Genomic DNA, 957970 nt, shown 5'->3' with positions numbered 1-957970 from the left:
CATTCGTCTGTTAGACATATTGACAGGACATTTCAAAGACGATAGACAATACCAGCACAGACAGTGATGTGCACAGGTTGCAAAATGCATTTGCTGAAAAGTATTCTTCTTACAGTCATCCATTATCTTTCATTTCCATTCCTCATTAGAGAGCTATGGATGCAGTCCTCAGCTATGTACTTGCAGGTAGTACACCTACTAAAATTCTCCCTGCTTGTCACCACCATCTCCTCAATTGCACACATTCTGAACAAGATGACTACATCGAGCAGATGACCGTCCCACCTCTTGCACTTTGGAAGATTGAATGGAATTTTCATGAAAGATCTATAGTTCCAGCACAAACTTCTGTCAACACAAGTTGCGAAATGTAGCTTCAACCCAGCCCACTGCATCTTCTTTATTTGATGAAACATATTCTAATTACACTAATCCAATACCTGTATGGAGACTGATCGTTTCCTGGCGTTTCCAGGGGCACGATGGTGATGGGGGTGGGTAACGTCATAGGAGTGGGGGCAAGATGGGGGAGTTATGTTAGTGGAGGTAGCCCAATTGTCCTATTTCCCACCAAAATTTCCCACCATTTCCAATGGGTGGAAGGGTGTGTGACGCCATACAGGGAGGAGTCAGCCGCCATTTTGAATAAATAATCTCTGCCATAAACTGCCTAGCCCCACTATTGCTCTGCTCACTCATGTACTCACTCCATGTCTATGTCCATACTCTGGGCATACGAATAACCCAGCATGACCAGTCTTGGCACACTCCTATTTTCTTTCTTCATCTCTCTCTCTTTTTCTTTCTTTCTTTGTTTCTTTTATGTCTCTTTTTCTATCTCTTTCTTTCTCTTCCTTTTTTTCTTCTCACTATTTTTCTTTCTTTTTCATTCTCTCTTTTTAACACAAAAGTAAAGTTTCCAAGAATGCTTGCTTTACAAGTTAACTTCATTCAGAGCTTTGAAAATAATTTGATGTTCAGCACAAGATAGAAAAAGACTCACTTCCAAACATTAGATTTATCCTGCTTGTCAATAATAGGAAACTACATACACATTACATAAATAATATCCTTTAAATCTAAGAGATGACTGTCTTTAGAAAGAAAATATATGACGAACATCATATACTCACAACTGTGAGTAGTGGGACAAAGACAGTGCTGCCCAGTCTTCATTGTTGCCAAATTTATTCAAGACTGAAGCCATAGGTATGGCAACATCACAGTGACATCATTGTGGGAAGTTCAAAGTTTGGGGGAAAAATAGGTCAATTAGGCTACCTCCACTGACCTAACCCCAGGCCCCTTTGCCTCCCCACTCCCCTCCCCTTCCCCATCTGGAAATTGGTGCGGAAAGGATTCAGTCTGTGCTGTGCTGCTGGATGGGATGTGTGGCATCGATAGCTACGATGCCACAACGTAGGTCCGCTCTGCTAGGTTGGCACTACAAGAGACACCGATAACAGCGCCCTCTAGCCGGTGCTGTCGAGGTCTACGAGCTCCGCGACTACTTCAGCCCACTTGGTCAGGTGCAGCCAGCCAGGACACTTCGCTTCAGCATCGCACCTATGTACAAAGTTAAGTAATCGTTTATCACCTTGTTTTTGCACCAGTAAACCATTTTCTAGCAGTACCGACTTGTTTTACCTTTTCCCTTTCCTACCCACGTGACGAGGATGGGACTAAAAAATTTTTTTGCCTTTCCTATCATTTCTTTTTTGCTCGGTACTGCTTTAGCTTTTTTGTGATACTCCCGTGTGTATGAGTGTTTCCACCATTCGCTATAAGACTTTCACTTGTGTAAACCGTGGCTTCGCCACATGAACAGGCTTCGCTGTCCGATCGTGTCCATCTTTCAGGCTCAGCAAATGACGCAGCTGCTTGCTGCCATAAATGGACGGGTCACACTACAAACTGCAGCTACTTCGGCGCCGCCGTCGCCGACGGCGCCTCCATTTCGTGCCTTCAATCCTGACTGTGAACGCTGGCCACAATACGTCGCCCAGCTCGAGGCACACTTCGCAGCTTACAACATACCAGGTACAGAGCGGCTTGCTTTTTTCATTGCCAACGCGGCTGTTGTGTTGTACCGTGTGCTCGTGAAATTGTTCCCCACCAACCGCCCAGAAACTAAAACGAAGTGATTGATGCTTTGAACTCCAACTTCCGTGACAGTGTAAATGTGGTAGCTGCACGCTACAAATTCTTTCGCCTCCTGCGTGGCCCTACTCAGTCTAATAAATCTTGGTTAGCGGACCTTCGGGGACTAACTTCTGATTGTGATTTTAATTGCTCATGTGGACGCTCATATGCGGTAATAATGATTAAAGACGCTATTGCGCAGAATGTGGCGGATCACCGCATCCGCGAACAAATCCTCCGATTTAAAAACCCGTCTTTGCAGGAAGTAGTGGAGTTGCTAGACGGACAAGATACATTAGACACGGCTACTTCCGCGTTCGAGGTGACCCGGGTGTGTGTACTGTTAGCGCGGCACAACACGTGCCCTCCAAGCAGGCCACGCCGCGCCGCGCCGCTCGCGCGCACGTAAACATGGTTCAAACCAGGCCCCATCTAAGAAACTGAAATCATGTCCGAACCGCTTTAGTGCCCACCCACGGGACAGTTGCCCATCCCGTCTAGCACAGTGTTATTTTTGTAATAAGAAATGACACGTGCAAGCTGCGTGTAGTAAGAGAAACACTGATTCACAACTTGTCTCCCTTTCGCGTGCCTCGCGGGGGCGTCACCGCAACGGAAATCGCCGTAATGATGATTCACATCAGCCTATGGACGTTAATGCCATTTATTCAAAGCCTTCTGCTTCGCATGCTTCATCAGCTCGTCGTGTGCATCAAGTTTTGGCAGACACTTCCTCTCGCATTCAGCGCGATGCGAGGAAACTTCTTGTGACTTTGAACATTTGTGGACGTTCTGTTCGCCTGCAGCTGGACACTGGTGCTTCAGTTTCCTTACTGAACAAATCAACGTATGACTTCCTCGGTTCGCTCCCGCTTCGCCGTTCGCATTCCACGCTGACTGCATTTACTGGACAGGAGATATCAGTCCTCGGCGTGTGTAGTTTGTAAGCCACAAATGGTGCAACGACCCGTATAGTGTCTTTCCATCAACGCTAGTGACCGTGCAGACAGTGTTGCCACACTACGCGATGATTTTGCTGAACTCTTTTCTGATGGCCTCTGTTGTGCCACAGACTTTGCAGCGCACGTTGTAGTTAAAGGCAGTGCCGTGCCTATTTTTTCGGCGCTCACACTCGGTACCGCACGCACTGCACGACGCCGTAGCCGCTGAACTTACACATTTGCAAGACAGTCGCGTCATTGAACCTGTTTCTGCTTCGCCATGGGCTTCGCCTATAGTCTGTGTGAAGAAACCAAACGGTCGTCTCCGTATTTGTGCTGACTTTTAAGTCCACAGTAAATCCCCAGACAGTGGTAGTTACGTTTCCCTTCCGCGTCCTGAAGACATTTTTGATAAGCTCGGTGCGGGAAAATTCTTTTCCACGACTGACTCGCGGCATACCTACTTTCAGATTCCGCTCGACGAACGGCCGCAGTGCCATTTTGTGGTCGACACCCACCTGGGCTGTTCAAGTTTCGCCGCCTTCCGTTCGGTTGTGCTTCGGCTCCTGGTATTTTTCAGTCTTATTTGCAGCAGTTGTGTGCCACTGTACCTGGTTGTGCCAATTATCTGGACGATATAGTTGTATCAGGTCGCATCCCTGACGAACATTTGCAGAATTTGCGTGCCTTGTTTACTGTACTTTTGCAGGCAGGACTAAAGTGTATCAGGGACAAGTGCAAATTTTTTCAAACTGAGATTCTGTATTTAGGACATGTGATTAACGGACAAGGTATCCACCCCTCACCGTCACATCTCAGTGCAATTACAGACTTGCCAGCACCCAGGAACTTGAAGAACTTCAGTCTGTGTTGGGCAAAATCACTTACTGTATTAGGTTTATACCAAATGCAGCGCAGATTGCAGCGCCTTTGCATCGCCTTCGTCGTAAGAACGTTCCTTTTGTTTGGTCCTCGGGATTTCCACTAGCTCAAATCTGTTTTGTTGAGTGATCGCTGTTTGATTCCTTTCAATCCATACAAACCAGTTGTTTTGGCTGTCGATGCATCTTCTCTCGGCATCGGAGCGGTTCTCTCGCATCGGATTAATTCTGTCGATCGCCCGATCGCTTTTGCGTCTAAGTTGCTCAATTCTGCCCAACAAAACTACTCTCAAATCGAGAAGGAAGCTTTAGCTATTGTATATGGAGTGACTAAGTTTCATGATTTTTTTGTACGGTCGTAAGCTCTATTTGGTCACCGACCATAAGCCTTTGACGTCGTTGTTCCACCCATCAAAGCCAGTTCCGGCCCGTAGTGCACAAAAGTTGCAACGTTGGTCTTTTTTTTTTTTGTCCAACTACAATTACGAAATTTTGTTTCGGCCTACAGCCCAGCATGGCAATGCTGATGCTCCGTCTCGTCTGCCTATCGGTCCTGACAAAGTGTTTTATTCTTCCGAAGTGTCACGCATGTTTATCGATTCGCAAGATAAGGACTTGGCTGACGGTTTTCCGGTGGATTTTCGTCGCATTGCTGCCGCGACTGCCGCCGATGCTTCTTTGCAGATTCTTTTGCAGTATATTCGTCCTCAATGGCGTCCATCTGCTACGCAGATTCGAGATCCACTCGTTCGACGCTACTTTGCGCAGCGTCACAACTTTTCTGTACACCACGGTGTTGTCTCGTTACGACCCGACAATGATCAGTCTCGTGTGGTTGCACCTCGTTCGTTGCAGCCGGAAATGCTCCGTTAGCTGCACGCCGGTCATCGGGGTACAGTGCGGACGAAGCAATTAGCGCGTGGTCACTGCCCTCGGGTCGGCATTGACAGACAAATTGAGAATTTGCTCGCTAACTGTCGCTCTCGCGCAGAGCATCAATCTGCTCTCCACCAGCGCTTCTTTGCGTGGCCCACTCCTACTGTACCTCGGCAGCGAGTTCGTATTGATTTTGCGGGTCCGTTCTGGGACACCCACTGGTCGATAGTTATTGATGCGTACAGCAAGTTTCCTTTTGTTGTACTTATGTCCTCTACTACATCTGCCAGTACCATTCCGGCTTCGACATCTATTAACCGCATTGAGGGCCTTCCTGAAGTTATCGTCTCCGACAATGGCCCCCACTTTGTGTCTTCTGAGTTTGAAGCGTTGTGTGCTGCTAATGGCATTCGCCACCTGACCTCGGCCCCCTTCCACCCCTAGTCGAGCGGCGAGGCTGAACGCTTTGTGCGTACGTCTAAGTCGCAGGTGAGCGAGCTGCGCGCCCTCTGGACTTTCCTCGCTTCCTATCGCTCTCAGCCGCGCGGCACGCGTTCCCCAGCGGAGCCGCTGCACGGCCGCGCCCATCGGCCGCTCCTGTAGCTGCCGCACCCGCCGTTGCGCGCTCCAGGTTCTTTGCCTCGTTCTGGCTCGGCGCTGCACGATCTGGTGTTCTATCGCGTTTTCTCTGGCAGGCAGCACTGGGAGCAGAGGCGCATTCTTCGCCAGCTCGGCCGCGCCTTATTTCTCATTTCTGGTCCCTCCGGCACTGTCGAGCGACACCGGAACCAGATTCGTTTGTGCCGTCCTCGGTTTTCTGCCGCTGCTCGTTTTCCGGCCCACGGCCCACGACTCCACCGCCGGCTCCTCCGCCGCGGGCGCGCCTCCTGTCGTCGCCTGCTCCGGATGCGACAGCAACAACCTCCAGCATGTCTGAGCCTGTAGCGACCATGTGGGATCCTTTAGCGCACATAACCCACTTGCTGGAGCACGACACAGAGCTGTTATTGTCTGTTCCACTCATCGATTTGGGCAATGAGGATGCCCAGTCCGTTCCTAACGTTTACAGTGCTGATGGAGATCCTAAACAACAGCAAGATGGAGGTCAGTACCGGTCACCAACACACGATCCATCCCATCCCTGTGGTAGTGCAGGAACAGAGTGCGGATGCTGTGGATAGGATAGTTCCACGCAAAGTCCACTGGCTGGAGCATGATACGGAGCTGTTATTGTCTGTCCCACTCATCGATTTGCGTGGCGAGGATGCACAGTCTGCTGCAAACATCTTGAATGCTCCTGGTGGTCCTAAACAATAGCAAGATGGAGGGCAGTATTGGTCACCAAGATAGGACCCATCCCAGCAGAACATCCCTGTGCTATCCCAGGCACAGATTGCAGATGCTGTGGATACGAAGGTATCACGCGTGCCCTTTCTTTTCAGTTGTACATACAATTTAACTCCTTGTTGAACGGAACATCTAAATGTGGACATGGAAGCACATCACAACTGGGGCTTGCGTGTGAGAACAGAAACTGAAAATGCATCGAAGGGTATTAAAGTGATTATTTCTGAGTTCGACTGGGACATAATATGTCATGCAGAGCACTAAATCAATCAGCAGATCACCGTAGAGTATTATCCAGTTCGTACACCTCCAGACATTCACCTTCTGGTATGACACTATCGATTACAACGGTGTATGATGACTCAGCACTATGTGCGAAATCAGACGACAGGAGCGTTTATCTATGGCACGCCTCAGTTATGAACTTATACAATGTGGATACTGTGCTATGCCTTACATTGAAGACACTGAGCCGTTGGTTGCCGAGCATAGGCTCGGCATGCAACGATGTTGTAAACTTTCTGCTTGTGCATAGTGAACAAGTTGATGATTTTTAGCAGCACCTTTGTTTGCACATGAATACGTGACCAAACGAGAAACAGGTTGGATGTCCGTCTGAAAAATCAGAGTATTGTGGGTTACTCATCAGTTTCAAGGAGATACACACAGATTTTTTTGCACATCAAAAAGCTTTATTTGGGGAATACTATACAGGTACAAAGAAGAAGATAAAGAAAGAGACTAATGACTTTTTTAAATACCGGTACTGCATGCGATGTACTAGATTTAAATAAAAAATGTGTATATATAATCTCAGACCGTGTTTGTGTTTTATTTTATACCTCTCTCGTTATGGTCCAAGTATCGGATTTATTAGTATCTTTATTTTCAATACTGCACCTATAATAAAGCAGCAGCAGACAATTGCCTCAAACACCTCCTCACCAATCATTGTCAACATGAATGATGAAGTTATTCTTTATGGGTAAATATTCTCTGTGTAGCCAATATAGCTCAGTTGGTTAAGTGATGGGGCTGTAGTGGATACACATACTGTATATCTATACTTTTTATTTATGCCCACTACTTGTCAGTACCTGACGTAGTCGGTATCATGTTGGTGTGGGTGAAACATCCCCGTCACAAATACTTTGTTGTTGGTGACTGGTCCTGTGAAGATCCAAAAGAAGACGTGAAGAAGAAGAAGAAGAAGAAGAATGGAATACTCCTTCCTGATAATATACGAGCAATTATTGTGGGTCCTTCCAATTGTGACAAGACTAATGTCTTCATGACACAAATAACACACGTAGATGGAGTCCAATTTGAACATATTTGTGTACTTTCAAAAACACTCTTTCAGAATAAGTATCACCTATTACAGGAGATATTGTGCAGTGTAAAAGGTGTTACATACACGACGTCCAGTGAAAGCGGTGATATCCCCTCATCTGAAAAAGTAAAGCTGAACACTGTCTTCATATTTGATGATGTTGCTGTGGAAAACCAAGACCAAATTCGAAAATATTTCTGTTTCGGTCGTCATATGGGTGCTGATGCGTTTTATCTAAGCCAAACATATTCCAGGATTCCGAAACGGATGTTATGGATAATGCAAACCTCATTATGTCTTTCAAGCAAGACAATCTGAATTTGAAACACAGTTACCAAGCACATGCAGGAACTGACATGTCGACCAATGATTTTGCAGAGATATGTTCCGATTGCTGGAATCATTCACAGTATGGTTTTCTCGCTATTGGTAAAACAAGCAAACTGAATGATAATATGTACAGGAGAAACTTCCAAGAGTTTCTGTGTCAGATAAGACAGGTGAGTACGTCAGTATGCACTGTACCATGGACAAATTCGTGCTCACGTCTAGCTTCCAGCCGAAGAAAATGGGTATACACAGACAGAACATTCGCTTGTATTTATACATGGAAATTTCAGACTATCGTGCATAAAGTTGGAGGTATGTACAGGGGGATAGATACATATCATCAGACTCTTCTGAGAATGATCAACGCATTAAATGAGTTCGTTAATGAAATTGGTACGACAGTAACGGACTTAACTGAAAAGGTTGAGGCTATTGAGGAGGGAATAGATGTAGAGCCTCTTTTTGTTGACAAGGGGAAACAGGCACATAATAAGAGAGAGAAGAGAGGATATATAAAGCCTCGCGCTGCAGTGACGTCTGGTTAGGATACACTGAGATGTCAATGAAGCAGAATGTCATTCAGGCACAGAAAGCCCTTCGAGAGAAACTATGGTTGCTAACATTAAGATATAGGGATCGAAAGGAAACCCTAAGAGAGATATTTCAGCCAGTTACTGAATCTCTCTGGCAGTTCTCAGCAAAAACAAAACCACACTATAAAGACGGTGTTGCCACTGACGAATTCATTATCCATCATGTCACCTGGCGATACAGATAGGATATTTGGCGTCAGCAGGGGAAGACTGTACATGCTGGGTACACAGCCTGAAAATGTAGCTGATGACACAGTACAGATTGGTGATAGGCGCTTTGAGAGAACACCTGGCTTAACGAATCTTATTTTCCTAACACCCACGAAAAAACCCATAAAGTAGTCAGTTAATTATAGGGAAACATATCATGAAATACTGCGTTTGACTGATGTAAGATCACAAAAACCCAGAGGAACAAGAAATATAAAACCATTATAAAACCAATACTTGATGGTGAAAACTACAACAGCAGCAGCAGCAGCAGCGGCGGCAGTATTCACAGTGAGCATAAAGCAGTGAAAAACGGAATCCTGCAGTATATATATACACTACTGGCCATTAAAATTGCTACACCAAGAAGAAATGCAGATGATAAACGGGTATTCATTGGACAAATATACTATACTAGAACTGACGTGTGATTACATTTTCACGCAATTTGGGTGCATAGATACTGAGAAATCAGTACCCAGAACAACCACCTCTGGCCGTAATAACGGCCTTGATACGCCTGGGCATTTTGTCAAACAGAGCTTGGATGGCGTGTACAGGTACAGCTGCCCATGCAGCTTCAAAACGATACAACAGTTCATCAAGAGTAGTGACTGGCGTATTGTGACAAGCCAGTTGCTCGGCCACCATTGACCAGACGTTTTCAGTTGGTGAGATATCTGAAGAATGTGCTGGCCAGGGCAACAGTCGAACATTTTCTGTATCCAGAAAGGCCTGTACAGGACCTGCAACATGCGGTCGTGCATTATCCTGCTGAAATCTAGGGTTTCGCAGGGTAGAGCCACGCGTCGTAGCACATATGAAATATAACGTCCACTGCTCAAAGTGCGGTCAATGCGAACAAGAGGTGACCGAGTCGTGTAACCAATGGCACCCTATTCCATCACGCCGGGTGATACGCCAGTATGACGAATACACGCTTCCAATGTGCGTTCACCGCGATGTCGCCAAACACGGATGCGACCATCATGTTGCTGTAAACAGAACCTGGATTCATCCGAAAAAATGACGTTTTGCCATTCGTGCACCCAGGTTCGTCGTTTAGTACACCATCGCAGGCGCTCCTGTCAGTGGTGCAGAGGCAAGGGTAACCGCAGCCATGGTCTCCAAGCTGATAGTCCATGCTGCTGCAAACGTCGTCGAACTGTTCGTGCAGATGGTTGTTGTCTTGCATACGTCCCCATCTGTTGACTCAGGGATCGAGACGTGGCTGCACGATCCACTACAGCCATGCGGATAAGATGCCTGTCATCTCGACTGCTAGTGATACGAGGCCGTTGGGATCCAGCACGGCGTTTCGTATTACCCTCCTGAACCCACCGATTCCATATTCTGCTAATAGTCATTGGATCTCGACCAACGCGAGCAGCAATGTCGCGGTACGATAAACCGCAATCGCTTTAGGCTACAATCCGACCTTTATCAAAGTCGGAAACGCGATAGTACGCATTTCTCCTCCTTACACGAGGCATCACAACAACGTTTCACGAGGCAACGCCGGTCAACTGCTGTTTGTGTATGAGAAGCAGTTGGAAACTTTCCTCATGTCAGCACGTTGTAGGTGTTGCCACCGGCGCCAACCTTGTGTGAATGCTCTGAAAAGCTAATCAGTTGCACATCACAGCATCTTCTTCCCGTCGGTTACATTTCGTGCCTGTAGCACGTTATCTTCGTGATGTAGCAATTTTAATGGCCAGTAGTGTATTATGACCACCCAAACGAGCTAATAGATCGACTACGGCTGCTCATGGAATCAGCTTCTGCAGGTAATACAGCTCACTCGAATGAGGCTCTTTCAGTAATCTCTATGCTTAGAGAGAGAGGTATCATCGAATAAGTATGGAGATAGTAGTTCGAGAACTGGACAAACCATTACGCAAAACTTACCCTCGTAGGGATGTTATGATTAAAGGTTTGGATGACTTATGGTGGCCTGATCTTGGGATATGAGGGAATATTCACGTGACAATAATGGCTATTGATATATACTCCAAATCTGCCTGGGCATTATCTGTTAAAACAAAAATGGGGAGGAATGTTGCAGATGTGTTTGAGCGCTTGCTGCAGACAGGGACGAATCGATGTCCAGACAACCTCCAAACCAATAAAGGTGGAGAGTTTTACAATAGATATTTCAAGACAGTGATGCAGCGGTATGGAATACATCACTACTGAACATTCACCCGTCTGAAGGTGAGTATTGTGGAGTGTCTGAACAGAACAGTAAAAGGTCACATGTGGGTGCATGTTATCTTTGCGCAGTATAATCGAACCAAACATAGCACAATAAAAATTAAATCAATCGATGTTAGTGATAAAGACTCATGGATAAGCTATACTACCGCATTAAAATCCACGCAAACATAAATTTAATGTAGGTGATTTGGTATGTATCTCATAACACAAGACAGAATCTGAGAAACCATACCTACCAAACTGGTCAACAGAGATATTTACAGTCTCAAAGGTGCAAAGAACGTATATCTTGAAGGATAGTAAAGGTGAAGAAATTGCAGGTTGCTTTTGAAAGGGGGAGTTGCAGAAAAGCTCAGAACCGGATGTGTTTCTTGTGGAGAGAGTCATAAGATATGGGGAAATAGAACGCTAGTCAAACGTCTCGGTTTTCCTGCAGCACAGAACAGTTGGTTTGATGCTTTTTTTATTAATTAGAGATGGGGTCCCTCCACGCCCGCACCAACGTGGTGACCAGACCAATAGTTCTACTGTCACCTCCGTAAACATGTTAGTTGTCTAGTAGGTGGATCACAGGATGCTGGGCTGTGATGTTGTCCGTGCGTCTGGGTAAGGCTACGCATTAACACGGTCCATCAGGTGATAGATAGTGGACGAAACGCGAGTGAGGGTAGCAATTTGAAGAGCAGAGAGAAAAAAGTGCCAAGGCTCGTTCCGCGGGAAAAAAAACCTCTGCGACACTGGTATGGGTAGTAAGAGCAGTAGTGGCTTACTAGCTGCGATAGCTCATGCAAGGTTGGATTTGTTAGTGTGGGTATCATGCATCATTACCGTGGCAAGCGATGGCGATGTATCCCAGTTGCTGCAGCCGCTACATTCCTGGAACAATCGAGATCGTTATATAGTAGTGGGAGATTGGCCACAGATCATCTCACTGTGTGGGGTGTGTGTGGAGCTTGTCTGCATGCAGTGTACGGTACGGCTTCCCTGCGTGGTGCCAGTTATTCGGCAGTGTGTTCCAGCTGGATATCCCGTAATGGCGTCTGATTAACAGGGGCTCACCTGTACCGTTGTGTTTGCATGTGCTTGGCCATAGATGTTAGGTCCTTACAAGTATGCCTTTTGGTCTTTTATGTTTCTATCTATGGTTGTGGTCGTAGTTCCCCAGATTCAGAATAAACAGGTTCTGCGAATGTCTGGAGTTTCTGTATAGTATTGTGGTGAGTTTGTGGATTACCTCAAGTCGGTATTCCCGGTGAAGGTCCGCGATGCGTGTGTATCGTGGAGCATTGCTTATGATTTTGAGTACTTTGTTTTGTATGAGCTGCAGACGGCGCAGGCGTGTAGGCGCAGCGTATCCCCAGACAGGAGCTGCGTACGTCTTTGCTGGATAATGGGGCGCGCAGTCCACAACCGCCGCAGCTGCATAAGATGCGTGCTACGAGATGCATTAGGAGAGGTGGTGGTATTCTAGACAAACTGTCACTGGAATTACACATTCCAGGATATAACTACTGTGGAGCTGGAACAAAGCTTCAAAAACGCTTGGCATGAGGTAATAAGGCGTTTAATCTGCTCGACGAAGCTTGTATGGAACACGTCATTGCATATGCTGCAAAAAAAGATCTCCCAAGTTGTCACATTTCAGATAGTATTATAGCTGATAAGGCTAAGGCAATATGCAGAAGAAAGGATATTGGTATAAGTTAACACACTGCATCATTTGCAGCTGATAAAACCATGGGTGAAAAAATTAAATTTGGTTAGGAGTGATGAATTTCAAATGACTTTGCTGCACTTTGTGCACCAAAGAAGAACCATAAGAAGGGTGGGAAGCGGAGCTGTTTGAAGAACTGTATCCCGACAGCAATGTATGCAGCTAAAAACGCTCCAAAGCAGAAGGGAGTGGGAAGAAGAAGAGGATTGGTTTTACCAATACCCAAGACGTCTGGTGGTTTTCTTCCATCCCTCATTCCAGCCCTCTCCACTCTTGTGTTTGCGTATGCTGTCGGCAGCACACCGGACGGCAAAGAGATGTAAGAAGATCGATAATAGGAGCTGGATCGAGCGCGCCTATTAGGAGAGAGGCCAAAGACAGACTCGGGAGCAATGCACCTCCATCGCCCTCTCGACCGCCATTATTTCGATCGCCGCCTCATACCATAGGGCACAGTCACCGACAGTCAGTCACAAAGTCAGCTCAGATGAAGACAGAATCAGATATAGTCGCAGCCTAAATCTCAGTCAGTATTCTATTTGGCGTCTGTCAGTCCACGACACTGGATATGAGAGTGTGGTGTTTAAAGCGGGACTTGTACTTCAACAGCAGTGAGGCTAACGTGGACCGTTACAGAGGAGCTTGTACTACACACATCGACTAGCGTAAAGATAAGTAGCTTTTTGTTCTGGTAAATAAAGAACCCTGTTAAAACATGTGTACAGTTGTGTTGCAGGAGGATGATACTGGCCAGCAAACAACATCCTCTCCTTGCTTCCCACGGTACAAGACCCTACAGTGGCAACGACGACACAAAAGTGGCAATGAGGGTAATTCAGTGCAGATCCTCTGATGTTTTAGCTTGCAGGGGTGCCATTTTGCTTATTTGTTGTTGTGTTCTTCCCTGTGTTCCGGGAGGGGAGCCACAGAACTAATCAAATTTCCCTTTCCAGAGGCTTTGCTTGCTTTTTGCTGTAACGTATTTGTGTAAACCATGGCTACTACGCACCCTCCAGCCCCTGCCGCCGCGCCGTAGCCGCAGATGGCCAATGTGATGGATCTGACACTAGTTTTCAGTTTCACAACCAACAAATTGCTGCCTTACTGATGACTGTACAACAACTTTAGGCTGCACAAGGTTTATCGACTGCACAACCGCAACCGATCGACGAACCAGACAAGCATACGAACATTCCGGCAATTTAACGACACTGAAGAGTAATGCCTCGAATACCTGAAACAGTTCCAAACACATTCTCAAGTCATCGAGTTCAAGGCACTTTAAAGCTAAAATACTTTCTCCCGATTGCAGGGTCCCCAGTGTTCAGATTAATACAAACACTATTCCCGACTGCGTGTCCCGACAGACTCAGTTACGAGCAAGTAATCGCTGCATTAACTCAATATTATGACCAGCAAGTCCAGGTAGCTGCAGCCAGATATCAGTGTTTCGCTTGCTGAAAAAGCTAGAACAGGCTACCGCACGTGGTACACAGAAGTAATGGGCATGACTAGGAAGTGTAAATTTAAGCGTAGTTGTGGCACCTTTTACAGTGAATTAATGATTAGGGATACAATAGATCAGTGACCCAGATAGTAGAATACAAGAACAGATCTTAAAGTACTCTGATCCATCACTTCCCCAGGTATTGCAGATCTCAGAGCGATATCGTTCGGGTGCCACAGCGGCTCACAAGTTTGACCGGGCCCCGATTTGTCGGTTCGAGTCGCCCCTCGCTCGCGACCGCTCCAGGCAGCCACGACAACGAGCGCGCACACAGCCGCGCGGACAGCCACTTACACTTGTAAACAAACCTGTAAATTTAGTGAAGTCTTGTCCTAGATCAGGGCCGGCCAGAAATTCTGCACGCGTGCGGTGCTCGCGCACATGTGCAACTTCCGGATCACAGCGTGCACACCGCAGCCGTCAGCGTTCGTGTAGTGCATGTTTCTACGCACAGATGTCGCTTTATCCACTTGCTGGGATACTCTGTACCGGTCTATTCTAGTGCTCCTTCCACAGCTTGCAAGCCAACCGTGGGAAGGTATTTCGCGTATTAAACATTTAAAATTCTGTCACAGTCTACTCACTGAGACGTCTACTTTTATGTTAACAGTTTAAGCCAGTGAGACAAGTAATACGGTTAACAACCGTGGGTTTTTATTAAGGCACCTAGACTGACGGCACGTAAATACGCGTAATGTTTTTGATGTTGTATTTAAGACAAGAGAGCACTTAGCGACTTTCAACGAACCTTATTCATTACTTCAAATAACATTAAACTAATGCAAGGTTTCCTATAACTAATTCTCTGTGCCCTCAATTGTTGTTGTTGTTGTTGTGGTCTTCAGTCCTGAGACTGGTTTGATGCAGCTCTCCATGCTACTCTATCCTGTGCAAGCTTCTTCATCTCCCAGTACCTACTGCAACCTACATCCTTCTGAATCTGCTTAGTGTATTGATCTCTTGGTCTCCCTCTACGATTTTTACCCTCCACGCTGCCCTCCAATGCTAAATTTGTGATCCCTCGATGCCTCAGAACATGTCCTACCAACCGATCCCTTCTTCTAGTCAAGTTGTGCCACAAACTTCTCTTCTCCCCAATCCTATTCAATACCTCCTCATTAGTTACGTGATCTACCCTCAGTTACACCCACATAATTTCTGTCTCACTGACCTCTGAACAGAATGATAACCGCAGACCTCTCGATGATCACCTGTTATTTCAATACAATTATTGCTATATCTTTCATCAGTTCTGTCTGAAATCTGCTTAATAACCGACAATTAGATGAATGTTATGTTTTACCGACTTCAGCTGAGCGTAGCCCTTCACACATTTAAAAAAAAAAAAAAAAAAAAAAAAAAACCCTAAATGTAAGTATACATTGGAACAATCGGTTTAATGACCAATATTCCTGATAATAATGTAACATGGAGCAGAATGAGGCAATAATGCACAGTTAGTATACAATAATTTTTAGTTATGAAAGGAATAAATCCAAACACGTTTATCACTGGTCGTGAGAAATATAGTTAATATCGGGCACAAAAGCACGGCTCATTGACAAACGCAAGCAGTTGCGAAGATTTTCATCACTTATGCTTGATCGAAATCTTGATTTATTCATTGTCATCACCGAGAAAAATCTTTCACAAACATATGCCGACCCGAACATGGACATAACTCTCGCGGCTTCTCGCTGCAGGCGTGGAAATTCTTGTTGTGAAAAATTTTCGTAGAATTCTTTTGTACTTCTCACTGCAAAGAGCTTGTCCTTCTGTCTTGTATTGCACTGTAGGTCGATCAGTTACATCTGTAGAGGATTCGGAGCATCTTCAACTGACGACGAGAACGGTCGAGCAAAGAGGCGAATGACAGGAGACAAACTCGTAACATCTGCAAATCGTGCACGAAATTGTTCCTTAATTTTTACAATTATTGACACGTATTCTTGAAATCTGGCACTTTCATGGACCAGTCCAAGAGTCGGGAAATGTGCAGTGTTTTCTGTCAATATCTGGCTCTCTCAAAGCGCAAGCTTCCGTTCAAAGTCATTTACTTTTTCCAACATGTCAGAAATTAAATTATTTTCACCTTGCAAACTGACGTTCAGGCTGTTCATGTGAGACGTAATGTCCACGATAAATGCAAGGTCTGATATGCAACAAGGGTCTTCCAACGTAGGTTTACTTTTTCCCTTCTCATGTAAGAATGTTACTATGACCAAACGTAAATCAAAAAATATTTTCAGCATTTTAACCCGACTGAGCCAGCGTACTTCGGTATAGTATGGTAAGCCGTACTCCGCTCCTAATTCCTCAAAGAACCGCCGAAACTGGCGATGCGTAAGCCCAGGTGTCTTCAGATAGTTTACAGTACGCACAACAATGTGCATGACGTTTGCTAACGTTACTGATTTTGCACAGAGCGCCTCTGGATGCAGAATGCAGTGAATTCCATACAACGTCTCGTCCGTGCGCCCTAGCTTTTTGCGCACCCGTGCTATGAGTCCTCTCTGATGGCCTTGCATTGATGGTCATCCGTCTGTGGTCACTGAGACTAACCGATTCCAGTCCATGCCGACACCATAAATCGCTTGCTCGACAGCTCGGAGTAAGTCCGCACCTGTAGTAGTCCCTTTCAAAGGTACTAAGTCCAAAACGTGCTCTGTTACACAAAGTTCGTTATCGATACCTCGTATGTATATCACAACCTGGGCTATATCTGTAAGATCTGTTTCTTCACCGAGCGCAACAGAGAAAGCAACAAAGTATTTAGCCTTAATTATTAGCTGCCTGTGCAGATTGCCGGCCGTAGCACTGATACGTCTTGTCACTGTTTGTTTGGACAGACTGATTTCTTGAAACCTGCTAACGTTTGCGGGACACACAAGTTCTGCAGCATGAATCAGACACCCTTTCAGAAACTCCCTTTCGGAAAAGGGTTTCCCAGATTGTGCAATTCTTAATGCGATTTTAAAACTTGCTCGCAGTGAAGATTCAGTGTGGTTGTCATTCTGGAAAATTGAAAACAGTACATTGTACAGCATACAGTAAAATAGACATAAATGTAACACAAGAAACTAAGAGTTCAAAAAGCATCAGTTACTTTGACGTACAGTAAAATCGAGTTGATGTGTCTCATCCATTTCCTTAAGGACATTTAATTTTGCTTGCCGTTCTTCACTGTCGAGCACACTACACTCGTCTTTGTGATATATACTCTAGTGTCTTTCAATTGAAAACTTACGCTGTCCGCCTGTTATTCGGCGGCACAGAAAACACTGTGAGTTTTCACCAACGGCTACAAAAAAGAACTGCAGTACCCAGTCATTTTTAAACGACTGAGAACATAGATCTCCCGTCCTTTGCTTTTACACAATACCTGCAATTTCTCAGTACTTCTCTTTTAAGGTTACGGACATCAGGGATAAACGAGACTGGGTATGTTGCGCTCTTGCTTGTACCACATAAACAGGGAGGTAGAGCCGCCGCCGTTCATTTAGGACACATGTCTAATGACAGATGTCGCTGTCGCACACGTGCGCACATGTGTAGCACTTCCGCACGTCTGCACACTGTGCAGCGTTTGGCCGGCCCTGCCCTAGATGTTTTGCTCGCCATAAAGGACAGGATCTCCCATCACGTAACGCAACGTGTTCCATGTGTGGGAAAAAAATCCGTGCCCAAGCAGTTTGTTTGCAACTGCACAAAAACGCCAATTTTTTCCGCTTCCAGAAAAAAAAGAGGGTCGTGCACATGCAGCGAACGCTGTGGTTTCGAAACGTACAAAAGAAAGGTTAGGGCTGTGCCCCCTCCTCGCCCTGGTGCTGTGCAGCGACGTTCTGGCAAACTGTTCCTCTCATTACGAACTGCTGGCCGTCGTGTGAACTTTCAGTCGGACACAGGTGCCTCAGTAACGTTGCTCAATCGTGCCACGTACGGACAGTTAGGATCACCGCGCCTTTCTAAACCTAGCAAGCACCTCACTGCTTACAACGGACAAGAAATTCCAGCACTCGGACTGTGTAGTTTGCCTGCCACTTACAAATCTCACACTAGGACAGTGGATTTTACTGTGTGGAAATAAAGAGACAGTGAGAACATATTCGGTCTAGATGCATTTGATTTCTTTGGACTTGGCATCCACGAGAACGTACTTTCCGTATCAGCTTTTGCACCAAAAGACAGGATCGGTAGCTTGCTTAACGAATTTCCTGAACTATTTTCATAAGGAATGGGAGAAGCAAATAACTTTGTAGCGCATGTTACATTGAAAGACAATGCAAAGCCTAATTTTTTGCGGGCCCGCCCCGTTCCAGATTGCTTTCAGAGGCAAAGTAGACAGTGAATTGAAAGCATTGCAAGATAATGGAGTAAGTGCGCCGATGCAAGCTAGTCACTGGGTAAGTTCACTGGTTTTGTTGCCTAATCATTCTGGTCGTATTCGCATTTGTGTGTTGACTTGTCTTCAGGTCTACACACAGACAGTAGGAGACACTTATCCGTTATCTCGCCCTGGGGAACTCATGGACAGGCTTGGTGCAGGACATTACTTTTCTAAGATAGATTTACGTGATGCCTACTTGCAAATTCCATTGGATGAAGAATCACAGAAAGTGTTTGTTGTAAATACACACTTTGGACTATCGTTGAGATAGGAGTTCGTTGCAATGTTACACCCGACTCGGATTGTGCTGACAGGAAGTCTGTCCACAGTCTGATCTGACTTGCAAAATTTACTTGGATCCTTCTTCAAAACCTGCTCTTTTGTGAAACCCAGCAGGCACTCTATTGAACCTCTCTGGTTAAAGTCAATCGTTGCATTCGTAGTCCTTATTTGAGATTTAAATGTATTGATGTTAGCACGTAGCTCAATACCTTTTCCTGACTATTTTAAGACTTCGTTTAAATCGTCGATATTGTACGCCCCTGATTCGATTTCCCCAATGTCTTTTTCACCATTAATATCCAGATGCAGTTTGTTGTTAGCCGTACGTCTCCAGTCCGATCAGTGTAATACTCCATTCACTAATGGTTCAAATGGCTCTGAGCACTATGGGACTCAACATCTTAGGTCATAAGTCTCCTAGAACTTAGAACTACTTAAACCTAACTAACCTAAGGACATCACACACATCCATGCCCGAGGCAGGATTCGAACCTGCGACCGTAGCAGTCCTGCGGTTCCGGACTGCAGCGCCAGAACCGCTAGACCACCGCCATTCACTAATGTTCAAATCAATTGGATCGAAGTAATTTGCACGTAATACAGATGATCGTTCTTTTAAAGTCAAAGAGTACATTGGATCTAAACCTCAACTGATGAAGGAATGTTTAAAGCTATTCCTTATATAGTCTTCCTTTTCTTTTTAAACATTAAGAGAAACGTCATGCGTGGACGTGCGCAGAGATGTGTATTAAAGACCTGATATCGTCGAAAATTGTCTAACACACTTCTTCTGCGAGTGGAGTATCGTTGTAATTCTTCTGGCGGTTGCATGTCACCATATAAGTCGAAATAGTAGACGGTATTTGCATTTTTCGTAACATATGATATACAGTGGGCGCCAGAGCCCCCAGCAACATCTAAATTGACAATATCACATTCACCAGTTTTCCACATTGTCTTCGGTCACGTATCCCACATAAGCGCACCATGGAATCTTGGAATGTCGAATTTTTTTCTAACAATCTTAAGAAGATCAGTATTCGTGAGTGGTCGATCTGCTAATGGACATTTCGTTTATTTATGAATAGACCAAGCCCTTTCCTGTACGGTTTCAAGTATGCGCCTTTTCCGATGGCTGTGTCTTCCTTCGTGCTGTTATGTCCTCCTGCTTCTTGTAACTGCGCTTGGGAGTTTCGCGCGTTCTCGACTGTCCGAGCAATAGTTGCAACTCCACCATCGAGGAACCCTACCACTGAGACAGCTTTTGTGCCGTCGTTGCAACTGTAGAACCTTGTACCGTGGGAATCGAGGAGAAGATGTTTGGTGACCAGTATCCTCTTTCTACAACACAACTGCACACATGTAAAAACAGGGTTCTTTATTTACAGAACAGAAAGCTACTTATCTTTAAGCTAGTCCATGTGTTGTGGTACAAGCTCCTCTGTAATAGCCCACGTCGGCCTCACTGCTGGCGATGTAAAAGTCCCACTATAAACAGTACACTGTGGTATCCGATGACGTGAACTGACCGGCGCCGACCAGGACAGTGACTGAGACTTAGACATCGGCTGTAACTGGGCTCACTGTCTGCGACCGGCTGGCTGGTCTGCAGCGGCGACCTAAATACTGGCGGTCGAGGGGGCGTCGGTGGCGCGTTGCTTCTCAGTCTGTCTCTGGCCTCTCTCCGGATAGGCTCCATTGATTCAGCGCCCATCATCGATCTTCTTACAACCTCTTTGCAATGCGGTGTTCTGGCGACAGCTTACACCAGACATTCCTCCCCCCGAAATGCTGCACCGTCGTCACGTAGGGAGTATGCGAACGACAATGGGGGAGGAGGCAGGACACTGGATGTAGAGATGAGCCAGGAGGCGTGACTGTGGAAGACTGCGTACTCGTGACGTAGCCTACCGTCTGGCTTGCGGGGCAACAGGAGCGTCCTCCGGAAAACTGGTGCCGGAGCTCAGGTCCAGGCCTGAGGGCGTGTCCTGGGGTGACGACGGCGACGGCGGTGGCGCGTCAGGGCCCAAAGGGTCGGCGAGCGGGCACAGTGCGGCCAGGGCATGTCGTCCACCACCTCCTCCTGGGGAGCCCCGGTGGCAACAGCGGGCGGCTGCGAAGCCGTGAATCTGGGGCAAGAACAGCAGCAGAATCGCGAGGAAAACGATATGCGCGAATTTGGTTCTGGTGGCTGCGCTGCAAACCGTCGGGACCTGCAATGAAATACACTGAAGAGCCAATGCGTTCCTGGATCACGCCGCTTTTCCAGCACTCACAGTTGCCATAAACCCCGGTAAGAACGACATCGCTCTGCAGCCCCTGATGCTGCGGTGGGTGCAGCAAGCGTAGCAGCGTTCGATGGCGGCAGCCGTGCAGAAGTTCTGCCGGTGATGGTCCGTCTCGTAGGTGATAGCGATAGGAGGCGAGAAAGAGCTGCAAGCGCCTGGTCCCGTGTGTGGATAGTGCGAAGCTTAGCCGTCTGTCGCTGCCATAGCGTTCACAAAACTGTTCAAAATCCTCTGAAGTGAATTGCGTCCATTGTCCATCACAAGTACTTCTGGTAAACCTTCTATGAAAAATATGTAGGACAGCGCCTGAAAGGTTCATAGGCACCGCAAATGGGAACTTGCTAAAAAGAGTCCTGCCACTAAGGGGCAACGAGTCTTCCAGAATGGTCCTGCAAAGCCAACGTGCACTCGTTGCCATCGAGATTGAGACTGAGGCCAAACGGAGGATGTCTGTGGCGGATCGCATGGGCGGCAGTGGGACATCACCTGCTCAATGTAGGCGTCCATGCCCTGAAAAGTAATGTGCTGTCGCGCTAATTGTTTATTGCGAATAAATTCCCCAATATCCTTGGTGGAGCAATCGCAGCACATCCTTTGGCAATACTTTGGGAATAAGCGTATGAGATTGTCCATTGTCATTTTGAACTAGAATCACACCCTGTCGAATTGTAAGGTTATGCAGACGTGCAAAATATCGGCACACGACTGAGTTCTGGATAATGTTCAATGAGCGAGGCCGAGACGTGCGAATGTAATGCAACAAAATCTCGAGATCTGAGTCCGCTTCCGTGGCCTGTGCAGTTTTTCTGTAGTTCGAGGGAAACGTTTCCAACAATTTAGTCCTGCCCATCGATTTGGCGACAAAATGCGGCAGATACATCAAAATCAGAGTCTGACCCAATCCGATTGGAAGGCGAGAGAGGGCGCCTACGAGACCGTGACTCTGCCGTGGGTCGGTACACAGTCTCACACTGATACCGCGAAAGCAACAAAGCCCAACGTTGCAATTTTTGAGCAGTGCGTGTAAGAATCGGTTTTGACGGATGGAACAAGGACTGCAAGGGCTTGTGATCTGTCACCCGACCAAACAAATAGTGATGGAATTTGGTCGTATCATACACAATAGCGAGAGCTTGTTTTCTATTTGTGAATAATTGCACTGAGTTTGAGTTAACAACTTTGAGGCAAAAGGAAATCTGTCTTGCACCAATTATGTGCGAAAGCATAGCGCCGATCCCGTAGGAAGAAACGTCGAGTTGCAAAACTACTGGCTTAGCAGGATCAAAATGTGCTAAACATCTGTCACTATATAAAGCATTTTTGAGTTTTTGAAATGCGTCTTGACAGTCTTTAGTCCACATAAAAGGTACATTTTTGCGGCGCAAGCGATGCAATTGGGCGGCGATTTTTTTTGTTTTTTTTTTAACAATTTGAAGAGCAAAAATAAGAGAACACATTAACATAGCACTGAAAATAATATCTAGTTAATTGCAGCTGCGAAATACTTGGTGCAAATCCACATGCATGCCACAACTGTTTTACTGTACAACAATGAAAGACAGCAACTACAAAGGAGATTTTCTCTACAATTACGCGCTAGCAATAAACAAAAGCTACACTAATTACACAAACTACAAGAAAAAATCAGAAGATTCCAGTGAGGTATCCTCGGCTAAGGGTCGACATATGAAACGTCCCCTTTTGAAAAATTATACATGACTGTGTTTAAACTGACACACAATATTTTTAGCGCAACGCAATCTGACTTTCAGAAATCCCTACAAAAGAATGGCCCTGACTAACATTAACCTATACCTTTCACAAATCACTTACTCACCAAAAATCTTCGTTACTCGAACTACTGCAATACAGCGAGCGCCACTACTGCCACCTAAATAAAAGATTCAAACTACTGAAGGCACTAACTACTGATAGGCATAGTTAGCAAATGAAAGATTTTAATAGAGAACAAACAATGTATTTACCTTAATAATCATAATATATATAGCAGTTCATGCCATCCAGTCTTACAAATTTCAAATCTCCGCCATTTCTCTCCCCACATCCACCACTGCTGGCGGCTCACCTCCAACTGTGCAACGCTACGCGCTGTTCACATCCAGCTGCCCAACACTACAATGGCAGACAACAATGCAAACTAGCCACAGACTGCACACAGCACAGCCAGTGATTTTCATACAGAGCGCTACGTAACGTTGCCAATAAGAAAACCTAAACAGCCTACTTACAATACAAAGACAGCACATGAGACGCTGGAATTGCTCCTCAAAACTCACTTTCCTCAATATGCTCTGCCAGATAACACAGACCAATATGTGACCCCAGAGGAACAACGGTTCTCAGACACTCGAAGAGAGGACTGGGAATCGGCCAAGGAGTGTGTGAACGTCAACAAAATCCAGTGGGCGGTGGGAACATTCCAGCCGTTCACGTCACCTGGCCCAGATGGAATTTTTCCAGCTCTTCTGCAACAGGTAGGAGGAAAGCTTATAAGAATCCTATGTAGGCTATTTAGGGTTAGCTTAGCAGTAGGAATCATTCCCAATGTTTGGAGGGCAGTGAAGATTGTCTTCATTTCAAAACCAGGGAGAATTGATCATACCAAGGCCAAGGATATGAGACCAATCAGTCTGTCCTTCATTCTCAAAACATTGGAAAAATTGGTTAATGTATACGTTGGGGAGAGGAGGCTAAGTAGGGTCCCTCTACACCTGAACCAACACGCATACCAACCAGGCAAATCATGTGAGACAGCTCTCCACCAACTCGTCGGGAAGGTGGAAAAAGCACTTCACTTCCAAGAAATAGCCCTCTGCATCTTGCTGGATATCGAGGGGGCCTTTAGTAACACGACCTTCGATTCCATGGTAAGGGCAGCACACGTGCACGACCTGGGGACCCCTATGTGCAGGTGTACCAGAGCCATGCTTAGTGGAAGGAAGGTAGAGGCTACCATGATGAATGAAAAGATGGTAATTAAGACCACTACAGGCTGCTCACAAGGAGGACTTTTGTCTCCTCTATTGTGGAATCTAGTGGTGAACGAACTCATTGAGGAACTAAATTCCAGACAATGCTTCTGCCAAGGATACGCAGATGACCTTGTCATAGTAATACTTGGCAAATATGGCCATCAGGAATATGGCACAAGGAGGGTTGGACATTGTGCAAAAATGGTGCATTGAACAGGATCTGAGAGTTAATCCTAAGAAGACTGTTGTGGTGCCATTTATGAAGAGACATATTCAGCATGCAAGTTGGCATCTAAAGCTCTTCTATGAAACTCTATCTGTGAAGGGGACAGTGAAATATCTAGGGGTAACCAAGGAAGAGAAGCTAACTTGGACCCCTCATATTAAAGAGTATCTGCTCCAAGGCAAAAAGCACTTTAGTGAGTACTAGGAGGGCTTGTGGCAAAAACTGGGGCCTAAGCCCCAGGGGTATGCACTGGATATACACCACAGTGGTTAGACCTAGGATTTCCTAAGGGGCCGTAGTGTGGTGGAAGAAGGTAGAACAGCGGGTTCCTGCTAAAGAGCTTGCTGTGTAGAGATTGGGCTGCTTAGCCATAACGGGCAGAATTAGCAGCACACCAACCGCTGAAATGGAAGCCATGCTAGATATGCCTCCACTTCACCTTTGGGTTAAGATGGAGGCAGCAGCTGGGGCACACAGACTTAAAACTGACCAAAACTGGGTCTCATTCGGATATCCAGACTCACACACTAACATAATGAGTGAGGTAAATATAGGTATGGCTGGGGAAATGCCCGCCGACTATAATAACTCCCAACTGCTTTGAAAAGCCTTACAACATAATAATTGGAAGTAGGGAGCAGTGGGAGAAAACAATTTGGCACCGTACAGGGGACATCGTTTGGTTCACCGATGGGTCAAAAACAGATCAAGGCGTTGGGGCAGGGTCGTATTGGGTTCAGCCAAGACTGGAGGGCAGCATCTCTCTAGGGAAACTGGCCTCAGTATTCCAAGCCAAAATTACTGCAATCAGGCCATGTGTGGAGGAGAATAGGAGTAGGTGCTACAATGACCATAGCATCTACATCTATTCAGACAGCCAGGCAGCCCTGAAATAATTGGCAGCTCCTGCAACAAGATCTAAGATTGTCGCAGATTGCCACAGAAGTCTAGTGTAGCTAGGGGGAAGCAATAGGGTGTACCTAGTGTGGGTCCCTGGCCACTCAGGGATCTGTGGCAATCGGCTAGGATGGGGGCAACAACTCCATTCATTGGACCGGAACCTGTCTTGACAGTCACCAAGGCTATGATCAAATTAGACTATGGAACTGGCTTAGAAAACAGGACGTAGGATATTGGACCAAGGTCCATCAACAAAAACATGGTAAGGTAATGATACCCAAGCCATGTTTTAAAAGAAGCTCTGTAATCCTGGGATTGAACAGGAAAGAGATCAAACTCATGACTGGACTGATGACCAGCCGTGGGAACTTCAAATATCACCTACACGCAATGGATATAATGAAAGATGACCCTAAATGTAGGATCTATGATGAGGGTGAAGAAACTGCATCACACCTAATCTTTGAATGCATGGCAATGGAGAGTAAAAGATACAGAATCTTCGGGACAACTAGACCTGAAGAAATTGTGTCCAACAAAAAAAATTGGACTCCTTGCACTATTTAAGGGCACTGGTTGGCTTTAATAGATATACAGGGAGCGATACCGCACAATAAACCTAGTTTCGGTGCGGGCAGTGGCGGGTTAGACCTAAGCTGTTTTAGCTCTCCTGTTAAAATCAATCAAAATCAATCAATCATATATTCAAGCATCTCAACAATCGGAAAGATAATATGGAAAACGCCTCACCTCAGTGTGTCAGCCGAGGAGCGCTTGAAGCTTTTAAAAGTTCTCAATTCCGGTGCATATCTATCCCTGACATTCCGCTCGTGGGAGGTTTTTCAGTACGCAGTGCTACCGACTGCAAACAGACAAACATGGGCTATTAAAACCTCTTTGCATCTACAGACGCCTATATTCATCATAGTTGCGTTTCAGACAGATAGAAGAGAGAATATAGTAAATGGTTCCACTGTATTCGACAAGTGCAGATTAACTAATGCCAGAGTCTACCTCAGTTCAGAATTCTACCCATATAACAAATTACACTTGCAGTGGGATAAAATGTATACAGTCTAGGATATGACACGTGTGCGAGGTTTCGTGCTTCTTACTGTGGAAGTGCTGAAGGAGGAGGAGGAGGAGGAGGAGGAGGAGGAGGGGAGGGTGTCTGGTCAGTCCAAGGAAATTTAAGGAGCTGTCGCCAATCGTCGTAATAGACTGCTCAAAACAGAACGAGATAATTAAGTCTGGACCAACAGATGTACGAATATAATTTGAATCTTCAGCAAGTTTCCTGGAACACGCTTCGGTATATGCTCTAGTTCTACATGACCCTGTGACTAACTACTGTCCGCTCACCGGTGTTGTGCAACAAGCCGTATAAATGAGCAGGAGCTGCGCCATGCCCAGAGAATTCCACAGTGGCATCTCAAGGCGTGAACATCATTCCAGACGCTCAGTGTTTCTATGATGATGGGTGTAGGCAGTTCATGTTTAAAGATGTTGCATTCGTAGCATACACAGAAGATGCTGAAATAATAGGGACATTCTCAGCAAACATTGCATCACTGAAATCGTTCGAGGATGTGAAGTGCACAAAACGCGGAAGGGTGCAAAGTGGTTAACACATTTCTACCCTTGGTAGCTGAGTGGTCCCTACGACGGAATGTCATGCCTAACGGCTCGGGTTCGATTCCCGGCTGGGTCCGAGATTTTCTCCGTTCAGGGACTGGGTGTTGTGTTGTCCTTATCATCATCATTACATCCCCTTCAACACACAAGTCGCCGAAGTGGCGTCAATTCGAAAGACTTGCACCAGGCGAACGGTCTACCCGACGGGAGGGCCTAGTCACAGGGCATTTCCATTCCACCATGGAATTCACTGGGATGATCCTGACATAGCCTATAAAGATGTGATGACGTCGCTTCAATTATTTGACCTCACAGATAAGTGAAGGGGAAGAAGAAGATGTCATGGATGCATCGAATCTTCAAGTTTGCTGCTATTCAAGACGTGCCCGCAGGGACAACCTGCTCTCAATCGACTCAAGAAGAAGACGATGTGTCAAAACAGTGTTGCTGTGTCTGCTTAGGAAAATCTAAAATTACTTTTAAGTTGGATGAGAAACAAATGAATTTTTACCTCATAATATGTGTATGATTTCTCTTCGTCCTGGTTCCACTTTGACAGTATACATTTTCGTCTAGATACTACAAGGGATGTTCAATAAAGAATGATCATAATTTTCTTTTTGACAACATGCCTTTACTCATGCTCCTAATTCTGATGGTCCTTCTCAAATTAGTCTGCCACGAATGCGCTGCACTTGTCCCAGCGTTTCTGCCAGTCTTCAAATACATGCTGAAAACCGTTTTTTGAGAGGTCCTTCAAATTCGTCTCCGCAGCCTTCACCATTGCTTCTGATGATTGACAATGTCTCCCACGAAGGCGTTTCTTCAAGTTGGGGAATAGAAAAAAGTCACGTGGGGCTAAATCTGGACTGCACCAAATTGGATGGAGTGATCACTATTGGCGCAGAGGATGTTCCGAGACAGTGTAAGGGAATTCTGGAATCAGCAGTGAATGTGGACTCGTAGCTTGCCGGGGGTAGTGGGCAGTTGAGTAACCGTGGCTTCGCTCTCGCGTTGCGTGGGCGCGTGGCATTCGGGATCTGATCTCCGTCTGAATCGGAAGGTCTTGCGGCTTAGTCGCCCTTTTCCGGAATCGTTGAGGAGCATACTCCAGTTTCATTCTGCAACTTAAGACCCAGATTCTTACTCTAAGTTTTCGAACCTGTGCCGACAGGGCGAGTTTAGGCTTTTTTCCTGTGTCTATTTCTAGAGATATCCTCACGGATACAGGAGTTCCCCTGCTTTGAGTGTGTAAGCAGAAGTTGGAATTCTCGGACAGCACTCGAGGCCGCGGCTTGACGCAGAGTCGCTGCACAGCAGGAGTCGGCGCCTGCGTCATCAGACGGCGTGCTGCAGGCTTCAGGACTGGTACAGCATTTTGCGCCTCTGACACTGTACGGCAAATTATTTTTATACTCAAGTCCTCAGCACACACACGCTCGCTTTGCTACCAGTCCATCGTGTTTGTTTCTCCATTTGAGCTCTCACTAGTAATCACAAAACTACATCATAGTCGGAGGAGTAATATTTGATTCGTTAGGACCTCTGGTCATTATCGCCAATCTATTGCTTCACAGGAAGTAGGAGCCTCTTGTTCTCGAGCCATCTCTTAGTCTCCCATATTGCACATAATCGATTTGGTGGTAGGTAAGGAGGGGATCGAGTGCATGTCTAGTTCTCACGCAAAATTCCCAGAATTAGAGGAACGAACTCTTCTCAACCCCAACACCTCGCATACTTACGTGGCAATTCATATTCTTCTTCTTCTTCAAGCCTACGACGTTTCCTGCTAACGTTGATGCTGCTCGATGTCATTCGACGCTTCATCTTCAACAACAAACGGACGCTCCAGCAACAAAAGGAAGGCCACACTGGAAAGCTAACACTAGCAGAAGCAGGCCAGGAGTGGAGGGGGTAGGGTTTATGTAGATGCACTGATTTGGTGGGAACCAATCAGGAAGGGCGCTTCACGGAAAGTCCTGGAGGTTTTTTCTAGGAGCCAATAGGAGTGCAGCATCCAGTCCCCACCCACAGAAGAATGCTTGTCTGAGCATACGGGACAAGTTGTTACTGGTGTGCCCAGTCACAGTTTTCATCTTCTTCATACATTCACCAGACATCATTGCTTCTCAGACATAGTCCGTGTGGCTAGAAACACAGTCGTCAGCTGTACGGTTACAGCTAAAACACCCATTGAACTCCTTCTCCAACAGACATCTCATCCATTGGACACATAATACACGCAGTAAACAATTACATCCGTCCTCCCAATCCAGCAGCTAGACACTGACTCAGCCCTTTTCCCACCATTTTTCCCCATACCGCCATCTTGGGTTACGTCATGGGAGGGAGTGGGGAGGGCTGACAGTGCCTCCTGGTGGCAGTGTTGTGAACTTGGTCAGTTGGACTCCAGATCTCATGGTTAACACACTGGATGGAGCCACTGTTTGTGACACCTCAAATTGTATAAAGAAACAATGCATAGAAAATAAAGACTTACGTCCATCCTATCCAGCAGGGGAGCACAGACTGAGTCCTTTTCCCTCCAATTGTCAGATGGGGGGGGGGGGCAGGAGGCGTGGGGTTAGGATAGTGCAGGTAGACCAATTGACGTATTTTCCTGCCAAAATATGAACTTCCCACCATGATGTCACTGCAACATTGCTACATCTATGGCCGCCATCTTGGATTCACCATCTTGAATAAATTTGGCAGAGTGGGATAGTACTATTTTTGTCTCACTACTGCTGTGACTCATCACACTTTTCATTTGCAGAAAATTTGTAGTTAATGTTGAAAGGTGGCTACACTGAGCCACAGCGCCAAAAATCGCGCCAGAGAGAGTATTGTTCCGCCGCCTCCACTGGCAGTGCTCTTTGAGAAGTAGCAGCAGGCAGTTCTTGCCGAGAAGTTGTGGTGGACACTGCTTGTAGCTGAAGTTGGGATGAGATGTGGTAGTGCAGAGTGTTGTTCCATGTTTTATGCAGTGGTTTGATGGGAGAGATAGCAGATGTTGATCCAATGGAGATATTGTAATGATCTGAGTGCTTTTCGTCAATATAAATTAAGGTAACTAACTACTGTTCTTTATTTCTTATTATTTGTGTGTCGTGAATAATGTGTCATTACAGGTTCAGTCAACAAAGCATCTGGCTTGTGTTCTTGTATTAGAGTGTAATTCTGGGTTTCTTGCACAATTATAGTATTTGTAATTTTCTTTTATCACGTCAGTATAAATGGTATTTAAAATTTCTTGTCTTGTTGAAGAAGAACCGTGCCAGATGTGCGTTGAGTCATACTACCACATACAGAACAGCTACACTTGTGCTTTGTTGGTTTCGTAGGTTTTATAGTTGCTGGGGACTTAATTAATTGTATTAACTGAAATTTTCATTTGATTTTTTTTGTTGTCATTCTATGCAGTCAGATAGCGTAACAATTAGTTGTCAGGGCCAGCCGTTTACGAAACTTGCGTAATCGGACCTACAGCGACAGAAAATTAAAAGGTATTTGCATTTCATTTTATTAAGCCCCCATGCACGTGGCGACCGCTGCTTCGGATCGTCCCTTGGAAATCTTCTGATTGTAAAAATAGTAGACAGTAGTATTGTTGTAGTAATTTGTAGTTTAGTAATTGTAGTGTAGATTGCATGTGTGGATTTTGTAATTGTCATTCTTCTAATGGTATTTTTCAAAATTTATTTTTTGTTGTTGTCTGGTATACGCGTTTGACAATTTAGTGCAATTATTTCAATTGTTCGTCAATCGTGTTTGAGGGAAACATTTCGAGTGAATGGTAGTGTTGGACATAAGGAGGCATTGTGTGTAATTTTCGTACAGTGACGAGTTTTGTATGTTTTGTAAATGATTATGCGATCGATGAAAAAGGCGAAAATGATGAATAGTGAGAATAACGAAATTGTTGACATGGCGAACTCGCCAACACAGGAGAACAGTATGATGAATAATGGAGTGGAAAACAATTTAATCAGTCGGGAAAATAGTCCGGAAACAGTTCAAAATTTTTCACAATCGAAAAATTCTCAGAATACGAGATTAACGACAGAAGATATGCAGCGGTTGATGAGTGCAATATTAGAAATGCGAGCTGAATTCAGAGCAGTGATAAGAGGGTTTGGCTCACAAATAGGAACAAGTAAAACCGAGATGGAAACAATGGAAACACAGTTAGGCTCACGAACAGTGACATGTTTTAAAAACATGAAAGACGAATCAAAGAAAGAAATTAGAGAAGTACAACCGATTTTGAAGGCTCACAGTAATAGTTTAATTTCAACAGAAGTCGGACAAGAGGAACAGGGCAGGGAACAGGAAGAAGAAGATCGCGTGATAGTACAAAAATTTTCAGAGTTAAATTCAAAATGTGCAATCGATAAGGAAGAAATACTTGAAAGAATCGAGGAATCCGTACCAAATGACAGAATAAATAACTTAACGCAACAGTGTGAACAGTTAACTACTAAATGTGACAACACCGAAACCCGAGTCGCGACACTTACGGAAAACGGAAACTTATCGGAAAGAGTGGAGGAGATTTCAGATAAACTGACAAATCTTAGTTCACATGGGGACAGAGATTCGGATGATACAGCTCTATTACCATTTGCAGAAACCGAAGAGTACCAGAACATAAATAAGCGTGTTGAAAATCAGGGAAAATTTAATGAACACGTTAAAAGGGAAGTTGAGGCATTACGAAAGCAAGTGAAACAAATTGAAGGCGAAATTGTAGGTAAAGACCGTAGAAGAAATTCAGAATCACGGATAGCAGAGGGGTTTGAAGAAAATAATTTGTTTCATTTACGGGATGCAACAAGAGATCGCCAGGCGCGCGAACTTGACAATAATCGACCTTGGGACTGGGACAGACGCGGTAGGTCTTTGTCGCCACGAGGCGAAAACTTTGACTATAAACACTTTTTGACTGTTCGGAAATTTAAGATCTTCCGCAATTCTAAGAATGACATACATCCATGTTCATGGTTAGATCAATTTATGTACGCACTTCCGCCAAATTTGCCATTAAGTCACAAACTAAAATTAATGTGCAGCTATTAAAGTCCTCAGGGGATTCACTACTCTAAGTGAATATGTGCCGTAGCGTGCACAGGGCCTCGAGCTGTAGTGGTGCTATTTCTCTTTTAGTTTTCTGTACCGCTGCCTACTCTTTTACTATTCTTTGCATCTATCGAAACAACTCTTCGACTATCAATCTATCTAGTGAGTAAGTAAACAATAACCGGATATGACTATTTACCTAAATGTGATTTCGTAAATTACCGTTTGGACTTTACCTTCAGCAGCATTCATTTGTAGCTTAAATGAAATTTTACCAATTCATCTTCGTAACAATATTACTTCATATGTTGACGACATTCTTATTGCTAAACGCTCTTGGAGTGAGCACAACGAAATTTTGGATTCATTGTTACGTATCTTTGCAAGAGTTGGCATTACAGTGAACTTGGAAAAATCTGAATTTGATCGTTCTCAGGTGAAATTTCTCGGTCGCATTATTTCTACAGATGGTATTCTTCCTGATCCAGAGAAACTAGACGCTTTGCGTAATTATGCTGTTCCTACTACAAAACGTGACGTTCGTAGTTTCCTTGGTGTCTGTAATTTTCTTAGACGCTTTGTTAAATTGGACAATTTGGTCACACCTCATTTTTGCGATCTATCTGGAAAGTTCTTTTCAAACGAAAATCGGTCGACAACTCTGTTTGGTTAGTTTGTATTCCTGATGAGTGGGTTAATAAGCTGATTTGGTATACGCATTTCAGTTATGCACACTTTGGTCCCAGAAAATGCTTTCATAAATTACGAGAAAATTGCTACTTCAATAATACGGAAAAACGTATTCGATCAGTTCTTGCCAAATGCAAATTATGTCAAAAGGCTAAGCCGCCGACAGTTTCTCACAGAGCACCGTTGTTCCTATCATTCCAGCGAAATTAAAGGACATGGCTGCAGTTGATTTGTTCGGTCCAGTGGTTCGATCTACTAATGGTTTTGCGTATATTTTCGTAGCAGTGGAGTTGACATCAAAATATGTGTGTTTTACACCGTTACGCAAAGCAACAGCTCGTTCAGTATCTAACGCTTTCATTAAACATTTTCTTAAAGAAGTGGGTCATGTTGATAAGGTTATATCAGATAATGGATCACAGTTTCGTTCTAAAATTTGGCTTCGTACTCTACGGCGTCGTAAAATTAAACCAATTTTCATTTCACTTTTTCACCCTCAATCTAACGCTTCAGAGAGATGGATGAAGGAAATCAATAAATTGTGTCGTCTTTATTGTCATCAGAATCACAGAACTTGGGATCAGTATCTTCATATTTTTCAAAACATTCTGAATGAACTTCCCAACGACTCAACTTCTTTACCGCCTATACTGATATTAAAAAACAAAGCACCAACAAATCGCATTTCTGAAATCGTTCCTTTTCCGCCTACACGGAAACTGCGGCATTCTGAAGTTGTCAACCTGGCTCTGCAAAATATTGCATCTGCGGCTGCTAGAAGAGAGAAATCAGCTAAGCGTCCTGGTCGTTCAAAAATCTTGTCAGTTGGTCAGAAGGTGTTAATTAAGGCTCATCGTTTGTCTCACAAAGGAAAAGGCTTGTATCGGAAATTTTTTCTGCTTTATAACGGTCCATATAGAATTCGCAAAATTATTCATGATAACACTGTCGAAGTAGAAACTCTTAAATCACGACGCTCTAAAGGAATACATCATATATCTAACGTTAAAATTTTTTTGGAATGATATACTTTTGAAAAATTTTTTGTAGAATGACATACTTTTGAGAAACTAACAGCTACATGTAAACATGCGTGGTGAGAAACTAACAGCTACATGTAAACATGCGGAGAGTACAAGGACACCGCGCTGTGTTTTGGCGGCGGCACATACTCAAAGCAACAGTCAAGTCTGCGCGCCGCTAAAGGCAGTCGTTGACCGCAAACAATCACTTCCTACGTCACGCGCCTACAGCTGATCGAGCGCTCAGTGCGAATGCACTGACAGCAGTAAATAAATACACAGTCTAATTTCTCCGAATAAAATCAGTATAAAGCTATAGTGACTTGATAAATTCTGTTATTAACATTCAGTATTTTTCAGGATACGGTTCTATAAGGTATTTAAGAACTTCAGGTAAATTCTGTGCGTGTCCGACGTTGAGACGACTTGCTATCGAGAAAATTTCAGGAAAAATGTCATTTCGAAGAAGAAAGTAATAAACTAAAAAAGGTAACTATTAATTGAGTTTATTTTTCAGGTAACATATTTCCACTTAGGTACGTACTTTAGACGTAATTTGCTGCTCGCGATTACGTGATTCATACTTTGTGCTAATTACATGTTCTATGAAATTACTTGTGAAGCGACGTGCTTGCGTACGTTAACTGATTTTGACAATTTTTATTAATGTACTGGATTGTAACTTGTGTATACTATGCATCGCTTGGCTGCACTGCTTTTTCACTGATGTTATATTTTTTTTAAATTATGTGCCTGCTGTGCCTATTTATTTAAATTATAATTGTCACCTGATTAATTGTGCTGATGTGGTTAGGTATGTAAGTCATACTTTGTGATTTATCTGCTTGCGCCTTCATGTTTACTTATTAAGATACGATGCTAATGACCTGTTTAGTACGTAAGATATATGTTTACTGCTATGCGTATGGATTGCACATTTACACATTTCTGTTTGTTGTCACAACTACTCTTTAATTTTGTATATAGAAATGCTATTATACTGTGTATGAACATAGAGTTTAGGTTACACTATGGTACTATTTACAGATTGTTCACTTGGCAGAGCCTCGTTGTAAGATTTGTGCTGCATCCACTTGTTGACATTCTGTCTCTACTGGTATATTTACTCGCTGTTGCTTGTTTTGCTTACGCTCGGTGCTTCATATTTTAACATAAGAAAATGAACTGCAGTAATTCGACGAACGACATTAGTACAAGAAACTTCATAGAAGTCACATGAGCTGGAGGTTTTATGAAAGCTGTATAAATGTATGCCAATAGGAAGGAAGCTATCGACATGACATACCAACACAGTTATTACACTGCATTTTTCGTGAGCAATTGAAATAGGAAGTGACACTTGACACAAGAAATACTCCACATGTTTGCTTCTGTTTGCCATAATTCTTGAAGTGGTGTACACACTGTGAAATATTATGATCATTCACACTCCGTAATCGTACTTAATTACTGAGGGTTATTTGAACTAAGTCTGTTAGAGGTCATGTATGCATTCTTTGTTTATAATTCATAATGAGTAGAAGAATTTGGTCAGATGGATTACACAGAGGTTGTGTGTTGACAGTGTGTCTTCGGATTGTATGGGATGATGAGGTTTGCATTAGGATTTTATCTGTACTTATTCGAGGAGACTGACTTGAGGAAAGAGTTGTTATGGAAGTGAAATGATATTGGTGATAAGGTTTATATGTCGACGTATTGAAGAGGTATTATTGAGGTATTGAGATTATATGAAGTTGATTGGAGCTTTGGTGGATAAGAAGTAAGTAAGTGAGGTGCATATTTTTTTTTGTTGTTGGTCTATATGGAACAAGGAGGATGAAGATAGCAGACTAGAATACTAAAATGGAAGGAAGATTGTCTACACACACTTTGTTAAATCACTAAGCAGTATGTACTTTTTTTTTTTTGGAGAGAGGAAGCATTGCATATCTTGGCACACTGACAGTTGCTCAGCAACCATACATTTTGATCTGGCTTGGCAAACATTGGTCTTGACATGATGACTATGACGTTGACTTAACAATTATTGACTGTTATACATTGCTGCCACTACTACTTGATACACATGATGAACATGAAATTTGACAGAAGTGGATTCAGACAGTTAACACTATACAATTACACAGCAGTACTTAATGTGGATGAAAGATGAGTGAGTGTGTTTTGTGTGTTTTCCTTTCCTAATCCTACCCACCTATCTCCTAAATATTATTTTATTTGTTTGTAGTGGCTTGCACTGACACCCATAAATATTATAGGTTTACTAATGTTTGTGTATTTGTAATAGTAATATGACAATTATCCGATATCATTTGTGTGTTTGTTATGATTTGTATGTTTAGTGTAAGAGCATTGTAAAAGCATTTGTATGTGCATTCAAACTATTGTTCATGCTTGTACTGTCTAAATAGTGACTGATTATGGACTGTTACTTGTACTTTTTCTACATGATTGGTGCCACTAGGACATGTTTAATTTGTGCTGAGGAACAGTGTGATCAGTGATAGTTGTTTAATGTCATTTGTCGGTGTCTGCACCTACTCAACATTGCTGGGTGCCACTGATGGACTGCTTCTACTGCAATGATGTTACTTCTTGCTGTCTGCACCTACTCAACTTTGCTGGGTGCCACTGATGGACTGCATCTATTGAAATAATGTCACTTGTTGGTGTCTGCACCTGTTCAACATTGCTGGGTGCCACTGATGGACTGCTTCTACTGAAATGAAGTCACTTCTTGGTGTCTGCACCTGCTCAACATTGCTGGGTGCCACTGATGGACTGATTCTACTGAGATGATGTCACCTGTTGCTGTTTGCACCTACTCAACATTGCTGGGTGCCATTGATGGACTGCTTCTACTAAAATGATGTCACCTGTTGGATTCTGCACCTGTTCCACAATGCTGGGTGCCACTGATGGACTGATTCTACTGAGATGATGTCACCTCTTGCTGTCTGCACCTACTTAACATTGCTGGGTGCCACTGATGAACTGATTCTACTGAGATGATGTCACCTGTTGCTGTTTGCACCTGTTCCACAATGCTGGGTGCCACTGATGGACTGATTCTACTGAGATGATGTCACCTGTTGCTGTTTGCACCTACTCAACATTGCTGGGTGCCACTGATGAACTGCTTCTACTGAAATGATGTTACTTCTTGCTGTCTGCACCTACTCAACATTGCTGGGTGCCACTGATGGACTGCTTCTACTGAAATGAAGTCACTTCTTGGTGTCTGCACCTACTCAACATTGCTGGGTGCCATTGATGGACTGCTTCTACTGAAATGATGTCACCTGTTGCTGTTTGTACCTGTTCCACAATGCTGGGTGCAACTGATGGACTGATTCTACTGAAATGATGTCACCTGTTGGAGTCTGCACCTGTTCCACAATGCTGGGTGCCATTGATGGACTGCTTCTACTGAAATGATGTCACCTGTTGCTGTTTGTACCTGTTCCACAATGCTGGGTGCAACTGATGGACTGATTCTACTGAAATGATGTCACCTGTTGGAGTCTGCACCTGTTCCACAATGCTGGGTGCCACTGATGGACTGATTCTACTGAGATGATGTCACCTGTTGCTGTTTGTACCTGTTCCACAATGCTGGGTGCCACTGATGGACTGATTTTACTGAGATGATGTCACCTGTTGGAGTCTGCACCTGTTCCACAATGCTGGGTGCCACTGATGGACTGCTTCTACTGAGATGATGTCACTTGTTGCTGTCAGCACCTATTCAACAGTGCTGGGTTCTATTGCTGGAACTGTGAACTACGTGTTGTGAATATTTGTATTAACTGATTTTTTGTGTATTACTGTTTGTGAAAAGTTATAAGACTCTTACCTGCTCATATTCGTCATTGCTGACGTTATCGATTGAATTGTTTAACCACATGATATTTCTGTAAACTATTATGTAAAGTCACATGTATGAAAGAATTTGTATTGCTTAGTGTATTTTATATATTAGGCTATTGAAAGGTCAGTGCAAAGCCAAAATTTTATCTAGTTATATGATATTTACGTATTAATATTGTCTTTTATTTTGTCTGTATTTTTTTGACGAATTTGGTGGTATTTTCACCACCAATGCTGGCAAAAATACCATCAAATTCTAGCCCGTGGAGGAAGGGCATATGAAAGGTGGCTACACTGAGCCACAGCGCCAAAAATCGCGCCAGAGAGAGTATTGTTCCGCCGCCTCCACTGGCAGTGCTCTTTGAGAAGTAGCAGCAGGCAGTTCTTGCCGAGAAGTTGTGGTGGACACTGCTTGTAGCTGAAGTTGGGATGAGATGTGGTAGTGCAGAGTGTTGTTCCATGTTTTATGCAGTGGTTTGATGGGAGAGATAGCAGATGTTGATCCAATGGAGATATTGTAATGATCTGAGTGCTTTTCGTCAATATAAATTAAGGTAACTAACTACTGTTCTTTATTTCTTATTATTTGTGTGTCGTGAATAATGTGTCATTACAGGTTCAGTCAACAAAGCATCTGGCTTGTGTTCTTGTATTAGAGTGTAATTCTGGGTTTCTTGCACAATTATAGTATTTGTAATTTTCTTTTATCACGTCAGTATAAATGGTATTTAAAATTTCTTGTCTTGTTGAAGAAGAACCGTGCCAGATGTGCGTTGAGTCATACTACCACATACAGAACAGCTACACTTGTGCTTTGTTGGTTTCGTAGGTTTTATAGTTGCTGGGGACTTAATTAATTGTATTAACTGAAATTTTCATTTCATTTTTGTTGTTGTCATTCTATGCAGTCAGATAGCGTAACAATTAGTTGTCAGGGCCAGCCGTTTACGAAACTTGCGTGATCGGACATACAGCTACCAAAAATATTTGCATTTCATCTTATTAAGCCCCCATGCAATGTTGATCAGCAGTAGACAACTGGCTGTACCGATTTGTTAATAAGACGCAAATTTTACGAAAGCATCATTCAGTAGGTGCGCTTGTTGCTGGGATACACTTGCACAAAACACATATGTCTGCTCTCCGTTTTTAACAACCTCCAACACACCTTAAAATATGATCTACTTCATCTGCAGCAGAGAATGTGTTCTTATCCCAGTTATCGAAGCGATCTCTCTGTCTGGATGGTCATGACGTTGTACTTCACGGCTCTGTATTAATAAATAACAGAGAGATAAGTTACACAGAACTGCACGAAGGTTTAGCAGGAAAAAAATTATTTTACATTATTTAAATATTATGTAAATTATAATACTATAGCTATACGACAGTATGCACTAACTATTCAAGAACGATTAAGTCAATGAGTGCATGTAGTATCTGTAAAACTAGCACAATTTCGTCGCACACTGCTAAGAATTTTCTACTTCCATTTATATCAAGCATATTAACATCACGGGAAGACGAACAGACAGGAACGTAGCAATTTTACGGTGGTAATTACGAAAAACATCAGGGTTCGATTTGTAAACCCTTGTACCGCTTATTAAAATGTACATGTATGTTAGTATACATCACTTACGCTAATTGATTGCAAATATATCCTTTCTTCGTATCATAATGAAACAGAACTAGTAACTGCAGCAATGTATCTCACCTCACACTATTTGATAGCCATTTTCATTGACGTGGCAGATTTGATGTCAAACCAAAGAAGAACTAACTTTATTCTAGATTCTTTTTCGCCTTCTAATTCATCAGTCCATTCTTCAAAAGGTTTCAGGAAATCAACAATTCTTCCTGTAAGCTCATTGCCATATAATAACATATTTGCAACTGACGACTGAATTTTATTCTGAAATATCCCTGTAACCTGTAAGTGGGATTCTTTTCTGTCAATAACGTGGCAACTTAGTTATATTGAGTGTAGTGTACAACCTGTTTTAGTGTGTACTGTCCTCTTGTTTCAAAGATGATTTCAAAGATAAGCAGAGACCATTTTTCTTCGTGTACCGCACAATGCATTTTGGAGTATGTATTGTTGCTGCAATCGTTGGGGCATCATTTAGCAAGAAGCTGTCTTCATCGAAAGTGTGGATAAGTGCTGTGTTTATCCAATGAGCAGCACAAAAAATGGTTCAAATGGCTCTGAGCACTATGGGACTTAACTTCTAAGGTCATCAGTCCCCTAGATCTTAGAACTACTTAAACCTAACTAACCTAACGACATCACACACATCCATGCCCGAGGCAGGATTCGAACCTGCGACCGTAGCGGCCGCGCGGTTCCAGACTGTAGCGCCTTTAACCGCTTGGCCACCACGGCCGGCAAAAAATCCTTTCGTCATTTTTCAGTGCTTTCATTCGGGTACAACTAGAACAGTCACCAAAACGCTAATTATGAAATTCATTTGGTATATTATATTGGCACCCTGGTCGCAGACAAAAACCAAATTGGGCAACATTTCTGGCGAAATTTTTCAGTCAGCGGGATTTTCTTATAGTTCTTTTTTGATATTTACTCCCATCTTACTGACGTCTGGGAATTAAGTTGTAAATAAAACATTATTCACACGCGAAAAGTCGGTGTTTGTGTAATGTGCTATAAGCGTCAAATACTGCACTTGCTTGCGTGAATCAATCCACATATCAATTTTTGTATCAAATGTTTTATTGATAACTTCCTGAATAACAGTAGGTTTAACGCTGTTTCAGATTATGTCAACCTTTTCTTTGATATCTCAGCTTATTGCGGAGGAATCTGAAACGCTGACTTCTTCACAATGTGTATCTAGATCGTCTTGGCCTAGTTCTTTGAAATATTCACCAGAAACAGCATCAAAATGGTTCAAATGGCTCTGAGCACTATGGGACTTAACATCTATGGTCATCAGTCCCCTAGAACTTAGAACTACTTAAACCTAACTAACCTAAGGACATCACACAACACCCAGTCATCACGAGGCAGAGAAAAAACAGCATCAAAAGGTCACTGGCACACGTTGCAACTATTTTGCTGTTATACTTTTTTTTTACTATTGCCGTTATTCCTCAAGAGCTGTGTAGTGTAAGATTTTTTACAATTGCGTTTCTTTGAATGAGTTGTTCCCGACTGGATATAACGGCAGAGAGCAGTTTATGCACGATACGTACCCAGTGGCTTGCTGTAACGGAATTTTATTCCAGAGGTCGCTTTTTAGATCCTCCCCCTTCTTCAATGTCGAAGCATTGGTTTCAGTCTCAGTACACTGCCTTCCTCATGCTGCACGATTACAGATAGACAGCCTGTGCTGGCAAGAGTCGCGCGAGGCTAGAAACACGTATTTTTAATGTAGGTGTAATGAGAGATTGAATTGTAGCATTGCCCGAAATCTTTAGGCTATGCTGGGAGATGACAGTCTGTCTGAGTTGGCAAAGCCAACAAATGTTTCATGACGATCTTTTTTATATACAGCGTTTTTCCTGTTTCTTTTGCGTCCCTGATCAAAACACATATTTTCAGATTTATATGTTTTTGAAGCTGTCAGTATAAGAACCTTCTCGGCCCAAAGACCCCTATTTTCGAAGAGGTTGTGTTAGTCTGCCAGATTCTGTTTATTGTGACACAGAATGCTCTTTAGTAACTTACAAATCGGAAGATATAAAACATTGCCAATTCGTATTTTATGCGACTTCTTATAACCCTACCACTACTATTGTAATTTAGTATGCTTTTATCTAAATAAAAGAATCCTGTCTCTACGTTGCCACGCATAACCCTCTTACTAAAATTTAGTTTAGTTTCCAAATAAAGTATACTATGGGACGATAGTCCTGTTATAGAAAAAGCCAATCTATTGAGCTACATTTTCACAGGATTTGACCGTGTGTTGTGTCTAGTCGATAAGTAAATCAGGCTATTCAATTCTTTTCCTAAGATCTTACCCAGCTGTTAGAAAGAAACGCAGTATGAATAGCATTATATTGAAGCATTTAGTGGTTTAAAACGTATACTAATCGTCGCCAATCTATCCGGGCAATGAAACAGTGGAGTATTGGAAAGACAGAAGTATGAATTTTGCCTGCTTTCTTGCTACTTTTTAAGTTGCTTCTTCAAATAAATATTACTCCACGTAAACAATGTTGGACTACACCCTTATACATTACGTTTTTAAAAGAGAAAAAGGCTTGTGGATAACTTAAAGGAAGCTAAAAAAGATTTGGCCAGGGGGGGGGCATTAGAAAAGCATTTTCTATAGTCAACAAACTTAAATACTAAAATACTTAGATACTAAAGCACACGCTTTTTATACTGAACATTTCACTTCAAGAAAACCTCTTTCTTGCTGTAATTTACTTTCAAAAGCTATTACTCTTTGAACTAACTCTGTATAGTCATTTAACAGATTCCAGTAACTTGGCTACACTCTGACTGAATTTTGTGTAAGCAAACTTTGATATAACACTTTGCAATAGTTAAGAAAACACAAAAAACGATTTAAATGGTGCCTCTTTATATTAACTTTGCACTTCATAAGTCTGTAAAACAGGAGACTCGGATTAATCAAACACCAGGAAAGGACCCTATATAGGTGTATGATTAGGATGAAATAACGGGTTGAACCAATTTCTTTAAAGTTCAAGAATGATTGTCAAAGCACTGTTTAAATTAATGGTTCACGCTGTACAAAAGAAAAAAATATATCTTATCTGGTGGCTGTAGACTTGGGTGTGGCGAACAATTATGACGGCTACACTACCCATAGTACGGCCTGCAAGTAACTTCCTGTACAGGCTCAATTTCTCTTCTCTTCTTCAATTTTACATACAGTAGCCCAACAACTGGCAGGAATGCCGTAAGACGTTTGCTGTCTCCATCCGACGCATTTTTGTGCAAATTTGCAGGCAAAGCTTCTCCTGCTCCACAAACGTGTGCCGCAATCTCTGCTGCCTACAGACTGTGTGACTCACTTCCTGCGCTTGCTCTAGGTAGCGCGCCAATTCGCCCTTGCCACCTTTTCCAATCCCCAGAGCCACTTTCGTTTCAAACAAAAGCACAGTGGCTTATACATAATTGTTCCTAAGCACGACCATTTCTTAAATTGTCAAATTTACATCAACGTGAACAATTTATAAATACAAATATTATTAAGCACAAAATGTCATCCGAAAATTATTTAACGTAATAAACAATTTACATAGTATTTTACATGCATACGTTACTCACATGTAATGCGAATAACTTCAAACTCCAGTATAGCACACTGTACTTTGCATCTACAGAAAATATACTACCAATATGCGAAAATTTTAAAGCAAAAAATTATAAAAATTTAAATGAACCATAAACAAATAATGTTATATTCTCATTTGATTGTTGAGTTAACAGTATTCTTGAGGAGAAGCTCAGATATTATAATATCAGAAACCCTGCTGGTAATTGGTTTCCATCCTATCCAATTAAAAGGATGAAGAATGTTGTATTAAAAAAAGTCAGACAGCATACACAGTGAAACAGCATCTTCAGAATGGGGAACTATCACAGGTGTACCACTGACGTGTTCAACTCCAGTCTTCCTTCCCTTTAATAATTCGTTCTCTGCAGGCCATAACTTTTCTCTGTCCATACCTGACAAGTGGGCCTCAATGCAAACACCGAATTTTGGAGCGGAACTATTGTGCAAAGTCTGTCGGATTTCTGGTGTGACCGGCTGAAGTAGTGCTAGTACAAAGTGTTCACCTGGAACACGCAATTGCTCGCCATAGACCAACTGGGCTAGCAGATCCTGCCGTTAATGATAGATCTCCACAGTTAACAGTTTTGAAATATGTTAGAGTCGCAGTCCTTCCCATACGCTCCAACATTAGCGTAAACAAATCGGTATTCTGCATCAGCTACTGCCATCTGAACTATACACGAATGTCCTTTATAGTTGATAAGCATCGAGTTGAGAGGGTGGACGACCCTTATGTCTCCCACCAACGGCGGCCAAGCAGTTCGGGGAATTAGCGATAGTTTCAAATTTCTGGGCAATTGATTCCCATTTCTTCTTATCTGGAGCAGGAATGCATTCCAATCGTAATACCGTCCACATTGCACAACAAACCTCTCTGACCACTTGCCAAATACCTAAAACCACTAGATTAAAATTATTTAAAATATTGTAACGCAAGGTGATATATAAAACCACGAACGGGAGACTGACAGGTCTTGTGATTAATGAAATATATTTTTTTTCAGGTACACACGTTCTGAAGAAGTGGACGCAAGTGAGAGATTCGTACCGAAATCAATTAGCAAAACTAAGGAGAAATCGGGAGCAGGGGCGTCAAAAGCAAAAGCCTACACTTATGCATCTCAGTTGCAGTTCCTGAACAAAATATTTAAAGAAAGAGAAACAGAGGACACTCTCTCACAAAATATTGATGATAATGATGTTGGTATTGTGGATATAACCGTTGAAAATTATGAGAATCCTATACAGTCAGTTCCAAGCGTACCACGTTATGCTGCAGCAGCTGAAAAACCTGAATCGTCTTTCAAAAAACCTGCATAAAAACAAACGGAAAATGGATTCTGTTGAATTGGAAATGATTGCAGCCCTGAAGGAAACATCAAATCGGCACCTTTCCTTTTTTAAAGGATTACTCCCTTCTCTTGATGATTTCGATGAATTTGACACTATAGATTTTCAAATGGAGGTGCTGCAAATAGTAAAGAAAATCAGGCAGGTACACCATTTGCCTCTCCATTTAGTACTCCACCGATGGCCTCTTCATCTGCTACCCCAACGATTGTCCCTAATCAGTATATAAAGAGCCAGCCAAATCCGCAGCATGTTACGTCAGCCTGCCTAAAGACAATTCAATCACAAGTGTCCGCTGTTCAGTTCTACGAGGACTCACATAACTTTGGCCCGAACTGTCATCACAGTTCTTCTTCCGATGACAGCTCAGAATATGCGTTTCATAATTTGTAAAACATCATTTAAATTCGCTTTTACTTGTATTTACTCTGATGTATTATTTGTAAACGTATGTTATTTCAGTTTTATATTGAAACCTAAAGAAAAAAAGAGACTCTTTCAAAACATTGTGTTAACTGTAGTGTCTTACCTCAAAGTTACGGCTAGTATCTGAATCGGTGGAATACATTCCCTCACAAATGTATTTTGGTGTTGAAGACAGTCCTTTAGTTTCACGTGTAATTCATGAAATGATTTCACTGACATCCTGAATTAGTTCAAAAATTTGTCTTCGTGCGCTCTCGCAGCTTTGCGAAAATGGTGTCGAATGCTCCAAATTCTTGTCGTAAAGTAATGAAAGGGTGCTCCCAATGAATTCTACCATTCCGGCTTCGTTTTTTATTCTTTTATAGAGATACAACATGGCAACAACTTGGCTTCTCATCATTATCACTACTATGTGTGAAAGAATTTCGTTCGTTTTCCGTTGCAACTGAAAACGAATCGAATCGAACTGAACCGAATGAAACCGCATACGTGTGAAACAGGTCAAACGCACAGCATAAAACGTATCCTCATTATCGTACTTGACTGTACTCGAAACAAATTCGCTTCTGCTCCATGTGGAACGAAATCCAATGAGGTTCCAGCAAACGCGAAAGATTACATAGTGTAATGTTTAGATGAGGTTTATTCTTACGATGAACGGTGTATAGGCCTTGTTTGAGTGGCGGTCCAAGTCTGCTGTGACGCCAGTTGAGGAGCAGCTTGACTGAGAAGAAGCACCGCACTCACTAAAGCTTGTAACGGCTGGGAGAGCGGTGCGTATCCGCATCCAGTGACGTCCCTCTGCTGAGGATGACGCGGCGGTCAGTCGGGACCGTTGGGCCTTCTGTGGTTTGTCCTGGCTAGGAAGAGTTTGTCTGTTTATACTGCATGCCCTTGTCATATGTCAGATAGAATACATCCCACGCTTATGTGTAACAGAAAATTTAAACTGAGAGAGGCAACATCAGCAATTTCATTACAAAATATTTAACTGTATCCCCGCAAGGCGAATGACTAGTCGACGTCGGAAGCCAGCCGCGGCTGTCGCCGTACTGACTGCGACCTCAGGGCCTGCCGCGCAACCGAGGCCGCCCGAGAGAAGCCGACGGACGCCGAAGCCGCAGCGCTGCGAGGCACGAGCAGAGCGCCGCCAGTGGCCAGGCGGGCGTCGACGGACGAACTGCGCTCCATGTGAGTCTTGCCTAGTCATTTTATGATTGTTGTTATTTGCGACGTGTTAGTTATATACCGTAGTTTATATTTTCTACGGAAGAAAAATTCCTTCCTAATTAGAAACAACGACGATTCGAGTGGCGTTTATACCGCGAGCAGAATGGCTACAAAACTATCGTGAGTCTGCGCAGGGCCATCACTCGAGGCGTGTTAGTGAAAACCAGGGTAGTCGGTTCTTGTTTCCTTGTGCCCGTTATATTGTTGGTCATTTCAATTACAATTTTTAAAAAAGGCGCTGCTAGTTGATGGTTTTTCGTAAAATACTCCTCTGCGGCTATTTTTCGAGTTATTATTCTAATGAAACAGTTGACTAATTAAATCAGGTGTCATCCGTAAATAGAATCAGATTCTACACTCGTGAATTTTAATTTTCCCAAATTCTTACCGACTTGAGGGACTGTTGCCCACAAAGTGTTTGTAAAAACATGTTCCAGTTCGAGAATGTATAATCAGGTACTAGCAGGTTAGGTTTACTCCCAGTTTGGTTTCATATCATACAGGACATACTACATTTAACAATTCTGGTCATTGGTTAAAGCTGAGTCGGAACTTAGTCGTTTGAACAGGATTCAAGACGGACGTTCTTGCATGTATGCCTGTGTCATTTTGTAGATATCAATCTTAAAACTATTTAATTAGTTGTAAAACCTGATACACTAATTAAAATAGGGGAATGAGTGATGTACATACCGCCCCTATGGAAAAGCGTGTTGTAATAGACAGAGAGCACATGTTTAGGAGAGGACTTTTTTTTAAAAATCAGACAACTAGTTTGTAACGCGTTCTTAGAATAGATGCGTAAGTTAATGCACAGTTCAGTATTTAATAAATGATTCCAGCAACTGTGCTTTCACGATACTGCCAACTATTCTTAGGGTGCTTCATGTAAACATAATAAAATTAATATTTCCAAAGCGCTCTCAAAATCAGCAACACGGCCAGTAGCTGTATCTCCTGGTTTTTAGCGCAAATGATTAATGAAAACCATAAAATGATAGCAAATAGCTGCAGTTGCCATGATAAGCGTATTGTGACACGTTTATGTATTTCTTTCAACACTTAGTGAAGAGCGGTGGAGAATGACTGGGTGTTGTGTGATGTCCTTAGGTTAGTTAGGTTTAAGTAGTTCTAAGTTCTAGGGGACTGATGAGCATAGCTGTTAAGTTCCACAGTGCTCAGGGCCATTTGAACCATTTTGAAGCGGCGGAGAGTTTCTGAACGCATCCGCCATAGACGTTGCACCGCGTCTGTGTTACGAGGCACCGGGTAGTGACACACGACCGATATTTATGCATTAATACGTCTGCAATTGGTATTTTATCACTCGCCTGTAACTGGGAGTATGATTATTTACAGAAAACTATACATTTCTCTGGTTTCCGTTTTTGGCGCCACAAATGTGGACTGTTGGTACCGCCTCGACTAGGAGGCGCAGTGAAGGTTGTCAGGAGGAGCTGTTGGGGGCGCGGTGGTCCGCCCGAGTCCTCGCCCTGCTCTCGTCCCCCCTCCTCGCGTGTTCCCTTTGACTTGGTGCACTTCGTCTTTCTCCTGTGCTTCTCTCAGCCTGCCCGTGTCGCTAGTCTTCTCTGGGTATTGTTGGGTGGCGTATCTCTGCTGAACGGCGGGGGTATGCCTCCCATCGCACTTCGGTTGGTTTTGTTCATTTGGGGGAGGGGACCAAACAGCGAGGTCATCGGTCCCACGGATTAGGAAAGGATGGGGAGGTCGGCCGTGCCCTTTCAGAGGAACCACCCCCATTTTTGCCTGAAGCGATTGAGGAAAATCACGGAAAACCTAAATCAGGATGGTCGGACGCGGGTTTGAACCACCGTCCTCCCGAATGCGAGTCCAGTGTGCTAACTACTGCGCCGCCACGTTCGGTCATCGCACCTTCTGCCTCCGGTTGCTCGGTGGCCGGGGCACGTGGCCCGCCTTCCTGCCTTCTGCCCCCCCCCCCCCCCCACCCCTCCACCTTCGGCAGACCTTTGCTTGGGTTTCGCACACTGCGTCCTTCTCCGGTGTATCGCTTTGTTGACTTTCCTGTTCCAGGTAGGAGGGACTGCTAATGACCTCGTCGTTTGGTCCGTTTAATCACTAAACCAACCAACCTTCCTGAGTAGCTGCGTCACGGTTTCTAGTCAAAACTATATTTTTCTTTTTTTTGTTAGAGGAAGAAGTGTTATAGAGTATTCTTTCCTGCGAAATCGCATTGTTCGTCAATGACTCGTCAGGCGTTAGATCGCCGTTTTCAGATATTCTGAAAAACTAAGTGTCGAACCCAGCTTAGTCGTCAGAATTGTGGGGTCTATGAGGTCTGCCTTCTCGGTTCGCTAGACAATATTCGAACAAATCGTATTAATGAGTTTTATTACGAAATAAACTATTACAATACTTAACTCTGACAATAACACAGAAATGTCGCAAGCAAAGGGCGACAGAAAATCAAATAGCTCTGACCACTGTGGGACTTAACATCTCAGGTCATCAGTCCCCCAGAACTTAGAACTACTTAAACCCAACTAACCTAAGGACATCACACACGTCCATGCCCGAGGCAGGATTCGAACCGGTGACCGTAGCGGTCGCGCGGTTCCAGACTGTAGCGCCTAGAACTGCTCGGCCACACCGGCTGGCAAAGAGCGACAGACAAAATACTCGTCGACAATGTTCCTCAGTATATAGAATTGCTAAGTCGCTGGTGTTAATCTTGACGTCGGTGTAGACGTGGGCCGCGGCAGGTCGTGTCCTCTTCGCACAGGGAGAGCGGTCGGTCAGCGAGCGACTGGCTGGCGCCTCGGCGCAGCCCCCTCTGCTCTGTAGTTTCCGAGCGCCGTGCCGGCGATTGCCTTCACGCCGTAACAGGAAGCTGTGGCAAATGTTTAGTATTCTTGCCCCACATTTAGATCATTTTATACGAATCAGGCAGGGAGTGTCTACGAAACAGGACACGAGCGATGGCTGAAATGAACTTTGTTGTATGAAGATGGTAACTTTTATCGAAAGAACAGATATCATTGATGACCGTGCATCTTCTCTAAAATGAAATAATTAAATCGAAACCCTTACGTACCGAAGCTGTTGATATACATCAATAGGGACATGTTGAAAATGTGTGCCCCGACGGGGAGTCGAATCCGGGATCTCCTGGTTACACGGCAGACGCTCTATCCATCTGAGCCACCGAGGGCAGAGAGGATAGTGCGACTGCAGGGACTTATCCCTTGCACGCTTCCCGTGAGACCCACATTCCCAAAAGGCCACAACCTACATTCGTAGTGCTCCTAATAGATATTTGCCCATTCACTCATTAATCGCGGCAGACTAAGCTGCCGAGTTCTTTCGGGAACAGATACTATCTTCATATAGTTAAAGGCTACCCAGCCATTGACCTTCTTCGGTGCGAATGCACACGCCTTGCCGGAACTTTTACGGGACTCGGCAGCTTAGTCCGCCGCGAGTAACGAGTGAATGGGCAAATATCTATTAGGAGCACTACGAATGTAGATTGTGGCCTGTTGGGAATGTGGGTCTCACGGGAAGCGTGCAAGGGATAAGTCCCTGCAGTCGCACTATCCTCTCTGCTCTCGGTGGCTCAGATGGATAGAGCGTCTGCCGTGTAACCAGGAGATCACGGATTCGACTCCCCGTCGGGGCACACATTTTCAACATGTCCCCATTGATTTATATCAGCACCTGTCGGCAGCTGCTGTAATTATCATTTCGAACTTTGTTGTGTCCGCAGCTCTTCCGCTCATTGCCGCTGTCGCCAGTTTGTTCTCATTGCCCGTCATCAAGCGGGTCGTACTATACTGAAGCCAGTGAGAATAGATCAGTCTCATAGTGTTTGTTGTCACAAATATTTGGCCGTTTTTTTCGGATACGTAAAGATTTCCGACATTGTGTTTAGGTTGGGACCTGGCGGCACAGCAAGTGAAACGGGGAACCGTGAAATTTATGATCTTGGCTCTCACAGACACTCGCCTGTTTTCTCCACCTTTGGCAATTATTCAGGATTATGAAACCCAAAAGGGCTTCACTAAGGTGCGGGGCGACCAGAATGATGAACAGTTTGCAGAGCCTGGAAACTGTGGTTATGAAGGCGTTCTGGTCAGCGATATTGACGAGATTTAATGGCGCAAATAAATTGTTGCGAAGTGTTGATACCGTTATTGGGACGGTAATAACGTCCTAAGATTCTGCATTTGGCTAACGGCCTTGCCACAGTGGTAACACCAGTTCCCACCAGAGCACCAAATTTAAGTGGTGTCGGGTCTGGCTAGCACTCGGGTGGGTGACCGCCTGAGCCTCCACAGTGTGCCGCACTCAGCCCCTGTGGCGCCAGCCTGAGGAGCCACGTGGCCATCCAGCCACACCTATCGCCTGAGGATGACACGGCGGTCAGTCGGAAGCGTCGAGTCTTCCGAGGCCAGTTTTTCACTCGGATACACACAGGAGAATCGTTCTACATACGAGACATGTGATAACGTTGGCTTCGAAAAGAGTAAGATAAATATGTACAAAATAGGCGCAAGAAGACTGGAAGTGGATGGGAGGTGAGCTTGTACTACATTCCAGGGGAAAAAAAGGAAAAAGACTTAGCATGACGGAATTGTGCGAATGGGACGGCAAGAGATAGATGTGGTGTACATGTGCAGACAAACAAATCATTACAGTTTCAGAAAAAGTGGATGATTTCTTCGAGGGAAAGAGCTTCACAAATCGGACTCAATAACGCGTTAGTCTACCTCTGGCCCTTATGCAAGTAGTTATTTGGTTTTCCATTGATTGGTAGAGATATTGGAGGTCCTCCTGAGTGATGTCACGCCGAATTCTGCCCGAGGAGGAGCAGCAGGAACTGTCGCTGTGTGCGGGCGGGAATTATCTTCCTGAAGTGTAAGCCCAGGATGGCTTGCTACGAAAGGCGACAAAACGGCCTGCACTCAGGAATCCAGTGGACACTACACTGCACGAAAACGCTTCTCTCCTGCGGAAACAACGATGAGAATATGAAAACGCGTACACGAATACGGAGAGTATGGAGTAGTAGCACAAGTCCGCCAGCCCCGGACCCGGACCCGGGGCAAAAACTTGATAGTGGCGGCCCTCCCCCTCGACCGTTTGAGATAGGACATCAGAAATTTAAAAAAATCGATTTCCAAAAATATGTTCATTTTGTAACGGACATCTTTCGTAGCGTTTGATGTATAAAGCATATATGTTGGAAGAAATGTGAGACATGTTATTTGGTCTTAAGTGTACCAAAGTGCAGTGCCACGCCTCTTCACTCAGCATTATTCTATCGCACGTCACTGTATTTCGCTCTGTGGAATTTGAAATACTTTGTAATGGAAGCCATCAAACCTACATTCACTGCAGTGGAAATTGAAATGCCCTGTGGTCGCTCTCCTGCTCCCAGTCGGCCCGGTCTGACGCCCTACTCCCGTGAAACAAAACTCACAGCTAATACCGGGCGGGACTGTGTGTAACCAGGAGAATAAGAAGTCTTTAGAAAACTTGCACTTTTTGTTGCCTATTAGCTGACAACTTTCTCTTTTGTGCGACATAAAAATTAAATACAGGAACCAAAACCAATAAAGACAAGAGACAAGCAAGACGGTACACATCTCTTAATCCTTAGGTCTCAACATTTTTTCTCTCTAATCGTGCTACAGCTTTAGACGGCGTGCTTTCCTTTCTGCGAAAGAATCCATTACCTCATGAAATTTCGTCAAACGTTTTGCTACATCAAAAATCAAAAGTCGTTGTCTAATATTGAAAGAAGCTGTTAATACGAAAAGTACCCAAGACTGATGTGGTTTCTCGATTTGATTACGTCTATTTTGTCACTGCCCATTATATGAAACGAAATAGGTCTTCTAAATAGTCCTTCCTAATGTTACAGCACTTGTAACACGCCAAATAAGCGAGTTTCTTTTCATGTATCTCACTTACATAAGTAACAAGGCATAATATAATTCACAAAGTACCAATATCAAATACCTATTAAGGCTACTACAAACAAAATGTTTTATATTAGGAAAAAGTTTCGTTTTTCATTCATATTCTCCAGTTTCTCAAACATGAGATCGAAAACTAATAGTACGAAATTTCTCTATAAATTTGGTATCGTCATATTCTTCAAATGGTTCGAATGGCTCTGATCACTATAGGACTTAATTTCTGAGATCATCAGTCCCCTAGAACTTAGAACTACTTAAACCTAACTAACCTAAGGACATCACACACATCCATACCCGGGGCAGGATTGGAACCTGCGACTATAGGGGTCGCGCGGTTCCAGACTGTAGCGCCTAGAACCTCTCGGCCACTCCGGCCGGCTCATATTCTTCCATATAATTTGTGTGATGTCCCCGTTTCTTCTCTTTCCTCGCTCTAACAAGCAATCTTGCCATCAATAATTCTGTAAGTATTTCTGCCATTGTCAAAACTTATTCTTCCGTTAAATTCACTAACCCTGCCAGAATCAGCAGTTTATCTATCTCGCGTTTATGCTCCGTTTAGGCGTTATTAAGTGTTCGTACAACGCGTTTTCCGCCCTATTCAGAGAACTGAACTTTAGCGGCTGCTAACTGCAGACTGTACAAACGGCCCTTAGTTGCGTAGCGTCAGTCTTTCTGCATTTCCCTGCGAGTATCCGTCTTCGATAGTTCCTTGCGGACAACAGCATCACCGGCGAGCAGTCTGATACTGTTCTTTACCGTGTCTAGTAAATAGTTTGTGTACATTAAGAACAGTAATTTACGGAACCAATCGCGCTTCATTTGGGCTCATCTGAATTTCCCGCTTCTGTGAAACCTCGGCCGTCCAGTGCAACATGCTGCACTCGGCGAGTGAAAGGTTCATTGCGTCAGCCTGCCACAAACCTGTGAAGGTACTCCGCGTGTAGTCCACGGTGCGCTGGAGTCTCCAGCACTTCAACCTGTTGTTTGCAAGATGTCGCGTTTAATACTGCAAACTGGCTTTCACACGAATGGTTTCCGTTTTTTCCGTATGCGTTCTGGTTATATGAGACAAACTTTATTTTCATCCAGGAATGTCATAATGTCTGAGCCGAGAATATGCAAGGCCGTCAGCGACTTCGGTATGTAGTTCGTTACACCCGCTCTGTTAGTCTTCGGACTACGCTCACGGCGAAAGATTCTAGATTAAAGTGAGCTAATTCTGCAGCGCATGCATAGTAAAACTTAATAGGAACTGAGAAATGGCGTGGGGCCTCTTAACACTGAAAGCAGTCTTAACTGTTTTCCAGCACCGATGTTTCTTCTCCCAGTGTGTCTCATTTGTGAGCGGGTGGTACCATCACGTGCAAACAAACTATTAATGCGGAATTTAGTGTTTAAGTATCTGAGAAGAGACTTAACGGGCGAGAGATTGGATGGAAGGTCTGGGTCTGTTCACTAATACCGCGTGAATGCGGCCTCTGTTCACCTGGATCACACCAGCGTCTGCGTTTTCTCCACGAAGGTCTAGAACTTCTGTACGTTTTCAGTGGTTGTGCTGAGAGAGCTCTGTCATGATGATAAACACCAGTATTGCGTCGTCTTTTCCATAATGATTAACGTCTGACGACACGGCTCTTGCAATAAGTTTAGAATAAAATTTAAAAAAAGGTAATAATCATTCTAATTCTGATTAAAATTCGCAGCAGCTAAGTAAGTGTCGTCGTCGCAGCCTAGTGCGCCCTCGCGGTCTTCGCAATACCGGGGCAGTACCTGTTGTAAGAGGAGGGCACCGTCCAAACTTTAGTACGAGGGTGAGTCAAATGAAAGCCCTAAATTTGTAATAACAAGTCGACATTTCGCGCCTTTATCCTGTAAGTTGGTAAGTGTGCTACAAACAGCGTGCACAATGGCCTGTAGGTGGCAGCATAGTGCAGATGCACACACACCGTCGCAGTATCAGTATAAAGATGGCCGCACCACTTGCGACTTGTACCAGGGAAGAACAGCGTTCTGTTATTCAGTTTTTGCGTAGTGAAGGTGTGAAACCTATTGAAATTCATCGACGAATGAAGGTTCTGTACAGTGATGCATGTTTGTCACAGCAGCAAGTCAACGAATTGAGTAGGAAGTTCACAAATGGTGTGACTTGGATGGAAGATGCTCCCTGTCCAGGTCAGGCACAACGAGTTGTGACTCCACAGAACATTGCAGAAGTTGAGGCCACAGTGAAGGAAAACCGCCGAGTGACACTGAATGACATTGCAGCATGTTTACAGATTACTCACGGGTCCGTTCTGGTGAAGAGGTACGACACGCGGTGCGCGAGTAGTTGCGCGGACAACCAAACGAATTTTTTCTAAAGGAAATTATGCACTTTGTAGGCGCTGGAGGAGTTGCATTGTGCGTGAGGGAGATAATGTTGAAAGGTGATACAGCTTTGTACCACTTCTCCACAATAAATATTATTTAAAAAATGTTTCAGATTTTCATTTGACTCGCCCTCGTATGTTGTTGGGCTAGTATCGTTTTCAACTGTAACTATTTTCACTGTGCACCTCAATTTGCAACGAGTTTGCTGTAAAAAAAAAAAAAAAAACCTAGGGAACCTATTGAAAATCACAGTGATATGACAGATACTGTTTTGGTGTGATTTTATGCCTCTGACAATTAGTCGTACAAACAGTCTCTTAGCAGAGGCAGACCGTGCAGAATATGTTGTCACCGGGTGAGGAGCGCCGCATCTGTCACACCCACGTGTGAATTCCCCGTAGACTGAGGCAAACAGCTGCGAGTGCTCCTCGCTTAGGTGTGAAGGCGGGGGCGGCCCGAGAGGTACGGCAAATAAGCGACGACTGCGGGACGCTCGGGGCGGTGCCTTGCCTTGCAGGGGAGCCAGCGGCGCAGCTGCCGTTCAGCTCGGCGTTGATTTCGCGTCAACAAATCACCAGAGGTGGACACAAGCGGCCAACAACGGAAACGGTTAGTGAATAGAGCGAGGCGCGGTGGTCTGTCACTCGCCTGTTAGGGACGGCGCTTCCGTTATCACACTTCGCCGAGAATGGTAATACAATGAGCAGAAGAGAGGGAGGACGTCGGTCCGCCCACGGCATTGAGGTATACCAGTATGTTTCACAAAGCCGCTCGACGAAGCGTTTTTTCAAGTGGATCGTATCCTGATTTCTATTGATCACAGAGATAAGCGTAAACTGTTTTAGATAGCCCTTGGCCTAGCCACCATTTGCACTCGTGTACCTGTCGGAAGAAAGGGCATATTATATCTATCCTATCTTACAATTTTCGTCGTTGTTGTTGTGGGTGGTGGTGGTTGTGGTGGTCTTCAGTCCACAGACTGGTTTATTACAGCTCTCCATGCTACTCTATCCTGTGCAAGCTTCTTCATCTCCGAGTAACTTCTGCAACCTACGTCCTTCTGAATCTCCTCAATGTATTCATCCCTTGGTCGCCCTCTACGATTTTTACCCTCCACGCTGCCCTCCAATACTAAATTGGCGATCCCTTGATACCTCAGAACATGTCCTACCAACCGATCCCTTCTTCTGGTCAAGTTGTACCACAAACTTCTCCCCAATCCTATTCAATACTTCCTCATTAGTTATGTGATCTACCCATCTAATCTTCAGCGTCCTTCTATAGCACCACATTTCGAAAGCTTCTATTCTCTTCTTGTCCAAACTATTTACCGTCCATGTTTCACTTCCATACATGGCTACACTCCATACAAATACTTTCAGAAATGACTTCCTTACACTTAAATCTATACTCGATGTTAACAAATTTCTCTTCTTCAGAAACGCTTTCCTTGCCGTTGCCAGTCTACATTTACTATCCTCTCTACTTCGACCATCATCAGTTATTTTGCTCCCCAAATAGCAAAACTCCTTTACTACTTTAAGTGTCTCATTTCCTAATCTAATTCCCTCAGCATCACCCGACTTAATTCGACTACATTCCATTATCCTTGTTTTGCTCTTGTTGATGTTCATCTTATATCCTCCCTTCAAGATACCATCCATTCCATTCAACTGCTCTTCCAAGTCCTTTGCTGTCTCTGACAGAATTACAATGTCATCGGCGAACCTCAAAGTTTTTATTTCTGCTCCATGGATTTTAATACCTACTCCGAATTTTTCTTTTGTTTCCTTTACTGCTTGCTCAGTATACAGATTGAATAACATCGGGGAGAGGCTACAACCCTGTCTTACTCCTTTCCCAACCGCTGCTTCCCTTTCATGTCCCTCGACTCTTATAACTGCCATCTGCTTTCTGTACAAATCGTAAATAGCCTTTCACTCCCTGTAATTTACCCCTGCCACCTTTAGAATTTGAAAGAGAGTATTCCAGTCACCATTGTCAAAAGCTTTCTCTAAGTGTACAAATGCTAGAAACGTAGGTTTGCCTTTCCTTAATCTTTCTTCTAAGATAAGTCGTAAGGTCAGTATTGCCTCACGTGTTCCAACATTTCTACGGAATCCAAACTGATCTTCCCCGAGGTCGGCTTCTACTAGTTTTTCCATTCGTCTGTAAAGAATTCGTGTTAGTACTTTGCAGCTGTGACTTATTAAACTGATTGTTCGGTAATTTTCACATCTGTCAGCACCTGCTTTCTTTGGGATTGGAATTATTATATTCTTCTTGAAGTCTGAGGGTATTTCACCTGTTTCATACATCTTGCTCACCAGATGGTGGAGTTTTGTCAGGACTGGCTCTCCCAAGGCCGTCAGTAGTTCCAATGGAATGTTGTCTACTCCGGGGGCCTTGTTTCGACTCAGGTCTTTCAGTGTTCTGTCAAACTCTTCACGCAGTATCGTATCTCCCATTTCATCTTCATCTACATCCTCTTCCATTTCCATAATATTGTCCTCAAGTACATCGCCCTTGTATAGACCCTCTATATACTCCTTCCACCTTTCTGCTTTCCCCTCTTTGCTTAGAACTGGGTTTCCATCTGAGCTCTTGATGTTCATACAAGTGGTTCTCTTTTCTCCAAAGGTCTCTTTAATTTTCCTGTAGGCAGTATCTATCTTACGCCTAGTGAGACAAGCTTCTACATCGTTACATTTGTCCTCTAGCCATCCCTGCTTAGCCATTTTGCACTTCCTGTCGATATCATTTTTGAGACGTTTGTATTCCTTTTTGCCCGCTTCATTTACTGCATTTTTATATTTTCTCCTTTCATCAATCTGTACAAATTGTAAGTAGCCTTTAGCTCTCAGTATTTTACTCCTGCCATGCCTGCCAGCTGCAATACAGGGTCAAAATTTAAAGATTACACGCTTCGTCCAGCCCAAGCAGATTGAGCAAATCGGTGTGTTCTACTGCAGTAGGGGAGGTCTAGGGCGGGACTTAACCCGCTTGTAAAAGCACCATTTGTTCCTGGGCGGTACCTGAGAAAACCTCGAAAAACTGTGGTTTTTGGGGAACTGAATGCACAAATTGTGGGGATAGCCATATTGTAAATTGTATTCGTGGCAGATCGTCGAAATTTATACCGTAAATCATCATCTTGGGGAGCCATGAAACTTTTGTCGGTGCCGTTACCCGTTACCGATATCCAGAGATTTAGTTGCCGTACTTATGCACGTAATATCCGGTCTCAGGCGTAAATGTAGTTTTAGCTGGCGTAATGAACAAATGACAAAGGTTCTGGGATCATCGGAAGAGTTCTGAAGTCACCAAAGTATGTTTTCAGTCGCCAGTGTTTGTTTTGTTTTTACCGGTAATACTTGGTGACGCGCTGTCTCTGTTTGGTGAGCGCTTCACGCCTGTGCAAGGTGTCTCGACCAGGACGTTGTTAGATGACGCCGCGGGCACCATGCGGAATTCATTCTGCTTGCAAGTCCAACACCACATTTTGTGGTATCTCTAGGCATAGCCTAAAAATTGTGCGCATTCACGTACAGTAAAGTGAACTGGCGTTGGATGGAAAAAGACTTTGTGTTAGCGTTACGCATTTATGTGTCCTTATTTATTGTTTATACGTGTCGAAGTATATACACTAAAGCGTCAAAGAAACTGGTATAGGCATGCGTATTCAAATACAGAGATACGTAAACAGGCAGAATACGGCGCTGCGGTGGGCAGCGCCTATATAAAGACAACAAGTGTCTGGCGCAGACCGGTTACTGCTGCTACGGTGGCAGGTTGTCAAGATTCATGTGAGTTTGAACGTGATGCTATAGTTGGCGCACGAGCCATGGGACACAGCATCTCCGAGGTAGCGATGAAGTGGGGATTTTCGCGAACGACCATCTCACAAGTATACCGTGAATATCAGAAATCCGGTAAAACATCAGATCGACGACATCGCTGCGGCCGGAAAAGAACGGAAGCAAGGACAGAAGTGCAACCCTTCCAAATTGCTGCAGATTTAAATGCTGGGCCACCAACAAGTGTCAGCGTGCCAAGCATTCGACGAAACATTATCGGGCTGGGCTTTCGGAGCCGAAGGCCCACTCTTGTGCCCTTGTTAACTGCACGGCACAAAGCTTGGGCCCGTCAACGCCAACATTGGACTAGAAACATGTTGCCTGTCGGACCAATCTCGTTTCAAATTGTATCGAGCGGATGGGCATGTACAGTTACGGAGACAACCTCACGAATTCGTGGACGTTGCATGTCAGCAGGGGACTATTCAAGTTAGTGGAGGTTCTGTAATGGTAAGGGGCGTGTGCAGTTGGGACCCCTGGTACGTGTAGATTCCACTCCGACAGATGACACGTAAGTAAGCAACCTGTGTGATCACCGGCATCCATTCGTGTCCACTGCGCATTCCGACGGACTCGGGCAATTCTAGCAGGGTAATGCGGCACCCACCCCACACGTCCAGAATTGCTACACAGTGCTCCACGAACACTATTCTGAGTTTAAACACTGACGCTGGCCACCAAACTCTCCAGACATCAACGTTATTGAGCATATCTGGGATGCCTTGCAACGTGCTATTCAGAAGAGATCTCCACCCTGTCGTACTCTTACGGATTGATGGACAGACCTGCAGAATTCATGACGTCAGTTCCCTCCAGCACCACTTCAGACATTCGACGCCGTGTTTCGGCATTTCTGATTGCTCCTGGGGGCCCTACACCATATTAGGCAGGTATACCAGTTTCTTTGGCTCTTCAGTGTAGTAGTTACGTTAATGCGATGGACGTAACGAACTGTAGAATTCACTCGATAACACTCGGCGAACAAACGATTCGCTGTCAGTCAGCACTTACCTATCATTCGCACACGAACGTGCGTATTGCTCCGAAGCTTCCACTGCTAGCTGGCTCCCTGAGGAATCGGAAGTGGCGACCGCAAGCCACACTTCCCTCGTTGCGGAAGGAGCAGCCCTCTGCCAGAGACAGGCTGCGTCCCGGTCTGCTCGCGAAACATCCGGCACGGGTGTTACAACTGCACACAGCGCCGCCGCCGATCGCGTCGCCGTCTATCGTCTCTGCCACGTTGGAACACGGCGACGTTTGTCTTTCCACGTATACACGCGGTTAAGATAATAGACGAGACAGCTACGAAAAATTATTAATTAAAAATACAGTGTTCGTAAATTTCGTGAAATAGAGGGGAAAATCAGGAAGGTGCAGATTCTAACGATGTCTCTCAAACTGTTTGAGCAAATCTTTGTCTCTCTGCGCCAACAGGGCGGTCGCTCGTTTACTTATTATGGTCGGCTTTAATGCGGTATAGCTGGAGCCTATTGGTAGCGACCATCTCCCTGTCCTCCTCACCGTTTCAGACGGTCGTCGCCCCTGCCCCGACCCTCGTAATCACCCTCCCCCTAAGTACGTCCATGACTATTCCCGTGCCAACTGGAATGCCTACCGGGATACCCTCTCCACCCAGGTCGATAGCCACCCTTTCACCTACCACCACCCCGATGATGTCACCCGTGCCGCCTCCTTTCTCCAGCAGACCTTGTCTGAGGCCGTGGAGGCCCACGTCCCTACTGTCGCCATCCACCCCCACCGTCCTACCTTACCCCCGCAGGCCGTCCTCCTCCTCCGTGAATCCCACCGTCTCTACCGTGCCTTCCTCCGCACGCGTGACCCGGACACCCTACGACGCCACCGGCAACTCCGGCGACACATTCGTAATTTGCTCGCGGCTAAGAAACGCCGGGACTGGCGACAGACATGCACCCGTTTAAATGCTACCCTACCTATCAACTCGTCCAAGTTCTGGTCAGCCTTCCGTCGCCTTACCGGAACTAAACCCTCCCCCTACTATCCTCTTCTCCATGATGATCACCCCTTCCCTGACACCCTTACTAAGGCCAATCACTTCGCCTCCTACCTCTCCGATTTATTTTCCATCCCCGATGATCCCCAGTTCGATTACTCCCTCTTCCCGGATATCTGCGATCGAACTGACACCTCTGTCCCTCCCCTCGCCCCTGGTTTCCAGTACTTGGACAACACTGCACACACGGAACTCAATGCCCCTATCACTACACAGGATCTCATTGCTACACTCTGCACAAAACGCACCACCGCTCCTGATCACTATCGTGTCACCTACCGTCATCTTCGTGAAGCTCCTGTCTCTTTCCTCTCCACCCTGGCCAGGCCCTACAATGTAGTCCTGTCCACTGGTTACTACCCCGACCTGTGGAAAACCTCCCGTATCCTCATGTTCCTTAAACCTGGCAAACCGCCGTCCGCCGTCTCCTCCTCCCGTTCCATCAGCCTTACCACGGTCTTCAGCAAGGTCCTGGAATCTATCCTCACCCGACGCATCCACCGGCATCTCCGCCAGCACCGCCTCCTTCCCGTTACCCAGTGTGCCTTTCGGCCGTCCTTCTCCTTCACCTCACTCATCTCTTTTTCGACCAGCTTAATTCCCGTCGCTCCGCAATCTTCCTCTCCCTGGACCTCGAACGTGCTTATGACCGCGTATGGCATTCCGGTCTCCTATTCAAGCTCCAAACCTTCGCCCTTCCCATTAACTATGTCCGTCTGATCGGCTCCTTTCTCTCCCGCCGTCCTTCCTATGTCACCATCCATAACACAGATTCCTACACCTTTTTCCCCTCCGCCGGTGTGCCCCAAGGCTCCGTCCTCTCCCCCCTTCTGTACCTTTTGTACACGGCGGACATGCCGCCGCCGTCACCCCCCGTCCACCTTCTCCAGTTTGCCGATGACACCGCCTTCCTTGCCCTTGCCCCCACCCTGCAGCGCTCTCAACACCTTCTCCAATCCCATCTTGACCGGTTCACCGCTTAGTGCCACCAGTGGTTGCTCAAGGTCAATCCCTCCAAAACCCAGGCGATCATTGTAGGCAAAACCACCCCTTCCTTCCGCCTCCTTGCTTTCTATCTCACCATCTATGGCCGTCCTATCGCCCTCACTCCCACCCTTAAGTACCTTGGCGTCACCCTCGACCGTCGCCTCTCCTGGACTCCCCACCTCCGGACCATCCAAGCCAAGGCACGGTCCCGACTCAGTCTCCTCAAGCTCCTCTCCGGCCGTACGTGGGGTCTGGACCCCTCCACCATCCTCCACACCTATGAATCCCTCATCCGCCCTATCCTTTGTTATGCCCATCCAGCTTGGATCTCCGCTCCCCCTACCTTTTACAAATCCCTCCAAATCCTTGAACGCCATGCTCTCCGCCTCGCCTATCGCATCCGTCTCCCCTCCCCCACGCGGATCCTGTACGATCTCATCCCCTTCCCCCACCTCCTCCTTTTCCTTGAAAGGATACGGATCCTGTACACCTCCCGTAAACTGGATCCTCCTCACCCGCTAGTCTCCCCGATCCTCTCCCACCCCCGCCCGCTGCCGCGCCTGTATTCCCACATCCCACCCGGTCTCCATCTCTCCACCCTCCTTACCCAATCCCAAGGTGGCTTCCGCCAGCTCCCCCTCCCTGATGATGTCCTCCTCCCATTCATCTACCCCTCCTATCAACTTTGATCCTCCCCCCCCTTCCTGTGTCCTTTCCTTTAGGCACCCTCCCTCACTCCCTCCCTCCCCTCCCTTCCCTTCTCTTTCCTTTCCCCCCTTCCTCCACCACTCTTCCCACGGGCTTCCCCTCCCCCTTCCTCCCTCCCCCTCTCTCCTCTGCCCATGGCATCTCTGCTCTCCCCTCTCCCATTCCCCTCCTCCTCCTCCTCCTCCTCCTCCACTCTTGGCAGGTCCCCGGACTCGTACACGCTCAGTGAACATTCGCGCGCCAGAGATCGTCGCCGTCAGTGTTTCGTGTGTATGCCTTCGTTTGTGTGTAGTGTTGTTCGCCGTCACGCCACCACCGTTCACATGCCGTCGCCATCATCCATGTTATGTGCACCGTGTCGCCTAGTGTTCGTGCTGTTTCTCGTCCAGCGTGAACGGCTCCATATTTTTTCGATTTTTAGTGTCTACATTTTTTGCCCACCGTTTTGACTGTCTTCTCTGTGCCACCTTTATGTACTACTTGTTGTCAAACTCGAGGCTGAAGAGCGGCGTATTGTGCTGCTGACAGCCCGCCTTTGTATAAGGTGTTTAAAATCACAATAAAGAAAAAAAAAATGCGGTATCCAAACTGAAATTTTCATAGCGTGAGGAGGGAGAAGTAATGAAATGATACCTCACGAGTTGACGTAATGTTATTTCACACATTTAAAAATAGTCAGATTTACAAAACTTGACGATATGAGTCCACTTACCAGTATGAGAATGCACCTCTCTGGCCTGGTTGGGTGCACTCCTCGGTTTGGAAGTGGTGTCATAAAGTGGTTGTGCCCCCTCCTGAGGCAAGCTAACCCACCACTGCCGTAACTTGCCCTTCACATTGTGGAGACTGCCACTGAGACCGTGCGTCTTCTACGTGCCCGGAAGTCTCCCACTTTGGTATATCTACTCTGATATTTCGTTATACACTGAAGCGCCAGACAAACTGGCATTGGCATGCGTGTTCAAATTCAGAGATATGTGAACAGGCAGAATACTGCGCTGCGGGTGGCGACGCCTATATAAGACGACAAGTGTCTGGCACAGCTGTTACATCCGTTACTGCTGCTACAATGGCACGTTATAAAGATTTAAGTGAGTTTGAACGTGGTGTTATAGTCGGCGCATGAGCGATGGCGCACAGCATCTCCGAGGTACCGATGAAATTGGTATTTTCCCGTACGACCATTTCACTAGTGTACCGTGAATATCAGGAATCCGGAAAAATTGAAATTTCCTACATCACTGCGGCCGGAAAAAGATCCTGCAAGAATGGGTCCAACGAAGACTGAAGAGAAGAGAATCGTTCAGTGTGACAGAAGTGCAACCATTCCGCAAAATGCTGCAGATTTCAGTGCTGGGCCTTCAACGAGTATCAGCGTGCGAATCACTCAACGTAACGTCATCGATATGGGCTTTCAGAGCCGAAGGCCCACTCGTGTACCCTTGATGACTGCACGATACAAAGGTTTACACCTCGCATGGGTCCGTCAACACCACCATTGAACTGTTGATGGCTGGAGGCATGTTGCCTAGTCGGACGAATCTCGTTTCAAATCTGTACGGGTATGCAAGGCAACCTCACGAATCCATGTCTGGGGACTTCTCAAGTTGGTGGAGGCTTGTAATGGCGTGGCGCGTATGCAGTTGGAGTGATATGGGGTCCCTGATACGTCTAGGTACGACTCTGACAGGTGACACGTACGTAAGCATCCTGCCTGATCACCTGCATCCATTCGTGTCCATTGTGCGTTCCGACGGACTTGGGAAATTTTAACGGGGTAATGCGACACCCCACACGTCCACAATTGCTAGAGAGTGGCTCGAGGAACACTATTCTGAGTTTAAACACTTCCGCTGTCCACCAAACTCTTGAACATTATTGAGCAGATCTTGGATGCATTGCAACAACGTGCTGTTCAGAAGATATCCCCGCCGTGTCGTACTCTTAAGTATTGATCGACAGCCCTGCAGGATTCGTGGTGTCAGTTCCCTCCAGCAGTACTGCAGACATTAGTCGAGTCCGTGGCACGTCGCGTTGTCGAACTTCTGCGTGCTCGCGGGGGCCCTACAAAATATTAGGCAGGTGTACCAGTCTCTTTGCCTCTTCAGTGTAGTTACACAGATATAGGTCTCGGCTTCAAAATGGTTCAAATGGCTCTGAGCGCTACTTAAACCTAACTAACCTAAGGACATCACACACATCCAAGCCCGAGGCAGGATTCGAACCTGCGACCGTAGCGGTCGCGCGGTTCCAGACTGAAGCGTCTAGAGCCGCTCGGCTACCGCGGCCGGCAGATCTCGGCTTCATTCATTCAAGTGTTTCTACAGTAACGTCTCGTACCAGTGTCATAATACTAAGAGGTCAATTCAGCGGCATTTCACTCTCCAAAATTAGATTAATAACTTCGGAGACTAAATATTTAGAACTTCAGACTCATCTTGTTTTAACATGAAATCGATTCCTATCTCACGCGGGAGTTAGTGATATCGTAGTCAAATAAGGAAATACGCAACGTCACGTGTAGATGAAATAGTGTTGCACCGCCCTGAAATCGGTATGAAAGGATCACATAGAAACTGTAGCTCTCGTTCTGTGTTTGTGATTTACATTTGTCGAGTGATGATTGGTTCGTGAGGATTTTGTCGCTATTCATCTAGGTAAAAGCAGAATTAGGATATCTTGAATGGTTCCGGAAATATTTGATGTGAACCGCTTAGCTCAATCACCTGTAAATAACAAGAGTATTAATATTCCACCGTAAGAGATGCAATTCTTTTTCCTGTGTTTACGAAATATCTTGGATTGGAAAGTCCCAGCGCTCAGTGATCCAGCTCTCCCTCGTATCTTTAATTATCCTGCCTGTTGCAGTTATTTGTTATTCCACAATTTGAAAAAGCTCCTTCGACTCTTAGTGTTATGTCAGTAATTCATCCGGTAATCTTCGGTTTTCTGGTTATTCAATTTATGCTCTTTCGCGTTCTAGAAATTGCTCACATCAGAGGTTAAGCTTTGGACTTACAGTTCCAGCCAAACTTTCCATTTGGTCTCCTAATCGATTTTGTGACGCGCTTTGATTAACGTACCCACAGTTCTTCTGTTACTGTAACTGCCGTAATGTAGGCGAGCCGGTTCATTTCGTAGATTGTTGTTATTGGACGACTGAGGGGGCAGCCCTTCGTCAGTGGCGCAATTTTTCTGCGGAAAGTTGGTAGCAACTTCCTTCCTGTCAGTGTGCCAGGCATTTCGTCACTGGCTTCATCTCCTCCTCCTCCTTGTGTTATTCCTTAGTCAGGTTAAAGTTGTTCAGTGACTCCAAGTATTGCTATTGCCAAAGCAGGTTGTTTCACTTCTGTTGCATTGCATTCAATACTTTGCTCTCTGGGTAAATCGTCTCTGATGAGATAGTTCTATACTGTATTAATCATAAGAATAAAGCAGATGTAAACATTACACCATGTAATCTTCCACTTTTTCTTGAATCTCATTGGAGCGGAAGCCTAACTGTGTCCAGTACAGTCAGGTACCCCGCCCGGGGGCTGAACCACACAACAACCCTGGGTTCGTTTTATGCTGTGTTACACGCACATAGACTGAGCGATAGTTTGGGACAACAGCTTTAACGGCGTATTTAACTTGGACAGCACTGGCCAGCCAGCCGGTTCCAGCTAACCTGCAACGATGTGAGCAGTTGCAGTTCAGACGTAAAAAGAGACGAGCAGAGAAACAATATAGTTTCGAATGTCTCTTAATTTTTCAGGAGTATGAATAATAATCGGTAAAACTCCAGCACTACCGCACGCTTCTTTGGTGACGAGACGGAAAGAATAAAATGCTCTCGTTCTCACCTAACACATTATTCTAATTACAGACAAGAGTGATGAAAATTCGTATCTTAAACACAGAGTAATTTTTACGAGCGAGCTATGTGTGATCCAAAAGCATACTGCAGGGACTTTACCGTGTTGTTGAATACTGACGCCAGTGAAGATGTTAATTACGTCAGTCGTCTGGTAATCTCTCAGTTCCTTCCTTATACGGATCCGAGAAATAAATTTCAGTTCTGGAACTGTCATCTGCTACGTTGATAACGAGTCGATCAACAACAGAATCCACGAAGCCACCCAGGCGCCGCATTTTCTCCTCTTCTTTTATGACGTACCGTTGTATATCCCGACAGCTTTCGGCAATGACGTGTGAAAAAGTTGCGTGTGTTAGTTTCAGTACGTCTGGAAGCTTGAAAACTCCCTTAACTTGGCTCCAGATCAGTTCTGATGGGTTCATATTCTAATTGTACAGTGATAAATGTAAAAATGCAGCATTCGTATGGTGTACTCGATGTTATGTAAAAGATTTGTTTTTCATGTTTCTACGACGCTTACCACTCTCGTTCGTGTGAGATTACACCTGTGGCTTAAAGCAATGGACACAATCCAGATAAAGAGTATTCGGTTATTCATTTTTATCCTAAAAAACAAATTGTTTACTTAATTTAAGCAACCTTTGTTAACAATCTTTCATAAAATATCGATAGTTAAGAATTTATATTTGAAAAGCAAACAGGAATTTCGCGTGCCATATATAATTAGTATCAAGAAGGGGTGCACTATACATCAAAAATGATGATGGATTTTACAATTACGAGATGCAGGTATTTCAAAGTGAACGGAAAAAAGATGACCAAGTTGAGACTTGAACAAGCTATCCACGAATTGCAGATGATTTTCAAGCTACTGCACTATCAATTCAGCTACAGATCCATGTGGATGCGTAGCTCAGCGATGTCAAATTCAGTGTCTCCGAGAACTTCAAAGCCGAATTCTTCTGTAAATTTATGAAAAACATTAACAAAAATCTATTTCTCGGCACTTTTTAACCATGTCCCGTGTTTCACTACGGAGTACACTCATGCTCATAAATTAAGGATAATTGCCGAATGTGGTGCCACACAACGTGGCACTACACAAAACTGGCGCTAATAGCATAGGCACATAGGGAACACACGACACAGATCTGTAAGTGCACGGTATTGGTGATAAGTTGAGGAAACCGTACCGAAACACATGTGCTACAAAACGCCATGTACCCCGACATCAAATGGGATATGATCACCGTGCACACGTACACAGGCCGCACAACGGGTCGGCATACTCTGGATCAGGTGGTCGAGCACCTGCTGGGGTACAGCCTCCCATTCTTGCACCAGTGCCTGTCGGAACTCCTGAAGTGTCCTAGGGGTGTGAAGACGTGCAGCGATACGTCGACCGAGAGCATCCCAAACGTGCCCCGATGGTGTATAGGTCTGGAGAACGGGCAGGGCACTCCATTCCCCTGATATCTTCTGTTTCAAGGTGCTCCTCGACGATGGCCGTGCATTATCATCCATCAGGAGGAAGGTGTGAGCCACTGCACCCCAGAAAAGGCGGACACACCTGACCTGTAGCAGTTCCTCTGTGAAACACATGCGGGGGTGTACCTACACCAATCGTAATCCCACCCCACACCATCAAACCATAACCTCCATTCAGGTCCCTTTCAAGGACATTAAGCGGTCGGTATCTGGTTCCTGGTTCACGCCAGATGAAAACCCGTCCGTGAACATAACCTGGGACCACTGTTCCAATGACCGTGTATTGTGTTCTTGACACCAGGCTTGACGGGCTCTCCTGTGACCAGGGGACAGTGGAATGCACCTTGAGGGTCTCCAGGCGAATAAATGACGGCTGTTTGTGCGTTTGTGAATATTCTCCGTAGTTTCTTTATCTGTAGTGCGAAATTCGATGACGGCACGTTGCTTGTAACGTACATCACATTTTCAAATTGTCCCGCAGCTACGCTATCCGTCGAAGTGGCGGAAACTTGGCGTGATCACTCGGCAGACTTCAAATAATACATACGCAACGTTTCGCATTCGTTGTATTGTTTTCGGCTGAGAAAAAAGTGCTGTACATTACTTTCTGGGCAACCCTCGTAAAACAGTAAATACAGCAAACTAGATAAGAATGGTAAAATTCATATTTTGTCACTAGTCGAACAATGCTCAAGTGACTAGAATGTCTCGGTGTATCTGACCCCATCAAAGTGTTGTTTATAATTGGCAGATACGTGTTTTATCGGTGCCAGGATTGCGGCCTGTGCGCCGAGGACCACTGCTCTCTCCTTTACAAAACTGTGCCAGAATTACTCAAATTCGATTTTTGATACTCATCTTTAATCGTATTCCGGCTGTTGTCCTTCAGTGTGCTGTCGGCTGGCGCAGCAATTCGTACGATGGCGACTTTCTTTTTCTCCACTACCGCCACGTCCGGCCTGCCGCGAGCCAGTCGTCGATTAGTCTGAAGTAATCATTTTGGTTTTCTCGCCGTGACTGATTAACGGCATTCTCGTCTCCAGGCGAGTTGTTAACGCCCTCTGGTGGACTATAAAATCAAATTCGTCAAGACACCCAAAAAAGAGTCATCGATCAGTCTCACTTGCTCACTGTCGGCTACATTTTCCTGTCTATAACTCCGCCACTGGCTGATGATGTTTCTCAGAAGTTCAAAAGTATCGTTTGCACCACAAAATTCTCTTCTTTTAATCCGCGTGTGCGACCTCCTCGCAACAGGTCAGAATGTGGTCGACTGTTTCATCAGCTCCTTTACAAAGTCTGCAGATCTGGTTTCTGCTGGTTTCTCAGTGCCGTCTTTGATGACGTTCCTTCTGAGGGCAGGCAGACTCGGTGTTTCCCTTTTTAATGGTTCCACTGGTGAGCCACAACCAGACACACCAGATCGCAGCTGCCTAATGAGTCGGCAGATGCGAAACGTCGCCTTTCGGAATGACACACAGCGGATTACGACCGCACTAAGGTTCTGACGCCTGGGACTGTGTTATTAAAGAATCTGTCGAGATTCGAGTAAGGGAGCCACCGGTACAGCCCTGGGCCGCAGTAAGACGGCCGGCAGGAGGGCGCAGCAGGCGAGGGCCGCGCCGGCAGTCAGTCCTCCAGGGCACTGAAGTCCGCCCCGTCAGCCCGACCCAGAGCTACGCTGGAAGAGCTGGAAGAATCACAGGCTCTCTTGCTTGCGTATACTGTATGTTTCAGTTATTCTGCAAAAATTGTTCGTGCAGTTAGTTTATTCGACTTTTTGTTTTCGGATTGTCCTACTAGGATCACGTAACAACTTCAATTTCTCTTCTTTCCTTTTTGTTATCTGTTTTACCAGTTCTCAAACATCTTCTCCCCCTGTTTTCCTTTCTTCTGTCCGTGTTGTTCCCTTTTCTTATTTTTTATGCCTTGAAAGCCTTAAAATTCAATATTCTATTCTTGAAATCAAATGATTTCTTTCTGATCTTTCCGATTCTTTGATGTTATTTCATTCTACATCTTTCCTTATTTCTGTAATCAGTGCTATTGTCCTTCCCTTGTTCGAGAAATACAGGAATATTTGTTTCGTGAACCAGTTCTCATTCATTTGGTAGAGGTGTCCAAAAAAACCTTAATCTTCTTCTAGCCATCACTTACGACATTTTCTCTACATCTTCGTAGATCTCCTGATTACTTCACATATTCCAGCCATCTGTAGTTTGTATTGAACCTATTATTTTTCAAGCTATCCGTCTTTTAAATACCTCTGTTCTGTCCAACTTATACACACATCAAAAAAAGTTTTGCATCACCTCAGTTCCGAGAGGTCCGGAACCTGTACAGAAAACTGGAATAGAGATCAACATAAACATCATTTCCGCCCTGTTTATTGCTCGTGAAAACCACACATTGCATGCTGTACCACCATACGGCGAGACCTTCAGAGGTGGTAATCCAGATTGCTGTATACGCCGGTACGTCTAATACCCAACAGCACGTCCTCTTGTACTGATGCATGCCTGTATTCGTCGTGGCATACTATCCACAAGTCCATGAAGGCACTATTGGTTCAGACTGTCCCACTTCTCAATGGCGATTCGGCGTAGATCCCTCAGAGTGGTTGGTGGGTGACGTCGCCCATAAACAGCCCTTCTCAATCTACACCAGGCATGTTCCATAGGTTTCATGTCTGGAGAACATGCTAGCCACTCTAGTCCAGCGATGTTATCCTGCAGGAAGTCATTCACAATATGTGCACGATGGGGGCGCGAATTGTCGTCCACGAAGACGAATGCCTCGCCAAGATGCTGTCGATGTGGTCGGAGGATGGCATTCACGTATCGTACAGCCGTTACGGCACCTCCGTGACCACGTCGGCCCCACATAATACCAAGGAACCTCCATCTTGCTGCAGTCACTGGACAGTGCGTCTAAGGCGTTCGGCCTGACTGGGTTGCCTGCAAACACGTCTCAGACGATTGCCTGGTTGAAGGCGTATGCGACACCCCTCGGTGAAGAGAACGTGATGCCAGTCCCGAGCGGTTGTTGGGCCCATCTGTACCGCGCTGCACGGTGTCGTGGTTGCAAAGATGGACCTCGCCATGGACGTCGGGAGTGAAGTTGCACATCATGCAGACTATTGCACACAGTTAGAGTCATAAACCGACGTCCTGTGGATGCACGAAAAGCATTATTCAACATGGTGGCCTTATTGTCAGGGTTCCTCGTAGGTAGCGCTCATCCACTGCAGTAACCGCTCGACCCCTGCGGTCGCAGGTTCGAATCCTGCCTCGGGCATACATGAGTGTGATGTCCTTAGGTTAGTTAGGTTTAAGTAGTTCTCAGTTCTAGGGGACTGATGAGCTTAGAAGTTAAGTCCCGTAGTGCTCAGAGCCATTTGAACCCCTGCAGTAGTAGCCCATGGGCGGCCTGAGCGAGCCATGTCATCGACAGTTCCTGTCTCTCTGTAACTCGTCCACGTCCGAACAACATCGCTTTGGTTCACTCACACACCTGGACACTTCTCTTGTTGAGAGCCCTTCCTGGCAAAAAGTAACACTGCGGACGCGATTGAACCGCGGTATTGACCGTCTAGGCATGGTAGAACTACAGACAAGAGCCGTATACCTCCTTCCTGGTGGAATGACTGGAACTGATCGGCTGTCGGACCCCCTCCGTCTAATAGGCGCTGATCGTGCATGGTTGTTTACATCTTTGGGCGAGTTTAGTGACATATCTGAACAGTCAAAGGGACTGTGCCTGTGATACAATATCCACAGTCAACGTCTGTCTTCAGGAGTTCTGGGAATCGGGGTGATGCAAAACTTTTTTTGATGTGTGTAGTTCACTATAGACATTCTCATCTATGTAAACATTCTGATCGTACCACTGTGGTACAGTGTTTGTTTTGTTTTTTTAGATACACATTTCTTGTCAAACCGTGCTCTCTCCATTTTGTTAAGTCTTGTACCTATTACAAATATTTCTACTGTATACTGTTGTATAAGATTTATTAATTTACTTACTCGCATTATTTTACCTATTTGTGTTTCTATGAACTGTAGTTCATTTTTTTATGTTTGTCATGAATTTTGTTTTTTCAGCTGAAATTTTGAGACCGATTCTATTTGCTATTTCTTCCAGAATAATTACGTGAATAACTGCATCTGTCAGATCTTCTGAAAGTATTGCAAAAGAGTGTGAATTAATTCTATTTTCCACTCTTCTGGAATCTTTTCAATCTTCTAAATGTACTCAAACAGCAGTTTCAGATCCTTTATAATCTTAGGTTCTGGCCATTTCAAAAATTTTGCTGTAATGTAATGTTCACACTTTTTTTTTGGCTTCATGAATTTGTATGGTCTATTGGCGAGAAATCTTTCTCCAGATTTTGCAGTATTGCTGGAAATTCCAGTTTAACTGTTGGAACTTGGCAGTTTACGAACCTGTTAAAAAATTTTGCTAGCATTTCGCAATTTTTGTTATTTAATCCTGTTTTGCCAATTTCATCTTTCAAACAAATTGGTGCTTGATAGTATGTAAGTACATGTTTAAAAGTTTGGTAAAAATCTCAGGTATTATTTTTGCTAAAATTATGTTATATTTCAAAACGCCGAGTTTTTTTGAAAGTTCTTTTGATTTTTGGGATTATTTTTTACTTTTTTTCTTTGTTGTCTTGAGTTTTGTAAATGTTCTTTTTTTAACATCACCGGTTTCTACATTTTTGACCTCTCTGTTCTCAAGTTCTTCATGCGCTTGGTCCCACAATCCGTCCTTTTTATTCTTGGCCCCTCCTAAACTCTTCTCTGCTGCTGTAGTAATTTGTACCTGGAGTTCATGACAATCACCTTGTTTTCCTGTTTCAGTTTCTTTAATTTTTTCTATATTTTCAATTGTAATATTAGCAGTAGTGGAGTTGTACTTTCTTAGCGATATTTTTTGTTTTATGTGGGAGAACTCGTATTTTAATCTTAGATAATGAACTAAATCAAATTCCCCATTTCCGAGTACTTGACATTCATAATTTCCATTATATGCCTTTTAGATATGGCTATGTGTTCCAGTTGAAATTCTCCTTCGTTTGGATTTGGAGATATCAAAGTTTTATCTTTACTTGGTAGTTTGCGAAAATGTGTGGACATACAGACACAGGGCGAGTTCGACCTAGGCAGACTTGATCCCGAGGCCCCTTCCACTGCCCCCAACACCTGCAGGTGGCCCGCTTGTTAGATTACGCCGCCGACTTGGGATGCGGTGTGCTAGCCGTGGACTTTCCTTTTTTTCTGTTAGACTATATTAGATTGTAGCAACTGGCGACACTGAAGGTCGACAGGTCATCGACGTAACCGCAAGGCGTTTCTCTGCTGCAATCAGATAATGCGTTTTGCACAACATACGATTCCACTCTAATAACAGCAACGAAAAATAGTTCTAAATGAGCTTCTTTGGTGCTCACTAATGGGACTCGTGACTGAGGAAGCGATTTTCATTTTCTCCGTGACGCCTTTTTTTCGCCTCTCACTCTTCCCATCTGAGTGTCTTCTCCCTGTGCCACTAGTAGCGTTAGCATAGAAACAGAAGACACCGATCTTAAGTGACTCTTGCTGTGTCTGCGTTGAAAACTGAAATGTCAGATGTGATGCCGAGGTCATCGAATGTCACCTCCGTCCTTGACGAAACGCCAGCGGGCTTCGTTGCGAATCTGCTCCAGCAGGAATGCAGCTAGGTGTTCGACACCGTACTGCAAGTTATTTCATGAAGCATTGGTTACCGCTGCCAAACGAAATAATTTCGCTTTTCTCGGTGCAGGAGGGTCTAAGCCCAGGAAAAAGAAAAAGTAAGACGGTACGAATGAGTAACAGGTAACAGCAACACTTCGTTTTGTCGAAAGCGTACAGTCTTATTTTCAATACTTGGACCAGTAAATTTTCGTTCGCATGTGGGGTTAACGTGCACAAATATAACCTGAAGGCAGAAGCTTACGATGGACGGTCAAAGTTTCAAGAATCATCTCGAAAAAATGAAATTACGCTCTTAGTTTTTGTCTTCAAATACACGAGTGTATTGGTGGCACGAACTGGAACGGCGACGCAACAGCACTTCGGCAAGTCGCTAGGGCTAGGTGCGCTGCGCTGGCTCAGCAGCGGCCGGGAAACTGGACTTCCCCGGCGGGCGGCTGCGGCCTGGCTGCGCTACTGTTACTTAAACATCGATAAACTATCGACTATCGATAGTGTTTGCATCCATAGCGACTGCACTGTCGGTAGTCTGGTTCAACTGTCGATGGTCATTTGGTTTACAATGTCATTCTTTTTTAACTGACTCGCGAAAAATTGTCGGATCCTGTTGCCTCCATGGCGTGTGGAGTGTAGAGGGAAAGTAATTGCATGGTGGTATTTAGTCAATATGGTGGAGCCTTAGCCAGGCTATGCTGTTTATTAACGTATGTTGTTCATAGATTGGCTGCTGTCGGGGAGGGGACGTGTGAGAAGGAATTTTCCTGTTTGTCTTCCAGTGATGACAACCCACGGTCGTGCGTATCTCTTACCGATTAGATGCTTATGGTAAAAATTGCCCATGTAAATAACATGGAATCATGAATGCGCATTATACCGATTGCCACTTCAAATTTGTGAGCATAGGCATAGAAAGGAATAAAAATGTATATAAGGCTGTTGTAATATAATACAGTTAGCAGAGGAAAAAATGACGTTTCAAGGATTCGTTAAGCGTTTCTGATTGTACTCCATAATGCATATTAAAATAAATATGATTATTATCATCCGCTATTGTCAACTTCTCTGTCTGAGTCCACATTCTACTTACAAGTGTTTTCATTTGAACGCGTTAATGTATAAGCCGATTTGGAAACACAAAACATCGATGCAACCCTAACGCCCCTGCGTGACTCCAGCTTCCGTAGAAGCACAAGTATCTTTCACACGTTGGCTCCCTGTGTTGTGTTGGATTAGCGCAACTTGTTCCTTCACGGTCGCATCAGTTCACGCAAAACTGAATATAGTAAAAGCACTACCTGTCGAGTGTCAAATTTTTTTATTTGTATGGTGGCTGGACATAATCATTAAATGTATATCTGTATTTACTTGCTATCTGCTTTCACAGTACTACAATCCATGTTCATAAGTCATTCGGGCGAAATGTGAATGTTTCAATGGATGGGAAACAAAACTAACCCCCTCTTGCGAAAAGTTGACGGTGAATGTCCGGGGATGTTTTTTGTAAAATCTCCTAAATCTGTCGACAGCTCTTGCCTGTCAATAATGATACCCCTTGTTTGAAATTCTGAAGCGCGCGGATTAGCTCACCATTATTTTTATTTTTCAATTTTTCGAGTATACACCATTCTGAGATGTGATTAATTATTTTTCGAGGGTCACGAGGAAGAATGCCGCCCCCAAAGTTTCAAGCTGTTCGGGTATCGCAGCAGGTGACTTCAATGTGCCAGCAACGGTTTCTGCGTCACTCATTTCGTTATTTAAACGTCACACAACCGCAGGAGTATTCTTCGTCATGAAACTATAGTGCCACAACTGCTGAATCGCTGTCGTTGGCAGCAGTGATACGAAGAGCATAGCCGCCACGAGGTGTTCCGAGTCGTGCCGAAGTGAAACTGTCGCTACTTCTCACGCGCCGCCGAAAGTTAGCCGATGAAATCCTGCGCTTCCGAGATTTGTTTGTTTCTGAGAGAAGTAAATAGTTTTTTTTTTGTTGTTGTGTTGAAAAGAATCGTAAAAATCAATCATCTGTGTGGAAATTTTTCAAAAAGTAGAGGATAATAGTTCGTGAAGTGTACCATCTGCAGTAAAGAATGTAGATGTTCAGGGAATACTACTAATTTAAGAGATCACTTAAAAAAAAAAAAAAAAAAAAAAGAGCCGGCCGAAGTGGCCGTGCGGTTAAAGGCGCTGCAGCCTGGAACCGCAAGACCGCTACGGTCGCAGGTTCGAATCCTGCCTCGGGCATGGATGTTTGTGATGTCCTTAGGTTAGTTAGGTTTAACTAGTTCTAAGTTCTAGGGGACTAATGACCTCAGCAGTTGAGTCCCATAGTGCTCAGAACCATTTGAACCATTTTTGAACTTAAAAAGAAACCACGGTAAGAAACTAGAGAACAATGGGTTTTAGCAATAAAACTGAAAGGTGAGGGAGGAATCACCTAGTGAGCTAGATCAAGTGCAAGAGGTGCAACCAAAAGATGGAGAAGCTCCCTAAAAAATTATGTTAACATCAGTCATTTGTACGATGCCAGTTCAAAAGTAAAGAAAGAACTTGATTCTCTTTATGCACAAATGATGGCTGTCGATATGCTGCCGTACAGAACTTCCGACCATCAAAGTCTGAAGAAAAAAAAAATTGTTCGTGCTTTGCACAACAGATAAGACTTGCCAGATAAAACCACACTTAAATGTTCGCTGATCTCAAAACTATATGAGGAGATGGAAAATAAATTAGAAAAGGCCCTTAAAAATGCAATTTTTTGAGTTTTACAACGGACATGTGGACAAGCAGTGCAAATGAAGGCATACTGGCACTGACTTGGCATTTTATAGTGGCTGAAAAATTAGTTTCATCTATATTAAAAGTGACAAAAATTGCAGGTCATCACAATGCAGAATCTGTGACACGTGTAAGTAACATTTTTTAAAAAATGTTTCCTACTTCAACTTGTCAATGCCATGCTGAGTTTCGGTTCATTCTTGTGATCGGTGCATGTTGGTAAAAGTCAAATCGGCACGCATAGCGTGTAAAGTTTTTCTTGGGAGCTTCACCTCCCACTTTTATTTATTTTCTTATTCATTCCTACAAATAAGTAACGTTTGAACGTTGATGTCTCTGCAATGCGCTTTCTCAAACCATTGTTATTGCCTCGCGCCATTTATAGCGGTCCGCCCAAGGTTTACACATGAGAGGTGCATTTCACGTTTGTACGATAACAGAGTAACAAGTGGAAATGAACACGAACCCCAACACCGTTTGAACCAAAATTAATACAGCATCGCAGAACCAGATGGTCGTTGCATTACTGTATTACTGTCTTGTAAGTGTTTAAACAACGTTCTTTAGTGTGCGATTTATACGGAAGTGCTTCCATTGCGTTAGCGAATCGCAACAGAATTAAAACTTCTGGTGCCTATAAAGTGGTGTCAGTATAAATGCATATCTTTTGCAAAAAAAGGCTAATAATAGAGAGTTGTAAATATAGGCCATGTTAACAGAAGTGGACTTTTTCAATGGTAATGGAAAGCTCACAGCGATTGTGTAATTTAAGCTGTTATTTACGAACTTGCAGCGTGCTGCGGATGAAAAGTAGGCCCGCAACTTGACTTTATCATGAAATAGACAGGTCTCAATGCAACTTATGACGCAGCTGGCTACAAGCATTTATTTCTACTTTAAGCTGATGTATCGCAACTACAGTGAAGTCGATGAAATACCGTCTATCAGGATGTGTCAAGTGCGAACCTTGAGCAGCCCGGGTGTATTATAGGAATACATCGGTATGATGCACTGCTGTCCCTCCCCGCACCTTCACAACACTATTGTACTTTTTATACCGCTTCGTGCGCTTCCCTCGGCGAGCGGCGAAACTCCCAGGAAAACTTCTGCAAGCTGCACCTCTCTGTCGACTGTATTAAGATCACAAGTGCTGCCGACTTCAGCTATGTAGCAAGTGTAGCACTACAGTAGAGTGATGGCCCTATCTTGTATTCAGTGTCGACTCAACTGAGAAACACCCCTGGTCTCTTCAGTGGGCTTTCACTACTCCTGTGTGCTGTTTATACAACACCTGCTGCAGCTCATCAGCAAGCATGCACACCTGAAGTAGCAACTTTGTACGGCAGACTAGTAAACATTATCCTTGTCGCATACCTGTTCCTCGTGTGATCTTCTTCTTCTTCTTCGTCGTCGTCGTCCTTGTTGTTGTCGTCTTCCTCTTCCTTCTAAGATGCTCAATTTCAACTTCGCATCGATAAGTAATATATCGGACTGGGTTTTATGAGAATTATTTGTTTGTATATGAAAGCAATTTTTCACAAAACAAGACGTTGAAAAAATAATTTTTTGAGAATATTACACAAAATTTTGGACATATTGGCAGTTAATTTCAACATTACTTTTTTCAGGTCATCGATAAAATCTTAGTAGATTACAATATTCGTGATAAGACAGTGGTAATAGTTACAGGCAACGCGGCAGTTATGAAAAAAAAACTGCCGAAATCATAAGTATTCGACATTCACCTTGTTTTGTCCACTACATCAACTTAACAGTACAACACTGTTTCAGAGCGGAATCATTTTCCGAAATTTTATTGAAAACAAAGGCTATTCTGGCTTTCTTATATAACTCTACAGTGGCCAGTGACAAGCTGCGCCATACTAAAAAAAACAACAAACAATAAAGAACTGGAACTGATACAAGAGGTGCCGACTCGATGCAACACCTCACACTATGTGCTCAAAAAGAATGTTGGAAGTATGAAGTGAGCTTGGATTGCGATCAAAGTTCAAAAGCACCGCTTCCCTCACAGCAGAAAATTACTTAGCTATATGAGAGATAATACGTCTTCTTGAAAGTTTTTAAGTAGCAACAACAATAATCTCAGGGGTGTCATACGTCACTGCTTCCTTAATTATACCCCTTAAATGAGATATTTCTGCAAAGCTGTCAGACTTGGAAAGTACCTTAACAGCTAATGAAACACGAAGTGTTGTGGATTCCTTGATTAAATCAGTCAATGAAATACTGAAACTACACTCCTGGAAATTGAAATAAGAACACCGTGAATTCATTGTCCCAGGAAGGGGAAACTTTATTGACACATTCCTGGGGTCAGATACATCACATGATCACACTGACAGAACCACAGGCACATAGACAGACTCGTCCGCCGCTCGTGGTCTCGCGGTAGCGTTCTCGCTTCCCGAGCACGGGGTCCCGGGTTCGATTACCGGCGGGGTCAGGGATTTTCACCTGCCTCGAGATGACTGGGTGTTTGTGTTGTCCTCATCATTTCATCATCATCTGGCGAAATTGGACTGAGCAAAGGATGGGAAATTGTACGGGCGCTGATAACCACGCAGTTGAGCGCCCCACAAACCAAACATCATCATCATCAGGCACATAGACACAAGCAACAGAGCATGCACAATGTCGGCACTAGTACAGTGTATATCCACCTTTCGCAGCAATGCAGGCTGCTATTCTCCCATGGAGACGATCGTAGAGATGCTGGATGTAGTCCTGTGGAACGGCTTGCCATGCCATTTCCACCTGGCGCCTCAGTTGGACCAGCGTTCGTGCTGGACGTGCAGACCGCGTGAGACGACGCTTCATCCAGTCCCAAACATGCTCAATGGGGGACAGATCCGGAGATCTTGCTGGCCAGGGTAGTTGACTTACACCTTCTAGAGCACGTTGGGTGGCACGGGATACATGCGGACGTGCATTGTCCTGTTGGAACAGCAAGTTCCCTTGCCGGTCTAGGAATGGTAGAACGATGGGTTCGATGACGGTTTGGATGTACCGTGCACTATTCAGTGTCCCCTCGACGATCACCAGTGGTGTACGGCCATTGTAGGAGATGGCTCCCCACACCATGATGCCGGGTGTTGGCCCTGTGTGCCTCGGTCGTATGCAGTCCTGATTGTGGCGCTCACCTGCACGGCGCCAAACACACATACGGCCATCATTGGCACCAAGGCAGAAGCGACTCTCATCGCTGAAGACGACACGTCTCCATTCGTCCCTCCATTCACGCCTGTCGCGACACCACTGGAGGCGGGCTGCACGATGTTGGGGCGTGAGCGGAAGACGGCCTAACGGTGTGCGGGACCGTAGCCCAGCTTCTTGGAGACGGTTGCGAATGATCCTCGCCGATACCCCAGGAGCAACAGTGTCCCTAATTTGCTGGGAAGTGGCGGTGCGGTCCCCTACGGCACTGCGTAGGATCCTACGGTCTTGGCGTGCATCCGTACGTCGCTGCGGTCCGGTCCCAGGTCGACGGGCACGTGCACCTTCCGCCGACCACTGGCGACAACATCGATGTACTGTGGAGACCTCACGCCCCACGTGTTGAGCAATTCGGCGGTACGTCCACCCGGCCTCCCGCATGCTCACTATACGCCCTCGCTCAAAGTCCGTCAACTGCACATACGGTTCACGTCCACGCTGTCGCGGTATGCTACCAGTGTTAAAGACTGCGATGGAGCTCCGTATGCCACGGCAAACTGGCTGACACTGGCGGCGGCGGTGCACAAATGCTGCGCAGCTAGCGCCATTCGACGGCCAACACCGCGGTTCCTGGTGTGTCCGCTGTGCCGTGCGTGTGATCATTGCTTGTACAGCCCTCCCGCAGTGTCCGGAGCAAGTATGGTGGGTCTGACACACCGGTGTCAATGTGTTCTTTTTTCCATTTCCAGGAGTGTATTTGGCACGCGCACTGTTAATATGCTAGCGACATTATTAGATCCTAGGTTTGAAAAACTTGGTTTCAGGATATTTCAAGAGGCAGACAACACTCCACAATTACTTCAGAAAGAGTATGCTGCGATCACTGCATCAACACCAAGATAATAGCAGAAACAGAAGTATCCATGAGCTGTGATAATACGTCTACTGATACGTCTGCCAGTTTGAAATCGGATGATCTGCTTCTTTTTTGCCCAAAGAGCAACGGCGTAACGTTGACGTCGTTACACCATTCAGTGATTCCATAGCTCACCTACGTCAATATTTTGAGAAACATGTAGTAGACGAGCATGCTTGTGTATTAGAATATTGTGTAATATCTAAAAGTTGTTGCGTGTAATGGCCACTAAATATTTGTGCTGTCCAGCGCCTTCAGTTCCTGCAAAGAGGGTTTTCTTTAAGGCACGAGAACTAATTAATGAAAATCGCAACAGACTAAAGGTGAAAAGTGTAAATGCCCTACTTTTTATAAAACAAAATTTATATATCTTGTAATTTTGTATTTTAAACAGCAGACTAAAGAGCAAGAACGTAAATTCCTTAATTTTATGAAACAAAGTTTGCATATCTATTATTGTTGCTTAAATCAATAAAAAATTCTTAGAAAGCTATTTTTTCATTTGAACTGCTGGCACAAAACAACACACAATTAATCTACATATCGACAATCTTAAAAAATACTATCGATAACGACGTACGAGTTAGCTATTAATGTTTAAGTAACACAAGGCTGCACGTAGTCGGGGTATGCGACCCACTAGCAGAACGGCTGCGGTTTCTGAACTACCACTGTCAAAAGAATATCGATATTTCGTGCAAGAAGCGTATCGATTTATGATGGCGTTTCTTTCTCATATACGTATCGATATCGATACATCAATACCGACTAAAGATTTAGTATTATACTGTTTTGTTCTTTCGAAATTGTAGTAGATCGCAACTAGTGTGCTATTTCTTCACATCGGCATTTTCTAAAACCATTACTGAAACTGATGAACAAAAATCTAAATGACAAGATTGGCCTGTGCGGTGGACTGAGACGCGTGAGGGGAAATGTTGACGTAATCGGCGCTTGACGCTACCAGCAGAAACTGCAACGTTTAGCTTCAGCACGCAATTTCGGTGGTGCAGCTGCTAAGTCACTGGCGTTTGCAGAAACGAAAAAACAGGCAGGTCGACATGAAGTGTTGCAGACAAACGCGATGTGTGACGAAACTGAACGACGCACCCACCGGACGCCTGCTGTGCCACTCGCCTGCACCAAGCGTGAACGTGCATCGTACACTACTGGCCATTAGAATTGCTACACCACGAAGATGACGAGCTACAGACGCGAAATTTAACCGACAGGAAGAAGATGCTGTGATTTGCAAATGATTAGCTTTTCAGAGCATTCACACAAGGTTGGCGCCGGTGGCGACACCTGCAACGTGCTGACATGAGGAAAGTTTCCAACTGATTTCTCACACACAAACAGCAGTTGACGGGCGTTGCCTGGTGAAACGTTGTCGTGATGCCTCGTGTAAGGAGGAGAAATGCATACCATCACGTTTCCGACTTTGATAAAGGTCGGATTGTAGCCTATCACCATTGTTGTTTGTCGTATCGCGACATTGCTGCTCGCGTTGGTCGAGATCCAATGACTGTTAGCAGAATATGGAATCGGTGGGTTCAGGAGGGTAATACGGAACGCCGTGCTGGATCCCAACGGCCTCGTATCACTAGCAGTCGAGATGACAGACATCTTATCCGCATGGGTGTAACGGATCGTGCAGCCACGTCTCGATCCCTGAGTCACCAGATGGGGACGTTTGCAACACAACAACCATCTGCACGAACAGTTCGACGACGTTTGCAGCAGCATGGACTATCAGCTCGTAGACCGTGGCTGCGGTTACCCTTGACGCTGTATCACAAACTGGAGCGCCTGCAATGGTGTACTCAACAACGAACCTGGGTGCACGAATGGCAAAACGTCATTTTTTCGGATGAATCCAGGTTCTGTTTGCAGCATCATGATGGTCGCATCCGTGTCGGCGGCATCGCGGTGAACGCACATTGGAAGCGTGTATTCGTAATCGCTATACTGGCGTATCACCCGGCGTGATAGTATGGGTTGCCATTGGTTACACTTCTCGGTAACCTCTTGTTCGCATTGATGACACTTTGAGCAATGGACGTTACATTTCACATGTGGTACGACCCGTGGCTCTACCCTTCATTCGATCCCAGCGAAACCCTAGATTTCAGCAGGATAATGCACGACCACATGTTGCAGGTCCTGTACGGGCCTTTCTGGATACAGAAAATGTTCGACTGCTGCCCTGGCCAGCACATTCTCCAGATCTCGCACCAATTGAAAACGTCTGGTCAATGGTGACCGAGCAACTGGCTCGTCACAATATGCCAGTCACTACTCATGAACTGTAGTATCGTATTGAAGCTGCATGGGCAGCTGTACCTGTACACGCCATCCAATCTCTGTTTGACTCAATGCCCAGGCGTATCAAGGCCGTTACTGCGGCCAGAGGTTGTTGTTCTGGGTACTGATTTCTCAGGATCTATGCACCCAAACTGCGTCAAAATGTAATCACATGGCAGTTCTAGTATAATATATTTGTCCAATGAATACCCGTTTATCATCTGCATTTCTTCTTGGTGTAGCAATTTTAATGGCCAGTAATAATTCGTTATGAGGAGAAAGAAAACTGGCGTTCTACGGATCGGAGCGTGGAATGTCAGATCCCTTAATCGGGCAGGTAGGTTAGAAAATTTAAAAAGGGAAATGGATAGGTTAAAGTTGGATATAGTGGGAATTAGTGAAGTTCGGTGGCAGGAGGAACAAGACTTTTGGTCAGGCGTATACAGGGTTATAAATACAAAATCAAATAGGGGTAATGCAGGAGTAGGTTTTATAATGAATAAAACAATAGGAATACGGTAAACTACTACAAACAGCACAGCGAACGCATTGTTGTGGCCAAGATAGACACGAAGCCCACGCCTACGACAGTAGTACAAGTCTATAGGCCAACTAGCTCTGCAGATGACGAAGAAATTGGAGAAATGTATGATGAAATAAAAGAAATTATTCAGATAGTGAAGGGAGACGAAAATTTAATAGTCATGGGTGACTGGAATTCGGTAGTAGGAAAAGGGAGAGAAGGAAACGTAGTAGGTGAATATGGATTGGGGGTAAGAAATGAAAGAGGAAGCCGCCTGGTAGAATTTTGCACAGAGCATAACTTAATCATAGCTAACACTTGGTTCAAGAATCATCAAAGAAGGTTGTATACATGGAAGAACCCTGGAGATACTAAAAGCTATCAGATAGATTATATAATGGTAAGACAGAGATTTAGGAACCAGGTTTTAAATTGTAAGACATTTCCAGGGGCAGATGTGGACTCTCACCACAACCTATTGGTTATGAACTGTAGATTAAAACGCAAGAAACTGCAAAAAGGTGGGAATTTAAGGAGATGGGACCTGGATAAACTGACTAAACCAGAGGTTGTACAGAGTTTCAGGGAGAGCATAAGGGAACAATTGACAAGAATGGGGGAAAGAAATACAGTAGAAGAAGAATGGGTAGCTTTGAGGGATGAAGTAGTTAAGGCAGCAGAGGATCAAGTAGGTAAAAAGACGAGGGCTAATAGAAATCCTTGGGTGACAGAGGAAATATTGAATTTAATTGACAAAAGGAGAAAATATAAAAATGCGGTAAATGAAGCAGGCAAAAAGGAATACAAACGTCTCAAAAATGAGATCGACAGGAAGTGCAAAATGGCTAAGCAGGCATGGCTAGAGGACAAATGTAAGGATATAGAGGCTTATCTCACTAAAGGTAAACCGAGCGAGGTGGCGCAGTGGTTAGACACTGGACTCGCATTCGGGAGGACGACGGTTCAATCCCGCGTCCGGCCATCCTGATTTAGGTTTTCCGTGATTTCTCTAAATCGCTCCAGGCAAATGCCGGGATGGTTCCTTTCAAAGGGCACGGCCGACTTCCTTCTCCGTCCTTCCCTAATCCGATAAGACCGATGACCTCGCTGCCTGGTCTCCTTCCCCGAAACAACCAACCAACCACTAAAGGTAAGATAGATACTGCCTACAGGAAAATTGAAGAGACCTTTGGAGAAAAGAGAACGACTTGTATGAATATCAAGAACTCAGATGGAAACCCAGTTCTAACCAAAGAAGGGAAAGCAGAAAGGTGGAAAGAGTATATAGAGGGTCTATACAAGGGCAATGTACTTGAGGACAATATTATGGAAATGGAAGAGGATGTAGATGAAGATGAAATGGGAGATACGATACTGCGTGAAGAGTTTGACAGAGCACTGAAAGACCTGAGTCGAAACAAGGCCCCGGGAGTAGACAACATTGAATTAGAACTACTGACAGCCTTGGGAGAGCCAGTCCTGACAAAACTCTACCATCTGGTGAGCAAAATGTATGAGACAGGCGAAATACCCTCAGACTTCAAGAAGAATATAATAATTCCAATCCCAAAGGAAGCAGGCATTGACAGATGTGAAAATTACCGAACTATCAGTTTAATAAGTCATGGCTGCAAAATACTAACGCGATTTCTTTACAGACGAATGGAAAAACTGGTAGAAGCCGACCTTGGAGAAGGTCAGTTTGGATTCCGTAGAAATATGGGGACACCTGAGGCAATACTGACCCTACGACTTATTTTAGAAACTAGATTAAGAAAAGCCAAACCTACATTTCTAGCATTTGTAGACTTAGAGAAAGCCTTTGACAATGTTGACTGGAATACTCTCTTACAAATTCTGAAGGTGGCTGGAGTAAAATACAGGGAGCGAAAGGCTATTTACAATTTGTACAGAAACCAGATGGCAGTTATAAGAGTTGAGGGACATGAAAGGGAAGCAGTGGTTGGGAAGGGAGTGAGACAGGGTTGTAGCCTCTCCCTGATGTTATTCAATCTGTATATTGAGCAAGCAGTAAAGGAAAGAAAAGAAAAATTCGGAGTAGGTATTAAAATCCATGGAGAAGAAATAAAAACTTTGAGGTTCGCCGATGACATTGTAATTCTGTCAGAGACAGCAAAGGACTTGGAAGAGCAGTTGAACAGAATGGAAGGTGTCTTGAAGGGAGGATATAAGATGAACATCAACAAAAGCAAAACGACGATAATGGAATGTAGTCGAATTAAGTCGGGTGATGCTGTGGGAATTAGATTAGGAAATGAGATGCTTAAAGTAGTAAAGAAGTTTTGCTATTTGGGGAGCAAAGTAACTGATGATGGCCGAAGTGCAGAGGATATAAAATGTAGACTGGCAATGGCAAGGAAAGCGTTTCTGAAGAAGAGAAATTCGTTAACATCGAGTATAGATTTAAGTATCAGGAAGTCGTTTCTGAAAGTATATGTATGGAGTGTACCCATGCATGGAAGTGAAACATGGTCGATAACTAGTTTGGACAAGAAGAGAATAGAAGCTTTCGAAATGTGGTGCTACAGAAGAATGCTGAAGATTAGACGGGCAGATCACATAACTAATGACGAGGTACTGAATAGGATTGTGCAGAAGAGAAGTTTGTGGCACAACTTGACTAGAAGAAGGGATAGGTTGGTAGGACATGTTCTGAGGCATGAAGGGATCACAAATTTAGTATTGGAGGGCAGTGTGGAGGGTAAAAATCGTAGAGGGAGACCAAGAGATGAATACACTAAGCATATTCAGAAGGATGTAGGTTGCAGTAGGTACTGTGAGTTGAAGAAGCTTGCACAGGATAGAGTAGCGTGGGGAGCTGCGTCAAACCAGTCTCAGGACTGAAGACCACAACAACAACAACAATTTCTTTCAGTTCTTGCTCTACAGGGGATAAGCAGGCTGCTAGCTAGTTGATGAACAGAATATGTAATAATAAATCAATACTTAAATATACAGCTCTAATACTGCCAGTGTATTTGCAATGTGCAGCCGATATTTTGTTTGTCCGAAACATGGAGAATTTTTCCATCTTTATATCGAAATATCGATAATTTTCTTCGAAATATCGAGGACAGATAACGAGATCTCTGTAAATATCGATATATCGGTTTTCTGATATTTTTAAAAATATCAACCGTCCTAAAAGTGAAGGATGCTCGCATAAGACACGGCTGGAGTCGGACCTTAACTGCCTCGTTCACTACACGGCTAGCCTCAGCAGCCTCACCGAGCAACCGCACGGTAGCCATTGCCAAATGCTTTGTGTACTTGGTTTTGCCTTCGCTTATGTGTCGCTTGTTTGTTTGTTTCCTCATTTTAAAAGCAGTAAAAAGACTAATCCTGGTCATCGCAGGGTTTGAAGTCTACTGTCACAAAAGAAGGGACTGACAGTGTTTGACGTGTGCTTTTGTAGAACTTGCCAGCCCTGCAAGACGGAGGAGCACCCTGTAACCCTGCACCGGTCTTGACGCTCCGGCGGTTAGACTTATTTGCGCTGGTAACCAGCTGCCACGTAAGTGCCCTCACCGTAGTAGTAGTAGTAGTAGTAATAATAATAATAGTACTAGTTCTAGTTGATGTTGTTTCAGTTTTTAGTCAGGGAGCTGGTTTGCTTGCCCCAATTCGAGTCACTACCCCATCGCAACTTACCCGATCTCCCAAACTAACCTTTATCATTCTGCTGTAAGTATGCAAATCGCCAATGTAGTGTCGACTGAATGTACTGCTACCAAGCGACCAGTCGTGGGGCAAAGTGATAATGAGGACAGTTCGTTAGCACGGGTTGCATCCATTCAGAGGCAAACTTGATTTATGACCTTAACTTATTGTTCCACTAAGTCGTTTATGACCTGCTGAGGCTTCATATATGACAACCTGGAAATAATACGCCCTTCCGAGAAACCCCCCCACCCCTACCACTTCCTCCTCCTCCTCCTCCACTCCCCCTCCTCCACCCCTCTTGGAACTCCACACACAAATACAAGCACATATTTGATATCAAATCAAAAGACTAATTAATTAAATTTATAAATTAGTTACCCCTCCCCCTCCTGAGAGATCCCTCAGCCTTACCTTCCCATCTGTACTTTCCACCCTCCACTCCCCCACCTGGAAATAGGCGGGAAAAAAATCTGTGCTGGAGAGGAACGATCTCATGATGCAGAATTGAAGTCAATGTCAATTATATAAATGAGGATATACTGTTTATTTATGAAATTCAATTTGCAGGAGTTGACACTCTTTAATTGGCGGCAAAGGCTCACATCCAGCGACTACATGTCCTAATTAACGTAATTACTCTTCGGCAGACTGGAGGTGTTGTCTTGTTGGAAAATTTTCGCTTGTGCACTCACCTTGACATGCAGGCATCGACCGAGCCCATGCTCGATGCCACCGCCAGACGTCTCACCCCCCCAGTCCTCGCCCTCCTCCTTCCCCACCCATCCCACAAGAAATTAGCGGCAAAGAGACTCACTCTGCGCTGCAGAAGAAGGATCGCACAACACGCAATTCAAATCAATGTCAATAATGTAATGATGATATATTTTATTGAATCAGTTTGCGGGAGACATGGTTCTCCCACTTCGGTAGAGCTCACATCTGCAACCCCCACACCACCTCCCATGATGTAATAACTGTAAGCAACGTGAAATGGAATGAAGTGTGGTAAAGTATCCAACTTTCGGATCTCCCGCGCTTGTCTGTCGTCGGGGCGCCGCCAGATAGGTCAAAAACGCTCAAACTCACAATTACGGATCACTGTACTAAACGTTCATCTTGTATCCGCAGACAACACATCAGGTGGCGCAGTCTGCTGTTCGGGAAATCCCAGACTCGTTTCCTCTCTCCCTCTCCCTGTCTCTCTGCACCTTACTTCACGGTTGCGAGCACGCGCGCGCGCGCGTGCGCGTGTGTGTGTGTGTGTGTGTGTGTGTCTGTGTGTATGTGTGTGTACACACAAATGTCTCGCAGCAGGCCGACAGAGGTTTTCATCTCTCCTCAGAATACTGTGTTTATATTGGCTAATGCTTCGGGCAAAGGGAGAGATGACAAAATTTTGATAAAAAATAGAGCAAACTACTCCATTTGCGCTACCCTATCAAATTAATTGATTAATAATTTACAGGATTCAAATAGATAGCGTAAAACACTCATCTCCACCTTACGAAGACCCTTCTTGCTAATAAAACATGTTTTCAGTGTCTGAGTATCGCATGCAAACTTAATGCAAATCAAGTACTGAAATTTCCGCCACAAATACACTGAAGCAACAAAGAAACTGGTATAGGCATGTGTATTCAAATACAGAGAAACGTGAACGGGCAGAATACGACGCTGCGGTCGGCAAGACCTATGTAATACAAGTGTCTGGCGCAGTTGTTAGATCCTTATCGAGATTTAAGTGAGTTTGAACGTGGTGTTACAGTCGGCGCACGAGCGATGGGACACAGCATCTCCGACATAGCGATGAAGTGGGGATTTTCTCGTACGCGCATGTTACGAGTGTACCGTGAATTTCAGGAATCCGGTACCACATCAAATCTCAGATATCGCTGCGGCCGGATAAAGATGCTTCAAGAACGGAACCAACGACGACTGAAGAGAATCGTCCAGCGTGACAGAAGTGCAACCCTTCCAGAAATTGCTGCAGATGTCAGTGCTGGGCCATTAACAAGTGACGGCGTGCGAACCATGCAACGAAACATCATCGATACGGGCTTTCGGAGGCTCGATGACTGCACGACACAAAGCATTACGCCTCGCTCGGGCCCGTCAGCGCCGACATCGGACTGTCGATGAGTGGAAACACGTTGCCCGGTCGCACGAGTCTAGTTTCAAATTGTATCGAGCGGACGGACTTGTATGGAGAGAACGTCAGGAATCCACGAACCCTGCATGTCAGCAGGGGACTGTTGAAGCTGGTGGAGGCTCTGTAACGGTGTGGGGCGTGTGTAGGTGCAGTGATTCGGAACCTCTGATACGTCTAGACACGACTCCGACAGGTGACACGTACATAACCACCCTGTCTGATTACCAGCTTCCATTCGTGTCCATCGTGCATTCCGACAGACTTGGGCAGTTCCAGTAAGACAATGAGAGACCCCACACGTCCAGAATTGTTACACAGTGACTCCAAGTACACTCTTCTGAGTTTAAACACTTCCGCGCTGGCCACCAAACCCCCCAGAGATGAACATTGTCGAGCATATCTGGGACGCCTTGCAACGTGCGATTCAGAAGAGATCTCGACCCACTTGTAGTCTTACGGATTTACGGACAGCCGTGCAGGATTTGCCGCCGGGCAGTGCATCAGTCGAGTCCGTGCCACCCCGTGCTGCTGCACTTGCGAGTGCGCGCTGTGGCTCTGCACGGTATTAGGCAGGTGTGCCAGTTTCTTTGGCTCTCCAGTGTAGATCGCAGCGCTAAATGCACCCGAGGTGTCGTATGCACTTGCGACACAGCGTAACCCTGCCGACTACACAAATTGGCGGTCGCGGCGCGCGCCACCCGCCGACTGCCGCGCCTGCCACGCCGCGCCGCGCCGGCAGCTGCGCGCCCGTCCCCGGCACCCACGCGCGGGCCGTACAGTGCTCCGAGAAGGACTGTCACCGAGCTGCCACCCGATCAAATTACACCACAAACACCTGTCATAAGGAATCTTCTCAGCTTCTGTCGTCACTCACCCAGCGCACCGGTCACTTCGCCAGCCCCTGCTGCTGCAGGCGAGACCAGACAGGTTTCTGTCTAACAGCACGTCACGGGACAAGCTTATGCCGCCGGCTGCTGTGCACTGCGAGACAAACAGCTGTGTCTCGGACCTGTACAGTAGTTGTAATCAGCTTAATATGTGTTATGTCTCGAGTCGCAGGACTACCGTATTAAACACGTAGTTGGCTCACGACTCAGTGCTAAGACCTACCCCTGTCACAGGATGCCTCCTCACATCAGACTCCCTCAAAGTAAGCAAATACCTTGCCGTACGTGAAATCTCTCAAGGTATCAGCGCAGATAAGTTGTAAGTATCAGACTATTACTGTACGTCACTTTATAAATTCGGTAATACGTCTGATTTTATTACGATGGTCATCCCTCCCTGTGTAAGTGGAAGATTGAAATTTCGTTAAAAGATTTCTCCACGACGAGAAAACGCCCGATTACCGCTCCAAGTCCCGAATCGTATCCCTGATACCCTATCCATCACTTCCAGCCCCCAGGCGGCACATACATGATAGGATAATTTATCATATTGATCGTGAGTCACTTTGCATGACGAATAATTTTTGTTTTCTGCAGTCGGATTACAATGACCTCCCATGGAGGGAAGATTGATGTTCCTTTCGAGTAATGCTATTGATAACCGACGTTTGGACCACAGAAAGATTCTACCGCTGGCAACATAAATTTCACGTAAGGACCGCAAACACAAGGTAACAGAAACTGACATTCGTGAGGAGGCCTAGAGGCAGTCTCTTTCCCCTCACTCTATTTGTGAATGGAATAGGAAGGGAAACAACTAGTAGTGGTGCAGGTTGCCCTCCGCCATACTCCGTACAGTCGCTTGCAAAGTAAACATATAGATTTAAATGTGATTGCAGTCTACCTATTTAGTCTTCTCACGGGAAAATGTTGTCTCTTACCTTGCACACCAAAGGAAAAATAGATTCTCTGTAACACAAACACTACATAGTTTTCCAGAGGTGTACAAAGTTCAGCCCGATTACTGTTCGAAAATCATGGTATGTTCACAACAGTCCTACAAAAGGATCCTCGGAAACCGAAAATGCATACGAAGAAACGGCGATATCTTACGAGGAAATGAACACAATGATCTGTAGCCAGAGGAGATGTAGCAGTCTACCACCGCCCTTGGTACCCCTCCACTTGCACACAGAAGTCATCGTCTGATGTTAGGTTGTATCGCTCATGTGCAGGATAATATGTCAAATTCTTGTCGGGTTTCCAGCCGGATCAAACTGTCATCTGAACACAATATTTCAACGGTCCACCTGGCCACCATGACCAAGTGAGAAAAGCTCAGCTGCTGTCACCGATAACTCATTCCACTCGCAGTTGACTGCACCTTTATATGCATCGGAAGTACAGCAGCGCATGCGCTAGATACAGTCCAGACGGGCTCAGTCATTCCTGCTGCCCCCTGGCGCAAAAAGAGTTGCAGCGCCTGCGGCGGTGAATGCTGTTGGAAACGATACATCGTTACAAATTATTATTCATAGCCGGCTGATTCTGATACCGTTGTTTCTTCATGTCTGATAAAACAGGATTCCACGTTTTACTTAGAGGTTATCCATTATCACGATTAATGATATTATCTGCTAGTCTGATTTCGACAAATTCTTTTAAAACACAATCCCAGTACCGAGAAGCATTTGCGACTACTCATTGTGTAGCATCCTGTGTCCTTCTGAAAGGCAATGCTCAGCCTTCGCAGATTTATCTGGTTGTAATAATCGCGTACGGCGATGACGTTCAATACACCTGTCATTGAAGGTACGAATAGTTAGGCCAACGTAAATTTTCCCTCACTCGCACGGTATTTTGTAAACTACCAGTTGCCATCCACCTTCTCAACGTTGGAGTACGACGCGACACGTGTGCTTACAAAGAGAGCTGTTGCTCGATGTTGCACGTGACAAACCCTTCAGGGCGGTGAGGGACTCCTAGCTGACTTAAAACTAACTCACAAAGGAACCTTCTGAGGCCAACACGTGTCTGGTCATTGGCGGTGGGATGGGGAAAGTCTGGTCCACGTGCGGGATTCGCGATGCAACATGAACTTCAGCGTACCAGGTGCGTTGCAGCACGTCCAGGGTTTGGAGTCGAAGCTCAAGGAGTTCCGCCCAGATGCGGTGTAATAAGCGCCCACTGTCGAGAGCCGCAGACCGCCGCGTGTCGGCCGTAAGATCACTGCCCCCAGACACCTCACCACTTGGTAGACCGGCAGGGGAGCGACGCGTTCCCAGGGCAGCCCACGTCCTGTAGGCAGCACGCCAGATCTGCCTGCAGCAGCGCCGTAGCGTTCCAGCCACTCCAGTTCTGCTCGAACGATGACCGTGTCGTCCGCATGGGGCCTGGAAAAGGAAGTGTGGCCGGTGAGGCGTTGGCAGGGGCTGCAAATTAACGGTTCCGTGGCGAGAGAGCCAAGCGTCGCGGAAAGAGCGCATCCGAGCGCGGCCATTGCAGAGGGTCCTAGATGTTTCATCACTACTGCCAGATAGGAGTGGTCAGCCCTATCAAAAGCCTGGCTGAAATCAAGCGAGTCTTAAGACCGTCGTCCCGCACCGTGTACACGCAAGCAGGATCGTGTCAGTCCAGATGTTCCGATTGCCTCCAAAAATCGCCTGATCATGGGAGATCACGAAGTAGGCGTCTCTTCGTAGGCGTGCTCCCAAAATGTGGGTCAGAGTTTAGAAGCGAGGGGGGCGGGGGTGACAGTCAATCGCGCTGGTTCCACCATTTGGTTTATGGACAGGGAGGAGCAACCCTTTGAGGAAGAAACCAGGAAGTTGTACCATAGGGAACACCAGGTCAGCCGGTCGGGGTGGCCGAGCGGTTGTAGGCGCTACAGTCTGCAACCGCACGACCGCTACGGTTGCAAGTTCGAATCCTGCCTCGGGCATGGATGTGTTCAAATGGCTCTGAGCACTATTGGACTTAACTGCTGAGGTCATCAGTCCCATAGAACTTAGAACTACTTAAACCTAACTAACCTACGGACATCACACGCATCCGTGGCCGAGGCATGTCGCGCGGTTCCAGACTGTAGCGCCTAGAACCGCTCGGCCACCGCGGCCGGCCATGGATGTGTGTGATGTCCTTAGGTTAGTTAGATTTAAGTAGTTCTATGTTCTAGGGGACTGATGACCTCGGATGTTAAGTCCAATAGTGCTCACAGCCATTTGAACCATTTGAACCGACTCCAGGTCACGGCTTATGTCTATGCAAGCCGGGCATCACTGGCTGGTGGTAGGTCCTGTAGAGCTTCAACAGGATACTGTCGGGTACTGCTGACTTGAGGCACGCCAGCTAGTATATCTGCAATGGCCTCCTCCTCTGTTACGTCCTCGAATAATTCCATTCGCACGTCCTGCAGTAGAGTACCATATGTAAGGCGGGCGATGATCGTGGTCCACAGACATTTGACTGTAGTGAGCGTGGAGAGCATGTGCGATCTCATGTTGTGTAGTGACACAGCGACCATCAGCCAAAGTTTAATTGCGGATCTGTGAGCACCGCCGACAGTGGCATGTGATGCACCGATGGCCCTTCATGGTCCGTGTTGTCCGCGGTGCACGCGCGAACAATTCTTCGTCCAAGGTGCTGCCTGGTGAGTGCCAGGAAGCGCACTTTTACGTGGTTCATTGCTTGCTCTAGGTGAGTGCAGCATTGCGGCACAACCACGCAAAGTGCGGTCATGAAAATGTAGCGAATACCACCACCAGGCGGCGACCTCCCTGCTAAGAACAGTCAGCGCCTTCCTAAGAGCCGACTCGGACACGTAGCAGCCAGCAAGATAGCGTGGTTGAGTAACCCCTCACCCACTCATGCACGATTCAGGCGACTGCAGGAGTGACACGTTTAGTTTCCAGGGGCATCACCCTTGCCATACCATCTGGCAGTGCAAAGCGACACTGCATATATAGGTTGCATGCTCGAAAAAGCCAGTATGCAATATTTGAGCAGCCCATGTACCCAAAAAATGCAGAGTGAGAGGTAGACCTTTCCTCTGCAGCAGGAGGACTGGCCGGTATAGTGTATGAAACCCTCCCTATCGCCATGTACATACTCTCACGTGTCCGTGGCTCAAGGATTGATTATGATGGTGGAAAGCGTTGCACATGGAGCGTAGTGTGGCAATTGGTCCTCGAGTGACCGGGTGGCGTTAAAATCTCCACCGAAAATTAAGGTGACTAGACAAGCGATAGAAAGGGGTGTGGCCACTTCTGCGAAGAAAGTGGACTGTCGTGGCGCTGGCCCAGTGTGGAGGCAGCGTAGATGTTTACGATTCTGACATCGTGGAGAGTGAATGCCATGCCTGTGGCGTCAGGGAGGGAAACGACACCTTCGGCCATCACACCTGTATGGAAGGGAATTGCCACATCTCTGCCTGTGCCAGACGTGTGGGAGACGTGAGTGGTTTATCCGAAATGGCCGACGAAATCGACGACATAGAGCTTCTGGAGGAGGGCTGCGTCCACATCTGCCCCGTTGAGCGTAACTTGAAACGTTGCCAGTTTATGGCGCGCGTGGATGTTGGGGGTAGCCAGTGAGTGTTGTTGGGTATCCACGTCAGTTGGGAAAGTGACGTCCGCTCTAGAGTGGGCTGTCCCGCTGGACCAGGCACAGCATCTCTCGCATTATGAGCCACTGCCGTTGCTGTGTCCATCCGTGGCAACAGGTGGTTGCACGATGTCAGCCGCCCAGGATTTGGGCATTACCGAGGTCGCGTCCCTCGACAAGCCATCTGCTGTGCACGGAGGAGTCGGCACCACAGGAGGGAACGCACCGTGTCGCGCGAAGTAGGGACTGGCACCACTGCGTCACTACAACGCGAATCGTTCGTCAGGCTAGGTCTGACAGCTGAATGTCTGAGGACTTGGCGTCACCAGATATTTGGTCATCGTGTCGTCGCCCCATTCATTGAAGATAATCATCCGGGGGCATACAGTGCTACTTGCGAGGATTTTTCCTTACTGACATGCTGTTCAGAGTCGGAACTGTAGCGACTGTCCGTCGCTTCCTTGCCAGGTGGGAGGAAGGCAGAAGTCGGTGGACCACCAGGTGCCCCTTCTATCTCCGTGTCACGGGCATCGGTGCTAGGCAGGCGAGTGTCTCCTCTGGACAGTGCCTCTAGATGTGGTGGTCTTACAAGCGTCAGACCAGTCTCTGCGACGGCAGTCGTCGTCGGTGGCGATTGGCACGTGTCGTGTTGAAGACAGGCAGTCGGTGCGGTGACCGCGGTATGCGGTATGACAGGAAAGACTGCGGACGGCGCAGTGGGGCCGGCATCGGAGACAGTTTTGGTAGGCACGTCCTTCCTGGCTGCAGCCGGTACAGCTGCCTGTCACTCGCGAGGACCCTGTATCCTCCTATAACCAGGTATGACGGCACATGCTTCACCAATTCAGTTTTCGGTTAATGGACGCGGTCGAGAACAGAATAAGTGTCAAAGGTTTTCTCCATTTTTCGGACTGGTGACTGAGTACATCGCCATACGGCTCAAAAGCCTACATGACGTTCGGTGGGATCTCGAACGGGAGCTGGAAGACCCCAATCGTGCGCCGGCCGAAACCGGCGTGGGCAATCACGACAGCACCCACGTGTTCTGTCGGAGTGCTTAAACTTAGGTACCGAGCGGTCTGGGGCGCCTTGCCGCGGCTCCCCCCGTCGGAGGTTCAAGTCCTCCCTCCGGCTTGTGTGTGTGTGTGTGTGTGTGTGTGTGTGTGTGTGTTGGTCCTTAGTGGAAGTTAGTGTGTAAGCCTAGGGACCGATGACCTCAGCAGTTTGGTCCCATAGGGGCTTACCACAAATTTCCAAAAAAACTTGGTCTCGCCCGTGGCGCCTCACATTTTCCGTACATAGTTGTTCGGTGCCGATCTTTATATCTCCAGTGATGGAAAAAGTGAATAATAGTTACATCCTGTGGACCCAGGTGAAGATAATTCCGTGTGAAGTTATCAGTTTCTAAAGATGGGGTCTTGCATATCCTGCGTAGAATGCGCTCTTGATCGTTGCCAGGCGGTAGGCGTGTGCCATGGCTCGCTCGCATGAGGGACGCAGTGCGCGAAACCGCGGCGGGAAGTAAACAAGGAAACCGCGAGCGCTCCGCAACAGGTGGGACGCAAGCAGATGTCCCCGGCTCTTATCTGCGCCAGCCGAACTGATATTCGGATCACACGCAACGTGTATCACCATCATGTTCGAACACAGTATATGTTCGAAACTCCTGCTGCATATCGACGTTAGTGATAGGGGCCTGTAATTTAATGGATTACTTCTACTAGCTTTCTCGAATGTCGGTGTAACCTGTGCAACTTTCCAGTCTTTGGGCACGGATCTTTCTACATCTACATCTACATCTATACTCCGCGAGCCACCTTACGGTGTGTGGCGGAGGGTACTTATTGTACCACTATCTGATCCCCCCTTCCCTGTTCCATTCACGAATTGTGCGTGGGAAGAACGACTGCTTGTAAGTCTCCGTATTTGCTCTAATTTCTCGGATCTTTTCGTTGTGATCATTACGCGAGATATATGTGGGCGGTAGTAATATGTTGCCCATCTCTTCCCGGAATGTGCTCTCTCGTAATTTCGATAATAAACCTCTCCGTATTGCGTAACGCCTTTCTTGAAGTGTCCGCCACTGGAGCTTGTTCAGCATCTCCGTAACGCTCTCGCGCTGACTAAATGTCCCCATGACGAATCGCGCTGCTTTTCGCTGGATCATGTCTATCTCTTCTATTAATCCAACCTGGTAAGGGTCCCATACTGATGAGTAATACTCAAGAATCGGACGAACAAGTGTTTTGTAAGCTACTTATTTCGTCGATGAGTCACATTTTCTTAGAATTCTTCCTATGAATCTCAACCTGGCGCCTGCTTTTCCCACTATTTGTTTTATGTGATCATTCCACTTCAGATCGCTCCGGATAGTAACTCCTCAGTATTTTACGGTCGTTACCGCTTCCAATGATTTACCACCTATGGCATAATCGTACTGGAATGGATTTCTGCCCCTATGTATGCGCATTATATTACATTTATCTACGTTTAGGGAAAGCTGCCAGCTGTCGCACCATGCATTAATCCTCTGCAGGTCTTCCTGGAGTACGTACGAGTCTTCTGATGTTGCTACTTTCTTGTAGACAACCGTGTCATCTGCAAATAGCCTCACGGAGCTACCGATGTTGTCAACTAAGTCATTTATGTATATTGTAAACAATAAAGGTCCTATCACGCTTCCTTGCGGTACTCCCGAAATTACCTCTACATCTGCAGATTTTGAACCGTTAAGAATGACATGTTGTGTTCTTTCTTCTAGGAAATCCTGAATCCAATCACAAACCTGGTCCGATATTCCGTAAGCTCGTATTTTTTTCACTAATCGTAAGTGCGGAACCGTATCAAATGCCTTCCTGAAGTCCAGGAATACGGCATCAATCTGCTCGCCAGTGTGTACGGCACTGTGAATTTCTTGGGCAAATAGGGCGAGCTGAGTTTCACATGATCTCTGTTTGCGGAATCCATGTTGGTTATGATGAAGGAGATTTGTATTATCTAAGAACGTCATAATACGAGAACACAAAACATGTTCCATTATTCTACAACAGATTGACGTAAGCGAAATAGGCCTATAATTATTCGCATCTGATTTATGACCCTTCTTGAAAATGGGAACGACCTGCGCTTTCTTCCAGTCGCTAGGTACTTTACGTTCTTCCAGCGATCTACGATAAATTGCTGATAGAAAGGGGGCAAGTTCTTTAGCATAATCACTGTAGAATCTTAAGGGTATCTCGTCTGGTCCGGATGCTTTTCCGCTACTAAGTGATAGCAGTCGTTTTTCAATTCCGATATCGTTTATTTCAATGTTTTCCATTTTGGCGTCCGTGCGACGGCTGAAGTCAGGGACCGTGTTACGATTTTCCGCAGTGAAACAGTTTCGGAACACTGAATTCAGTATTTCTGCCTTTCTTCGGTCGTCCTCTGTTTCGGTGCCATCGTGGTCAACGAGTGACTGAATAGGGGATTTAGATCCGCTTACCGATTTTACATATGACCAAAACTTTTTAGGGTTCTTGTTTAGATTGTTTGCCAATGTTTTATGTTCGAATTCGTTGAATGCTTCTCTCATTGCTCTCTTTACGCTCTTTTTCGCTTCGTTCAGCTTTTCCTTATCAGCTATGATTCGACTACTCTTAAACCTATGATGAAGCTTTCTTTGTTTCCGTAGTACCTTTCGTCGAGCGAGCGGTTGTATATGATTGTTAAGTATGGAGTTATTGGGTCAGCATACTCTGAAAGGAACCTAATTGGTGTACAGTCTGGACCAGTAGACTTGCTTTTATTAAGTGATTTAAGTTGCCTCACTTTTCCGAGGATATTTACTTTTACGTTACTCATGGCGACAGCTGTTCTCGATTCGAATTCTGGAATATTTACTTCGTGTCCTTTTGTGGAGGAATTTCGGAGGGCTGTGTTTTATAACACCAATTTGGCAGCACTGTAGTCGATAGTATCCCCATTGCTATCGCGTAGAGAAGACACTGTGTCTTGCTACTAGCATACTTCACATATGACCAGAATCTCTTTGGATTTTCTGCCAGGTTTCGAGACAAAGTTTGGTCGTGGAAACTATTATAAGCATCTCGCATTGAAACCAGTGCAGAGAAGTAATGTGGGTGCCGTAATAAGGGTCTCCAGTTTCTACCGCGCGCCCCACACCGCCTCAGGAGTACGCGGCCGGCTCGGGTTCCGCACGCTCTGGCGACAGCGCGCCGTCCAGCGCACGCTAACCGAACGTGGGCCCCTGCTGCAGACACCTGCTGACCCAGTGACGTCAGCGTGCACTGGACCGTGGGTCGGAGGCGACCTGCTGCCTCGTCGGGCCTGCAGATGCGGTGCGCGGTGTCCACAAATAGAGTATCACTTTCTTAAAATATGTGTAACGCTGTCGTTATTTACAGTGCCATTCCTTTGTTACATGTTAGGTTCCAGCCCTGCTGGCTGTGGCACGAAAGATACTCCAAAGCATTTGTGACGCCACACCTGCAGCAGCTTGTTTAACCCGGTGTGGGAGGTCCGCCACTGGGTGGATACAGTGTCGGCGAAATGCCGCGTCCTTCGATAAATCCCCAGAGGGTGGGAGGGAGAATGCGCCCCCCCCCCCCCCAGTTCGTGGGTGTTGCGCGCCCAATCCGTCTTCGGGAAACGCCTAATTCCAAAAGTTACGCACAGCTGTGGAACTATGGCACGGTTCTCCGTCCTGTTCGAAGTAAACATTATGAACACGTTCATCCAGCACAAGCTGTGCTAATAGAAGCTGTTGTAGCAAATCCACGTATATTGCCTCATTCCTGGAGTTTCGACGAAGAAAAAGGGGCCATAAATTTTGTCAACCGACATTCCCGTCCCACACGCTTGACCTCTTGGCAACAAATAATCCTGAGTTGATAGCGAGCATCAAAAATGGATACAGGGATTACTGAACACAGGGTGGTCGTAGCGAGATTGAGTATTGTAACCCCCAAATCCTCCAAAAATAAACGAAAAATATACCAATTCGGAAAAGCCTTCCTGAGAGACAATCTCCACTCCTTCCAAATTAATAATATAAGTGTAGACCAGATGTGGCTTGAATTCATAGCAATAGTATCGGTAGCAATTGAGAGATTTATACCAAATAAATTAACAAACGACATAGCTGATCCCCCTTGGTACACAAAATGGGTTGGAACACTGTTGCAGAAACAACGAAACAACCATGCCAAATTTAAACGAACGCAAAATCTCCAAGACTGGCAATCTTTTACAGAAACTCTAAATTTAGCGCGGACTTCAGTGCGAAATCCTTCTAATAGTTTCCACAGCGAAATAAATATTCCAGTACCTGAAGCAAGAGCAGCTGCCAACGTGAATAACGTAGTAGTGGTCGGAGTAGTGAAGCAACTTAAATCACTTAATAGAAGCAAGTCTTTTTGACAGGACTGTATACCAACTAGGTCTCTGTCACAGTATGCTGACATAATAGCACCATACTTAACAATCATATACAACCGTTCGCTCGACGGAAGATCCGTACCCAAAGACTGGAAAGTTGAACAGGTCACACAAATATTCAACAAAGGTGGTAGGAATAATCCACTAAATTACAGGCCCATATCATTAACGTCGATATGCAGCAGGAGATTGGAACATATATTGTGTTCGAACATTATGAATTACCTCGAAGAAAACGGTCTATTGACATACAGTCAACACGGGTTTAGAAAACATCGTTCTTGTGAAAAACAACTAGCTCTTCATTCGCATGAAGTGTTGAGTACTCTTGAGGAGGGATTTCAGATCGATTCCGTCTTTCTGGATTTCCGGAAGGCTTTTGACACCATACCACACAAGCGGCTTATAGTGAAATTGCGTGCTTATGCAATATCGGCTCATTTATGTGACTGAATTCGTGATCTCCTCTCACAGAGATAGTAATTCACGGAAAGTCATCGAGTAAAACAGAAGTGATTTCCGGGATTCCACAAGGTAGTTTTGTAGGCCCTTTGCTGTTCCTTATCCATTTAAACGATTTCGGAGACAATTTGAGCAGCCGTCTTAGGTTGTTTGCAGATGACGCTGTCATTTATCGACCTGTAAAGTCATCAGAAGATCAAAAGAAATTGCAAAACGATTAGAAAATATATCTGAATGGTGCGAAAATTGGCAGATTACTCTAAATAACGAAAAGTGTGACATCATCCACATGAGTGCTAAAAGGAATTCGTTAAACTTCTGTTACTTGATAAATCAGTCAAATTTAAAGGCCGTAAATTCAACTAAATACCTAGGAATTACAATTACGAACAGCTTAAATTGGAAGGAACACACTGAAAGTGTTGTGGGGAAGGCTAACCAAAGACTGCGTTTTATTGGCAGGACACTTAGAAAAAGTAACAGACCTACTAAGGAGACTGCCTACACTACGCTCGTCAGTCCTCTTAGAATACTGGTGCGCGGTGTGGGATCCTTACCAGATAGGGTTGACGGAGTACATCGAAAAAATTCAAAGAATGGCAGCTCACTTTGTATTATCGCGAAATAGCGGAGACTGTGTCTCCGAAATGACACAGGATTTGGAATGGACATCATTAAAAGAAAGGCTTTTTTCATTGCGGAGGCATCTTCTCACGAAATATCAATCACCAATTTCTCCTCCGAATGCGATAATATTTTGTTGACGCCGACCTATATCGGGAGAAACAATCACCACGATAAATTAAGGGAAATCAGAATTCGTACGGAACGATATAGGTGTTCGTTCTTTCAACGCCCTATACGAGATTGGAATAATAGAGAATTGTGAAAGTGGTTCGATAAACCCTCTGCCAGGCACTTAAATGTGATTTGGAGAGTATCCATGTAGATGTAGACTAGCTTTAGCGGAGTCTCGCTGGAATTCCACTGGTGGTGCGTCACCCACCCGATGCAGTTATGTCGGTTACCCTACCACAAGTGTGCAAGTTGTCTCGCCGCTGAATACGATCTGGTTGAGAATGCTGTGACTTGCATCTGCTTGACGCACATCCTGGCACATGACCATAGGCTCTGCAGCTCGTCAGGTAACTTGTGGAGAACCCGCAGACGGAACGGCGTCGTTTTATCCCCCTCTCCAGTGTGTGTCGCAACACTTCCTGTGTTGGCGCGGAATGTCCATATCTACCGACAATTGCTGCACCGATTTTGGATTGTGTTCAACCGATGTTCTATTGTGTTCGATTCGGTCAGCAGAGGTTGCTGGACGGCCTTGTCCGGGGCCGTAACGGTACCAGTGGACTTAAACTTGTTCAATAAATGTTGAATTGCTTCATCTGTAGATCCAGGTTTATACAATCTCGTCCGAATTTCACCATACGAAAACCTCTACAACCTCCATGTCAGAATGACTATCTTCTGTGCTGCACAGTTAACATCACGCTTGTTCAATTATCTGTAACAACAGAAGCTAATTCTTTCACAAGCTGCAACGTGTTCGCGAATAAAAAAGTGACCCGAATATAGATTAATTGTCCTTTACTTTACATCTTCGGTCACAATTTTTTTGTCATCAGATTACCTGTTTCGATGTATGATGACCAACTTCAGATCTGTTTCATAAAAACATCTCCTAAGATACTGCAGCCATAGTGACATCGTCAGATGTTAAACACACAATCAGCACCAGCATCGTATGTAACAGCATGTGCAAGAGTCATCTTGTCAGAACGATGACTCTTGCATATGCTGTTATATATATATATATATATATATATATATATATATATATATATATATATATATATATATATATATATATATTTGACGATACTGGTGCTGATTTTGCGTTTAACATTTGACGATGCCACTATGGCTGCAGGACATTAGGACATGTTTTTATGAAACAGATCTGAAGATGGTCATTATAGACCGAAACCAGTAGTCTGATGACAAAAAAAATTGTGAGCATAGAGCTGAAGTAAAGGACATTTATTAGAAACTAATTCATCGTTTTCAGCAGGCATAACTACTTTAACATCTACGAATGTAAAAGTTTTGAGCATGACTGCGTTTGCAAAGTAAAAATAAGCAGTAACAACCCGCGGTCCCATAAAAGAAGTCTTTTGACCTAGATTTCGGCCTTCACCAGAAGTAAAACCGTCAAACTGGCCTGTAACATAATTACAAAATTATAGGAAAAAATTTTAAGTGTAAATACTGACTAGGAGTGCAAAAAAGAAACAGTATTTACATGTCACTTATATAACGAAATATCAAGCGATAAAGCTTTAGTTGCAAAATTTTTGAAATAGACACACAGAAGGCAAGCCACTTTGCACTGCTCACACGTGTAGCGTCGGACTGAGGCGCCCGCCTTAGCTGTTGCGGCAGGTGAACATTGTACCAAGAGCGCCGTCTAGTAGCCGCACGTACAAACAGGTTAGTAAACATCAAACTTCCTGGCTGATTAAAACCGTGTGCCGGACCGAGACTCGAACTCGGGACCTTTGCCTTTCGCGGGCAAGTGCTCTACCATCTGAGCTACCCGTCCTCACAGCTTCAATTCTACCAGTACTTCGTCTCCTACCTTCCAAACTTCACAGAAGCTCTCCTGCAAACCTTGCAGAACTAGCACTCCTGGAGGAAAGGATTTTGCGAAGACAAGGCTTAGACACAGCCTGGGGTATGTTTCCAGAATGAGATTTCCACTCTGCAGCGGAGTGTGCGCTGATATGAAACTTCCTGGCAGATTAAAACTGTGTGCCAGACCTAGACTCGAACTCGGGACTTGCCCGCGAAAGGCAAAGGGTCTCGAGTTCGAGTCTCGGTCCGGCAAACAGTTTTAATCTACCAAGAAGTTTCATATCAGCGCACACTTCGCTGCAAACTGGTTATCTCATTCTGGAGGTTCGTTAACATTCAAAATATAGACAGACGAATGTTATGATGAACATTGTTTATTACATGAAGTAAAAGGCAATAATTTTATCTGACAGCAGCAGACGTGGTAATGACTTGTCTACATAAGGGCTTATAAGTACAGTTTAAAGGCCCAAAACGCCATTTTAGAAGTACAGAGGCTGCTAAGTAACTCAGCGAGCAGAAAAATGGTACAAACCATTTAATAAACAAAAAAAAAAAATTGAGTCGACTTAGATAGAAAAAATATTAGGTAATTGCACGAGGGAACACTAAATCAGATATCAGGTAACGTCTTTATACCATTGAAGAAGCTTTTATCACGTAATTGTAGCTGCTCATTAAGAATGAGACCATTATTTCGAGAAAGATGTCTGTAAATTTCTAATTCTTCGAGAACATCTAATCTACGGTCTTTCTTCTCAGTGTGCAAAATATTGATATCGTGAACAACTTTGGGAGTGTGACCTGTAATCAGAAGGTGGTCGGCAAAAGACAAGGACAAACAGAACGTGCCTTTACAGTCTGACACAAAGAACATCTTTTAAGAAAAAATGGCACTAGCACTCAAAATTAGTCTTTCGCCGACCACCTTCTGAGTCTTTTTTATTACATCTATTCAGTACTCACACTTTTTAAAAAATTCTTTTTCCTATAATTTTATAATTATGTTATAGGCCTGTTTGAGCGTTTGGCACTCATAGCAGCCCCGAAACCTATGTTAAAAGACTTTTTTTTTACGACCGAGGGCTGCTATTGCTTCAGTTTTATCTATAATGCACCTGAAGTGCACTGTTGTATACACCTTACCTCTACACAACCGTTTCCTACAAAATGGATAATTTGTGGACACCCGGTATTCCGTTACCGTGGGTTATTCACCTGGGCTTCCGTGGGACCTGTGATGGCACTCGGAGGCAACGTGACAGCTGTGGACTACGACAGAGATTTGAGGAACGTGCTGGTAAACTGATGTTGACGCCTTCGCCACCAAACTAGCCTGATCGGAACCCAGTGGAACAGATCTGAGACGGTATGGGGGCCAGAAAGCAGCTGTTCGTAGCTGCGTGACCTGCGCATCGACTCCTGCTGCTGTGTGCTGCTGTACTCCATCCCAAAGATAAGCCGGCTCGCGATTCAGTACGTGGGCTGCGTCTCGTGCCTCATCAGTTAAGCTCCTGTACTTAAGGCAGCAGTTTGCGAGCCACATACCCAGGTATTCAATATGGGTAGACGCTAAGATAATACAGAAGCTAATTATAAGTGTAATTGCTTGTGTGTCTGCTCTATGTCCAATAAAGACATCCAAACTGCATTTGTCGGGCACTGAATCCATTCCTTTCTCAGTTAACTTGGCTACCACATAGCTGAAACCTAGTTGCAGGAAGTTAAACGCACTGTTATGGCCCTGTATTTGGCACTTGTCACAAAGTCGTCTATGAAATAATGAAGTCCGTACCCAGTCTCCGTCGTAAGAGTGTTAAAAATTAGCGGATCTAAGGAATACGCTCGCGGCAAACCATCATAAACGGTTCTGCAAATCAGTTGTTCATCCCCCACCAGTGGTCTACACATGAACCGAGTTACGCTGCCATCCGACCATGTGTTGTAGGCGATTAATTTCTTTGTCAGGCAGTGTAAATCGTTGAGCTCGAGACGAATGGTGGTCATTTCGTACGGGAGATTTAAAAACTTGCGACACGGCATTTCTTCTGAGCCTGGCGCCGCGTCTTCCTTCCTCCGACAGCGATGCACTCATTTGTACCAGAAACGTGTATCCAGTCGCGATGTGTAATTAGGCGCACATTTCTGCTTCACGTTCGACAGCTCACAGTACTTCGTGCCACACAGACTAGCTACTGCTAACAAATCTACGAATGACTGCGTATACATCTTATTTGCCCAGATTATGTCGTAGAGAGTTGGTTTTTTGAAAGATTTTACTCTTTTGAGTGTTACTGCTGAAATATCCGGTCCAAGTTCGGACATAAATTTAATTATCCCTTCCTTTGTGCATTACGTGTGACATTTTTGCAAGCTGTCTTTTCGCTATAGCACCAGAACACTCCGCGGTACTGCAAGAGGCGAATGTTGGCAGGGATGCTTCTGTGTCGGGAGGCAGACCCCCAGTTGGCTCTCTACTAGTTTGTCCGCAGCTCGTGGTCTATACTCCGTTCATCCTAAGAATACACTTGATGTAAACAAACACAAACGCGATAACTGGTCAGAAGCCGTAGCACACGTACACTGGTGGTGTTACGCTCTTGGCAGTGGGTCCTACTTATGTATCACATATCTTATTCCTAAGTTACGTTAAATGAAACTTTAAGATATGCAAATCTATTAACAGCTATCAACGATTTTCTTAATCAAGTTTTAGCTACGTGGTTTTTATTTCAAAAATCGTGTACAGTCCCAACCTCTGCAGAGTTGTGTTCAGATTGTCACGCTGTTACTGCGCAGTGTAAAAATGGCTGTGACTGCTTTTGTTCCGTTGTGTAACACGCGCGTGGAACACGGTTAAAAAGTGCCGAGAAGTAGGCTGTCCTTAATGTTTTTCATAAAGTTATGGTGATAATCGGCTTTGAAATTTTCCCAGTGGTGTATATAATGCAGTAGAAAAACCGGTCTTCGTCGAACGTGTAGTGCAATCGGTAGCATAAAGGAAATTGAACGAAATGCGGTTATATGTGCGTATCATTTCATAATCCCCAGTACCAGTTTTTTTTTCTCGTTCAATTTGAGATACCTACATCTCGTAATAATAAAACTCATCAACATTTTTATGAATAATGCACGTCTTCTTGTTTCTAATTAAATATTGGACGTGAAATTCCTGTTTCCATTTCAAATACAAATTCTTAATCATCGATGTTTTATGAAAGACTTCATAAAAGTTGTTTAAATTAAGAAAACATAACAGCGTAATTTCTTAAGGCAAAAATCCATCGTTTTATACCACAGAGGTAGATGAGTATCGTACAAACGTGAAAAACAATCGCCGCGCGGGATTAGCCGAGCGGGCTCGGCACGGTAGGTCAGCGTCTTCTGCCAGACAGACCCCCGTGGCTGTGTCAGTGTGTGTGTCTGTCCTCAGGATAGTTTAGGTTAAGTAGTGTGTAGGCTTAGGGACTGATGACCTTAGCAGTCAAGTCCCATAAGATTTCACACACATTGGAACATTTTTTTTTTTTTAAAAAACAATCATTTTCACACCATCCAGCACATCATACAAATGCTGCGTTTTTACATTTGCTACTACACCATTACAATATGAACCCAGTAGAACATATCTGGAGCCACGCTGCGGGATTTGGCCCGGGAAGTAATAAGACTGTTACGCTGCCAGACGTACTGGAGGTAACGCACGCAGATTCTTCACACGTCACTGCCAAACACTCAGGGGATATAGAACGGCTCGTTGTTGTTAGGCTCATTATCAACATAGCAGGTGACACTTCCAGAACGCAAACGTATTTCTCGGATTCTGGTAAGGAAGGACCTAAGAGATTACCAAACGACTGACTGCAGTACCTTCAGTGGCTTCAATATTTAACTATACGGTGAAATCCTTCAATACTCTCTTACGTTACACACAGCTTATGCAGAAAAATTATCCTGTGGTTAAGTCAGGAATGTTCATCATTCTTGTTTTCAATTAGAATAGTGCGTTAGGTCAAAACGACAACGCGTTGTGGTTTTTGTCTAGTCGTCTTAAGGACCGTATTGTGGAAGATTTGCAGTGTATTGTTTCATTCTACTTAAAAATTAAACGACGTTCGTCTGCTCGTTCTCTGTTTACGTGTGAACTGCAGCTGGCCACGTCACAGCCGACCGCCCAGTGCTGTGCAAGTTTAAGATGTGCCGGTAAGGCTGTCGTCCCGTATTATCGCTAAGGTGACGTGCGCGTAACGCACAGCACAAGACGCACCCATATTACCGTACTTGACAGTACTCGAGACAGCTCGGTTGCAGTCCCAAGTGGAACGGAAATCGAATGAGGTTCCAGCAAATGCGGAAGAATACATACTGCAATGTTTACATCAGGTTTATTCTTCTGATGAAAGGATTATAGTAGCTAGTGTTTCCCGGGATCGGGGATTTTATCTGCCCGGTGACTGGGTATTCGTGTTGTCCTCATCATTTCATAATCATCGTCATTCGTGACAGTGGCTAGAATGTGCAAAAAATTGAAGTGTTCGGGCGCTGATGGCGGCGCTGTCGAGCGCCCCACAAACCAATCGTTGTCATCGTCCTTACTAGTTTTCCTCGGAAGGACGGTGGTGATCTCTGGCCGCCGGTTGGCGCAGTGGAAGAAACGCCTGGACTGGCTGCTGACATCGGCCGTCGGTGTCCGCCGGCGAGTCACGTCGTCAGCGGCCTTCACTCGGCTCAAGGCAGCTACAGTAGGTGTTGCGGCACTGCCGGCTACTGCTGCTGCTGCGGCTGCGGCGGCCGTGCCGAGTCCCGCTGTCTGGCTCACCAGAAGTGCCGATATTGGGTTTTTTGCCTGACACACTCTCGGTGGTGAAATACACGGCGCATCAAAAAGAACCATCCGATTTGGCACGTCTATATCTCCGAAACTAATAAACATGTACAATGAATTTTGTTTTTTGGTGAACGCAAACTCAAAGTTTATTTCATACTCCTTCATAGGTGTTCAATATGCCCCCCCCCCCCTGGAGATGCACGACATACACTCCTGGAAATGGAAAAAAGAACACATTGACACCGGTGTGTCAGACCCACCATACTTGCTCCGGACACTGCGAGAGGGCTGTACAAGCAATGATCACACGCACGGCACAGCGGACACACCAGGAACCGCGGTGTTGGCCGTCGAGTGGCGCTAGCTGCGCAGCATTTGTGCACCGCCGCCGTCAGTGTCAGCCAGTTTGCCGTGGCATACGGAGCTCCATCGCAGTCTTTAACACTGGTAGCATGCCGCGACAGCGTGGACGTGAACCGTATGTGCAGTTGACGGACTTTGAGCGACGGCGTATAGTGGGCATGCGGGAGGCCGGGTGGACGTACCGCCGAATTGCTCAACACGTGGGGCGTGAGGTCTCCACAGTACATCGATGTTGTCGCCAGTGGTCGGCGGAAGGTGCACGTGCCCGTCGACCTGGGACCGGACCGCAGCGACGCACGGATGCACGCCAAGACCGTAGGATCCTACGCAGTGCCGTAGGGGACCGCACCGCCACTTCCCAGCAAATTAGGGACACTGTTGCTCCTGGGGTATCGGCGAGGACCATTCGCATCCGTCTCCATGAAGCTGGGCTACGGTCCCGCACACCGTTGGGCCGTCTTCCGCTCACGCCCCAACATCGTGCAGCCCGCCTCCAGTGGTGTCGCGACAGGCGTGAATGGAGGGACGAATGGAGACGTGTCGTCTTCAGCGATGAGAGTCGCTTCTGCCTTGGTGCCAATGATGGTCGTATGCGTGTTTGGCGCCGTGCAGGTGAGCGCCACAATCAGGACTGCATACGACCGAGGCACACAGGGCCAACACCCGGCATCACGGTGTGGGGAGCGATCTCCTACACTGGCCGTACACCACTGGTGATCGTCGAGGGGACACTGAATAGTGCACGGTACATCCAAACCGTCATCGAACCCATCGTTCTACCATTCCTAGACCGGCAAGGGAACTTGCTGTTCCAACAGGACAATGCACGTCCGCATGTACCCCGTGCCGCCCAACGTGCTCTAGAAGGTGTAAGTCAACTACCCTGGCCACCAAGATCTCCGGATCTGTCCCCCATTGAGCATGTTTGGGACTGGATGAAGCGTCGTCTCACGCGGTCTGCACGTCCAGCACGAACGCTGGTCCAACTGAGGCGCCAGGTGGAAATGGCATGGCAAGCCGTTCCATAGGGCTACATCCAGCATCTCTACGATCGTCTCCATGGGAGAATAGCAGCCTGCATTGCTGCGAAAGGTGGATATACACTGTACTAGTGCCGACATTGTGCATGCTCTGTTGCCTGTGTCTATGTGCCTGTGGTTCTGTCAGTGTGATCATGTGATGTATCTGACCCCAGGAATGTGTCAATAAAGTTTCCCCTTCCTGGGACAATGAATTCACGGTGTTCTTATTTCAATTTCCAGGAGTGTATGTCGAGGCAGTATTCAAATTGTTCCCACACTGCAGGGACCATGTCTTGAGTTACAGCTTCATTGTTGTTGGTAACGGAGGCACATAGTCTTTTACAAACCCCCACAAGTAATAATCACTTACAGTCCGGTCCATCGTTCGGTAATCCTTTGATTTAAAAATTCTCGCACTTCCAGAAGCCAGTGTGGTGGTGACGTATCCTGTTGGCAGATGAAGTCGTTCGAATCCGTCTACAACTGTGGGAAAAGAAAGTTCTCAAGCATATCGAGATATGAGCCTCCTCCAGAAAATGGACCATCCACCTTTTTCTGTGAAACTGCACTCACGCACATTGGAGAGCCCCTCTCTTGGTGTAAAACTTCATGTCGTCGTTCTGTACCCCACATTATAACAGTTCACCTTTCCTTTTCAATGGAATGATGCCTCATCACTAAACACTGAGCGTGGAAGAAAACTGTCGTCCTCCATCTTGCGAAGAATGAAATCACAGAACTCCACACTTTGTTGTTTGTCACCTTCACGCAGAGCTTGCAGTACGTGAATTCTGTACGGTTTGATGTGTATACGTCGATGCAACGCACGCCAGACAGGCATCGGAGGGCATGTTCAGCTGTCGAGCTACACGACGAACGGATTTCTGCAGACTCCTTGTGAAACTGTGGTGGATGCATTCACGTCTGTGTCAGAGGCTAGGGGACGGCCCGGCGATCTGCCTGTTTCTCAGAATTGTTCACGCCGTCGCCTAATTCTCCGTCTAATTCTCTGTGCTATAGGAGCATCGACACCATAACTTGTACGAAAGTGACGCTGAAGAGTTGTTACTGACCCGCACTACGTAAAACGTCTAACACAAAACGCTTACTGTTGTCCAGACATCATTTTCCCTAAAACTGAAGTGGACGCATACAGCTGCTACCTAGCGGGAACCATGTAAAACTCGAGAGTTTCCTCTTTCCAACAGTACGTTGTTCTCGCACATATCTCAAATAATAAATAAAAAGCACCAATTTGCTTTTGTTCTACAATATTACTTTTATTGTTAACCGGTTTTCGGCTTACAAGGCCATCTTCAGACATTTACTGAGTATTATCACCAAAGAAGTTACAATGTTTGCAAAAAAACATTGGAAGAGAAGTAACACTTCTAGACTGAAGTAGAAACATACAGTAAGTAACATCTTTGACAGTGTGGTGGTAATGCAATGAAAAAGTAAAAAATTGAACAGTGCACAACCAACAACGGAGTAGACAGGAAAACATTTAACGCAAAATAGGAACAGCATGCCTACACAACAGTTTCTATTAATAAACAAAACTAATAAAATAAAATTAGTACTAGACGAGGCTACATCAGGAGGTATGAAACATGGAGAGTGGTACACAAACCAATTAAGATAAGAGACAATTATCAATGTAACTACAGAATACATAAGGAACTTAAGCACTATCAATAAGATAAACAGAAATAAATAAATGCAGGAAAATGGAGGCGTTTGAGGGAACCTACAGTAAATGCAATCTTTGAGAGTGTGGTGGTACTGCATTTTAACATTAACATTATAATCAAAACAGTGGCTGTGTAACGCTTTGCATTAAATAATTGAAAGTAAAATATGAACAGTATTTGATGAGACAACTACAAGGGGTGGTAAACATAGACAGTAATACAAGTACCAGTTAAAAGAAAGCCGTAACTATTGAAACTACAATCCATTTGGAATGCAAAGACAACTTTAACAAAACAAAATAACTTAATGAATACAGGAAAATGGGGATATGTAGGAGGAAACAGTGTGGAAGTAATGAACAACAGAGATGATTATATGAAGTTTAGAAGATGGGAAGTGTTGAGCTGTGTCTGGTCATTTAGGATGAGATCTGTTAGATCTGGACTGTGAGCAAGATGTTTGTTAATCTCCATGGCTTCCAACAGGTTGAGTTTATGACCTTTGTTTGCTTGGTGAAGTACGCGGGACACTGGCTGGTAGTTGTGACCCTCACTCAGTACATGCTCAGCAAATGCAGAGTCTGAATTCTGCAGCTTCCAGCTGCGTTCATGTTCAGCCAGCCTAGTTGCTATGTCTCTTGCCCGACTGACCAATGTAAAATCTGTCACAATCAGAACAGGTGATTTTGTATACACCACTGTTGGCTAATAACTTGATCTTATCTTTGTTATTAAAAACACACTGGACTGTCGTGTTCCTGACATAACATAGGAAAGCCTATACTTGCAGGATTTCAGTGTTTTGGCTACAATCTGTGATACCTCACCTAGAAATGGCAGTGTACACCAATTCTTGCAGACAGTGGATGGGGAAGCAGGTTGGGCATAGAGGAGGGGTATAATTTTCCTTTTTGTTTCCTGTGCAAGATAACATAATAACATAATAGATGTAATTTTTTTTTTAAAATCGGATGATTGTTTTTGTTACACCCGGTAACATTCTTCGTATCGACACTGCTGTAACTTAAGCAAGACTGACTCGCTCTAGGACTTAACTGTTTGGTGCCTCGTACAAGGTTGGCGTCCAACAGTCCACTGTGGGTTGTGGCTGTGATATGTTATCGGGATTTTCAAAGGCAGCTGAATGTCTAGATTGTATCCTTAAAGCACACGTATCGAGATTTGATCTCATCGTTGGGTACATAAACGTTAAATATCTCATATAATGTTGATTGATATCCCTGCCATTTGATACGCTTATAGTTGATGTCATCATCCCTTGTTTATCCGCAACAGTGTGTACGTTCCACCACGGAGATTTCAATAAGATGGTGATCGCCGCGTAGTGGGTCACTGAGTGGTTCCCAGCCGGATTTCAATGATGATGATGATGATGATGATGATGATGATACAATAGCATATAGTACCTGGAGAGGATGGGCGTTGTGACAGGGCGACTAATCTCACTGGGTATTTCGTGTCAAGTAAAACTAGATGCGGCTGAGTGGCAAAGATCACTATGCACTGTTCACCTGCAAAGACATATGGTCACACCGTTGCCGTCGTGGGCTGATGGTGGCCGGGGCGTGCGCTCAAGGTGTGAGCTAGATTGTCTGATTTGTTATACACAGGTGGTTTTGAAATCTCACTGGAAAGTTCATCTTAAAAGACTTTCGAAAGACCAGGTGTTGATTACAAGCGTAAGTCTATCAACGTTTGTAATAACATTCAGCTGTCACTGTTTCTCTACCCATCTAGTAGCATCGCATTCTTTTTTTTATTATTTAATTATTAGTTTCACGTACGAGTAAACTCATTAGATCATCCTCCACACTTTTTGCAGTCTCCCGAGGAAAAAAAATCACGGCAGAAGCTTTCAAAAGTGTTGAAAACTTCCGTACAAAAGCGATACGAAGAGACGCACACGATTCTTTCTTTGTCTCGTAGCGAATTGTCGATAAGTTACAAAGCGCTTGCTGCTGTGAAGGGAGACCTAGACCTGGGCAATTTTCGGACTAATTTTATAAATTATTAAAAGAAATGAATTTTAAATATGGTCGGCGTACACGCTACAACGTGCTGATAGACGGGGATGATATCACTTTATGGAGGCGGCTTGATCTGGGCGCCATCAAATTGTTGAGAGATGAAGGAAGGCCCATTTTCTATTTGGACGAGACATGGCTGAACTCCAGACATAACCGAAGTAACGTCTGGATAGATAACGCCGTAAAATCCTCAAAATAGCGTTACTGTCCGGATTACCCACTGGAAAAGTCTGATTATCACACAGATTGCGAGAAAAGCTGGTTTCCTCGAAGGCTATCTGTGGGCTTTGGAATCCACGAAAGGCGAAGATTATCGTGAGATGTGCGCCGATTCGTTGGAGAACGGTCGCAGGATCCGAGCCTCTTGCGCTCAGAAAAATAAGGTCCATGCCTGCTGATAACTCGAGGAGCGGTCTGGAGCGCAGCACCCAAGTCCCGTGGGCTCAGAGAAGGAACCCAGCGCTCCCGCTCAAAAGCAGGCGGCTACCGACATACGTATTTCTAGTCGAAGCTGCAAAACATTATTCTGCCAAAAGTAATAAGAGGAAACGACTCTGATTATCCTGCAATTGCTTAAATATAAATTAGTGGTTTTTGTGCCTGTTCATTAGCGTTACCCAGGGTGCACTAATTTCACATATTGCATTCTTGTAATTTTTCCATTTTTGAAGTTTGCCACTTTGTGTTTCATGAATACTAAATCTGGAAAAACTCGAACTTTCTTCAGAACCTCAAGAAATCTGTATATATGTGGGCTAAAGGATTAGAAATGTCTACTGTACTTGCTGCGGAAACTTTGTCGGGCACTGATGGTTTTTTTTTTTTTTCTTTTTTACAACTGACTCCTGTCCACGTGGATGGAGGAAAAAGTGCGTTTCCGATCTGTACAGCGTGAACATTAATAAAACCGACAACCTGTAGGGACGGATTCCTGACAGTTAATGGAGGGAGAAAGGTCCCTATGATATGTGTCTGGAAATGCCTCGTTGCCACCGTAGATGGCCTTGAGTGTTGCAGGCTGTGTGATTGACGGAAAGTACTGTAAGCAGCAGAATGGTCCTGTATTCATGTCGGGAACGAGTCGAGATGGTATTTATGTACGGCCAAGGAGATGGAATCGGTCGGCAGGCAGCACGGCTATACCAAAACAAGTACCTTCACAGACACCAACGTCATCGCAAAACATTTGAAGCCTCCTTTTGGGCAGTCCTGTGACCATGGTTACTCTCAGACACAAGAACCAGCATGGTCGCGGCGGACCAGGTTCAACAGGGTACTGAGACGAACCCTAGTACAAGCTGCAGGCAAAGTGTGTGTAAGCCAAAGTGTGATTACGTGTGTCCCGCATGACCACCTCTACTAACCTATCACCTGCACCGAGTGCAAGGATTATCACCAGCGGATTTTCTTTTACAGGAAGGATTTTGTCGATCGTTTTTGCACCAGACCATCACAATTATGGGATTTCTATCATCGGTCCTGTTTACCGACGAATCGACCTTTACCAGAACTGGCGTCATCGGTCTCCATGATCATGACTTGTGGGCTGCTGACACGGCACGCGGTCACAGGAACTTCCACTCGTCAGCGCCATCTACCGTGGCCATTATGCATTTCCGGACACATGTTCGTAAGACCTCATTTCCAGTCAGAAATCCATCGTTCCAATTTCTCGGTTTTATTACTGTTCACCCTGAATAAGCCTCTACTAAGTAGTCGCCGAACGTTTGTAGTTTTCAAACAGAGGCATCGCTGACATTAAGCCCCCAACAAAAAACATCAACCATCGATCCAACATTGGCAGACCAAATATAATTATAAAATAGAACTGCTGGCGCTTACACTTGTCCGGGAGGCACCGCAGCTTGCTCGCGGGAGACTTGGGTCCTGCGCCCTCGAAAAGTGGTTTCAAGGGAACCCCTCTGCCGGTGCCGGTGTGACGCGTATCCCGGAAGTGGGTGACGCCAAACGTCAGTGCAAGGATTCGCCATTGGCACACGTTTTCTGCGGGATTTTGAACTCGAACTGTTAAAAGCAACGCCTCGGTAGCTGCTACGTCCCAATTAGTATCCGTGTCGGTGTTGCGTATCGTTCAGTGTTTGTGTAATGTGTGTAGATACAGAACAATCCTGCTTTTTCTCTCACAGTAATGACGACACAAGTGAAATAGGTGATCCGGCGAATATGAATTGCAGTCTTTACTTATTCATTCGCACTATGCTGATATCAGCTAATTTCAATTTATTTAGTCGGCGCTGCCCGGAGCCATAGGACGGATTTGGACGACGTTCTTAGATATACTCCGGATGTGGACAACATACATACGCAGCCTCGTCGGAGAGACCGTGACGTGTTTCTTGAGCTACGTTCGCTGCGGTCCTGTCGTGTAACGGGCCGTGTGGCACAGTTAGAGGTACTCCGGTACTGTTACATCTGGTGGAATTGCTGCCACAGTTGTCTTCGTGTCTATGTTAGAGTGAAACACCGAAATCTGGAGAATGTCGACTTTCACCGGTGAATGTCAACATTCACATAGTCGCTTAGAGTATGTCCGAAATATTTGCTCAATACCCTTATTCCTGACTTACACCGGTAAATGTTGACATTCACCATGCACTACTGGTGAATGTCGAACATGTTGGAGATTTATATTTTCCTCTCCGTAATTCAGTCGCTATAAAACGTCACAAGGGTGACGTAACTTTTTCGCCTCTCTTTCTGAAAGTAATGACCAAGAATTTAAAATACACAGTACATTCTACATGAGAAAAGAAAATAATAGTTATAAAAAAATTACTTACTTATGTGATTCAAATCTTATTTATTGCAAAAACTTAAACTGTTATGACACTTTGAATTGCACAAGAGTCCCTTGCTTTTACAACTGCATTTATTTGTGGAACACTTCCTTTTGCGATGACAGCGTGTAGATTAGATTAGATTAGATTAGATTAGATTAATACTAGTTCCATGGATCATGAATACGATATTTCGTAATAATCTGGAACGAGTCAAATTTTCCAATACATGACATAATTAAGTTAATTTAACAACATAATTAAGTTAATATAACAACTTTTTTATTTTATTTTATTTTTTAAATTTTTTTGTTAGGTTTTTTTCCTTTTTTCTTAATTTGTATCTAAAAATTCCTCTATGGAGTAGAAGGAGTTGTCATTCTGAAATTCTTTTAATTTCTTCTTAAATACTTGTTGGTTATCTGTCAGACTTTTGATACTATTTGGTAAATCGCGCCCGGGTTCCCGGGTTCGATTCCCGGCGGGGTCAGGGATTTTCTCTGCCTCGTGATGACTGGCTGTTGTGCGATGTCCTTAGGTTAGTTAGGTTTAAGTAGTTCTAAGTTCTAGGGGCTGATGACCATAGATGTTAAGTCCCATAGGGCTCAGAGCCATTTGAACCATTTTTTTGGTAAGTGACCAAAGACTTTAGTGGCAGTATAATTCACCCCTTTCTGTGCCAAAGTTAGATTTTATCTTGAATAGTGAAGATCATCCTTTCTCCTAGTATTGTAGTTATGCATACTGCTATTACTTTTGAATTGGGTTTGGTTGTTAATAACAAATTTCATAAGAGAGTGTATATACTGAGAAGCTACTGTGAATATCCCTAGATCCTTAAATAAATGTCTGCAGGATGACCTTGGGTGGACTCCAGCTATTATTCTGATTACACGCTTTTGTGCAATAAATGCTTCATTCCTCAGTGATGAATTACCCCAAAATATGATGCCATATGCAAGCAATGAGTGAAAATAGGCGTAGTAAGCTAATTTACTAAGATGTTTATCACCAAAATTTGCAATTACCCTTATTGCATAAGTAGCTGAACTCAAACGTTTCAGCAGATCATCAATGTGTTTCTTCCAATTTAATCTCTCATCAATGGACACACCTAAAAATTTGTAATATTCTACCTTAGCTATATGCTACTGATTAAGGTCTATATTTATTAATGGCATCATACCATTTACTTTACGGAACTGTATGTACTGTGTCTTATCAAAATTCAGCGAGAGTCCGTTTACAAGGAACCACTTAGTAATTTTCTGAAAGACATCGTTGACAATTTCATGATTTAATTCTTGTTTGTCAGGTGTGATTACTATACTTGTATCATCAGCAAAGAGAACTAACTTTGCCTCTTCATGAATATAGAATGGCAAGTCATTAATATATATTAAGAACAACAAAGGACCCAAGACCGACCCTTGTGGAACCCCATTCTTGATAGTTCCCCAGTTTGAGGAATGTGCTGATCTTTGCATATTATGAGAACTGCTTATTTCAACTTTCTGCACTCTTCCAGTTAGGTACGAATTAAACCATTTGTGCACTGTCCCACTCATGCCACAATACTTGAGCTTGTCTAGCAGAATTTCATGATTTACACAATCAAAAGCCTTTGAGAGATCACAAAAAATCCCAATGGGTGGTGTTCGGTTATTCAGATCATTCAAAATTTGATTGGTCAAAGCATATATGGCATTTTCTGTTGAAAAACCTTTCTGGAAACCAAACTGACATTTTGTTAGTACTTCATTTTTACAGATATGTGAAGCTACTCTTGAATACATTACTTTCTCAAAAATTTTGGATGAAGCTGTTAGAAGGGAGATTGGACGGTAATTGTTGACATCAGATCTATCCCCTTTTTTATGCAAAGGTATAACAGTAGCATAATTCAGTCTATCAGGGAAAATGCCCTGTTCCAGAGAGCTATTACACAGGTGGCTGTGAGAATCTTACTTATCTGTTGAGAACAAGCTATTAGTATTTTGCTGGAAATGCCATCAATTCCATGTGAGTTTTTGCTTTTAAGCAATTTTATTATTTTCCTAATTTCAGAGGGAGAAGTGGGTGAGATTTCAATTGTATCAAATTGCATAGGTATGCCCTCTTCCATTAACTGCCTAGCATCTTCTAATGAACATCTGGATCCTACTATTTCCACAACATTTAGAAAATGATTATTAAAAATATTTTCAACTTCTGACTTTTTGTTCGTAAAGTTTTCATTCAATTTGATGGTAATACTGTCTTCCTGTGCTCTTGGTTGACCTGTTTCTCTTTTAATAATATTCCAAATTGTTTTAATTTTATTATCAGAGTTGCTGATTTCAGACATGATACACATACTTCTGGATTTTTTAATAACTTTTCTTAATATAACACAGTAGTTTTTATAATGTTTGATAGTTTCTGGGTCACTACTCTTTCTTGCTGTCAGATACATTTCCCTTTTCCGCTTACAAGATATTTTTATACCATTAGTAAGCCATGGTTTGTTACAAGGTTTCTTACGAGTATATTTAACTATTTTCTTGGGGAAGCAGTTTTCAAATGCATTTACAAAAATGTCATGAAATAAATTATATTTTAAATTGGCATCAGGTTCACGGTACACCTCATCCCAGTCTAACTGCTCTAGGCTTTCCCTGAAATTTGCAATTGTTAAATCGTTGATTGAACGTACTACTTTGGAGGACTGTTTAGTATTGCTGAATGGAGCTATGTCATATATTGTAACTAGCTGTGCACCATGATCAGAAAGACCATTCTCAACAGGCTGAGCATTTATCTGGTTAAACTTATCTTGGTCTATAAATAAGTTATCTATCAGTGAGCTGCTATCCTTTACCACCCGAGTAGGAAAATCAATAACGGGTGTCAAATTGAAGGAACCGAGTAATACTTCAAGGTCATTTTTCCTATTACCCTCTTTCAGAGAATCTACATTGAAGTCCCCACAAATAATAATTTGCTTCCCCCTGTCTGACAGATAGCACAACAAGGAGTCCAAATTTTTCAGAAATAGATGAAAATTTCCCGGTGGGGACCTATATACAGTTACAATTATAAATGTGCCTTTATTTAATTTAAGCTCACAGGCACATGCTTCTATATGTTTCTCTACATAAAACTATTTTGTTTCTATACTTTTTGCACCATGGTAGCTTTTGCCATATATGGCAATTCCTCCTTTCTCCATATTTTCTCTAATTACATGTGCAGAGAGCTTATATCCACTTACATTTACCTTATCCATATCAGTAACAATGTGATGCTCAGACAGGCATAGTATATCTATTTCATCCTCAGCTTCTAAATCTTCTAAACAAACCAGAAGCTCATCTATTTTATTCTTTAAGCTCCCAATATTTTGATGAAATATACTTACATTATTTTTAATTATACTTTTACGAGAACCGTTCCTTATTCTAACATTTGCAGTACTCCCCTGTCTAAGTTTCTCATTGTGCTTAGGCCTAGTTCCTATACCAGTGGTCACATGGTGTTCAGAGAGGCAGATTATGTCAACTGGGTTGGGTGACTTTAATTCATCAATGCAATTACCTAGGACTGATATACAACTTGGTGGAGATAAAATTTCTGGTGATTGGTGAAAATTTATAATTGACAGCTGTGATTGGTGATCCAATGTGCTAGAATTGTGCTGTTTAATTTCATTCCTAAACTGCAGATTTGTTTCAATCCTGACCTCTCGTAGAACTTGACATCTTTCTGTCTTACCTATCCTAAAAAAGGTGCTGCTCCAACACCTGTAACCACTGGTATTTTACCATTCATGGCAGTGCCTCCCCCCCTTAAATTTCCTGCTATTACTCCAGCCAGTTTACCCTTCCCTTTCCTGTTGAGATGTAGGCCGTGCCTAGTATAGTCCCATCTACTGAGATAATCCTTGTCCCCCGCTTCTCAAATTAGCTGCAGCTGCTTCTCTCAGCGACATTTCTTGAAAAGAAATCTCGTCTATGGAAAGTAACTTTTCTTTACAAATTACGAACTGATTACGTGTGTAAAACTGCTTGAGGGTATCGTTTTTATTTGCCAGTTTATACAAGTCGGAGTCTTCTATTCCACCAACAACCGCTAACACATTTCAGCTATCTGAACGACCACGGTCGACATCAGGGACTTGTATTCGTACATTATCGCCAATTTAAGCAGGAGGAAATTGTTTTTGTGAGGTTCGTAACATCTTTGTTGCTCGCAGTAGAAGATTTTCTTTCACGCCCGCTCTTTTTTGGGGAAATCAACTCGTGTTTTTGAGACAGAATTTGATGTGAAGACGTTGTAGGTCCTCTTTAATATTTTTCTTTGGAATATGGTTTTCGGTAAGACCACCGCTCAAATTTTTTTATAAGCATTAACAGTTTCTTCAACCTCTTCTTTGGTTTCAGAAGTACTGGCAGTTTCTTCGACTTGTTCTTCAGTTTCAGTTCGCCAGGCAAAAAAGACGATGCTATGCCTCTTTTTGCTTTAACGCCAAACATCGCTTCATAAGGACTTTGGCGTATTCCTTCATGGTATGTAGTGTTCTTGGCAAACTGAACAGAGGATAAACCATCTGACCATTTATTTGTATCGTTATGGTTCATCCATGCAGTTAGCATATTCTGTATATCCTGATTGGCCCTTTCAACTGAGCCTTGTGTTTGACTGTGACTAGACTTTCCATGAACTATTTTTACATCTTTCCACTAAGCGCATACTTCGGATATGACTTGATTACTAAATTCTCTACCATTATCTGACTGCAATATTGCTGGTGCACCAAATGTTGAAAATATTGAAAGAACGTGATGCGCTACTTCTTCAGCTCTTTTAGTTTTCAAAGGTCGTAGCTGGACAAACTTAGTTAAATGTTGTTGATACACTATTATGAACTTACATTCACCATCTCTGTTTGACTGCAGATCTATCAGATTAACTTGACATCTTGAGTTTAATTCAGAACTAACCGTTGGCTTCACAACAATACCTTTCTTAGGTGCACTGTGTTTCATTTCACATTTTGCATAAATTTAAATACAACATTACAGCCGGCAGGAGTGGCCGAACGGTTCTAGGCGCTACAGTCTGGAACCGCGCGACCGCTGCGGTCGCAGGCCCGAATCCTGCCTCGGGCATGGATGTGTGTGATGTCCTTAGGTTAGTTCGGTTTAAGTAGTTCTAAGTTCTAAGTTCTAAGTCCCATAGTGCTCAGAGCCATTTGAACCCAACATTACAACTTCATATGTAATATTTTTGTATTTAAATTGCAACTCTTTAATCATACATGTTCTTTCTCCGTGGCCTATTCTGATGTGAGTTTCATGTAGTATACTGTACAATTCTTGATTGGTAACATAATACTCTATGTCCGTTTCACCTGGTTTCAATGGTACAATTAACTTCTCTTCATCATTAATTTTTAAAACATCAAAACGTTTTAATCGTCTGCAATGCAAAGGTGTGTTGCATTTAATTTTAGCAGAAACCACTCCAGAAAGTATTTTAGAATACTTTTCTTGAGAAAAACAAAAACGATTGTCTTCTCGTTTACCCGCAATTAATGCATTTAACTTTTCATGAAAAATATCACGATTTACTGCAGTATCCATTTAGTATAAATTAGGGTATCGGAAAAAAATTAGGAAAAAGTTGCTCGCCTTATCAAAGTTTACGTAAGACTGACAGAGCTGATTGACTCCGAGCAGAACAAAGGATTTGGCGGGAGAGAGCCAGTCGCTTGTTTTTTTGACTCTTCTGTTTTGGACCTCCACCAGAGCATATCTGTGATTGTCGACACACACCGGAGAGGGTCCGAATGTACAACAATGGAATGAAATATTCGATCTTTCACCGACATATTTGGTATCTGTTGACATTCACCGGTGAAAGTCGACATTCTCCAATTTCGGTCATTCACGGTAACATGTACTTGCCTACGCCTAGTTTCTCCTATTTTCGAGGCGTACGGCACGAGCAACTGGAGTTGGCGTGGTAGTGCTGTAGACAGTACACGTCGACGTTCGTATTGCAGTCTTCCATCTGTTACGGTGGTTCAAAAGGAGTCGGCGATTCAGGTTCATTCACTATTAGTATTACAAGCCGGTCCGTCGCAAAGGGTGCTGGTCTAGCGTGACAGCCATCTAGCGGTAGAACAGATGAAACTACGAAAATTAGCAGATACAGTATCCGCGCGCTAGAATAGAGAGCAGTTCTAAACTGCCGTCAATCCGCGCATGCGCAAAGAGGGTTCCGCAACGTTTTTTTTTTTTTTTTTTTTCTTCATATATTTGCTTGTTGCTAGGTGGCTAGCGGCTAATTTCAGACTTTCGTGTTCGGGATTTTTTGTATTTTTTCAGTAAGTAGATTTTCGTAAATGCAGTACGAAACGCAGTATTTTTTGCCAGTACTTCCGAAAATCTTGCGTATCTTCGGGTTCGGTTCTCTCACCAGCAGACAGTCATTTCCCTGTCTTCATCCTTTCTTTTCAGCCAGGGTTTGGCATTTCGTTTTCGTCGTCGTTATGCCCTAATCTGAAGATTTACCGTCGCTGCCAGGGCACTAGCGTAAGAAACAAGTGGGTCTTGCATGTGTAAAATGCTATATATATGTAAATTTACATATACCTGTGCAACTAAGTGTCGTAATATGAAACTAACTGTTGAGTCTGTAATGCAGACCGGTAGTAATCTACATAAGAGAATAACAATTAGTTAATAAATAATGATTACAAAACAACTTCTTATGAAACAGGAACCAAGCTCACAGAAATAATTTGAGCGAATCACTCTACATCACACGCTTCCCCGTGTGTTTCCCGTTATAGAACGCTAACCACTTTACAAGAGATCAGACAGTTCCATTTACGTTTCGTGCGTTACTATCGTCTACTGTGCATGTGCGCCAGTTATATCCTGCGTGGATAGCGGGATGTGAAGTGGGAAAAGTGTTCCGTACGACTTAATGTAAGGTACAGGGAACATCTGTACTTACTTGGGAATTGTTTATGAATATGGAGCTGTACCCCCATTTGCCCGTTAAACAGCTGTGATTCTTCTTGGAATACTGGCATATAGCCGGCCTCTGTGGGCGAGCGATTCTAGGCGCTTCAGTCTGGAACCGCGCTGCTGCTACGGTAGCAGTTTCGAATCCTGCCTCGGGCATGGATGTGTGTTATTTCCTTAGGTTAGTTAGGTTTAAGTCGTTCTACGTTCTAGGGGAGTGATGACCTCAGATGTTGAGTCCCATAGTGCTTAGAGCCATTTGAACTGGTATATAATGATTGTATACTCTCCAGTGGAATGTTACGCCACTCTTCGATCAGAACCCTTTCTACCTCCTGTAGGGACGAGGGAGGCGGAATCTGCTCCGGAGTCTGCTCCAATGCCGCCCATAAGGGTTCGATGATGTTCAAGGCCGGGGACTGTGCTGGCCGGGGAATATGCCGCAGTTCACTTACATGCTCCTCATATCACGATTGTACTGTCCTGGCTGTGTGAATGGGTGCACTATCATCCTGAAATATGTCATCATTCTTGGAGAACAACATTTGAAGCACGGGGAGCACCAAATCACCTAAAACGTTCACATAATCATTGGCTGTAACACTACCTTCGAGAGTACTGATGGGACCAGCAGAATACCATGATATGGCTGCCCACACCATCACACATCCACCTCCATGCTTTATCGTTGGACTCAAGCAACCCGGATTGTAGGCTTCTTTTGGCGTTCGCCAGACGTAAACCCGGCCCGATGTTGGAAATAACGAAAACGTTGACTCGCTGGACCATATGACGTATTTCCACTGACCAACCATCCAGGATTTATGCCCCTGACACCAAGTTTCTTTGCGTTGGTTGTCGTCGCTAATGGTTTCGCTATAGGAGCTCGTCCACGAATATTCGCTTTATGTTCTCGGCGGACAGTGTCGATAGACACGTGGCCTCGAATGTGGCTATCGAGCTCTGCAGTCACTTTAGCCGCCGTAGTTCTGTGTTGTTTTGACACAATTCGTGTTAGCGTACGACGATCTCTGTCATTTAATTTTGATTGGCGCCCACTATTACGTTTACACGATGATGTCTTTCCATCTTTCGTGTAGGCTGTCGTGACTGTTGGAACAGTTGCTCTTGAAACGTTTAATAAGTTGGCCGTCTTAGCTACTGATGCAGCAGCTAATCGGCCCTCACAATCTTCTGTCTTTGGAAATCTGTTCAGTCTTTCATTACACGTCGACGTCGGCCTCTGAACGAAGTGCGCACTATTAGTAAGCAACCTGCACTGATGCCTGGTCCGTACTGAACACGCACAGTCCTGCACGACAACTTAACTTGCTTAAAATTAAATGTACGTCAAGAAAGAAGATGTAAAAAAGGCAAAATTATATCGATACTATTCTTATGAGTACTAGCAGCGTTTGTCTTTCTATAAAATAACGCTGTCAAGTGGAAACGAACAGTGGAAAAATCACAAATCTGCGATATGTGTAAATACACCGGATGTTCACACACAAATAATTTAACGAGCACACGCCACCGTCACCACATTTCGGTATATACGAACCTCAAGACACTTAGTTTTTTAAAATGAAGGTCACGATCTGCAAGGATAGAACTGTGCACTGTTTAGTCGCACAAAAAGCTATGCATTTGGAATCCGTCTGTTACAGCTCCTTGGCTGCTGTATGCAGTCTGCAGTTTATGTTTCTTTGCATGTACGGACGCATCCAGAATTTTCTTTATTTTCTTATTATATACGAGGGAGTCGGGCCGTTCCTAGCCTAACAAATAAAGAATGACAGAAATTCCATAACACCAATTTACTTTTCAATACAGTACCCGTGTACACTAATACACTTGCGGGTACACTCAGATAACTTCAGCAAACCATTCAAACAAAAGATCTTCGATTTCGAGTCCAACTAAGTGTTCACAGTATTAATCACTGCACCATCATTGTCAAATCGTCGTCCTTCGAGGTCTTTTTTTAGGTTTGGGAAAATAAAAAAGTCTGATGGAGCCAAATCTGGAGAATAAGGCGGATGACGTAATAATTGGAAACCGGAGTCACGCAGAGTTGCTTTCACCTTACCGACTTATTTTTGCACACGCAAATGTTTTTGGCATAGGGGCTGAAGGATGTTTTCATTGTTGTGACTGTCGTTTTGCCTCAGGATCAAAGGGATGAACTCACGTTTCGTCCACTGTCACATACCTCGGAAGAAAGCCGTCTTCGTGCGCTTCAAATTGACGGACGATTTCTTCACAATACTGCACACGCTGCCGCCTCTGATCTGCACTCGAGTCTCTCGGGTCACAGAAAACTTTTCGCATTCCCAAAATATCCGCAACAATGTCACGAGCATGCCAATTGAAGATTCCAGATGTGGTTTGAATGTGTTGTAACGTTGTTCGACGGTCCTGCAAAATGGTATCGTGAGCTGCAGTCGCAGGCCTTCCGCTCCTCGGTGCGTCTTCCACACTCGTTCTTCCGCGTTTGAAGTCGGACACCCGGTTTTTCACTGTTCCGTAAGGCGGAGCACTGTCCTCACGTGTATTCCGCATGTCCTTCGCAATTTCCTCGGGCGTCATTCCCTTCAAATGAAGATACTCAGCCGCGTGGTTTGAGGGGCCATGTCACGGATTGCTCGGCCCCTTCCGCCGCTGGTTCTAGGCGCGCAGTCCGGAACCGCGGGACTGCTACGGTCGCAGGTTCGAATCTTGCCTCGGGCATGGATGTGTGTGATGTCCTTAGGTTAGTTAGGTTTAAGTAGTTCTAAGTTCTAGGGGACTGATGACCACAGAAGTTGAGTCCCATAGTGCTCAGAGCCATTTTTTTGAACCTTCCGCCGCAGGTGAGGTTCGAGTCCTCCCTCGGGCGTGTGTGTGTGTGTGTGTGTGCGTGTGTGTGTGTTTTGTTCTTAGCATAAATTAGTTTACGTAGTGTGTAAGTCTAGGGACCGATGACCTCATCAGTTTGGTCCCATAGGAATTCACACACATTTGAACATTTTGAAGATATTCAGTCACAGCACGGTTCTCGATTCTCTCGACATTCGCCGTTTTACTTACACTGAGCTATGCAATGCGTCTTAGCGTGAAAATTAACGAAGCTGGAGCCGCGAAATTTGGCTGGCATACCCGCAAAGTGGGTGGTGGTCTTTATGCGAGACATCACGGTAACTATCTCGGGCTAGAAGCTTTTCGACCGCCCATCGTAGAGAAGCGCATCGTCCTCTGAGCTCGAACGTGTGCTCGACATGCCGAGTCTCTCCCCTCGCACACGGGAACTGCAGGTGAGGAACTGCGTGGCCAGCTACTCGGCAAGCAGCGGCGTTCGCTACGGCCCGAGTGTTGCCTGTCGCGGCACGCCTGCCTGCTCCGCCATTGCTGCGAGGCCCGACCGGGTTCTCCTCGACGGTGTGGAGGAAGTTCCGAAGGACGAGGCTGCAGCCGCAGTGAGTGTCGTGGCCAGTTTCCGGCTTCCGGGAGGTCGATGTGCTGCGCTCGGCTGCTGTGGTTGCGTGTGCTGCAATGCTTGTCGGGGTGCTGGTGCAGTAGACGCTCTACAGTTTTTAAGGTACGGTCAGCCCGGCAAACACTCTGCTGCCAGCCGCTGCCGCTGTTGGGAGGCGGGTCGGCGAGCACCCCCGCCACTCCGGCTGATCGCCGCCCGCGCAACGCCGACTGCGCTCCTCTTCCGCTTCTCCTCATTAAAGCTCCCGTAAACGAGCAGACGTGTCATATTTGCCCTCGTCTAGCCACGGATTTGTCAAACGAGCCCGCAGACGTACAGACTGAGTTTGCAGCTCGACATGACTACGAAGCAGACGCTGTTCGTCTGAGTGTTTTGACTCTAATGGGAATAACCACAAATGAGGATAAAGCAGTTCCTGTGTTTAAAAAAGCAGCAAGACTCTGGTCCAGGAAATGGTTTAAAATGAGAAAGACATATACGCACGAAAGCTTGCGAAACGAAATGTTACCGGCGAACGTAATGAATACGAGAGGGTACCCAAAAAAGAAAAAGTAAAACTCGAATTCTTTTTTTAAAGCTATATATTTTAAAAGTGTTTACAGAACAACCTCATTCCCTTCAAAATACTCTCCATTACAACTAATAGTTTCTCCCACCGTTGCTTCCACTGTTCTAAACCTATTTTGCAGTCATCTTTAGAAATGGCTCACAGCCCCTACTCGATTTTTCCTTGTTTTCCTCAATGGTACCAAATCGCTGCTCTTCCGTGCCCCTTTCCATGTGTGGAAATAACAGAAAGTCGCTCGCAGCCAGGTCAGGCGAGTAAGGTGCGTGGGGCAGCGGAACCGTGCCATTTTCAGCTAAACAGTGCCCAACAGAGATGGCTGTGTGTGCAGGGGCGTTGTCGTGGTGGAAGAACCAGTCTCCTATGAAACTTCCTGCCAGATTAAAACTGTGTTCTGGACCGATACTCGAACTCGGGACCGTTGCCTTTTGCGGGCAAGTGCTCGATCGACTGAGCTACACAAGCACGACTGACGACCCTTCCTCACAGCTCCAATTTTGAGAGTACCTCGTCTGGAAGATAGGAGACGAGGTACTGGCAGAATTGAAGCTGTGAGGAAGGGTCGTCAGTCGTGCTTGTGTAGCTCAGTTGGTTGCCGTCACGGTATCTCAGTGTGTTCGATCTGAGGGTTAGCTGCCCTCTGTAATAATAATAATAATAATAATAATAATAATAATAAAAGACTGACTTAAGGGATCAGCGATGAACTTGAACAAGCGTCATGGGACGTCCGCTCCGAACAAATTCGACGACTCATAACGAACAAAACGAGATAAAAAAAAGTTGGTAGAGCACTTGCCTGCAAAAGGCAGAGGTCCTGAGTTCGAGTATCGGTCTGGCACACAGTTTCAATCTGCCAGGAAGTTTCATATCAGCGCACACTCCGCTGCAGAGTGAAAATATTCTGGAACCAGTCTCCTGCCTACCAAAAATCGGGTCTTTTTTGACGAACGCTGTTCTGCAATCTTTTTAAAAGTTCGAAATGAAAGGTTTGTTTGACGGTCTGACCTGAGGTAACAAACTCTTGTAGCAATGCTATGTAGTACGTCTTAACATGTCGGTGACCAAAAGTACAAGGGTTAATGAAGTCTCAAGAATATTTCTTAACAAAAGATAGATTGTTCTTTCTTCTGTTCCGCAGCCTCTTGCTATCAAGCGCTGCGGCAATGATTTTAAATATCTGCGCCCAACGGGTCATAGCGTTTATTTAGAGAATTTAAACGCTGGACGCGCGTTTTCGTATAGGCGCACGTTAAAAAAAATATTTCGTCTCTTTACCCTCGCGCTGCGATGCTTAGCATCTTTACGAACTACCTCTCGTTGGCTGTCCTTTTCTTTTAAGACAAATATCTCATGTGCAAAGTATGTGAAATCCAATGGTATTACACCGTCAACCAAAATTTCTCGAAAAACACGTCAGACATGGTCGGTACTTGACAAGTATGTCAAACAGCACCGTACGTGGTGAAATGTTTGACAAACATAGTTAAGTTTGACAAAATGTTTGATCGTATATGGGGACCCATTTCTGCTGCCACCGGCCGGGCATACTAAATTACGTTCCTAAGCATAATGTCAACCACTTCTCACACCCGCAACCCTTCCCGCATTTAATTCTAGCAACAGTCTGTGAGCAATATTTATCAAGACAAGAAACCGTCCTCGCTGGTCACTTACTCTGCCTTGGACGTATATTCTTTTCAGTCAGTGTGCCTAATGCACAATGTGAAAAAAAGATTTAAAGTGAACAAGTTTTGTACCAATCCTTTAAATCGTTCTAGGTCTCTACGTATAATAAAAAAGACAGTAGATTTTTGAATAGTTTCACCCCTCATTTAGCTGTACAAGAATTAAACTAGCCTACTGTACATTTGAAGCTGCATAGTGTCGTGGTTGCGAAGTTGGACCTCGCCATGGACGTCGGGAGCGAAGTTTCGCATCATTCAGCCAAATGCGCACAGTTTGAGTCGTAACAAGACGTTCTGTGGCTGCACGAAAAGCATTATTCAAAATGGTGGCATTGCTGCCAGGGTTCAAAAATGGTTCAGATGGCTCTGAGCACTATGGGGCTTAACATCTGAGATCATCTGTTCCCTAGAACTTAGAAGTACTTAAACCTAACTAACCTGAGGACATCACACACATCCATGCCCGAGGCAGGATTCGAACCTGCGACCGTAGCGGTCGCGCGGTTCCAGACTGAAGCGCCTAGAACCGCTCGGACACACCGGCCTGCGCTGTCAGGGTTCCTCGGAGCCATAATCCGTAGGTAGCGCCCTTGAGCGGCCTGAGCGAAGCGTGTCATCGACAGTTCCTGTCTTTCTGTATCTCCTCCATGTCCGAACAACATCACTTTGGTTCACTCCGAGACACCTCGACACTTCCCTTGTTGAGAGTCTTTGCTGGCATGGCAAAAAGTAACAATGCGGACGCCATCGAATCACGGTATTGTCCGTCCAGGCACGGTTGAACTACAGACAACACGATCCGTGTACCTCCTTCCTGGTGGAATGCTGGAACTGATCGGCTGTCGGACCCCGTCCGTATAATAAGGGCTGCTCATGCACGGTTGTTTACATCTTTGGACTGATTTAGTGACATCTCTGAACAAAGAGACAGTGTCTGTGACACAATATCCACAGTCAACGTCTATCTTCAGGAGTTCTGGGAAGTGATGCAAAACTTTTTTTGATGTCTCGAAAGGATTATCCTACGCCTAATGCGCCTCTTAAAAATCCGGGCTATCATAGACTGATGTTAATTACAAACAAATTAACTGTAACTGAAGCCAAGGTGGCTGCTGAGATCCTTACAGATCCCCGTACGGATCAGAGCAAAACTTGTTTTGTTTTTTTGTCCTCAATCGACGCCGAAGAGGTTACGGACTGGCGGTTTCCTCTTTCTCTCCCGGCTGACGGCAGCACGCTGCTATTGACTGGCTACGAGGTTCACCGATCGTTTTACCAGCAACGACGGCCCGTAACTTGTACTGTGGTTTCTGCAGCATCCGTCAGTTCCTTTTAACACATGGAAAATCCCCCGCGTCCAGTCGATTACCCTGTTAGCTGTGAATGTAACTTCCCATTATGACGTCCTGTGAAGCGTGACCTCCGGGTAAGGCAATTTAAGACGGCCGATATTAGCTGTCCGTCACAGAAGTGGTCGAGACGATAAGGAAACGCGGCCTCTGACCTTCGGCCGATAACTCGTGTGTGTCTCGTTGCGGTGACGGTGCCTACTGGACAGAACACAGCACACAAACTCCAGTTTCTCCAAAGCATCATTACCGAATGTGCCTAATAGTTCATTTAAGGACCAAGATAATGTTCTGTCATCTTGAAATGAGTGCCACAGTGCAGTCGTTGCTATACCGTCTACTGATGTTTCTTCCTGGGGGGGGGGGGGGGGGGGGGGGGGAGCGTGACTCTTGACACAGTCTTGCTGTTTACCTCATCTCACGTGCTCGCTCTTTGTCAGATTCCCAGGGCACTCATAACTTCTTCACATAAAGGAGCTGCTAGACGTCCTACAAACAGGTTCTCACGAACTGTACGGCATGTTTATCATTGTGTCTGCCAGATGCTATTCTTCACGTCCCAAACAAAACTAAGGAACCATCGTGTTGTGTTGAGTTAAACTACGCATTTGGTGCGTTTTATCATACAGTACGTGGAATGAATGTCAGCTGTTTCGAAGCATCAGGAAAATGAGGACATCACGAAACCACTTCTCTTAGCTATGATTTTTTAATAATAAAACAGTAAAATACGTATCTGTAGATAAATGCTTCCTGTACTTCATGTTGTTAGTGTTATTACTTGTGTACTGTGAAAGTATGGAGTTCAAATTCAACAGCATAACAGCAGCGTGTCGTTTTGATGCAATTTGTCACAGTTAACCATCAGATAATGACATTTGTAGGAACACTCTTCAGACAGTGTAAACCGTATCGAAGTCCCAGCCAGGCAAGTTGGTAACGATGTGAGCTGTGAACAGGAAGGTAGCAGAATGAGATTTTCACTCTGCAGCGGAGTGTGCGCTAATATGAAACTTCCTGGCAGATTAAAACCGTGCGCCCGCGAAAGGCAAAGGTCCCGAGTTCGAGTCTCGGTTCGACACACAGTTTCAATCTGCCAGGAAGTTTCATATCAGCGCACACTCCGCTGCAGAGTGAATATCTCATTCTGGAAACATCACCCAGGTTGTGGCTAAGCCATGTCTCCGCAATATCCTTTCTTCCAGGAGTGTTAGTTCTGCAAGGTTCGCAGAAGAGCTTCTGCGTAGTTTGGGAAGTAGGAGACGAGGTAATGGCAGAATTGAAGCTGTGAGAACGGGTAGTGAGTCGTACTTGGGTAGTTCAGATGGCAGAGCACTTGCCCACAAAAGGCGAAGGTCCCGAGTTCGAGTCTCGGTCCGGCACACAGTTTTAATCTGCCAGGAAGTTTCAGAAAGGTAGCAGTCTCGCGTGCACCTCGTTCCAAATATTTTTGTCAACTTTTTTGCTAAAATTATTGGGACCTTCTTATTCATTTAATAAAGAATTACCTGCAGTAGTCCCTGTAATTTATTGCAAATAACGTATTTGCAGCAATTCTTCTTGCAAGTGCCATATTTCCTCAATGACCAGAAATTTTAACGTAGACGTCAGTCGGTCAGAAAGTAAATTGAAGTTGCACACTGGAAGTTTTTGTTACTACGAAACTTTGCGTAAAATATATGTATCTCTCTTTGTTTCATGGACTGCCATATGTTTGTATCTCGCCGCTAAGTATCTCTTTCCCAATGTTGAGCAGTGTCGAAAAATCTCCTCAGCCATTCAAATGAAATTACGAAACGAATCTCGATCTTGATATATGCGATGAAGTATATTACTTCAGAGTGATGGTAGTCAAGTCGTCGAGAGTTGGGTATTATGCATGCGGATACGTTAGACGCTATACTTTAACTAAACATACGCTATGTGATCAAAAGTATCCGAACATCCCAAAAAACATACGGTTTTCATATTACTTGCATTGTGCTGCCACCTATTGCCAGGTACTCCGTATCAGCGACATAAAGTAATCACTAAACGTCGTGAAAGAGCAGAATGGGGCTGGCCGCTGTGGACGAGCGGTTCTAGGCGCTTCAGTGTGGAACCGCACACTGCTATGGTCGCAGGTTCGAATCCTGCCTCGGGCATGGATGTGTGTGCTGTCCTTAGGTTAGTTTACGTAGTTCTAAGTTCTAGGGGACTGATGACCTCCGATGTTAAGTCCCATAGTACTCAGAGCCATTTGAACCATTTTAGGGCAGAATGGGACGCTCCGCAGAACTCACGGACTTCCAACGTGATCAGCTGATTGGGTGTCACTTGTGTCATACGTCTGTACCTGAGATTTCCACTTCCCAAAACATCCCTAGGTCCACTGCTTCCGATTTGATAGTGAAGTGGAAACGTTAAGGGACACGTACAGCACAAAAGCCTACAGGCCGACCTCGTCTGTTGACTGACAGAGACCGCCGATATTTGAAGAGGGTCGTATTGTGTAATAGGCAGACATCGATGCAGACCATCACACAGGAATTCCAAACTGCATCAGGATCCAATGCAATTATTATGACAGTTAGGCGGGAGGTGAGGAAACCTAGATTTCATGGTCGAGTGGCAGCTCATAAGCCACACATCACGCCTGTAAATGTCAAACGACGCCTCGCTTGGTGTAACGAGCGTAAGCATTGGGCGATTGAACAGTGGAAAAACGTTACGTGGAATGACGAATCACGGTACACAATGTGGGGATCCGATGGCAGGGTGTGGGCATGGTGAATGCCCGGTGAACGTCATCTGCCAGCGTGTGTAGAGTCAGCAGTAAATTCGGAGGTGGTGGTGTTTTGGTGAGGCTGTGTTTCTCAAGGAGGGGGCTTGCACCCCTCGTTTTGCGTGATACTATCACGACACAGACCTACATTGATGTTTTAAACACCTTCTTACTTCCCACTGTTGAAGAGCAATTGGGGGATGGCGATTGCATCTTTCAACAGGATCGAGCACCTGTTCATAATGCACGGCCTCTCCTCAGTGCAGCACTCCGTGAAGAATGGGCTTCCAGCGCCTGATTGAACATATACCTGCGAGAGTGGAAGCTGTCATCGAGGCTAAGGGCGGGTCAAGACCATTTTGAATTCCAGCTTTACCGATGGAGGGCGCTACAAACTTGTGATTTTCAGCCAGGTGTCCGTATACTTTTGATCACTTTATATATCGAATGCGCTGCATCTTTAGTTTGCATCCATTTCCTGACTCAAATCGCTCCGTTTTTTATTTCCAATACCTCCAGCTGAAGTATTTAAGCGCAAAGTTTTTCTGTAACTGCTTTTATTACACTGTGATCTGTGATCAGTAGTGTATTTTGCGACAGCATTGCCACTGAGAAGACGCAGGTACACACGCACAGTAGCCGTCTACTTTCACGCCAGCCCCTCGGCGAGCTGCTGTAACACAGTGCAGCGGTACACAGGTGCCGTACCTGCCCACTGCCCGCTGCCGGGTCAGCGACTAGTGTTGTGTAACCGGGCCCTGACGGGTCGTAGGTGGCAGGTGCGGCCGGAGGCGAGCGCCTTGACCCAGCGGCCAGCGACTGCTGCTGCGATGTGAGCAAGAAAAAAAGACTGCCAACTCCCGGCTACACGACAACACGCACTTCAAGGTCGCTTACTTCACTGCAAGGTCGAAGGATTCCGAATAATTTCTTATGCGACAGTAGAGAATGGGCTTCCCAATACCCGCATATAATGTGTGACGTCACGAGTCCATAGAAATCCGATCTAGCAGGCCAGTGTCCTGTGCACACGTCAGAGATGACGCAGAAATAATTTACAGGCAGAACGATGTCAGTCTCCGTAACTCGAACGCTTCTGCGCCAGGCGTCAAGACTAAAGAAAACGTGTGGGCGGAAATGAAACGGACGATGCGAGGAGACCGTGCCGAGAACCAGAGATGCCGCCTCAGATAGTACCTTAAAAAAATGCTGAGCGCTTTTCGTGGACCAAAAGATCTCTTACTAAGAGCTGTAATCTCGTAGTCCTATTAATTTTGTATTCTCGACAATACAACGCTTTAAAAAATTAACAAAATAGATCGAACACGGGGATTCGAGCCACACAGCGACACATAGCAACAAAGAGCCATGTCCCAGCCTCCTGAGAATCTCACTGAGCTGTTTATACATCGTGCTCTTTTCAACAGTACGTAGGTATCTTAGTACCACTGAATCGGTTTGGACTCCGCCTCGCCACAGTATTTGTCTGCTACAGGTCTGTAATACTAGAGTCAAAAGACGCACGTTTTGGTTGGTTGGTTTTGGGGAAGGAGACCAGACAGCGTGGTCATCGGTCTCATCGGATTAGGGAAGGATGGGGAAGGAAGTCGGCCGTGCCCTTTCAGAGGAACCATCCCGGCATTTGCCTGGAGTGATTTAGCGAAATCACGGAAAACCTAAATCAGGATGGCCGGACGCGGGATTGAACCGTCGTCCTCCCGAATGCGAGTCCAGTGTCTAACCACTGCGCCACCTCGCTCGGTTACGCACGTTTCCTTGCGTGTTTGCAGAGGGGCTCCTTACGCCGAATGTCCGGGCTTTCGATCAAACTCACGACCGCTCTGTACTTTCGACTCGCGCGTAACGGGAGGTTGAGCTCAGATTTCGGGTGTGGCCATTTTCGGAGTTGTACAGAGGATTCCAGCCCACGCCACGGGGCAGAGCAGAGTGCGGCGGTGTGCTGCACGGCGGCGCAGGGCAGAGTGTTTGCCGCGGCTGAAGGTCGCTGTGCGCCGGCCCCGTGCGCTGGCCAATTACGACCCGGGTTTTCCCAGCTGAGCGGCCCGCGTGGCGAGACCGCACCGGCTGTGGGTCGCTCTTCGTCGTGTCTGGAAGCGTGCGTCAGCCTACATTGACACCTACATAATTACGTTATTTCTTGTCGTGGTCTTTAGTCCGGAGACTGATCTGACGCCGTTTTCCGCGCTGCTGTAACCTGTGCGAGCCTCGTCGTCTCCGAATTACTTCTGGAACCTACATCCGTTTGAACCTGCTTATTGTATTCGTATGCTGGTCTCCAGCTACAGTTGCTACCGCCGCACCTCCCCTTCCAATACTTGATGTCTCCAGATGTGTCCCATCAATCAATCCCTTATTTTACTCGAGCAGTGACATAAATTTATGTTTTCCACAGTTCGTTTCAGAAGTTCCACATAACTTATTCAGACTATCCGTGTGATCTTAAGCGTTCTTCTGTAGAACCCCGTTTCGAAGACTTTCCATTTTCTTCTTGTCTGACCTCCTTACCGACGACGCTAGGGTACACTACATACAAGTACCTTCAGAAAAGACTCCCTAACACTTAAGTTTACGCTATGTGATCAAAAGTATCCGGACACCTGGCTGAAAATGACTTAAAAGTTCGTGACCCCCTCCGTCGGTAATGCTGGAATTCAGTATGGTGCTGGCTCACCCTTAGCGTTGATGACAGCTTCCACTATCGCATGCATACGTTCAATCAGGGGCTGGAAGGTTTCTCGGGGAATGGCAGCCCATTCTTCACGGAATGCTACACTGAGGAGAGGTTGCGATGTCAGTCGGTGAGGCCTGGCACGAAGTCGGCGTTCCAAAACAAGGTGTCCCATAGGATTCACGTCAGGACTCTGTGCAGTCCATTCCATTACAGGGATGTTATTGTCGTGTAACCACTCCGCCACAGGCTGTGTATTGTGAACAGGTGCTCGATCATGTTAAAAGATGCAATCGCCATCCCCGAATTGCTCTTCAGCAGTGGGAAGCAAGAAGGTGCTTAAAACATCAATGTAGGCCTGTGCTGTGATAGTGCCACGCAAAACAACAAGGAGTGCAAGCCCCTCCATGAAAAACACGACCATACCATAACACGACCACCTCCGAATTTACTGTTGGCACTACACAAGCTCGCAGATGACGTTCACCGGGGCCCGCATCTCATCGTCGTGCGGTAGCGTTCTCGCTTCCCACGCCCGGGTTCCCGGGTTCGATTCCCGGCGGGGTCAGGGATTTTCTCTGCCTCGTGATGGCTGGGTGTTGTGTGCTGTCCTTAGGTTAGTTAGGTTTAAGTAGTTCTAAGTTCTAGGGGACTGATGACCATAGATGTTAAGTCCCATAGTGCTCAGAGCCATTTGAACCATTTTCTCGTTCACCGGGCATTCGCCATACACACACCCTGCCATCGGATTGCCACATTATGTAGCGTGATTCGTCACTGTACACAACGTTTTGCACTTTTTACTCGTCCAATGTTCAAGACTCTTACACCAAGCGAGGTGTCGTTTGTGGTATTTACTGGAGTAATGTGTCATTTATGAACAGCCGCTCGACCATGAAATCCAAGTTTTCTCACCTCCAGCACAACTCTCATAGTACTTGCAGCGGATCCTGATGCAGTTTGGAATTCCTGAGTGATGGTCTGCATACATGTGTCTGCCTATTACACATTACGAGTCTCTTCAATTGTCGGCGGTCTCTGTCAGTCAACAGACGAGGTCGGTCTGTGTACTTTTGTGCTGTACGTGTCCCTTCACGTTTCCACTTCACTATCACATAGGAAATAGTGGACCTAGGGATGTTTAGGAGTATGGAAATCCCGCGCACGAACTTATGACACAAGTGATACCCAATCACCTTGCCACGTTCGAAGTCCGTGAGTTCTGCGGAGCGCCCCATTCTGCTCTCTCACTATGTCTAGTGACTACTGAGGTCGCTGATATGGAGTACCTGGCAGTAGGTGGCAGCACAATGCACTTAATATGGAAAACGTATTTTTTGGTGGTGTCCGGATTCATTTGTTCACACAGTGTATATCAGTTGTTGACAAATTCCAGTTTCTCAGAAAAGCTATTCGTGTTCTGAATAGTATGCATTTTATATCCTCTCTATTTCGGCTAACATCAGTTATTTTACTGCCCAAACAGCAACGTGTCGATCATCTTTAGAGTCTCATTTCCTAATCTAATTCCTTCTGCATCAGCTGATTTAATTCGGCTATATTCTATGAACTTGTTTTACTTTCGTTGATATTCATCTTACAACTTCTTTTCAAGACACTGGCCAAACCCCCCCCCCCCCCCCCCCCCTGCGGGTCCAGAGGTTAGAATAGGCCTGATGTAATCCTGCCTGTCGTACGAGGCGACTAAAAGGACTTTCACACCTTTCGGTCTTTATGCCGTGGTCCCCTGTAGAGTTTGACCTACATTCTTCAAAATTTTCCCGAAGAGCGAGCCAATTGGGGAAGGGCGCCTTACAAGGTGCATCGTGTCCATCGTGCATTGAGATCTTTAGCCCACTTCCTCATCGTCACATTGCAGTCCTGCCCATTCTCCATATCTTGGGTGGGGACACCTTCCTCGGTGCGTTTTCCACCATGCACTATGCAGTGTCGATTTCTGCGTCGACGACGACCGTGGACTTCTTTGCAACTGATATCCAGCACGGTAGCCAGTCCATTGTGGTGAGGGTGCCATGTACCCTGTTTCTTGTAGCCCCCTGACCTCACAGGGATCGCTCTACTGATGCCTGCGCCGTTAACTCCCTACGTATGCCAAGGGGTAGATGCCCATCCCCCTGGGGCATCGGGACTCCCAGCAATGGCCATCCTGCCTTTGCTGCGGCTGGTTGGCGCCCATGGGGAGGGCTCCTGGTCGGAGTGGGAGGCATCAGGGCGGATGACACGCGATGAAGCGTAGTCCATCATCTCTTGCTGGTGGTGAAACACCAGCAGTCTCTAAGCGATCACGAGCTCAATTCAACGCATAGAAATACAACCCCATATCGATCCCCTTCCTGGTCACACCATGGGAGGAACGTCAGGCTAAGGATGGAAGCGGACCTTATCCGCCCCGGTACCTTGTGTGTTTGAGAGCTGGTGGGGAATCTTCCATGACGATGAAGCCTCGGTTTTTTGTCGATCATTTAGAGGACAAGTTCGGGGAGGTGGAGGTCTCGTACAAAATGAGATCTGGGTCAGTCTTGATCAAAACAGCATCCTCTGCCCAGTCCCAGGAGTTACTCGCTTGTGACAAGCTCGGTAATGTTTCTGTAACCATCACGCCCCATAAGAGCTTAAATATGGTGCAGGGTATCATATTACACAGAGACCTTCTTTTGCAGTCCGACAATGAGCTGCACACCAGTTTAGAGCGGCGAGGTGTACATTTCGTCCGGTATGTCCACTGGGGTCCGAAGGAAAATCGTGTTGCCACCGGTGCCTGCATCTTGGCCTTTGAGAGTGATTCATTGCCCAAGAACGTCAAGGTTATGATCTACCAGTGTGTGATGTAAAGCCCTATATCCCTCCCCCGATGTGGTGCTTTAAGTGCTGCCTCCCATCTGTGTCAACTACAGAAAGCACCATTCGCATTGCTCCCCTGACTGCAGGATTCTCCAGAAAGAAAGGAAAATCGTGGAGTAAAAAACCCTGGACAGACTGACCTACACTGAGGCTAACAGAAAATTTAAACACCTGCACCCTCTGCTTATGACATCGTCTTACACCGCCGCTACAACAATTCTGGCACCATCAGCTCCTCCAACCCAGGTCACCTCTCAGAGCCGGTAGACTGCACCTGTCCCCTTGATGGTGGGGGGCATTTCCCTCCCTGTTGCTCCTGCACCACCTCCTTTGGGAGCACGCCCCCCCCCCCCCCCCCCCGCAACCATTGAGGACATCCGTCTACTCTTCTAAGCTGGAGAAGCCTAAGTCTTCTTCGTCTTCTGTCACTAGGGAGGAGTCCCTTGGTCACTCTCTTCCCAGGTTTCTCCATATGGGAAAGACGACACCCGCCAGTGGCTGAAGAGCCCAAAAGCAGCTGGTCGTAGGACTTCATGCTCATCCTCAGTCTCGGAGACTAAGCCAGTGAAGTCCTCCCAGCCAGGGAAACCCAAGGAGCAGTGAGAGAAATCCAAAAAAGAAAACCCCTAAAAGCAAGGAAATTGCGGTGGCACCCACACCACCGCAACCTACAAGCACTGCCTCTGAGGATGGTGTGGAGATTTTGGCGTCTGCAGAGGGCCTAGATCTCGCCAGACTCTCAGACACAATGGATATACACTGCTCAGGCAATAAATCGGTGGCAGCAGGTGACTCTGAGGCGTTAACTGCCTCACTGAATGTTCCATGCCTTCCCAGTCTCACGATGTCATCCTCCAGTGGAACTGCGGTGGTTTTTTCCACCACCTGGCCGAGCTACGGAAACTGTTAAGCTCTACGTCTGCTATCTGCATTGCCCTCCAAGAAACATGGTTCCCAGCAATGCAGACCCCTGCCCTCCGCGGCTGTAAGGGATATTACAGGAACTTTAGCGACTATAATCGAGTGTCAGGTGGAGTCTCCGTTTATGTCCTAAACTCACTCTGTAGTGAACATGTGCCCCTTCAAACCCCTCTTGAAACTGTGGCTGTCAGAATAAGGATGACGCAGGAAATAACTGTCTGCAATGTGTATCTTCCTCTGATGGTGCAGTACCCCGGAATGTATTAGCTGCACTGATTGATCAACTTCCTAAACCTTTCCTATTTATGAGAGATTTTAATGCCCATAACCCCTTGTAGGGTGGTACCGTGCTTACTGGCCGAGGCAGATATATCGAAACTTTACTGTCGCAATGCGACCTCTGCCTCTTAAATACTGGGGCCGCCACACATTTCAGTGTGGCTCATGGTAGTTACCCGGCCATTGATTTATCAATTTACAGCCCAGGACTTCTCTCGTCTATCCACTGGAGAGCACATGATGACATGTGTGGTAGTGACCACTTACCCATCTTCCTGTCACTGCCCCAGCGTCAAGCACGCGAACACCTGTCGCCCAGATGTGCTTTGAACAAGGCGGACTGGGGAACTTTCAGCTCTGCTGTCACCGCTGAATCTCCCCCACACGGTAACATCGATGTGATGTTTGAGCAGGTGACTAGTAAAATTGTTTCTGCGGCAGAAAACGCGATCCCTCGCTCTTCAGGGTGCCCGAGGCGTAAGGCAGTCCCTTGGTGGTCGCCGGAAGTCGCTGAAGCAATTAAGGAGCGTCAGCAAGCTCTACAGTGGCACCTTTTTCTGGAGCACCGCATAACCTTTAAACGACACTGTGCCTGTGTTCACTACCCTATCAAACAATGGAAGAACGAGCATTGGGAAAGATACGTCTCCACCATTGGGTGCCACATGTCACCTTTCCAAGTCTGGGTAAAGATCAAAAGTCTTCTGCTTATCAGGCACCAACAGCCCAACAGCTGTCCCCAGTGTTACCATAAATGATGAGTTATGTACCAATGCAAATGCGATTGCTGAGCACTTTGCTCGAGCCTCTGCGTCGGAGAATTAACCCCCCAGCCTTTTGCACATTCAAACGGTGGCTGGAACGGAACGTCCTCTCATTCACTACACGCTGCAGTGAATCCTATAACGCCTCATTTACAGAGTAGGAGCTCCTCAGTGCCCCTGCACATTGCCCAGACACAGCTCCTGGGCCTGATCGCATCCACAGCCAGGTGATTAAACATCTCTCATCTGACTACAAGCGACATCTCGTGAACTTCAACTGGCTTTGGTGCAATGGCGTCTTTCCCGCAGTGGCGGGAGAGCACCATCATTCCAGTACTCAAACCCAGTAAAAACCCGCTTGATGTGGATAGCTATAGGTCCATCAGCCTCACCAACGTTCTTTGTAAGCTTGTGGAACGTGTGGTATGTCGGCGGTTGGGTTGGGTCCTGGAGTCACGTGTGTTGGCCTCTTGTCAGGGCGGCTTCCGCCAAAGTCGCTCTACCACTGATAATCCTGTGTCCATCGAGTCTGCCATCTGAACGGCCTTTTCCAGAGGGCAACACCCGATTGCCGTCTTTTTTGACCTAAGTAAAGAATATGACACCCCGACTTGGCGACATCATGTCCTTGCCACATTGTATGAGTGGGGTCTGCGGGGACCACTGTCAATTTTTATCCAAAACTTCCTGTCACTCCGTACTTTCCGTGTCCAAGTTGGTGACTCCCATAGTTCCATCAATATCCAGGAGAATGGAGTTCCGCAGGGCTCTGTATTGAGTGTCTCTCTATTTTTAGTGGACATTAACAGTCTAACAGCAGCTGTCGGGCCCTCTGTCTCACCTTCTCTGTATGCAGACGACCTCTGCATTTCGTACTGCTGCTCCAGTACTGTTGTTGCTGAGCGGCGCCTCCAGGGAGCCATCCACAAGGCGCAGTCGTGGGCTCTAGCCCACGACTTCCAGTTTTCAGCCACAAAGTCGTGTGTCGTGCATTTCTGTCGGCATCGTACCGTTCATCCGGAACCCGCACTTCACCTTAATGACGATCCACTCACTGTAGTGGATACATATCAATGCCTAGGACTGGTTTTCGACGCTGGATTGACTTGGCTCCCTCATCTTCGTCAGCTAAAGCAGAAGTCACCGGCTGTACCTGAATGCCCTCCGTTGCCTGAGCAACACCAATTAGGGTGCAGATCACTCTACGCTGCTGCAGCTCTACAGAGCCCTTGTCCAATCCCGAACTGACTATGGGAGTGTGCTTTATGGTTCGGCAGCGCCCTCAGCGTTGCATTTACTCGATCCTGTACAAGACTGTAGGGTTCGATTAGCGACAGGAGCTTTTAGGACGAGTCCGGCGCACTGGTGGAGGCTGGTGTCCTTCCACTGCAGATCAGACGTGCGCGACTGCTCGCCAGTTAGTCAGGACACATTCATAGATCCCCTGAGCATCCGAATTACCGTCTCCTTTTCCCGCCCGCGGCATTCCATCTCCCGCATCGGCGGCGCAGATCGGGGCTAACGATTGCGGTTCACGTGTGACCCCTTCTCTCCAAAGTGGAGTCCTTCCCTTTACCACCTCTACTTCCTGTCTGTTCACGTACGCCTCCTTGGTGTACGCCTCCTTGGTGTACGCCTGGCCGCAGCTTCGTCTGGACCTTTTGCATCGCCCTAAGGACTCTGTTAACCCCGCCACTCTCCGCTGTCACTTTCTCTCGATTCTTGACGTGTTCCGGGGCTCTGAAGCGGTTTCCACCGACGGCTCAATGGCTGATGGTCACGCAGGCTTCGCATGTGTTCGTGGAGGACGTATTGAGCAGCACTCCTTGCCAGTTGGCTGCAGTGTTTCCACTGCGGAGCTGGCGGCCACACCTCGTGCTCTTCAGTACATCCGCTCGTGCCCTAGCGAGTCATTTGTGTTTGTGTGGACGCCAGGACACGTCGGAATCCCCGGCAACGAACTTGCCGACAGGCTGGCCAAACAGGCGACGCGGAAACCGCTTCTGGGGATGGGCATCTCCGAAGCTGACCTGCATTCTGCCTTACACCGCAGGGTTTTGCGGCCTTGGGAGACGGAATGGCGTAACAGCAGGCACAACAAAGTGCGTGTCATTGAGGAGACTATGAATGTGTGGAAGTGTTCCATGCAGGCCTCTCATCTGCCGGCTCCTCACTGGCTACACGTGGCTGACGCGTGGCCGCCTACTCCGTCGTGAGGACCCTCCTCAGTGTGGCTGTGGCCCCCACATGACAGTCGTCCACCTCTCGCTGGACTGCCCAATTTTAGCCGTTCTGCGCAGACTTTTAACTTTCCCAGCACACTGGCTTCTGTGTTGGGCGTCAATCCCTCCACAGCAGCTTTAGTTTTACGTTTTATCAGTGAGAATGGGTTTTATACTTCTGTGTACGTTTTACCGCACCGTAGCACTTAACATCTGAGGTCATCAGTCCCCTAGAACTTAGAAGTACTTAAACCTAACTAACCTAAGGACATCACACACATCCATGCCCTAGGCAGGATTCGAACCTGCGACCGTAGCGGCCGCGCGGATCCAGACTGAACCGCCTAGAACCGCTCGTCCACTGCGGCCGGCAGGAAGTCCTTTCTGAACGTGTTTGTATGGAGTGTAGCCATATATGGAAATGAAACTTGGATGAAAAACAATTTAGACGAGAATAGAAGCTTTCGAAATGTGGCGCTACAGAAGAATACAGAAGATTCGGTGGGTAGATCACGTAACTAATGAGAAGGTACTGAATAGAATTGGGGAGAACAGAAATTTGTGGTACAACCTGATCAAAAGATGGGATCGGTTTGTAGGACACATTCTGAGGCATCAAGGGGTCACCAGTATGGCATTGGAGGGAAGCGTGCGGTGTAAAAATCGTACAGGGTGACGAAGAGAGGAATACAGTAAGCATATTCAGAGGCATGTAAGTTGCAATAGTTACTCGGAGGTGAAGAGGCTTCATCAAACCATCCTCTGGACTGACGGCGACGGCAACAACAACAAAACAACTCGTAAGTTGAAACTTTCATTAAAAGGGTTACAGTCGTGATACTTGGCAGCAGTAATGTGGTATAATGAATAACGCACTCTGGTACATTTCGCTCATAAGACGTTGATTTCTCTAATCATTTGCTGCTGCCTGCTTGGATTTAGCGCGACTCGCTCTGTAACAGTAGGCCGGCGCAGCACGGAAGTCCTTACGTTACGGTGCCGGGTCAACTCTCCGACTTTTTATCGCTTCGGACACGTAAATTATAGGATAAGAGTATGGCTGATCGCTGATTCCAACAGTAATTGTGTCGCTTTTGGAGGCCTGCCCACAGCGACGAGTATGAAATGTTCTCATTCTAGTGCCGTCGCCGAGTGCTATTGAAACCTGTGCGGCACATTACAGTAGCAACAGCACTATTTCGAATAAAAGCACACTGTTAGTCCGCTAATACCTTCTTTTCTGTCTCTGTATTGGAAGTGACTCAAAGACTTCGGTCGCAGTCGTTCTGAAAAGTAGTAAAAACAACGTTGTAAGGTTTCGCTAAAATATGATTCTCAATCTCATTAGAGAACAAAACATGCAAATTAATTTAATTTTCATATCGCCTTTAGTTATAACCGTGCCTACCTAGAAGTGGCTGGGCTAACGAGCGCTTTGAAAGCTAGTGTGCCCGTAGTCACGGACCAACGACTGGTTGTAACAACCGACTGGTCCCAGTCGATTGTTTTTTCGTTTGGTTGGTTATACCTCGATGTTTTTTCAGTCAAGTGAAACTGATATCTGCGGCTAGATCACCTGTATGAGGGTTTGATTCCAAGCAATGTTGAATTTTTCTCTTTGTCCAAGTCATACAGCTTTACAACACGCTCAGTGGGAGACAGCTGGGTGTGGCAAATTATTGTCTTGAACGACTCGTTTTGGAAGCGAAGAGTCTTGTATCGCAAGCAAGTGGATGCTGGGTGTTATGGGTGGCCGGTATCACTCGTTCAGTGGTTAGGATTGCCAGTTTTTAGATACAAATATATCTTATTTCACGGAGAGGTAAGAAAGCTTATTTGTAAAAATTATGTTGTTGTTGTGGTCTTCAGTCCTGAGACTGGTTTGATGCAGCTCTCCATGCTACTCTATCCTGTGCAAGCTTCTTCATCTCCCAGTACCTACTGCAACCTACATCCTTCAGAATCTGCTTAGTGTATTCATCTCTTGGTCTCCCTCTACGATTTTTACCCTCCACACTGCCCTCCAATGCTAAATTTGTGATCCCTTGATGCCTCAGAACATGTCCTACCAACCAATCCCTTCTTCTAGTCAAGTTGTGCCACAAACTTCTCTTCTGCACAATCCTATTCAATACTTCCTCATTAGTTATGTGATCTACCCATCTAATCTTCAGCATTCTTCTGTAGCACCACATTTCAAAAGCTTCTATTCTCTTCTTGTCCAAACTATTTATCGTCCACGTTTCACTTCCATACATGGCTACACTCCATACAAATACTTTCAGAAACGACTTCCTGACAGTTAGATCAATACTCGATGTTAACAAATTTCTCTTCTTCAGAACGCTTTCCTTGCCATTGCCAGTCTACATTTTATATCCTCTCTACTTCGACCATCATCAGTTATTTTGCTCCCCAAATAGCAAAACTCCTTTACTACTTTAAGTGTCTCATTTCCTAATCTAATTCCCTCAGCATCACCCGACTTAATTCGACGACATCCCATTATCCTCGTTTTGCTTTTGTTGATGTTCATCTTATATCCTCCTTTCAGGACACTATCCATTCCGTCCAACTGCTCTTCCAAGTCCTTTGCTGTCTCTGACAGAATTACAATGTCATCGGCGAACCTCAAAGTTTTTATTTCTTCTCCATGGATTTTAATACCTACTCCGAATTTTTCTTTTGTTTCCTTCACTGTTTGCTCAATATACAGATTGAATAACATCGGGGAGAGACTACAACCCTGTCTCACTCCCTTCCCAACCACTGCTTCTCTTTCATGTCCCTCGACTCTTATAACTGCCATCTGCTTTCTGTACAAATTGTAAATAGCCTTTCGCTCCCTGTATTTTACCCCTGCCACCTTCAGAATTTGAAAGAGAGTATTCCAGTCAACATTTTCAAAAAGCTTTCTCTAAATCTACAAATGCTAGAAGCGTAGGTTTGTCCTTCCTTAATCTAGCTTCTAAGATAAGTCGAAGGGTTAGTATTGCCTCCGTGTCCAACATTTCTACGGAATCCAAACTGATCTTCCCCGAGGTCGGCTTCTACTAGTTTTTCCACTCGTTTGTAAGGAATTCGCGTTAGTATTTTGCAGCTGTGACTTATTAAACTGATAGTTCTGTAATTTTCACGTGTCTCAACACCTGCTTTCTTTGGGATTGGAATTATTATATTCTTCTTGAAGTCTGAGAGTATTTCGCCTGTCTCATACATCTTGCTCACCAGATGGTAGAGTTTTGTCAGGACTGGCTCTCCCAGGGCATTCAGTAGTTCCAATGGAATGTTGTCTACTCCTGGGGCCTTGTTTCGGCTCAGGTCTTTCAGTGCTCTATCAAACTCTTCACGCAGTATCGTATCTCCCATTTCATATTCATCTACATTCTCTTCCATTTCTACAATATTGTCCTCAAGTACATCGCCCTTGTATAGACCCTCTATATACTCCTTCCATCTTTCTGCTTTCCCTTCTTTGGTTAGAACTGGGTTTCCATCTGAGCTCTTGATATTCATACAAGTGGTTCTCTTTTCTCCAAAGGTCTCTTTAATTTTCCTGTAGGCAGTATCTGTCTTACACCTAGTGAGATAAGCCTCTACATCCTTGCATTTGTCCTCTAGCCATCCCTGCTTAGCCATTTTGCACTTCCTGTCGATCTCATTTTTGAGACGTTTGTATTCCTTTATGCCTGCTTCATTTACTGCATTTTTATATTTTCTCCTTTCATCAATTAAGTTCAATATATCTACTGTTACCCAATTATTTCTACTATCCCTCCTTTGTTTACCCTACTTGATCCTCTGCTGCCTTCACTACTACATCCCTCAGAACTACCCATTCGTCTTCTACTGTATTTCTTTCCCCCATTCCTGTCAATTGTTCCCTTATGCTCTCCCTGAAACTCTGTACAACCTCTGGTTCTTTCAGTTTATCCAGGTCTCACCTCCTTAAATTCCCGTCTTTTTGCAGTTTCTTGCGTTTTAATCTACATATCATAACCAATAGATTGTGGTCAGAGTGCACATCTGCCCCTGGAAATGTCTTACAATTTAAAACCTGGTTCCTAAATCTCTGTCTTATCATTATATAATCTATCTGAAACCTGTCAGTATCTCCAGGCTTCTTCCATGTATACAGCCTTCTTTTATGATTCTTGAACCAAGTGTTAGCTATGATTAAGTTGTGCTCTGTGCAAAATTCTACCAGGCGGCTTCCTTTTTCATTTCTTAGCCCCAATCCATATTCACCTACTACGTTTCCTTCTCTCCCTTTTCCTACACTCGAATTCCAGTCTCCCATGACTATTAAATTTTCGTTACCCTTCACTATCTGAATAATTTCTTTTACTTCATCATACATTTCTTCAATTTCTTCGTCATCTGGAGAGCTAGTTGGCATATAAACTTGTACTATTGTAAATTCATATTTAATCACTTTTTTATTTAAATTTATTTAACTCACTCTCTCTCTCTCTCTCTCTCTCTCTGGTTTTCACCCATACGCCATCACCGATCATTCTCTTTCGGTAAATCGACAAGCGTATAGGAATCAGCATTTTTAGTTGTTTTGTGAAATCATTTACTTTTTTAGATTCCGTACATCAGTCGTATTCAGGAACAAGGACGTAAAACTGAACTAGAAGCTACTTATTGGCAGTAAATAAAAAGCAAATATCGGAGCGATAATAACTCCGACAGTGAACAATAATAGGGTATTTTCCTACATTAAAAGTATGGTTCAGAGCGTTGTTCTGAATGGTGAGAAACACTCAAATAGCATATTCGGTCAATATTCTCACAAAATGGTATTTTTACGTAGGTAAAGATTAAAAATTAATAAATTTCAAGATCTGCTCAGGTGATCGAAAACGCTCTGTCATTGGCAGAAGCTCTGGTGACGTCACAGACTACGGGTAAGACGAGGCTATATGTGTGCTACAGGGGTGTTAGCTGAAAGAAAGGCTACGCGTTTGTGGTCTCTTCGTTGTTCAAAAACAACCCAGATTTTTATGTGAAAACTGGGTTGCGTGGCGGCTGAGGCGGAAGTACTGTGACAGAGCAATAAATAGCAGAACTGTCTTAGAAGTGAGGAATCGGGAACTGGTTTATTTGATCAGACCATGCTAATAAGGTTTCTCAGGGCAAATTGTGAAAGCCTGCTCAATAAAACACAGTGGAAACTTTGTGAGTTACAAGATAATTCTGATTTTAATTGTTTTATAGTTGCCATGGCTGCGCGGTATGTGGTTGTTGTGGTCTTCAGTCCTGAGACTGGTTTGATGCAGCTCTCCATGCTACTCTATCCTGTGCAAGCTTCTTCATCTCCCAGTACCTACTGCAACCTGCATCCTTCTGAATCTGCTTAGTGTATCCATCCCTTGGTCTCCTCCTACGATTTTTACTCTTCACGCTGCCCTCCAATACTAAATTGGTGATCCCTTGATGCCTCAGAACATGTCCTACCAACCAATCCCTTCTTCTGGTCAAGTTGTGCCACAAACTTCTCTTCTCCCCAATCCTATTCAATACTTTCTCATTAGTTATGTGATCTACCCATCTAATCTTCAGCATTCTTCTGTAGCACCACATTTCAAAAGCTTCTATTCTCTTCTTGTCCAAACTATTTATCGTCCATGTTTCACTTCCATACATGGCTACACTCCATACAAATACTTTCAGAAATGACTTCCTGACACTTAAATCTATACTCGATGTTAACAAATTTCTCTTCTTCAGAAACGCTTTCCTTGCCATTGCCAGTCTACATTTTATATCCTCTCTACTTCGACCATCATCAGTTATTTTGCTCCCCAAATACCAAAACTGCTTTACTACTTTAAGTGTCTCATTTCCTAATCTAATTCCCTCAGCATCACCCGACTTAATTCGACTACATTCCATTATCCTCGTTTTGCTTTTGTTGATGTTCATCTTATATCCTCCTTTCAAGACGCTATCCATTCCATTCAACTGCTCTTCCAAGTCCTTTGCTGTCTCTGACAGAATTACAATGTCATCGGCGAACCTCAAAGTTTTTATTTCTTCTCCATGGATTTTAATACCTACTCCGAATTTTTCTTTTGTTTCATTTACTGTTTGCTCAATATAAAGATTGAATAATAGTTGTGGTGAACTGCAGAGGATCATCGTGTCTGCCTTGAACAGCGTACACATTACAGTTTTTCTGTTCCTCCAGGTCATTAATTTAAACGATTGGAAACTTGCGTCTGTGCAACTGACACAGCAGAACCTCTCAATCTGTTGTTCTTCTGTGTACTTAGCTGCTGCGGAAACACTGCGATTCGAGTGCTTAAGCGGGACCAACTTTCATTTTATCGTAATGGTCTGGTCTTATTACTATTCCTCGTAGGTTCCAAGCAATGTTGAATTGTTCTTTTTGTCAGTTGGAGACAGCTGGCTGTACTAAATTATTGTCTTGAACGACTCGTTTTGGAAGTATTTTCTCGCACCGCAAGGGAGAGGACGTTGTTACGGATGGACGGTATCCTCGTTCTACAACATAAATGCACACGTGGATTAATATGGTTCTTTATTTACACGAACTGGAACAAAGTCCACGTTTTGTCGTAAAAACTCATTGGAACCTGTGACGAACTAGAACCAGACAGCGAGTGAACTGACAGACACCGGCCGGCCGCAGTGGCCGAGCGGTTCTAGGCGCTACAGTCTGGAACCGCGCGACCGCTACGATCGCTGGTTCGAATCCTGCCTCGGGCATGGATGTGTGTGATGTCCTTAGGTTAGTTAGGTTTAAGTAGTTGTAAGTTCTAGGGGACTGATGACCTGAGAAGTTAAGTCCCATAGTGCTCCGAGCCATTTGAACCATTTTTGAACTGACAGACACCAAACTGGATGACTGAGTGAGACCTTCGGTTTTTTTTCTCTTTATTGTGATTTTAATAGCCGTAGAACAACAGGTAGGCTGGCAGCAGCACATTACGCCGCTCTTCAGCCCAAGAGTGAACAATGATAAAACATAGAAGACACGTGAGGTTGAACAATCGGCGGGTAAAAAACAGTAGACACAGTAACATAAAAAACATGAAGCCATTCACACTCGATGACAATATACACTACAAACTGTTGACACGATGCACAACCACTGATGATTTCGATGATACACGTGAACGATGGAGCGTGACGGTGAACACTGAACACAAAACAAGACGGCACACACGAGAAACGGATGGCGATGATCTCCGGCGCGCGAATGTCCACGTAACGTGTGCGAGACTGGGGACCTGCCAAGAGGGGAAGAGGGGGAGGGGGGGAGAGGGGAGAGCAAGGATGCCGATGGCAGAGGAGATGGGAGGAGGAGTAGAGGGCCGGGGGTAGGGGAAACCTGGGGGAGGAGTGGGGAGAAGGGGAGGAGGGAAGGAAGGGGGAGAGAAGGGAGAGAGGGTGCCCAAAGGAGCAAACACATGAAGAGGGAGGGAGGATCAAAGTTGGTAGGAGGGGTAGATGGAGGGGGGGAGGGCACCATCAGGGTGGGGGAGCTGGCAGAAGCCACCCTGGGAGAGGGTAAGGAGGGCGGAGAGACGGAGAGCAGGTGCGACGTGGGAATACAGGCGTGGCAGCGGGCGTGGGTGGGAGAGGACGGGTGAGACGAGCGGGTGAGGAGGATCGAGTTTACGGGAAGTGTAGAGGATCCGTATCCGTTCGAGGAAGAGGAGGAGGTGGGGGAAGGGGATGAGGTCGTGCAGGGTGTCGAGGCCGTGCCTCGGCTCGGCTCGGATCGAGACGGGGGGGTCCAGGAGAGGCGACGGTCGACGGTGACACTGTGGTGAGGGCGACAGGACGGCCATAGACGGTTAGATAAAAATCGAGGAGGGGGAAGGAAGGGGTGGTTTTGCCTACAATGATCACCTGGGTTTTGGAGGGTCTGACCTCAAGCAACCACTGGTTGCACCAAGTGGTGAACCGGTCGAGACCTTCGGTCAGCCGCGGCGGTCTAAATACGTTCTGTCGAGAGGGCGTTGGGGGCGTGTTGCTCGTGGGTGTGTCTCTGGCCTCTCTGGTGATATGCGCGCTCGATCCAGCCCCTACTAATCGATCTTCGCCCTTCACCTTTGCCGACCGGTGTGCTGGGGCGACAGCTTACGCCAGCGCCCTCCTCCTCCCCTGAAGGAGGGGGAGATGCGAACACGACCGGGGGCGGGGGGGGCGGGGGTAAGGTGGGCATCGGGAGCTGTGACAGTGGAGGACGACGTTCTCCCGACCGTACCCCGCCGTCGGGCTTTCGAGGCAACGGGAACATCCTCTGGAGAACTTGTGCACGGGCACACGTGCTGGCCTGAGGGCGCGTCCTGGGACGACGGCGGGTCGGCGAGGGGGCCGGAGGTGGCGAGGGCGCCCTGAGGCCGTGAGCCTGGGGGCACAAATACAGCAGAATGAAAGGCAAGAATTTGATTCTGTTGGCGGCGCTGCAAAGCCGAGTACATAAAAGAGCCGACACGTTCCTGGATCTCGCCTCTTTCCCAGCGCCCACGAGAGCCGTAAACCCTGAAAAGAACGAGGTCGTGCAGCACAAAGCCGTACTTGCGGACCCTGCGGTGGGTGTAGCAGTGAAACGGCGACTGGTGGCGGCTGCTATGCAGGAGATCCGCTGTCGATGGTCCGTCTCGTGGGTGGGAGCGGTAGGAGGCGAGAAAGAGTTGCAGTGGGTGGTGCGAAGCGTGGCCGCCTGTTTAAAAGTGGGTACGAAGCGCTCTGCTTCTCCGTTCGACTAGGGCTGAAACGAACCGCTTGTTAGATGACGAATGACAATTCGTTAACAAAACTGTTCAAAGTCACGTGAAGTGAACTACGGTCCGTTGTCCTGCACAAGTACTTCTGGCAAACCTCTGCAGAATATGGAGAAAGACGGTGGATTGGTGCCACGGGATGTGGTAGAAGGAGTAGGCACCGCAAATGGGAACTCGATAAGAGTCTACCACGATGAGCCAACGAGTGTTCCAAACTGGTCGTGCAAAGTGTATGTGCGCCCGTTGCCGTGGGGACGCCTGTGGCGGAGCGGATTGGTTTTCCGCGCATGCGCTACACTGTGATGTCATCTGTTCAATATGGGCGTCCGTGCCCTGCGAAGTGTAGTGACGTCGCGGTAACTGCTTAGTGCGAACAATTCCCCGATGTCCTCGGTGGAGCAACCGCAACACATCCTTTTACAACACTTTGGGAATAGCACACGCGATTGTCCAGTCATTTTGAACTAGAATCACAACCTGTTGTACTGAAAGGTTATGCTGACGTGCAAAATGTCGGCGCACAGCCGAGTTCTACATACTGTCCGATGAACTAAGCCGAGACGTGCGAATGTAATGCAACAAAATCTTCAGATCTGGGACAGCTTTCGTGGCCTGTGCAATTTTTCTGTAGTGCAAGGGAAAAGATTCCAGCAATTCAGAGCCCTGTGCATCGATTTGGCAATACGATGCGGCCGATGCATCAAAGTCAGAGTCCAGATAGCCGTCTGCATTGCCATTCTTTGCCGTAGGTCTGTATACAATTTCGTGCTAATACTGCGAAAGCAACAGAGGCCAACGTTGCGATTCTTGAGCGGTGACCTTTGGAACCGGTTTTGATGGACGAAACAAGGAGTGGAAAGGCTTATGATCTGTCACTAAAACGAGTTTCGATCATACAAATCTAAGTATTGTAGTTCTGTTTGAAAAAAATCACACTTTTCGAGACGACATTTGAGTCCTGCTTCTGACAATACTCGATGAAGAGTAAGCCAGTTGGCAATGTGTTCCTCTGGTATACGACCTGAGACAACAATATCGTCAAGGTAGTTTGAACAAAATCGCAATTTTGCAGTCAGCTGTTCCAAGTAACGTAGGAAAATGGCGGGTGAGGATGATGTTTGGTTTGTGGGGCGCTCAACTGCGTGGTTATCAGCGCCCGTACAATCACCTAATCTTTGGTCAGTCCAATTTCGCCACTTTCCTGGATGATGATGAAATGATGAGGACAACACAAACACCCAGTCGTCTCGAGGCAGGTGAAAATCCCTGACCCCGCCGGAATCGAACCCGGGACCCCGTGCTCGGGAAGCGAGAACGCTACCGCGAGACCACGAGCGGCGGACTGAAAAAAGAAAATGGCGGGTGCGGGAGCACTGCCGAAGGGCAAATGCCAATACTTGAACAGTCCTAAGTGTGTATTTACAAGAGATTCTTCATCCAATGGAATTTGCAAGTAGGCATCACGCAAATCTATCTTAGAAAAGTAATGTCCTGCACCAAGCCTGTCCATGAGTTCCCCAGGGCGAGATAACGGATAAGTGTCTACTACTGTCTGTGTGTAGACCTGAAGACAAGTCAACACACAAATGCGAATACGACCAGAATGATCAGGCAACAAAACCAGTGAACTTACCCAGTGACTAGCTTGCATCGGCGCACTTACTCCATTATCTTGCAATGCTTTCAATTCACTGTCTACTTTGCCTCTTAAAGCAATCTGGAACGGGGCGGGCCCGCAAAAAATTAGGCTTTGCATTGTCTTTCAATGTAACATGCGCTACAAAGTTATTTGCTTCTCCCATTCCTTATGAAAATAGTTCAGGAAATTCGTTAAGCAAGCTACCGATCCTGTCTTTTGGTGCAAAAGCTGATACGGAAAGTACGTTCTCGTGGATGCCAAGTCCAAAGAAATCAAATGCATCTAGACCGAATATGTTCTCACTGTCTCTTTATTTCCACACAGTAAAATCCACTGTCCTAGTGTGAGATTTGTAAGTGGCAGGCAAACTACACAGTCCGAGTGCTGGAATTTCTTGTCCGTTGTAAGCAGTGAGGTGCTTGCTAGGTTTAGAAAGGCGCGGTGATCCTAACTGTCCGTACGTGGCACGATTGAGCAACGTTACTGAGGCACCTGTGTCTAACTGAAAGTTCACACGACGGCCAGCAGTTCGTAACGAGAGGAACAGTTTGCCAGAACGTCGCTGCACAGCACCAGGGCGAGGAGGGGGCACAGCCCTAGCCTTTCATTTGTACGTTTCGAAACCACAGCGTTCCCTGCATGTGCACGACCCTCTTTTTTTTCTGGAAGCGGAAAAAATTGGCGTTTTTGTGCAGTTGCAAACAAACTGCTTGGGCACGGACTTTTTTCCCACACATGGAACACGTTGCGTTACGTGATGGGAGATCCTATCTTTTATGGCGATCAGAACATGATGACTTTAATTTACCCTCGATACGCTGGCGACAATACGTTTAATTCCGGAGGTACGCATAAAACACCATTCTAAATTGTGCTAAACACATTCTGCGAAAATTATCTGGAGCAGTTAGTTAATGAGCCCACGCGAATAGTAAACGGTTGTGAAAAGACGCTTGACCTCTTAGCAACAAATAATCCTGAGTTAATAACGAGCATCAAAATGGATACAGGTATAAGTGAACACAGGGTTGTCGTAGAGAGATTTTATATTGTAACCCCCAAATCCTCCAAAAACAAAGGAAAAATATACCTATTCAAAAAAATCAGACCAAAATTCACCAGACGCCTTCCTAAGAGACAATCTTCACTCCTTCCAAATTAATAATACAAGTGTAGACAAGATGTGGCTTGAATTCAAAGCAATATTATCGGCAGCAATTGAGAGATTTATACCAAATAAATTAACAAACGACATAGCTGATCCCCCTTGGTACACAAAACGGGTTAGAACACTGTTGCAGAAACAACGAAACAAACATGCCAAATTTAAACAGACGCAAAATCCCCAAGATTGGCGATCTTTTACAGAAGCTCGAAATTTAACACGGACTTCAATACGAGATGCCTATAACAGTTTCCAAAACGAAACTTTGTCTCGAAACCTAGCAGAAAATCCAGAGAGATTCCGGTCGTGTGTGCAGTATGTTAGCGGCAAGAAACAATCAATGCCTTTTCTGCGCGATAGCAATGGGAATACTATCGAAGACAATGCTGCCAAAGCAGAGTTACTCAACACAGCCTTCCGAAATGCCTTCACAAAAGAAGACAAAGTCAATATTCCAGAATTCGAATCAAGAGCAGCTGCCAACATGAGTAACGTGGAAGTAAATATCCTCGTAGTAGTGAAGCAACTTAAATCAATAAAAGCAAGTCTTCTGGTCCAGACTGTATACCAATTAGGTTCCTTTCAGAGTATGCTGATGCAGTAGCTCCATACTTAACAATCGTATACAAACGTTCGCTCGACGAAAGGTCCGTACCAAAAAGACTGGAAAGCTGCACAGGTTACACCAATATTCAAAAAAGGTGGTAGGAGTAATCCATTTAATTACAGGCCCCTATCATTAACGTCGATATGGAGCAGGAGTTTCGAACATATACTGTGTTCGAACATTATGAATTACCTCGAAGAAAACGGTCTATTGACACACAGTCAACATGGGTTTAAAAAAATCGTTCTTGTGAAACACAACTAGCTCTTTATTCGCATGAAGTGTTGAGTACTCTTGAGGAGGGATTTCATATCAATTCAGTATTTCAGGATTTCCGGAAGGCTTTTGACACTGTACCACACTAGCGACTTGTAGTGAAATTGCGTGCATATGGAATTTCGACTTATTTGTGTGATTGGAGTTGTGATTTCCTGTCAGAGGGATCACAGTTCGTAGTAATTGACAGAAAATCATCGAGTAAAACAGAAGTGATTTCCGGCGTTCCACAAGGTAGTGTTGTAGGCCCTTTGCTGTTCCTTATCTATATAAACGATTTGGGAGACAATCTGAGCAGTCGTCTTCGGTTGTTTGCGGATGACGCTGTCGTTTATCGACTAATAATGTCATCAGAAGATCAAAACAAATTGCATAAGATTTAGAAAAAATATCTGAATAGTGCGAAAATTGGCAGTTGACCCTAAATAAGTAAAAGTGTGAGGTCATCCACATGAGTGCTAAAAGGAACTCATTACACGATAAATCCGTCAAATATAAAGGCTGCAATTCAACCAAATACCTGGGAATCACAATTACGGACAACTTAAACTGGAATACGTAGAAAATGTTGCGGGAAATGCTGACCAAAGACTGCGTTTTATTGGCAGGACACTTAGAAAATGTAACAGATCTACTAAGGAGACTGCCTACATTACGCTTGTCCGTCCTCTTTTAGAATACTGCTGCGCGGTGTGGGACCCTTACCAGATAGGACTGACGGAGTACATCGAAAAGTTCAAAGAAGGGAGCACGTTTTGTATTATCGCGAAATATGGGAGAGAGTGTCACAGAAATGATACAGGATTTTGGCTCGACATCATTGAAAAAAGGCGTTTTTCGTTGCGACGGAATCTTCTCTCGAAATTCCAATCACCAACTTTCTCCTCCGAATGCCAAAATATTTTGTTGACACCGACCTACATAGGGAGAAACGAACACCGCTATAAAATAAGGGAAATCAGAGCTCGTACGGAAAGATATAGGAGTTCGTTCTTTCCGCGCGCTATACGAGATTGGAAAAGTAGAGAATTGTGAATGTGGTTCGATGAACCCTCTGCCAGGCACTTGAATGTGATTTGCAGAGTATCCCTCTAGATGTGGATGTAGAACATCCAGGATAAGGCTTCACTAAATGTACAGGCCTGTTTAAATGTCTACGTGGCTGTCTGCACGGCTGGGGGCTGACGCCAGCAAGGGCGACTCGAACCGACAAATCAGGGCTTGATCAAACTTATGGGCCGCTCTAAGGTTTGCAATACTTGGCGAAGTGTTGGATCAGAGTACTTTAAGATCTGTTCCCGTATTCTACTATCTGGGACATTGAATGTTATTGCATCACGTATCATTGGCTCAAATGGCTCTGAGCACTATGGGAATTAACTTCTGAGGTCATCAGTCCCCTAGAACTTAGAACTACTTAAACCTAACTAACCTAAGGACATCGCACACATCCATGCCCGAGGCAGGTTTCGAACCTGCGACCGTAGCGGTCGCGCGGTTCCAGACTGTAGCGCCTAGAACCTCTCGGCCGGGTCACGTATCATCAAATCACTGTAAAAGTTGACACAACTACACTTAAATTTACACTTTCTAGTCGTACCCGTTAATTCTGTGTACCACTGGCGGTACGTCTGTTCCGACTTTTTCTGGAAGCGAAGGAACTGAAATCTAGCCGCAGCTACTTGGACTTGCTGGTCATAGTATTTAGGTAATGCAGCGATTAGTTGTTCATAGAAGAGTTCGTCGGGGACGCAGTTGGGAAGAGTTTCTGTATTAACCTGAACGCTGGGGACCCCACAATCGAAACGAAGTGTTGTAACTTTAACAGTGCCTTGAATACGACGCACTTGACAGTGTGCTTGGAACTGAGTCAGGTATTCAATCCATTCATCCTCGGTTTCCTTAAAATGCCGGAACGTTGGCATACTGGTAGGTGGCACTCTTTGGGTTGCTTGGTTGGTCGGTTATGGTTGTGCGGCCGACGCAGCTCGTGCAGCCTGAAGTTGATGTACCGTCGTCAGTAACGTTTGTTGGTTCTGAAACTTGAAAACTTTTGTTAGATCCGTTACGTTGGCCGCCTGCAAGCATAGCCTCTAAAAAGAGAAATTTGATTAGTTCTGCGGCTCCCCTCCTGGAATACATGCAAGAACACACCAAACAATTAGCAATTCGAAACACTTGAACACGATCAGTTGTGCAATCTTCAGCCAAGTTCAGTATCTTCGATCGCCATTGAATTATCCTCGTCCGCCACTGCAGAATCTTGTACCGCAAGCAAGTAAGGGAGAGGATGTTATAGGTGGCCTGTATCCTCCTCCTAGCCCGCCCGGTTAGCCGTGCGGTTTATCGCACGACTATCCGGATTGGGAAGGAGCACCTGGTCCCCGGCACGAATCCGCCCGGCGGACTTGTGTCGAGGTCCGGTGAGCTGGTCAGTCTGTGGATGGTTTTTAGGTGGTTTTCCATCTGCCTCAGCGAATGCGGGGTGGTTCCCCTTATTCCGCCTCAGTTACACTATGTCGCCGATTGCTGCACAAACAAGTTGTCCACGTACGTTTACACCACCATTACTCTACCACATAAACATAGGGGTTACATTCGTCTGGTGCGAAACCTTCCCCGGGAGCTGAACTGCACAATAACCCTGAAAGAGTGGTTCAGTGTGGGGCGGCGGAGGGGTGAAGTGGACCGCGGTAGTCGTCGTGGAATTGTGGACAACTGCGACTGCGGCGGGGACGGAGCCTCTCCGTTGTTTCTAGGCGCCCGGTTAACATACAGTATGTTACAATATAATCCTCCTCCTACAACACAAATGCACACATGGATTAAAACGGTTCTTTATTACATGAACTGGAACATTTACTTAACCTGAACAAAGTTCATGTTTTGTGGTAAAAACTCATTAGTAATAGTTCTCTTGAAGAGTGATTAATGTCAGTATTTACTGCTAGTAAAGTACAATTATGGTTGAGGTAAACTAGTCCCTACTGTGGACACTAACTGGTCGCTATGTACTGTCGTAACCTGTGTCGAACTAGTCCCGCACGGCGAGTAAACTGACGGGCGCCAAACTGGATGACTGAGTGAGACCTTCCGGTCAGCCGCGGCGGCCTAAAGACGTGCTGTCGAGAGGGCGTTGCCTGTGGGTGTGTCTCTGCCTCTGTCGTGATACGTGCGCTTGACCCAGCTCCTACTAATCGATCTTCGCACTTCATCTCTGCCGACCGGTGTGCTGGCGACAGCTTATGCCGGCACAGGAAGAATAATGTTGTCAGAAATAGTTAATTGGTTTCTCAGACTGTTCATAATAAGAGCTACATCAAGCATTAAATACAGTTTCTTAACACCATCCTCGAGTTTCACCAAAAATTGGTCAAATTTACCATGAAGCTAATAAATGAAAATAGATATTAAAATGTATTATTACTTGACTGTAGTAGGAATAAAGTAAATCTAAGGAGAGAACAGGAAGGAGAAAAAATTCTCCAAATAAAGCTCGAACACCACACTAGATGTCCAGCAGGCCACCTATTATGGCCGGCCAGGGTCGCCGAGCGGTTCTAGGCGCTACAGTCTGGAACCGTGCGACCGCTACGGTCGCAGGTTCGAATCCTGCCTCGGCCATGGATGTGTGTGATGTCCTTAGGTTGGTTAGGTTAGTTAGGTTTAAATAGTTCTAAGTTGTAGGGGACTGATGATTTTAGAAGTTAAGTCCCATAGTGCTCAGAGCCATTTTGAACCACGTATTATGCTACAAGCGATGACGTTTTCATATGGAGTGTAATACGCACATTTACGTCTCTACGAGCGAGTTGTAACCACGTTTTGCACATCTTCTCTTTCAGTGGAACAATGAAAAATAATTTCTCAGAAGTTTTTATAGATGTGTTTGTTCAGTCATTTATAAACATCATTTGTAAACCAATTTCCGAAACGTAAATTCCAAAATAAAGTATCCCTGTGAACGGAATTTACGACAAATTATTTGTATTTCCTCACAGTGAGCATTAGGGGAAAAAAGAGATGTTACGAGCATAAACTGATGTAATTAACAATTTACGGTTTCCAGAAAACAGTCGAATAAGCTACACAAAAAGAATCGATTGATTCAGCACAGAACTGAATGTGGCGGCGGTCAAGCGAATTCAATTGTCGCTCCCAGCAATTAGAGGTGGTGTGAAATTGGTGACGTTCTGTGCACACTGCGTTTCCTCAGCGCAGTAACTGATCCATCCGCATAAAGTCTTTCTTCACTCTCGGAATGAGCCACGAACTGAAGCTGCGATATTTTGTTCCGTCGTTTAAAACGACAAATGCGCATGCGCCACAGACGACGACCGGCATCGAAGAGTATGCGTAATTTGAATCCATGACTACGCTCTCGAGTATCTTTATGAGCTGTTTCTTGTTTAAAGAAAAAGAGCCCCGAATTTAATGATTTGTCCATGTCGAAATCACTATCTACTTTAAATTTCATCGCCAAACGATTTCAACTCCTGCTTTCAACACAGAGCCGCAAATGGATGAAGCACATGTTAGAATTTCGACCTTCTCATACCGCATAGAGTGACCTGTGTAGATGGAATAATTTGCCACAGCCGATCTAATGGGCTGTAAGAGCTACGGTGTGAGTGCATCTGTCAGGGATTGTGTGAGTCGTTTGCCCAATGAAATGCACTCGCAGGTATCTTGTAAACAACAGCCTCGCGGAACCCAAAAGTGCTGCTGTCTTAACTTTGTGTTCGGTGAAGATCCGACCTAATTTTAACGACAGGTTTCTCACATGCTTCAGGAAAGCAACGGATTTAAATCTTTCTACGTGTTCTTCCTTGTTCCCTATGTCCACCTTAAGGGGAGGTTTACTATCTTTGGCCCGAAAAGAGCATGTTCTTCGAGAATTTTTTTCTCGGGATGTGATATAAATCTCAATGTCAAATTTGGTCAAAATGTTTATCGATATTTCCTCTACAAACTGGAATTTTTTCGAGCGAAAATGTCGAAGAGCAAAGGCGGAAGGAACAAAACCAAATTTCGATGCGGACCTCCACGCGCGGTATGTCACAGGTCAGCCGGCTCGTCTGAAATCAAAATTGAGTTGACGTTAGCGAGGTGTGTAAGATTCTTTAGGAGTTGCACCTCGCTTAAGTTATTTGGACCATAGGAAACAAAATGGCGGCAATTTGAAAAAAATAGTTTTTCATCGATTTTTCGACTTCGTCGGCCAAGTGAAAATATTTATAGTCCATGGATCGGAATAAAAGTGGTACAACTCCTAGACAATTTAGTTAGCTTCGTCGGAAACAAACAATCATGCGAATCGGTTCAGTAAATTTGAAGTTACCATACCGCGTGATAAAAAAAAAAAGTCGTTTCGAGAAAAACGCGGTTGAAGTTTTGACTACATATAAATGCAATATTATGCAACTTACGTTCAATCTGCTGTTCCTGGTCCATAAACTAGTCCTATCCTCTTCCTCATAGAGGGCGTTCTGCTCGACCTGGCCCACCCTGCGCTGCTCCAGAGCCGGTCGCACGGCCGGTGGCAAGCCGCTTGCATTCGGTGGTCGTCCGGATGCTCGGCGAACTGCGTCGAATGGTCCCAGGGTGACGTCCATCGTTGTCACGGTCTTCACAATTGCTGAGTACCCTTTCTTGAAGCTGCTCACTGACAGGAGAATCGCTATCTCACAGTCTTCGCACCAGAATGTAAATGCTTGGGGGCTAACTTCCAATCACACGCGTTCAAACTTTCGTTTGAATTTTGTGAGTTTCCTCCCAAGCACCGGTACAATAAGTCGTCCTCTGAAAGGGCCTCGTGGATCGGATGAATCACTTTTTGAACTTCTTTGGAGAGCGGCTGGCCGTGTCGATATTCGTCCAGATGTCCGGTAGCCTCTGCAGTGCGCCACTTGCACCAACTAGTTTCCCCAGCCGGACAGTTTTGGTGTTGTGGGTGGTCAACCGTCGAACACTTGTGGAAATACGTTGCCCAAATTGTCTACTTCATCTGTTCCACCGAATTGGAATGCCGTCGGATTGCCAATTCATCAGTGTTAGTCATGGACAAGGACATGGAATAATTTTTAGCGGCTACAAAGTCGAAATTCCCGAAACAAAAACTGGTGCGTGAAAAAGAACGATTTCAGGCAGGTACATTTTTTTGTTCAACCGCGAATAACAAATATTTCCGTTCCGTATTCGGAAAAACCGTTTCAGGGGTGGATTCTAAACACTTTTATGGATCCAAAAATTCAATTTTTAAAAAATCGATTTTTTGAACCAAAATAGAAAACCTCCCGTTAATTTTTGTGTGTAGAAGCAGTTTCGTTTCCCGCCAAGGATGACGTGATCCTCTTCTCCTCGTAACAAGGCCGTACGAGGTCGCCGCCAGTGTGGCCTTCCTGCGTCGGCAGACGGCTCCTGCAGTACGTGGGACGTTGAAGAGTACAACGGTTGTACAGAGAGTCCAAGCACTAAAAAGAAACTTGAAGACAGTATTATGGGAGATAAGATATGCGAGAAGAATTTGACAAATCACTGAAAAATCTAGTCGACACGAGGCCCCCGAGTCGACGTTTCCTCAATATTCGACAGCCTTGGAAGAGTCAGCTGTAACAAAAGTATTCCACTTGGTACACAACACACGTGGTACAGCGGAAGTAGCCTCGGGCGTCAAGAAGACAGGTATTGGCTGTTGTGAATATTACCGAACGATCAGTTTAGTGCGTTATAGCTGAAAAATACAGGCGCGAATCTTTTACGGAATAATGGAAAAACTGTACAAGCGAAACTCGGAGATCAAATGGAAACTTACATTTATAGCATGTGTAGATCCGGAGAAACGTGTTCGCAACGTTCATTGAAATACACACTCTCAAGTTGTAAAGGCAGCGGATATTAAATAGAAGGAGCTTTTGCGGAAAACAACACTGCAGTCGCAATAGCCGAAGGGCACAAAAGGGAAGCAGTCGTCGAGAAAGGAGTGAGGCGGGGCACCAGCCTGTCCCGACGTCGTCCAGTCCTTACATGTAGCAAGCAGTGAAGCAGGCGAAAGAGAAATGTGGAAAGAGAATTAAAACAAAGGTAATGGAATGTATTCGAATTTGATCAGGTGATGCTGAAGGAATTAGGAAATGAGGCACTTGAAGTAATCGACGAGTTTTGCTGTTGCCGAAGTAAGACGACATAAAATCCAGACTGGCTGTGGGAAGAAAAGCTTTTCTGACGAAGAGAATTTTATAACGTCTGACGTAATTTTAAGTGTCGGAGAGTATTTTCTTAAGGTATTAGTCTGGGTGCAGCCCTGTACGGAAGTGAAACGTCGACGATAAGCAGTTAGAACAAGAAGGAAATAGAAGCTCCTCGATACTGGCGATACAGAACAACGGTGAAGAGATTGACTAACTGAGGAGGTGGAGATGAAATAACTATATGGCACAATTTGACTGAAAGAAGGCCTCGGTTGACAGGCTCCTGAGGCATCAAGGAATCGACCGTTTGGGAATGGAATGACGTGTGTTTAGGTGTGTGTGTGTGTGGGGGGGGGGGGGGGAGTTAACCACGCAGAGATGAACCAGTTTACTCAGGACAGACCAGCGTGAAGAGTACGTTAAATCGGCGTTCAGACTGATCGCTACCACAAACTAGTGCTTTTTCGTTAATAAGCGTTGGTGTGGTACAGAGTCTTATTGTTTTTTGAACCTAAAAAATAATTTACCCAGTTGCTACGGTGCATACATTTTCGTATATCGTGTGTGAGAAAACCGCAGCTGAGGTACGACCGAAGGAAACAGGAGAAGCGTGGCTCCACCCAGTTGGAGGTTGGTGGCGACAGACCGACGTTGATGCGGGCTGCGTTGCGCCGGCTCGGCTGCCAGCTGCCAGCCGCCTACTGACCAGTACTCACTCATGAACGGCGACCACCACAGGCTCCTACAGTGGCGTAACTCTGCCACCCCAAGGTCGGCGGGGAACGTGGCCGCCACCGCCGTTGCATAACCCGAGTACGCACACCGCGACCGCAGTCTGCTTTGGCGCTTGCTAGACCTTCGCCTATTCCCCCCACCCCCCTCTTCCTGATAGTTCCAGGCGAGCGAGACGATACCAGGCCTTCGACAACTTTTGCATCAGACAGGTAATTAAAAACCCATTCGATGCCTGAAGACAAATATGTCTGTTCTGGAATGGCAGAAACTGTCACTTGCGCCAAAAGGTTGTTACAGACTCTGGCCGACCATCGAGTTCCTCTCTGATGGAACAACCACTGGACTCCAATTCAGGAAGAATCGCAGTTCGAATCCCCAGACTGAATTTTACCGCTGGCTATGCTTAAAAACCATTTCCGGGAACAAATTGTGACTTAAAATTGCCTTTCGAATTCTCTGAATGTAACCTTTCGACAGAGCTGTCGTTCAAAAAAGCTACACTGTGCAATTACTTCCTTAACGACAAAAAAAAAAAAAAAAAAAAAAAAAAAAAAACGTTTCGACTGTGTCATGTTGATTTAAGCCATATTTATGCAAGTCTAGAAGCGTAAATCAGACTCAGTGAGAGAAAGACAGAACTAAAAAAACTGGCACGAGGCACAGGAAGATTAAACGTCACGTTGGAGAAGTAAAATCTTAAGCTCCGAAAACTACAACCGAAAACCTCTATTAAACTGATGAAGACACAGCGACAAATTTCTGCAGTCTAGGAAGTAAGATAACAAAGAGATGAAGATGTAAGTAGAGTCGCAGAGGCGAAGGTAGGTTTCCTCGAGCCCCCGATCGATAGTCGAACACGTTGGCCAGCAAGCACCTGACACACAACGCAACGGCGGACCCAGCATGACGGCTGCGCTCCATACGTTGACGACCTTCACACCGAGTTAGTTGGTAAAATGTCATTTTTGCAATGGATTTTGCATCGGCTATAGCTGTGTTGTGGCGATGTTTTTTGCTTAAGTAAAAGGGAAAAAAAGAAAAGTGGCAATTAGAGAGAAATAAACGTGGTCATTTGTGTTTATTGTCACAACTAGCCGCCAACGAGCCACAAGATAATAAGAACTTCTTACGAATGAACGAAGAGTCTTTCAAAGACATACTTGCACTGCACTAGTTTCCAATTTTATTCAAAAGTAAGATAGAAGGATGAGGGAATCCATTTCTTCTGAAGAGCAGCTTGTTGCCACGCTTGTTTTTAATCAGTGGAAGAAGCTATGAGAACCTGAAGTTCAGTTGTGCAATTGGCTCTCAAATGCTCGGAAGGATTGTGCCACAAATATGCGCAGCAATTTTTCATCTTCTCAAGGAAGGTTTCTTAAGCATAAGTACACAATGATTGAAATACTTTCGTATTAACCTGGACCTGTTATCACCCAAATTTTTACTTACGTATCATAGTGCAGAAAGTGTTGTTCATACTGATTGTTACAAATGGAAATCAGAAAAAGTGATTTAAGTTTTGGCGGAAACAGAGATTTCGTAGTGAGATGACTCTTTATCGGACAGGGACCCTTGCATTCCGTGGGCTGACATTCTAACAATTTCCTATTTTAGTTTTTACATTTCTTTTAACTCATACCTCGATGGCGCCCTCTTGCGAAGACGTCCAGGAATGGCACCTCAAAGTTAAATCGTGATTGGGAAAAGGCTGTCACCCAGCTTGAAGTTAAAATGCTAAAATTGTGCTACAAAATTCACAAAACAGCGAATACTCCGCTAACGAATCTAAGTCTGACAGCACAAATTTTGCTGCACGTTGAGACTAATGCAATGATCCTCTGTGTTTTAAACGTTAATATTTTGAAACTTCCTGGCAGATTAAAACTGTGTGCCCGACCGAGACTCGAACTTGGGACCTTTGCCTTTCGCGGGCAAGTGCTCTACCAACTGAGCTTTCAGGAGTGCTAGTTCTGCAAGGTTCGCAGGAGAGCTTCTGTAAAGTTTGGAAGGTAGGAGACGAGGTACTGGCAGAAGTAAAGCTGTGAGTACCGGGCGTGAGTCGTGCTTCGGTAGCTCAGTTGGTAGAGCACTTGCCCGCGAAAGGCAAAGGTCCCGAGTTCAAGTCTCGGTCGGGCACACAGTTTTAATCTGCCAGGAAGTTTCATATCAGCGCACACTCCGCTGCAGAATGAAAATCTCATTCTGTTAACATTTTGCATTGTAATCTAATGAAATCTAATGCAAATCAGTATGTGACAATATTATGAAAAGGACAGATAGCTGCTCATCAAATAGTGGGGATGGCGAGTTGCTGACAGGCACAACAGAAAGACTGCTAACCTTTCAGTCAAAAAGGCCTTCTTCTGCGTTAGACAATCTACACACATGTTAGCAAAAGGGAAAGTTCGTATGGACCCACTCTGCATTGTTGCGAGATTTATTCAATGCAAGATGGCGGCCATAGATATGGCAATGTCATGGTAGGAAGTTCAAATTTTTGCGGGAAAATAGGTCGATTGGGCCACCACCATTAACCTAACCACTCTCCGCTCACCCCCTACCCCTCCCCTGTCCTCCCCCATCTCGAAATTGGCGGAAAAGGACTGAGTCAGTGCTGGGCTGCCAGATAGGATTTTGTATGCATTGCTCCCCTCCCCTCACCCCTCTAGAAACTGGCTTTTTGAGAACTTAAGTTCATAGTTGTTCTACGATACCCAAAAAAACTTCTGACAGTATTCCACAAAAATTCTCCGTAATTATTTTAGCGCGAGATATCTGATAGTTAAACATTCTTTCGTGGCTGCCTTTCTCTTGCCATCCTGCATAAGGTTTCATAACGTACTCTGAAAGAGCAAACGCGTCATCTCCCGCCATGAAAAGTGGGACACGCTCACTTCTTCCAGGAAGTGGTCTCGGTGTGCGTTGACCAATCTTTTCTTTAGCAAATCGTACATCCATCTTGGAGCTCTTAAAAATATCACCGTCTGAAATACTTCCCTGCATACCTACCTCGTAACTGCTTACATTGTATTTTGCGTTTACAGATGCTAGCAGCACGATAGTAAATGTTCCAGCGTAATAACGGCAAAATGAGCCCGTTCCTGCGGGTTCCACTATTTCATTGTGTCGGCCATGTATTGCACCAATACAATGTGGGATGTTCCTTTTGGCCTCATATCCATTTGAAACGTCTTTCCATTCTTCCTTCGTAGATGAGTCCGATGAAAATAAGAAAAAATATTGTTAACTTTTAAATTTCTTATCTTAATAAGAAGCGTTAGAGAGGGAGAGGGGCAGTGTTTTAAAGGTAACATCTCGTGAATTTCAAAATTCATCAGAAACATTTAATATACGCCATGTAGCCGCCACTGAAGTGGACGATGATGGTGATGAGCTAGGTGACTTTTTAAGCAACACCACCGAGCTCCGGCTCCAGTCTACAAACCATAGTGAAGGCATCTCACCTGATGCACCAAACATCTTTGGGCCCGGAATCTCATCTCCATCATCACACTCAACATTCAACATCTATCATAGACCCAAAATTTTGCAAAGCAGAAGCAGCTGCTGCAATACAGAATTATAATATTCATGGGTTTCTCTTTGTAACAAAAATATTCTCGACCACATGTGTCTTTTTTGTATTCTTTTTCGTGACAATTACATCAAAGAATTATATTTAAAAAAAAAAAAAGAATGGAAACGAATTCTGACTGTGAAGGTGCATTATTACTTGGTACTATAGTTCTTGGTGTAACTGTCACGAGTATCAACACAAAAAAGACGCATGTGGTCCAGAAAGTTTTTGTTGTAAAGAGAAAACCATGGAGCTTGTAATTCTGTGTTGAAGGAGCGCTATACTGAAGACAGGTAAGTTTACAAGATTTTTGCCAGAGCGACCTGTGGGCAATTCGAAGAAATCTTGAGACTAGCAACACGACATATTCGACGGGAAGAGGCAGATTTTAGAGCAGCAGCACCACCAGCGGAACAACCTCTTGCAGCCCTTCGATTTTTGGCAACAATTGACAGCTACGTTAGTTTAATGTACTCTCATCGAATCTCATGCCAACGTGACTAACTTAGAAGTAGATATCGCCGGAGTAGTGAAGCAATTTAAGACGCTTAATAAAAGCAAGTCTTACAGTCCACATTGTGTACGAGTTACGTTCCTCTCAGAGTATGCTGATCCAGTAGCTCCATACTTAACAACCACATACAACCGCTCCCTCGAGGTAAGATCCGTACCCAAAGACTGGAAAGCAGCACAGGTGACATCAACAGTCAAGAAAGGCATTAGGAGTAATCTACTAAGTTACAGGCCCATGTCATTAACGTTGATTTGCTGCAGGATTTTGGAACATATATAGTGTTCGGACGTTATGAATTACCTCGAAGAGAACGGTCTGTTAACGCTTAGTCGACACGCATTTAGAAAACATCGTTCTTATAAAACACAACTAGGCCTTACTCGCGCGAAGTTGAGTGCTACCGACCAAGGATTTCAAATTGATTCCTTATTTCTAGATTTCCAGAGGGCTAGTGACACCGTACCTCACAAGCGGCTTGTCTCAAATTGCGTTCTGATGGAATAGCGTCTCAGTTATGTGAATGAATTTTTGATTTCCTGTCAGAGTAATTGCCAGAAAGTCATCGAGTAAAACATAAGAGATTTCTAGCGTCCCCCAGGCTGGTGTTATAGGACCTCTGTTGTTGCTTATCTGTATAAACGATTTAGGAGACTATCTGAGCAACCGTCTTAGGTTGTTTCCAGACGATCTTGTCGTTTATGTTCTAGTGACGTCATCAGAAGACCAAAACCAATTGCAAAACAATTTATATAAGATATCTGGTGGAGTGAAAATTGACAATTAAACCTAAATAACGAAAAGTGTGAGGTCATCCACACGAGCGCTAAAAGAATCCGTTAAACTTCGGTCTTACGACAAATCAATCAAATTTAAAGGCTGTAAATTCAACTATACACCTAGGAATTACAATTACGAACAACTTAAATTAGAAAGAACACACAGAAAATGTTGTGCGGAAGACGAGCCGGGGACTGCGTTTTATTGGCAGAACACGCAAAAGATGCAACAGATGTGCTAAAGAGACTGCCTACACTACGCTTGTCCGCCCTCTTTTGGAATACTGCTGTGCATTGTGGGATCCTTACCAGCAAGGATTAAGCAAGTTCAAAGAAGAGCAACACGTTTTGTATTACCGAGAAACAGGGCATAGGGGTGTTGCAGACGTGATATTGGATTTGGCGTGACCATCATTAAAACAAAGGCGTTTCTCGTTACGGTGGGATCTTCTCACGAAATTTCAGTCTGCAACTTTCTCCTCAGAATGCGAAAATATTTTGTTGACGCTGACCTAGATAGGGTGAAACGATTATCATAATAAAATAAGGAAAGTCAGAGCTCGCACGGAAATATATAAGTCTTCGAGAGTCAAATAAAAGAATTATTGTGAAGGTGGTTCGATGAACTGTCTGCCAGGCACTTAAGTATGGTTTGCAGAGTAGCCACGTAGATGTACATGTATTAGTGAAACTGTGCATAGAATGTGCTTGGTTACCGTGAATGTTCAAGGATTTTGTGAAAGTAAGCTCTGTTATTTTACGTTGTATACATTCTTAACGCATTACTAGTGTACTTATTCGCACATCTGTACTATATATTCAGTTCCTTCTCAATAGCGCATTATCTGAAGGAAAGGAAGTGAAAGTTCTTGTTGAGGTCTGATTGCCATAGTAACTGGCAGATTCTTCAATCTATGACTAAAAAAATATGAATTGCCAGAACTACTTTAAATACATGTTCTTACACTCGTATACACTATATGTTGCCAGAATTTCCCTCTGAAAGGAAGCAATGAAAATATATTTTAAGACGAAAATAGAACATAATACATATCATTGCCTTAAACTTACGAGTAAAATAGAACGATTGTTCAATTGAAATAAGTTATTCATAAAATTACAGATTGACGTTGGTTCTACACATTTTTTTTTTTTTTAGAAGATAACCCTGAGTTTCCTCATTACCTAGTTACAGTCTCGTCGTGCATTTGCAGCCTCATTATCAGTTGAAAAGAATATCACTGTTCCAGCCGCCGCTGCTGCCCTAAGCTCTGATGGGACTCAGTCTGCAAATGCACAGCATTTGTCTGATGTTTTTGATGGTTTTTTATTTTATATTGATGACGTGACAGAATGCATGCACGTTAAAGCTTTATTTGTGACAGTGGTCCTCTGCCTCTTCTTTGCAAAATTTGTGCCTATGACAGGCGTTGATGGTGATGTTGAGTGTGATGTTGGTGATCCAGATGCAAAGATGTTTGGTGCCGCAGGTGGGTGCCTTCACTATGGTTTGTGGACTGGAGTTGGGGCTCAGTGATGTTGCTTAACAAGTCACCTAACTCATCACCTCCGTCATCATTAACCTCTTCAGTGGCGGCTACGTGGTGTACATTAAATGTTTCTGATGAATTCTGAAAAACACGAAATGTTGCCTTTAAAACACTGCCCCTATGCCTTCTCTAAAGCGTCTTATTAAGATAAGAGATTTAAATGTTAACAATATTTTTATCGGAATCATCTACGAAGGAAGAATGGGAAGAAGTTTCAAATGGCAATGAGACTAAAAGAAACATCCCACATTGTATTGGTGGCAATAGATGGCCGACGCATTGAAATAGTGCAACCTGCAGGAACGGGATCATTTTACCGTTATTACGCTGGAACATTTAGTACCGTGCTGCTAGCATTTGTTAACCCACCAGGTATGCAGCGAAGTATTTCAGATTGGTGATGTTTTTAACCGCTCCAAGATGGGTGTACGATTTGCTAAAGGAAAGATTGCTCAACCCGCACCGAGACCACTTCCAGGAAGAAATGAGGATGTCGTACTTTTCATGGTGGGAGTGATGCGTTTGCTCTTTCAGTGTACATTATGAAACCGTATGCTGAGTGGCAAGAGAAAGGCAGCCGCGCAAGAATGTTTAACTATCGGATATCTCGCGCTAGAATAATTGTGGAGAGTTTTTTGTAATACTGTGGTATACACCACTTCTAACAAACACCGAACAACGCGCTCCAGTACGCGGCCGCCAAATACATCGCTGGCCGCACTTCTCTGGGCGGCCCGCTGCTTCCATCGCTGGCCGTCTTCACACGCACGCTCCCTTACGCGGCCGCCAAATACATCGCTGGCCGCACTTCTCCGGGCGGCTCGCGGCTACCATCGCTGGCCGCCTTCGCGCTCGCGCGTTTGTCAGCACACAGCAATTGGCTGCGCCAGGAAACATTGCGATTGGTTTTCCCTGGAAAACAGCGACCCCAGTCGACGGCTCCATTAACTAGCAAGCCTTATATAAACCCGGCCGCCGCCGCAAACGACAGTTGTCATCGGGAAGTGCAGTACGCCGTGTTCCAGCTGCCTGTGGATGACTCGCCGCACCACTCGAGGTTACCTGGCTGCTCGGCGGAAAATCTTGCGACTTCACTCGGAGAGACTGAACTTCACTGGACTTGGGAATAATTACGGGGCGTGCACCCCACCATGCACATTCGGACATTGGTATAACCAAACTTTAATTCTGCATTACCTCTGAGTGTGAGCCTAGGTAGACGCTTGGCTAACATAATTGTTGAAAAGTGATTTGTGATTTAATAAACCAGACTGAAGAGGTGATTGTGTCATTCCTGGTTGTAACAAATACTGTCATAAGTTTTTCGATTTCTTAGAACAACTACGTATTTAAATCCTGAAAAAGCGACTTTAGTGATTACTGCAGCTGTGCCTTTGCAAGATTGTTTTGGAAGAAATAAAGGAAGTGCCGCAGTTTACTCACCACCTGGCAGCTTTGATGTGCCGGATCCAGAAACAGGCAGGGTTTCAGATGGTAGCTGGAGGGCGTATCCACAAAATAAGTCTTCAGAGGAAGGTAGGGAACGCAGGAATAACCGTAAAGACATTGGATGTTGGAGAAGTGATATAACAAGAGAAATATGCATGAATGAAAAATGTATGAAAAGACAAATGTGATTAAAAACTTCCGAACAAAACCCTTACATCTTTTATTATGAACAATATAAGCCACGAGTTACGGAACTAATTTGTATAAGATATTGGTAAAGTGATAAGGCAAGAGAGATAAATAAATATCCAGTAAAAAGACAGGTGTGATTACAAACGTCTGACCTCAAAACCGGACAGATTCAGTTTCTAATGAGTGACATTTTACTTAAAACTGTAAATCTTTATCCCCCTGGCCCGTTCACACCCTCCTAAAAATTGTATGTACAAAAAATATCCAATTCTGAACGTAAATATCAGCTGTCCTGGATGCACCTTGTTCTCAGTATTTTAGAATAATAGCGATTGAATTGAATTTTTCATATTGTTCCATTTTCTTTCACATTCCACAAGTAGTGACTCAGTTTATTCTGAAACTTCCTTCAACAAATCTTTTCGCTGGTATCGGACTTCATAGTCCGAAACGGATGGATCCCACAGAGGTTTCCTGATTTCAGTGTTCAACAAAAACTGAATAGTTGGTTCTGTTGACCACTCGTGAGTTGCCATTGTACCCTTGATTCTTGATATAAACAGAAAAAAGAAACACAACAGGCGACACGACAGTACGCATGCGCAAGTCACCCAAATTTGCGCCGTGTCGTGCACACTGACCGTAAACTACTAAGGCGAGACACAACTTCCCTCAACCAGATTTTCAAACTAAAAATTTCAAACAACTGTTGACAATACTTGAAAACTAAGTCAATATTAGAGTTGAAAACAGCTGTCAACCGAATTTATTGGAGTTGGTTTTGAGTGTGAATGTACCTTAAGATGCAGTCTGTCTCCTCAAACCCACACTATGTATTGTGACGTTACGGCAGTATTGAAAATGTTGTTTCAGTGTTGTAGGAAGGAAAATTATCTACATTCAACCCCTTTGAAAAAAGTTCAGTATCGAAACCGACTCATTTTAAAGCTGTATGTGATCTACACTTAGGTGAAAAGTTCTGTTGAACATTGGTTTTTTTATCAGTCTCACTTGCGTCGAACTGAAGAACTTCAAACTTTGGCGCTTAGACATTTTAGGATACTCAACAGATATGAAACAGTTTCCTTTCAGTGATAATATCCCAAAAGTTTTGGATGCACTTGGCGTAATTTGCGTTAGAGATAAGAAGAGAATTCCGTCTATAGCCAGTCTTGCATCAAAGTTTCCAAGTTAAATTAAGAGACATTCAAAACGTTGACACTGTATGGAGGCTACTGAGAAATAGAGGTAGGAACGATGAGTACAGATCCGGTTGAAGTGTGGACTGCTGTTTGTAAGCTGAAACAGATAGATGGAACACACATGTTCCCCAAGTTACCAGACATGATGTCGCTATTGTGCGTACGCCATTCGTCTTCTAGTGTGGAAAGAGTATTTTCGGCAATAAACAGAATGAAAACCAAAGTATGGAACAGACTGAGCACTAGAACGATAACCGGGCTGTCACGTTCCAAAAGGATTGGCGAGATTTACCGTGTTAAGTCGGGCACGGAATTTGTACGTCTGATAACTAATGATATTTACAAGGATTGTGTGGAGGATGAAGATTGGTGACTGAAAATTGCAAATTATAATTTTCTCACAACGTAGATGTTTGTCATATTTTTTAGTATAGCTTCCGAAATTTTTAAGCTCCATCCTCTGGGGGGGGGGGGGGGGGGGGGAATTAGAGACTTGGCGCGCGCTGTTGCGTAGAGTCACTCGGATTTGTCCGTTGTCTACGGGAATGTTGAAGCGAAGAGAAGAGGAGACAACCATGAATTCCGTAAATGTGATAGCTACATCTACGAGCAATGGAATGGAGAAAGATCTGCAGTTGTGAGCTAAAATTTTATTCTACGTATATCAGCTACGTATGTTAGTAAGACGTCTAAACTACTTCGAAGTTCCGTGTGTACGCATTAAAGGCCCCTGTAAACGATCGAACAATTTGTCAAATTTTACTATGTTTGCCACATATTTGATCGTGTACGGTGCAGTTTGACGTGTTTATCAGAAATTTTGTTTGACAGAAAATGTGAGAAGATGGCGAACGTTCCCGGAATGAGATCACTCTACAGCGGAGTGCGCACTGATATGAAACTTCCGGGGAAAAAATCTGCCAGGAAGTTTTGGCAAACGTTGTTTGTGCCGATGTTTCGCCACATATGCCTCGTGAAAGGTTGTGATAAAGTGTATCTCACTGTATCGTGAGTTCCCACAAGTACGGATATTAGGATCACAGGTAAAATGAAAACAGCACTGGCAATTACCGAGACGGTAGAGGTGTCATCTTCCCCAGCCATAAATACACAGAAAGAGGTTAAGACAAAAATCAAAACCTGAATTCAGCTCACAACATACAAGCAGGAGCACAATAAAATAAAAAAATCTTAAGTCCTCCGGTTCTTCCACGGACAGTGTAGAGTACATGTTATCACATTGTGGTGTTTTAATGAACTATCAATTTTCGACTACTTGTGTCTTTTTAAGTGTGAGGGCTGAGCAACTCTAAACACGTTATTAAAAGTTGGATATTTGTGGTAAGGTCTTGTGGGACCAAACTGCTGAGGTCATCGGTCCCTCAGCTTACACACTATTTAATCTAACTTAAACTAACTTACACTAAGGACAACACACACACACACACACACACACACACACACACACACAGAGAGAGAGAGAGAGAGAGAGAGAGAGAGAGAGAGAGAGAGAGAGAGACACCCATGCCCGAGGGAGGACTCGAACCTCCGACGGGGGGAGCCACGCGAACCGTTATAAGGCGCCTAGACCGCTCGGCTACCCCGCGCGGCTCCTTATTAAAAGCTTAACTGCCAATTTCCGGGAAGTTGATGTAATCATGTTTCTAATATAACTTTTCTTTTAACAGGCCTTCATATGTATGTTTCTCTGTCATTTTAAACCATTCCCTGGACCAACGTCTTGTTTTCGCCTTCTTCGTCTAATTTTACACGCAGTTCCAGAGTCAGTGTTCTAGATGCTTCATCAGCTTTATCAGCATTTGTAGCCATTCCTTCTAGTGTCCAAATACTGCACGCATCGAACAGAGTCTGCGTCAAGAGTAAGGTTAAACTGACAAACTTTGCTGGAGTGTTTGACACATCCGTGGCTAGATATGGGAAAATTTGACACGAAAGTTTGATCATTTACGAGGAACTGTATGAAACTGATCGTTCTCTAATGGCTCTGAGCACCATGGGACTTGACTGCTGAGGTCATCAGTCCCCTAGAACTTAGAACTACTTAAACCTAACTAACCTAAGGACATCACACACATCCATGCCCGAGGCAGGATTCGAACCTGCGACCGTAGCGGTCGCGCGGTTCCAGACTGTAGCGCCTAGAACCGCTCGGCCACTCCGGCCGGCTAGGCACGACAAAAAGGCTGTTTGTTACACATGTGAGTTTTCGGCCAAAAGGCCTTCTTCAGAATTACACACACAAACACACACACACACACACACACACACACACACACTCGTGCGTGCGGCAGATGCCTTGTGTACCAAGAAACAATTAGGTGAAAAGTGCACTTCAAAGGTAGACGATGGTGGTTAGATAAGTCTGATTAAAAAATCAAGAAAATATTTGCCTCGTACACAACTCACCTTACTTCTCTACATAGCCTCCTTTGAGGTATACACACGTGATCCAGCGGTCCTCTAGCTTTTTCATCCCATCGGAAAAATAGATTGTTCGACTCTGAAAAATGCTCGCTGACTGCAGTTTCTCGTTTATGAAAATTTCTTCCCAGCAAGTCACAGTTTCAAGTTACGAAAGAGGAAGAATTCACTTGGGCTAAGTCTGATGGAATATGTTGGATGAGGAACCAACCAGTGACCTTCACCTTACCAGCCGACAAATGGGCTTTGCCTTCTTCGGTGCACTTTCTGCAGGCTTTGTCCATTGTTTTGACTGCCAATTTGATCTGGTGTGTAATGATGGATCCAGGTCTCTCGAACAGTCACAAATCGGCGGAAAAAGTCTTGAGAATTGAAATTAAACATTGCCAGACATTGTACTGAAATGTACCAGATGCGTGTTTCGTAGTGTTTGAGCAGTCGCAGCACCCACCCCGCACCCAGCTTCTTCGTAGACAATTCTCTGCGCACGATATTATGCACTCTCTCAGATGAGGTGCCTGCAGTCTCAAAAATCTCACGAATTTTTATTCGGAGGCCTTGCAGTATCGTATCAAGGGTTTTGTGTACGGTTTCCTTCGTGATGACCTCAGTTGGACGGCCGGAACCCTCTTCGTCTTTGGTGCTTGTCCGACGAGATTTAAATCCATTAATCCAAAAGTAAACGGTCTTCAATGTTGATGATGCAGAGTCCGTGTGGATGGCATCCAGTTCTACTTTCATTTGTGCGGCAGTCCAACCCTTCAAATAAAAATTTTCAATAACGGTACGAAACTCTGTTTCCTGCATTTTCAGCCACGGTCGACACATTGACCAATTCCGACGGCTGAAGGCGCACCAAAAACTTTCCATTCCTTCGTACAAATTTACGAGACTTATCAAACCACCGTTATACATTCAGGCTTTTGTATGAATCACTACTAGCCAGTAACTGGAAGGTGATAACCAAATTTATTGTAATGATGTACAGTTATGGGTATTGGTGTTATACTCTGTTCATCATAAACATGATGTGTTACACTCTGTTCATCATAAACCTGATGTAAACAAACTCAAACGCGTGATTGGTCAGAAGCAATAGCACGCGTACACTGGTGGTGTTACACTCTTGGAAGTAGGGTCTACTTATGTATTAGATATCTTGTTGCTCAGTTACGTCACATGAAACTTTAAGATATTCTAATGTATTAACAGCCATCAACATTTTTCGTAATCACGCTTTAGCTACGTATTTTTTGTTTAAGTAATTGTTATCAGTCACAGTCTCTGTACTGTTGTGCTCTGATCGTCCCGCTGTTAATACGCAGTATGAAAATGGCTGAGGCTGTTCCCTGTTTCGTAGTGAAACACTGTTAAAAAGTGCCGAGAAATGGGTTGTCCTTAATCTTTTTCATAAATTTGTAGAAAAAAAATCAGCTTGATTTTCCAAGGGACATACTGAATATGATACAGGTGAGTTACAAATACATAGCAGAGTGTGTAATATACTAACTAGATAACCTGGTCGTGGATCGTTGGTTCAAGTCTCACAATGCTTATATATTTCCTTTCGTTCAATTGAAATACCTACATCTCGTAATTGTAAAATTCATCATCATTTTTTATGATTTTATCGCATTTGTAGGCTTAGCGAAAGCTTTTCACACTGTTGACTGGAGTACTCTTTCAAATTCTAAATGTGGCTGGGGTGAAATACAGGGAGCGAAAGGCTATTTACAACTTGTACAGAAACCAAATGGCAGTTACAAGAGTCGAGGGGGGAAGTACAGAAACCAGCCAGATGGCAATTATAACAGTTGAAGGGCACGAAAGGGAAGCAGTGGTTGAGAAGGGAGTGATGCAGGGTTGTAGTCTATCTCCGATGTTATTCAATCTGTATATTGAGCAAGCAGTATAAGAAACAAAAGAAAAATTTGGAGTAGGAATTAAAATCCAGAGAGAAGAAATAAAAACCTTCAGGTTTGCCGATGACATTGTAATGCTGTCGGAGGCAGCAAAGGATTTGGAAGAGCAGTTGAACGGAACGGACAATGTCTTGAAACGAGGATATAAGATCAACATCAACAAAACGAATTAAATCAGGTGATGCTGAGCGAATTAGACTCTTAAAGTAGTAAATGTGTTTTTCTCTTTGGGAAGCAAAATAACTGATGATGGTGGAACCAGATAGAATATAAAATGCAGACTGGCAATGACAAGGAAAGCGTTTCTGAAGAAGAGATATTTGTTAACATCGAGTATAGATTTAAGTGTCAGGAAGTCATTTCTGAAAGTATTTGTATGGAGTGTAACCTTGTATGGAAGTAAAACATGGACGATAAAAGGTTTAGATGAGAAGAGACTAGAAGCTTTTGAGATGTGGTGCTACAAAAGCATGCTAAAGATTAGATAGGTAGATCACGTAAGTAATGAGAACGTACTAAACACATTTGTGGTACAACCTGACTAAGAACAGATCGGTTGGTAGGACATATTCTGAGGCATTAAGGGATCACTAATTTACTCCTGGAGGGAAGCTTGGTGGGGGGGGGGGGGGGGTGTAAGTAAAAATCGTAGAGGGAGACCGATATATGAATACAGTGAGCAGATTCAGAGGGATGTAGGCTGCAGTAGTTACACTCAGAGTTGAAGAGACTTGCACAGGACAGAGTAGCATTGAGAGCTGCATCAAATCAGTCTTCGGACTGAAGAGCGCAACAACAACATTCGTAGAGGAGATAAGTATGTGTCTTAATAGGCTGTACAGGTAACTTAGATGTTGTAATATTTAATTGGAATCCCCATTGTGCTTCCGGAACATTTCAAAAGCCACGTACAGAAAATAATTTGTGCGCGGGTGGTAAGACGGAAGCCTCCTGTTAATGGGGTGTGACGCTCGGACTTGACCTGGCGCTTTGAAATCCTAGACAAAGTTTCCGATCCTTCGGGAGATGGGCGATTGTAAATGCCTGTAGAAAGCAATCACTTGGATTGATCTAATAGTGCTAGAACTTTCGACTAACGGGTAGTTCACATTGTGGAAAGATTCCAAATCAGTCACAAGGGAAAACACAGTAAATCTTCTTTCACGTAATCACAGGTTGACTAGCAGATTAGTATTGAATACGATGGACAGTAAATTGGTTAATAACATTGCCCGAAAATTCCACTTGACTCCAGTAAACTGTTGTTCATCAGGTGCCTAACTAGCTTCAGAGCTCTTATCAAATCGGTTATACGATACACTTCACTCTTCGCCAAAACTCACGAAGTCAAAGATTTACCTTGGTTGCTTTTTTTTCCTTTTGCTTACAGAAAAACAAACGTCGTTTACCGAATAGATGCTACTGCTACACAGTTACAGATGTACGGAGGTAGACTGCGCTCCTACCAGAGCAAATTGTTCACTGCCTGCAGAAGGCTGTTTCATGAATTATTGCTTCCAACATCGAAAAGTCTGGATTATGTGTCAACTGCTGCTTTTACAAATATCGTAAAACTATAGCGAATGGGTAATGTGCCTGACATCCGCCTGTTGTACGATGATCTTGTCATGCTTTATTAGATTGTGTATATAACTAAACAATTCGTACCTATAACGTTACGTATAGTAGAACCTGTATTATAAACTTTGTGCTATTTGCAGGAGCTACTACATGACAACGTAGCATCTTTTCGCAACCGTGATTTCATTTCTCTCTTTAAAGTGGGTAATAACTGTCCACAGTGAAACGTCAATGAGAACCGAAATTCAAATAGTGCAGAGTAAAATCTGTAAATGAGCACGAAAAGAACTGGTCGGTGGAATTTGCGTCAAGGTGTAACTAGCGTCAGTAATATGTTACTCCATTTTTTAAACTTAGTTTAACTTCTGTGGCATCAGGAGCACTTCCACAGCTTCTGTAACCCACTCACTAATATGTGTCATCAAGCAATGTACTAATGATTAGGGGACTGATGACCTCAGATGTTAAGTCCCATAGTACTCAGAGCCAATGATTAGTATGAAGAGTGCAGCTACTGCGTTCTCAGTTGACTGTCACATCTTGAAACAGTAGAATCCAGAGGCGAGTCACTTCCCATGTCGCTTTGCGAAGTCGTATAGATACAGCTTAACTCAGAATACAACGTGAACTAAACTCAGTGATAATCCCAACCCTAAAAGACCAGCACTCTCGTACTACTCCCTCTGAAAATCTGTCACTACAGCTTTGATCCGGCGTAAGGAAAGCGCCGGCACGAGGATCGAGCAGGTAACCGCAGAGAAGGCTGTAAGGCGACGCCAACCAGTAGCCAGCTGACGGGCACTCGCAGAAAAGTTATCAGTGATCCGTGTCCGTGGCGCGTGCGGACATTGTCTATAGCGAGAACAGTACGTGTTTGCATGTCGCCCATCGCTTGCGACACCGTTTGTCAATTCAGAGTTAAGTATCGTCAATCTTCTTATTTGGAATAAAAACTATTAATGTTATTTGCTGGAATTGTGGAATAGCTATCCGAGAAGTCAGCATCCTTTAGGCATCCTATAAGCGAAGAGTGGGCAGAATCCACACCTTTACGATACAACAATACAACGAAACTAACAACCACAGAAAATTCGTCCACAATAAAACAGCCTGCATACTGAATATCACGCTGCTTGGGTGGTAGGCCTAAGTGCCAGAAGCAGTGCACCGTAAATTTTAAAGCCGAAAACAAAATTAATTTTCACATAAAAAACACAGCATTTCATTGTTCAAAAAGGCTTTATTTTAACATACTTAAGCATCACAGTCTACCATATTCGAACGACAATCACACCACGATTGTTCTAACAGTTTCACGTTTAACTCGGCAGTCACTGCTTCATTTCTGTCAACAAACATTTTCCGTTGGAGCGCAGGCAATACGGACAACCCTCGTCGTGAGTATTACAGACATCATATTCCGGGTAACATGTTCGTTAACTTTCTCGAAGCCTTTCACGAAGATACACGACTCGGCTTGAATAATGGAGCGTATAAAACTCAACGTTATCTCCAAAGGCATGCCAGCTGAGCTGGCTGTTTGTGTGTGTGTGTGTGTGTGTGTGTGTGTGTGTGTGTGTGTACGGTATTTCGCAAACAACCATCCTCTACAGGGTGTTCAAAAATTCCCATTACGTATTTCTAGTACTTGTAGAGAGGAGTGAGTACATAATATTTTGAATAGAAAGCCATGTCCGCGAACACAGTACGGTGCAGCGAGTAAGAGTGCAGACGTTTTCAGACGTGCTAATGATTATTGTATGCTGAAAATGGCTCAAAGAACACATATTGATGTTATGAGGGTTAGAATACTAGGGCGACTGGAGGCTGGTCAAACACAGCAGGTCGTAGCACGGGCCCTCCGTGTGCTACAAAGTATGATCTCAAGATTATGGCAACGATTCCAGCGGACAGGAAACGAGTCCAGGCGCTACAGTACGGGACGTCCACAGTGTACAACACCAAAAGAAGACCGATATCTCTCCATCGGTGCCCGCAGACGGCCACGAAGTACTCCAGGTAGCGTTACTCGGGACCTTACCGCAGCCACTGGAACAGTTGTCTCCAGACACACAGTCTACAGATGACTAAACAGACGTGGTTTATTCGCCTGGAGACCTGCAAGGTGCATTCCACTGACCCCTGGTCACAGGAGAGCCCGTAAAGCCTGGTGTCAAGAACACAGTACATGGTCATTGGAACAGTGGTCCCAGGTTATGTTCACGGGCGAGTCCAGGTATAGTCTGAACAGTGATTCTCGCCGGGTTTTCATCTGGCGTGAACCAGGAACCAGATATCAACCCTTAATGTCCTTGAAAGGGACCTTTATGGAGGTCGTGGTTTGATGGTGTGGGGTGGGATTATGATTGGTGCACGTACACCCCTGCATGTCTTTGACAGAGGAACTGTAACAGGTCAGGTGTATCGGGACGTCATTTTGCACCAGTATGTCCACCTTTTCAGGGGTGCAGTGGGTCCCACCTTCCTCCTGATGGATGGTAATGCACGGCCCCACCGAGCTGCCATCGTGGAGGAGTACCTTGAAACAGAAGATATCAGGCAAATGGAGTGGCCTGCCTGTTCTCCAGACCTAAACCCCATCGAGCACGTCTGGGATGCTCTCGGTCGACGTATCGCTGCACGTCTTCACACCCCTGGGACACTTCAGGAGCTCCGACGGGCACTGGTGCAAGAATGGGAGGCTGTACCCCAGCAGGTGCTCGACCACCTGATCCGGAGTATGCCAACCCGTTGTGCGGCCTGTGTACGTGTGGATGGTGACCATATACCATTTGAAGTCGGGGTGCATGGCGTTCTGTAGCACAAGTGTTTCGGGACGGTTTCCTCAACTTATCGCCGATACCGTGGACTTGCAGATCACTGTCGAGTGTTCCCTACGTGCCTATCCTATTAGCGCCAGTTTTGTGTAGTGCCACGTTGTGCGGCACCACATTCGGCAATTATCCTTAATTTATGAGCACGAGTTTAGATTGAAGAAGCGATGTTCACGTGAAGATGTGGCTCTTAGCGCGACGAAACCGGTAGTGACACAGTACGAATTAAGGACGAACTACAGCTGAAGTGGTTATTACTACCCAATACGAATACTCATGGGTGTGGTTCCCCACCAACAAGGTTGTCTGCACAGTTATAAAGCTGTCCGCATCGAAATTAGACCTCGGGCCACGCCGTTAGTGCAACTTTTCTTTCTTAGCAGCCAGATTTTCACCGCCCCGCGTACCAAAGGTCTCCGGCTGCGCTGGATCTGTCTGTTACTACGACCGAGACTTCGAGGTGTGCCCCCGTATTTCGCTCGCTCAGTACGAAAACGGGACAGTAATAGTGTTGTTACGAGACGCCCCCTGGCTACTACTATACGTCGGCTTGCAACAGACGCGTTGCCTGCCTGCCTGAAGCTGTCGCGCGGCTTCAGGAACCTTCGGCCGCATCCGCTTGCGCCACGAGCTCACTGGCGCGCTAATGGCAGCCGAGTACCGTTCCCCAGCTCCCAGCTCGCAGCTCGCAGCTCGCTGTTTTCTGGACGTGGCTGCGCCCCCTCTCCGAGCGTTGCCCGTACTGCCGGCCGTGTAGTCCGGCAACATCGCGGCCACACGAATTGCAGCCACTTATACGGCAACACCGCCTCGATGTGTCCGCAGTAACACACATTTCCGGGCCGGAGGTGTTTAAACGAGCCCCGAATCGAAGGAAAACGAGATTAGTGGAAGTGGGTACATTTGCATTGCACGAAGAACAGAGGAAGAAACTAGCAATCAGACTTCGTGGGTGCGTTCTTTTTTAAGTACGCGAACTGCTTCTGGAATTTGTTGAACTGCTACTGGGTCACTTACATACAATACATTTTTCAAAATGGTAGAACAATTTGGATCGTATCATTTAAAAGCAAATCTTCCGACAACTGTGTAGACTATACTCTCATCATCATAAGAATAAACCTGATGTAAACATTACGCCATGTATTCTTCCGCGTTTCCATAAATCTCATTGGATTTTGTTTCGCGTGGAGCGGAAGCCAAACTGTGTCCAGTACAATGAAGTACAATCATAAGGATACGTTTTGTGCTGTGTTACACGCACATAGATTGAGCGATAATGCGCGACAACAGCTTTACCGGCGCATTTAACTTGGACAGCACAGGCCAACGAGCTGGTCCAGCTAACCTTCAATGACGTGAGCAGTTGCTGTTCAGACATAAAAAGAGACGAGCATAGAAACAATATAGCTTCGAATATCATTTGATTTTTAAAGAGAATGGCCGGCCGGTGTGGCCGTGCGGTTCTAGGCGCTTCAGTCTGGAACCGCGTGACCGCTACGGTCGCAGGTTCGAATCCTGCCTCGGGCATAGATGTGTGTGATGTCCTTAGGTTAGTTAGGTTTAAGTAGTTCTAAGTTTTAGGGGACTGATGACCACAGATGTTAAGTCCCATAGTGCTCAGAGCCATTTGAACCAATTTAAAGAGAATGAAACATTATAACATTTGCCAAAACTCCAGCACTAACGCACGCTTCTTAGGTGACTAGACGAAAAGCATAAAATGCTCTTGCCCTCGCCTAACACAGTATTCTAGTTACAAACAAGAGTTCTGAAGATTTCTAACTTAAACACAGGGTAATTTTTCTCAGCGAACTTTGTGTAATGCAAAAGCATGCTGCAAGGATTTCGACGTACTGTTGGATACTGAAGCCATTTAAGGTATGAATAAGAGACAGTCATCTGGTAATCTCTTAACCCATCCTCATCCGAATCCGAGAAACACATTTCAGTTCTGCAACTGTCATGAGCTACGTTGATAACGAGTCGATAGACAACAGAATCCTCCAAGTCACCCCAGGCGCCGAATTTTCTCCTCTTCTTTTATGACGTTCCGTTCTTTATCCCGCTAGCGTTCAGCAGTGACATGTGAAAAAGCTGCGTGCGTTAATTCCAGTACGTCTGGCAGTTTAACAGTCTTGTTATTTCTCGGGCCAAATCCCTTAACTTGGTTCCATATCAGTGCTGTTGGCTTCACGTTGCCGGCCGATGTGGCCGAGCGGTTCTAGGCGCTTAAGTCTAGAACCGCGCGACCGCTACCGTCGCAGGTTCGAATCCTGCCTCGGGTATGGATGTGTGTGATGTCCTTAGGTTAGTTTGGTTTAAGTAGTTCTAAGTGTGGGGAACTGATGACCTCAGATGTTAACTCCCATAGTGCTCAGAGGCATTTGAACCATTTTTGTGTTCATATGGTAATGGTACAGTGGCACATGTAAAAATGCAGCATTTGTATGGTGTGCTCGATGCTGTGAAAATGATAGTTTTCTTGTTTCTTCGATACTTATCATTGTGGTTCATGTGAGACTAGGTTTATACCAAAAATTACACTCCTGGAAATTGAAATAAGAACACCGTGAATTCATTGTCCCAGGAAGGGGAAACTTTATTGACACATTCCTGGTGTCAGATACATCACATGATCACACTGACAGAACCACAGGCACATAGACACAGGCAACAGAGCATGCGCAATGTCGGCACTAGTACAGTGTATATCCACCTTGCGCAGCAATGCAGGCTGCTATTCTCCCATGGAGACGATCGTGGAGATGCTGGATGTAGTCCTGTGGAACGGCTTGCCATGCCATTTCCACCTGGCGCCTCAGTTGGACCAGCGTTCGTGCTGGACGTGCAGACCGCGTGAGACGACGCTTCATCCAGTCCCAAACATGCTCAATGGGGGACAGATCCGGAGATCTTGCTGGCCAGGGTAGTTGACGTACACCTGCTAGAGCACGTTGGGTGGCACGGGATACATGCGGACGTGCATTGTCCTGTTGGAACAGCAAGTTCCCTTGCCGGTCTAGGAATGGTAGAACGATGGGTTCGATGACGGTTTGGATGTACCGTGCACTATTCAGTGTCCCCTCGACGATCACCAGTGGTGTACGGCCAGTGTAGGAGATCGCTCCCCACACCATGATGCCGGGTGTTGGCCCTGTGTGCCTCGGTCGTATGCAGTCCTGATTGTGGCGCTCACCTGCACGGCGCCAAACACGCATACGACCATCATTGGCACCAAGGCAGAAGCGACTCTCATCGCTAAAGACGACACGTCTCCATTCGTCCCTCCATTCACGCCTGTCGCGACACCACTGGAGGCGGGCTGCACGATGTTGGGGCGTGAGCGGAAGACGGCCTAACGGTGTGCGGGACCGTAGCCCAGCTTCATGGAGACGGTTGCGAATGGTCCTCGCCGATACCCCAGGAGCAACAGTGTCCCTCATTTGCTAGGAAGTGGCGGTGCGGTCCCCTACGGCACTGCGTAGGATCCTACAGTCTTGGCGTGCATCCGTGCGTCGCTGCGGTCCGGTGTCCCAGGTCGACGGGCACGTGCACCTTCCGCCGACCACTGGCGACAACATCGATGTACTGTGGAGAGCTCACGCCCCACGTGTTGAGCAATTCGGCGGTACGTCCACCCGGCCTCCCGCATGCCCACTATACGCCCTCGCTCAAAGTCCGTCAACTGCACATACGGTTCACGTCCACGCTGTCGCGGCATGCTACCAGTGTTAAATACTGCGATGGAGGTCCGTATGCCACGGCAAACTGGCTGACACTGACGGCGGCGGTGCACAAATGCTGCGCAGCTAGCGCCATTCGACGGCCAACACCGCGATTCCTGGTGTGTCCGCTGTGCCGTGCGTGTGATCATTGCTTGTACAGCCCTCTCGCAGTGTCCGGAGCAAGTATGGTGGGTCTGACACACCGGTGTCAATGTGTTCTTTTTTCCATTTCCAGGAGTGTAGATTGTTATGTCTGCTTAATTTAAGCAACATTCGTTAACAATCTTTTATCTTCTTTAGCTTTCGTTAACGTATCTTCTATGTAGTCGTAGGGCCAGTATTGTCTCCTGTGTTCCTACATTTCTCCGGAATCCAAACTGATCTTCCCCGAGGTCGGCTTCTACCAGTTTTCCCATTCGTATGCAACCGTGGCATACTAAACTGACAAAACCTTCGTAATCGTAGTTCAAAAATGGCACTGAGCAGCACTATGGGACTTAACTTCGCCTCGTGATGACTGGGTGTTGTGTGCTGCCCTTAGGTTAGTAGGTTTAAGTAGTTCTAAGTTCTAGGGGACTGATGACCATAGATGTTAAGTCCCATAGTGCTCAGAGCCATGTTTGAACTTAACTTCTGAGGTCATTAGTCCCCTAGAACTCAGAACTACTTAAACCTAACTAACCTAAGGACATCACACACACCCATGCCCGAGGCAGGATTCGAACCTGCGACCGTAGCGGTCGCGCGGTTCCAGACTGTAGCGCCTAGAACCGATCGACCACCCCGGCCGGCTAGTCGTAGTTACGTCGGGCTATGTAGAAAAGTTTTTGCAGAGAAAGCTGTGCTATAGGGCTCGCATAAAATGTGTCGTTTTCACAGAGATGGTTGTGCGTGCACCTAGACGCACACGAAGTAATATATTTTTGCACCATAGATTCTTAATTATATAATGCTTCAGATACACCAGGTCAAAAATAGCGGGATGTCTAGTGCGAGATGTGTATCCTTAAAATGATCACAGCAGGGGGGGAAAAAAGTTAGATGCTGGAGCAGTGGGCGTAGTCTGGAAACCGCGTATGGGGATCACACTTGAAATACAAATTTCCCCTGGTCTCAGTACCACCACTAAGCACTGAGAGCCACACAGGGTCGGATTGAAGGAAGGGATCCAAGTGGCTCACCAGTGGACGCGTGGTTGTGTGGGGTGCGCGCGGACGGCGAAACCTTATCGGCGGTGCAGCCTGAGTCCGCAAGGTTCTTCCAGGTATCGACGACTCGGCCACGTGCTCTGGTTACCGCCTTCAGCTGCTTCGCGTCGCACACAGGAGGCCTAGTGCACAAGCCGATACCACGTGCAGACCCTGTTTTCGCGAGCAGTCTTCAGCGCTCGCGCTAAGCACATCGCGTAAGGTCGCCATTATAATAGGTTGCACAACAGTATCTCACCCAAAAAAAATATATTGCTTGACGACACTATGACGGAAAGTAGGAGTTTGCGTAGACAAAATGGAACAGCGAAGTAAAATGCGATTCTCCTAATAGAGATATAGGCCTATTGATCAAAGTACGTGATTACTAACGCATATTTACGACAGCGAATGACTACCACAATATTCATTTCTTATCGCACATGTCAAGTGCTATTCTTCTCACTACAGCTATTGGCCATGCGTGTTGTCAGAGATTGCAAAAAAAACCTTAGGGACCACAGATGACTTGTCGGTTTCCGCTGACGACTTAACCTCAACGCACGGCAGCTGTTCCGTAATACTCTTATTAGTCTTTGGCAGTCCCTTCTACTTCCAGCAGACAGATATTCGCCTGCTACACTTATGTACGTGGAGATATTGGGAGAATAATAACACTTTTACTTACGTACGTGGGGATATTTGGAGAATAACAACACGCTATGTCTTCATACATGGAGTTCCGTTACTATTCCCAATACACATGCGAGGCGCCTGAATGAAATACCGCTCAACTATTCTGCACTTCGCGTAATGACGTACGCACATGTTAAACCTGCATCAAGCACAAATAACGAAACAGCTGTTTTCTGCGTATACGTGCCGAAATATATGACTGATAATCGCCCGGAAGGGTCAGATATTCACACGGACGCCATTGTGCGTGCTCTCATAAATTTTGTTAATATTGCTGAGATGTTAGTAAAGTAGCCGTTAGGTGTGTTTGCTGTCCATTTAGGAGCCGAGTGCCATTTCTAGAAATTTATAAACATTACGGTAGTTTTACACATGTCTAGCGATAACAATCAATTGGGCACGTGAACAATATACGAGGGTTGCCCAAAAAGTAAAGCACCGCATTTTTTTTCTCAGCCTCAAAAATACGGATGTTACGTATGTATTATTTGAAGTCTCGTGAGTGAGCGCGCCAGGTTTCCGTCACTTCCGACAGATGGCGTAGCCGCAGGACAGCTTCGAAATGGTGTCTGCGGGTGATGTACGTTACAGGCAGCGTGCCGTCATTGAATTTCTCGCTGCAGAGAAAATCTATGGAGCATCTGCTGTTGCCAGAAGTAGAGTTAGTAGGAGGGTGAGGTCGTCAGAAGGCGGTTCGGCGGAGCTCCACGATTTGCAGCGGTCGGGGAGACCGCCCACGGCTGTCGCGCCTGACACGCTGCAGCGAGCAGTTCACTCACGAGAGGCCATTAAACGATGCCATTCGTGGAAGACATTTTGAGGAGGGTGGGGAGGTGATTCACACAGTGAAGCACTGGCTCCGCCACCAGGAAAAGGGTTGCTACCGACGGGGCATACACGCTCTTGTTTCGCGCTGGAGGAAGGCCACAGCGCAGGATGGAGATTATTTGGAAGAACAGGGTATGTAGATAAAACAACATTTTTACGTGTGTGCAGTTCTCGTTATGTTCAATAAAGAATTGTTGAAGAAAAAGAATTACTTTCTGGGCAACCTTCGTATAGTTGTTTTAGAACAAAAGCAGATTGCTCTGTTATTGCTCCTACAGTAAGTTCGTAAAGAATTATTGCCAGTTGTAAGCAAGAACTGGCACCAGTATTTGATTCACAAGACACCAGCAATTAGGGAAAGGAACATTTACTCGCTGCATAGATCGATTTGGTATTTTTTTAAAATACTATTCTGATAAAAAATGCAATGGCTACTACACTTTTATTAGGTAACATATCTGTGGACAGGCAACGAAGGTAAGACCTCATTTGCGACGGGAACTCGAAACATAACGTAACCCCTTCACATCAGCGTGTGCCATCCGAAGACGAGTGACGGCTGGCCTGCGACGTTCTGGGTCACCCGCGTCGCTCGTCGGACAGCTTGAAAACAGTGCTGCCACGTGCCTCCTCGGCATTACGTACCCTCTCCTCTCAGTTCGTCAAGTTTCGTTTCGTTTGCAGCTCCCCCTGTAGGCGCTTCACTTTTGTCAGACAGCCTCCAGCAGAAGGTTCGTGAGGTGAGGTGAGGTGAGGTGCACAGGAGTGCAGGCAGGGGCCGCCCGCTCACCTCCTATAACAAGCCCAGGGGCACGCGCTTCCAACTCTACGCGAATTGCGGCGAGTCCTGCGTCGCGAACAGGTCCACTGCGGTCAGCCTCTTACGGGTCGGCGCTTCAGCGAGTCTGGATTCCGTTTTTTTTTCTTTTCCTTTTTACACGTCTTAAATAACGAAGAAATTGTTATTATTCAAGTTTTAAGAAATTGTATACGGATTTCGAGTAAAAGCACGTTTTTTTTCGTTTTATACGTACTGTAATAATTCTTCTCCGACTACTGTATCATATCAAATGTACTTTAGCGGCGCAAAAGACTTGTTAAAGTCTCTGCCTAATTATATTTGATAAAACTTTGGAAAACATACTCTGACTTCCTCCCTTTGTGTAGAATGTCACGAATATGAGGCAGATAACTTTTGGTGAAACATTGCTAAACGTAATATTTTTCGTACTATGTGGAACTGACTGTAACCCAATCTTTGCGAGTTCTATTCGTGTTAACTATTTTTTTTTGAAGTACTACCACGTATTTACGGACACGACTGTTGTTGGTATAGTGCTCGCATAAAAAAATGCTGATTTCTTGTATCTTGCGTTTGTAATAACTTTGTTCAATCTGCACGCAACCCGCTGTCAAGCACACACGTGTGACAGCCCAGTGCGCACGCCCTCTGCGGTGACGCCGCTCAGCTGCTGGCAGCCGTCGCTTTGGCCGCGTCGCGAGGCCCACGCGGATCCGCCGGCGGGCGCGCAGCGGATGACGCCGCTCTGTCAAACACACAGACACGTGGCGACTCGGCCACTGAGCAGTCCCTGTGTACTCGTATTATTGACAACGTACAAGATTCACTAAAAAACAAAGTGAGGGCTACATTCTAAAGATCAGACGTCTGTCACTACTTGTGTGGCATTTGATGCTAATATACTGAAGCGCCAAAGAAAACTGGTATAGGTACGCGTTTTCAAATACAGAGGTACGTAAACACGCACAATACGGCGCTCCTGTCGGCAACGCCTATACAAGGCGAGTGTCTGACGCAGTTGTTAGATCGATTACGCGGCTACAATGGAAGGTAATCGAGATTTAAGTCAGGTTTAAAGTGGTTTTATAGTCGGCGCACGAGCGATGGGACACAGCATCTCTGAGGTACCGATGAAGTGGGGAATCTCCCGTACGACCATGTCACGAGTGTACCGTGAATACCAGGAATCCGGTAAAACATCAAATCTCCAACATCGCTGCGGCCGGAAAAAGATTCTGCAAGAACGGGACCAACGACGAATGAAGAGAATCTTTCAGCGTGACGCAAATGCGCCCTTCCGCAAATTGCTGCAGATTTCAATGCTGGGCCATCAAACGACGTGCAAACAATTCAACGAAACATCATCTGTACGGGCTTTCGGAACAGAAGGCCCACTCGAGTACCCTTGAGGACTGCACACACTGTTTTGCGCCTCCCTTGTGCCCGTCAACACCTACATTGGACTGTTGGTGACTGGAAACATGTTGCCTGGTCGGACGAGTCTCGTTTCAAATTGTCTCGAGCGGATTGACGTGTACGGGTGTGGAGACAACCCCCTCGAATCCATCGACCCTGCATGTCAAGCTGGTGGGGGCTCTATAATGGTGTGGGGCGTGTGCAGTTTGGGTGATATGGGACCCCTGATACGTAAAGATACGACTCTGACAGGTGACACATACGTAAGCATTCTGTCTGATCGCCTGCATCCATTGATTTTCGTTCTGCATTCCGGATGACTTGGGAAACTCCAGCAGGACAATGCCACAGCCCACACGTCCAGAATTGCTACAGAGTTGCTCTAGGAACACTCATCTCAGTTTAAACACTTCTGCTGAACAACAAACTGCACAGACGTGACTATTATTGAGCACATATGGGATGCCTTGCAACGTGCTGTTCAGAAGAGATCTCCACCCCCTCGTGCTCTTAGCCTGCGGGATTCGTGGTGTCACCGCAGCACAACAGCAGGACTTGAGACATTAGTTGAGTCCATGCCACGTCGTGTTGCAGCACTTCTACGTGCTGACAGGGGCCCTACGCGATGTCAGACATGCGTACCAGTTTCTGTGACTACTGTGTGTAATTAATTGAATAGACAATCACCTTTCTTGCTCATTTTATTGGACTGTTCAGTACTGACTGCGACCACTAACTCTCGTACGTAAGATTTATCACTAAGTTTGAAACACCAATAACCATACGTCTTCTTGTGAAATTCACGGCAACATCAGTATCCATACGTCTTCTCGTTCACGACTTTGCAATTGCTAATCTGTCTGTTTCTATTGATTACTGATTTTTAGAGTCTTTTTTTATGCGCAGTTGTGCTTGCGGATTTTTTGACAAATGATCCCTACTTGTGAATACGAGCGACTGCGGTTTCCAATAATCGTGATGGAGTCTTGCCTCCTCCTACTTTTCCTCTCGGTTAACTCGCGAACTATGTAGCGAGCGAGGACACGCAGCTGGCGAGCGCTAGCATTTCTCCGAGCACCTTGTGCTCCGCCTCTGTACCTACGCTGCTACACGGACGCTGTCCACATAATTCAGGAGTTTACGTTGTGTTATAACCCTCCTGCACAGCATAGCGGTCAGTTGCCGTTGTATCTATTATTTATACAGCCGCACCTATGCACTGTGTACTACTATTCTTATGGTTTCTGTCGGAAAAAACCTGCGATTTCGTATTTCATATGTCACCAAATGCTAGCGGCAGTACCTCGTATGACTGTCAAAACAATTACACGATATACGTGAAATGTATTCGCAGTTGCGAATGTGAACAACCATCGACTGTATGTACAATGGAAGAACGACAGTGATAATTTGTGCCGGACCGGCAGTCGAACCCGGACTTCGCGCTCGTCGCGAGCCGCCTCACCACTGGGGCACCCGTGCAGCTTGACTCCAGCCGTGTGTGTACTTATCAGCCGGCAGCTGCCAAGTGGCTTTCAGTTCAAATTTCTCCCCTGTACGGGAGGATACGTAATGAACGTAAGGTCGTACATACGGGCTTGACGATGTTTGGAAGTTTGGGTCTGCCCGCCAGTCGTGCTCGGATAGCCTAATTGTAAGGCGACAGCTCGCGGTAAGTGGGAAATTCGAGTTCGAATCCCGGCATGGCACAATTTTTCGTTGTCGTCATTTCATTGTACGCATGATGGTTTCCCATATTCGCAGTTGCGATTACATTTCGTGTACTTCATAACGGCTGCCGTCGTCACGGTGTTTGTTTCTTCGGACATTCGTGCATATGCGAAGGAACCTTGCGTGGTAACGGGTGTATGGGAAGTAAACACGAATTTGAACTTTGCGCCATTTTGTTCTATGACGGATGGCAGCCGTGATTTTTTCGTGTTTATCTGCAATCCTCCCCATTAGTTGCCTGATAGCTTTTGTGTGCTGAGAATTGTTGTTTGATGTTTATTTTCGTCATGGAGTAGTTGACAACTGAGCAACGTGTCCAAGTGATAAAAAGTTATTACAAAAACAGTGTAAGTCCCACGACAACTGGTCGTGAATTCGTGTGACATTCGGACGTAATGCTGCTCCGGCCGAATGCTCAATTCGAAGTTGATCCGAAAGTTTGAGAGGACGCGTTATGTTTGAAACGTTAAGAAAACACGACTACCGCCTTCTGTTCGGACATAAGAAAACATTGCTGTGTGGGAGTGCGACAGTCACCTCAGTAAATCGGTTCGACGACTAGCTCACTAACTGAATTTATCACAAAATTCAATGTATGAAATGCGTTCGAAAATTCTGAAAATGCGTGAGAAGAAAATTCAACTCACAGAAGAGTTGAAGCCTGAAGATCGTGGAATGGGATATCGATTCGCTCAGTGGGTTTTGGCTCGACAAGCGGTGAGACGGAACTACACGAAAAGAATAAATTCCTCAGACGGGAAGCACTTGATCAGGTGCATCCACAACGCACTGCTTTCTGGTTGGTTTTTCGCTCTTATTGATGTAACTCATCATTTTTGCTTTCAACAAGATGGTGCGACATGTCACACACATCCCGTGAAATGATTACTCTTCCGAATGAAAAGTTTCCTCAAAAAATACCAAATCATGCGAGCTTACGCCTTGTAACTCTTTTTTTTTTTTAAGGTGAGGGGGGGGGGGGTTATGAAATCAAAAGTGTTTGTGAAAAAAAAACACATACAGCAATTGTAGGATGAGATTAAAAGAGTTATGAACGGCGTCCCACCAGATATTTGTAAACACGTCATCGAGAACCTCAGCGAAATAGTTCCTCCTTGCCGCGCGGCCAAAGTGGTCGTAAGGAGGATATACACTCCTGGAAATTGAAATAAGAACACCGTGAATTCATTGTCCCAGGAAGGGGAAACTTTATTGACACATTCCTGGGGTCAGATACATCACATGATCACACTGACAGAACCACAGGCACATAGACACAGGCAACAGAGCATGCACAATGTTGGCACTAGTACAGTGTATATCCACCTTGCGCAGCAATGCAGGCTGCTATTCTCCCATGGAGACGATCGTAGAGATGCTGGATGTAGTCCTGTGGAACGGCTTGCCATGCCATTTCCACCTGGCGCCTCAGTTGGACCAGCGTTCGTGCTGGACGTGCAGACGTGCATCCAGTCCCAAACATGCTCAATGGGGGACAGATCCGGAGATCTTGCTGGCCAGGGTAGTTGACGCACACCTGCTAGAGCACGTTGGGTGGCACGGGATACATGCGGACGTGCATTGTCCTGTTGGAACAGCAAGTTCCCTTGCCGGTCTAGGAATGGTAGAACGATGGGTTCGATGACGGTTTGGATGTACCGTGCACTATTCAGTGTCCCCTCGACGATCACCAGTGGTGTACGGCCAGTGTAGGAGATCGCTCCCCACACCATGATGCCGGGTGTTGGCCCTGTGTGCCTCGGTCGTATGCAGTCCTGATTGTGGCGCTCACCTGCACGGCGCCAAACACGCATACGACCATCATTGGCACCAAGGCAGAAGCGACTCTCATCGCTGAAGACGACACGTCTCCATTCGTCCCTCCATTCACGCCTGTCGCGACACCACTGGAGGCGGGCTGCACGATGTTGGGGCGTGAGCGGAAGACGGCCTAACGGTGTGCGGGACCGTAGCCCAGCTTCATGGAGACGGTTGCGAATGGTCCTCGGCGATACCCCAGGAGCAACAGTGTCCCTAATTTGCTGGGAAGTGGCGGTGCGGTCCCCTACGGCACTGCGTAGGATCCTACGGTCTTGGCGTGCATCCGTGCGTCGCTGCGGTCCGGTCCCAGGTCGACGGGCACGTGCACCTTCCGCCGACCACTGGCGACAACATCGATGTACTGTGGAGACCTCACGCCCCACGTGTTGAGCAATTCGGCGGTACGTCCACCCGGCCTCCCGCATGCCCACTATACGCCCTCGCTCAAAGTCCGTCAACTGCACATACGGTTCACGTCCACGCTGTCGCGGCATGCTACCAGTGTTAAAGACTGCGATGGAGCTCCGTATGCCACGGCAAACTGGCTGACACTGACGGCGGCGGTGCACAAATGCTGCGCAGCTAGCGCCATTCGACGGCCAACACCGCGGTTCCTGGTGTGTCCGCTGTGCCGTGCGTGTGATCATTGCTTGTACAGCCCTCTCGCAGTGTCCGGAGCAAGTATGGTGGGTTTGACACACCGGTGTCAATGCGTTCTTTTTTCCATTTCCAGGAGTGTAATTTTTCATACATAAATGGGACAAGTTCCTCGTGTTCTTGTAAAAAAAATACATTTTCAGTAAATTTTGTACGTTCTGTAGCATCCTAATATTCGTCCCTACATCCCGGACAGCCTGTCTTTCTTAATATAACAGGCACTGCAATATCGTAGTAAATAATTTAGAGAAGCAATTTGTTGAACGTTGACACACTAACCAGTAATGGGGATCGTGTAGTGGAGCTAGTAGGAGCGGTCACTACTGTTGTCTCTCGTTACAAATTCGACAGCCCCTCCTGATGGCATAGTTAACAACTTGGTTGTTCGTTCTGTCTGAAGGACATGTGCGGGGCCGGTCGGAGTGGCCGTGCGGTTCTGGGCGCTACAGTCTGGAGCCGAGCGACCGCTACGGTCGCGGTTCGAATCCTGCCTCGGGCATGGATGTGTGTGATGTCCTTAGGTTAGTGAGGTTTAATTAGTTCTAAGTTCTAGGCGACTGATGACCTCCGAAGTTAAGTCGCATAGTGCTGAGAGGCATTTGAACCATTTGAACATATTTGGGTTGTCGAAACTAGGAGACTATCGTGTAAAGCAGTGGATACAAGAAAATAGCTGGGTGACTTGAGGGGATGCGCCGAATGTCTGACGCATCTGAAAACGGATAATGGTTAAAGGCTAATGCATAACACATAAGGGAACGGTCCGGGAGAAACCGACACAAGCGTACACATAATAGTGCAGTTGGGCTAGGTAACTGGTCTCTGTTGACCAAAAGAGTTCTGGGGATCCTTGTTGTTCGTACTGGACATTTATGACGTGACAGATAAAATTACCAATAACCTTAGGCTTTTTGCAGATTTCAAACTCGTTCAAAGAGTGGCAACTTGCTTTAAATGCACAGAAACGCATAATTGTAAATTTCACAAGGAGGGGGAAAGTACGTGACTTTTTGAGAATTTCGACATTATTTGTTTTCTATACTATTAAATTTTTTTCAGCCACTGGAGGCTCATTGTCAGACGTAGGTGTTACGACACCCCCCCCCCCAAAAAAAAAAAAAAAACCAGAAACACACACACACACACACAGGAGCCGGTCCAGTCCATTCCATCCAAGCGCTGCCCACTCCATTACGAAACCACCAGCTGCTTACACAGTGCCTTATTGACAACTTCGTGAGGTCTTCGGCCCATTCGAACACAACCGTCAGCTCTTGCCAAGTGGAATCGGGACTCGTGTGACGAGGTCACTGTTTCCCCAGGAGAGCCACTGCAGGCGGCGCCGCGCTGTTAGCGAAGGCAGTCGCGCCGGTCGCCTGCTGCCACAGCCTGCTGACTCCACATTTTGCCGCACTGCCCTGACGGGTATTTTCTTCGTACATCCCACATTGATTTTTACGATTATTTATCGCAGCGTTTCTTGTCTGTAAGCACTGACAACACTACGCAAACTCCGGTGCACTCGGTGCCTAAGTAAAGGCCATTGGGTACTGCTTCTTGCCCACGGTGAGAGGTAGGGCCAGAAATTTGGTGTCTTTGGCACATTCTTGACTGTGGATTGTGAAATATTGAATTCCCTAACGATTTCGAAATGGTATGTCCCATACATCTAGCTCCAACTGCCATTCCGCATTCAGTCTCTTAATTTCCGACGTGCCGCCATAATTACGTCGGACACATGTTCACATAAAGCACCTGACTACAAATGACTAATTCGCCACTGCACTGTCCTAATACCGTGTCTACGAAATACCACCGCGACCTGTATGTGTGCATATTTGCTATCCCCTGGCTTGTCACCTCGGTGTATAAAAAATGGCTATCCACTAATGAAATGATAATTCAGTCGACACCCTAGCTGCAAACAGGCGTCGATAAACATCATTGGGGACACGTTGAAAATGTGTGCCGCGACCGAGACTCGAACCCGGGATCTCCTGCTTACATGGCAGACGCTCTATCCATCTGAGCCACCGAGGGCAAAGAGGATAGTGTGCCTGCAGGGACACACACCCCGCGAGACCCACATTCCCAGCATATCCACACCACTACATTCGTAGTGCGCCTACTAGATGTCTGCCCATCACACTCAGGAGTTTGATAGCTACTTTACAAAATATAAATCTATCTTAAATAAAATAACAAAGGAGGCAAAGAAACGAGACAATGACAAACACATAGAAGATGCTTCAAACAGAACCAAAGCAATCTGGAAAGTTACAAAAAAAAAAAAAAGAAACCAAATCTTACAAAAGTAGAGTTAATAATATAGTATTAAAGGCTGGCTTGGAAAACATTAATAACCCACAGGAAGTAGCTAATATGTTTAATAACTATTTTATAAATGTAACAGAGAAACTATTACAACAGACTTCTAATAGAAAACAGCATACAGAAACAGGGAAAAAAGTCTCAAGCACATCAATGTTTCTGTACCCAACAAATGTAGAAGAAGTTCAGGTTACAATAAAAAGTCTCAAACACTCTGCAGGTATAGATGATATACCTGATTTCATTATAAAGAAGTGTGGGGACTTGATTACTGAGCCCTTAACCCACCTATGTAACCTATCTTCTGCTACAGGAACTTTCCCTTCATGTTTGAAAGTAGCAAAAGTAAAGCCATTATACAAGAAAGGAAACAAAGATGATGTTTCCAACTACAGACCCCTGGCACTTCTTTCTGTTTTCTCAAAAATATTAGAAAGACTTTTCAATAAGAGGCTAACAGACTTCTTAGAGGTAAATAGCATTCTGTCAGAATCTCAACATGGATTTAGGGCAAACCACTCAACCGAATCTGCAGTTCACTCCTTTCTATTAGAGACACTGATAGCTGTAGACAACAAAAAACTTACCATGGGCATATTTTTAGATTTGTCAAAGGCATTTGACACCATAAATCATGACAAATTGCTACACAAGCTAGAAAATCTTGGCATTAGGGGAACAGCTAACAACTGGCTCAGCTCTTATCTTAAAAACAGGGAACAATATGTGGAAATAGATCAAGAAAGGGACAATGTCATAAGGGAATATAATTCCAAGCTACTGACTGTTAAATATGGAGTGCCACAAGGATCAGTAATGGGTCCTGTTCTGTTCTTACTCTATGTAAATGATCTAAACATAAGCAATGACAGCAGTAAAATATTTCAATTTGCTGATGATACGAGTGTTCTAATTACAGGAAACTCAGAAGAAACTCTTGTAAAAAAACATAAAAGAAACCACTGACAGGCTAACATGTTACTTTGATGACAATGACTTAATAATAATCACTCAAAAAACTGTAGCTATGGATATACACACAGCACAAACAAAAAATCTGATATCACTCAATCTAGAGCTATACGGGCAGAAAATTGCCAAAACAGCGTGTACCAAATTTCTTGGACTTCATCTACAAGACAACTTGAAATGGAAAGCACACATTGAGCAAATGAACAAAAAATTAAGTACTTCTTGTTTTGTGCTGCGTACATTAAAAAATTGTACCAGCTACAACACCCTTCAGTGTGTATATTATGCAGTTGTACACTCTCACCTCCGGTATGGGATTATGTTCTGGGGAAGTTCTGGAGATGCCATCAAAACATTCAAAATTAAAAAAAAATAAAAAAATAAGAATAATGGAAGGGGTAGATAATCGCAAATCATGTAGACCATTGTTTCAAAAAAGGATGATCCTGCCACTTCCTTGCATATATATACTTGAAAATATAATGTATTTCAAGCAAAACTTACATACAAAAAGACCACTCATCACTCAAAATCACACAATACACAGCTATGATACGAGACAAAAATTGGATGTACATGTTCAAAGCGCCAACACAAAGTTATTTCAAAACAGCCTTATCCATCCTAGTATCAAACTATACAATGCCTTACCGGATACCATTAAACACATACAAAACATTGGTCACTTCAAATCTAAACTGAAGCTGTACTTGGTTGATCACTGCTTTTACACAGTAAATGAATACCTACAAAACTAAATTTTTGTGTGTTTACCCAATGTAGTCTCATTCAGAAGAACATTTGTATTTTATCTCTCTGCATATAGCGTAGCAACATTTATTTAAGTATTCATCATTCATTGATATATTAATGTGTGTTATTTTGTAAAAAGGTATATTATATGTAAAACTGTTAATATTAACAAAAAATCCAAATATCTCTTGCACATTGTGCAGCTGTAGATGAAATGGATCAATAAATCAATCAATCAATCAAACTCATTACTGCACTACGAATGTAGTGGTGTGGACATTTTGGGAATGTGGGTCTCGCAGGGGGTGTGTAAGGGATAAGTCCCTGCAGGCACACTATCCTCTCTCCATCCAATTCAGATAACGATAACTGTAGAATATCCAGAAGTACCACTCTCAAGGTTGGGGGTATTAAAAAACTAATGGTTAACTGCTGAAGCATTCACAACAAAGTGGCAGAGTTTGAAGCGCTCCTGAAAAGCAGTGAAGCTCACATAATACTGGGTACAGAAAGCTGGTTGAAACCTGAAATTGATTGCAGTGAGATTTTGGGGGAAAATTAAGTGTATATCGAAAGGATAGGAAAACTGGAAGCGGAGGTGGTGTATTTGCCGCAGAAGACACTCAGATCCACCGAGATGGAAACTGAAGCTCCATGTGATATTGTTTGGGCGAGAGTCAATATCAGGGGTGCACATAAATTGATAACTGGATCCTTCTCTCGCCCGCCGGACTCATCTCCTGATGTAACTTTACAGGAAACCTCAGTTCCTCAATCATATTGTAATCATCGGTGGAGGCTTTAATCATGCAACAATTAATTGGGATAATTACAGTTTTATTAGTGGAGGGCGTACAATACGTCCTCTTTGGGATATAAATGACCACAACGCAGTTGTGGCAACAATGATTACCAAAGTACAAAAGACAACTAAAACAAGGAGAAAAATGTTCAGTAAACTAGATAAAAAATCAGTAGTGTCATATCTCAACAAGGTACTTGAAACTTTCAGCAAATGCCAGAAGCATGTTGAGGAAGTATGGTTCAAGTTTAAAAGAATAGTTGCCCATGCATCGGTTAGATATGTACCCAGTAGGGTACCTCCATCGTATACAGTCACTGTAAAGAAACTTCTGAAGAAACAGAGATTACTGCATAATAGGTGTAAAACAAAGCCTAACGCTGCAGGTGGAGAGATGATGAATGTAACGCATTTGGTTGTCAAGAAAGCAATGCATTATGTTTTCTGTGACTACCATAGCAGAATATTGCCAAATAATATTTTACAAAACCTAAAGAAATTTGGTGGTATGTAAAGACTGTTAGTGGCACTAAAGCGAGTGTCCAGTCCCTAGCGAATGAGACGGGAACTGAAATTGAGAATAGCAAATCAAAAGCTGAAATGATTAACTCCATTTTCAAATGTTCCTTGACAAAGGAAAGCCAGGAGAATTGCTCCAATTTAATCCTTGTACCACTGTAAAGATGAATGAATTAAGTATTAGTCTCAGCAGTGTTGAGAAATAGCTGAAATCGTTTAAATGTAACAAAGCTCCAGGCTCAATTCAGTCTGTCCGCTACAATACTGAATTTGCGGCTGATTTAGCCCCTCTTCTAACTATAATCTGTAGTAGATAATCGAACAAAAACCATGTATAGTTCTTGGAAAAAAACACAGGTCACACCCATCTACAAGGAGAGTAGTAGAAGTTATTCTGAGCTCAAACATAATGAGGTATCTCAAACAGGATGACATCAATGCGGCCAACATGGATTCCGAAAACGTCGATCATGTGAATCCCAACTCGCTCTTGTCTCAGATGACACAGTGAAAGCTTTGGATCTAGTCTGTGAGGTAGATACAGTATTTCTTGACTTTCTAAAAACATCTGGCTCGGTATCACATCTACGCTTATTGTCAAAAGTACGATCGTGTGGGGTATCAAGTAAAATTTGTGTCTACATTGAGGATTTCTTGATAGAGAGGACGCAGCGTGTTGTCTCGGATGGAGAGTCATCGTCAAATGTAGAAATAACTTCAGGTGTGCCCCAGAGAAGTGTGTTGCGACCCTTGCTGTTCATGTTCTGTATTAATGACCTTGCAGGTATTATTAATGGTAAAATCAGACTTTAGCAGATGAAGCAGTTATCTATAACGAAGTACTGTCTGAAAGAAGCTGCCTAAATATTCAGTTGATCTTGATAAGATTTCAAAGTGATGCAAAGAGCGGCAATTTGATTTAAATGTTCAGAAATGTAAAATTGTGCACTACTCAAAACAGAAAACCGTTGTATCCTATGACCATCACAACAGTGAGCCACTGCTGGAACGGGCAAACTCGTACAAATATCTGGGTGTAACACTTTGTAGGAATGTGAAATGGAATGATCTCGTAGGCTTAGTGGTAGTTAAAGCTGGTGGTAGACTTAGGTTTATTGGTAGAATAATGGGGAAGTGCAGTCAGTCTACAAAGGAAATTGCCTGGAAATCACCCGCGTGACCTGTTCTAGAACATGCTCAGGTGTGTGGGACCCTGAACCAAATAGCACTGACGGGGGATATTTAACGTATACAGAGAAGGGCTGCACGAATGGTCAGAGGTTTGTTTGATCCGTGGGAGAGTGTGCAGAGATGCTGAAGTAACTGAACTGGCAGACTCTTGACAATAGACACGGTAAAACGAGACAGATAAAAACTTGGTGTCCCGAACTGTCATTCAGTCAGTCGGTCGTTATCACCATCGCACACATACTAGCCACTCCTTCAACTGTCGGTTGCAGACCAACACTTTTGCTTCATCAGTATTCAAACTACCTCACGAAACATGTTTTGACAAGTTATTGCGTACATCGTTCTGAATTGTGGAAACGTTCGAATTGCAACACTAGAGCACACTTCGTAACAACTGTACACCCACTGCAAGGGGATGTGACAGTTATCCACATTAGTGTTACATGACTGCACTGCTTAGTTAGATATATACACTCAAAAAAGAAAGAAAGAAGTACCATGATGGAATTATCCAAATGGGACGGAAATGGATAATATGATGTACATGTACATGTACAGGCAAACATGTGATTACGATTTCAGAAAAAAAATGGATGGAGAGAACGATCTTCGCAAACTGAGCAAGTCAGTGACGGACAGGTCCACATCTGGCCCTTATACAAGCAGTTATTCGGCTTGGCATTGATTGACAGAGTTGTTAGATGCTCTCCTGAGGGGCATCATGCTAAATTCTGTCCCGTTGGTGTGTTACATCGTCAAAATCCCTAGCTGGTTGGAGGGGCTTGCTCGTAATGCTCCAGATGTTCTCAATTGGCAAAAGATTTGGCGTCTTTGCTGGCCGAGGTACGGTTTGACGAGCACGAAGACGAGGAGGAGAAAATCCCGTCGTGTACGGGTAGGCACAGTCTTGCTGAAATGTAAGTCCAGGATGGCTTGCCACGAAAGGCAACAAAAGGGGATGTGGAATATCGTCGACGCACGGCTGTGCTGTAAGGGTGCCGCACAGGTAGTTCACGGTGAATAAATACGAGTTTGCTGCAAAGTGTGTTAATCTTACTACTATTTCTGTTTCACGAACTGATGTAGATTGGCGAGCAAAGGACTAAGATTCGAGCTGCCTTCAACTGTAAATGATAACGTAATCAAAAGAACATTAGCTGACGTCGGGGACACTTATGAGCAAAGCAAAAATCACCAATCACAAGCAGCCATTGCAGTGAAGACTTATAGGGTCTTCCAAAAAGACAGGTGTAAATCGCATATTCAAAATGTAAATGATGCAAACTTGATCATTCTTAATGTCAAGTTACATGAGAATAAAATAGATGTTAACAAAGCCGATAAAGGCAAGTCTGTTGTGTTGATATGACACTGACTATATCAGTAAAACAACAAATTTCTTTGAATCTGTGAAGTGAAAAGAATTCATTGTATAACTGTAATAATGACCATAAGAAATGTATAAAAAGCCTTAATTTTTTTGTTCCAATCGGAGTCCAGTAAGAAGAGACTTCGTGCGATGAATCCAAATATGAGACTTCACTCCTAAATGAAATTATGTGAAGTTGACAGCCCAATTAGGTATATTATATGGGGTGCTGACAACGCTAATTATAAAACCTATAACCTCTGTAATGCCAAATTGAAAGAGGCTTTTGCCTTATCTCTGCCTCCATCTTTGAGTGACACGATACAAATACAAATGTTTTATTCCACTCTTGAACATATTTGCATGCAGTCGGTGTCATCAGTGTTAACAAAGTAATACTAACAATCATAATAATTTAAACATCGACATGAGAAATGTTGTTAACTACAATACAATAATCCAAGATCGATACAATACATATTTGTGCAAATGTCAGTAACAAATAGTAGCTTCCTAAAAGATCAGTTACAAGATAAATGAACTACATAGTTCAGTGAATGACAAATAAATAATCAAATAGATAATTAACAATAAGTACATGAAACAGTAATAAAATAGTTGCACAGCGTGGCATATGTATAGTTTACAGTTAATGTATAGTTCATTCTCATAAGGAAAATGGTTCATTTGTCGCATACTTAAAGGAACTCTTGAGCAGAGTAAATTACTTTACTTTTGATCCAGCTCGAAAGACTGATTTTAAATTTATTTACTGGCACAGCGTAGGCATTTTCAGGTAATGGGTTGAATTAGACAGGACCAAGATATTTGTAGCTGTTATGTGTCATTGCAAGCCAAGCATATGGCATATTAATTGTATGTCCACTTCTTATGTTATGGCCATAAACTATTCACCTAAGTCAAATTTACTCAGATTCTCTTTAACGAAGACAAGGCAGTTGTAAATATACAGGCCAGGCACTGTCATTATACACTCCTGGAAATGGAAAAAAGAACACATTGACACCGGTGTGTCAGACCCACCATACCTGCTCCGGACACTGCGAGAGGGCTGTACAAGCAATGATCACACGCACGGCACAGCGGACACAAAAGGAACCGCGGTGTTGGCCGTCGAATGGCGCTAGCTGCGCAGCATTTGTGCACCGCCGCCGTCAGTGTCAGCCAGTTTGCCGTGGCATACGGAGCTCCATCGCAGTCTTTAACACTGGTAGCATGCCGCGACAGCGTGGACGTGAACCGTATGTGCAGTTGACGGACTTTGAGCGAGGGCGTATAGTGGGCATGCGGGAGGCCGGGTGGACGTACCGCCGAATTGCTCAACACGTGGGGCGTGAGGTCTCCACAGTACATCGATGTTGTCGCCAGTGGTCGGCGGAAGGTGCACGTGCCCGTCGACCTGGGACCGGACCGCAGCGACGCACGGATGCACGCCAAGACCGTAGGATCCTACGCAGTGCCGTAGGGGACCGCACCGCCACTTCCCAGCAAATTAGGGACACTGTTGCTCCTGGGGTATCGGCGAGGACCATTCGCAACCGTCTCCATGAAGCTGGGCTACGGTCCCGCACACCGTTAGGCCGTCTTCCGCTCACGCCCCAACATCGTGCAGCCCGCCTCCAGTGGTGTCGCGACAGGCGTGAATGGAGGGACGAATGGAGACGTGTCGTCTTCAGCGATGAGAGTCGCTTCTGCCTTGGTGCCAATGATGGTCGTATGCGTGTTTGGCGCCGTGCAGGTGAGCGCCACAATCAGGACTGCATACGACCGAGGCACACAGGGCCAACACCTGGCATCATGGTGTGGGGAGCGATCTCCTACACTGGCCGTACACCACTGGTGATCGTCGAGGGGACACTGAATAGTGCACGGTACATCCAAACCGTCATCGAACCCATCGTTCTACCATTCCTAGACCGGCAAGGGAACTTGCTGTTCCAACAGGACAATGCACGTCCGCATGTATCCCGTGCCACCCAACGTGCTCTAGCAGGTGTACGTCAACTACCCTGGCCAGCAAGATCTCCGGATCTGTCCCCCATTGAGCATGTTTGGGACTGCATGAAGCGTCGTCTCACGCGGTCTGCACGTCCAGCACGAACGCTGGTCCAACTGAGGCGCCAGGTGGAAATGGCATGGCAAGCCGTTCCACAGGACTACATCCAGCATCTCTACGATCGTCTCCATGGGAGAATAGCAGCCTGCATTGCTGTGAAAGGTGGATATACACTGTACTAGTGCCGACATTGTGCATGCTCTGTTGCCTGTGTCTATGTGCCTGTGGTTCTGTCAGTGTGATCATGTGATGTATCTGACCCCAGGAATGTGTCAATAAAGTTTCCCCTTCCTGGGACAATGAATTCACGGTGTTCTTATTTCAATTTCCAGGAGTGTATTTAGTTTCTTAAAATAATCTCGACATGATTCATATGGGCTAAGTTCTGCTACTCACCTTATGCTTTCTTTGCCATTTAAACACTAATTTTGAGCCTACGGGATTGTCCCATAATAGTATTCCATAACTAAGATATGCTCTATTAAGTGAAATTTTGTGAATACCACAACAGTGTCTCATAGAAAATATTTGTTTATTCGATTACTGGCTTCAGTCATAATGATCTTCTTCAGATTGATCTAAAAAGAGGAAATAGGCAGATTTATGAAAAACTATATTTACTAGTAGGGTATTAGCTATTACAAGCTATAACGTAATATACGTCGTCTGGTAGGTTAGCAAACATTAAGTTAACTCCATGAAGTAAAAAGAGTGAGCTAATAAAATGTATAGCTATAAGTAGCATCGTCACTAAGTACAGTCGTTCTAAAATGGTAACACCCACGACTCGTAATGTCGAGTCGTCGCTGGCGTACTGTGCTTGCAACAGTGCGAACGGCTAAGCGGACATAGCCGTTAGATTTCGCTAACCAAAGACTGAAGGCAGCCTGCAATAGCATGATACAAAAGTTTAAAATACGATCTTAGAGATTCTGCAAAAGACTAAAACAGGTACATACATTTGCACTTCAAGAACGAGCGCGAGTTTTAACATGGGTCCAAAGAGAAACATTGCCTGAAGTTATAAAATATAGCTTTCTCTTTGGACCTGTGTTAAAAACTGAGTTCCTTCTTGAAGTGTATTTTAATGTACATATCTGATTTAGTCTTTTGCAGAATCTCGAAAATAATATTTCGGATTTTTGTATCACACCACTGCGAACTGCCTTCGGTTAGCGACATCTAGCGGCTGTGCCCCCTCAGCTGTGTGCGCTGTAGTTGTAAGCATACTATGCCAGAGACGACCCGGCATTGCTAGTCAAGGGTGTTTACAATTTTATCGTGATTGTACTCAGCGACGATGATACTTAAGGCTATATAATTTATTATATGTTAACTTCATAAAGACAGGTGTGTTTCCTAACCTTCCAGACAATGCATATTAGGATACTGCTTGAAATAGTTGACAATCTACTATTACGCACATTTTCTGGTAAACAGGCACATTTTCTCTTATTAGATCAAGCTGAAGATAATTGTAATGACCGAAACCGGCAATTGAGTAAATGCACTGTGGTGCATACAAACTTTCGTAACAATTGATTGCTGTTAGCAGCGTATTGACTGTCACTCGTCATCTCTGTTAAGGTCTTTTATCTGATATTATGATGATTGGCTATGCCCGAAATGGGTAAATAAATAAAGTTTCAACAACAAGGAGACTTTTGTTATTGTTAGCCAAAGCACGACGGATAAGACACGTTCAGCATTCAAATAATTCCTGTGTGACTTTGTACTGCAGCGTAAACTCAGCCACTAACGTAAAGTATCGTGTATCTCTACTTAAGGTAGCAACCTATCACTACTAATTGTATCTCTGACCTCCTGCCATAATCGTTACTGAAGACTCAAATTACATATTGCTTCTAGTGTCCAGTGTTGTTGTTGTTCTTGTTGTTGTTGTTGTTGTTGTGGTCTTCAGTCCTGCGACTGGCCTCATGCAGCTCTCCATGCTACTTCATCCTGCGCAAGCTTCTTCATCTCCCAGTACCTACCACAACCTACATCCTTATGAATCTGCTTAGTGTATTCATCTCTTGGTCTCCCTCTACAATTTTTACCCTCCATGCTGCCCTCCAATACTAAATTGATGATCCCTTGATGCCTCAGAACATGTCCTACCAACTGATCCCTTCTTCTAGTCAAGTTGTGCCACAAACTTCTCTTCTCCCCAATCCTATTCAGTACTTCCTCATTAGTTATGTGATCTACCCATCTAATCTTCAGCATTCTTCTGTAGCACCACATTTCGAAATCTTCTATTCTCTTCTTGTCCAAACTATTTATCGTCCATGTTTCACCTCCATACATGGCTACACTCCATACAAATACTTTCAGAAACGATTTCCTGGCATTTAAGTCTATACTCGATGTTAACAATTTTTTCTTCTTCAGAAACGCTTTTCTTGCTATTGACAGTCTACCTTTTATATCCTCTCTACTTCGACCATCATCAGTTATTTTGCTCCCTAAATAGCAAAGCTCCTTTACTACTTTAAGTGTCTCATTTCCTTATCTAATTCCCTCAGCATCACCCGACTTAATTCGACTACATTCCGTTATCCTCGTTTTGCTTTTGTTGATGTTCATCTTATATCCTCCTTTAAAGACGCTATCCATTCCATTCAACTGCTCTTCCAAGTCCTTACTGTCTCTGACAGAATTACTATGTCATCGGCGAACCTCAAAGTTTTTATTTCTTCTCCATGGATTTTAATACCTACTCCAAATTTTTCTTTATGTATAACAAAAACACACCTGTTCCCATTTCGACACTAACATGCCACCAAAGTGGCATGAAATCTGCACTGGTAGAAACCAAAGTTGGATTGTATCCATCTAAACAAATTAGAAAGTATCCCACATAAAACCAGTACATATGGAAGTCTATTACAGAACTCCCAAGACTGACTATATCTCTCATAATCTGAAACTATGGTAGGCCTAATTATAACTTAAACAGCAGGAAGTACCTACCCTAACAGCACACATAACATCGAATGTAATAATTAGAGAGGAATGGAAAGGAACCATCACAATACACACATAAGTAATGTCGGTTTTCAATACACAGGAAACACATTTGATAAATGTGCACATGACACTCCACAAATATAAGTTCTTATACATGGATGTGCTTGGAATCTTGGTAGCTATATAAATCTTTGAGTCATCCACAATCACAAAAACAAAACAGACATTTTCCCGGGTTTGGGCTTCTAGCAGTAACAAAAGGTCCTAATGTTATAATTCCTATTTCCTCATTCATTCTGATGCAAACAAAGATTTTGTATGTGTGCAAATGAGCACATAACATCCCTCTCCTCCCCCCCCCCCCCCCTCTCTCTCTCTCTCTCTCTCTCTCTCTCTCTCTCTCTCTCTCTCTCTCTCTCTCACTCACTTCGTTATCAGCCTCACCCCAACCACAGTGGTGATTTTTACCCCACAATATTTCTTTCCAGATGATAAGTAATGTGTGTACAAAGTCTGGTTGAAAGTAATCGAGGGGGTTAGGAGATGTTGAACATACGCATATGTGACATATATTGTACATAAATATGTCCAGTGCTCTGATGTTTTACACTGTGCAAGTCCTGAGAGGATATTAAAGTTATCTGTGATATTTAGCCATCTGGCTTGATGTTAGGGCCCAAGACAGGGTGACAGAATTATTGGCTCGCTGCAGCGCTCTTTCTCGTGACCTTGTTGACAGTGAACAGTACAAATAAGAGATAAAGTGCACTTCATACTGTTAAAATTATTCAAAGTCAGCTAATTACAGGAAACAAACACCAACAAGTCGTTTTCAAACGTGTTCGTGTCGCCTCTACTCATCCACGCTCCCACCCCTTGTGGTAGTGGGAATATTACCCCCAAACTATTTTTATACAGATAATAATCCGTATACCTAACAAGTCTGGTTGAAATTGCTCCAGGTGTTACTGAGGTATCCTATGACACTACTCATGTTGTATTCCTGCCTCCCCCCTCTCCCTACCAATGGGATCTAAGTACTCCACAAGACCATAGTGCTTCTTTCCAGATTGAAGCAGTAGGATGACAATGGGCAAACGAGCCAGGAATTTGCTGACATCAGCATCAGTGCTTTCTCAACTTTATTGTCGGCTGAGACAATTGTGCGTGTCATATTTCGCCGACAGCAACATCAGCACCAACTTATCGAGGCCTTTCGGCCCCCACTCCTGTGCTCCTGCAAAATTTTGCACTAAGTACCCTGTCCTAGCATGCCTACGATCAGAGTGTGTGGGTAAATTGAGAATTTGGTTCTGATGGGAGGTGTGCTAGGGTAGTCAGTGCAGTTGGATTTGCTCAGTGGTCAGAGCATCCGCTTAGTAAGCAGGAGACAGGGTTCGAAGCCTGCTCTAGTACAAATTTTAAACCTTCTCCACTGATTTCAATTAATGGCTGCTCACAGCCAATGTCTGTAAATCCTTTGTGTCTTAGTACACCGTGCTGCTGAATCAAAATGGTCTCTCTTCTTTCAGACTACATTATGTAGTGGTCTCCAGGCTGATAATTCCGTGTTCCTCAACAAAGGAAGATGAAAAAGTTTTCCGTGGTCACATATGTTCATATTTTATAAAATCTGTAAGGTGGTTGCCAATAACTTTGCTCACGTCTGGGCTTGTGATTTGACACACACACACAATACAGTGTACAAGTTTGATTCTACAGTTGGATGTCATCCACATTAAACAGTTAACCATAACTGCTTATTGTGTAGTATAACCCTAGGTGTCACTATATATGCGAGATGTCACCTCCGAGCAAACATCGTGCAGCAGATAATAATGTAACGGAATAATTTAATGGTAAATTCCATGGTTTGTGTGACTGAGTACCAAATAGCAATGGACAGCCTATAGTGCTGGCAGTGTTGTGGAAAACAATGCTTCCCCTGTTTTAATATTGCACTTCTGTCAGAGCCAGAGTATCTTTTTATAGCTGTATGCAGATGGTATATAGTTAATGGTCCTCCTGTATGCCAGGGGATAAACAGCAGAGCAGCTTCCAACCCAATGCTAGCAGAACTGACAGTCACAATACAGAAGTGTAGGAGGAATGGCTTGTACAGTTTTTGACGGGGCGAAGCACAAAAAATATTTACCTCTAGGGAATCGTGCTCAAATTCAATGCATTCGTGTGGATGCTTTGTTCCCCATATTTGACAATTATGCCTGTTCACTTTCCCATTAGTGTAAAAGGAGGCTTTGTTGCTAAAAGTTAAGTGATCAACAATGCCATCCCCATCCTCATTCAAGTGTTGCAACTGTGACAAAACTCAAAACACTTGTCTGGACTTTCAACACTGTCGTTGGAGCCACTTTGAGTTCACGGGATGCACAACACACCGGTTTCTATGGGTACCTTATGAATGTCTCTCGTACGTGCGCCACATTCACTTCATTCACACTGAGACATCTGCTTCTCTTTCCCGGGTACAAGTAACCTGTTGTAACAAATTTGTTGTGTCAGTGGTAAATGACCCTCCTTGTTGGTGGCTTCTTACCCTACTTGGTTCTAAACATCTGTTGAACAGCTGTAGCACACTTGTTTTTATCGAACTTCAACACACAGGAAGCTCGCTCTGTACCTGAACTCATCATGTTTGCGTCTAGCACTGACTATTGGCAAATTACCAAACTACACTGTGATGTATACATAAAAAAAACCCAACTTTCAGGATTTCTTTTCAAAATGAAATATGTATGATATCTATACAATGTTTGGTTCTTGTGCAATAAATAATTGAAAGTGGTCTGCAAGCACTGAGGGCTATCTGGGGCAGCTATGGTGTGAAAATTCACGTGGTCAGCTGTGATGTGAGCTTGTGGACTTGACTGGTTGCTTCCCAAGATACCATCACATAGTCCACCAATAAGTAATTTTTTCATAAACAGAACTTTGTATTTATTTATTTATTTTTTTTTACTTCCTATTTTCCATCTCCTCACTTACAGGCTTCACGTAAGAATTCAACATACTTGTCAGTGCTGCTTCTGACGAATAGGAGAAATAACCATAGACAGCGCACTCTCTGTAGTTCTCCAAATGCCTGTTTCTGGTTTGTGTAAAAGTCACTGACTGTGGATACTACCTGTTGTTGTTGTAGTCTTCAGTCCTTGAGACTGGTTTGATGCAGCTCTCCATGCTACCCTATCCTGTGCAAGCTTCTTCATCTCCCTGTACCTACTGCAACCTACATCCTTCTGAATCTGCTTAATGTATTCATCTCTTGGTCTCCCTCTACGATTTTTACCCTCCATGCTGCCCTCAAATACTAAACTGGTGATCCCTTGATGCCTCAGAACATGTCCTACCAACCGGTCCCTTCTTCTTGTCAAGTTGTGCCACAAGCTCCTCTTCTCCCCAATTCTATTTAGTACCTCCACATTAGTTATGTTATCTACCCATCGAATTTTCAGCATTCTTCTGTAGCACCACATTTCGAAAGCTTCTATTCTCTTCTTCTCCAAACTATTTATCGTCCATGTTTCACCTCCATACATGGCTACACTCATACAAATACTTTCAGAAATGACTTCCTGACACTTAAATCTATACTCGATGTTAACAAATTTCTCTTCTTCAGAAACGCTTTCCTTGTCATTGCCAGTCTACATTTTATATCCTCTCTACTTCGACCATCATCAGTTATTTTGCTCCCCAAATAGCAAAACTCATTTACTACTTTAAGTGTCTCATTTCCTAATCTAATTCCCTCAGCATCACCTGACTTAATTCGACTACATTCCATAATCCTCGTTTGCTTTTGTTGATGTTCATCTTATATCCTCCTTTCAAGACACTGTCCATTCCATTCAACTGCTCTTCCAAGTCCTTTGCTGTCTCTGACAGAATTACAATATCATCGGCGGACCTCAAAGTTTTTATTTCTTCTCCATGGATTTTAATACCTAATCCAAATTTTTCTTTTGTTTCCTACTACCTATTGAATGAAAAATGTGATAATTACAGCAAATGAAGTACTAAATATTAAACTTGAGGCAGATTTTCTGAACAAAGCAGTGGCATCTGGACAGCATACGGTTGACAGTACTCGGCTGTGTAAAATTTGCTTCCAGGACGATGTGGGTGCAGCATTCAATCCATTTGGTCACATTACTACCTGTGCTAAATGTGCACACTCCATTTCCTCATGTGTTGCATAATGGGAGCCTATAGCATCTACAGTTAGAGTAGTCATTCAACGTAAAAAACTACAGTTCACAAATTAATGTGTATTTGTTGTAAAGCACAACAAATATCTCTTTTTGTAAGCAAGTTCATGTATGTCACTATGTGAAATTCATAGCCCTACCCATGAATAAAATGATATGTCCATTTAGTCAAGTTATGCCACAAACTTCGTGTCTCCCAGTTCTATTCAGTACCACCTCATTAGTTATGTGATCTACTCACCATAAGCATTCTTCTGTAGCATTACATTTTAAAACCTTTACTCTCTTTTTGTCTGAACTGCTTATCATCCACATTTCATTTTCATGTGAGCCTACTTTCCAGACAAATGCCCTCAGAAAACTCTTCCCGACACTTATATTCATATTCAATGGTAACAAATTTCTCTTGTTCAGAAACTCTTCTTACCACTGCCAGTCTCAGTTAATAAAATATTCTGGGCCAAAATTTTGTTCACATCTGCAGAACACATTTTCAAGGGGGATCGTAGCTTTGTCGAATGTTCGATCCACACCCTGGCTTGCTAATGACAACAGCAAAATTCTGCTTCTGAGAAGTGGCACGACATCACGTTTCGAATATGCGAGCACAGTTGACTGTTGTCGACTGATGTTTGCTGTTGCTACGATCCAATGGTGGCATGGTGAATGACTAGTACACATCATCTTCAGCACTGGAATCCAAATTTCATTTAATTTCATGCCCTTCTCTTTCCCATTGAAATTCCTGGGGTGTTTCACAATCTCTATGACCCCTCTTTATAGCCTTTCATGGTACTTGCTTCTGGCTGCCAGTACTTGAGTTCTATCAAAATGAATGTGGTGGTCTCCTGGCTGTAAAGCATGTTCTGCAACAACTGATCTGTCAATCTCCCATCTTCTGCTATTGCCATGGTGCTCTTCGAGATTTTTTTGACAGTTCTTGTTAGGGAATAGAGAAAAGTCACATTGGGCTAAATCCGCACTATAGGGACGATGGGGCATGCACTTCACGTTGATTTTTGCAAGATATTCAGCAACAACATTGGCAATATGCGGCCGCGCACTGTTGTTACACCATCCGTAAATATGGTCTTTTGCACCTGATATGGACCTGCAATGTTTTCAGGTCATCCTTGTAGTATTGTCCAATTACTGATGTGTGTGCAGGTATAACATGCAGATAAACCATTCCATGAATATCAAAGAATGAGATGACCATAACTTTCCCAGCAGAAGCAACAACTTTTGCTTTTTGGGGGGATGGTGATGAAGGAGATTTCCACACTGAGATTTGCTGTTTGCTGATGAAACTTGGCTACATCATTTTGATCCTGAGAGCAGTGATCACATGTGAAAGAAACTCCAGATCTTCCTCTAACATCAACTTTAACTGCATGCAGACCTGCACGCAAATGTCATTTTGTTCGGGAATCAACAGTCTCGGAACCCATCGCGCACAAACACATGTCGTGTGTAATTTTTCTGTCACCAACATGTGGGTGACACCCAATGAAATGTTCATTATTTCAGAAAGTTATCTTAAGGTTTTGTCAATCCTCTCTCACAGTGACAGCAACAGTGTTGATGTTTTCTTCTGTAAGAGCAGTAACTGGAGCACCAAGTCATCCTTCCTTTGAAATTGTCTCCCCTCTTTAATCATTTTAAACCATCTTCGAGTTGTGCTGTAGGGAAGGACAGACTCTCATTGGCCTCCTGTAACATTGTTTAGACCTCAGCTGAAGATTTGTTGAGATGAAAGCAGAATTTCAAAGCCACATATTGTTCCTCATGTGTTACCTCCATTGCAGCAGTAGGCAATACTGAATGTGTCTGACCTTACCTGCCTCTCACATGTGGGAACCAGGAGACCCAACAATGAAACTACTGTGGTGTGTTTGTTGCACATTAAGCTAACAGAATATCATAAGATTAAATTTTAGTGCGAGAAATTATGAACATAAATAATTTATGATCATTCTGTATTCAACAGCCCTCATAGAAGGCTGAGCAGTGTTTACACAATAACTGGTATATGACGTGTTGTTTTGCAGGTGGCTCTCCCTTTAATAGTACGTGTTTCGCTAGTTACAGGGCTATTATAGGTGGTGGTAGGAGGGTGCATAGGGCAAGTCTTGCAGCGGGGACAGTCACAGGGGTAGGAGCCATAGGATAAGGAGATGGGTGCAGAAGGAGCATAGGGTCTGACAAGAATATTGCAGAGATTGGCAGGGCAACGGAAAACTATTCTAGGTGTGGTGGGCAAAATTTCAGACAGAATGGATCTCATTTCAGGGCATGATTTTAGGATGTCGTGGCCCTGTTGAAGTAGCTGATTAACATATTCCAGATCAAGATAACACTGAGTCACTAGTGGTGTTCTCAGAAGTTGGTTTTTTTTTTTTTGAGCAGTCAGCAGCACCAGGATTGGATGCGATGGCCTGGGAAATCTGCTTTTTAACTAGTTTGGTGGTGTAATTATGTGCAGTGAAGGCTGAGGTGAGAATGGTGGTGTCTTGCTGTAAAGAGCCTGCATCCGAACAAATATGTTTTCCTCGGATGCCAAGGCTGTATGGGAGGGAACATTTGACATGGAAAGGATGGCAACTGTCAAAAAGTAAGTACCGTCGTTTGTCGGTAGGTTTAATATGGATGGAAGTGTGTAGTTTGCCTTTGGTGAGGACGAGATCAACGTCAAGGAAAGTGGCATGGGATTTGGAATGGGACCATGTGAAATTTAATTGGGAGAAGGTATTCAGAAATTCTAGGAATTTTAGCAGGTCAGCCTCACCCTGAGTCCATATGGTAAATATGTCATCAACATATCTAAACCAAACCAGGGGCCAAGTGACCCATGAAAAGGTAGGCATAGGAAGGAGCCATACCCCTGATCTGTTTGTATGTCCGCCCCTCAAAGGCGAAGTAGTTGTTGGTAAGTATAAAGTTGATTAAGATGAGTAGGAAGGCTGTCATAGGTTTGGAAATATTCAACAGCAGACACACCATGTACATGGGGGATATTGGTATAGAGGGAGGTGGCATCAATGGTGACAAGCAAGGTGTGGGGAGTGGGAGTGGGACGGGCATGGATTTTAGATGATCTTTTAAATGGTTGGTATCTTTGATGCAGGAGGGGAGTTTTTGTACTATGGGTTGCAGGTGTTGATCAACTAAGGCAGATACATGTTCGGTGGTTGCTTTGAAGCCAGCTACTATGGGACTGTCAGGATGATTGGGTTCGTGGATCTTAGGCAGGAGGTAAAAGGTGGGAGTGTGTGGTTTGGTTGGGGTGAGAAGTTCTGTGGATTGAGGCATTAGTCCTTGTGAGGGGCCTGAGGTTTTAAGGAGGGACTGCAGGTCAGTTTGAATCACAGGGATGGGATCCTGATGGCAGACGCTGTATGTAGAGGTGTCAGTCAGGTGGCGTAGAGCTTCACTAACATACTCCTTTCGGTCAAGTACTACAGTGGTAGATCCTTTGTCTGCTGGAAGGATAATAATGGAGTCGTCAGCTTTTAGGGAACATAGAGACTGGAATTCTACAGAGAATAGGTTAGGCTCATGTAGGGAACTGAGGAAGGGTTGTGAGACAATGCTGGATGTGAGGAATTCTTGGAAGGCTTGTAAGGGTTGATTTTGAGATAGTGGTGGTGGATCAAGTTGGGATCATGGTCTGAACTGTTCAAGGCAGGGTTCAATGTCATGTTTGCTGTTGGAAAGGTTTTGGGGTTGGGTTGCAAAGTGATATTTCCAATGGGTATTATGTATGAAGGAAGTGAGGTCCTTCACCAGAGCAGCATGATCTAATGCAGGTTTAAAGCTGAAAGTGAGACCCTTAGATAATATAGATAATTCAGGCGGGGAGACTGCTTTATATGAGAGGTTAAGGATACTGTACTGTTGTGACTGGTTCTTGGGATTATGGGTTATTCTTGGCTTGGGAGGCAGTGGTGCAGGCTGTGGGATGTTAAGAAGGTTGGCCAAGCTCAGTTTGTAGGAGAGGAATGGTAGTTGATGGTGTGGCTGTTTAGGGAGCTGCAGAGGGACAGGAAGGGAAATACCACTGTTCCAGTAATTTAGGAGAAGTGTACCGACAAAATTAGTGGCTGGTATATGGTATCGGTGGGGAGAAGCAGCAACTGAACCATCAGGTTTCAGGTCACTCACTACTACTTAAATATTGCAACAATAAAACTTTCAGAAGACAAAAGATACATCATTAAGTTTTATTTCATTGAACACTTACTTCTAATGACTAATGATTGATAAACACATCTGCTCTTCTCCTTCTCAAAGACTGAGCAATCTTTCTGCTTTCCTCACTTCAGTTAATTACACATTACTCCACACACAATAGCTTCAGCTCAACTAAACACAATCCAAAGAACTCTAGAGACACAGTAATCTTACTATTATATCCTTACAACGGATTGAGGATTCTGTGGTAGGGGGAATTCAAAGTCCTATATAGATGTAGAACTAAATTCAGGTGTGACCACAGGAAGTGTCCTGTAGGACCATTGCTCTTCATTCAGTATATTAATGCCCTAACAGAAAATACTAATAATAATCTCATAATTTTCCAAAGATGCATTTTTCTTCAGAGAAGTAGGCTTATTAGATGACAGAATGTCCACAAATAGGCAGGCATATATTGATAAGCTTTCAGAATGGTGTGAATGTCGGTAACTTGTTTTAAATGTACAGAAAAGCAAAATTGTACATTTCACAAAATGCAAGTATGTAATATCCAATGGCTACAATACAAATTGGTCACAGTTGAAATAAGTCAACTTGTAAGAATACTTTGATGCAACAATTTGTAGGTGTATGAAGTGGATTTATCGTGTAGTCCCAATTGTAAGTAAAGTGGGTGACAGACCTTGCTACATTGAAATGCTGACTGGGAAAATGCAGTCAGTCTGCAAAGGAAGCTGCCTACAAAACACTCATACCTACAGCATGGGTCCCATACACCATTGTAGTGTAACAGAAATATTAAATGTATGCACAGGACGGTATTATCAGAAATATCAGAGGTTTGTTTGACTTGTGGGGCAGCATTGTGGAATTAAAAACTAAATTAGTAGATGTCTGAGGTAGGTGCCAACTACCCCACAAAAGAAAAAGCTTCAGCAACCAAGTTGACATACTTCCCTGACAGATACACACACATTCATTGTGTTGGTTTGAGGAAACCTGTAATGGTACTGACTGGTATAAAGTTTACATAGATTCATTTGTCTTGAAATTGCAAAACTATTTCATTGTTCACCACAGAACTAATGTAATTTGCTTGCTAACTGTCCTCCTTTCCCTCACCCCTGTCACCCCAGCTCCTAGATACTGGGAACGTCCTTGGAATTCCCCTCCCCCCACCTGCATATTGATCACTTATGGACCAGGAAGGTTAGATTAGACCAATTATATGGCACACAGAAGCATTAAAACAAACATTTTTCCCATGCTACCAGAACAGGAAGAATCTCTAATACATATCCTTCAGTAGTTTTCAATGTGTAAATGTGAATTTAAATCAAGGTGGAATCATATCCTGTCTAACAAAATGCAATTGCCAAGCTCTTCCCTTCTGCAGTTACAGCTAACATGAACCATGTGTTAAGGTGACAGGCTCAAGAATGACAGTAATTTTGTGCAGATGTATCTTTAAACGCACAGTAGTGTGTGGGCAATGCCAACAGAGAGATCGTGTTGGGTATAAAGGTGCCATAAGACTTCTTGGGACAAAGGGTATACATCTTCTACATCTTTCTAGAGCTACCACTTCAGATTGACCACTTTTGGATGCATATTGCCCATTTCCTGTTTTCTGGCAACTGTGCATCCTTAGCATAATTTTCTGTAAAGGCAATTTCAGTCTCAACATACAGGCTCGTGTGACTTATTCTATGCCAGTGAATGCTCTCTGCTGTAATTTGTTACCAATTTCTTGCTCAATTAAATCATATCATAACTGAAACAGAAAACGATCACTCTTTCATAAGGTGGCATCATTTGTGAACATTCTGTGTTACCTTTGAAATGACAAGTGACAAATCGTTTACTTGATGAGCTCGTATGTTCAGGAAGTGGTGTGAGCAGTATGTTGCTTTTTGCAGAGCAGAATGACCATCTCACAGCAGACGGTGGTCGTGTCGGTGTTGGTGGCGATGACCGCCGTGTGCGGGGCACTGGCCCAAGGTGGCGGCCAGAGCTTGTCCGAGCTGATCAAGGGAGCCACGACGCGCCGCCCAGGTGGACCTGCACCTGCGCCCCCCTCGGCACAGACACAGTCTCCGGCAGCAGCTGGAGCTCCGCACCAGGAGGGGCCAGTCGTGTCGACGGCACAGGGTGACTGCGAGTGCGTGCCCTACTACCTGTGTCAGAACGACTCGATCATCACTGACGGGGTCGGCCTCATCGACATCAGGTCGGGCCTCGACTCTCTTTCCGTACGCCTTTCACGTTCTGCTGAGCACCCGGGGTGAGTCTGTGATGCCCGCATCACACTGGGTGGCTTGCAGATCGGTGGTTGGTTGTGTATTGTGCATGCCCTCTTCAAAAATTGCTTTGCGATTGTCAGTCAATGTTGACAACATCAGAGAGCAAAAATAAAATGTGTGGGATGTTTTTAACTTGTGCCACTAACTGTGTACATAATTCAGCTCCTTCTAGAGCCACAAATTTTGCTCTCGTAGGCAAATACTTTCAATTATGGTGATGCTACAGTGGTGTTTGATTGACTAGAAAATACAGGATAATTTAAAAATTATTGGACAACCATATGTGCACATTTCCTTGTCTTGTAGTATGAGGAAATTGTATCTTTAGATAAATTAACAGTGTTGTGTCACTATGTAACAAGATTGCAGTTTTTAGGTTGTTCTCCATACTTCAAACTACTCCCCTATTTGTACCTCAGAAACAAAACATAAATACAAACAAAACGTTTTTGACATGATTCACTCACTCGATGCATACAAATTCTCTCCCTGAAAGTAACAATTTTAACAACATGAAAGGCACTGGATACAGAATCAAACTATATTAATTGCCTTATAGTAGATGAGGACATCTCTGTCATTACCAGACCCTTTCAAAGGTACGGTAGGTGCTAAAGAGAAAAGGGAAAAATTATAAATCATAGTACAATCTGATAATTTCATATTATCAGCATTCCTTTATAATCTTACTGCCACGTCTGAGATGGAAGCTTGAATTTTGAACATCAACATTTGGCTACATATGTCATTTTATGGGAAACGTGCAGTAACGATGAGGATGACTATGCTCACATTGTTCTTGATGATAACTGCATTACCAGTCATTCATAGCAGATGTTTATTACACTGATACATAATTGTTATTGTTTACTGGCTATTTTGACAACTGTTTGGACACCATACTTTTCTTATGAGGTCAGACTGTAGACGACAACAACAGTCTCACAAAACAGAGTGCATAATATAAAGGTAAAGAATGCACAGTTAAGTTAAATTTGCAGATAGTTTCTTATGGTGCCTACAGAAATTAATGTAAAGCTTTAGCGAATAATTACAGTTAACCACAACATTTAGTTAGTATGTTTCTATGAAACTCATTGCAGTGTGTGACTAATAATTTTATAAATAGGCAGACAATCTGTGGGAATTTTACAGTTGTTACTTAAAAGGATAAGGATTGGGGGAAAATGAATAGTTGCAGAAGATGTCAAATTTTATTTGTGGGGAAAGTAAATATGTACAGTATCGAGATAAGAAGACTTGAGAAGTATTGAGCTATCATTTAATGTAAGAACACACAAGTGTTCTTCCTTGTATTTCTGAACAATCTGCCTTCTGACAATTTTTTCTTCTCAGAACTAATATACAATATATCTATTCAGGCAGTTTGGAACATTGATTAATGTCACAAATCATACTATAGGAGAAGAGGAAAGAACCAATTTTCAACAGTACCTAACTTGTGTCGCTCAAAAGTTCCTGCAGACAGCACCTGCATGTGGCCACGTCACTTACTGGATCTCTCAGTACACAGTTTAGCCCTGAAAGTACAAATCCTTAACTTGCATAAGCATTACTGGCCGAAGTGCCAAAGAGAACGTGACACCACACTGCTTCTTTGTAGGATTTGCTGAGAATAGTGCTATCACTTGAATGTGCATTGTATTACGGAGTAAGTACAGAGCCTTCCAACTTACTCATTGAGATTATATGAAAATTATATATATAGCAAAAGGAGAACTGACATGAGAAGACTGCAAAATTAAAAGGATATAAATTTATAAGTGGAAAAGTCTATTTCTAGGCTTAAGGACTGTTAGTTCCTTCATAAGGGAGCAAATCCCTGAGCCTCCAGAGGAGAGAGAACAGTCTATTGTGAGGAGAGGGAGAGAGAGATCCTACCTTAGTGAATAAAGCTGTTTCTTGCACCATTTTGTACAGGCAACATGGTACATGAGCAAACATGCCACAGTAATAGTGGTGGTAGTATTTGACTATGCTAATGACATAAATGATGTCATAATCAGTAAAACACTACAGAGGCTCAGTGCCTTTGCATTCTCATAGATTTAACTTTGCTCATGCATCTAAAATGACAAATTGTCTAGAGAGAACTTATACTCTCCCACATTTCTGAAAACTACAGATGAGTTGTAGCTAATATGTGTGCTAGTTCTGCTGCACCAATTTGGTCTGAAGAGTTTAATGGAAAATTTCCTCTGAAGGATCTAATGGAAAATTTCCTTCAGTACATGGCCACAGCCTTTTTTCATATTATTTCCTTGCAGCACACATGGGAGACAATGCAAGGATTTGATGTTGTTAAAGATGTTTATAACACTGCTGTAATATGCCTGAAAGTTATTCATTTACATGCTGTTTTTCTAGAGTGGTGTGTTGCAAACATAGGGCCAGTACTGCATAGTTAACTTAGCTCAGTCAGGGGAAGATTCTTGGTTGTGGAAACTTGCTGCATGACTAAAGACTCAAATAAAACATATCTGCTTCATGTGACTTTAAACTTCTATTGTGACAGCTCATAATAGCAATGACAACTGAACAATATGGAGAGTTTTGCACTGATACCAACAAAGTACTCTGCCTGACAAATACACACTGAATCAATCAAAAATACTCAGCCACTGGTTGCAAGTAAGTGAGTTATTCATAAATTTTTAAGTAACAAAAACTTAAATCATTGTTAACATGTTAGGATACAATTTTGTTAACATGTTAGGATATAATTACAGCCATCACTATAGGAAGTGTTATAATTTTTTTTAGTGTTTTTGGGTTGTTTAGTTTCAGTCATGATGTTCAAAAGTACAGATGTTTGACATGTTCATAAATTACTAATAAATATTCTAAATTAAATATAATTTGACACAAAATGACAGTTTGGAGAGTGATCATATGATGTACATAACTTTCTGGATAATAGTCATGATCCCAAATTTGATCCCAAAGCTTTTGAACAGAATTGCTGGTTTTGGGGTTTTACAGTAGGAATCTTCAGAATCTAAAATCTAAAACTGAAGTAACAGAAAAAACCCTTACTATCTATTGTAAGAGATTAAAACAAAGGACAGAAATTGTAATACAGTATGATGTACCTCAAATTCTGATGCACTGTAACAAGTGGTTACCACATAAAAATAATGAACTGCCGTAAATGCTTCAACTGGAGATATATATACAGACACACAGGGTTAGTCACGTAAGATGTAACACCTCTTTTATCTCGTGAGTGGTTACACATATCAGTGGGGATATTGATACCAGTACGTTTCTTAAAATGGAAGTGTATGCTTTTTATATCTGTGTTTGATAGCTCTTGAGATGACAATTGCAGTGCTGTAGCATTTGTTAATGTTGATGTTGAAACCTGTCATAAAAAATTTGAGAGCACGGTGGCCAGAATCGGCATTAGTGGTGCAAACACTGCCAAGCAGAGCTCTTGTTCTATGCTGTGTCAGAATGTCAACACATTTGCCTGTTTACTTGTCTGCTCTGCAGGTGACTCACTTCTGCTTCAAAATTTGTTGAGTGCAGACGAGTACACCAATGAGGAGAAGTTGGATATACTACTTTTATATGGTGAATGCAAAAGAAATGCCATAAAAACAGGAAAGTGATATAGGGCTATCTGTCGGGATCACCAATGTCCAATTCGCCAGGCAATAGCACAAATTATTAAGATGATAGTGTGGACAGGCTCCTTGAATGTCAAAAAGAGGACAAGAAAGAAGACTGAAAATGATAGAGAACATGAAGAAGCTATTCTGGTTAAGATGCTAATGAATCCATACAGTGGTATGAGACATGTTACCAAGGAATGTGGAATCAGTCAGATGAGTGTCATTTGCATCTTGCATCGACAGAATTTCCATCCCTATTATGATTTCAGATGTCATATAGAACTTTTTCAGTTTTCCCTTGAATGTTGATCCATTCATAATGTGCATGTAGCTACACAAAGTAATTACAGGAGAGTTCATTTAAAAGCATAGTAATTTAAAGTAGTCTCAGTTGTATTTACCTAAGAAAGGAATTTGTCCTCTGACTGTTTAAAGCTGGTCACAACTAAATAAAACATTCAAAAATACAAACTTGATTACAGAAATCATTCTAAAATTGAACCCATCATGATGGCTCTAGAATCCAGACATACAATTAAATTTGTGTGTGTGTGTGTGTGTGTGTGTGTGTGTGTGTGTAGGAATCAATAATATTAGCTCTGACTTTTCATGTAATGGCATTCCTGGAACTTTGTTAACTATATTAACTATATCTACCTTCTTAAATTTCATATCACAGTTGCATACAAAATTGTCTGTACCATTGCACAGAACTGTTTCAGCAATCGGTGATCATTTATCATTATGCAGAGCAACTGGATTAAAATATTATGTCATCTTTGTCTTACTTGTTCCCTGTGGAAATGTTGGTAAATCCTTGATCGAATCCAATGTAATGTTATGTTCTAATAGTTGATCAATTCCAATAATTATTGGTACATTTAACCCTGGTACTAAAAACACTGGTTATTCAGAGACGTTTTTATGTAGACTAAATTTCCCTAATAATTCAGTATACAGTTGCTTGCCTAACGTCCCTGTAATTCCTACTATTTTCACCCCATTTAAAAGTAGTCTAGGGAACACATACACCATGTTGCATTATTCTAAGAACACAGGTTTCATTACCAGAACTCACAATAATGGTCACCAGAATGGTGCCCACCCTGCAGTTACATTCAATTTCAGTTGTATGTCTCTTAGGACATTGTTCCCTTTCTTGTAATGAATCATCCGATATGCTTCTCTCCTTATCACACCTCATTAAATTAGAATGCAGTTGTCACAACCTGTTTTCAACTGCTTCTGGGGCCAAGCCCCTCCCCGGAAGTGCTCTAGTTTTCCCCTTTCTGTGTTATTAGAGTTAGTAGTGGTGGGTGCTGTAGGTTGCTAGTCCCTATGATTATGTGTTATAGCTTGTGATTTACCTCTCCACTGCTGTCTATTCCATTTATTCCTCTGTTCGGTATTTTCAGCTCTAACAGTTCTTTGACTATTGTTATTATTCTGATTATCATTATTAAATTGAGGTACATTAGCCTTAGAATGGCTCTGCATTGATCGAGTTTGCCCAAGAGTTTATCCCTTATTTGCCAACGTGGTCTTCTTTTAATTACTTAGTAAGTGCTAGACTGCAAACCCTAAGGTCCTGGTCTTGATCATCTGTTGGCACTGAGATTTTCTCTCACTGACTGTGTACTTCCTTTCTGTCTGGCAATGACTTGTGTAGGGGAAAAAGTGCCAAGTCACACATCGGTTCGGATTCCACAGTAAGCAGTAAGATCTCTATCGCTGCCTGAATAAATCACTTCAGCAGTCACGTTAAGGCGAGAACGTACCACCACTGACAACACCATTCCTAATGGAGCACTGTGAAGTTCAAACAGACCTGCAGGTCGAGGATTGTTCACCTTTGCTTTTGATGGTCGATGGAGTTACCCCTCTGTGTGGCAAATAAAAACAAAACTACAGTGGAAAATATAAATGATATGTATATCACACACACATTTTACTCTATTTATAATATAAGCTAGTAGTGAATGTATAATTCAGTTTCTTCAGTTCGTAATACAGTGATAAAGACAACAGTTCACAGTTCCACAAACCTGACACATACAATGATAACTGCAAACTAATAGTTTATGCTCCTATTTTGTCTTTCTTTTTTGTTTTTACTGTTACTTTTATGATTAGTAAAAGACCTTGATGCTCACATTTTTCTTCTTTTTGTTCCTCGGTCAGTAATTTAATAGAAGCTGCCTGACAAAACAAATTAACTACCCAGAAGGGGATGAGAAAACAAAATGAAACTTCATGGGTTAAGGGGTATGTGATGTAATTTCAGTGATTAAAGTATAGAGTCCAATTAACAAAGAACTTTGCAGTATGTGCCTGCTTGCCAGCATATTTTGACACATTCTGGCTCGGATGTGTACGGTGGCTATTTTTGGAAGCATATTGTAAAGCTGTTGTGTTCTCTCCTGGAGCTGCCTGTAACAGTTGTAACTGGTCCTCAATATCCCGGATATCGGCACAGGGACGGAGTCGACATCTGAGCTAGTCCCACACTTCGAGCGCAGACGTGGTGATCTCACTGTGGTACTCCAGTCCCCCACCACTGGTAATATCCAATGCAGAACAACTTGCAAAAAGTGATTGTTGTTCACCAGCTAACTTGTGTTCACTGTACAGACTTCTATATAAGTAGACTGCCTGTTTAGCTGAGTGGTAACACATTTGTCTATCATGCAGTGAGCCCGGGTTCAATTCCCAGCTCGGTCGGGGATTTTCTCCGCTCGTGGACTGGGTGTTGTGCTGTCCTCATCATCCTTTCATCAATACCACTGACATGAAAGTCATCCAGTGTGGCATCACCTGAAATAAGACTTGCACCCAGCGGCCAAACTTTCCCAGATGGAGCCTCTCGGCCATCAATGCCACACGATCATTTCATTTTTTCTGTGTAAGTGTGAACACCATTAATCTGGCTGAGTGCATGACTGGGCATAGAATAACAATCCACCTCAGGGCATTCAGTACCCAGTTGCTTGAACATGGTGTACAGCATAACTCAAAGATGCTCACTATATCACATCAGCTGTTCAGCTATTTGGAGCCACCCACTTAATACCAGTTTTCCTGAACTATGAAGAGGGGAACTTGGCCTCCAACACATCTTTGTGTCCTGATATCCTCCAATTCTGAATCTCCATTGACACTACCACCCCCCACTCCACTTTGTTTTTCCATAATACTTTTCATTTCATCTCTTAATTTCACTATTCATCTCTCTTTCCCCTTATCTGTGTTTACTTCTCACTCTGTCCTTATCTCTGGAATGATGCTGGCATGATGCTTATCAGTGCCTAATAAAAATGTTCTCATTTGAAGACTCTCTTCTACTTTTGTATATATGTGACAGAAGTAATGCACATTTCACCTCCTGGCTGGCAAATCTGTCTCTCAATTTATTAGTTTCATGAGTTGCATTTTCCTGTGATACAATAAACAAACACATGCAGTTACACAAAGTATGATAATATTATGTAAATGTAAAAATGTTTATTGCTTTTACCCTTGTGCCCTTTGCCAGCTTTTTTTAAAGAAAAGAAAAAATAGTAAAATTTTTTTCTTATGTCTGAATTTTAGGATTCAAGATGGACCTTGTGAAAATTATTTGGATGTGTGCTGCAAGAAACCACAGACTGTGGACAGGCCTATCACACCTACTCCACATATAAGAAGTGGCTGTGGCCGCCGTAACCCGGAAGGCGTGGGCTTCCGCATAACGGGCAACAATGACAATGAGGCACAGTTTGGGGAATTCCCTTGGATGGTGGCAATCCTCAGAGAAGAGAGTGTCAATGGAAACCCAGAGAAATTGAATGTTTATCAATGTGGTGGTTCACTGATACACCGTGAAGTTGTTCTGACTGCCGCTCATTGTGTAGCTGGGTAAGTATTCCGAGAGTTTGACCTAAATTACGACTGTAGAGAGAGAGAGAGAGAGAGAGAGAGAGAGAGAGAGAGAGAGAGAGAGAGAGAGAGAGAGAGTGTGTGTGTGTGTGTGTGTGTGTGTGTGTGTGTGTGTGTGTGTGTGTTCACTGTACAGACTTCTTAGTCTAATTTGTGTTTGTAAAGAATGAATTTCATTGTCTACTGCTATTTACTGTTTAGTACCATTAAAAAGAAGAAGAATGAAACCAGAGGCTCTCAGTGAATTTAAGGCTATTATTATGCACGTTGCATTCCCTTCATCATTTGATCCGAAAGAAATCGTTATCACTATGAGATATAAATCAAAGTGACTCTCTTTTAGCACAGATTTGAATGTCGGAAACATACAGTTTTATTAGCTAAAATGTTTCATTGATAAAGAGTTACAGGTCGATACAGTGTTCTGATGCAAGAGCTATTCATTCCTCTTCATTTGAGGTTACTTCTTTCTCACAATTTCATGCAATTTTTTGAAAACTTCTTCGTAATACATTTAGTTAATTATTTCTGGGAACACATTCTGTCAAAATGATGCCCTAGATATCAAAGAAAGCATTGCCTTGGACTTAGTGACTCGTACGTGATATCTTTTCATATGGAGAAGTTGTCTGTCGTAAGGAAGGGTTGCCCCCATGATTTCTGTATCGTATGTGAAACTAAACATGTCATTAACAATAATTTGTTTTATAAAAATGTGCTCTTTTCTTCGTTCATGCAACTTTTTTCCTGCATTTTTGCACACACTTTCCTCACATTCAGCTTGTCTGCTGAAAGGCATCAAACCTAGATCATTGGGCATCATTTCAACAACACCAAAAACCCCCATTCTTTGGTCTTTTATGCATTCCTACTCAGACTTTGGCAATGTTTGCCTGGAGGCTCAATCTGCATGGATGACCTGGTCAGTTATCATTTTTCACAGAGTTGCTGCCTTTAAAAGAGAATATCTTATGTCATTCCTAGGCATGCAAACATGATAAGCACTTATTTACATAAGTTTCAGACAGCAACTGGAATGTGTCCCTTGCTGTCCTTTTATGTTTCATGAGGAACTTCATGTTTACAGATTACAAAGTGCTACACAAATAGGTCCTTAGTAATGGAGTAGGCTTGTTTCTTTTATGTTAGGATTCATATTGTTGAAATCTCATATTTCTTGACTTTAACTGGGAGTAGCTTAGAAACCCATTACATGGCATTGTTCCACTAATTCTTTTATTTAATATTTATTTATTTATTAAACCATCTGTAGACAATGTAAATTGTATGTATGTTGTGAATACACAAATACGTAAAATATAGACGCAAAGATGCATAAATGTACACAACTACACCAATAAATAGATAAGGCTTACTGAGTTACCCATTTGGACACTGTATTTTACTGTTCTTGTTAACATATAGCAAAGTGCCTCTTAACTGCAGTAACTAATCATTAGTATGATTGTTAACAAAATTTAGACATTATTTTAGGTAATACTTTATGGTATAAAAACACTTTTGTAACATATAATTTTTTAGGGTATTCCTGAAGACATGTTTTTCACTTTTGCCTTTGATATCTTTTGGTTGATTATTGTATAGTTAATTCCATCATACAGCACAATATTTTGGTTTTTTAAATTTGAGATTTAAGTGGTGGCTGGATCTGGTTAAATGTTCATGTAGAGACCTGTTTACTGGCTACTGATCAGTGTCTTTTTTTTTAACGTGGATCACCGTTTGCAATAGGTACTCACATGGAGCAGTCAAGAGTTCCATAGATTTAAACAACTCAGTGCAATGAGTTCTCTTGCTACTTGATGCCATAATTCATACAGCATTTTTTTATCTTTAAGACTGTTTGTTCTGTTGTGTTCATTTGTTCCCCAGAACATTATCCCATTATCTGCAGTGAAATATTTATATTGTGCTTCAAACAGTGGAAAATCCAGGGTGGAATGCAGCAATATAGCAGAGATGCTGAGTCACAGATAGGTGCAAGAAAAAGACTGTCGGAAAGTGAGCTTTCGGCCAACAAAGCCCTTGTCAAACACACACACACACACACACACACACACACACACACACACACACACATGATGGGAGAGACAACTAGGTGGGGGTGAGGAGGAGGCTGGGATTGGGATAGCAGGACACGGGTGGGGGACGGTAAAGTTCTGCTGGTGGGAGCTTACAGGGACAAAGTGGAGAGTAGGGCAGCTAGGTACATTTGAGAGGTTAGACGGGGGGTGGGGGTGGGGGTGGGGGTGGGGGTGGGGGTGGGGGGGGGGGGTGGAGGGCGGATAGCTGGAAATGAGAGAAGTGTAAAGACTTGAGTGCATTGGTGGAATAGAGGGCTGTGTAGTGCTGGAACTGGAACAGGGAAGGGGCTGGATGGGTAAGGTCAATGACTAACGAAGATTGAGGTCAGGAGGGTTCTGGGAATGCAGGATATATTGTACGGAGACCTCCCTGTACTGTTCAGAAAAGCTGTTGTTGGTGGAAGGAACCAGATGGTACAAGCTGTGAAGCAATCACTGAAGTGAAGAATTTTATGTTGGGTGGCATGCTAAGCAACAGGGTGCCCCAGTTGTTTCTTGGCCACAGTTTATCGGTGGCCATTCATGCGGACAGACAGCTTGTCGGTTGTCATCCCCACATGGAATGCAACACTGTTTGTGACTAGATTGGAGTAGGGCTACCTGTGAAACCATTCGTGTGTGTGTGTGTGTGTGTGTGTGTGTGTGTGTGTGTGTGTGTGTGTGTGTGTGTGGAGGGCGGGGGGGCAAAAGCTCACTTTCCAACAGTCTTTTCACTGTGCCTTCTGCGACTAAACATCTCCACTATATGGTGAATAGCAAGTATCCTTTTCACTATATTGTGCTTCAGATTATCAAGTGCGCCTGCATGTGTAGTCCTTTCCTTTGTGTCATTATGTGAAGTGAAACCAGTAAGCAAGATACTAGACACTTTCTTTAACAGAGTACCATTTTGAAATAAAAATAAAACCAGCAGACTCTTCTTCGCAATTTTATTTTACATGGAAGCCTGTACTTTAATGTACTTTTTAACATAATTCCCATCAATATTAAGGCACTTGTCATATTGTGCAGCCAGATTTTGAATATCATCCTTGTAGAAACCTGTTGCAGGATTCAACAATAGCTTCAACATTCTGTAACAGTTGTATAAAGTATCTGTTCTCTGTCCCTTTCTCATCAACTTTCTGCACCAAACCATCAACAATGACTGAAGGTCATCCGTTTCATTCGTTATCATGACCATTCGTATGGCCACCTTTGAATGCTCTGACCCATTTCTGTAACAGCCCATCATTCACGAAGTTTTCTCCACAGACCTTCAAAATGATACTTCCTTTAAAAACACACCATACACCTTACCTGTCAGTTTACAACTGATCCATTTCTCATCCCTAATGCTGTTGTTTCTCACTCATCTTACGAGTAAATGTTAGCTTTACCTTTTTCCTACAAGGGGCATCCAATAAGTAAGTTTGAAACTTCCTGGCAGATTAAAACTGTGTGCCCGACCGAGACTCGAACTCGGGACCTTTGCCTTTCGCGGGCAAGTGCTCTACCAACTGAGCTACCGAAGCACGACTCACGCCCGGTCTCACAGCTTTACTTCTGCCAGTATCTCGTCTCCTACCTTCCAAACTTTACAGAAGCTCTCCTGCGAACCTTGCAGAACTAGCACTCCTGAAAGAAAGGATATTGCGGAGACATGGCTTAGCCACAGCCTGGGGGATGTTTCCAGAATGAGATTTTCACTCTGCAGTGGAGTGTGCGCTGATATGAAACTTCCTGGCAGATTAAAACTGTGTGCCCGACCGAGACTTGAACTCGGGACCTTTGCCTTTTGCGGGCAAGTGCTCTACCAACTGAGCTACTGAAGCACGACTCACGCCCGGTCTCACAGCTTTCTTTCAGGAGTGCTAGTTCTGCAAGGTTCGCAGGAGAGCTTCTGTAAAGTTTGGAAGGTAGGAGACGAGATACTGGCAGAAGTAAAGCTGTGAGACCGGGCACGAGTCGTGCTTCGGTAGCTCAGTTGGTAGAGCACTTGCCCGCGAAAGGCAAAGGTCCCGAGTTCGAGTCTCGGTCGGGCACACAATTTTAATCTGCCAGGAAGTTTCATATCAGCGCACACTCCGCTGCAGAGTGAAAATCTCATTCTGGAAATAAGTAAGTTTCCCTATTTTATAAAAAGACATTACACACAACTTATCCTGTTGAAATAATTTTATTCACACTGCACACTGCTCCTGTTACTCTTCTACATAGTTGCCATGTTTTTCTACACACTTTCTGTAACATGACAAGAGTTTTTTACATTCCTGTGTTGTACCAGGTCTGATTCTGTCCTTGTCACCAACAGTTCACTGCTGATGTGACTCCATTATTTGTTGAAGTGCTTCCCTCCAGAATGACTGTTGAGTTGGGGGAATATGTGAAAATACCTCTGGGCAAGATCTGGTGAATATGGAGGATGATGACACATTTTCCAGTTGAATCTTACCAGCTCTTGCTAGGTCATTCAAAGTGAACTAGAAAGACCATTATTATGAGGGAAGGGAACTTTGCAAGACAAAGGTCCAGAATGATGATGAAATCACATAAGCAGTGAACAGCTGGTTAGGAGCACAGGATCTGACCTGACCTGACCTGGTACAACACTGGTTTGGAAAACTTTTGCCATGTTACCAAAAGTCTTCAGAAAAACATAGCGACTATGTAGAAAAGTAACAGAAGTCTTGTACAATGTCAATAAAATTAGTTTCACATGATAAATTGGGTGTATTTTTTTTTTTTAATATGAAAACTTACTTATTGGACACTCCTTGTAGAACAGAAAGTACTTCTTTCAGTATTTCAGTGAGGATGTAACCATTTCTGTTAAGTCAATTAGAAGCAGGTTACAAATAATAAGCACTGGTTGAGAACTTCCACATTAAACTATATTCTTAATGTCATGAATAAGAAACAAAGTAAGAGTGAAGGTCAAAGTCTGATATGTAGCAAATGTTACTTTTAATTTTGTCAAATGTTCGGTACTCAATTTGAGTGTGCTCCTTCCTGCCTTTTCCATGTGCATCCTCCATGTCAGAGCTAATGTGTAGCATGCTTCTGTAATTGTTCATCATTCTCTTACAGTTGAAATATGTGGGAGCAGAGCACAAAACAACAGATCTGTCTTTCTCTACGTAAGAAACTGATTCTTCTTGAAGTCCTTGAAATATTTACATACTGCAACACAAAACCCTACATATTCACAGTGGGCTGAGTGCAACCTTCTATAAATTTAATATAATATATGCTCTTGCGCTTCTGGCCGTAAGATAGCAGCAACTGGTTTGATAGCACGTAATACTCAATTTAGTAGGAGGAATACATGAGTAAATCTGTAGGTGATCTGGGAATGTATGTGGTGTGACATTTAGTACACAGAGCTATCACCACTGGAAGGAGTAATGGCTCTGACTCAGCTGAGACACTCTTTGAACTGAGGTCTGATGACTATCTCAGGTACAGCATTCTGTGCTGCTTTAACTGTATACTAGACTTTGTCAATCGTAGCGCCTGGTGAGTGGTTCTGTGCCAGTGTCTCAGTAATCTTTTACCACATGTTTTTAATCAGTGAAAGATCTGGAGATAGTGTCGACTAAGGTAGTAATATAATACCTTCTGTAACCAGATAGGATAGGAAGGTGCAATCTCATGTTGTCTTCTCGAAAAGTGACTTCCTACAGACCAGCAACATAGGGCACAATCATCAGCATTAATGGAGTAATGCGACTGAGTACTCGAGCTGGAGGTGATTGTCGTGGCACCCTATATTGTCACATCAATTGCTTTGCCTGAATGAAGATGACAAACGCAATCTCACAATGTTTGTTCTCATTTGTTGAAGTGCTTCCCTCCAGGATGACTGTTGAGTTGGGGGAATATGTGAAAATACCTTTGGGCAAGATCTGGTGAATATGGAGGATGATGACACATTTTCCAGTTGAATCTTACCAGCTCTTGCTGGGGGTCATTCAAAGTGAACTAGAAAGAGCATTATTATGAGGGAAGGGAACTTTGCAAGACAGAGGTCCAGGATGATGATGAAGTCACATAAGCAGTGAACAGCTGGTTAGGAGCACAGGACCTGACTCTTGCAGATACAACCCTCTCAAAGTTGTGTGAAGAGCCAGGAATCGCACGGAGAGGCTACGTGGTGCCACTCCTGTGCCTATTACTGCTGTCGAGTGCACCACTGTCTGTGCACTGTTGCTGTTTTGCCTCTCTGCTGCTTCATCGAGGGATCACACTGAAGTATCTGCACTAGCAGAATAGAAATGTGGGAACTGCAAGTCCGAAAACAATTTATTGGACTCAGCAAAACGAAACAATAATACAATCTCCAAAAAGAACAACAGACTCAATCCCAACTGTGGATAATACAAACATAAAATAACAAATAGTAATAGAAAAGACTTGTCTCTTCATGGGGAGAGATCACAATAAAACAATTCTACAATGTCTAGATGTTTATCGATTATACCGAGTCCGTCTGCAAGAGATTGGCCAGCTAGAAGAGGCGTCTGGCCACGGCTGCCCGGGAGGCAGCTCTGTATGCTTCCAAGCTGTGTGCCGAACTGACCTTTGCCCGCAGTGTGCCGCCCTATCGAGCCCGTTTGGCGGACGTATCTGCCGGAACTGTTTGCGATCACGTGCCTGGCGTATCAGATCAGTTCCTGGGGTACCTGTGACCTCTGGTGAAATTGTTCTGCAGGCTCCGTGAATGGGTAGCGGTCCCTGGCAGCCATTAGTGGAGAGATGGTGTCGTGTTGTAGTCGCCGGTAAATATTTGTGTCGCCCTGTGATGTAGACATCCCGTGTCGGTTGGACGTGGAGTGGGATGCCGATGCAGTAGGCGCTGTGATGTATGAAGAGGACAGCCACAGCACACACAACCGTGGTTGCTGTGCTGTCAGTCTGCAGTGATCCAGACAGTACTGTCCATGTGGATATTTGTCGTGCTGCACACGAGTCCATTTCGTGACTGAAGGATTGTACAATTCTACACAGCCTATTAACAAGTATCTGTTGACGAGGGTGAAATCCTATACTACGTGGAGTATGGCTGTCCTGAACACATTTATTCTATACTTACATGCAAACTAGATTTCCTGACCAATGTGAGGAGCAGTATTGCAGAATGATAAAGCAGGCTCGGTAAACCACGATCCTGCCACTGTCAAATGTTGACACATTTTAGTAGGTATTTCTCGTTCTTACCATACGTGAGACACTACATGATTTACTCACAAACAGCCACCTCCAATTGTAGTTTCTGAATGAGAAACCTTCTGCATAATCTTTTATTGTGTACAGATAGTGGATGATGTCACTTCTACTTGTTTAATGTGGCTGCACTGAAATGGTAATCATTTCTATACCCAAGTGTTCAGTATGGTGGACATGTACATAAACCTCTACTATTCTGAGGCATTCAGGAAACTCACCAATGATGTGAGAAATGTGTGCTGGAGAGAAAATTCACTAGGAATTTTGCAAGTATTTCTATCATGTTACTAAGCAGAATATTGTTGACAGATCTCCCACAAAACCAGAAGAAATTCTGGCAATTTGTAAAAGTCATTAGTAGTATCAAAGTCAGTGTACAGACATTCATGAGGGAAGATAACAAACGGACTGCCAAAAGGATTGGTACTGGGCCCTCTTGTTTCCAACCCCCCCCCCCCCCGCCCCCCCCCCCCCCCCCCCCCCCCCCCCCCCCCCTCCCCAGGGGCTCAGCATTCATTTGCTGAGTACGGGCTTGGCGACCCCGGGGTTCTGAGCTGGGGACTGGTCGGCGCCGCCAGTTTCCTGTCACCGTAACCCCTGGACATGCTTCAGCGACCACTGTATGGCGCGGCGGTGGAATGTTGTGTGCTGCGGGGAATGGTAATCTTGGCTTGACCGCCTGGATTGTGAGGAAGGACAACCTCTATAAAAACCCCTCAATCTTCCGGTGTGCTCCGCGCCTATGAGATGCGTGGCTGTTGGGGTGGAACAGTCGCAAGCGGGCACCCTCTGGGGCACCTGCCGCACCCCAGTTGTATCAGGCTTACTCAGGCACACAGGGCTCTGTCTGAGCGGACCTTTAGTTCCCTAGCTGCTCGTGGGACCGCAATGGACCCTTCGACCTCTACATTTCCCCCTACCAGTGGCTTGGGTGGGCCACTGGTAGGAAAACACACCCCATTGAAGAAGCGACTTCGTGCTGTGAGTCCTCCAGCGCCTGGTGTTGATCGAGATTTATCAGACTGTCGTAACAGAGCACATGCTGATAATCAGAATGTGTTTTTTATTATTAAACGGAAGGAGGGTAGCTTTGAGAGGGTTTCTCCCTTTTACATCCACAAGGGCCTTGAGGGGATTGCAGGAACACTTAAATCTGTGAAGCGACTTCGCAATGGGACTCTGTTAGTTGAGACTTCTAGTTCCCATCAAGTCGCTTCTCTTAGGAAAGCAACCTGTCTCGGAGAGTACGCTATTGAGGCCGAGCTCCACTCCACTCTGAACTATAGTAAGGGTGTTGTGACATGTAGGGACTTGGTGGATATCCCCACAGATGAGTTAAAATCTGAATGGGCTGATGACGGTATTGTTGACGTGCAGCATATTATGAAACGAGTCGATGGGAACCTAGTCAAATCCGACTCATTTATTCTCACGTTCAGTTGCCCGAGACCCCAGAGCATGTTAAAGCGGGGTACTTACGTTTGCCAGTAAGGCCATATTTCCCCAACGCAATGCGCTGTTTTAAATGTCAGCGCTTTGGGCATACTACGTTGGGGTGCAATGGGATAGCCACTTGTGGTAAATGTGGTTAGCCTGCCCATGAAGGAGCCGATTGTTCATCGCCTGTGAAGTGCGTGAATTGCTCTGGGAGTCACCCTGTCTGGAGCCGGGTCTGCCCCATCTATCTCGAAGAACGGAAGATACAGGAGATTAAAACATCTAAGCGGATCCCCTATGGTGAGGCCAAGAAGCTCTTTAAGGCCATGCAACCTCCTGTGTTTACAACATCTTTCGCTTCCGCTCTGAAAAAACCAGTCCAAATGGCCACTGTTGCTACGCAAACGGAGATTGCTAGTGTTAGCACTAATACCTGCGTTTGCCAGTGCACTTGTGCTGCTGCGGTTGTTTTGCAACCTGCGGCTCTCCCTGCAACGTCAGACAAGGCTGTGGTTGCTGACATTGGGGTACTTCCTGCCTCTCCCCTTATGGCGCCTTCTGCCCCGGCGAGTAAAGCTCCTCCTGTAGACAAGGCTCTGCATTCTAAGCCCTCCAAGACAAAGACGCCGAAGGTGAAGGTTTTGCCACCTGAGGAGACTAGTCAGGGTCGGTCCGATGACGAGGCCATCGTACTGTCTGACATCTCCCGTGGGTCATCGTCGGAGCTGATGGACATTGATGTCGACCGGGGGCGATCTTCTCGCCCCAGGAATAAATCTCCGGCGGGTACGGGCTCTCCTCCGAAGCACAGAGGAAGGGTGAAAGTTCAGCCACCCTAATCACTGGCTCCCATATTACAGTGGAACCTGAATGGGTTCAGGACGCATGTGGCCAAATTACAACTCCTTGTACGAGAGTGCCCTTTGTGCTTATGTCTCCAAGAGACACATTTTTGGGCCACTGATGCTCCTTCTTTACGGGGCTGTACCATATATCGGAAAGATGATCTGACGGGGCAAAGGGCAAAGGGTGGTGTTGCGGTTTTTGTCCGTGACATGCGCCCCTCATCTGAGCTCCCTCTCGTTACAGACTTGCAAGCAGTTGCAGTTGACCTTCTTGTGGGTCGGAGGCTCACAGTCTGTTCAGTCTACTTACCACCTCAGGATGTGATAGACTCTAAGGCTCTCACAGACCTTATTAGCCAACTCCCCCGCCCATTTCTTCTGCTGGGGGACTTCAATGCTCAAAATGTCTTATGGGGCTCTCCGACTACTTGCCCCAGGGGTCGCATTCTGGAAAGCCTCATGATGTCTGAAGAACTGTGCATCCTCAACTCTGGTGCTCCCACTCATTTCTGTACTGCTTCCGGGTCGTCATCGGCTATTGACCTTTCCTTTTGCTCTCCAGCACTCACGGATTCTGCTCTGTGGGAGGTTGTTGCTGACCTCCATTCTAGTGACCACTTCCCCCTTTGGATTTGCCTCCTGGATGAGGCTGTGGCATTATCAGTGCCGCCTCGGTGGCACCTCTGCAGAGCTGACTGGACACTTTTCAGCCAACTGGCTGTTTTGGAACACCGTGCCAGCGTCCACGAATGGGTAGACCATGTTACAGCCGTGATCTCCCATGCTGCTGAATTGTCCATTCCACGGTCATCCGGTAATCCCAAGAGGCGTCCTGTCCCCTGGTGGACCACTGAGTGCCGCTCCGCCATCCGAGCCCGCCGTGCAGCTCTGCGCTGCTTCAAGTGCCGTCCCTCAGCTGACAATCTTGCGGCCTTTGGGGTGGCAAGGGCCAAAGTGCGGCGAGTGATTAAAGAGAGCAAACAACGGTCATGGCAATTGTTCTTGAACTCCATCTCCCGCTCCACTAATTCTACGAAAGTATGGGAAGCCATCAGGAGGATTTCTGGGAAACGCAGCCAACTACCTGTCATGGCATTGCTGCATCAGGGATGTCTCCTCACGGCGCTGAGAGACATTGCCCAGACACTGGCCATGCATTTTGCGGAATCTACCGCCACTATTAACTGTGATCCAGTTTTCTGCCGCTACCGAACTGCCATCGAGAGGGGTCACTTGGACTTCCGGTCTCCAAATTCTGAACCCTACAACTGCCCCTTCACAATGTGGGAACTGGATTCGGCGCTGTCTGTGGCTCATGATACTGCGCCTGGTCATGATCAAATCCGGTACAGCATGCTGCAGCACTTGTTGCTGCCATCCAAGGAAGTTCTCCTGCATTGTTTTAATATGATATGGTTATCCGGTACATACCCTGACTCGTGGAGGGAGGCGATTTTGATTCCTCTCCTCAAACCGGGGAAGGACCGCACACATCCCAGCAGTTATCGAAGTATTGCTTTAACGAGCTGTGTCGGGAAGACGTTGGAATGCATGGTCAACCGTCGCCTGGTTTGGCTGCTCGAGACCAGGCAGCTCCTTAGCCCCTCTCAGTGTGGCTTTCGGAGATGTCGTTCGACTGTAGACAACTTGACCCTGCTGGAGGCGGCCATCCAGCAGGCCTTCCTACGTAACCAGCATTGTCTTGGTGTCTTCTTTGACATTCATAAGGCGTATGACACTACTTGGCGCCGCCATATCCTCAATCAACTCCATGAGTGGGGCTTTCGTGGCCGTCTCCCCATCTTCATTCGGTCCTTTCTTTCCCACCGCCTCTTTCGTTATAGGATTGGTAATGTGCTATCTGATTTGTATGTGCAGGAGAATGGTGTTCCTCAGGGAAGCGTTTTAAGTGTCACCCTCTTTGCCGTCGCCATTAACAGTATCACGTCCACTATCCGGAGTCCTGTCCAATGCTCCTTGTTTGTGGACGATTTTGCTGTTTTCTGTTCTTCCTCCAGTCTTGTCACTGCTAGTCAGCAGTTGCAGCTTACGATACAGCGATTAGAGGCATGGACTGCGCAGACGGGTTTTACCTTTTCTGCAGACAAATGTGTGTGTGTTCATTTTAATCGTTCTCGACGTCTTTTTACCTCCCCTGAATTGCATCTGAGGGACACCATTCTTCCTTTTAGCGACACTGTGCGGTTCCTGGGCCTCACTTTTGATTCCAAGTTGTCATGGTTTTCTCATCTTAAAGACCTCACGGTGCGGGCCCTGAAGGCACTGAATATTTTGAAGTGTCTGAGCCATCGGTCCTGGGGAGCAGATCGGGCGCGTCTGCTGCAGTTCTATAGGGCTTTCGTCCGATCGCGTCTTGGCTATGGTTGCACCGTGTATGGGTCAGCGAGGCCTTCGTATCTGAAGATTCTTGATGCAGTACACCATGAGGGTATCAGGCTGGCCACTGGTGCCTTCCGTACCAGTCTCGTCCCCAGCCTGTCTGCTGAGGCAGGGGAACCGCCGCTCGCCATCCGGCGGAAACTCCTCATGGTGCGACGGGTGTGTCAATTCCTTGCCTGTCCTACCTCCCCTGCGTACCCTACCGTTGCCCGACCGCCTATGGAACGTCTTTTTTCCAGTCGTCCCAGGGCAACGAGACCGTTTGGGATTCGTGCCAAGCATTTGCTTGAGTCCCTTGGTGTGGATCGTGTGGCACCCCAAACAACAAGGTTTTACTCGTCTGCCTCCCTGGTTGCTCCAGAGGCCCAGCGTCCTTTTAGACTTGTCGGAGTACCGGAGGAGCTGCACTCCTGCGTTTGTTTTTACCTCCTTATTTTATGATATTTTAAACCAGCATCCCGACCGTGTACCAGTATTTATGGATGGCTCTAAACTGGGGGACTCTGTTGGTTGTGCTGTTGTTTTCCCTGATCGAGTCGTCAAGTTACGGCTTCCTGCGGTGTTTACCATCTTTGATGCCGAATTGTTTGCGATCTTGCGGGCATTGGAGCAGATGAGGTGTGTTCCCAGTCTTAAGTTCCTCGTCTGTTCTGACTCCCTGAGTGCCCTTCAGACCATGCAACACTTGTACCCAGCGGATACGGTCGTCCAGAACATCCATGATGCCCTCCTCCACCTGCAACGGCAAGGGAAGGAGGTTTCCTTCTGCTGGGTGCCGGGGCACGTGGGTATTAGGGGAAATGAACTGGCGGATGTGGCTGCCAAAGATGCATGTTCCCTCCCTCACGTTGTTGAATGTGCCGTCCCCCTCCATGCTGTTACCTCCCTCCTGCGTTTTTGCATTATGCGTCAGTGGGAAGAGGAGTGGCTGGCAGTCGGTGAAAATAAGCTGCGTCTGGTCAAGGCTACCACGCGGCCATGGCGTATGTCCTACCAGTCATGCAGGCGGGATGAGGTTCTCCTCACTCGCCTCCGCATCGGGCACAGTCCCTTAACGCATGGTTTTTTACTCCGGCGGGAGGACCCCCCAATCTGCAGTTCTTGTGGCGTCCAGATTACTGTCTGCCACATTTTACTTGAATGTCTTTTATTCTCTGACCAGAGGGCGGTGGTTTCTTTGCCACCAGATTTGCCCTGTATTTTACAAGATGACGCAACGACTGTAGTTAAGGTCTTACGGTTTTGTGTCCTGTCCAATTTGTTGCCTCAGATTTTAGGGAGAGGGTTATAATGTGCTGCTGGGTGACTGGCTCACCCAGGTTTTAGGTAAGAGGTCAGCCAGTCACGATTACCTCCTTGTTTCCCTTCGGTTTCTGTTATCTTTTCCTTGTGTTTCCTTTCCATTTTAGTGTGTTCCTTGTCCTCTTGTTTTGCCTCTGTATGTGAGGATTTGGAACTGCGTCGGGTCTGTGTCTTTTAGCCGTTCTCCTTGTTCGCTGTTTGTCTTAGTCCCTTCACTGCCTGTGTTCCTGTTTTTATGCGTTTGGGCACTGATGACCACGCTGTTTAGCGCCCGTAAACTTCAAACACGCATAAATGGTAGTCCAATGGCTTTAAATCTTGATTAAATCTTCGCTGACAACACAAACTTACTAATCAAGCTTCCAAACTCAACAGTGGCAGATTCATCTCACGTAGGCCTACTAATCTAACACTTCATATTAATCTGCATCTACAGCTATACCCTGCAAACCACTGTGAGTTGCCTGCTAGAGGATACTTTTCAATAATATAATAATAATAATACAAATTAATTTTTATGTGAAATATAAAAATATAAAAAATATATTTTATATAAAATATTTTTATATAGAAGTTGAACAATAATAACAAAAATAATAACAACAACAATTATTATTATTATTTCTTTTCTTTCTCAGACGTTATGTCTGGTTAAAAATGGAAAGTGATGCGGATCTTGATCAAGCGTGACTTCCTTTTAACTGTATGGTATATGTTACATTGCAGTTAGGAACTTTCGGGTAATTGAACAAGTATAAATAATTACAGATTTCTGTAGTTGTATATATACATTTGGATGTAGCTGTATTGCGTTGATGTACTGGTGGATATTGTGTGGTATGACACCTGTAGTTGATAGTATAATCGGTATAATGTCAACTTTATCCTGATGCCACATGTCCTTGACTTCCTCAGTCAGTTGCATGTATTTTTCAATTTTTTCTCCTGTTTTCTTCTGTGTATTTGTTGTATTGGGTATGGATATTTCGATTAGTTGTGTTAATTTCATCTTTTTATTGGTGAGTATGATGTCAGGTTTGTTATGTAGTGTTGTTTTATCTGTTATAATGGTTCTGTTCCAGTATAATTTGTATTCATCATTCTCCAGTACATTTTGTGGTGCATACTTGTATGTGGGAACGTGGTGTTTTATTAGTTTATGTTTTATGGCAAGTTGTTGATGTTTTATTTTTGCTACATTATCATGTCTTCTGGGGTATTCTGTGTTTGCTAGTATTGTACATCCGCTTGTGATGTGATCTACTGTTTCTATTTGTTGTTTGCAATGTCTGCATTTATCCGTTGTGGTTTTGGGATCTTTAATAATATGCTTCCTGTAATATCTGGTGTTTATTGTTTGATCTTGTATTGCAATCATGAATCCTTCCATCTCACTGTATATATTGCCTTTTCTTAGCCATGTGTTGGATGCGTCTTGATCGATGTGTGGCTGTGTTAGATGATACGGGTGCTAGCCATGTAGTGTTTTCTTTTTCCAATTTACTTTCTTCATATCTGTTGATGTTATGTGATCTAAAGTGTTGTAGAGGTGGTTATGAAATTGTAGTGGTGTAGCCGATGTATTTATGTGAGTGATTGCTTTGTGTATTTTGCTAGTTTCTGCTCGTTCTAGAAAGAATTTCCTTAAATTGTCTACCTGTCCATAATGTAGGTTTTTTATGTCGATAAATCCCCTTCCTCCTTCCTTTCTGCTTAATGTGAATCTTTCTGTTGCTGAATGTATGTGATGTATTCTATATTTGTGGCATTGTGATCGTGTAAGTGTATTGAGTGCTTCTAGGTCTGTGTTACTCCATTTCACTACTCCAAATGAGTAGGTCAATATTGGTATAGCATAAGTATTTACAGCTTTTGTCTTGTTTCTTGCTGTCAATTCTGTTTTCAGTATTTTTGTTAGTCTTTGTCTATATTTTTCTTTTAGTTCTTCTTTAATGTTTGTATTATCTATTCCTATTTTTAGTCTGTGTCCTAGATATTTATAGGCATCTGTTTTTTCCATCGCTTCTATGCAGTCGCTGTGGTTATCCAATATGTAATCTTCTTGTTTAGTGTGTTTTCCCTTGACTATGCTATTTTTCTTACATTTGTCTGTTATAAAAGCCATATTTATATCATTGCTGAATACTTCTGTTATCTTTAGTAATTGGTTGAGTTGTTGATTTGTTGCTGCCAGTAGTTTTAGGTCATTCATGTATAGCAAATGTGTGATTTTGTGTTGGTAGGTTCCAGTAATATTGTATCCATAATTTATATTATTTAGCATGTTGGATAGTCGGTTCAGAGCAAGGCAGAACCAGAAAGGACTTAATGAGTCTCCTTGGTATATTCCACACTTAATCTGTATTGGCTGTGATGTGATAGTATTTGAATTTGTTTGGATATTAAGCGTGGTTTTCCAATTTTTCATTACTGTGTTTAGGAACTGTATCAATTTAGGATCAACTTTGTATATTTTCAATATTTGTAGTAACCATGAGTGGGGTACACTATCAAAAGCTTTTTGGTAATCAATGTATGCGTAGTGTAGCGACCTTTGTTTAGTTTTAGCTTGGTATGTCACCTCTGCATCTATTATCAGTTGCTCTTTACATCCTCATACTCCTTTGCAGCAGCCTTTTTGTTCTTCATTTATAATTTTGTTCTGTGTTGTATGTGTCATTAATTTCTGTGTAATGACTGAAGTTAATATTTTGTATATTGTTGGTAGGCATGTTATGGGGTGATATTTAGCTGGGTTTGCTGTGTCTGCTTGATCTTTAGGTTTCAGATAAGTTATTCCATGTGTAAGTGTATCAGGGAATGTGTATGGGTCTGCAATGTAACCATTAAATAATTTAGTTAGATGTGAATGTGTTGAGGTGAACTTCTTTAGCCAGAAATTTGCTGTTTTATCTTTTCCTGGGGATTTCCAAATGTGAGTAGAATTAATTGCTTGTGTGACTTCATGTTGCAAAATTATCACTTCAGGCATTTGTGGTATCATCTTGTATGTGTCTGTTTCTGCTTGTATCCACCGTGCATGCCTGTTATGTTGTACCGGGTTTGACCATATGTTGCTCCAGAAGTGTTCCATGTCTGTTATGTTTGGTGGATTGTCTATTTTAATGTGTGTGTTATCTATTGTCTGGTAAAATTTCTTTTGGTTTGTGTTGAATGTTTGGTTTTGTTTCCTTCTATTTTCTCTTTTTTTGTATCTTCTAAGTCGTTTGGCCAATGCTTGTAATTTCTGCTTCTTTTCATCTAACTACTCTATCGCTTCTTGTTGTGAGATTTTACATAACCTTTTTCGTTTTTTGTCTGATAATTCATTTCTTGTAAATTGTGTTAACTGTCCGATGTCTTTTCTCAGTTTTTCTATTCTGATCTGTAGCTTGTGTTGCCATCTGTCCGATGTCTTTTCTCAGTTTTTCTATTCTGGTCTGTAGCCTGTGTTGCCATGCTAGTTTTGTGGGTTTCTTCTGTGGGTTGGTTGGTTCTGATCTCTGCCTAGTGTGTATATTTAGTGTAGTGAGTGCTCCTATATAAATCAGTAGTTGTAACTCTTCCATAGTTGTATTTTCATTTATTTTGTTGTGTATGATTGTGTTGATAGTTGTTATTGTTGTTTTGACTTGTGGGTTATTTGGTGGTCAATGAAAGAATGGTCTAATGTCTGTATTTGTGTCTTTGTATTCTATATATGACAGCTGAAATTTTTCTTCTATATCTAACCTGTGTGTCACTTTGTGTTCTATTTGTGCTTGTTCTGGTGGCTGTCTTAAGAGTTCGTTTTCCTCTGATTGTTTAATTGATGCGTGTTGTTCTTTGCTTGTTTGCTCTGGGATGTTTGATTCCATTACTGTATTTTCTTCTTCTTCTGATTGCACATTATTTTGTTCTAGTATTTGTTGTACTTGTTGTTTGATGTTTTCTAATTCTGACTGGGGCATCCTGTTATTTTTTATTATTACACGGATCTGATCAGCTAGTCGTTCTGTTAAAAATTGTAATTCTGGGTATCTGGTAATAAATGTTGTGTATACTTGTGATCTGTATCCAGTTGTGTTTGTTCCTAAGTTTGTTGCTTGGTAATAACAGAACATGAGGTGTCGGTTAACTTCATCTGACTATCTCATCCTCTGTCTTTGTTTTACTCTCTATTTGGACTTAAATGATTTTCTGTGTGGCTAGCAGTGTCGTTACCATTGTGGACGGGCATAGGGTTCAAGCGTCGTCCCCGACCATGACAGCACTTGTCCGAGGCTTCATTAGTTCTGTCCTGAACCAACTAATCATACTAAAAGGGGGGTTAGCCCTATTAGTGGTGTTTGTTCTTTTTGTCGCCTTTTATGACTGGCAGAACATACCGGAGGCCTATTCTTCTTCTTCTTCTTCTTCTTATTATTATTATTATTATTGGTGTTTTGCCCTTAAAGAGCGCAGTTGGACTAAACTACATGGCCAATTCCTTTTGCTGCCTTCCTTGTTACTCAAACTTCCCTCATTCGCACGCTGTGTTTCTGTTTCCGGTCCCCTGTCGGTGCTTCTTGTCGGCTTCGTGTCTTCGGCTTCATCTTGATTTCCTTTTTGGTTGCCCATATTTCTTTCATCTACCAGCTGTGATCTTGCTTGCGTTCTTCAGTCCATTTTACGCCTGTTCATTTGTCACAGTGTATCTCATGTAGTTTGCTTTTCTTAATTATGTTTCTGAATTTTATGCTGTCGTTTATTGTGTCTGCTGTTATGTTGAGTTGGTTCAGGTCGTTTTTTTTTCCTCTGCCACCCATTTGTTGTTTCTAGTGGTTACCCAGTCAAAGATCTGTTTGGTCAGTCTGCATGATGGCATTCTGTATAGGTGTCCACAGAATTGTAGTCTGCATTTTCTAATCTTTTCTGTGATTGTCTCCGTATGTTTGTATAGTTCCTCTGTAGTTTCTTGATCCATATTCCATTGTTGTTAGCTGCGCCAAATATTTTCCTAAGTATTTTCCATTCTACTTTTTCTAGTTGTCTGATACGTGTATGCCCTAGGATTAGTGTGGTCTCTGCTGCATACAGTGCCTCGGGGAGCACCAGCGTGTCGTAGTGGTGTAATTTGGCTTTTTGTGAGATAGACTTCTTGTAATGATTCCACACTACTTTGTATGCCTTGTCCAGTTTAGTTTTTCTTTCTTCGTTTGAGTCTCTGTTATGTCCACTCATTTGTAGTGTTTCACCGAGGTATTTGAAGTTTTCCATTTTGTAAATCATGCTATACTTTGTGTTCAGAGATGACAGTTTCTTTGTGCTCATAAACTGTGTCTTTTCATAAGGGATCTGTAGTCCAGTTCTGGAAGCGATTTCATGTAGTTTTTCAATAGCGCCTTTTGTTTCGTTTATATCTTTCGTGACAATCGCCATATCGTCTGGAAAAGCCAGGCATTTAATCTGTAGGTTTCCTAGGGTTATCCCCTGTTGTGATGTTTCCCATTCTTTTATTACCTTATCTAACACTAGATTGAAGAGGAGAGGTGAGAGGCCATCACCATGTTGGACACCTGTGCGAATTTCAAAGGGCTCTGATAGTTCTCCACGGAACTTTACTTTGCAGGTTGTGTTTTTTATGGCGGTGGTGCCGCGACAAACACTTCGCTGTAGAAACGGCTTACGAAGTCACCGCCACACTTTTAATAGTGGGCCGACCGGTCCACTGGAACAGTGAACAGAAAGATGAAAACCCAAACACTCTGATTAAATAACAGTCGGTACTTATCTTTATTAACGAAGATACAGAAACACAGTAGTGAACTCCGTGTCTACAGAAATCTGTCTAGATCGAGTCGGAGCGGCTAGGTCAGCGTCGGCTGACGACAAACATCAACTCTGCTGCGATGAACACACAACAGACTAGTAAGTACACAAAACGGTGGCGAGCATACCACTGAGCGGCGAATACAGAACTGTCCTGGTGCTCGCGACTCCAGCGCTTAAGAAGCCAGAAGCCAGCGGTGGCGCGCGCAGACTTGCGGCGATTTCCTGTATCGCTGGCGCTGCATATGCGGACGGCGTCCGGACTTTGATGCTACCAACCTTTTGGCAGCGGGCTCGGCTGGCACCACTGGCCAGGATATAACACTCCTCTCCCCCAAATCGCCGCACCATTGTTGAATAATGACGTGGCGAGCGTCGATGGCGGGGGAGGGGTCTGGCCGCAGGCGTAGCAGAAGAGACCGGGGTGGAGACTGTTGTCGGTGGCAGTCCCCGGTCCGCACCCCAGCATTGGCTGCACGGAGCCTCGGGAAACACCGACTCAAAACCGAGGTCAGGGTGCACGCCTGTGACCACGGGCGCAGCTTCTGGTACTGGACGCGACGGGGCGTCGGGACCCACGAAGAGAGGCAGCGTCTCCTGACGCTGCGTCGACGGCTGCTGAGTGGGCGCCGGATAAGGCGCTGCGGTGTCATACTCCTTGGGGGTGCCCAAGGAAAGCGGCTGCAGGACAGGCTGCACAGCCACCGCTTGGGATGGCGGCCCGGCTGAGGGGTCGACGTCCATCTGCTCCGAAGGCGGTGGCGACTGAAGAGGGACCGCAGGCGCCGGAGCGACCACCTGGGGCACTCCCGGATGAAGCTGCGCGGGAGGCATCAACGGGACGGGCTGTCTGCGTGATAGCGGCGACGGCTGCTGCCGCTGCCCTGGAGGCGGCAGCGAAGTCCGAAGGCGCAGCTGGAACCCGCCACGGACCAAATCTGTGGACAAAGAACGAGCGGCAGAATCCGGGCGGCCAGCGCGGTGCAACTGGTTCTGATGCCTCCTGTGCACCCCAGTAGCACCTTGAACAGTATAAAACCCGCGACCCTGGACACTTATCGTTCCCAACGATGGCGACCGTGATAAACTCTGAAAAAAACGGCGTCGTTGCGCTGAAAACGCGTGCGATGCTCAGAAGCGGCGGGTCGATCCGGGGGGTGCAACAACCGTAGTAGGGTGCGATGACGACGGCCGTGGAGAAGCTCCACAGGCGAAGGGCCGTCGCGTGGCGTGGTCCGGTACGACGACAGGAACATGATGAGGGCCTGCTGACGAGAGTGCGTAGCACGAAGGCAGTCCATATGATCCTTGAATGTGCGTACAAAACGTTCCGCTGCACCATTCGATTGAGGGTGGAACGGCGGAGTAAGAACATGGCGAATGCCATTGGCAGAACAAAAACTTTCAAATTCAGCAGAGGTAAATTGTGGACCATTGTCAGACACTAAAACTTCTGGAAGACCCTTAATACAAAAAATTGAAGTCAACGCCTGTATAGTTTGTGCAGACGTTGTAGACTGCATGGGCACAACAAACGGAAAATTACTAAATGCATCTATCACGATGAGCCAACGAGAATTCCAATATGGACCAGCGAAATCAATATGGACTCGCTGCCATGGACCGGCAGGGCATGCCCACTCAGAATAGCGTTGAGGCGGAGCAGCTTGGTGTGCGGCACACGTCGAACAATCTGTAGACATCTGCGTAATCTGCTTATCAATGCCGATCCATGTACAATGACGACGGGCAAGCTGCTTGGTGCGGACCACTCCCCAATGACCTTGATGCAACAAGGCAAGGACCTTGGATTGGAGCACTTGGGGAACCACTACACGAAGCTGGTCATTCTCGGTGCGTAACAGCAAAACTCCTTGTGAAACAGACAACAGATGACGTTGCGGATAATAGCGACGAACCACAGGATCCGATATGTCCTTTGCCTTGGACGGCCAACCACGTTGAACAAAACGTAATAGTAAACTCAGATGAGGATCCGTAGCTGTCTCACATGCCACCTGACGATAATCAACCGGAAAATCCCGGAGGGATTGATGCTCATCGGCGTCAGTCTGATGGCAAGAGTCTTCAGAGGAATCGAAGACATCATCCGCAGCAATCGGCAATCTAGAAAGCGCGTCAGCATTTGCATGCTGAGCTGTAGGGCAATACAGTATCTCATACTGGTATTGTGATAACAAAAGAGCCCAACGTTGTAGTCTCTGAGCCGTCCGCTGAGGAACTGGGTTAGATGGATGAAACAGGGACGTCAGAGGCTTGTGATCTGTTACTAAATAGAATGGTCTACCATAGAGGTAGTGATGGAATTTTGTGACACCGAACACAATAGCCAACGCTTCCTTGTCCAATTGGCTATAATTACACTGAGCTTTGTTTAGCAATTTAGATGCGAACGCAATAGGACGTTCGGTGTTACCGACTCGGTGAGACAACACAGCACCGAGGCCGAAAGAAGAGGCATCACAAGCTAACACTAGAGGCTTGTTTGGGTCGTAATGAACCAGACAACGATCATTCAATAAAGCCTCTTTAAGCTGCTGAAAGGCTGATTGGCAATCAGCTGACCACACAAACGGAACATGCTTATGGCGGAGACGATGCAACGGTGCAGCAATCTGTGATGCATTAGGTATAAACCTAATATAATATGTCAATTTGCCAAGAACTGCTTGCAATTCATGCAGATTGCGAGGGGCGGGCAAATCACGAATAGCTGCTAAATGTGACTGGGAGGGAGGAATGCCTTGAGCATTAATAACATGTCCCAGATACTCCATCTCCGTAAGGAAAAATGAACATTTATCGAAGTTGCAACGTAGGCCTGCCTGAGACAACACTGTAAACAAACACTCCAAATTACGGAGATGTTCAGCAGGCGTCCGACCGGACACAACAATATCGTCTAAATAGTTGCAACACGATGGCACATTAGCCAAAAGTTGTGACAAAAAACGCTGAAAAACAGCTGGAGCTGACGCACAACCAAAAGGCGAACGCAGAAAACGGAACAACCCCAACGACGTGTTTATGACAAAATACTGTTGTGATTGCTCGTCGAAGGGCAATTCCAAATATGCTTCACGGAGATCAATTTTGGAAAAGAAACGAGCTTCCCCTAACTTATCCATCAGCTCGTCCGGTCTAGGCAAAGGAAAAGAATCAATGACAGTCTGAGGATTAACTGTCGACTTAAAATCAGCACACAAACGTAACTTGCCAGACGGTTTCTTTATAATAACTAAGGGAGAAGCCCACTGGCTCACTGATACGGGTTGAATAACACCGTTGTTTTGCCAACGACGAAGTTCATCTTCTACAGGTGCCCGGAGGGCGTGAGGCACTGGACGAGCACGAACAAATCGAGGCTGAGCATTATCTTTTAACGTAATATGAGCGGCAAAGTTCGCAGCACAACCTAGTTCGTCTTTAAATATGTCACTGTATCGTTTACACAAATCGGTTATGCTGTCTTGAGGAACAACGACAGAATTAATTTGCAACACATTGTCTTGGATAGACAGGCCAAACAAGTCAAAACAGTCTAATCCGAAAATGTTTACACTGTCTGTAGTGCGGAGCACTGTGAATGAAACTGTTTTTGTATTGCCACGGAATGTGGCTGGCACGCTACATACACCTAACACAGGAATTTGTTCTCCACTATAAGTAGCCAAAGAATGTTTTGCCGCTGAAAGTTTAGGGTGGCTGATAGCCGCATACGTAGCACTATTTATGAGAGTCACAGACGCACCAGTGTCTAATTGAAAATTGAAGGTCTTATTCTGGATGCGTAGCTTCACAAATAGTTTATTACACTGTCTCTGGATCAGTGCAGTGGAGGCGGAAGACACAAAATCAGCGCGTTTAGCGCGTGTTCACTGCTTACGACAACTCGTGGGTTGGGCGGGTGGAACAACAACTCCCGCTTCACTCGCCGTCTGTACATTACTTTTTACAGCGTTTGAATTACGCTTGGGTCGCATAGCAGAGGGCTGGGTGGGTGGCTTATTGCGAAAAAGTTTATTACCCACACGAACCGTGGAAGAGTCTTTAAACGCTACCTTCTGGCCGGGCTGGCTTTGAATAACATGAATATCCATGGGCTGGGCAGCACTAGAATTGTTCTTGCATTTATGCAAACAAACAGTCTGGATGTGTCCTTTCCTTTGACAAAAGTGACAAACCGCGTTTCTTAACGGGCAACGTTCACGAGGATGAGCAAGAACACACTTAGGGCAAGACGTAACTCTATCATTTTGCACACGCGGCTGACGAATGTTTTTAACATGACGCGGCCGGCTAGTGTTTACAGTCTGACTCTGCCGGTGGGGCCGCGGGCGTGACATAACTTGCTTAGCACAGCCAATTTGAGAAATACATGGCTGATCTAACTCACACTCAGCATAGTCAAAAGTATCTTGGGCTTCAATGATGTTCATCACAGTCTCTAATGACGGGTCAGGCAACTTTAAGATAGCAGCACGAATACGAGAATCTGCAATGTTTTGAGTAATAGCGTCTCGTAACATGACATCACTGTAGGAAGCTCCACACACACAATTAAATCGGCACTGACGGGTGAGGCCCCGTAAATCTGTTAACCACTGTTTATTAGATTGATGTGGCAGTTTCTTTAATCTGAAGAACTTGAATCTGGCTGCTGCCACATGAACTCGCGACTCGAAATACTCAGCAAGCTTGTTAACAACAACGTCATAGTCTAAAGCTTCTGGCTGGGATTCCGGGAACAACTTACAAAGTAGTCTATAGACTTCCACGCCTGCAGTGGAAATTAAATAAAGCTGCCGCTCAGTACCTGTGATTTTGTAGACTGTCATGTGCGCTTGCAACTGCGCGAAATATTCTCGCCATTCTTCTCTTGATGGATCAAAAGCACGGAAAGGTGGTGCTGCCTGTGCTTGTTCCTTTTGTGTTGGAGGATTAGCCGCTTGTTTGGCGATTGCTTCCACCAGACTTTGTATTTGCTGGCTCTGTAACAAGATCAACTGCTGTAATTCGGCAGACATAGTGAACACAAATTAAACCAGCCCCCAAAATTTTATCTCTATAATTAGTAGAACAAGAAACAAGTTGAACCAGCCCTGCACACGAGTTCGGAAGTCCTCGTCACCAGTTTTATGGCGGTGGTGCCGCGACAAACACTTCGCTGTAGAAACGGCTTACGAAGTCACCGCCACACTTTTAATAGCGGGCCGACCGGTCCGCTGGAACAGTGAACAGAAAGATGAAAACCCAAACACTCTGATTAAATAACAGTCGGTACTTATCTTTATTAACGAAGATACAGAAACACAGTAGTGAACTCCGTGTCTACAGAAATCTGTCTAGATCGAGTCGGAGCGGCTAGGTCAGCGTCGGCTGACGACAAACATCAACTCTGCTGCGATGAACACACAACGGACTAGTAAGTACACAAAATGGTGGCGAGCATACCACTGAGCAGTGAATACAGAACTGTCCTGGCACTCGCGACTCCAGCGCTTAAGAAGCCAGAAGCCAGCGGTGGCGCGCGCAGACTTGCGGCGATTTCCTGTATCGCTGGCGCTGCTTATGCGGATGGCGTCCGGACTTTGATGCTGCCAACCTTTTGGCAGCGGGCTCGGCTGGCACCACTGGCCAGGATATAACAGTGTTGGTCAAGGTTTGCTCTATGATAGTCCGTGTTTTGTTGTCTACTTTGTATTCTGCTAGAATTTTGAAGAGATTTTTCCGGTCGATAGAGTCGTACGCCTTTTTGAAGTTGACACAGGTAATGATTAGGTTCTGTTTGTGTTGTAAAATCATTTTCAGGTTCCAAATTTGTTCCACACAAGACCACCCTTTACGGAAGCCTGCTCGGTATTCCCCAATCAAGTGGTCGGTCTGGCATTCTAGTCTGTTTAGTAAAGCTTTAGAGAGGATCTTGTGTATGACCGGTAGTAGGGATATTCCTCTGTAGTTGTTCGGGTCAGTCTTGTCACCTTTTTTGTGTAGTGGGTGTATCAGGGCAGTTTTCCAGTCATCAGGAATTTTCATGGTCTTCCAGATATCTTCCAAGATCCTGTGGATGTCTTTGGTGAGTTCTGCTTCTTGTAACATCCAGATTTGCGCAATGGTACAGTCTTCTCCTGGTGCTGTACAATTCTTGAGTGGCTTGATTATTTCTTTAACTTCTTCTAGAGTTGGAGGTTCACTATCTGGATTGTACGTGCTCGTTTCTGTCATCATTTCTTCCGTAGGGGTGTCCATGTTGAGGAGTTTTTCAAAGTACTTTGCCAGAATGTCACAATTGTTTTTGGTATTGGTTTCTAGGATTCCATCTGGTCTTCTGAAGCACAATTTGGATGGTTGATATCCAGTCATATTTTCTCTGAATGTTGTGCAGGTTTCTTGTATTGTTCTTTGTGAAGTCCGATTCGATCTCCGTCAGTCACCGTTTATCATACTGTCGTTTTTCACTGCAAATGATTTCGCGTGATTGTTTCTGTGTTTTCAGGAAGTTCATCCAATTCTCTTGGGGTTTATGGCTACTAAATTTTTTCCATGGACTGATTCGTTGGTCAATAGCTTGGTCACATGTGTGGTTCCACAAACGGTGTTTCCTCGTGCGTGGTGCTTGTGCTAGTTTCATGGCCTCTTGGATTCTTCCTGAAAGTTGTGTCAATTCTGTCATTTTCTCCATTTAAATTTTTTCTAATATTTGTGTCTGGTTTAAAGTAAGGTATTCTGGACCTGGTCTAACAATTTTATTCTCCTGGAGCTTTTTCTTGGGCAAAAGACGAATCTTGATCTGTAGTAGGTGGTGGTCTGAGTCGAAGTAGCCTTTACGTGTGTCTATGTTCAAAATTTCTTTTTGTGATTCTTTCTGGACTATTACGTGGTCGACTTGTAGTTCTTGCTTTCCGCTGGGGAATTTCCATGTGGTAAGTTTCCGTGTTGGTTTCTTGAATTTTGTTGACATAATGGCGAGGTCGTGGCTTTTGCAAAAGTCTATCGGGTGTTTTCCATTTTTGTTTGTGTCCTTGTGTGCAGTATGCTTTCCTGTGGTATGTCTGTATATCTTCTCTTTTCAGAGTTTAGCGTTGAAGTTATTATTATTATTATTATTATTCCTATGGGTCAACAGCCTGGTCCGAGTCTTTCAATTGGATGCCTCTTCAGCAGCTTGTGTGTCCCTAACCTGCCTCAGTTGTCCAATTGGGCACAGGGAAACTACAGTTTAACATGGAATCCAAACCATGTGCCATTTATGATGAGTCTTCAAACCAGTAAGAGGAAAATACTAGGTTAAAGGCAGACTAAAAAAGTCTGTGGCCCAACAAGAATTTGATCCTTGGATCTTTCAGTTTTGAGGCACACACTTTACAGCTAGACCATCTGATTCCCCTCTCCACTCTTTAGAACCATTAAAACTACCAAAGTTTAATTGAAAAGTTGTTAATTTTATGTAATAACTGTGTGTTTATTGTAAGTTAGAAATCTTCAGCTATTTAAAGTGCAAAGTAGAAAGTGAGAGTATCAGCAAGAAGTTTCTGCACTCAGCTTATTTCTCAGTGTTTATTGTTGGTTGTTCTCTTCTTATGGCAGTTATAGATTGATGATTACTTCATGCAAAAAGCTGCAAAGAGGTGTCTGGGTTTGGTTTATCTGTATATCATATCAGTAAAACTATGAAGAAGGAAAATTTATTTCAGATTTTCTGCAGTTTCCGCAATTTAACACACCTCTTGTCAAGTACTGCCAACTTCCAACTTTCTCATGCCAAAATGTATCACACACTGCCTGTGTGGACAAGAACAGTGATACAATAATTGGAGTACAGAGAGATGTTTACTTGATTGATGTGATCAATGTCCTTGACCAGAGGGTTAAAATTCATTAATACTTTATTAAACCAAAAAAGAAATACAATGTTTTATTGATTTTATCTTTTAACAATTATGGAAAACAATACATATGATTATAATATTAAATCTGAATATTCATGGATTCACAACTGAGCAAAACTGTGAAGTGCATTGAAAATACAAAAACAATTATGTCTCTTATAAAATAATTATCTTATACCACCTCCATGCTCGTCAGCGTACATCTGCATCAAAATTATAGAAAATATACAATTTGCAATTTTGATCTGTTTGGATTACAGTGAATCAGGTTCTTTGATACTGTACTTGTCGAAGAAAGAGGTGAATTGACCACTTCCATTGCAACCACAAGGACTTTGTTCCAGTTATTAGGGTTTTGTTCTGTTCCATTCAGGGTAACAGGGAGAATGATTGCTTAAACATCACAGTGCAAGCTATAATTACTCTAATTTCGTTTTCACAATCACTGTGATAGCGATACGTAAGAGGTTTTAGTATGTTCCTAGAATCCTCACTTAAAGCTGATTCTTCAAACTTCGTAAGTAGGCTTTCTTGGGGTAGTTTAGGTCTATCTTGAAACTGTTATAACGTCAAGTTTAACACATATATTTCAGAACGACACAACACATATAAGTCACAGAGTAAGTTGACAAGCAAGACATGTGTACACGTTAGCATTCGAATGAGCACTGAGTCCCAGTCTAGCGCTGCTCGGCTGGCCGCTTAGGTGGCGCAGCTGCTGCATGGCTGGCAGACAGCGTCGCACGTAGAGGACGCGCGTAATTGCGCGGCGGCACTTTGAATGATCGGCGAGTCACAACACTTTTCCCCCCTTTGAAATTGTAGCACTGGTCTTGATGGAGGTGTCTTGGAGATGGCTAACTTCCATAGACGTTGTTTGACTCACCGTAAAGTCTCGAGGAGGAGGCTTCCCGTACGGACGGAAGTGTCCCCGATGATATCGGGTGGAGATGATAGGAGACGTAGGAGTCGAATCTGCTGGGGTCCCATGCACCAATCTGCCCGTTGCGGCAAGTCCAGTTGATATGACAGGAGACATGGGCGATGTGTCGGCGTCCGTTGGAGGAGGAGGCGAGTAAATTTGCTCTGACAGAGGATGGTCATCCGGTTCCTGCATGGGCACGTCTCCTGGTGGCGTCCGTTCTTGTGCTGGCATCGTGATGATGGTGAGAGGGCTGCATTGTGAGTATTGAGAGATCCTGAGCATCAGGTAGAGCCAGAGGTGGTGTAGCGGCATTCGGAACAGGCATTGCTGGCACACGAGGACGAAGCTGGTCCGAATGACGCACTGCAACACTCGTGTCCGTCTGGATTTCATACAGGCATCTGCCACGGTGTCTTAAGATGCAGCCCGGGCTCCATTTTGGCCACCTGCCATATCTCCGTACCCAGACGAGGTTGTCGGCGGTGAACCGGCCAACTGAAGGCACCCGCGGCTGTGAGGTGGCAGGCCGCAGAAGATGGAGTAGCGTGCGGGGCTGTCGGCCATGTAAGAGCTCAGCCGGGCTGTGGTCGCACATGGGGGTGAAACGGTAAGACGCCAGAAACTGGAGAAGCACATCATCAGCAGCAGAAGAAGTCAGAAGTTTCCGCATCTGAACCTTAAATGTGCGGACCAATCGTTCATCCTCACCGTTGGATTGTGGATGGAACGGCAGGCCGTGACATGCATAATGCTGTGACGAGCACAAAAATCCGCAAATTCAGAAGAGGAAAATTGCGGACCATTATCAGTAACAAGAGTAGAGGAGAGGCCTTCCAAAGAAAAAATGCGGGCGAGAGCACTGGTGGTTGCCGCGGTGATAGGCGACGTGCAACGGACAATGAAAGGAAAGTTAGAGTAGGCGTCAATTATGAGGAGCCAATAAGTACCTAAAAAGGGGCCCACAAAGTCAGCATGAATGCGCTCCCAGGGCTTCTCAGGCGAAGGCCACGGTAACAAAGATGACTTCGGGGCAGCGGCCTGTGACGCACAAGGGCCGCAGGCAGCGACCATGTGTGCTATTTCAGAGTCGATGCCAGGCCAGTACACATGATGGCGCACCAGAGATTTCGTGCGAGACACACCCCAGTGCCCTTGGTGAAGGAGGTGCAAGACCGAAGCACGCAAAGACACAGGTACCACAACACACGGCGAAGCATTGTCAGTGGAGAGGAGGATAACAGCGATCTGGCCGACCCTTCTGAATACAGCGTAAAACCCGGGAGAGGGTAGGGTCAGAACCCGTAGCAGCTGCCAGCCTGTCCCCAGTGATGGGGAACCCATTCACAACCCGCTGCTCGGCAACATCCAGGTGGAAACACAGAAGTTCATCCCTATCGAATGCCTGATCAGGACCCATGGCAAGGTGAGACAGAGCATCAGCATTTGCATGTTGAGCCGTTGGACGGAAATGAATCTCATAATTGAAACGAGACAAGTAAAGAGCCCAATGCTGAATTCGGTGTGCAGCCTTGTCGGGAAGTGACGTTGATGGATGAAACAAGGAAACAAGTGGTTTGCGATCCGTAACAAGATGAAATTTTGAGCCATAGAGAAAAACACCAAACTTATGAAGAGCATAAATGATGGCCAAAGCTTCTTTCTCAATTTGAGAATACTTTTGTTGGGCATCCATGAGTGTTTTGGAGGCATAAGCAATGGGTTGTTCCGAACCGTCAGAAAAACGGTGCGCAAGGACTGCACCGACCCCATATTGAGAGGCGTCTGTGGCAAGAACAAGATGTTGGCCAGGTCGATAAGTAGCCAGGCATGGTGCCCGTTTTAGCATAGTTTTCAATTTCTGGAAAGCTGCTTCGCATGACGCGGACCAGTGAAAAGGCACATTTTTATGCAACAGGCGATGCAACGGCTGAGCCACCGAAGCTGCAAACGGTAAAAACTTGTGATAGTATGCTATTTTCCCCAAGAAGGCCTGCAGTTCCTTAACAGATGTAGGACGAGGAAGGGCACTGATCGCAGCGACAGTTTGCTGGAGCAGACGAATACCATCCCGAGAGAGAGTTGAAACCCCAAGTACGTGATAGATGCCTGAAAAAATTGTGATTTCTGAAGATTACACTTAAGACCAGCAGTCTTTAAGACAGTAAAAAGTTGTCGAAGATTTTGAATATGTTCTTCAGTGGTGGAGCCAGTGACAACAATGTCGTCCACGTAATTGATACACCCAGGGACAGGGAGCAATAATGGTTCCAAGAATCGTTGAAAGAGAGCAGGGGCGCTAGCAACCCCGAATGGCAAGCGTTGGTATTGATAGAGGCTGAAAGGCGTGTTAAGGACCAGAAACCACCAGGAAGCAGTGTCAAGAGGAAGTTGATGATAAGCTTCTGACAGGTCAATTTTAGAAAAATACTAGCCTCCAGCAAGTTTAGTGAACAGTTCTTCAGGATGGGGCATAGGGTAAGTGTCGATGAGGCATTGAGCATTTACAGTGGCTTTGAAATCGCCACATAGACGAATATCACCATTTGGCTTAGCAACTACGACAGGAGAGGACCACTCACTGGAAGTGACAGGAAGCAAGACCCCTGAAGTAGTGAGACGATCCAACTCCCGTTTTACCCGATCACAAAGGAACACAGGAATGGGCCGAGCCCGAAAAAACTTAGGCCGAGCAGTGGGTTTGAGCATGATATGAGCTTCAAAGTCGTTTGCATGGGATAACCCAGGAGAAAAAAGGGATGAAAATGTCATCGACAAGGAATCCAGTTGAGCATAAGGAATAGCATCAGAGACAATATTGACAGAGTCATCTATGGAGAACCCAAAACCATGAAAGGCATCGAAACCAAAAAGATTTTCTGCGTTGCTCTGGTCAACCACAAATATGGGAACAGTGCGAACGACGGATTTGTAAGATACCTCAGCATCAAACTGTTCCAAGAGAGAAATCTTATGTTTATTGTACTTCCGTAATTGCCGAGTGACTGGTGATAGGAGTGGAGAACCCAACTGAAGATACGTCTGAGAATTAATTATGGTGGCAGCAGAACCGGTATCCACCTGCATGTGAACATCCCGACCAAGGATTTGGACAGTGAGGAATAACTTCCCGGAAAGGAAAGAAGTGCAATTGACAGACAACACAGAATCAGAATCAGCGTCATGCTCATGAACATCATGTATGCGGTTGGATTTGCAAACGGAAGTCACATGACCGTTCTTATTGCAATTGTGACACACAGCCCAACGTTGGGGACAATCCTCGCGTGAATGTTTTGTAAAACACCGCGGACATGAAGGAATTTGCCGGGGGTTTTGCTGCAGTTTCTTAGCAGGTTGTTTATGGCTAGGCCGAGGCTGCGCGTCGGAGCGCACTGCGGCCACGTCGGCTGGCGGGGACGCACCGCACGCGTCGTCAACAGCGCACAGAGGTTGTATTTCCCCGACGTCACCCCACGCCTCTATTTGAGCCCCAGCAGCACGAGAAATTTCAAATGACTGCGCAATGGAGAGAACTTCATCTAGAGTCGGATTCGCCAACTGAAGGGCATGTTGCCGAACTTCTTTGTCGGGCGCCGACCAGATAATAGCATCCCGTACCATGGAATCGGCAAAGGATTCTTTGTGAACTTAAGTAACAAATTGACACTTTCGACTGAGGCCATGAAGTTCAGCAGCCCAAGCGCGATAGGATTGATGTGGCTGTTTTTGACAACGATAAAAGGCAGCACGAGAGGCTACCACATGCGTTTGCTTTTGAAATTAGACAGACAGAAGTGAGCACATTTCAGCTAAGGACAAAGATTCAGGATCTTTCAAAGGAGCCAACTGCAATAACAACCGATACATTTGAGGTGAAATCCAGGAAAGGAACAGAGACTTACATGGTTGTTTGTCTGTGACATGAAATGACAAGAAGTGCTGTCGAAGACGTTTTTCATAATCAGACCAGTCTTCCGCTGTCTCGTCGTAAGGAGGAAAAGGAGGTATAGCCAACAACGAGAAATGCCCCGCATTTGACGCTGCAACGAAATCGCGAATCGCCGCTGTTAGAAGCGTTTGCTGTTCGAGGAGATTTTGCAATAGTTGCTCGACAGTAGCCATGGAACCCTGTGGGTCAACAGTGAAAAGGAAAAATCCCATCCTCGTTGCCAATTGTTATAACGTCAAGTTTAACACATATATTTCAGAACGACACAACACATATAAGTCACTGAGTAAGTTGACAAGCAAGACATGTGTACACGTTAGCATTCGAAAGAGCACTGAGTCCCAGTCTAGCGGCCACTGCTCGGCTGGCCACTTAGGTGGCACAGCTGCTGCATGGCTGGCAGACAGCGTCGCACGTAGAGGACGCGCGTAATTGCACGGCGGCGCTTTGAATGATCGGCGAGTCACAACAGAAACATCTGACATTTCAGTTTTTTCAGCATCTCCATGATACTCTTCCATGGGTTAGACAAATCTGTGATCATTCATGCTGATTTTCTAGGTATTTGTTTAATGTGACATTTGTATATGTTTAATATAGCCGTTTGGTCCTATTTGATATGTGCCCCACACACTTGAGCTATTTTATAGTGTGGATCGTGCAAGTGTTTTGTAAGCAGTCTCCTTTGCAGACTGACTGCATTTCCCGAGTTTTCTACCAATGAAACAAAGTCTGCCACCTGCCTTTACTATCCTTACAAATTATTACACCATATTTGTATGAGTTGCCAGATAAAAATTGTAACTCATTGATATTGTAGTCATACAACAGCATATGTTTTCTTTTTGAACATTAAAAGCAAGTCACCACTTTGAAATCATATTGAGATCTAACTGAATACTTGTGCAGCTGTAATCAGAAAATAATTTATAATAGATAACTTGTCAGTGTCTGAGGTTACTATTAATATTGTCTGCAAGATCATTAATATAAAAGATGAACAGCAAGAATCACAACAAACTTCCCTGGGGCACATCTGAAGTTACTTCATCTGTCAATGATTCTCCATCCGAGGTAACATGCTGTCTTTGCTGCCAAGAAATCTTCAGTCCAATCACAAATTTCACATGATACCCCACATTATTGTATTTGAGATAGTAAGTACATGTGTGGTGCTTTTGAAAAACAAAGAAATACTGGATCTACCCTACTGCTTTGATCCGTGATTTTCAGCACGTCATGTCTGAGAAGTGTGAGTTAGGTTTTGCATGAGTAATTTTTTCCAAAATCCATAGTTGCTAGTATGGAGGAAATCATTCTGTTAAAATTTCCTCATCCCATTTGAGCTCAAAGTACAATCTCAGATTTTACAACAAACGTCAAGGATACTGGCTCGAGTTCTACGATCACTTCCGCTGGCCTTCTTATAGACGGATGTGACTTGTGTTTTCTTCCAATTATTAGACATGATTATTGTTAAAAGAAGGGCTAACTTGGCGTGAAATTCAGTATAGAATGTGATAAAGGTTCTGCTGGGCCTGAAACTTTATTCAGTTTTAAAGATTTCAGCTGCTGCTCAATGACACTGTCACTAACACATTTATCACTCATTTTTGCAGTGATGGAGAACCAAAATGGAGCTGTACTCCTGGATTCTCCATTGTTCAAGAACATTTGAAAGTGAAGTTCAACATTTCTGCTTTTGTCTTGATATCTTCAATTTCAGTTTGTTTCATCCACAATTGTCTAGTGTAACATTCCTGTTCTTGCGCAAGATGTAGAAGGAATTAACCCCAAAAATCCTGGTTTTATGAGTGTGTGCTGAAATGTAATACCTCCAAATTTTTCATGTGAAAGATCTTAGTTCTGTAAATAAATAAATGTTACCAGCATTCTAAATCGTCATTCTTTTTAGCTCATATTTATTTCTCAACATAGTCACGCTGGTGAAAAAACACATTTCTCTCGAGGATAGACCACTTTGTTGATACCGTCACTGCAGAATGTTTGACTTTGTTGACAGGATCACAACCTCACTTCTGGTTGCACAACCTCATCGCTATCAGAGAGAAGTCCTTGAAGGTATTCTTGTTTTGGAAACAGGTGAAAATTGGGTGGGGCCAAGTCTGGGCTGTATGCAGGATATTGATGACTGTGAACTAAAGGCATCAGATTGTTGCAGCATTTGTATGCCATCTGACATTGTCATGCAGGAGGAGAGGGTGCTCCATGTGGGGACCAGTGTTTTCTGTGGTTACAAACTCAGATACGGCACTCTGTTTTTCACACAACACCCCTACGATCAAGGAAATTGATGTGGCACCCACACCACTGCTACCTACTAGCTCTGCGGCTGAGGATGGGGTGATTTTGGCGTCTGCTGAGGACCTAGATTTTGCCATACCCTCATACACAATGGACAAAGCCAGCTCAGGCAATAAATCGGTGGCAGCAGGTGACTCTGAGATGTAAACTGCCTCACTGAATGTTCCATGCCTTCCCAGTATCACGATGTCATCCTCCAGTGGAATTGTGGTGGTTTTTTCCACCACCTGGTTGAGCTACGGAAACTGTTAAGCTTTACATCTGCTATCTGCATTGCCCTCCAAGGAACATGGTTCCCAGCAATGCGGACCCCTGCCCTCCGCAACTATAAGTGATATTACAGGAACCGTAGCAACTATAATCGAGTGTCAGATGGAGTTTGCGTTTATGTCCTAAACTCAGTCTGTAGTGAACAAGTGCCCCTTCGAACCCCTCTTGAAGCTGTGGCTGTCAGAATAAGGATGACGCAGGAAATAACTGTCTGCAATGTGTATCTTCCTCCAGATGGTGCAGTACCCCAGAATGTATTAGCTACACTGATTGATCAGCTCCCTAAACCTTTCCTACTTCTGGGAGATTTTAATGCCCATAACCCCTTGTGGGGTGGTACCATGCTTACTGGTCGAGGCAGATATGTCGAAACTATACTGTCGCAATTTGACCTCTGCCTCTTAAATACTGGGGCCGCCACACATTTCAGTGTGGCTCATGGTAGGTACTCGGCCATTGATTTATCAGTTTGCAGCCCAGGACTTCTCTCGTCTATCCACTGGAGAGCACATGATGACATGTGTGGTAGTGACCACTTCCCCATCTTCCTGTTAGGCACACGGACGCCTGCCCAGATGGACTTTGAACAAGGCGGACTGGGGAACTTTCACCGCTGCTATCACCGCTGAATCTCCCCCACACGGTAACATCGATGTGATGGTTGAGCAGGTGACTAGCACAATTGATTCTGCGGCAGAAGACACAATCCCTCTCTCTTTAGGCTGCTCGAGGCGTAAGGCAGTCCCTTGGTGGTTGCCGGAAGTCACCAAAGCAATTAAGGAGTGTCAGCGAGCTCTACAACGGCATAAGCGGCACCCTTCTCTGGTTCACCTCATAGCTTTTTAACAGCTCCGTGCCCGTGTTTGCTAACGTATTAAACTATGGAAGAAGGAGTGTTGGTAGAGATGCGTCTCTACCATTGGGTGCCACATGTTGCCTTCCCAAGTCTGGACAAAGATCAACCGTCTTTTCGGGTACCCGTCCCCAACAGCTGTCCCTGGTGTTACCATAAATGACGAGTTATGTACCAACAGAAATGCGATTGCTGAGCACTCTGTTTGAGCCTCTGTGTCGGAGAATTACCCCCCGGCCTTTTGCACACTCAAACGGTGGCTGGAAGGGAACATCCTCTCATTCACTAAATGCTGCAATGAATTCTATAGCTCCCCATTTACAGAGTGGAAGCTCCTCAGTTCCCTCGCACATTGCCCCAACGCAGCTCCTGTGCTCGGTCACATCCACAGCCAGATGATTAAACATCTCTCATGTGACTACAAGCGACATCTTCTCATCATCTTCAACTGGCTCTGGTGTGATGGCGTCTTTCCGTCACAATGGCGGGAGAGCACCATCATTCCGGTGCTCAAACCTTGTAAAAATCCACTCGATGTGGATAACTGTCATCCCGTCAGCCTCACCAACCTTCTTTGTAAGCTGCTGGAATGTGTGGTATGTCGGCAGTTGGGTCGGGTCCCGGAGTCACGTGGCGTGTTGGCTTCTCGTCAGTGTGGCTTCCGCTAGGGTCGCTCTACCACAGATAATCTTGTGTCCATCGAGTCTGCCATCTGAACAGCCTTTTCCAGATGGCAACACCTGATTGCCATCTCATACAACACGACTTGGTGACATCATATCCTTGCCACATTGTACGAGTGGGGTCTCCAGGGACCACTCCCGATTTTTATCCAAAACTTCCTGTCGCTCCGTACGTCGGTGACTCCCATAGTTCCGTGCATATCCAGGAGAATGCAGTCCCGCAGGGCTCTGTATTGAGTGTGTCTCTATTTTTAGTGGCCATTAACTGCCTAACAGCAGCTGTCGGGCCCTCCATATTACCTTCTCTGTATGCAGACGACCTCTGCATTTCGCGCTGCTGCTACAGTACTGTTGATGCTGAGCAGTGCCTCCAGGGAGCTGTCCACAAGGTGCAGTCATGGGCTCTAGCCCACGGCTTCCAGTTTTCAGTTACAAAGTCATGTGTCGTGCACTTCTGTCGGCGTCATACCGTTCATCCGGAACTTGCACTTTACGTTAATGACGATCCACTCACTGTAGTGGAGACATATCAGTGCCTAGGACTGGTTTTTGATGCTCGATTGACTCGGCTCCCTCATCTTCGTCAGCTAAAGCAGAAGTCACTGGCTGTACCTCGATGCCCTCCGTTGCCTGAGCAACACCAATTGGGGTGCAGATCGCTCTACACTGCTGCAGCTCTACAGAGCCCTTGTCCGATCCCGAATTGACTATGGAAGTGAGGTTTATGGTTCGGCAGGACTTTCGGCATTGCATTTACTCGACTCTGTGTACCACTGTGGGGTTCAATTAGTGACAGGACCTTTTAGGACAAGTCCGGTGACCGGCATCCTGGTCGAGGCTGGCGTCCCTCCACTGCGGATCAGACATGCATAACTGCTCGCCAGCTATGCAGCACACATTCGTAGTTCCCCTGAGCATCCGAATTACCGTCTCCTTTTCCCATCTCCCGCATCGGCAATCCAGATCGAGGCTAACGATTGCAGTTCACGCGCGGTCCCTTCTCTGAACTGGAGTCCTTCCCTTTACCACCTCTACCTGCGGTCCAGTCCGTTCACGTATGCCTCCGTGGTGTACACCTCAGCCGCAGCTTTGTCTGGACCTTTTGCACGGCCCTAAGGACTCTGTTAACCCTGCCACTCTCCGCTGTCAGTTCCTCTCGATTCTTGTCGTGTTCCGGGGCTCTGTAGCGGTTTACACCGACAGCGTAGGCTTCGCATGTGTTCGTGGAGGACTTATTGAGCAGCACTCTTTGCCAGTTGGCTGCAGTGTTTTTACTGCAGAGCTGGCAGCCATATCTCGTGCTCTTGAGTACATCTGCTCATGCCCTGGTGAGTCATTTCTCCTGTGTACTGACTCATTGAGCAGTCCCCATTCGGATCTCCGGGCGGGGACTACTCAAGAGGACGTCATTATGAGGAGAAAGAAAACTGGTGTTCTACGGATCAGAGCGGGGAATGTGAGATCCCTTAATTGGGCAGGTAGGCTAGAAAATTTAAAAAGGGAAATGGATAGGTTAAAGTTAGATATAGTGGGAATTAGTGAAGTTCGGTGGCAGGAGGAACAAGACTTTTGATCAGGTGAATACAGGGTTATAAATACAAAGTCAAATTGGGGTAATGCAGGAGTAGGTTTAATAATGAACAGGAAAATAGGAATGCGGGTAAGCTACTACAAACAGCATAGTGAATGCATTATTGTGGCAAAGATAGACATGAAGCCCATGCCTACTACAGTAGTACAAGTTTATATGCCAACTAGCTCTGCAGATGACAAAGAAATTGATGAAATGTATGATGAGATAAAAGAAATTATTCAGGTAGTGAGGGGAGACGAAAATTTAATAGTCATGGGTGACTGGAATTCGATAGTAGGAAAAGGAAGAGAAGGAAACGTAGTAGGTGAATATGGATTGGGGATAAGAAATGAAAGAGAAAGCCACCTGGTAGAATTCTGCACACAGCATAACTTAATCATAGCTAATACTTGGTTCAAGAATCATAAAAGAAGGTTGTATACATTGAAGAACCCTGGAGATACTAGAAGGAATCAGATAGATTATACAGGGTGTTAACAAAAAGGTATGGCCAAACTTTTTCCATGTTAGAGCTCATTTTATTACTTCTCTTCAAATCACATTAATCATGGAATGGAAACACACAGCAACAGAATGTACCAGTATGACTTCAAACCCTTTGTTACAGGAAATGTTCAAAATGTCCTCCGTTAGCGAGGATACATGCATCCACCCTCCATCGCACGGAATCCCTGATGCGCTGATGCAGCGCTGGAGAATGGCGTATTGTATCACAGCCGTCCCAATACGAGCACGAAGAGTCTCTACATTTGGTCCCGGGGTTGCGTAGACAAGAGCTTTCAAATGCCCCCATAAATGAAAGTCAAGAGGGTTGAGGTCAGGAGAGCGTGGAGTCCATGGAATTGGTCCGCCTCTACCAATCCATCGGTCACTGAATCTGTTGTTGAGAAGCGTACGAACACTTCGACTGAAATGTGCAGGAGCTCCATCGAACATGAACCACATGTTGTGTCGTACTTGTAAAGGCACATGTTCTAGTAGCACAGGTAGAGTATCCCGCATGAAATCAAGGCAGTGAATCGAGGAAGTACAGTACATACTGACGAAACTAAAATGAGCTCTAACATGGAAATTAAATGTTTCCGGACACATGTCCACATAACATCTTTTCTTTATTTGTGTGTGAGGAATGTTTCCTGAAAGTTTGGCCGTACCTTTTTGTAACACCCTGTATAATGGTACGACAGAGATTTCGGAATCAGGTTTTTAAATTGTAAGATATTTCCAGGGGAAGATGTGGACTCTGACCACAATCTATTGGTTATGAACTGTAGATTAAAACTGAAGAAACAGCAAAAATGTGGGAATTTAAGGAGATGGGACCTGGATAAACTGAAAGAACCAGAGATTGTAGGGAGATTCAGGGAGAGCATAAGGAAACAATTGACAGGAATGGGGGAAAGAAATAAAGCAGAAGAAGAATGGGTGGCTTTGAGGGATTAAGTAGTGAAGGCAGCAGAAGATCAAGTAGGTAAAAAGACGAGGGCTAGTAGAAATCCTTGGGTAACAGAAGAAATATTGAATTTAATTGATGAAAGGAGAAAATATAAAAATGCAGTAAATGAAGCAGGCAAAAAGGAATACAAACGTCTCAAAAATGAGATCGACAGGTAGTGCAAAATGGCTAAGCAGGGACGGCTAGAGGACAAATGTAAGGATGTAGAGGCTTATCTCACGAGGGGTAAGATAGATACTGGCTATAGGAAAATTAAAGAGACCTTTAGAGAAAAGAGAACCACTTGTATGAATATCAAGAGCTCAGATGGAAGCCCAGTTCTAAGCAAAGAAGGGAAAGCAGAAAGGTGGAAGGAGTACATAGAGGGTCTATACAAAGGCGATGTACTTGAGGACAATATTATGGAAATGGAAGAGGATGTAGATGAAGATGAAATGGGAGATATGATACTGCGTGAAGAGTTTGACAGAGCACTGAAAGACCTTAATCGCAACAAGGCCCCAGGAATAGACAACATTCCATTAGAACTACTGACAGCCTTGGGAGAGCCAGTCCTGACAAAACTCTACCATCTGGTGAGCAAGATGAATGAGACAGGTGAAATACCCTCAGACTTCAAGAAGAATATAATAATTCCAATTCCAAAGAAAGCAGGTGTTGACAGATGTGAAAGTTACCAAACTATCAGTTTAATAAGTCACAGCTGCAAAATACTAACACGAATTCTTTACAGACAAATGGAAAAACTGGTAGAAGCTGACCTGGGGGAAGATCAGTTTGGTTTCCGTATAAATATTGGAACATGTGAGGCAATACTGACCCTACGACTTACCTTAGAAGAAAGATTAAGGAAAGGCAAACCTACATTTCTAGCATTTGTAGACTTAGAGAAAGCTTTTGACAATGTTGACTGGAATACTCTCTTTCAAATTCTGAAGATGGCAGGGGTAAAATACAGGGAGTGAAAGGCTATTTACAATTTGTACAGAAACCAGATGGCAGTTATAAGAGTCGAGGGACATGAAAGGGAAGCAGTGGTTGGGAAGGGAATGAGACAGGGTTGTAGCCTCTCCCCAATGTTATTCAATCTGTATATTAAGCAAGCAGTAAAGGAAACAAAAGAAAAATTCGGAGTAAGTATTAAAATCCATGGAGAAGAAGTAAAAACTTTGAGGTTCGGCGATGACATAGTAATTCTGTCAGAGACAGCAAAGGACTTGGAAGAGCAGTTGAATGGAATGGAAAGTCTCTTGAAAGGAGGATATAAGATGAACATCAACAAAAGCAAAACGAGGATAATGGAATGTAGTCAAATTAGATTAGGAATCGAGACACTTAAAGTAGTAAAGGAGTTTTGCTATTTGGGGAGCAAAATAACTGATAATGGTCAAAGTACAGAGGATATAAAATGTAGACTGGCAATTGCAAGGAAAGCGTTTCTGAAGAAGAGAAATTCGTTAACATCGAGTTTAGATTTAAGTGTCAGGAAGTCGTTTCTGAAAGTATTTGTATGGAATGTAGCCATGTATGGAAGTGAAACGTGGATGATAAATAGTTTGGACAAGAAGAGAATAGAAGCTTTCGAAATGTGGTGCTACAGAAGGATGCTGAAGATTAGCTGGGTAGATCACATAACTAATGATGAAGTATTGAATAGAATTGGGGAGAAGAGGAGTTTGTGGCACTACTTGACTAGAAGAAGGGATCGGTTGGTAGGACATGTTCTGAGACATTAAGGGATCACCAATTTAGTATTGGAGGGCTGAGTGGAGGGTAAAAATCGTAGAGGGAGGCCAAGAGATGAATACACTAAGCAGATTCAGGAGGATGTAGGTTGCAGTAGGTACTGGGAGATGAAGAAGCTTGCACAGGGTAGAGTAGCATGGAGAGCTGCATGAAACCAGTCTCAGGACTGAAAACAACAACAAGCTATCAACCAGTGCTACCCTTGCCACCCTCTGGTAGCGTCCATTTAGGAGTCCATCTATGCCCTGGAAGAGTCCCGCCATTCCGTGGTGTTTGTGTGGACCCAAGGACATGTCGGAACCCTGACAATGAACTTGCCGAAAGGCTGGCCAAACAGGCAACGTGGAAACCGCTTCTGGAGATAGGCATCTCCGAAGCTGACTCGCGTTTTGTCTTACATCGCAGGGTTTTCCGGCTTTGGGAGATGGAATGGCATAACAGCACACACAAAAAACTGCATGCCATTAAGGAGACTATGAATGTGTGGAAGGCCTCTTGCAGGGAATCAGTTGTCCTCTGCTGGCTCCGCATTGGCCATAGGTGCCTAATGTGTGGTTACCTACTCCGTTGCGAGGACCCACCTCAGTGTGGCTGTGGCTCCCAAATGACAGTCGTCCACCTCTTGCTGGACTGCCCACTTTTAGCCACTCTGCGGCAGACTTTTAACTTTCCCAGCACCCTGCCTTCGGTGCTGGGCAACAATGCCTCCACAGCAGCTTTAGTTTTACATTTTATCCGTGAGAGTGGGGTTTATACTTCTATGTAGGTTTTAGTGCATGTCCTTTGTCCCTCCGTGTCCTCCAACCTAGTGCTTTTAGGGTGGAGGTTTAAATGTGTTGCAGAGTAGCTGGCTTTCTCTTTTTATTCTCGTAGTTGTCCAGCCACTGTAGTCTGCTTTCATGTGTTACTCTCTTCTGTTTCTAGTGTCTCTGTTGTTTTCTTGTCCTCTTTTGTTCCTTTTAGTGTTAGTTGCCTTCCCTTCGTTCTTGTGGCTTTTCCTTTCTTTCCGTTTTGTGTTATATATTTCGTCCGTTTTATTCTCAGACTTGTGGCATGATTTTATTAGGAACAAGGGACAGATGACCTCGTAGTTTGGTCCCTTCTCCCGCCTTTAAACAAACCAACCAAACAACCAAAATAGTTACTTTGGACACCGCCATGTCATGCGCTAAGATTCACAACCTGCTAGTGGTAGACAATTGCAACTTGTCAGTAAAGTGGGGAAATTGGCAAAGTAATATGTGTGACATATTAAGAACACCATAAAAAAATTGGAAGCATTACTTTTCATAAAGCTGTCTTAGATTCCATTGCTTTAGTTACCAACTGAGGCAGATTGTTATTCATATCATTCTTCGAACAATAAAATGTTACTCTTAATGCTTTACTTAGCTTGTAGAATTGTCCTTCATTGTAATTCACAGAGGGTAACTTCTTTGAAATGAAAAATATGACATCACTATCTGATAACTTCATTTATTCAATCCTGCTTGCTGCCATTAACAAGTTTTTTCAACTGGTACTGTATCCACCTGCTTTCTTCGTGTGACATAAACGACTACCAACTCCCTTATTCTCTCTCTCTCTCTCTCTCTCTCTCTCTCTCTCTCTCTCTCTCTCTTTCTCTCTCTCTCTCTTTCTCTCATACGTCCTACCCTGTGACCTCTTTCATTTTGTTATGCATCTGCTGACTCGTCCAGTGAAAGGCCTACCTCAAACTACCCTGCTACTCCCTCCTTGCCCTGTGCATCCTTTCCTACCCACTTCCCACCTCCATGTATTCAGGCAACTGCTTACAACAACAGAAATTCAATAATTTTTCTGTCATATGTTTATGTGCCATGCACCAGTCCTCTGTAAGTAAATGGTTCCCTTTCCGTTATTTTATGTAGTTCTTCACTTTGGAATTTCCATTATTGTTATATTCAAATGCAAATTTTGGAAATACTGTTGTTACACAAAACTAATAATTGCACAAATTACAAGTATTTTCAAAAAATGAAATATTATAACTTGCAATAAAGTTGCAATGTGTTTTCTCACTATAACAAATTTGCTTTTAGATACAGGTATGCTAATATTGCTATACACATCGAAGCACTAAAATAAAAACTTCTTTAAATACTAAACTGCAAATAGTATCATCCAAACTATTGATGTAGATAACCTGGACACCAGTTCAATAGAGACACATTTCTCTTGTGCAACAATCACTCTCACATATACACCCCTTCTCCCCTCCCCCCATTTTGATCTCTGTGTGTGCACTATTTTCCCTCTGGAATATTTTATTCAAGAGGATGCCATCAAATTAAAGCCATACACTGCAGGTTTCCAAGAAATGTTATGACTATAACTGTCCTTGCTTTCCAGCACTCACGGTACCATAATAGCGAGCACGTATGTTAAAATCCTGTTGCCCCTACATCTATTGAAAAGGCTTCTGACCCTCTTCATAGGCAATATGTTAGTTTGATGTCCCTATAGATACTGTCCCTATAGACAACCCTTTGATGTTGTTGCACCTTCAAAAAGTTGTGTGTATAATTGAGCTATACAAGCCACTCTACCATGAAGTACCATGATGTAACATTAAATAATGTTTTGTTGATTGGATATTGCAATTACTTCTAATTATTTAATTTCTGCATTATATTTGTATTGTTTTTATCAAGGTGTTGTAAAAAGTGCTTGCCTAATTTCCATATTTATCTCATGACTAATACTTCACTTGTATTTTATATAGGAAGGATGTAAATCAAATGAAAATCAGAGCTGGTGAATGGGATACACAAACGAAAAATGAAATTTATCCCCATCAGGATAGAAGAGTAAAGGAGATCATTGTTCATGAAAATTACCATGCAGGAGCTCTTTACAATGATGTAGCTCTTCTGTTGCTTCAAGAACCTGTAGATTTGGCAGAGAATGTAGATGTGGTGTGTCTGCCTGACAGAAACACTGTTGTCAACAGTTCACATTGTTTTGCAAGTGGTTGGGGAAAAGATGTGTTTGGTAAGAGAATACAATAAAAGATAACATACATGTTACATGATTTTTTTGCTATTGGACATTCTAGAATTGGCACAAACAACAGAAAACTACTACTTCTAACACTTGGAAGCACAGCATGTAATGTTTTCCATTGTGCTTTACACTGATGATAACCCAAGTTAATTGTGACAGTAACATATATTAAAGTTGTGAGTCTAAATTTCTAACTGTACATTTCCTCTTTGTGTTCTTCTACTTTGGCAATAATGCTCAAATCTTTTTCACCTCCCTGACACATGATTAACTGTACCACCTTCAGTTCGCCTTTACTTACTTTTAATGACTTGCCCTTTACTCATTATCCATTTTTCTCTTTCTAGAGAAAAGTTGCCACAAGAACAATTTTATAAAGATTTTTCTTCACTGTGATTTTTTACAGGAAAGGAAGGAAAATACCAAGTAATATTGAAAAAAGTTGAGCTGCCCATTGTGCAACACCACACTTGTCAAGAAGCACTTCGGCGAACTAGATTGGGCCCTTACTACAAGTTAGACAAGTCATTCATTTGTGCTGGTGGACTGGCAGGCCGTGATACGTGCAAGGTGAGGCATTGCTCTCTTGCTACAAATATGGGAAGGCGATGCCACTTTATAATATTTAAAAACAAGTAACAGTTCTGACAGAGAACAGTAATAGTGATAAAAATCTCTACATGGTACTAAATCAATTATAAATCCCCTTCATTGAGCAATAAGCATAATCTGTTTTGAAATGTGATATATTCATTGTTTTTAAGTACCTTTTCTCGCAATATACACTGCAATGCCATTATAATAATTTGAAGCATCCACACTGTAGCTATTACTGGTATAGAGGGTTTTTTAGATATATATTTTCTACATCTATTTTCTGTAAACCACTATGAGGTATACGGCAGAGGGTATGTCCCATTGTACCAGTTATTAAGGTTTCTTCCTGTTCCATTCACATGAGGAGTGCAGGAAGAATGGTTGTTTGCATGCCACTGTGTGTGTGTGTGTAGTAATCTTATTTTCACGATCCCTATGTGAGTGACATGTAGGGAGTTCTAATATATTCCTAGAGTCATCATTTGAAGACGGTTCTTGAAACTTTGTTAGTAGACTTTCTTGGGGTAGTTTACGTCAATTGTAACAAGTCTTCCAGTTCAATTCCTTCAGTATCTCTGCAACTCACTCCCATGCATCAAACCAACTTTTGACCAATATTACTGCCCTTCTCTGTATACATTCAATATCCCCTATTAGTCCTGTTTGGTATGGGTCCCACACACTCGACCAATGTTCTGGAGCTGGGCACATGAGTGATTTGTAAGTAATCTCCTTTGTAGACTGATTGCAGTTCCCCAGTATTCTACCAATAAACCAAAGTCTTCCACCAGCTTTACCCATGACTGGAGCTATAGGTCATTCCATTCCATTTCATATCCCTACAAAGTGTATTTGTATGAGTTGGCCAATTCCAGAAGTGACTTGTTGATATTATAGTCATAGGATGCTACGTTTTCAAATTTTGTGAAGTGCAAAGTTTTACATGTCTGAACATTTAGAGCAAGTTGCCAGTATCTGCACCATTTTGAAATCATATCAAAATCTGACTGAATATTTATGCAGCTTCTTTCAGATTGTACTTTGTTATAGTTAACTGCATCATCTTCAAAAAGCCTGATTTTACTATTAATATTATCTGTAAGGTCAATAACATACAACACGAACAGCAAGTGTCCCAACACACTTCCTTGGGCACACTTCAAGTTACTTCTACATCTGACGATGGCTCTTCATCCCAGATAACATGATGTGTCCTCCCTAGCAAAAAGTTCAGTCAAGTCACAAATTTCACTTGGTACACCATATGGTCATACTTTTGACAATAAGTATAGATGTGATACTGAGTCAAAAGCTGTTTGGAAGTCAAGAAACACTGCATCTACGTGATTGCCTTTATCTAAAGCTTTCAGTATGTCATATGAGAAAAATGCAAGTTGTGTTTCACATGATCAGTGTTTTCGAAATCCATGCTGGTTGGCATGGAAGATGTCATTGTGCTCAAGATACCTCATTATGCTTGAACTCAGAATGTGTTCTAAGTTTCTACAACAAATCGATGTCAAGAATATTGGACAGTAGTTTCGTGGACCACTTATACTACCTTTCTTGTAGATGGGTGTGACCTGTGCTTTTTGCAAGAACTGGTCACAATTTTTTGTTTGATTATCTACTATAGGTTATAGTTAGAGGAGAGGCTAACTAAGCTGCCAGTTCAATATAGAATCCGACAGGGATTCCATCTGGCCCTGGAGGTTTGTTGAGTTTTAATGATCTGCAGCTTTGTTCAGTGTTAATGATTTCAGCTGTTTCTCAATACCACTGATACTAATACTCATTTCATTCATCTTTTCAATGGTACGGAAATTAAATTGGGTCACTTTTCCTTTATTTTCCTTTGTAAAGGAACATTTGAAAATGGAATTAAGCATTTCAACTTTTGCTGTGCTATCCTCAATTTCAGTTCCTGTGTCATTTGCTAGGGGTTGGACGCTAACTTTGGTAACACTAACAGCCTTTAAACATGATCAGAATTTCCTTGGGTTCTGTGAAAGATCACTTGACAATATTCTGCTGTGGCAGTCATCTTGACAGACACATGCATTTCATTCATAGCCCCACACTTTGTTTTACACCTACTGTGCAGTAATCTGTGTTTCTGTAGAGGTTTCTTTACAGTGACTGTATGCCATAGAGGTTTCCTCCCATTATGACCTGTTCTGCTGGGTACATATGTATCCAGTGCATGGTCAGCTGTTCTTTTAAACTTGAGCCTGAGTTCCTCTACATGCTCCTGGCCTGTGCTGAAAGTTTCTAGTTCCTCATTGAGATATGACACTACTTATCTTTTATATAGTTTACTGAACATATATATCTTTCTGCTTATTTTAGCTGTCCTTTGTACTTCGGTAACCATTTTTGCCACAACTGTGCCATGACCACTGATACGTTGTGAACATCCTCAAAGATGGGAGGTCTCTTTGCTGCCATTAGATCCAGTATATTTCCATCATGAGTGAGTTTCCTAACTATCTGAGTCTTCACAGAAGTCAATGAGTATAGTTCAACAGGATGTCTTACGATGCCCACCGATGATTACAGTGTGATTGGGGAACTTATGTTCAAGTGAACAAAAGTTTTCTCTAAAGTTTTTGGTTACATCACAAGATGAGTCTGTTGAATGATAGAAGGATCCAATTATCATTCTATGCCCACCACTAATACTGAGTATTGCCCAAACAGTCTCAGATGCAGCTTCAATTTCTACCTCAGTGGATATGAGTTTCTTGCCTACTGGAACAAATACACCGCCTCCATTTCCCATTTGCCTATCTTTTTGATTTACATTGTAATTATTTTAATTTTTCTGATAAAATCTCACTGCTATCAATTTCAGGTTTCAACCAGCTTTCTGTACCTAGTATTTTGAGAGCTTCACTGCTTTTCATGAGCACATTAAACTCTGGCACTTTATTGTGCAAATGCTTCAGCAGTCTACCATTAATATTTTATTACTCTCATCTGTGGGAGGAATTTCTTTCGATCTTACATCGATACTTCCGGGTTTCCTACAGCTGTCGTTATACGGATCGGACGGAAAGTCCCTCGATGTAAACGACCCTTGTGTGCAGAGCACATCTGACCCATTAATTAGCTTGTCACAGAACTTTTGAAGGCTCTGGTTCAGTCCTTTCACTCAACTCAGAACAAAAGGGACACGATCAGTTCTGGGAACAGTGCTGTAAATTAGTTGAAACTCCACGCAAAAGGTCGGTCTTTTCAACCTTCTCTGCAAGTCGCCGGAATGACCCGAGAATGACTTCGGAGCCCAGATGACGGGCATCATTCGTTCTGACGTGTGCCGCAATCTGCATTTGGTTGCACCCTGTTCCCTCAGTGGCTGCTGGAATAGCCTCTTCAACATGTTGATGAGGCTTCCAGGCATACACACTGAGTGCACCTGGTGGTTTTTCCTGTCTCTTGCTGCCATTTCCCTAAGGGGTACCATCATTTGACATATCTTTCAACTGATGATGATTAATAGACCCCTACCCTTTAGTGTTTGCCTCCTCCTGACTCTGGACAAAACAGATTTCTCCAAAACAGATGAAGTGAGACCTACAATTTCAGTTTCAGCAAAAGGCAGCACTTCAGGCATGTTGGTTAAGGGACAGGCAAAACACCGCGTGTCATTTTTGGTCCAGGTCCACCCTTTGCAGGAAGCCTAGATCTACCATTGAAACACCATTTACAGTCAAGTGGATGAGTAATGACAGATCCTGTACTTTCTGCAGAGGAGACGGGATCCACAGGACAGACAGTACTTGGGGTATCTCTGGTACAGGTATCACAGGTACACAAATCCCGGGAGCTCTTCCGACACACCAGTTTGCAGCATCTGCCAATCGTTTGACAATAGTCAGAAAACAGCATTCACAGTGGGACTGCATTTTGGGTGGTGCAATGTATTACAGGGCAGTGAACAAATAACTTTAAATTAAACCTCCCGATTGTCTTTTAATCTGTCGAGCTAAAAAGTGGGTAATTTCCTAGAAGATATGAAGCACACACAAAATGAGATGTTATTAAGGCACACAAAAACCTGTGGTGAAAACTGCTAGTTTCCTAAAACATTTTGAGGGTAATTGTAGTTGTCAGCAAACTCAAAAACAGAGTTAATTTACAGATAATGCAGAGAATATATGGATCTGCTACTTTTTAAGAGAAGACTAGTTGTAACACTATATGTTAGTTTTGCTACAAATTGGTAGATTATACAAAGAACAATGGAAGCTCCTGTAAATTTTCAAAAATGCAAGTCCACTTGCGTTGATATACAATAAAGTTCAGGGGTGATGCATTCTTTGGTAGAACTGGGAACCACAAATTCTGATTTGCTATGAAATAAATTAAGTATCCAATTTTGTTACATATTATCTTGACTAATGAAGATTCTTAAAAAGAAAGCTGAGGTTGATTACAAAATGTTCTCAACAAATAGTCCAGTTGTCTCTTACAAGGGAATGGCCTGACTGTCGAAATCGTGCATAATGTCATTTAAAATCCTTATGCTAAATTTCAGTTGTCGAAACACACTGAAAATTACCTAAAACTGAAGCAAACGTATTTCCTGTCTTGGCACTTCAGATTAAGAAATGACACTAGCTGCTGTTAGGGTGAATGAGGTATGCATGATGGTGAAGTGAACCAGAGTTTCATTTCTTGCAATTATTTATTTTAATTTCTAATATTTATATAGTGCAGACATGTGGCTAGAATCACTTAAACACTTGCAGATGATGAATCAAGCAATATCATGGGAACTGGAGATGGTTATAATCATACTGAATCATAACAGGAGGGAGACTATTTATTCCAATTGACAAAAATATTGTCTATTGAGGTAAAAACTGAGTCTAACTGCAAAGGTATCTGGGCATAAGTAACTGACCTTGACAACTTAGTAATTGGATGTTTTTACTAGCCACCCAATTTTGCGGCAACATTCAAAGAAAGTGCATGCTCAGTAGCATGGAAATACGCTGAGCATGCAATGTTAATTGGACGGATGCCACTTTAACCTACAAGGTATAGCCTGAAACAGCTCGGTTTCATTGAAAAGTTATATGGAGCACTTTCTACAATACCCGTCTTGAGCCACTAGTTCGACAACCCACATGCAGTGGGAATAATTCTAAACTCTATAGCTACATAAAGGCCTGGTCTTGACAGTGTCAGTATTGAGGTGAGGGTTGGAGAACACAATGGCATTGTTGCCATGATGCTTACTAAAGTTAATAAATCCATCAAGAAGACTAGGAAAGTTTTCATGGTAGAGAAGGGAGATCATTTAGTTTCAGTATGATGGATGTAGAGGGATTATGCACAGAGTTCAAAGTGACTGTAAATAGCATTCTGAAGAAGTATGTGTCAAATAACTGAATAAAAGATAGATGGAAGAGAATCACAATGGTTTAATAACAGAAAGTCAGAAAATACTGAGAAAATAGAGGTTGTTGCACTTTGAGTCAATAAAAGAAAACAATACAGAAATGCTGACAGGCCAAATCTAGTAGAAACTTGAGTATGCGTAAAATAATTAATGTGTAAAGCGCACAGCCATTACTTCTTTCTCATATATATGTGTATAGAGGAAAAACAAATAGCTTATTTGAAGTTTCTATGGAAAAAAACATCAGAGAATTGGGAAACATACAAAATAAAAAGAGATATTGTGAAACAAATCGTGTGCATGGCATGACAAGATTCCTGGGACTTGTTCATAAGTGTCTTAGAACATGACATACACAGTAGACAGTAATTGGCATAAAAGGTCATGAAAGTGCTGAACAAGGAAGAAAAAGACACTGCCTCACTGAACATTGTAACCAATGCACAATGTGAAGTACACAGAAGGCCAAAGATGACACTGGAGAAAGTATGTATAATGAAACAGTAGATCAGTTACCATGGTGGAACTAAAAGAGGCTTTGAAAGGCATGAACAACAGAAAAGCTACTGGAACAGATGGAATAAATGCAGAACTAATTAAATATGGAGGGTTACCAGTAGATAAGACCTTTACAATTAATTAATAAATAAATGTTGGATGAACCGCAAGATCCCATACCCAAGTAATACATCAGAAGTAATCTCCCTTTTCAAGAAAGGGAAACTTAATGACTGTAGAAACTATAATGGTGCCAGTCTTGTAAATACTGGCTACAAACTGTACTCAAAGATAACCACAACCACATGAAGAATATCACAGAAGCTATTATTCCTGAAGAACAAAGTAGAATTAGATCAGGTTGTTCATGCATAGACAATGCATTTTTAATTACAAACATTATAGAAAAACACAGAGAATTTAATATGAAAACTGATCAGCCTTTATTGACCTAGAAGACTTTGGACCATGTGAGCCGTGATAGCCTATGGAAGATTATTTCTGAATGTTGATATCCTTGCCACCTAATAGATGAGGTTTCTTTACAAAACTAAATGCATTGTAATAAATACAAGTAGGAATTTATTAGAAGAAATAATTATTAACCAGGGAATTAGACAAGTGTGTAGACTATCATCTAGCCTTTTTAATATTTTTACAAATGTCTGCTTGTGCCTGTATATGTGCGGATGGATGTGTGTGTGTGTGTGTGTGTGTGTGTGTGTGTGTGTGTGTGTGTGTGTGTGCGTGTGCGTGTGCGCACATGCTCGCGAGTGTATACCTGTCCTTTTTTCCCCCTAAGGTAAGTCTTTCTGCTCCCGGAATTGGAATGACTCCTTACCCTCTCCCTTAAAACCCACATCCTTTCATCTTTCCCTCTCCTTCCCTCTTTCCTGACGAAGCAACCGTTGGTTGCGAAAGCTTGAATTTTGTGTGTATGTTTGTGTTTGTTTGTGTGTCTATCGACCTGCCAGCACTTTCGTTTGGTAAGTCACATCATCTTTGTTTTTAGATATATTTTTCCCACGTGGAATGTTTCCCTCTATTATATTCTTTTTAATATTTACATTGACTTCATCCTTTGCAAATGGAAATGTGTAAAGTAAACAAAGGAATTAAGATAATGAATGAGGAATGCCTCCAAAGAGCAATATACCAGCTGAACAAAATTCACAAGAAGTACAACTTCAAAATTTGTAGTAATAAAATTAAAAAATGACATTCCAAGAAAAATATCTAGTCAGATCAAAATTGTTGTGGATAATGCAGTTTTTTAGATAAAGTGTCTCAAATCTCTTATTTAGGCTGGAATTTTTGACTCTGATAATTAAATTAAAATACACTAATTCCAAGCTCTCTGTTAAAAAAAAAAAACTATGAAAGAAAAATTCAAAAATATTATGAAGACTGGAGATGATACCTCATGAGAATGCCTGAACTAAAAGCTGAAAGGAAAAAGAGATACTGGTATACCACAAAAAAGATGGGGATGACTTTGTTTGTGAGTTCAGAATGGGCAACAGCTTAATCCTTTAAAGGAAGTGGTGGTGGTGGTGGTGGTGGTGGTGGTGGTGGCAATACTATTTCTTTCTGAGTTACATGCAACCAAATTATAATGTCTAATTCCAGATGAACAACTGCAATTATAACTATTCTCCCCAGATTAGCTGCATGAGTCGTCATATTTCATACCAGACAACACCTACATCTAGTCATGTATCCAAATAATAGTAACCATAACACTAAGCATGAATCATTGTAAGTGGATTTCTATTGCAATTGCCATCCAGTGCAGCACTGTACACTTACAGTGGGAAGAAATAATTATAAATACTAAGTGAAATGTACATACCTCTCCTTGCCATCTTGTAGATGATTTGTATTAACCTCTGGCTCTATGGTCAAGAGTAGAGGTTTCATTATTGCTCTGACTGAAACACTGTTTACCAGTTGGATTCTTGATATTTATTGTTATCCAGAGTACTTCTTTGAAAACAGTATAGTGAAATACACAAGAGAAAAAACATTTATATGAAGCTCAGCTTCAAAAAGAGAGGGACTGAATGACATAACATCTAAAACAACTGAACTGCTAATAATTTGAATAATGACTGAAGTACTGAACACCAACTGAGTCTGAATAACAACAGAACTGCAGATGAACACTTTTTGCCTGTTTATGGACTGTCTGTGCATGCCAGAAAGTGCTAAAAAATATACTTTTAAACTACAATAATTTTCTAATTTAATCATAATTTTCACAAAAATATACATTTTTGAATACGCTATATTACTGTCACAAAAGAATATTATTTATATTAATTTCAAATTTTGATTTGGAAGATCTAGAATCTGCAATTTTGCTTATTTAATATTTTTTCAATAAAAAGATTTTAAAGTAAACTTAATATTATTTCATTATTAAATTATCAGATGTTTCCATTACGTGACAGTTAATTGAAATAACTTCTGTCTATGTAAAAATATTATGTATTAACAAGTTTGTTGGCGCCATAACTTTTTGTTACATTTCTTTAAATAACATGTATCCATTGAAATTAAATTCATTTTCTCATACATGTAACAGATCCTTATATCTGGAATGATAAACCTTAATTCAAATTAACTTAATTAAAAATTCTTAAAATTTATCAGTCGGTCATTATGAATACAATGAATGATACGATAGTAAGGTGTAGTGTTAAACAAATAGTTATCTCCAAGTTTTTCTTTCTAACTACCTTTCTCTATTTCCAAAGAAATGATGAGATGTTGAGTCTTTATTGGTATATCGGTATAGACATTTTGCTCATGAGAATAGCCCAAGAGAAACGTATCTGTTTATTACAACCGATATTGTCTGCTTATTACAACTGATATTGAATGAAATGATGAGTTTCATGTGGCAAATGTATCACCTTTTACACATATAAGTTTCCATTGTAAAGTATACTTGAGACAAGTAATCAACTACTTTGTTAATGAAATTTTCATTAATGACGTTTTACTACTCCCACATACAGTTCAAACTTACACCATCATATGTTAGCGAAAGATTCTGCCAGAATCCTAGAAAATTCTGCTCCTGCATAATGAGCTATCGTGAACAGAATTACCTCCTCCATGTTAGCAAGGATGGATTCTGAAAACATTGATCATGTGAAACCCAACTCATACATTTCTCGCATGACAAACTGAAAGCTTGATAGCCTTAGCTGTTACCTTCCCATCTGCCCATAGGTTCCTCTGTTTGGAGTTTGGGAGATGTGACCTGAGGTGTGAAAAATCACCTAAGGTGGGGAGGGGAGGGTGGGGAGGGGGGGTGAGCAGTCAGAATGAGCATATTCAAAGTACTGAAAGGGTTTCCTGATGCAAGAAGATGCATGTTCTGTGAGTGCTATCAGAGACACTGGCAATCATCTTCATTTCAGTCTATGTGTAGTAAGTGTAAATGGAATGAGGCTAAAAGTTCAATGACTCTCCTCGTGGTGTCATGTACTGAAGTTGGTCAGTCTTTCACTACAGTTAATCCATTTGTCGTTCAGAAATATATTGTCGCAATTGCAGGCCCTGCGAAGTTCTGTTCTCGCTCACGTAACAGCACTCCGCTTCCGGAGACCGATTGGGATTTTCAAACTCGACAACTGCTTACAGTTTTGCTCCTCCCCAGATATCCCGTGCATATCGAGGCCAATCGTACAGTGAATTCTTCATATGGCGGTATTTACACTCGGCTGCTCGACGGTCTGACCGAGGGGGGAATCCGACATTCAGAGTGTCGCTGCGGTCCGTCAGGTAATGAAAAAGATTGATGCAATGTTAGTGCCTACATGCCCTCTTTTTCTCACATTTGACTGTGTAGTGCTTCCACCGGTGATAGAGGCAGGCCACGAAGTCATCAGGATTCTGAATCTGGCATGTTGCTGCCAGTGTCACACTTTTGTGTCCTGTCAAAACACGGCCAGAAGTGTTACTTGTGGTAGAAATGGTCATAAGGGTGATTGCGTGCCTTCTTCTCCCTGGTTTATCAGTTGTCCTGTGAGTGTCCCGTGAATCTCAATGAGAGTGCTGTCCGGGAGCTGTGGGTGAAGGAAAAGGTGCCTTACCCTGTCTCTTGCAAGTTGTTAGCTACTTAAAAGCCCTGCATTTTATTATCATACAGTACTTGTAGCACCATTCTTGCTACACCTTGCTCCACAAAGAACATGGCCTTGCAAAGTTCTGACTTGCCCCCAGTGCCCTGTGTATCTGAATGAGCAGGCCATCTAGGAGATCCAGGTGAAGGACAAAATACGTTACCCTGCCACTTGCAAATTGTTCACCAGTTAAAAGCCCTGCTGTTTACCATCTAGCACTTATAGTACTGTTCTTGCTAACCTCACTCCACGTAGGACACAGTCATGCAGACTTGCAGTCTCCAATTCGGTACTGCAGTTGTGAAATCGGCCAGTATCACGGTAGCATCCCCGTCTTCTTACCTTACAGATGTACTACGAGTCACCAAATCCTACCCTCCCAGTAGCAAAATCGCCAGCTACACAACCGGCAGGCCAGAAAGAACAAAAGGAACACTCCTGCAAAGAATTTTTATGTCCCTCCAGCCGACAAATGTCTGAATCTTCATCTGCAGATTGTAAAGGCTCTAATAAATCAAACAAAAGCAAACGGTCTTTCCTCCCCCAACTCGGAGAACCTCTTCGACAGTGTTGCCACGTGATACCTTCACCCAGCTGACCTCTGTTTTGCTGGTGCACACCACCCACCGTTTTTCTACAGTGGAGTTCACAGGCTGACCCTTGGAGAATGCCAACATCTCTGTAGATTTCACGGTAAAGGATCCTCCGGCCTCTCTGCCACGTAACAGTAAGTCTTCAAAGGCTGGCACTTGGCAGCTGGCAAGCTTGTTGCCCTTAATTTGTTTCCTCCTCCCCATTTACCATTACAACTCATCTCCAATGAAATGTTCGTAGCAGTAGATCCGACAAGGAGGAATTGTGGCTGCTCTCGGAATTGCAGTTTCTAGTTTTTTTCTGCCTCCAAGGAACGAAGAGGCATCCTTGCAACCACTTTGACCTCTCTCGTTTCCTTCCAGTACGCTCTGACCTTCCCCCCGAGGATGACATTCCGTCTCGTGGTGGAGTCGTGCTGCTCGTTTGGGATGAACACCCAGCTAAGAGACGTTGCAGTTCACATTTTCCTTCATTGTTTCTCATTTTCTCTTTGTAATGTCTACATCTCTTCATCATTCGCTGTCACCAGAGCAGATTTACTACAGCTTATGGGTCAGCCCTCTCAACCCTTTTTGCTGCTCAGTGACTTTAATGCCTACCATCCCCTTTGGGGTCTTCGAAACTATGTCAGAGAGGTTCCCTCTCGGCTGATTTTCTCAGCCAGCTCAGCCTCATCTGTCTTAACACTGGCGCACCCGTGTTCTTTTCAGACTTTGTGCACACCTGTTCCCATTTGGACATCTCGTTCTGCCCTGCCCTGGTTGCCCAACATCTTGAATGATGTGTTCTCTCTGACACCTTCTGGAGCAACCATTTCCCGTGTGCTATCTGTTTGCTGACTCCTGCCCCATCTGTGTGTAAACCCAATTGGCAGCTTTCTGAGGCTGGCTGGTGACCTTTGATGGACAACATTTCCCCACTTGTGATAACCAGGTAGAGTACCTTACTAATGTTATCCTTACCACCTTACAATGTTCCATATCTTACACTTCTTCTGTGCCGCACCATGTTTCGCTCCCCTTTGGGCCGAGGCAAGCTGCGATGAGGTCATCCTGTGATGGCAAACTGTATTCCTTAAACCGATGCACGTGCAGTGTCGTCACATTCTTCGGAACAACGAACGAGCTTGCTGGGTTTCCATTACTAGTTCTTTTAATAGTTTCTGTCCCTCTTTTGTTGTGGGGCAACCTTCTTTGGCTCTCTGGGACCGAGGTTCATTTCCCCACTATCACCCTGCCTTCCTTCCTCAGAAATGAGTGGAGGCGGCTCGGGTGATATCCTTCTCCTCTCAGAATTGTGCTACGATGCCGCCTTTACTGGAGGGAACTCGACCGTGCCCTCATCTCGTTCCGATCTTCTGCCCCAGGGCTGGATGAAGTTCATATTCAGATGTTTCAGCACCTCTCTTACAGGTAAGCACTTTCACCTTTGTACATACTGTTGTGTCAGCTAGTGTGGGAGTCAGCACGGACACAAACAAGGAAGGAGAGAAGTTGGAATCGCCAGTGGCAGGAATCCAGAATGATCTGTATATATCACATGCTGATTAATACAACACTTTAATTTTACAAAGAAGAGAACCATAACTTGATTCCTATGCTTCCTGCATCACCTACATACAAGAACTCTCTCTCTATTACTACTCACAGAACGCAGGCCAATAAACATCTTCCTATTGCTCAGCACTGGTGCTCTCAAAGTCTGTGACCAAACTGGACTGACCAGCAATTGGTGGCTGGTTAAATCAGCATTGCCAGGGGGTGCTGAACTCTCTCTTCCTGGAGGAGTGGCACTGCTCACCCTTTCCATCGGTGCGTGGGTCGGTGCCTTCTGGATGCTGTTACGCAGCACTGCACTAGTCGGTGTGCAGTCGATGATGTAGGTCTGCACACTCCCCCTCCCCCAAATGCCACACCATTGTTGTGTGGAAGAATCATGACAATGGGGGGTGAGGAGGGGGGGGGGGCAGAAATTAGGGTGACGTGACGAGCCAGGAGCCGCAACTGGGACTGACGTCGAGTCCCTGGCTGTGCCTCGACATCCTTCCAGTGCTTGGAGGGGAATGTCGGTCGGAAAAACCCCGAAAGTTGACCTGCAATGGTGGCGAAGGTAACGGTTCCGTCTCTTATCAGTTCCGCAGGCAGTCCGGAGGAGTCACCTGGGGGCAACTGCACTGGCTGTGCCATCCACAAGATCCTAGTAGGACGTGAATCTGGGGACAGAAAATCTGCAGAAGAATCTCACAACTGATAAGCACAAATCTGGTTCTGATGGTGGCACAGTAATCCGGCAGGACCTTGAATTAAGTAAATGCAAGTGCCCACATTTTAAAGAATAAGAATTGTATCTCTCTCGCTGTGCCCGGTGCGACCAGAAACTCTGAAAAATTTAGAATCGTTAGGCACAAAGCGTGGGAGGTGCCCCGTACTATGGTGGCTGCACCAACTGCAGCAGCATGCTGTGGCACCAGGTATGTAGATGATGCGTTGGCGACAGACTGTCACGGAGCTGGGAGTGGATACATTATGAGGAAGAGCAGCAGTGCTTACTCCAATGTGTGGGAGCCACACGGTTTATTCATCTGTCGTTTGGCAGTACGCACAAATCACTCAGAGCTGCTCCGTTCGACTGTACAAAACTGTAAAACTTCTGACTAAATAGATAATGGTGAAACTTCATCGTGCCGTAGATAATAGTGAGCGTTTCCTTCTCGATTCAGGAATAGTTACATTGAGTCTCGGTCAGTAACTTCGAAGTAAAAGCAATTCGCCTGTCCTGTGAACCAAATCTGTGTGAGGGCACAGCTCTGATTCCGTGCAAAGAAGCGGCCACTGTCAAAATGACAGACCTAGGGGAATTGACGTGAACAAGGTGTCTGTCACTCAACAAGGTGTTTTTTAATTTCCAGAATGGATACTGAAACTCTTCGGTCCAAACACAAGGCGCATTCTTCTGATGCAAATGATGCAATGAAGCCGCGATGTGGATTATGTGGGGTATAAACTGGATATAATATATCAATTTCCTGAGAACTGACTGCAATTCTGTCACATTCTCTGGGGCAAGGAGGTCCCCTACGGCCAACAAATGTGACTGAAGGGGATGAACAACTTGGCTATTAAGAACATGGGCGAAGTATTGAATTTCAGACTGAAAGAAGGCACATTTGTCCAGGAGACACTTCAAACCTACAGCTTAAAGTACATGAAAAAGTGTTTGAAGGTTACCATTTTGTTCCTCTGGTGCATGTTGTAACACCATAATATCGTCCAAGTAATTTGAATTGAATTGAACTTTTGCAGTAAGCTTTCCTAAGTAGTGTTGGAATATGGCAGGTGCAGAAGCACTACCAAAGCGTAAGGTCAAAAATTTGAACAACCCTAAATGAGTGTTGATCCCAAACCCATTCTGAGACTCCTCAGCTAGCGGAATTTTCAAATACGCATTACATAAGTCAAGTTTTGAAAAATAGTGGCCTGCACCTAGCCTATCCATTAATTCCTCAGGGTGAGGCAACGGATTAGTATCAGTTATTGTCTGTGGATTCTCAGTAGAATTAAAGTCAACACAAAGACAAAGTCTTCGAGAAGGCTTTGGCAAGATGACTAATGAAGAAGCCGGTTGAGTGACACCATCTTTTGGGTTGAAAGCAGAAACAGAAAGTACATTGTTCTGATTGTGAAGACCAATGAATCAAATAATCTAACCCAAAAATATTTTCACAGTCTTGTGAATGCAAAACTGTAAATTTCACTGTTCTGGTGTGAGACTTGAATGTGCAGGCAAACTACATATATCAAGCACTGGAGTGTCACGACTGTTATACGCAACAAGTTGTGTACAAGATTTTGTCAACTGTGGCAAGCCCAACTGTTCTTAAATGGCACTATTAAGCAATGTAACGGAAGCACCAGTGTCTAGCTGAAGTTGCATAGAACATCTGGAAATGACTAAATTCAAAAATATTTTGCCTGACTGTCATTGTACAGCACTCGGGCAGAGTGAAGAAGGCACAACCTTAATCTTGACATTACTAGTAACAGTAACTGGTTTAGGAAAAACCTAACATTCACTGAAGAAGAAGGTGCTCCACACTTACGAGAATGAATGTGGTTAGAGTTCTTTTTCTGTTCCGAGCACTCACTGTGCGTGACCTGGTTTCCCACAAGCAAAGCAAGTTGTGTTCCACAAAGAGCAATTTTGTCTTGTTATGTGTGGAAAAGCAGCAGGGACACAATTTCATTGTAGATACAAATGTTGACAATTGTTTACTTTGTTCACAGTGTGGTGGCCTGTTTGCATGCATTAGTCTGTTGCAGAGCCATACCTGTTTGTCACTTTGTGTTACACTACAGACAGGAGCTATCTCAAAGTTTTCCACAGCACTATCACACAAGTGCAGACGTTTGATAATTTGTAACTCTTGGTTCAAAGTAGGATCAGGATGGTTGAGAATTTGTTCACAAAATCTGCTGTCTGGTACATTGTACATAACTGTGTAATGAATCATTGTGTCACTATAGTACCGTTCACAGCTACACTGAAAACAACGCTGTTGTGTCAAACTGTGAAGTTCAGTGGCCCAGTGACGGTATGTCTGTTCTGGCTTCTTTCACAGTTGAAAGAACTTGTAATGAATTGCAGCAACCTGTACCTGTCTTTACTTATTGGTGTTCTAAGGTTATGATATGAATGCTTATGACCTCAGTTGTTTTTGCATCCTAAAGAAAAAAATGAGATTTAAAATGGATAAGGATGTTGGGGGCTTAACTTGAAATGATTGTTTGGAATCACGAAACTTCATCACAAGTTTCCCAAATAGTTGGAAGAAAGCACAGATCATGCTTGTTTACAAAAAGGGTAGTAGAAGAGGTCCACAAAACTACTGCCAAATATCCCTGACATCTATTTGTTGTAGAAACTTCAAAAATATTCTGAGCTCAAACATAAGAACACATCTCGAACAGAATGACCTCCTCCATGCTAACTGGCATGGATTCTGGAAACATCGATAATGTGAAACCCAAATCACACTTTTTTCGCGTGACATACTGAAAGGTTTGGGTCAATGCAGTCAGGTAGATGTAGTATTTCTTGATTTATGAAATGCATTCAACTCAAGAACCATATCTATGTTTATTGTCAAAAGTAAGATCATATGGGGTATCGTGAAATTTGTGACTTGACAGATTGGTTGTGGGGATGCTGCATTTATCTTAGATGAAAGTTATTGTTGGATATAGAAGAAACTACGGGTGTGCCCCACGGAAGTGTGTAGGGATGCTTGCTGTTCACATTGTACGCACATCGAAAAAGTTTTGCATCACATCGGTTCTGAGGGTTCTGGCACCTGTACAGAAAACTGGAATAGAGATAAACATAAACATCATTTCTGCCCTTTTTATTGCTCATGAGAACCACACATTGCATGTTGTACCACCATACAGCGAGATCTTCATAAGTGGTGGTACCTGTAATACCCAGTAGCATGTCCTCTTGCATTAATGCACATCTGCATTCATCGTGGCATACTATCCACAAGTCGATCAAGGCATTGTTGGTCCAGATTGTCCCACTCCTCAGTGGCGGTTCAGCGTATATCCCCCAGAGTGGTCGGTCAGTCATGTTGTCCATAAACAGCCATTTTCAATCTATCCCAGGCACGTTCGATAGGGTTCATGTCCAGAGAACATGCTGGCCACTCTAGTCGAGCAATGCCGTTATCCTGAAGGAAGTCATTCACAAGATGTCCACAATGGGGGCCCAAATTGTCATCCATGAAGACGTATTGCCTCGCCAATATGCTGCTGATACGGTTGCACTATCGGTCGGAGGATGACATTCACATATCGTACAGCCATTATGGCACCTTCCATAACCACCAGAGGCATATGTTGGCCCTACATAATGCCACTGCAAAACAGCAGGGAACCTCCATCTTGCTGCACTCGCTGGACAGTGTGTCTAAGGCGTTCAGCCTGGCCGGGTTGCCTCCAAACATGTCTCCGACGATTGTCTGCTTGAAGGCATACGGGACGCACGTCGATGAAGAGAATGTGATGCCAATCCTGAGCGATCCATTCGACATGTTGTTAGGCCCATCTGTACTGAGCTGCATGGTATCGTGGTTGCAAAGATGGACCTCACCATGGCTGTTGGGAGTAAAGTTGCGCATCATGCAACCTTATTGTGCACAGTTTGAGTCCTGTGGCCCGAGCATTATTCAACATGGTGGTATTGCTGTTAGGATTCCTCTGAGTCATAATCCTTAGGTAGCGGTCATCCACTGCAGTAGTAGCCCTTGGGTGGCCTGAGCGGGGCATGTCATTGACAGTTCCTGTCTCTCTGTATCTCCTCCATGTCTGAACAACATCAATTTGGTTCGCTCCAAGATGCCTGGAAACTTCCCTTGTTGAGAGCCCTTCCTGGCACAAAGTAACAATGCGGACATGATCATACCACAGTATTGACCGTATAGGCATGGTTGAACTACAGACAGCACGAGCCATGTACCTCCTTCCTGGTGGAATGACTGGAAGTGATCGGCTGTCGGACCCCCTCCATCTAATAGGTGCTGTTCGTGCACGATTGTTTACATCTTTGGGTGGGTTTAGTGACATTTCTGAACAGTTAAAGGGACTGTGTCTGTGATACAATATCCACAGCCAACATCTGTCTTCAGGAGTTCTGAGAACCGAGGTGATGCAAGACTTTTTGGTGTGTGTATTAATGACCTTGCAGGCAATATTAATAACAAAATCAGGCTTTCTGCAGATGGCACAGTTATCTACAGTGACATACTGTTTGAAAGGAGCTACAGAAGTATTCAGTCTGAGCTTGATAAGATTTCAAAGTTGAGCACAGATTGGCAGCTTGCTTTGAATGTTCAGAAATGGAAAATTGTGCACTTTTCAAAATGAAAAAACTTAGTAATCCTGTGTATCAATAAGACACTGTAGGAATAGGCCAACTCCTACAAATACCTGGGTATAACATGTTGAAGGAATGTGAAATGGAACTATTACTAAGGCTCAGTTGTGGGTAAAGCAGGTGGTAGACTTCAGTTCATTGGTAGAATGCTGGGGAAATACAATCTGTCTATAAATGAGATTGTTTATAAATCACTCATGTGACCCATTCTAGAATATTACCCAAGTGTGTGCGACTCATATGAAATAGTACTAACAGGAGATATTGAATGTATACAGAGGAAAGCAGCAGGAATGGTCAAAGGTTTGATTGACAAGTGGGAGAGTGTTGCAGAGATGCTGAAGAAACTAAACTGGTTGACTCTTGAAGACAGCCTACTTACAGCATTTCAAGAGCCATCTTTAAACGATTATTCTAGGGATACACAACCTACAGCTTACATAGGGATCATAATTATGGCACACACAGAACCATTTAAACAGTCATTCTTCTCGCACTCAGTGATTGAAACCACAATAGCTGGTATAGTGGGATGTATCCTGTGCCGTGCATGTTGCAGTGGTTTGTGGGATGTAGGTGTAGATGTAGAACAGTGAAGAATACCCAGAACATGGCTGATGTCAGTGTAACGTCATACACATACACATTATTGGTGGTTATGCAGATGATTAGACTTGCAATTCTGTGTGACAGGTAGGACATCCAACAGATTCCGCAAGTGTTTTTTCGTATTAAGAGTTGTTACCAGGCCTAGTAGTGTATCTATGAGCATGAACAGTATCAGATGTTGAGTGATCACTGTGAAGGACATGGAAGTGCTGTATACTTATCAGCACTTGACAGAGTTGTAAAGGGACCTCTTTGCGGGTCTACATTTGATCACCTGCTCAAAATGTGTGGAATATCTAAATTTGTGAGCCAGTGTTGGGCCTCATGGGAAGGTGAGGCAAGGCATACTCATTGTCAGGGTTCCATCTGACCATAGCAAGGGATGATTCCCATATTGCGCACTGAGTACATCTTAACCCCTTCACATCTGTGCCTGCTATATGAGACCAAGTAATGGACATCTTGCAACCTTCTGTGTGGCCCTGCACTATTGGCCAGTGACAAACAGCAGCCAATATGAGGGAACTGCTGTCCCATATGTAGGCTACCATTAACAGCATAACACACACAGCTCGTCTCTGGAATTCCGCCATGACCAGGAAGCGTGGATTGCTGGCAAACGGTCTTGCAGTGTGTTCAGTGGTGATTTGTGGTTCTGTGCTACCCGAGCTGAACATCGTGAAGAGTGAAGAGCATGTGGTGACCTGTGGAGATGTCCCACTCTTCTGTTGTGTGTGTGTGTGTGGGGGGGGGGGGGGGGGGGGGCTAGCTTACAATGATAAAGACAACTGCCAGATATTAGCAAATTACTTTACAGCTCTTCTGAATTGTGAACCTCCAGTCTCCACATTTCCCTTTACTGACTACGTTGAAGTACACCCAAATTCATCACCACCCATGCAAGAGGAAATTGAGCTAATTATTCACTTTCTTAAAAACAACAAGGCACCAGGGGAAGATTCTACAACTTCTGAGCTTTGAAAGTATGAAGGGATAAAGCAGTAGATAAACTAACAGAAATTATCAGCCAGATTTGGGAAACTGAAAGACTCCCACATGGCTGGAATTCCACTCTAATTCTTCCTCTTCATAAGAAAGGTGACAGAACAGATGTAAATAACTATTGTGGTATCTCTCTCATATCAACAACCTATAAGATTCTGTCAAAAGCTGTGCAAACTAGGACAGAGGACAGAAAACAGCTAGACCCACAGCTGGGAGAGTATCAAGGTGGTTTCAGGAAGGGGCGACCGTGTGTTGAACACATAATGAACCTCAATTCAGAATTCTAGAACAACTTGGCCTAGACAAGAAGACCAAAGCAATAATCCAACAAACACTAACCAACACGACCTCAAAAGTGATATTTAGAGGAGAAACATTAGTAGCTTTTGAAATAAAGACTAGACTGAGGCAAGGAAATGGGCTCTCAGCTCTGCTCTTCAACTGTGCCCTCGAGAAGGTGATCCGTGAGTGGTGCAAAGAAATGGAAAACCAAGGAATTAAAAATGGTGTCAGGAAGGGTTACAAGAAATAAAATCTTGAACTCAACTGTCTTGCTTTTGCAGATGATCTTGCAATTTTTTTCAGATTCCATGGAAACAGCTGAGAGACAGATTAATGAGCTTAACATACAAGCACAGAAGACTGGCCTCCAAATTTCATTTGATAAAACCGAGTTTATAATGAACGTAAATTCACCACCAAGGGAGCTTGTAGTGGGTCAAGACAAAATTGAGTGAGTTGAAAAGTTTAAATATCTCAGAGAATGGGTAACAGCCACTTTATCAGAGAAAGAAGCCTTCATATCAGGCATGAACAAAATGGAAATGGCATTATATTTAACCAAAAACATCTACAACAGAAGATCGGTATTATTAAATGCAAAGTTAAGGCATTGCTGCAGTGTTATCCATCCGGACATCTTGTACGCTTCTGAATGCCTAGTAATGAACAAAAAAGGCCTAATTGAAAAACTGGAGGCCAAGGAAAGGAACATTTTGAGAAAGATCTTAGGTCCCATCAAGGAGAATGGGGAATATAGAAGACGTCATAATCATGAACTGTATAGAGAAGATAATCGATACCATCTGGAAAAGGAGGATTATGTTTTATGGTCATATGACCCAAATGAGTCCTGGAACAATCACCAATCATAAGATCACCTACTTTCAGGAGAAGGAAACAAAATGGGTCTGGTTCACAGAGGTGGAGAAAAGCCTTAAAGTAGTGGGGATCACCCATGATGACATATTGGAGCATGTCCCACTCAAGGAGAAACTTATGGCATGGCAGGGTTTCCAAGAAAAGCCAGGACCAAAAACAGGAAAGGCTTTGACCTAGGAGAGGAAGCAGCAACACCGAGAATGAATGTGAGAGCACTGGGCAAACATCAGAACACGTAAAGCAAAGCAGTTGAAATAATGTGGTCCAAAGATGGCCTATACAAAATAAATGAATGAATTCATAAATAATAATAATAATTACACAGAAATTAATGACACATACAGCACAGAACAAAATTATAAATGAAGAACAAAAAGGCTGCTGCAAAGGAGCACGAGGATGTAAAGAGCAACTGATAATAGATACAGAGGTGACATACCAAGCTAAAACTAAACAAAGGTCGCTGCACTATGCATGCATTGATTACCATAAAGCTTTTGATAGTGTACCCCACTCATGGTTGCTACAGATATTGGAAATATACAAAGTAGATCCTAAATTGATACAGTTCCTAAACATAGTAATGAAAAATTGGAAAACCACACTTAATATCCAAACAAATTCAAATAATATCACATCACAGCCAATACAGATTAAGCATGGAATATACCAAGGAGACTCATTAAGTCCTTTCTGGTTCTGTCTTGCTCTGAACCCACTATCCAACATGCTAAATAATACAAATTATGGATATAATATTACTGGAACATATCCACACAAAATCACACATTTGCTATACATGGACGATCTAAAACTATTGGCAGCAACAAATCAACAACTCAACCAATTACTAAAGATAACAGAAGTATTCAGCAATGATATAAATATGGCTTTTATGACAGACAAATGTAAGAAAAATAGCATAGTCAAGGGGAAATACACTAAACAAGAAGATTACATATTGGATAACCACAGCGACTGCATAGAAGCGATGGAAAAAACAGATGCCTATAAATATCTAGGACACAGACTAAAAATAGGAATAGATAATACAAACATTAAAGAAGAACTAAAAGAAAAATATAGACAAAGACTAACAAAAATACTGAAAACAGAATTGATAGCAAGAAACAAGACAAAAGCTATAAATCCTTATGCTATACCAATATTGACCTACTCATTTGGAGTAGTGAAATGGAGTAACACAGACCTAGAAGCACTCAATACACTTACATGATCACAATGCCACAAATATAGAATACATCACATACATTCAGCAACAGAAAGATTCACATTAAGCAGAAAGGAAGGAGGAAGGGGATTTATCGACATAAAAAACCTACATTATGGACAGGTAGACAATTTAAGGAAATTCTTTCTAGAACGAGCAGAAACTAGCAAAATACACAAAGCTATCACTCATATAAATACATCGGCTACACCATTGCAATTTCATAACCAGTTCTACAACCCTTTAGATCACATAACATCAACAGATACGAAGAAAGTAAATTGGAAAAAGAAAACACTACATAGCAAGCACCCGTATCATCTAATACAGCCACACATCGATCAAGACGCATCCAACACATGGCTAAGAAAAGGCAATATATACAGTGAGATGGAAGGATTCATGATTGCTATACAGGATCAAACAATAAACACCAGATATTACAGGAAGCATATTATTAAAGATCCCAAAACCACAACAGATAAATGCAGACTTTGCAAACAACAAATAGAAACAGTAGATCACATCACAAGCGGATGTACAATACTAGCAAACACAGAATACCCCAGAAGGCATGATAATGTAGCAAAAATAATACATCAACAACTTGTCATACAATATAAACTAATAAAACAACACATTCCCACATACAAGTATGCACCACAAAATGTACTGGAGAATGATGAATACAAATTATACTGGAACAGAACCATTATAACAGATAAAACAACACCACATAACAAACCTGACATCATACTCACCAATAAAAAGATGAAATTAACACAACTAATCGAAATATCCATACCCAATACAACAAATATACAGAATAAAACAGGAGAAAAAATTGAAAAATACATGCAACTGGCTGAGGAAGTCAAGGACATGTGGCATCAGGATAAAGTTGACATTATACCGATTATACTATCAACTACAGGAGTCATACCACACAATATCCACCAGTACATCAACGCAATACAGCTACATCCAAATGTATATATACAACTACAGAAATCTGTAATTATTGATACGTGTTCAATTACCCGAAAGTTCCTAAATGCAATGTAACATATTCCATACAGTTAAAAGGAAGTCACACTTGATAGAGGTCCGCGTCACTTTCCATTTTTAACCAGACCTTAGGTCTGAGAAAGGTAAGAAGATAATAATAATGATGCCATGTGGCTAGGGCCTCCCTTCGGGTAGACCAGTTGCCTGGTGCAAGTCTTTTTAGTTGACGCCACTTCGTCGACTTGCCTGTCGATGGCAATGATATGATGATGAAGATAATACAACACCCAGTTCTTGAGCAGAGAAAATCTCTGACCCAGCCAGTAATCAAACCCTGGCCCTTTTGCATGGCATTCTGTCATGGTGACTATTCAGCTATCGAGGCGGACAATGAAGATGCAGTGAAATGAGATGATATAATTGTAAACCAGTGAGATGTGGTAAATCTACAGTCTAATGAATATATTGTGTCAATTGAATATTTTTACTAGATTGGGTCACAAACCAGAATTCCTACTTCTCAAGGGCAGTCATCTCAAACAGTATAATACGAGGGTGAGTCAAATGAAAACCTTAAATTAGTAATAACAAATAGAAATTTCGCGCCGTTATCCTGTAAGTTGGTAAGCGTGCTACAAACAGCGTGCAGAATGGCCTGTAGGTGGCAGCGTAGTGCAGATGCACACATACCGTCACAGTATGAGTATAAAGATGGCCGCCCCACTTGCGACTTGCACCAAGGAAGAACAGCGTTCTGTTATTCGGTTTTTGTGTAGTGAAGGTGTGAAACCTATTGAAATTCATCGATGAATGAAGGTTCAGTATGGTGATGCATGTTTGCCACAGCAGCAAGTCTACAAATGGAGTAGGAAGTTCGCAAGTGGTGTGACTTCAGTGGAAGATGCTCCTCGTGCAGGTCAGGCACAACAAGTTGTGACTCCACAGAACATTGCAGCAGTTGAAGCCATAGTGAAGGAAAACTGCCAAGTGACACTTGCATTGCAGCACGTTTACAGATTAGTCACGGGTAAGCACACCACATTGTGCACGATGTGCTCCAGTTTCACAACATGTCTGCAAGACGGGTGCCACGGCAGCCGACTCCTGAAATGAGAGGACGACGTGTCAAAGCTTGTGAAGAACTTCTTTGGCACTTTGAATGAGAAGGAGATTGCTTCCTTGCAAGAATCTTTATTGGGGACGAAACCTGGGTTCACTTCCACCAACCGGAAATGAAGAGTGTGAGCAAGGAACGGCACCATTCCTCATCACCAAAACCAAAGAAGTTTCGAACAGAACCATCAGCAGGGAAGGTTGTGCTGACACTCTTTTGGGATGAAAAAGATGTCATTTTGGAGCATTACATGCCTAGAGGGACCAATATCACATGTGCATCATACACAGATCTCCTAAAAATTCATCTGCGGCCTAAAATTAAATCGAGGCTGTCAGCAGGTGTCCTTTTGCAACATGACAATGCAAGGCCCCACACTGCCCGTACAACAGTTGCAACAATCACAGACCTGCATTTTGAGTGTCTTCCTCACCCACCATACTCACCAGACCTTGCTCCAAGTCATTTCCATATGTTTAGACCACTCAAAGACGCAATGGGAGGAAAGAAGTTCCGTTCTGATGAAGAGGTACGCCACGCGGTGCACGAGTGGTTGTGCGGACTACAGAAAGAATTTTTTTCTAAAGGAATTTATGCACTTTGTAAGTGCTGAAGGACTTGCATTAAGCGTGGGGGAGATTATGTTGAAAAGTGATACAGCTTTGTATCACTTCATATCTTGGCACCTTCCCATGCCTCCTACAAATTTAAATTGTCACAGATGTTTCCACATATCATTTCCATATACTATAGCCAGAGGATAAGCATTTCCAGGTTAAACGTTTCTTACTGGCTCTCACTGATGTAATTGTAGGTCACTGGACCTTAACTGATTTCAGCTCGTTGATCCATACACTTCATTTCAGTGCATTTAATTTTTCGTATACATGGGGTCTCTCCTATGAGCATTTTCTCTAGTATTTTGGCAGATATTAGCAGATCTTTTTTTGCAATGTGTAGCTGGAGTCAGGCCAAACAAATACTGCTCATCACATCTTTCATCTGATGCCCAGAGTCAATGGAAAGTGTCAGTTTGTTTCCCATTACGACCACAATGATTTTTAAAGTGGTGTTTTACATCCCCTTTCAGTAGAGTGGTCCCATATTAATCTAGTGCTTTAGTTATATTTGTCACATCCATAAGTATTAAAAGATACAGTAAAACACACAGTATAGCCAGCACTCCGACAGTGACTCGGCAGCACTGCTACACGGTAGCAGTTGGTGCAATCGGAGGCTATGCTGTCGCTACCGGAGTACTAGTTATTTGTCGTGCTTTGCTGTCTCTTTTAATACTTGTCGATAAAACATATATTGCACTAGTTTAATTTGGGATCACTCTATCGAGTGGACACACGACATTCCACCTTTAAAGTTCGTTTTGTTGCTAAAGAGAAACAAACTGATGCTTTCTGTTGACAATAGGCATCAGATAAAACATGTGATGAGCAGTATTTGTTTGTACTGACTCCAGATACACACTGCAAAAATAAAATTGTAAATATTTGCCAAAACATGAGAGGAAATGCATCTGACAACTCTTAGGAGGGACACTTGGTATATCTCTTGTGGGTGGGTAAACTATAATCCTCCACTGACCACAGCGGTTCTAGTCTCACATAATATGCAGGAGACCATTTTCAGTAGTGTCTGCAAATCATAAAAGGAAACATCAGTGATACAAAAAATTGATTTAACTCTGGATGTATTCACCGATAGCCTCACAGTTAAAAATGAATGATAAGCAGGAAATGTCCAGATTTGAGTCCTGACTTGGCACCAGTTTTCAGTTGTCACTGTGTATTCATTACTCAAATATCTCCCTTCATCTAGTTGAGCATTTAGGATTTGCGTTTCTCATTTTTTCCTGCCTACCGTCCTTACCTGTTGTACTTTATTATCGACGCAAATTACATTTTTTTAAAAATATGTCTATCATTTAATTTGTTTGTACCATGTTTCCATGCAATTCACACTTGTAGAATTGCCATTTGTTTCACATTTAGTGGATCCTCTCCACCCTTACTACCTAAAGTACATGAGTACCCGTCATAATTCTTCCACTTGTTTTGCAGTATGTAGTTTATTTTATGTCTTGCATATCTTAGTAGCTTTTTCTCCTCATCATCTGGTGATTCAACTTAAGTCCTAAATAAAGATGTTAACTCTGAAGCATTAAAGATTGTTGAAAATGAATAAAGTTGTAGATTTCTGACCATTCTTCCTGTAAGTTTTATTACATTAAGAGTTAAAAACGGCATGTCCATTTTTTCAGGGTGATGGAGGCAGTCCTCTTGTTTGTCCGCGACCTAATGACCCGGCCACATATGAGCAGGCTGGAATTGTGGCTTGGGGTATAGGGTGTGGTGAGGATGGTACACCTGGAATTTATGCAAATGTCGCTGGATTAAGAAACTGGATTGATGAACAGATGGTTTACAATGGTCTTGATGTTAATGCATATGTACCTTGAAATTAAATAATATTTTGCTGTGTAATGAACCTTACTTTATATTTATTCATTATTATTGGCAATGCGTATATCAGTTTATCTCTTTATCTAAATTATTAAGAACAGGTACAAAATACAAAGTAAAAAAGTGTATGAAAGTCATTATGTTTTAGGACTGTTACGCACATCAGAAATCACTTTAAGTGTACTAGGTGTTATCATTTTTTATTTTTAGGGTAATGTGATTGTATGTAACCTTTTTTTAATGAAGATATTTGATTGATACCCAGTGGGAAAAATTGTTAGGAAGCCTATATCTCAGTGTTTCCAGTTGTAAATATCTAGCAAAATATTTTTACAGTGTCTGTACGTTGACTTTTATCTTATTTTATAATATTGTTTTTTTCTGAAAATTAGACAAATGATTAAACTACAGCAATGAATAAATGTTGATGTTCACCTGAGATTAGAAGAGCAGTTTAGATAACCTGTTATTTATATGAGGGTTGTGAGTTGGTTCACATCTCTGCTCACTAATAAATTGATGAAGCTGTTAGTGAATATCTGATGTAATTGCTCTAAATTTGTGATGGTAGCAGTTCAATTAAAGATGAAGACCAATGGAACTCTGAAATGTAATTACATATTGTGACCTGGCTCTATGCCATATAATTAAAGTTCTCATACTTCTTTTCCAAATGACTGCAGACTCAGGTTGTTCAATAAGCAAAAAATAGACACAGAAAGTTTTGTAACAAAGTTACACGAGTGGTGGATTAGTGCCATGTCGATATGTTGCACCTCTCCCACAAAAGGTTGAAAAATGAAAATGATAAGACGTTTATAGTTAGCATAAATATATGAACTGATATGGCAAGAAAGTATTTGAATACATTTTGACTGAAATTTAGTTTAATATATTATGAACCATACAGAGCTACAGAAGAGATGAAAGTGAGAAGGCAAAAGAGAAAAGCAAACAGCAAACAGCTAGGCATCTTCTTGCTGCCCTAAAAAAATGAATTCCACACCTTTGTTTATTCATACAAATATTAACACATTGACTCTTTGGTCACAAAAACTGTATACAAAAAATAATTTTTTAGAAAGGGATATTGCAGTGTCCTCTCAATGACCATAACACAATTTGTTGCTTTATTGGGAGTACTGATTCAGCTCACAGAAAGCAAAAATTAATAGTTACATTTTTACATGTTTGACAAGAACAATCCAGAATGAGATTTTCACTCTGCAGCGGAGTGTGCGCTGATATGAAACTTCCTGACAGATTAAAACTGTGTGCCCGACTGAGACTCGAACTCGGGACCTTTGCCTTTCGCGGGCAAGTGCTCTACCATCTGAGCTACCGAAGCATGACTCACGCCCGGTACTCACAGCCCTACTTCTGCCAGTATCTCGTCTCCTACCTTCCAAACATTACAGAAGCTCTCCTGCGAACCTTGCAGAACTAACACTCCTGAAAGAAAGGATATAGCGGAGACACGGCTTAGCCACAGCCTGGGGGATGTTTCCAGAATGAGATTTTCACTCTGCAGCGGAGTGTGCGCTGATATGAAACTTCCTGACAGATTAAAACTGTGTGCCCGACCGAGACTCGAACTCGGGACCTTTGCCTTTCGTGGGCAAGTGCTCTACCATCTGAGCTACCGAAGCACGACTCACGCCCGGTACTCACAGCCCTACTTCTGCCAGTATCTCGTAAAGTCTGCAGAGTGAAAATCTCATTCTGGAAACATCCTTGAGTCGCCCCCATTGGCGCCAGTTTACCGGCGTCTACGCGGGTATGGTAAACAGTTCATTCCCCTACTGGGTCACCTGTATCATACGTCTGTACGCGAGATTTCCACACTCCTAAACATCCCTAGGCCCACTGTTTCCGATGTGATAGTGAATTAGAAACATCCCCCAGGCTGTGGCTAAGCCGTGTCTCCGCTATATCCTTTCTTTCAGGAGTGTTAGTTCTGCAAGGTTCGCAGGAGAGCTTCTGTAAAGTTTGGAAGGTAGGAGACGAGATACTGGCAGAAGTAGGTATTGTTTTAGAATAATGGTCAGAAACAAAGGAATGCAAGAGAGAAAAACTGTACTTCACATATATAAGGGCCAGTAGTATTTTCAAATTACTGATATCGCGTGTTTGTATCTTAATATTTCTCCGCAAAATACAATGGAAAGAAATGAATGAAATATATTACTAGCAAAGAATACATCACGTTACATGCATGCCAGTTGTATCTCGAAACTCTTTCGAACTGTACTGCTTAAGTGCAGTACGGGATACAAGTTCAGCGTACGTCAATTTCTTAGTTTCAACTAGCACTGCTGTCCTGTTGTTCACTTGAACTATGTATCCCCTGTTTCACTAAACCGTAAATGAAACACTGGATACAAATTAAAAGCAAATTCGAAGTGTGTTGCTTAAGTATAGTACGGAATACGAGTTTGCCATAAGTCGATTTCTTTGTTTTCACTAACATTACTGTCCTGTTCTTCACTTGAACGATGTATTCTCTGCTTCAGTAAACCCTAAGTTGAACACGGGGTACAAATTGTAGATGTGTTGTTTATTTCGCATCCGCTATTACTAACAGTCTTTTCTTACGTACATATCAGTACTACTGATGACAGGAGGACCAACGTATGTAATATATGTATACCAGACTTCCGTTGACCTCTATATATTTACACTGGTAACGAAAATTTGGAAATAGACATAAGTTTCATTTGCAACCTGTACCTCAATTGAACTATACAGAGATGAGAAGACGACACATGCACAATTTGAACCCCGTATTTCACTAAGGGGTAGAGTTTTTTTCTTGCCTTGGACGCTAATAGTATCCCATTCGTTACTTGAGCTATATAGCTATACGCAACATTTGTATCTTGCTCGCCAATTGACATATATAGTGTCAGTGTAAAGGCGAAGTGAAGGACAGGATACAAATTTTAGTTGTGTCAGGGGTTTCGCCTGTAATATAGCAAGTACACATTCGAAAATGTCGTACTGATACTAGTGCTGGGAAACGAAAGAAGATAGACAGCTGAGAAATTTGTATTATGTACTTCACAACACAAAAATACACATAATGGTGGAATAAAACAGTGAAATATGTCAAAATAGCGAAATACAGTGAAAGAAGCAAATGGAAAAGTGAACTTACCACACGGAAATATCGAGGAATAACCAAAGCTTGCCTAGACAGACAGTAACGAAAATTACATACCCACAAACAGACAAATCTATTCCTATAAACGAAAATAAGACACTAAAAATTGTTCTACAATAACAAATTAATACTCCAAATTACCTCAATATCATTACGAATAATTATTTTAATGTACAATGATAGTGCTTATCTGGAACACAGAACTGTTTTATTATCTATGCCTTGAAATGAAGACATTACTATCTATGACTAATGTATGACGTCATTGGTCAAAGCCAACGGGTTGTATCCCCTGCTTCACTAGACCCGTTTTTCTGATAGACAGAGCAGATAATCAGTTATTAGCATCTCACTTAGACAGTGAATTGGCATCACTTAGCTCCAGTCAGATGGATGTAGAGGAATTATGGGCAAAGTTTAAGCAGATTGTAAATCATGGTCTGGACAGTTATGTGCCTAGCAAATGCATAAAGGATGGGAAAGAGCCACCATGGTTTAATAACAAAATTTTTGTGATGCTCAGGAAGCTGTTCAAAAGAGCAAGCACACATTATGACAAGCAAAGGTTAGTAGAGATTCGCATGTCTGTGAAAAAAATCTGTGTGTGAAGCATACAACTACTACCACTGTCACTCCTTAGCGAAAGATCTGGAAGAGAACCAGAGAAAATTCAGGTTCTATATAAATTCGCTAAGGGGGTCTAAGGTACCCATCAATCCCTTATTCACTAATTGTGTGGCAGTTGAAGATAGCAAAATGAAGGCCGAAGATTTGAATTTTGCATTTAAGAAACCATTCACGCAGGAGAATCATACAAACATACCGCCATTTGTCCATTGGACACACTCCTGTATAGACAACATAGTAATAAGCATTCCTGACATAGAGAAAAAACTGAAAGATTTGAAAGCAGATAAGTCACTAGGACTGGATGGAATCCCAATTTGGTTTTACAAAGAGTACTCAAAGGCATTGACACCTTACCTAGCTTGGATTAATTGTAACTCTTTCACCCAGCATGAAGTCCGAAGTGAATGGTGAATAGCACAGGTGACTTCTGTATGTAAGAAGCCTAAAAGAACGGATCTGTAAAATTACAGACTAATATCCCTAACTTTAGTTTCCTGGAGAATGATTGAACATATTCTTAGTTTGAATATAATAAATTTTCTTGAGACTGAGAAGGTTATGCCCACAAATCATCACAGTTTTAGAAAGCATCACACTTGCAAAATGATGTACTGTGAATTATGGATGTAAGGCAACAAGCAAATTTCATATTTCTACATTTCCAGAAAGCATTTGACCTGGTGCCGCATTGCAGGTGATTAATGAAGGTATGAGCATATGGAATAAGTTAACAGACATTTTATATGTAATAGAATCCGGTATGTTCTCCTTGACAAAAAGAGAATAGAAGCTTTCGAAATGTGGTGCTACAGAACAATGCCGAAGATTAGATGGGTAGATCACATAACTAATGAGGAGGTATTGAATAGAATTGGGGAGAAGAGGAGTTTGTGGCACAACTTGACAAGAAGAAGGAACCGGTTGGTAGGACATGTTCTGAGGCATCAGGGGATCACAAATTTAGCATTGGAGGGCAGTGTGGAGGGTAAAAATCGTAGAGGGAGACCAAGAGATGAATACACTAAGCAGATTCAGAAGGATGTAGGCTGCAGTAGGTACTGGGAGATGAAGAAGCTTGCACAGGATAGAGTAGCATGGAGAGTTGCATCAAACCAGTCTCAGGACTGAATACCACAACAACAACATGTTCTCCTTCACAGTAGACAGTTTATCAGAGACAAGGATGATGTCAGGAGCATTCCAGGGAACTGTGATAGCTATGCTGTTGATCTCTATATACATAAATGATTTGGCAGACACAGTGGTCAGCAAATACAGTTGTTTGCTGATGATACTGTGGTGTACTGTAAGTTTTTAAAGTTGAGACTGTAGCAAGATACAAGATAACGTATATGAAATTTCTATCTTGCGTGATGAATGGAAACTAGTTCTAAATGTGGGACAATGTAAGTTAATGTGGATGAGTAGGAAAAACAAAGCCATAATATTCGGATACAGCATTAGTAGTGTACTGCTTGACACACTCATGTCATTTAAATATCTGGGCATAATTTTTGAAATCAATAGGAAATGGAACAAGCATTTGAGGACTGTGGTAGGGAAAGCAAACGGTTGACTTCAGTTTATTGGGAGAATTTTATGAAAGTGTGGTCCATCAGATGTTGGTGAGACCTATTCTTGGATATGCTCAAAGTGTTTGGGATCTGTATCTGGTCAGATCAAAGGAGGACGTTGAACCAAGTCAGAGGCAGGCTGCTAGATTTGTTAACAGTAGTTTCAAATATCACACTAGTGTTACAGAGATGCTTCCGTAACTCAAATCGGAATACCTGGAGGAAAGGTGATTTTCTTTTCAAGGAACACCATTGGGGAACTTTAGAGAACCGTCATTTGAAGCTGACTGGTGAATGATTCCACTGCCACCAACACACATTGTGCGTAAGGACAACGAAGATAAGATACAAGAGATTAGGGCCCATATGGAGGCATATAGATAGTCACTTTTCCCCTCCATCTATTTGCAAATGGAACAGAGTACCTATTTCCCTAGTTGCACGTGGTATCAAGGTGGAGCCCTCAACATTCTCTCCTCCTCCTCCCAGTGGAAAGGGTGGGGCGCTAATAGGTACTAATACCCAATCAAACAAGCGGGGCTCATATAGCCAGTCCTCCTGATTCAGGAATTATTCAGTGTGGCCATTTATATTAACAGAACACATGCTGCTGGCCAGAATGTGTTTTTAATAGTCAAATGTAAAGAGAGCAGTTTTGAGAAAGTTTTTCCTTTATATATCCAAAAGGATTTAGAGGGAATCTGTGGCTCTTTAAAATCAGTCAAGCGCTTGTGTAATACGACACTGTTAAGAGAAAACTTCCCCCACCAAGCAACTAACCTCCAAAAAGCTAGATGCATACGGGAATATGCTATACAAACTGAACTGCACACCAAACTGAACTACAGCTAAGGTGCTGCAATTTGCAGGGATTTGGTTGACATTACCAGAGAACTAAAAGGTGAGTGAACACAAGAAGGCATTGTTGAAGTACAAAACATAATGAAAAGTGTTGATGATGATGAGTGAAATCAGACTCGTTTATACTGACTTTCAACAGCATGAAACTTCCAGAGCACATCAAGGCAGGTTCTCTTACCCTAATAATGCAGCCTTATTTTCCCAGTCAATGCACTGTTTTGGGTGTAAGAGAAAAGCCACTTGTGACAAATGTGGTTAGGCCACTCTGTTGTTTATCTCCTCCAACGTGTGTTAATTGCTCTGAGGAACACCCTTTCTGGAGTAGGAACTGCAGTGTCCTCCTTGAAGAAAGGAAAATTAAAACAATGAAGCGCATGCTTTATGGTGAGGGTCATGCAGCCCTCCAAATTCCCTACCTTTTGTGATACTGTTGTTAAAGAGCCACTCCAGAATGCCAATGCTGCTTTGCAATTGGAGGTTGCAAATGCCACCACTTGTACCTACATTTGTTAACACTTTAGTGCTGTTGCAGTTACTTTGAAACCTATACCTTCTCCAAGAACATCAGAAAATGACATGGTAGCCAATGTTGCAGAGCTACCTGATCCTCCAAAAGTGCTGCAACTACCATATCTGTGGTTGTAGCTCCACAGCCTCCACAGCCAAAAAGATCAATATCAAAGGCAGAGAATCAGCTGCTGATGGAGACCGGATGTCAGCAATCTGATGAAATCAACGTCACTCTCTCTGACATCTTTGTGACTAGTCCTCAGAGCCGATCGACCTTGATGTCAGCTTAGGTCACTCGTCTCACCTCTAGATAGAGCCTCCACCCACTGCAGGCTCCCGTCCCCAGTGGAAAGACAGAGTGAATGTGCAGCCCCTTGATAATGGCTCCCATACTACAGTGGAACATTAATGGTTTCAAAAACATGTGGAGGAGCCGAAAGGCTTAGCACAGGATCACCCCTTATACTTGTGTTAGCAGGAAACACATTTTAAAGTGTCTGATGAACCTGTACTACGTGGATACATGCTCTATCACAAGCACTGGGGAAAGGAACAGGGGATGAACCACTGTGTTTGTCAATAATGCACACCACTCTTCTGCTCTTCCCCTAGCTATTGACCTGCAAGCAGTTGGGGTTGAAGTTAATGTGTGTTGGAGGACCACTGTTTGCTCACTATATTTACCTCTGCAAGATGCAGTAGACTCTGAGCTTTAACAGATCTTATAGAACAACTCCCCTGACAATTTCTCGTACTGGGAGACTTCAACGTGCATCATGCATTGTGGGCTTGATACTGACTTGCCCTTGGGGTTGAGTTTTGGAGAGCCTCATGACATCTCACGAACAGTACATCCACAATACACGCACTGATATTCATTTCTGTGTTGCAACTGGGTCATTCTCAGCTATCGATTTCTCTTTCTGCTCTCCAGTCCTTGCGGACTTCAGTGGGAAGTCACTGATGACCTTCTTCCCAGCGACCACTTCCCACTCCGCATTCATCTACAGGATGGAGCTCTCCCTGAAAGGATGCGTCCATGATGGATAATTTCTGGAGCAAACTGGATGTTGTTCCACCAGCTGAGTGTATTTGAATGCTGCAACAGAGCCCAGGAGTGGGTGTACCACGTCACACGGCTGATCCACAATGCTGCTGACTTCTCCATGCCAAAGTACTCAGGTCATCTTAGGAGGCAACCTGTCCCTTGGTGGTTTGCTGAGTGCCCTTCAGTAATCTGGATCAGGTGTGCAGCTCTGCAGCCACCAAACGACAGAAAATCTTGCAGACTTCAGATCGGCAAGGGCCGTGGCTTGAAGTATTATCGTGGAGATCATGAGGAGGTCGTGGCAAGTATTCCTGGACTTCATCAGCCATTCCACTTGTTCTGCAATACTATGGGAAGCCATTAGAAGGATTTCCAGTAAAGGCAGTTGGTTACCTATAGCAGCACTGTTGAAACAGGGGTGTCTCCAAACAATGCCCAGAGACATTGCTCAGGCGATGCCAGAGCAATGCAATGACTACTGCCAATGGTAGCCATTATCTAGGGTGGTGCTGCTGCCATACGATTGTTGAGGGTGGAAAGTTGGTCTTCAGATCCAACAATTCTGAGTGCTACAACAGCCCATTCTCCATGTGGAAGACAGATTTGGTGCTGTCTAACACTCATGAAATGGTGCCCAATCACAATCAAATCTGGTACAGCATGCTGCAATATTTGCAAACAGTGTCCAAGGAGATCCTCTTTATGGTGTTTTAATTTGGTACGGTTGACATGCCAGTTCCTTGACTCACGGTGGGAGGCAACTTTGACCCTCCTCTTCAAACCAGAAAAGGACCTCGTGTGTCCCAATAGTTATTGGAGCATTGTCTTAACGAGCTGTGTCAGAATAACCCTCGAGTGCACGGTCAACCATCATCTGGTTCAGATAGTAGAGATGAGGCAGCCCTTTGGCCAATCTCAGTGTGGATTCAGGAGTTTTTTGCAGAACTCTCACTACATTCATCTGAAATAGGGTGGCAGAGCTGTCAGAAAATCTCTTGCTGCCTGCTGGATGGAAAATAAAACGATATAATACGAGTAAAACGCGGCGCACAGTGCTCTGTATACCACTAGCACCACACATCAGAGGGTCCTCTCACTGTAGTAAGAAGCCACGTGTCGTAGGGCTGTGTCTAATGCACAGATGAGTAAGGAGAACTTCGTATCATCAGCATGGCTGGAAGGAGGAACATTCTGGATGCATTATGGGCTTTACTAAATGGAGCTTATTGTCTGTGACTTCCAGCCACTCATCTTCCTCTGTACATCAACAGCAACATGATAGCATGCTGGAGGACGGCACACAGAACTAACTGAGGATCACAACATATGTCCTCAACTGCTTCATCTACCCTTTTGCTACCCACAATACCCATGTTCCCTGCCACCCAGCAAAAAGACACATCCTTCCTCAGCCTTTATAAGTGGAGAAGGGTGTCCTGGATATCCTGGACTAGTTTCTTGGCTCGATACAAACATTGCAGAGACTGAAGGGCACTCGGGAGTCGAAACAGATGAGGGATTTAGCAGGCATGGCACATCTCATTACTCCAGCGTGCTCAGGATCAGGAATAATTCAAAATCAAATACAGTGAAATCTGAAGGCAACCAGATCATGTGGACACAAACTGAGAAGACAGCGGAGCAACCAATGGAGTCCCCCCGTTTAGATCTATCAGTGAATAAAGCTATATAGTTTTGGTGCTCATTTAGAATGGTGGAAAAATTGTTTGAAAAACAGTAGAAGGAGTCCAAGCTCTCCTGCACTGCACTAAATCTAAAATTATGCTAGGTCTCTACAGTAACCAGGGTCCTGCGTACGTCCCACACCGAGGTCTCCGACACGCACTTCACACAGACGCCAAATGGCCTTGTTGCCCATGGAAAATTGGTAAAGAAGTATTCCGTAGCTGAACAAACAATGGTACGGTTTCCTGGTGAATTTGGAGTAGGAGGAATGCACACGCCTGATGTGTCACGAACAGTTGGCATCCGATGTTAAGTGGCAGTTTACTTCCCACAGCACAGACACTGGGTAAGCGGCTGGTCCCGTAAGCACATGTGGCCAGCCTGATGCCTTCATTGTGTATAGCATCAATTCTTTTCAGGTAAGAAGGCTTTGCTAACCCTACATCGTGTGCCCATAATCCAGTTGAGATCACACAAAGGCCCTATAAAACTGTGACGTAAACATCCTATCTGCTCCCTTGGACATGTGGCTAACACACTTCAAGATACTAGGGGGTCTTCATCTTCAGGTCCTCGAGGTGTGCTACCCGTGACAGTGTGGAGTGAAAAATTTTGTCCAGCAGCATCACAGAGTCTTTAAAAGGATGAATTGTATCCAATAGACACAGGTCAGGTGAATTGAAAATACAATGAGAATAATTAAAATGAACCCACAAAATTCCCTGCAGAAAATGGAAAACCAGTCTTTGCAACCTACTCTTCCAAACTCTTCACTGTAAGTTCCAACACTATTAGAGGAAGAGCCCCACCGACCGCAAAATAATTGACAAATAAGGAGCTTTGGACAGGAGTCTGTGCTGTGGGCTTGATACTGACAGTCTCCAGCACACAACGGGAGATTTTCTGACAGATCTGCCCCCTATTTTAAGTAATGTTCAAATGAATGTGGTGAGAGTTTCAATGTCCCATGATTTGTCCAATTTGTTTCCTAAAATATTAGGGAGCTTCTCTTAATGTGTTAACAAGGTAACTGGCTTACCCATGTTTTTTTTGTAAGTGGTCAGCCAGTCACATTTCCCTGTGTCTACCTTTTATCTCCTCTGTCATTTTATTTCTGTTATAATCCCAGGTATAGCACCTTTCACCCTTTCTCCATTGTATTAAGGTGTGTGTGATAGAGTGAGGTGTGAGTGAGTAAGCAAGTGTCATTTTATAGATTTACTCATCACTGTGTGACAACAATTTTCGCCATTTTATCCATATTCATTTCTTTTAATTTGTGTAAGGGTACTGATAACCTCATCAATGAGCATCCGTAAACTAACAAAAAAACAGCCCAGCAGTTCCACCAGGGGGTGATAGCTACAGCAGAGGAGGGGACAACACAGAACAGCCAGCAGCAGTCACAAGTTCAGATCTCTCCCACGGTACCAGCTTCTCGAACTAAGTCCAGCTACCAGGCTTTGTGAAACGTGCAGCAGAACGTCCGGGTTCGTTCCAGCAGCAAGTCGAGACTCGTGTCCAGAGGGCAGTGAGTTATAACCCGAGCACTGCAGCTGTCTTCCACTGACACAACACGTGTGCCCCCACACCGAAGGCCTCTACGATGTAGTCATTTATCACGGGGCTGACTTCCACAGCAACGTATCCGACTGCCTTTGTGTGCCCCTAATTCCAGGTGTTCGAGGCACGACTTATCCGACGGGGTCACTTGCCACACACTGAGCACCGGCATTGGCCGAGTCGGGTACGTACGCATTGCAGCGTGCCGGCTGGATGCGGACGGTGTCTCACCGGTCACCGGTTGTTTCCATGCAAAATTGGGCATTTATTATTAATTTTGACAGCCGATTGCTTCTTTGGCCTTCGAAAGCATGCTATCCCATCTTGCCCTCTGCTGCCTTCCATTGTGACATCGTAGCAGACCCTCCACCCCACATTTGGCTATAATAGTAAGAGCCCACCCGTTTAGTTATTTCTACTATATTTAAATGTGCAGTGGTCTTATTCGAATAAAATACAGTTTGTAAGTATTGATAAATGATATTTTATTGTGCTCGACAGCATGCTTATCGAGCTATCTAGCCAAATAAAGTGTGACTTTACAATTAACACTTAGGCATGAAGGCTGTTCTTTTTTTTCACAATTTTCTCAGTGATTGAGTGTAGTGGTAACCCTTCATTACAATAATTGTCTTAGTATTATTTCAGCATCGCCAGGTGTCTTGTAACAGGGCCAGAGTAACTCACAGACTGGAAGATATTTGGCAGAGCAGTGAGCAGCAACTTGACTTTTTCTGTTCATGATTTTGCTTCTTTTCCACATCTTCTACTATTCTATCCTCTACTTCACAAAAAAATTTATATTCTTGAACATGTCTTAAGTTTTTCTTCATTCATCATTTTTCTCCTCACATTTGTATTACTTTTATATTGATAATTATTAGTTTAAAATAATTAAACAAAAAATTTTTTTCTTGCCATATGTGTTTTGCCTTTGTTATTTGCAAGGTATTTTCAGTGGCTTGGGATATACAGGATGATTAAAAAAAAACACATTTACAAACTGGCACGGCACATCAGTCATACAACAAGGATCGATAATCACATAGGAACCGGGGGTCGCAAAACCACAAGAGGGCACTACGATCACAAGTGGGCATTGCTATCCAAAAACGGGCAGAGCACTTGGAGACCAACACCATTCACACCGTGGAAGCTTTGGGAGTAACATGGCTAGCTACATGTACCACAAAATGGCTGAGATTCATTTGACTTAAGGTGTAACCAGCTACAACAGATGAGCAGGCATGCCATTGTATTGTGTGAAATATCCCAATAGAAAGGTGATGTGCCACATATTATTTGCCACCCTGCAACACCTACTGTATGAAACCAGCTTATTTCGTGTCCACAAGCTGGATGCTGGTCAGCAATTGAACAGCATGGACAGTTTTGACGGAAGAAAGCAAGGGTGCAGCATATTGCATGAACAAGTACATGAGCTGTATCCTGCATCTCTGACACCCCCCACCCCTTTGTCTGTCACATTATACATGACCAGAGAATGTTTCGTTTCTAATGTGTGCAGGCATTTCAACCGGGGTTCTACAATAAGTGCACGGGATTTCTGCAGTGGTCTTTGCAGGAATCCACGGCAGACTGAAACTTCACAGTGAGTATCCTCTTCATTAATAAGGCTGCATTCTCACTCGAGGATGTGATGAATGTACACAAACCTTCATATGCAGGCAGATGTGAACACACATGTTACACATATCCATGTCTCCTAATGCAAATTTAACCTTAACGTGTGGGCTTGCATCGTCAGAGACTGTTTAATTGGGCCATGCACTCTCCTGGGTTAACTTGATGGTTGCAGGTATCTCGTATTCCTGCAAGAGGCTCAGCCAGACGTGCTGAATGTAGTCCCCGTACTTGTTCACCACTACATTCAGTTTCAGCACTGCAGAAACGTAAGGGCACGTTTGCAGGCAACCTTTCCCAGCCACTGTATTGGTCATAGTGGGATCATCCAGTCTGTTCCCAATTGATTTTTGTATGTAGGGTTATCTGAAGGGCCTTGTGTATGAAACACCTGTTACATTGCTGGAGGACATAGTGTACAGAATTGTTGTGGCAGCAGGATGTCTTCAAGATACACCTACTGCTGAATGCAGTCTTGATGTCAGGTGCGTCTCGATGCATCTGGACAAAACCTTTAACATCACCTGCAGTGGGTATCCATTTGTAGCAAGTGACTGAATAACCACACCATTTGGTAGCCCCAGATGGCCTTTGCAATCCTAGATTCCTATGTGATTATTGATCCTTGTTGTATGCCCAATGTGCTATGTCAGTTTGTAAGTGTTTTTTTGAATCACTCTATATACACATTTGGGTTTCACTTTACATTTTCAATATACTGAGGTTATTAACAGTTCTGGAACTTTATGCTTATCAGTGATGTAATGATAGTATAGATTTCTACTTACAATTTTTACAATTTTGTAGAAATTTATAAGGAGAAATTTATACTATCGCTATGTCACAGATAAGCAGAAAGTATCAGAACTGTTCATTACCTCAGTAAATGATGTCCAAAACATAAAGCAAAATAGATTAAACACAAATACGTATATATTCCAGGTGGCTGAAGATGCCTTGCAAATAATAAAGGCGAACCATCAATGGCAAGGAAAATTGTTTTATTTGTTTGCGATTAGACAGTTCCGAAGAAATTATTATCAACATGGAATTAAACACAACTGAGGATGACAAGACATGAAATACTTAATGGTGTATTACTTTTGTTTGTGATACATTGTTTTTTATTCCATAAGTATTTCCAGGAGACCACACTGTTGCCACCATTTCCTGAAAGTATTTTTCATTATTTGTTAGAACATCAGTTTCATTTGTGTACAGCATACATAACCATTCAGCAAGACAGAGACAATACGATCCAATATCTAGAACCTTCATGACTTTCACTGGGTAGGTTCATTAGTACACCTTATCTTTGGAGCAGCAATAAAATTTAAGGCAAAAACTGAACAACATTTTATTAAAAATAATATTTAGTCAGTAAAAATATTAACAGGGTACCAGGAAAAAGGAATGTTTTCTGCACATCAGTTTAAAATCTGAAATGTATCACATGATGAAAAGATGATACAAGTGAGACTAAATATTTCATTTGCATTTAAGTACAAAAATTCTATTTCATATCACATCTATGCACAAATTATAATTTTGAAAAAAATAAACAATAAATAAATAAAATTTGTTACATTAACATCAACATGTAAGTTTTCTGTATATTTACAATGCTTACTCCTTATACAAATATTTTCTTGAAAAAATATATAATTATTTGCATGAAAATCTCATATGTCAAATGATTTCTTTCACAACGGCACACTTCACTTCAAAAGTCACATCTGTCCTCTTATTACACACACGCACATACTTCTCACAAAATATTTCAAGGTACACAGGTGGTGGTAACCACAGTGATCCCTTCACACATTTCTTTCTAACGGTTCACATACAGCTTTCATTTCCATAAATTAACAACCATGAAAACAATGGATAATGAGCAATGATTCAGATCTATAATACAAGTAACTTATTTTGCAAAGCTTGGAAGACTTATGAGCCGTTTCTCACCTATACATTTATAATTATATACACAACACTGCCAATGACAGCAAATAACATTTATATAGCAAACACTGTACATATATTTGTATAAGACTCAGTACAAAACAGTTGGCACACTCATCAGAAAAAAATGCTGCAACTATGATTTTATAAAATTTCAGCAATACAAAGATGCTCAATTTTTACTATTTCAGCACTCTACAAAGTGAAAACACAAATAAAATTTACACATTGGTGGTTCCTTTCTTGCATAAAATCTTTGATGTGCTTGCCAGATAAAAAGTGTATGCAATATTAAGTACATCTGCCACTGCAGCACTGGCAACAAAAATTGGTAGCTGCTTGCAAGATTTTTCCTTTTAATATATCCAAGCATACAGTTGTTTGAAGCATAAAGAGTTCAACACTCTTCATAATATTTCACACATTAAAGTAATGTAACATTCTGCTAGAGTGTATTCATTAACTTTCATTGTATACCTTCTAAATAAAAAAATTTTCTCTCTGTACCAAGAATGTTTTGTTTTATGGGGGCATCTTGGTATTAAACTGTCTGATGTTGATTTGTTATTGTTGCTTATATTTTACAGCTGCAGCATTCACACAGTCAAATCTCTGAGTATTTGAGCATTGATCATTGTCAAACAGACCACAGCACACATCCAACATTAAAAATGTTACAATCAGTCTTTTGCACAGATTTTGCGCAAAAATGTGTACGAGGTATCGACAGTAAACTGAAAATGAATATCATTTTCTCCTAAGATGCAGTGTCATTCTTCCCTATGGCCTGAAAGGCAGTAGTTAATGAACAACAAAGAGAAATGGCAATATTTTTGAGCTATCAGCTGGGAACAAAACAGTATTCTTTTTCAGTAATTTTGCAAATCACAATTCTGTTGTTGTTTCTACTGGAGACCTATCCCCTAAATATGTAAAGCCTAGATGAGAATAATCTTTCTTCTCTCTGAATGTCACATTCTCATTCGTAGCACTGGCATTCATATGGCTGGAATTGTCATCAGACCTAGAAAGGTGAAAAAGAGATTTAGTGTTGAGACAGCACAGCTAGCACCACATATTACAAACTATAAAAGTTATCACAAGGAAACCCATTTTATTCTATATTAGAGCTCCTCTGTTATATTGTAGGTATATCGTTACCACAACCGTCTCCTATGAACCACAAACTATTGGAAAAACTAACATGGAACATTTCACAAACAATCCTTATGAAAAAACAAGTTATCAGTACAAAATAAAATATAGTAATCTGATATTGAACTCTAATCTCTAAACTGCACAATAGTTTTGTCATTTCACACTGGTGAAGAGACACAGAAATCCAACTCATAGTGTCGTTGTTCTAGGAAGGACAGCCTCCTAATGCACGACTATTTCATAGACTGGAGGATCGTGCATTTATATAAGAAAAGGAACACAGTTTACAGCATTGGTATAGTAAGTAGAGACAAAGACTGTGCAGTAGCAACTATTGAATTAACAGGGCTTAATACAAACAAGAAATCAATCATTCTGGAGTGTTTCAATAAACACAATAATTTTGTGTCAAATACAACACAAATGAAACTAGAAGTGCACCTCATTAACATCCTTCACAGTTTCTTGATGTCCCCATTGGTCAATAGTGTAACCAGGGTAACTGCAATGACTATATCAATAATTGACCATGTGGCCACATGGGAAAGGTGTGATGTAGCTGTAAAACATTTTGGGCTCTCAGATCATTTCTGCCAAACGATAACAGTAAAATCAGGTGTGGAAAAATCCCTAAACTGCAGGCAGATTCATCAGAAATCATAATGCAACCTTTCTCAAGAGAAAATTTGGATGGAATGTATAGAGAAACTAATGTAATTGCAAAATTCTCTAAGTTCAACATAATTTAACTTGGACTTTTAAAAGACATTTCCCTAAGTACCTATGTCAGTGCCAATCTTTCACAAACACAAATGGATAACAGTAGGTACTGAAAAATCCTCCCAAGTAATTATAAACCTCACTTCCAGGGAAAAGAATCATAATGAGAAAGAGTTCTTAAATTTTTATCAAAGGTACAAATTGATTTATGAGAGGAAGTCATTTAACAACAAAATCATGTACAAAGCAGAGAACAAAAACAAAGCAGTTTAGGATTTCATTCAAAAAAGAAGCAGGGGTAGACAAGTAAAAGCATAACAACATACTGATAAAGTAGGAGGATAACGTAATAAATGACCCATGCTATGTAGCAAACTATGTGAATGAAACTTTTTCAAGTATTGTACAGAAATTACAATAAAGACTCCCAAAAACAAATGTAATGCTTATCAAATAACAATGCAGTAATACAATGATGTTATTCCCAACCATGGAGCATGGAACTAGTAAAACCTGTTCAAGACCTAAAAACTAAAAAGCCAGTAGGCTTACATGAGGTATAGATGTGTGTGCCAAAACAGAACATACAGAGTATACACGCTCCATTAACAAACATAATCAATGCATATTTTCCACAGTAAACTTTCTATGGTATTTAAAAGAAGTAAGAGTTATGTTTCTGTTAAAGAAAGAAAATGCTGAAGATGTAAAAAACTAATGGCCCATCTTCCTGCTGTCATCATTTTCAGAATGAACAGAATCAATTACAAATGACAGATTAATGAATTACTTAATAAATACAATCCTCTAGGTGAATCATAGTTTGGGTTCCAAAGTGGTAGAAGTAGAGAATCAGCTAAAGTAAAATTTTAAAAATTGGTACTTGATGCTCTTGTCAAGTATGAGGGTGTCACAGGCACATTTTTGCATCTTTCTAAGGCTTATGATACTGTTGCCCATCAGATTCTATTACACAATTAGAAACATTAGGAATAAGAGGCACAGCTAGCGACTGGTTCCGAAAACACCTAGCAGACTGAGTACAAAGAATAGAACAAAAACCTCAAATAAGGTTAAACTTCAAGTGAAAGACTTATCAGAACCAAAATCTATTTAATATTCAAGTTTCACATGCTGGCATATTGGGACCAATATTATGCCTGGTATATATCAATTAGTTCCCCAACAGTATAACATGGAATGGATAGACTGCTAATCATCCCATACCAGATCAGGAGTTGAATGGCAGACAAACACATTGAAAGAAGACCACTTTATGTTATCAGCTATCACACTGCATATTTTGTCAGATTTAAACAACACGCACACACATTCAAACACGCGTAACTCACAAATGCGTGGCATTGTTATCTCTGGGTGCTAAGGCCCAACTCGTACCTTAAAATTGAGAAACGAGAATAGCCACGTGTGTGTAAGTTATGCTTGCAAGAATGCATGTGTGTTTTGTTTGCACACGATAAAGGACTTGGTGCAATAGCTGATAATATCAAGCATTCGTCTTTCAATGCACCTGTCTGCCACTCAACACCTCCTCTATGTTGTAAGTAGGAATCTACAAGCTTATATTTCATCCTGGATTACACATTGTTAAGCTTAAAAAAATCTGGTTGGCCTGATACTTCATGAAAATCATTGACTCTGCAAAACTACCAAAAATACAAAAGGGGGCAAAGGTGTTGCCAATACTTAAACTAGGGAAAAGAACATAAGACCTATCTCTCTACTGCGTATAGCCTACCAACTGCCTGTCAACGTACTGACCTTGAGATTAAAGCCACTTATCAAAAAGGTGCTGCAGGTAGAGCAAGTTGTTTCTGGAAAAGTAAGGACCACTGTGACCACATACGTAGGAGGAGGTTGCCGAGATGCAAAGAAGATTAGAGTAATGCTGCCGGTTCTATCGACAGCATACGACACAGTCTGTATCGCAGGGCTTTTAGGTAAACTCACAGAAGTCACCAAATGCAAGCAAAAACTGAATATAGTGAAATCTCTGCTATTGGTGAGAACTTTCAGAGTCTACCTGGGAGATAACATACGCAGTGTCAGAACACTTCACAATGGCCTGCTTCAAAGGTCAGTGCACAGTCACATACGTTTGCCTTCGCTGATGATTTAGCAGCTGTCACACGATCACAGTCATTTTAACAGCTCGAAGTTACTCTGAATAGTGATCTCTATACTCTTCAGGAGTATTATACCAAATGGCACTTCAAACCAAATCCTTCCAAATCTGTAAGTATTATTATGTATCTCAACAATGAACAGGATAACAGGAAGTTCTGCCTTAAACTCAAAGGAGAGGCAATTAAATGTGAAAACACCTCTAAATACTAAGCAGTTAAACTTAACCTAGAAGAAGTGAATCAAGAACTTAAATACAGAAACTCTATACTGGCCAAACTAAGATGCAACTCACAGAGAAGCAATGCAAGTACACTGTGTACATCAGCATTGGCACTGCTACATAGTACTACAGAATACTACCCCCCACTGTGGGCAGTGTGTACCGACACAAAAAAAGCTGTTGTGGAGCTCAAGTCATTGGTGAATATCATAACTGGCTCAATGGCACCGACCCCCACAACTTTCCTACCAGTGCTGGCCAATGTCCAACCACCAAACATCACACACAAAACTGCAATGAAAAACCAGTGGAAGGAAATGTCAAACCAGAGTGATTACAATTTTGCACACGACAGATCAGCCGAAGTTGTGGACGTGTGTCTGGAAAACCATTCACAGACTAAAAGTTTTTGAAGAAGAATGTGACTACCAGTACTGGCAAAGTAATACCCCATAAAATGGATCCCTTATTGCTGACAAGACCAAATGAGATCCTGGTCCTGACCTTCTGAGATGATTCTCAACCAGATTAAACAGAATATGGTCACAGTAAAAGCTTATTGGCAAAATGGGATCTTGCAAATGATCTTTTCTCTGAGTGTGGTGAACTTCAAACTATGGACCATATTTTAATTGTGTAATTTATGATACATTATTTGGTTCATTATTATTGATTTTTTGTTTTGTTTTGTTTTGTGGTGTATTATTGCTCATTAAGCAAAATTATACACTTCTTTTTAATTGTGTTCATCATTTTAAATGAATGTATTTCACTGAGAATTTTACCTACATCATGTAAGTACATTTACCAATCAATTATGCTCATCAAAAATAACATTGATAATTAATGCACAAACTTCTCTTTCCATAATCATGGAACAAAATCTAGACTTAACTTACATTTACCATGAAAGAATAAACATACAACTCAAGACAACATTTGCTTCCATGGAATAAGATTGCACAATCAATTGCCAAAGAGATAATTAAAACAAATTTATTTACAAAGGTAGTTAAAAATACCAGTTGAGCAGTAAATTCTACATGTGAAGGATTACTTAGCTAAAACAGAGTAGGTGTTTGGCAAAATTTAACTGAAGCAAATAATAATAATAATAACCTTACTCACAAAGCTCAGCATACTAATAACTTATCTCTTTGATCTCAACATCTCACTCATTATAGAGGGATACTAGATCAGTTTTACAGGCTAGCAGAGGGGTAGATGCAGACACATATGGAAACCAAACACCACCAGTATGCTCCTGATATCAGTTTACAGTGAATAATAATATGTGTGCAGTGTCTACAGTGAAAATAACTTCTTTGCAAAATAGTAGTGTACACCAAGGATAAAAGCAAAGAAGCTGGTGGCACCATTTTAAACAGACTGCCCTTGTGTTCAGAAGGATGAAGGCTCCAACCTTCATCCAGCTATCCTGACTTTATCTTATCTGGCAGGGATGTACAAAGACCCTAATCTCAGTTTTCTGTGGAATCCCCATATTACTTCAGGAAATGCCAGGATGTTTCCTACTATAGTACCTGTCTCATCCTTTTCAAACTGGACGCTCGTGTAAGTAAATGCCTGTAAATACAAATTAGATGTTTTCAATTGCTCTTAAACTGTAATACCATGACACATCCAGTGTTCTTGTAAAGTTGATCCTGAGATGAATAAACTCACTGCAATGACACCTAACTGTCATCTGAGATGTAACTGTCAAGTTAGGAGAGCTACATAATGAATGGTTACTCTGCAATTCACACTTAAGTGCCTGGTACAGGGTTCATTGAACCATTTTCATATTACTTCTCTACCATTCCACTCTTGAATGGCGCGTGGGAAAAAGGAACACCTAAATCTTTCCGTTTGAGCTCTTATTTCTCTTATTTTATTATGCTGATCATTTCTCCCTAAGTAGGTGGGTGTCAACAAAATATTTTCACATTTGGAAGAGAAAGTTGGTGATTGAAATTTCATAAATAAGTCACGCCGCAAGGAAAAACACCTTTGTTTCAGTGACTGTCTCCCCAACTCACGTATCATAACAGTGACACTCTCACCTCTATTGCACGATAACACGAAACGAGCTGCCCTTCATTGCACTTTTTTGATGTCCTTCGTCAATCCCACCTGGCAAGGATCCCACACCGCACAACAATATTCCAGCTGAGGATGGACAAGTGTAATGTAGGCTGTCTGTTTAGTGGGTTTGTCACATCTTCTAAGTGCGTACCGAGCGAGGTGGTGCAGTGGTTAATCACTGGACTCGCATTCGGGAGGACGACCGTTCAATCCCACATCCGGCCATCCTGATTTAGGTTTTCCGTAATTTCCCTAAATCGCTCCAGGCAAATGCCAGGACGGTTCCTTTCAAAGGGCACGGCCGACTTCCTTCCCCGTCCTTCCTTAATCTGATGAGACCGATGACCTCGCTGTCTGGTCTCCTTCCCCAAAACAACCCAACCCTCTTCTAAGTGTTCTGCCAACACATAATGGATGATCACTGATTTGATTTTCAAAGTACGTACATTCCTCCCGATTTAAATTTCAGAACCCTTCCGCAGGGTAACAATTTACTGGAACAGGTTTTATTTTTTCATTTACTGTTTGTGTTTTAGCACATGGCACCTCCCAAGCTATCAATTTATCAGTTTGTAGCTCCATCTTTCTCATATCTATTTATTGGAAAGCACATGATGCTGTATGTGGCAGTGACCACTTTTGAATTGTTCCTTCTCCACCTCAGGGTGGTCTCCATTATGGAATTTAAAAATTGCCATTTGGTGTTACTTCATCATTTCTTTAAATCCTGGTATCATATCTCATAAGATAAGTGAAGTTATCCTCCATTGGAACACTACTGTGATATTACAAGTAGCAGAAGTAAGTAGCACCTCAGTCCCCACCACTAGAAATCTGTACTTTGGTGGAAACACGAAGTAGCCACGGCCATTAAAAATTACAGACAGGAATTCTAGCAATGTAAACAACATCCATCGAGGGATAGACTTATCACCTTCAAAAGATTCTCTGCCCAGGTCTGCTGTGTTGTTGGGAACAATTTGTAACTGTCACTATTCAGACCTATACACCCTTTTCTCAAGTATGGGATAAAATGCACCATATTTATGGGCATCAGTAATCCTTTAGTGTCCTGGCTGTCTATCATTGCTGAACAACCAGCCATGTAATATTCCCATGTCTTGGGATTTTAAAATTATGCTCTGCCTTCTACTTTCATAAAATATTACCAAAAAGTATTTACCTATTTTTTGGTTCTTATCCCTCAGAAGGATACAATGACATCACAGGAAATGGGAACTCTTGGAGCTCTTAACTGTATTGGCGCAATTTCTACTTTCACTAGGATGGACACAATCATCATGAAAATGCCTTTGGGCTGTTGTGCTGATAGACCACTTACACTTCATCTTCTCTGTACTACAGGTGATCCTTCTGAACTCTTTATACACTTCAGCCCCTTGGAGGGGAGCGAGAGGTACTCATGTTGTCACAGGTATTGCTGAGTAAGTGTATTACCTACTCCTATATGGATCTTACCTTTCATTATGTAGACCATGTAGATGTAGATTCCCCTTTGCATGCAGATAAACATTCGTATATGTATGACTAACACTTTCAGTGAAGTATCAAATGGTATCTGTTCACAAAAATTTGTCTTGTGAACCAAAGTAAAAATCCCACCCAATGTCCTTCCAAGATCAATTCAAATTTTATAACAGACTGTGTAATGACTGAGACTAAGACAGTAGTTTGTTGAGAATTGTATTCCTCAGAGAGCTATCCAGCTGCAAGGCAAAGTGTCATTAGTTGTCTAAGTATAGTGACCATGCAAAAATAACCGTTGCAGTTCCACGCATTGCGTGAATTTTCAGGAGCAAGTGACAGTGGTGAAAATGTGTATTACATTTCAATGTGAACAAATATTACCTGTCTGAAGGATTCTTGTCAGTCCCCACAATTTATTTTAGCTGCTCACATGCAAGGATCTTGTGCCATTAGGTTTAACAGATATGTCTGTTCCTTTCTTTTTTTATTCCTTATTTTTCACTGTATTATGAGGTTTTAGTTCTAATAGGATACCAATGGGTTTCTAATACTGAAGATAAATGGGCTATCCAATGGCCAACTATTGTGCCTTCTCGATCCACTGAGCGTAGTTGGGATGTGGGCAGTTGGTAGTTTGTGCGATGTGTGAGGGTGCGTAGTGGTATGAAAAAGGGGAAAGGGGGCAGGGGGGACAACCTTCCCCAAGAGAGATCACCTTGTATAAAAATGTTCAGCATTGTACTAGTGAATATCGTTACATGTATGCTTCCCCAACCAGTAGATAATTAAACAATTACAGGACTAACAACGAATAAACAGATACATTTGATCTAGACACCTGGTCATTACATATTCTGATTCACATGCTTGTATGTGTAGCCATGTGTCACTCGGTGTTTTGATATGACACAAAAATATCTTTTGTATCCCTCTAGCCTTGTATGTCAACATGACACTCGGGATACATAATTTTTGGTGAATTATTAATTACCAACAGTGAACAATAAACTGAATGTTATGTGATGTCAGAGTGACTTTGTGAAGAATGATGGAAAGACTCTTCATGTGCAGATATTTGTTGTGACTCGCCGATCATTCAAAGTGCTGCCGCGCAATTACGTGTGTCCTCTACATGCGGCGCTATCTGCCAGCCATGCAGCAGCCGCGCCACCTAAGCGGCCATCCAGCCAGTGGTCGCTAGACTTGGACTCAGTGCTCATTCGAATGTTTCAGTGTTCACATAACTTGCTTTGACAACTTGCTCAGTGACTTACATGTATTGTGTCGTTTTGAAATATATGTGTTCAATTTGACATTATAACAATTGGCAACGAGGATGGGATTTTTTCTTTTCATCGTTGACCCACAGGTTTCCATGGCTACTGTTGAGCAACTATTGCAAGGTCTCATTGAACAGCAAACACTTCCATTTCGTCGCGGCGTCAAATGCGGGGCATTTCTCATCGTTGTCTATACCTCCTTTTCCTCCTTACGACGAGACGGCAGAAGACTGGTCTGATTATGAAAAAAGTCTTCGACAGCACTTATGGCATTTCATGTCACGGACAAACAAACATGTAAGTCTCTGTTCATTTCCTGGATTTCACCTCAAATGTATCGGTTGTTGTCACAATTTGCTCCTTTGAAAGATCCTGTGTCTTTCTCCTTTGCTGAAGTGTGCTCACTTCTGTCTGTCTATTTTCAAAAGCAAACGCATGTGGTATCCTCTCGTGCTGCCTTTTATCATTGTCAAAAACAACCGCATCAATCCTATCACGCTTGGGCTGCTGAACTTCATGGCCTCAGTCGAAAGTGTCAATTTGTTACTTAAGTTCACAAAGAATCCTTTGCCGATTCCATGGTACGGGATGCTATTATCCAGTCGGCACCCGACAAAGAAGTTCAGCAACGTGCCCTTCAGTTGGCAAATCTGACTCTAGATGAAGTCCTATCCATCACAGTCTTTTGAAATTTCTCGCGCCGCTGGGGTGCAAATAGAGGCGTGGGGTGACGTTGGGCAAATACAACCTCTGTCCACTGTTGACAATGCGTGAGGTGCGTCCCCGCCGGCCAACGTGGCCACAGTACGCTCCCACATGCAGCCTCGGCCTAACCGTAAACAACCCTCTAAGAAACTGCAGCAAAACCCCCTGCAACTTCTTTCATGTCCGTGGTGTTTTACGAAACATTCACACGAGGATTGTCCCCAACATTGGGCTGTGTGTCACACTTGCAAAAAGTAAGGTCATGTGTCTTCCGTTTGCAAATGCGACCGCATACATGATGTTCATGAGCATGATGCTGAGTCTGATTCTGTGTTGTCTGTCAATTGCACTTCTTTCCTTTCCGGGAAGTTATTCCTCACTGTCCAAATCCTAGGTCGGGATGTTCACATGCAAGTGGATACCGGTTCTGCTGCCACTATAATTAATTCTCAGACGTATCTTCGGTTGGGTTCTCCACTCCTGTAACCTGTCACTCGGCAATTACGGACATACATAAACAGAAGATTTCTCTCTTGGGACAGTTTAATGCTGAGGTATCTTACAAATCCGTCGTTCGCACTGTTCCCATATTTGTGGTTGACCAGAGCAATGCAGAAAATCTTTTTGGTTTTTATGCCTTTCGTGTTTTTGGGTTCTCCATAGATGACTCTGTCAATATTGTCTCTGATGCTATTCCTTATGCTCAACTGGATTCCTTGTCGATGACAGTTTCGTCCCTTTTTTCTCCTGGGTTACCCCATGCAAACGATTTTGAAGCTCATATCATGCTCAAACCCACTGCTCGGCCTAAGTTTTTTCGGGCTCGGCCCATTCCTGTGTTCCTTTGTGATCGGGTAAAACGGGAGTTGGATCGTCTCACTACTTCAGGGGTCTTGCTTCCTGTCACTTCCAGTGAGTGGTCCTCTCCTGTCGTTGTCGTTGCTAAGCCAAATGGTGATATTCATCTCTGTGGCGATTTCAAAGCCACTGTAAATGCTCAATGCCTCATCGACACTTACCCTATGCTCCGTCCTGAAGAACTGTTCACTAAACTTGCTGGAGGCCAGTATTTTTCTAAAATTGACCTGTCAGAAGCTTATCATCAAATTCCTCTCGATGCTGCTTCCCGGCAGTTTCTGGTCCTTAACACGACTTTCGGCCTCTATCAATACTAATGCTTGCCATTCGGGGCTGTTAGCGCCCCTGCTCTCTTTCAGCGATTCTTGGAACAATTATTGCTCCCTGTCCCTGGGTGTATCAATTACATGGACGAAATTGTTGTCACTGGCTCCACCACTGAAGAACATATTCAAAATCTCCGCACACTTTTTACTGTCTTAAAGACTGCCGGTCTTAAGTGTAATCTTCAGAAATCACAATTTTTTCAGGCATCTATCACGTACTTGGGGTTTCAACTCTCTCTCGGGATGGTACTCGTCCGCTTCAGCAAACTGTCGCTGCGATCGATGCCCTTCCTCGCCCTACATCTGTTGAGGAACTGCAGGCCTTCTTGGGGAAAATAGCATACTATCACAAGTTCTTACCGTCTGCTGCTTCGGTGGCTCAGCCATTGCATCGCCTGTTGCATAAAAACGTGCCTTTTCACTGGCCCACGTCACGTGATGCGGCTTTTCAGAAATTGAAGACTATGCTGAAACAGGCCCCGTGCCTGGCTACTTATCGACCTGGTCGACATCTTGTTCTTGCCACGGACGCCTCTCAATATGGGGTCAGTGCAGTCCTTGCGCACCGTTTTCGGACGGCTCTGAACAACCCATTGCTTATGGCTCCAAAATGCTCATGGACGCCCAACAAAAGTATTCTCAAATTGAAAAAGAAGCTTTGGCCATTATTTATGCTCTTCATAAGTTTGGTGTTTTTCTCTATGGAGCCAAATTTCATCTTGTTACGGATCACAAGCCACTTGTTTCCTTGTTTCATCCATCATCATCACAAGTCTGCACACCACCTCCAGCGTTGGGCTCTTTACTTGTCTTGTTTCAATTATGAGATTCATTTCCGGCCAACGGCCCAACATGCAAATGCTGATGCTCTGTCTCGCTTTCCCATGGGTCCTGATCTGGCATTTGATAGGGACGAACTTTTGTGTTTCCACCTGGATGTTGCCGAGCAGCAGGTTATAGACGGATTCCCCATCACAGGGGACCGGCTGGCAGTGGTGACGGGTTCTGATCCTACCCTCTCCCAGGTTTTATGCTGTATTCAGAAGGGTTGGCCAGATCGTCCATCTACTAAGACTTCTGACCCGTTGCGGAACTACTATGCTTTGCGCTACCGCCTCACAGCTAGGGATGGTGTTATCCTCCTTTCCAAAGACAATGCTTTGCCGCGTGTTGTGGTAGCTGCGTCTTTGCGTGCTTCGGTCTTGCGCCTCCAGCACCAAGGGCACTGGGGTGTGTCTCGCACAAAATCTCTGGAATGCCGTCATGTGTACTGGCCTGGCATCAACTCTGAAATAGCACACACGGTCGCTGCCTGTGGCCCTTGTGCGTCACAGGCCGCTGTCCCAAAGTCATCTTTGTCACCGTGGCCTTCGTCTGAGACGCCCTGGGAGCGCATTCGTGCTGACTTCGCGGGACCTTTTTTAGGTACTTATTGGCTCCTCGTAATTGATGCCTACTCTAACTTTCCTCTCATTGTCCGTTGCACGTCGCCTACCGACGCGGCAACCACAAGTGCTCTCGCCTGCATTTTTTCTTTGGAAGGCCTTCCCTCTACTCCTGTTACTGATAATGGTCCGCAATTTGCCTCCTCCGAATTTGCGGATTTTTGTGCTCGTCACAGCATTATGCATGTCACGGCCCCTCCATTCCATCCACAATCAAATGGTGAGGCTAAACAACTGGTCCGCACATTCAAGGCTCAGATGCGGAAACTCCTGTCTTCTTCTGCTGCTGATGATGTGCTTCTCCAGTTTCTGGCTTCTTACCGTTTCACCCCTATGGGCGACCACAGCCCGGCTGAGCTCTTACATGGCCGACAGCTCCGCACGCTACTTCATCTTCTGTATGAAATCCAGACGGACACAGGTGTTGCAGTGCGTCATTTGGACCAGCTTCAGCCTCGTGTGCCGGCAACGCCTATTCCGAATGCCGCTACACCACCTTCAGCTCTACCGGATGCTTGGGATCTTGGCGTTTCTCACTGCTCACAACGCAGCCCTCTCACCATCATATCGGTGCCAGTACAAGAACGGACACCACCAGGAGACGTGCCCACGCAGGAACCGGATTACCGTCATCTGTCGGAGCCAATCTCCTTGCCTCCTTCTCCTACGGACGCCGACACATCGCCCGTGTCTCCTGTTATATCAACTGGACTTGCCACAACAGGCAGATTCGACCCCAACGTCTCCTGTCATCTCGACCCGTTATCATCGGGGACACTTCTGTCCTCGAGACTTTACAGCCAGTCACACAATGCCTATGGACGTTAGCAATCTACAAGCCACCTCCATCAAGACCAGTGAAAAAATTTCAAAGGGGGGAAAAGTGTTGTGACTTGCCGATCAATCAAAGTGCCGCCGCGCAATTACGCGCGTCCTCTACATGCGGCGCTGTCTGCCAGCCGTGCAGCAGCCGCGCCACCTAAGCGGCCAGCCAGCCAGCAGCCACTAGACTTGGACTCGGTGCTCATTTGAATGTTTCAGTGTTCACATGTCTTGCTTTGACAACTTGCTCAGTGACTTAAATGGATCTATGTTGGGCAGTGATTTCCCAACAAGAAGTGGCAACATAACCTCACGCCATGTCAACCGCAACACGAGCAACACCTGGGATCTAAGCAAATGACCACAGGAGTCCATTTCCAGTAGCTCACCAAGCTGGACATCACTGCTTCATATCAAGAGAGTATGAGATGTGATGACACAACAACAAAGACAGAAACCTGTGTTTCCCCAGTCTTTTAGTAGGAGTCCATGCCAACTTGTTAGTGCACTGCAAAATTTCAACTGAAGCTTCTGTATTATTATTACATAAGTTTACATTTGTCACTGTGATAAACATTCAGTATGTTTCTTAGCAGCCGGTAATGGTGTTGAACTGACAATGATGCAGTTGTCTTTAGTATTTTAGCCTTAGCCAGGTGACAGATAACATAGGGAATTTGTGCAAAGATTTTGACACAGAGGATTGGGTTGTTGTAGTAGGTGGAATGGGGAACAGCCTAGCTAACGGCAGAAATTACGGCACTACCAGAGACAAGGATGAAATAGGAGTACCGACTACATGCAAATGTGAGTTTTGAGGTGGTCTTGCAGCGCCGTGACCAGTCCTGGGTAAACACTGCTGTGAGCTGTGTGAACACTGTGTTGAATATGCTGCTGCAGACTGAAGTGAAGTCTCATACAAGTGCAGTGCCTATTGTAACACGAGCGAGATGAGGATATATTAGACATAGCATAACCTGAAAAGGAGAAATATAGGTTGGCTGATGTTCCTGCAGAATATGAACGAGGGCCGCCATCACACGAAGCGAGGTCTCTGTGGTTACCGGTGTCAGAGGGGCACTTTTTTTAGGCTAGAATAAGGATTCAGGCAGCCTGTTTTGAAACAAGTCAGAATTACAGAAGAGCCTCACAACACACTTAACAATGTACAAATATGTAAGGTTAATTTCATCAGAATTTTAAAGGATTGAGTAATACAGTAGAAGAACTTGTCTCTTTGGAAAATTTAGAGAGCTCTGAAAAGATAAGACATCCCGTGCCTACCCGAGCATCACATAACCGTACGATTGCGTATGTTACATATAAAAGATTACACTCTAGCGTATCGCTCGTGTAGAACTAATACAGGAAAAGGAGGAGTTGTTACATACTGTATATTAAGATGGAAAACAAGTTCAAAAACATTTATACAAGTAGATCTTGTAGTGATCAGCACAAAGAAGTGTGTGCTTGTGAATTAATACCAAAAAATTGTTCACACTTAATTGTAACTGTACATAGGTCCCCACTGCAAAATTTTGAACTGTTTATGAGGCATTTTGATTGCTTGCTATGGAATCTGTCAGACGACAGCAAGCAGTTAAAAGTCTGTAGTGGCTCATGTAGATCTTCTAAAGGATTCTGATATGAACAATGATCTGTAAACCTTTCTGGATCCTGCTGTTTGATCTCAGTAATTAACTTTCCAACATTGATGGATAAAGACAGCATGAACGTAAGTGATAATGTTTTCTTTGTTGCAGCTCAAAGCAAGAAAATAACTGTTTACCCAGTAACAAATGCTCCCTCTGACCATGATGCACAGTTATGCTAAAAAAGATAGTGCCATTTTTTAAATGACGATATACAAGAGATGGCGTGGGAACAAAATTCGTAATGAACCAAATGCTAACATTAAATTTAATCTATCCCATGGTAAATTCATATCATTATTTTAAAACAGCTTTCTGCATAACCTAATCAGAAATGATGTTAAACAGCCATGGATCATTGGAGGAAAGAAAAAGGGAAATGTATCTGTTGGCAAGAACAAATAGTGATGCTGCAGCAGTTGCACACTACAAAACCTACTCAAAATTACAAAGAAAATTATTAAAAACTCAAACAACATGTATGTAATACAAGAAATCAGTAATTCCAACAACAGACTTAAGGCTACATGGAATGTAGTGAAATGAGATCCAGGACAATCAGCCACAGAATAGGGTAGCATCAGTATTCAACTTATGGGGGGCTATAAGTGATGAGTAACAGGTAGCAATAGTTTAATAATCATTTCTTAAATATGGTAGAAAGTATGTGGATGAACAGTTAAAGAGAAAAATCACAACAGTGTGTTGAGGAAGCAACTCTCATAAAATTCGGTCATATTCTTCATAACTTCTGCTTCTGAAGTTAAGAAAATGATATATTCTCTCAAAAATAGAAGCACATCTGGATTTGATAGTGTTTCCAATAGAGTACTAAATATTTATTTACATATAGTAAGTCTATCTTATCTGAAATATATAATGCATGACTAACTCACGGCATTTTTCCAAAGAGACTGAAATATGCTGTTCTTAAACCCCTCTATAAGATAAGTGATAGGAGAGAAGTTAATAAGTACCAACCTGTTTCACTACTGATATCATTTTACAAAATTTTTGAGAATGTGATGTATTCTAAAACAATACCTCACCTGAGCAACAATAATATCTTCCGAAAATCACAGTCTGGATTTCAGAATTGTTCTACTGAGAATGCCATTTATATGAAGTTTTACATGCATTAAATTACAAAACTGCACCAGCTGGTGTTTTCTGTCACCTCTCTAAGGCATTTGACTGTGTGAGTCACAATATTCTCCCACTTAAATTAAAGTTTTATGGGATTGATGTTATAGCCAAACAATGAATAATATCATAACTAACTAAAAGAATTCAGAAAGTTGTTCTTAATAGTTTAAGCAATGTAGTCTGAGGACATTATTCTGACTGGGCAGACATAATATGTGGGATTCCCAAAGCATCAATCTTAGCTCCACTATTGTTCCTCAGATATATAAATGATATTCTACGTAATACACAACAACCAGGATTAGTTCTTTTTGCAGATTAAACTAATATTATAATCAATCTGAGCATGCATACAGCAAAAGATGAAATGGTAAACGATGTTCTTAAATGCATCATTGACAAGGACACAACACATTCAGTTCTGTAAATCTAGAGGTACGAAACCAATTTTAAGTACAACACATGTTGACAAAATAACAAATGATAGTTTTTGGTGCCCATATTGATGAGAATTTTGACTGTAAAAAGCACATTTTAGAGCTCCAAAAAGAACTTAGTTCACCTACATTTGCACTTAGAATCATTGCAAATCTTCGTGAAATACACGTTAGTAAGCTGAAATATTTTGCATATTTTCTTTCAGTATCATAAGGAGTAAAGTTCTATGGTAACTCATCTTTAAGAAGAAAGTGTTCATCGCTTCAAAAGGTGCTGTAAGAATATTATGGCAGACATCTGTTTAAGGAGTTCGGCAATCTGACTACTGCTTCACGGTATATTTATTCCCTCACAAAGTTTGTTGTTTCTATTGCCATTAAAAAAGGAATTGTTCTGAGAAATAGTGAGCTGGTAGTCTTTTGTGGAGTATACAGTGTGTTGACGATATTTGACAAGTTACATGACAATATTTGACATGTAACGAGTGTGTGGCACTGCCCAGATATGCCTTAGGGAGGAATTCAAAGTGTCAGTGTGCAACAGCATGCTCACAATTCCTTTGGTGTTGAAGGATTGAGTTGCTCTGTGAGACATACTGAGTCAACATATCTGAAGTATAGTTAATTTTGAAATACATAATTACAGTGAAGAATAAAGGAGATATTTAGTGATAATGCCTCCATTTGAGAGCCATCACCTTCCATTTGCCTTGTAGTTTATGTTGGGGATGTCCAATTTTTCTTTTTTCTTACAAAAACTGATTTTAAACTGTAGAATGCAACTTCCTTTACATCCACTGTCTCACTGAGATGACCAGTTCAATTCTTTATGTTACAATCTATAGTATTTATTTTTGTCCTTTGTTAACCAGAACACATTTATATTAGGAAGAACACTGGAAAATTTTCTACTTCATACCTTTGATAAACAGGATTTGATATGTGAGGAGAATCCTGACCCACGATATTGTGCTCACTTTCATTCCTGTGATGCCCACCTCCCGCTATACTGGAGGCACGCGCTGTTGTGGCAGCGTCAGAACTTACAGGACTCTGCTGGCCTGTAAGTGTTATAAACATGAGTCATTTCTTTACCATTCTTTCTCTGAAACTGAATAACATTACAACATATGCAATGGATACACATAAATAACTTGGAATCAGAGTTAGTGGCCAACCAGCATTTACTTCCAGTAGAGCCAATAGACACATTTAAAAGTGACAAACTAATTCTACCTTTAGGAACTATCAGTTTCAATGGTTAGAAAAGAGAGGAAGGTCTGTCAGACCCCAGCATGGGAGGAGCCTGCCTGCAGTGACAATAAGCAGGAACTGCATCACACCCTCACAATGTGCTGGGGCCTGACTGACCTGCCATTCCTTTCTAACCCGTGAAACTGATAGTTCTGAAAGCTAGGACTAGTTTTTCTCTTTTAAATGCATTTGTAACCACTGGCCAGCAATTCTGTATGTTTACAGTTTTCTATTTCTTAAGTGAATTTCCCATTTGATACAAACAATAAATAATTGGTAGGACATACCTATGCTGTCACCATTTTCTTTTGTTATGTAGCTCACATTGTCTAAACTGAAAGCATGATTTTTACTGCTAAAGTCCAGTTGTAGATCATTGTAACTGTCGCTGTCATCCAGTGGGACACTCATCTGCAGAACCTGAAATGTGAAAAGTGTGTGTTGTACAATGCTGATGTGAGACCTGCATTTTGTTTTCTAGTGAAAGGTCCAGAATCATCAGAATACACAAAATTGAAGCTTTCATCTGTGATGTATACAGCTGTGGCACATCAACTTAATTGTTAGTGGTTAAGGCCCTACCTATCATTAACCATTAAGTTGATGAGCCACAGCTGTGTACATTATTATTGTTATATGTGAATAACTGTGTAACAGAGATTAAAAAAAACATAAAACTGACATTATGTCAACAGTGAATTTATTGCAACAAACATTGGAGAACTACCACACTGCTTATAAAATACCATTTGTTCGAAATCTACACAATCTTACATTACTAGCATCAGTTTGTCTCAAACAGCAATAATTCTGATTTGGTAAAAAGATCAATTGAGAAATAATTCAACCTTAATATAGACTAACAGAGCCTGAAGAACTTATTATTTACCACCTGCTTCTAGTCTGTCACCAAGTTTCTTAGCGAAAATGAACATTGTAAACATATTTAAGAATATCGTTTAATGGAATGGAACATCTGACTTTTAAGCAAGGTAATACAATCAATGTATGTTTTTATATTCCTCTTTAAACTTATCATTTTTACTATAATGGCATATGAATTACTTTACGTAGTACACAGTAATGAGCAGCTGAGTCAGCGGTGCCTGCTTTGTTGGAGCGGAGCATTTCTACCGCAATAGAAAATGGAATAGTTCGATTTGTTATTTTATTCACACTTTGCCAGTTCTTGTACTGGCTCTCAGTATGAGATTCAAATACATGATGAGAGAGACACACACAACACCAGCATACCTGACGGAACCAAATTATGGAACTCCCATGTCAAGGATGTATTGAAACTACCTCAATGGGGAAAAAATCTCTGCAGCCAGAATCAACTGCCCCAATGATAAGCATCACCATTAACTATAGAAGATTCTTACTGTTGACAGACAGAGCAGAGTATACAAAATAATTTTTTTGATTCAATAGAAGACAACAACAACCATCTAGACCCTCTTCCTTGTTACTGATTACAGAAGATACAACCTCAAATGTGTATGTTTAATCCATGTGAACCTTTGTCAGCTGCATATCACAGGATACAGATGTCAGTATGGGCAAAGAAGCATTGTTGGGGGATTCTCTATGCTTGCAAGTAGGTCACCTGTTCCAATGGGTACCTAGGACACCCTATGCAAAGGAATAGGTAGCCCCTGTCTATTTGTTCAGTAAATGGCTGCATGCTTTAGACACAGGTGATGACATGTTTATAACAATGTTCCACTGTACCAAACAATGGAAAATCCAGGATGGAATGTAACAATACGAGAGAAGGAAAGTTGCTACTCACCATATAGCGGAGATGCTGAGCCGCAATAGGCACAATAAAAAGAGTCACACAATTCCCTGCAATACATCCTACCTACGTTCCCATAACCCTCCTGGCCTCAACCTTCGTTAGTCACTGTCCTCACCCATCCAGCCCCCCCCCCCCCCCCCCCCCCCCGTTCCCATTCCAACACTACACAGCCATCATTTCACTACCACACCCAGTCTTTTAATTTATTTTTATTTTTATTTCTCTCTTTTCCACTACTTACCCCCTCCTCCCTTCACACCTTGTCTCCTGCCCACCATCTAAACTGCAACACTTCACTGTCCGCCACTCCCACCATACTATCCCTCCCCCTCCCTGCCCCAGCCTCCCCCTCTTACCGCCACCCAGTCGCCACTCCCATCATGCACTGGTGCTGCTGCTCGCAGTGTAGTTTCAGCTCTCTGAGACTGCAGACGTGTGTGCAAGTTGCGCTTGCATGAGTGTATGTGTGCGTGTGTGTATGTGTGTCTACTACTGACAAAGGCCTTAATGGCCGAGAGCTATGATTGTGTGAGTCTTTTTATTGTGCCTACCACGACTCAGCATCTCCGCTATATGGTGAGTAGCAACTTTCCTTCTCTCTATTGTTACATTACACTGTACCAAGGGTTTCAAATTCAGCTGTGCAGTACACCAGTGTTTTGCATCTGGTATGTCTGGCACCTAGTAATGACATCACATTCACCATTCCACTGCTGGGCTCACACCTTATCCTGTTTTCTTCTGTCTGATCTTTCGTGCTGCATTACACTACAGTTGCAACACACTATATACAGGCTCCTATTTAACAAAACAAAAGAAAAATCCACATGCCCTTCAGCCTTTCTTCACAGTTTGACACACACAACACAAACACACACGCACACACACACACACACACACACACAAACACACACACAGCCGAAGTTGAATTTGCTATAATTTAATAAGTCTGATCATTTACAACTCATTAGCTATATTTAGTTTTCTATATATTTAGTGACTATTTCTATATATTGATTGAAAAACTTAAGTATTACACAAACCTGAGTTTCATATTCCTTAAGATTTGGTTCAACAAACACTGGATCATATCTCGGCACAACATACATTCTTTGCATTCTTTCTTTATAAGCTTTGTACCTGTAGAGCAGAAAAAAGTATTGTTTACAGGAACCATTATAGTGAATTTGTTGGTATCATACATTACTAGCACTACACTTATGAAATATATCATTTCACAAAGCTTTCAGAGTACATTAATTTATAGCCCATATTGTTGACTCATGTCTCCTTGTGCCATCCTTTGGCGATTTTTTCTTTATCCTTATAAAAAAAAATAACAAATTGCTCTGAGTTGGTACATACCCCAACCATGAGATGCATATGTATATTGTTCCAGTTCTGCTTCATATTTCTATTTGCTATTCTTGAATGATTGTTTCCTTTACTCTTATAAAAAAAATAACGAACTGTTTTGCATTGGTACATACCTTGACCATGAGATACATATGTATATTATTCCAGCTGAGCCAAGTATGAAAATTATACAAGCGATTATTATGAGAGCATATGGGAAAACATCCCATGAAACAGCTGAACCCTTCTGAAGTTTCATGACCATTAATGGACCATGTATCCCACTGGTTGTGGCTTGAAGAGTACTACCAATATCTCTTGTAATACTTGATTTCACAGCAGCATCCATTATTGACCTAAAAAATTTCAAAAACTGTCACTTACATCAAGGATGAAAACCAAACAAAAATTATTTTGTAATTCAAACAACTATAGCAAGAAAAAGAGTCCTGGAAAATGCCATGTTTGGTAGGAAAGCTAGATACAAGTAGTCAGCAGTTATACTGAGATCGTCTATGGCTTTTACGGCACACTCAAGGAGTCTCCTTGAATTGGAATAGGCTTTTTCAATGGTTGTGACATGGATCACAAAGTGATTGGGCAAATCACATGACACATTCTGAATAATCTTAATACCAATGTTATCAAATTGGCAGATTCTTCTGCTGACACTAACTGGACAGTGAAATAATGTGATGAAGTCGGGAACAAAGAAGTGAAGATGGTTATCCACCACATTACCACAACGAGCCTATTCACCCTTCCACAGAATGTTTCAGCAAGCATTGTGCTGAAAGAGAATGTACCTCACTACAACCTTCACCCTCCTGAATGGTTGGGTTCATCTTTGGTGAACCTGTTTTCTGGGAGTTAGACACTTTGTGGTATATATCTAGCAGCATGTGGGTATAATACTTTCTTACAAAAATTTCAAAGTAAGATTTTGGTAACAAAGCTTCAGGCAACAAAGCATTTTAAAAATGATCGAACTTCGAATGCAATGAAGATTATTGGGAACAGTGATCAATCGGCATCACAGGTATCTGATGCTGCCAGACAATAAGAGTCTACTGAAACAACTTACCCCAACATTTTGTAACTTAGTTAGGGTGCTATACAAATTTTTATCATATAATTTTTTTATCATATTCAATGCAGCCAGGTGATGTCACTGACAACTACTGATATTGTTATAGGAGCCCAATTGCCATTTTCAAGGCATAACTGCAGCAAGTAAGTGCTGTGCAAGGGAATTTAAGTCCTTGATTTGCACATAAACTCTGGAAAGGTAAAACACACACACACACACACACACACACACACACACACACACACACAGAGAGAGAGAGAGAGAGAGAGAGAGAGAGAGAGAGGGAGGGAGAGAGAGAGAGAGAAACACACACACACACACACACACACACACACACACACACACACACACCACCAAAGATGATGTCTCTGCAAACTAAAGTTTTAAATTTGTTTGCACAGGGCTTTTTTGCTGCAGTTATGCCTCGAAAATGGCAGGAAGTGCTCCTGTCGAAATATCGGCAGTTGTTGATGATATTATTCGGCTGCAGTCCTGTAAGTTATTTGAATGTTCTACACAAGCAGAAACTTGTGTCTCATCTTTTAACACTGGCTCAGGGAAGTGGGGGGTGGGGAGGTGGGGGGGGGGGGGGGGGTTGACATATGAGAAAATACACAGGCATATATAAGCTAATGTACCTGTTACTGTTTGAGAGATAACAGAACCAAATTTTATACATGTTGTCATTATGTTATTGGCTATAATCTGGATTATTTGTTTTTAAATCTTTTGTCAAATAAGTTGATCTGGACATTGCTGGATACTTTTAGGCACACACTATCATATGAGAAATATTTTCTCATATGTTACTTTAATTATAACTTTCAAAATGTGGTAGGTTTTTCTTAGTAATTACATAAACAATTCTGTGCACTAGTTTTTTAATGTCAGTCATAGTATTCGTACAACAATTTTTTAAATTTATTTCTATGATACATAACTATTTTGTATCAAAGGAAGTAACAATGTACTATTTTCAAAGTCTGTAGCAAATTTCACCTTTTTATCTGCAATGGTTATGCAGAAAATGAAGGTTGGAGGAAATGCAGAAAAAAAAATTTATTAGCATTTATGCCAGAAATAAGCACCGTAATGTTGGCCATTATCAAACATTTGGTCTCTTTGGCCTTGTGTAGCTCTTTTCTTCTAGTCTGATCCATGTGGCATGCCCTTTTTGCAATATCCCTCACTGACATTTCAGAACTATCAATATGCACCTCATTAGTCTTCTTCTGTAGGTTTTCAGTTAAGCAACCTGCATAAAATCCTAGCCTCATACAGGTCTGGATTCTTCAAATGTTACCACCACAGAACACCAGACGAGCATCATAAGAACGAAATTTACCATCAGTAGTTTAGCAAACTGTTATCTTTGGGTGTCTCTTCCAAATGTTATCATTAAAGCTTTCATTTGGGTTTTGTATTCCATCATGGGTGCATTTCTTTAATAAAATGTAATTAACCACACCATAAATGGGCTCAAAGTCTTCTGTACTCTATTGATGCCTTCTCTGATGGTAGGAAATGATAAAATTTCACAAACAAGGACAGAGTTGTGTAGAAAAGGAGGCAAGTCACTGCACAATCATTGAAACTACAGGGCTTTTACATCATTTGTAGCATGAATTAAATTGTGAAAGTTGAAGTCAGTATTTCCACGATGCTACAGAACTACCTGGTTGATAAAATATTCAACATTTTTTATCTATATTACATACATCCTCCCTCAAAGGGATCAAAACTTTGGTTATTGCTGGTTATGGCCATGGTACTGAAGACAAACTATTTAGACAGCTGAAAAGTATTTGCACTTATTCTGACACGAATAGTGTTAACACTCAATGATATTTCGGTAGGTCAGCCAGTTGTCATTTTCTACTGTGCATAGATGAAATATTGTATGTGGTGGGAAATGATGACTGGCTAAACAGCTGACAACATCACTGAGTATCCTGTATGCAAGGATAATTTCAAGATTCACAATATTGTTAAGCGTTATTTTGATTATGCATAATGTTTACATGTCACTTTCTAACCCTCTCATGTCAAGTACCAGTAGTTGTATATATTTTCAGTCAGTTTTAAAAAAATAAATATATTTTTTTTAAAAATAAGCAGAATAGCCGACCAACCAAATCAACAGGAAATGGGAAATTGGTCTTTCATTCGCACTAAGTAATTAAGAAATACAAGGATGATATTACTTGAAAATACTGGAGATAAAACAAAATGGACGTCAGCTAAAATACCCAGTTACTGACAAAAGATAGAAGAACAGCTTCTGAGACTTTTAAAAGCTTTTGAACTTCAAGTATTGATTGTTACAAGTTTCTTCTTCAACCAAACATAGAAAGGGAAAAGTATGGAGATATTTTCCAAATTTGGTGAAAGCATAATGGTGGACTTGCAGGAACCAGCAACATCAAACATGTGGTTACTGATTTTGAGAAGAACTACTTTGATTCATGATATTACAATCTATGGACAGAGTGGTATGAACACTCATTGTGTGTGCTCACTTGTATAAATGTATCTTGTTAACAGAAATAAAGTGCTTCATTTCTATGTTTGGTTGTGTGCTGATGATCTCTAGCCAATGATTCACCATAGGACTAGAAATTGCCACACTGGTGACCCCTGACACCTTCCATTCGATTGTGTTTTTGTGTGATTCTTTTACCCCTTTGCGACTAAACTTACACAATGTATCAGCTACAGTTTTGTGATTCAGACTCTGACATGGGAGCACAGATAGTCCTTTCTGATAGTGACACTCCTACCACACAGCCTGACTCACGTGCCCCTACCAGCTCGCACCGACCACTAATGTGAACTCCACCCTCTCCAGCTCACAGCCACCTTGGCAGGAACTGCGTACAGGACAACCTGCCCATTTCCACGCCGTGCCACAATACCCTAATTTCATCCCATACCGAATCAAACAAAAGACATCTTTGCCTTTCCCAGTGCTGCTACAGCAGACGTAGATACATAATGTGGACTACTTGCTCACTTCTCCCACTACACATAGACATCCTGTTGCACATTCCTCGCACTAACAACATTCCAATTTTTCAAGACCAAGTTCACATCATCCATGACAACCACCTTGTGTGCCACCTGTGGACAGAGTATTGCCGCCCCCCCCCCCCCCCCCACGCGCACACACACAAATCTCAGGCAACACACCAGTTCCTGCATCCACCCAGCCATCGCTATCTGCCCACTGTCACTCGCCTCTCCCTCTGACATCGCAACAGGTGCCTGTCAGATGTTTTCCTAAACCATTTCACCTGCAGAAGGAGAATTCCAAAATGTGGTTCACCTCAGTCGATAACCTGCCGGACATTCGTGCAATTCTGGGCGACGATGCGTGTTTCATATTTGTTAGCCACTCAGATGACGAATCGGACCTCGTCAGTGACCTGCTGCTGAATCCGCCAGCTCAACATAAGTATGGTACCACTCAGTCCCACAGTATTGAACACCTGTCACAACCGTATGCCAAAGCAATTTGTAACAGCACTCGTTACGTACAGCTGCAGGATCGACCCCCCGTCTCAACTGTAACACCACCTCCACCCCAAGTCAACCTGGGCAGCTCCCTGACGTCACACTGTGGACCCTGCAGCTGGTTAAATTGCTGTTTGACCTTCAAGTATATCTCTTGTCTCACAAGTCTATTAAGAAACTCTGTCTCGCTGACTGTGCAGACAGCATTATCTGACATCAGCAGCTCCTTCCCTCTCGCAGCTCCCCCACAGATACAAATGGTTGGCAACACTTCTCCTCGCTCCTGCTTCAATCCAGATGCTTCGTCACCCTGCCGGTAGCAGCTGCACGCGTGGCACGTGCTCCCGGCAGCTACGTGCAGTGCCACCTGGTGGTCAAGTTCCAGGACTACCTGCACCACGAGCACCTGCCTCCCACTCTCCTCCGATAGCTAAGTGAGCACACAGTGCTCCGAGCAGCTCGAGTGACACGAAGCAGACACGGCACCCCGTGTACCCGTTATGTCGGTACCACGAAACTTTTGGTGACTTTGCACGGTGTCGTCATCCTCTGTGTGCTTACTCGAACCCGGGCAATGAGTCCGTCTAGGTGCCACGACTGGCAGTGACACTGTAGGGCGCCACCCCCCTACTCAGTTATCGTACGTGCTGCATCCTCCCACGGGCAGGCTCTACATTTTTGATCCCACTGGCACCCTCTACTACCACAAATCCTCCACAGTTTTTCTGCATTTCCAGGGAAGTGGGAAGGGAGGCCTGTGTGGCCACCACCAACATTGAACACATGGTGATTGACTTTGAGAACAACTACTTTTATTCGTGACATTTTGATCTTTGACCCAGTCGGGTATGAACACCAATAGCCTGCATTCGCTTGTATTGCTGTATGTTTTTAATAGTAATAAAGCACTTCATTTCTGCTTAGTTACATGTTGGTGATCTCCTCTGCCCAACGATGCACTGTGGGAATAGAAATTGCCACACATTCTTCATCAAGTGAGATGGGATGGAACTCTACAGTGAAATGCTACTCAAACTTATAAAAAGATTAAAATTTTAAATTCCTGATATAAGCCTGTTTTCCAGCAATTGTAGTGTTTTTCTTACTTCATCTGAATATCTGTAAAGTACAGGAACAATAAAGTAGAAATAATAAGTTTTAATCTAACCTCAGTACTCTGCTACTGTTTCTTTCCAGAATTGTTTCAGTTTCAGGATCTACTGCATAGAACCAAACATCAGTCCCATCTTTGTCTATTTCAATTGTGCTATTACTGCCAAGAAACTGCCTGGAGTCTACTTTCTCAATTCCAATAATCAAGTTTGTGTGGTCCTCCAGGACACTAGCAATTTTATTCTCCTCATTCTGTATAGTTTCCGGCTTGGCATCATCGATCACTAGTATCAGTCGATTCCGATCGGTAATGAGGTTTATCTGAAAATAAGATGAGTTATAAATTGGTATCTCACTACTACAGTCAAAAGAAATCATTTTAACACTAAGCTCATTAGGAAAATTATCAAATTTTTTATCTTCTAGAATTGTTACAAACAGCCACGGCATGTCTGGAACACTTACCACAACAGGAACTGTTTCAGTATTGCTGTCTTGCTCTGATGTGGGGTTGTCACGAGCTTCTACAGTGAACCGGAAGGGCAGCCCCACATCGTTATCAAATAATTTCTTGCTTTTGATTATACTTGAATCCATAGCAAAATACTCTGATCCTTTATCACTTGCCAAAATTCTGTATTCAACTTTTCCATACTTCCCACTATCTTTGTCTTCAGCCTGCAATGTTAACAGAAAAATGAATAAGTAAAATAACATTTTAACAAATATTGGAACATGTGTAAACATCAAAGACCAATCTATGCTCTCAGTATAACACTGTAGCTACTTGTCTGGTGCCCAAGAAAGCAATGTTCCTTCCTTCCTTCCTTCCTCTTTCAAGATTGTTGACCTCCAATGGCTCTAAATGAAGGAATGATGTGAGAACTACACCAAAGTTAACTTTTGGTTAACAATCAAGCAAGCAAATTACAATGAAGCTTTTTCTAATTGAAACAGTAATGATCTTGCTACCATATCTCCTCACTCTGTATGATACTGTTCTATTGGTGTTTACATGTAATAGAATGCTCATGAATTTTAAATACCACAAAGAGCTCAGTGACACAGAGAGAAATAACTGTTACGAGCACAGTACATGTGATGCACTAACTATTAGGCGTACTCCACATCAATCCAGTCAGAGCACTTTCCTTTAACTGCGCTTGGAACATACGTTTGAAAGCCTGAGCCAGACTCCACTGAGTGCTAGCAGTCAATGCATGTACGTGTATTGGTTAATGAAGAGTGTAGAAGCAATCACTATGTTAACAAATATGCTCCAAGGTGGATGAATGGAGAGTCAAATAGTCAGAATGTTTTGTTATTCATGATAGAAAGATATGTTAACATTGTGTGGATCTACAAGCATTCTGTGATAGTGTTTTGCCATTCTTAACTGTTGCTCATTGAGCTGGTCTCCAAACATGGACGGACAGCAACAATTAGTTGCATAGTGGACGGTAATCGTTCTGCCCATAAGTATATGCAGCCCTTGTTTTGCACATGGACTGAGCAACAATTATTCTAATGTATGACCATTTTTGTTTCTAATTTTTTTTACAGTGTTAGAGTATTTGTGGAAGACATGGGCCACATCTAGTAATGGAGGTGCAGAAATGTTCCAACCAGTAGGCTTATATAATGTTATATCAATTTCAGAGTTACATAATACCATATATAAACAACTGTATGAAAGATGGAGTTCTACATCTTTAAAAACAATGATATGTTGTAGATATTTCAAAGTAAAAATAAAGACAGCTGGTTGGAACATGTTAAACATTTATTGTTAATAAATACAACTGAAGTCTTGACAGTTTCATTTATCAAAATGGATCACACAAATGTGGATGAGCTTTAATTTAGTCTTACATTTCTGTGAATTTGCAGTCTCATTAAGTATGTCTATAGACTACTTAAGGAATTGTTCGCTATATCACAGTACTGTCTTCTAAATTCTAAGCATAGCCTAAAGCTAATGAAGATGTTATTTTTGTTTCTTTTGAAATGATGAAATTATCAGCTAAACTAAAGAAGAACAAAATAACGTAGTGATAACGATTGAATTCAAATACTGGAATGACTCTATTTCTGTCATAGCCCCCCCAGGAGTTTTAAGAACAAATGGCTACCCTACACTAGAGGATACAGCTATCACTGAGAACTCAAAATGAAAGATTTAGAAGAGCTCGAACTGCATGAGAAAGGGAATAGCACCAGTAAAGGCAAACACGGGTGAGAAGGCCTTACTGAAGAATATGAAAACAGATGTGATTGTGATGTATATTGGAATATGGAACATCTCCTGATCTCTCATAACTGTTCTAACAAATGTACTCTCAATGAATTGTAGCACTGAAGCATGAGAGCACTGCATAGAGCCCAATTTTGGGCTGAAAATTTTTGAGCTCCACAAACAAAAAAGTGCAGTAAAGAGCAAAAATGTGGGGAAAATAGTGCAATAGAGGAATGACACTTTAGGCAATAAAGATGTGGTGTTTTCAGCAGAAAAGGTGGGACCCATTACAGGTGCATTTTTTTTTTTTTTCTGGAATGCATATATAAGTTATTTAATGACAAAATTCTCAAGCATTGAAAAAAATCTATAAAGTTCATCTTTCAACACACAGAACTACTTCAGTCACTCACCCACAAAACTGTTAAAATAAATAACATTCAACATTTCAGTGTTCTGTGATGTTTCACCCATGTACGATCAGCAAATATACTTGTGCCCAAAATTAAAGCAACAAATGGAAATTTTGCAAGGTAGCATTTATTTTGCCACAAAACAGTATAAACAGGTGATAGTAAAGTAGAAACAATGTAAAGAATACAGAACATAAACAACTGCAACATGTATAACAGTAGACAAAAATGTTCTTAATTTTTTCCAACTTAACGGATTTGCACACACATTCTGACAACTGTTTAATGTGTCCAGTATGGGGTGTGACCACTTCTGCCAGCAATACAGGCCTGACAACAATGATGCACACTGTGAAAGATGTCATCAATCTCATGTCGAGGCAATAATGCCCTTTCTTCCAACAAAGCTGCTCGCAAGTTTTGGAGAGTGGTTAGTGGGCGCCGACGTGTCCCTAGTGCATCCCAGACATGCTCTGTGGGACTGAAAGTAGAAGAGTCATCAGGCCATGCCATGCAAGCAACATCTTCTGTTTACAAGAAAACATTAACAGCACGTGCTGCATGAGGTCGAGCATTATTGTCCATCAATATGAAGTCTGGGCCCACAGCACCTTACAACAACTGCACATGAGGTCCCAAGATCTCATCACAATACCTACACCAGTTAAACCTTACCATTTCACCCACACAATTTCATGAAGAGGCATCTGTGTGGTCAACATAATCCCTGCCCACACCATTAGGGATCCTCCTCAATATCGCTCTCTTTCCACAATGTTTGGGACCCAAAATCATGTTCCGTGTTCCCTCCAGATGTGAATCTGTTGAGAATTGCTCTCCAGACCAAATTGGGCTCATCTGTGACAAGAACACTGGTCCACTGCTCGTCCGTCCAGGTGGCATATGAATGACTCGACTCTAGACATTCCCTTCTGTGAAGACGCATCACAGGTACGTGTAAAGTAGGTCTCCAACAATAAAGGCCACTCTGTGGAAGCCTTCTGCACACGTTTTGCTTTAATACAACACACTGAGTAGATCCTGCGAGGTCAGATGCCACCTGCTGTGCAGTTCTAAGGTGGTACCATCGTGCCCTTACAGCCATAAATGGTTCTCTCTTTCTGAAGTCACACATGGTTGGCTCTGTTCTGGTCTTTGGTATACAGTTTTGGTCTCTGTAAACTGTCACCACATCTGAGAAACAACAGATGATTTAGGTTAAGCCATCAGGCCATATCATATTGTGACTGTTCTGCTTCCATTCTTCCTATGGCCTTCCACTGCACAGAGTATGGTAGGCATCTTCCCTGTGCCATATTGCAGAGTCTGTGGCTGTGTACACAGCAATAGTAGATTTGGGACTACTCAGCAAACACTAGCACCTTTGACAGGTGCCCTAACATTGTCGTTGGCCTGGTTTTCCACTGTCCAGAATGCCATCTTCTGTGCAGAACACGACTGTATGGACATCTGTTGACAATTTGTATCATGAATTAGACACGGGAGGTGGAAATAGTGGTTTGTTGCTTTAATTTTGGACACAAGTGTATTTACAATCAGATAATGTGTTCTACATCACAGACACAGAGGTGTGTACCTTGTTTCCAAACAGTAATCAGCATTCTTGCTCATTGGCACATCTTCCACATCAGGGTTTCTGGATCGCAATTGTCTGAGCTTCTGTTTTCAAATGCCTTCCAGTGCATCCTTCACATCTGTCAGAATGATCCACTATGCTTCCTTCCCTAGCTACTCTTGCTCTAATTTGCTCATGGATGCTGACAGAATGAACAGTCTCTGTATAACATCACATTTGTATTGCAGTTCTTCTTTAACTGATAATGCTTTGGGCTCTCTGACAGCTGAAGAGTCATCTGACAAAGCATCTAAAAACTTGCACACAGCCCAAACATTATTGACAATAGAAATTAAGCTTTCAATCAAGTATCCCATCAAGTAATGTTGGGGGGAAGGATGGATACCCTGCAAATCACACTCAAGTCGAACCAGCTTCACAATAATTCTCTGTTATTCTCATCTCGAACAGCACACAGAAAAAACAAACATCTACATCTTTCTGTATGAGCTCTGCTTTCCCTTATTTTATTATGATGACCATTTCTCCCAATGTAGGTCAGCATCAATTGAAATTTCATGAGAAATTCTGCCACAATGAAAACGCCTTTGTTTTAAGGATTTCCATCCCGAATCCGTTATCATGCCAGTGACACTCTCTCCCCTATTTCGTGATAACACAAAATGTGCTGCTCTGCTTTGAGCTTTCTCGATGTACTCCATTAATCCTATCTGGTAAAGATCCCAGACAACACACAGCAGAACTCCGAAAGAGGTCGGACAAGCATAGTGTTGGCAGTGTCTTTAGTACACCTGTTGGGGTTTGGGTTGTTTTGGGGAAGGAGACCAGACAGCAAGGTCATCGGTCTCATCAGATTAGGGAAGGACGGGGAAGGAAGTTGGCCGTGCCCTTTGAAAGGAAACATCCCGGCATTTGCCTGGAGCGATTTAGGGAAATCACGGAAAACCTAAATCAGGATGGCCGGACGCGGGATTGAACTGTTGTCCTCCCGAATGCAAGTCCACTGTTTAACCACTGCGCCACCTCACTCGGTAGTACACCTCTTACAGTTTCTAAGTGTTCTGCCAATAAAACACAGTCTTTGGTTTGCTTTCCCCACAATATTTTCTGTGTGTTCCTTCCAATTTCAGTTGGTCATAATTGTAATTCCTAGGTGTTTAGCTGCAGCTGGATCATGCCACAATATTTCAGCTGGGGCCATCCATCCATCTTCAGGTGAGCGTCCGCCACTGGAAACTGCAAGTTTCCGGCATCAGCTTTATAGCAAAAATTGGCACGGAAATGTACGCACATTGGTGCCCGTCACAGGAGTGTCCTCTATTGAAACCTGCACCCTCTGCAAATACTGTTCTATCTGCGGCACACAGGTGCATGCGTAAATGTGAAACTACATGCCCAACCTTTATCGGAATGCGCACTTGCATTGCTAAAACCAGACATCAGATGTCACCAGATGTGTCATTATGAATAAACTGTTTTCTCTCAGAAGAAATTAGAGAGACCACTGGGTCCCAAGCCTTGTCCAGTTGAAAGCCACCATCATAAGATTTTGTGTAGACGTATTTCCACAGATTCTTTAATTATTGAATCCCAAAAAGTTCTCCCCGGGGCCAAGATTTTTGTGATCCATCGAATGTCCCATGGTAATACAATGCTCAGCTCCAGCCAACTTACTGGGCTGTGAAAGGCAAGTACGGTGCTAATGTTCAGTGCACCTTTCGTGTACTGTGCGTATTCGTCTTACCTATGTCATCTTTGCTGCACTGGCAAGGAACTTTGTATATTCTCACCTTACACAGACCCAGATAGTATTTTACCGAACCTAGAAGGGCGCTAATATTCACTGGTGGCTGGAAGATTACTTTAACTTGGATGTTTTCTTAGGGCCCTGACTACTTCAGATGAAAGGAACACCCTGGACTTGAACAGCTCCTTATTTATGTTGTGGGCGGTCACGTTTCATCCTCCTTAGCACTGTGCTAATCTGATGTGGAGAGTAACCATTACCTTTGAACACTGACTGTACATGTTCTAGCTCCTTTGTAAGGCTGTCTCCGTGCCTGGTGCACCGACATTCTAAGATGCCATTAGTTTGTGAAAGGTGATGGCAGCTCAATGCTTGGAGATAAAGGTTTATATGTGTGGGCTTATGGTAGTCACAATGCCCTAATGATCCATCCAGTTTCCTAATAACCAAGAAGTCCAAAAAAAGGTAACAAACCATCCTTCTCTACTTCCATTCTAAACTGGATGTTTTTGTGAATTGAGTTCAGATGTTGCAAGAAGTGTGACAGTTCTTCACTGTGGGGCCACACTACAAAAGTGTCCTGTCACCTACTTATCACTCTTAGTTTAAGTTCTATTGAATCAACTGTTCTTTCCTCAAAGTCTTCCATAAAAAAGTTTGCTACCAAAGAGTCTGCTCAAAATATTCACTGTTAAATAAAAAGTAGATTGAGGAAAGGACACGATGAAAATGTGCTATTATATCGGCCATGACATTACTGCTGATGAGTGACAAAGAGTCCGTAAGAGAAACCTCAGCGAAAAGTGAGATGCTCACTACTAAGTCAGTTTCACAGAGTTGAAGTGACTTCAGTTTATTGATAGTCAGCCAAGTTGCGAACACGACATGCGCACTTCCCCACAAAAGGTCTCAGTAGGTACGTGGAGGTGTCAGTATTACTGACGATCGGCCATAATGGAAGCTCTTTTTTACGAATCTTCGGGAGACCGTATAACCTGGGTGGCACAGGACTATGAGTCTTAGTCTTTTGGGCACTTCTTGTGGAACAGAAGAAGAATTCAGCAGTGTTGATGTTTCCCTTTCCACTTTCCTGTGGGGTCTCTGTCAATCTTCCAGAACATTGGTTCACTCAAAAAGTTATAAATCTTCTATTCATAAAGCCCAACTGGCAACAACATGGTGACATTTTCCTTTCTGCTGGTAAGACCACAGTGTGAGAATCTTCTCATACATTTTGTAGTGCGGCCCTTTCCATGGCAGACACGTTACTCTTCTGAGGTGGAGCTTTCATGAGTGCACAACATGTTTCATGTCTTATTTCTTCTGCAGCATCATTAGGAAGAGGTGTAACAGCTTCCTCAACAGCACTAATAAAATCAGTCAGTGCAGGGTTCTCAGCATAGGGGTGAAGTTCGGGCCTTTCCCGTGCACAGACAGTGTTATTTTGTCCAAAACCTTATCCGTTAAATTGCCACGAAGTGTCGAAAAGTGTCTTCTCGTGGTAACGGTGCCGACTGTCAGCAGAATTTCAGAAACTGTCTCGACGTATTCCTTACGGACACAGTCCGATTTTGCCCAGGTCACTTAGTCGGCCCACGCCCAGGAAAGTGACGGGCAGGCTCGATGCAGTATCCGTATGCGTACGAAACAGCTGTTTCGATATGGTATCCAGTTCACAGCAAGTAAAATGGATCCTTTCCTTCACTAGTGCTAGACTCACCTTTTGTGTAATGAATTTCACAGAAGTGATCTGGATAAAATGTCTCACTCTGGCAAACTTTGGAATAATGCCACTGTCCTGACACTTCAGTAAAAAACCACAGGGAACTTAACAATCTCTCTTATTGTGTAGTTTGTCCGACTTTTGGATTTGAAGTGAAATCGCCACCTCAAAGAGGTATCTGATGGGAGAATTACATGCCAGCAGTATTCTCACAGAAAGGCACTTACACGAAAACTCCAACCGTGTTGTCGAGACACTCGCAGTAGGCCAGCAGCCGTCTTATGGAGAGGCAATAACTGAACGCCAGTAGGAGTGCCCTACTAGCATGTCTGCAGTATGACTTGTAAAGCAAATTGGATGTAATTACTGTTTCCAGGAGCAAGGCGATTGGGAAAGAGTTGCAGAAAGCCCTCAGCTTAGTCTCACAAAAAGACTACCGGACATCCAGAAGAAGTTCCATGGTGATGCTCTTGCTACCGTATTTACTCGAATCTAAGCCGCACTTTTTTTCTGGTTTTTGTAATCCAAAAAACCGCCTGCGGCTTAGAATCGAGTGCAAAGTAAGCGGAAGTTCTGAAAAATGTTGGTAGGTGCCGCCACAACTAACTTCTGTCGTCGAATATATGTAGCGCTACGCAGGCATGCTTCGCAGGCACAAAGACAAATACTGGCACCAAAACCTCTGCATCAGTAAATAAATAAAAGGTGGAAGACGAGCTTTTTTTTCTCCACCCCGAGTTTCGACCACTGCATTTTCATACATTATCCAACGAAGTAAATACAAATTCTGTATTGTTCCTCTTGGAACGTAGCAGCATTTCAATGTACTACAAAAATCTGACTGGCAAGACTGTTTGGGATATTTGTCAATATTGCCAACTCTGCTTTCTGAATTTTTTCCTAACTTTGAGAAGAAACGGTTGCTAATAGGAACTTTTATGAATTGTGAATCACATACAGTATTCTCTTCACCATAAGAATAATACGAATATAAACATTTTGCCATGTATTCTTTCGTGTTTGCTGCTATCTCATTTAAATCCTGTCCGCCTAATAAACTACGAAACTAGAGTGAGACAACAGCAGACGCGGAAGAATATACATACCATGTCATGTTTATATTCGTATTATTCTTATGCCTAATAGTGACACAGTCAGAAATGAAGCATGGCAATTGACTAGATTTTTAAATCTAAGATAACTCTAATTTCTGTGCATAATGTAATGTACTACAGAGGCGTCTGCAAAGATTTTCAAACGGAAAAAATTTTCGCTAAATTCTCGTTCAGAACATCTTCTATCATATGCAATCTATTATTTGGTTCTTGTTGATCATTATCCAAGAAAGCAGCAGTGTAAGTAGCAATGAATAGCAGTCTCTTGCCATTGTTTCACTAATTAGACGATTCCTCTCTTTGTTTTTTTTAATTGTAAGCGGCGGTAGCGTGCACAAAAGCAAGCCATGCCGCGAGCGGCAACAGGCCGTAAACCCTCATTTTCAGAATGTGACAAACAATGCATGACACAGTACAGTAATGCATTTTCAGCTTTGAGTGACGGAAACACCTTTAACAAAGAGAACTGCACTTGTCAGATCAAAGAAAAATAAGCAATCAATTCAAACCAGACGAAGCACGTGAAAAAGGAAGGGTACCCGTATAAATACAGACGGAGTGCCTGACGCATAACAACGGCTACCTGGTAAAGCTTAACTGCTAAGCTTACGACTCGAACCAAACTACTACAGCTGTATCGTCATTCATTCAACCTAAATTGTGTCTCATATTACAATGGACCAACTTAGTTTCGATTTGGAAGTGCGGCCTAAAACTTTTCTCTCCCCTTGAATTTTGAATCTCAGATTTCAGGTGCGGCTTAGATTCGGGAAAATTTTTTTTCCTCGATTTCCAGTCTCATTTTTCAGGTGCAGCTTAGATTCGAGTGCGGCTTAAATTCGAGTAAATACGGTAAATGTCAGCAGCACTGCCATAGAAAGGCACTTGCAGAAATACTCCAACAGTGTCATGTAGATGGTTGTCGTAGGATAGTAACTGTCTTAAGGGAGACAATAACTCAATGCCAGATGGCAGTATCATATTGAGATGTCTGCAGAATGCATATTGTGTTGCAGTGGCAAAGCGATTTCTAATCCCAGAAGCAATGTGATGGAGAGTCCGCTGCAGTAAGCTACGTGCCATGTCTCAGAGACAGATAACTGGATGCCCAGAAGAGGTTCCACGGTGAGACCCTGGCACCATTATCATAGCAAAGCACTTGCAGAAATACTCCAACAGTGTCACAGACACACTTGCTGTCAGCCAGCAGCCGTGGGACGGAGAGGCAATTCGTGAAGGGCAGCCGTAATGCTACGGTGGGGCATCTGCAGAATGTCTGTAGTGGGCTGACGGCGAAGCATCCTCCGCATCCCGGCACCGGTGTGAGGGATTGAGGGTTACAGTAAGCCAGCAGTTGTGCTGCGGTTATGAACTACTGGACACCCAGAAGAGGTTCGCGATGAGACCGTAGCCGAATGCCGGCAGAAGTGTCACAGAAATACGCTATCACCGTGTCTCCAGCAGTGTCGTAGAGACATACGCGATAGGCCAGCACCCGTGTGATGGAATGGCAATTCTGGAGGGGCAGCATTAGTGTGATGGTGAGACATCTGCAGAATGCTTATAGTAGTGCAGTGGTGAGGCAATTTCTGTGTACCAGCAGCAATATGATGGAAAGAGTTTTACAGTAAGCTAGCAGCTTTGTCTCACAGACAGATTATTCCACACCCAGAAGAGGTTCCGTGGCGAGACCCTTTCTAAATACCGTCAGCATTAGCATAGAAGGGCACTTGCAGAAATACTCTGACAGCGTTGTGAAGACACTTGTAATAGGCCAGCAGTCGTGTCACGGAGAGGAAGTGACATAACGCTAGCAGGAGTCTCATATTGAGGCATCCCAGAATGACTATTCTATTGCAATGAAAAAGCAGTTACTTTGTACGAGTATCAATGTGACGGGAAGAGAGTTACAGCAAGCCATCAGCTTTGTATCGCAGAAAGACTGCTGCACACGCAGAAGACATTCCGTGGTGACACTCTAGCAGAATGTCAGCGGCAGTCTCAGAGAAACACACTTGCAGAATGACTACGACAGTGTCATAGAGACACTTCCTACAGACCAGTACCAGTGAGATGGAGAGGTGATTCCTGAAGGGCAGCACAGTGTCACGGTGAGGTGTCTGCAGAATGACTGTAGTAATCTGACAGTGAAGCTACTTCTGTGTCCCATCGTCAATGTGATGGAGCGAGGGTCACAGTAAGCCAGCAGCTGTGCCTCAGTTACAAACTACGGGACACCCAGATACGGTTCCACGGTGAGAATGTTGCAGAGAGACAGGAGCCACGCAGACTTCGGCAGTGTGACGGATTGACATTTCCAGTTGCCCGGAAATGGTGAGATGGAGAAACACATCTTGGTCAGCAACAGGTATGTCACTGAGAGGCATCTGTAGAATGCATATAGTAGTGCAAACTAAACTAAACTCTGCCCAAACAGGCTGTGAAGGCCCAGTGGTACCAACCGCCTGGTTTGTCATCCTCAGCCCTCGAGCATCACTGGATACGGATGTGGAGAAGATGTGGTCAGCACACTGCCTACCGGCCATAGGTCGGTTAACAAGACTGGAACTAGTACTTCTCAATCAAGTAGCTCCTAGTTTGCCTCACAAGGGCTAAGTGATAGTAGTGCAAAGGCAAAGCAATTTTCGTGTCCCACAAACAGTGAGATGGTACACAGGTTGCAGTAAGTTAGAAATTGTGCTTTGGAGACAGGCGATTGGACACCCAGAAAAGGTTCCCTTGGTGAAACCTTTGCTAAATGCCAGCAGCATTCACACAGAAGGGCACTTGCAGATCTACTCCAACAATGTTGTCGAGATACTAGCACTGGGCTAGCAGGAGTGTTGTAGAGAGGCAATAACTGAACACCACCAGGTGTGTCATACTAAGACATCTGCAGAATGCCTGTAGTATTGCCCTGGTGAAGCAATTTCTATGTCCCAGACTCAACATGTTTTATCGAGTGTTATAGTAAGCTGGCAGATGTGACTCGGTTACAGACTACTGGACACGCAGATGTGGTTCGATGATGAGATCGTTGCAGAATAGTAGGAGCCGTTGCACGCTTCAGCAGTGTGATGGATTGAGATTTTCTGTTGCCCAGGAATGGTAAGATGGAGAAGCATTTCTAGAACAGCAACAACAGTGTCATTGAGAGTCATCTGCAGAATCCCTATATTAGTGTAAAGGTGAAGCAATATTAGTGTCCCAGCAACAATGAGATGGCACAAGAGTTACAGTAAGCAAGCAACTGTGTCTCAGAGGCACATTGTTGGACACACAGACGAGGTTCCATTATGAGACCCTTGCTAAATGCCAGCAGCAATCTCATAGATATGAACATGCAGATATACTGGAACAATGTCGTTCAGACACTTGTAGTAGGCCAACAGTCACGTTATGGAGAGGTATAACTGAGCGCCAGCAGATTTGTCATATTAAGGTGTTTGCAGAATGCCTATGCTACTGCATGGCGAAGTGATTACTGCTTCCCAGGAGCAATGCAAGGGGGAGAGATTTACAGAAGGCCTTTGCCTTATTCTCCCAAAAAGACTACTGGACATGCAGAAGAGGTTCTATTTTGATACCCTTGCTAAATGTCAGCAGCATTGTCGTAGAAAGGCACTTACTGAAATACTCCTATAGTCTCATGGAGATGCTTGTAGTAGGAGACTAGCCAGATTGTGGGAGGTAATAACTGAACACCAATGGGCTGCAATATTGATCCATCTGGCTGCTGGCATACTAATCCATCACTGATGGAGAGGCATTTCCTGAGGGGCAGAATGACTATTCTATTGCAATGGTGAAGCAGTTACTGTGTACGAGTATCAAGGTGACGGGGAGAGAGTTACAGAAGAAATCAGTTTCGTATCACAGAAAGACTGCTGGACATGAGACCCTAGCAGAATTCCAGAAGCAGTGTCAGAGAAATGCATTTGCAGATTGACTCCAGCAGTGCCATAGAGACAGTTGTTGTAGGCCAGCACCCATCAGATAGAGAAGTGATTCCTGAAAAGCAGCATTGTTTCATCCTGAGGTGTCTGCAGATTGACTGTATTAATCTGATAGCAATGCAAATTCTGTGTCCCATAGTCAATGTGAGGAAGCGAGGTTACAGTAAGCCGGCAGCTGTGCCTCAGTTACAAATGGGCACCCAGATGTGATTTCACAGTGAGAATATTGCAGAATGATAGAAGCTGTTGCAGACTCCAGCAGTGTGTTGGAGAGACACTGTAGTAACCCATAAAATGTTGAGATGGAAAAGAATTTCTAGAACAGCAACTACAGTGTCATTGAGAGACCTCTGCAGAATGTCTATGGTAGTGCAATGTCAAAGCAATTATGGCATCCCAGCAGCAATGAGATGACACGAGATTTAAAGTTGGCTAGCAGCTGTGCGTCAGACAGCTTATTTGATACCCAGAATATGTTCTGTTGTGAGACCATTGCTAAATGTGAGCAGCACACACATAGAAAGGCACTCACTGAAAGACTCCAACGACATCGTCGAGATGCCTGCAATAGGCCAGCAGCCGTCTGATGCAGAGGAACTACTGAACACTAGTGGGATTATCTTATTAATGGGTCTGCAGAATACATGTTGCAAAGCAAATCCGATGCCGTTACTGCTTCCCAGGAGCAATGCGATGGGGAGGGAGTTACAGATAGACCACAGCTTAGTTTTGCTAGAAGACTACTGGTCATCCAGAAGAAGTTTCACAGTGACATCCTTGTCAAATGTCAGCAGTATTGTCATAGAAAGGCACTTGTAGAAATACCCTAATAGTGTCGTGGAGTCACGTTAAGGGAGGTAATAACTGAACCCCCGTGGGAGTGTCATATTGAGCCGTCTGCAGAATGTCTATTGTATTGTAATGGCAAAATGATTTCCATGTCTCAGGAGCAATGTGATGGAGGGAGTGTTACAGAAAGCTACACGATGTGCCTTGAAACCGGAATATTGAACACCCAGAATAGGTTCCATTGTGAGACCCTTGCTTAATGCCGACAGCATTATCATAGTAAAACACTGGCAGAAATACTACAGCAGTCTTAGAGACACTTACCAACACTCATGAGATGGAGAGATGATTCCTGAAGAGCAGGCATAATGTTGTGGTGAGGTGGCTGCAGAATACCCACAGTTGTCTGATGGCGAAGCTACTTCTATGTCCCAGCACCAATGTGAGGATAGGAGGGCTACGGTAAGCTGGGTGCTGTGCCTGTGTTATGAACTACTGGACATCTAGATGTGGTTTCATGGTGAGAAAATGGCAGAATGATAGGAGCTGTCAAAGACTTCAGCAGTGTGTTTGACTGGGATTTGCAGTTGTCGAGAAACGGTGAGGTAGAGAAGAATTTCTAGAACGGCAACAAGAGTATCATCAAGAGTCCTCCACAGAATGTCTATGGTTGTGCAATGGTGAAGCTATTGTGGTATACCAGCAGCAATGAGATGGTGTGAGTTTGACAGTAAGCTAGCAGCTGTGTCTCGGAGACAGTTTATTGGACACCCAGAACAGGTTCCACAGTGATGTCCTCGCTATATGCAGGAAGCATCCTCACAGAAAGCACACGCAGAAATACTCCAACAATGTTGTCGAGACACTTGCAGTAGTCTGACAGCTGTGTTATGGAGAGGCAATAACAACGCAACCGGGAGAGTCGTATTAAGGCTTCTGCAGAGTGCCAATTGTAAAGCATATCCAATGTGATTATTGTTCCCCAGGAGCAATGCAATGGAGAGAGAGTTACAGAAAGCCTTCAGCCTAGCCTAACATGAAGACTACTGGATATCCAAAAGAGATTCCATTGTGAGACCCTTGCAAAATGTCAGCAGCACTGTCACAGAAAGACAATTGCAGAAATACTTCAGTAGTGTCGTACCGACACTTGCCGTAGGCCAGCACCCGTGAGATGGAGAGGGAATTCCTGAGATCGTATTAAAGCGTCTGCAGAATGCCGAGTGTAATGCAAAACTGGTGCGATTACTGTTTCCCGGGAGCAGTGCGAAGGGGACAGATGTACAGAAAGAAAGCCTTCAGTTTAGTCTCACAAAAAGATTACTCGACATCCGGAAGAGGTTCCACGGAGAGACCTCACTAATTTCTCCCCAGCATTTTCATAGAAAAGCATGTGCAGAAATACTCCAACTGTGTCACAAAGATACTTATAGTACACCATTAGCCGTATCATGGGAGGCAATATCTGAATGCCAATGGGAGTTTTATATTGAGCCCTCTGCAGAATGCCTACTGTATTGCAACGGTGAAGCGATTTCTATGTCCAGGCAGCAATGTGACGGAGAGAGTGTTACAGTAAGCTACACGCAGTGACTCGGAGACAGATTATTAAAACTCAGAAGAGGTTCCATGGTGAGATCCTAGCCTAATGTAAGCAGCAGTATAAAAGGAATACACGTGTAGACCCCCCCATGAACCATGGACCTTGCCGTTGGTGGGGAGGCTTGCGTGCCTCAGTGATACAGATGGTCGTACCGTAGGTACAACCACAACGGAGGGGTATCTGTTGACAGGCCAGACAAACATGTGGTTCCTGAAGAGGGGCAGCAGCCTTTTCAGTAGTTGCAGGGGCAATTGTCTGGATGATTGACTGATCTGGCCTTGTAACAATAACCAAAATGGCCTTGCTGTGCTGGTACTGTGAAACTACAAGGGGAAACTACAGCCGTAATTTTTCCTGAGGGCATGCAGCTTTACTGTATGGTTAAATGATGATGGCATCCTCTTGGGTAAAATATTCCGGAGGTAAAATAGTCCCCCATTCGGATCCCCGGGCGGGGACTACTCGAGAGGACGTTGTTATCAGGAGAAAGAAAACTGGCGTTCTATGGATCGGAGAGTGGAATGTCAGATCCCTTAATCGAGCAGGTAGGTTAGAAAATTTAAAAAGGGAAATGGATAGGTTAAAGTTAGATATAGTGGGAATTAGTGAAGTTCGGTGGCAGGAGGAACAAGACTTTTGGTTAGGTGAATATAGGGTTATAAATACAAAATCAAATAGGGGTAATGCAGGAGTAGGTATAATAATGAATAAAAAAATAGGAGTGTGGGTGAGCTACTACAAACAACATAGTGAACGCATTATTGTGGCCAAGATAGACATGAAGCCCATGCCTACTATAGTAGTACAAGTTTATATGCCAACTAGCTCTGCAGATGACGAAGAAATTGATGAAATGTATGATGAGATAAAAGAAATTATTCAGATAGTGAAGGGAGACGAAAATTTAATAGTCATGGGTGACTGGAATTCGAGTGTAGGAAAAGGGAGAGAAGGAAACTTAGTAGGTGAATATGGATTGGGGGTAAGAAATGAAAGAGGAAGCCGTCTGGTAGAATTTTGCACAGAGCATAACTTGATCATAGCTAAAATTTGGTTCAAGAATCATAAAAGAAGGTTGTATACATGGAAGAAGCCTGGAGATACTAGAAGGTATCAGATAGATTATATAATGGTAAGACAGAGATTTAGGAACCAGGTTTTAAATTGTAAGACATATCCAGGGGCAGATGTGGACTCTGACCACAATCTATTGGTTATGAACTGCAGATTAAAATTGAAGAAACTGCAAAAAGGTGGGAATTTAAGGAGATGGGACCTGGATAAGCTGACTAAACCAGAGGTTGTACAGAGTTTCAGGGAGAGCATAAGGGAACAATTGACAGGAATGGGGGAAAGAAATACAGTAGAATAAGAATGGGTAGCTTTGAGGGATGAAGTAGTGAAGGCAGCAGAGGATCAAGTAGGTAAAAAGACGAGGGCTAGTAGAAATTCTTGGGTAACAGAAGAAATATTGAATTTAATTGATGAAAGGAGAAAATATAAAAATGCAGTAAATGAAGCAGGCAAAAAGGAATACAAATGTCTCAAAAATGAGATCAACAGGAAGTGCAAAATGGCTAAGCAGGGATGGCTAGAGGACAAATGTAAGGATGTAGAGGCTTATCTCTCTAGGGGTAAGATACATACTGCCTACAGGAAAATTAAAGAGACCTTTGGAGAAAAGAGAACCACTTGTATGAATATCAATAGCTCAGATGGAAACCCAGTTCTAACCAAAGAGGGAAAGCAGAAAGATGGAAGGAGTATATAGAGGGTCTATACAAGGGCTATGTACTTGAGGACAATATTATAGAAAAGGAAGAGAATGTAGATGAAGATGAAATGGGAGATGTGGTTGAAAGACCTGAGCCAAAACAAGGCCCCGGGAGTAGAAAACATTCCATTAGAACTACTGACGGCCTTGGGAGAGCCAGTCCTGACAAAACTCTACCATCTGGTGAGCAAGATGTATGAGACAGGCGAAATACCCTCAGATTTCAAGAATATAATAATTCCAATCCCAAAGAAAGCAGGTGTTGACATATGTGAAAATTACCAAACTATCAGTTTAATAAGTCACAGCTGCAAAATACTAATGCGAATTCTGTACAGACGAATGGAAAAACTGGTAGAAGCGGACTTCGGGGAAGATCAGTTTGGATTCCTTATAAATATTGGAACACGTGAGGCAATACTGACCTTACGACTTATCTTAGAAAAAAGATTAAGGAAAGGCAAACCTACGTTTCTAGCATTTGTAGACTTAGAGAAAGCTTTTGACAATATTGACTGGAATACCCTCTTCCAAATTCTAAAGGTGGTAGGGGTAAAATACAGGGAGCGAAAGGCTATTTTCAATTTGTACAGAAACCAGATGGCAGTTATAAGAGTCGAGGGACATGAAAGGGAAGCAGTGGTTGGGAAGGGAGTGAGACAGGGTTGTAGCCTCTCCCCAATGTTATTCAATCTGTATATTGAGCAAGCTGTAAAGGAAACAAAAGGAAAATTCGGAGTAGGTATTAAAATCCAGGGAGAAGAAATGAAAACCTTGAGGTTTGCTGATGACATTGTAATTCTGTCAGAGACAGCAAAGGACTTGGAAGAGCAGTTGAACGGAATGGACATTGTCTTGAAAGGAGGATATAAGATGAACATCAACAAAAGCAAAATGAGGATAATGGAATGTAGTCGAATTAAGTAGGGTGATGCTGAGGGGATTAGATTAGGAAATGAGACATTTAAAGTAGTAAAGGAGTTTTGCTATTTGGGGAGCAAAATAACTGATGATGGTCGAAATCGAGAGGATATAAAATGTAGACTGGCAATGGCAAGGAAAGCGTTTCTTAAGAAGAGGAATTTGTTAACATCGAGTATAGATTTAAGTGTCAGGAAGTCGTTTCTGAAAGTATTTGTATGGAGTGTAGCCATGTATGGAAGTGAAACATGGATGATAAATAGTTTGGACAAGAAGAGAATAGAAGCTTTCGAAATGTGGTGCTACAGAAGAATGCTGAAGATTAGATGGGTAGATCACATAACTAATGAGGAGGTATTGAATAGAATTGGGGAGAAGAGGAGTTTGTGGCACAACTTGACGAGAAGAAGGGACCAGTTGGTAGGACATGTTCTGAGGCATCAAGGGATCACAAATTTAGCATTGAAGGGCAGTGTGGAGGGTAAAAATCGTAGAGGGAGACCAAGAGATGAATACACTAAGCAGATTCAGAAGGATGTAGGTTGCAGTAGGTACTGGGAGATGAAGAAACTTGCACAGGATAGGGTAGCATGGAGAGCTGCATCAAACCAGTCTCAGGACTGAAGACCACAACAACAACAACATGTGTAGAATGATCCCCGCAGTGTGATAGAGACTCTTTCAGTAGCCCAGAGCTATGAGACGGAGAGAAATTCCAGAGGGCAGCATTACTGTCACGACAAGGCATCTGCAGAGAGCCATCAGTAGTGTGATGCTGAAGCAATTTCTGCATCCTGGCGTCAATCTGAGGGTGCGAGGGTCACAGTAAGTGGCAACTGTGTCTCGGTTGCAAATTACTGGACACCCTGAGAAGGTTCTGTGGTGAGATAGTAGCTGAATGCCGCCAGCAGAATCGTAGAAATACACTAGCAGAGTGACTCCGACAGTGTCATACAGACATACGCAATAGGGCCCTCATGGTACGGAGAGGCATTTCATGAGGGCGGCATCACTGTCACGATGAGGTGTCTGTGGAATGCTTACAGTGGTGCAACGGCAACGAAATTTATACGTCCCGGCAGCAATGTGATGGAGAGAGTGTTACAGTAAGATAGCAGCTTTGCCTCGGAGACAGATTACTGGATACCCGATAGCAGGTTCCACGGTGAGACTCTTCCTAGTTGCCATCAGCATTAGTACAGAAGGGCACTCACAGAAATACTCCGACAGTGTAGAAGCGACACTCGTAGTAGCCCAGCAGCCGTGGCAAGGAGAGGCAACAACGTAATGGTAGCGTCCATGTCGTACTGAGGTGTCTGCAGAAATACTATTATATTGCAGTGGCGAAGCAATTACTGTGTCCCGGAAGTGAAGTGGTGCAGAGAGAGTTACGGCAAGCCGTCGGCCTCATCTCGCACGAGGACTGCCGGACGTCCGGAAGGTGTTCCACGTTGAGACCCTAGCGGGATGGCAGCAGCAATCTCAGAAAACCACACTCGCTACAAGATTCCGACAATTGCGTAGGGACACTTGCTGTAGGCCAGCATCCCTGAGATGGAGAGGTGATTCCTGAAGGGCAGCCACAGTATCACGGTGAGGCACCTGCAGCACGGATGTAGTAGTCTAATGGTGAAGCAATTTCTGTGTCCCAATCTCGATGTATCGGTGCGATATAGTACACCGACAGCCGTTCCTCGGTTACGGACTACTGGACACCCGCGTGTGACTCGATGGAGAGATTGTTGCAGAATGGTCGGAGACGTCACACACTTCGACAGTGTGATGGAGAGACATTTGCAGTAGCCCAGAAACTGTGAGATGGAGAAGCATATCTAGAACGGCAGAAGGAATGTGATTGAGAGGCATCTGCAGAATGCCTACAGTAGTGTAACGACAAGGCAATTTTACTGTCCCGGCAGCAATAAGATGGTGCAGAATTGTAGTAAGCTAGCAGGTGTGCTTTGGCGAAAGATTATCGGATGCCCACAAGGGGTTTCATGGTGAGACCTTTGTCAAATGCCAGCAGCACAGCGTCTGTGTGAGAGAGCGAGGGATCACCCTGTAACTGCTCCAGACGTGTTAACGCACGCCCCTATGTACCTGTCCCCGTGTGCTCCGAACGTGTTTACGCACGCCACCAGTTCTTCTACCTGGTACTCTGGACGTGTCTACACGTACAGAGTACCGGGTAGAAGGACTGGTGGCGTGCGTAAAAACGTTCAAAGCACACGGGGACAGGTACGGAGGTGTGCACATTAACACGTGCAGAGCAGTTAAAGGGTTAAAGGAAGCCGACAGGTGTGTCAGATATGGTTGCGTGGCAGAAATGTTGCAGAATGATAGGAGCCATCAAAGACTTCAGCAGCGTGATTGACATTCGCAGTTGTCGAGAAACGACAAGACTGAGAAGAATTTCTAGAACTGTGACAGGATGTCATTGACAAGTGTGTGCAGAATTCCTACAGCAGTGCAAAGGCAAAGCAATTTTAGTATCCCAGCAACAATGAGATGGCACGAGTGTTAGAGTAAGTTAGCAACTGTGCCTCGAGGACAGATTACTGGGCACCTACATGAGGTTCCATCGTGAGACCGCTGCTAAATACCAGCAGCACTGACACAGAAAGGCACTTGCAGAAATATTTTGACAATGTTGTCGAGATACTTGCAGCAGGCCAGCAGCTGTGTTAAGGAGAGGCAATAACTGAAAGTCTCCAGGAGTGTCATATTAAGGCTTCTGCAGAATGCCATCTGTAAAGAAAATCCAGTGCAATTAATGTTTGGCAGGGGCAATGCAATGGGGAGAGAGCTACAGAAAGCCACACATATTTAACAGAACACACGAATACAATATTTCCAGAGATGTGAAAAGCTTTGTCTAATAATTTTAAACAGATGTCAGAAGAATCTAATCACAAATTTGTGGAAGAAAATATTGTTGATGGAAGGTGCAAAAGATAATGTGCACTGCAGTTCTGCACACAAAATGAGTGATGCAAAGGATGAGTAACAATCAGAAATAGTGAGGTCAGATGCAGATGAGCAAATAATATGTGACATCTGTGAAGTAATCACTGGAACTACCAGTGTAATTGACGAGGCCTCAAATTACATCAATGTTGTGTTACATGAGGAGGCTGATCTGCCACCACAAGAAGCTGTTGTGCCACAATGTGAAGTTGTAGATGGGGATAGCAGCAGCACTGCAACAGAATGTGTCAATCCCGGCTTGTCAGTAATTGATATAAATGAGATACCTGATGTGGGACAGTGCAGGGTCAAAATGTCACATGTTGCAACACAATTACAGAATGCATCATTTGATACAGTACTGGTGAATTCATTGCTCACAAATGTTAGACTGTTATGTGATGCAGACAATACAAGAAACATAAGGTCACATAAAAGACAAAAATGGCAGGGTTGCACTCACACCAGAAAACACACTTGTAAATTTAAATTGGTTCATGTCAGAGGGCACGAAATGTTTGGATACAAGAAAGAGTGATCTGACATCAAGTATAAAGTCAGGCAAAGAAAATTTGTCAGTGATCAAATGGAAAACAGAATCAGACATAGATGTGATGTCAGAGAGTTTGTATTAGTTTTATGTTAACCCAAAGTTTTGACAAGTGTGGAAAAATGTGAGGGAAAAGTGATAAGCTGTACAGTTGGATTTCATACTGAGGATGAATTCAAGTAAGAAACTGAGATATTTATTCAGACAGATCAGCAGTGGATATAAATGAGTTGAGCTACAGTTGTGGTAAGTATTTTGAGATATGTATAATGAATGGTAGTGTCAATGTTTGATAAGTACAGGCCATGATAATTTAGTAAGATAATAACACTGACAGCATGTTTCCATAAGTGGGAAATGATGTAAAACTGCACAGGTAGCATTAGAATACATGCGATAAATTCCAGGAATGAGAGATAAGAACATACTATAAGATTTTTATAGTAGTAACCCATCTGGACCATGGGAGTGAAATATTATTATAAGTTATTATTTTGTTGATGAAGTGTTGGTTGTGATGAAATAAGTAATGTAAGAGGAACACACCTTTGGAAAAGAAGCATCATCATTGATATTTAATGAAGGTTCATGAAAAATTGATGTACTGAAGTAAGTTGATGAGGTAAATGAGCTTTTGTGAGAGAGAAGTTATGGTTTATTGACAGAAGTTATTAAGATTCCATCATGTACAGGGCTATTACAAATGATTGAAGCGATTTCATAAATTCACTGTAGCTCCATTCATTGACATATGGTCACGACACACTACAGATACGTAGAAAAACTCATAGTTTTTTTCAGCTGAAGCCGCAGTTCAGGTTTCTGCCACCAGAGCGCTCGAGAGCGCAGTGAGACAAAATGGTGACAGGAGCCGAGAAAGCGTATGTCGTGCTTGAAATGCACTCACATCAGTCAGTCATAACAGTTCAACGACACTTCAGGATGAAGTTCAACAAAGATCCACCAACTACTAACTCCATTCGGTGATGTTATGCACAGTTTAAAGCTTCTGCATGCCTCTGTAAGGGGAAATCAACGGGTCGGCCTGCAGTGAGCGAAGAAACGGTTGAACGCGTGCGGGCAAGTTTCACGCGTAGCCCGCAGAAGTCGACGAATAAAGCAAGCAGGGAGCTAAACGTACCACAGCCGACGGTTTGGAAAATCTTACGGAAAAGGCTAAAGCAGAAGCCTTACCATTTACAATTGCTACAAGCCCTGACACCCGATGACAAAGTCAAACGCTTTGAATTTTCAGCGCATGGAAGAGGATGCGTTCAGTGCGAAACTTGTTTTCAGTGATGAAGCAACTTTTTCCTTAATGGTGAAGTGAACAGACACAATGTGCGAATCTGGGCGGTAGAGAATCCTCACGCATTCGTGCAGCAAATTCGCAATTCACCAAAAGTTAACGTGTTTTGTGCAATCTCACGGTTTAAAGTTTACGGCCCCTTTTTCTTCTGCGAAGAAAACGTTACAGGACACGTGTATCTGGACATGCTGGAAAATTGGCTCGTGCCACAACTGGAGACCGACAGCGCCGACTTCATCTTTCAACAGGATGGTGCTCCACCGCACTTCCATCATGATGTTCAGCATTTCTTAAACAGGAGATTGGAAAACCGATGGATCGGTTGTGGTGGAGATTATGATCAGCAATTCATGTCATGGCCTCCATGCTCTCCCGACTTAACCCCATGCGATTTCTTTCTGTGGGGTTATGCGAAAGATTCAGTGTTTAAACCTCCTCTACCAAGAAACGTGCCAGAACTGCGAGCTCGCATCAACGATGCTTTCGAACTCATCATGCTGCGCCGAGTGTGGGAGGAACTTGATTATCGGCTTGATGTCTGCCGAATCACTAAAGGGGCACATATCGAACATTTGTGAATGCCTAAAAAAACTTTTTGAGTTTTTGTATGTGTGTGCAAAGCATTGTGAAAATGTCTCAAATAATAAAGTTATTGTAGAGCTGTGAAATCGCTTCAATCATTTGTAATAACCCTGTATTAAGATTATGCACTCGTGGAGAATGAAGTAAGAAATGACATTGTAGTAATTGAGCACTCAAAGATATGCCAAGGAAAAAATGAGGGACATAATGAGGACATAACGAGTACACACGATGCACAGCTTGAATATAGCTCAAAGTTTGCACCATCAGGCTCCACCCATACCCGACACTGATGGAGTATTGACTGCCAGACATTCTTGAGCACATCGGGAGTTTCTCTGAGTGCACAGTTGCTCAGAGGATTCTTGCAAAAGATTCATTTCAGACTCCACAGGATTGTGATACATGAGAGATTTGTTCATTCTGGACAAGATGTTCATAGGTATTTGAACTGGTAATTCCCACATTGATGGACTGGGCATGATAGACCAGTTCCCTAGCCCCCACCTATACTGAATTTAGATGAGGAGCCATGAAATCTCTCAGATATTGTGATCCTGTGGAATGTGAAATGAATCTCATCACAAGAATCATCTGCACAACTGCTACAATCAAAGAAACACCTAGTTTGTTTAAGCCTGTCCAGCAGTTAATGTTCCATTGGTGACAGGCATGCACGGCATCTGATGGCGCAAACTTTGATCATCTGTTGGAGCATTGAATGCTGTCTGTATTCATGTTGTATGTCATGGGTGCTCATTAGATCCAATAACTGTTTCAAATAAATTACTCTCTTGTTTCCTTTTGGACCCTCATCCTCTGCTAAACTTTACCATAGATGTTTGTGGCCATGTATAGGTTTGATAGATGACAATATTGGAAAATGTATTGTTTTGTTTTTTCTTCTCAGAATGTCACTGTAATCATTGTATGGGTAAAGGTACAAATCATTTACAATGGTACATATATTAAGACAAGCCCAAATTTAAGGACTTATATTACAGTGGCTATATAAATTGCAGATGAACACTGACACAAACATGGAGTAAAACTACTTGAATATAAAGACAATTTATGAGTTTATCTCCAGACCACTGTGACTAAAATGCAAAAAATTAGACTATGTAAATAATTTTCTGGACCTAAGATGAACCTTGTGTAATGGGCCTTCGGACAGACACCTGGCTGCCCTCTCTCCCAGGCCCTGACCACCCCTAAAGGAGGTGCGCAGTTGCCTACGAGCTGAAAAGGAATCATCCCTTTCCAGGACATCCACACTGTCATCCACCAGATTGTTTTTCTGTGATCTTCAGAAGGATTGCAAACACATTTTGAAACTGGAGATAAGATATTTGCAGTGCACCAGACAGGGCTATAATTGGACTCTTATACCGGACACAATACACTAATGTGAAATGATGATAAGCAGTTTGCTAAGGGGAAGAATGCCTGCTGTGAATGCCTTTTCGCATCTCTCTTGCTGAGAGGAGTGTGGGAAAAAAATGCACTGAAGTGGACTGGTGACATGGAGCTTGCCCAGTGAAGGAATACTAGCCAATGTAAGGTCTCCATACGATCCTACCTTCTTACCATGATAATTAGGAAATTTTGGGCAGGAAAAAATGTTTAATAATGGTAGTGAACAATAAAGAGCAAGAAGAAGAATATCGAGCCAATGTTTAATAATGGTAGTGAACAATAAGAGCAAGAAGAAGAATATCAAGCCAATGTTTAATAATGGTAGTGAACAGTAAGAGCAAGAAGAAGAATATCAAGCCAATCAAATGTACAGACACACCCTTCCACATAAGTCTGGAGGATGTAAAGGCATTGCCCTGGAAGGACTTGCGTAGAGCCAAGGAAGAAAACACATGTTGTCCACGGGGAAAAGAAAAAAATTCCTGCTGACTGGCTAGAGATGACGTTTGTCTCCTGAGCACCTTCTGGCACACTGCCAAAGTGGGTACCCAGCTCCAGCCACTGTCAGACTTGCCTCAGCCACTGACTATGTGTCGCTACCGAAATGTTGCCGGTTCTCTGCAGCACACCTCCCTCGTGTTGATATCAGACAGCTCACCACCCATTAAAAATGCACTACAACTCAATCATAATCTAAACACTAAGTAACAGCCCTGAGAATTTTGTAACTGACAAAGGGCAAGTTATTATTTCGTTCTCTTATGTAACTTGTATATTTATTTGAATAACTGTAGTCCAAAGGCATTTTGCTTCTACCAATAAGTATTTATGACTTATCTCTTTAAATTCTTCCTGTTGGCACTCCAAATAATTTTCACTGAATGTACTAATGTTGCACTCAAGTGCTATTTTATATATGTTGTGATGGCCTTAAAAATTTTGACCACTACGAGATCCAGCTTAGTCTCAACGCATTGTGATTGGTTACAAGAATATAGTGGTGAGCAGATAGTAATATTCTACTGTTCATATGCAGTGATCTAATAAGATCTGAAACTGACTAAGGAAGCATGTTATTCTGCAGAGGCAACAGGAATTCAATTTTGGAACTGAGAAAACTCTAATTTAGCTGCATCAGGACATGCCTAGGAGCTACATGTTCATTCCACGGCAACAAATGCACCGTTAGTGGTAACCACAGAAATGCCTGATGCCTTATAATGGAAATTAATGATATTGCTCCCAAAACTACTTTCAGTAATTGAGTACCCATTGAGACAGAAATTTGACAGATTGTTTCCAGATGACATGAGTAGACAGAGAATAAACACTACTCTAAAAACATAATTGTGTACAAGATTCATAAATTTAAAGAACATTTTACTAAATCATCAAGGAATGCCACCATATCCTAATACATATTACAAACATAACAAAATTATTTCAGTTGCTGATGTCTTCTACTTCCCAACAAAAACAAATGCCAGCACAGAATAATTAGTAACACCTGCACTGCTGATAATTACCCAGAATACTTCCACAGTAATGCTGATGGCTCCAAAACCCCAGGGAGTGGCAGAGTGGACTCCACATTTCTATAGGCAAGCACAGGTTACAAGACACTGTTTTCACTTCCCAGTGAAACTTATAGTTTTTTGGCAGAGAAGTCCCAAAATTCACATGAGATTTAAGTACAGATCATTTTCTAACCATCTTCACTGAATACACATTCAAGACAATCTTCATTGAAAAAGTGACTGAATATATGTATGGGATATCAAACATATTTTTTTTCTAATATAAACTGTATGCAAACCAGCAAGCCAGTTTCATGCAATGACTAATCAGATCTCATCAACCTTTACCACCTACTATAGCAACTCTACTTCATCAAAATAATGTATTTGTTTTAAAAGTAATTATGAAATTTGTAGATATTTATAATCTTACTAACTAAAACTCCAGAACACAGAGATGGCCTACAGGCCAAAAGTCTCAAAAACAATAATAATATTAACACTAGAGCAGCTGAGTGGTACAGGAAGCGGAGGACCTGTTTTTCTCCAGACACAAATACATGTAGACTGCTACTCACTGTAAAGATGACATGTTGAGCTGCATTTAGACACAATGAAAAGACACTTACACATTAGCTTCCAGCCAAAGCCTTCTTCTGAAAGGGAAACACATACACACATTCATTCATAAAAGCAAGCACATCTCATGCACACATGATCGCCATCTCTGGCTGCTCAACCCAGCATGAATGAATGAATGAATGAATGAGTTACACACAAAGAGGTTTATTAGTTATATGGAATATTTCACTTACTTTAACCTGCAAAACAGATGTCCCAATAGGTGAATCTGCTGCAATTGCCCCAAAGTATTTTCCCTTTGAAAATTTTTGGTCTGGTTCTGGGAATATAAATTCAGGTTTGTTGTCATTCACATCAACAACCTGAATCTTAACCTGGAATGTAAGAACCATAGACCAGAAGATTAGACTTATCAATTACCTCAATAAGCAGACAGTACAAAGATATAAAATTCTCACGTTTACTTACAGTAGTGCTGTTTCTCATCTGATTCACCAAACCAGAAAGAGTGTCTAACTTTATAGCCACCTGATACTGTTGCACTTTTTCATGGTCCAGACCAGCAGTTCTTAACCTTAATTCACAGTTCCGATCCTTTGTCACATTTGTGTAGAAGAGACCTTATAAATGAAATGAGAATAAGTCTATTAATTTTGCTGTGATAATAATGACAGTTAATGAAAACTACCTTTTTGAGGAATATGTTGTTTGTAGTTGATTTAAGGTGCACTGAAGACTAACCTTGAATGTCACCATCTGTTATTGTGCACCGAAGAGGAGCTATGTCTTGAGCTCTGATGTTCAAAATTGTAAGTGTCTTTATAAGGGTGCCTGCAGTTGCATTCTCAGGAATCTCTACGGTATAAGAAGTGTCAGCAAAGCCCAGCCCTTCATCTGGTGGAACAGTTGCCACGTGGCGAACATAAACAGGTACTGATGTCACAGATGACAACTGTGGTTCACCGAGATCATAGGCTTTAATATCGACCTAGAAAAAATAAAAGTGGTAATGTACAAAGCACTGCAGAGCTTTACACTACTGAAAATTTGCATTTACCAAAATATTACTTACTTGGTATTCATTGAGTGTTTCTTTCCGTAGGTCATCTCGAACATGTATAACACCTGTATCAGAATCAATCTGGAAGTATTTGTTTGCTTTTCCTCTTCCAATAAGTTCATACCGAACCTATGACAAAGAAGTGCAAATTCAGCTCCAATTATTCGTCTGTTATTGTGCATTGCACATGCTATAACTTTGTCGTAATTTCAACAGAGTTTGATGTAAGAGGGTGTGTCAAGGCGTTAAGGTGATCAAGAATTTGCAGGACTAAGAAAAATAATAGAAGCTAGTAAACAATAACACACAGCAGTAATGTGGTAAACCAGTAAAAACACACAGATTAAAGACAATAAGAGTCAAAATGTAAAATATTCCTTAGTACAATCCATTAATTTCTCAATTGTGCAGAACACCTTTTTTGGACAATTTTGTACCACAGACTTAAAAACTCCTAAGTGAGACAATGTGTGTTTGTGAAGGTAGTGCATTTAAAAGTTAAATTCCCAGGTTTATTTGATTTAATCTAGTAGTAGACTGATTGATCATTTTTTTGTGATGAGCTAACTGTCTTGATTTGTAATTCCATTGACTTCCTTTTGTACAAAAGGCAATCAAGTACAAATAATGTGTACCTGTCATAATACTGAGTTTAGTAATCCTGCCAGATGTGTAAATGGAAGATATGCTTGTACTTATATGCCAAGGTCCAGTGAGAGTGCCTTTGGCAGAAATGTGAACTTCAGTAACAAGCAAAGTTAGGTCACCTGGTGGAGGACACATTTTCTGTTAATATTATCAGACTTTTGTCTCTTCCAGTGAACTATGTCTTATGCTGTTTACCTGAGCTGACTTGTGTGCTATAGTGCTTCAACTAATGTGTGTGTTTGTGTGTGTGTGTGTGTAGTGCGAGCGTGCGTTTGTGCGTGTGTGTATGTTTTTTCTGCCACTGCCAAGCTTAGAAGAAACTTTGCTTAATCTCATGCTTACAACAAACTTGCAAGGCAAAGTCATAGTGCTTGAACTTACATTAATTTCAATCAGGCACTACTGTATTGCATTATATCTCTATTGATCCACCCAATCATTTAATATACAGAAGTGTATATGATATGGGACAACCCAAACAGACAACATGAGAACATATATATATACCTAACATTGTTTCTTGTAGTGAACATCACACTGATGATATATTATGTATATATTCATAATAACGTAAGTTCAAATAATAATGCTGGTCATAATCAAACAGCAAAAGTTCATTAGTGGACAGCAGATTATTTCTAATAAAGCAGTATAGTTTAGAAGGGTAATCAAAATATATAATTTAGTTGTATCAGTAATTACGGCTTATATCAATTTCCATCAAGAAATAATATAGTTTGTGTTTATTAATAGACAATTTCAATCTGTTGCTATAAAGTCGCGTTCAATAAATTTTGTTACTCTAAAGTGTGAGTTACAATAAAAAACCAAGATTCTGCTTTTGAAGACACTTACAATACACAAAACTGTCTTCTACTGCCAGATACATTTTTTGCACTCAGAGAGCTGCCCCACAGTAATATACAGTATGTTCTGTGGCTATGAAAAATATGCATAGTGGTGCTAAGAAAAATATTTTTGTTATACATACTAGAAGTTTATTTAATAAGCATATGAGTCATTTTAATTTAATACATACATAATCTCTGTGATATACAATTACAACATGGAGCATTATCAAATGACAACTGTCCAGCAACAATAATGATTGGAGTACTCACCCCTCCCCGTCACTATCAATCAAAAAGAGTGAAAAATCAAAGTTACACAAAGATTTCTGTATAATTCATTTTGGATTTGTTACTCTTCATCACATTTCCTACTAACACTTCATCTCTGATTTGTAATGTTAGTATATTCATGATGATCTTACATATACAGAACTTTAAACACACTTCCCGTTTATTTCCAAGTTGTTGTTGTGGTCTTCAGTCCTGAGACTGGTTTGATGCAGCTCTCCATGCTACTCTATCCTGTGCAAGCTTCTTCATCTCCCAGTACCTACTGCAACCTACATCCTTCTGAATCTGCTTAGTGTATTCATCTCTTGGTCTCCCCCTATGATTTTTACCCTCCATGCTGCCCTCCAATACTAAATTGGTGATCCCTTGATGCCTCAGAACATGTCCTACCAACCGATCCCTTCTTCTGGTCAAGTTGTGCCACAAACTTCTCTTCTCCCCAATCCTATTCAATACTTCCTCATTAGTTATGTGATCTACCCATCTAATCTTCAGCATTCTTCTGTAGCACCACATTTCGAAAGCTTCTATTCTCTTCTTGTCCAAACTATTTACCGTCCATGTTTCACTTCCATACATGGCTACACTCCATACAAATACTTTCAGAAATGACTTCCTGGCACTTAAATCTATACTCGATGTTAACAAATTTCTCTTCTTCAGAAACGCTTTCCTTGCCATTGCCAGTCTACATCTTATATCCTCTCTACTTCGACCATCATCAGTTATTTTGCTCCCTAAATAGCAAAACTCCTTTACTACTTGAAGTGTCTCATTTCCTAATCTAATACCCTCAACATCACCCGACTTAATTCGACTACATTCCATTATCCTCGTTTTGCTTTTGTTGATGTTCATCTTATATCCTCCCTTCAAAACACCATCCATTCCGTTCAACTGCTCTTCCAAGTCCTTTGCTGTCTCTGACAGAATTACAATGTCATCGGCGAACCTCAAAGTTTTTATTTCTTCTCCATGGATTTTAATACCTACTCCGAATTTTTCTTTTGTTTCCTTTACTGCTTGCTCAATATACAGATTGAATAACATTGGGGAGAGGCTACAACCCTGTCTCACTCCCTTCCCAACCACGGCTTCCCTTTCATGTCCCTCGACTCTTATAACTGCTATCTGGTTTCCGTACAAATTGAAAATAGCCTTTCGCTCCCTGTATTTTACCCCTGCCACCTTTAGAATTTGAAAGAGAGTATTCCAGTCAACATTGTCAAAAGCTTTCTCTAAGTCTACAAATGCTAGAAACGTAGGTTTGCCTTTCCTTAATCTTTCTTCTAAGATAAGTCGTAAGGTCAGTATTGCCTCACGTGTTCCAATATTTATAAGGAATACAAACTGATATTCCCCAAGGTCAGCTTCTACTAGTTTTTCCATTTGTCTGTAAAGAATTCGTGTTAGAATTTTGCAGCTGTGGCTTATTAAACTGATTGTTCGGTAATTTTCACATCTGTCAACACCTGCTTTCTTTGGGATTGGAATTATTATATTCTTCTTGAAATCTGAGGGTATTTCCCCTGTTTCATACATCTTGCTCACCAGATGGTAGAGTTTTGCCAGGACTGGCTCTCCCAAGGCCGTCAGTAGTTCTAATGGAATGTTGTCTACTCCGGGGGCCTTGTTTCGACTCAGGTCCTTCAGTGCTCTGTCAAACTCTTCACGCAGTATTGTATCTCCCATTTCATCTTCATCTACATCCTCTTCCATTTCCATAATATTGTCCTCAAGTACATCGCCCTTGTATAGACCCTCTATATACTCCTTCCACCTTTCTGCTTTCCCTTCTTCGCTTAGAACTGGGTTTCCATCTGAGCTCTTGATATTCATACAAGTGGTTCTCTTTTCTCCAAAGGTCTCTTTAATTTTCCTGTAGGCAGTATGTATCTTACCCCTAGAGAGATAAGCCTCTACATCCTTACATTTGTCCTCTAGCCATCCCTGCTTAGCCATTTTGCACTTCCTGTCGATCTCATTTTTGAGACATTTGTATTCCTTTTTGCCTGCTTCATTTACTGCATTTTTATATTTTCTCCTTTCATCAATTAAATTCAATATTTCTTCTGTTACCCAAGAATTTCTACTAGCCCTCGTCTTTTTACCTACTTGATCCTCTGCTGCCTTCACTACTTCATCCCTCAAAGCTACCCATTCTTATTCTACTGTATTTCTTTCCCCCATTCCTGTGAATTGTTCCGTTATGCTCTCCCTGAAACTCTGTACAACCTCTGGTTCTTTCAGTTTATCCAGGTCCCATCTCCTTAAATTCCCACCTTTTTGCACTTTCTTCAGTTTTAATCTACAGGTCATAACGAATAGATTGTGGTCAGAGTCCACATCTGCCCCTGGAAATGTCTTACAATTTAAAACCTGGTTCCTAAATCTCTGTCTTACCATTATATAATCTATCTGATACCTTTTAGTATCCAAGTTAGTGCTACCATATTTCAGTCACTGAGCTGAAAAGGAAGCATAATTTTTTTCCTTGTATTCTCAGGCAAAGATGGCAACTTTTGTAGATGGGCTACTGGCGCCACTTTTCACAATTGCATTTTACATGTTCCAAATTCATAATACCTAAATTAGGAGTCAGATATGATAACTATAGCATTTACTATGCTATTACTCCTTCCTTCATGAAATATGTTTTGCTGTGTTGCAGTAGTACAACTTACAGCCATTCTTCTGTTCTACAATGGCAGCACAAATGACAACATTTTAACAATGTGTAAAATAAGGGAAAGCAAGCAGCATCCAATAGCAGATCGATGCATCGAGCACAGAAGCACATAACGGAAAACACTATTCACACTAGCTTTTGAGTGCTATCTCCTTTTCTAGCAACAGTACACTGATTCACACATACAACCATTCAGACCCTCTAAAGCACACTCCTATGTTCATGACAAGACTACTCATACTCTATTATTAACAGCTGTTGCCTTTGTTGGTGCAATTGGGCATGGAGCAGGGTAGGACACATGGAGGAGGCAGCAGGAAAGAGGCAGGTCCTTGGACAGATGACTCTGTAGCCTCACAACAAAGTGAAAAAGAGTACAGAGGGTACAACAAAAAGAGATGTAGGAAGAGGTGGAGGGGGCAGAGGGGGGAGTGGGATAAAGGAGAGAAAGGTGAAGATGAAGAGAGAGAAAGGGAGGGGTGAGAGATCTCTCTTCATCTTCATCTTCACTTTCACTTTTATATTTGTTGATGGGAGCAAAATAAATGGGATGCCATGTTTTAGTAGAAGTCTAGCAGTATTTCTTAAATTAGGCCAGCATAAGGTAGGTAAGTGATTCTTGGTTCCTCTTACTCTAAATCGGTCTCAAACTCTTTCTCAGGCAGTCTTGAATTTGTCTGCAATGCCCACTCAATTTAAGTGTCTGAGTACCCATTCCTTCAGAAAACTATTTGTAGGTGCTGTAATTCTTCTGCAAGGCCCTCCTTGTCCCAAAGTGTTCAAGTGTTCAAGTGTTCAAGCTGAGACTTTAGCAGCACATGTGACAGAAGGTGGGGGGCTCAGGGCATGAAGTTAGAGGTCATTGTTCATGGGTTTTCTGTATATATTGTGACACATGGATGACTAGTCTTTTCTCAACTAATAAGCCAAGGGAAAGGATCCTGGCCCTCTTTCGGAAGTTCCACCATGAATTTTTTATTACAATGGACAGAGTTTAAATTTTCCAGGAACTCATCAAATTTCTTGTTCCATGTGGCCACACCACAAATGTGTTGTGTTGCTTGAGGCTTTACAGGTGGACTAGTGGTAAATATGGTTCTCGGGCGAGACACGGGACGTAGTCACGAAATTTTCACAATATTTTGTCGACATCTTCAGGTGCAGCAAAAACTTTGCTGAGGCTCTGACTGAAGCCTCCTATTTATGCCAGACTGAGTAGAAACTGTGCAGGTGTATTAACCCACCAAATTCAGTGACCAGTAGCGCAAATATCCTGACCAGTAGTGGGGAGACAGCTACGCCACTAGCCAGATGGAGAATGGACAGCTTTGACGTAAGTGCTGAGGCTGTCAGTCATACTGTACCGTGCCATCAGCCAACCCAGCACCCTCTGTCAGGAGCTGCCTGCCAACCTGTGCGTCCACACTGGCATGTGCCTATTGTCACCATTGTCAATCGTGTATCTATGTCACCAAAGCAGTCATCCCTTGTATGTCCAACAGTTCTTCTTTCCAGTCACTGTGACTTTAACATGGCCAGCACTAGATGCCAAGCTGTACTAAGTTATTATCTTGTGTCCCTTTATAGCTGGTTAGCTGAGCTGCAAATTTCCACTCTACCCCAGTATGAAGAGGTCAATGAGATAACTCTGGGGTTTTTGTATTCCATACTGTGCCCTGTACTGAACTCAGGCACTGTAGATTTCTCTGGCAGTTCAGACACGTGTGTTGTTGATGTTCAGTGCTTCTGTTCTAACAGGTTTTTTCAATGTATGACACCTTGCAGTTACAGGAAATCTTATAGAAACCAGGTCTTCTTAAACCAAGATCATCTTTTACAGATCCTAAAAGAGCTCAGGGTTCACTTGCGGGTGAAAGATGTATTAAACTTTATGTTTCTTGAATAATCCTCCTATTTTTGAAGAAACACTGCCAACATATGGCAAGATGACCATTCCTCTCTGCTCCTCGTTTTCTTCCATCTCCTCACTTTGCCTAGCACACGCTAGGCATAAGCCACAGTGAATCTCTCATTCAGAATATCCATTCTCTAAACATACGATGTGGAGATGGTGTAGTTCATCAGATAGCCATCTGAATTCGATATGGCTCATGCTCTGTGGACCAACATCATAAGCATGCCACTTTGTTGTGCAGGAAGGTGACAGCTGGTGTATAAGTCCACATGTGTAGGTTTAAGGTATGCGGTGTGGCGCGAGGTGCCATCCTCTTTTCTCCCCACCAACTAATCCAGGAATGGTAGTTCACCATTTTTCTCCATCCCCATCATAAACTCAATGTTCTAATGAAGTGAATTTAGCTATTGCAAAAATGAATGCCATGGTGCCAGATAACAAAAAAGGATGTTGTAGGTTTCAACTCCACTGATTGGAGTGCTCTCTTCTTGGAATGTTTCTAAAATGATTGGGCTCAATAGGTGACAAAGGATTACTCACTGTGACAGCGTCAGTCTGTTCAAAGTACTGGTCATTGAATAAAAAGTACGTCAAGACAAACACGTGCTTAAACAAATGAACAAGTTCTCCTTTCAGCTTCTCGCCAATCAGCGACACTGAACCTTTCATTGGCACTCCAGTGAAAAGTGAGACCACATTGAACTTAATGAGAATATCTGATGGTGCAAGTTTGTTCTTGAGCCAATGGATGAAGTCATCTGAGTTATGAAATTGGTACTCACATTTTCCCACTAAAGGACTCAACTGTGCTGCTAGATGTTTAGTCAGGTTGTATGTTGGTGTTCCAGTGCTACCAACCATTACTTGAAGTGGCACAGTACCCTTATGAATCTTGAGCAATCTGTATAGTCTGAAAGGAACAGATGCCTGTGTATGAAGGTTGTTGGCCACAACATCAAAGACTGTTCTGAAGTTCTTTGTTGTATTTTGGTTGTTGAGTGCTAGTTCAGAAGGCAATAGGCAAGTTGTCCAATAACTGGTTCACCTTGCTTAAGTACATCAGTCTGGAGAGGATGAAAGTTGCACTGCCTTTATCCACTGGTAATATCACAATACCAGGATCCTTACACTGAGATTGAAGTGCTGACCTGTCTGCAGCCGAGACATTATTTTTGGGCACTGGTGTCCGTGTCAGAGGAAGCAAGTCTCCCATTTCATTTCCTTGATAACATCCCTGTGCAGTTTCAAGATTCCCTGTTCAATGGAACTAATAATATCCAAAATGGGTGGTGTCCTCAGAGTGGGTGTTAAGTTCAGCCCCTTCTGCAAGATCAAAACTTATGACCTTACCACAAAAATACAACAGAGAACTTTAGAGCTTCTCAAAAATAGCACAATCTCTGATAATGTGGCCAGACTTTGCACACAGGCACTTGTTCCTCCTAGAGTATATGAACTGAACAAGATTCATAAGGATACTGTACCACTTTGACCAACTGTTAAGTCACAATGGTGCACCAGCATACAACTTGGCTAAAAGTCTAGCAGTGCGATTAAGCCCTTTGGTGGAAAAATGTGAACACTACATTCGCAACTCAGATCTTGTGACTTGCACCATCAAATATTCTTGTTAGTTTCAATGTATTCTCACTTTCCACTCAAGTGCAAATGAAGGAATCAGTGTTACTGATTGGTGAGAAGCTGCAAGGGATCTTCTTGACTTGTTTAAGCACATGCTCACCTTAACTTACTTCTTATTCAGTGACCAATACTTTGAACAGGCTGACAGTGTCACAGTTACCCAATGGGGTTAATCTTTTTCTAGAAGATTTTGAGGAGTGAGCACTCAAGTCTGGGAAGTTGGAGCCTAAGTGCTTTTAGCAATTTGTGGATGTCACCTTTGTCATGTCACCCTATGGTATTGTATCACTGAACATCAGGTTTGCAATGGAGATGAAGAAAAATAGTGAACTACCATTTCTGCATGTATTGGTGTGGACAAAACTGGACAGCATCTTGTGTCACACTGTGTACCATAAACCTAGATGCACAGACTTACGCTTACAGTCCATGAGCTGTCACCATCCTGCACAATGAAGTGGCATGCTCAGGGTGTAGATCCACAGATCATGAGCCATGTCAGATTCAGAAAACATCTTTGATGAGCTATGCCACCTCTGTACTGTATTATTAGAGAATGAATATTCTGGGTGAGAGATGCACTGTGCATTACACGCAGCATGTGCTAGACAAAGTGAGGAGACAGGAGAAAGTGAGGATCAAAGAGGAATGGTAGTGTTGCCATGCATCAGCAATATTTCTTCAAAAATAGGAAGATTATTTAAGAAACGTTAAGTTAAATGCATCTTTCAGCTGCAAATGAAACTCAGAGCTCTTTTAGGGTCAGTGAAAGATTGTCTCACTTTAAGAAGCTTGTAGCTACAGAACATTGTAAATTGGACAAACTTGTTGCACTGTGGAGGACAGATGCATTTAATGCCGAAGACGCACACATCTGGACCAGTAAAAGAAATCTGCAATGACTGTTGCTGTCTCACTCTCCCACTGCGGATCATAATACCTAGATTAACGGTCACCAAATTCGGTACATTCATGCCTGTGCAGTTTCTTCTGCGACTGTCATAAACAGGAGGCTTCGGTCACAGCCTCAGCAGTGTGTCTGCCACACCGGACAATGTCAGTCAGTTGCGCCGATGAAATATTGTGGAAATTTCACAATGACACCTGACGCCTCACCCGAGAACCGTATCTAACATAAATGTGTTTTCTACTTATCAACAGTGTGATGTTAGTGTGGAAATAGTAGATTCTACTGCCTCTGCTGCAAAGTGTTCCACATATAGGTTCAACATGACAATCAATAACAGACTACAGATCACCATTCCAAGGGTTTGCTCATAATATTTCCTTTGAGGAAGATATAAGCTGATGTCAGAACATGAATAAAAGTCCAATACAACAATCTTCAAGCTTTTTCACAATTGGTTCCAAGGATTCAGTATGTGTCTCTTTTGTAAACAAGGCTTGGTGTCCAGTGCTCAGTTTATTAAGCTCTTGCTGATCATAACATCCACCAGAGCTGGTAAATGCTGAGAGAATGCATGATTCACGGAATATCAGTATAGGCTCTGATGAAAGAGCATCAAAAGCCATATAGTGCATGTTTGGAGTGAAACTCAGCTGTAAAAAATGGCTTGAGGCCAACAACTGTTCACTGTCTTGCTGGAGTCTGGAGAGCAAGCACACACGACAGCACAACTTGCAGCATCTGAAGAGGTCAGCTCGGTTGTTGTCACAATACTGTGCATCAAATGCGGGACAACAATCAGCCAAACACTTGGGAAACACACCATTAATCAATCATGTCAAGAAAACCTGAGAGATCACATTACAGTATATTATTTTTGTTTTCTATTTGTAGACATCCATTTCTTGTTTTAGATGTTTAAACTAATGCTCCTTTCAATACGAATTATGACATATTGCTACTCACTACACAGAGGAGGCACTGAGCAGTGGACAGGCAAATATAAAAGTAGTCTATCGGATAAGCTATTAGACATAGTCCTTCAAGAAGTGGAAAGTCTAGCCTGGAATATCAACAATTATAGAGAGGATAGATCGCTACTCACTAAAGACGATGCTTCGAGTTGCAGACGGGCATGACGAAAAAGCAGTTACACATTAAGCTTTTGGCCAAAGTCTTCGTCAGAACTGAAAGGAAAACACACACACACACAAGCGGGCACACCTCACACACACAACCACAATTTCCGGTCAATGTGGGCAGATTGCAACTGTTGCATTGAATGAAAGCAGCAATCTACATCTACATCTACAACTACATTTATACTCCGCAAGCCACCCAAGGGTGTGTGGCGGAGGGCACTTTACGTGCCACTGTCATTACCTCCCTTTCCTGTTCCAGTCGTGTATGGTTCGCAGGAAGAACGACTGTCTGAAAGCCTCTGTGCGCGCTCTAATCTCTCTAATTTTACATTCGTGATCTCCTCGGGAGGTATAAGTAGGGAGAAGCAATATATTCGATACCTCATCCAGAAACGCACCCTCTCGAAACCTGGCGAGCAAGCTACACCGCGATGCAGAGCGCCTCTCTTGCAGAGTCTGCCACTTGAGTTTGTTAAATATCTCCGTAACGCTATCACAGTTACCAAATAACCCTGTGACGAAACGCGCCGCTCTTCTTTGGATCTTCTCTATCTCCTCCGTCAACCCGATCTGGTACGGATCCCACACTGATGAGCAATACTCAAGTATAGGTCGAACGAGTGTTTTGTAAGCCACCTCCTTTGTTGATGGACTACATTTTCTAAGGACTCTCCCAATGAATCTCAACCTGGTACCCACCTTACCAACAATTAATTTTATATGATCATTCCACTTCAAATCGTTCCGCACGCATACTCCCAGATATTTTACAGAAGTAACTGCTACCAGTGTTTGTTCCGCTATCATATAATCATACAATAAAGGATCCTTCTTTCTATGTATTCTCAATACATTACATTTGTCTATGTTAAGGGTCAGTTGCCACTCCCTGCACCAAGTGCCTATCCGCTGCAGATCTTCCTGCATTTCGCTACAATTTTCTAATGCTGCAACTTCTCTGTATACTACAGCATCATCCGCGAAAAGCCGCATGGAACTTCCGACACTATCTACTAGGTCATTTATATATATTGTGAAAAGCAATGGTCCCATAACACTCCCCTGTGGCACGCCAGAGTTCTGGGTTATGGTGTGGAAACAAAGTTGAGGTGGGGATAATTTCAGGAGCGCAGAATGTGTTGTACAGATAATTCCCACTGTGCAGTTCAAAAAAGCTGGTGGTGGAGAGGAGGTTCCGTATGGCCCAGGCTGTGAAACAAAAAGCTGCTTTTCCAAGCTGCACAGATAGGAGTTATCATTACAACACATTCTCTGTTCCCAAAACTGTCCTAACTTTAGCCTACAATAACCTACTGTCTCCATATTCTACAGCCAATAGTTTTCACCCACTTTGTCGTATCCTCTCCTCCACATACATGTACCCTCAACCTGATTGTGCACTGCTCTCTGCCAATAAACCCCTCTCTGCTCCTCTCCTTTTCCGTCCCCTGTTTACACTCCACCACCCCCCTCCCCTCTCTCCTCCAGTCAACCTGCCTTATCCTGCCACCTGCTAGTCCTTGCACACTTCACAACACAGTGCTCTTTTCCTACCCCTCCCGTACCCTGCTATCCAACTGCTTTCCCTGCCCTACTCCAGATTGCTGCAACTCAACATACCATCTTTACGGTGAATGGTTTTCTTTTCATTATTGTACTTCACCAGATGTAAAAACACACACACACACACAAACACAAAAAAACCACAACTCTCAAACATCTAAGGCCTGTCTGAGGTGAGCAGCTATCTAGGCTGGGGTAAGCAGTGTAGGTAAGGAAGAAGTTTGAGGAGAGGGGGGGGGGGGGGGGAGGGATAGCAAGATTATGGTGGGGAAAGGTGCTGTACTCTGACTGTGGGAGTGTGCAGGACAGGATGGTGGGGTTCTAGATGTAGCAGGGGGATGGGGCGGGAGGAGAGAATGAAAAGGACTATAAAGGTGCACTGGGAGGAGGGGGGCAATAGATATGTGTTGAGGCAGAAATGGGAGCAGGGAAGGGAACAAAGGCAGGTGGAGACAGGACCTAGTGAAGGTTGTGCAATTCAGAAAAGTTGGCAAGGATCTAGATGGTATGGCCAGTGAAGCAGCTAATGAAGTGAAGTGCACTGTATTGTGTTTGTGCTCAGCAACTAACTCTTGGTCACAGCTTGGTGGTGGCCAACATGTGAACAGACAACCTGTTAGTTGTTGCACCCACAAGCTCAATGATTGCAGCTAATATGGTAGATATTATTGCTGCTTTTGCAGGTCGACCCACCTCTGTTGTCATAAGGAATGCCTCTGACAGGACTAGACTATATGGTAGTGGGAGTATTTATGGAACAATTCTTGTGTCTAGGTCTTTTACAGGGATACAAGCTATGTGTCAAGGTGTCAGGAGCAGGAGTGGAATAAGGATGGACTAAAATACTGCACAGCTTGGGTGAGTGGCAGAATACCATCATGGAAGGGGTAGGGAGAATATTTTTCACCTCTACATATGGCAAGAGTTACGCAGAAGCCTGGTAGAGAATGTAATTCAGTTTTTCCAGTCCTGGGTGGTACTGAGAGGGTATCTGGATGATGGCAGGTGACTGGGGAGACAGAGCACTTCCCTGCAATTTTTGCAAACCAAACATTTAATTCAGGACATCCCAAATCCTGCAGACTATCTGGATGACACAATTATAGCAGTGGCTGTGCTGGAGCAATACTTACAACATTTAAAGGTATTATTTTAGCGGCTCCAAATCCGTGTTGCAGGCTTGACAAGTGTCGCATTTTTAACTGTGTGATAAGCATCTCAGTGATATTTTGAGCAAAATGAGCCTAATGCCCAGACTTTATCTCACCTTCTGTGTGGACTGGATGCAATCTTTGACAGGCATGAAGCAGTGTGAGTTTTGATTTAAATATAAATCAGTGAGACATTCTCGACAAATTTCTGGTTATGGCTCCCAATGTTGTGTCCTCCTGATACCCAGCACAGGCTTCAAATGTCAAGTTGTCATTCCATCTTTCTTGTACCCATGATGTCTTAAGCTACTGCAAACTACTTGTTGGGGTACATGCAGGATGACATCTTTACCACGGCATCCTGTTTATTTGCTCGGCACTGAACATATGGTCCAGAAGGGCCACACGTTTGCCCACTATCAAAAAGCTCCAGCACATCTGCACAGAGTTTACATCAATTTCGTTGGACTGTCCCAGGCAGAAAAAGGTTGCACATTGTCAATGCCCTTTATAACTTCCCGTATGTTACACATATGTATATCATAACACAGTCAACTACAGTGTGTGCCTCGTCTACTAACTTTGCTGCAGAGAGGGTGCCAACCACCACCATCTCCAAAAACAGCCCTTAGTTTATGGAATCTGTATTTCAGTTGTTGTTGAGCAGCAGATCACTGCTCCATTCTGGCAATCATCAAATTCAGAGGTGGAGGGGCTGATCAGATTATTCAATATGCAGATGCACAAAATTATGGCAATAGTCACTTCCGCAGGAAGCATTCATCAGCTTCCTCTTTTATTTGGATATAAACTATATAGGCTTGGGTATCATGTAGCTGAAATGCTTCCTAATTACCTTGTTTCCAGGTGGTGTCCCATCTGAATCAGTTGCAATTAGAGTTGTTACAGTAGTGCCAATAGGTACACTGTCTTCCAGAGTAACTGGTCGTGGTACTGTTGTGAACACTGGCGGTATATCATTTCGATCCTGAAATCAGGTATTCTCATGTTAGAGTAAAATAAAATATCAACAGGTAAAAACACTGTGTGTGTGTGTGTGTGTGTGTGTGTGTGTGTGTGTGTATGCGCGCGCGCGCGCGCGCATGTGCAGGTGTGAACTCATGTGCGTTGCTGTAAATAGAAAATAGTCAAGTGCATAAATTAGAAAGAGCATATCCAAATGTGAATTTTACTCAATAATGGTCTCTTATAAGCCAATATGCTACCTTTTACACAATAACTATTCTAGTTTGAAGTGTGGTTGGACTGGTCAGATTTCAGCTTAACCATACACATTATGTTCAGATTTCAGCTTAACCATATGTATTATGCCAAGATTAGTCACATAAAATGATTTGAGCATTTTACAATGTTAATTAGATGGAAGGTCAACATATTGTCCTTCAAAGGAAGACATCAGTTAGAGAAGGCTAGTGAACAAATCACACATGTCCATGTTGAAAGAAACCACCTTGTATTTTCTTAGAGTGATTATGAGAAATTACTGGAGGAACAGCAACACTTTGATCTGCAGGTGCAGACCTTAAGACATGTAGAAAGATATTTCTGCTTAACACATATGACAGAAAAGGTTTAAAAATTACCTGAGCAATTAATAGCAAATATTCACCCCTTGGGGGCGGGGGGGAGGGGGAGGGGGGAGGGGCGAATGTAGAGGGATTTCTTACACAGATCTGAAAATACTGTTTGCCACTGCAAGATAAATTGGTGCCATGAAGACCTTAGTTGAAAAATAATATGAAATTATTATGAAAGAATAATAATTTGGTCTTATACAGTTTCTGGAACAAAATCATCTATCCAAATATTCATTAATCGCTGCAGCACTCAAATAAAAGAAGATTAATAAAGGCTGAAATACTAAATTCTGTCTTTCAAAACTGTTTCACCAAAGATATTCACAACTGTATTCCTACATTTAAGCATCTCACAGGGACAAAAATCAAAGATGAAGAAATAAATCAATGAAAACAATTAATTTTTGAAAATTTAATGTAACTGGATATATCAGGTATGTGGCCATCGTTTATTGCTATGTAACCCCCTTGTCAGCCTTTGCTGTCATCTATCTTGCTCAAATTGTTGTCTGTTTTCTACCTTATGTGCTAGCTCACACATTTATCTATCTGTGCCATCTATACTGAATAACATCTTGCCCCTACATCTCTTTTGTCCGCCGCTCGTGGTCTCGCGGTAGCGTTCTCGCTTCCCGAGCACGGGGTCCCGGGTTCGATTCCCGGCGGGGGTCAGGGATTTTCACCTGCCTCGAGATGACTGGGTGTTTGTGTTGTCCTCATCATTTCATCATCATCCAGGAAAGTGGCGAAATTGGACTGAGCAAAGACTGGGTAACTATATGGGCGCTGATAACCACGCAGTTGAGCGCCCCACAAACCAAACATCATCATCATCATCATCATCCTACATCTCTTCTAGTAGTGATTTCTATGGACATAGATGGGTCCATTGTTATTTACCATATTTTACAGACTGTAAGGCACATTTTTTTCTTCAAAAAATTGCCTCCATAGTTCAGGTGCATCTTATACCCAAAATTAATCTAAAAGTGGCCATTGTTTGATTTAAAATTCCTGCAAGCCTTAAAAATGACCATACATTCAATGGCATGGGAAACGTATCTCTGTCTGGCAACACTGAATTCAATTAGCAGCAGCAGTGCACCGATGCGATGAACATGAGTTCCAGGGATTCACAAGCTATCTCCCTCTTGCTCTGCCATCACAAACCCAGAACACTGTCTAGCTTATGGTTCACAATTGCAGTCCACGGTGCCACTGAACTTTATTTAACAGTGATTTGTGTTATTGGTAACAACACAACAATATTTTTGTTAGTAGCTAGTTTCACAATACAAAAAAATAAATAATAAAAGGTATTCATAAGATGAAAGCTATAACTTGAAAGTAACAGCATATGCAGAAGAACATTAAAACAAAGCAGTTGAGTGGCATTTTACCAACAGAAAAAACCATTTGTGACTGACAAGCTAGTAAAGAAGAACTGAAAAAAATGAGGAAGATTAAACGTGCAAATAGAGGACTGACTGCACAATGGTCAAAACTAGAAGATGACATATGGAAATGGATTCAAGGACACCATCAAAATGGCACTGGAACCAATTCAACAATGATTCAAATACATGCTTGTAATCTAGCACTACAGACTTTACGGACTTAGCATGCAAACCAAAACCAAAATATCTCAAAAATGTCACTGCAGTAAATAGAGAAAATATTATCTTTCCATCACTTTATTATTCAAAATTGAAAGAAAACCAATGTGGAACTAAGCCAAATAGTGAATACAGATGAAACTTCTCTGACATTTGACGTGCCAAGTAACAGAACTATTGCAATGAAAGGTGCTAAAACTGTAACTATAAAAATAAGCGAACATGAAAAAATGCACTACACTGTTGTCCTTTCATGTTGTGCTGATGGTACTAAACTTGAAACTTCCTGGCATTTGGGTACTAAACTTAATTCAATTATCATTTGCAAGCTCAAAACAATGCCAAAACCTTTTGAAATGCTGCCAGGTGGTGTTGTTCATGTACATGACAAGTGTTAGATGGACGAGTCTGGTAAGAAATTATAGATTAACACACTGTGGGAGAGATGAAAAGGTGCTTTATTGAAGAAGAGTTCTCTTCTTGTGCTAGGTCAGTTAAGTAGTCATCTGAAAAATTCTGTGAAAGAGAAATTGAGACAGGGAAATATAGTGCTTGTTGTTATTGCAGGAGGACTTACTTCACAATTGCAACCTCTTGATGTCTTGATAAATAAACCATTTAAAGTGTATATGTGAGAGGAATGGAACAAATGGGTGGTAGATGAAACCCAACATGAATTTAAGCCGAAGGGAGCTTTAAGATGACCTACAATCAAACAAGTGTGTCAGTGGATAAAAAAGCCATTGTCTACAGTGAGAGAAGACAATATTGTTAAATCTTTCAACGAGTGAGGCATAAGTAACACTCTTAATGACAGTGATGATCATCTTATATATGAAGAGGACAATAATGATGATGAAGAGGAAGGAGAAGAAGAAAGTTCAGGTGACAATTTTTGAGGATTTTAAATGTCAGTTCGGTTAGATAAACTAAGAATTTTTTAAAGTCTGGATTTGTAATTTAATAATAAAAATGGTAAAAATGCTTAAACTGCTTAAAAATGAAGGTGTGGCTTATAGTCCATAGTGTCTTATAGTGCATAAAATACAGTACAAATTTGCATATAATACTTTTTTTATGGTTCGCTACACTGCAGGGCCTTCTCTGCAGTGTCTTTCACTGATCTACTTGCAAATATGACAGCATTTTTTCCCACCTTCCACTTACCTTGCTTATACATGATTCTTTCACGTACTGGTGCATTTGTTTTTCACCAAACTGTTCTGATCAACTTTACTGCCATTTCCTGCATTACTTTGTTTTCCAAATACATTAAATTAAATGTTGTACAATGTCTTCCTCTTTCTGTTTTCCCTGTTTTCAAAATATTGTCTGTTTTCATGACTTTCCCAACTGGAATTTTTTCCCCCATCATAATTATTTTACATCATAGAGGATACTTTCCTGTCCCTCTGCAGCTTCCTAAGTGGCCACACCACCAATCACCATTCCTCTCCTACAAACCAAGCTATGCTAACCTTCTTAAGCATCCCCAGCCTTCACCACTGCCTCCCAGAGCAATGATAAAACCCAATCACATGGATCACTCACAATAGTACAGTGTTCTCAATCTCTCATCTACGGCACTCTCCCGTCCTGAATTATCTGTATTTTTCAAGAGTCTCACTTTCACCCCTACACTTGCATTTAATTATGCTTCTTTGATGAAGAATCTACTTTCCTTCAGACACAATGTCAGCTGGAAATATCACTTTGCAACTTAATCCAAAAATCTTTCCAACAGCAAAACCTGACATTGAGCCCAGCCTCAAACAGTTCCAAACAAGATCCCAACTTGATCCACCACCATTACTTCAAAATCATCCCTTACAAGCCTTCCAAGAGTTCCTCATATTACTTCACAACCCTTCTTCAAGTCCCTATAACATGATCCTAACTTGTCCTCTGCTGAACTCCAAGCTCTTCATTCCCAGAAATTAATGAATCCATCATTAGCCTTCCAGCAGGCATGGGATCTACCACTGTGGTGCTAGACTGAAAGGAATATGTAAGTGAAAGTCTACACTAGCTGTGTACATCTCTGTGTACAGCATCTGCCATCAAGATTCCATCCCTGTGATACAAACAGACCTCCAGTCCCTCCTTAAAAGCTCAAGCCTCTCACAAGGATGAACACCTCAATCTATAGAACTTCTTACCCCACCCAAACCACACACCCCACCTTTTACTTGCTTCCTACAAGCCACAAACCCAATCTTCCTGGTTGCCTCATAGTTGCTGGCTTCAAAGCACCCACCAAACATACACTCAGGAACATTAAAAATAGTTCAGCAAGAGGGGAACATTGAATCGAAGTGAAATGTATTAGACATAATCATACAGATGAGAGATTCACTTCATCCGAAAATAATTCAAGTTAACAGTTACTACGAGTACAAGCAGACAAATACAGAGCAACTTCAATAATGTGACGGACCACCTTTTGCCGCAATACACCTCGCAACACTGTTCGGCATCGAGCGGATTAGAAGTCCGATGTCATGAGGCAATTTGTCCACAAATCTTGAACAGCCATTTCCAAATAAAGTATAGTGACGTGGCAGCATACAGCATTTCCCCACTGCCGTGTATCTGCCATTCACTTAAAAGGGATTGGCAACCCCTCAGACACTGAAGCATCATCAAGGGTTTGCATATGTACACAGCATTGACTCCCCAGTCTGCACAGATTGCAACAAGCATGACAGATAGCAAGTGCCACCAGAGGTCCTCTGTGCCAGGGACTTATTTCCTCTGCCACGTCATACGTGTGGAATTGCATCGGCACTAATTCCCTTGCACCCTGGCTACAGCACAGCACAAGCCGACACCTCGAGGACAGTTCGCTCTACTGGACCTCTGGACCAATTCGTGCACCAGCTCTTAGCAGCCCATCGGTCAGAGCCCAATGAGAAGCCACTGCAGCAGGATTTATGACTTTCCAGTGATATCTCGAGACATACCTGTCAGCCAACTGCACCAAACACTCGACCTCCATAGTTAGGGATTGTCAGCAGCATAGTCTTCACGCTGCACTGCATGTATTCACTGTGTGTTCCAGGTGTATGCCTGTTAGTGTCTGAAAAGTTGTATTATTTTTTGTTGAAGAAAGTTGTCATTTCTTATTAAAGCTCTCTACTGTGGTCACAATAAACCCTTGATCTTGTTTATCAGTGTCTTATTATTTGTTATCAAGCATCTCCGCTTGGGAGATGTAGCACCCTGGTCCCGCACACAGTCTATAGGGGACAAGTCCAGGGAGCAGGCCAGTAGTGGGAGAGTCAGAACATGATTTAGGAAGTCCTGAGTAACTCGAGCTGTATGTGGATGAGCATTATCTTGTTGGAAAACTGGTCCCAGTAGACCATGTAGGCCCCACATGGGATCGAGAATGTCATCAATGTCATACTGGCCCACTAAGATCAGCTGTGCAGGCATTGTAGCACATGACACCGTGGGTGGAACTGCACCACTCACCGTGCTGTCTCCACATCCACATGCAGTTATCTGTTCCCAAAAGTAATCGGTATTCATCACTAAACACCACGTTTTGCCAATCTGTGACAATGCAAAATGAAATGGCTCCACAAAACTGTAGATGGAGTCACCAGTGCCTCAGTGTTACATGACAAAGGCACCTGGATTGCAAAGTTGCATCTTCAATGTGTCTGGAAATGGCTTGTGGAACGACTGACACCTGTACATCTGCTTGTCACTGTAGGATCCCTGATCACTTGCTTCACAATCCTCCAACCCTCTTGCCTCGTCACCTTTCCGATCACTCCAGACCCAATATGTCCACTGTTCCCGATGGAAGACTCCGAAAGATCAACCTGGCAACCACACAGCATGTCGACCACATCACAGTTTTCATGCCAACGATTAGGCCCTCCCAAACTGACTTAACTGTGAGAAATGTCATCTCACGCATCTATCTGACAGTCTGCACCCCTAACATCCTCCTCTCAATTCCAGATGTGATCATCATGTATACGATTCATCAACAGTGCACCATTTAATCAGAGGCCCTTGTCCAATTGCAGTGCCACTGTAGGGTCTGTGGCATCTCGAATCATTTTCCTATCAAATCTCACTGTACTTATTTGCAAAGTTTTGCATTTGTTCCTTTCTTCCCCATGGGTGTGCTGTTTCAATGTTACTGAGTATCTATCTGAATTAGCTGATCAACACCTGCAGCCTATAGTAGAAAGACTTCCCTCCTATGTTAAAGTCACCAACCATTTCCTAGATTGTTGCAAATCTGGGCCTGTCTCATTCCCACCACACACCTCGGTTATCCTCAGTTAGCAACACCTGATTCAAAACCTATGACCTCCTTTCTGCATACCTTAATCATCTTTATACTTACTAACAACTACTTTACTTTTAGGGGCAGACATACAAACAGATCAGGGGCACAGGACGGTCCCATCCTAGGTCAACCTTTTCACGGGTCATTTGGAGGGGGCTTTCCTGGAACCCGTAAGCCTCCGGCCCCTGGCTCAGTTTAGATATATTGGTGACATCTTTGCTGTAATGACTCGAGGTGAGGTTGACTTGTTAAAGTTCTTGGAATCTCTAAATAGATTCTCCCAATTGCATTTCACATGGTCCTATTCTGGATCCCATGCCACTTTCCTTGATGTTGACTTCATCCTCGTCAAAGTTTGGCTACACATCTTCTGTTCATATTAAACCATATTAAACCTACTGACAAACAACAGTACTTACATTTTGACTGTTTGCCATCTTTTCCGTGTTAAACATTCCCTCTCATACAGCCTTGGTATTTGAGGCAAACATATTTGTTCAGATACAGACTCTTTACAGCAATACACCAACATTCTCATCTCAGCCTTCACTGAGAGTAATTGTGCCACCGGCCTATTTCAAAAGCAGACTTCTTGGGCTGTCGTGTCCAGTCCTGATACTGCTCATCCCTCTTGTCACTCAGTATTATCCTGGTACTGAATGTATTAATCAGCTTCTTCGACAAGCCAGTTACTTCCTAAAATCGTACCCTGACATGAGATCCATTCTGTCCAACATTTTGCCAACCACACCTAGAATAGCTTTTTGCCTCTCTCACAATCTGGCTCCTCTGCTGTGGTCATTCCCACTGTAAGACTTGCCCTATGCATTCTCCTACCACCACCTATACCAGTACTGTAACTGGAAAAACATACGAGGGTAGTGTGAAAATTTCTCGGTATCACCACAAGAGGTCAGTGCTAGCGCAACGAGTTGTTCACACGATATTCATTGGACTGTTGCCTGTAAACGTGTGCCACGTTAGTGCTCTCGGAAGAGAGCTGTGGCGATGATGTGGCTCTATTGACGTTCCGGCGTAGTGTTTTGCGAAGATGGAAATAAAATTAGATTTGAGCAGCGACTAAGTACTGTGTACAGAAAAGTATGACAGCGAATGACATTCGTGCTGATTTCCAGAATACACAGGGGTGGGGGGCTCTGCTCCTTCATATTCAACTGTTGCAAAGCGGACAAATGAATTTAATTTTGGTCAGGAGAGCTTAGATGATGATCTGCGTTGTGGTCAGCCAATATGTGTTACTACTCCAGAAATCATTGTGAAAGTGCACAAAATGATCACGAAGGATTGCCAATTGAAAGTGCATGAAATTGCTCGTGCTTACTGGACATCATTTGAAAGGGTATATCATATTTTAACTGAAGAATTAGAAATGAAAAACTTATCTCCAGGATGGATGCCACGACTCTTGATGCTGGATCAAAAATGTGTGTCGCCACCGTGGCAATATTACATGAACTGAGGTATGAATTGTAGCCACACCTGCCCTTTTCACCTGATATAGCTCTGTCAGACTTCCATCTCTTCCCAAAACTGAAATTTTTTCTTGGTGGATGAAGATTCACTTCAAACAAAGAATTGATAGCCAGAGTTGACAACTATTTTGCAGGTCTGGAGGAAACTCATTTTCGAGATGGGATCAAGGCACTGGAACATCATTGGACCGAGTGCATTAATCTACAAGGAGACTACATTGAAAAATAAAAGAAGTTCCATTACTGTAAGTACTTTTTTTCTATTCTGTTGCAAGAACTTTTCAAACCGCCCCTGTACTATCAAAGGGAGAGCCACCTGTGAAATGACATGTCATATACCAGCTCTTATGTAAACACTGTTCAGCCTTTTACATCATTTAGGTTGAATGAGCAAAGTCACAGGGTGTATAATGGTGACACACAATATCTTGTTGCAGAGCATGCTCTACAACGTGACAATTGTGGCCTCAGTGCCTGTTTCCCCATGTGTTTCATCTGGATTCTTCCTCTAGACCCCAATTTCTTGGAACTTCACAAGTGAGAACTAGTTTACAACATGTCCTTGTTTTTTGCTATCCACCTGGCCTTAATTTACATTCATTTCTTTGGTCTCAGTATTTCTTCACAGTAACTATTCCTTTCTTCACTCCCTTCTAGTTTTCTACCCATCTCTACCAAATACAATGCACTTAGCATTCCGCTCTAATTAACACGTGCACAATGATTTGGCAGCAATCTGTGTCTTGCATATTACCCTGTCTTCCACATTTAAACTCTCAGGTTTTCAAATTTCATCATCTGGTTCAGTACCCAGCAATCAGTCTTTCCTTCTCATCCCATCCAGTAAGTCTCCCCTCACAAGGGTTCTGGGGAACTTTTCCAAAATTTTCCTACTTCCTAAACCTCACCAGTCCTTTTCCTTTGCCCCTTTTCCTTCTCCTTCAATCCTATTGTCGGAAGAAGGACCCAACTGCTTCAAAAGATTGCAAATTTAAATACTTTCATAAGTCTGTTCTCCAGCCACCACCTGGAGAGTAGATGTATAAATAAGAGTGACACTGCAAAAGAGCTCATATCACTCTACAGGGAGAAGTTCATAGGTCTTGATGGATTGCCTATTCAATTCTATATTGACTTTGTGGAGAAATTGACTCCTCTTTTAGGATAAGTTTACCCTACAACACTGGAACAACGGAACATATCATGTGACCAGAAAAGGGCACGTCATTCCAGACCATAAAAAGGGTTGCAATACTAATGTACAGAACTTTAGACCTACGTAATGGACATCAACTTCTGCTAGAATTATGTGATCAAGTGTGATGTTTTTGGAGGCAAAACCACTCCTACGTAAAAACCAATACTGTTTTCACAAGGACTGATTCTGTGACACATCTTTTTCTGTTCTGTTCATTCATAAGTTTCAGAAGACAGTAGAGAGTATACACCAGGTTCATGCCAAGTTTCTTCATTTACAGAAAACATTAGTTCTGCACAGCTGTCTCAAAATAAAATACATGCATACTGGATATTCGAATAGATATGCAAACAGAACTACACACATTAATCTTAACTGAAGGAATGGAGAGGGGGGGGGGGGGGGGCATGGGGTAGTGTCATCAGAGGTGAAGGCTGTCATGACACAACAGCTACACCATTCCGATGACACCTCGAAAACCAGTGCACTCTGTGTGGCTGTGGCCACACTGCAGCATCTCAGTGGACCAGCCCTGCAACAAAGCCAACAGAGTCCAGCAACTCTGGGCCATCCAAGACATTTGTCAGCACACGCATCCTAGAATATGCACACATGTGGTACTATCTTTTTCCACTGAAGTTGCAAGGGTAGCCAATTGAAAACTTGTAGCTCTACACCACAGCCTGTTTCACAGCCTACAACCAAGTATCACCACCGACATCACTCGGGACTTGGCCACTCCAGTAATGGTCTAACTTTGTGGATAAACAACTGCATTCTGATCAGCTCCCTGAAGAGTGGTAGTTGGTGATGTTCCATACTTTATCCAGGCTGTAGAAAATCTATTCAGACTTAGAAATATTTCGTTGCTTATTCAACAGAACTTTAACTTTGTACTAGACTTTGAAATATTTTTCTTCTTGTTCAATAGGACTTAACATCATATTGCAAAGGGACTAACACCACCAAGTTGTGGAATGAAATTTACAAGTTTCTTTTCGGAAGAGTATTTTTGCAGTTAAGTTTACATCAAGAAGAGAAACCTTATGTTGTGTAATTCGTATCCACAATCTTCCATTGAATTTAACCCATGTCTCTGTTGCTATAAAGTTACTTTATGTTCATGACACTGTGTCAGTTGCCGTAGTGTGAATAAATGAGTTACGTTCTATCTGACTTTCCACGGTGGTTATCTCCATGGTATCAGATATAGCACTGGCAATGATAAGTTAAAATTGTGCCCACACACTGTTACAGGTAGTCACTTTTCAAATTTCAGCTTGTCAACATGGCAATAGCAGCCAACCCTGTGAACCTCACACTTCTGGTGATCATTCTGTTATGGGGGATGCAGCAGACAAACAAGGTGTTGGTGGTATGGCTGGCAGCAATTACACACTCAACACCAGCAATGGCAGGACATCTGGCCCAAATCGATTCATTAGTGTGGAACATCAGAGCAAAGCCACCCCCTTTCCAAAGCTTCAACCACAAGCTGGGACTTCGGTTGTGCCACATTGCATGCATGAAACAACGCTTCCTGGTTCATGGCATAACAGATGATTTTTGACTCCCAGGTTCATGTGGCAGCTGCCTGCCACAAGTTCTTCAGCTGTAATAAACAGAAAGAATTATATCACGAATGGGTCATGAGGCTCCAGAGACTGTCACGGGAATGCGAATTCCAGTGCTCCCACCCCCAGTGCAAACAATCATACACTTCCACACTATTTCAGGACACAGTGTCACTGCACTCATCCGATGAAGCCTTGAGACAGTTGTTGAAGTTAAAAGATCCCATATTGGATGTTTGTTTACCATTTATAAGGGCATCTGCACAGTCTCTGCAATCATCAGCCTCCTTCCAGGATTCAGCATTAGCGTATGCTACTCGCCTCATCAAGAACAACCCATATATTAGGCATCGGGAACAGAAAATGAACTGACACCCACAGAAACTCCACCATCCTCAATAGTTACCAGTGTGTGTGCAGTGTTTAATCAGTCACCAATGCCAGCAGTGCTGTTTTCATTAAATTAATTGTGCTCTTGTGGCAAAGCAAGTCACAAGGTGGAGATTTACTGGTCAGCCCCACCAATGGATGTGGATCGGATATTCTACGATCCAGTTGAATCACCCACTGATGACAACATGTGGCCAGAGGTCTCCTACATGCAAACAGTAATCCCCCATTCACAATGAAGAGTGTCAATTACAGTGTCTCAAGAGGGAGTCCCAGTTGTCTTCCAAATTGACACGGGCTCCTCAGCCACCATCACTGATTGGAAAACATATCAGAATGTTGAGTCACCGCAGTTATATCCTTTTGACACCCCACTCCACAGATTTACTAATTACCTCATATCTGTGTCAGAATTTGCTATGCGCAACTTCAATAAAGTGCCGCCACTCTCACAGCACGATATTGGTGGTCACATACCACAGTGCTTGCAACTCTTTTGGTTTGGATCTATTTAATATATTAGGACTGGGAATTCATGACACTTCAGAGACTGTGAGGGCAGTTGGACAAACTGTGGATCGCATGGGCCTGTTAGACAAATTTCTGACTGTAATTTCGTGACAGGTGTTGAGAGTTTCAAACTTCGAGGCACGTATTAACTTGCTACCGACAGTGACAACCAAATTCTTCAAAGCATGTAACATGCCATTTGCATTTAGAGAGAAGCTACACAGTGAATTACAATGTCTCCAGGACCAGGACATGCTCAGCCCAGTTACAAACAGTGGATGGGTAATGCGAATTGTGATAATGAAGCACTTAGTATTTCTCAGGACTTTAAGATTAAATTCACAGACAATGGAGAACTAACATCTCATTCTCAGGTTAGAAGAAATGGGCTGGAGGCTGCCTATTTTCTAAGGTAGACCTTAAGATGCATATTTACAATTAACCTAGGACAAAGACCACACTCAGTGCTAGTCATCAACACTTTGTTTGGACTGTATCGATATAACTGCCTACAATTTGGAATAGCTAGTGCACTATTCATATTCCAAAGATACTGAAACGACTTAATCAAGGGCATACTGAGAACAGTGAAATATTAGGATGGCGTCTTTGTTGTACCTACGTATGCTGCAGACCTTACGAAAAATTTTGAAAAACTTTTTTCAGTGTTTTTGCAAGTGAATCTCCACTGTAAAAGAGACGAGAGTGAATTTTTTGAGTGACACATATTCAATGCCTCAGGAATCTGCCAAACTCCACAGTATGTGGGTGCCATTCAAAAGTTGTCAGCACCTAAGGACAGGTATCTGGCCATTTGAACTGTTACTGTCAGTCTAGTCCATGGGCGACAGTGCTCTCTAAATCCCTCCATCAGCTGCTTTACAAAACCTTCCCCTATAAATGATCGCCTGTGCATTCTGGGACCTGAAATTGGCACTGTTCCAACTGACCTGCTTCACACCATAGAACCCCAAACATCACCTCATACTGGTGACTGATGTCTCCAGTTTTGGCATGACACAGTTCTCTCCCATATAATGAATGGAGCAGAACAGCCCATCACATTTGCATGAAAGACATTAAATTTGGCACAGAGCAACTACAGTGAAATTGAAAAGGAGGCCATTTCCATCATTTTTGGAATAAAAAGTTTCATTACTATATGTACTGGCAGGAATTCAGCCTTCTTACAGACTGTAAATCACTCGCTGCTACCCTTACTGAGGATTTCAGTGGCCCTACTGACCAAAATGACAAGGCACCTACAAAGATGGGCCCTGTTTCTCTCTGCCTATACATATGATAGCCAGTTCTGATCCACAACACAACATGCCAACACCAATTTGACATCTCAGTTGCTAGTCAGGACCCTTGAGTTTGATGCTGATCTGGAGGAATGCTTCCCGTCAGTCACTAAAAGTACAACTTGTCAAAGGCTATTTCAATTAGCCAATGACCTCCACTGCATGGTGCCACATCTAACTCAATTTTGTGGGCCCATTCCTAGGGGCTACCTGGTTCATAGCAGTAGATGCTGGCATGGGGTTTCCATTCATAACACAAATTACCTCCATGTTATTCACATGAAACTGAGTATGCCCCTCTCGTAGTCCAGCTCCATCCCTGGACACACTAACACAGGTCTCTCTTACAGACCCGCAACCAACGGGGGTCCACCAATGACGCCACGATCTGCGCCTTTACTGGAGGACATCACACCTGGGGTTACAGTTCACAGACCATCCCAGTCAGTCAGCCCCATGAAAGAGGAACCCAGCCCAGCCAGACCTTCCCCCCAGGGCAGAGGACATGGACTTCACAAAAGATTCCAAGTCTTGTCTCCACCCTGCCACTTCTGTTCTGGGGGTAGGAATGTCATGATGCAACAGCTGTGCTTCACCTCCGACACCACACCATGACAGCTCAGAGGACCAGCCTCATAGCAAAGTCAACAGAGGGCAGCAGCACTGGGCCATCCAAGACATTCGGCAGCACATGCATCCTAGAAGATGCACTCATGTGAAACTATATTCTGCTGAAGTTGCTACGACAGTCAATCGAAAACTTGCAGCTCTATGCCGTCGGCTATTTACTTTGGCACAGTGACCCTCGAGAGCAGAACAATCACAGCCTATGACTGAGGATCACCACAGACATATCTCAGGACATCAACAGCTCTGGTAATGGCCTCACTGCAAGGATCCACAACAGCATCTGATAGGCTCCCTGAGGAGTGGGAACTGGTGATTGTTTCATATTTCATCCAGGCTGCAGAAACTCTCTTTCAGATTCAAAAATATTTCACTGCTTGTTCAGCAGAACTTTAACTTTGTGTTAAGCAGAGCTTTAACTTTGTGACAGACTTTGAAATATGTTGATGCTTGCTTGTAACAAAGCAGGTGGATTTCCCCCTTCTTGTGTTTTTCTTCTCCCCAGTTTATTTTTATTTTTATTCTTTTGCAAATATCTTCGAGATTATCACTTACGTGGCATGTGCACAGTATACCAGAAATGTTGGATATTAACTTATGGCTTAGCCAATTTTATTATTAATTGCATTCTTTTGATTAATTGGAATTCATAAATGTAATCAGATTATCTAAAAATACCAATAATATACAACTTTGTTATCATTGTTCCTATGTAAACATGTACGCAATTGTTAATTTTCAGATAAAGTAGGTCAGAAGTATACTTAGATAACTGAAACATATATTCAGCTAATGCTTGAAACATGTTCATAACTTTTGCCTTCATTTAGTTTCAAGGTAATTAGCATTCTTAGTTAAAATATATTGTTATTGGAATAGAATACCATACTTTGACAAACTAGACAGAGTAATTTACCTTAAAGTCTTCAGTCAAACCAATCTTACTCCACTATTCAGGTATTCAAAAATAGAAATCTTTAATCATAATTTGTAAAAATTGTGCAAACAAGGGTAGCTGAATGTATTGCTAATTATTGTAATCTTGTAAAGGATAGGCTGCTAGAAGCCATTGTAATAAGTCTGGGAGGTTACGAAATGAGCAACATCTATGTCTAAATATGTACTGCAGGTGAGTTAGTAAAAATTACAAATCATACATTATGCCAAGTTTTATCTGAATTTTTCATCCAGGAAATCATTTGGTAGTTCAGTGACTGTTGTTTGTGATTTGCTGTGAACGGGTAATTAATTTCAAGAACTGTGCCTGACTTCAGTATGAATCCTGCAAACTGTGAAAACAGTACTGAACTGTGAACTGTATTATTTCCAAATGATATTTACTGTGTACATAGTTTCTGTTTTAATATGACTATATACTTGCAATGACAGTGTCACTAGTTGCAGAATGAAATTTGCAAGTTACTTTTCAGAAGAGTGTTTCTTCAGTGAACTTTAAGTCAAGAAGAAACCTTTTGTTGTGTAATTCATTTCTACAGTCCCCCATTGAACTTAAGTCATGTTTCTGTTATTATAGTGTCACTTTATGTTCATGAGACTGTGTCAGTTGTCAGACTGTGAATAAATGTGTTAATGCCACCTGACTTTCCATGTCGGTTATCTCTGGGGCACTGGATATAGCAATGGCAACGTCAGATGTGATCCAAGATAGCACGACTGCAGTTCGAGATATGCAGGTGTTTGAGGAAGGAGGTAGCAGTATAGAATAAAACATTTGATATCATATGCTTCCAAAGTGCCAAAGTGTTATTGGTTATAGAGATGCAACTGTTTACAGAAATAATAACTGTTTATTTCATGTCTCTGTATTCCAGCTTTTATCATCTGTCACTTTTGTGCTGATGTCCAAGCTGTGCTTCAGTTTACATTTTTCACCTCTAACCACAGAGTACCCGATTCTTGAGTGATTACTCACGTTTTCACTAAACTGTCTGAGAGTGGCGCAGTGCTCGGCAGTGATATTTCAGTTGAATGTGCAAAGGACCAGAGTATGGCTAAAGTAGAAGATATTCCTCAGTTGGTAAAATGTGGTCCTTCAGCAAGCACACACTGAATTTCTTCACATGCTGGTATTCCACAAACAAGAATGTGGAAGACATTAATGTGAGCAAACCTCTGTCCTTGTCATTCACAGTGAATTTGACACCTTAGAGAATGGATAAAAGTAGATGTTTTGCTGCCAGCTAATTGCAAATTGACAAAAAAAACATTAAAAATAATGAAGGGTCTTTCATTTGTGGCTGTGTAAATAGCACTCATAACTCACATTGATGGTCCGACAAAAACACATGTGCCTATGTGGAGAAACATTTTCGAGAATGCTTCTCTGTAAATATGTGGTATTCTACGATAGATGACTGATCGAGTGTGTCGTGTTACTGTATTGTGTTATAGGGACCCATTATTGAGACTCTCCCACAAATGAGCTTCTGGCATTACTGGAAGAGGCACCTTTGGCTCTGAGGATGGACACATTTTTCCTGCAAGATGGAGGCCCTGAGCATTCTAGTCACGAGGTGAGGTGAGATGCCATCCAAATGTAACATTTCTGGAAGATGGATAGACATTTCTCAGCCACCAAGGTCTGCAGAACTTACCCATTTACATTTTTGCCTGTGGAGATGGTCAAAAGGTGAAACCTACAAAGAAACGTTAAATGCAAGAGGCAAACTAATCACTCTTATTATGAATGCTGATTCCTCCAAAAAAGAATGCCAAGATGACTACAGGAGCACTACAAGTGTTGTTGTTGAGAGAATGAACTCAGAGGTAAAATTTATGAAAACCAACTTTGAATTGAATCATTTACCCTTGTTTAACACCTTCTGTGTTTATTGGTTTGGGTTACATTCTAACAGCTACATCCCTGCAATCAATAGCTACATCTCTGTAGCCAATAAAAGTCAGATACATGTTACATGAAATTCTTTATTCGAATAGGTCTATACTAGCACCTTCTATGATATTTTTTGTTCCTCTTGAAATGCCCTGTATATTAGTAAGCCAGTGGATAACACCCACAGTCATCCTAAGAGGCCGTCCACTTATATGCAGGGACATGACATCATTAGAGATATACTAGGTGAGGTGCTGCAGCAGACAGAGACACTGGATTCACATTCAGGAGGATTGCAGTTCAAATCCTCATTTTTGTTTTCTGAGGACTCCTTAAACTGCTTAAGTCAAACTGTGGGAATGTTTCCTTTCAAAACAACACAGCTAATTTTCTTACCCAACTTTTGATTTTAAACTAATCATCAATCAGACATCAAACATTAATCTTCCTTTTCATTAGAAACTAGTTACAAAATGTAAAGACACTTTCAGATGATCAGCAGCTGGTGCAAAGACTGGTAGCTACTGTAGCTCTAAACATAAACATGTAACGTATTTACTCGAATCTAAGCCGCACTTTTTTTACGGTTTTTGTAATCCAAAAAACTGCCTGCGGCTTAGAATCGAGTGCAATTGCAGGCACAAAGATAAATACTAGTACCAAAACCTCTGCATCAGTAAATAAATTAAAAGAAAAGGTAGAAGAATGTAAACATTATGCCATGTATTCTGTCATGTTTGCTGCTATCTCATTTAAATCCTGTCTGCCTAATAAACTACGAAACTAGAGGGAGACTACAGCAAACGCGGAAGAATATACATATTATGTCATGTTTATATTCATATTATTCTTATGCTGAATAGTGATACAGTCAGAAATGAAGCACAGCAACAGACTAGATTTTTAAATCTAAGATGACTCTAATTTCTGTGGAAAATGTAATATACTAAAGAGGCATCTGCAAAGGTTTTCAAATGGAAATTTTTTTTCGCTAAACTCTCATTCAGAACATCATCTATCATACACAGTCTATTATTTGGTTCTTGTTGATCATTATCAAAGAAAGCAGCAGTGTAAATAACAACAAATAAAAGTCTCATGCCACTGTTTCGCTTATGAGACAATTTCTCTCTTTTTTTATTGTAAGCAGTGGTAGCGCACACAAAAGCAAGCCATGCTGCGAGTGGCGACAGGTCGTAAACACTCATTATCAGAATGTGACAAACAATGCATGACACAGTACAATAATGCATTTTCAGCTTAGACTGATGTAAACACCTATAACAAAGAGAACGGCACTTATCAGATCAAAGCAAAATAAGCAATCGATTCTAATCAGACGAAGCATCTGAAAAAGGAAGGGTACCCGTATAAATATGGACGGAGCGCCTGACACATAGCAATGGCTACTCGGTAAAGCTCGAATGTTAAGATTACGACTCAAACCAAACTACTGTAGCTGTATCTTCATCCATTCGACCTAAATTGTGTCTCATGTTACAATGGACCAACTTTGTTTCGATTTGGAGGTGCGGTCTAAACCTTTTCTCTCCGAATGTAAGGATAGACTAAGGCTCGAATACAGTCATTAGCTTCAAATGATGGATGCAGGTGGTGGTAGTTATGCAGATAGTAAAAGACTTGCCCTGGATAGAACAGCATTGAGAGCTGCATCAAACCAGTCTTCAGGCTGAAAATAACAACAAAAACAACACAGAGGGAAAATGATGGTGGTACACTATGTACCCACTGCCAAAGACTAAGGAGGAATCTGCAAAGCACAGACTTGTAAGTACCAATCCATTTGTTTGACCCTGTTTCTCTCTGCTGCACAATATTAGGCTGTCATTATTTTTACTGATGAGAGTCTTCTACTGTTATATTGCCCGACAAAAATTTTCTTTTTTCATTACTGGATTTATTATCTTGGTGAAGACTGTTCTTTTACATATTAATGTACTGCCAGGCAGGATGATCAATTAACAAATGCTAAATTTCATCACTGATAAGTTGCATTTTACTCCATACATTTGGTTACTGTTACTGACTGTTCACATTTACAGCATTACATGTGTGTGTGCAGAGGGGCAATGATAGAAAGTAGACTTTCATTTAAGCACAACCATTAAAATACATATAGTCAATTTAAACACTACTGAAGTCTAAAAAGTGACCCACAGTACAAAAATAGCTGCATAGTGACTTTCTTGTAGTATGTGAAAACTAAATTAAAGATTGTTAATGTGTAATTTATATGGGCAATGCCCTCATTTTTATATTAGAACATTTTTTTTTTTTAAGTGTAAGAAGCAATTCACATTGGTTTTTTGTAAAATGAATAGGTAATATTTACCTCAACATTGACAATCACTCTGGTTGTGTCACCTGGCCGATTTCCCGGATTTTCCAATGTTCCAACGACAAGGATATATTGACTTTCTCTCTCATAATCCAATCCACGTAAAGTTCTAATGACACCAGTTTTCTGATCAATTGAAAATAATTCAGCTGGTCCTTGCCTGATAATGTAAGTTATTTTTTGATTCGTATCTGGATCATCAGCCTGGAAATACCATATCATTAGAATAGGTGCAAGGATTTTTAGCCTCTTTTGCCAACTAAGGAAGTTATGTATTTACCTTGACTTGGGTAACCATGTAATCTGGAACATTTTCAGGTACCCTTGCCTCATAGCTCAGTAAATGGAATATTGGCAATTCATCATCAATATCCACCACCTGGACTGTGACAGTTGCTGTTGCCAAGCGAGGATCTGGTGCCCCATCTTTTGCAGTCACGACAAACTTATAGTCCTGAAAATAAAAGTAAGCTCAAGGAATCACACACCTGTTGAAGTACAATTCTGTAAGATATTTTGTAAGCACTCCAAACAGTCACAGCATTTGTGACTCAGTTCATTACTAACTAATTTAAGGTGCTTCAAAAATAATATGCCTCTGACTCAATAATTGGTGAAACCACAAAAATGCAGAAAATATCACTGAAATATATAATGCAGTTGTTAGAGCTTGGTAGTTCGAAAACTTGAGATACCCACTTCTCTTCCCCAATCACCAGCTCATATGTGCACACTAAAAGCAGCACAAATAATTTCAGCCCCCCCCCCCCCCCCAATTCCTTGGAACTTAAGTTTTCAATTATTACACATAACCACTGTTAAGGGTAAGTTGTTGAATATCAGTTCATTTCTTGTTATATGTTATTATGAATAAGGTTTGTAACTAATCTAGTCTAAAACCTTCTTGAAGAATCAGAGCCTGCGACAGACCACTGCCAGGAACTATTTGTTAATAATGAAAGCACATCATGTTACATACAAATTTAATACTGTACATGACTTGTTTCTCCATACTACATCATCTTTTATCAACACATGGACTGCAAAAGTGAACCTTCTTTTCTGTCGTGTACACTGTGAGTCCTGTTCATCCTTTTTAAGCAATTACTGGCTTCACTTATAAATACTAAGATGGTCAGCTAAAACTGACAAATCAATCTGAATACTTTACCTGGCCTACTACATTACCTCAATGTGATGATAATAGAGTTGGACAAGTACAATGAGTAAATTAGTTTGTATGGAGAAGATGAGACAGTTACAAATATGATCTATTCTGTGTGAAAGGCAGCAATACATACAAATGATACTTAACATAATTGTACCAATGGCTTACCCTCTGTTTTTCATAATCAAGTGCAGTTTTTGTCCGAATTTCACCTGTCATAGCATCAATTGCAAATGGTATCTCATCTGGAACAGAATAGTACACAACTGCATTCTGGCCCTCATCTGCATCAGTGGCAAGCACACTGCCAACTTTGGCATTATTTTCTCCTTCCCGCACTCTAAACAGATACGGCAGATTCTGAAACTCTGGATTTTTGTCATTTATGTCAGTCACTTTTATGCTGATCAGTGCTGTACTTGATAGTCCTCCAGTATCCTCTGCCTTAACTACCTGAAATTGAAAATAACTCTCTGTCAGTTCAAATGTGTGATGTAAACAAATAATTTGTCTAGTAAGCATTGTGACATTACATTTTAAAAATCTGAAATATTAATCTTGAATTTTGGGTAGGGTGTTGATTTTTTTACTGTAGGCATCATTTAAGAAGGGATTTTTTGAAACTCCACCCTTAAGGGGGTGAAATAGGTGTTGAAAGCTTTTTTGAAAAAAAAAAAAAAGTCACTATTAAGGGAATTTTCAATTTAAAACTATGAAAAATGAATAAAAAAAATGAATAAAAGAAATAACTGTTTCAGCAGTTTTGGAAACTCATTCCATAAGGGCATGTAATAGGGGTTTAAAAGTTTCAGAAAAAATTTCTCCTATTTAAAAAAACAGTTGTAGGTTGCGCACTGTTCTTCATTATCTCTACAAGGATTGTTTAACCTGGACAGGGTATCATCAGGTTACCTTAAAATATAAGGTGAGGATGAAATTATAATTAATTCAGTCTGGTGCTATCCTGGATTACTATAAAGGCAAAATAAGCTTCAAACATCAAATGAATAAAATTACATAGAAAGAAGTCACATAACTCATGTTAAAGATTCAAAAATTTTCTGATAAAAAGCAACTGTCAAAGAAGATATGACACCAAATAAAACATACAAAAATACAACCTACACGGAAAACATATTAAAAAGTAATAGATAAAAGCACCAGGATCAGGCATGAGTAGAGAATGAAGAAGAAACCTCAAAATGCATATTACCTTGTGTGGAGGTGGGGACAGGCAGTGCAGAACTAGATCTCATGCACAAACTGTAAACACAGCTGTACACTAGAAAGGTGACATAGGGCCATTCGTATTCACATAGTGCATACATATGAATGATAGGAGCCCATGCAAAATATTGTGCTAGTAGTAATGACAGTGTACAGTGTGATAATGGTGTAACATTCAATTAGTAGTGGATAAACTGAGAAATTACTAAAAACATAATAGGGAATTTGGAAATATACATAATGCAGGATATGCTAGATCAAAAACTATGTACAGAGACATAGAAAATCCTTATGCTCAAATACAGTTAAAAGAATAATGAAATGAGCTTTTGGCATGATTGGCCAGGAGGCCCCTTGCGGGCCAGGTCCGGCCGCCTCGGTGCAGCTCTCACTACATCCGACGCCACATTGGGCGACCTGTGCACCAGATGGGGACAAAATGATGATGAAGACAACACGACACCCAGTCCCTGAGTGGAGAAAATCCCCGACCCATCCGGGAATCGAACCCGGGCCCGTAGGATGGCAATCCGTCACGCGGACCACTCAGCTATCGGGGCGGACTAAAAGAATAATGAAGTAAAATATGTAGAGCAATAAAATAAAGATTAGACTACAAATATAAGGCAAAAAGGTAACAATGCTAAAACCAGTTCCCTGGTAATAAAAGATTAAAAACTAATATATTATTAAAAAATTTAAAAAAAAACTTACAATCATATAAAACCTGATTTGTGCCAGCTAACTGATCATTGAGTAACATATCCTTCTTAGCATAATCCTCAAGAAAACTAGGTCTCCTTCCTTGGGGAGCATGATGTAAATCTAAGTGCAGGTGGTTAGTGGCCACTGGATTTAAGGTGCTCAGTGAAGGAGGAATTATGCTTAGTGGTAATCTGCTCCTTCTTAGTGAGTAAATGCTCCTGAAACCTGATTTTAAAGGCCCTTCCCACTCGGACAATGTCCAAAAGAATGAAAATCACATGGAATCTGCAACTGTAAAACATATTATGTTAAGTGAAGTGGATGGAGGAGAAAGGAAAATGACAGGGAAGTAACTGACTAATGTGAATAAATTGAGGAGCATGCCGAGATATCCTTGCATTTGTGATTAACACTGTGTCTGAGTGGTGCAGCAGTTAACACCTGTGCCTTGTAAGCAGAAGATCCCATGTTTCAGTCCCAGTCCAGCACACATTATCATTTGTCACTGCTGATTCTGCATAAAGTCTCGATAGAGCTTGTATCGTTGGTCCCTTTCCTTCTCTTTCCTTTCTCCCCCCCTCCATCTTCAATTTATGCAATGTTATGGATGTATTGATACTGAATTTTGTTAGAGGTGGTATACACTATTCTTATATTTTGACCACCAAAGAGTTTAACTGCAGCATAGAACACATTACCTAAAAATGAAAGCTTTGAAAACCTGTAATTTTAAGGTGCGGGACTGAGAGTGAATTCTTGGTCACCTGGTGATTTTTTTGCATGTATAATTTCTCAATGATGGAGGGGCTGCAGCTGTTGCAAAAAAGCAACATATTTCAGGTCTTCCAGTTCCTTTGTAATAGATTCTACATTGTGCAATTTCTGTGATACAGTGTTTCATAGATCTGAAGTAACTCATCTTGTACTTATACAGATGACACGATGTAGCATGTATAACAGAGTCCCTTGTAGGAGGCTTAAGATAAATGTCAAATTTGATGAAATGATTAGTGAGACAAGGCTACAAATCAAAGGAGTTGAGAATACCATTGCTATTGATGACTTCATGTGTAAAGATCATTCCTTCACCATCAAAAACAATTATTATCTTACCTATTTTTTGTATCAAACTACAGTAATGTGCAACCGTGAGGGAAAGATTTTCTATGTAAGAGTTGTAAAAGTTCCTTTCTATCAGATATGGCAAAATCATCATGAAATGTAAAGTCATTGTGAATCAGCTGAAGAAAATATTTAGAATTGGCCTGCCTGTGTTCCCAATCCCATCAATAACAGGATCTGTAGGGATATCAATCTTGTGAGTCTTTATTTGTGCACATATGTTTGGGGGCTTAGGATTTATCAATCTAAAACTGAGTAAGAGGTCAGGGGGGATGATATGTGCACATCCATCAAAGCAAGCCTTAAGCTCTTCAGCACAGGGAATCAGTAGGATCATAATCTATTCTGCAAATATCATTGCCCCAGAAAAACCATTAGGTTTTATCAATGTAGTCAATTTTATAAACAACAACAGTGGTATTTCTCTGGCCTCGGCAGTGAGAGAGAGTGGTCATGCATGTGATAGTTGTGCTAGAGTGAATATGTGTATATGTGTGTGTGTGTGTGTGTGTGTGTGTGTGTGTGTGGGTGGGTGTGTGGGTGGGTGTGTTTGTATGTCATCATCTAAGGCCCCTTGGAAGACTGTTAAATTGTTTAGCAGCCTTTTTGCTGTGCATGTCTGTGACTCAACATCTCCACTATATGGTGAGAAGCAATCTATCTTTTTGACAATACTGTCATTATTCCATACCAGAGTTTCCATTGTTTGACAGTGGTATTCTCGTTGTCAGACAGGACTATGATGGTATTATCTGAGTGAAGCCTTTTTTTTTAATACATGCCAGAATCATACAGTCTTTATTATCATATTTATCACATGTGGCCTTCCCAGTAAGTTCACTGGCTTTACAAGCGATACTCAGTTTATCAGATTCGTTACGAGTTGAATCATCAAGGGCGATTATAGTGTTTGTTACTGAGGAAATGGCAGCATCATCTAGCCTTGGCTGGATGCTATACTTAAGACCTTTGTTGAGAATGTTTATTCGTTTCTAACTGAAAACACCATCCATTTGGTTGACAATATGCTCCACAAAGGGGATGTTGGCCCAGTTCCCTTATCCCACTGATATGCAGGATGACAATAAATTTTCCGAAGAATTCCTGTTAATAATTTTAGCATTCACAGTTGTTGCTCTGTGAACATTTGGAAGTATCATAAATTCTGACTCATCCCACAACACTGAAGGCTCTGCTATGTGATGAGATCTATGAGACATAATGAATGAATACATGAATAAAAGTAAGAACCATACCAGCTGGTATCTTGTGAGTTCCTCTCTGTCTAACTTTCGTATGACAGTGATTACTCCAGTCCGATCTCCAATGGCAAACTGCCGTAGATCATTGCCTGATATGATAGAATATGTGACTGGGTCCTTTTCAGGGTCATTTGCCTGAAAATATGTACAATATTATTACAAAAAATAATTCACTAATTTTAACTGCATTACACACTTGTATTGCAGTGGAGTTTGTCAGATATTTCGTAAACTTTCTGAATTCATATTCTCTAACTCACAGAAAATTATGTATTTCAATGAAAACGTTCACTTACAATGATAGTTGCAACTGTAGAATTTATAGGAGCGCCTTCACTGACTTGCACTTCATATGTCTGTTGCTCAAATACTGGACTTCGAGTGTTTGGACCAGGAACCACATTAACTTCTACTATTGTCTGAGAATATTTTCCACCTTTATCTGTTGCCTGCAAGTAATTAAAAATTAGATGAGCATTCAGAAAAAAATGAAAGATGACTTACAGATAACTTAGCATTGAGATGTAACTATCTGGGTACGAGAGTTGTATAATGAAATAGCCAATACCCGATTTATATAGGAGTAGGTGAAACACTTTTCATGAGAAGTATGCAATACATTATATTGTTATTATATTGAACTATGTTTGCATTATGTTTTTTATTGCCACACATATACATCATTGTTCAATATCACTTAAATTAATTTAATGACTTGCAGAAGGCAAAGTTTAACATCTAATTTCATATGTTAAATTATGAGATTATACAGATTGAAACTTCATGTACACATTTTTCAGTTCAGTACATTTTGTAGTTTCAAATCAAGGCAAACAGCAATACCTTTATGTGCCACAATTTAATAATAAAACACACAAACTTACGATACAGATACATATATAGAATATGCACCACAATAGCAGTGTCAATTAATTAAAAGTCAGTGCTTTGGTACAAAATTTTATAAATTTTTTAATTGCATGAATCAAAATTGAACAAAATTTTTCAAATGTTCCTTTTTATCGATGCTGGATTTGCTGGCACATATAAAATTTTGTGAATATTCAATTCCTCATCATAATGCTGTAATTACAGTTATGACAATAATCCAGAATGAGATTTTCACTCTGCAGCGGAGTGTGCGCTGATATGAAACTTCCTGGCAGATTAAAACTGTGTGCCCGACCGAGACTCGAACTCGGGACCTTTGCCTTTCGCGGGCAAGTGCTCTACCAACTGAGCTACCGAAGCACGACTCACGTCCGGTACTCACAGCTTTACTTCTGCCAGTACCTCGTCTCCTACCTTCCAAACTTTACAGAAGCTCTCCTGCGAACCTTGCAGAACTAGCACTCCTGAAAGAAAGGATATTGCGGAGACATGGCTTAGCCACAGCCTGGGGGATGTTTCCAGAATGAGATTTTCACTCTGCAGCGGAGTGTGCGCTGATATGAAACTTCCTGGCAGATTAAAACTGTGTGCCCGACCGAGACTCGAACTCGGGACCTTTGCCTTTCGCGGGCAAGTGCTCTACCAACTGAGCTACCGAAGCACGACTCACGTCCGGTACTCACAGCTTTACTTCTGCCAGTACCTCGTCTCCTACCTTCCAAACTTTACAGAAGCTCTCCTGCGAACCTTGCAGAACTAGCACTCCTGAAAGAAAGGATATTGCGGAGACATGGCTTAGCCACAGCCTGGGGGATGTTTCCAGAATGAGATTTTCACTCTGCAGCGGAGTGTGCGCTGATATGAAACTTCCTGGCAGATTAAAACTGTGTGCCCGACCGAGACTCGAACTCGGGACCTTTGCCTTTCGCGGGCAAGTGCTCTACCAACTGAGCTACCGAAGCACGACTCACGTCCGGTACTCACAGCTTTACTTCTGCCAGTACCTCGTCTCCTACCTTCCAAACTTTACAGAAGCTCTCCTGCGAACCTTGCAGAACTAGCACTCCTGAAAGAAAGGATATTGCGGAGACATGGCTTAGCCACAGCCTGGGGGATGTTTCCAGAATGAGATTTTCACTCTGCAGCGGAGTGTGCGCTGATATGAAACTTCCTGGCAGATTAAAACTGTGTGCCCGACCGAGACTCGAACTCGGGACCTTTGCCTTTCGCGGGCAAGTGCTCTACCAACTGAGCTACCGAAGCACGACTCACGTCCGGTACTCACAGCTTTACTTCTGCCAGTACCTCGTCTCCTACCTTCCAAACTTTACAGAAGCTCTCCTGCGAACCTTGCAGAACTAGCACTCCTGAAAGAAAGGATATTGCGGAGACATGGCTTAGCCACAGCCTGGGGGATGTTTCCAGAATGAGATTTTCACTCTGCAGCGGAGTGTGCGCTGATATGAAACTTCCTGGCAGATTAAAACTGTGTGCCCGACCGAGACTCGAACTCGGGACCTTTGCCTTTCGCGGGCAAGTGCTCTACCAACTGAGCTACCGAAGCACGACTCACGTCCGGTACTCACAGCTTTACTTCTGCCAGTACCTCGTCTCCTACCTTCCAAACTTTACAGAAGCTCTCCTGCGAACCTTGCAGAACTAGCACTCCTGAAAGAAAGGATATTGCGGAGACATGGCTTAGCCACAGCCTGGGGGATGTTTCCAGAATGAGATTTTCACTCTGCAGCAGAGTGTGCGCTGATATGAAACTTCCTGGCAGATTAAAACTGTGTGCCCGACCGAGACTCGAACTCGGGACCTTTGCCTTTCGCGGGCAAGTGCTCTACCAACTGAGCTACCGAAGCACGACTCACGTCCGGTACTCACAGCTTTACTTCTGCCAGTACCTCGTCTCCTACCTTCCAAACTTTACAGAAGCTCTCCTGCGAACCTTGCAGAACTAGCACTCCTGAAAGAAAGGATATTGCGGAGACATGGCTTAGCCACAGCCTGGGGGATGTTTCCAGAATGAGATTTTCACTCTGCAGCGGAGTGTGCGCTGATATGAAACTTCCTGGCAGATTAAAACTGTGTGCCCGACCGAGACTCGAACTCGGGACCTTTGCCTTTCGCGGGCAAGTGCTCTACCAACTGAGCTACCGAAGCACGACTCACGTCCGGTACTCACAGCTTTACTTCTGCCAGTACCTCGTCTCCTACCTTCCAAACTTTACAGAAGCTCTCCTGCGAACCTTGCAGAACTAGCACTCCTGAAAGAAAGGATATTGCGGAGACATGGCTTAGCCACAGCCTGGGGGATGTTTCCAGAATGAGATTTTCACTCTGCAGCGGAGTGTGCGCTGATATGAAACTTCCTGGCAGATTAAAACTGTGTGCCCGACCGAGACTCGAACTCGGGACCTTTGCCTTTCGCGGGCAAGTGCTCTACCAACTGAGCTACCGAAGCACGACTCACGTCCGGTACTCACAGCTTTACTTCTGCCAGTACCTCGTCTCCTACCTTCCAAACTTTACAGAAGCTCTCCTGCGAACCTTGCAGAACTAGCACTCCTGAAAGAAAGGATATTGCGGAGACATGGCTTAGCCACAGCCTGGGGGATGTTTCCAGAATGAGATTTTCACTCTGCAGCGGAGTGTGCGCTGATATGAAACTTCCTGGCAGATTAAAACTGTGTGCCCGACCGAGACTCGAACTCGGGACCTTTGCCTTTCGCGGGCAAGTGCTCTACCAACTGAGGTTCGCAGGAGAGCTTCTGTAAAGTTTGGAAGGTAGGAGACGAGGTACTGGCAGAAGTAAAGCTGTGAGTACCGGACGTGAGTCGTGCTTCGGTAGCTCAGTTGGTAGAGCACTTGCCCGCGAAAGGCAAAGGTCCCGAGTTCGAGTCTCGGTCGGGCACACAGTTTTAATCTGCCAGGAAGTTTCATATCAGCGCACACTCCGCTGCAGAGTGAAAATCTCATTCTGGAAACATCCCCCAGGCTGTGGCTAAGCCATGTCTCCGCAATATCCTTTCTTTCAGGAGTGCTAGTTCTGCAAGGTTCGCAGGAGAGCTTCTGTAAAGTTTGGAAGGTAGGAGACGAGGTACTGGCAGAAGTAAAGCTGTGAGTACCGGACGTGAGTCGTGCTTCGGTAGCTCAGTTGGTAGAGCACTTGCCCGCGAAAGGCAAAGGTCCCGAGTTCGAGTCTCGGTCGGGCACACAGTTTTAATCTGCCAGGAAGTTTCATATCAGCGCACACTCCGCTGCAGAGTGAAAATCTCATTCTGGAAACATCCCCCAGGCTGTGGCTAAGCCATGTCTCCGCAATATCCTTTCTTTCAGGAGTGCTAGTTCTGCAAGGTTCGCAGGAGAGCTTCTGTAAAGTTTGGAAGGTAGGAGACGAGGTACTGGCAGAAGTAAAGCTGTGAGTACCGGACGTGAGTCGTGCTTCGGTAGCTCAGTTGGTAGAGCACTTGCCCGCGAAAGGCAAAGGTCCCGAGTTCGAGTCTCGGTCGGGCACACAGTTTTAATCTGCCAGGAAGTTTCATATCAGCGCACACTCCGCTGCAGAGTGAAAATCTCATTCTGGAAACATCCCCCAGGCTGTGGCTAAGCCATGTCTCCGCAATATCCTTTCTTTCAGGAGTGCTAGTTCTGCAAGGTTCGCAGGAGAGCTTCTGTAAAGTTTGGAAGGTAGGAGACGAGGTACTGGCAGAAGTAAAGCTGTGAGTACCGGACGTGAGTCGTGCTTCGGTAGCTCAGTTGGTAGAGCACTTGCCCGCGAAAGGCAAAGGTCCCGAGTTCGAGTCTCGGTCGGGCACACAGTTTTAATCTGCCAGGAAGTTTCATATGACAATAATGTCTAAAAGGTTTCAACTTGTTTTTTGTTTGTTTAAGGTTCACTGCCAGACCAGTTTTCAATCAGTTTTTGTAGCAGTTATGATTCAGTCAAGTCACAGTTTTGAAAAAGATTTCGAGGAAATTATGTACGTGTTTCTGACATCTTATTTGAAAATGTTATAGTATAGGTTTATGTGACAAGAATTTCTTACTTGCTAAATATTCCTGACCTCTATCTGCATGAGAATCAAAAAACAAGACCATGAGTCGGAATGAACAAGATATGTATTCTGAAGTTCTACAAACTCCCTCTATTGTGAAATTAATAACTAGACTCATCTAGTCTTCACTATCCTCGTGGAAGCAACAAGTAGAGAGTTGTATATTTCTAGATTCCTTATACTATAACCCCGTATGTAATACTTGGGTAAGTATGGCAGCACCACACTGCCAGTGCACTACACTTAGAATATTTCACCAATGGCATCTGTGTGGACCTGTGACCAGAGGCCGCATGCGACTGTCTACATGACAAGGCACAGCACCTGTCATGCTATCCGTACAAGGACAGTGCAGCATGTGTTCATACTTATTGTCAGCAACTGCTTGTACATGGAAGAAGAAGAATAAACTTTGCTTCATTGTGGCTGCACTGTTGTTGTATCTTACTGTATTATACAAATAGCAGCTTGTGTGGTTTTCACTTCCACACAAGTATACAACACACATACAAAAAGGTATGTGAATTTTTGCTGCTGCATCTTATGCCCCAAATTCTTTGCACTGATAATTATGTGTTAAATTATTCCTATTGATCACATTTCCTACCTCATCCTCTTGTATTGACACGTTATTTTCCACACCTATCTGTGTCAAACAAACTTTTGAACCTAACTAATCCCCTCAACATCTCTTCCCTTATGGTAACACATGCATTCTGCTGTACCTCACCCATTCGATCCCTTTTTTCCCACACTATACATCAACAACGCCCAACAACCTTAATAACAATATCCTAACACTACTCCTCCTTAGTTATGTAAACAAATCTGCTGCACAGCCGTGTACAACTGCATTGCACCATCCTATGCCAACCTATTTTATTTGTGGGCCTTCTAGAGGAAATCTTCCTAGCCTTCACAGACAGAAATTATCCCCCAGACCTAGCTTGACAACAGATTTCCCATGCCATGTTCCCACACACCCCCAATCCTCCCAACACTCATAAGAAACAGCTATAAAGGAGTGACCCCTCTGCCACTCTGGAACAACTGACCCACATCCTTTGCAGGGCCCTTGATTATATATCATCAGCCCTGAAATGAGGGACTTCCTACCCGAGATCCTTCCCACCCCTTCTAAAGTGGTGTTCCATTACTCACCCAATCTCCAGCACACCACAGTCCATCCTTATGCCACTCCCAATCCCAACCTCTTGCCACAGGGATCATATCTCTCTGAGAGACCCAAGTGGAAGACCTGCCCAATCCAACCACCCAGTACTTCCTATTCTAGTTGTGTCATAGGCTTATCCTATTGCATCACAGGGCAGGCCACCTGTGAAAGTATGCATGTTATATACCAGCTCTGCTATAAACAATGTTCAGCATTTTATATTGGTATGACTAGCAATTAGCTGTCAACAAGGATGAATAGCCACAGCCAAACTGTGGCCAAGAGTAAAGTGGTATAACATGCAGGCTGTAAATAACGTACTGGATTTCAATGGCTGCTTCAAAACCTGGGCCAGCTAGATCGTCCCCTCCACCGCCAGGTTTTTTGAACTGTGCAGATGGGAGTAATCTTTACAACACATTCTCCACTCCTCAACCTACAGTACTCTACTGTCTCCATACCCCCCAGCCAATAGTTTCTGCCCCCATCTGCCCTGTCACCTCCCCACAATTCACCTCCCTTCACCCTCACTGAGCTGTGCTCGCTGCCAGCACATCCACCAGTTTTTTCCCTTCTCAGCTCATCTTCTTTCCACTTCTCAATTTTTCCCCCTCCTATCCCTCTACCAGTCTCCTGACACTGTGCCTGTTGGCCCTGTCCTATCACCTCCAGACCTTGCATGTTCTGCCAGGCAGCACCAGTCTCTCTTCCTCCTCTTCTCTATGCTGCTCTGGATTACTGCTCCCATTCAATACTTCTCTGTTACAGTCTGGGCAGTGTGGCAGTGGTCATGTGTGTGCAAGGTGCACTTGTTTTTGTGAAAATATGTGTGTGTTTCTCTTTTATGGAGAAGGCTTTGGCCAAAAGCTTATATGTTACAGTCTTTTCATCATGCCTGTCTACAATTCAACAAGTCATTTTAATGGTGAATAGAAATCTATCCTTTTCATAATCTAGTTTTTATCTTTGGGTTTTCTGAGAGATAATATTCTGCTACAGTATTTGTTGTATGCTTCACATTTTGCTCTCTTGACATCAAAGCAAATTTCATTCACTATTTGTCTCTCTATACCCCAACACTTTGACTAGGTATCATGGAGAGTGCCGCCCATCATGAACTGTTCTACTAGGTACATTTCTATTCCACTCATGGTCAACAATTCTTCTACTTTAGCACAGTTGAGTAATAACACATTGAATTTTATTAGAGTCATTCTACAGAAAATCAAAAGAATGATGGTTGGCTTTAGTAAATTGTCTATATGTCATTGCATCACACTCTGTAATACTATCAGCTAGCTACCAATAATCATGCAGAAGTTTAGGGTGTACCTGGACTGTTATGCTGTACTGTTCTCCAGCTATCAGTTTTCCAATGGTAAATATTTCACCTGTTTTTGGTTCTATTTTGAATTTCTGCCTTCCATTGTTGGAGACATGATATATGCTGTAAGAAATTTCAGCATTCTCACCAAGGTCATCATCTGTTGCAACAACCTGAAATTCACAAAATAATGTAGCCTGGAAGGAATTATTGACAAATATTACTAATTTTTGTGATTTTTTCTTCTGAGTACAAATATAATTGTCTGTGACTAGAATTAACATATGTGTGAGTGGATATTAGATTTTTTTATAATGGGATTGACAGATAATATGTCATCCTTAAGTTACACATTTATTATAAGCTACCAGCAATAAAGGACTCTGCTATCATTTGAAAAGTATATATAGCAAATAGTGAACAGAACACATTAGCTATATTGCTCTGATTTTCGTTTCCAATAAGACTGGTGACTGAGGAAACTATTGCAGTGCACCACTAAGCATTTGTGTTCTGTGAGATTTTGGAAGTCCCTCAGTGAAAAGGTGAAGTGTGATTGTGAGTTGCTTATAGGGTTCTTACCAATTATAAAAAAGTCTCTTTTAAATATTGAGACATAGCTTGCTGGAATTACTTCATCTGTTGTGTTTTCAACTCCTGATAATATTACTTTCTTCTCTTACATAGTTTACATGTGCCATGTACATAAATATTTCAGAATGATATCTAGACTGAATTTCACTTAGGTTCATTGTTCAGGCTATTGATGTTAATGTGCTGATTCTTCCATTGTATCAGTTTTCATGAAAGTATTGCTAATCAAGCTGAATTTTTTACTGCAGTGAATTAGCAAATGGTGTGTGAGCTAATACATATTTATGGATTTAGTGATACCACTCAATCATGAAAACTGGCATTCTGACTTTCCAGTAACATAATTCAAACTCTGTGACATTAATTAACTTACAAGATAATTAACAGTAGAGTTCAGAAGTTGCTATATTTTCCATCACAGATATTGCCTCTGTGCCTGTCAAATTCTGATATTTTCTGTTATACTTTCATTCACCTAATTTTTATCCACAAGATGGCAGAATTCATTAATTCATCAGGCTATTAATTAAAATTTTGGAATAATTTACAATTATCATCAATATAGCACCTGCACTTGTAAATAGAACATTCCGAATGTGGATGCATAAAATGATTTTGTAAACTTTTCTAAATTCCTAGACCACCACATATTTCATAAATACTTATAGTATGTCTTGAGTAGCAAAATTTAATGTAGCAGTTTTTCAAATGATTGTGAGGTTTCCAAAATAACAATTTGTTCATACACCAGTCTTTAAATAGTCGATATCACACAAAATAGTCAGTCTGCTACTGGCAAGTAACTGTGTAACATCTATGTACATCAGCACTCAAATGCGAACATGTTAACACCTTTGTGAGATTCCATGGTCTGAAAGCTCATAGACACCACATATGACAAAAGAGTACCCACTTGAATGTGAATACGCTAACATCTAAAAGAAAGTATGCATATTGGCATCCAGAAGAAAATGTGGTACTGTCATTGCCTAATAACTTACGAGTGATAGTGCTAATGCAAGTTTGTGAATATTTTGACAGAACTGTGTTGTAAATAATGGGAAGGTTGGATCACCATTGTCACTGAAATAATTGGTTGTTGTAATTCACCGCAGAGCTACTGTTGATTTATGGGTAGTGTATCTAAAAACTGTACTTGCATTCTGCCACTGAACTCTCATTTGTTTCTGAGAGACAACTTGAGTCAAGTGCTGTTTATCTTACATATTTAAGAAACTGATCATTGTTCTAACAATACGGCATTAAGAATAATAAATATGTCAAAAAGTGAAATCAAAATTCTGGTGTTGTATACATTATTAATACATTATTAAGCAAACACCATCTAGCATTCATTAAGTTTTTCAGTTTCATGGCTACAGACTGGTATGCTGCCGAAGAGGCAGTGTGGAGTAGAACACAGAAATCAGGTTTGTAACCATACAATAGGAGAGCCTCAGTGAGATATTTGCACTTGCATATCTCACAGATCTAGTAGGACATCTTGTGTAACCAATAAATTCTCAAATAAATGATACTGATGCATGATTCTGACTATTTACGTCACCCTGTATCATGTAGCAGTCTTGCATGTCAAGTCCACTTTTGTTACGGCAGAGCAACATAGTCTCTCAAATCCTTAAAAAATTCAATTCTCATCTCTTCTGGCCTTCAATTTTGTGGAGCCATATATGGTGAATTCGGCACAGCTGATCCATAACAGTAATCCACAACTTCACAAATGAATATTCCATAATCAAATCTGCTTCATCTATGAGTATTTTTTGCTACCCATAATACCAATCTTGATCACAAACTGAGCATTGTGCCTTTCTTCATGATCCCTGCAATATTTAAGGTGACTGTATATAATAAATTGAATGAGTGATGAGCTTGTGATGCTATTTACCAAAGACATAATGCATACTGATCAGTATTCTTTTGTCTATCAAACAGTTCTTTGATGTATGAGTGCAAATAGGTGGTACCTCTTTCCACAAACTCTATAGAACTGAATACAATAATTCAGAACCATTGAGTACTTCCTCAACATGACCCAATGTACTACTTAAACTACTTGAGGAAACTAGATGAAATAAAACAACAAGCCTATGCAGTCTCTCTAGTAGATTTGTTGCATCTTCTATGTGTTCTTCCATTAAAAAGCCATCTTTGGTTTGCTTTGGCCATGACTTTTTATATATGATTGTTCCAGTTTAAGTTGTTCGTAGTTGTAATTCCTAAGTATTCAATTGAACTGATACCCTTTTGAACCAAAATTTAATGGCTACCTTTTGCTACTCATGTGAATGACCTCACACATTTTTTATTTAGACTCAACAGCTACTTTTTGTTCCACACAGATATCTCGTCTAAATCATTTTGCAATTGATTTTGTTCTGATGAATTTACTAGAGAATAAATAACAGCATCACCTGCAAACAATCTAAGAGGGATACTCAGATAGTCTCCTAAACTGTTTACACACAGGGTGTCACAAAAATTCAGTATCCAAACCAACATGGATGATACACGAGAAAAAACAAACATATTTCGTAAAGCAATCATATGCTGGAAGCCCATATTGTGTGAGCACTGAGCATGCTTAGATAGCATATGAGTGAGCAGATAAAAGTCACTGTGTTTAGCATTGTTATATCAAATGCTATTTTGAGGTATGCAGTCCATTGTGCTGTCATGCTCTTTGAGGCTGAGTCAGTAAATGGCGGGTAGTACTAGTGCCTGCATGGCAGCTGAGGAGAACTGTGAGACAAGCACTTTGTTTACAGTGTGGCTGAAGGCGTTTGTCAAAGAGCCCAGTGATGTATCGCAAACATTTCCCAGCACACAGATGTCCACAATAGAGCACATATATTGTAAACTGCACTCGACTGGGAATTACCAGCTCATTGATGGTAAGCAGGGCTAATGCAGGCAGACCTTGGATGATGTGTACACCTAACACTGGGAAAGAAGTGCTGTTACATTTTGAGAACAATCCAGAGACAAGCATGCAAGCAATTGTTGCTGTGCTCAGTATTCATAATAGTTTAATATGAATGTGGTGCATGAACAGCTGCTTCATTCATATCATCCTATGACAGGGTGCCTACTGATTTTCAGTGGATCTAATTCATCACCTTTTCATGACTTTTTCATTATCTCTTTAGTTACATTCATGACCTCTCAAAACTAAGTGTGGTACAATGACAAAAACACTTTTTTATGAGTGTGAAAGCTGGTTGAAATGAAAGCTGAATGTAATAATAACAATTTTGAAGGTACAAAATTTATGTCAAACGTTAAATTTCACAGTAAAAGATTCAGTGTTTAACTTTCCTAAGTAAACTTGGAATTTCAACATCTAAAACTTCAGCTTCTTCTTTTGTCTTTCCTATAATCATTCTTTTTTTATTTTTGAAATCTTTTATTTCTTGAACTGTTTTTCTTTTAAGGTTGGTCACTTCATTTTCATAAGATTTCTTCTTTTTCACAGCTTCTACTCTTTTTGATGAAGCATTCTTCACAGCTAGTATCACTGATTTTGTGATGCCCCCATTTAGTTGCTTCTCACTATTAAGAGAACCACCTAACAATTGTACTGCGTTGTGAACACTTCTTTCTGCAACATCTGTATCTTCTTCTAAGTTTTCATCTAAAACTTCTTTGTTAACAGAAAAGCTGCTTTCAACTCCACCATTTCCATAATATATGAGTAACAGCTTCCCCATGAACTTGATGAAGTCATGGTTCATACTTTGCAGTAAATTCACCAAATATTCATGAAGTTTGTTGTTCTTAGCATGAATTGTTTCAATTGTTTTTCAGAATATTCACAGAATTTAAAGTATTCTCTCTTCACTACATGAGCTGTTGATGGAGTTATATGTTTTTTTATACAAATTCCTACATTGCAATTATCACTCAAGAATTTCTCCAAATGGAGCTCTGTATAACTTTGAGTGATAAACATGAGTCACCTCTGACTATCTTTAATTTCAAAGGACTCTTCTCAGCAATTTTTAGAGACAGACTTTGCAAAATACATGTGCACTCATTTCTGAAAATAAGGCTATTGTTTTCCATGTACAGTGAAATCCTATTTTATGTTTTCGTGTGGTCTACACTTAAAAAATGCAAAATTGACGAAAATGCAGAATGGAGTAAAATATTAAAATGCCTCAAAATGTGTGCAAAAACACATGAAATTGGCTTACAAGATCAAAAATCGCAATCCTCTCCAATGCCTTGTATAAAATATGAAGGAAATTAAATGTACAATACAATGTTTATACAATAATTCATGGTAATAAAATCAATGGATGTGTACCAGATCACCCAAGAAATTCATGAACACTCAGTCATTTTTATTATGATCAGTTTTCAATGCTCCATGCACTACATGATGTCAGCAAATGCCACAACAAAACATTTGTGGTTGATTATCTTCTTCACTGATTATAAATGCTTGCAAATCATGCAAAATCTTAAAATTCACATTTGGTCCTTTCATTGAAATTTGAATTCTACTCTTACGTGACATATTCAAACCATTCAGAACTACCAGGAAACATGACTGTAAATGGAAGATATGGCAGAATTCAAAAATACAGATGTTGAATATCTTCTAGACACAGACAGATTTTGTTCACCTTAGAGGCAAACAACCAAATCCATGTATTCCTTTTGCACAATTTTGTTTAAACTCTTATCTTATGACACAAAAGAATCCACTTTCCCTGAGTTTGTCACCCAGGAGATTCTGTAAATAAGGGCCACATCCATAAGTAATTATATATGACAAGTTATTGTTGTGTAACTGGATTTTTTTGACAATCATGCTGTCAGGAAACACAATTTGGAATATTCAGAATTAGATTTTCACTCTGCAGCGGAGTGTGCGCTGATATGAAACTTCATGGCCGATTAAAACTGTGTGCCGGACCAAAACTCGAACTCAAGACCTTTGCCTTTCACGGGCAAGTGCTCTGTCATCTGAGCTACCCAAGCACGACTCACACCCTGTCCTCACAGTTTTACTTCTGCCAGTACTTTGTCTCCTACCTTCCAAACTTTACAAAAGCTCTCTTGCGAACCTTGCAGAACTAGCACTCCTGAAAGAAAGGATATTGCAGAGACGTGGCTTAGCCACAGCCTGGGGGATATTTCCAGAATGAGATTTTCACTCTGCAGTGGAGTGTGCACTGATATGAAACTTCCTGGCACATTAAAACTGTGTGCCGGACCGAAACTCAAACTAGAGACCTTTGCCTTTTGCGGGCAAGTGCTCTACCATCTCACCGTATTCAACTTCATTCTCTGGGGCTACATGTAAGCTGAGTTGACTCAGAGGCGGAATCGGTTGCAAGAATTCTTGCTGTACCTACACGAATATAGAACATGCCGTGCATTTTCCAGCACAGAGGTTAATGGTGCTTATTTTGAATATTTATTGTAATGTAATAGTTATCAGAACAAGAACAGAATAAGAAACATTTAACTCCATTTTATCCTCAATCACACAGAATAACCTCCTGGATAATCTTTACTCTAACAATATGTGTTTCCAAGACATGGTTACTTTATGAATTACATTCGTTTTTGTCTGGATCATCATCTCTGTTAATCTGGGCACTGCATTTTTGAACACCCTGCAGATTAAGGACAGCAGAGAGCATATAACACTTCCATTGGGAAATCTAGATATCACTTCTTTTTTACTCAATCACTCTGCATCAGGTACTATGAAGAGTGACCTTTCTGACAGGAAATCATGAACCCAGTTGCACAACTGATACTCCATAAACAAGCAGTTTGATTGGAAACTGCTTGTGAGGACTGAATCGAAAGCATTCTGAAAATCCAGAAATATAGAATCCAAATGATATCCCCTGTCAATAGTACTCATTATTTTCTGCAAATAAATAGCATAAAATTCCATAAAATTTCAGGTGTGCAGCCGCATAAATTCAGCTTCTTCTTCTAACATTTTGGCTGAATACCATCCATCCATCTTCAGAGTGAGCTAAGGTGACTAACACTACAGCACTTGCTCTGTCCTTTTAAACTCGAGGACCGAACCACTGCGTATGCGGCCAAAGATACACGAGGCACCAGAGACATCGATAGGTGGCAAAGAGGTGTAACGTATGCTCCTAAATTAAATCTATGGCTGCGCAGTTGATCTACACGGTGATATCGACATGTTACGGAGAGCTGCACCATTGCGACATCTTTGTGATTTAATTACAGAAATTCCTAGATTCCATGATTTGTCCAAGCTCTCTATTAATTAAACTCATCACCAACTGAATTTCAATTGCTTCTTTCACTACTGAGTCCCAGAAAGATGAAGTCGAGGCTAAAATTTTGACATTATCGTACACCATAGAGTGCCCAGTGCCAATACAGTGCTCCGCCACCACAGATTTATTAGGTTGTACGAGACGGGTGTACCTGGAGTGCATCTATCCTCGACCGTATGTCTCATCTGTCTGATGTAGGAATGGCCACACTCACAGGGGATCTTATAAAGCCCAGACTTCTGAAGCACCAAATCATCTTTAACGGTACCCAGGAGTGCTGCAATCTTCGGTGAAGGGCGAAAAATCACTTTCACTTTGTGTTTACTGAGGATCTATTTTTGATGAAAGGTTTCCCACATGTGGCAGGAAAGCTGGAGTGTTAGTTACCTCGGCTGACTCTGAAGACAGCCAGACGGTATTCAGCCGAAATATTAGAAGAAGCTGAATTTATGCAGCTGCGTGCCCAAACTTTTACGGAGCAGTCCTTACGCCGCAAAAACGTGAAGATGCACAAAAAGTATTTTGCAAACCCTCATCACCAGTTGTGTAGAGGCCTCATCACCACTGCTGTGGAGTCAGAGTTGGTGAGTTCATGAAATGGCTTCTGGTGCAGTGCACTGCTAAAACAATTTCCCCTTGCCACTATTACACAGCTAGATCCCAATGTCAGGTAATAGGATAGGAGAATAAAGGTTCTACAACATTCCAACACATTAGTAACAAAGTCATACAAATGAGTTAAAAGGTTTACTTATCTTTGTGACTGCAACAAGGCTTGCAATACAACACAAAAAAGGTCCTCAATGACTAAGTGCAAATAATCATAGGTAAACTTCACAGGACATAGTAAATGCAATTACAATTGTCTGTTCACTTCTAAGAGTTCACTAAATGACATTCCCTGTCTAGGTCGGCTGATGACGATCTAGAGCTGCTCTTCTATTTTCCGAGTAGGCTTCTGTCTTTTGTCGTCCGGTCATTGGCAGACTGTACTCAGCTGCCCGTCGGCTGGGGCGAAGTTGGTAACTCCATTCTCAGTGACACCCGTAGCGTTGGTGGAACTTGCACGAGTGGCGAGTCTCTTTGGCAGTGACACCAGTTCACATCTTTGCACCTGTCGTGCTTTTGCCCTGGCTTTGTCCTGTCAGATGACACAGCAGTTTTGTTTCACGAGAACAATATTTTCTGAATATGTGCTGATTATGTGACAACAGATCATTTTCTTTGAGGTAATTCATAATGTTCAAACACAGTATATGTTCCAAAATCCTCCTACAAATCAACATCAGTGATATGGGTCTGTAATTCAACGGGTAACTGCAATTTCCTATCTTGAGTATTGGTGTGAACTGTGCAACTTTCAGTCTTTAGGTACAGATCTACCATCAAGTAAGCAGTTGTATACGGTTGCTAATTATGGAGCTGTTATATCTGCAAATTCTGAAAGACACCTAACTGGTGTAAAGCCTGTCCTGGAAGAGTTGCCTTTATTAAATGATTTAAGTTACTTCACTACACTGAGGGTATCAACTTCTAAGTTTCTCATGTTTGCAGCTGTTCTTGATTTGAATTCTGTATTATTTACTTCAATTTCTTTGGTGAAGGAATTTCAGAAAACTGTAACCACAGAACTTTAGTGGCACTTTCATTGGTAACATTACCATTGTTACTGCACAGTAAGAATATTGATTGCATTTTGTAACTGGTCTCTTGGGATTTTCTACCAGATTTCCAGATGGAGTTTCACAGTAAAAGCTATTGAAAGCATCTCACACTCCCAATTCCATTTCAGATTTGAAGCTCCTGTGAAACATTACCAGTCTTGGAGATTTTGCTTGCTTTGTAAGATTTTTTTTTTTCATTGCTTCTGCAACAGTTTTCTGACCTCTTTTGTGTACCATGGAAGATCAGTTTTATCGCTTATTAATTTATTCAGTATAAATCTCTCAATTGCCACTGATACTATTTCTTTGAGTTTTAACAAATATATCATTTCATTATCTAAGATACTAAGTAGTCTTGGATGGTAGACAAACATTGTGTTAAATTGTCATTTAGAGCCTACACGTCACTGTATAATTCATAATTATGATTATAAAATCTGAGAAGAATGGATACTGATAAAAACCCTTTGCAACCTACAGTATACACAAGGCGCTTCCCTTCTCCGGCCTGTATGGTGATGGGAGCTATCGCTGGCAGCCGTGGCGCATTGTCATTCACATCGTTCAAGGTGACGGTGAGGGTGAGTGGGGGACTAGCGGCACCATTACCTCCGGTCATCTCCCGAGCAACAACCTGTAACACAGTTCCACTTTAAGTTATGTGTATGCTCTAAATGTATCAATAACATTCAATATCAAACAATAGAAAATCCAGGATGAAATGTGACAATATTATGAAAAGGATAGTTCCACTCACTAATAGCAGAGATGCTGCATCCCAGATAGGCACAACAAAAAAAGGCCAACAAGGCCTTTGCTGAAAATAGACAACACGCACACGCACACACACACACACACACACACACACACATGCACACAAATGCCAGTCACACAGACATGACCAGAGTCTCTGGCAGCTGGTCTGGCTTCAGCTGCCAGAGACTCTGGTCACATATGTGTCTGTGTGTGTGTGTGTGTGTGTGTGCATTGTCTATTTTTGACAAAGGTCTTGTTGGCTGAATGCTCACTTCCTGATAGTCTTTTTGTTATGCATCTCTCCTATATCATGAGCAGCAACTATACTTTTCAAGACACTCAAGATCATTATTTACTTACTTAAACACACAAAGTGCAAATATCAGAATTGCTGAAGAAGTCCAGCACAAAAGTTTTCTGGGTGCAGAACTGTGTCATACTGTAAAGTAACTAACTCGGCAACAGTTATTTTACAACTTGACAGAGTTTTACACTTAGAAAACTTACATGTTAACTGACTATCAGCAGGAGCCTATACATCTACAATTCTAGTTTTCACTTATTGAAATTTCCACTGAAGTCCTAGCTTTCTAATTACACTGATCAACAACATATTTGCTAAAAAGAATTGAATGGTGTTCTTTGCTAAGTCATGGGTGCTGAATTTGAAAATGAGATCAGTTTTTGGCTATTGGGCTCAGTTTTCTTGTGACATGTGTAACGAAACTTGTCAGTACTAAACTCTCATTTCTCACGGAAAAACATGATACACTGTGTTACTAAATAACACACTCCAGTAAAACTTCACATATAATAACATTTCTTTATATGTATATCTTAAATAATATTTACACGATATACGCATATGTAGTAACATAAAAACATATGTAAAAATTGTATTTTTTCTCAAATGATTTTCATTCGAGGTTATTGTGGATATTTTAGATGAATCTGTGTAGATGGTTACAACTGCAATTATTATTATTATTGTTATTATTATTGTTGAAAATTACCACACATCGCTTCTCACAAGGTCATACCACATGTGGTGTGGTCTACATCTGAACGTTAACATTTCTGTAAAATGTTACTTGAACAATTAATTTTCAGAACCATCCAGTTTAACAAGAACAGTACCCATTCAATCCCTGTGGTTCCCAATATTTTCACTACGTCTTTTTTATGGTAAATGTTTCTAAAATACAGAGCTGCCAGATCACCATAAGCACAGTTGAAACAATAAACAGAATTACAAATAATGTTAATTTGGACAGTACAAAATTCAACAGCCATAATACATTTGGACTTTTTCATCAAAACATAAAAAGCTTGTAGAATGCAAAAACAGAGCTTCTTTTTTTTAACACAAGGTATGACAGACTTAAAGGTACTTCTACAGATGTGCTACACATTACTGTAGGCATAAAGTAAAGGAAAATGAGAGTAACAATACACACAAAAAGTGGACTACCAAGTCCAAGGCCAAAGACCTTAGTGTATACTGCAGAGCCCATCTGCTTCAGTGTCATACTTCACTAACAGACTTTGAAATATACAAGGTAGCACTTCTGACAGTCTATATGCCACCAACAGGAAAAGTTCTAAACCTCATTAATCAAGTAAAAGGGAGTACTAATATGACTTATTCCCACTAAGTGGGAAAATGCTGCATGTGGAGATTCCAGTATATGTTTCGACTCTGAAAGTTCTGATTGAGGGCATCTAGAGCTACTAATGACCAGCTTCAGTTTGATTCCCACAGTAACATTCCCAATAAGAATAGGAGGGCATAGCACGACAACTGCTGATTGTTTCCTAACTCTATCTGTCTTTAATGAAATAATTGGTTTAGCTAAGAAGAGAAAAACAAAATATGTCAGGTATACTAGTTTCTGTGAGAATTTACAGGATGAAAAAATGTAAAGAAGTTAACCAAGAACATACAGTAGATGAGTAATTTAACTATTTCCTACAAATATTAAACCACTTTATGAATCCAGTTCTCCTTTACAATGATCCAGGGACATTTACAGTGGAAGTTGAGACAGAGGGTGGCTAACATCTGAGATCAAAATATCTTGTGCTACAAAGAGAGAATGTTATTTAATGGAGAAGATTAGCTCTAATCATGCCTTAAAAATGCACTACGAGCAATGTAGTCCTCAAAAAGACAGAAACCAAGTGCTATGCAGAAACTGAAAATTCCAAGAGCAAGGCAAGGACGATTTGTACCATTATTAGGCACAAAAAGAATGAACTCAGTAATGTTAATTATATCAATCTTTCTGAGGGCACTAGCAGCAACAGAGAATGTGAAATTAAAATCATTGGCTGCATAATTCAATGAATTGTTCCTAACAGTAGCTGAAAGCACAGGAACTAAATATTGTCCATCAAAAGCAGATATAATAAATTGACTTTGACATGTAATGCAAATTCCACTATCAGATGTTAGTACTCTTCTGGCTATGATGCTATCTCAGCCATAGTACTAAAATCTCCTGCTGACTTGGGAGCACTACCTGCGAGTTACTTTTTGAATCAGTTGATGAGTCAAGAAAGACTGAAGTATGCAGAAGGAACATCAACATACAAAAGTGGAAATAAGAAACTGACCTCTAATTATGGAGTAATCTTACTCCTTCCTGTGTTCACACAAATTTTTGAGAAAGTACCTAAGAACACAATACTGAACCAACTTTCTGAGAATAAAGACACAAAAGAATTACAGAATAACTTTATGACTTTTTAACTATAGCTCAGTTTAGCTTCCGTAAAGGCATCTCTACTGTGAAAACTGCATGTGATCTCACAAACTCTCCTCTAGTGGAATTAAACAATAAAAATCACCCTGTAGGCATTTCATGTGATCTTGCCAAGGCCTTCGGTGGCATAGATAAAAAATTCTGCTATGGAAACTAAAATGGTAATGCATTAAATGTCTTCGCCTTGCATTGATGGAATCATATCTTAACAACAGGATGCACAGCCATCACCTTAACAATTAATCTTCCAAAAACTCAAAATGCTATTGGATGGGTAACATATCTACTCACCGAGTGGCATCAGGAATAGAAATTTACAAGCTTTCAGAGGCACTGCCCCCTCCTTCTATCAGAAGGGTTGAAGGGAAAGGAAGAGGCTGAAGGAAGCAGACTGATGAGGTTTAAAAAATGGGGAGAGTTTGGAAAAGATTCCCAGAACCCTATACTGGATGGCTCAAGAAGGAAAGACTGTCCTGCCCGATAAATCTCTGCTGATCTGGGATTCTAGGTGACTTCCACACTCTCCCCATTTCCAAATCCAGCTTACATTCACTCAGTTCTGTCCCATGGCACAATTATCTGGAGCACTTGTACTAAGGTGAAAAAATTTGAACAATTTGCTGAAGCTTCTGCAGGCACCTAGGTATCCTTACACTTACATGCCACTATATGTACTCCCTGATGGTATTTGTGGTTAATGAGAAGAGTGGTTTTAGGATGAACTCAACTATTCACAGCCACAATACTAGAAGTAGAAATAATTTCCATATAGACAACACATCCTCCTCTAGGGCTCAGAGTGAAGTTTATATTCAGGGGCAAATGTTGCCAGTGAACATCAATCAGGAAATTGAACTATCCAGATATAAAAAATGAAGTACAGGAATAGCTCATTAGCAACTCCTAAAATTTATCTGTATACTTGGCCTTAGGAACATAAATGCTGCCCTATTTTAATACTTCTATCAGACATATCCTGATGTTTCCAGTGTGTAGACAGCTAATATGGGTCTCAATGAAGTTAAAATGCTTCATTTGAAGTATTAGATAGTAACAGGAGCTGAGTAGTATGGCAAGAGAAGGAGTCACTTCTACCAACACAGCTATGCTTCTCCTAAAACACACACCTGAAGTAATCTGGAAGTGATGGGAATTACTTATCGGTTTTTGTACATCAGCACTTGTCATAATTTGTTGTTAGCACACTTTACAAAAGTAGCCACCAGTGGTCAGTTCTGTCTGTTAATATCTAATTTGACCCATTCCATGATGGAGTTGGCAGAACATGATGTTTGAACAAATGAAAAATTCAGAAATTTAACTCCAGGAAATAAAGGTGGTTTGGCAGCACTGTGAATGACTCATCTTCAAACACACAGAATCAAACTGCATTTCAGCATTGTGACAACTGTCTTACATGATTTTGTTTTTCCAAATGTGTGAAAGTTTATGGTTTGTGCTAAATCAGAAGAAAACATGCTAACATTAATCTGCATAAATATCACAATTTTTTGTTGTATTTGTGGAGTGTCAAAACAGAAATTTAAATCTCTTGTAGAGTAAGCTTGGCAACCAGGACAAGAGTTGTCCTCCCCCCCCCCCTTCCCCCTTCTCATGCCCTATGTATGCTGTTTGTCATTGGCTACACTCCTAACTGGGTAATTAAAAACAGTGTATCACATGTCCATTCCAGTTGGCAGATTTTGAAGGAGCCAATTGACCACAACCAACTGTTATTTTACTTTGGCAAAGATAGATTGAATGATGTCAAGAACAAGGAAAACTGAGCAACATCCTAACTAACCATTTGTTCTTAGGGCTGTTCGTCACAGTGGAGAATTTTCAATATCATTACCTCCTGAGAATGTGACAGTGAGTGGTGACAAATATAGCGATGAACTCACAGAACACAGCAAAGGAGATATGCAGGCCGATCCAACATTCTGAGGCCACTGTGAATCAAATGAGCCACACTTTCTGTCTCAAGGGGCCCTAATGACATAATTCATAATTTAAATTTGTCAAATCAATAGGCTGTCACAATTAAAAGGCTAGAATTTTCTCTTCTGCAATGTTTATCATGACCACCATGCTGTTTTTACTCAGTATTTCTCCAAGGAAGATGACACTTTTTTTTTTGTTAACATACTGTGACCATAGTGGAGGCACTCACCCATGACTTTGGTGTACATAAGGTGGTATTTCTTTTGTAGATTCCAGCAAAGTTAGATTGAAAGCAGGGTTTCTCATAATGGGTACAAATTTTCTTCTGTTCTGATTGCTTGTAGTGGTAATCTGAAGGAGATATACTTATCCAGTATGAGAAATACATATGGTATACATTTGGAGGTTTCAGAGTAATTGCAGCACCTCCTCATGTGTTGCTTGTATATATGAAGCACTGCTACCTTCTATGCAAGTGTGACAGCAGAGACAGAAAAAAAAAACACATTATGGGAGACAATGGCCTACTCAGAATGAATTGCTATCCATGCATAAGATCATAATGAACATTCTTATTGACCCCAAAAATGTGTAACTACCTCCTCTTCACATTAAACTGCATCTTGTCAAAAATTTTGTGAAGGCCTTGGAGAAAACTTCACAAGGATTCTGTGCTTGCAAAGAAGTTTCTAAGAATCAAAAAAGGAAAAATAAAGATAGGAACATTTGTAGGTTTTAACATTAGGGAATCAATGTTTGATGAAGATATTCTTGATTTGTCGAGTGATCTTGAAAGAGTGGAATGGTTGCCTTTCATAAGTGTCTGCAAGAACTTTTAGGCAACCATAGGGCAGAGAATTATGGTAACTTATTGCCTGTTGTTTTTCATCTCAAAGTCTTGGGTGGGCATTTGTTTAATGATTTTTCTGACATTTGGCTAGCACAAGTGGCTGGTGTTGTCAAAGATCCACCCTCCATTTCTGGAAGTAAGATTACCACTATGGTTCTTCCCATGTTATATGCAATAGTTGACTGCTGCAGTACAGAATTCCAGTAATTATTTATCTTGAGGCTGCTTCTTATTTGTCAAAACTATTGACGTGTTTCTGAATTTCAATGGCTTCCTTGCAAAAAGGGATGGGTGAATCTGCATGTCAGTGAATTTTATTATATGGTCACTCTCACACAGCATGTGCTGTGCCATGGTTTATTTCTCCACCTGTCTCCACCATCAACACTGTTTATGTTCAAATAGTATTGTACTGATGGATCATCCGCGCATTCCAACAGACTTTTTCACATGTATATGATATTTGGTATATTTCCAATATTGTGAGTGGGCCCTTTTTCTCCTTTATTGATCTGAGACACTCTGATCAGTTTGTATACTGTCACTAACTACTGCCACCAAGAATAACTCCAAAAGAATGATAGGAGCTGAAAAGTCGGTGGGACAAAAGTTGCATGGGACAACAGGGCCATAAAATGACGTTGGTTTTTTGTTGCTAGGTGAGGTCACTTCAGAGGTATGAAGGTCAACTTTGTTTTTATACATGGGATGCTATAGTTTGGTACTTATTTTCTGATAGCGGCTATCAAGACAAATCCAATGATATGTAACAGTAAGGTCTTTGAAGGTCAACGAAGGTCACAATGGTGGAGTGAACGTCCATTTACAGAAGGTGTTCAAAGTGAGACCATTGGTATCAGTGCAGTGCTGCAATAAGTCTCTAGCTCTCACTGAATTTCATGGCATTCTCTGTAAATGAGAAGCATATCAACTTGTTCTTCAAAGGAACACATCATTCACATTCACTTGATTCGACGATATCAGTTTTACCGTTCATAGTAGTGTTGTATTGTGAAACCATCGAATGATGTTTACATGTCAGTGACATGTTACATGGATATGCCGTATTCAGTGAATATTCACTATTTGCATGATATACAAGAGAAAATTGTCAGCGCATGTGCTTTGATAAGTGCCGATGTGAAAAGGAATAACACTCAATCTATAATAAGCACTGAGTAAGACGATGTCACTGAACAAAATTTTATGGTTGGGCCACAAATAGTACTCAAAGAAATGATAAAGTGAAGATGGTAACTGTGGTATTCAGTGTAGTGATGAGTTACTGCAAGATGTCACTGGAATGGAATGATTCAGTTAGTACTGAAGTACTAATGACTGAGACTGATGATGCACTAGAGCAGAAGAAATTTTGTCGGTGAACAATGAAGCTGAAAGTGATGACGTTGTTAATGATGATGAGACTGAAGATATGTTGCTTTGTGGAGATTAATTAATATTCATAAGAACAGTTCTGTGATGCAGGATTATGACGATTCTATTGAGTTCTTGGAACAACTAAGGAGATATATTGCTGCCTATTGCTACTAATGGTTTACTGGTCACTTGTGGAGGGTTGTAAAAAGGGAAGACAATTTAATAATAATTTAGATTTGGAGAAATTTCCTGAGAGGAGAGATCTTTATGGTGTATACGGAATACTAACAACCACGATAATGATAACCTGCAATTTTGGGCAAACTTATTGCAAGAAATTATCCTGTTTGGTGGGATGAAAATGACACTGTTTGCAATAAGCATGCTAATGAAGAATACATTTGAGTTTAGATTTATAGGTTAACTGTTTGCATTCAAACCTTTCTCCAGGCTGTTTTGCATACTTTTTGAACCTTGGAGGTGCTACTTCTGAATCGACTGGCTCATCAGTTAACATCATCTACAGCTGAGTGTGCCCTGCACCACTCCACCCACCAAGGAAAAATCCTTGGCAGTACCAGGAACTCAACTCGAATACTTTGCATGGCAGCCATCACATGACCATTCATCTACAGAAACTGATTAACTAATAAGCGGGTGGGTGGGGGGGGGGGGGGGGGGGTTCAATATCTTTCTTAGCAACAAATCAATTCAGTGCACATTACCACTGTACTAGTCATTATTAAATATCATTTCTGAGTTTAGTCTGCTGTGTTCTAGCTGAGTAAATAGTTCCTGGGTTGTTGTAGGCACTACCTACAACTCCTTGGGAAAAATATTACACTATCCACAGAGAGGACATATGCTCACTGCATTGCATTGAGCATACATGCAATGAATGCACAAGGGAGGCAAGACCTACTCGTACACACTATTCCTCACTGTGCTGCAGCTGATGTGCTGGTCGAAGGTTGCTTCCTCAGATCTCTGTGCCCATCAGTCAGTGCATGAGAACAGCTTTACAGGTTCATTCACATACCTGAAATCTGAACTTCCCTGGGCTCGGCGGATCCCTGTCAAGTGTTTCTTCATTGACTACCAGTATGCCACTGTTGTCAACTTTAAAGAAGTTTGTTGTCAGTTCAAATGCATATGTTGGTTTTGGATCATCAGGGCCCTGCAACAATCATTAATCTTGAAAATGGGTAGCATATGTACATATAAACTTAAGCATTTCAAAATTAACTTCCAAGATTCCACAGCAACTAGGAGGAAAACCACTTTCACATAAAGCATTAACATTTCTGTCCTTTCAGTTTTGTGAGCACTGTATTACAGCATTACCAAACAGCAGGAGCATTGAGTCATCAACAGATGCACAAAAAGGGAAAAAAGAAAAAGAAATAGAAAAAGGCTTGACAGGTTTTGGAGGAAATAATGAGCTCGAGTACACATACACCAGCAAGTGTGCCCACCCACACACACACACACACACACACACACACACACACACATGTCCAGCTACATTGAGATGGCTGAACACACTGTCAGACAGCACAATGTGTGTGTGTGTGTGTGTGTGTGTGTGTGTGTGTGTGTGTGTGTGTGGAGGAGGGGAGGGGGGCATATGTGCTCGGTAGTGCATGCTCATTAATGAATTTATCCAAAATCTAAGAAGTTTTCATTTTCTTTTTCAAGTGCTTGTCAACGACTCAACACTTCTACTATTCAGTGAGTGGTCTCCATTACTACTAAGTATTTAAATTTTGAAACTTCCTGGCAGATTAAAACTGTGTGCCGGACAAAGACTCGAACTCGGGACCTTTGCCTCGAGCCTTTGATCGAGTCTTGGTCTGGCACACAGTTTTAATCTGCCAGGAAGTTTCATATCAGCACACACTCCGCTGCAGAGTGAAAATCTCATTCTGGAATTTATTTACATTTTACCAGAACTTTCCTTAACATATTGCTACATTTTACCAGAACTTTCCTTACCATATTGCTACAAATTCTGTGACAAAAGTACGTACAAGATCAGCATCAGTTACTGTAAGCTTAATTGGGTTCCCACTGGCATCAATAACTTTAGTTCCAATTGGTGCATTTTCATCCACAAATCCATCAGCTGCAGAGACCTGGATTTTTGGTGGGTTGCTGTCGACTGGCTTGACTGTGATGAACAGTTTTGCAGTTGCAAATCTGCGTTGTTCAGATTCTTCTTCTGCCTAATGGAACAAGGCAACAACACTTTCAATAACTTACTAGGAAGTATATATCTTTTATTTTAATTGTAATTTTCTAAATTATACCTTACCTTTATAATTATCTCAAATTTTTTAGCAACAGATGTATCAACAGGCTGTATTTGCCTTACAGCTCCTGTCTGAGGGTTTATTTCAAAATAATCCTTGTAGGACGATGGCATTCCACTCAGAAAACTATAATGAATAGGAGAATTTATGGAATCCATGTCAACAGCTTGAATCTTTTCTGGGGATATGTTGAGAATGCCAGCCAAGATTCCACTTGAAACCTAGAAAAGAACAAAAGTTTCTGGGATACCAACAAGGGACACAGATAGCTGTTTTGAGACATAAAACATCTCTAACAGTGCAAATAAATGTAAATGAACTGTCAAATAAGAGAGAGAGGAAGAATGAATTTCAGAAGTATGAATGAGGGTAATGAAGACATAAGAAGTTTAAAAATTAATTTTATATTATTACTAAAATTAATAATAATGAATTCTTTCATAGACGAAATAGTGCAGTTTAAACAAAACTTCTGATAAATATTAATACCAAGTTGGCACATTATGTATATCTATTACATTCTGAATAATACAGGTACTAACTTAAATGACTGAGCATTTCTTGGTTGCTCCGTAATACCTGTAGCAAAACTAAAATGAACATTTACATTCAGTTTAAAGTAACTACTTTAATTTCACACTTTTCACTTAAAACAATTGTGAGTACCATAGTGAGTTCCCCTCTTCGATAAGCCCTCTGTAACCTTGTGTTCAGAAGAAAAGAGTTCTACTTAATGTGGAGAACATACTGCTGTCTAGAGTTTGAGGTCCATTAACACCATTTTCGTGAGCATAAAATCCTCCAGTCCATTCATAAAAAAAATGAAGCACAAAAATATGGAACAACAAAGAAAATACCCCAAGAATAAAGCAAAAACAACCTTGATTATTATTAAACAAAGAATACAAAAATGTTCATATACTAAATGAAAACCTGATTTTTGAAGTATTACAGTAGTCCTTAAAGGCAATTGTTGTGGATTAAGCTCAGTTGTGACCATTATGAATATCACTTGAAATTACAAATCACTGAAATCAGTCACATTTATTACAATGTAGTTTGGACAACGTTTTTTTGAAATATTAGATCTTCATCATCAGATGCCCCCCATGAACCATGGACCTTGCCGTTGGTGGGGAGGCTTGCGTGCCTCAGCGATACAGATGGCCGTACCGTAGGTGCAACCACAACGGAGGGGTATCTGTTGAGAGGCCAGACAAACATGTGGTTTTTGAAGAGGGGCAGCAGCCTTTTCAGTAGTTGCAGGGGCAACAGTCTGGATGATTGACTGATCTGTCCTTGTAACATTAACCAAAACAGCCTTGCTGTGCTGGTACTGCGAACTGCTGAAAGCAAGGGGAAACTACAGCCGTAATTTTTCCGAGGACATGCAGCTCTACTGTACGATTAAATGATGATGGCGTCCTCTTGGGTAAAATATTCCGGAGGTAAAATAGTCCCCCATTTGGATCTCCGGGCGGGGACTACTCAGGAGGACGTCATTATCAGTAGAAAGAAAACTGGCGTTCTACGGATCGGAGCGTGGAATGTCAGATCCCTTAATCGGGCAGGTAGGTTAGAAAATTTAAAAAGGGAAATGGATAGGTTAAAGTTAGATATTGTGGGAATTAGTGAAGTTCGGTGGCAGGAGGAACAAGACTTTTGGTCAGGTGACTACAGGGTTATAAATACAAAATCAAATAGGGGTAATGCAGGAGTAGGTTTAATAATGAATAAAAAAATAGGAGTGTGGGTAAGCTACTACAAACAGCATAGTGAACGCATTATTGTGGCCAAGATAGACACAAAGCCCATGTCTACTACAGTAGTACAAGTTTATATGCCAACTACCTCTGCAGATGATGAAGAAATAGATGAAATGTATGACGAGATAAAAGAAATTATTCAGGTAGTGAAGGGAGACGAAAATTTAATGGTCATAGGTGACTGGAATTCATCAGTAGGAAAAGGGAGAGAAGGAAACATAGTAGGTGAATATGGATTGGGGGGAAGGAATGAAAGAGGAAGCCGCCTTGTAGAATTTTGCACAGAGCATAACTTAATCATAGCCAACACTTGGTTCAAGAATCATAAAAGAAGGTTGTATACCTGGAAGAATCCTGGAGATACTAAAAGGTATCAGATAGATTATATAATGGTAAGACAGAGATTTAGGAACCAGGTTTTAAATTGTAAGACATTTCCTGGGGCAGATGTGGATTCTGACCACAATCTATTGGTTATGAACTGCAGATTGAAACTGAAGAAACTGCAAAAAGGTGGGAATTTAAGGAGATGGGACCTGGATAAACTGAAAGACCCAGAGGTTGTAGAGAGATTCAGGGAGAGCATAACGGAACAATTGACAGGAATGGGGGAAAGAAATACTGTAGAAGAAGAATGGGTAGCTCTGAGGGATGAAGTAGTGAAGGCAGCAGAGGATCAAGTAGGTAAAAAGACGAGGGCTAATAGAAATCCTTGGGTAACAGAAGATATATTGAATTTAATTGATGAAAGGAGAAAATATAAAAATGCAGTAAATGAAGCAGGCAAAAGGGAATACAAATGTCTCAAAAATGAGATCGACAGGAAGTGCAAAATGGCTAAGCAGGGATGGCTAGAGGACAAATGTAAGGATGTAGAGGCTTGTCTCACTAGGGGTAAGATAGATACTGCCTACAGGAAAATTAAAGAGACCTTTGGAGAAAAGAGAGCCACTTGTATGAATATCAAGAGCTCAGATGGCAACCCAGTTCTAAGCAAAGAAGGGAAAGCAGAAAGGTCGAAGGAGTATATAGAGGGTTTATACAAGGGCGATGTACTTGAGGACAATATTATGGAAATGGAAGAGGATGTAGATGAAGACGAAATGGGAGATAAGATACTGCGTGAAGAGTTTGACAGAGCACTGAAAGACCTGAGTCGAAACAAGGCCCCGGGAGTAGACAACATTCCATTTGAACTACTGATGGCCTCGGGAGAGCCAGTCATGACAAAACTCTACCATCTGGTGAGCACGATGTATGAGACAGGCGAAATACCCTCAGACTTCAAGAAGAATATAATAATTCCAATCCCAAAGAAAGCAGGTGTTGACAGATGTGAAAATTACCGAACTATCAGTTTAATAAGTCACAGCTGCAAAATACTAACGCAAATTCTTTACAGACGAATGGAAAAACTGGTAGAAGCCGACCTTGGGGAAGATCAGTTTGGATTCCGTAGAAATGTTGGAACACGTGAGGCAATACTGACCTTACGACTTATCTTAGAAGGAAGATTAAGAAAAGGCAAACCTACGTTTCTAGCATTTGTAGACTTAGAGAAAGCTTTTGACAATGTTAACTGGAATACTCTCTTTCAAATTCTGAAGGTGGCAGGGGTAAAATACAGGGAGCGAAAGGCTATTTACAGTTTGTACAGAAACCAGATGGCAGTTATAAGAGCCGAGGGGCATGAAAGGGAAGCAGTGGTTGGGAAAGGAGTAAGACAGGGTTGTAGCCTCTCCCCGATGTTATTCAATCTGTATATTGAGCAAGCAGTAAAGGAAACAAAAGAAAAATTTGGAGTAGGTATTAAAATTCATGGAGAAGAAGTAAAAACTTTGAGGTTTGTCGCTGACATTGTAATTCTGTCAGAGACAGCAAAGGACTTGGAAGAGCAGTTGAACGGAATGGACAGTGTCTTGAAAAAAGAGTATAAGATGAACATCAACAAAAGCAAAACGAGGATAATGGAATGTAGTCAAATTAAGTCGGGTGATGCTGAGGGAATTAGATTAGGAAATGAGACACTTAAAGTAGTAAAGGAGTTTTGCTATTTAGGGAGTAAAATAACCGATGATGGTCGAAGTAGAGAGGGCATAAAATGTAGACTGGCAATGGCAAGGAAAGCGTTTCTCAAGAAGAGGAATTTGTTAACATCGAGTATAGATTTAAGTGTCAGGAAGTCGTTTCTGAAAGTATTTGTATGGAGTGTAGCCATGTATGGAAGTGAAACATGGATGATAACTAGTTTGGACAAGAAGAGAATAGAAGCTTTCGAAATGTGGTGCTACAGAAGAATGCTGAAGATAAGGTGGGTAGATCACGTAACTAATGAGGAGGTATTGAATAGGATTGGGGAGAAGAGGAGTTTGTGGCACAACTTGACCAGAAGATGGGATCGGTTGGTAGGACATGTTTTGAGGCATCAAGGGATCACAAATTTAGCATTGGAGGGCAGTGTGGAGGGTAAAAATCGTAGAGGGAGATCAAGAGATGAATACACTAAGCAGATTCAGAAGGATGTAGGTTGCAGTAGATACTGGGAGATGAAGAAGCTTGCACAGGATAGAGTAGCATGGAGAGCTGCATCAAACCAGTCTCAGGACTGAAGACCACAACAACAACAACATCATCAGATGGACTTACATTAATTGATATGGCACAGACATTATATGTAAGATTGTGTTTATTGGGAGGGCTTTGGGAAAGTCTAGCTCTTCTACAAGGAGTTCACATATACAGTCTAGTCAATGGATGTATTATACAGTGCATGGAATATGAGAGAATTTTTGACTCTAGGACTTTATTTGAAATAATTAGGAGGTCTGCACCCCTTGAAGGTGAACCAAAGGTTGAAGGGGGGAGCAAAGGTCCCATTTTTAATTTTTTGGTTCTTGTCTTACAACTCAGAAATGTTGCACTGTAGAAAAAAAATGTTCCAAACAAAAATGGTAACTAATTAAATTTCCTATAAAATATCTGTATACGTATTTGTCAAATTTCCAACACTTTTCGAGATACGTTTTATTGAAAATCAATGACTTTCAAAAAATCATTTTACCTCACTCTTTTTGTCAAACATTTGTTTCTAGTGCCTCCTACGAACATTTCTCAGAAAAATTGTCTGAAATGAACTTGTAGAGCATTTCATTTCCTTTAACTTGATGCAGACTTTTGCCACTTCATCAACATACTTACTTATAGAGGAACTTTGGAACTGAGTGTACTTTTCCAACCCTCTCCCACCTTCAGCTCTCGTCCCATGGGAAAGGACTAAGTAGTTTTACATTGCAACTATTCCTAATAAAGTCATAAAGTCAGAAATCTCATACATTCCATGCTCTCTATACCCCTCATTTGAGCACTCATTCACTGAACTAACAGGAAACTTGTGCAACCCATTTCTGAGTCTTGTTCAAATGTTTGGGATCCTCACCAGTTTGATTTACAGGTAGACATCTAAGCAATTCAGAAGCGTGATGCTAGAATTGTTACTAGTCTATTCAGTCAACACCTGAGTGGTACGAGATGGTTTGTGAATGCAAACGGGGAATCCCTGGTGGGAAGGTGTTCTTTTCACAAAACACTGCTGAGAAAATTTAGAGAACAGGTATTTGCAGCTAACTTCAGAATGATTTACTGCTACCGACACACATTTTGCATGAGGACCATGAAGACAAGGTGAAAGAAATTTGGGCCTGTACAGAGGCATATAGACAATCTTATTTTCTTCCTCCATTTGTGAGCAGAGCTGGAAAGGACTAGTAGCGGTACATGGTACCCTCTGCCATATCTCATACAGTGGCTTGAAGAGTACGTATCTAGATGTAGATATAAATGTGGCTGTAGACTATTGGGTAACCTGTGGCCCTGCATAGACACATTAAGAGGGAGGTAAAAGCCTTGTTTAGTACAACACTGACACGGGGATAGTTTGATTACACAGATGAACAACAATACACTAGGTTTTCAGAAATTTCCATTATAAGCTTCTAGGACTTGTAGAGGGGAATGAGTAAATAAAATTTTAAATAAGAACCCATGTCCAGAAACATACTGTTTCTGTTCTATGATGGCTTCAATTCAGATGTTTAACTCATCGACTCCAGCTTCAGGACCTGAATTAGTGTTGACACAGTACCATTATAAGCTAACGATTCAAAAGGAAACATAATGAAACATCCATTTGTCACTTAAGCACATTTGTTTGTATTAACACTTAAATATTACATGGTTATATTATTCCAAAACAAAAAAGAACCCTGCATACTGTACATGCAGAACACTACTGATGCATTACAACAGTGACTCGATGTGGTGACCACCGATGTTGTTACAAACATTGTACCTATGAAGCATGTTCTGGTACATGCTCTCCATCCTACCCAGTGTCTCTTCAATTTCTAGTGAAGTGGCCAGAACTCGTGCCAGCAGATCTTCGTCCATCTCTATGGGAGTCTCATAAATCAAACTTTGCATATGACATTAAATGACATCAACTGAGCATCTAATGTAGTACATGTCATCCTGTCTACCCTTTTGCATACCAGGACAAGCAACTCAAGACCTTTCTTATTCTCTCAGCAAATGTGGGACATACACACCTGAAATGAAATCATCATAAAATGGAAAGGTACATGTCGGAACATGGGTTCCTATTCAAAATATTATGTACTCACTCCCCTCTACAAGTCCTAGAAGTTTGTAACAGGAATTTCCTAACACTCTGTGAACCTTATCTTTGGGTTAAAATAGTTTTTTGTCCTCTGGTATCAGAGAGCACCATATGTTACCCAATAGTCATAGGTATAAGACATATGTGCCATAATAATTGATATAAATCAATCTGATGAACAAGGTGCAACAACAATGTTCCAGGGGTAAATGTACGGATGGGCAGGGCTGAGCAGAGGGGGCAAGGAGGAAATGGACAAAGAAAGGAGGAGATGAAAAGACACATGGGCAGGAGGAGATGAAAAGTGAGAGTGGTGAGGAGTAGATAGGCAGATGGGTGAGGAGAAGGAGAGAGACAGAAGGAGGGGAGGAGGAGGAGTTGGGCAGACGTGGGAGAGGAAGAGGTGGAGATGGACAGATAGAGGTGGAGCAGGAGAGAGACAGAGAGAGAGGGAAGTGGAGATGGCAGAAGAAGGGGGAGGAGAGATGGAAGGAGGCAGAGGGGAGAGCAGGGGATGGACAAAGAGAGGTAAGAGGGGGGGAAAGACAGAGAAATGGGGAAGCAGGAGATGGAAACAATGAGGAAGATGGAGGAGATCAAGAGAGAGAGAGAGACAGCTGTGGGTAAATGGCTAGTATACAATATGTAAAAGAACAAAATGGAACAATAGGAATTGAGGACCAAAAATGAAGCGCTCACACTGAAAAGGGTCTAAGCACAGATATAACTCTTTCACTCCTATTGTCCAATCTATACATCAAAGAAGCAATGACCAAAATTAAAAAAAAAAATATTCAAGAGCAGGATAAAATTCAGGGTGGAAAGATATCAATGATAAACTTTGCTGATGCCATTGATATCCTCAATGAAGATGAAGACCTGTTGCAGGGAATGAACAATCTAATGAGCACACACCTTGAATCAAAAGTAAACCAAATAAAGTCATGTGTATGAGGAGTTGCAGAAATAAGAGTAGTGATAAACTTGACATTAAAATTGTGTCCATTTAGGAAGCCTGCTAACCTGGAAGCAAAACAACAAATAACTGATGGAACAAGGATGAGATAAAAAGCAGACTAGCACAGGCAAAGAGGGTATTCCTGGTCAAAAGAAGTATATTAATATCAAACATCAACTTTAATTTGAGGAAGACATTTCTGAGAATAAATGTACGAAGCACAGCATTATACGGTAGTGATTCACGGACTAAGGGAAGACAGGAAAATAAGACAATAAATGCATTTGGGACACGGTTGTAAAGAAGGATGTAGAAAATTAGGAAAACTGATAAGATAAGGCACGAGGAGGTTCTCCGTAGAATCGACGAAGAAAGAACATACAGAAAACACTGACAAGAAAAAGAGACAGGATAGCAGGATGCATGTTAAAGAGAGAGGACGTAACTTCCACAGTACTAGAGCATAATTATTGTAGGGGAAGACAGAGAGTGAACTATACCAATAAATAATTGAGGACGTACGATGCAAGTGCTACTCAGAGATGGAGAGGTTGGCACAAGAGAGTATCAAACAAGCCAGAAAACATTGGCCAGGAAACATGATTATAAAACAACAACAAATTTTTAAAAAACTGATCAGAAGAACTTCTTGAGTAACACGAAAAGGTTAAAACAAAATACATATACCTCTCACGTTTATGTCTAATTGTATGCCAAAATCCCTACCCCCTTGAACCATGGACCTCGCTGTTGGTGGGGAGGCTTGCGTGCCTCAGCGATACAGATGGCCGTACCGTAGGTGCAACCACAACGGAGGGGTATCTGTTGAGAGGCCAGGCAAACGTGTGGTTCCTGAAGAGGGGCAGCAGCCTTTTCAGTAGTTGCAGGGGCAACAGTCTGGATGATTGACTGATCTGGCCTTGCAACGCTAACCAAAACGGCCTTGCTGTGCTGGTACTGTGAACGGCTGAAAGCAAGGGGAAACTACAGCCGTAATTTTTCCTGAGGGCATGGAGCTTTACTGTATGGCTAAATGATGATGGCGTCCTATTGGGTAAAATATTCTGGAGGTAAAATAGTCCCCATTCGGATCTCCGGGCAGGGACTACTCAAGAAGATGTCGTTATCAGCAGAAAGAAAACTGGCGTTCTACGGATTGGAGCGTGGAATGTCAGATCCCTTAATCGGACAGGTAGGTTAGAAAATTTAAAAAGGGAAATGGATAGGTTGAAGTTAGATATAGTGGGAATTAGTGAAGTTTGGTGGCAGGGGGAACAAGAGTTTTGGTCAGGTGATTACAGGGATATAAATACAAAATCAAATAGGGGTAATGCAGGAGTAGGTTTAATAATGAATTAAAAAGATAGGAGTGCGGGTAAGCTACTACCAACAGCATAGCGAATGCATTATTGTGGCCAAGGTAGACAGAAGCCCATGCCTACTACAGTAATACAAGTTTATATGCCAACTAGCTCTGCAGACGATGAAGAAATTGATTAAATGTATGACCAGGTAAAAGAAATTATTCAGGTAGTGAAGGGAGACGAAAATTTAATAGTCATGGGTGACTGGAATTTGAGAGTAGGAAACGGGAGGGAAGGAAACATAGTGGGTGAATATGAATTGGGGGAGAGAAATGAAAGAGGAAACCGTCTGGTAGAATTTTGCACAGAGCATAACGTAATCATAGCTAACACTTCGTTCAAGAATCATAAAAGAAGGTTGCATACATGGAAGAATTCTGGAGATACTAGAAGGTATCAGATAGATTTAGGAACCATGTTTTAAATTGTAAGACAGATGTGGACTCTGACCACAATCTATTGGTTATGAACTGTAGATTAAACCTGAAGAAACTGCAAAAAGGTAGGAATATAAGGAGATGGGACCTAGATAAGCTGACTAAACCGGAGGTTGTACAGAGTTTCAGGGAGAGCATAAGGGAACAATTGACAGGAATGGGGGAAAGAAATACAGTAGAAGAAGAATGGGTAGCTCTGAGGGATGAAGTGGTGAGGGTAGCAGAGGATCAAGTAGGTAAAAAGACAATGGGCTAGTAGAAATCCTTGGGTAACAGAAGAAATATTGAATTTAATTGATGAAAGGAGAAAATATGAAAACGCAGTAAATGAAGCAGGCAAAATGGAATACAGACATTGGCTAGAGGACAAATGTAAGGACATAGAGGCTTATCTCACTAGGGGTATGATAGATAATGCCTACAGGAAAATTAAAGAGACCTTTGGAGAAAAGAGAGCCACTTGTATGAATATCAAGAGCTCAGATGGAAATCCAGTTCTAAGCAAAGAAGGAAAAGCAGAAAGGTGGAAGGAGTATATAGAGGGTCTATACAAGGGCGATGTACTTGAGGACAGTATTATGGAAATGGAAGAGTATGTAGATGAAATTAAATGGGAGATATGATACTGTGTGAAGAGTTTGACAGAGCACTGAAAGACCTGAGTTGAAACAAGGCCCCGGGAGTAGACAACATTCCATTGCAACTACTGATGGCCTTGGGAGAGCCAGTCCTGACAAAACTCTACCATCTGGTGAGCAAGATGTATGAGACAGGTGAAATACCCTCAGACTTCAAGAAGAATATAATAATTCCAATCCCAAAGAAAGCAGGTGTTGACAGATGTGAAAATTACCGAACTATCAGTTTAATAAGTCACAGCTGCAAAATACTAACGTGAATTCTTTACAGATGAATGGAAAAACTGGTAGAAGCCAACCTCGGCGAAGATCAGTTTGGATTCTGCAGAAATGTTGGAACACGTGAGGCAATAGTAACCGTACGAGTTATCTTAGAAAATAGATTAAGGAAAGGCAAACCTACATTTCCAGCATTTGTGGACTTAGAGAAAGGTTTTGATGAAGTTGACTGGAATACTCTCTTTCAAATTCTAATGGTGGCAGGGGTAAAATACAGGGAGTGAAAGGCTATGTACAATTTGTACAAAAACCAGATGGCAGTTATAAGAGTTGAGGGGCATGAAAGGGAAGCAGCGGTTGGGAAGGGAGTGAGACAGGGTTGTAGCCTGTCCCTGATGTTATTCAATCTGTATATTGAGCAAGCAGTAAAGGAAACAAAAGAAAAATTCGGAGTAGGTATTAAAATCCATGGAGAAGAAATAAAAACTTTAAGGTTCGCCGATGACATTGTAATTCTGTCAGAGACAGCAAATGACTTGGAAGAGCAGTTGAACGGAATGGACAGTGTCTTGAAAAAAGAGTATAAGATGAACATCAACAAAAGCAAAACGAGGATAATGGAATGTAGTCGAATTAGGTCGGGTGATGCTGAGGGAATTAGATTAGGAAATGAGATACTTAAAGTAGTAAAGGAGTTTTGCTATTTGGGGAGCAAAATAACTGATGATGGTCGAAGTAGAGAGGATATAAAATGTAGACTGGCAATGGCAAAGGAAAGCGTTTCTGAAGAAGAGAAATTTGTTAAAATTGAGCATAGATTTAAGTGTCAGGAAGTCGTTTCTGAAAGTATTTGTATGGAGTGTAGCCATGTATGGAAGTGAAACGTGGACAATAAATAGTTAGACAAAAAGAGAATGGAAGCTTTCGAAATGTGGTGCTACAGAAGAATGCTGAAGATTAGATGGGTAGATCACATAACTAATGAGGAGGTATTGAATAGGATTGGCGAGAAGAGAAGTTTGTGGCACAACTTGACTAGAAGAAGGGATCGGTTGGTAGGACATGTTCTGAGACATGGAGGGATCACCAATTTATTATTGGAGGGCAGCGTGGAGGGTAAAAATCGTAGAGGGAGACCAAGAGAGGAATACACTAAGTAGATTCAGAAGGATGTAGGTTGCAGTAGGTACTGTGAGATGAAGGAGCTTGCACAGATTAGCATGGAGAACTGCATTAAACCAGTCTCAGGACTGAAGACCACAACAACAACAACAACAACAACATGCCCAAATGCTTTATTAATGAAGTGTATTACCAGTGACATGTTACGTCTTAATGGGTTATCACCAAATTGTCATTCGTTTGTCCTCAGCGTGTCTCAACTTCGCAGACTCACCGAGGCGGAGTACTCCGGGTTGATGCAGACGCCATTGAGCGGCGTGCAGCCCTGGTAGATGAAGGACGGCTCCTGGTCGTCGTCATCCTGGACCGTCACCGTCAGTGTCGTCGTCGCCGACAGCCGCTCCGACGCGTTACGCGCGCGGTCCTGCGACACAAAGAGTCCCTCATTGAAACAGTGAAGCCATCTCGACTCCTCTCACAACGCCGGAACCGCTCCTCTACAGATCTAATGAGCCCTTCCTGCCGAAGAGTGTCGAGTATACACATTCGCTGTTACAATATCATCACGTGTCACGTTCACTGTAGGCAACATAGACAGAGACAGCACTAGAGTCTGCGATAATGTTCACACCCGCACTGGGGACGACACGATATCTATTGCTGTTACCGTAAGCCCAGCATTCACTCGATACTGAGACAAAGTCCAGGACAAGAATCTAAATCGAACACTCGAAAACGGCATCTTTCACCAACCAATGTGCTGAGTGCAGGGTAGGAGCAGAATCCACACTACACACATTTCCCATCCTTTTCGTTCCTGATGTACGAAACGCTCGACGGAGATTTCTTATTGTGTAATACAATATTCCTGATTGTAGCTCTATTGTTACTTTTAAAGAATTGTGCGTTAAATGAGAAGTGACCGTTGGCAACGACGAATTTTTCCGAACTACAACTGGCCGAATCACCCAGAAAGAGTGGCTCATATATCATAATCACGACGTGTATTAACGCGCTCACACCCATAACAGCAAGCCTGACAAGCGAAAACGGTCTCGAGGCTTCGTCGATTTTAAGTTACGTAAGTTTGTGCAGCCATATCTGTGTCGCACGCTCGAGCATACGCACCGACAATGTGCACGCTTGTGCAAGCGAATGCGGGTTACGAGGCGATTTTCGTAGCAACAAAGCGTCGAGCGATGTGAAGCAAATGTGAACGCTCAATGTAAATTTTCAATATCCTCTGATAGTTCTCTTCGGTACAGGTTCCACGAGTACAGGTTGTGCCTAAGGACGCAGTAAAGGCCCTCAACGTTGTCGGTGTGTACGAGATAGAGCGGAGCGCTATGCCGCCTGCACTGGGGAAACCCGATGGCCTTTTATCTCCCGCATAGCTGAGGACCAGCGGGACTTTCGGTTGAGACAAAATGACGAATCGGCACCAGCGGAGCTCTCAAGTAGGGCGAGTACTGGCGGGACAGCCGTGGATGCGCACACGAAAAATCGGATACTCAGTCGAAATCCCGAAGCAGACTGACAACGCGGAGAGGGAGAGCCTTACCGACACAGCACGCCCGCCGCCTGCCTTCTGTGTCCGAGGGGACGTCTCCTGCTACATTAATAGTTCTCGCCGCACTCAGCCGCCTCGTAATACTGGATTATGTTCTTCTGTGACACGTTTGTATCAGGTTACTTTACTGTCTGACTCTCTATCTCTTCGGTACTGATTTTGAACTAATGTCCCAATGATCCAGATACTTGGCATTTTAAACGTAGCTCAGAACTGGATGGCAGTGCAGTACGTGGGGGTAAGAACCACCCATCTGCAATAGAGGAGGGGATGCGGGTGAAACGGGGTGACAAAGAAGAGCAGCGCGGAGCACCCGAGTCGCAGCGGTCGGACGTTCTCGCTAGTGCGCTCCGCGTGATCGAAACTTGTTTACTTTTCGCGACGAGTGTCGTGCTGTTCGCGTTCTCACTAGTATTTCCCTACTCATTTCATTGTTTTTCGAGAAGAATCGTTTACGCGCAGTGTAGCGTACGCCGGATTGTGTGTGTTTTCTTCGACACACGTTCGCGGCGGTAGTACTGTATAGTTCACCGTAAAACGGCCGATCTCCTGACACGGGTCTGGTCACACAGTCGGCGCTAGAAATCTGCCATCAACACGCACCGACAGACGTTCCGTTACCATCGACGTCCGATAACCGTGGTGAGATCCAGCAGGGTGAGTCACCACTCTCGGATACACAGTTTCTCCGACACCAACAACATCAACACGAGCTTCAACATCAACCCGCATAGCAGCTTCTGTACCACCATCATCAACAACTGCCGTTTCAGCAGCAACAACTGGCTCAACAGTACTAGTTTCAGCTGTTGCAGCTACAACAACAGCAATTCCAGCACTATCACCACCAACAACAACAGTTGCGTCAGGTTAGGCATCAACTTAGCCATCCCAGTGATCCTTCCGGCTGCGCCATTGAAGCCAATGCACCTGCAAGTCAGCAGCAGGTAAGGGGTTCGCTTAGTAAATGGCTGTGTGTCGACTCTCCGCCGTCCCAGCCTGTGATATGTGTCAGTTACTGGGTTCAGTTAGCCCTTCTAGTAATGGTACAGTCCAGACAAACTCAGATTGCTCCCAGAGTCAACAGTTGACTTCCACTGCTGCGGTCGTACGGCCGAGTGTCAGCAACCGGTACAGCCGATCAGATGCAGGCACGTTTATTGCCTTTGTGGACAGCTCGGACAAGAACGTCGGCAAACTCCACCCTATGTCAGGGCAAGTTATTATTTTCCTATAACTCTCATCTCAAGCATGACATTGTTGAAATCAGTCCGTTAGGTAGAAACAGAGATAAGATATAACTGAAAACTGCTGCGGCTGCTGGTCCTTTGACACAAGTCCCTGTTTCAAAAGATCGTAAGTCTGATGTCTATATTCCCAACTTCCTATTGCATACCTATCGCATTATTTGTGATGTTGACATCAGCCTAACAGACAAGGAGACGGCTGACGCAATGGAGAACATATATTCTGTCGCAAGTATCTAACGACGCACTAAGAAACATCATTCACATTATGTAGAAACTGTGCCGATTCCAGTCTGATTATGTTCCGCTCCCAAACTCTGTCCTCATATGTTGCTAGTCTGGAGACACGTTTCCCAGTAGAACCAGTAGAACGTCGCACCACTCATTCGATGTAGGAATTGTTAGCGTTTTCATCATCGGGCAAGCCAATGTAGAAGTCATACTGGTTGCTGCAAGTGTGGTGGTCCACACGCAGCACATTCATGTACGGCGGCGTTTCCGACGTGCTTAAATGACACTTTACCGCACCCAGTGACAGACCGTTCGTGCGCAACCTTTATCCATCAGCAAGGGCTCCATCGTGCAGAAGCCTACGCCACGTCGGGGATGGTAATTGGTTGCCCTCAGCTCTCCCACACTGCTATTCTCTGCCATTCCCCAAAATCCCCCGGATTTCCCACCTCTACCTGCAAGGCATTTCCCACAACCGACAGTCGCTTTATGAGATTCTCCTGCGGGACCAGCGCCGCCGCCATCGCCGCCGTCGCCCCAGTTTTTAGGCTCTCTCCCTCTGGATGCCGCGCATCCTCAACCCGACTTCTTCCAGTCGGCAGACAGATCTGGCACGAGAGGTCATTGAGATGGCGTGCTCCTAGGGCAGTACGGTGACAGGGCTTCTCACAGACATTATTCGTCACGAATATTCTGTCTCTCCTCATCTCCATAGCCGGACGTTGTGGCCGAGCGGTTCTACGCGCTTCAGCCTGGAAACGCGCGACCGCAACGGTCGCAGGTTCGAATCCTGCCTCGGGCATGGATGTGTGTGATGTCCTTACGTTAGTTAGGTCCAAGTAGTTCCACGTCTAGGGGACTGATGACCTCAGATGTCAAGTCCCATAGTGCTCAGAGCCATTTGAACCATCCTCATCTCCCCCAAGCCCCGCTACCACCCAACCCATATCCTCCTCAGTACAGTCAACAACCGTCACCATTTTGTAATAACAACGAATATGTCATCAAAAAGATTATGCCGTTTATCGTGCACCTCTTTGAAGACGCGAAGACACAGCCACCAGGAGCTTTACAGCCTCGACGACAACTATTAACGACCCTACTTACGTCTAGCAGCTGTGGCAGGCTTATGGATCCTCCAATGGAATGCACGATCTGCAATTGCCGAAAAGGGAGTCCTTAAACATTAACTCTGGACGCGGAAGATAGCAGTGGCTGTCTGCTCAGAGATGTGGTTTCAACCAGGTTCTGTTGCCCACTTTCGAGGATAACAGGTTATAGCCAAGACAGGGAAGATGGTCGAGGTGGTGTCGCCCTCTTCATTATAAATGGACTGTATCATACCCAAGTACAGAAGATATCCCACGAGGTTATCGACAGCTCTCAAGCGATACCTGCCAGGCTCTCTACCACAATTGGTCGCCTAATTATCGTGGCTATTTATAGCCAGCAGAGGTCGTATATTCCCTTTGGAGAATGGTACGCACTGGTTCGGCAGTTGGAACCTCCATTCTTATGTCGTGGGGATTTTAACGCGCACAACAGACTGTGGGGCTATGCATATTGTGATAGGTTGCTCCCTGATAGGGATCCTTGAGGTTCTCGACGAGTTCAATCTTATCCTCCACAATGATGGATCCCCTGCGTTATTTCCAAAGTCGTCGGTTTGACTCAGTGTTTCGCGTCACTTTCTTCGACTTTTACGTGAAGTACTCTTCCCTATGCTATGAGGTTTAACCACACACAACTTTCACTGCAGCGCCTACCACGGCCTATAGGCCAGCTCATCAATGGAACGTTACGCAGGCAGATTGGTCACGGTATGGCGCACTAATGGATGCCCAACTATAGTCATTCATCACCGTGGCGTCCCTGAAAGCAAAGTACGTTGTGTTTAGGAATTACATCAAAGTAGCGGAATCGCGTTCTATTCCACGGCGTTTGCCCTTTCTTGTTTTGTTCAAATGGCTCTGACCAGTATGGGACTTAATTTCTACATCTACATTTATACTCCGCAAGCCACCCAACGGTGTGTGGCGGAGGGCACTTCACGTGCCACTGTCATTACCTCCCTTTCCTGTTCCACTCGCGTATAGTTCGCGGGAAGAACGACTGCCGGAAAGCCTCCGCGCGCGCTCGAATCTCTCTAATTTTACATTCGTGATCTCCTCGGGAGGTATAAGTAGGGCGAAGCAATATATTCGACACCTCATCCAGAAACGCACCCTCTCGAAACCTGGACAGCAAGCTACACCGCGATGCAGAGCGCCTCTCTTGCAGGGTCTGCCACTTGAGTTTGCTAGACATCTCCGTAACGCTATCACGCTTACCAAATAACCCTGTGACGAAACGCGCCGCTCTTCTTTGGATCTTCTCTATCTGCTCTGTCAACCCCACCTGGTACGGATCCCACACTGATGAGCAATACTCAAGTATAGGTCGAAAGGGTGTTTTGTAAGCCACCTCCAATGTTGATGGACTACATTTTCTAAGGACTCTCCCAATGAATCTCAACCTGGCACCCGCGTTAACAACAATTAATTTTATATGATCATTCCAGTTCAAATCGTTCCGTACGCATACTCCCAGATATTTTACAGAAGTAACTGCTACCAGTGGTCATCAGTCCCCTAGAACTTAGAACTACTTAAACCTAACTAACGTAAGGACATCACACACATCCATTCCCGAGGCAGGATTCGAACCTGCGACCGTAGCGGTCGCGCGGTTCCAGACTGTAGCGCCTAGAACACCTCGGTCACCCCGGCCGGCTCTTGTTATGTCTTTTACTTTAAGAGCATACACATGTTTGTCATAACACTGTTGTAATTCTGCTCTAATGTTACTGTCTGAAATTACGTTTCTTTGGCACTTTATAACGGTTGTTGGCTGTATGTTCCTTGTAGAAAAAAAAAGAGGAACAGGGCACCGCCTGTGGAGTTGGAATTCCTGCACGATGGATGTGCTCAGCAGATTGCGTCACAGCCCCTACAGGAGCAATGTGCGTAGAATTATCTCCTGCAGGAAGAGTCTGCTAGATTTGATTCGATTTATTGTATAGGTGCACCTACGCAACGCCTGAAGTATTTTCTACCGAACTGTATCAAACATGTATCACTTGCAACCACGAGAAAACATTTCTGTGACCTGTACGGTTGAGTGTAGGATGAAAGTGGTGATATAACGGCCTAACTCAGTGATGCCTGGAGCAATTTAAACCAAATCTGGCGTATACACGATTCATTTTACTGAGGTGACGAAAGTCACGGCATAGCGATTGCACATACACAGATGGCGGTAGTATCGCCTGCAAAAGGTATGAAAGGTCCCTGTACTGGCGGACCTACCGGGTAGGGGTAGGCACTCAGACGTTTCACGGGTCCGGCGTGATTACGGCCGTACGACGGGGTTCGACAGATTTCGAACGCGGTACGATGGTTTGGGCTCGACGCAAGGGACATTACATTTCGGAAATCGTCAGATAATTCAACATACCGAGATCCTCAGTGCCAAGAGTATGCTGGGAGTTTTCGGGAATTACCTCTCACCACAGTCCACGCAGTGGCCGACGGCCTTCGCTTAACGACCGAGAGCGCGCTTGCGTAGAGTTGTCAGTGCTAACAGACAAGCACCACTGCGTGGAACAACCGCAGAAATCAGTGTGGGGCGTACGAGGAACGTGGCCGTTAGGACCGTAGCGCGAAATTTGGCGTTAATGGGCTGTGGCAGCGGATGAGCCGCGAGAGTGCCTTTGCCAACAGCACGACGTCGCCTCCAGTGCCTGTCCTGGGCCTGGACCGTACTGGTTGGACCCCAGAGTAATGGAAAACTACGGCCTGGTCAGGTGAGTCCCGATTTCAGTTGGTAAGAGCTGATGGCAGAGTTCGAATGTGGCGCAATCCCGTTAAACCGTGGACACAAGTTGTCAAAAAGGCGTTGTGCAAGCTAGTGGTGGCTGTGTTTACACGGAACGGACTGGGTCCTCTGGTCCAAATGAACCTATCACTGACTGGACACGGTTACGTCCCGTTACTTTCGACCATTTACAGCCATTCATAGACTTCATGTTCCCAAACAACGATGGAATTTTTACGGATAACACCACATCGTGTCACTGGGCCACAATTGTTCGCGATTGGCTTGAACAACATTCTGGAAAATTCGAGCGAGTGATTTGGCTATCCAGATCACCCGACATGCATTCCATCGAAAATTTGTGGGACATAAACGAGATGTCAGTTCGTGTTCAAAATCCTCCTGCGCCAGTAACACTTTCGCACTTAGACGAATAGCGTTAGGGACTGCACGGCTCGGTATTTCCGCAGGGCACTTGTAACGACTTCTCGAGTCCGCGCCGCGTCAAGCTGCTGCGCTACGCAGGATAAAAGAGGGTCCGATTCGATATCAGGAGGTAGCCCACGACTTTTTTCACCTCGGTGTACTATGTTTTTATTAACTAGCTCTCTTGTCTTTCGGTTTGTCTCTTCAGCACAAATTTTGCAATTTATTGTACACAAACTTTCCAAATAAACTACAGGATTAAAGTTTCCTCACAGCTCAAATCTGGATGACACTGCAGTGTTAATTCGTTTCCTTGTCCGGCGTGTGCTGGAGGGTACTTTGTGCACCACTGCTGTCTCCCCCTTTCCAGTTCCAGGCGTGCACGGTGCGCACGTGGGCAGGCTGCTGCTGGAGGCTGCGTGCCAACTCGACTCTGTCTCCACTGTTTACCTCCGCGGTCCTTTGGTCACGTATACTTAGGGGTAGGTAATACTGGTTGATGCAGGTGAATAGGCATTGAAATCAACCTGAACATTAGCACGTTTCTCTGATGTAATGTGATCGCGGCATAAGAAATCGAATGAAAAACTTCACACACACAAGGCTAAAAAAGCGGAAAATAATTATTTAAAGAAAAATAAATTTTAATGTGTCACTTTTTATATCTAAATAAGAAGTATAAAATTATTTCTCCTACCACATACAGAAGCCGACCAGATTTTCAAAATCAAAATATTGGACCCAATTTAGAAGATGAAATAAATCAACATTATGTGGACACTGTCGTTAATTCTGTATCTATATAGTAGAGTTGCGTTAAACTACTTGGTTTATGCTACAAGTACATAGATTATCGTACCTTTCAGTTAAAATTCACACTAAAAGAAACATCAAAATAACTTGCATTACTAATCGAGTAAATATTTTATTGTTGTCAAACACAAATACAATCCATCACTTTAATGTAACACACACACACACACATGTATGTAATTCAGGAGTTTATTTTCAAAAACAATTTTATAAAAAAAAATACACGTAGTTCCTGAAAATGAGTCTTGGTTACAATTATTTCCTTAACAAAAAATGGTTCAAATGGTTCTGAGCACTATGGGACTTAACATCTGAGGTCGTAAGTCCCCTAGAACTTAGAACTTCTTAAACCTAACTAACCTAAGGGCATCACACACATCCATGGCCGAGGCAGGATTCGAACCTGCGACCGTAGCGGTCGCGCGGTTCCAGATTGAAGCGCCTAGAACCGCTCGGCCTCAACTGTCGACTTTCCTTAACAGTTTCCACACTGAACCTATTCTTTTCGTAAATCCATGAAGCATTTGTGACAGGCAATGCGCTTTCATCAGCACCATTAGTGCCAGGTAGAGTTAGCACAAACGCTGTAATGAACTTCAAATTATTGCCTCAGGTATCTTGAGATGTAGAGAAGTTGAAAATGATAAACCCCGTTCAGTTTGGTTTCCTCAGAAAGGTATTTTCTTTATCCTTTTGATGTGTTTGTTCTCAATTACGTAACGCTACAAGCCACCTAAAAACACGCTGATTCAGAATATCTGGGATAGTTAATGGAAAACGGGACAGTATACACACCGTACGTATTTTACCGGAACAACGGGACACTTAAGTTAAATAAGGGGCCATCCCTTGAAATACGAAATGTCTAGTTACGCTGTTCGAACCCCAAACACATAGTACTGAAAATTTGTGATAGTGAAGTTTTAATAGCTATAAAAATACATAATTGGTGCATGAATAGTTCAGCTTCAAACTGTCATCCATTGCATGCGCCCCGCGCTTTTCGTTGTAAGTCTTACAAGTATTTTCATTTGTATTAGAAATTCACAATACTATCCGGGGATTGGGAATCTTAATGTGCTACGAGAAATTATATTCATTTGTGTTAGAAATTCACAATCACAAAGTTTCAGGACTATCAGTATGGGGTTGGGAATCTTAATGAGCACCGAGAAATTATTTTACACTTTTTAGTCGAAACTAGGCACGTGGTAAATTAGAAAAATTTATATTACTTTATATTAAAAACTTATTTCCCTAAAATATTTATTTTCTTAGTTCGCATTTCATTTCTGGCTTTGTTTTATTGCGAAAGTTGCAAAAGGCCTCGATATTTTTTCTTCGAGTGATTTTCCACAAGGCAGATCCTGTATCTGAAATTTTTGCAGTGCCTAAATAAAGGAAAACGCTAAAAACCCTTCATAAATAAGAACACATAAATAGATAAAATTGCGGCTTTTTAATTCAAAAATGCTTAAACCGTGAAAGGGTCAGCGCCATCGAGTGGGAAAAGCACGGAATGTGCTATCACGTAGCATCAGCTCTTTAGTGTTCACTATGGACCTGGTTTGTGGTTCAGAGCAATGGAAGAGTACTCAAACACATATTTTCTTTACGGACTAGCAGATGATAATGGCCGTGACGCTCAACGTTTATATTGGGGGAAACGTGCGCTGACAGGAGGACATTTGAGGCAACTGATTCCTCATCTTACAGAGCTCTCCGAACCTAAACCCACCACACTTTTATTTGTGGAAGCCTTTGGAAGCTGTCGTGTACGGAAACACGGTACAAGATGTACAGAGTCTTCGTGCCCGTGTTCTGGAAGGCCGTGAAACAATACGCATTTCTGCAGGGATACACCAGCGCACCAGGGATTCTATGCGGCGGCGAGTTGATGCGTGTATCCTTGCTAACGGAGGGCATTTTGAACATTTCATTTGGAAAGTGTTTTATACTGTGCTGATAGGTTCTTTTCCTGTTTGATTCCCATGATTACCGCGATCATAAAGTCAAGCAGACACTAAGCTCTAACAGGCAAATAAAGCATTTCCAGACTCATGTCCACATAACATATTTCCTTCCTCTACGTGTGAGGAATGTTTCCTGGGAGTTCGGCCATACGTTTTTGCTACACACTGTATCCTAACAACAAAACTGTAAAATCTCGTGTCTGTGTACTGACAATATTTATCGAAAACTGATTGTGGTGATGTAGGAATACAGTAACACTATTTTTAAAAACTCTGCCTGTCTATTTGAACACGTTAATTTCCAAAACTACTAGACGAATTTTCATGGGCTTCCCACAGGTAACTTTAGAGTAGCTTGGGTCAATATACAGGCTTTATTTCACTAAAATCGGATGACGGTAGAAGTTATCTTAATTTATTATCATATCTTATGAGGCAAACTGTTATCTGATGGATATGTCAGTAAACCAAATACTATTCGGACACAGACACGCAGCTTATTAATGAAGGGGTCCATGTTAGCACGAAGGTTGTCATTTGGTGTGCTACTGGGCAGTCCAGTGGGATCCTCGGGCCATATTCTTTTTGAAGACAACAACGGCCTACCAATGCGTATCGGCTTAGAGCGGTAAGCGGCCATTATGAACAATATCTTCGTTCCACATAACCTTCTCAACGCGATACGGTTTCGGCAAGATGGGGCTGTGACAAGACTGAGGCATCACTTTTCCACCTTGGTTACTCTCACGATTCGGCGATATCTTATGGTCGATCGCCCGATTTTTCAGCCTCTGCTTTTTTTCTATGCCGTCATCTCAAGAAAACATTTTTCACGGTGATGAGCTGAAAGCCGCAATCGAGGAAGACGGAGAATCCAGTCCACAAGAAATGACAGGGAAAGTAATGAGGATCTCCATAACGTTTCGCTAATGATGGAAGTCATTTGTGTAACGTACTTTTCAAGAAATAAACTTGTGTTTGACTTTTCAGTAATAGTAATGTGGGTAGAACAGTTATGCTGTTTTAAATAGGGGCTAAACATCATGATAACCAAATGAAAGTATAGTGCTTCTCGTTGCCGACCCTTTCTACAGGGTGTTACCAGGTACGTCCAAACTTTCAGGAAACATTCCTCACACACAAAGAAAGAAAATATGTTATGTGGACATGTGTCCGGAAACGCTTACTTTCCATGTTAGAGCTCATTTTATTACTTCTCTTCAAATCACATTAATCATCGAATGGAAACACACAGCAACAGAACGTACCAACGTGACTTCAAACACTTTGTTACAGGAAATGTTCAAAATGTCCTCCGTTAGCGAGGATACATGCATCCACCCTCCGTCGCATGGAATCCCTGATGCGCTCATGCAGCCCTGGAGAATGGCGTATTGTATCACAGCTGTCCACAATACGAGCACGAAGAGTCTCTACATTTGGTACCGGGGTTGCGTAGACAAGAGCTTTCAAATGCCCCCATAAATGAAAGTCAAGAGGGTTGAGGTCAGGAGAGCGTGGAGGCCATGAAATTGGTCCGCCTCTACCAATCCATCGGTCACCGAATCTGTTGTTGAGAAGCGTACGAACACTTCGACTGAAATGTGCAGGAGCTCCATCGTTCATGAACCACATGTTGTGTCGTACTTGTAAAGGCACATGTTCTAGCAGCACAGGCAGAGTATCCCGTATGAAATCATGATAACGTGCTCCATTGAGCGTAGGTGGAAGAACATGGGGCCCAATCAGGACATCATCAACAATGCCTGCCCAAACGTTCACAGAAAATCTGTGTTGATAACGTCATTGCACAATTGCGTGCGGATTCTCGTCAGCCCACACATGTTGATTGTGAAAATTTACAATTTGATCACGTTGGAATGAAGCCTCATCCGTAAAGAGAACATTTCCACTGAAATGAGGATTGAAACATTGGTGGATGTACCATTCGCAGAAGTGTACCCGTGGAGGCCAATCAGCTGCTGATAGTGCCTGCACACGCTGTACATGGTACGGAAACAACTAGTTCTCCCGTAGCTTTCTCCATACAGTGACGTGGTCAACGTTACCATGTACAGCAGCAACTTCTCTGACGCTGGCATTAGGGTTATCGTCAACTGCACGAAGAATTACCTCGTCCATTGCAGGTGTCCTCGTCGTTTAGGTCTTCCCCAGTCGCGAGTCATAGGCTGGAATGTTCCGTGCTCCCTAAGACGCCGATCAATTGCTTCGAACGTCGATCAATTGCTTCGAACGTCTTCCTGTCGGGACACCTTCGTTCTGGAAATCTGTCTCGATACAAACGTACCGCGCCACGGCTGTTGCCCCGTGCTAATCCATACATCAAATGGGCATCTACCAACTCCGCATTTGTAAACATTGCAATGACTGCAAAACCACGTTCGTGATGAACACTAACCTGTTGATGCTACGTACTGATGTTCTTGATGCTAGTACTGTAGAGCAATGAGTCGCATGTTAACACAAGCACCGAAGTCAACATTACCTTCCTTCAATTGGGCCAACTGGCGGTGAATCGAGGAAGTACAGTACATACTGACGAAACTAAAATGAGCTCTAACATGGAAATTAAGCGTTTCCGGACACATGTCCACATAACATATTTTCTTTCTTTGTGTGTGAGGAATGTTTCCTGAAAGTTTGGCCGTACCTTTTTGTAACACCCTGTATATGGAAGATAAACTGCATCAGATTTGCTAACGACGAGGTACTGCTTGCAGGTAAAACAGTATCTTTTCAAAATACACTGCCCCGACTTGAAGATATCTTGAAAGGGTATGGAATGAAAAATAACGTGATCAGAGTAAATAACAAAGTAGATATGAAACTGGAAACAACGAAAGATCAACGTGAATAGGTTGCGCAATATAGATATTTGGGTACCACGCTAAATGATTACTGGATGATTAAGAAGAAAAAGGTCCAATAATTTAAATGGCAAACCAAGCTTTCCAGAAAACTAAACGCGTATTATGCAGAGAATCGCGGTTGGAGTTATCAAGAATGTTGGTTAAATACTTCGCGTGGTGTGCTTTTCTCTGCGGTTGTGAAACCTGGGCCTTAAAGAGGAGAGAAAGAGACCAAATTGATGCGTCTGGGATGTGGAACCGGAAGAGAATGGAGGAAATAAAGTGGATGCATAAGGTAATGAAAAGTTCAGTACTAGAAAGGGTAAAGGAACCAAAAAATCTCAAACCATACTGGATGTCACATATACAGCGAGGATAACAAAAATTAAAAAAAAACCATTGGTCAGATGTTTTGTGAAATGATTGTCTAAAAGCAGAAACAAATGAAACAGACTGGGGAAACATTTGAGGCGCTTTTGTTTGGTACTCGAAATCGTATACAGCATACGAGGCATTTAACCTTTTTCCCCTTGCTTTAAATTTTAAGTTCATTCTTCGGAAAGCACGGACACTTCTTCTTAAACTAGCTGTTACCTGCAGCTGCGCTCACGTATCTGCAGTTTTGTTATGACGAGTGATGGTGAGTACGTAAGCTGTTGTGCGTGCAATAATGTCAGCTGCATTCACATACTGGCTGTTCCGGCAAGCGTAGGTTGCGTGCAGAGGAATGTGGCCTCGAGTGCGCACTAGGCATCGTGATACTGAAATAACTAACGTCATACAACGTGGACATTACCCAACAAATTTAATAACTTTTTAACATAGTTCATGTCCACTGGTGTAAAAAAAATGTTCTATCCGAAACCTCATCCTCTTAGGGGTCGATTTTTTCCTTTCTGTCTTTTTTTCTACTTTAGAAAGTAGCTTATGTTATTCCTCAGGGTTCAAGCTATCCCCATACCAGATGTAATCGGAATCGGTTCAGGAGTTGAGCGGTGAAAACGTAAAAGACAGAGCTACTTTCGCATTTAATAATACTTGTGTAGAAGTATAGATTAAACAGGTTGAGGATTGTACAAGCATTGCATCAGCAAGTTGAATCGTGTTACGCAGAAGATGTCAATCATTTTTACAAATATGATAAAGTTCAAACGTCAAAAACTAAACAGCTTTTTCAGAAAGCAAATACCGTGGTCCAGTCACATTAACGTGACCACCGCCTACGCTGCAACACTAGTAGTTGAGGGTATGTACGAGGTGCATTCAAGTTCTAAGGCCTCCGATTTTTTTTCTAATTAACTACTCACCCGAAATCTATGAAACTGGCGTTACTTCTCGACGTAATCGCCCTGCACACTTACACATTTTTCACAACGCTGACGCCATGATTCCATGGCAGCGGCGAAGGCTTCTTTAGGAGCCTCTTTTGACCACTGGAAAATCGCTGAGGCAATAGCAGCACGGCTGGTGAATGTGCGGCCACGGAGAGTGTCTTTCATTGTTGGAAAAAGCCAAAAGTCACTAGGAGCCAGGTCAGGTGAGTAGGGAGCATGAGGAATCACTTCAAAGTCGTTATCACGAAGAAACTGTTGCGTAACGTTAGCTCGATGTGCGGGTGCGTTGTCTTGATGAAACAGCACACACGCAGCCCTTCCCGGACGTTTTTGTTGCAGTGCAGGAAGGAATTTGTTCTTCAAAACATTTTCGTAGGATGCACCTGTTACCGTAGTGCCCTTTGGAACGCAATGGGTAAGGATTACGCCCTCGATGTCCCAGAACATGGACACCATCATTTTTTCAGCACTCGCGGTTACCCGAAATTTTTTTGGTGGCGGTGAATCTGTGTGCTTCCATTGAGCTGACTGGCGCTTTGTTTCTGGATTGAAAAATGGCATCCACGTCTCATCCATTGTCACAACCGACGAAAAGAAAATCCCATTCATGCTGTCGTTGCGCGTCAACATTGCTTGGCAACATGCCACACGGGCAACCCTGTGGTCGTCCGTCAGCATTCGTGGCACCCACCTGGATGACACTTTTCGCATTTTCAGGTCGTCATGCAGGATTGTGTGCACAGAACCCACAGAAATGCCAACTCTGGAGGCGATCTGTTCAACAGTCATTCGGCGATCCCCCGAAACAATTCTCTCCACTTTCTCGATCATGTCGTCAGACCGGCTTGTGCGAGCCCGAGGTTGTTTCGGTTTGTTGTCACACAATGTTCTGCCTTCATTAAACTGTCGCACCCACGAACGCACTTTCGACACATCCATAACTCCATCACCACATGTCTCCTTCAACTGTCGATGAATTTCAATTGGTTTCACACCGCGCAAATTCAGAAAACGAATGATTGCACGCTGTTCAAGTAAGGAAAACGTCGCAATTTTAAGTATTTAAAACAGTTCTCATTCTCGCCGCTGGCGGTAAAATTCCATCTGCCGTACGGTGCTGCCATCTCTGGGACATATTGACAATGAACGCGGCCTCATTTTAAAACTATGCGCATGTTTCTATCTCTTTCCAGTCCGGAGAAAAAACATCGGAGGCCTTAGAACTTGAATGCACCTCGCAGAGGTGGAAATCAGTATAAAGGCACGTGGTTATTTGTGAAAAAGAACACGTTTATTTACGTGTTTGGTACTGCATGCATTTTCCCGTATGGTTTACAACAAAGTAAAACATAATACATCCTTTTTTTACCATTAGCATCAGTACTTAAGAACGGAACAACATTAGGGGGTGGAAATTGATATAAAGACATTTATGAATTTTTATCAGAATAATCTAATGTATACAGTAAACAATCACAACTACGAACTATTATTTAGTCGAGCCCCCATTATTCTTAATAACTGCGGAAATTATCTTAGGAATTGACTGTATAAGGTCAGTGATATCGTCTTCCGCGACTGATATCAATTCCATCTGAAATGAGGTTTTCAGCTCGTCTAAGCACGCCATGCTTGGATCTCACAGGCTTCTCGATGGCCACCTCATAAATGAAATTCCTTTATCTTGAAAACAACACTTTGTCTTGGCACACGTGTCAATCCCAGCGTTACCATGTTGGATTGATAAATTATCATCGTCAAATTCCTCAAACGTACGAACAAATCCAATTTCCAGCATTCTTGTGTAATCATCGGACTTCATTTTGGGGTATAGCCGTGCTGTCCTGGACCTGCCATTAGCACAAAATGCTGCCCAGATTCGAACGCTGCCACCGCCAAACTTTCTGCTCATCCGAACGTGTTCTTCTATATGGGGATCATGTTAGTAATACTGAAAACCATCTGGCGCATCCAACGTAAACTTCTTCTCATCACTGAAAATCACTCTGTTTCATTCTGCTGTCCACGACAGATGTTCTTCCCCAAACTTCAATCAAGCCTAAATGAGATTTTCACTCTGCAGCGGAGTGTGCGCAGATATGAAACTTCCTGGCAGATTAAAACTGTGCCGGACCGATACTCGAACTCGGAACCTTGCCTTCCGCGGGCAAGTGCTCTACCATCTGAGCTACCCAAGCACGATTCGCGCCCCGTCCTCAGAGCTTTACTTCGGCCAGTAACTTGTCTGCTACTTTCCTAACTTCACAGAAGCTCTCCTGCGAATCTTGCAGAAGTAGCACTCCTGGAGTAAAGGATATTGCGGAGACATGTCTTGGATCTGCCAGGAAGTTTCATATCAGCGCACACTCCGCTGCAGAGTGAAAATGTCATTCTGCAAACATCACCCAGGCTCTGGCTAAACCATGTCTCCGCAATATCCTTTCTTTCAGGAGTGCTAGTTCTGCAAGGTTCGCAGGAGAGCTTTTGTAAAGTTTGGAAGGTAGGAGACGAGGTACTGGAGGAAGTAAAGCTGTGAGGACGGGGCGTGAGTCGTGATTGGGTAACTCAGATGGTGGAGCACTTGCCCGCGAAAGGCAAAGGTCTCGAGTTCGAGTCTCGGTCCGGCACACAATTTTAATCTGCCAGGGGTTTCATTTCAGTCAAGCCTCCTTAAGCGCATTGTTTAAAAGTGGCTTATGGGTCTGCAAATCTGCCACGATTTGAGAGGAAAACAAGCCATCGACTTTTACTTTGCGCAGAATCAAACGCCTATCTGATGCCGACAATTTTCGTGTCCGGCCATATTTATCAGTTTTGCCATACAGTATGGCCAGTCTGACAGAATTATCAGTAACACCAACTTGAACGTCCGAATTTCTTAGCAATCTGGCGATTAGACAGGCCCATTCTTTTGCACGCCTTAATAATTGCTTGCTCTTCACCCGAGAGAAGCTTTCCATGCGACGTAATCACAATAACTGCCGTACGACGTTAGCAGACACACCTCCAAACTGTAACTGCAGCGAACTGTTCACGTTCACCATTGGGCGCGACATCTAGCGGCCCTGCCTTTATATCCACATCCGCCCCTTACTACCCGAAACATTGCCTTTTTTTCTATTTTTAAGTACTCGGCTTAATTCTAATAGTGAAATGAGAATGTATATTGTTTTGATTCGTTGTAAATTGCACAGGGATAATGCGTCCAATACGAAATAAGTAAATAAATACGTTTTTCCCACAAATAACCACGTGCCTTAATACTAATTTCCACCACCGCATAAAGCGTCTGAGGGTGACGGAAAACAGTGTAGTCGTTGTCGTAATGCGGAAACGGAGCGATTTATTTGATGTGCAAACGGACATAGTCATTGGCTTTCGGGCAATGTGTGGAAGCATTTCCGAAACGGCTAAGTTTGTAGACTGTTCGCACGTCGCCGTAAGTAAAGTACACCGCGCGTGGCAAAATGGCGCTATCCTGTGAGGCACCGAGGGTTACAGATAACAGGAGTGAATGACGTACAGGCGAACAGGCGTGCAACTGTTGAGCAACTACCAGCCCAAATGATAGAGGGGCTACCAACAGTGTTTCCTAAACGTTCATTCGGCGAAAGTTGCTGCGGTTCAAGCACGCATCTTGACGCCTGAGCATCGCCAATAAAGGCTCGAATTTGCTGGCCAGTAAAGCGCCTGAACGTTCACTGAGCGGCAACAGGTGGCCTCGTGTTCCACCGGGGGGTGGGGGGTGGGGGAAGAGAGAGACAGAGAGAGAGAGAGAGAGAGAGAGAGAGAGAGAGAGAGAGAGCTTACGGAGTATCGGAGCAGACTTAGGAGACTTGCGATTGGATTCAAGACTTTCTTGCAGATAGACCTCAACACGTCGCTCTTAACGGAACTAAATCGACAGATGTAAAGGAAATATCCGGAGTGCCACAGGGAAGTGTGATAGGACCGTTGCTGTTCACAATATACACTCCTGGAAATGGAAAAAAGAACACATTGACACCGGTGTGTCAGACGCACCATACTTGCTCCGGACACTGCGAGAGGGCTGTACAAGCAATGATCACACGCACGGCACAGCGGACACACCAGGAACCGCGGTGTTCGCCGTCGAATGGCGCTAGCTGCGCAGCATTTGTGCACCGCCGCCGTCAGTGTCAGCCAGTTTGCCGTGGCATACAGAGCTCCATCGCAGTCTTTAACACTGGTAGCATGCCGCGACAGCGTGGACGTGAACCGTATGTGCAGTTGACGGACTTTGAGCGAGGGCGTATAGTGGGCATGCGGGAGGCCGGGTGGACGTACCGCCGAATTGCTCAACACGTGGGGCGTGAGGTCTCCACAGTACATCGATGTTGTCGCCAGTGGTCGGCGGAAGGTGCACGTGCCCGTCGACCTGGGACCGGACCGCAGCGACGCACGGATGCACGCCAAGACCGTAGGATCCTACGCAGTGCCGTAGGGGACCGCACCGCCACTTCCCAGCAAATTAGGGACACTGTTGCTCCTGGGGTATCGGCGAGGACCATTCGCAACCGTCTCCATGAAGCTGGGCTACGGTCCCGCACACCGTTAGGCCGTCTTCCGCTCACGCCCCAACATCGTGCAGCCCGCCTCCAGTGGTGTCGCGACAGGCGTGAATGGAGGGATGAATGGAGACGTGTCGTCTTCAGCGATGAGAGTCGCTTCTGCCTTGGTGCCAATGATGGTCGTATGCGTGTTTGGCGCCGTGCAGGTGAGCGCCACAATCAGGACTGCATACGACCGAGGCACACAGGGCCAACACCCGGCATCATGGTGTGGGGAGCGATCTCCTACACTGGCCGTACACCACTGGTGATCGTCGAGGGGACACTGAAGAGTGCACGGTACATCCAAACCGTCATCGAACCCATCGTTCTACCATTCCTAGACCGGCAAGGGAACTTGCTGTTCCAACAGGACAATGCACGTCCGCATGTATCCCGTGCCACCCAACGTGCTCTAGAAGGTGTAAGTCAACTACCCTGGCCAGCAAGATCTCCGGATCTGTTCTCCATTGAGCATGTTTGGGACTGGATGAAGCGTCGTCTCACGCGGTCTGCACGTCCAGCACGAACGCTGGTGCAACTGAGGCGCCAGGTGGAAATGGCATGGCAAGCCGTTCCACAGGACTACATCCAGCATCTCTACGATCGTCTCCATGGGAGAATAGCAGCCTGCATTGCTGCGAAAGGTGGATATACACTGTACTAGTGCCGACATTGTGCATGGTCTGTTGCCTGTGTCTATGTGCCTGTGGTTCTGTCAGTGTGATCAAGTGATGTATCTGACCCCAGGAATGTGTCAATAAAGTTTCCCCATGCTGGGACAATGAATTCACGGTGTTCTTATTTCAATTTCCAGGAGTGTATATAAATGATCTAGCAGAAAGCGTCGGATGCTCTTTAAGGCTATTCGCAAATGATGCAGTTGTCTATACCAAAGTAGCAACGCCAAAGATGGTAAGAATTTACAGAACGAGCTGCACAGAACTGTTGAATGGTGGAAGGTCTGGCAGTTGGCTCTGAACGTAAATAAATGTAACATATTGCGCATACATAGGAAAAGAAATACACTACTGTACAGCTACATTATTTATGACAAAGAGCTGTAGACAGCGTTTGCCATAAAATATCTGGGCGTAACTATCCAGAGCGACCTGAAGTGGGACGACCATATAAAAGAGATAGTGGGAAAGGCAGACACCAGACTCAGATTCATCGGAAGAATCTTAAGGAAATGTAACTCATCCACGAAAAAAGTGGCTTATAAGGCGCTTGTTCGCCCGATTCTTGAGTATTGTTTATCTACCTGGGATCCCTATCAGGTAGGACTGACAGAGGAAATAGAGAAGATCCAATGAAGAGCGCCGCGTTTCGTCACGGGATCGTTTAACAGGCGAGAGAGCGTTACGGAGATGCCTAACAAACTCCACTGCCAGAGGTTACAAGAGAGGAGTTGTGCATCGCGGAGAGATTTACTATTGAAATATCGGGACAACACTTTTCAGGAGGAGTCGGACAACATATTACTTCCCCCTACATACATCTCGCGTATTGGCGACGAGGAAAAAACTCGAGGAATTAGAGCCAATACAGAGGCTTACCGACAATCATTCTTCCCAAGCATTATTCGCGAGTGGAACAGGGTTGGAAGGATCAGATAATGGTACCGAAGTACCCTCCGCCACGCAACGTTAGGTGGCTTGCGGAGTACGATGTAGATAGATGGCATCTGGTGCGTATGGAGCTGCAAAAATCGTCGGAAGAGACCAGGCCGGCGTGGGGAATGTTTTCGAGGCACTCCCCGGGTGATCTCGTCATTCTGGATAACACAAGTATGCGTCTATCCTTGTGGACCATGTCCTACCCTACATGGAGCTCGTTTTTGCTCGGCCCGACGTCATCTACCAGCAGGACAATGCAACGTGTCAAACAGCTCGCAGTGCACGTGCGAGTTTCGAAGAGCAGCAGGACGAGTTTACTGTACTCCCGCAGCCAACAAACTGCACGGACTTAAACCCAGTCGAGGTTCTGCGGGACCCACTCGATTTTTTTTTTTTTCTTTCTCCATTTTGTTCGGCATTGTTCGTTGCGTTTGGTCTGGGCGGACGTCACAAGACATCCGTTCAAGTTGATCGTCGATTCCTTTACTGAGTTTTTTTTATTACAGAGGGCGAGCAGCCAGCCCTCTGACCGAACACGCCGAGCCACCGTGCCGGCCTCGGGCTGTCTCGCCGCGGACGCTGAACCGTGAAAGCCGGCACAGCTGGCCGGGCAGTGAGTCGGCTCGGCTCGGCTCGGCTCCACAGCGCTGCCGGCACCTTCCAAAACGTCGCTGACCCTCTTAGCGCTGCAAACGGCGGTTATTCAGGCTTCTGACAGGCGAACAGGATAATGTGACTGGACAGATTATGTTTCCCTGTATGCGTTATATGCTTCAAACGAGATAAAATTTTAAATTAGGGTATCTTTTTTCTCCACGATCCGGTTTCGATGAAATAAAACGTATACGTTCCCTTTAGTTACACTCAAGTTTCCTGCGAAAACCCTACTACTTATGGAGATTAGCATGTCCAAACAGGCAAAAGACAGACACGACGGTTTTACAGTTTTATGATTGATATAGATACAGGAGATATTGATCGGTAGTCTAGATAGATCTGTAGAACGCGTTTCGTGATTGCGTAGCAGATAAATGAGATATTGTGTAGGTTTTACTCGGTATGCAACTAAACTTAAATCTTTTACTTTGTGAAAAATTTTGTATACTTCTAGGGCTGCGTTCAAGGTCACACATTCAGGCATTCTCGGTAAATATTTGATCTCTCTGGATTCTTTTCTTAGTCATTAAAAAATAGTACCGCCACGTTTCCATTTTCCATTGTCGTGAGGCTTCTTACAGCCAGTACATTTGTTGTTCTACGCACCTTGACATTTCGCCAAAGCGCTTTTCTTGGCAGATAGTACCTTGTGTCCTGTTCGAAAAAAATGGTTCAAATGGCTCTGAGCACTATGGGACTTAACTTCTATGGTCATCAGTCCCCTAGAACTTAGAACTACTTAAACCTAATTAACCTAAGGACATCACACACATCCATGCCCGAGGCAGGATTCGAACCTGCGACCGCAGCGGTCACGCGGTTCCAGACTGTAGCGCCTTTAACCGCTTGGCCACCCCGGCCGGCTGTGTCCTGTTCGGCATTTTATAAGGAATCAGCATAATTTCAGTCACGATATAGCATTTCACTTCTTGTTGAAAGCTACAATGAGTAATCTATAAAGTACGACTATTTTATATGTGAAAGTAGCTCTGTCTGTCTGTCACAAAAATGTGGAAATGTGTGGTAAGTTCCTATGCGACCAAACTGCTAAGGTCGTCGGTCCCTAGGCTTACACACTACTTAATCTAACTTAAACTAGCTTAGGTACGCTAAGGACAACACGCACACACACAAATGCCCGAGGGAGAACTCGGACCGCCCCGGCAGGAGCCGCGCGAACCGTTGCAAAGCGCACGAGACCGCGCGGCTGTTTGTCACATATCCCCGGCAGAACCACTGAATCGAATTTGATGAAGTTTGGTATCGAGACAGCTTGAACCTTGAGAAGGAACAAGTCGACTTAAAAAAAAGTTAAATCGATAGCGATGGTTATAGTCGATAAAAAGTATCGAGGCAGCAAAATCTTTGTCGGCAATGCATTCTTTTACAATACGTTGCGCAGACGATATGAACCATATCAAATTGGAAAGAACGAAACTGTAGATCTCAAAAAGGATCAACACGGAAGTCCACGAGTGCATATGCTTAGCATTTACGGTTCACCATAATATTTTTTGTCTTTTGATTGCACCTGGCGCAGTGAATCCGAAAGACGTCACAAAAATGGTTATTGTGGGTGAACCATAAAGATTAACATATGTTCTCGCGAAATTTCTTTAGAGATTTTTGGGATCTATATTGTAGTATGACATCAAGTTATGTAGTACATATTGATTAGGCAGTGTGAGGCAGCCGGCAAACTATTTACTTTATATAGCAGAGTACCTTTAAACGGGTAAACAGACTTTCATCAAACATTTCTCACGACAATTCTGATTAAACTGGCCTTCAAATAAATAAAAAAAATCTGCGCTGAAGTGTGCCGTGGTGCGATACACGCATGACTGTAACACGCGACTTGGTGCGATGGGGCAGCGGAGAGCACGGCACACATCGCGAGCTGTGCTTCTCCGATACTTACTCACGTAACAACAGTAGCGATACGCGAACAAAGCCGCAGGTAAAAGCTAACTGAATGTATAAATAAATAGAAAGTATTACTAATCGATAGAGAACTTTCGGAAATGCTTAAGGCGCCACTCCGTCTATTTAGCAACGTACGGCTGTTCTTTGAACAGACCGACAGGCCCAATTTTAAGAAACAGTCCGTAGGAGAGTATTACTGTCTGTCAGCGTTCGTACCTTTTCTCGATCATTTCTTAAACAAAGTGTCATTAAAACTCCCAAAAAATTTAGCTACAAAGAATCGGATATGTTCAAAAATTGCTGTCGCCAAACTAGTGTGATGACAGTACAGAGCATGTTTTGCAAAGTGCTGGACCATACAAAGAGGATCTCCCTTGTTTTGTAGCTTTGAGGGGGGAGCTACAAATTTGACAGCAAATCTGTAACAACTATTACTTGCAGTGAGATCTTTCTCGACCTTACTCCGTCTCAAGAAGTATCTTCGCAGTAAGATCACGGAAGGTCGTTTAAATTCACTGGCACTGGTGCATATCCATCAAGGTATTGCATCAACGATGATCGCGAGGAAGAGTTAGATATCTTCTTGTAGGAAACACAAGAGGAAAGTTTCATTCCGGCTTATGTAATAATGACTGTCATAAAAGTGTGACTGTAATAAAATCATATTTCTAATATGTGTATCATATGTGATAACGACTGTAATTAGCTTAATCTCTTATTGTACGTGTCTCTCTATCTTAATGTCAGACCCACACAACCTGTAAGGACATGTTCACGCTTCCAATCTTTTTGTGCCCTACCCCCTCCGGACCTGCAAACGTGGAACTGGTCGCCGGGCGCCTGCTGTAGAACAGACAGCAGAGCAGCGCCACGACACGACAGCTGTACCCTCCTAGGCTGGAGAAACGATGCTACTGGCTGGAGGAGGGGCCCTGGCCAGGCGGCAGAGCATGTGTTCGTCGGGGCTGTTTCCAGTTTTGAATGCCCGCATCCGCGCAAAAACATCACTGCCGGAACAAACATACAGAATAGCCGAACAGCGGTACTTGCCTATATCGTCTCTCTACTGAACACTTTCCGCAGCAGAACCCTCGCAAAAGTTTTCGCAGTCTAGAAACCTCGTCGTGGTAGTCCTCGCGAGACGTGTCCCACGTTTCAGTGCATTTCTGCGCGTCTTCGACGGACGACACCGCCCCCGAATCGCCTGCACGGGCGGCAGGTTGGCGGCAGCCAGCCGCCTCCAGCGCACGCCGCCCACTCCGCTGCTGGACGGGCACAACGGCGTGGCTGCATCACTGCCCACTTGCACGCTGTTGGCAGCACTGCTGTCTCCATTTGGTCCTGTCCCATCCCAACTGCTCCGTACTCTGCTGTCTCCCTTTCTTCGCTTCATCCACCATTTTTCTTCTGCTCCTTCTATTTTATTCTGTCCTCTAGCTCTGCCTTAGATGGCTGATGTCAAAATACCTTTTTGCTAAAATGTTTGAGCAGAGCGAAAACGAGAGGCCCTAGAAATTACACAATAGACTTTGCTCCAAATTTCGTTAGCAACATGAAGAATGGGAAATTAACAAATGAGGCATGAGACTGACCAACGTGAGCTTTGTTTTTGCAAAACAAAGATTTAATTGTTTCAAAAGAATCAGAGTCATTGAGCCGTCCGTGGCTCGTGTTCCTGCCATATCTCACTTGACATCCTGTTTTTACTGCACTGCCACCTCGTTGTGTTAATTTCAATTACTGGTGTCACTGAGTTGCCGCCTTGCCTGACCGTGAGCGGCAGCAGCGGCGGTTATCGATATAGGCCCTGGCGTATTATCTTTGCCGACTGCTTGTGTGTTCGGGGAGTCCGGATGTGCCAGTGAGTTGGGAGGTGCTAGCAGTGCAGTTCGGACCTGGCTGGCAGTCTTTGGCTGAGGACGCTGCCCCGGTTGAGTCGGGGCGCGGCTGCAGTGGGGTCCGGACAGCCGCCACTCCCCCGACGGCTGCCGACGCACACCTCACCACTCGAGTGCGGACCACCTCGGTCGGTCGTCTTGTCGGACGACGTGTATGTCGGCCGGCCGTCGCTTATGGGTTGCCTGCGAGTGGCGACTCGTGGTTTGTCCTTGTTAATGCACAGTCGCTGCCGTTAGTATTGTCTAGTCCTTCGTGCAAGTGTTCGTGAAATTGTGTGTAACTTGTGATGTCGACTGCTCAGTTATTTCAGTGCTGTCCCCGTGCTGATGTGTGGCAGTCGGTCGGTTGGTATGGATCGACCAGGAAATCTCCGCGCGGCGCAGTGGCCCGGTGTCGGAGTGTGTGGGAGCTGTTGCGATTGCTACGAGGTTCGTGGCTCACCGACCCAGGACATCGAAGCTCAGTGGTGATTTAACTATCGAAGCCAGTCTGTTCACATTGTGCCGTTGGTTTACACGGTTGGCTGTTGGGGGTATTCCCGTGAGCAACACCGAGGGTTCGCGCTGGCGAAAGTTTGGCCACCATCCAGTGGAGTTTAACTGTATTTCGGTTACTTGAAGTCCCAGTGCACCAGCGGAATTTTCTGCCTTGTGCCGTTAGCGTTCCGGTTACCTTCCCTGGCCGCTGACGTAAAATTCAGGCAGTATCCTTTCCTCACCGTGTTGTCGCTATCCAACTCGTGTGTGTAGTTTGGACAACTTATGCATACGTGGTTGTGGGTTTACGTTTTGGCTTTGGAGTTCCTTGTGTACTGGTCGGGTAGAAAGCAATTAGTCTTGTCGGTGGGTCCGTTGACTGTCTCTCGGTTGGGTTGCCGGCGGATCGCATATGGTTGGGCCTATTACCAATCTCCCCCAAGCGAACATTAATATTTCAAGTGAAGATATTTCAAGTGAAGACCGAACCTCCGGAAACTTCTGAGCGCCGCTGGCTGTACTGACTCTTCTTGTTGGTGTTTGATTGTGTATTTTAATGTCTCATAGCCGATGGTTTGAATTTGTATGCTTTTAGTTGGGTTTTAAATAATGGGCCTTCAGCCGCTTTAAAATTGAAAGTTCCTTACTTGTCAAGTCTTGCATTGTTTGGGCCTTCAGCCTCATTTAAAATATTTTTTGGATAAAGCTTTGGGCCTTCTGCCTTTTGAAAATTTATTGCAGTTGTTTTTTTTTCAATAATGGGCTTTCAACCGCTTCAAAATTTAAATTCCTTACTTTGTTAAATCTTGGATTGGTTGGCCTTCAGCCTATGTAAAATATTGTTTAAAGATAAAGCTTTGGGCCTTCTGCCTACTAAAAATTACACTCCTGGAAATGGAAAAAAGAACACATTGACACCGGTGTGTCAGACCCACCATACTTGCTCCGGACACTGCGAGAGGGCTGTACAAGCAATGATCACACGCACGGCACAGCGGACACACCAGGAACCGCGGTGTTGGCCGTCGAATGGCGCTAGCTGCGCAGCATTTGTGCACCGCCGCCGTCAGTGTCAGCCAGTTTGCCGTGGCATACGGAGCTCCATCGCAGTCTTTAACACTGGTAGCATGCCGCGACAGCGTGGACGTGAACCGTATGTGCAGTTGACGGACTTTGAGCGAGGGCGTATAGTGGGCATGCGGGAGGCCGGGTGGACGTACCGCCGAATTGCTCAACACGTGGGGCGTGAGGTCTCCACAGTACATCGATGTTGTCGCCAGTGGTCGGCGGAAGGTGCACGTGCCCGTCGACCTGGGACCGGACCGCAGCGACGCACGGATGCACGCCAAGACCGTAGGATCCTACGCAGTGCCGTAGGGGACCGCACCGCCACTTCCCAGCAAATTAAGGACACTGTTGCTCCTGGGGTATCGGCGAGGACCATTCGCAACCGTCTCCATGAAGCTGGGCTACGGTCCCGCACACCGTTAGGCCGTCTTCCGCTCACGCCCCAACATCGTGCAGCCCGCCTCCAGTGGTGTCGCGACAGGCGTGAATGGAGGGACGAATGGAGACGTGTCGTCTTCAGCGATGAGAGTCGCTTCTGCCTTGGTGCCAATGATGGTCGTATGCGTGTTTGGCGCCGTGCAGGTGAGCGCCACAATCAGGACTGCATACGACCGAGGCACACAGGGCCAACACCCGGCATCATGGTGTGGGGAGCGATCTCCTACACTGGCCGTACACCACTGGTGATCGTCGAGGGGACACTGAATAGTGCACGGTACATCCAAACCGTCATCGAACCCATCGTTCTACCATTCCTAGACCGGCAAGGGAACTTGCTGTTCCAACAGGACAATGCACGTCCGCATGTATCCCGTGCCACCCAACGTGCTCTAGAAGGTGTAAGTCAACTACCCTGGCCAGCAAGATCTCCGGATCTGTCCCCCATTGAGCATGTTTGGGACTGGATGCACGTCTGCACGTCCAGCACGAACGCTGGTCCAACTGAGGCGCCAGGTGGAAATGGCATGGCAAGCCGTTCCACAGGACTACATCCAGCATCTCTACGATCGTCTCCATGGGAGAATAGCAGCCTGCATTGCTGCGAAAGGTGGATATACACTGTACTAGTGCCGACATTGTGCATGCTCTGTTGCCTGTGTCTATGTGCCTGTGGTTCTGTCAGTGTGATCATGTGATGTATCTGACCCCAGGAATGTGTCAATAAAGTTTCCCCTTCTGGGACAATGAATTCAAGATGTTCTTATTTCAATTTCCAGGAGTGTATTTTACTTGTTTTAAGTCATCGGCCTTTTTGAAGATAAGGCCTTCTGCCTTGTGTGTTTTTTCAATTTAATTTGGCTGCAGTCTTACATCATGGGCCTTGAGCCGTCTTTAAATTAAACTTGTTTGCTTTACTAGTGTTAGATTTGTTGTGCCTTCAGCTAAGTTATAGAAGTTACTTCTGTGACGCCTCCTGCCTTCTAAATATTCTGTTTTGAGTCTGAATTTTAATGGAATGGCTTTCAGCTGTTTTTAAATTTAAGTGATTGTGCCCTTAAGGCATTAGACAGTGTGACCTATTCAGCTGATAACTAAGTCAAAAATTTTTGCTGTATTTTCTGGACAACTAAATAAAGTTACCTGTGTGTGAGTGTAAGTGACAGCCCGCCTTTGGCCCCTTTCCACAATTTCGACTACCTGTTCTGTCCTGCGGATTTAAGCAGGGCGTTTCAGTAATGAAGAAAAACTTAATTACTGATCTGAGGGCTGTTCTAAATAAGTTACACTGGTGCAGCAATTGTGGAATTTTTTCTTTCTTGTTAAAAAATCACAGCATAAACTGAAACTACTCTGCGTTCTACAGATCTATACACGCTTAATAAAAACAGACTGTCACTTTTTATTGTACTTTTATCGTAAAATATGACAAAAAAGAAACAAGGAGGCATAACACAACAAGTCACACTAATGTTCCGTTACTTCCAGGCTTTCTGTATATTCTAAACTCACAATTACATGCTGTCAGTAAGTAAAAATCCTGATTATGCCGATATTCACTCTCTCTCTCTCTCTCTCTCTCTCTCCGTCTCTGTTTGGGGAGGGGAGTACTTGCCCCCCCCCCCCCCAATCACCCCCTTGAATCCGCCCTTGCACGTATGATGGGCGCGGCTTACTACAGTTTAATATTTGCTTTAATTGGCGGGTACAGAGAGGACAGCAACAGGCCGATGTGCAGTACTGAGCCGATGTGCAGTGTTGTGAGGAGCACAGCGCCGCCGTGCAGCTCTTGAGGGCAGGGCAGGGCAGGGGAGCCGAGGCCAGCAGCTCTGCGGCGCGTCCTGCCGGCACAGTGTGCTGCTGGCGAAACTCGTCGCCACCACCAGGTGGCACTGATGCTGCTGACTGTGAGACGTCGTCAAGTCTGCAAGGTTTCCTAGCCGTTGTTGTGGCAGGTAAAATGTTCTGCGTAATCAGGCCTCGTCATATTTCTCAGACTCTACATACTCGGTGACTCGACTTCTGCACCGCAATTTTCCTCTGGAGTCTCCTGGTGTTCCGAGCTGCCTTAACACTTGTGAAGACCAGAGCTGGGTCCACTAATAAAAAGGGGTTTTCCCGCGCTTTTCCGGACGGGTGTAGTTGTTAGGGTGGACTGTCAAATATGTCTGCGTACCATTCATTGGTGAAGTGTCATATCAGACTGCAAACTTATTCTATGCCAAAAATAACACTATTAGTTTTTATACAAACAGTAAAATGAAAAACAAAATTGTTCACACTGAAATACAGGACAGGTCTCACATTTATAAACTAAGTTGTTCCGTCCGCCACAAACTTCACACTGGCCAAAGCCGTAGGAGTTTCAACGTATGATACCACAAACACGTGGATGCTCTTAGGCTCAGCAACCTAATTACGTCAACTTTTGCTACTCACTTGGCCTAGCACGTAAACACAGAGAGAAGCAAGGAAAAAAACTTACAGATATTACATTTTGCCAAAAGAGGACTACAGATGAATCTGTTAGAGGAATTATAAATATACAGCTACATTCTCAAAAAACTTGACTACATACTGTGTGATCAACTAGAATTAAAAAACCAAATGTACCTCCAAAATTTCATACAACTTCTATAATCTGGAATGATAGAAATGATAATGAATTCAGAGAAAGAGAATTCTTCACTGGCCGTTACCATATCTTTCAAACCCAAATTACTTAATGTCTGATTGTACAAAATTATCTGTACTGTGAAAAAGTATCTCTGAAGTAACTCGGGAGGTGTGCCCTATCTGTACACACACACACACACATCACGTTCTTTGGCACATCAAATCAGCAGCCGATGTAAACACACGTATTCGCCATTTTGTATTAACTTCAGTGCACTGATCAGTATGGATTTTAAAAGAAAATCAAACCTCTGTCTTATGTAAAGGAGGGTTTCCATGAGGGTTTGTATGTCGCATATATAAAACTATGTAATCACAAGAAGTTTGTTTTGTTTTAGGACGCATATGTAAAAGCTTTTGTAAACTATGTATCACAAAAAAATTGCTATATTTTAGAGCACAAACGTAAAACTTGCAAAGACGTCAGTGCTAGCATCTGATGGAGGCCTCAGGCTGGAAACTGGTAAAGGTACAATAAAATCATCTCAAAAAAAAAAAAAGCAAACTTGTGACTGGTTGCAGTATTTCCTTCACCGTATTTCAATAACAAGTTACAGGAATGAACGTTGGGAACAGACACACACACAAAAGAGGAGACCCAAAGCTTTGGAAATTTGCCACTTGTGAATAGCATGTACAATTTGCCGACTTGACCGCTCAGTAAATGAGGAAATAAGAGGAAGGACGCATAAGCTTTATAGTATTGCGAAATAAAGACAGGTAGGGTCGTTGGGGCATGTCAAAAGAATGGAACAAGAGAGGTGACCGGCCACACATAGCACTTTTATGGCAATCACATAGAAGGATGCCACGAAAGGTTGCCTAAGGGGCATCCAAGAAGTGATTAAATGATGATAAATAGGATGACGAAAACTAACGAGATCGACCAGTTTGGCGACAGAGATGCGGGATGCGACGACGGCTGTACCCCGCATCAAGAAGCGTAGGAACGCGGATTCGTGAATGCGCGTATGGACAGCGTTATCTTCAGATGCGGTATATATTTTTTGCAATAAATATGAAATTGAAATAAGGCTGTTGTAACACACTGAAGAGGCACAGAAACTGGCACACCTGCCTGATATCCTGTCGGCCCCCGTGAGCACGCAGGCGTGCCACAACTGGACTAATGTCTAAAGTGGTGGTGGAGGGAATTGACACCATCAATCCTGTAGGACTGTTCATAAATCTGTGAGTGGACATCACTTATGGATAGCACGTTGCAAGGCTACTCGGATATGCTCAATAATGTTCGTGTCTGGAGAGTTTAGTGGCCAGCGGAATTGTTTCAATTCAGACGAGTGTTCCTGGAGCCACTCTGTAGCCATTCTGGACGTGTGGGGTGTCGCATTGTCCAGCTGGAATTGCCCAAGTCCGTCGGAATGCACAATGGACATGAATGGATGGAGGTGATCGGACAGGATGCTTACGTACGTGCCACCTGTCTGAATCGTATACAGACGTATCAGGGATCCCATCAGGGATCCCATATCACTCCAAGTGCACCCCCCCTCCCCAACCATTATAGAGCTTGAACAGTCCCCTGCTGATATGCAGGATCCACGGATACATGAGGTTGTCTCTATACCCGTACACGTCCATCCCCTCGATACAATTTGAAACGAGGCAACACGTTTCCAGTCATCAACAGTCCAATGTCGGCCCAGGAGGGGTGTGATGCTCTGTGTCGTGCACTCATCAAGGGTACACGAGTGGGCTTTCGGCTCCTAAAGCCCATATCGATGATATTTCGTTGAATGATTCTTACGCTGACACTTGTTGATGGCCCAGGATTGAAATCTTCAGCAATGTGCGGAAGGGTTGCACTTATTTCACGTTGAACGACTCTCTTTAGTTGTCGTTGGTCCAGTTTTTACTGGATCTTTTTCCGCCCGCAACGACGTCGGGGATTTGACGTTTTACCGGATTTTTTATATTTACGGCACACTCGTGAAATGGTCGTTAGGGAAAATCCCCGCTTTATCGCTACCTCGGAGATGCTGTGCCCCGTCGCTCGTGCGCGTTCAAACTAACTTAAACCTGATAACTTGCCATTGTAGCAGCAGTAACCGATCTAAAAACTGCGCCAGGCACTTGTCTTATAGAGGTGTTGCCGACCGCAGCGCCGTATTCTGCCTGTTAACCTCTGTATTTTAATACGCATGCCTATAACAGTTTCTTCGGCACTTCAGTGTGATAATACGGTCGCCAGCCGTGGCCCGAGCGGTGGAGAGCGGGACGCGCCGCCCCCGCCTGCCCTGATCGTGTCCTGCCTTCAGAGCGGCGGCCACACCGGAAGCGGAAGCGGCCGCGGTGGCGGCACGCCCTGCCCTTCCTCGCTCGCTGGCGCCTGCAAGGCGGGGCTGCGCAGCTCGCTCGCACAGGCCGTTAAGCAGCGACGCTCTGCCGTGTGGGCGCGTGCCGCCGCATACGTCACGTTCGACTACGGCCACAATAAAGTTCGACGGCTTTCCCCGTCATCGTCAGCTGTACAACAGACCAGTGGTCATCCAACTGCGGCCCGTAACAAATATTGGTGCGGCCCGCGGTCCTCACTCGTATTTTATAACAATATTCTTCTAGAAACCGACAACCGAATCCAGAAACATCAGCTGACATTAAAAACTTCTTAAGATTCTTTTTTTCCTCCTCACAAGGGAAACTCCCCAACGCACCCCCTTCGGATCTAGCGGCATGTCGCCCATTGCATACCCCGTCAAAAAATTGAGCACAGATCGAGCATGAAAATAGGAAGGTCTACTAAACTGAGAAAAAAAAGAAGAAAAATGTGAGGGTCGTCGAATAAGTAATACTACACATTTTTTTTCTCGCCACATATTCTTGTTAAGAGTCAGAATTTGGTGACAATATACATCAACATGTCCTATGGCCGTACGCCAACGTTGTGGAAGAGCACGTATTCCCTGCTGGTAAAAGCTCTTGTCCTGTAGGCGCAGCCATGTTTTCACTGCATGACTGACACTCCCGTCATTTTCAAACTGTGTTCCCCGTAGAGAGTCTTTAAGCAGCTAAAATAGATGACAGTCCGAGGTTGCCAGGTCTGGGCTCTAGGGCGGATGAGGCAATGATGTCCAACCCAATTTAGCTTTGCATTTCCGGGTTCTCAAGACTCGTGTGTGGGCGTGCAATATCGTGTTGGAGCAACATTTCTGCTGGGTTCTTGTCCGATCGAAGACGTTGGAAACTGTCCTTGACCGACAACTGTAGAGCTAATTGTCGAGTTGTGATGCGCCAGTCGGCACGAATAACGGCATCCGCAGGATTCGGCACGTCCAGAGCGCGGCTGACCGTGGAGCTCTTATTTCTGCATTTCCTGAGGCTGTAACTTTCTTTACCCACCGCCCCACTGTACTCCTATCAATTGCTGCATCGCCATACACTGCACACAAACGTTTATGGATGTTCACCACGGTTTTTTTTTCTGCACACAAGAATTCAATAACAGCACGCTGCTTGTAACGTAAGTCGTACGTAGACGCCATTTTGACGCAGTACTACTGCTCTGCCATATGCCAGAACGCTTCGAAACTTCACCGGCGCACAGAACAAACATCAAATGTGAAGTACCAACAAGGACGTTTGTCTATGCATATTACTGACTTTTTTTAAAAAAAATGTGGGACATTACGTTGTAGAAACAGTGAACGTTCCATCCTTAATATGTGCAATACATGGTGATCCATTGATAGCGACCGGGCCAAATATCTCACGAAATAAGCATCAAACGAAAAAACTACAAAGAACGAAACTCGTCTAGTTTGAAGGGGGAAACCAGATGGCGCTATGGCTGGTCCGCTAGATGGCGCTGTCATAGGTCAAACGGATATCAACTGCGTTTTTTTAAAAATAGGAACCCCCACTTTTTATTACATATTCGTGTAGTACCTAAAGAAATATGAATGTTTTACTTGAACCACTTTTTTCGCTTTGTGATAGATGGCGCTGTAATAGTCACAAACGTATAAGTACGTGGCATTACGTAACATTCTGCCAGTGCGGACGGTATTTGCTTCGTGATACATTACCCGTGTTAAAATGGACCGCTTACCAATTGCGGAAAAGGTCGATATCGTGTTGATGTATGGCTATTGTCATGAAAATGCCCAACGGGCGTGTGCTATGTATGCTGCTCGGTATCCTGGACGACATCATCCAAGTGTCCGGACCGTTCGCCGAATAGTTACGTTATTTAAGGAAACAGGGAGAGTTCAGTCACATGTGAAACGTCAACCACGACCTGCAACAAATGATGATGCCCAAGTAGGTGTTTTAGCTGCTGTCGCGGCTAATCCGCACATCACTAACACACAAATTGAGCGAGAATCTGGAATCTCAAAAACATAGGTGTTGCGAATACTACATCAACATCGATTGCACCCGTACCGTATTTCTATGCACCGGGAATTGCATGGCGACGACTTTCAACGTCGTGTACAGTTCTGCCACTGGACACAAGAGAAATTAGGGGATGATGACAGATTTTTTGCACGCGTTCTATTTAGCGACGAAGCGTCATTCACCAACAGTGGTAACGTAAACCGGCATAATATGCACTATTGGGCAACGGAAAATCCACGATGGCTGCGACAAGTTGAACATCAGCGACCTTGGCGGGTTAATGTATGGTGCGGCATTATGGGAGGAAGGATAATGGGCCCCCATTTTATCGATGGCAATCTAAATGGTGCAATGTATGTTGATTTCCTACGTACTGTTCTACCGATGTTACTACAAGATGTTTCACTGCATGACAGAATGGTCATGTACTTCCAACTTGATGGATGTCCGGCACACAGCTCGCGTGCGGTTGAAGCGGCACTGAATAGCATATTTCATGACAGGTGGATTGGTCGTCGAAGCACCATACCATGGCACGCACGTTCGCCAGATCTGACGTGCCCGCATTTCTTTCTGTGGGGAAAGTTGAAGAATGTTTGCTATCGTGATCCACCGACAACGCCTGACAACGTGCGTCAGCGCATTGTCAATGCATGTGCGAACACTACGGAAGGCGAGCTACTCTCTGTTGAGAGGAATGTCGTTACACGTATTTCCAAATGCATTGGAGTTGACGGACATCATTTTGAGTATTTATTGCATTAATGTGGTATTTACAGGTAATCACGCTGTAACAGCATGCGTTCTCAGAAATGATAAGTTCACAAAGGTCTGTGCGGTATCTCGCCTGCTTTCACTATACATCACAGAATATGAGTCATGTGCTAACAATATATTACCGTCGCAAGTGAATGTGATTCATCACAGAATATTAGTAATGTGGAAACAATATATTATAGTCGCAAGTAAATGTGATGAATAGTGAAAGCAGAAAAGAAAACAACAAATTAACGGGTGTGAACTATGTTGTAACGAAGGAATACAAGAATCAAAATTTCTAAAACGGAACGCAAGAGGCGTAACATGTGCTATCTGTACAGAACAAATAGGACGTACGTACGTCTGGAGGTCACTTCGTCACACGTAGCTGTGGCAAACTGACATTGCGTCACGATACATATACAAATTTGAATACAGCTAACACATACGTCAATGACCGGACAGGAAGTTCGTAATTTTGTGAAAAGAAAGGACCCAGTAAGATTTGAACCCGGATCTCCCCCGTCGCAATCCAACACCACGACCACACAACCACCACACGATGACAGGTAACGCTCCTACATACTGCACATATTAAGTTTGGACCATTCACTGCTTCTATTTTTCTTCTTTTTTCCGCAGTCCAGTACACCTTCTTCCTGTTTTCATGCTTGATCCGTGCACAGTTTTTGACGGGCTATCCTATAAATCTGAGGGGAGTAAGATGGGGAGTTTCCCTTCTCAGAAACAAACACAAATACCTAAAGAAACAGTAATATTTTTGAGAGGTGTTTGATTTTAATTCACGCTGATGAATTCGACCGTGATCCACGTATAGTTCAGCGCTTACGTTATGCTCACAGTTGTATGGGGCGCAGCGCAGTGCAACGACTTCGGTGTTGTCAGAAGTGAGAGAGAGGCGTTTTATTATGCTGGCAACTCACGAGTGCGAGAAACTAACACAAACCAGCTGCTGTGGTATAAATGTCAAACGGAAGTAACACGGATTCGTGAATACGCTTTATCTTCAAATGAGGTACATGTTTGTAGCAAGGAATATGAAATCAAATTGAGGCAGTTATAATACAACGCAATGAGTAAAAGAGAAATGACTTTCAAAACATTTAGTGAACGACTGTGGTCGTGTCTCTTGTTGCTGTTCCTATTACTCTTTAATATAACATACTAATTTATGTAGATTGCCAGTTAATAGTTGGATCCGTTGGGGAAGGTTTGCTAAAGTGGCCAGGACGGCAAAAGTCGCCATTCGGTATTTTTTGCCCTGAGCAGCGCTACTGCCTGCCGAGAGGAGTAATAATTTTTTTGCCCACAAAATGTTCCTTTTTTTCTATTTTCATTTAATACTTCATTCTTCGAACGGCCAATTCCTGCTCCCCCCCCTCTTCTATGCGCCCTCAGCTTTCGCCCCACAATGTCAACACTGGCTCTTAATCAAAAAAGTCCAGCGGTCACTGCTATACAGGGTAAAAATGTAAATGTCGTGTGACTAGGGCCTCCCGTCGGGTAGACCGTTCGCCGGCAAATCTTTCGATTTGACGCCACAACACAACACCCAGTCCCTGAGCGGAAAAAATCTCCGACCCAGCCGGGAATCGAACCCGTGCCCTTAGGATTGATATACTGTCGCACTGACCACTTTTTTCTCCTTTTTGTTCGTTGTATTTGGTCGTAGCGGACGTCACATGACATCAAGTGAATTTCGTTGTTGATCCTTTCATTCAGTTTTTTTTATTTAATTTATTTAATTACAGAGAACAGCCAGGTCTCTGAGCGAACACACTGAGCTACCGTGCCGGGGACCACTCAGCTACCGGGATCGGACGCTATAGAGGCTGCCCCACGAGGAATGATCAACAGTCGGTGGCATGAAAGGAACGACCATTTGAAGCAAAAAACTTCGTACGGACATATGCCCTATTCCGAGTAATTTCCTACGAACATTTAAGGCATATTTGTTTTTGGACTAGCGGCGCGCACATATGTGTCTTGCCCATACGATATCTTTGAAGTTTTATTCTAGCTTAACCTGCCTCGTTGCTTTCAACTTCTTTGCTCGGGATGTCTTTCTGCAATTGCACTGGCCCGTTGAATACGCTGTTGACCACGGTGTGTTGCTAGCGAGGTAGTACGGGAAACTGAAACTTATCAGCAAGAAGCGTTTCTTCCCTGTTCCACTCCCAAATAGACAGAGGGGATAAAAGACTGTCCATATGCCTCCGCAAGAGCTCTAATTTCTCTTACCTTATCTTCGTGGTCCTCAAGCGAAAAGTACGTTGGCGGCAGTATAATCATTCTCCAATCAGCTTTAAATTCTGATTCCCTAAACTTTCTCAATAGTGTTCTCAAACATAACACCCACATCCCTCCAGGGATTCACATTTGTGTTCCTGAAGCATCTCTGAAATACTTGCCTCTTGTTCGAACCTACCGACAGCAAATCTAGCAGCTCGCCTCTCAACATCTTCCTGTAATCCGACGTGGTGCAGATCCCAAACACTCGAGCACTACTCAAGAATAGGTGACACCACAGTCCTGAATGCTGTCTGCTTTACGAGTGAACCACACTTTCCCAAAATTCTCCCAATAAACCAAAGTCGATCATTCTCTCCCCACACTGGACGATAAAAAATTTCTTGTACTCCATTTAGAGAGTTTGTCTGTACACTCAAGTACAGTGGACCACAGCGAGAGCCTGAACACCTGTGCCACCCTTTGCACGCATTCCTTAGCGAGGTGTGAAATTTCTTCTAATCCTAGCCGAAGTTTTCTAGTTTTGACAATGAACTGTTTCAGCACCTTTCTGGTATGACGTCAGAGGTCAGTGTGAAAGGCACGTTTCTGTGAGCAACAGATGGAAAAAAACAAGGGTGACTCGCCTAAACTGTTTTCCCCAGATTCGTTTAAGATATCGTACTATCGTAATATCCTGGTGACTTGTGTAAAGTATTCAGTAACCGACGTAGCCTGTCCGCATAGCTAATTTAACTACCGAGATATCAGTATGAACTTCTCTTTTTCGAACTGAACTATAATAATTTATTTATCTTGGTAGTATCGTAATTCAACGGTGTTTCATTTTCAAACCACGGTTACTGTTTTCGGAGTACTTGCAGTATTTAGAACCTAGAATTTACCTATTTTGAACATGAATTAATCCGACTGCTGTCGTGGGGAAATTGGTGATCAAACCTTACTCTTCCCCCTTGTGGATTCGCTGCATCCTGTTGGTGGATACTGGCACAGATAGATCGATTGACAGGAAGTACATTAAGTTGGAGGTAGCTCAAAGTTTCAAATTTCAGCTCAATTGCACTACGTCCTTAAACATTTTGCAGGAGACAGGGGTCAGGGGTCTGACTGGAGTGTGTGCCCGCATTCCACTATCAGAAACAATAAATTGATCAGTCGGGCATTTGACATTACTATTGGCTTTCAAAGCACTATATAATCCCTAAGTCAGTTCTCTCAGCTACACCAGGACGAAGAATGAGGAGGAGGAGGAGGAGGAGGAAGAATCTACCACGTTGTAACGGGGAATCCTCCTCTAGCATTATCTTTCCTCAACAGTAGTTGTCACCAATATTATTTTTAGAATTTTCGACAGGTCAATATTATCTCAGTTGCTTTTCTGAAAACTTTCATATAATTGCACACACAGTACGTTATATTTCAAGCTAAAATTTATGAAAAGGAATTACTTTATTAAATATTTCAATTTCGATTTATAATCGATAAGTAATAGTTGTGAATGTACAGTTAAAATTATTGTTTTAGAAACATTTGAAATAACGAATTATTTGCACACTTCAAATTTCTATTATTAATTACGCAAACCTGCAATGTTTATTGCGGTTATTTCTGGATTCATTTATGAAATAATAATGGAAAGTAATACTGTAACGAAAACCAGTAGAAATTCAATTGTTAAGAAAAATTGTAAACCCTTTCGAATATTGTTATTTCCGCAGAGTGGAGGAGTCGTAATTTCGCCTCTGATGTGATCGGACGTATTTTTGTATAATGTGCGAACAATGTAATTTCGGCTTTGTTAAGGTGAAAAATCGAAATACTGTATGATATACTAAAACCTGAGAAATCCAGTGGAAAATATTTTTACGTAAAAAACTCTGCAACGACAATCTTTAAATTTATTTAGTTCAAACTAACCGTGAGGACATTATGTTAGGTTTTGAGCTTCAAGAATCGGACCCCGAGACAAGAAGAACGGGGGCAATCTTAACTTGACAAGCTAAGTAAACTTGAAAGTTTATTGTAATCTTCGTTCCTCTCAAATCTTCATAAAAGACTTTGCTTATTAATTACTTGGACTGGGCATTGTTTAATGTGGGCAACAGATGGAAGAAGGAAGGAGGGGGGGGGGGGGAGATTCACAGTATACAGGATTTGGAATCCGGGTGGTCGCAAGATTGAATCTCGCCGAATAAACAAGTCCTAGTATCCAGCAATAGGACGCAAGCAAATACTGCGGCTGCAAGACAGAGACCACTTGACTGTATTGAGAAACGGTAAACATTGCACACTTAAGTCAGTAGTATTTGTCACGGATGTCGGAGTCCGCTGGAAGACTCGTACACCCCGCGGGCTCACTTCTCGACGCCCACACGCAGCACCCCGGGCGAGGCGTCGCGCGAGGCTAGTCGGCGCCGTGGATGCACGTCTCTGCGATCACGCCAGGTGTGGGGCGCGTCCTGGGTGACCGCAGTGGTAGGAATTCGGATGTTATCAACACTTGTCAATGACTGACACCGAATCTTCCCAAATATTCACGCAAAAAGCGGAGAATACTCGCAACACACGCGATCACGAAGGCTGCCCAACACACACTGAGTATTAGTTCGCTACACACCCGCCTAGAGGGCGACACGGTTCGTCAACTGCATCGCCGTTCAACACTAGTCTGGTTCGAGGGGTCAGCGACGGCGGCGGCGGCGGCGGCGGCGGCGGCATGTGCCTTAAGCCAGAAATGCCCATTCGTTCTGGCCACTGACTACCTCCGCCATGCGTCCCGCTTGCTAAACGGTATCGTCCTAGGCAACCAGCCACATAGTTATCAGTTCAATTACAATTAAATATTACGATTACAGCACCAACCTGGTCCCTTACAAATGGATATTGTTATTTTCTTTGCACAGGGCAAAACATTGACCACAGCAACTTTACACCCTGACGCATACCTTATATGCCTGCTGACGACAACCAATCTATCACCATTCCCTTGCCAAGTATAATACTTCGCCAATAACTGAATGCTGGTGGCACCAAACAATATTTAGTGAAAATTCCAGAATGGATGAACGTGCTCAATTTGTTTTTCTTGTGAGTGGTACCACTGTGTCTTCGGAGGAGAGATGTGATCGTCCTACAAGCAATCGGCTGTTAAACACACAATGCCAATGATTATGTTACTGTCGCTGTGTATAAAAAGTGGTCTTGGTTCTATAGGCACACACAGGCATCGCTAACCGTATACATGTTAAAAACTATATATGATTTATAAATCGAGGTACGGTATTGCTTCCAAATGAAGTCATCTTCCACAGAAATACCGCAACACTGAATGCACCCGGTAATCGCTGTGGTGCGTATTGACGCACCAAAGTGCGGCTGCAGGTCGCCAGAGGTGGCAGACATGAATGCACCCTTAGAGACACACATCTCCTTCAGACTGCAGTACGTGTATACACTTTGTAAGTGCAAAATCCTCGTCCTTCTTCCAGTTCCCGTATGATGTGAAGTCTTCCTTATTTTACCGATAAGAAACACCACCATAACTGCTCATAGTGTCTTTTCTATCATCTCGAGTTTCAGGAGGAAGCTTGGTTTGGCGCTCACGTTTCACGCTGTACACCGTTGACAGAGCTACGAGAACATGTTCCCATATCCACCGGGTGGTCAAAACATGGTCGTGTCGCATTATCTCAGCTCACCCTATTCCTCCATGGGATGTAGAAGGCGATATAGTCCTCTCGGACTTCCACTTAGTTCCCACTTAAATTGGAACGATCACACGGACAAAGCTGCAGGGAGGGTGGCGCAGAGAATGAGGAACAATTACAAGATGCATAGAGACTGTCCAAAACCACACTGGAGTTTTGCTATATGGGGTCCTTAGCAGATACACTGTCATCAAAAGTATCCGGACACCTCGCTCAAAATTATTTAAAAGTTAGTGGCGCCCTCCACCAGTAATGCTGGAATTCAATATGGTTTTGGCTCACCCTTAGCCTTGATGACTGCTTCCACACTCGCAGGCATACGTTATATCAGGTGCTGGAAGGTTTCTTGGGGAATGGCAGCCCATTCTCCACGGAGTGCTGCACTGAGGAGAGGTATCGATGTCGGTCGGTGAGGACCAGCACGAAAGTGGCGTTCCAAAACATCCCAAAGGTGTTCTATAGGATTCAGGTCAGGACTCTGTGCAGGCGAGTCCTTTACAGGGATGTTACTGTCGTGTAACCACTCCGCCACAGACCGTGCTCGATCGTGTTGAAAGATGTAATTGCCATCCCCGAATTGCTCTTCAAGAGTGGGAAGCAAGAAAGTGCTTAAAACATCAATGTAGACCTGTTCTGTGATGGTGCCACGCAAAACAACAACACGACCACACCATAACACCATCACCTCTGAACTTTACTGTTGGCGGTACACTCGCTGGTAAAAGACATTCACCGGACATTCGCCATACCCACACTCTGCCATCGGTTCGCCACATTGTATACCGTGATTCGTCACTTCACACAACGTTTTCCCACTGTTCAATCGTCCAGTGTTTACGCTCCTTACACTAAGCGACGCGTCGTTTGGCATTTACTGGCGTGATGTGTGGCTTATGAGCAGCCGTTCGATCATGAAATCCAAGTTTTCTCACCTCCTGCCTAACCGTCATAGTACCTGCAGTGGATCCTGATGCAGTTTGGAATTCATGTGCGATGGTCTGGATAGTTGTCTTCTTATTACACATTACGACCCTCTTCAACTGAGGGCGGCCTGTGACTGTCAACAGACGAGGTCGGCCTGTACGCTTTTGTGCTGTAAGTACCCCTTCACGTTTCCACTTCACTATCACTTCGGAAACAGTGGACTTAGGGGTGTTCAGGAGTGTGTAAATCTCGCGTGCAGACGTATGACACAAGTGACACCCAATCACCTGACCACGTTCGTAGTCCGTGAGTTCCACGGAGCGCCCCATTCTGCTCTCTCACGATTAATGACTACTGAGGTCACTAATATGGAGTAAATAGGAGTAGGTGGCACCACAATGCATCTAATACGAAAAACTTTTGCTTTTGGGGGATGTCCGGATACTTTTAATCACCTAGTGTAGGTTCGAAAAAGCTGACTCGTTTTCAGATATGAGAGTGTCACGAATATGATTCACCAATGGCAGTAATAATTAATAGACATCTCCACAGGATCCAATGCAAGTGTGTGGTTGAATGGAGAGACCAGAAAGCGTAACACTATAGAAGTGAAAAACCAGTGTATTTGCATTTTTATGTGATTCCTCAAATATCAACCATGATCCTCCCTTACCTGTAACACCCTGGATATATCGCAGAACCTCTGTTACACTGTCTACCTGGCATCGAGATAGAATGCGTTACAAATACTGTTAGCATGTGAAATATCTAGCAATGGCATGAGGGAGATGCAAACATCGCCTTAATAACTTGTTACTTAGCCGAAACACTTTCTAAACTCGGTGAGAAGCGTGTTGTATTACGAGCTTACGCCACTGGTGACGTGGCCCCACTCTTCCGGTGTGTTAATACACATCCCAAAGATCACCGTCTATATTCAACGTCGCTGTGTTTATGTGGAAGACTAATTCATTCGGAAGCAATACCATACCTTGATGTATAGTTTCTAACATCGATATCGTTAACTATAGTTGTGTGCGCCCGTAGAACCAAGATCGCTTTTTATGCAGGGTGACAGTAACACAGCCATTGCAATCATGTTCCCAATAGACGGTTGCTTATAAGACGTTACGTCTCTCTTCCTAAGATACAATGGTACTACTCGCAAGAAAAACAAATGGAGTATCTTCATCCATCCCAGAATTTTCGCTCAGTATTGTTTGGTGCCACCAGCATTCAGTTATTGGCGAAGTATTATACTTAGTAAGGTATGTGTGATAGATTCACTGTGATCAGCAGGCTTATAAAGTATGTGTTGGGTGTAAAGTTACTGCGGTCAGTGTTCCGCCATCTCCAAAGAAAATGACTTATGTTCAGTGGTAAGGGAGGAACAGATTAGACATCGAACACTGTGAATTTCAATGCACAGGTAACCGTGTGATTTTATGTGGAAAATTATGACCAGCCATAAGGAGGTTACAGATACTGATGTTTCCAGAGCCACAGTCATGAGGAGGAGGAGGAGGAGGAGGAGCTATTTCAGATACTTCACTCATTATCGAATGTCACCACACTGGTGTTGCAATCTGAATATTAATTGTAATTAAATTGATAACTACGTGGCTGGTTTCCTAGGACAACACCATTTGGTGTGTGGAGCACGTAGTGGAGGCAGCCGGTGGCTGCAATTGATGGATGTTTCCGGCCTGTAAGGCGCAAGCCACCGCCACTGAGCCTTCTCTACCGGTCAGGTGGGGAACTGGGACGCATGCTGCCTAACCGTGTCGCCCTCTAGATGGGTGAATAGTGAACTAATACTCAGTATGTTTTGGGCAGCCTTTGTGATCGTGTGTATTGCGAGTACTCTCCAATGTTTACGTGGTCATTTGAAAATATTCAATATCGATCACTGGCAGGTTGGTGCTGGACGTATTGATGACATCCGAATTCCTACCATTCCGCCATCGTGGACACCCTCCGTCACCGGGCGGTTCTCTCTGGCGAGTCTGTCGTACTCCTGGTGTGATCGCAGAGACACGCATGCAGGCGGTGACTCGGGTTGTGCGTGCACATGATGTACGAGTGTTCCAACGATCTTCGACATCTAACCCTGACAACTGCTGCTACGGAATGGGATGTGGTTTGAGTGTGCTGTGTTTACTGCTTGTCAATGGAGTCCACTGCATTCTGACTTGTAGCGGAAAGGTGGGAGTGGTATTCATTATTGTTACTATCGTATCGTGTGGTAGATTCTTCCTCTTCCTCCCCCTCCTCCTTCTCATTCTTCGTCCTTGTGTAGCCCAGTGCTTTAAAAGCCAAAAGTAACGTCAAATTCCCGATTGATCACTTTATTGTTTCCGATAATGGAAGTGGAAGCATACTCTCCTGTCAAACCACCTGCCCTCTGTCTACAGTAAATAAGGACACAGCGCAACTGAGCTGAGATCTGAAACTTTCAACTACTACAACAGCATGCAAGTAAAAAATTGAGAAGTGGAAAGAGTAGGGTTTGGAAACTAGTTGCAGGGTCGAAAGCCACAAATAGGATGCAAGGAAAAACTGCTTGTTCAGTCTGATGGAATGAGGGATCTATGTCCAAGATGTCTACAGCTACAGATTTATCAGCTATCCACTACTTCGTTCAGGACAAAAGAGGGGTTACTATGGTATACAAAATATGCTCGCTGGGGAGTAAGTAGCCACCGGAGAGAGAGAGAGAGAGAGAGAGAGAGAGAGAGAGAGAGAGAGAGAGAGCATGTGTATGAATGTGTGGGAGTTGCTTTGTCTGACAGGAGGTAACTGGAGGGGCGGGGCAGAAGGTAGGAGGGGAGTGGAGGGAGGAGGGCTGGGGAGGTTGCTCCTGCCAGCGTCCTCTGCCAGCCAGTGTCTGCACAGCGGGGCGAGCACATCGAGCAGCTGCTTCCACTCACCTGGTACAGAAAGTGTGTGTTTGGCAGCAAAACCAGAAGTGAGTCTGCTACCAAACGGATACCGGCACCTGACACTTTGTTCGGGGATCGAGTAATGCGCGACCAGGGTCTGCTACCTATGGTGAGCCAGCACTCCTACAGTAGCTTCTGCCCACTGTTCGACGAACATGCGCCCGCAACCCCCTCGTCGCCCAGTAGCCTGTGGACGGTGTGGGTGAAGAAGCGAGAATGAGCAATCGGAAATTTGTTTTTTCACCAGATACATTTAGCGCAATCTGTAACAGTGCAATTACATGTGATGAGCTGTGTTGAGGTCGATTTCGAGACAGCATTCCTTGCACAATCAGAATAAAAAAGCAATCTATTTTATTACTTCTTTTCTTACCGCTTCCAAAGCAGAAGAGAATGATGTGCTTCTCCCACCAAACAGAAGAGAGATCCAACCTCTGGCAATTGAATTTTATAAATAAACAGTACATCATTTGCCATGTAATTCATGTTGATTTGAATTTCCTGTCACGAGATCCTTCCTTTCTAGCACACACTTAGTCTTTTTGCTTCTAATTTCCAGATGTGGGAGTGGAGGGGCTAATTAATTTAACGATTTAATTAATTAGTCAATTAATTTTTGTATCAAATGTGCACTTGTATTTGCGAGTGGGTTTCCCAGAGGAGTGGTGGTGGGTTTCCTAGAAGTAAGGATTATCCCCAGGAGGTCATAAATAAATTAACAGAACAATAGATTAATGGGTAGGAGATGTGGTGATAAATCAATCAAGTTTTCCCCTGAATGTATGCAACCAACACTAACAATCTGTCTCAGAACCCACTTTGCCCTGCTACTTACGATGCCCTGTTGTGTCCCAAATCTCTTCAACAGGCGTCAGATCAGAGTGACTGGTAGCCTAGAAATCAATGTAACTCAACTAGTGTGCTCATCAAACCACTGTAACGCGATACTGGTTATCCCACTGGAAGATGCCTCCACTGTCAGGGAGAACATCGAGCACAGGGAGATGTAGCTGATCCGCAATAATCACATAGTACACAGCTCTCGAGTAGTACCACAGGTCCCACAGTTGAACGTCCCCCACAGCACAGTACTGCACTGCCCTCGTTGGTCTGCAGCCGTGGCAAAGTGCATGTTTCTGACAGCCACTGGCCTGGATAACAGCGTATCTGGACACGACCAGTGAACTAGTGTAACAACAAATGTCATTCATCCGACAGGCGATCCATTTCCATCGATCCAATCATTTCGTCAACAATGAACATGACGGGGTCCTCTGCTGCGGAACGTCATTTACGACAAAGTGCTCCGAAACACTTTCCTGCACAAGCACTGCACTCTGTCCTGCTTTCCTGCCAAAATTTCGAACTCCATTCACTGTGATAATGCGTGGATTCATTTCCGTAGATGCTCACAACAACAGCACGACAGCAGCCGACCCGCTCTGCTGTTTCCTAGATGCTCCCTCTCGAACATCAGAATCTACTGACTGCCAGAGTCGCTTACGGCAGTGGCCCGTATCGTCGTTAGTACAGTCCCCCACTCGTCTCTGCACCACTTATATACTGTCCTCACTGCGTAAGGTGCTTGCGAGGCCGCCACACGACAATCAGCTTCGCGACTGGCAATGGCCACAGTGTTTTGGGTGATCAGTGCAAATCTCGCGGAGTGACTGTGACGACAAAATAAGTGAAATCGGATCTCATATGGAGAGTTTTCACAATCGGTATTCCAACACAGAAATCACTAGTGGAGGATCGGTATTCCAGCACAGAAATCACGAGTGGAGTAGGAAAGGGAGAAATTGATATCGGACTGAAAAGAAGCCTTGAGCACATATTATAAGTTGGCATAGGGACTGTAGATGTACACGTACATTGCTGCGTAAAACTCGAGGACGCATGATGTGTGACTAACAAGTAACGTAAAACTCCAGGACGCATGATGTGTGACCAACAAATAACGTAACTCGAGAAAAACTGGACCGAAAGTAGGAAGAAGTGCTACAACCTAGTACAGAATGTAACTGGAAAAATATGCAATGAGGTCAAAGAAAAAGATACTTTTATTCACTTTTATTACCCTGAAGTCACTGTCATTCATGATTGTCCCACGAATATTACAAAGAGCAGGACACGGTTTTTAATTGGTTGTATGATCACCACAGATGGCAGCGCAAGCTTTGCCTCCACCAGCACAGACAACTGTTGGACGGTCGCCAGCCCGTGTGAACATGCTATATACGTCTCCCCAGCACATCCCACGTGTGCTCAATGGGATTTCAGTCGACGGAACATGCAGGAGAGTACATTCGCTGAATATCCACTTGTTCCGAGAGCTCGTCCACTTGTGCCATTCAATGCTATCACGTATTGCCATCCACAAAAATGAGGGCAGGTCCGAATGCACATCTAAAAGGACGCATATGGGGACTGAGTATAGTGTCACAACAACATTGATTGGTGAGAGTACCACACTGAATGATTTATGATGATGCCAAGAGCATAATGAGTGTACCAACGAGGAGAGGAGTTGTGTACTGTTCACTGCAGGTTAACTCAGCATACTGATTCTCGACTTATCGTCGTATGGCAAGAGGTGGGAACACGTAATGCACTCAGGGATATCGTCGAAAATCCTCATTTTGGTGGTAAAGGCATTATGATGTGGAAGACATCATGTTAACTAGGACTACTGACCACGAAATCTTTGAACACGGTGCATTCACAGCTAAATGTTATAGTGTCACTGTGCACCTTCCCCAAGTACGATTTTCCAGGGGTGCATTCGGCACTGATTTCATTTTTATGGGTGCCAAAGTGTGACCACACCGAAGAGTGCAGGTGAAGGGAGCTCTTGAGAATGAGAGGATATGTGACAAATGTACTGTCCCTTCTGTTCTTCGACTTAAAATGACTTCAGGGTGATTATTCTGTTGGAATAAAGGTGTGATTTCTGTTCATCTCATTGTGCACTTATTTCACTTCCCTTATGTCATATTATGTAATGTACTATATTGCAGCAATTCTTTCTATGTATCATCCAAGATTCATAGAGCTATGTTTTCTTGACAGTCACACATCATGCCAAAGATATTTGTGTCCTTAAGTTTTGCACACAAGTATAGGTACACATCGAGGAGTGTAAAGTAAAAGTGTGAATTACAGAGGGTTGGGAAGGGATGCAGTCCTTCTACCGCAAGTAGTTGCACACTGGAGGAGCCGCAACCTCACTCCGGCACAGCTACTTGAGGATTGCGCTGAGTACTCGCATCTAACTCACACAACTAAACAAGTACCACATGAACACCCCCCCCCACCCTCTCTCTCTCTCTCTCTCTCTCAGTGTGTGTGTGTGTGTGTGTGTGTGTGTGTGTGTGTGTGTCCTTCAAAAGAGAACTGGCAGAAGAAGTAGAGCAGTAAGGATGGATCGTACCTGATTAGCTCAACCAGTAGACCATTTCCTGAGAGAAGAAATAGTCCCACGTTCGAGTCCTGGTGTGGTACACAATTTTAATCCACCAGGAAGTTTGATATCAGTGCACACTGTGCTAGAATTCATTCTCGGAACAAAACACATTGCTCCCAAATCTTTCTGATGGTACATGTAGAGTATGTACTAGTTGGCAATGTGCTGATGTAAGCTGGCGCCAGCACACGATACGGCATAGAGGTCACAAGAAGATTGATTGACGCCAACGACCGCGCTGGAACCGCGCCGCCGCCAGTAGTTAGACAGCCGCTGCAGACCGGAGGGCCAGTTAGTTGGGGTCTGAGTCTGTAACAACGGGTGACTTCCAGTGTGTCACCGAGTCGGAGCTGCAGTCACAGTCTCTAGCTCAGAATCAGACAGCACACAGCGAACAGAATAGTGTTCATAGTTGACTTTGTACTTGACAAGCAGCTAGGCTAAAGTGGACTAGAAATGAGAACTTGTACCACAGTACAAGGAAGCTTAGGTTCAGTAGGTCTTTGTTTATGTTAATAAAAAAAAACAGTTAATACATGTGTGAAGTTGGAGTTACAGAAAGAGGACACTGGCCACCAAACAACCTCCTCTCCTTGCTTCCCATGCTACAGTTCTACAGAGAGAACGACACGGCGTAAAAGACAGTGACGAGGATTTAAAGCATTGGCGACATGAAACCTTCACTGCAGTAGAATCTACTTACTTCTCTTGTGTTTCAGATAGCAAGGGTGCTTTTGGCTCAAATGACTCTAAGCACTATGGGACCTAAAATCTGAGGTCATAAGTCCCCTAGACTTAGAACCAGTTAAACCTAACTAACGTAAGGACGTCACACACATCCATGCCGAAGCAGGATTCGAACCTGCGACCGTAGCAGCAGCGTGGTTCCGGAATGAAGCGCCTAGAAACGCTCGGCCACAGCTCTTGTTCAAGTGTTTGATAGTTCATTGTTGTGTTCTTGCATGTATTCCAGGAGCAGTGCCGCAGAGCTAATCAGATTTCTCTTTTTGGAGGCTTTGCTTTTTCTTCCCCATGGCTACCCCGCTCCTTCTACCCGCTGCCCCTGCGCCTCAGCTGCAGACGGCCAATTTAATGACTCTAACACAAGCCTTTCAGTTTCAGAACCAACAAATTGCTGCCTTGTTGACGACGGTACAGCAACTCCTGGCTGCACAAGCTGCGTGGACCGCCCTGCAGACCGAACGACAAGCCCAACAAGTGTCGTCGACCAGCGTACCACCGTTCCAGAAATTTAACGACACAGAAGAGGAATGGCACGAATATCTGACACAGTTCCAAGCACATTGTGCAATTCGTCCCGTGCAAGGTACTGTGAAACTACAATACTTTCTTTCAATCGCGGGATCCACAGTGTTTAGGTTCATACAAAAACTATTCCCATTGCGTCTCCCAACGAACTCAGTTATGACGAAGTAATCGCTGCATTAACTCAGTATTATTATCAGCAAGTTCAAGTAGTTGCAGCCAGATATCAGTTTTTTCGTTTGCAGAAAAAGCTGGAACATAGGTGATGTACAGAATTAACGGCCACAACTAGGAAATTGTAGTTGTGACAACTTTTACAGTAACTTAATGATTATAGATGCTATAGCATTCAATGTCCCAGGTTGTAGAATAGGGGAACAGTATTCTGGTCCTTCACTTCCTCAAGTGTTGCAAATCTTAGAGCAATATTATTCGGGTGCCATTGTGGCCGATAAGTTTGACTAGGATCCAGTTTGTCGGGTCGAGTCGGCCCTTGGTCACGACCGCCCCAAGAAGCCAAAACTAGAAGCGCATACACAGTCGCGCGGAAGGCCACGTAGACAGGTGAAAAGGCCTGTGAACTTAGTGAAGTCTTGCCCTAGATGTTTTGCTCGCCATAAAAGACAGGACTGCCCATCACGTAACGCAACGTGTTATACGTGTGGAAAAAAAGGCCATGTCCAAGCAGCTTGTTTGTAACTGCACAAAAACGCCAATTTTGCCCGCTCCCAGAAAAAAACAGACTCGTGCGCATGCAGTGAACGTTGTGTTTTCCTAACCTACAACAGGTTCTGACAAAAATAAGATTAAGGCTGTGTCTCCTTCTCGCCCTAGTGCTGTGCAACGACGTTCTAACAAACTGTTTGTCTCATTACGAAATGGTTCAAATGGCTCTGAGCACTATGGGACTTAACATCTGAGGTCATCAGTCCCATAGACTTATAACTACTTTAACCTAACTAACCTAAGGACATCACACACATCCATGCCTGAGGCACGATTCGAACCTGCGACCGTAGCAGTCGCGCGGTTCCGGACTGAAGCGCCTAGAACCGCTCTGTCACAGAGGGCGGCAGTCTCATTACGAATTGCTGGCTTTCAGTTAGACGCAGGTGCATCAGTTACTTCGCTTAACTGTGCCACATACGAACAGGCTCACCACGCCTTTCTAAATCTAGCGAGCACCTCACTGCTTACAACGGACAGCAAAATCCAGTGCTTGAACACTATAGTTGCCGGCCACTTACAAATCTCACATTAGGACAGTGAATTTTACTGTGTTGAACTCAAGAGACAGTGAGAACATATTCGGTTTACATGCCTTCGATTTGTTTGTTCTTACCATCCACGACAATGTACTGTCAGTTATTTGTACAAGAAGACTGTAGATAGCTTGTTTAAAGAATTTCCTGAACTATTTTCAGCAGGAATGGGAAAAGCTAATAACTTCGTAGAACATGTTACATTGAAAGACAATGCACAGCCAAAATTTTTCCAGGCTCGCTTCGTTCCAATTTCTTTATGAGGCAACGTCACCAGTGAACTGAAAGAATTGCAAGATAATGGTGTAATTGCTCCCATTCAAACTAGTCAATGGCCTCTGGTCGTATCCGCATTTGTGTGTTGACTTCAAGTCTACAATCAACCCACAGACAGTAGTTGACACTTATCCATTACCTCATCCTGAGTAACCCATGGGCAGGCTTGCAGGACGTTACTTTTCTTAGATAGATTTGTGTGATGCCTATTTGCAAATTCCATTGGATAAACAACGACAGAAAGTGTTTGGTGTAAATACACACTTAAGATTGGTCAAGTACTTGGGTTTTCCCTTCAGCAGTGCTTCCTCACCCGCCATTTTTCAACGTTACTTGGAACAGCTGACTGCAGATGTACCATTTTGTTCAAACAGACCTTGACGATACTGCTGTCTCAGGTCGTGCACCAGAGGAACACATTGCCAGTTTTTTAGAGTGTTGTCGGAAGTAGGAGTCAGGTATCGTTTCGAAAAGTTTGACTTTTTTCGAACTGAACTGCAGCACTTAGGCCATGTGATAAACAGACAGGGTGTGCACCCTCTCCAATCTCATTTGCTTGCAATCCGTGACCTACCTGTTCCTAGCAATGAAAAATACACCTTTTTTGTGGACTAAAGATTGTCAAGACGCATTTCATAAAATCAGAAATGGTTTGCTTAGTAACAGATGTTCGTTTAGTGCATTTTGACCCTGCCAAGTCAGTGGTTTTGCGAGTCGTCGCTTTTTCCTACGGAATTGGTGCACAAGACAGACCTAATACTTTTACCTCAGTGCAGCTATTCTCAAATAGAAAAAGAGGCTCTCGCTATTGTGTATTGTGTGACTAAATTCCATCACTATTCATATGCTCGCAGGTTGTATTTAGTGACAGATCACAAACCTTTGTAGTCCTCGTTTCATCAAAGGCGGTTCCTACACGCACTGCTCAAAAATTCCAACGCTGGGCTTCGTTGCTTTTGCAGTATGAAATTGTATGCAGCGCTACGGCAAAGCACGGCAATGCAGTCGCCTGTCTCGCTTTCCGATTGTCCCAGACTCTGATCCATCTGCCGCATTTTGTTGCCAAATCGATGCGCAGGACCCTGAATTGCTGGAATCTTTTCCCTCGCACTACAGAAAAATAGCACAGGCCACGGAAGCAGACTCAGATTTTGTTGCATTACATTCGCATGTCTTGGACTCTTTCATCGAACAGTATCCAGAACTCAGTTGTGAGCCGATATTTTGCGTATGGGAATAGTCTTTCAGTTCAACAAGGTGTGATTCTAGATCGAAATGACTGGAAAATGGCGTATGTTTATTCCCAAAGTGTTGCAAAAGGAAGTGTTGCTGTTTCTGCACCGAGGACATCGGGGAATTGTTCGCACTAAACAGATAGCGCGACGCTACAATACTTGGCAGGGCACGGAATCCCGGATTGAACAGTGTCGCGCATGCCCGGAAAACCAAACATATTAAAATATTTACATATATTCGTGAATCGCCCTGTGTAATTTTCTATTGTGCCACTGACATGACGTCATTATTTCGACAATCTGTTCATTTCTAATGGACGCCATCACACATAAGCTGCGATGTAACTTTGTGATTGGCTGAGAGCACCGTAACATCGACACAACACTGTGACAGCAATGTTAAGATTGACAAGTAACTCAGTTATTTGGGTAATACGTGGAAAATTGTGGAAAATATGGAAAAATGAGGGTAAATACGTATCTTCCTGGCTGTGCCTCTAATGACGAAGTATTAATTTGTTATTCGCAATCAGACGCGCGTGACATAATTTGATAGTGACAAAAAGAGACGCCTTACAACTTCTCCCTACGGTGCCCCACTGAAGTGTCCGAGTTTTAAAAGATCAAGGTCTGGACGAGGAGTGGGGAGGGGACAGGGGTTGCTGCACGTGTGACAACCATAGAGTTACGTCACGACCCCGAATACGAGTCGGTCAACTGGCTGCGTGATGTCGATCAGTTCGTGGTGGTTCCCTGGAAGAGAGGGAGTGGCGAAACTGACGGGCTCGAGTGGGTAACCTGACACCGGACGTGTAACCCGATACCGGATGTAACGAGATCGTCGTCTCAGCCAGAACAGGCAGATATAGCTAACAGACCGACGTTTTAATACTTCTGGATAGTGTGGTACAGAAAATGGATAAAATTTGAAGGGTTTGAGTAATAAGGACGCACGCTTTGTGGAGATATTCGAGGCCAGTCCAGTGGCAGATACTACTGCGGTCGTGGGTGACGGAGAAGTTTGTCGAAATTCCGAGAGCGTATATTCCAGGTACAGACTGGAAACACAGTATACTACTTCCTCTTCCTTACTCTCGCACGGTGAAAATACGAGAAACTCAGAAGCTGAAAAGAATACCCGGCTTCGCTGTTAGTCCTTCTCGACACACACTGCTCACGAATCGAACAGCGAAAGTGGGGGGAGGCGTGGAAGGGTAACAGTGGTGCCAGAAGTACCGTCCAGGGGCAGCGCAGCCAGAGGGGCGGGGCGGCGGCAGCCAGCAGCGGGCGCTCACCGAGGCGACGACGGTGACGAGGTAGCGCTGCGTGCGCTCGTAGTCGAGGGCGCGCGCCACCGTCACCTGGCCCTGGTGCGGCAGCCGGATGGCGAAGAAGGCCGCGCCGTCGGCGGCGCCGCTGCCCTCCGGCGGCTGCCCCGCCACCACCGAGTACTCGACCAGCGCGTTCACGCCCGCGTCCGCGTCCACCGCCTTCAGGCCGCGGAACACCGTGCTGCCCACCGGCGTCAGCTGTGGACAGACAAACCGCCGAGCACCGGGCACCGTATTACACATTCGGCCAGTGTACAGTTCTGTTGTTGTGTAAAAGTAGGGTTGCCACAATCCGAGGACGAAGATCGAGGACAAAATTCGGTGAGTATAAAGAAGTGAATGTTAAAAAATATATCGGCTCAACCACTTGTTTATAGTGTAAAACACTAAGATCGACGCGTTTCGGAAGTCAAGCTTCCATCATCGGAATAATAAGAAGTAAAAGAACCTGTTAAAACTCGCTAAAATGGAACATGCACCAGGCACAATAAAATTGATAATAGAATTAAAACATCTCTGCTACTTCCCTTGTTGCAGCCGTGTCTTCCAAGGTGCATCTCCACATAGTCGTCAAAATATAAAAAAACTCTAAAATGGTGTCGCCTATGGTGTTCAACATCTAACCACATGGCTCTCTCCTCTATCGTCGTAAACCGCCCGTGCGTCTTCGTTGACACCACACACCACGTAGCCAAACACGACACTGAAACGCGAGTGAGCTCACGCGCAAGTAATAAAGGAAGTCACACAGATCTCTGTACAAACAGATAACGTATACATGTTCCAAGGACCTCATGAAATGATGCTATCCTACCAATTGCTAAAATGTAGTTACTAAAAGAAACCAGTGAAATGTTAGAAAAAGTTATTTCTATCACCAGTTAGCTGTTCGTTCAGTGTGTTCTGATTATCCACGCTATGTATCGTAATTTCCAGCTGTTCTAGTAGATCCAGCTTTTTTCCTTTGTCCTGTGTATGTAAACTAACAAGATCCTGATCTATTCCCAACATGGGGTGTCCCGTTTCCCAAATATAAAGATGTAGTTGAAACACGGACCGATATGCTGCGCAAGCGACCATTGCTTTGCATTTCAGTTGAAATCTCCGTCATTACTTTACAGTGATAATTATGAAGATGTGGTTGAAACCTGGAATCACACAATGTCCATCACCTTTCTGCACGTCAGCCAAATCTTCATACTTACCATAATTCAAAGAGTAATTCTGTCAGCAAAGAAGTTGTAATTAACGAGGAAAATTAATCCGAGCATTAACGCCGTCTATATAGAAGTGGTCAATGATGAAGAACATTAATTGCAATTGACATTATATAACTTTTTAATTAAAGAACCGAACACAAATTATTAACATGTACACAATCGTGCTGCTACAACTGATATATATCTTTCACTTTATGCTTTAAACCAGTCATATTTCTCTGAACCCTGGACAGAAGAAAGAAACTCGCTCCGATTCTGAATTAGTCTATGAAAATATGTTCAATTTGTTTTTTTCATGTTACATTGCATTTGGAGGGTTGCACTGACTGATCTTAAAGCTAGCCTGTGCAATAACAACACCAGCTGAATGTTAACTTTACACGAGCAAAGAATATCAGATACCGACAGCAGAGACGTTGTAAACCGACAGCGGAAAACTGAAACAATCGCAAAGATTCGATTATTGCACTCCTTCCACAGTCTGATCTGAAAATAGCCGAGCGATTCTGAAGTGACACCGAATATCGGCACAGGTTTCAACGGCTATCGTCAAGTTTGCAGGAGTTATCAAACACTTGATCGCTGGCCAGTGGCAAAACCTGCGTAATTTTTTTTTTTTTTTACATACTAGCTTAAGTGCTTTAGACACTAATTTTGGAACCAAATTAAATCGGAATTAAGTTCTCTAATGGACAATTGGAGTCAATGAAACAAGAAATTATGACCGAATTAGATAACAGATTAAAGAAAATAGGAGAGAACTGGCATTCCAAGGTTGAAGAGTTTGAGGCTGAGCTGAGGGGTGAAATTGTTTCGGGAAGGCAGATGTGTGATGATAGGGAAGAGGGGACAAGGCAATCTTTCGCTGAAGTGAATGCAAAAATAGTGGCTAGCAATGATGAGACAAAAGCTGTGCTGATAAATAAATCAGACAGCACTTTTTAGTTGATGATCTGAGAAAGGAAATGGCAACTTTCGCCTCAAAAGTAAATGACAAAATTACCGAGATAGAATTGTATAATGTTCCGGGTCATGCTAGGTGCCCTGGAATGCAGGCACCTAGTGGAAAGCCATTTTCAGGCGAAAACGGATATCATGCCGTGGATTTTTTGGCCAATTGCAAGGACTATTTTCTGCCTGGGATGTCAGATGCAAAAGTAAAATTTGTAAAGAGAATGCTGGGACGTTCAGCTCAGACATGAGTTAACAAATTTAAGGATCAGTTCATTTCATTTGAAATATTCGAACGAATGTTTCTAGACTTATACTGAAGTAAAAATAAGCAGTGTAGGTTGCAAAATGAGTTTTTGAATGGACCTGTGTACAGGGGAGGCAGACAAACCATGAGGGAATTTTACCAGGAAGAGTTGAATAAATTAGTACATCTGGATCAGCGTTTAGGTGTGTTAACAGAAATATCTACTTTAAGGAGGAGACTACCTGAGGAGTTACAATGGGAACTCATACATTGCCCCACTGATTCTGTGGAGAAGTTTTTAGACTTTGTTGAGAGGATGGAGCAGGCTATGTGCTATAGGCCTGGCTCAAAGGGAAACAATCCTGGGAATAACCATAGGGATCTGGGGGAGAGAAGAAATATGAATTGGGGTAACAATCATCAAAACGGTCACAGAAATTGGAATTGGGGAAATAATCAGAGACATCATGGGGACAGAAGTATAAATGACGATTGGAGAGGAAATGGGGGAAGATATAATGAAGAGAGCCACAGTCTACATCTACATCTACATCCATACTCCGCAAGCCATCTGACGGTGTGTGGCGGAGGGTACCTTGAATACCTCAAAGGGATTTTAGGGGCAGTGATGTGAGAAATGAACCAAGGCCAATGCTGGGAAATGGACCTGGAAGAGGGGGACAGAACAACAGCACACAACAGGGACAGCATCCTTTAAACTATGAGTTCTCTCAAATGGGGTCCACTTTGGGACAAGACAAGTTGCAAACAATAGGGCCAAGAGATGGAACAATAATAATTTTAATCAGACTGGGGGTGGTTACTCTAAAAGGGGGTATGACAATAACGACAGAAGTAGGGGACAGGAATAAATTTGTGGTATGGAGGCCATTTTAAATGATGAAAATGTATTGGGGAGCTGGTGCATGGAGCATGGCAAAAGGAGAGCTTTTAAGAGGAAGAATGTTTGGGGTTTAAAGGCCCAAATGGAAGAAATCAATGCTGAGAATGTTTTTGTGAAGAGTTTGGGGATGTGGATTCTGAGAAAGATAGTATTGGTTTGGTGAGCATTATTAACAGGTCAGGGACTAAGGCACTGTCTGAAGGTATAGATGGATGTTGTGATGAGCAAAGTGTGTGTGAAAGAATAGTAAGAAATTTGTTGAGTTGTGTGTCATGGAAGGGGATAGAGTGGATTATAATGTTAATTCTGAGAGGGCCAAGGTGCGTGAAACTAATAGTTTTGTAGATGATGGTAATGATTTTGGGACCATAGCGCCTATTGTTGATGTAGTGGTAAATGAATCGCTTTCTTTTAACCTAGGGAACAGGTGATACTCAGTGGGCGGCAAGTCAGGACTATAGGGTGGGTGGGTGATTGTGTTCCACTGAAACTGTTGCAGGAGAGCACCGGTTTGCCGAGCGATGTGTGTCTCAAAGTACCTGTCAGCGTTAAGTGTGGTCCGAGTGATTGAGCTCTGACGACGAGCTGAAAGAAGAGGTTCATAACTTTCTGAACAGCATGGCGGCGAGCTGGTATGACATGGGCATACAAAAACTGCCACAGCGTCTACAAAAATGCATCGACAGAAATGGTGATTATGTCGAAAAATAGCCAAATGTTCAAGCTGTAAACTGATGGAAATCATTGTAGAAATAAACAGGTGTATGTACTTGTAACAAACAGGAGACCTTACTTTTGGGATTACCCTCGTATTACATAAAGAGATAATGAGAGGTAAAAATTCATTACCATTAAAATACATACACGCCGTGTATATTTACTAAGCAGTGCCCTCTGGTAGGAATTTAAACCGACGCCGTCGCCTAGACAACGTGAATGTCGAGATGGCCGCCACGATATCATAGAGGTGTGCACTGATAAAGGACGCCGTTGTCACGGTAACGTAACGGCCGAAGTGCCAGTCGAGAAACCAAAGTACACCTGGGGACGCCGACTACGATCAAGGTACGGATTGAGATCGATATCATCAAAGACGTCAGAACGGAGTGACCTGTTGCTAACAGAACGAGAGTAGCTGTTCGACTCTGCAGAGACGCTCCCCCTCGTCATTCATCGCGTCCCTCCGGCTTATTTTGTCCTCGACGACGTCCAGTACTATATCTAATCCAGAATGAGATTTTCACTCTGCAGTGGAGTGTGCGCTGATATGAAACTTCCTGGCAGATTAAAACTGTGTGCCCGACCGAGACTCGAACTCGGAACCTTTGCCTTTCGCGGGCAAGTGCTCTACCATCTGAGCTACCGAAGCACGACTCACGCCCGGTACTCACAGCTTCAATTCTGCCAGTATCCGTCTCCTACCTACTTACCCAGGCTGTGGCTAAGCCATGTCTCCGCAGTATCCTTTCTTTCAGGAGTGCTAGTTCTGCAAGGTTCGCAGGAGAGCTTCTGTAAAGTTTGGAAGGTAGGAGACGGATACTGGCAGAATTGAAGCTGTGAGTACCGGGCGTGAGTCGTGCTTCGGTAGCTCAGATGGTAGAGCACTTGCCCGCGAAAGGCAAAGGTTCCGAGTTCGAGTCTCGGTCGGGCACACAGTTTTAATCTGCCAGGAAGTTTCACTATATAATTAATGTTTCACTGTCCATTGTTACCTGTACTCTTTAACCCAAGTACCACTTTTTCTTTCACTTTTGTCATTACTACAGTGTAATCTGAACTAGAAGAAGGGATCGGTTGGTAGGACACATTCTTAGGAATCGAAGAATCACCAATTTAGTACTGGAGGGAAGTGTGGGGGGCAAAAATCGTAGAGGGAGAACAAGAAATGAAAACAGTAAGCACGTTCAGAAGGATGTAGGTTGTTATAGTTACATGGGAGATGAAGAGGCTTGCACAGGATAGAGCGAACCAGTCCTCGGACTGAGGAGCACAACAACAACATGTTCATTACCGTAGCTGCAGTACCTAATGCTGTGGCAGTGACGATAACATGTGTTTGATTGATTTTGGTACGAAACACTGCTGCAGGCAACGTAGACGCCGCGAACAGGGCACACGAGATTTTAGAACTCCCCAGACTGCTTGCGCGCGGCCTTCTCCACTCACACGCAGGCAGGTGGGCGTGGCGCCCCTGGACGCCACCCCAGCAGCGCGCCGCCAACGCGGCTGAGCGGCCACCGCGCGCGCAGGTCGCCACCGGACGCCCCCGCTGTCGCGCCTGGCTGCCACCCTGCACGCCTCACTGTCCGGGTTTTGCGTCCGCACAAGCGGGGCGCACCACGCGCCGCACAGTGCACCGTGCTGTGCCGGGCACTAGAGATGGGGGATCCGCTCTTGAACTGATTCATAGAGTTGAATCTTTCAAAGGAGTGAACAATCAGTGATTCAGAAAAAAAGAACGGTAGCTCCAAACGTTTCCCACGGCAGAGAGAGAGAGAGAGAGAGAGAGAGAGAGACAGAGCATATCAGCAGCGCCTCTGCTGGTCACAGCACAGTGCACGCCACACAACACAGCCAGCGCCGGCCTCTGCCCTGCTTCTACCTTGGCTGCCTGCATTGTGCAGTGCCCCATTGGATTTTGTGTTTCACATATGCCGTGCCGTCTCTGTGCGTCGTCTGCCGCGTGCAGTGTCTGGCGCAGCCTAACTTCGCATCACACTCTGTCGGCGATCGTTTCAGTCGCACGTGCTGCCCTCTGGGCAGTTGATGCGAGCAACAGGACAGAGAGCCACCTAGCGGACAACATAGGAACTACTTGCAACAACCTGCTCGCAAGGGAACGGACGATTTGTCTTGGAGCGGGTGAGTGGTGGCCGTTCACCGCTCCCCCCACCCTCGGAACTCGCCCGCTCCCCCCACCCTCGGAACTCGCCCGCTCAATGCTCACCCCACCGTTCTCGACTCTAGCCAGAGCGTTGAGCAAAGCAACTCAGGTGTCACTCTGGTCTCTGCGGTAACTCAGGTGTCACTCTGGTCTCTGCGGTCTCAGCTCACGCAGTAATACAGCTCGCGGCTCGACCTGCTCGACTCAGTGCTTCTGCATCGGAGTTCGTCTCTACTGGATATTGTTCTTCGTAGTAATACCGCTATGTATATTACATTATTATGTTATGTATACATCACTTGTTTTTATTTTATTTTTATTTGTTTAAACTGATCAGATTAGGTTCCTGACGACTCCTCTTACTATAGGATTTTTATTATGGACACTCGAATTTACGCTTTAATTACGAGCGAACCGATAAACGTATCGCAAAATGTGATACACCAATATTTTCCTTGTTTTATTCTGCGTAAGGCTATATGCAGCACTTTCGTTTTACAGTCAAATTTTTTTTTTTCTTATTCTGGTACGGATTTTGCGGTTTTAGGCGTCTTCGGAAGGAAACGTTCACTTTAAAAATATATGGCTTGCGATGCATTTGTATGAGGTTAATGAAATTTTAATACATTATAGCTAAATATATTGTTAATGTAAATCTCAAGTTACAACATTTTCCGATCACCCAAAAAACCACGATAGTGCAAAATAAATCAATAATCAAAAACTTTGTCATATCGTGGAAATTTCAATAAACAATACAAAATTCTTACTCATTATCTGTGTTACTTCAAAATAGGATCAAATAAGATCAAAATACAGGTATAGTACTGGAATAAACCAAGTTTAAAGGGCAATGTGCCTTCCATTTATTTTCTATTGTAAATGAGTGGTGAGTCATGAAAAAGAGCTAATTCATTTCAGGGAGTGAACAGTTCTGATCCGATCTCTGAAAAGAACAGTTTTGCCCATCTCTACTGGGCACTGCGTCCGTCTACAGCTCCGCCTCGCACCCGGCTTCGTACCCCGTCCGTAAGGGCAGCACTTGCGAGTACGGTGGTTTCCCTCCCTCCCTCCCACAGACATCTCGCACAGTTCGTCAGTACACGCTCACTTTCATTTGTCAGCAACTGCATTCCAGACACATTCTGCCTGTTCCAATAATAAACTTCTCAGTTTCCCTTTAACATAATGTCAACAACTGGAAATGACGAACTGTTAAGCATCTCTCTTACACTGCAATAAGTTCAACAGTTAAGTTTAATCTCATATACGAGGGTCGTTCAACAAGTCATGCTCCACATTTTTTAAAAAGCCTTTAATACACATAGACAATCGTCCTTATTGGTGCTTCACTGTTGATGTTTGGTCGGTGCGCCGGTGAAGTTGCGAACCGTTCTGGCAGATGGTAGAGCCGTAGTACAGCGTCAAAATGGCGTCTACATACGACTCACGTTACAAGCAGCATGCTGTTATTGAGTTCAGGGAAAGAAGAAGGGTGTGCAGGGAAAGAAAACGTGGTGAACATGAATAACGTTTGTGTGCAGTGTATGGCGATGCAGCAATTGATAGGAGTGCAGTCGGGCGGTGGGTAAAGAAAGTTACGGCCTCAGGAAATGCAGAAACAAGGGCTCCGTGGTCAGCCGCGCCCGGGACGCCCTGCCGCAGCCACCCGGGACCCGGACGCCGTTACTCGTGCCGACCGGCGCATCACAACTCGACACTCGGCTCTACAGTTGTCGGTCAGCACTGGAAGTGCGTCTGCAATGATCGAGACTCTCGGATACTCAAAGAGGTGCTCCCGATGGGTTCCACAAACGTTCACAGTGGGCCGCGAGATTCAAAGAAACGTGATTTCACCTGAATTGTTGGAGCGTTTTGAGCCCGACGGACACGCCACTTTGAAGATGACGGGCGTGTCAGTCATGCAGTGAAAACATGGCTACGCCTACAGGACAAGAGCTTTTACCAGCAGGGAATAAACGCTCTTCCACAATTTTGCCATATGGCCATAGAACGCGATGGAGACTACGTAGAAAAACAGGAACTGCATAAGACATGTTCGTGTATATTGTCACCAAATTCTGACTCTTAGCAATAAATATGTTCTCAGAAAAAAATGTGGGACATTACTTATTGAACGACCCTCATAAAATCTCATAACTCTCTTCGATATAGCAATAACTGGACTGATAATTATGCACCACCTTCTCCTCCCCCTTCACATCGATAAATACTGTATACTGCTACAGGGTGTTTCAAAAATGACCGGTATATTTGAAACGGCAATAAAAACTAAACGAGCAGCGATAGAAATACACCTTTTGTTGCAATATGCTTGGGACAACAGTACATTTTCAGGCGGACAAACTTTCGAAATTACACTAGTTACAATTTTCAACAACAGATGGCGCTGCAAGTGATGTGAAAGATATAGAAGACAACGCAGTCTGTGGGTGCGCCATTCTGTACGTCGTCTTTCTGCTGTAAGCGTGTGCTGTTCACAACGTGCAAGTGTGCTGTGGGCAACATGGTTTATTCCTTAGAACAGAGGATTTTTCTGGTGTTGGAATTCCACCGCCTAGAACACAGTGTTGTTGCAACAAGACAAAGTTTTCAACGGAGATTTAATGTAACTAAAGGACCGAAAAGCGATACAATAAAGGATCTGTTTGAAAAATTTCAACGGACTGGGAACGTGACGGATGAACGTGCTGGAAAGGTAGGGCGACCGCGTACGGCAACCACAGAGGGCAACGCGCAGCTAGTGCAGCAGGTGATCCGACAGCGGCCTCGGGTTTCCGTTCGCTGTGTTGCAGCTGCGGTCCAAATGACGCCAACGTCCACGTATCGTCTCGTGCGCCAGAGTTTACACCTCTATCCGTACAAAATTCAAACGCGGCAACCCCTCAGCGCTGCTACCATTGCTGCACGAGAGACATTCGCTAACGATATAGTGCACAGGATTGATGACGGCGATATGCATGTGGGCAGCATTTGGTTTACTGACGAAGCTTATTTTTACCTGGACGGCTTCGTCAATAAACAGAACTGGCGCATATGGGGAACCGAAAAGCCCCATGTTGCAGTCCCATCGTCCCTGTATCCTCAAAAAGTACTGGTCTGGGCCGCCATTTCTTGCAAAGGAATCATTGGCCCATTTTTCAGAACCGAAACGATTACTGCATCACGCTATCTGGACATTCTTCGCGAATTTGTGGCGGTACAAACTGCCTTAGACGACACTGCGAACACCTCGTGGTTTATGCAAGATGGTGCCCGGCCACATCGCACGGCCGACGTCTTTAATTTCCTGAATGAATATTTCGATGATCGTGTGATTGCTTTGGGCTATCCGAGACATACAGGAGGCGGCGTGGATTGGCCTCCCTATTCGCCAGACATGAACCCCTGTGACTTCTTTCTGTGGGGACACTTGAAAGACCAGGTGTACCGCCAGAATCCAGAAACAATTGAACAGCTGAAGCAGTACATCTCATCTGCATGTGAAGCCATTCCGCCAGACACGTTGTCAAAGGTTTCGGGTAATTTCATTCAGAGACTACGCCATATTATTGCTACGCATGGTGGATATGTGGAAAATATCGTACTATAGAGTTTCCCAGACCGCAGCGCCATCTGTTGTTGAAAATTGTAACTACTGTAATTTCGAAAGTTTGTCTGCCTGAAAATGTACTGTTGTCCCAAGCATATTGCAACAAACGGTGTATTTCTATCGCTGCTCGTTTAGTTTTTATTGCCGTTTCAAATATACCGGTCATTTTTGAAACACCCTGTAGATACGTATGTATTCTGTACATGGACAACGACCCACTTAGAGCTAAAGTTCTTCTGCATGCTTCTGTCCATAAGATGCGACATATGTCTTGACTGTCTCTTTATGCAGATTTCTAAGATGTAAAGATTCTGTTGCCATTTGTACTTTAATAATATTAACTATACATTTTCTTCGACATATTTCAGCTTTCTGATGAAATGAAACACGGTCTACAGAGATAAATACTCATTTATTTCCACTTTTTTTAATTTGGTGTAACGTAGTAGGATACAGAAATAAATATAAATATGTACGTAATTCCTGGCAACCTCGGCGAGGTGAGGGTGCAGATGCACCGTACACGCTGCATACTGAAGCAGAACACGCATCGCAGTCCGTAGCAAACGCTTCCTCTCAAGTCTTCTGACGTTGCTCTGTAGCAACATGCCACACGTTTCCACAAAATCTCTGCACATATGGGCACCATTCACCAAGCTCGTACTCAGCACTCTGGATGGCTACACTACCACACACCAGTGTGGTATTCTCGTTGGTGTAAATTTTCGCTGTTCTTTGATAGCCCCCAAACATACTGTATGTCCATCTAGTAACACTGTAGGCGTTCGAGAGTTGAACGTAGCAGTTACTTGCGTTGAATTCTGGTGTAATTCATGCCATTCGTAGTCTGATAGCACTATTTTCATGTCACTAAGTCGTGGAGTTTCCAAAAATTACCATTACCTTTAACTCGTGACTGAGGAGATGCCTACAAAAATGCCTTTACTGTCACTGACATTCAACTTGTACGTTCAGCAAATAATATCACTAAGACAGACGCAGGAAACAGTGGTAGCGGCTTGACGAGTGGCTCAGACGGTGGTAATGGTGGAAAATCGCAGTCCGGAAGCAATTCCGCACGCTGAACTGATTTCGGCTCTGACGTATCAGGTGCCTAAGGCCCTGCAGACCCGTGCCTTATCCGCTGCGCTGTGCGAGACAGAAGGCCCACATCGCGAACGTTGGCGGAAGTTACAGAAGATAGCGTCGCGGAGTGGCCGCGCGGTTTGAGGCGTCATGTCACGGACTGCGCGGCCATTCCCGCCAGAGGTTCGAGTCCTCCCTCGGGCATGGGTGTTTATGTTGTTCTTAGCATAAGTTAGTTTAATTAGTGTGTAAGTCTAGGGACCGATGACCTAAGCAGTTTGGTCGCTTAGGAATTTACTCACATTTGAATATTTGCAGAAGGTAACCGTTGTATCTCGCCCGGTAACGCATCCACGTGAGCGCTTCTTGACAGCCACGCGAAAGTTACGCGCTATGTGTCACTACGCACATGTTAACGCGCTCGTGAATTTGCAGTGCGCGCCTGCGCGATGGGCTACGCTTACCACTACACCTTACCACAGAATACAGGCGATGCAACAGTAAGACAAACAAAATGTACCGGAAAATGTATTATCATATGACTAGGTGGTGCGGCCTAAAACAGGCAGGCACATAACCAATCCAGGCTGGGAAAAATTTGGAGAGATATTCGAAAGCAGCACAAATAGGTTCACAGGGTCGATACGATGATTCTGGTGTTCCAACACGAAAATTTCCAAAACAAGCGTGAATCTCTCCCAGCTGTAAAAACATCAGATTTGTGTTATCACGCATGATGGTACACATGCAACGCAAGTTACTTCCGAAATGAGGATCAGGTTTAGGGATGCTTGTGCTAAAATGAGTGCAGGTTGCATACGGCCATTCACAAACCAAAGCAACTTTTGGGTTGATATCATAAAAAAAATCATTATTTGAGTCTTACTGTTCATTGCATTGGCTGGGATTCGAATCATATCAATACGGCTCTCTTCACCAGAAAGTTCTCTCATAAATCTGAGACAGAAGAAAATATTATTAAAAAAAAAGACGATAGGAAAATGGAAAAATGGGGCTAACATCTGAAATGTTGAGAACCGAAACATTTATGGCAGATGTTATTGCCAACATCGTAAAAGCTTTTTGTATGTCCATCCTTTTGGCTGGAGGCCTGGAAGACTACAGCCGTTCACTACTGTAACAAAACGAAACACCTACATCCGTCCTTGTGATGTCATTTATTGTGTAGCTACCAGTTTCGGCGCTTCAGCGCATCGTCTTCAGGCCTCAGTTGATGTCGAAGGGCTTATCACGATCCATATATACGATGCATCAATGGCCGACATACCTGCTTTACACTGTTACATTCGCAAACATCCGTGTTGCGCTCGTGGTGTTTGTTTCACAGTTGGAATGGCACTGGTCGAAGAGGCGCTGACAGCGAGACACGGGGCCCACCTGGCCGGCCTGCACAGCTCCTGTGGCCGACAGACACAGCCCCACCAGGTAAACGGGCCGCCTCGTACTACCCCGTCACTGTTGCACCCATACTCTCCGTCGTCAATAAAAGGATGTAACGAATAGCGTATTTGAGAACATCTGTTGACTGATGTTAATTAAGTCAAGTGCACAATGCAATCGTGGCGGCTTGACTATCGGTGTGTATGTTGGATATATTGGAAACTCGAAGTCTGGAACCAGTTCTGTGCCTTGCTCCGATGTACCAGGAACTCCACCGTGAAGTCGGTCTGCATGACGACTTATTGACGCACGTGATGGATACAGTTCGGCATGCAGACCTGACTTCCACTCCGCACTGTGCAACGTGTCGCTGGCTTGATGTACAACCAGGTGACAAAAGTCACGGAACAGCGATATGCGCATGTACACAGGGCAGTGGTGTCACGTGCACGCGGCACAAAAGGGCAGTGCTGCATTGGCGCGGCTGTCATTCGTACTCAGGTGATTCGTGTCAAAAGTTTTCCGAAGCGATTAAGGCCACACGGCGGCACTTAACAAATTTGAATGCGGAATGGTAGTTGGAGCCAGATGTGTGGAACAGTCCATTTAGGAAATCGTTGGGGAATTCAATATTCGAAGATCCACAGTGACACGAGTGTGCAGAGAATATATTTCAGGCTCACCACAGACAACGCAGTGGCCGACAGCTTTCACTCAACGACAGAGAGCAGCGGCGTTTGTGTGGTACTGCCAGTGCTAAAAGACAGGCGACACTGCGTCAAGTACCAGGGAAGACCGACGTGGGACGTACAACGAACGCATCCGTTAGGGCAGTGTGGCGAGATCTGGCGTTAATGGGCTGTGGCAGCAGACGACCGACGTGAGGACCTTTCTGACAGCACGACATCATCTGCAGCACCTCTCCTCGCGTGGACCCTAGATGGCTGGAAAACCGTCGCCTGGTCAAATAAGCCCCGATTTCAGTTGGTAAAATGTGATGGTAGGTTTCGAGTGTGGCGCAGACCCCACAGAGCCACGGACCCAAGTTGACAACAAGGCGCCGTGCAAGCTGGTGGCAGCTCCGTAATGGTGTGGGCTGTGTTTACAAGGCGTGTCCAAGTGAACTGTTCAGTGACTGGAAATAGTTATGTTCAGTTACTGGAAACCCATTTCAGCTATTCGTGCTTCCAAACCATGATAGAATTTTTATGAATGACAATGCGCCATGTCCTTGGGCCACAACTGTTTCCAATCAGTTTGAAGAACATTCAGGAATTCAGAACAACTTGCGTGAGTGATTTGGCAAGCCTCCCGAAGTTTATGGGACATAATTGAGAAGGCAGTTCGTGCACAAACACTGCACTGGCAGCACTTTTGCAACACTTTACTGCACAGGCAGTAAGGCTCTGTGTCTCCGCGTGGGACTTGCAATGACTTGTAAGTTCGTGCCACATCGACTTGCTGCACCACACTGGGGAAAAGGGGGTCCGGCACGATGTCAGCAGAGAGATTTACTGTGGCTTTTGCGACCTCCGTGGTGCTGTTGCTGCTCAAATGTGTCACGGAGCCGTGAAATGAAGGAGGAGTAAAAAAAGAAAAAAATGGTTAGGAAGCCTGTACGACGAAGATGAGTGGTGGGGTAGGTGACCACAGTGCCATAAGAACTGGAACAATTATTTCAGACTGCACCCATATCCACAGGTCATACATCTTGCATTCTAGCGTCACTGAGGATGTCATGCACTTATAGACTATACAGGTTAATACCTGCAGCAGGGAGATGTCACAGAAATACCGTTACCGTGCTCAGTGGTTTACAATGTTGAAACGTCATATGTAAATAACATGCTAGTACTTCATAGCAGAGACATGTGTTCTGATAAACCAGAAATATTTCAGACGAAGTTTGGCCTTTGAGGTTCCCATGTGAAGCAGGAAATTGATCACTGGAGACTACATAATACTTCACCCCACAAATTCTACGAACTCTGCCAAAACATCCAACGAAATGCACCCCAAATGCATCAAAATGCTTCCCAAATTACAGTTTCCATCATTATCGCCGACCCTCTTGAGCCTTGGTAAAATTTGCTGTTTTGAAGACCGCGTGGCAGAGCGTAGTGCAAAGCAGTCGCCTTCCGTTTCTGGCGGTGGTGCCGCTGTGGCAGTCGCAGCTTTGGTGTCTCCCTCTGGTGGGAAAGGGGAAAGGTTGCCTGTTCACGTGCATTTAAGGCTCGCTATGAGTTCGGCAATGGGTTAGTCTGGGTGAGTCTGGAGTCAGTTGGTCAGCCGGCTCAGTATGGGGCAGTCAGTGTCTGTCTGTCGTCCGGAGTGCTAGTATGTGTTAGGCCGCCAGTCTGCTCGAGATTGCTCAGGCAATGGGCATTGGCGGCTGGATCGATCTGTTGGTCCGTCGCGCACTGGGACACGACATGACTCGTCCGTCTTGAGCGTCGGCGCGTGTGAGGTCGCCACGTCAGTCCAGCGGGCCGCGCCGCATAGCGAGGGGTGGTGGCTTCGCAACAGGAGTCAACCCACGACATCGGTCTGGCCGGCGCGAGCTGCGACGCCGTGAGACGTTGAAGCGGCTGGCAGCGGGCGGTTTGGGAGAGCGTTTTGGGGGATGCTGCGCCAGGTCTTCGCCAGACATCGCAGTTATTAGAAGTTAAGTGATTGGTGATATGTTGTTTCAGTCACTTGTTAAAGTCTACTTGTTTTCTTGGTCAGTCTCTCGTCCCCAACTTGCTCGTTTGTCTCTCGTCCGCATTTGTTAGACAGTTAGTGTCTGTCTGTCTGTCTGCCGTACGTTAATAATTGCCTCTGTCATGTTTGTCGGATTCGGTGTTAACGAATTCATTACTTAAGGTGCAAAGGCCGAATCCCTGAAATATGTTTTTATCTTGCCTATCATCTTGACAGGTGGTATATGTGTAATGTAGAGCATGTTTGTACATTACATGTAAGACTGCATTTCATGGGTTTTTATTTAAATGGTCATTTTAGTATATAAAGTTGCCACCCTTCCACCGTAAGAGTTCTTTTAAAAACAAGTTGCACTTTCGGTGACAAATAATTTTTAATGTGACTGTTTGTACTATTTCCATCCCTCTTACGGGGTGCATAGTTTATGTGTTTGTGTGAGTTGTTAAAATTTTTAGTTTAAAGTAATCTGGTGTGTTGCAGATTTGCAACACACCAGAGGTTGTTGTGAGCGGTCGTGACTACGGCCGTGTTAAAAGGGAGCGGCAAGGTTCTCAGCCCGAAAGCTCATACTATTAAAAAAACTTAAAAAAAATTGTTATTTCTGTCTCTGAATAAATTGTAACTTGATATTTACAGGGTGCTTTCTGATTATAGTTTTAAATCTGTTTAAAAAAAAAGAAAAGGTTTTTAGAAATAAAATGTCGATTTTTTGAAAGAAATTTGATTTGTTTCCATCAGTTACCCACTGGTAGCTACTTCCATGCTCACATAGCGTGATTAAATGTGTTAATGTTCCTGATGAATCGTTAGTAAATAAAGTAAATTCTTTAAGAAAAGATTTTGAAAGTAAATTCACGGTTCACCTCTTACCACCCCTCAAGCGTTCCATACTTTACAGTGCTACTGACAGTCTGTGAGTTCCACCACTGCAATGAAGGCTTGTATCAGGGTGGTCTAGTTGCCCAATATGTTCTTGGCGGCTAGTAAGACTGGACACTGCTGATGAGGTAAAACGCTTTGCCTGAGGAACCACTTACCCGTTAAAATGTAGCTGTTTCTGTTTTTAGGATGGATGGTTGGAATTTAACATTTCTTCTATATCGAGATCAAATTTCCATCACACCAAGATGCACCTACAGCGTAAATATATGGTAATTAAAAAAAATAGTACTGTCATACAGCAAAAGAGAGTGCGGATGCCTGCAGCACAGCTGGCTGGGAATCACCTCGAACTCAAATAAAACGAAAAGATATAATAGCAAGCTTAATAAAAATTATAAAAGAACAAAAATCACCTCCTAAAAAAATTAAAGGTAAGAATATTCTTATAAAAACAATTCTAGTATACTCAGCTAAAAAAATTAAAGTAAAACCGTTATTTGGGAACTAATTTCAATTTGAATTCGCCATGAGACCTACTGTTTAAAGCTAGTGAATCTACTACTACTACTACACTGGCTAGTACTATACCAACTGAGCCAATGCAACCCACACGTGTGTATGAGCTATTACAGCACATTTTTTCTGTGCAAATACCCTTAAAATTCATCAGAAATGATGAGAACAATATATGCCTTTGTCGAGTAAGTTTAAGAGCTCAAATGCGGTGAACGTGGGCGACTTGTACCCCGTAAGATCGATCTCTATGGAGAGACTCAATCTAGAGTCGACATACATTAAAATGCTTTCCGGTTATGCTGTCGTGTGTGCGCTGGGCGACGCCTGGCCTGTGTTGAATGCATGGGGTGCAGTGGCCAGCCGCCCGACGCTGCTTGCTGTGTCTCATGTCGAACTGTCTCGGATAAGAAGAGACTGGACTATTACACCCGTTAAAATGTCGCTGTTTTGTTCGTACACCGTAGATGCTGTTAGTCAGATATGCACTGCTGGAAATATCTCCCGCAACATTTATCTCTTATTCTTTACAGTACAGAGGACCGCTATGCAGTGCGACGACTGTGTTGTTTATCGTGACTAAAATAACATGTTATTAAGCCGCTGTCTGCAACTCCACAGTGCACACTAAGATCCCATATCTGTAATGCATCCTGTCATATGCTTCTGTTTTTTATAGCCTTTGTAACAGTGCTCTGTGATGTGTCCACTGGCTTATAAGAAGACCACGTTGTACACCTAGAAGTTGGGAAGCAGTTGGCTGAATTTGTAAAACTAGTGAAATAACTGCTTCTAACAACAGTTCGTTTGTTATAGTGATTAACCTACATGTAGACAACATGGAACTCGAGTACTTAGGTTTCAACACTATTTTGATACTATAGTCAGCTTACTGAATTTATAAATGCTCTGATTAAAGAAGGAGATGGAATTAGGATACTATTTATAGCTACAGTGTTTTCCTCTACACAAACAAACATTAACAAGTCGTAAGAAATGGTAAGTGACACACACAGATCCTACGGCTGACGGATGAGAGAACAGATACCTAGATCTTCCGATCCATAAAGTGGTTAGACTTAAGTCGTCCTTTGGCTTTGTAAAGTACAGGAGAAGCAGATGAAAGAGATTTCTCGGAAACATTAAGAAGTCATTATACCACTATTCGTTAAAAATTTGTGTGGAATTCTCAGTTCTCTAGTTGTCGTGGTTTTGGATCTTCAGTTCAGAGGATAGTACTGCCACATATTATTTGACACACATTCAAATACCTTGTCTCTATTTACAAATCCTTTGCAAACGTCTGATGTCATGTGTGCAGTGTGCAAGATATGGTAAGGTTGGAACCATCAGATGTGAAATTCAGTTACACGGTTGCTATCACGTGTCGTGCTGGCTGACACAGGCTCTATTCTGTTCCCCTATCTTCTACCCTAACTTTGTAGGGCTGTTATGCAGTCTGCCTGAATGAACGAAAAAAATCTTGGTACGCCTTGAATGATAACGAATATTCCCAGTTTTCAACGCAAAGGTACAATATTCGTTTTACAAGCATCAGAATGCAGCTGGAAGGGGGGCAAACGCTTATTTAGGTGGAAAGTTCGTTGATTTCGACGCTACTCGTTGATTTCACCAAAATATTTAAGTGACAATTCAATGTTTTTTTTTTTAATTTGTGGTAAGGTCTTATGGGACCAAACTGCTGAGGTCACCGGTCCCTAAGCTTACGCACTAATTAATCTAACTGAAAGTAAGTTACGCTAAGGACAACACAGACATCCTTGCCGATGCCCGAGGGAGGACTCCAACCGCCGACGGGGTGACTGAGCCGCGCAGAATTCAGTGACTCGGTGTACGTAGTACGTCACCTGCCGCCATTCAAAAATCCTGCAGTTGGCAGAGTGCAACCGTCAACAGTAACATTTCAAGAACAAAAACTTAATTTTGTCTGTCTCAGAAACGTTTTACTTCGATCAAATGCCTTCATCGATTGACTAACACTAGAGTAAACGAAACAATTCCTGTACCTAGAGTGAGAGGACAAAGGTATACTCGATAACACCTACAACAGGTATGTGGTGGTGTAAAAGCTCTGAAAGGGAATGCAAATACGAACATCCAATCGTAATTCCACATGGTGGCGCAGTCTCTACGTTACATTGCGGCTGGGTGTCGATTCTCGACGCAGAAAGATCTTACGCAGACAGAAACATTTGAAACGAGGTTCTCAGATACGTGCAAAACTGCAACAGAGTAAATAAAGAAACGAATGTCTGCATGAACAGTGAAAAAATAAGTAGAAGGGACGTGTGCCAGAGGCTAGCGGGGCAGATCCTGCATTGGAAACCAGCAAGAAGTTCTGTGCGAACAGAAAGGCCAAGGTCGTGAAAACGGGATAAACGAGGCAAATCAGAAGAACGTGACGCCATGCTACTGACGCATGCAAATCGGAAGCCTAGACTGACAACGTAGCGACTTGCTTTACACTTCTCCAATTATTCTGACAAGCAAATACAGAAAATCGTGTGTATTCGCCTTACGTACGTCGAGGGCTTCCGGGCACTTAAGGTTCCACCTGGACAGCAGTAAAATCTCTTCTCTCATTTAGCGAAAGTGTGGCTCAAATACTATGCGTCCAAGAAACTTACTCGTTACAGATAAAGATAACTGCCACCAGTCACTCTGTTTTCTTATTTATGAGCAATCTCAGTCCTCTTCAGAGCCTCCTGAATAGACTCGAAAACCAGCTCGAGGAAATAAACATTTTGTGTGAGGCTGATAGCGATTACCTGAATCTATATGGAATAAGTGTACAGTCGCAGCGCTAACCTTAAACTTAGAGCGTTCACTTACTCTGTCTGAAGTGCAGTTCTGGAGAGTTCCTCACATCAGCACACACATACTGTAGCGGCGCAGTTATAACTGCTTCTTTTATTCCCCCCTTAATATACTAATTCCACATGCCCTGTTGGGCATACGTAAAGGGTGTCACAAAGTCCTTGCATCAAACGCCTAGGGGGTAATGCGTCACCGGAAACAACTTGTGTCTTTTAAAGTATGACGCAACAGGGCGTAGGCACTCTGCGACATTTGTATGCTACGTATGTTGGCTTTCGGCCACTCATCTGGCCCACACAAGAGTGTGTCAGTCGTCCTTCCGTAATATCTTCACTCAGTCTTAAGGTTTCCTGGTTGGAAATCTCTATCAGTTTACTGGCGTAAATAGTACGAAGATGCTGCACACCTAGCTAGTTCCGTGACATCTCGTCGCCCCAAGGCCGACGAATTCAATTACGTTTAGTGTCACTGGTAAGCATCAGCAAACATTGTGTCTCTAACAAAAATTGTTGCCAATGGAGTGATCTGTCAGCGCTACACGTTTGAGCCAAAAGCAACAAGTCTGTTCACAATGTTCTGAACGAATTTTCAGCAGATGAGCAGAGGGGGGCGGTTGGGTGTGGGCAGTGGGTAGAGGAAGTAGATCTGTCCACTGATTATCACAACACATGTGAGGCAATACTGACCCTACGACTTATCTTAGAAGAAATATTAAGGAAAGGCAAACCTACGTTTCTAGCATTTGTAGACTTAGAGAAAGCTTTTGACAATGTTGATTGGAATACTGTCTTTCAAATTCTGAAGGTGGCAGGGGTAAAATACAGAGAGCGAAAGGCTATTTACAATTTGTACAGAAAGCAGATGGCAGTTATAAGAGTCGAGGGACATGAAAGGGAAGCAGTGATTGGGAAGGGAGTGAGACAGGGTTGTAGCCTATCCCCGATGTTATTCAATCTGTATATTGAGCAAGCAATAAAGGAAACAAAAGAAAAATTCGGAGTAGGTATTAAAATCCATGGAGAAGAAATAAAAACTTTGAGGTTCACCGATGACATTGTAATTCTGTCAGAGACAGTAAAGGACTTGGAAGAGCAGTTGAATGGAATGGACAGGTGAAAGGAGGGTATAAGATGAACATCAACAAAAGCAAAACGAGGATAATGGAATGTAGTCGAATTAAGTCGGGTGATGCTGAGGGAATTAGATTAGGAAATGAGACAATTAAAGTAGTAAGGAGTTTTGCTATTTGGGGAGCAAAATAACTAATGATGGTCGTAGTAGGGAGGATATCAAATGTAGACTGGCAATGGCAAGGAAAGCATTTCTGAAGAAGAAAAATTTGTTAACATCAAATATAGATATAAGGAAGTCGTTTCTGAAAGTATTTGTATCGAGTGTAGCTATGTATGGAAGTGAGACGTGGACGATAAATAGCTTAAGAAGAGAATAGAAGCTTTCGAAATGTGGTGCTACAGAAGAATGCTGAAGATTAGATGGGTAGATCACATAACTAATGAGGAGGTGTTGAATAGAATTGGGGAGAAGAGGAGCTTGCGGCACAATTTGACAAGAAGAAGGGATCGGTTGGTAGGACATGTTCTGAGACATCGAGGGATCACCAATTTAGTATTGGAGGGCAGCGTAGAGGATAAAAATCGTAGAGGGAGACCAAGAGATGAATACACTAAGCAGATTCAGAAGGATCTAGGCAGCAGTAAGTTACTGGGAGATGAAGAAGCTTGCACAGGATAGAGTAGCATGGAGAGCTGCATCAAACCAGTCTCAGGACTGAAGACCACAACAACAACATGTGTTGCTGTGGGGGAGGGGGGGTAGATGTCATGTGTGGAGGGGGGGGTTAGGGGTGGGGACGAGTCGCAATTGTGTCGCACAGTAACGGCACTACACATGTGCTGCCTGGTTTGGCATGGCAGGGCATTCATAATGTCTACAGTAAACACATATACTGTGTTTTAAATGACCAATGTCGGCAGCAGCCAGAGACAAAGCACGACCGGGCGGAAGTCGATCAGCTTTTATGGACTTCTGCCAATCTAAAACTTGGGAACTCTCTCCAGGACTGTGAATAAATAATAGGATCCGTTACCGAGTAACAGAAAAAGCAGAACAAATGGGAAATTCTTTTTATCAATCTGAGTGTTAATATGCGGTTCATATACATATTATCATCATGATTCATCAACATTATTTTCTTGTGCCTTTGTTCGGCGTCGGTGCAGAATCGACATAGTTATTAACGGACTTGGCGTGGTTTGTTGCCCGTAAGCCTCCTCCACTCCCCCTCCCCCTCCCCCCTCCCCCGGGACGGCGTACGTGTACCCAACTGTGTGCGTGTAATGTTATCCGTGTGAAACAGAGTAAAAATTTTGCAAATGTTTGCGAATCGTGTAACTGAAACGAGAATCGGGTATCAGCCCTTGATCCTGTTACTGGGATGTGGGGCATATGTTTGGGTTTTCAGACACTAGTCATCATATGTTCCATATAATGGTATGACGTTTTAAAAGGAAGACACATGATTGGCGCTTACGAGTTTTATTAGTCTGTGAGTTTAAGTGTGTTTCACATAGCTACATATCGACATTCGCATCATGTGGCGATATAATGCTTTAAAAGGAAGACATTCAAGTGAAAGAAAAAATAATGTGACAACTTTTTTATTCATCCATACTGTTATAATAAAATGTGCACCCAGAGATGCATGTGATAAGGGAATAATAATAATAAGTTTTGAATAAGTGCAAATGTTCAAATGTGTGTGAATTCCTAAGGGACTAAATTGCTGAGGTCATCGGTCCCTAGACTTACACACTACCTAAACTAACTTAACGCTAAGGACGACACTCCACGCGGCTTCAATAAGTGCAAAAAAAGGCCAGGGCTATTTACATACGTGAACTAAATTGAGATAAAGGTATCAGTATATGAGAAAATTGTCAGTTGTTAAATACTAGGAGTTTGCTAAGACAAGAAGCCCCTTCCCGTTAATCACCCGTGTTTGCCCGGTCTCGCAACGCACACACATAGGTACGAGTAACTGGCGAATCTCGTACGCTGCCCTGAATAATAACTCGGCACATTTATCAAAAGTGTGTAATTAGAGACGGTTTGTCAGAAAGAGTAACGCACACTGTTGGAAGACAGTAACGCCGATCGCGTCTTGCTGCTTGAGCTTTGTATTCCGAATAGAGCCAGCATCTTTAAATTCCAAGTCCGATCCAGTTAGGCTACCACTAATGACGGTGATTGCAGTGAGTAGATGTTTGGAGGTGAGCCTCCTCACTGAACAACGGTACGTTCGTCAGCACTCGGGGCCCGCCGCTCGGTCTGGGGCGCCTTGTCGCGGTCCGCGCGGCTCCCCACGTCGGAGGTTCGAGTCCTCCCTCGGGCATGGGTGTGTGTGTGTTCTCTAGCCGTCTACTCTCTTCTCTTCCAACTGTCCGAGATTCACATTCGTATAGGGCCACAGTCCAAACGAAAGTTTTCATGATACGTTTCCTTATTTTCAGACTGATGTTGTTGCTGGTGAGTAAGTTCCTCCTCCGATTAAATGCAATTTTGGCCTTTTGTATTCTGCTCGCAATTTCTTTCCGGCTTCTACCATCCCTTGTGATTTTGCTTCCTCTATCACTTCCAGCTGCTGTCTTCCAATTCTCGTTCTCAGAGGTCCATATTTGCTCCTGTACTGCATACCATCACTTCAGTCTTTTTCTTGTTCATTCTCATTCCATACTGATTGCATATTTTTTCCATTGTTCTGAGGATTTCCTCCAGATCTTCTTTTGTCTCCGTGACTACAGCAATATCATCTGTACAACGTAGCATGTCTATCTTCTGCCGATTAATTTTGATCCCCACTTCAGTAGTTTGTCGAACTTGGTCTATAGCTTCCTGGATGTAAGCGTTGGATATAAAAGGAGAGAGGGCACACCCTTGCCTTACCCCTTTTCTAATATTTGCTTCTTGTTCCTGATGACAGTTCGTAATCACTGCCGCCTCATTCTTATACACTCCTGAAAATTGAAATAAGAACATCGTGAATTCATTGTCCCAGGAAGGGGAAACTTTATTGACACATTCCTGGGGTCAGATACATCACATGATCACACTGACAGGACCACAGGCACATAGACACAGGCAACAGAGCATGCACAATGTCGGCACTAGTACAGTGTATATCCACCTTTCGCAGCAATGCAGGCTGCTATTCTCCCATGGAGACGATCGTAGAGATGCTGAATGTAGTCCTGTGGAACGGCTTGCCATGCCATTTCCACCTGGCGCCTCAGTTGGACCAGCGTTCGTGCTGCACGTGCAGACCGCGTGAGACGACGCTTCATCCAGTCCCAAACATGCTCAATGGGGGACAGATCCGGAGATCTTGCTGGCCAGGGTAGTTGCCTTACACCTTCTAGAGCACGTTGAGTGGCACGGGATACATGCGGACGTGCATTGTCCTGTTGGAACAGCAAGTTCCCTTGCCGGTCTAGGAATGGTAGAACGATGGGTTCGATGACGGTTTGGATGTACCGTGCACTATTCAGTGTCCCCTCGACGATCACCAGTGGTGTACGGCCAGTGTAGGAGATCGCTCCCCACACCATGATGCCGGGTGTTGGCCCTGTGTGCCTCGGTCGTATGCAGTCCTGATTGTGGCGCTCACCTGCACGGCGCCAAACACGCATACGACCATCATTGGCACCAAGGCAGAAGCGACTCTCATCGCTGAAGACGACACGTCTCCATTCGTCCCTCCATTCACGCCTGTCGCGACACCACTGGAGGCGGGCTGCACGATGTTGGGGCGTGAGCGGAAGACGGCCCAACGGTGTGCGGGACCGTAGCCCAGCTTCATGGAGACGGATGCGAATGGTCCTCGCCGATACCCCAGGAGCAACAGTGTCCCTAATTTGCTGGGAAGTGGCGGTGCGGTCCCCTACGGCACTGCGTAGGATCCTACGGTCTTGGCGTGCATCCGTGCGTCGCTGCGGTCCGGTCCCAGGTCGACGGGCACGTGCACCTTCCGCCGACCACTGGCGACAACATCGATGTACTGTGGAGACCTCACGCCCCACGTGTTGAGCAATTCGGCGGTACGTCCACCCGGCCTCCCGCATGCCCACTATACGCCGTCGCTCAAAGTCCGTCAACTGCACATACGGTTCACGTCCACGCTGTCGCGGCATGCTACCAGTGTTAAAGACTGCGATGGAGCTCCGTATGCCACGGCAAACTGGCTGACACTGACGGCGGCGGTGCACAAATGCTGCGCAGCTAGCGCCATTCGACGGCCAACACCGCGGTTCCTGGTGTGTCCGCTGTGCCGTGCGTGTGATCATTGCTTGTACAGCCCTCTCGCAGTGTCCGGAGCAAGTATGGTGGATCTGACACACCGGTGTCAATGTGTTCTTTTTTCCATTTCCAGGAGTGTAGAAACTGAGTATCACACGGATGTCTTTATTCCACTTTTCCTCAGCACTCTGAACATCTCTTGCCAGATAACGTTATGAAACGCCTTTTCCATGTCTACAAAGGCAATATAAATCCATAGCTTAACTTAGTTTAAATTAGATTAAGTAGTGTGTAGGCTTAGGGACCGATGACCTCAGCAGTTTGATCCCATAGGAACTTACCACAAATTAAACTTACGGCCTGATACACTCACCAACCAGGAAGCGATTGCGATTTCATTTTTCTTACAGGAATTCACATTACTACTAAATGATATAATTGATATTTTCAGATGTCTGGACGTAAATTCAATACGCCGTGCTATCGCTTCTGCGATGTGTCATTACGACAGTAAAGCGTCACTTCATCTCCAGCATACTATCGAACAGATTCATTTATCATTTTCTTACCCGCTAACTGCTGCCCGACGAAGGATACAGCAGTTGTTTGATAATGTACTCCACGCAGCAGTGGAACGTTAATACGACGTTGGTGTACAAGTTCGTAGCGTTTTTCCATAAGTTTCATAAACACAATAGATACATACAACAGAACCTCTAGTCATCGATAATATATCTCATTCACTATTTACAACAGTCAGCCAACGCTGGGGTAATTTCTCGGTTCCACGACTGTAGGAACTACGTGGTTTTGAGGGGAAGAACTGATCAAGCCATGTTCGGAGCGCATTTTCATCCGGAAACGAATTACCTTTAAGGTTGTTCGACGGAGAGCGGAAAAGGTGAAAATTTGACGGAGCAAGATCACGTAAATAAGGTGACTGTGGAATGGCTTCGCAACGCAAACCCTGTATAGTGCTTTGTTTTCAGTCTAGTAGAATGTGGGCAGGCGCTATTGTGCAGTAGCACCAGGTCACGCAGTATTGCTGGATTAATGGGTTTAAACGTTCCTCAACAGACCCCGAAGGTCTTCCTGAACACGGGGCAACGGTTCTCGTTAAGACGAGAAAAACATCATCCTGCCGTGCTCCGCCCCACGCCATTATCCTCACACACGGTGTGAACGTTTCTGGCTGCCTCCGCCGCCTCTACTGAAAGCAGACACAAGAATAAGTCGGAAATGTTCCGATTTCTGCACTTTGCACTCCATAGCGTCTACTGCTCCACTCACTACCTCCTAACGACAAAATAACAGTATGTAAACTCAGATACCGGCAGTGACCTACAAATAAAAAATGGCAGTCCATTATGTCCATAGCAACCGGAATACCAACATGCAAAACACAAACGCTGCGAACTTAAGCACCAACCTCATATTACAGTAAGATGCTTCTACTGCGGCCTAGTAACGTGTTTTGCACGGGTAAAAGCAGTTTTCCCGAGAAATTTTTAGTCGGTGCCCTTAAAGCACAATTGTGTAGGCAGCATTTATTATATTAGATTAAGGGAATCGTCAACCAGGAGACTATGTCAAGCTTTTTGTTCCCATCGCCATAGGCAAATTTAGCTGAGCACACTTCAAGGGATTATAAAGTTTTGTATGTTCTGTTACGCCACCAGACACTCTGGCATCAACAAATTCCCAATGGCAAGTTATACAATACGGTTTTTATAACGTTGCGCTCCAGTGTTCTCGGCTGAAGAACGCGAATATACTGTCTGTTGCCGGGTCCTCCACAATTTATAACGTTTAATTTTTCTTCAACTGTTTCTGCTACGTTTAGCTAAATTACTTTCGGTGGGAGAAACCGAAAAACAAGCGAAGCAGATTTCTGAAGGGTCTGCAACGTCCACAATGGACATATTTAAATCATTTACAAGAAGGAAAAGGGAGTTAAGTGCACAGAAAGTAACAACGGAATGTGTGCAAAGCTATCAGCGTGCTTTACAGTTTGTATAGCTCTGAAACGTCCTAATATGAAGTCATTGGCGTTAACGTGGGCAGTACGTCAGAGCAAGGGCGTAGCCGAAGGGGGTGGGGGGGGGGATTCCGGGGGATTTGGACTCCCCACCTGTACCACCTAAAAAAATTACACACGACCGAGTTGGAGTATAGTGAAACTGAAAGATATTTTGATTTTGAATCATACGACGTAAAAGGCATACGCACTACCGATATTCAGTAAGGGTATAGACCGATTTAAACCATGAATATACCGATATCACTATCGACTATCGCCCCATCCCTAGTTTAGCCAAGACCGACTACTGTAACTACATTGTTGACCTTACTAGAACTCAGTTGTTGTTTTGTTTATCAGTCCGGTTCTTACTTGCATTTGAATTTATTGTGAGCGCTGCAGTTTATTTTATTCCGCTGTGTGCTGTAGTGATATCTAAACTAAGGATACGTTTGTCATCAAGAAAGAAAAGAAAATCGATTTTGAATCGTCCACTAGTATTATGGTACGTTAATAATATGTGCACACTACTATAATAGGCTTCTTACGTATGTATCTACAGCAGTTTAATGTTAGCACTGCAGTCGTTATTTGGAGACTGGTAGGACTTTGGGGTTGCAATATTTCGGTATTTCATAAGGCTGCGGAGCGGTAAGCGCCGTCACAAATAACATTAAATTAAAATCAGTGCATCAAAATACACTTGTATTTTTCTGTGTCGGCCAATAATCGCGTTGATCAACAAAAATATCACCCAAACGATAATGGTTTCACTTCTTTAAAAAAAGGCAAAGTGAGTCACGTCAGAGACAGAGACAGAACCGAGGAATAAGCGGTTTGTCGCAAGTGGGTCAGACCTCGGCTCGTTACAACACCACGCCATGAGAGAGAGAAGGAGAGGACGAGCTCAGCAAAAAATACCACGGGACAGAACACCGACGGAAATGTGACACGCATACTCGTTAGCTCGTAAGAGATATCGAAAGAAACTGTAGCTACTCGAGAAGATCCAGTATGGGAGAACCTACACAGCAGTTAAGAGCCTGTTAAGCGAATTCGGCAGAGTAAGAAGCAAGCAGGCGGTCATTACCAACAGAGCATCACGTCGCAGCCTCACGTTAGCTCCCTTCAGACAGTCGAGCTCTCCAGCTCTCGCGGAATTGATAATTGGGATCGATAGCGTGTTCAGTGATAGCACTGGATTTTGTGACTACGATACTACAGCGAATGTCATACGCTATGTGATCAAAAATATCCGGACACCTGCCTGAAAATGACTTACAAATTCGTGGCGCCCTCCATCGGTAATGCCGGAATTCAATATGGTGTTGGCCCACCCTTAGCCATCATGACAGTTTCCACTCTCGCAGACATAAGTTCAATCAGGTGCTGGAAGGTTTCTTCAGGAATGGCAGCCCATTCTTCACTGAGGAGAGGTATCGATGTCGGTCGGTGAGGCTTGGCACGAAGTCGGCGTTCCAAAACATCCCAATGGCGTACTATAGGATTCGGATTCAGGTCACGACTCTGTGCAGTCCACTCCATTACAGGAATGTTATTGTTGTGTAACCACTCCGCCACAAGCCGTGCATTATGAAGAGCTGCTCCACCGTGTTGAAAGATGCAATCACCATCCCCGAATTGCTCTTCAACAGTGGGAAGCAAGAAGGTTCTTAAAGTATCAATGTAGGCGTGTTCTGTGACAGTGCCACGCAAAACTACAAAGTGTGGAAGCCCCCTCCTTGAAAAACACGACCATCCCATAACATCACCGGCTCCGAATTGTACTGTTGGCACTACACACACTGGCCACATGACGTTCACCGACCATTAGCCATATCCACACCCTGCAATCGGATCGCCACATTGTGTACCCGGAATCGTCACTCCACACAACGTCTTTCCATTGTTCAATCGTCCAATGTTTACGCTCCTTACACAAAGCGAGGCGTCGTTTGGCACTTACCGGCGTGATCTGTGGATTATGAGCAGCCGCTCGACCACGAAATGCAAGTTTTCTCACCTCCCGCCTAACTGTCGTAGTACTTGCAGTGGATCCTGATGCAGTATGGAATTCCTGTGTGATGGACTGGACAGATGTCAGTCAGATGAAGTCGACCTGTACGCTTTTGTGCTGTACGTGTCCCTTCACGTTTCCACCTCACTATCACATCGGAAATAGTGGATCTAGGGATGCTTAGGAATGTGGAAATCTCGCTTACAGGCATTTAAGTGACGCCCAATCACCTGACTACGAGAGTTCCGCGGAGCTCCCCATTCTGCTCTCTCACCGTGTCTAATGACTACTGAGGTCGCTGATATGGAGTACCTGGCAGTAGTTGGCAGCACAGTGCACGAAATATGAAAAAGGTATGTTTTTGGGGGTGTCCGGATACTTTTGATCACATAGTGTATATACGAAAGAACAGTCTGGAAACCACCCGAAGGTGTAGCTGAGATGACAGTCTTCGCCTGATGAACTTCATACTGTTTGACGCCTACCACTGTTGTTGGAGAAGTTGACTGCCTTCCGACAACACCACATCACGGAGTTCTGACGGCACCGAACTTCACCGCGGAAGCCGGCAGCAAGGTCTCGTGCAGTTCACATTCCTGTTCGACACGTACGTGTCCACGGGTGCCGAAATCTACCTGGCCGGTAGGAAGTAGAGAGACCGACTACACGACTTCCGACAACACTACATCACGGGTGGGTCATCAAGGATCAGCACAGAATTCGGAGTGGGATCGAGCACACTCCAGCAGCTAGTACGAGACCATTCGTGCCGCGCCGACAACACGCCTGGGACTGCACACGACGAGCTGACTCGGCAGTCGTCAGCGCGAATCCAACACGCAGCTGAGTGAGACATCGGCTGCAGCGCCGGCGTGAAACGAGACGACTGCAAACGTGCTTGATAAATAATTGAACTTTGGCAATGTTTTCCAGAGTCAGAGACTTTACACAGGAACCCAACTGCTATCATTTCGTAAAGGCCGGCAGTCGCGAGTTTGTTTACATACTTAGGCGTAAATTTCGTACGAGCGTAGATATTTTGTTTTTTACTAGACTTGGCGGTTCAAAGTTAAATTAATTCGTGTCTCTCATCCAGAATTTGTGTGGTTGATTAAAAGTTTCTAAAGTAAGTTTATAAGTTTGTTTACATTAGTGTTTAGTTACGTATTAGTACAGGTTACGAAACTATTGTGTTGTTGAAGTTATTTTCTGCTTTTGTGTTACGTATTACTATCAATCCATGTGTGAAAAGTGTGGTGGTTGGCGTAGAAATTGGAGGAGGGGGTGTTCTGTATAGGCTGTATGTTGTGGTTTCATTGGGGCGAGTGCAGCGGAGAGGAAACGAGGGTAGATAATGAGGCTCTTCCATGGCAGTGTAGGTTATGTAGAAATGGCAGAAAAGTCGCGGAACAGGAGGCAAACATTTGTGCCCTTAAGGCTGAATTAGAAATCACGAATTTGGAATTATGTAAGCTAAGGGAGGAAATGACTCTGGGCGCTGGGAAAATGTAGCAAGCAAAGGGCGAAAAAGGGAAACAATTGATACAACTTCTGAAATTCAGTTAGCAAATAAGTTGGGCTTGCTATCTGAAGTGGTGGAGGAAGAGCCTCATCCGGATGTAGTTGAATGTAGGTTGAAGAAGAATACTAGCTTAAAGAAAAAAGACAGGTCGCGATCAAACCAGAACAGGAAAAGAAAAATTCTGCTTATAGGTAGCAGATATGGGAGGGGTGTCGGCCAACAGCTTCAGGAGAAATTAGGGACAGGGTACCACGTCACAAGTTTCGTGAGACCGAGTGCTAGCCTTAGCCAGGTGACAGAAAACTTGCCGCGCGGGATTAGCCGAGCGGTCTGGGCGCTGCAGTCATGGACTGTGTGGCTGGTTCCGGCGGAGGTTCGAGTCCTCCCTCGGGCATGGGTGTGTGTGTGTTTGTCCTTAGGATAATTTAGGTTAAGTAGTGTGTAAGCTTAGGGACTGATGACCTTAGCAGTTAAGTCCCATAATATTTCACACATTTGCACATTTGACAGAAAACTTCGTCAGCTATGCAAGGACTTTGAGGAGGAAGATCAGATAATTATAGTTAGTGGCAGGAAACAGCCTGGCTATGAATCCAAGATATAGTATTACGTGTGACCTGGATAAAATAGGAGCAGAAACTAGGCACATGAATGTGGGGTTTGTGGACGTCTTTTCGCGCCATGATCAACCCTGAGTAAACACTGCTGTAAGGCGTGTTAACACTGAGGTGAACGGGATGCTCCAGACAATGGCATAGTCTCACATGAGTGTCGTTCCAGTTGATGCTATTGGTAGGTGGGGTTACAATACACATGGCCTGCACCTTTATAGGAAGGGGAAAGATAGCTTCTCTATTAGCAGATACTGTAAGGGGGGGGGGGGGGGGGCACAGTCACACAAGGGCTGATCCCTGTGGTTGTTGGGACCAGGCAGACAGGTTTCTTAGCTCAAAGCCAAATTCCAGACAGACAACAACCAAGGAAAATAGAAGAAAAGAAACTTCATGCACAGCAAATAGGGATAAAGCTAAGGGTGGTATCAACTTACTTCACCAAAATATCAGAGGAATAAAAAATAAAGTAGATGAGCTGATAATGTGTTTAGATGATCTCAAAAATAAGAATGAGATCGATATACTTTGTCTGTCTGAGCACCACGTAACTGCGGGGATGGAAAATGTCGGTATAATCTAGCATCTTACACTTCTAGATCTACTATGGATACAAGGAGGAGTTGCATTTTCATAAAAGAAGGGTATAAACACAGAACTGTTGAAGTAAGCAAATTTTGTGTTGATCAGCACTTTGAGGTTTGTGCATGTGAACTTCAGGTAGATAATTTTGTGTTGATATTACCAACAGTGTACAGGTCTGCACTAGCAGATTGGGAGCTATTCATAAAAAAGTTTGACTCCCCATTATGCTGTCTGTCAGACAAAAAGAAGACGTGATGATTTCAATGTTAACTTTCTAAGCAATTCTGATAGGAAAAGTGAACTAGAAGTGTTGTTAACAACATACAACTTAGTATCAGTGGTCAGTTTCCCTACACGTATAGCTCAGCACAGCAGTACTCTAACAGATAATGTATTTGTACAGCAAGAGGGTGTGGAACAAACACATGCTTTCCCTGTGGTAAATGGATTATCTGACCATGGTGCACAACTGATTAACTTACAAAGCCTAACAGGGCACATACACCTCAGAAACCACTAAGTAAAAGTGTGAGGGTGCTCAACCTGGTATCTGTAGATCACTTCAGAGAAAGTTTAGGAAATGTAAACTGGGAAGATGTATATAATGAGTGAAATGCCAGTGATAAATGCAGCATATTTCTTGCTAAATTTATATCCCTTTTTGAACACTGTTTTCCAAAGAAAATTACTAAATGTAACACCACAAATTTTTCAAAGAAACCTTAGATTACTACAGATATTAAAGTGTCTTCAGAAAGAAAAGGAAAATTGAATGAGACAGCAAGAACTAGTAAAGATCCAGAAGTAGTTTTACATTATAAAAATTATTGTAACATACTGAGAAAAGTTGTAAGGAAATCAAGAAATATGTATGTTAGAGAAGAAATTAACAACTCTAGCAAGAAAATCAAATCAACGTGGAATGTTGTTAGAAGGGAGACAGGAAAAGTAACCACTGGGGTAGGTAGTATTACTGTTGAAGAGAATGAGACCATCTTAACCAACAGTACACAGGTAGCCAATGTATTTGACAATCACTTCTTAAGTGTAGAAGAAAAAATTGGTGAGAATAGTTTAAATGGTTCAAATGGCTCTGAGCACCATGGGACTTAGCTTCTGAGGTCATCAGTCCCGTAGAACTGAGAACTATTTAAACCTAACTAACCTAAGGACATCACACACATCCATGCCCGAGGCAGGATTCGAACCTGCGACCGTAGCGGTCGTGCGGTTCCAGACTGTAGCACCTAGAACCGCTCGGCCACACAGGCCGGCGAGAATAGTTCAAAAGAAAAGGGCAGGCAGTACATGGAAGAGTCAGTTCTGAAAAATTTTAGTCAGATCAAGTTTGATCTAACAACCTCTTGTGAAATAAGAAAATTATTAAATCTTTGAAAAATAAATGTTCTGTTGGAGTAGATGACATCTCTAACAAGTTAGTAAGACAATGTGGAGCAATTACAGCTGATGTTTTGAGTCACATATGTAATGCATCAGTGACTCAGAGTATTTTTCCAGACAGGTTAAAATATGCCACTGTCAGGCCTCTCTACAAAATGGGGGGAAACCACAGATGTCAATAATTACCGGCCAGTATCCTTGCTTACAGCATTTTCAAAAATCTTTGAGAAAGTAATGTACTCGAGAGTGGTTAGCCATCTCAACAGTAGTGGCATACTTAGTAAATCACTGTTCGGATTTCAGAAATACTGTTCCACTGAGACAGCGATATACAATTTCACTGTCCACATAATAGAGTCTTTAAACAGTAAAATGTCACCAGTAGTAATATTCTGTGACTTATCCAAAGCATTTGATTGTGTGAACCATGACATTATGTTAGAGAAATTACAATTCTATGGTATAAATGGAACAGCATATGAGTGGTTTATGTCATATCTACAGAACAGGAAGCAAAAAGTCTCTTTATATGCTTCAAGTGATTCAAAGGAGTTTGCCACTTCATCTAACTGGGGTGAAATTACATTAGGTGTTCCACAAGGTTCGATCATGAGTCCCCTCCTGTTCTTGATATATGTGGATGACCTTCCTTCTTATGTGAAACAAGATGCTGAACTGACACAGTTTGCTGATGATACAAGCATAATTAATAATCCAGTAAAGGAAAGTCCGATAGAAAATGATGCAAATAAGGTCTTTGGAAAAGTTATTAATTGGTTTTCGGCGAATGGGTTTGCTCTGAACTTTGAAAAAACACAGTACATCCAATTTTCTGCTGAAAAAAGTATAATACCTTCAATAAACATAACATATCAAAAGAAGTCAGTAGCCAGGGCAGAGCATATTAAGCTTTTGGGTGTACATATAGATGAGTATCTTAATTGGAAATTTCATATTTTGGATCTCCTAAACCGACTAGGTTCAGCAACGTTTGCAATCAGAATAATTGCCAATTTTGAGGATGTAGAAATTAGTAAGCTAACATATTTTGCATACTTCCACTCTCTGATGGCATACGGAATAATATTCTGGGGCAACTCAACACTTAGGCAAAAGGCATTCACTACTCAAAAGAAAGAAGTTAGAATAATGTGTGGGGTTCATAGTCGCACACCTTGTAGGCATCTGTTTAAAAGGTTAGGAATTCTTACAACTGCTTCACAGTACATTTACTCAGTAATGAAATTTTTTTCAACAAAATGGACGAGTTTAAAATCAACAGCGACATTCATGATTACAATACCAAAACAAAAAAAGACATACACTATCCTTTACTTAACCTATCTTTGGCACAGAAAAGGGTAAAATATGCTGCTATAAAACTTTTCGATAAATTACCAGATGAAATAAAATGTCTGACAGACAGCAGTAACAGTTTCAAAAACAAATTGAAATCATACCTCCTCGACAACTCCTTATATACCATAGATGAATTCTTGAATATGATTAAATACATCTGGAGATATTATATATGCATTTTGTGCCATTTAAGGGAATTGGATAGAAAATAGAAATATTTTGGTATAACACTATAATGTAAACCAAAAAAAAAAAGAAAAAAGAAAAAAAAAACTTGTTTCCTGTGCACATTTCTTGTGCATTTGACACGTTCCACATCATAACGGGTTTTCCGTGTTATTGATCAATGGAACACGTAACTAACTAACTGTCCTGAATTCATGCAGAGGTGTCTCCCCTCGGGCTATCTGTACTGTATACACGGGAAACGGAAAGATATCGTCCGATAAGCCACAACGCGGACGAAAGTGAGTGTCGATTGATGGTGACAACCGGTCACCAAAGACAAATGTGACGAAAGGTAAGAGGACGACAGCTGCGAGAGTCAACGCAGAACTCAATATCGCACTCGCGAATACTGTCAGTACGCCGGCCAGGGTGGCCAAGCGGTTACAGTCTGGAACCGCGCGACCGCTACGGTCGCAGGTTCGAATCCTGCCTCGGGCATGGATGTGTGTGATGTCCTTAGGTTAGTTAGGTTTAAGTAGTTCTAAGTTCTAGGGGACTGATGACCTCAGGTGTTAAGTCCCATAGTGCTCAGAGCCATTTGAACCAATACTGTCAGTACGAAAACAGCATGAAGGGAGTTCCGGAAAAAGGGAACTGCAGGGGCAGCTGGATTTTCGAAACGACTCATCAGTGGTGCAAATGCCGGTAACAGAAAAAACTGGACTGTGGATCAATGGAAGAAAATTATTTGGTCGGATGACTCTCGTTTGACACAGTTTCCAACTCCTGGCCAAATTAACTCACAAGAATGAAACATTGAAGGGTTCGGTAACAGTCTGAGGAACCACACTGTGTAATACCAAGACCCCACGGTTACTCTGCAAGGCCGCAATACTGCCAAGGGTTAGGTGCCCATTTTGGCTGATCAGATCCAGCCAACGGTACGTTTGTTCCCCAATGGTGACGCTCTGTTCCAAAACGAAAGTGCCCCCGTTCATACGACTTGCGGCGTCCACGACTTCTTTTGCGACAACGGGGATGAATTGCCGCGATTGTCATGAAAACCTCCAAAGCAAACCTGCAATTTTATGTCGTGCAATAATGTTTTTAGCTAATAAAAGAAAAGTAACGAAAAATTTATTCGTGTTTTGTCATTATTATTTCGTATGTCCTGAAGATCAGTGCTACTCCAAACACTGTGTAAACTAATAGGGATGGAAGTCTTAAATATACGTAGACTTCGATCAGCATGTAACTACTTATTGCTGCAGTTGGTTCTCCAGATTCTTTAATCGGCTTTGATAATTTCGTGAAACTGACGTACATCTGGCAGATTACCAGTTATTGCACACATACGATGCACTGTTCGAAGTGGAAGCTGTTTTCTGCAGCCGCACTTTGGTAGGCCGTTATACTGCGATTTAATTCGACAACATAATCTTGTGTTTTAACCCTTGAAATGGAAGGTATGTCCCGGAGAATCATTTATTAGCTACGTTAAGAAGTGTTAAATGTAATTGTTACTGTACAGACTTACGGTACCTAAGAATTTTGCATTAAAATACTATTCGAAAAATTGAATGTGAGGAACTAGGTTTTTGTTTTGTTTTAAATATATGGTACAAACACATGCATGGATGCATACACCGCTACTTCAGACATATTCTGAGGCCAATGAAAGCTTTCTGGCTGTTTATTAACTACAAAACATGAACTGATTTTTGAAGAATTTGCCTTCTTCAATGTTAAACACCACCATGTCATTTTTGACAGCAATGTCGTGGTGTTGACGATTCTCTCGATTTACACTAACGTGGTAAATAAGACCGCAGTTTGAGAGAACTTCCCACGAGTATATTTCAAAATAAACAGACCAAAAATTGTACACAATAATATAAAAAATTACTATGGATATCGAAAAATATGAAAAGTAATCCTTTAAAAATGGTTGAAAGATAGAACACTTCAAGTATATATTTAAGGTAAATACGAAACAAACACTATTTTTGTAAACTGTATCACCCTTTACTCGCTCTGGGAAATTACTGGTATCAGGGCGAAACATTCTCATTCTTTTGATAAAATTCCTTTCCTCCTCTGGCGATGATCATTTCTACAGCAATTAAGAACTGGGGGCTTTATTCCTCGTTTCACTTTGTGGTGGCGTAAGCTGTTGCCAGCACACCGGTCGGCTAAGGTGAAGCGTGAAGATCGCTTAGTCGGCACAGGACGAGCGCACCTGTCGCGAGAGAGGCCACAGACACACTAGCAAGCGACGCGCCGCCAACGCCCTGCCGACAGCACGGATTTGTGCCGCCGCCGCCGCTAACCGGAGGGCCTCATTCGACCGTTCAGTCTGGCGTCTGTCAGTTTACTCCCAGAGCAGGTTTAGTTCATCACATGCTACGACAGTACACAGCAACCAGAGTAGTGGTTATAGCGAGACTAGTTTACCGCAACCACAATTGTACTTTACATCAGTCTCCAAGAGAACTATTACGGATAGAGCTTGTACTACCACATGTGGACTCTGTTAAAGTTAAGTCAACTTTCCAGTTGCGCCGGCCGAAGTGGCCGAGCAGTTAAAGGCGCTACAGTCTGGAACCGCACAACCGCGACGGTCGCAGGTTCGGATCCTGCCTCGGGCATGGATGTGTGTGATGTCCTTAGGTTAGTTAGGTTTAAGTAGTTCCAAGTTCTAGGGGACTTATGACCACAGCAGTTGAGTCCCATAGTGCTCAGAGCCATTTGAACCATTTGAAAGTTTCCAGTTCACGTAAATAAAGAAACGTGTTAGTCCACGTGTCCAATTTGTGTCGTACAAAGAGGATATCGGCCACCCGTAACAACATTCTCCCCCTCGCTTCCCTGCGGTAAAAGACTCTACACATTTTACCAAAAGGCACGTAAACTGCACGCTCGATCACACTCCGGAGAGTTAGAAGCAGCGCTGCCTCGGGACCAGGTAAGTCCTTCCCGCCAAGTGTTGTTGTTCAGCGAGCGAGTCTCGGGGAAGGGAGGAGCTGGCCGCCGGCTGCACTCGTCAATGCACCTTGGGCCCAGACACCGGGACCTGCACCAGGAAACACCGCCCCCACACTGGACCCGCGCCACGCCTGCCGTATCCGCGTGTCGGCCAGTTCGAGCCTCCGCCTGCATCGGCACTCTGCAAGCGGCGGACACTGCTGGCACCTCTGACTGACCGCCCTTTCCTTGCTCCATTCGCGAATGGCGCGTGGGAAGGTGGAGCGCCGGGAAACCCCTCTGCTACCTCTAATTTCTCGTATTTTCTCGCTGTGGTCATTTAGCGAGACGTGCGTGAGTTCGACTGATGTGTTATCCGCTTCTCCCCTGACTGTGCTCTCTGGGAATTCCGGCAGTGGACCTCGCCGTGGCGCCCGACGCCTCTCTCGTAGCGTCCGCCAGTGGAGTTTGTTGAGAGTCCCTGCGACGCCGTCGCGCCGACCTAACGACCCAGAGACGAAACGCGCCGCTCTTTGTCGCACCTTCTCTACCTCTTCTGTCATTCCTGCCTGCTGAGGATGCCAGACTGATGAACAGTAGTCAAGCATCAATCGAACAAACGCATTATAAGCCACTTCCTTCGTGGATGAGTCACATTTCCTTAAGAACCTTTCTATTAATATCTAGTCTGCCATCTGTTTCTCCTACTATTTGATTCGTGTGTTCATCCAGTTACGGTCGCTCTGGATATTTACTCCTAACCAAACTTATGCAGGTTCTGGACATCGCTGGCGTTGCTACTTCCTTGCAGACAACAGCATCTTCTGCAAGCAGTCTTAAAGAGCTCTCGATGTTTTCTGCAAGATCTTTTATATGTACGGTACACTTCCTTGCGCTTCTGAAATTACCTTTACGCTGGTTGATTTTGTTCCGGTCCGAGCCTCTCTCTGTAAACTCGTATTTTGTCACTAACTGGAAGTGCAGGACTGTGTCAAATGCGTACCTCAAAAAAAAGTCATGGACCACGGCATCAAGATCAGCACCGATGTCTACAGCGCTGTGAATCTCTCGGACAAACAGAGCGAGCGCAGTTTCGCAAGATCTCCTTCCGCGGAATCCATTTTGATTTTTATAAAGACGCAAATATGACAGAAACTGTGCAGTCAGAACAATTACGACTCATACCACATTCCAAATAATAAGGACAAAACTTACAGACAGTGAACAATGTTTCGGTCCTATTTCTAACAAGGCGGTAACGTCCGTTGTAGTCACCAAACCATCCAGAATGCAATGGCAGGAGCTCACTGCCTATGGAAAAATGCGATCAACCACAAAGCGACAGTATTCCAATTGCTCTGCATGGCGGCGAGTGCTGAAGATATGTACCTTCGGTGGTAATTCGTGTGGTTCGTTACGTTGTGACTGTTTGTCTACTTGACCTCAACAAAAACGATTGTACCCAGATGCGTCGAAAAGGAAATCGAGAACGGAAGGCAAGCTTTGATGGAAGTGACAAGTCGTGAGGCAAGAAGCTCTCAGTGCCGACAGTGGGAAGACTCGCAGCACAGAGAGCAGGGGTGGCAGGAATTCAGTAGCATGGCTTTGACGAAGACGCACCAGACGGAGAAACTAGTCACTAGAAGACTCTAAAGGCGGACCCACCTGAAGTGGGAAACGGTAGGATCACGATCTAAGTCTACTGTACATCTGTACCTGTGGTCGGTAAGTAACGAACAGTATGGTGTGTGGCGGAGGGTACATCCTACTGTAGCAGTCTCAATGTAAGTCCTTCCTGTTCCATCCACGGAAGAAGGACTGTCCGTCGGCGCCCTTCTCAATGAGTCCGAGTTTCTCTGAGTTCACACCAGTGCTTTTAATGACTCGTTTTACCGAGCTACGTGGCACAGTAGTTAGCACACTGGACTCGCATTCGGGAGGACGACGGTTCAAACCCGCGTCCGGCAACCCTGATTTACATTTTCTGGGATTTACCTAAATCAATTCAGGCACATGCCAGGATGGTTCCTCTGAAAGGGCACGGCCGACCGCCTTCCTCATCCCTAAATTGCTTCAGGCACATGCTGGGATGGTTCCTTTGAAAGGGCACGGCCAACCACCTTCCTCATCCCTAAACCGCTACAGGCAAATGCCGGGATGGTTCCTTTGAAAGGGCACGGCCGACCACCTTCCTCATCCCTAAACCGCTTCAGGCACATGCCGGGATGGTTCCTTTGAAGGGCACGGTTGACTGCCTTCCTCATCCCTAAACCGCTTCAGGCACATGACGGGAAGGTTCCTTTGAAAGGGCACGGCCGACTGCCTTCCTCATCCCTAAATCGCTTCAGGCAAATGCTGGGATAGTTTCTTTGAAAGAGCACGGCCGACCGCCTTCCTCATCCCTAAACTGCTTCAGGCACATGCCAGAATGGTTCCTTTGAAAGGGCACAGCCGACCGCCTTCCTCATCCCTAAACCGCTTCAGCCACATCCCGGGATGGTTCCTTTGAAAGGGCACGGCCGACCGCCTTCCTCATCCCGAAATCACTTCAGGCACATGTCGGGATGGTTCCTTCGAAAGGGCACGGCCGACCGCCTTCCTCATCCCTAAACCGCTTCAGGCAAATGCCGGGATGGTTCCTTTGAAAGGGCACGGCCGCCCGCCTTCCTCATCCCTAAATCGCTTCAGGCAAATGCCGGGATGGTTCCTTTGAAAGAGCACGGCCGACCGCCTTCCTCATCCCTAAACCGCTTCAGGCACATGCCGGGATGGTTCCTTTGAAAGGGCACGGCCGACCGCCTTCCTCATCCCTAAATCGCTTCAGGCAAATGCCAGGATGGTTCCTTTGAAAGGGCACGGCCGACCGCCTTCCTCATCCCTAAACCGCTTCAAGCACATGCCGGGATGGTTCCTTTGAAAGGGCACGGCCGACCGCCTTCCTCATCCCTAAACCGCTTCAGGCAAATGCCGGGATGGTTCCTATGAAAGGGCACACCGACCTCCTTCCTCATCCCTAAATCGCTTAAGGCAAATGCCGGGATGGTTCCTTTGAAAGGGCACGGCCGACCGCCTTCCTCATCCCTAAACCGCTTCAGGCACATGCCGGGATGGTTCCTTTGAAAGGGCACGGCCGACCGCCTTCCTCATCCCTAAACCGCTTCAAGCACATGCCGGGATGGTTCCTTTGAAAGGGCACGGCCGACCGCCTTCCTCATCCCTAAACCGCTTCAGGCACATGCTGGGATGGTTCCTTTGAAAGGGCACGGCCGACCGCCTTCCTCATCCCTAAACCGCTTCAGGCAAATGCCGGGATGGTTCCTTTGAAAGGGCACGACCGACCACCTTCCTCATCCCTAAACCGCTTCAGGCACATGCCGGGATGGTTCCTTTGAAAGGGCACAGCCGACCACCTTCCTCATCCCTAAACCGCTTCAGGCACATGCCGGGATGGTTCCTTTGAAGGGCACGGTTGACTGCCTTCCTCATCCCTAAACCGCTTCAGGCACATGACGGGAAGGTTCCTTTGAAAGGGCACGGCCGACTGCCTTCCTCATCCCTAAATCGCTTCAGGCAAATGCTGGGATAGTTTCTTTGAAAGAGCACGGCCGACCGCCTTCCTCATCCCTAAACCGCTTCAGGCACATGCCAGAATGGTTCCTTTGAAAGGGCACAGCCGACCGCCTTCCTCATCCCTAAACCGCTTCAGCCACATCCCGGGATGGTTCCTTTGAAAGGGCACGGCCGACCGCCTTCCTCATCCCTAAACCGCTTCAGGCACATGCCGGGATGGTTCCTTTGAAAGGGCACGGCCGACCGCCTTCCTCATCCCTAAACCGCTTCAGGCACATGCCGGGATGGTTCCTTTGAAAGGGCACGGCCGACCGCCTTCCTCATCCCTAAACCGCTTCAAGCACATGCCGGGATGGTTCCTTTGAAAGGGCACGGCCGACCGCCTTCCTCATCCCTAAACCGCTTCAGGCACATGCTGGGATGGTTCCTTTGAAAGGGCACGGCCGACCGCCTTCCTCATCCCTAAACCGCTTCAGCCACATCCCGGGATGGTTCCTTTGAAAGGGCACGACCGACCACCTTCCTCATCCCTAAATCGCTTAAGGCAAATGCCGGGATGGTTCCTTTGAAAGGGCACGGCCGACCGCCTTCCTCATCCCTAAACCGCTTCAGGCACATGCTGGGATGGTTCCTTTGAAAGGGCACGACCGACCACCTTCCTCATCCCTAAATCGCTTCAGGCACATGCCGGGATGGTTCCTTTGAAAGGGCACGGCCGACCGCCTTCCTCATCCCTAAACCGCTTCAGGCACATGCCGGGATGGTTCCTTTGAAAGGGCACGGCCGACCGCCTTCCTCATCCCTAAACCGCTTCAAGCACATGCCGGGATGGTTCCTTTGAAAGGGCACGGCCGACCGCCTTCCTCATCCCTAAACCGCTTCAGGCACATGCTGGGATGGTTCCTTTGAAAGGGCACGGCCGACCGCCTTCCTCATCCCTAAACCGCTTCAGGCACATGCCGGGATGGTTCCTTTGAAAGGGCACGGCCGACCGCCTTCCTCATCCCTAAACCGCTTCAGGCACATGCCAGAATGGTTCCTTTGAAAGGGCACAGCCGACCGCCTTCCTCATCCCTAAACCGCTTCAGCCACATCCCGGGATGGTTCCTTTGAAAGGGCACGACCGACCACCTTCCTCATCCCTAAATCGCTTAAGGCAAATGCCGGGATGGTTCCTTTGAAAGGGCACGGCCGACCGCCTTCCTCATCCCTAAACCGCTTCAGGCACATGCCGGGATGGTTCCTTTGAAAGGGCACGGCCGACCGCCTTCCTCATCCCTAAACCGCTTCAAGCACATGCCGGGATGGTTCCTTTGAAAGGGCACGGCCGACCGCCTTCCTCATCCCTAAACCGCTTCAGGCACATGCTGGGATGGTTCCTTTGAAAGGGCACGGCCGACCGCCTTCCTCATCCCTAAACCGCTTCAGGCAAATGCCGGGATGGTTCCTTTGAAAGGGCACGACCGACCACCTTCCTCATCCCTAAACCGCTTCAGGCACATGCCGGGATGGTTCCTTTGAAAGGGCACAGCCGACCACCTTCCTCATCCCTAAACCGCTTCAGGCACATGCCGGGATGGTTCCTTTGAAGGGCACGGTTGACTGCCTTCCTCATCCCTAAACCGCTTCAGGCACATGACGGGAAGGTTCCTTTGAAAGGGCACGGCCGACTGCCTTCCTCATCCCTAAATCGCTTCAGGCAAATGCTGGGATAGTTTCTTTGAAAGAGCACGGCCGACCGCCTTCCTCATCCCTAAACCGCTTCAGGCACATGCCAGAATGGTTCCTTTGAAAGGGCACAGCCGACCGCCTTCCTCATCCCTAAACCGCTTCAGCCACATCCCGGGATGGTTCCTTTGAAAGGGCACGGCCGACCGCCTTCCTCATCCCGAAATCACTTCAGGCACATGTCGGGATGGTTCCTTTGAAAGGGCACGGCCGACCGCCTTCCTCATCCCTAAACCGCTTCAGGCAAATGCCGGGATGGTTCCTTTGAAAGGGCACGGCCGACCTTGACCACTTTCCTATCCTTCATAAGAGGCCCAGACGGCCGGAAAATACTCGAGAAGTTGCGGATCGAATGCTGTGTATCCGACTTGCTTCGTGCGTGACTTCAGCGTCCTCGGGATTCTTTCGATGTGAGTCTGGCCTCTTCGAGTGGTCTTTCATCTTTTTACTCCTCCGGAGAGGAACTCCTGGATTACGGTACATTGTTAGTGATTCCGGTAAGTGATCGTCGACCGTGGAGTAGAAGCTCGTAGAACATTTGGTCTGATTATACAGTTTACATAAAATTTGTTTGTGATTCGGCTGAGCTATCACTGTTTGCCGCAGCCGCCTTTCCGTGCATTCGTGCCAAGTTTCTGACGGTGCCATGTCTCTGACTCAACTGTAACCGTGCTTCTGACGGTGGCACCCCATTAAGAACGACAGGCTCTTCTGTATTTGTTAGCAAGTCTTCAGGATAATCTCATCACGATCTAGATTGTAGAGGTCAAAGTGTTCGGTTGCGTGAATTTTTTTTCTTGTCTTGTGTGTGAAGTTCGTCTCACGGGAGCGTGGAAAACAACGAGGCGATGCAGGTAGTGTTTCGAGATTCTGAAGTAACAGTCACACTAAATGCGTATTTTTTCAGGGATTCTACAGCGGCGCTTCAGTGCACAAACGGGGTACGTTGTGGAAAGCTGGTGCGTCTCGGCTTGCAAGGAGGCGCTACGTGACGGCCAGCCAGACCTCGGAGCGGCGCCCACCTGTCCGCCCACGCCCGGGTGACGTCACAGGCACCTGCTCCGTGCCGGAGAAAGCCCGAGACTACACTCACTGCTGACGCGTCTGTAAATCACTATCAAGCACACGGCAGAACGTACATCCGTGACACACGTAGGGGGTTTTTTTCTCGAGTCATCAGTCTTTTGACTGGTTTAATAGGACCCGCCACGAATTCCCCTGCTGCGTCAACCTCTTCATCTCAGAGTAGCACTTACAACATACTTCCTCAATTATTTGCTCGATGTAGTCGGATCTCTGTCTTCCTCTACAGTTTTTGCCCTCTACAACTCCTTCTAGTACAATGGAAGCGAGTCCCTGATGTCTTAACAGATGTACTGTCATCCTGTCCCTTCTCTTTGTCAGTGTTTTCCACATATTCCTGTCCTCTCCGATTCTCTGCAGGGACTCCTCATTCCTTACTTTACCACTTCACTTAATTTTCAACATTCGTCCGTAGCACCACATCTCAAACGTTTGAGTTGTCCTATGTTTCAGTTTTCCCACAGTCCATGCTTCACTACCGTACAATACCGTGTTCCGAATATACAGTCTCAGAAAATTCTCAAATAAGGCTTATGATACTAGTAGACTTCCCTTGGCCAGGAATGCCCTTTCTGCCATTGCTAGTCGGCTTTTGATGTCCTCCTAACCCCGTCCATCATTGGGTTTTTTACTGTATTCCTTCACTTCATCTACTTTGTGACAATCAATCTTGATGTTAAGTTTCTCACTATTCTCTTTTCTGCTACTTCTCATCACTTTTGTCTCAATCCATATTCTCTACACATTAGACTGCTCCTTCCATTCAGCAGATTATGTAACTCTTCTTCACTTTCACTCAGGATAGCAATGTCATCAGCGAATCGTATCATTGATATCCTTTCACCTCGAATTTCATCCTACTCCTGAACCTTCCTTTTTTTTCATGATTGATTCTTCGATGTACAGATTGAACAGAAGGGGAAAGGACTACATCCCTCTCTTATATCCTTTTTAATTCGAGCGCTTCGTCCTTGATTCTCCACTCTTATTATTCCCTCTAGGCCCTTGTACATATTGTATATTACCTGTCTCTTCCTATAGCATACCCCTATTTTTCTAAGAATTTCCAACATTTTGCAGCACTTTACATTATCGACCGCTTTTTCCATGTCGACAAATCCTATTAACATGTCTTGATTCTTCTTTAGTCTTCCTTCCTTTATCAACCGCAAAGTGAGAATTGCAATATACAGCTACGCAAAGGGAAGACACTCACCACGAGATTGTCCTACTGCGAGGGTACGAGATTTGCCAGATATTTTTTAGCCAAAATTTGGAAGTAAATAATATCGTTGAGTGGGAGTGAAATCTAGTACTGATATTGAATACAAATGAACAAGCCTTATTAGTAAAATCACATAATTTTTTTTTAAATCCGGAATATTCGTTCAAAATGATGATGAACTCCCATACTCCGAGGAGCGTTGGGGACAATGCGGGAGACCCGCACCGCCGTACTAGGCAAAGTCCCAGCAGAGGTGGTTTGCCATTGCCTTCCTCCGACCGTAATGGGGATGAATGATGATGATGAGGAAAATGACACAACAACACCCAGTCATCTTGAAGCAGGAAAAATCCCTGACCCCTCCGGGAACCGAACCCGGAACCCCAGGAAGCGAGAACGCTACCGCAAGACCACGAGCTGCGGACTTTGTTCAAATTATGAAGTTTTAATTACTATGCAAGAACATTTATTTAGGAGAGAAGTTCTGTTTTGTGTGTATTATTATTTGCATGAGATATTCCGCCTGGTCTCCATGCCGTTGCAAGAGAGTTGTAGACGTACTTGGAGCCTTGACGGGCAAAGCAGTCAAATGCGGCAATGCCAGCCACGCTGTCAAAGAATACAAATAAGTTTTTGACCGAGTAAGTTCTTGACCCGCTCAGTCTTCGAATGTAGAAGTATCGCATACGCATTCGCACTGAAAACTACTACTCAGAACGTGATTTTCGACATTAAAGGGTAATCGGGAATTCTTGGAGCCATGAAATCAACTGCCACCAACGCATTGTTAGTGGCAGCTTGCGAAATAGCACTAAACACAAAAGACAGATGTTGTCAGATAGTTCTACCTTGAGACGTTTTTCGATATCTGATCATAACTCCATAACGGCAGTGGTTAAATCACACATCACTCATAAACCACAAACCGAACTTCTCTGCAGTAAACACTTATGAAAAATGGCGAAACCTCTTGCCACTAATCCATTAAGACACGAAATTACCTTACTTTCGGTGTCCGTTTGACATCTGTCTCTGCACCTCTCTCATATTTGCCACACGATTACGAACTAAAGCAGTTTACTGGCCACAGTAGATAGTGACTTATGCTCACACTGATAGTCACAGACTCGCAAAGCGCTTTGCAGGAACTATAAAAAACAAAAATCGATAAGCAGGCTAAGATAATGTACACTTTAAAAAAAATAAAAAAAGATGTACCACGAAGGAATTATCCGAATGCGACGGAAATCGGTAGGTGCGATACACATGTACAGACAAAGAAATGATCACAATTTCAGAAAAACTGGATGATTTATTCAAGAGAAGGGGTTTCACAAATTGAGCAAGTCAATAAGGCGTTGGTCTATCTCTGGCCCTTATGCAAGTAGTTATTCGGCTTGGCATTGATTGTTAGAACTCTTGGATGCCCTCTCGAGGGATATCATGCCGAATTCTGTCCAGCTGGCACGTTACATCGTCAAAATCCCGAGTTGGTTGCAGGGTCTGGCCCGTAATGCTCCAAACGTTCTCAGTTGGGCAGCTGTCTGGCGACTTTGGTGTCCAAGGCAGGGTTTGAGAAGCAAGAAGACAAGCAGCAGAAACTTTCGCCGTGTGTGAGCGGGCAATATCGTGCTCCGGATGGCTGGTCACGAAGGCCAACCAGATATGGTGTAGAATATGGTCGACGCACTGCTGTACTGTAAGGTCGCCGCAGGTGGCAACCGTAGGGGTCGCCCTATGAAATGAAACGGCATCCCAGACAATCAGTCCTGGTTGTTGGGCGACCACGGTCCGAGGCATCCACAGACACCTCGTCGCCGGTCATCGGGGCCCAGTTCGAAGCGGGTCTCATCACAGAAGACAGTGGGAGTCCAGGTGGAACACGTGTCTGGAGACACGTCGGGCAGCGGTGGGACGCCACCCGGACTGCCGCCCGCCACACGAGCCATGGTCTGGGATGCAACTTCATCTCATAACAGGAGCATTTCGGTTGTCATCTGCGGCACAGTGGTACGTCGACGACATTCTACAGCCAGTTCAGGTCATCGGATCTCTCCCATTTTGAGAAAGTTTTGAGAATTTTGGGCAGGTCACTCCAACGAGCTCGGGATTTCAACGATGTAATGCGCTAATTGGACAAAATCTGGCATGGCATCCCTGTGAAGGACATCAAACAACTGTATCAAACAATGTCAACCCGAAGAGCTGCTTGCACAAAGGCTAGAGGTAGACCAACGTGTTATTGATTGCTCAATGTGCGGATCTCTTTCTCTTGATCAAATCAACCAATTTTTCTGACATTGTAATGATTTGTTTGTCTGTTGATCATGTGTACCAATTTTCCTCCCATTCGGATAATTCATTCGTGGTGCATCGGTGTTTTCGTTTTTTTCCTCCTTGGAGTATTTTTTTATGTATTGGCGACCATCACAGAGGCCATGGAAAATTACATAAACGTCAATTTGTTACGGATTAAAGGAGCGCATGAAATTTTGCCTGGCAAAAGTATCGTCCAGCTAGCGCAGTTGTGTCTAAAATTGATCGTTCATAGTGGTTTCAAACCTACGATCAAGAACACTGCTTATCGTGACTGGAACCGAGAAAGGTGAGGTTCTCAGACGTATAAGGGCAGACGGTTAGCGGCCGCAAGACAGAACACCTCTGCCCAATCGTCGTTCGACTATTTGAAGCTAAGCAAACGTCATTCGTATGAAGCTGGGACATTCACACCGTATAAAAATTTTAGTTTCGAGCATTGTGATGAGGACGAAACTGACGTGGCAGACCTTGTATTGCATTGTATATATATATATATATATATTGTGTGTGTGTGTGTGTGTGTATGTGTGTATGGCTGGTACACTTTCGTGGTCGCTGGCGGTGCTGGCGTTTCGCCAGTGTACGCATACATTCTACATACTGGAGCAGCCAGCCGTTGCCCTGCCTTCAGGACTTCTTTGCCAACAGTCACCGTTATGTTTTACCGTAGGCCACCGGCCGAGGTCGGCTACGGGTGCCAGAGGCTTGTTACGTTGCACAAAAGCACAAAAAACATTCGGGCGAGAGACGACTCGACTTATAGTACTGGCTGACGGGTAGTGGAAACGCAACAGTATATATGGAAAGCTCGTAGTGTGCGAATTTTTCTTTTGCCCTATTCCAGCCCTACACCAGAGACTCGGTAATAATCTTCTTAGTCCGCTTGTACAGAGGGACACAAGCAAGCGACTTACAGAAGAGATAAAGGCAAGTACCTAACAAATTTGGTTAAATTTGAAAGTGTTCTCGGTGTTCTCGAATTTTGCTGCAATGTCACCCTCATTTGTTTCCCAGCCCTATGGGGTGCTTTCTTGCAGACAGTAAGTACCGAGTAGGCCAGCGATTCTCTAAAGAACTTAACTACACTGTATAAAACAGCTTCAGATTTCTTAACACTTTTAAATGAGTTAATGTGTTAAATCCTCCACCGGAAAAAAATTAGTGCACCTGGAAAGACGACGTCTATTTTGATGCGATGACGTCATATTTCACCTGCGGAACAGTAGATGTACTACAGATGATGGTTTCAACCTCGTCCGCCAACAGGTGGCGAAGTGTCAACAGCTACCAGAGCGCCACCTGTGTCTACCCTTTAATACGGAAAGCTGACAGCCAGAAATCTCAGCGAAGCAAACGGGCTACTCTGTACAGACTATCAGTAACACAGCTCAGGTACTGGCCTGTCTGACCACAGAAAAGAAAATTGCACGGTTCGCAAAAGGTCATTAAAATGTTGCGCATACACTTTTTACTTTCTCTCAGCTCTCAGAGGCATCAGCAGTGAACAGTGTCATCGTGTGGAACTGTAATGATAGCAGACCATGTGAACAATTATCTTTGTACCTTGTCTCGCAAGGCAGCTTTCACTCGGACAAAAATTTCGGATAATTAAATCTTACTGACACTATATCACTGCATATTCATTACTTTTTATAGATAGCACCCACTTTCCTTAGAAAATGTGTCCCTAAGTTTATTGCATCTCGAATGAAGTGAGACATGTATGTCCAACAGAAATTATTGTTGAACTAACAGTCTAACAATTACTCTCAACAATATGGACATGTAAATACTTAGGTCTGGGGACTGTTACCTTAGAGCGGATTTACATCGGGGACATATAAATTAGTTGCGTCTGGGGAGAGTTGCGTGAAACTGGGCTTATCTCGAGGACACGGAAGTTAGTTGGGTTTGGGGAGTGTTACCTGACAGCGGGCATACCTCACGGACTCAAAAATTAGTTGCCTCTATGGAGGGTTACCTGAGAGTGGGGTTACCTCGGTAATACAGAAATCAGTTTGGTCTAGGTAAGGTTGTCTGAGATTGGTCTTACCTAAGGGACACACAAATTTGTTGGGTCTGGGTGAGTTACCTGAGAGTGGGCATACCTAGGGGACATGGAAATTATTTGGCTCTGGGGACAGTTGTCTGAGAGCTGACTTACGCCAGGCACACAGAAGTCAGTTGGGTCTGGGTAGAGTCACCTGACAGGAAGGGACTACCGTGGAGACACACAAATTACTTGCATCTGGGGAGAGTTGCATGTAGCAGCTCACCTCAGGGATACAGAATTTAGTTGGGTTTATGGAGATTTACCTGAGAGAGTGCTTACTGCATTGACTCAGATACTATTTGGGTCTAGGAAGGGTTAACTCAGAGCGCGCTTACCTCAAGTACGAAGAAATTAGTAGGGTCTGTGGAGGGTCACCTGACAGTGGGTTACTTTGGGACGACAGAAATTAGGTGGGTCTGGGGAGACTTACCTGAGAATAGGGTTATCTTGGGGAAACAGAAATTAGTTGCCTCCTGGTTAGAGTTGCCCGGAGCAGCACGCCTGCCTCACGGACTCAGAAATTAGTTGGTTGTAGGTAGGTTTACCTGAAAGTGGGCTTACCTCGGGGCCACGGAAATTAGTTGGCTCTCGGGACAGTTACGTGAGAGCTGGCTTACATCAGTTACACAGAAATTAGTTGGATCCAGGTAGAGTTAGCTTACCTCAGGGACGGTGACCTCGTACGGCGTGTCGAGAAAGACGGGGGCGTTGTCGTTGACGTCAGACACTCTGGCGATCACTGGGATGGTGCGCTTACGACCCGTGGCTCGCACCGTGCACGTCAGCTGCAACGTAACACAGAGAGCGTGCAGATGATGATATCGTTTAAGATAAATCTGAATAATACAGTGCGATGGGAAATATTGCAAATTGGTTCGAGCTGTACATCTCTGACAGGAAACAAAGGGTGTCAGAAGGAGAGGGATCTAGACTGATCTATCAGGCATTGTCCAACTGGCTACTAATTACATGTGTTTTCCCACAACCTACAAACTTAGGCCCATCACCTTTTGTTGTGTATATCAAATACATGTCATCAGTAACATTACCCAAGTTCAATTTTCTCTTGTTTGCAGATGTTACAAACATTGCAATAAATACAAAATCAAATATCGTCTTAGAAAGACTGACTAACAAAATTTTAATCAACATTAATTAATGGTTCCTAGACAATTCTTTGTCACTAAGGTTTGACAGTATTTAACTTTGCTAATTATAGCTTGATAATAAATTCAACTTGAAAGAGCATGCCAGAGAATTGCCGAAGTGCCTAGACAAATTTTTCTTTGCACTGCAAATATTCTCAGAAATTAATCACATAAAAATGAAAATGTTAGCATACTTCTCTTACTTCCATTCCATATGAAATACGGGTTCAGTTTTTAGGAAAACTAATCCAGCCGAGGTAAGCTTTTTGTGAGCTTCCAAAAATCCTGCAGAGACCTCTTTTAAGTGTGTGGAGCTACTAACTATTCCTTCCCAATATATTTATTCCATAATGAAACTTCTAATTAAAAGTATATCCCCCATTCAAAGCAACAGCTCAGTTCATGGAATCAATACAAGAAATAATAATAATTTTCACAGAGATTTAGTGTCCAGAAAGGTGTCCATTAATCAGACATTTTCAACGACTTGCCAGCAGCCATAAAAATTTAATTACTTATAAAGTTTAGTTTAAGAGGAACCTAAAACGATTTATTGGTAGACGTCTCGTATTCCATGATAAATGTTTAGCGGAACTGTCTGACATGTGTATATATGGTATTAATAATGATAAACAACGCAAGTAGTACACGCAGCATGAGTTCTGCACAAATTCGGTACAGTAAAGTGATCGATGTAAATAAGCGTTGTAAAACGATGTCTCTGTTTGATGGTGTGTGGTTACAGTACGCTACGAATGATTATTCCACCTCTATTGAGTATTTACATATTTTGTGACAAATCTGTTATTACCTTTTAAATGAAAATGCATTTAAGATTTCTGGAATTGCTTCACATCCACGAGGATCACTTTACTTCTGGTCTGCAGAACAGACTGGGAGCAGCACAATTCAATCCCTTTGATATTTTTGTACCAGCCTCTCCATTAACTTTTATTATCTAGAAGGAAGCATTACAAGATTGTATATACTTCCTTTATTTTCTTTTTTTACAGTGTTTTATTTAGTTCGTGCTTTTATATTTGTAAACATATAAGGAGAAAATTGTACAAGATGCACAACTTTCCTCCGGCCATTTGCCGATAGGTGGCGGCAACGGTAAGCAGCGGTCGAAAGAAACAGACCGCAGACGTCAGGCAGTTAGCTTGCACCTCGGTCAACATAAGCTCATTCAAACATTAGACGATCTGTGACTGCATCATAAAGTTGTTCTTGATTGAAAGTGTCAGTTTACGAGCCTAATTCTCGTCGTTTGCGGGAGCTGTTACTGTTTTTTTTTCAGTATGAATAAAACAGCGGCTGAGTCTCATCGAATGCTCTCACTACGTACGGTAAAGACGCTATTAGTGAAAGAACGTGTCGTGAGTGGTTTAACGTTTCAAGAACGGTGATTTTAACGTCGTAGACCGGCATAGTGGTGGAAGAGAGGATGATTTCGAAGATGCAGAATTGGAGACACGCGTCAAACTCAAGAGGAATTGGCACGATTAGTGGGAGTGACACAGAAAGCCATTTCAAAACATATCAAGGCTATGGGCATGATTCAGAAAGAAGGAACTTGGGTCCCGTGTGACCTGAAACTAAGAGACGTTGAACGGCGTTTCTATGTTTGTGAACAGTTGCTTCAGAGGCAAAAACGAAAGCGATTTCTGCATCGCATTGTGACCGGGGACGAAAAATGGGTTCATTACGCAAACCCTAAACGCAAAAAATCGTGGGGATATCTCGGCCATGCTTCCACGTCGACGGCCAAACCGAATAGTCACGGCTCCAAGATCATGCTCTGCATTTGGTGGGATCAGCTCAGCGTCGTGTACTATGAGGTGTTAAAAACCAATCACAGGTGCTCGTTATCGAACGCAATCAATGCGTCTGAGCAGAGCACTAAAAGACAAACGGGCGCAATACAGCGAGAGGCGTGATAAAAGTGAGTTTTCAGCACGACAACGCTCGACCACACGTTGCAAAAGAGATCAAAACGTACTTGGAAACGTTAAAATGGGAAGTCCTACCCCACCCGCCGGATTCTCGAGACATTTCTCCCTCTGACTGTCACCTGTTTAGATCAATGGCGCCTGGCCTGGCTGGCCAACACTTCAGATTTCACGACGAAGTCACAAATTGGATTGATTCGTGGATCGCTTCAAAAGATGAACAATTTTTTCGACGCGGGATTCGTACACTGCCCGAAAGATGGGGGAAATTAGTGACCAGCGATGGAAAACACTTTGAATGATACATGTGTAACCAATTTGTTTCATTAAAGCCTCAAATGTTGGGGAAAAAACGGCGGAAGCAAAGTTGTACACCTTGTTTGTAGATTAATACTGTTATTTCATCTGCAATATTATACCGGTGTACATGTGTATATTGCTTTCGTATTTCGGGAAGCTCTGGCCCGGTAGCGAAAAAAGATCTGGTAAAATTTTCGAGAACACTGCAATAGGCAGTTGGCTTGCGGAGTAGTTCGGGCAGGACGGAGCAGCACAAGGGCGACAGAGTGTGGTATGTCGAACAGTCGGTGAAATACGCAGTACGTTCTGTAGAGAGATGGTCACCTGTAGAAGCAGCAGTCTGAAACAAGTGGATGTGCAGCTTTGAACGTTCAAGTAGTTCAAGGTGAATCTCGAAAGTTTTTAAACGGATGAGTTGCAAGTGTGGATTGGTTTAACTAATTTTTGTGGAAAAGACGACACTTTTGGCAGTACTGAAAGGAGGAGACTTTGGAGGAAATCAGAAACACTGACTTTTAGGCAGTAAACGTTGTTATCTGTGAGAAAAAGACTAACTGAACGCGTAACATGTGATGCACTGCTGTGCCTTTATTTTGTTAGATTTTCAGAAGCACAATTAACTCTGATGCGCAAGTGCAGAAGACAGCAGGAAAAGAAAAGAAATTACAAGCAAAAATATTTAGAAGAACAATGTAGAAGACTCCAAAAAAACTAAAGGGGCATTGTACTTTCTATAATTAGCAGCAATTCTATTATGAGAGCACTCTTATAGTGTAGTTCATTCAAGCAGCAAACCGAACGATTATAAGTGACATTTTTTAAAGGCTGAAACGTAAACAGTAAATTTTATTCTAAACAACAATGACGAGACCAAGAAGTTGTATCTCCCAGAGCAACTCTTGGTGATAAAAATGCAGGAAATGTTCAAAGAAAAATTCCCAAATTTTGACATTTTATATGAAATGTGTAGAACGGTATTCATCACCAAATGCAACGCCGCTTTTGGGTGTCCAAGGAGTGACGTATGCTCAGCCTGCAGTAAGTACACGGCTGACGTGACAGTGCTGAACGCACATTTATCTGAAGATTCAGGTGATGACAAGAAGGAATACGATCAACACTGGCCACAAGGCACAAGGAATCAAAGCTGAAACATTTTATTCCGGAGAGAAAAATGCTCGTTTAAGAATCTGAAAGTCTAATGAAACAGAAGCAAACTATATACACTTCCAAACCAAATTATGCTTACGGAACATAAGTACTGATGATGTCTATTACAGAAGGCAGATTTCTGCACCCTTTCTCAATATTAATCAGATTTCAAATGCAGCTTCAGTTTCCACACTTACACTTAAGATACTGGAAGAAAAGATGCTAATGAAGCTAGTCCCTTTTAAATCACTTTCTGACAGACTTATTAAACAAGAAAGTCAAACATGTTGAAGTATTTTGTGATTCATATTCAGACCAGAACAAGAACAATGCTGCTCTAAGATGTCTTAATTATTTTGTGAGTCACTGAAACTTTTGGAGACAGTGACAGTAACTTTCTCTATTAGAGGTCAATCTTTTATGGAGTGCGATAAGAATATAGGACTGATTAACACAAAAGCAGTAGCAGAAATTCCAATGGATTGATTGCAACTCAATGTAAACCTGAGCCTTTTGACGTTGTCGTACTCAGTTAAGATATGATACAAAAATGGGAATCATTTATGGAGGATAAATGTCTATTCCTAACAAGGCCAAACAAAGAGGTAGTCCTCACAAGAAAAACATCCCTGCCTCATTCAACGCAGAGAAACTTAATAATGGAGCTTGGATTTCATCGGTGGTGAGAGCTTCACATCGACTTCAAGGCCGGCCGTCTGAAGGACGCCTCTCTCTTGCTTACAGAGGTAAAATATAAAAACACAATAAAATATTATTTTAGAATAATTTTATGTAATGCTAATGATAATAATAAAAGTAATAATAATTTTAATAATAATTGTTTTTACAGGTCCTCTAGACATGTTGTTGTTGTTGTGGTCTTCAGTCCTGAGACTGGTTTGATGCAGCTCTCCATGCTACTCTATCCTGTGCAAGCTTCTTCATCTCCCAGTACCTACTGCAACCTACATCCTTCTGAATCTGCTTAGTGTATTCATCTCTTGGTCTCCCCCTACGATTTTTACCCTCCACGCTGCCCTCCAATATTAAATTGGTGATCCCTTGATGCCTCAGAACATGTCCTACCAACCTCTAGACATATCGAGAGAAAAATATCAGGATTGAAGGTTTTGAAGTAGTAGTGTAGACAAGAAGCTAGAGAGTTTTACACTAAACAAAGTAGCGGATGTTGGATTTGAGTGGTATTATATTTTACTCTTATTACCACTTTGTCTTATTAAGTTAAAATAGCAAAGACATATTGTTTAATAAGAAGTATCTTTATTTTTTCAAACATTGTTGTTCTTCACACAATACATGACACATAATGTTTAACAAAAAGTGTAGTTTTTCTCGCAACATCTTCTGTTCTGCTATATGCAAGTTTTTGTGTTGTAACGCGTGACATTACTCTAAATTAAGTCAATAAAACTACAATTTATTTATTTATGTAAGATGTGATGTTAATTATAATGACTGTAATATATACATTGGAATGATTTTAGTATTCATTAATTTTATCCGTTAGTACCCATGAAATTTGATTTAAAACTTTTGTTCTGCTGGACATTTTTATAAAGTGGACAAAGCACGTTCATTTCCTGTGCCCCTCATGTGGGATGGACGTACTGTAATTACGGAAAGGACAAGTGAAATTGACCTCAAGAACACTGACAGTGGACACGTCGAATGCCAGGTAATTACCGAACAAATAGGATGAATTAATACAGTTCTTGAAAAATACTATAATACACGTCGCTTCTATACTGAAGCGCCAAAGAAACTGGTACAGGCCTGCATATTCAAACACAGAGATATGTAAACAGGCAGAATACGGCGCTGCGGTCGGCAAAGCCTATGTGAGGCAACTGTACGGCGCAGCTGCTAGATCAGTTACCGCTGCTGCGATGGCAGCTTATCAAGATGAAAGTGATTTGAACGTGGTGCTGTAGTCGGTGCACGAGCGATGGGCACAGCATGTCCGAGACAGCGATCAAGTGTAGATTTTCACGTACGATCATTTCACGAGCTTAACGCGAATATCAGGAATCCGGTAAAGCATCAAATGTCCGACACCGCTGCGGCCGGAAAGAGATCCTGCAAGAACGGGACCAACAACGACTGAACAGAATTGTTCGACGTGACAGAAGTGCAACCCTTCCGCAAACTGCTGCAGATTTCACAGCTGGGTAATCAACAAGTGTCAGCGTGCGAACCATTCAACGCAACATCATCGATGTGGGCTTTCGGAGACGAAGGCGCACTCGTGTAAACTTGATGATTCCACGAAACAAAGCTTTACATTAGACTGCTGATGACGGGAAGATACGTTGCCTGGTCGGACAAGTCTCGTTTCAAATTGTATCGAGGGGATGGACGTGCACGGGTATGGAGACAACCTGGCGAATCCGTGGACCCTGCTTGTCAGCAGGGGACTGTTCGAGCTGGTGGAGGCTCTGTAATGGGGTGGGGCGTGTGCAGTTGGAGTGATATGGGATCCGTGGGACGTCTAAATACGACACTGACATGTCACACGTACGTAAGCATACTGTCTGATCACGTGCATCCGTTCATGTTCATTGTGCATTCTGACGGAGTTGGGCAATTCCAGCAGGACAATGCGATACCCCATACGTCCAGAATTGCGACATAGTGGCTCCACGAAGACTCTTCCGAGTTTCAACACTTCCGCTGGCCACCAAATTCCCCAGACATGAGCATTATTGAGCATATGTGAGGTGCCTTGCGACGTGCTGTTCAGAAGGGACGTGCACCCCTCCGTAGTCTTACGGGTTTATTTGTGGTACAGCTAATGAGCAAATACTGTCATGACAATGCAATTAATAGTCACTAACTGTCAAATTACCAGAATTTGTGGGCAAGATGTCAGCCTAGTAGGGGACTTGTGTTCATGTTTACCGAGATGTCCGAATACTTTAAGTGTAAAGTGATAACTATCCATTTAATGATAGTAATTTACGAACCAACGAAAGGTGTCTTCCCCACTGCTGCAGTGTGCCGCTCCATCCTCACCATAACCGCGCTCCTACTGGCCATATCCCCACCACTTCTTAATGTCTCCCAACTGTTCTGTCACCCTAAATCTGGACCTCAGCCAAGCAACAGTAGCAGCGATGGCATCAGTGATATTGCACATTTCCTATATAATGTGGCATTGACGGTATTGGTCTAGTTCTCGCGACTTTTCGCCAGAGTATCGCAAATAGCGCTATTTTCTGCCCTCAATTCTTTCGTGACTCGAACTCCCATGTATGAAACAGATTCAAACGTCTAGTTACTTTACAAGCATATATTACATATATCTTACACATCTGACGTTAAACTGTAGGCGAAAAAAAGTTTAGAAAAGGTCTGACGTCATGTTTAAAGTTTGTTGTATGTCTCTACGTACTCTCACCATCAGACACCCCACGAGTATAGTCGAGTAATTTGCTCTCCATTTTAAGCAAAGCTAGCTTTTCACGCTTCTCAATGTTTATGACCTCAACTATGTGTCGTACAATCATGTAATTTTGTAGACACACTCAACTGGTAGATGCAAATACTGTCTGGAAAATGTGTTGCGAACAGAGTTAGTAGTAAGGAAGCAATATATTAAAAACATCCTTGATGTGGCAGTTTTACTGTACGAGTAGCGAAGATGAAGCAAATGATAACCTTTTCTCCTTTCATCATTTTGTACCCGGGTATCAGGGAGAAAACGTTTCGTAAAGATTTGACCTGTAAAGTTTGTTGGAAATTGCTTAGCGCACCATTCTAAAATAGTGGATGAATATTCTTAGTGAAACTTACTGGCAGATTAAAACTCTGTCTCGGACCGAGACTCGAACTCGGGACCTTTGCCTTTCGTGGGCAAATGCTCTCCCGACTGACCTACCCGAGCACTATTCCGGACGCCTCCTCACAGCTTTAATTCTGCCAGAACCTCGTCTCCTACCTTCGAAACTTGACAGAAGCTCTCCTGCGAACCTTGCAGAACTAAGGTAGGGCACTAGGTACTGGCGGAATTAAAGCCGTGAGGAGGGGTCCTGAATAGTGCTTGGGTCGGTCAGTCGGGAGAGCATTTGCCCACGAAAGGCAAAGGTCCCGAGTTGGAGTCTCAATCCGGCATACAGTTTTAATCTGCCAGGAAGTTTCATATCAGCGCACAGTCCGCTGCAGGGTGGAAATTTCATTCTGGAATATTCTTAATTTTTGCGCGCTGTGAGCAGTGGTGCCTCGTCATTTGTACGAAGCTCCCAGCAGTATGACTTGTCTTATTGTGTTAGACCTTTAACATAAGATTATATAAGGGTTGGCGAGAAATGCATGCTCGGACATACATGCAGTTACGTCGGAGCTAAATGATTTCGAACGTGCGCAAATTGTTGCTGCTCGTATGGTTCGTGCTTCTGCAAGCGAAGTGTATGGTGCTTCATGAGGCACCATATCGAGGATATATACCGCGGAAAAACCTCATCCGGTAAGTCACAATGTGGACTAAAGTGTGTGTTGACTGATCGTGACGGACGATCACTGAAGAGTATTGTGGCAAAAAATACGAGGTATGCAGAAGCCATCGGAAAACCGAATGTCATACATCGAACCCTTTCACCAACAAAACAACACGAAGGGAGCTCCGCAAGATGGGAACTGCAGGGCGAACTTGAATCCCAAACCCACTCAGCAGTGATGTGAAAAAATGATCGTACGGCACTCCGGCCGGGAGGCCCCATCCGGGGAAGTTGGGCCGGCGAATGCGATCTTGTTTCAGTCGGCGCCACACTGGGTAGCTTGCGTGCTGGTGACGGGGATGAAATGATGATAAGCACGACACAAGACCCAATTCACGAGCGGAGAAAATCTCCAACCCGGCCGGAATCGAACCCGGGACAGCTGCACGGTAAGCGAGCACGTGACCACTCAGCTAAGCAAGTAGGCAGCAGTGATGTAAATGCGGATAACAGTAAAAAGTTGTGTCGGAGCCATAAAACCTGGACTGTGGAGCAATGGAAGAAAGTCATTTCGTCGAATAAGTCTTGTTCCACACTGTTTCCAACTTCTGGCCGAGTCTACGACCCAAGAGTAGTACACGGTGGAGGTTCAACGATGGAAAAATGAAATGATAGTACGCCACCGATGGCCAAAAAGTTTGGCCGCAGAGTAGTCAAGTCTCTTCAGTCGACACCACGCAGCACGACTTGCGTGTGGATGATGACGGAATGATGGTGAGGACAACGCAAAAGCCAGTCCCCCGAGTGCAGAAAATCTCCGCCCCGGCGCGCCGCGAATCGCGCCCATGTCCTCTGCACGGCAGTCAGAGAGCGCTAGCGCCGACCACTCAGCTGACGGGTCGGTCACTCGAGTGGTGATTGGGCAGCCAGGGGTCGTGTCTGCATTTTGGTTTATCGGGTTGTAATGGGACACCCTCCTCTAGCATTGCTTTTCCTCAACAGAAGTAGGCGATACCGAATAATATATACGATTTTTTGAACAGGTCAACATCATCTCAACTGTTTGTCTAAAGGAATTGCATATGATGTTTGCGCAATGTACCATATTTCACGCTAAAAGGTATAAAAAGAAATTACTTTAATTTCGTTGTTACAATCGATAAGCAAAGCTAAAATTACTTTTTTTTAGAAATATTTGGAATTACGAAATATCTGGCACACTTAAAATTCCTATTAATAATTGCACAATGTGACGATAATTACTACGTTTACGTCTGCATTCATTTGTAAAATAATGATATAAATTGGTGAAGATTCATTTCTCAACAAATTTGTAATCTCTTTGAAATATTGTTACAACCGCAGGATGGATTAGTAGTGGGCATTTCTGTGATGTGACCGGCCGCGTTTTTATTTCTGGCAATGACAATCTAGTTATCGGTTTTTAAGTGGAAATTGTAAAATTGTGATATAGAAAAATGTGGGAGAATAAAATTAAGTATTCCGGCAGTTCTTCAGAAGTTATTACGGCAATTGGAACCATAAGAATCTATGATACCAAAAATTTCAGCTTCAAGAATCAACCCCTTGACGTGAGGAACTGGGGCCAACTGCAAGAAAGGAAGATAAGTAAAAAGGTTTATTGTAAATGTTACTCCTCTCGAATCTTGCTAAAACAGTCTATTACATATTCAGCAAAATGTAAATGTCGTGTGATTAGGGCCTCCCGCTGGGTAGGCCGCTCGCCGGGTTCGAGTCTTTCGATTTGACGTCACTTCGGCGACTTGCGCGTGGATGGGGATGAAATGATGACGATTTGAACAACACAACACCCAGTTCCTGAGCGGAGAAAATTTCTGAGCCAGCCGGGAATCGAACCCGCGCCCTTAGGATTGCCGTTCTGTCGCGCTGACCACTCAGCTACCGGGGGCGGACACGAAGTCAGTGACAATCTACAAATGAGGGAGGTGTAGATTACAGGGTTCGTCCCACGGTACAACGTTTGCTCCCCAATGGCGAAGCTGTGTTCCAGGACAACAGCGCCCGCGCTACACAGTTCTCATCGCCCAGATGACGGAGACCAGTCGCCACACCCGCCCCGGACACCGCAGCCGCCAGACCTCAGTGGTATCGTGCTTCTGTGCTCCACTTTGGAGAGAAGTGTGCGTCATCACTATCCACCTCTGTCACTGTTACTCAGTTGTCACCGTTTTACAGGAAGAATGGTATACTAGTCTCCTGAAACGCATACACGACCTGTGTCTATCCATTTCGAGACGACTGGGAGCTGTTTTGAATGGCAACACGGTTGCTACACCGTATTACGCACGATAATGTTTTGTGTATTTGGTGTTTCCATATTTCTGTCCAACCCTCATAGTTCTAAGTAGATTATGACAGCATTTAAGGTTTTTTAAGTCGGTCAGGCCAGTACGCAGGCAACCTGCAACTGGCCGGCCGCCGCCGCCGCCGGACCCACCTGGAAGACGATGTGCGACAGGTTGTCGCGGTCCCTGTCGAGCGGCCGCAGCAGCTGCAGCCTCTTGCCGTTCAGGATGAAGACGGGCTCCAGCCGCGGGAACACCAGCTCGAGCGCCACGTCGGAGAACGGGTCCCCCACCACGGGCAGCTCGGCCGGCGTCGTCTGCTGGCTCATCTCTGCGAACACACCACGCCGCACGCCGGCCGTCACCAGAGAGGCGCACACTTCCCTCAAATCGACATCTTTAACTAGCACAGCTTCACAAGTAGGCTACTCTTTCATTTTCATCCGTCATCCAAAAAACAGGTGTTTTTCGTTCGTCGTGGTCATTTTAAAAAGTCTTTATTCTACATATAAATCTACGTGATTACTCTGCTATTCACAATAAAGTGCTTGGCAGAGGGTTCAATGAACCACCTTCGAGCTGCCTCTCTACCGTTCCACTCTCGAACGCCACGCGGGAGAAACGAGCACTCAAATTTTTCTGTGCGAGTCCTGATTTCTCTTATTTTATCGTGATGATCATTTCTCCCTATGTAGGTGGGTGCCAACAGAATGTTCTCGCAATCTGAGGAGAAAACTGGTGATTGAAATTTCACGAGAAGATCCCGCGCAACGAAAAACGCCTTTGTTTTAACGGTTGCCCCTCCAATTCACGTATCATGTCTGTGGCTCTACCTCCCCTACTTCGCGATAGTAAAAAACGAGCTGCCCTTCTTTGTACTTTTTCGATGTCATCCGTCAGTCCCACCTGATGCGGATCCCGCACCGCACAGCAGTACTCCAGAATAGGGCGGACAAGCGTGGTGTACGCAGTCTCTTTAGTAAATCTGTTGCATCTTTTTTAAGCGTTCTGCCAATGATTGGCAGTGTTTGGTTTGCTCTGCCCACAACATTATCTATGTGATCGTTCCAATTTAGGTAATTTGTAATTGTAATCCCAAAGTATTTAGTGGAATCTGCAGCCTTCAGGTTTGTGTCACTTACCGCATAATCGAAATTTAACGGATTTCTTTTAGTACTCATGTACCCTTTTCTTTATTCAGGGCCAATTGCCACTTTTCGCACCATACAGGTATCTCATCTAAAACATTTTGCAATTCATTTTGCTCATCTGATGACTTTACAAGACGGTAAATGACAGCATCATTTGCAAACAATCCAAGAGGCTACTCATATTGTCGTTAAGATCAGGAACAATAGAGAGCCTATAACACATCCTTGGGAAACGCCGGATATTACTTTTGTTTTACTCGATGACTTTCCGTCTATTACTGCGAATTGTGACCTTCCTTACAGGAACTCGCGAATCCAGTCGCACAACTGACGCGATATTCCATAGGCACACAGTGTGGTTATGAGAAGCTTGTGAGGAACGGTGTCGAAAGCCTTTTCGAAATCTAAAAATATGGAATCAATTTGACATCCTCTGTCGATAGCACTCATTGCTTCATCAGTATAAAAAGCTAGCTGTGTTTCACAAGAACGATATTTTCTAAATCCGTGCTGACTATATGTCAATAAATAGTCTTCTTCGAGGTAATTTATAATGTTCGAACACAGTATATGTTCCAAAACCCTACTGCAAATCGACTTTACTGATATGGGTCGCTTTCTTCTCTGTCTGTAGGTTCATTACAAATTTTTCAGTCGATTTTAAAGTAACTTTGCAAAGAGCTAGAGATTAGAGATTTTAAACGTGGCTGAGAACTGCATGACAATGCAATATTAACTCGTTTCCTCGTCGGTTTGCTCGGAAGTGGTGGCGGTGCTACTGAAGAAGTTTCGCAACGCCTCACATCTCAGCTACCCTACAGGACTGGCGTGTTGAGCAGGTAGTATAGGAACGCATTCAAGCTGGTGTGCAAGCAGACGGGCACGACTGAGCAGAGAGGAGGAGGGGGAAGGGGAGACTGGCCGAGAGGCGGGAGGAGCAGGTGTATACAATATATGTGACAGTGAACGCAAGCAAAGAGACAGGCAAAAAGTTTATATGTAATTTAAATAAAAAATATACTCTCAATAATATGTTTAAAATCCATTGACAACTTTCACACACGTAAGACTAAATAACGGATAATTATTATCTAAAATGAAAACAAAATTTTAACACAGCACATATTTGTGTGTTGTGGCGGTGATTTTCAGTCCAGACACTGATCTGATGCAGCTCTCCATCTACTCTATCCTGTGCAAGCCTCTTCATCTCTCAATAACTACTGCAACCTACATCCTCCTGAATCTGCTTAGTGTATTCATCTCTTGGTCTCCCTCTACGATTTTTATACTCCACGCTTCCCTCCAATACTAAATTGGTGATCCCTTGATGCCTCAGAATATGTCCTACCAACCGATCCCTTCTTCTAGTCAAGTTGTGCCACAAATTCCTCTTCTCCTCAAATCTATTCAGTAACTCCTCAGTAACGTGATCTACCCATCCACTCACCAGCATTCTTCTGTAGCACCACATTTCGAAAGCTTCTATTCTCTTCTTGTCTAAACTATTTATCGTCCACGTTTCACTTCCATATATGGCTACACTCCATACAAATACTTTCAGAAACGACTTCTTTACACTTAAATCTATAATCGATGTTAACAAATTTCTCTTCTCAGAAACGCTTTCCTTGGCATCGCCAGTCTACATTTTATATCCTCTCTAATTCGACCATCATCAGTTATTTTGCTCCCCAAATAGCAAAACTCATTTACTACTTTAAGCATCTCATTTCCTAATCTAATTCCGTCACCATCACCATTCGACACACTCCATTATCCTCGTTTTGCTTTTACTGGTGTTCATCTCATATCCTCCTCTCAAGACACTGTACATTCCGTTCAACTGCTCTTCCAGGTCCTTCGCTGTCACTGAGAGAATTACAATGTCGTCGAGAAACCTCAAAGATTTTATTTTTTCTCCCCTTCCCAACCACTGCTTCCTTTTCGTGCCCCTCAACTCTTTATAACTGCCATCTGGTTTCTGTACAAATTGTAAATAGCCTTTCGCTTCCTGTATTTCACTCCTTCCATGTTTATAATTTGAAAGAGAGTATTCAAGTCAACATTGTGAAAAGCTTTCTCTATGTCTACAAATGCTATAAACATAATTTTGCCTTTCCTTAACCTATCTTCTAAGATAAGTCGTAGGGTCAATATTGCCTCACGTGTTTAACCATTTCTACAGAAGCCAAACTGATCTCCCTCGATGTCGGCTTCTACCAGTTCTTCCACATTCGTCGGCGGAGAGGAGTACACGTGCTCCTTCAGGTGTCCCCACAGGAAGAAATTCAGGGGATTTAGGTCAGGTGAACGCTGTGGCCGTACAACTGGACCTCCACGTCCGAGCCACTTCCCTAGAAATGTTCTGTCCAAATACTGTGGCTCATTAATTCCAGAGTATGGAGGTGCACCATCATGTTGGAACCATTTCCTCTGCCGAACATCTTCCAGCGCAGCAGGTAGATAGCTTGAGAGGAACGCATGATACCTTCGTGCAGCCAACCGGTCAGGCAACATGAAGGGGCCCAAACACCTGCCGCCCAATATTCCAGGCCAGACATGGATACCAAAGCGAACTTGATATCCACGGTCGCGAGTGACGTCCGGGTTAACCTCACACCAATTGTGGGCATTGTGCACGTTGAAGACACCCTCAAGAGTGAATGCTGCTTCATCTGACCATATTACGGTGTTCACGAAGTCATCGTTGGCTTCCTGTTGTTGTTGGAACCATTCAAAGGATTGCATCCGCTGATGACGCGCGTGTTGAGTGAAAGCATAATGATAGGGTGCAGCACGTTAACAACAGTGCTTTGCTAGACACGCAGCTGCCTTGCTACCGCTACGTGTACTTCGATGAGGTTCTTGGTGTATGACCTCAGTATCTGGGGTATGGTCAGTCCGTGGACGACCGCTGTCACGCGATGGTCGAAGGGGACAACCTGACATCCGAAGGTGCAGCTCCAGATGACGAAACACATTTTAATCTGGATAACGTCGAAGAGAATATCTAGCAGCATACTCGAGAGTGGCAACACCAACCGGGTTATCAGATGCACCGAGGACCAGAGGCATGTGCACATATTCATTGTTTGTGCAGGCCATACGTCTGCCACACTGGTTCAGAGGTTTACGATGAGAAAATTCGGTACATGTATGCAATGACATTGGAGTCTGTCACGGGCGCGTTACTCCGTTCACAACTAGTCCCTGTCTGGTGGACAGCGCGTACAGTATAAACACGCAGTCATCCTGTGTGCTGTTCCACCAAACGCGCATTACCCCTCCGAGAGATATTGTTCTGTATCATTCATTTCGGCAATGCTAAATGTGAAATGTTCGGTTTCGAATTACACTGTTTCCCTAACGGTAATAGACGTCGTCTCCACCACCCTATCCATACAATAATAATAACAACAATAATAATAACAATGCATTGAGATACGTACTAAACAGCAAGCAGTTACCAGACTCAGTGTTGAAATGTATAATTGGTGGGACCATGGTTATAACACGTACAAATAGTTACTGAATTTGGACATCATTTGCAAAGCACGTTGCTAATCCTACTGGTAACGTAAGGCCCTAAGAAAATATAATGGACCTTAGAGAGACAAGAATAATATTTGGTACGAATCTATGGGGCGATTGGAGGAGGGTACAAAGAAAACAGATTTCGCGTCTAGTACATGAGGTGGTGCGAATAAAGTCACGCCCACGACGTGGAAAGGGCTTCTTTCAAAGCTGACCAGTCTACCATTTCTACGATTGTACTATGTAAGTGCAAATATTTTCTAGAGGACCCGCTACAATCTCTGTTGACGATTAAGATGCCAGATGCCGTAGCACCTGGACTACATTTACCAAATAAAAAACGTATGCCTCAACCCAGGATCGAACCATCAACCTCCTGCATGCTAACGCAAATCTTTATCCGCAGCAGCTACTGTACATAATGGTTAATACGTGTTGACAAGGGAGTTGCCATACATGTGGCCAGATTGCCACTGTTTAATGTCCTTTTTCTGCCGGATGTACTCGCCGAACGAAATTTTGTGAGAGACATTTTTTCATCGTTGGCAGGTGAGGCCTGCGAAGCTTGAGTGCGCGAATTTCCCTTCACTCTATATATGGTCCACTGATTCTGACCGGGCAAAATATCTCACGAAATAAGCGTCAAACGAAAAAACTACAAAGAACGAAACTTGTCTAGGTTGAAGGGGGAAACCAGATGGCGCTATGGTTGGCCCGCTAGATGGCGCTGCCATAGGTCAAATGGATATCAACTGCGTTTTTTAAAATAGAAACCCCCATTTTTTATTACCACCCTGTTTATATATTGCCCCCGAAAACAAAGTTTACACTCGGCGCGATGGGTGTTGGGAGCGACTGTAAATGGAAAATGCCTTTACGGTCACTCCCATAAGCCACCGCACCGAGTGTCAATTTTGTTACTTTGTTTGCGCGTGTAAAAGGTATATATGTATTGACACTCGATATATATACACCTTTTACACGCGCTAACAATGTTGACACTCGGTGCGGTATAGGGTGGAGAAAAATTGTGTGACGAAATTTTAACGGTGGATAGCTGATGCCAGCAGGAACCAAAATTACAAATGTTTTGTAGGTGGACAACGCACAATTTTTAAACTACGGAAACACGGCACCACGCGCTCCGATTGGCCGTGGGATTGCCCTGTTGCCTATCGTAGGTTGAAGGTCAGCGTTGTGGTTGTCGATTCACAAACGCCCCTCGCCTCGCCACTGCCACAACGTGTCGAGCAGGTCTCGCTGTTCGTCTCCACCTCACGTCAGAGGCACTCACAGCTAGCTTCGCTTCGGAGCACACACACGTCGCCTGCGATTTAGTCTTATACTAAGCATGGCGGCACAGGATTCGTTTGAAAAACAACGACATATGGTTTATGGACTAGCCGACGGTAATGCGCACGGTTGTATGAGGAACGGTAGCCAGCAAGACGCCACCCACGCCCGCAAACGTTAACAGCAGTTCACCGGCGACTTGGCGAAACAGGCTCGTTGGGGCGATACTGTGGTGAAGCTGGGAGACCTCCAACACGGCAGGCTGCTGCATCTCAAGAGGCTGTTCTCGAGCTCTCCAAGGGAGCACCTGCGGCAAGCGGCTGGACACGATGTGGTGGTGGGGGGCACTCAGCGGTTGCTCTGGGAGGTTTTGAGGGATGACGGCCGGCATCCATTCAGTTTCCACCCCGTCCGAGACCTACATGCCGTGTCGGATTATGAACACAGAGTAGCGTTTTGCCGGTGGTTTCTGCGACGTGTTGCACGAGATGCTGACTTCCTCGCCATTGTGTTGTATACGTGAACTTAAAATGTATATACGTGAACTTAATGATGCATTATATGTACAATTACATGCTTTGAGAGCACTATGTCAGCGATATTGACTTGTTGTTGATCGCCAACACCGCTGCAACTCACCTTCCTGCTATAGTCAAATCGTTTATAGAACTGGACTACAGACAACAATTTACCGCCACGCAATTATAGTAGGTTGTACTCATTGTATTCGAGCCACCCAATCCGATAATGTGCCGCCTACTCTCGTTCGGTGTGATTCCGTCAGTTCTAGGAACAGTGGATCGCAAAACTCACGGGCTGCGAAGTGTCGGGCAATGCTACACTGTCCTAAATCAAAGCAACAAACGGAAATTTTGCAAAGTTGCGTTTATTTTGCCACAAAACACTATAAACAGATGACAGTAAACTACACTGAAGAGCTAAGGAAACTGGTACACCCGCCTGATGTCGCGCACGTCTCCCGCGAGCGCGCTGGAGTGTCGCGCAACACGACGTGGCGTGGACTCGACTAACGTCTCAAGCAGTGCTGCAGGGGAACTGACGCCGTGCGTCCTGAAGGGCTGTCCATACATCCGTAAGGGGACGAGGGGATGGAGATCTCTTCTGAACAGCACGTTGCAAAACATCCCACATAAGCTCAATAATGTTCGTGTCTGGGGAGTTTGGTGGCCAGCGGAAGTGTTTAAACTCAGAACAGTGTTCCTGGAGCCACTCTCTAGCAATTCTAGACATCGCATTGTCCTTTTGGAACTGCTCAAGTCAGTCGGGATGCACAATTGACATGAACGGATGCAGGCGATCAGACAGGATGCTTACGTACGTGTCACCTGTCAGAGTCGTATCCAGACGTATCAGGGATCCGATATCACTCCACCTGCACACGCCCCATACCATTACAGAGCCTCCACCAGGTTTAACAGTCCCGTGCTGACATGCAGGGTCCACGGATTCACGAGGTTGTCTCCATATCCGTGCACATCCATCCGCTCGATCCGACCAGGCAACATGTTTGCAGTTATCAACAGTCCAATGACGGTGTTGACGGCCCCATGCGAGGTGTAAACCTTTGTGTCGTGCAGTCATCAAGGGCACACGAGTGGATCTTCGCTTCCAAAAGCCCATATCGATGACGTTTCGCTGAATGGTTCGCACGCTGACGCTCGTTGTCGGCCGAACACTGAAACCTGCAGCAGTTTTCGGAAGGGTTGCACTTCTCTCGCGTTGAACGATTCTCTTTAGTCGTCGCTGGTCCCGTTCTTGAAGGATGTCGGCCGCAGCGACGTGGGAGATTTGATGTTTAAACAGATTCCTGACATTCACGGTACACTCGTGAAACGGTCGTCCGGGTAAAAACCCACATCAACGCTACCTCGGAGATGCTGTGTCCCATCGCTCGTGCGCCGACTATAAAACCACGTTCAAACTCACTCAAATCTTGATAACCTGCCACTGTAGCAGCAGTAACCGCTCTAGCAACTGCGACAGACACTTGTTGCCTTGTATAGGCTTTGCCGACCGCAGCGCCGTATCGTGCCTCTTTGCACATCTGTATTTGAATACGCATGCCTGTACTACCAGTTTCAGTGTGCGTGCGTGTGTGTGTGTGTGTGTGTGTGCACGTGACCTGTGTGATGTATTATTTGTAGACTTACATGCCCTGAGAGGATTATGTCCGCAGTATCGGCTTGTTGATCACCGACACCGCTCTAGCTCCAGCTTCCTGCTAGACACTCCAATGCTGTGACTCCGTCAGTTCTACGAACATTTGATCGCAAGCCTCTTGGGCTGTGATGGTCTGCGCAATACTGCACTGGTATCCAAAATTACAGCAACAAACGGAAGTTTTGCAAGATTACGTGTATTTAGTTACAAAACAGTATAAACAGATGACAGTAAACTAAAAACTATGTAAAAAATACAGAACATAAACAACTGCAATATGCATAATGGTAGACAAAAATTTTCTTAGTTTTTCCCAACTTTAACGGATTTGCACACGGCTGGTTAATGTTCTTCAATGTGCTCAGTGCGGGGATTGACCACCTCTGGGAGCAATATAGGCTTCACAACGACAGGGCAGGCTGTGAACGATGTCACCAATCTCATGTTGAGGCAATAACGCCCATTATTCCCGCAGAGCTGGTGGATGGTGACATGGCGCAATCCATCTCCCAAGTGCATCCCAGATGTCCTCTATGGGATTCAAATTGGGAGCGCGTGCAGTTCACGCCATGTGTGCAATATCTTTCGTTTCCAAGAACACGTCAACCAACGCTGCTCTAAGAGGTCGAGCATTATCGTCCATTAATACGAATTCTGGGCCCACAGCGCCTCGCAGTAACCCCACACGAGGTGCCAAGATCTCGTCACGACACCTGACAACAATTACACCTTGCTGATTCGCCTGTACAGTTTCATGGCGATGTGTTTGAGTGGTGAACATAATCCCTGCTCCATCCATTCTACATATGGCAATTCACCGCAGAGAGCCCGGTAGGCGTTATCTCTGAGCCAGACTGCACCGTTTGTGAGTGTGTACACAGCGGCTGCGGGTGTGGGACCACACCACGGCAACACACCCCACTCGATAGGCGCCCTACGTCATCGTTGGTGTGATTGTCCGTTGACCGGAATGCTATCTTCCGTGCAGAATGCGATCGTACGGGCATCTATTGACAATCTGTACGATTATATCGTGAATTAGACACAGGATGGGCAAATAGAGGTTTGATGCTTTAATTCTGGACACGACTGTGTGTGCTGCGACTCAGTAGCAGCGAGTGCTGGGAAGCAGTAGAGCCACTCTGCGGTAATTGCCTCTATGTGGTGTCAATTGACGAATAACTTAAAAAACAGTCGATGTATGGTGTTTAACATTGTTTCTGCCGTTTGCCTACTGGCGTACAGGTAGACAATTAACTATATTCTACCTGTATACAGCTATAATAAGCTACTTCGACTCCAACACAAATGCTGTATTAAAACACACAATACCGTTGGCAGTATACTCTATCCGTCAAGATTTGGTACTCTGTCACACACAAAGCATGGAACTTACCATGAAATTACCCTGTTACCGTATAATTTTTTGTGGATTATGTTATGACGCCATTAATTTACACACAATGCACATGGCATTCACATACTACTATACTTCACGAAACTATACTATAAATCTAAACTAACGGAACCAGCCAGCTTCAGTGCTGCTATAAAGTTTTTCCTAAGTGGAGCATAAAGTTCGCTTGAAGGTGGCATCTCGCACATACAGCAACGCTTAGCGTTCTACTACATGATAAGCTAATTAGGGTTGACTGTTTAACATGGGTGATCTCTAATTATAGAGTTTCAGTTATGTATGTCAAATCACAAGTGGGCAGCATTATTGGTAACCACATGATACAGTTTATAAAGTGACCATACACACGACTATATGCAGTTTTTTACGTCCTTCTTGGCCAAACACTATGGTATTACCCGTCTGGAGACCACTACAGAATGGATTGCGTGTTTGTTCCCTGTGCAAAACTGTTCAGGCGTGTATACACTGAATTGTACCTTCCTTTCCAACTACTCTATTATCGAATATATTAGGTTGGTGCATATGTTCGTAGTGTTTTACCACAAGTTTAATAAACAAAACAGTTACACATAACAAGCACTTCAGTCATCAGTAACATATCCTCATTACAACATTCTGCCACCGCTGGGACATCTTTTCGATACCACAGTTGTAGGAATCACATGGTTTAGAGGCGAAGAACTTGTTGAGCCATGTTCGGAGCGCATTTTCATTCAGAAAGGCTAGTCCTTGAAAGTTCTTCGATATAGGGTGGATAAGATGAACATCTGTGAGCACAAGATCAGGTAAATAAGACTGGTGCAGAATGGCTTCCCAACCCAAATCCTGTACAGTGTTCTTTGTCAGTCTAGTTGAGTGCACGAGGATGTTATCATGGAGCAGCACCACTTGACGCAGGCATCTCAGTTGTTGGCAGTTAATGTCAGCACTGACGGTCACACCTAAGGAAGCATTTCGTAGTCCACCACAGCAATTCGTACTACACCGCATCGTCGCTGTTGCATCACATGCAAAACATTATCTTTCATGAATGCATGCAGCTCTTTGTATGGGGAGTTGCCGCTATGTTTGGGCTCAACCATTCCTTTCTTTTCCTTGAAGATGCCATTTCTCGTCATTAGAACAATACGGGATACAGATAGTGTTGTTCATGTGCCAACTGATGACGAACAAGCAGAGATACACATATGAACACCTGCTGATTTTTGTGTTTTTGGCTTACAGCATGTGGTACCCATACACCCGATTTTTGAACCTCTCTAATTGCCTGCGCCATACAAAGCTGGCTGCAATGATCACAGTTAATCATATTTGCCATTTCTTGAGTACACTGACGTAGATCGTCGTAGATTAATGTGTTCGGACGATCTTCATCAAATCCCGAAGGTCTTCCTGAATGTGGAGACTCACTAATGACAAAACGATCCACCTTAAAACGAGAAAACGATTTTCTTGCCACGATCTGTCCAATTACATTATCCCCATACAAGACGCGACATTTTCTGGCCGCCTCTGCTGCTGTAACCCCTCTATCGAACTCAAGCAGAAGAATATGTCGGAAATGTCCCGATTTCTTCAGTTAGCACTCCATTTTCTAGCGTCCACAGCTCTGCTCACAATCTCCAAATGACGAAATGACAATATGTCAACTCATGTAACAACAGTGAACTACAAATAAAAAATGACAATCGATAAACAAAACCCATAGCAACTGAAATACCAACATGCAAAACAAGAACGGTACGAACTGATGCAAAAACCAATAATTACGTCACTTCAAATATTACTTGTAATGCTTTTGCTGCTGTACTCACATTATTTCGTCTATGTTTTTCGTCTATTACGACGTTCCTAACTTCTCTACAAATCAGGACTGTCATACTGGCACACTGCAATGTTGAGTGAGGTACCATACCTCGTAATATTTAGGGTCATTTCGTTTAGTCATTGCTAATTCGAGGTCCAAGCATGAAGAATGTGGTTGAGGACTTGATACTAAGCTTATATTTCAGTTGAAGCAGCATCATTGGTTGGTAGAATATAGACATCAGTTCTGATCATGATACACAATTTTTTTAGAACACGACGACTTCCACATCTACGCCTATATATCAGTATCTCACAGATGATAACATCCCTTTAATACGTGTTGTGGCATTTGCTTAGCATTTATAGCAGTTATGGGTGGTTACACAACTCTTGGCTTAATGTCTACAAGGTATACGAACCGAGTTTTCTTAGCGATTTCGCTTATGCTACGATAAACATGCATTTCATTGATTTAAAACAACAGTTGTTTCTATCATGCACTGGAATCAGTGACACCAGCTGTGTATACATCAATTTAAATTACATTCCTATCACTTTTAGTTTGGGAGCTACAGCCCTTCAAAGTTTCAGTGGCAGATACCACACGCTGTACATAATACATGGCTGTGTGGTGGGTGCTGGATGTTCTGGCGATGGAAAGTTGATTTAAATGAGATATTGAAGTGAGTGTCCATGTTCTATAATGCACAATGCAATGCGCCTTCTAAAGGATCTGCGGACGACATGTAACGTTGCCGGTGTGACGGAGCAACATGCGTCCTCGATGCGCCGTTTTGCATCATCTGGGGATGTGGGTTCAGTGACACAAACACGATCCTTTAGCTATCCCCACAAAAAGAAATGTAATGGTGTTAAATCGAGCGACCTAGCGGGCCACGAATGAGGACCACGGCGACCCAACCACCTTTCTGCAAACCTGTTGTTCACTTCTTCGACAACAGCACGCGTAGAATGGGCTGGGTGACCATCGTGCTGCATCCACATATGGACTCTCGTGTGTAGACACACATGTTCAAGGAGACCGCCCAAACTGTCGACTATAAACGCGCGATATAACTCACCTGTCAGTGTACCTGGGAAGTAGTGTGGACCGATGATTTCATCCCAAGGATTCCACACCATACATTAATAGACAACCTACGCTGACGGTCGACAGGTCGTACCCAACGAGGTCTGCGGCCCAGTAGTGCACGTTATGGCGATTCACTGCACCATAATTTGTGAACGTGGACTCATCAGAGAACATCATACCTTGTAAAGACTCCAGCGTGAAATCACGCATGGCCCATTCACAGAATGTAACTCTCGCACGGGAATCGTTCCCATGCAGCTCCTGGGTCGGTGACAGGCGGCACGGGTGAAACCTGTACCCGTGTACTCTACGCCACACAGATGTTAGACTGACACCAGCGACTGCAGCAGCGGCTCGTTAAGCCGACATGAGGATCGTGGTGTAGCTGCTGCAGCTAAAACAAACACCTCCGTCTCCTCACTTCTTGCAGTTCTTCGTCTGTTACTGCGGCGCATCGCCAAGCTGCCTGTTTCCCGAAGTCGTTGTTCGGCACGTAATAACGTAATGGCTGCAGGAGCTCCTCGCCTAGGATATCTCAAGGCGTACGCCACGGCTGCTTCAGTGGCACCGTGTCGGCACTCGCCGGGCATCAGCAACATGTCAAGGTACTCGTTATTCGTGTATGCCATCTTCATCCGATGTCAGTAACTGCGCTGTATTGAGCGCCGTTTGTTTGTGTGGCTCGAACTGTCGGGTATATACGGCCGTGTGCGGCGACAGTCGGCCGACGGTCTAACAGCGCACCGAGGGAGCTTATCGCTCCGTGACAACTCGGCCGCACCGCATCTAGAAGGCGCAGCGTGTGTGGTATCTACCCCTGAAACTTTGAAGGGTTGTAGCTCCCAAACCAGAAGTGATAGGAATGTAATTTAAACTGATGTGATGTATACACAGCTGGTGTTACTGATTCCAGTGCATGATAGAAACAACTGTTGTTCCATTTAAAAATTGTATCTTTTTGCTGTAACTCTTTGGATAATAACACAATAAACTATGTTCATAGCTCCGCAGACAGTGTAAAGTTTCTTTTGGTGACCTACCGCAATAAATATTTCCGTCGCCTATTACTTCGCAACTTATAGAGGCAAACAGATTTGGTAAAACACCCTGTATGCCAAGGTATCGACTCCGACATTGTCTTTGGAAATGTCACGTCTCACACTGTTACAGTCGTTGGTCGTGTGTTTACATGCAGTACATGTTCTTTTTTGTAAGCAATAAAAAAACCTTACTCCTTCCTTTCTTCCCAAATAACACAATTCTGTTGTGCGTATGTGGTGTCTATTCTTTTGGACATGTCTGAAAGAGAAGACACCACGTATACAGGTTGTTCATTTTAATCGAAGACATTGAAGTATATCTAAAACTATATAGTGGAGTAAAAAAAGTTATAATTCCAATTTGTTTGTCTCTGAGGCAGACATCGAAAGATACCGTACTAGGCTCGCCACCCCACCCCGTGCGTGGGTGGTGGAGGGCAACTTCGAAATCTTCAATGGGAACCATTGTTCGTTATTGTAGATTATGATGCTACCAAAATCTGAAGCATTTTCTTCATTTCGCCACAGCTGGCGCTGTAATCGGAGGAATAGAAATGGGTACACAATCGTAATTTACGACACGCTACTCCGGGGCCCTCGAACACCCAGCGGCACGTGGCGCCTCACCTCCGTGCTGCTGCGGTACGGCAGGCCAGTCTTCCATAACTTCTAAATGGAAACCGCATTCGCAATGTTGTATTCTTCCAACATACCGAACTCAAGGTGCAACCTTGGCCGTGTAGTGAACTACATACAACCCATCGTAAAAGGCAGCAGACGGTGACGGTGACCGGAGATCATGTACCATGCAGACGTGGCTCTTAGCACTACAATATTTGCGCAGTGTTTGTTGCCTGCAGCCACCATTTGGAGAACACACGTGCAAGTGAGCGATGAACACGGTAGGCACAGAAGAAAAAACTGAAATGATCCTGACACACGCAGAATGTAGGAGAAATGATGAGGCTACTGTTGCCTTGTATGCCGACATTTTCCAGAGAAATCTCGCTCTCGTTCGTTGTTTTACAAGACTGCGAACATCTTTATGTCTGATGGCAGCGTACAGACCGACAAAAGGAAACGAAACAAACATTTTACACGAGCTAATGAAACAGCTGTACTAGGGGCAGTGCACCACAGCAGCCCACGGATTTAGCGCCCGGTAATCACACAGCGACACGGTTGCCAAACGTCCCGTTTTTCGGGACAGTCCTGCTTTCGGATTTAAAAAATGAGCGTCCCGGATATCGCTTTCGTGATGCCAAAGAAATACACTCATACCGTCTACTTCTTCCCAAATACTGGCGTAGATTTGTATTTTAGCGGTCACTGTCAAGCAAAATAACGTTTTTTGTTTCATTGTTGCACTTGCCAGCGTCTATGAAGGGTCTTTATTGCGCGTAACGCTTCTTTCTGTCATTAACTCTTTTCTTGAGATTCAGTTCAGTTAAGACGTTGCAACTATGTGGTCCTCTGTCCGAGGCTAATAGTGCTTAGTTCACATTTGCCTGTGTGTGAAGTGAGCCCCAAATGCACTAGCGAAAGTGTTCCTTTCGAGACAAATGTACAGAAGAATGGTCTTTCATCAAACGAGGATGACATGACTATGACGTGCAATATGTACGTCATATGTTACTATTTCACATGGAGGAAGGTAAGCTATTATAGATCATTCAGGCAGCAAAAAGCATAAATCAAACATGTGCTCTGCTAGCACTTAAAGAAAATAGACAACTTTTTTATTTCAAAGTCATCAAAACAGAGCCAATCAGTAGCAGCAGCGGAATTAACAATGCTTTATCATACAGTTAAACACCATACGTCCTTGAAATCTGTAGACTGTTCTTCTAGACTAAGCTGCAAACTTTTTAACGAGTCTGTCACAGTGAAGAGTGTGACATTGAGCAGAACCAAAACAAAGCACTTTTGAAGTCGTTCAAATGGCTCTAAGCACTATGGGACTTAACATCTGAGGTTATCAGTCCCCTAGACTTAGAACTAATTAAACCTAACTAACCAAAGAACATCATACACATCAACGCCCGAGGCAGGATTCGAACCTGCGACCGCAGCAGCAGCGCGGTTCCGGACTGAAGCGCCTAGAACCGCTCGGCACAGCGGCTGGCTCACGTGGTTTAACCTCGCTGGCGGCTAGGTACAACTGAAGGTACCCGCACGTAGACGCCCGTTTCTAGAACACGCAAGCGAAGAATGCGCAGGCGTGGAAATCGGACACGCGCACATTCAAACTCCCTCTGCCGAAAACCATGGAGCGGCTCTCCGGCGCGTTCGATGAACGCTGCGCCTGCTGACAGAGCGGCCAGACGTTACTCACCGACGGCCGTACTAGGCCAGTGTTGTGACGGGCCTGTTACCGAAGAATCTTGATTTTCGCGCCGTGATTTAATAGCAGCCAATGCAGGGTCCCTGGCTGTGCTCAGTTGAAATCCAGTATCCTTGTGGATGAGATTATCGGCTGTACAAGATTTTATGGCTTCCTTAATACCAGAAAGATGATGCCGGGTATAAAGCTTTCGTCTTTTCATAAATCATCCGATGTCATGTATTCAGACAGTGTTCCGCAATTGCCGACTTTTCCGGTTCACGAAGTCATGTTCGACGCTGATGTTCATCGCAGCGTTCTCGTACTTTGCGGCATGTCTGGCCTGTATACGCTGCCCTACATTGACAACCAGGTTTTAAATTGTAAGACATTTCCAGGGGCATATGTGGACTCTGACCACAATCTATTGGTTATGACCTGTAGATTAAAACTGAAGAAACTGCAAAAAGGGGGAAATTTAAGGAGATGGGACCTGGATAAACTGAAAGAACCAGAGGTTGTACAGAGTTTCAGGGAGAGCATCAGGGAACAATTGACAGGAATGGGGGAAAGAAATACAGTAGAAGAAGAATGGGTAGCTTTGAGGGATGAAGTAGTGAAGGCAGCAGAGGATCAAGTAGGTAAAAAGACGAGGGCTAGTAGAAATCCTTGGGTAACAGGAGAAATATTGAATTTAATTGATGAAAGGAGAAAATATAAAAATGCAGTAAGTGAAGCAGGCAAAAAGGAATACAAACGTCTCAAAAATGAGATCGACAGGAAGTGCAAAATGGCTAAGCAGGGATGGCTAGAGGACAAATGTAAGGATGTAGAGGCTTATCTCACTAGGGGTAAGATAGATACTGCCTACAGGAAAATTAAAGAGACCTTTGGAGATAAGAGAACCACTTGTATGAACATCAAGAGCTCAGATGGAAACCCAGTTCTAAGCAATGAAGGGAAATCAGAAAGGTGGAAGGAGTATATAGAGGGTCTATACAAGGGCGATGTACTTGAGTACAATATTATGGAAATGGAAGAGGATGTAGATGAAGATGAAATGGGAGATACGATACTGCGTGAAGAGTTTGACAGAGCACTGAAAGACCTGAGTCGAAACAAGGCCCCCGGAGTAGACAACATTCCATTGGAACTACTGACGGCCTTGGGAGAGCCAGTCCTGACGAAACTCTACCATCTGGTGAGCAAGATGTATGAGACAGGTGAAATACCCTCAGACTTCAAGAAGAATATAATAATTCCAATCCCAAAGAAAGCAGGTGTTGACAGATGTGAAAATTACCGAACAATCAATTTAATAAGCCACAGCTGCAAAATACTAACACGAATTCTTTACAGACGAATGGAAAAACTAGTAGAAGCCAACCTCGGGGAAGATCAGTTTGGATTCCGTAGAAATACTGGAACACGTGAGGCAGTACTGACCTTACGACTTATCTTAGAAGAAAGATTAAGGAAAGGCAAACCTACGTTTCTAGCATTTGTAGACTTAGAGAAAGCTTTTGACAATGTTGGCTGGAATACTCTCTTTCAAATTCTAAAGGTGGCAGGGGTAAAACACAGGGAGCGAAAGGCTATTTACAATTTGTACAGAAACCAGATGGCAGCTATAAGAGTCGAGGGACATGAAAGGCAAGCAGTGGTTGGGAAGGGAGTAAGACAGGGTTGTAGCCTCTCCCCGATGTTATTCAATCTGTATATTGAGCAAGCAGTAAAGGAAACAAAAGAAAATTTCGGAGTAGGTATTAAAATCCATGGAGAAGAAATAAAAACTTTGAGGTTTGCCGATGACATTGTAATTCTGTCAGAGACAGCAAAGGACTTGGAAGAGCAGTTGAACGGAATGGATGGTATCTTGAAGGGAGGATATAAGATGAACATCAACAAAAGCAAAACGAGGATAATGGAATGTAGTGGAATTAAGTCGGGTGATGCTGAGGAAATTAGATTAGGAAATGAGACACTTAAAGTAGTAAAGGAGTCTTACTATTTGGGGAGCAAAATAACTGATGATGGTTGAAGTAGAGAGGATATAAAATGTAGACTGGCAATAGCAAGGAAAGCGTTTCTGAAGAAGAGAAATCTGTTAACATCGAGTATAGATTTAAGTGTCAGGAAGTCATTTCTGAAAGTATTTGTATGGAGTGTAGCCATGTATGGAAGTGAAACATGGACGATAAATAGTTTGGACAAGAAGAGAATAGAAGCTTTCGAAATGTGGTGCTACAGAAGAATGCTGAAGATTAGATGGGTAGATCACATAACTAATGAGGAAATATTGAATAGGATTGGGGAGAAGAGAAGTTTGTGGCACAACTTGACCAGAAGAAGGGATCGATTGGTAGGACATGTTCTGAGGCATCAAGGGATCACCAATTTAGTATTGGAGGGCAGCGTGGAGGGTAAAAATCGTAGGGGGAGACCAGGAGAGCTGCATCAAACCAGTCTCAGGACTGAAGACCACAACAACAACAACATACATTGACAAGGAATCTTGTACACACCACATTTCCTCAGGCCAAGGTCATCCTTAACCGAACCAAACAGGTTTCTCAGTTTTGCAGATGGCTGAAAAACACACTTAGTTCCCTATCTTCCGAAGACTCTTCCAATTCTTGACGACATGGCACCAAAATACGGCAAAAAGGCCAAAATGGTGGGTGTCTTCGTATCTTCATTCTGCTCCGTAGATTGAACTCGCGTGGGCCTGAATGCATTACGAATCTGTCTCTCAGAATAAACGTTTTGTCGGAACACTGTCTTCAAATGATGTATTTCACTCGACAGGTTCTCAGGATCAAATACCACATGTGCTCTATGAACTAACGTACGTACTTCACTGCCGCATTGTGCAGGATGATGGCAGCTTGTGGCCTGCAGATATAGATCTGTATGCGTTGGCTTGAGGTAGACGCTGTGTCCCAAGGTTCCATCTGCTTTCCTTTCTTACCAAAACATCAAGAAAAGATGAAGTACCATCTTTTTCCACTTCTATTCTGGCGTTTATATTTGGATGGAGCGAATTCAGATGCTGAAGAAACGTAGGTAGAGTATCAAGTCCATGTGACCACACCACAAATGTATCATCCATATAGTGCAGAAAAAAAAAGGGTTTGAGAGTGGCTGACTGCAGCGCTTTTTCTTCAGAGTCCTCCATAAAATAACTGGCCGCCACAGGAGACAGAGGGCTTCTCAAGGCGACACCGTCCACTTGTTCAGAATATTGGTCACGAAATAAGAAGTATTTTGAACTAAGCACGTGTTTAAACAATGTTACTATGTCCTCCTCAAACTTGTTGCTAATGAGCTCCAAAGAGTCCTGCAAAGGCACCTTTGTAAATCAAGACACAACACAGAAACTTACTAAGAGATCGGATGATTGCAATCTAACAGTTTCCACGCGACCTATGAAATCTGCAAAGTTTCGAATGTGATGTTCGCACTTGCCTACGAGAGGTCCCAATAGTGATGTCAGGTATTTGGCAACAAAATAAGTAGGTGCTCCTATGTTACTTGCAATGGGACGGAGAGGCACCCCATTCTTATGGATCCTGGGTAGGCTGTAGAGTCTAGGAGGAACTGCAGCCTGTTGACGCAAACCCTGATTTCCTTAAGAGGAAAAACTTGTGACCTTGATATACCCACGGAATTCAGAGCACGTATTAGCAAGATTGAGCTACCTTAGTACAAACTGGTGTCAGTGACGGGGCTCCTGCAATGACAGGTATTCATAATGGTTTTATTGCTCTTTGTCACAAAGACGAAGACTTTGCAGACATCATTAGCTACCACTGCATATTTCATCATGTACTGGTTAGGAAGAGACTAAACACAAAAAATGTAATGCGTACTTGTTTCAAGATTGGAAATTCGATAAAAGGAAAATCTCTCCAAAGGCGGCTCGTTAAGTTGCAATTAGATGAGGAGGAGCCAGATTTGGCATTGCATACTGACGTGAGGTGGTTGAGTCGAAGCAAGTTTTTGCAAAGATTTTTACGTCTATTGCACTAAATAATAAAATTTCTTGAAGAGAGATGCGATGAGCGTGATTTAGCATTTTTCGCACATTTTGTAAGTAGGCTGTTTAGGTTGTTATGTTGGTAATGCCACGTAGCGCTCTGTATGAAACTCACTGACTGCGCTGTGTGCAGTCTGTGGCTGGTTGGACTCATTGTTGGAATATTCGCTTGTGTAGTGTTGGGAAGTTGGATGTGAACAGCGTGTAGCGTTGGGCAGTTGGGAGTAGAGATGGGGGATCCGCTCTTGAACTAATTCATAGAGTTGAATCTTTCAAAGGAGTGAACAATCAGTGATTCAGAAAAAAAGAACGGTAGCTCCAAACGTTTCCCACGGCAGAGAGAGAGAGAGAGAGAGAGAGAGAGAGAGAGAGAGAGAGATGGAGCATATCAGCAGTGCCTCTGCTGGTCAGAGCACAGTGCACACCACACAACACAGCCAGCGCCGGCCTCTGCCCTGCTTCTACCTTGGCTGCCTGCATTGTGCAGTGCCCCATTGGATTTTGTGTTTCACATATGCCACACCGTCTCTGTGCGTCGTCTGCCGTGTGCAGTGTCTGGCGCAGCTTAACTTCGCATCGCACTCTGTCGGCGATCGTTTCAGTCGCACGTCCTGCCCTCTGGGCAGTAGATGCGAGCAACAGGACAGAGAGCCACCTAGCGGATAACATAGGAACTACTTGCAAAAACCTGCTCGCAAGGGAACGGACGATTTGTCTCGGAGCAGGTGAGTTCACTGCTCCCCCCACCCGCGGAACTCGCCCGCTCAACGCTCACCCCACCGTCTCGCCTCTAGCCAGAGCGTTGAGCAAAGCGACTCAGGTGTCACTCTGGTCTCTGCGGTCTCAGCTCATGCAGTAATACAGCTCGCGGCTCGACCTGCTCGACTCAGCGCCTCTGCATCGGAGTTCGTCCCCACTGGATATTGTTCTTTGTAGTAATACCGCTATGTATATTACATTATTATGTTATGTATACATCAATTGTTTTTATTTTATTTTTATTTGTTTAAACTGATTAGATTAGGTTCCTGATGACTCCTCTTACTATAGGATTTTTATTATGGACACTCAAATTTACGCTTTAATTACGAGCGAACCGATAAACTTATCGCAAAATGTGATACACCAATATTTTCCTTGTTTTATTCTGCGTAAGGCTATATGCAGCACTTTCGTTTTACAGTCAAATTTATATATTTTTTTCTTATTCTGGTACGGATTTTGCTATTTTAGGCGTCTTCGGAAGGAAATGTTCACTTTAAAAATATATGGCTTGCGATTGTATTTGTATGAGGTTAATGAAATTTTAATACATTATAGCCAAATATATTGTTAATGTAAATCTCAAGTTACAACATTTTCCGATCACCCAAAAAACCACGATAGTGCAAAATAAATCAATAATAAAAAACTTTGTCATATCGTGGAAATTTCAATAAACAATACAAAATTCTTACTCATTATCTGTGTTACTTCAAAATAGGATCCAATAAGATCAAAATACAGGTATAGTACTGGAATAAACCAAGTTTAAAGGGCTATGTGCCTTCCATTTATTTTCTATTGTAAATGAGTGGTGAGTCATGAAAAAGAGCTAATTCATTTCAGGGAGTGAACAGTTCTGATCCAATCTCTGAAAAGAACAGTTTTGCCCATCTCTAGTTGGGAGGTGAGCCGCCAGCAGTGGTGGATGTGGGCAGAGAGATGCCAGAGTTTTGAGAGGTTACTATAAGCGGACGATCTGGACGTCTGTCCGCCAGAAAAAGGAAATTTGTAAAGATGGATGTCATATATATATAACATCCATCGTAATCAGTGCCGTTTGTTGCATTGTAAAATGTTAATTACATCCGGAGATATTGTTATCTAAAGTTGACGCTTGAAACCTCCGACGTTCAGTTGCGTGTTGTAACAAACACGGGCCACGGTCGGCGAGCAGCATCTGCAGGGACATGTTTACGATGACGACCGTGTTTACGAGTGTGGCTGTAGCGCATGTTGTGGTTTGGTCTAGATGTCGCAGTGTCCGCATGTAGCGCTTGCTGCTATTGTTATTCTGCATTCGTCTCCGCACGCAGACCAACTGTAGTACACCGTGTTACCAGACGTCTGTGATAGTGTAGTGTTGTTGGAACTGTAACCATGGTGTATTCTAACTCTGAAAAGGCGGAGATGATATTCATCTATGGCGAGTGTCGACGAAATGCAGCCGAAGCCTGCAGGGTGTATGCAGAACGGTACCCGGACAGAGAGCATCCAACGTGCCGCACATTGCAAAACATCTACCGCCAACGGTATGCAACAGGTATGGTCGTAGCACGCAAACGGGTCCGTAACAGGCCCGTCACAGGAGAAGCGGGTGCAGTTGGTGTGTTAGCTGCTGTTGCCATGAACCCACACATGAGTACACGGGACATTGCGAGAGCCGGTGGACTGAGTCATGCGCAACCGCTTTCACTCGTTTCATGTGTCGCTACATCAGCAATTACATGGTGATGACTTTAATCATCGAGTGGAATTCTGTCAATGGACATTAACGGAGAATGCGTTGCAGTTCTACCTGTTTACCGATGAAGCGGGTTTCACAAACCACGGGGCAGTGAATCTACGGAACATGCATTACTGGTCCGTGGACAATCCTCGCTGGCTCAGACAGGTAGAGCGACAGCGACCGTGGACTGTAAATGTATGGTGCGGAATCATTGGCGACCACCTCATTGGTCCTCACTTCATTGCAGGGGCCCAGACAGCTGCAACATACATCGCGTTTCTACAGAATGATCTGCCAACGTTGCTCGAAAATGTCCCACTGGAAACGCGTCGACGTATGTGGTATCAGCGTGATGGTGCACCTGCACATTCCGCAATTAACAATGGGCTGACCCTTGACAGGATGTTCGACGGGCGTTTCATAGGACGTGGAGGACGCATAAATTGGCCAGACCGTTCTCCTGATTTTACACCTCTGGACTTCTTTCTGTGGGGTACGTTAAAGGAGAATGTGTACCGCGATGTGCCTACAAGCCCAGAGGATATGAAACAACGTATTGTGGCAACCTGCGGCGACATTACACCAGATGTACTGCGGCGTGTACGACGTTCATTACGCCAGAGATTGCAATTGTGTGCAGCAAATGATGGCCACCACATTGAACACCTATTGGCCTGACATGTCGGGACACACTCTATTCCACTCCGTAATTGAAAACGGAAACCACGTGTGTACGTGTACCTCACCCCTCATGGTAATGTACATGTGCGTCAGTGATAAAGGCCAATAAAAATGTGTTAGCATGTGGACGTAATGTGGTGTTCCAGTCTCTTCTGTACCCAAGGTCCATCACCGTTCCCTTTGGATCCCTACGTAATTCGGTGCTCTCTGATACACACAATCGAACAGCGAAGTAGTGGTACTCAAGCGTCAACTTTAGGTTACAATATCTCCGGATGTAATTAACATTTTACAATGCAACAAATGGCACTGATTACGTATTTGTTTATATGTTCAGATGTGCTAACAAAACTAACGGGGTCCTGTTATCTAGGAACTCCTCAATCCAATCACACAATTGGTCTGATAGTCCATATGCTCTTACTTTGTTCAATAAACGACTGTGGGGTTCCATTTAAAAAACGTAGGTTTGTGTTAAAAAACATACTTCCGTGCATTTTTTATGGTTTGTATTAACCAATTACACTAGCCCCTCTCCTCACGTTCGGTCTGTGTAATCGGTTCGTCAGTATTTGATGTGGTTTACGAAATAAATCCAGCGGTAATGTTAGGTGATTCACCCTGTATATAATGACTTTTGAACATTATTAAGGTAAATACATTGTTTGTTCTAAAAAAAAAAGGGGGGTGACTGTTAGTGCTCGTACGTGTGTTGATAATTCAGCAAGGGACTGGTAAACAGCATTCTGGTTTTAAGGACATTTGAAAAAAAAATTTCTGATTGCACAAGTGGTGGTTCATGGACTTATTATCCGCAAGACTCTTCGATGGTGATTGTGCACCCGCATGATCGCAACTGATGGCTGCTGGCCACCTCTACAAGGCCTACCGTGGGCCTGCACCTGTGTTGGCGCACCAATACCACTATCTCTACAAGGACTATAGTGGGTCTGCACCTTTGGTGGCCCACCGTTCCCATAATCTCTACCAGGACTACAGTGGGTCTGCTCTGTGATGACCTACCTACCAATATTCTTCAAAACTTCGACTGACTCTGCTGTGGGTTTGCTCTGTTGTGGCCAATTACCTGTCTGCATTTCAAGAGTTAGCACTGTCTTTCCATTGGAAGGACAACACTACTTCTTCAAGACTGCATGGAAATCCACTACTGCCGTGTGCATTTTCTTTTACTGATCAGACTTTGTGCAATGTAATTACTACTGTGGTGAATGATCAGGACTGCCTTTATGAGAACAATTTTTGCTTTTGACAAACATTGTAACAATAATTGTGTGCATTTGATATATTTGTTATCGTTAATATAAAACAAATTAGCAAATAATTATTGGGCACTGCCCAAAACAATTTGCAAATTTTTTTGTGGTGTGCATGGGGGCTATGTAAGTAGGGTGTTTAGGTTTTTATGTTGGTAACGCCACGTAGCGCTCTGTATGAAACTCACTGACTGTGCTGTGTGCAGTTTGTGGGTGGTTAGACTCATTGTTGGAATATTCGCTTGTGTAGTGTTGGGCAGTTGGATGTGAACAGCGCGTAGCGTTGGGCAGTTGGAGTGAGCCGCCAGCACTGGTGGATGTGGAGAGAGAGATGCCTGAGTTTTGAGAGGTTACTATATGCGGACGATCTGGACGTGTGTAGGCCAGAAAAAGGAAATTTTTAAAGACTGAGGTCAAGAATATATGATGACTTTTGAACGTTATTAAGGTAAACACATTGTTTGTTCTCTATCAAAATTTTTCATTTGCTAACTATGCTTATCAGTAGTTAGTGCCTTCTGTAGTTACAATCTTTTATTTAGTTGGCAGTATTGCCGCTCGCTGTATTGCAGTAGTTCGAGTAATGAAGATTTTTGTGAGGTAAGTGATTCATGAAAGGTATAGGTTATTGTTAGTCAAGGCCATTCTTTTGTAGGGATTATTGAAAGTCAGATTGCGTTGAGCTAAAAAAAATATTGTGTGTCAGTTTAGTGATGATCAGAATAAGTAAAGAGAGGAATGTCTGAGTACGTTCAGTTTTGCTCAGCTGTTTGAAAATCAAATAACGTAAGAGGTTTACCAGCACAGTCTTTCATAATTTTTTTAAGGGGACGTTTCAATTTTACCGGAAAACTGAGCGCATTAAATCAAGAATTAGGAGGCAAGAATAAGGCAGTAGCAGAAATGATGAGTTCGTTGGCAGCATTCAAAAGTCAAACAGCGCTTACGATAGTTGACATCGGGAAGAAAAGTTTTTATATGTCCATGCTTTTGCCATGAAGTCTTTGGGACGACGGCCGTTTACTACTGTCACAAAAAAAACCACCTACAGCTGTCCTTATGATTTTATTTTTGTTGTATGTATGTATGTTAACCGGGGGCCTAGAAACGAGGGAGGTGCTACGTCCTCGCCGCAGCCGCAATGGTCCGCAACCCCACGACGACTACCGCGGTGCACTTCACCCGTCCGCCACCGCACACCGAACCGAGGGTTGTTGTGCGGTTCGGCCACTGGTGGACCCGCCCTCCCCTCCCCCCTCCTCCAGGGAACGCCTCACACCAGACGGGTGTAATCCCTATGTTTGCGTGGTAGAGTAATGGTGGTGTACGCGTACGTGGAGAACCTGTTTGCGCAGCAATCGCCGACATAGTGTAGCCGAGACGGTATAAGGGGAACCAGCCCGCATTCGGCGAGGCAGATGGAAAACCGCCTAAAATCCATCGACAGACCGGCCGGCTCACCGGACCTCGACACAAATCCGCCGGGCGGATTCGTGCCGGGGACCAGGCGCTCCTTCACAGTGCGGAAAGCCGTGCGTTAGACCGCACGGCTAACTAGGCGGGGTTTATGGTCGTTAATACGTCCATTTACAGTGACACAGTAATAAGGTATCTTGGAAGTTTCATTTAACGTAACTCAGTAATAAAATACCCGATGCGTAAGTTGGAGGTACTTTGACGAGCGGAACAACACCAGTGTAGGGGGGCTGCGGCTGCTGACCAGTCGTCGCGTTTGTGGGTTTTTTTTTACGGGGAACGGAGTGCAGGTGGCAGGCAGGCGCAGCAGCGGACACTCCTAGGCGGCCAGCGTCGACGACGGAGAGGCGCCGGTGGCCGGGCGGCGTTCAGCAGGGGCCCGGTCCGCCTGCCTCCTCGCCCACACCGTCTGACGTCTATCTCGGACGTTTCGTTACACTCTCTTTCTCGCAGTGTTCCAGTACAATTGGTTGCGGTCAACGTGCCGAGTAACGGTGTCTTCACACTTGACGGAACGTCACCGTCACGTCACAAGATTCTCCTTCGTAGTTCAAATGGTGGCTTTCTTACACGCTGTCAAAGGAACGTCATCGACACGTCACACCACGTCACGTCACCGTTACGTCAACGTTTCTCGGGAAGAATGTTTCGACGGACCGTGATGTAGCCAACTTGGCGAGCAACTGTTATATTAAGTACAAAGTGTGATCTAATACGAAAGTCCAACGTGAAATGTGACATGACGGTTATCACAGTGAATAGTCAGAACAAAAAGCAGCTGACATTGTAAAAAAAGTTTCACATACAAAGAACCATTGCAATGGAGAAAAAGGGTACTCAACGACAGAATCCATATGAGCAGTAACTCTCTGATCATGCTAGCCACCTAAACAATAGCAAACCGAAATGTAACCAGGATAAATAATTAATGAATCTCCTTCCCTCCTTGTCTCTCGCTCTCTGCCTCTCTTCCCTACACATACACACATATTTACACACAGCAAACTAGACGCACGCACGCACACACACACACACACACACACACACACACACACACACACACACACACACACACCAATCGATTAAAAAAATAAAAAAGGAAAAAAAGAGTATAGGCGTTAGGTTGCCTAACAGCACAGCTGGAGCAGACTTACGCGAGCCGCTGCTCTCCTCGATGTCCAGGATGATGTTGGACTGGCCAGACTCCAGCTCGCACAGCCCTGCAACACAGAGAGCAAGCGACAAGTTACAATCGGAGCACAGCGCTGCCCGCGAAGCCCACTGCTAAGAGGCAATGCTTGCCTCCCTGTATCTGGCCTGCAACTGAGGACACGTCGACACGCCGCCTGCCCTCCAGCCGGGTACGCAGCGCACGAGCTCTGTCGCCAGCACAGAGCATGCTCTGTGGTCGCCCCAGCCCCTGGACCATGCGACTCAAACTTACTCTGTGGCTAACGGTTCCACATATGGTTACCAAACGTCACTAAATGAATGCGAATATTCAGAAACCCCACATGCCCAGTTTTTGACAGAATCGAGTTACCTACTTAGATGGTACGGTATGGACAAATCCCGTACGTTCTGGCATTTTTGGTATTGTTAATCACCCACTGTATCACCTTAACTGAAGAGAAATCCTCACGTACGAAAGATAACGGCTTTCTCAGAATTTTAGCAGTCAGCACTGTTTTAGATACAGACAACAGTCGATATTGCCTCTTACTTTTTGATTTAATCGATTCACAGCGTTATTGGTGATAAAATGACAGACAGTGGTGATGCGAGTGACAAATGCCAGGAAGTAGGGGAGAAAAAAGAAAGAATGCAGAGGAGTTTCCGAAACATGGGTAGCGCAGCGGTGGCGTTACCACCTACCACGCAAGGGGGCCCGGGTTCGGTTCCCAGCATGGGACTGGGTGTTGTCTATCCATCATCATTTTCATCATCATTGACACGCAAGTCGCCGAAGTGGAGTCAACTGAACCCGAAACCCGATGGGGATATCCCGGCCAATAAATGCCATACGATCATTTCATTTCAATTCCGAAACACAAAACTGAGCAAGAGTGAAAAACGAAGCGCATACTAATTGGAAAAGAAATAGAGTAACCAAAACATCGTGTTATCGGTGCAGGTGAATTCTAATCTGAAACTTTGTATCGCTTCAAAATTAATGTTTAATTATCACAGTGAACATAATAATGTACAACATTAAATTCAACACGTAATTCTATTTCCAGTTGTCGGATGCAATGCATGACAACCGAGGTAACAGAAGGCAGCAAGACAGAATTATACGCTAAATTTATTGACTTCCAAACAAAAAATGAACAGGGTGCATTGCTTCAAGCCTCACATCAGTAAAATCAGTGGCAAGAAAGAAGCCTAGAAGTGATAAGAAATTTAAGAGGGAGAAATCAAAAGGACAGTGATACGTTTATTGGCTATCACGGTATGACGGTAAGATTCGGCTTTGTAAAACGACCTTCTACATCTACATCTACATCTACATCCATACTCCGCAAGCCACCTGACGGTGTGTGGTGGAGGGTACCTTGAGTACCTCTATCGGTTCTCCCTTCTATTCCAGTTTCGTATTGTTCGTGGAAAGAAGGATTGTCGGTATGCCTCTGTGTGGGCTCTAATCTCTCTGATTTTATACTCATGGTCTCTTCGCGAGATATACGTAGGAGGGAGCAATATACTGCTTGACTCTTCGGTGAAGGTATGTTCTCGAAACTTTGACAAAAGCCCGTACCGAGCTACTGAGCGTCTCTCCTGCAGAGTCTTCCACTGGAGTTTATCTATCATCTCCGTAACGCTTTCGCGATTACTAAAAGATCCTGTAACGAAGCGCGCTGCTCTCCGTTGGATCTTCTCTATGTCTTGTATCAACCCTATCTGGTACGGATCCCACACTGCTGAGCAGTATTCAAGCAGTGGGCGAACAAGCGTACTGTAACCTACTTCCTTTGTTTTCGGATTGCATTTCCTTAGGATTCTTCCAATGAATCTCAGTCTGGCATCTGCTTTACCGACAATCAACATTATATGATCATTCCATTTTAAATCACTCCTAATGCGTACTCCCAGATAATTTATGGTATTAACTGCTTCCAGTTGCTGACCTGCTATTTTGTAGCTAAATGATAAAGGATCTATCTTTCTGTGTATTCGCAGCACATTACACTTGTCTACATTGAGATTCAATTGCCATTCCCTGCACCATGCGTCAATTCGCTGCAGATCCTCCTGCATTTCTGTACAATTTTCCATTGTTACAACCTCTCGATACACCACAGCATCATCTGCAAAAAGCCTCAGTGAACTTCCGATGTCATCCACAAGGTCATTTATGTATATTGTGAATAGCAACGGTCCTATGACACTCCCCTGCGGCACACCTGAAATTACTCTTACTTCGGAAGACTTCTCTCCATTGAGAATAACATGCTGCGTCCTGTTATCTAGGAACTCCTCAATCCAATCACACAATTGGTCTGATAGTCCATATGCTCTTACTTTGTTCAATAAACGATTGTGGGGAACTGTATCGAACGCCTTGCGGAAGTCAAGAAACACGGCATCTACCTGTGAACCCGTGTCTATGGCCCTCTGAGTCTCGTGGACGAATAGCGCGAGCTGGGTTTCACATGACCGTCTTTTTCGAAACCCGTGCTGATTCCTACAGAGTAGATTTCTCGTCTCCAGAAAAGTCATTATACTCGAACACAATACGTGTTCCAAAATTCTACAACTGATCGACGTTAGAGATATAGGTGTATAGTTCTGCACATCTGTTCGGCGTCCGTTCTTGAAAACGGGGTGACCTGTGCCCTTTTCCAATCCTTTGGAACGCTACGCTCTTCTAGAGACCTACGGTACACCGCTGCAAGAAGGGGGGCAAGTTCCTTCGCGTACTCTGTGTTCCAAAGTATTTCCGGTGTCAGCAGTGACCGAGTAAGCCGCCTGTGCAATCTGTTGACGGAAGGTAAATCTCCACAAGACGAGAGGGGAAAATGTCGTCATGGAAATGCTAAATCAATGGCTTTAATAGTGCAAGTAAAAAATCACATCAACTCATTTGCAGTGAGAAAAGCACATTATACCAATGAAGAATGGAATTATCTTGACTCTAAACTTAACCTGAAGATTATGTGACAGATGTTCAAAAACATTAGACCGGATATTCAAGCTGAGTCTCAATTTTATTTGAAAATTTTCCGTGGATATTTTAATTTAAAATTTGGGTAGCCACAGGTGGACCGTGTAGCACACGTGAAGAGCTCGGTGAAAAAACAGGTGCAACTCTGTTTATGCTACTAAAAGCGCACCAATAGCTAATACTGCACAATTCTTCCACAAATTACGTGCTCTTAAAACGAATCTGAAACTGATTCTACCATTGCAGGCCTCTCTTTTAATTGTATGCAGAGCCTGGTTGGTTGGTTTTTGGGGGGAGGAGACCAGACAGCGAGGTCATCGCTCCCATCGGATTAAGGAAGGGGAAGGAAGTTGGCCGTGCCCTTTCAAAGGAACCATCCGGGCATTTGCCTGGTGTGATTTAGGGAAATCACGGAAAACCTAAATCAGGATGGCCGGACGCGGGATTGAACCGTCGTCCTCCCGAATGCGAGTCCAGTGTGCTAGCCACTGCGCTACCTCACTCGATGCAGAGCCTGTAACTGTCTCAGTTACCAATATAGGATGCTACTTCTTTTGTCAGCTTTCAGTAAATGTCTCATGTGCACGATTTACGGAGTGGAAGAGCCATGTCTTATACACTATGTGATCAGAAGTATCCGGACACCTGGCTGAAAATGGCTTAGAAGTTCGTCGCGTCCGCCATCGGTAAAGATGGAATTCAATATAGTAGTGGCCTACCCTTAGCCTTGACGACACGTTCCACACTCGCAGGCATACGTTCAATCACGTGCTGAAAGGTTTCTTGGGGAATGACAGCCCATTCTTCACGGACTGCTGCACTGAGAAGAGGTATCCATGTCGGCGTTCCAAAACATCCCAAAGGTGTTCTATAAGATTCAGGTCAGGACTCTGTGCAGACCAGTCCATTACAGGGATGTTATTGTCGTGTAACCACTCCACCATAGGCCGTGAATTATGAACAGGTGCTCGATCGTGTTGAAAGACGCAATTGCTATCCCGAATTGCTCTTCAGCAGTGGGAGGAAAGGTGCTTAAAACATCAGTGTAGGCCTGTTCTGTGATAATGCCACGCAAAACAACAAGGGGTGCAAGCCCCCTCCATGAAAAACCCGACCACACCATAACACCACCGCCTCCGAATTTTGCCGTTGGCACTACATACGCTGACAGATGACGTTCACCGGGCATTTGCTATACCCACACCCTGCCAACGGATCGCCACATTGTGTACCGTGATTCGTCATTCCACACAACGTTTTTCCACTCTTCGATCGTCCAATGTTTACGCTCCTTACACCAAGCAAGGCGTCGTTTTGCATTTACCGGCGCAATGTGCGGCTTATGAGCAGCCAAGTTTTCTCACCTCCTGCCTAACTGCCTTATACTTGTAGTGGATCCTCACTGGCTACTTTACACTTTGTGCATTTTAGGTCATGTACTGCAGCGTACCAACTGAATCTAACGTAAGGAAGTAATTTTTTTATCGTGGTAGGAAAGCTGTATCTTTCCAGTGACGAGCAAATGTATTGTATATGCTGGTGATACGCCACACATGACAAGTTTCTGCTCGCCATGCGGGATGGAGCGTGATCATAAACAGCTCAAGACACTGAAACAAGGTTTAGTGCGCAAAGAGATGAGTAGTTCTCTGTACCGTAAAAACTGACGTGTTTTTATCTATCATAACGTGGAAGTATATTACTGCCATTCGTTAGCTTATCAAAGAAAAAGTACAGTGCTATAATGCGAGTTAACGTTTACAATCAAACTTGTCGTAACAGCAGCAGTAAGTAAAAATATACAGCCGTTTCTGGTAAAAAGCTTCATTCTTGCCTGTTATACAGCCATTGAGAAAAGCATTCGTAAACAGAAAACGAGACCTGAGTTCACAAATGATACATGTAACGGTACAAACATTGTTCAATTTACTTAAATTGATTTAACAACTGAAAGTTGAGTGTGAAATAAACACAAAAACACAGTGCTTTATACGGCAGTTCATCTCTGAACAAATATTTTACTTACCATGTAAATTTCCTCCTAGTACGTAAATAACCAGTCGCAATCGATTTGGTGTGAATTCTGCAAGTTTGTTTGTTATGTCTGATGTTACTGTTTTTCCATTTACACTGCAGCATTGCTTCAAGGTATAGTTTGCACCCTCCTTTTGTAATTCCCTTATAGATGTTTAATAATGTTTACAGTGATTGCTCTTACTTGCAACACATACAATTAGCGAGTTATAGCGTCATTTTTAAATTTTAATACCAAACTTTTCGTTCTTTTTTTTATATTCCCTATGCAACGTTTCCCATGTGATGATATAAAAAAAAGTAATGACTGATATTTATATACGATTATTACTATTTTGTTATTTTAGGTGTGGTACTGCATACCGTCACAAAAATCTATCAAGGAATTTTTGAAGGTGGTAGTGGCACTAAAAACTTCAGATCGTGTTTATTAGTGTTACCCATGACAATGGCCAGTCTCAATCTGATAGTAGTAATACCAGTCGATGATACTTACAAGGAAGCACAGACAGTGACACTGGTAAGCTAAATATCTTACGGTCAACTATGAGTGTTTCTTCCTACGCTTGTGCTATTATACTATGTGTTCACCATTACCATGTCCGCTGCCGGTAGCTGAGTGGTCAGCGCGACAGAATGTCAGTCCTAAGGGCCGGAGTTCGATTCCCGGCTGGGTCGGAGATTTTCTCCGCTCAGCGTCTGGGTGTTGTGTTGTCCTAGCCATCATCATTTCATCCCCATTGACGCGCAAGTAGCCGAAGTGTCGTCAAATCGGAAGACTTGCACCCGGCGAACGGTCTACCAGACGGGAGGCCCTAGTCACATGACATTCACATTCACTATTACCGTACTTTGCTTGTTGAAAGCTCTTTTTATGTTAGAGTGATGTGTGCGAGGTACGTCATGTTGCACGTTTTTATCCTTAACAATTGCAGGTAGATGCAATGGACGTAAAAGTTGTGGCACAGGACTGTCTAAGCTTGCAGACACCCCATTCTGACATGAAAACACAATGGCCTCTGCTTCAAGTATACCTGTTTTTGAAACAAAATTTCACCCAGCAGAGAAGCATACGTTTCCACGAAAGAGTGGAACATCTTGTAAATCGGAATGGTTTGTGGCTTATCCGTGGCCACATTACGAAGAAAAGAGTGGCAGTGTTTTCTGCTATCACTGCAGCAACTTAGTGAACAATAGAAGACCACAGAAAGAGACAGCTTTTCTTCGAGAAGGTTTCGGTAACTGGAAAAAGGCTACGGAAAAGTTCAGGATATACGAGAAGAGTCTTTTGCATCAGCAACACGAAAATACTCGTAGCACACCTGTGATTGCCCAAGCCATCTGCTGACCGATCAGGAGAGAGCAAGAACCGTTTTGCTAGTAATGATCAGCTCACTCGGGTTCCTGGGTCGAACAGGAAACGCACTGAGAGGTCATGAAACGGTCTCTGGGAACCTCATTACGCTTCTCCTAGAAAGGAAGAATGATGTGCCAGAAGAGATGACTGAAATGCCGCGTGACACTTGGTTGTTGGCTCACATGATCCGCCGAGAAATTGTGCAGCAAATAAAAAAATTCCCCATTTTACGCAATTGTGGCAGACCCAACGACGGACGTAGCTAGCCAGGAACAGTATATTGACCCTGAGACGCTCGAAATAAAAGAACTTTTTCTGGGTTCATATAGTCCACCGGGCTCCAAGGTGCAAATGCTGGCAATCACCGTCAAAGACATTCTTCTAAGACTCACTAGAAATGGAGTTTGTACACGCCCACAGTTTCGATGGAGCAGCTAATGCGTCCGGGCGGAACAAAGGTGTGAAGGAAATCCAGGACAAGCCACGGAGTTGCTACACCCACTGCAGCAACCATTGTCTGGATCTGGCACCACAGGAAGTTTCAAGAAGCTGTGATCCATTGTGCGATGTACTGCTAACATTGAAAGGCGTCTCGAATATAATTGTGGAATCCCCAAAAACGATGAGCATGTATGCAGATGTTGTGCTACTATCTGGTGTCGATGAGACGAATCCAAACCCAAAATATCAACGACTGATTCCAATGTATCCCACCCGATGGGCTGTAAGAGTAAAATCTTTGACACATTTCAGGGATTATGAGCGGGTCAAGAAAACGGTGACTGAAATATCAAATGTAACGAGCTCAGTTAGAGATGAAAAAAGGTCAGTCCCGGGGGCTATGCGCAGCGGCTCGAAAAGTTTGAAACTATTTCTTATGTGACAGTCTAGAACACACCAAAACAGTATCCACAACTCTACCGCAACCCCAAGTGTATAACGCTGACATACGTAAGTTCACCTTGCAGTATTTGTTTCCTAAGAGCGGCTTACACAGTTGCAGATGATATGATGTACACTGAGAAAACGGCAAGAGAAAACGCACAGAAAATATGCCGCAAACAGCGACAACTATTCTTAAAAACATGCCATAACGTGCAATACCTTATGGTAGTATGAAAGTATCCACGGAAAACTATATTTTAAAAAAACGAACGCTAAAAATGTAATTATGTGTTACAGTGTTTGTATAACTATGCTACTTTCTGCATGTTGTAAATTTAAAAAAAATAAAGAACCTTATGATGGCGATATTTGTCGCCGAAACTAGTTTGGGGAATAAGTAAGTAAACTAACAACAAAGTGTTTTGCATCAAGGCGGATTCACAATTCCCATATTGTCGTCTTTTCTATGCAAACACGGACCAAATGGAAGTGTTACAAGGTAAAGTTTCTCGCGACTGAAGAGTCTGGACTGTGTAAGGAACTAGCCAGATCCCTACAGAATCCAAATTTTAATGCAGTCAGAAGTTCTAAAAGCAGCTCTCGCAAATCTTAGGACTATGGAAGCATTTGATATGCTGTTACAGGAATCCAAAGATTATTCTAAAAATCTAAATATGAGGGATCCAAATGTCTCATGGCCAAGAAAAATACCAGCGAAACAGCAACACCCAGACCACAGTCTCTTCCCATAGAATTGTCTCAACAACGAAAATATAGTAAAGATTTGTTTGAAATTCTTGATCTCCTTCTGAATGAGCTTGATCGAAGGTTCAACCAAGAGGATCTTGAAGAGACACTTATTACGTCCTCCCTACATCTACACGTCGTTTGGAAGTACTGCTTGGAGTACGTACGACAGACTTTGACCTGGACAGGCTTCATGCACAGGTCGAAATGCTGCGAACCATTACGACTGGTATACAACCATGTGATTTATCCTCTGTAGGAAGAAAACTTATTGTTGAACCTGGTAGCGTTAAAGAACTCTTTCAGGAAGTTATTCGCCTCATCCTTCTGATTCTGACAGTTCCAGTATCGTCAGCCCCTGAGAGGTTATCCAGCGCCTTGAGGCAAACGACTCAGTCGGACTCACTCATCTACTCTTACTCCTTGTTCATCAAGACAGGGTTGGAAAAATTAATCTTACGGATGTCCTGAAAGAAATTGTTTCCTGAATTGTCGAACGGAAAAACACACTTGGAAATTGTATATAAATTTATTTAGTCTAAATAAAAACAAAATATAAGCTGTAAGGGGTTCATTATGTAAGAGGCTTACTGTTCACTATCCCACTGGAGCAAACGTAATTTTGATGTATTGCTCACGCGCTGCCTGCGATATAAAACATATCTGCTGCAATAGAATCGCAGTCAGAGCAGTGTCGGCTACACTAATAATCGCTCGCTCCTACAGAGCAGTCGCAATAGTTCGTTTTTATGGAGCAGTCGCAATAGCTCGCTGTTTCGGAGAAATCATAGCAGCTCACCGCTACAGTACAGTTCATAGCCGTGTAAGAGCAATAGCAGTCGCCGGCCGCTGCTGCAGCGCAGTTCATTGCCATGTAGTGTAAGGTAAACTTTATTATTCTTCATCGCCATGCGCGTATTTAAATTTGTTGTCCGAGATGTTAATTAATATGAATCTGTTTCAATCTTTTTGTGATTTGTCAGCACCAATTAAGTCAGACTTTTAATGTTCAATATTTATGTAATGCTTTGCACAATGTTTTCAATAATGCAAATCTTAGACAAATGTTGTTCAGTAGTCGTAGACAGGCAAGCATTGCACCAAGCTGTGCCATTTTGGAGCAGATATATAGACAGCGTTATCCGGCGACACCATTACGAGGTAAGAATTTTTCAGTTTATTCATGTTGATTTCACAAGGCCATGACGTAGCGCTGCTTACGTCCAAAATTTATCAGTTTCAATTCTCAGTCAATTTAGTACAAAATGGTTCAAATGGCTCTGAGCACTATGGGACTTAAATTCTGAGGTCATCAGTCCCCTAGAACTTAGAACTACTTAACCCTAACTAACCTAAGGACATCACACACATCCACCATGCCCGAGGCAGGATTCGAACCTGCGACCGTAGCAGCAGCGCGGTTCCGGACTGAAGCGCCTAGAACCGCTCCGCCACCCCGGCTGGCCAATTTAGTACAGAAAGGATATTTATATACGGGAAGGTTACAAAGCCTTCTCCTTTTCAAACAAATTTTGTTGTTCTTTTTTTCATTAAGATGTGATGCACAATGTCTGTAAAATAGTAATGGGTTTGTGAACCAGTAATAACAACAGAAGGTTTCTCTCTGGCCGATTGATATTGCATTCTAGAGTAATTATGAACTCCTTTTCGTAAATGTACTCAAAAGAAAGTAGGGCCAATGTCTTCCCAGATTTATGCTGTCTTTCTAAAAACTAATGCAACGAATATTAGTATTAATGAGCTGTTTCTCTCTGTAGAACAACATGGGGCTGATTACCTAACACACCTTCCCACATTATCGGTTTGCATGTATTCCTAACGGTTTTTCTGAAAGACGAAATCAATAAATGGGTTTGCTTGCTCCTCCCCCCCCCCCCCCCTCAATGGCTAACGTACGTTTTTTCTCGTGTATTATTGCTTTCGGAATAAAGACGACTATAATAGCTGACAACGAGTTACGGTCAATTTCCGAAGAGGCAGCAGCGAAATCCGCGTGTCAAGTGCGGTTTACCGTAAAAATGGAACAGTTTGTTGAAACTTGTCTCGAAAAAAGTGCATGTGCGACCTCTTGGAATCTTAAGATCGTGTCAAGTGTTTTCTACGGCTTTTTACAATGGTCGAGAAGTGACGATTAGTGCTCGGGAACTTTGCTGTGAACATTAATGTTAGACCAGCTCTAGAAATCCTTTTCCTGATTTTATGAATAAAAGCAGATCAAGTGGCATCGTGTCATTTCGCAATTCTCATTTCAGTAACGTCGAGAAACTCCTGTTTGCCGTTCCGTTATGCATTACTTATTGCACGCATGTTAAAGTCTGCGACCGGCGGAGAAAAAAAAAAAAACAGTGGGTACAAGGACGAGACATCTTTACAAGACGAGTGGTAAGCAAGTTGCCTCCTGTTGTGCTGGGAGAAATGGAGCCGGGATGTTGCATTCAGAATCAGCCGCCTATCTCGCCCTTGGCATATATCTTTTTTTTTTAAGGGTTATTTTCGGAAACCTATCATGTAACTGCATGACGGTTGCATTTTTGATCTCTTGGGTACGAATATTACAGTCGGTACTCGTTGTGTTGCACCGCTTCTCCAAAACACTGTGCCATCAAGTCCCTGATCGCTCAGGTGTCAGTGGCTTCTAGATCTAATATTCCCATATAAGCTCAAAAACATACAGTGCTGCCAATCGTAGACGTTTTATGGCAGTTTAGTGTCGAATATTTCCACTAGGACACTCGTTTGCCGCATCACCTGCCCAGTTTGTCCCCCGTTGTGAGGGCAGATGTTCACACGTCACACGTGCAGGTGCCTGCGTGCGACTGCTGGGGACTGCTCCTCACCTCGACAAGGCGCCGGAGGCCACAGCCCACGGGCCGCTTCCGCGCGCAGCACCGCTACGTGACCTCCCTGGAGAGCGGGCCTCAGCCGTCCGTGCGCCACAGCGTGGGCCCCACGCCTGCCGTCCCGGACACCCGTCGGCTGTTCGAGCAGCTCGAGACACGGGGAGCTGGTCTGCTCCACTGCCGGGGCTGGTGGTTCTGGTCTCAGGGCGGTGTTCCCACACTCGTTTAGGCGAATACCGCGCTGATCCCACGTAGCCACCTCAGAAAATACGGCACGCAAACATGCAGTCGGCAGCAAAGTTTAAGTGATTCTTAGACAGATGGCGCGCAAAACTTCCCTGCGACGACTGTGGCAGGATGGACGGCGGCCACAGAAACGCGTCGGCCACTCTGCGGGAACAGTGAGGCCGGCGAAGCAGGAGCTGGCCGGGCGAATCGAGGGAGTTTCCTTAGACATGTAAATAACTACACTGAACAGCCAAAGAAACTGGTACACGTGTCTAATACCGTGTAGGCCCCCGGCGAGCACGCAGAAGTGCCGCAACACGACGTGGCGTGGAGTCGACTAATGTCTGAAGTGCTGCTGGAGGGAACTGAAAGCACGAGTCCTGCAGGGCTGTCTATAAATCCATTAGAGTAGGACGGGGTGCAGATCTCTTCCGAACAGCACGTTGAAAGGCGTCCCAGATATCCTCAGTAATCTTCATGTCTGGGGGGTTTAGTGGCCAGTGAAAGTATTTAAACTCAGAAGTGTGTTCCTGAAGCCTCTCTGTAACAATTCTGGACGTGTGGGATGTCGCATTGTCCTGATGGAATTACCCAAGTCCGTCGGAATGCACAATGGACACGAGTGGGTGCAGGTGATCAGACGGGATGCTTACGTACGTGTCGCCTGTCAGAGTCGCACCTAGACGTTTAAGGGTCCCATACCACTCCAACTGCACACGCCCCGCGCCATTACACAGCCTCCACCAGCTTGAAGAGACGCCTGCTGACATGCAGGGTCCACGGATTCGTCAGGTTTTCTCCATACCCGTACACGTAATCCGCTCGATACACTTTGAAATGAGACTCGCGCGACCAGACAACATGTTTCCAGTCATCAACTGCCGAATGTCGGTGCTGATGGACCCAGACGAGGCGTAAAGCTTTGTGTCGTGCAGTCATTATGGGAACACGAATGGGCCTTCAGCTCGGGAAGCTCATATCGATGGTGTTTCGTTCGATGGTTTGCACGCTGACACTTGTTGATGGACCAGCACTGAAATCAGCAGTCATTTGCGAAGAGCTGCACTTCTGTTACGTTGAACGACGCTCTTCAGCCGTCGTTGCTCCTTTTATTGAGGGGTCTTTTTCCGGCCGCAGCGGTGTCGGATATTTCATGTTTTACCGGATTGCTGATATTCGCGGTGCACTCGTCCGCTCGTGGTCTAGTGGATAGCGTTGCTGCCTCTGGATCACGGGGTCCTGTGTTCAATTCCCGACCGGCTTGGGGATTTTCTCTGCCCAGGGTGTGGGTGTTTCTGTTGTCCTCGACATTTCATGGTTCAAATGGCTCTGAGCACTATGGGACTTAACGTCTGTGGTCATCAGTCCCCTAGAACGAAGAACTAATTAAAGCTAACTAACCTAAGGACATCACACACATCCATCTCCGAGGCAGGATTCGAACCTGCGACCGTAGCAGTCGCGCGGTTCCGGACTGAGCGCCTAGAACCGCTAGACCACCTCGGCCGGCTCGACATTTCATCATCATGATGCGTGACAGTGGCTGGACTGGACTGTGTACAAATTGGACTGGGTAAAAAATTGGGACTTTGTTCCGGTGCTGATGACCGCGCACTTGAGCGCCTCTCAAACCAAACATCATCATCATCATCATCATCACGTTGCAGTCGTGAAATTGTCGCATGGGAACATGCCCAGTTCATCGCTACCTCGGAAATGCTGTGTTCCATCGCTCGTACGCCGACTATAACATCACGTTCAAATTCACTTAAGTCTTGATAAAGTGCCATTGTAGCAGCAGTAAGCGATCTAACTGCGCCATACACTTGTTGCCTGGTATAGGTGTTGACGACCACAGCGCCGTACTCTACCTGTTCACAAATCTCTGCATTTGAATACGCATGCCTTACCAGTTTCCTCGACGCTTCTGTGTATTATGCTTAACCAGACGTAATTCATGAATGATAAAATCATTTTAGACATCCACCACAGGCAGGTGGCAGAAACAGTCTGAAAATCTTGTAAAGGAGCTTCAGGGTAGGTTGTGCTGAGAAATAATTGTTAACAAAAATATTCGATACGCTGTGTCGTTTCCGAGTTAATTAGCATTGAAGTTAGCCAAACAGCTACGGTGAAGTTTGCCCTCTCAGGTGACACCGCCTTACAGTTGCACTGTGCGTGCGGGCAAGACTGATTGCGTGTTTCATTGAAGTGGAGGGCCGTAGGGCTGCGCGGCAGGGCGGCTCCTGGCAGGGCCCAGGGCCTCCCGAGCCGGTCACAACTCTGCGCAGGAACGTGATCTTTCCTACATCCAGTCCCGATGCTCCCTTTCCTCGACTTATCTGGCAGGCACAGCTAGAGGCCCTGGGAAGGCAGAATGGCTACGGAATGGCAGTACGAAATATGCCCGGTCGTCGAGGGTGGGGGTTGAATTGCTGGGCCAGCTCCCCATCACTTGTAAAAAATATGTTCTCGGTTCGAGATCTCAGCAAAAAACCTCGGAGAAATAACGGCATTGGATCATCACGGAGACGAAGATGGCCACGGAAAAGGACTTTGTTTATAAGAACGTGGAATGTGCAGGGCTTGGGTACAAAGAAAAGAGAAGTATACCAGCAACTAGGCAGGTTGAAGAAGATGGATGTTTCGTCAGTGAAACGACGGTCAAGGGGAAGGGAAATGAAAATATAGCAGACTGTATTTACTTTGAGAACGGCGTTAAAAAAGAGGAAAGGGCCAAGAGAGGGACTTCGATAGCTGTCCGTAAGAGACACGGAAGAGATATCAAATGCTGGGAGAAAATTGATGAGAGGATAATGACTGTAAAAATCTCAAAATATAGCCACGAAGTTATCATTGTCGGGGCTTATGCGCCTACAAAGACGCTGATAGTAAAGTCTAAGATGTGTTTTATGAAAAAATAACAAATGTGCTACAGAGCATAAACGCCCACAAACAAATAATTTTAATGGAAAATTAGGGGACATCACCGATAGTTGAGTAGTTGGAAGATATAGCTGTGACACAATGAATGACAGTGGGGAAAGGTTAGTGGATATGTGTGAGACAGTGTTCTTCAAGGTTATAAATGATTTCTTTCCTCACAAGCAAATCCACAAGTATACTTGGAAATATCAGATCAATAATACACTAATTATTCCCCATAAAAATTCCAACTTAAGAACAGGGCGCAGAATGTGGCTCACATCACTTCCTGTTACGTGCAACGGCGATAGTAACATCGAAGGGCCAAAGAAAATTAGCAAGCCTTATATTCCCACAAGGACAAAAGATACTATGAAGTAAAACTTTTTTTTAATTCTTTGTTGATCTCATTTTCTTCTATTTTGTTCGTTGTATATGATCGAGGCGGATGTTTCATGACACCCGTTCAGATTATTCGTTGAGCGGTTCGCTCAGTTTTTTTATTACAGAGGGTAGCTAAACCCTCTGACCGAACACGCTGAGCTACCGTGCCGGCTAGAACTGAAATAGAATGAGATTTTCACTTTGCAGCGGAGTGTGCGCTGATATGAAACTTCCTGGCAGATTAAAACTGTGTGCCCGACCGAGACTCGAACTCGGGACCTTTGCCTTTCGCGGGCAAGTGCTCTACCAACTGAGCTACCGAAGCACGACTCACGCCCGGTACTCACAGCTCTACTTCTGCCAGTATCTCGTCTCCTACCTTCCAAACTTTACAGGTTCGCAGGAGAGCTTCTGTAAAGTTTGGAAGGTAGGAGACGAGATACTGGCAGAAGTAGAGCTGTGAGTACCGGGCGTGAGTCGTGCTTCGGTAGCTCAGATGGTAGAGCACTTGCCCGCGAAAGGCAAAGGTCCCGAGTTCGAGTCTCGGTCGGGCACACAGTTTTAATCTGCCAGGAAGTTTCACAACTGAAATAGCTTGAAACAGGGGTTTGTACAATTTCTTTATAAATTACGGTTATCAGACAAACTGAGGCACTTAGAAGAAGGAACGGCGGGGCATATGTCCCAAATGCATACACACAGCAGCGTTTGAAGCCCTGAAGCAGCAAGAAGGAGAAAGAAACTGACCCCATAATGGTGGGCTCAAAGTACCGAAGAAAAATTAAACCTAAAAAAGATGTTCTACAACAATAGGTTGATAACACGGGACAAACATGGCAGAACCTTGTATTTTAGAATGAATAGAGAACTAAGAAAGGGCAGCTGCAAAAGGAAAAATGAAATCTTTCGAGATAAATGCGTGAAAGTCGGCTGAAGCATACAGTTTGGAAAAGATTGCAGAGCTCAGGAAAGAAGTAAAAGAAAGAGCAAATCTGCCGGTTATCAGTCTGGTAGAGGGAGAGACGGCCTGCTAACAGAAAAAAGGACAGAGTATAAGGCAATAAAGTGCGAGGTACAGGACAATAAGGAGGGTGAAGAGGTGAAGAAAACAGCTGCGGCACAGGTATGGAAGGAGGCTACACAAATGAAAATTGGGAAATCACCAGCTCCTGAAAAGGTACAAATTGAATTAATGAAGTATGACGCAAGAATTCTGTATGAATATGTAAGCAAGTTACAGGGAGCTGAGCAGATACAGTTCTGTAGTAGTCAGTTCCTCCATCGGTAGGTGGTGATCAGCATAAAGTTCATGAGGTGGAGGCAATCATCTTGAGTACATCTTCAGGCTAGTTCATAGACTGTTTTGGAGCATCTAGGGTATACATTCACGACAGTGTCATAATCACAGAATCGAGTGCTATTACTGTGAATGCCATGTATCCCAACGATCTACTCATTCCAGAGCTGGATAGCTGGTGTATTTAGAGGGAGGCAGTGTGAGGCTGCGATGCAAGACTCGGTTCGTAACGATCCCAAGTTTCCTCCTCAGTCTGCTATATTCACTTAGTGGACTGTTAACTGCTGTCAGTTCCTCACCAGGTGATCTTGTGAAAGAGATAGAATTTCTTGCAACATATCTTACAAGCTGACAAATATGCCTGACTCCTTTCCTGTGGTTTTCTGCCACAGTCTCCTTTCTGCTAAATGTGTATCCCCACGCCGTTGTAATCTGCCGACAACCTGACCCACGTGCAACATACTGGCTCGCTTCCTGCTCCCACCTGTGGCAATGGGACTGAGTTTTGTCGTAGCGGGTCCTTATCCGTTAGAGGGCCCACACAACAGACAAGCAAGATGGGCTGCCGACCTACTTTCAAAAGCTCAGATCGAAACATCGCCAGTGGATGTAAACAATAACAGGCATTCCGTATAACCACGGAACTACTTCAGCAGAAGGCACGTGACAGTGTTTCCACCAATTAGAACTCGCGTGACTCATGCGGCGCTCCGCCAACGCTGCGTTATAAACACGCTTGGGCAGTTAGAGCGTCAGTGTTTACCTACCGCTAGAACGGCTCCGGCCAGTACTTACGCCCACTCTAGCACAGTATACACTCACCGTAGCATTCAGTAGCACGATGCATGTTGTAATCGGTAGAGTAGATTTTGGTCATTATTTTCTTTCATTGTCTCGTATTCTTATCTGTTTTGCTACCACAAGAATTGTGGGGTTTTCTTGTTGGTCTTGCGTTTAAACTTTAGTGCATGTAAAGAAGGCTGTTTTTAAAAGTATAATAAAGTGTGTTCAAACTAGACTGTCAGTTCTTTACTGCCGACCGCAGGACGCAACAAGTCTTAATAACTTTTTTTCCTAATTTCTGCCCCTTACTGTTCTGTGCCACAACAAGTCATTTAATAATTGTATGCAGTACGGGGAAGAAATTCGAACAGCGTGGAACTTTATGTATCTAAGTCTCATACATAAAAAAGAAGCAAGAAAGTGTTTATCAATTATCGTGTCATAAAACCCACATGGTCAATTACTAGGCTGCATGAAAATATTTTAAAACCAAGAATGGAGAAGTTTGTAAATGAAGTAGAAGAACGAAGGGTCTTCAGAAAAGGCACGTCTTGTGCAGATAACATCTTTTACCCTACTACAGATCATGAAGAAGACACTAGAAAGGAACGCAAGCAGCATTTGGTCTTCACAGATTTTGAGAAAACTTGTGTCACAGTGCCACTACAGGTATTGTTCGATTTGCAGCGGTCAGGGGAACTGCAAAAAATTTATGTAAGAACTATTATAAACCTGTACAAGTCGGCGGAAAGCGGAAATAAAGTGGGGAAAGAAATTTCTAGCGAGACCTTAAGAATAAATAAAGGACTGGAGCAAGGATGCCATCTGCCTCCCACAGTCTTTCAGATGTAGGTGCGAAGGCACTGATCCGTGGTGTAGAAAGTGCGTGGGCACAGAGACTGGACTAGGCGAACAGTTTATGTACGCGCTTCTCTATGCTGATGATGAGGTCGTTGCAGAAAACAATGAAGAGGATACATCTTACACGCTTAGGAAATTGTTGGAAGAGTATAAAAATTGGCGTTTGAAAATTCATTTTGAGAAGTCGGAATGTCTATGCTGGGGAGATGAAAGAAGCAAATTACACACTATAGAGCATCTTATTAAAGTGTGTAAAGAGTTTAAGTACCTAGGTAGTATCCTATTAAGTGATGGAAGATATGACAGAGATATCGAACAACGGATTACGCTTGGAAGGGCGGCTATGCAAAAATTAAATCCTGTACTTTGGTCTTCAAAATTGAGATTAAACATTGAAAATTCTTTTAATGCAAATTCATCGTGGAACCAATAACAAGCTATGGGAATCCACAGAAAGGAACAGAAAGACACGTAGAGTTTAAGAAGTACACCACTTGAGAAGACGATATAGAATTTCCTGACTGGACCACGTAAGATATGAGAAAATAAGAGAAACGACACAGACTCATTATAGTATTACAAAAGAATAGAGGAAAAACAGCTAAGATGGCTGGGGCACGTGAAAAGAATGGATGAAAACAGATGGCCCAAGACCTTCTGGAAGGATAAGACGGGGGACGACACCGGGAGTGTGGCTAAGTGACATCCAAGAAGTGATGGAGGGAGGAGGAATATGGTTCAAATGGCTCTGAGCACTATGGCAGTTAACTTCTGAGGTCATCAGTCCCCTAGAACTTAAAACTACTTAAACCTAACTAACCTAAGGACATCACACACGTCCGTGCCCGAGGCAGGATTCGAACCTGCGGCCGTAGCGGTCGCGCGGTTCCAGACTGTAGCTCCTAGAACCGCTCGGCCACTCCGGCCGGCAGAGGAGGAATAGAGGAGGACGAGGAAGGGTGCCGAGACGGAGACGTGTGGCGACGGCGACGGGGGATGCAACGACTGCCGTACAACCCACACAACAAGAAAGGAAGATGGACAGTCAGGCCGCGGTGCGCGCAATTTTCAGTGGCCCGCCAGACACAATTAGTGTCAGTCGTTCTCATAACGCATCTGATAGCGCACGAGACTCCTCGGCCTTTGACGAGGACGCGATCCTTATTACCGTCTCATGGACAACTTTTGCATCGCTCTCCTACTCGGTTTTAGGAAACCAAACGAAGAACACGCTTCGCGACACCGTCTCTGAATGGGCCGCTAGAATTTCCGCGCGTAACGGCACGAGTTGTTAACTTCAATGCTAAGTAACTCGGAAACGGAGCAACGTACCGATTTTTTTTTTCTGAGTAATTATTTCTCAACACAACCTACCCTGCAACACCCCTAAAATCTTTTTAGAGTTTTGCTGATCACCTTGTATAAAAACTGCAGTTGCTTGCTCGTGTCTGTGAGTAAATGCAGGCAGGCTACCAGGCTCTGCTGTTATGAGTTTGATCCGGCTTTCAGGAGGAATGCCACCTAGCGAACAGCCGCCATAACCTAGACATCGTAAACACAAAGTGCAACAAAAATCGCAGGATTAGTTGTGGCGCGTCTGGCTGGAATCCCAATGGTTGTTGGATCGAATCCTAGCTTGGTCACTTTTTCAGCTCCATCACTTCCCAATGATGTGAAGATATGCATTTCGAAATATAATGACAATTTTAGGACCGATTGTATAAAGCATTTCACCTTAGGATAATATAGAAAATGACTTCAGCTCAAACTTAAACTGGAAATCTGCGTTGTATGAACATTAATCCTAGATTATATTTGACCGGCGACGTCTGTTTATAGTGTAGTGGCACTACGATTCACCGCTTTTGTTTTTGTAAGATACCAATTGAAATAATAAGGGTTTTATTAACACAAAAAATGGCACATAAATATGTGACTACGCCATTTCCGCGACACTGATGTTCAAAACACTTTTTTTCGACTTGGAAGGTTAGGTTAAGGAAATTACCGGCTACCACGTGCACTTAACGATCAAACTCATAACAGCTCTTGCGAGACGATTCGTAATTTATGTGATTAGTTCAAGACACTTAGCAGCAGAATAATAAATAAAACTCAAAATATTTGCAGTGAACAGCCAAGTATGGGAATTCTGACAGCAGCCAATAACGATTCATCATCACATGTACATGTTCTCTTTCGGCTCGACTGGCAGCAACTATGCAATTTATCTTCAACTGTTAACTACCGAACTCTCCTTAAACTGTCATGATAACTCCACGTGCGTTGATAGAGAGAACATAAGCAAGTATCTTGAAATATACTAACTACATACACATCTTTCACTCTTTTCGGTGGCTCAGAGGTTGTGTTTTGGACTGCAGTGTAGAAGATTGCGTTTTCGAACCCATGTCAATTCCCGAACTTTTTCCCGTTTGTTACTGCTTTCTCTACATTATTGGTCGTAAACATAATTATATCACCATTACCATTCCATTCCATACCATTGAAATCATACCATACTCTCCGTTTTCCGAGAATTCTGGACCACTGTTAGGCAAAATTCTGTGTGCAATAACGCTACATTGTTTCCTCTCGTTTGCTTTATGTCTGAGCATGCAAATGTGACCACAGAGGACGACGGTGACGACATCCAGCGGACTCTCCGCACGTTCCGTGAAAGGGCGACTCCACTCTTGGAGTCAAATAAGACATCACTTAAGCTGAGGGTTCGTTACGAGAAAAGTACTGTACACCAGTTGGCACTAAGGTTCAGAGACTATCTGATGAAATTAGTCAAAAGAAACCAACCACTGATTACAATGTGCATGTTGCTGTTAAGCTGAAGATTTTACGCCACAGGAACCTTACAATTTGGTGATCTGTTTAAACCACACATAGCAACAGCTTACAGAGCTGTTCATAAGGTATCAGCCTTACAAAAGAATTAAAGTCAACAGCACTTGTTGCCACAGTGACTCTGTTTTTTTTTTGTTTTTTTTTTTTTTTTGCTCTCAATTATATCTTTATACTGGCCCAGCAAATTTCCAGCAGCAAATCTTTCTCGTATTGAAAAAAGTTTGGCGATCGCTCCTTTTTCTGTTAACTTGCTGCCATGGTAATAGCACGACATATTCGATAATAAATACTTCGCATGTATGTTTTACGATAAATATCTGCGGTCGAAGGCCAATAATCGAATCGACAGCCGAGTTTAGACGTGCTGCCAAGCATGTTATGTGCTACCTAAGATCAAACCTGAACTTGCTTCGGTGGATCCAAGTTCAGCTGAGAGAATTCTCTCTTTGATGTAATGTCGAATTTCATCTTCAGTCAGCGACATTCATTCAATCAGTCCTTAGACTGCCAATTTCTGCTACTCTCAGATTAGCAACCGCAGTTCTCATTCTTAATTCACTGTGAATTCTTCAATCAATGGGAAGAGTTACTCAACACTAAAGTATCGTAAGAAATATAACTAACAACAAAATGTATCCACGTCATCAATCAGAGTGTGATGTGAGACGTATAAACTGAAATAATCAAATATTTTTAGCCAATAGTTTCCCTGCAATAGTTTCAGAACAATTTCACAGCGAAAATACTTACGAATCGAAAATAAATAGTGTTTTATTTTTTATGCTACAAGTAAAACGTTTTCCGAAAAATTACATCAGAAGCTTTGGTTTGTTTACATGCTGTACATTGTTTCAGAAGTGCAGCAGTTGACTCAACTTTCAGTTTTCTACCTTACTTGAATCAAACCTAAACGTGGACACGATTCTTTATGTGGCACGGCGAAGAAGTCTGCCATAAATGGTTCACAACAAAGAATGTGACAGTGAGTCTCAACAATGCATCACAATGCGTACTACGCTTGACGGGAGGAGTACTGTAACACGAGCTACACATACGTGATTGTCCTAATTTTTTCTTTCACTTGTGCCACGTTACCCATCCTCTGATACATACTCACGCACACGCACACCCATGATTCGCATACAGTGTTTACACTGGCTGTTAACCTCTGACTTACATCATGATGTTCCTATATGTTTGCCACGAGGTTTCACTCGAAATGCCATTTCGATACGGGACACACAACGTTCATACCTCCAGACAGCTTTCCGGTCGTGCACTGCTTAAGCTACATTGCGCAAGTTACATGAAAGTGATGATATTCAGTTACTTAATATTGTTCTCTGAAAACTATTCTGAACAGTATGCAGTGTCTCGCAAAGTACGCTTTGCCACACAGGCCACACTACTATGATATCCTCATCCATGTACGACCTTCTCGGTATTTGTGGAAAATGTATATTATGTCAACTTTTGCTACACTACCAGCGATGACATGATATCGACGGCAGCGAGTTAGCTCCGTACTCTCCCGAACAAGTGACACTTACACCATGGGATATCAATATGAACTTGAGAGATTTTCTTCGGATGACTTCTATTTGAAACTATGTATAGTTTGGACGAAATTGCATAAGACTATTTTAGTTAGGCTACGTTGTTGGACACCATTAAAGGAAAAGCTGTAATTTATCAAAGTACGTCCGATGTGGGACGAGATTGTGTTAAAGGCTAATAAAGTTGTGGACTACGAAAATTCTGGGAAAATATAATTACCTCGAAAATTACTGAGTCGTACTTCATAAACCAGGAACTTTCTCTACGTAAATACACGGAAATGTGAAGGCTGACTGGTTTGTCGAAACCTGCAACGCGGTCCTTGCGATTTGTGTAAACTAGGCACGGGCAACCTTTGGTGACCCGCGGTACTGATTCACATACTTATGCTCGCGGGCAGCATCGTCAGGTGATGTGACAGTGGCGCTCCTAGTGCGTAAAGTGAAAATTATAGCGTCCGTGACGTTTAGTGATGTTTACGTGGTAACGCACCGATACGAATGGCATCCGTTTCCCGACACGCCACGCTAAGGCTCAAGGCTCACGTTTTTGAGAGCACATTCATTTTATGTTAACCCCCTCCTCAGATTTTTACATGTATTTACGCATCGTGAACATTATTTCTTTACTTGTGACACTGTACAGTATCTCTCTTAAAAACTTCCGTTGAAAACTCTGCATCGTAGTAAAGAAAAAATGTTCAAGTTGCGTAAATATATGCAAACATCTGAAGATAATGCGTCTTGAAATGTGATCACGGAAAAATAAACGCCTACAAAAGAAACTAGTTGCGGCTACGCCATTATAATTTACCTTCAATTCCAACACTTGCATTGTTCTGGTACGTCCACAACGGAAAAGAAGTATTTACTACTATTAGTATGGCGAAGAATAGGTAAACAGTTCCAGTCGACAAGCATTTAGGAGTAACTTAACCATTTTAAGCCATAGGCAGATCATTTTTAATTGCTTCTCCAACAATACTGTTATTCACTGATCACGTAGGCACGGGTTTTCCTGTAACAATAAATAAATAAAGCCGTCATTTCTTTTTTAGCTTTAAAAATTTTGACAGTCTTAATCGCTTCAATTTAGCATATGTATCGGCTGTATTATACAGAAGCCAAACTGGCAAAATGCGATCAACAGACTGGCGAATTATCAAACCGATAACACTCGCCCTCTCACGCTCAGTATCTACTGATAATAACTGAGAATATCTTTGTCGGCTTCAGTACTGTTTGTCAATAAAATCATGGCTCGCACAGAAAAATTTAAGTGCTCGTTTTCCCCGCGCGCCGTTCGCGAGTGGAACAGTAGAGAGACAGCTTGAAGGTGGTTCATTGAACCCTCTGCCAAGCACTTTATTTTGAATAGCAGAGTAATGACGTAGCCCCTACTCTGCGCACGCACAGGAGCACATGGGCCGTAACTTCGCGCTCAGACTGGAAATGTATTTCTCTTTGTCGTTCAAATCCAGCAGCAGGGAAATGAATTGCGCATGCGCGGCGTTAAGCACAACTTCCACTAGTTTGCGCCACGAGCGGCAAACCCGAGGGGAGTTGAGCGTCGGCCGGATATTTCCGACAACGCGTCACGGGCGGATGCAGCATTTCATGAGAGAAACATTCTTCAGTGAAGCTTTTATGGTTTCTTTGGTAGATCTGCTACGGATTGTTGGTGATTGCTGGGCTACAAGATCCAGCAACATCCACTTGTATTTGTTCTTTAAGGCAAAGATTCTAATCAGATGGACAAAGAAGGCGTTAAGTCAGTTTCTACAAAAACAGAAATCTAGTCACAGTTAACAAACATTATTAATTCAGTTCAGTCGCTGCACGTCTCAAAGACTATAAACTTGAATGACAAGAATTCAGCATTTTTTATAAACATTCCATTAATTTTTTCACTTGTCAGTCAGCAATCAATTACATCGATATTCTTTAAATATTAGGGTTAGGTAGAGGATAATAGGTAACCCTACCCGTGTGAATCGGGGCCAGGTGGCTAGTATGTTATAAAGTTCCGCGTCGTGTTTTTCTATATGTATGTGAAGGCTAACCTCTGAAGTTACAGATAAACTGTTTCGAGAGAAATATTTGTGTTTAGAATTAACAAGTCGTCTGGTCATAAATACTTAGTGCCGCCCAAGCGAAGCTAAGGTGGGTCGCTTGTTCTTCGTTTAAGGGCGCTCAAGAGAACGGGAACTTTTGGAACGTGATGTGGCATCGCCGCGACGTAGGTGGCGCCGAACGGCAGACAGAATGCTGCTCACACTCTCTCGCCATTTAGTAAACACTAAACGTGGAGCAATAAAAGAATGTACGGTAATAGCGTATTACAAGAATGGAAATGTGGAGACCAAGATTCGAGAACGTCTGCGCCATTTCAACATCGGACGGCACGGTCATGTTCCGTCAGTACTTATGCAATCAACAGCTGGGTCCGCAATTTTGAAGCAACCTGTCCTGCACTGAAGAAACTGCCTGCAGGCAGACACCGCACCGAATCGCTCGTACGGGAGACAGTTCCTACACGGTGCGAACAACTCTCGCAACACGTCCACGGCAACTTCAACCTAACGATCTGCTAATGCGCAGACAGTACGGCGAATGCCTGTCAGCAAAAGTGCACGACGATGACAATTTCATTAACAATCTGCGGATGTCAGACGGAATCACATCCACCTCCGTAGTTGTAGCAATACACAGAATTTTCGCTGTCGGTCCCAGCAAAATCGACGTCAACTACACGAGCATCCACTACTTTACAGCTACACTATTCATGACAAACAGCTGTGGACAGCGTCTGCCGTAAAATATCTAGGCGTAACTATCCAGAGCGAGCTTAACTGGAATGACCACATAAAACTAATAGTGGGAAAAGCTGACACCAGACTCAGATTCATCGGAAGAATTTTACGGAAATGTAATTTATCCACGAAAGAAGTTACTTATAAGGCGCTTGTTCGCCCGATTATTGTGTATTGTTCATCTATCTGGGATTCCTATCACGTGGGACTGATACAGCAGGTGGAGAAGATTCAACGAAGAGCGGCGCGTTTCGTCACGGGATCGTTTAGCTGACGAGGCAGCGTTACGGACATGCTAAGCGAACTCCACTGGCAGGCGTTACAAGAGAGGCGTCGTGCATCACGGAGACAGTTACTACTAAATTTCGGGACAGCACTTTTCAGTAGGAGTCGGACGACATATTACCTCCCCCCCCCCACCCACCCCCCACATACAACTCGTGTATTGAGCACGAGGAGAAAATTCGAGAAATTAGAGCCAATACACAGGCTTACTGACAATCATTCTTCCCACGCACTATTCACAAGTGTAACAGGGTTGGAGGGATCAGATAGTGGTGCCGAAAGTACCCTCCGCCACACACCATTAGGTGGCTTGCGGAGTATGATGTAGACGTGGACGTACAGCGGCAAGGTTACTCTACGGTGCGCCGTGTCACCGAGTGGTGTTGTGGGCCGCTACCGGGTGTAAAAGTATGAAACCGTAATTCCCCTCTAGATGGTGCTAGCCGTAAGTGTAGTGTCTGCAGCGCCATCTGCTTCCTTGACGAACGTCAGCACACAGTAACCCAAGTTCCATACATCGGTATCTGTTACAAACAAGTAAACATGTCGACTTTTGTGCCTACGATTTACGATTTGCGGACAGCATTGGTTTTGAAGAAAACTGCTGCAGAATCGTATCGAATGCTTGTCGAAGTTTTCAGCGAACATACTCTTGGGAAAACACAGTGTTTCGAGTGCTTTAAAAATTTCAAAAGTGGTGATTTTGGCGTGAGAAACGCAGACGCGGGAAACCTCCGCAAAAGTAGGAAGACAACGAATTGCAGGCCTTAATGGATGAAGATGATACTCAAACTCAACAGAAATTCGCGGAACAATTGAATGTGACGTGGAAAGCCGTTTTTCTTCGGTTGAAAGCTATGGGAAATGTACAGAAAGTGGGAATCGAGTGAACGACAGCAAGCAAATCGAAAGACCACTCGGGAAATGCTGTTCACCAGATACAAAAGAAATAATGTCAGGTGATGAAAAATGGGTATACTTTGAGAATCCTAAGCGTCTTAAAACAGGAGTGGAAACAGGCAAACTGTAGACATCCGCTGCAAGACCAAATCCCTTTTGAAAGAAGACAGTGCTCTGTCTTTGGTGTCATCTATTATGAGCTGCTAAAATTTGGTGACACCGTTAACAATGATCGCTACCAACAGCAAATGATCATTTTATATTGAGCATTACATGAAAAACAACCGGAATATGGAAAATGGCAACACAAAGTCGTACTGCTCCATGACCACGACCCATCAGACACAACGAAATGGGTCACAGAAACGATCGAGGCGTTCATTTGGCAATTCTAGAACATGCGGCTCATTCTCCAGACTTGGCTCCGCCTGACTATCATCTGTTTGCATCTCTGGGACACGCTCTCGCTGAACAACGCTTCAGTTCGTACGAAACTGGCTCGCTGACTGGTTCGCGTCAAAAGAAGAACTATTTTTTTGGAGTGGCATTCATAGCCTACCGGAGAGGTGGGAGAATTATATAAATAGCAATGGAGATCATTTTGAACAAAATATTGTTTATCAGTCTCAAAATGCAGACGTGTAATTATTGCAACTGAATTTCGGTTTCATACTACGATATCTGGTACCTCTTTGAAGATGATCGTGGGTGCGCAACCACTGTAACGTCTACTCAGTAAATGGAAGCTTTGTTGCGCATGAACTGCACCATGTTCCTGCCAGCAGTTGATTTAACAAGGTAGGGTAAAAAATTACCGTGGTCCATATAAGTTGTATCCTATGCTGATGCTACTGACTTCTCGAGTGGGAGTCATTGTTTACCTTTCCATTCAGTATTGTTGTTCACACTGAGGAGGCTGTAGTCTCTCTGGCTTTATTCTCCACAATCCTTTAACAGGTAAATAGTGAAATTTATCCGTCGGGGTACAAAATCATTGTTATATACGCTAAATTTTTTTTGTTTACAAAATAGGTGGTACTTTTTTTTCTGCAGACAGAAAATGTCATCTGACAAGCCGCGTGGTTTAGGAAGCCATGTCATGGAGTGCGCGGTCCATCCCGCCGGAGGTTCGAGTCCTCCCTCGGGCATGGGTAATTGTTGTCCTTAGCATAAGTCAGTTTAAGTAGTGTGTAAGACTAGGGACCGACGACCTCAGCAGTTTGGTCCCTCAAAGAGTTCCCACACATTTGAACATTTGATTCTTCTGATAAAATATTGAGAACTCCAGAGCAAACAACAACAGAATTTGAGCGTCAGGGGGCTGAAAACGTATATTACAGTGACTCAGACGAAGATGTGGGTGAACATGAAAATAGTCATATCAATGACGACAAGGAGGATGACCAATTCGATGTAACGCCATTTTAGATTGATTCATCAGATGAAGGTTGTAATGTCCCCACAGAAAATACCCTCTACCACGCACCAATTAATCATTTTCAATCAAACCATCCACATTCATTCACTTTGGAAAAGTTATCTGATTTGATTTTCTCGTAATATATGCGGCGACAGCTCGACGAAGCCAAAGTATTTTCTGATGCGTTTATTCTTTGAAATAACAGAGATGCATATATGCATTCTCCATGGTTGTTAGAGTGGTAACTAGGACAGCTTCTGGAGTATCTGTTGAGGGATTGACATGTTTCTGAGAGATACATATTCTGCTTTTCTTCTCGCTAAAGCGAGCCAATTAACATTTGTGCCGCTAGCGGCTTGTTTGAGGAGAAAGAGACTGTAAAAGGAAAATAATTAAGGCGTGGAATCACCGGAGATCTGGATATGTAATGGATTCAATACACAATTTCCTCTATAAATAAGGTTTGTGACTTTTTTGTTCTGGAGTGAACGAACGAATGAGTGTTTTCTGAATCATTTGATGATCACGTTGGCCCTGTAAGTGGGGAAGTTTCAGCTGTGTCGAAGAGGGCCTGCAATCACTGAGTCTGTGTTAAATCGTCCAAAAAGGCTTCGTACACATCTGGAATTCGCAATCTTTCGTAAAAGGAACAAATTGTCCAAACGATTGATTCTCCCGACTGACTGCAGTGTTTAACAGTAATAATAAATGTAAAGATCTCTTACAGCAAGCCAGGCGCTGATTACCAAGACGAAGGACTCCACCAAAGATCCTATTTGGCTGATTTCACGTAATGAAATATTATATTAAAAACTGTACATAGATAAAGGAGAGAAACAGAGAGAGCGAATGAAAATAGAGATAATACTAATAATCCTCCATTAGTCTAACTTTTCACCTGTCTTATCACGGATCAGCCAAAAACGGGGAGGGCCTTACTTTACTCTCTAGATTTATGTGTGAAAGTGAAGTGATCTTAAAGGCAACAGATACACGTCTATACAGACAAGACATTACACAGAAATAGCGGCTAGCTGCATTCATAATCTATTCTTAGATAAAGAGACGGCAACTTATTATCCGAACATTTAAAAATGTAAGGAAATGTAAGGAAAATTTTATATGGCAGACATTGGTATTGTTGAAACACAATGCCTCTTCCATAAAAAAGCGTCGAGTGTGCCAGAAAAGAATACAGTGGTACAAGTTCCTGCTCTACTAGGCGAGTCACAAACGAAACGTCTCCCCTGAAATTATTTGAAGTGTTGTTTACTGCCGGGCGAAGTGGCCGAGCGGTTCCAGGCGCTTCAGTCTGGAACCGCGCGCCCGCTACGGTCGCAGGTTCGACTCCTGCCTCTGGCATGGATGTGTGTGGCGTCCTTAGGTTAGTTAGGTTTAAGTAGTTCTAAGTTCTAGGGGTGGTTGCAACGATGGACCTCGCCATGGACGTCGGGGGTGAAGTTGCGCATCATGCAGCCTATTGCGCACAGTTTGAGTCGTAACACGACTTCCTGTGGCTGCACGAAAAGCATTATTCAACATGGTGGCGTTGCTGTCAGGGTTCCTCCGAGCCATAACTCATAGGTAGCGATCATCCACTGCAGTAGTAGCCCTTGGGCGGCCTGGGCGAGGCATATCATCGACAGTTCCTATCTCACTGTCTCTCCTCCATGTCCGAACATCACTTTGGTTCACTCCGATACGCCTGGACACTTCCCTTGTTGAGAGCCAACAAAGTGACAATGCGGACGCGATCGAACCGTCGTATTGACCGTCTAGGCATGGGTGAACTACACACAACACGAGCCGTGTACCTCCTTCCTGCTGGAATGACTGGAACTGATCGGCTGTCGGACCCCTCAGTCTAATAGGCACTGCTCATGCACGATTGTTTACATCTTTGGGCGGGTTTAGTGACATCTCTGAGCAGTCAAGGGACTGTGTCTCATACAATATCCACAGTCAACGTCTTATCTTCAAGAGTTCTGGGAACCGGGGTGATGCAAAACTTTTTGTTGTTGTGTGTATTAGATTGCAAAGAAGAACGGCAGACAAGTTCACTGCATTCTGTGATTTATGGTGTATGCTTCGAAAGCATAGTCAGGAACTGTATAGCCCCTCTTCTCTAACCTTTAACGAGACATTCCTTAGCTTCCGAGGCAGATGCCCATTCATAACGTACCTGCCAAGCAAGCCGGACAAATATGGGTTATAGATAATTTAATTATGTGGCGCGAGGACGTATTACTTTTATCGGACATCCCATATTTAGCAAAAGAGACTACGGAAAAATGTGTTTGAACTCGTACATATTATGTGAACCTATATATGGAACCAACCGGAACATTACAGTGGACAACTGGTTTGCTTCTTGTGAAGCAGCTGAGAAAAACTTCTCAACGACTGGCACCTTAGCGCAATAACAAACCAGAAATCCGAGAATCTCTGTTTCGAATCAAGAAGAGACCACCTTGTTCACCTGAATTCATTTACACAGAGAAAAACTGTTGGAGTCACACGTTTAAAAGAAAAATAAAAACGTTATTCTTTTGTCAAGGATGCATGAGAAAGGTCAAATAGATGAGAAGCAAAGAAATCGCACATAGTCGATTTACTTAGTTTACTATGCCAAAACAAGACCACAGCACGAAAAACCAGGCGCTGGTCAATGTGGTACATATATGGACTTCTAGACGCGCCGGTAATAAACGCCTATGTCTTCTATAAGTGGAATGGCGAAGAAATTTTCTCAAATCATTGGCCTTTGGGCTAGTTGAAGCAGAAATGAAAGACAGAAGCACGAGGAAGAATTTACCCAAAGAACTTTCAATAACGACGGAACAGATTTTGACACATTTTGGGAGAAATATTGCAAGATCAGCAGCACAACCAGAAACGGTCTAAAAAAAAAAGTATGGAATGTTTGCTTTCTTTGCAGTCGGAAAGAAGACCGGAAAAATTCCTTTGAATGCTGTGTCCGTTCGAGACCAGTGTACAAAGACCATAGAAAAATATTTGTCAAAGTTGCCATGACAGTTTAGTTTGAAAATGTTTGATACATTCAAAATTTCTTCAAATTTTGAAATTAATTTATAAAATCTGTATTTCCTTTTATATGAGGAACTTTTTTCGTGGTTGTTAGCTTTATATTTTTTACCAATTTACATATTATTTGTGATATTATGCTAAAGAATTCCTTCAAAGATTCTTGAGCTTTATGATATGTTAAATTGTGTTTTGTAATGGTATAACAAAGAGGGTAATTGAATACAATAGATAAATGCAATTTTATATTTCCATATACGACAACCGTGATACAATAAAATATATTGATATTATAATTATTATTTGTTTTGCCATATTGTAAAACTTTAGCAATGCTTTGTAATAAATGTTGCATATTGTTTGATTATTACTTTATATTATTCCAGAACCTTTTTTTAAACAGAGGTAATTTAGAAAAACGTGGGGTACATTTTTAACCCCATCTTGTTATTTATGTCTCGGGATTCGCACCTTGTTACTATACAGGGTGTTACAAAAAGGTACGGCCAAACTTTCAGGAAACATTCCTCACACACAAATAAAGAAAAGATGTTATGTGGACATGTGTCCGGAAACGCTTAATTTCCATGTTAGAGCTCATTTTAGTTACGTCAGTATGTACTGTACTTCCTCGATTCACCGCCAGTTGGCCGAATTGAAGGAAGGTAATGTTGACTTCGGTGCTTGTGTTGACATGCGACTCATTGCTCTACAGTACTAGCATCAAGCACATCAGTACGTAGCATCAACAGGTTAGTGTTCATCACGAACGTTGTTTTACAGTCAGTGCAATGTTTACAAATGCAGAGTTGGCAGATGCCCATTTGATGTATGGATTAGCACGGGGCAATAGCCGAGGCGCGGTGCGTTTGTATCGAGACAGATTTCCAGAACGAAGGTGTCCCGACAGGAAGACGTTCGAAGCAATTGATCGGCGTCTTAGGGAGCACGGAACATTCCAGCCTATGACTCGCGACTGGGAAGACCTAGAACGACGAGGACACCTGCAATGGACGAGGCAATTCTTCGTGCAGTTGACGATAACCCTAATGTCAGCGTCAGAGAAGTTACTGCTGTACAAGGTAACGTTGACCACGTCACTGTATGGAGAGTGCTACGGGGAACCGGTTGTTTCCGTACCATGTACAGCGTGTGCAGGCACTATCAGCAGCTGATTGGCCTCCATGGGTACACTCCTGCGAATGGTTCATCCAACAATGTGTCAATCCTCATTTCAGTGCAAATGTTCTCTTTACGGATGAGGCTTCATTCCAACGTGATCAAATTGTAAATTTTCACAATCAACATGTGTGGGCTGACGAGAATCCGCACGCAATTGTGCAATCACGTCATCAACACAGATTTTCTGTGAACGTTTGGGCAGGCATTGTTGGTGATGTCTCGATTGGGCCCCATGTTCTTCCACCTACGCTCAATGGAGCACGTTATCATGATTTCATACGGGATACTCCACCTGTAGCCGGCCGGAGTGGCCGTGCGGTTCTAGGCGCTACAGTCTGGAACCGAGCGACCGCTACGGTCGCAGGTTCGAATCCTGCCTCGGGCATGGATGTGTGTGATGTCCTTATGTTAGTTAGGTCTAATTAGTTCTAAGTTCTAGGCGACTGATGACCTCAGAAGTTAAGTCGCATAGTGCTCAGAGCCATTTGAACCATTGAACTCTACCTGTGCTGCTAGAACATGTGCCTTTACAAGTACGACACAACATGTGGTTCATGGGCGATGGAGCTCCTGCAGATTTCAGTCGAAGTGTTCGTACGCTTCTCAACAACAAATTCGGTGACCGATGGATTGGTAGAGGCGGACCAGTTCCATGGCCTCCACGCTCTCCTCACCTCAACCCTCTTGACTTTCATTTATGGGGGCATTTGAAAGCTCTTGTCTACGCAACCCCGGTACCAAATGTAGAGACTCTTTGTGCTCGTATTGTGGACGGCTGTGATAGAATACGCCATTCTCCAGGGCTGCATCAGCGCATCAGGGATTCCATGCGACGGAGGGTGGATGCATGTATCCTCGCTAACGGAGGACATTTTGAACGTTTCTTGTAACAAAGTGTTTGAAGTCACGTTGGTACGTTCTGTAGCTGTGTGCTTCCATTCCATGATTAATGTGATTTGAAGAGAAGTAATAAAATGAGCTCTAACATGGAAAGTAAGCGTTTCCGGACACATGCCCACATAACATATTTTCTTTCGTTGTATGTGAGGAATGTTTCCTGAAAGTTTGACCGTACCTTTTTGTAACACCCTGTAGAGTTAAGCATGCAGAAGCAACGGCACACACGACGCGCATATCGACGCGAGTCGGGAGCCGCACGACGCCTGTTTGGTGACTACTGTATTCAATTACACTCTATGTTATAACATTGCAAAACACAAATGAACATATCATAAAGTGCAAGAATCTTCGAGGCGCGGTCACACTGCACGGACCCCAAGACCGCCTCACCTGAATGCGTGTGATTTTTTCTTGTCAGGCCGCCTTAAGAGTTCGATTTACCCTACTCGACCTGCTACCACCGCAGAACTTAAAGCAAGGATTCCTATTGCAAGGTTAGGTGAGATCTGCATAACTTTCCTATCAGGCTGCAGGAATGTGCGAGCCAATGGGGAGTTCACCTATCGGATGTGGTATTCAATAAATAAGATGACCTTTATTCTTTCGTATAACACATAACAGTACTGTCCAGTAACGTAATGTGTTCAATAATGCAACAAAGGTCACCTTATGTAAAGAATTTGACAACCTATGCCGCCATTCAATTTCTTATTTAAAATAGTTTCTGGAATCACGCCGAGGCTGTGGACCCATACACGAAGAAACTAGAAGAAACTGGCTCAAAATATCACACAATGGAATGACCCAATCGGAACCAAATCTGTCTAATGCCCACAAATTCGCTGACAAAAATCTTTTCATTGTAATAGAGTTATCAATGATAGAATAATTTACATAACTAAGACACGTTTGACTCAAAACATCTGTAGCACAATTGAGAATATTCGTGTGGGCCAAACGATGGAGGTCACGAGTGTCGGGGTTTAGTGTGCCGCCCGCCTGCAGAGCCAGGCTGGGAGTGGGGAGGTCTGCGGTGTCGGTGCACCGACTAACTTCTTGCCAGAATTCAGGAGTGGATGTTTGATCCATTCATTTTATGAAGATAATGGTTCACCGTCGGTTTTCAATTTTGTCGGCATTTTGCTCAAAACCCATAGCTAACGCCAAACCAGTAATATGTTGTTCCACTGTTTTCAATTTTTCTTTGACACTTAGCAACGAAATTTGGTGGACTACTTCAGAATTACCTGGAACAACATCTTTCGCTGGATCTAACCCCACAGACTGTACAAGATTTGACAAAATGCTTCAAGAATGGATGTGCCTCATCTGCAACGAACAAAACAAATGAACAAAATGAACAAAAGAAGCAACACAGCTGGTCCCTTGTGACGGAGAGTCTGGCCGCTTACTGAGCTCCCTTTTTTCTATCGAACGACACACACAAGACGAACTTAACTTCCCACACCCCCACCGTCGGTTATACGAATTTCCTGAAGATCCGCGACTGCTTCCAGTACGATCGAATGAAAATGTTTACAACCATAAAACATTGTACGAGAATTTCTGGGCATTTTAGCCGAATATGCTTTCCGTCATCATCATGGACTACATTTAGAAAGTTCTGTATGTTACACAAGTTACTTAAAATCGCCTCCTCTTAGCTACTTAATAACACGCTGTCGATAGATGGCATTCTCGATCGGTGTCACATTTCCCGTCAAAGGTCGATAGCAATATGTATTCAAGTTAGATATCGAGATACCTCGGATTGTTTGAGAATAATTATTACGTCTTAAATTTTCATAAACGTTTGCAATACTACCTAGATGTATTTCAGACATCAGCTCTAGAGGTTCTCCAAGTATATTTACACGTACAGCCGTACACAAACAGTGTAGTTTCAGTAGCCTATCTGAGCTTAGCTATTCAACTTGCACACAATTCATCGCAAGTCGAAAGCTGTATTGGAAGAGCGCTATAAGCAAGCCAGTTATTATCGACCGGGTTCAGATCTGGCGTGTGTTGGGCGGGGCAGGGGGTGGGGGGCAGCACAACAAATGGAACTCTGCTTCCCGAACCACTCCATCACACTCCTGGCCATCTGACATCGCGCATTAGCTTGTGGAAAAATGCCTTTGCCGTAGAGAAACATGATTGTCAACAAGGGGTGTACGTGGTCTGCAACCAGTGTACGATACTCATGGCGTCATAGTGATTTGCGGGACTCCACTGGATGCGTGGATGCCCGCCTGAATGTTTCGCAGAGCATAATGGATCCACCGCCAGCTTGTCTGCGTCCCGCAGTACAGACGTCACGGCACGGTCTCGTTCCCCTGCAAGACGACAGATTCGCCTCCTCCCATCGGCACCATGAAGAAGGTATCGGAATCCATCAGACCGTGCCGCGCTGTGCCGCTGCGGCAACGTCCAGTGCCGACGGCCACGTGCCCGTTTTGGTCGCAGTTGCCGACGCCGTGGTGTTGACATCGGCACGCGCAGGAGTCGCCGGCTGCGGAGACCCATCGTTAAGAATGTTCGGTACACTGTGTGTTGGGAAACACTTGCACTCTGCCCAGCATTAATGTCTGATGGCAGTTCCGCCACAGTTCGCCGCCTGCCCTGTTCTACCAGTCTGCACAGCCTACCAAGTCCGACATCTGCAATGTGAGGGGTGACACACAGCCCAACCCCACGACGTCTGGACGTTTCACCTCGGTTTCGCCACGTGTTGGAGATACGACTGGAAAGAGACTGATGATTCAAATTTGGTCCATCGGTATACCCATCCTTGTTCTCAGATAAGTTTTAATTGTTTCAAAAAAATCATGATTCGTCTCGATTTCGCATGCAAAAAAAACACATTCTTCTGGGAGGTTTTTGAAGAGCACCACTTCTATACTTTACACTTCTGCGAATTGGTTCAACCTTTTCACGAAGGTAGATGATTGTATTAAGTCAAAAAGAATTTTTTTTTATCCAGTTATCTTCAACCCTTGCCGAGATACGATGGCTTACAGCCGACTTACAGTGAAGAGCCAAAGAAACTGGTGCACCTACCTAATGTCGTGTAAGGCCCTCGCGAGCACGCAGAAGTGCTGCAGTACGACGAGCCGTGGACTCGACTAATGTCTGAAGTAGTGCTGGAGGGAACTGACACCGTGAACCCTGCAGGGCTGCCCATAAAACCGTAAGACTACGAGGGGTGGAGATCCCTTCTGAACAGCACGTCCCAAGGCATCCCAGACACGCTCAATAGTGTTGATGACTGGGAGTCTGGTGGCCAGCGGAAGCGTGTAAACTCAGAAGTGTGTTCCTGGAGCCACTCAGTAGCGATTCTGGACATTTGGGGTGTGGCATTGTCCTCCTGGAATTGCCCAAGTCCGTCGAAATGCACAGTGGATATATAAATGGATGCAGGTGATCAGACAGGATGCTAACGTACGTGTCACCTATCAGATTCGTATCTAGATGTATCCGGAGTCCCATCACTCCAAATGCACATGCCCCACCCGTTACAGAACTTTTTCCAGCTTGAACAGTCCCCTGCTGACATGCAGGGTCCATGGAGTCATGAGGTTGTCTCCATACCCGTACAATTTGAAACGAAACTCCTCCGACCAGGGAACATATTTCCAGTCATCAACAGTCCAATGTCGTTGTTGACGAACTCAGGCGAGGCGTAAGGCTTTGTCAAGGGTACACGAGCGGGCATTAGATTCCGAAAGCCCATCTCGAAGATGTTTCGGTGAATGGTTCGCACGCTGACACTCGTTGATGGCCCAGCATTGATATCTGCAGCAATTTGAGGAAGGGTTGCACTTCTGTCACATTGAACGATTTTCTTCATTCGTCGTTGGACCCGTTCTTGCAGGATCTTTTGTTGGCTACAGCGATGTCGGAGATTTGATGTTTTACCGCTTTCCTGATATTAAAGGTACATTCGCCATCTAGGAGATGCTGTGTCCCATCGTTCGTGCGCTGACTGTAACACCACGTTCAAACCCACGAACTGCTACTGTAGAAGCAGTAACCGATCTAACAGCTGCGCCACACACTTGTTGTCTTGTATAGGCGTTGTCGACCGCAGTGCCGTATTCTGCTCTTTGTATTTGAACGCGTATGCCTATACCACTTTTTTTGGTGCTTCAGTGTAAATGTGGGGCGTAAAATTTGTTTTTACGTGAACCGAATGCGCAGAAGCAGTTTAAAGTGAATCAAATAAATAAAAAACGCGCTCTTACGATAATACTGATAATTCGCTGTGGAAAACATAGCTTCACTCTCATTTTATGTGCAAAACAAATGTTTTCTATGAGTTTTTTTACGTGCGCCACTTATATGTATCAGAATTGTGCGAATCGGTTCAAATTTTGTAAGACGGTAGCAAATACATGTAATTAATAGTGGCTCTGTTATTTTGTAAAACCTTTATGCGGTGCCAGGATACAAGTAACATGGTTCAAAAGACACTAAAAAAACCTTTACCGGATCATTAGTCGCCAGTGAACAAGAACCTGCCTGAGTTGCGAAGCTATGGCGGCCTAATGTTAAAATTATGCTAGAGTAAAAGTTGGTAACCAGAGTGAAAAATACTCCCATCGTAATACAAAAGAGACGAATATGTCTTGCGCAGAGTTACGGATGTGAAAGAAGACAATTAGCTTTTTGAGCTATCTGCTATCTTCAAAGACAGTTAAATCAAAAAATTTTGACATACTAGCGCTATGTTAGATCCACCCCTTGTTACGTGTATGGTGAGGAGTATGAGAACAAACAGACACACATTTATGTACTTGTAGTGAGTGGGATGCATCTACAATAGGAAGTGTTAGAGAGTAGGGGTGCACCTATAAGAGGAAGTATCCCAGAGTGGGGATTCATGCATCCTATACATTAATGACATCGGTATGTATTATGTTATACTACATTACATTACGCATTATGTACTCATGTTACTTTACTTGGCACAATGCTCTGTATTACATGATGTGGATACCAATACTAACAAGTAAAAAAGCCTTAATATGTCAAAATGTTTTGATTCAAATGTCTCTGAAAGCTAGTTCGCTTCTTTGTCATCCCTAACTCTGCCCAGGACATATTCGCCACTTTTCGTGCTACGATAGGAGCATCTTACATTCTTGCAGATGCATTATGTGATCAAAACTATCCGGACACCTGGCTGAAAATGACTTAGAAGTTCGTGGCGCCCTCCATCGGTAATGCTGGAATTCAATATGGTGTTGGCCCACCCTTAGCCTTGATGACAGCTTCCACTCTCGCAGGCATACGTTCAATCAGATGCTTGAAGGTTTCTTGGGGAATGGCAGCCCAATTTTTACGGACTGCTGCACTGAGGAGAGGTATCGATGTCTATCGGTGAGGTCTGGCACGAAGTCGTCCAAAACATCCCAAAGGTGTTCTGTAGGATTTAGGTCAGGGCACTGTGCAGGCCAGTCCATTACAGAGATGTTATTGTCATGTAACCACTCCGTCACAGGCCGTGCATTACGAACAGGTGCCCGATCGTGTTGAAAGATGCAATCGCCACCCGCGAATTGCTCTTCAACAGTGGGAAGCAAGAAGGTGCTTAAAACATCAATGTTGGCCTGTGCTGTGATAGTGCCACGCAAAACAACAAGGAGTGCAAGCCCTCTCCACGAAAAACACGACCACACCATAACGCCACCGCCTCCAAATTTCACTGTTGGTACTGTGGCAGATGACGTTCACCGGGCATTCGCCATACCCACACCCTGCCATCGGCTCGCCACATTGTGTACCGTGATTCGTCACTCCATATAACATATTTCCACTGTTCAATCGTCGTTTGGCATTTACCGGCGTGATGTGTGGCTTATGAGCAGCCGCTCGACCATGAAATCCAAGTTTTCTCACCTCCCGCCTATCTGTCATAGTACTTGCAGTGGATCCTGATGCAGTTTGGAATTCCTTTGTGATGGTCTGGATAGATGTCTGCCTATTACAGATTACGACCCTCTTCAACTGTCGGCGGTCTCTGTCAGTCAACAGAGGAGGTCGTCGACCTGTACGCTTTTGTGCTGTACGTGTCTCTTCACGTTTCCACTTCACTATCACATCGGAAACAGTTGACCTAGGGATGTTTAGGAGTGTGGAAATCTCGCGTACAGACGTATGACACAAGTGACACGCAATCACCTGACCACGTTCGAAGTCCATGAGTTCCGCGGAGCGCCCCATTCTGCTCTCTCACGATGTCTAATGGCTACTGAGGTCGGTGATATACGGTACCTGGCAGTAGGTGGCACCACAATGCACCTAATATGAAAAACGTATGTTTTTGGGGGTGTCCGGATACTTCACGTAGTGTATATGGTCGTAGAATGCTCAGACTACTTTGGAAAGAATAGTCTTTGCGCAGCTATAACCTGTTTATGATGTTGAACTGTCTGTTCAGACTTGTCTTGTAATGGCCTAGAAAGCCGTGAGCAACTTCACAACAAAATACAAATTAAATACTATTGTGGAAGATTGGTACTGTGTCTATCTGTTTTTAATATCTACGTTACTCCAAGGATCGACGAAATAATCCACAAATGTTATTCTGACATGACTTAGAATGATGTGACCAAGTAAAGTCTCGTCGCCAAAAGTACTCTTGACCTGTCAGAACGGTGCAAAGCGCCCCTGTCGAACGACATATGCAGTGCTGGCGTAAGTTGAACTGTTCACAACACAGAAATAAACAATAGGCCAGATCGGATGTACTACTTTCGTAGGGAAAGTTTCGACTAAACGATGTCGATGGTCGACCGCTGCAAACTGGAGCTGCTCGCTGCTGGGCGAGAACTGGGCCAGAGCTGGAGTCGGTCGGCGCCTCACGTGTCAGCCACATGACCCGTGGCGCACCCGTTCAGCGGTCGCCGGTCGCAGTTTGGCGACAGCGGAACCTGAGGTGACGGCCTCTGAACCTGGAATCGGCTGGTTATCATAAGATTCTACTTGTGATGTTAGACACGCGAGCGCTGGAGGCACACAAATGTAAACCGGATGCGGGATGCTAAAGCTGCTCAATACATTTTAGGACAGTGGCCGTGCAAGTTACTGATGTAAACAGATAGTGCCAATAATCGGTGGACCCAGTATCAGAAGCTGAAATGCTGCACGCAATACATACAGACAAACTGGTATAGGCAAGCGTATTCAAATACAGAGATATGTGAACAGGCAGAATACGGCACTGCAGTCGGCTACGCCTATACGGGGTGTTACAAAAAGGTACGGCCAAACTTTCAGGAAACATTCCTCACATACAAATAAAGAAAAGATGTTATGTGGGCATGTGTCCGGAAACGCTTACTTTCCATGTTAGAGCTCATTTTAGTTTCGTCAGTATGTACTGTACTTCCTCGATTGACCGCCATGATTTCATACGGGATACTCTACCTGTGCTGCTAGAACATGTGCCTTTACAAGTACGACACATGTGGTTCATGCACGATGGAGCTCCTGCACATTTCAGTCGAAGTGTTCGTATGCTTTTCAACAACAGATTCGGTGACCGATGGATTGCTAGAGACGGACCAATTCCATGGCCTCGACGCTCTCCTGACCTCAACCCTCTTGACTTTCATTTATGGGGGCATTTGAAAGCTCCTGTCTACGCAACCCCGGTACCAAATGTAGAGACTCTTCGTGCTCGTATTGTGGACGGCTGTGATACAATACGCCATTTTCCATGGCTGCATCAGCGCATCAGGGATTCCATGCAACGGAGGGTGGATGCATGTATCCTCGCTAACGGAGGACGTTTTGAACATTTCCTGTAACAAAGTGTTTGAAGTCACGCTGGTACGTTCTGTTGCTGTTGTTTCCATTCCATGGTTAATGTGATTTGAAGAGAAGTAATAAACTGAGCTGTAACATGGAAAGTAAGCGTTTCCGGACACATGTCCACATAACGTATTTTCTTTCTTTGTGTGTGAGGAATGTTTCCTGAAAGTTTGGCCATACCTTTTTGTAACACCCTGTATATAAGGCGAGTGTCTCGTGCAGTTATTAAATCGGTTACTGCTGCTACAGTGGTAGGTTATCAAGATTTAAGTGAGTGTGAATGTGGTGTTACAGTCGGCGCACAAGCTGTTGGACACAGCATCTCCAAAGTAACGATGAAGTCGGGATTTTCCCGTAGACCATTTCAGGAGCGTACCGTGAATATCAGAAATCGGGTAAAACATCAAATCTGGGACATCGCTGCTGCCGGAGAAAATATCCAGTAAGAACGGGACCGTTGGCGATTGAAGAGAATCGTTCAACGTGTCAGAAGAGCAGCCCTTCCGCAAATTGCTACAGGCCATCAACAAGTGTCAGCGTGCGAACCATTCAACGAAACATCATCGGTATGGGCTTTCCGAGCCCAAGGCTCTGAACTGGTGTGGGGCGTGTGCAGTTGGAGTGATACGACTCTGACAGGTGACACGTACGTAAGCATCCCGCCTGATCACCTGCAACCATTCGTGACCACTATGCATTCCGTCGAACTTGGGAAATTCCAGCAGGACAATGCGAGGCCCTACACGCCCAGAATTGTTTCAGAGTGACTGCAGGAACACTCTCCTGAGTTTAAACACCTCCGCTGGCTACCAAACTCAGCAGACATGAAAATTAGTGAGCATATGTGGGATGCCTTGGAACGTGCTGTTCAAAAGATACTTCCAACCACCTCGTACTCCCGGATTTGTGGACAGCCCTTCAGGATACACGGTGTCAGTTCCCTCCAGCACTACTTCAGACATGGCCGAGTCGATGCCACGTCGTGTTGTGCCACTTCTGCGTGCTCGCGCGGGCCCTACACAATATTAGGCAGGTGTACCAGTTTGTTTGCTCCTTTGGTGTATAATGGAGTAAATATTTGTTAGAAACGCAAACGGCGGGCAGAGGGTGTGCTGGCCCGCTGGAGCCGCTGACGTGCGAATGCTGCCGTGTCGTCTCGTGTTACACGGGGTGTGGGCTGGCTCGGCCCCCCTCCCCTCCCCTCCCCTCCCCTCTCCACACCTCTTCTCCTTGTCCTTTCCTTTCTGCGACTCGCTCTGCCAGCACCATCGCCCGACATTTCGCTCACGCAAGCGCAGCTGTGCCGTCAGCGACAGAGCCTTTGCCCAAACCACTGCCCACGTGTGTGGCGAGCGTCCTGGCGGCCGGTATGCCGAAGTGATCGGTCAGTCGGCTACCTGTCGCTCTGAAGGTAACTCAGAAAACAGCTCTCCCCCCACATTGGCGCCCGCGCCATTCTCCCCCCCCCCCCCCTCACAACAACACACACACACACACACACACTCGCAGAATGCGTTTTTCATCGCGTCTATGATGGCGTCACCTCTTAACTGAAACATAACGCAGCATCTTCTGGTTGAATGCTAGAGTTTTTGAACGGCAGAAGGCAAATACGGAAACAACAGAGCGAAGGTGACTTCGAGTGTGACGCAACGAATTATCGAATACCGTCAGAGACATTCATTACATAATTTTTTATAGCGTTGTCGGAGAATTGAGATCTTATTGTGATGAAATTATTTAAAAGAAGTCTTGATCGCGGCCGTTGTTAACTTCTGACCGATTTCGGCCTTTTAATTAAGGGCCACCATCAGAGTTTGCACTGTAATAACAAAAGTAACAGTGCTGTATTACACAGAGAAGCGAATGTTGCAAAAGTATACTCTAAGACGATTTATCATTACCCATCTCGATGATGTTTCAGTCACTTCGACTGGTGACGATGGCTAAGCAGCCACGAGTTATATAGGGCGGAGAGATCGGCGTTCCAGTGCTTAAGGCATCGCAGTCAGGAACGTTTATGTTTTAAATTTAACTGGCCGGCCGCGGTGGTCTAGCGGTTCTAGGCGCGCAGTCCGGACCCGCGCGACTGCTACGGTCGCAGGTTCGAATCCTGCCTCGGGCATGGATGTGTGTCATGTCCTTAGGTTAGTTAGGTTTAAGTAGTTCTACGTTCTAGGGGACTGATGACCACAGATGTTAAGTCCCATAGTGCTCAGAGCCATTTTTTTTTTTTAATTTAACTAGTCAAGAAACGAGTTGACATTTATTTACGGTTCAATATCTTTGTTACAGCTAGCCAGCCTCAAAAAAATGCTTGATCACCTTGTGTAATTCGTTAACTCAGGTCCAGAGCGTCGCCTGGATGAAACAATTAGTACTATAAGATAGGTAGTTCTGTAGCCGCTGCTATTTATTCGTAATGAAACCAAATGTATGCGAATTAATATGAAAATTGTACATTTTGACTTATTTGTATTAGTAGTCAGTTAAAGCCTTAAAAACACAAGAAAAAACTAAACGCATCTTCATATATATGTGCCGGCTCTTCGTGCCTGTAATAACGTAATAGGACGCCGCATGGAGACATCGACGTTGATATGTCTGTCAGTTGTCAAAGATGTACAGGACGCTTGTATAACACTGGAGGTCGGTATCACTCACCAAAGATAAAAGCGGCGTTGCCTACGGAAGTGGCGCCAGTTTAGCCACATCATGTTATTGTAGATAATCTGCTATACATCATTATTCCCAAAGGGAAACGATTATGTTACAAATAGTTTAGAAACATTTGGAGCTTAGAATGAAAATATATCTTGAGAAGAGCAGTAAAAATTTGAACATTATTTATACATGTCATTTATAAAATCGTTGACGTTACTGGTATTATAAATTAATATTTCTGGGACTGTTCCACGTTTTATATGAGGAGAGAGTCACAACTATTAGAATAATAAGGTACATTTGTAATATTTGTTGTCTACTTCATGCTAAAAATCTTAAAACTGGCTGTAACATAGAATCTTAACAATTTAATAGAAGTATAGATAGTTCGAGGAGAAAATATCCTCTATTTCAAAATATGTCCTCAAATATTCAAAAAAGGCTTTTTCACGGAAACTTAACTGTTCATTTAACAGAGCCAGCGGGCTATCCTATAGTGAACAAAAATTTCCAGTTCTTCCGACGTATTTAAAGGTAAACCTTTAGGGCTAGTGTGCAGAAGCTCACGATTATTTACGTCGCCCAAGCCAAAACCGGACACAACGAAGGTAACGTCGGGTGTGACGCAATGCTTTATCCAGTACCTTCAGAGACACTCTGTAGATTCTTGGCTGGTGTTGCTACTGGCTACACTGCGTTATTGTGAGGAGATGCGGAGCGCGTGAGATTTCGAGCATTCGACAGCAGCTCTACGTAAACAAACGTCACGCGAACGTCCGACAGCGACTGGAAGGGCGGGTGCGGTTGTGCGACCGGCTGGAGTCCGGGCTGCCGTTACAGGTCCGGCTACACACGCTTGTGACGTCACTGGAGAAAGGCGGCGGCCAGGAAGGCAGAGCGAGAGGGCAGGGGCGCGCCCGTCCGGACGTGCCGGTTTAGGTCTCCGTATACCTACTAAGGAACCCGCACGTCAATCTTCACTGACACCTGCTCTCGAACATGCCCACAGTTATTCTACTCTGAGGAGCGAAATAAACTGTTGCACGTGCCTAATGTCGTGTGCCGCAGCACGGCGTGGCGTGGCGTGGCGTGGCACGGACTCGACTAACGTCTGAAGTGGTGCTGGAGGGAACTGACACCGTGAACCCTGCAGGGCTGTCCACAAACCCATAAGAGAGTACGAGGGGGTGGAGATCTCTTCTGAACAGCACGTTGCAAGGCATCCCAGACATGCCCATGTCAGGGGTGTTTGGTGGCCAGAGGAAGTGTTTAAAACTCAGAAGAGTGTTCCTGGAGCCAATCGGCAGCAATTCTGGACGTGTGCGGAGTTGCATTGTTCTGTTGGAATTGCTCAAGTCCTTCGGAAAGCACAACAGGCACGAACGGATGCAGACGACCAGACAGGATGCTTACGTACGTGACGGGGTTGGGACGCTTGTGAGGAGTGACAGTTGTGAGGAGCGACATTTGTGAGGAGACCCGGCCGAACAGGCACCGGGCGCCCTACAGGGACATCAAACAGGTAGCGCACCGCAGCACAGTACTGCTGTCGTAAAGACGGAATTCACCACAAACGAATTAGTTTTAGGCGAAGGCAGCCATGCATTTATTCCGGACGTCGCGGCTAATGAAGTGAGAAAACAAGTGCCAAACGCCAAAAGGCGTGCAAAATGAACGGACACCTCAATTTCTTCTGTTTACGCCGAAGAAGTAGGGCCGCTGCTCAATCAAAGATACGACATCGTCACATCACTGCAGTCACACAGGAGTGCAAAACGATCGCTGCAACGCATCAGGCAAAAAAGCATGGAATCTACACGACATCCGACCGATGCTGCAGGAATATTTTTGCAAAAACATCATTAGCTCATGAATAATGGGAGCAAATTTTTAGTTGCAGCTGACGACAGAGGACCAAATGATAGGATATTGGTGTTCGCCAGCGAAAGGGGAAAATCCTGTTTAACAGACTGCAATTCGTTCTTTGTCGATGGAAGGTTCAAAAGCTCCTGCAAGCAGTTTGGACAGTTATTTATTGTGCATGCCGATATTTCTAGTTCTGAGAAAGAAACAAACACAGTTCCAACCGTGTACGCCTTGCTACCCAATAAAATGCGAGAAACGTACGATCGCTTTTTCACGGCTGTTAAGAGCAACGTACCTGGATGGAACCCTATAGCTATCATTATGGATTTTGAAGCTGCAATCATCCAATCAGTAACACATTTGTTTCCTAATGCAAAGATTAATGGCTGCAACTACCATTTAAATCGGTGCTTGTGGAGGCAAGTGCAGAATTGCGCCCTTGTTGCTGCCTACAAGGAAAACTAAGAAATTCGTTTTCACATAAGATTGTCTTCCGCTTTGCCTCACATTCCCCTGGACATGTTAGATGATGGGAGGCTATGCATTCAGGAGAGCACGCCAGACAATGAAAAACTGCAGGATTTTTACGTCTATTTTGTTGAACAATGGCTGCATAATGAAGACATGCCAAGGGATATATGGAACTGCGCAGGAAGGCGTCGCATCTCGTGGTCGTGCGGTAGCGTTCTCGCTCCCCACGCCCGGGTTCCCGGGTTCGATTCCCGGCGGGGTCAGGGATTTTCTCTGCCTCGTGATGGCTGGGAGTTGTGTGCTGTCCTTAGGTTAGTTAGGTTTAAGTAGTTCTAAGTTCTAGGGGACTGATGACCATAGATGTTAAGTTCCATAGTGCTCAGAGCCATTTGAACCATTTGAACCAGGAAGGCGTCACCCCACCAACAATGTTTCAGAACGATGGAATCGGAGGATAAATACATTAATTTCGAAGGTTCATCCAAATTTTTCCTCCTCAATAAAAATTCTCAGAGAAGACGCAGAATATCATGGGCACCAATTTGACCGACTGGGTGAGAAAAGAAGAAAGAAGTCCAAAATTAAGACAGACGAGATAGTTTCTAAGGTCCTTACAAGACTCCAACTTGACGGCAATATAAAATCATTTCTTACTTGCGTGGCCTATGCACAGAAATTACAATGAAAAGGAAATGGCTGAAGCTACAGCAACACTTGTAAATATTGAAAAGGGGTTCAGTTCACGCCGATCGCCTTATTGTAAAAATTGTAAATAAATAATAATCCTGTCCATATTTTAAATAAATACAGTATAATGGGGGACGAAGAGAGACTACCTCCTCGTGGTGTTCCCTGGAAAAGACACAAAGTCGGCTACATGTCTCTTGCAAATTGTAAAAGATTCACTAATGAAGTCTGAAAAGTCATAGCTTTTCCAACAATCACAATCATCATTTTTGTGTAGAGAAGGAAACTTCCTGGCAGATTAAAACTGTGTGCCCGACCGAGACTCGAACTCGGGACCTTAGCTTTTCGCGAGCAAGTGCTCTACCATCTGAACTACCGAAGCACGACTCACGCCCGGTACTCACAGCTTTACTTCTGCCAGTATCTCGTCTCCTACCTTCCAAAGGCTAAGCCATGTCTCCGCTATATCCTTTCTTTCAGGAGTGCTAGTTCTGCAAGGTTCGCAGGAGAACTTCTGTAAAGTTTGGAAGGTAGGAGACGAGATACTGGCAGAAGTAAAGCTGTGAGGACGGGGCGTGAGTCGTGCTTCGGTAGCTCAGATGGTAGAGCACTTGCCCGCGAAAAGCAGAGGTCCCGAGTTCGAGTCTCGGTCGGGCACACAGTTTTAATCTGCCAGGAAGTTTCATATCAGCGCACACTCCGCTGAAGAGTGAAAATCTCATTTTGTGTAGAGAATTTTACAAAGAATGTCTGTTTGAGTGAACGATTCCTACTTCTTGTTTCAATACATAAATTGCATTCCTTAACGCTAGTTACTAGCAGGACTCACATTAGACATCAGTACACTTCCCTGCGTGGGACGGGAAAATTGAGGTTTATTTCGAAATAATTAAAGAAAAAAGTTTCTACCGAGAACCAAATTCTGTAGTTGGCTCCTCTTAATATACGGTAAAAGGTTGCCACTCCTATCATATCAAATATTGGGTGAGGGGTTGAAAGATGGAAAACATTTTCTGTTTCTATACTTTCTGTAAAATACATCGTTAAGTATGAGGTTGAGCGAAAATTATGCCCTATGTAAGATTAATGAGAACAAAAATTCCAATGGTTCAAATGGCTCTGAGCACTATGGGACTCAACTGCTGAGGTCATTAGTCCCCTAGAACTTAGAACTAGTTAAACCTAACTAACCTAAGGACATCACAAACATCCATGCCCGAGGGAGGATTCGAAGCTGCAACTAATGGTTGACATGATATCGTGGGGGCAAAATCAGCTCCGATTTCTAATCGGACTAAGGCCACTCTTCCTTGCCCAATAAAAAAAAAAAAATTGTGAAATAATGTAGCCTGGCTGCACTGGAGGAGTGTGGCTGCCCCTGGGCAGGCACAAGCCGAGCGCTCAGTCGCACACACCGAGCGGCGGCAGGCGGTGGCCGAGCAGGTAGCGGCGCAGCAGTTGCCACACACCCTGTGCCGGTCCCTCAACATTCCGGATTTCTCACAAGTGTCGTCACATTCCAGTTTCTCACAAGTGTCGCTTCTGACAAGTGTCTACAACACGTACGTATCACCTGTCAGCGTCGTATGTTGACGTGTTAGGGGTCCCATATCACTCCAACTGCACAGGCTCCACACCATTACAGATCCTCCACTGGCACGAATAGTCCCCTGACGAGATGCAGGGTCCAGGGACTCATTAGGTTGTCTCCATGCTCTTACACGTCCATCCGCTCGATACAATTTGAAACGAGACTCCTCCGAGCAGGCAACATGTTTCAAGCCATCAACAGTCCAATGTCGTTGTTGACGGCCTAGGCGAGGCGTAAAGCGTCGTGCGGTCATCAAAGGTACATGAGTAGGCCTTCGGCTCCGAAAGCCCATATCGATGATGTTTCGTCGAATGGTTCGCACACTGACACTTTTTGATGGCCCAGCATTGAAATCAGCAGCAATTTGCGGAACGGTTGCACATCTGTCAAGTTGAATAATTCTCTTCAGTCGTCGTTACTCCAGTTCTTGCAGGATCTTTTCCCGGCCGCAACGATGTCGGAGATTTGATGTTTTACCGAATTCCTGACATTCACGGTACACTCGTGAAAATGCCCACCTCATCGGTACCTCGGAGATGCTGTGTCCCGTCGCTCGTGCACCATCTATAACACCACGTTCAAACTCAGTTAAATCTTGATAACCTGCCATTCGAGCAGCAATAATCGATCGAACAACTGTGCCAGACACTTGTTGTCTTATACATGTGTTGCCGACCGCAGCACCGTAATCTGCCTGTTTACATATATCTGCATTTGAATTCGCATGCCTATATCAATTTCTTTGGCGCTTCAGTGTAAGAGGTCCGGCCGGCCTACACGAAACTGTAATATCGGTTGTGGGAATGTTTGGCAGCAAGGTGACCCATTTGTTGCGCAGCGCAGTTGGTAAATCTAAAGAACACGTACGAGCTAGTCTGTGCTCGACATCCCTGTCGGCTCAGCAGTCACGAGTCTAAGGTCAGGCTGCACATAGACGGGCAGTGCCAGCGAGAGAGACTGCTGCTGTCATCGAGTACGATCCGACGCGCACATTGTGTGTGTGTGTGTGCGCGCGCGCGCAAGCTGTGAGAAGTGTGGAGCGTCGCACGCCTGTGTCACCTGCCCCGGAAACCTGTCCCTAACTCTGACGACTCCTGCTGCTCGCCGTAGACGTCGCCGTGTGTCGCGAGGGACTGACCGCTAGAAAGCGGCAGCCGCCGTGGCTGCCAGCCGGCCGGCAGGGGGCGAAACGACCGCTGCCCGCGCTGTCCGTGTCCCTGGCCGGCCATTCTCGTAGTCTGCGTACCGCTCCTCGGCCGCGGCAGTAAATCTCCCGATACTCGGTTCGAGGCCTGGCACAGTTTCCTCTGTTTGCGGCCCACGTCTCTGCTGCCGGCAGGTCGGTTTCTCAGGCGTTTCGCCACCTCTTCATTCCGTCGCTTACTTCATCCACTGCACTGTACAAACGCAGTTCCCTCCCTTTCGCCGCGCAGGATAGCCGCAAGGTGTGGGGTGCCTTGCCACGGTTCGCATGGCTACCCCCGTCGGAACTTCGAGTACTTCCTCGGGCAAGGGTGTGTGCGTTGTCCTTACTGTAAGTTAGTTTAACTTGCATTAAGTGGAGCGTAAGCCGGGGGACCGATGGCCTCTGCAGTTTAGTCCACAGGAACTTACCACAAATTTCCAAATTTTCTCTCATTTCGTCTTAACTCCCCGTCTTGTCTGGAACATACAGCAGTGAGTTAGACAAGTGCATCTCACGTTTCTCTCACCAATTTAGTTCTTTTCCACGTTAGCTAGGTGCATATCGGGACTCGGATATTGCGAGGAATGTGACTTCAACGTGTTGTTTTAAAAATTCGTTACCTAGTTTACGTAATATCAGGCACTCGAGAGAATTGACAAATGTTATCCGTGGCCACGAACACCGCAGCTTCGGTGTCTCAGGCGCGGCCTACGGCCACTTCTCGGCTGAGCGCGGTGTGAAGTACTCACGAGGTAAACTCCCCATCGCAACCCCTACAGATTTAATGGTAACATGGCCCAGTGGATATCCCGTCAAAACCTGAACTCAGATGAAGAAAGTGTACTGAACTGTCACAAAAAACCCTGTGTACGTAACAAAAAACTAATTATGTTAAATTTTAATGGCTCCTCTGTGTGGTTTCCTTTCATTTATCCTTTCTCGCTCTCTCATAGCTCTGGGTTAGTCTTTCTGGGAGTAGGATTCGATAGGGGCCAACGTCTGAAGTGGTGGATTCCTTTTTTTTTATTTAGTGCAAAAGTGGTGTGGCAATATTCCTAGCTTATTTTTGAATCACTTTTATACTCCCCACGGGAAGTAAAAGAAAAAAAGTAGCGCAATCGGTTAACGCACGGTACTTACAAACAGTGGGTCTTCCGCGATGCCGCGGATGTGAGTTGAAACAAGAAAAAAATTAAAAAACGTGGGTACGGCGTCGTACTACCAAGCGGCAAACCGTGTTCAAAATTCCCTCCTGCCATACATTCTTTTCCACAACACAATTAACTATCCATTTGGTCACTCAAATGTTTGTTCTTTTTCTGTAATCTTGGCAGTTGTCACACTATACATTGGTTATAGAATATGAGTCATGTGGTAGGAATACGTTACCGTCGCAAGTAAATGTGATGAGTATTGAAAGCAGACAAGATACCAGATAGACGTCTCACAACAAATAAATGGGTGTGAACTATGTTACAACAAAGAAATTCAAGACTCGAGACTTCGAAAACGGAAGGCAACTTCAAAACCGTTAAAAACTTATGTTTTGACAGAGCACAGAGAAACAATGTGATTGTAAAACTGTTGCATTCATTTCTTACAGCTTATGTGACAAACTATTATATTGTGTAGTAGAAGAAGGTGTACTTATATGAATGACGAACACCAACTTGACTTAACGGAGGTTTATTCAGCACTTGCATATACAAGAGCGCGGAGCGAACTGCCTCCAGCCAGAACACATACAGTATATATAGAACTACAGAACATTCAATTACAATGATTCTTGACATTTGTGGATACTTCTAGAATGTACTCGAACAAAATATAGAAATTAAAATTGTACAGTCCAGGTGAGTTTTGAACCCACGACCCTCCGTGCAAAAGTTCAATATCACAACCACTACCTCACAGTGCTACTCACAAGGGAACATCCCCATCGCACCCCCCTCAGATTTAGTTATAAGTTGACGCAGTGGATAGGCCTTGAAAAACTGAACACAGATCGATCGAGAAAACAGGAAGAAGTTGTGTGGAACTATGAAAAAATAAGCAAAATATACAAACTGGGTCGTCCATGCGTAACATAGGCAATATTAAAGGCAGTATCACGCGAGGAGCGCCGTGGTCCGGTGGTTAGCGTGAACAGCTGCGGAACGAGAGATCCTTGGTTCTCTGTTGTTCCTTGTAGTGATCTGTGTTTCTGTTTGTGAAAGCTGTAAAACATGTTCACTAATTTTCGTAATAGTGAATTACGACTTATACAACTTGCTTTAGACGAAGAGGAAAAAGAACGAAGGCAAACAAGAAGAAGAAAATTATGGATCCACAGTGCCTGGAAAACAAGACCAGTACAGGGAGAGTTTCGAACATTATATTCTCATCTCATAGATGATGAGACTAAGTTTTATGAATATTTTAGGATGACGCAGTACACTTTCTGTGAACTTTTAAAGAAGCTAGAACCAAGACTGAGAAAAAACGACACTTTCTGGAGAGTATCAGTTTCACCCAAAGTACGACTGGCTGTTTTTTTAAGCTAGGTTAAAGAAAGTACACAGAACACAAATAAATAAGAAGTTTTAAGGACAACATTTTTATTTTATTACTTTAGTAATTGAGAGATGAATACATAAGTTAGTAAATAATACAGTTAAATTTCTACCACCCTAAGAAAAATAAATGAGGACTATTCAGTGGATTAGTTTCTGAAGCTGATGAGGATGCAGGGGAACTTGGAGGATGATGGCTTTGGTTATTTATATACGAATTGCGGAAATCCCTTTGCAGATCCAAAAGCTGCTGTGTAGGTTCTGTTGACTCGTTTTCCACAGGTGAAGGATATGGTGTTGAAACAGATTTTGCTGAGAAATTGGAGGATGATGGAGTGAATTGATGGACTGATACGTCATTCATGAGTTGCTTCAGTTCAAAGTCCTGTACAATTGAAAAAATCCTACTTTTAGCTTGATGAAAAAGTAGTGGATGCAACGATTTTAGGGCTGGTGCTATACCAGCCAAAAAATCATCAACTGGGTTTTGTATTTATCTCTGTTTTTCAGCTTTTTTTTCTGCCAAAATGTAAGCCATGAGCTGACTTGATGCAGATTGTTGTGACTTAACCTCACGCTGAAATTTTCGTTTCAGTGGTGGTTTCATAAACGTGTTCTTATTTGAAGTGACGGACGAATGAGCTGAGGGCGTCTGGGAATGCCGAGTGCGCTCTATCAAATTGTCTGTTTCACTACCCCGGGTTTTAATGATCCATTCTTCATCTGCAACGTCTTCTTGTGTAGACTCTTTTTCATTTTCAACAATAAACTGCTCCTCTTGGGAATCTGTATTTGATTCTTGTTTATGCCCATTATTGTCTTGCGTGTAAGGAACATTAGAAACTGTTCCTCGTTCTACCATGTAAGGTAGCAGGAACTTTAAGAGATCTTCATATATTTATGTTGATGAACAGCAGCTTGTCCTGAAACAGTTTTCCTTTTCTGCAGGGTCTTCCTTAGTTGGTCACGAACGGATGCTCAATTTTTTTTTTTTTTTTGCATTCCTCTATTCCACCTGTAGCAAAAATATTTTAAATCGCGTATTTATATTACAAGGTTTAAAATGCTGCAAATATTTTATAGATTATACAGTATTTGTCATCTTATACAGTTCAATTTTTTTTCAGGTTCCTTGCTACAGGGCCCGCATCTCGTGGTCGTGCGGTAGCGTTCTCGCTTCCCACGCTCGGGTTCCCGGGTTCGATTCCCGGCGGGGTCAGGGATTTTCTCTGCCTCGTGATGGCTGGGTGTTGTGTGCTGTCCTTAGGTTAGTTAGGTTTAAGTAGTTCTAAGTTCTAGGGGACTTATGACCACAGCAGTTGAGTCCCATAGTGCTCAGAGCCATTTGAGCCAACCTTGCTACAGGAGATTCCTTTAAAAGTCTTTCTTTCAGCTACAGGTTGGGAAAATCCACAGTTGGAGCTATCGTCCATGACACCTCTAGAGCAGTCATCGATTTATTGTTAGAAAAGGTGATGCCTGTGCCGAATGAAGAAAAATGGAATGCTATGGCTGAGGAGTTTTGGACAAAATGGCAGTTTCCAAACCGCATTAGATCTTTAGATGGAAAGTACGTAACAATACAGACTCCAAACAACTCAGGAAGTCTCTATTGGAATTACAAAAAAGCATATTCCATTGTGCTTCTTGCTCTGGTTGACCTATGTTATAATTTTATTGCAATAGACGTGGGAGCGTACGGATAAAACTCTGATGGAGGCATTCTAGTAAATTCAGACCTTGGAAAGTCATTGGAAAATAATACGCTTAGCGTCGCAAAGAGTAAAACTTTACCCGGAACTGATGTTGAACTTCCAGTGGTAATTGTAGGCGATGAAGCTTTTCCTCTCAAAACATACTTGATGCGACCATATCCTGGCAGGAACTTAACAAATGACGAGGCTATATTTAATTATCGATTGAGTCGGGCAAGAAGAATATCCGAAAATGCATTCGGTATATTGCAACAGAAATTTCGAATATTTAGAAGAATCCTTCAGAGAGATCCTAATAACCTTACAATGATTGTAACGGCTGCGTGTGTACTGTAGGACTAACTTTATTCGAGAAATGGAAGGTTATAGGGTGCCCGAACAGAGGGTGGATCAAAAGGAAACTGCTGAGGGATGCGGAAGATCATCAAATCTTAGAAACCTACCTCGAATTCGTGGGAGATCAACAGATGCTGCATTTGCTGTACGAGAACAACTCAAAAAATTCCTCAATTCTCCACAAGGGACTGTGGAATGGAAAGAACATGCCGCCTTGGCGATATAACGATGACATAAACCAAACATCTGCTCGTAAAATAAAAAGTAAATAAATATCTTTCGGATATTAAAACTTGTATAGTTTTTATCTTACCTTTGTCTTAAAGATGTGTTGCAATTGTCTTCCAAACTCTCGATGTTCCTGTAGTTTTGACTTCCCTGATCGTAAAGAACGGGAAACTTACGAACTTCTCCTATTAGTCGTTCCACATCCGTGTTTTGTACACAGAACACTCCTGCGCAGTTGCACAGCCCACAAGACGTGCCCGTCACGTGGGAAACTAAACACGGCGAATCCCGCCCGGCCCGGCCCCGGCGGCCCGGTCGAGTGGGGCCCGCTGCGCTACGTTTGTTCTGATGGTGTATTTCGTTGTCCGGGTGACGGCCGATGCACGGACACGGTCCGGACATGTGTGTCCCGACCTTAACGCAAACCTCACGGCAAGCACGCCAAGTACGGAACCGTAGGCGTAGACTCGCACCCTTGCTAATGAAGAGTGTCCGAGATTAGTTACATGCATATTTTACCAGTTACTTACAAAAGCGATATTAACGTCAGCAAAAATACTGCTGGCAATCAATAATGAGGTGTAAGCCTTGGCAAAGACTACCAGCCGCAAATAAAATGCGATTCGTGGACCTGTCGGGATGCAAATCGATTCGGGTTATAGACACAGTTTGTAGCATACAGACTCAGTAAAAACGCCTCCTTCTTCAAAAGCTGCGCAATCAACATTTGAATCATACGAATAAATCGCGGTTAAATGTAATCCACGCAATTTCTCATTGGTGAACGGGGCCTCACCCAATGGTAATCCAAATGCAACGTGTAACGTGCCAATAAAACGATGATTTCATCTCAAAACATACAGGTCATGTCAACTCGTGGCCATGGATTTATCTGGAAGAAACATATACATTAGATCTCTGTATCAGCAAAAAGTATTTTTTGCTTTATCTTAATTTTTGTAAATGGTACGGCCCTTTTAAAAATGTATATTTTGTAAATAACTCTTAAAATAATAGAGAACAAAAAAGTATAAATAATAAACCAAAAGTACTGGAGACCTGGCAGATGTTTTGCGTTAAAGCTCCCTCTCAGTGTGTTGAAATTTAGTTTACACCCGCACACTTATGCGTTTCCTTTAACTTACAAATTTAAGACGAAAACACGGGATTTAAGTCAATGTTCCCCTCAAATATTTTTTTATGATACGGAAGTCACAGAAAGCCACCTTTTCTGTCATATTACCAGATACTACTGACGTAATTATAATCAGTACCTTTTCCGTTCCAGCTATCTGTATTATGTAAATATTTACTACTAAAAATGTAAAAAATTATATTTCCAGTTGTTTTTACAAATTATTTACTCGAAAACCCTGTAACGTGACATCCTCCTCTAGCATTACTTTTCCTCAATTGCAGTTGTCGATACCAGTATTATTTTTCGAATTTTTGGACAGGTAAATTTTCTGAAAACTTTTCTATAATTTTATACACAGTATGTTATAAAATTAGAAGGAAGGACAGCATTAGCCGTAATTTTGATGATTTATTAACAGGAAAATCGATTTTCGATCACATAATGAGCTTTGCTAAAGCACTGAAGATGATCATTATGTGATCGAAAATCGATTTTGCTGTTAATAAATCATCAAAATTACGGCTAATGCTGTCCTTCCTTCTAATTTTATTTATCATATGGTCGCTGTGCACACAGCACTCTATGGAGTCGCCAGCCATCAGTATGTTGCATTTAAAGCTAAAAAATGGTTCAAATGGCTCTGAGCACTATGGGACTTAACTTCTTTGGTCATCAGTCCCCTAGAACTTAGAACTACTTAAACCTAACTAACCTAAGGACATCACACACATCCATGCCCGAGGCAGGATTCGAACCTGCGACCGGAGCGGTCGCGCGGTTCCAGTGTGAATTTTCAAGCTAAAATTTATGAAGAGGAATTACTTTATAAAATATTTTAATTTTCATGTTATAATCGATGAGTACTAGTTCTAAAAAGTACAGTTAAAATTATTTGTTTAGAAACATTTGAAATTACAAATTACGTATTTGCATACTTAAAATTTCTGTTATTAATTACGCTATCCTGTACTGTTTACATGTTTATGTCTGTATTCATTTGTGAAATAATAATAGAAATTAATAATGTAACGAAATCTAGTAGGAATTCATGCGTTAAGAAAAATTGTAAACTCTTTGGAATATTGTTATTTCCGCGGAGTGAGAGAGTCGCAAGCTTGCCTCTGATGTGATTGGACGTATTTTTGTATAATAGGTGCGAACAATGTAATTTCGGCTTTGATAATGTGAAAAATCAAAATACTGCATGATATACTAAAATGTGAGAAAATCAGTGGAAAATATATTTCCGTACAAAATTCTGCAAGAACAGTCTTCCAATTTATTTACTTCAAACCAACCGTGAGGACCTGATGTCAGATTTTCAGCTTCAAGAATCAGATGATGATGATGTTGATGATGATTGGTTTGTGGGGCGCTCAACTTCACGATCATCAGCGCCCGTACAAAACCCAATTTTTGAACAGTCCAGTGTTGACACAGTCGAATCTAGTCACTGTTACGAATGATAATGATGGTGACGAAATGATGACAACACGGGCAGAGAAAATCCCCAACCCGGCCGGGAAGCATTGCACAATCACACTGAAATCACCTTCTCATACCTGGGACACCGCAGCTGCTGGGGGGGCCGAAGAAGGCGCTGCCCAAAAAGTTGGCACGGTATTGGCGGTGTCGCGGACGGTGCACGAGAAGAGTAAAGCGATCCTGCACGAACGTCCAAAAATCGAGAACTCTCGTATCACCTTCACGCAACAAATAAGAGATCGAGATGCCTTTTATCCAGATTACAGCCTTGGTCTTCGTACGTGGGAAATATGTCCCATCTGGGAACAGAAGTGATTTCGGTGTAATGGGATGGGGAGCCGTGCGTAGAAGAAAGGCAAGCATCTTCTGAGTCAGCTGCCACACCTCCGCAGCAGATCAACACATCACTCGCTGTTGGTTCGTATCAGGCGTGTGACAACGAGGGCACAGCGGCGACTCTGTCATTTTTATGGCATGCGGACGAGGTTGTGTCACGTATGTACAGATACCAGGTCGTGTCGAGGAGGACGTGGTGCACAGAACGCCAAACCACGGAGGATGTCGGCTTTCCACAACATTCCGAGTACGATTCCTCACCGTTAGGCGGTAAACGTCACGTGCCGTAGGGTTCCTGGTACTAGGCAAGTCACCACGGACGTAACTGTATCCGATGAAAAAGGTCCTGACATGCGAGAGCGAGGAAGACGTGTGTGCCGCTGCAACAGGGGACACTCCAGAGGGAGGCGCCAGTTCGCCAGACAGGCTTCCCGATAATCCGGTTCGGCGGCGGGTTCACGATTTAACCATCGTACTTACATAAATGGCAGCTGCTGTCGTTTGGACGTTGACAAGGTGTGAAGGAGGAAGTGTCAGCGTGTCGTAGGGGACTTTGAAGATAAGACCCGCACTTACAAAGTAGCCGAACGCCGCCTCAAGTCTGTATGCCATTGCCTTTGGCATCAGTAAAATCTGTGCTACATAGGGTAATCGCGAGACTAGATGACTGTTGACAAAATCCACCCCTTGTAACACGTCCAATGCTCCCATGAGGTTGCCACGAACGTTCGTGCAGATAGCTTGAAGCAGGAGTTTATAGTTAAATCAGATCGTGCGCTGTGTATGACGCGTGAAGGTGGTCCCCAAACATTTGAGCTTGTCCGCTAATGGCAATGGAGGTACACTCTCTGCTGGAAGACCTCTAACGACGAACATAGCACCAGATTTCGTCAGGTTCACACGGCTGCCCGCAGCAGTCCCGTACTGGTTGATGAATGCCAGTGCCTCTCGCACTTCATCCTCCGATAGAACCGAGAACACCACGTCATCTGCATAGGCGTGGCAGATTAAAGCGTGCCGCCCCCTCATTGTGAGCCCTGTCACCCGGCTCCTCAAACCGTGTAACAGGGGCCTAAGGGCGACGCCGAAAATGAGCGTCGACAGCGGACAGCCTTGACGGACCGACCGCTTGACGTTAATACGGCCCACCACACAGCCACTGACCAGCACTCGCGATGGGGCACCTCGAAGGAGCCCCAACACGACGTGTACAAACCTGTGGGCGAAGGCCATCCGTCGGAGTACGTTTACGACTCACTCTATTAAAGGCGTGGTGCAAGTCCACTGTCACTAAGGCAGGCCGTGGCCAGGGCTATGACGTCACGGTAATCTCTGAGTGTCGTCTGAATATTACTGTCACCTCCAAAGCACGTTTGATCCACAGAAATGACTTAAGCGATGACGCGCCGAAGGCGAGCGGCGAGAATCCGGGTGAAAATCTTGGTCACAATTTAACATGGTCAACGGCCGATAATGTCCAACTCCCCGACATCCCGATGACTTGGGGACTGGGATAAACAAACCTTCTACGAATTCAGGTGGTAGGGAAAGGTCAGGGTTCATCAGTTCTTTGTACATCGCAGTCCAGCGTGAGCCCATGATGTAGTGGAATGTGCGGTAGAACTCCTGCAGAAACCCGTCGGGACCTGGGCCATCGGCGACGTCATCAGCCGTAACTGTCGCTGTGAGAGTCTCTGCAGCATCCCCGTTAAGAGTACCTGTCAAGGAACGGAGGGCATCAGTCGCTACCGTCACGTTCTGGTCCTCTGCTGCACTGAAACGTTTGTAGTGATCCACAAAGGCGTTAACGATGTCATTCTGGGACGTCGATCGACGACCGTCTGGCATGTCGAGGGCGTTGAACAGCTTTTCTCCGGCACTGCCGCTTCTCTAGGATAATACGACGCATGGACGGGGGTTGTCCTAGAACACAATCGTGACATCTTGCGCGTACTATTGTGCCATCAAGGCGGTGACGCATAAGAGAAATCACCTTCATCTTTATCCGCTGAACTTCGTCATGTCGTTGAACAGATAGGGCATGGTTTGAGAGTTCCCGGAGAGTTGTGAAATAGTATTCCATGGCATGTCGTTGCCAAAGCATTTTGTCGCGACTGTAATTCATCATCGAACGACGTAAAAGCATCCTTGGTGCAGTCGAGCCACCACTGGAGTGTTGAAGGATACGCTGGAAGGCGTCTCACGCAGTTGTTCCACGTAGTCTCTACGATCTGCCTGAACTCCAGATCCTCGAGATGGGCGACATTCAGCTTCTACAGGCCTCGACCGCGCCACACCTTCTGCCTCTGGAGCAAAACAGTGCAAATGTAGGCGATATGGTCGGAGAAGGCGGCAGGCCATAACTCAGTGTCAAGCGTGGCAGTTACGATTCCTTGGGAAACGTAGGCACGGTCAAGACGACTTGCTATGAGGCTGGTGACATATGTATATCCAGGTCGATCACCACGCACGCGTTCCCAAGTATCGGTGAGGTTCATAAGCAGCTTGAGTTCCTGGCATGTGGTGAAATGGGGATGTTGGTCCTTCTGGGATAACACACAATTGAAGTCGCCGCCAAGAATAATATGGTCGTAGAGGCCTACAAACAAAGGAGCGACTTGTTCTGAATACCGTAAACATTAATGATTCGGAGACCGTGAAAAGTCACAGCAAGACCCCTAGCCGATGGTAGGTAGATCACGTCATCTACCTTAATGCCTTCCTTAAAAAGAAAAGCTGGCTCACTGCCACCGTCAACACACGGCGTGAGGTAACAAACATAGCCATAGATATTAGGAACTTCCTGCAGAAGGGCAACACCGAGGTCCGACGCCCTCAACATTTCGCTGAGCAATTGTAGTTTGACAGGGGTGCCAATGGTGTCGACACTGATGGAGCCAATCCTGTAAGCTTGTCGTGGCACTGGGACTAGTGGGACGCTCACGGAGGCACGAAGAGCAGCAGCGAACAGGCACGTCGTCCCAGCGGGCTGCACACCCCCGTCCAGTAACCTGGTCGATTAGCAGTCGTGGGTTGGAGCATCAGCATTCGCTGCTGTCACAACGGTGGGTGTTTCGTCGTCTACATCGTCAGACCAAGCAAAGGTGCGTGGACGGTGTGCGTCCAGTGGAGTACTTGTGCAGTCCGAAGGCGGCGGAAGGCGATGGAAGAGTGGTGCTGTTCAGCGTCCACAGGCAGAGCGCCTGGTGCATGCGAAGATCACTGTACCTCCGGCGGGGGGCAGACCGGTGCTTCCACCACGGAATGGTCCATCGGGGGGAACATCTTGACAGTTGCGACTGCGTCCTGAAGGCGTCAGACGGGGCGATCCACCGTTTCCGACGTCTCTTCGGCGACCGTTGCTTGCGCACGTGATCTTCAGTGTCCGAAGACGCCTGGGCATCCGTATGGTCAAGCACAAAACCGTGGAGTCAAGGGCCATCCCCTGCACTAGAGACTGCTCACCACCGCAGGAGGAGGAGGCAAGGGCGTAGGTCTGTCCGCAACAGCCTGAGGCATTACCGGAGACGACGAGTTGGCAGCAGTAGGAGCCAGTGGCGGTCGCGGTCGGCGGTCGTTGTGGAGAACTTGGACAAGCGGCAGCGGGAGCGTCGTTGGAGCGGCCGTGGTCTGCTCGTCCCCTGGCGGCAACTGTGTGATTCTCAGTTGCAGACAGAACGCAGGTGTCCTTCTTTGCCACATCCCGAGCATGTTTTCGGCTGTTCGTAATACATTATAATTGCACGGCAGCCACCAATATATAAGTAGGACGGCACATGTTTGGTTAGCTGTATGCGTATCTGTCGCACTGCATTGAGAACCGGGTATATAGTGAACTGAACCCACTTTGAGCTGTAGGACTAATCACCTTTCCGTATACCACTACCTCTGAAGGCACCTCGAAAGGGAGCTCAAATACAAGGATCGTCTGCACTCCAAGCCCCGCATGTTCCACAGTTACGTCGCCGTGTGTCCATCAGAGTGACGGAACTTACGACCTGTTCGAGTTGCACTTAGAATTTCGTTACACATATCTTCGTTAACTAGTTCCACGTATACTACTGTGCTCACTATAGACAGGTGGATGGCAACCAAATAGTTGCAATCAATCTTGACTTCATCTCTGATAAACTATTCGATTTCAGGTGCTTTTATTCGGGCATATTCAGGTGAACAGCTAATTTTCATTGACGATTTTCTGTGGGCATAAGCCATTCTCTTCCGAAGGAAATATAGCGCGCTAAGACGGCAGAATCACGTAAACAACTCCACGAGCGAGCTACGCGGCGAGGACGCAAACAAGACGTCCGTGTCGGCGACGCCACTAGACCACGGGCTGTGGACTCGAGAATCAAGAGCCCTAGACAAGAAGAACTGGAGCCATCTCAACATGACAAGCTAAGTAAACTTGTATCCTTCGTTCCTCTCAAATCTTCATAAAGGACTTCATTTATTAATTACTTGGACTGGACATTGCTTAATGTGGGTAACAGATGTAAGAAGGAAGGAGGGGGGAGATTACAACCCCCATCCGAAAACACGAACTGTTGTTTGGTGAATTATGTTAGTAGATAGTGCAAACACAGTGGGCAAAAACTTTTTCAACATTCTACGTATTTCGCATCACTGAATTTCTCCTGTAAAATATGCATGTTGGCAACACTGTTTCCAGCGCTCTTTTGTTTATAAGAAACGAGTGAGAACTTGCACGTAAAACATTCTGCATCGATTTTTGTGTTTGATTTGAACTTTTTGTTAGATACAACCTCAGTGAGGAAATACAGTAGTGAAATAGTGATGTGAGACATACACTCTCGATCTGTACGATCTGAGATGAAATCACCCAAAAGCAGGATGTCCACAGCGCGAGAGAATGTACGCATCGGAACCGGCGGAGGTGATAACGGCGTTGCAGGAAGCGAGGGACTCTCTGAGCCTGCTCGCAGACACGCGGCCTCGGAAAGCGACGGCACGCCAGCCGCGTCGGCCACACTTCAGCCGCGCCTCGGCGCCCAGCAGCTGCCTCAGACCCGGTACGTTCACCACCCCGCCCCCCACACCTCTGCGTCCTCGTTCCCATGCAGACGGTCCCACAACTCGCGCCCGCTGCTTCAGCAAATCGCTCGCCACAATGCCGGAAGTGCCGCTCGCGCGCCGAGCTGCAGGTTGTTGACAGAGCCGACCGGGAAGAGGGAGGGGGTCTCCAGACAGCTGGCTGCGTTTGCAGACACATTTACAAAAGTGAAAAACGTGGAACTACACCGAAAATAAGGAAAAAATGTGGAAAACGAATTCAATATGGTGTTGGACCACCCTTAGCCTTGATGAGAGCTTCCACTCTCGCAGGCATATGTTCATTTAGCTGCTTGAAGGTTTCTTGGTGAATGGCAGCCCAATTTTCACGGACTGCTGCACTGAGGAGAGAGGAGAGGTATAGATGTCTGTCGGTGAGGCCTGGCACGAAGTCGTCCAAAACATCCCAAAGGTGTTCTGTAGGATTCAGGTCAGGGCCCTGTGCAGGCCAGTCCATTACAGAGATGTTATTGTCGTGTAACCACTCCGTCAAATGGTTCAAATGGCTCTGAGCACTATGGGACTTAACATCTATGGTCATCAGTCCCCTAAAACTTAGAACTACTAAAACCTAACTAACCTAAGGACATCACACAATACCCAGTCATCACGAGGCAGAGAAAATCCCTGACCCCGCCGGGAATAGAACCCGGGAACCCGCGCGTGCGAAGCGAGAACGCTACCGCACGCCACTCCGCCACAGGCCGTGTATTATGAACATGTGTTCGATCGTATTGAAAGATGCAATCGCCATCCCCGAATTGCTCTTCAACAGTGGGAAGCAAGAAGGCGCTTAAAACCTCAATGTAGGCGTCTGCTGTGATAGTGCTAGCAAGACAACAAGGAATGAATGCCCCCGTCCATGAAAAACCCGACCACACCATAACACCGCCACCTCCGAATTTTACTGTTGGCACTACACACGCTGCCAGATGACGTTCACCGGGCATTCTCCATACCCACCCCCTCCATTGGATCGCCACATTGTGTACCGTGATCCGTCACTCCACACAACGTTTTTCCACTGTTCAATCGTCCAGTGCTTACGCTCCTTACACCAAGCAAGGCGTTCTTTGCCATTTACCGGCGTGATGTGTGGCTTATGAGCAGCCGGTCGACTATGAATTCCATTTTCTCACCTCCCGCCTAACTGTCATAGTGCTTGCAGTGGATCCTGATGCAGTTTGGAATTCCTGTGTGATGGTCTAGGTAGATGTGTGCCTGTTACACATTACGACCCTCTTGAACTGTCGGCAGTCTCTGTCAGTCAACAGACGATGTCGGCCTGTACGCTGAATGCCTCGCCAACATGCTGCCAGTATGGACGCACTATCGGTCGGAGGATGGCTTCCACGTATCGTTCAGCCGTTACGGCGCCTTCCATGACTACCAGTGGCGTACGTTTGCCCCACATAATGCCACCCCAAGACAGCAAGGAACCTCCACCTTGCTGCACTCGCTGGTCAGTGTGTCTAAGGCGTTCAGCCTGACCGGGTTTCCTCCAAACACGTCTCCGACGATTGTCTGGTTTAAGGCATATGCGACATTCATCGGTGAAGAGGACGTGATGCCAATCCTGAGCGGTCCATCCGGCATGTTGTTGGGCCCATCTGTACCACGCTGCATGGTGTCGTGGTTGCAAAGATGGACCTCGCCATGGACGTCAGGAGTGAAGTTGCGCATCATGCAGCCTATTGCGCACAGTTTGAGTCGTAACACGACGTCCTGTGGCTGCACGAAAAACATTATTCAACATGGTGGCGTTGCTGTCAGAATTCCTCTGAGTCATAATGCGTAGGCAGCGGTCAAAAAAATGGTTCAAATGGCTCTGAGCACTATGGGACTCAACTGCTGTGGTCATTAGTCCCCTAGAACTTAGAACTACTTAAAACTAACTAACCTAAGGACATCATGCCCGAGGCAGGATGCGAACCTGCGACCGTAGCAGCAGCGCGGCTCCGGACTGGAGCGCTTAGAACCGCACGACCACCGCGGCCGGCGGCAGCGGTCATCCACTGCAGTAGTAGCCCTTGAGTGGCCTGAGCGAGGCATGTCATCGACAGTTCCTGTCTCTCTGTATCTCCTCCATGCCCGAACAACATCGCTTTTGTTCACTTCGAGTCGCTTGGACACTTCCCTTGTTGAGAGCCCTTCCTGGCACAAAGTAACAATGCGGTCGCCATCGAACCGCTGTATTGACCATCTAGGCATGGTTGAACTACAGACAACACGAGCCGTGTACCTCCTTCCTGCTGAAATGACTGGAACTGATCGGCTGTCAGACCCCCTACGTCTAATAGGCGCTGCTCAAGGATGGTTGTTTACATCTTTGGGCAGGTCTAGTGACATCACTGAACAGTCAAAGGGAATGTATCTGTGATACAATATCCAAGGTCAACGTCTATCTTCAGAAGTTCTGGGAACCGGGTGATGCAAAAAATTTTATGATTTGTGTATGTCAGCTGTTGTCATCGAAGGTATGTCAGCTATTGCCGTTGAAGCACGCACATTGTTCTCCGCTTCATCGGTTTCGCATGCGACATTACTAGCGACCCACCGTCACTCATCGTTCAGTTTTGTTTCTGTGTTATATTTATTGTCCTCGGGATCCCACAATTCCTACTTCACTGCCGGCCGCTTCAGTCCGGAACGGCGCACCTGCTACGGTCGCAGGTTCGAATCCTGCCTCGGGCATGGATATGTGTTATGTCCTTAGGTTAATTAGGTTTAAGTAGTTATAAGTTCTAGGGGACTGATGACCTCAGATGTTAAGTCCCATAGTGCTCGGAGCCATTTGAACCATTTGAACGTACTTTATTCTACAAAAACTATAAGGTGTTCAGTTTCTTAGCGATTACATGGCTCTGAGCACTGTGGGACTTAACATCTGTGGTCATCAGTCCCCTAGAACTTAGACCTACTTAAACCTGGCTAACCTAAGGACATCACACACATCCATGCCCGAGACAGGATTCGAACCTGCGACCGGAGCGGTCACGCGGTTCCAGACTGAAGCGCCTAGAACTTAGCGATCAAACTCCATACTTAGTGAGAACACACTGCCGCAATGCGAACACTCACTGGGTCACAGTTCCTGAGCAGATTAAGCTATTTACGCACTATGTGGTATGCTGTAACTTGTCAGGCTGTACACTACATCGCGGCATAGTGCGAAATTCGCTTGTCGCTTGTCTCTGACTCACGTCCGCAGTGGCAGTCTTCAGCAACGCTCAGTCTGAGAAGCCCCCCATTTAGGGAAGAATTGAAAATGATGGGGAAATACTGTCCTGCAAGCGCCGGATTCGAGATGCAATGCCACCAACTCAAGTATGAGTTGCCGCCCAGAAGTAGCCTTGCGACGGACTCGCAGCTTTGTGTCTCGAGAGCTTACTGCATTACTGCAGCGTCCGCTTTTGTTCTCGTCGTCAGTTTTTCAAACGGAAACGTAGTGCTGCTGCTCTGACCAGATCTTGTCTTTCTTTTATGAGATAATTGAGAGAGTTCAGTAGTAAAATACAAATATAAAAGTCTCGGATTAAATCATGGTCAATCCTAGGATTTTTGTCTTTCAGTTATTACTTCTTCCCCCCTTGACAATGATTATTGATGTGAAATGTTGAGTTACGCCATGGTTCTGAATATACTAGACAGTAGTTCGCTCTGTAACAGCCTGGGTAAGTCAATTCACACGTCGGAGCAGACACTGTGGTGTCGAAGTCTCCGGATTGGTGAAGCTTTACTTTACTTACATAGCGTGATGTTAACATTCGTGTTAAAGATACAGCAAAAGTAATGCTGACACCCATGTTAAGCATACGATGAACAAAGTACAGCAACACTATACTCACGATTCTGAGATTACATGCATGTGCAGCTGAATAAATGGCAGGATCAGTACGTAAATATGTATACGCTTCAGGCTACTAATGGTGCTTCATAATAAATCGAGACGAAACGTTTATGGCAAAACATAAATTGAGTCAATTCATTTGCAAATAGACCTATTTTCCCGCCAAAATTTAAACTTCCCACCGTGAGTCAGTGCGACATTGCCACATCTATTGCCGCCATCTTGGAGCCACCATTTTGAATAAATATGGCAAAATGTAGAGGGGAGGTGATGTCAGCTTTGTTCCACTACTGATGTATTTTTGGAAGTTCGCATCAGTGACAGAATTAAGCGCCATCTTATCTTTACGAACGCGTTTTCTCATATCAGCGAACGCAATTTGGCATGTTAATTACCACTGGAAGAAAATGCCAAAGAAGAAGAAATTCTACATCACCGGTTACGTAATGGAAAAGCTGAAAGACATCTCGTAATTAAGACAAAGCTTGCCAAAAACTTCTTTACGGCGCTTACCTATTACCATTTATTAAACGAATATTACATAATATTTTAGAGTGAACTTATAGGTCTGGGCCTAATTCAAAACGTTTGCCTAAACCAAATTTTAATGCAGTCTACTGTCATCATTTAGTGTAAGGCCTATGTGTTACTATCAGGCTGAAAACAGGAATGAATATTCCAGTACTGATTCAAATGCTAGAACTCCTGCAGAGAGCGTCGTAACAGCTGCTTCTGTTGGAAAGTGAAGTTGATTCATTAGTTCAAGGTCCTAGAGAAGAAAAATTAAGAAGTGAAATAAAATCGCTTAAAGCAAAAAACGGATATTTACAAAACACAGGATCTTCATTGTCCTCTGAAGGAAAAATGGTTCAAATGGCTCTGAGCACTATGGGACTCAACTGCTGAGGTCATTAGTCCCCTAGAACTTAGAACTACTTAAACCTAACTAACCTAAGGACATCACAAACATCCATGCCCGAGGCAGGATTCGAACCTGCGACCGTAGCGGTCTTGCGGTTCCAGACTGCAGCGCCTTTAACCGCACGGCCACTTCGGCCGGCGCTCTGAAGGAAAAGCAGCGGCACCTGACAGCTGAGGGGTAATGAATTTGAAAGCTTGTAAGTTTTTAACTAAAGATTTACGAGATCTTGTTTCACTGACGTTTGCTTTCGCAAAAGTTTTCATGCAGTCCTTAGATTAGTTCCGTTTCGTAGAAACGTCCATTACGAGGCGTAGTACGGGGTGTTCAGAAAGTCTCTCCGTAGTGCCGTATAATTGTTAGCCGCGTGTGCCTTATGCTGCACTGAATATACCGAAATGAAACTCAGTGAAATAGAAGTTATTAATTTACTGAATATGCATTTTTACTGAGATAAACGAAACAGTGGAATGTTGGGAGAGTCCACTTGAAAGGAAGTAACACAGGCAGGCGAATAATCATACGGCACGCGCGACCAACAATCGTACGGCACTACGCGGAGACTTTTTGAACAGCCCGTATATAGTACGAGTAGTAAGCAGCTATCGTTTCGCGTTTACTCGGTTTCAGTATGAAGTCGAGCGCAGCGCTTGACTCGATACAAACCTCTGCCTTCCTTTGTGTGTAGTCTCTATTCTGTGGTGTGGCGGCGCGCAAGCGGGAACGTTGCGGAAAGCACGCCGAGATGGAGCAAGTGAGAGCGAGACAAAAGCCGGTGGCGCGGCGCGGCGAGGCGCAGGGAGAAAGTCAAAGGTGGGCGCCGAATCGGGTGTCTACGGAAACGAAACGGTGCAGAGAGAGAGAGAGAGAGAGAGAGAGAGGGAGAGAGAGAGAGAGAGGGAGAGATGGAGAGCCTGACGTGGGAGGAATGGGTGCCTCACCGCTGCAGCGGCGCGTCCGTGGTGTACGGAGGGGAAAAGCCCGACTGGTTAAAACCGACATCGTTATTTTAGTTCTAAATAGCCAGTTTTGTTTTATTTTACTAACGGACGGGTAAAAAAACCCGAAATATCAATTATCCGTGGCAGACATGCTATAATTTTTCGTTTTTAAATAAATCTATTGGATGGACGGTTGTACATGGAGAAAGCGAGACTTGCCCCATCTGGTGTATACCGTAGTTTCTCGCTGTTGTCGGCGGGCTTTAGTTGTATTACAGAATGGCGCCGTTCGCGAATACGGTGCAACGAAGCACAAGCCCCGTTTGCGGTAGGAGGCACTAGAAACCTGCGACATCATATAAGCGGAAAACGTGACACTTAGCAATTCGTTCACAGGTAACAGTAAAAATAGACAGTAGTTGATATCTCCCTGTGTCTACATAATATGCCTTTATCTGGTTGTACCCTTTAAAATGTACAAATTAACAAGAAAAATTGAGTTCTCCAACCTCAGTTATCACCCTTTAGCACTGACTATTCGTAACGCCCAATTAGTGGTATGATCCCCGATTACAACATGACTTTTGAGGAGAGTTCCAAAGAATTAGAATCAATAGGCGAATACTGATGATTTTTTGTAGTATTCAACCACTTTTCGAAAAAAGCAGTGGACTGTGGACGGATTAAGTTCTGTTTTAAATGCCTGTTTAATTTAATATTTTGATTTTACGTGTCTTGAAACTGGCGGAGTCGAAATTTCTCATTCTTTGTTCGATTTCTACTTTTGTTACAGGAAATAATAGCAATAAAACTCTGAAAGTCAGTTATTTCAGAATTCGGTTATTCTGAGCGGTTGTTCAAATGGTTCAAATGGCTATGGTACTTAACATCTGAGGTCATTAGTCCCCTAGAACTTAGAACTACTTAAACCTAACTAACCTAAGGACATCACACACATGCATGCCCGAGGCAGGATTCGAAGCCGGTGACCGTAGCAGCCGCGTGGTTCCGGACTGAAGCGCCTAGAACCGTTTGGCCACCGCGGCCGGCTGAGCGGCTGTAACAGTCCGCCTACACAGGGGTTCGCAAGAACCGACGTAACTGGAAACCGGTCACTTGGACGACAACCGCCGTCCCCGGTGCGCAGCCGCACTCCAGCCACGTTGGCCGGTTGCTGGAGACTAATTCATGAGGCGAAGAAAACGGGGCAAGTACGCATGAAACATAATATTTTGTTTGACTGATGCAGCCTTACGATGAATGTCGTTTCCGAACGACGCTTGAAATGAGGTCGACTCGTATTCCGTGACTATTTTATGCACACGTTAAACATAGAAATACTGGATGTCAATGGCTACTACTTATTTCGCTTTCAACTAAAGCATCAGTGTCTGGTGCCGCTTTCTGGGCACTACTAATTCGAAGATACGCTTTGAAGTTTGTCACTGAGCTTCCTCTGTTGTGCGTATACTGACGTAATCGTAGCAGCCTGTCAGGTCGTTAAACTGTACGTCCAATAAAATTTTTTTGTACTGCCTACAAGACTTATTTTATAACGAAACGTACCACGGAACTGCCTGCCACACTGCAAATCTAAAGGTTCTAACTGTAGCTCGGCATCCCGCACTGGTGTCGTAACCGCTGATACGGGCGTGTACGACCTTCGCTTTTCAGTTCCTGACCCTGACATACTGCTGTTTTGTGTTTCAAGAGAGTGACTCGCAGCAACGCGCAGTTAAGTACATACGCTTGCCTTTAAAGGCCACGGCCAATGCCCCCCCCCCCCCTCCCGTCTGCCTTGTGCTTACTCATTTTTAGGCTCTCTAAAATAACCACAAAATTATTTTGATTTAAAACATGCACTTTCGGGAAACATATGGAGGGTGGTATTTAAGTCGAATTACGCGAAATTTGGCGAAACTTGCGTTGCGTATGTCCTCGCGTGATGTATTCGTCAAACGTTTGTTGATAACATTTCAGATTACACCGTCTTGTACTTGCACTCTGTGTGTACTGCACAATTATTAATAATACATAATTTGCATTCGAGACATCCAACAGTAGCTGCCATGCATTGAGTGGTATCAAAACAAGACGAAGACAGCTTACGTGCCTTTTACGTTTCCTGACTTACTGCTAAATCAGGAAAACTGCACACTACTGGACTGCTTGGTTGTTTGAGTTGGGGGCGGCGACCAAAGAGCGAGGTCACCGGTCCCATCGAATTAGAGAAGGATGGGGAAGGAAGCAGGCCGTGCCCTGTCAAAGGAACCACCCCGGCATTTGCCTCAAGCGATTTAGGGAAACCGTGGAAAACCTAAACCACGATGGCAGGACGCCCGTCTGAACCGTTGAATGGGAGCCCAGTGCGCTAACCACCGCGACACATCGCTCGGTCACACTTGGGGAAGAATTGGTGCTGCCAGTTGTGAGTGAGGTTTTGAGCACCGTGCTAAACGAGCCACCAACTAACATTTTTAACAAAATGCTATTAAGCGACAATGCAGTACAGAAACGAATCGATCAAATCGTCCAAGTGTGTCGACAGTTCTCTGATGTCCATAAGGTCAACGAGTTTTCTTTACAGCTCGATGAATCGGCCAAGTAATGTACTCCTTACCGAAGTTCGTTTCATAAAACATTAAAAAGCTTATCAAGAACTATTTATTCGCAAAACAATTCGAAATTGACACCGAGGGAAAACCTATATTTGACTTGCTGGGACACTGCTTTCAAGAAAACAGATTTTTCTTACAATAACATCGTGCCTGCTGCCACCGATGACAATGGTTGCACGATACCGTGGATTCGAGTCGTATTTAAAGAAGGCGCCTCCTCAAGCAGTCTCCGTGGTGTATGTTACTCGGCAACAGCACTAGGTTGAAAACACCCCAGTCGTCGTCTTCGCTTCTCACTACGGTACACGAGTACATCAGTTAACAAAGTGAGAATCAACGCTCTCTCTGACGTAGTATTTCGAAAACTTTGTGATGAGCGTGACGAAGATTACAGTTGTTTATTATTGCATATCGAACTTCGTTACATATCGAAGGGTACCTACCTAAAAGTACATAACCTCCTTGACTCAGTTAGGACGTAGTTCGAAAACAAACATAATTCCTTAAGAAGGGATCTATTGAATTAACTGGATTATGCAGGGTGTTCAAGAAAGTGACGAATGCTTTGAAAGGTGGTAATAACCATAAAAACAAGGAAAAAGACCAATAAATATGGGTCCGGAAACATATCGTTTTCGAGACCTGTACAAATGTCCATACTGCTGAGGAGGTTTGATTGTCGATGCGTTCTCCTCTGTGTCAACCAAAGTCAACGTCGAGGAAATAAACACTGTACGGGCACCGTGGCCTCTGTGATTCGTCTCACTCCATCGTACACGTCAGTCCTGGCACTGGGTACTCCATTAGCAGCTGAGCTGTAGGTACTGCAGTTTCAGGCTTGTTAGTGTCTTATCGTGCATCGTAGTGACGACTATAATTACAAAAATGGCTTAATTGTTATATTCACTGTTATTGTGATGTTTGTACTGTCTTGCACACGACTGGTTCAGTACATTTTCTTCTCCTTCCCACATGTTAGCAATGGAAGCGTAATATTCCACAAGTGATAGGGCAGATATTATTTACAGCAAATGGAAGGTGCCTGTGAGACCGTGCCCTCTACGCGGAAAAATATCCACGTAGCAGAAGTATCGTCCGATAAGCCGTTCGGTCGACTTTTTCGGCGCCTTGGGGACACAAGTTGTCTAGCACCCCACAGCGTGAACAGTGGACGGCCTCGGTCAGTCTGTACACTTCAGATGGGGGAGTACGTGATACAAGACCTGGACCCAATAGCGGCGATTTTCAGCAGTCATCCTCATGCCTGGGCTGTAATACATGAAGAATTACTGCACCCATGTCATCTTCACTGCGTCCAGGCACTGAGGCCAGAAGACCACCGAATCAGATTGCACTTCTGTCAATGGTTCTTGCAGATCCACTGGTTTCGTCGAAGACTTTATTTACCGACGAGGCAGGATTTACAAATGTGGGTGAAAGAACGCCAGATAAAACGAAACATGTATTACAGACCACTGATGATGCTGCCCAAATAAAAGATGTGAAACGCATAAACAAACTGCCTTCAATTGGTTGCACACATGGTATATACCTCCACGAATTTAAAGCAACTAAGGAAAGACGGAAAACAGAAAAAAATGACAATAATACTGCTATTGCGAAAAGGTGTTTATATGTACTGGAAGATAATACTAGGGTGAAGTATTTTATTTTATACACTGGAGGAATAATTGCAAAATAAATGACACATGTTTTGTTCACTGTGCTTTACTGACAGTTTTTCCAGGGGATAGCGAAAAAAAAAAACTGGATAAAGCTGATGCGGCATGCAGAAGTTTAAAATATCGAACAGCGAGTAGCAGAAATATATGTAAACAAAGTTGAATTTTTTTTTTATTTGTGTAAGTTCCTATGCGATCCAAACAGCTGATGTCATCGGGCCCTAGGCTTGCACACTACTTAATACAACTTAAACTAACTTACGCTAAGGACAACAGTCACACCGATGCTCCAACCTCACACGGGGGAGAGCGGCATGAACCGTGAGGAGGCGGCTCACACATCGCGGCTGACCCGCGAGGCCTAAACACGGTTCAAGTACACTAAAACGGCCCATCTAGGCATACCGTACGCAAACCCTCAGCTTGCGGCGAGGTGATGTTGGCCGCCTAAATCTTGAATTGCTCTTCGTAATTTTTATGCGTATCTTGCTTAACAGTTAAGAAAACTGTTGTGAACAGACATTATGAAATATTTACAGAAAGATAACTCCTCCTGCGCCAGCTCCTTGTAGAGAGTGTGGAACTCTCTTTCACAGTCTCGATTTTTTAACATTTTTCTCAGATCTGTTTTGGTCTCTGTTCCTCATCATCGAGTGCAACCGCAATCATTGGAAACTGCTGTACGTTAAATTTCGGCACTTTATGACGGTCTACCACGAACTACTAAACAGCGCCTCTGGTGAGTATTTTATGAACCAGCTGTAACGTCACGACGTTGACGTACCGTATAGTACGAATTTCAGAAATTCCTCTGCCCGTCGACGTTCACCAACGTGACTGTTACGTGACGGAGACGTTCCGGCAAGTGCGAATCCACCTGAAGACGGTCGCTTCGGCAGAGGCCGCTTGCCCCTGTCGACGCCGTGGCCCGCGGCCACTGCGACAGGCGTCCGCTGTTCTGTTGCTCACACCGCACGGTCGCCACTTGGCTCCCCCCTGACTCCGTACTGAATAACCCAACGTTTCTGACGTATCACCTCTCGGCTTCACCACGATTGACTCCTTGCAAACAAATCCGGCTGCGCCCCACTGTACTACGCTCAAAAAATAAACTTCCGCTTTCTCCGTGCAAATCAAAAGTATTGCGATTTGACGCCACCTAAATATACGCAATGCTGTATTGTGTTGAAAGACACCCTGCTCACTAGGTGTATATATTTTTATATTGTAGATCTGAGGATGGTCATTACTGACTGAAATCGAACTTCGTCAAAAGAATTGATATTGTGATCAAAGACTGGAATAAAAAATATTTCCACCTAAATATGTCTACGCCTCGTCTGTCCTCACCGGGCTGACGGTGCGCCTGCAGAACATTCTTAGGGCTGATGGACGAATATTAAAGTGGAATCGAGAAACCCAAACGGTAAATTCCCCCAATATACAGTACACTCCGGACGGCTGCTACGCGAGAAAGGCGTAAACATCTTCTCACACAAATTTTAGTTCGACAAAAGTTAACGGGTATAAGTTGTCAACATATTGCGTTTTGCTACGGTAATTGTTAAAATGACAACTCTTACCATACAGAATTCAATATTCACTCTGCGTGTATTAAAACGTCCGTCTCCCATTTCATCGAAACATCTTTTATTTAACTCTGTCCTGTTTTCCCTTCTATCCTTCTCCATACTTATGTATAAATGACTAACTGTACCACATCATCAGTAACGCAATCCTCCAGATTTACATTGCAGCGCCAAAGACACAGGTATAGCCATGCATATTCAAACACAGAGAAACGTAAACCGGCAGAATACGGTGCTGCGGTCGGCAACGCATATACAAGACAAAAAGTGTTTGGCGCAGTTGTTAGATCGGTTACTGTTGCTACAATGGCAGGTCATCAACATTTAAGTGAGTTTGAACGTGGTGTTGCAGTCGGAGCACAAGCGATGGGACACAGCATCTCCGAGGTAGCGATGAAGTGGAGATTTTCCAGTGCGACCATTTCACGAGTCTACCGTCAGTATCAGGAATCCGGAAAAACATCAAATCTCCGACATCGCTGCAGTCGGAAAAATATGCTGCAAGTACGGGATCAACGAAGATTGAAGAGAATCGTTCGACATGACAGAAACGCAAGCCTTCCGCAAATTGCTGCAGATTTCAATGCTAGGCCATCAACAAGTGTCAGAGCACGAATATCATCGATATGGCCTTGATTACTGCATGACACAAAGCTTTACTCCTCGCCTGGGCCTGTCAACACCGACATTGGCCTGTTGATGGCTGGAAATATGTTGCCTGGTCGAATCAGTCTCGTTTCAAGTTGTATCGAGCGGATGAACGTGTACGGCTATGGAGACAACCTCATGAATCCATGGACCCTGCATGTCGGCAGGGGACTGTTCAAGCTGGTGGAGGCTTTGTAATGGTGTGCGGCATCTGCAGTTGGAGTGATATGGGACCCCTGATACGTCTAGATACGACCCTGACAGGTGACACGTACGTAAGCATCCTGTCTGTTCACCTGCATCCATTCACGTCCGTTGCGCATTCCGACGGACTTCCATGGATCTACGGCCTCGTGCAGAGCGCCTCTCTCGCGGCGTCTGTCGCTGGATTTGCACGAGCTCCTCCGTGACGCTTTCGCGCTTACTAAACGAATCCGTAAAGAAAAGCGCTGCTCTTCTTTGGATCTTCTGTACTTCCTCCATCAATGCTTTTTGGTACAGATCCGAGACTGACAAACAATATTCAAGAATTATTGCTCGATTCAGGATTTCGTAAGTTACCTTATCTGTCGGTAGACTATATTTCCTAAGTTTTCTTCCAATTAATGTCAGACTCGCATCTGACTTAACTGTGACAATTTTAATGTCGTCTTTCCATTTTAAATCGCTCAGTACCCACAATCCTAGATATTTTATGGTCGTAACTTAACCCACTGACTGTTATGCAATGTAATCGTGAAACAATGAGTATTTCTGCCTATTTATGAGCAAAGTGTTACTTTCGTTTATGACGATGGTGAACTACCAAACCCTGTTTCAAGCGTCGATCTTCTACAGATCCCGGTTTCCCGGGTTCGATTCCCGGCGGGGTCAGGAATTTTGTCTGCCTCGTGATGACTGGGTGTTGTGCGATGTCCTTCGGTTAGTTAGGTTTAAGTAGTTCTAAGTTCTAGGGGACTGATGACCATAGATGTTAAGTCCCATAGCGCTCAGAGGCATTTGAACCATTCTACAGATCTTCCTGGATTTTGCATTAATTTTCAAGCGTTGTGGCTTCTCTTTATATAGCAGCATCATCCGAGAAAAGCCTCATGGAGCTTCCGACGCTTTCCACTTGGTCATTTACATACCAGCGGAAAACTGCTACTATTGGAGCACAAAAAAGTGCGAATATGTTCCTGTTTCCTTAAAAGACTGACTGAAAAGCGGGATACCAGCTGCCTCATTTCACTTTCCTCAGCATCTTTAAAATTTTTCCCAATAACTCTGGGATGCGGACATATTTGCGCTTTTTTTTTTTTTTGACATGCATCTCAAAGTCCAACAAGCTCCCCTAATTGTCATTCGTTCACCCATCTGCCCATTTTCACTCACTCATTCAGTCTCCTTGTTCTTTCTTATCGCTAATGTATCTATCCTTCCTTCCTACTGCTGATGTCTGTTCTCACTGCCGCTAATACGTTCCAAAACGACGCGCATAAAAAGGCATTTTCCGGTGTTATAACTCGAGTTCTATTGGTGATAAAAAGGTAGTAACAACTGTTTTGGATAACCATTGGGCCAGGGACCATTTGTATACCCAATAGAAGGATCATCTTAGTGTCGCTATCCAGCAGCACAGCGACAAAGTATGAATGTTGCACACTTTCTCCGCTGAAACAAAAGGAGCATACCGATTGGTTGTTTTTGCAGTTCATGTGGTCTATGGTGGGCTTGACGGACTTAAAGGAGGCGCCGTTAGTTCATGGACAGTTCCTAGAAAAACCAAACAAATACTTTTTTTCCCCAAGAGACAAGAGGATCAAAGCTACCCTAGTTCTACACGTAAAATCCGGTACGGGGCGAAGTATAAATAACAAATCGCAGTAAACTGCTTAAATTTTAAAAGTGTGTTCTCTAAGCATTTATCCAGAAGGAACCATCTACCTGTTTCCAAAAAAGTCTTGTTCGGTATCGAGAAACACCCCAAAAACTTGGTTTTTGGTTACCAAACCTCAGCCCTGTATGCTGAAGCGGCTATGCACAAAAATGGCTGTAACTTTTACGATGCTTTTCTAAGATCCCAGTCTTGAATAAACTTGAAAATTTTCCTCATATCTCTATCCGGTTCCGAGGTACAGAGGTTCAAAGTTTTACCATACACGAAACACAGTTACCTATAGATAAAATACGCACGCAAAATCCAGTGTGAGGTAAAACCGTAGTTTATGAAGTGATGTAGCACGGTCAAATATGCTGTAAAGTGTCTCCGTTATAATCTGGAAACATCATGTTGTAGTACTGAAGTAGATCCAAAATATTTTTGCAAGTAAAATCCGGACTGAGGTGTAAACTTAGGTTTGCGTTATTTCAATTTCACATAACTTATCTATCTAAATTTTATTGACCAATACATTTCTTTTCATATGAGTTACAGGCTCTGCTGCAGCAGGGAAAAGAAAGAAACGAGCGGATGAATGCTCCTAGGGGAGCACAAAAATGCGGATAGGTTCCTGTTTATTCAGAGTAGCAGCTGCCTCATTGTTTTCCTTTCTTAGCACATTTAAAAATTTTCCCAAAAATTTTGACATGAGAACATATTCGCGTTTTTTTTATGTTGAGGGAGCAGAAGACAGTGGCAGTGGCAAAGAGACGGAAAATACTGGAAGACAGTAGACAGTAGTTGTGTCGTAGAAAGAGCGAAGGAGACAATGGCAGCATGGAAGAAAGAGAGAGACAGTGGAACATAGTTGATAGAACAGTGCTAGGAAAAGAGTGAAGGAGGCAACGATAGGGCGCGGGAGGGAGGAATAAAAAGAATCAAAAAGTAGAAGTACGTGAGACCAAGTGCTAAAGACAGACAGAGTATAGGGCAATGATAACGAGGAAGAGAGAGATAGTGACAGAAGAGACCGTAGCAGCGGGAAGGAAGGAATGAGAAATAAGCATTAAGAGAGAGCAAGAGGGAGACAATGGAAGTGAGAAGAGATTGCAGAAATAGGACAGAACGAAGGGGACTATGGGTGTGGCACAGAAGACAACGACAGAGAGACACAGAGAGTCAATGACAACGAGTTGGGCTGAATGAGTGAGTGAGAAAGGGTAACTGGGAATGGATGGGTATGAGCGACATACTGCGAACGATTAGAAGGTCGGAGTGAGATACAGTAACGGGAGGTTCAGGGAGTTTGAGGTAAGCCGCACATTAAAAAAAAGCGCGAATATTTTCGCTTGGCAAAACTTTTGGGAAACAGTCTAAAGGTGCTGAGGAAGGTGGAATGGGGCAGCTGGTACCCCAATTTTCAATCGGAGATTTTTAAGTGAACAGGGATATTTCGCATTTTTTGTGCTCCGATAGGAGCATTTTTCCGTTGGTGTATGTATGTTCAACATCTCCCATTAAACAACAGCGCCGATTTGAACTAAACTTGATACACACATCACTATCTTGAGCGAATCGCTGTGGAGGTAAGAGAACTAGCTGCCTGTGAGAGGAGCTGATTTCGCAGACGTTAATCATCCGGTATTTGAGAGTGAGAGTTCTTAGTGACCTACAACAATTTTTATGCGTAATTCCAAGTCTTTATAAAGCTTTTACTCTCTGACAACCGACACAAACTGATGAAAAGAGAAAAGTTTATGTCTTAATACATTTTCGCTGTTCGTGCAGTAAACCTGCCGGATCAGGCACGAGGTTTTAATTTGTTACTTCTTTACTACTAATTGAAGTCGCGACACATTTGCAGACAGTATGTCACTGAACAACACACGGTTCAGAAGACATGACGTCATAGGGTTTGAGCTGCGTAATGTGGAATCTGAGGATGAAATTGTCTACAGATGGCGGTAAAATATATGCAGAAATGTATGCGAAATGTGTTAAATATAAATGAAATGCACTGACATGTGCAAAGCCTTAGGTGAAAAACTCTTCCTTAAACCCCTGGATCGATTTCACGCAAACGTAAGACACATATTACTAGCTGGAAAGGCATACTGGTGGAGGGTGGTGGTAAGAACCAGCAACCTGCTACTGTGATAGGGGTGATGACGTGGAGAGAGGCGGAGAGAGGAAGAGATTGAAAGGAGTGAGGAGCAGATGTAGGGACAGAAGGAGGTAGAGTCAGAGGGGAGGGGGCTGAGGTAGCAGGAGATGGACAGAGGGAGCAGGAGAAGATGGACAGAGGGGGCAGGAGCACAAGGACAGAGAGAGACACAGGTGGAGACAGACAGTGGAGGGGGGGAAAGGAGACAGGGCGGAGGAGATGGGAAGGAGGAGATGACCTGAAAACTTGCACTAATAACACCGGGTACTCAGCTAGTAATTCCATGTTTGTTGTGTTATCAGAAAGAAGGAAAGCCGCCGAAGGTCACCACTCGCCGAAATAAGGCCTTTATGCAAAAGCAGGCGCACACGTCTCACAGCGACGTTCACACATTTCTTTTAATAAGAAAACATGTTCTTCCTATTGCTAGTCTACATTTCTATTCTCTTTAGACTTACTTGTGTCAGTCATTTTGTTGCCCAAACAAGAAAACTTATTCGCTACTTTCATTTCCCGTCGATGCCCCAGCGTCACCTGACTTAAATCGACTAGAGCCCCACGACCCTTCTCTTGCTTGTAATGACGATCACTTCATGACCTGTTTTCCAGACGCTGTCAACGAAATGACGAGTACCGCTGCCGTGCTCGTGAGCGCGTAACGTACCCTCGCAGTGCGCTCGGCCCAGGAGCGAGGGCGAGGGGGTCGTGACGTCACGCAGGCGCGGCAGAGGCAACCTCGGCATTTCCTTCTGCAGACGTGACGTCAGCTCCTGGCGTCGTCTTTCACCTTCCACAGGAGCACCCCTCGGTTCCGTCCCACCGCCACCAACGTACCCGCGCATTCCTAAGCCACTGCCACAAGTAATACAGTATCTCCTGGCGACCGCACCTTCGCACCACGTATTCCACATGTGTCACACACCGAATCTCGCTAGCCGGCCGCAATGGCCCTGCGGTTCTAGGCTCTACAGTCTGGAACCGCGCGACCGCTACGGTCGCAGGTGCGAATCCTGCCTCGAGCATGGATGTGTGTGCTGTCCTTAGGTTAGTTAGGTTTAAGTAGTTCTAAGTTCTAGGGGACTGATGACCAAAGAAGTCCCATAATGCTCAGAGCCATTTTTGAACCGATTCTCGCTTCCTGGTCCAGAAAACCGTACTGGATACTAGTACCTCCGTGACTTCTGGCCCTCGCTTCTTATGCCACCCGTTACAGGAAGGCTCTGTTGACCGCACGTTTACACTGGAACGTGTAAAATGCAACGCCCACAGCAGGCTCTCGTTACACGACCGTAGCTCCAGTCCCGCGCTGAGCCGCTGGCAGCTGACGCCCACGCAGCTCCTTCACTGCGCAGACATCGACCTTCGTCAGGAGCAGATCATTAGCCTCCGGCATTGCACAGCCATTCTCATTCTGGGCATTGTCTCTATCTAATAAATGGATTCTGTATTTTTTATCTCTTTTTTTAACGTCGAATGTTACAAATTCCCCTGACGAATTAAAATGCCGATGTTGCCCAAGTAATATCGACAGTGTTGCCGTCCTCCCTCACTCGAGGAAATGAAATCACGAATAAACGAGAAAAACTTAGTGCGCGTAATATTCTACACCGTACTGTACTTCCCCTGCTCACCAACCCCATCTAGTTCGTCGCTTCTATGAGAACGAATCCTCCAGTCGACCTGAGAGCTCCGCAGTCTGCACACTCGCGCACCACGGCAGCCGACACCGTCTCGTCCCCCCCCCCCCCCCCCCCCCCCCGCTGCGTCTCTGCCCGTGTCCTTCACGACCCCTCCACCTACACCTACAGTGGCTAGCCTCCACCGCACCGATATCCCAGACTCTGTGTGTGTATGCCAAACCAACTCTTCCCACGACTTCTCCATGTACTCCCAGCCCAATGCTCGCAACACTTTTTTTCCATAATTGATGGAAACACCGTCAATATCTTTTAGCGTGAACCCTCGAGAAAAATCGGGCTAAAAACTATCAAATAACTTCCCCCAGTCCTATATTGATTCCTAGCCCCATACAGATAATCTTGAACATTGCTCAATGTTAATTTTTAATAGCAATGGAAATACTTGTACGATTTAAAACGAAAAACTCGGGGCGCTTGCAACAGATAACAGTCCGGAAGCGAACAATTCACGCGTCAGTTACTGAAAAAGGCAGGTGCCGACAGCTGTGAATACTACCGAACCATCGTTAATAAATCATGCCTACAAAATACTCGACAGAAGAGTGGAAAAACTGGTAGAAGAAGACCTCCGGAAAATCAGTTTGGGTTGCAGAAAAATCCGGGAACAGACGAGGCAATACTGTCCCTACGATTTATCTTAGAATACATGTGAAACAAACGCAACCCTACTTTTATACAATTTGTAGATTTAGTGAAAGCTTTTGACAATGTTGAGAGGAATACATTCTTGTCAAATTCTGGAGGTAGGAAGGATAAAATACGGGCACCGCAAGGTTCTTTCGAATTTGTGCGAAAACGATACTGTAAGTGTAAGAGCCGAAGAATATGAAAGAGAAACTGCACTTGCGAAGGGAGTGGAAGATGGTTATAGCTTATTCGCGATGCAATTTAAGTTGCACATTGAGCTAGCAGCAAAAGAAACCACAGAAAAATTTGAAAAGGAAGGTAAAGTTCAGGGGCAAAAGGTAACAGCTTTGAGGTTTGCCAATTACGCTGCAATTTTGTCTAATACAGCGAAGGACTTGGAAGACAAATCCAGTCGAATGGTTAGCCTCTCGAAGAGTCGTATAAGACGAATATTTATGAACGTAATACAACGGTAATGGAACGGTAGTCGAATTACGTCAGAAGTAATTAGATTAGTGAATGAAACACGAAAAGCAGTGGATGAGTGTCGCTATTTGGGCAGTAAAATAACTGATGACGGACGAAATAGCGAGACTATAAACGCAGACGGGCATTAGCGAAAACAGAATTTCCGGAGACGTAGAATTTCTAGACGTCCAATATAAATATAAGTGTTAGGAAGTGTTTCATAATGGCGTGTGTCTGGAGTGCAGTCTGGAACGGAAGTTAGACGTGCGTCGGCAAGCAGTTGAGACAAGAAAAGAGTGGAAAGTATGAACTGCAGAAGAATGCTCGACATCGGATGGGTAGACTGCCGAGGTGCTCAATGAGATTTGTACCGGACCATGAGTAAAAGAAGGGATAGTTTGGTAGAAGACGTCCACAGGCATCGGCGAATCGTGAGTACCGTAACGGAAGGAACGGTAGGATCGGTGGTAAAAACTCTGGACGTTGACAAAGCAAGCGAGTTCAATTGGGTAGGGGATGCATGTGTCAGACCAGTCCGCGTAATCGTATATAATTCAAATAAAAGTCAATAAAGCAAGTTACTATTATCTGGAATCGCCCCAGCTATTTCTCGATTACAACACTCCTGCACTGCACATCTCTTACCAGGTGTAGAAGTGTGAAGCCGGACTTTCCCTATAGACGGTCAGTGCAGGGTCCGTGAGGCGGCGTCTGCAGCACAGTCTGCTCCCTGCAGCGGCTGACGACTAATGTCAACACACAGTAACCCAAGACCCGTACATCAGTATCTGTTTCAAACCCGTAAACATGTCGAGTTTTGTGCCAACGAACTACGATTTGCAGATAGCATTGGTTTTCTGTTATTTTTTGAAGCAAAGTGCTGCAGAATCGGATCGAATGCTTGTCAAAGCTTCGGCGTACACGCTCTCGGGAAAACACAGTGTTTCGAGTGGTTCAAAAAATTCAGAAGTGGTGATTCCGACGTGAGAATCGACGAACACGGGAAACCACCGAAAAAGTCCGAAGACAACGAATTGGAGACCTTATTGCATGAAGACGATACTTAAACTGAACAGGAATTCGCGGAACAATTGAATGTGACGCATTAAGAAGTTTGTCTTCGGTTGAAAGCTATGGGAAATATAGACAAAGTGGGAAAATGGTCTCGCATGAACTAAATGAAAGACAGCAAGCAAATCGAAAGACCACTTGTGAAATGCTGTTCGCCAGATAAAAAAGAAAGTCGTTTCTCCATCGAATAGTGACAGGTGGTGAAAATGGATATATTTTGAGAATCCTAAGCGTCGTAAACCATGCGTGAATCCAGGCAAACCACAGACATCCATTGCAAGACAGTTCAAATGGCTCTGAGCACTATGGGACTTAACTTCTGAGGTCATCAGTCCCCTAGAACTTAGAACTACTTGAACCTAACTAACCTAAGGACATCACACACATCCATGTCCGAGGTAGGATTCTAACCTGCAACCTTAGTGGTCGCGCTGTTCCAGACTGTAGCACCTAGAACCGCTCGGCCACCCAGGCCGGCTTCCACTGCAAGACCAATTCGCTTTGGAAAGAAGACAATGCTCTGTGTTTGATGGAAGAAGGGTCTCACCTATTATGAGCTCCTAAAACCTGGTGAAACCGTTAACACTGATCGCTACCAACACCAAATGATCGTTTTAAATCGAGCATTACGTGAAAAACGACCGGAATATGGAAAAAGGCAAGACAAAGTCATATTACTCCGTGATAATGCCCCATGACGCACAGCGAAATGGGTCAGGGAAACGATCGAGGCGTTCAGTTGGGAAATTCTAGGGCATGCGGCTCATTCTCCAGACTCGGCTCCATCCGATTATCATCTGTTTGCATCTCTGGGACACGCTCTCGCTGAACAATGCATCAATTGGTATGAAAATGTACGCTAATGGCTCGCTGACTGGTTCGCTTCAAAAGAACCTGCCGGCGAGGTGGGAGACACGTATAAGTAGCAATGGAAAATATTTTGAATAAAATATTGCTTATCAGTTTCAAAAAACAGACGTGTAATTATTGCAACCAAATTCCGGTTTCATACTCCTATAGCTGGTAGTCTTTTGGAAGCAGTGCGCACTTAACGGCGCTCGGAAATCTTGGTATCTTCAAACGCTACTTCGTCGGAGAAGTGGGTCGCACTGCTGCAGGAGGCTGGCGGAGGGGCGCTCATCTTCAGTCGTACAAGTGTGGCGTGCAAGTGGGAGAGAGCGGAGCAGCGCGTGAGGGTGGGGCGCACAGGTCAGGGCGTGGCTGCACACAGGCAGGCGTACCTGGTTTGGCGGCGGCTAAAGGCAGCAGGCAGGCGGCGAGGAGCGCGGCAAGCGCCCGCACCCGGGGTCGAACCCAGGACCGCGAGGAGGGCTGCATGCCGGCGGCGGCGGCGGCGGCGACCCTGGAACACAGCACGCGCTCTGTCAGCCACTCTGCACACTACACGAGCTGCGACCCGCGAATCCACACATATTATCAAAAGGCATCTATGTACGTACAGTATGTTCCAAATGTCTTGTTAAAACACTGGGTTCATTTCCACCAAACTTGGTACACGTGTAACTCACTGTCTCACCTACCTATCCACATCTACATCTACATGGCTACTCTACAAATCACATTCAAGTGCCTGGCAGAGGGTTCATCGAACCGTCTTCACAATTCTCTATAATTCCAATCTCGTATAGCGAGCTCTGATTTCCCTTATTTTATCGTGGTGATCGTTCCTCCCTATGTACGTCGGTGTCAACAAAATATTTTCGCATTCGGAGGAGAAAGTTGGTGATTGGAATTTCGTGAGAAGATTCCGTCGCAGCGAAAAACGCCTTTCTTTTAATGATTTCCAGCCCAAATTCTGTATCATTTCTATGACACTCTCTCCTATATTTCGCGATAATACAAAACGTGCTGCCTTTCTTTGAACTTTGTCGATGTACTCCCTCAGTCCTATCTTGTAAGGACCCCACACCGTGCAGCACTATTCTAAAAGAGGACGGGGAAGCGTAGTGTAGGCAGTCTCCTTAGTAGATCTGTTACATTTTCTGCCAATAAAACGCAGTCTTTGGTTAGCCTTCCCCACAACATTTTCTATGTGTTACTTCCAATTTAAGTTGTTCGTAATTGTAATACCTAGGTATTTAGTTGAATGTACGGCTTTTAGATTAGACTGTTTTATCGTGTAACAAAAGTTTAAGGAGTTCCTTTTAGCACTCATGTGGATGACGTCACACTTTTCGTTATTTAGGGTCAACTGCCAAATTTCGCACCACTCAGATATCTTTTCTAAAATGTTTTGCAGTTTGTTTTGATCTTCTGATGACTTTATTAGTCGATAAGCGGCAGCGTCATATGCAAACAACCGAAGATGGCTGCTCAGATTGTCTCCAAAATCGTTTATATAGATACGGAACAACAAATGGCCCATAACACTACCTTGTGGAACGCCAGAAATCACTTCTGTTGTACTCGACAACTTTCCGTCAATTACTACGAACTGTTACCTCTCTGACGGGAAATCACAAATCCAATCATATAACTGAAACGGTATTCCAGAAGCACGCAATTTCACTACGAGCCGCATGTGTGGTACATCTACATCTACATCCATACTCCGCAAGCCACCTGACGGTGTGTGGCGGAGGGTACCTTGAGTACCTCTATCGGTTCTCCCTTCTATTCCAGTCTCGTATTGTTCGTGGAAAGAAGGATTGTCGGTATGCCTCTGTGTGGGCTCTAATCTCTTTGATTTTATCCTCATGGTCTCTTCGCGAGATATACGTAGAAGGGAGCAATATACTGCTTGACTCTTCGGTGAAGGTATGTTCTCGAAACTTTGACAAAAGCCCGTACCGAGCTACTGAGCGTCTCTCCTGCAGAGTCTTCCACTGGAGTTTATCTATCATCTCCGTAACGCTTTCGTGATTACTAAATGATCCTGTAACGAAGCGCGCTGCTCTCCGTGGTACAGTGTCAAAAGCCTTCCGTAAATCCAGAAATACGGAATCGATCTGAAATCCCTTGTCAATAGCACTCAGCACTTCATGCGAATAAAGAGCTAGTTGTGTTTCACAGGAACGATGTTTTCTAAACCCGTGTTGACTGTGTGTCAATGGTTAGAATGCTACTACGGAGTTTGAATCGTCTAAAACTTTATAATTCTACTCAACCACAGAATAAAACAGTGCGAAATACTGCCATCTTCACAGCTGCAGAAGGCTGTCTCACGCCCCGGATCCCAATGATGCCAACCGATTTATCGTTTCTTTGTAAGCGACTTCAATTACCACGCAAAATCTCGTTTGCAGAAACAATGAACAAGGCTAAAGGACAGAGAAACGGGAGAGTAGGAGAAGGACAGAGATAGTAGGAACGAAATGCACATAGTCGACGGTAAGGAAGAGTTGTACAGAGAGGAGAGAGAGAGGGGGGGGGCAGAGAGCAAGAGAGAGAGAGAGAGAGAGAGAGAGAGAGAGAGAAAGTCCCGAACGTACGGTTAATTCTTCGGTTGGAGAGTTTTATGGTCAGTAAAAATTCTATATTTTTAAAACTAGGTACATAACGTGAGGGGGATTAAGTATACTTCATTGGCCGTGCATCACCTTGTACCTAGAAATGGAAGATGGTCTTTTGTAAGTGAACTAAGTGATGCAAAAAGAGGCAGGCAGATGTTTATTTAGTCTGTGATCGGTTTCGGGTACGTCCATTCTGAAACGAACCAATGTGTGTCAAGTAAATGTCAGTCCAAAATAGCTGTGAAGAAAGTGGCTTCATATGTGTATGGTCCCAACTAACGTTCGTTAACGAATCACGTTGGAGTTACGCATGAACTGATTTTCTTTGATATCTTAACAACTTCTCTGTCTTCAAAATGAAAAATTGTGTTAGTTTCAATTTGCTAATGTTCCGAAATGTTTTTTGCTGTGAAAATACAGGGTTATTACAAATGATTGAAGCGATTTCACAACTCTACAATAACTTTATTATTTGAGATATTTTCAAAATGCTTTGCACACACATACACAAACTCAAAAAGTTTTTTTAGGCATTCACAAATGTTCGATATGTGCCCCTTTAGTGATTCGGCAGACATCAAGCCGTTAATCAAGTTCCTCCCACACTCGGCGCAGCATGTCCCCATCAATGAATTCGAAAGCATCGTTGATGCGAGCTCGCAGTTCTGGCACGTTTCTTGGTAGAGGAGGTTTAAACACTGAATCTTTCACATAACCCCACAGAAAGAAATCGCATGGGGTTAAGTCGGGAGAGCGTGGAGGCCATGACATGAATTGCTGATCATGATCTCCACCACGACCGATGCATCGGGTTTTCCAATCTCCTGTTTAAGAAATGCCGAACATCATGACGGAAGTGCGGTGGAGCACCATCCTGTTGAAAGATGAAGTCGGCGCTGTCGGTCTCCAGTTGTGGCATGAGCCAATTTTCCAGCATGTCCAGATACACGTGTCCTGTAACGTTTTTTTCGCAGAAGAAAAAGGGGCTGTAAACTTTAAACCGTGAGATTGCACAAAACACGTTAACTTTTGGTGAATTGCGAATTTGCTGCACGAATGCGTGAGGATTCTCTACCGCCCAGATTCGCACATTGTGTCTGTTCACTTCACCATTAAGAAAAAATGTTGCTTCATCACTGAAAACAAGTTTCGCACTGAACGCATCCTCTTCCATGAGCTGTTGCAACCGCGCCGAGAATTCAAAGCGTTTGACTTTGTCATCGGATGTCAGGGCTTGTAGCAATTGTAAACGGTAAGGCTTCTGCTTTAGCCTTTTCCGTAAGATTTTCCAAACCGTCGGCTGTGGTACGTTTAGCTCCCTGCCGACTTCCGCGGGCTACGCGTGAAACTTGCCCGCACGCGTTCAACCGTTTCTTCGCTCACTGCAGGCCGACCCGTTGATTTCCCCTTACAGAGGCATCCAGAAGCTTTAAACTGCGGATACCATCGCCGAATGGAGTTAGCATTTGGTGGATCTTTGTTGAACTTCGTCCCGAAGTGTCGTTGCACTGTTATGACTGACTGATGTGAGTGCATTTCAAGCACGACATACGCTTTCTCGGCTCCTGTCGCCATTTTGTGTCTGCGCTCTCGAGCGCTCTGGCGGCAGAAACCTGAAGTGCGGCTTCAGCCGAACAAAACTTCTTGAGTTTTTCTACGTGTGTGTAGTGTGTCGCGACCATATGTCAATGAATGGAGCTACAGTGAATTTATGAAATCGCTTCAGTCATTTGTAATAGCCCTGTACTTGGTCTTAATGTGATTTCAAGGAAGGGAGGGAGGAATGCTGGGTTTGACGCCCCGCCCACACGAGGTCATCAGAGATGGAGCACAGGCTGGGATTTTTCGAGAGTGGGTGGGGGAATGTTCCGCGCCCTTTCAGTCCCGGCATTCGCCCGGAGCGAGTTAGGAAAATGTCCGAAAATGTAAATCTTGATGGCCGTACGCATGTTTGAACCGACGTCTTCCCGAACGCGAGTCCAGTTTGGTAAACACTGATTTGACTTGATAATTAACGGTGTGTAGTAGAGTAGAAATGTCGCACATAAACAGCACCGAGAAGATTTTCTCCACTGCCACAGTTTTAAATATGAATAGGATTTGAATAGGTACACAACAATATTGTATCGCGAAAGAGTTTTTCACGTTTGAAAAAACGTTGGTTTTCCGGAGCGATTTTTGTAATATCAGAAGAAGACTGCGTCACACAAAAAGTGAATGCTATCATTTGGAAATGCAGTAAGTACATGTAAGAAACTGGCATTAGCAGGACGGTGAGCGGAGAAAGTTGGTGCTGAGCACAGCACACAGCCAGCAGCACTGCCTGCCCCGCACTGTCTGCCCCAGACACTCCATCCAGGTGAGCGCCGTCAGCTGCGCTCCCGCCGGCGCGTTCAGTCTCTGCAGGCCACACGTCACGTCACTGTTGCCACGGACATCAATTTGAACACGTATATAGTGCGAAGTTGTGTTGAATTTCTCGTCCCTTCGTGTCACTGCTTTCCGAGAAGGATTAATATTGAGTTGTCTGTGGTGCACTTCTGTCCCTACTCTGATGCATATCTCGGAAATGAACAAGTTTCAGACAAAACTTTATTTAAAGTTTTACTCTTACTTTGATGCATACATTATATTCACGACTGTGTACAGTTATTTTGAATCACCCCGTAGAGGAAAGGAAATCCGCTACTGCACAACTTCACGACTGATGAGAAACTGCTGGAAACAGTATCTACTGTAAAATATCTAGGAGCAACTATCCAGAGCGATCTTAAGTGGAACGACCGCATATAAACAAAAAGCAGGAAAAGCAGATGACAGACTGACATTAGAAGAAGAATGTTGAGGTAATGAAACTCGCGCACGATGGGAGTGGCTTACAAGATCCTCGTTCGACCGATTACTGAGTGTTGTTCATCAGTACGGAGTACTTACGAGGTCGGACTGGTAGAAGACACAGAGCAGATCCAACGGAGCGCGGCGCCTTACGTCACGGCTTTCTATAGTCGTGTGAGCGGTGCAGACATCTCAACAAACTCCTGACGGTAGGCGTTACAAGAGAAGCGTTGAGCACCACAGAGAGATTTACTGTTGAAATTTTGAGTGAGTTACTGTTGAAATTTTGAGTGAGCACTTTACGGGAAGTGTCGGACAATCATCTTGCTTCCTCTCACATACATCTCACGAAATGACCACGACGAGAAAATCGATCGGAGAAACAGCAACTAATACGAAGGCTTACCGACATTCCTTCTTGCCACGCGCCATTCGCGAGTGGTTTAGGGACGGGGGGGGGGGGGGGATGAATTAGTGGTACCAGAAGTACTCTCCGCCACACACCACTACGTGGATTGCCAAGCACGATGTAGATGTAGACGCACATTAAGCTGTGTAATGAAACTATTTAAAAATCTTCTTTGCAGCTGAAACAGAAGGTTCATTCACAAGTGGCTGACTACTGTAGCACAAAAGTTGAAGCCACGGCACGGGAGACGAATGTGCTGGTGCTCAGAACTAACTCTGCCACTGCTGCATCTGCTACTGGGTCCACCCTTCTACTCACTTACGGCTCCTGCGCCACGCCGGTATTTGCGTTACGTCACGGAGACGGTGGCCGAAACGTTAGCTTCGTTCGAATACTACAAATGAGTGCAACTGTATTTAAACTGTCTCCACTGCGTGATAGTTTCGACCGTCAGATCGCCGTGGGTTTACTCGAACGCATATTTCGCGTGTTTCGCTGTCTGACCACGTGTAGCGCTACCTGATACCTCTACTCTCTTCGCGTTGCGCAAATGTTTCTGATTTAAATAATAACAGCGCGTCGGATACGTTTTTTTTTTTATGCTTAGCACTACGCATTTCAAGAATTTATTGTATAGTGAAAATGTTTAGGTAAGTATTTTGTATGTGTTTTGTGCCTCTCTTCCATTGTATTGCGTCGTCTTTTTGAGGTTAAGGTACCGTACTGTGTCTACTACACACGCACTGTGAACTTTTACTAACAGTATGAGTGATGGCAAGCGTCTGTCTTATTTTCTGCATAATGAGGGAAGGCAGAGTATCTTATAACGACAAAAAGATAGCTACAGTGCAAGTCAGGCAACACAACATACAACCACTAATTTGATCATGACGATGGGAAAGAAATTCTCGAAATGCTTCGTGCGAGGCATGAAAACATACGTCAGGGGCGCATTGTTTCATTATCGTATTTAAAGATACGTTACAGTTCCTAGAACATGGATTATGGTGAAACTGAGTCAAATGTTTTGTTTCCCATTTGCTTCTCGGAGAACTAGTGACACGTTAACTGAATCCGTTCGTAATTATTCCTGACACCACTTTCCTCATCAATATGCTGGTTTCTTCTACATATTTTGGTAACATGGATACGATGAAAAAATTTGATCTGTTTGTCTCATTGATTTTAGTAGGTAACACAAATTTTGTTGTTGATTGACAATACATTGACTGGCAATACAGTGCACATGATTAGTACCAATGTTGATAAACAACAAGGTAGTAAATATCCAAGCATTACAAATGCTGGAAATTACCTAATTTGAAGGAAATTGTCGGCGGTTCAGTTGGTGGGGAGTGGCCGCACCGAGTGCACTGGTTAAGAGTCTGGTCCGCAGCTTAACTCCGCTGATGTGTGTCTGCGTAACAGCGCCGGGTGTTTGTTTCTAGTTGTGCCGCGTAACCTCTGACACTAAGCGAACTTAACGTGCCCATAGTCAATAAAATTCTTCTGGGTTTGAGGCCGCATTGTGAACTACAAAATTGGCGACTGATGCAAGGCGCGTTCCTCAGGGTGTATTGATAATTGTGACAACGGCCGCGGCAGCCTGCGTTTACAATTAACGTGCCGATGTATCATAAGTTTGAGATATACAGTTCCCTTAAAAGGCTAGCAGGAACCTACAACTTCTGATCTTCAACGAGAATGCTACGAGACTGAACACAAAAAGCTCTGCACATGCGCAGGCTGATGTGTTTGGGGCAGGATTATTAGATTATTAAAGGCTTCGGAGCCAGTCACAAGAATTTCCTCTGATCAATCGAAACTGGTTGCAACCGTCCATCGGCCGCAACTCGAATAGCTTTCACCTAGTCACGAATCACAGGAACTGGGAGAAAGCCTGCGTGGAACGCATACGCGTGGTTGCAACTGTATCTCGAACGAACCTATTACTGTATTACTGCGTGCCAGATCGGTGGGGTGGGGGGTGGGGGGCGGTGGTGCGCTAATGTCGACCAGCAGCCCGCTGCTCTGCGTCAGCGAAGGAGGCGGCGGGGGGTGGGGTGGAGGGGGGGCTGAGGGGGCGTGGCGAAGCTTGGAGTTTAAAAAATCGATACATATTACAAAAACGGATGACGTATGTACTAGTATGTACGTATCTTCCACATCTCCTCCTAAATCACTGGACCGATTCCAACTGCTACCTATGAAAGGGGTGGGGGGTGGGCGTGAAGAACAGATGCAGCCCACAACGCGCCGACACCCAGACCCTGTTCATCCAGTACTTGAGAGTGACAGCTCTTGGCCACTTCCAACAAAACTTACGTATAATTTCAAACATTTAGGAAACTTTTTCTTTTTGACAAAGCTCGCAAAATCATAAAAGGAAAAAAGTTAATCGCTTACTACATTTTTTGCTGTTCGCGCAGCTTCATTTATTCGTTCGGCATTTACGAAGGCATTCACAACGTAATGTATTAACTAAAATACTCTGATAGCTCTACACTGAGTCGCACTACTCTTGTAACACTACGTGTGACTGATTCCGTCCGTACAGGCCTCTGAAGGTGCAACGGTACCTACCGACCGCCGTGTCATTCTCACCCGATAGCCGTCAGTGCATGTGGACATGGAGGGGCATGTGGGCAGCACACCGCTGCCAGCTTCCGCGAGCAGAGAGCAGCGACTTCTCGGTCGAGTACTTCCCCGATTGGCCTCACAACAGCAAGCCTTTCTCAATGTAGGTTGTGAGGGGCAGCACTACATCGCAACAATTTCTACTGTTCGAAAACTTGCTTGGTATGTAGGAAGTCTGGTATCGATTTATGGTGCAATAATCTCTCTAATAGTTTGTAGTAGGCACTTAGCGGGGATATCAGTCAGAAATCCTTCCGGTTTCTTTTTTGCGCTGCAGTCCAGGATGAACCTTGGCCTTCCCAGCGAGCTTCCGCCATCCATCAAGGTCACATGCTACCCTCCTCCAGTTTCTGCATCCGATCTTCCGTACGTCTTCTTCGACTCCACCCTTCCATCCTGCTCGAGGTTGACCTCGCCCTCTTTGTCCTCCTGGATTACCAAAGAGAACCTTCTTTACCACCTCAGGTTCCTCCATTCCTGCCACATGACCTGCCCATCTCATCCTTCCTGATAGTATGATTTTTGTTACAGGAACATCGGCAATATAGTGTACAATTCTGCACAGTACCTTTTCCTCCGTTGTTCTCTCTCATACACAGGGCCAATTATTCTCCTCAAAACTTTCCTCTCAAATCTGTCGAGTAGCCTTGCATCGGTTTCCGTCAAGGGCCAGGTTTCCGAACCATACTTGAGAAGTGGTCGAACAAGGGTTTTATAAATACTGAATTTTGTTGGGCAGCTGAGGAGTCTTGGCCGGAATAAATTACTCGAGGTCAAATATGCCTTATTTGCTGATATCAGCCTAATCTTCATTTCAGTTGAGATGTCATTAAAGCAAGTGACTGTGGAACCAAGACACTTGAAGCTATCAACTCTATCAAATGTGTATCCATTCACACTGGAACTTAACGGCATATTGCGTTGATACGCTTTCCCACAGGCCATGTATTTAGTTTTATCTTCATTTATCGTAAGACCCATCTTCTTACTTGCTTGACTTAAGGCTGTAAAAGCTTCTTTCAGTGCGGGTACTGTCCGTGCTATGATGTCTCGTTATGTCTGGTTATCTCCGGAATTTCCGGGTTTCAGCGCCGCGATGAGTTTTGCTTCTTTCCAGGTCTTAGGACAGCACCCGTTCTGATCTATTCTGTGGCAGAGTTTGGCCAACCACCTTTTTTCTCAACTTCTGAGTTCTCTCAAGAATTCTGGCAGAATTTGGTCAGGTCCAGTCGCTTTTTCTGTCTTCATCAGCCTCAAAGCCTGGACAGTTCCTTCTGTTTCCACTTCTTTCACAATGCCCATGTTAACTGGATTACTAACTAATATATTCTTCGCGTTGCAGGAAATCTCTTTATTGTCAGTTGTCGTTAGTTGGATTTTGGAAGTCTCTTTTGTCGCAGTCTCAGAAGGGCTGGAGCCGAGAGATGGCGTGTGAGGCGACGTGGCACCGCCTGCTTTCCCAGCTCTTCCAGCTGGAATGAGGATCTGGACTTTCCACTCGAATCTAGACTTTCTTTCCATCTGCTTCGACGCTCCTCGTTGACAGTACCGCGGTCTCGTCGTTGCTGCTCTTCTCAAATTTACCCGTAAGTTTTCCACGTTCTCTCCTCTAGGAACGCGTGAATTCCTTCCTAACCCCGCGAGAAACAGCATCTAGGGCTGCTTTGTGTACCAGGTTTGTGAATTTTTTGTGCTTATCAGATTTCTCCGGTGTCCGATTTATTGTGTTCTCGACGTTGGACACATAATAAATGCAGTGGGCTTTTCTCGGATTTGTGGGCTTTTCGCGACTACAGTTACCGGAAATTGCTGGCTGCGTGGGCCGCACGGGCGTGCCCGCCGCTGGCGAAGGTCACGTGTGGCCACGTGTGGACTGCGAGGTCGCAGGAGCCCTGGGGTCGGCCACCAAGCGCAGCTCCTGGCTGTCCGCCTCCGGTACCTTCAGCCGTCGGTCCCGGATAACCAAACCTAGTGTGCTCAGAGTTACAAACACCGACGTAAACTGCTACATGATTAGCCTCGGGTAAAATACCTACGAACCGTATCTGTGATTGAGGCTTATTGACATTATACATCATCAGCTCTCCCAGTTTTATACCGATCGCATATTCTGCGGGTATCTCTTTTGTGTCTACATTGCCTAGGAGTTCATGCTTCATCGGGGTGGCTATATTGTGCCTGTCACGACCGACGTAATCCACACCAGTCAATCCCGGTTATTTCAGTAAAACCCCGGCATGGAGCACGCCGTTTTATTACTTCGTTACTACTAACTGTATTCGCGACACATTATGCAGACAGTATTCGTGTATTCTACTGAATTTGTCTCCAGAGCACATAGTTCAGGAGATACGGCATCATAAGCATTGAGATTCATGCAAAAGAAACTGCAAGGTGAAATTCGCTAATGGTACAGCTGAAATACGAGTACAGATGTGTGACTAATATGTTAAATATATGTGAAATGTGCGTTCGCGGGGAAAAAACCTGCACCGATTTCAACTAAACTTGATCCACATTCTGTTTACCGTCTGGGAAGAATAGGCGTAAAAACCAGTAATCTCCTATTGGTTTAGGGATGATTACGTGGAGAGGAAAGGGGGTAGCAGGAGATCGAAAAACGGACATGGGGAGCAGGAGATGGCTAAAGATACGCAGGAGGAGGAAATGATCTGAGAGAGGGGGGAGAGGGGGCGAGAATAGACACAAAGAAAGGGAGAGGAGGATATGGAGTGCGAAAGGAAAGAGGTGCAGATTGACAGAGAAACAGATGGTAAAGACAGGGGGAGGAGAAGGTGAGCATAGAGAGGTGGGAAAGGGGGGGAGGATTGACAGTGGGAAGGGGATAGTGGAGATAGAAAGGAAAGAAGAGCAGATGGACAAAGAGAGCAGGAAGGTGAAGATGGACAGAGAGGAAGGGGGGGGGGGGGGGAGAGACAGGAGGTTGAGGAGGTTAATAGAAGACTGGATTAAATACAAACCTAGGCAGTGCTGGGTACTAAGCTAGCAAACAGAAAAAAAAGAACACGGAGAGTCTAGCACCCATAGCTGGGAACTATAATCAGACTCATTGGAAAGGATTTTTTTGAGACTAAATGAGAAGATTTTTTGGTAGATTAGCATGAAAGAGACGAACAAGATGGCGACCTGACACGAATTCGAAAGGCTTTGCTTTGCAAGTCACGATATCGGTGCCCTGTGCCAGACAGCCGTACGGATGAGACAAGAGCTGTCCGTATCCGCAAATCACTCATCCATATATGCAAATCCTTTACAAACCATTTTTAACATTTTGTAAATCGCTTTAATAGACATCCGGAAGGCTACCGCTATGCTCGCAATTGGCCTGAATTGTCTTCTGCTGAAGTCAGACTTCGTAATTCACTGGCTAAAGGAAGTACAGGTCGATCATGACCTCATTTCAACGTATGACGTTGTTTTCGCGGTCTTCAATCGTCGATGCAGCTCTCTCTGCTGCTCTATCCTGGGGCACGCTTGCACCTGACGCTGTTTATGTATTCTTGCCTGTGTCCCCAGCTCCCCTCCTCCATTCCTTGTTCCCAGTCAACCGACCTCTTCTCTTAGCCAAGCGGTGCCATAAATTTCTTTCCTTCCCAGTTCGATGCAGTCAGTACCTTCTCCTCAGTTAAGAGATCAACCCATCTAATCTACAGGATTCTTATATAGCACCACACTTCAAAACTTATCCTCTCCTTCTCGTCCGCGCTTCACTTTCGTACTAGGCTACGCTCCACAGAGATACTTGCAGAAAAGACTTTCTAAGACTCAAGTTTATATTGAGCTTTAAAAATTTATCTCTTTCAGAAGGTTTTTTTTTATTGACAGGCTGTATTTTATATTCAATATTCACTGTCCTTCGGCCATAGTCAGTTACTTTGCTGCACAAACAGCAAAACTCATCAATTACTTTTAGTGCGTCATTTACTAATGCATCGCCTAATTTAATTCGACTACAATTTATAGTCCTTGTATTATTTCTCTTCATGTTCATTTTATGTTCTCTTTTCAAGACACTGTCTATTTCATTCATATGCTCTTCCGAATCCTTTGTCGTCTCTGATACAATTACGTCATCGCCAAATCTCTATATTTCTTCTCCCTGAACGTTAATTCCCTTTGCGATAGTTGTCCTTGGTTTCTTTTACTGTTAGTTTGGCGTACAGATTGAATAACGCCGTGTCTCACACCTTTCTCTACCACTGCTCCCCTGTCAAGTCTTTAGATTTTTATAACTCCAGTCTGGTTTCTCTACAAGTCGGAAATTATCGTACTCTCCCTGCATTGAATCTCTGCTACCTGCACAATTTCAAAGAGTGTTGTCCAGTTCACACGGTCAAAAGCTTCTTCTAAATATACAAATACTATAAATGCCGGTTTGTCTTTCTTCAACTTATCTTCTGACGAACGTCGTAGAGTCAGTAGAGCCTCGCGTGTTCGCGTATTTCTCTGGAAACTAAACTGGTCTTCCCCAACGTCAGCCCTTAACAGTTTATCCTTTCTTCTGCAAATAGTTCGTGTGAACGTTTTGCAACCACGACTCATTTAACTGATGGTTGGGTGACATTCACGCCTGTCTCCTTTACGTTCTTCCTCAAGTGTTGGCCCTCCTGGGTACCAGGGCAGGGGGGGGGGGGGGCGTTTCGTCACGACTGCCTCCGCAGTAACTCTGAGGGAATGTTGCCTCCTACAGCGGGCTACTTTCCATGTAAGTGCTACGTCAAATTCTTCTTCTAGTATCATACCTCATCTTCACCTACTTCTTGTTCTGTTTCTCTAGTACTGTCTTCAAGTTGATTTCCTCTCTTACGCCCCTCTATATAGCGCGTTAAAAAAGGCATTCCATATTCTGAGAGTAGGTAGTATTTATCAAAATAAGACAAAATGTTCATTATAGATAAGCCTAAAACGAATACCTTAAGAGCTATGACACCTGGTAATCTCCGCTACTGTGAAACACATCTCTTTAAATAATTTTTTTTTTATAGCCAAGATCGCGGTCGAAAGTACTTTTCATTGACCGCTTTTGACCTTCAAAAACTTTTATCGGTTGTACGTTATGTTCCACTGAGCGTTCCTTAGTCGTGCCATTTTGGCATTTTAGTAGACAGTATAGAATAAAAATCAAATTACATACAGGTCTGTCACAAATCTGTGTGGAATGTGAAATACACTCGGGGGACAGCGGTGCCTTAACAGCACCTGAGAGCCGACGAGAAAGGCTATCGATCTTTCAAGGACGTGACACAGGCCCAAACCGCCCCTGGGAGGGTGGAATCTCGAACAGCGAGCCGTGACAAACGTACGTATCCAATGCCGTTAGCATGCGGCGCGCTACTGATGGCAAGACGGGGAGTGTTTGTGCCACGTGGGGGATATGTGATGCCAAACATACGTTAACATATTGCGTCCGTTGCAGAAGATCGAGGACTCGTAAACGGTGATCTGGGAGCCGAGCTCCTACTTGGGACAGCAGGCGACGGCGGTTGAGGGCAGTCGTGCGCCACAGCCCGACCACGAAATCGAGTCCTAGGCATCGGACAGTACCTGCTCCAGCGTAACGTCGAGCGCCGGCGCGCCGGCCGGGAACGTTACAGCAGGGGGGGAGGGGGGGGAGGGGGGGGGGCTGCGAGGCGACGTCCGCCGACAGTACGCTGACTGGCCCCTCTCTAGGACTCAAAGTTTCCACCACTCTGACCTCCCTACAGACGGTGTCAGGACTTAGGTAGGAATACACACACACATCTCGTCGTCGATCCACATTTCTTTAAATCGGCATCATACAGGGTGACAATTATTCAACTATCTGAACAAAACGTAAATTAGTTACAAACTACGGTGTGGACACACATTATTCAACATGTAAACGTCGCTACAGATATTCGGATTTAGGTTACGACATGTTCGATGTGCTTGCCATCATTGGCGATGATGTGGCGCAGACGAATAGCGAAATTCTGCAAGATCCGCTGAAGTGTAAAATTCTATGTACCGACTTGACAGAAAATCCTAGCAAGTTCTGGTCTTACGTTAAATCAGTAAGTGGCTCGAAACAGCATATCCAGACACTCCGGGATGATGATGGCATTGGAACAGAGGATGACACGTGTAAAGCTGAAATACTAAACACCTTTTTCCAAAGCTGTTTCACAGAGGAAGCCCGCACTGCACTTCCTTCTCTAAATCCTCGCACAAACGAAACCATGGCTGACATCGAAATAAGTGTCCAAGGAATAGAAAAGCAACTGGAATCACTCAACAGAGGAAAGTCCACTGGACCTGACGGGATACCGATTCGATTCTACACAGAGTACGCGAAAGAACTTGCCCCCCTTCTAACAGCCGTGTACCGCAAGTCTCTAGAGGAACGGAAGGTTCCAAATGATTGCTCGAGTATCATGTCGTTTTTGGAAACCCAGAATCTACTCTGTAGGAATCAACATGGATTCCGGAAACTGCGATCGTGTGAGACCCAACTCGCTTTATTTGTTCTTGAGACTCAAAAAATATTAGATACAGGCTCCCAGGTAGATGCTATTTTTCTTGACGTCCGGAAGGCGTTCGATACAGTTCCGCACTGTCGCCTGATAAACAAAGTAAGAGCCTACGGAATATCAGACCAGCTGTCTGGCTGGATTGAAGAGTTCTTAGCAAACAGAACACAGCATGTTGTTATCAATGGAGAGACGTCTACAGACGTTAAAGTAACCTCTGGCGTGCCACAGGGGAGTGTTATGGGACCATTGCTTTTCACAATATATATAAATGACCTAGTAGATAGTGTCGGAAGTTCCATGCGGCTTTTCGCGGATGATGCTGTAGTATACAGAGAAGTTGCAGCATTATAAAACTGTAGCGAAATGCAGGAAGATCTGCAGCGGATAGGCACTTGGTGCAGGGAGGGGCAACTGACCCTTAACATAGACAAATGTAATGTATTGCGAATACATAGAAAGAAGGATCCTTTATTGTATGACTACATGATAGCGGAACAAACACTGGTAGCAGTTAGTTCTGTAAAATATCTGGGAGTATGGGTGCGGAACGATTTGAAGTGGAATGATCATATAAAATTAATTGTCGGTAAGGTGGATACCAGGTTTGAGAATCATTGGGAGAGTCCTTATAAAATGTAGTCCATCAACAGAGGAGGTGGCTTACAAAACACTCGTTCGACCTATACTTAAGTATTGCTCATCAGTGTGGGATCCGTACCAGATCGGCTTGACGGAGGAGATAGAGAAGATCCAAAGAAGAGCGGGGCGTTTCGTCACAGGGTTATTTGGTAAGCGTGATAGCGTTACGGAGATGTTTAAAAACTCAAGTGGCAGACTCTGCAAGAGAGGCGCTCTGCATCGCGGTGTAGCTTGCTCGCCAGGTTTCGAGAGGGAGCGTTTCTGGATGAGGTATCGAATATATTGCTTCCCCCTACTTATACCTCCCGAGGAGATCACGAATGTAAAATTAGAGAGATTCGAGCGCGCACGGAGGGTTTCAGACAGTCGTTCTTCCTGCGAACCATACGCGACTGGAACAGAAAAGGGAGGTAATGACAGTGGCACGTAAAGTGCCCTCCGCCACACACCCTTGGGTGGCTTGCGGAGTATAAATGTAGCTGTAGATGTAGTGTCGGAACATCGATGCTGTCGATGAACTCCTGAATGGCTCTTTACAGCTCCGCAACGGTTCTTAGGTTACTGCGGTACACCTCATCTCTATTCTAGCCCAACAAAAAGGAGTCGCATATGTTTAGATCCGAAGAATCTGGCGGCCAATCGAAGATCATGCCAGTGGCCTCTGGGTACCCCATAGACAGAATGCGGTCCCCAAAGTTCTGCTCCAGGACCTCAGACACTTTCCTGCTTCCATGGGGTCGAGCTCCGTCTTGTACGAACCACATCTTGTCGAAATCAGGATCACTTTTGATAATGGGGATGAAATCATCTTCCAAAACCTTCACGTACCGTTCGGTAGTCGCCGCGCCATCGAGGAATACCGCACCGATTATTCAATGACTGGACACTGCACACCACAGAGTCACCCGTTGACGGTGAAGGGGCTTCTCGATCGGGAAATGCTGATTCTCAGTCCCACAAATGCGCCAATTTTATTGAGGAACCTATCCACATGAAAATGGGCTTCGTCATTAAAGTAAACCACACATGCGCATACTAATGCCCACCATATCCCACGGCCAACCGTGCAGTTTGAACGTCGTAACGCAAATCGTTCAGAAGTTATGACGATTTTATTTCGTGTAGTTCAATAACTGTCACCGTGTATATACAGCGTCAGTAGGTGCAGCGCACAACTGGAGGCTGCGCCCGCTGCCGTCGCACCCGACTGGCCCAGTTTCGGCGCCCGCATGCAGGTGGAGAGCGAGCGAGCGGCGCACGCCTCTCTGCGAACAGGACCACGTTCCGCGAAACTGTGGAACTTCAGCTTTTATAACAGGAAATTGTACGGACACTGACTGACGTGAGGACACCTTACCGAACGTGGAAACCATTTATAAGTGGCACAATAGGCCCACATAAATTACAATTGAACATAGTTATTTCTCTCACCGTAAAGCAGTTGTTTAAAAGTTAGGGAATCTTAACGTGGCATATGAGTGCACTTCGTAGACTGTACTGAACACGTAGAAAACATTTTTGGTACCCTGCAAACCGTTCTATGTATCATTACGTAAAACGACATAGAGAAATCAAAAATGAACTAAAAACTCAAAACACTATTTTCTATCGAGGAATAGGGAAACTTCCGAAAGAGACACAGGAAGTAACTCGGAGAGAAGATATTAAAATCTTTGCTAAAATGACAACTAAACAGTCATTGTAAAATAACGGAGGTACTCTTCAAATATCTTACGAAAATGCACTGGGGTGACGTCGTCGACAGTGTTCAGTATTTCGTAGTTGTCAGTGCCAATGAAATTCACCGACAGCCGTGTAACTTAAGATGTTATTCATTTTATTTTTAACGCTACCAGGCCCGCATCTCGTGGTCGTGCGGTAGCGTTCTCGCTTCCCACGCCCGGGTTCCCGGGTTCGATTCCCGGCGGGGTCAGGGATTTTCTCTGCCTCGTGATGGCTGGGTGTTGTGTGCTGTCCTTAGGTTAGTTAGGTTTAAGTAGTTCTAAGTTATAGGGGACTGATGACCATAGATGTTAAGTCCCATAGTGCTCAGAGCCATTTGAACCATTTGAATTTAACGCTACCAGGTTCTGCATTTCACCATGCCATCTTTATGCCCCATATGCATCTCTGAAAATAAACGATAATGCCTTATAGAGCCATAAATCTCTGAGTGTCGTGGATTGAATCGTTACGCTAGTGCTTCATTCGAAGATTTGATAGCGTAACGATTCAATCCACGACACTCAGAGATTTATAGCTCTCTATGGCATTATCGTTTATTTTGAGAGATGCATGTGGGGTGTGAAGACGGCATAGTGAAATGCAGAAATTGGTAGCCTTCAAAATAAAGTATAATAACATCTTAAGTTACACGGCTGTTGGTGAATTTCACTGGCACTGACAAATACTTAACCAGCCGATGTCCCCTGTCCATAATGGACCAACAGAGACTTCGGTATGTCGTGTCGTTTTTGAGTCAGGGTGTGCACCTGCCGAAATATCGGCGGTTGTCGACCACATCACCCGCCTATAATCGTGTAAATTATCTGAACATTGTATTCGCCGGGAGAAACTCTGGTCTCTCAATAAAAGTTGTGTAAGCCAGTAAGAAGAGGTGATTTTTATTTTTAGTGAGTTAATGCTATAGACGGGAAAAACACGTGTTAAATTTTACTAAGCAATGCGCCATATTTCCTTTACGTTTCTGATCTCGATATTCCAATCGTTGCGAAACGACACAGACCCAGCTTTTCGATAAGTAATGGGGGGGGGGGGGGGGCGAGACTTAGCTGACGGCAGTCAGACAGTGTGAACACGACGAGCCCCGCTTGGTGGCAGCTTGGGGTGCCGCCGACTGGGTTACTGACTCTGTGACTTACCTTAGCAGATAAACTTTAGAAGGGCAAATCCACATTTATAGGTTTAGAGAATGCTTTTGACAACGTTGACTGGAATGCACTCTTTGTCATTATGAATGTGGAAGGGACAAAATACGAGGAATGAAAGGTTATCTGTAAGTTGTACAGAAGCTAGACAGCAGTTGCGAGAGTCAAAGAACGTGGAGGGGAGGCGGTGATTGAGAAGGGGGTGCCACGGTTGTAGTCTATTCAGTGTGTATACTGTGACAGCTGTGAAGGAAACCGAGCACACAATGAACGTTTCTCAGGAAACTGACAGTCTCCTCTTCTCAACCCGTTTCATCTGGTCAGCACCGAGTCTCCGACAAGCTGAATCAGATAGCAAACACAGCACAGTCCTGCCTGCGAAACACAATCGTAGCACTGCCCTTGTCCGCGGGTGAGATAACAACTTCGGTGTCCAACCTGTGTGAGCGCAAAGCAGCCCTCTCCTCTCTGGTGTTGTTATCTTACTCTTGCGCAAAACAGCCACCTGATTTCCGATGATGCACAAAGGTAAGGAGAGAAGCACGCCACGGGTTGACTGTACTCGGTGATTCAGCCAAGCTCTTCACCTTGATTTTCTCAGGAGCCGTTTAAGACACTTGGTGATAAACACTTTCCCAACAAGGTTAACTGCATGTAAGTGGCACAATAAAAGGTGTCCCATGGGTTCAGTTTTCGGTTTCGTCAGATACTGGATTTTTCCGGAACACTTCATGTCTGGTTTTCTTTTCTTTTTTTTTTTCCCCCAACGCCAGCGACGTCGCACTTGTAGTGTCAAGACTGCGTGGTGAAGCTAGGCGTTGCAGCTTGTGTTGGTAGCGCCAAGCGCCGACCACGTTAGCATTTCCTATCGTGCGTCTGCGTCCACCGCAAACCAATGTTATCATTTTAATTTTTGTTCATCATTTTCAGCACTGTTTTTGATGAGTGCCGATGTGAAGAAAGAGCATACTAATTGCGTTAAAAATGTTTTTTTTTTCCTCAGTTGGTGCGCTATTGTTATTCCATTCACACGGCTCCACCTTCCACCCCTCAAAGTGCAAGCGGACTTCTTCCTTCGTGCCCCCTACACGTAATGCTTCACACAGTCAAAGTGAAAGACTGGACGCGATGAAAGCTCAAAACGTCGTAAGACTTCTTCACACAGAGAAAGTAAAATTATGTTGTTCTACAATTTCAAAAGAACAACTTCAAATGCTTACCGAAAATTGTGAAAAAATATAATATAAAAATATTGGCTCTCGATATTACCAATTTGTTATCGATATACCGTCGGAAGAAATAATATATATAATTCTCTGAAAAATATAGATGTCTCGATATTTTACGAATGTACATTCTTGTGGTTCCCAAGGGTCCTGTGTCCGGTACAAGAAGCCGTGGTCGCGGAAGGCGTGGGGCGGGGCGGGGCGGGGCCAGGGGGGCGCAGGGGGGTCCACCCGAGGAGCCCGGCCTCTGTGCGGCGGGGCCGCCTGCTGGAGGTGTGCCGTGCCGTCTTGTTGGGAATCACGCACGGTCGGGCCGCCACCCACATCACCTGTCTTCCACGCCGATTAAGAATGCCGCTGTGAGGACATGCTCGGTGTGGAATTTATTCGAACTGCGGTTTCGTTTCTGTGATGCATAGAAGTGGTGGTCGACGCTGGTTAATTTGACGGCTAGTTTTTGAGTGGTAGAATAATTATGGTGCACGCGTACGTGGAGGCAGCGTTTGGGCAGCAAACGCCGACACAGTGTAACTGAGGCGGAATAAGGGGAACCAGACCGCATTCGCCGAGGCAGATGGAAAACCGCCTTAAAAACCATCCACAGACGACAGGCCGGCACACCGGACCTCGACACAAGTCCGCCGGGCGGATTCGTGCCGGGGACCAGGCGCTACTTCGCGCTCGGAAAGCCGTGCGTTAGACCGCACGGCTAACCGGGCGGGCGTGTAAGACATTAGTGCTGTGGGTACCGATTTTATTGCTGTATGTGTGCCTCTTAAATTGTGAAACCGAGCGGGCCTACTTACTTGGGATCGATCCTCCGTGTAACTTGCTTCCTTTTCACAAATTAGCCGCTAGAATAGTAACGCGTTCGTCCTGGGCTGTGCCTGTTCAGTTTCAAAATCAGTGTGATCGAGCCTACTTAAATTTTCTAGCCATTTTCGTTTCTTTTGTGCGCTGTCTTCTGCCGTGTTAAATTTTGTCATTAGTGTAACCTGACCTCTTTCGGAGCTCCTTGCAAGCCGTTTACTATTCCGCGGATCGGTTGGCCAGTCGCCGCCGGACGTCACGGTACACTCCCGCCTGGGCGGCTAAGGCGGTTTCCACCAACTCCGATGCTGCTGTATTTCTGATACTGATGTTACTGTGTAACTGCTCTTGTAGGTAAAATTTTATTTTAAGTTTGGAACACCTCTTGGAGCACTTGATACTTCCCCTTTTGGGGCTGTGATTAGTAAAGTTAATTATCATTCCCGTAAAGTGTAAAAACTGCTTAATAATCCTTGTCAAATTACATTCAATTTTGGGCGTTGAACTGTCCACGAAAAACTCTAGCGAAGTCGGCTCTTGTTCTGTATTAATCGAAATATTGTTATAACTAGTAAAATTGTTTTAAATATTCTCTGTAGATTGCATTTCAGTCTTCCTACTTAGTTGTAAATAAATTGTCTTATGTATTTTACGAATGGTGCTTTATCTTCGTTTGGGTTGAAACGTACCGATCGTTGAGCAATCAACGAACCGCAGAAAGTGTCGTAGCTCTAAAAGACGAATTCTATGGCATTTCACTCTTCGAAGTTCGATTATGAGTTTAGTGATAATTGCGATATTTAGAAATTGGGAGTCATCTCTTTTGAAGACGAAACCGACTCCTGTCGTGGTGTTGCAGTAGACGCCTATAGCGCCATGCTCACGCGGCGCTCAGAGAGTCTGCGGCGCTTACAAAAACGGAGTGTCGGAGAAAAGTGTCAGATTAAATTGGTACTGGCCACACTCGACTACAAGAGCTTCGACCAACACACCAATTACCAAGTCACAGACTTACAAAAGAATGAGGCCACAAACACTTGCTTAAAATTCCATCATGTGTCATCATGTGTTCGAAATGCCCGCCTTCCGTAATAGATTTTTTCAGTCGCTAGTGCAAGGTCTTCTGGATAGGCTGAAGAGATTCCTTCGATATAATTCCACACGCTGCAACAAACCCACGTTTTAAATGCTCTAGGGTTGTGGGAACTTGTACACAGACGTGATCTTTGAGTTTAATCCCGAGGAAAGAGCCCAGTGGCGCTAAGTGAGGGGAACGAGCAGGCCAACCGATAAAGCTTCCACGTCCCGTCCAGTGAGCGAGAAAGAGCTAAGCCGTAAACGAGTAGTGAAGAGGGCACACGTCGTGCTGATACCGCAAACGTCTACGCATTCCAAGAGATACTTTCCTCTAGGAAAGCCAGGAGCACTTCGGCAAGGAATAGTCCGCGTGTCTTTTACCCATTAAGATTCCCTCAATGAATGAAGGATCAACTCCCAACCCCCCCGCTCCCCCCTTTCCCCACAACGTCTACACTCCATTGCGTCTGGTGTTCAGACTGACTCAGCCAGTGCGGGCGGATTCTCAGCCCCGTGATATTGCACGAGAGATAGGCTCATCGCTAAAGGGAATTCTTTGAAGAAAGAACCAGATGTCCCAATGCTTTTTCGCCGCAAAATGCAATCGACGGTGGTGCGAATTATTCTGGAGGAACCTGTTGTCTCTATACGGAGCTAACACGGTGTTCCACGAGCTGCAGGTTTGTTCCTCACCCTCTGTGTACTGTCCCAGTGTTCGTGCAACAACAGTCCTTTTGCACGTTCGCTGAACTGTCATTCTCACTGGACACCGTCTGTCTTCGTGCGCACAGTTCAACTGTTCTTCTCGCGTTCTTTCTGCATTCTCCGGAAAAAGAGTATCATATCTATTTTCTCTCACTGTGTGAAAGACATTTATTTTTCCAACTAACCGCCACTCGGCACAAGTGAACGTCACACAAAGAATGAAATCTTCAATCACTCTGCGTCTATTTTGCACCGGTATCGCCAAGGTCGAACACAAGTTTCAAACTCAGCTGACGTCTCCTGTTTCCTCATTTGGATATCAAATTACCCACTTTATCGAATCACCAACTTTCCCATGACAGCAATCAGTTTCATCTTCACAACAGATCTTTTTAAAGTTTAACTTTTTTCAATTGCTCTGAAGCTACTAATCGTATTTGGAGGAGTGAAACATAGCTGAAATCACCTCATTTAGAACTACGACGGTAGCGAGATGAATTGCTGTTATTCAGTTTGAAAACGTCGAGTTCATACCCGTATCTCTGTAATTAATGTAGCTACGTCGAGAGACTGCACGTAATTTGGTGAGGAATTGTTTAAAATTCGTGATGGTGAACGGTTCTGAAATATTTGAGCTTAACATTTTAGTTTAATCATCCTGTATAAAATATCTGCAGGGATTTCTAGTTAAACGTGCAGTCCAGTTTAAGATTATTTTTGCAGCAGCTTTCCTGCAGAGAGAAATACCTCCCTTTTAAACTGATATTCGCAAGTCCTAATGTCTTAGTACTTTAAGTAATTTGCGGTCATAATAAGTATACCCGCGGCAGTGTTGCTGCGTGCCTGTCGCCGCCTACAGTCGCGTGCAAGTGAGGCGGCGTCCGGGGCAGGCGCTGCCGCCCGCCCCAGGGACTGCCTGGCAACGCTGCCTTGGGCGCCGAATGGGATCCAAGTTTTTGCTCCTGACTCTCATCGCAAAAATTTACACGCCTGGGCAGCTATCGCCGTCGCTTCAAAGCGTAGGACTTGTCGACTTTGCTTTCTGCCGGCGACAATGTGCACTGCAGTGGCGTAACCAAACCGACACGAAGATCAGAGCTAAAGTGATTAAATCTCGGCGGGTTATCAGGCTAGTCGCGGCCTCGTGTCCCAACGTTTGGACGAGGCTCCCGGTTGTCTTGTTCAGAGAAGGAAGAGTCGAGTTGGCGTCGCGCTCGTTCCTCTGAAGCCGCTGGACCGCAGCCGCGTGCCTCCGGTCACGGGGTTAGGGAGGGGGGCGGGGGGGGGGGGGGCGGGCGGACGTACAGGCCTGCTGCTGGCGGCTTTCTATTCCGCCGCTTTCACATTACAGCTCCTCGCGTATTTTTGCTGACGCCACATCCCGCGCCGAGCTCAGCTGGAAACCGCTGTCCCGACTGACAACATCGTCACGTGCAAGTCGGCTATACACTGAAGCGACAATGAAACTTGTATAGCCAAACGTGTTCAAATACAGAGATACGTAAACAGCCAGAACACGGCGCTGCGGTCGCCAACGCCTATATAGGACAACGAGTGTCTGGCGCGGATTTAGATCGGTCACTGCTGCTACTGTGGCAAGTTATCACGATTTAAATGACTTTCAACGTCGTGTTACAGTCGCCGGACGAGCGATGGGACACAGCATCTCTGAGGTAGCGATGAAATGAAGATATTCCCATACGGCCATTTAACGAGTGTACGGTGAATATCAGGAATCCGGTAAAACATCAAATCTCCGCTGCGGCCGGAAAAAGATCCTGTGAGAACGGGACCAACGACGACCGAAGAGAATCGTTCAACGTAAACGTTGCTTTCGTCGTCGTCGGCGGATGCTTATTTACAAATCACTTGTAAATGTGGACGGCACTCTTGGTGCTTCGACATCTTATGGGAAGGGTAAAAAGAACGAAGTGCAACCCCTCCGCAAATTGCTGCAGACTTCAATGCTAGGCCATCAAAAAGTGTCAGCGGGCGAAACCATTCAACGAAACATCATCGATATGGCCTTTCGGAGCCGAACGCCCACTCCTGTACCCTTGATGACTGCATGACGCAAAGCTTTACGCCTAGCCTGGGCCCCTCAACACCGACATTGATGACTGGAAACGTGTTGCCTGGTCGGACGAGTCTCGTTTCAAATTGTATCGAGCGGACGGACGTGTACGGGTATGGAGACAACCTCATGAATCCATGGACCCTGCATGTCGGCAAGGGACTGTTCAAGCTGGTGGAGGCTCTGTACTGGTGGGGGGGCACGTGCAGTTGAAGAGCTGTTCCGAAGAGATCTTCACCCCCTCGTACTCTTACGGATTTATGGACAGCCCTGCTTGATTCATGGTGTCACTTCCCTCCAGCACTACTTCAGACATCAGTCGATTCCATGCCACGTCGTGTATCAGGCAGGTATCCAGTTTCTTTGGCTCTTCAGTGTAATTAAACCTCCGTTACTTGAGAGGAACGCCATGAAAAACGAGTGAATATAGGACAGTGAAACTTTGTCGAAACATTTGTGAGGACTTGCAGAAGAGAAATACCGGTAACAAATAAACCATTGAATGAAACATATTTTAATTTCCACACGACAGGGTAACATTTGTTATTTGCGTGCCGTATTTGTGTTCCAGGCTACAAACGCTGCTCAGCGTTACGTCCGTATCCATCCACGACAGCCAGTTAGTTAGCTCGGATACCGCTTCACAATCGTTCGCGACACTTTTCGGAGGGTGGACTCTCTTGCCGTGGCTGCCCGTGCAGTACCTGAAGAACCCACACTGCGTCCAACAGTAACATCCATGGCAGCGGTAACTTATTAAACAAGTCGTGGCGCAACTCGCCGTCGGCGTCTCCGAAAAGCAATTCCCAAATCGCCACTTAATTCCAGCTTTCAAATCATGTTCTTGAACCGCAGTGCGGTCGCTGTTGTTCCGATAAAAGCGCTTTATGGGTGAAGCCCTACTCACAGATCCATACTGACTGTCTGCTATTGTAATGCACGCTGGTGGTTGCGTGTCAACCCTTCGTCACAGTAACAGTCATTCATTAAGATCACACGTGCTCTTATAGCATCATAATACGCACTCCTCTCTTATATGTGTTTCAGTGCACCGCACTCACTACTCTGAGACTACGCAATAGGCCACTTATAGCACCGAGCACATCCAGCGCGGGATCCATTTAATTTGACACACAGTTTCCTGTCACGTACGACACCCACAGAATCACAGTTGTCTTTCTCGAACCCTTCCCCTGTGCTGACAGTTCTTGTTCCAGAGATTCCTTACTTTGGTGTTACTTGTAGGTCAGCTATTCAGCGTACAGTAGTGGCGGGTGTCACGATCGAAGCCTATTTCTTTGTCATACAGGTATGTCGTGACGATTGGGTAGTTCTTAGGGATTACAATTACAAATAACCTAAATTGGAACGATCTCATATATAATATTGTGGGTAGAGCAAACCAAAGAATGCGATTCATTGGCAGAATACTTAGAAGGTGCAACAGGTCTATTAATAAGACGGCTTACACCACGCTTGTCCGCCCTATTCTGGAGTACTGCTGTGCGGTGTGGGATCCGCATCAGGTGGGACTGACGGATGACATCGAAAAAGTACAAAGAAGGGCAGCTTGTACTGTATTATCGCGAAATAGGGGATGTAGTGCCACAGACATGATACGTGAATCGGAATGGCAAAAACAAAGGCGTTTTTCGTTGAGACGGTATCTTCTCATGAAATTTCAATCACCAGTTTTCTCCTCCGATTGCGAAAACATTCTGTTGGCACCCACCTACATAGGAAGAAATGATCATCACGATAAGATAAGAGAAATCAGGGCTCGCACAGAAAAATTTGAGTGCTCGTTTTTCCCGCGTACCGTTCGAGAGTGGAACGGTAGAGAAACAGTTTGAATGTGGCTCATTGACCCCTCTGCTAGGCACTTTATTGTGAATAGCAGAGTAATCACGTAGATGTAGATGATATGAACTAATAACTATATATATATATATTATTTTGTGTAAAGTAAACTTATGTTAAAGTGAAACTTTCTACATCATCACGAAATGTCGTATTCATGATCTATGGAACAAATATTAATGTTTATATGTATGCAGGAGCTTATACATGCAGCTAAGCAGGGAAATTGGCCGAAAGTTCTGGGGGAGATTCGGTGATTCGGTAGGTTTTAAGATTGCTGTGTAGATCTGGCTCGTCTCCGCAGTAAAATACTGCACGTGCACTCTGGGCAACGCTAGATGAGCTGCAGCGTCTTGGCAGTCACTCCTGGCTGCAGGCGTGCAGACTTACTTAGGCAATCCGGCAGCGCCTGACGGCCAGTCACGACGCGTGAGCCGTCGCAGCAGTGAGATGAGCGCGCACCTCTGGCGGCAACTAGCGAGAGAAACAGTGGCAATCCAAGGGTCCGTAGAGCAGGAGGCAAGTAAGTAGCCACCGGAGGGAGTGGAAGTAAGGAGCATGGCTCTGAGCACTATGGGACTTAACTTCTGAGGTCATCAGTCCCCTAGAACTTAGAACTACTTAAACCTAACTAACCTAAGGACATCATGCAACACCCAGTCATCACGAGGCAGAGAAAATCCCTGACCCCGCCGGGAATCGAACCCGGGAACCCGGGCGTGGGAAGCGAGAACGCTACCGCACGACCACGAGATGCGGGCGGTTAGGTTAACAAACCGCAACAGTGGCTCACGTCATTAAGGGGAACATTTTGCTACTGCTGATTCATGTTACTTATGCACTTGTGTCAGCATTTGTCTTACTTACTCTGAAGGGCATGTTACGGAATACAAATCTGATTAAGTGAACTTGCATACTCTTGTGGACAAAGTTAGTTGCTTGCCCTGATTAATGTACCCCTGTTTCTTAGAATGCTCCGTGGAGCGAAGCATATTTCACTATAATTTGGTACAGTTACCAGTTGTTGATTGAACAGTTTAAGAGCTAAACAGAAAAATATAAAATGATTATTGTACTACCTTATCTCCCCATACAGTTGTTTAATAAGATTATATAACATTATCAAGTGTCTCTTAATGATTAGAAAATGCTCAGAGTGTAAATTTTAATTTATCTTATGCGGATAAATTTTGTCATCTGCAATTCTTGTTCATGTCGGACCACGCACCCTCGCTTTGCGATCCACCGTCCCAGCACTAACACTACTGTAACAACGTGATTCCTGTGGAGCACCGTCTCAGCATGATTACTATGAAGTTGGGTACCGACCTATACGGTACAGTTTTCTGTCTACACTGGCTCACGAAGTGAAAGTATCATAATAATCACTCTGTACTTCACTTCTACAGCCTCTCTGATGACAGAATTCCAGAACCCGCTGGTGCGGCACAGCTCCACACACACACACACACACACACACACACACACACACACACACACACACACACACACACGTGTCCTCGCTTGATGCTGCCCTCTGCCCCTGCAGAGGAGTCGCGTCGGTGGGATCCGAGGCGAGAAGAACGCTCCTCGCGTTTTCTGGACAGCACTGAGAGACGCCTCGCTGCGTCTCGCTCCTGTATTACACCTGCCACGCCCGCTCCTGTATTACACCTGCCACGTCTCGCTCCTGTATTACACCTGCCACGTCTCGCTCCTGTATTACACCTGCCACGTCTCGCTCCTGTGTTACACCTGCCACGTCTCGCTCCTGTATTTCACCTGCCACGTCACGCTCCTGTATTACACCTGCCACGCCTCGCTCCTGTATTACACCTGCCACGCCTCGCTCCTGTATTACACCTGCCACGCCTCGCTCCTGTATTACACCTGCCACGTCTCGCTCCTGTGTTACACCTGCCACGTCTCGCTCCTGTATTACACCTGCCACGCCTCGCTCCTGTATTACACCTGCCACGTCTCGCTCCTGTATTACACCTGCCACGCCTCGCTCCTGTATTACACCTGCCACGCCTCGCTCCTGTATTACACCTGCCACGCCTCGCTCCTGTATTACACCTGCCCCGTCTCGCTCCTGTGTTACACCTGCCACGTCTCGTTCCTGTATTACACCTGCCACGTCTCGCTCCTGTATTACACCTGCCACGTCTCGATCCTGTATTACACCTGCCACGTCTCGCTCCTGTATTACACCTGCCGCGTCTCGCTCCCGTATTACACCTGCCACGTCTCGCTCCTGTATTACACCTCCCACACTCGTAACGGTTGCTTGGACGCCACATGCCCTTACGCCCAGTCGGTCTTTGACTGACCCTAGCATATTCCTGATCGGGACGATAAATGCTCCTATCACAGCACGAAAAAAGGTGAATATGTTCTGGGCAGAGTTAGGGATGTGAAAGAAGGGAACTAACTTTTCGACTCATCTGGCCTCTTCAAAGACATTTAACTCAAAACATCTTGACGTATTCGCGATTTTTACTTGTTAGTCTTAGTATTAGTACTCATGTCATGCAATATAATGCCCGCACACAGAAAAACTTTTTTAGCCATTACATGTATACTCTTCAGACACATAATATTATATATTGTTCACAATGGCTGGATATTTTCTGCATTTTGGACACGGGATCAGAGACTATAGCCTATAAACTGCAAGATGCAGGTTTGATAAACACCTTGCAGGTAAGAGAGCTCATTGTGCTGGGGAAATATGGTTAACTCGTATAAGAACGCGAATATGTCAAGATGTTTCGATTTAAATGTCTTTGAACCTTCTAGATAAATCTAAAAGCTAGTTCCCTTCTTTTACATCACTAAATCTCCCCAGAACATATTCGTCTTTTTGTGTTATAATAGGAGCATTTTTCATTCTAGTTCCCAACCTTCGCTGTACCATAATTTTGACATTAGACCGCCTAGCTTGGTAACCGATGTAGATATTTGTTGACTCTGGCGACGGCTGATCCGGTATGCTTATATCGTGGTAACGGATAAAACTTTCACAAAACAGGACGACCGTTAATTACATGTATTTGTCTGTCTTGTAACAATATTTTCGCATAAGTTTGAAACATAGAAGTGGAGCGTGTAAAAAAGAAATTAAAAAAAAAAACGAAACCTCTAAAAAAACGAGTATTCTGCACATAAAATCCAAATCAAGCCAGATTTCTTGAAAGCGAGTTTTCTATTTTATCTCTAGAGTGCATTTTTTATTAATTTAGTTCATTTTAAACCGTCTCCGTGTATTCAGTTCACGTATGAACAAATTTTACATGGAACATTTAGTTCCACTTCAAACCATCGAGTCTCGACAAAGGATAAAGATTATTAGATAAAAAAAAATCGTTCTGACTTATCAATGTATCTATCTTCGTGCAAAATTTGAACCGATTTATACAAATTTAAAGTATACAAGTGGCTCCAGAAAAACGTGTTTTTTGCACGTAAAGTCCAAACGAAGCAAGACTTTTTCAAATGGTTAAAACTGGTCTTAGAGCATGGTCCAATACACACGTGGACCCAATTTGAACCATCAGTCTCGCTCCAGTTCGAGGTTATTTAAGAGTGGCTGTTTTTGCACGTAAAATGCGAACAGTGTACATACAAACGATGTTATTAATTGAGCATTAATTTCAACCCGATTATAAATCTTCTGCAAAAGGAATTAATGGATTCGCTCAATTTGCTTGGACGCCAGCTCCGGTTCGCCGTTCAAACCCTGTTTAATGTACTGTAACGTAGCTAAGCAAGACAGATGTTCGAACGACTGTACAAATGGCTGCTGGTCCGGGTTAAACCAAAACCTTTTACCCCATGTTCTTAGCTCAAATAGGAACAGAACACATGCCCCCCCCCCCCCCGCCCCTCCTCCCAAAAACCAAAACTCTGCGCGCGGGCTTTTCAGACACATTTGTTACAGCCACTGACATTCAACGAGAAAGCCCGCATTCCCATATATAAACGTTAAACGTTTCATGCGCACCCCGAATCGCACGCTATTGACGAACAGGGCACGACGCCGTTGTTGGCTGGGCATCACAGGAGACATTGAGCATCGCCCCAAAACGTGCACACCACTATAGTAATGGGAAATATGTATTTATACGTAATTTCGAGTGAGGTCTTAACATGTTCGTAGAATGCGTTCACTTAACGTATTTTAGTGCGCCCTGTGAAGACATGACAACAAACCTCAAACGGAGCCCAACACAGATGATGTACGTGAAGATGATGTATTGGTTATCGAAGCGCTTCACGGAACATTAATCGGTGAAATTTGTGCTGGCTAAGCGACACAGTCTGTGGGTTTGAAACACGATGCTAAAATGTTTTCCTGTACACGCAAGGAAGAGCGGCGGCCGGGTTCGTGTTGGGTACGCGCATCGAAGTCTCCAGCAGCCAAAAATGCAGCTGGCATGCTTCTGGCCGCTTTACGCCCGGAGCGTTATAAAGGAGCAACCTGTGACACTCTACGAAGCTGAAGGGTTTTCACTGCGAAACTGCACAAAAATCGCGTCGCATTTCGTTTTAGTGAGGCCAATACGAAGATACCAAACAAGAATTTTGATTATAGTTTGAGAATGGCCTACTTCGAGTCACAAAAACAGAAAACAGGCATTTTAGGAAAACCACATACATCCGAAAACATGGAATATAAGTAGTTGGATATTTCGTTCCTTCAGTCGCCAATTTATGGCCAGTCATCTGCATTCCAACTATTTCGTTACGATAGCAAAATTCCAGTTACGCAGAAGGAACATTTGGAAGATCCAAAGTGTTAAATAGACCATGTCCCCTGGCTTTAGAACAGCATTGAGAATCGCACACGTTAAAATCGTTGGAACATTCTACCCAGAAAGTTCCAGAGAAAAGAAATTACTTGGCAGGCTAAAATCGCGAACATCAGCGTTTAGGATGCCGAGAGCACAAGTATTGAGCCCAACGCCAGATGCGGTTGGGTAGCCACATAAGTGCAGTAGTAGTGACGCCGGGCGTCAGATGAAGTGCTTCAGAAACAGTAGAGAAGCGGAGTGGAGGGAGGCGGGGGGAGGGGGGGGAGGAAGTACCCTGAACCGGCTCATCCGAGTACACCTTCTGAAAGCTCAGCCCGTGGGCGAACAACAAAAACAAGGAGCGTGTTTACCAGCTGGTCACAGTTTTGCCTAGCCCCAATACGCCAATGCCCCTCCTGCCGTTGCTGCTCCGCACAGTGATGTCTTCCATAGACGAATGCAGCCAACACTCTTCTCTAGAAGACGCAGCTGTCAGCAGCGAACAGACAAGGCGGGAGGAGCTTTCTTACCGCCAAAAAATTCAACAACCAAAATGAAAAAGTCATCGTAGGAGATTTTAATTGCCGCAGCATCAACTGTGTGATTAACATGACTTTTCGAAAAAAAATATTGTGACAGTTCAGATACCAACAATGAAATTAGTTGCATCTTTTAACGAAAAAATTCCTGCAGATACTTTAGCATGCATCGCTATGTATGTAAAAAAGAACTTCACTTACAATGCGCAACAAGAATTTCAACTGAGAATTTTTAAATCGAAAAGTGGCGTATCTGATTATATCCAATTTTATTGATTATTATTTTTCTAGCGTCAGGCCTAAGTCCGGTGACAGCAGAAGCAGGCGTCAGGTGGCGACAGCCGAGGCGGTCTTCAGACTGCGTCTGCTTCATCTGCAGCTGAACAGCCCTTATCGTGTAGGTTATGTTAGCGTTTTGAATTTTAAAAATTGGTTGCACAGTTGTTTAACGAATTGGCAATTTCCTCAACGCGAGTGGTAACGGAAGAGAAAACGTGGCTAGCGGCTCGAGGCCGAGGGCTGGGCGAGATAAGATAGCAGCAGCTGCCTCTAAAGCGGATCGTGAGTGACCGAGCGCCGCGGCCACAAGGTCGCGCCGCGCCTCAGCTGGTTCGGGAAGCCGCTAACGGGTGTCGTAACTTTTGCTCTCGAATCATCTTCGTTCCTCAAATACTAACCATATATACGGTCTGTCAATATGAGTTCTTTGCCCTGTAGGGCACAGCTGACTTGCTATAGAATTCCTCCTTCAGGTGGGCCGCAAACAATAGCACCACGGATACTACTTTTCCCAGATAGGACATGTTATCCCCGAACAAAGACAAACGCAGTTTTAGTTTGCTTTCGGCCGGTGAGCGGCGAGGACGTCTTGTTTACGTCCCGTCCGCAGAGTCGCGAGCGATCTTAGTTTGTTTACTTCCTCGCCGCAGCTAATACTCGCGTCCGTTAACACTGAGTCGCCATGGCTCATTCGTACAGAAAAGCTACCATCAAGATCAGCTTCCAGTCCGACTACGCACGACCTTTGAAGTCGAACGATTCATCCGTGACGAAGTTCAAATACCAACACAGCACATCATCGGTATCCACCTATCCATCACAAGTAGCGTCGTTTACGTCAAGATGGTCGATGACGAGTTATGTCACGCAGTTGTGAACAGATGCGCGAACACTCTCAAGTTCAAACACTCCGATGGTCACGTCGTAGAGGTTACTGTTGACCTTGCTAGACTAGGATTACGCACACTAAGAGTCTTCGAACTCCCTTTCGAAGTACCACCGGACGTCGTTACTTCAGCTTTCCGCCCTTATGGGACGGTAATTTGCCACGTGGCCGAAAAATGGAACACCTTCGAGACGTACCAGGTCCTCAACGGCGTTCGACAAGTGAAAATTGAATTAAAGAAACATGTGCCGTCCTACTTAGTCATAGGTGGCTGTCGAGCAATAGTAATGTACGACGGACAACCTCGTACTTGTTCTGGTTGCGGCCAGGAGGGTCATGTGCGCTCGGCGTGTATTCAACGTCGGGTTACACAACGTCCATTACATGACACGACACCACCTCCTACACTTACGGCCCTCTCCCTCAATTATGCAGAGGTGACACGATCGACCGCCATGACAGACGACAACCCCCCCCCCCCCCCCCCCGGAAGACAGGAAGCGTTAGAATGCGCACCTGTCGCCAGTCCTGGATTGACCAACACCATTACGGTGTCTGCATGGGTTGAAGAACGCCGCCCATCGACTCCACATGAAGATTCGGACGAGAGAATGGAACTCGACGCTAGGGTTGTACCGACCTCTGCCTTTCTACCTGAGGGGGATGCTATACGGGAACGACAAACTCTTTCGGACACAGAAACCCACGTCCGCAAACAAAGGTCACCGAGAAAAAATAAAAAGCGACGTCGCACACCCTCAGACGATTGCCTCCAGCGGACGTCTTCTCCAGTTGACGACCGGACGGCCGACGAAACGACGAGGAAAATGGATGACACGAGATCGCCCTCACCTGTCACTTTGTCTGATTTTGACAAACCCGATTCCGCTCTCTCGGGCAAACGGATGGCCAGCACAGCGCCCGCCGTTGGTACACAACCGGAAACAACTGCGGATTCACCCTTAGTCACTCAGTCCACAAGTGATCTACTGCAGCCAACGTTAATTTACGGACCTTGGGCTGATGACACTGAAGACGATTCTACGGCCGCTGTGGTGGATGAGGAGAGGGGTCTCTCCTCCCACACCTCGGCCCCTCCCGAGTAGCAACAGATGACGGCGCGGACGCGGCCAGCAGATCACAGGCCCCACCTTTTACGGCAACACTGACGGCGGCCCCCACCGCAGGAGACGATCTACTGACCTATCGCTTAACGACCATCAACATTAACACCATTCGGACACGTACGAAGTTGTCGCTGCTTCAAGACATGCTCAATGCAGCAGACATTGACATTGTCTTTCTCCAAGAAGTCTTCGTCGCCGATTTCCCGGGTATGTATGGTCATACGGCTCATGTGTCCCACGCCTCGCCAACTAATAGTGGAGTCGCAATTCTCCTCAGAGAGGGCCTCGAGGCGGAAGAAGTCCGATATCTCCCCGACGCTAGAGGAATGGCCGTAACGGTGCAAGGCGTCCGGTTTATCAATGTGTACGCCCCTTCCGGAACGAATCGCCGTCGTGACCGATCGCTCTTCTTCGCAGAAGGAATAGCACCGCTTTTTCAGGGCAGGCACGATGACTTGATATTAGGGGGCGATTTCAATTGCAGCCAAGCACCTAAAGATCATCTGCCACGCCATTCACCGTGCCCAGAACTTGGGACACTCATCGGCGATCTCCAGCTGGTCGATACATGGGGACATGTCCGAGGAAATAGACCGGGATACACCCATTTCACGAGTCACTCGTCTAGTCGCATCGATAGGATTTACGTCTCCCGTTCTCTCGCGGTAACGGTGAATGACTCGGAGGTGAGGCCAGTAGCCTTTTCTGATCACGAGGCCTATATATGTGCCGTCACCTTTCGTCGCCAAGGGGTGTGGCGCAGCCGACATCCCTGGAAATTAAACCTTGCTCATCTCCGGATTGTCGACGCGCCATCGAAGACACGTGGAGTTTGTGCGTCCGCCACCTCCCAACGTATCCTACGTCGATTAGTTGGTGGTTAACCTGCGCCAAGCCGACCCTACGGCGAACCTTTATTACGTATGGTCGTGAGACTGTTGCTTGGAGGAGGCAGACCCTCGATTTTTATTTCACCGTCCTTCGCGAATGCGCCTCCTTGCCACCCACACCGGAACGACAGTTGACAGTTCAGCGTGCGAAAGCACAGATCGTAGCCCGTATGCGCCGACACCTCGAATGGACGATCGTCCGAGCGCGGACACAAGACAGGCTCGCAACGGAACGACCCACCATGTACCACGTCATCCGAGAACGTACACTGCGAAGACGGGCGCTGATGCATGCCATCACCACTGAGGACGGCCGTCATCACACCACACAACGCGATATTGCTGCAGCCTTCTTCGACCATTACGCACAACTTTATTCTGCTCAATGTTCCGACCCGACGACGGTGACAGCAGTCTCACAACTGGTTTACGGCATTGTCCCACAGGATTTACAAACTGAATTATTGAACGACATTACGGAAGACGAAGTTATCGACGCTATCAGTAAAGGAGCGGCGAATAAGCCTCCTGGCCCCGACGGGCTCCCTGTCGAGTTTTATAGGACTTTCCAGTCTTTACTGGCTCCCAAGGTAACAGACATCTGTCGGCAGCTTATGTCCCCCGCGGTGCCGCTCCCTGCGACCTTCGTAGAAGGAATAATTATACCGGTTCACAAGCCTAAAGGTGGGGCTCGAATATAAGATTACCGCCCGCTAACACTCGTCAACTGCGACATGAAGATACTCACCAGACTATCAGCAAACCGTCTACGACCGACCCTACCTTACGTCATCTCGCCAGATCAGTCTTCCCTAGGGAGTATCACCAACATCCACACAGCACTGTGTCGATACCGTGACTTAATAGCCCTAGCCAGGGCACGCCGCATCCCGGGAGCGCTGGCATCACTAGATTTTAGCCAAGCTTTTGATCGAGTGGATCACGCGTACCTAACGTCCGTTCTCCAGCACGTGCAGTACCCGCAACAATTCACAGACGTCGTGATGCGCCTCCTCCGAGGGGCGACTTCCAATGTGCTCGTTAACGGGCGTCTTTCGCAGTCCCTCGCGATTTTGCGCTCCGTGCGTCAAGGCTGCCCCTTGTCGACGTTACTGTATGCTCTGGCACTGGAACCGCTCCTCTGTGGTCTCCGTCAACGCCTCACCGGTCTTACCCTACGTGACGTCACATTTCGCTGTACAGCATATGCAGACGACCTGGTTCTCGTGTTCCGCAATCGCGACGATGTCAACAGAGCACTAGAATGGATTACCGCGTACGGTCTGGCTTCCGGCAGCTGTCTCAACGTCGCCAAATCGGTCGCCATGGCCATCGGAGACGGGTTGACCCCAGCGTGCGTCGAACCCCTACAGCTTCGTGGCACTATCAAATGTCTCGGAATAGAGTTTCACGGCGACATACGGCGCACTGCGGCTCTTAACTACCGCCGCTTATTACAACAAATTCGGGTCCAGATCTTCAACCTTCGTCTGCGGACCCGCGACATTCTCCAAAGGACACACTTCGTCAATGTTTACCTCGCATCGCGCCTTCCACACATAGCGCGTGTTCTTCCAATACCGTTCGTTACTGATGGCTCGACGTCTATTAGCGGCATTCGGAGCCTGCGTCAGTACAGGCATGCTCTTCAAAGTCAGTTATGAGTCACTGACCCTTCCCCCAGAAAGGGAAGGTCTTGGTCTAGTCCATGTCCAAGACAGAGCTGTGGCCCTGTATGTCAGCTCACACATCACGCTGTGGCGCCACCACCCGGAAAGTTTGACAGGTTTGCTGTTGGAGTCCTTAGTTCCGCCCTCCCTTATGCCCCAACTGACGACGCAAGACATACCCCACCCTTCTACTAATTCGGGAACTTTTACATTGAACACAGCTATGTCCGTATCGCAGTACCACCGACGAAACAGGCGTCGGCGCGGGATATGTATCATGTCCTAAAGCAGAGGCGCCCACCAAACATCGTGGAGACCAAAAGCCCTCAGGTTAATTGGAAGGTGGTGTGGAAGACGATTCACGCGGTTACACTGGACACAGCCGTCAGATCCACATGGTACATCACAGTCAATGGTAAACAGATCACCCGATCACGCCTCCACAAGATAAACATGGCGGAATCGCCTCTGTGCGTAGACTGCGGGATACCAGACACGGACGAACACCGTCTCACATGTGGCGCGGCAGAAGACGTATGGCGCTTGGTGCGACAAATTTTGTCGTATTTTCTACGAGTGACTCCGGAACACATTACACCTGGGTTTCTACTATTTCCGGATCAACAGTATTTCCCGCGCGCCAAGAGCAACGCTGTCACGTGGATCCGTGCGCATGCGGTACACTACTTATTTCACGATGGACCTAAAGATGTATTCGACTTTTGGAACTACCTACAAGAACGTCATTGCAAGATCGTACGGAACCCAAAATACAGACAGTATTTTTCTAATTACTTAGGGAGTGCCCTACGCGACCCTCCACGCAGCTGGATCATCAACAGGTAGGAGAAGACACCCACTGAGTGAGCTGACAAGACTAAGTTCGATTTTCGGTGGAATAACATGATGTACGTGAAGACGTACCTGGATGATGAAGCGTAACGAGAGCAGCGACACACCCTTCTGCATCCTGTGTGAAGCACTTTTTTTTTCGTTTTCCCCATATACATTACCTCGGTGTAGGAACGTGCTGAGATATTGTTTTCTTTAGTCAGAGCACGATGCGGTGCTAGATACATTTATTTTTGTTGTGGTGTAAAGTAAAACCACATTAAGAATGTATTAAAAACAATAAACAAAAATAAATAAATAATAATTCCAACAAAAGATTTCCCCTTCCCATCCCTGATTCTTTGACGGACGAGGGGGACACTGTGACCAGGCCTCGGGTTACGACCCCTGATCGCTCTGCCTTCCCCGCCCTCCCCCAACTCCTTAAAAAAAAAAATTGTTTAATCGGTCAATACTACTGTAATTTGCCATCGTCGTCGACTTCTCGCGCCCATCAAGAAGACGAAAGACGACCGCCAGATGCCTCTCGCTCAGTGCATTCCACTGTGCGCTGACGAAGACGCAGCAGAAGGAGATGAGCGGTCGGCGGCTAGCAGCCACGTCGCAGTCCAACAGGAAAAAAGTTGAGGTCAAAAAGCCTACCGGGTTTTCTTTGAAAAGGCGCCGAAAGTGTTTGCTGTTTTTAAAATTAATTATTTTTTTAATTAATCCTAGTGCAACCAAAGTGTCCGATAAAATCTGCAGTAAGTAGTAAGTGGGTAGAATGAGGTGGGTACGTTGGGTGCAGTGGGGTGGTTTTTTAATAGTCCGATCTTTTTTCATCGAAATAACTAGTTTTTGATTTTGCTTAGTTTAATTAAACGTCTTTCACTTAACTCGAAACACAAAGTAATATATAAAGAAGTCAAGGTGAGCGATTCGCCCAAGTTGACTTCTTTATATATTACTGTGTGTTTCGATTTAAGTAAAACACATTTGATTAAACTAATCAAAATGAAAAACTACTTAATTCGATGAAAAAATGGTTAGACTATTAAAAATCACCCGAGTGCACTCACCGTACCCATTTACTACCGTTGTTGGGCACTAAGTTATTACGTAGTCTGCCATGTGCTCACTTTCGCCTGTCGACTTGCAGTTGCTTTAAAACACACCAAAACAAAGCTTTCACACTTTGGCCATAAGATACAAAGATTGTTCAATCATAATGGTATACTAAGGAAAAAGCTACCAACAATCTTTACAGTCCTTCAGTTTACATTTTGAACATATATTTTTGCGTCACTTTGGAAGCTGGTAGACTGAAGAAACACGAGTGTCTGAAACGTCTGGACGTTTTGTTGCTGCTGTCCTTCGTTTGATTCGCTGGTTCAGACGGATGAGCTGAAATTTGTGAAGCATAGAAGGGAGCAGTTTCTACGGTACATGTACCTGCAACGTAAGGGGCTGGCTGGCAACTAATGAAGAAATGTCAGATATTCGATGTCGCGTTTCCTATTCCATTTGCAAATCAATAAGTACTATATGCGTGCGAATTTCTGGTAGAGATGTCATTGTTCTTTCATTTGCTCTCGTCGACGTAAAGTCTTTACGTATCGAAGCGGCTCGTAAAGGAACCAGGACGGCTTCGGCACATCAAGGGCACCTCTCCTTCAACACGTACTAATCGGAAGTACGAACGAAGGCTTTCTACTTTTGTTCTGATTTGCGAGTCTCGTTTCTATATTGTTATTATTTGTGAGGAACTGCAGACGCCGGGCCGGCCGAAATGGCCGTCCGGTTCTAGGCGCTGCAGTGTGGAACCGAGAGACCGCTACGGCCGCAGGTTAGAATCCTGCCTCGGGCATGGATGTGTGTGATGTCCTTAGGTTACTTAGATTTAAGTAGTTCTAAGTTCTAGGGGACTAATTACCTCAGAAGTTGAGTCCGATAGTGCTCAGAGCCATTTTAACCATTTTGAACTCCCAACCCCCCCCCTCCGGCCCCCCTTTCCCCACAACGTCTACACTCCATTGCGTCTGGTGTTCAGACTGACTCAGCCAGTGCGGGTGGATTCTCAGCCCCGTGATATTGGACGAGAGATAGGCCCATCGCTAAAGGGAATTCTTTGAAGAAAGAACCAGATGTCCCAATGCCTTTTTTTTTAAACTGCAGACAGTCATTCACTTTCACTCTGTCTTTATAAACCGCGGAACTGAGCACCCGCAATAAAGGAAACGTCCAGAGTATGGGGTGCACGATTTGCACGTGTCACAACGCCACTATCCAGATCCAACTATGGCCACCAGGTGCTCTGATTCATAGTCTCATACACCTGACCATTCACAGTGCAGTTGCTGACGCGTCCGCGTGAGCTCGGACAAAAGGAACAGGACATTATTAGTGAAGCTCTATTATCAAAACAACAGTAATGCTGCAGCTGGAGAATATCGCCGGTTGAAATGATTACGGAAGGGTCCTCTTTCTCCGTCTAGTGTGCTGAGCACGATGAAGGAGTTAGAATGGGCTGGAGCACGAGGCGTCGCTCCGGGAAGAGGCCGGCGACCGGCAGCACGGCACGTGGGAGATGAAATCGCTGTTGCTATCGCAGACAAAGCTGCGCGCCGACAGTTGCACGTCCCGTGGTCCACTGTACGGAAGGCGCTTCGAACCATTCTCAAATGGTATCCGTACAAGATCCGTATCGTACAGCAGCCTGCACCACAAGGCGCACAACGGCGTGTTGACTTCGCTGTCCACGTCCTCGTAAGGATTGAAGTTGACGAGGGCTGGCCCTGGACCACACTATGGACAGAATGAGCTCATTTTTCTCTGACGGGTGAGGTGAATACACACAACTGCCGAGTGTGGGGATCTTCACGTCCAGTCACTGTGCATCAAGTTGCTCTGTATGCTGAACGTGACACCGTACGGTGTGGCTTCACGGCTGTGTTCATCGTTGGCCCGTTCTTTTTTGAACAGGTTGGCGCTCAAGGACCGAAGACGTGCAGCGCGACGGGCCGGCGTCACTGCGACATGCTTCTCCAGCACGTCGTACCCGCGCCACACGAGACAGACGCAACAGACGCAATGAACTCAATAGTTTTCAAGCGAGAGTTTGACCTGCTTCTCCGAAACGATAGAATTATCAGCCTGTCGTTTCTAAGCGCCTGGCCGGCACCATCTCCTGATCTCACTCCCTGTGATTTCTGGTCGTGGGGCTAGCTGAACGACAGGGTTTGTCTGGGGAACATCCGCAGCTTATCGAGACAAGTAGCCAGCATACCAACGGACAAGCTTCGTTCTGCTCTGCAGAATGCAATCCAGAGCTTTCACACTTTTCTGGACACTGACGGGCGCCGTATTAAGCCCCTTTTGTAGCAGTAATGGTACCGATATGTGATGATATGATGTACCGTAGCAGCACACTAAAAGCATTTCAGTTGAAGTGATTCTGCGAATCTCCCTTCTCCATCTCCTTGACATTAATGCTACCAAGTTCGGTCCTCGTACGGTAATTAGTTCCCGTGTTATAACGTTTTAAATACGGACAGTGTAATTATAATCGCCAGGTATTTCAGAGAGAAGCAGCGGTTATGACGCGGTCCAAAATGCCAGCCGTCTACACTAATGAAGAATTTGCAGACGTAGACTTGTTTACAGCTTCTGCGATGGTAGCGGTCCTGCTCCAGTCGAAAAAGCCGTCGGCGTTCCCGATACGCCGAATTTCCGACGGTAGAGTGTTTGCCAAAGTTTTCAGCACACTGCGTGAAACAGGTATTCTTCCAAGTTCCCATTTGTCTTCTGGACGTGTAGTTCAACTACCTGTGCAGGAACAGCAACACATTACTGAAATGGTGCAGCATAGTCCTTCTACCAGCACACGGCGACTTTCTGAATGTATGCGTCCCACGAACTCATGTACGGAGAACATTACGCGCGGAAAACTTGTACCCATTTCACATACAGCGTGCACACAACCTTCACATTGGCGACGATTCCTCACGACTTGGATTCTGTCGCTCGTTCAGGAACAGTCGTAATTTCTTTCCATTACTTCTCTTCGCTCGCGAAGCCATGTTTACCGGCCGCTGTGGCCGAGCGGTTATAGGCGCTTCAGTCTGGAACCGCGCTGCTGCTATGGTCGCAGGTTCGAATCCTGCCTCGGCATGGATGTTTGTGATGTCCTTATGTTACTTACGTTTAACTAGTTCTAAGTCCCATAGTGCTTAGAGCCATTTGAATCATTTTTGTTTTGAAGCCATGTTTACGAGGAACAGAATCAAAAACACACGTAATAATCATCGACGCTCACAGCAAAATCCATACGCTAAAGAAGAAACCAATTTCCAAGTTCGTGTTTCGATCATTGTCTGGTGCGGCACGGGCGGTAACATCTCGATACCACCGGTCATTTTAAAAGAGCGAATGGCGGCACACTACTACTTGAGTTTTTTGCTAAATTCGTTTGTTGAACACCTCGAGGACGCCCCGCTTGCCACGCGGACTGCAGTGCACTTCACCATGACGGAACGCTTCTACATTTTACCATACCTTAACCACAATTACACCGACCACCGGATTGGTCGTGGTAGTACAAGTAACTGGCCACCAAGAACGCCACACCTTACACTATTCGATTTTTGTTTATGGGGTTAAATGAAGTCTGATGTGTACAAACGAAAGGTGACAACGCGAGATGAACTGCTTGGTCGCATCGTGGCCACTGCTGCCCTCACTAGGGAACGTGCAGACGCACTCAGACAGGCAACACAATGTGTTCTCCCAAGATGCACTGAAGCTGGCAGCTGGCTATTTGAACGTTTACTGCGAACCATTCAACGGCTGTAATGTGACGTGCACGATAATCCTTAGAGGTGAATGTGTTAAAAATACGTATTTTTCAATTCATATTTTATAAAACGCTTGTTGTGCTGTTTACTTACTGTTGCACATGACTACATGTGTGAACGTAAAAATTTATTGAATAATACAGAAAATAAATAACAATGTAAATTAAATGTGTTCTATCTCGGAAACCATTCAGAACAGGACGTATGTCCATAGGAAGTATTTTGCTTCAAATGATCGTTCCTGTTATATCTCTGAATATTGATTATTCCTCCTGTACAGTCCGAATGCTTTCAGGAGGCGCGGTCTAGGGCGCCTTGCCACGATTCACTCGGCTGCCCACGTCGGAGGTTCGAATCCTCCCTCGGGCATGTGTGTGTGTGTGTGTGTGTGTGTGTGTGTGTGTGTGTGTGTGTGTGTTGTCCTTGGCGTAAGTCAGTTTAAGTTAGATTAAGTAGTGTGTAAGCATAGGGACCGATGACCTCAGCAGTTTGGTGCCACAGGAACTTACCATAAATTCCCAAAATTCGTATGCTTTCAAAAAAGATGTTCCGACATTAAATCATTGTTCTACTCCACTTCCCACTCTCTACCTGCCTCTTCCTGCCCCTCATCCGGCCCATCTCTTGCTTCCCCCCTCACTGCTCCTCCCCCCTTTGTTCGTCTGCCCCTGTCCCCCATGTCCATCTCCTCTTGCCTCCACTAATACCATCTATTCCTCCCCTCCTCTTTGTCAGTCTGCTCCTTCCCCTCTCTTCGTCAGTCTCTTCCTTCCCTTTTTCCACCTCCTCGTCCGCCCTTTGCCTCCTACCCCTCTGCCTGTTCCATCTCCTCCCCTTCATCTCTCTTCCTCCCCTGTCCCTGTTCACCTCCTCAACGTATCTCTCTATGTCCTTCTTCTCCTCTCCCCCCCCCTCTCTCTCTCACCATTCCTCTTTCCTATCTCTACCCATCTCCTCCTCCCGCACCTCATTCCCATTTTCTATCCATCTTCTCGTCTTTCATTCTTTCTCCATGTTACCACTCTGATGTCAATTGGAGGCTAGTGGTTTTACCGCTACGGTATTACTTCAGAAATTGTAACTAATTTGTATACCAAATGTGTGACGGACATAGTTCCAGGGGTTTTGCATGAGCTTTTCACCCGTGACTTTTCCCGCATAAGCACATGTCAAATATATTTCACACGTATTTAATCAAGTTAAGGCCTTTTTGCACATACTCTTCATCTGAATGTCAAGCTAATTTTGCCTAGCACTTTTACTTTCACACAGCTCAATGTTTATGACATCGTTTCTCCTAAATCACATGTTGTACAATGATATAATTTTTCCGGTACGTATGTGTTGCTACTATCTGCGAAATGTGTTGTGAATAGACTTGCTAGTGAAGAAGTAATAAATTTAAACGCCATGCGTGATGCTGCTGTTTTTCACGCAAATCAGTGTTTTTTGACGTCATATTTCCTCAACTACGTATCGTACGACGATGTAATCTATCTAGTACATTCATTGGTATAAGTGAATACTGTCTGCAAAATGTGTCACGAATGCAGTTAATAATAAGTAAATAATAAATTAAAATGTCACTTTTGATGCGGTAGTTTTACAACTTGAATAGCTAAAATGTTGTAAGCGACAAACTTTTTTTTTCCTTTCATCATTCTGTGGGACTCGTCAGTGAGAGAAAGTTCCGTAAAGGTGCAAGCTACGTGTAAAGTTTGCTCCCATTCTCAAATAATGGATGAATAAAGCAAGGGTATTCGCGTGTCGTTGGCTACACTGCACCTCTTCGATAGAGGGGTACTTCTTACTGCCACAGCGATTCTTTCCAGGCAGTAAATGATATGCGTACCAGGTTTGGTTGGAATCGGCCGAGTGATTTTGGAGGAGATGTGGCACATACATACATACATACATGCATATAAACATCCATACAAACAGGGTGACGCGAAACTTTTTATATTTCCTCTTTCCAGATTCCTCCACCGTTTGCTTTTCCGCACGCTCACTGTACATAGTGAATAACGTCGGGGATGGGCTGCAACACTCGTTCCCTTCACAACCGCTGCGTCCCTTCCATGTCCTTCGGTTCTTACAGCTGCACTGAGGTTTCAGTACAAGTTGGACATGCCCTTGTGCTTTCTGTATTTTATCGCCGCAATTTTCAGAATTTCCAAGATTGTATCCCAATCAACACTGACAAACGCTTTCTCCAAGTCTACAAATGCTATAAACGTCCCACATTTCTCCGCAGTCTGTAGTATTTTCCTCGACGAGAGTCTTCCAGTCGTATATCGCCCATGGAATATTATTCAAGGGGAGTTGTACGTGAATAACTGTCAAAAAATTGATTTTTTAATTTTTGCCTTAAAAATTATCTGTAGTTTTTAGAACGTGAGAAAGTTTACTTCCCTGAAAATGGAGCACAGAAAGTACCAAAATAAGAGGAATGTAAAAGTGGCTGCATGCCATGGCACACAGTCAGTCAGCTCTGATAAAAATAAAGTTTTGCTCTCACTTGTTTCGTTTTTATGACTTCTTATTTCCTTAAGTTGGCTAACCTGCGAAAGCTTTACAGTTACTTATCTTTTGTTTGTACAGACACATTAGTCGTTGTTTGCTGTTGTTTTGGCGCGAATATTTTGTTTACAGAGAAATAATTGTGTGCGTGAGTTTCTTATTGTATTGTTATGGGCAAGCCGTAAGACAAAATAAAAGTTACTTTGAGGGAATGATAAAGGCAGTATGGGTTACCTTCTTTCAAGAGCTTCACGGACAACGCATGTGATGCACACTGCCTAGCCTCCAGGACTGGCCGCGCCGTTTGAGGCGCCATGTCACGAATTGCGCGGCCGCTCCCGCCGGAGGTTCGAGTCCTCCCTCGAGCATGGGCGTGTATGTTGTTCTTAGCGTAAGTTAGTTTAAGTAGTGTGTAAGTTTAGGGTCCGATAACCTCAGCAGTTTGGACCCTTAGAAATCCACACACGTTTGAACAGCTGAACACTCTGCCAACCTGCCAGTGATTCATGGTGTACTTAACAGAGGGCTGTTACTGAAATTCAGATCTACAATGATAAATATTCTTTGCTATTTGCTATAATGGAAGCTATAAAACCAATAAATGGAGATGTTACTAACACAAGATTATTAGAGAAATGTTTACATGGTAGGTGCTTAGAGCCATTTTTTCGTGCGCGTCCCATTTCAGATTGTATCGAGCGGTGAAAGTGTTCGGGTATGGAGACAAACTCATGAATCCATGGACACTCTAAGCACCTACCATGTAAACATTTCTCTAATAATCTTGTGTTAGTAACTTTCTCACGTTCTAAAAACTACAGATAAGGATTTGATGTTTTACCGGATTCTTGATATTCACGGTACACTCGTGAAATGGTCGTACGGGAAAATCCCCACTTCGTCGCTGCCTCAGAGACGCTGTGTCCCACGGCTCGTGCGCCGACTGTAGCACCACGTTCAAACTCACTCAAATCTTGGTAACCTCCAAGGGGGGTAATGCTGACAGCTGCTTATCAGTTATAATGCTCTTCTTATTCTTACCTATTCTACTCTTCACTCTCGGTCTGTCTCTCTCGCCTTCATACACACACACACACACACACACACACACACACACACACACAAGCACACAACGCTTTGAACAGCTGTGTAGTGCTAAGCCGCTATGAAAACACTGCCCTTACGTCATCACCTTGTAATGTAATACACTTCATAATCGGTGTCAAATCTCTGAATATTGTTGAAGAATGCTTATTAACAAAATTATTATTGTATGATGTATTAAACAGCTGGCAAGTCTCTTTTGATGATAAATTTATTCTTAAATGTTAAATTGTTTTCTGCGAAAAAATAAAAAAATTGTCAGATACAGCGACATTTGAGAGATGCTGTAGCTTTCTGTTCTGCTCCTTTCTTTGCCTGCTTTCGTGTGACTGCAATGCTGTGAAGATTAAATGAGAAACTAACGTACAGAAGACTTAATAGCAAAGAAACGATGCCAAAGAGACTGGAACCGTTCGATTCCAATAAAGTCGATTTCTAGAGAATCCACGATTCTTGGAATGGAATGGGAACTAAATCATTACGGATAAACGCTTTTTACTCTTATTCAAGTTATTCTAAGTATTGGTGCTACTGCTACTATTGCAAATAGGTACTAGACGAAATTTTGAGTGAGTGGCTGGTAATTTCTGGTAATTCATGCAATTTTGTGGTTTGTTTATTTAATAGGAATTGGCTACAGTTGTCTGTCTGATAGTCATTCAAGTCATGTGTTATGTAAAGTGTTATAGACAACAGGCTACTGAACAGTTGCAACATGGTTAACAAAAAGAGGACCTGTTTGGAACTTATCCAATTTAAAAGGGAAAGGGGTAATTTGTAAATGTTGTTTTAAGGAATAAAAATACATTCCAACAAAATTGAGAAGCATATCAAAAATGACCTGGAGAACAGTTGAACGGAATGGACAGTGTCTTGAAAGGAGGATACAAGATGAACATCAACAAAAGCAAGACGAGGACAATGGAATGTAGGCAAATTAAATCAGGCGATGCTGAGGGTATTAGATTAGGAAATGAGACACCTGAAGTAGTAAATGATTTTGCTATTTAGGAAGCAAAGTAACTGATGATGATCGAAGTAGAGAGGATATAAAATGCAGACTGTCAATGGCAAGGGGAGCGTTACTGAAGAAGAGAAATTTGTTAACATAGAGTATGGATTTTAGTGTCAGGAAGTCTTTTCTGAAAATATTTGTATGGAGTGTAGCCATGTATGGAAGTGAAAAAAGAATGGTTCAAATGGCTCTGAGCACTTACCATCTGACTTACCATCTGAGGTCATCAGTTCCCTAGACTTAGAAGTACTTAAACCTAACTAACCTAAGGACATCACACACATCCATCTGCGACCGTAGCAGCAGCGCGGTTCCGGACTGAAGCGCCTAGGACCGCTCGGCCACAGCGGCCGGCGGAAGTGAAACATGGACGATAAATAGTTTGGACAAGAAGAGAACAGAAGCTTTCAAAATGTGATGCTACAGAAGAATGCTGATGGGTAGATCACGTAACTAATGAAGAGGTACTAAACAGAATTGCGGAAAAGAGGAATTTGTGCCACAACTTGACTAGAAGAAGGGATCGGTTGGTAGGACATGTTCTGAGGCATCAAGGGATCACAAATTTAGAATTGGAAGGCAGTGTGGAGGGTAAAAATCGTAGAGGGAGATCAAGAGATGAATACATTAAGCAGATTGAGAAGGTAATTGGCTGCAGTAAGTACTTGGAGATGAAGAGGCTTGCACAGGATGGAGTAGCATGGAGAGCTGCATCAAACCAGCATCTGGACTGAAGACCACAACAACAACGTCACAAAGTGTTTCAAGTGTCTTCAGAATTTTTTAAAAAAAGGGCCTGGGTTAAGTAAAGTGCTCGAGAACAACTTTTTAATTTTTTGTAGTAGTATTGTATAAGTAAAAATACTATATACAGGGTAGCTACTTAAGATAAAGTATTATTTAAAAAAAATTTAAACTTGAGTGTCATTTTCTTTTTTTCACTTGGTACTACCCCAAGAATTACCTCAATAAAAATGTAAAAAGCTACGTTTACAGTCCAGTTATTTCCCCTGATAACACTCTCCTGACTGTCACGCAGCTGTTCCAACTTGGTTACCTAATCACTGAAGAATCTGTGTTGCAAAATACCTTTTCTAATACAAAATATCAGATTAAATACTTTTTCCAATTAATCTTTAAATTGTATAAATGGCCGGGTATTTATGAATTTTGGACGTTTGCCTAGGCATTTGCCCTGGGCATTTTCCCCAACTTATGAACGAAGATAGCCGGTCGGAATGGCCGAGCGGTTCTAGGCGCTACAGTCTGGAACCGCGCGACCGCTACGGTCGCAGGTTCGAATCCTGCCTCGGGCATGGATGTGTGTGATGTCCTCAGGTTAATTAGGTTTAAGTAGTTCTAAGTTCTAGGGGACTGATGACCCAAGAAGTTAAGTCCCATAGTGCTCAGAGCCATTTGAACCATTTTAAACGAAGATATTTTACGCCACTAGCTCCAAGCAGCAAAATTACGAGAGTTCGCCTTTCCAGGTTCGACAGAGTGTAACGAGACATCCTGCTCTAGCATTACTGTTTCTCAACAGTAGTTGTCGAAACCTGTATTATTTTTCGAATTTTGGACAGGTCAGTATTATCTCAATTGTTTTTCTGGGAAGTTTCATATAATTTTATAGACAGTATGTTATATTTCAAGGTAAAATTTATGAAAAGGAATTACTTGAGTCTATAAATTATTTTAGTTTCGATGTTATAATCGATAAGTACTAGTTCTGAACGTACAGTCAAAAATATTTTTTTTAGAAAGATTTGAAATTACGAACTGTTGGCACACTTAAAATTTATATTATTAATTACGCAATCCTGTACTGCTTACTATGTTTATTTCTGGATTCATTTATGAAATAATAATCGAATTAATAATGTAACGGAAAGTAGTAGAAATTCATTTCCTAATGAAAATTCTAAACGCTTTGGAATATTACATATAAACTTAGGCTTCCGGAGTCGTTGTAAACCAAAGCACCCTGAAGAAGGTCGCTTTCAACAGGGTTCGAAACGTCGGTAGTTTTATATATATTGACAATGCGGTCACAAATCCAGAAAAATTTTATTGAATGAAACCTTTGGAATATTGTTATTTTCGCGGAATGTGAGAAATTGGAATCGTGTGGTAAGTTCCTATGGAACCAAACTGCTGAGGTCATCGGTGCCTAGGCTTCCACACTACTTAATCTAACTTACGCTAAGGACAACACACACACCCAAGCCCGGGGGAGGACTCGAACCTCCGACAGAGGGTGCTGCGCGAACTGTACCAAGGTGCCCCAGACCGAGCGGTTATCACGCCCGGCCTCGTAAGCTTGCCTCTGATGTGATCGGACGAATTTTTATATTTCTGTGCGGAAAATGAAATTCCGGCTTTGTTAATGTGAAAAACCAAAATAATGTACAATATTCTAAAATATAAGAAAATATATTTACGTAAAAAAATCCTGCAACGACACTCTTCTAATTTATTTATTTCAAACCAACTGTGAAGACGTGACGTGAGGTTTTCAGCATCAAGAATCAAACTCCCAGAGAAGAAGAACTGGAGCCATCTTAACATGACGAGATAAGTAAACTAGAAAGTTTATTGCAATCTTCGCTCCTCTCAAATCTTCACAGGAGGCTTCTCTTATTACTTACTTGGTGTGGACACTGTTTAACGGAAGTAGGAAGGAGGGGGAGATTACAAGTGGAAACCAGCTGCGCCCCTGCGGAGCGGTGTCAGCCGGCGCCTGCGACCGGGCAGAGGCGCGTCTCACGGAGCGGGATCTGGACAAGTGCTCCCTCCGTCCACTGATATCGGTGCCTCTTCGTGGTTTTCGCGCAGACTTTTTCTAAAACTCCGGGGGTGCCGGGTGGTCTTAATTTAAGTGCAGTTACTCGCGGTCGGTGGCATGGGCTGTAATTATCGAATGGCAACCAAGTTGGTAGATATTCTAATGCGATAACGCTGAACCGATTTACGCTGGAAAAAAATTATTTCCAGTTTTGGCCACCAGGCGCAAATGTGGCACTCTGAATGCAAGAAATACAAATATAAATGTTTCTGTATGCTGTAAAAAGGAACGGGACGTGGACGCAAAAGATCAAAGAAATGAGAAAGGTACAATGTCGATTTTATTATTAACCGCCGCTTACACAGTTTGTGAATATGAGTACCGGAGATGCGAACGAGATGACGTACTCCGCCTGATTTGCACCTGGTGGTCAACATTTGAACTTTTTTTTTCCCCAGCGTAAATCGGTTTCGCGTTAACGCAAGCTTCGCTGCCACATCATAGTTACAGCCCACACTGGACCTACACTTTAAAACACAGTCACCCCGTACTTACGAGAAACCCATTGTAAGCGAGACGAAATGATGTCACTTAGACTCGTAGAGGAGACTCGATACCTGACTGCACTGAAAAACTGGTAGTCTCGGTCAGATTTCAATTTATATACGTTCGAAGAAACGTAAATGTTACCCAGAGTGCGAGCTGTTCAGCCTATTTCTAAATACTCCAGCCTCGACATTTGTCACCCAAGTTCTACTAGGGACGGGAATAACCGACCGTTTAAAAGCGATACCGGTATTTTAGCTCTGAATAACCGGTAATTTTCAGTATTTGTTTACTGCCGCTTATGTTTTACTCATGACGATGATGAACTCCTGCACTCCGAGGAGCGTAGGGGACGATGCGGGAGTCCCGCACCGCCCTACTAGGCGAGGTCCTAGGGCAGGTGGTTTGCCATTGCCTTCCTCCGACCGTAATGGGGACGAATGATGATGATGAAGACGACACAACAACACCCAGTCATCTCGAAGCAGGAATAATCCCTGACCCCGCCGGGAATGGAACCTGGGACACCGTGCGTGGGAAGCGAGAACGCTACCGCAAGACCACTAGCTGGGGACTTTTTTTACTCATAACCAAGTACAAAACAACTAATATTAATTAGTCATAGCAGCGGTGCTAAAATTTTTCGTTTTTAAATAAAACATTTTTCTTAAAAGATGAGTAATTTTTTTCGTAAAATCTACATTGGTTTGAAATATTGCGTTATTATAGAAAATGAGAAAAACGATCATTGCTAGTTTTTAAGTGTCGACAGAGACAAGCAAGAAATACGTGCCATAACAACTGCTACAGCATTGCTGAGACAGTAACGTCCCTGCCGCCGTGTGTCGTGACTGAAGGTACGTCTGTGTGCGTGCAGGGTGCAGTCGTTGCCCCCGCCTCGTCTGTACGGCAGTTCCTCCCTGGACATCTGTTGTGCTGGAGAGTGACAGCAACCCTAGTCTCGAAATATGTTTACCAAGTGACGCAGCAAAAAATGGTTCAAATGGCTCTGAGCACTATAGGATTTAACATCTCAGGTCATCAGTCCCCTAGAACTTAGAACTACTTAAAACTAACTAACCTCAAGACATCACACACATCCATCCCCGAGGCAGGATTCGAACCTGCGACCGTAGCGGTCGCGCGATTCCAGACTTAAGCGCCTAAAACCGCTCGGCCACACCGGGCGGCGTGACGCAGCAAATAAGTATAATGCTCCACTCGCTTCAAAAGATTAAAACGTTTGCCTGCACTTCTATTTAGTGCTAAAACAGGAAGAAATACCACATTAATAAATTAAAAACTTGACAATTCATTCGGAGTAAACAATAAAAACAGAAAGTAGTTGACGCGCTGCCTGTGACAATTTCTTCTTGTAGCCCTCGAAAATAGACAAATTAATGCAAAAAATATTGTTCTTCGACATGAGTTTTCACCCTCTAGCAGTGGCTACTCCTGACACCCAAAGAGTGGTATGATCCCGGACTACCACGCGGTTTTTGACTAGAGGTTCGAAGAATTAGAATCAGTAATAACTGTCGATTTTTTTGTAGTATTTAACCACTTACCATTTTTCGAGAAAAGCAGTGAATTGTAGACGAACTAAGTTTTCTTTTATTCGTCTATTTAATTTAATATTTAGAGTCTGTATATCTCGCTGCCGACGGCCTCGGCGCAGTGGTAGCACCGGTTCCCAGTTAAGCGCTGCCGGGCTGGGCTGGCACTTGGACGGCTGACCGGACACACGGCCGGGAGAGCGGTGTGCTGACGACACGCCCCTCCATATCCGCATCCACTGACGCCTGTGGTCTGAGGACGAGACGGCGGCCGGTCGGTACCGTTGGGCCTTCATGGCCTGTTCGGGAGGAGGGAGAGGAGAGTATATCTCGATACTGAGTCGAGTTTTTTTTTTAAACTCTTTGTTCGATTTCTCCGTTTAGTACAAGAAATAAAGAGGAATAAAAAAACTGAAATCGCTTATTTCAGAAACTGATTATTTTGAGCGGTTTCAGCATTCAGGTTAAACAGGCGTGGGAAAAAAAGATATAACCGAAAATCGGTTGTTTCAGCGCAACCGCCAGCCACGCGACACGTTGTGAAGCCCTGGGTTGAGGCCGCCGTCACACGAACCGCGCTGTTCAGCGTGGACGCCGACGGTGCCGAGTTCGACGTGCTGCCGACCGCTCGGGAGCGACGCGACGTGTGCGTGGGCCGCATCGTGGTATGCGCTATCGCAGCGCGCCGCAGCGGCAGTTGTCGGCTCTATCTGGCTCGTAAATCACACTGTTTACGAAATGGACGGGCGTAAAATTAAAACGTACTTTTCTCCCTTGTCCATATGCTAGTCAGGTTGTTCTGTCTGCAGTATACGTAAAGAAAAACTTCAGTACCTGTCAAAATGCTATAAAGCAGAAAGGGAAGTACCAAGTCCACTCAATGACGACATCGGCATACAAAAATTCCATTAGAAATAGTGGGATACAAATTTATAATAGTTCTCCACATCAGACAAAATTATTTCATCATTCTCAATTTCAGTGAAACCCTTAGGTCGTCCTATTTGATGACTGTTCCTGCTCAGTTTCAGAATCTCTACATGTGAATTACAAAACTTAAAGGAAAAAAAGGACAAAATATCACACTGCGAGTAGTGCACAGTGTCCTGTAGATTAAGCCAATAGAACAAACTCATCCCTCAAAAAGAGCGCCCTTATCTTTACATAACATTATACTATGTACTTCTAGTAAACTATTAAGAAGGTATCAGAAGCTATTAAAAAAGCGAAGGTTAGAAGAAATAATATTTGAATCTGGTGGGACGCGATAAATTATCGCTGTGCAACTGCAACGCTACTCATTACGCTGCCGTGACCTCATATGTTGAGCGGCCATATGTCGCTTGTTCCCATTCCCTGAAAACTTTAACTGTACCTCTATTACAAATTGAAATTTAAGTATAACAAATTGTACCAAGAACAACGCGTTTTTAATCGATCCTCAACATGCTGTTGATTTCAAATCTCATACTCTCATAATATGTAAGTTACTCGTAGAATAATTCTTTTACCACGAATATGAGATTTCTTGTCATTTTATTACGACCAATCGTACAATTAACGGACGAGAATGAGATTTTCACTCTGCAGCGGAGTGTGCGCTGATATGAAACTTCCTGGCAGATTAAAACTGTGTGCCCGACCGAGACTCGAACTCGGCACCTTCGCCTTTCGCGGGCAAGTGCTCTACCATCTGAGCTACCAAAGCACGACTCACGCCCGGTACTCACACCTTTTCCTCTGCCAGTATCTCGTCTCCTACCTTGCAAACTTTACAGAAGATCTCCTGCGAACCTTGCAGAACCAGCACTTTTAGGAGAGCTGCTGTAAAGTTTGCAAAGTAGGAGACGAGATACTGGCAGAAGTAAAGCTGTGAGTACCGGGCGTGAGTCGTGCTTCGGTAGCTCAGATGGTAGAGCACTTGCCCGCGAAAGGCAAAGGTCCCGAGTTCGAGTCTCGGTCGGGCACACAGTTTTAATCTGCCAGGAAGTTTCAATTAACGGACGGTTTTCGAGTGCTGCCCAGTTTGCTGGTGCGCAGAAACGGCATATATATACTATGTTATCAAAAGTACCCGGACACCCCCCAAAACTAACGTTTTTCATATTAGGTAGATTGTGCTGCCACCTACTGTCAGGTACTCCATATAAGCGACCTCAGTAGCCATTAGACATCGTGAGAAAGCTGAATGGGGCGCACAGAGGAACTCACGGACTTCGAACGTGGTCAGGTGATCGGGTGTCACTTGTGTCATACGTCTGTAAGCGAGATTTGCACACTCCTAAACATCCCTAGGTCCACTGTTTCCTATGTGATAGTGAAGTGGAGACGTGAAGCGACACGTACAGCACAAAAGCGTACAGGTCGACCTCGTGTGTTGACTGACTGAGACCGCCGACAGTTGAAAAGGGGGCCGGCCGAAGTGGCCGTGCGGTTAAAGGCGCTGCAGTCTGGAACCGCAGGACCGCTACGGTCGCAGGTTCGAATCCTGCCTCGGGCATGGATGTTTGTGATGTCCTTAGGTTAGTTAGGTTTAACTAGTTCTAAGTTCTAGGGGACTAATGACCTCAGCAGTTGAGTCCCATTGTGCTCAGAGCCATTAGTTGAAAAGGGTCGTAATGTGTAATAGGCAGACATTTATGCAGACCATCACAAAGGAATTCCAAACTGCATCAGGGTCCACTGCAAGTACTATGACAGTTAGGCGGGAGGTGAGAAACCTTGGATTCCATGGTCGAGCGGCTGCTCATAAGCTACAGATCACGCCGGTAAATGCCAAACGACGCCTCGCTTGGTGTAAGGAGTGTAAACATTGGACGATTGAACAGTGGAAAAACGTTGTGCGTAGTGACGAATCACGGTACACAATGTGGCGAGCCGATGGCAGCCGAATACCCGGTGAACGTCATCTGCCAGCGTGTGTAGTGCCAACGGCAAAATTCGGAGGCGGCAGTGTTATGGCGCGGTCGTGTTTTTCGTGGAGGGAGCTTGCACCCCTTGTTGTTTTGCGCGGCACTATCACAGCACAGGCCTACATTAATGTTTTAAGCACCTTCTTGCTTCCCACTGTTGAAGAGCAATTCGGGGATAGCGATTGCAACTTTCAACACGATCGAGCACCTGTTCATAATGCACGGCCTGTGGAGGAGTGGTTACACGACAATAACATCCCTGTAATGGAATGGCCTGCACAGAGTGCTGACCTGAATCATATAGGGATCTTTTGGAACGCCGAATTCGTGCCAGGCCTCGCCGACCGACATTGACACCTCTCCTCAGTGCAGCACTCCGTGAAGAATGGGCTGCCGTTCCCCGAGAAACCTTCCAGCACCTGACTGTAGGTATGCCTGCGGGAGTGGAAGCTGTCATCTAGGCTAAGGGTTGGCCAACACCATACTGAATTCCAGTATTTCCGATGGAGGGCACCACGAACTTGTAAGTCATTTTCTCGCAGGTGTTCGGATACTTTGATCACATAGTGTACATACAGGCTTCAACTGGAAGACAATATGGCGCCTCAGAACTCTGCACCGAAGGGGAATGGCGTGCATGTGACGTAGGTGGCGTTCTGCCATTTCACTAGTCAACGTTCAGCCGCACGTTCAGAATACACTCCTGGAAATTGAAATAAGAACACCGTGAATTCGTTGTCCCAGGAAGGGGAAACTTTATTGACACATTCCTGGGGTCAGATACATCACATGATCACACTGACAGAACCACAGGCACATAGACACAGGCAACAGAGCATGCACAATGTCGGCACTAGTACAGTGTATATCCACCTTTCGCAGCAATGCAGGCTGCTATTCTCCCATGGAGACGATCGTAGAGATGCTGGATGTAGTCCTGTGGAACGGCTTGCCATGCCATTTCCACCTGGCGCCTCAGTTGGACCAGCGTTCGTGCTGGACGTGCAGACCGCGTGAGACGACGCTTCATCCAGTCCCAAACATGCTCAATGGGGGACAGATCCGGAGATCTTGCTGGCCAGGGTAGTTGACTTACACCTTCTAGAGCACGTTGGGTGGCACGGGATACATGCGGACGTGCATTGTCCTGTTGGAACAGCAAGTTCCCTTGCCGGTCTAGGAATGGTAGAGCAATGGATTCGATGACGGTTTGGATGTACCGTGCACTATTCAGTGTCCCCTCGACGATCACCAGTGGTGTACAGCCAGTGTAGGAGATCGCTCCCCACACCATGATGCCGGGTGTTGGCCCTGTGTGCCTCGGTCGTATGCAGTCCTGATTGTGGTGCTCACCTGCACGGCGCCAAACACGCATACGACCATCATTGGCACCAAGGCAGAAGCGACTCTCCTCGCTGAAGACGACACGTCTCCATTCGTCCCTCCATTCACGCCTGTCGCGACACCACTGGAGGCGGGCTGCACGATGTTGGGGCGTGAGCGGAAGACGGCCTAACGGTGTGCGGGACCGTAGCCCAGCTTCATGGAGACGGTTGCGAATGGTCCTCGCCGATACCCCAGGAGCAACAGTGTCCCTAATTTGCTGGGAAGTGGCGGTGCGGTCCCCTACGGCACTGCGTAGGATCCTACGGTCTTGGCATGCATCCGTGCGTCGCTGCGGTCCGGTCCCCGGTCGACGGGCACGTGCACCTTCCGCCGACCACTGGCGACAACATCGATGTACTGTGGAGACCTCACGCCCCACGTGTTGAGCAATTCGGCGGTACGTCCACCCGGCCTCCCGCATGCCCACTATACGCCCTCGCTCAAAGTCCGTCAACTGCACATACGGTTCACGTCCACGCTGTCGCGGCATGCTACCAGTGTTAAAGACTGCGATGGAGCTCCGTATGCCACGGCAAACTGGCTGACACTGACGGCGGCGGTGCACAAATGCTGCGCAGCTAGCGCCATTCGACGGCCAACACCGCGGTTCCTGGTGTGTCCGCTGTGCCGTGCGTGTGATCATTGCTTGTACAGCCCTCTCGCAGTGTCCGGAGCAAGTATGGTGGGTCTGACACACCGGTGTCAATGTGTTCTTTTTTCCATTTCCAGGAGTGTATATGACATGCTAGATATTGCTCTGCACGTTCGGAAAGACTTCTGAATGTGCTGTTCCACGCTACGACGTCAGAAACTCGGCACGCTCAATGTTCGGATTCACGGTCCGTGTGCGGACGGCTTTATCGCGGAGCACCGTCGTGTCCGATGGATGGTGACGGGGGGAGGGTGCGGCCGGAACTGCGCAGCAGCGCGCTGCGTCGCGTTTCGCTACGAACAAACAGGACGCCGGTACACCTCTGGCCGCGGGGTGCTTCCGTCAGCGAGTGAACGGCGAGCCATCGGTAGGGCACTCCAGAGGGAACCTCCCCATCGCACCCCCCTCAGATTTAGTTATACGTTGGCACATTGGATAGGCCTTGGAAAACTGATCACAGATCAATCGAGTAAACAGGAAGAAGTTGTGTGGAACTATGAAAAAATAAGCAAAATATACAAACTGAGTAGTCCATGCGCGAGATAGGCAACACGAAGGCTAATACTAGTACAGAAGCGCCGTGGTCCCGTGGGTAGCGTGAGCAGCTGCGGAACGAGAAGTCCTTGGTTCAAATCCCACCTCGAGTGAAAAGTTTACATTCTTTATTTTCGCAAAGTTATGATCTGTCAGTTCGAGCATTGACGTGTCTGTTCACTGTAATAAGTTTAGTGTCTGTGTTTTGCGACCGCACCGCAAAACCGTGCCATTAGTAGACGAAAGGACGTGCCTCTCCAATGGGGACCGAAAACATTTGATCGCAAGGTCATAGATCAACCGATTCCTCCGCAGGAAATCACGTCTGATATATTCTATACGACACTGGTGACGGCATGTGCGTCACATGACAGGAATATGTTGTCCACCCACCTAACTTGTACACTTGGCGAATGGGTAAAAAGATTCTTCTACTTTGCCCGATTTAGGTTTTCTTGTGGATGTGATAATCACTCCCAAAAAAGTGATGAAAACATAAGAGTTTGTCACATAAACTGAAAATAAAAAAATTAAAATTTTCACGCGATGGGAGACTTGAACGAAGGACCCCTCGCGCCGCAGCTGCTCACGCTAACCACGGGACCACGGCGCTCCGGAGCTGACCTTATCCTTGATGTTGCTTATGATCGGCATGGACTACTCAGTTCGTATATTTTGCTTATTTTTTCTATAGTTCCACACAACTTCTTCCTGTTTTCTCGATTGATCTGTGTTCAGTTTTTCAAGGCCTATCCACTGAGCCAACTTATAACTAAATCTGAGGGGGGTGCGATGGGGAGGTACAGTACACAGCGGCGGACACGGACACGGACAAGGGTGCGGCGCCAGCGCTTCTTCCTGCCCCCCCCCCCCCCCCTGCCTTGCTCTGTTTTCCCCGTCTCTCGTGGGCCGCGGGCAAACGGACCGTTCATTCGAGTGTCGAGAGTGCCGGAGTTACTGACGCAGTACCGTGGAAAATGCTCTATTGGCGAACAAGATAGGGGCCACGGTCATCGAGGGTTATGCCACAGGTCGACACGTATTCGTTCCTCTCATTCCACTGATAACGAGTGACTTAAATAGATTGCAGTTTCCCACGAGGCCTGCATTCGCTACGAGTATCAACAACGCACAGGGCCAATCACTTAGTGCGTTAGTTACTAAACATCTCGGGCAACGTCGGGCACTGCAGCTAGTATGTGATATCGGGTGGTCATAATTACACTTTCCCTATTTAACACATTATAACACGGAAAGTAATCACTGCACGAGTACCAAATATGGTAGCATTAATGTCAAGGACACGGGGAAGAGAAATAATGTAGAATCAGTTCAACTGAAACACTTGCTGCTACGGTACATCATACCATTACATACCGGTACAATTACTGCTACAGAAGGGGCTCAATATGGCGCCTATCAGTGTCCAGAAGTCTGAAAGCGCAGAACTGTCCGAAGGTATTTTGGCTGCCTCTGCCGATAGGCTGCGCTTCACATCAGCACATGTGCGACTGTTCCCCTGGTAAACCCTGCCCTTCAGGTAGCCACCGGAAATCACTGGGAGTGTGGTCAGGTGATCGTGCCGGCCAAGCATTTCGTTTCCAAATGTCTCTCGGAGAAGCAGGTGAAGCTCACGAGCTCCACACGAAATGCCAGATGTGGCATTTCGTGGGGAGCGAATATTTTTCTTAATTTGTGGCCAATGTTGAGCTCGATGTCCGGCAATACATGTTAATGACATAAACTGAGACAATCACTTGAAAGGGGCACAAAAGACCGATACCTGGGTCGTAATTAAATGAACAATATAGTCAAACAGTGGTGTCTTCGTTAAAAAAATGTACTTACTCATTATTTGTAATCGACGGAACGTTAAAACGTAAACTTATCATTTCTGTCGTCAGACGCGAGTTTCTCATCAGGCCACTTTGAGGCTGAGGTAAAACTGTTAACTCGGGAGATGGTTTCACTCCGAAAGACCCACGTGATCAATTAAAAGTCTTGTATTGCATACAGTTGACAGATTCTTAGTATGAAAATTGGGAATGAACTATGTTTAAGAAAACGATATTCTAAACATGTATACAAAGATTTATAGGTGCGAGCGAATGTGAAGTTTTAGAGAGGAGTAAAGGCGTGAGCTTGTCTCGACGTTAGGTGGGTATGTGTTACACACTGATGGAATGGGCGAGGAAGTAAGGATAAATGTCAAAGCTGAGTAGGAACAAATTAATACTTTTACATTTTGTGACGAAATTGTAACTGTCGGAGGCGGAAAAAGTCTCGGAACAACCGTCGGACGAAATAGATAGTGTCACGAAAGGAGGTTTATAAATAAAGTGAACATAGACAAAAGTAACACTAGGTTATTGAAGTGCAGCCGAATTAAGCCGGACGACTTTGAAGGAACTACAGGGTGTTGTTCCATTGGTCTGATCACCGCCTGCCCAGGGTACTGCAGGCCGGCCACAGCAGCCGCGCCTGTCGGTGGAATGGGTCCCGCGGGGCAGCACTGTGGCCCCGTTTTGCTTTTGGGTTTTGGCCTGAGGGGCTTAAAGAGACATACGCGCCTTGTCGCCCAGCGTCATTTGAGCTGTGAAACAGGCATCACCAGTGTTACAGTTAAGTTTGCGAACGCAACAACGGCAAGAGCGAATTACTCAATTCCACAACGAGTGTTTGCTTACGATTCGTATGTGCGTACGGAGTCCGATCGTGATGTTCGGGCAGGTGGCTGTGGCCGAGCGGTTCTGGGCGCTTCCGTCCGGAGCCGCGCTGCTGCTACGGTCGCAGGTTCGAATCCTGCCTCGGGCATGGATGTGTGTGGTGTCCTTAGATTTGTTAGGTTTAAGTAGTTCTAAGTCTGGGGAACTGATGACATCAGATGTTAAGTCCCATAGTGCTTACAGCCATCTGAACCATTTGAATTTCGTACTGTTCGGAGAATGTTTGAACACAAGTTTCAGGTGTTGAGTTCCGAGTCGTGATGCGGTTCACAAATTAGTGAATAAGTTCGGTAAAACGGAAAGCGTTCAAGGCAAGAAGCGTAAACGACGACGTACAGCGCTCACAGAAGCTCGTCTCGATGGCACTGCATGTTGTTGTTGTTGTTGTTGTGGTATTCAGTCCTGAGACTGGTTTGATGCAGCTCTCCATGCTATTCTATCCTGTGCAAGCTTCTTCATCTCCATGTACCTACTGCAACCTACATCCTTCTGAATCTACTTGGTGTATTCGTCTCTTGGTCTCCCTCAACGACTTTTACCCTCCACGCTGCCCTCCAATACTAAATTGCTTATCCCTTGATGACTCAGAACATGTCCTACCAAACGATCCCTTCTTCTAGTCAAGTTGTGCCACAAACTACTCTTCTCCCCTACTCTATTCAATACCTCCTCATTAGTTATGTGAACTACCCATCTAATCTTCAGCATTCTTCTGTAGCACCACATTTCTAAAGCTTCTATTCTCTTCTTGTACAAACTACTTATCGTCCACGTTTCACTTCCATGCATGGCTACACTCCATACACATACTTTCAGAAACGACTTCCTGACATTTAAATCTATACTCGATGTTAACAAATTTTTCTTCTTCAGAAACGCTTTCCTTGCCATTGCATACCGCCTGGAAAATTCCCCTAAAAAGTCTCCTACACGTCTTTCGCAGCAAACGCAGATGTCGAGCACCTCTGTACAAAGAGGTGCTACGCTGCCTGGCCTAAGGCCCCATAAAGTGTCTGTACTACCTGGTGATCCTGCGCACAGGGTTCAGTTTTGCGAATGGGCTTTAAAACAAGTGAATGGCGGTGAAGCGGGTCCTTACGTCATTCTGTTTTCAGACGAGGCTCGGTTCCATTTACACGGGTACATTAATTCCCGAAACTGTCGGCATTGGAGCGTAGATAGACCTGTTGTGGTTCATGAGGAACCCCTTCTTGATCAGAAAATAGGTGTGTTGTGCGCAGTTAGTGGTGACAGAATAATAGGCCCCAATTTTTTTTTTAACGACACATGGCTCATACGGCCAATGTTTCTTTGCACGCAGTTCACGATGTTTTCGTCTAAAGAATGATTAGTAACATTATCTGGCCCACTAGAAGTCCTGATTTAACTCCGTGTGATTTTTATTTGTGGGTTGCACAGAAGGACAAAGTGTACACAACAAATCTTCACACGATAGAGGAACTCAAGGGTAACATCCGCAAATCAACTAATTCAATATCTCAGACAGAATTACATCGTGTGATTAATAAATTATTGAGTAGATCTCAGAAAAGCATGGAAAACAATGGGTGGCAGTTCGAGGATCTCCTTGTGTGACATCAGTGAGCACGGAATTTATTTGCTTATACTTTAAATGTAGTCGTGTCCTGTCGCAGCGACGCGGCATCTGATCGCCGGCAACGGAGCGCTAACAGCCGGCACATCTACTGCACCGCTAAGGCGCCCATCAAATAAACGGTACACCCTGTAGATTAGGATACGTGACAGTAAGATCAGCAAATAGTTTCGGTTTATGTGCAGATAAATAAATGCCGATAGCAGAGGTAAACGCGAATACGAAATACACAGTGGCAGTCGCCAGTAAAGGTTTCGTGAGGGGGAAAAACTATCTTAGCATCCAGCAAAAATGTGGCTCTCGGAAGGCTTTCAACGGTGTTCTCTTGTACAGAAGTGAAACGTGGATAATGAGGTCAGAAAACAAGAGAATAGAGGCTTTTGAAAAGTGCAGTGGATTGCGTAAGTTATAAAGATGTGTCGATTCGGGGAGAAAAGCTGTTGTACCGTATTATCGCTGAGTCGATGTGCGCATAACGCGCAGTATAAAACGTATCCTCATTATCGTACTTGACTGTACTCGAGACAGCATGGCTTCCCGCTCAAGGTGAAACGAAAACCAATGGGGTTTCAACAAACACGGAAGAATACATAGTGTAATGTTCACATGAGATTTATTCTTATGATGGAATATAGTCACTATACTCCGCTCATCGTAAGAACAAACCTCATGTAAACGTTACTCTATGTATTCTTCCACGTTTGCTGGAGCCTCACTGGATTCCGTTTCACATGCAACGGGAAGCCATGCAGTCTCGAGTAAAGTTAGGTACAGTAACGAGGATACGTTTTACGCTGTGCGTTACGCGCAGATCGGCTCAGCGATAATACGGTACAACAGCACTACCGGCGCATTTGACACGGAAGGCACTGCCCAGCCACGTGCACCGACTGGCATGCAGTGATGTGAACAGTTGTAGTAAAGACGTAAAAAGACACGAGCAGAGAACAACATAGCCTTGAATGTTACTTAATTTTTAAACAAAAGCAAATAATGGTAAAACTCAGGCGATACGCTAATTAGGTCATATGAAGAAAAAGATGCTCTCGATCTTAGCTAACATAGTACTGTAATTAAAAACGAGAGTGATGAAAATTCCTAACTTTAACAAGGGTAATTTTTCTGCGTGACCTACATGCGGCGTAAAAGCGCACTGCTGGGATTTGACAATGTAGTTAAATATTGAAGCCACTGAAGTATTACAGTCAGTCGTGTGGTAACCTCCGCACTCTTCCATATCGGATGCCGAGGAATGCATTACTTTTCACTGCTGCTACGTTCATAACCAGCCGATCAGCAATAGAATCTCGAGCCCCCAAAAAGTCCACATTTCTTCCTCCTCTTTTATGACGTGCTGTTCTGCGATTCGCCATCGCTCGGCGGTGACGTGTCACAAAGCTGCGTGAATTAGTTCCAGTACGTTTGGCAGCTTAACTGTCTCGTTATTCTCCTGAAATATCCCTTAACCAGGCTCCAGCTCAATTCTGTTGCGTTCGGATTGCAGTGTTAAGGTGACAACTGTAAAATGCATCATTTGTACAGAGCACTCCACGCTGTGAAAATTGTTTTCCATGTTTCTACGACGGTTATCACTCTGGCTCGTGTGAGACTCACATCTGTCCTATAAAACAATAGGCACATTCAGACAATGACTACTCGAGTTTTAATTTTTCTCCAACAAATTTCATTGGGTAAACTTCAGAATCTTTAACAATATTTTATAATACATGGTGTGGGTTCCTGTAGTCATGTCCTAGTTCATGAACCACGGGCAACGTATGAGTGGCCAAGTAAGTGGTCCCGACAGTTGGGATGCCAGTTACTTTGGAATAACGCTGGGCATCTCGGACATATTCTGAGTCGTGGTCACCTTTTTCTCATACGGCAAAGACTACCAGATCCACCGGTTAGTTCCTCAACCGTTAGGGGTAAAACTCAATGGGACTCGGGGCAAGTAAGGCTAGCAACCTGCTTCCCTGGTACTTTAAATATGATGCTGGCAACAATCAGAGCAAAATGCCTCGGACCTTTGGAGGTGACGGAGTCCCACCTCTAACTGACAAACCAGGGACTCCTAAGATACGACTTGGCAAACAAATGGTAATGAGACGGGAAGCTATTAATATCAATGGGGGCTACTCTGCTAAGAAGGTAGAGCTGGCAGAGGCTTCAAGTAAGATGGGGCTGGACGTTTTAGCTGTTAGTGACATTCGGGTAAGGGGTGAGAAAGAAAATGAAGTGGGAGAATACAAGGTCTACCTGTCAGGAGGCAAAGCAGGAATAGCACAATGGGGTGTAGGGCTTTACATCAGGAAAGAAATGGAACCCAGCGTAGTTGCAATAAGGTATGTAAACGAACGACTGATGTGGATAGATTTGACAGTGCCTAGCAAGAAAATTAGGATTGTGTCAATATATTCGAATTGTGAAGAGACAGATCAAGATAAGATAGATAGTTTTTATGATGCACTCAGTGATGTAGTTGTTAGAGTAAAGGACAAGGACAGTGTTCTGCTCATGGGTGATTTTAATGCTAGGATTGGAAATCGAACAGAAGGGTATGAAAAGGTTATGGGCAAATTTGGAGAGGATATGGAGGCCAACAGGAACGGGAAACAACTCTTGGATTTCTGTGCCAGTATGGGCTTAGTAATCACAAACTCCTTTTTTAAACATAAGAACATTCACCGGTATACTTGGGAAGGCAGGGGAACCAGATCTGTCATTGACTATATAATAACAGATCAGGAATTCAGGAAGGCTGTGAGGGACACACATGTATTCAGGGGATTCTTTGATGACACTGATCATTATTTAATCTGCAGTGAAATTGGAATTGTGAGGCCGAAAGTGCAGGAGGTCAGGTCTATATGTAGGAGGATAAGAGTGGAGAAACTTCAGGATAAGGAAATCAGGCACAAGTACATAACAGCGATCTCAGAAAGGTACCAGTTAGTTGAATGTAGTCAATTACAGTCATTGGAAAAGGAATGGACAAGATACAGGGACACAGTACTAGAAGTGGTTAAGAATGTCTTGGAACAGTAGTGTGTAAAGGTAGGATGAAGCAAACAGCTTGGTGGAATGACACAGTCAAGGCAGCCTGCAAAAGGAAAAAGAAGGCGTATCAACAATGGCTACATACTAGAACTCAGGTAGACAGAGAAAGTTATGTTGAAGAAAGAAACAAAGCCAAACAGATAATTGCAGCATCCAAGAACAAATCTTCGGAAGACTTTGGAAACAGGTTGGAGACTATAGGTCAAGCTGCTGGAAAACCATTCTGGAGTGTAATTAGCAGTCTTCGAAAGGGGGGTAAGATGGAAATGACAAGCATTTTGGACAGGTCAGGAAAACTGCTGGTGAATCCTGTGGATGCCTTGGGCAGATGGAGGGAATATTTTGAAGAGTTGCTCAATGTAGGAGAAAATACGATCAGTAATGTTTCAGATTTCGATGTACAATGGGTTAGGAATGATGATGGAAATAGGATCACATTTGAGGAAGTGGAAAAAAATGGTCAACAGATTGCAGTGCAATAAAGCGGCTGGGGTGGATGAAATTAAGTCGGAACTCATCAAATACAGTGGAATGTCAGGTCTTAAATGGCTACACAGGATAATTGAAATGGCCTGGGAGTCGGGACAGGTTCCATCAGACTGGACAAATGCAGTAATCACTCCAATCTTTAAACATGGAAACAGAAAAGACTGTAACAACTACAGAGGTATCTCTTTAATCAGCGTTGTGGGTAAAATCTTCTCAGGTATTGTTGAAAGGAAAGTGCGAGTATTAGTTGAGGACCAATTGGATGAAAATCAGTGTGGGTTTAGGCCTCTTAGATGTTGTCAGGACCAGATCTTTAGCTTACGGCAAATAATGGAGAAGTGTTATGAGTGGAACAGGGAATTGTATCTATGCTTTATAGATCTAGAAAAGGCATATGACCGGGTTCCTAGGAGGAAGTTATTGTCTGTTCTACAAGATTATGGAATAGGAGGCAAACTTTTGCAAGCAATTAAAGGTCTTTACATGGATAGTCAGGCAGTAGTTAGAGTTGACGGTAAATTGAGTTCATGGTTCAGAGTAGTTTCACATTATTTATGGATGATATGTTGAAAACAATAGACTGGCAGGGTGAGATTAAGATATGTGAACACAAAATAAGCAGTCTTGCATATGCGGATGAGTTAGTTGTGATGGCAGATTCGATTTGAAGTTTGCAAAGTAATATTTCGGAGCTAGATCAGAAATGTAAGGACTATGGTATGAAGACTAGCATCTCCAAAACGAAAGTAATGTCAGTGGGAAAGAGATATAAACGGATTGAGTGCCAAATAGGAGGAACAAAGTTAGAACAGGTGGACAGTTTCAAGTACTTAGGATGCATATTCTCACAGGACGGCAACATAGTGAAAGAACTGGAAGCGAGGTGTAGCAAAGCTAATGCAGTGAGTGCTCAGCTACGATCTACTCTCTTCTGCAAGAAGGAAGTCAGTACCAAGACTAAGTTATCTGTGCACCGTTCAATCTTTCGACCAACTTTGTTGTATGGGAGCGAAAGCTGGGTGGATTCAGGTTACCTTATCAACAAGGTTGAGGTTACGGATATGAAAGTAGCTAGGATGATTGCAGGTACTAGTAGATGGGAACAATGGCAGGAGGGTGTCCACAATGAGGAAATCAAAGAAAAACTGGGAATGAACTGTATAGATGTAGCAGTCAGGGCGAACAGGCTTAGATGGTGGGGTCATGGGAGAAGCAAGGTTACCCAAGAGACTCATGGGTTCAGCAGTAGAGGGTAGGAGGAGTCGGGGCAGACCAAGGAGAAGGTACCTGGATTCTGTTAAGAATGATTTTGAAGTAATAGGCTTAACATCAGAAGAGGCACCAATGTTAGCACTGAATAGGGGATAATGGAGGAATTTTATAAGGGGGACTATGCTCCAGACTGAATGCTGAAAGGCATAATGTCTTAAATGATGATGATGATGATGATGATATAATACATCGATAATTAGGAATGTGTATTTGCAATGGAAAACAGAATTCTGGCTGAGACATATAATAAGAAATTAGAAGACGTGCATTTTTCTTGCAAAGATGATGGTTAAGTACGAGTTAATTACCACATATTCGATAATTTTCATATGTAAATGATTTAAGTATTCAAACCGAATAAAGAGAAATTGTAGATCAGAGCCGGCCGAAGTGGCCGAGCGGTTCTAGGCGCTACAGTTTGGAACAGCGCGACCGCTACGGTCGCAGGTTCGAATCGTGCCTCGGACATGGATGTGTGTGATGTCATTAGGTTAGTTAGGTTTACGTAGTTCTAAGTTGTAGGGGACTGATGATCTCAAAAGTTAAGTGCCATAGCGGTCAGAGCCATTTGAACCATTTTTTTGTAGATCAGAACGGATTTAGAACCGCCGCCCAGCAGTCCCCCACTCAACATTGAACTTACGATGCTACCGATTACGCTACGGATATAACAACAATTTCACATAGTTTACTTATTACATCATATTTCTCGAGAAACGTCAAAGCTAATTTTTCTCTGTAATGTTGTGAAAAGAGTTAAGAACAACTTGTTTCTGGCCATTAACGGTGTTCCGCGTGCGTGTTTCACAACAAAGCAGGAAGCAGTGTCACGCATTTTCGCGGTACACATGAACTGCGGGACAGTCGAGAGCGCAAGTAGCGCTTACAGAGGCAGTGACTTTTGAAGTAAAAATTACGTAGCTAAAGTATGATTAAGAGAAACTTTGACGGCTGTTTATACATCAGAATGTCTAAAAGTTTCATTTACAGCGACATAGTAATAAAATATCTAATAGGTAAGTTGGACCTACTTCCAAGAGCGGAACAGCACCAGTGTACGAGAACTACGGCTGCTGACCATTCATGGCGTTTGTGTTTGTTTACATCAGGTTTATTGTTACGATGAACGGAGAATAGATAACTGGGTAGTGGATGATAGTATGTGTTTGTGTGTGTGGGAGAGAAAGTGGTGTGGTTGAGCGGGAAGGAGGAGGTGAAGACTGGAGGCCTGGAAGGTGCAGCAGCGGCGGCGCGAGCCGGCAGCGCGGTGCAGCGGGGCGCCAGCGCCAGCGCCAGCGCCAGCGCCGCGGAGCTTGCAACACCGCCCTGCCTGCCGTCTGGCTGGCCGGCTGGCAGCGGGCCGCGGAGCACCACGCCACGCCAGCAGCTAGCTGCTAGCTGCTAGCTGCTAGCTCTGCGCGGCTCTCTGGGCCGACACGGGCCGGTCCCGCCTCTGTCCACTCGAGATGCGCTGCCCGGTCCGGGAGCGACCCAGTCGACAGCTGTAAGCTGCCAGTGGAGTACGTGTACCGGTAGTGTTGTTGCTAAGATTGAAGGGTAAGCGACTTTCAGAGATGGCAGTACCAACCGAAAGAAACAAAACAAGTCTGGTAAACATGCGATCTGAAATGCTTGCCTTAAGACCACTTGTGCACTACAAGAGGTGTCTTTCACACTAGCAAAATTTTACAGCCCATCTTCACTAGCCTTTCATTCTCACTTTGGTCCGTACTAACTACTCTCAAAACTGCCTACCCTACAGTCTTAGCGACATCACTACCGGAACATGTATTCCACATGTATTCCACTCGATCCATTCCGCCGTGCGGTCTGAGGCGCGTTGCCACGGTCCGCGCGGCTCCCCCCGTCGGAGATTCGAGTCCTCCCTCGGGCATGGCTGTGTGTGTGTAGTCCTCAGTGTAAGTTAGTTTAAGTTACATTATGTAATTCCTAAGCTTAGGGACCGATGACCTCAGCAGTTTGGTCCCATAAGAACTTACGACAAATTTCCAAATTTTTCGATACTTTCCGGGACAGGATCCGTAACCTCAAACTGACGCATCTACCTTTCTCAGTCATTCCTGAAAATTATTATCGTCATTGCGGAACAAACCTCCACATAATGGGGCTAGATACTCCACCACACTGTCTGAACTCTAGTTTACTATGCAGTGCAGCTGTCAACGAGTCGTGCGTGCGTCTGACAAAACAGCTCATCTCAGGACCAGCCAACAGTCAGCCTTCGACCCATTCGCGCCCTCGACAACGTTCAGATCCATCTAACCACCACTTATACTGAAGCGCCAGAGAACCTGCTATGGCCGTGCGTATTCAAATACAGAGATACGTAAACTGTTAGAATACGGCGCTGCGGTCGGCAACGCCTATACAAGACAATTAGTGTCTCACGCTGTTCCTAGGTCGATTACTGCTGCTACAATGGACGTTATCGAGATTGGAGGGAGTTTGAACGTGGTGTTACAGTCCGCGCACCAGCGATAGGACACAGTATCTCTCAGGTAGCGATGAAATGGGATTTTCCCGTGCGACCATTCCACGAGTGTACCGTGAATATTGGGAATCCGGTAAGAAATCAAATCTCCGACTTCGTTGCGGCCGGAAAAAAGTCCTGCAAGAACGGGACCAACGACGGCTGAAGAGAATCGTTCAACGTGACAGAAGTGCAACCCTTCCGCAAATTACTGCATATTCCAATGGTGGGCCATCCGCAAGTATCAGCGTGCGAACCATTCAACGAAACATCATCGGTGTGGACTTTCGAATGTCCACTCGTGCATCGTTGACGACTGCACTACACTGCCTGGTCAGATGAGTCCCGTTTCAGATTGTATCGACCCGTGACACTGTACGGCTATGGAGACAACCTCATGAAACCGTGGACCCTGCATGTCGGCAGGGGACTGTTCAACCTGGTGGAGGCTCTGTAATGGTGTGGGGCGTGTGCAGTTGGAGTGATATGGGACCCCTCATACGTCTAGATACGACTGTGACAGGTGACACGTACGTGAAAGCCCAATCTGATCACCTGCATGTATTCGTGTCCATTGTGCATGCGACGGACTTGCGCAAATCCAGCAGGACGTCCAGAATTGCTACAGAGTGGCTCCAGGAACACCCTTCTGAGTATAAACACTTCCGCTGGCCACCACACTCCCCCGACATGAATATTACTCGTCATATCTGCGATGCCTTGCAACATGTTGTTCAGAAGAGATGTTCACCCCTCGTACTTTTACAGATTTATGGGCAGCCCTCCAGAATGCATGGTCTCCTGCACTACTTCAGACATTAGTCGAGTCCACGCCACGTCGAGTTGCGGGACTTCTGCGTGCTTGTAAGGGCCCTACACGATATTAGGCAGATGTACCGGTTTCTTTGGCCTTCCAATCTATATGCCGACGATATCCCGTTGTTTTTGCATGTCCATCCTTGTGTCTGCTGGTCTGCGGGGCTTCAGCCATTCAGTTAATCGAGAAACTGAAACACCGATAGCAGTCGTTTTGATGTTGTTTTATTACCTTGCAACCACTTTCGATGACTCAATATACCCTCTTCAAGTGTTTACTGATGAGGGGGTGAAATCCAGCCGTATACACAATCGCATCACTGGCCACCATCTACACTCCTGGAAATGGAAAAAAGAACACATTGACACCGGTGTGTCAGACCCACCATACTTGCTCCGGACACTGCGAGAGGGCTGTACAAGCAATGAACACACGCACGGCACAGCGGACACACCAGGAACCGCGGTGTTGGCCGTCGAATGGCGCTAGCTGCGCAGCATTTGTGCACCGCCGCCGTCAGTGTCAGCCAGTTTGCCGTGGTATACGGAGCTCCATCGCAGTCTTTAACACTGGTAGCATGCCGCGACAGTGTGGACGTGAACCGTATGTGCAGTTGACGGACTTTGAGCGAGGGCGTATAGTGGGCATGCGGGAGGCCGGGTGGACGTACCGCCGAATTGCTCAACACGTGGGGCGTGAGGTCTCCACAGTACATCGATGTTGTCGCCAGTGGTCGGCGGAAGGTGCACGTGCCCGTCGATCTGGGACCGGACCGCAGCGACGCACGGATGCACGCCAAGACCGTAGGATCCTACGCAGTGCCGTAGGGGACCGCACCGCCACTTCCCAGCAAATTAGGGACACTGTTGCTCCTGGGGTATCGGCGAGGACCATTCGCAACCGTCTCCATGAAGCTGGGCTACGGTCCCGCACACCGTTAGGCCGTCTTCCGCTCACGCCCCAACATCGTGCAGCCCGCCTCCAGTGGTGTCGCGACAGGCGTGAATGGAGGGACGAATGGAGACGTGTCGTCTTCAGCGATGAGAGTCGCTTCTGCCTTGGTGCCAATGATGGTCGAATGCGTGTTTGGCGCCGTGCAGGTGAGCGCCACAATCAGGACTGCATACGACCGAGGCACACAGGGCCAACACCCGGCATCATGGTGTGGGGAGCGATCTCCTACACTGGCCGTACACCACTGGTGATCGCCGAGGGGACACTGAATAGTGCACGGTACATCCAAACCGTCATCGAACCCATCGTTCTACCATTCCTAGACCGGCAAGGGAACTTGCTGTTCCAACAGGACAATGCACGTCCGCATGTATCCCGTGCCACCCAACGTGCTCTAGAAGGTGTAAGTCAACTACCCTGGCCAGCAAGATCTCCAGATCTGTCCCCCATTGAGCATGTTTGGGACTGGATGAAGCGTCGTCTCACGCGGTCTGCACGTCCAGCACGAACGCTGGTCCACCTGAGGCGCCAGGTGGAAATGGCATGGCAAGCCGTTCCACAGGACTACATCCAGCATCTCTACGATCGTCTCCATGGGAGAATAGCAGCCTGCATTGCTGCGAAAGGTGGATATACACTGTACTAGTGCCGACATTGTGCATGCTCTGTTGCCTGTGTCTATGTGCCTGTGGTTCTGTCAGTGTGATCATGTGATGTATCTGACCCCAGGAATGTGTCAATAAAGTTTCCCCTTCCTGGGACAATGAATTCACGGTGTTCTTATTTCAATTTCCAGGAGTGTATTAAGTGGCTTCCGTAGAATACTGTAAAATCGATGTTGTGTCTGCAAGCACCAACTGCCGAGTATCCAGTCGTATATCAGCGACGTGCCTGAGGTAGTCGCAGCTGCTGTACCGCGTATGAATGTTGACCTTTCATTATCGCGCTCTGGGCAAAACCTGAATCTTAGACCAGGTCCTAAAAAATCACACAGGCCATCCTTCTATCACACCAATAGCTCATAGAAGAACGTTTTCCTGACGTAATTAACCCTGCATTCCTCGATGGTCTCCACCTATCCCACCAAAACGAAGTAAAGAGGTCTCGCATCTGCAAGGACGAAAAGAAAATTTTAACAGCAAACGACGAATCTCTCGTTAGCGTATACGCAGTTAAATAATTTAGAAAAATAATTCCATTGCACGACCTCAGACTGATTACATTGTTTAGTCAAACATTTAGAAATTAGACTCGACTACAATGCTACAATCCCGTTCGTCATAAGAACAAGCCTCATGTAAACACTATACCTTGTATTCTTCCGCATTTGCTGGTACCTCATTGGTTTTCGTTTCACGTTGAGAAGAAACCAAGCTGTCTCGAGTACAGTCAAGTACGATAATGAGGATGCTGAGCGTTACGCGTACATCATCGACTCAGCGACAATACGGGACAACAGCCTTACCGGCGCATTTGACTTGGAAAGCACTGCCCAGTCAGCTGGTCCTACCAGCCTGCAGTGATGTGAACAGCTGTAGCAGAGACGCGAAAGAACTACATAGCCTTGAATGTCGTTTACTTTTTGAACAGAAGGGAATAATGGTAAAACTCAGTCGATACGAGTCCTACGTGATCTGCTGGAAAACATAACGTCCTCTCGATCTAAGGGAACATAATACTGTAATTAAAAATGAGAGTGATGAAAATTCCTGACTTTAACAAGCGTAATTTTTCATCATGAGCGTAAAAGCGCACTGCTGGAATTTCAGCATGTAGTTAAATACTGAAGCCACTTGAGATATTACATTCAGTTGTCTGGTAACCTCTGAACTTCTTCCATATCAGACTCCGAGGAAAGCGGTACATTTCAGTACTGCTACGCTGATAACGAGGCGATCAGCAAAGGAATCCCAAGCCACCAAAGAGTCCACATTTCCTCCTCCTCCTCCTCTTTTATGACGGGCTGTTCTGCATTTCACCGTCGATCAGCAGTTACATGACACGACACTTCGTGAATCAGTCCCAGTAAGTTAGGCAGTTTAAATGTCGTGTTATTTCTCGCGACAAAACCCGTAACTTGCCTCCAGATTAATTTTATTGGGTTCAGATTCCGGTGTTACGGCGAGAACGTATGACGCTTATCATTCTCGCCCATGTGAGACCACGTTTGTTCTATGAAACAATGGGCATATTCAAACAAATTTTGTCCAAAAAAAACAATTGTGTAATGTTCTCTTAACTTCAAAGTCTTTAACATTTTTTATAATATATCGATAATTAAGAATGTGTATTTACAATGAAAACCAGAATCCTGTGTGTGGCATGTAATTAGAAACTAGAAGACGCGCATTTTTATTGAGACAATGGTGACTAAGTATGAGTTAATTAAGGAATATTTGACAAATTTCATATTTAAATGATTTAGGTATTCAAACCGAACAACCGTCGCCGACCAGCCCGCCTGATTACCAATCTACGACATTCCCGGTCATGCCACGAATACATCCGAAATATCGACCCTAATATTTATTACACAATATTTCTTGAAAAACGTCAAAGCTGATTTTCTCTATAATGTACATTAAGAACAATTTGTTTCCAGCCATTGACGGTGTTCGGCGCGCGTGTTTCACTACGAAGCACTGCCATCCATTTTCGCGGCACACATGAACAGCGGGACAGAGCACAAGCAGCGACTACACTACAAAGACTGCTACTGTATACGAGTTCTGAAGTAAAAATTACGTAGGTAAAGTATGATGAAGAAAAATCTTAGCGGCTGTTAATACATCGGAATGACTGAAGTACCATTTACAGCGACATAGCAATAAAACACCTGATACACAAGTTGCACCTACTTCCAGGAGCGGAACAGCACCAGTGTACGAGAGCTGCGGCTGCTGAAGAATCGTCGCGTTTGTGCTTGTTTACATCAAGTTTATGCTTACGATGAACGGAGTACACCGATACGTACGAACAGACTCAGAGCATTTTCTAACATTAGCTTAGAAAATTAACACTGCCTAGCTGTTCCCGACACTTCATGTACGCGAAATGTATTCTTGACTTATAAAGCTTCTTTGTATGCAGCGTTTCAACCTGTCTGGTTGACTGACTCGCAGTCGCGCCACACCCCACTTCTCGAAGGAGTTACCAGCCAGCCAGCTAAAGGCCGACCAAGTTTATCCCTTATGCACGTACATTCAATGTAAATACAGAAAACTGCAACCAGTCACTTTTTTTAAATGGCTATTTCTTCCATAAATCGGTTTTTGAACCTTTTTTATTCCTTCGATAAATCGGTTTTTGAACCTTTTCAGGTTCATCTTCAGATGGTGCACAGCAGGTTAAACGAATATCACGGATTGAAACAGACATGTAACCTGCTGTGCAGCATCCGAGGATCAGCCTAGAAAGGCTCGAAAATCGGTTTATTGAATAAATAGCTATTTTAAAAAAGGTGACTGGTTGCGGGTTTCTGTATTTGCACACTGAAGAGCCAAAGAAACTCACACACCCGCGTAATATCGTGTAGGGCCCCCGCGGGCACGCAGAAGTTTCACGATACGACGTAGCATGGACTCGACTAATGTCTGAAGTAGTGCAGGAGGGAACTGGGACCGTGAATCCTGCACGGCTGTCCATGAATCCGTAAGGGTACGGGGAAGTGGAGATGTCTTCTGAAGAGCACGTTGCAAAGCATGCCAGATATGCTGAATAAAATTCGTGTCGGGGGAGTGTGGTGGTCAGCGGAAGTGTTCAAACTCAGAAGAGTGTTGCTCGAGCCACTCTGTAGCAATGCCGGTCGTGTGGGGTGTCGCGTTCTCCTGCTGGAATTGCCCAAGTCCGTCGGAATGCACAACAGAGCCGCAAGCAACGCGCTCGACCACAAGTACTCAGGTGGTCGTCGCAGACAGCAGGGCAGTCTCCGAGGCATCGGCGCAGTCGTTCAGCCACCGACGCACTCCAGTTGGTGGCTGGCACTCGTCGGACAGCGGGACTTGTTCTTCATCAGCAGTGAGGCTCAGGTGGACTATTACGGAAGAGCCCTGCCCCGCAACACACGGGCGCAGTTAAAATTAAGTAGCAGCTCTCTGTTCGTGTAAATGAAGAACCCTGTTAATACATGTGTGCAGTTGTGTCGTGAAAAGACGATACTGGCCACGAAACAACTTCTTCTCCTTTGATTCCTATGGTAGAAGAACGAACAGTGGCGACGGGGACAACAGTGGCGACGAAGATTCTACACTAATAAACGATTGAAGATTTTTGACTTCGTCAGTTTCGAGATACGTAGAATCAAATTATTAAATTAAACAGTCAAATGAAGGAAAACTCGTCCATTCGCAGTTCACTGCTGTTGTCGAAAAGTGGTAAGTGGTTGAAGATTACAAAAAACAACCAGTATTGTCCTATTTATTCTAATTTTTCGTATCTCTACTGAAAAATAATGTTGTAATCGAGGGTCATGTCACTATTTGGACGTTACGAACAGTCAGTGCTAAAAGATGAAAACTGAGGTTGAAGAACTCTATTTTTCTTGTTAATTTGTACATTTTCAAGGCTACCTGCAGATAAAGGCATATTATGTAGACACTAGCACCACATCAGCTACTTGCTATTTTTATTGTAAACTATGTACGAATTGTCGTACTTTTCATCTGATGTCGCAGGCCTGTTGTGCTTCCTTCCGTTTTTAACCTTTTAAAGCAAATGGGGCACCGTACTTTGTAAAATACTTCCAGACTAGGGTTGGTGCCATTCTATAATACGACTAACGTCCGACAATGGCAGCGGGAGACCACCATACGGACCAGATGTAGGAAGTCTTGTACACTGCATGTGACCCACGCGCCATCCAATAGGCCACGACACAAGGGAACAGGTATACTGTTGTCTCAGCAATGCTGTTCCTGTTCTTAAGGCACGTTGTTATTAAAACAGCGTGATCGCTTTTCCCTTGAGCCGTGTCGGCTCGTTTCCCGAGTTGTTAAAACTTTCCTTATTGGCGCAATCCGTTTTCCTGTGACGCCACTGGATGGCGCTTCGGTCTTCTAGTAGTTGGCTCTTCTGTTAGAGGGAGAGGCAGGAAGGCTGTTGAGAGACGGTGGGGCGGTGAGAGGGAGTAACGTGTGAGGAGCGGCCAGCGCGCCACTACGGGGCCTGGCCGCCACTCGTACAGCCGTGCTGGCTTCTGCGCTGCTGCGCCCGACTGACCATCTGCATTTGGGAGTGACCGTCTGCTGATGTGGTCGTCACGATCACGGTGATTTTCTCTGGTAACCGCCCGCCCTACCTTATTTACGGGTAAGGTGCCTCTGTTTACGGATTTTGGCACATTTGCTCCGGTGCTGGACTTGCTCCCCCGGTTTGCCCGCCGTTCTCCCTCACTCCGTACTCAAGTTACTAAATTCGCCCCGCTGTCCGTGTGAACTCCCTTTAAGGATGATATATTTGAGTATATTTAAATTGTGTTTTCCTTTTAATTTCAATTTGTTTAGCATTTCGGTGATCTTTGTCATTATTGTTTGGGTGTGAAATTAATTTGGTTGTAATATTTTCCAGGGCATCACATACATTAGTGACCAATGAGGTCGAATATCGAGCCTGACCTTCAGGGTGGCAAGTTCTCGCCTGCCCGATTCGTGTATGAATTGTATCATCGGGCGAGGTCGTGGTAAGCACACGAGTGTTGGCTCATTTTATGCACTCGCGTTGGAAGCTCTTGGTGACATTCAGCACTCCTCCTAAAAGAAGTAATTAATTACTCACTGGCGTATATGTTATTACTACTGTGAGCTCGTGCTTAAGATTTAGCCGTCAAGCATTTCTTGCTACTTTTTAAGTTTACTTAAGTAAATTTATTTTTTGAGGGCCTTGTTAACGGCTGCTTGAACAAATTAATTGTTATTTTTGGTAATTACTGTTAAATCATTAACCGATTAATGACCTTTATTTTAACTATGCATTCATAGTAACACTTATATTTTGGTCGGAGTCTGGGCAGGGTTAGCACTTTGTATTCTTGTCTCAGGCCTTGAGAATTTTAATGCTCAATCCTGCCCTCGGCTTGCCGAGTTTTTCGCAACTTTGGAGCCGTTGGCCCGACGTGTTTTCCCTGCCCGCCGATCCACGTCGGCTGTGTGCGCCTGCGCGCACCCCCTCCTGCGGTGGTCACTAAGGGCCCGGCGGCCTCGTCGCTTGCTACGGAATCTCCCTGTAAGTTAAGTTCTTAATCTTTATGCCACTCGGACTTGAGTTCAAATCAAAGCGTTCACTGCCCCAAGCCATCCTAGCCGAGCCCTGCCTCCGCCAGCGCGGCATTCGCCTGTTGCTGCTGCCTCACAATTTGCTGTGATTTGAAGATCTTTCACTCCTTTAATTGTGGATTGCTGAACCAGTAAATTTTAAAATCGTTGTTACCTTTCTGTTGCAAAATTGTTAGTGCCCGAAGGGCGCGCCAAATCCTTTATCGAAATCCTGGACCCGTAAAATTTTAAAATATTGTTGCCTTCCTGTTCGAAAAGTTTCTCGTGTCAAAGACCTCCTCCAGTTTTGTGAAATGCTGAACCTGTACCTTTTATTTTTCTTAAAAAAGAAAGGAGACTATCCTTCGGTTTCTAAATTGCTAGCGTCAAAAGCGCCATCAAATTATTGTAATCGTAAACCTGGACTTTAAAATTTTTCTTAAATAAGGGCCACCTTATTTGTTTAAAGTTTACTACGTATGAGTGGTTCTCAAATTGTTATGGTAACGCTCTTTCTGTAATTGTACAGAAGTCATATTTGCCAACTTGAAATTTTACGAATTTCTAAAGGGCTCTGGAGCTGTGTTTTTATGAATGTTGAACATGTTATTTTAAACAGGCATCTCTTGTTCTGTAAAAAAAAAAAATTGCAATGCTTAAAGAGGTATTTAAACGGCTTTATGTAACTTGTGTTAACTTGCCTTGAACTTTGTGTTCTGTCACGGCTACTTTACTGTAAGTTTGGTCTTCCTGGTTTGTCACTCTGAAATCTATCTCACACAGTTTCTATTCATTTGTATGATATTGATGTTTTAAGTACATCTTGTTAAGTAAAGGATTACCAAATATTGTGTCCACTGAGAACTCATCCCTTTTTCTGTAATAACTAAAATTACAAAGCAATGGAAACTTTAAGAATAAAATTGCTAGTTATTTAAAACCAAAAATTTTAGGAGTGCTGTTACGGCCAATTGATATTTCAGGTTTTTCACGAGTTATTGGTGAAAAACAAAAACACCTTCGTAATGGAGACTAAACAAATACAGAAAACTACTGGTTACTCAGACACCGGTTCTAACCGGTCGGTTTTCCCCGTCCCTGGGTGGCGGCAGCGCGGACGCTGCTGCTATTTTCCGGTGTCTGTGCTTTTGCTTTCGTTAGTTGCTGGCGGCCATCGGCACAGCATTTGGTTTTGGTGGGACGCTCGACGCCTGTAACGGCGTTTGCGCGCTGATGCAGTAAGGTACTCTTCGCTGCTGCTGCTGCCTCTGTCCGGGCTATCGTTCAGACGCACGTATCATGTCTATTAACTATTTCTCCTTTTTTAAATTAAATGTCGGCCGAAGTGGCCGCGCGGTTCTGACGCTGCAGTCTGGAACCGCGAGACCGCTACGGTCGCAGGTTCGAATCCTGCCTCGGGCATGGTTGTGTGTGATGTCCTTAGGTTAGTTAGGTTTAACTAGTTCTAAGTTCTAGGGGACTAATGACCTCAGCAGTTGAGTCCCATAGTGCTCAGAGCCATTTGAACCATTTTTAAATTAAATGTTTCCCTGAGACAGTTAAGTCTCTTTTTATTATGTACCATAATGATCGAAGCAGACGAAATGAATTAAAATTTGTGTTGCGGCCGGGACTCGAACCCAGGTCTTCTTGCCTGCTAGACAGAAATGCTAAACTTTACACCACGACATGTAATTATAAGATCTATGAAATCACCAATCTTACAAAGATATTCCTCCTTTGATAACTTCTTATAAGATTTCTTCGCGATTTTCTATTAGCACAGTCTCTCAATCGGACTGGACGAGTTGTTCATATCTCATTTGCTATGTTCAGTGTTCTCGTCTTCATCTCCAGCAAGACGTATCGTGTCGGTTCATCTCTTTGACTGTGACTGGACTGTTCTCTAACAGGCTACCTCATATTACATGCCATCCAAGTAGCAGCCACGGCAAACTTTGCTTATCTTGGGTGACCGTGGGGGAAACGGTGGCAAGGCCGTTGCCTGTTTTACGTTGAATACATCTGAATTATGTACGAGATCTGTCAGTTTGCTGGGCTGTACCATTCTCCTGTTGCCGTACTTCAATAAGTTATTATTTAGCGACTGAAACTTCTGCTAGACGAGAGGAACCCGATTATCACCGTGGTCGAGGGAACAGAAGATTGTTAGGTGAGATAAATTTTTCAGTTAACACGGAATCGGCGACAGAAAGCTCATTAACTGCGTTTGGAATCGCATTTCATCCAACTTCATTAAATAACACGAACACGCCGATGTATATTTCGTTTATTACACGGTGATCAATAAGTAGCTCACAGCGTTATAAGGGCGTTCTCGTCGATGGAAGGGAAGTACCCAATTGTTCTATCTCGCAACAAAACAAAAATATTTTGTACGATAACGTTTCTTGCTAACAGCCTACAGAAAATGCAATTAATAGTGCAACAATTGACCACAAAAGGGCTTTTAAGTAACGGGGAAGACGACGGCGTCATTAGAGACGCAACCCAAGCTCGGATTTTGCCTTAAGCGATTAGGGGAAATCTCGGGAAACTTAAACCTGCTTCGGTGGGCGGGGACGTGGGCCGCCGTCGTGCTAGTCTGCTCTCTGCTGCTCCCCGCACCGCACCGCCTCGGTCACAGTGCACGTGCGTACAGTAAGGACGGCAGCTGCCGGAGTTTGCGGCACAACGGTTCGCAGAAGTGCGCTAAGTAGCGACAGAGGCCGTTCTCGAGGCGGCCCCGTTTTCAGGCGCCGTCGCTGAAAAGTCACTACACGGCCCAGTGGGCAAAGGCGCACTCGTCGTCTCGTTGTTCCTGTGCCACAAACAGGTGGTGGCGAAAAGAGAGAGAGACAAAGTATGGGATGAAAATTAATCGAGGTCTCCGGAGACGGTCAAGACACGTGTCATCCGTAGGCAGTTGTCTTATTACCTTCACGTGTGCTATTGGATTTCTTTCTGCCTTCCTTTGGGCCTTGTCCCGCGCCAACGGGGGGTCGACCTTGTTGTTACGGAATGGACAGTGTTATTTCAAGAGGGGGACCAGATACTCTTCCTGCCGCCACCCAGACCTCCCCCCTCCCCTCCCCCCCCCCCCCCAGGACGAAAGTAGAGTACCCCAGCTGTCTGCATCTAGTGTATTCCATGAAATAGTGCAAACGTGTTCAAATGTCTGTGAGTAGTGTAACAGAGGCGGAACATGGGGACCAGCCTGACATTCACCTAGTGGGATGTGGAAAACCGCCTATGAACCACATCCGGGCTGACCGGTACACCAGCCCTCGTCATTAATCCGCCAGGCAGATTCGATCCGGCGCCGGCGCGCGCCTGTCCGAGTCTAGGAAGCAGCGCGTTAGCGCTCTCGACTACCCCGACGCGTTACGTGTCCTACTGCATCTGAATTCTAATTCCAGTTTCCCATTCGACGTGATAAATTGAGCAGCACTTATCTGTCTGCAAGAGTAAATAATTGTTTCATATATGTAGACCACTCCCCACTGGCAGTTGTTTGTCGAGTTCCACCCACAATTCCTTTGTGTGCATATTTCGATATAAAAGTGGCGTGAGGATATAATTAATACAAAAAATCGATTTTTTCTGACACTGGTACTGCTGTCACCGAAACCCTTTCGAGATGCAGGTAGCGAAACAAGAGGAGGGTCGTGTGCAAGTGTTTCAGTTGTCTCATAGTGCGGCCCTCCTTCCGGATGCTTTCTCTTCTTCCTGCCGGGGCGGAGAAGGGGTCGGGAGGGGGGCGGGGAATGTGCGCCGACCGGTAGCAGGTGTGTGCGCTGAGTCCTGTGCAGCACAGCGCTTCCCCGGTCTAGTCGTCGTGGAGGGACGGCGGCTCGCTGGCGAGTCGGCACACGCCTTACACTGTGTACACTCCACACAGCAGTGGTGCCCTCTTTCGCCCCTGAGCGAAATGACGCTAAAGGTGTGTTCAGTCTCTGACATCTTATTCAGATACCTACAGCGTGATCGATAAAAGTGTCGAATACTTTGAGAGGTGGTAGTAAATGAAACAAGAAAAATAAGCCCAATAGCCACGGGTCCGGAAATACACATTTTCTGAGATGAGCCAATAAACAATGGTGCGGAAATGCGTACTTTCTGCGATCAACACGTGTTTACGGGAGGTGCTCAACTTAGCGTCCATTCAAGACAATGCACCTCTATGCCCCCGGCGTAAGGAATGACGCACCCTTTGAAGTACGCTCGGTTGTTGTTGTGCCTGCTGGCACACGTTGAACACGCGACTAGTAGTGCGATGCTGGCAATACTGGTGCACATTTTATACCAGTTTGATGCACAAATTAATTACATTTATCAATTAATCACCGCCCACTGAACAACCCCCCGCATGACGTTATGTGAATTCCCATCTGACATGTGGGCCCCACACATTCCCCAATCCCCTACCCTTCGCCACCTGCTCTGTTGGTGGAAATTTCGAATTTTGGTGGGAATTTCGAATTTTGGTCGGAATTTAAAAAAATGGTGGAAATTTAAAAAATGGCGGAAATTTCCTTGTCCGACGGCTGTACTGATGTGCCAGTCCATCACCCCACATAGGAACTGGCGGGTTAATTGAAAATATCAGTGCTCTTCCTAGCACTCGAAACCCAGTCCTTCAGGGTGGAAAGATCAGTGCACCCGCCAACACATGGAAACTGTCCAGATACAGGGGAAGGAGGTTAGATTAGTGAACTTTATTCATTTTGGTTGGGAAACTGATGTAAAGTTAGGTGCTAATTATTTAATTAAACATACATATTGGTCCTAATTACACATCTATGTGCACAGCGCTACATAAGGAGCGCCTAAAATCACTGTACAGCTCAAAAATTGACGATGTTATACAACTGGTCTTATCCTGCTGGAGAAAACTTTCACAGTACCAATCAAACCTAGTCAGAGGCGTAATCAAATTCTACATAGAATGGCCCCTTCACCTAGAAGGTGGTACATTGCAGTAGAACACCAAGGCAGTGACAAAATATGTTTGTAATGGGGCACAATTTATAGATATATTCGTCAGTTAGTAGGGTTTTAGGCTAGCTAGTTTGGCAATATGTATGAGTGGCGATTGTAGTGTGTTCGGTCATTCAGGAGCGAACCAGGATGCTTATGCTGCAGAACTGTGCCTGGCCCCCGAACAACGGTGCGCCAAGGCAGAGCCCGTTTCCTGCGGCCGCTGCTTCCTGGACACGAGCCACGCGGACTCCCGGCGGCGCTGTGCGATATGTTAATTACCTTGGTGACGGTGATTCTAAAAGTTTCAAACATGTTCAAGGACTGAAGCCCTATGGTGATGATGTTGTAGTGCAGAAATTTGAGTGTATTGGACACGTACAGAAGCGAATGGGAACAAGACTTCGGCGACTGAAAGCTTCGTACAAAAAACAAAAACTCAGTGATGGTAAAGGGTTGGATGGGAAGGGAAGGTTAACTGACAGTGTAATTGACAAAATACAGAACTATTATGGAATGGCTATTAGGCAAAATACACAAAGTGTCGACGAAATGAAGAAGGCTGTTTGGGCTCTTTTTTTTCATACTTCTTCAATCGATGAAAATCCCCAACATAGCTTGTGTCCCAAAGAAGAAAGTTGGTGTAAATACAACAAAGGATTGCTAACTGGTGAAGTGTACACTCATAAGCATAGTCTGCCTCATGCAATAATGGCGGTGATAAAACCTATTTTCAGAGACTTGGCAGCACCTGAGCTGTTGAAAAAGTGTATTCACGGAAAAACTCAAAACCCCAACGGAAGTGTAAATAGTATTATATCGTCGAGAATCCCCAAGACTGTATTTGTTGGAATAGAAACACTTCACTTTGGTGTGTATGATGCTGTTGCGACTTTCAATGATGGCAACATTGTAAGGTGCAAAGTATTTAGAAATATGGGAATGAAGATAGGTTCTAACATGGTACGAGCGATGCTTGCTTTAGACAAGGAACGCCTTCGGGCTGCAGACAGGGCTGTAAAGAGTCTAGAAATACAAGCAAGAGTAAACAGGAGGAGGAACAAGAGGAAGCTGGAGGAGGAGTTTGCAGAGGATGAAGATAATCCATGCTATGGACCTGGAATGCACTAAAAAGTTAATCCAATCTTTGTCGCTCGATTCCCAAAACTTTTATTTTCTCATACTAATTACATGTTTTCTAAGGATCTTCCAAACATATTTGTTTCAAACTTTCAGTAAATGTTACACAGTACCTTCTGCATAATTTAACACAGCCTTTTTCCAAAACACTGTATATTTTTGAATACATAAATAAAAAATTGCAAAAAAATGTTGTGAATTTTCATTACAATTGAAAAAAACTCATCTTTAATAACTGAACTAAAATTTTGTAAAATCCCTGTGTTAAGTTGTAGCCCATATTCCAATAAATAATCTGTAAAAAGTTCAACTTCCTACCTCAAATACTTTGTGAGGAAAGATGTAATTTATAAGCGTTATTTTAACATTGCAAGTATAGGGCGTTCCGCAGCCCCTTAAGGAAGAGCGTGCGGGGGCGGGACGACTGCCGTGGCGTGGCGTGGCGTGGGCGTGGCCCCGGCCCGGACCCGAGCGACGGCGGACGCGTGTGGGGCGCGCCGCCCACGCCACGCCACGCCACGCCACGGCACGGCTGCCGCACGCGAGCCACTGGGTGCACGAAAACTTCGCTAGGCTGTTCCAACTGCACGCAGAGAGGTGTCCCGTCGTCACCAGAAGAGGAAATTAATACGAACGTCTTCGGCGAAAATTCACGGACTCTTTAATGATCTATAACTAACCTGGAATGAGCAGGCAAGAATTAATTCCTTTTGCAGATGACACACGTAATATTTTCCCAAAAGGAATGAAAAAGTATCAAAATGATTCACTTCTCACAAACGATATAGGTTTAACATGTGAAAGAACGCAGGGCTTTGTAGAGTACAATCGAGAACGGAGCAGCTGCGGTTAGTATACTGCACTAACAAGAAATTTAAAGCCCTGTGCACAGTTCCTAGTTCTTAGTGTTACATGGCGATGGAGACTTAAATAGAAAACAGCCCGCCCGGTTAGCCGAGCGGTCTACCGCACGGCTTTCCGCTCAGCGGGAAGGAGCGCCTGGTCCCCGGCGGACTTGCGCGTCGAGGTCCGGCCACTTGACCAGCCTGTGGATGGTTTTTAGGCGGTTTTCCATCTGCCTCGGCGAATTCGGGCTGCTTCCCCTTACTCCGCCTCAGCTACACTATGTCGGCGATTGCTAGGCAAACAAGTTCTCCACGTATGCGTACACCACCATTACTCTACCTCGCAAACATCGTTCCCTGGGAGGGGGGGGGGGGGAGGGGCGGGTGGGTCCACTGGGCGCCGAACTGCACAATAACCCTGGGTTCGGTGTGGGGCGGACGAGGGGTGAAGTGGACTGCGGTAGTCGTCGTGGGGTTGCGGACCACTGCGGCTGCAGCGGGGACGGAGCCTCTCCGTCGTTTCTAGGTCCCCGGTTAACATACAACATACAAATACCAAACACCGTATAATGGGTTCGATAAGACGTTTTCGTTGCGCTACTTTAAACATTGTAATAATTATCAGTTTTCTGTCCACAGATCATAATAATTTAACATACACTTTCATTCAGTGATACCCTACGGGATAACATTTTGGAGTAGCTCCTCAATAATGTAGCAGTTCTTCACAATACAACGACGGTAATTATAGCCGTATGTACAGCTCGTGTATGTAATACATCCACACGGTATCCGTCTAAGTACATGCGACTGTTACCTATACTTTCACATTTGTGATATTTGTTGCCTACGATCCGTGTGAGTTTGAAAGCAATAGACAGGGTGACAAATGTAAAGCTGGAAGGAAATGTCAGCTGCTGTACTCCGTAATGATGAATCAGATTTCCCCTGTCGTAAACGGAGCGCTTCCTCGCTGGCTTTCCCAGCACACACCTCCCCCCCCCCCCCCCCTCCCCGCGGCCAGCGGCACACGCTCAGTCCCCGTCCTTGTCCGCTGCTCCCACGGTGAGGCAAAGTTTACACGCTTTCACTCTCGACGTCTCGTGCCAGACAAAAAGACTCCTTGCATTGCGAGAGTAGTTTCTCACTCAGCGCGTCCTGTAGTTGCGTGGTTCCTCCCACGGCCGCAGATTGTGCGGTAGCTGTGTGCCACTCGGCCGGTCGCAGCAGAACGCCCACCGAGTAAAGCTAATCAGCAGGGGGCGACCGCCAACAGCCGGGGACACTCTTGTCAGAGGTGTCAGAACGACTTCAGAGTCGGTCGTTGCCGGACCGCGCTGCCTCAGCTCACACTCACCCTTCTCCGACACTGCCCAGACGCCGCTGCTCGCGCCCCCTCCCCTCCTCGCCCCGCAGGCTCATGCTGCCCCTGCTGCAGCGCCGACGACACACCGCAAATGTGCCAAGTATCGATCAGGACACTATCCGATTTACTTCACCGCTCTACTGGGCTTCCATAACCCTGTTTTCTATATACGTTTACTGGGTATTACACGTGATTACTCTGCTATTCACAATAAAGTGCCTGGCAGAGGGTTCTCTCTACCGTTCCACTCTCGAATTGCACAAGGGATAAACGAGCACTCAAATTTTTCTGTGCGAGACCTGATTTCTCTTATTTTATCGTGATGATCATTTCTCCCTATGTAGGTGGGTGCCAACGGAATGTTTTCGCAATCGTAGGAGAAAACTGGTGATTGAAATTTCATGAGACGATCCCGTCGCAACGAAAAACGCCTTTGTTTTAATAATTGCCACTCCAATTCACGTATCATGTCTGTGGCACTATCTCGCCTATTTCGCGATAATACAATACGGGCTGCCCTTCCTTCTACTTTTTCGATCTCATCCGTCGGTCCCACCTGATGCGGATCCCACACCGCACAGCAGTACTCCAGAATAGGGCGGACAAGCGTGGTGTAAGCAGTCTGTTTGGTAGACCCGTTGCACCTCTTAAGTGTTCTGCCAATGAATCGCAGTCTTTGATTTGCTCTACCCACAATATTATGTATGTGATCGTTCCAATTTAGGTTATTTGTAATTGTAATCTCTAAGTATTTAGCTGAATTTACAGCCTTCAGATTTGTGTGACTTATCGCGTAATCGAAATTTAGCTGATGTCTTTTACTACTCATGTGAATAACTTCACACTTTTCCTTATTCAGGGTCAATTGCCGCTTTTCGCACCATACAGATGTCTTATCTAAATCATTTTGCAAGTCTTTTTGATCATATGATGACTTTACAAGACGGTAAATGACAGCATCATTCGCAAACAATTTAAGACGGCTACTCAGATTGTCTCCTATGTCCTTAATGTAGATGAGGAACAATTGTGACCTTTGTGACAGGAAATCACGAATCCAGTCGCACAACTGAGGCGGTACTCCACACGCACGCAATTTGGTTAGAAGACGCTTGTGAGGAAAGGTGTCGAAAGACTTCCGGAAATCAAAAAATATGGAATAAATTTGAGAACCCCTGTCGATAGCAGTTATTACTTCATGGATATAAAGTTAATCGTACTCTTATGAAATGACTTTAACAGAATTAACACTCGTCAATTATTTCTGATATAGAATTGATATGTGGCAATTAACAGAGAAGACTGGGTTCAAAATGGCTCTGAGCACTGTGGGACTCAACTGCTGTGGTCATAAGTCCCCTAGAACTTAGAACTACTTAAACCTAACTAACCTAAGGACAGCACACAACACCCAGCCATCACGAGGCAGAGAAAATCCCTGACCCCGCAGAGAAGACTGGGGACAGAGTTAAATTCGTGAGACGGTCGGTAAATGCGAGTAATTGTTTTAGACATAACGAAAACTGGAGAAATTCTCAAGCAGAAACTCTGCAAATAGTTGTGGACGTGCAGAACCAGTGCAACTCAAGAGTAATCACAATACAGCCATTTTTCGTCAGCTGCGTTATTGTCTCCAAGTTCGAGTGTCTGTGAACCTCAAGAGAGTTAAAGCAGCGAAGAACAGACAGTACCGCGACTAATCAGTCCCAATAGTTAACTTCCTTTTTTAACAATGACAGTACTAGGTACAACTTCACCTAATTAGACTGGCGACCGTTCTCTTTACCTAATTGCAGTTTGTTTCGAATCCCGTTTGTTCTGCTGTTGCTTTCATTCAATAGTAATCTTTCGACGAACGAAAACACGCAGATTACTTAACATCGGGTTCGATCATGGTCGACTTGAAGTGTTTTCACAGGAGCAACATTATCGGTCTATTGCTAATTTAGTAGTAGGCGGTACAGTTGTAGTATGCAAGTTTGTTCCACATCTCCTCCTAAACCACTGGATCGATTTCCACCAGTCTTGGTAAACGAGGCACTTACTGCTCGAAAAGAACCACCGTGGGGGGGGGGGGGGGGGGAAGAAGGTGACGGCCTTGCCGCAGTGGTGACACCGGCTGCCGTCACATCACCGAGGTTGAGCGCTGTCGGGCTCGGCTAGACGGGTGGCCGCCCGGCCTGCCGAGCGCTGTTGGCGAGCGGGGCGCACTCGGCCCTCGTGAGGCAGACTGAGGAGCTGCCTGACTGGGGAGTAGCGGCTCCGGCCTCGGAAACTGACACACGGCCGGGAGAGCGGTGTGCTGACCACGCGCTCCTCCATATCGGGATCCGGTGACGCCTGTCGGCACAAGGTGGCACGGCGGCCGGTCGGTACCGGTGAGAATTCGTGGCCTGTTCGGGTGGAGTTTACTCTTTAGTTTAACAGCTCTTAACCGGTTACAAATCTCTCTACGGTGCTTCACCATCCGATTCACAGACACAGTAGCAGAGCCGCCTCAGGGGACGACACCCTTCCCAGCTGTGTCAGTGTGTGCAGGCGTCCAGGCAACATCGTGGGCTCCTACTGCCACGTCTTTACTGAATCTGACTGGAGTCTGTGACCACTGAAATAAGATCACTCATCCCGTCAACCCACGACGCTCCGTTTCGTTTTCTGCTCCAGTCCCGGGAGCTTTCCTTTTCCGATCAGGCTGTGCATTAAAGTGAAACATTATGTCTCTCGTTGGAGGCACTGGTACGTAATGTAATTCCCTTATGTCCACAAGTGTGTTCGTGACACAGACTTTCCAGAGAGGTTTAGAGCCAGGGTCGAAGTCTCTATATCGGTCCCGCCGAGGCCTATACAAAAAGAGAGAGAGTAAAATACACTCCTGGAAATTGAAATAAGAACACCGTGAATTCACTGTCCCAGGAAGGGGAAACTTTATTGACACATTCCTGGGGTCAGATACATCACATGATCACACTGACAGAACCACAGGCACATAGACACAGGCAACAGAGCACGCACAATGTCGGCACTAGTACAGCAATGCAGGCTGCTATTCTCCCATGGAGACAATCGTAGAGATGCTGGATGTAGTCCTGTGGAACGGCTTGCCATGCCATTTCCACCTGGCGCCTCAGTTCGACCAGCGTTCGTGCTGGACGTGCAGACCGCGTGAGACGACGCTTCATCCAGTCCCAAACATGCTCAATGGGGGACAGATCCGGAGATCTTGCTGGCCAGGGTAGTTGACTTACACCTTCTAGAGCACGTTGGGTGGCACGGGATACATGCGGACGTGCATTGTCCTGTTGGAACAGCAAGTTCCCTTGCCGGTCTAGGAATGGTAGAACGATGGGTTCGATGACGGTTTGGATGTACCGTGCACTATTCAGTGTCCCCTCGACGATCACCAGTGGTGTACGGCCAGTGTAGGAGATCGCTCCCCACACCATGATGCCGGGTGTTGGCCCTGTATGCCTCGGTCGTATGCAGTCCTGATTGTGGCGCTCACCTGCACGGCGCCAAACACGCATACGACCATCATTGGCACCAAGGCAGAAGCGACTCTCATCGCTGAAGACGACACGTCTCCATTCGTCCCTCCATTCACGCCTGTCGCGACACCACTGGAGGCGGGCTGCACGATGTTGGGGCGTGAGCGGAAGACGGCCTAACGGTGTGCGGGACCGTAGCCCAGCTTCATGGAGACGGTTGCGAATGGTCCTCGCCGATACCCCAGGAGCAACAGTGTCCCTAATTTGCTGGGAAGTGGCGGTGCGGTCCCCTACGGCACTGCGTAGGACCCTACGGTCTTGGCGTGCATCCGTGCGTCGCTGCGGTCCGGTCCCAGGTCGACGGGCACGTGCACCTTCCGCCGACCACTGGCGACAACATCGATGTACTGTGGAGACCTCACGCCCCACGTGTTGAGCAATTCGGCGGTACGTCCACCCGGCCTCCCGCATGCCCACTATACGCCCTCGCTCAAAGTCCGTCAACTGCACATACGGTTCACGTCCACGCTGTCGCGGCATGCTACCAGTGTTAAAGACTGCGATGGAGCTCCGTATGCCACGGCAAACTGGCTGACACTGACGGCGGCGGTGCACAAATGCTGCGCAGCTAGCGCCACTCGACGGCCAACACCGCGGTTCCTGGTGTGTCCGCTGTGCCGTGCGTGTGATCATTGCTTGTACAGCCCTCTCGCAGTGTCCGCAGCAAGTATGGTGGGTCTGACACACCGGTGTCAATGTGTTCTTTTTTCCATTTCCAGGAGTGTAAAATCTGCTGTTCCAGTCACAAATTCGGGTTGCCTATACAATTACGAGTTCAGTCGTAGCAGGCACTAGGCTGCACGCTCAAGGTAACGCCTGAGCAAATGAGGGGGACGGAGAAATTTCTGTGTTCGCCTGTACGTTAATTCACAAATTCCTCGAAGAGGCGTAGAGCTGCAGCAGAAGATGCAATGGCCGTCGGCTCCAGAAAGCCACGTGCGGAGGGAGTTGGTGCCCTCCGACGGCCAGTCCTTACGAACGTGGCCCGGCCAGCGGAGGGACAGGCCGGAGCTGCCGCCTCCGCCTCCGCCCCCGCTCCTGCTGGCGAGGGACACCTTTTGCTTTCGGACGCACCGTACCGTGCCGTACAGTGAGCGACGGCCTGAGTCTGCAAAATTACTGGGAGACGCCCTCCCGGCCCCAGTTCTGTAGGCTTCACTTCGTTACCAGCAGTCGGGCGGTAGCTGATGATGTTTGGTTTGTGGGGCGCTCAACTAAGCGGTCATCAGCGCCCGTACAAAGTCCCAGTTTTTACACAGTTCAATTTTTATACAGCACAATCTAGCCACTGTCACAAATGATGGTGATGATGATATTGAAATGATGAGGACAACACAAACATCTAGTCCCCGGGCAGACAAAATACCCAACCCGGCCCGGAGTCGAAGCCGGGATCCCGTGTTCCGCAGCAACGCTGGCCACTACATCGCCAGTTGCGGACCTCGGCCGGTAGAGATCGCCGTTTTTCGCTTCGTGAACTTGTTTCTGCCCCCTAGAAAGCGACTGTGCCCCATTCCACTTTGCCGGCCGGAGTGGCCGTGCGGTTCCAGGCGCTACAGTCTGGAGCCGAGCGACCGCTACGGTCGCAGGTTCGAATCCTGCCTCGGGCATGGTTGTGTGTGATGTCCTTAGGTTAGTTAAGTGTAATTAGTTCTAAGTTCTAGGCAACTGATGACCTCAGAAGTTAAGTCGCATAGTGCTCAGAACCATTTGAACCCATTCCACTTTCCTCAGCAACTTTAAAAATTTTCCCAAACATTTTTGCATGCGTACATATTCAGGCTCTTTTTAACATGCAACCTCACGCTCCCACAACCTCCCCTATTGTAACTCGCTCACACCCACTAGTCCATAGCTCTAACTCGCTCATACCCATCCACTTCCATTTGCCCGTTTCACTCACCGATTCAACTCGTGTCATTGTCTCTCTATGCCAGTGCCTCCTTCTTCTTCCTATTACTACTGACTTCTTTCACTGTCGCTGTCTCCCTCTCATTCATTCCTTCCTAATGCTGTTATCTCACCTCACTATATCTCTCTTCCTCATTTTCAATGACATAGACTCTGTCCGTCATTATCTCTGGGTCCTCATCATTTCATCATCATCCAGGAAAGTGGCGAAATTGGACTGAGCAAAGATTGGATAATTGTACGGGCGCTGATGACCACGCAGTTGAGCGCCCCACAAACCAAACATCATCATCATCATCACATTATCTCTGGTTCTCACTCAATTCCACTTTCTCTTCCCCCTCCCCCCACACTCCCCACCCCCTCCCGGCACTTTCAAATTCACTCTTTTCGTAGCACTGCTCTGTCGCTGTCAACAGTGTTCCACTGCCACTGAGTCCCCCTCTTCCTCACACACAGCACTTGTCTCCTTCGCTCCTAGTGAGCCACAACCTACCTTCCGGTACTTATCACATTTCCGTTGCGAGCACTATGCGACTTAACTTCTGAGGTCATCAGTCGCCTAGGACTTAGAACTAATTAAATCTGACTAACGTAAGGACATCACACACATCCATGCCCGAGGCAGGATTCGAACCTGCAAAGCGGTCGCTCGGCTCCAGACTGTAGCACCTAGAAACCGCACGGCCACTCCGGCCGGCAAACTTCTACATAAATGCCTAGAGAACAGACCACTATAATTTGAGCAATCGGCTAATGTTACTTACACTGAAGAGCCAAAGAAACCGGTACACCTGCCTAATGCCGCGAGCACGCACAAGTGCCGCATCACGACGTGGCATGGACTTGACTAATGTCTGAAGTAGTGCTGGAGGGAACTGAAATCATGAATCCTGCAGGGCTGTCCACAAATACGAGGAGGTAGAGATCTCTTCTGAACAGCACGTTGCAAGGCATCCCAGATATGCTCGATAATGTTCATGTCTCGGGAGTTTGGCGTGGCCAGCGTAAGTGTTTAAACTCAGAAGAGTGTTCCTCGAGCCACTATGTAGCAATTCTCGTCATGCTGGGTTTCGCATAGTCCTGCTGGAATTGATCAAGTCCGTCAGAATGCACAGTGGACACGAATGGATGCACGTGATCAGACAGCATGCTTACGTACGTGTCACCTGTCAGAGTCTTATCTAGATGTATTAGGGGTCCCAAATCTCTCCAACACTATTACAGAGCCTTCACCAGTTTGAGCAGTCCCCACACCATTGCACAACCTCCACCAGTTTGAACAGTCCCCTGGTGACATGCAGGGCCCATGGTTTCATGTGGTTGTCTCCGTAAACGTACACGTCCATTCCCCCGATACAATTTGAATAGAAACTCGTCCGACCAGGCAACAAATTTCCAGTCATCAACAGTCCAATGTCGGTATTGACGGGCCCAGGCGAGGCGTAAAGCTTTGTGTCGTGCAGTCATCAAGGGTACACGAGTGGGTCTTCCGCTCCGAAAGCCCATATCAATGATGTTTCGTTGGATGGTTCGCAGGCAGACTTTGTCAATTTGCAGAAGGGTTACACTTCCGTCACGATGAACGATTCTCTTCTGTCGTCGTTGGTCTCGTGCTTGCATGATCTTTTTCCGGCCGCAGTGAAGTCGGAGATTTGATGTTTTACCGGATTCCTGATTTCACGGTACACTCGTGAAATGGTCGCACGGGAATATCCCCACTTCATCGCTACCTCGGAGATGCTGTGTCCCATCGCTCGTGCGCCTACGATAACTCCACGTCCAAACTCACTTAAATCTCGATAACCCTCATTGCAGCAGCAGTAACTTATCTAAGAAGTGCGACACACACTTGTTGTCTTATATAGGTTTTGCCGACCGCAGGGCCGCATCCTGTCTGTTTACATATCTCCGTATTTGAAAACGCATGCCTATACCAGTTTCAGTGTAATTATAAGAATTTTGCGCGGCATCCGCAAATATTCGAAAATATGTCACTATATAAATGAGCACTGGTATTATTGACGAAGGATTCAGAGGAAACGTCGCGATTAACGAAACACTAGAACCGGAGATATCAGGAGCCCGGCCTATGTGGCGCACGCGGTCTAATTTCAGTTGCCTGGCGTGTTCGCTATTGTACCAAACTGTTTGGTATTCCAGCCTAGTGTTCGGTACCGAAGTATGAGTGGTTTGATATTTTTAGAATTGCTTTCATATCGGTAATTTATTTATTCATTATAATTATTGTCGCTTCTACTCGGTGTTTCAGAAGTTACAAAATCTGAATCCATATATCCTTAAAGCTAACTGCAATTGCCATATCTTAAATACTGCACCAAAGCACTGCATGAAATTATTATCTTTCGATGTCGTAACTCCTGCGCTAAATGTTTCTGGTGAATTTTCTGTCAGTGCAAGAATTGTGGAGGCGCTTCAAGAATGCTTTCCGTTTCTACTTAAGATTGGCGTCCCGTGTTTCGCCATATAACAGTTAGGTGAGCAATTTTACTGTCACCTGTGTACAACCTTTCGCATGATTGGGAAGCGATCAAAATGTATATCTCCCAAGAGGGTGACAATGAGTGTAATATGGTCATTTGGTCTTTTGCCGCTAATGAAGAAAGTGGATTGCCAGAATGCTGTATTTTTTCTGTACAGCATTTATTAAATTTATTTCAGAAACGTATTAAAATTCTGGAACCCTAATGCATAAATCCAGTAGAATTTTATGTTATATTCACATGGAAAGAGGATATTGAATCATGTAAGAAAGAGGGTTTCTTCAGAGAAAAAAACAAAGCAAGAAATGGTAACAACGAAAACATGTTGAGCGAAATAAATTCACGAAGAAGACTCTTGAACTCTACCAAAGAGCCGACGATTGTCTTAAAAAGACGTATGACTTTTAAGATTTTCAGTTAAGTGGATATAGGGAAAGTAACTCCTACATACGAAAAATACTTACAAGCATCAAAGGTGGTGGGTGTTGAAGAGGACACTGATAAAGATAGTTTATACGAAGATATCCGTTTATTCAACAAAACTCTGAAACAATTACACAGTCAAGCGTCTACTTTGCAAACACGTTTTCGTGGAAAACTTTAACGGAGATGAAACGTCTAACGTAAAAAAATGGCTCTGAGCACTATGGGACTCAACTGCTGTGGTCATAAGTCCCCTAGAACTTAGAACTACTTAAACCTAACTAACCTAAGGACATCACACACATCCCTGCCCGAGGCAGGATTCGAAACTGCGACCGTAGCGGTCGTGCGGTTCCAGACTGTAGCGCCTTTAACCGCTCGGCCACACCGGCCGGCCCTCTAACGTAAAAAATATATGATAGTAACAGGAGTGGTTAGTCACCCTGGCAATGGTTTGTTTCTTCTGTAAAGTTTTAATTTTGTCAACCGGCCTCACTTGTAGTGAATCATGGAGCGCGCCCCTACAATTCCGTATCGGGCGTTACAGTCAAATGCGACTGAAAAACGAGGTTTTTCTGAGTGAACTGAAAATAATAGCCCCGCGTGGATGTTCCGGGACTTTATTGCATATATCATTGGGCATCTAAAAACACTAGCACGAAAAATGAACAACATAGACACATTCAAGTGAACATCACAAGAACCAATATTGGCCGGCCCCTGCGGCCGAGCGGTTCTAGGCGCTTCAGTCCGGAACCGCGCTGCTGCTACGGTCGCAGGTTCCAATACTGCCTCGGGCATGGGTGTGTGAGGTGTCCTTAGGTTAGTTAGGTTTAAGTAGTGCTAAGTCTAGGGGACTGATGACCTCAGATGTTAAGTCCCATAGTGCTTAGAGCCATTTGAACCAATATTCAGTTTGAAGACTTTCTTCTCTCGTGTAGCAAAACCTAAATTATGTATTTGGAAGGAAACTCATTGGTGACAGTAGGTATTTACTGACATCCGGTGGGCAACAGGTATTTTAAAAAGTAACATCTGTAATTCGTATCATGCACGTTAGTTTGTGATTAGAGGTACGTACGTAAGAAGTTGGAATATGTGAAAGCAGAACTAAACAAATTAACGACATGCAATATTACAATTTTAGTTAGATGAGACTCCGATATTATGTGAAGTGTACAAGTGTCCATTGTTACGTCCATCCGAGAATGCGTAGTTAATACTATTTTGCCCCCGAAGTAAAGTACCGTGAGAGCATCGTTAAGGAACCAGAACAAAATAAAGTAGAATACCACTGCAGTCGTTAGTGCGTCAGAAGGTGGAACCTCGGTTTCAGAGGACAAGTGTATTAAAGAGGACTATAATCTAGTTGTGAAATCGTGAAACTCACGGCACGAAACGTATCGCCTCGAAGTGCCGGCGGCGAGTGGCGAATGCTCCGCGGAAGGAAGGAAACAATTGCAGACCGACGGCGACAGTAGGAACTTCGCACTGGACACCGTAACTGGCTGCCGTGTGCCGAGCTTCGCCGGCTGCGACACGTGGCGTGGCGCTCGCCGCCGCCCGCTTTTGCCCTGACGTGTGGCGTCCCGGCAGTTTGTTGTCGCGTTATCGACTGGCTGACGCCCCGCCGCCTCTACAGCGCGCTCGCTAGTACTTCCTAGAAAGGCAGTGCGGTATCACCCGACACTTTAACGAGCTCGAGACTATTTTCCCGTGTGTCGAACGTCACGTCTCTTTACGAACAATCGCGTAAGTATAGCGTTTCGGATAAGCGTAGCCAAAACACAGACAAAAGTACTCTAAATTGTCGTAAACTAGAATGCACATCGACAGATCATCGGTACTGATTAAAATACATTCGAAGAAAAGACGGACAACTGTGTTAACTAGGATGTAAGAAAACACAAAATGCTTTAGTTCTATTCGTGGAAGAAGCAATGGGTAGGCCGATGTAGGCGAAGAAACACCGATGCAGAGGAAAAAAATTCTACTTGGTTTGGAATTGGGTATAGACTTTAGGAAGAAGTAACGTTTCACTTAGTATGCCAGCACGCCAGCGTCGAGTCGAGAGCAGGGGCCCTATTCTGCGTCTTTCCGCCATTTTGCCGATCGGTTCGGTACGCAACGGCACCGAACGGTCTTATTTTCGAAACAGAGCTCCAACATTATTCAGCTAGTATTTCGAAAGCGACGCCGAAAGGTCCTAGGGAACCGGAACGCTGTCGTCAGTTAAGCAATCTGCCTCAGATCCGCGAATCTACATCTATATCTACATCTGCATTTATACTCCGCAAGCCACGCAACTGTGTGTGGCGGAGGGCACTTTACGTGCCACTGTCATTACCTCCCTTTTCTGTTCCAGTCGACTATGGTTCGCGGGAAGAACGACTGGCTCAAATGGCTCTGAGCACTATGGGACTTAACATGGATGGTCATCAGTCCCCTAGAACTTAGAACTACTTAAACCTAACTAACCTAAGGACATCACACAACACCCAGTCATCACGAGGCAGAGAAAAACCCTGACCCCGCCGGGAATCGAACCCAGGAACCCGGGCGCGGGAAGCGAGAACGCTACCGCACGAAGAACGACTGTCTGAAAGCCTCCGTGCGCGCTCGAATCTCTCTAATTTTACATTCGTGATCTCCTCGGGAGGTATAAGTAGGGGTAAGCAATATATTCGATACCTCAATCCAGAAACGCTCCCTCTCGAAACCTGGACAGCAAGCTACACCACGATGCAGAGCGCCTCTCTTGCAGAGTCTGTTACTTGAGTTTGCTAAACACCTCCGTAACGCTATCACACTTACCAAATAACCCTGTGACGAAACGCGCCGCTCTTCTTTGGATCTTCTCTATCTCCTCCGTCAACCCGATCTGGCACGGATCCCACACTGATGAGCAATACTCAAGTATAGGTCGAACGAGTGCTTTGTAAGCCACCTCCTTTGTCGATGGACTACATTTTCTAAGGACTCTCCCAATGAATCTCAACCTGGTACCCGCCTTACCAACAATTAATTTTATATGATCATTCCACTTCAAATCGTTCCGCACGCATACTCCCAGATATTTTACAGAAGTAACTGCTACCAGTGTTTGTTCCGCTATCATATAATCATACAGTAAAGGATCCTTCTTTCTATGTATTCGCAATACATTACATTTGACTAAGTAAAGGGTCAGTTGCCACTCCCTGCACCAAGTGCCTATCCGCTGCAGATCTTCCTGCATTACGCTACAGTTCTATAATGCTGCAACATCATGCTGCAGCATCATCCGCGAAAAGCCGCATGCAACTTCCGACACTATCTACTAGGTCATTTATATATATTGTAAAAAGCAATGGTCCCATAACACTCCCCTGTGGCACGCCAGAGGTTACTTTAACGTCTGTAGACGTCTCTCAATTGATAACAACATGCTGTGTTCTGCTTGCTAAAAACTCTTCAATCCAGCCACACAGCTGGTCTGATATTCCTTAGGCTCTTAGTTTATCAGGCGACAGTGCGGAACTGTATGGAACGCCTTCCGGAAGTCAAGGACTGCGTACTGCATCGCCACAGCGGCACGAACTCTGAGCGGCTAGCTGCTGAGAAGGGGGCGTTACAGTACGTCGTTCTGTTCCAGTTTCGCTGAACACAGGCTTCCATGAATGCATGATAACGATACAATATTGACTGTGTCCTGGAAACCGTCGTAAATGTCACATTATGTCATTTTATTCTCATTCACGTCGATGCCTTGTTTTGTAATTTACGTTTCCGAATATGAGTTAGGAATGGAGTGCAGTACCAAATTGTACAAATACATCTATACAAACACCCGTAAAATTCGTCGATTTTTCTGCTTTCCGTCGTTCCTTGTTGCTTCAAAATTCATGGAGGTATGCTCCGTCTACGCAACTAATTAAAGGCAGTTTGTTTATTCCCATACGCGTTTCGCTTCCTTTATTGGTGAAAATGCGTCACAAATAAAAGAAGCGAAACGCGTATGGGAATAAACTGTCTTCAATTGGTTGCATAGACGCAACACATCTGCACGAACCTGAAAAATTGTTTAAGAGAGTGGCAGGGAATAAGAAGATGCATAGAATGTGGTTGTAACTCGCCCCTAGAGATCCAGTCGATGAAGTTGCCTACTTCCCTATTGATACGTCAAGGAAATGGCTCTGATCACTATGGGGCTTAACATCTGAGGTCATCAGTCGCCTAGAACTTAGAACTACTTAAACCTAACTAACCAAAGGACATCACACACATCCATGCCCGAGGCAGGATTCGAACCTGCTACCGTAACGGTCGTGCTGTTCCAGACTGAAGGGCCTAGAACCGCTCGGCCACACCGTCCGGCCGACACGTCAACGACTTGTGTCAAAAAAACAAAATTTTAAAAAATCGCCTTTTCGAGATCGTGTGGCGAGTGCAGCTATAGACGTTCATTGTAGTTTATAACGTGCATCTGATGAATCAAAATGTTTCATATATGGTGGTATAGTCTGAAAATATTGTGGCGGGAACCTTTCATTTCTTGTCTACTGCTGTTAAGGATTCGATCTCAGATAAATACTTGTGACAAGTTAAAGTATAAAGACGATTGCTGCTAGCTTAATTCGCAGTAATTTAAGATGTGTTCTTAGATTCCTGTCTGACCACACTCTCGGAAATCGCTACGTATTCAGAAAAAAATGGTGAATTATTTGTGACAAGAAGTAGTACGAATGTCACTGTCAATTGTTCCACGTACAGTAATTTCGTGTTTGATTTCTTAAACACATGGAAGTTACGAAATCGGAGGTACTCGTTACTGTGAAAGCGCACTCTTAACGTGTAAATTACAACGAATATTTCAGAAAAATGCTTAAATTTGACAATTAACGAAGTCTCAGGATGCGTTGGAAACACGAAGAGGAACAAAAGCATTTTCGCATCCAGTTGTATACGAAGCTACGCCTTTTGCCTCGGCAGTTCGCCGCCTTACCAACTTCGCTACCACAGCTCGCACACTGTTGTTGCTTTATTTTATGTAATTCGATTTGAGAGAGATGCAGGCTGACTTCGTTGCCGATTGATGCGGGCGTAAGCCGTAAATGCATGAAATTTTGTAAGGTTTCCTCTATCAGACTTCACAAAATTCCTTTGCATTGTTACTTAAAAGTTTTAAACTCGTTTCGATGGTTAAAAAGTAAACCATTTGCGGAAAAGAATACGCCAAGTCACTAGTAATTTCAGCTAGCGCTTCTGTAAGATATGTAAGCACAGCTGATGTCTTAATATTTAATGATCTTTAAACTATTAATTGCATGAAAATAACAGGCTATTGTGAGAAAATATTGACCGAAAACTTTTTTTTTATGTTGTAATCATTCACAGTAACAACCTAACCTAACCATATTTCTAGCAAAGGAAAATAGTCTTTTATGAACTAACTTTCCAACTGGACACGTTCTGTGGTGATGCTTTAGTAACACAATCACTGAATCCAAATCTAAAACCGCTCAATATGTTTAAAATAATAAACTATACGTGTAAATAAACCACATCTTAACGAACGACAGGGCCATACCGAAATTCAAAACCTCTCCATACAGTTGCCGAAAAATCGGCGGGAGGACCGTTCGGTAACAGGTCTCGGAAGCTTACTGTACAGGAAATTCGGATCAAGAAATGACGTCACTACCGAAACTAATCTACTGCATCGACTGGTTTAAACGATAGAGAATAGGGCCCTACGAGGAAGACGCCAGATTACCGAGGGGTTCAAGCGGCGGTGCTCAGACCGTAGGCCCTCCTATTCTGCATTTTTCGAACCGATCGGTGCGGTACATTACCTCGGTGCTGAAGCCATTTTCGGATCTTTATCCGAAGCTGCTATACTGTAAGATTTTGAGACCTGTTCCGGATCGGCCCAGCCACAGATTTTCCGACAACTGTACCGGGAAATGGTTGTTTTGCTATGGTCACTCGTTTGATTCTGTGTGATTTGTTTACAGCTAGAATTTGTTGTCTTAGAATTATTGAGTGGGTTTAGTTTTGGATTCAGTGATTGTGTTTTACTGAAGAATCACCAGGATGCATCTGAGTGGAAAGTGAGTTCATAACAGACTGTTTTCCTTTGTTAGAAACATGGCTTGTATTGTTGTTACTGTGAATGATTATAACATAAAAAACATTTTCATTCAATATCCTCACACGATACCTGTTAGTTTTATGTAATTAAGAGTTTAAAAATTATTAAATTTCGAAACTTTGGCTCTGCTTAAGTATCATACATGAGTCTTAACTGAAATAGCTAGTGAGTTTGTGTACTTTTTCCAGCAAATGGTATACTTATTATTTATCGAAGTGCTTTTAGAACTGTTAAGTGACAATACAAAGGAATTTGGGTGAAGCCTGATAGTGGAGATCTTTCAAAATTCCACAGATTTACAACTTGTAGTGTGGCGAGGTGGTTAAGGCAAGTAACTGAGGTACTACACGTCACAGGTTCGCATCCTATTGAGTATAAATTCTTTTTTCCTTTCCCTGTTTGTAATACTTTCTGAGATGCCGTTAGTATCTTCGATTTCGTAACTTCTATATGTTTAAGAAATGAAAGATGAAATTGTGTGTGAAGCAACTGATAGTGACATTTATATTTTTTTCTTGTCACAAGTAATTCACAATTTTTTCGAATATGTAGCAATTTCCGAGTGTGTGATTAGACAGGAATCTAAGAGCACAGCTTAAATTACTGCGAATTAAACTAGCAGCAATCATCGTAATACTCTTGCTTGTCACAAGTATTTATCTGAGATCGGATTCTTAACAACAGTAGACACAGATGAAAGATCCCCAACATAATATTTTCAGACTGTAACACCTTATATGAAACATTTTGATTCATCGGATACATATATGCAATTGCAGTCTTTCTCGGCGTATTCCACTGATGAATTCTTCTCGGGTTATCAGCCGAGTGGTGGCGTCGTCTTGTCGAAACGTTTCAATGAGTTTCGTATCCATTATCTTCGAGAATTCATCATCAGATGCATGTTATAAACTACGACGAACTTCAATAGCTGCCCTCGCCACAGGTTTTCGAAAAGGCGTTCTTTAAAATGTTGGTTGTAAGACCCAAATCTTTCATGTATCGTATAGGGAAGCAGGCTACTTGATCATTTGGATCTCTAGGAGCAAGCTACAACCACATTCTGTGCATCTTCTTATTCTTTGACACTCTCTTAAACAATTTTTCGGACTCGTGAAGGTACGTTCCGTCTATGCAACTAATTGAAGGCAGATAGTTCACAAATGAAAGAAGCGAAACGCGTATGGCAATAATGAAACTGCATTCAATCAGTTGTATAGACAGAACATACTTGTATGAATTTTGAAGCAACTAAGGAACGATGCACAGCAGAAAAAATGACAAATCTTTTGGGTGTTTTTATAGATGTATTTGTACACTGCAGTAGAACATATCATTCCTAACTGATATTCCGAAACGTAAAATCCTCCAAAACAAGACGTCGATGTGAATGAGAATAAAATCACATTTAAGTCAGTTTCCAGAACACAGTCAAATACGCCATCGTTATTATGTTTGGATGGGAACACACGGCGAGCGAAATTTGAACAGTATTACGTACTTTAAACTCATTTTTGGTGCTGCGAGGAATAGCGTGCCTGTGTCGGCTGCTAGCCGCTTCAGGTTTCCGCCGCTGTGCGCGCTGCAGTGCGCGTGCGCGGATCTGCAGCAGATTGCTTTCGACTGGTTGGCACGAGGAGAACTGAGAACAGCATTTCAGTTCGCTAGGACCGCTCCCCGATGTTATTCAATCTGTATATTGAGCAAGCAGTAAAGGAAACAAAAGAAAAATTCGGAGTAGGCATTAAAATCCATGGAGAAGAAATAAATACCTTGAGGTTTGCCGATGACATTCTAATTCTGTCAGAGACAGCAAAGGACCTGGAAGAGCAGTTGAACGGAATGGACAGTGTCTTGAAAGGAGGATATAAGATGAACATCAACAAAAGCAAAACGAGGATAATGGAATGTAGTCGAAGTAAGTCGCGTGATGCTGAGGGAATTAGATTAGGAAATGGGTGACTTAAAGTAGCAAATGAGTTTTGCTATTTGGGGAGCAAAATAACTGATGATGGTCGAAGTAGAGAGGATATAAAATGTAGACTGGCAATGGCAAGGAAAGCGTTTCTGAAGAAGAGAAATTTGTTAACATCGAGTATAGATTTAAGTGTCAGGAAGTCATTTCTGAAAGTATTTGTATGGAGTGTAGCCATGTATGGAAGTGAAACATGGACGGCAAATAGTTTGGACAAGAAGAGAATAGAAGCTTTCGAAATGTGGTGCTACAGTAGAATGCTGAAGATTAGATGGGTAGATCATGTAACTAATGAGGAAGTATTGAATAGGATTGGGGAGAAGAGAAGTTTGTGGCACAACTTGACCAGAAGAAGGGATCGGTTGGTAGGACATATTCTGAGGCATCAAGGGATCACCAATTTAATATTGGAGGGCAGTGTGGAGGGTAAAAATCGTAGGGGGAGACCAAGAGGTGAATACGCTAAGCAGGTTCAGAAGGATGTAGGTTGCAGTAGGTACTGGAAGATGAAGAAGCTTGCACAGGATAGAGTAGCATGGAGAGCTGCATCAAAGCAGTCTCAGGACTGAAGAGCACAACAACAACAACAAGAAGGACCGTTTGGCACTGCTTCCGAAATGCTTACAGAATAACGTGGGCGGGGGGTGGGGGGGGCTGGCTCTCCTCGGATAGGAGCGGCGCTCCTCGGTGCGCCCGCCTGCCGCCCCAGCCGCAGCCGCGGAGCAGCCGGGAGGGGAGGGGAGAGCAGAGGCGCGCCCAGCCACGCGCTTCTACCGGCCACCTCGCTGCCCCGAGTCCCTGCTCCGTCCACTCCACGTATGCGAAATCGGTGGCTGGACAGACACACTTGGCGCGACACTGCGCTACTCCTGAGACACACGAGACCGGCGACCAGCCGCGATCGGAGGAGGAGGTTAGTCCGTAAGGTCCCGTCGACAGCGAGGTCACTAGACGCGGAGCACGAGCTCGGAGTAGGGAAGGAGATCGGCCGTGCCCTTTCAAAGAAACCGTCCCGGCATTTTCCTGCGTGTTTGAACTGCCGTCCTCCCGAATACGAGTCCACCGTGCTGGCAGACCAGCCACAGCTGGGCGACTGCGACCAGCGCAGCACGTGGCCACCACCGCTCCCAATACAGGTCGTACGTACGTCTACTCACACTGCAGTCTTGTAGGGGCTGAAACAGACTCGTAATACCTGAAGGGCCGATCGAAAAATGCTAGCAAGAAACACTTTCACATTCCTCACTTGAGACAGAAGCGACGTTAGCGTGACAGCTGGTCGGCCTACCGCAGTTACCGCAGCAGGGAGGCTCCTAGCCGCCGCCGTCGCCCCCAGCTCACCTGCAGGCAGAGAGAGAGAGAGAGACCGGCTCTGTTACAATGCTTGCACGCTTTTCATTAAAAAAAACACACGACCGAGGCTGTCGCCGACAAGACAGGACCACTGGGGCAACCTTGTGCGGACTCTGCTACAAAATAATATGTGGGTAAAACTGCACAAACTGCAGACTGACAAAATAAAAACGCCACACTTGTAATATTCACACTGAAACGTCCAGGCGGCTCTACTATGCGAGGCTGGAGGTGTTCTGCAGAATACCTTTCACAAAAACTTCTCCCGGACAATAACCCAATTCGGAACCCACAGCAACACGCCAGTCTCCGCCGACTAGTGGAAACTGACTACGCTACTGACCGAGTGGTCACCCCTTCGCTCAGGAGGAAGTTGCTCTGGCTATTAACAAACACAAACCCAAGAAATCCCCAGGCCCCAACGGAATTCACCCAGAATCTATCAGGAATATAGCACCGCAGATCGTATCGTTTCTAACTGAATTACTGAATGACACTACAACACCGACAACATGGAAGTCTGCAGATGCAGTAATCGTCAAGAAGACTGAGGACAGAGACCCGACGAATTCGAAAACATTCAGACCAATTTGCTTGATAAACACATTGCCTAAGGCACGGGAAAGACTGCTTTGCAACGGATTTTGTCACACAGACATCTCTTTGGCTTTAACCTCCACCAATTCGAGTTCAGATCACAGAAATCTATAGATGACGCCGTTAACAATGCGTTGCCAACAATACAAACGACACAAGACAAATACGTAGTTGCGATGCTAATTGATATAGCTGACGTTTTTGATAACGTTGGTGGCCTGCTCTATTTGCAAGATTCAGGAAAATGCTGATATCCACAACGCTATGTTACGGTTTCCTCGACTACTGGAACAACAGAGTTGTAGAATGGCGTGTAGGTCATTAGAGGGTCGTCAAAAGAATTACGAAAGGCTGCCCGCAGGGTTCTATATGCGGTCCCATGTTCTGAGACATCGCTATAGAACATCTTTTAAACATTCTTGATCAAGACGACTGGGTAACAGGAGTAACTGCGTATGCAGATGACGTAATGGTAATTACATCGGCCAACTCAAGAGCAAATCTAGAATAAAGGCAATACAGATACTGCAAAAAATAAATAACTGGTGCAACAACAACGAGCTTCAAATAGCAGCCAACAAAACTGTCTACAGACTGCTAAAGCGAGCATTACAAAGAAACCCAACAATCAATCTTGACAAAAACCACCATACGACGAAAGCTTACAACATACATCGGAGTATATGTTGACGTGAAACTCAAAGTCCACGCAAAACTCGCGACTGAGAAAGCGACGAAACTGATGCATAAACTAGCCAGACTCAACACTATCACAACAGATGACAATAACCTACCGCATCGTCTTGTTTGAGTCCATTCTGAGCTCTGCAGCCAGCACATGCGCCTATCGTCTCTGCCTTACACCACACAAAACCATGGTACGACGCGGACAGGGAAGCATCCTTTTAAGAAAAGTCAGGAGCGTTCGGGACAACATCTATAGAGGCATTATGCGTCGTCGTGGTGTGTACCCAATAACATTATTGTATGTCTCACAGATGCAGCGTACTGGTTCAGAAAGGGACGACAGGAAAAATTACAGGCCAACAAATAACTGACAAGAAACAACTTAATGAATGGCGAAATGACACGTGGCAGACCGAATGGTACATAACAGACAAAGAATGCAGAATACACACATTTTTTCCCGAACGAATGAGCGTGAAATATATAGCTCCAAAACGTGGTATGGTCCATTTTTTTACAGGGCATGGACCGTATTCACATCATCATCATCGTGTTGGACTAAGTGACACAGACATATGCACATGTGGAGAAATCGGCACAGCGGAACACATCACATTACATTGCGACATGTTTAGACACATACGACCATAACATAACAGTGCGACAATGACATACGACAAAGGATAAGACAGCCGGATTGTAAGTCAGAACTAACACCATCACAGACAAAATTCCACAAGCTCTACACGCAGCATACAGACAGGAAAGAACATACAAAAGACGGAGAGTAGGGAATCAAGCTACAAGGCAATGCGGCACATGGAAAGATTCCGACAACGACAAAATCACTGACTCGCCTGCCTCCACAAACTCACAACAAGACAAAATGGATACGTAGAGCAATGTAAAAGTACATAACAGAACAAGAAAAACATTAAAGTATGTATAGAACATCAGCCAACGGCAGAAAGTCTATAAACCTTGTAACTGTATATGAGTAACACGTAAATAGCTGCTAAGTTTAACTTCGTAACGGCTTATGTTACAGAAATACACTGAGCTGAAACTTCCTGGGGAGGCGAGGCTCGACCAACTTCCGAGGCTCCCCTCCCACGGGAAAAGCCGTGTCACTGCCTGTAGTTACTGAAGAACATCATACTAGTGTCAAATGCCACCTAAGCGGTAAATTTTACGTAATAGTCCATCTTCCATAATGTATTACTGCAACCTGAGCTACAATAGTAAAATTACGAGGGCTATCCACAAAGTACATTACGTTTTGGAATTAAAAATAAATAAAGTATTGGATTTTTTTTAATTATATACAGATGAAAGCCACACTTAAACACTACTTTTCTACATAGTTGCCATTTAAATTAAGGCACTTATCGTAGCGATGGACGAGCTTGGAAATTCCTTCGTCGTAAAATTCGGCCGCCTGCGCCTTCAACCACGTGGTTACCTCTTCTTGAAGACGTGCGTCGTCATCAAAACGCTGCATAGCCAACCACTTCTTCATTGCTGGGAATAAGTGGAAGTCGCTCGGTGCCAGGTCGGGACTGTACGGCGGATGAGGAAACAACTCGCACTTAAAAGCTTCGAGAACTTCACGAGTGGCATTTGCCGTGTGGGCCCGGGCGTTGTCGTGAATCAGCAAGACCTTTGAGCCCAACTTTCCCCTGCGCTTGTTTTGTATTGCTCTTCAGAGGTTGTGCACAGTTTGGCAATACCTTTGAGAGTTTATTGTAGTGCCTCTTTCCAGGAAATCCACAAAAATCACACCTTTTCTGTCCCAAAAGACAGTCGCCATCACCTTCCTTGCCGACATTGTCTGCACGCATTTCTTGGGTTTTTGGGGGGAATTTGTGTGCCTCCACTGCATTGACTGCAATTTTGTCTCGCAGTTCACATGCTTAACCCATGTTTCGTCACCAGTAACGATGCGATCGAGTAATGAGTCGTCATCTTTCTCGTAAGCGTCCAAAAACGTTAACGCTGCAGCCATTCGCTGATTTTTGTGAATCTCTGTCAAGATTTTTTGTACCCATCTTGCACAAAACTTGTGGTAACCAAGCTTTTCGGTAATGATTTCGTGCAACAAACTTAGTGAAATTTGTGGAAAACTCATAGAGAGTTCCGTTATTGTGAAATTACGGTTTTCAAGGACCGCGGCATCGACTTTTTCGACAAGTTCGGCAGTCACTATGCTGGGTCTTCCACTTCGCTCTTCGTCGTGAACGTTAGTTCGGCCATTTTTAAATTTTATGACCCATTGACGCACTTCACCTTCAGTGATTATGTAGTCCCCATACACTTCACAAAGCTGCCGATAGATTTCTATCGGTGTACAATTTTTTTGCAGTCAGAAACCTTATTACAGCACGCACTTGACACTTGGCGGCATTTTCGATTAACGCTGACATTTCAAACTGTCACAGTAACTCAACAGCACGAACCTCTCACTAGCACGGCAGGATGCCGACTGAGCGGCGGAATGCCATGACACCAAGATAGAATTTGTAGTTATATCTAAGCAAATTACTGCTCCACTTGGGAATGGCTCGAACTTGTTCCGATGCTTCCCACCTGGAAGGTAGTGGGACACCTTTTTCTATTAAAAACCCCTCCTATCATCTATTAGCTTCTTCTCAAATAAACAGATTGTTTCTGTTTTCTTTTCTTCAAATTATATTCGTTTTATACCAATATTAACTGATTGTTACTCTCGTCTTATTTCTCAAAACAAATATTGTTAGAAATGTGGAACACTGTACTGTAAGGCGAAAAATTGTAAAGTGTACGACCTACTTTTTCAAATAGGCAGCATCCAATAAAGAAATGAAAAAATATCACTGCTTACAAAGCCTGCCTCACTAGCGACCCCAGCCTCTGGAGACGCGTGTCTCCTCGCCTACAGAAAATGCTCCGTCCAGCTGAGAGATCATACGGTGCCCACCAAGGAGCCAATGCGCGCGCTGCCAGTAATCTTAAACCGGCGACAGCGCTGATACGAGCCTCGTCTGCAAAAATAAATTCTTTTTATTCTTTCGCGCAAACATGTTTCATCATATAACTATCTGTTATCTCCAGCGACTCTTCAATTAGCTTTTTTTTCCACTTCGAATCACCCATCTTTGGGGTGCATCAGACCGATCACTTCTTAGATTCTTGTGCTCTCTTTTTCTCCCAATAGTTCTTCATTCTATTTGATATCTTCTTTCTTTCCTCCTCTGATATCTGAATCGGTTTCCTGGTGTTACAAATGAATCCTCCTTTTCGTCATGGTTTCCGAGAGTCTCTCCGACTTTGCATAGAGGACTTCGTTCCTATAGAAAACTTTTTTGTTATTTTGGAATCTGGGACCCACGATCTTCCTCAAAATTTTCCTCTCCTTGATTTTCTCCGTTTGCCCTTTCCTCCCCATGACAAGTGTCTCTGCTCCAGAGAGTGCTTCCGGCTTAACTGCTGTGTTATAATGCCTTATTTTGTTGTTCCAAGACAGAGCTTTCTTATTGTGTGTGTTTTTGGTTTTCTGGAAAGCTAGTTCCATTTTGGTCCTTCTTTCTTCCATTGCTTTCCATTCAAGGTTGTTCCAAGGAATCCATTCCCCTAGGTACTTGAAACTCCCAACCACCTCTATTTTTTGAGCTCCTACTTTAATTCCCTTAGGAGTATCTAGTATATTCGTCATAATCTTCGTTTCTTCGTAACAAGTTTTAAGTCCTATCTTCCCTGCCTGCTCTTCTTTAGCTTCATCCCACGTTTCTGTGAGCAGCGCCTTGTCGTCAGCAAATGCCTAACACTTAAACGGGATTCATTTGTTTTTTTGTTCCAAGTCTTATTCACCCTCTCGTTCTTGCATTCCATTCCCTCACAACTTTTTCGAGTGCACAGTTAAACAGCAGGGGTGTCGGACCCCTGTTCTGATCTCGATAGGTTCCGATAGTTCACCCATGAATATGACTTTTAGAGGACGTATTCGTGGGCGTCTCCTTGATTATGTTTAGAGTTTTCCCGTCCAAGCTAAACTCCTCCAAAATATTGAACAACGACTTCTAAGGAATCGTAAGCTATTTGGAAGTCTACAAAAGTCACTATATAGGTTTCGCCCTCTGCTTCTGATATGCTAAAATGTATCTGAGGTTTAAGATCTGTTCAGGGCAGGATCTTTCTTTCCTAAATCCTGCTTGATACTCTTCAATTTGGAAATCCAACTGAGATTCTGCTCTCTATAGTTGTTGGGATCAGATTTAGGAACTTTTTTGTGAAGAGGATGTATGAGGGCCTTTTTCCATCCCTCTGGAATGATCCCCTTCTTCCATATCTCCTCAAAAAGTTTCTGGAGTAAGACAATTGCATTTTTGCTAGCATACTTCCATAATTCGGCTGTTATCTGATTTTCTCCTGATGCCTTGAAATTTTCCATATGATTTACTATTGCCTGGATCTCACATACAGATGGGGGTTTAGAGTCTGAGTTGGGGGATGACTTTCGTCCGCCATCGAACGCCATCTTCTGGCATGGTTCCTCGCAGTTTAGAATCTCCTCGAAGTATTAGAGTATCGCACAGTTGGCCATATTACTAGACGCCATGTTCCCTTCAGTTTAATATCTTCGGCCATGTTCCCTTCAGTTTAATATCTTCGCTATTACTATCTGAGTACTCAGCGTTGCTTGGGTGTTGTATACTTCAGTGTGTGTGTTTGTGGTCTTCAGTCCAGAGACTGGTTTAATGCAGCTCTCCTGTGCAAGCTTCTTCATCTTCCAGTACCTACTGCAACCTACATCCTTCTGAATCTGCTTAGTGTATTCACCTCTTGGTCTCCATCTACGATTTTTACCTTCCATGCTGCTCTCCAATACTAAAGTGCTGATCCCTTCATGCCTCAGAATATGCCCTACCAACCGATCCCTTCTTCTAGTTAAGTTGTGCCACAATTTTCTCTTCTCCCCAATTCTATTCAGTACCTCCTCATTAGTTATGTGATCCACCCATCTAATCTTCAGCATTCTTCTGTAGCACCACATTTCGAAAGCTTCTATTCTCTTCTTGTCTAAACTATTTATCGTCCACGTTTCACTTCCATACATGACTACACTCCATATAAATACTTTCAGAAACGATTTCCTGACACTTTAATCTATACTCGATGTTAAAAAATTTCATCTATACTCGATGTTAACAAATTTCTCTTCTTCAGAAACGCTTCCCTTGCCATTGCCAGTCTACATTTTATATCCTCTCTACTTCTACCATCATCAGTTATTTTGCTCCCCAAATAGCAAAACTCATTTACTACTTTAAGCGTCTCATTTCCTAATCTAATCCCTCTGCATCACCCGATTTAATTCAACTACATTCCATTATCCTCGTTTTGCTTTTGTTGATGTTCATCTTATATCCTCCTTTCAAGACACTGTCCATTCTGTTCAGCTGCTCTTCCAGGTCCTTTGCTGTCTCTGACAGAATTACAATGTCATCGGCGAACCTCAAAGTTTTAATTTCTTCTCCATGGATATTGATTCCTACTCCGAATTTTCCTTTTGTTTCCTTTACTGCTTGCTCAATATACAGATTGAATAACATCGGGGAGAGGCTACAACCCTGTCTCACTCCTTTCCCAACCACTGCTTCCCTTTCATGTCCCTCGACTCTAATAACTGCCATCTGGTTTCTGTACAAATTGTAAATAGCCTTTCGCTCCCTATATTTTACCCCTGCCACCTTCAGAATTTGAAAGATAGTATTCCAGTCAACATTGTCAAAAGCTTTCTCTAAGTCTACAAATGCTAGAAACGTAGGTTTGCCTTTCCTTAATCTAAGATAAGTCGTAGGGTCAGTATTGCCTCACGTTTTCCAACATTTCTACGGAATCCAAACTGATCTTCCCCGAGGTCTGCTTCTACCAGTTTTTCCATTCGTCTGTAAACAATTCGTGTTAGTATTTTGCAGCCGTGGCTTATTAAACTGATAGTTCGGTAATTTTAACATCTGTCAACACCTGCTTTGTTTGGGATTGGAATTATTATATTCTTCTTGTAGTCTGAGGGTATTTCGCCTGTCTCATACATCTTGCTCACTAGATGCTAGAGTTTTGTTAGGCCTGGCTCTCCCAAGGCTGTCAGTAGTTCTAATGAACTTAGGTCTTTCAGTGCTAGCAGAATACTATCAAATAATACTTCTCAAAACCCGAAGATATTCTAGTCTGCTGTTAATGGAACCAAATTTAGTGTCCAACCCCTAGCGAATGGGTCAAACACTCAAACTGAGCGTAGAAAATCAAAAGCTGAAATGCTTAACTTCCGTTTTCAAATGTTCCTTAACAAACGAGAAGCCAGGAGAATTGCCCCTGTTTAATCCTCGTACCACTTGAATGATGAACTAAATAAGTGTTTGCGCCAGTGGTGCTGAGAAACAGCTGAAATCGTTAAAATTGAACAAAGCTCCAGGGCCCGATAGAATCCCTGTCAGATTCTATAATGAAGCTGCAGCGGACTTAGGCGCTCTCCTTCTAACTATAACCTACCGTATATCCCTAGAACAAAAAAACAGTGTGCAGTTCATGGAAAAAAGCGCAGTCCTCACCTGTCTATCAGAAGGGCAGTAGAAGTCATTCACAGAGTTACCATCTAATACCCTTAACATCGATTTGTTGTAGAATCTTAGAACATATTCTGAGCTTAAACACTATGAAGTGTCTTGAACAAATTGACCTCCTCAATGCCAGCCAGCATGGATTCCGAAAACGTCGATTTTGTGAAACGCAACACCATCTTTTCTCACACGACATACTGAAAGCTCTAACAAGGCGGTCAGGTAGATGCAGTATTTCTTGATTTCCGAAAAGCGTTTGACCCAGTAGCACACCTACACTCATTGCCAAAAGTACGATCTTATGGGGTATCAAATGAAATTTGTGACTGGGTTGAACTTCCTGGTAGGGAGGACACAACATGTTATCTTAGATACAGAATCATCGTCACATGTGAAAGTAACTTTGGGTGTGACGCAGGGAAACGTGTTGCGACCCTTGCTATTAATTTTGTGGATTAATGACCTTGCATACAACATTAATAGTAACCTCAGACTTTTTGCAGATGATGCAATTATCTATAATGAAGTACTATTTGAAAGAAGCTGCATAGATATTCAGTCAGATATTGATAATATTTAAACATGGTGCGAAGATTGACAATTTGCTTTAAATGTTCAGAAATGTAAAACTGTGCATTTTACAAAATGCAAAAACGTAGTGCGCTACGGATCATACAACGTGTTTCCATTGATCAGCCGCCCAGGATTTACGTTCCGGACACCATGTTTCAGGTTTCATTGCGTCGGTTGTCGTCACTAATGGTTTCGGTATAGCAGCTCGTCCACGAATATTCGCTTTATGTTCTCGGCGGACAGTGTCGACGATAGATACGGGGCCATGAAGATGGCTATTGAGCTCTGCAGTCACTTTAGCCGCCGTAGTTCTGTGTTGTTTTGACACAATTCGTGTTAGCGTACGACGATCTCTGTCATTTAGTTTTGATTTGCGCCCACTATTACGCTTACACTATCATGCCTTTCCATGTTTTGTGTAGGCTGTCACGATGGTTGAAACAGCTGCTCTCGAAACATTCAATTCAATTAGTTGGCTGCCTCGGTTACTGATGTTCCAGCTAATCGGGCGCCCACAATCTGCCCTCTTTGGAACTCTGTTAGGTCTTTCATTGCACGTCGACCTCTGCCTCTGAATTCAAATACGAAGTATGCACTACCCGTAAAAACCTGCGCTGATGGCTAGTCCGTACTGAGCACGCACGATGCAGCGCGACGTGCGCCTTACCTACGTTGTTGACCGTGCGACCACTCAGACCTCGTCCGCCGACAAACGCCTCCCACCACACCTGCGCAGCCGAACGTCGCGCGTCGGTCGCGGCCGGGGTCGCGCAGGCAGGGGGAGTGGCATCACAGTGACCGTACTATCACGAGACGTACAGTGCCGACTCCAGGCCTTACTGTGTGGGGTGGTATAGGATACAGCCACAAATCGGAGTTGGTGCGTGTCCAGGGTGCTCTAACCAGCGCGACCTGCGACCCTTAACCGTACCCTTTCTGTACAACACCCCAGACGCCATTCTTTTTAGCAAGACAATGCGCGACCATATATTGCTGCGCGAACACGTGTCTTCTTGGAGACACAGCATGTCAGCCTTTTGTCCTGGCTCGCCAGATCACCAGGCTTGTCACGAATCGAAAATGTGCGGGATATGGTGCAACGACGGTTGCAGCGCTGTGACCCAGTGCCAACAACTACAGATGAACTTTGGAATCAGGCGTCGCAACACGGAGGGCTGTACCACAGGACGCCATTCGCGCCTCATACGCGTCAACGCCATCACGCGTGAAACAAGTTATCAGGGACTCTGTGCCTAGCAGGCTACTGGACACGTGCTGATCCTAGGTGACTTAAATGCTAATCATTTCTGCAGAACATACTAATTGTACATGTGCTGCAAATATGAACGTCGTATCTCAAAGTCGTTCAAGACGTTCCGTTTTTTTCTGAACATGTGCGTACATTTCCCATATTTAAAAGTCAATTCACTAACAGTGAAATGACTGCCGAACTAAAAGAAAACTCGAACGTAAAACTGTTCCAACTGAATGAGGTGCACAGCAGGGAACAGCGGCAAATACGGAGCAACGTGCGCGCCCGGAGCGTGCGTGCGTCCCTGACTGGCGCTGCGGCGATCCGAGTCCACCGCCACCTGCCCGGCCGCCCGGCCGAGCGCTGCCGAGGGAAGCCGACGGTCGCCGAAGCTGCCGCCCGCCTCGGCGCACAGAGTGCCGCCACGCACCTGTGCCGCGGCTCTCTCGCGAGGCAGGGAGAAAGAGAAAGCCGTGTCGCGGCGCTGCCCCTGCCTGCCGAGTTCGCGGAGCCAGTAGCGACGACCCTGTTCCGACGTCTACACTAAACTTCTTCCCAGGAGGGAAACAAATACGCGACTTCGCTTTTCAAACGCCGGTAAAGTAACTACCGACAGAACACTCCCTTCCAACAAAATTCGTATTAAAATCACGAAGTACTTGTATTTAGCAAGGAAAAATCTCTACGCAGGGTGGTCGGAAAGAGTCTCCAAAGATTCTAAGGTTGTGCGGAGAACTGTTAAGAAAAAAATCGATACTTTACGCCGCTTCAGAGTTAATTAAGATTGAAGTTAGCCAATGACGCCGTTGCGGACACAAATTCAAGCGGCGCGCGAGATACGACTACTATTAGTGCCAGTAGTTCTCATACGGTAGGCGACAGCGGAAGAGACTCCTCAGCCTTCATTGTATGATACTTACAGGTCGCCATTCGTCTTCCAAAATATTAAAAATACTCCAAACCCCCAGGTCTAGTTCGCCCCCCTTCCCTACAAACTATCGTTTGGTCGCCCTTGGCTAGAGGCGTATTTACTCCTTCTCCTCAGCCATCCTTACTACTGTCCCGTGTCCAATATTCCTATCGCTCTCGGTATCGGTATTAGTAAACCAAACGAAGAACACATCTGGCGACGGCGCCTCTGGCCGTCCGCGCGTAACTGCCTCATTCGCTAACTGCGCTCCCAATTAACTCGGAAAGGGCGCAACGTATGGAGTTTTTTAGTTAACAATTATTTCGCAGCACAACGTATCCTGAAACACACTCACAAGCTTTTCACACTGTACACTGAAGTTCCCAACTCACTTCTGGCTGTTTGTTCGGTCTAATCTCAGGAACTACACAACAGATTTTGATCTGGTTTTGACTAATAGACAAACTAACTCACGAAGAAACTCGTGTATACAACTTTACAAATATTTCCTGCAAATGGGCTCGAATTAAATTGAGCCTCTGCTGCGAAAACGATCTAGCAGTGCAGCCGCCGCAACCCGAGGCAAAAGCGAGCCTTCAGCAGAATCCGAGTCGAGCACGGTGGTCTAGTGCGTGGCTGGAAATCGAATATTCGCGGGATCGAATCCTTGTCGGGTCTCGAATTGTTCACTGTATCTTAACCTAGTATTCACGCCTCAATGGTCTGGGCATTCGTCAGAAGCCGAACGTGACCGCACTCCATGTTGAACTGTACGTGTCATTTACAAAAGCTGACTCGAGGCCGGCTTTTGTCGTCTTGCGCTAAACAGCACGGTTGGTAAAGGAAACGTCCTGCATCGAAACTTGTCTGGGCCTCGAATTTTTAATCTTTCTTTTCTAACCTAGCAGTTACACTTGAATGACACGGGGATTCGCCACAAACGAAACGTTAAACCGCAGGCCGCCTTTTCCCGTTGGGTAACTGGCTAGCGAGACGCAATTTGCCGATTGGAACACTGAGACCAGCACACTCAGTCACACGAAAGAATCTACACACACACATATAGACTCATTCTCTACCTGCCCGTGTTTTAAATAGATGTCCTGCGTCGCCTTTTTCTGCCTATACTTGAAGGCTAATGCAGAAAGTACCGTGTAGATTTTGGTAGAGGGAGCGAGGTGGCGCAGTGGTTGACACACTACACTCGCATTCGGAAGGACGTCGCTTCAAACCCTCGTCCTGCCATCCAGATTTAGATTTCTCGTGACTTCCCTAAATCACTCCAGGCAAATGCCGGGACGGTTCCTTTAATTGTGCACGGCCGATTTCCTTCGCCATCCTTGTCACAATCTGCGCCTCTACTCCGTCTCTAATGATGTCGATATCGACGGGACGCTAAACCCAATTTTCCTTCCGTCGTTTCTTCACCACTAGATTCACGAGAAAGGTTCGTGCATATAATTTACAAATACAATTTTTAAATATTCGGTGGAAACTTGCTGAATAATGGTGAACTGCCGCCTCCCTGTACACGGAGGCTGCTGCCGGCGCGGCTGCGCGGCTCGCGACGCCAACGGGTGGCTGGGCGGCGGCGTGCCGGCCGGCCAGGGTCGTGACGTCAGTCAGCTGACGCCGCTCTCTGATTTCTAATCACAGCTCCACGCAGCGCCCGTAATGAAAATTGCCATTACGTCAGAGAAGCCGTCGTCCGTAGATACCCATGCCATGCCGGAGCGCACTGCTAGTAACTTATAACGAAATACAGTGAATACTGTGTAAAAAAAAGCAACGAAGACAGAAAGGAAATAGGTACAACAGCCGAAAAACACCTCTGTTTACCAAGGCACAGGGTTCTTAAGTGGACCTCTAGTGGTCAGGAACTGGCCAAATAAAATGAAACGCGTCATTATCTTCAGCTCGCGGTCTTGCGGTAGCATTTTCGCTTCCCGCGCGCGGGACCCAGGGTTCGATTCCCGGCGAGGTCAGGGATTTTTCCTTCCTCGAGATGACTGGGTGTTGTTGTGTCCTATTGCTCATCATCTTTCGTCCCCATTACGGTCGGAGGAAGGCAATGGCAAACAACCTCCTAGTACGACCTTGCCTAGTACAGCGGCGCGGGTCTCCCGCATCGCCCCCTACGCTCCTGGGAGTATGGGATTTCATTATCTTCTTTAGCCAGAACTTCAATTGTCAAGTATGCCATTAGCTTGATAGGAGTCATTTTGTGCGGGGAAACATGTTGGACTCGGCAACAGGGGTGCCACTTTGCCCTATGTCAGATGGATTCCTCTTCCTGCCCTGTGTATCAATGAGAGAGTGGAGAAAGTTCGCCTTACTGCATTATCGCGCAAATATTTCACAGTGCGGCAGCTGATGTCAGCTTATAAAACCGAGGCATTCTCAGCTAATATCGAACACGCTGGGGCAGATTCGTGATCTTAACTTATGAAACCAATTTCCTGAAGCGGTCTACAGTGAAATAAGAGTTTGTAATTGGCGATGATACGGGAGGCATGCCTGCGTCGTGCTGTACAGTTGCATTTGTCTTTACCACAGCGCGCATTGAACAGAAACTTGAACTTTTTTGAGACGTAAATCTTCAGCCGTGCTCCCAACACATGGACAAAGAAGTGTGTGTGTGTGTGTGTGTGTGTGTGTGTGTGTGGAGGACCACCACCTGCACGCAACGCACTGGGACGCCCGACAACCACTAGCAGGGATAGGGGGACTCGTAGCTTCCCACCGAAATGCCTCCACACGCCTGAAAACGGATGTCTCCTATACGAGGCTCCCAACAAATGTGCTCATCTTCGAAACTATCGTGGATTTTCGCCCACGAGAGAAGGCGGTGCGGCAGTTCCGCCCAAAGTTCGAGGCAGTGGCACACGAGCGCACACGGGCCGAGTCACCGCCGGTCCCCCCCCCCCCCCCCCTCCTTTTTCTTCTCGCTCAGCCTGCCAGCAACCGGTTTCCCTCAGCAACGGACTCACTTGTCAGCCCATCCTCCTCGCACCTAGCGGAAATCACAGCTGTACCCCGCCCGCCCAACTCGTCTTTCTCGCCTCTCAGGTTTCGCTAAATGCCCCATTATTTCACATTTCACCAAGCTGTAGTCAACTAACTATTAATATTTATTTATTCACTCTGAAGCATTACTACGAAGACAGACTAGACCATCACCTCCGCACAGGCGCACTATTGATATGACCGTAGAAAATTTTAATTTTTATTCTTGCTTTTGTGACCATAATAAGAATCCAGGCTCCATAGGCAAACAGCCAACCGACATTAAGAAATAGTCCACCGGGGGCTGCCAAGTATGGCTTGTTGATCAAATAACTTAGAGTTTGACTTCCTAGCAGAGGAAGCAGCACGAATCAAACCTGCGCAATGGAAGACGCAAACATCAGGGCGATAATACAGCAAGAGAGAGTGTCAGTCACGTGCGGAAACGACTTGTGTGGAACCAAATTAAGTTGTGTGCAGCTAGAAACAAAAGTGTCGTGTGCAACAAAGGCATTCTTGCCCGAGCCGACCAATTAGAAACGAGAGTGTCGTGTGGAACCGTACGCATTCTTGTACAATCCGATCACTTAGAAATGAAAGGGTCGTGTGAAACATATTAACTCGTATGCACCCAAGTACATGAGAAACGAAATAAAAGGCCAGGCAGCGGAATAGCTAGATGCAGAGATTCATATGCAGGTTCTGAGCCAGTGCCGGCAGTTTGGAGATTCCGCAGCGGGACGCCAGCGGGGCCGAGTAGGCCCGTAGCAGCCGATACAGCTGGTAAAGACTTGAACTACGAGAAGACGGCGATAGACTCTGGTGGACACTCAGGAACTGCACGTCAATTAGGATTTTTAGAGCTTCATTGGAATAGGGTTGAACAGAGGCTGTCAGTCTTTCTCTCAATTAACGAGAGAGATTTCAGTGCTATCCAAGAACAAGTGATTGCTTTGTACTTGTTTCTTATAAGTACCGGCAATTAGCTTTGAAGTAGCAACTCCAAATAAATAGACTGAATCTTACTAAGGGGTTTATGGTCCAACACCTCACATAAGTATATGTGAGAATAAACTTGACAGAAACTAACGAATCTTTTCTGCCTATAGCAACTCTGTGACCTATTTTCAGAAAACTTATTTGCTTCAAACCAAGCAGATTCTGTTCCTCTCATCTCCGATATAAAGGTTGACGGCAATTTATAACTAACCCATTGTCGTTAACGTCCCGACTGTGCTACGCAGTTCGCACTTAACTTCATCCTGGTACAGCGAGGCCGTGCCGGGACGGGACACTGTGACGCTGACTTCAGACCACCCGTGTTGCGCCGAAAGAAGCTGACGCACCTCAACGCGCTCCTCATACCTGTGGAGGACCCGATCCAAACGACGACGTACGTTACCGTCTTAACAGCAGCATCATTCTCAGGGCAATATCACGCGCTGGACGAGACGACACAAAATTCGTTACGTTATAACGCTCACTTAACACTGAAAAGTGTTCATTGTAACATTCTCGGAAGTGCGACTTCTCTGCACTATATCGCCACGAAACAGTGCCTTCTGCTGCTGATCGACAGTTGTTGAACAATTCTACCACGCATGAGCTGTTTCTTTTTTCTCTTCCCATTCCAACAAAAATTTCCACAGAGTAATCTGTATCATTTCTTAGTTTTTCTTCAGTGTGTAATATGCGCTGACATCCGCCAAATATCGGATATTTACTGAGAAATAAAACTTAATTCGTTGTTCTTTCCATCCACTCCACGAATAGACAACGTTTTTCACACGATGTAACTACACGCTTTTCTCTTAAAATAAGACTCTACAGGCTCGGCTCTGTCGCCTGAGAAACATCCACCACGCTGGAAGTAATTAACAGTGAAATTCTCAGGGGCTGCTAGTTTAGGCCGTTGCGTGAGATCAGCGTGTGGAGACGCACGCATGTCCATCAGCTGACGGGTGGACACCCGTTGAAGGCGCCTTCTGGAGCAGACGTTTATTATCATTTTTTAAATATATGGTGACGTGTTGCACAGCGTTTGATTGCGCAGGAAACTATGTCAAAGGAAATAATCTTTCCTTTCTTCTGATAAAAATGTTATCAAGATACCAAAATTGCTCATAAAATTACATGCGGGTATTTATGTAATGTTAATTACAACGCCTTTCTTTTTCCGTTCCTCGATGTGAATTTCTTTTTAAGTAATTATCAATACTGGTCGCGGTTTCCCCACGGATGAAATATGAAAGAGAGTTTCCAGCCTCCACCTGAAAAGCAGAACTGTCTAGAGGCTCTTTCTTACCCGCCCGGCGACCAAGTCTCGCCACGCTGCACCGGCCCCGCCCCGCCCCCATGCACCGTGTCGCGACACTCCCTCTACACAGTAGCCAGTTCTTATCTCCGCAATCAGCTGCACTCTTGAAATCCGCAAATATTAAAACAAAGCGGTTGTAACTGGGGTCGAGTGACGAATACCAAATAAAAGTTACAAAATTACCTGCTGTAACACGTGGTACTAATATGCGGATCTAGAAATATTAATTTACTGAATATGCATACATAAACATTTTAGTCGAAATAAGAAATTGAACTTACATACGTACACATACGTAATTATTACTTCTCATTATGGTGCAGGCAAAAGTGTCAGTGTACCATGGTGAAGTAAAACAGAACGTACTTACTTCATTGAGAGTCCCTCTATGTTCATCACAGCCTCTACGCCGTACACCCAAAACTGTAACAGGAGGTAATCAAAGCAGTTTCACTTCTTCGGAGAAGAATCACATTTTTTACTCGTACAACTCCTTGTGTTCTCTCCTCAATTGCGATTTAAAAATTTTTATTTCATGTCGTGTGTGACATTTCGTATTCTTTGGCCAAATGCTCTACAAGAAGCCTCCTTTTTCTTCTGTTTATGTAGTCTTGGGATATCATATCCCAAAGACATGGGAGAGCATGAAAATCTTATTAATTTCAATATTAGCTCTGTGGCAGATAAGTAGAAACTGGCTCGGAAAACATAGAGACTACAACAAGTTCCGTAACGTTGTCGCCTGTTCTTTGTTTCTGTGGGGAGCGTGGGACTTCCGCGACTGTTGCAAAACAAAAGTCGCAACACGAGGAGGATGTCGCAGAACAGCACTGAATCCTGTCCTGCGACTCTGTCGCTCGGTGTGTACGAGACACCGACAAAGATGTTTAGCAAACACTTTTGTCGAACAATTTTACAACTGAGCTCTTTGGTATTCATCGAAAACTAAACCGAGATGGTGATAATCATTAAGTATTGAAACATCTCTGGTTTACGCCACCGTAAAGTACTCTTCTCTGCGTATCTTTTCTTTGACCGACCGATTTTCCTTATCCCTTGTTTTGCGTTATAGTTCAGCAGCGACTATGGTGCAGTCTTGTTACATGTTCTTTCCATTTTTTTCGGACCTCATTCTTTTTTAATTCATATTAAATATGATTGAATTTTCTCGTGAAATCTACACTGTTCTTCCTCTGAAGCAATGTGAAGCGAGCTACTGCTCTCAGACATCTCTTCTCTGCAGTTTCTATCCTTCAGATATGCAAATTAGTAAGTGTCTAGCATTCACATATCTACAACAACTTTGTTAATTCTGTTTATACTGCTTAAGCAGCGAATCTCTTGTGATGCTTTCAAAATATTGTGCAATTGTGCCGGGTGTAAATATTACTCACAAAGCTAGCTCATGTGTAAATCAGTTTTCTTCACATTTAGTACACAAGCTCAAATAAAAAAATCTAGTTACTGAGACGAAAAGCTGAGTAGCAGAAAGTACGGTATGTACTTACAGATATTAGTAGCACAATCCTTTGAATTATATTCGTAATCAATTCAAAAAATGTGATCAATGAATTTTTTTTCTCAGATATATAGTGGATAATCGGCCACTGACACCGACAAGACCGTTCATTAAACCATATCATACATACGTTATTCTAACTAAGCAGCGATAATTGTAAGTTTTAATGCAGAAAACAAATTTATGGATGCTGCTAAAAACAACCCCGAAATTATGCACGGGAGAAATGCGACAGCGTGCTGGGCAAAAAGATCAGTATCGCTGAAGCATTACTGTAGCATATAAGAAACTATCAGCCTCGATTGCAGTAATGAAACCAACCTCTACCTAGGTTTCAGCCCAAATAATTGAGCCTTTTTCAGAAGATATACCTGAATCTATAATTTGTCTAAGAGGGCACGGTCTATAAATAAAACTAAAACAGCCTGAATAGGTGTAGTTACATTTTAAAATTGCGGTACATAAGAACTAAGTCACTGCCGAGACTTGACTTGAGCTCTGGCGTGCGCCTCGTCTCCGTCGACGGCGTGCCGTGTGCCTCGGGCGGGAGCCCACGTGAAGGTAAGCAGGGCTGGATTACTGTGAGGTGCACTGAAGCAGAAACAGAGTAAATCCACTCGGCTGAAAGTGTCGACAGTGGGAGCGAAAAACGTTCAGGTAAGCGTGGCTCCACGCGGCAGCTGCACGACGCCACAACGTGTGGCTGCGAGGTGGGGAAGTACAGCGCGCGCAAAATGCCGTGGCCGGCAGACGCACAGTCGGCTGGGGAAGCGCGAGAGGAGGGCGGCAGTGGTGGGGGAGGGAGTGCCGAGCGGTGTAGGGGAAGTGCCGCTCCGAACTGAAGCCTGTGCTCACATTTTTTATAATATTAAGAGGGGTCCCTCCAAGCCCACAATTCCGCCGAAAACGCAGCGATTTATTTTCGCCTGGTTTGCTAACCATTTCTAAGTTTCAGAGGAGAGTCACGAGTGGGGAACATTGACTAAATCCTACACATTTCTCTTGTTGCCATGTTAAAACTTGCTTTTTTTTCCAAAACTCAGCGGAGTTTACAGAGTCTCACATCACTAGCATATTGTGCAGACGCAGTTGCGAATTCTGGAACAGTGCTTTACTATGTTTATTCAGTGAGAAAGTGAGGAAAAGTAAAATGGAGATCCTATAAAGAAGCATAGCCTCAATACAAAATAAACATGTAATGGCTTCACATATGTTGTTCCAAAACCCATAGCATTTTTCGTTTCACCAGCTATCGATGGCCCTCAAAAATTACATAATTTCATCAGAAAAATGTGTAGTTAGTTGAATAACACAGGTAGATAATGATGTTTCGTACAATAACCATACAGCAAATTACTTTCCTCCTTGTATGCTATCATTTGCCGGGATCTCATCTAGATATCTCAAACCGTTTGTGAAATATGAAGAACCGTGGTGCGTATTTCACTCTTTTAACTCTATCGCTGGCACGGTGCGATCCCAAATGAGTGCGCTACGTGAGAGCAGTTTTCTCGAGATCCGTGACAGACAGAGATCTCCAGCCGAGCCTAAAGAAAAACTCGTTAGCTAAATTTCATATGCAGCAAAATATTATGTAAGATGCACCAGACGCAAAATCATAGCCACCCTTCTTTTCATTTCAAACTTTTTCGAATTTCCGCCTTGTTTTACTTCCACGTAAATATCGCAATGACTATGACCATTAAAGAAATAATGAGCACATCATAATGAACCTGATACATAAAGCTACAAGTAAGGCAGAAATGAATTTTTTTTTTACCAAATACTTTCTGTAAAATCCTTAGAGAAAGATTGCAGAGGGTCCGCATAGAAAGCTGGGAAACGCTTCTGAACAAACGAATGAACGCTTCCTAGAAATACACAACACATTTACAGAGAAATCACAGTGTAAAAACTTGAGAACAGTGATATAAAGTCATACGGCTAAGAAAATGACAGCTAGAGACAAAATAGGAAATAAAAAGAACTCGACAGGCACTCGAGAGCAAATACCGACACATTGCAGTGTTTATGCAAACATTTCACAAACGTACACGTCACAATCTCTTAGACAACCTAAAGGTGAGTGGCGGAGGGTGCTTGTGGTACCACTAACTGATCCCTCACCCCTCCCCGGTGCACATGCTATACTTACGGTCATCAACTGCTCGTACCAGTACCTGTATTGGCTTCGTTTTTGTTCCCAAATGATGTTCGCTTGTATGTGAAAGTAGTATAAATTTTCGTTCACTGTGGCCGTCCTGTTGTTTATGTCTTAACGGTACGATACACCTTGAAATAAGACGCGTTATTTGTCTTTTAAAATAATTGTCCACTCTACTGGTGGCTCATCTATACCAGTAAAGGTCGAACAAGTACGCAACTCAGAGCCGGTAGTGTAGTAAATTTTACTTCATCGGTTGTGTCACAGCTTAAACCCCGAGAGTGAGTGAAAAACATTCGTACGGTTGGCATGGCCGCAGAGACTGGTTTGATCCGCCGCTTTCATTCGAGCGAAAAAAGAAAAAAAAAGTTTATCGGATGGCCTCTCTTTTTTTTTAAATCAGTCCGTTCTCCCATCACTAGTTGGTAGACAACTCAGACACCTGCCTCAAACGGTTAACCGTACACAATGTTTCCAGAAAGTGATCAATCGTTGCAAACTCTTTATTTGATAATACACTATGATTAATCCACAGATATTCACACATCAAAAAAAGTTTTACATCACCCCCGTTCCCAGAACTCCTGAAGATAGACGACTGTGAATATTGTATCACAGACACAGTCCCTTTGACGGTTCAGAGACGTCACTAAACTCGCCCAAAGATGCAAACAACCGTGCATGAACAGCGCCTATTAGAGAGACAGAGGTGCCCGACAACCCGTCAGTTCCAGTCATTCCACCAGGTCGGAGGTACGCGGCTCGTGTTGTCTGTAGTTCAACCATGGCTAGACGGTCAATACCGCGGTTCGATCGCGTCCGCCAGGAAGGGCTCTCAACAAGGCAAGTGTCCAGGCGTCTCGGAGTGAAGCAAAGTGATGTTGTTCGGGTACGCAGGAGATACAGAGATACAGGAACTGTCCATGACTTGCCTCGCTCAAGCTGCTACTGCAGTGGATGACCGCTACCTGCTGATTATGGCTAGGAGGAACCCTGGCAGCAACGCGACCATGTTGAATAATGCTTTTCGTGCAGCCACAGGACGACGTTTTACGAATCAAACTGTGCGCAATAGGCTGCATGATGCGCAACTTCACTCCCGACGTCCATGGCGAGGTCCACCTTTGCAACCACGACACCATGCAGCACGGTACAGATGTGCCCAACAACTTGCCTCATGGACCGCTCAGGTTTGGCATCACGTTCTCTTCACCGATGAGTGTCGCATATGCCTTCAACCAGACGATCGTCGGAGACGTGTCTGGAGGCAACCCGGTCAGGCTGAACGCCTTAGACACACTGTCCAGCGAATGCAGCAAGGTGGGGGTTACGTGCTGTTTGGGGGTGGCATTATGTGGGGCCGATGTACGCCGCTGGTGGTCACGGAAGGCGTCGTAACGGCTGTATGATACGTGAATGTCATTCTCCAACCGACTGTGCAACCATATAGGCAGCATATTGGCGAGACATTAGTCTTCATGGCCGCCATCGTGCACATCTTGTGAATGACTTCCTTCAGGATAACAACATCGCTTGATTACAGTGGCCAGCATGTTCTCCAGACATCATCCCTATCGAACATGCCTGGGACAGGTTCAAAATGTCTGTTTATCGACGACGTGATCCCCCAACCACTCTTGAGGGATCTACGCCGCATCGCCGTTGAGGAGTGGGACAATCTGGACCAACAGTGTCTTGATGAACTTGTGGAAAATATGCCACGACGAATACAGGCATGCATCAATGCAAGAGGGCGTGCTACTGGGTATTAGAGGTACTTTAGTGTACAGCAACCTGGACCACCACCTCTGAAGGTCTCGCTGTATGGTGGTACAACATGCAATGTGTGGTTTTCATGAGCAATAAAAAGAGCGGAAATGATGTTAATGTAATACTTTAGAAGAGGACTTAGCGACTTGCAAGGAACATTACACATAATTTCAAACCTTTAGGAACCTTTTCTCGCTGACAATCTGCACAGCTCGATGAAAGGAAAAAAGTTTATCGCTTACTACTTTTTTTGCTGTTCGTTTAGTAAAACTAAGGCATCAGGCATGACGTTCTAATTTATCACTTCTTTGCTAGTAGCTATGTTCCCAAGTCATTTCGCAGATGGTGTTGACATACGTCAATGAACGAACGTACAAAATTATGTAAATGTACAACACATAGTTAAGGAGATATGACGTCATAAACTTTGAGCTGCGTGAGAACGAAACTTCCGGCGAAATCCGCTACAGATGCAGATGAAACATGTTGAGAAATATATGTGAAATAAATATGTATGAATCATATGCGACATTGACTTATGCGAGCAGCCGGCCTGTTGTGGCCGAGCGGTTCTAGGCGCTACAGCATGGAACCGCGCGACCGCTACGGTCGCAGGTTCGAATCCTGCCTCGGGCATGGATGTGTGTGATGTCCTTAGGTTAGTTAGGTTTAAGTAGTTCTAAGTTCTAGGGGACTGTTAACCACAGATGTTAAGTCTCATAGTGGTCAGAGCCATTTGAACCACTTATGCGAGGAAACCACTGGTAGAAAGGTCCTCCTAAACTCCTCGGTCGATTCCATCTAATCTTGTAACATATAGTACTTACTATCTGCAAAAAAATAAATCCTATTAGAGTATGGGTGACAATATGGAGACAGAATGGGTAGGAGGTGATGGTCAGATAGAGAGGGGCAAAGTCGAGGTCATGGAGATAGATGGGGATGGAGAGCAAATGGAAAGAAAAAGGGAAGGGGAAATGGACAGAAAGAGTGGACGAGGAGAAAGATGGACACAGATAGGGGGACTAGGGGACGGACAGAGAGACGGGGAGTGGATATGGACGGAAAGGGGAGGAGGTGGAGTGGAGAGAAGGAGATGGACAGAGGGGGAAGGAGCAAATTGACAAGGGGGAGCAGCACATGGATGGACGGAGAGAGTGGGGTGGACGAGGTGGATAGAAAGGAGAGATGAGGAGTTAGGTCGAGAAAAGGGGAAGGAAGAGATGAAGCAATAGAAGACAAGAGTAAATACGCCTCAAGCCAAGGGCGACCAAACGACAGTTTCTAGGGAAGGGGGGCGAACTAGACCTGGGGGTTTGGAGTATTTTTAATATTTTGGAAGACGAATGGTGACTTGTAACTATCAAACAATGAAGGCTTTCACGATCGGATGTTTCAGCTGCCGAGAATTCTTCCGGGCTGTATGGCCGTGGTCCGTGGAACTCTTCTATCCCTGACATTTCGTCCAAAGCTACGTTGGTCATCTTCGGAGGTGCTTGTCCTGATTGTGCTGGTGTGTCTGGTGTGCCGCTCTGTATCGGTGACAGTGACAAAGCGTGTGTTCTGGGGATCCACGCTGCCCACATGTACAAGCAGCACTCTGGCTGCGTAGGAGCGCAGGGTGAGGGCCGTGACCTGTCAGAAAGTGGGATTGATATGGCTCAGACGTGCCCTGATGCCCGAGAAGAATACCCTACCGCCCTTTACGCTTAACTGCCATTCCCTTTGCCAGATATCTACTCGCCCTCAAACGAGTTGGCGCTCCTCGTTAATATCCTGTCCGACAATCTCGGTTACCTTCTCCTGCCTCCCCCTCCTCAGCCAGTACACTGCAGCCCGAAACCGAACGGTGACGTCGATAGGGAAGTTTCCACAGCAGGAGAGCAGAGGAGCGGCGCCCCTGGGGAAGTGTAGCCCTGCAGCAGGAAGCGAACACAGCTGCCTCTGGCCGTGGCTGGGCGGCGGCTGTGCCGGCAAATGCCAGACAGTCGCCCGCCAGGTGGGTGTCGCAACCCGCTGTGCGCAGCGCGCCGACCGCAAGGACACGCCGCGCCAGGACACGCCAGGACGCGCCGCGCCGCGCCGCAGCACTCCGTCGCCGCCTGGCGCCGTGGGCCGTGGGCCGGCCGCACTCTCCAGGACGCACGTGACAGCTTGCTACTCCCACACAGCTCGCTACTCTCACAATTGTTTACAATGCGAGTATTTTCTACAGAAGGAGAGTCTTGCGAGAGCAGGTTGAGAAGTGTATGTGAGAGTTTCTTCTGTACAGTCCGCGAAGCGAGAGCTTGCGATGGAAGAGCATCGGGCTGCAAGTGGTAAAGAAAAAACGTAAACGACGGTGTTCGTGCTGGGTAAGAGAGCGGATATGGCGGCCGTATCATTTCGGAGCAGGCAAGAACTGTAGAACTTGTGATGGGAAACCCACAACAATATCGAAAATTTACGAGAACGGCAGCGACGAAAATGGAAGAAACGCTCTTTAGAACTGGACCAAAAACTGCCAGTCTAGATGCCCTTTTTGTCAGAGTTAGTCTGCTTTTTACGTTCTCCTTGCTCCGCCCGTCACGAGTTATTTTGCTGCCTACACAGCAGGACTTCTGAACTTCACCTACTTCGTGATGACAAATTCTGATGTCAAGTTTCTCGGTATTCTCATTTCTGCTTCTTCTCATTGCCTTTTCTCTTTTTCCGGTTTACTCACAATCCATGTTTTCTACTCTTTAGACCGTTCGTTCCAATCAACAGATCCTGTAATTCTTCTTCACTTTCACTGAGAACAGCAATGTCACTGATATCCTTACACCCTGAATTTTAATCCCACACTTGAACCATTCTTTTATTTACCTCGTGCCTTCTTCGATGTATAGACTGAACAGTAGGCGAGAAATACCACATCCCTGTCTTAATCCTTTTTATTCCTAGCTCGTCGTTTTTCGTGTTCCAGACTTTTCGTTCTCTCGGGTCTTGTACATATAGCATGCTACTCTTCTTACCTTATAGCCTATTCCAATTTTTCTCAAAATTTCGAACATCTTGCACCATTTTACGCTGTCGAAAACTTTTTTCCAGGTTGACAAATGCTTCGAAAGTTCTTTGCTTTTTCTTTAGTCTTGTTTCCATTACCAACCACAACGTCAGAATGGCATCTCTGGTGCGTTTACCTTTCCTAAAGCGAAACTGATCGCTACCTAACACATCTTCAGTTTTCTTTTCCATTCTTCTGTATATTATTCTTGTCAGCAACTTGGACTCTTGAACTATTGATTGTGTGATAGTTCTCGTATTCGTCGACTTTTGCAATTTTCGGAATGTTGTGGATGATGTTTTTCCGAAGGTCTGATTGTATATCGCCACTCTCGTACATTCCACACATCAAAGTGAATAGTCTTGTTGTTGCCACTTCCTCCAAAGAAATTGTGATGGAACGTTATCTATCCCTTCTGCCTTATTTCATCTTAAGTCGTCCAAATCTCTCTTAAATTCTGACTCTGATGCTGGACACCTACCTCTTCCCCGTCGACTTCTGTTTCTTCTTCTATGACGTCATTAGACAAGTCTTCACCCTCATAGAGGCTCACTCCTGTGCATTTAATAATGGAATTCTCATTGCGCGCTTACTTACAGCCGTTGCTTTTAATTTCACCGAAGGTTGTTTTGACTTTTCTATATGCTGTCAGTTTCTCCGGTAGTCACTTCCTATTTATTTGTCTAAGGGGCTTCCATTTCTGTATTACTGAATTATTCTGCACATTTTTGTACTTTCTTCACATTTTTGTACTTTCTTGGCTCAAATGGTTCAAATGGCTCTGAGCACTATTGGACTTAACATCTGAGGTCATCAGTCCCCTAGAACTTAGAACTACTTAAACCTAACTAACCTAAGGACATCACACATATCGATGCCCAAGGCAGGATTCGAACCTGCGACCGTAGCGGTCGCGCGGTTCCAGACTGAAGCGCCTAGAACCGCTCGGCCACACCGGCCGGCTGTACTTTCTTCTTTCGGCGACCAACTGAAGTATTTCTTATATTAAACAAGGTTTCTTTGCAGTTACCTTACTTGTACTTATGTTTTTCTTTCCAAGTTCTGTGACTACTAATTTTTTGAGTTGTCCGTTCCTCTTCAGTTGAACTGCTTACTAGCTTATTCAGTATCGCAGTATCTATAGCCTCAGAGAACTTGAAACGTGTCTCTTCATTTCTTAATAGTTTCTTATCCCACTTCTTTGCACATTCAGTCTTCCTGACTAGTCTCTTAAACTTCAGCCCAATCTTCCCGTATCCCCCGGCCTTTTACAATTTTACTTCCTCCGCTTGTAAGTCTTGAGCAGAGTATTCGCTATGCTAACTCAAATTTGTTGTAGCACTCAATTAAGCCTTTCTCCTCTCTCATTCCTACGACCAATCCCGCATTCTCCCGTAACCCTTTCTACTACTCCATCCCCTATAACCGCACTCCCATCTCCATGACTATTAGATTTTCATCTCCCTTTAGGTACTGAATTACCCGTTCAGTATCCTCATATACTTTTCCTACCTCCTCATCTTCTTGCGACGTTGGCATGTACACTTGAATAATAAATATTGTTGTCGATTCTGCTGATAACAACCCTATCACTGAAATGTTCACAGTAACACACTCTCTGCCCCACCTTCCTATTCATAACGAACCTTCGTCCCCTTATTCTGCAGCTGCTGATACTACCCTATACTCGTTTCACCACAAATCTTTGTCTTCTTTCCATTTAACTTCACTGATCCCCACTGTATCTAGATTGAGCATTAGCATTTCGCTTTTCAGATTTTCTAGCTTCCCTACCACGTTCAGACTTCTGATGTCCCACGCACCGACTCGTAGAACGTTACTCTTTCGTTAGTTTTCATTCTCGAGGTCACTTCCCCCTTGACCGTCCGCTTCCGGAGATTCGAATGGGGGGGATTAGCCCGAAATATTTTGCCAATGGAGGGATCATCATGACACTTTTTTCAATTATGGACCACATGTCCTGCGGATACACATTATGTATCTTTAATGCTGGTCCGGCTTAAAGTCAAGCGCCGGCGCCCCGGTCGGGACTGTTAGAGTGGAGAGGGCTACGGAGAAGACGTCAGCCAATCGCACGCGGACCGACCCCTCTCTGGGACGACAACCCGACGGCAGCGCCCTCAACACGAAGAGGACTTCAAAGGCGGCGTGGCCGTGGCCGCGGCCCAGCTGAAGGCCGGCAGGTCGCCGACTTCGAGAATAGACCCTTCTACAGCAGCGACTTAGGAACTGCATTACTTCTCTTGTGTTACGAATTGTATATACTGAAGAGATTACTTGTTTGTCTGTCAGCCTTTGTTCGCGACACACCTGTATCTCACGAAGTTAAGCATTGTAATCGTTTGCTTTTGTAATAAACTTGATTAATACGATTTGCTCGAATTTTTGTATAGCGATCCGAGAAAGCAGAATTCCTAGCCACCCCATACTCGACGAGTAGGCAGGGAAAACACTGGCGGCAAGGAGGTCAACGGATCCCCTAGTGACAGCCACCACTGGTCTCTGTTTTCCTTTTTTCTGGGCTTTAGTGTTTTGCTGGAGCCTTAATTGTCTCTTGTCTTTTGCTTGCAGGGGTGTGTTTACTTGTTTTAACAGTATCTCTTACAGTGTTTTTTGCTGATCATTGTTTTCAGGTGGGCGTTGCAGAAATTTTGTTTGCTTCTGTACTTATTGTTGTTGTTTGCCTTGTGAGCATTTGTTTCTTCCACTATGCCCACCCCATCTATCCCACTCCATGCTCAGATCCCACAGCTGCAAGCGTTAGATGCAACGCAGCTAATGCAGATGTTTCAGTTTCAGAGCCAACATATATCAAACCTGCTAAATGCGGTGCAGCAGCTACTGGCCAACGCTCCGGACCCGCCAGAACCACAAACTACACCTGCTGTAGCTCTGAGTGCCATGCCGTCTTTTCGCCAGTTTAATCAAAACCGACAGGAATGGTTCGAGTGGTTGCAACAGTCTGAAGCCCACGTAATTACTCACAACGTACCAGGTACTGCGGAACTCCACTAGTTCTCGTCCACGGTAGGCAGTGCAGTGTTTAGACTGATTCAGAAATTTTTACCTGCCGCTACTCAGAATGAACTTTCCTATAATCAGGTTGTAGATTCGCGCTAACTAACTATTGTCACCAACAAGTATATGTGGCAGGCCTCTGACTGAACGAGGGTGACTTTACGCCGGAAGTCTTCGGCCACCATTGGTGGTGATTTTTATTCAAAATTAAGCAGTGGCCAAGTTCGAACCTGGAACCCAGAACGTTTGGATAACTAGTCAAAGATTTCCACGGGTTTTTAAGTCTAGATATTCCGAAATACGCTACCTGCTCGTGATGTTCGATTACGAGGTAAAACGTTCAATTTTTTCGCTCAGAACATGTACGGCCACACATTGCAACTGAAACACGTTGTCTCGTGGGTGGTTTTATTTAATATGTGCACGGGTACGGCAAAATACACTATCGACATGTAGCAGTGTACGAACTGTGAAACGCGGCACAAATCTGGAACGCAGTACGGCCGCTCAGCACCCTCAGAGTACTCTCGACTCTCCCGACAATGCCGGCCGGCACAGTGCTTCTTGTCTCGGAGCTGCGGGGAGCAGCTCTCGAGAGACGGGGGTCGACGCCTAGGCGAGAGATCTAAACTCGCAGAGCGCGGTGCCTGAGATCTAGCCTCATTCTCGGTCACTGCTGGCGAGATGACTCTCGGAGCTGCTCGCACGACTCTCTCTGACAGTGGACAAACTGTCAGGTGTACCCCCACCTGAACACTGCGGCTCCTGCGGCGCGCTGCAGGGGCGCACGCTGCACTCACATCCGGATGGACGGCGCTTCAGATGCGAGTCGCACGTGGACCCCACGAACTGGCGAAAGACGCTCCCGGAAAGAGGAGCGTGCTCCGCTGCCGCCCACCGCGCTCTGCCTCCCTCCGAGGCCGCTCAGCCGGCCGTGTCCCGAGACGGGGAGTAACTTTAGAAATAACGCCTGCAGCAGGAGCCAGTACCTTACGCAAGCACTGTATACAGGAGAAAGGAATGTCCAGTTTGAATGCCTACATTCTGCTGCCGATTCTGATTCGCTGGAAGACCTGTGTTAAATCCTGCCTAGTCGTCAAAGATGTGTGTGTCTACAAAACCTGCTTTCTAGGATCGCTAGACAACATTCCACCAAATCGTATTAATGAGTTTTATTACTAATGACCAGTTACAATAGTTAACTTTGTTTTACACAGATCTGTTGCAAGCAAAGGGCGACATACGAAATAATGAAGTTTCTTCAGTATAACAATTCCAAAGTCTGATACATTGAGGGTTCAGGGGAAGTAATGAGCTTCGACGCTTCTACGCAAGTCGCTAGTCTCGAGGCTGCTGTTCGACTGGTCGCGGCGCTTACGTCCTCTTGGCACAGAGGCCGCTGCTATAGCGTTGTCGTCCTGGAAAGGGGCCGGTCAGCGTGCGATTGGCTGACGTCGCCTCACAGCCATCTCTTCTCTCTCGTTCCCGACTAGCTTGTCGGCGCTCGACTTTACGCCGTGACAGCCTGGGTGTGGACGAGTCTGCAGCTGGGCGAAGTGCAGGAGTCAGCCGCACCGGCTTGGGGTTGAGGTGGCAAGTCGCAGGCCCTGTGGGCTGCAGCTGGTGTCTCGTCATTTCCGAAGGCTGGCGTTGGAGATTACTTGTCCAGCGCAGAAAGTCGGCATCCGACTCTGCTTCGGCACTTTGCCCAGCGAGTGCTATGCGTCAGCGAGCCCGTGTTTGTTCAGTAAAATGAGGCGTCACAGCGCAGCCGCGGGCACCGCCTGGGTGCACACCGTGTTGTGTCGGACAACAGCGACGGACACATTGAAACTGTCGGCTAGTCTTACTCTGTGATACAGTAATAACAAAACGGCAAAACCACTGCGTCACTCTCAAAAACTACTAGACAAATTCTAAGGGGTTTCCAAAGGTAAGTTGAGCCTAAGTTCGGACAACGTACAGGCTTTATTTCTTCAAAATAGGAACACACAAAAAAACGACTCCGTAATTTACAATTTTATCTCAAATCGTCTGCTCAGCGTAGTAGTTAGGATTTAATCATAACAGCGTAATACACAAAAAAAAGAATAGATGGCGCTATTAGTTTCGTAGTACATTGAAGAACCAATAGATGGCTGACGGATTTTTTTTTTATCTCAGTGGCAGATGTATTTTTGGATGTTTACTTTAGTGACAGAACTAAGCGCCGCAATAGTATCTTTACCAATGAAAATGGACTTTTGTGGCTAGGGCGTACGGATTTACTTATTCCGCTTTGTGCATTGTAGACTTAACGCCATTGCTTGGCCTCTTTTGCCAAGTTTTGTTTATATCGTTTGTTAGGAAAAGCGAGTTTATTAAGCTTCCTCGGAGATTTTGATTTGGCTTTGTTTAAGAATAGAGACGCCTAGAAGACGGTCGAGTCTCTCCGAGTCCGCCAGACTGGCTAAAGAGACTGACGTCTCAAACATCCAGCCGATACAGTGAGGCGCGAGACTCGCTGCAGCTCGAGGACACCAGTACTCAACTCGCACTTTGGAAACGCCTTCCGAAGGCGAGGAGCGACGTAACGTGACCGAGAGCGTCACGCATTATCTCGCTCCACAGAAACCTTAGCTCAGAGAGGCTTAAAATTACTTCTCTCCAAGGTTAACATTATAGAAGTGGAAATTTTAACGAGAAGTGATGCAGGCCAGAGAGTTTTTCTACCTAACGGGTTACCATTCCGCTTTAAACTTGCAGAATTTCGGTGAGTCACGGCGAGCGTCGCAGGCGTGGACCTCAGTGGCGGTCGGCTCCGCGGAGGAGCGCGCTGCTCGGTTCGCGTCGCCGCCGAGAGAGCGTCCGGGCGAGAACGAACGCGAGAGCGGGGCGGACTGGGGGTGCGCACGGTCACCTGATTCGCCGCAGTCACGGCTGTTTCGGACACGACGGTTGCACAGAAACCGTCCTACACACAGGCATTCCGCCGCCCCGTCAGTCAGCCTGCCTGCACCCCCGGCGTTGCGACCGCGTGGCGAATCCGCGTGAGTGGCGCTCGCCTGCCTGCGTCACTCGCTGTGCAGCCGCGTGGCCTCTCCGTGCGGGCAAGCGAGCACGGGCTCCAGCTGTACAGCTTCGACACGACGTAGCAGCACTAATGGGCCGGCAAGCGGTCAAAAACATTCAGAATTAGAATTCGTCTCTAGCTGTCGATTTTTCACTATTTCTATGGGGAAGGTGTGTGTTGTATAGCTGACATTCAGCACAATATAACGAAAATTAAAGTGATAACCGAATATTGCATGTTCAATAACATTGTTTCAGTTGTGGAACTGCATATTTATGTGAAATAGTAGCTGATGAATTAACGCTCACTTTCAGTCAGCTGCTAAAATCGCACTAACAGACATATTTTGATGAGAAAAAATTTAAAAAAAAAGTTGACAGTCTGACAAGACTATAATTGTCAACTTTGTTTGAAATTAATGAAAAAGCTTCAGTTCAGCTAAATTGCAGGGTTTCGTGAGTGAAACAAACAAGTGAGCTAACAGGAATCGTTACATTTGATAACATGAACAGAAAGATAAAGAAAGTGTAAGGTGTAATGGTGAAAAGAATCGGTATTATTTGAGAACATGATGGATAATTATTCAGATAAGGTCATTCAAACAAATTTATTCGCCAGTAAATTATCTGTAAATTACATAACAAATAACATTCAATACCACTCTATTTTATTTGTTTACTTCTTGTACAAAATTAGCATTTGTTCCCTTGGTTCAGTGCATTTTCTATTATTTAAATAACTTTTTAAATATTTGTCGTGAAATATGTCTTTCCACCTCAGTGGCTCAAGTTAAAGGCTGCAAAACTTAGGCTTAGTATTCGATCCCCAGTTGCTACAACGATTTCCTGTGTTATTATCGCTTCTTTCACCTATAATAATGGCAATAATACCACGTCGAGCTCCACCGTATTTCGGAGTATATGTTGAAGTGTAGATCGCCCCCTCTGACTGGCCGTATCTCTTCAGAAGTGGGAGGAAGTCAAGGGCACACCACCGTTACCGGTAAGCCGATCGAATGGACACGGAATATGTTGTGCTTTCTTTTTCATTACAAACGTACTTTATTATAAGTATAAATATTATTTTTCCGTCGTTTTACTTGCTTTATGCGCTGTGGATTATAAGTTCACTTACATAGATGTTCAGACCACACGGAAAATATAGTGACTCATCTTTTTTATGCAACCAGTTTTGCATGAAAATCTCGTTGGCAAAAATTTACAAATATTGGAGAAACGCTTCATACTAAACAAGAGAGTACCGATGCTGTACATCATTGTCGGAAACGAACCGTTTGATATCGAATATTTAATGAGTTTTTATGCAGGAAGGTGCTTAACAAACAAGAAAATTAATTTTCGAGAATAGCTCTCTTGGACAACGGTGGCTTTTTTGACTGTTCATCTTCATTTTTAGACGAGAAAAGAAGTTTTAAAAATCGGCTGTCTCGGACTGGCGGTTTATAGGATACACTCTGGCAAATAAACGTAGAAATGACAGTTTTTCATAGCCCAATGGACGTTCGAGATTAATTTGCAATTGCCATAACAAATATGTGCTGTGTTCTACAAAATAATGTGCCAGAAAGAGATGGCTATGTATTTGAAGACATATTGTACGTCCTTCTAGAACACGAACCCCCCCCCCCCCCAATTATTGCAAGGTGTCGAAAGTGGTGATGAAATTTATTTCACGACCCAAGGAAGGTCTGGCTGCTTCGAAACGTGCACGGACTCTAAAGGCAGCCACGGAAGTTACCTACGAGACTGACTGCTCGCAGCTGGCAGCGCGGAACCAGCAGGCCGTCGCAGCTGCGCAGCCACCAAGCACGCCGTTTTTTTTATTGGCTGCCGCAGAAGGCCTGTCTCGTGCTTTGCAGCCCTACCACACTACCGAAACGGCGCCCTTCATTTCTCTTTGTATCCGCCAACACGTCTCCCCTCCCACAGGTAATATGACGCAGGAACTGTGCGTAAGCAGCCGACGATGAGACTCTCAGTCTTCAAAACCTTTCTTAGATTGCTAACACTGTTGGATATGTGTGTCTGCTTAGTATAATTACGGCACGCGTGGTTGGAGTGCTACAAAATGAGTGAACCAAGCAAGAACTCAGTGGTTGCTAACGATTAACATCACCAGCCTTTAAACCTAAAAATCTTCTAAGGTCTCCTAAAACGTTTATGGGTTGCTGCTGGACGTCCAGAACCATGCAACGTGTTTACGAGTGAGCTTGCCGTTAGAATATGGAACAGTTTTTTGATCGGACATCTATCTACGCAATTACGTAGAGCTTCGAAATTCACAGATTTCGGAAGAGCCACTGGGTTCGAGTATATAACGGAGATCATAATAACACAACACACTAGCAACTTGTGTACCGTGTGAAAGTGTTAAGAGACGAGTGGAAGACGTTTTCCGTCTTTCTCTACTAACCTCAATTATTGCAACAAATCCTTACCAACGATTTAAAACCAAGCAGTTCATCTCTATGTGTGTCCATGAGCAAGGAAGGCTTACAACAGACATCAGACAAATAATAGCCAAAGAAATATCAAAGAAATCGGGTCACTTGTTTCTAATGACATTATGATTGAAAAAGAAGATTTTATACGCATCTGATTTGAGAAGTGAAGTGGAATCAAAATAAATTATTTGCAAATAAGATTATCAGCTAAAAGTCATACATCGAACTCATGATGAAAGTGGAATTCTGAGGTGGACTGCATGTACAGGAAGTATTTTCTTCAGTGCAACAGCGGTAAATCTCCGTAAATCGAATAAAGTTTTCGATGAGACGTTTCAACAAAAATAGTTGTTCTGAAAACTAATTTAAAAGAAACGAAAAGTACATTCGTTGAATAAATGACGAAGAGCTGCAGCTATAAATGCAATTGCATCTCAGATTTATCTATTATCCTTAACAGTATTTAATTCACAGATGTTGAACAAGTGTTTTTATTCGTCTAAGTGAATAGTGTTTCGAATAATAGCGAACAGTAGTTTGTATCTGTATCCGTTATTCGTAATTGGCATAAATTTTGCACAAGCCTGGCGCTAAGCAAAACGCAACGCGCATGCACACTTTGTAAATTCGCAGCATCGGTAATGGTCGGGAACTTCCGCCGACGTACGCGAAGCCTACTTGCGCTCTCACTGGTACAGCACAGCACAGCACAGCTGCTCGCGGCCCACGCGACACAGGGCCCCAGCCGCTTGCCTACTCTCTGCTTCCTTCCGAGACGTAGTTCTGGATGTTCTCAGGTCGTCTCTCATTTGTCATTCTATTCACACGGTGGTATAGGCCTACTCTGTTCATCATAAGAATAAACCTGATCTAAACATTACGCCGTGTATTCTTTCGCGTTTGCTTGGATTTCATTGGATTTCGTTTGACGTGGAGCGGAAATCAAGCGGTGACCAGTACAGTCAACTAGGATCATAAGGATACATTGCACGCTATGTTACACGCACATAGACTGAGCGATAATGCTGGACAACCGGCGCATTAAACTTGGACAGCACTGGCCAGCCAGCGGTCCAACTAACCTGCAATGATGTGAACAGTTTCCGTTCAGACGTAAGAAGAGGAAAGAAACAATATAGCTTCGATTGTCATTTAATTTTTGAAGAGAATGAAATAATATTCGGCAAAACTGTAGCACTACCGCGCGCTTCTTAGGTGACCAGACAGAAAGCATTAAGCGATCTCGTTCCCACCTGACACAGTATGCTAATTACAAACAAGAGTTCTGAAAAATCCTTAAACGCAGGATAATTTTTCTGGGCGAGCTTTGTGTGAAATGCGGGGATTTCACCGTACTGTTGAATACTGAAGGCACTGAAGATGATAATTACAGTCAGTCGTCTGGTTATCTCTCAGCTCCTTCCTTATCCGAATCCGAGAAACACATTTCAGTTCTGGAACTGTCATCTGCTACGTTGATAACGAGTCGATCAACAGCAAAATCCACGAAGCCTATCAAGCTATTTTTTTTATGACGTGCCTTTGAATGTCCCGCCAGCGTTCGGCAGTGACGTGTGAAAAAGCTGCGTGCGTTAGTTCCATAACGTCTGGCAGCTTAACAGTCTTGTTATTTCTCGGGCTAAATTCCTTGAATTGGTTCCAGATAAGTGCTGTTGGGCTCACATTGTTAATGGTACAGTGGGAAATGCAAAAATACAGCTTTTGTATGGTGTGCCCGATGCTGTGAAAATGATTGTTTTTCATGTTTCTATGACCCTTATATACATCTGTGGTATAAAGAGTATTTAGTTTGTCATTTTTCCCTTAAAATGTTAAATTGTTTATGTTTTCCTAATTTAAGCGACCTTTATAAAAGTTCTTCATAAAATATTAAAAATTAAGAATTTATATTTAAAATGGAAACATCAATTTCGCGTGCAATGCGTAATTAAAAACAAGAACACGTGCATATTCATAACAAATGATGATGAATTTTACAATTACGAGATGTAAGTACTTCCAATGGAACGAGAAAAAAATGATTCATGAGAGGCTTGAACCAGCGAACCACGAATTGCAATAAATTATCAATATATAGCGGTACCGATTCCGCTATGCTATTAGTTGGTGCTTGTATCTAAACTGCATGTAATACAATGCCTAGGAAAACTTCAAAGCCGACTATCTCTATCAATTTGTGCAAAACGTTAAGAACTAGCCATTTCTCGTCACTTCCTAACCGTGTTTCACGCGCGTGTTTTAGTACGGATAATGAAGCCACCTCAGTCACTTTCATGCTGTGTATTAAGAGCGCGACAATCAAAGCACGACAGTGCGGAGACTCTGACTGTACACGATTTTTTAAACAAAAACTACTTAGCTAATGCGTGATTAAGAAAAACGTTGACAGCTGTTAACAGATTTGAACATCTTAAAGTTTCATTTAACGTAACTTAGTAATAATGTATCTAATTCATAAGTAGGATCTACATTCACGAGTGAACGTGTGGTACGGCTTCTGACCAATCATCGCATTTGTGTTTGTTTACATCAGGTTTATTCTCATTGTGAACGGAGTGTAGCAAGCATCTGTGCAGTCGGCTGTGTCAGTGCTTCAGGTGCACTGCGACGATGCGACTAGTCGCAAAGTAAGGCGGCTCGCGGAGGGCCGCGGGTGGAAGAGCGGCAGCTGAGGCGAGTGGGAGCCGCCGCGGGCGACACCCAGCCCCGTGGGAGCGCCTCGGGCTGCGGCTGGCTCGCTGGCTGGCCGGCCTCGCACCTCACCACAGCTGCCCGCCCACCTCTCTCCAGCTCGCCTCTCCACGTCTAGGCGAGGCGGTGTCACTCAAGCGACGTCCTACTAAACACAGCCCTCCGAAATTCTTTCACCAAAAAGACCAAGTAAATATTCCTGAATTCGAGCAAGAGCTTGAAACGCGTACGTTTCATAGGCAGCGATGGCGAGCCGCAGAATCTCTGACCAGAGAGCATGTAGTCAGTTCAGTTGCGAGAGAGTAATAGCGCGCGAGAGTACAGTGCAGTTGCATGTAGCGAGTCGGTAGATGCAGTAGTGGTACGTAGCGAGTCGCGAGAGCATGTAGTACAGTTGTGAGTTAGCAGTTGTGTGTGACGAGTCGGCGGGCGTCGACATGGCATTCTGGTCAAGATTCAGGACGAGGTATATTTTTTAAATAAGGTAATGAAGCAGCTTTTAATTTGTTCAAGAATCGCCCCAATAATAATTTCTTTTTTTAAAAAACAACCATTTTTAACAAAGAATCCTTTTTTGAAATAATATTTCCCTTGCATTTCCTTAAAGAAAAGTCCCTTAAGTTCAAAAAGAATATATTTGCGATGCATTTCCTGCAAGCTATGGCGAAAAATAAGAGCAGATGCAGTTTTACTGAGGTAAGAATTAGAGTTTAATCAGGGCCTAAAGATCGACATTTCGGTCTATTTGCGTTTTCATTGTCACTGAGATTTCATTCATTTCATTATCATTGAATTGTTTTACATTTTTTGTGGGCAGCTTACACATGGCTCAGATTGCTAGCTGTAACATTTAAATATTGTCTTTCAAATTTCTCTGGGGAGATTACACTTGGCTCTATGTCCGTTGACATTTAAAATATTTTTCTTTTTATTTTTTCTTGGGAGGTTACAAGCTCCATACTTAACAATCGTATACAACCGTTCGTTCTATGAAAGATCTGTACCCGAAGACTGGAAAGTTGCCGAGGTCACACCCGTAGTCGAGATAAGTAGCGGGAGTACTCCACTAAATTACAGGCCCACCTCATTAAGATCATTATGCAGCAGGATTCTGCAACGCATATTATGTTCGAACATTATGAATTACCTCGAGGACAACGGCCTATTGACACACATTCTGGCCAAGCGGTTCTGGGGGCTTCAGCCTGGATCCGCGCTCCTGCTACGGTTGCAGGATGGAATCCTGCCTCGGGCATGGATGTGTGTCACGTCCTTAGGTTAGTTAGGTTTAAGTAGTTGTAAGTCTAGGGGGCTGATGACCTCAGATGTTAAATCCCATAGTGCTTAGAGCTATTTGAACCATTTGACACACAGTCAACACGGATTTAGAAAACATCGTTGTTCTGAAACACAGCTAGCTATTTACTCACACGAAGTGTTGAGTGCTGTCGACAAGGGATTTGAAATTGATTCCGTATTTCTACATCCCCAGAAGGCTTTTGACACTGCACCACACAAGTGCCTTGTAGTCAAATAGCGTGTTTATGGAATATCGTCTCAGTTATGTGACTAGATTCGTGATTTCCTGTCAGAGAGGCCACAGCTCGTAGTAATTGACGGACAGTCATCGAGTAAAACAGAAGTGATTTCTGGCGTTCCGCAAGGAAATGTTATAGGCCATCTGCTATTCGTTATCGATACAAACGATATAGGAGACAAGCTGATCAGCTTTCTTACGTTGTTTGCACGTCAAGTTGTCGTTATCGACTGGTATGTCATCAGAAGATCAAAACAAATTGCAAAACGATTTAGAAAACGTATCTGTATGGTGCAAAAATTGGCAACTGAACCTAAATAATGAATAGTGTGAGGTCATCCACATGAGTGCTAAAAGGAATCCGTTAAACTTCCATTACACGATAAATCAGTGAACTCTAAAGGCTGTAAATTCAACTAAATACTTCGGAATTACGATGACGAACAAGTTAAATCGGAAGGAACAAATAGAAAATGTTGCGGAGGAGCTACCCAAAGTCTGCATTTTATTGGCAGGACGCTTAGAAAATGTAACTGCCTGCACAAGGCTTGTCTGCCCTCTTTTAGAATAGTGCTGCGCGGTGCGTTATCCCTACCAGATGCGGTTGATGGAGTACGTCGAGAAAGTTCAAAAAAGGGCAGCACGTTTCGTATTTTCGCGAAGCAGGGGAGAGAGTGTCGCTGAAGTGATACAAGATTTGGAGTGAACATCGTTAAAAGGCAGGTGTCTGCATCTCTCTGAAGGCTGACACGTACACGGCCAGCACCGAACTGCGTGGCTCCCGTCCGGTGTAGCGGCGCACATTTTCCGCGGTGACCGTACACCGCTCGCGGTCCCACGAAGGGACCGGGTGCAGTCGCTGCCGACGCGGCAACACGCAGCCGCGCACCGAACGTCCTCGCGCTCTGCTGCTAACAACCTCTACGTCTTTTGTGTGTCGTTCGGCGAGCATTTTTACCCGATTGTTCCATCTCTCACAGATACCGAACTTATGTATACAGGATACAGCAAGTCGTATCGTCACGTGCGTTTCTGTGCCCAGCATTTGGGACTCTGCTTTCCACACGGACAGTACAAGTAAACAAACCCGTTATTTCGAAGGCTTTGGAACCGCACAGTGGTCACTGTGATATGCCAGACGCTCGAAGCAATCTGTGGATCAGCCCGTGCCAACGACTTAACGGAGGATCGACAGCTGAATGCGCAATCGGATCGAAGCAGTAACCTGGAGTACTGGACACGTAAAATGTAAATGCCGTGTGACTAGGGCCTCCCGTCGGGTAGACCGTTCGCCGGGTGCGAGTCTTTCGATGGGACGCCACTCGGGAGACTTGCGCGTCGATGGGGATGAATTGATGACGATTAGGACAACACGACACCCGGTCCGTGGGCGGAGGAAATCTCCGCTCAGGGAGTGACACTGTGCCGCGCCGACCACTCGGCTGCCGGTGGCGGGCGCCGGACACGGAGTGGGGGCGAGGGAGGCCGGCTGGCGGGCGGCCCCCTGCAGCCTGGAGCGTGAGACGAGGCACGGGCTTCCCTGCGGGCCCGACTTGAAGCACCACCAGACCGCTTCCCTTTACTTCACCCACCACTTCGGCTCCCATTCGGACACCCTGGGCCGCAAACCTGCCGCGGACGCCGTGGGCACGCCGCCGGCTCTGTCGGCAGAGTGAGAGGCTGCCGCGCCGTCAGTAGGGCAGAGGCGACTCCTGGCGAGGGCCACCTCCACCCCCACCCCGCCAGTGTGCCAAGAGCGGCCGACGCGCGGCCGGCTCCCTCGCGTTCTCTGCCGTTGCAGTCGGCTCAGCACCCGCGCGTGGTTCTCGTGCTGGCTGACACGCGCCGCCACGGCTGCACTGGCTGTGAGCGGCTGGCCGGTGGTGCTACCCCCGTACAGGAAAACTCTGTGTAGGGTTGGAAGGCGATGCCGTGTCACCTGCACACCAATGTTCGGCAACATCTCTCCCCTCGACACTCTTGTTATCTAACTTGAGCAACACGTGCCCTCACATCCCTGCTCCGGGCTGTGCCGGAAGGTTCAGTCAACACCCTCGCCATAACTTGAAGCTGCTCGCCTAACACCTCGATCACCCGACGTCACTCCTGTTGAGGAAGTACGATCTGTCATCATCGTTTGATTTCGGAGCTTTAAAAAACAACCACCGTTTCAGATTAAATTACACGAATATCAAGTCCGCACATTATGCGAACAACTATTCCTTTTAATATTTTTGTACATGTCTGCTTCCATCACTGACTACTACTTCTATTGATGGGACTAAAATGATTTGAGGCCGCTTTTTGGAATTATGTAATTAATGAGTTAAACGCTATTGTGTTTCACCCACAGTTAAAAAAATGGTTCAAATGGCTCTGAGGACTCTGCGACTTAACATCTGAGATCATCAGTCTCCTAGACTTACAACTACTTAAACCTAACTGAACCTAAGGACATCACACACATCCATGCCCGAGGCAGGATTCGAACCTGCCACCGTAGCGGTTGCGCGGTTCCAGACTGTAGCGCCTAGAACCGCTCGGCCACCCCGGCCGGCCACCCATAGTTATTTGTTTAACATGCAGACTTCAGGTCCCATAATTTAGTACACATTGTCTTGGTAAGAGATGTTCAGACTGTCAACGCTTCCTGCTACAAATATTCTCAGTCAAATATTCATTTTCTTTCTAGCTTCAGACACACTTTCATAACCGGAACAGTTATCTGGCATAACACCGTACAATGTTAACAAGAGAGCTCATGGCTTTCTTCTTCAAAAATCTTCTGTTATCTCTATCGGCTTCACTGTAGAATTACAATAACAATGCGTTTGTAGATTAGTTTATCCAACCAAGTTGCATGCAGATACCATACGGCTGCCAAGTGTAGCAAAGATTGCAACAAGTACTGCCGAAATGGAATTGTAACTGATACTGTGTTTCAGTCACTTGGCTTTATTTATTTGTCTAATATGTTATTGACTTCGGTCTTAACACATCCGTAAGGCTGCATAGTCAGTCGATGCTGGAACAGAGTGAAAAAAAAAATAGCGTACATGTTGAAGGTGCATTCTGCAAGCCCAGTTTCCGTGCACTTCAGTAAATAACACAGTTGCAACTGGTACACTCTCTGACAAACGTGTTACGAAAGCTTTGTTACCGAGTGAGGTGGCGCAGTGTTTAGCACACTGCACTGGCATTTGGGAGACGTCAGTTCAAACCCGCGTCTGGCCATCCTGATTTATTAATTTCTCCGTGATTTCTCTAAATCGCTTCAGGCAAATGCCGGGATGGTTCCTTTGAAAGGGCACGGCCGACGTCCTTCCCCATCCTTCCCTAATCCGATGAGACAGATGTCCTTGCAGTTTGGTCTCTCCCACAAATCAACCAACCAACCATAAGCTTTGTTAAACGAGCCCTGTCTAGGTGGCTTTTGTCCGTTCCATCCCAGAGCGCCTCACTTCCTCACATCTCCGTACTCAATAAATTTTCTTTGTGTCACGTCTGGGTCACAATTTTTTGCTGGTGACAGAAAATTTGTGGCCATAGACGTGAAATAAAGGAAATTTATTCTATATTCGTATCACTGTTCAATTTGCGGCCATGTCGCAGCTTGTGAAAGCTGTATATTCAGTCCCTGTGGTACACTATATACAGTTACAGCGATTCTGTGATCCGATACTGTGGAATTTGTTTCCCTACCTATGCGTACTATCTGGCATTTATGCGCGTTTACACTTAGTGGACACCCACCGTAGCTGCTGGAAACTTTTTGCACGACATTCTTACAATTACGGGCAAAATTCTTAACTTTGAACAAGGTATCTGTCAAACCATCAATATTAAATTAAATAAATAACTTAAACTAAAATTCTGCGTACGAGTCGGCAATTACCGATAAAATAAATAGCAATACAGTTGGCTGTGTGGAGAGACAACCTTCAACCTCTAATTTCCATTCTAAGAACACTTGTTTATTTTGCAATAGACGTCGCATAATCTTAGGTCAGTTTACAGATTATGCAATTGAAGTACTCTGAATTTGCCGCGCAGGATAGCCGCTCGGTCTGTGCTGAGCCCCCCCCCCCCCTCCTCCTCACCCGTCGGAGGTTCGAGTCCTCCCTCGGGCATATGTGTGTGTGTGTGTGTGTTGTCCTTGGTGTAAGTTAGTTTCAGTTAGATTAAGTAGTGTGTAAGCCTAAAGACCGATGTCCTCAGCAACTTGGTCCCTTGGGAACTTACCACTAATATCCAAATTACCCTTAATTTATTTTTTGCAGTAAAAAAATTATTCGCCATTTCCCACTTTTCTTTATATGTCAGATAACTGTCTAATGAGTAATGATGGCGCTTCCTGCGAGACATCCAAATAGTACATCAAGAATTTTCATGGTGATCCAGTGTGATACTGATGGCGAAGTTAGACAGGTACGTGAGGTAGGCTCGAGTGGCAGATTAGTCCTTTTGTCGGCTAAAGTCTCTCTCAGACTTGAAGAAACATCTCAACTGTTCCAGGGCCGGTCGGCGACATCCGCCGTGTCAGCGCGCCCTCCGCGTGCTGGAGTCCTCTCCAGCAGGGCGCAAATTTCAGTTGAGGTGCGCAAACATATGACGTTAGTGTAATTTAAAGATCGTGCGACTTGTGAACTTGTTACATGTAACTGTAGGTGCTAACATTCTCTTAAGAGTTTACAAAGTTGCCTCCTGTAGCCGCCCTCCGGCGATCTGCTGTCGTCAATTTCTCTGACGTAAGATATTGATGTTTTTATCTACTGTATATGCCCGACTTTTCATTATATCTACACATCAGATGGAGCAGCCAAAAACATTTTCATTGCAACGGCAAAAATTTTCGGGTTTTCATAATTATAATCAGTGTTGACTTTTTGCACAGTCAATCACCCCTCATTTGTTGCTGAGTTACCGAAGGCTAGATAGTTAATAACGTCTTTGGATGTTAGTTATTATTTCAACTTCCTATTTCCGACGTTGTTACTTATCCGCACTGTTTCTGATTTTGTATTATTTCTGTCCGATTGGAACTGAAATGTTAAATAGCCTTTAAGTCACAATTTACGCTTTGTAATATTTCATAACAGAATCTTCCATCGTCCAGAGATACGGTTTGCAGCTTGTCTACGATTATCGTTGACTAATACACACGCTATTGAGCAAATCAATTTAGTTTTTTATTAACAGCATTTAATAATAATTAAATGAACATGAATGATTGCGTTTTGGGTATAGAGAAAAAGAGGGTTGATCCTACAATTACTCCTAGCAATTACGGTAACTAAAATGACCGTGATTTTTATAGTTCGTCACTCACAGATATTTTAGCAAGGACTATGGTCCATTACTATACTTCGATAGTCATTCAAACTTTGTACCCTTTTACTTTCACAAAGCTAAGTGTCCAGTTCCGTTCTTATACTCAATTTAACGTCCCTTCGTAGAGTCCAGAGATCCTATTATCGGTTATTCGGCATGTAATAGAGTTTAATACTGAGCTCTACTTTTTCTCGCGCACACAATTCTTCAAATATTCTCAGTCCGTCTCTTTACGACAAAGATCTACCTACACCTAAGTATAATTTATACTGACTAGACTTATCGAGAGCGCAGGGAACAAGAGAACTAACAATATCCGTGCATGCTTCTATAGCAGAATTTAGAAACAAAAGCAGCCGCGTTGGGACGTCTTTGATTTCCCTGACGCGCTACTTTGCTGCGGTCGTTATTCTGATGAGAGATTATACATCGATAATTTTAATTAAAACTTTTTCAATGCTATTAATTATTTCCGATATTAACGATCACCTCTCCCCTATATTAGAATAAGCCTGATAATATTGTTCTCAATTAAAAGAGCGGTTATACTCCCCCAATCAATCGTCTCAAAAAGGAAATAAACAGATATTTCGTTAAATAGCTGTTCGGAGACATTTGTAGGTGCAGTTAACCTAGAGTACAATCAAGGTGTTCAGAACTATCCCCAGTCGCGGAAATCAGAATCAGAGGCGTGGCCAGGTGCCGGCCGATCACCACCCACTGCCTCTGTAGCGCTCCTACTCACTGCCTCGTGGAACAGCAAAGGTGTCACAGGGCGACACACGCCATTCTCACGAGACGGAAGATTGTCATTTTCGAATCGACTCTAACCTTCCGCCATAAACATTGCTGCACGACAGCCAGATTTCTACCGCCTCCGTCACCGTCAGCAGACTTGCACCACCTCCCTCGGCCGGTGCAGTTGCGCCAGCACGCTGTTGAGCGGCCACGGTCCAGTTTCTCCTCCACGGAAGCCGAGTCGAGCTGCCGCTGCGGCCTCGTTGTGCTCGCTGCGGACGGGAATCCGACACCCCTTACGCTTCCCTCGTGAGAACACACCACCAGCACGCTTTACGTAAATCGTGTTTTCTCCCTTCCGTGAGAATAGCTTTCTATTCAGGTTATATCATCAACACACATTTTCTCAAAGCACATACAACGTAATAACTACAGACCGGATTATATGCATCATAAAAACCTTAAGATATACATCCAAAGAAGCATGGAAAATGCTTGAAAATACACGAAAAATGTCGTAATATGCAAGATCAAATAATAAAAAAATATGGTAGTTACTATCTGCAGTATATCTCAAAGTCAAACCTGTGCATATCAATTACGAGGAAGACCGACGGCCACGCAAAAAATCGATACATTTAGAATGCTGATATAATTTTCTGAATACTTTCCGGTAGAGGTAACGAAGGGGACCTTTCTGGGATTATTTTCTAAAAACTTGCAAAATGGGGATGCATACCTTGTTTCAAGAATTGTTACTTCTTTGCCATAGTTGTCGGTAAAAAATGGATGTGACGTGATCGATGTACGAGTATATAGGATCAACTTCGGGATATATCGCAGGCAGAGAGGCACGCTCAAAAACTCCGTAATATCTGATTTAAAAAACAACATACAATCAATTGTTTGAACAGCATTAATTTTTAATTAATACCATTGGACTAAAGCATCATTCATAATTTATTTTACATTTTTCTACTATTGTAAACATAAACGACCACGAACAGTTCCAAATGTTCGGTAGTAAGGCTGTGTCTTCGATCACTCAAAACATTTTTATAAGCAGAAAAGGACCGTTCTACATCAACTGAGGTAACTGGGCAGTGTTTGAATCTGGGTGCTATGTTGGCACTCATTGTTTCTGGTAAAAGTTCACGCGTCCCATTAATAAAACTATCAATTTGGCACAAGGTTTCAAAGCCCGCGCTATTGTAGAAAATGTTTTCAAACTTTTAAGTTTTCTTGGTAATACCTCCGGCAATGAGGAGTTCAATAGAATAATTTTATTCATTAACTGAATAGATTCATTCAACACCTAACCTTGAGTTTCAAGCTTTTTAGTACTTACAAGTATATCCGGAGATAAAATAGTCCCCCATTCGGATCTCCGGGCGGGGACTACTCAGGAGGACGTCGTTATCAGGAGAAAGAAAACTGGCGTTCTACGGATCGGAGCGTGGAATGTCAGATCCCTTAATCGGGCAGGTAGGTTAGAAAATTTAAAAAGGGAAATGGATAGGTTAAAGTTAGATGTAGTGGGAATTAGTGAAGTTCGGTGGCAGGAGGAACAAGACTTTTGGTCAGGTGATTACAGGGTTATAAATACAAAATCAAATAGGGGTAATGCAGGAGTAGGTTTAATAATGAATAAAAAAATAGGAGTGCGGGTTAGCTACTACAAACAGCATAGTGAACGCATTATTGTGGCCAAGATAGACACAAAGCCCATGCCTACTACAGTAGTACAAGTTTATATGCCAACTACCTCTGCAGATGATGAAGAAATAGATGAAATGTATGACGAGATAAAAGAAATTATTCAGGTAGTGAAAGGAGACGAAAATTTAATAGTCATGGGTGACTGGAATTCGTCAGTAGGAAAAGGGAGAGAAGGAAACATAGTAGGTGAATATGGATTGGGGGGAAGGAATGAAAGAGGAAGCCGCCTTGTAGAATTTTGCACAGAGCATAACTTAATCATAGCCAACACTTGGTTCAAGAATCATAAAAGAAGGTTGTATACCTGGAAGAATCCTGGAGATACTAGTAGGTATCAGATAGATTATATAATGGTAAGACAGAGATTTAGGAACCCGGTTTTAAATTGTAAGACATTTCCTGGGGCAGATGTGGATTCTGACCACAATCTATTGGTTATGAACTGCAGATTGAAACTGAAGAAACTGCAAAAAGGTGGGAATTTAAGGAGATGGGACCTGGATAAACTGAAAGAACCAGAGGTTGTACAGAGTTTCAGGGAGAGCATAAGGGAACAATTGACAGGAATGGGGGAAAGAAATACAGTAGAAGAAGAATGGGTAGCTCTGAGGGATGAAGTAGTGAAGGCAGCAGAGGATCAAGTAGGTAAAAAGACGAGGGCTAATAGAAATCCTTGGGTAACAGAAGAAATATTGAAGTTAATTGATGAAAGGAGAAAATACAAAAATGCAGTAAATGAAGCAGGCAAAAAGGAATACAAACGTCTCAAAAATGATATCGACAGGAAGTGCAAAATGGCTAAGCAGGGATGGCTAGAGGACAAATGTAAGGATGTAGAGGCTTGTCTCACTAGGGGTAAGATAGATACTGCCTACAGGAAAATTAAAGAGACCTTTGGAGAGAAGAGAACCACTTGTATGAATATCAAGAGCTCAGATGGCAACCCAGTTCTAAGCAAAGAAGGGAAGGCAGAAAGGTGGAAGGAGTATATAGAGGGTTTATACAAGGGCGATGTACTGGAGGACAATATTATGGAAATGGAAGAGGATGTAGATGAAGACGAAATGGGAGATAAGATACTGCGTGAAGAGTTTGACAGAGCACTGAAAGACCTGAGTCGAAACAAGGCCCCGGGAGTAGACAACATTCCATTTGAACTACTGATGGCCTCGGGAGAGCCAGTCATGACAAAACTCTACCATCTGGTGAGCACGATGTATGAGACAGGCGAAATACCCTCAGACTTCAAGAAGAATATAATAATTCCAATCCCAAAGAAAGCAGGTGTTGACAGATGTGAAAATTACCGAACTATCAGTTTAATAAGTCACAGCTGCAAAATACTAACGCGAATTCTTTACAGACGAATGGAAAAACTGGTAGAAGCCGACCTCGGGGAAGATCAGTTTGGATTCCGTAGAAATGTTGGAACACGTGAGGCAATACTGACCTTACGACTTATCTTAGAAGAAAGATTAAGAAAAGGCAAACCTACGTTCCTAGCATTTGTAGACTTAGAGAAAGCTTTTGACAATGTTGACTGGAATACTCTCTTTCAAATTCTGAAGGTGGCAGGGGTAAAATACAGGGAGCGAAAGGCTATTTACAGTTTGTACAGAAACCAGATGGCAGTTATAAGAGTCGAGGGGCATGAAAGGGAAGCAGTGGTTGGGAAAGGAGTAAGACAGGGTTGTAGCCTCTCCCCGATGTTATTCAATCTGTATATTGAGCAAGCAGTAAAGGAAACAAAAGAAAAATTCGGAGTAGGTATTAAAATTCATGGAGAAGAAGTAAAAACTTTGAGGTTCGCCGATGACATTGTAATTCTGTCAGAGACAGCAGGGGACTTGGAAGAGCAGTTGAACGGAATGGACAGTGTCTTGAAAGGAGGATATAAGATGAAAATCAACAAAAGCAAAACGAGGATAATGGAATGTAGTCGAATTAAGTCGGGTGATGCTGAGGGAATTAGATTAGGAAATGAGACACTTAAAGTAGTAAAGGAGTTTTGCTATTTAGGGAGTAAAATAACCGATGATGGTCGAAGTAGAGAGGATATAAAATGTAGACTGGCAATGGCAAGGAAAGCGTTTCTCAAGAAGAGGAATTTGTTAACATCGAGTATAGATTTAAGTGTCAGGAAGTCGTTTCTGAAAGTATTTGTATGGAGTGTAGCCATGTATGGAAGTGAAACATGGACGATAACTAGTTTGGACAAGAAGAGAATAGAAGCTTTCGAAATGTGGTGCTACAGAAGAATGCTGAAGATAAGGTGGGTAGATCACGTAACTAATGAGGAGGTATTGAATAGGATTGGGGAGAAGAGAAGTTTGTGGCACAACTTGACTAGAAGAAGGGATCGGTTGGTAGGACATGTTTTGAGGCATCAAGGGATCACAAATTTAGCATTGGAGGGCAGTGTGGAGGGTAAAAATCGTAGAGGGAGACCAAGAGATGAATACACTAAGCAGATTCAGAAGGATGTAGGTTGCAGTAGATACTGGGAGATGAAGAAGCTTGCACAGGATAGAGTAGCATGGAGAGCTGCATCAAACCAGTCTCAGGACTGAAGACCACAACAACAACAACAAGTATATCTATATCTACATCCATACTCCGCAAGCCACCTGACGTCTATCGGTTCTCCCTTCCATTCCAGTCTCGTATTGTTCGTGGAAAGAAAGATTGTCGGTATGCCTCTGTGTGGGCTCTAATCTCTCTCATTTTATCCTCATGGTCTCTTCGGTGAAGGGATGTTCTCGAAACTTCAGCAAAAGCCCGTACCGAGCTACTGAGCGTCTCTCTTGCACAGTCTTCCACTGGAGTTTATCTATCATCTCCGTAACGCTTTCGCGATCACTAAATGATCCTGTAACGAAGCGCGCTGCTCTACGTTGGATCTTCTGTATCTCTTCTATCAACCCTGTCTGGTACGGATCGCACACCGCTGAGCAGTATTCAAGCAGTGGGCGAACAAGCGTACTGTAACCTACTTCTTTTGTTTTCGGATTGCATTTCCTTAGGATTCTTCCAATGAATCTCAGTGTGGCATCTGCTTTACAGACGATCAGCTTTATATGATCATTCCATTTCAAATCACTCCTAATGCGTACTTCCAGATAATTTATGGTATTAACTGCTTCCAGTTGCTGACCTGCTATATTGTAGCTAAATGATAAAGGCTCTTTCTTTCTATGTATTCGCAGCACAATACACTTGTCTACATTGAGATTCAGTTGCCATTCCCTGCACCATGCGTCAATTGGTTGCAGATCCTCCTGCATTTCAGTACAATTTTCCATTGTTACAACCTATCGATATACCACAGCATCATCAGCAAAAAGCCTCAGTGAACTTCCGATGTTATCCACAAGGTCGTTTAGGTATATTGTGAATAGAAACGTATCGAACGCCTTGCGGAAGTCAAGAAACACGGCATCTACCTGGGAACCCGTGTCTATGGCCCTCTGAGTCTCGTGGAAGAATAGCGCGAGCTGGGTTTCACACGATCATCTTTTTCGAAACCCATGCTGATTCCTACAGCGTAGATTTCTAGTCTCCAGAAAAGTCATTATACTCGAACATAATACATGTTCCAAAATTCTACAACTGATCGACGTTAGAGATATACACTCCTGGAAATGGAAAAAAGAACACATTGACACCGGTGTGTCAGACCCACCATACTTGCTCCGGACAATGCGAGAGGGCTGTACAAGCAATGATCACACGCACGGCACAGCGGACACACCAGGAACCGCGGTGTTGGCCGTCGAATGGCGCTAGCTGCGCAGCATTTGTGCACCGCCGCCGTCAGTGTCAGCCAGTTTGCCGTGGCATACGGAGCTCCATCGCAGTCTTTAACACTGGTAGCATGCCGCGACAGCGTGGACGTGAACCGTATGTGCAGTTGACGGACTTTGAGCGAGGGCGTATAGTGGGCATGCGGGAGGCCGGGTGGACGTACCGCCGAATTGCTCAACACGTGGGGCGTGAGGTCTCCACAGTACATCGATGTTGTCGCCAGTGGTCGGCGGAAGGTGCACGTGCCCGTCGACCTGGGACCGGACCGCAGCGACGCACGGATGCTCGCCAAGACCGTAGGATCCTTCGCAGTGCCGTAGGGGACCGCAGCGCCACTTCCCAGCAAATTAGAGACACTGTTGCTTCTGGGGTATCGGCGAGGACCATTCGCAACCGTCTCCATGAAGCTGGGCTACGGTCCCGCACACCGTTAGGCCGTCTTCCGCTCACGCCCCAACATCGTGCAGCCCGCCTCCAGTGGTGACGCGACAGGCGTGAATGGAGGGACGAATGGAGACGTGTCGCCTTCAGCGATGAGAGTCGCTTCTGCCTTGATGCCAATGATGGTCGTATGCGTGTTTGGCGCCGTGCAGGTGAGCGCCACAATCAGGACTGCATACGACCGAGGCACACAGGGTCAACACCCGGCATCATGGTGCGGGGAGCGATCTCCTACACTGGCCGTACACCACTGGTGATCGTCGAGGGGACACTGAATAGTGCACGGTACATCCAAACCGTCATCGAACCCATCGTTCTACCATTCCTAGACCGGCAAGGGAACTTGCTGTTCCAACAGGACAATGCACGTCCGCATGTATCCCGTGCCACCCAACGTGCTCTAGAAGGTGTAAGTCAACTACCCTGGCCAGCAAGATCTCCGGATCTGTCCCCCATTGAGCATGTTTGGGACTGGATGAAGCGTCGTCTCACGCGGTCTGCACGTCCAGCACGAACGCTGGTCCAACTGAGGCGCCAGGTGGAAATGGCATGGCAAGCCGTTCCACAGGACTACATCCAGCATCTCTACGATCGTCTCCATGGGAGAATAGCAGCCTGCATTGCTGCGAAAGGTGGATATACACTGTACTAGTGCCGACATTGTGCATGCTCTGTTGCCTGTGTCTATGTGCCTGTGGTTCTGTCAGTGTGATCATGTGATGTATCTGACCCCAGGAATGTGTCAATAAAGTTTCCCCTTCCTGGGACAATGAATTCACGGTGTTCTTATTTCAATTTCCAGGAGTGTAGGTGTATAGTTCTGCACATCTGTTCGGCGTCCGTTCTTGAAAACGGGGATGACCTGTGCCCTTTTCCAATCCTTTGGAACTCTACGCTCTTCTAGAGACCTACGGTACACCGCTGCAAGAAGGGGGGCAAATTCCTTAGCGTACTCTGTGTAAAATAGAACTGGTATTCCATCAGGTCCAGCGGCCTTTCCTCTTTTGAGCGATTTTAATTGTTTCTCTATCCCTCTGTTGTCTATTTCGATATCTACCATTTTGTCATCTGTGCGACAATCTAGAGAAGGAACTACAGTGCAGTCTTCCTCTGTGAAACAGCTTTGGAAAAAGACATTTAGTATTTCGGCCTTTAGTGTGTCATCCTCTGTTTCAGTACCATTTTGGTGACAGAGTGTCTGGACATTTTGTTTTGATCCACCTACCGCTTTGACATAAGACCAAAATTTCTTAGGATTTTCTGCCAAGTCAGTACATAGAACTTTACTTTCGAATTCATTGAACGCCTCTCGCATGACCCTCCTCACATTACATTTCGCTTCGCGTAATTTTTGTTTGTCTGCTATGTTTATGTTTGCTGTGAAGTTCCCCTTGCTTCAGCAATGTCGTTTTTAATACCGGAACCATTAAAAGCTTCCTTGCACGTAATGAAACGAACGGCGCACTGTGTCACCCAGTGCGGCGTGCAAGAGCAGCGCCACATGGCCATAACGGAGAAGAGGATAACGACACACGACAGGGAAGCAGCGGCGTCTCCCAGGTTTCCTTCGGCCTTCGGCTGTTCAACGCTTTAGGATGTTCGTAAGGTGACTCCCAAGCTGATGTGACCGCTTCCAGTGTATTTTATTGCAGTTAGTAAAAGAATCTGCCAACGGCCTTGCCGCAATGGTAACACCAGTTCCCGTCAGATCACCGAAGTTAAGCGCTGTCGGGCTGGGCTAGTTCTTGGACGGGTGACCATCCGGTGTGCCGAGCGCTGTTGGCAAGCGGGTTGTACTCAGCCCTTGTGAGGCAAACTGAGGAGCTGCCTGATTGAGGAGTAGCGGCTCCGGCCTCGGAATCTGACACACGGCCGGACGAACGGTGTGACGAAGACTTGCCCCTCCATATCCGCATCCAGTGACGCCTGTGGGTTGAGGATGACACGGCGGCCGGTCGGTACCGTTAGGCCTTCATGGCCTGTTCGGGAGGAGTTTGGTTTCAGTTTTTTAGTAAAATAATCTAGATTTCATCGCGGTATTTTTCCGAAGATGGCTAGGAACTGAAATCTTGTACTGCGCTGTATACATGTAGAACCTGGATTTTTGCTTTTAAAGTCCTGTCTCAATTATTTACATTCACGGGATGCACAACACATTTTAAGTAAAGGCTAATGCAATATGGTGGCTTAAATGATTTTAACCCTTCAATAGTGAAGATGGTCAAAGAACAAAACCGGTAGAATTTGGGTTTAAAATAAAAACAGCTGATAGTTCAAATATGCGTTTTATACACACATCGCCGGCCGGTGTGGCCGTGCGGTTCTAGGCACTACAGTCTGGAACCGCGTGACCGCTACGGTCGCAGGTTCGAATCCTGCCTGGGGCATGGATGTGTGTGATGTCCCTAGGTTAGTTAGGTTTAAGTAGTTCTAAGTTCTAGGGGACTGATGACCTCAGATGTTAAGTCCCATAGTGCTCAGAGCCATTTGAACCATACACAGATCAAAAAAGGTTTTGCGTCACCTCGGTTCTGAGACTTCCGGAACCTGTACGGAAAATTGGAATACAGATCAACATAAACAACGTTTCCGCATTTCCGCTCTTTTTATTGCTCACGAAAACCACATTGACATACCGAGACCTTCACAAGTGGTGGTCCAGATTTCTGTTCACACCGGTACCTCTAATACCCAGTAGCGCGTCTTCTTACATTGATGCATGCCTGTGATCGTCGCGGCATACTATTCACAAGTTCATCAAGGCACTGTTGGTCCAGACTGTACCACTCCTCTACGGCGATTCGGCGTAGATCACTCAGAGTGGTTGGTGGGTCACGTCGTCCATAAGCAGCACTTTTCAATCTACCCCAGGCATGTTCGATAGGGTTGACGTCTGGAGAACATACCGGCCACTCTAATCGAGCGATGTTGTTATCCTGAAGGAAGGCACTCACGCGATGTGCACGATGGGGGCGCGAATTGTCGTCCATGAAGACGAATGCTTCGCCAATGGTTGGCCTATCGGTCGGAGGATGGCATCCATGTATCGTACAGCCGTTACGGGAGCGCATTCCGCGACCACCAGCGCCGTGCGTCGGACCCACATAATACCACTCCACCTTGCTGCAGTCTCTGGACAGTGTGTGTCTAAGGCGTTCGGCCTGACCGGGTTGCCTCCGAACACGTCTTCGACGGTTGCCTGGTTCAATGCATATGCGACACTCATCGGTGAAGAGAACGTGATGCCCATCCTGAGCGGTCCATTCGGCATGTTGTTGGGGCCAACTGTACAGCGCTGCATGATGTTTGGTTGTAAAGAGGGACCTCGCCATGGACGTCGGGAGTGAAGTTGCGCATCATGCAGGCTATTGCGCACAGTTTGAGTCGTAACACGTCGTCTTGTGGCTGCACGAAAAGCATTATTCAACATGGTCGCGTTGCTGCCAGGGTTCCTCCAAGCCATAATCAGTAGGTAGCGGTCATCCACTGCATTAGTAGCCCTCGGCCGGCCTGAGCGAGACATGTCTCTCTGTACGAATAACATCGCTTTGGTTCACTCCGAGACACCTGTACACTTCCCTTGCTGAGAGCCCTTCCTGGCACAAAGTAACAATGTGGACGCGATCGAAAAAAATGGTTCAAATGGGTCTGAGCACTATGGGACTTAACTTCTGAGGTCATCAGTCCCCTAGAACTTAGAACTACTTAAACCTAACTAACCTAAGGACATCACACACACCCATGCCCGAGGCAGGATTCGAGCCTGCGACCGCAGCGGTCGCGCGGTTCCCGACTGTAGTGCCCAGAACCGCCCGGCCACCCCGGCCGGCGACGCGATCGAAACGCGCTACTGACCGTCTAGGCATGGAAGAACTACAGACAACACGAGCCGTGTACCTCGTTCCTGGTGTAATGACTGCAGCTGATCGGCTGTTGAATCCCCTCCGTCCAACAGGCACTGCTCATGCACGATTGTTTACATCTTTGGGCGGCTTTGGTGAAATCTCTGAACAGTCAAAGGGACTGTGCCTGTGATGTAAGATCCACAGTCAACGTCTGTCTTCAGTAGTTATGGGTACCAAGCTGATGCAAAACTTTTTGATGTGTGTACATTACTTAACGGCTGTTGGCAGCCATCTTCCAAAAATGTCTTTAGTTTTCTCTATTTTGCGACGTCAGCTTTCTCATGGGACAATATTCGGAGAAGCCGCGATGGTGCTGAACCCGCGTCTGCCTCAGGTAGCAATTAATATCTGCCGACTTTCATCTGTGTCTGCAGCGAGGATTTGTGATGAACACAGTGGAGAATGTTAGCACTGCTCAGTTGGCTCCACAAGCTGGTGCCCGTAAGCGCCTCGCCAGCGGGGCAGGTGTGCCGATTCCTCGATACACGCACACGCCTCGACCGGGTACACAACAGCCGCGCCTTTCCCCAGTCTGCTTTGCTGCAGCCAGGATTATTTTCTGACAAAAATCATACTATATGAGACCTGTTCAAAAAATTCCGGAAAATTCGTAATTTCGCGCCACTGGCGTATTGCAGCTAAATGCGGTTGGCATCGCTGCACATACCTATGTTTAATATGTAACGGCCAGAATTTTCATTGTTGTAAGTCAATTAATGTTCAGTGCTGTATGTAGAAGAGCGTTGTGTCGCACAGTTTGCGAGTTTCGAGATGGCAGAGTTACAGGGCCAACGCGTCTACATTAAATTTTGCTTGAAACTCAAGAAAAACTTTACAGAGACAAGCCAAATGACGCAGGAGACCTACGGCAGTGAGCGCTTAAGCTGTACTCAGTGTTACAAACGGTTCACACGGTTTAAAAACGGCCGGACGGAAGTTAAAGATGACCCTCGGAGAAGAGGGTATGTCTGTGTAGGGTTGCCATCCGTCCCTATACATTGGGACCGTCACCGCTATGGACCCTCTTATCCCGATAAGACCTAATTTGTCCCGATTTTTCAAAATACTGTTAAGAACTTGGCACGAATACTGAAGTAACGACAGCTGTTGACGCAGCGTGTAAATGCAGCCTCTGTTAGTTTTATTTACGTCAACAAGTTTATGTTGACAGGTTCGTCCCACAGATGGCGTTGCACGTTGCTTGTCCTGTATCGACACTGCAAGCGCCTTCTAGATCTGGAGCCATCATTCGAGAAAGTACCAGACTTCTCCAGTAGTACGGGGCTGGAATTATTTAAGCATCGGAGACAACTGGAAAGTTTCCCTTAGACAAAGTAATCGCTTTTTGTGGAGACAATGCCAACACCTGCTCATCGACGCGGCCAGCGGAATGTGTTTCACCAAATTAACGAACTCAGAAAAAATGTAGAAGGAACTGAAAGCCATGCCCAGTTCTCAGTACTATATTAAGTGCTGCTGGAGTCTTAACTGTCCACATCGAAATAATCATGAAAGTATTTAACTGCTTTTCAATGTACATTGTAAGGCAGAGAGGCTGGAAGAGTTCTGATTATACACTGGTGTCAATAACCAGACTCTTCTCACTCGAAAACGAGATGGCTTTCGTAAATGCGCGCAGTTGAGAGTATTCTTAAGCTTTGGATACCATAAAAACAATTTTTGGACTCTGAATAATTTTAGACTTTTTCAGTAGTCAGATCTGTGAAATTTACATCATTTTTCTGCAGTCAAATTTGGCTCTATTTGCAAAAAAATATATAAAGCGCGGAGAAGAATAAAGTCTCGATAGTTGAAATAAGAAATATATTAATCGACACTCACAGATGTCTGAATGAAAAGAAGACTGCCGATTTTATTCGCATCCAAACCAAGATGAATTTGAAGCAATTAAAGAATGAGAACCCTAAACACAAAATAACTAATTTCGTGCTCACGACGACATACCGGTGATCCAGGGAGCCTTGGATTAATTTTATCGTCTTACGGGAGCACAGATCAACGACCAGAAACGTTGGTCACTCATTCACGGAGATTTAACGCGGTTGAGATTACATCGGCTTTGCCCGTCGTCCGCCATCGATCGTTGGGTGTTATTCTTGATCGTTGTCCGATGAAGATGAGTGCGTTAAATTGTTAAGTCCATCGGACAGGATTAAAGGAGCGCTACCTGAACACGAGTGCCGCTTCCTCCCGCTACTTCATCAGGCTGGAACCTTGGAAACTCAATTTTTCGGGTGCGCTATTGGGTCCGGGGGAGAGCCCTGCTGATGGCAGGTTTCGGCCTCCGTGATTGTTGAGCCAAGACTCCTTTTTTATTTCTTCGACGCACTATTTTAACGTGTTTTCGCGTCCCCCAATCAGTTAAAGCTCGTCCTTTCGCCTGTCTCCGACCTGCGAGCTTAATCCTTCCAGTACGTGTTACTCAGACGAAAAACAAATTACGCCATATACGGGAAATTTTTATTGATGTCAGTTATTTAAGGGCTGATATTCATTCCCAGTTGCATCTCTTTGTAAAAATGCTGTTATCTCGCTGAACGCTTCTAAATTGCGTTTGCTCTTTCAACAGAGACGGATATGAAGGTTGTTTGGTCCACTGCCAGCCTGTGTATTTTCGCGATGAGTGTCCTCATGTTAGCAAGTCGTTCGTAAGCTTGTCCCCACCAACGTTTGTCTTTTTCGCATTGGCCTAAGTGAGACAGACAGATCCAGTCGTCATGAAACAGATACCTTATATCAGCTGGACCCCTGTGTAACAGACATTGGAGTTGGTTCCGCCGACAATTGGCCTTTCTTGCCGGCAATTACCGATTCAGTCTTCTTTCCCAGAACGAAGAATAATAGTTATGTGGCTTGTCGGGCATTATGTTTTCATTACGTGGTGAGGAGTGGGTATGACCGGAACCCTTATGCCTTTTAGCAGCATATGCTTACGGCCTACTGCACATGGCAAAGGATGCCACGCTATCGTGTGCTTTTTGCGAATATGCTTTATCTCGCATTTATTCATTCGTCAGAGAGTTGGATGATGTGTAGAATCCCTTTTCTGTTGAATGTTTCATTTCTTGCTCCTGGCAGAAACTGACAAAAAAAATTGTTGAGTTAACCGGTACTCGTCGTATTTTCGTCATTATTACAAAGTTTAGTTCATTTTTGTGGCCCTATTTGTCTCGTTTTCTTTAATTAATGAAAAGTAAACAAAAAGATGTTGCACGCAACGACTAGAAATGATCTTTTTTTCTTTTTTAAATGACAGAGGCCATGTGGGATTAACTCCGATTTTTTCATCCTTTTTTAAGTAGCAAATCTGTAAAGTTTCAGTACTGAATAACCAATAAATGAAAATGGCCAGTACCACGTGAGGGACCATGACAGTCACAGGTGGGGTTGGAGGCTTCGTGCCAGGTCCTGGAACTCGACCGCTGCCCACCCTGTCTCCACCCAGCCTGAAACAGACTGTCCGTCCCTCCCTGCCGCTACAACCATTTTCAATAAAAAAAAAAATCCTAAATAGTCAGTCTGGTGGGGCATCAAATCCACATGTACCACGGAGCTATGGGTCGAATCCTCAACAGGTCCCATTTGTATTCCTTAGAGAAAAAAAGAAGCGGTAGTGTGTGCGGCTGGAAACCGAAAGGTTATGGGATCGAAATCCGGTTGGGTCACTTTTATCACTCTCTCTTGTAACCTAGCATTCACCTCTCATTTCTAAATATGGCGACAATTTCAAACCGCCAATTTTTGCTTTCCTCAGATTAGCAGTCGTAATTTGCACTCTGTAATTCGCTGAAAAAACTTCGAAAAATGTGGAGTGAGTTACGCAGTTCTGAAGTACCGAAATAAATATGACCATTAACGAAAAGATAACGACCTAATCATCAGGGTGTGATGTGAGACTTGCAATCTGAAATAATCGAATATTTTAACCAACAGTTTCTGAGCTGGGTCGCTAGTAAAGAATAATATACATCGTGGTAAGGTCTCATATGGTCTACGAGGGTGGAACAAAACAAGCGCACCAGCGCATCTCACAAACGTTTGTAATACGACTTGAAAAGTGCAAATGACGTTTTGTACACGTTTTCCAAACCCAGTAGCTCCATGCCAAACGCATGCAGCGAGTAACGGTGGAAGGCAATAGAAAATCGATAATGTTATTTTCCACAATTTACTCACAAAATGCAGTTGCTCATTATAACATGACGTGAATCGTGCTTACCAAAGAAAATCGTTCGCGACAGTACACTAGTCACTTTGAACGGCGAAGGAAGGACACTGACGGTTGGCAGCACTGTTGCCAACTTTCAACTGCGAAGCGAGAAAGGCTGCCGGCGCTGCGCCCGACTGCAGGCAGGCAGCGTGTCTGGTAGTGATGGGCTAAACTGCGATTTTCTGATATCAGTGATTTCTGTGAATGCTACTTTTCAGTATCTGTTATTCTTAACTGTGATTTGTCGCAGTTAAGAGTCGCAGTTAAGGAACCAAGTCGCGTATCCCTCCGCCACTGCTATTTCTGCTACTTCCGCGATTTCTGCGATTTCTGCTACTTCTGTGATTTCTGTGACTTCTGCTACTTCTGCGATTTCTGTGACTTCTGCTACTTCTGCGATTTCTGTGACTTCTGCTACTTCTGCGATTTCTGTGACTCCTGCGATTTCTGCGACTTACCACCGCATGAAAAAGCTACATCTGTCCACACAGAAAATTGCATCTCAACAAACATGTCATTGGTAAGTATGTTTTACGTTTGTTCTTCCGTTGGCTTTAATCTTGTATTAAAGAAACAACTGTGAAAATATTAATAGTGTAATTAATATGTAAGTAGCCATACAGTACCGTAATAGTTCGTGTTTAGAAAATGAATTCTAACGTATTGTTATGTTCCCAGGTACCCGAACTACATTTCAGTCACTCAGTAAACTGATAACTCAAAATATCATTGTCAGCAGATCTGGAGAAATTGCCACTGCGTCTTTAGACCGTTTTCGTCAGACGAGAGGTTAGTTTCTAACAAGGGAACAGCCCCATCGCACCCCCCTCAGATTTAGTTATAAGTTGGCACAGTGGATAGGCCTTGAAAAACTGAACACAGATCAATCGAGAAAACTGGAAGAAGTTGTGTGGAACTACGAAAAAAATAAGCAAAATATACAAACTGGGTCGTCCATGAGAACATAGGTAATATTAAGGGCATTGTGAGGTGCAGAGCTCAGTGGTCCCGTGGTTAGCGTGAACAGCTGCAGAACGAGAGGTCCTTGGTTCAAATCATCCCTCGACTGAAAATTTTAACTTTTTATTTTCAGTTTATGTGAAAAACTCTTATGTTTTCATCACTTTTTTTGGAGTGATTATTACATCCACAAGAAAACCTAAATCGGGCAAGATAGAAGAAACTTTTCACCCATTCGCCAAGTGTACTAGTTAGGTGGGTCGACAAAATATATCTTTCATGTGACGCACATGCTGTCACCAGTGTCGTATACAAAATATCAGACGTGTTTTCCTGTGGAGGAATCGGTTGACCTATGACCTTGCGATCAAATGTTTTCGGTTCCCATTGGAGAGGCACGTCCTTTCGTCAACTAATCACACGGTTTTGCGGTGCGGTCGCAAAACACAGACACTAAACTTATTACAGTGAACAGAGACGTCAATGAACGAACGGACAGATCATAACTTTGCGAAAATAAAGAAAGCAAAATTTTCAGTGGAGGGCATATTTGAACCAAGGACCTCTCGTGCCGCAGCCGTTCACGCTAACCACGGGACCACGGCGCTCGTCGCTTCACAATCCTCTTAATATTGCCTATCTTACGCATGGACGACCCAGTTTGTATATTTTGCTTATTTTTTCATAGTTCCACACAACTTCTTCCTGTTTTCTCGATTGATCTGTGTTCAGTTTTTCAAGGCCTATCCATTGTGCCAACTTATAACTAAATCTGAGGGGGGTGCGATGGGGATGTTCCCTTGTAAGTGTTTCGATGGACTTAATTACTTAAGTGAGATCGTTCTTGCAAATGTGAAATATACCCCATTGAGTGGCTTTCATTACAGCAAATATTAGCAATCTACTCTGCCAATTATATTGCTTGTAATTAGGGACAGCAAAAATTGTTTAATAATCCTTGTGATTTTGCAGACACAGTTCTGGTTGCTGTACGTATCTATCCACATCAAGGCTGTAGGGAGAGACTCGTGAAGATTCAAGAGAGCTCTTAGAGGATTTGCAGTTTAAAAGTGACATTATTGCGAAATAAGTGTGCAGATGAGTGATTAAACTGTGTTTTGTTGAAGTTGTTGTGCGATTTTAAAGGAATAATAAATGTTAAATACAATGAGCGAATAATGAAAATCTCGTTTTCCACATGTTAAGCCGTCCTATACCCTTAATTTTCCGCCACATATTTATTGGTAAACACTTGTTGGAGAGTGAAATGCCGCCCCCCTCCCCTCTTTCTCCACAATCTTGTTGTGACACTGACCTGTAACATATCCCGAAGTCTACAATATGCATTTTGAGGCTGTTGATACGAAAGTGGGAAGTACAGATCTTGCAGTTAAATCAGGAATAGCTTAAGTGAATTCCTTGAAAGTAACACAGGAAAAGCTTACTTATGTAGGTGGTAGTAGTGTCGGCAAAAAGTTCTTGTGTGTGAAGTTGCCATGTAGAACACCAGGTGTAAAACTTTTCTCCCGAGTCTTGAACTGTGTCGGAACAAAAGTGAGGCATTCATATGACTGTTTTCATTTCTCTACACCTATACAGATGTCTGAGTTCTGCTGCGTTAACATTGCAAAGTCCTGTAGGCATGTGGAGTATTAACCAAAACTGTCATATTGGAAGCAGAATCAAACACATTTGTTACGTTACTTGATATTTTCAGGAGAAAAAGGCAATGTTGCTTCTTATTAATATAATACATTCAGAGTCACAGCAGTATTTGACCAACCATAACTGATGCTGAATGTGCATGTCATCATATAATATGAAGGGCTTATTTCAATAGTGGTACAAGTCCATTACCTCCACTTTTCTGTCTATAATGCTTCTGAAATTAATGATCCAAACAAACATAAATAAAGCTTCATCTCTAGCAAGAAGCCATATGCTTGAATATTTCTGGTATCTCAAATGCAGATTTGTCAGCGCTCATTTAACTTTACGACTCTGTATCTCAAAATGAACAAAAATGGACTTGTACCACTATTGAAATAAGGCCTTCATATGCACACACAGCACATCGATCTCGTGAGGCACAAGGCCTCAATAACGAAGTACGTACGTCGGTCAACAGATGACACTAGGAAAAGTATGTTAACTGCGCTTTTTAGTTGCTACTTGCGACTCTTAGTTGCGATTTGTCACAGAAATCGCAGTTTGACTCGGTAGCGAGTAGCGTAGTATGAACTTTGCTCAACAGATGGCAGTGCTAACTGCGCTTTTTAGTTGCTACTTGCGACTCTTAGTTGCGATTTGTCACGGAAATCGCAGTTGGGACTCTATAGTGTATCGCAGAGATGGGCGTAGTACAAACTTTGACCCACAGATGGCACTGTTAACCGCGCTTTTTAGTTGCTACTTGCGACTCTTAGTTGCGACTTGTCACGGAAATCGCAGTTAGACTCCATAGCGTACCGCAGAGATGGACGTAGTACGAACTTTAGCCAACAGATGCCACTGTTAACCGCGCTTTTTAGTTGCTACTTGCGACTCTTAGTTGCGACTTGTCACTGAAATCGCAGAAAGCAGTGCTAAATTCGACCAATAGATGGCTCACGTCTTTGAATATGAAATACTACTTGCGACTGCTAACTGTGACTGAAATCGCAGTTAGATTCTGTAAAGTTGCTACTGTGATATCTGTGACTTCTCAGTCACTGTGATTTCTAACAGATACGCGATTTCCTGCCCACCACTAGTGTCTGGCGTCGCCCCGCCAGCCACACAGGTGTGTGTGTGTGTGTGTGTGTGTGTGTGTGTGTGTGTGTGCAGCCTCGTGTTACTCGACTGGCTGCGACGGACGCCGAACGTGCGCTTTAAGGTCGGGCCACACATGTCCGGACCGTGTCCGTGCCGAGACACGTCCGAGTATCCGCCGCCACCCGGACAACGAAATACATCACTAGAACAAATATAGCGGGCCCACTTGACCGGGTCGTGCACATAGAGTAAATACCTCTGGAGTGAGCATTCACATGCGCGGAACAGATTTTGTGTTGTCAACATACATTGCCGGCCTGATCACGTGATCTCGGGACGTCGTGTGTTTGTCCGTATAGGGCCCTGTATATTTAGAATGTCGCTACATCCCTAGTACAGACGGATCTTTTGGTACGTGTTGTGGATTATTTATAAATGTTGCGCATTTTAACAGTATCCATTTGATACCGGGAGTAAACCAGCTACGTAACTTTCAAGGGCAAGTGATATTACATCCTGCTTCTTTGCGATAAGTGTCACAGTTCAGATGCACTAGATTTTTCGTAGTTTTCGGTATGATACAGCACTTAATAGTATTACAGAGCCTGACGTACATTTTTGCAGTAATAGTCTTGCAAAAAGACTTGACAGTACACTAGTACTTTTGCAAGTGTCCGAAAAATACCGAATTTGCCACACATTAGCCCTGCTAATTCGTCCTTTTTCTGCTGTTTCTGTGCGTTTATTTTCACTTTTTGCGACCTGAAGCACAATTTTTCGTCCTGGTGACACTTTGAAGTATTTAGTTAACGCATTTTACGTACTTGCTCCCAGTTTATTAAATAAATAGTAGACTGAGTAATCTATATACATAATCGACAAGTCACTGATAAATGCGTGGAGGATAGTATTTGCTGAAACAACTAACCATTCCCTTCCCTGTTCCACTAGCAAATTTACGAGAGGAAGTGATTGTTTGTAAACTTTCGTACGAGCCGTAATATCTATTATATAATCATAAAATCGTAGAAAAATAGGTCAACAGATTCAAGCCTTAATTATAATGCGTCTCGAAATTTTTAAACATGTACAGTGTCTCTTACTAATAAGATAACTACTACATCGTATGTACCCATGAAAAGTTACTATCCTTCCTTTCACATATTTTTCTTTGCATCCGTAGCAACAACAGTAATTCACCATCGCTATTACACTATCAACAAACGGTGAAACACAAAAAGCTCTTGATATTATAAACTTCAAACTCTGCGGAAAGCACACACGCACAGCGAAGTCCCGAAAACACGTGACAATCCTGGTTGAATGTTGACAACATGCGCAGACCGCAATGCTCACTCCAGAGATATTTACTCTATGGCCGTGCACGGGGAACTTCAACGGGCCGGGCGGGATTCGCCGTGTTTAGTTTTCCACGTGACGCACACGGCCCGACGGTAGAACTGTCTTGTGAGCTGTGCAACTGCGCAAGACTGTTCTGTGTACAAAACACGGATGTGGAACGACTGATAGGATAAGTTCGTAAGTTTCCTGTTCTTTACGATCAGGGAAGTGAAAACTACAGGAATACCGAGTACAAAGAGAGTTTGGAAGACAATTGCAACAGATATACAAGCCAAAGGTAAGATAAACACTGTACAAGTTTTAATACCCGAAAGATATGTATTTACTTTTTATTCTACAAGCAGATGTTTGGTTTATATCATCGTTATATCGCCAAGGCGACATGTTCTTGCCATTCCAGAGTCCCTTGTGGGGAATTCAGGAATTTTTTCAGTTGTTCTCGTACAGCAAATGCAGCATCTGTTGATCTCCCACGAATTCGAGGTAGGTTTCGAAGATTTGATGATCTTCCGGATCCCTCAGCAGTTTCCTTTTGATCCATCCTCTGTTCGGTCACCCTATAACCTTCCATTTTTCGAATAAAGTTGTACAGTATACACGCAGCCGTCACAATCATTGTGAGGTTATTAGGATCTCCCTGAAGGATTCTTCTAAATATTCGAAATTTCTGTTGCAATATACCGATTTTTTCCATTGTACTAGACTTTGAACTGAAGCAACTCATGAATGACGTATCAGTCCATCAATTCACTCCACCATCCTCCAATTCCTCAGCAAAATCTGTTTCAACGCCATATCCTTCACCTGTGGAAAACGAGTCGACAGAATATAAATAACCAAAGCCATCATCCTCCAAGTTCCCCTGCATCCTCATCAGCTTCAGAAACTAATCCACTGAATAGTCCTCATTTGTTTTTCTTAGGGTAGTAGAAATTTAACTGTATTATTTACTAACTTATGTATTTATCTTTCAATTACTAAAGTAATAAAATAAAAATGCTGTCCTTAAAACTTCTTATTTGTTTGTGTCCTGTGTACTTTTCTTTAACCTACCTTAAAAAAAAAAACAGCCAGTCGTTCTTTGGGTGAAACTGATACTCTCCAGAAAGTGTCGTTTTTTCTCAGTCTTGGTTCTAGCTTCTTTAAAAGTTCACAGAAAGTGCACTGCGTCATCCTAAAATATTCATAAAACTTAGTCTCATCATCTATGAGATGAAAAAGTAATGTTCGAAACTCTCCCTGTACTGGTCTTGTTTTCCAGGCACTGTGGATCCATAATCTTCTTCTTCTTGTTTGCCTTCGTTCTTTTTCCTCTTCGTCTAAAGCAAGTTGTATAAGTCGTAATTCACTATTACGAAAATTAGTGAACATGTTTTACAGCTTTCACAAACAGAAACACAGATCACTACAAGGAACAGCAGAGACACGGACGTGCGCCGGCCACGCGTGGCCCCTGCAGGAGCGGACCGGACGCAGCACGGCCGCCACTCGTCCGACGCTCGGACCGCACGTGTGTGTCCCGACCTTTAAACGGCCGCCACTCTTCTTTCGCGAACGTATTTACTTGCAGTACGTCTTGAGGTGTACAAGTGGATCCTAGACGTTCGCACAAGAATACAACTACTCGTATGTACACACATTTCAAAGCCATTATTATTGTTATTACTATTATCAAACACACCAGTCACTGTACGTCATATTTATCAACAAGCATGAACTACTTCGAGCCGCTCGTCATCGATACAGGAGGAGAAGGAGATTAGTGTTTAACGTGCCGTCGACAACGAGTCATTAGAGACGGAGCACAAGCTCCGACTAGGGAAGGACTGGGAACGAAATCGACCGTGCCCTTTCAAAGGAAACATCCTGGCATTTGCCTGATTTAGGGAAGTCACGGAAAACCTAAATCAGTATGGCCGGAGACGGGTTTAAACCGTCGTTATCGATTCAGGGAAGACAAATGTTACCTCGTTACGCGCTTACGGTGCTGCATCAGACTGCCTTCTTTCATAACAGCATGAAACACCTCTGTCTTCTTTGCCTCTTGTCATATGAAAGCCAATTAAAATGGAAAATCGAAAAATTTTGAAAATCCACCTTTCCCCTCAATAGAACTGTGCACCCTGCACACTATTATTTTACAGTTACGTCTGTAACAGTACTTAAACCATACGTTCTACACACATTAAGAAACGTTTCGCATCACCTCGGTTCCATAAACATCATTTCCGCCCTTTTTATTGCTCATGAAAACCACACACTGCATGCTGTACCACCATACAGGGAGATCTGCAGAGGTGGTGGTCCACGTTGTTGTACACATAGGTACCTCTAATACCCAGTAGCACGTCCTCTTGCATTGATGCATGCCTGTATTCGTCGTGGCATATTTTTTACAAGTTCATCAAGACACTGTTGGTCCAGATTATCCCACTCTACAACGGCGATTCAGCGTAGATCCCCCAGAGTGGCTAGTGGGTCACGTCGTCCATGAACAGCCCTTTCCAGCCATGTTCAATAGGGTTCGTGTATGGAGAACATGGTGGCCACTGTAGTCGAGCGATGTCGTTATCCTGAAGGAAGTCATTCACAAGATGTGCACGACGGGGGCGCGAATTATCGTCCATCAAGACGAATGCCTCGTCAGTATGCTGCCGATATGGTTGCGCTGTCGGTCGGAGGATGGCATTCACGTATCGTACAGCCGTACGGCGGCGCCTTCCATGACCACCAGCGGCGTACGTCGGCTCCACATAATACCACTCGAAAACAGCAAGGAACCTACCTCCACCTTGCTGCACTCGCTGGACAGTTTGTCTAAGGCGTTCAGCCTGACCGGGTTGCCTCCGAACACGTCTTCGACGGTTCTCTGGTTCAATGCATATGCGACACTCATCGGTGAAGAGAACGTGATGCCAGTCCTGAGCGGTCCATTCGGCATCTTGTTGGGCCCATCTGTACAGCGCTGCATGGTGTCGTGGTTGTAAAGACGGACCTCGCCATGGACGTCGGGAGTGAAGTTGCGCGTCATGCAGCCTATTGCGCACAGCTTGAGTCGTAACACGACGTCTTGTGGCTGCACGAAAAGCATTATTCAACACGGTGGCGTTGCTGCCAGGGTTCCTCCGAGCCATAATCCGTAGGTAGCGGTCATCCACTGCAGTAGTAGCTCTTGGGCGTCCTGAGCGAGGCATGTCATTGACGGTTCTTGTCTCTCTGTATCTCCTCCATGCCCGAACAACATCGCTTTGGTTCATTCCGAGACAACTGTACACTTCCCTTGCTGAGAGCCCTTCCTGGCATAAAGTAACAATGTTTGGGCAGGTTTGGTTACATATCTGAACAGTCAAAGGGACTGCGTCTGTGATACAATATCCACAGTCAAAGTCTACCTTCAGGAGTTCTGGGAACTGGGATGATGCAAAACTTTTTTTGGTGTGTGTATACAGAATTTGCAGCTAAATCAGGTTTCATTTTAACCACAATGTACGGTACAGCACTTGGAAAAAAAAGAAAGAAAGAAAACTGCTGTGCAATCGTAGAACGTGTTAAGTCCAGCGTAATGAATTATCTGGAACAGAATAACCTTCACAAGTCAAGCCTCACGCATTCCAAACAAGTGATCACGCGAAACTCAGTTTGACCTCTGTTACATGGCATCCTGAAAGCCATGGATGAAGGCAGTCATCAAATGCAGTATTTCGTGACTTCCGAGAACTATTTGATTCATGATCACAATACCTTTTATTAAGAAAAGTACTATTATTTGAGTCAGCGAACAAAATTTGTGACCCATTTAGAGATTACTTAGGGAGGACGCACTTTGGTGTTTTCGATGGAGAATCATAGACAGAGGTAGAATTAAGTTCGAGCATTCCTCACATAAGTGCGTTGGGACCCTTTTTGTTCACACGGACTGCCGGAGACCTAGCAGACAATATTAATAACAAGCTCCGTTTTTGCAGATTATTACGAAGTATTGTCTGAAAAATTCTGCACAATGATGCACACGTATTTAAATAGTTTTGGAGCTCGTAATTCGAAAATCAGCGCTCTTGTATCGTAATGTAGTAAAAAACAACCAGTCCAGATCGCAAATGGTGCTTGTTTCTACAGTACAGAGGCAGGTTACAGTCCTACGCACTCCATCCTTGAGCAGTCATGTCTCTATTGCTGGTGTGTGGTGCTGTTGTAAATGCAAAAGGCACCTGGCCTCAACTGCTCAAGGTCAACGGAAACATTACTGCTCAAGGAAGGGCTATGTACGACTAAAACCGGTTAGCATACCGTAAAAACAAGCACCATTTGCGTTTTTTGGTACGTTACTTGCTCGAATGTTCAGAAATGCAAAACTGTGCCCTTTACAAAACGCAGAATAGTAATAGCCAATATCAGAGAATAACAATTGGAATCGGGCAAGTTACAAAAACACACTAGCTGTGTAGATATTAAATGGACGGATCACCCTGGCTCAGTTTCGGGTAAGGCAAGTGATAGCTTCGGTTCACTGGGGAAACAGTCAGTGTACGAAGCAGACCGCTTGTGTGTCCCATCTTCCAAGTATGAACGATCCGCACCTACAAGGGATAGCGACCGCACACAGCGCCTCTGGTGCACGGGACAACATTCTCTACTCGTCGGGTCTACCGACCACAGGTGCTCAGTGCTACTCGCGCGAAGCTGGAACGGGTTGCTCAGTGGGGCACACTCTGGCACGCACCCAGTATGTCTGCAGAGCAAGAATGTGGATGCAGATGCAGGTGTATGGTGTGCGAGAAGCCGCGTGAATGAAGAGCAGCTGTCTAGACATCAGCGCCTCTACACTGGCCCAACAGCAGCTGGTCGCTCCCCCCCCCCCCCCCCCACTCCCCTCCACACACACACACACACACACACACACACACACGCGCGCGCGCGCGCTCCTTATACTCAGCTGGCGACCAGCGGGGCTTGCAGCGACGACGCAGATCGAATGCGCTGCTCTGCCAAACGGCCTAGTAGTAGAGCTCTTAAAAGGGGGAGCGGTTGGGTTGCAAAAGGTGGAGTAATTTTGATTTTCAGGTATGTTGAATGTGTTATCCCTCTCGCGTAAAATCCGAGTTTTAGACCGTCTCCCTCTTGTACATTATCCGATATGAAATGACACTTTTTCTTGGTGTTTTTCCTCACTAACTTGCTTCCAGCGCATTTCACACAGGAAAACTCCATTATCAGTTTTAAACAGCCGTTAAATTTCCACCACTTTCACATTTAAACATGTTGGAAAATTCGGAGCAGCTGCTGTGATAAGAGGTTTGAAAATCTGCAAAAAGTCAACAAATCTCAAAAAGTTCGATATATCAGCGGATTCGCCTTAATAACTTTTTCAGTGCAGTTTCGTGCACAATACACAATACCCAAAGTTATAAAGGATTTAATTTCCTTCAAGATTAATACCAAATAATTGTAATTATTTCCTGTACGTGCCATGAAATGTTGCATTAACATTTTTAGTGAAGCTGGACCCAAACTGAAAATACCATCCTCAGTCAAAAATAGTTTTCGTCAATGTAGTTACATTGTTACGCCATTATGTACGCAATCTGTACATGTAGTTCATGACATTCATGTAATTCCTGGGCAATAAATATTTTTAGAAAAGTAATACACAAATGTTCAACACTTTCACACACACACACACATATATATATACTTACTTACTTACTTATCGCGAATGGACCCAGAAGGATCACGCAAAGCTTTCTGACGTCGTTTCTTCCATACTTCTTTCATCCGTTCTCCATGTTTTCTTTTTCTTTCTTCTGTCCATTTTGTTCCTGGTCTCTTTAGTGCTTCCTTCTCCGACAATACAATCCACTTTTCCACCTTATTTCTAAAAGTTTTTCTGTCTTTGAGATCTTTAAGTTCAATATTTGCTTTTTGTAAATCTAATTTTACTTGGCTAATCCATGGTGTTGTTGATTTGACTTTTTCTATGTAAGTGAGAATTCTGTTGGTGAGTCGTGTGGGGGGAAGTCTAGTGACATGTCCATAAAATTTTAATCTTCGCCTTCTTATGTCTGCTGCCAGGTTTGATATAGTTTCTGTGGTTCTTCTTGATTGTATCCGATATCCTTCTTCTGTTAATTTTGGACCTAAAATCTTTCTCATAATTTTGCGTTCTTCTTTTAGTATTTTTTCTAAATCACATTTTGTGTGGAGTGTGAGCGTTTCACTAGCATATAGTGCTGCTGGCTTAATTACTGCGCAGTAGTGTCTGATTTTTGTGTTCGAGGAGATGCATTTTTTATTGTATATTTCATGTGTCATACCATATGCTCTCTTCATTTTCTGTTGTCTGATCTTCTGTGCAACTTTCTCTCCTCCGGTTGGCTCCAAAATTTCACCTAGGTATTTAAAATGTTTTACTCTATTTATTTTTCCATATTTTGTGTTCAAACTGTGTATATGTAATTTTGTACAGAAAAATTCTGTCTTTTGAAACGAAATTTGTAAACCTACTTTATCCGCGCATTCCTTAAGGATCTCTATTTGTTTGGTGGCGATTTCTTCATCATCTGCAAGTATGGCCAAGTCGTCCGCGAATGCTAAACAAGATATCTCCACGTTGTCTTTGGTTCTACCAAGATGGATTGGTTTCCAGTAGGATTGATTTTTTAATTCTTTTTCCCACTCCTTAATGACTTTATCCAGGACTATATTAAACAGAAGTGGAGATAGCCCGTCACCTTGACGTACTCCAGTTTTTATGAGAAAAGGTTCAGAGATTTCTCCCCTGAATTTAACTTTAGATACAGTGTCTGTCAGTGATTCTTTGATAAGCCTTAGTGTTTTGGAGTCAAGTCCAAGTACCTCTAAAATGTTAAACAAAGATTGCCGGTCTATTGAGTCATAGGCTTTCTTAAAATCTACAAATGTACAAAATATGGGGGCATTTCTAATTGCTTTGTGTTTTAATATTGTCTTTAAATTAAATATTTGTTCTATGCATGAGCGACCGGGGCGGAAGCCTGCTTGATAATCACCAATTTGGCGTTCCAGCTGCTCTTGTGTTCTTTTCAGCAGGCATGTTGAGAGAATTTTGTAGGTGACTTGTAAAAGTGAGATTCCCCTGTAGTTATTGACATTTGTTCTGTCTCCTTTTTTATGTAACGGGTGAATAAGGGCACATTTCCAATCCTCTGGTAATTTTTCTGTTTCCCATATTTTTGTTATTATTTTTGTGAGCTCTTGCAACGTCTTTGGTCCTAGGTTTTTTAATAGCTCTGCAACAATGCCATCTTCGCCAGATGTTCTATTATTTTTTAAGTTTTTAATGTGACATTTGATTTCTTCCTGTGTTGGTGGTAATGAATCCGGTTGAGCGTTGGCACTGATTTCTTTGGGAAACCTTAAACTAGGTTCTGGGCAATTTAGTAGGTTAGAAAAATATTGAGCCAATACTTGACAGTTTTCCTGGTTTGTTAGGGCTAATTTACCATCTGGTTTTCTGAAACATAAATTTTGAGGGATATATCCTCGTATTTTATCTGCGAAAGTTCTGTAGAAGTCTCTTGTATTATAGTTTTGGAAATTTTCTTCTATGGCATCCAGTTGTGCCTTTGTGTACTTCCTTTTTGCTTGCCTAATAGATTTTGAAACCTGTTTTCTAACCTCGTTAAATAACTGTAGACTTTCTTGTGATTTTTTACTGTTATATTCTTGAAATGCCTTTTTTCTCCTTTCCAATGCATTTTCACAGTCTGAATCCCACCAAGGGTGTTTGAATATCTTTTTCAAGGGAATAGTTTCCTTAGCTATTCGCGTGATTTTAGAATGAAATTCTTCCCATGTGTTTGCCTTTTCCTTCTCCCATTCTTCTTTTACTTTAGATTCTTTAATCTTCTTGGTGTCATATTTCTGTATTTCTGTTTTCTTCTGATGACTTCTTCGTGCTGTAAACTTGATTTTAATTCTAGTTAGGTAATGGTCTGAATCAATGTTTGCTCCTCTGCGTACTTGGACGTCGTAAATTTCTTTTTGTACTGGGTATGAAATCGCCACATGATCTATTTGAAACTCGCCAATTTGTTGTATAGGAGATCTCCATGTCTTTTGTTTTCTTGGACATTTTCTTAGAGATGTTGACATTATCTTCAGGTTATTCTGCTTACATAGTTCGACGAGCCTTGTACCATTTTTATTGGTAAATTTATGTGCAGGATATTTGCCTACGGTCTTTTGGTGGATTTTCTCTCTACCAATTTGGGCATTAAAATCGCCGAGTAGAACTTTTGTATCATCTTTTGGAATCTTGGCCATTATATTCTCCAAATTTTCCCAGAACTTTTCTGTTTCTATGGGGTTTTTCTTGTTGTCTCCGTTTGTGGGAGCATGAACATTAACCATTGTGTATGTTTTGTTGGCACATTGTAAGCGCATCGTCATTATCCTATTATTTACGGGAGTAACTTCCTTGATGGAGCTGAGCACGCTCTTGTGTATGACAAACGCCATCCCGAGATGGGGGGCTCCTCTTCCGATTCGTTTATCCGTCTTGCTCTTAAAGATGCGATAGTTGCCATAATCTGATGTTTCTTCATCTGTAAAACGCGTCTCCTGTAAAGCTAGTATTACTATCTTTTGCTTTTCAAGTTCTGTTGTAAGGTTTAGAAGTTTTCCTTGTTGGATTAATGTATTTATGTTAAAGGTTCCAATGTATGTAGGTGTTTTGAGTGGAAGTTTGCCAGAGAGCTCCGACTTTCTCTGATGTAATCGTGTAAGTCCAGGTTCCCCAGAATCCGAATTCCTGGTTGCCATCTGTTGATGGGTGGATTGGTTACCACCTGGGGTAATGTTGTTATTACTTGCACGAGTCATACTTGCTTGTAATCAAGTTGGTCCAGTGTTTCCACTGGGTGTTTAGAACCAGGGATTGTTAGTTCCTGGCACATTATGACCAGCCGCACATTGTGTGAACAGACGCTGACCAGGATGCCGATGGTTCCCACTTCAGACGCGTCCTGGATTTGGGTGTTGACAATGCTTATTGTAATGGCGGCACTTACTCGCCATGACACAGCAACGTCTTCGGGTTCTGTGGTTTTTGAATGAGTGTGACCCTTGCCAAAAGTCACCCTCCCACACCCTCGTGATGCTGCCGCCTCGGTCCGGGACTGCTTATTTGGGTTTCCCCTTATTCGCAGCTGTCCACCATATCTGATGGATCGTTCGCTATCCGCCACCTGCGACCCGCCCTGTACCTGAGGCTCGGCTATATATATATATATATATATATATATATATATATATATATATATATATATATATATATATATGCATATTTCACGAAAATGTCAATAACTTATGGGGCGATGAAGACATCAGTGCCGGCCCGCGGTGGCCGAGCGGCTCTAGGCGCTACAGTCTGGAACCGGGCGACCGCTACGGTCTCAGGTTCGAATCCTGTCTCGGGCATGGATGTGTGTGGTGTCCTTAGGTTAGTTAGGTTTAAGTAGTTCTAAGTTCTAGGGGACTGATGACCTTAGAAGTTAAGTCCCATAGTGCTCAGAGCCATTTGAACATTTTTTGAAGACATCTGTGGAGAAGCAAAGTTCTTCCTGGTGCAGTCTGTACTGACACCATATTTATTCAGAATGGCAGTTCCTCCTCAGTGGCCCCCCAACCTCCTCTCTGTGGGGTAGACGTGGCAATGTTACACTGTTGACATCACCACCCCATTCCTGCCCCCCTACCCCTCCCCTCCCCCCCCCCCCCCCCCACTTGTGAACTGGTCCGAAGAAGACTGTCTGTTAGGAGCTGCTGCAGAGGAAGAACGTAAGTTACTGTGTTCTGCGACAGTGCAAATAGCGGATAAAGTACTAAAATCAATGAAATCTCCAATGGTATGAACTTAGGCTTGCTACAATGAATATTAAACTGAGAACATTGAATCTTGCTTTTAATATTTTCCAAAATAAGTACTTAACACCATCCAACAGCCCATAAAAATACATTCAACTAGCAAGTTCCGCGTGCTATTCCAGTAATGTAATGCTGGCAGAACGAAACAAACAACACTATCACCAATGCTGGGTGAACATTCTGGGATGGATAGAAGTGTTTTTCTTGTGTGTGCGACCAGCGCCTCTTAGGAAGAGAGAGATACAATCCTTTTATAAGCGAGCAACTATTAAAAAACACATTAGCAACGACTATATTACACTAAAAGTGCATCCCAGCCTTGGTTCTATAGGAAGATGAAACACTAACAACGTCACCCAACTATAGAAAAAATCTTCCACCAGAATAGTCCATGTGTCTTCATCTCAACGTGTGGATACAGATTAGGCAGCTTAGAACCAGTCTTACCTCCTCTCATCCCTCCTTCTCCTCTTCCACCCTCACTCCCTCAGCAGGTAGGGACACTGGTTTTCCAGGCCTGTTCTATCCTGTCGCTCATGGTACACAAAGAACTCCATCGACTGCATGTGCTCTGCTTTGGACAGTGTTGGACTGACAATGATGTATTGTTTCTGGTCTTCAGCTTGACCCCTCCATAGGTACTGCCTTCCCAGGCCTGTTCTAACCTCTCCCTTACGGTACACAAAGCGATCCATCTGCGGGCGTTGCTCAACTTTCGTCAGTGTCGGGTTGACAATGACACTGTTTCAAGTCTGCAGATATCAAGTACATTTCTAGGAAATGCTGACCCTGGAACAGTACTGAAATACTCGACCACTCATCACAGATGCGGCAGAGACAACTTCCCAGGAGAAGAAGTGCTAACAGCATGTTACGGCCCTCGGCTACGTCTCGCAGTGGAATGAGGCAGCTCCAGGATTTGACTGGACGATGTGACCCGCGGCCATTGAGGGCGTTGCGAGTGGTCACGGTTCAGTATGGCGGCGCTGCCACTGGCCACTTCCCTCGCACCGTGCACTCTCCTAGCCTCCAAGCACTCGAAAAGTCTTGTAAGTAAAGTGTAATCCGTGTAGGCATTATATACATTTCAATTGCACAAATATTAATACAGAGTAGCAGCTTTTACGCTATTTAACACCATCCATTCACATGTCAGACAAAAAACACAGTCATTTTTACATCCAACTAAAGCTATAATTCGCATTCCCTCCATCCTCGTTATTTCGTAACATCCAACTGAGTAAATGCACGAACTCAGTTAACGATACTGTTGTGGATAACGGATCAGCAAACTGCCGAGATCAAAGCTCTACAACAATCATTTTTGTCGTATTTTCCTCAATTTTACCAATTTTCGTAATTTTATCCGGTTTTCCATAATTTCAATGCACTTTTACCCAATTACTTGAGCTTCAAACGACTGCTCTTGACGACTTTTCACATCAACAAAGCGTCTCATTGCGTCATTTTTGTGATGCTGTCAGCCGATGACATTGTAGCATGATTCTCAATTTCTGTATTATTGCTAAACCATCCCTTCCATTACTTTGTGAATGCTGTATTCATATGGAGATATCGTCAGTCGTGTTTCGCTGTGTACATCACGTGACACAAATCCTGTTTCGTGTTCTGGGAAATAGCCCGCAGCAGAGAGGAGGTGCAAAAACTACATTCTTCAGTATTCGCAGGATAAAGTCAGAGATTGTAAGGTGTCACCAACACCTTTGATAGTTACCAACCCAACAAACGATTCATATCCATAGAAGCGCTGTGTCTTCTACTCCGAAACGACCTGCCTTTCACCGAACCTTTCAGCTAAGGATCCTGAGCAAAATTCCAGTTCGTCTCTCTCTATGCATGTTGTAACTCTTCCTCTGTCTTTGCTCAGCCTTCCCTGCAACACTGTCTCTGATTTAATTTGGAACAGACCAGAAGTAAGAGGGTGGTACACCTTCTACATTTGACATCTCGTGAAGAAACAGAACGAGCAGAGTTCCATGTAACCAGTAGACTTCTATATTTTCCTTTCGGAAAGATTATAACATGTGTTCCAAACTTGCACAGCCAACCAATGCTCGTGATACAGACCACGTCCTCTCACAACAATACCGCAACTGCCATTCTGCGAAGACTGTTCCATACCCAGCCCAGTACATACGATCTCCCTGCATGCATGTATGCTGAGGAGGTAAGCACTACTTATTGGTGTATAGTAGATATCAGCTTGATACTCTTGAGAGTGTTGTGGTGATATAACAGACAGTCCGGAAGTAGAAGACACATATTGTTTATGAATGATGCTCTGGAGAGAAGGAGTTTGCAACATTGTACATAAATCACTTGTGCCATCAATTCTGAAGTACCGTTCTAGTGTTTGGGATCCATACCAAGAAGGTTCAGGAAAAAGAAAATAACCGCAGAACATAAACACATGCTGCTAAGGGTACACGATTCTGCCGTATACTGTATGCTGTAAGGCTATGCTAATATGCTACAGTAAATTAGCTACTATTTCACAGAAATATGCAGTACCTCGACTGAAACAATGACCTGCAATAATATTCAATATTCGGTTATCACTTTAATTTTTGTTATACTGAATCCCAGGCATTCAGCGCATAACTTCTCCATGGAAGACAAGGATAATCGACAGCTGAAAAGAAATTCTGATTCTAAACGGATGTGAATGCTTGCCGGGACTATTAGTGCCGCTACGTTATGTGGGAGCTGTGAGCAAGCTGCTCTGGCCTGGGCGCTAATGACCATAGAAGTTTTGCGCCCTAAAACCACAAAAATAAAAAAAAAAAAAAAAAAAAAAAAAAGGCTGCTCTGGCCTCTGACGTCACCCAAGGCGGCCGGAGCGGCGTGCGAGACAGGTGAGCCACACAGAGTTCCCGTTGCTCGTCTGTTTCCCTGCCACGTGGCCCGGCCACGCTTCTGTTGCCCGCCACTCGCCGAGTGAGCGCCGCCGCGTGATGCCGCGTGAATGTACTGCCGGCCGCATGTTGCCGCAGCGAGTGACGTGGATTGGCGCTATCAGCGCGACTTCGCCACGCGTCCTCTATGCTACTGCGCACCGCGACGTTGGATGCGGCGGTGACGCGGTAACGAAAGTATGTAAGGCCGGTGTTGTTGTTGTTGTGGTCTTCAGTCCTGAGACTGGTTTGATGCAGCTCTCCATCTACTCTATCCTTTGCAAGCTTCTTCATCTCCCAGTACTTCCTGCAAGTTACATCCTTCTGAATCTGCTTAGTATATTTATCTCTTGGTCTCCCTCTACGATTTTCGCTCTCCATGCTGCCCTCCAATGCTAAATTGGTGATCCCTTGATGCCTCAGAATATGTCCTACCAACCGGTCCCTTCTTCTTGTCAAGTTGTGCTTACACTATCAAATTTCTTTGTCAAAGTTGATATGTCAAAAAAAGTTTGATGGTGTAATAGGGCACTTTGTCAAATCTCGTCTGTCGTCAAATAAATTTGATCAAATCTAAGACCTCGCTGTAGATTTGATCATAAAAGTCGCTTGTCTTCTGTTCACTGCAATGTGACATGTTACCACGTGGAGCGCTAGCATCGCTGCAGCGTTCTGTCGTCTGTAGTGTGTTTATAAACATGGCCGGTAAATACAATTTGTGTGTGCCGTCAACTACAAAAGTAATATAGAATACAAAAATAGATTAAGAAGATTGGAGAGCTATAAAAATAGAGCAGAGATCATTAGCTATGAGATACGGTTTTCGCGTTTTTTTTATAAAATGAAAATAGTTCTTAATGCAGATTAAGTGTATTGAACATTTATTTACCTTCAGAGATTAGTCCTTTAGTGCTTTATAAATTGCTTCACACATTTCAGGTAGTATTTTCGTTAGTGCGTACTGTGGTATTCGAGCGCTGTGCTGTAAGCTAGAGTAACTCTCTCGTGTAGCAAGGAATCTGACTGTTACAGTGAGCCTGTCTTATGCAGATATAGCAGTTCTTAACTGAGAATTGTGCTTTGTGATACGAGGACACACTTCACTGAGCACATACAGAAATGCATGCTCATCCAATCTTAAGTAATTTATGTACGACTTTACGTCCTACACTGTAGGTTCAAGTAACAAGTTTTGTTGAATGCTTTTACCGTCTCGTCGTAAAACCCACGCCTTCACCCAGGTACGTTTCCTCTTTTTCCCCCGCTTCTCTTCCACATGTGCACACAGTGCAATTATTGTACATGCAACTGCTGCGGTTAATAAGAAGTTGTTGTTATCAGCCATCTTGAACTATGACGATAAATATGACCGAGTGTGATACCCCTTTTTAGCGCCACGTCAAAGATCTCTGTCAAATAAATTTGACGAATATTTGATGATATCTTTGATCAAATCTTTGACAAAGAAATTTGATAGTGTAATACCGGCCTAAGCGGAGCAGACAGGGACGTAGGATCACCCTAGCGAAGACGTGGGCTGCAAATGGGGAAATTCACTGAGATAAGGAACTCTGACAACGGGCAGATTGTTATTACGCAGTGCCTGTGAATGAGTATCTCGAAAGCGGCGGAGCTAGTCAAATCTTGTGCTAATGTCGTGAGCATCTACGGAAAGGGGTAGAAGGACTGTACATCTACCACCAGGTGCTAAATGGCTGGACGTCCACGACTCTTGACAGAGCGTGGGGTTCGGAGGCTTGCCTGCTCTGTAGAGTACGACAGGTGATGATCTGCAGCACGTCTGCCGAAAGAGCGCAGCACTGACGCAAACATCGGCGTTTCGGAGCTCATCGTTTATCGTAAACTATTCAACACGGAGCTCCGCAGTAGACCAGACCGCGCCTACGTGTTCACATGCTGACCCGACGACATCGTCACGCGACGAATGCTGTGGGAACGGGACCGTCGGGATTCGAGCGTCATCAATGGAGATGTCTCGACTCTTTGGGTAAATCATATTTTTGCTACTCTAGGTCGCTGGTCGTCCCCACAAACGCCGTCATCGAGGTGAACGGCGGCTCGAAACGTGCAGCGCGCCACGGACACAGGTTCGTGAGAGCAGTATTACGCAATGCAATTTTCTCCTGTCTAGACATTCTTCTGCGCTTGCATGAGACGTGACGTGTGGCGGTAATCGAAGACATGGGGAAAGCCGTGAACACAAGCATCCCTTCACGATCGATGCCTTCCCTGACGGCGATGTCCTCTTTCAGTAGCGTTAATTGAGCCAAAATCGTGCTGCAGTGGTTTGAGGAGCGTGATACTGAACTCACACTGACTGACGTCTCGGCGATCAAATTCCTATGGGACCCACTTGGGTCGCTATCTGGCGCCATCACCGCGTACGCAAATCAGCGCCCCGTTATTTACGCCAATTACATGCCTTGTGGGTAGACATGTAATGCCACATACCTCCAAACACCCACCAACAATCTGATGCGCAGAATCAGAAATGTAATTCGTTCCAAAGATGGACAAACAAGCTAATGTCTTGGGATCATCAGTCTATTTATGGAAGGTCAAGTATACGTAAGAAACAGGGCACACGATGACCGATACAGATATATCGCGCTTCGGGTACAGGGGGGACGAAAAGTAGTAGCAAACGCCGAACCGGATAATAACCCTGGGTTCGGTGTGAGGCGGCGGTGGGGTGGGTGGACTGTTGTGGCCTGTTGTGGGGTCGTGAACCACTGAGGGCTACGGCGGGACGAAGCCTCTCCGTAGTTTCTAGGTTCCTGGTTTCAACACACAGAATACTGTGTGGAAGGAAGTACTGTGGTGGTTGGAATCACCAGTCTCCTCTTGTGGCGAGCGTGATAACGTGGAGAGAGAAGGGAGGAGAAGGATATGAACAGACGGCAGAGGAGGAGACGGACAGAGGAAAATGGACAGAGAGGGCAAGAAGGAGATGGAATTAGCGGTAGTGGAGGACACGGACAGAGCGGCGAAGAGCAGATGTACTGAGAGAGGGGGAGCAGGAGACTGACAGGGAGAAGAGGGGTCAAAGGGGTGAGCACACAGAGGGGTGAAGGAGATGGACAGAGAGAAGGGAGAAGAAGAGATGGACATACAGAAGACTGGAATGAACCCATACCCTAGCCTACCTCGGCAATCGTACCGGCGAATTTCTTGATACATCGAGACAGTTCTCTGCTCCCTTTTAGTACCTACGAAATCCTAAGTGTTCTGGTAAGGATCGGCCGAAAACATTCTATAATTGATGTCGGCGGCTACGGTACCCCCGGTAATTGAACTATTTCGTCAATTGTTTAGACATTCAACTGTTCGCGTCACTCCTTTGTTTACTCAACAACCCATAAGGTACTACAGTAAATAGATAAGTTGTAAAATAACTCCAAACAAGTACAAGTATTTGATGTATAAAACTTTCAGTATTTCGTCCGTCACAATGTCTAGTCCTGAAGCAGAGAGATCGGACTGCTGAAACGATACCGTGCTGGGGGAAGAAGCGGACCCAGCGATATTCACTCTGCCGAGCCGGAGAATCATTACTGAAACGGCTTTGTCGGTGTACAGGACAAAAACGTACGTATCAGAGGTTAGGTGCCTAAAGGAAATTCGCTGTTAGTCTCGTCTATTAACAGGTCGCGCAACTAATAATGGCTCACTACCTTAAAAAAAATCATCGTTTTTGAGATGATTTGTGACGATAATGCAAAAGTCGATGGCGTAGATTATTCTGGATGCAAATATGAACTAGGAAGACCACTGTCAAATTACATCCACGCAAAATGTTCAATGCTGATGAAACGGAACGTTTTTCGCGTTTCTTCTTCACCTACCATTGACTTAAGACGGGGAAATTGCAAGGACAGAGAAAAGTTATAGCTTGTAGTAAACATGGATGGCTCTCAGAAACTAAAACTGAAAGTTAAAGCTGGTGATCTAAGATTTTTCATGGGCATCAGATGGTTTGCCGTGTTTTGCCGCTCCATCAGTAACGCTCGTATGAAACACAATTGTTAGTGAGTGGCTAACGAGCCTAGCATTTTGTCTGTGACAAAAGTCGTTCTCGGCGACGGAGTAAGTCGCCAGTGGACTTTGATACACCATGTATAAAAGTTAGATTTTGGTTAGTATAAAACAAGTGTATATAAAATACAAAAGTAAGGATGTAGAAACGAAGTAATTTCTGTCTTTTGTTGTAATTTATTTTTAGATTATCTTGCATAGTTGTTTCCTTATCTCTACATAACTTGGTTTTATGCAGTATACATCGATTTATATTCTGTAATAAAATATGTAATATTTTGAGGAGCTTCTAAATGCTGAAAACAGAAGTGCAGAAGGGGAGCAAGAAAATGCTTATCAGTGTGTAGATCCCTTGTTGGAACCCTCGACAATAAAGAGATAATAGACTCAATCAACATACTAAAAAAACAACAAAGCTCCAGCGAGAGATATGTTTAGGAAGGGAGAAATAAAAATTTCAAAAAAAAAATACACAAACTTGTTACGAACACCTGGAATGAAGAAAGAATGGCAGAGGAGTGGACAGAAGCGATAATACCTCCAATTCATAAAAAGTGCGACAAACAACAACGCAGGAACTACACAGGCATCTCAGTAATTAGCACTGGCTATAAAGTGTTCTCAAAGATTCTCCCGAAAAAATTTAGAACCATATTTAAAAGAGACAATAAATGAAAAACAAGCGAGATTTATGAAGAATCGTACAACTACTGACCAGATATTCACACTGAAAGAAGCTATATTCAAATATTGAAAGTATAACAAAACAACGGCAATGCTATTTGTTGGTTTTAAGAGAGTCTATGACAGTATATCTACAGATAAGTTGTGGGAGAAAATGCAGAGATTCGGAATACTGAAGAAAATTATAAATCTTGTGAAAGTGACACTGAAAGGCTCTAAAGGGATAGCGAAAATGGATAGAGAATATTCCGAGGCGTTTGACATAAGAACAGGAGTCAGGCAAGGAGACGGAATATCCCCCCTGTCTTTCAACATTGTAATACAGGAAGCGCTGGAAGCAGCAAGTGAAGCAGAAGAGGGAATTAAAATAGGAACAAAAATAAATGTACTGGCCTTTGCAGATGACGTAGCACTAATCGCTGAAAATCCGGATGCTGTTAAAATACTGGCAAAACACTCTTTCAAAAAGCAAAGGAAGCTGGATTAGAAGTAAATAACGAGAAAACAAAATTCATGAGGGTAGAAAGAAATTACACAACAAAAAGTCGGGGAATTCTGCAGATCGATAACCACATGTTTAAAGAGGTAGATGAGTTTGAGTATCTCGGAATTGTAGTAAACCACAAAGACGACGAGAAGCAAGAAGTAGAGGCGAAGATCAAAGCTGCATCCAGCTCTTACTTACTCAACAAACTACTGTCATCCAAAATTTTGTCAAGAGTAACCAAAGTAAGAATACATAAAATCATAATCAAACCAGTATTACTATTTGGGCAGAAATGTGGAGAGTAGTTAAATAAACGGAGAGAATGATAAAAGTTTTTGAAAATAAAATCCTGCGACAGATATTTGGACCAATCTATGAGGGAGGAGAATGGCGAAGAAAGAGCTACACAAGAACCAGATGTAGTAGCGGAAGCCAAGACAAGGAGACTAAGATGGGCCGGCCATGTATATAGAAGAGAGCAGGGGTCTTTACTGAGAGAAGTCTCAGAGAATAAGCCGGAAGGACGCAGACCGCAAATGAGATGGGGAGACCTGGTTGCCAAGGGTCTCCAGGTACTGGGTTCAAATGGCTCTGAGCACTATGGGACTCAACTGCTGTGGTCATAAGTCCCCTAGAACTTAGAACTATTTAAACCTAACTAACCTAAGGACAGCACACAACACCCAGCCATCACGAGGCAGAGAAAATCCCTGACCCCGCCGGGAATCGAACCCGGGAACCCGGGCGTGGGAAGCGAGAACGCTACCGCACGACCACGAGATGCGGGCCAGGTACTGGGAATGAGGACAGAAGGCGCCCCAGACAGAATACTGTGGATGAGGCCAAAACCCGACTGCGGACTGTGAGCCCAGGGCAGTAAGAGTAAGTAGTAATAAAATAAGAGAATGTGCAGTTTGTGGCACAATCGGACATAAATGTATTTGGTGAATTGGACTTTTCAATGTTGTGATGGAGGGAATGAATAGGGCAGTTAAAGATATAGTAAAAGAAAAAGACAAAAAGATGATTTTTGCAGATGATATGGTAACATGGGGCGATAAAGAGGTGGATGTACGGTTACAACTTGATGAGCGGAAGGAAATAAAAATAAGAGTGAAGTAATGGTATTTGGAAGAGACAAAGCGATCAACGGGAATATTATTTTGCATGGAGAACCCCTCAAAGAGGTAAACAGTTTCACTTATTTAGGGAGTGAAATATCCAGCGATGGAAGAATAACCAACGAAATTAATAGAAAGTTACCGAAGGGACGCAATTTCTACCAAGCAATAAAACACCTGATTTGGAATAAGGATGTTTCAGAAAAAGCAAAACTCCTTATGTATAAGAGTTGTTACTTCCCTATTGTCACCTATGGAGGAGAAACGTGGACAATGACAGAAAGGGACTGGAGCAGACTGCAAGCAGAGGAAATGAAATTTCTCAGAGCAGTTAAGGGAAAAACAAGAATGGACAGAGTAAGGAATGTAGATATTAGAAAGGACCTTAAACAAGAAAATACGAGAGAAGAAATAGAGAAAAAGAGATTAAGATGGTATGGGCACGTTACGAGGATGCGTGGACAGAGACTTCGCAAAATTATGGAAGAACTAAAGATGGATGGAAAAAGACCTAGAGGGCGCGCAAGAACACGGTGGGAAACGGGTGGGAGAATATCTGTGGAAAGGAGAGATGTGACCTGGCAGCAAGTGGAGGAAGAAAAGTGGTGGGAGGACCGAGCCAAATGGAGAGGACTCGTCAGCAACCAGCCCCGGCAGTAGCTGGAGCGGGATGCGAATACATACGTTCAGACAAAGACGCCGTTAATTTTGTGAGTGAAAAGCAAACTTATCTGGGGAGAACACACTCCATATTTTCAGCTGCAAAACTGCCACTGTGAAAACGTTAGCGAACTGGATAATATGGAATTGATTATGAAACGTAGCAAAGACACTCGATGGATTAAGAAACGCACATTTGCACCCTCGTCACTTAAAACGTGTGTTAGCCACTGTCAGCTGCAACAGCAGGATTTTACCTCGGGAGCCCTCAGGTACTGCCCCGCCTAGAGAGCGATGACGGAACCACAGGTGGATGCGAGGCTGGCGGCAGCGCCCGGCTGACCTCTGCACTGTGCACCCGGCTCTGGCCGCTCCTCACCTGCAACAAAAGACACCTGTCTGTCTGCTGCCAGCCAGCTACTCACCTTACGTTTGCCTCTTAAATGCACCTGCTTGTATACTGAAGCGCCAAAGAAACTGGTATAGACCTCTGTATTCAAATACAGCGATATGTAAACAGGCAGAATACGACGTTGCGGTCGGGAACGCCTATATAAGACAATAAGTGCCTGACGCAGTTCTTAGATCGGTTACTGCTGCTACAGTGGCAGGTTATCGAGATAAAAGTGAGTTATAGTCGCGATAGGACGCAGCATCTCCGAAGCAACCACGAAGTGGGGATTTTCAAAAATGGCTCTGAGCACTATGGGACTCAACTGCTGAGGTCATTAGTCCCCTAGAACTTAAAACTACTTAAACCTAAATAACCTAAGGACATCACACACATCTATGCCCGAGGCAGGATTCGAACCTGCGACCGTAGCGGTCTTGCGGTTCCAGACTGCAGCGCCTTTAACCGCACGGCCACTTCGGCCGGCGTGGGGATTTTCCCGTACGACAATTTCACGAGTGTACGGTGAATATCAGGAATCCGGTAAAACATCAGATCTCCGACATCACTGCGGCCGGAAAAAGATCTTGCAAAAACGGGAACAACGACGGCTGAGGAGAATCGTTCAAGGTGACAGAAGTGCATCTCTTCCGCAAATTACCGCAGATTTCAATGTCGGGCCATCAACGAGTGTCAGCGTGTGAAGCATTCGATGAAACATCATCGATATGAGCTTTCGGAGCCGAAGGCCCATTCGTATAATCTTGATGTCTGCACGACACAAAGCTTTACGCCTCACCTGGGACCGTCGACATTGGACTGTCGATGACTGGATATGTTACCTGGTCGGACGAGTCTCGTTTCAAATTGTATCGAGCGTATGGACGTATGCGAGTATGGAGACAAGCTCGTGAATGCATAGGCCCTGCATCTCAGCAGGGGACTGTTCAAGCTCTGTGATGGTGTGGCGCGTGTGCAGTTGGAGTGCTGTGGAAGCCCTGACACGTCTAGATACGACTGTGACAGGTGGGACGTACGTAAGCGTACTGTCTGATTACCTGCATCCATTCGTGTCCACTGTGCATTCCGGCGTACCTTGGGTAATTCCAGCAGTACAATGCGTCACCCCAAACGTCCAGAACTGCTAGAGAGTGGCTCCAGGAAGTCTCCTCCGAGTTTAAACACTTCTGCTGGCCACCAAAATTCCCAAACATGAACATTATTGAGCAAATCTGGGATACCTTGCAAGCTGGTGTTCGGAAGGTGACTCCTCGTACTCTTACTGATTTACGGACAGTTCTGGAGGATTCATGGTACCAGTTCCCTCGAGCACTACCTCAGACGTTAGTCGAATCCGTGCCACGTCGTGTTGCGGCACTTGTGCGTGCCAGCGCGGGCCCTACACAATACTAGGCAGGTGTACCTACTTCACTGGCTCTTCAGTGCATACGCAGTAAATACATACATGCGTGTTACTGCTTCTGTCGTAGTTTTAAATAACTAGAAAGTGAGACATAGAGTAAGTGCGTATTTAGTACACAGATTTTGGCAAGTGACAGGAGTCGACCTCTACTGCACCAGGCAGCAGGCAGCGCCTGTTCCCGGAGACGACGGACCGCGCCTCACACTGTACGTCCCCACCAATAACGGAATTCGCACTCCTACACTGGAGGATACCAAGTCGGTAAACACTAAATAGTCACCGAGTAACCAACCAGCGTACGTTTCATCTCAGACACCAATGGCACATTCGAAACTATTTGCAGTATTCCATCAACGCCAGTTTCCAGTGAATAGGCAACGCTGGTCTGGTGAGTCGAGGGTGTCTGACTAGGCCCACCCAGGTTTTCCTGCCACGTGCTGCTTCTTTCACCTCCAGCGTTGATTTGTTGTTAAGAAAAATCACCAATATTCGCCGCGCGGCGTTCAAACTGGGCTTGGGATTGACGACACCCTAAGCACAAGAGCACACGTTTACCGAACTGTGCGCGAACGACGCGACAGACGTGAAGTCGCTCCGTTTGGACAGAGTGAGACCACGTCTTCACCTGTGCGCTGACGCAACGACAAAATACGCTGACAAGCCGCCTTCTGCAGTAAGCGGATCTGCAACGACAGCGCTGCGTGTTGTCGCTGTGGGAGGAGCGCGGCGCGCAGCCCCGGCCTGCGCCGCAGCCGTGTGCAGGCGAGAGCCGAGGCTGCTAACCTTTAGCGCCCAAGGCCGGACTGCCCACGCCGCGGCCGGCCGCCTCCCCCACTCGCCGCGCCGGCGGACCGGGAACTGCACCACACGCAGCTGCGTCTGTCGCGGACGGCCCTCTTCGCCAACGTTCTCCCTGTATACGTCACACATGTATCCGCCAATACACGACGGACAAAATAATTATGTCTGTAGTTCGGCACAAACGAGGCCATAATGTTACACACGCTGTTCTCTCTCTCTCTCTCTCTCTCTCTCTCTCTCACTCACTCATTCTCACTCTCAACTCTAAATCAATAACATCGGAAGTTCACTCACCGACGCTTTTTCCGGATGATGCTGCAGTATATCGAGAGGTTGTAACAATGGAAAATTGTACTGAAATGCAGGAGGATCTGCAACGAATGCATGGTGCAGGGAATGGCGATTGAATCTCAATGTAGACAAGTGTAATGTGCTGCGAATACATAGAAAGAAAGGTCCCTTATCATTTAGCTACAATATAGCAGGTCAGAAACTGGAAGCAGTTAATTCCACAAATTATCTGGGAGTAGGCATTAGGAGTGATTTGAAATGGAATGATCATATAAAGTTGATCGTCTGTAAAGCAGATGCCAGACTGAGATTCATTGGAAGAATCCTAAGGAAATGCAATCCGAAAACAAAGGAAGTAGCTTACAGTACGCTTGTTCGTCCAATGCTTGAATACTGCTGACCGGTGTGGGATCCGTACCAGACGGGGTTGATAGAAGAGATAGAGAAGATCCAACGGAGAGCAGCTCGCTTCGATACAGGATCATTTAGTAATCGCGAAAGCGCTACGGAGATGATAGATAAACTCCAGTGGAAGACTCTGCAGGAGAGACGCTCAGTAGCTCGGTACGGGCTTTTGTCAAAGTTTCGAGAACATACCTTCACCGAGGAGTCAAGCAGTATATTGCTCCCTCCTACGTATACGTCGCAAAGAGACCGTGAGGATAAAATCAGAGAGATTAGAGCCCACACAGAGGCATACCGACAATCTTTCTTTCCACGAACAATACGAGACTGAAATAGAAGGGAGAACCGATAGACGTACTCAAGGGAACCTCCGCCATACACCGTCAGGTGGCTTGCGAAGTATGGATGTAGATGTGGAAATATTGCGATTTAATGCTGCAGTTGACTATTGTCGAGACTCGGCGACTCCGTTGACGACTTACAGCATACGCAATTTCGTGTCGTCCTCACTGTAGGCTTCATGGGAAGCAAGGAGAAGATGTCATTTGGTGGCCAGTATCCCTTCCACAACACTAACTGCTCGTATGTACTAACATGGTTCCTCATTCATAAGAACAACAAGTCCAGGTGTTGTGGTACAAGCTCTCTGTAACAGTCCACGTTAGCCTCACTGCTGGTGAAGTACAAGTCCGCTATGCACACTACTCTGGTCGCCAGGTACTGACACACTCTGAGCCAGAGTCTGAGCTAACGGCGGCTGCGACTCCCACTGGGCTGCGACTCATGGCTCGACTCTTTGACTCACTGGGTGACGGTCTGGGCCGCCCATCTGCGGTGGCGATCTAAACACTGGCGGTCGAGAGGGCGTTGGCGACGCGTTCCTTGCGAGTCTGTCTCTCGCCTCGCTCCTGATAGGCTCGCTTGCTCCGGTGCCTACCGTCGATCTTCTCGAAGCCTCTTTGCCGAGTGGACTGGTGGTGACAGCTTATGCCAGCACACACGAGTGAACATACTGGTACATTACTTACGCAACGAAATTAGACCAACATTCACTATTACCTTGCTCGTGCAAATTCGCGTCATAGCAAACTTACACTGATATATGAAAGATTAACTGCTTTTGATCATCAGTGGATGTGGTTGCAGATTTTATATACCAAAATACCAACGCCTATCGGATGTGTTGATAAGTTACCGGCATTGTTTGGAGAATTATAACTAGACACAGAGGTAAGTGCACTCCCAAAAATTATTTGGTTGTTCTCCAGTACCCGAGATACAACATAAATCACATTCTGTAGTGATAAACTACTTGGACATGCAGCCGAATTCCAAAATACTGATTGTGTGCGACATCAGGCGTTTATGTGCCTTCACGAGCGGACACTAGAGGTGAAATCAAGTGAAACCAAAAATTTCCGTTGCTTTGCAGGACCTCAGTATTTCAGTGGCCAACTGTGTTCACTGAGCGAGGTGGCGCAGTGGTTAGCATTCGGGAGGACGACGGTTCAATCCCGCGTCCGGCCATCCTGATTTAGGTTTTCCGTGATTTCCCTAAATCGCTTCAGACAAATGCCGCGGTGGTTCCTTTGAAAGGGCACGACTGACTTTCTGCCCCATCCTTCTCTAATCCGATGACCTCACACCTCACAGTTTGTTCTCCGCCCCCAAATGAACCCAGCGAACCGTGTTCATTGTTTGCGTGTACATACTTCAATTTATTACAGTTTTCGAGTAATATAAATGAACATCTAACCTGAACGCTGTTTTGAATGATGACATTTAAGTTCTATTGCTAAGTGGAAATTCTAACGGATTTCTAATAATCTGAAGCTTTTATTTTATTTCCGGTGCATCGCCGAGGGTTTATCTCCCAGGAAATGCAAATCGAAATTTCAAATATCTTGTACCACCTGCCGACTGGATCCTGTGACACATTCAAAGTTCTCCATAACGAACACAATGTTCTATTTGAATTCAAATCCAGAATAACAATGTGTCAGCAAGACGTTAAACAAATATCATTTAAAATGAACTGTTGCAAATGTTCAGTGTCTCAGCGATATGCGACATACCCAGTTATACCTGACACGTACAGTTCTTAGATTTGATCTTACATACTCTGTAACACTTCATTACTCGTAACGAAATATGATTTTTGTTTCTTCTTTCAAGCGGACTTTTTTCAGCTACTAGCTGAGCACCTGCCGTTGTGCGGTTATACATACATTCCCATCTTCAATTACTCCATCACCTGCTGTGCCCTCTCTCTGTCCACCTCCCCCTGCACTCCCTCTCTGTATGTCTCCTCCATCCTTCTCTGACCTCGCCACTCTCTTTCCATCTCCTCCTCCCACTCTCTCCGTCCATGTCCCCTTCCCCCTCTCTCTTTCCATCTCCCTCTCTCCCCTCTCTCTTTCTATCTCTCCCCTCTCTCTGCCTACCTATTCCTCCCTCTGTCTCTGTTGATCTCCCCCTCTTTCCTTTGCCTGTTCACCACCTCCTCGCCGCTCTCTCTATGGAACTACCACCCTCCCCCTCCCATGTGTGCCCATCTCCTTCCCCTTCTTTGCCACATTATCACCCTCATACCAATAGGAGGCTTGTGTTTCTTACTCCCACAGCATTTCTTTCCAGATCGTTGCTAACACGTGTACCGAATTTGGTTGAAATCGTTCTAGGGGTTTAGGATCAGCTTTTTTACCCGTGGCTTTCTCCGCGTACGCGTATGTCGAATAATTTTACATATATTTAACATATTTCACATGTTTCTGTACACATATTTCACCTGTATAACTAGTGAATTTTACACTGCTGTTTCATTTTCACGCAGCTTAATGTTTATGACGTCATATCTCCTGAACAGTGTGTCGTACACCTATAAATCTTTGTACGTGCAGTCAGAAAATACGAGAATGCTGTCTGCTAAATGTGTGGCGCATACATTTAGTAGTGAAGAAATACTGAAATAAATTAAAACGTCATGCTTCACGTGGGCGCTTTTCTTCATAAACAGCGAAATGTAGTAAGCAGTAAAGTTTTTCTTTCTTTTTTTTTTCTTTCATCATTTTGCGTCGTCTGTCAGCGGGGAAAAGTTTCCTACAGATTTGAAATGACGTGTAAAGTTAGCTGCAAGTCACTAAGTGCTCTCAGTTCTCAATTACTGAATGAGTAAAGCAAGGGTATTCGTGCGTTGTGGTTCAAAATGTTTCAAATGGCTCTGAGGACTATGGGACTTAACTTCTGAGGTCATCAGTCCTCTAGAACCTAGAACTACTTAAACCTAACTAACCTAAGGACATCACACACATCCATGCCCGAGGCAGGATTCGATTCTGCGATCGTAGCTGTAGCGCGGTTCCAGACTGTAGCGCCTAGAACCGGTCGGCCGCTCCGGCCGGCGTGTGTTGTGGGCTACGCTGCTTTTCCATAACCATCACTTTCAAAGACAGGTGGTTCTCCCCCCCCCCCCCCCCCAGCGATTCTTTCCATACAGTAAGTGATATGTGCACCGAGGCTGTTGAAATCGGTCGAGTGGTTTCGGAGGAAGAAATTTGGAAATTTGTGGTAAGTTCCTATGGGACCAAACTGTTCAAGTCATCGGTCCCTCGGCTTACACACTACTTAACCTATCAAACTTACGTCAAGGACAGCACACACACCCATGGCCCAGGGAGGTCTCGAACCTCCGACAGGGGAGCCGCGCGAACCGTGGCAATGCGCCCAGACCGAGCGGTTATCCCCCCCCCCCCCCCCCCCACGCGGCTGCTTCGGAGGAGATGTGGAACGTATACATACACTATGTGATCAAAAGCATCCGGACACCCCCAAAAACAAACATTTTCCATATTAGGTGTATTCTGCTGCCACCTACTGCCAGGTATTCCATATCAGCGACCTCAGTAGCCATCAGACAAGATGAGAAAGCAGAATGGCGCGCTCCGCGGAATTCACAGAGGTCGAACGCGGTCAGGTGATTGGGTGTCACTTGCGTAATAAGCTGTACCCAATATTTCCACACTCGTAAACATAAGTGCAAGCGTGAGGGGACACGTACAGCACAAAAGCGTACAGGCCGACCTCGTCTGTTCGCTGACAGAGACCGCCGATAGTTGAAGAGGGTCTTAATGTGTAATAGGCAGACATTTATGCAGACCATCACACAGGAATTCCAAACTGCATCATGGTCCACTGCAAGTACTATGACAGTTAGGCGGGGGGTGAGAAAACTTGGATTCCATGGTCGAGCGGCTGCTCATAAGCCACACATCACGCCGGTAAATGCCAAACGACGCCTCGCTTGGTGTAAGGAGTGTAAACATTAGACAATCGAACAGTGGGAAAACGTTGTGTGGAGTGACCATTCACGATACAGAATGCGGCTATGCGATGGCAGGGTGTGGATATAGCGAATACCCGGTGAATGTCATTTACCAGCGTGTGTAGTGCCAACAGTAAAGTTCAGGGGCTTTGGTCTTATGGTGTGGTCGTGTTTTTTTATGGAGTGGGCTTGCACCCCTTGTTGTATTGCATGGCACTATCACAGCACAGGCCTACATTGGTGTTTTAAGGACCATCTTGCTTCCCACTGTTGAAGAGCAATTTGGGGATGGCGATCGCATCTTTCATCACGATCGGACACCTGTTCATAATGCACGGCCTGTGGCGGAGTGGTTACACGACAGTAACATACCTGTAATGGGCTGGCCTGCACAGAGTTCTGACCGGAATCCTACAGAACACCTTTGGAATGTTTTGGAACGCCGACTTCTTGAACGTGCCTCACGGACCGACATCGATACCTCTCCTCGGTGTAGCACTCGGTGAAGAATGGGCTGCCATTCCCCAAGAAACCTTCCAGCATCTGACTGAACACATGCCTGCAAGAGTGGAAGTTGTCATCAAGGCTAAGGGTGGGTCAGCCAACACCATATTGAATTCGAGCATTACCGATGGAGAGCATCATGAACTTTTAAGTCATTTTCAGCCAGGTGTCCGGATACGTATGTACGTACATCCATACCAGAGTAATATTTTCATATTTCTTTTCTTTTTTCGTAAGTCTCACCAGCGTTCACTTTCCGCGAGCACGGGCCGGTCTGTTGTACGAGGGGCGTTTAATAAGTAGTGCAATACATTTTTTTTCTCGGCTAATTTCGGTTGAAAAAATGCGGTATTTGTTGTGAGACATCGTGGAATATTCGCTTTTCAGCCCCTACCGTTTAATGAAATTCTGATAGGAGGCGGCGGTATTCTTAGACTTCAAAATGGTGCCTCTAACGGAGTTGGTTCCATGCAGAGAGCAGTCATTTAGTTTCTTTTCGCGGAAAACGATTGCAACTCAGATATTCACAGACACTTGCAGAATGTCTGCGGAGACCTGTCAGTGAAAAGAGCACGGTGTGAAATTGGGTGCAGTTCTACGACACTATTACATTAGTATGGCACTACAGTCTGTCTACATTAGGAAAACTCTCATTCGTATCCAATGTACAAGCTTCAGTTTCAATATGACATCCGTTATTTATTTTGCATCGACAGGCCATCCTGCGCGTGCGCAGCTGCGATGACGTAGGCAGCCCGTGTTTGGTGTTTGGTCTGCTCATCTTAAATTTATGGAATGTCATTCTATATTAAATTATAGACTGACAGCATACCGTGTAATATCATTTTAACTTTCCACATGCCTTAGATGATTTAACATACGATTTTTTTATTCGTATCTGCAATATTTTTATGTGTCATTTCCAATCAGGTACATATCTACACAGTAATGCAAAAAAAGTAGCAGGAAGGAATTTTCTAGCAAAAAATAAACAGTTCCGTGTGTAGCCTACACCAGAATAAAGTACATTAAATTATTTCATAACTGTTTCAAAATGCGTAAAAAATTAACAAGGTTGTCTGTGAGGCAAAGAAACTGTCACCTGACATTTTATTTTCTGCTCTAGGAATAAATATAAAGCCACGTGGGGAGTTAAAATGATAAAACACGGTACACTGGCAGTCTACAATTTAGCACAGAATGGCATTCCATAAATTTAAGATGTAAGTACGGAAATTAAGAAATAACGTCAAGCCTAGAGGAAGTACTAGACAAGTGTCATGTGCTTGAAAAATATTGTGTTTTACGGAAAGTAGATTTGTAAATTTCTGCTAAAGCTGTCAACATATTTGAAACAAAATATTTAATTCAAAACTACTGAGCAAATTTGCCTGCTCAGCCAGCTTCAAGTACATATTTACGTATATTCGTACTTATATAGGATTAAGAGATATTACACTATCGTAAAAGAAACAGGACATCAGAGACTACTCCAAGAGCATCAGAATTTCGTAAATCATACTAAAATGCTTAACTCGTCTTGAAGGGCATATTTGTACGTCAAGATTTACTCTGAAGTATCTAATACTCAGCTTTTCTGTGTGGTTTTCGGGATACGAATTTTCTTGGGGCACCAGTACTGTATTATCTTATGTTTCGTACTTTATTATGGTATAACGCCATTCGTGCCAGAAAATGAAAATGTGCACTTCAAACTGAACGAAGTTGAAACTAGCCAATAGTGTGCAACGAAACACTTCGTTCCAAATGGATTGACTGCCTCGGTGGAAAAGATTAATACAAGCAAATTTGTCTGGCAAACCGGCAAAAATAACTTCATTAAGACGATTAATGACTGATCACTAATAACGTGAAAATAATTCAAAATCAGAAAATAGAAACTACTAACTTATTTTGGTCTTCCATTATTATGAGAGTGTATATTAGTTCATTTGATGACTCCCGGTCACAGGAATTGCTTTGTTTTCATTTGACATGGGAGCTGCAAACGAAGAGTGAACAGCAATATCACGAAACATTTAGACGGGTCACGTGGAGAGTGACCCCACTATAAGTCCGATAGCTCAGCGCATGCGCGAATGTGGTAGCTTGGGCGCGCCAGACAAATTTTTCGGGATAGCATCTGGCTACTTGCTGCCACTGATCATACGGCAAACAGCGGCACTCGGAGCAGCCAGAAGCTGGAGAAGGCACTGCTCATACGCCAGTTCAGCTCTGCGCATGCGCACGAGCCCGCTGGCAACTGCTCAAACGAAGCTTTCGCCCTGTCCCTGTTCGGCAGCGAAGACGGAAATGTCAGAACGAGGACGTGAAAAAGTTGCTACCAATATAATGAAGAGAACGTGTTGCGGGTTAACCGAGCGGTTCCGTGCAGACGATAATAAAAGAGCGATGTTCTCTTCTGGCCGCCGCCGTTGTAGGCGGGAGGAACCGACACCGACTCGAAGGAAGGCCTCGGCGCTTGTTCGTGACGTCACATCAGCTAGGCACGGCGAACGCCAGGTCTGTTGCAGGCAGAAACGCCTGGGCTTGCTTATCATTACAAATCTCTTATTTTTGTACAAAATGTTTGGTATTGTTTTGGGTTCTGCAGTTTTATTTAGATGAAAGATTTTCTTACTATGGTAAAGCTACAAATGAAGATCATAGTTCTGTATTACTGAATTCTGTCGATATGAGAATATGCTTTGCCGCATTGCAAGCTTCGGAAATTTTACATTGAAGTAACTATATTTACTCGATCCATTTTGTTATCGAAACTTACCCCAACCCCCTTACAATGAACTTGTTTCTTTTATTTATTTATTTTCGTTTGACATCGTCACTGGAAATTTGAACTAATTTACATGTGTAAATGTCCAACTTTTACCAGTCAATAGATTACGGTCGCTACGGTCGCAGGTTCGAATCCTGCCTCGGGCATGGATGTGTGTGATGTCCTTAGGTTAGTTAGGTGTAACTAGTTCTAAGTTCTGGGGGACTAATGACCTCAGCAGTTGAGTCCCATAGTGGTTCAAATGGCTCTGAGCACTATGGGACTCAACATCTTAGGTCATAAGTCCCCTAGAACGTAGAGCTACTTAAACCTAACTAACCTAAGGACATCACACACACCCATGCCCGTGAGTCCCATAGTGCTCAGAGCCATTTGAACCATTAGATTACGGTCGTTTTCAACGAAAGGAATTCTAAACAGGAAACAAAACAGCTTCATACATCGAAAATACTGCTGAGCTTAAACTTTTTTAAACATGCACATTTAGAAAACATAAATATTCCCCTCTTGCAACTGAAAGGAGAAACAGTTTCTTATAAAAGCAACCCAGTACAAACGTAACTTCCTAAGTTTTACAAATAAGGTAAAGAAGCACGAATTCTGTTGCTGCTGGACCATGAAGTTGTTTTTGTATGTCAATCCGTAAAACAGGTGGAAATATAAGTTCAGCAGTACACTAATTGTTAAGAAGTGTAAAGAATTGCACAATTAATTGATTGCAGAAATCTCCCAGAACATTGTGAGTTGGTCAACTACCGCCAATGGTCTCACATTTTCGTGTGTCAGAGAGGGAGACACCACCATTACGAGTACGCCTGCAACAGACGTGGCGTTCGCCGTGCCTAGCTGACGTGACGTAACGAACAAGCGCCGAGGCCTTCCTCGGAGGAACAAGACTCTGGCAGGCAGGCAGGCACGCCAACATAAGACGGCCGCGCAAGCCTCGCAGTGGACCGTTAGGCAGTCGCTCGAGGTCACGCGAACGGCGGCCGCCCAGCCTGAGCAGAACCGGACGGCTGCAGGAGGTGTTTCTAGACACACACACGAGCGCGCCCTGCTCTCTGTCTGCGGCCCTCGTCGCGATCTTTTAGACCCCAACACTGACCGGTCTGATGCGGCGGCCCACTCCGCCAGTGCCCCCCCCCCCCCCCCCCCCCTGCCTGGAGCTGCTCACCCTGTGGAAGCCTCCGCCTCCCCGTACAGCTGCCGCACTCCATACGAACCTCCGTTACCCGACCGATCATTCCTCGATGCCTGAGGGCGTTTCGTAATAGCTTATCCCTTCTTTTTTGACGTTGTGCCAGTGCCAGGAAATTCTTTTCTACCCAGTTTGATTCAGTGGCTCTTCAAAAGTTACTCGATACTCCACACAAATCGTTAATCTTCAGTAGCACGGTTCAAACGCTTCTTTTCTTACGGTAATCTTATGCTAGTTTTTACGACTTCTAATAAATACACCCCCCATGAACCATGGACCTTGCCGTTGGTGGGGAGGCTTGCGTGCCTCAGCGATACAGATGGCCGTACCGTAGGTGCAACCACAACGGAGGGGTATCTGTTGAGAGGCCAGACAAACATGTGGTTCCTGAAGAGGGGCAGCAGCCTTTTCAGTAGTTGCAGGGGCAACAGTCTGGATGATTGACTGATCTGGCCTTGTAACATTAACCAAAACGGTCTTGCTGTGCTGGTACTGCGGACGGCTGAAAGCAAGGGGAAACTACAGCCGTAATTTTTCCCGAGGACATGCAGCTCTACTGTATGATTAAATGATGATGGCGTCCTCTTAGGTAAAATATTCCGGAGGTAAAATAGTCCCCCATTCGGATCTCCGGGCGGGGACTACTCAGGAGGACGTCGTTATCTGGAGAAAGAAAACTGGCGTTCTACGGATCGGAGCGTGGAATGTCAGATCCCTTAATCGGGCAGGTAGGTTAGAAAATTTAAAAAGGGAAATGGATAGGTTAAAGTTAGATATAGTGGGAATTAGTGAAGTTCGGTGGCAGGAGGAACAAGACTTTTGGTCAGGTGACTACAGGGTTATAAATACAAAATCAAATAGGGGGTAATGCAGGAGTAGGTTTAATAATGAATAAAAAAATAGGAGTGCAAGTTAGCTACTACGAACAGCATAGTGAACGCATTATTGTGGCCAAGATAGACACAAAGCCCATGCCTACTACAGTAATACAAGTTTATATGCCAACTACCTCTGCAGATGATGAAGAAATAGATGAAATGTATGACGAGATAAAAGAAATTATTCAGGTAGTGAAGGGAGACGAAAATTTAATAGTCATGGGTGACTGGAATTCGTCAGTAGGAAAAGGGAGAGAAGGAAACATAGTAGGTGAATATGGATTGGGGGGAAGGAATGAAAGAGGAAGCCGCCTTGTAGAATTTTGCACAGAGCATAACTTAATCATAGCCAACACTTGGTTCAAGAATCATAAAAGAAGGTTGTATACCTGGAAGAATCCTGGAGATACTAAAAGGTATCAGATAGATTATATAATGGTAAGACAGAGATTTAGGAACCAGGTTTTAAATTGTAAGACATTTCCTGGGGCAGATGTGGATTCTGACCACAATCTATTAGTTATGAACTGCAGATTGAAACTAAAGAAACTGCAAAAAGGTGGGAATTTAAGGAGATGGGACCTGGATAAACTGAAAGAACCAGAGGTTGTAGAGAGTTTCAGGGAGAGCATAAGGGAACAATTGACAGGAATGGGGAAAGAAATACAGTAGAAGAAGAATGGGTAGCTCTGAGGGATGAAGTAGTGAAGGCAGCAGAGGATCAAGTAGGTAAAAAGACGAGGGCTAATAGAAATCCTTGGGTAACAGAAGAAATATTGAATTTAATTGATGAAAGGAGAAAATATAAAAATGCAGTATATGAAGCAGGCAAAAAGGAATACAAACGTCTCAAAAATGATATCGACAGGAAGTGCAAAATGGCTAAGCAGGGATGGCTAGAAGACAAATGTAAGGATGTAGAGGCTTGTCTCACTAGGGGTAAGATAGATACGGCCTACAGGAAAATTAAAGAGACCTTTGGAGAAAAGAGAACCACTTGTATGAATATCAAGAGCTCAGATGGCAACCCAGTTCTAAGCAAAGAAGGGAAGGCAGAAAGGTGTATATAGAGGGTTTATACAAGGGCGATGTACTTGAGGACAATATTATGGAAATGGAAGAGGATGTAGATGAAGACGAAATTGGAGATAAGATACTGCGTGAAGAGTTTGACAGAGCACTGAAAGACCTGAGTCGAAACAAGGCCCCGGGAGTAGACAACATTCCATTTGAACTACTGATGGCCTCGGGAGAGCCAGTCATGACAAAACTCTACCATCTGGTGAGCACGATGTGTGAGACAGGCGAAATACCCTCAGACTTCAAGAAGAATATAATAATTCCAATCCCAAAGAAAGCAGGTGTTGACAGATGTGAAAATTACCGAACTATCAGTTTAATAAGTCACAGCTGCAAAATACTAACGCGAATTCTTTACAGACGAATGGAAAAACTGGTAGAAGCCGACCTCGGGGAAGATCAGTTTGGATTCCGTAGAAATCTTGGAACACGTGAGGCAATACTGACCTTACGACTTATCTTAGAAGAAAGATTAAGAAAAGACAAACCTACGTTTCTAGCATTTGTAGACTTAGAGAAAGCTTTTGACGATGTTAACTGGAACACTCTCTTTCAAATTCTGAAGGTGGCAGGGGTAAAATACAGGGAGCGAAAGGCTATTTACAGTTTGCACAGAAACCAGATGGCAGTTATAAGAGTCGAGGAGCATGAAAGGGAAGCAGTGGTTGGGAAAGGAGTAAGACAGGGTTGTAGCCTCTCCCCGATGTTATTCAATCTGTATATTGAGCAAGCAGTAAAGGAAACAAAAGAAAAATTCGGAGTAGGTATTAAAATTCATGGAGAAGAAGTAAAATCTTTGAGGTTCGCCGATGACATTGTAATCCTGTCAGAGACAGCAGGGGACTTGGAAGAGCAGTTGAACGGAATGGACAGTGTCTTGAAAGGAGGATATAAGATGAACATCAACAAAAGCAAAACGGGCATAATGGAATGTAGTCAAATTAAGTCGGGTGATGCTGAGGGAATTAGATTAGGAAATGAGACACTTAAAGTAGTAAAGGAGTTTTGGTATTTAGGGAGTAAAATAACCGATGATGGTCGAAGTAGAGAGGATATAAAATGTAGACTGGCAATGGCAAGGAAAGCGTTTCTCAAGAAGAGGAATTTGTTAACACCGAGTATAGATTTAAGTGTCAGGAAGTCGTTTCTGAAAGTATTTGTATGGAGTGTAGCCATGTATGGAAGTGAAACATGGACGATAACTAGTTTGGACAAGAAGAGAATAGAAGCTTTCGAAATGTGGTGCTACAGAAGAATGCTGAAGATAAGGTGGGTAGATCACGTAACTAATGAGGATTGGGGAGAAGAGAAGTTTGTGGCACAACTTGACTGGAAGAAGGGACCGGTTAGTAGGACATGTTATGAGGCATCAAGGGATCACAAATTTAGCATTGGAGGGCAGTGTGGAGGGTAAAAATCGTAGAGGGAGACCAAGAGATGAATACACTAAGCAGATTCAGAAGGATGTAGGTTGCAGTAGATACTGGGAGATGAAGGAGCTTGCACAGGATAGAGTAGCATGGAGAGCTGCATCAAACCAGTCTCAGGACTGAAGACCACAACAACAACAACAACAACAACAACAACAATAAATAAAAAACAATGAGCTCATTCTGGCATTTTACCATTGCCAGGTGTTCTGTAAATACATTAATAGGTGGTAAGTCTTTATACTGTAAAGTGTTCACTAAGATCGTAAAGGTATTACACATTCGAGTGGTGTTTTTGCCTTACTATAAGAAACACTGGACTCTGCGGGCCCAAAGGAACAGAAAAAAGTTTCGTTTCTTGTCTAAACTCTATCGTCCAAGTTCCAGTTTCCGTAAAAGCCTACACTCTAGACAAATGCCTTCGGAAAAGTGTTTCTAAAACTTAAATTTCTATTCGATTTTAACAAATTTCATTCGCATCAAATGAATTCGCAGTTGCGAATAACGACTATCGTCAGCCGTAGACGATGAAAACCTGTGCCGTACCGGGACTCGAATCGGAGTTTCCCGCTTACCGCCAGTGGTCCCCTTACCACTTTTTTCCATTTCGTTCGTTAATGCTCGGTGTACTCTTACTACGGTATATTGATAATTTTTACTTATGGACCGTCTGACAGCAACTGAATAAAACACAATTTTAGTGCCATACGCGTTTCGCCTTTATTTTCTGCAAGGCATCATCAGTGCCAGGTTGCGTGGACAATTTCTTACATATTACGCTCCTGTAGCGTTTTTGGTGGTGTTCTTCTTCTGATGAATGCAAATTTGCGGTTTTTTCCTCACATTCCACAGCACTATGAACTGAACGCTTGTTTCAATGCAATGTTCGGTGTACTCGCTCGTAGCGAACGTCACATGACATCCGATGTAGTTCGGTGTTGATCCCTGCACTCAGTTTCTTTTATTAAAAATGGTTCAAATGGCTCTAACCACTATGGGACATAACTTCTGAGGTCATCAGTCCCCTAGAACTTAGAACTACCTAAATCTAACTAACCTAAGGACATCACACACATCCATGCCCGAGGCAGGATTCGAACCTGCGACCGTAGGCAGCCGCGGGGTTCCGGACTGAAGCGCCTAGAGCCGCTCGGCCACATAGGCCGGCCAAACAAGACAACCATCTGCCTCTAAATGAGCTTGTACCTGCGTTAAAGAACGACAGAAAGTGGATGCAGTGATCGGGTGAAACACGCTTGTAACTAGGTATGATTTAATGGTAGACTCACCATTTTTTCCGTCGTTCTGTCGTGGTTAATCTGTTGCGTGGCATAACCTGCGTTTCACTCGTATACAAGTGTGTTTTCTGTGCGTGACAGATCACTATCTAGTCGAGATCGTTAACAGCAAACCTCTCTGTCGTCAGAGGACTTCCAACTTCTGCGTGACGATGATGAAACATGCCCATCCTGTTTCGGTACCCTCCTCTAAACGAACGAAGATTTATACGATGTACTCCATTCCCCTGTCGCATCTTGGGCATAAAATCGAGTCTTCAGTTTCAAACTACGATGACTCTTAAGTCAGCGACAGGTGTTTGTGAGGTACTGGAATCCCCATGTATACATCTCCTTGACAGGTCTCCTGTTTACGGAGTTAGTGGCAGCTTGACTGCTGCTATGCTATTGTCTCTCTCTTTGTAAGAGGCATTCTCCATTACTAACGATCTTTTTTTTTTTTTTTTTTTTTTTTTTTTTTTTTTTTTTTTTTTTTTTTTTTAGGGACTGCTGAGAACACAGCATAACATCTGAACCGTGATCGGATGTGAACATTGGGCGCTAAACACCTCTGGAAAGCTATACTGTGCACGTATCGCAAAGAATCGATACTCATTTTGGTGTCTAAAGCATAGTTTACACGACGACACTACGTTGCAGGCAACTGCGCTACCGTCTACTGCGCATGCGCGCCGGGCGTTTGCGCAACTCATCGGTGAAACTAAACACTTTCGGCGTGTTCCAACTTTGGCGACACCAGCTGCACGAGGTTTGAGGTTATGTGTGTTCGCAGAGTGTAGACAAACTGAAACGTGAAGTTGGGAATGGAGAATAATGTTCGCTTTTTGGATATTTATGCTTTGCATAGGTGTTTGTGGGATTTCAGCGATGCTGATTACAAAAATAACCAACATAATGCTGCCACTTTGACCGTCATGTGCGATCATAACATAGATGGTTTGACAATATCTGAGCTGCAGGGCAAAGTTTATTGAGTTAGGAGAACATATACAACTGAATTAAGAAAATTACAAGCAAGTGTAATTCTAGCTATGGCAATGCTCTCGTCTACTAGACTAAAATCCCATGGTTCGAGTTGGCCAACTCTTTGCTAAGGAATATTGTTGACAGGAGGGAAGGCTATACAAATTCAAGAAGCTGCATTCTTCATTCAATATTCATCTATTTACAACGTCGCTGCAGTGCTCCCCATTCACATGTTAGAATTTTGAAATTTGCCACTGTAGAGTCTACAGATCTATCTTCAAGAGAGTAGTTTGCAAACCATTCTCTTCTTAATGCGGCCTGCTTCGAATAATTATTATTGCTAATGTTAATAATTATTACTGTTAATGTTAATAATTATTGGTGTTAATGAAATAGCGTCATCACCAACTGAAACCATATCTCATAGCATGGCGAGTGTTCTCGATTGTAATGCGCGCAGTATGATATGTAATTTCAGTTCTGGCGACAGTGCTTCATGCATTACAGTATCTATATTCCGTATCGCATAATTAACTCTATTTAAAAGAGTTCTGGTGACATTCTAAGATAATTAAAAGAACTTCTTGGATCTCCCGTTATAAATTATTTCAGCAAGAATGCTGAGCAACCGAGCTGACGTCTTTTCTTCATCCAGTCACGAATCGAAACACGTTTCTTATTGTTTTCTCGTGCAACGATTCCACGCAGCAAGCTTTAACTCCATCACAACTCGTGCGACGTGCAGCTGCCAAAACTTTCATTTCAGACACGACTCAGGGACCCACAAAACGACGGAACTTAAGTGTACACGGGTGTCGCGGTGTCTACAGTCATATATGAAACCACTTGCTTGCAACTCATTCCACGCAACGAGTGGCGCAACCCAATGTCGTTGTGTAAACTAGGCTTAAAGAAGTAGTTTTTTTTCATTTTACAGTTTGTCACGATAGTTTACCGTAGAGAGAAACCTACACGGAGAATGTATGTCTTTCGCTGGAATTATATTTCTTATGTTGGAATATTAACAGTGTTGCAATCCACACGAGTAATAGGCCGGAAACCGCACCACTCTAAGATTATAGCGTGTCTTAAGTGTAGAACCGTGTAGCCTGAGGAATGCATGTGTTTATATTCTCTCACGTCAATACCTATTTAGTACTGACCCCACACACTAGGAAAATACTTTAGAATTGATAGCGCAGTTGATTTACGTAAAGTGCTTCATATTCCGTCCGTCTGGAGCTCCATCGTGCGTACAAACCGCGCATTTCCTTTTCTTCTTCTTGAGAAGTCTGTTACATCATCACAACACTTCCATATCTACTGTACACCGATAAGGGGTGCTACCCTCCTGGATATGCGCGCATCTGGAGACATCTTGTGCAGCTGGATGGGTCCCGTAGGTGAGATTGGTGCCCAACAGCAGTTATGGACTCGGCTCGCGTGGAATGCACGGCCGACTTCTGGTCAGCTGCAAATTTAATATGTGACAGTGTTGCAGGGAGCGTTGGTCAATGACAACTTCATCCTAAGAATGCGAGAATGCTCTGTGACTCCCATCCATATAGGGAGAGATGGGCAATCATAAATTAGACACGATGATCGAAGTGCTTGATACATGTAGACTCCTGCCTGGTGTATATGTTCGAGAATTACCAATGAATGGACGTACTGCACAGTTATCTATCAGCATTCGCAGTCTGCTATATATGGTACTCGCAAAGTAATGGAGGGGCAGTTCAGCGATGATACAGAAATTGGGAAGCATTCTGCCACGTCACTGTCCGGTGTTGGAATTACGTGAAAACTGGTAACAGTGCTCAAATTGATCGCACTGTCAGCTGTGTTGCTTATTACAGTACATCGACGGTGTCTTTTCCATCCCATCCGTCCACTGGTATTCTGTTGATTACCACATAATGATTGACTGACATCGCTTGTTCGAGATGGGGAGAGAGTGTTAGCAGAAGGGCAACACCTTCCGCAGGTGGCTAGCACCAAAACAGTGATCGCGTGCATGGCTGCAATAAGGAGAAACAATTGAAACAGAACACTAAGCCAGTTGCTATCCCGTAACTGCGAAAGAGGAGTTTAAATTTAGAGGCTGTCAATCACTTCAGACAGCTGTTTGGAAACACTCCACAACGCCGCATAACTCTTCCAGTTTCCATATGTTGTGACTGTCTTTCACTTAAAACCGTCCTGTGTGTGTGTGTGTGTGTGTGTGTGTGTGTGTGTGTGTGTTCTGGGAGCAGCAGCAGCAACATAATTAACAACGTGCAATGTCTAGTTTTCTGTGAGAGCCAATGACTCGAATCATGTTAATGTCAGTTTAGAACCTGACACAGACCTCTAAGTCGTGGTGGAGATAAGAAAATGTAGGGCACTGTACGAAGCTGTCTGTCATAAGCTGCTTGGACGTGTTACAGCAGAAAAAAGACAATGTATCAAACAATAACAAAGGGACACTGTGTTGCGACTGACAGTGTGTGGGATATGGTCCTCCTACAGTACAGGGAATTACACTTTGCGCTGGCCTGTGCAGGCGACTTGGATCACTGAGTGGATCAATACCTGTATATTTAATGGGGGTCAGCGTATATCCTCAATGCCAGCTCGCAGACAGCATTTGTTTTCAATATATACACTGGAAGACAGGGACATGGTAAAATCTTATCGAGTTCTCTACCGGATCATGTTAGCGCAATGTTTATAGTTCACAGTTTTTTATTCTCAGTTGGATGGCACAAAATAACGATGATGCAGAGATTATCTGGGTGACAGACACGAATGCACCCTGAGGGACGCAGCTGTCCTTCTGACTGTAGTACCTGTCTGCAGTTTGGCGACTCAGCACAGCGTGGTAGCAAAATCCTCGCTGTACTTCCAGTTACCATGCTGTCTTTTTCTACTGTTACCTCGTTTTGCAGGAGTAAGCTTCGTTTGGCGTCGGTCTTACACATCGTACAGTGTTGGCAGAGCTACGGCAACATGTTCCAGTTTCCACGGAATGGTCAAACTAAGGTCCTGTCTCATTACTTAACTCACCCTGTTTCTAAACAGGTTGCAGAAGGTGGTAGATACAGCGTTCTCCGACTTGTGCTCTGTTCCGATCACATGCACAAAGCTGCCGGGACAGATGGGCAGAGGCTGAAGAACGGTTACACGATGCATCGGGGCTGTGTAAAAAACCGTGTTGGAGTTTTCCTGTAGCGGATAGGTTCGAAACAGGTGACTCGTTTCCAGATATGAGTGTGCCAAGAATACGATTCGCTGCTGGCTATAATCATTAAAAGACATCTCCGTAGGATCCAATGCAGGTATGTGGTTGGATGGAAAGACTTGATTCCAAATTGCAGACAGCATTTCTACCGCAAAGCATAACACCACCGAGCCGTGGCGACTGGCGCCAGTTTGGCTGCACTCGCGTCGCTGATGTCGCCTCTCGCCACATCTTGTGTCTCTGATTGTTCCGCCTCTGGTTTTCCGGCTTGGCGCGTGGCCGGGGGCTTTCTCCGGTCGGCGTTCAACGAGGCAACATGTTCTGAAGGCGTGCCTGGGCCTCGCCGTGGGTAGGTGCTGAACAGTCGCCGCCTTTGCGTGCGAAACGGTGGCGGGTCCGTCATCTCATACTGGACGTCTCCTCATTGCGCAACTGGAGTGATTCATATTCTGCGGTTAACCTGTGAAGATTTGTGACACGTTATATCTGTCGGAGATCAGTTAAGTAGTTAAGTGTTATGCTGAACTTGTGAAGCCTAGAGTTTTACCGCTTGTCTTAAAGGTTTCTTGTAGTGTTAATTTGATGCAGTATGTTAATTAGTGTGCTCTTCGCCCAGTTTTGGTTTTAGATTTTTTTTTAAATATGAAGGCCAGAGCTTTTGTCAAGTCACTGTAATTTTAATTGTTCTTTTATTCGGTAAATGTCTCAGTTTGGTTTTCAATCATGTTACAGACAGTCACGTAGTTAGTAAGCCTTGCATGTTCTTGAAAAAGGCGACTCACGAGTTGAACTTGTCTGCCGCGTGAATGATTTGCCGTTACAGAAATGGTCTGGTACGTGGGGCAGCTGGGGTTTGTCGCCTTGGCGGGCACGCTGAGGTCGTGTGTGTGTTCGGCGTGTTTCCTGCCCTGGACTGCAGCCTGATCATCTTCGAAACTGCTCGGCGGTTGCTTTCTGCTCGACTGTTGGGAGCACCACCGCGCATAAGGCGCGCTTCCGTCCTTTAGTTAAGTACCCGGCCGGTCCGCCGGGACGGACGAGATCTTTTCTTAAGTAACTCAAGCCGAACCATTAGTGCTGTGTCTGTGGCCGAGAGGTTCTAGGCGCTTCAGTCCGGAACCGCGTTGCTGCTGCTGTCGCATGTTCGAATCCTGCCTCGGGCATGGATGTGTGTGATGTCCTCAGGTTAGTTAGGTTTAAGTAGTTCTAAGTTCTAGGGGACTGATGACCTCAGATGTTAAGTCCCATAGTGCTTAGAGCCATTACTGTTGTGTAAATTTTGGTTACGAAAGCAATGAACTTAGTACTCTGCTTACGCTGGTGAGTGTCTGTGATCCTTTAGCGATCAGATCTAATTATTATTTTTAAAATACTGTTTTTATATTAATTCATGATCCAATCACACAGTTTTTCTGGTTAAAGCTAGTTGTATATTTTCTTAAGAGGACAAAGGTCCGAATTAAATTTTCATATTGTTATTCTGATTTGTAATTTCGTAATTGTGAAATGTGTCCTGTATTTGAAATTAAAATTATGTACCAACCACGAGTTTGTCCATCAGCGAAGATACCTAGCTTCCTATCTCCTTTGAGTAGCGATGGTTAAATTGCAATTTGGTTTCTCTAACGGTATGAGCAGTAACATAGCTCAACTGTACATCAAAAAAGCTTGTGTATTGGTCATAGGATTGTGTACATTTTCTACAACCACTATACAGCGCTGCATTTTTTTTAAAGTGATTTGTTGCATAGCACACCATCTACTGTATGTGATCAATCTCAATCAACCATTATCCTTCCTCGCCTATAAGCCAGTGAATATATCGCAGAACATGTTACATGGCACTGAGATAGAATGTGTTATAAACACTGGAGAAATATCTAGGGGCATCATGAGGGACTTGCACGTACCGGCTTCATGGCACGTTCCTTTGCCAAATCACTTACGAAATTCGCTGATTTTATTACGACCTTACACTGCCGGCGACGTGCACCTTCGGTCTGTTAATACACACTCCAGTGATCACCATCCGTATTCAATGTCGCGGTACTTGTGCGGAAGACAACTTCATTCTGAACCAATGCCACACCTCGATTTATAAGCTATTATAGTCTTCAATACAGATATTGTTAGCGTTACTTATGTGCGTTGGTAAAACCAAGGCCGCACGGGATAGTAACACAGCCGTCACACTCGTGTTTTCTTAATAAGTGGTCGCTTATAAGAGGATTGTGTCTCTGTTCCTGAGACGCGCTGGCATCACTCGCAGGCAACACAAATGAGATATGGCCACCCATCGCGGATTTCCACTCAGTATTGTTTGGTATCTACATCTACATCTACATGATGACTCTGCTATTCACAATGAAGTGCCTGGCAGAGGGTTCAATGAACCACGTTTAAGCTGTCCCTCACCCGTTCCATTCTCGAACGGCACGCGAGAAAAACGAGCACTCAAATTTTTCTGTGCGAGCCCTGATTTCTCTTATTTTATCGTGATGATCATTTCTCCCTATGTAGGATCGGAGGAGAAAACTGGTGATTGAAATTTCATGAGAAGATCCCGTCGCAACGAAAAACGCCTTTGTTTTACTGATTGCCACTCCAATTCACGTATCATGTCTGTGACACTATCTCCCCTATTTCGCGATATATCACCAGGATTGAGTTATTGGCGAAGTATTGTACTTAACATGGGATATGTGATAGATTCGCCGTGATCAGCAAGCTTATAAAGTATGTGTACTGTGGTCAGTGTTCCGACATGTGCACAGAAAAGACTATGTCCTGTCGTAAGGAAGGTGTTGATATGACGTGGAAAATTATGTCCAGTCATAACAACGATATAGATATTTATATTTCCAGAGCTACAGTCGTAAGGAAGGGATATTTCCGATGCATCACTCACTGTCTAATGTAGTCAGATTGAGACTGCCATCGTAATATTTTATTGTAAGTACAGTGTTGAAATAAATGTGGCTGGTTTCCTGGGACAGTTGTGTGTGGGCTGCGGGAGCGCGTGTTGTGGCGGTAGCCTGTGGCCGAGAGACTGACATTTGTGGCTTACGGGGGGAGCCGTCCGAACTGGACGCGCTGGAGTGGCAGAATGTAGCAGACCTAAACCTGTGATAGCGTGTTCCCCGTGGAAATCTGACAAGATTCAATGTGGATGTGTGTGTGCGCGCTGCACAGTTATTCCCTTCCATGTAAATTGCCCAGCTGGCTGGTTCTGCATATTTCCCGCCTTTATTTGGTCGAGAGAACATCGATTGTGGTGTTGTGTGCATATAGGTGGTGACAGACAGGTGGAGGAGACGTTTGCTGCCGGGGGGAACCAGCCCGACCCTCGTACAACAGTTCAGAGAGCGACCACTGCGATCTGGCCAGCGTGTGTGCAGCAGTTGTCCCCTGACCACTGGCTGCGCTGGATGACCGACCGACCGATTTCGTGGCGACTATATGTATGGTGCATGTGCTTATGGTTTTTTGGGGATCTGTGTGTCTTCACGGTATATGTACGAATGTCTGGTGGTCGATAGCTACATGCAGGATGCAGAAGTGACGATTTTTGTGTAGTGCAGGTTACGAATTGTGTATTTACTACAGTGATACGGTATGTGGTGATATAGCCCAGTTGGAGATCGGTTTCACGCTGAAAAATTCAATCTTTCCTCGACAGTAGCAGAGCAGTGTAATTGAGGAAGTGTCTTTGACGATGGTTTCTATATTTCATGATATGTAGACCACTTTTTCAGGGTTTGACTGTGACTGTATGATGAGTTTTTTTTATCTGTACAAAATAGACAAATTATGAGACTTTCAGCAGAAAATGACGGACAGTGGTCCCACACGAGCAGCAGCAGCAGTTTGGCCGGTAAACTCAGTAAGAGGCAATTACAGTGCTCCACTCACAGGACATTCTTTGTGCGGGGCATAGGAGGCTCTACAGACTGGTTTGAACAAGACCGGGGTCAAGGTATCTATGGAATGTTATGTGACGTCTGACGGTCACGCGATGTCTTCTTTGTTCAAGTGTTGAGAGACGACTACAAGCAGACCATCCTCTTCTGGTTCGGACAGGTGGGATGCTGTCCTTCACCAGCCATTATGGCTTTGGAACATCTCCAGATCAGCAGCTGTAGGACATCGAAAATCTCCCGAAAATTTCTGCCGTTTTTCTCGTCTGTACGAATTCTGTTTGTGTAATTGTTCTGATTTTCCTTTCTGTGCTTATTAGACACCAGTGTGTGCTTCGAGAAGTGAGAAAAATAACGTCCCTGACTCCAGCAGCAGCAGATATAAACTACGCCCATTCATCGTTTCAGAATAGCGATGAAAACCAGAGCAGCTGTAGGACTCGAGAGATTTTTCTCTCTCTGGTAGTGCCTTCAAACAAACAGCTACGTGGTGAGAATCCTGTTTTTAGAGTCACAGACTGATATTTATTTCGACCTCCAAATTTGGTGTGGAGTGTAAAATCAGATATTGCAGCTGATATCGATATCGTGGTGTGTTTCCCACAAAAGCGTGTTAAGTGTCTCAGATGGGTTTCACAAGTGTGTCGCGATCTTCTTTAGAGTCTGTGTTCAAGTGTTATGGTGGTGGTTGACCCGCGTGTCTCTTATCAGCGATATTCCCGCCGCCGGTATGGGTCATCTTTCCTGCGGCGTGCGCAGAGCGCGTGGTGGAGCGACGGGTAAGCTCTAGCAAGTAGCGAGAATTTTGCTTTGGGACGCCTAGCAGTAACGTCGTTTGTCAAGTCTGGCGGACAGTACAGGTGCCGAGCGAGGCAGCAGGAAGAGCATACCTAAACGGGCCTGTTTACCCGGGTGGCGGCGCCCTAGGAAATATCGCCCGAGTGGAAGCAGTCACGTTAATGGGAAGTCGTTCGTGTATTTCACTTGCTACATTTCTACTGGCACCGGGATCTGCATCTGCGGCGGCTGGCTTCGTCGAATAAGCAAGAGGCTAAGGACCTTGCTTGTGCTGTAAATTGTGGCCGGAATCGACTACTGGTCTCAGTGCTGTTGACTTCCCTTTCTTGGCCGGCCGCTGCTACTCCTACTGAGCCTGTCTTCGAATGTGTTTACTTTCAACTTGCTCAGTACGCAATGTTCTAGTGAGAGCTGTATGTGATGTGATGAATAACATTGACTAGGGCCTGCAGTGCTGATACATTCTGTTTGTAGACTGCTACTGTCAGTGTTAACCGCCATTGAAAACAGTTTGGCTGGTCCTTGTCTAAGTGCTGCCTGGCTATTGTATTCATATCACAGGACGGAGTTAAGTTGGCCAGTTGCTATAGATGTTGTTGTTGTTGTGGTCTTCAGTCCTGAGACTGGTTTGATGCAGCTCTCCATGCTATCCTATCCTGTGCAAGCTCCTTCATCTCCCAGTACCTACTGCAACCTACATCCTTCTGAATCTGCTTAGTGTATTCATCTCTTGGTCTCCCTCTACGATTTTTACCCTCTACACTGCCCTCCAATGCAAAATTTGTGATCCCTTGATGCCTCAGAATATGTCCTACCAACCGATCCCATCTTCTGGTCAAGTTGTGCCACAAACTCCTCTTCTCCCCAATTCTATTCAATACCTCCTCATTAGTTATGTGATGTACCCATCTCATCTTCAGCATTCTTCTGTAGCACCACATTTCGAAAGCTTCTATTCTCTTCTTGCGCAAATTATTTATCGTCCATGTTTGACTTCCATACATGGCTACACTCCATACAAATACTTTCAGGAACGACTTCCTCACACTTAAATCTATACTCGATGTTAACAAATTTCTCTTCTTCAGAAACGCTTTCCTTGCCATTGCCAGTCTACATTTTATATCTTCTCGACTTCGACCATCATCAGTTATTTTATTCCCCAAATAGCTAAACTCCTTTACTACTATAAGTGTCTCATTTCCTAATCTAATTCCCTCAGCATCACTCGACTTAATTCGACTACATTCCATTATCCTCGTTTTGCTTTTGTTGATGTTCATCTTATATCCTCCTTTCAAGACACTGTCCATTCCGTTCAACTGCTCTTCCAAGTCCTTTGCTGTCTCTGACAGAATTACAATGTCATCGGCGAACCTCAAAGTTTTTATTTCTTCTCAATGGATTTTAATACGTACTCCGAATTTTTCTTTTGTTTCCTTTACTCCTTGTTCAATATACATATTGAATAACATTGGGGAGAGGCTACAACCCTGTCTCACTCCCTTCCCAACCACTGCTTCCCTTTCATGCCCCTCGACTCTTATAACTGTCATCTGGTTTCTGTACAAATCGTAAATAGCCTTTCGCTCCCTGTATTTTACCCCTGCCACCTTTAGAATTTGAAAGAGAGTATTCCAGTCAACATTGTCAAAAGCTTTCTCCAAGTCTACAAATGCTAGAAACGTAGGTTTTCCTTTCCTTAATCTTTCTTCTAAGATAAGTCGTAAGGTCAGTATTGCCTCACGTGTTCCAATATTTCTACGGAATCCAAACTGATCTTCCCCGATGTCGGCTTCTACCAGTTTTTCCATTCGTCTGTAAAGAATTCGCATTAGTACTTTGCAGCTGTGACTTATTAAACTGTTAGTTCGGTAATTTTCACATCTGTCAACACCTGCTTTCTTTGGGATTGGAATTATTATATTCTTCTTGAAGTCTGAGGGTACTTCGCCTGTCTCATACATCTTGCTCACCAGATGGTAGAGTTTTGTCAGGACTGGCTCTCCCAAGGCCGTCAGTAGTTCTAATGGAATGTTGTCTACTCCCGGGGCCTTGTTTCGGGTCAGATCTTTCAGTGCTCTGTCAAACTCTTCACGCAATATCGTATCTCCCATCTCATCTTCATCTACATTCTCTTCCATTTCTATAATATTGTCCTCAAGTACATCGCCCTTGTATAGACCCACTATATACTCCTCCCACCATTCTGCTTTCCCTTCTTTGGTTAGGACTGGGTTTCCATCTGAGCTCTTGATATTCATACAAGTGGTTCTCTTTTCTCCAAAGGTCTCTTTAATTTTCCTGTAGGCAGAATCTATCTTACCCCTAGTGAGATAAGCCTCTACATCCTTACATTTGTCCTCTAGCCATCCCTGCTTAGTCATTTTGCACTTCCTGTCAATCTCGTTTTTGAGACGTTTGTATTCCTTTTTGCCTGCTTCATTTACTGCGTTTTTATGTTTCCTCCTTTCATCAATTAAATTCAATATTTCTTCTGTTACCCAAGGATTTCTACTAGCCCTCATCTTTTTACCTACTTGATCCTCTGCTGCCTTCACTACTACATCCCTCAGAGCTACCCATTCTTCTTCTACTGTACTTCTTTCCCCCACTGCTGTCAATTGTTCCCTCATGCTCTCCCTGAAACTCTGTACAACCTCTGGTTCTTTCAGTTTATCCAGGTCCCATCTCCTTAAATTCCCACCTTTTTGCAGTTTCTTCAATTTTAATCTGCAGTTCATAACCAATAGATTGTGGTCAGAGTCCACATCTGCCCCTGGAAATGTCTTAAAATTTAAAACCTGGTTCCTGAATCTCTGTCTTACCATTATATAATCCATCTGATACCTTTTAGTATCTCCGGGATTCTTCCATGTATACAACCTTCTTCTATGATTCTTGAACCAAGTGTTAGCTATGATTAAGTTATGCTCTGTGCAAAATTCTAACAGACGACTTCCTCTTTCATTTCTTACCCCCAATCCATATTCACCTACTATGTTTCCTTCTCTGCCTTTTTCTACACTCGAAATCCAGTCACCCATGACTATTAAATTTTCGTCTCCCTTCACTATCTGAATAATTTCTTTTATCTCATCATACATTTCATCAATTTCTTCATCATCTGCAGAGCTAGTTGGCATATAAACTTGTACTACTGTAGTAGGCGTGGGCTTCGTGTCTATCTTGGCCACAATAATGCGTTCACTATGCTGTTCGTAGTAGCTTACCCGCACTCCTATTTTTTTATTCATTATTAATCCTACTCCTGTATTACCCCTATTTGATTTTGTGCTTATAACCCTGTATTCACCTGACCAAAAGTCTTGTTCCTCCTGCCACCGAACTTCACTAATTCCCACTGTATCCAGCTTTAACCTATCCATTTCCCTTTTAAAATTTTCTAACCTACCTGCCCGATTAACGGATCTGACATTCCACGCTCCGATCCGTAGAACGCCAGTTTTCTTTGTTCTGATAACGACATCCTCTTGAGTAGTCCCCGCCCGGAGATTCGAATAGGGGACTATTTTACCTCCGGAATATTTTACCTAAGAGGACGCCATCATCATTTAACCATACAATAAAGCTGCATGCCCTCGGGAAAAATTACGGCTGTAGTTTCCCCTTGCTTTCAGCCGTTCGCAGTACCAGCACAGCATGGCCGTTTTGGTTAGTGTTGCAAGGCCAGGTCAGTCAATCATGCAGACTGTTGCCCCTGAAACTACTGAAAGGCTGCTGCCCCTCTTCAGGAACCACACGTTTGTCTGGCCTCTCAACAGATACCCCTCCGTTGTGGTTGCACCTACGGTACGGCCATCTGTATCGCTGAGGCACGCAAGCCTCCCCACCAACGGCAAGGTCCATGGTTCATAGGGGGGGGGGGGGGGGGGGGAGGTTGGTATAGATAAACATGGATAAAATTTTCCCTGGATATATTTTGCTAGGAATTGTTTACGTTTCTATCTGCAGTAATAGTGCATCTGAGAGACACGTGTCTAATTCTAAATGAGTAGTTCAATAAATTCTTACAAGTTACTAAGAGGCCAGTTGTTATTGTGTGTTTAAATAGTTGGAAACTGATTCTATTAATGAATGCTGTAATGATTTATTGTGTTTCTAGTTACTTAAGTCAGATGTCAGTTTGTTGTAGATATCCACTAGTTCTGGGATTTTTCGTGATCCCCAAAACGGGGATCCATGCCGTGCCTGTATTAGGAACAGTTGAGTGGGTGGGCGTCCGCTTCTGGGCGTAGTTTGTTGAATCCCACGAGGTTGCTCGGTCACGTGAAATTTTGTATTTGATATGCTACACTGTAGGGTACTTGCCATTTAAGTAACGAGGTTATGTGGCATGGCATCTGAGTTGTTGTTGCCTGTACTCTGAATTACTTTGGTAATACCAATCACTGCAGTAACGAAAGACTACATTTTCTCGTTAAATTTTAGTAAATTGTTCTTCAGGTTGATAATAGTTTTTGAGTAAATAATTTTTAACTCAGTTCACTAAATGTGTAATAGGCCAGTAAGTGCCGTGGTTTATGAATGTTTCAATTTAGAAGTAAGCTGCTGTCATCTAAATGGTAAATTTGAAGATGTGTGGTAATTTTAAAAATGTGCTGATGTTTAATTGTTATTTGTCTTGTTTAAATGTGAAAAATAAACGTTCAGTGCAACTGTGAATTGTGATTGCCTGATGTGGCACTTGGTCCAGTCCTACCATCCCACAGCCTATTGTGCTGAGCTTGTGTCGTGTAAAAGGTCGAATTCCACCCTGTGCTGACACATCAGAGGTATTCCTCGGAATAAAACGTGTAATTGTATAAATATTCTCTCGTCATCTGCAAAGCTCTCTCTGTCTCTCTTTGTGCAGTGGTACATTTAGTTGAAGTTATGTATCTAACAGTATTCCGCAACACCAGATGTAGTAACTCCCAAAGCAGTTTGTGTTCAACGACAAAGGGTAACCGTGGGCCGAGGAGCAGGAAGGCGGCAGGTGTTTGCGACCCGCCTGGCGGCACACGGCCGCCGCTTCAGCGTGCCGCCTCTGGCGGCGGGCGGGCTGACTGGACTCTTGTCCAACGATCTACAGTTAACAGCACACGCACCTATCACCACGAGTTGCGAAGTGTAACATAGCCCCATCCTGCTGCATCTACATCATTTGATGACGAAGCGTATTCGTCTTCGCCAAATATTATTGCTGTCGACGCTGTCCTCAGACGCACGGTTACAGCTACAATACTATTCCTTCTCCAGCACAGATATCTCATTCACTGAACAGAGTAAACAATTACATTCATCCTCCCAGTCCAGCCATTTTTCCCAGGCCGCCATCCTACATTACGTTATGGGAGGGGAGAGGGGGGAGGGTCGACAGCGCCTTCTGGTGATAGAGGTGTCAACTAGGTCACTTGGGGAGGGAAGACAGCACCCTCTTGTGGTGGTGCTCTGAACTAGGTCAGTTGGACTCCAGACATAACGGTGAACACAGTTGTTGGAGCTACTCAAATTGTTTAAACAAACAATGCATACAAAATAAAGACTTATGTCTGTCCCATCCGGCAGCCCAGCACGGACTGAGTCCTTTTCCTGCCGGTTGCCAGATGTGGGAGGGGAGGGGAGGGGGAGGGGGAGGAAACAGGGCTCGGTTAGTGGACGTAGCCCAATTGACCTATTTTCCCTCCAAAATCTGAACTTCCCACAATTACATCTCAGCGACATTGCCACATCTACAGCCGCCATCTTGAATAAATTTGGCAACAATGTAGGTTACTTTTGGTGGGATTCATGTCGGGCGATCTGGGTGGCGGTAACATTCGCTCAAACTGTCCAGAATGTTCTTCAAACCAAATGCGAGCAATTGTGGCCCGGTGACATTGCGCACTGTCGTCCATGAAAATTCCATCGCTGCTTCGTAATATGAAGTCAGAGAGTGGCTGCCAATGGTGTCCAAGTAGGTGTTTCCAGTCAACGATCGGTTCACTTGGACCAGAGCGCCCAGTTCATTCCGGTGGACACAGCCCAGCCATTACGGAGCCACCATCAGGCTCCACAGCGCCTTGCTGCCAACTTGGGCCCATGCTTTCGTCGGGTCTGCGTCACGTGCGAACCCTATCATCAGCTCTCACCAACTGGAATCGGGACTCGCCTGACCAGGTCAGGGTTTCCCTGTCGTCTGATGTCCAACCCATACGGTCACGAGTCCAGGAGAGGCACTGCAGTCGACGTCGTACTGTTAGCGAAGGCAGTCTCGTCGTTGGTCTGCTGCCGTAGCCCGTTAACGTCGCATTTCGCCGCACTGTCTTAACGGATACATTCGTCGTACGTCGCACATTGATTTCTGCTGTTATTTCATGCAGTGTTTCTTTTCCGTTAGCACTGGCAATTCTGCGCAAACGCTGCTGTTCTCAATCGTTAAGAAATGGCCATCGGCCACCGTATTGTCCATGGTGGATGGTAATGCCTGAAATCTGCTGTTTTCGGCACACTCACGACGCTGTGTATCTCGGAATATTGAATTCCCAAACGATTCCCGTAATGGGATGTCCCATGCGTGTAGCTGCAACTACCATTCCGTGTTCACGATCTGTTAATTCTCGTCGCGGGCTGTGATTACGTCGGAAACCTTTTCACACGAATCACCTGCGTACAAACGACAGCTCCACTAATGCGCTGCCATTTTACAGGAGCTGAAAAGTTTGTGGGACAAAAGTTGCATGGGACCAATGCGGCCATAATATGACGTTGGTTTTTTGTTGCCAGATGGGATCGCTGCAGAGATATAGTGGTCAACTTTTTTTTTTTTTAATGGGATGCTATAGTTTGGTATTTATTTTCTGATAGCGACTATCGAGACGAATCCAATGACGTGTAAAAGTAAGGTCTTTGAAGGTCAGCGAAGGTCACAATGGTGGAGTGAACGTCCATTTTCAGAAGGTGTTCGAAGTGACGACCACTGGTGTCAATGCAGTGCTGCTATCTTCTTATCATGGATGGAGTGGCATGCCTTATGGCATCGGCACTTATCGAAACACATGCTCTGAGAACTCTCTCTCTCATATCTTCAGGTGTAGTTGGAACGCCTTTATGAACAATGTCTTTCACGAATCCGCACAAGAAGAAATCCAGAGGCGTCAAGTCTGGCGAACGAGCCGGCCACGACACATCTCCTCCGCGTCCAATCCAACGATTTGGGAATTGTCTTTGCAACTCATTTCTAGCCATCAGCGAAAAATGTGCAGGACACCCATGGTGTTGATACCACATTCCGTTCCTGGTTCCTGAAGGTATTTCTTCCAGTAACAGACCGAATATTTCTTGCAGGAATGTGGTGTCCCTCCTACCATTAAGGTTTCCTTCGATGAAATAACGGCCTATAATTCTGTCCTCCACAATCCCACACCATACATTCACCGACCACGGTTTTGGTGTGCAACTTGCCGCAGCCAACATGTATTTTCAGTTGCCCAATAATGCACGTTATTCAAATTAACATTTCCATGGTTCGTGAATGTAGCCTCGTCAGTAAATAAGGTCAAATTAATGAACGTGTCATCGCTCTGAATCTGAAGTTGAGCCCATCGTCAGAATTCAATGCGACGCATACAACCCGTATCAGTTAATTCTTGGTGGAGACTGATATGGTAAGGATGATGTTTATGGCGATGCACATTCCCTTGCGATTTGACGAGAACTAACACAAGGATCTCGAACCACAGTGGCAAGAGTATCAATTTCAGTTTCCTCGTTAGTAACTTTCATTTGCCGGATGTGTTTCCGATGCATTAAACACCCAGTTGTTGTCAATTTATCGTACACATATTTAAATGTACGACGTGTAGGGTGAGTACGTTGAGGATATCTTTCAGTGTATAAGTCTCTGGCTCTCACTGAAACTCGTTGGCACTCTCCGTAAATGAGAAGCATGTCGACTTGTTCTTCCAAGGAATACATCATTCACATTCGCTTGATTCGACAAAACTAGTGTTACTGTTCCTATTAGTGTTGTCTTGCGAAACCGTCGAATGGTGTTTACATGCCAGTGACACGTTAGATGGATACGCCGTATTGGCGAATATGGGTATTGTCAGAACATGTGCTTCGATAAGTGCCGAAGTGATAAGGAATACCACTCAATCCATGATAAGAAGACTGCAGCACTGGCATCGACACCAATGGTCATCACTTCGGACACCTTCTCTAAATGGACGTTCATGCCACCTTTGTGACTTTCGTTGACGTTCGCAGACCTTACTGTTACACATCGTTGGATTCGTCTAGATAGCCGCTGTCGGAAAATAGGTACCAAACCATAGTATCCTATTTAACAAGAAACAAAGCTGACCTTCATATCTCTGACACAACCCCACCTAGCAACAAAAAACCAACGTCATATTATGGCCCCCGTTGTCCCATGCAACATTTGTCCCACAAACTTTTCAGCTACTATCATACTTTCGGAGTTATTCTAGGTGGCAACAGTTAGGGACTCACCCAGTATATCATGTGTACCTGATACTACCGCCACCTGTATATGCGCCTATCGCTATCCCATAACTTTTGCCATCTTGCTGTACAAAATATCAGGGAAGTCTTTCCCATTAAACACTGTATTCACGCTTTGCCGAACAGTCACGGAAAATTCAGTTAATAACACCAAGTTTTTACTTTTCTCCAATTCTCTTCTTCACTCCTTCTAAATTACTGCCACCCTTTGAAGGCCTTGATTCGTACAACTACAGTCGGGCTTCTGTTAAAGTTGCACCTAACGTTTCGCTTCGTGTACTTTAAGCCACCTAATTTGAGAGGAACACCGAAGGTACCGCAGTTAACAACGTGAGAAGCTTCTGCGAGATGTGAGGTGTTGACCTTGCAGTGCTCGGTCAGGCAGCGAGGTGCGGCACGCCGCCGTATCCTGGTGACGTCACGCGGCGACCAACAGGTGCGGCTGTTCCGCCTGGAATGCGGATGGCCCCCTCCCCCCAGCTCTGCACTGCACTGGCGGAGCGGAACCGGGTCAAGCGGGGCAGGGGGCCAAATCATAACAACATCTAGGCCCAGTCCTTAGCGGACGCCTTACCGGCGAAAATTTTCTGGTAGCCAAACCGCAAAAGGTGCAGTGATTGCTGTACTTCCATGTTACGTTTAATTCCGTTCTTATATATTTCAAACGCGTTTTGTTTATTTTACTGTACAACTTCCTCCTACAGGAGCTTACGTTGATCTCGTGACCTTGACAGGAGTCTACTGGGATACACTTATAAGTGGCACCCGAATATTGCAATGATACTAATGTAAACTAAAGTGAAACTACTATATTGTAAACGATGTATGTCTCTGATGGGCTCTTAAAGCGGATCGCTGACTTTGCACGACCGCAGAGCCAAAGATACTACTTCTGGTCTGAGATTGTAGTGTTCGAGTGAGAGAGCGCTTGGCACACAGCAGAGTGTGTACCAGTCTGTGAGCGAAAGAGGTTGCAGCAGGCAGTGTTTGTGGTGTGCTCCGTAAAGCCACCAAGTGTTAAGATTATAAGGTAGAAATTTTCTCATGCCAATATTTTGTGTTACACCGCGCGTAAAACAGGTTGTTCAAATGATGACTGATTGTATCATTCAATGTAAAGTGAAATGATGAAATGTAAATTTAACTGAGACAAGAAAGGATTACTGCATTGTTATTACAAAGAAGATTTACGAGTACATGTATTACTGGAAATATAAATGTGGAAGTAGAAGTTTTCTCGCAGTTAAGGCAAACAATTTTTTATTACTTTCCTGTTCCCATCGTGTTAGTGTAAACGAGTTGGCTGATAATTGGTGACAGTGAGTTCTATTGAGCCGTGCTCCGACTCGCGCTTGTGCCGTCGACAGGTTGGCGTCGTGTATTCGGATTGTGACCTCTCGTTTTCTTAGTGCGTTCACTGGCGCCACTATGTTTGTTCGCTTTGTCTGTCCATGAGTGGCAGCAGCGAGTACTGTTTCATGCCATGTATCCGCGATGCACTATTTTAACCTCAGTTATGCATCCTTTATTTTAAAGTACGTACATTGGTTTTTTTTTCTAAGAATCCCTGTTAGCGCTGTTGAGCATTTCTTTTGTTAACAATGTGTATAGGTGATACGATTGATCCATAATTTTCGAGATGCACCGGAAAATGAGATATGGGTCCCGAAACTCGGTTGTACTTTCCTTTTTATAAATAAATAATTTTTACAACTGTATCCTCTTTTATTATTCATGATAATTCGGAATACTGCAGACAATTGGTGTGCAGTAGTAAAAACATAGTTTGATTGTTTGTTGTGTTTACACTGTATTTCGTGTTTTTTTTCGACCGATGCACACGTTGTGACACTAAAAAGTAAGTGCTACACTCTCAATTTGTTCAGAAATGAGTATTGTATCACATGATGTATAAAAAAAGCAGGAACAATGTTTTTGAATAAACTTATATAAAATATTTTGTTTTTAAGGTCAAATTTATATACGGTTTAGGTCATAAATGATGTATAATTCGCTATTATTTGGGTCACTAAAATCCAGGCCATAATTATAAATCCAAGTCAACCAAAAGAGAGCGCATTCACGCGCATTTTGTGGGCTACAGAATTCTTTAACTGTCTGAGGGGATTTTGGGCTCAGACGTAATGACGATCAGACATGTTTATATTGAGTTGCCGGCCGGAGTGGCCGTGCGGTTCTAGGCGCTACAGTTTGTAACCGCGAGACCACTGCGGTCGCTGGTTCGAATCGTGCCACGGCCATGGATGTGTGTGGTGTCCTTAGGTTAGTTAGGTTTAAGTAGTTCTAAGTTCTAGGGGACTGATGACCTCAGATGTTAAATCCCATAGTGCTCAGAGCCATTTGAACCATTATATTGAGTTCTAGGACGAGATTTTAATTTTGGGCAGTCGTAGTCCTAAGAAGATCGGAGTGAGTCGTGTGAACTATGAATAATCTACATCTGCGTGGCGTTCTACGCGTGCATTTTTTTAAAATTTTTTTTGATCAGTTAGTGTATAATCCATGTTGGCTAATGAAAATGAGCACCATAATGTATTTCAAACTAAGTCGGACTTGCTAGTCGACTTTGTATTCAGGATATGGCAATATGTTGGAATTTTTATTTGATGAGTTCCTCTGATTTAATAGAAAGTATTGCCGCTCTTTTAATTGAGAACGATATTATCGGGGTTCTTCTCATACAGGGGTGAGGTGATCGATAATATCGGAAATAATCAATAGCACTGAAAAAGTTCTAATTAAAATTATCGATATATAATCTCTCAACAGAATAACGCCCGCAGCAAAGTAGCGCTTCAGGGAAATCATAGAGGGTTCAACGCAGATACTTCAGTTTCTAAATTGTACTATATAAACCATGCGCGGGTGTGTTAGTTCTCTTGCCTTGTTTTCTGCCCTCGGAGTAAGTCTACGTAGCTGCGGCGTGGGATATAACTGGCATTTCCGTATGACGTGTTACGGAAGGGATCAGGGGACTTTTGCAAAACTGCAAGAAAACTAACTATGGTTAATTTATACGGAACAGACTTTCGGCGTAAAGTCACGGACTAAGAATATCTGAGGAATTGTGTGCGAGAAAAAGTAGCGCTCAGTACTAAATTCAATTACATGCCGAATAACCGGTAATAGGATCTGTAGACTATACGAAGGAAAACGAAACTTCCTGACAGATTAAAACTGTGTGCCGGACCGAGACTCGAACTCGGGACCTATGCCTTTCGCGGGCAAGTGCTCTACCATGTGAGCTACCCAAGCACGACTCACGCCCCGTCCTCACAGCTTTACTTCTGCCAGTACCTCGTCTCCTACCTTCCATACTTTACAGAAGCTCTCCTGCGAACCTCCTGAAAGAAAGAATATTGCGGAGACATGGCTTAGCCACAGCCTAGGGGATATTTCCAGAATGAGATTTTCATTCTGCAGCGGAGTGTGCGCTGATGTGAAACTTCCTCGCAGATTAAAAGTGTGCCGGACCGAGACTCGAACTCGGGACCTTTGCCTTTCGCGGGCACTCTATCAGCGCACACTCCGCTACCGAGTGAAAATCTCATTCTATACGAAGAGCCGTTAAATTTAATGTAAGAACGGAACTGGACACTTAGCTTTGTGAAAGTAAAAGCATACGAAGTTTGAAGGACTGATCAAATGGCTCTGAGCACTATGCGACTTAACTGCTGAGGTCATCAGTCGCCTAGAACTTAGAAGTAATTAAACCTAACTAACCTAAGGACATCACACACATCCATGCCCGAGGCAGGATTCGAACCTGCGACCGTAGCGGTCGCGCGGTTCCAGACTGAAGCGCCTAGAACCGCACGGCTTGAAGGACTGTATCGAAGTATAGAAATGGGCCATAGTCCTTGCTATAATATTTTTGAGTGACTATAAAAATCAGGGACATTTTAGTAGCTCCTTTTCCCTATACACAAAACACGATGATTTAATTATTATTAAATGTTGTTAATAAAAAAACTGAAGTGATTTCCACAATAGCGTGTGTTAGTGAACGATAATCATAGGCAAGCGGCAAACTGTATCTCTGGATGACGGAAGGTTCGATTATGAAATATTACTTCATTTCCAACTGGACAGAAATAATACAAAATCGGAAATGTGCGGATCGGTATTAACGTCGGAAATAGGAAGTTGAAATAACAACTGACATCCAAAGAGGTTACTAACTACCTTGTCTTGCGTAATGCAGCAACAAATGGAGGGTGACTGACTCTGCAAAAAGCCAACATTAATTATTATTGTGAAAACCCGAAATTTAGTCGCCGTTACAGTGAAGGTGTTTGTGGCTGCTCCATATGATATGTAGATTTAACGAAAAGTCGGGCATATACAGTAGATAACAACATCAATATCTGACGTCGGAGAAGTCGACGACATCAGATCGACGGAGGGCGGTTACACTAGTCAAACGTCGAAGTAGAGAAACCAGTTTCTGCACCATGTAGACATGTTCAGTGCAGAAAGTTTCAAGTGCAGCCTCTGACGCCGACCCACATCGATCGCCTTTGTCAGAGAAGGCGTGTGCTGCAGAAGATCACAGAAAGGTGCGTGCAGGAATGCCGCACTCCTTTGTCCTGTTACCTGTCTGTCGCCACTGGCACGGCGCCACCTGCACGCAGCGGCCGCCACACGTGTGGCCCGGAAGCGGAAGGAAGGACCTCCGCCTGCCACAGGCCGGCAGACAATTGATCCTGCCGGTAGGCGGACGTGCGGGTCTTCTAAAGCAGTGCGTTGGTCCGAGCCAGTACAGCGCTGTTTGCAGTTCTCCTTCTGCGTTTATGGCAGAGGGGATGGACGGACGGTGAGGTCAGGTGTTCGATCACCCTTCCCTCCTGTGATCATCCCTAACAGGAAGACGACACTGCACTAGACTACACACACACACACACACACACACACACACACACACACACACATATTACAGTCACCTACAATTCACAAGTGCACTTATCTACACATCTCTCATACTTCGCGAAGGAAAGGTGAATTTCAATGAAACTTGATTTACACATAACTTACTGTCAGAAAAGAATCATTTACCTATCAAGGGGGTGAGGGTGAAAAAAGAAGTGTAGGCCACGACGTGCCAATACCAAACTTTGTTCATGCAGTATTTGAGAAAGACAGTAACTTGCAACAAACTTTGCACATGATTTCAAGACTTTTTGTGAAACATTTTCTCTCTGACAATCGCCACAAAATGATGATAGGAAAAAAGTTTACCCTTCTTGCGGGTATTTTTGTTCTGTCGTTGAAAACTACAAAAATGCGTGATTTTTTTCACCGGACGCGTTTCGCTTTATTGAGGTAAAGCATCGTCAGTTGTCTGTAATTAAGTTATTTACATTTTGATTTGTTTTTTAGATCAAAACCAGTTCGTTAAGAAGAAGTTAATTTGTACTTACGGTGATTTTTCGGCTGATTTCTCGCTTACATCGGGAAATGCCGTCTGCTAGCACATCGTTGTTTTTGTGTGTTAGACAATGATAATTTTGGTCTAATTTTTGGATGTTTTGCGGCACTATGCACTTCTCACACCACACTCGCAACACTACAAAGTGTATTTTGAAAAATGCATAGTTCTGCAAAACATCCAAAAATTAGACCAAAATTATTAATGTATAGCAGAGAAAAACAACGATGTGCTAGCAGACGGCATTTCCCGATGTAAGCGAGAAATCAGCTGAAAAATCACCGTAAGTACAAATCAGCCTATTCTTAACGAACTGTTTTTCGATCTAAAAAGCAAATCAAAATGTAAATAACTTAATTACATACCACTGATGATGATTTACCTCAATAACGCGAAACGCGTCTGGCGAAATAATCGCGCATTTTTGTAGTTGCAACGACAGAACAAAAATACTCTCAAGAATTATAAAACAACTACGGACACTAAGACCACACAAATGAAGAAAAAAAGTTTACCGTCTACTACATTTTTCGCAGTTCATGCACTAAAATTGCCGCGTGACGTCGTAATTTATTACTTCTTCAGTACCAACTGTGTTGGCGGCAGATTTTGCACACAGAAAAATTATATCGTTGTACGACGTATAAATCATAAACACTGAGGCGCGTGAAAAACAGCCGCATCATCCATGAAGTTCCAACTGATTACTTCTTTACTATTAACTCTATTAGCACCACATATCGCATACAGTATCCACATGTGCCATTGGATGTACTTACAAAATTACGTCATTTATATGACTCATAGTTCAGGAGGGATGACGTCATAAACATAGAGTTTCGTGAAAATGAAACTGCAGGGCGAAATGTAGCTAGGGATTCATGTCATGACTGTTTACAAATATGAGTGGAATGTGTGAAATATACAATAATAAGCGTGTAAAATGCTCCTCCTAAACACCTGGATCGATTTCAGCCGAACTTGGTACACATATTACTTAGTATCTGGAAACAAATACTTCGGGAGTAAGAAGCAGCAATGTCGTATTCGGTTGGGGGTGATAATGTGGAAGGAGAAGGGGGAGAAGGAGATGGACAGATAAAGAGGGGGTAGCAGGAGATGAACACAGGAAGGGGGGGGGGAGACTTGGACAGAGAGAGAGGGGAGGAACGAAAGAATAGATAAAGATAGAGGTGGAGATGGACGAGGTGAGGGCGTGCAGTAGAGATGGACAGCGAAAGGAAGGAAGAGATGGACAGACAGAAGGGAGGGGGGGGGGGGGCAGCAGATGGACAGAGAGAGGAGAGAGGTGACGGTAGGCAGAGAGAGGCGGATCAGGAAATGAGCAGAGAATGGGGAAAATTTGAGCCTGGTATTCATCTGCAATAATAAAAGTAATACAACATTGTCTGTTTACGAGTTTACACTGAAAAAAAAGCCATGGTGGCAGCAGGTTCTAACTACAGCAAATGTTTGTTGCTTTTCACAATCGGAGGCCCGTCGCGATTACATGAGGTACAGTATAGTGGGTTACTGAGCGACAGTTAAAATGTGGCGGCATTGGGAAAGTTCGTGGGACGTGTGATGTGACGCGCGACTATCAGTGTTGGCGGACTGGTAGCGGATGGCTGTGTCCCGTTGTCCGTACGGGGGCGCCTGAGAGCAAGAAGACAAGACTGGCTGCTGCCGCGGCGCAAGTGGGCCGAGCAACGGTCCGCCCCCTCCCCCCCCCCACCCTCCCTCTTTCTGCCTTCCCCTCTCTCTCTGCAAGCACGGACTTCAATCAAGCCTCCACAGGCTTGTCGCCGATTTAGCCGGGCGTGTTGTGACAGTTGCGATCACCATTTTACGCGGATAAAATTGTAGGCCTACGTGGAGAATCCGACGAACAGTACGGCTAGACACTGAAAGCGACGACGCGTGCTTGCGATCAGAACTTTTACGGAAATGCAACACTGATCTTTTTACACGGTCAATGTTTCAGGAGGTCTAACGGTCCTCTGAGCTCCAACAACGTTTTTCGTAACACTGCCAAAGTTAACGCCCACTGCCACTGTGATTTGGGGCCCACCCTGACCCTTCCACTGACCCCTCTTTCTTCACAGTGCCAACTTCAAATTAGGGATAATTCCCTGCCCCATATCACCACACAGTGACCGTTCGTGGAGTTTCTTCTAAGGAAGAATATTTTGGGAAGATGCTCTACAAAGCTCCAAATAAGTAACGGAATAAGGCTAAAGACAACGAAATAACTGCTGCACGGAGACACGCCTACCTTACGACGAAGGTTTCTAAGAAAAATCCATTCTCCTCCCCTTAAGAGCAGAAAATTTGCCAAAGAAGCATTTATTCCAGTCTACGATGATGCGAACGACGCCCTTCTCGGAAAGCGCCCATTTTCAGTCGAAGTACTTCTAGAAAAGCTTTTATTCCCTCCACGGTAGAGAAAGATCGTTCTGCCTCAGACGGTGTCATCGGTATGGTAACAATCACTTTCAGGAATTTCATCGGTTCAATAAATTATTTTCGAACAGGAATTGAAGTGGAACAGTACCCGCGAGAGTCCTAAAGTCACTCCTTGTGTGCCCGCATCTCGTGGTCGTGCGGTAGCGTTCTCGCTTCCCACGCCCAGGTTCCCGGGTTCGATTCACGGCGGGGTCAGGGATTTTCTCTGCCTCGTGATGGCTGGGTGTTGTGTGATGTCCTTAGGTTAGTTAGGTTTAAGTAGTTCTAAGTTCTAGGGGACTGATGACCATAGATGTTAAGTCCCATAGTGCTCAGAGCCATTTGAACCATTTGAATCACTCCTTGTGTACAGTACCTGAGACTCCGTTCTCTGCTTACTGCATTCCAGGAAGTGATATATTTTGCAAGATCTCTGCAGCAAATTCAATTTCGTAAAAAACAACTTCTCAGAATGAAATAAATTTACAGCGTCGACATACCCTGTAAAGTCAACGCGCTCAGCATCCTAAGCGATAATTGTGTCTCACACCTGTTTTGCGACAACTGTTTTTGGAGTTTGTTTTCCTGTCTGTCTCTTGGCAGCTCTCTGCACCTGGGAATAGTGTCAGTGATGCTGTGTCGGATGTACACTCCTGGAAATTGAAATAAGAACACCGTGAATTCATTGTCCCAGGAAGGGGAAACTTTATTGACACATTCCTGGGGTCAGATACATCACATGATCACACTGACAGAACCACAGGCACATAGGCACAGGCAACAGAGCATGCACAATGTCGGCATTAGTACAGTGTATATCCACCTTTCGCAGCAATGCAGGCTGCTTTTCTCCCATGGAGACGATCGTAGAGATGCTGGATGTAGTCCTGTGGAACGACTTGCCATGCCATTTCCACCTGGCGCCTCAGTTCGACCAGCGTTCGTGCTGGACGTGCAGACCGCGTGAGACGACGCTTCATCCAGTCCCAAACATGCTCAATGGGGGACAGATCCGGAGATCTTGCTGGCCAGGGTAGTTGACTTACACCTTCTAGAGCACGTTGGGTGGCACGGGATACATGCGGACGTGCATTGTCCTGTTGGAACAGCAAGTTCCCTTGCCGGTCTAGGAATGGTAGAACGATGGGTTCGATGACGGTTTGGATGTACCGTGCACTGTTCAGTGTCCCCTCGACGATCACCAGTGGTGTACGGCCAGTGTAGGAGATCGCTCCCCACACCATGATGCCGGGTGTTGGCCCTGTGTGCCTCGGTCGTATGCAGTCCTGTTTGTGGCGCTCACCTGCACGGCGCCAAACACGCATACGACCATCATTGGCACCAAGGCAGAAGCGACTCTCATCGCTGAACACGACACGTCTCCATTCGTCCCTTCATTCACGCCTGTCGCGACACCACTGGAGGCGGGCTGCATGATGTTGGGGCGTGAGCGGAAGACGGCCTAACGGTGTGCGGGACCGTAGCCCAGCTTCATGGAGACGGTTGCGAATGGTCCTCGCCGATAACCCAGGAGCAACAGTGTCCCTAATTTGCTGGGAAGTGGCGGTGCGGTCCCCTACGGCACTGCGTAGGATCCTACGGTCTTGGCGTGCATCCGTGCGTCGCTGCGGTCCGGTCCCAGGTCGACGGGCACGTGCACCTTCCGCCGACCACTGGCGACAACATCGATGTACTGTGGAGACCTCACGCCCCACGTGTTGAGCAATTCGGCGGTACGTCCACCCGGCCTCCCGCATGCCCACTATACGCCCTCGCTCAAAGTCCGTCAACTGCACATACGGTTCACGTCCACACTGTCGCGGCATGCTACCAGTGTTAAAGACTGCGATGGAGCTCCGTATGCCACGGCAAACTGGCTGACACTGACGGCGGCGGTGCACAAATGCTGCGCAGCTAGCGCCATTCGACGGCCAACACCGCGGTTCCTGGTGTGTCCGCTGTGCCGTGCGTGTGATCATTGCTTGTACAGCCCTCTCGCAGTGTCCGGAGCAAGTATGGTGGGTCTGACACACCGGTGTCAATGTGTTCTTTTTTCCATTTGCAGGAGTGTATTTTTGAAATGTTCTATGGCTTTTTTACGGTCAGTAGGTCAGCTGCTCATTTTCGGACTTGACTGTACAATATATCAACGTGTGCCACAGTGCCATTTAAATACAGAAAACCAAAACTGAAATACTGGTAGCCCTGTTGCTTGAATAATTATTGCAGTTTGTCGAGATGTAAGCTCAATTTGCTTCAAGGATTCTACAAGATCTATATTTTCGTACACAACTTGCTCTGTTCTTGATTTAAAATACCACCTCAGGTTGGAAATATGAGCACTTTCCAGGATGTTCACTGTAAAGAACTACGAAAAAACTAAGAATCTCACTAAGGTCATTAAAAAATTCTAACGCCCATATCATGGTTTGTTGCTTGTTAAAATCAGATTCGAGTTATGGGAATGACAATGAACAAAACAGATATGTTTCATATTCCTTTTCCGAAGAGTCTGTACACCTGACAGGCGATTACTCGTAACAGCCGCCCCGTTGCAGCTCAATATAGGAAAGTAAATTATTTTAAATGTGTTTACGTATGCCTTTGAAAGCAGTAACCTTAAAAACGTTACCGCTATGCAGAGCATTAAATTAGGCACCAAAATTTAGAAGACAATAGAAGTTCCTGTGTTTGGTGAGTTACTGCACTCGTCATGTCCACCAAGTGTGAGCTCAGAAACACAACACACTTTAGCGTAAACAATTTTGGGGAGTACGTAAGGATACTTGCGAATCTGATCATTGTGTCTATCAACTGACTGTTGTCTCTTCTCTGATGATTAATGTGCGAAATCATTAATGCCACTTAGATCCAAACCGTCTCACACACAGCCAATATCTTTTGGAAACAATAAAATGGAAACATTGCGACTTGTTTGTGATATCACAAGCACATATCTAATCTATTTTTTAGTAAATGTCTGGTGTGAAAATTTCTACAATTTTTTTACTTTTGTTTTCAGTTTTTTTTTTTTTACTGACTTGATTTCCAGTGTTGGTCTCCGTAAGTTCTTAGTACAAAGCATATCTTCAAGCCATGGAGAAAACAAATTAGTTTCCCCAAATCTCTGCACTGAAACATTACATGTATTGACTTCTCACTGTATGCGCTACACATCTGGGAACTCACATCTTCAAACGCACAACTGCATATCGAGTCCTGTCGCGTGAGGAACAGCAAAAGTGAGTCACAGTATTGGTACCTTAACTGCAACAAACAAGAGGAATCTCCTGTCGTTGTTGACTAGACTCGTGTTGCTATTTCAGTGTGATCAATGACCCAACAATACTGTACGTTACAGACTAGTGTAGGTACGTATTAGATTGAACGCCTTCTGTTTACGTGCCATGTCGGCGGAACGGCGGTGGAGGAGAACGAACAGCGATTTGGCGAGGCTCAACGGCAGGAGGGGAAGCGGAGGCTGTGCCGTACACACGCCGGAGCTCAGACAATGAGTCAACTGCTGCAGGACCCGATTTTGCGCCCGGGTCGAATTGAGCACGTCAGAGACGTACGCCAGTTTCAAACATGACTGTAGGATCAGGGTAGGAAGGTTCGTATACAGGGTGTACATTTTGACAAACCAGAATAAACTCGAAAAATAAGCTTCACACACAAAAAAGGGTAGAATCCAAAGTTGATTATTTTCGAGGGGGACATCTGCTGGGGCTAAAATTAACCCGCCAACGCAGACCCCTGGGGGTGGAGCGGGAGGCAACTTTAAAATTTCAAATGAGAACCCCCATTTTTTATTGCAGAATCAGATTCTACATAAAAAAGTACGTACATTTTGTCTTAAACATTTGTTTTGATTCTTGGTAGTTGGCGCTGTAATTCAAGAAAATCCATGTTCTCATTTTTGCGTGGAAAACGGTTACAGATAAATAAAAAATACTTAATTACTTCGTAAAGTTTGATTCGATAAAACTAAAACTTTCCCTCTCTCCCCATTGCGTGGGGTTTGAGAGAGAGGAATTAGAATTTTACAAATCTTGACTCAAATACTGTATTAGTTTTTTCTGCAGATTCGGATAAGTTTTGTTTGTTCCGTGGTCGTGAGGCCACACAACTTTTAATTATCAAACAGATCATCTGACTAGCTAACTAACTAACCAAACATCCTACTTACTAACGAGTGAACTCATTTTTTACTTATCTGTGGCGGACTAATTTTAGCACCAGCAGATGTCCCCCTCGAAAATAATCAACTTTGGATTCTACCCTTTTTTGTGTGAAGCTTATTTTTCGAGTTATTCTGATTTGCCAACTTAAAATTTACACCCTGTATATTATTAAACGAGTATGTGCCACAGAGGCAGGAGAGTGGCTGGCTTTCAGTTTTTTTTTTTTTTTTTTTTTTTTGCACTATACATCTGTCTCGGCCGCTATTAGTACTATGGGGGATTCACTATTCCTTTGTGCCACCGGACGAACTCCAAGTTTCACGAGTAACAAACAAACTTGTGTGACCAAAGGCACGTTACACGCCACTATCCTACGATAATTCCTGTAAAAGCACGGTTTACCGATCACAGAGCCTAGAATACCGGTTCGAGTGCCTTAAAGTTCTGCTCTGACTGAGATTCGTCACAACATACGTCTCGTAGTCGCAGCGGCAAGGATAGCGGAGCTGAATGACTCCAAAATGATCGCGACCACTCTCGAACGGTCCCATCTTGTGCGACGGCCTCACCGTACTGAGATGACTGGGTGTTGTGTGATGTCCTTAGGTTAGTTAGGTTTAAGTAGTTCTAAGTTCTAGGGGACTGATGACCACAGATGTTAAGTCCCATAGTGCTCAGAGCCATTTGAACCATGTGATGGCGACGTTCTTTTCGAAGAACAGTATTGAGAAAATTGAGAGAAACGGCATTTGAAGGTGACTGCCAAGTGATTCTACTGCCGCCAACATACGTTGCGCATAAGACCCACCACGAAGATAAGATACCAGAAATTAGGGCTCATACGGAGACATACAGGTAGTCGTTATTCTCTCGGTCTACTTGCGAATGGAACTGGAAAGGAAATGAGTTGTAATGCCACTGGGTACCCTCCGCCACGCACCGGAGTATCTACACTGAACAGCCAAAGACACTGGCACACCTGCCTAATATCGTATAGAGCCCTCGCGGGCACGCAGAAGTGCCGCAACACGACGTGACATGGGCTCGACTTATGTCTACAGTAGTGCTGGAGGGAATTGACACCATGAATCCTGCACGTCCGTCCATAAATCCGTAAGAGTACCAGGGGGTTGAGATCTCTTCTGAACAGTATGTTGCAAGGCATCCCAGATATCCTCGATAATCTTCATGTCTGGGGCCAGCGCAAGTGTTTAAACTCAGAAGAGTGTTCCGGGAACCACCCTGTACCAATTCCGGACGTGTGGGGTGTCGCATTGTCCTGCAGGAATTGCCCAAGTTCGTCGGAATGCAGAATGGACATGAATGGATGCAGGTGATCAGAGAGGATGCTTACGTACCTGGTATTTAATCGTATGATGGGCCCATATCACTGCAATTGCACGTGCGCCACACCATTACAGGGCTTCAACCAGGTTGAACAGCCCCTGCTGACATGCAGGGTCCATGGATTCGTGAGGTTGTCTCCATACCCGTACACACTCATCCGCTCCATACAATTTGAAACGAGACTCGTCCGACCAGACAACATGTTTCCAGTCGTCAACAGTCCAATGTCGGCGTTGACGGCCTCAGGCGAAGCGTAAAGCTTTGTGTCGTGCAGTCGTCAAGGGTACGCGAGTGGGGCTTCGGCTCCAAAAGCCCATATCGTTGATGTTTCGTTGAATGGTTCGCACGCTGGCACTTGTTGATGGCCCAGCATTGACATCTGCAGCAATTTGTGGAAGGGTTGTAGTTCTGTCATGCTGGACGATTCTCTTCAGTCGTCGTTGGTCCCGTTGTTGCAAGTTCTTTTTCTGGCCGCAGCAATGTCGGAGATATAATGTTGTACCGGATTCCTGATATTCACGGTACACTCGTGAAATGGTCGTGCGGGTAAATCCCCACGTCATCGTTACCTCGGAGATGCTGTGTCCCATCGCTCGTGCGCCGACTGTAACACTACGTTCAAACTGACTTTACCCTTGATAAGCTGCCACTGTAGCAGCAGTTACCGATCTAACAACTGCGTCAGTCACTTGCTGTCTTATACAGGCGTTGCCCATTGCAGCGCCGTTTCTGCCTGTCTGCATATCTGTGTATTTGAATGCGCATGCCTATACCAGTTTCTTGGGGGCGTCAGTGTACGTAGATGTAGAGCTGTAAGACGCACTGATAGCTCGTGTTTCAACCCGGCGTCGGTGAAGTAGTGGCGGCGGCTAACAGCAAGCCGTGACATTAACACTGGTAACAAGAAAATCCTGCAACGCGCAGTCTGAACATCATTCTACATCTACATCCATACTCCGCAAGCCACCTGACGGTGTGTGGCGTTGGGTACTTTGAGTACCTCTATCGGTTCTCCCTTCTATTCCAGTCTCGTATTGTTCGTGGAAAGAAGGATTGTCGGTATGCCTCTGTGTGGGCTCTAATCTCTCTGATTTTATCCTCATGGTCTCTTCGCGAGATATACGTAGGAGGGAGCAATATACTGCTTGACTCTTCGGTGTAGGTATGTTCTCGAAACTTTGACAAAAGCCCGTACCGAGCTACTGAGCGTCTCTTCTGCAGAGTCTTCCACTGGAGTTTATCTATCATCTCCGTAACGCTTTCGCGATTACTAAATGGTCCTGTAACGAAGCGCGCTGCTCTCCGTTGGTTCTTCTCTATGTCTTGTATCAACCCTATCTGGTACGGATCCCACACTGCCGAGCAGTATTCAAGCAGTGGGCGAACAAGCGTACTGTAACCTACTTCCTTTGTTTTCAGATTACACCTCCCCAGGATTCTTCCAATCAATCTCAGTCTGGCATCCGCCCTACCGACGACCAACTTTATATGATCATTCCATTTTAAATCACTCCTAATGCGTACTCCCAGATAATTTATGGTATTAACTGGTTCCAGTTGCTGACCAGCAATTTTGTAGCTAAATGATAAAGGATCTATCTTTCTGTGTATTCGCAGCACATTACACTTGTCTACATTGAGATTCAGTTGCCATTCCCTGCACCATGCGTCAATTCGCTGCAAATCCTCCTGCATTTCAGTACAATTTTCCATTGTTACAACCTCTCGGTACACCACAGCATCATCTGCAAAAAGCCTCAGTGAACTTCCGATGTCATCCACGAGGTCATTTATGTATATTGTGAATAGCAACGGTCCTATGACACTCCCCTGCGGCACACCTGAAATCACTTTTACTTCGGAAGACTTCTCTCCATTGAGAATAACATGCTGCGTCCTGTTATCTAGGAACTCCTCAATCCAATCACACAATTGGTCTGATAGTCCATATGCTCTTACTTTGTTCATTAAACGACTGTGGGGAACTGTATCGAACGCCTTGCGGAAGTCAAGAAACACGGCATCTACCTGTGAACCCGTGTCTATGGCCCTCTGAGTCTCGTGGACGAATAGCGCGAGCTGGGTTTCACACGATCGTCTTTTTCGAAACAGAGTAGATTTCTAGTCTCCAGAAAAGTCATGATACTCGAACACAATACGTGTTCCAAAATTCTACAACTGATCGACGTTAGAGATATAGGTCTATAGTTCTGCACATCTGTTCGACGTCCCTTCTTGAAAACGGGGATGACCTGTGCCCCTTTCCAATCCTTTGGAACGCTACGCTCGTCTAGAGACCTACGGTACACCGCTGCAAGAAGGGGGGCAAGTTCCTTCGCGTACTCTGTGTAAAATTGAACTGGTATCCCATCAGGTCCAGAGGCCTTTCCTCTTTTGAGCGATTTTAATTGTTTCTCTATCCCTCTGTCGTCTATTTCGATATCTACCATTTTGTCATCTGTGCGACAATCTAGAGAAGGAACTACAGTGCAATCTTCCTCTGTGAAACAACTTTGGAAAAAGACATTTAGTATTTCGGCCTTTAGTCTGTCATCCTCTGTTTCACTACCATTTTGGTCACAGAGTGTCTGGACATTTTGTTTTGCCCTACCGCTTTGACATAAGACCAAAATTTCTTAGGATTTTCTGCCAAGTCAGTACATAGAACTTTACTTTCGAATTCATTGAACGCCTCTCACATAGCCCTCCTCACACTACATTTCGCTTCCTACAAAGGTGGGTACCCGTACGGTAAACAGTTTTCTGTCTACGGTGGCGCATGCAGCGAAAGTTTCGTTACAGCGCCGTGTAACTGTCGAGTTGCCGCTCGGCTCCCTGCATTCCTCTGGCGGGGTCAGTGGGCCGCGGAGCCGTTAGGCGGCCGACTCCGCCAGGGCCCGACGACAACGTCACACTCTCGCCGTGGGGGAGGAAGGGAGCGCGTCATCGCAGCGAAATGCGGACCGTCGCCGTGTGGTTTACTGAACGGCAGCTCTCTTTAAATGGGGGTTAATCTGAGAATACACCCACGATCGAGAGGAACAACCTGACGTTACACAGTCACGAGATGAGCGGCTAACTTCTGGACCCTGCCGAGTCATTTAAGCAACCACGATTAACACAACGAGGTACCACAAAAAGGAGCAGCCACGTATGTACATTTACATAACTGCTCTGCAATTCACACGCAACTGCCTGACAGCGCGTGGGAAAAATGAATACTTAAATTAAAACCACCCAAGTACGAGTTCTCACACCTCTTATTACAATGACCACTTCTATCTAGGTAGAATGCCGACAGTAACATATTTTCGCATTCAGAGAAGGAAGCTGGTGACGGAAATTTCGTGAAAGGATCTCGCCGCAACGAAAAATGCCTTTAATTTCATGTTTGCCGCCTCAACTCGTTTATCATATCCGTGACACTCTCTCTCATCTTTCGCGATAATACAAAACGAGGTGCCCTCCTTCTGACGTTTTCGATGTCCTCCGTCAATCCTGTATCCTATCCGTTGAGGATCCTATACCACACAGCGATACTCCAGCATAGGACCGACAACTGTTCAGTAGGCTCTCTTATTTAGAGCAGCAAAGCAAGTCCAAAAAAGATCTATTAGACGAAAGTAGAGAAATATGGCCAATACTCAGGCAGTCTGCACTGTTGCCAAATCTACTCAAGATGTGGCAAGCAGATGTGGCAATGTCCCACTGATGGCGTTACCTGATGATGTCACCCCCTCCCCCATTTCTCCTCCCCTCTCCCACTTTATTCTCCCCCACCACACTTTCTCCTCACCTCCCACACTTTCCCTTTCCCTCCCCTCCACTCGGAAAATGGTGCGAAAAGCAACTCAGTCTGTGCTGAGTTGCTCGCAAGGAATGTAGTCATTTATTTTCACAGGGAGCTCATTTCATTTTTGTTGTGTGTGGAAACACTCATCTAATTACAGCTCAATACACCGCTGCTATGGAAACTGACACACTCTAATCACAAAAGAAAGAGCATCATGAAACTGAACGAGAATCGATTCAAATGGTTCAAATGCCTCTAAGCGCTATGGGACTCAACAGCTGAGGTCATCAGTGCCCTAAACTTAGAATTACTTACACCTAACGATATCACACACATCCATGCCTGAGGCAGGATTCGAATTTGCGACCGTAGCGGTCGCGCGGTACCAGACTGTAGCGCCTAGAACCGCTCGGCCACAACGGCCGGCCTAGAAATTGAGGTGAAATAACTTCTCCTGCCTGCAAATCGGTATGAAATTACTTTCTCCACACCGCTTGTCCAAGTGATGGCGTTCTCACAAGGAAATAGCATTTAAAACTTCACGGGGGTTGCTTTACACATATAGAGATCGATGTGAAATACAGTCACCAGTCAAACGCACACAAAACCTACATCTCACAGTTTTAAAAAAGAACACATCACGAGCATCGAACGCACTGGACCCACCATGTGGGAAGCTGCATGTGGAAAATACCACTCGAAATTGAACTTACACTGCGTAGAAAACATACATTTCGCAAAGCAACACTGAAGGATGCAGCGTTAAAAAAAAAGGTTCAAATGGCTCTGAGCACCATGGGACTTAACATCTATGGTCATCAGTCCCCTAGAACTTAGAACTGCTTTAACCTAACTAACCTAAGGACATCACACAACACCCAGTCATCACGAGGCAGAGAAAATCCCTGACCCCGCCGGGAATCGAACCCGGGAACCCGGGTGCAGCGTTAAAGGTTGCATAAAAAAAAACCACTCTGGTACACATCGCAAGCACCAAGTACGTGGTGTTTGTCCTACTGTGGTGCACTCTGCCTATGTCATGCTCTCACCGTGGTCAACGAGCTACTGTTGCGAACACGTGCTCTGCTCATGATATGCTAGCGCTATGAGTCGCACTTAACTATTTGATGAATTACGATGTACCAGAGCGCACACAGTTGAGAGGTGTGGACCACATTGTCACCGTATGAGTTCAGAGTTTTCTTCTTCTAGGATGTCTTCCTGTAGCCTATTTCTGCTTGTAGCACATGTGCTCAGATTTCAGTAATAGTAAATCTTTCATTGTATTTCAAACCACCTGTTCAAATTTAGTAGTATATTTCTCGTGAAAACGAATTTAACAGCAAATGTTGTTGTATATTTTCTGTTGCATTCCAAACCACGTGTTCGAATTTCGTTATATGAAGTTTCTTTGTCGTTATAGTGTTCACACTGGAGACATTCGCTGCTCTAGATCGGCAGCTGGAAGAAGAAAGACAACAACAACAGAGGCAAGAACAACAGTTCCGAGAATGGAAGAACAGCCTCCACAGCTGAATGCACCAGCAACAGCAACAGACCAGCAGTTTAATACATATATTTAAAATACAGAATTTGTAGTGGTATATTCATGTTAAACTCAATTTAGAAGTAACAAGTGTGTTCGAATTTTGATGCATTTCAAACCATGTGTTCAAATTTAGCCGTACATTAGCAGTTGCAGCATGTGTTTCTCAGCTCAGTACATACCAATGTTGTATTTCAAACCATGTGGTTGAATTTTGTTGTATATTTCTCAGTAAAGTTAATTTCGCAGTAGCATGTGTGTTCGAGTTGTATTTCAAACCACTCGTTCAAATTTAGTAGTATCTTTTTGTTAGTACCATGTGTTTCTGTGTTTGATACATACTTATTTGTCTAAATAGTAGTTTGTCTAAAGTAGTGATGGAGGAATTGACACCATGAATCCTGCAGGGCTGCCCACAAATTCGTAAGAGCACGAGGGGTGGAGATCTCTTCTGAACAGCACGTTGCAAGGCATCCCAGATATGATCAATAATGTTCATGTCTGAAGAGTTGGTGGCCAGTGGAAGTGTATAACTCAAAACCATGTTCCTGGAGCCACTCCATAGCAATTCCAGACGACTGAGGTGTCGCATTGTGCTGCTGGAATTGCCCGTCAGAATGCAGAATGGACACAAACGGAAGCAGGTTATCAAACAGGTTGTTTACGTACGTGTCACCTGTTAAGAGTCGTGTCTAGACGTATCAGGGGTCCGATATCAGTCCAACTTCAGACGCCCCACACCGTTACAGAGCCTCCACCAGCTCGAACAGTCACCTGCTGACATCCAGGGTCTATCGATTCGTGAGGTTGTCTCCATACCCGTACACGTCCATCCGCTCGATACAATCTGACACGAGACTCGCCCGACCAGGCAGCATGTTTCCAGCGTCGGCGCTGGCGGCTCCAGGCGAGGCGCCAAGGTTTGTGTCGCGCAGCCATCAAGGGCGCACGAGTGGGCCTTCCGCTCCAAAAGCCCACATATCGATGTTTCGTTGAATGGTTCGCACGCTGACACTTGGCGCAGCATTGAAATCTGCAGCAATTTCCGTCATGTTGAACGATTCCCTTCGTCGTTGTTGGTCCCGTTCTTGCAGAATCTTTTTCCGTCGCAGCGATGTCGCAGATTTGATGTTTTACCTGATTCCTGATATTCACGGTACACTAGTAGAATAGTCGTACGGGGAAAGCTCCACTTCACTGCTACCTCGGAGATGATGTCCCCCAACACTCGTGCGCCGACTACAACACCACGTTCGAGCTGACTTAGATCTTGACAACCTGCCACTGCAGCAGCAGTAACCGACCTGACAGCAACTGCTCGAGGCGTCTGTTGTCTTGCCGACCGCAGCGCAGTGTTCTGCCTGTTCACATATCTCTGTACTTCAATACGCATCCCTATACCAGATTCTTTGGCACGCCGCCGTTGTGGCGCTACAGTCTGGAACCGCGCGACCGCTACGGTCGCAGGTTCGAATCCTGCCTCGGGCATGGATGTGTGTGATGTCCTTGGGTTAGTTAGGTTTAAGTAGTTGTACGTTGTAAGGGACTGATGACCTCAGATGTTAAGTGACATAGTGCTCAGAGCCATTTGAACCACTTCGGTGTATTTTCCAGTATCTGTAACCGAAACCACACCAATGCACAGACAGTGTGTGTTTGTGTGAGGCTAGGCGACGCCTGCGGGCGGGCGCGGCTGCAGTCGCGGCGTGGCTGTGGCCGGGCAGCCCACGGTACGGCTTCCGCCCGCTCGTGTGCACTGCACGGGGCACGCTTCCAGCTTACGCGCTGTTTCTGTCCGTGTACATTCACAGAGGCACCGAAGAACAAAATTACTGTTCTAATGTTACTTTTGTTAAACCTTTTTGTTCGAAACCGACGCGCAGAAGGGGCTCCATTTGCATCTGCACTCCGTAAATCGCTCCAGCGCTTGTGCTCTTGCACGCTTTTTGTCGTCCACTTTCTCTGGAACACCGACGTCAACCACAATGGGATCCAGTCAGTATGTCGCCCGCACGGTGCAACACTTTAACAGGAGGGTGTGGCTCCGACGTCCCGTATAACTCGCTAGCTTTGGCGACGGACGTGTCTTTTTGAAGGGAACCATCCCACCATTCACTTTAAACGATTTCGAGAAACCACCGGAAACTTGAAAGTCGATGGCCAGATGGGGACCTGAACTTCCCCCAGTCTGCTGGACTGTCGGCGTTACGTAGCGCCGCGCGTGGTAACCGCGGCTCTACGGCGTCTTGTCACGGTCCACGGCGATGCCCCCCTCGCAGGCTCGAGTCCTCGCTCGGCCGTGTGTGTGTGTGTTTGCTTAGCGTAAGTTAGATTAACTAGTGTGTAAGCTTAGGGACCGCTGACCTCAGCAGTTCGGTCCTACAAGACCTTACCACAAATTTCCAATTCTGACGTAGTTTTCCGCGACTGTGACAGGCGAGTCCCACAACAGAGCACACAAACAGTCGGAATGTGAAAACACACACAGCGGACTTTAAGCGTGTCACGGTCGCAACTTTGATACTCTTCGCAACAGTTCGTGAAACTGCGCCAAGTAACGGCTCTCTAGCTTTCGACGTCCACCGGCGCAGGATAATGGCCGTTTCTCCTCCGAGTCACACAAGTTTGTGTTTCTTGCGCTAACCTCAACGACTGCTATTACTCTAATTTTAATTTTAATTTCACGCGCTCGACAAGTAGGCCTATTTCAGTGCAGGACAGTCTAAGCGCACACTTTGTACACAAGCTTCAATTGCTCAGTGCCGATACACGGTCCACTTCCACTTGCCTAATCCACGTGAACTTGACCTATTATGGTGCTGCCGGAAGTACCCCAGATTCATCACTCCACGTGCGACCGCACTCCAGTGTGTCCACTACGACCTTTTGGCGAAGTACAAGTTCGTCATCTCGAGGCGACGATGTCGAATATTGGTGGAACACCAAAGCGGGGCGTTACCGGTTGCAGCGAGACGCGAAGTAACGGTTCACAAATTCAGCTCGCCAGCAGCGTGCCTCGTAACTGCGCCCTCCGCTGACGGGCACTGAATACAGGCAGTCGTCTCTGCGCATGTGCACAGTCGCGGCCCCGCTGCTGCAACACGGCAGCTGCCGCATTTCTGTCGCTTGTTGTGTGTAGTCGGACAGTCTCCTGGGAGTGACAGACGCAGAAGGAAGGAACAATGGCGAGGCTCTCTATGGTTATCAAATCCCACCCCGACACCCGTGTTCAGAACCGTTCGCGGCACACCGTCTCCTTAAAAATACGTAAAATTTCAACATGACGTAATCCGCATTTCGCGGTCTACTGGAAAGTGCGCGCCCGCCGCCAGAGTGCACACCACCGCAGAGTAGCGCTCAGCAGCCGTGCAGCGGCGTTCGCGGACCACCGCCCGCACGCTGCTCAGTACACCCCCGCCGGCCACAGCGGGCTGTTACTCTCTCGTCTAGGTGGACACACATCTCGTTTTCCACTACCTAGACGACGACAATTATTGAACTGTACGAAATGAAACCGTCATAACTTCTGAACGGTTTGCGTTAGGACGTTCATACTGCACGTTTGGTCGCCTGGCACACGCTTTATTGCTTGCTTTAGTCACGAAGTCCACTTCCATTTGGATGGGTCCGTCAATAAGCAAAATTGCTGCATTTGACGGACTGAGAATCCAGATTTAGCGATCGAGAAGTCTCTTCACCCTCAACGGGTGACCGTGTGGTGTGCAGTGTCCAGTCACGGAATAATCGGTGATTACCGAACGGTTCGTAAAGGTTTTGGAAGATGGTTTCATCCCCGTTATCCAAAGTGATCTTGATTTCGGCGATGTGTGGTTCATGCAAGACGGCGCTTGACCCCATCGAAGCACGGAAGTGATGTCTCGGAGGAGTACTCTGGGGACCGCATTCTGGCTCTGGGTTACCCACAGCCCACTGGCAGGGGCCTCGATTGACCGCCATATTCTCTGCATCTGAATACATGTGACTTTGTTTTGTGGGGCTATATTAAAGTCAAGGTGTACAGCAATAACCCCAAAACCATATCTGAGCTAAAAACAGCCATTCAAGAGGTCATCGACGGTATCGATGTTCCGACACTTCAGCGGGTCATGCAGCATTTCGGTGTTCATCTGCGCCACATCATCGCCGATGATGGCAGGCATATCGAACATCTCACAACCTAAATCCGAGTACTGTGAGTCGCGCCTAGCAGCAGTGACAGCAGCAGCTAGCACCACCCGATCGTGTCGACCACTTGCATCGACGACATACTGTGCGAGTTACACAGTACGATCCGGCGGCAAACCTGAGAAGCATATTTGAAACAAATCCTTCGGGAAAGTATGGAAAGTCACATCTCTAGTAACGTTTACGTGTTGAATAAAGTGTGTGCACGCAGTAGTTTGTAACTAATTTACGTTTTTTTCATATAGTTCAATAATTTTCACACAGTAGCAACAGCGCAAATTTAGGCTCCCGTTGACGTTCTATCGCTAAAGATGTCCACTGACATTAGAGAAAGATATCACTTTTTTATTTCATTCAAAAACAACGATCAGATGAATCAGAAACACATATAGATGATGATAAAAATAGTGAGATTCCGGAACTAATGCCAGGGGAGAGGTAGAAAGCGATTGCACAAACGATAATAGGAGGAATACTTGTACAGAAATAGCTTCTGAAACTGTTTACGGAATGCTTCTACATATGCATCTACATCCGTACTCTGCAAACCACCGTGAGGTACATGGCAGAGGGTACTTCCCATTGTACCAGTTATTGGGTTTCTTCCCCTTCCATTCACGTACCGAGCGCGGGGGAAGAATGATTGTTTGAATGCCTCTGTGCGTGCGGTAATTACTCTATTCTTGTCCTCACGATCCCAACGAAAGCAATACGTAAGGGTTGTACTGTATTTGTAGAACCGTCATTTAAATTCCTGGAGTAATCGCTTAAAGGCGGATCTTGACATGTAGTTAATAGACTTTGGATAGTTAACGTCTATCTTCATCAGTCTGCCAATTCAGTTTCTTCACCATCTCTGTAACGCTTTCCCCTGGGTGAAACAAATCTGTGATCATTCGTACTGCCCATCTCTTTATACGTTCAATATCCCCTGTTAGTCCTATTTCGTAGTCCCCTGCAGAAATATTGAGCCTCTATAGCTGTCGATAATTGCGAAATTGTCGCCGGTGCAGGATTTTGTGCAAGACGTGGCCTCTGGGTTATGTCCGATAAAAGTTGTGTGGGATTCGTGTTGGGCGATATGGGTGACCTTAATCATTGGCTCGAAGCGTTCAGAATATTCTTCAGAGACATCCCAAACGACTGTGGTCGGGTGACTTAGTCCACAGTCATCCATAAACATTCCATTGTTGTTTGAGAACGTGAAGTCCACGAATGGCTGGAAATTTTCAATGATCGGTCCAGTTGGACCAGAGGTGCGTAAACACGGCCCACAGCGTCGCGGAGCCACCAGCAGATCGTACAACAGCCTGCTGACAATGTGGGTCCACGGCTTCGTGGGGTCTGCGCCGCACTCGAGCCTTAGCATCAGCTGTTACCAACTGACATCGGCAGTCATCTGATTAGGCCACGGTTTTACAGTCGTCTGCACCGCTACGGTGGCAATCCCAGGAGAGGCGTTGGAGGCGACGTTGTCCTGCTGGCAAAGGTATTCGTACTGATCGTCTGCTCTCACAGCCCAGTGACTCGAAATTTCGCCACTCTATCCTAACGGATACGTTCTTCGTACGCCTCACATCAATTTCTGCGGTTAATCACGAAATGTTGCTTGTCTGTTAGCAATGACGTTTCTACACAAACGCCGCTGCTCTCGGTCGTTAAATAAAAGCCGTCGGCCTTGCTGAGAGGCAATACGTTCGATGTGGTATTCTCAGGCACAGGACAATTCATGCATTATCACATATCTTGCAAGAGAGCCGTCTTCATCCGCTTCAAATTGGCGGACGATTTCTTCACAACGGAGCACACGCTCTCGTCTACGATCCGTGTCCAAGTCTTTCGGGACCCACCGAGATGAAACCTGCCGCATTCCCAAAATATCCACAACAATGTCACGAGCACACCCGAGGGAGATTCCAAATGTGGTTACAGTGTGCTGCAGCGTTGTCCGACGATCCTCCAAAATCGTACCGTGAACTGCAGTCAGTGTTTCACCACTGGCAACGGTGGGAGGCCTTCCGCTCCTCGGCGCGTCTTCCACGTTCGAAGTCGGAGACCCAGTTTTTCACTGTTGCATAAGACCGAGCACAGTCCTCAAGTGTATTCCGCATATCCTCCGCAATTTCCTTGGGCGTTATTCCCTTCAAATGAAGATATTCAGTCACAGCAAGCTTCTCGATTCACTCGATATTCGCCATTTTGCTCACACTACGGTATACGGCGCATCCTAGCTGCAAAACCGACGAAGCTGGAGCCGCGGAATTTGACCTGCACACCCACCGAGGGTCACCCTAAAAGTAGGTGGTGTCCTCTGTGCGAGACGTTAGGGTAAACTACTCCGGGCTACAAATTTTTCGACCGCCGCTCGTATCTCAAGACTTTCGTGCGAGACGAGGCGTGACGGGTAGGAGCTGCAGCGTTACGACCGACCACAAGTACCGTCGCGTCACTGCGCCGGCGCCCGTCCACTCACTAGCGGACACAGCTGTTCTCGGCCTTCCGCTGTGTCCAGTTTCACCGAGAGCGACCGAGTGAGCGGCAGTGGGCTGCCAGCCGGCGGCGCTACCCAATGTGGCAGAACGGGCACGAAGCTGGTGCTCCAGTCTCAGTGGCGCTCGCCTCGCGAGTGGCCAGACTCATCTAGATTTGTAGCACTCGTGCGCGACTGTCGCGAAGCTGCGCAGCAATCGAGTCTTCTCTGCGGGAGCACGGCTGCAGTCTGCAGCACGAGGCGGGCCGTCAGTCGCAGACGCGCCCCGGCTCTGTCTGTGCGTGTGCGAGTACACGTGCTGTTTAGTGCTGCCCGACATTTCGTAAGCCGAGCGCCGAGCAGCACGGGCCGCGCGCCGCCCTGCCTCTAGATGGCGCGGCAGGCGGGGCACGGGCGTATTTGGCAGCGGCGGGCGGCGCGAGGGCGCCGGAACTGCAGGCCGTTCTCTCGCGCCCGCGGCGGCTGGTCACAAGTCGCGAGCCGAGTGGCGCAGTCGAGACTACGAGACGACTCGTCACATCTCCACTCGGATTAACCACAGCTGGAGATGAAGGCGACGCTAATTACCAGAAAGCAGTTACGAGAGCGAAGTGGATTGAAAGCCAAAGGTGTTGGCATCCTACGTAGAATTAACATTATCTACAAATAGAGCAGACACTTCGGCACAAATTCGTTACAACTACCGCAGCGAAAAAGTAAACTACACGAATACGGCAAGATAAATTTCAACACTAGCCCATTACGACGAGTTGACCGGGTACGTATGTATTCCAGTCTTCCTCACTCCTTCCTCTCCCCCTGTCCGTCTCCTTCACCCCCCCCCCTCTGCACCCAACTGCCCGCCCTTCTTCTCCTACCCTTCTCTCTGTCTCTCTACTGTTACCCTTCTTTCTGTCCGTTTCCGCCTCCCCCCTTCTCTCCACGTTATCAAAAATGGCTCTGAGCACTATGGGACTTAACTTCTGAGGTCGTCAGTCCCCTAGAACTTAGAACTACTTAAACCTAACTAACCTAAGGACATCACACAACACCCAGTCATCACGAGGCAGAGAAAATCCCTGACCCCGCCGGGAACACGTTATCACCCCTACCACAATAGGAGGCTGGTGGTTCTTAGGCTCACAATATTTCTTTCCAGATCGTAACTAATAAGTGTACCAAATTTTACTGAAATCGTTCCGTGGGTTTAGAATCTGCTTTTCTTCTGTGACTTGGATCGCGTACGCACATGCCACATTTATTTTCCGTATATTTAACATACTTCACTCGCATTTCTACACATATTTCACCTGCATCTCTAGCGAATTTCGTTCTCAAGTTTCATTTTCAGGCAGTTGTATTCTTATGACATCTTATATCCTGAGCCACGTGTCCACTGATATAATTTTGCCAGTATACCCAGTCACATACGTGGGTTCTGTCTGTGATGTGAGTTGTGAATAGAGTGAGTAATAAATAAATAATAAATTAAAACGTCATGCATGATGCGACGGTCATTCGCGCATCTCTGTCTTTATGACGACATGTGTCCTGAACAGTGTGTCGTACAATGAGATCTTTTGCAAGTACATTGACTACTACAAGTGAATGTCTGCAAAATATGTCGCAATCACAGTTAGTCGCAAAGATGTAATAAATTAAAAGGTCAGGAACAATGCGGCAGTTTTACTTCGCGAACAGGTGAAATGTAGCTAGCGATAAAATTTTCCTTTCATCATGTTGCGGGGGTTGTCGCTGACAAAAAGTTTCATAAGAGTTTGAAATCATGTATAAACTTTGTTTAAGTCACTAAGTGCTCTCATTCTCAATGAACAACAACATTTTGTTGCGCTGCTGCCACCTTCTGCTGAGCCTCTGTGCTCAGTGCCTCCTCGCGGCCACACCGGCACGCCTGGCCACTGTACGCCAGAGCCGGCCAGGGGGCCGCAACGCCGCTGGACGCGAGAGCGTTCGGTGACATGTGGCGGCGGCGGACAGCCGCCAGGGAACCAAGTGCAACGCTCACGGACGACGCTCTCCCCGCGGGTGTCAAAGAGAGAAGCAAAATGAAAAAAAAAACATAAAAAAACACCTCTCTTCGATAGGCAGCGCCTGTGCAACAAAATTGAACACACTAGTCCCTCACAGCGCTTTCCACTACTCCAGTAGTCACTGGCGTGACGATAGTGCAGCGAGAGTGGCTGAAATGAGTGAGGAGAACACCAAGTTCTACTGAACTGCAATTACACAACTAAAACATTAATGAATAACGTTGGAGGCCATAACTACTGTTGTAATTACTACATAATCCGCGGCTGTTATATTTTAGTTGTTTCTACTGACGAAGATGTCATGTGCAATTGTGCACGGAATAGGAAGTTTTATATAGATTTGAGGTTATGTAAAATGTTTCCGTTCGGAAGCCAATCGAACGCTGAGGCTATCATCCCACCGACGTACCAGGTAAAACACGTATGGTAAAACAGCGCGTCCTGCTGCGTGAACAAGTCCGTAACTGCCTGCCGCACATCCTGCTCGGGCAGGAATCGTCGATCCTTCGAGGCTTTCCTTTAAGGGACCCCGAAGGCGTGATAACCACGTGGGGAGAGATCAGGACTGCAGGGCGGGTGCTGCACTGTCTCCCACAAGAGTTCGTGTAACTTCTGCGCCAAGACGTTTCCGATATGGGGTCCTGCGTTGTCACGAAGCAGCACGTGCCACATTAATGACACCCCTACATGTCGGTGCATATAAACCCGCATTGGAGTCGTGCTACGTTGCATACACGCAGCAAAAACGCCCTCAGATGGAAAATTTTTTATCGCCCTTATATGACTGTGGTCCATCTCCGTCAGTACGTAATCTCAGTGTTTCCTACGACACTACATCTAGTCCGGTTGTACAGACTTTAAAAACATTTTTTACTCCCAAACATTTTGGTTTTGTAAGCCCACCTGAAAATGAGCTGCTGCTCGAATCAGTTGCAATCTACGCCGTCCTTCCTACTTGCAGCTATTGTCCACATTAACAAAGCGGAAATTATACTGCTCACAGAAAACACAAAAATACGTTCGCACAAAACATAAAAATACGTCCGACGACATCAGAGGCATGCTTACGACTCTCTGCGAAAATAACCATATTCCAAAGAGTTTACAAATTTTCTTAACAAATGAATTTCTACTAGTTTCTGTCACATTATTACTTTTGATTATTATTTCACAACTGGATCCAGAAATAAATATAGCAACCAGTACAGTATAGCGTAATTAATAATAGAAATTTTAGGTGTGCCAATAATTCGTAATTTCAAATGTTTCTAAAAAAATTTTTAACTGTACATTCAGAACTCGTACTTATCGATAATAACATCGAGACTAAAAATTTTTATACAGTAATTAATTTTCATAAATTTTAGGTTGAAATATAACGTACTGTGTACAAAATCAGATGAAGGTTTTCAGAAAAGCAATTGAGATAATATTCACCTGAACGAAATTCCAAAAATAATACTGGTATCGACAACTACTGATGAGAAAAAGTAATGGTTGAGGAAGATGTCCCATAACACAGTCCAGCAGTGCTAAACAAAGTAGTCAAAGCGGCCGAACACTCTGGTGGAAGTTGTCTTTCTGTGTGCATTCTCTTTTTGTTTCCTGTTTTGGGCCTTTGTAGGCTAGGCACCGGCTTGTTGGGACGACGATGAAAAGTTAAAAAACAAATTCAAAGAGGAGAACACAAACGCCGGCACGGCGCGGTTTGTCGCGGTGATGCGGCTCCGGACTGAAGTGAGCGCGGGCTGGGTCTGCTGCGTCCCCGCCGCTCCCACCTCAGCTGCGTGAAGAAGCGAAGCGGGCGGCGTTTGTTGCACGGATCACACAGAGTCTCGTGCGCAGCCGTGACGTCACCACGTACGTCAACACCGGCGTGCTGCAGCCCAGCGCGGCCTACGAGAGAGAGGGGCCGCGGTGCGGGCATCACGAAGGCAGTCGTGCGCTCGCTCAAATCAGCAGACAAACTACATTTCTACAGCTGTTAACTAGCAACTAGGCGTGTTCCTACAAACGAAAACTGAATCTTCTACCGGAATCCGCTATTATGGAATCTTACTGTTATTAGTCCTATAATGATGGCAAGTCAACATTCAGAGGAGATCTCACACTGCCGTGGATCTGTAATTCTATATATTAAAGAGCTTTTTTATTTCACCATCAGATAAAGAGCTTTATGGTGAAAGAAGCACGTAAAAGCCACGAAGAAACAATTCTTTCGTCAAATTTCACAAAAACTCAACTATCAGAGCCCGCGCGATCTAAGGCGCTGCTTCCCGAGCGGTGAGGCCTAACGGTCCTCGGGCAAGAATGCGCGCGGCGTATTAGTGTCGAGGTCCCTTGTGGCAGCCAGCCTGCGGGTGGTTTTTAAGGCGGTTTTCCATCTACCTCGGCGAATGCGGGCTGGTTCCCCTTATTCCGCCTCAGTTACACTCTTTCGGCCATTGCTGCACAAACACTGTCTCCACGTACGCCTACGCCATAATTACTCTACCACGCAAACTTTTGGAGTTACGGCATATTAATAATTTTTACTTATGGACCGTCTGACAGCAACTGAATAAAACACAATTTTAGTGCCATACGCGTTTCGCCTTTATTTTCTGCAAGGCATCATCAGTGGCCTGGAATATGTACATAGCTATTTTATTTACATTTTTGTCATTGTGCCTATAGGTTATAAACAGTTCTGGTGGTTGGTATTTCCTATTAAGTAGTAATGTTTTGAACTGTACTCACAGGTTGCGTGGACAGACGGTCCATAAGTAAAAATTATTAATATGCCGTAATATTACACGAACTCAGGAAGACAGGACTATAAAAACTTTGGAGTTACACTCGCGCCTGGTATGAGACGTTACCGGTGTGTGTGTGTGTGTGTGTGTGTGTGTGTGTATGGGGCGGGGGGTCCATTGGGGACTGAACCGCACAATAACCCTGGGTTCGATGTGGGGCGGCGGTGGGGTGGTGTGAACCACTGAGGGCTACGGCGAGACGAAGCCTCTCCGTCGTTTCTAGGTCCCCGGTTCAATACACACAACTATCAGAAATCTGCGTTGTGCGAACGTGTCGATGACTATAGATTGGAGAGATACTGAAATCAAAATTGCAAAATGGATGCTCGCCGGAAAACGAGCGGACGAAGTTTTCCGACCGTTCAGAAGATCGAGAGAAAAACAGTGTATATACAAGCATCTAGCTAGGCCTCTGACAGAAATATTAGTCCTGCCGGTTTCATTCTCAACGCAAGACGGTCACTTTTACAACCGGACAATGCTGAACCTCTTCTTTTTGTCGATAGGAAGTCTATCCGAGTGAAAAAGTAAGCTGAAACTTCTTTCGGACATTAAGTTTCGTTTTCTGTTGTTTGTGGCGGTGGAAAATTTTCGTTTGCTGCACATTGTGTCGCGTATGTATAGCTTACTTTATTTCCAAGTTGTTATTGAGCAGCAGGGCCAATATCGGCAGTTTTATTTCAGTATCAATCTATAATTTTTTTAAATTTAGTATTTAGAAAAATACATCATTTTACTCACAAGAGGTGTATGTTGCTGGGTTTGACTGTAACGAGTCAATAACCAAAAATCCAGTATCTCGTTGCGAAAGTAACGCACAAAGTCGTCATCACACGCTCACTGTAGTCGTTTAACATGTACCAAACGAATTCGAGCAAGATCTGTGCGTAAACATTTTTCAGTACGGGCAGTCGACGGTGCAGTGGGGGGCCGCGCTATGGCTGTGACGCAGCCCAGAGCCACGGGCCGCAGAAGCCCGCGCGGCCAGACGTACACCGAAGCGCCACACAAACTGCTACAGGCCAGCCTGTTCAAATACGGAGATACGGAAACAGGCAGAATACGGCGCGGCGGTCGGAAGCGCCTACGTAAGACGACAAGTGTCTGCCGCAGTTGTTAGATCGGTTACTGCTGCTACAATGGCAGCTTATCAAGATTAAAGTCAGTTTGAACGTAGTGTTACAGTCGGCGCACGAGCGATGGGACACAGCATCTCCGAGGTAACGATGACGTGGGGATTTACCCGCACGACCATTTCACGAGTGTACCGTGAATATCAGGAATCCGATACAACATCAAATCTCCGACATTGCTGCGGCCAGAAAAAGAACTTGCAACAACGGGACCAACGACGACTGAAGAGAACCGTCCAGCATGACAGAACTACAACCCTTCCACAAATTGCTGCAGATGTCAATGCTGGGCCATCAACAAGTGCCAGCGTGCGAACCATTCAACGAAACATCAACGATATGGGCTTTTGGAGCCGAAGCCCCACTCGCGTACCCTTGACGACTGCACGACACAACGCCTTTACGCCTCGCCTGTGCCCGTCAACGCCGACATTGGACTGTTGACGACTGGAAACATGTTGTCTGGTCGGACGAGTCTCGTTTCAAATTGTATGGAGCGGATGAGTGTGTACGGGTATGGAGACAACCTCACGAATCCATGGACCCTGCATGTCAGCAGGGGCTGTTCAACCTGGTGGAAGCCCTGTAATGGTGTGGCGCACGTGCAATTGCAGTGATATGGGCCCATCATACGATTAAATACCAGGTACGTAAGCATCCTCTCTGATCACCTGCATCCATTCATGTCCATTCTGCATTCCGACGAACTTGGGCAATTCCTGCAGGACAATGCGACACCCCACACGTCCAGAATTGGTACAGGGTGGTTCCAGGAACACTCTTCTGAGTTTAAACACTTGCGCTGGCTCCAGACACGAAGATTATTGAGGATATCTGGGATGCCTTGCAACGTACTGTTCAGAAGAGATCTCAACCCCGTGGTACTCTTACGGATTTATGGACGGACGTGCAGGATTCATGGTGTCAATTCCCTCCAGCAGTACTTCAGAAATTAGTCGAGTCAATGGTACGTCGTGTTGCGGCACTTCTGCGTGCTCGCGGGGGCCCTACACGATATTAGGCAGGTGTACCAGTGTCTTTGGCTGTTCAGTGTAAGACAATAAGAAAATAACGACATTACGCCAGATGCGTGTGCTTTTCGCACATCGGCTGTTTATTAAGACTGAATGGGAGAGCGGCACTCGACGTGGGTGTATGTGCTTACAAAAGCAGCACTGAGATGCGACCTGCCTATGTCTACGACGAATACCGAAACTCTGACACTGAAGGAGATCTAGCTAGTCTAGGTAGGGACAGTAACCACCAACCAAACAGCATAACATGTGGTCGAATTCTTATTTCCAGGATGCAACATTTCTCACAATCAAAAAAAGACATCACAGAAAGCTCCATGTAATTCAATATCTGTCTCGAACAATGACGTGGGGTTTCCGAAACGAGGGATGGCAACAAAATTTGCAGTGTACAAAATAATTCCACTGACAAATTTACAACGCAACAGACCGGAACACCAGAGAAGTGTGCCGGGATAACATCTATTACGTGGGCAAACAAATGAACGACTGTGGCAAGGACTGAAGTTACTTACCCTGCTATATAAAAACGGATATCTCTCCAAAGAGTCGTCAGGCTGGTTCGGAAGGTATTTGCAAAGTGATTTTGTAATGTGTTGCGGGACTCATCTCACAGATACTGCTTATCACGTCTTCCATGTCACTTTGAGCGTCACCCATTGTCAACAAAAAGCACTGATTTGTTTCCCACCACAAGCAAATTGATTTATGAAACTTCTAGCAGATCGTTGAGGGAGACCGAGAGATGAATAGAGTAAGGAGATTCAGAGGGATGTAGCTTGCAGTAGTTACCCGGAGATGATGGGGCTTGTACTGAATGGGGTAGCTCGGAGAGCTGCATCAAACCAGTCTTTGAACTGACGACCACAATAACAACAACTAGCAGATGAAAACTGTGGGCGCGACCAGATCTCGAACCTGGGGCGTTTGCCTTCCGCGGACCACTGCGTCACCAACTGAGCTACTTTGCCCGACGACTTTCTGCTAAAGGGAGAGAGGTTCGGCCCCCTTACCGACCACGCTGGCGGGCTGCTCGAGTACAGTTTTACCTCGTGCCCTGTTTTCCAGGTTTCGCACGTGTTCTCCTGCATTCCTCGCGGGGCGGCAGCAGTGGGAGAGAAGAGTGCTCGTCCCACGAGGCGTGCAGCAGAGCTCCTGAGAAACCTGGGAAATATGAGGCGCGGTACTGGCGGGAGGGCGTGTCCTGGACCGTGATAGCGTGATAGGATAGCTCAGTCGGTAAAGCACTTGTCCGCAGGAGGTGAAGGCCCCAGTTTCGTGTCCCTCGCCGGCATACAGTTTTAATCTGCCAGGAAGATTCAAATCACTGCGCATTATGCTGCAGAGTGAAAACTCTTTCTCAAAAATGATTTGTAAATCACAATTTTACGTGCCCATGCGATAAATCGATCCGAAATGCATCTAGTGCGATATTCGTTTTATAGCTATCTATTAACAGGAAACTGGACTCCGTCCGAACAGGCTTCGGAAGGCCGAACGGTACTAACCGACAGCCGTGTCATCCTGAACCGACAGGCGCCACGAAGAGGCCTGTGGTCAGCACCACCACACCGCCCTCCTCGCCGTTGCCAGCCTTCGTGACCGGAGCATCTACTTGTCAATCAGTTGGCCTCACGAGGGCCACCCGAGCCTGGCAGAGCTTAGCATCGGTGACCTAACGGGAACCGGTGTTACCACTGCGGCAAGGCTATTGGCGATGCGCGTTTGCAGGCTGAGTAAAACACGAGGAATAATCCGTACTCGAGCAGCGAATGAGCCGCGCTGCTCAGTCGCTGCTAGAGTTTCTTCTACTCTTCGTGCTTTGCTGTCCCTGCTAATAAATATCAGTAAAGCGTATATCGCACTACATCAATTTGGGGGTCGCTCTATCGAATTGGCACGTAAAATTCCGCTTTGAACAGCATACTGTTTGTGACTGGTAACAAACGCACGTTTTCCGTTGACACTGGGCGTCTCGTGAAAGACGTTATGAGCAGTCTTTGTTTTGGCCGATTGCCTCTACATATTGCAAAAACGAAATTCTAAATATGTACTGAAGCACCGGAGAAAACGCGCGCCACGACTCTTGGGACAGTCATCCTGCATATACAGCAAATACAAGTAATACGTGGCAAGAATAAATGGAGTGAAACAGAAAAAACACTGATGGACTTGGGAGGCCAACGTACCGTCGACTACGAGGTCATTAGGAACCGAGAACAGGCGCGGCTGTAGAGGAAGTCGGCAGTCTAATGGAGCCACCCCGGTAGTCGCGGGAACTACCAGGGGGGTTTCGACTGAAAGTACGAGGAACAGAATGCTGAACACTTGCGTGGAAGCTGTTCGGTTTCTTTATAAAAATCTACCGCGCCCAATTCACCGGGTCACCCCTACCCATCGTATTTAAAAGCATGGTGTGTCAAGAGAGAGAATTACTTTAGCGTGATAGACATATTCGTAATCCATGCTGCTTTATATATAGGTAATACTTCTTGCAGTTCCGCTACAACGTATGTATGAGAGTCATATAAGCCTGTAGGTTTGTAAGCCAGTTCTGCTGCTTTTTTTCGTTAATGCGACCTCGACAGAAAAGTACTCTTCTCGAGAAATCTTCTGCGATTTGTCTCCTGGAGTTCATTCACAAGGAACGAGCGCAGTTCTGCACGGAACGTCTCACTGTAGGCTAGCATCGACCCGCGCTCTTGATCTTCGTTGAGTTCTAGCGATTTATGCTTCATTTTTGACAGACACCGCAGATACGAATTATGAACTTTCCTTAATTTTCACTCGTGAATAGAAAATCCAACTCTTGCTTCGCTATTTCCTGTTTTAGTCGGTTTCACAAGTGTCTGAGCACTGGTTTTCGTGTCACCGACAGCCTTAACATGTGACCAGGATTTATTAGGCTCTTGCAACAAATCTCGCGACCTTACGTTGTTACACTGGTTATTCAAAGTTTGCGCACTGCCTTTCTGGTGCCAGCCCCTCCTATCCGCATCCTCAACTGAGGATGACGCGGCGGTCGGATGGTCCCGATGGGCCACTTGTGGCCTGATGACGGAGTGCTTTTTCTGGTGCCAGACGCGTTTCGAATGACGTCTTCCTGTCGGCAGATTTATACTCCACAATAAATTTCTTTGTTTCACGTCTACGATCAGAAAATTGTAGGTTCTCAGACAAGGCAAGTAGCCTTTCCAAGTCTTAAGCTATTATCTGCTTCAACTTTTGTCCAAACTCAGTGATTCTACCAACTGCAAGAAAACGGACAGAACTTATTCGATATACATTGCACTGAACATGTAGCGTGGGGCACAAACTTATAACTGAATCATTATCTCGGCCCTTAGACTCAACACGAGTTGAAACTGAAACTTTGGAAAAAACCTCAGTTCGCTGTTAAACATAGTCTCAAATCATACTGATATCATACTTTAACCATCTAACAATCAATAGGGATAGTTACAGTTTCGTAAATGACTTGTATAACAAAACATTCTGCGAAACAACATTAAATGACTTCCCTGAAAATTATGTAGAACAAACAATATTCGGGGAAGGCCACTTATGACGGAACTGTTCTGCATCCAATGGTTAACATATAGACCAACATTCCTTGAGGAAGACCACACTGAAACTGGTATCTGTTATGATGAATCGTTTGTAGCAACAATGCTTATCAACATTCAAACTGCATCTAATACAAGTAAAAATACTGTATTTACTAGTTTGGCGAGGCGGTGGTATCGTAGTTCAGTGAGGAACATTCAGCTCTTGGCAGGAACATGTCCTGGAACTGTGGCTGAAGCTGAGAAGACCACGTGACCAAGCATTGGCCCCAGTAAGGCTGTTCACCAGTGGAGGGACCGTCCACAGTAGCTAGTCTTTGTAAAGAAACTGATAACAGTTGCAAAAAAAATAAAAAATAAATAAATAAATAAAATAAAAAAGCATAGGGTGACGTATAGGGAAATGCTAAATGAAACGTTTTTGGCTGTTCAAAAGTCAATGTGTGAAACCTTCATTTGATTCTTGCACAAACATCAATTAGTAAACCCGAACAAACTCTTTTTATACGTAAAGACTGTCAGTGGCACCACCAGCTGGTGTCCAGACAGTCACGGAGGACACAGGGACTGACACGGAGAAGGGCAGAGAAAAACCAGGAACTACTGAATTTCCTGGTACGCAAAGAACCGTCTTGTACAAATGCTCAAACCTGTTTCAGCACCTTTCCTGCCATCATATGTGGATACTTTTATTCAGTTAGTTACTTTCTAAATATTCGTTTTTCTCCGTATTCTCATCTATTATGGCAATACACACAACAGCCCAATGCGCGTAATAGACGTATACTAAATCCAGTAATTTATCTGTGCAAACACTGCTATTCCAACAATGCTTCCCAGTGTAATTAAGGGGACCACACCCTGCCTATCTAACCCATGTTAATTTAGGAAAGTATTTCACCCATTTCTGAAAAAACTATTTTATGCAGGACCTTAACATTTTTACTGTATGTTACATGATGCTAATAGAGTCAACTGTACTAAAATCTAATTTATCCATTTTATAGTTTTTAAGAAATACTTTTTAAATTTATTAACAAAAAATGTAAAGACTTTTCGGCAGAAAATTTTTTTTCTGTACTTCCTAATGGGGGAATATTAAAGAATGTAGTACCAGAGGTGGCTTTTTATGTTATGCAGAGTCTCTGAAAACTTCATTCATTTATCTATGATAGTTAACGATATAGTGAGGCATATGTACTGAAAATTTAAGTTAGTGGGAAATTGACTTTGAAGAAAAAGCTTTTGAAATTTGTTACTTACAGTTAATTAAAACTGTCCTGCTCCATATGATGGCCCTTCTTTGGTCTCTAGCAGGTCTTCCAGCTTCTTTTTCACCTTCCTGGATGTTTGTCTTGCTTTCTTGGCCATATTAGATGCAGACCTGTCTGCATCGGCTATCCTCATTTTATCGCAATGTTGCAGCCCAGTACCCAACACTTTCCAATATTACCGCAACTGAATGTAATAACAGCAGTGTGAACTCCTAGTTTCATTGTATGCATGGCTCCAAATACAGTTTTAGGAAGGCGCTTCCAAATTATGCTGTTGAAACATTTATTTGGGTTCTGTGCCTGCCCATATAGACATTTCCTTAGAAAGTCCGGATGAGCCAAGTCTCTGAAAATAGGTTTAATTGCTGTAATAACAGCAGCATGATGAGAATAAAATTCTCCAGTTGCCTGAGCCCTATTGTATTTGCACCACCAATTTTCTCCTGATGGACACAATCCATGACATGGCTTATCATCAGTAGAGGATTTATGGAAGAATATGGCCCAAACATCTCTCTTCATTGCCTCCAGATTTTCTTTATTTCTCCTAATTGCCTGCCCATAGTATACCTGCAAGTTACAACTAGTCGCAATCACACCTGAACAAAACTAACCGCGTGTTTGAAAGCGTGTTGTTTACAAACAGCATAAACATACGAATACTGCCGTTGCATTCCAAGGATAGCCAACAAGCTCGGGAATAAAAAGAAAAAAAAATTCATAACGTGCAATGTATGGGATATAAAGCTCTAAAATATATGCAGAAAAGTGGGTGACAGAAAAGTTGGTGTGGCACATAAACTCACGTGGTCGGAAAATGCTCGAAAAAAATTTATTCAGAAAAATCCTTTTCAGAGTACTTAAATAAAACCTTAATATATCGAAATATGATGAAAACCGAAATTCGAATTTTTTTCGACCTGAACCACGGTGTGGTCCCCTTAATGCACCAGTGCAAAAATGCGTGGCACAGATGTTAGTGTCAATGACCCTGAGAAACAACTGAAATCGCTAAAATTAAACAAATCATAGAGCGTCCGATGGCGTCCCAACAGACTCTCTTTAACCGTAATACACCGTAAATTCCTCGAATAGAAAAATGTACCCAGTAATCGGAAGGAAGCACCCACTGGTCACACCCGTCTCCAAGATGGGTAGCAGAAGTGATCAACAAAACTATTTTCTAGTATCCTTGACATCCACCTGTCGTAGAATCTTAGAACATACTCTCAGCACAAAGCTAATGAGTTATTTCGGACAGAATGACCTCCTCCATGCCAACCAGCACGGCTTCCGAAAACATCGCGCATGTGGAACTTCCACGCCTTGTTGATAGCAATGGATAAAGGCGCTACAAATTTATATCCTAATAAACTCCGCACACGAAGAGGATATTGAGAGAATGTATGATGAAATAAATGAAATTATTCACACCGTAAAAGGTAGAGGAAAATTTAATTGTAATAGAATGGTGGAATTTCACAGCAGGAAAAGGGAGATCGAGAATGTGGACTGCCGAAAAGGAGTGAATGGGAAAGCAGAATTTTGTAGAATTGTGCTCAGAGCGTAGTGTGGTCATTCCTACTGACTGGCAACTTGTCGCAAGGTTGTATACGTGAATGAAACCTGGAGACGTGGGAAGGTTTCAGAGATTTCGAAATCTGATTTTAAACTCCAAAACACTTGCAGATTGTAATATGTAGGCCTATATTTTCTTCGGAATAATATTCACGGCAGCCTTGTATGTGGAATGTGACTGAAATTTGGTCATATTCTCGTAATACTAATAAAAATGACTTCATCGATAAGAAAATAATAAACAATTGCTGACAACGACATAATTTAATATTGTGCTAAAAATTGTTTCTCAGACAATACCCATGTAAAAAGAGAATGAAAATCGTCATCTTTTGTTAGCTATGATTTCGTAGAAAAATCCTTCTTCTTGTTCCAACTATTGTACTCATAGGATGTGATCGATGTCTCGTAACACCGATGTCTGTAAAAACTGTACTAAAATATAGTTATGTTACTAAACGATATTTGAAAATAGAGTTTATGTGTTATTGAAATGAATCTTCTTTGTTTGGAGTTTTATTTCATTGTAATTCTCATCCTATATATGTTTTCTGCTCAGCTACCAAGGAGCGCAGCCCTTGGCGCTATTGATCAACAGCGCAGTTTATTGGTGAATGGTGAATATTATTGTGTCTTGCAACACTGAGCAATGTTTTCAAATGTTAATGCATATAGTGAAGGTGAGAAAAGTTTTAACATATGTTATTTATTACGAGTAAAAAACAGCCTGAAGCAGAATCGATAAGTGATTGTCTTATGTAGCTACCATCTTAGTGAAATATTACAGTGGCAGTTTTAAACTGATTTTCTATACAGGCCTAAATGTTGTTGGTAGTAATTGCAACAATAATTGTGTACTCGTGGCCGAGGACTCATTCTGAAGTAATAAATTCCAGTTGGACTGTGAATACATTGAATTTATATGAGTGCAAACAGCATCTTACGTGATATAAGTTCTTGTCTGCTGGTGTATGAAGCTAGGTAATTTCGTAACAACTTTTATGAAATATTTTGACAGGAAAATACATTAGAGTTGCGTACGTATGGTATTGTGTGACAAAACTCTTCATTCTGCTTACAGAAAAGTGTTTACATGGTTCAAATGGCTCTTTCTTGATTCTTGTGCCCATAGCTCGGGACTGGCCTACAGAATCCGAATATTTTCTTGCCTCTTGCAACTAGTGCCATCTTCCCGTTTCGCTGCTCGCCCAACGCCAAAAATACTGCACTAAACTTACGGCTTCTGCTTTTCACCTAATACAATGAAATAAAATAAACGATTTATTTAATAGTAAATCACTTGTCTCATTGAAAAGGCAATATACTGATTTTAAAGTTTCTTGTAAGTAATCTTCTAAATAATGTACTTCGACAGTGTACGGACTTGTGCCTTCTAGTCTACGACCGACAGATTAAGGTATGCTACATTCAAAAGAGGAATTTCGGCTTTAGAGATCACTTACCTCTCTTTATTAGACACACATGCTCGAAATGTATTTAACCTTCCAATCTAATTCTCAGCACAGTAGTTTCTTCACTTTAAAGTTGTTTGTGGCCAGCGAGTAACGGCACTAGCACAGACGGACATGAAATGCGAATGGTTCAAATGGGTCTGAGCACTATGGGACTTAACATCTGAGGTCATCAGTCCCCTAGAACTTAGAACTACTTAAAACCTAATTAATCTAAGGCCAACACATATATCCATGGCCGAGGCAGGATTCGAACCTGTGACCGTAGCGGACGCGCGATTCCAGACTGAAGCGCCTAGATCCCCTCGGCCACACCGGCCGGCACGAAGTGCGAGATCCAGATTTTGCAGCGTACGATGTGTTTCTTCACACCACTACTTCTTACTGCCTACACTACACGTGTCCGTCCTCTTTTAGACTAATGCTGCGCGGTGGGGGATCCTTACCAGATAAGACTGACGCTGTACATCGAGGAAGTTCAAAGAAGGGCAGCGTGTTTTGTATTATTGTGAAATAGGGGAGAGAGTGTCACTGAAATGATACAGAATTTGGTATGGAAATCATTAAAACAAAGGCGTTTTTCGCTGCGGCTGAATCTTCTCACGAAATTACAATCACCAATTTTCACCTCTGAACGCGAAAATATTTTGTTAATGCCGACCTACATAGGAAGAAACGATCACAGTAATTAAATAAGGGAAATCAGAGCTCGTACGGGAAGGTACTGGTGTTCGTTCTTTCCCCGCGCTATACGAGATTGGAATAATAGGGAACTGGGAAGGTGGTTCGATGAGCCCTCTGCCAGGCACTTAAATGTGATTTGCAGAGTATCCATGTAGATGTAGATGCAGAAACAAGTAAAAATTTGAGCATCACTGCTTGAAATAAAGCTCAATCGTAGACAATAGTCAGTTTCAGATGTGCACCAAGTAATTAGAAATTTAAAATAGACTTCAATTCCGGAGTCCAGAGAACAGTGAAAGCGGTGATGCGGTCATAGTCTTTACATAGCGCATGTGTTACACATGATAATCTTTTCTTCACCTGAGGCTTACTTTGCTTTCGGGAGGCCTTTATACAAATAGCATTTATTCTACAAAATTAAGCGAAAAAGCTTATACCATAAACACAAAAATGCACGGTTAAATATTTGTTTATTTGACCGTGGGATAACTTCACTTCAACGCCATACGAATTAAAATTCTAATATAATGTATTCCCTCTTTGTTCAGTTCAGTCCTGCCACAGAGCACAAAAATCTTGACGTTGCATAGCATACATTATAAAGTTACAAGTATTCAAACATGTTTTGACAGTAGGTATCTTTCCACATCTACATCTACGCCTATACTCTGCAAAAGAACGTGAGGTGCATGGCAGAGGGTAAGTCTCATTGTACCAGTTATTAGAGTTTGTTCCTGTTCCATTCCCGTATGGAGCGCGGGAAGAATAATTGCTTGACTGCTTCTGTGCGGGCATTAATTATTCTATTCTTATTCTCACGATCCCTATGTGAGCGATAGGTAGGGGCTTATAGCAAATTCCTTGAAACTTTGTCAGGGTAGTTGACATTATCTTCAAGAGTCTTCAGTTCAGTTCCTTCAGTATCTCTGTGACTCTCTCCCAAAGATTGAACGAACTTGTGACCACTCGTGCTGCCCTTCTCTGTATATCTTCATATGCCCTGTTGGTCCTATGTGGTATGGGTCGCACACACTTGAGCAATATTCTAGAACCGGTTGCACTAGTGATTTGTAAGCAATCTCCTTTACAGACTGATTGCACTTCCCCAGTATTCTACCAATAAACCACCTGCTTTACCCACAACTGAACCTATGTGATCATTCCACTTCATATCCTCACAAAACATTTCACTCGGGTATTTTGTATGAGTTGGCCTATTCCAACATTTATTAATTGAAATTGTTGTCATAGGATACTACGTTTTTAAAAATTTTGATCTGACTGAATATTTATGCAGCTTCTTTCAAACAGTACTTCGTTATGGACAATTGCATCACCTGCAAAAAGCCTAATTTTACTATTCATATTGTCTGCAAGTCATTAATATACAACATGAACAGCAAGGGTCCCAACGCACTTTCCGGGGGCACACCCGAAGTTACTTCATCTGACGATGACTCTCCATCCAAGAAAACATGAAAATAACAGTAGCTGCGGTACTGAGTCACATCAAGAAATATTCCATCTACCTGGTTGCCTTGATCCAAGGCTTTCAGTATGTGATGTGAGAAATGGGAGACTTGGGTTTCACATGATCGATGTTTTCGAAATCCACACTGTATGGCACTGAAAAGGTCAGTCTGCTCAGTATAGCTCATTATGTTTGAGCTTATAGTATGTTTTAAGATTCTACAAGAAATCGATGTCAAGGATATTGGACGGTAGTTTTGTGGATCACTTCTATTACCCTTCCTGTAGACGGGTGAGATCTGTGTCTTTTTCCAGGAACTAGGCACGGTTTTTTGTTTGAGGGTCCTACGGTAGATTATAGTTGGAAGAAGGGCAAACTCAGCTGCAGATTCGGTAAACAATCTGACAGGGATTCCATCGGGGCCTGGAGCCTTGTTCAATTTTAACGGTTTCAGCTGTTTCTCAACACTTATTTAATTCATCTTTTCAGTGGTAAGAGAATCAAACTGGGGCAATTCTCCTGGGTTCTCGTTTGAACAGGAACATCTGAAAACGTAATCAAGCATTTCAGCCTTTGCTTTGCTACCCTCAGTTTCATTTCCTGTGTCATTCGCTATGGACTAGACACTAACTTTGGTGCCACTAACAGCCTTTACATACGACCAGAGTGTCTTTGAGTTCTGTGAAAGATTGTGTGACAATATTCTGCTACGGTAGTCATTGAAGGCGTCACGCGTTTAATACAGCATCTCTCTATATCCTACCCTTTGTTTTATGCCTATTATGCAGTTTCTGTAGAAGTTTCTTTACTGTGACACTATACCATTGAGGTTCCCTCCCAATATGAACTGTTCTACTTGGTACCTATACATCCAGTGCATGGTCCAACTATTCTTTTAAGCTTAGCCAGATTTCCTCTACAAGCTCCCGCTTATGCTGAAAGTTTCAAGTTCCTCATTGAGACATGACATTACTGACTTTTTATCTAGTTTATTAAACATATGTATCTTTATGCTTGTTTTAGTTGTCGTTTGTATTTTGGTAATCGTTGTTGCTACGACCTCATTGTTGTTACAACACTGTCAAGGTCACTGGTACCAGTTTCAATGTGGTCATTATTAAAGAGATCAGGTTTATTTGTTGCCATTACATCCGATATATTTGGGTCATTCCATGCCAAGTGGTCTAGAAGCTCCCACATGATCCTCATGGATTTTGATGAAATTTTGTACGAACATTCACACATGTTCTCAATGAACACTGGTAAAGTTTCAGTTTCAGAAATTCAATACTTTCGGAGATACAGTCACTTGTTTAAGACCATAGCACAGCTTTCTATAGTGCGCCCTGAATTTTCAGCAACTTTGAGATGAGATATCTCTGTAAGTATTTGCATGAAAGAAACAAAACTTAAGCATCTTATACAACTCTTAGAGCTCTTTTAAGTAAAATATTAAGGAAAGGATTTCTGAGCAATTTTCATATAGATAATTTGAAGCAAAGTTGGGCGAAAAAATAGCTGTTTTAAAACAAATGCGAACTTTAGTTTTTTATATCTCCAAAAGTAATTGTGGGATGTACATGAAACTTTGCACACCATAACTCACCAACACAAGGTCTTAGAATATAAAATTTCATTCTCCTATTGCTTTCCATTATTTCACAAATCTAGGGTGAAGTTGACGATTTTTCAAAAAGTGCTAAAAATGGGTATTTTTAGTCAAATTATTCAAAAAAGTGTTTTCTTCAAACTCTTCTAAACTATGGTCATTAGAAAGAGCATATTCTAAACTATCTAGAAAAGTGTATTTGGTTTTGCAATGCAAGCATATAAGGCCCTAAAAAGCAGCATCATCAAAGAGGCGCACTGGAAGTTTGAACACATTTTTCTGGCACTCAAATTATACCTGAAATCTTTTATTTTGCCTTATACACGTTTATTAATGTCTGGGATAAGTGAAATAAGAAGTCCTGATGAATAGGACCTAGCTTAAGTCCGAATAGCAAAAGAATAAAAATAGAAACAATGTTATTTCTTAATTGTCACCCCCCTCTCTCTCTCTCTCTCTCTCTCACACACACACACACACACACACACACACACACACACACACACACACAATTATTATTAAGAATGAATGTAAATCGTAAAATTTATTTGCATAATCATCTAATTATTAGTTGCCTGTTTAATGAACAACACCGGCTTACTGATGGAAAAGAAGTGTATAAATTAGTTGCTATGGTCCATGGTTGCTTAACCACTGCTAGTTTCATTTCACCTGAGAAAACCACCATTCCCATTGCCATAGAGGCCACGCCAGATAGCTTAGCAACAACAGCCCCGGGTGGGTTTCTTTACCACAGGATCCCAAGCCTGATAGTAAAATTAGAAGGCACTCTTGGGTTCCTTAGATTGTTTCCTCTAACCTATTTCAATTTTTGATATGCTACATTAATTTACTGATGAATATCAATAGGAATGGTGTATTGCCGGCCAGACGAATTTACTGATGGAGCTGGAATAACTGCAATAATGTGATGTTCCGGAACCCAGCACTTGTCAAAATGAATTGGCTGGACCATGTGGGTGCATAAAGTTTATTAATGCATCCCTTTGCTCTGTGGAGGTCTCACAGATATTCCCAATCCACCACACGTTTCCATAGATGCATGCAACATACTGTCCTGGTTGGAGAGCAGAGACATTAATGTGCCTCCTTCATTGCTGTGACCCATTTTAGCTAAAAAAGATGACCAATCATTTGAAACTCTGCTGACCTGAATTGTTGTTTCATCAATAGGTAAAAAGTGACGAGTTTCTCTAGTGCCTGCTACATTTTGTCCAAGTTTAAACCTCTCTTCTTGTGACACAATTTTTTTCTCAATTTCATCTTTACTGACGAAAACAAATTTAATTGCATTACTGTTTTCAGAGCAGAAGTGAAACAGATCTAGGGGAGTAAGAATTTGTCCATTAAGTGGCCGTTGCAAGCTTACTCTTGCTGCTGACCGCTTTGTTGTACCTCCAGTCCCATCACAAGGTGATTTCCCGTGACTAGTAGCAAAAAAATTCCATTTGGCTGTCATTCCAAAATCACTCTTATGATAGTACACATTTAGGAAATTCTTGAAATTTTTATATTGAGCACTGGAGCCATCACTGAAATAATAAATGTGGGATATCTGTGCAAACCGTGCTTTTATATATTTGATGAGCTCCTTGATAAAAACGTGAATTGTAATAGTGTCATGCTGCAAACAATCACTGATAATGCAAAAACTTAAAGATTCTACTTTTTCATTTTGACGAAAGTAGATAACAAATGGGTGGATTGTTGCTTGACTATTGTCCCAGTGGAAGCCTTGCACAGCATCCTGAATGATAAAAGAATAATTTTCTTCTTCGTCTTTCAGATGACATTTAAGGCCTTTAAGATGCAAGCTTTGATGCTTGGCAATGTAATGATGGCATGACTGCCTCCATATTTTATTTTTTATGTCTTCAATAAATTCATCCACTACCATTTGCTTCGTGTCCAGCGTGGCCCGATCGGTATGTATCCATTGCTTAAACACAATAACTTCATGTGGCTCATGATCTAGGAAATAGCTGGCAATTTCAGATGCTATAGCTTCGGGCCCAGGACACCTTTCACAGCGATGTAGCATGCACTGTTTAGAGTTCAAACTGCAAACTGCCTTGCTGAGAATCTCCTTATAATTTTCACGTACACTACTCCGCTAAGCATAAGCTTAACATTTTGGTGAATTGCACAGATGCAAACTGCATGCATTCCAGCTGATCCTACTGTTACACACCATTTGGGTCTAAGTTCACAAAACTTTGAGAACCCTGTTTCTGGACCATTTATATTCTTATAGATAACATACATTTCCCATAAATTACAAAGTAACAATTTTTTCTGCAAGTATGTCTTTCTATCTAAAAGTCTAACTGAAATACTATCTTTTTTCCAGGGCACACCCTACTATACTCGTCATCTTCAAAAAAATTTCGCACTCTACTAGCAACTTCTGCTGGTAATTTCCTGCTTTGCCTATTTTCGGGAAGTGCCAGAATGCCCTTCTCTGCCTTAAGCTTCTGAGCATTCTTCACCATTCTTTCTGACACGCCGAACTGAGCTGCTGTTTGTCTGACTGTCCAACTTACAGGTGCCAAGGTTAAAATTTGCATCTTTTCTTTATGAATTGCATTCTGCATCTTGGCTTTCAGTTCAGTCAGCAAATGTGCATAGTTGGCACAGTTTCCACATTCCTTAATTTCACTAGCATCTCCAATTTGTCGGTTTACTTCCATTGCATTTACAATTCTGTTTTTAATCACATCTTGAGCCTTTTGAATTTTCTTCTTCACATATTGGGGCTTATCTCTGTAGCTTACTGTTCTCTTCAGGGGTGAAATACTGATAGACAATAAGCTACTATTTATTTCTTCTTTTGGTGTAAAGTCCTCATCAGAATGTGATGATAAAGCTTCGTCCAAGTGTTTATTTAAGGTAGTCCTGCAAGCCGGACAAATTTTCTGACCTTGCTTTATGTTATTTACAAGCTGCTTCTTCAACATATCAGAAGCGTTATTAGCTGTTTCAGTATCAAGAGTGCGAATTCCTGCCTTAACATTATGATTCACCTTCCCAAACGGATTGAAGCATTTTTTTTGTAACCTCTCATATTGTGTCAATAACAGGGCTTCATGGTGTAGGCAAACTTGAGAGGTATTGTCCAGCTTTGCTTCAGAATGCCGGACCAACAACTCTTTTTCCTCATTACTAAAATCCGCAAACCATTTTAAAGCAGCTTTTTTGGCAAAGAAAGTGACATGACACTTTGTTCCACTATCTCCTTGCCCAATTGAGCAGGAAGGTATGCTGTTCCCTTCTGCATCCATCTCTAATCAGTAACTAAATAATGTATTTGGCCTCTAAGTGCAAATTATAATCTGCTTAAATTTCAGACAAATTGCTACTGAATGAAATGATACACAATGTATAATACCAATGAAAAAATATAATACGAGATATATGCTATAAAAGACACAATCAAAACAATTTTTTGTAAATTAGATTACAAACTTTGATGGTCTGACGAATCACTTAACAAGCCACACTCATTCAAGAGAACCCACTCACTATGCTCCAAACACACCACTGAAATACTGATTGTTCAAACAAGGCTCACAACAATGAAACAATCTGTTTGTTAAAGTAATTGTTGCCATTATATTTTCTATAAACAGTGAATCTTGTGAATTTTCTCTGTGAAACTAGTGGTTACGTATTTACCAAGGTAGTAGGCTACATTTAAGTGTGATTAAATACAAAATTAAAACTCTTAGATGTTTAACCAACCAATTTCACATGTTTTCCTAATAACTTTAAGATAAAAATTCACAGGTTACAACACCTAGGCATTAAAATCTCTGCAATATTGATTGGAAAATTTACATCACTTGATGGACAATTAAAGCAAACCGATTCTTTTTTGGAAAAATGTTTTATACAATAGAATCCAAAAATTAGGTCTTCATTTTCCACTTGTAAATGTTTACAATTTTGAGAAGTACAAAAAATATGATTTTTTTTATGCAGATGAACACTTACGATAAAAGCAGAAGGGCTACTCCTCATAGTTTTCAAGTTCAGTCTCATTGCCCATTTACCAACATTTATTAGGCATAATAAAAGGTTTCAGGTATAATTTGAGTGCCAGAAAAATGTGTTCAAACTTCCAGTGCGCCTCTTTGATGATGCTGCTTTTTAGGGCCTTATATGCTTGCATTGCAAAACCAAATACACTTTTCTAGATAGTTTAGAATATGCTATTTCTAATGACCATAGTTTAGAAGAGTTTGGAGAAAACACTCTTTTGAAAAATTTGACTAAAAATACCCATTTTTAGCACTTTTTGAAAAATCGTCAACTTCACCCTAGATTTGTGAAATAATGGAAAGCAATAGGAGAATGAAATCTTATATTCTAAGACCTTGTGTTGGTGAGTTATGGTGTGCAAAGTTTCATGTACATCCCACAATTACTTTTGGAGATATAAAAAACTAAAGTTCGCATTTTTTTTAAAACAGCTATTTTTTCTCCCAACTTTGCTTCAAATTATCTATATGAAAATTGCTCAGAAATCCTTTTCTTAATATTTTACTTAAAAGAGCTTTAAGAGTTGTATAAGATGGCCAAGTTTTGTTTCTTTCATGCAAATACTTACAGAGATATCTCATCTCAAAGTTGCTGAAAATTCAGGGCGCACTATAGAAAGCTGTGCTATGGTCTTAAATAAGTGACTGTATCTCCGAAAGTATTGAATTTCTGAAACTGAAACTTTACCAGTGTTCATTTAGAACATGTGTGAATGTTCATACAAAATTTCATAAAAATCCATGATGGTCATGTGGGAACATTTCTCGATATTAGACAACTTGGCACGGAATGGTCCATTTCCATCATGAGTGGGATTCCTAACTATCTGTTCTAGGCAGTTTTCAGAGCAGGCATTTAGTAAAATTTCACAGAGTGTCTTATCACGCCCACCATGTCTTATCACGCCCATCACTAATAAAGGTGTAACTTTCCTGATTAATTGTTGGGTGGTTAATGTCTCCACAAACGGTTACAGTATGACTGGAGTTTTGAAACTTGAGCACTTGCTGCGAAAGGCAAAGGTTCCGAGTTCGAGTCTCGGTCCAGCACACAATTTTAATCTGCCAGGAAGTTTCATATCAGCGCACACTCCGCTGCATAGTGAAAATCTCATTCTTTGAACTCTGATGTTTTCGGTTACATCAGGAGACGAGTATGGAGGGCAATAGAAAGATCCAGTTATCATTTTATGCCCACCCCTGATACTTAGTCTTGCCCAAATAATCTCACACGCAACTTCAATCTCTATCTCGGTAGGTTTGAGTTCCTCATCTACTGTGGCAAATACACCGTGTCCATTTCCCATTTACATATCCTTTAGAGATGCACTTAAATTTTCCCCAAAAATCTCACTGCTATCATTTTCAGGTTTCAACCACCTTTCTGTACCTAGTATTATGTGGGCTTCACTGCTTTTCATGTGCGTTTCGGGAGGACGACGATTCAAACCTGTATTCGCCCATTCTGATTTAGGTTTTCCGTGGTTTTCCTGAATCGCTTTATGTAAATGCCGGGATGGTTCTTTTGAAAGGGCACAGCCGACTTCTTTCCCCATTCTTTCCTAATCTGATGGAACAGATGACCTCGCTGTTTGGTACCCTCCCTCAAATCACCCAATGCAACGACAACCATGAGCGCTTCAAACTCTGGCACTTCGTGGCGAATGCTTCGATGCTTTACCACTAGGAGCTCACCTGTGGGAGACATTTCTTTCGCTCTTACACTGGTACTTCTGGGTTTTATACAGCTATCGTTATCTGGATTTGATGGATAATCTCCTAATCTAAAAAACCTTCATGTGCACCACACACAAAGTAGCTGAGTAGGAGCTCTGATGTGCAGTGCACACCTGATCTATTTAGGAGGAGCCTACAGTTCTCAACTCTATGGCGCAAGTGCAGGAAATCGCAGCCTAGCTCGTCACAGAACCTTCGAAGTCTCTGATTCAGTCCAAAGGGCTACGGTCAGTTCTGGAGACAATGCTGCAAATTGTGAGCCTCGCTGAAACGCCAAACACTAGGTTGGTCCTCTCAACCTTCTCTGCTATTCGCTGTAATGACCCAATAATGGTCTTGGAGCCCAGACGACAGGCATCGTTTATTCTGTCATGCGATACAATGTTGAATGAGGCCCCCAGGCATACTTCCTGGTTGCTCATGACGTCCCTTCCTGTCCATTGAAGCCATTTCCCTAAGAGATACCATCATTCACCGTACGTTTGAACTGCTGAAGATTAATAGACCTCCCAACCATCCACCCTTTCGCGTTTGCATCATCTTGACACAGTACAAAACAGGTTCCCCCAAATCAGGTGAAATGAGTCCCACTGACTCATGCTCAGCTTCAGTGAACGACAGCAAATGGTTCAAATGGCTCTGAGCACTACGGGACTTAACATCCACCCAGTACAGCACGCCTAGATCTACCATTAACACGCCACTCGCAGTCAACTCTAGTACTTAGGTACATCTGGGACGGGTACCGCAGGTACACTACACAAAAACCTGTGGTAAAAAATACTGGTTTCCTAAACGGTTTTGATGTTCAACTATAGTTGTTAGCAAACCCGTGAACAGAGTTATTTTAGGCCTACGATAACTGCAGGTAATATATATAGGTCTACTCCTGTTAAAGGGAAAACTACATGTAACACAATATGTTAGTTAGGAAATTTGCTACACTAACTAAATCACAAATGCCGATTTGCTACAAATTGCTCGTAAGTTATGCAAAGGACAATGGTAGCTCCAGAAAATTCTCAAAAACTCACGTTTATTTGCATTGATATGCAATAAAATTCGGGGCTGACGTATTCTTTGACTGAAATGAGAACCACAAACGCTGATTTGCTACGGTATAAATTACGTATCCAAAACACTCGTACCGGTAACTTACGAAAATAGTTTTGCAATGTCCGGAAATGCTCAGACTAACCTATTTCTCACATAGTTGTGCTATGAAATTAAAGAACGATTGTTTCGAACGAGGATAGGCCTACTATTCTTAAAAATTTTAAAGGAGCACGGTTTAGTTTAAGCCTACTATTGACGGTATTATTACTAGTTTATCGCGGCACTCGTGAATGTTCCAAATTTCACAACATATCACAATGCAAACAGGTGCTGATTCTATCAATGAAAAATTACGTAGAATCAACGCGAACTTCTATAGCCTGTATTTGCACTGACGACTTACCTGAAACCAAGTCAGAATTCCTTTAGCACATAAAAGCCTCTCAAGTTTCTCAATTACGCCTCAAACTTTACATCAGAATTCTTCAGTTTTCTTTAGTGATCAAGAACTTTTTAAATTGCTTCTTCAACTGTCAGCATGAAAGCACAGGAACAAATTTCATTTACAAAATAAAACGGAATACACAAATATCACGAGCTACTGTCTAGGGATCTTAACACTGATTCACGCATTGATTTCAACTAGACTTCTAATGTATGCAACTTAAGTAGCCTTGTTTTAGGCTACTTAAAATGGCGGCTGGCCCCGCCCACTGTGGCTTCAAAGCAACGTACGGTGTAAGCCTGCAGTGCCACTTCCCTTCTTTTTATACCTCCATGCATTTCACAGTTGAACATCGTTCTTGTAGTAAAACTGCAAGGGATACATCGCTGCTGCATAAGTGAGCCAACGTAGTGCACAGATACATAGTACAAAATGACGATCGCTAACCGCCTTCCATTGTGAATGTCGTGAATTATACATATTGTCGGATGCCAGCGTCAAAATTAAATAAATATTTCCCAAATCAAGATAAGTAATGTTACAAAAGTAAAGAAAAAATATTACTTATATCACTCTTTCTACAACTTAAAAACATTACAGTTTGAAGATAACAGTAGAACACCTAGCTTAAGTTATTATACCACTCAAGAGCGTAAATACATTTTGGTCGAACGGTGACGGAGGGGCGGCGGTAGGGCGGAGATACAGGCCACAGTCGGCTCGGCTGATTTCAAGCAACCCGATGAAAAAATCTTTTTGAAACAAACGAAATGTAGAATATGCTGTTACCAAAACCCCTTCCGCTCTCTACGAACCCGTCCGATCGTTCTGGTTTTCATATAGAGTACTGCAATCGTGAAAAGACTGGGCGATATTTTACCATTTGGGCTACAAATGACGGGATATACAGCAATTTTTTTAAAGGAACGGAACCATAGCCGTTTGGGCGATATTTTTCTTAATTTATTTTTGGGCAACACAGGTAAATCCAAGTGTATTTTTATGCACCGAATTTTAATTTAATGTTATTTGTAATTATGTTTACCGCTCCACTGTCTTGTGAAATACTGAAACACTGCAACCCCAAAGTTCTACCAGTCTCCAAATAACGAATCCAATGCTAACATTAAACTGCTGTAGTTACGCAATTAGGCTGTTTTAGTAGTGCGTGCATATTTTTAATTTACCATAACGCTGGTGGGCGAATCAGTACCGGTTTCCATCTTCTTTCTTGTTACAAACTTATCCATTATTAGAAACTATAACACCAGCACACAGCGAAACACAATAACCGCAGAACTTACATTACATTCAACCGCAAGTAAGAACTTAACTGATTAACAAAACAACAACTGAGCTCCAGTGTGGCCAACAATGCACAGTGATCGGTCTTGGCTATTTTAATCTATGGATGGCCTTGGTGACTATCGATAGTGTGTAACCATTTTTGTGACGTCTGATCGAAAATCAAAATATTTTCAATTTCACTACACGGCAGCTAGATCGTGTGTAATTTTATTTAGGTGACAGTGGGGTCCATACCCCCGAACCTCCCCTTTAGCTACGTCCTTGCTTCCGTCCATTGCTTTGGTCGCATCACAGTATATTAAATTAATTTTGCGACTGTTGGAAACTCATCGTTATTACCCTGAAAAGTCACAGACGAAATTATGAAGAACGCTAGTGTCATTGCTGCAAAATTTGGTTTGGAAGACACCAACGTCGATGCAACCCTTCAGCAGGAAGTCCATCATAATTCTGGAGGGCCTCATTAATAATAGAGTGCCCTATGTAGACACTACTATTCACGCTGTTGAAGCGTGTTTTGTTTAAGAAAACACGCCAGTATCTGCATTATCTCAGTTACATCCTGTGCAAATGACAACCATGTGAAAAGATCATTTAATGGAAGCTTGTAAAACCTTCGCCGGATTTTATGATTTATCGAACGTAAAAAGTGAAATTGAACTTCGGCGAAAATTGTGACAGAATATAAGGAAACCAGTGGGGCTAACAGCTCTCAGTATCCTGAAAGAAACGGAAAGCTGCTTCCCCGAAACACGAAAGGCATAAAAAATTTTGATTTCTATCTCTTGCACAACATGTGCTCTGGAAGGGTCTTTCAGCAGTTAAACCGTTAACTCGCGAGGTGACTTTTCTGCATCGTGAACCACGAGGTGGGGTCTCTGGGACCCCTATGTTTAAACCGAGATTTAAGGCAAAAATTATTTGATATTTTTAATTTATCCTATATAACATTTATTTTTGCAATTATTTAAGTGTTGTTTAAATGCTTCTGGTTTATTTTATTGCACTAAACAAAGCCTGCAGCATTTTACTATTTATCACACAAAAGCACTATTTTGTGTGGTTATTTTAAATAGTGCAAATAGACTATTAGAGTACTGAATTTCACATTCTGAAAAATTATACTATCTCTGTAGCAAATATATTCCCAAATAAAAGTAAATTCCAGAGTTTAAATTTGCGCTTAAAAATTCCACCCGATAGGTAAAAAAGAAAGTCTGTCAAATTGATATTCATTGCTGGGAATTACATTTTTCTTATCATCACTCAGTACGCATTCGATTTTAACAGACACTTTAAGTATTTCATGGAAAAAACAGGCAGATCCCCATCACAACTTTTTTGAAATTCTTCCTCTGAATGATGCTCTTGTTCATAGCAGTACTGTGATCACTGGCTAACACAAAATCGTCGTCTTTTTTCGTTTATTTCTTGATCTGTATCACTGACAGCTTCCTCCGTAAACCGACTAACAATTTCATCAAACCCGGGGAAGTTAAAAATGAAACATGCGTGCCAACACATTTTGAGCTTTACGGTACCGTGCTGAAGAAAACAGGCACGCAGTCCACGAAGCGCGGTTTAGGGGACTCCAACACCTTGCAGCAACACTTGTCAACAATAAACACAGAAGGCGATAACGCAACCGACAGCAGAACATCGTGGGCTTGGCAATTTAAGGAGGGTAGGCGGGGTACAGAATCATTCCACCACAACTGGCCTTGGAGAGCGAGTTAGAAAATTTTCGCGCGGTCCGAGAGACCACACCTCCTGATTTACGGGTTCAGAACAATAAAAACCTGGTTGTGGAGCACAATGTCAGAAAGCCGCCTCAGTGGTTTAGCAATTACGCGTATTCACAGAATTCGTACTGTTGACAATAAAGAGGATTTTATTAGTAAAGTGTAGGAAGAAGTTACAAAAACTCAACGAGGATTATGTTGTAACTACATGTCTTCAGATTTTAGTAATCTGTAAAGTTCATTATAAATGTTTATAATTTTTCTTGCCATTAAACAATTTTTCTACTTTAGTCGCTGTGCGAGCGCCTCTCGCTTCCCTCACTCTTTGTCTCGTCCTGCATCACGCCCCCCTCCCCCAACATGCTGCCTGGTGACACCCTTCTACTGAATCTAATTGAGGAAAAGAAAAATTTGTCGCACATTTTTAGTAAAAGAAGGGACACATCGTGGAGCGTCACAAAATTGTCAGTCTGGTAAGCGAGGGAAGTGTGGGGCAGACCGAGGCTCCAGAGCTACCAGGTTCAGAGGGATGTAGGCCGCAGTCCAGGAGAGAGCGGTGTGGACAGCTGCATCACACCAGTCTTCGGACTGGTGAGCACAGCAACAAAACACATTCATTTGTACTAGAATTCAACTAGAAGCGAGGGTCAGCGATACACGGCGAGGACGAGTTCTGGCGATATCAGCATTTTCTAAAGATCGGTGAAATGTGTAGCTTGGCACGTCCGAAGTATACAACCGATTACTGGACGTGAAAATAACGTTAACTGGCAGAAAAGCCGTAAAAACATACAGGGATCGAACCCCAAACTTCCAGCCCGCTGCGACAGAGCATCTGAACACGTGTCAGGAAGCAGTGAGTTGCACCGCAGAAAGCGCTGAGTTGCACCTCTCCCTCCCGCCCCTGCGAGCAATGTCTCCTTTTCTCTCCTTTCCCGCCAAAGCCCCTAAAATTTGCGAACGGAAGAAACAGTTTACACAACTCGGATTTTCCAACTCGTGTGACTCCTGTATTATATTGCTCGTAGCTGGTGGACGTCCTTCTTACTACAACAGGGAAAATCCCAGCAAGTTTCTCTGTAGTAAAAAGTAGTTCGCTTCAGGACGCAGAATACGAAACAACTCGGCGAAACAAATTGTACTCGATAAGGAGCTCAAATGAGGTCCGATACCGCGGTAGGGGCCATTTGGCTTTACGCAACGCCACGTACGACGGAATTTTACTCGGTAACATTAATGCTCTAATCAAAATCGTACCCTCGGGTTCGAATGGGACGACACAATAAAACACAAATTTCCATAGTAGAGGAAGGTAAGACGAAGAGCGAAACAAACTGACAGACCGGTCAAAATCTGGCAGATAGATATATCCGTTTTTTTATACCTGCAGTGCTGCTCGAGAAACTGAACGACGGCGATTAATCCCAGGTGAGACACACGAAAGCACGCAAATCCTCTCTCGGCGACGTCTGTTTGGACACACGCGTTCAATTAGCACCAAACACACTACCGCTAAACGGAGCTTCCGGCCCGCGACGCAGCTTGTGAGCTCACACGGCAGAAGCAGCGCCACCCAGTCACGAACCTGGGACCGCCAGCGACACACACACCCCCGCGACCGAGGCGGCTGAGAGACTGGCAGCTCGGCGCGGCGCACGGGCCAGCGCGGCAGCGGCAGCGGCGGTGATGGCGACTCCGTGGCAAGGGGGGGGGGGGGGGAGGGGGGCCGCCGGCGAAGGCCGATGACGGCGGCCAGGGGGCGGGGGGGGGGGGGCGGAGGCGGTGGCGGAGGCGGGCAGGTGTCTGCGGGGCAGGTAGGCCGGCCGGCGGCGCCATCTGGCGGGACTGGGCGCTTCCCAACATCAGCCTCTCAGTGGGCAAATATCGTATTTGTTGTTGTGCGCATTATTAAGAAAACACGTCCGATAAAACTCTGCCAGCCCTATAAACGAATACGTAATTGTTACGGGATGATGAGTACCAGGCTTGAAACTGTGTGTTATAAATGTTTTTTGGCAGAACACGAATAGCGTGGAAGATACGAGCGTTGCCCAGCAAGTAAGGCACCGCATTTTTTTTTACGAAAACAATGCTACCAATGCGAAACGTTACGTATGTATTATGAATCTCCTGAGCGAGCGCGTCAAGTTTCCGTCACTTCCGACAGATAGCGTAGCGACGAGACAGTTTAGTCTGGCGTCTATAGATGATGTACGTTACGAGCAACGTGTCGTCACTGCATTTCTGACTGCAGAGAAAGAAACTGTGGGCAATATTCACAAACGCTTGTGCAAAGGCTATGGAGCATCTGCTGTCGACAGAAGTATAGTTAGTCGCTGGGCACGGAGGGTGAGGTCGTCAGAAGGCGGTTTGGCGGAGCTCCACGATTTCCAGCGGTCGGGGAGACCATCCACGGTTGTCACACCTGACAGCCGTGACCTAGCCCGCTCGGACTTCCATTTGTTTGCGCCATTTTGAGGACGAGGAATAGGTGATTCACACAGTGAAGCAGTGGCTCCGCCACCAGGACAAGGATTGGTTCCGACAGGGTTGTTTCGCACTGGAGGAAGGCCGTAAAACGGAATGCAAATTACGTAGAAATACAGAGATTGTAGATAAAACACCATTCCTTCGTCAGTGTAATTCTCATCATGTTCAAAAACACCATTCCTTCGTCAGTGTAATTCTCATCATGTTCAATAAAGAAAAGTAGAAGAAAAATGCGGTGCATTACTTTCTGGGCAACCCTCGTATTTTAAGTAGATGAAGTAGATGGTCAGATGGGTGGTAGACAAGTACATTCCCAAAAACATCTGTTTTTCATATGAGGTGCATTGTGATGCCACCTAGTGCCAGGTACTCCATTTTAGCGACCTCCGTAGTCATCAGACATCGTGAGAGAGCAGAATGGGGCCCTCCACGGAACTCACGGACTTCGAACGTGGTGATTGGGTGTCACTTCTGTCATACGTCTCTACGCGAAGTTTCCACACTCCTAAACATACCTGGGTCCACTGTTTCCGACGTGATAGTAAAGTGGAAACGTGAAGGGAGACGTACAGCACAAAAGCGCTCAGGCTGACGTCGTCTGTTCACTGACAGAGACCGCCGACATAGAGGGTCGTAATGTGTGATAGGCAGACCATCACACAGAAATTCCAAACTACATCAGGACACTTAGGCGGGAGGTGAGAAAACTTGGATATCATGGTCGAGCAGCTGCTAATAAGCCACACATCACGCCGGTAAATGCCTCGCTTGGTGTAAGGAGCATAAACATTGGACGATTGAACAGTGGAAAAACGTTATGTGGAGTGACGAATCACGGTACACAATGTGGCGATCCAATGGATGGGTGTGGGTATGGCGAATGCCTGGTGAACATCATCTGCAAGCGTGTGTAGTGCCAACAGTAAAATTCGGTGGCTTTGGTCTTATGGTGTGGTCGTGTTTTTCATGGAGTGGGCTTGTACCCCTTGTTGTATTGCATGGCACTATCACTGCACAGGCCTACAGTGATATTTTAAGCACCTTCTTACTTCCCACTGTTGAAGAGCAATTCTGGAATGGCAATTTGCACCTTTCAACACGATCGAGCACCTCTTCATAATGCACGGCATGTGGCGTATTGGTTGCACGACAATAACATCCCTGTAATGGACTGGCCTGCAAAGAGTCCTGACTTGAATCCTATAGAACTCTTTGGGATGTTTTGGAACGGCGACTTCGTACCAGGCCTCACCGACCGACATCGATACCTCTCCTCACTGCAGCACTCCGTGAAGAATGGGCTGCCATTCCTCAAGAAACCTTCCAGCACCTTACTGAACGTATGCCTGTGAGAGTGGTTCAAATGGTTCTGAGCACTACTGGACTTAACATCTGTGGTCATCAGTCCCCTAAAACTTAGAACTACTTAAACCTAACTAACCTAAGGACATCACACACATCCATGCCCGAGGCAGGATTCGAACCTGCGGCCGTAGCAGTCGCGCGGTTCCGGACTGAGCGCCTAGAACCGCTAGACCACCGCGGCCGGCTGTGAGAGTGGAAGCTGCCATCAAGGCTAAGGGTGGGCCAACACCATATTGAATTCCAGCATTACCGATGGAGGGCGCCACGAACCCGTAAGTGATTTTCAGCCAGGTGTCCGAATACTTTTGATCACATAGTTCATATAACAATAGCCAAGGGCGCAGTCACCAACCCCTCTCTGACCCACCCTTCCTCCCCCCCTTCCCTCCCCGGTCACCACCTTGGGGGGACAGTGATACAGGTAATGAGAGAGCACTAGAGATTAACTTATTCGTGTCACTGAAGCAACAGTCAGACTTCTAGCTAGTGGTTGTTAAAGATCGGATAGTACTTCGTGTGAATGACTGTTGTCTGTAGTTTGTCATACGCTAAATTGTCTGTTAAGTGTGAAGATAGGTTGTTTCTCTGAAGCGCCTTGCTAACTCTCCCTCAAGCCACGTGCCAAGTCACACGTAACAGTATTATTTCGGTCTTGGAGATTAGGTTCGCTAATAGACAAATTACTAAGGAACGACGGAAAACATAAAACTTAAAGAAATGACAGTATTTAGTTTCAGTTCTGAAGTTGGTGCGCCCACCTAACGGCACTCGGTTTGTTTCTTGTCTACAAGAATGAGGAACTGGAAAAACGAGAAAACCGTGACCTCCATGAACGTGACGCTTAGATGAAAACGGTAAAGAATATATACAAAGAGCGAAACTTGAAGAACGACGTTCTCAGCTGCCGTCTAAGTAGAACATCTACACTAGTGAACCATAGCTTTATTCTACATTGGTTCTTAAGACATTTAAACTGTTTTAAAGCTTCATCACGCACAGTGTTAAACAATTAGCCAACTGTTTCTTTTTAGTACACAGTTTGCATACATTACTTTTCATGCCCTATAACTCTTGTCGTCAATATATCGTATTTATGAAATTAATAGATCTCTCACTATGATGTTGAACCGCAACAAAGTATTATCATATTTGATCGTTATTTCAATCTCCTTTATTATATTCCTCGAGTCCTTCCATTGAAGTGTTGCAAACACCTTGTACCAAGACACATATTGATGCGAAGTGCACTTTTAGAAGTATATCAGGTTTCTGTATGAATCACCACTAGCCAGAAAGTGAAGGATTATAGTTCATACAGAGTAATTAATACGGTAGTATTATTACCAGTTTTCGGAATAATTTCTTCTAAGCAGTATATTCAAAGCTATTTCTCTGCGTGACCAGACGTCCGGATAAATCCGGACATATCCTCCTTTTAATCTCTTAATCATTGTCAGGGACAGATTTTGACATTGTCCTCCTTTTTCGCAAAGTTTACCGTAAAAAAATTATATTTGCAATTTTTTCCGTTCTAATGCTCTTTTCTTAAATACCTTATCCACAGATGGCAGCAGGATCGTCTATTTTATCGATTTTTCACTACTAATTGTGGTTCGATCCATAAGCGAGTGCAAATATCGATTATTTAAAATTTCCGTTCCGTATTTTCAGTTCTGGATTCGCATTGTCCTTGCTTGGCATTATAGGTTTCATGTCATGTACTCAGTACTCATGTGTGATTGTGATTTGCTGTTTTTTGTAACCAAGTGAGTTTTATAAAATATCCGGAAATGCCTAAACGCAAGATGTTCTTTCTTACAAATATCCTGCCTGGATTCGAAGCAGAATGTAAAATATGTGTAGCTGGAACTTACGTCTCGGTGGCCGATAAAGGTATGAAATAGCTCGGTAGGTTGTTTTATTTCATGGTTTCACGTCGTGGTTTCTTAGCCATTCAATTTACTTGTACGCGGAAAACTGAATGAGAGAAATTCTCCATTTCTGCATAGTATACATAAACACCATTAACTTATTTAAATGTTATAAAACGAAACGCATGTCACTGTGTCACTTAAATATTTTAAATTTCTTACACCAGGTGGCCAAGATCTCTAGCATAATATTACCACTCATAAGCATAACAAAAATCTTTGGGGCTGCAATTCAGTGTCTGAGATAGACACATTATTTAGCAACAGGAATCCACTTCAACCTAAGTCGCCGAGTTCTTACTAGAGAAGGACCACTTGCATTCCATAATGTTACGCATGTCAATGGACTGCATGCAAATGGCAAACGAAGCCACTGATTTCGATTCAGATGTCAAAAAGGTCTCCCCAGCCAGAACAAAAACTCAAAGCATTACCTATGAACAATGTTAACTGCTCCTCGTGTCTTGAATGTAACCATGGAAACTTTGAGTGATATATTTTATTCTGGTGTCTCGAACGATGGAAGCAAACACAACAATTTAAAAATGTTCATGCTTATTCAGTATTTTGACTATAAACTTGGTGGTTTAAAAACAAAGTTAATTGACATAAAATCTTCTCCAATGAAACATATCAGACTGTTGCACAGTATATTACAGAAACATTGCAACATTTGGGTATTGCTAATAAGTATGTATCATTTGCAGGTGATAACGCTAACACAAATTTTGGGGGTGTAAATATTAAGGAAGGTAAGAATACATACAACTGATTAAAGAGGTCTTTGAACAAAGAGAATCTATTTAATCTGTGTGGGATGTCCAGCTCACATTTTACGTAGACAATTTACAATGGAGCTGATCTCTGTCGATTGAGAGTGTGTCATTGTGAAAATTCGTCATTATTTCTCTATTTACACTGTTAGAACGTACCAGTTACATTCTTTCTGTGAATTTGTTGAGGTAAATTTCAAATAAGTCCTGTCTCATGTGAAAAATAAGCAGTTGTCTCTTTTTTCCAATCTTTTCCCAACAATTGAAAGGGTGCTGGAAATTTATCTCGCTCTGAAATCTTACTTTCTGTCTGAAACCAAGCCGTCAAAGGTTTTGTTTCAGTTTTTGAGAATAGTTTAAGTGAAGCCTACTTATAGCATTTGCATTCATTTATGTCTGCATTTAGTTCAAATACTCTGCACCTAGAAAAGGAGGGCAATTCTGTGCTTGAAGTGACTGAAATTTTAGATTCTGTATGCAAGGTGCTTGAGGACCGATTAAATGAAAAATTCACTAGCCTAATGTCCAAACGGAATCTGGAAATTCCAACAGAAGAAGGCTTTGATAAAGAATTTTTTTTATTTTTTTTTATTTATTTATTTATATTTTTTTTTTTTTTTTGAGGAAGCTATGTTGCTGTATAAGGCAGTTGTGCCATTAATATTTGAAATTATGGCTGATGACTTTTCGTGTTTCAAATGGATGTTTCTTACGAAAGACGCTAACTACAGTGATGTTGAAAAAACCTTTTATATTTACAAAATAGTCCGAAGCTCGTGGTCTTGCGGTAGCATTCTCGCTTCCCGCGCACGGGGTCCTGGGTTCAGTTCCTGGCAGGGTTAGGGATTTTTCCTGCCTCGAGATGACTGGGTGTTGTTGTGTCGTCTTCATCATCATTTATCCCCATTACGGTCGGAGGAAGGCAATGGCAAACCACCTCCACTAGGACATTGCCTAGTACAGCAGTGCAGGTCTCCCGCATCGTCCCCTATGCTCCTCAGAGTATGGGACATCGTCATCATCATTTACCAAATAAGTGTAATGGTTTTGAAATTAAAGATGTAAAATGTTTTGACCAATCCCGTAATTTTAGGCAATTTCTGAAACGAAATAGTAATGACCCTGAATGTAGTGGGTTATCTTGTTGTAAAAAGTGGGCCGAGCCTCCACTGTCGCTGCTCTCTGACCTGATGGACGTGGACTCGTGGTCGCTGTCTCCATCATCGCCCCTGGACACGCCCTCAGGCCTGGACGTGTCCCCTGGCATCAGTTTTCAGGAGGATGTTCCTTTTGCCTCACAAGCCAGATGGCGGGGTACGGTCGGGAGAACGCCGTCCTCCACAGTCACGGCTCCCAGCTAATCTCTACATCCCATCCAGCATCCTGCTTCCCTCAACATTGTAGTTCGCATGCTCCCTACACAACAACGGTGCGACATTTCGGGAGGGGGGGGGGGGAGGGTGGATGGGGAGGAATGTGCTGGTGTAAATTGTAGCCGGCACACTGGTCGGCAAAGATGTAATGCGCAGTTCGATAGTAGGCGCTAGATCCATTGCGTCTGTCACGAGAGAGGCCAAAGACACACTCGCAAGCAACAGACCGTCAGCGCCTCTTGACAGCAAGTATATAGATCGCCGTCGCTGACCAGAGGTCCTCATTTACTAACTCACACTCCATTTTTATGTCTGACAGTTCACATGCGGAGCGTGTCAATACTTAGCGTCCAGATTAATGTAATAGCAAGAGTACCAACGTTGTCTGCAACAGGACTATTACGAATGAGCTTGTACCGCAACAAATAGACTCCATTAAAGTTAAATAGCAGCTATCTGTTCATGTAAATAAAGAAGCGTGTTAATCTGCGTGTGCATTTGTGTTATAGATAGAGGATACCAGCCACCCATAATAACATGCTCTCCCTTGCGTCCTACAGTACAGGACACCACAGTGGCGACAAGGAGACTACAATTACTTGAATTAATTACAGTCTCTTCTCTACTAACGACGTCACATACATCGTAGTTTCCAATATTTACTGCAAGGCTTATTTCAGACAACAGATTCTGTTTCAGCCACATTTTAGCTTTCATATACACTCAGAAGGATGTAGGCTGCAGTAGGTACTGGGAGATGAAGAAGCTTGCACAGGATAGAGTAGCATGGAGAGCTGCATCAAACCAGTCTCAGGACTGAAGACCACAACAACAACAACAAACAACATACACTCTTTCACTGTTCATTTTGTCATCATTCCTGCCTAGTCCCAAATTCTTCTATTAATTGTTATAATTGTTATGTATGTTGAACAGTCTGGCCACATTTTTGTCTTTTACCTGAACGTTGTCATTAACACTTTGTAAGTTTTCCTGAATCGTTTTCAACACTAATTTCTTTTTTACAGTATTCTACAATGATTTCTGTGGATTGTTTAGCTCTCATTTCATCAAGTTTGGTCACTTGTTCTTAATGTTCTGCAAGACCCACAAACAACAGACATTAACATTTAATGTTTCCACAGGATTTCTAAATCATTTCTGATGACACATCGGTGTTAACCACGTTGGTCTGTCGGGTACTCAAACCCTTATGCTCATGTCACATCAGTCCACAGTGAAAGCTCACTAGTGATTAGTTGTTACATTAGTTCACTGCGAAAGCTCCTTCGTGATTGGTTGTATCTTAGTCTCTCAAGCCATGAACCATGGCAGTGTGATCCAAACATCAGAGACAATTATAAGCCACATGTATGAGAATATTTTTGCCAGCCAACGCTATGGATGGTAATGATAGTGAAGGTTTTCTGTCAACTTACAATGCACTCCACAAACAGGCTGACGATTGTTGGCAGACAGAATATGTAGACGAATCAGTTCTACAGCGGTTTCTTCCAGAGGTAGTCATCATCACATGTTTACACTCAACTTCTTTTAATTGTGGGTGCAGAGCTAACGTCCAATAATATTCTGAATGCATTCAGGTCAGAGGAATTTGATGGCTAAGAGATCAACGTGAGTGCTCCTCAAACCACTGTAGTGCAAATTCAGCGCTTCGCCACAGTCAATTATAACAGTGCTTGGGTGGGAAAATGTTCATACGAGTGTGTGGTCAGTACGGTGCACTTGACAAAATACTATTGATTGTGATACTAGCATGTGCATTCCATTGATTCAAAAACTAGATTCTATGGCAGTGAATTCATACTACAGATTCTAATAGATTCCTAACAATATTTAGTTTTAGCAGTAGTAGTTGTAGTAGTAGTACTTCGGTTCACACCATAGGTCCTCAGCTAGTTACACTACAACGATCACACACTTTTTGTTATTATTTATTCAACACTGATTGCAATAAAAATTTCATATCAATGTAAAAGAAATGTTAAACTCCAGTCGTCCTTCATGTTGTTGTCCTGGTCTTCAGTCCAAGGAATAGTTTGCTGCAGCTCTCCATGCTACTCTATCCTGAGTAACTGCTACAAAAAGGTTGTTGCAATATCCGGCTCCTGTTTGGACTTTAGGCTAATGAATTTTTCATTTAATCGGTCCTCAAGCACCTGCATCCCTCTACCCCCCCTGAATCTGCTTACAGTATTCATCTCTTGGCATCCCTCTACGAATTTTAGCCCCCACGCTTCCCTCCTGCACTTAATTGGTGATCCCTTGATGCCCCAAAATGTGTTCTACCAACCGATCCCTTCTTTTAGTTGGGTTGTACCAGAAAGTTCTCTTTTCCCCAATTCTATTCAGTATCTCCTCATTAGTTACGTGATCTCCCTATCTAATCTTCAGCATTCTTCTGTAGCACCATATTTAGAAAGCTTCTATTCTTTTCTTGTCTATTCAGAAATGCTTTTCTTGCCATTGTCAGTCTACATTTTATATCCTACCTACTTCGACCATCATCAGTTATTTTGCTTCCTAAATAACAAAACTCATTTACTACTTTAAGTGTCTCATTTCCTAATCTGAATTCACTCAGCATTACCTGATTTAATTCGACTACATTCTATTATCCTTGTTTTGCTTTTGTTGATGTTCATCATATATCCTCCTTTCAAGGTACTGTCCATTCCGTTCAACTGCTCTTCTAAGTCCGTTGCTGTCTCTGACAGAATTACAGTGTTACTGGCAAACCTCAAAGTTGTTATTCTTCTCCCTGGACTTTAATTCCTACTCCAAATTTGTCTTTTGTTTCCTTTACTGCTTGCTCAATATACAGATTGAATAACATTGGGGAAAGACTACAACGTTGTCGCACTTCCTTCTCAACCACTGCTTCCCGTTCGTTCCCCTTGACTCTTGTAACTTCCACGTGGTTTCTGCACAAACTGTAAATAGCCCTTCTCTCCCAGGATTTTACCCCCGTCACCTTTAGCATTTGAAAGAGAGCATTCCAGTCAACAGTGTCAAAAGCTTTCTCTAAGTCTACAAATGTTATAAACATAGGTTTAACTTTCCTTAACCTATCTTCTATGTGAAATCGTAGGGTCATTATTGCCTCGAGTGTTCCTGCATTTCACCAGAATCCAAACTGAACCTCCCCGAGATCCAATTCTACCAGTTTTTCAATTCTTCTGTAAAGGATTAGTGTTAGTATTTTGCAGCCGTGACTTACTGAACTGATCGTTTGGTAATTTTCCTACCTGTCAGCAACTGCTTTCTTTGGAACTGAGATTATTATATTCTTCCTGAAGTCTGAGGATTTTTTCGCCTGTCACATGCATGTTGCTCGCCAGATGGAAGAGTTTTGTCAGCGCTGGCTCTCTCAAGGCTATCAGCAGCTCTAACGGAATTTTATCTACTCCCAGGGCCTTGTTTCGACCTATGTCTTCCAGTGCCTTGTCAAATTCTTCATGTGGTGTCATATCTCCCTTCTCATCTTCCTCTATGTCCTCTTCCATTTCCACAATATTGCCACCAGGTATATATATCTCCATTGTATAGACCCTCTGTACATTCCTTCCACCTTCCTTTCCCCTCTTTGCTTAGGACTGGTTTTCCATATGAGCTCTTGATATTTATACAGGAGGTTCTCTTTTCTCCAAAGGCCTCTTCAATTTTCCTGTAGGCAGTATCTAGCTTACCCCACGTGATATATGCTTTTACATCCATACATTTGTCCTCTAGCCACTCCTGCTTAGCCATTTCGCATTTCCTGTCACTCTCATTTCTTAGACGTTTGTATTCCCTTTCGTCTGCTTAATTTATTGCATTTTTATATTTTCACCTTTCAATATCTCTTTTATTGCCCAAGGATTTCCAATATCCCTCGTCTTTTTACGTACTTGATCCTCTGCTGCCTTCACTATTTTATCTCTCAAAGCTAACCACTCTTCTTCTACTGTATTCCTCTCCTTTGTTCTTGTAAACCGTTCCCTAATGCTCTCTCTGAAACCCTCTACAAACTCTGGTTCTTTCAGTTTATCCAGGTTCCATCTCCTTAAATTCCGGCCTTTTTGCAGTTTCTTCAGTTTCAATCTGCAAATCACCACTAATAAATTGTGCTCAGAGTCCACATCTGGCCCTGGAAATGTCTTACAATTTAAAATCTGATTCCTTAGTCTCTGTCTAACAATTATATAATCAATCTGAAACCTTCCGGTGTCTCCAGGTCTCTTCTATGTATACAAGCTGTTCATATGATTGTTAGACCAAGTGTTAGATTAAATTATGCTCTGTGCAAAATTCTACCAGGCGGCTTCCTCTTTCATTCCTTTCCCGCAGTCCATGTTCACCAATTACTTTTTCTTCTTTCTTTTCCTACTATCAAATTCCAGACCCTCCATGACTTGAATTTTCGACTCTCTTAACTATCTGAATAATTTCCTTTATCTCATCATAGAGTTCCTCAATTTCCTCCGCGGCGCTAGTTGGCGTACAAACTTTTACTACTGTGGTGGGTGTGGGCTTAGTGTCTATCTTGGCTACAATAATGCGTTCACTGTGCTGTTCATAGTAGCTTATCCACGTTTGTATTTTTTTACTCATTATTAAATCTACTCCTGCATTTCATCTATTTGATTTTGTATTTATAGCCCTGTATTCACTTGACGAGAAAGCCTGTTCCTCGTGCCACTGAACTTCAGTAATTCTCACTATGTCTAACTTTAATCTATCCACGCTCCGATCCACAGAACCCCAGGTTTGTATCTCCTGATAAATGGAATAAACAGAAAGCTATCTAATTTTCATGCCATCATGACATATTGATGTGATTTTTAAACGAATATGTAGTTATATTGTAAGTGTTCTAGATCTACATCTCCATGTACACTGAAGAGCCAAAGAAGCTGGTACACCTGCCTAATATCGTGCATGGTCCCCGTGAGCAAGCAAAAGTGGCACAACACGACGTGACATGGACTCGAATAATTTATGAAGTAGTGCTGGAGGTAACTGATACCATAAATCCTGCAGGGCTGCCCATAAATCCGTAAGAGTACGAGGGAGTGGAGATCTCTTCTGAACAGCATGTTGCAAGGCATCCCAGACATGCTCAGTAATGTTCATGTCTGGGGAGTTTGGTGGCCAGCGGATGTGTTTAAACTCAGAATCTTCCTGGAGCCACTCTGTACCAATTCTGGACGTGTGGGGTGTCGCATTGTCCTGATGGAATTGCCCACGTCCGTCGGAATGCACAGTGGACATGAATGGATGCATGTGATCAGACAGGATGCTCACGTACGTGTCACCTCTCAGAGTCGTATCTAGACGTATCAGGGGTCCCATATCACTCCAACTGGACACACCCCACACACGATTACAGAGCCTCCACCAGCTTGAACAGTCCACTGCTGACATGCAGGATCCTTAGATTCACGAGGTTGTCGCCATACCTGTACACGTCCATCCGCTCGATACATTTGAAATGAGACTCGTCCGACCGGGCAACATGTTGCCAGTCATCAACATTAAAGTTCGCACGCTGATACTTGTTGATGACCCAGCATTGAAATCTGCAGCAATTTGTGGAGGACTGCACTTCTGTCACGTTGAACGATTCTCTTCAGACGTTGTTGTTCCCGTCCTTGCAGGGTCTTTTCCCGGCCGCGGCGATGTCGGAGATTTGATGTTTTACCGGATTTCTGATATTCACGGTACACTCGTGAAATTGTCGTACGGGAAAATCCCCACTTCATCGCTACCTCGCGCTCGTGCGCCGACTATAACCCCACTTCAGACCCACTTAAATCTTGATAACCTGCCACTGTAGCAGCAGTAGCTGGTCTAAGAGCTGCGGCGGGCAGTTGTTGCCTTACTGGGTGTCGCCGCCAGCAGCGCCGCATTCTGCCTCTTTACATATCTCTGTATCTGAATACGCATGCCTAAACCAGTTTCTTTGTCGCTTCAGTGTACATGCATACTCTGCAAACCACCAAGAACTGCATGGCAGAGAGTACAATTCATTGTACCAGTTATTAGCGTTTCTCTCCATTCAGTTCATATGTGGAGTGCTGGAAGTATAATTGACTGAATACCTCTGTCTACGATGTAATCATTGCAATTTTTTCCTCACGATCCCTACGTGAGCAATCCGTAGGGAGTTGTGGTATAATCCTAGAGTCATCTTTTAAAGTCTGTTCTTGAAACTTTAGTAGACTTCCTCGGATAGCTTACGTCTGTCTTCAAGACTTTGCAAGTTCAGTTTCTTCAGCATAACTAACGCACTCCCATGGGTCAAACAAACCTGTGATCATTCGTTGTGCCCTTCTCTGTATATTTCAGTATCCCCTGTTAGTCCTACTTGGTACAGGTTCCACACATGGCTCCTTTGTAGACTAATTGCACTTTCCTCAGTATCCTACCGATAAACCCAAGTCTGTCACCTGCTTTACCCACAGCTGATCCTATGATCATTCCATTTCATATCCATACAAACTATTACACCTAGGTATTTGTATGAATTGGTCAACTGCAACAGTGAATCATTGATATTATAGTCATAGGATACTACGTTTTTTCCGTTTTGTGAAATGCACAATGTTACATGTTTGAACATTATAGCAAGTTGCAAATGTTTGCACCACTTTGAAGTCTTATCAAGATATACCTGAATATAAAGAATTCAAAAGCCAAGGTCGCTTAAAAACTGTTTACAAGATAACCGGTTTCAACAGACTAAAGGTGCCATCATCAGAGCTGAATGTAGCTTAACATGCATAAATCATTTGGATATAACGATACGTGAGGCAGACCAGGTGATATAAAATCACTGTCGCAGAAATAAAAATTAGAAACAACGGCTCTCATGGTCATTCTATTCCATTTTTATTTCTGCGACAATGATTTTATATCACCTGGTCTGCGTCATGTATCGTTATATCTAAATGATTTATGCATGTTAAGCTACATTCAGTTCTGATGATGACACCTTCAGTGTGTTGAAACCGGTCATCTAGTAAACAGTGTTTAAGCTATCTTGACTTTTGCATTATTTATACAACTGAGTGATCGCCTCACAACACACTATGTGTTCACTGCAATATATCTGAATATTTATGCAGTTTCCTTCAGACAGTACTTCATTATAGATAACTGCATCATACGCAAAAAGTCTGAGGCTAGTATCAAAATTTTCTGCAAGGTCATTAATAACAACGTGAACAGTAAGGCCCTCAAACACACTTTCCTAGTGCACACCCAAAGTTGCTTCTACATCTAATGATGACTCTCCATCCAAGATAACATGCTGTGTTCTCCCTACTAAAAAGTCCTCAGTCCAGTGGCAAATTTCACTTGATACACCGTATGATTGAACTTTTGGCAGTAAGCGTAGGTGCGGTACAGAGTCAAATACTTTTCGGAAATAGAGATATACATCTATCAGACTGGCATGATCCAAGACTTTCAGTATGTCATGTGAGAAAAGTGCAACTTGGCTTTTGCATAATCAGTTGTTTCGGAAACCATGGTGGTTGGCATGGAGGAGGTTATTATCCTCAAGATAGCTCATTATGTCTGAGCATAGAATGTTTTCTTAGATTCTACAAGTTGATATCAAGGATATTGGTAGGTAGTTTTGTGGATCACTTCTACTACCCTTCTTGTAGACAGATGTGACATTTGCTTTCTTCCAACTACTGGACATGGATTTTTGATTGAGGAATCTACAGTAGATTATAGTGAGAAGAAGGGCTATCTCAGCCGCAAATTCAATGTAGAATCTGATAGGGATTCCACTGGATTATGGTGCTTTGTTCAGTTTTAACGATTCCAGCTGATTCTCAATATCACTGAGACTAACACTTATTTTACTCATCTTTTCAGCGGTACTAAGAGTAAATTGGGGTGGGGGGGGGGGATTTTTCGTGGGTTTTCCTTTTTAAAGGAATGTTTGAAAACGGAGGTAAAACATTTCACCTTTCGCTGTGCTATCTTTCGTTTTAGTTCCTGTCTCATTCGCTAACTTTGGCTAATTAACTCTAGCGCCACTACCAGCCCCTCCATACGACAGAATTTTATTGGATTTTGTGAAAAATAGTTTGACAATATTCTGATACGCTAGTCATTGAAGGCTTCATGCATTATGCTCTTGACAGCATCTCTCTATCTATAGCCCTACGCTTTGTTTTACACCTATTACGCAGTCGTATCAATGTCTAGAAGTTTCTTTGCAGTGACTGTATACACGGAGAGTCCCTCCCGTTATGAACTGTTCTACCGGATACATATGTATGCAGTGTAGGGCCAACTATTCTTTTAAACATGAGCCAGAATTCCTTTACATGCTCCACCCCATATGGAAAGTTTCTAGTTTCTCTATGAGATAGAGCACTACTGATTTTTTTATCTAGTTTACTGAACATATATATTTTATTGCTCCTTTTTAGTTGCCTTTTTCACTTTGGAAATCATTGTTGCCGCAACTGCGTCATGATCACTGATACCAGTTTCAATGTGGACATCGTCAAAGAAGTCAGGTCTATTTCTTTCAGTTGGTCCAATATATTTTCATCATGATTGGGGTTTTCACAAAAGGAATTTAGTAACGTTGGGATATCTTATCACGACCACCTCAAACAAAACTAATTTTCCCAATTGATTGTTGGATGATTAAAATCTCCGCCAATGGTTACAGTATGAGTGGGGAACTTACGTACAGGTGAACTGAGATTTCTTCTAAAGTTTTTGGTTACATCAGGAGATGAGTCTGGTGGTCGATAGAAAGATCCAGTTACCATTTTATGCCCAACCCTGATAGTGAGTCTTGCCCAAACTGTCTAATATGTAGCTCCAGTTTATATCTAGGTGGATTTGAGCCTCTTGTCTACTGAGATACATGCACCACCTCCCTGTCCCATTACCCTATCTTTTTGATATACACTTAAATTTCCCTTAAAAATCTTACTGCTATCAATTTCGGCCGTCAACCAGCTTTGTACACCTAGCACGATGCGAGCTTCACCGCTTTTCAGGAGCGCTTTGAACTCTGGCACTTCGCTGTGTATGCCTCGGCAGTTAACCACTAGGATTCTAATGCTCTCACCCGTGGGACGCATTTCTTTCGATATTACCCAGGTACTTCTGGGTTTCCTACAGCTATCGCCGTCTGAATTGGATGGAGAGTCGCCTAATCTAAAAAAAACCTTGTGCGCACCCCGCACACAGTCAGCTACCTGAGTAGCAGGCCCTGACGTGTAGTGCACACCTGACCCATTTAGGGGCACCCTACAGTTCTCAACCCTACGGCGCAAGTCCAGGAAGTCGCAGCCTGGCTTGTCACAGAGCTTTCAAAGTCTCCGGTTCAGTCCTTCCGCTCAGTTCAGAACCAAAGGACCACGGGGGACAATGTTGCAAATCGTGAGTTTCGTTGAAACTCCGTGTGCAGGGGTCATATTCTCTGCCAGACGCTGGAATGATCCAAGTGTGACGTTGGAGCCCAGGTGGCAGGCATCATTTGTTGTAACGTGCACCACAATCCGCAGCTACTTCCACCCTGTTACCCCAATGGCTGCCGGAATAGCCTCTTCGACATTTTGAAAGAGGCCCCCAGTCATACACAATGAGTGCAGCTGGTGTCCTTTCCTGTTCCTTGCTGCCATTTCTCTAAGGGGTACCATCGTTCGCTGTGTGATTGAACGGCCGACGATTAATAGAATACTACCATTTACCTGTCGCCTCCACTTCACACTGGACAAAACGGATTTCCTTAAAACAGGTGAATTGAATCCTACTGGCTAGTTTCAGTTTCAGTGAAAGACAGCATCTCGATTGGTGTAACACGCTTAACCCTCCACGGTTCCCGCCCACACTGCACAGGGCGCCACTTGCAGCCAAATAGACGAGTGATGGCAGATCCTGCGCTCTCTGCAGAGGAGACAGGGCCCACAGGAAAGGAGGTATCTTTGGCGCCAGTGCCACAGTAACAACTCTGTCAGGAGCCCTTCCAACACACCGACTCACAGCACCTGCCAGTCGTTTCACAGTAGCCAGGACGATTTCCAGCTGCTTACGAATATCAACCAACTCGTCCTGTGCTTGAGAACAGCATTCACAGTGGGGCTGCATTGTGGCTGCTGCAATGTATTGCAGGACAGTGAACAAATAACTTTAAACTAAGCCTGCTGATTATCTTTAATACCTGTTGAGCTAAAACATTACTATTTCCCTATAACAATTGGAGCAAATAAATACACAAAATGAGATTTCTACTGAGGCAACAGAAAAACCTGTAGAGTATTAGTAATTTCTTAAAACTTCTTGAGGTTAAATATAATTATTAGAAGACTCCAAAATGAAGTTAATTGAGACTGAGGATGATGATGTTTGGTTTGTGGGGCGCTCAACAGCGTGGTTATCAGCGCCCGTACAATTACCCAATCTTTGCTCAGTCCAATTTCGCCACTTTCCTGGATGATGATGAAGACAACACAAACACCCAGTCATCTCGAGGCAGGTGAAAATCCCTGACCCCGCCGGGAATCGAACGCGGGACCCCGTGCTCGGGAAGCGAGAACGCTACCGCGAGACCACGAGCGGCGGACTAATTGAGACTAAATGTAAATTATATATACTCTCCTTTGAGAGAATACTAGATGCAACAAATATGTTAGAATATCAGCTACAGTAACTAAATAACAAATGCCGATTTACTACAATTTAGATTCTGCACATGACAATATTAACTTCCAAAAATTTAAAAAAAATACACGTTTATTTGCTTTTGTATTCAATGAAATTGGAGATGGTCTACTATTTGGCAGGAATTGTGGATCACGAACACTGATTTGCTAGGAAATAAGTTATCCAAAAACACTCGTGCTGGTAACTTATGAAAATATAGTTTTGTAAGCATCTGAAAATTCTCAGAATTAAGCTATTCCTTACGTAATTAAACAATGACATTAGAACAGCTGTTTTGAGCGATGATAGGCCTACTGTTCTCAAAAATTTTAAAAGAGCATAGGTTAGTTTAAGCCTTCAGTTGATGATTATAGTTTATTTCAGTATCGCAAATGTTCGAAATTTCACAATATATCACAATACAAACGGTATCATCAATGAAAGGTAATGCAGAAGTGACGTGACAGTAAAATATGTGAGTCTGGAAACCAAATCGGCCCACGAATTTTGCACACACGGTCTCACGCAAAGGAAAATTCCGAAGCTGGCTTTTTACATATAAACAAACGTGAACCGCACGGATTTTGTACTTAGCTGTTACTGTGCCAGCTTCTACACTGGCGCGCCGACGAACAATATTGCAGTGTGAGTTTATCTTAGTCAAAGTCTAGAAAAGTGTGCAGAACAAACAAACCACGTCTTCTGCCTGTTGCAGCTAACAATGCTAGCAACATTACGTTGTATATAAGGCATATAACATTTACATTAGATTTTTAAAAGGTGGCAGTTGAGGACTCTGGAGGTGTGAACAATATGTGAACAATTTCCATGATCATAATCTGTTATGCAGTAGTGGGACTTCTGTTTATGAACTCACACACTCCCATAGGGTTTATAAGTCGTTTTCTGCTGAATGCTAGTATGATTCACTCAACAGGGGTGCTTATGCAGGAGATCTTTTGCTGGTTATAACAGCGAGTGTTATTAAATGTGCCGTGAGACGACGGTGCCTGCGTACTTGGAGAAATTCTGCAAACCTGCTAGGACACTGAAATATGTTCAGCTTTAGTGAAATATTTACAATAACCGTCGAACTTTGAGTTATTCTAGGTCAAGGGGAGTCTGATTTTAAAAAGCTACCCTGAAATATTTTGGACAAAAGTCGAATTTGGAATATTTTATGTTAATTAGATATATAGTGAGAAATTGAACTATTCATGCTCTGCACTGTAGACACTACATAACACTACTTTTACGGTAAAATTGTAGCAAAATGTCCCATGTTACAATCAAATTGTAACAAATTACTCCATGTTACAGCATAGTTGCAACGGAACACCCTGTAATACAGAAGATTGTAACAAATTGCCCAATCCACCACTATGCTACAGAAAGAGTCCTTGAATTCCTACAAGCAGTAGAGTTCACCGAGAGCCTTAGGGTAGACCACAAATACAACAAGACCAGTCAGTACAAGTTCTGTGTCATTCACATACCAATCATTCTGAGATGTGACTATTAATAGGTGCAACGTCACTGCTTTCACAATTATACAGTGCTGTTACCAAAGACCTCTTGGCTCCAACACTATTGCATCTCAATGGATTTTTCTGTGATGCTCCAGAGGAAGTAAGATAGCTGTGCTAAGTTATCAGAGGTGGCAGATGTATGATATCACAATGCAAGATGGTGATACAGAATGTCATTGATAATGTTAGAACCCAAGATGTCAATAAAAGACAGTGAACCTGTGAATATGTGTGCAGTCTACAAAATTACTAATCCAAAATAGTTGTTCTTATTTCTTTGGTGCTGGAGTTACCTGTCCCCGCCACTCATTATATGCTTCCGGGCTTAATGGCCAACAAGTAGACTCGATACTCGTGTCCTGTCTACTTCAGTGAAAGGCTGATCATCATGAATCAGCAATAGAGATCTGCCACCTCCAGAAAGAAGTGAACAGTTGATTTTAATCACTAATCGCTTCATCTTCTTCTGTGTTGATTTTTATTATTCATTATGTATGTACATGCCTACGTCTTTTCGTGGTTTTCTATTATTTTTCTCTCAGCGCAACTGCTCTCAGACGCAGATTATGCAGTGCCTGACACGTTTGAGGAGCAGCAAAAGTCAAGTTACCACACAGACGTGATCCATGTTGCAGGTCTCAACACGCTGGAGTGGAACTCAAACATGCAGAACTGTTTCCAGCCTTCAAGTTTCCACTATATCCATCACTTGCATCTCTAAGTCAGCATGCAGACACGCTCTTTGATGAAGTGACTGATCCATCAGAGCAGGACACAGAGAATTGTTTCCAGCCTCTGAGTTTCCACTATATCCAATGTCCTCAGATATAGCTTAATTGCAAGCAGCGCACAGTGCATTCAAAACGAATATGCTCTTATTCGTTACAACTCATAAGTTGAGTCCTAGTGACAGTAAAAGTAATGCTGTAAGCATGTCCGCAAGTTGGGAGTTCAGTGAAGTGGCAAGTTTTGAAAATCCATGATTTAGTGACATGATAGTAGAGTTGTCATACCATCAAATGTGTCAGTTAGGTCAGAATTTAACCCAAATAAATCCAGTGTCCAGTATTCAAAGATCTGCAGCATTTTAGCTCGCATAATACGGAGTACAGAAATCAGGTTGAAACCTAAAATTGACAGAAGTGACATTTTTGGGGAAAATGTAAGTGTATATTG

At 44.2% G+C, this 957970-nt stretch overlaps 2 protein-coding genes, 1 long non-coding RNA gene and 1 pseudogene across 3 annotated transcripts; 3 read left to right on the top strand and 1 right to left on the bottom strand.

Moving 5' to 3' along the window:
* Positions 1 to 45616: 45616 nt before the first annotated feature.
* Positions 45617 to 295432, top strand: LOC126092193 (phenoloxidase-activating factor 2). The gene is made up of 7 exons (XM_049907676.1): positions 45617 to 45730; positions 85909 to 86007; positions 216300 to 216664; positions 223910 to 224215; positions 267781 to 268049; positions 268468 to 268631; positions 294630 to 295432. Exons 3-7 carry the CDS (start codon positions 216306 to 216308, stop codon positions 294825 to 294827), a joined length of 1296 nt encoding a protein of 431 aa, XP_049763633.1. The 5' UTR covers positions 45617 to 45730; positions 85909 to 86007; positions 216300 to 216305; the 3' UTR covers positions 294828 to 295432.
* Positions 295433 to 306411: 10979 nt separating this feature from the next.
* On the bottom strand, positions 306412 to 938262 carry LOC126091892 (cadherin-99C). The gene is made up of 29 exons (XM_049907188.1): positions 938029 to 938262; positions 663049 to 663170; positions 580191 to 580256; positions 553381 to 553559; positions 542558 to 542680; positions 492680 to 492913; positions 439543 to 439692; positions 428092 to 428310; positions 427808 to 428002; positions 426817 to 426954; positions 418564 to 418719; positions 409531 to 409695; positions 402369 to 402521; positions 402067 to 402207; positions 397925 to 398209; positions 396869 to 397042; positions 396583 to 396792; positions 377610 to 377741; positions 363968 to 364084; positions 363637 to 363883; positions 363364 to 363515; positions 363129 to 363269; positions 336561 to 336773; positions 336151 to 336416; positions 330514 to 330735; positions 330067 to 330163; positions 327507 to 327639; positions 326885 to 327026; positions 306412 to 310496 (listed from the first exon to the last, which is right to left on the bottom strand). Exons 2-29 carry the CDS (start codon positions 663143 to 663145, stop codon positions 310358 to 310360), a joined length of 4686 nt encoding a protein of 1561 aa, XP_049763145.1. The 5' UTR covers positions 663146 to 663170; positions 938029 to 938262; the 3' UTR covers positions 306412 to 310357.
* Positions 816607 to 816724, top strand: LOC126093323 (5S ribosomal RNA; annotated as a pseudogene).
* On the top strand, positions 823380 to 825140 carry LOC126091893 (uncharacterized). The gene is made up of 3 exons (XR_007521278.1): positions 823380 to 823595; positions 823754 to 823864; positions 825008 to 825140. It is a non-coding gene; the product is annotated as an uncharacterized LOC126091893 (long non-coding RNA).
* Positions 938263 to 957970: the final 19708 nt, after the last annotated feature.

Source organism: Schistocerca cancellata, chromosome 7 (assembly GCF_023864275.1).
Source record: "Schistocerca cancellata isolate TAMUIC-IGC-003103 chromosome 7, iqSchCanc2.1, whole genome shotgun sequence".
NCBI classification, from domain to species: domain Eukaryota; kingdom Metazoa; phylum Arthropoda; class Insecta; order Orthoptera; family Acrididae; genus Schistocerca; species Schistocerca cancellata.
The sequence above is the reverse complement of the archived record's forward strand: the minus strand, read 5'-3'. Positions and strand labels throughout refer to the sequence as shown.

Coding starts and splice junctions, on each gene's coding strand:
- LOC126092193 (XM_049907676.1), top strand. CDS start 216,306: ATGACCATCTCACAGCAGACGGTGGTCGTGTCGGTGTTGGTGGCGATG. Junction 224,216..267,780: donor GCCGCTCATTGTGTAGCTGG/GTAAGTATTCCG, acceptor TATTTTATATAG/GAAGGATGTAAATCAAATGA. Junction 268,050..268,467: donor TTGGGGAAAAGATGTGTTTG/GTAAGAGAATAC, acceptor GATTTTTTACAG/GAAAGGAAGGAAAATACCAA.
- LOC126091892 (XM_049907188.1), bottom strand. CDS start 663,145: ATGCAGCCCTCCTCGCGGTCCTGGGTTCGACCCCGGGTGCGGGCGCTT. Junction 492,914..542,557: donor ACGAGGTCACCGTCCCTGAG/GTAAGCTAACTC, acceptor GTCTGTCCACAG/CTGACGCCGGTGGGCAGCAC. Junction 396,793..396,868: donor ACATGGTTACCCAAGTCAAG/GTAAATACATAA, acceptor TGGTATTTCCAG/GCTGATGATCCAGATACGAA.